The 1,153,433-nt window shown below is 39.4% G+C and overlaps 4 protein-coding genes and 1 pseudogene across 8 annotated transcripts; 3 read left to right on the top strand and 2 right to left on the bottom strand.

Annotated features, from left to right (window-relative positions):
* Window positions 1-54,086: 54,086 nt before the first annotated feature.
* On the bottom strand, window positions 54,087-558,938 carry LOC149167846 (exocyst complex component SEC6-like). 4 transcript variants are annotated; one of them, XM_089433194.1, is made up of 26 exons: window positions 558,753-558,937; window positions 558,404-558,613; window positions 558,154-558,192; window positions 557,639-557,727; window positions 533,545-533,635; window positions 519,189-519,278; window positions 518,945-519,024; window positions 492,428-492,520; window positions 447,280-447,306; window positions 424,108-424,215; window positions 414,973-415,111; window positions 414,782-414,826; window positions 390,045-390,100; window positions 337,020-337,128; window positions 336,562-336,702; window positions 336,256-336,435; window positions 270,506-270,589; window positions 270,298-270,384; window positions 203,973-204,017; window positions 178,130-178,208; window positions 134,542-134,611; window positions 118,086-118,173; window positions 117,893-117,982; window positions 55,149-55,265; window positions 54,750-54,812; window positions 54,087-54,608 (listed from the first exon to the last, which is right to left on the bottom strand). In XM_089433194.1, the coding sequence occupies exons 2-26, from the start codon at window positions 558,542-558,544 to the stop codon at window positions 54,486-54,488; spliced, it is 2,274 nt and encodes a 757-aa protein (XP_089289320.1). In that variant the 5' UTR covers window positions 558,545-558,613; window positions 558,753-558,937; the 3' UTR covers window positions 54,087-54,485. The 4 variants fall into 4 exon arrangements, with proteins under 4 accessions (XP_089289320.1, XP_089289323.1, XP_089289322.1 ...); XM_089433197.1 differs by lacking the exon at window positions 492,428-492,520 and having other exon boundaries at window positions 558,753-558,938; XM_089433196.1 differs by lacking the exon at window positions 447,280-447,306 and having other exon boundaries at window positions 558,753-558,938.
* On the top strand, window positions 201,076-201,965 carry LOC149167847 (uncharacterized). The gene is made up of 2 exons (XM_089431606.1): window positions 201,076-201,363; window positions 201,468-201,965. Exons 1-2 carry the CDS (start codon window positions 201,107-201,109, stop codon window positions 201,907-201,909), a joined length of 699 nt encoding a protein of 232 aa, XP_089287732.1. The 5' UTR covers window positions 201,076-201,106; the 3' UTR covers window positions 201,910-201,965.
* Window positions 558,939-604,320: 45,382 nt separating the features above from the next.
* LOC149167848 (peroxisomal (S)-2-hydroxyacid oxidase GLO3-like) lies at window positions 604,321-635,600 on the top strand (annotated as a pseudogene).
* Window positions 635,601-865,658: 230,058 nt separating this feature from the next.
* On the top strand, window positions 865,659-1,039,740 carry LOC149167849 (uncharacterized). Of its 2 annotated transcripts, none has more exons than XM_089431608.1 (4): window positions 865,659-865,888; window positions 883,149-883,210; window positions 920,992-921,056; window positions 923,064-923,267. In XM_089431608.1, exons 1-4 carry the CDS (start codon window positions 865,812-865,814, stop codon window positions 923,250-923,252), a joined length of 393 nt encoding a protein of 130 aa, XP_089287734.1. In that variant the 5' UTR covers window positions 865,659-865,811; the 3' UTR covers window positions 923,253-923,267. The 2 variants fall into 2 exon arrangements, with proteins under 2 accessions (XP_089287734.1, XP_089287735.1); XM_089431609.1 differs by lacking the exon at window positions 923,064-923,267 and adding an exon at window positions 1,039,381-1,039,740 and having other exon boundaries at window positions 865,676-865,888.
* On the bottom strand, window positions 968,203-969,473 carry LOC149167850 (uncharacterized). The gene is made up of 2 exons (XM_089431607.1): window positions 969,253-969,473; window positions 968,203-969,135 (listed from the first exon to the last, which is right to left on the bottom strand). The coding sequence occupies exons 1-2, from the start codon at window positions 969,368-969,370 to the stop codon at window positions 968,483-968,485; spliced, it is 771 nt and encodes a 256-aa protein (XP_089287733.1). The 5' UTR covers window positions 969,371-969,473; the 3' UTR covers window positions 968,203-968,482.
* Window positions 1,039,741-1,153,433: the final 113,693 nt, after the last annotated feature.

The following is a 1,153,433-nucleotide window of genomic DNA, read 5'->3' on the forward strand; positions in this document are numbered from 1 at the left end:
ATAAATAGGCCTTTGAGCCTCATTGTAACACAGTTCAGAGGCATTTACCCGCCACATCTTTTATCAGAGATAAGCTACCATCGCCCAAGCTAGTTTATTTCCATTTCTGTTTCTAAGCATATTTCAGTATTTTACATTAATAAAATGAAGTATTATTTCTGCTACATCTCCGTATTTATGGCTATCTCTATAATTTGTTGCGTTCCTATTTAAAACCAGATCAGTGGTAACAGAGCGGTCTGATCTGTCTCTATTTTTCTTTGCATGTCCCAACGAGGCTGGGATATAAGGAGTTAGGGCTTAAACTAGTCGAACCTTTGCAAGACCAGCCTCGCAAATCCCGATGGCCTCCCATGATGGAGGAAAAGAAAGATGAGGGGGTAGGAGGTCCTATCAAAATCTTGCTCAAAGAAGCCCTCGAGCGATAAAGGAATGCAATGATGGACAACTTTGCCCAGATCCTTCATCGGCTACCTAGGGGCGACACATCTACTTCCAACAACTACTCTAGAAACACCACTCCCTTTAAGGTACAAGTTAACTTTGACATTCCCATATTTGAGGGTAAGATAGATGCAGATGTTGTAGATAAATGGTTAAATATACTAGAAGGATATTTTTCCATTCATGATTTTTCCAGCCACGAAATGATCACTTTTGCACTTCTCAAAGTAGCCCCCATGTCAAGGACTGGTGGGAAACCTATTGTGAGAAGAAGGATGAAAGTACGAACTCATTGTTTTCAACTGCACCCACTTGGAACTCATTCCGGGATGCCATCAAGGAGCATTACTACCCTGTCGGAAGCTATGAGGAAAAATATATAAAATGGACCATGTTGCGACAGGGAAGGGACCAAGACGTGCCAAAGTTTACCAATATTTTTCATACCCTTCGCACAAAGTTGGGTATCAAGGATTTTGAGCAGAATTTGGTACTCAAATATCGCGGTTGCCTACAAAGGTACATCCAAGACGAGATGGAGTTCCTGGACATCTCCTCGCTTAGCACAGCGTACCGATACACTGTCAAGATCAAGCAAAATTTTAAACAGAAGAAGCAAGGCCTTGGAGCTGTGAATCCGAAGGAAGGGAAAGGCTTCCCCAAACCGCAGAACCAAGGACAAATCCATGATGATGTTACCCAAGACAACTCGTCGAAGCTGCAAGAAAAAGAATAACACCACAAAGTCAAAGAAGGACACAGGAAAGTAGTGTGAGTTCCACAAGAGCCCCACTCATAAAACAAGTGAGTGTCGGACCAAGCAGTTGTTGGTGGCCGAGTTGAAGGCTTCAGAATCAAATGCATATTCCGACCCTGAGTCAGAACTCGACAAGAGGAATGACAAAGGGAAGAAAATCATTGATGTGGAGCCTAGCACCACTATTGCCATTGCCAAAATTCAGAAGAATGAGCCCGAAGATCCAGAGGAGGGGAGCGTATTTTCCACTCACAAATGTGGGTTAAGGGTTCGCCATTACAATTCATTTTCGATAGTGGCAGCCAAAAGAACCTCATTTCAGCAGAGGTCATGAATCGGTTGGGCCTACCAACTACACAACACCCACATCCGTACAGTATCAGGTGGCTTCACCAAGGACGAGATCTTCGAGTCCGCCAGGAGTGCTACCTTCCCTACAACATCAAGCCCTTCACAAATGAGGTATTGTGTGATGTTGCACCTCTTGATGTTTGTGATCTATTATTAGGCCAACCATACTTGTGGAAGAGACATGTTGTGTATGAGTCAAGGCCTCGCACGGTTATTATTTCTTTAGGTAATTCATTATATAGGATACCGGAGGTAGCCCCACCTACCGCCACCTCTTTGATCTCTGCTAAGAAATGCAGTAAGATCATCTCCGAGACTAGGAAATTTATTTTTATTCTAGTTCGCTCTCAAAGTAAGGGGAAGATCGTAGCCACATCCATGACCCCTAGGAAGGGTTCCTCCATGCAGCAGAAGCAGTTGAATACGATCATGAAAGAAGACAGGAACATCTTCTCCTCGCCCATAGGGGTGTCGTTGCATTGTCAGGTCCAGCATTCGTTCGATCTGAATCCCATAGCACCTCTACCCAATGGGCCAATATATTGTTGCTCCATTGTTGAAAATGCCAAGTACAAGCAGTGACATGATCAACATCAGGTGCCACACAAGTTTCAAGTGGACGACAAAGTCTGGTTGCATCTATAGAAAGAATGCCTTACAAGAGCCCATTGGAAGCTCAGACCACTCCGATATGATCCTTACACCATTACCAAGGTTGTGGGAAACGATGCTTTGGAGCACAAAATTCCCCCATTCCTTGGCTTGCACTGAGTTTTCAATGTGGACCACCCTGGACCATGCTTCCCACCATCACTGGACACATCAGAGATTGCAGAACAACTCACAAGGGACCAAGTTCAGCAAAATTTTCCGCTTCTCATGGAGGCACTCAACGCAATGGGGACCATTGCTTCCTAAGGGGGGAGGAATGATCCAGGTGGATGTTGGTGGCCACCCACCTATCCCACTTGGACCCCCACAACTGTCTCTTTCAGTTTTCTAGTTTCCTTAATTGTAGCACAATTTACTACTTTTGGCAGTTTTTCGGGTCCTGAACTTTCAGAGCCGTTTTGAGGCCCTAAATGACGTTTTTTGGGAAAACTTGGACCAACATGGGTCATAAACTAATGTTGGTCACTCAAAAGTTGTAGTCCTCAGATAGATCTTTCTAACGAGGTATTGTGCGTATCAAACATAGATCGAATGCCAAAGTTACGACTCTGGGAAGTTGATGTACCAATTTACCCAAACGTGGCCCATAGTTTGGCGCTTCATCTCCTAGGGTTAGGTTTTTGGATGTTTAGGGTTTTCCATTGTTTCTCAACAATTAATAGGCCTTTGAGCCTCATTGTAACACAGTTCAAAGGCATGTAGCCGCCACATCTCTTCTCAAAGATAAGCTACCATCGCCCGAGCTAGTTTATTTTCATTTATGTTTGTAAGCATATTTCAGTATTTTACATTAATGAAATGAAGTATTATTTTTGCTACATCTCTGTATTTATGGCTATCTCTGTAATTTTTTGCGTTCCTGTTTAAATCTGGATGAAGTAATGTACCACTAAATCCATGAGGTGTGTACCTTCCTAGAGTGTTTTTCTATCCATATCTACATCCCTATCGACATAACTTGGTCTACTCCAAGTCAATTGGAGTAGCTTGTTTCTAACTCTATGACCACATAGGTTGACAAGTTTGAGAGTAGTAGGAGAGAGTGCATGGTAAGACACCTACACCTCTATAAATAGACAAAAATGTTGATTTATGTAGGTTTGGAAGGTCTTGTTCTAATTTTGTGTCTTAGCATGGAGGAGACTTTGATTTGCCTCTTTGGGTTCTTGCATGCGAGGAGTAAGTGATTTTTTATTTCTTTCCTAAGTTTAACTTACTAAAAGCTCATTAATTAATTATTGAGAACTATTAAGCCTAAGTCTAATGATAAATAAATAAATTTATTTAAGTGACTTAGATGATATAATCTCAACTATTGAACTCAAGTGATTTTAGGATATAATTATAGCCATTGATCACTTAGAAGATTAGAGTTATGGATTTGTCTTAATGAAATCATCTAATAAACCTAATTATGAGGTGAAAGAAACACTATTATTGTCGAGCACTTTAGAAAGATATTTTCTTAAGACAGAGGCTTGAATTGATTAAGGAGGAAGAGGAGAAATTTGTTGCAAGAATTTTGGGAGAAATTCAGAGGATCCGAATTGGAGAGAGGGAGGGCCGAGTATAGCAAGAGAAGGAAGGCGGGTTTGTGGAGAGGATGGTCAATACAATAGGTTGAATCCACACATGTCGTAGTAGCAGGGTGATCCAACACTTGTGGTAGTAACGGTGCCATACAATAACCATAAAATTGAGGCAAAAAAATCTTTTAGGACGATTTCTTCTAGCTACCAGTGCAGTTCTAAGGTCAATTTGGAGAGGAGGTCGAGTTACAAGTTTCCTTGTAGCAATATAATTCTATGGGTCTAACCCATATTTTACAAATATTAATAAAACTGATGAAGAATTGTTTGGGTGAAGTTTCTGATGTTTCATGTTTGATTTCCCTAAATTATTTTACGCTATTTTCTAAGTTAATATACCAACATATTTTATCAATAATTTCAAAATTTATTTGAGATAAATATTCTATGGGTTTTGTTTAAATTTTAGAAATAAAATATATTAGAGTAGATATAAAGAATTTAACATGGTATTAGAGCTCTAAAAATCTAAAGAAGGGAGATTAGTGATATTAACTACAATTTATTTTTGAGGGTTTTGCAGCTAAGTAGATTTGGTAATATGGCATCATAAAATATGAGGTATAAATATGGGTTGGAGAGGGTTAGAAATTTTAGTCCATGGAAGTAGAGGATCACCATTTTTCTTATGACGAATGGCTTGTGGAAAATTACAAGCAAAGAGATCTATGTTCTTCAAATGTTACCCAAGCAATAGAACATAAGATAAAATACATGAGCTCGAGGCATTATTTTGGACGATGTGATGGATCACATGATCCCTCACATAACAATGTGTACCTCCTTAACTAACTTATACTAGAGTAGGAACCATAACAGGAAGATGGTGGTAAGGGAGAAGCTCAACACCATTGGCATGAACATATATGATATTGTGACTTATTATCTCACTAGGATTCAACAAGTTTGTGATGAGCTATAAATTGTGGTGGAAGGTAAATTATTTAGAAATTGCAAAATTGACTTTAAAGGGTTGTGCCCAGCAATGTACCACCTTTTTATAGGGGATCCTTTCTTGGAAGGACTTTCTAGATTAGAACCAATTGTGGGATGATTTTACCCAGAAGGAGATCTAGGAAACTTCAATGACTGGTGGATAGTGCAAGAGTGGAGATGAGGAGAACCTTGCTCTTGCTGGGCAAGTGAAGAAGGGAAAGGGCAAAGCCATACAGAACTAGAGGAGGAGAATATTCACAAGGGAAAAAGGACATGAACAAAGTTAAATTCTTTACATGTCACAAGTTTAGTCATTATGTCGAATGGTGTCCCAACCAAAAACCAAAAAAAAACGACAAAGGGAAAACTCTTATAGTAACAAAAATGAAAATGGATGAGTTTTCTTATAAGTTTGAAAAGGAGTTTGCTTTGGTCTCTTCATTTTATGGCATTTTCACTCATGGTGTGTGGTTTCTGGATAGTGGAGCTTCTCAACATATAATGATATCTTAAGAGCTCTTTACTAGCTTTGAAAAATGAGCACCGAGATCTCCTTGTAGAGCTTGGAGATGATGCAAGATATGCAGTGGAGGGTCAACTTCATGGGAGATAAAGTTTTTGTGAGGCCTAGAGGAGTAGATCCCATCATGTGGCATATGATAGGGGTTAGGGAGAGAAACCTAAATCTATCGAGAGGGAAACCCATGAGGGCCCTGGTGCATGAAAATGACAACTAGAGTGAACTTTGGCATAGGAGGATTGGGTATCTACACTACAAGGCTTTACTACCATTCATTAGAGAAATTTTGAGGTAAAAAATGGGCCTCAAAAAAAATGTACAACCAAAATCAGTTTTATAAGAACCAATAGGATACAATATCATGATGTCAACCATGGGAGAAGATTCACGATTTTTGGATTGAAAAAATAAAAATATTACAAAATTACAAAATAAAAAACTATTTTTTCAACTCATATTTTCAATTTATCTCTCTACAATTTTACTAAAATTTAGAGTGAGAGCACTCATTGGATGCATAAATTTAATTCATCATCCAAGGAGTACCCATGTTACATATTTTTTATGGACCCTGCGACATGAAAAATGAGAAATACACGGAAAATGTGATTACAATCACACTTTTGCATGTAATTCTCATTTTTTGTGTAGTATGGTCCATCAAAAGCATGCAACATGGGTACTCCTTGGATGAGAAGTTAAATTTTGCATCCAACGAGTGCTTCCTCTAAAAAATTGAGTAAAACCATAGGGAGACCAATTGAAAATATGAGTTGAAAAAGTAGTTTTTTCTTTTTTCCCTCTAAAATTTGATGATGTAATCTTCTTATATTATTTTTTTCACTATTATTTTATAATATTCCTTAGGAGGCCCATTTTAGACCTCAAAAGTTCTCCAATGGCAGAATATGTTCAATGCTTTTCTAGAGACCAAGGTGGAGCAACAGCGAGAGTGTAATGGATGTGCGTTGAGAAAGCATGTCAAGGCAAACTTTCCTCACAATGAGACCATGTCCAAGGGAGCATTGGGCTTAGTGCATTCAAATGTATCTAGCCTATGTCAGTGGTGTTGACCACATGGTTTAGTTAATTTATGACCTTCATAAATGACTATTCTAGGAGGACATGGATCTACTTCCTAAAGACTAAGAATGAGGTCTTTATTCAGTTCCAATCTTTTAGAGCTATTGAGGAGAATCACATTGGAAATAAGATCAAGGTGCTAAGATTAGACTATGGTGGTGAGTATACCTCCAATGGTAGTACAAGAGTGGGAGTGAGAGGCTATGAAGGTTAAGGAGGGACCAACAAAACCAACAATAGGGACAAAACCTTGATTTCAGGAGGTGCAAGATGTTTCTTATAGCTCTACCAAGAGGTGGTCAAGATGAGAGATGTAGAGGAGCATGTGGAGACTCCTAGTAGGATGCTTAGGTAGAGTAAACCACCAAGTAGATTTTCTAGCTACATGGCTTTGATGAGCAACATCAATGATTCTAAACCTTCTACTTTTAAAGAGGCAACAACTCAAAAAGTATGGAGGGATGCCATGGTGGAGGAGTGTTGGAAAATGTAACTATGTTTGGTCTTCATTAATGTACTTGAGGAATCATGTAATGTACTTGTCAAAAGAATAAAGAAAATTATTATTATTATATTATTATTATTATTATGACTTATTACAACATTGGTTTCATGTTTGGGTCACCATGTTTTAGGTCAAAGTCCCCACTGAGGACTTCTAGGATTTATTTTGAGTCAATAGAGTCATTTTACTTTTAAATAAACCCTTCTTGGGATTTTGAATAATGTAAAAAGGTCAAGTATTGAGTCAAATATGATTTTTATATCCTACACACCATGTCAACCTAGACGAAGATCAAGTCGGACTAAAGACCCTATTCGAGCTCACATGGAGCCTATAAATATAAGCACATTGAATTTATTTGGAGAATCACTCATTCACAAGAATTTTGATATCTCTTGCAGATGGGAAAAGTGCAATGTCTGTTGTCGGGAAGCCGAAGTAAATGCGAGTTTGGGGAAGTCTAAGGAGAAAGGAAAAATCAAAATTTTGGTTCCTCTCTCTCTGTTTCGTGCCTTGGATTGGGAGATAGAATTCTTCCAAGTTTCTCTATTGCTGGAAGCTACCAGTTGCCAGAGGTTGCTGCCTAGTTGAAGTTGCTGGAAAGGGGTTGAAATTCTGGGAGGCTGACTTAGTGTGGAGGGAAGGTGTTACACAGTATTTTGTCACACCTCCTACACTTCCATGTGAAATACCTAGAAGTGCCTGAAACATGACCATTATGCAGTATACTCATTCATATATACAACTCAGATCCTCCCTAATACATTGATTAAAATGCCTTGAGCTTCTCCCGAAGGAAATAACTCTTAAACCCTAATTTGAGAATCATCGCTCTTATGACACTAAAAACTGCGATGGTTGCCTGTTGTGTTATACTCAACCTATGATGGCATCACTCTGTCTATTGGTATACCCGCGATGATCCCAAAAAGGAAATTTTCCCAAAGAGGATGAGAAGCTTCATGATCTAGAAGCTTCCAGAGCGACGAGCTGGAGGTTGTTCAACGTAGATGAGGTCAATTTCTCCCAACTTGGCCTCTTGGTATTATCCCTATGAGCTACCTCTTTGAGATGAGGACCTACTCCTATCTTTGGAGAGATCCTAACTCCCTTTCCCTGCCTATATATTCATCCTCCCCCATTCCCAAATGGTTGGTCTATGTCTATTTGCACCGTTATGTTAAGATTGTACCTATATGCCACTCGTTTGGCTTGGAGAAGGAGTGCTTGGAGAGCTTAGCTTGGACTTGGAAATTCATTCCAGGAGAGCCTATCAACATGAAGGCTTGGTTGTATGCTTCCCCTTCTTTTCTATTAATATACAACTACTGGTTCATTTTCGATTGATGTGTATGTTTATGTATCATCTATCTTAACATTCGTTGACCAGTTAAGTAGGTTGCTTTTGAATATGCTATTTTTATTTTCTTGCCTTGTTGTGTCTTGATCTCTTTTGTAGGTGCATAAACACTATGAGAAGTAGGAACGAGCCCGTGACGCAAGTGATTCAAGATATTAAACAAAGGAAAACTTAATAGCATCAGAATGAGGTAGGCCATGTTATTAGTCTCTCTTTTCAATTGTAACTTAGGAAAGTGTCTAGTAGATTGTCACTTAGGTTGCTAGTCCCACTCATTGGGCTAGAGGGATCATCTCTGTCCGCAGAGAGGATTTACCTAGACAACAAAATGGTGACTCCACTGGGGAAGCTATGATCCTTTCCATTCAATCCTTCATCCTATTTTTTGTTGAGTTTGACCAACCATTCATTTTCAGGCTTGTTTGTTTGTCTGTAACTTTTTTCACTTACTGGTGATTGCTTGAAGGTTCTTAGTTTTTGCTGATCTTGAAGATTTTTTGGTTTTATCTCATCTTTCTCAACCATCACGATTTTCTTCCTGAAAGTTGCGATGACATCGCATATGTGTTAATTACATCCGCGATTATCGTTGTTTTTCCTATGACATGTGCGATGATCCCAAAGGTTAAAGAAAATTAGGCTTTTTCTTCTTGATTTCAGTATTTTTCCTTCTAGTAGTGGTTTGTCAGTGTGATTATAGTGTCATTGTCTTGGTTGACATGTTTGTCTGACTGCAATTGCCTCTTGTTTTGGTTTAAGTGTGTTTGAAGCTTGATTTGCTTTCTAGGGTTCCTAGGGTTTCTAGGTCACCCTTCATTCACTTATTGATCTATTCTTTAGAGATCAGTTACCCTTGTTCAAAGAGTCTTTTTGTGTCTAGACATCTTCTGCAAGTCACTTTTGGTTCTTTGGTATAAATTTGTTTTCATTAGTGTCAAATCAAGTAGATGCTTTGAAAGTCACTTTAGTTCCATTAGCAAGAAATAGATTACAAAATTGTTTGTTTTTTATTGAATCGAAAGGAAGTGCTTGTTGTTATCATTGTGTTTCGGAAAGTGAAAGTGTATATCATTGAAGTATTTTCGAAACATTTCTTTCATTCAAATTGGAAAGTGAAAGATATTTTCATGATTAGTGAATTGTTTGCATTTTCTTTTGCTCTTTTGCACTATTTTGCATTGATTGCATTAAAGTGAAAGGAAGATCATTATTGCATATTTAGTGAAAAGAAAAAGATTTTCATTTCTATGGCATTGCATTTGTTAGTAGAATGAAATATTAGATTTAATTTTTGCTTATTGCATTAAAAAATTGTATTGATTCTTTTTGGATTGTTTGATGCATTGATTGGTTGTTTCTCTTCGTTTGTTAGAATAGCCTTCATCAAATGAAAAGTTTCATTTTCATCATTTAGTTTCATTATAGGAACATGTGACATCGATGAGCCCTCAAAACTGAAACTTAATTCAAATATAAACTTAAAATTTACCTCAATTAACCTAAGGAGCATTTGAAACATTAACGCTAATACTTTGTGGTCTAGGTTAGAGACGTGTTTCGACATCTATAAAACTTAGAAACTGTCATTCGCAACACTCTTGGATTAGATAGCACTAGCACAGACTTGTGTTCCTCGTATTATCGAGTATATAAATGTAGACCCTCATAGGTTGCAAACCTTTATCCATAGGAAGCTGAGTCTTCCGCCCTGTAAACATGATACACCGAAAACAACATTCAAGGAGATTGCCTTCACGGACGTCAAGTCCTTAGTAAATTTATTTCATAAGGTGTATATTGCAATTCACGATTACCTGGTAATCCCTTTTGCCTAGAGTATCCTGGTAGTCATTTCGATCTTTTTTGACTCCTTAAATTTGAAAACATCATTGAGCACTTTTCCTTTCAAGCTCGCTAAACCAATGAAAGCGACTAGAGTCACCTTTTCATCCTTTTCTCGACTCTTAAAACATGAAAACGCAAAGTTTTTGTTTCAAATTCTAAAAAAATAACTGCCTACAATAACATGTCGAGCCCATGCAGTTGCTTCTTGGCCCAATATTGAGTAAATCCTTGTAAATTTTATTTTTAATCAACCCTCAATGAATCTCCTCTCCTTTTTCTACTCTTGAGAGAAAGTCATTGTGGTTGAACCATTGATAACATGTTTGTTAATTTTAGGTATGTTCTATGCTTAGAGCAATTTATTTCAAATTTCACAGTTAGCTCAATATCTTTTCCAGATTAGCAATCACATCAACATTAAAGTAAAATGCAGATAGAAAATAAACATAAATCACAAAAGACAAACCAAGACAAGAGGACACAAGATGTGGTGCTAGCCAGGGGAAAACCCCAATGTGGGCAAACCCTTGATCAATTCTTCTTATATGTTCTTCAATAGTTCAGCAGAGAGAGAGAGAGAGAGATAGTACGTTTACAACAGAAGTCAAAACTTTTACTTATCTAGATAAGAGCATAGATTATCTCTAAGAAGATGATACATGAGATCAGTTGAAGACATGCTGCTTCAACTGATTCGCCAAGGTGACTCCTTCACCTATCGTTGTGCTGCATTTCATCATCATGCTGCACCATGTTGCACCCATCATCACTATGCTGCATCTCATCACGCTTCATTAATCATGACTGTACCCATCACTATACTGCATTATGTGCCATTACTGCACCATGTTTCCATACTGACCTATGTGTTGGTTGCATCTTGCTTGCTTGTTGTCCCTTGCTTGCTTTTTGTCCCTAGCATGCTTGTTGTCCTTAGCATGCTTGTTATTGCATGCTAGTTGTCCCTTGCATTGCATGCTTGGTGTATTTGCTGCTAAGTACCATACAACTGTCCCAATGTTAGTTAGTTGTCCCTTGCATGCTGCTCTCCTTCGAAGACAAATACTCCGGCTGTTTTGGCAGTTCCTGGTAGTTCTAACAGTTCCGGCTGTTCCCGAAAGTTCTCGATAATTTCAGCAGTTCCGGCTATTCCGGCAATTCCGACTATTCCCGGTAGTTCTGACAGTTCCGATAGTTCCTGGCAGTTTCGGCTTCTGCCCTCTGCATCAGCTTTCCTGGCAGTTCCATCAGTTCCATCTTCTACCCTCTGCGTCAGCTTTCCCGGCTGTTCCGGCAATTCCCGACAGTTCCGGCAGATCCCGACAATTCCGGTTGTTCTCAGCAATTCCGACTTCTGCCCTCTGCGTCAACTTTCCTGGAAGTTCTAGCAATTTTGATAGTTCCTATCAATTCCCGTTGTTCCCGGCAATTCCCGGCAGTTTCAGCTTCTGCCCTCTGTGTTAGCCTTCCTCACAATTCCCGGCAGTTTCGGCTTCTGCTCTCTGCGTCAGCTTTCCCGACAATTCCTGGTAGTTTCGGCTTTTTCCCTCTGGATTAGGGCAGCGTTATCCCTTAGGATATCTCCTCCTACTAAAACCCAAAGACAAGTAGAGAGGAAGCGATCCCAAGTGTGTTGAAATGACTTGAAGGCCACCTTTATTTATACTAAAACGTTGAGCACAAGCGGGGTTTATTTGGTTGTTGGCCGACCTTGACGAATTGTCCCATAACACAAATAAATTCATATCTCCATGAATACTTAATGGAATAAGATGATCTTTAGATCGATCCTACACCTCTCGATGAGAGGGATCCAAGAAAAATATCAGCTTCCATTAATAAGATGACCCACATGGAGTTTGGCCCTAGTTTTCGATTTTAACACTCCCTCTCAACTAGGGAGAACTCCATCCGTTGATCCATATGTCCGACTGTACTATCTCTGCCATCAGTGCCTTGCATTGCTCTGCTCTGCTCTGCTGAACCATGAAGAAGAAGAATTGATCAAGAATGTCTCATACCATTCTCTACTGACCCGAAGTTAGTTTCATCTGAAGAGAGTGTGTCACATCACTCTTACTGACCCGAAGTCAGTTTTATTGATCCCAGATCACTATCACAAGAGAGTGTCTCAAACCACTCATATTGATCCCAGATCAATGGAGGTCATATTAGCATAGGGATTATGGTAGATACAATGATGCATCCATCGATAGTACTACTATGGTCCCTAACCCCATTTCCCTGCCCATTGATCAGATGAGAGGTACTTCCCATCAGTCCCAGACTGCATGGGTAGGATGCCTCGACAGGAGAACTAATCATCCTATCCACAGGAGAACGAATCATCCTGCCCCATAGTCACCATGGGAGAACTAATCATCCCAACCCATTGGATAACTAATCATTTCGTTTCACAGTTGCCACGAGAGAACTAATCATCCTATTCCAGAGTTTCCACGGGAGAACTAATCATCCCAGCCCACAGGAGAACTAATCATCCTATTCCATAGTTTCCATAGGAGAACTAATCATCCCGGCACATAGGAGAACTAATCATCATGTTCCACAGTCACCACAGGGTATCACAGGGGAAGGTTGAACCTGTCATCTTGTATATAGCGCACCACCAAGGGAGGGTGAGTCACCCTGTGGTCGTATGTTGCTCTAGTAAGTACCCCAAGCCCCCCAGAGCTCCCAAAGCTCAATGCATGCAACATGCATGACCTTTATAAGAAGGTTTCTCAACAAATCCAAGTCGTGCGGGAAAGTCACAGATTTGACCTTTCCTCGGGGCTTTGACAAAATGTCTGCAATCTGTACATCAGTCTCAATGCGATGGATCCTCCTCACTCATCGACTTACCATATCCCAGATAAGGTAGTATATGATGTCTATTTGCTGGAGAAATCATCGAATATGGGATTCCTCAATAATCAAATCCCCCCTCTAGTTGTCATAGAGAATCACAATGGTATTCATCATGTGTACAAATAGCTCACTTAAGAGCTTCTGCAACCATGCATCTTCACATGAGATCATACTCATAGCTATGTATTCAGTCTCGGTGGTGCTTATAGCAGTCGACTTCTGCTTTCTGCTTATCCATGATATCGAAGCAGAATCCAAAAAGAACCAGCACTAAGAAGTGCTCTAGTGATCCTCTACACTGCCTGCCCAGTCAACATTCGAATAATCATGCAGTTTCATATTTCCGACAGTGTATCTCAATCCGTGAGAGATTGTGCCCCGCAGATATCTCAGAATATTCTTGGCACCAATCCAGTGAGGCTCAACCAAATATGAGCTCACCATGCTAACTGCAAAACATATGTCCAGACGGAAGTTTACCAAGAACATCAACGCGAATGAGTTTATGAAACTCAGAGGCATTTCCCAAATTTGGTCCATCATCGACACCATATAACTTTTGAAAGTTAAGATCCTCGAGGTAGTCACTAGCTTGCAGTTTACCATTCCACATCTGGAATCCAACTCCCTCTTACTTCTACAAGTGAGAGGGTCTGCACCTATTTGAAATAGGTCGTCCTCAGAAGGTGCTCGTATGAGAGGTCTATCATCCACAACCTTCAAACAATGGTTTGGATCGGCTTCACTCTTAGTGAATCTCAACTTCATCTGACATTTATCAATCCTCTCATACTACGCCCAGGGAGTTTTGCTTCAAGCCATAGAGGGCTTTCATCCACCTGCATACGTGAGATTCCTGATCATGAATCTCAAACCCTTCAGGTTGTTCCAAACCCGTGGACCTGCTACTTGAGGGGAATTGTCCCCTTGTAAGATTTTCCTTTGGTACATCTCAGACATGTACTTTCATGCTCTTTTTAAATTCAGGCATCCCTGTCACCATCTGACTCACAGACCTCGGGTGCTATGTGTCAATGGACATGGTTTCCAGTGGACTTCCTGCAACTTGATACAACCCTGAACTCAAAAACATCTTTGAAAATTCTATTTTCAAACACGTACCTTTCCATCGATGAGTGCCACCCTGTAACCTTTGACTTCCATTTTCGAAATGGACACCAGGTTCTTCTTGCAATCAAGTACATAAAAGAGATTTTGTAAATGAATCGAGTTACCCTCATTCAATTGAGGAGTAACATTCCCTACACCCTTTCCGGGATAGGTGGCATCAGCTCCAAGTATAATCTCACGATTGTTTCCATCTCTACCAAATTCGAGAGAGCACCCTTCTATCTAATGAGGTGCCTTGAAGCACTATAATCAATAAGAAAGATTCCCAAAGAATCTGAAGGAGAGGGCCAATACAAGATAATGCTTCTTTATCTTATCAGAAACAACATTTGATTCTTCATACCTAGGGTTCCTTGCTTTCCTTGAAGAGTAGGCCATTTCCTTGATGACCTGCATCACTTGTCATTCCTTTGATCATTGAAGATGTCCCTGGAATGATTGTTATCTTCATCAAGAGATGTGTCTCTACCATTCGGACACTCCTTCGCATAATGGCCGAACGTATTGCAACCAAGGCATCTGCCCTTCTTTCCACCCTTAGATCCGGACTTCCTAATGAAGTGATCTTTAGGTAGGCCATCAGAAACTTTTGCTGCCCAATTCTAATAATATTCTCTGCTTCGACTTCACCCTCGGTGAATTTTAAGAGGGGTGAGGAATCCACTGATCCTTTTGTCCTTTCCCAACTGTTCTTTGGTGATTGCTCTTTCACTCTTGCTTGGGCATTGTTGTTGGTCACTTTAATTTCTTATTAATTCAAACAAATAAGTGCTACATAAATTGTCAACCCAGGGAAGTCTATTTATTTCAAAGGCAACTACACACTGTATGTGCTCAATTTCAAAAGTAATAAGAGTTGTAGTAATAAGTAAACTAGCCACACCTTGCTCTAAGAAAACTGAAGCTCCACTCTGAGTTACATCAAAAACAATCTATTGCAGACAATTACCAAAGAATGCTCAAATTCATTAAAAGAGTAATCTAATGAAAAGAAATCAATCTGCAAAGGAAAGCACTATCTATGTTGTAACAGAGAACAAGACCCTATTCCCAAAGCAAGAATCTTCAGCACATGTTTATGATTACCATGTTTGCCAATTCACTCTGTAAATTCAATTGTCGATAAAACACTTGTGAACTAACTATAAATGAATTCGATAATGCAGCAATCAATTAGAAAAATAGAGTTCAGCAACAATGCATAAGCACATTCAGTAAACAGAACTTTTAACAAGGTATGGATAGGAAACACACTTAACACATTGCAGAAATATAATGGGTGAATCTTGTGATGAAGGTGGGCCCTGTCCTTCTCACAATATTCCCCAGGAAATGAGAACTAGAAGGAAATGTTCAGAACAGTATTTTATTCATCCATCAATATGTCATGTTACAAAAAGATTCCAGTTCTTTTCCTTCAGCTAGACCTTCCCGCAGTCTGTCCGTCCCCCTCTAATGTAGATGTCTCCTCTTTTTAAAGAGGAGACATCTATTACAATTGATTACATTGTAAGTCCTATCTTTAACCCAATATACCAAAATAGGGAAATCAGTTTTCCCATTAACAAAATGTTGTTACAATGGTTATGGTAATGTTGACTTTGGAATGTGATCGTTACAGCCAATGTAGCAGCTCCTTCGATGATCTTCTTCTGTTGCTATCGAATCTAGAATGCAAATCACGACTGCTTCAGCAACGGGATTTGCTCCTTGTTCTAACTGTTACAGCAACATAACCTGTAATGATAACCTTGTAGTCTTCTAGGCTATTTCAGCAATGTAGACTGCAATGATAACTGTTTCAGCAACTATCCGTTTCAATCAATAAATTATGAAGGTAATGTAATTATATGTAAAATAAATTAAATGTATAGTAATGAGAAGAAATATTGTATACCTTTTGGAAAAATGGATTAAAGCAGTAACATGGACTTTAAATATAGGTTAGAAAAGGATGACATAATAGCAAAATATATGGTCAAAAAGGGACAATGTGAGGTCCTAACATCCCCCCCAACTGAAAGGGTTGCATGTCCTCATGCAACTTTACTCTGAATCTGAGTCGGAGTACTGGGCCTTGCAGTGCAAATTACTTAGGCAGTAAGTATAGAAGGTGCTATCAGCTAGATCTCTAAAACCATGAACATTCTATAATCTCTGCCATGCTGCTAGCTCCTCTTTTTTGGACAACTTGAAGTAAGCCTTATATTCTTGTGCTGGAAACCATAGAATAGGGAAATGAAAATGATATCCTACAAATTATTCGGCACACTGTTGAATGCATTTGATATAGTTAGGTAGCCGTGAAATTGTTGTTTCAAGATTAAGAGGGTTAAAGGGATTATATTCCTTCTTCTCCTTAGGGGGCTGTTCCCAAAATAGATTATTTTCCTATAAGGCAAGAGCTCCCTTGGCTTTGACATAATGTTGGCAGTCTTTTAAGACTGCTACCTGTAACTGTCTGATATGCTCGGTCATCCCTTGTTTCCTTAAAAACTGATGATATTCAGCAACGAAAATGGCAACATTCTGTGGCTCAGATCGAATCCACAGAAGACGATTTTCTTCATTATGCCTTGCTGAAAGGAAGGCATTCTGCCACGTGAGCTGATTGGCAAGGAAAGAAACAAAGGCCCTGATCTGAATATCACCCACCAGAGGATTTAGATTGAGTTTCCTATCCTCAGGGATGGCTTCGTTATGAAGATACAATTCACAGAGTAAATTTTGTTCACTGGTTGATGCCTCTGTGAAAGTTTTGACAAACTGTTGAGGTGTAGATACCTCATGAGGTCGCCCATCTCTGATTGCCTTTACTTGGAAGAACACTAAGCGTTCTGCGAGAAACAGAGAGTAATTAGAGGATGGCTTCCTGGTGGCCAGTAATCTTTGAACCAAATCAAACATGAGAAACAATCTAGTTTTTAGTTGTTTATTTTCCTTGTTCTGGGCACGAGACTGTTCCAAAACTTCCCAATTTGCATATATATGATTTTGCCATGATGATTTGTGCTCCTGCAAGATCTTCTCTTGCGACATAACATATTCCTTCTTCCATTTATCCATTTGTGCTTGAGTGCTGCTGGTCTGAGTGAAGACAGTCTTTGTAGGCCGGGGTTCAGTCTGAGTAAACACAGTTTTTGTAGACCGAAGTGTAGGACTTTCAGTTTTAGCAATCACAGTAGGCCGAGGTATTTGTGGTTTAACCTCTTTTTCAAAAATCTTTGAAGGTCCTGCTGGTTCTTGTGTGACAGCAGGGCGTTCTTGTTTAATTTCAACAGAAGTAGATGCAGGGGTGGCTCCAGGCAGTGGAATTTCAACTATTTTATAACCAGCTTGCTGATAAATATTACCACATTGGCTGCACATGTATTCATTATATCGATCTTTCTCTGTACTCTTCATCTGTGGATGCTGCATGGGCTAAAGTATACAAATTAATTTCTCTATCATAGGCTTCCCTTGCCGTAATTAATTCCTGCTTATAAGCTTCGAGTTCTGATTTTAGAAACTCGTTTTCCTGTAGAAGGGAAGCCAAGGTGACTGGGCTTTATGTAGCATTTGCAGTCTTAGTAGCTGATTCCAGTGAATGAAAGGCCTGTTTTTTTGTAGCAACTTCATCATTTGGAGTCTCAGCAGGTGGTTCTTATGTGGCAACTGCTGAATCATTAGCTGGTTTTGTAACAGCTACATCATCCTGAGCATCCAAATTTTGCATATCAGCAGATCGTTCTTATGTGGCAGCTGCTGACTTGGTAGCTGGTTCTTGTGTAACAACTACGGTTTGTGCAATATCCTGGTTATCTATGTTTTGTTCATCAGTAGTTGGTTCTTGTGTAGCAACTATTGAATCAATAGTTGGTTCTTATGGGGCGGCTACACCTAGGTCGTCCGTTTTCTATTCATCAGCAGTTGTTTCTTATGTGGCAACTGCTGAATCAATAGCTGGTTCTTGTGGGGCAACTACACCTAGGTCGTCTATTTTCTGTTCATCAGTAGTTGGTTCTTGTGTGGCAACTGCTGAATCAATAACTGGTTCTTGTGGGACAGCTACACGCTGTACATCATCTTGGGTATCTAAATTTGGTGAATCAACAACTAGTTCTTGTGTGGCAGCTGCTGAATCAGTAGCTGGTTCTTGTGTGGCAACTACATTTTCTGAAAGAAATGATGTCACAAAATCCTGGGCATCTTGCATTTCAGTACCCGAGGGTGAAACAGGTAAAGATTCAGGGAGTTGGGACTGTGGTGGGGTATGGGGTTTTAGGCTAATAGGTGGGGAATTTGGGATGGTAGTAACAGTTGCTGCTTCAGTAGACGTCCTCATTTGTCTTCGAGGTAAAAAGGCAGGGAGAGCAGTGGTTTTTCTTTTATGAGTGGGAGGAGGGTCATCAGGGTGGTGGTTTCTTTAATTGAGGCCCTTGTTCGTCTTTTTGGTAGGGAAGCAACCTTATCTTGCCTTTTTCTTTTTAACTTAGTAATGGGAAGGTTATCATCAGAATCATCACTAGAAATGTGGACAGTGGGACTCGATGATTCTGCTAAATTATGGGATGGAGTTGGTGTGGTGGACGGGTCAATTGGATTGGGTGATGCGGGTGGTGGAATTTCTGGGGGATCAAGAATGCTCCCTGGTTGTTATTCAGAAGGGTTTTCAACTTGCTGAGGGATTCGAGGAGTTTTTTGAGGAATTTCAAGGGCTGGTTTAGGAACTTTGGGAGTTTCAGTGGCTTCTTGGGGAATTTCAGCTGCTGTTTGAGGAATTTCAGCAGCTTCTTGGGGTTCTAGGGGTGGGTTGTTAAGAGGGGGAGGATTCTGTTGAGCCAATCCTCTCTGAATTAATAGTTGGACAAGACGATGATGGGTGAGGGAAAGGAGTGGGTATTTTGCATGCATACAGTAATGTGACATATTCTTTAGACACCCAAGTAGATAATACGATATATTTAACAGTCGACCATGTCTCAAATGATTTAACAAGACAAAATCATGCTAATAGACTACCTGGTAATGACCTTCATAGGTGAGGTAGTGCTTGACAAATTCTACAATCGTCGGCCATGGACGTGGTAATGAATGAAGTGCGACACCCCTGCCTTTAGGCTCGACCCGCTCTCCTGGCAGAAGAAAGTCCTGTTGTGCGTTCAAAATGATGTGTTTACGACTAAACCATCGAATGCCATCAGCCGATAGGCCTGAAACCTGTGCTATATCATCCTCTAAGACTGGAATTCGAACTCCTTGAACAATAGAGTAGCCATCCCGTAGATTACGTGCAAATTCAAGGACTTGTTGTGGATCAAATCCCTGGAGCCTCTGAAAATAATCTACCCAACCGGCCTACTGAAAAATCTGATATACCTCTGGGTGTAATTCTAATAAGGCTATCGAGCCGGGCTCATGTCGAATAGCAGGTCCCCCCATAGTTACCAGCTTCAGTAAAATGCACAGTGACAAAGCGAGTTACCGCACCCGAGACAGAGTAAATTTTGCAAATGAGATCATGGAATAATAGGACAGAGACGGGGTGATGAGACGTAATCGTGGGTAAAAAAAAACAACAGTGATTGGTGTGTTGTGAAATGATGGCGTGATGATTTTGATATTCCCCCCAACTACGGCTGGAATAATGAGTTTTAAATGTACGGAGATCGTGGTAATAATGTCATAATCTTCTCATTTGACTATAGTTTAATGATATTTACACATACAAATACATACCTCATGTTTACCTTTGATTGATATTCGGAAAATATATAGTATACATTGCTAATAGATCATGAATGGTTATGGAAAAGGGGTTTTGAAATATGAGAGTAATTGTATGAAAGGCCTATATAATGATAGGAGAAGGCAGTGAAAGAACAAAGTTATAAGAATAATGCAATAGATGATTCTCACAACTGAAAGTAATGTATAATCATTCCTTGAGAAGAAATGGTGTTTCAGCAACAGGGAAAATGGTAAGAGTTGGTGTTTCAGCAAAGGGAAAATGGATGAAAATTGGTGTTTTAGCAAAGGGAAAATGGATGAAAATTGGTGTTTCAGCAACGGGGAAAGTAAAGAAAAATGTTGCTGTAAATGGGAAAAATAGGGAAGATGTTGCTGAAAAATACTTATGATAAGAATGGAAAAGATGTTGCTGAGAAATAATGGGGGACATAGGGAGGAGAAAAAGGGAAAAATGATCAAAATGGGGGGAATGAATTGTGAATTGGAGTGAGATGACAATGCTTCACAAAATGAAGCTTAAATCTGCTTGCAGTAAGATTGTTTTTTTCAACCAGCCTCCCTACATCTGAGATCTACAAAATAATCAATTGTAACATGGCAACCCTTGACAGGGATTATTAGTTAAAAAATCTAATCTAATACTAAAAATAATACAATGCAAAAATTAAATGCAATGAGGGGCAGCAGGCTCCCCCAAAAAGATATAATGTGAATCTGCCATGCAGATAGCTTTAAAAGCCTCTTTAGAATGGGCTACTGGTACAAACGAAGCCGATACCCATTTACTAATAATGGTGTTCTAGCATCATCAATTGTTAGGAGCCTTACTATTCCATTGGGAAAAAAAGTATCTATTTCGTAAGGTCCCAACCATCTTGTTCGTAATTTCCCTTGAAAATTTTCAAACCAAGAGTTATACAATAAAGATGAATTACCTTTTTGGAATTGCTTATGCTTAATAGTTTTATCATGCCACCTAGTTCTTTGCTATTGAATCATAGTTGTTTGGTGGATGGCATCTAACCTATTTTCATCCAATTCCTGAAGCTGCTGCAACCTGGCTGTCTGTGCATTAGTCAAATCAAGGTTAACAGCTAAAGCAGTTCTTAAGGTTTTAATCTCAAATTCCACATGAAAAATAGCAATTTTACTATAAATCAATTCATAGGGAGAAAATCCTGTAGTGTTCCTCCAGGTAGTTCTATAAGCCCATAATGCCTCAGGCAGCCTTTGACACCAGTCCTTCCTATTTTCCTTCACTGTTTTTGTTAAAATGGCTTCTATGACTTTGTTTGTACTTTCCACCTGACCATTGGCTTGGGGGTGGTAAGGTGTAGTCATTTTATGATGAATATGATATTTTTGAAGCGTGGCTTTAAACCCATGAGAATTGAAAGGAGGTCTCCCATCTGTAACTAGTTCTATAGGCACTCCAAATCTAACAAAGATTTCTTCAAATAGAAAGGTTAAAACAGATTCTTCATTAGCTCTAATAAGTGCCTTAGCTTCCACCCATTTAGTCATATAATCTATACAAACCAATATGTAAACTCTTTGACTGGATGGAGGATTGATGGGTCCTATAAATTCTAGAGCCCATCTTTCAAAGGGTTCAAGTATTACCTAGGCATTTAGTGGCATTTCATCTCGATGATTAGGTTGACCCATTCTCTGACAGCTATCGCAGGCCCGAACATATTTCTTCGCATCCTTGAAGAGTGAGGGCCAATAATAACCCATTCTGAGAATTTTATGTGTTGTTCTCTTATCAGCAAAATGCCCTCCACAAGGGCCATCATGACAAGCCTTCAGTATATCATAAACCTCATCTTCTCTAATGCATCTTTGGATTTCATTATCAAGTACTATATGGAAAATACACCCACTTATCCAGCTATACCGAGAACTTTGTTGAATGATTTTTCTTTTCTCCAAATGTGATAGGTGTGATGGTAGCTTCCCTGCAACCAGATAATTGGCAATGTCTACATACCAAGGTGAGTGAGCAGATACTGCACATAAATGCTCATCAGGAAAGGAATCATCTACTGGAGTATTATCATCAGTTTTTATCCGAGAAAGTAAGTCAGCAACTACATTTTCTTTACCTGGTCGATCTAGAATTGTAATATCAAATTCTTGTAATAATAATAACCACCTGGTAACTCGAGCATTTGTGATATATTTGTTCATTAAATACTTAATAGCCGAGTGGTTAGTATGAAAAAAAGTAGGGTAACCAGTAATGTAATGTCGAAATTTATTAATAGCATAAATGACTACTAAAAATTCTTTCTTAGTAACTATGTAATTAAGCTCAGTAGGGGTCATATTCTTACTAATGAAATAGATAGCATAAGGAAGATGGGTTTCCTCTTGTCCCAAGACAGCTCCAATTGCAGTATCTGAAGCATCAGAGGATATATGAAAGGGAAGCGCCCAATCAGGTCCTCTTAGAATAGGAGCTGTAGACAGTTGATGCTTATGTTCATAAAATGCTTTCTGGCAAAGATCAGTCCACTTAAATTCAACATTTTTCATAAGTAACACAAACAAAGGAGAAGCTATTTTAGAAATTTTTTTGATAAATCTTCTGTAGTATCCAACATGTCCTAAAAAACTTCTTACATCAGTTTGTGTTTTAGGGATAGGAAGGGTCTGAATTACCTGTACTTTGGATGGATCTACCTGAATCCCTAGGAATGAAATGAAGTGCCCAAGTACAATTCCTTCATTCATCATCATATGACATTTTTCAGTACTTAAGGAAAGGTGAGCTTGTATACAACGTTTAAGTACTTTTTCAAGGTTTTGTAATGCATCTTCAAAAGTCACACCATAAGGAGTAAAGTCATCCATAAATATCTCCATAGAGTCATTAAGCATATCAGAAAAGATTCCTATCACTGCTCTTTGAAACGTTGCTGGAGCATTACATAGTCCAAATGGGAGAACTCTATAAGCAAAAGTTCCCCAAGGACTAGTAAAAGTGGTCTTGTCTTGGTCTTGGGGTGCAATTTTGATTTGGTTATATCCGCTAAAACCATCTAAAAAGGAAAAGAATCTCTTCCCTGACAAACTGTCTAAAACCTGATCAATGAATGGCAAGGGGAAATGATATTTTTGAGTGGCTTTGTTTAAGGCTCTATAATCTACACACACTCTCCATTTCCCGTTTTTCTTAGGTACTATCACCAATGGAGAAACCCATTCACTATCAGATATGGGGTATATAAACCCTGCATTAAGCAATTTTTGAAGTTCTTCTTTAACAATTTCCCTCAAATTGGGATTCATTCGCCGCTGGGGTTGACAGACTGGTCGACACCCTTCCTTAATATAGATACGATGAGTACATAATTCAGGAGAGATCCCCTTCATATTTGTATATTCCAATGCGAATGCTTCCTTATTTTCACGAAGTAACTTCATCAGCTGTTGTGTTTCAGCATTTGATAAGTTGGGGTTTATGTTCAATGTTTTGCCAGGTTCAATTTCTACTGTTATGCTTTTAGAGGAGATAGCAGTTGATGTTTGAGGCAGATTTTCAGATTTAAGCCTTTCCTGGGTTTGAGGTTCCAAAATTGCAGTCAACTGGTTATATGTTTCAGAAGTGACCGAGGAGGGTTCGGAAATAAAATTACTAATTACTTCATCCTCCGTGGTATCTTTAAGAGTTAAAGCTTGTCCGATAGTCAAAATGGGTTGAGTAGCATTATCATCGTAATCCAACCATACAGGATCATCATGATTAATTATAGGTGTGGCATGAGGATAAAGAGTAAGCTACTTGGTTTCACATCCATTAGAAATTGTCATTGAACCTGATCTACAGCTAATAAAAGCATCGTAGCTAGCCAGGGTCTTCCCAAAATTAAAGGATGTCCCCCCAACTTTGTTTTAGTCTGCAGTACGACAAAATCAGCTGGATAATTCCAGGATTCAACTGAAATGATCAGGTCTTCAATAACTCCTTCTGGTTTGATTGTGGAACGGTCAGCTAACTCCAAGATGGTTGGTGTCTCTCTAATTACATTCTTCAGCTGTAACAGTTGTGAGGTTTCAAGGGTCATAATATTTATAGCAACACCTAGATCTACCAGAACTCATGAAATAATGGTTTTTCCAATCTGTACTGTAACTATAGGATGGCCGGGATCACCATATTTAACAGGAGGAGTTTTTTCGGACATTAAGGCAGCTAGATCACCCATAACATGAACTGTAAGGGGATCCTTAGCTTTCCTACCAGGTTTCTTAACACAAATGTCTCTCACAGTTCTGGCATAAATTGGTACATCTCTGAGTGCTTGTAAGAGTGGAATTTTAACATAAAGATTCTGCAATTCCCCTAGAAGATTAAAAGCAGGCAGCTCAGGTGTCTTAGTGAGGGCTAAACGCTCAGGGAATGGTGGTTCTGCTATTTCAGCATCTTTCTTAGAGGGCGGCTCTGCTATTTCAACACCCTTATTGGATAAATTATTTCTCTCTGTCTCTTCTTTGTCAGAGTCAGAAGAGGTAATATCATCAATAATAGGCTCAACTATTCTCCCAAATCGTAAATGAATATCATTACACTGCATAGGGTAAACAGGAGATATAGGCTGGTTTTGAATATCGATGACTTGCACAACTTTATTATTATTAGGGTTAGGGTTCAGTTGTACAGGAAATTGGGGTCTTATTGTCTGATTATTTGGTGGAGCACCTGATGGTAAAGGGAGTGGTTGCTGAAACTGAGGAAATTGTTTTGGAAACAAAATTTGTTGAGCTCTCCAGTTTGGTTCCATTCATTAAAATAAGATTGTTGTGGAGGCCAAGGAGTCCACATTGCAGGGTCTACAAAGGGAGGCTTTGTTTGTTGCATGGGTGGGAAATTCATTTGATTAAAGGGTGGGTATTACATTTGGTTGAAGGTTGGGTAATTTGCTTGATTAAAGAAGGGTAATTATTCCAACGATTAGAGGATGTAAATGGCATATTGGAGTTCATACCTTGTCCTCGTGGTTTCCATTGTCTTCTCTGTGTCAAAAAATAAACTGCTTCAGATTCCTCTTCGGTTGGTTGCAATGCTGCTTTTATTCTTGGTAAAAAAGGGCATTGTTGAGTTTCGTGATCTTTCTCACAAATAGTGCAAATTGGTATTTTGTCCAATGGGCATTCCCTTAGTGGATGTTTATCTCTGCATTTGGGACAGAAGATAGCCAAAGCAGCTTCTGCCTCTGCTTGTTTCTTCTTAACCTGCAAGGTATCAATCTGTGAAGCAAAAGAACTTAACATTTCAGTTTTGAATTCCTCAAGTAAATTACCTATTTCAGCTCTTGTTGCTCCTCCACTGGCTGATTTTTGGACTCTTGAATATGTACTATCCCTACTTTTTGATCTATTTGCAGCTCCTCTTGAACATCTCTTGCAGATGTTAACGATTTCATCATACGATTCTTTAGATATGTCCCCTTTACCAAGCATGTTCAACATGTCTAAACAATCATCCCTCACCCCTTTCAATAATATTGTTTTAAGAATGTCCTTACTTACATCGGGATGATTGGATCTCTGTAGATTGTATTGTAGTCTTTCCACAAAGTCCTCTAGATTTTCGTCCTCCTTCTAGACCATCTTAAATAGTTCCTCCCTTCTTTCTCTTGTCCAGCAGTAGCCTTGATATTTGGTCAAGGATTTCTCCTTCATCTGTTCCCATGTCATGATTACATGACCTCCCAGACTCATAAACCATCTTAATGCATTTCCTTTTAGTGTTGCTGGAAATAGCTTCAATTTCTGAGCATTAGTAACATAATCATAACTTCTACACAATATATCAAACTCAAAAAGAAACTCATCAGGATCCTCAGAAGATAAACCATGGAAGTTAGGTAAGGCTAAGAGTGGGATATTCTTCATGGGGGTTACCCCTCTAGGAAGATCCCCAATAGGAAATCCCAAGGTGGAGAGAGAATTTTCACCTCTTCCCTCTCCTCCTACCTGTCCTCCACCAAAGAGTCCTTCATTGTTCCCTTCCATTGGTTGTTATCTTGTTGCACTTGCCCAGTCTTCAATGTTTCCGTTGGCCTCTCAATGTCTTGAACTGGTTCCTCAATGTCTTCTACTGGTCCTTCAATATCTTCCAAGGGTTCTTCAATGTATTCTACTAGTTCCTCAGTGTTTTCTACTATCTCTTCAACCCTTTCAAGGCCCACAACTTCCTCAGTTTCGTAGTTTGTTTGGAGGGAATGCTGAGTCTTTGGCTTCCAAGAGCTTAGCCTCTGAGAAGTTTCACCTTTTGAGATAATCTCATCAATAAAAGTTTTTCTTCCTCCTCTTCCTTTGCCCTTGCCACCTATAGGACTAGTTTTCTTTCGTCCTCTCATGCATTCTGCACATCTAAAAGAAGAACATTAATGCTTTTAAAATCTATGATTGCCTTCCCGGAAACAACGCTAAAATGTTGGTCACTTTAATTGCTTATTAATTCAAACAACTAAGTGCTACATAAATTGTCAACCCAGGGAAGTCTATTTATTTCAAAGGCAACTACACACTGTATGTGCTCAATTTCAAAAGCAATAAGAGTTGTAGTAATAAGTAAACTAGTCACACCTTGCTCTAAGCAAACTGAAGCTCCACTCTGAGTTACAACAAAAACAATCTATTGCAGACAATTACCAAAGAATGCTCAAATTCATTAAAAGAGTAATCTAATGAAAAGGAATCAATCTGCAAAGGAAAGCACTAGCTATGTTGTAACAGAGAACAAGACCCTATTCCCAAAGCAGGAATCTTCAGCACCTATTTCTGATTACCATGCTTGCCAACTCACTCTGTAAACTCAATTGCCGATAAAACACTCGTGAACTAACTGTAAATGAATTCGATAATGCAGCAATCAATTAGAAAAACAGAGTTCAGCAACAATGCATAAGCACATTCAGTAAACAGAACTTTTAACAAGGTATGGATAGGAAACACACTTAACACACTGCAGAAATATAATGGGTGAATCTTGTGATGAAGGTGGGCCCTGTCCTTCTCACAAGATTCCCCAGGAAACGAGAACTAGAAGGAAATGTTCAGAACAATATTTTATTCATCCATCAATATGTCATGTTACAAAAAGATTCCAGTTCTTTTCCTTCAGCTAGACCTTCCCGCAGTCTGTCTGTCCCCCTCTAATGTAGATGTCTCCTCTTTTTAAAGAGGAGACATCTATTACAATTGATTACATTGTAAGTCCTATCTTTAACCCAATATACCAAAATAGGGAAATCAATTTTCCCATTAACAAAATGTTGTTACAATGGTTATGGTAATGTTGACTTTGGAATGTGATCGTTACAGCCAATGTAGCAGCTCCTTCGATGATCTTCTTCTGTTGCTATCGAATCTAGAATGCAAATCATGGCTGCTTCAGCAACAGGATTTGCTCCTTGTTCTAACTGTTACAACAACATAACCTGTAATGATAACCCTGCAGTCTTCCAGGCTGTTTCAGCAACATAGACTACAATGATAACTGTTTCAGCAACTATCCGTTTCAATCAATAAATTATGAAGGTAATGTAATTATATGTAAAATAAATTAAACGTATAGTAATGAGAAGAAATATTGTATACCTTTTGGAAAAATGGATTAAAGCAATAACATGGACTTTAAATATAGGTTAGAAAAGGATGACATAATAGCAAAATATATGGTCAAAAAGGGACAATGTGAGGTCCTAACAATTGTCTTCACCTCAGCTCTGATACCATGTTAATTTTAGGTATGCTCTATGCTTAGAGAAATTTATTTCAATTTTCACAGTTAGCTCAATACCTTTTCCAGATTAGCAATCACATTAGCATTAAAGTAAACTTCAGATAGAACATAAACATAAATCGCAGAAGATAAGCCAAGACAAGAGGACATAAGATGTGGTGCTAGCCAGGGACAAACCCCAATGTGGGGAAACCCTTGATCAATTCTTCTTATATGTTCTTCAATAGTTCAGCAGAGAGAGAGAGAGAGATAGTATGTTTACAACAGAAGTCAACACTTTGACTTATCTAGATAAGAGCATAGGTCATCTCTAAGAAGATGATACATGAGATCAGTTGAAGACATGCTACTTCAACTTATTCTCCAAGGCGACTCCTTCACCTATCGTTATGCTGAATTTCGTCATCATGATGCACCTCACCATACTGCACCATGCTGCATCCATCATCACTATGCTGCATCTCATCACGCTTCATTAATCATGATTGTACCCATCACTATACTGCATTATGTGCCATTGATACACCATGTTTCCGTACTAACCTATGTGTTGGCTGCATCCTGCTTGCTTGTTGTCCCTTGCTTGCTTGTTGTCCCTAGCATGCGTGTTGTCCTTAGCATGCTTGCTATTGCATGCTAGCTGTCCCTTGCATTGCATGCTTGGTGTATTTGCTGCTAAATACCATACAACTATCCCAATGTTAGTTAGTTGTCCCTTGCATGCTGCTCTCCTTCGGAGACAGATACTCCGACTGTTCTAGCAGTTCCCGGCAATTCCGACAGTTCTGGTTGTTCCTGGCAGTTTCGGCAGTTCTAGAAGTTCCAGTTGTTCCGGCTATTCCGGATTTTCTTGGCAGTTCTGGTTGTTCCCGACAGTTTCGGCAGTTCCGATAGTTGCTGGCAGTTCCAGCTTCTACCCTCTGCGTCAGCTTTCCCGACTGTTCCAACAGTTCCTGGCAGTTCCATCTTCTATCCTCTGCGTTAGCTTTCCTGGCTGTTCTAGCTGTTGTGGGAGTTCCCAGCAATTCCGATTGTTCCCAGCAGTTTCGGCTTCTGCCCTTTGCGTCAGGTTTCCTGGCAGTTCCAGCAGTTTAGACAATTTCTGGCAATTCCGATTGTTCCCAGTAGTTCCCGGCAGTTCTGGCTTCTACCCTCTGTGTTAGCCTTCCCAACAATTCGCAGCAATTCTGACCTCTACCCTTTGCGTCAGCTTTCCCGAAAATTCCGGTAGTTTCAGCTTCTGCCCTCTAGATTAGGGCATCGTTATCCCTTAGGATCTCTCCTCCTACTAAAACCCAAAGACAAGTATAGAGGAAGAGATCCCAAGTGTGTTGAAATGACTTGAAGGCCACCTTTATTTATACTAAAACGTTGAGCACAAGTGGGGTTTATTTGGTTGTTGGCTAACCTTGACGAATTGTCCCATAACATAAATAAATTCATATCTCCATGAATACTTATCGAAATCGGATGATCCAAGAAAAATATCAGCTTCCATTAATAAGATGACCCACATGGAGTTTGGCCCTAGTTTCCAATTTTAACAATGTTAAATCCATGCAGTTCCTTCTTGGCCGAATATTGAGTAAATCCTTGTAAGTTTTATTTTTAATCAACCCTCAATGAATCTACTCTCCTTTTTCTACTCCTGAGAGAGTCATCGTGGTTGAACCATTGAGTTTACCCCAAATTCCCCCTTCGTTGTCTGAAATTGAAGGGTCTTCACACAGAGTTTATGCGTAACTTCCTCAATCACTTGAAGCTCAAGGTTTTGAACTTGGGATTGTCTCGAGAATTCAACCCCTTTATTTTCATCCACCACCTTCAGATTCATTTTCACCTCAAGAATCTGATCCAGATACCCCTGAGAGTCCATAGAGGTTTGTATTATATCCTTCGAATCCATTATTTGATGTTGTTGTGATATCTCCTCAGCGCCCTTATAGTCCTTACGATCGGCATGGTGTTCCTTTGGAGTTATCTCCTCATACATCTCAGATTCCTCCTCGCCAATTGTTTCCACCCATGGATTCACAAGGTGAGATCCCAACCTCTTCTCTAGGTCATTTGGAAGTTTCGCTACTCATACTCATGTTGATGATGAACAAGGGTATGAATTTCCTCCAGAATGCTATGTTTCCACCTGGTTATACAACCCTAACCTAGTTAGCTTCATGAACTCCTAGTGCTTCATCTTTGTATCAAAATCCCATTTGGTCTTCAAATGCCATGCCTACTACTGGTCTGTTTATTTCAAATGCGACCTCTCAAATTTTTTGTACAAACTGTTATTACGTCAGTTCCCGTTCAACCTATGATCCCATCACAACCTGTATCGTCGTTTCAACTATCCATTCTGGTACAACCGACTATTTCAGGTCATGTTCAGTTAGTTCTTCCACCCCTCCGTCAAGTCGACAGAATGTGCCACTGCCCGGGGGGAAATATATGAACATTCCTCTTGTGTCAGGTGAAAGCCATGTGAGTGGATTACAATCTCACATGTTTGGGGTTAATCAACCTCATTCTGATAGTATTCCTAACTCTGCTGGTCCATCCGAGTCGGGTAATATCGAGTATCAATAGCCTTATACGACTCAGATTCCCCTCCAATAAGCTTATGTCCCATATGGTTCACAAGCCCTGGTCAATCCATCTTACATTCCACAAGCAGGTGCTTATGTCCAGCCTAGTAAATCCACTATTCCTGGTGGATATGGTCATATTCAATTTAGAATTTACCAATACCCACAGGGTATATCCCAAGGAACTGTCTAACAACCCTTGTAGCACCGAGGGCAACCATTATAGCATCAAGGGAGACCTTTGCAACAACAGGGGCAACCTTTGCAGTAGTATCAACAGCCTTTGCAGCAGCAAACTCAATTTGTTCAGTAGTCTACTCAACCTTTGTATCCGTAAGGCCAACCTTTATAGCAACAAGGTCAACCTTTACAACAACAAAGTCAACCTTTGCAGCAACAAGGTCAACCTTTGCAGCAAGCTCCATATGTATATCAACAAGGCCAGCCCTTGCAAACATAAGGTCAACCCCTGCAGCATCAAGGTCAATCTCTTTAGGTCCAGGGTCAACAGGTCCAACAACCTTACAACCCATATGCCTCATATAATGCTTATCAATGACCTATGGTAGGTTAATATCAAACCTACCCTGGACAAAATCCACCTTATGGTCAAGGTATCTTTCAGTGGGGGAAAAATCAAGTTCCCTTTGGTCAAAATCCTATGCTATGGAGGCATAATCCTTATCAGCAAGGTTGGAAACCGCAGTTTGGGCCTCCTGAAAGGCCCTACATGCCAATCAATATGCAATTGCCATTTTTGGCTACGTTGGAACTGCCTGATGTCTCGAGGATCACAAATGATCATATTCTTCATTCGCCTTACGAGCCTCCGGTTCCAACCAAAAGTCCAAGTGATTGACCTAAGTTTGAAGGAAAAACTAAAGAGGACCCACAAGCCCATGTGATGACTTATCACTTGTGGTGCTCTTCAAATTTTTATGTTGACGATTCTATCCGTATTTACCTCTTTTAGAGAACCTTAACCGGTGCTGCCGCAAAATGGTATGTCGAGTTACCTCGAGGTACCTATGCTGAATTTAAATATTTAGCTATGGCTTTCCTCACCCACTTATAGTTGCTAGTTCGTTAGGAAAATGGCACTCATTTGCTAACATCTCTTAAGCAAGATACCACGACACACATTTCCAATCATATCCATGAATGGAGACGTAGGCATCGCCTCATCAAATTTGAGATTCCTGATGAGTTGTTGATCGAATGGTTCACAAAATCATTCGTAAACAAGATTGCTAAGGATATAGCAATGGGTGGTTTTGTTACTGAGGACCAAGCTATTGCTCGTGCAAAACATCTATATTTAATCTATTCTCAATCTGACATATTTATGAGATGTTGCCGATGCTCCAAGACCATATTCGGATCCCAATATGGCAACTTCAAAGTCTCCTGATGTACCACTTGTTGATGGTATAATTGGATCAGTGTCCCAAACCTCCACTAAGACTTCTTCGAAGCAAAAGTCTGTTTCAGATACTAGTTCCAACCATCCTTCGAAAAATTTGTCAAATCCTAGTAAAACCTCTGAGGTTCATGCTGTTCAGTCTACCGCAGTAGATAAAGCCTCAAAAGGTAAGAAAAGGGGTAAAGGTAAAGCCAAAACTGATACCCCGAAATAGGATCCACCCAAATCATCTGTTGATGATGCTTCCAAATGAAAGCCGAAATATCCTTGCCTCATCTATGAGGAAGACCATTATACCAAGGATTTTCCCTGACGTGCTGAAGTTAACTGTTTATTGAAAGGGACTCCGGCTGTTTTGAAAGAACCATTTCCATCTCAACAGGTGCAGTTGGTAGACCAACCACAAACCTCTGCCTCCTCTAGTTCCCAAGTTTTCATGATGCAAGGTTCATCGCCTATTTTGATCGCTACTTGAACAAAGGACTATCAAACCCCACAAAAGAATACGGTGGAGAAAGAAGTCACTGATATACCTTCTACTTCTACTCCATCCAGTTCTGGTTTGCTCCATATTGAGCATCCTAACAATGATTCCATAATCTGATCACCTCCCAAAGGTGTGCTTTGGAAATCATCTTATAATTCAAATGCTAGAGCTGCAAAACATTATAATATTGTTGAATATTTAGCTCAAGCGCCTTTGGCGATGTTTGATTTGGAAGTTCTCCAAACATGTCCAACACAACGGAAATCATTGTTGTCTACTATAGGCTCCATTGATCCTACCGATTCAAGTTTAATTACCTTTGATCTTGAAAACCATGTTCCTCGTCTTCCTCATTAGATTGCTTTTCTAATTCAAGTTATCATTAAAGGAAAGACGATCTATTGGACTGTTATTGATGAAGGTGCTTCCACCTGCATCATGTCTATTTCATGTTGGAAGGCCATTGGCTCTCCTCCTCTCAATCAGTCCCTGAACAATTTGTGGAGGCCTTTGGTGGCAAAGGTTCCCGTCCATATGGTATTCTCATGAACTTGCTTGTCACGTTGGAAGGAAAGACTGTTGAGCTAGAAGTGGAAGTTGTAGATATGAATCTCAATTACAACCTTCTTCTCAAGCGAAGTTGGACCCATGCTATGTTTTATGTGGTTTCTTCTTTGTTTCGGGTGCTTCGTTTTCCTCATGAAGGAAAATTTGTCATCATTGACCAACTATCTTTTTTCTCTTCTGGTACATCGAATGGCAATGTCCCATATGTGGGAAATACCGAAATTCCTTATGAGAGTGTGGTGGAAGGTATTTTCAAAGACTCTGCTTTAATGGGTACTTTTTATCTCCCACCTCCGAATATCACTTTGATCAATATGATCTTTGTTTCTATAGATCCTTGGATTATTCCTACTCTAGATCAAATTGATTCATTTGGTGATTCTATGCCATTAATTCCATTAGAACAAGATTATCAAGAAATTGTCTTGGCTTCAACGGCTGCTTCAGAAAGTCATGCTATTTTCAATATGAACCTGGGTACTTATGTGCCATTTCCCTGGCTTGGTTCATGGGATTCTCTGGATCCTTTGAACGAGACATTTCCCACTGACGAAAGTATCATTGAGGTTATGTCTTTGGATGAAACTCCTTGGAACAATCTCTATCATCGCTTTTCATTTCTTCCTAACCACAGTGAAATGCCTTCGTGTCTTGAATCGTTTGTTTGTCATAACCCAACACATCCACTTCAAACACCTATTTTGGTGCATGAAGTCCTATATAAGGGTAATATGGGAAACATTACTGCAACCCTACCAATTGACATTTCAGTCCAACCTGAAATCATCAAAATATTTCAACTGGGGGCACCTTTTCCTCATCATAAGATCAAGTTTTCCCTGCCTCCTTTTACGAGATTGTTTCACGGAGTGTCTACCATTTGCCCATTATAAAAATGGGGTTTTCATCTTATGACTTGTAACCCTCACTCGCCTGGGGGGCATGGGGGCATAGGTTTTTATGGGTTTTACTCTGTTATTTGGCCGAGTCAATGCTTACATGTCATGTCAACGGTGAAACTCTAGTTTTATTCTCTATTGATCGATTACCCAAGTCCGAAAATGGAATCCATCTAAACTTTTTACGCGAGGTCATTCGTGTAATTACTTTTTGTACATTAGTGTGTGAATTCATTGGTGTGCGTTTTTTATTTTTGGTGTGTTTGTTTGCTTTGCAGACATGTGTTTTTCTACTTACCTTGTGTTCCACTTGGTTTGTAGATGTTGTCAAGTCATTATGTCGGTTTTGCTGATGGTGCTTGTCATAGCACACATAATTTGTCTTCCGCAGCTTGGGCACTCTTTGCCCCTGATGGTGAGTTGATTGACTTACAAGGTATATGCCTTGGTCGAACAACTAACAATATTGTTGAATACAGTGCAGTCATTGAACTATTTTCAGAAGCAATTTCTCTTGGCATTAGAGATTTAGTTTTCAAGTTAGATTCACAACTCATTGTGTTACAGTTAAACAATCATTATTCAGTAAGAAATCCACAGATATTGTGTATGTATCTACGTGTTCAATTACTGGAAAGAAATTTTGATTTTATCACATATCAACATATTCCACGCAATTTGAATACATTAACAAATACACTAGCAACCTATGTTCTTGAGAGACATTTTCGTAATTTATAAAACCAATCACATCATCATGATACATGGACACATAAGTAGAAGAAAGGCTATCAACCCACACGATTCTCATGGTAGCACGAGATTGCTCTGATCACTCATCCCAACAATCGAAGCAGTCTCGCTTACACTCCTACAGTTTGCCTCTGCCATCGCAATGGCACCTCATCTATAGTAGCATACTCAGGTATCCCCCCGGTAATCACGTCTAGGTTGCGCTCCATCTCTATCAAGGGGTCCACCCCTTCCTCATAATCAATGCCTACTATCTGATGGGATGTTCATTGTGCTATTAGAAACATGCCAAGTGATCTTTCCTGTCCAACATTTGCACATTTATCACAAGTTAAATCTCAGTTACACTTTTACAAAAAATTCATAAAACTTGAAAAAATTCAAAAAAGCGTTTTACCTGCGTTAGTCCACTGTTCTCCCAGTGGCAGACGTAGATCCAAATCCCATTTGAAATCTATGACGTCATAAGCATAATCATCCACAACAAGTAACTGGCGATGTAGCAAACCGGAAAACTATGGAGGGAAATGCATCGATTGGCCCCCTCCTCCTCGAGGTATGAGCTCACTCCACCGCACTAGCCTTGGATCCTGGGGGGTAGGATCTGGTACCTCTGCAAACTGGTTCCCAAACAAAGGCACCTACTCTAGGAAGAAAGTAACTAGTATTGAACCGAAACCAAACTATTTCAGGTTCCCTCATTTACCCTTGGTTAGCTGTCTCTTCATATTGTCTAGTAGTCGTCCACACTGGTTGAAGACTGTGGGAGTCAGACATTCTATTCAATATAGGAATTGTGACTTTGAGGCTTCGTAAAGAGCTTGTGTGCCAGACACGTGAGCTATGATGAATATGATAGTTCTCAAGGGAATATAAGTGACTTTTTATATCTTCACTTTCCTACTCATACTCTCACCTCCTTGACGAGATCCAAAAATTTGGACTCTCTCCCCTCCTAGACAATCTAGTGATGAAATAAATGTTTGTTTCTTCCAGCACTAGCTCCTAATCTTTGATTATGAAGAGTTCCCGATCAACATCCCACAAGCTGATCAAATAAAGAAGCAACTCCATTTGAGCTCTCAATCTTGTAGTTCTGAAGAATTTAAGTAATCCACAGTTCTTCAGAGCATTGATGCATTCAGGATATTGGGCTGCCTGATGGTCTTCTGCCTCATGGCCCCGTTCTTTCCATTCTAGCACCATGGTGGTAGAAATATCCTGCAAAACATCATTAAACACAAGTTAGAAACTTTTTCATGGATCAAAACTAATAATTTTTTCTTTAAAGAGGGTTTCTTCTTCAAAAGTTTATGCCATGGAACCATCGCACCTGTTTTTACTAACAGAGCGATGCCATCGCGGGGGCCTTTTGGCTTAGGGGCCATCATCGCGGGTCCGATGAGCAAACCCGCAATGATCACCCAAGCAGTTTAAAACCAAAAATCCTCCTATTGACAAGCAAAAACTGAATGAAAAAGTATAAAAATACAATGAATTGCAAGAGTACAGGCAGAGCTCTTACCTGCTGAAGACGGTTCGAGGAATGATGCACTAGATCTCCTACACTGGTCATTTGAAAATCGAGCAAAATAGGGCACAAATGCACTCTCAAAACTTACTTTGGTGAAATGGTAAAAATATTTTTACTTATGGCCTATTTATAACTTTTGAGTTCATTTTTGTCAATATTTTATTATTATTTCTCGATATTAGTGATGGGTGAATTTCCTTGTGCAGTTACAGGTACTTTCTAGTGAACATGTGATTATTATTGACTAATTCAAGACGAGTTTTTGTTTTATCTCTTTTTCGGACTCATTAAAAATAAACGAAAAAGGTACCCCCATGGAGATCTTTAAGCTCCTTTCTAACTCTCAAAAAAGAAAAGATCACCGAGTATTTATCATTTCAAACTCGTTAAATTAAATGAATTGACATCGTCTCAGTATACGTTTCCAATTTTTTTGGGCTGAGATTGACTATTTACGGAAAAGGTACACATTAGTTGACATGGTCAAGAGATTCTCTCGAATATTGTTTTCTACCTTTTCAGGTTCGAGGGACAAATTATGAAAAGGGACATGATGGAGTTTTCTTTTTTTGTCTCTTTTTCAAACTCTCTAAATGTGAAAAAGCTATCGAGTTATTCTTATGTTGGACTTGTTAAAATTTTACAACGAAAGACTCGTCAACATGATGAGACTGAGTTTCTGCTTCCTAGGGCTCGTAAAACTTACTAGGATGGATTCATTCAAAGAATGAACTTACATGACCAACATATGTTATCCCCTTCAAGCTTGTGATAAAAATAATTGGGGTACTCTCTAGAAATAGTGGGAAAAAATGAAAATGAAACATCCTTCGTATAGATAACATGTCATTCTTGAACATGACACTCTTTTGTTTTCATGTTGGGTTTGGGATATCCTCAGTCAATCACTTGTCCTCCCAGGTTTGGGTGATTCATTTTTGCCTCTCATCTGACCACTCCAATTTTCATCATGATCTTTAGTCCTATGTTAAGTCAAATGTTGCTATACTTCGGAGTCATCTCGCCAGTGTTCAAGAGAATTCCTATCTGTAGTTATTTACCTATACATTGTCTGACCCATTGTTACAGTCTTGGATCTTATTCTTTCCATTCCACTTTATTCCTTGTTTCGTGTCAATGAAGGGGGATTCATCATGGCCCTCCTTTGATGAGTCACTTCCTGTCGACTTTAACTCATTACCTGGGAAGATGACTTAGAAACTCCCTCTTAGTACCTTAGAGCTTGCATGCCTTAATGGAAAGTTCTTCGCATCTGACAATAGGTTTCCATCATTGGCCTTCAATCGAATGATTCCACGAGTGTTCTTCAGCTTCATTATCACATTCACGAATTGTACTATTGTACATTGAGAGCCATTGTCATCTTTGGTGGTTGCTCTCGTGCTTGTTAACCACCCACATCATTGGCCGATAATTAAGCGGTTTTCTAGCATGTTCGACTTCGACACATTCATTCGCATGTTAGAATTCGTACTTACAATGGGTTGGGATGGAGCGCAAGACCCTGAGTCTTATCTGATATGACTCAGGCTGTGTGGAGTTATGTGTTATCCATGATTGTACACATGTTTATTCTATATGGATGGTTGTGACCATACCGTGGGACTTTTCATTTATGATGATCCTTCTATATTGGGTGGTTGCGTCCAAACCTTGGATCTTAGATTTACAAATGATCCTTCTCATTTGGATGGCTATGCCCATACCATGAATCTTTTCATATAGTCCTTATCATCCGGATGGTTGCATCCATACTGTAGATTCATGCTTTGATATCAGATATGTATGTGTATATGCGTCCTTGATTTTCAGGTCTCCTGACAGTGTTTTTCCTCGTCCTTGCAAAAGCTCGTAAAGCATCTCAGCCATCATGCCCCATTCTTCCTTCATGCTTTAGGGGGCATCTGTTACACATTATTTTGTCACACCTCCTGGAATTCCCTGTGACTTACCCCGAAGTGCTCGAAATATGACCATTATGTAGTGTACTAATTCATATATACAACTCAGATCCTCCCTAAGACATTGATTGGAAAATGCGTTGAGATTCCCCTGAAGGAAATAGCTCGTAAACCCTAATTTGAGAATCATCGCTCTTATGAGACTAAAAACTGTGATCGCCGCCTGTTGTATTATACTCAACCTGTGATGGCATCACTTTGTTTACTTGTATACTCACGATGATCCCAAAAAGGAAATTTTCTCAAGGAGGATGAGAAGCTTCGTGATCTAGAAGCTTCCAAAGTGGCGAGTTGGAGGTTGTTCTGTGTAGATGAGGTCGAATTCTCCCAACTTGGCCTTTTGATCTTATCCCTAAGAGCTACCTCCTTGAGATGATGGCCTACTTTAATCTTTGGAGAGATCCTAACTCCCTTTCCCTGCCTATATATTCATCCTCCCCCATTCCCAAAATGGTTGGTCTATGTCTATTTTCACCCATATGCTAAGATTGTGCCTATATGCTACTCATTTGGCTTGGAGAAGGAGTGCTTGAAGAGCTTAGCATGGACTTGGAAATTCATTCAAGGAGAGCCTATCAACATCAAGGCTTGGTTGTATGCTTCCCCTTCTTTTCTATTAATATACAACTACTGGATCAATTTCTATTGATGTGCATGCTTATGTATCAACTATTTTCCAGTTAATTAGGTTGCTTTTGAATATGCTATTTGTATTTGCATGCCTTGTTGTGTCTTGATCTCTTATGAAGGTGCATAAACGCTGTGAGCAGTAGGAACGATCTCGTGACGCAAGTGATTCAAGATCTTCAAAAAAGGACGAATTGATAGCATTAGAACGAGGTAGGTCATCTTCTTCGTCTCTCTTTTCAATTGTAACTTAGGAAAGTGTCTAGTAGATTGTCACGTAGGTTGCTAGTCCCACTCATTGGGCTAGAGGGATCGTCTCTGTCCGCAGAGAGGATTTACCTAGACAACAGAAGGTCTTGTCTTGGTATAGGGTGAAGAATCTCAAAGAATACTATTGAAAGGAAGAATTTCTTGACCGAGTATTCCCCTCGAGGGGGATTTTTCCTTGGAATTGTGCGTACATATGGTATCTATTGTTTTATGTTCTGATGATTTGGTAATTTCTTGATGAACAAAAAGAAGATATAAAGAATCATAATAATAAGAAACATCACAAGTAATTATCAAGAATAAGAAAATCTTTTTGCCTTTCTTATTTTCTAACATGGTTTCATAGCTTTGGTGAAGAAGGAAGTAAAAGGCACTCTCAAGCACTTGATCAAGAAACCATTCAAATGGACTATCTTAGGGAAGGAGTCTACTATACTCAAGGAAGATGTCTAAAACAATCAAGGGAGATTTTTTTTTTCAATGTGGTTCACGGGCACTGAGTGGCCGCTACGTCCACGTAGAGAAGCGGGGCAGTTCCACCCGAAGGGATCTGCCGGTCGGCCATATCAGGCCTAACCCCGAGGGCGTCAAGGCGATTTGACCCCGTGACCTCCCAACTGGGCAAGTGCTTAGCAACGGGAACTCGACCATTTGAGCTATCCCTTGGGGCTAACAATCAAGGGAGATAACAAACTTGAAGGGACCTTTAACTACAAGTCCTGAAAGAAGAGGATTAACCTAATCCTTGAAAATAACAAGGTACTAGACTTGGTCAAAGGAAAAGTAAAGAAGCCTACAGAGTATTCCAGTGATGTTGACAAAGTGAAATACAGGGAATTAGAATTGGTGGCCATGACTTTGATGGTAGAAGGAATAAAGGACAACCTTGTCCCATTCATAGCTAACTCGATCATGCTCAGGGAATGTATGAAGCCTTTTCAAAGTTATTTACTATTAAGAACATTGGTCAAGTAGAAAGTTTGAAGAATGAGCTAAGGACCACAAAGATAACTAAAAAGGACACTATGGAATCCTTCTTTGTGAAGATAGCTAGAATCAAGGATGATCTCTTGACCATTGATGAAATTGTTCTAGACAAGTAACTCGTGATCACTACTCTATTAGGATTTCCATCCTCTTGGGGTGGATATGCTACAGGTCTTAATAGTTAGAAGGAAGCTCCTAGTTTTGAAGAACTATGGAATGCATGCAGTCAAGAAGAATTAAGGATTTCATTAGTCGCCAATCCTGAAGGAGTATCAAATGCCTACATTTCTCAACACAAAGGAAGGAAATTGGAAGGACCAAGGAAGAATGTTGACATGTCTAAGATATAATGTTATCAATTCCATAAGAAGGGTCACTACAAGAGTGATTGTCACGACAATCCAAAGAATAAGAAGAGAGATAGAGCTCATGCTAACTTTGCTGAGGAACAAGACTCAAAGAAATCCAAGCCCGAAGAATATGACATTAGGGACTTACAATATCAAGTCCTTTACTTGTAGCTTTAGATATCTTGTTTTATATGTTTTATAATTTATAGGTTTCTAACATATTTTGGAAACGACATTTTTATTATTTTTATAAGTTTGTAGGTATCCCTCAAGATTTGGAGGGAGCCCCCAACAACTTCCTAAGATAAATATCTCATTTCCTTTCAGTTTTTGGTTTCATGTAATTCATTTAGTTTTGATTATATTAAATACTACTCACCATTCTCCCTTTATTGTCTTGATTAGGAAAACATCTGCAAGTAGTATGAAGGAGGACCTCTCAAGACAAGGTTTGCCAAGAAACAAAGGTATGATTTAAATACATTGATTTCTTTATATTGAAAAGATTATTCGTTTGACAGTCTATTACTAACATTGTTATGTCTAGCTATATTGAATCATAATGATTCTTGTTTTTAGTGATTTATCTCTTGATAAATCTATCCACCACACTCATATTCTTAACTGATTTTGTAGAACCCTAGATAGGTTTTGGAAAAACCATAATCGAAGGGTATGCTAATGCGAATGTCTGAAAACCTAAATTGTTTAGGGATATTTTGAAATGCTATTTGAAGTTTGATGATGTCATGTTTGGGATTTTGGTATGATCAAGAAAACCTAACTTGTTAGGGTTTGATGATAAGGACTAAAATCTCAAACCTTTGAAGTTTTTGGTAATGTTGGGTTTGTTATGTTTCTACATTGAAACCCTAACTCATTAGGGTTTTGTGGAACATGTGAGATATACCCTTATAATGTATTAGAAATGGTTTCCCTGGTATGGGTGTGTTTGTTTGACCAAACCCTAGTCTAATGAAGTTTGTATATCTAACTCTTATTTTATATTTTTGTGAAGTTGGGTTTGGCTGACACATGATATGAAATGTATTTGCATGATCATGAAATCTAAGCATATACATATATGTCCTTTTGGTTGAAACCCTAGCTTGGTCTAGGTCAAATGTATTATTGTTGTCGAACATATGATATGCTTCTGGATGATTATGAATTCCTAGATATGTGCGTTGACCTAGTTATCGATGGTCATAAGTCTTTTGATTTAATGGAAGTCCTTGTCTTGGATTCTAGGATGATGATATTTGGAAATATAGGGTTTGTAGCTAAATCCTAGTAGTAGTTACATTGTCTAGTATGTGTGATATAACAATCTGAGATCTATGTATTTAATGATTGTTGAGATTGTGAAAATGAAATTCTAGGGTTTTGGAGTTGTACCTTAGTTGAAGTAAAAATATCTAATGAATGATGACAATATGATAATTTGAGATTTGTGTAAGCTTGTTGAAATCTGAGTTTTGATTAAATTCAATGGTTGATCAGAAATCTAGGGTTTGCAACTAACCCTAGTGGAAGTTGGTCATGTTAATGACTAAGCTTTGATTGAATTTGATTGATTCTTTTGTATGAAATCTATGATTTACATGAAACTCTAGTGAGAAGTCTAACATATGAATTTTAAAAAGGTTGTTAGATACTTTATATATGTTTGATTTGTTTCTAGGGTTTGCTATATGTTGAAGTCAGGTATGTCATACCTTGGGAAGAAAGATTGAAACCCTAGATAGAATGAAAGTTGTTGTAAAATAGTCTAGGGTTTATGACAAAGTCCCTAGCAAGATGTTGAAGAGTATACATCTCTTGTTTGTAATTAAGTCTGGGTATCTAATATGTATAAAGTTGAAATGCTTCTCTGATTCTGATATGGCTAACTTCATGCTTCTATAGACTTGGTTGTACTTGCTATCTAAGTTGTGCAGGTACACAATCTTCAATATGGTGAAGATTCTTGTTGATGTGATAAGCATGATGAGGATGATAATAAATATGATGACATGGTTGGAAGCCATGAAAGATTCTCTGATGACGAAAAAAGAAGTTGATCTCCTTGGGGAAGCATGAATAGAAGAGATCTCCCTAAGATTAAGAGGGAGTCTGGATGAAGAGATGCTAGAGGGAGGGCATAGTTTGGTTTTGATTAATGAATTTCAGAGGATATGGTGTTGCATGAGAAGTAGGAAAAGAAAATATTTAATTTAGGAATCTTCTGTCAAAGATTCGGTTGATAGTCCTACTAAGTTGAGGAACAACATCTAGAATGACCCCAGAGGTTTCTATGTGATTATGTACATGTGAAAGTATATTATTAATTGGGGTTGTGTTTGTATATGTAAATCTCTCGAAGTTTTTGATAACATGCTGGTTACCGATTAGTTTGAACAAGAGAGATTGGTCATCCTTGATCTGCTAGATCAACGGGTGTTGAGGCTTTGTGAGTGAAGCATTTCTTGGGAGGACATCTTGTCGGCACTTTGTGTTGATGTCTAGGTCCCGAAGTTGGAAAGGTGGTGTTGGTCATTGAGCTTTGACACACGTGGATTTCTGGGTTGATGGTTAGAAAGTAAGCCCGATGGTACCTAGAGGGGATGAAAGCTTGAGTCCATCTTATTCCCACATGGATAGATTTCCTTGGTCAGGAATCTATTCTGTGGTATTGTGGTGCCTAAATTGTTGAGAGACCACTTGGATAGATTTCCCTGGCCAGGAATCTAGTCTGTGGCATTGCGGTGCCTAAATTGTTGAAATACCACTTGGATAGATTTTCTTGGTTAGGAATCTAGTCCATGGCATTGCAGTGCCTAAATTTGTTCATGGTTCATATAGTTTGAGATATTCCATTGTATTTGTACATTATGAATACCTCCCTAGTTAAGAGGGAGTGTTGGAAAATGTAACTATGTTCAGTCTTAATTAATGTACTTGAGTCATCATGTAATGTACTTGTCAAAAGAATAAATTGTGACGAATTAAAGCATGGGTTTCATGCTTGGGTCACCATGTTTTAGGTCAAAGTCCCCATTGAGGACCTCTACGATTTATTCTGAGTCAATAGAGTCATTGTACTTTTAAAGAGACCCTTATTAGGCTTTAGAATCATGTAAAAAGGTTAAGTATTGAGTCAAATATGATTTATATATCCTCCACACCATGTGGGCCTAGAAGAAGATCAAGTCAACCTAAGGACCCTATTCGACCTCACATGGAACCTATAAATACAAGAAAAACGAATTCATTTGGAGCATTACTCACTCACAAGGAGTTCAATATCTCTTGTAGCTGGGAAAAGTGAGAAGTCTGTCGCCGGGAAGACGAAGTGAATGTGAGTTTGGGGAAGTCTAAGGAGAATGAAAAAATCAAAATTTTGGTGCCTCTCTCTCTGTTTCGTGTCCTAGTTTGGGAGATCAAAGTCTTCCAAATTTCTCTGTTGTCAGAAGCTACCAGTTGCCAAAAGCCGCTGGAAAGGGGTTGAAATTCTGGGAGGCTGACTTGGTCTGGAGGGAAGGTCTTGTCTTGGTCTAGATTGAAGAGTCTCAAAGAATACTATTGGAAGGAAGAATTTATTGACTGGGTTTGCCCCTCGAGGGGGGTTTTTTCCCTAGCATAGTGCCTGCATCTAGTGTCTATTGTTTTATGTGTTGATGCTTTGGTAATTGATTGATGAACTATATGAAATAAGATATAAAGATTTGTAATAATAAGAAACATCATAAGTAATTATCAAGAATAAGAAAATATTTCTGCCTTTTTGATTTTCTAACAAGGAGTACAATTCCATCACGAGGAACATAATGGGGGACATAGTGTCATCACCTGAGGAAGTTGATGATGACTTGTCGATAGGTTTATAAGATCAAGCATGTAGTAGATGGCAATGTTGAGAAGTACAAGGCAATGTTCAAGACAAGAGGGTTCTCATAGGAGGGAGTGGACTATGAGGAGGCCTTTACACCTCTCATCAAATATGCATCTATCAGGTCGGTCATATCTATTTATTTAGAGATGGGGTGGAGGATACATCATATGGATGTGAAGGTTGCCTTCCTCAATGGGGTGATTAGGAAGAGGTGTATATTGAGTAGCCTTAGGGATTTGAGGTGCATGGGAGGGAGTCACATGTATTTGTATTAAAGAAGTCCCTTTATGGCCTTAAGCGGACACCACACTTATGTTACTCCAAGATTGATGGGTACCTTCTTGGATTAGGCCTTAACTAGAGGGAGTTAGACTCAAACTTGTACTATGTAATTGTTGAGGGTCATTCACTTATCTCGGTCCTCTATGTTGACAATCTCTTCTTGGCAAGATCAAAGAATATCATTGGGATGTGCAAGGAGGACCTTGCTTCAGAGTTCGAGATAAAGGATATTGGGCTCATGCACTACTTTTTGGGATTGAAGGTGTGGCAACAACTAGGAGAGATTTTCCTTGGGTAGGGCAAGTATGCAATTAATATTTTGAGCAGATTCAAGATGAAGGATTGCAAACCCATGTTTACACCCATGATCACCAACTTAAGTAAGATTAATGCTTCCGAGAGTGAGTTGGTGGATCCCACTTTATACATGCAACTTATAAGATCCTCGATGTATTTGGTCAATACTAGGTCTTATCTATGCTTTGTAGTGAACACACACATCCAGATTATGGTGGAGTCAAGGCAAGTTCATTGGGTAGCATGTGTCAAGGTACCTTTGTGGTATAGTGGATTTTGGACTAAGATATGTCAAAGTTGGTGGAAAAACTATAGGGGTGTACAAATTCTAATTGGGCAGGGAGTGTAAGAGATAGGAAACCTACTTCTAGGTGTTGTTTCAGCTTGGGGTTAGTAGTGATCTTATGGTTCAATAGGAAGAAGCATTCAATGGAACTTAGCTCACTAGAGGCAAAGTACATGACAACGAATCTGGAGAGTTGTGAGGCCATTTGGCTTCATAAGATGCTCACAAATTTAATTGATCTAGAGATGGAACCTACCATGATACACTGCGATAAACAAAGATGCATCAAGCTTTTAGAGAATCCATTGTTTCATGACAAGTGCAAGCACATAGAGATCATGTATCACTTCATTAGAGACATAGTCCAGAGAGGTGAGATTGCAATACATATCTACAAGGGAGTAGATGGAAAATATTCTAACCTAGCCTCTAGCGAAGGCGAAGCTTGTGTTTTACAGGGACAAGCCAGGGGTGGTGAAAAACCCCTTCTTGGTTAAGAGGGAGTGTTGATTTCTGTAGTTGTGAAAGGTCTTCTTCTAGATTTGTATCTTAGTGTGGAGAAGATTTCAATTTGCCTCTTTGTTTGCTTGCATGTGAGGTGTAAGTGATTTTATTTATTTATTTTCTAACTTTAACTTAGGAAAAGTTCAATAATTATTGAGAATTATTAGACACGAGTCTAATGGTAACTTGTACGTAAGTTACTTTATTTAAGTGATTTAGACAATATAATCTCAATCGTTAATCTCAAATGATCTTAGGATTTATTTGTAGCCATTGATCACTTAAGAGATTATGGTTAAGGATTTGGCCTAATGAAATCATTAAAGAAGCCTAATGATGAGATGAAAAGAACATTATTATCATCGAGTGATTGAGCAAGAGATTTTCTGGAGAGGCTTGACTTGATTGAGGAGGAAGAGGAAAAATTTGTCAAGGAGATTTCGAGAGAAATTAAGAGGATTCATGTTGGAGAGAAAGAGGGCCAAGTGTAACAAGAGAAGGGAGGCAAGTTTCGAGAGAGGAGGCTGAGTACAATAGGTTGAGTCGACATGTGCAACAACAACACGCTGAGCCCACACGTGCGACAAGGGTGTCGTACAACAACCATACAACAAACCGAAAATTCTTGCAAGCTAATTTCTTCCAGCTGACAGTGAATTTCTAAGGTTGATTTTAGGAATCCGAGTTACATGTTTCCTTGCAACTGAAAAAAGTTCTATGTAAAATTTTCTCTGTGGATCTAACCCATAGTTTCCATATTTTGATTAAAATGACAAAGAATTGTTTGGGTGAAGTTTTTGTTGTTGCATGCTTGATTTCCCACAATAAATTTCCATTATAGATTATTTTCTAAGTTGATATAGCAACATATTTATCTTATCAGCTATTTCGAAATTTATTTGAGATAATATTTTCTGGGTTTTGTTTAAATTGTTGAAATAAAATAGATCAAAGTTAGTATAAATAATTTAACAAGCAATTCCCCACCTTGGTTGTGGTGATATTAGAGGGGACTAAACCCTTAGAGCCCCCTATTGATGGGTGGGTCCCATTATCACAATTGATTTTGATCCTTCGGTGATAGGTTGGGTCATGCCTAGTTATTATGACCAGTCACCTCCAATATTGGGCATGGATAACTATTAATTCTCTTGTTCAACCTTGTGCCCTTGTTTATGTTTATGACATTGGCTATCTAGAGTATTGGGCTTAACCCAACTTGCTTAATATTTTGAGTATGTTCGAGATTCCAATTGCATTGTGGGGTGTTTTTGCATTAGCTACCATTGAATTCTTCTTTTTACACTTGCTTATGGAGGCTACCTAGATGTCATGTTTTCTTTTGTGTTAGAACTTGTACATATTGCCTATAAATAGAGTTTAAATGAAGCTTTGTTCAAAAATATATTTGTTAGTATTTGTTTGAATACATTGTTCACGTTTGCAATTTGCTATTAGCAATTACTATTTATGATAAGGCTAACTACTCAATACATAATATTCCAACAAGAAAACACATTGGATTTGCCACAAAACATGTAGTTAGTATAGGCATAGGTAGATGACATTTAGTCAAGTAATTTTAAGCCCTAATCTAATGCAAATCTAGGTGGGGATTTAACACTGTTTGATCTAGTTAAGGCAATTTGGCCAAATTAGAATAAATAATGTTCTCATTTACAAAAGTGAAAGGATTGAACATTCCCCTCAGGTGGATCTTTCTCTTCTAATTGCCTTTGAATCACTAGAGGCATAAGTAAAGTTGGCACCATACGAGTGTTATGTGACCACTAGTTTGAAATGGTAAATGTCTTGTTAGCGCTCACATTGTACGCTAAAATGATTAAAGGTTCATCCCACATCGTACAATCCAAGAGGAACCCTGATAAGTCACCCACTATTACCTTAGCAATCTACCTTTGCCTCTTTAGGTTAGCCCTCCTCTAGCTTTGAGGCAAGCTCCCCTAAAAATCAGTTGGGCATAAACAATAAGGAGTAAAGTGATGTCACAAATAACCCTAGTGATGAAATTAGGTTTAAGAAAAAAATGTTGGTAATGGAGGGATGAGAAGTTCAATGCCACTATTAAAGGGAAATATAGTCAAAGGGGAATATTAATGATGAGAGGATATAAAGAATGACCCTTTTTAGGTTGGTTACCAAGAATAATGGATTGGTAAGGAGAGGATAATATCTAAGGATAGGAAATTTCACAACTAATTAGGTTAAAGTGCAAAGTAAAAAACGACGAGAGAGGATTCCTCAATAAGATTTCCCTCAGCCCAAGGATTGACTATGGCATAAAACAAACCAAGCATTTATTGAGGGTGTTCGAAAATGTAACTAGGTTCGACCTTCATTAATGTATTTAAGTTATCATGTAATGCACTTGTCAAAAGACTAAAGAAAATTATTATTATGATTACTATTATTCTGACTTATTAAAGCATGGGTTTCATGCTTGGGTCATCACGTTTTAGGTCAAAGTCCCCATTGAGGACTTCTAGGATTTATTCTGAGTTAATAGAGTCATTGCACTTTTAAAGAGACCCTTCTTGGACTTTTGAATAATGTAAAAAGATTTAATATTGAGTCAAAAATGAAATATCTTGCCTCCACACCAAGTTGGTCTTAAGATGATAAGCCGGCCTCAAGGAGGGCTATTCGACCTCACCTAAAGGCTATAAAAGAAGCAATTCAAATTCATTTGGAGGAGAACATCTCAAGCAAGTTCGATATCTCTTTGGAAGCCGAAAAAAGTGCGAAGTGAAGGAAGAGGGCTAAAGAAGTGCGAGTTTGGTCAAGGTGAAAGAAGAAAGGAAAATCAAAATTTTGGTGCATCTCTCTCTCTCCCTCGTGCCCTAGATTGGAAGATCGAAGTTCTCTTGTTGATGTTGCTGCCAGTTGCTACTGTTAGAACAAGTATAGGTCGAAGTTGTTGTTGGATGTTGTTGCCTCAAGAAGTAGTATTGGGCCAAGATCGAAGCCTTTCGGCCAAGATCGAAGTCTTCAAAGCAAGGTCAAAGTTACTGGGTCCAAGAAAGTGCTGCATAGTGCTGCTACTATTGTTGTTGCTACCAGTTCAAATAGGATCATCTGCAAAGGAGAAGGTTGACTTGGTGTGGAGGAAAGTTTGTGTCGAGGTCTAGATTCTTGGATTATCTCAAGAAAACTATTGAAGGAAGAATTACTAAGTGGGTTTTCCCTTGGCTGTGTGCCTATATTTGGTGTCCACTGATTTATGTGTTATTGCTTTGGTAATTGTTTGATGAACTAAAAGGAAAGAAGATATAAAATAAATCTAATAAGAAATCAAGAACATCACAAGTAATTATCAAGTGTAAGAAAATATCTCTGCCTCTCTGATTTTCTAACATGGCTTCAAAGCTTTGGTGAAGAAGAAGAAAAATGCAGTCTCAAGTACTTGATAAAAGAATCATTCAAAATGATTATTCAAGGGAAGAAGTCTACTATCTTCAAGGACAATGTCTAAATCAAGGGAGAGAACAAAATTGAAGGAGCCTCAAACTACAGTTCTTGGAAGAAGAGGATTGACCTCATTCTTGAAAAGAATAAGGTACTGGATTTGGTTAGAAGAAAAGTAAAGGAGCCTACATAAGACTCCAGCGATGTTGATAAAGTGAAGTTCAGAGAATTAGAATTAGTGGCCATGACTCTAACGGTAGAAGGAATAAAGGACAACCTTGTCCCATACATAGCCAACATTGACCATGCTCAAGAAATGTATGAGGCCTTATCAAAATTATTCAATATTAAGAACATTGGTCAAGTAGCAAGCTTGAAGAATGAACTAAGGTCAACAAAGATGACTAAAGAAGACATAATGGCCCCCTTCTTTGCAGGACTTAACAGCTGGAAGATAGCTCCCACTTTTGAAGAACTATGGACTACTTGCAGCCAAGAAGAATTAAGGATCTCATTAGTTGCCAACCCTGAAGAAGTTTCAAATGCCTACACTGCTCATCACAAAGGAAACTTCAAGAAATCGAAAGGACCGAAAAGGAAGGTAGACATGTCCAAGGTAGAATGCTACCAATGTCATAAGAAGGGTCACTACAAGAGTGACTGTCCTAACAATCCAAGGAATAAGAAGAGAGAAAGAGATCAAGCTAATATTGTTGAAGAAGAAGCCCTAAAGAAAGCCAAACCCGAAGAATCTGACATAAGGGACTTACACTACTAAGTCCTTTGCTTTTAGTCTTAGATATTCTATTTTGTATTTTTGATATTTAGTATTTATAGTTTTTAACATGTTTTTGGAAAAGACATTTTTATTGTCTTTATAAGTTAATATGTATCACTCAAGCTTTGGAGGGAGCCCTCAACATCTCCTAAAGATAAGCATCTCATTACTTTTCAATTTTTTGTTTCATGTATTTATTTAAGTTTTGGTTATATTAAATATTAATCACCATTCTACCTCTATTGTCTTGATTAGGAAAACATCTGCTAAATCCTCGAGTATAGAAGAGGGCCTCTTAAGACAAGGTTTGTCAAGGAACAAATGTATGCCTTAAACTACAAAACATTGATCTCTTCATAATAAAGGTTTATCCATTTGATAATCAATTACTAACATCGTTATCTCTAGCTGTATTGAATGGTAATGATTCTTGTTTTGAGTGATTCATCATTTGATAAATCTACCCCATATTATTGATTGAATATATAAAACCCTAGAAAGGTTCTCTGGAAAACCCTAACTTAAGGGTATGATAATGTGTGAAACCCTAGCCTGCTTAGGGTTTCTGGAAATGTTATTTGAAGTTTTTTTATGATGATGTCATGTTTGGGGTTTTGGTATGATCATGAAAACCTAACTTGTTAGGGTTGAATGATGTTGTCTAAGATCCCAAACCTTTGAAGTTTTGGTATAGTAGGGTTTTCTTTGCTATGTTATGAAACCCTAAATATTTAGGGTTTGGTTGGGCCTATAAGAAAAACCCTTGTTATGTCTTTAGAATAAGATCCTAGGAATGAAACCCTAGGTGTATATGTGTCCATTTGGTCGAAACCCTAATAATGTTATCTGACATATGATATGCTTATGCATGATAATGAATTCCTAGATATGTGTGTTGACCTAATTATTGATGGTCATAAGTCTTAGGGTTTAATATAAGCCCTTGTTTGAGTTTGATATTCTAGGATGATGTTGTTTGGGAAATCTAGGGTTTTGCAGCGAAACCCTAGTAGTAGTTAAATTCTCTAGTATGTGTGATATGATAATTTGGAATCTATGAATCTATATAATGATTGTTGAGATTGTGTAAATGAGAAATCTAGGGTGTACATCAAACCTTAGTAGAAGCTAGTTATGTTGTTTATTAAGCTGTGATCAGTTTTGATTGTTGAAGCTATTGTATGAAATCTAGGATATGTATGAAATCCTAGTGAGGAGTCTAACATATGAATTTCGATAGTTGTTAGACACATTACTTGTTTGAATTTTTTCTAGGGTTTGCTATATGAAAGAACTTGTCATATCATTGAAAGAATATTGAAACCCTAGATGAGTTTAATATTTTGATTTGTTGATGTGATTTAGGGTTTGTAACAAAATTTGGGCAAGAAGTTGAAGTATAGTCTCTTGCTAATTATGTTTGTAAAGTCTAATGCTTCCATTATTATAAGATTTTGATATGGTTAACTTCATGCTTCTATAGTTTTGGTTGTACTTGCTATTTAAGTTGTGCAGGTACATAATCTTCAAGATGGTGAAGATGATCACAAGTAAAGTTAATGTGATAAACCTGATATATGAATGAATGATAAAAAAGATGGAAGCCATGAAAGATTCTCCAATAAGAAGAAGTTGATCTCTTTGGGTTAAGAGGGATCTTGGATAGAAGAAATCTCCCTAAGATGAAGAGGGTGTCTGGATAGAAGAAATCTCCCCGAGATTAAGAGAGAGCCTGGATAGAGGAAATTTCCCTAGTTGAGAGGGAAGGCATAACAAAGTTTTGATTGGAGAATGCAATTTTGAAGGATATGTTGTTGCATGTTAAGTAGGAAAGGAAAGTGTATGATTGAGAAATCTTTTGTCAAAGATTTGGTTGATAGTCCTACTGTGTTGAGAAGCAACATTAGTTGTCTGAAAAACCTTGAAGGTTTGTGTTTCTTTATGAACATGTGAAAGTATATTATTGATTGGCGTTGTGTTTGTACAGGTAAATCCCTCGAATGTTTTGATATCATGTTGGTTACTGATCAGTTCAATCAGGAGAGATTTGTTGACCTTGATCTACTGGATCAAGGAGTGTTGAGGCTTTGAAGCATTCCCTGGGAGGACATCTGGCCGACACTTTGTGTTGATGTCTAGGTCCCAAAGTTGGGAAGGTGTTGTTGGTCATAGAGCTTTGACCTCAGATACACACCTAGATCCCTGGCTTGATGGTTAGTAAATAACCTTGATGGTACCTAGAGAGGCTGAAAGCTTGAGTCCATCTTAGTCCCACTTGGATAGATTGCACTAGTCAGGAATCTAGTCCATGACATTGCAGTATCTAAAAATTCTTCATGGTTCATATAGTTGAGATTTTCCTTGTACTCGTATATGATGAATACCTGCCTAGTTAAGAGGGAGTGTTAGACAATGTAGCTAGGTTCGGTCTTCATTAATGTATTTGAGTCATCATGTAATGTACTTGTCAACAAAATACAAATAATAATAATAATAATAATAATAATGACTTATTAAAGCATGGGTTTCATGCTTGGCTCATCATGTTTTAGGTCAAAGTCCCCACTGAAGAATTCTAGGATTTATTCTAAGTTAATATAGTCATTGTACTTTTAAAGAGACCTTTCTTGGGCTTTTGAATCATGTAAAAAGTTTTAATATTGAGTCAAAAATGAAATATGTTGCCTCCACAACAAGTCGGCCTTAAGATGATCAAGTAGTCCTCAAGGAGGGCTATTCAATCTCACCTAAAGGCTATAAAAGAAGCAGTTCAAATTCATTTGGAGGAGAACATCTCAAGAAAACTCTATATCTCTTTGGAAGCCAAAAAATGTGTGAAGTGAAGGAAGATGGCTAAAGTAGTGCGAGTTTGGTCAAGTTGAAAGAAGAAAGGAAAATCGAAATTTTAGTGCATCTCTCTCTCCCTCATGCCCTAGATTGGAATGTCGAAGTTCTCTTGTTGATGCCGCTACTAGTTGTTGCATGTTGTTGCTGCTAGAACAAGTATAGGTCAAAGTTGCTATTGTTGGGTGTTGTCTTAGGAAGTTGTATTGGGCCAAGATTGAAGTTCCTAAGTCAAGATCGAAGTCTCCAAAGTAAGGTCGAAGTTGCTGGGTCTAAGAAAGTGATGCATAGTGCTACTACTGTTGTCGCTGCGACCAAGTCAAATAGGATCATCTGCAAAGGAAGGAGAACACTGACTTGGAGTGGAGGAAAGTTTGTGTCAAGGTATAGAGTCTTGGAAAATCTTAGGAAAACTAATAAAGGAAGAATTACTGATTGGGTTTTCCACTAGAGAGGGGTTTTCCCTGGTTGTGTGCCTATATCTAGTGTCCATTGATTTATGTGCTTTTGCTTTGGTAATTGCTTGATGAACTAAAAGGAAAGAAGATATAAAGGAAATATACTAAGAAATCCAGAACATCATAAGTAATTATCAAGTATAAGAAATATTTTTTTTTCCTCACTGATTTTCTAACAGAGGGACTCTCCTCGAGGATCAACCTAGCAAAGAGACTTGATGATTATTTCATACCAACACAATATGAGATGAGGTTTAGCACCCTAATCTGTACTTCCACATGACTCATTTCCCCTTGGTGGATCAATACCACTAAGCCTTATGGTGATCTTCAATCATTTACAAATTTAAACTCTTTAAAATACTACAAACAGAATCGAGGAAGAAAATACTTCTAGATTGAAACATACATCACATAATAAACCTGAAACCCTAATAACTGCCAATAAATATGTGTTATGTCCTAGGGAGAGGAAACTCCCACTATCCAACCACAAATTACAAATGAGGAAATCCTTCCTTTATATAGAGGAGGCAAGGAACTTTCTTTACATTGAAATAATGTTATGTGGGAAATTTCCATCGATCTAGTAAGGAAATTCTAGATCTAGTCCACTTCTAGAAACCAAAAAGGAATACAAGAATGTGGTCAAAACCACATATACAATAATACAGATCAATCCATCCATCTAGGAAAAAAAGATCCATAAATTATTATTTCTCAAAAAGAATGACCAACATTCCCTTGATTCATGCTTGAGAAAGTTGCTAAACCTTAAAAGATGTGTCCACGACCCAAGAAATGGTCCAGTGTTCCCACCTTTGACTTGCCCTAAGTTGATCACTTGAAAATGTAACTCAACGTCCCATGAAAAAATCACTCTTGCAGGAAGCTTGAAGTATCACTCTTGTTTTTCCTTTTGCTGTTGTAACTCGACTCACTACAAATTATGTTATAATCCAACTAATCCAAGACCATGTTGTAAATAGAAATTTAAGTACACAATATTTTTATGCAACACACTCTCAAATCATGTAATCTAGAGGTTGTTTGCTGAATTTTCCTAAGTTGAATGTTATCAACTGAATTTAGTAACTACTTTGCTAGTTGATGAAACTTTCCCTTTGTCATGAGCATGCATCATATACAATTAAGTTTAGAAAAGACATTCTCAATGATATTGCCATGGATCTCCTCTTCACAAAAGTTTATAACATTTATATTTAAAAGTGCGCTTTCTTTCATTGCTCCTGTCCTATTGATCCACAAAATAAGATCCTATTTGCATCCAAAATAATACATAAAGAGGGCGACAACTTAAGATATAGATGCGTAAAATCATAAGAAAAGTGGTAGATCGAGTACTAGCACATATGGTTACAAGCCCTCCTGCTCTCTTGTATGATTCACATAAAAGTAGAGGCCGTCATGATATTTCCATTTGGGAAAATAAATGATTGAACAAAATTCAAAAATAAAACTAAAAGCACATATGTAAGAAAAAAGAAGTGTGCCTCTTGAATGCCTTTGACAACACTCCCATTCCCATTCAAATCATGAATCAGCAACGAATGCTATTTTCTTTGTCTTCCTTTTCTTCTGTAGCCATTAAATACAAAACAGCACATTGTGCCACAAAGTCATCTCCAAAATGAAATGATTGGGAGACAATTTTCACATCCTATAATCTGTATCTGCAATAATTATTGAATAAATTTAAAGCTTCTTTCGAAGAGTCGCCTTCGTCAGACAAGTTAATCTGGCAAAGAGAAATCCGGGCTTGGGTAAATCCCCATTTGCAAGGAAAGCACTATATATTTCCTTGCATTCTTGTAGTACCTGCGAAGTGAGAGAAACAAGCAGGTGCACAGTTTGTGCAAAAGAAAAGAAATGAACAGAATCTTATTGCACTAAAACAATTACACACAAAGGAAATTGCATGAGTAAGAAGTAGAGACTTGAAAATAACTTGGAGGATACCTCACGGGCATCTTTCTTTGGTATTCCTTCACGTAGGGCAACAATCTTCTCTACAACCTCAGGCTGCATTTGGACAAAACAAAAGAACGAAGGTGTATGCTGGGAGTAAATATTCTTTTCTTCCATAAATTTCCATAAGAGAATTGGAACAAAGTTTTCCTCCAATGCATAAACCTAATCATACAGATACTTAAACCATGATTTCTTTCGAGTGTATGGGGATCAAAATGAAACAGAGATGGCCCTCACCTCTCTTGTCTAAAAGTGAGATGCTCAGCTTATTTAATAATAATAATTCAGCTTAGCAACCCAACAAACTTTAAATAAAATAAAGTGGTGTCAGAAAGATTGCCTACTTTTTCTTCATCCTTTACAGAATATGCAATTGAATATACATACCGGGCAGTCAGGGTGGTTCTGGAGAATGTTAGAATAGACAAGAGTAAAAGATTCCACACTCTCAGAAGAAGCAAGTTCTCGCAAATCTGCCAAAGGTTGCAACCTTTTCTCTACTTTCTGCACACCAGAAATGATTAAATAGTTCATTATCTTTAACTACAACATCCTGTGTAAATGCATTCAGTATCATAGCATACAATATACAGTAGTTACAGTGACAGTGATCTAGTTTGCATTCACAAAGCATCATATTCAGTGCAACTTGCAAGCTATGAATGATTATTACAACAGATACATGGGTTTGATGCAAAAGTAAAATGTGTTGAACGAGAAGTATGCACTTTATTGAGATGGAAGAAGGTTCAGATAGCATTAACAGGTTACATCCTACAATAGAAATTTCGACCAAGTTGCAGAATTGAATAAGATGGAGCAAACTCAAAATTAAGAGAAGAATTGATAAAAGTTCCCCAAAGTGGAGACAGGGAAATGCAACCATCCCTCCTAGCCCATTCCGAACAAGATGGTCTCAGACACTCGAAAAAACAGGGGTTAAGTTTTAACCAAGAGCATGCAGACATAAATTGGAAAATAAAAGTTTCTTAAACAGAGCAAGCTTTCTCTCAAAACCTAAATAAGCCATAGCATCACAAATGATTGATACTTTAATGACTGATTAACATTTGGGTTTCAAGGTTTCATTCCATCCAAAGAATGGAATAATATGGCTATTCAACTCACCAACCGAACCAAAACAAATAAAGGCTTCCCTTGACGAATGACACAATGTGAGAAACAAAGAATATATCCTAGGAATTCTGACACAATATACTGAAACTGACGAGAAAATAAACTTGAATAAACAGAAGCAGATGTAGGTGAAATTTATCAAATCAACATTAAAAGTGGCTATACATTGGAAGAAGTTGAATTGGATTTCAGAAATCCTAGCCTTTGGAAGATGATAATGAAGTGATCAATATGCAAAATTTTTAAATAACTCGTCAAATGTGGTGATGAGTCCATGATGGCAGCCTCTATGAGAATTAATCCTTTGTTGCAAAATATGTCTCATATCACAGAGGAAAATTTACATAGTAGCTGAATATAGGAAAACCAAAAAGTCAAACGTAAGGGTATATACACATAAAATCATATCTTCCTCATGAGAGCAACTAAGGAAGCAATAAACTCAGAATTATGCACTGAACTCTTTGGCATCCTTAATTAAGCAATGTGGAAAAAGTCGAAGTCGGGATTAAATCGGCAAGGGTCTAGAATTGAAAAAGTCGTTAAAGTTGAGAGATTTTTGAAAATGTCCGCAAAATTTAAAAAATACAAAAATATTCATTTTTAAATTTTTTTTTAGCATGTAAACTTAAACTATCCACAACATCAAATAAATGCATTTCCACATAAACATGTAAAGAAAGCTAATATATAATATGTATATGAAGTCTAGTGCTACATCACATATCAAAATAGAAGAGTGTCTCATGACCTGTGCAAGCCAAAAACAATATAGAAGAGTGTCTCATGGTTGTGTTCAAATGAGGTAGAGGTCACTTGTATTTATAGCCTTCCAAGTTGGTCCACATTGCTTTAGGGTCGACCTTATGAGATATGCACATGTGAGATTTTCTTCATAAGTACACTTTCCCTTATCCTATTTGCGTGATCTTTAGGTCGATTTTGGTCCTCTCGAAAAGAGGAATTCAATGCAATCATTATCTCCATCAAGGGAGTTGTCCAAAGTGGAATTGACTGCAGTTGCATATTTTTAACAAAATTTCCATAAATGCAACAACTAGAGTTTAATCTTCTAACTTATTAGCAGTTTATTTGTTCACAACAAATAACGATTAAATCACTGATGCATTCCTCACAATAAAAATGCTGCGGAATTATAAAATAAGAACTAAGAAATAGATGCACACACACAATAAAAATAGACATCAATGTTTTGGACAATAGTCCTCGAAAAAACCCCAAAGGGAAAACCGATGCAATAGATGAGGGTCTATTTTATTATGCAACAATTTGAGAATTTTACAACTGGATGCCCAACTAGCTATCCTGATTCCTCTCACAAATATAGATCATAACTGGAAAAATATACTAGAAATATCAAATCTTCTTTGCAAATCAACTCTACCTCTATCCAGTCACCCGCACTCTCCACTGGCTACTCGCACCTCTACTCAGAATGCTCATTGGTGGCTCTGGATCCACTCGCACTGACTGGAAACTGGCTCTAACTGAGCCGTCCTATCTCCCTCAGTCACTGGAAACCACTTGCTATGCCTTCCGAAAATAGATCTGACCTTCAGTTATTGATTTATGGTTCTTCCGGCAACTCGCACTAGGGTTTTTGCCAATTGGAACTGCTTGTACGACCTCCTTTGCAGACGAATTTGGCCTTCTCCATTAGAGACAAGGGGACTAAGAAGCCCTATTCTTGGTGGGCAAATCATGGGGCAACAAGCCCTCCTCTACAGCAATTAGCCATGAGGCTCCTCTCTCAGGTGACTTCATCCTCTTGTTGCAAGAGGAATTGGAGCACATATGGGAATTTGTATAGTGTCAAAAAGAGCAGGCTTGAGTAGTCCAGGGCAATGACAAATGGTGTATGTGCATGAGTTGTTGAAGGGAAAGACAAAGATGTGGGATGTCTTTCTTGATGATATGGGTTTGGATAGTAGTGTTGAGTTGGCAATGGCATTGGCCAACTTGGATCTTAACGACCAAGTGCTAGAGCCCCTTTTGATGATGGTGATACTCTTGAGGGGTCATCCTCCACACCATCTGATGCAAAGATTACATTGGTGTGAAAATTCTATCACTGCAACATCTGATTTACTTTGCCTACTTATTTTCAATAAGTTATTTATGAAATTCCTTCAATAAACATTAAAATAAATTATGCTGCAGATATCACACCATAATATAGAAACAAACACATGCACAAGAATCAACACATCGACACAGATATTTTTGGACAACAGTCCCTTGAAAAACCCAATGTGGGAAAACCGGTGCAACAAGGGAGGATTTTATATTTCAGCAATTCATGAGTACAACAGGGTGCCAAACTGGCTTACCCAACAGAGAGAAAAAATCTCTAGCACTTTTCCCAGTCCTAGCGTCAGCCTGGCTGACCTCTGCATGGTTCCCAGACGCTCTGCGTCAGCCCTGGGCCTATCTGGTCACCCACGCAGGCCCTCTAGTGACTGCGCAGTCTCCTGCTGCCTCAATGTCTGCCTCTACTGCCTCTGTGCTAATATTCTGTTGCTGATACTAACTCTCTACTCCGTACTTGCTGCCTCTTGCTGCTCTCCAAACCACTAGTTCAAATATCTTAGCTAACCCCGCTCCAGAAATCGAACTGACAGGTCTCCCTCAGTGTGTCCTCCCACTGACCCCCAAGCCTCTTCTTATACTTTTCTCGTTGGTCCATCAATGGCCGAGATTAAGTCCCTAATCAATGGCTAAGATTAGATTTGGCTTGATCCATGTCTTTTGAACCATTCTAACTCAGTTTTATATTAATTCACATTAATATTTTATTTTTCCTAAGTTTAGACTTAGGGACTCCATTAAAAATATTAATTATTCTAATATCTTTCAAACTGGTTAGATTCTGCCCAAACCATTTCTGGGTCTTCGAGATCTCATGTGTTTTAGCCTCTCCACCAATTTTCATGGCTAGAGCACATCTGATGCTACCCAAAATCAACACTCCCTCTTAGCAAGGACTGTGCTCTAGTAATACTCCTCACTGAGTATCACCCTGATCATCCGGCATCGTTCATGTACTGATGCTAAGCCTCCCTGCCCAACATCCTCTGCATTGATGCATCTGTACTGCTGCCCATGGCTCTGCTACTGCCACAGCTGCATCCGTGTTGCTGTTGGTCCTTTTCTCCCAATATTGCATCCACACTGCATATCCCTTTGCATTCGTGCTGCTAACACCCCCATTTCTGCTACTGAAACGGGTTCTTTATTATCCCCATCTTTTCCCTAAAGTAATCAAAATTTGTCCTTCCAAGGGCCTTGGTGAGGATGTCTGCCACCTGTTCTCCTGTAGGAGTGTAGCTCAACTGTAAAACTCCTCATTGGACACAGTCTCTGACAAAGTGACACCAGATATCAATATGCTTTGACCAATCATGAAACACTGGATTCTTGGAGAGCTTGATGCAACTCTGATTATCGCACATGATACTGGTCGCCTCCACTTTCCTTCTGAATAGGTCCACAAGCAGTTTTCTAAGCCATATGGCCTCACATGAAGCTGTTCGCCGCCATATACTCTGCCTCAGATGAGCTCAGAGCCACGAACTTCTGTTTCCTACTGCACCAGGAAGTCATTCCTGATCCAATGTTGAAACAATACCCAGAGGTACTTTTTCGATCCACTGAACTTCCTGCCCAATCTACATCAGTGAATCCACTCAATTTGATATCCTTACCCCTGGTGTACAAGAGTCCATAATCGATTGTTCCCTGTAAATACTTGAGAACGTGTTTGGCTGCTGCCCAGTGCGCCCTCTTTAGTTCCACCATGAACTGACTGAGAGTGTTGATAGCGTACCAAATGTCTGGCCTGGTATTGACTAGATACATCAGAGACCCTATGAGCTGCCTGTATAGGGTGGGGCCAACATCCTTGTCTTTTGATGCATCAATCTTCTTCCAGTTGGTGATCATTGGAGTAGCCATGGGTCTATAGTCCTCCATCCTGAATTTTTTCAAGATTTCTGTAGCATACCTCTCTTGCCCAAGGAAGATCTCTCCCTTCTGCGGCCAAACTTCCAACCTTAGGAAGTAATGCATTAGTCCCAAATCCTTCATATAGAATTATGTGGCTAGATTCTTCTTGTAGTCCCCAATGAGCTTGGATGATCTTGTCAGAAAGGGATCATCCACATACAATACTAAGATTAGCGGCTCATTCTCTATAACCAAATAGTAGAGATTCGGATCCGCGTCACTCTTGACAAATCCCATCTTTTGCAAGTAGCCATCAATTCGACCATACCATGCTCTAGGTCCCTGTTTCAGCCCATATAGGGCTTTCTTTAATCTGCATACATGAGACTTCTTCTCATGTGTCTCAAAGTCCTCTGGTTGTTCAATGTATACCACTTCTTCTATTACCCCGTTCAGAAAAGCCATTTTGACATCCATCTGATGAATCTCCCACCCCATTTGAGCTGCAAGAGATATCACGGTCCTAATAAATGTATACCTGGCTACTGCGGCGAAGGTCTCCTTGTAGTCAATTCCTTCCTTTGGAGCATACCCCTTAGCCACAAACCTGGCCTTGTATTTCTCAACACTGCCATCTGCAGCGTATTTGATCTTGAGATCCATCTCAAACTTACTACTTATCTGTCTTGAGGCCTTGGCACTACCTCCTAGACATCATTCACCATTATGGAGTTGTACTCCTCTACCATCGCATCTAGCCAAACCTGATGTTGAGCTGCCTCCTGGATACTGATAGGCTCCCCATCCTGAGCTACTAATGCCTGATATCTATCTGGCTGTTTTCGCTCCCTCTTATTGTTTCTTGGTGCACTGATGAAGTCCTCTGCATCTCACAGAATCTGACAAAGTTCCCTGCTAGTTCTTCCTCTGCCAGCAGGTGCCTCTGTTAGCTCCTCCTCATCTTGTGAATCTTTTTGACCTGAGGAAGAATTCTTTACTTTTGTTGGTTGAAGAGGTTTAATCAATGGTTCTTCTTTTGACTGCTCCTCAAAAGGCATCTCACGAGATTTTCTGAAATCTCTGTCCTCCATGAACTTCGCATCTCATCGAACCACTACCTTCCTGCTCCCTGGAAGATAGATTTTGTATGCCTTAGCGTTCTCACTATATCCCATTAGATATCCCTTTTCCGCAGTTTGATCCAACTTCTTCCTCTTTTCCTCGGGTATGTGGCAATATGCTAAACTCCCAAATATCTTGAAATGACTGACTTCAGGCGTCTTCCATGTGAAAACTTTCTCTAGAGTAATCTTGCCCAACGCCCGATGAGGAGTCCTGTTCTGAACATAGACTGTTGTGTTGCATGCTTCTGCCCACAGGAATTTTGGCATATCCTGATCATACATCATGGCCCTAGCTGCCACTACAATAGTCTTGTTCTTTTTTTTTTGCTACTCCATTCTGCTTCGAATTGTACGGAGTTGTCCACTCTCTTACGATGCCCTTCTTAGCGCAAAAATAAATGAAGTCCTTATCGACATATTCTCCTCCATTATCTGAGCGCAAAACTTTTATTTTCTTCCCAGTCAGATTCTCCACCAGAGCCTTGAAATCTTTGAATCGATCGAAAGCCTCGTCCTTGGTTTTCAGAAAATAAATCCAAGTTCTCCTTGAGTGGCCATCAATGAAGGTAAGGAAATACTCGGCACCACTAAGAACTTTTGTGGACATAGGTTCGCAGATATTTGAGTGTATTAATCCTAGTACACTCTTGGCCCTGTGTTTACTCCTAGGAAATGTTGCCATGGCATACTTTCCTAGAGCACATCCTCTGCATGCATCATCTCGTTCCGTACTAAGATCCAGAACTCTTGTTACAGTGCTCCTGAGAATTCTCAGAGCCCCATGGTGCCAATGTCCCATTCTTCTGTGCCATAGTTCGTTCAAGTCCTTGTCTCCATGACTACCTATTAGTGCCATTGGTGATTCTAGTTGTAATCTGTACAACCTGTTACTTTTGATCCCGATCTGCACTTTCTTTTTCCAGCTCAGGTGTTTGACGTATACCTTCTCCTTGATGAAGTAGACGTCATAGACCTTCCCTTAAAGTTGCGACACGGAAAGTAAGTTCATTCCCAACCCTGGTACATGCAACACATTGGTAGCGCGGAACCGTTCTCCCAATTCTGTTTGAAAAACTATGGTATCCTTCCCTACTGGAGTACACTTTGCCTTGTTCCCCATGGTGATCTGAAAGTTCATCTTCTCTTCTCGATACTCTGAGAAAGATTCCCTGATTCCCGTCATATGCCAAGAGGCTCCACTGTCTATATACCATACTTCTAATGATGCAGAATTAGTCATACAAACCACTTCTTCTTCCATCCTGGAAGCCAACATGGAGAAATCAAAATCTCTTGTGCAATTTTCTGAAAATCTGTGCAATTCCCCTAACGTGGATGCCTCTGCATCATGGTCTCGACCCATAACTGGTTTTCCCTTCTTGTCTTTGATTACTGGCTCCGATACCATGTGAAAATTCTATCCCTGCAACATCTGATTTACTTTGCCTACTTATTTTCAATATGTTATTTATGAAATTCTTTCAATAAATATTAAAATAAATTCTACTGCAGATATCACACCATAATACAGAAACAAACACACGCACAAGAATCAACACATCGACATAGATATTTTTGGACAACTGTCCCTGGAAAAACCCATTGTGGGAAAACTGGTGCAGCAAGGGAGAATTTTATTATTCAGCAATTCATCAATACAACCAGGTGCCAAAACGGCTTACCCAACAGAGAGAAAAATTTTCCAGCACTTCTCCCAGTCCCAGCGTCAGCCTGGCTGACTTCTGCATGGCTCCCAGACACTCTGCATCAACCCCTGCTTGTCTGCGTCAGCCCTGGGGCAATCTGCGTCACCCACGCAGGCCCTCTAGTGACTGCGTAGTCTCTTACTGCCTTAGCGTCTACCTGAAAGGCCCTGCGTCTACCTCTACTTCCTCTACACTGGTCTTTTGTTGCTGATCCTGACTCTCTGCTCCGTACTTGCTGCTTCCTGCTGCTCTCCAAACCACTAGTTCGAATTTCTCAGCTAACCCCGCTCTAGAAATTGAACTCACTGGTCTCCCTCAGTATGTCCTCCAACTGACCCTCAAGCCTCTTCTTATACTTTTCTCATTAGTCCATCAACGGCTGAGATTAAGTCCCTAATCAACGGCTAAGATTAGATCTAGCTTGATGCATGTCTTTTGGACCATTCTAACTCAGTTTTATATTAATTCACATTACTGTTTTATTTTCCCTAAGTTTAGACTTAGGGACTCCATTAAAAATATTAATTATTTTAATATCTTCCAAACTGGTTAGATTCTGCCCAAACCATTTCCGGGTCTTGGAGATCTCATGTGCTTTAGCCTATCCACCAATCTTCGTGGCTAGAGCACATCTGATGCTACCCCAAATCAACAATTGGATACAGAGGAGGAGGATGCAACAGAGGAGAGCAGTGGTGACCATAATAGTGATGTTGATTTTGATGATGATGATGATTGATGACTCATGAGCTACTTACTACCTTGTAGTTGTTATGTATTTGTTGTTTCTATTTTCCATTGGCATTGCTACTATGGTCTACCTATGAAACACATTTTGATTCTGATGACTTAATAAGAAAACTGCAATTTATTGTTTTTCTCTTATTAGATCATTGATAAATCTGTCACAATTGTATTTGTATGCATAATGTTACATTGTATAGCTTACAAATTTTGAATTTACAATGTAGAATCTAGATCTATGTCTGAATTTGTATCATGAATGAGAATTTGTGTAAGAACTATCTATTTAGTATTAATTTTTAATATATATAACGTGTCCTCCGTGCCCTGTTTCGAGGGATCTATGTGCTTTTGTTGGACACTCAAATTTTCGTGCCTTGCGTGTCCCGTGTCCCTATGTCAGATGACTTAGACTTTAATTTACCACTTTTCCTAAGTTAGATTTAGGAAATAATTTAATTATGGGAAAATAATTGAATTAAGGTGTTTCCCCAGCTTATCTTGCGAAACCTTTTCTGGGTTTTGGAGATCTAATGTTCCTTAGCCTCTTAGCATCATCTGAGACTAGAACACCTCTCTAATGCTACCAAAAACTAACAATTGGGGGGCATAGTGACCAAGAGTATGACAATTGAAGCACCTGATCTTTTGCATATCCTTCTTCTGATCCTAAACTAGAGTTGGTCTTCTACCTGTATCTTTCTTATCGAACTTTCCAAAATTTCTTCTTCCTTTTCCTTTCGTTGCATGAGTTGCAAGGGCTTGAGTTTCTTCATCCTGAGGTATTTGCAAGTTGTTCTTGGATAACAATCAGGCCTCCTATTGGACACAATCAGTACACAACTTATCAAAATTGGGCATCTTATCTCAAGCACAAATTCCCTGAACAAATGAATCCCATGAGGAAGAAAATTAATTGAGAGTGATTGTAACAAGCTCTGCATCATCAATGGTATCTCTAATGGCTCTAAGTTCATCTCTCAACTGAGAAACTCTCATAAGATAAGAGACAACAAAATCTAACCTAATCATCATGACATTACAAAGTTGATTCCTCAAGGTAATGTTGATTTGGGGTAGCATCGGATGTGCTTTAGCCACGAAAATAGGTGGAGAGGCTAAGGCACATGAGATTTCCAATACCCAGAAAGGGTTTGGGCGGATTCTAAACAGTTTGGGAGATATTAAAATAATTAATATTTTTAATGGAGTCCCTAAGTCTAAACTTAGGAAAATAAAATATTAATGTGAATTAATATAAAACTGTGTTAGAATGGTCCAAAAGTCATGGATCAAGCCAGATTTAATCTTAGTCGTTGATTAGGGACTTAATCTCGGCCGTTGATTTGTGAATGAGAAAAGTATAAGAGGAGGCTTGAGGGTCACTTGGAGAACACACCAAGAGATCAAGATTTCGACTTTCTCGGGCTGGGTTTGCTGAGAAAATTGAGAGAGTGATCAAAGTTGCAGCTGAGGGGCAGTGAATACAAAAGCAGAGAGGCAGAGATAGCACCGGGAGGATTAGCGCAGTAGCCGGAGAGGGATGCGAAAGAAGCCAAGGGTTCACGCAGAGGCAGCTAGGAGCTGCGCAGTGCCTCAGAGGGCCAGTGTGGGTGACGCAGAGGGCCAGAGGGTTGACGCAGTGCCTCCAAACGCTGATGCAGGCCAAGCCAGAGTGGCGCTGGGCTAACACTGGGCCAGAGAGAGGCTGACGCTGGAGTTTCATGGGGCAAATTGGAGCTGTGGAGTTGCGGGAGTGTTTATTCGGGGTTTCAACCGGAATATCTGCTTCCGAGTAGAGAGGTACTACTGCCAATATTTTTCTTTGTTGGGTGAGCTGGATTTGGCACCCAGATTGTATTCTGAAACTGCTTAATAAATCAAACCCTCAGATAGCTTTCCCGCATTAGGTTTTTCCGGGGACATTAGTCCAAAAACAAGGGTGTCACTTGTGTGCTTGTTTCTATTTCCTTCAATTGATGATCTGTAATGTGTTGAGAATGTACTTGTATTTATTTCTAGTATTTACATGGTAAATAACTTGTTAATTAACAGAACAAGTAGGTAGGAATAAATCAGTAAAGTACATGAAGGGTTTCTAACGTGTCAGACTTAGAAATTCCAACAGGTAAGTGTTATGAATATAATTCATAACAAATAAAATAAATATAATTAATGTAAATATAAATAATCAAATATTGGTTATGTTAAATAGTCATTAAGTTAAGTGAAAAGGCATGTCTAAAAGACATGCCCAGTCACGAAAGGATACCTGCTTAGGTATATATATATATATATATATATATGTGGATCTTCATTGTAAAATTCATCACTTGTACACTTTTTTTATATATAATAAATTCTTATTACAAATACCTCTTGTGTATTTTTACATTCAAGCCTACAAGCTATCAGTTTTGATGCTTCAGTGGTATCATAGCCATGGCACACAATATAATCATGTGAGTCTTTGAACATAGTTCGTCGCACAATATGCCATCACATTTATGTCCTGAATGCATTGAGCAGTTTAATAAAATTCAAGAAGCATTTCAGCATTTAGAAAAATCATATGCAAAACTTAAAGCATGTCGAAAGGAAATTGATAATAAGACAATAGCGACAGTGAAAAAACGAAACAAGTTGAAACAAAAAGAAGAAGATTTTGATCAGAATAATGATAATGAACATGAAGATATAATAGATAATGATGAATATGAAGCTTATATAGATCAAGATGACGATTCAGATGAAGTTGATCTTGATATGGACGAGAATGATTTAGATCAAGATAATGATTCCAATGAAGCTGATATAGATCAAGATGAGGATTCTCTTGAGAAACAAGGAGATGTACAATATCATAACAATGAAGAAGATGTTGTCAATGAAAAGCTACCATTGGTGGCTCTTGAGAAAAAGTAGGTTGTTGCAGATGCAAAAACCACACTTGAGGAGGCTCTAAAGGCTCTCTACCATCATCTGGACCAGCAAATTCACAGGGACGCTAACCGATGGTTGCAAGAATTCCAGAGAAACGTGGACGCGTGGCAGGTGTCAGACAACCTATTGCATGAATCCAATACCAACTTAGAGACTCTTATGTTTTGCTCTTAGACTCTTAAAATGAAGGTCTAGTGTGATTTTGAGGAGTTTCCATCTTCAACTTTTATATCATTATGGGAAGCACTAAAGAAATTGTTGAAAAGGTTTAGCAAAGGTCTGACCAAGGTTAGAAAATAGATTAGTATAGCAATGGCAGCACTAACAGTGCATGTTCCTACAAAAGATTGGGGCATCTCTGGACATTTAAATTGGTTAAGAGATGAGTTATGTACTACGCCAAAATTCCTTCCTAGCTTTTTAGAACTACTAGAAGTGATGCCAGAGGAGGCATATAGCTACAAAATTAGGGCTCATCCAGAAAGACGACGCCATTTTCAGAAAGAACTGACAAAATCAAAGGAGATTGCGTTTAATATATTGAGTTCTTGCTTGGCCATCGAAGATTTGCTTGAACAAGTTTTGGATGCTTTTTCATCCTGGCTACGACTAAGTTTTGGAATCCCATCCAGCATTCTTGCTTCTCATGCTCTAGTCCAAGCATCTCTTGGTGCTTTGAACTCATACAAGATTTCTGATGCAACAGTTAATGCTGTCTGTGAATTGATACGTTACACAATTTCAGGAAGCCTTGGTGGTATTGCAGAACAAATGCCTTTGATTCATGTGCTTGTGCCTCATGTCATGAAACTCAGGCCACGTTCCAGGGCTGCATTAGAGAGTGCCAAAGGCCATCAAGGATCTGAAATGGGTTCTCCACTTTACAAAGAGAAAATTCCAAACGTTCCTCAGAATTCTACTCACAGTGTGCCCAAGGAGTTCTTTTGTCCCATTAGCAATGAGTTCATGACTGATCCTGTCATCACTCTTTCAACAAACCGGACATATAATCAGAGGTCACTCGTCTCACTTAGAACCACAGAGTTGCAGGAGGAGGTAGTTAGAGATATGGTCTCCACCTTCTGGCGTCACATGAGGTTGCTATTATCAGTCGGCCTCCTCTTTTTGCAGGTTATCGGTTCCACTATCTTTGCCACAAGATGTCATTTCTTCTGACCAAACTCAGTCAAAATGTCCTATGCCAATCGACATGCCTGGTCAAGGATCAACAACAGTTGCATATTAAATCGGGATTCGGTGACAGATACATTTCTTCTTTGATGGAAACTCGAGATGTGGGAAAGGCTTCAGATGTGGATATTTCAAACAAAATGGATATGAATAGTTCCATTGAAAGGCAGGTTACTGACCATGAGTTGTCTATAACAGACTTGTTATCCTCCATTCAAAAACGCGTTGCTAATCTTTCAAAAGTTGTCAATCTTGTGCTTCTTCACAACAATCAGGGCAAAGTTGTGCAAACCCCTCAGAAACCGGATTCATTGATTTTTTGCCAAGTGTCAGAATCCTGCGAATCGGATTCGATTCGCCCTAAATCATGTCCAAATGGGACACGATCGAATCCGGATCATGTCCTATTCAGACACATCGTGTCACGAAATCCGGACACAAGTCTGGCAAAAAGGAACCCGCAAGCCAATAAAAGGGCGCACTTTCTGATTTTCTTTATCATTTTGTGTCATTCCTTTTGCAAGAAGTAAGCTGTGGGTTTGCTGCTAGAAGTTTGGAGCAAGGAGCCAAGCCTTTGGAGCGTTTTCAAGGAGATTCAAGCAACAAGTAAGTGCATTTCTTCTCTATTTTTTTGCATTTGTATTACAGCAGTTTGTATATCCATTTATTTTAAAAATTTGTGCATGTTTTGTTTTTTTTTTACTAACAATGTAAACTTTGAAACAGGAACTATAAACTCAAAACGAGAACTCTGCCAAAAAAACCCCAAAAAAACATGAAAAACAGTGCTAAAAACGAAAAGTGTGTATACTAGAACGATGGGGTTTTTTTTAGGGTCAATTTTGAACATGTTTTGAAAATGGCAATGAGAACGAATTTTTTGTGCAAAAACAAAAACCAGCCTAAAAATGAAAAGTGCTAATAATGGGACGATGGATTTTTTTTTAAGGTTAATTTCAACATTTAAAAAAAAATGCTAGTAAAACCAATTTTTTATGTGCAAAAAACACCCTCAAAACGAAAAGTGTTGATGCTCGAATAACACTCTATTTTTTGGGTAAATTTTCAACATTTTGAAATAATGGTGTAAAAAATTTTGTTATGACTCCGAAAAACATTAAAATTTCAAAAAAATAATAAAAACATAAAATTAAAAATAAAAACAAAAATAAAAACAATGAAAAAAACACAAAAAAAGTTAAAAAAAAATACCAAAACGTAAATAAAAATATATATTAAAAACAAAACATAAAATTAAAAAAAAAAAATCAATCATAAAAATGTAAAAAAAAAAAAAAAAAAAAACAAAATTAACCTATAAAATATAAGAATTAAAAAATTAAAAAAATTTAAAGAAATAAATAATAAGAAAAACATATTTTCAAAAAAATAACATTTTTTTTTAATGTGGTAAATCATAAAAAAATTTGGAAAAATATAAAATAAAATAAAAAAACTTATAAAATTAAGTAAAAATAGGAAATTCTAAAAAAACATTAAGAAAAACTAAAAAAAAAAAAAATTAAAAACAAACTAGATTAAAAAAATAGAAAAATAACAAAAAACAACGAAAAAAATTAAAAAACTACAAAAATTAAGATTAAAAACATTTTCAAAAAACCCTAAAAAACAAAAATATGCTGAAATTAAAAAAAAAATAAAAACTTGAAAAACAATTAAAATTAAAAAAAAATAAAAAAAACATACATATTTTCAAATTAAAATTAAAAAAAGCATCATTTTCAAAAAAACATTAAAATTAAAAAAAGCTAAATATATTTTTGATATTTTAAAATAACATTTAAAATATTTAAAATGTATATAAAATTAAAAAAAAAAACATTTAAAATTTATATATATATATATATATATTAAATACAATAAACATATTTAACAAAATTTATTTTTTATTTAAAAAAACAATTTTATTGGCCGCCGCCCCCACGAGTGGCCAGGCGATGGCTATTCAATTTCGAGAATCGAATAGCCACTTCTTGACCACCCCCATGGGCGGTTGGGCGGTGGCTATCCAATTCTCAGAATCGGATAGCCACCACTCAGCCGTCAGTGGGGGTGGTTGGATAGTGGTTATCTGATTCTCAGAATCGAATATCCACCTCAAGGGCAGTCAGGGAGTGGTTATCTGATTCCGAGAATCGGATAGCCACCCCTTGACCGTCGGTGGGGGTGGTTATCTGATTCTCAGAATCGAATAGCCATCGCTCGACCTCCCGTCGGGCTGGCTATCCGATTCTCGGAATCGAATAGCCATCGCCCGGATGCTCGTGGGGGTGACTATCCAATTCTCAGAATCGAATAGCCATCGCTCGGTTGCCCATGGGCCACCCGTGGGGGTGGCCGGGCGGTGGCTATCTGATTCTCAGAACCAGATGGTCACCGCTCGGCCGCACGTGGGGGTGGCCGGGCGGTGGCTATCCGATTCCAAGAATTGGATAGCCACCCCCATGGGCAGTCAGGTGGTGGTTATTCGATTATGATTACAGGAACTGATACTGTTATGCGTTCAATATTTGTAATATGTGATTTTCGTATTAATTTTTAAGTTAATCATTATTAAAAAAAAAGTGATTATTATTATTTTTTTGACATGAAATTCATAAAAAAAACTATTATTTAACCATTTTTAGTTAAAATTTTCGTATAAAAATTGTGATTTTGACATGTCAATTCTAGCAAAAAATTATCAAAACGTGTAGTTTTTTAGTTATATTTATGTTAAAAATGGTTATTTTTATGTCCATTGTTAAAAAATATTGTTTTTTAGAAACAATTATTTCATGTGGATTGAAAAATTAATTAAGGATCTATAAATATGTAGAATATCGAAAATTCAAAATATCGACTTTCTAATTTAAAAATGCAAAATAATAAAAACCTTACTACAAAAAAATTAAAATTAAAATAAAAATAAGAAAATATGAAGAAAACGACTACTTAAAAAATTGTTAAATTTACAAAATAATTATTTACATTTTATACATTAGAAAATTTAAAGTAAAAAAATAGGTCTTTTAAAAAAAGGGTCTGATGCAGAATTACCACTTTTTAAAATCAGCATGAAAATCACTACCATTCTAAAACGCAATGTACATAAAAAAAATTAAAGTGCCAAAAACTATGCTCTAAAAAAACGTGTGTTCTACATCACCCCTTTCAAAATCAGGTCACTTTTTTGCTATCTCTACAAAACGGGTAACAGTATCAGTTCCCGTTTCAAAGTTTACATTGTTTACAGTATTCATGGCTCAATCGAGGGCAGCAGGTAGGGGGCAAAGGAAGGGGAAGAATGTCCCCACTGGAGATGCCCCTCCTCCCCCAATATTATCAGAGTCTGCTGCAAATAATGTTGAGGGAAGACGTCCTCCTAAAGGTAACATTGAGAAATATCCCTTGTGGAAATATGTCACAAGAGAGGATGGGCCAAGCAACAAGGGGAAGGGAGGAGGAAATGTGAATTGGAAATGCAACTTTTGCTACAATACTTTCACAAGCACATCTTTTCGTGTGAAAGGCCATTTGTTGGCTTTACCAAGTTGTGGAGTTGGAGCTTGTACACAAGTTCCTTTACAAAAGAGGAAAGAAATGGAAAAAGAGTTCACTGTTGGTATGGCAAATGTGGTTGCAAAATAATAAAAAAAACCAAAAATGATGACCCCCTTCCATTTTTGAGGAAAGGCACCACCAAATTTCCATTTGAGAGTTCTATTGGGAGACAAGCAGCAAAAAGAAAGACAATTTCACTCGGTCCAATGGACAAGATTTTTCAAAAAGAGAAACGGGAAGAGCTTGATCTCACCATTGCCTTTTTTACTATCAAAATGTCATATCCTTTATTGTTGCACGCTCACCTCTATTTATTGAGATGTGCCGAGCTCTAACTCACGGGTCTCCATCATGGTATGTGCCTCCTGGTTTAGAGAAGCTTAGAACCACATTGTTGACGAAGGCAAAAAAAGAGGTGTAAAAAATGCTTGAGCATATTAAAGCATCATGGCCAACATCTGGGGTTAGCATTGTTTCTGATGGATGGATAGATCCAGCATGAAATCCACTCATCAACTTCATGGTGTCTTCCTTGAATGGTCTAGTTTTCTTGATAGTGGATACATTTGGAGAATACAGGGATGCACAATTTATGGTTGAGTTGTTTATTAAAGTTATTGAAGATGTAGGTGTTGATTCTTGTGTGAAAATCATTACAGATAATGCATATGTTTGCAAGGCTATTGGCATGATTGTGGAAGCTAAATATCCACAAGTGTTTTGGACACCTTGCTTTGTCCATTAATTGAATTTAGCATTGAAATACATTGCTTCTGATGTGCTTTGGATTGGTAACATTATTGAGGATGCACGACATATCTGTAACTTTGTGCAAAATCATACAAATGGCCTCATTATCTACAAGGAGTACAACAATATATCATTGTTGAAGATCGCTGATACACGGTTTGCCTCTTCATTCATCATGTCGAAGAGGTTGAGGGAGGTCAAGACCGTTGTTGGGGCCATGGTTATTTCTGAGTTTTGGTCTTTTTGGAGAAAGACGGATCAACTAGCCTCTAAAAGAGTGAAGGACACAGTGTTAGATGACGCTTGGTGGGAGAGGGTAGATCTAATTATTCAGATCATGGACCCTATCATTTCTTTGCTTTGATTTGCAAATACAAACAAACCCATCCTAAGAGAGGTTTATGAGGGATGGGATTCGATGATTGAGTTTGTGAGGAGCATTATTCTACGGAGTGAGTGCTCTGAGTATGAGACATCACCAGAGGCCTTCTGTGGTACTATACAGAATATTCTTGTCAGCAGATGGGACAAGAATTGCACACCTTTACATTGTTTGGCTCACTCATTGAACCCAAAATACTACAGCCATGAGTGGCTGAATGGTGGACCTTCCTGCAGATTCCCTCCTCACATGGATGGAGAAATCTCAAAGGGGAGGAAAGATGCATTCAGGCAGGTTTCTCAGGATAGAGCATTTCTTGATGAGGTGGAGGATGCCTTTGCAGAGTTTTCCACTGGCACTGGTCGATTTGCAGGATATTATGTGATTAGAGATAAGGGGGCTAAGAAGCCCTATTCTTGGTGGGCAAATCATGGGGCAACAAGCCCTCCTCTTCAGCAGTTAGCCATGAGGTTCCTCTCTCAGGTGACTTCATCCTCTTGTTGTGAGAGGAATTGGAGCACAGATGGGAATTTGTATAGTGTTAAGAAGAGCAAGCTTGAGCAGTTCAGGGCAGAGATAATGGTGTATGTGCACACCAACCTTCGTCTTATTTACAGGTAGAGGGAAGAGTGGTTGAAGGGAAAGACAAAGATGTGGGATGTCTTTCTTGATAATATGGGTCTAGACAACAGTGTTGAGTTGGCATTGGCCAACATGGATCTCAATGATCCAGTGCTAGAGCCTGTTAGATTTGATGATGGTGATACTGTAGAGGGGTCATCCTCCACACCAGTAGATGCAGAGGTGACTATGGATACAAGGGAGGAGGAGGATGCAGGCGAGAGCAGTGGTGACCATGATGATGAGGACAATGATGTTGATTCTGATGATGACTATGAGGATTGATGACTCATGAGTCATGGGCTACCTACTGCCTTGAGGCTTGTATACCTGTCATTGTTTTGTATTTTGTATTTCTATTTCTATTTATATTTGCCACTGGCATTGCACTACCTATGTAACATATCTTGATTTTGATGACTTAATGAGAAAACTACAGCTGTCAGTGTTTTTATCTTACTATCTTGTCTTTCTCCTATTGGATCATTGATGAATTGAATATGTATTATGATTTATCATTTATGAGTTTAGAATTTATGATTCATTGATTTATCATTTATGTAACATGTATTTGAATTTTGTATGTATTATGCATGTTATAATGTTACTTACTTTGTAAACAATAAAACTTACATCTAGATGAAGATCTATGTTTGAAATCAATGAATTTGTATCATTCATGAGAATTTGTGTAAGAAATATCTAATTTTTAATATATATATATATATATATATATATATATATATCCTAACGTGTCTTGTTCTAAGGGGTCAATGTGTCCAAATCAGACACTCGAATCCCTGTATCCTACGAACCCCGAATCCCCGTGTCAAGTTACTTAAGCAGACCCTAGATAAAGCTCTGATATCAGGAGATGTGATAAGTGCTTATCATTGTGTTTTTGAAGAGTCTTTCACTGGGGAAAATATTCCAGATGGTTGGTTGTCTGAAATTTGTCCTTGCATAAGATCAAGCTTGAGATTTATGGGGGCACTAGAAGCTTCAAAAGCTTATGCTGTATTTTTCCCTTGTGAGTGGGCAACATGTGATTTCAGAAGTTGCCGAGTCTCTCTGCCTGTAGGTGGAAAAATTACTGGCAAAAGGGACTTCTCCTGTGTTTATATGGCAGTTTCAGTCATGAAAATAAAGTTGGAAGCAATTCGAAAGAAGTTACTTTCTGACAAAGGAGATGTGTCTAGCAGTGGTGTTGTATCTGATGGTCCAAATACATGTTTAGATGACAAATTTACAAGCAGGGATGCAATGCCAAAGGTTGAGATGTTAAGAAATATATCAAAAAATTCTTAGAACGAGTTCCTTACTGGATGTCCATATCCCTCTGTTGCTTTTCAGGGTCAGAGCCCTCTACATGATGTTGTTGTTGCTTGGCTTGATCAACATGAATTGCAAAAGGGTGAAGGATTCAAGCATCTTCAAGTGCTTCTCTTGGAACTCATTCGTTCTTGTGTCTTTCAGCCCCATTCTTATGCCAGGCAACTGATAATCAATGGAATAATGGACAAAAGAGAAAGCAGTGTTGATATTGATATAGCTAATCGGCATAGGAGCATCCTAGAGCAGTTGCCGGCCTCATTTGTATTCCATGTTTTGGAAGATGTTAAAACTGAATCAGATCCTATGTTTTTTGAATTGATCATAATTTACTCTAATGAACGTTGTTTTGCACTCCATGAGTTTTTAGATAGGAACATCAAGGATCTAGAAAATGAAGGAGAAAACCAGAAGACAGGAAAAAATCAAATAATGAGTGGTATCGCCGATAATTCAGGCTGGTGAAACCTTGCCCCATGCTGTCTCAACCTTCTCGCTGCGTCTAAACTCCCACACCATCTGCTCTCGACCAACTGACTGGGTCTCTCTGCGTCCTCGTGCTCCCTGCTGCCATCACCCGTTCTGTCTGTCGTCGATTCTGTTCTGTCCCCTTCTGCCATCGCTTTCCCACGGACCGGTTCTGTGTTTGTCACCCACTCTCCACCTCCCGTCCTAGCCACCAAACAGGCCCGTCGATTTATCTGTGAACAGTCAAACATCCCTTTTTCTCCAATCCAAGTCGAATAGTTAATAGTCAAACATCACGTCTTTTCTGCCAGATCGATCCGTATCAATAAAATTTGGCTCGGTCAAACCCAAATCATATTTTGGCAAACAATAATTTTAATGAACAGTCAACATGAATTAATTAATAATTACAATTGATATAATTAATAATTATAATTATTATTATATATATATTTAAAAAAAATTATTTAATTAGAAAAAAAGTTATTTAAAAAAATATTAAACAAAAAAATATATTACAAAAAGAAATAAAAATCCAAAGGATTATTATTGATGAGCTACATGAAAAGATGATGGCCAGATTATATACATTGAGACGATAGACACTAAGTGAAGAAAATCCACAGCATTAAAGCCTTGAGGACAAAGCTTCCGAAGGAAGGGGCTATGTTATGAATATAATTCATAACAAATAAAATAAATATAATTAATGTAAATATTAAATAATCAAATATTGGTTATGTTAAATAGTCATTAAGTCAAGTGAAAAGGCATGTTTAGGAGACATGCCCAGTCAAGAAAGGGCACTTGCTTAGGTATATATATGCGGGTCTTCATTGTAAAATTCATCACTTGCACATTTTTTATATATAATAAATTCTTATTACAAATACCTCTTGTGTATTTTTACATTCAAGCCTACAAGCTATCAGTTTTGATGTCTGTTATTCACAAACAATCCCACCAAAGCATTATTCACTTGTTTGTAGGTCTTCAACTCAACAACATGTGAAATCAAGTGGTCCTTTATGGAATCTATCAAGATTCTCTTAGCCTTGGCATCATTCTTCTTCTATTTGGATTTCTTCTTATCTCCCTTTAGCTCTAGAATGACTTCCTTTACATGATCCTGAAACTCAATTTCTTCCAAGACAAGGAGTATCCTCGTCTTCCAAGATCTGAAATTGGTGGCACCATCCAACTTGTCTTCTACTTTGAGACTTGGCACCATTTTGACAAGAGATCTAAAATCCAACCAAGATGTTGAATATTGTCTCTTATGCTGACTTCATTGGATGATCTTTCAACAAAGGTCTAATACCATGTTGAAATTCTATGGCAAATGTAGTAGAAGATAATTTTTTGCCAGATAATGATTTTCAAACAATATTTTATGCCATTTTTATCATTGAATAATTATACTCGTAAAATCTCAATAGTAAATACAAAAAAAACAGTAAAGATCATAGAAAACAAACATGCATAATAGAGACAATAATTTTACCCTAAGAAACCCAACATTGGAAGAAAACCCAACAATTTTTTCTTCAGGAGAAATTGTCTTTCAACAAGGTTTACAAATCAAAATTTGTCTAGAAATATGTGCCAATAATCCAAGTCAAATACCAAACAAACCTAGTCAAACAACAATAAGTCAATGTTGGTCAAACCAACCAAAATACTCAAAAGTCATCGTTGCTCAAACTATCAGTCTGCGATCAAACTTTGGCCCTGGAATTTGTAGTCAACACTTCACACATGCGGCTGTAGTCAACCCTATGGTTAATTCGCAAGTGCAGTAAACTCTTGGCCCTGGTCAAATCTCAGTGAAACAGATGTAGTCAACCCTCAGTCAAACTCAGTTGAGGCTGCAATCAACTCAACTTATCAAACTCGTCAAAAACTCGATCAAAGCTTCTTCACATGTCCGGCCAAGAGAGAGATAGAAATGAAGAAAAGATGATTTCAAAACATATTTCTCCTTTTCTGACTTTCTCCTACACTAGAAAAGATCAATGAGCTTGCTATGTTGATTGATTAGCCTCTCACATGTCTGTCTATTTATATAGAGCTCTAATTTGAGTGGATACTCATACAGGTCGCTCTTCACTCCTCACTTATGGAACCTACATGACAACTGAACATTAGACTAGAATTGTTAACCCCACTAATGGGTAAAATCTCCATTAGATAAACAATTCAAACCCGCTCTATATGGAGCTAGCAATGTGAGTACTGTGGGCCATTTACCCCTAGCCAAATCAACATGGCCCTATGGGTAAATGTATCAATCTCCCCTAGTCAAATCAGCAATGATTGTATGGGAAAAAGTCTACTCTTGGGCCATTCACCCCTAGCCAAATCAACATGGCCCCATGGGTGAATGTATCATTCCTCACTAATCAAATTAGCATGACCCTATGGGAGAATGACTGCCTGATGTTGCAAAAACATCAACAGGTAGCACCTAGAATTATCTAGCACACACTCAGGGAATCAAGTGAGATCAACATTATGGGTATGAGAACCATAAGAGCATCAACTTGGACCATATTTAATATTAAAGCCATCAAAATACTTCACAAGAGTGTCATCTTCAAATGTCTCACTATCTTATGATTGTATACAAGTTACCAAACTTAGGCCTGTGAAGGTTATTACATGACCCTATTAAGTGGTTCCAACCCTAAGGGGAGGGACAGTTCCTAGGTCAACACTTTCGAATGATAGGTGTGAATGATAGGCATTATGGCTTGTGGTTTACTTCCAAAGAGCCATAGTCTTACATTAGGTTATGTAAAACCATCATCCATGAGCAACTTTGTAGAGGGAGTGCTTAGTTGCTTGAGTTGCCTTCCCTTGCCTTTGCTTTTCCAAGTCCCCTTATTTGTCATTTTCTTTCTTTGATTTTCCTTGTTTAACAAGCTTCATTGATTTATCATGTAATAATGATGATTTAATCCCCCTTCAATGATGGGAAATTTATTGCTTCAATAGGGTCAGGAAGTTCTTTAAGAGTCCCTTTTACATTGGTAAGTGTGATATGCATGGATACTCTCGAGGTAAGTGCCTATATTAGAGGAGGTAGAGCTCAAGCTATAATTGGATTTTGATTGGTTTACATCCCTTCCCATTCTTTTACATTTTGACATCTGGCATATGCTTTTTCTTTTCTTACAGCTGCATCAGCGTCTGGTATTTCCAGTGCCTTCTTCTCATAGGACAAGACTTATAGGGTACTAGTATAAGCGACTGAAGACAACCAATCAAAAGATGGGACAACAAAATAAGGGCAATGATGACAAGTATTATGTTAATTTTTTATAACAATGGTATGTTCTATGCTTAGAGCAATTTTACTTCAATTTCTTTATTAGCCCAATATAAATATCCAATTTAGCAATCACATCATCATGATCGTAAAATGCAGATAGAACATAAACAATAACAGTACAAGAGGACACAAGATATGGCACCAGCCAGGGACAAACCCCAATGTGGGGAAACCCTTGATCAATTCTTCTTATAATTCTTCAAAAGTTCAGCAAAGAGAGAGTACAATACACAATATTCACATGCCCAATCACAATGAAATTTGATCAGTCAAACAACAGAAACAGAAAGCACTAACCAAAAAGTCAACATTGGTCAACAGGCAGATTTTGACCTCCAAAAACAGCTCAGTCAAACTTGGTCAACTCGACCTCCACCAACAAGTCAAATCAGCCCAAAAACAATTCGAAAATATCCAGTGAAACTTGGTCAACGAAGCAACAAACCCTAGCACAATCAATGCTGGTCAAACAGAGGTCAAACAACCTCGTATTTCGTGCCCAGAACTGCGGCTTGCCCAAACAGAAATACCCCTCACAAAATCGTAGTCAAATATGGTCAACGCTGGTCAAAACAACCTTCTGCAATTTCTGGTCAACTCTGGTCAACGAAGGGACAGCAAAAGAGCAGTCCCTTCTTCGCACATGTGGAGAGAGAGAAGCCTCAGAAATCCGTACCTAATCAAGAAGAGAGTGATGTGTGAGTGAAGTGTCCAAATGAGGAGGAGGCATCTTGTATTTATATGCAAACGTTGAGGATGAATAGACGTGACTGTTGGGCTTTTGAGCCTACATGAGTTTATTAGCTAACCTTGACAATTTGTCCATAATCAAAATAAATTCATAATTCCATTTGTACATGTCAGAATGGGATGATCTTTAGATCAATCCTACACCTCTCGGAGAGAGGAATCCAATAGAAATATCACTTGTCTCATATGAGTTGTCCAAGGTGAAGTTTGGCCCTAGTTGCCAAAATTAACACTCCCTCTCAACTAGGGAGAACTTCACCTACCAAACTGTTTGACAATCTGTACCATCACTGTCTCTGCTCTGCTGAACCATGAAGAAAGAAGAAATGATCGAGAATGTATCATACCATTCTCCACTGACCCGAAGTTAGTCTCCAATAATAGAGAGTGTGTCATACCACTCTTAATCGACTCGAAGTCAGTTTCCATTGATCCCAGATCAATATCAACATCCTAGCATAGGGAGTACGATAGTACACGATGCGTCCATTAGTAGTACTATGGTCCCTATCCTCATTTCCCTACTCATTGGCCAGATGAGAGGTACTTCCCATGAGTCCCAGACTGCATGGGTAGGATGTGCCAGCAGGAGAAGGTGAACCACTCATCCTACTCATATGCCATAGGAGAAGGTGAACCACTCAACCTATGCATATGTCACCATGGGGTATCACAGGGGAAGGTGAACCACTCACCCTGTACATCGTGCACCATTAGGGGAAGGTGAACCACTCACCCTATGGTTGCTCATTGCTCCAAGAAGTACCCCAAGGCCCCCGGAGCTCCTAGAGCTCAACATCCATCTCATACGAGACCCTCATAAGAGGGTCTCTCCACGACTCCAAGTTGTTCATGGAAGGTTAAGAATTTGACCTTCCCCAGGGGCTTCGTAAGAATATCGGTGACCTGATCATCAGTCCCAATGTGTTGGAGCCTTATTGCTCCCCGTTGTACCATATCTCGGATAAAGTGGTACCTGATATCAATATGCTTGGAGCAGTCATGAAACACGGGATTCTCAGAAAGACGAATCCCACTCTGGTTGTCGCAGAAGATCACGGTGGTATCCAGCACATGTCCAAACAACTCACTAAAGAGCTTCCTCAACCAAACAACTTCATAGGAGGCCAAACTAGCAACAATGTATTCAGCCTCAGCAGTGCTCAAGGAACCCGACTTTTGCTTCCTGGTCATCCATGATATCGAAGCAAAACCTAGAGAGAAGCAACATCCAGATGTGCTTTTACGATCCACTACACTGCCAACCTTTTCTGCATCAGAGTAACCATGGGGCCTCGCATTCCCGACAGTGTATCTTAGTCCATAAGTGATTATGCTCCGAAGATATCTCAAGAGATTCTTGGCAGCAATCCAATGTATGTGATGAGGCTCAACCATAAACTAACTCAATGTATTCACTGCAAAACATATGTTCGGATGGGAGTTCACTAAGAACATCAGGGCCCCCACGAGTTGATGATACTCGGAAGCAGGGTTGGAATTTGGATTCTTTTGTACCTGTCACACAATTTTTTTTTGACGTTTTGGGTCTTTATACTTCCTGTCAAAAAACGTTATGTTTAAAATTTTACCCTTCGAGAATGATGTTTTGATAATAAATTAACCCTTCACCAATAAAGTTTGATTAAAAAATTACCCTTCAATAACACAATGATGTTATTTTTTTTACATATTTATCATAATAACAAAATGACCCTAACATAGAAATGACTTATTGAATCCTGAGAAAACTCACAATAAAATCTCCATAACCCATAAATCAAATTGTTTGTATGTGTTTGTTAGTACAACAACAATATTAGTATTACTCTCATCCATGTGTTTATATTTTCATGCACATTTTTTTTCAATGGTTGTTTACCTAGAATTTGACCCAAAAAAAATCAATAGACCTCCCAACCATATTTTATTTACAAACCAACTCTAGCCATCACTATTGGGAAATATCAATCCATCAAAGGAATATCCTCATCATCTCCATGGAATGTAACGTATTTGTGGAAAATAAAGAGAGAGAGGTTCATGTCAAGTAGTGGCCCCTACAGAGGACAGTCAAGACCTGAGGAAAGGAGATTTAAAACTTGGTTAAGAGCGGGGGAGGTGACCTAAGATTTGGTTAAGAATGATATAACTATCCAATGGAAAGGCCCTTCAAGGAGAAGATCAAATAAAGTAAAGTTGTTGGATTTCATTTTCTTCAATTAGGTTTCCATAATAAATATTCTACCTTTTAATACAACATAATATAACTTATTTCACCACTTGAACTTGAGGACTCTACATTAAGCTGAGTGTGAATCATAGGAAAGTAATTTTAATGACTCAATAGGTTTTTTCCTTAACACAATCCAACATCTTTAGAGGAGCTGCTACACAATTTTTCTACACCTACATATGCATAAAATATTATTAAACAAATGAACTAAAATAAACACAAACATAATTATTTATTAAAATAAAACCCAAAAGTAACAATGCATACATCTTTTACCTACTGCACATAATGTGGAATGTACAAAAACCACCACTATAGGGTTTAATTAGTGAAATTATCACCTCCCCTCTCATACGATACCAAATGTAAACAATAAAAAAACTTAAAAAAACACCAATATCAAAGTAAAACAAAAAACCCAAATTCCACAAAAACATACAAGCAAGAACAAGAACAGAGAAATAACCATTGACATAGCAAAAGCATCAACAAAAGAAAGAAGCATAATAAGAAAAGGAAAGACAAATCAATAATGTACAATGGAATTGAACTCAACTCAACAACCGACGACCCTCTATGCCTTGCTCTATAATAATGTTCCTTTCTACTCTGCTATGTTTAAATGGAGAAGGGATTAGCAGTATACAAAATGGAAGAAGATAAGAAAATGTGAATTTTCAAGAATAGATTTAAACATTACATATAATGAACAAAGGTAATCAGTATATATACCTATGATGAACAAAGGGTATTTACATAAATTAAATCTAGTAGCCTCTTCTCAACAACTCCCATCCTGTGACCCCCATCACTTGAGGGACTAAGCCACTACATCCTCCTGCTCCCGCTACCACCACACTTATTCTCTAATGTTTATTGAGAAATGCATGTCGCTGCCTATTGTAGATAAGAAGGTCAGTGATGGTTCCTTTGGCTTCTCTCCAAATGATTGGTCCTCTCTCTACGCTTGTCCCTTGAACATATTCAGAGTTTGTCGAGCCCATTTCACATTTGGTGGTACCCATGAGGGTTAGAAGATTAAAGGGTCAAATTACCCAAAACCTTTTTGATGTGAAGGGTTCAAATTTCCCTTGCACTATGCACGCACCTTCTATTAGTTGAGGTGTCAAGGAATCCTGTACAATGTCTATTCACCTGGTCTTGTAGAGTATTGATGGCCTATTGCACTTCATGGTTGGGACCACCAGGTTCGGCTCTACAACGACAACTGGAGAACTACCATCTCGCCCTCGATCTCCTAGAGGAAATGAACCAGCATCACCATGCTCCCACCCCCACATAGTAAGTGTGGTGTTCCACAACATAAGGTTTACGAAAATTTCCATGGGCTTATAGTTCACCTCTTGGAAAACATCTTCATCGACATTTTGTACCTTCGCATTTGGAAACTCCAGGATCTTCACTTTTGGTAGCTATGGTGTGCATGGGTTTGCATTCTCCTTCTGGTTTAAGCCCCATCGCTTAGTCTGTTGTGCACCAATGAGCCTTTCTCTAGCTCATCTTGGTTTTGGTGGGTCGCAGGGGGACAAATTAGGTAGCAAATTCAAAACAAATGAAGAAATTTCAACTTTCATCTATTAATATCCATGTCGTATTGCTAATTTTCTCCTAACTTCTATTTCAGTAATCTGCATTTAGTTTTGGTGTGATGTTAGTGACTTTGAATTAATGGTGTGATAGATAGATCCATTTTAATTCAAGATCTACCAAGAACCTAGAGGAATCAAATCTCTTTGAAGTGCAAATCTTTCCTCAAGTTTTACACTTGCATTTTGAGAGATTTGAACCACCTCAGTGCTTGGTGATCAGGAGTTAAAATGGGTCTATGCTAGTTATAAGCCAATTTTGAACTATGAGTAAATCATAAATCTAGAATTGATTATTGGCAAAATTGAATAACAATGAAAAATTAGATAACAAAATTGGTTGTTTAAACTATAAACAAATTTTCAATTTTTTAACTATAAAATAAATTTAAAAAAAATAGATATCACTTGTTAATTATTAACAAAATTGGATAAAACACAAACTTTGACTTTTTAAACTATAAGTAAATTTCTAAAAAAATCATATATTTCAAATTAATTATTAATAAAATTGAATAAAGCTTATAAGTAAATATCATATATTTCAAATTAATTATTAGTAAAATTGAATAAAGCTTATAAGTAAATTTCTAATACAATCATATGTTTCACTTAATTATTACTAAAATTGAAAAAAGCTTAAGCATAAACCGTATATCTAATTATTCAACAGCTTAAGATAAAGTCATAAGAACGTTTTGGGTAAAAAAAAACCGTCAAAACAACGTTTTATAAACTTTAACGCACGTCACAAAAGACGGTCACTTCAATTTTTCAAACGTTAAATACGGGTAAAATAGCTCGTGACAGGCAAATTGCCCATCAAATTCCATCATTGCTCAGAGGGATTTCCCAAATCGGGCCGAGCAGCACTTCTGCATAACTTCTTGAGTTAAGTTCCATCGGAGTAGTCACGGACTTGCAGTCCACCATCCCAAATCTTTCAAGTATCTTCACAATATATTTTCCTTGAGAAAGGAAAATCTCACCTGGCTTTTGCCAGACCTCCAACCCTAGGAATTAATGCATCAATCCTAGTTCTTTCATCTCGAATTTAGAAGCCAACTCCCTCTTACATTGATGAATAAGAGGGTCTGCACCTGTTAGAAAGAGATCGTCCACATAAAATACCAAGATGAGAGGTCTATCATTCTCAACCTTAAAATAAAGGTTCAGATCAATTTCACTTCTCGTAAATCCCAACTTCATTAGATAGCTATCGATCCTCTCATACCAAGCCCAGGGTGCTTGCTTCAACCCATAGAAGGCTTTCTTCAACCTGCATACATGTGTCTGGCGATCTTGAACATTGAACCCCTCCCAAGTTGTTCTATATAGACTTCCTCCTTAAGTGAACAATGCAAGAAGGCAATCTTGACATCCATCTGGTGAAGATTCCATCCTAGCGAGGCAGGAAGGGCTATAATCGAACGGATGGTGGTGTAGCGGGCAACCAGTGTGAATATCGCATCATAATCTACACCTTCCTTTCGAGAGAGGCCTCGAGCAATGAATTTGGCCTTGAACTTTTCAGCACTTCCATCAGCTCCATGCTTGAATTTTTAAAGCCATTCCGAGGTGACAACGGATTTGTCCTTGGGTCTAGGGACCACGTCCCAGACATCATTCTTCATAATCGACTCATACTATTTGTTCACTGCATCCTTCCAAACTTGGTGCCTAGCATCTTTTTCGAATGTGCAAGGCTCAGATTGAACAATGGTGCTCATTGCAGTTAAGTACACTTGGTACCTATTCGGCTTTTTGCTTTCACAAAATGTCCCCCTAGGTGCAACATGTCTCTCGGCATCTTCGAGAGTCTCCCTAAGCCATGAGGCTCTCCTTTTTTAGGAGGAGGGCTCATGAGGGGGTGGATCAATGGGATCCATTGGTCCTTCAACATCAAGCATTAGCTCATCCTGCAGTTCTCCCTGCTTTCCTGAATCTGCTTCTTTGTCCTTCCTTGGAAGAGGAAGGTTACTAATTTTCCCAAGGGAAACATCCTCATCGAAGGTGATATCATGATTTATCTCCACTTTTCTTTGACTAGACACATAGATTCTATATGCCTTAGAAGTTTCACTGTAGCCTACAAATGTTCATTTCTTCCCAGAAGCATCCAATTTGCTTCCCTTTTCTTTCGGCACATGAAAGTATACGGGACTAACAAAAATTCTAAAGTGAGAAACATCAGGTTTTTAACCGGTTGAAACTTTTTCGGGAGTTTTGGAGTCCAACACTTAATGAGGCCATTTATTTTGAACATGCACGATGGTGATTGCAGCTTCGGCCCATAAGAACTTCGGAAGGCTTTGATCATGAAGCATGGCATGAGTGGCTTCTACGATAGAACGGTTCTTCTTTTCAGCAACACCATTTTTCTCAGTGTTGATTTTTTTGTAGCATCGGATGTGCTCTAGCCTTGAAATTTGGAGGAGAGGCCAAGGCACATGAGGTTTCCAAGACCCAAAAATCGTTTTGAGAAATTCCATCCAGCTGAGGAGTTATTAAAATAATTAATATTTTTAATGGGTTCCTAAGTCTAAACTTAGGAAAATAAAAATATTAATGGATATTAATAAAGATAAGGATGAGATGCTTCTAATAGATGAGGATCAAGTCTATTTTAATCTTAGCCGTTGATTAGGGATTTAATCTCGGTTGTTGATTCATTAATAGGAAAAGTATAAGAGAAGACTTGAGGGTCATTTGGAAACACACCAGCAGATACTCAGTATCTCAAGGAAATTCGATTCTCAAGGAAGAGGAGATTGATTTCAAAGGGAGTTGCAGGGTGGAGGAAGAGGAGGGCTTCAACAACATGCAGTGATCGAGGAGGAGGTGACACAGGGGCAATGGAAGACAACACAGAAAGAGAGACACAGTCCAGAGGAGAGATGCAGTGCCTATGCAGGCTGACGCAGAGCCACTCAGAGCCAAGCTCGGTCAATCAGAGTGACGCAAGGGTGACGCAGAAGTGGAAGCAGGGTCTCCAAAGTGTCAAACAGTCTCAGAGGGAAAGTCTCAGGTGTTTTCTTTCAGTTTCTCTGTAAAATCATTCATGTAAAAGCATTTGCTGCTGAAGATTAATAAAGCCCTCATCTGCTGCACAAGTTTTCCCGCATTGAGTTTTTCGGGGACAATTGTCCAAAACTAATTGTTTCGATGTGATTGATTCTTGTGCATGTAGTTTTTTTCTCTGGGTAATTGTGTGATAAATGCAGTAGAATTTATTTTAATATTTGCTGAAGGAATTTCATAAATAACTTATTGAGAATAATAAGTAGGTGAAATAAATCAGTTGTTGCAGTGATAGAATTTCAGTTTAGAAATTTTCACATGGTATCAAAGCAGAGATCCAACAACATGAAAGGAAAATCAATTATGGGTCAAGAGCATGTTGCAGAGGCATCCACTCAAGGGGACTCGCATAGATTTCCAGAAGAATGCACAAGGGATGAATATTCGATGTTAGCTTCCAAATTGGAAGAAGAAGCTGCTTGCCTTGCAAGCTCTGCCTCCTCGGAGGTTTGGTATATAGACAGTGGAGCTTCCTGACATATGACAATAATCTGAGAATGTTTTTCAGATTGTCAGGAAGAAAAAATGAATTTTCAGATCACCATGGGGAATAAGGCAAAGTGTACTCCAGTAGGAAGAGGTACTATAGTTTTTCAAACCAAAGCAGGAGAACGACTTCGGGCAACTAATGTGCTACATGTGCCGGGATTGGGCATGAACTTACTTTCCGTATCTCAACTTCAAAACAAGGGCTATGACGTTTTCTCCATTAAGTATATGTCAAACAGCCAAGTTGGAAAAAAAAGGCTCAGATTTGAATAAAAAATAACAGGTTGTACAAGTTACAGCTAGAATCACCAATGGCACTGATAGGCAGTAATGGAGACAAAGACTTGAATGAGCTATGACACAGGAGGATGGGACACTTACACCATGGGGCTCTGAGAATTCTCAGGAAAACAATATCATTCCAAAACTAAGTGCTAAACGGGATGATGTATGCAGAGGGTGTGCTCTGGGCAAGTATGCCAAAGCTACGTTTTCCAGAAGTAACAATAGAGCGAAGAGTGTGCTGGGATTGATACACTCAGATATCTGCGGACCGATGTCCACAAAAGCTCTTAGTGGTGCCGAATATTTCGTCACCTTCATTAATGACCATTCCAAGAAGACTTGGATCTACTTTTTGAAAACCAAGGATGAGGTTTTCGGTCGATTAAAAGAGTTCAAGGCTCTAGTGGAGAATCTGACAGGAAAGAAGATAAAAGTGTTGCGCTCAGACAATGGTGGAGAGTATGTTAACAAGGGCTTCACCAACTTTTGCGCTAAGGAAGGCATCAGAAGAGAGTGGACAGCTCCCTACAATCCGAAGCAGAATGGAGTCGCAGAAAGGAAAAACAGGACTACTGTGGAAGTAGCTAGGGCAATGTTGTATGATCAAGATATGCCCTGTGGGCAGAAGCATGCAGCACGACAGTTTATGTCCAGAACAGGACTCCTCAAAGGGCATTGGGCAAAATTACTCCGGAGAAGGTCTTCACTGGGAAGACAACTGAAGTCAGTCATTTCAAGATATTTGGGAGTTTAGCATATTGTTGTATAACCGAAGAGAAGAGAAAGAAATTAGATCAAACTACTGAGAAAGGATATCTTGTGGGATATAGCGAGAATTCTAAGGCATATAGAGTCTATCTTCCAAGGAGTAGGAAGGTAGTAGTTCGGCAGGATGTAAAGTTCATGGAGGATAGAGCTTTCAAAAAATCCCGAGAAATGCCTTCCGAGGAGAAGTCAAAAGACGAGCCGTTGGTCAGACCACGTCAACTAGCGAAAACTGGTACCAGAAATCCTCCTGAAGACAAAACTTCAGAACAGGAGGAATCTTAGTTAGAAGAGGATTTGATAGATCAAGATGTACCTACTACTAGTGGAAGAACGAATCGGGAACTTTGATAGATTCTACGGGATGCAGAAGACTTCATTGGTGCACCCAAGAATAGTAAAAGGCAGCGAAGACAGCCAGACAGATACCAAGCCTTAGTAGCTCAAGTTGGGGAACCTTCTAGTTTTCAGGAGGCCATTCAGCATCAAGTATGGGTAGATGCTATGGTGTAGGAATACAGCTCTATAATGGTCAATGATGTCTGGGAAGTGGTACCTAGGCCTTAGGATAGATTAGTGGTAGGTTCGAGATGGATCTACAAGGTCAAATATGCTACAGATGGCAGTGTGGAGAAATACAAAGCCAGGTTTGTGGCTAAGGGGTATGCTCAGAAGGAAGGGATAGACTACGAAGAAACCTTTGCCCCAGTAACCAAGTATACTTCTATTGGGACAGTGATATCTTTTGTAGCACAGATGGGGTGGGAGATTCATCAGATGGATGTCAAGACAACATTTTTGAACAGGGTAAAAGAAGAAGAAGTATACATTGAATAGCCAGAAGGTTTTGAGACACATGAGAAGAAATCTCATGTATGCAGATTAAAGAAAGCCATGTATGGGCTGAAACAGGCACCTAGGGCATGGTACAGTCGAATTGATGGCTACTTGCAAAAGATGGGGTTCGTCAAGAGTGACACAGACCTTAATCTCTACTATCTGGTTGTAGAGAATGAGCCTCTAATCCTAGTGTTATATGTGGATGATCTCTTCCTAACAGGATCATCTAGGCTCATCAAAGATTGCAAGAAGAACTTAGCCACATAATTCGACATGAAGGATTTGGGACAGATGCACTATTTTCTAGGGTTGGAAGTTTGGTAGCAGAAGGGTGAGATCTTCGTAGGACAAGGGAGATATGCTACAAAAATATTGAAGAGATTCAGGATGCAGGACTGTAGACCCATGGCTACTCCAATGATCACCAACTGGAAGAAGATTGATGCATCAAAAGATAAAGATGTTGATGCCACCTTGTACAGGCAACTCATAGGATCCCTAATGTATCTAGTCAATACTAGTCCAAACATTTGTTACGTTGTCAACACTCTCAGTCAGTTCATGGTAGAACCTAAGGGGGCGCACTGGGCAGCAACCAAACATGTTCTCAAGTATATACAAGGAACAATCAAGCATGGACTATTGTACACCAAAGGCAATGACATCATCCTGAGTGGGTTCACTGACGTAGATTGGGCTGGAAGTTCAGTAGATCGGAAAAGTACAACTAGGTACTGTTTCAACATTGGATCAGGAATGACCTCCTGGTGCAGTAGGAAACAAAAATCCGTGGCTCTGAGCTTAGCTGAAGCAGAATATATGGAAGCTAGCACAACTTCGTGCAAAGCCATATGGCTTAGGAAATTGCTTGTGAATCTATTAAGGAGAAGGATGGAAGCGACTAAGATCATGTGTGATAATTAGAGTTGCATCAAGCTCTCTGAGAATTCAGTATTTCATGATTAGTCGAAGCACATTGATATCAGGTGTCACTTTGTCAAAGGTTGTGCCCAACGAGGAGCAGTACAGTTGAGGTACACTCCTACAGGAGAATAGGTGGCAGACATCCTCACCAAGGCTCTAGGAAGAACAAAGTTTGTTCATTTCATGGAGAAGATGGGGATGGTAAAAAAATCCATTTCAATAATGGATAAGTATCAAAAGTTGCAGTGCAGCAGTTAGCAGTGGTAGTGTCATGGGCAGTGTGATGCAGCAAGTTGAGAGGGAGCTGTAGTACAGGAGCAGCGGTCGCAGTGTCATGGGTAGCAGTACAAGAATCAACAATGCAAGGGATGCGAGGCAGCAAGCCAAGCATCAACACAGGTACCGATGCAGAAGATCAGTGTGATGTTTCTATAGTGAAACATTGCAAGAGCACATTCCTCATTAAGAGGGAGTGTTGATTTTTTGGTAACATCGGATGTGCTCTAGCCTTGAAATTTGGAGGAGAGGCTAAGGCACATGAGATCTCCAAGACCTACAAATCGTTTTGAGAAATTTCATCTGGATGAGGAGTTATTAAAATAATTAATATTTTTAATGGGTTCCTAAGCCTAAACTTAGGAAAATAAAAATATTAATGGGTATTAATAAAGATAAGGATGAGAAGCTTCTAAGAGACAAGGATCAAGTATGTTTTAATCTTAGCCTTTGATTAGGGACTTAATCTCGGCCGTTGATTCATCAACAGGAAAAGTATAAGAGAAGACTTGAGGGTCATTTGGAAACACACCGACAGATACTCAGTATCTCACGGAAATTCGATTCTCAAGGAAGAGGAGATTGATTTCAGAGAGAGTTACAGGGTGGAGGAAGAGGAGGGCTTCAGCAACATGCAGTGATTGAGGAGGTGACGCAGGGGCAGTGGAAGATAGCGCAGAAAGAGAGACGCAGTCCAGCGGAGAGACGCGGGGCCTACGCAGAGGGATGCAAAGCCACTCAGAGCCATGCTCGGTCAATTAGAGTGACACAGGGGCGACGCAGAAGTGGAAGCAGGGTCTCCAAAGTGTCAAATGGTCTCAGAGGGAAAGTCTCAGGTGTTTTCTTTCAGTTTCTCTATAAAATCATTCCTTGTAAAAGCAATTGTTGCTGAAGATTAATAAAGCCTTCATCTGTTGTACCGGTTTTCCCACATTGGGTTTTTCTAGGGACAACTGTCCAAAATAATTGTGTCGATGTGATTGATTCTTGTGCATGTATTTTTTTCTTTGGGTAATTGTGGGATAACTGCAGTAGAATTTATTTTAATATTTGCTAAAGGAATTTCGTAAATAACTTATTGAGAATAGTAAGTAGGTGAAATAAATCAGTTGCTGCAGTGATATAATTTCAGTTTAAAATTTTTCACACTCAAGAGTATATGCTGTAGTAGTCTCCCTCTAAATGCCAGCTTCTCTACAATAATATTTGAACTCATTTGATTCATATTCGGTTCCATTATCAGTCCTCAATATTTTGATCTTCTTCCCGGTTTGATTTTCGACCAAAGCTTTGAAAGAACAAAACCATGAGAATACTTCGTCCTTCTTCTTCAAGAAAGATATCCAAGTCTTGCAAGAGAAATCATCCATAAAGATAGCATAATATAAATATTCTCCTAATGAGTTCACAGACCTTGCACTAGATAGATCAGAATGAATCAATTGCAATATGTCAGTAGTCTTGCTATCACTTGAGGGGAATTGTCCCCTTGTATTCTTTCCTTTGGCACACCCTTGACAAACACCTTCATGTTCTACTTTAAATTCGGGCATACCTGTCACCATCTTCCTCACATCGGTAGAGCCTTATAATGTAGATGAGCAAACCTCTGGTGCCATAATTCGGATTGAAGTGATGTGTCGCAAGACATAGCTCCCAATGGGCTTCCTCCAACTTGATATAGGCTATCAACCCTGAAGCCAAGTGTAAATGCATCTTTGAAATTTTTATTCCACACACGTACCTTTCCATCGATGAATGCCACCTTGAATCCTTTGTCCTCCATCGCCGAGATAGATACTAGGTTCTTCTTTAGATCGGGTACATATAGTACTTCTTGTAGATGAATGGTGTTACCTTGATTCAATTGAAGAGTAACATTCCCAACTCCCTTCACGGGATAGGTGGCATTGTCTCCAAGGATAATTTCCAAATTTGTATCCTTTACAATTAGATTTGAAAGAACTTCCTTATAACCAATGAAGTGCCTTGAGGCACCACTATCAATCAACCAATTTCGTCCGGAGGAGATGCAGTGGAGAGGGAAGATATAAGATAAAATTATTTTTGCTTGTTATCAACAACATTAGATTCATCATACCTAGTGTTTCTTGATCTCTTGGGAGGGCAACCATTTCCTTGATGAGGAGCGGGAGCATTCCTTTTTCCTCGGTTGTTGAATCTGCCATTCCTTTGATTGTTGTTGCCCCTGAAATTGTTGTTGTTGTGGTTGTCATCATCATGAGGTGTATCCCTTCTATTAGGACACTCCCTAGCATAGTGGCCAAATTTGTTGCAAATGAAGCATCTTCCCTTCGTTTCATTTTTGAAACCCGACCTTCTTTGACATTGCTTCTTTGAACCTGCATTGTTCCTCTTTTTAGCATGAGTAGAGAATGCAGTAGGATCATTCCTATTTGAAGGCATATCCAAGTCCATCATCCTTGTTTCTTCTTGAGAACATCTAGTCAGCAATTCTTCAAAACTTGAAATCCTGTTGTTGTTAAGAATAGTAGTGTTGAACATGTGCCATCCATGAGGGAGTCCTATAAGGACAATGACTGTAAGCTCCCTATCAGCAATAACTTCTCCAATCGAAAGAAGAACATTTTTGATCTCAGTAATCCTCATGAAGTAGGATTGAAAATCTTCATTTCTTCTCTTCTTTATATCCTTCAACTTGTTCTTGAGGAAAAGAATTTGGTTTGCATTGCTAGATTTGAACATGCCAACCAACCTGTCATATATCTCCTTTGATGTGTTCAAATCGGAGATGTAAGAAACTAAATGCTTATGAATAGAATCCTTGATGATCTTCTTGGCTTTGACTTCACCCTTCTTGTACTTTGTTTTAGCAGCAACAGGTCCATTTGAAGGAGGTTCTGAAATTTTTCCTTGCACATAATCCATAACATCTTCCTCTTCTAAAGTCAAATCAAGAGACATCTTTGTCATGTCCCTTCTCAAATGTATTAGTCACAGGGTGCAACTACACAAATTTGGCATCATTTTTGGCTTAGAAGGAGAACCCCACACGCAGAACTTAGGAACTATAGGGAATTCGACTTTATTTCTGGTAACTAGTGGAATGTGGGGGCCACCCACATGAATAATTTGAACTTGGCCTTTGCATGAGCTTGGAGGGAATCGAATTAGTGGAAGGAGAGGCCCACATGAGGCTAAGGGGGCCCAAGGTGATAAAAGAGGAAGGAGCTCTCATTTTGCAGCATCTTGATCATTTTACAAACAAACTCATCTTTGTATGCTCTGCTGCTTAGCGAGTCTACCGGTTGTTTAGCCACGAATCTTCCAAGCGGGAGATTCAACCTCCACTTCGGGGGACCATCCGTGCCCGCCCTAGGGAGGCTATTCCACAGAGATTTCAGAGGTTCCAGCATAGTCATTCACTTCATCCAGCCACGCAGAGGAGGAGACTGCGTATTTTCTGGGCAGTCAGAAACACGCAGGAGGAGATTGAGCCAGCCAGGAGGTCCATAGCTTGCTGGGAGTTCCGGGAGCTGGAAAGGTTGTTGGTGGAGGACATTTTCGCTGAGTTTTGCAGCCAGCTCAACAGGTGTTACAGCAGTATGATTTTCTAGGTAGAGGGACTGCGCAGAGGCCTTTGGCAACAAACTCGTGGTGCTTGGGAGAGCAGCCATCCGGACCAAGAATCATCCGAGGAGCAAGGAGCCAGTCAACATAGGTGAACCCAACATTCTAGGGGTGTTTTCAGAGGGATTTGCAAGTTGTTTCCTGCAAGTCAAAATTGGTAGTAGCAGCTGGGAAGAGGCTCCAAGGAGGCCAAAAATCTAAACTCAAAACCAGATAAATTCCCTTCTGGGTTATTCTGGGTTTTGTCAAAGGAGTTTGAGGCCGAAAGGATATAATCTTCTGGGCGGTTTTTGGGCACATTCCAACAAGTCGAAGTTCAACAGGGCAATGGTTTTACTGGGACAACGTAGTGTAGAGTGATGCAGTAACTGAGCAGCCTTCAGCTCAGCTATTCCATCACCTGGGTTATGTCAAGCTTGTCCTTGAGACAAGCCCAAGTGCATCTCATTTATATTGTACCTATGCTCTCAGATTTTATAATATATGGCTCAGCAGTTCCAGATTTACAGTTTTTTTATGGATGTGTAATGCATGTTTTTAATTTTATGCTGCTTCATTGTTTATTTGTTTAAACATCACTCATATTCCTACATAGGAACATTACAATGGTATCAAAGCCTAGTTCTTGGCTCAGCTGTGGGATTTGTTTCCTATGAGAGGAGAAGACCAGCAAAACACTTACCAGAGGTAGAGGTACACGAGCAGAGAAAGGGAGTTAGAAATTACTCCAGATACGGAGGAAAGAGGGAAAGCAATGGACAGAGATGAGGAAATGGAAGAGCCCAAGAGTAGGGAGGAGATGGCTTTCGATAGCCTCCTGAGGGCCTTGAGTGACTTGGCCAAGGGGTAAAAAGACATACTGGAGGAGATCAATTCACAGAACAGAGACAAGACCACACCTAGAGGGTTTTTATGTGGAGAAACTTCCGGGGCCTCTCAGCCTATCAATCACCACTCACCAACAGCACAACGCCCTTTAGTTGGTGTGCCAACTAGGGCTACACTACGCTCTTTCGTGCCAATGGCACAAATCGAACCAACAAGGGAGGAAGGCACTCCCCAGATGGGGGATTACTTCAGAGAGTGGCAGGTGATGGACGAAGACTTCAAAGAAGCCCTCTCCTTCAGAGATTACTGCAAGCTCAAGCAGAGTGAGAGGAACAAGGGGTACAGAGGACAAGGGACCCGAAACTATGAGCTGCAAAGAACCATAGGGAGGATTTATTTACCTACATTTGATGGCACTACCAAGTACACAACCAGGGCTTGGGTTGAAAAGATGGACACATACTTTCAACTCAACCAGATGACGGAGCAAGAAGCCATTAAGATGGTAGCACTGCACTTGGAGGGGGAAGCCCATGACTGGTGGTTTCACGACCTGACCACTTTGGGGCATGCCCAGATAATTTCTTATGAGGACTTCATCCGAAGGGTGGTGGAGCGATTTGATCAGAGGGATCCAGAGGCATCTTTCAGGGAACTGACACAACTGCGCTAAATAGGCAACCCAGAGCAGTACTTCTCTAACTTTCTCTAACTTTCTGCATGTGTCAGTGATGGTCCTGGATTTGTCCAAGGCAAGGAGAGTATACACCTTCATTAAGGGCTTGCTTGAGCCCCGTGTGGACTGGTGAAGTCACGCAGACCATCCACGTTGCAGTAAGCGGTGGTGTGTGCTAGAGATTTACAGGGGGCCATCCCCAAGACGAAAGCACCATTTCCTGCACGGACCCCTTTTCCACAAAAGAGGCATGAGACTAGACCCCCACCACTGAGGACCACATAGGGGAGGGGGCAGTTAGATGAGGACACACGGAAGGACCTCCAGAGGAGGAAGTTGTGCTTCACATGCAGAGAGCTTTGGGCACTTGGTCATAGGTGCATTGCAGGTAGAGCACATTACATTGAGGTTTTTTCAGACAGTGACCAGGAGGACAAGGTGGAGCATGATTGTGGTGGGACAGATGGAGAGAGTCCGGCAGACAGAGGGCCACCACCACCGCCTCCACAGGGAGAGGCGTCTCTTGCCTCATTGAGAGGAGTCCTTCCTTCTTTATGTGGGATTCCTAAGTTTTTGACACTCAGAATCAGAGGTACGGTACAGGGACAGAGGGTATCAGTGCTGGTGGACAGTGGGGCTACCCGCAATTTGATAGACGCACAGCTGGTCTAGAGGAGGGGCCTCACCACAGTAGAGTTCGAGTGGTTCTCAGTCCTAGTACCAAGTGACCATACCATCCAGTGTACCAGATTTGTGCCCTACTTGACAGTAGTTATGGGAAACTACTCGATGACAGACCACTTCTTTGTGGTCGATGTGCCAGACACCAACATGGTGATGGGTGTCCAGTGGTGGTATTCCCTTGGGCAAGTCATGACAAATTGGAGGAAACCTGAGATGGAGTTCATGGGGCCAGATGGCAAACTAGTGGTCTTGAGAGGTATGCAGTCTTATCCGCCTCAGTCAGTTTCGGCCCAGAGGATGGAGTCAGATCTTTGGCATGGGGACATTGCATGGGTAGTCGAGTTCAGGATCTCAGAGGTTGGGAGACAGGCACAACAACCACCAGCATACATACACGCTTTACTAGACAGGTATGCGGTAGTGTTCGGGGACATTCCACCAGGGCAGCCACCAGATAGAGGGTTTGAGTACACTATTGAGCTGGAGTCAGGTATACAGGCAATCATCACTACTCCTTATAGGCACCCCAAAGCCTATAAGGACGAGATAGAGAAGGCCATGCAGAAGTTGCTGGCGTTGGGCCATATCAGGCCGAGTTCCACCCCTTCCACTTCTTCCATAGTGTTGGTGAAGAAGAACGATGGAACCCTCCAGATGTGTATCGACTACCGAGCCCTTAACCTGAAGACTCTTAAGAACCAGTACCCCATTTCCCGCATTGATGAGCTTAAAGGAGACAAGTACTTCTCTAAGATTGATTTGCATTCAGGGTACCACCAGGTCAGGGTTCAGGATTAGGACATCCTGAAGACAACATTCCGGTGCCACTATGTGCACTTTGAGTTTCTGGTCATGCCATTTGGACTGACCCACGCTCCAACAACATTCCAGTGTTGCATGAACCATACCTTTCGGAGACAGCTGAGGAGGTTCGTGCTAGTGTTCTTCGATGACATCCTGATCTATAGCCGGACGTGGGAGGAGCACCTCCAGCACTTGGAGGAGGTATTGCGCATTCTAGAGGAGCAACAATTTTATGCCAAGCTCTCCAAGTGCGAGTTTGGATTGACGGAGATGCTTTATCTCGGGCATATCGTTGGAGCGGATTGGGTGAAGGTTCACGAGGAGAAGATTCAGGCCATCCGAGATTGGCCAGTACCCTAAGATCTGACTACACTAAGAGGCTTCTTGGGTATTTTCACTTACTACAAGAAGTTTGTCAAATGCTTCTCACAACTGGTAGCACCCTTGACTGACTTGACAAGAAATGGGCCTTTGCATGGACTGATGGAGCACAGGCCGCCTTCGATCGCCTCAAGGAGGTGATGAGCAGTTCCTTGTTTTGGCACTCCTAGACTTTTCCCAAATATTCACGGTGGAGTGTAATGCATCAGGGGTAGGAGTTGGAGCCGTATTGTCACAAGAGGGGCATCCCATAGCTTTCGAGAGTCGGAAGCTCCTACCGCATGAGTTATCATATTCCATATATGACAAGGAGATGCTAGCCATTATGCATGCATTGGCCAAGTTCCGCCAGTACTTGGTGGGCAACCGATTTCGAGTGAAGACTGATCACAATAGTCTTCGACATTTCATGGGGCAGCAGGGCCTCAATGACAAGCAGCAGAGATGGGTCAGCAAGGTGCAGGCCTACGATTTTGACATTGAGTATGTGCGGGGAAAGCACAATGTGGTGACCAATGCTCTATCCAGGAGACCAAATCGGTTATCTCTCATGAGAATCTGTCAGGATTGGAAGGCTCAGCTGTTGGTGGAGTACTCCAAGGATAGGAGGGCTTGCAAGGTGCTGGAGGGGACACATGCAGATGAACATTACCGTGTGATGGATGAGGTCATCTATTACAAGGGGCGTATTTACTTGGTGCCGAACTCGCAGTTGAGGGAGAGAGTACTCCAGGCAGTTCACGATTCACCACTGTCTGAACACAAGGGGTTCCGAAAGACTTACATGGTTGTTCGGGAGAGGTTCACGTGGAAGGGCCTCAAGGAGGACGTGCTACATCATGTACGGGAGTGTGAGGCCTACCAGCGGAACAAGGGGGAGCTGACTCATCCTGCAAGGCAACTACATCCACTTCCCAATCCAGAGGGGAAATAGGAAAGTATTTCGATGGATTTCATCACTGGGCTCCCCACGGTACAGCGGAAGGATTGCATATATGTAGTGGTCGACAGGTTGACCAAATTTGCCCACTTCTTCGCCATCCCCACTAGATACATGGCTACACATGTTGTTGAGTTGTTCTTCTGCGAGGTTTTCAAGTTACATGGGCTCCCCAAGAACATTGTGAGCGACAGAGACAACAAATTCATGGGTGGCTTTTGGCAAGAGCTGTTCAGGTTGGTTGAGACGGAGCTCACTCCTAGCACAAGTTATCACACTCAGATGGACGGTCAGACGGAGAGGGTCAACCAGTGGTTGGATGGGTACCTGAGGAACTATGTGATAGGTCAGCAAAGGATGTGGATTCAGAGATTTCACTTGGGCGAGTTTTGCTACATCACCAAGCACCACATGTCTATTGGTATGACTCCTTTTCGTGCCCTCTATGGATATGATGTGCTAACTTTTGTTGATATTGTTTTCGGAGACAACCTGGCCCCAAAGGCCAAAGACTGGGTCCAAGAGAGCCAAGATATCCTCAAGGCTCTCTAGGATAATTTGGTGACAACACAAAATTAGCAAAAACTGTATGCAGATCGACACAGGATAAAGAGGCACTTTGAGGAGGGGGACTTAGCATACCTCTGATTGCAACCTTACAGACAGTTTACGTTGAAACAAAAGGGGGTCGAGAAGCTACACCCACGCTTTTATGGGTCCTACTGGGTGACTAGGGGGTTGGGTTGGTGGCTTATGAGCTAGAGCTGCCTCCGGGGAGTAGAATCAATAACGTATTTCATGTTTCATGCCTGAAGAAGGTTCTGGCACAACAGGTGACAGCAGCAGCTGATCTACCCCCGTTGAATGATGAGGGCCATTTGGTGTTGGAACCAAAAGCCATTTTGGAGAGCAGGGAGAGGAAACTGAGGAGCAGGACCATCAGGGAGTTCTTGGTATGCTGGAAGAACTTGCCAGATGAGAATGCCCCCTAGGAAGCTGAGCACATATTGGAGCACACATCTTTGAGGTTGCATGAGGGCAAGCAACATTTGGGAGGGGAGGGCTGTCATGTCCCTTCTCAAATGTATTAGTCACGGGGTGCAGCTACACAATTTTGGCGTCATTTTTGGCTTAGGAAGAGGACCCCACACGCAGAACTTGGGAACAATAGGGAATTCGACTTTATTTCTGGCAACTAGTTGAATGTTGGGGCTACCCACATGAATAATTCGAACTTGGCCTTTGCATGAGCTTGGAGGGAATCGAGTTAGAGGAAGGAGGGGCCCACATGAGGCTAAGGGGGCCCAAGGTGATAAAAGAGGAAAGAGCTCTCATTTTACAGCATCTTGATCATTTTACAAACAAACTCATCTTTTTATGCTTTGCTGCTTAGCGAGTCTACCGGCTGTTTAGCCACGAATCTTCCAAGTGGGAGATTCAACCTCCACTTCAGGGGACCATCTGTGCCCACCCTAGGGAGGTTGTTCCACAGAGATTTTAGAGGTTCCAACATAGTCATTCACTTCATCCAGCCACATAGAGGAGGAGACTGCATATTTTCTGGGCAGTCAGAAACACGCACGAGGAGATTGAGCCAACCAGGAGGTCCATAGCTTTCTGGGATTTTCGGGAGCTGGAAACGCTGCTGGTGGAGGACATTTTCATTGAGTTTTGAAGCCAACTCAAAAGGTGTTACAACAGTACAATTTTCTGGGAAGAAGTACTGCGCAGAGGCCTCGTGGTGCTTGGGAGAGCAACCATCCGGGCCAAGAATCATCTAGGGGCAATGAGTTAGTTAGCACAAATGAATCCTACATTATAGGTGTGTTTTTAGAGGGATTTGCAAGTTGTTTCCTGCAAGTTGAAATGGCAGCAGCAGTAGGGGAGAGGCTACAAGGAAGCCGAAAAACCGAAGTCAAAACCAGAGAAATTCCATTCTGGGTTTTGTCCAAGGAGTCCGAGGCTGAAAGGATATAATTTTCTGGGTGGTTTTTGGGCACATTTTAGCAGGTCGAAGTTCAGCAGGGCAGAAGTTTTATTGGGACAGCATAGTACAGAGTGGTGCAACAACTGGGCAACCTTCAACTTAGCTATTCCATCACCTCGGTTTTGCCAAGCTCGTCCTTGAGACAAGCCTAGGTGCACCATCTCATTTATATTGTACCTATGCTCTCAAATTTTATAATATATGCTTCAACAATTCTAGATTTACAGTGCTTTTATGGATGTGCAATGCATGTTTTTAACTTTATGTTGCTTCACTCTTTATTTGTTTAAATATCACTCATATTCCTACATAGGAACATTACAGTGGTATCAGAGCCTAGTTCTTGGCTCAGCTGTGGGGTTTGTTTCCTATGAGAGGAGATGACCAGCAAAACATCACTTACTGGAGGCAGAGGTACAGGAGCAGAGAAAGGGAGTTAGAAATTAGTCCAGATATGGAGGGAAGAGAAAAAGTAGTGGATGGAGAGGAGGAAATGGCAGAGCCCAAGAGCAAGGAGGAGATGGCTTTCGATAGCCTCTTGAGGGCCTTGAGTGACTTGGCCAAGGGGCAGAAAGACATGCTGGAGGAGATCAAGTCACAGAACAGAGACAGGGCCACACCTAGAGGGTTTTTATGTGGAGAAACTTCCGGGGCCTCTTAGCCTTTCGATCACCCCTCACCAATAGTGCAACGCCCTTCAGTTACAGTACCAACTAGGCTACACTACCCTCTTTCATGCCAGTGGCACAAATCAAACCAGCAAGGGAGGAAGACACTCCCCAGATGGGGGATTACTTCAGAGAGTGGCAGGTGATGGATGGAGACTTCAAAGAAGCCCTCTCCTTCAAAGCTTACTGCAAGCTCAAGCAGAGTGAGAGGAACAAGGGGTACGAAGGACAAGGGACCCGAAACTATGAGCTGCAGAGAACCATAGGAAGGATGTATTTCCCTACATTTGATGGCACTGCCAAGTGCACAGCCATGGCTTGGATTGAAAAGCTAGACACATACTTTCAACTCATCTGGATGACGGAGCAGGAAGCCATTAAGATGGCAGCGCTGCACTTGGAGGGGGAAGCCCATGACTGGTGGTTTGACGGCCTGACCACTTTGGGGAGTGCCCAGATAGTTTCTTATGAGGACTTCACCAGGAGGGTGGTGGAGTGATTTGATCAGAGGGATCCGGAGGCATCTTTTAGGGAACTGACACAACAACGCCAAACAGGCAACCCAGAGCAGTACTTCTCTCACATTCTGCGTGTGTCAGTGATGGTCCCGGACATGTCCGAGGCAAGGAGGGTATACACATTCATTGAGGGCTTGCTTGAGCCCTGCGTGGACTGGTGAAGTCACGCAGACCCTCCATGTTGTAGGAAGCGGTGGTGTGTGCTAGAGATTTACAGGGGGCCATCCCCAAGACCAGAGCGCCATTTCCTACACGGACCCCTTTTCCACAGAAGGGGCATGAGACTAGACCCCCACCACCGAGGACCACACAGTGGAGGGAGCAGTTAGATGAGGAGACACAGAAGGATCTCCGGAGGAGGAAGCTGTGCATCACATGCAGAGGGCCTTGGGCACCTGGCCATAAGTGCACTACAAGTAGAGCACATTACATTGAGGCTTTTTCTTACAATGACCAGGAGGACAAGGTGGAGCAGGATTGTGGTGGGACAGATGGAGAGAGTCCGGTGGACAGAGGGCCACCACCACCACCTCCACAGGGAGCGGCATCTCTTGCCTCATCGGGAGGAGTCATTGCTTCTTTATGCGAGATTCCTATCTTTTTGACACTCAGAACCACAGGTATGGTACAAGGATAGAGGGTGTCAGTGCTGGTGGATAGTGGGGCTACCCACAATTTCATAGATGCACCGCTGGTCCAGACGAGGGGCCTCACCATAGCAAAGTTCAAGGGGTTCTCAATCCCAATACAAGGTGACCGTACAATCCAGTGTACTAGATATGTGCCCTCCTTCACAATAGTTATGGGAAACTACTCGATGACAAACCACTTCTTTGTGGTCGATGTGCCAGACACTAACGTGGTGATGGGTGTCAACTGGCTGTATTCCCTTGGGCAAGTCATGACAGATTCGAGGAAACCTGAGATGGAGTTCATGGGGCCAGATGGCAAACTGGTGGTCTTGAGAGGCATGCAGTCTTATCCGTCTCAGATGGTTTCGGCCCACAAGGTGGAGGTGGATCTCCGCCATGGGGACATTGCATGGGCAGTCGAGTTGAGGATCTAAGAGGTTGGGGGACAGGCACAACCACTGCCAGCAGACATACAGGCTTTACTAGATAGGTATGCAGTACTGCTTGGGGACATTCCACCAAGGCAACCACTAGATAGAGGGTTTGAGAACACCACTGAGTTGGAGCCGGGTATACAGGCAGTCATCACTACTCCTTACAGGTACCCCAAAGCCTATAAGGACGAGATAGAGAAGGCCATCCAAGAGTTGTTGGTGTTGGGCCATTTCAGGCCAAGTTCCAGTCCTTTCGCTTCTTCCGTAGTGCTGGTGAAGAAGAACGATGGAACCCTCCGGATGTGTATTGACTAACGAACCCTTAACCGGGAGACTCTTAAGAACGGGTACCCCATTCCCTGCATTGATGAGTTGATGGATGAGCTTAGAGGAGCTAAGTACTTCTCTAAGATTGATCTGCGTTCAGGGTACCACCAGGTTAGGGTTCGAGATCAGGACATCCCAACGACAACATTCTGGTGCCACTATGGGCACTTTGAGTTTTTGGTCATGCCATTTGGATTGACCAATGCTCTAGCCACATTCCAGTCTTGCATGATCCATATCTTTCGGGGACCACTGAGGGGTTCATGCTAGTGTTCTTCAATGACATCCTGATCTATAGTTGGACGTGGGAGGAGCACCTCCAACACTTGGAGGAGGTACTGCGCATTCGGATGAGCAACAGTTTTATGCCAAGCTCTCCAAGTGCAAGTTTGGATTGATGGAGATGATTTATCTCGGGCATATCATTGGAGCAGACGGGGTGAAGGTTCACAAGGAGAAGATCGGGCCATCTAGGATTGGCTAGTACCTCGAGAAGTGACTACGCTGACAGGCTTCTTGGGTATTTTCACTTACTACAGGAAGTTTGTCAAAGGGTTCTCGCATCGGGTAACACCCTTGATCGACTTGACCAAGAAAGGGGCCTTCGCATGGACTGACGGAGCACAGGCCACCTTCGATTGCCTCAAGGAGGTGATGAGCAGTTGCCCTGTTCTGCCACTCCCGGACTTTTCCCAGCCATTCACGGTGGAGTGTGATGCATCAGGAATAGGAGTTGGAGCCGTATTGTCATAGGAGGGGCATCCCATAGCTTTCGAGAGTCGAAAGCTCCTACCACATGAGCTGTCATATTCCATATATGACAAGGAGATGCTGGCCATTATGCATGCATTGGCCAAGTTCCAACAATACTTGGTGGGCAACCGATTCCGAGTGAAGATTGATCACAACAGTCTTCGACATTTCATGGGGCAACAGGGCCTCAATGACACGCAGCATAGATGGGTTAGCAAGGTGCAGGCTTATGATTTTTACATTGAGTATGTGCGGGGCAAGCACAATCTGGTGGCCAATGCTCTCTCCAGGAGACTAGCTGGGTTATGTCTCATGAGCATCTGCCAGGTTTGGAAGGCTCAACTGTTGGTGTACTCCAAGGACAGGAGGGCCTGCGAGGCGCTGGAGGGGACACATGCAGATGAACGTTACCGTGTGATGGATGAGGTCATCTATTATAAAGGGCGTATTTACTTGGTGCCCAACTCGCAGTTGAGGGAGAGGGTACTCCAGGCAGCTCATGATTCACCACTGTCTGGACACCAGGGGTTTCGAAAGACTTACATGGCTGTTCGGGAGAGGTTCACGTGGAAGGGCCTCAAGGAGGACGTGCTGCAGCACGTACGGAGTGTGAGGTCTGCCAGAGGAACAAGGGGGAGCTGACTCACCCTACAGGGCTACAACAACCACTTCCCATTCTGAAGGGGAAATGGGAATGTATTTTGATGGATTTCATCATTGGGCTCCCCACGGTACAGGGGAAGGATTGCATATATGTAGTGGTCGACAAGTTGACCAAATTTTCCCACTTCTTCGCCATCCCCACTAGATACACGGTTGCACAGGTTGCCGAGTTGTTCTTTTGGGAGGTTTTCAAGCTACATGGGCTCCCCAAGAACATTGTGAGCAACAGAGGCAACTAATTCATGGGAGGCATTTTTCAGGAGCTCTTCAGGTTGGATGAGATAGAGCTCACTCCTAGCACCAGTTATCACACTCAGACGAATGGTCAGACAGAGAGGGTGAACCAATGGTTGGAGGGGTACCTGAGGAACTATGCGACAGGTCAACAGAGGATGTGAATTCAATGGTTGCACTTGGGCGAGTTCCGCTACAACACCATGCACCACATGTCTATCGGTATGACTCCTTTTCGTGCCCTCTATGGATATGATGCGCTAACTTTTGCTGATATTGTTTTGGGAGACAGTCGGGCCCCAAAGGCCAAAGACTGGGTCCAAGAGAGCGAAGATATAATCAAGGCTCTCAAGGATAATTTAGTGACAACACAAAATCAGTTAAAAATGTATGCATATCGGCACAGGATAGAGAGGCACTTTGAGGAGGGTGACTTAGTATACCTCTGATTGCAGCCTTATAGATAGTCTATGCTGAAATAGAAGGGGGCCGAGAAGCTACAACCACACTTCTATGGGCCCTACCGAGTGACTAGGCAGGTGGGGGAGGTGGCTTATGAGCTAGAGCTGCCTTTGGGGAGTAGAATCCATAACATATTTTATGTCTCATGCCTGAAGAAGGTGCTGAGACAACTGGTGATAGCAGCCGCTGATCTACCCCCGTTGGATGATGAGGGTCATTTGGTGTTGGAACCAGAGGCCATTTTGATGAGCAGGGACAGGAAACTGAGGAGCGGGACCATCAGGGAGTTCCTGCTACGCATGAAGAACTTGTTGGATGAGGATGCCACCTAGGAAGGTGAGCACATACTGAAGCACCCAGTTTTGAGATTGCTTGAGGGCAAGCAACATTTGGGAGGGGAGGACTGTCATGTCCCTTCTCAAATGTATTAGTCACGGGGTGCAACTACACAATTTTGGCATCATTTTTGGCTTAGGAGGAGGACCCCACATGCAGAACTTAGGAACTATAGGTAGTTCGACTTTATTTATGGCAGCTAGTGGAATGTGGGGGCCACCCACATGTATAATTCAAACTTGGCCTTTGCATGAGCTTGGAGGGAATCGAATTAGTGGAAGGAGGGGCCCACATGAGGCTAAGGGGGCCCAAGGTGATAAGAGAGGAAGGAGTTCTCATTTTGCAGCATCTCGATCATTTTACAAAGAAACTCATCTTTGTATACTCTATTGCTTAACGAGTCTACTGGTTGTTTAGCCACGAATCTTCCAAGTGGTAGATTCAACCTCCACTTCGAGGGACCATTCATGCCTGCCCTAGGGAGGCTGTTCCACAGAGATTTCAAAGGTTCCAGCATAGTCATTCACTTCATCCAGCCACGTAGAGGAGTCGTCTGCGTATTTTCTGGGTAGTGGGAAACACGCACGAGGAGATTGAGCCAGCCAGGAGTTCCGGGAGTTGGAAAGATTGTTGGTGGAGGACATTTTCGCTGAGTTTTGCAACCAACACAACAGGTGTTACAACAGTACGATTTTCTATGTAGATGGACTACGTAGAGGCCTCTGGCAGCAAACTCGTGGTGCTTAAGAGAGCAGCCATCCGGGCCAAGAATCATTTAGGGAGCAATGAGTCAGTTAGCATAGGTGAACCTAACATTCTAGGGGTGTTTTCGAAGGGATTTGCAAGTTGTTTCTTGCAAGTCGAAATTGGCAACAACAGTTGGGTAGAGGCTCCAAGGAAGGACGAAAAACCAAAGTCAAAACCAGAGAAATTCCCTTTTGGGTTTTTTTGGGTTTTGTCCTAAGATTCCGAGGCTGAAAGGATATAATTTTCTGGGCAGTTTTTGGGCACATTCCAGCAGGCCGAAGCTCAGAAGGACTGTAGTTTCACTGGGACAGCGTAGTGCAGAGTGGTGCGGCAACTAGGCAGCGTTCAACTCAGCTATTCCATCACATGGGTTTTGTCAAGCTTTTCCTTGAGACAAGCCCAGGTGCACCATCATATTTATATTGTACCTATGCTCTCAGATTTTATAATATATGGCTCAGCAATTCTAGATTTGCAGTGTTTTTATGGATGTGTAATGTATGTTTTGTATTTTATGTTGCTTCACTGTTTATTTGTTTAAATATCACTCATATTCCTACATAGGAACATTACAGTGGTATCAAACCCTAATTCTTGGCTCAACTGTGGATTTTGGTTTCCTATGAGAGGAAAAAACCTGCAGAACATCACTTACCGGAGGTAGAGGTACAGGAGCAGAGAAAGGGAGTTAGAAATTACTCCAGATAAGCAGGAAAGAGGGAAAGCAGTGGACAGAGAGGAGGAAATGGAAGAGCCCAAGAGCAGGGAGGAGATGGCATTCGATAGCCGCTTGAGGGCCTTGGGTGACTTGGCCAAAGGGCAAAAAGACATGTTGGAGGAGATCAAGTCACAGAACATTGACAGGGCCACAGCTAGAGGGTTTTTATGCGGAGAAACTTCCGGGGCCTCTAAGCCTTTCGATCACCCCTCACAAACAGCAGAACACCCTTCAATTAGTATGCCAAATAGGGCTACACTACCCTCTTTCGTGCTAGTGGCACCAATTGAACCAACAAGGGAGGAAGACACTCCCCAGATGAGGGATTAATTCAAAGAGTGGCAGGCGATGGATGAAGACTTCAAAGAAACACTCTCCTTCAGAGATTACTGCAAGCTCAAGTAGAGTGAAAGGAACAAGGGGTACCGAGGACAAGGGACCCGAAACTATGAGCTACAGAGAACCATAGGGAGGATCTATTTCCATACATTTGATGGCAATGCCAAGTGCATAGCCAGGGCTTGAGTTGAAAAGATGGACACATAATTTCAACTCAACCGGATGATGGAGCAGGGAGCCATTAAGATGGCAGCGTTGCACTTGGATGGGGAACACAATGACTAGTGGTTTCATGGCCTGACCACTTTGGGGCATGCCCAGATAGTTTCTTATGAGGACTTCACCCGGAGGGTGGTGGAGCGATTTGATCAGAGGGATCCGGAGGCATCTTTCAGGGAATTGACACAACTGCGCCAAACAGGCAACCCAGAGCAGTACTTCTCTGACTTTCTGCGTGTGTCAGTGATGGTCCCGGATCTGTCCGAGGCAAGGAGGGTATACACCTTCATTGAGGACTTGCTTGAGCCCCCACCTGGAATGGTGAAGTCATGCAGACCCTCCACGCTACAGGAAGTGGTGGTGTGTGCTAGAGATTTACAATGGGCCATCAACAAGACCAGAGCACCATTTCCAGGACGGACCCTTTTTCCACAGAAGGGGCATGAGACTAGACCCCCACCACCACACCACCGAGGACCACACACGGGAGGGGGCAGTTACATGAGGAGACATGAAAGGACCTCTGGAGGAGGAAGTTGTGCTTCACATGCAGAGAGCCCTCGGCACTTGGCCATAGGTGCACTACAAGTCAAGCACATTACATTGAGGTTTTTTCTGACAAGGAGGACGAGGTGGAGCATGATTGTGGTGGGACAAATGGAGAGAGTCCGACGGACAGAGGGCCCCCACCACCACCTACACAGGAAGGGGCATCTCTTGCCTCTTCGGGAGGAGTCCTTGCTTCTTTGTGTGGGATTCCTAAGTTTTTGACACTCAGAATCAGAGGTACGGTACAAGGACAGAGGGTGTCGGTGCTGGTGGACAGTGGGGCTACCCACAATTTGATAGATGCATAGCTGGTCCAAAGGAGGGCCCTCACCACAGCAAAGTTCGAGGAGTTTTCAGTCCTAGTACCAGGTGACCGTACCATCTAGTGTACTAGATACGTGCCTTCCCTGACATTAGTTATGGAAAACTACTCGATGATAGACCACTTATTTGTGGTCGATGTACCAGACACCAATGTGGTGATGGGTGTCAAGTGGTTGTATTCCCTTGGGCAAGTCACTATAGATTGGAGGAAACCTAAGATGGAGTTCATGGGGCTAGATGGCAAACTGGTGGTCTTGAGAGGCATGCAGTCTTATCCGTCTCAAACAGTTTCGGCCCACAAGATGGAGGCAGATCTCCGACATGGGGACATTGCATGGGCAGTCGAGTTGAGGATCTCAGAGGTTGGGGCACAGTCGCAGCCACCACTAGTAGACATACAGGCTTTACTAGACAGGTATGTAGTATTGTTTGGGGACATTCCACCAGGGCAACCACCAGATAGAGGGTTTGAGAACACCATTGAGTTGGAGCCGGGTATACAGGCAGTCATCACTACTCCTTACAGGTACCCCAATGCCTATAAGGGTGAGATAGAGAAGGACATCCAGGAGTTGTTGGCGTTGGGCCATTTCAGGCCAAGTTCTAGTCCTTTCGCTTCTTTCTTATTGCTAGTGAAGAAGAACGATGGAACCCTCCATATGTGTATCGACTAACGAGCCTTTAACCGGAAGACTCTTAAGAACCGGTACCCCATTCCCCACATTGATGAGCTGATGGATGAGCTTAGAGGAGCCAAGTACTTCTCTAAGATTGATCTGTGTTCAGGGTACCACCAGATTAGGGTTCGGGATTAGGACATCCCGAGGACAACATTCTGGTGCCACTATGGGCACTTTGAGTTTTTGGTCATGCCATTTGGACTAACCAACGCTCCAACCAGATTCCAGTCTTGCATGATCCATATCTTTCGGGGACAATTGAGGAGGTTCGTGCTAGTGTTCTTCGATGAGATCCTAATCTATAGTCGGACGTGGGAGGAGCACCTCCAACACTTGGAGGAGGTACTGCGCATTCTGGAGGAGCAACAGTTTTATGCCAAGCTCTCCAAGTGCGAGTTTGGATTGACGAAGATGCTTTATCTCGAGCATATCATTGGAGCAGACGGGGTGAAGGTTCACGAGGAGAAGATCAGGCCATTCGGGATTGGCCAGTACCTCGAGATGTGACTACGCTCACAGGCTTCTTGGGTATTTGTACTTACTACAAGAAGTTTGTCAAAGGGTTCTCGCATCGGGCAACACCCTTGATCGAATGCGGTAATGTTCGGGGAAATTCCACCAGGGAAGCCACCAGATAGAGGGATTGAGCACACCATTAAGTTGGAGCCAGGTATACAGGCAATCATCACTACTCCTTATAGGCACCTCAAAGCCTATAAGGATGAGATAGATAAGGCCATCTAGAAGTTGCTGGCGTTGGGCCATATCAGGCCAAGTTCCAGTCCTTTTGCTTCTTCCATAACGCTGGTGAAGAAGAAGGATGGAATGATCCGGATGTGCATCGACTACCAAGCCCTTAACCGGAAGACTCTTAAGAATTGATACCCCTTTCCCCCTGATGAGCTGATGGATGAGCTTAGAGGAGCCAAGTACTTCTCTAAGATTGATTTGCGTTCAGGGTACCACCAGATCAAGGGTCGGGATCAGGACATCCCGAAGACAACATTCTGGTGCCACTATGGGCACTTTGAGCTTCTGGTCATGCCATTTGGACTGACCAACCGCTCCAGTCACATTCCGGTCTTGCATGAACCATATCTTTTGGGTACAGCTAAGGAGGTTTGTGCTAGTGCTCTTTGATGACATCCTGATCTATAATCGGACATGGGAGGAGCACCTCCAACACTTGGACGAGGTACTGCGCATTCTGGAGGAGCAACAGTTTTATGCCAAGCTCTCCAAGTGCGAGTTTGGATTGATGGATATGCTTTATCCCAGGCATATCATTGGAGAAAATGGGGTGAAGGTTCACGAGGAGAAGATTTGGGCCATTTGGGATTGGCCAATACCCAAGATGTGACTACACTGAGAGGGTTCTTGGGTATTTGCACTTACTACAGGAAGTTTGTGAAAGGGTTCTCACAGCTGGCAACACCCTTGACCGACTTGACCAAGAAAGGGGCCTTCGCATGGATTGATGGAGCATAGGCCACCTTCGATCGCCTCAAGGAGGTGATGAGCAGTTGCCCTATTCTGGCACTCCTGGACTTTTCCCAGCCATTCACAGTGGAGTGTGATGCATCAGGGGTAGGAGTTGGAGCCGTATTGTCATAGGAGGGGCATCCCATAGCTTTCAAGAGTCAGAAACTCTTATCGCATGAGCTGTCATATTCCATATATGACAAGGAGATGTTGGCCATTATGCATGCATTGGTGACAAGGAGATGTTGGCCAATATGCATGCATTGGTGACAAGGAGATGTTGGCCATTATGCATGCATTGGCCAAGTTCCACCAGTACTTGGTGGGCAAATCGATTCCGAGTAAAGACTGATCACAACATTCTTCGACATTTCATGGGGCAGCAGGGCCTCAATGACAGGCAACAAAGATGGGTCAGCAAGGTGCAGGCCTATGATTTTGACATTGAGTATGTGTGGGGCAGCACAATGTGGTGGCCGATGCTCTATCCAGGAGACTTATCTCTCATGAGCATCTACTAAGATTGGAAGGCTCAGCTGTTGGTGTAGTACTCCAAGGACAGGAGGTCCTGCGAGGTGCTGGAGGGACACATGCAGATGAGCGTTACCGTGTGATGGATGAGGTCAGCTATTACAAGGGGCGTATTTACTTGGTGCCCAACTCGCAATTGAAGGAGAGGGTATTCCAGGAAGCTCATGATTCACCACTGTCCGGACACCAGGGGTTCCGGAAGACTTACATAGTTGTTGGGGAGAGGTTCACGTGGAAGGGCCTCAAGGAGGACGTGTTGTAGCACGTACGGGAGTGTGAGGCCTGCCAGCAGAACAAGGGGTAGCTAACTCACCCTGCAAGTCTACTATAGCCACTTCACATTTCGAAGGGGAAATGGGAAATTATTTCGATGGATTTCATCACTGGGATCCCCACGGTACAGGGGAAGGATTGCATATATGTAGTGGTCGATAGTTTGACCAAATTTTCCCACTTCTTCGCCATCCCCACTAGATACACGGATGCACAGGTTGACGAGTTATTCTTTTGGGAGGTTTCAATCTCCATGGGCTCCCCAAGAACATTGTGAGCAACAAAGGCAAAAGATTCATGGGTGGCTTTTGGCAAGAGCTCTTCAGATTGGTTGTGATGGAGCTCACTTCTAGCACCAGTGAGCACCCTTAGATGGACGATTGGACGGACAGGATCAACCAGTGGTTGGAGGGGTACCTGACGAACTATGTGACAGGTTAGCAAAGGACGTGGATTCGGTGGTTGCACTTGGGAAATTTCTGCTACAACACCACGCACCACATGACTACTTTTCGTGCCCTCTATGGATATGATGCGCTAACTTTTGCTGATATCGTTTTCGGAGACAGCCGGGCCCCAAAGGCCAAAGACTGGATCGAAGAGAGCCAACATATCCTCAAGGCTCTCAAGGATAATTTAGTGACAGTCAAAAATCAGCAAAAACTATATACAGATTGGCACAGGATAGGGAGGCACTTTGAGGAGGGGGACTTAGTATACCTTTGATTGGAGCCTTACAGACAGTCTACGTTGAAACAAAAGGGGGTCGAGAAGCTATAGCCACGCTTCTATGGGCCCTACCAGGTGACTAGCCGGATTGGGGAGGTGAATTATGAGCTAGAGCTGCCTCCGGGGAGTAGAATCCATAACGTATTTCATGTATCTTGCCTTAAGAAGGTGTTGGGACAACAGGTGACAGTAGCGGTTGATCTACCCCCATTGGATGATGAGGGCCATTTGGTGTTGGAACCAGAGGCCATTTTGGAGAGCAAGGAGAGGAAACTGAGGAGTAGGACCATCAGAGAGTTCTTGGTACGCTCAATGTTTTAAAACTCCGACTCCGACTCCTACTCGGCCGAGGATCGACTCCGACTCCGACTCCGAAACGGTAATGACTCGTCCAGCTCGATTTCAATGACTCGGTCGTTGTAAAAAATACATTAAATATTTATTTTTTTTATTAAAAAACATAATTTTAAAGATTTTCATTCATGTTTCCAGAATCCAAACACACAGCATTATAATATAGATGGAAGACAACATATGATCAAAGTAGGCTCATGAACCAATCCATTATATCAAAATGGTACCCAATGGCAATACATAGTCAACTGTCATACATGATCAAAGACTCAAAACAAAATACAAATAACCAAGGAGGCTAGAAATGGCCTCTACAACAAAAGTAAACTGTGATGGTGACCAGACTCCAATACTAGTACTACTGCAGCACTGCTAACAGCTACACTACTACTGGCTAGTAGCTACTGCCAGAGGAGCCAAGATCATCTCGACCAATCTCTGGATCATCATCATCAGAGTCAGACAAGGGGCCCCATCGCTCCTCCTCATCATCATCGTCTCCAACTGCAACTGTAGAAGAGGTACCAGTACCAATGTTGCACGAAGCGGGAGCGAAAGCGGAAGCGTCATTTTCCAAAAATCTAGGAAGTGAAGCATCCGCGGAAGCGTCTGCTATATATATATATATATTTTTATATTTTTTTGCATTTATACTCAAAACAAACATCCCAAATACCAAATTAATTGTAGAAGACATGAAAACATGCATATTTTTGCATAAATCAAGATAGATATGGCATCCATGATTCCATTGTAGTTACTAGTATGTACAACAATCATCTATATTCTAGCTATTACAAACATACATCAAATTTTTAAGCATATTATAAAACATAAAACATTTAAGCATATTATAAAACATAAAACATAGAGCATATTATGATTTATCTAGCAAGTGAGCAACTGTCAACATTTGTCATGTCCAAAATTCAAATAATAATGTTTACAAAATATGTCACTTGGTCACCACCAAGCTCCTCCTTCTTCACTCCTCCAAGCTCTCCTCTCTTCTCCTCTCCTTTCCTCTCTTCTCTTCTCCTCTCCTCTCTTCTCTTCTCCAACTCTCATAAACTCAAAGTGAGAAAATGAGGGATGAATGGGGGCTTTATTCTTTTCATTCCTCACCCTAACCCACCCCCTTAAGGTTGAGTTAACTTAACATTAAAAAAAATTAAAAAAAAAATTGTTTTTCTCCCTTGGGCGCGCCCCTTTCCGCCGAAGCGTACGGAAGCGTGTGTGAAGCGCATGCTTCCTGCTCCGAAGCGCCACGCTTCGGCGGCCCGAAGCGCCGTACGAAGCGCGCTTCGGAGCCGGCGCTTCGGAAATTCCAGGAAGCGCAAATTTTTTTACGAATCGCGCTTCGGAAGGCGCTTCGTACTGCGCTTCCGTACGGGGCGCGCTTCGGAGCTTCGGAGCGGGGGGGGCGCTTCGTGCAACACTGACCAGTACCACTAGCAGGCTGTGCAGCAGATGCAAGCTGAGATAGAGTAGATATGCGGCTGCGCAGGCACTTTTGTCGTGGCTGAGCAGAGGAAGCACCTACAACTAGAGTCCTTGCTGGTTGTGAGACTGAGGCTGGTGGATTAGGATCTGCATTCAACTGAACAGGCTGAAGTTGAACAACATGTTCAAGTTCAACTGATGTCTCCATATCTATATCTACATCAAGATCCTCATAAGGATCAAACTTTGGTGGACGACTCTCCACTACCCAATCTGATGTTGGATCAATGTCTTCCAACACAATGGGATCTGAATCAGGTCTTTTGTTCAGCAAATGGTTTCGTCTGAGCTGAAGGTTGTATTGGACATAAACTAGATCATTCAACCGTTTTTGATCCAAACAGTTTCTCTTCTTTGTGTGAATCCTCTCAAAGACAGACCAATTGCGCTCACACCCAGATGCACTGCAAGTTTGACTCAAAATACGAATTGCAAACCTTTGCAATTCAGGGCAATGGCCACCAAAGGCCTCCCACCATTGTGCTGCAAAAAACATAGGAGTGTAATGAATTATGAGTTAGTTGAAGCTCAACAAAATTACAAATTATATCTAACTTTCAAATTATAAATGATTTAACAAACTTTAATTAAAAAAGTAAAACCATTAAGAAATTGAAAATTGAAATTTTTGTTTACCTGGCTCATCTGCTTCTCTTGAAATCTTTGCTAGGTTCTTCCCAAAGGTACCTGATGCATTGCTGAAGGTTGTGACCTGTCGGTGTATCTCCAGCTGATCAGACTCCAATGGGATCATGCGATCAATGCAATCAATCAGTCCATCTCTGACCTCCCCCCTCAAACCTCCTGACTCCTTAGCTTTATAATGATACCGTGGGTTCAAAAAATACCCAGCTGCATGTATAGGGCGATGGAGTTGATTGTTCCATCTTTCATCAATGATTGCCCAAATGGGCCCATACTTTGCCACTCTATCCTTGTATGCTGTCTTTATTTGCTCCTTTGCTTGATCCATAGCCTCATAAATGAAGCCCATAGCCAACCTTTCCCCATCCACCAACCGCAACACCTTAAATAGTGGCTCAGCAAGCTTCACAATCTCTGCTGCCTTTCTCCAAAAAGTTTCTTCATGGACTTTCCTTTTCAATTCTTTGCCTTCTGGTTTGTTAGACCAATTGCTTTGATTCCATTCATCACTGGAAAACATCTTTTGCAAGTTTCTATGTTGGGAAAGCATAGATTGCAACGTCAAAAAATGTGTAGCAAATCTAGTGATGGCAGGCCTAATAATATCCTTGCCTCCAGTGTGTTTCCTCATGAGACTCAAAACCAGTGTATGATTGTAGATAAATTTTGTTATGCTTTTGGCATGATCTACAGTGTTTTTGACCCAATCTAATTTTCCAATATCCTCAAGCATGAGGTCTATGCAATGTGCAGAGCATGGGGTCCAAAAGATGGTCTTGTGTTTTTCCTCTAACAATTTACCAGCAAGAACATAGTTAGAGGCATTATCTGTGATGATTTGAACAACATTAGCCACCCCCACCTCCTCAACAACCTGATCCAATAGCTGAAACAACAAGTGGCCATCTTTTACCTTATCAGATGCATCAACTAATTTTTAAAACATGGTTCCCTGTGGGCAAAAGACAAGAAAGTTTATGATGGTACGGTTTCTTTGATCAGTCCATCCATCTGACATGATGGTACACCCTGTTCTTGCCCATGAGTCCCTGAACTCTTGCAAATACTCATTAATGGATTGAATTTCTTTCTGCAAACGAAACCCCCTTAGCTCATGCATAGTAGGGCCTTTGAAGCCTTTTCCAGCAGCATGTATGGCATCAAACATAGGCTCATAATATGGTGAACGAGCAGCATTAAAGGGGATATCAGCATCATACCACCATCTAGCTATGTACTCACAAGCAGTCTCCCTCAATTCTTTCTTCCAATGGTCATCGAAAGTGGGCTGAATTTGACCTTTACTAACTTCAGGACCATGTGCATTTGATGGAGAGGAGGGAGTGAAATAACTTTTGATAGTCACATCACCCTTTTTCAAATTCATTCTACCCTTTCCCTTATCTTGAATAGAACCAATAGAGGGAGGAACATATCGGAAAGGGTTGGATGCCTCAGTTTGAGGGATAGAGGAAGAACCCTCAAAATCATAGTGGGGGTTGGTAGCCATCGTTTTTTGTATCTCCCTCTTCCTCCCAATTTAAGCCTATATGTCTTTCTGCCTAGCCTTCGCTTTTTTAAATTTCTCAAAGCTGGCCAACAAATTCTTTCTAATCTCCCCAATTTCTGGTGAGGTACATGGGGTAATTTGGCCTCTAATCCCTGCCAAGTGTTGTTTCAGCCTATGAATGCCCCCAAGACCTTCCTTAATTTTCCTATGGCAAAATTTGCAATGCATTTGACTATCAACCATTTCAACATATGCCCAAGCAGGATCTCTTGCCCTAGGTGCCATTTTTTGACTAGGAAAACAATTTGAAAATGAAAAAAAAAAAAAAAACATTGATTCAATGTTCATTTACTTGACAAAAAACACTCTCTAAGCTTTCTAGATATGCACCTAAAATTTACTAAGCAAAAACAGATTTATAGAGGTGGAAAAAAATACCTCCAGGCACAAACTGCCTCCTCAAGCTTGCTCCAAGAATCAGCTCCTCAATGCTGCTCCAAATGGCTGCCCAAGAAGCTCCTCACTCCAGCTACAATGCTCCTCCAAGACTCCTCACTGCTGCTCCAAAACAAGCTCAAGAACTGCTCACTAACTCTCAAAGAAGACTCTCACTCAAATGCATAAGACTGCTGTGAGTGAATGAGAGCACTTGGGTGTGTTAAATAGGGTTTGGGAGGGGGAAATGGACCCAAAAAATTATTTAGCATATTGGTATAACAGTTTGAGATCCAAAACAAACATTAAACAATTTAAAAATCCCAAAAAAATCAATTTTTTAATGTTGTTTACGTGTGGAGGGCCGTCCCATTGTGACTCGGCCGAGTCATATCGGAAACCGCCGGGTTGGCCGAGTCATGGGTGACTCGGCCAACCGGACCGTTTCCAAGGCCGGGTCACTCCCAACTGCTTCAACTCGGATCAACTCGGCCCTTTCGGTTTCGAAACGACCGGTTTTTAAAACAATGGGTACGCTGGAAGAACTTACCGGATGAGGATGCCACCTGGGAAGGTGAGCACATACTAGAGCACCCAGCTTTGAGGTTGCTTGAGGGAAAACAACATTTGGGAGGGGAGGACTATCATCTTCCTTCTCAAATGTATTAGTCATGGGGTGCATCTACACAATTTTGGCATCATTTTTGGCTTAGGAGGAGGACCCCACACGCAGAACTTAGGAACTATAGGGAATTCGACTTTATTTTTGGCAGCTAGTGGAATGTGGGGGCCACCCACATGAATAATTTGAACTTGGCCTTTGCATGAGCTTGGAGGGAATCAAATTAGTGGAAGGAGGGGCCCACATGAGACTAAGGGGTCCCAAGGTGATAAAAGAGGAAGGAGCTATCGTTTTGCAGCATCTTGATCATTTTACAAACAAACTCATCTTTGTATGCTCTGTTGCTTAGCGAGTCTATTGGTTATTTAGCCACGAATCTTCCAAGCGGGAGATTGAACGTCCACTTTGGGGGCCCATCTATGCCCGCCCTAGGGAGGTTGTTCCACAGACATTTCAGAGGTCTCAGCATAGTCATTCACTTCATCCAGCCACGCAGTGGAGGAGACTGCGTATTTTCTGGGTAGTTAGAAACACGCTCAACGCTGGTCAAACAGCCTCAGATTTCATGCCCAGAACTGCGGCCTGCCCAAACAGAAATACCCCTAACAAAAACGCAATGAAATATGGTCAACGCTGGTCAAAACAACCTTCTGTAATTTTTGGTCAACGCACGGACAACAAAAGAACAACCCCTTCTTCATGCGTGTGGAGCGAGAGAAGTCTCAGAAATCCGCACCCAATCAAGAAGAGAGAGATGTGTGAGTGAAGTGTCCAAATGAGGAGGAGGCACCTTGTATTTATATGCAAACATTGAGGATGAACAGACGTGCCTGTTGAGCTTCTGAGCCTACATGAGTTTGCTGGTAGAGGTAGACCTTGACAATTTGTCCATAATCAAAATAAATTCATAATTCCATTCGTACATGTCAGGATGGGATGACCTTTAGATCAATCCTACACCTCTCGGAGAGAGGAATCCAATAAAAATATAAATTGTCTCATATGAGCTGTCCAAGGTGAAGTTTGGCCCCAGTTGCCAAAATTAACATATTAAGTATGAATAACATAGAAAGCTACCATAATTAGAGCCCCCTATTTGTGTCATTCTTATATAGTGAAAGAAAGACCATAAGGATGGCCACACATGACTAGAAACAAATGATAACCACCAAGCTGAAGTAAGGGAACAAGTATAAAGCCCAAGCATCATGATGTATAATTCAATTTCAACCCATGATTCATACTAGAATGCCAAAAAAATTAGAGGATATGTATATGCAAAAATGGTTATGTACCTCACAATAGATGACCCCACTTTAAATGGATGAATATGCTAGATAAATTAATGTACCAAGAGTCATCTGAGGCTGGATATCAGTGGATCATGGTAGGGTTTGCTGGATGGCAAGCTGCCTCCTAGGAGAAATTTTTTCTCTTAGGGTTAGCCATGTATGTGGATGGCCAACAAGAACCATTATGTTGAAAAAAGGAGTCACTCTCTAAGTTGAGCGTAGGAACTAGTCTGTTTTTAAGAACATCGATTCTTGTTAGGCATGTTGTTTACAATAGTGGTTTCTTACCCTTTTGTTAATCAAGATACCCTGGATGTTATAATTTGATATTTCACATGACTTCATGCTTCTTGATCTCATGTTGATTGGCTTTCTTTGACAACAAAATCCTCAAATAGATCTTATGTCTCTTCTTTTCCTTTTCTTATTTTCCCAAATAAATACGCATCTTATATCTTTACTATCTGACAATTCAATCACGCCGACCTCTCCCTTAGTAGAAATTCTGTACTGTAGTATGAAAAATTAACATTGCTCCCTGCCACCACCCAGTACACATATCTTATGGAAAATGTACACATTTCATCTTTGAGTAAAGAAAAAGCATGAAAGTTTTATATTATTAATTAAAATTCTATTCAAACTTCGTTAGCTGCTTATCCTTTCTCTAATTTTCTGATGGATATGGACGGCTACAATTTCTATTTCAAGAGGCATGTACTTACAGATAAATTAATATGCTCCCTGAAAAAATCTAAGAAAACTTCCTCATCAACCCGCATTCTTTCAAGTGTTTCCTCCCTGATGTAATTTTTCTGAATAAGAAAAGCATAGAGGAACCTGATTAAAGAGAGTCAATTATATTAGTACTGACTACTAATAAATGATGTAAATGATGTAAGGATCAATAACACTTACCTGGGTAAGCAGATGATCGATGAAAACTACAACTGCCTCTTCTAAGCAAGCTTCAACAAATCTCCTAAAGGACCTCTCTTCTATATATCTGAAAAGTAAGACACAACGTTTGAGATAAAAAACTGTAATGAAACATTTTATGAAATTGTTGCCAACTTAGCATAACAATTTTATAAGACAATAAACTCCTATCCTGATTTGTTGTTATAATATAGAAGTGAGATTTACAGCAGTCAAAATTCTTTAAGTAATCAACCTCTACAAGTCACATGTCCAGGCATCCACAGAAGTTAGGATTACAAAATTTTGTACTTATTGGTCACATTCAAATAGAATGAGGCCATTGCAGATTTGTAAGGATAAAGGAAAGTTCACAGGAAAATAAGAAAAATAAAACTGATTTTGGTCAATATAGAATCTAGATAAGATAAGATAATTCTGTTAATGTCTAATTAATCACCACAAATTACACCAATGGGACTGCTAAGTACGTAAGAGTCAATACAAGTGTCACTCCTACAAAGCAAGAAAAATCAGGTTTAATCTCTAAGAACTAAGTAGTAAGATCTAAGAGCTAGGAAATGAACTTGAAAAAATGTCCACCCAAAAAGGAAGTGCCAAAAACAGATACAAATGTGTGCATCTAGCTGCGGACCAAACCTCAGGAGAAGTGCCATGTACAAGGCTGCAAGGGAGAGAAGATCATGAACTGGTAGGTAGGATAACTTTATTAATGTCCAATAAATGACTAATAAAGTAGGTCAAATGGACTGCTGGGTACAATGATGTCAATACAAAGTGGAAGCGCTAAAACAACTCCTATAAAAAGACAAGATGCAGAATGTAGAGTGTGGATCTAATCTAAACCACAAGGAATCAAGCTCCAAGCTCCAGAAGTTAGAAGCAATCGTGAGAGAAAGATCTACAATATGGGAAGATCCAAGACTTGGAATACAAGTAATAAAACAAGGATGTCATTGTCCACTGGATCTATCTCTTGTAAAATTCGAAGCTCAATGGATGAAAATCGAGATAGAGGGCTATCTGGAGGGGTATTTGAAGAAGAGAATGGACTATGTACTATGTTTCTACTTGGAAGTGGCCAATTGCTAGAGTTTGGATGAATACCTTTGACTGCTAGTATGGGATCTAGACTAGCAATGCCATTCAGGTCTCAGTGAAATATGGGTGGTCCTCTTTGTTCGCATAGAACTGGAGTCAAGAGCTAGGCTGCTATTGGTCTATCACTTGGTGCCCCTAATAGATGGGAGCACTGTGAAAAAGTCAATGATCCTCTAAGTGGAAGTGGAAGAGGATCGATCTTATGAAAACATAGTTTGAGGGCTTCCTGCATGTATAAGGATAGACATCTCTGGTTAGGGTATTTGATGAAACTGGATAGAGTCTAGGGTTCTTTGAATAGACAATGGAACCATCCTCTAATCTCATAGTACATGGGATAGCGGAAGATCAAGTGCTCCTCAAGATTTCCCTAATGAAAATGGCACAACTAGCTGATCTCATTCGATTGATCAATTTAGTGGTCAACGCCTACACAAAGTCTATGTGAACCCATTCTAAATTGGCTAAGGGGAATGTGAAGAGAGTGCATCCAATACAAAATGAAAATATACATTGAGGTCAAAAAATGAGTCTGTCCCTAGACTCTAAGAAGTTCTTAGCATAGAAAATCATAATTGTATGTAACCCCTTGTTGATGGTGCTAGATGCCGCCAACATACAGGGGGTCTCCCCGATGTGAAGTTCCAATTAGACCTCACATTTGTTTGTGTAGGAGCCCCATCCAAATATAAGGTCTAGCCATCGTTGCAAGTGATTTTAAAGTAATGCCTTGGCTACAAAACACAAACAAGAGATCATGCACATAACTTTGGGGTAGCAAGTATGTAAGCTTTGTGTGGCACCAAGTGTAAGGTGTAAAAGGAGCTTCCACGCAAGAGAGATAAGAGACGGGCCTCTAATAGAAAAGTATTAGTACTATCCTAAGAGAGACACGCGAGAGCAATGAGAAGACTCATTGATTAACCTGCAAATTAGTTCACAAGATAACAATGATCATATAAACACATAACAACACCCATTCAACAAGATTCATAGCTAAAGCAACGAAATAGTTCATTATCTTTAGTATGTGTAACACAACATATACCACAAACATCTAAAGAATAGTCTTACAATATTTACGATACATGCATGAAAGAGTGTTGGCTCCAAGAGCTTCTGATAATTAATGAAAGATCCAAGTACATTGTTACATTGATGAAACACTAGCTCCAATAGTGGAACATGAAGCTACAACTTGCTTCTCCAAAAGAATGATCTTCTCCCTTATGCACAACTAGAGAAGCCAAGGCCAAATCTCTAAAAGTCCAAGCCCTTTGCTTGAGTTATGAGGGCTTATTTATAACAAATGCTAATGACCCTTGAGCTTCCTCATGACTCTTTGACTTCCACAACCTATGGACTTCTATGTGACTCTTCACATTCCACATGTGTCTCTTAGACTTCTTTTACATTTGGACTTATTATTCATAAAAGACAAATTACATCAAAATGGTGGCTATATAAGACAAATATTAAGAAAAAAATCCTCATGGGGAAGAGGACAAATTAGTACCTTGAACATGGAGTTCATTTGTGATGTAGGAGTGCCATGCTTTGAACTATGTTGTGATAACTTTAACTCTGATTGGCAGCTCTGCAACATATCACATCTTCACCTCCAAAGCATTTGATAATATGGATTTGGAGCTTCATTGTATGCTATTCCACAACCAGGATAACTTCATGTGAACTTTAGTTGACTCAATTGCATACTGTAGAATAGCGTTCTTGGTGATCTCCAAGCCTTCTTGATTTGTTGCTTGCTTGATTTGTTCAATAAACTCCTTTATCTCCCACATGATAACATCCTTGCCTCTTATTTCTCCAAGCGAACCTAAAGAAGGTAGTTTATGTTTCTGTGCCAAGGACTTTATACTTCCATGCAGTCGAACATAAGAAACTATAGTGTTGGTCCCTTGCTCACTAAGGTGGGTGTAATTCTGAGTATGAAGTCTTAACTGTGCTCTATCCACCTCAGCTGCTATTCTATCTTTCTTGGCCAACTTCTTAGGTACATTAGGATACTTGACACTGTGAAAATTCCTAACGAAACTCCTACTGCTGCAACTGATGATCTTTCTCCTATTTGTTAAATTCCTTCAAACAAATTACTTGTAGTTTCCTACGACAAATATCGAAATACATACATTGCAGCCTTCACTTAATTAAATATTATGCAGAAACAAGAGATTGAGCAAGAAAGAAAATACAACACAATAACACCATTATTTTTGGACAAATGTCCTTGGAAAAACCCAATGCGAGAAAGTCGGTGCAACAGATATGAGGGTTTATTATTATTAAGAAGTAGCAAATTCTAAATAAATCTCTAAATACCTCAAGGGTTATTAAGTTACAGAGAGAGAAATACTGGCAGAAAGATTTGTGAGATTACCTCACACAATCACTAAGAAAAATCCCGGCTGATCCGGTCACTGGATGAAGTGTCTTTGGCAGGCCCTACGCTGCCTCTGCACAGTCCTCATGCAGTCCCTGTGTCAGCCCCTCTAAAGACATTTGTTGAAGACATCTTACGGCAGTGTTGAATTCATGTTATGGACCTATTTTTAAAGGCATCTTGTTAAGAAATCATTGTAGAATTTTTTGTCTTGAAGACTGTGTTGGAGCAGATTTGTTGAAAACTTATTGAGCTGATATAGAGCAGGCATCTTTGTCTACATTTGGAACACTATTGGAGACAGTCTTGAAAGCATTATTGGAGTTAATTTGGAAGCAACTTGGAGCATTAGTAAAGGGTGTTTTGGAAGCACTATCGAAGATATCCTTGGAGTCAATCTCTTGGACTTTTGAGCATTCTTAAATACTTGGAGACACCCTTGGAGACCATGATGCACTAGCCATCATGAAGTGACCTTGGAGAAATTGTTTGGGTACGATGAAGAGCAATGGTGACACCTTCTAAGAGAACAAGGTTGTCATTGATGACGAGACATGGAGACTAAAGTGAAGGCATTGCTGAAGATTGATAGGGCTCGGTGAAGACGACATTGGGAGCTGTGAAGTACAACTAAACACATCTTGATGAAGTAAAGCAAGGGTTGGAGCCCAAGAGGTTGGAGCCTCGAAAATACAAGGTTGGTGCCTTGGAAGGTAGGGTTGGAGCCCTAGAGGATCATAGTCCTCAAGAAACCAGGTTGGAGCCTAAACTAGATATAGGGTTGGAGCCCTTGAGGTTGGTGCCTTGGAAAGTGTAACAACCCATCTATAAATAATTAACTAATATAAAGTTCTAAACTTTATATTAAAACAGATATGATAAACTTCATATTAAATTAAATATAAATTAAACTTTATAATAAATATAAATTAAACTTTATAATAAAAATAGAATTAAACTTTATAATAAAAATAAAAGTAAGACCTTATATAAAAGGGGACGCATAAACCAAACCTGGCTATATAACAAAATACATGTATAAACAAAAAGGATCAGATTGATAATATCTGCGGGTCTGAAATGCATGCGAAGGCGTGGCGGGAGGAGGAAGAGCGGTGGCTGCAGGCAGGAGGGCGGCCACCGCCAAGCCCGCAATTATAAAACTGCAGATCTGAGCCGGGCACAGGGGGGGAGAACGGAGGAAAAAGGAGGAGGAGAAAATCAGGAGAGAACCAGGAGGGCAAACCAGAGGAAGAAAATTGACCATTGGAAGAGCTTTAGGCATTCTGAGGTTCTGGGCACGGGGGACAGTGAGCTCCTGTGAGAGGCTTACTGGATTGAGCAGCCAGGCTCTGCTCAGTATGGCTGGGTAGAATTAGTCTCCCGATAATTGGAGCAAAGCAGTGGCAGCATCATCAACTACACTAGATCAGGTAGGCAAAAGAGTTATGCTGATGCTCACAGCACTGATAGGAGGTATGAAGTAGGGTATCATGTTTTCATCCACATCAAACCGAATAAAAGTACCATTCGATTTGGAAAAGGGACAAAGTTGTTACCCCGATTTATTGGACCATTTAAAGTCGTGGAAAGAGTTGGATCTGTTGCCTATCGTCTTGCCCTGCCACCTCACCTGCATAGAATTCATAATGTATTTCATGTTTCTGTATTAAGGCATTATATAACTGATCTATCTCATAACCTTCTGTTAGTGTCAATCTTTCCAACCTTCCTCCAGTGATCAAACGTGCTCTTACAAAGTGATTTTGAAGTGTCAAGGTCAAATTTTGTCATTTCAGTAAGTCTTCAAGCAAAATTTGGTCACTAGGCATTAGGTCTAGGGTTTGCTTTCACACTTTTCAAAGTTGTCCAAATGTCAGTCCATGTCATCATTCAGCTGAGCCTATCATCATTCAGAGGGTTGCTATCATCATATTAGGTTCCATTGGGTCATGTTACACCTTATTCATGTTTCAGTTGTGCCTAGGCAAGGTCATTTCCCTCTCCTAGGGTTTTGAAGGCAATTTCTCTTGGATGGTCAAATCACCGGCAAAACTTGTTTCCTGATGTTCATACACCTTCCCCTATCCTTAAAGTACCTTATCAAACACTTCCCATCTCTTAGATCCGCCAAATTCGTCATTTTTGCACAAACCCTAGTTTCTAGCTACAACCTGGCAATTTTCTAGGTTGGGCCTGTGTTTTGCCCTTTTCGACCCCTTCCCCTCACTCAATCTCTGAGATTCCACTTTCCCCTGCTTCCTAACATCCCTCCCTACTTCCAAAAATTTCCCCAAGAATTTAGAAGCCCCCTATCCCCTTCATTTCGCTCCATTTCGACAAAATTCCTTGTTTCACACATCGGGACAAGTCGCACTCAAATGATGTTCCAGAGCAATAAAAGATGAATTTTGGAAAACTGAGAGAGGTTTTTGTCCAAAACATGCCAAAGAAGAAAAACCTCCTTCACTTTTTGCACAGGTGTCATGGTTTTAGAGAAATGTCAAAATTACAATCACCGGATCCAAGGCGGTTGGCCAAGGCACAAAAAAGGAGAAAGAGGCCCGATCCCCTCCATATCTTGGCTGAGGCCTCACTGAAGGATCAAGGCACTCAATAGCCTAGCCACAGCTCAAATCCCAAAATTTTTTGAGAATTTTGGGTAATTTTGGCAATTTTTGGAAATTTACAGGTTTTGGCTCCTCAACGGGTCTCACCCCCGGTGAGACCCTTTGTCATGGCAGCTCCTTTTTGCAAAAACTCAACATTTCTAGATTTGTTATGCAAAGTTACATATGCCTATGGATGGACTTGAGTTTTTATGGAGTTTTGGGCCTCCAGAAGGTCAAAATACATGAAAAATTTGACTTTCTGCCACTTTTTTGAACTGCAGAAAGTTGTCTTGAGAGAATTGATTTTTGACAAGGAAAATGAACTCCAAATTGAAAAATTCCAATTGGGTTGGAAAGTAGACTCAAAGACCTTTCCAACGAGCTATCCTGCACCTGATTCTGACACCGAGAAGTGCCTCAAACAGAGCTCCCAATGTGCGCGACCCGTTGAGCAGGGGTGCGCGACCCGTTGAACAGACTTTGCCAGATTTCACTGTACAGCTCGAAAAAGCACAGTTTGACTTGGTTTGACTTTTTGGGGTTGAAAATGATTATCTTTGATGTAATTTTTGTAACTCTAAGACACTTTTACTCTTGTTTAACACTTCTAGAAGATTCATTCATGTCAAGGGTAAATATTTAATGAATGGATTTAGTGCTGAGTTTAGAATTAGGTGAAACAGCTCCTAGAAGGATGAGCTCGACCCCTAGAGGCAAGGGAAGAGGTTGGCTTGCCTATATTATGTATTTTCTTAATCATTTTCAGGGGTTGGAAGGTTGGACTCTTGAGGGAGAAGCTATCACTGTATTATTTCACTTGTATCTCTGCAATTTTTGGCTAAGGAAGACCAGGGTTTTGCAGTCATCTTTGGGATTCTTGTGGACTCATGTGTTGATGGTGTGTTTCTTCATGTTCTTGTAAGCTTTGTTATGTGATTCATTTCCTTTCTTTACTGCTGCACATTAAACAAATGAAGTGTTAAAGTATGAATTCATGCTAGCCATGCTCTGCTTTTAATTTTGTTTAATTTCAATGTTTTCTTCTGTCTAAAGAGAATTCAAAGTGATTGTTTGCTCTCTTTAGCTCCTCATCTTTCATTCCTCACCATTCATTTCAGTTAAAGGCATCAATACAGGCTCCTACCTTGCCCCAAAGACCCCCCTGCAGAAACTGTGTCAAATCCCCGCACCCTAAATTGCAGCTCCTCAATTTGCCACCAAAAAACCCCAAAAACCCCCAAATCAACCTTCAAATCAGTTTACTAGCCTAATATCAGTGTTACCGTGTTGGTCATCTCATCCCATTGAAAATCTACCGAGATTGACCGGAGAGAGCCTTCTCCTGCCCCGTAGGGCTAGCTACGAGGCTGAATGGTTTGATGTAGCTTTGAGGTTTGCCTTTCTCAGCCTGAGGTGAAATTTCAAGCGCTAACACCTTCAATGGAAGGAATTGCAGGTATCGGATGAGAGAGTTGTAACGGTCGAACCGTTACGTATACTGGAACGTAGGGTTCGACAGCCGAGGAACCGCCTGGTGGACCAAGTTAAGGTCCAATGGGACAAGTATAGTCCTGGATCAGCAACTTGGGAAAATACAGAGGACATATGTCAAAGATACCCTAATCTATGTCAATTTTGAAGAACTTTAAACTATGTTTAGTATATATTTACTTCACTGCAATCAGAGACTCAGAACAGTTTGAATGATTATAGATAAACATGAAATTTTGTGACATAATATATGTTTAACTTCTGCTAGTACGTGGATACCAAAATGATATATGTGGTTCATTTTACTAAATTTAAGTTGTCAAAGTAAAGTTAAGACAATTGAATGATTTTACTTCTGATAGAAATTAAGATATTGTAAATCTGATTTATTTATACATGTCAATATGATCAATGGGATAGAAATCAGTAAGTGAATACATTCTAGATAAAAGTCAAAAGACATGCATGGAATATCGCAAAATATGTTGTACTATAGTCTCCTAGGTGAATAATACATGAGTTATTTTTGAATATACTGATGCACATTTTACGAATGGATAAGTGTATGATTGCAGGTAATAAACAATTATCAGGATGACCATGTGATGACAGAACCTCAGAACAATTAAAGCTCAAAGTGATCCTATGATAGGGTATTAGCCCTAATTCTACTGGGAGGGGTGGAGGTGTTACCCACCGTTTATCCTCCGAACCCTGGAGTCATGGGAGGACTGTGTGAATCACGCTCCCCTAGACGTGTGATGATGACTGTCGGATCCCTAATGGGAATCAGGTCGGTATAACCGACGCTGTCACCTTAGAGTTTATGAATGGTTAGGTCAGTAACACTGACACCATGGCGTACTCCAGTAGAGGATGGATAGGATGGGAGCGGAAGAGATTAGGAAGGATAGGATGATTTTAGAATAGCTTGGGAACCTGGGTAGGGTAAGACTTATCCATTAAAATCATAAACCTAAAACTCTAAATTTTATAGTCTCTTGATATTAAAATAAAAATTTTAAAATCTAAGAAGGGGGTACTAATTACTATCATAAGTAATCAGATAAGATAAAAACTCTAACTTCGGGACGAAGTTTTCTAAAGGGGGAATGTATGTAACAACCCATCTATAAATAATTAACTAATATAAAGTTCTAAACTTTATATTAAAACAGATATGATAAACTTCATATTAAATTAAATATAAATTAAACTTTATAATAAATATAAATTAAACTTTATAATAAAAATAGAATTAAACTTTATAATAAAAATAAAAGTAAGACCTTATATAAAAGGGGACGCATAAACCAAACCTGGCTATCTAACAAAATATATGTATAAACAAAAAGGATCAGATTGATAATATCTGCGGGTCTGAAATGCATGCGAAGGCGTGGCAGGAGGAGGAAGAGTGGTGGCTGCAGGCAGGAGGGCGGCCACCGCCAAGCCCGCAATTATAAAACTGCAGATCTGAGCTGGGCACAGGGGGGGGAGAACGGAAGAAAACGGAGGAGGAGAAAATCAGGAGAGAACAAGGAGGGCAAACCAGAGGAAGAAAATTGACCATTGGAAGAGCTTTAGGCATTCTGAGGTTCTGGGCACGGGGGGCAGTGAGCTCCTGTGAGAGGCTTACTGGATTGAGCAGCCAGGCTCTGCTTAGTCTAGCTGGGTGGAATTGGTCTCCCGGTAATTGGAGCAGAGTAGTGGTAGCATCATCAACTACACCATATTAGATAGCAGTCCAGGTAGGTACCTGCTTTTAATTTTTATTGTTTCCGCATTTCAGTTTTATTATGGTTATTACAGAAAGTCCAAGTCAGTGCTTGGCACATTATAGGTTGGACCCTGGGGAATTGAAGATCGGTGTCTTCATCTAGGGTTGGAGCCCTACATATATTGTACTTGATTTATTGTAAAGAAGAAATTAATAAAAGAATTTATTCTTATTGTTCATTTTGTGTTTTAAATATAAGTGATCTAACTGGTAAAAGTAACAATTGAAAAGAAATATCGATTCAACCCCCTCTCAGTGTTTCCAACAATTGGGATCAGAGCCAGTGCCTTCACTCAAAGCCTAACAGCTTGAAGGTTGATCATTAGAACACAAATGGCAAAGCCAAGGAAGAAAGCCTCCAATCCTCCTAAAGATGTGTCTACCTCAACCACTGAAATTGATGTCAATCTATTTGTGAAGCCTCCATTGTTCAATGGAAACTTTGATTCCAAGAAATTAATAAAAGCATTTATTCTTATTGTTCATTTTGTGTTCTAAATATAAGTGATCTAACTGGTAAAAGTAACAATTGAAAAGAAACACCAATTCACCCCTCCTCTCAATATTTCCAACAATTGGTATCAGAGCCAATACCTTCACTCAAAGCATAACAGCTTGATTTGCCCAGCAGCAGAGCCGCTCAAGCCAAAGAGGGTTGAATTTTCGGGGTCAAGCTTTGGCCAAACCCTTCGCGGGTTACTCTGGGTCTCTTGAGTAAAGGTCGCGATTAATTTCCCGAAACTTTCTGAGCAGTGGAGAGGGCCCTAGCAACAGATCCTTTCAGGCAGCAGCACATTTCAGGGCATCTACAGTGCAGCACTTGGGCAGCTTAGTAGCAGATTGGAGGAGGGTGTTTCACTTATCATTTTGGGGCTTTGCTAGCTTCCCTAGAGCAAGCCTAGGTGCACTCCAGCACCTTATTGTACACCTCTTTCCATTAATGAAATGAGTACACAACACAGTTTTGCATGCAAATTTGTGGTCTGATTGCTTGCTTTTGTTTCATGGTGTTTTTGTTTATTTTGCTTTGCATATTTTCTGTTAATTTTCCCTTAGGGATATTACATCAAATCTAACATTGACGTTGCCATCTTCCCAAATCTAAACAAGCTTCCCTACAAATGTGCTTAGTCCTTTAAGCACTCAATAAAAATAACTATTGGTTCTTGCATATGATAGATCTATTGTTGTAAATGAAATATATTGTTGTCAATACCTAGAAACTTCAATGAAAGACACAGGTCTAGTACCATGTTAAAATTTTCTCCAAACCCTAGCTGAAACACTTCCGTATGATCTCAAGACAAAACTTGTTGAATTGTAATTTAAAACAGAAATAAAAATTCTAAGCATAGCATTCTCACACAAAAACTAGAAATTAAATTAGTAAAAACAAAGTACATGAACAAATTTTTGCTACCCTTCAAATCAATTTTTGATAAATTTGCTCAAAACTCACAAGGGCTCCTTGACTAAGGAAATCGTACCCATTAAAAAAGAAAATCTATAGTAAATTCCTGACAGTGGTACAGCGCTATACAATGCTAAGATAAACATGAACAAATTTTTGCTACCCTTCAAATCAATTTTTGATAAATTTGCTCAAAACTCACAAGGGCTCCTCGACTAAGGAAATCATACCCATTAAAAAGGAAAATCTATAGTAAATTCTTGACAGTGGTACAACACTATACAATGCTAAGATAAACTCGACCTGCACTATGAAAATCAGCTGAGACCATATGGCCCTCTACTGGATCAAACTTCTCCTTCTATCCCCAGATCATATGAACTCCTTCCTTGAAATCATACAGCCTCCACAAATCTAGCTGAATTCGAATATCCTTTGATACTCTATTTTCCTTCTTCATGGTTTGCGCACTTAGTGAACTCCTCTGTCTCTCTGTGTAACAGAGTTCCTATGTCTCTTCTCATTTTATTTTTCCCTACCTTTTTAATTTTAAGTTGATGACTAAATCTCCACAGCCCTAATCTCTCATTGATATCAACGATTGAGATTATACCCCAATCTCACTAGAGATCAATGGCAGACATTTATTTAAATCACTAGTGTAATTAAATTATAATTTATTAGGCTTTTCATAACTTTATATTTAATGGATAATCACTTTAATAAAGTGAATTACAAAATAGAAAGGACTCAAATGACTTCCCACACATTTGACAGAAAACGTGTCTACAAGTTCCTGCTCAAGTTACAAACGTCAACACCCCTTAGGCTAGGGTAGCCCATTTTCTTGGCTTCGAGTGTGGGCAAAGGCCAATGAGGTGACGATAAGAGACTTTCCTGTAGTGCCTCAAAGCTCTCATAATTTGTGGTTAGGAATTTCTTCACCTAACAAAGGTTTGAGTAGTAACAGGAAGGAAAAGAGGGTCCTTTTGCGAATTTCAAACAAGAAGCCCACAAGTCAAAACTTTCAAATGGGGTCTTTTCAAGTGACAACACTTAAAAAAGTAATTTCCTTGATACTCTACAAGGCTACACATCTCTAGTTAGGATCACAAAAGAAGGTAGAAAGGGACCTACCAAAGTTTATATATATGTAGTGAAGTCTCTCAAATTCGTAATATATAGCATAGTTTTAAAAAACGGTCGTTTCGAAACCGAAACGGCTGGGTTGATCCGAGTTGGAGGCGGCTGTTATGATTCGGCCTATGAAACGGCTCGGTTGGCTGAGTCAGCCATGACTCGGCCGAGTCATTGAATGACTCGGCCGAGTCATGGCTGACTCGGCCAACTCGGCCGTTTCCGTATTGACTCGGCCGAGTCATAACAGCGACCCGTAACCACATAAAAAACAACGATTTCTAATTTTTTTAATGATTTTTTTGGGTGAATGCTGATTGGTTTGGACTCCAAGCTGTTGTGTGAATAAGTTAAATGTAATTTGGGGTCCATTTCCCCCTCCCAAACCCTATTTAACACACTCAAGTGCTCTCATTCTCTCACAGCAATCTTGTGCATTTGAGTGAGAGTCTTCTTTGAGAGTTGGTGAGCAGTTCTTGAACTTGTTTTTGGAGCAGCAGTGAGGAGTCTTGGAGGAGCATTGTAGCTGGAGTGAGGAGCTTCTTGGGCAACCATTTGGAGCAGCATTGAAGAGCTGATTCTTGGAGCAAGATTGAGGAGGCAGTTTGTGCCTAGAGGTATTTTTTTCACCTCTATAAATCTGTTTTTGCTTAGTAAATTTTAGGTGCATATTTAGAAAGCTTAGAGAGTGTTTTTTGTCCAAGAAATGAACATTGAATCAATGTTTTTTTTTTTTTCATTTTCAGATTGTTTGCTTTCATTTCCTAGTCAAAAAATGGCACCTAGAGCAAGAGACCCTGCTTGGGCATATGTTGAAATGGTTGATAGTCAAATGCACTGCAAATTTTGCCATAGGAAAATTAAGGAAGGTCCTGGGGGCATTAATAGACTGAAACAACACTTGGCAGGGATTAAAGGCCAAATTACCCCATGTACCTCACCAAAAATTGGGGAGATTAGGAAGAATTTGTTGGCTAGCTTTGAGAAATTTAAAGAAGATAAGGCTAGGCAAAAATACATATAGGCTGAAATTGGGAGGAAGAGGGAGATACAAAAAATGATGGCTACCAACCTTCATTATGATTTTGAGGGTTCTTCCTCTATCCCTCAAACTGATACATCCATCCCTTTCCGATATGTTCCTCCCTCTTTTGGTTATGTTCAAGATAAGGGAAAGGGTAGAATGACAAAGGGTGATGTGACTATCAAAAGTTATTTCACTCCCTCCTCTCCATCAGATGCACATGGTCCTGAAGTTAGTAAAAGTCAAATGCAGCGCACTTTAGATGACCATTGGAAGAAAGAATTGAGGGAGACAGCTTGTGAGTACATAGCTAGATGGTGGTATGATGCTGATATCCCCTCTAATGCTGCTCGTTCACCATATTATGAGCCTATGTTTGATGCCATACATGCTGTTGGAAAAGGCTTCAAAGGCCCTACTATGCATGAGCTAAGGGGGTATCGTTTGCAGAGAGAAACTGAATCCATTAATGAGTATTTGAAAGAGTTCAAGGACTCATGGGCAAGAACAGGATGTACCATCATGTCAGATGGATGGAATGATCAAAGAAACCGCGCCATCATAAACTTTCTTGTCTTCTGCCCACGGGGAACCATGTTTTTAAAACCAGTTGATGCATCTAATAAGGTAAAAGATGGGCAATTGTTGTTTCAGCTATTGGATTAGGTTGTTGAGGAGGTGGGGGTGGCTAATGTTGTTCAAGTCATCGCAGATAATGCCTCTAACTATGTTCTTGCTGGTAAAATGTTAGAGGAAAAACACAAGACCATCTTTTGGACCCCATGTGCTGCACATTGCATAGACCTCATGCTTGAGGATATTGGAAAAATAGACTGGGTCAAAAACACTATAGATCATGCCAAAAGCATCACAAAATTTATCTACAATCATACATTGATTTTGAGCCTCATGAGGAAAAACAGTGGGGGCAAGGATATTATTAGGCTTGCCATCACTAGATTTGCTACACATTTTTTGACATTGCAATCTATGCTTTCCCAACATAGAAACTTGCAAAAGATGTTTTCTAGTGATGAATGGAATCAAAGCAATTGGTCTAAGAAACAGGAAGGCAAAGAACTGAAAAGGAAAGTCTATGAAGAAACATTTTGGAGTAAGGCAGCAGAGATTGTGAAGCTTGCTGAGCCACTAGTTAAGGTGTTGCGGTTGGTGGATGGGGAAAGGTTGGCTATGGGCTTCATTTATGAGGCTATGGATCAAGCAAAGGAGCAAATAAAGACAGTGTACAAGGATAGAGTGGCAAAGTATCGGCCCATTTGGGCAATCATTGATGAAAGATGGAACAATCAACTCCATCGCCCTATACATGCAGCTGGGTATTTTTTGAACCCACGATATCATTATAAAGCTAAGGAGTCAGGAGCTTTGAGGGGGGAGGTCAGAGATGGACTCATTGATTGCATTGATCGCATGATCCCATTGGAGTATGATCAGCTGGAGATACACCGACAGGCCAATACCTTCAGCAATGCATTAGGTACCTTTGGGAAGAACCTAGCAAAGATTGCAAGAGAATCAGATGACCCAGGTAAACAAAAATTTCAATTTTCAAATTCTTAATAGTTTTACTTTTTTTTTAAAGTTTGTTAAATCTTTTATAATTTGAAAGTTAGATATAATTTGTGATTTTGTTGAGCTAACTCATTACACTCCTATGTTTTTTGCAGCACAATGGTGGGAGGCCTTTGGTGTCCATTGTCCTGAATTGCAAAGGTTTGCAATTCGTATTTTGAGTCAAACTTGCAGTGCATCTGGGTGTGAGCGCAATTGGTCTGTCTTTGAGAGGATTCACACAAAGAAGAGAAACCATTTGGAACAAAAACAGTTAAATGATCTTGTTTATGTCCAATACAACCTCCGGCTCATACGAAACCATTTGTTGAACAAAAGACCTGATTCAGATCCCATTGTGTTGGAAGACATTGATCCAACATCAGATTGGGTAGTGGAGAGTTGTCCAGCAGAGTTTGATCCTGATGAGGATCTTGATTTAGATTTAGATATTGAGACATCAATTGAACTTGAACAAGTTGTTCTGGTTCAGTTGAATGCAGATCCCAATCCACCAGCCTCAGTCTCACAGCCAGCAAGGACTCCAGTTGTAGGTGCTTCCTCTGCTCAGCCACGACAGAAGCGCAGCCGCATATCTACTCTATCTCAGCTTGCATCTGCTGCAGTTGCACAGCCTGCTAGTGGTACTGGTACCACTTCTACAGTTGCAATTGGAGATGATGATGATGAGGAGGAGCCATGGGGCCCCCTGTTTGACTCTAATGATGATGATCCAGAGATTGATCGACATGATCTTGGCTCCTCTGGCAATAGCTACTAGCCAGTAGTACTAGTATTGGAGTCTGGTCACCATCACGGTTTACTTTTGTTGTAGAGGCCATTTCTAGCCTCCTTGGTTATGTGTATTTTGTTTTGAGTCTTTGATCATGTATGACAGTTGACTATGTATTGCCATTGGGTACCATTTTGATATGATGGATTGGTTCATGAGCCTACTTTGATCATATGTTGTCTTTCATCTATATTATAATGTTGTGTGTTTGGAAACATGAATGAAAATCTTTAAAATTATGTTTAAAATCTTTAAAATTATGTTTTTTATAAAAAAAATAAATATTTAATGTATTTTTTACAATGACCGAGTCATTGAAATCGAGCCGGTCGAGTCATTACCATTTCGGAGTCGGAGTCGGAGTTGGTCCTCGGCCGAGTCGGAGTCTAAGTCGGAGTTTTAAAACTATGATATATAGGGCACCTGAAAATGAACTTCTCTTTTATCCCCACTTCTTGAAGGGAGTGAAACCAACAAATCCTACCCTTCCACAAAATTGGGTGATTGGTCTTGACCTATAAATATTGTGGTCATATTGTCAACTGATTGAGTGGAATCCTAAGGTGATGTAACCACTGACATCATAGGAAGCCTAGATGCACAAGAGACCATTAATGATGTTCACAAATTGCTCAATATCACAAACAAAGTTAGGCTTTAAATGTTGTGGGCGGAAGCCCAAGTGATTCGAATGATATTGATTGACTTAATGATATCCCCCTTAAAAGGGAGTAGATTCAGGGGGATGGGGAGCAGGGAGGAGCAAATAGAGAGGGAGACAATCAATAACTATACTAACATAGCGAAGAAACAAGGTTAACAACATTGTCTTCATCCAAAAGGGCACAAGCCACTTCGCCTGCATTTCATATGGAACTTTGGAGTCAATTTATGATTCAGAAGGTTATTGAGAAAAATTTCCGTGTAAAGATAGATTCAGCAAACCCGCAATCTTCTACTTCAAATTCTGGATAAGTTCTCTTCAATACCAAATCAAAATATAAATTTAAATATTGTGTACTTGAAAACAAAAACAATGTCAAGAAATAAAAATATAAGACTAAAAACATACAATTTCCCAATATAATAAATTGAAAGATAAAAGTAACTTACAACTTCACATCAGTAAAGTAGTCTCCAAATGTTGCAACCAAGTATTCAGTTACAAAGCCTTCATACCACTCTGTTAAGCCAAAAATAATAGCAGCATGAGAAGTAAGCATTTGAAAGAATAAAAAACGAAGAAGAACCTTCAGGAAAGAGAGTAATATACTCATTGTGAACAAATTTCCTATCCACTATATTTGATGTGTCAGTGTTCTCTACTTGGAACTGAACCACATAGTAACTAAAGATGAAGACTTTAATAGCACACATGCAGCACTACATAATTTTTATTTTCTTTGAAAAAGCCTTCAAGTTCACATCATAGTTAAATAATTTCTGTATTTTAGTTTTCCTATTTCAATGACGACAGGTATATTAAGGTTGCACATTCAATGTCAGAAAATATACAGCAAGAGGAGACAGATATTCATCATATTTTTCAGCGTGAAAATCAATACATATTCACATAATCGTAAGCCTTACACAACCATCACAACCTAATCACAGATGACATGTGACTTAAATATTAACTTTTAGATCAGTATACTATGTCATAACTTTAATGGCATAGCACAACATTCAGTTCACATTTATATATAAAATTCCTAAGAAAATTCCAACCTATCATGTCTCTAAATATTACAAACTTGTCTACATCAAGAATCTTGGTGAATATGTCTATACCTAAGTTACATGACACAATGACAAGAGACAGAGGATGAAATATGAGTGTCCTACACGGGACACGGCGACCCTGGAAACAGCACACATACAACATATATATATATATATATATATATGAACTTTAACAAATTATTGAATTACACATACAAAAATGAAATACAGACAAAGATACAAATTTTTTAAAATTTTAGAAACTAAAACATTTACAACTTTACATGACAAATATACAAATTCAATATACAACTATTACTACATCAATTATAATAAAATGGTGAAATGGCAAACACAGAAGAACTTAGAACCATAAACTCAATTTTTTGTTACTATCAGTGCAAGGTGGGAATACCAACCGAAAATAAAAACAAGGGTATATATTAGAACCATAGATCGAAGAATCTCATAGCTCGTAACTGTTAGTAGTCCTCTGTAATATCCCAAATTGAAATTTACAGCAAATAACAGAGACATGAAAAAAGAAACAGCAACAATAAACAAATTCCAAGCAAGCACATCAAAATACACAAGAAACTAAGCCAAACTGAGTCATTTTATTAATATAGAAATCTGAGTACATAAATGGCAAGGAATGATAGAACCTGGGCCTGCTATGCAAGTTAGGCAAACCCCAGGTGAAATCTCACCGATACCACTGCTGAAATGGCTCCAAACTCATAATGCACACTACCCAAAATATTTGCCACAAGCTACCAAGTGGAAATGGACATTTGCTCAAAATAATGCCTGTAATGCTCTGAAATTGCAGCCACAAGATCCACTCCTCATACCCAGAAATACACATAAAGGGTTTGGCCCAATTCCAAGCCAAAATTGAACCCACAAAGTGATGTGAAGTTGTGAACTTCCCAGCTAACCAACAATACACCCGCTATAAGAATGTGGGTTTTGTTTAAGAAAGTAACTAATGTTGGTCTTCATAATTCTATTTGGGTCGAGATGTATTGTATTTGTCAAAAGAAAGAAAAAAAAATTGTTATAGACGAAAAGTCATTTATTAAGTATGGGTTTCATGCTTTATTAATTTATTTTTAGGTCAAACTTCAAAGCCTCCATTGTAGGCTTCTAAAGTCCTAGCCCTTATTATCATGTAATAGACCCTTCTTGGGCTTTATCAATCCAGAAAGAAAATTAATTTAATGTAAAGTGAGTCATTTAGACCTCCTCCACCAAGTCAGCCTCAAGTTCTACAAGTCGGCCTCAAATAGGAGCCAGAAACAACTATAAATAGGTAGTTACTTGACCTCATTTGGACATTCATCCAAGCAAGTTCGATCTGCAGTTGCAGGAGGAGAAAAAGGAGAGAGAAATACATAAAAGGAGAAAAATCCAGCAAAGAAGAAGGAGACCTTTGGCAAGCAAAAAGGAAGCCGAAATTCTCTCTCTACTCCCACACGTGTGAAGTTTCTGGGTTGTAGGAAGGCTGAAAATTTCAGAGTTGTAGGAGGGCCAAAAATTTGGGAGCTGGAAGACCGAAATTTTGTGTAGTTTCTAGGTTGAAGCTGTTTGACTTGAAGAAGACTACTGAAGTTTGATAATCATCTTGGAAGGTTGACTTGGTGGAGTAAGGAAGGTCTTTTGGTCTAGTCTAAGGTCATGGTTTTGTCTCAATTTGATTTGAATCTACTAGTGGAAGAGTTTAACTTGGTTTTCCCCTTCATAGGGGTTTTAGCCCTGGCTGAGTTCCTACTTCTGGTGTCATTGATCTTCATACTTTTGATTTGATGATTGCTTGATGAGAAAAGGATAAAGAACATAAAGAAATCTAATAAGAATATAAGAATATCACAAGCAATTGTCAACATAAGAAAATATTTATGCCTTTTCAATTTTCTAACATGGTATTAGAACTAAGGTAAAAGAAGAGAAAAGGGCCACTTGAAGATCTATTGAAAGAAGAAAGGATCAAAAGAAATGATTCAAGACAAGATCATAAGAAGAAGGCTTATTGAAGGGAAGAATCTACATCTAGAAAATCTATGGCAACTTCAATGAAGACAGAGAATAAGCTAGAAGGAGCCACCAACTATAGAGCATGGAAGAAGAGGATGGATCTCATCCTTGCAAAACACAAAGTATTGGAATGTGTTCAAGGAAAGTTGAAGGAACCCATAGATGATGTAGGAAAAGAAAAATATAAGGAGACTAACATCTTAGCTATGAATCTAATTGAGGATGGAGTAAAAGACAACTTAATCCCCTATATATCCAATATAGATAATGTAAAAAGAATGTATGAAGCTCTCTCCAAACAATTCACTATCAAGAACATTGGACAGATTGTTAGTATCAAGAAAGAACTAAGAACAATAAAGATGCCAAAAGATGATATTGTATCTTCATATTTTGTGAGGATCTCTCAAATAAGAGATGAGCTCCAAGCCATTGATGAGATCATTCCAGACAAAGAACTTGTGATTGTTGCTCTACTAGGTCTACCAAAATCATGGAGCTCCTTTGCATCAAGTATTAGCAGTTGGAAAGAAACACCATCCTTTGAAGAAATGTGGAATGCATGCAGTCAAGAAGAAGCTCGCATCTCATTAGCAAATAATAAGGAAGAATATGAGGACAACACTTCAAATGCTTATTCTTCTCACTACAAGAAGAAGGGAGGAAACAAGAAGTTTAAGGGACCAAGGAAGAAAATTGACCTATCTAAAGTAGAATGTTATCATTGTCATAAGATGGGACATTATAAGAATCAATGTCCAGAAAATTCTAGGAACCTGAAGAAGAAAAGAGAAAGGGAACATGCAACAATTGTTGATGAAGCTCTACCCAAGAAGAACACAACCGAAGAATCCGAAGTCAAGGACTTATACTATTAAGTCTTTCCTTGCATATCCTTCTAGATTACTGTTTTAAGTTTTGTGTAATATCCCCAATTTTGTTTTTTTCATTTCAGGAGATTAATGAATTTTATTGGGGAGGTGCTAGGCATAGCACAATTTTGTAGTTCAAGTTTCAGATATGATTTCAGCTTGAGGTTCTTGGGTGAAAAGGCAAGAGTGCAGCTCATTGGCAAGTGGGGGCCACAACAGAGACAGAAAGGGAATGCACACTTGTGGAGCAAGAGAGAGAAAAAGAAAGGGGGTGAACTAGTGTAAAGTGGGGGCCACCAAGGGAGAGAGAGGCCAACAATTATAAATAGAGAAAAAAGGCTTTCATTTGGGGAATCTTTAGTCATTTTACAATTTCAACATTAGTTCTCTTGAGTTGTTGTTGACGGGCTGGAATCTTTCGCCAACAGCAAGGGGGACCTCCCCAGTGTAGGTTCCCAACTAGAGCCTGCACCATTTGTGATAGGGGTCCCTTCCGGTATGTAGGCCCGGTTGCCGTTCAATTTTTTTGAGCCTGCTTCGGACGAAGGTGAAATATGAACTCAATTGAAAGCATGTACCTCAATAAATACAAGGAAATAATTGACAAAAATCTTATGCCACATAAACCATGAATAGCCAGACTATAAACAACATAAATCTTACGTAAAGTTACTGATAGCAGGCTTCAAATAAGACTCATGTTCGCCAAGATAAAATGCTTAATAATTGTAAATTAGTTCACAACGATCAAACATTTATAAGCATAAACAAAGGTGCAGTCAAAACAGATTATACCAATACCAAAGAAATAGTTCACTGGCATGAGCATAGAGTTAGCGAATCAAATACCATTCATACGAAGCAACACAAAGTTTGGAGTATGAGACAACATATGAGGAAACCGCACATCAAAGAGCTTTCAAGAACATCTGATCCATCAAGTGAAGAAAATACTCATGGCATTAGAACATAAAAGATCTGAAGAATCCAATAGTGGAAACGTACAATCACTCCTTGCATAAATTAGAAGAACATAAATTCTCTTAAGAAATGTATATATCTCCAAAAGAGTCCTCAGCAAAAAGTCCTTACAAATGAGGCATGAGGGTATATTTATAGGGCGAGAGTGACTCTTGGCCTACCCTTGACTCTTGAACTTCCTCATGACCTTTCATCTACCTGATGACTTTTGGTATTCCACATGACCTTTCATATTCACAAAAATGACTTTTGGTATTCTACATGACCTTTCATATTCACAAAGTGTTCTATGCTACTGTAGAAAATACGTCACGAAAAATAGCTATCAATCTAATTCACTAATTTAATAATGGCAAGTTCTGGAATATCAAGCCCGAGTTGTTCCGTCAAATATGTGTGCCATAGGTTGTATTCCGCTGCAATGGGAGCAATTTGCGGCTGGTCTTCGTCATGTCGGTGCAGGCACTCGAGTGCATCTGGGATGAGGGTGGGCCGTTTGGCATGCACCTGATTGTTCAAGGCAGTGTTGCGGGGGAGCGCCCCCCCCCCCCTTCGAACCCGCTCCTGAAGCGCGCTCCGGGCGGGAGCGGCTCGGGAGCAGGTCGGGAGCGCGCTCCCGTAAAAAAATTTGCGCTCCTTGGTCTGTGAGGGAGTGCTTCAGGGAGCGATCGCTCCCGCGCTCCGGGAGCGAATTTTAAAAAACCGGGAGCGGTTCGGCGGAAAAAAATTCCGCCGGACCCGAAAAAACAAAAAAATTTAACTAATTTTTTTTGGTTTATAAGCCCAATGGGCCAAAAAAAAATCATTTCAATGAGATTGAGCTTGAGCTTGAGAGCTGAGGAAGAGCAAACGAGCAAGGAGCAAGAGCTGAGGAGCAAGGAGCCAGAGCTGAGGAGCGAGGAGCAAGTGCCAAGGAGCGAGGAGCAAGCTTGCAGAGGTAAGTAACTTAATCATTTAGTTAGTTTAGTTGGTTAGGTAGTTAGTTTGGTTAGTTTAATTTACCTGTTTGAGTTTAAAGATCATTAATTTAAATTAAATTAATAAATTAAATGAATTAATCCCAATAAACTAAATTAATTTGCAGATTCAAGACTCAAACCCTACAAACATCAAACACGATGGACCTGGGGATTTTTATTGGCATTTTCCTCTCCCTGGTCCCTTTTCTGGTTATTATGGTGGTGGAGAGTAGGAAACGGAGGGGGCCTGAAACTGAAGAGGTGGATGAAGAAGCCGGAGGAAGTCAAATAGGTGAAAACCCTAGTGAGGAGGATGTGGAGGAGGGTGAACATGAGGGTCAAAAAACTAAACAAGACCAAACTCCATTGTGGAAATATGTTCAGAGGGCTGAAACAGGGAGAGGGGTGGAACCACTAAATTTCATTGCCCCCATTGCAACACTGATTACACAGGCTCATACACCCGTGCTAGAAGACACCTTTGCGGGAAAAGGGCATGGGATGGAGAGAAACAAATAGGAATCAAAACTTGCAACGCGGTGTCAACAGCAGATAGAGCCAAATACATAAAGGAAGAGGAGGACGCCCAATACAGAGCAAAAAGATCAAGGGGTTTCTTTGAAAGCTCACAAAGAACTCCTTCAGCATCCTCCCAAGGCAGTGGATATGGACATGGAGGCTCAGGGTCATCATCTTTACGCCGTAGAACCATATCAGATTTCCTTGATGAGGGGTGTAGGAATGATGTGGATTCAAAAATTTACAGGTTCCTCTATGCAAATGGGATACCATTCAATGTTCTACGCTCACCTTATTGGCACGAAATGGTTTCTGCCATAAATGATGCCCCTAAAGGATACAAGAGCCCTGCGTATGACAAGGCAAGAACTGTTGGCCTTGATCATGAAAAAGCAAAAATATCACATTCTTTGAATAAAATGACAAGTTCTTGGACTGACAATGGGGTGTCCATTGTATCTGATGGATGGACAAATGTAAAAGGCAAGCCATTGATAAGTGTTCTTGCTGTGTCCCGAAGTGGTCCCATTTTTCTAGCTGCACATGATTACTCAGACAAGTTCAAGACCGCTATCAACATTGCAGAAGCATTGCTTGAAACAATTGAGCGTATTGGCCCATACAATGTCATCCAAGTCATCACTGATAATGCTCCTAATTGTAAGGCAGCGGGAGCAATTATTGAGGATAGATACCCGAACATATTTTGGTCTGGATGTTTGGTTCACACATTGAACCTTCTGTTGCATGATATTATCAAAAACAAAAATGAACAATACCAATGGATTGGTGATTTGTACAAGAAAGGAAAAAAAATGATAAAATTTATTACAAATCATAGCAATACCCATGGCCTTTTCCGCAGTCACTCAAGATTGGAGTTGCTGAAGATTGCGAGGACTAGATTTGGTAGCTATTACCTCACCTTCAGGCGCCTTTTGAAGGTAAGAGAGGGTTTAGCTAGCATGGTATCAAGTCCAAATTGGCAGGTGTTAAAGGAAAGGGCTACAAATGTAGCTGACATTGCAGTGGAGGAGGCCGCTCTTGATGGGCAGTTTTGGACAACTGTGAGACAGGTATTGGATTTCACCAAGCCAATTTATAACATGATTCGGTTTGCAGATACAGACAAACCAGTGATTGGCGAGGTGTATGAGCAAATGGATACCATGTTGGGGGAAATAAAAGACATTGTTAATAACAGAGATCCCGACTTGTACAATCTGATTCACGATTGTGTGTGTGAACGGTGGAAAAGGCTTAACCTTCCACTACATTGCTTGGCGTATATCCTTACGCCAAAATACTACTCAGATTCTTGGTTGGGCAAACCTGCAGCAGGGGTGGTGTTAGGACCAAACCCCATTTAGATCGAGAGGTAACTAAAGGATATCTGGATGCATTAGAAAAGTTGGTGCCTGACAGGGAGGAATGTGCAGCTGTGCGCCTTGAAATAGGCAGATACTTCACTCGCAGTGGTTTGTATGGTAACTTCCATGCAATGGACGACAAAGATAAATTTGATTCTCTCACATGGTGGGAAACATATGGCGGCGACGGACTTTTGCGAAAATTGGCATTGAAAGTTCTTGCACAGGTTGTAAATTCTTCTTCTGCAGAGAGGTGTTGGAGCACCTACAGTTATATACATAATGTGAAAAGAAACAGGCTCAACGAAAACCGAGCAGAAAGCTTGGTTTATGTGCACTACAATTTGAGGTTGTTGAGCCATTACTGTGATCGGGCTAATGAAGATCCCACATATAAAATTTGGGACAATCACCCTGAGGACGACAATTTGGAGGATGGCATTGTACATATGGAAGAACTAGAAGATGAGCTTGTACGGGATGAAGCTGAAGCAGCTGCAGCAGCCATGCCACCTCCACCTCCACCATCCAGTAGCAGTTCTCGGGGCCCGAGTCTTGTTCCATTGCTGTCGCCACCTCCATCGACACCCTCGCGTGGAGGCTCTAGTTCTAGTCGTCGGTCTGGGCGGGAGACTCCTAGAAGACCACCACGACCTACTTATACTCCTGGAGACTCTCGTGGCAAGGGCCACTTGTAGATTTACAATTTACTTGTCTTTTTTAGTTTCTATTAGACTTGTCACTTTAGTTTTCATAACTGTTCAGTGTTGAGTTTTGAGTCCTTGACTCTTGACTCTTGACTCTTTCATATCATTATGACATTATGATATTTTTTGTAAACATTATATCACTCTGACAATGAAAATTTGAAGTTTGAAGTTGGGCCTTGGCAATTATAACTCATTGGTAATGATTGTGAATTATGAATATGATGCTTTGTGAAAGACTAAATTTGTTTCATTTCATCTCATTATTCATGTTTCATTTTATAAATTTTTAACATTTCATATCATGTTAACAGTTAGAAGTTAGGACTTAGAAATATCTTCGATATTACTTCTTGTAATGGTTAAACTTGGCTTACAAGTACAACTTGTTACTTTGGTGATCAATGATGATAAATGTTATTGAATTGAATGTTATTTTAATTTATTATTTTACTAAGGTTGATGACGATTATAATTTCTAGATGATTGATGTGATATGGTTCAATGATCAATTTATGTTTTTTTATGTTTTTTATGTCTATTTCATCATTCTACATGTTTTTGTTGACATATATGTATCAAAAATTAAAAAATATAAAAAATATATATATTTTTAAAAAATCGCTCTGGGATTCGCTCCCAAACCGGGAGCTTCTGAAAATGGTCGCTCCCGCTCCCGCTTCCGCTCCCGCTCCCAAGTAACACTGGTTAAAGGTTAAGAGTTTGGTGTAGAGCCTCGCTGGTTCTACCACATTACGTGTGATATTTTCTCTGGTGATCGACATGTCTTACGTATGGGCTGCTTGTTTATGTCTCTACGAATGCCAGTAATTCCTTGGAGATCTCATCCTACTTCCTTACCTGTTCAACTTCCCCTATCGAGGGAACCCCATGTAGTTGGATCACTGATTCCAAGCCGCTGAATAGATGCCTATAGGATGCTAGTACCCTCTCCACATCTTTGGTCAATTTTTCTTTGGACTAAATTTTGGTAGGGAGTTGGACCTTAGTATTTTGTTTGGTGATCCAATCCTTCTTAGGGACCGTTGTCGGTGCTCTTGGGTACTTGACGGACCATTTGTGTATCTTATCCAAAGCAGTCATAGCCTCCTTAAGTATCGCGACTCTTTCTTTTGTGTGGGCTTGGATGGCCACGATTGGAGCTACTGTGTGGTGCAGTTTAGAAATCTCTTCATAGACTACTGCCATGGCCTCCCCCAGAGTCTCTGTTTTTGCTTCAATTGCTACCTAGAATTCTGTTGCGCTTGTGTGTACTAAACGGAGTGCTGCATTCTCTTCCTCCATCTTCTTTTTCTCCTGTTCTGCCATGGTGGCCCTCTGTTCAGATGCATAAAGCTTGTTCTACAGATCAACAATTTGTTTGCTCATCCGGACCGCATTGTGTTCTATGGTGGCAACGAAGGTTGTCCCGACCGAGGCAATCATCTGAGGGTTTGCTATAATGTTAGGCACAATATCCTTAGCCGTGGTTACTGATAAAGGCTCAGCTAGATTCCTACTGCAGTATTTTTTCCTTTCCTGTACAATCTTGAGGTTTATTTCATCAAAAGTGAGTCTAGTAAGATCTAGGACTTCCTCGTCCTGTTCCTCTGAGATACCTAGTTCTTGAAGGGGAAGGTGTCCGCAAGTGAGAGGAGTGGTAGGAGGCACGTCTAATGGGGGAAGATCACTTTGTCCTATGCCCAGTTCAGCTGTCTTGCTAATCTCTCCTTGTTCACTTTCCCCAGCTTACTTCTCCTTGTTCCTCCTAAGCTTTTCTTCCTGTTGTCTTTTTCCTTCCTCTGCAAGTGCTCATTGCCTCTCTAGCTCATCTTCCATATTTTTCAGCTCTTGCTCTAACCTCTTGTTCTCCTCCTGCTTTCTTTTCTCAGCTTCTTCCTTATGTTTTTTCTTCTCTTCCTCTTCATGCGCTCTTCTTTCTTCTTCCTGCTTTCTCTTCTCTGCCTTTGCTTGCACAGTCCTTTCTTCTTCTGTTGCTTTTCCAGCAATTGTTTCTCCTTTTCTTGCTCTTCCTGCTCTTTTTCTCGCTCTGGCCCTGGTTGTTGGAATCTTGAGGTTGTTTGCTCTCTAGCTCCCTTTGGCGTTCCTTTGTTCCAGCGTAGCATCTTCCTCCTCATGGTTGCTCACGGTGTCTTCTACCTCTTTTCCTTTTCGTTTCTCAAATTCCCCGGTGCCTTTTGGTGCCTCATGCTGCTTTTTCTTTATGATGGAAGCTCTTTCTTTGAGGCTCATGTCTTCCTGGGAATCGTCCTGGGGCTCATCTTCTATGGCCTGTTGCTTGCTTGGGCTGAGTTCCCTTGTAGCATATTACCAGTTTTTAAACCCGTCTTCGAGATCCTTTTTGGTATGAGAATAAGACCAACTGAATTTTTCCTTTTTGCAATGGGTGGCCACGACTTTTTCAGGATCATATGTTCGGTAGTTGAGGGTCACAAAGTGGCTTCCCTTCAATCCCTCGGCCTTGGTCTCTACCTGTTTGAAGTTTTCTACCACATGCTCTGATGGTGAGAGGGAAGGCAGGCCAGGGTTTCTTTTTTTCTTTGTTCAATATATTTGAAAAACCTAGCATCATTTGGTAGCAGGCCTGTCGCAGGAGCGTCTTGTCCGTGACAAACTTGGGTAGGGCATGCAAAGGCTTATGGGTATTGAACACTCTAATGAATGTTCCTTCTTCAATGGGAAACCAGTGCACTACCCTAACAACTATCTCCATAGCCCTCTTGGACATGCATGGTGGTTCGTCCCCAAATAGTAGCTAGTACAATGGGCTAATGAAAGTTTTAGAGATTATATCTAGCATGCCTTTGTAACCCGTGTCCCAAAAAACTTTGTAATGGTTGTGCATGGTGCTAGCTGCTGATGGGTCCTAGTTGCAGCTCCAATTCTCGAAGTAGCATCTCGAGCAGACAACATCGAGGAGGTATCAAGACATATAGAATTCCAGAGGTTGTTTTAGTTGTGGGAGCTTCGCAGTAGCTATGTTTGTTTTCAAGGATGAGGAGACGACGCTTGCCCAATTAAAAATTGTTCCTCGGGTGGAAACAACATACATAAGGGGGACCCAGGTGCCGTAAAATTAAAAAAACATCGCAGTCTGGCTTGCCATACAACCGACACATCACTTCCGCAATTAACTGATATACTTTGTGCAATCCCTTTGTCTTGTAAGCCTGATCTGTTTTGACCCAGACCTTTGACGAGTCTTTGCCACCATTCCCTTAGAATGTCCTTCACTAGTGTCACGAACTTAGTGAGCCACCTAGTATTAAAAACCTCCTATTTCTCAAGGAGTCTGTAGTAGGTGCTGATATCTGCCGGGGAGATAGTGGCTATGGGTGCCCCATCATGGTCCCTGATCATCCAGGATTCTGTGTCTATACATTGCAAGATCCATTCAATAGTCTCTGAGCATGGGAAGACCGGGGGGTGCACCGCTACCTTGTGTAACCTTGACCTTTTGACGTTTAGGTATACTTGAAAATCCTCTTGGGATTCCAGAATGTCTAATTTCGCAAACTCCTCGTAGATGTTGTACCAAGAGAGCCTTGTGGTTTTACTGATGTTGCAAGCAGTGTCCCCGAAGATGGGTGGCTCCTCGTCTTGGTCGGCCTCCCATGACCCGCTTCCTGAGCCCCTGTGAGCAGCCTTAGTGGTAGGGGGAGCAAACACCCTAGATCTACGCCTTTGAAGGAAGATATGGATATGCACTCTAGATCTACGTCACCTGGCATGTCAAAGATATAGTTCCATGATGAGAGAGACGGCATGAAAATCAATTGAAACTGTAAAACAAAAAGGTTTCAATAGGTGGTAGGACAGTCGCAGGGAAGGCAAGTTGCAAGGCCGTAGGTATAAAAATGCGACTAAGCGACTTGATGTATAGGCTGCAAATTGATAATAGTCGCAAAGTCGTAGGTCAGGTAGATGGGCTGCATGGTCACAAGTCGCAAGTTGCAAGACGATGGGGGTCGCAAGGTCGCAAGGTCACGGGAAAAGGGATATCGCAGCCTCAAGACATGCGACTTAGGTTTTGAGAGGATCAAGGAAGACACTGAGTGGCCTTAGGAGGCCAGGGTTTCATCCAGACAAGTAAATTTAGGCTTACTGGTGAAAATTGGGAAGGACAAGGTCGAGAAAAGGCCAATGTGTGGGTCCAGGAAGAGTGAAAGCAGCCAGGGCAACCATTTTAGGAAAATGATGTGGAAAGCTAAGTAAAATAAGCTAAGACCCCAGGGTGAGGGGATGCCAAAGGTCGGGGAATGCAGATAGAGACACCTGGGAGAAAATCATGATTGCTAGGAAGGTGAACGGTTACTTACCTGGAGAAAGACGCGCGCGCACCCAAGTCGCAGACTTTCCTAGCTCTCTGTGCGACCAAAGGAGCAGTTACAAATGAGGTTGGGTGACCTTCCTTATATAACTTTGGTCGCACGTGCGAGGTCGCATGGGTCCGACATGCGACTTTACGACCTATGCGACCGTGTGACCACGTATGTCGCAAAGTCACAAGGGCCGCATAGTCGCACCCATGTATGTGTGAGAACGGTGTGACCTTGCGACCCGGCAGTCGTAAAGTCGCAAGGGTCGCATAGTCGCTTCCATGTGTGCATGAGGACGGTGCGACCTCGCGACCTATGCAACTTCTACAACTCAGATGGTCGCAAGGAGGTACAGGAAGGAAGATGCAACCCCGCGACCTGTGCGACTTATGAGTCGCAATGGTCACTAGGTTTAGCTTTAGTCGCGTTCTGACACAACGACCGACCGACTTAGGCAGGAACTAGCGACTTAGCTTTACTTAGCAGAAAACTTAGACTTTTCCAAGGTTCTTTGAGATTGTTGAACTCTTTGAGCAGATCCTAGCGGTGTTGGTGGCTCCACTCGATACAGGGGCTCTGAAAATTTTAGGGTTCCCAGATTTTTGGAGGGGTTGTTGCAGCAGCTACAGCAGCTACTTAGCCAAGACAACCGTGTTGTTCGGCACAAGGAATTTCCAAGCGGCAATTCCACCTCTACCTTCGGTGAACTTCGAGTGCCACCCTAGGGGAGTAAAAAGGAGTCCATCTCAGGGCTTCTCTTGGAGCTACATTGCAGACCATTTCCAGCTGGAGGATGCTTCTTTTAGGGCGTAGAAGGAAATTCGAAAAGGCTGAGAGAAGCTGGCAAACAATGGAGTTTTGGCTAGAGAATTTGCATAGATTTATTGATAGGGAGAGCGAGTTTTTCCTTGGTGATTTGCTAGGCTGAGATTGCTAGCATTTTGGAGCAACAATTCATCATTTTTGGCTACAGGTGAAGCATTCTGGTATTTGAGGAGGGCCAAGCTATTTGGGGTCAAATTTGGAGGGTCAAAACCAGAGAAAACCCTTTTTGGGTTTTTCTGGGTTTTTGACAAGGATCACATCCCCAAATTTACAAAAAAAATTGGGCAGTTTTGAGGGGCCAAATCAGGGTTCCAAGTCAGCCAGCAGTGAAGAAACATTAGGCCAATGAAGATTTCTTGAGGGACAAACAATTGTAGCAGTTGGGCATTGGGAGATTGATCACTTGGGGCTTATAGCTTGCCTTGAGCAAACCCAGGGACACTCCTTCCAGTTTTATTGTACTCCAACAGTTTATTTATAATAAAAATTGGTCGTTTTGGGTGTTCCGAAGCATTTTTCTGTTCATGGGTGTTTGCTAAATTTATTGTGTTGTTATTTTTGTGCATGTCTTTGATTATCTCTGTAAAAATTCTATTTGGAATATTACATTTTGTAAAGTTTTTTTTTTATGTTTTGATCTAGTATGTCTTATTAGAAGTTCTTCAATTGTTTTGATAAGTTGTAGGTATCCCTCAGAAAGATTGGATTAAGAGGGAGCCTTAACCATTTTACCAAAACATAAGTATATTGTTCTTTGTTTCCACTTTCATGTTTGACTTCCTCCACACAACTAGATCTATTTGTATTACACACTCATAATCCTTTCTTTGTATTTGCCTTAGAAGGAAAGCTTGCAGGAACACATAAGGATTATGGAGGAAACTTCAAAGAAAGACTTGTATCATAAAAGCAAGCATGTTGCTAAAGAAACTGTAAGGTTTGTTAAAGAACAACTCAAGGTATGTCTTACATTTGTTGCAAGATTTTCTTCACACAAAAAGGTGTGATCATTCTTCATTTAAAATTTGTGTTGTATTACTAACTCTCTTATGTCTAGAGTTTTGAATCATAAAGATTCTTGTTAGGGTGATTAATCTTTAGATTGAATCTACCCTTGTCATACTATCTCTTGTTGACTTAGTGAAACTTTTAGGGTTCACTGTAAAACCCTAGCCTTTCGATGCTTAGGGTATGCTAATAATGAAACCTTAATCTTCTTATGGTTTATTGATAAAGTTTAAGATCGCTCATCGAAATCCTACTCTCTTGATGTTTAGGGTTTTGGTAATGTTATGGTAAAACCCTATCCTTTTAGGGTTTGTTGTTAATGTTTAGAGACCCTAGTTTTCTTTGGGTTTAGTAAATTAGGATTCATGAGTAAACCCCTGTAATAGTCAATATAAAACTCTAAAAATGGATTTCTGAAACCCTAGCTTGGTCAAAATTTGTTGTATATCTAATTTTGGAGTTTGATGTTTGGTTTACTATAAAACCCTAGTATGAGACTGATATAATTTTCTAGGAAATAATAATGGAACCCTAGAGATGAAATGCTAGTATGCTAACTTAATTGTCAATATTCATGATTTAGTTTTTGAAACCTAGGATTTGTGACAAAACCCTAGTAGAGATTGATATTTTAACGCATGATAATGAAACCCTAAAAGTATAATGTTTTCGATTATTGATATGATCCAGTTTTTATGATAAAATCTAGCGTTTGTGACAAAACACTAGTAAATGTTGTTGCAAGAAGTCCAATAGATGAAACTCTTGATTAATTATAAAACCTAACTAGGTTTAGGTCTTGAATCTGATTCATTATGCTCTTATTATAATGATATTCTAACCCTATATCGATAAAGTTGACTTCATGCTCTTGTACATATATATTAGTGTTTCATTGTACTTGTCATTGAAAGTTTACAGGTAGATAGTCATCAAGATGATGAAAATGCTTACCTCATATTTGATAATTTGATGATGATGTTGAGCATGATGGAAAGAGGGAGCTATGAGAACCTTGATGATATTAAAGTTTGATAAACGATCGTGTTTCCATGATGAAGTTTTGAAAGGTCTAAATTCTCTTATTAATTGTTTAAGCAAAAGGAAGAGCCTGTGTAACTAAAAGAATAAGATAGTTGATGGAATTGTCCCCTAGTTACTTGGATAAAGGAAAGTGTATATCTCCATAGTTGAGAGGGAGCTTGAAGAGAAGTGAACAACTTGATGAAAAGGCCATGAGAATCTTTGAAATCGAAGAATGGTTGAAACAATACTAATGGTTATTCATGAATGATAAAGTTGTTTTTGGAAGAATTGTTGAGGCTGAGTTTCATGTTGCTGGAAAAGTTGAAGAAGTAAAGCTTCAGACTAGATGTGTTTGATATGATGATAAACTAAGCAGCATCAGTATATTTGAGGATCCCAGAGGTTTGTGTTAACTTGTATATATATTTGAAAGTTTATTGCTAATTGGGATTGTGATTGTGCAGGTTAATCTCTCCATAAAAGGGTTGAACATTTTTGAAGCATGTGGGAACTAATGGACACCTCATTTAGTTTATAGCGAGAGATGAAGCTTCTTGGGGTGACAAGATGCTTGGGAGGACATCTGACTAGCCTGTGATGATGTCTAGATCCCAAAGTAGGGAGGGTGGCATTGGTCTTGAAGCTACGACCTTGGATACGCACCTAGATCCCTGGTTTGGTGTTAGAGTTGAAGCCTGATGGTACCTATAGAGGCTGAAGCTTGGAACACACCTTAGACCCACCCGATTAGATACTTTGGTCAAGTATCTAATATGTAGCACTACATGTGTTGTGACTCTTCATAAAGCACATCATTTTGATATCTTTCATGTACTTATGTATATATGTACATGAAATAATAATGGAACCCTAGAGATGAAATGCTAGTATGCTAACTTAATTGTCGATATTCATGATTTAATTTTTGAAACCTAGGATTTGTAACAAAACCCTAGTAGAGATTGATATTTTAGCGCATGATAATGAAACCCTAAAAGTATAATGTTTTCGATTATTGATATGATCCAGTTTTGATGATAAAATCTAGTGTTTGTGACAAAACCCTAGTAAATGTTGTTGCAAGAAGTCCAATAGATGAAACTCTTGATTGATTATAAAACCTAACTAGGTTTAGGTCTTGAATCTGATTTATTAAGCTCTTATTATGATGATATTCTAACCCTATATCGATAAAGTTGACTTCATGCTCTTGTACATATATATTTGTGTTTCGTTGTACTTGTTGTTGAAAGTTTACAGGTAGATAGCCATCAAGATGATGAAAATGCTTACCCCATATTTGATAAATTGATGATGATGCTGAGCATGATGGAAAGAGGGAGCTATGAGAACCTCGATGATATTAAAGTTTGATAAATGGTTGTGTTTCCATGATGAAGTTTTGAAAGGTCTAAATTCTCTTATTATTTGTTTAAGAAAAAAGGAAGAGCTTGTGTAACTAAAAGAATAAGATAGTTGATGGAGTTGTCCCCTAGTTACATGGATAAAGGAAAGTTTATATCTCCATAGTTGAGAGGGAGCTTGAAGAGAAGTGACCAACTTGATGAAAAGGCCGTGAGAATCTTTGAAATCGGAGAATGGTTGAAACAATACTAATGGTTATTCATGAATGATAAAGTTGTTTTTGGAAGAATTGTTGAGGCGAGTTTCATGTTGCTGGAAAAGTTGAAGAAGTAAAGCTTCTGACTAGATGTGTTTGATATGATGATAAACTAAGCAGCATCAGTATATTTGAGGATCCCAGAGGTTTGTGTTAGCTTGTATATATATTTGAAAGTTTATTGCTAATTGGGATTGTGATTGTACAGGTTAGTCTCTCCATAAAAGGGTTGAACATTTTTGAAGCGTGTTGGAACTAATGGACACCTGATTTAGTTTATAGGGAGAGATGAAGCTTCTTGGGGCAACAAGATGCTTGCGAGGACATCTGACTAGCCTGTGATGATGTCTAGATCCCGAAATAGGGAGGGTGGCATTGGTCTTGAAGCTCCAACCTTGGATACGCACGTACATCTCTTGTTTGGTGTTAGAGTTGAAGCCTGATGGTACCTATAGAAGTTGAAGCTTGGAACACACCTTAGACCCACCCGATTTGATACTTTGGTCAAGTATCTAATATGTAGCACTACATGTGTTGTGACTCTTCATAAAGCACATCATTTTGATATCTTTCATGTACTTATGTATATATGTAATTATGAACACCTCCCTAGTTACGAGGGAGTGTTGAAGAACGTAACTAGTGTCGATCTTCATTATTGTATTTGAGTTAAGATGTATTGTATTTGCGAAAAGAAAGAAAAAGAAATTCTATTATAAAAGAAAAATTATTTATTAAGCAAGGGTTTCATGCTTTATTATTTTATTTTTAGGTCAAAGCCTCTATTGTAGGTTTCTAGGGTTTATGTCCTGAGTCCTAGTCTTCATCATCATGTAATATACCCTTCTTGGGCTTTATCTATCAAGAAAGAAAATTATTTTAATATAAAATGAGTCATTTAGGCCTCCTCCACCATGTCGGCCTCAAGTTCTACAAGTCAACCTCAAACAGGAGCCAAAAACAACTATACATAGGCAACTACTCGACCTAATTTGGACATTCATTCAAGCAAGTTCAATCTGTAGTAGCGGGAGGAGAAAAAAGAGAGCGAAATACAAAAAAGGAGAAAAATCCAGCGAAGGAGGAGACCTTTGTCAAGAAACAAGGAAGTCGAAATTCTCTCTCTACTAGTCTTATGGTTTATTGATAAAGTTTAAGATTTCTTGTCGAAATTCTACTCTCTTGATGTTTAGGGTTTTGGTAATGTTATGGTAAAACCCTATGCTTTTAGGGTTTGTTGTTAGTGTTTAGAGACCCTAGTTTTCTTAGGGTTTCGTAAATTAGGATTCATGACTAAACCCCTGTAATAGTCAATATAAAACTCTAAAAATGGATCTATGAAACCCTAGCTTGGTCAAAATTTGTTGTATATCTAATTTTGGAGTTTGATGTTTGGTTTACGATAAAACCCTAGTATGACACTGATATAAGTTTCTGGGAAATAATAATGGAACCCTAGAGATGAAATGCTAATATGTTAACTTAATTGTCGATATTCATGATTTAGTTTTTGAAACCTAGGATTCGTAACAAAACCCTAGTAGAGATTGATATTTTAGCGCATGATAATGAAACCCTAAAAGTATAATGTTTTGGATTATTGATATGGTCCAATTTTGATGATAAAAACTAGTGTTTGTGACAAAACCCTAGTAAATGTTGTTGCAAGAAGTCCAATAGATGAAACTCTTGATTGATTATAAAACCTAACTAGGTTTAGGTCTTGAATCCAATTTATTATGCTCTTATTATAATGATATTCTAACCCTATATCGATAAAGTTGACTTCATGCTCTTGTACATATATATTTGTGTTTCGTTGTACTTGTTGTTGAAAGTTTACAGGTAGATAGTCATCAAGATGATGAAAATTCTTACCTCATATTTGATAATTTGAAGATGATGTTGAGCATAATGGAAAGAGGGAGCTATGAGAACCTCGATGATATTAAAGTTTGATAAACGATCAAGTTTCCATGATGAAGTTTTGAAAGGTCTAAATTCTCTTATTAATTGTTTAAGCAAAAAGGAAGAGCCTGTGTAACTAAAAGAATAATATAGTTGATGGAGCTATCCCCTAGTTACTTGGATAAAGGAAAGTGTATATCTCCATAGTTGAGAGGGAGCTTGAAGAGAAGTGAACAACTTGATGAAAAGGTCGTGAGAATCTTTGAAATCGAAGAATGGTTGAAACAATACTAATGGTTATTCATGAATGATAAAGTTGTTTTTGGAAGAATTGTTGACGTTGAGTTTCATGTTGCTGGAAAAGTTGAAGTAAAGCTTTCGACTAGATGTGTTTGATATGAAGATAAACTAAGAAACATCAGTATATTTGAGGATCCCAGAGGTTTGTGTTAACTTGCATATATATTTGAAAGTTTATTGCTAATTGGGATTGTGATTGTACAGGTTAATCTCTCCATAAAAGGGTTGAACATTTTTTAAGCATGTTGGAACTAATGGACACCTGATTTAGTTTATAGGGAGAGATGAAGCTTCTTGGGGCGACAAGATGCTTGGGAGGACATCTGACTAGCCTGTGATGATGTCTAGATCCCGAAGTAGGGAGGGTGGCATTGGTCTTGAAGCTCCGACCTTGGATACACACCTAGATCCCTGGTTTGGTGTTAGAGTTGAAGCCTGATGGTACCTATAGAAGCTGAAGCTTGGAACACACCTTAGACCCACCCGATTTGATACTTTGGTCAAGTATCTAATATGTAGCACTACATGTGTTGTGACTCTTCATAAAGCACATCATTTTGATATCTTTCATGTACTTATGTATATATGTAATTATGAACACCTCCCTAGTTAAGGGGGAGTGTTGAAGACCGTAACTAGTGTCGATCTCCATTATTGTATTTGAGTTAAGATGTACTGTATTTGCCAAAAGAAAGAAAAAGAAATTTTATTATAAAAGAAAAATTATTTATTAAGCATGGGTTTCATGCTTTATTATTTTATTTTTAGGTCAAAGCTTCCATTGTAGGCTTCTAGGGTTTATGTCTTGAGTCCTAGTTGTCATCATGTAATATACCCTTCTTGGGCTTTATCTATCAAGAAAGTAAATTATTTTAATATAAAATGAGTCATTTAGGCCTCCTCCACCAAATCGGCCTCAAGTTCTACAAGTCGACCTCAAACAGGAGCCAGAAACAACTATACATAGGTAGCTACTCGACCTCATTTGGACATTCATTCAAGCAAGTTCAATCCGCAATAGCGGGAGGAGAAAAAAGAGAGCAAAATACAAAAAAGGAGAAAAATCCAGCGAAGGAGGAGACCCTTGTCAAGCAACAAGGAAGTCGAAATTCTCTCTCTACTACTCTTATGGTTTATTGATAAAGTTTAAGATCTCTTGTCGAAATCCTACTCTCTTGATGTTTAGGGTTTTGGTAATGTTATGGTAAAACCCTATCCTTTTAGGGTTTGTTGTTAATGTTTAGAGACCCTAGTTTTCTTAGGGTTTAGTAAATTAGGATTCTAATTTTGGAGTTTGATGTTTAATTTACGATAAAACCCTAGTATGACACCGATATAAGTTTCTAGGAAATAATAATGGAACCCTAGAGATGAAATGCTAGTATGCTAACTTAATTGTCGATATTCATGATTTAGTTTTTGAAACCTAGCATTTGTAACAAAACCCTAGTAGAGATTGATATTTTAGCGCATGATAATGAAACCCTAAAAGTATAATGTTTTTGATTATTGATATGGTCCAATTTTGATGATAAAATCTAGCGTTTGTAACAAAACCCTAGTAAATGTTGTTGCAAGAAGTCCAATAGATGAAACTCTTGATTGCTTATAAAACCTAACTAGGTTTAGGTCTTGAATCTGATTTATTATGCTGTTATTATAATGATATTCTAACCCTATATCGATAAAGTTGACTTCATGCTCTTGTACATATATATTTGTGATTCGTTGTACTTGTTGTTGAGAGTTTACAGGTAGATAGTCATCAAGATGATGAAAATGCTTACCTCATATTCGATAATTTGATGATGATGTTGAGCATGATGGAAAGAGGGAGCTATGAGAACCTCAATGATATTAAAGTTTGATAAATGATCGTGTTTCCATGATGAAGTTTTGAAAGGTCTAAATTCTCTTATTAATTGTTTAAGCAAAAAGGAAGAGCCTGTGCAACTAAAAGAATAAGATAGTTGATGGAGTTGTCCCCTAGTTACATGGATAAAGGAAAGTGTATATCTCCATAGTTGAGAGGGAGCTTTAAGAGAAGTGAACAACTTGATGAAAAGGCCGTGAGAATCTTTGAAATCGAAGAATGGTTGAAACAATACTAATGGTTATTCATGAATGATAAAGTTGTTTTTGGAAGAATTGTTTAGGCTGAGTTTCATGTTGCTAGAAAAGTTGAAGAAGTAAAGCTTCCGACTAGATGTGTTTGATATGATGATAAACTAAGCAGCATCAATATATGTGAGGATCCCAGAGTTTTGCGTTAACTTGTATATAGATTTGAAAGTTTGTTGCTAATTAGGATTGTGATTGTACAGGTTAATCTCTCCATAAAAGGGTTGAACATTTTTGAAGCATGTTGGAACTAATGGACACCTGATTTAGTTTATAGGGAGAGATGAAGCTTCTTGGGGCGACAAGATACTTGCGAGGACATGTGACTAGCCTGTGATGATGTCTAGATCTCGGAGCAGGGAGGGTGGCATTGGTCTTGAAGCTCCGACCTTGGATACGCACCTAGATCCCTAGTTTGGTATTAGAGTTGAAGCCTGATGGTACCTATAGAGGATGAAGCTTGGAACACACCTTAGACCCACCCGATTTGATACTTTGGTCAAGTATCTAATATGTAGCACTACATGTGTTGTGATTCTTCATAAAGCACATCATTTTGATATCTTTCATGTACTTATCTATATATGTAATTATGAACACCTCCCTAGTTAAGTGGGAGTGTTGAAGAATGTAACTAGTGTCGATCTTCATTATTGTATTTGAGTTAAGATGCACTGTATTTGCCAAAAGAAAGAATAAGAAATTCTATTATAAAAGAAAAATTATTTATTAAGCATCGGTTTCATGCTTTATTATTTTATTTTTAGGTCAAAGCCTCCATTGTAGGCTTCTAGGGTTTATGTCTTGAGTCCTAGTCTTTCTCATCATGTAATATACCCTTCTTGGGCTTTATCTATCAAGAAAGAAAATTATTTTAATATAAAATGAGTCATTTAGGCCTCCTCCACCAAGTCGGCCTCAAGTTCTACAAGTCGACCTCAAACAGGATCCAAAAACAACTATACATAGGCAGCTACTCGACTTCATTTGGAAAATCATTCAAGCAAGTTCAATCTGCAGTAGCAAGAGGAGAAAAAAGAGAGCGAAATAGAAAAATGTAGAAAAATGCAGCGAAGGAGGAGACCTTTGTCAAGCAACAAGGAAGTCAAAATTCTCTCTCTACTACCACACATGCGAAGTTTTTGGGTTGCAGGAAGGCCAAAAATTTCAGAGTTGCAGGAGGGTCAAAAATCTGGGAATTGGAGGACCGAAATTTGTGTAGTTGTTGGGTTGAAGCTGTTTGACTTGAAGAAGACTATTGAAGTCTGATAATCATCTTGGAAGGCTAACTTGGTGGAGTGAGGAAGGATTTTTGGTCTGTTCTAAGGTTTTGGTTTGTCTCAATTTGCTTTGAATCTACTAGGGAAGAGTTTGACTAGGACCTGGTTTTTACCCTTCATACGGGTTGTAGCCCTAGCTGAGTGCCTACTTCTGGTGTAATTGATCTTCATGGATATGATTTGATGATTGCTTGATGAGAAGAAGATAAAGAAGAACATAGAGAAAGCTAATAAGTATATAAGAATATCACAAGTAATTGTCAACATAAGAAAAAATTTCTACCTTTTCGATTTTCTAATAGGTTTGTTGCCCAAATATTGCCCGGAAAATTATGTAAAATTAACCCTGGACTCCTCTCAATAAACCCATAAACCGAAGCCTCTAACGCACGCTTGATCCCACAATGTGCTCCACAAAAATACCTTTGCACCCAAGAAATGTTCACCGCTGAGTAAACTCCTACAATGATGTCCAATGGAAACTCTGAATTGAGCTCCCCAAATTGCCTCACTAGGGAGACACTCGAAGTTTCTCTGAAATGAGGGTGCAATTCTCACTCGGAAACTCCTTGTGATGAACTACACGAGTTGCCTTGGCTAAGCAGCTCAAGAGAACTAGTGTTAAATTGTAAAATGACCAAAGATATCCAAATGAGAGTCTACACTCTCTATTTATACTTGTTGGCCCTCTCCTCCTTGGTGGCCCCCACTCTCCACTAGTTCCTAACCTTTCTCTTTCTCCTCCAGGAAGGCGCCACACACTGCTGAGTCTGAATATCTGGTAACCCTGACACAAGTCCCTCCCGAGATAGCTGAGAGAGATACTGAATGTTTAGATGCCCATATCTCTGATGCCACAGAGTGTTGATGGGAGAAACACGAGCTGCTAGAGCCACTTCTGGAGAATCACCAATGTCAAGAAGCCTGTATAGTCCATGATCTTCTAGGCCAACAGCAACCATAAGACGAGTTTCCCTATCAATAATGGAGCACTTGTGTGCACTGAACACCACATCGAGCTAAGGAGAGTTCCTCATAATCTGGCTGACATACAACAGATAATTTCCATACCAGAAACATAGTACACATTCAGGAAGATGAGTGTGCACCCACTAGACTGGATCTGAACTGTACCTCTGCCAATCACTGTGTACTCCTCACCTCCATCGAATACCAAGGAATCACTGAAAGATGAGAAGTTAGTAAACTAGTCACGCCTGTGAGAGAAATGACGTGATGCACCAAATTCAATGTACCAGGTAGAAGACGGGGCATGATCTGAGGACCTCTTAGCCATAAAGGCGTAAAAGGCAGATTCTTTCTGCTCGGAATGGTCTGCAACATTCGCTGTCTGATGAGACCCTCCCTGTTTTTTCTGTTCAGAAGCAATCCTCTGTTGGCAATCTTTCTTCATGTGGCCGAACTTGTGACAGTAATTACACTGCACATTTTTCTTCTTAGCGGGATTAGACAGCTGAGAAAAACCTTTCTGCTGAAAGGACTGAGAGGACTGATATTTGGCAGCAAAAGCATTTTCTGAGGAGGCTGATGAAGCACCACTACCAAACTATTGTTTCCAACGATCCTACTGTAGGAGTTTGGTGCATAACTCCGGAAACTTCAGATCAACATTAGTGGTGGTAATGTTGAGTGTTTCTATGAAGTGTTCACAAGGTTTCGGTAGACTTTTCAGAGTGATGACTACCATATCTTCTTCCTCCATGGTCCAACCAATGGCTTCGAGCTGATCTCGAATGTCTTTAATCTTGTTAAGATGTTCCTGTAAAGACATATGTCTGTCCATCATGATGGAGAACAACTGATTCTTTAGAAAGAAAGCTCTGCTCTTGTCGGATGTCTCATGCAGTTCCTTCAAATGTTCCCTGATTTTGCCAGCTGTCTTGCAGGAAGGAATCTGTGGTAATTGATCATCAGTCACAGAGAGTTTGAGAAGCATAACAACCTCTCGATTTCGATCATCAAACTTATCTTGATCGGCACCAGTTGTACCAAGACTGAGCTCTTTGCCCAAAAAGAGTTGGTCAAGATGCCTATATTCAAAAATGGTCAACATTCTCTATTTCCAGATGTTATAATTGGTGCCATTAAAGCGTTGATTGCCTTCCAACATCAGATTGGTTAGCGAAGCCATCTGCAAGACACGAAAAACAACAAAGGAGTCTGGCATAGATTTCAATGCAGATGCCGGCTGATCCGGACAAAATTTGACAGGAGCTGGAAACAAAATTCAAATCCCCTGACTAGAAAATCGATGCACGGAAAACGATGCACCCAGAAAATTATGACGACTACCCAATTGAGATATCACAAAGCCCACATCAAATCTGTAATCGGAAAAAAATATTTGCAACCAATAACTAAAGATGTATTCATAGGTCAACAAATATCAGCATGAATTAATTGGAGTACCTTAGATGCGTGCCAAGATTCTCCATCCTTGAATGAAGACCAATGTTGCTTGCCAGCTTGACAGGCGCCACACACTCCCTTGTTCTGTGATAATCAGGGAGTGCTCAAACTTACCAAGAATCCAGTCTTCCATGAACGAACAAAGCCTGTGGAAACCCATTGTCACTACATTCGACAGCTTGTTGAAGACGGATCCATTCAGTTGCTATATGTTCCCACAACGGAGCAGCCTGCAGACATGTTCACCAAGCCCCTTGGTCCTGATAAATTTGTAAAATTCAGAGGGTCTATAGGTGTTGTAAATAGATTGAGCATTAAGGGAGGGTATTAGAATAATGCTATTTTAATGTTTGATGCTCATTCGGATAAGATCGTTTGTGATCTTATTAGCAGTTTCTTAGAGGAAACTTGTTGTTTATATTTCCTAGTAGAAACTTGTTGTTTCTATTTTCTGTAAATACATTTGTATTATTTATTGAGCTTCATTGCTCATTGTAAATCAATTTAATTCATTCATTGATTAAGGCACAATTAGTGAAGGGTCTCCTTGTGATGATGGGTTGCCTAATGGGGTCTACTCAACATTAGAGCCCTATATAAATAGATGTGCATGCGAGGAGACACTCATCAACATAGAAAGCTCATTCATCTTTTCTAGTAAAGAAGAAATCTTTCATTTTCAACTATCTTCATCATCATCATTTCTACTTTTGAAAAGACCGCACATGTGAGAATTGACCGAGTTTGACCATCATTTTGACAGTAGTACGTGTGAGGGTTGACTGAAGGTTTGACTGCACCTTGACCAAGTTTGACAGTAGCTTGACTGAAGGTTTGACCACAGTTGAATCAAGTTTGACTATAGGGATTTGACTGATTTTGACCACAGGGTTGATCGCAGTCAGCCCATGCGGGTTTGACAGTAGAGAGTTCGACTGCAATTTGCACATGCAATTGTGACTGCAAACCAGTTTGACTACAGAACATTGACTAGCGTTGACCGTACATTTTTGAGTTGAAATTTTGACTAGGTTGACCAGCGTTTACCAACAATAGTTTTGACCAAGTTTGAGTAGAAAATTGACTTGTAAGTGTCATTGATTTCAAGACAAAATTTTTATTTCTAAACCTTACTAAAAAGACAATTTCTCCTCAAGAAAAGATTGTTCGGTTTTCTCCCGATTTGGGTTTCCCAAGTGAAAAGATATTGTATATTGTGCATGGTTATCTTTCTATGATCTTTATTGTTCCCATTGCATCAACAATTGAGATTTTCTATGTGTAATTATTCAATGATATCGGTGACATGAAAAATAATATTTGAAAATCTTTAGGAAGTAAATCTCAAATCAGAAAATTGTTTTCTACTGCACTTCCTATAAAATTTCAACATAGTATCAGAGCTTTGTTAAAGATTAGCCATTGATTTCAACCTTACTTTTCAATATTCAGTAGCTTGTACGGATCCCAGATATCTTGTCAAGATGTTGCCCAGTCTCATAGTAGAAGACAAGTTCGATAGTGCTGCAAATTTCAGATCTTGGATGACCAGGATACTTGTAATGTCCCAAATGAAATAAATTTGGAACAAACTCAAATTTTTAACTCAGAAAAAGTCTAGATAAAAATTCCATTCCTAAACAGAGGATTGCCATGTAAAACCCAAACACTGGAAATTTGAGATAAACAATAAACCCATAAATTGCAAGAAACTCTCATTAAGATATCACAACACGAGGAACAATGAGAAATGTAGCAACAAAATCCAACTTTACTATATAGAGATATATGCCAATACAATCGCTGGGAACGACCCTCTGGCCTCCAAACTGAAACAGGAATCCACAACGTGAATTTTGAATGAATCCACAAAGGGGAGATCGGTGCTCACCCAATCTCTCTAAATCACCTGAGGGTTTTCGTCTTCGAGCTACCAATGGAGTAGAGAATCGGGTTATCAACCTCTCATACAAGAAACAATATCAAATCCCATATGTCTCCAAATGTCCTCCTCCTCTTCTATAGATCTGATGGATAGATCTCCAAGCTTTCAAAAGCATCTTATTTTATTATTTTATTATTATTCTAGAAGCTCCTCCATTGACTTTATCTTAAGTGACCTTTTAATTTTATTTTATTTCACTTAAGTCACTTTTGGCCCATTTTCTCCAATTAATTATTTTTCCTTAATTAAATGACTAATTAAAGTCATTTTTAACTAAGGAAAATGGTAAATCGCCCACCATACTCTCTTCGGCCACTGGTAGTCACTTCTCAACATACCATTCTGTAGATCTTCTCGTTGTAGTTCCAACAAGCTATTACATTGAGGTGTTCCATCGATTAATCTCCTCAGAATGCCACCTCGAGCATAATTAATTAAGTTATGCCCAATAATAACCCCATTTTACAGGAATTATCAGAAAGTCACAGAACTAAAAACAAGATGTGCGAAACTGCTCATGATGATGAATATGCCAAGCAAATGCCATCGGACCCCATGAAAACTCCTCAAAACTCCATCGGGACCCCTGATGACATAACCCTGCTCCACTGACCGCCATCCTCTGCCTTGGAAATCCACTCTTGCTGTACTATGGAGAAAAATAAAAAATGGGGACATTACAATACTCCTTGTCTTGGATGAAAATGATATTTAGAATTATGTGAAGTAAAATGTCTCATAAATAGAAGGTGTTGAGAAAGCTAGGCATAAGAAGCATAAGAAGAATGAAGCAAAGGCTAAGAGGTTCTTGATTGATTCCATAAAGATCCATGTATGATGCTAAAGAAATGTATTATCTTTGTTGGGATTGTTCGAGAGCAAGAACACTAGCAGGAAATTAGCCTTAAGCCATTAGCTTCGTATTATCATGATGCCCAAATCAGATTTAGTTGCCACTTATTTCATGAGAGTCTCCTAGTTGAGAGATCAAATTAGAGCCATTGGAGATACCATTAATGATGCAAATCTCTTTACAATTGTTGGAATTATGGCTAATGTGTTGTCCTTGATGGCAACCTGTTTGATAAAGATGTACTCTATGTCAACAGTGTGATAATATGATGATTGTGGAACTCATACAGATTGGTACAGATGCTACAGAGGATATGGACAGAGAAATGACAGTTCAGTTACAGATAAAAGACAAAAGTGAGGTTTGCGAAAGTATATGCAGTTCCTATGAAGAAGGGTCGCATACATATGCAGGTCTTGTGAGTAGAAGTTGTGTATAGAATCCGAACCATGGAAATTTGGATACCAGGGGTCATTACCATGGTATTGGCCCATAGTAATTGGGGCGGCAACGTTTATTTGATCCCATCAACAAATACTAACGACATTACCAAAGTATTTACTTGAGGTATTGGTTAAGGCAATTGTTATATAAGAAGATGGAGATCAAGATGTTAGGTGTGCAAGTAAATGGCTTATTAATGTGTGATTTAATCTAGAACAAGTATGTACTAGGAAGCACGGAGATTGCTCAAATCTAATAAATCTAAAATGAATACAAATTGCTTGATCTTTTTTTGTTAACAATGATAGATCTATGATGATAGGATGATCTGCATATAATGATGTGTGACTGTAACAGTATGTGTGCAGAGATTTGGGTTTGACAGATGTTGTGATTTGTAACGAAGGTATGATTCGGTAATTCAAGATCTATACGTTGACTTGCTTCTGGTCAGCCACATACATATGCAAATGTGGTTCAATATTGTCGCGTATAAATTCTGTGATAATTTGTTCAATGTGTTGAATTATATACGCAGGTGTTGTGCATGGTAATCGAATACATACACTAATCTGTATTTTGGAAGTCACGCATATTTACTAGGGTTTGAATTGTTGCTTCATGTTGACAGTTGATCAGGTTTGTTCTATTTGTTGTTGTTTATTGACGATGTCTTGATCATGATGATCTTTGTCTTGTAGTGTTGATTGAGTTGACTTCGTTGTATTGATCAATTTTAATGATGTAGAAGTGTGATTGGGTATGGTAAAATGATCTATGAATGGTTCAGTAATTGATTTAATGGTTTAGTGATTCAGTTAGCTAAATGATTCAGTGTTCAATAATTTGAGATCTGTACGCAGGTTGTGTTACCCACCACCTTGTGGGTTATATCCCCAAGAGATGAGCCTCAACCGGTAGTCAGCAGCCCCTTCATGCCTCCTACTAGCTCGTTGTACCATTTCTCTACCACCTAAGCCAACGATGTGGTCCCTCACCCACCTGTATTGATCGTATGTTTGAAGGTGGGCCTCCCGAATCTAAAGGTATGTCTTGTCATTTGGTAATTAACTATTGGGTTTACTTATCATGGATACTTCTGGGTATGGATTGATGGGGGTATTTGGTGGAAAGAGTAGGGTTAGTTTGTGCTCCTGTCCTCTTGATCTCTTTTGTGTTGTTACCCTTGCATCTTAGTCCCGTGGGATCTCGTTTATTGACCATTTGGTTCTAGGGTGGTACTACTTGGGAAACCCTGATTTGGGCGTGTTGTCCCGCTCCTTTACCTGCACATATCACTCCCTTTCCGCTCACTATACCCCCATTCATCTTTTTTCCCACTTGGGTCCACATTCCCATTCTGGGTCCACATAGGCCTAGCCTCCCTACTCCATTGCCCACACCTTGGGTCAGGCCTAGAATGATGCCCCGAAAGTTGAAGCAATTAAAAGGAAAAGTGAAAAGCATAAATGGCCACACTTAATAGGAAATTGTACCACAAAATGTAAAAGATGGCTGGGACAAAAATAATTAGCACGTGGGCAAAAGCCGACACATGAGCTCTACCCCATCCATGGCCATCACCTTGGTTCCATAGCCCCTATAGGAGCCTCCTCTATCATTCAGGAACCCATGATTGTCCCAACCCTTGGAGGGAAATGAACTGCCCTACCTCAAAGGGGGTAATCACTGCTATATTATACACATCATCCTCTTGTCCTTTGAGCCCCGAGCAGTTAATTAAAGAAAACTCATAAAAGGAAAAAGGCATATAAAGAAGGGTGGAAAAATCAAGGTCGGGCACATCATGTACCACAACTACTCCCTCCTATACATTATATACCTAGGTGTGGGCTTCCCCTTATATAGCTACCCCTATGACCCATTATGTGGCCCAGGGCTACCCCTCTCATTCCCTATTCCATCTCACCTATTTGTCACTTGCCACCCCCATTAGAAGGGCGTACCTTGGACATACTATCCCCTCTAAGGGTTGAAACCACCTAATAAGGTACTTGGCTAACCCCCTTTGGAGTTTGGAGACACTAGCACATGCCAAAGCTCACTACAGAAGGGCATGCCATTATGAAGTACCCACTTTGTTATCCATAGTTTGTAAGCTCCTTTACCCAATTATTCTAATGACTGATTATACTGGAAGCCTAGGGGGCGCGTTGGATCTTATGCAATATTGCAAGTGGTTTCCATTTGGGTTTGGCTTCCCTATATGGGATCCTGACCCCCAGAGGTCCATATTGGCACATGTAGGGTGTGCATAGAGAGCCATGGGCCTCCACAACAACAGATAGCACTCCACAAATCTTCATGGATGTTCAAAGACTACTAGCGATCCACTTTCGGGATGATCGTGACATGATTGGTACACTGTGCCCAACAGTACCCCACAGGAGCCCTACACTCTTGGCAGGTGTCCTAACACTTGTACAATGTTATGGAAACATTCATTCCACCACCTGGACCATTGCAAAGGATCTACAGACCTCTCCAATTCATATGGAAACCCATGGGGACATTGATGTACCCTCAGACCCATTGAGAGCACCACAGCTCTACTACTTGGAGAACAAGGGGCCAACCCCTTGTCCATCATATTCCGAGGAATTTATTCCTCAATATGGCACTTCAAGATGTTATTGAGCCTTTGGAGGACCCTGCGACATGCATACATCATTATTTGGCCCCTTGTGAGGCTTTTTTTACATTATGAGCGAGTATGGTGGGCTTGTCACCATTAGGAGTTATTATTTGCACATTATTTTATCTTTAAGGGCCCATAGATTAATTTGAACTCCTTAGGAGGCTATCTATTGATGTTAGATACATTCATTTGTTTCATCACTTGACTTTGGATCTCTCTAGTCTTAGAGAAATTTCGCACTCTTTCCTTGGAGGATATTTTTGGAGATGGATGAATTTTGATGTATGGGTTTGGGTTATTTCTCTTATCTTGGAGCTTTGTTATACAAACAAATTGTTGGTTGGATATACTCTATAACGTTGTAAGTGATTTTTCTTATCGTTGTTATTCTTGTTGCAACATATTGTTAAAATTAGGGCTAGTAGATGCATTATTGTAATGTGGAATTGGGAAATGTTTTAGTTATTAAATGTATGGGCCCATGTTATATGAATGAAATGTCCTAGAGATTATTTATCTCTAGAAGCTTGCACCATTTGCTTTAAAGTATAAATGCTTGAAAGTCGCTTTCCTTTTCTTACTATCTACATTGGATGAAGGTCACTTTCTAGGCCTCCTTGATCAAGAATCCAAGTTCTTACTCATTACCATCCTTGACTCCATATCCCCAAGTGAATTAGGCACTGGTTCCATAAAAGGGTGATCATACTAACCTTCCTTTTACCATTTCTCCACTTTTTCCCAAGTCTAGCTCCATTGGGTCACTTAAGGCATCAATTTCCCGACAATTGGCGCAAGGAAAAAATTCGATCTCCTTTAGGCTACTACGCTGGTGGGTCCCCTCCCTCTCCTCCAAATTTGAGGCCATTCTGACGGTGGAATCTCTGGGAATCCCAAGCCCTGTCTCTAGCACCGAATCTTGCCTAGGCATCCCTAAGGCTACACATTAATACGATCAATTCAACCCTTTAAAGTGAATATTCTTGTTTGGTCCTTTCCCCTCACCTTGTCCAGTATAGGAACATCATTGGTTGTTACATTCCATCCCCGAACCTGGGTTGGGTCCACTTGGCCCTGTGTTGTCCCACTTTTCAATAAAGTCTATTTTTCAAAGACCATTTGGGATTCCAAGTTTCCAAGGTTTATAGGGATTGAAAAACTCCTTTGTAAGCCTATTCTTTCTCTCTCAACCCTCTAATCCTCACCCCTTACCCTTGGTGGACCAAGTCCCTTGTTTAAAGAGCAAGCAAGTTCCATTTTTTCATTCCATCCTGGGGAAAGGGTTTCAGGGTCACTTCTCACCTATCCATTGACATCTACTTTACAAAGTGATCCCTACACTATCAAGACTCCTCCCATCGATGAAAGTCCATAAATACTAGGGAGACTTAGTTGTGGTGACAATGGGCTAAGCCTCCACTGTTGCCCTTGAAAGCAGTTGCCCTCTTAAAAACCCCTTTTCGGTCCCCTGCTGGTTTGAGTGGTAAGAGGTTGTATGTAGACGAAGAACGTATATATCCAGGTTCTTTTCAGAACAGTAGCGTATACATTCTGATGTAAATTTGATCATGGTTTGCAGTGATAGGACTTGGTTTCTATGAAGACTAACAATGTATGGCTTGGTATATTGATGAGTGGTTGTGCATTGGTATGATTTGGTTATGGTGATTCAGTATTGATTCAGTATTCTATGATTCAGTATGGTATCTTGGTTTATTCAGTGATTGGATGATTTGATTCAGTAATTGGTTTAAGAGTTGTTACTTGGTATTGAACATAATGTTGGGTGTGGGTCCAATGTGAAAATATGATGAAAGGTGTCCTACAGGTTTGATGTTTTGAGTAAAGTGGATCGAGTCTGAAATATTATGAAACGTGGTCCATGAATGGTTTCTAAGGGTTGGAGCGTTCACTAAGGGAGTCGAAACTTCTTCCAGTGGTAGCTCGTAAATCTGTTAAGGGGTAGGTGCTCCCTTCCGGTAGGAGTTGGTAAACGAGATCAGGGGGTTGTAGCTCCCTTCCAATGGGTGTTGGAGAACGACTGGAGGTTGTAGCCTCCTACAGGTGGGTACCTGTGTGTTGGTAAGAGTCTGCGCCAATACAAGATGTAATGAAGTGTTTTCTTTATAATAAAATAAGAAGAAAGAGACGACAACAGTGGTGGTTTTCTCCCACATAGGATTTCCACCTAAAATCTCGATGTTCTATGTGTTTTACTTATGTGTTGTGATTTATTTCTTCTTTACTGCATACTAGATGGTTAATGAATTGATCATGCAATGGTTAAGTTAACTCACTAATAGAATTTATCTCAAATTAAGTAAACTGGATATACATGGTTTTACGTCACTGAAGTCGTGTACACACGCAGTTTGCATAAAGAACAATAGCATACAAAATTCAGAATATGAACTTGAAAGTTAAAGTGCATTAAAAACACTGATTCACCGCTCCCCCAGTATTTTTCCTAACAATTGGTTTCAGAGCAGGTTCCTTGAGCAGAAGCTTAACCGCTTGAGAGTGGATCAGTGGCAATGGGAAAGAAGCAAAAGAAGAAGGCAACTCAATGGAAGAAATCAGCTCAGGAAAATTGTGGCAGTGAAAGTGATATATCAGATACAGTGACATTTATAGATGTCAGCGAATATTCAGTTGCTAGAACACCTCGCTTTCTATTGATTAAGAATGAAGAAGATGGTAACAAAGAATTATCAGGTACTGGTTCTTGCTCTAATTGTGGTCCATTTCCCTGTCTATGTAATAATAATAGTGAAGATGACATTTAATCAATTGATATTTCTCTCTTAGGTAAAAGTGAAGATAATCATTATGTAGAAAAATCAAAATAAAAAATAATGGCCCTAGAAGCAGAGATTAAAAGGCTCACAGATGAGAATACAAATCATCAAAAGCTACTACAACTATTAGATGAAAGGGACTGTACCTACAAAGAAGAGATTATTAGCTTAAAGAATTAGCTGGAAGAAGGAAGAAATATTGAAGAAATGTGGAAGCAATATAAGGAAAAGGAAGATCAATGTCAAAGATTGAAGGATGAAGTAGTGTCATTAAGAAATAAACTTGGAAAGAAAGCAAATGAAGAGGATATAGCAACCAAGGGGCTTAAAGAAAGAACCACTTACTTCGAAGGACTTGAAGTAGAAATCTGATCTTGAAAATTCAAACAAGCGATATGACGAGATTCTTCAAGTATTTGAAGAACAAGAAAACGGGCTTAAGAAGGAGATCATTGAGTTGAGAACTCAATTGGAAAAGACTAGAGGTGAAAAAGAGGTTGAGGTAAGTATTCTAGAAGGTAAGCTAGCAGAAAAGGATAAGCAATTGAGATTTCAAGATAGTACTAAGATTTTGGATAACATTCTTAGTAGTCAAAGGTCTCCCTCCATTAAATCTGGTCTTGGCTTTCATGAAACTATTAAAGGAGAATCTAGTTCACAAGCTTGTGCAAGGAACTTGAAGGATAACAATGCAAAATCTGAAATTCTTGATAAAGAGATAAGAAGTCAACCAGACCAACAACCAAGGAAAGTGAATTTTCAAAGGAAATCATTTGCTCCTAACTATAGAAGTATCAATTGATTCTCTCCTCTGGACAATGATGTTGAATGTTTTATTTGTCATAACTTTGGACACTTTGCAGCCAATTACAGAAGCAGATTCACAGGAAGATCATCATCTCCCAGGTACTCAAGTTTCTTTAAGGGATATTGTTTTTCTTGCAACATATTTGGTCACAAAGCTATTGATTGCAATAGGAGGAATATGAAATAGAAATATTATAATTCCTCTACTCCCTTTTCTAGTCATGTAAGATTTTATACTTGTAACGAGTTTGGGCATGTAGCAAAAGAATGCAGGAATAATTCAATGGATTCACACAGACAACACGCTGACTTCCTCCAAGGCAAGCAACGAGACAAGAATATTGTTACCAAAACAATTGAGAAAGATGAATCCACCAACACTACTCAGCAAAAGGAAGAAGAACAAGTTAAATGTGGCCTTGCTGTGTGTTCATTTGAAGATGAAGATGAATGGTACATAGACATCAGATGCTCTCATCACATGTCTAGAGATAAGAACAAGTTTGAGTCTCTCAAGAAAAACAAAGATGGTAAAGTAACTCTTGGAAATTGTGCTCCAACAAAAGTTCTAGGAAAAAGTAGAGCCAAACATGATAAGTATACAAAAGCAGCGGATGCACTATTAGTTCAAGGACTAAAGCAGAATATTCTAAGTGTAGGTCAAATAGCTGATAAAGGACATATAATTGTGTTTATATCAACTAAATTCAAAGTTTTAGAAGAAGAGATCGAAAATGTTATAGCAAGAGGATTCAGAAATGCAGACAAATTATATGTGCTAGTAAAGAAGAATTCAGGCAGAAATAAGATGTTTAGTTCCTCTTCTTCTTCAGATTCAGAATAAAAGAAGACGGTCCCCGCTCCAGTCTATTTTTTCTTAATGTGCTCTTCTAATAGTGAATATGAGGTCCATAACCTCATGGAGAACAGGTGATGATTATCAGGTCCACAGGATCGGTGGTATATGATCTCAGAGGGAGCTATGCATATCTATCTTGATGATTCCCTATGTTGTTTTGATATTCTTGTGGTGTTGTTTATATTACTGACAGTTTATCTGATGAAGTAACAGTGAACAGGAAAAGACATGCCATGTTCGACATTTTACATTTTGTGCGTGTTTCACATGAAAGACAGTGGTGTGTATACGTGGTTTTTGATCTAAACAGTTGTGTATGCTTCTCAGTAAGGAAAAAGAAGTGGCACAGATTTAGGGGGAGCTTCTCATATGCTTCCATCAATTATTATTGCCATTACTGGTTCTAGCATTGATATGTTACGGTTTGTTGATGATACCCATATGCTACTTAGGAGTGATGTTGGTTCATGATCAGCTTATGAGTTGTTGAAAAGTCTTGTATTGTTGTTGATCAAATGGTTCTTTGGTGCATTTGATGATTGATGAGATGGATATGATCAGATTTGATGATGAATAGATGGTACAAGTTTAGGGGGAGCATCTGTTATGCTTCTAAATTCTAATAGTTCATTGTTGGCATTATGGTTTCCTGAGCACTCTGTATTGCATTACGTTGAGTACATATCATTGTTGGTGATCTAGATATATGGTTATTGCTGTTGGTACTCTTGGTTTTCACATATTGAAAAAAATATGTGTTTCTTATGGTACAAGAGATTGATATATCTACTTGAGGATTGTGGCTCTTCCTATATGAGGAGCGAGTGTGCTAACCTTGATAACATGAGGTCAAGGGGAAGAGTTGAAGACAAACCTTTATTGCACTATCTTATGGTTGTGTTATATTTGTTTGATGATACTTGGAAGCACTACACATTTGGTCACATGTTGATGATATTGGAAAGATTGATGCTACATCGTCTTATCTTACATATTAAGGATGTTCATGTTGTTGTCTATGTTACTACTATCAAATGATTATGTTACAGATGCACATTTGGTGCATGGTGGTTGTTGATGACTATCATGGTCTTGCTATCTCAATATTGATAGTTCTTGTTTTTGGTTATAAGTGTCATATATATCTCTTGATGTAAAGGTCATGAAAAGACCCATGCTGTAAATCATTGTAAAATTCAGTCATGTATGGGCTATTGGGGTCAAGTCATGCCATGTATGTAATCCATTATTTTGGGACAATGATATAAACAATGAGTCCAATATGTAAACCCAATATGTTGGGTGTATGATGTGATCATGAGTCGTCCATGATAGGAAAGGTCATTTTTGGTTGAGTCATAAAGTATTGTACTCTATTGAATATATTCAAAAGATTCAGCATACGCTCAGGGGAGCATGGTCAATATGCAAACTTTATAATTCATATCAGCATATTAGTCTTACAGCAATGAGAACTACAAGGGCAGTACTTCATTCAGCCTGATTTATCCCTTTTCCCTTGATGTCAAAAGGGGAGAGAAACTTGGTGTTTGGAGAGAGTACTTGGAGAGAAGTCTCGGTGTTTGCAAGTGTGTTTGCAGGTGGTGTCCAAATACCAAAGTGGTTGCCATCAAGTCGAAAGGGGGAGATTGTTGGCATTATGGCTAATTTGTTGTTCTTGATGGCAACCTGCTTGATAAAGATGTACTTGATGTCAACAGTGTGATAATATGATGATTGTGGAACTCATATAGATTGGTCTAAATGCTACAGAGGATATCGACAGGGAAATGACAGTTCAATTACAAATGAAAGACAAAAGTAAAGTTTGAGAAAGTATACGTGGTTCCCATGAAGAAGGGTCTCATACATACGCAGGTCTTGTGAGTAAAAGTCGTGTATAGAATCCGAACAATGGAAATCTGGATATCAGGGGTTATTACCATGGCATTGGCCCATAGTAATTGCGGTGGCAACGTTTATTTGATCCTGTCAACAAATACTAATGACATTACCAAAGGATTTACCTGAGGTATTGGTTAAGGCAAAGGCTATATAAGAACATGGAGATCAAGGTGTTAGGTGTGCAGGTAAATGGTTTATAATGTGTGATTTAATCTACAACAGGTGTCCACCAGGGAGCATGGAGATGGCTCAGATATGATAAATCTAAAATGAATACACATTGCTTGATCTGTTTATGTTAACAATGATAGATCTATGATGATGGTATGATCTGCATATAATGATGTGTGACTGTAACAATGTGTATGCAAAGATTTGGGTTTGACAAATGTTGTGATTTGCAACGAAGGTATGATTTGGTAATTCAAGATTTGTACATTGATTTGTTTCTGGGCAGTGGCGTACATACGCAGATGTGGTTCAATATTGTCGTGTATAAATTCTGTGATAATTTATTCAATGTGTTTAAGTATATATGCAGGTGGTGTGCATGGTAATTGCATACATAAGTTGATCTGTATTATAGAAGTCGCGTATATTTACTAGGGTTTGAATTGTTGCTTGATATTGATAGTTGATGATGTTTGTTCTATTTGTTGTTGTTTGTCGATGATGTCTTGATCATGATGATCTCTGTCTGGGAGTGTTGATTGAATTGACTTAGTTGTGAACTAAAACAGTGATCAATTATAATGATGCAGAAGTGTGACTGGGTATGGTTCAATGATTTGTGAATGGCTCAGTAATTGATTCAGTGGTTAATTGATTCATTTAACTAAATGATTTAGCGTTCAGTAATCTGAGATTTGTACTCAGGTTGTCTACAGAGGAAGTGTGTATATATGTAGGTTCTCTTCATAGCATTAGTGTCTACATTTTGAAGTAAATTTGATCAGGGTTTGTAGTGACAGCACTTGGTTTCTGTGATGACTAATAGTGTATGGCTTGGTATATTGATGAGTGGTTGTGCATTGGTATGATCTAGTTATGGTGATTCAGTATTGATTCAATATTATATGATTTAGTATGGTATCTTGGTTTCTTCAGGATGATTTGATTCAGTAATTGGTTTCAAAGTCATTACTTGGTATTGAGCATAATGTTGGGTGTGGGTCCAGTGTGAAAATATGATGAAAGGTGGCCCACAAGTTTTGATGTTTTGAGATAGGTGGATCCAGTCTGAAATATTATGAAATGTGGTCCACGAAAGGTTGTTGAGGGTTGCAGCCTTTAGTAAGGGAGTCATATCTTCCTTCCAATGGTAGCTAGTAAATCTGTTCAAGGGATAGGTGTTCCCCTTCAATAGGGGCTGATAAATGAGATCAGGGGGTTGTAGCTCCCTTTCAATGGGTGTTGGAGAATGAGTAGAGGTCGTAGCCTCCTGCAAGTAGGTGCTTACTTGCTGGTAAGAGTTTGCGCCAGTACACTGTGTAATGGACTGTTTTCTTTATAATAAAAGAAGATGATAGAGACGACGGCAGCGGCGGTTTTCTCCCACATTGGGTATCCACCTAATCTCGATGTTCGATGTGTATTGCTTATGTGTTGTGATTTATTCGTTATTTACTGCATCCCAGATGGTTAACGAATTAATAATGCAATGGTTAAGTTAACTCACTAATGGAACTTATGTCAAATTAAGTAAACTCAATATACGCGGTTTTACTTCACTAAACTCATGTACACACGCGGATTGCGTAAAGAACAGTAGCGTACAAAATTTAGAATATGAAATTGAAAGTTAAAGTGAATTAAAAATACTGATTCACCCCCACCCCCTTCTCAATATTTTTCTTAACAACAATGACTCTTAATGGATTTCCTTCTTCATGGGATCCATTTGTACAAGGTATTTGTGCACAGGCTGACAGATTGTGTCCAAGAGGAAGCCAGATTGTTCTCCAAGAACAACTTGCAAATACCTCAAGATGAAGAAACCCAAGCCCTTGCAACTCATGAAAGGAAAGGAAAAGGAAGAAGAAACATTGATAAGAAAAATACAGGTGGAAGATCAGCTCTAGTTCTAGATTGGAAGAAGAAGGATCCTTCAAAGATCAGATGCTTCAAGTGTCATAAATTTGGTAACTATTCTTCCCAGTGTCCTTAGAATAAAAGGAAGGGAAAGCAGCTTGCATCAGTAGTCGATGCTGATGATGATGATAAGAATCTACCAAAGAAGAAGACAAAGGAATATAAACTTAATGAGATTGCAAATGGACTTCAGAATTAATATTCCTTTGTCTCCACTCTTTAAGGCACTAATACAGACGTTAGTGATATTTCGATGCTGGACAAATGTGCTTCTAGATACATGACAGGTTCACGAGATTCTCTCACATATTTAACAAAAATGGATTGAGCATTACATGTGGAACTTGGAGATAATACCAAGTATGCAATGAAAGGAGTTGGGACAACATCGTTTCAGCTTCAGTCCAGAGATTCTCTACACATAGAGATGTATTGTTTGTACCAGGATTGAAGAAGAACCCGCCCTCTATTTCAACGTTGGAAGATAGAGGTTACAGAGTTGTATCTATAGATGGTCAGGCTCTTGTATGTCCTAAGGGCTCAGGCATAGACTCAAGAGGAGTGATTGGTGTTAGAGAGGAATGATTGTATAGATTATTAGGACATCCAACCCAGGCATTAGTACATGACAATATCAGTTTATGTGAGTTATGGCATCGGATATTTGCTCACCTGCATTACAGGGCTTTGCCAACATTGAGGAGGATGGTTACAGGTCTTCCAGAGCTCCAAGCAAAGCATGAGGGTGTTTGTAGGGGTTGTGCACTTGGCAAGAATGCCAAGGGATCTTTTCTGAGCAATGATAGTAGGCCCTAGGGGATCTTGGATCTAATGCATTCAGATGTATGTGGATCGATGACAATATCATCTTTGGGTGGTTTCTTGCACTATGTGACATTCATTGATCATTTCTCCCAGAAGACATGGATGTACTTCATGAAGACCAAGGATGAGGTCTTCAACGGGTTCCAAGAGTTCAAGGCTTAGATAGAGAACTTGATAGGGAAAAAGATCAAGGCAATGTTACTTGGGAGCGGGAGCGGGAGCGAAAGTGGGGAGCAAGAGCGAAAACAGGAGCGGAAGCGACATTTTCAGAAGCTCCTGGTTTGGGAGCGAATCCCGGAGCGATTTTTTAAAAATATATATATATTTTATATTTTTTAATTTTTTATACATATATGTCAACAAAAACATGTAGAATGATGAATTATATATATATATATATAAAAAAAAAAAAAAAACATAGATTGATCATTGAACCATATCACATCAATCATCTAGAAGTTATAATCTTCATTAACCATGTCCACAAGCTAGTAACATACATATTACAACTGCAACATATTGAGTCTCGTGAATCATGATTCATCAAATTCAATCTTAGAGTTTCAACTTCAAGCTTTCAAAATTGAAAATTCAATATATAACATTTATCATCATTGATCACCAAAGTTGTACTTGTAAGGTTTAAGCTAAGTTTAACCATTCCAAGAAATAATATCTTAGATATTTCTAAGTTCTAACTTCTAATTGTTAACATGAAATGAAATGTTATAAAATGAAACATGAATAATGAAATGAAATGAAACAACTTTAGTCTTTCACGAAGCATCATATTCATAATTCACAATCATTACCAATGAGTTAAAATTGCCAACTTCAAACTTCAAATTTTCATTGTCACAATTACAAAAAATATCATTATGATATGAAAGAGTCAAGAGCCAAGAGTCAAGGACTCAAGACTCAACAGTTATGAAAACTAATAGAAACTAGAAAAGACAAGTAAACTGTAAATCTACAAGTGGCCCTTGCCACGAGAGTCTCCAGGAGTGTAAGCAGGTCTTGGTGGTCTTCTAGGAGTCTCCCGCACAGACCGACGACCAGAACTAGAAGGCACATGCCCTCCACGTGAGGATGTAGATGGAGGTGGCAACAGCAAAGGAACAAGACTCGGAACTCAAGCACTGTTACTGGATGGTGGAGGTGGCATGGCTGCTGCAGCTACTTCATCTTCATCCCTTATAAGTTCCTCTTCACTCCGAGCTTTAATTTTCGCTCCGAGAGCGACGAGAGCGACGCTCCCGAATTTGGCAGGGAACAAATTTTTTTTATCAGGAGCGTGCTCCTGAAATCGCTCCCGTTCGGGAGTGATTTTGGGAGCGCACTCCCGACCCGCTCCTGCCAGAAGTGCGGATTGGGAGCGGGTTCGAAGGAGGGGGGAGCGCCCCCCCGCAACTCTGGATCAAGGTTTTGAGGTCAAATAAAGGAGGAAATTATACTTCCAGTGACATAAGTGATTTCTGCAAGGAGGAAGGGATCGAGAGGGAGTGGGTAATTCCTTACAACCCTCAGCATAATGGGGTTGCAAAAAGGAAGAACAAATCCATTATGAAGGTTTTCAAGGCGATGATTCACGATCAGGTTTTACCCATGTTCTTATGGGTAGAGGCATCCAGCATGACAGTTTACGTTCCAAATAGGAGTGCTCACTCGATATTAGGGGACAAGACTCCTAAGGAGGCATTCACAGGGGTGAAGCCAAAGGTCAGTGATTTGAGGATCTTTGGTTGTCCAGTATACATCCACATGCCCAAGGAGAAGAGGAAGAAGTTAGAACCTTCTGGGAAGAAGGGTACTTTTTTGGGATACAGTGAGACTTCGAAGGCCTACAGGATCTACATTCCAAGACAACGTCAGATTGAGGTTAGTCAGGATGTTACTTTTGATGAGGAGGTAGCCTTCAAGAGGTCTAGAGAGTCTCATATGGAGATTGATAGTGAGGAGCAGGAGGCTTTGAAGGATGTGGGTAAAAATCCCTCTAGTCTTGTTGTTCATCCTTCAAACTATCAGGAGGAATCAGTAGAGTTAGTAGACCCAAGAAGAGGCCAACATGGCTTCGTGACACATTGCAGGATGCAAAAAGGCATGCAGCTCCCAATGGTACTTTCAAGGAGAGCAAATATTTTGAACCTTCCAATTATGAGGAGGCAGAAAGCCAACAGGTTTGGAAGGATGCTATGATGGAGGAGTATCACTCCATCATGAGGAATGATGTGTGGGTGCTAGTTCGAAGACCAGAAGGGAAGTCAGTAGTGACTTCCAAGTGGATCTATAAGATCAAGCACGCAGCAGATTGCAGCATTGTGAGGATGGAAACGAGGTTTGTCACGAGAGGGTTCTCCCAGAAAGAGCAAGAGGACTATGAGAAGACTTTTTCTCCATTCACCAGGTACACTTCCATCAGAGCTATTATTTCTCTTGCTTTAGTTATGGGTTGGAGGTTACATTAGATGGATGGAAAGACCGCATTCTTCAATGGTGTGATTGAGAAGAAAGTGTACATAGAGCAACCTCAGGACTTATGATACATGCGAAGGAGTCTCATGTTTGCAGATTGAAGAAGGCTTTGTACTGTTAAAAACCACAGCACTTCCTTTAGCTTAGAAAAAACAGCCCTCCTTTTCATCAAATTCGCCCAATACTGACACTCTGCCTCATCATTTCAGATATTTTACAGTTATGGGCCATCAAGGTTGCCAGGGTTCACACTCAGTCCCAATTACAATAATTAACTCTTCTCCTTTTGTTTGAATGAAGGGAGCACAACCATCAGGGTTTGAACATAGATCATCATCACAATGACTGCTCCAACAAATTGCCAAGGCCCAAGACCACAGCCTGAGAAAAAACAAGAGGATCATTTAGCTTCACTCACTATTTTACTTTTATTCTCATGTATAGTTTGAAAAAGAGGATAGGCAAGCAAAGAGTTTCATTAATAATTGTCAATTGTGTATTGCCAACAGGTGTAGAAAGGTGTTTAATTGATAGGAATGATACCTCAACTAGATCTAAATGGAGAATTAACTGGCTTGTCATAACATTCATATCTTTGCATTCCTTGAAGTGTATTCTACCATTTGAAGGAGTTCACCCTCTGTTAGTTACACTCCATTATTAGACATTCCAAATCACTTTCACTGTAGACCAATTTTCCTCTGAACCAGTTGAATCACTTGTGTCTCCAATGTCAAGAAAATGTACATCCAATTTCCTATGCTATCATGGAATTTATGATTTCTTCCTCCTAAAATTTGATTACTTCTGTTTATTGAACAAACAGTGTGCACAAAATACATGCGTTTGCTAAATGCAATGTACATACAGGCTAAATGGTTCTAGAGAAAACAGTTGGCATGATTGTCAAAGATGGCCTACATGATGCATCATGAACTAGAATTGTATTTTACACCAAGAATCGAAATAAAAATATATTAGAAGGCTATATCGTTTGAGATATAGAAGTCAAACCTTTTTGGTAGAGTTTTGCAAGCAAATCCTTGACACCAGGATCCTCAAATATTACATTAACAGTCTGGTGCACCGCTTCCTGTAAAATGGAACAAAAATGGTTTCAATCCCCACTTTAAAATTATAGCAAAATAACCACAGTTGGAAATAGTCAAACCATTACAAGCATTGATTTGCAACTAAAAGTAAAGGACTCTTCCTGCTTCTTAACAGTCCAAAAATTAACTGTATAATTCGTCACATACTCCTTCAAATAAAACACTATCATGTTCAAAAATCTCCACAATTCTAATTACAGCATGGCCTTACAAGTTTAATATAAGCAGCATTTGCAAAACAATTAGCGTCTTTGAAGTTCAATGTGTTACCCCTCATGTTGACATGACTGATAAAGATATATTTGCAGGCACTTACACACCTTATTTTTCTTTGCCAGAGGATAGTTGAACAAAATGGTCCTCTTTGAAGAATCATATGGTTGATGCTCTTCCTGGCTGCTTTCTTGCTAATTTCATGCTACTTGTTATGATGTTGTTGGATGGTATCCTTTTCCATTTATGTGCTGAATGCTTTCAAGGTGTTGCTAATTGCTTCATGATGATACTCCTTAGCATGACGTGTTGGTTATGATGTTCTGACCATCTTCTAGGAGTGTCTCAATTATTTACATGTCTATTTACTTTGTTGAACACATTTGCCGAGATAGACAGTGAACTTCATGGAGCACCTACTTCATTGACTCATTTGTAGGCACCCTAAGGGGGGTGAGCTAGGCTTTTGTAATGACATGCTATCTAATTTTTCAAGAGGCACATACACCGCCTTTGGGCAACCCTCTAAACAACTTAGGGATCCTTTTGAGGATCATGAAGACTAATTGAAAGAATGACCTTCCCCTATAGGGAAGGTCATTCTTTCTTTGATGGGAGAGAAAGAATGACGATTTGGAGAAGCAAAATTATTTTCCCCCTTTAGTCGGAACTTTGGGTGGTTCTCGGAAGAAAATAGCGAAAAAGATTATCCCTAGGGTTGATACCAACAGGAATGTATAAACCAATGCTTCCATAGATTTGATTTGATCGTAATTTACTTCATAAATTTGATGAGCGAGCTTGAATTGGGTGGGCACTTCAGTGGTATTGACTTTTGAAGCGCTTACTTACTAGCTAAGTCACAGGACACGTCCTCCAAGGTCCCGTGTCCCGTATTTTACGTGTCGGACACGAAAATGGCCCTAAAACGTGTCGAAAACGTTTTTCATCGTGTCCTATAAAATGTAAAACGTATTTGCCGGTTTTCGTCGTGTCCTACATCTGGAAAACGTGTATTCCGTTGATAGAAAACGTTGCCTGCATAAGTTGCAATTTTTTTGAAAGAAACAAATAATTTTTTAGTGGGGCAGCTTAATGATCAAGTCTAGGCCCTAGTATTGATATGCTATTCATGGTAATGTTAAATTCTTAAAGTAAAAGTGACAACATTCTCCTTAATCTTCATTTTCATCCTTTTACTTAAATTTTTAACATTACCATGAAATGACTCAGGATGTTTGAGAGTGGTTCCGGCCTCATTGGATTTCATATGGAGAAAGTAGAATTTTAGATTTCATTCAAAATGCAACAGACTTATCAGTTTTTCAGGATTTCAGGATTGGAAGATTGTAATGTTTCCAGGTGACACCCCCTGCCCGGGCTACCCCTGCCACCAGTAGAGGACATGGTCTAGCTCCTGTAGCTCCTACTTCTAGTTCTTCAGCTTCTAGAGCATAGCAAACTCCACTGCCAACTCCACCAGCACCAGCATCTACATCTAGAGGGAAAGGGAAAGCTGTGGCATTTTCTCGCAAGAGGGGCAAAGGAAATCAATAGGATTAGACTTTAGTTATTTTCTTATGTGCTTGTAAGTTGTACATGAACAATGAACATTGAATATTCAAGAATCAAGACCAAGCATATCACATTCTGATTTCTAAATAGTAAATTTTGATTCTATTTATTTTTTTAAGGTGAACTATAAACTTTGAGAAGTAATTATATTTTAATTTGATTAGATAAGCTGCAACCTGTAATTTAATATGGATAAAAAACTATATTTCGGTATATATATATAGAGATATATATTAAATATATATAAAACATGTCCCCCGTGTCCTATTTCCAGGTCGCTGCGTTTCGTATTGAATACTCGTATTTACGTGTCCTCCGTGTCTCGTGTCCTCGTGTCATGTGACTTAGCTTACTAGCATTGGATGGAAGTTGATCGCACAAGAACAACCGTGGGTGGGTAGATGGGATCCTCAGAACTTCTTCAATTTGTGTCTATGTTATTTACATGACAATATTCAACAAGATAGACAACAATTTTGATGGAGTGCATACCTTGTGATGTACTTCGAACTCGAAGGACCCCAAGGGGATTTGATGATGATACCTTGTGAACCCTTTTAATGGAGCATTCAAACTCTTGGAATGTCTATTGTACTTCCACAAGCATATTTAACACAATATATACTTAATTCTCCTTGAATAATCCCCTCCTCTGCATGCTTCCAAAATCATAGAGTTTCAAGGAATGGTCGATGGATCTCTTGGTTTTCTTGAATCTATCTAGTTTCCATGGTCATGTTAGAACAAACAGACACAACCTTGGCTAAATGCCCTACCTCTTGATGGACTTCCAATATTTCGCTTCAATATAGGGGGTTTTCAGCTCGGTCACGAATCGGCACTCCTTGGTTGAGGGTGTTCTAGTTTTATTGTGTCCATCATACTCCTATGACCACATTTGATAGAACAGATAGTGTTTGGAGTGAACACTCTACCTCTATCATGGATTTCCACCACTTATCGACATGTTCAATTAATTTTTAGTTTGTTGGAAGAGGAGTGATTACGTGGAAACTCTCCATTAGTGTGTTCTTGGTTTCACATGTTGTAATGTCCCTTTCCAAGAGGATCAATTTAATTGTTTGTTTTCACTTGGAGAGAAAAAACAACATTAAAAGGTGAAATGAATAATTAAATTAAAAGGGGTCATAAAGAGAAAATCCATGGTATTTTGATGACCCATGGTATTGACCATGGTATTTCAGTGACCCATGGTATTTTACCTATGGCATTTAAAAAGGAAAAGTTATAAAAAGGGAAAATGGGAATTCATTTGGGTTATGATTGAGTATTGATATTATCATAGTAGTTCCAAGAGCTCAAGTAGCTTACGGTGCGAGGGAGAAACCCTCGATATTTCCTAGTTTTAGTTTTGAAATATACACCTTAGCTGGTGGTGGTTGGTTTTGAGGATAGTCTCCTAAGCATCTCATTCCCCCCTTACCCAGCAAGGGGCCTTGTGTGTTGGTTGTCTCATTTTCATGGTGTGCTTTTATTTGGCTTAAAATTAACCTTACACCGAAAACACATTAAAATAGAATTAATTCATTTAAGTAGAATAAATTTTTTATGTTTTAGATTAGATTTCAATTTTGCAAAAGTAACAAATCTTTCCCCTTCAGGTCCTGTTATGCTCTCAACCATTGCAAGTGAAGCTTGATCCTTGCGCATGATCAGAGAGGACTTGTGTGGCTAGATTAGTTTAACTAGGGAAAACCTCTTTTAACTATTTATCGTAAGTTTGGGGCAAAAGAAACTATTGTATTGTGAAATCAAGGGAGTGAGCTAAGCCTCCTCCTATTGGATCTCCAAGCCACTGTTGATTGTTAAATTTGGCAGTTTCAGGATGAATTTCCCCATGGAGAAGCCCAACCACCCCAAGGAGGAACCTCTCTTCATCAGAGAAATTTTCAAAATGCTCAAAGGAAAATTACTTCTTTGAGTTTGATAAGTTAACCCAGTAAAGATGACAAGTCAACCCCACATGTTTGTAATTAGCCCTAACCTTATATAAATAGGCCATCGTTGATCTCACTTGGAGACCATCCCATCACATCACATATTACATCGAAATTGGCCCGTACATCTATGAAATTGCAGGTTGACTTCACACATGTGAAGGAGGAGAAGGGGATCTGTTTGACCTGCATTGATTTTCTATTTTGGGACTGATTTGACCAGCATTGACTTTGTTTTGTTTGGGCTATCTCCTGTTGCTTTGATCGAGCTCTTGGAGGGAACTTTCACCGCATGTATTGAAGGGTTGACCTAAATATTTTGGGCACTTTGATTGGGTTTGACCACAAGTTTGAAGCAAAGGTTTGACACGGGTTGACCTTGAAGTTTGATAGAACTATTGGTAGAATTTGTGGACTGTTTTGACTGGGCTTGACTGAGGAAGGAAGGCCGCATTCATTGTTGGGTTGACCAAATTATTCTGAGTTGTTTTGATCATTGACTTCGACTAGATAGGGTTGGCCATTGACTACAGTTGATTGTACTTTCATAGGGTCGAAAATTGCAGACTGGTACTTTGACCAGATTTGACTTTATCTCTCATCATTGATTGGTTTTTTTGGATTGGTGATTTCGAAGTCAAGGCTTTTACCTTTGACTAATTGTTGGATGTACTATTTGGACTATGTATCTCTTGATGAACATCAATTGACTAATAGAAGAAGAAGAATTGATCAAAGGGTTTTCCCCCTTGTGGGGTTTTTCCTTGGTCTTTGACCAAATCTCTGTGTCTCATTGTGCTTGGCTATCTTCTATTATGCATTTATTGTTTACTATTCTATCTATAATTGCTTTATTGTTGTTTGGGTGAATGCAATTGAAGAAATTGTTTTAAAGTGATTATGTCAGCATAGAACATAGTGAAAATTAACATGGTATCAGACCTGAGGTGAAGATTAGCCTAAGATGACCAGAGAGCACCCCTTGGAGACACTCCTTTTTTTGATTGGCAACCTAATTTTTGGGCAAGATGTATACCTCCTATTTCAATATTGAGGAGAAACTGAATGATGCCTCTAACATTGCAACCTAGAGGACTAGATTGGCTATTACACAGGATGAAAATGATGTGATGGAATATGTGCAAGGCCAAATAGTTGAACCTCGGGATAATTCCAACGCTAGTGTCAAGTCCAAGTACAAGAAAGGTGAGATCAAGGCCAAGAAAATTATTATTGACTCTCTTAGAGATCATATCATTACTTACATGTCCAAGATGAAAAAATCAAAAGGAAATGCATGACAAATTGATGGCAATGTATGAGGTCAACAATCATACCCAAATCATCTCTTTGAAGAGCCAACTCCATGATATCAAGTTGACTAAGTAGGAATCTCTTACAGCCTACTCATGAGGATCCCCAGGATAAGGGGTCAACTTGTTTCTATCGGAGAAAATGAATCTGATAAGGAGCTTGTGCAGATGACCCTTGGTGGGCTCCCTATGTCTTGGGAGACATTCATAATTAGCATTAATTGCAAGAAGGATATCCCTTCATTTGATGAACTCAAGGGTTGTGTACTCAAGAAGAATCCAAGCTCATTTCGAGAAGGAGAATCCAAAGACAAGATGAAGGAGAGCCTACAGCGTTTGTAGCCAATGTCAAGAAAGGAAAAGGGAAAGGAAAAGGAAGATCTTTCAAAGGGAAGCCAAAGAAATCAGCCCAACCATTCAACAACAATAGAAGGGACTCTTCAAGAATTCAATGCTACAGGTGTAACCAATTTGGACACGTTGCTTGAGATTGTCGTAATACAAGAAATGCTCAAATGCCTAGAAACAACAACTATAATGGCTACATCAACAACTTCAACAATAGAAGGAGAGGAAGAGACCCTACTGCCCATGCAAGCGCTGAAGAGCCCTAGTTCCCTCAAAAGAGGACTAGAAATACAAGGTATGATAATAATGTTGTTGATTATGAATCTGAATATGTTCTTGTTGCTGCTCTTTCTAGATCTTCTTCCGATAGCATTGATAGTTGGTTGGTGGATAGTGGGGCATCTAGACATTTTACTAGGTATCGTGAAGTCCTCTGAAATCTAGTTGAGAGGGAGACCAATTTGAAAATTTTACTTGGGGATCACTCTTCTCATGATGTCAAAGGGTCTGGTCTTGAAAAGTGTAACTAGGTTCGTATGAAAATTTCGAAGACCCAAATTTCTCCTGCAGCAACTGATTAAGTTTCTTCTATTTGTCAAATAACTGAATAAATTATTTACTGTGTTCTACAGTAAATATCGAAACCAATACAAGAAATGGCAAGAACAATGGCAAGAAATGGCAAGAACAATGTTAATAGCAGCTGACTTGCAACCAAAATTCTGGAGAGAAACAGTCGGGACAGCCGTCTATACCTTGAATCGAACTCAACTAAGACCAAATAATAAGAAGATTCCTTATGAATTATGGAAAGGAAGACCTGCTTTAGTAAAATACTTCAAGACTTTTGGAAGCAAGTGCTTTGTAAAAATCAATGATAACTCACCAGGAAAATTTGATTCTCGGGTTGATGAAGGAATATTCCTTGGATATTCTACAAGGAGCAAAGCCTACAAGTGCTACAATAATCAACTACGGAAAATAGTGGAAAGCATTGATGTGAAGATTGATGAAGACCTTCCAAAAAAAGAAATTGAAGATCATGAAGTTGACCCTCTCATTAAAGAAAACGAAGAAGAACCTGGAAAAAGAGGAAAAAGATCAAGAAAAACATAAGGAAAAAGAACCATCTCAAACCCCTTCAAAGGTGAAATTTCTCCAAAAACATCACCCAGAAGAGCAGATTATTGGCAATATAGATGAAGGGATGCAAACCTGAAGAAGGATGACAAGTACACCAAAGAAAAATGATGTTGCTCTCCTATCTATGATAGAACCAGAAACATTTACTCAAGCAAGGATCCGCATTGGGTAAAAGCCATGGAAGAAGAAATGTCTCAAATCGAGAAGAATGAGACATGGGAGCTGGTACCTCGTCCAACGGATAAAAATATAATTGGAACCAAGTGGGTGTTCAAAAACAAAATGAATGAAGATGGACAAATCATCAGAAATAAGGCAAGGCTTGTTTGTAAAGGTTATTCACAAATTGAAGGAATCGACTTTGAAGAAACATTTGCACCAATAGCTCATGTGGAAGCTATAAGGATGTTCTTGTTATTTTCTTGCTCAAAAGGATTCAAAATCTATCAAATGGACGTAAAATCAGCATTTTTGAATGGGGAACTCAGGGAAGAAGTCTACATGGAGCAACCAGAGGGTTTAATCTAGCAGAAGGAAAAGACTTTGTTTGTACATTGAAAAAGGCATTATATGGGTTGAAACAAGCTCCTAGAGCTTGGTACACAAGATTGGATCACTATCTATAACAACAAGGCTTCAAGAAGGGGGTGGGAGGAAGTAATCTCTACATAAAGATGCATGAGGATAAGTTACTAGTCACTCTTGTCTATGTTGATGATCTGATTTTTGCTAGTAATAATGATGAGATGAGCCATGAGTTTGCTCAAAATATGTCAAAAGAGTTCGACAAGTCGATGATAGGAGAGTTATCTTACTTCGTTGGACTACAAGTATCTCAAACCACAGCAAGCATGTTCATATCTCAAGCAAAATATCTTAAAGACATGCTTAAAAGATATGGAATGGAAGACTGTGCACCCATGAGCACACCTATGACCACAGATTGCAAATTAAGCAAAGATGATGACTCTCCTCCAATAGATACAACTCATTATAGGTCAATAATTGGAGCCCTCCCACACTTAACTGCTACGAGACCTGACATTATGCAAGCAGTAGGAATGGTGGGAAGATTTCAATCAACTCCTAAACAATCCCATTTGTTGGTTGTAAAAAGAATTCTCAGATACTTGAAAGGAACTCCTGATTTTGGTCTTTGGTACCCTAAGAGCTCAACTCTTACTGTGACTGCATACACCGATGCTGATTGGGTTGGAAGTGTCGATGATCGAAAAAGTACTAGTGGAAATGCATTCTTCCTGGGAGATTGTCTAGTATCTTGGCTCAGCAAAAAACAAACATCCATATCACTATCTACAGCTGAAGCCGAGTATATAGCTGCTGCAGATTGTTGTACTCAAATATTATGGATGAAGGAAGCTCTGAAAGATGTCAACATAGGTACCAATCAACCAATCACCATCTATTGTGATAACACAAGTGCTATCAGTCTCAGCAAAACCCTAGTGATGCACTCAAAGGCCAAACATATACCAATCAAGTATCATTTCCTTTGTGAACAAGTAGCTGAACAAAACATCAACTTGGAATATATCAATGCTAAGGACTCAGGAGCATATAGCTAATATTTTCACAAAACCTCTTTCTCGAGAAGCATTTGAACATCTTCGCCAAAAGATGGAGGTTATTTCTCTGGCATCACATTAAGTTGATTCATAAAGATGTTGCATGACAGGGGGAGCACTTCGACAGGAGGAGTTCTTGTGCACCTTTTTGCCATTGATGTCAAAGGGGGAGAGAAGAAGAATATTGCCATCAATGACAAAGGGGGAGATTGTTAATCAAGGTTGTCATTGATGTCAATATGGCAGTGTTTGTGATGGAAAATTCTTGTGATCATAATGTTGCCCATGAAGGACCCAAGGACTGAATACAACATATGGAATGAATATATATATATATATAACAAAAGCAATAAACCCAAGGAGGAAAGCCACCAAGGAAGCCATTGGAAGAGAAGAACAAGAGCCATCAAAGAGTAGCCATCGGAAATCACAGAGAAGCCACAGGAAAGCCAAGTCAAGAGTAAGAGCCATATCAGAGATATCGCATGAAATATCAGAGGAGCTAACATAACAGAGGAGTTAACAGCAATATCAGAGTAAAGAAGAAAACATCATAGGAGCCATATCGGAAGTATCGCATGTAATATATGCCCAAGAAGAACCGATAGGAAGAAAACAACGGAGGAGCATAAACAGAGTTATCGGAGGTCACAGGAAGATAAGCCACAGGAGCAACAACTATCGGAAGAGCGAAAGAGTGAAGAGAAGTCACAGGAGATCAAACCCAAGTGCTTGCGGAAGAAGAATGGCAGAGGAATAGATCTGGATCATCAGATCGACAGATCAGTTAGATCGACGGTGATTAGCAATTGCAGGGGTAGGAAAGTACGGATTTCCTTGATTGTGGTTGAAGTCTCGCACTCAATCCTAGCCGCCGATCTCATATTCAACTCTTAGATCATAGTCAACTGCGGGGGTTAAGGCCGTTTTAATCCGTGTGCCAGTCGAAGTCCCGCAAACCATAGATTGCGATATAATACGCAGACCCGATGCTCCAATAGAACACGCCCTAATGTAATATCGCATCCGCCTCATCGGAAGTCAATGTCACACTAAAACTGCGATTGCGATAATACATGCGGACCCAAACAGGTTATAGTAACAACCCTAATATAACATCGCATCCGCCATATCGCAAGTCTTATAGGGTTGTCATGGTAAAACCTCTAATTGCGATATAATATTACGGACCCACTGCACCATTATAACATGACTTTATACAATATCGCATCTGCAGTATCACTAGTTTCTAAGGGATGTCAAACCGTCAATTGCGATAAGGCTGTGGACCCGATGGATTTATTAACAACTGTTTAATATCATATCGCATCCGCTCCGTCGGCAGTAGGGGAATCGGCTATGTTATGTGCAAACCTCTGAAAGTTGCGATTGCGGGATTAAAGGAATAACTCTGATTTTCATGAAGGTTGTGATTGCGGGATTAAAGGAATAACTCCGATTTTCATGAAGGTTGGTGATGACGTGGTCGTTCCCTTCACCCTTGAACGAGTCGTTTCAATTCATAGGCAAAACTCATATGTATATGTGTGTGTGTGTGTGTGTGTGTGTGAAACGCTTCACTTCTGTGAGGCATATCAGGCATCTATCACAGAGAACAAGGAAAGTTCACAACTCATGAATTGGAAGAAACAGAGGAAGTCGAAGGTATGGCAGACGCAAAAGGTGCAGTAGAAGTCGAAGGACGAGTGAAGAAGGAAGTTGAAGACAGAGCGGGAGGACAATCTTTTGACCTGATTCATCTTGAAAGATAGGGTCGGAGCCCTTGGGGTTGGTGCCTCAGAATTGGAAGGATTGGTGTCCTTGGAGTTGGTGCTCCGAAATCCAAGGTTGGTGCCTTGACAAGATAGGATCGAAGCCTCATCAAAACCAAGTTGGATCTTGGAACACATTTATATTGTATTTATTATTTTACTCAATAAAATTATACTTAGACATTTCTCTATTTAAATTGTGAAGAATTAAACTGGTAATAATAACAATTGAAAGAAAATACTGATTCAACCCCCCTCTCAGTATTTCCAACAAATCCGTGTATAAATAAGAGGAACATGCTTCAAAGGAAAAAAAACAGTGATCAGTTATTCATTAGCATCAAATTTATGATTGTTCATTCAACATGAATAATAACATTTTCTCCAAAATTATGAGTTATCATTGTTGTTTGATTCTTAAGGTGTGATAGTTGTTCATGTGTGCTCATTGAGGAATGGAAGGATCCCCATACCAAGCTAAGTACACTTTGTTGTAGAGTAATGTTCATAGTTGTGAATATATTAGTTTTAATTCTAGATGTTCATCTTATTTCTTTGTTGTAAATACTTGTAGATAATTTTAGTATGAATTCATGTTATGGCCATGTTTTGTTGTGTGAAGATTGATCTCCTTTCAGTAATTAGTTTGGATGTGGAAGGACAACAAGGACTCTTAGAAAAGGGCCTTTTCTCTGTGAACTAGGACTGGACGGAATCAAGATTCACTTTCTTATATGTTTTCCTAGATTAAATTTATATGCTTTCATAGTTACAGCTCTTCATGCTTTCTTAGATGTTTGGAAATGTTATTATAGAAGGAATGTGGAAGGACAACCAGGACTCTTGAACAAGAGCCTCTTCTCCATCTTCTAAAATAGACTAATCTCATTGACCAATCATTTATATGCTTTCATAAAATAGATCTGAATCTTTTCTTTTCAAAATAGTTTAGAATTGTAATATGCATTTCCATTCTAAACAAACTTCCTACAACAGTTTCATCTGAGGCCCCATATATTTTTGTTTGCTTCTAAGTTTACGAAACCCCCAGGTTGACAAATTAAATGACAAGGATTTAGCATACAATTAAATTGCCCTACAACATCCACCCATACTTGGTGATGTATGGCTTCCTGAAAATTGGAAGGTTCTTCGACCTGTGCTACCAAGGCTTAGTATTTGTCAGGCTATCTATGCTGCCTTTGGTCGATTCTGGAAGCTCCAACAAACTCCTTTGCATCCCTCAGTGTCTGTCGTACTTCCCTACTGGTTCTACCATTGGTGGTAGGAGGCTCAATCAATTCTTCCTCATGTTGTTTCATCTGTTGAGCACTGCCAGGATCCCCTACTCCTGAGGAAATATTGGTACTGGTCACTGTGCTCAATCCGGGTATCTGTCCTCGCGCTTGTCCTCTTTGTTGCCCCTACTGTTGTTGGACTAATGGAACATTTGCTGACTAATCTTCTGCTGGTTATGAAAATTCCTAGATCTAACAATCTCAGGAATCCTACAGCAACCAATTGAATCTACTTCACCTAGATCATAAATTACATTACAAACTTATTTCAAATTTCTTCTTGGAACATTGAAGTAAATTATCGAAGCAGCCTACAACAAATAATATGATTCTGAAACATAGAAACTGAGAAAGGAAAGTAAACACATAGGACATCGTTATTTTTGGACAAATGTCCTCGGAAAAACCCAATGCAAGAAAACCAGTGCAGCAACTCTGAGGGTTTTATTATTATGTAGGAAAAAATCTGAGTACAATTCTAGGATGCTCAACTAGCAATCCTATACATAGAGAATATTGAACAAAAGACAAGTGAAATGATCTCACCCTGTTACTGGGAGAATCAGTGACTGATCCTGCTGAATTGGAGGATCTGCGTCACCCTCTACACAGAATTGTGTCACTCCCGGCAGTTTCTACATCACCCCTCCTAGGTATTATGTTGCCCCTCTTCTGGATCCTCTGCTAGCTGAGAAAATTGATCTTTTTCCTCCTAGACTCACACCCCGGCTCCCAACAACTGAAATTTGACTTCCCTTAGCAGGAAACTCGACTTCCCCTCAAGGACTGCATTGCCTCTGCGTCAACACTATGTGGGCCAACGTCAACCTTCCTCTGGATGTCTTTTTGTCCTCTCTCTGCCTCGTACTCTCCGGAAATTCCTTCTTCCAGATTCTCACTGCCCCTCTGCTACAAGAAATCTTCTCAATTGATTTTTCCTCTTGAGAACTTCTCACTTTAGAAAATCGATTTCTTGATCTCTCTTGGTGTATTTTCCAAATGCCCCTCAAGCCCCTTCTTATATCTTCCTGTTAGACAACCAACGGCCTAGATTATCTCCTAATCAAAGGCTCGGATCGTTTTGATTTGATCTCCGTCTTTATTTAGAAGATTCACCCACAATTAGATTAATACCCATTAATATTTTGATTTTCCTAAGTTTAGACATAGGAACCCCATTAAAAATATTAATTATTTTAATATAATTGTCTCTGGGTGGAATTTCCCAAAATGGTATATGGGTTCTTTAGAATGCAAATGCCCAAGCCCCAAGCCTCCCTGCAAAATTTGAGGCCTAGAGCACATTCGATGCTACCCCAAATCCACACTCCCTCTTAGCAAAGGAATGTGCTCTAGCAATCTACTGTTGCTGCGTACTACTCTGACTCTGAAGCATCGTCCTCTGCGCTGTTGATATCTAACATGTTGTCCACCAACTACCACATTGTTGTTGCTATTGTACTATTTCCTTTGACACTGCCATTGCCAATGCTACATTTGTACTACAGCTCACTCTCAAATATTGCATCTACTATGTTGCTAGCACTGCTACTACTAACACTACATTTGTAATGCAACTTAGTCGCTGAGACAAACAACTGAAACACAAAACTAGAAACATATCTCGTAGATACACGGTACTGAAAGTTTGACTACTACTAGTCGCATGATGTCTTCTGAAGCCACTGCGCTGTCGAAGCTTTGCACTATGCCTCCACGCATTTCTGCCTCTCTGCTCTGCACTCCTCACATTCTGGCGCTACTAACTACTGCATCTGTCAAATCAACACTCCATGGCACCAACTGAGAACTCCTCCATCCTGCTACTACTAATCATGGGCTCCCGTAGCAAGGTGATGATCCAAGAGGTGGGCTCCTCAAGGATCTTGCCTATCTGTAGCTCTATCGAACTACAATTCTATATCAACCCACCTCCCTCCTGGAGGTATCTTGGTTGTCATGGCAAACTACTCCTCTTGTTCAATCTTTGCAATTGCAACCTTAGGATCGTGCTTCTCATCCTTGTCCTTTTTCTTCAAAGGACATTGGGATGCATAGTAGCCCATCTCGCCATATCTAAAACACTTCACCTTGGAGACGTCCTTTTGTCTTTGTTGCCCCTATTGTCCCTTTGATGCAAGGGTTGCATTATCCTCCTCCTTAGGCTTCGACCCACTACTGCTATTACTTCCGTCAAGTTTGACTTTGACCAAGTCTCTCCTCAGTTCCTCTTGTTTTAGACTTGCCCAAATATCATCCCAATTAGGCAATGCTGCTCTGCCCAGGATGCTTTGGACAAAGACTTGCCACTCATCTGAGACAGAATTGAGGGCTAGTCTAACCAACTCTGAATCCTAAGGTGTATGCCCCGCAACACACAACTCATCACAGGTTTCCTTCAACTTCGTGAGGAATGGATCCACATGCTCCCCTTTCTGCATCTGAGCAGATCTCAGCTTCTGCTCTAAGTATATCTTTCGTTGCTCGGAAGATCCCTGATGTAACGTGGCCAAGGCATCCCACATCTTCTTAGCAGTCGCTCTGCTAGCAACGTGGCACACCATGTGATCCTTGACTCCATCCAGGATCATCCTCTTGGCCTTTGCCATCTCAGCCTTGTACTTTTTCAGCAGATCTACATCCGCATGTTCAGCCACCGGGTTGTCAACATATGTCTTGAGGGCATGCTCATCTAGAAGGAAAGATATTCTAGCCTTCGAGATGACGTAGTTGGAAGCCCCACCCAAGCTGTCCTAATCCCTCAAGCGACTGGTTTCCATATCCTCTAAAAAATGTCGAACAACTCCCTCTTTCTCCCTACTACGTAGCTTCTAGGTTGGCTTACATACTCCCTAATGGAGCTAGTAAGTCTGTTGCTCCTCTGCTGCCCAACAAATGAGAAATATTGATTTCCTCGATAAGAAATCACTGAAGAAGTATTCCCTCACTATGTGATTTGCTTCCTTCTTCTGACGGCTTTTCTACCCAACACTTAGCTTGTAGAAAACTGTGTCCCTCTAGCTCTGCACTGAGCTCTATGTGGCTCCCTTTGCCTCGACAAATTCTTGATCCGACAGCCTTACCTCTCTGTCGGCTCACTCAGAGAGAGACACCCATAAAAATATAGCCCCCTAGGTAGAACTACACAATCCCTCAGGGGATTTGAACCGTTGCTTACTGCACCAAGTTGGCCCTTGCTCCAGTTCTTTGATTCCATGTGAAAATTCCTAGATCTAACAATCTCAGGAATCCTACTGTAACCAACTGAATCTACTTCACCTAGATCGTAAATTACATTACAAACTTATTTCAAATTCCTTCTTGAAACATTGAAGAAAATCAATGAAGCAACCTACACCAAATTAAATATGATTCTGAAACATAGAAACTGGGCAAGGAAATGCAAGCACATAGGCCACCGTTATTTTTGGACAAATGTCCACGGAAAAACCCAATGCAAGAAAATCGGTACAGCAACTCTGAGAGTTTTATTATTATGCAGGAGAAAATCTGAGTACAATTCTAGGATGCTCAACTAGCAATCCGATACAGAGAGAATACTGAACAAAAGACTGGTGAAATGATCTCACCCTGTCACTGGCAGAATCAGTGATTGATCATGCTGAACTGGAGGATCTGCGTCACCCTCTGCGTGGCCTTTGTGCAAAACTACATCACTCCTAGTAGTTTTTGCGTCACCCCACTGGGAATTATGCTTCCCCTCTTCCGGATCCTCTGTTGGCTGAGGAAATCGATCTTCTACCTCCCGGACTCACACCCCGGCTCCCGGCAACTAAAATTCAACTTCCCTTAGCAGGAAACTTAACTTCCCCTCAAGGACTGCATTGCCTCTGCATTAGCACTGCATGGGCCAGCGTTAGCCTTCCTCTGGACGTCTTTTTGTCCTCTCTCTGCCTCGTACTCTCTAGAAATTCCTTTTTCCGGATTCTCACTGGCCCTCTGCTGCAAGAAATCTTCTCAATCGATTTTTTCTCCTGAGAACTTCTCACTTCAAAAAATCAATTTCTTGATCTCTCTTGGTGCATTTTCCAAATGACCCTCAAGCCCCTTCTTATATCTTCTTGTTGGACAACCAACGGCCAACGGCCTAGATTATCTCCTAATCAAAGGCCCAGATCGTTTTGACTTGATCTCCGTCTTTATCTAGAAGATTCACCCATAATTAGATTAATACCCATTAATATTTTAATTTTCCTAAGTTTAAACTTAGGAACCCCATTAAAAATATTAATTATTTAAATATAATCGTCTCTGGGTGGAATTTCCCAAAACGGTTTCTGGGTTCTTTGGAATGCATGTCCAAGCCTCCCTGCAAAATTTGAGGCCTAGAGCACATCCGATGCTACCCCAAACCAACACTGGCATCTCTCGAGATTTCCTGAAAGCTCTATCCTCCATGAACTTTGCATCTCGTCTTACTACAATTTTCTTGTTGCTAGGAATGTAGATTATGTATTCCTTCGAGGTCTTGCTATATCCTATGAGGTACCCCTTTTCTGCAGTCTGATCGAGTTTACTACACTTCTCGTCTGAATGTGACAATATGCCACACTTCCGAATATCCGGAGATGACTCTCTTCCGGCTTTCTCCCTAAGAAAACCCCTGAGGAGGTTGTCTTCCCTAATACTCTATGAGGAGTTCTATTCTGAATATACACTGCTATGTTGCATGCCTATGCCCATAAGAATCTAGGCAAGTCCTGGTCATACAACATAGCCTTTGTCGCCCTAACAATAGTTCTATTCTTTCACTCTACTACTCCATTATGCTCTGGATTATATGGAGTTGTCCATTTTCTTTTGATGCCCTCCTTTGCGCAGAAATTTGTGAAGTCTTTATTTGTATACTCTCCACCATTATCTGAACGCAATACCTTTATCTTTTTTCCTGTCATGTTCTCTATGAGAGCCTTGAACTCTCTGAACTGATCAAAAACCTCATCCTTGGTATTTAAGAAATTGATCCAGGTTTTTCTAGAGTGATCATCAATAAAGGTGACAAAGTATTCGCCACCACTAATAGCTCTCGTGGACTTTGGGCCACAAATATATGAGTGTATCAATCCCAATACGCCTTTCGCTCTGTTGTTACTTCTGGAAAAAGTTGCCTTAGCGTACTTCCCTAGTATGCATCCTCTGCATACATCATCATGCTCAGTACTAAGGACTGGAACTCCTGTAACAGTCTCTCTGAGCATCCTCAGTGCTCCATGGTGTAAGTGTCCCATTTTCTTGTGCCACAGTTCATTCAGTTCCTTTTCACCATTATGATTGCTGCCTATCAGTGCCATTGGAGACTCAAGCTACAATCTATATAGTCTGTTGCTTCGAGCTCCAATTTGTCTCATCTTCTTCTAGCTTGGATGTTTGATGTATACTTTCCTTCCAATGAAGTATACATCGTATCCCTTGTCTTGTAACTGGGACACTTAAATCAGATTCATTCCTAACCGAAGCACATGGAGAATATTGGTGGCTCAGATGTTGGTTCCTGCTTCCGTCTGAAATGTTATGGTGCCTCTCCCTACTGGAGTAGGCTTCGTTTTGTTTCTCATAGTGATCTGGAAGTCCATCTGCTCTTCTTGATAGCTCGAAAAGTATTGTCGTACTCCAATCATGTGAGCTAAAGGCTTGCTATCAATATACCAAACATTTGCTGACGCTGAACTTGACAAGCTTGCGAATTCTTCTTCCAATCTGGAAGATAAATCAGGGACATCTTGATTTTCCATCCTTATTTGTGTTATTTTTCCTATCGATCTCTGACGCTTTTCTGCCCAGCAAAATTGCGTCCCACCTAAAGACTGCTCTGCGCTGAGACTGTTGCGATGCTCCCTCTATCACTAGAAAAGTTCGATCTGGAAATCTTTCTCTTTGTCGACTCACTCAATAGAGATTTTCCCATGAAAATGTTTCCCTCCTCGACTGCACAATCCCTTTGGGGATTCGATCTGCTGCCTATGCAGCTCCCACTTCTGTTCAATGTTGGCGCTTCTAGCTCCATTCTCTTTCTTCTCCTTACCTCTGATACCATGTGAGAATAGAAATCCAACTGCAGTGACTAATATTATTTCTTCTACTTATTAATTCAGAAATAAGTTATTCACAGTGTTTCTACAGCAAATATCGAAATAAATTCTATTGTAGCCCACACAATTAAAACACGGCGGAAAGTAAATGCAAGGAAAAATATTAGCACAAGTACAATCACAGTGACAGTGATTTTTGGACAACTGTCCCCAGAAGAACCCAATGTAGGAAAACTGGTGCAGCAAATGAGGGTTTCTTTATTGATCTTCAGCAAAATCTCATCTACAAGATACAACTAGCAGAATAGAAGAGGAATTTCTATGAGAAATTTTACAAACAATTTTCTCATTCTTCACAGTGAAATTTTGACTCTGGAGAGGAATTGCTCCCTCACTGTGTCACCTGTGCAGTGACTGCGCAGTCCCAACGTCACTACCTCTACGATGTCCCTCCTCTGCTCTGCTTCTTCTCTCTGCTTCCTACACTCCTGACTATTGTTGATGCCCTCTCTCTCTAACCTGCAACTCTCCCTCTAATTCGATTTTCTCTTGCCGAACTTCAGTCAATGACAAAATCAATCTGCTTGGACAACTGAGTATCTCCCTGGTTTGTTTTCCAAATACCCATCGAAGTCCCTCTTATAATCTTCCAGTTGAGTAATCAACAGCCTAGATTAGATTCCAATGAATGTCTTAGATCATATTGACTCGATCTTTGTCTTCTTCTAGAAGATTCACACCTAGTTTCATTAATACCCTTTAGTTATTTTAATTTCCTAAGTTTAGACTTAGGCACCCATTAAAAATAATTAATTATTTTAATAAAACTATCTTTGGGTAAAATTTCCCAAAACGATAGAATACATGTGTCCTAGTCTCCCTACAGTTTTTGAGGCTTAGAGCACATCCGATGCTACCAGAAATCAACTGACTATTGGAGGGGACTTGGAGGAGGGTTTGGCTTGGTATCTTTTTGGATGTTTGGTCTTGGTCTTGGATATCTCTCATTTTGATCTGATTCTCTAAGAGAAGGATTGTTGGGATTTTCCCTTGTGGATTTTTCCTTGGCCTTTGGCCTAATTTCTGTTGTCCATTGTCTCATTGTGATTTTTGGGTTCCAAACATTTGTAAATTGCTTGATGAAGAAGACACAAGAAGTAATAAGCAGACACATAATATTCACAAGTAATTATCAAGAAGAGGAATCAAGCATTACTCTACACTACACTTGGTTTCTCAACAATTGTAACCAAGGTGTGGGGGACAACTCTCAACCCAGCCATAGGTTCAGCTACACCATCGATTTCTACAACTAACCCACCACCAAGCCCTCAGTCAACAAACTCCATCAATGTTTAATCTATTGATGTTTGTAGCTCGAGAAGATACTTTTGCATAGGCCTAACTATCTAGGCATGTGGAAATCACTTAATACACCCTTAATTAACCTTAGCAATTACTTTAGTGATTAAAGAAAAAAAAATTATAATACAAAAGTAAGTTGATCTAATGTAATGCAAAGCTTTTTGCATTAGTGAATTCGATGAATCTCAAACATTGATTTCAAGTGAGGTGAGATCTAATCTCAACTGTCAATCGTTTTGGAGATTAGGGTTGTGGATTTGATCATAACTCAATTTTATAAAAAAAAGGCTAGGTTAAGGAATAAGAAACACAATACATTGAGTGAGCACAAGACAATGAGAGAAGGACATCTCAGTGATTGGGAGGAGAAGGACTTCCATCTAAGCATCCCGGGTCCGAGGAGGGTGCAAGGAGCATTGAGAGAGATTGAGATTAGCTAGGACAGATCTAGGGCTGATCAGCTGGATCAGATCTGCAAAGACTCTAAATAAATTTTAAACAGTGATTTACTCTGAATAGCATATGAAATTTTCATGAACCTGCTTTAAAATTTAACAAAATTTCATATTTCAAATTGATTGATTTGATGAGAAGTACCTACCTGGTTTCCTGCGGATGAAGAGGCTTCAGAATTGCTTCAGCGCGCTCCCGTTACCAAAAGACCATAACCTAAGTACAACCTAGGTACTCAGTCCAAAATGCTTCAGAATTGCTCCAGCCAAACTAAGTACAACCTAGATACTCAGTCCAAAATGCTTCTCAATTGCTGCACTCTGTTCCCCCATGCCCAAAAACTTCAGAACAAACAAGGCTCTGTGTTACAAGTTTTCCTCCTCCTTCTTTTCCCCCTTCCTCCAACCGCCCCTTCCTTCTCATAAATCCCCGTTCACTAACTTCCTCCATCTCCATGTCTTAATTTTTATAAGTGTTGATTTTATAAAACAAAATCTGATTTGATTTGGAGATTTTATTCAAATATCTAAATTTTATTTAATTTCATAAATTTTAATTTACACTTTTATAAATTTTAAACATTAAAACTAACATTTCTGTTCATTTAAGGGTTTATTATATATATAGTGTGTTACATACGGGTCCATGCATATATAGCTATCGTACAGAGGCCTCGTATGTATGCTAATCAATGAAACAGGAATCGCCGATTCCGGCGATTAATCGCGACTGCAAGTCGGATCGGCGGCTAGAAGTTCCGTTTCGAATCTGGGCGAGTCAACTCGCGTTGACCGAGTTTAACTCGTGGTCAACGCGAGTTTGACTCGCGATTTATGCGATTTCTGCCGATTTTAACGAGTCCCGCCAAATTCAATAGGGTTTTCGCCGGTTCCGGTTTGCCGCGTTTGCGTTTATAACATTCCCGTGAATTGTTTAACTGTTTAACGGTGATAACATTGCCGCGTTTGCGTTTATAGCATTCCCGCATTCGAACGACGAAGCCTTCGAAGCACATTCCCTGTCGAACGACGAAGCCTGTCGAAGCGCATTCGAACGACGAAGCCGCATTCGAAGCACAGTCCCTGTCGAGTCTTGTGAAACTCAGGTCACAGTTTGGCGATTAAGTGTGAGGTATGCATTAATAATAAGAAGCATTGCATCTATTCGACTGTCCGAGGCTTGGGTACCGGTAGCTTGCATCGCATTTTGATTTGATATACGTTATAATAGGACGGTTTACAGGATTTCTCTGCAGACAAAGTTTCACAAAATTCTTGCCTTCCTCTGAAAGATAGTCTGGGATTGCCGGTAGCTCCTTACTGTTCCCAATTTTAAACATTGCACTTCAAACTTCATTGTGCAATTCCTTTGCTTCTTTTGTGTGCCTGTTCGTTACATCATTCCAAATCTTGTCAACATGTTGTCTGTAGACATCCTCAAATGTATTCATGTTTCGCAATCTGCCATCTCCTGTTCAATAAGTCAATCAGTCTTGGTTGGCAAGGAGTTAATATCCCGGTCCAATAAGCCAATCAGTCTTGGTTGGCAAGGAGCTAATATCTCTGTCCAATATGTCAATCAGTCTTGGTTGGCAAGGAGCTAATATCTTGCCAAAAAGATTAAAATTAAATTTGAGTCTCCATAAATGTCAACCTTGTAAAGGCCATGGTCTAGACTCTAATGTCCTTCTCAATCCATGCAAAACTGTAAAGAGTCCCACAGCCGTCACGGTTGATATGACAATGACTAATTGAAATGAGCTTTTGAAGTTACTAGGCTTGAAATTGACAAAAAAATGGCGAGGCAAAAAAGCCAATAGTTTGAATTGGATCAAGAAGATATTGGGAAAGACTTTGCAAGTACAAAAAATAAATATATACACTCATTTTGGCATGCCAAGAAGAGGTTGAAATTGCAGCAACCTGTAATTTGGAAAAGATTAATTTAGAACATATTATACAAAATTTTATATGACTGTGACAGTTGGCTTTGGTATGGACTCCAAGCTTAAAACTGTGCCTCAAGGACTGAGCCCTCCAACAAATCTGAGCCACAATTCTGTTCCTAGGTGACTGTTCCAAGTAGCACCAAGTCTGAGCTTGAAGCAGCTACAGGTGAATGTAATTTAATTAAGTCTGCAACAATGATCACAGGTAATTCCGAGCTATGAGCTATCTCGTATCTCCAGAGTCCAAAGTTTGATGATTGTCCACTCTGGAATCTGCAATAGGATGCTTTCACAAAACAGGTCCGAGGTATGTAAGTTGAGAGGAATGCTCTGTCATTGAAATACACTCCCTAACACCAGATCCATGATTCCATACACTGCTGATTCAAGTTTCAACAGAGACCATATTTCTATCAGCAAAACCTGAATACTGTACAAGCCTACAAGGCTTCTTTCATGACTATCTTGGTTCACACCAGAGGAGTGAAATGTATGAGAATTTGATCCATATACAGATGACCAATGCTCTACCCATACTACCCAGTCAGAGTTACAGATATGAGTGTTTTGTCCATCTGTCTTCATTTACTTTTTTAAATTTCTAGCATATTTTAAATTTTTGGATGATTTTTAAATTTGATTTTTTCTTGTCTTTCACAGGAGCCACAAATTAAATAGAAGCCGGACTCCAAATCTTAACAGAAGCCACAAATTAAACACAAGTTCAAAGCAACAACAATGCCGAGAGAGAAGGACTTTGCTTGGGCTTATTGTGACAGGATTCCCGGAGACCCCAGGCTCCTTTGTAAATTTTGCAAAACAAAATGTAGTGGAGGCATTTATAGATTCAAGTTCCACCTTGCACAAATAACTGGCCATGATATAGGTATTTGCGACAAGGTTGACGACAATGTCAAACACCAAGCAGCCTTGGCCCTTGAAATGTTAGAGCAGCATAATGCCAAGAGAGCAAAGCAAACTGCTGAAATAGGAAATGTTGGAGTTGATACTTTTTGTGCCACTAGCCCCATGTCACCTCAATCTGCTGAATCCTCAATGCCGTTCCCAAGTTTTCCACACATGCCTCCAAGGCCAAGTCAAACTCAAAGCCATGCCAGTCCTTCAACTCCTTCCTTGAACACTGGAGGTGGAAACATAAACGCCTTTTTTGCTCCCCGCACAAAACCCGGTTCCCAACCTACCTTGGATGGCACTGGTTGGAAAAAAAATATCCATAGTCAGGCAAGGAAGGCCATTGCTAACTTTTGGTACTATTTTGACATACCTTTCCACTGTGCCAGAAGTCCTTATTGGCAAGCTATGATTGATGCAATTGCTGTTGCAGGTCCAGGGTTCAAAGCCCCTACATCAGAGAGCGTTAGGACAGATATGTTGTTAGAGAGTGTTGAAGATGTCATGCTTGTGCTAGCTGAGTTTCGTTCATCATGGGTAGAAACAGGGTGCACCATCATGAGTGATGGATGGACAGATCAGAGGAATAGAACTTTAATAAATTTCCTTGTATCTTGTCCCGCAGGCACAATGTTTCTCAAGTCAGTGGATGCTTCAGATAAGGTTAAGACTGCCCAACTTATCTGTGAAATGATGGAGGAAGTCGTTCAAGAAGTGGGAGAAGAAAATGTTGTACAAATTGTCACCGATAATGCAGCGAATTATATGGCTGCTGGTAGACTTTTTGAGATGAGGCACCCCACTATTTTTTGGACCTCTTGTGCTGCCCATTGCATAGATTTAATGCTTGAGGACATTGGTAAGCTTCATTGGATACATGAGGTTGTGTAGAAGGCAAAATCCATAACCAAATACCTATACAACCACACTATTGTCCTAAACACTATGAGAATATACACTGAAGGTAAAGAAATTGTTCGACCTGCAGTGACTAGATTTGCAACAAATTTCATATCTTTGCAATCTGTGGTTGAGCAAAAGATAAATCTGAAGAGGATGTTCTTGGGACCTGAGTGGATGGGATCTAAACATTCCAAGACCCCTGAAGGCATCGAAATTGCTGCACTTGTGTTTAATGATGGCTTCTGGAAAGATGCTGAAGAGATTATTGCTGTGACGGAGTCCCTTGTTAGAGTTCTCAGGTACTTTTAGTCTTTTAACTTTTTCATTTTTTAAATTTCATTTCAAGCTTCTTTTTATTTACAATGTTTCATATTTCTTTAAATTTGAATGCTTGAACTTTCAGGATGGTTGATGGTGACAAACCCGCTATGGGTTACATTTATGAGGCGATGGATCTCGCAAAGGAGGCCATCAAAAGAAGATATGGGGATGATGAGACAAAGTATATGCCTCTTTGGGACATTATAGATGCACGTTGGGATAGGCAATTGCATTCCCCCTTACATGCTGCTGGGTACTTCTTAAACCCACAATATTTTAATGATAAGAGCAAATTTAATGAGGATAGGGAGGTTGGCAGAGGACTTATGACATGCTTGGAAAGGTGCTTCCCTGATCCAGAACAACAAAGTCGTGTCTTTTCCCAACTACAAGATTATAGGGCACCATCTAAATTGTTTGCCTATACCAGTGCTATAAGACAAAGGTCAAAGATGTTGCCAGGTACCCAGCTTGAAGGCTTCATCAATTCATTAAATTTGTTTAAACTTTATTTTGTATGTTAAATGTTTTATTAAATTTTCTTTTCTTTTTAAGTTTTTACTATTTACTAATTTGGTACTTCTAGTCTTCTACTCACAAACCCTTACCACTTGCTAGGTCTTTGGTGGCAAAACTTTGGTAATGATACGCCAGATTTGAAGAGATTTGCCATTCGAATCTTAAACCAAGCATGCAATGCTTCAGGTTGTGAACGCAACTGGAGCATGTTTGAGAAAATACATTCTAAGAAGCGCAACCGATTGACACAAAAGCGCTTGAATGACCTTGTATTTGTCCATTACAATCTACGACTTCGCAACAAACAAATACAAGGTGAGATTCGAGAGCTTGAATTTGAAGGTTTCATAATCTAGTTCGTACTTTAAAAGTTTAAAGTTCAAACTTCAAAGTGAAATTTTAATTCACATTTCAATGTCTCATGATAATGACAGGTATTGATCATTCACCAATCGACCTTGAAGAGTTAGATTTGCAAGCTACAAATGCGGCAGAATGGGTTCAATTAGATGAGCCTCCTCTTTTCAGCCTTCATGACTTGGAGAACTTTGAGAGTCAAGCAAGCGAAGGAGTGGGAGGAATCGCTTCTAGTTCTCACTCTTAAGAGTCTTAGACTCTTAGTTGCTGATTTTTTTCTGATTAGTATGCAGTTTTTAACTTTTTTGTAAACTTTTAGAAGCATATGCTTCTAAGGACTCAAGACTCAGTGCTTTGGATCATGTGTGGACTCATAACATATATGAGATACTTATTTATTCATGATATTTTGGACATCTATTGATATTATGCATTGTTTGGACATACCTTTACCCAATATTAATGAAAAATGGTTTTTTTAATTCAATATATGTGTATATTTTTATTTAATGAATTTGCCGATTTTTTCCCGATTTTTTCCCGATCCGATTAAAACTTTCGCTCTTTTGCCTCGCCGATTTATTGCCGATTCCGTGTCTGGTAACATTGATGCTAATACTTGTATTTTATTTATAGCTATAGGTGGGTCATTACAAGATCTAGGGTATTTTTGTATATGTAATTTCCTCAAAGGGCCATTTTCCCAGTAGGGGGGGCCTGAGTAGGTTCTAAGTTATTAATGAAAAACTCTTCGATTGAGCAGAAAATTTGTGTCTGCATATGCAATTGAGATTGGTTGTTTAATTAACATTTTAACTTCCACTGTTTAAGTTTTGTTCAGCTCCCACTTGTGCTTTATTCAGCAAATATGTAATCTTCCAGGCAGTAAATTGCCAGATTGTTGGCTTCAAGGAAATTTTAACGTAATCCTTGCTTACCAATAATTATCTAGGAAAAAAATCCCTGCATCCTTCTCCTCAACCATTAAATAGAGCTCTTTCGTCCAAAAATGGACCAAAAAACTCCAAGCACAGCATTCACTTGTCCTCATGGAATTTATATTTTTATCTTAACATTTTCTAAATCTAGCTTTTCTATAGTTTTAACTTTACTTATTTTCACCTTCTTTTTTTATTAGCAAAATCATTGCTACTATTTAGTTATTATGATCCTTCACTTTATTTATTATTTATATTCATTTCTTTATTATTATTTGTTTAAAATGGGCCATTACATAATGGGATAGGAGCTCATCTCCAACATCAAGACTAGTATAGTTTTGAAGTATCTCGTTGTTCCCAAGGCCTTCGCTCTTTTGCCTCACTTTGTCATGCAAATTCAAACTCTATCTTTTCTTCCTTTTTGGTTCTCAGCGTTAATTTGCCCCCCTACCGTTTTTCTATGCTTTTTTTGTATCTATTTGCATTACAGTTGCATTCAGCGGCCTCCTGGCTTTTATTGAATTCATCTTTTCTAGAATCGTATTGACCTATTTTTCTCATTTGTGCATGTTAATATCGATTTCATTCATTTTTAATGTATTAACACACTAGAAATTATATCTTCTTTTGTTTGATAACACCCTATCCTACACTTTCACAGGGAGAATATTTACACTTGTCTAGCAGCTTTCATGTAATTTTTTTTCCCATATAAATAACCTCCATGAAAAATTAATGCAACGTGACTAAAAAATTTGCTAATGGCTCACCTTTGCTACTTCAAGGAAGCCTTTGCAAGTATCTTCAAAATTAACCTGCACCGCGATATTTAACAAATAAGGTCCTCATCAAAATGAATAATAATATTCTCGTGTTTGAATCTATAGAAATTTCAAATTGATGTCACACCAAGCCAAAAAACATACTAATTGACAGGTTGAAATTACCAAAACAAATATTGGTCATATTAGCTTGACTATTTTTGCTATCAAAAGCATTGAGAACCAGGGAATTGAGAATATTCATATTGTATCTGGCAACGGTAATTTGAAAGTCATTAAAAGACAAAACTAAACATGATTTCATTGGGTGCAATAACAACCACCAGAGTTGTAGACATCCACTATCTCTAATGATTAGATGATCCCATTAAATGAAATTATTAAAAAAATAAATAAAAAGGTGTGAACAATCCTTATTAATAGACTACATCTATATAAAGTAACTCTACCTTGAACTTAGTCATGCTTCCTAGATAACAGTAATAAACATAATATACAATAAATATAAATAATAGATAGATAATAATAATTAAGCTAAAGGCATCCTAAGAAAGGGCCATAACCCTTAATCGTAACCTTTCACTTCGTGAGCCATCAATGTATATAATATAGATAGACCGTCATATAGGTCATTGTAAATCATCTCCCTGTCATATTAAATATTCAATAATTTCTTTAAATCCGTATGGATTCGTTTATGTTATCCTATTTATTTTGGATATTCAATTTATGAGTGAGGTTGTTCATTTCATATTTAGAAAATGAACTTTGTTCACTTCATTGGTAACAATGCTGCATTCTGATCTATCCCTCTGCCATACATTTTCACCAAGACCATTGGTCAAAGTTGATTGGCCTCGGCAACAAAACAACAGGCTTATGGCCATACATATTTTTTTCGACTTCTCTGATCTTGGTCCTTGATCACACCCAAGCCTTTGGTCATTCCAACAATTGATTTTGTTCTCAAGAAAAATAGGCAAAAAAAAAAAGGTGGCTAAGTAAAAGTTCATAAATTATGTTGCAGAAAGAATTAACTCCACTTCCAAGTAAAATTGAAGGAATATCAAACCAAAAAAATCAAAATAAATAACTTATCAATATCATAAGAAATCAGATGCCATGTGTATTAAGAGTGGAATAGTGAAGGCATGGTAGACTCACAAACCAGAAGTCTTAGGATCGAATCTTGTCTCTAGAATTAAGAAAAATTCAATTCTCGTATTAATGTCCATGGGGTCTTGGATACATGGTGATCGGGTGCGCTGTCAAGGCACTCTAAGATGTTAAGTCACTGGTTCAATTCCCCATCATATTCAGGTGATATTCTTGGACATGACCATGATGTAGCCTCACAAGCCGAACTTACAAAAAAAAGCCTCCTAGGAAATCAGGAGTGCTAATATTTATAAGCATAGAAAGAAGAAGATATAGGAAAGAGATGATTATAGTTGTCGATAAATCCAGCATCAAGGCTATCATTCATAACAATGTTTGTTGGACCATGATAACCCCCAGTGGTAATTGTGCAACTGCAGGGTTAAGATCCAATCATCAATGAGATTCCATCATATCAATCCCATTACAAATGTACCTATTACCCACCACCCGCGGGTAGTGTCCATAGGAGAAAAAATTTATCTGATATGGTCGTCAGCCAGAAACCAACAGCACCTTTCAGCCGCCAGATAGCTCAATGTGCCACTATCTCCACCACCTGAGCTAGCCATATGCTCCCTCGCCCATCTATTATGATCGTATGTTTGAAGGTGGGCATTCCAACCCCGAAGGTATGGCTTTTCATTGTGTAGTTGGGTATTTTTGTTTACTTATAATGGACATTTTTGGGCATGGATTAGTGGGGGGATTTGGAGAAAAGTGTGGGACTGGTTTGTACTCTTGTTACCTCTGTCCAATTTGATGGTTAACCTTGTTTCCTAGCCTATGGGATCTCCTTTATTGGCTACTAGCTTTAAAGGTGGCACTACATCGGAAACCCTGATTTTGGTTGCATGGTCCCGCTTCCCAACATCATATACATCACTCCCCTTTGCTCATTATAACCCCATTCACCACATTTCCCATAAAGGTCCACATTTGTCCATTAGGTCCACAAGGAGTTAGCCTCCCCATCCACTTGTCCACATCTTGGGTCGGGCCTGGAATGATGCCCCAGAGGTTGATACAACTAAAAGAAAAGAAAAAGCATAATTTGGCCACTCTCAACAGGAAATGTACCATAAAATGCAAAAAAAGGCCGGGACATACAAATTTAGCATGTGGGAAAAAGCTAAACATGATCTTTACCCCTATCATCATGGCCATCACCCTGGTTCCTAAGGCCCCTCATATTAGCCCCTTACATCATTAAGAAACCCATGATTGTCCCAACCCCTGTTGGGCGATGAACTGGCCTGCCCTAAGTGGGTATTCATTGCTATATCGTACATATCATGCTCTCATCCCTTGGAGCCCCGAGCAGTTACAAACAGAAAAATCTATAAAAGGAAAAATCCATATGAAGAATGGTGGAAAAACAATGGTCGGTGTAGCTCATGTACCGCGATTGCTCCCTCCTACATTCATATACCCAAGTATGGGTTTCCCTTATTTTAGCTACCCTTGTATTGTGGCATGTGGCTTGGAGCCTTCCCCTAATACCCCACTCCATTCCATCATTATTTCACATACCACCAACCACTTGTTGGATGTACCATGGACATGTCACCACCTTAGAAGCTAAAACCACCTAATAGGGTCCTTTGTTAACCTTTTTTTTGCACCTGGAGACACTTGTATGTTTTAAAGCCCATTATGGAAGGGCATGCCACTATGAAGTGTCTACTTGGTTCCATGATTTGTAAGCTCATTTACTCAATCGCACTAATGTTTGGTTGTACTGGAAGGTGAAGGGGTGCATTGGATCTTATACAGGATTGCAGGCAGGTCTTCATCTGGGGTTTAGTCTCCCTATACAGGGTCCAAACCCTCCAAAGGGTCATATTGGCATTTGTAGGGTGCGTGTTGAGAGCCACGGGTCTCCACCATAGCAGAGAGAAGATTGCCACTCCACGAGATCCTTCAGTTTCACTCATAGCTTGCTCGTGTTCCACCTATTGGAAAATGATGATGCACTTGGAATACCTTGCCTAGCCAGCTCCACTCCTGCACATCACACCTGGCAGCTGATCCATGGCCCAAAAGAGGATATGTCTCGTCATGGGAAACAATGGGAGGGCTTGCATCGTGCTTTCAGCCCTTACAGATGGGATACATGCTTGTTCAATCCCTTTGGAGACCCACGAGGATGTTTTGTGCCCCCATAGCCACTTGGGGACACCACGGGCTATTTGCTTGGATATCAAGGGGCCAACCCCTTTATCACTATGTTTCGAGCTCATTCATCCATCTTGGCACACATTAGACTCCACTAGGCCTCCTCAATGGCCTTTTGACCTATTGTATCTATTATTTTGCCCTCTTACGAGGCTTATTTTTGTATTATGGAGCTATCTTGGTGGGCTTGTCACCAAGGAATGTCATTTTTGCACATTATTCTATTAGTAGGGGCATTATTAGGCCTTATTAGCCAAATCGAACCCCTTATGGAGGATATATATTTATGTGATGATCATTTCATGTGATCATCACTTAGTTTTGGACTTGTATCTCTTCCTGAAAATTTCGCTAGCCTTATTGATTGACGAATTGGAAGTTTAATGCATTTCGATGTTTGGAAAGACTTGTCTCTTATCTTGGAGCTTTGATTTTTGTCTCTATTGGTGATTGGAAAATTTTGCTATACTTGTAAGTGTCTTTTACATGGTTTCTTTCTCATGTCTTGCACTTGTATAATGTATGGAAAATTTTTGCTCATGAAGCTGGTGTAGCTTCCTTAATGAAAGGCGAATTTATTTGATCTTGTCTTTGTGAGGGCTTTTTCATATGTTTATGCAAAGTATAGTAAATGAATGTCCTAGAGGTATATCATTGTTCATAATTGCCTTGATAAGTCATTAATTGTAGCATCAAAGAAGTATAAATTTTCCTAGTAGCCTAGTTGTTGCCTTTAGGGCCATGCGAAGTTTCTAGGAAACTCCTTGATTGGGTATAAGCATCTCTAAACATTGAATCCTATTGACTCCATTCTCCCAATAGGCGAGGCACTATTCTAGTCCTAGGTGATCACCAAAATGAACATCATTCTCACCTCTTTTTCTCTTTCTAAGCCCTAACTCTAGTAGGATTCCTAGGGCATCATACAAAATCCATTATATCCATCCAAAGTTAATGAAACTTGGTCAAGAACTGTGTTGTTGTGTCCTTGAGAGGTCCTTCAATTTTCAAGCCATTCTAACCGTGGAATCTAAAGTCATTCCAAGCCCTAGCTCAAGAACTTTTTCTCCCTATGCTTCCTTCGGTTAGTGGCTTCATTAAGGGTCACTGCATTGAAAATCCATGTGAAATCCTATCTCTTTCATCCTTTTCTCCTCCCTCACTAGGTCAAGTCCATTTGTTTGAAGTTTCATCCCAAACCTTTGACGTCATTTGGATTTGTTACCCCCCATTTTGTGGGGGATATCCCTAGGAGAATTTTTTTCTCCAAGATGGTCCTCAATCAGCAGCCACCAACTAGCTCGTTGTGCCACTTCTCCATCGGCTGAACCAGCCATGTGGACCCTCACCCATTTGTCATGATCGTATGTTTGAAAGTGGGCCTCCCGAACCTAAAGGTATGCCTTGTCATTTGGTAATTGAGTGTTGTAGTTTGTTGATCATGGACACTTCTGGGCATGTATTAATGGGCGGATTCGAAAGAAAGAATGGGCTAGGTCCGTGCTCTTGTCCCCTAGACCCCCTTTGGACATTAACCTTGGATTTTAGTCCAGTGGGATCTCTTTTACTAACCATTTGGATTTAGGGATGGTATTTCATGTCAAACCCTGATTTTGGTTGTGTGGTCTCGCTCCCTCATCCGCATATATTACCCCCTTTCCACACATTATCACCCCAATCATCATTTCTCCCACCTGGGTCCACATTCCTCCACTGGATCCACATAGGGATAGTTCTCCCCTTCCCTTTGCCCACACCTTGCGTCAAGCCTGGAATGATGCCCCGGAGATTGATGCAGCTAAAAAAGAAAAGTAAAAGCACAATTGGCCACATTCAAGAGGAAAACGTACCACAAAATGCAAAAGATAGTCGGGACACATATTTAGCACGTGGGCAAAAGCCAATACATAAGCTCTACCCAATCATCATGGCCATCACCATGGTTCTAATAGGTTCTATGAACCTCCATCATATAGGAATCCATGAATGTCCCAACCCCTGGTGGCCAATGAACCACCTTACCTTAAAATGTGGTATCCACTGCTATATCTCACGCTTCATGCTCTTACCCCTCAAGCCCCTAGCAGTTAATTAAAGAAAAATCATAACAAGGCAAAAGGCATATAAAAAAGGGTGGAAAAATCAAAGTCGGGGCACCTCATGTACCACGATTGCTCCCTCCTATACATTATAGACCCAAGCGTGGGCTTCTTTTCTACCAGCTACCCTTGTAACCCAGCATGTGGCCCAGGGCTGCCCCTTCTCATCCCCTACTCCATTCACCTCCTTATCACATACCACCACCTCTTAAAGGATGTACCTTGGACATATTATCCCCTTTAGAAGTAGAAACCACCTAATAGGATATTTGGTTAACCCCATTTGGAGTTTGGAGACATCGAAGCCCATTGTGGAAGGGCAAGACCATTATGAAGTCCCCACCTGTGGTCCATGGTTTGTCAGCTCTTTTACTCGATTCCCTTGATGATTTGTACTAGAAGGCTAGGGGACTCATTAGATCTTATGCACAATTGCAGATGGTCTCCATCTTGGATTTGGTCTCCCTATATGGGATCCTAACCCTCCAAAGGGCTACATTCGCACATGTAGTGTGTGTGTTGAGAGCCATGGACCTCCACAGCAATAGAAACACTCCATGGATCCCCAGATATGTTCAGAGATTGGCTCGAGATCCACCTATTGGACGAGGAAGATGCACCTAGTTCACCTTTGCCCAGCCAGCCCCACAGATGTACCATGCACTTGGCAGTTGACCCAGGACTTGTAGGATGATGTGGCATCACCTACACCATCATCTAAGCCCTTACAGATGGTCTACAGGCATCTTCGACTCATTTGGAGACCCATGAGGTCATTATTGTGACCTCACACACACTATGAGCACCATAGGTTTACTGTTTGGAGAACAAGGGGCAACACCCTTGTCCATCGCTTTTGAGGGTCCTATTCTTCATTATGGCACCTATGGACCTCATCAGGCCTCTTGGAGGGCCCTACGACATGTATTGTTTATCATTTGACCTCTTGAGAGGCTTATTATTTCATTTATGAGCTAGTTTGGTGGGCTTGTCACCAAAAGTTAGGTTATTAACACATTATTTTATTTTTGGGGCTTATGTAGGCCTAAGAGACTAATTCGAACTCCTAATTAGTGTATAAATACAAGTGAGATGATTTCATTTTCTCATCATCACTTTGGATTGGATCTCTCTTCTCTTTAGAGAATTCAGCACTTTTTCTTTAAGGGTGAATTGGAGCTTTATGGATGAATTTTGGTGTCTGGATTTGGTTTATCTTATCTTAGAACTTCTCTATTCTCAAATTGTGGATGGTTGGATATGTTCTATTACATGTAAGCACATGCTTTTAATGTTATTCTTGTTTAATTTTTCATATACATTGGATTGGGAATTTTGTTATTTTTAGGGCTGATTGTTGCAAGCATTTACTGATTAAATTGTGGAATTTTGTCTCTATATAGCATCTCTCAATGTATGGGCCATGTAATTTTGAATGAAATTTCCTAGGGATAATTCTATCAACGAATTCATCTTGATAAGCCATCACCTTTTGCAAGTCGAAGTATAAAGTTGTAAGGTTGCTTCCCTTTTCCCTAAAAGGCAAGCGAGGTAGTCTTAAGGCCTCCTTGACTAAGAAACAAGGTCCTCATTCATATTTATCCTAGACTCCATTCTCCCAAGACTAAGGCACTGATCTACCAAGAGGTGGTCACTCAAAAAATCAACTCTTTTTCACCTTCTTCTAGGTCTAGCCAAGTTGGGTCACCTAGGCCACCATTTTTCCGACAAAGTAGCCCTCTGAAAAGTTCGATCTCCTAGCCTCTCCTGTGTTGGTGTGTCCTCGAGGCCTCCAATTTTGAAGCCATTCTGACAGTGGAGTTGTGAGATAACCTAAGCCCTAGCTCTGAGATCAAACTTTGCCCTGGTATCCCCAAGGCTAGTGCCTCATGGGATCAATTTGACAACTTTGAGTAAAAATTCTTTCTTTGATTCTTTCCCTTCCTTGTCTAGGTTATGAACATCAATGGTTGCTAAATTCTTGTCTCTTAACCTAGGCTGTGTCCACTTGGTCCCATGTGGTTCCACTCCTTTGAAAAGACAATTCTTCAAGAACCATCTGGGATACCAATTTCAATAAGGATTTTAGGGATTGAGAAACTCTTTCACAAGTCATATTCCATAAACCTAACCCTCAAATCCTCACATCCTTCTCCTACAAGACATTGTACCTTGCTTAGAAAGCAAGCAAGCTCTATTCTTGACCCTCTTCTGGAAAGGGATTGTTTGGGTCACTTTATATCCATTTGTTGATCCATCCTTCATTTGGGACTCCATATATACAAGTCTCCTCCCATCAGTGAAAGTCCGTAAATAGTAGGGAGCCTTAGCAGAGGTGAAATGGGCTAAGTCTATGTTTGTTTCCCTTGGTCTAGCATTTGACCTTTTAGGAATCCCCTTTAGGTCTCCTGCCAGTTTGAGTGGTAACATTTTGGCATCGTTGCTAGAGACACGAAACGTGTGCTTTGTTCCCCATACGACATTATTGATATATCATTTGGCGACTCCATTGGAGGATCGAAGTCCTAGTTCCTCATTGAACTACCAAGTCAATGCTTGTAGGGTGACGCAGAGATTTGTAAAGGCATTTTAATTCACCCTGGCAACTCCATTTTGGCATTATATGCAAGATCATGAAAAACGGTTAAAGAAAGTATCCACAACATTAGCCCTGAATTAAAACAAGACCTATAGGAAAGATTGGATTCGTGGTTTGAGCTTTGTGATCATCTAATAGAGCACGAGAACGAGGACTTCATATTATCATGATTATGGGAGTCATAATCATATTTCTTTCCCCATAATCATAATCATATTAAAATTGCATTTAGAGTAAATTTTATTTCTTGTTGATTTTATGGCCTGATATTAAGCCTGGTGATCATAACATACTACAAAAACATGCTACCCCATGTGCTTGGTCTTTGATATGTGCAGGTAACAGGTCTGTGCTCCCAAGATATTGTTGGTGTTCTCATGACCTCCCCTTTCAAGTACGTTCATGCACTCTTCTGAGAGATCATCTCCTAGTTGGAGCCAGATGTTACTCACCACCCGTGAGTAGTATCCATAAGAGAAAAAATATATCCTATATGTTCCTCAGTGCGCAGCCAGCAGCCCCTTGCAGCCACCAAATAGCTCGATGTGCCACTATCTCCGCCACCTGAACTAGCCATATACTCCCTCGCCCATTTGTTATGATCGTATGTTTGAAGTTGGGCCTTCCAACCCCGAAGGTATGGTTTTTCATTATGTAGTTGGGTATTTTTGTTTACTTATCATCAATGTTGAAAATATTGGTATCGACAAAATATCGGTGAGGGTCCTAAAAACATTTTATCAGCAATATCGGCAAACATAAAAAATGCATAATATTTTCATTTTTTTCAAATTTTTAAACAGACAAAGCAATAACAACGTGAAATAAACACATTGACACATAAATATGAAGAAAGCACTGATATATATGATGTAGTGGATGTAAAATAAAAATGATACATCAAAGGTGATACCAAATCCTGCTGATCCCTGATCATTGTCCAATCAAGGACTCAAATGTGGAGAACCAATACAAAATAACATCACATTTATAAAAGTATCTCATCATCATGAGTTATATGTAGCAAAACAAATAAAACTAGCAGCTAGCTATCTGAGATCAGTGTCTTCTCCCCCTTTTACGGGAAAACACAAGTGGTTGTTTGTTAGGCTTTCCCCTAGCATTAGAAGGCCCTGACCGTGCACCTAATGTCAAATAATGATTGTTGGCTATGGAGTTGTGCTCTCCTGTAATGTCCCTTCCTAAATTATTTTGTCACAGGTTTAATCTCCCACAATTTTGGATAAATTTTGGTGATTTTGGATAAATAAACACTTAGGAGAGAAAGAGGCCAAATAATTATGTTAGCGGAATGTGGGGGCTACCCACATGGGAAAAACGCATTTGGCTAAGTGTGGGATTGGAATGGCCTTGGAAGGGAAAATCGAAAAGCAAGGAAGAGGGGCCCACATGGGGAGTGTTGTCGCACAAAGTGTCTAGGCACAACGACAACGCTCAGAGTAAGGGCTATCACTCTTAAATCCTTACTCACTCCGTTTAGACTCTCTCCTAGACAAGTCAACGAGGGTAGTCCCTAGATAGATGGATGAGGATAGCCTGTGAAAAATAGACTCTAGGAAATTTTAATGATGGACACCTTGACCAAAGAAAATGAATCTCGACTAATTCAGACGAATAGATTAAACGCTAATGTAACCAAGACATGACCACAAGATAGGAACAATTATAGACCAGTGCCTTTAATTTGAATTAACCATAGATTAAGTAAGAAAACAAGTCATCCAGAATAATTTTCCAATATGTGACAAACAGTGACAATTAGGTATGATCAATATAAACGCCCAAAACTTTAACATGCAAAAGATTCCAGATTTAAAATGATTTCCATTAATTTCCCAGATCTGAATTCACCTTTCTCTGACAATCTATATGATTTAAAACATTTATCGCACTTAACAATAGAGAAATATCAAAGACGCATTTAATCACCAAATAACACTAAGGAACCACACTAGTTGGTTCGAAACGCGTCGACAAATGATTTATCTTGTGATTTACGCCGAAGAATTTCTCTTAAACACTAAGGAACTTCAAATTTAAATTTTCATTATCTATTCGGCAATAATCTAAAGAGGTAAAACAAACCAACAGATTAATAAATCAAATTTGTAATGGGTCGTAGGCCACATTAAAAAAATTTAATGTTTAAGCGCAAATCCTTTCATTTATTTTAAATCCTTAATCACAAATTTAAAAAAAAAAATAATGTTTAGGATTTTTAAGTTTTTCAAAAAAAATGTTATGTATTTTTAAAACTTTTAGAATTTTTTAATTTTTTATGATTTTTAATAAAAAATTTAAATTAGATATTAAAAAAAGGAAAAAGAAATAAATAAAATAAAATGTCAAAAGGTTAGTTTTTTAAAAGTTTTTTAAATTTTTTAGATTTTTGAAACTTTATATCTTTTAAATATTAAACAAAAAAAAATCAAATCAAATCAAAAAAAAAAACACCAAAAATATAAACTAAACCAAAACTAAACAAAGCTTAAATGAAATTTGATTATTCTAAATTAAACTAAATAAAAGTGATATCTAACCTAAGTCAAAGATTAATGAAACTAAAAAAATGGTACATATGCTAACCTAAGTTAAAAATTAATATAACTAAAATTAACTAATGAATATAAACAAAATGAAATCGAATGTATAAAGAGAACCCTCACATATTAAAACCAAAGAAATAAAAAATCGAAATGAATGTTTTTGTTGTTTGCTGCAGGTAGGACGGCGGAAAGGGTCCGAAGGTTGCATGGAGGGAAGGAGAACGATGGAGGAGACTACTGGAATGATAGCAGCGATGAAGGGGAGCGCGAACAGGGATAGCCGAGAGAAGAGATGGAGCAGTATCGAGTTGCAGCGGATAAGGACAGAAGAGCAGCTGTGGCTAGGTGAGGGAAGCTCACGCGAACAGGGAGAATGGGGATGCTGAGGGCTGATGGAGTACAATGAGGGGCTACGCAGGCCAGCGTGAAAGGAAGGGAAATGAGGAGCGGATGAGGGAGAGCTGCGGGAGGGACGTGAGGGTTTATGCAGGTCTAGGGCAGTGTATTTATTTTTTATTTTTATTTTGTTTGCAGGTTTAGGGTGAGAGCAGAACGCGCAGAGGATAGAGGGCTAGCATGCAGGTTTAGAGACTACATGGAGGAGGAGCGGGGTTATGAGGGCCGAGGGTTTGCAATGGACAACGACGTAGGGCAAGGAATGGATGCCGCAAATGAAAAAATAGGCTGGAAAATAGGGGATGAGGCGGGTTGACGGCAGAGAGGTGGGATGGAAGAAAAGCGATGGTGAATGAGAAAACCCAGGCAGCAAACAGGCTTGCGGATCGTAGAGCAGAGGAGCCGGAAGAGGTAGCAGTGAAAGGTTTTTTCGAAAGGCTGCAGACAAGGTTGGCACAGCGGATCGCAGAAAGGAGCCACAGAGCGATGATAGAGGCAGCGTACAGGGGATGAAGAGCTAAACTAACGGCGGATTTTGCAACAGACTTAGACAGCAAGGACTGTAAAAAAAATCAAAAAAAATTGTAGAGTAAACCCTAAAACTAGGCAGCCAATCAATCTATAAAATGGTGGCACAAAACTTCTTTGAATCAACCAGAACCTCTAAAAAAATTTCAGTAATCTTAATTTAAAATTTTAAATCCTTCTGCTTCAGGTTTCTTAATGAAACCCTCAGGAAATTTCTAGATCTGAAAATAATTAAATTTAAACCCTTCGACTGTAAAATCTGGGTATGATCCCTACAAAAATGATGTTGATGAACCCTAGAGATCCATATCTTACCCTTCAGGACCTAGATCTAGATTCTGCACAGATTTCTCCTTTAGATCTGTAGCTGCAAGACAACAAAAAACACCCAAACGATATATACAATGACCCAAAAAACTAAAACCCAGAAAACCCAAGTCAAAAAACTAAAAATAATCACAAATCTATGTACATGAATGGCAGATCTATTAGATCTAGGGAGTGTGAGTCCAACTCCGCTCGCAGATCTGATAATCTAAGGCTCTCAACAGCCAGATCTATCGATTTAACACAGGAAAAATTAAATTTTTTGAATTTTAGAGGTACTAAGCTCAAAACCCTTCATGCATCACCCATAAAATATATATCTTATAATAAGCCCGAAATCAAATTAAAGTTGGGCTCTTCAGAAAACACGGATCGAGAGTTGGCTGGTTCAGCCGAGAACTTCCCCGAACGCCCGATGATCTAATAATGAAGGATTTCCTGCAAAACTCAATTTAACCATCAACATAGAGCGAGAAAACAATAATAAAATTTAGATAAATAGAGATACATGCTATTATATTCAAAACTTAAATTATCATTCAAACCCCAGCGACTGAGCAAGATACCTATACTCAAATCACTCTTCAGAAAGCTACATCAATGGCTAAAAAGAAATATGTACATGAAAAAGACACATATTACAGTGTTTCCACAAAAAGTAACACCAGCAGAAATTAACCCCAATGTCTTTCTTTATTGCTCATACAAAGATTACAAGAGAGCTTTTTGCTTGGTACACAATCAAAAGATTGGATGATCTTGACTGACAAATGACCTCCTATTTAAAGATAAATCCTCCAACAGCTAGTTCAAGTGATCCTCGTCAAAGCAATCTCGGCCGTTGATGAGGATTAAAATTTCTTTTAATCTCATCCATCGAAATTTTAAATTATTGAAGAAATTCAAAATTTTCAATTAAATGCATTTTAATTAATTCAAAAATTAAATTTTTTGAATTAATTTCCTCAAAATTTTGACTTTGACTTAACTGCAGTGACCAAAGGCTTAAAATTTAGCAAAATAATTAATTTACCTTAGTCCATGGACCTCTTAAACTTTAATTTTTTAAAGACCAACAAATTTTGCCTTTGGAGAATTTAAATTTATCTAGGACCTAGAATTAATCAAATTTCTGGCTTCGGATTTTAATTAATTTTGGCCAGAAAATTTAATTAATTAACCTATGAGGGGATAAATTATTTTTGTAACCCTCAAGACACTTTACATCATGATTTTTACATTTTTTACATCTCAAGGGCTAAACCCATTTGCAAAAGACCTTCACAGACTACCCAATTCTGCAACACAAAATATAATCTAACAAATCAAGCAATTTGTAATAAAATAACCTAACCAAATAGTTAGGATTATTCCCGAATCACTTTTACATAGACTCGATCTAGAACACTAGGACTCCCCTAAAATCCCAGTGACAAAATCCATTCCGACTTTGGCATAAGGCTGAAGGAAAACTCTGCCAACCATACGAGAATGGATCGGTGAGACAAAAAACCTCCCGGAATGTAGATTATCACCAAAAAAGTAGGTTTCCCTAGGTAATTGTATACACGACACAGATCTGCTGAGATTATTTACATTATACACATGCAGACTGGGTTTACATTATAAGATGATGATCAAGTTGATGATGATAGTTGGACGGCACGGAAACGTCAATCAGGCACTATCCCTTTTGCGAAAAAAGAGGGGGTGCACTACTATGGGTTGTTGACACGTAGCGGTCAGCAGCGAGAAAGGCCCACGAAATTATTACTACGAGGAGCTCATCTACTCAAGGGGTCTTTTGTCTATCAAACTCATTTTATTGTTTGAGCTGCTTAGTCAGGTTACTAGTTGTTTAGCACCAAGTATTCCCAACGGGAAACTCAACCTTTCTTCGAGGGACTTCGAGTGCCAACCTAGGAAGGCAAATCGTACCACCTTGGAGGAGAGCTAGAGGAATTTCAGAGCACATATTTCAGTCTTTGGCTCAGCTAGTGCGTGTTTCTGGAGGATGCAGGAAGGGAGCACGCAGGGATTACGTAGGGATTGTTTCAGAGATCTTCTGGGCAGCATTTGCCGAGAGAATTTTGGTATTGCAGCTTCGGTGGGGGATCAACATTTTGGGGGAGTTTCAGAGCAGGAAATTGCTACTAGTGGGCAGTTCGATTTGCAGCTTCTTGGGCCTGCGCAGAGAGCTTTCACTGGGCACACGTGGGAGCTTGAGGGATGAGTTAGAGAGTTGGAGATTGTCGGGAGAAATAAGGGAAACCTTGGAGGGGAGCATCTCAGCCTTTGGGAGTGATTTTAAAGGCTTTTCCAGTGAACTCCAGGCAGGCCATATTTCCCAGCACTTGGAGGAGGACATGATGCTTGGAGGTCGAATTTCGAGGCTCAAAACTAGGCCAAACCCTTTCTGGGATTTGGTAGGTTTTGGTTAAGGAGCTTGAAGTTAATTTTGCAGAATTTTCTGAGCATCGGAGGTGGGGTTTCTAGTAGTTCCTTTCCAACAGGCAATGCAGATTTCTGGGTAGCGCAGAGCATCTTTTTAGCAATAGTTGTGTAGCATTTGGATTGTTGTTTGATCACATGGGTTTTGTCATGCTTGCCATTTAGGCAAGCCCAGATGCACTTTTTCCACATTATTGTACTTGCTCCAAGTGAATTAATAAAATGGCTCAACTAGTTCTTACTTACAAAGTTTATATGGGTGTTTGTTGATTGTTTCAATTTTTTGGTGTTAAATTTGTTTTTGCTTCACATATCACTGTTTTTCCTAGTTAGAAACATTACATCTCCTATATCTATAGCAGATGGTGCTGACACTGATGCTCCCACAATCTCCTCATCCTCCTCTTCCTCTGACTCCTCCTCCCCCAAGTCCTCCTCCTCTTGTTGCCCCTATTCTAATGGTTCCTCTAACCATGCAGGTGACTCCTGCAAGATGGGCACCTCAAACTCCACCCTCCACTGAGACAATACATCAATATTGTCTAAGGAAATGGCATTTGGATTCATTGGTGTTTCTATTTGCTTCACTCGATGTCGGAGATTGTAACGCACATACACTAAATCATTGAGGCGTGAGAACTCCAACCTGTAAGAGTGTCAAAAAAGTTAATGAGTCTTGACTCTTGACACTTGAGGGTCATAAATTAAAATTACAACAAATCTAATTGTTCAACTGACGGTTGAAGCTCAAAGTTATACCAATTACGTTTTTTTGAGTGTATTTTCTCAAATACACTCCAATTGCGCTCACACTGCGAAGAGCTACATGTTTGACTCATGTTTCTTATGGCCAATTTCTGCAAATTTGGTGCCCTTCCACCATAGCTTCGCCACCAAATATCTACAACAAAATAAAGAAATAAAAAAAGAATTAAAACATAATTAAACTTTCAAATAAAATATAATTGAATTTTAAAAATCTAGAATTATAAATAAGTAAATTCTAATAAGTCGTGACTTGTCACTTACATGGCATGAAGAGGGTCATTTCCCTAATAACATCATCAAAGCCAAATTGGCCAACACAATCCTGATAAAACTATATCTCGCGGTTGATTTTGCTACGGAGCTCGGGATCAGGTACCATCCTATGAATACAGGAATTAAGCCCTTCCATCACCTCACAATCAAAATCAAAGCCACATTTGTATGAAAATGTGGGGTTGAGGAAGAGTGTTGTTGCATGAATGGGTCGATGAAGCATCCCTGTCCATCGACTATCAATCACACCCCATAACATCATTGGTCTATTAAGCCTAATAGAACACTTGTCTGAATAATAAACATGAATGGCCTCCTTGGCCCTATCCATGGCCTCATACAAATAATCCATTGCAGGCTTCTCCCCATCTTCTAATCTCAGAACCTTTACTATAGGTTCACTAACATAGCACACTTCTTCTACTCCCTGCCAAAATGTGCTAGTGTACACCATTTTGCAATGGCTCTCCCATCCTATCTCCTATTGCATCTACAATCACGCCACTCATCAGAAACAAACATTTGCTTCAACTCAAACTAGCATCGAAGCAAAAACTGAAGAGTAATAAAGTTGGTGGCAAAATGTGAGATCGCAGGACGCTGCAACTCCTTGTTTCTAGTGTATCTCCTCATGAACCTACGAACAAAAACATGGTTATATATAAACTTGGGGATGCCCCTAGCCATATCAATCACCTCCTTGATGGAGTCCATAACAATGTGTGGTGCCTCTCCATAAGCATCCTTCCGACAGACACATAATTAGCTACATTATCTGTTATGACTTCCACCACATTCTGCACACCAATCTCCGGAATGAACCCATCTAACAACTCACATATTAATGTTGCATCTTTTATATGTGTTGATGCATCCACTAAGTTAATAAACTTGATACCTTTAAGACAATATACCAAGAAATTAGGAAGGGTCCTAACCTTCCTATATGTCCAACCATCAGACATCATTATGCATCTAGACACCTCCCATGTTTGTTTCAACTCCGCCAATCTAGAGTTGATGTCCTGCTTTTCTTCTTGAAGGATTGGCCCCAGATGAGGATGTATCTCGTCATGGCAGACAATGAGAGAGCTTCCATCATTCTTCTGGGCCTTATAGATGGGATGCAGGCTTGTTCGATCCCTTTGGAAACCCATGAGGACGTTTTGTGCCCCTATAACTACTTGGGGACACCACAGGTTGTTTGCTTGGATATCAAGGGGCCAACTCCTTTATCACTATGTTTGGAGCTTATTCATTCATCTTGGCACACATTGGACTCCACTAAGCCTCCTCAATGGCCTTTCGACCTATTGTATCTATTATTTTGCCGCCTTGGGAGGCTTATTTTGTATTGTGGAGCTATCTTGATGGGCTTGTCATCAAGGAATGTCATTTTTGCACATTATTTTATTAGTAGGGGCATTATTAGGCCTTATCAGGCAAATCGAACCCCTTAGGGAGGATATATATATATATATATATATATATATATATATGATTTGATGATCATTTCATTTGATCTTCACTTGGTTTTGGACTTGTATCTCTTCTTGAGAATTTTGCTAGCCATATTGATGGACGAATTGGAAGTTCAATGCATTTTGATGTTTGGAAAGACTTCTCTTATCTTGGAGCTTCGATTTTTGCCTCTATCGGTGATTGCAAAATTTCACTATGCTTGTAAGTGTCTTTTACATGGCTTCTTTATCATGTCTTGCACTTCTATAATGCATGGGAAATTTTCGCTCATGAAGCTGGTGTAGTTGCCTTAATGAAATGCGAATTTATTTGATCTTTGTCTTTGTGAGGGCCTTTTCATATGTTTATGCCAAGTATAGTGAATGAATGTATATGATTATTCATAATTTCCTTGATAAGTCATTAATTGCGGCATCAAATAAGTATAAATTTTCCAAATAGCCTAGTTGTTGCCTCTATGGCCACGGAAAGTTGCTGGGAAACTCTTTGATTGGGTATAAGCATCTCCAAATATTGAATCATATTGACTCCATTCTCCCAAATAGGCTAGGCACTGGTCTACTCCTAGGTGGTCATCAAAACGAACATCTTTCTCACCTCTTTTTCTCTTTCTAAGCCCTGACCCTGGTAGGCCTCCTAGGGCATCACACAAAATCCATTATAGCCACCCAAAATTTATGAAACATTGCCAAGAACTGCATTGTTGTGTCGTTCATGGGTCCTCCAATTTTCAACCAATTCTGATGGTGGAATCTCAAGTTATCCCAAGCCCTAATTTTACAAATGTTTCTCCCTAGGGTTCCTTCAGTTAGTGGCTTCATTAAGGGTCGTTGCATTAGAAATCCTAATCAAATCCTATCTCTTTGATCCTTTTCTCCTCCCTTACTTGGTTAGGTCCATTTGTTTGAAGTTCCATCCCAAACCCTTGATCTCGTTTGGGTCGACTATGTAATTTTCCAAACTTAAATAAATAGTGATATGCAAAGCAAAAACGATTTACAGCACAAAAATTTTAAACACTCAGCAAATGCTCATAAAAACTCTGGAATTAAGAACCAGCTGAGCCATTTTATTAATCAATGGAGCAAGTACAATAGTATGGAGGAATGCACCTGCGCTCGCCTCAATGGCAAGCGTGACAGAACTCAGGTGATAATACAATGATATCAAATGTTGGAAATGACTTCCCCTCTAATGCTCTCCGCTGCCTAGAAAACTTCACTGCTGCCTGGAAAGGGACTGCAAGAAACTCCTCCTTTGGTGCTCAGAAAATTATGAAACCTCAACCACAAACTCCTTAGCCAAAACCCACAAAAATGCAGAAATGGTTTGGCCCAATTTGGGCATCCCAAAATCGACCCCCAAAGGCACTATTCAATCCCCAGCAATTCTATAATGTCTGCTGCAAAGATACGGCTGAAAACTCCACCTCCGATGCTCAGAAAATTATGAAACTTTATATTTGGGATCCTTGTCAAAAACCCAAAAAAACCCAGAAATGGTTTGGCTAAATTTTGACCTCCCAAATTTGACCTCTTCTATGGCCCACACCCTCCAAACAACTCCAGAAATACGACCTGCAAGGAATGACCACAAAGTCCTCCTCCAAGCTCTGAAATGGAAGCAAACACCACTCCAAATATCTCCTCTAACCTCCATGGCAAAGCTCAGCCTCAAGGACTGATACTCTACCCACCAAATGAGCTCCCACACACTGCCTCTACGCTAGCCCAGGTAGTGCGAAAGTCACACTGCCAAGCCAGAAGCTCAATTAGCTCCCAAACTCTCCTAGATGCTAACAATCCTCCCTAGCCTCCTCTCCAGAAATATCACGTCAAATCTCCACTACTAAGCACCACCAATGAACTCGGCCTCCTCTCCACTACGTCCCACAGCAATACGCACACCCTGGAAGGGAATGCTACTACTAGGAATCACAATGTGATCCTCCTCCTGAAGAAATGAAGAAAACCTTCCTAGGGTGGCACTTGAAGTCCCCCGAAGAAAGGGTGAGATCTTCGCCTAAAGAACTCGTGCTAAACAACCAGTGACTCGACTAAGCAGCTTGAGCAACCAAAGTGAAATCGATATACTCCAATAAGATGAATGAAATGAGGATGGCTACCTTCCTTATATAGATTTCGTGGAGCAGTTTTCTCGCCAATTTTACCTCCATCGTGGGCCCTCACTTAACCACCCACATGCAAAAGTTAACCACCTCCATCCAAACCAAACTAGGCAGTGTGTATTTCCCTAGTGTGGGTGGCCTCTATGTGTAATTTAACCACAACAAAATAACTTCTCCTAAGTCTAATCTCCTAATAAAGGTCGAATAGGCCTCACTATCTCCAAAATTGGCCCCAAAGTGCAATAATTAGTCTTGTTCCATATTAATTTAGGAAGGGACATGACAGTCCTCCCCTCCCAAATGTTGCTTGTCCCCAAACAACTTCAGTGTTGGATGCTCAAGCATGTGCTTGCCCTCCCAAGTAGCATCCTCATCCGGGAAGCTCCTCCAATGCACCAAAAATCGCTTGTCCTCAAGCAATGCTTGAACGAGCATCCTCTCTAACTACCGCTCCCCGTTGTCACTACAACATGTGCCAGGGTCGCAGATGTGCCACTAAATCGTCCAGGACCTCAACACTGTCTTGATATGAAAGAATCCTTCAATACCAGGATCCCAAGCCATCTTGTCCAACATGAAGCTCCCCTTGCTCCACTCCCTATCATGCCTTGTGCAAGTACCAGAAGTCCCCTGCTCCATCAGTTACTCGCTAAAGCCCAATGGAAGATCGGTATGATCTCCCGCTGCAGTAGTCGACGCATCCCAAAAGGTTATTGAGTTGTGAAGAGATGTGATGCCCTCGTTCCCTGCTAGTCCCAGAGTGGTGCCACCATGTTGACGTTGCACTACTTTGACTATGTCATACTCCCCATCGTGTGCAGACAGTATCCTCCTCTCTTGGAACTCGATGGTTTAATACTGAAAGAGGCAAGACACATCCTGCCTGGGAATCGCCATGGCGCCAAGGCCTACCCCTCCAAATCTAACTCCGAACTTGTGCAGCAACAGAGAATGTTTGCCTCCCCATACGATAAAACCCTTTGTGAACCCCCATGTGTCATCTCAAGAGCGAACTATATCACTCTCTACCACGACTCCGCTCATCACAAGTCCTGTTGCAACATAGCCCTGCCAACCAATGGAATCCCTCTGGCCCTCATCTCTAGTCCTTGCATGCCACCCATATATACGCTCCATACATCATGAACTAATTTGAGGCATGCTAAATTGTCATGTTCCTACCACTGTGTAGTACTGACAACCACTATAAACCACGTGTCCCAAATAGATACCACCTGAATGCAACCAATAGATGGGCATATGATACGCGCAATCGACTCAGTGAATGCAGATCCATCCTGCTCCTGCCAACCATCGCCACTAGTTCAGCTACCTGCCCCCTGGAGAATGTGTCGATACAATGTCAGGAATCCAAATACATACTGGACAATTGTCTTAGTTGTACACAGTATCCTCTGCTCATGCATGGTCCAGACATGCCCTGTGGAAAGAGTGACACATGTCTCCCCTATGACCAGCTCCCCAGGCATAGGATCAGTGATGAATGATATGCCATCCCTATCAGTGATCACCTCATCCCTCGACCTGTGGCTGTCAACTCGTGCACCGACTCGATGCCCCCGTTGAGAAGTCTCCCCTCTATCGCACCAAGTGTCATCCAAATATCTTGGGTGAGCTCCCCATCCCCTGCTGTTCGTGCCCAAAGTGTCAAAGGACAACAACCAAATCGCCCATTCTTGTAAGTGATGTAGAAGAGGGTCAGGCATGTGAGTCCCCACGGATACCATCAAGTATCGCTCATCTGTGTCCCCCTCAATCCTGGGTGAACTACACCCAAAGGTATGCCTGGTATCTCCGTCCATGGGTGTCCCTGGAGGCAACACTCCAAGACCTCGTTGTGCAGCACCATACGCCTTTGCATACCACCAATCATCCCAGTACTCCTGGACATGCCACTGTACACCATGACCTACCCCTGTACACTGCTGGATACCCTCGACTACAGCTATGCCATCCTGTACCATCTTGCTTCCTGCCTGTGTCACTGCACCTGTCACTCCCCGCATGTACTCAATGCGATGTGAGGCACTGCCACTCCACAACGTAGTCCAACACACTACAGCACACCACCATGCATCTCCATGCCCACCTATAGACCACTGCTCAACTCTAGATGCTCCCACACATCCCTGGATGTGATGGCCTAGAGCAATGTCTCTACGTGTCAGGCCACACCCGATCAGTATTATCACCTCCACCATTGCATCACTATCCCTGATGATGAATGGATCTTCCCTCCAAATCCTCCCTGAGGAATCTGAAAAGTGACTCTGCCTTGTGTCAGTAGGGATGCCACCACTGCTCCGTTCTTCTACGTCTTTTATGCCCCACACAAAAGTGAAGAATCCCCAACTCCATACAAGGCACTGTTTGGTGGCCTGCCAATTCCACCTCCTCTTACAAACTCCTGCCAGAGTATACTAATCACCCAGTGATCCCATGTACAAATGTCGTACCAAGAAAACCAAAAGAGTTTGTCCATAAATTGGTCGGCCACTGGTGCTGACTGAGACTCCCCTAGCGAATGTGCACGCTCAACTGCTAGGTTAGCTGTACCATCCAAGTTGTAGTCAACTGGCATACCTGGGAAATGATAGGTAGTCCCACTGGGAACCCAATGCCTATTTGCGTTGTCGGTATCCCCAGTGCCTGAAAGCTCCTGTTGAGCTACACCCAAGTCCACCACCATCTCCATAGCCCACTCCACAGGGTACCAACTCAAAATCTCTCGCCATCCAACCCCAAGAGAGGGATCGAATACACAAACTCCTGCACATAGAACAACCCTAACATGCGGGTGTTGCACCTTATGCAACCCAAGTCCTCTCATCTCACTATCCTGGTCAACACATGAAATATGACCAGATAGCTCTATCTCTCTCTCCAATGGGCCAAGGTAAAACCTAACAATGTTGCCAACCATGTCTGCGTATGCCTGAAGAAGGCTGCTCTCACGCCCTGACATGCACTCTAGTTGCACTAGTGGGGAATCCAACCGCTCCCCAACGTGAGTCAATTTGGTCGTGGACTCGACACAAATCGCTCTCATGCCCTCCATCTCCTCGTTCTGCTGCAGAATAGCCTCACGCACTAATGCAAGATTCCTTTTTCATGCTATAAGGTCGGCCTGAAACTGGTGGAACTGTCATGGGCATCGATCACCTATAAACTCGATCACAGATCCAGGTACCTCAGCAACTGTTGGCCTCTCATCCATTGATCCGAATTGGATCCACGAAGAATAATCAAAGCACCATGACTATATCAAATCAGGATGAAACTTCGAGTTCAAGAGCATAGAGCGATTAGGAAAACCTCTGAATAGTGGCAGTTGGCAGCCAGTGAGGAATGACGAGGACCTCGGTCAAAGCGCGTTGACCGAGGCCCATGGAGAGCGCGCAAGAGGCGAAACTAGCACTTGGGAAGCCCGGATCGGGAAAAGGAGGCAGTTTTTGATAGCGCTAATCACGCATCGCTAGGCAAAACCCCTCGAGAAGGAGAGGCCCTAAGCGCTCGGTCACATGAGAGCCGGAAAAACCATGGGGAAAGCGCTAAAGGCTAAAGGCGGGACCCGCACTCCAAAACCGGCGATATTTATCGCGGGCACCCTTGGGCGGTAAGCAGATTTGGAGAAAAATGAGCAATTCCACTCAGCGCTCGACGCATGGCAGGTGGAGGAGAGAGTGAACCGCCGCTCATCGCGCGCTAACGGTCGAGCAAGTCAACCACGCGAAATGAGCGAATGGCGTCAGATCTGGGGGCTCCAGATCTAACCGCTGAGATCGTGCCCGATGGGGGAACCGGATTTAACAGGGGATTAAGCCGCGATGTATAAGGATTTCAGATCCGATTTGACCACTGAGGTGGTGGATGACTCATTCCACAGTGTAACTGGAATACCGAACCGACGAGGAAGAGTTGGCATAGTTCACGAGAGGACAAGTGGCCACTCCCTGTGAGTCGTTGATGAAGACGCAGAGACAGGAACTCCAAGCGAGCAGCAGCAGGCGACCCGACGGGGGACGAAAGGGGAAAGGAGCAGTCATGAGCCAGAGTGGCTTTAAGCCATGAACACACAGAGAACAGGACAACGGAGACAGAGAGAGAGAGACAGAAGAAGAAGACAGAGAACGAAGAGATATTGAAGCAAAGAGCAGAAAGACAGAGAGCCGAGCTGACCTGCAGCATAAGGCAACGTCGAGCCATCCCTGAGAGGATCTATCGGGAAACTGAGCACCACACTAGGCTCCTCCCATTGAAGACTAGAGAGGTCAAGAGCTGGTAAAGAAAGGAGTCTGTGCACTCTAGTGGCTTGGGGAATCCAAGAACCACCCTGCCAAGCAATTCTGTTTCAGGAGACTCAGATTAAGCTCCTCATTGTAATTCTCTGCTTTAAAGACACAATAAAAGAAGGCCACCACTGAAAGCTGGACTGGAGACGTAGCCCTGGAGGATAGGGTGAACTCCTTATTAATTGTTGTGTTCTTATTTTTGCTTACTATGTTTCTCTGTTGTTTTCCATATTTTCTAGTGTCTGTGTATTTTGCAATCTGATCAATCCATTGCCTAAAATGGTATAGACACACACCAGCACATGAGTCTGTAATACCTTCATTCGACAATTAATTAACTAAGGTCACTCAAGGGTGATTTTCAGATCAAGTGGTATCAGAGCTTTAGGCTGTAAAGGTTAGACAAGCTTGTGTTGGTTTAGCTGTTGAATGCTAACTATATCAAAGCTCAAATTAGGAGAAGGAGATTTGGTTGAAACTAATCCCGAAATTTGGAGAGTCTATCCTCAGAAGACCCTCAATTCATAGATAGTTTCCTAGCCATAAAGCCCATGGTAGAAGAAATGTATAGGGACTTTAGAAAACATAAGGAGGAAGATTCGTCAGGCTTCAAGCAAGACAAAGGAGAAGATGAGTCTCACTTCCATGACCACTCAAAAGGAAAAGGGAAAGAGGAAAGCTTTCTCACACCTCCTAATAGCCCTTTGCATAACAAGAAAGCATCTTTGATCAAACTAGATGTTAAATTTGATTTGCCTATATATGATGGAGAGTTAAATGCAAAAAAGTTGGACAATTGGATTAGATAAATTGATGTTTATTGCAGAGTACAAAACATCGACTCAGACAAGAGCAAGATTCAGCTGGCAAGCCTACGCCTAGGAGGCACTGCCTTGGTTTGGTGGGAAGGCAAGACCCAAGCTGACCTAAAGAGACATGGTAAGACTATCTCTGTCTGGAGTGAATTTGTTTCTGCAATCAAAAAGCAGTTCTATCCATTGGCCTACATGCAACAAGCCATGATGAGTTGCCAAACTCTTCAGCAGTTGAAAGGGCAAAGTGTGCAAGGGTACACTCAAGAATTCAGAAAGAGAGAATTGATTCTAGGAATCTCATTAGACTCACCAGAAACTCTTTTGAAGTATATTAGTGGTCTACACAGCTACATGAGGCATACCATCCTCATGTTTAATCCCACTAGTATAAATGAGGTATCAGTACAAGCTAACTCATCTAGAAGCTAGAGGAAAAAATGGAAATCCAGAAGTTGGGGAACCATCCCAACCCACTGCAAGCAAGAGCAAGGAGAAAAGAACGCAGAAGTGGAAAGCAAGGAAGGCTAACAGTGCACAGAAGAGCAAAGCTTCATGCACTCACTGTAAAAGGATGGGCCTGATGATGAGCATTGTTGGATTCTGCATCCAGAGCTGAGACCTAAGAAGTTCGACGGCAAGAAGAGGAAGATTGCTGCAACTATTCAGAAGTATTTGGAGTCAGACTCAAGAGACGAAACATACTATTGCAGCCATAGCTATCAAAGGTAAGAATTCTGAAGCACCTACTAGTAATTCTGCACAATCTATTATTGATGAAGAAAATGAGAGAAAAAGACATGAGCTTTTCCATATTCGAGTTATTTCCAAACATCAAAAGATTGATACTTTGTTTGATAGTGGCTCACAAGTAAATCTAATTTCTAAAGCAATTGTAAAGAAATTGGGATTAGCAACTACACCTCACAAGAAACCATACCCATCAGGATGGTTGAATGATAAAGCACAACTACAAGTGACTAGACAGTGCAAACTCGAGTTTTCATTTGGGTCAGCGTTTGTAGATGAGGTTGAGTTAGACATAATTCCTTTGGATATATGTGGAAATGTTTTAGGAAGTCCTTACTTGTATGATAGAAAAGCTATTTTCTATAGAGCTGAGAACAAGTATCTACTTGTCAAAGATGGAATCGAATACTTTGTAAGAGCTCATAAGCTCAAGAATAATTATACTCTCATAAACTCAGGGCAGATGAAAAGAATGATAAATTCATGCAAACAATTATTACTGATGGTTGTAAAGGAAAAGGAACCTGAAAAAAACCAATGTGTTTGAGGGTTGTAATGCTAAACAGCAAGCTGATTTAGAAAAGGTTGTTTCAGAGTATGATATCTTGTTTCAAGAACCTAAAGGTCTTCCACCCAAAAAGGAAATAGTACATGATATTATTTTGCAACAAGATGCTCCATTGCCTAACATTGGAATGTACAGGTTGTCTGCTTTAGAGAATGCTGAAATCAAGAAGCAGGTGCAGGAGTTGCTCGAGAAAGGGTTCATCAGGCCTAGCACATCACCATGTGGGTCACCAATCGTTTTGGTGAGAAAAAAAGATGGCTCGTGGAGAATGTGCATTGACTATCGAGCACTGAATAAGATAACAATCAAAAATCGTTATCCCCTTCCTCGCATAGATGATCTTTTAGATCAATTGAAAGAAGTTGTTTATTTCACCAAGTTACACTTGCACAGTGGATACCATCAGGGCAAGGTTGCAGAACAAGATGCTTGGAAGACTGCTTTCAAAACAAAGCAGGGATTGTATGAGTGGCTGGTTATGTCTTTTGGCTTAACTAATTCCTTTGGATATATGTGGAATTGTTTTAGGAAGTCCTTACTTGTATGATAGAAAAGCTATTTTCTATAGAGCTAAGAACAAATATCTACTTGTCAAAGATGGAATCGAATACTTTGTAAGAGCTCATAAGCTCAAAAATAATTGTACTCTCATAAACTCAGGGCAGATGAAAAGAATGATAAATTCATGCAAACAATTCTTACTGATGGTTGTAAAGGAAAAAAAAACCCTGAAAAAAACCAATGTGTTTGAGCGCTGTAATGCTAAACAGCACGCTGATTTAGAAAAGATTGTTTCAGAGTATGATATCTTGTTTCAAGAACCTAAAGGTCTGCCACCCAAAAAGGAAATAGTACATGATACTATTTTCCAGCAAGATGCTCCATTTCCTAAAATTGGAATGTACAGGTTGTTTGCTTTAGAGAATGCTGAAATCAAGATGCAAATGCAAGAGTTGCTCGAGAAAGGATTCATCAGGCCTAGCACATCACCATGTGAGTCACCAATCATTTTGGTGAGAAAAAAAGATGGCTCGTGGAGAATGTGCATTGACTACCGAGCACTGAATAAGATAACAATCAAAAATCATTATCCCCTTCCTCGCATAGATGATCTCTTAGATCAATTGAAAGAAGCTGTTTATTTCACCAAGTTAGACTTGCACAGTGGATACCATCAGGTCAGGGTTGCAGAACAAGATGCATGGAAAACTGCTTTCAAAACAAAGCAGGGATTGTATGAGTGGCTAGTTATGCCTTTTGGCTTAACTAATTCCTTTGGATATATGTGGAATTGTTTTAGGAAGTCCTTACTTGTATGATAGAAAAGCTATTTTCTATAGAGCTGAGAACAAGTATCTACTTGTCAAAGATAGAATCGAATACTTTGTAAGAACTCATAAGCTCAATAATAATTATACTCTCATAAACTCGGGGCAGATGAAAAGAATGATAAATTCATACAAACAATTCTCACTAATGGTTGTAAAGGAAAAGAAACCTGAAAAAAACCAATGTGTTTGAGGGTTGTAATGCTAAATAGCAAGCTGATTTAGAAAAGGTTCTTTCAGAGTATGATATCTTGTTTCAAGAACCTAAAGGTCTGCACCCAAAAAGGAAATAGTACATGATATTATTTTCCAGCAAAATACTCCATTGCCTAACATTGGAATGTACAGGTTGTCTGCTTTAGAGAATGCTGAAATCAAGAAGCAGATGTAAGAGTTGCTCAAGAAAGGGTTCATCAGGCCTAGCACATCACCATGTGGGTCACCAATCATTTTGGTGAGAAAGAAAGATGGCTCGTGGAGAATGTGCATTGACTACCGAGCAATGAATAAGATAACAATCAAAAATCGTTATCCCCTTCCTCACATAGAAGATCTTTTAGATCAATAAAAAGAAGCTGTTTATTTCACCAAGTTAGACTTGCACAGTGGATACCATCAGGTCAGGGTTGCAGAACAAGATGCATGGAAGACTGCTTTCAAAACAAAGCAGGGATTGTATGAGTGGTTGGTTATGCCTTTTGGCTTAACTAATGCTCCTGCTACTTTCATGAGACTAATGAATGATGTACTCAGACCTTTTCTTGATGATTTTGTTATTGTGTATCTGGATGACATTCTGATTTTTAGCAAAACGTGGGAAGAACACTTCAAGCATGTTAAGTAGACATTAGATGTTTTGAAAGGAGAAAAACTTCATGTTAAACTCTCAAAATGTGAATTTGGCAAAACATCTCTAAATTATTTGGGTCATATAGTAGGGGGTGGTGAATTGAAAATGGATCCCTCTAAAGTGGCAGTCATTGTAAACTGGCCTAAACCCAAGTCTGCTACAGAAGTGAGAAGCTTCTTAGGGGCAGCACAGTATTGGAGGAAGTTCATTTCTAACTTTTCCTCAATTGCAGCTCCCTTACATGCTTTAACAGGATTGAACAAGGTGTTTCAGTGGGGAGGCAAACATCGGAAAGCCTTCAACACCTTGAAAGAAAAGATTAGTACAGCACCTGTACTAGCACTGCCTGATCCGCAAAGACCATTTGAGATCCAAACATATGCCAATGACTATGCCATTGGAGCAGTGTTCACACAGCACGGTAAACCCATATGTTATCATTCTGAGACTTTTAATCCTGCAGTAGTTAACTATCTTACATATGATAAAGAATTGTATGCATTAGTTCAAAGTGTGAAAAGGTGGAAACATTACTTAATGGGCAAAGAGACAGTAATACATACTGATCATCAACCACTTCAATATCTACACTCTCAAATTAAGTTGCAGCAATCAAGGCACTACAGATAAATGGGTTTTCTACAACAGTTTCATTTAGTCATCAGATATAAAAAGGGCATACATAATAAAGTTGCAGACATGTTATCTAGACCCATTATAAATGCATCTACTATACTTAAGCATAATTCTGTGTTACATGAGAGTTACATTGAACAATATGCTCAAGATATAGACTTTAAAGATGTATATGCAACTCTGAGTCAAGGCAAATGAGTAGAAGAATTGGATTATCTTATAAAGGAACGACTCTTATACCATTGTGGGAAACTCTGCATTCCACAAACTAAGAGAGTAAAGATAATTAGAGAAGCACACACTTCTCTGATATCATGTCACTTTGGGGTAAGTAAAACGGTTGCATAGCTACAAAGATTTTGTTATTGGCCAAAAATGAATGAGACAGTTTCTAGATATGTAAGAGGATGTACTATGTGTGCTAAAAGCAAGCCCAACAATAGAAAACTAGGCTTGTACACTCCATTACCAGTTCCTTCTCACCCTTGGGAAAGTGTTTCCATGGATTTTGTTGGAGAACTGCATAAATCTAGGAAAGGTCATGATTATCTATATGTTGTTGTGGATAGGTTCAGCAAAATGTGTATTTTGATACCTTGAAATAAACAAATTACAGTTGAACAAACTACAAAATTGTTCTTTGAACATGTATGGATTCATTTTGGACTACCCACTTCCATTGTATCTGATCGAAACACCCAATTTGTGGGAAATTTTTGGTCGAGTTTGTGGGAACTGATAGACACCAAATTGAAGAAAAGCACAGCTTTTCATTCACAAACTGATGGTCAAACAGAAGTAGTTAACAGGACAGTCATCCAGTTACTCAGAGGATATTGCAGTAAACATCCTAAGCTTCGGGATGAACATTTGTGTTATGTGCAGCATGTTTACAACAGAGCAAAACATTCTTCTACACAGAGATCTCCTTTTGAGACCTGTTTTGGTTTCACACCAAGGTCTCCTTTGGATTTTGTCTTTGGTAAAGATACCACAGTTGATGGACATAGTGATGTGGACAGGGCAACTAGATTCATTGAACAAATCCAAGAGATCCACCAGGCAATACAGGAACAACTGGAAAAGAGCCAAGCCAAATACAAGGCCAGGCATGACAAGCATCGGGTGGAGCATGGTTTCCAAGTTGGTGACCAATTCTGGTTGTATATCAGCAAAGACAGAATGCAAGGTGAAGGTAAGAAGCTAAAGCCTATCAGGTATGGACCTTTTAGAATACTTGATAAGATTGGTGAGAATGCTTTTTGCCTTGATCTACTAGCTTACATGCACATCTACTTAGTCGTAAATGCAAATTGCTTGAGATTGTTTAAACCCTCTCTAATTGAGGATCCTGGAGAGCAGAGTCAATTGCCTTCTATTGATGACCTGCTACCTGAATATCTTAATGAATTGCAAGAAGACAAAGTTTTAGACAGGAAGGTGAGGACGATGCACATGGGAGATGTTAAGTACCTCAGATTTGGACTGAAAGGTTCAAAGCCGAGCAGTGCAAAGTGGATAGAGATTGGACAAGTGAGACAATTGTACCCTCACTTAGTCGATGCTTGAAAAGCAACTTTTGGTGGTCCAAAAGCTTTTTCAGTGGGAAGGTAGTGATCTGAATTGGATCCATGAAGAATAATCAAAGCACCATGACTGTATCAAATTAGGACGAAACTTCGAGTTCAAGAGCATAGAGCGATCAGGAAAACCTCTTAACAGTGGCAGTTGGCAGCCAGCGAAGAATGACGAGGACCTCAGTCAAAGCGCGCTGACCGAGGCCCATGGACACTGCGCAGGAGGCAAAACTAGCACCTGGGAAGCCCAGATCGGGAAAAGGAGGTAGTTCTTGATAATGCTAATCACGCATCCCTGGGCAAAACCCCTAGAGAAGGAGAGGCCCCGAGCGCTCGATCGCATGAGAGCCGAGAAAACCGTGGGGAAAGCGCTAAAGGCTAAAGGCGAGACCCGCACTCCAAAATCGGCGGTATTTATCGGGGGCACACTTGGGCGGTAAGCGGATTTGGAGAAAAGCAAGCGATTCCACTCAGGGCCCAACATGTGGCAGGCGGACGAGAGAGAAAACCGTCGCTCATCGCGTGCTAACGGTCGAGCAAGTCAACTACGCGAAATGAGTGAATGGCGTCGGATCTGGGGACACCAGATCTAACAACTGGGATCGCGCCCAATGGCGGAACCAAATTTAACAGGGGATTAAGCCGCAATGTATAAAGATTTGAGGTCCAATTTGACCGCTGAGGTGGTGGATGACTCGTTCCACAGTGTAACCGGAATACCGAACCGACGAGGAAGAGCTGGCGCAGCTCGTGAGAGGACAAGTGGCCACTCCCTGTGAGTCGTTGATGAAGACGCAGAGACAGGGAACTCCAAGCGAGCAGCAACAGGCGACCCGACAGGGGACGGAAGGGGAAACGAGCAGTCATGAGCCAGAGTGGCTTTAAGCCATGAACACATAGAGAACATGACAACGAAGATGGAGAGAGGGAGACAGAAGACAAAGACAGAGAATGAAGAGACAATGAAGCAAAGAGCAGAAAGACACAGAGCCGAGCTGACCTGCAACATAAGGCAGCATCAAGTCATCCCTGAGAGGATCTGTCGGGGAACTGAGCACCACACTGGGCTCCTCCCGTTAAAGACCAGAGAGGTCAAGAGCTAGTAAGGAGAGGAGTCTGTGCACTCTAGTGGCTTGGGGAATCCAAGAACCACCCTGCCAAGCAATTATGTTTCAGGAGACTCAAATTGAGCTCCTCATTGTAATTCTCTGCTTTAAAGACACAATAAAAGAAGGCCACCGCTAAAAGTTGGACCGGAGACATAGCCCTGGAGGATAGGGTGAACTCCTTATTAATTGTTGTGTTCTTATTTTTGCTTACTGTGTTTCTCTGTTGTTTTCCATATTTTCTAGTGTCTGTGTATTTTTCAATCTGATCGATCCATTGCCTAAAATGACATAGAGACGCACCAGCACATGAGTCTGTAATACCTTCATTCATTAATTAATTAACTGAGGTCACTCAAGGGTGATTTTTAGATCATCCATGGGTGGCTCCACCTCAACAGATGGCTCTATGTGTGTAGGGTCTATCTTCTCCACCAAGGTGTCAACTGGGGCTATCAAAGAGGTCTCTAATAAAGTTGACTTCTGTGCCACACCGGGTATATCGATGCTCTCCTCACCATCCTGTGGGCTCTCAGCATCATGCTCAACCTCCTCCTCGGGTTCCTAATATCTAAAGCCAGGTTATACACCAGCAAAAGCGCCCTCTGATATCACCCTCTAACTGTCTTTGTCCTGCCTGCTCCTTTTCAAAAGATCTAATGCCCTAATCTGGTCGACTTTTCCCACATGATGTAGATGGCTGCACCCCCACGGCCTGCTCACCTCTAACGTCTCTGTTGTAAGGGTGAGGATGGGTTTGGTCTGTCACCCTCCTCAACTGGGCCAACCGCTCATCGTCCCAATGAATTCTACCCGATAATTCCTGCATACAGGATTTCCCTTGAGCCATGGGTTTGTCTCTTGTTTCACCCGTCACTATGCACTCATACCAAAAGCTTCCATGATCTTCTAGCTAGTTTCCCACAACTGGGCCAAGATCGTGCTCTAATACCATTGTAATGTTCCAAACTTAAATAAATAGTGATATGCAAAGCAAAAACTATTTACAACACAAAAATTTTAAACAATCAGCAAATGCTCATAAAAACTCTAGAATTAAGAACTAGCTGAGCCATTTTATCAATCAATGGAGCAAGTACAATAGTATGGAGGAATGCACCTCGTCTTGCCTCAATGATAAGAGTGACAGAACCTAGGTGATAATACAATGATCTCAAATGCTAGAAATGATTTCTCCTCTAATGCTTTGCATTGCCTAAAAAACTTCATTGCTGCCTAGAAAGGGACTGCAAGAAACTCCTCCTCCAGTGCTCAGAAAATGATGAAACTTCAGCCACAAACTCCTTGGCCAAAACCTACATAAACCCAGAAATGGTTTGGCCCAATTTGGACTTCCCAAAATCGACCCCCAAAGGCACTATTCAATCCCTAGCAATTCTACATTGTCTGTTGCAAAGATACGGTTGAAAGCCCCACCTCTGGTGCTCAGAAAATTATGAAGCTTTATATTTGGGATCCTTGTCAAAAACCCAGAAATACCCAGAAATGGTTTGGGCAGATTTTGACCTCCCAAACTCAACCTCTTCTATGGCCCATGCCCTCCAAACAGCTCCAGAAATACGACCTGAAAAGAATGACCACAAAGTCCTAACCCAAGCTCTGAAATGGAAGCAAACACCACTCCAAATATCTCCTCTAACCTCCATGGCAAAGCTCAGTTCCAAGGACTGATACTCTACCCACCAAATGAGCTCCCACACACGGCCTCTACACTAGCCCAGGTAGTGCGAAAGTCACACTACCAAACCAGAAGCTCAATCAACTCCCAAACTCTCCTAGATGCTAACAATCCTCCCTAGCCTCCTCTTCGGCAATCTCATGTCAAATCTCCACTGCTAAGCATCACCAATGAACTCGGCCTCCTCTCCACTGTGTCCCCCAGTAATACGCACAACCTAGAAGGGAATGCTACTGCTGGGAATCACAATGTGATCCTCCTCCCGAAGCAAAGAAGAAAACCTTCCTAGGGTGGCACTTGAAGTCCCCCGAAGAAAAGGTGATCTCTTCGCCTAAAGAACTCGTGCTAAACAGCGAATGACTCAGCTAAGCAACTTGAGCAACCAAAGAGAAATCGATATACTCCAATAAGATGAATGAAATGACGAGAGCTACCTCCCTTATATAGATTTCATGGAGCACTTTTCCCTCCAATTTTACCTTCATCGTGGGCCCTCACTTAACCACCTACATGCAAAACTTAACCACATTCATGCAAACCGAAGAAGGGAGTGTGTATTTCCCTAGTGTGGGTGGTGCCCATTTGTAGTTTAACCACAACAAAATAACTTCTCCTAATAAAAATCGAATAGGCCCCACTATTTCCAAAATTTGCCCCAAAATGCAATAATTAGTCTTGTTCCAAATTAATTTAGGAAGGGATATGACATACTAGGGCTTCCTTGTGGTCCCGCATCTTTGTTACTCCAATTTCACAAGGATTGCATAGAAACCATATTCTTCTAGATGCACTTATGGAAAATGGGGTCCACATGTCCAATACTGACTACAAACACCTAGTGACACATGATCATATTGTTATCAGCCTAACTTGACCCAACACTATTTCCTTTTAGTTTCATTTCCTTAAATTTAACACAACTTTCTATTTTTGGTAGTTTTTCCGGTTCTAAACTTCCGATGTTGTTTTGAAGGCCTAAACGACATTTTTAGGGAAAACAAAGATATTGGAAAAGTGCCAAAATATGTTACACGCATTTTATTTCGGCCTCCTCGTGGAGATCTTTAAAACGAGGTATTATGATTGTCAAAAAGAGATCATATGGCAAAGTTACGACCCTGGGAAGTTGTAGGAACAAATTTCGCATTTATACAAGAACTTCATGTACATAGTACCTGTAGGTCATAAATACATATTTGTTCATTGATTCAATAAGCTCACCAAAGAATCATGAAGAAGGGTCAACGCCCTCTCAAGCTAGTTGCAACAACACTTGTTAGCCCATGAATACAACAACCATTCAATAACTTAAAACATGTCAAGAGCCATAGATATAATACATCATATAACTAGCAAATAACCACCATATAAATAGAATGGAAACCAAGGCAAATCAGTGATAATGTCAACATGATAACTAGTACAAGTTCTCGTAGAGATCACAAAAGTAAAATAACAGTTATTAACCTATGCAAAAACCAACCAATTTAGGAACTTCCACGTACCACCCTACCATAGATTGGGCTAAACCAAATCTCCTCTCTTTCAGCCAATCACCCCCGCGCCATATTCCAAGCATGAATGTGGGATTTCATGAGATAAACCAAGACGAAACCAACCAGGGCTTCCAGAGGCCAAACCACCTCAACCCTCAGCAACAGTGATCTCACCTATACGGTCCAGAAATCACTAACATCGACCAGATTGGTCTCTACCCAAGTTGTCCAGGGCTCCAGGAACTAGTAACTCAACCCACAGCTAAATCAGAGCTCCAGAGAATTTGCCCCAACCCACTGCTCTAGAGACTAGTAACTCAACCCACAAGGCTCCAAAGCATTTGTCCCAACCTGCAGGCTCCAGGATCTAATAACTCAACCCGAGTTGTTTCAGGGCTTTAGAGCATTTGTTCCAACCCATAGTCATAGAGAACCAGAGAACCAATCAGAAAAAACAAGTGGGAAACACACAACATCATGGCTATACAAGAAATGGCAAGGCAAAGCTCAAACCACTATCAATCTAGGAAAATCTCCATTGTAATGTTAGCACATAACCAAGGAACCACATGCATATATTTGTTAATTTCTATAGCGTCGGATGTGCTCCAGCATCGAGATTTTGCAGAGAGGCTAAGACACATGCATTCTCCAAGACCCAGAAATTGTTTGAAAAAATTCCACCTAGAGATAGTTTAATTAAAATAATTAATCATTTTTAATGTATTCCTAAGTCTAAACTTAGGAAATGTGATTAATTAAAGGGTATTAATTAAATCTGGTGTGAATCTTCTAGAAGAAGACGAGGATCAACTCCCAATTAATCTTAGCTTTTGATTATGTTTCAATCAATGTTGCACGAAGCGGGGACGAAGCGGGGACGTTTTTTGGAAGCGGGGACGCAGAAGCGTCATTTTCCAAAAATCTAGGAAGCGAAGCATCTACGGAAGCGTCTGCTATATATATATATATATATATATTTGCATTTATACTCAAAACAAACATCCCAAATACCAAATTAGTTGTAGAAGACATGAAAACATGCATATTTTTGCATAAATCAAGATAGACATCCATTGTACATTAATGATTAATTATTCGAGCATCAACCATTTAGCATCAACCATCTAGAATCTAGATTCTTCTCCTCTTGTCTAGCCTTTGCCTCTCCCTCGATTGTCTAGGGATATTAGTCAACATTGCCCAATTTTGATCAAACTACCTAATTCAAGAATTAAAATATGGTAGAAAAAGCTTAACATGCTTGATCGATGATTTTGACTTGATTGAAAGGTAATTTTTTGCTAAGGGCGTGCCGCGTGACAAAGGAGTTCAACAATTAACACCACCAACACTAGGTACATATAGGGCTTGGTGCTCTTGATTAAATGCTAATCGCATACCTTCATAATTGATATAATCTAATGAAATGCCACAATCCCATTGATCTTGAATTCCTGAAAATTGTTAACTCTGCTGAATTTTGAATCGGATATGAAATTCTATTTTCTCCATATGAAGTCCAATGAGGCTGCAACCACTCTCAAACATCCTGAGTCATTTCATGGTAATGTTAAAAATTTTAGTAGAAGGATGAAAATGAAAAATAAAGGAGAATGTCACTTTTACTTTAAGAATTTAATATTACCATGAGGGAGCATCTGCTATATTTATATTTTTTTATATTTTTTTTGCCTTCATTCCTCACCCTAACCCAAGGTGGACCCACCCCCAACAAGCTAACTCACCTAAAATTAAAAAAGAAAAATTGAAAAAAAAATGATTTCCTAAACGTTTTTCCGGAATCGTACGGAAGCGTACGCTTCACCCTCCGATGCGCCACGCTTCGTACTGCCGAAGCGTCGTACGAAGTGCGCTTCATAGATTCGAAAGCGCACTTCGGAGGAAAGCTTTCGAAATTTCCAGGAAGCGTCCAAAACAGGGAGAAGCGTGCTTCTGTCGAAGCTTCCTAGACACTTCCGCACGGGATGCGCTTTCGGGCTTGGAACCGGGGGGGGCGCTTCGTGCAACATTGGTTTCAATCTTGGTCGTTGTTGCTCCAATGAGAGATTATAAGAAGAAGCTTGATGGGCACTTGGAGAGCACACTGAGATAATGAGATCTAGAGATCGAATTTCTCAAGAGTAGCAGCGCTGAGTTGTCGGAGAGAGATCGAGTGATCTTCTTGCAGTAAGGGACGGGGATAGTAGACCAGAGGGAATTTTTCCAGTTCCGGAGAGTGCAAGGCAGAGAAGGTAACAAGAGGTCTAGAGAGGCAGCGCAGTGCCACGCAGAGGCAGCGCCAAGCTTCAAAGGGAGTCCGTTTTTTTGCTAGGAGCAGTCGAGATCTAGAGTCGGAAGCCGAGGTGTGAGACCGGAGGGCCAGAGGGTCGAAGTTCTAGTCAGCAAAAGATCTGAGGAAGAGGTGACGCAGTTCCTAGAGGTTGTGACGCAGATTTGCATAGGATGATGCAGAGACTACGTAGAGGCACCGTAGGGCTAGCCATCCAAACCCTGGATCAAATTTGGATCGCCAGTGACAATGTGATATTTTTCTCACTGCCTCTTTGCCAGTTTATTTTCTGTATCAGATTGCCAGTTTGGGCATCTAATGATTTGTACTCAGATTACTACCGCATAATAATAAAACCCTCAATTACTACACTGATTTTCCCACATTGGGTTTTTCCGGAGACGTTTGTCCAAAATCAACAGTGTAATTGTGTGTGTTTATTTCTCTCCAGTGCAGCATTTAGTTTCCGCAACATTTTATTTTGTGTAGGCTGCGGTGTATGTATTTCGATATTTGTGATGCAGATCTGTGTAGGCTAACGCAAAGACTATGCAGAGGCACCATAGGGCTAGCCATCCAAAACCTAGATCAGATTTGGATCGCCAATGACAGTGTGATATTTTTCTCACTACCTCTTTGCCAGTTTGGGCATCTAATGATTTGTATTCATAGTACTACTGCATAATAATAAAACCCTCAATTACTGCACCAGTTTTCCCACATTGGGTTTCTCCGGGGTCGTTTGTCCAAAAACAACAGAGTAGTTGTGTGTGTTTATTTCTCTCCAGTGCAGTATTTAGTTTCCGCAGTATTTTATTATCTGTAGGCTGCAGTGTATGTATTTCGATATTTGTCGTAGAAAGCTGCAAGTAATTTTTTTAGAGTAATTTAACAAATAGGAGAAATATCATCAGTGTGTTGCAGTAGGAATCGGGTCACCGATCTTTCACATGGTATCAGAGCACAGATCGTAAGCCGGAAAGCTCAACACAGAAGGAAGGAGGCAGTTTGAATTTTTGCGTAGGTAGCAATTCGAAACCCTCAGGGGCAGCATATTTCCTTGGCCTGGAGGGTCACTTTTCGTGGAAATTTTACTTATCTAAGTGAGTCGACAAAGAATAAAATTTTACAGATCAAAGAGTACTAGAGGCAGAGGGAGCATCACTAGTTTCCTTGCAGAGCAAATCTTCAGCTGGGACGCAGATTTTGCAACTGTTTGCTAGTGCAAATAGTGTAAGGAGGAAGAAAGAGCACACACTAAGGGAATTCTTTCTTGAGGGGACTTCTAACCAAGAAGTTCGAATTTTCCCAGCAGAGCAGCAATAGCTGTGTGCAGGATTTCTCACTCCAGAAGGGAGTGCTAATAGCTGGGCAGCAGCTGCACAGAGGAGAAGAGGAGGAATTCGACTTTTTCAGAGAGATGGCATCAGCAGGGTTGAGAGATCAAGATCGGTTGGACGGAGCCCTCCAACTATGTGATCTGGAAGGCTAGAATTTCTTGCCTTCTAGATGAACATGATCTCAAGACTTACATCGATAGTGTGGTCGTTGTACCCGCAGATGCAGATCTGCTTAAGAAGTACAAGAAGGAGATGGAAAAAGCAAAGAGATTGATTCTCAATAGAGTTCGAGATCACATAGTTTCTCATATAACTGGCAAAGATATTGCCTGACAGATGTGTGAAGCCCTTCCGACGTTGTACGAAGGATCTTCCGAGCAGCGGAAGATGTATCTAGAATGTATCTAGATGAGAAGCTGAGATGAACGAGGATGCAAAAGGGGGACCGTATAGACCCCTTCCTTACTAGGCTTCAGGATGTCTGGGATCAGCTCGTTTCAGTAGGGACAATGCCCCAACCTACAGAGTTTGTACGATTAGCTCTGAATAGTGTTTCCGAAGAATGGAAAGTTTTCGTTTAGAGTATCCTAGGCAGAGAAAAACTGTCAGATAGGGAACGCGTCTGGGTTGATCTACAGCAGGAGGCGATGAGGCGAGATCTGGTGAAGAGCATCATCAGTGGTGCTAGCAACAGTGGTGGGATGAAGCAAGAAAGGGAGGAAGACGTGGCCCTCGCATCGAAGGGGCAGCACAAGCAACGTAGAAGAAAGAAGGACATTTCAAAGACCAAGTGCTTTAGGTGTGGTGAGCTTGGAGCACTCAATGTCCTCTCAGAAAGAAGGACAAAAAGGAGAAGCAAGATTAGCAGGCTGCATCCGCTGAGATCGACACACTATCCTCCAAACTGGAGGAGGAGTTTTCCATGATCACCGAGTTACCTCCAAGGGTGAGGTGGGGTGATTTGGATTTCTAGCCCCAGAGAGCTACAAGATGGGCAAGATTCTTGAGTAGGTCCACCACATGAATCAATATCTTGCTATGGGAGCCCAAGACATGCAGTAGCAGGATCGATTAGTGGCAGTTGGTGCAGTCAGGTGCCAGAGTGACAAATGCAGTAGCTAGTAGCGATCAAAGGCTAAGCAACACATAGCAAAGTTGGCAGCAGTGCAGTTGGCACAGGGCAGAGTTAGCAGCAGCGCAGAGGCTTCAGTGACAGTGCAGAATCTAGCAACAGTCAAAACTCTGGTGACAGATGCATCATACTGACCACAATTGGTTCAGTATTTTGAATGCTTTTCCATTAGAGTTGTTGCAATTGCAATAGCAGCAACTGGAGAGGGTTGTAGTGCAGATGCAGTGTTTGCAACAGTTCAACAGGGCCAGCAGCAGCATGGATGCAGCAATCTGATTTGCGCAGTAATTGATGGGCAGCAGAGCCAAACATCAGCATTGCAACAGCAGATGGTGCAGAGATAGAGTGATACTTTAGTGGGTTGCAACACTAGAGCACATTCCTCACTAAGAGAAAGTGTTGATTTTTGTAGCATCGGATGTGCTCTAGCCTCAAGATTTTGCAGAGAGGCAAAGACACATGCATTCTCCAAGACTCAGAAATCGTTTGGGAAAATTCCACCTAGAGATAGTTTAATTAGAATAATTAATCATTTTTAATGTATTCTTAAGTCTAAACTTAGGAAATGTTATTAATTAAAGGGTATTAATTAAATCTGATGTGAATCTTCTACAAGAAGATGAGGATAAACTCCCAGTTAATCTTAGCCTTTGATTATGTTTTAATCTTGATCATTGGTGCTCCAACGAAAGATTATAAGGAGCTTGATGGGCACTTGGAGAACACACTGAGATAGTGAGATCTAGAGATCGAATTTCTTAAGAGTAGCAGTGTTGAGTTGTCAGAGAAAGATCGAGTGATCTTCTTGCAGTGAGGGGCAAGGATAGTAGACCGGAGGGAAGTTTTCCAGTTTCGGAGAGTGCAAGGCAGAGAAGGCAACGAGAGGTTCAGAGAGGCGGCGCAATGCCACGCAAAGGCAGCACAGAACGTCAGAGGGAGTCTGTATTTTTGCTAGGAGCAATCGAGATCTAGAGCCGAAAGCCAGGGTGTGAGACTGAGGGCCAGAGGGTCGAAGTTCCAGTCAACAGAATATCAGAGGAGGAGGTGATGCAGTTCATAGAGGTTGTGACACAGATTTGTGTAGGTTGACACAAAGACTACGCAGAGGCAGCCTAGGGCTAGCCATCCAGAGCCTGTATTAAATTCGGATTGCCAGTGACAATGAGATTTTTCTCACTACCTCTTTGCCAGTTTATTCCCTATATCAGATTCCTAGTTTGGGCATGTAATCATTTCTACTCAAGCTACTACAGTCTACAGCATCATAATAAAACCCTCAACTGCTCCACTAGTTTTCCCACATTGAGTTTTTCCCAAGACGTTTGTACAACAACAACGGTGTAATTGTGTGTGTTTATTTCTCTCCAGTGCAGTATTTAGTTCCGCAGTATTTTATTTTGTGTAGGCTGTAGTGTATGTATTTTGATATTTGCCGTAGAAAGCTGGAAATATTTTGTTTGAAGTAATTTAACAAATAGGAGAAATATCATCAGTTTGTTGCAGTGGGAATCAGGTCACTGATTTTTCACAATATCATGCATCCAAAAATCAGCAAGGAAATCACACATGCAACCTATTACCAGCAAAGCAACCCAACTATAGTTGTTGATCCAACTATCTACTCGCACTTTCTTGCTCTCCTTCACTTTCTTTCTCTAATCTAAGTGAATACTAGAGTGCTCCAAGAATGCTTTAGGTGTGCAAGACTATGAGAGAATGAGAGAATGAATGAGCGAGCCAAAAACTGAACTGAATAAAAGTTGTGACATGCTTCTCTGATGCCTTTTTATTATTGATGTCTCATTTTTCTACATTTTTCTTCATTTTCCTCTAATTTCCATTGCATGCAAATATGTGTCCCTTAACCTTCCTTTTCGCTTATTTTCCTTTATTTTCATAATTAAAATGCCAATTATTGTCTCTTAGTCTTTGCAAATGCCTTTGCCAACTTCCATAGCCATTATATTAATCCCAAGTGATGCCACTATAATGTTTGCCCACCATTTAACTTGTAATATGTGTCTCATGACCTTGGTCTTATTTTATTTACACGGAAAATTAATCAGGGAGTGTTACAAACCCCTCCCCCTTGGGGAAACATCATCCTCAATGTTCAATGACGCTTATAACTAGTAAAACATGTTGCACATGGAGCTTTATAACACAACTCAATGCAGCATTTGTACCAAATTGTTGAAACCATAAATACCATTCTACTTATTGGAGCTTTATAACGCATGTTGATGCAGTATTTACAACACGCTGCTTATCGGAGCTTTATAACACAACTCATTGCAATATCTACAATACACATATGCATAAACATAAACCAAAACACATAAATCAAACTCATCTGCTCAACCAGCAAATAAAGAAGCATGCAAAGCCCGCATCTAATTAGCCATCTACCATGTAGCTTCATTGGGCCCAAAGCACTTCAACTACACTTTAACTTGCTCTATTGCTCGGTTCTGAAACATAAGTTGTTTCCACTGAAAAATGCACTGAGGTTCTGACTAGAATTCTCCCTCTGGTTCCACCTGCAATACAGATCAATCAATCACATGATCAGCATCCTGGACATATCTCTTAAGCAATGAAATATGGAAAACCTCATGGGCTTTCATTGTTGGCAGCAATGCAAGTTTGTAGGCCACTAGTGCAATCCTCTCAAGGATCTTAAAAGGCCCGCAATACCGAGGTGCCAACTAGGCACATGATCCAATCCTCAAGGAGCTCCTCTTGGGCTTGATGAGCTCTTGGGCTCTATGTTGATTTGCATAACTCTTCTGTTTGTCCAATGTTGCCTTTAAATTCCTTGTAATAACCTACATTTCATGTTCCATCTCAGCGAACATGTTCAGTCCAATCAGCACCCTGTTCAGTGGATCACTCCAACTGATGGGAGTATTACAACACCACCCATAAAGAGCCTCAAATGGACTCATCCTCAAGGAGTCTTTATACCCATTATTACATGCAAATTTTACCAATGGAAAATACTCCTCCCAGTTCCTCTGCTGATGCATGACATACATCCTCAAGATCCTCAAGAATCCTATTGACCCTCTCTGTTTGTCTATCTGTCTAGGGATGATAAGTTGTACTAAAAGCTAACTCTGTCCCAAGCCTGCAAACAACTTCCTAAACCTGGAAGTGAACTTGGCATCTCTGTTTGATATGGTCTTCTTGGGAACACCATGCAATCTCACTATCTCCCTAATGAAGATCTGAGCTACCTCACTTGCTGAATTCATAGGCTTAACTGCAATGAAGTGAGCTACCTTGCTCAACCTGTCAACCACAACCATGATGGAATCATGTTGCTTCAATGTCCTAGGAAAACCGGTAACGAAGTCCATGGAAATGACCTCCCATTTCCATTCTGGAATCGAAATAGGCTGCAATAGACCAGTTGGGTGCTTACACTCAGCTTTCACCTGCTGAGTCGCTGACAGTCCAAACATCTCGCAACAAACTCAGCCACCTCCTTCTTATAGTTCGTCCAATGATAGAACTTCTTAACTGCTATCAAAGTCTCCTGATATCTCAGGTGACTTGAATATGGCTTGACATGAAATTCCCTCAATATAAGCTTCTTGAGCTCACTATTATCTAGCACATAAATCCTGTTCTTGAATCTGACCAAGCCATTTGCCGTGAGGCGATACTCCTCATCCCTATCACTTTCACTCTATTGTTGCAATCTCTGCTTCAATTGTTGGTAGCTCTCATCATGCTGTAGTCGGGATATTGAGTTGTAGTTGGGAGGACTACATGTGGGCAGGATCCTTGAGGAGTCCACCTCCTAGATTGATTCCATGCTACGGGATGCCAAGATTCAGCAGTAGCGAGATGGACTTAGTGTCAGATGATGCAGTGGAATGTTTGGACAATAGATGCAGTAGCTGGGGACCAGAGACTAATCATCGCAGAGCAAGGTTGGCACAGTGCAGGAGTTAGCAGCGATGCAGTTCGCACAGTGCAGGAGTTAGCAGCGATGCAGTTGGCACAGTGCAGGGGTCAGCAGCATCGCAGAAGATTCAAAGGGTTAGAATCAGCAGCAGTTAGATTCCAACATTCATTGTATTATGTTTAACACAATCAAGTTTGACTAATTTTGGATGTTTTTCAATTGCTTCTCTCAGCAACTGAGTTGCAGTACGGATGCAGTGTTAGCAGTAGCAGTGCTAGCAGCATAGCAGATGCAGCGTTTGAGAGGGAGTTGTAGTACAAATGCAGCAGTGGCAATGGCAGTGCTAGCAGCATAGCAGATGCAGTGTTTGAGAGGGAGCTTTAGTACAAATGCAGCAGTGGCAGTGGCAGTGCTAGCAGCATAGCAGATGCAGCGTTTGAGAGGGAGCTGTAGTACAAATGCAGCAGTGGCAGTGGCAATGCCATGGGCAACAGTACAGTAGTAGCAATAGCACAGTGTTAGCGGCAGTAGCAGTGCAGAAAGGAGGGGCTTCAAAAACAGAGCAGCATGCAGGTGGACATTGTTGCTAGAGCATTTTCCTCACTAAGAGGGAGTGTTAGATTTTGGTAGCATCGGAAGTGCTCTAGCCTTGAAAATTGGTGGAGAGGCTAAGGCACATGAGTTCTAAAGAACCCAGAAACCGTTTGGTGAAATTCCACCCGGATTGTATTTTATTAAAATAATTAATATTTTTAATGGGGTTCCTAAGTCTAAACTTAGGGAAATTAAAATATTAATGGATATTAATCAAAATATGTGTGAGAATGATCTAGAAGGCGGATCAAGCCATATTTTAATCTTAGTCGTTGATTAGAGACTTAATCTTGGTCGTTGAGGACTCAACAGGAAAAGTATAAAATGGAGGCTTGGGGTTCATTTGGAAATACACACTGAGGGAGAGAATTGATCTAGAGTTCGATTTATGGGGCTAGGAAGCTGAGAAATTTGAACTAAGTGATCATTCAACAGCAGAGGAGCAGTGAGAATCCGGGAGAAGGACTTTTCGAACAATACTGACAAAGAGGCAGAGAGATCTTGCAGAGAGGCAGGGTAGTAGCTGGGAGAGCTGACGTTGGGCCAATCTGGGCCTACACAGCCTTGAAACAGAACCAGAAGAGCCAGTGCAGAGTAGAAAAGTTGCCTGTCACGCAGAAGCCGAAACTGTCGGAACAATCGGAACTACCGAAACAGCCGGGATAGCTAACGCAGAGGGCAGAAGAGGTGACGCAAGGCTAACGCAAAGCCTGTAAGGCTGACGCAGGGCCTACGCAGGGCCAGCGCAGAAATAGTCAACGTTAGCCAGTCTTGTGCCGGATCAGTTAGAATTCTGTTGGGTGAAGTGAGGTAAAATTCACTCAGATTTTTCGCCAGTATTTTTTCTCTGTAAAGGATTGCTAGATGAGCATCCTAGCTTTGTATACAGATATGTCTCTTGCATAATAGTAAACCCTCAAAACTGTTGCACCATTTTTCCCGCATTGTGTTTTTTCGGGGACTACTGTGTCAAAAAATAAGTGTGTCCTATGTATCTTGTTCTTTGCTCTATTTTTTGTTTCATGAGATCAAATATTTAATTAGTGTAGGTCGCATAAGTAATTTGCTTTAGTATTCAGAAGAATAACTTGATGAATGTAATTTAAAAATCAAGTAGGTGAAGTAGATTAAGATATATTGCATTAAGGGTTCCTTCAGTGTAGGAATTTTCATAGAATACGCCCCCCTTGAAGAGTATGCACTTGAGAGAGAGAGACAATGGACAGAAATTCAGGGTAGTGGAGTTTGGGCCCCACCAATGGGAAAATTGAGGCAACAAGCTTAAATAGAAGGTGAGGACAATTGTTTGGGCTTTTTGTCAATTTTATATCTGAACTTAACTATTTGTGTGAGTTGTTCAACTAGGTGAGCAAGTGTTGCTTAGCACAAAGAGATTTCTGGGCGGGAATCTCAACTCTCACTTCGGTGGACTTAGAGTGCCACCCTAGGTGAGTCCCTTCTCAATTTGGGAGTCATTCTGAAGCAAGGGATCGAAGGTTGCTCTCACTTCCGCCCAAAACACGGACATTGGAGGAGAAATTTGTGCCACTTGTGGGATCCTTCTGAGAGCAGCGCCCTTGCTGGGAATTCTAGGGCTGACTTGGTGCATCAATTACATGCTATTTTGGGTGGTTTGGAGGCCAAACACTGAGGGAGTTCTTTGGGAAAATTTATGGCATTCTAGGGCTTGCGTAGTGTTTTGGCAGAGGCACTCATGGGAAATAGGAGCATCACGATTTTGTGGGCTTAGTGGCTAGAGAAATTTAGGGGAAAATTTGTGGGGAAATTGCAAGCAATTTTGGGAGCTTTTCCTGGAGGACTAGAGTAGTTGAAGCAGCGTATTTCCAGGTAGTGCGTTTAGCTAGTGAAGCTAGAAATTTGCACTTTTTGTGGGTTTTTTAGTGGTGGGGTTTGGGACCAATTCCTTTTTGGTCCTGTAGGGAAAATTAAGAGGCTACAGTAGCATTTTCAGAGCATTATGGGCATTTGGGTGGCAAAAACTCCAATTCTATCCTGCAACAGTGACGGACAATTTTCAGGGCTAGCGTAGAATTTGTGGGCATCTTCCTTGGAGTTGGAACAAGCATTTTACCACCTTGGGTTTTGCTCTAGCTTGTTGAGGCAAGCCTAGGTTAATTTCTCCTTATCTACATTGTACTCTTCTACCCAAATTCTTAATAAAAAGTGAAATTTTGGTGTTGCTAATTGTGTGACTAGTTGTACATGTGTGGAATTGCCATTTTATATACTGTTTCAAGTTGCATGCTTCAGTTATTTACTGTTAATTTCAATTAGGAATATTACAAGGAGAGTTTACAAGAATCTCAAGGGAGCAAATACTCTTCCCCAAGAGAACTAAATGGAATAAGAAAAGGGTACAATGATTACTATAGTATTACAATGAGGAGTCCCTCAATGAGGTAACTCGCTTTTCCTCAAGGAAATATGATCTCAATGGCTCAACTTCTCGGTCTTCAATAGGAACTCTTGTGTATGAGAAAAGGAGAGAAGGATAGTTTAAGATCACGAACTTAGGTATGGTGAAGGGCTCCAAGTAAATGGTTCCTTAGTTCCTCAATCCTCCACCTACAAGCTCCTTCAAAGGATGCCTTCCAACCACCCTCCAAGCCTTCAAGAGGACTATGCAAGCACAAGAGAAAAGAAACTTAGATTATGTGCAATATAAATAGTCACAAAATGGTAATATACACTATAACACAAGCGCAAGTCACAAGAGAAGAAGTAGATTTCCTCTCTTGCGCAAGCAAGGAAAGGCTAAGCCCTTCAACCAAGCTCTCAAAACTAGATCATATCAATAAAAGAACATCAGATTTGACAAGTAAAATTGAAATTGATAGTATTAGAGAGCTATGGTAGGAAAACTCCCTTCTCAAACTCGTTGGATCAGCCCCTGAGAGAAACTTGATTTGATGTGGGTCCTTCCATCTTTGCCTTTGAGAATGAGTTTGTCCAACCAAAGACTTACCCCGCACTCAAGCTTGTTCAAACATATTAGTTTTTCTACACACTTTAAGAGAGCATTAGCATTCACAAGGGACTAGACTACGCAATGAAGGAGGAGGCTAGAGGTTTAGCCAAAGACCTTCTAGTCGCCTTAATCTAGAATGGTCCTCTAATCCAAAAATCAATGCAAGATAACTTACACTAATTAATCCAATAAAGGCAAATGAAGCTAACGAATTTATGATCAACAATTGTAGAACATTAAGCAAAAGAAATCGAATGTAATATTCCTAATTAGCCATGGCTAATTAGAATATTCGATTTTGCTCAATTTTGCCTTATATAGTTATTTGTAAATAAAAAGGTGAGGAAAAGGGGACATAACTCACTTTTAAAATAAAAATCACTTCCTAGTAGCACAACATTGCGACTTAAAGGGGAGCCAAGGGGGCCAAAGGACCACGCAGAGATGGGGCACACGCAGACACTTGGAGGGACTGCGCAAATGGAAAAGGGAACACGTGGCAAGAGGGGATTATGTTGGAGGAGGTGAGCCTTGGGATTGGGAGAGGCCAATGCTATAGAGGAGAGAGGAGCCCCCTCATTTTGTCATTCGATTATGAACATTTGAGCTAATCACTTCGACTTGGAGAACGCTGGCTATTTAGCCTGTCTACAGCACTGTTTAGTGCACTGAGTGTCTCCGTTCAGAGATCTCACCCTTAGCCTTGGGGGACTTCAAGTGCCTACTCGGGCAAGGTATTTTCAACAGTCTTTTGCAGTAGTTTTCATCTTTGGCATTGAGGTGGAGCTAAGCATTGGAAGATTGCGCAGTCTTGAGAGAGAGGGACGCAGTTCTTCTAGGAGCAATTCCAGATTGAGGATTTGTGGAGGAGTTGAGCTGGGATATTGAGCAAGGGATCAGCTCTTGCTTATTGGAGTGGTTTGGCAGAGTTTCAAGCAATATTTTGGAGAATTCTACTCTGTGGCAGCGCAGGGCTTTGAGGGATTGCGTGATTCCCCAAGGGGGAGATTTTCGGGGGTTGGCCATTTCAGAAAAGCTTTCTGGGTTTTTCTAGGTTTTCTGAGTAGGGGCGGATTCCAGAGTTTCAGCATTTTCTGAGGAGGGGAACAGCCCCAAATCCTCATTTGATTTCCAATAGTAGCAGCAGCACGGCAATTTTCCAGCAGCATCCACGCAGAGGCCATTCCTTGTTATTCTGAGTGTATTTCTTCACTTGCCTGGTGCAAGTCGAGGTGCCATCCTTCTAATCACCTCCTGTACTCATTCCATTACTCATTATAATAAAATGGCTTAGCATTTCTCTCTGCATTTCTCGAGTATCTACTTATATTTAATGCTTATATTATTATATGTTACACCATTGTTATTTTTATCACTTTGAGTTTCCCGGTTATTATATTATTTGTGCGTATTTGGTTGGAGTTTATTGGGTTTTGGGGAAAATCTCTAAAACGAGATATTGCAGTGGTATCAGAGCATAGATCTGGCTCAACCTGTGGAGCTAGCAATCTATGACACCGGGGGAAAAGCCCTACATCTGTTACAGAGGTAGGAGATACAGAGACGTTGGGCGTAGGTTGGAGAATACCTACAGAGAGGGAGACTGTGTCCCGGTGGTGGACGCAGAACAGGAGGAGCTTGTGGTGGACGCAGAACAGAAGGAGCCTGTAGTGGACGCAGAGCAGGAGGATCCGATGGCAAATGAGGACGAGAGGAGATTTGCAGACATGCTCCTCAAATCAGTGCAGGATCTGTCGAGGCAGATTGAGGTGATGGGGCAGAGATTCACAGCAGTGGAGGCTAGACATCGTGAGAACCCACGGGTTTTCCACGTTGGTGAGGGATTGGGTACATCTCACCATTTTCCAGAGCAGGGTGCCACTCAGCATGATATTACTCCGCAGATGGCCTCACATGCCCCTACATGCTCTACCATGCCCACTTTCCTAGTAGCGGACACAGGGGCCAAAGCCCAGCAAGAGGCAAAACCCGGTCATATGGGCGATTATTTTGCAGAGTACCAGGCCTATGGGCAGGAGTTCAGGGATGCTCTTTCATTCAGAGATTTTGTTTAGCTCCAGCGGGATAGTAGACCCCGCGACCATCACAGAGGACACCGGCATTATCACGATGGAGACACCCACCGCACAGCTAGTAGATTCCACTTGCCTACGTTTGATGGTTCATCAAACAGCTCGGCAAGGTCTTGGGTGGAGAAGCTGGACATCTATTTCCAGCTTAACCAGATGTCGAAGGCAGAGACCATCGAGGTGGCGACATTACATTTCGATGGTGAGGCCCAGGATTGGTGGTTCCATGGGATGGTTACACTCGGGCATTCCATAGTGACGACGTATGCCGAGTTCACCAGGAGATTGATGGAGAGGTTTGACCGGAGGGATCCGGAATAGCACTTTGTTGAGCTGACGAGGCTCAAACAGACAGGGAGCCCAGACACCTACATTGCGGACTTTTTGAGGGTTTCAGTGATGGGGCCAGATCTATCCACAGCACGGAAGATCTACATGTATGTTGAGGGGTTAGCAGAGCCACTTCAGGGTCTAGTCAGATCCGCTAGACCAACCACCCTTCAGGATGCTATTAGCAGGACCCGGGACTTATAGGATGTCTTACCCAGGACCCGGACACCTTACCCCTAGCGACAGGCTTTTCAGCCTAAGGGGAAGGATGTGAGGATTCCGCCTCCGAAGGGGAATCCAGGACGAGTACAGATTGATGATGATGCCAGGAGGGAGTTGAAGAAGAAGCGGTTGTGCTTCACCTGTCAGGAGCCGTGGGCACCAAGACATAGATGTGCTGCTGGCAAAGCACATTTTATTGAGGTCTTCTCCGAGAGCAGCGGGGAAGAGGATGAGGAGGATGATGTGGAGGTAGGAGATAGTCATGCCATGCAGGGCCCCTTGCCGCCTCCACCACCAGCAGCAAGTGGTGCAGCTTTTGCACCTACCGGAGGAGCCCTTGCAGCAATGCAAGGAGTTCCCAAGTATTTGACGCTACGCGTATGGGGGACAGTACGTGGCCAACGAGTATCAGTTTTGGTTGACAGTGGGGCCACCCACAACTTCATCGATGCACAGATGGTTGAGCGGAGAGGTATACTGACAAAGAGCTTCGATGGATTTTCAGTTTTGGTCCCAGGAAATCAAACCATGGTGTGTGCTCGTTATGTTCCAAAGTTATCAGTGACGATGGGCACCTACACACTGACTAACCACTTCTTCGTGGTCAATATTCCAGACACCAATATAGTACTAGGTGTTCAATGGCTCATCACTCTAGGGAAGGTCACTACAGATTGGAAGGCCCTAGAGATGGAGTGGGATGATGAGAAGACAGGGAGGCATGAGAAGATACGGGGATAGCACACATACCCGCCTCAGACCGTTTCAGCACATCGGACGGAGGCAGTCTTCCGAAACGAAGACGTAGAGTGGGCAGTGGAGCTACGTGCATCAGAGGCAGGGACTACAGGGCAGATGGTGCAACCAGAGATACAGGCCATCCTTGACCAGTATGCCACAGTGTTTGGGGAGATTCCACCGAGACAACCACCGGACCGGGGGTTTGAGCACACCATTGAGCTTGAGCAGGGCATACAGGCAGTGATTACTACCCCATATAGGCATCCCAAGGCCTATCGGGATGAGATTGAGCGGGCCATTCAGGAGTTGTTGGCTCTTGGGCACATTCGGCCAAGCACGAGTCCTTTTGCTTCTTCCGTGGTGTTGGTGAAGAAGAAGGACGGCACATTGAGGATGTGCATTGACTACAGGGCCCTGAACAAGAAGACCCTGAAGAACAAATACCCCATACCCAGGATCGATGAGTTGATGGATGAGTTGAGAGGGGCACGGTTCTTCTCAAAGATTGATTTGAGATCTGGGTACCATCAAATTCACATGAGGGAGCAGGACATTCCCAAGACCGCCTTCAGGTGTCACTATGGGCACTTTGAGTTTTTGGTGATGCCCTTCAGGCTAACCAACGCCCCAGCTACATTTCAGTCTTGCATGAATCACATCTTCCACAGTCACTTAAGGAAGTTTGTGTTGGTATTCTTTGATGATATCCTCATTTACAGTAGGATTTGGGAGGAGCATCTCCAGCACATTGAGAAAATATTGCGCATCTTGGAGGAGCAGCAGTTCTATGCCAAGCTCTCCAAATGTGAGTTTGGGTTGACGGAGATGTTATACTTGGGACACATCATACGGGTGGATGGAGTGAGGGTCAACGAGGAGAAGATCAGGGCCATCAGAGATTGGCCGGAGCCGAGAAACATAACGGAACTTCAAGGATTCATTGGCATATGTACTTACTACCGGAAGTTCGTCAAGGGTTTCTCACAGCTTGCTGCACCCCTAACAGATTTGACGAGGAAGGGGGCATTCAGTTGGTCGGATACAGCGCAGCGAGCCTTTGACAGGCTCAAGGAGGTTATGAGCAGTTGCCCAGTGTTTGCGTTGCCAGATTTTACACAGCCATTTGTTTTGGAGTGTGATGTGTCAGAAGAGGGAATCGGCACAGTGTTGATGCAAGGAGGTCACCCTATAGCCTTTGAGAGCCGGAAGCTCCTTCCGCACGAGAGGTTGTATTCTATATACGACAAGGAGATGCTGGCCATCATGCATGCATTGGCCAAGTACCGACAGTATTTGGTGGGTAACGGTTTTAGGGTGAGGACTGATCACAACAGCCTCAAGTTCTTTTTGGAGCAGAAGCAGCTACAGGAGAGGCAGCAGAAGTGGATCAGCAAGATCTAAGCATATGACTTTGACATTGAGTATGTCAAGGGTAAGAACAACGTGGTAGCAGATGCCCTTTCACGTAGACCAGCCACGTTGTCTCTTATGAGCTTGGACGCAGACTGGAGGGCTCGACTCTTAGTGGAATACTCCAAGGACAGATTTGCATGTGAGGTTCTGGATGGGCAAGTGGCGGATGATAGGTACAGGGTGATCGATGAGATCATCTACTACAGGGACTAGATCTTCTTGACTGAGGGGTCTCAGCTCAAGAAGAAGATACTTCAGGCATCACATGATTCACCATTGGCAGGTCATCAGGGGTTTACGAAAACCTACAGGGCCATTAGAGAGAGGTTCTCATGGAAGGGCCTCAAGGAGGACGTACTCTAGCATGTCCGGGAGTGCGATGTTTGCTAGAGGAACAAGGGGGAGATGAACCATCCAGCAGGACTATTGCAACCTCTTCCCATTCCGGAGGGGAAATGGGAGTGTATTTCGATGGACTTCATCACAGGGTTGCCCATGGTACAGGGCAAGGATTGCATCTTTGTCGTTGTTGATCGGCTGACAAAGTACTCACACTTTTTCGCCATATCTGCACACTACACAGCAGCGCAGGTCGCCAAGCTGTTCTTCAGAGAGATTTTCAGGTTACATGGTCTTCCCAAGACCATCACCAGTGACAGGGACAGCTATTTCATGGGTGGATTTTGGCAGGAGCTTTTCCAGTTGGTGGGGATGGAGTTGACACCGAGCACCAGTTATCACCCACAGACGGACGGGCAAACAGAGATAGTTAACAAGTGGCTGGAGGGCTACTTGCGTAACTATGTCAGTGGGCAGCAACGAGCATGGCTGAAGTGGCTGCATCTGGGGGAGTACTGCTAGAACACTACACATCACATGTCCATCGGTATGTCACCATTCTATGCTTTGTATGGATATCATCCTTTATCTTTCGCTGACGTGATGTTTGGTGCTAGCAAGGCTCCGATAGCCAAGATTTGGATCCAAGAGAGTCAAGATATTCTCCGAGCTCTCAAGGATAACATGGCTACAGCGCAGAACCAGCAGAAGCTGTACGCTGACAAGGGTCGGGTGGAGAGATAGTTTGAGGTAGGAGACTTGGTCTACCTACGATTACAGCCATACCGACAGTCGTCACTGAAGCAGAAGGGGGCTGAAAAGCTCAAGCCCCGCTTTTATGGGCCATATAGGGTGATACGCAGGGTTGGACAGGTAGCATATGAGTTGGAGTTGCCCCAAGGCAGCAAGATTCATAACGTTTTCCATGTATCATGCCTGAAGAAGGCGTTGGGACAGCATGTGACAGTGATAGATGAGCTACCACCCACGGATGATGAGGGGTATTTGGTGTTGCAGCCAGAGGCTATTATTGATACCAAGGAGAGGCAGCTACGGAGCAGGACAATCCGGGAATTCTTGGTGAGGTGGAAGAATTTATCAGATGACGATGCCACTTGGGAGAGTGACAAAAATTTTGCAACATCCATCACTTCAGTTGCTTGAGGACAAGAAACAATTTGTCGAGGGAGACTGTAATATTCGATTTTGCTCAATTTTGCCTTCTATAGTTATTTGTAAATAAAAAGGTGAGGAAAATGGGACATAACTCACTTTTAAAATAAAAGTCAGTTCCTAGTAGCACAACGTTGTGACTTAAAGGGGAGCCAAGGGGGCCAAAGGACCACGCAGAGATGGGGCCCACGCAGACACTTGGAGGGACTACGCAGATGGAAAAGGGAACACGTCACAAGAGGGGATTACGTTGGAGGATCTGAGCCTTGGGATTGGGAGAGGCCAATGCTATAAAGGAGAGAGGAGCACCCTCATTTTGTCATTCGATTATGAGCATTTGAGCTAGTCACTTCGACTTGGAGCATGTTGGCTGTTTAGCCTGTCTACAGCACTGTTTAGTGCACTGAGTGTCTCCGTTCGGAGATCTCACCCTTAGCCCCGGGGGACTTCGAGTGCCTACTCGGGCAAGGTATTTTCAGCAGTCTTTTTGTAGTAGTTTTGATCTTTGGCATTGAGGTGGAGCTGAGCATTGGAAGACTGCGTAGTCTTGAGAGAGAGGGGCGTAGTTCTTCTGGGAGCGGTTCTAGATTTGAGGATTTGTGGAGGAGTTGAGCTGGGATATTGAGCAAGGGATCAGCTCTTGCATATTGGAGTGGTTTGGCAGAGTTTCAGGCAATATTTTGGAGGATTCTACTCAGTGGCAGCGTCGGGCCTCGAGGGATTGCGTGATTACCCAAGGGGGAGATTTTCGGGGGTCGGCTATTTCAAAAAAGCTTTCTGGGTTTTTCTGGGTCTTCTAAGTGGGGGCAGATTCTAGAGTTTCAGCACTTTCTGAGAAGGGGAACAACCGCAAATCCTCATTTGATTTCCAGTAGTAGCAGCGAGTCAGCGACACGGCAGTTTTCCAGCAGCATCCACGCAGAGGCCATTCCTTGTTATTTTGAGTGTATTTCTTCACTTGCCTGGTGCAAGTCGAGGTGCCATCCTTCTGATCACCTCCTGTACTCACTCCATTACTCAGTATAATAAAATGGCTTAGCATTTCTCTCTGCATTTCTCAAGTATCTGCTTATATTATTATATGTTACACCACTGTTATTTTTATCATTTTGAGTTTCCCGGTTATTATATTATTTGTGCGTATTTGGTTGGAGTTTTCTGGGGTTTTGGGGAAAATCTCTGAAACAGGATATTACATCGAAACAATATTACCTCACACAAATGGAAGAATAACACCACATCAATTGTGACCGCCAAAGTCTTTACTTTATTGCTCAATACAAAATTCGGCAAAGCTTCGCTAGCACAATAGCTCGTCTAAAAGTTGATACAATGAGGAGCCCATGACTCATTTAAATAGAGAAATGGGAGACAATCCTAATGTGAAACCCCAATGACAAGTGGACAAATGATAATCTCAAGGGAACCAAATCAATTTCCAAGTGTGGAGAGTTCCTTCCATGTGTGGATCAAACCACCTCGTGCTAGACAACATATCCCTTTTTCTCCATGTGCACAAATTCGAATTTCCTTGTGTAGATGCCAAGTGTAGTGGAGGTGGGTGAAATGGGAATCATTTCCCACAAATTTCTCAACTAGACTGTTGCTCTTTGACACCACTGCTACTGATGTGCACAAGATGCCTCCCTACTGTGCATAGATTGTTGGACTGAAGTGTGTATCAGTTGAAGTGAAGGGATGCGTACAAGTGTAAGGTTTGGTGGAGTGTAATGGAGACATATCTCCATAGTTCTCTCAACCAAATAGTCCAATTAATCTTCAACTATGCATTAATTTCTCCATGATTTATTCGAGCTGCCAAGATGATGTGTGTACCCTTAATTCTGGCACACCAAATCGATTTTCCCATGTGCCATATTTCTTTGGTGACGTGGGTGACCAAACACCCTTTGACTTGCCTCTTGACTTGACTTTATTTTCCAAGTCATTTTGACCTCACTTGTCAAGTGGAATTATTAATTCTTTTCTCCACTTTATATTTTCTCAGCTATTTTATTGCCACATTTACCCCTAAACTTGGGAAAAGTGAGTTTTGAGGGGTAGAAACACATTTTATGACCCCCAAAGTGTGCCTTGGTAGAGAGTTGAGGTGTAGAGGTCTAATTTTGATTACTCAAACCTCCTACAAATTCTCTAGACACCACTTATTACAATTTACATCAAAATTTTACTAAAAAATTCGTCTTGTGGGAAATTTTAATAAATAAAAAACGACCCCTAGACCTAATCAAATTCCGCAAAATTTTACAAATGATTTACCATGGTAATATACATTGACTCTAGGCACTAGGACTCACCTAATGCTCTACCATCAAGCCGCACTCCAGCTTTGGGGGTATATCTGAGAGAAAAATGTGATATTCCCACTTCGCAACATTGCTAAGGGAAATATCAATTTTTGGCCAATTTTGAATTAATTCGCATTAGCACTTAGGAAGTGTGGGTTTAGAGGCCCCACATGTATTTTTGATCAAATGTGAGCCCAAACATTAGAGGATGGAGGAGAAAAATCGTGCCACTAGTGGTACGTGGGGGCCACTCATAGAGAAATGTGGCCCACAAGAGAAACACGCTCTCATTGGAGCGAAATTGGTGGGGGAAAGTCGAGCTGGGCCCACATGGGCATTTTGGAGGCTCTTTGACAAAAGGAGCAAGAGGCACTCATTTTGGTCATTCATGAATATTTGAGAATTATCTTTGACATAGCATGCTTGAGTTGAAGCCAAGTCTGCAAGTGTTGTTTAGCACACGAGTGTTTCCGAGCGGAAATCTCAACCCTTGCTTCGGTGGACTTTGAATGCCAGCGCAAGGAGGGAGTCTCATCTATTCCAGTTCGTACTAGCAGTAGGAAGTGTGAGTTTGTGGAGAAGTTCAGCAGCAACAACACAGGGATTGCGCAGTTCTTGGAGGAGGCACACTTGGAGGTTGAGGAGTGAAGTGAGTTTGGGGTTGAGTTTTGAGGAGTCTGGGGAAGCATTTTTGTTGGAGATTGCAGCTATTTTGGATGACTTTTGCAGCAAGATTGATAGGTGGGTCAAATTACCCAGTGGCAGAGCCAATGAGGGAAAATAGGGCCAAATTTCCAAGGTCAACCATCAGTCAATTCTTTGGTGGGTTATTCAGGTTATTTAGTGGAGAACCCGGGGTTAATTTCCTGGAATTTTCTGAGCATAGGAGGAGGCCCTTACAGCCATTCTACACAGCCAGAAGCTCAGTTTCGAGGCATGCCAGCGCAGAGCCAAGGAGAGCCAGCAAGCACACTTGGAGGAGATCTCATACTCATCACTTGGGCTTCGATAGCTTGCCTTGGGCAAGCCCGTGTGAATACTTTCCAAGCACCTATTGTACTTCATGATTTATCAATAAAATGGCTCAGCAGCACAATTTTTGGCTCTAAATTAGTGTTCTGATGTTTGAGTCATTTTCTGTGTCTTTATGACTATGCATGCTTTGATTATTTACTATAAAATTTCCTTAGGGCTATTACAGTGGTATCAGAAATCGTAGTCTTGGCATACCAGAGCTCGTAGTCTTGGCTCAGCCTATGGGCAACAACATCAATCTATGACACCAGAGGACCAACAAAAAATAACCTATAGGAGAAAGAGGTATAGAAGCAAAGAGAGGCAACTACAAATCACCCCAGATCTAGAGGTCACTGAACCAGAGGTCGAAAGGCCAAACATGGGGGATAACGTGGGAGACAGGGGGAGTAAAGAGGATGAGTTTGCCCAGTCTCTTCTAAAGGTCGTACAAGATTTGTCAAGAGGAATTGAGGAGCTGAGACAACAAAATTGCAGCAACAACAAGGGCAAAGGGATTCAAGGGGAGTTCCAAATTGGTGAGGGCTTCAGTACTTCACATCACCAAGGGGGTTAAGGCCCCAACGCACCCCTCATTCCCAACACACCACCCAGGTCCACAATTCCTACATTTATAGCATTTGGCACTGGAAGGTCGCAAGGGCAAGAGGAGATGACCATGGGGGACTATTTTATAGAGTATCAGTCATATGGGCCTGACTTTAGAGGGGCCATTACCTTCAGGGACTTTTGTTAACTGAAAGGTAATAACAATGGAAAGGGACAAGGCGGAGGAAGCTACACTCATGGCACAGATCTACAGTGCGCCATGGGGAGATTGTTCCTCCCAACTTTCGATGGGGCTTCCAAGAGTTCAACAAGAGCGTGGGTGGAGAAGCTAGATGTCTATTTCCATCTCAATCAGATTAAGGAAGGGAAGGCAATTAAAATTGCCACTTTGCATTTGGAGGGAGAAGCCCATGACTGCTGGTTCCATGGGCTAACCATGATGGGGCATGTCGGAGTGGCAACCTATGAGGAGTTCACTAGGAGGATGCAGGAGCATTTCGAGAGGAAAGACCCGGAGGAGCATTTTCGGGATTTGGCAAAGCTCAAACAAATGGGAAGCGCTGAGGCCTACGTTTCGGAGTTTCCGAGCTTTCCAGTGATGGTGCCTGATCTGTCAGAGACCAGGAGGGTCCTCATTTTTACAAAGAGGCTAGTAGAGCCACTGAAGGGACTGGTGAGGTCCAACAGGCCCACTACTTTGCAGGATGCAGTCGGGAGGGCCCGTAATTTGCAAGATGCCCTACCCAAGGCTAGAGTTTCGTTTCCACCTAGATAGGGATTCCAGCAGAGGTGAAGAGACACGAGGGCTCCACCACCAAGAGCCAACCAGGGGCAAGGGCAAGTGGATGAGGAGACCACGAGGGACCTCCGGAGGAGGAAATTGTGTTTCACCTGTCAGGGACCATGGGCACCAGGCCACAGATGTACAGCAGGCAAGGCCCATTACATTGAGGTCTTTTCCGATAGTGACATGTAGGACGAGCTAGAGCTGGAGCCTGGAAGTGGGTGGAGATGACAGCGCGGCACATGTGGAGAGGGGACCACCACCACCATTACCACCAAGGGGAGCTCCTTTCGCACCATCAAAAGGGGTCCATGCATCTTTGCGAAAGGTACCCATGTTTTTGACCTTGAGGATCAGGGGTGCAATGCAAGGGCAGTGTGTTTCAGTTTTGGTGGACAGTGGGGCTACCCACAACTTGTTATGAATATAATTCATAACAATTGGATAAATAAAATAAATATAAATAGTAAATAATTAAATATTATTTAGGTTAAATAATCATTAAATTAAGTGCAAAGGCCCATTCACGAAAGGTCACCTGCTGAGGTATAAAAGCAGGGCCTCATTGTAACATTTATATCATCTTATATCACATATACATTTTTATATATTAATAAATTATTATTAAAATACCTCTTGTGTAATTTTACGATATTAAGTCTACAAGCTATCAGTTTTCTTGCTTTAGCATAGTTTTTATGCTACAGTGGTATCAGAGCCATGGCACACGATATAATCATGCAGGCCTTTGAACGCAGTTCGACGCAGAATGTGCCATTACGTTCATATCTTAATTACGTTGAACAATTTAGTATTCAAGAAGTATTTCAGCATTTAGAAAACTTATGTGCAGAAATTAAAGCATGCTGAAAGGAAATTTCAGTTGAAGAGGAGGGGGTTAGTGAAGGTGAGGATAACCAAAGTGAGGTCAGTGAGTGTCTATCTAGTGAAGATGAAGAAGAAGAAGAAGAAATTGAAGACTGTTCCTTAAAAAGATCAAAACCGAATTCAGGTGTGCCAGAGAAGGTGAAGAGTAGCACTACAAATTTGATGAGCTGCGATGAGCAGACTACAAAGATTAAAGCAGCCGCAGAACGTCTGAGGAAAGGATACCAAGAAGCTGAACAAAAGAGGAAACTTGGAGATCCAGCACAACAGTTTAAGCATAAGCAGACAAAGAACAGGAAAACCCTCTGCACCAGACGAGAAGAATCGGCTTCATACATACGCTATCTGATTAGTACAGCTCTGTATGTAATGCAAGCGCATCGGGAACCTCTGTTGCCTCCTATGGATCCTCTGGATGAAGGCAAGTATACTCTTGTTCTGGACATGGACGAAACGTTGTTAATGGAATTAACTGAGGACCAGTTTCGTGGGAATAAGGATGTCAAATTTTGTGAGACAGATTTTGTGGTTGAACAGCAACTCACAGGGAGAGTTGCATTTATTGCAATGAGACCCTATTTGGGACAGTTCCTCAAATCAATGGCGGAGTTGTTTGAGATCGTGATATTCATAGAGAGTCCCCAAAAAAGGGCCGACGCTATATTGGATAAGCTGCCAAACAGTAGCCTCATTCGGAAGAGGCTGTACAGAGATTCGTGCACTGAAATAGAAGGTAAACTTGTGAAGGACCTCTCACTCCTGGGAAGAGACCTGAGCAGGGTATTTATTGTGGACGACTGCCCTTTCTCCTACTCCCTTCAACCCTCTAATTCCTTTCCCATCAAGCGATTTCTAGGTTGGGCATCAGATTCCGAATTGGCGGACGAGGTGCCCTCCGCACTGGTCAATATTGCCATGATGAAGTCCAATGTTACACTTGTTCTGAAATCCATAACTCTATTGGACACCTCATTATACTGGATGCCGCCACGGAAGCCACTTAGGGCTCCTCTGCTGCCACCCAAGAAGGAGCGCAACAAGAAGACGAATACGCTGGTTCTTGACATGGACGGAACTCTTCTGGACTACAACTTGGATGTACCCATCGACAAAAACAACAACTATAATGACAGTTTCAAGAGGCCCGGAGTGGACAATTTCTTGGCCAAGATGGCGGAGTTGTTCAAACTCGTGCTATTTACTGCGAGCACTCGCAGGAGAGCAAGCATGCTCATGGAGGGTCTCTTCCGTCCCCATCGCCAGTTCCGGTTCTCGCATATTTTGAGCAGAGAGGTTTGCCTGCACTGCTGTAAGGGGATTTATATAAAAGACCTCTCACTCCTCGGGAGAGACCTCAGTAAAGTCATTTTCATCGATGACCACCCCTCGTCTTACGAGCTCCAACCCTTCAACGCCATCCCTATTAAACGCTTTCATATAGGGGATACATCCGATCGCTCCCTTGCTGAACTGATTCCATTCCTCCGACAACTCGCGCAGGAGGAGGCTGACGTTCGCCCGCTCATCCGAGACCCTTTAGTTTCAAATTATGCTATGATGTTTTTCAGATTGGTGACATCGAGGGAAATTCGTCGAAGGACAAAGTTTTTTGGACCGTTCATAATTGGTGTAAGCAATGGGACAGGTCAGCGTCGAACCATCACGACATTATCATTGCATAAAAATCAATTTAAACGGTGTCAATTTAGTTCAATTAAAACTATATAATATATAGTTTATAGCCATATATATATATAACAACTATATTATATAATGGTAATTTAATTAATTAATTAAATTTACAAAATATATATATATATATATATATATATATATATATTAAAAAAATATAAAAAAAAAAATAATAATAATAATTAAAAATAATAATAATAATAATAATAATAAATAAATAAATAATAAATATATATATATATATATATATATACAAGGGAATAGTACTGATAAGCTACAAGACGAATCAATGACGAGACACTAAGTGAAGAAAACCCCCCTCAATATAGCTTTGAGGACAAAGCTTCCGAAGGGAGAGGCTATGTTATGAATATAATTCATAACAGTTAGGTAAATAAAATAAATATAAATATTAAATAATTAAATATTATTTAGGTTAAATACTCATTAAATTAAGTGAAAAGGCATGTCTAAAAGACATGCCCATTCACGAAAGGTCACCTGCTGAGATATAAAAGCAGGGCCTCATTGTAACATTTATATCATCTTGTACAATTTTATATAATAATAAATTATTATTATTATTGAATACTTGTGTGTATTTTTACGTTCAAGTCTACAAGCTATCAGTTTTCTTGCTTCAGCATAGCTTTTATGCTACACAACTTCATCGATGCATAGATGGTTCAAAGGAGGGGCATCACAACCGAGGAGTTTGAGTGATTTTCAGTTCTTGTGTCAAGAGATAGGAGGATGAAATGCACTCGCTATGTTCCCTCCTTGACAATCACCGTGGGGAACTATTCAGTGACAGACCACTTTTTTGTGGTAGATGTACCGGACACCAACATGGTGATGGGTGTCCAATGGCTTTATTCACTTCGCCAGGTCACTACAAATTGGAGGAAGCTGGAGATGGAGTTCACAGGGCCGGATGGAAAATTGGTTTTGCTGAGGGGAATGCATTCTTACCCTCCGCAGACTGTTTCAGCCCACAGGATAGAGGTTGATCTAAGGCATGGCGATATTGAGTGGGTCGTGGAATTAAGGATTTCTGAGGCTAGGGGTCAGCCCAAGCCACCACACCCAGACATACAGGCTATTCTAGATAGGTACCCAGTGGTGTTTGGAGACATACCGCCTGGGCAACCTCCTGATCGGGGTTTTGAGCATACCATTGAGTTGGAGTCGAGGGTACAAGTCGTGATCACTACACCATACAGACATCCCAAGGCATACAGGGATGAGATTGAGAGGGCCATCCATGATTTGTTGGCACTTGGGCACATTAGGCCTAGCTTCAGCGCTTTTGCTTCATTTGTTGTCCTAGTGAAGAAGAAGGATGGGTCCTTACGCATGTGCATAGATTACCGAGCCCTTAACAAGAAGACCATGAAGAACCGCTACCCCATCCCACGCATAGATGAGTTGATGGATGAGCTAAGGGTGGCTAAGTTCTTCTCGAAGATTGACTTGCACTCGGGGTACCACCAGATCAAGGTGAGGGACCAGGATGTCCCTAAGACAGCTTTCAGGTGCCACTATGGGCACTTCGAGTTCTTGGTTATGCCCTTCGAGCTGACCAACGCACCAACCACCTTCCAGTCTTGCATGAACCACGTATTTCATGGGCAGTTGTGGAAGTTCGTGTTGGTGTTCTTTGATGAAATACTGATCTACAGCCGGACTTAGGAGGAGCACTTGCAGCGTGTTGAGACAGTGTTGTGTATTCTGGAGGGGCAACAGTTCTACGCTAATTTGTCCAAATGTGAGTTCGATTCGACAAAGATGCTCTATCTAGGGCACATTATTGGGGAGGATGAAGTGAGAGTTTATGAGGAGAAGATCAGGGCCATCCGCGATTGGCCAGAGCCCCGGAATGTGACAGAGTTGAGGGGTTTTGTGGGCATTTGCACCTATTATCGGAAGTTCATGAAGGGCTTCTCACAGCTAGCAGCTCCTCTCATCGATCTGATGAAGAAGGGGGTGTTTCAGTGGACTGATGGGGAGCAGGAGGCTTTTGAGCGCCTCAAATAGGTCATGAGCAGCTGCCCGGTGTTGGAACTCCCTGATTTCACACAACCCTTTGTGCTTGAGTATGATGCATCAGGGGCGGGTGTAGGAGCAGTTTTGATGCAAGAGGGATGCCCAATAGCTTTCGAGAGCCAGAAGCTACTGCCCCATGAGAGACTGTACTCCATCTACGATAAGGAGATGTTAGCCATCATGCATGCGCTAGCTAAGTTCAGGCAGTATTTGGTGGGAAACAGGTTCAGGGTCAAGACAGACCACAACAATCTCAGATTCTTCTTGGAGCAGAAGCAATTGCAAGAGAGACAGCAGAAGTGGGTGAGCAAGCTCCAAGCATACGACTTTGACATTGAGTATGTCAAAGGGAAGCACAATGTGGTAGCTGATGCGTTGTCCAGGAGGCCAGCTACCCTTTCATTGATGAGCATTGCACCTGATTGGTGGGCACAGTTGCTGGTAGAGTATTCCAAGGACCATTTTGCATGTGAGGTCCTTAACGGTGCAGTGGTGGATGACCGGCACCAGGTGATGAATGAGGTGATCTACTTCCGAAACTGGATTTATTTGGTACCCAGCTCGCAGTTGAGGGAGAAGATTTTGCAACCAGCCCATGACTCACCATTATCAGGGCATCAGGGATTTACCAAGACCTACAGGAGCATCAAAGAGTGCTTTGCATGGAAGGGCCTCAAGGATGATGTTCTAAGGCATGTTCAAGAGTGTGACACATGCCAGAGGAACGAGGGTGAGAAGACACACCCTGTTGGGCTACTTCAGCCTCCTCCTATTCCTGAGGGGAAGTAGGAGAGTGTGTCTATGGACTTTATCACTGGGTTTCCCACAACGTAGGGCAAGGACTGCATATACGTGGTGGTGGACCGATTGACAAGGTTTGCACACTTTTTCACCATCTCAGCTCGATCCTCAGCCTCACAAGTGGCTGAATTATTTTTCAGGGAGGTATTTCGACTTCATGGTCTTCCGAAGACCATAGTCAGTGATCGGGACAACAGGTTCATGGGAGGATTTTGGCAGGAGTTGTTTCGACTAGTGGGCACAGAGCTCACTCCGAGCACTAGTTATCACCCCCAAACAGATGGGTAGACAGAGATTGTCAACAAATGGTTGGAGGGTTACTTGCATAACTACGTGACAAGACAACAACGTGCATGGATACAGTGGTTGCACTTGAGAGAGTACTGCTATAACACCATGTATCACATGTCCATAAGTATGACCCCATTCAGAGCCTTGTATGGTTACAATGCATTATCTTTTGTTGACGTGATGTTTGGAGATAGCAAGGCCCCTAGGGCCAAGGATTGGACACAGGAGAGCCAAGATATCTTGAGGGCTCTCAAGGATAACTTGCAAACTACGCAGAACCAACAGAAGCTCTACGCAGACAAGGGCCAAGTAGAGAGGCAGTGTGAGGTTGGGGACTTAGTTTTCTTGAGGCTCTAACCATACAAGCAATCATCACTCAAGCAGAAGGGCCCGAGAAGCTCAAGCCTCGCTTCTATTAACATTTTTTATGTGTCTTGCCTGAAAAAGGCACGGGGACAGCAAGTGACAACGGCTACAGAGCTACCACCTATGGATGATGAGGGGCACCTAGTTCTGGAGCCAAAGGCTATTTTGGACACTCGTGAGAAGCACTTGTGGAACAGGGTCATCAAAGAATTTTTGGTCAAATGGAGGAACGTTCCGGATGAGGATGCCACTTGGGAAGGGGAGCAGATACTTCAACATCCTTCATTACAGTTGCTTGAGGATAAGCAACGATTTGGCGGGGAATACTGTGATATTCCCACTTAGCAACATTGCTAAGGGAAATATCAATTTTTGGCTAGTTTTGAATTAATTTGCATTAGCACTTAGGAAGTGTGCGTTTAGACTCTAGAGGCCCCCACATGTATTTTTGATCAAATGTGAGCCCAAACATTAGAGGATGGGGGAGGAAAATCGTGCCACTAGTGGTACAACCATACATGGGGGCCACTCATAGAGAAATGCGGCCCACAAGAGAAACACGCTCCCATTAGAGCGAAATTGGTGGGGGAAAGTCGAGTTGGGGCCACATGGGAATATTGGGGGATCATTGACAAAAGGAGCAAGAGGCACTCATTTTGGTCATTCATGAATATTTGAGAATTGTCTTTGACATAACACACTTGAGCTGAAGCCAAGTCTGCAAGGGTTGTTTAGCACACAAGTGTTTCCGAGTGGAAATCTCAATCCTTGCTTCGGTGGACTTTGAGTGTCAGCCCAAGGAGGGAGTCCCATCTATTCCAGTTCGTACCAATAGCAGGGAGTGCGAGTTTGTGGAGAGGTTCAGCAGCAACAGTGCAAGGATTACGCAGTTCATGGAGGAGGCACACTTGGAGGTTGATGAGTGAAGTGAGTTTGGGGCTGAGATTTGAGGAGTCGTCCAGGGAAGTATTTTGTTGGATATTGCAGCTATTTTGGGGGGCCTTTGCAGCAATATTGACAGGCAGGTCGAATTACCCAGCAGCAGAGCCATTAAGGGAAAATAGGGCCGAAATTCCAAGGTCAACCATCAGCCAATTCCTTCATGGGTTATTCTAGGTATTTGGTGGAGAGCCCGGGGTTAATTACTTGGAATTTTCTGAGCACCAGAGGAGGCCCTAGCAGCGATTCTACACAACCAACAGTGCACTTTCTGGGCATTCCAGCGCAGAGCCAAGGAGAACCAGCTAGCAAGCTTGGAGGATATCTCATACTCATTACTTGGGCTTAGCTAGATTTCCTTGGGCAAGCCCAGGTGCATACTTTCCAAGCACCTATTGTACTTCATGATTTATCAATAAAATGGCTCAGCAGTGCAGTTTTTTACTCTAAATTAGTGTTCTGATGTTTGAGTAATTTTCTGTGTTTATGTCTATGCATGCTTTGATTATTTACTGTAAAATTTCCTTAAGGATATTACAAAAAACTCAACTAATTATTCAGTGTTGAAAAACACGAATAATTAGTTAAGTGAAAAAAACTCCCTAGAGTGGACTCACTTGATAGTAAAGTCCCAAGGTACGTAGGTACGTTACATGGCTTTGTTCATCATGCTAGTATCATGTTTACAATATCCCCTCAGGGCTGCCAAATTTGAGTACAAAATGAAGAGAAAGAAGAAAGAAGGGGCTAAAAAGCCCTGATGAAATCCAGAACTCTGAATGATCTGAAAGTGTTGGAATGCTCTGAAATGTACTTTGGTCATGTAGTCTTCAAAAAATCTTCAAATGCAACTTTAGTGGTCAATAGGACCGAAGTGTAAGGATGTGATTTTTGGAATGCATTTGAGAGGGGTTCTAACAAGTAGACTTCCACTAACATCATTTCTAGCTGCCAATCAGTTACATGACTCAGACAGCAGATCTTTGTTATGACATGCTTGGTTTAAATAAGCTTGTATTTTGAAAGAAGTGGTGGTTTTTCCTACATCCATTAAAGGAACCTAACAGAATTAATGTTTAGTAATGGTCATATCATGTATTATTACATAGCTTGGGACTTTTAAGTTAAGAATAGTTAATAAAATGGCTTAATAAAGTGGCTTAACTACCTAATTAAGTGACATGTCAGTATATTACATGTATTGAATTTTGCACGCTGAATAATACTCTCTCTCATATGTATGTGTGTGTGCAGCCTTAATAAATCCAACTTAGTCACCCGATAAACAGTAAAACTCATCTTACTCTATCCATTTCTCGCAATCTCCCTTGTGAATCATCCTTTTAAATGATATATAAATGCAGGCTCCATTTGGACAGGAATTTGATGAGAAATCCTGTAAAGAACAAGTTATGTTATTGACAATTTTACACAAAGAATCAGATCATTCCTGGGTGCAATGGTCGATTCATTGAGGCCATCATACAGAAAGCAACTTGAGACTGTAGTTGCTTAACAGAATATTATTTATGTCCATATATGAATGGCCATTTTGAGCTATTAATCACTTTCTTTAGACTATAACCTGGCATCATCCTTACAGAGATCATTAGAAATCGTTTTGGTAAGTGCTGCCTTATCTTTATAATCAATCATTTCCTTAAGTAAGCAAGTAGCGGAGAAGAAAAAATTGTTTCTCAAATACTGGGAAGCCGTAAAACAATTGGAGTGTATGAAAGACAGTGAATATTTGTACAAAAGCTGCATTCAAAAAAATATTAAATTTTAATGTGTAGTAGAAAATGAAGAATTACAATCACCTCTTGATATAACTTTAAATTGGTTGGACACATATTTCTTAAAGAAAAAACTAAAATTGAACTTAATGATATCCAAATTTGGCCATACTCAAAAAAAAGAGAATAAGGAAATTTAGATATCAAATTTAAAACCTGTTCGGCATAATAAGGAGTCAAGGCTTCCATCGTACTACTACTGAGGTCCATAGCCAGATCATAACAACGCATATTGTTGTTAACCTGACTTGCAGAAACAAAGCCACACCATAATGAAAACCAAAAATGTTTGACCCATATTACAGCTGCAATATTGATTTTAACCCTCGCAAAGAAGAATTCCTCCATCTTGAAGAAACCCTACCATTGCACATAATGGTTCCAACCCAATTTCTGCAACTGGCTCCTCTAGCCTTTGCCTCTCAGCTGCCTGAAAATCTACCATTACCTGAAGGGAGTAAATAATTGAGTTAAGTACTTTCCAGTGGAACCAACCTAGTGCAGATATGTGAAAAATACAAAACCTACATACGAATCTTCATAATGGGCAAGTTATAATCCCTTATTAAAACTTTACAAACTCATAAAGCTATGGCTATAAACATAATAGCTAAAGGATAGCATATTTTCCAAATGAAGCTATATTGGATGCAGAATCTGCACTCCAACTCAATCACTATCACTCTCAAGGATGAAAAATATTCTGATAGGTATAGCTATAAACAGAGACATTTAAAACAAACAATAAATATAGCATGTTGGTTATTTATCACTCCTTTTCACAAAAGAATAGTTTCCAAACGAAGGAAAGAAACATGTTGAAATATAATCAAAACTCAGAAAGAAGCTTTCTAATCCAAGTCCTTACTTCAGTTCAACGGGTTGTTGCTAAATTTTCCCCATGTATATAAGGCACAGTAAGTTCTCTATCAAATATGTAAGTTGTGATCCAACTCTGATAGAGTTGCAAGCTGCAATCCCAGTTTGGACAAAAACATTATGCCCCAAAAGAATGCAAACAAGGTATACAATACACAGTCCAAATATACGAGTTGCAACGTAATCCCTGTTCAACAAAAGCAGGCTGCCACTCTAGATCAAAAATAAATGTAGGTCACTGCCCAGATATGTAGATGATTAAGCAAAGTTTGCAAACCTCCCTAAATAATTGACAAAATACACTTATAAATAAATTTTTCTGCAAAAATGGAATGTGATGGCTTCACATAGTCGCAGTACAAGAGCAATATGGTTTGATGGGCACTGAGAGAATGTGATCTTCAAAGATAGCAGTGGTTTCACTGCTTGTCTTCTTGGAGTGAATGGCCCTGCCTGTCCTGTCAGACCACGGCTATAAGGTCATTAGGTTGTTAAGGGCCTCATGGCTGCCTTTAAGCTTGGGAAAGCTATCCTGCCTGTTGGCCCATTAGGGGGAACAGTCAAAGAGCCACCCAATCAGCCAATGTGGTGTGTTCCAACTCGCGTGAGATCCCTTGCTCATGCCAATCAAATTGAAATGCTCTCCTTGTTCTCCCTCCATTACAAAGCTTTCGTTACTATCAAATGCTTCAGCCATGGTATACCAACTCTCTCTAACCTCATTCTTCAATTGGCAAATGCACTATGCTTTCTTTTCTCATAGCTATGTCCTCATTGTATGGAATTGATACTTAGATGTCGTATTATAATTTTTGTACTTGTCATGAATATGGTAACACCAAAGTGTGATCTAATAGCACTTCATAAATGTTACTTTGTGCTTCGTAGTACCATGGCAAACATTAGTATCCTAATAAATGTCATCAAAACCTTGATCTTCATTGTACTACTAGTGATATAGTTAAGTTAGCATGCCTCATATCCTAGTCATACTTAACAATTTCATTTTTCCTTTCTTACTTTCGCCCTATTCATATGAAAGACATTTCCCTGTTCATGTTTGACTTATTAAAGGTCATATAGCAAGGTCTAATCAAGAAAGAACAAGTAATGATGTAAACCTAAGTCAAAGAAAATCCAAACAAGAGTACAGGTGAAGAGAAAGAAAAATGAAAATCAAAAAATTACAAAGCTAGAACTATCCACCTCATTAAAAAAAGGCCTGTTACCCACCACCCATGGGTGACACCCATAGGAGAACTTTTTCTCCTAGATGGTCCTCAACCGGCAGCCAGCAGCCCCTTGGAGCCACCAAATAGCTCGATGTGCCACCATCTCCACCACTTGAGCCGGCCATTATGATTCCTCACCCATCTATTATGATCGCATGTTTGAAGGTGGCCCTTCCAACCCCGAAGGTATGGCATTTCATTATGTTGTTGGGTATCTTTGCTTACTTATCATGGACACTCCTAGACATGGATTAGGGGGGGATTTGGCAGAAAGAATTGGCTTGGTTTGTATTCTTGTCCCCCTGTCCAACTTGATGGTTAACCGTGTACCAAGTCCCATGGGATCTCCTTTATGGAGCTATCCTGGTGGGCTTGTCACCAAGTAATGTTATTTTTTCACATTATTTTATTAGTTGGGGCATCATTAGGCCTAATTAGGCAAATTGAACCCATTAGAGGAGGATATATATTGATGTGATGATCATTTCATTTGATCATCACTTGGATTTGGATTAGTATCTCTAAAGATTTTCGCACTTGCTCTTTTTGGACGAAATTGGAGTATCTTGATGCACTATGATGTTTGGATTTTCGTTATTGTCTTTGGAGCTTCTATTTTTGCGAGCATGATGAATGGATATACTCTTTTTCTCCTATAAGTACACTTTAATGCTATCTTTGTCTTGTTTCTTCTCTAACGCATGGAATATTTATAATTGTTCTTGCACATGCCCTAAATGATATGAAATTTTTATGAGCCCTAAATAATCGATATATTGCATGTGTTACTCATTGGGAGGGAGAGTGAATGTTCCTAGAGGCGGCCTAAGAGCTTGACAAGCCTTGAAACTTCATCCATCTTGCAAAACAAAGTGTAAATCCCTATGACCTGGTTGTTGCACTTGGAAAGGCTAGTGAAGGTCATCTAAGGCTCCTTAGCATATCAAAATTCGAGATTTTGGTGTATCTTGACTCCATTAAGCCCAAAAGACAAGGCATTGGTCCTCAAATCCCTCTGGTGGTCACCCTAATCTTGTCCTTTAATCTTTTCTTTAAAAAAACCCTAACCCTAGTAGGCTCCCTAGGGCATCATACAAATTTGATTGTAGCCATCCAAAATTGATGAAATTTGGTCTAGAGTTGTGTTGGTGTGTCCTTGAGAGGTCCTTCAATTTTGAAGCCATTACAACTGTGGAATCTCAAGTTTTGCTAAGCCCTAGATCAAAAACCATTCTCCCTAGGTTTCCTTCAGTTAGTGGCTTTGTCAAGGATCATTGCATTGAAGTTTCAAGTCAAATCTAATTTCTTTGATCCTTTTCTTTTTCCCTCACTTGGTCAAGACCGCATGTTTCAAGCTTCACCCTAAGCCCTTGACCTTGTTTGGGCTTCCCTAAGGTTTCTTTGTAGTCCCACAACATTGTCATTTCAATTACAGAAGGATTACCTAGAAGAACCTATTCTCCTAGGATTCTTAGGTCTAGGGCGTTTCATATCAAGAAATACTCCTCAATCCTTTGTCTAGGCTTCCCTTTAGCCCTTTCTGGAGAGCCAATCTCCTTGCTTCTTAAGCAAGAAAACCCCATCAGTAAAGTCTCTCCTTTTAATAGGCTATTGAAATCAGAAGTCCTACACCATTGGTACATTATCCTTAGTGATTTCTCCAATACCGGGACTCCTCCCATCGGTGAAAGTCCGTAAAGAGCAAGGAACTTTAGTTGAGGCGACAGTGGGCTATTGCTCCATTGTTGCCACTTGACCTAGTAGTTGCTCTCTACGAACCTCTCCTAGGACCCTTGCTAGATTGAGTGGTAACATTTCTGGTGTCGTTGTCGAGGAGGAAGTAGGTCTACCTCCCTTGTGAATCATTGATGAATTGATTCATTCACAACATTTCAAATATTCCTCTACCGACTCCATTCATTGTCCAACCCCCTAGGTGACAACATTCCTCCTTTAACTAGGGTTGCTGCAAGAAGGGGAGAACAAACCCCATCACCTATTAGAACTAATCTTCTCCCTGAATTTGAAAAGGTTGGTAATTCAACTCTCGATATGGCAACCACCTCCAATGCCAACCAAAATCAAAACCAAACCAAAGTCCCTAGAAGCAAGAGGCACTTGGCTAGTGTTTTTGGACCTTTGAAATTGAGTGACAATCCCGAACCTTTGCTCGAAAAATATAATGATTGGTTACCCAAATTCAAAGGAGATGCCACCAAAAGTGCTCATGATCATGTCGAGGACTTCTATTGGATGATTTCCCCTAGATTCATTGATGATGAAGATAGGATCATGATGCTATTTGCCTTATCCTTTGAAGGACAAGCTAGGGAATGGTATCTTAGTCTCCCTCCGGGTAGCATAGGAGACTTTGACCAATTTGAGGATGACTTCATGAAGAGATGGTCATCTGATGCCCAAGGGACCTTCAACATAGAAAAAACTTACCAAATAAGTAAAATTCAACCAAAAAATTGACAAAGTGGTTAGAGACACCCTTGATAATCTTACACCTCCCGATGCAAATATCCTTGACAAATTCATTAAGCCTGTGGTTGGTCCTCTAACATACGAATTAAGGGATAACAAACCTAAGACCCTTGCTGAGGCCAAAGAGATGGTTATGGAAGTTGAGTAAAACTTCAAAATTTCCAAAATGGATGTAGATGAGCATCCTAAAGCCAAGGTTGAAGCTAAGAAGAGGGCCCAAAGACCAAAATGAGGAAACCTTTGTGGTAGTCCTTAAGCAGCTTGATAAGCTATCTGAGGAAATGAACTCAAGGAACAAGCTCTACATGAATAAGTTCACCGCCTTGGAAAAGGCTCAAAAGTCAAGTTTTATTCCCAAAAACAAGCCTTTTCCTAGAGAAACTAATGATGAGGGAAATCCAAGCTCTTCCTAAGTTCCTAATACATTAGCCCCAACTAATGTTGTGGAACAAGAATCATCCTCTGAAAGTGAGCAAAGTGATGACGAACAAAGTGAAGATGAGAGTAGCGAGCAAACGAATCTTGCAGATTCCCATGAATTCAACATTATGCTAGGCGGACCATATATTCATCCTTCGATTAGTGAAGTAACTGTTAAAGAAGAAAGGGTTGAGCCAATCCTCAATGTTGATAATAGTGGGAGATTTCAAGGGATTCAATATCTACGAAAGGACAATAAAGACTCCTCCACAACTTCAAAAGAACCCAACAAGAAAGAGCCTCCTTGTAAGTAGTCCCTCCTAAAGAACCTTCTCCTAAGGAACCTCCTAAGAAGGATCCCCCTAAAAAAGATAATCCTAAAAGGAATCCTCCAAAGGGAGAGCCTAAAAACAAGTCCAAGGGCAAGGAGATTGAGCTTGATGTTGATGTAGGAACTGCTATAGGAAAGATGACCGTGCAAGTTCCCTTAAAGGAGATTGTGAAATTCCCACAACAACAATGGCAAGCCAAGAAAGCTCTTGGGTTTGAGGAAGAGGACACACCCATAACATTACAAAATATCCACCTCTCTAACTCAAACCCAGGACATGAACCATTCTTACTCACCTTAGCTATCAATGATCTCTTGTTACACAATTATATTTTGGATTTTGGGGCTTCCACAAATATTATGCCATTAAAAGTCATGAAGCAACTAAATCTTAGCACCACCCGAAGGTACAAGGATGTTTGTCGGTTCAACTCCCAATTTGTCGAAGTTGAAGGCCTCATAAAAGATCTAAAGGTTTCCTTAGTTATGAATCCTGACATATCATTACTCATGGATGTCATAGTCATAGATATTCCCGATGTATGGGGGATGCTATTGTCTAGGAAATGGGGTGCTACAGTGGGTGGTCAACTTCAAATGGATTTATCTTATGTCGTCATTCCACAGTTTGATGGAACTCCCTTCACCCTTTATAGAGAACCCATGTATCCTACTCATGTGGTAAAGTCAGGCCCAATTCCTTATTACAAGATCCCTGAGGCTGAAAAACCATCCCCTATACTTCCTTCTCAAGAAGTTTGTATCCTTAAAAGGCCTAATCACAAGCAAAGCAAGAGATGGAAGCCAAAAAGGAGTATAGATTTGGGGACGTGGTGTTGGTTGATAAAACCCTATTCCTGTCAAGATTCATGGGAAGGTCAGTGAGGACTATTATAACATTGCTAAACTTGACAACGAACTTTGTCCGCAACCGATCAAATTAAGTTGAATCACCCCTTTCCTTGACACATGACATTGTGTTATATGCATATTAGAGTAGGATGCATTGCATATTGATTTTTCGCATTAGAACTAATGTCATATGATATTATCATGCTCAGTGAAGCACCACCCATATAACACCCACGAATACCCGCGTGTCTTCGTGGGTTCTATAGCGAGTCGGGCACTCGCATAGAACCCGTGCTTAAGACCCAAACTCGATGAGTATTTTATTAAACCCAGCTACTCGTATAAGACCCGCGGGTTTGCCATAAGACCTGCATCGGGCCCTTATAAGACCTGTCGACCCTCAAAAGGCAAATTGTTTGTTATTATTTTTTTTCTTTTCTTTCTTGGAAATGAGGTGGAGGGAAAGGGAAATTGGAGGGACGAAAATGCTTTATAAGCACCTCTCTTGTTGAAAAAGGTGTAACTAGGTTCAGAATCTACAAATGTAATTTTGATCTTTCTACTTGTCAATAAAAAGAAATATTATTTTTTGTGAATTATAAGAATGAGTTTCTTGCAATGTTACTTGGGAGCGGGAGCGGGAGCGAAAGCGGGAGCGGGAGCGACCATTTTCAGAAGCTCCCAGTTTGGGAGCGAATCCGAGAGCGATTTTTTAAAAATATATATATTTTTTATATTTTTTAATTTTTGATACATATATGTCAACAAAAACATGTAGAATGATGAAATAGACATAAAAAACATAAAAAAACATAAATTGATCATTGAACCATATCACATCAATCATCTAGAAATTATAATCGTCATCAACCATGTCCACAAGTTAGTAAAATACATATTACAACTGCAACATATTGAGTCTTATAAATCATGATTCATCGAATTCAATATTAAAGTTTCAACTTCAAGCTTTCAGAATTGAAAATTCAATAACATTTATCATCATTGATCACCAAAGTTGTACTTGTAAGCCAAGTTTAACCATTACAAGAAGTAATATCGAAGATATTTCTAAGTCCTAACTTCTAACTGTTAACATGATATGAAATGTTAAAAATTTATAAAATGAAACATGAATAATGAGATGAAAAGAAACAACTTTAGTCTTTCACAAAGCATCATATTCATAATTCACAATCATTACCAATGAGTTATAATTGCCAAGGCCCAACTTCAAACTACAAATTTTCATTGTCATAGTGATATAATGTTTACAAAAAATATCATAATGATATGAAAGAGTCAAGAGTCAAGAGTCAAGGACTCAAAACTCAACAGTTATGAAAACTAAAGTCTAATAGAAACTAAAAAAGACAAGTAAACTGTAAATCTACATGTGGCCCTTGCCACGAGAGTCTCTAGGAGTATAAGAAGGTCGTGGTGGTCTTCTAGGAGTCTCCCACACAGACCAACGACCAGAACTAGAACCTCCACGCGAGGGTGTCGATGGAGGTGGCGACAACAATGGAACAAGACTCGGGCCTCGAGCACTGCTACTGGATGGTGGAGGTGGAGGTGGCATGGCTGCTGCAGCTGCTTCATTTTCATCCCTTACAAGTTCCTCTTCTAGTTCTTCAATATGTACAATGCCATCCTCCAAATTGTCGTCCTCTGGGTGATTGTCCCAAATTTTATATGTGGGATCCTCATTAGCCCGATCACAGTAATGACTCAACAACCTCAAGTTGTAGTGCACATAAACCAAGCTTTCTGCTCGGTTTTCGTTGAGTCTGTTTCTTTTCACATTATGTATATAACTGTAGGTGCTCCAACACCTCTCTGCAGAAGAAGAATTTACAAATTGTGAAAGAACTTTTTTTGCCAATTTTGGCAAAAGTCCGTGGCCGCCATATGTTTCCCACCATGTGAGAGAATCAAATTTATCTTTGTTGTCCATTGCATGGAAGTTACCATACAAACCAGTGCCACTGAAGTATCTGCCTATTTCAAGGCGCACAGCTGCACATTCCTCCCTGTCAGGCACCAACTTTTCTAATGCTTCCAGGTATCCTTTAGTTACCTCTTGATCTAAATGGGGTTTGGTCCTAACCCCACCCCTTGCTGCAGGTTGGCCCAACCAAGATGTAGAGTAGTATTTTGGCGTAAGGATATACGCCAAGCAATGTAGTGGAAGGTTAAGCCTATTCCACCGTTCACACACAATCATGAATTAGTTTGTACAAGTTGGGATCTCTATTATGAACAATGTCTTTTATTTCCCCCAACATGGTATCCATTTGCTCATACACCTCGCCAATCACTGGTTTGTCTGTATCTGCAAACCGAATCATGTGATAAATTGGCTTGGTGAAATCCAATACCTGCCTCACAGTTGTCCAAAACTGCCCATCAAGAGCGGCCTCCTCCACCGTTTCAAAACCTGCCATGTCAGCTACATTTGTAGCCCTTTCCTTTAACACCTGCCAATGTGGACTTGATACCATGCTAGCTAATGCCTCTCTTCCCTTCAAAAGGCGCCTGAAGGTGAGGTAATAGCTACCAAATCTAGTCCTCGCAATCTTCAGCAACTCCAATCTCGAGTGACTGCGGAAAAGGCCATGGGTATTGCTATGATTTGTAATAAATTTTATCATTTGTTTTCCTTTCTTGTACAAATCACCAATCCATTGGTATTGTTCATTTTTGTTTTTGACAATATCATGCAACAGAAGGTTCAATGTGTGAACCAAACATCCAGACCAAAATATGTTCGGGTATTTATCCTCAATAATTGCTCCCGCTGCCTTACAATTAGGAACATTATCAGTGATGACTTGGATGACATTGTATGGGCCAATACGCTCAATTGTTTCAAGTAATGCTTCTGCAATGTTGATAGCGGTCTTGAACTTGTCTGAGTAATCATGTGCAGCTAGAAAGATGGGACCACTAACAGACACAGCAAGAACACTTATCAATGGCTTGCCTTTTACATTTGTCCATCCATCAGATACAATGGACACCCCATTGTCAGTCCAAGAACTTGTCATTTTATTCAAAGAATGTGATATTTTTGCTTTTTCATGATCAAGGCCAACAGTTCTTGCCTTGTCATACCCAGGGCTCTTGTATCCTTTAGGGGCATCATTTATGGCAGAAACCATTTCGTGCCAATAGGGTGAGCGTAGAACATTGAATGGTATCCCACATGCATAGAGGAACCTGTAAACTTTTGAATCCACATCATTCCTACACCCCTCATCAAGGAAATCTGATATGGTTCTACGCCTTAAAGATGATGACCCTGTGCCTCCATGTCCATATCCACTGCCTTGGGAGGATGCTGAAGGAGTTCTTTGTGATTGTGAGCTTGGTTCAAAGAAACCCCTTGATCTTTTTGTTCTGTATTGGGCGTCCTCCTCTTCCTTTATGTATTTGGCTCTATCTGCTGTTGACACCGCTGCACAAGTTTTGATTCCTATTTGTTTCTCTCCATCCCATGGCCTTTTCCCGCAGAGGTGTCTTCTAGCACAGGTGTATGAACCTGTGTAATCAGTGTTGCAATGGGGGAAATGAAATTTAGTGGTTCCACCCCCTCTCCCTGTTTCAGCCCTGTGAACATATTTCCACAATGGAGTTTGGTCTTGTTTAGTTTTTTGAGGGTCATGTTCACCCTCCTCCACCTCCTCCTCACTGGGGTTTTCACCCATTTGACTTTCTCCGGCTTCTTCATCCCCCTCTTCAGTTTGGGGCCCCCTCCGTTTCCTACTCTCCACCACCATAATAACCATAAAAGGGACCAGGAAGAGGAAAATGCCAATAAATATCGCCAGGTCCATGGTGTTTGATGTTTGTAGGGTTTTGAGTCTTGAATCTGCAAATTAATTTAATTTATTGGGATTAATTAATTTAATTTATTAATTTAATTTAAATACATGATTTTTAAACAGTTAAACTCAAACAACTAAATTAACTACCTAACCAGTTAAACTAACTAGATTACTAAGTTACTTACCTCTGCAGGCTTGCTCCTCGCTCCTTGGCAGTTGCTCCTCGCTCCTCAGCACTTGCTCTTCGCTCCAATGCTCTTGCTCCAGCTCCAAACTTGCTCAATGAAGTTATAATGAATGTTTTTTGGCCCAATGGCCTTATAAAACAAAAAAAAAAATCTAAATTTTTTATTTTTTTCGGGTCCGGCGGATTTTTTTTCCGCCGAACCGCTCCCGGAGCGTTTTTTAATGCCCGGGAGCGATCAGGGAGCGATCGCTCCCCGATCGCTCCCGGGCATTAAAAATCGCTCCGAGAGCGCGGGAGCGATCGCTCCCTGAGTCGCTCCCTAACAGACCAGGGAGCGTAAATTTTTTTACGGGAGCGCGCTCCCGACCCGCTCCCGCCCGGAGCGCGCTTTGGGAGCGGGTTCGAAGGGGGGGGGGGGGGGGGGGGGGCGCTCCCCCGCAACACTGGTGTCTTGCTCATTTCTTAGGAAAGTCAAAGAGTCAATGTCATGCTCTTCTTGAGCCTTATGTAATGTAAATGAGTCAACCTAGTGTCTAGATCAAAGCCCTCCAAGACAAGCACCATCCCCTTGAAGAAGGCAGCAAGCAAAATGAATTAATAAGAACAGTCATGTCGGCCTGCAAATGAATTAACTAGCACAGTTATGTCAGCTCAATAAAAGACACAACCGTTCACACTGTCATGTCGGCTCAAATGCATAGGCCGACCACTATATATAAGCGGCTCGGGTCTACGCAAAAGGACAGGAATAGAGCTCACATTCCTCTGAAGTTTTGAATGGCAGCTACAGGAAGGGTTTCGTATGCCACAGGAAGGTAATGTCGAAGTCTGTCCATAATGCAGGTTGGGTATATTTCAGGTGAATACCACTGCCTCGGCACTCTAGTTGCAGTCACTGTCTCAGCATACTTACACTCTTAGAATATTATCTCGGTACTGTTACAGTCTCGGCTTAATTGAGATGAAGAGGACTTCGATGATCCTACAGTAGCACTCTCTATCTCACAGTGACATGTTTTGAGTATAATCCCACAGTGTCATGCATTAACTTGACATGTAATCTGGACGCAGTCATGAATTCAGTCCCTGTCATGGATATGTTGAAGACATAGTTACAAAGTCTTGACCATGTAAAAGCTCTCGATGCAGCTCTCATGAATACACACATATGGACCTCGTTGTTATGATGGTGATCGTGATGAAGGTGCAGAGATGATCTCAATAAAGGCACAGTGGTGATCTCAATGAGCAGTCAAGGTGCAGCAATAATGATCTTGGTAAAGCAGTAATGATGATGATCACCTCAGCAGTAAGAAGAGGATTGGTGGCTTGGTCTTGCAGTGGCTTGATAGGCCAAGGGTCATGGTCTTGGTGTTCGTCAATGAGAACTTCTATAAGAAGAATTATGTGTGGGTTTTCCTCTCCAAGAGGGAGAGGTTTTGGCCCTGGCAGAATGCCACTTCTTGTGTTCTTGTCTCTTTGTTTTGGTAGCAGTTTGATGAAGTAAACACACACACTCATAATAAGAAGAAGATCAAAATAAGATAAATAGTAAAAGCATTTCACAAATTGTTATCAAGTATAGAAGATTCTACCTAATGCTAATTGCTCTAGATTCTTCAACATGGAATCAGAGTTATGGTTGCAGTCTAAGGAAGGGCATAAAAGAGACAATTAAGGATCAGCTTCAAGAAGGACATTAGAACAAGTTGAAGGAATTGAATGATCAGTCTTCAACAAGCAGTATACAACATCAAGACAATTCAAGATCAATCTCAGTTAAAGTAAAGTCTCAATGAGCGAAGTATGATATCTCAGCATTCTTGTGATTACAATACAATCATTGTCTCGACCTCCTCATAATCGCAGTCCTCAACATGCTCATGATGAAGAGATACTAACAATTCTTGGTATCTTTGTCTCGGTAATCTCTTGGCATAAGAATGATGGCTTCAAAGACCTTCTAGCACCACTCAGTTTCGATGGAAAGAATCATGGTAATCCCACAGTAGGGAACAGTCTCATACATATCTCAATAAAATCACAGTGATGAATTCAGTGACAAGTTCGGGCTCACAACACAATGCACAAATTGAATGAACAGCACTCAACACATCACTGTCTCGGTGCAGTGTTACAGCGATATACTTGTCACAACTCCGAATCTTGTAGCATGATGCTCAGATCAGAACATGAACTTGTTGATGCTAAAGTACAATAAGGTCCACTTGTGTGATGGCAGTATTCCGAGCATGTCAACAATGTGTTTAGTATAGGAGTCAAAAGTCATGATGCCATAAGGTCTCCAAAGAAGTTTTGGTAAAAGGATACTAGAGGTTCATGATGGGTAGCTCAAGCAAAAGAAGCATCAAGGTGAAGATCACCTCTTCACATGCCAAGTAAGTATCTTTCAGTTTTTTTGGTTTAATAAATTTGTTGTGCAAGGAAATGGAAATACTCATGAAAATGGTCCTTGCATAAAATAAGGAGGATTGTAATAATCCTCATAGAAAAGAGAAATCATTGATGTCTATGGAAAGGTCTATGAAGGTTAAGCATTGTTTGAATCCATCAAGAGATTCATAGGATTCATATGATATCACTCAAAAGTCCTCTCATACTTAAATAGCAGAAGACGAAACATAAAGAGAGATATATGAAATGCTAGATATACTCTCGGAAATTAAAGTAAAGAAGGTCACTTAGACCTACACAATAGTAAAGGTATCAAAGAATGAAGGAACAACTTCATGAGGATCTAGGAAAGATGATGAGAAGGTAGTCATCATTGATGAGCAAGGTAACAAATATCAATAAACAAAGAAGGTTACCTCACCCGGCAATTTGTGGTCTCTATGCTAGATAGAGAAAGACAAGTTGCAGTCTATGGTATTAAAAGATAAACCGTGTGTAGAAAGGAAAAGTAAGGTTGGTCCTCAAGCAAAGGCAAAAATAAGTATAGTGAAGATTCAATGCTATAGAAAGATTTTGGAAGCTCATATCACTGAAAGATGGAGGAAGCTAAAGAAAAGGGCCAAGGAAAGAGGGAGTATCAAATCTCTCCTATGAGTAAGATAGTATCCCTCACAAAAGGGTCCTATCATAAGCTCCTAAATCTTGTGTTATAAGATATGACAATGATAATAAGATGCATCATGGCATCATGGAAGCATTAGAAACAAGAGATCGTGACATCACCATGGGAATCATGAAGGACAAAATCCATGGCAGACAAACATGTAGGGTATATAGCTCTTGGGAACCTCAGTGGACATTGAAGAAAAGAAAGGAGTCATCTAAGGCTCATCATACATCAAGTCAAAAAGGAAACATCTGCCAGTTGGGGATATACAAGATCCTCAAAAATTCTCTGATGGAATCCTCATCGTAGGGTTCACTAATCTAGAGAGGAAGCAAGTGTTTCAACAAGAACTCCAACTTATGGAATCCATGAGATAATGGTGTGATGACATGAAGCAAATCAAGGGATTGAAGATCTCTTCAATCAAGGAAGCTGTTGGAAGAAGCCTAGATGACCTAAAGGTAAAATGAGGTATGTATGCATGTATTTAATTTTATAATGTCATGTCGTATGGTTGCAGGTAATATAGATCATCACTTCTATCTTAAGAAGCATGATCAAGAGAAAAGGATCTCCTCCTCTGAAAAGATGCAAAAAGGAATAAGTCATACCAGATGAAATCAGCATAATATGTCCTCATATGAAGTATGAGGTGGTTGACTACAATTAAGAAACTTGGATCCCAGGAATGGAATGTGTGAGGAAAAAAGAGATCGATATGCAACCTTGATGAAGGCAATCAACATCCAAAAATACCAAGACGACTTGACTAGGAAATCTCTCGAAGAGATATGAAGACTCTGATAATGAAGACCCTTGACGATGGATATCTTTGAGAGGTGTGTCAACATGTATGCAAGATGCGGATACCTACACGAAGATGTCATGATGAAGAGACATCTCGTAAGGTATGATTTGATTTAATATGATGTTTTGATTTCTTGAGTAATATCTGGATGAGTTCATGTAGGGCTACTAGAACAAGACTTGTAAGAACAAGTACAACCAACATTCATGCGATGGATGGAAACTCCTAAAAGAAACATGGAGAGAAAAGAAGTAGCCATATGAAGAAAGTTCCAGATGTATGCCAAGAAGGCCACTTTCCATGAAGAAATGAATGACATGACGGAATAAGAAAGAAAGTGATCGATGGTTGTTGCCCTACAAGGAAGAAGCTCAACTAAATTTCATGACATCAAAGAGAGAAGTTAATCAAGCAGCTGAAGAACCCATGAAGAAGAATTTGTTGATGTATAAAAGAGTCCCTAGCTAAGAGGGAGATCTGACAGGTCCCTGATCAAGAGGAAGTTTGAATTAGATCACCCCTGATTACAAAGGAGTGACAATTGTGTTTTTTCATGTCATGTGTCATGCACTAGACCAAGACTAATAGCCATAAGTCTAGATGAAGGCCATGAATGGAAATGTAGACACATGATAGACACATCATTCTTGTCTTCACCTGGGAAGAAAGAATGGAGGGTTGGGTAATCATCTGGCATCTGATACTCTTTGAGGATGTGTAGGGCATCCAAGATAAGAGTAGGCAAGAGGACCGATATTCTTTGAGGGTTGGGAACCCAAGATAAGAATATTCCTAGAAGGTCATACTTAGTGAACACTCGAGTGGGTATGTACCTTGAGAGACAATGATGGTGTCTATAACTCATTGGCCTCGCCAGCATTGTAGCTCATGGTCTCGTAGAGAGATGGAGTTGCTAGTCAAGGCCTTGCACTATGACAATGTTGATTGATATGATGTTATACAGATGGGATTACCAATCCGATTCTTCTTATGAGAAATTCTTCAGATTGAGAATAACCAAGTACCATTGTAAATACCTCCCTAGTAAAGAGGGAGTGTTGAAGAAAGTGTAACTAGGTTTGGAATTTACAAATGTAATTTTGTACTTGTCAAGAAAAAGAAATATTATTTTTTTGTGAATTATAAGAATGACTTTCTTGCTCATTTCTTAGGAAATTCAAAGAGTCAATGTCATGCTCTTCTTGAGCCTATATGTCATGTAAATGAGTCAACCTAGTGTCTAGATTAAAGCCCTCCAAGACAAGCACCATCCCCTTGAAGAAGGCAGCAAGCAAAATGAATTAATAAGAATAGTCATGCCGGCCTGCAAATGAATTAACTAGCACAGTCATGTCGGCTCAATAAAAGACATAACCATTCACATTGTCATGTTGGCTCAAATGCATACGCTGACCACTATATATAAGCGGCTAGGGTCTACGCAAAAGGACAAGAATAGAAATCGCATTCCTCTGAAGTTTCGATGGCAGCTATAGGAAGGGTTTCGTATGCCACAGGAAAGTAATGTCGAAGTCTGTCCATAATGCGGGTTGGGTATATTTCAAGGGAATACCACCTTAGTCACCGGGTTCGGCGACCTCGAACGAATAAATTCAAAATTCGCTGAACTTCAACAAAATTCGAATTTATTCATTCAAGTTCACCAAATAAAATGGTGAACTTGAACACAATGGCGAACACGAACAAAATGCCGAACTTTAAAACCAACACCATTAAATTCGTTGGAATTCGTTTAGGTTCGTTTTTTCTCCGTTTAAAAAAAAAAATAAGAATGATTCGTTTGTATTCGCTGTTTAAAAATTAAAAAGAAATTAGGTTTCATTGTTTGCGGGCCTCGTGCGTTTGGTTTCATTGTTTGCGGGCCCCGTGGGTTTGGTTTCATTGTTTGTGGGCCCGTGGGTTAGGTTTCATTGTTTGCGGCCCGCGGGTTCTGTGTTTAGTTTTATAAACATCACCATGACCACTTTAAACAGAAATGGTTGGCGACCATTCCATAGCATAGTGAGCATACACAGGTGACAGCTCCTCTCCGTGGATTTTCAAAGGCATTTTCGATGGGTTTTGGAGTCTCAACACCAGCATACACAGCCTACAGCCTCAGGTGGCCAATGCAACACGCCGGCATACACAACTCGGCCAGCCGCCACAGAGCTCGGCCTCCTGCACAGTGGCACACTGCATGCATACACAGTTCTGTTGAAACTTGAGGCCCGAGAGTTGTAGTTCTAAGTTAGAACTTCTAACTTCTAACAGAGCAGTGAGCCACCTTCAAGCAGCCTTAGCAAGCCTTCAAGCAGCCTCTAGCAAGCCACATTGTCCAGACTCCAGCTTCCAGGTAAGTCAAAAATTAAAATACACATTTCTTTTTATCAGTTCAATACAATTTACTAGTTTTTATCAGTTAAATACAATTTATCAATATTTAAAGAGGCTCGGGCTGAATTTTGAACTGATAAAAAAAAATTATAAATTATAGTTTTAAACTTTCATAATTTCATTCTGCAAAAAAAATATAAAACTAATTAAAATGTAAACTAAAAAAAATTGCAGACATTTCAGGCTTCAAGGCTTCACTTCAGTTTTCAACAATTAGAAGTTCAGAACCTTCAAATTTCAATGGCACCCCCAAAATCAACTATTGTAGCATGGAATTTTGTCAAAAAAGAGGGGAAAAATCTTTTGCGTCAGCTGTGTGGACATCAATTCACTGGCTCTTTAACTAGCACAGTGGATCACCTTCTCAGTATTAGCAATGGAAGTGGAGGTGGTGTTGAAGGCTGCACTAGGATCTCTGATGAAAAAAACTACAGTGGAGAAAGACTATTTCACTTCAAAGATGGAAAAGGAGAAAAGGGAAAATAAGAGGCAGCTAATTGAGAAGGAGATTGCCATGTCTTCCTCCAACACCATTAATTCCATCTCAACCATTGGTGGATCAAGTTCTACTCAAGTAAAAATAGGTGGAAACAAAACATTAAATCAATTCTGGAAACCTGTAGAGAAACAAGAAGTTGATGATGTTATTGCAAAACTCTTTTATGCACGTGCAGTTCCCCTCAATGTGGCGAGGAGTCCATATTTTAAAAATGTAATTAGAAAGGCCATTGATTTTGGGAAGGGCTATGTTACTCCCGGATCTGAAGCTTTAAGGACAACTTTGCTAAAGAAAACAAAAGACAGAGTGCCAGGAAATTTGGTTCAAATTAAAGAGTCTTGGAAGCTTACAAGATGCACAATTTTGAGTGATGGTTGGTCAGATTTGTGTCATCGCCTATTGATCAATGTATTGGTTTATAGTCCTAAAGGGGTACTTTTATTGAAGGCAGTTAGTGCAATGGATTGAGTGAAGACATCAGATATTACTTTTGGAATTTTGGATGAAGCGATTCAAGAGGTTGGGGAGGAAAATGTTGTCCATGTTATTACAGATAATACATCAAATTGTGTTGGTGCAAGAAAGCTCGTTATGGAAAAGTATAATCACATTTATTGGACCCCTTGTGCAGCTCACTGCTTGGATTTAATGTTTCATGACTTAGCCAAATTTCCTTGGGTCAATGAGACAATCCGAAGAGCCAAAACAATTGCAAACTTCATCATCAACCATCGTCTCACTTTGAGCATATATAGGAAGAATGCATCAAAAAAGTTGTTGACGCCTTGTGATACAAGGTTTGCCACTTTTTATATTACTCTGAAAAGAGTTGTTGAGGAAAAAGCGAGCCTAAGAGCTGTTTTTTGCAACACTGAGTGGAAGAGATCCACCCTTTCAAAGGAAACTAAGGGGAAAAATGTTGAACAAATAGTGCTCAATAATGGCTTCTAGGAAAATGCAAACAAGGTTTTAAAAATATGTGGCCCAATTGTTAATATGCTCCGCATGGTTGATGGTGACAAACCTTGTATGGGTTTTGTTTATGAAAGCATTGATCGTTGCAAAGAGACCATTGCAACTGCTTTTAATAATGTGGAATCTAATTACCAGGAGATATGGGATTTAATTGATCAAAGATGGAAGACGATGCATAGTCCATTACATGCAGCAACATGTTATTTGGAACCTAGAGTGTTTGGGCTACCAAGACATAGGGATGAAGAAGTCATGATCGGACTTATCCAAGCTATTGAGAAGCTAAATCCAGATCCAGAAATTGCAGGTTTGGTCAGAAGTCAGTTGAGGGCATACAGGTTAGAAGAAGGGTTATTTGGAACACAATCAGCAAAGTATGATAGGAGCAGAAGTGATCCAGCAGTATGGTGGGAATTTTATGGTTCAAGGGCACCAGAATTGCAAAATTTTGCAATTTGTATCTTAAGCAAGGGATCAAGTACATCAGCATGTGAAAGGAATTGGAGTTCCTTTGACCACATTCATTCCAAGAAAAGAAATAGATTGTTATCTGGAAGATTAGAAGATCTTGTTTATGTTCGTAGTAACTTGCAATTGGCTTTGAAAAATGTGGCTAAAGAGTCATCCAATTCCTCTACTCTGTGGATCAATCCTATTCCAAATGCATCAATGGATGAAGCTGATTTGTACATTGATAGTGACATTGACAGGGAATTGAATGATGAATCTGACGCTGAAGCATCTAGTGGATTCACAGCTCCTATTGCTCTTGATGATATAGAACTCTTTGATATAACAAGTGGGCCACGGGAACATCAAGAATAAAACTTGTGTTCCTGTTTTAGATTTCTAGTTTACTTTTTGCATGAACAATTTTCTAAAACTACCAAGCTTCTTTAAACTTTCGAGTTTATATATTTTGAATACTTTTTATCATATTGTTTTTTAATATATGAAATTTGATATGGCCCATGGTTTTGTTGAATTTGATATGGGTGTGAATGTCTATGATGAATTTCTCACCTTGTTTACTATGTTACATGTATGGAAGTTGTTTCTTTATTGGCACTCGCTTTCATGGTTTATAAAATTATGTGGAAATGATTTAAATGTTTGAGCAATAATCTTATGTGTTTGCAATGTGCATTATGGATTTTGAATTTGACTTTAAATTGATTATTTATATATATATATATATAGATTTTTTTTTTTCAAATTTCTATATGTCGAATTTTATGTCGAACTTTATCAAAAAAATTTTAGGTGTCGAACTTTATTCGAATTTCAAAGTCACCAAACTCGAACACAAACACGAACATGGTGACTTAGAATACCACTACCTCGACACCCTAGTTGCAGTCACCACCTCAGCATACTTACACTCTCAAAATACTATCTCAGAACTGTTACAGTCTCGACTTAATTGAGATGAAGAGGACTTCGATGATCCTACAGTAGCACTCTCTATCTCGCAGTGACATGTTTTGAGAATAATCCCACAGTGTCATGCATTAACTTGGCATGTAATCTAGACGCAGTCATGAATCAGTCTTTGTCATGGATATGTTGAAGACATAGTTACAAAGTCTTGATCATGTAAAAGTTCTCGGTGCAGCTCTCATAAATACACACATATGGACCTCGTTGTTATGATGGTGATCGTGATGAAGGTGCAGAGATGATCTCAGTAAAGGCACAGTGGTGATCTCAATGACCAGTCAAGGTGCATCAATAATGATCTTGGTAAAGCAGTGATGATGATGATGATCTCAGCAGTAAGAAAAGGATTGGTGTCTTGGTCTTGAAGTGGCTTGATAAGTCAAGGGTCATGGTCTTGGTGTTTGTCAATGAGAATCTCTATAAGAAGAATTATGTGAGGGTTTTCCTCTCCAAGAGGGAGAGGTTTTGGCCCTGGCAGAATGCCACTTCCTGTGTTCTTGTCTCTTTGTTTTGGTCGCAGTTTGATGAAGTAAACACACACACTCATAATAAGAAGAAGATCAAGATAAGATAAATAGTAAAAGCATTTCACAAATTGTTATCAAGTATAGAAGAATCTACCTAATTCTAATTGCCCTAGATTCTTCAACATCTCTCCCTTCCATTTGTCATTCACTTATCATTTGAGTGTTTGGCTAATTTCTATGAGTGTTGAGTGACTCCATTGCACAATGAAGGAGCTCTTAGAGGGGGCTAAAGGAGGCTTCATCAGATCAGGCCCAACTTAAGGTAGGCTTCATAAACCTTGTTTGAATTTTTTCCATGTAAAAATTTTTTAATTTTTTGTATTCAATTTAGTTTTTTTTTTCAAATTTTTTTTAAGTTTGCAAATTTTTTTGGCCCTATGGTTGAGTTTCTCAGCCACACAACGGCCCTGTGTGGCTGAGAAACTCAACCACAAGGCATGCGGGCTGAGGAGGACTGCCTCCTCAACCCGCAAGCCCTGTGGCTAAGTTTCTTAGCGAGACAAGGACGTTGTGTGGCTGAGTTTTTGCAAACTAAAAAAAATCAAAACCAAAAAAATATCAATTAAATTTTAAAATTTATTTTTTTTCCAGATTTTGTCACCATGCCACCAAAGGGTTCTAGAAAGTCTCGTGATCTGGCATGGGCACATGGTCAACGAATCATTGCTGGTAATGACCACCATGTCAAGTGCAATTATTGCAATGCCACAATGCATGCAAGCATAAACAGGCTAAAATACCACCTAGCTAGAATTCCTGGCAATGGTGTGGGATGTTCTCAAAATTACCCTGACGAAGTCACTACTGAAATGGAAGCTGCTTTGGAAGCCATTAAAGAAGAAAATTCTAAGAGAGCAAAAAGGAAGGACGAGATTGTTGGGATAGGTAGATCTTCATCTCAGAGTGAAACTCAGATTCAAAGTCCAAGTATTGGTAACTCCTCTTCAATTGTTGTGGCAAACAGGTGTATAACCTCTTCTTTCTTCAGTCTTCATACAACTCCAGAATCTCAACCAACCTTGGATAGTTTTAATGAAAAGAAGAGGAAGGAAGCAGATATGGCAGTGGGGATGTTTTGGTACCATAACAGTGTTTCATTCAACTATGCAAAGTCTTATTTTTATCAACCCATGGTGGATGCCATTGCAAGTGCTAGCCCTGGATACAAAGCCCCATCTCCTGATTTGAGTTGGCTTGATGAAGAGACTAAGGATCTCTCTAGTTTGCCATCTCAAATGGAGACTCCAAATACACCTGCCTCACAGTTGCTTCAGCCTTTCGATTTTAGCACTAGCTCCACAAGGGCTTAGTAGTTGTCCATGAGTGATGAGACTCAAGATTGTTATGAGACAATCATTTATTATTTATGACATGTATTTGAATTTTGAACTTGCTAACATTTTTTATTTTAATTATGGAATCATGAGTCCTTTTCTTATTCAGCATCTAAATGTTTTGCTTACAAAAATCGAATATGTTATGTTGTACTTTTATAGATATGAGATGATGTTATGAATTATTGCATATATTGTGGTTTTTATAACTTATAAGGATTGAAATTTTCATTGGTTTCTTTTTTGAACTTAAAATTTACCATATTTTAACGTTTTTTTATATTTTGACGAGTCTTATACGAGCCTTATACGGGTTGTTCCCGAGTCTTATACGAGTCGACGAGTCAATAGCGTGACGAATCTTATACGAGTACAAGTCGTGCAACATTGATCATGCTAGATTAATTGCATTTAGATTAAAATTGCATCTAGAGTAAATATTATCTCTTGTCAATTTTTATGGCCTAATGTTAAGCATGGGTGATCATAAGACACCGCAAAAACATGTTGCCCTGTGTGCATGGTCTTTGAATGTGCAGGTAGCTAGTCTAGGGTCCCAAGAGATTGTTGGTGTTCTCATGACCTCTGTCGAAGAATCTAGGGCAAGCATAATTAAGTTGATTCTTCGTTACATGATAACAATTTGTGAAGTGTTTATACAATTTTATCTTAGCTTGATGTTTACTTCATTATTAGCATGTGTATGTTAGCTTCATCAAACTGCTATCAAAACAAAAAGAGACAAGAACACAAATGTTTGGCTTTCTGCCAGGGCCAAAACCTCTCCCTCTTGGAGAGGAAAACCCACGCATAAATTCTTCTTATAGAGATTCCATTGACGAATACCAAGACCATGACCCTTGACACAATCTGCCTCTCCAAGACCAAGACATCAACCCTCTTCCTTGCCATTGCTGAGATCATCATCATCACTGCTGCTTACACTGATGTCATCATAGTTGCACTACTATTGTACCTTATCTGATATCATCCTCGTTGCTTTTTCACCGAGACCATAGTTGCTATATTCACCTTGAGGTCATCATTGTTGTAACATGGAGACCTTCACAACAGTATCATAAAGATCATTTGCTAATGCATCTCTTGCTGCACTGAGATCATTGTTGCACCTTGACACCATGAGATCACTAAAATACAAGATCAGAATTCATATCTATTATGATTACAGTTCTGCTGGGATCAAGGTTGTGATACTTGTCACTGTTCCTTGTAGCTCATCAAAACTGCATTATGCTAGATCTGAATACTGTGGTAGCTAATGAGACTATATGTCTCCCATCATAGGTATGTTGAGGATCTATTTATTATCACTGAAACCTTATTTCATCATCAGATTGTGCAAGGCTATATAATATATATATATATGAGATTGAGACAACGTTTGACATAATCTTCATTGAGTCGAGTGAGAGATCTATCACTATTGTCCAATATGTTTAGACTGCTACAGGAGAATCACCGAGATCTAATACCAAGACTACTCCTTTCCATGCGAGATTAGTTTATCACTGTAATGCCGAGATTGTCATCCATAGATATGTCGAGGATGTCTAGACCTCCAATCATTGCAGCGTCCATTTGCACAAGATCATTTTTCTCCATTTAGCCGAGGTCATGACTGCACCTAAACCCCAAATGAGGTGCAGTCAAACCCTAACTAAGGCTCTGCTCCTCCATACGAAATTTCAGAGGCAGCTATACACAACTTTGAGGACTTGTATACATTTACGCTCAAGAAGAGCTTTCATTACATGACATGACTCTTTGACAAATAAATCAAATCCTAAAGACATCAAGAAGAAGTCTTTTACCTAATGACACTTCTTGCTCATGAAACCCATGTAGCAAGATTACAAAAATAATTTATTACATCAATTACAAAGATCATGTCATTATGAACACCGAACCTAGTTACATTTTCTTCAACAACCTACCCGTTTGAGTACGTTTGTGCACTCTTTTGAGAGATCGTGTCCCAATTGGAGCTAGATGTTACCCGCCACCCATGGGTGAACACCCATAGGAGAAATTGTTTTCCTAGATGGTCCTCAGCTGGCAGCCACCAGCCCCTTGGAGCCACCAGATAGCTCGATGTGCCACCATCTCCACCACCTGAGCCAGCCATTATGATTCCTCGCTCGTCTGTTATGATCATATGTTTAAACGTGACCCTTCCAAACCCGAAGGTATGGCATTTCATTTTGTAGTTGGGTATCTTTGCTTATTTATCATGCACACTCTTGTACATGGATTAGTGCGGGGATTCCACGGAAATAATGGGCTTGGTTTGTATTCTTGTCCCCTTGTCCAACTCGATGGTTAACCTTGTAACTTTGTATCCTATCTTGGTGGGCTTGTCACCAAGTAATGTTATTTTTGCCCATCATTTTATTAGTTCGGGCATAACTAGGACAAATTAGGCAAATCGAACCCCTTGGCGAAGGATATATATTGATGTGATCATCATTTCATTTGATCATCACTTGGATTTGGATTAGTATCTCTAAAGATTTTCGCACTTTCTCTTTTTGAACGAAATTGGAGTATCTTGATGCACTGTGATATTTGGATTTTCATTATTGTCTTTGGAGCTTCTATTTTTGTGAGGCATGATGAATGGATATACCACCCTCTTGTAAGTACACTTTAATGCTATCTTTATCTTGTTGCTTGTCTAACGCATGGAATATTTATCATTGTTCTTGTATATGCCCTAAATGATGGGAAATTTTTATGAGTCTTGAATAATCAATATATTGCGTGTGTTACTCATTGGAAGGGAGAGCGATTGTTCCTAGAGGCAGCCTAAGAGCTTAACAAGACTTGAAACTTCATCCATCTTACAAAACGAAGTGTAAATCCCTATGACCTAGTTGTTGCACTTGGAAAGGCTAGCGAAAGGTCATCTAGGGTTCCTTAGCATATCAAAATTCGAGATTTTGGTGTATCTTGACTCCATTAAGCCCAAAATACAAGCCATTGGTCCTCAAATCCTTTTGGTGGTCACCCTAATCTTGTCCTTTCATCCTTTCTTCAAAATAAACCCCTAATCGCAGTAGGCTCCCTAGGGAATCATACGAATTTGATTGTAGCCATCCAAATTGATGAAATTTGGTCTAGAGCTACATTGGGGTGTCCTTGAGAGGTCCTTCAATTTTGAAGCCATTCTGATGGTGGAATCTCAAGTTTTGCTAACCCCTAGATCAAAAACCATTCTCCCTAGGTTTCCTTTGGTTAGTGCCTTTGTCAAGGATCACTGCATTGAAGTTTCAAGTCAAAACTAATTTCTTTGATCCTTTTCTTTTTCCCTCACTTGGTCAAGACTCTTTGTTTGAAGCTTCACCCTAAGCCCTTGACTTTGTTTGGGCCTCCCTAGGGTTTCTTTGTGATCCCACAGCATTGTCATTTCAATTTCATGAGGATTACTTAGAAGACCCTATTTTCCTAGGATTCTTAGATCTAGGGCATTTCATATGAAGAAATACTCTTCAATCCTAGGTCTAGATCTCCCTCTAGCCCTTCTTGGAGAGTCATTCTCCTTGCTTCTTAAGCAAGAAAACACCATCAATAGAGTCTCTCCTCTGAATAGGCTATTGAAATCAGTGGTCCTACACCATTGGTACATTATCCTTAGTGATTTCTCCAATAACGTGACTCCTCCCATCGGAGAAAGTCAGTAAAGAGAGGGGAGCTTTAGCTGAGGTGACAGTGAGTTATTGCTCCATTGTTGCCACTTGACCTAGTAGTTTCTCTATAGGAACCCCTCCTACGACCCTTGCTAGATCGAGCGATAACAAGGCCTACACCCCAATGTCCTATGTTTGTCTATGAATATCTAAAGAAAGGGACTTGATAAATGAAATCAAAGATAATTTTTTTAAAAATGGGGAAAATAAATGATGATTCAAAGTGGTAACTCTAAGTAAAGCTACTTATTAAAGGCTTACATATACAAATAATGAAGATTCTTGGCTATTGAAAGTTAGTTGGTGTGATGTTCCTTTTCTTGGCGTTCCTTATGGCATGGTTAGGATGGACTTTCAGGTTTGGAGTCAAATAGGTCACAGGTGCAGGTTTACGTCATCAGCAGGCCCAAGGGCTTTTGGAGATGTTTTATGGGGTCTGGAGGAGTTCACTTGCCATCTTCCATCATCAGGATTGATTTTGCACAGCTCAGTTCTCATTCCATTGCATTGTGATAATTCTCGTAAAACGAGGTTATTATTATACCTAACTCACTTAATTACGCTTAAGGTGGCATTCCAAGAGGAATACCTAATAGAACACCTTAGTGTAATAGCTCGTTGCAACCAGAACGAGAAGATCTACAGGATGAGATGGCTAGTGCAGAATTTTAGTAGCCTGACGAGGCATTGTGGCCAATTTACCATTCTCCCACATTAAGAAGATATTTTAGTTGAAGGAAATATGTTCAATGATTAAAATAATAAAAAAAAATATAGGAGCTTATAGAGGGGTCCATCAGATCTATAAAACGAGGAGGAGGGGGTCATAAGAGGATATCTTGGATTTGATTTTTCTTCATGTATGAGAGGTTTGAGAACCTGGATTTCTACTTCATTTGTGACTCTAGGGTGGAAACCCTCGGGTGATTTAGTGAGATTGGGCGAGTGCCCATCTCCCCTTGGTGAATTCATCCAAAATTCACAAGAGAGCTTAGAAGTGGCATTTCAATTCAGTTTTGGTGGACCCGCATATCATCGGAGCATATTCTTGAGGCCAGTTCTATCTCAGTTATATTAGTTGTTTCAGCATGTAAAACCCCAATATATATATATCATAAATAAAACTGAGATTATTTTTTGCTCATTATACGGTTATTTGCAATTCTATGTTGCTAAATTTTACATGGCAATGTTCTGTTAATTAAATGAAATTTTATCTGAAGCATTTGTCAGTTCAAATTCCAAGACTCTGCGAAATTTCCAGTTTGGGATATTACAGTGGTATCAAAGCTAAGTGTTCATGCCAGCTTGGTGGAGGGTTTCAATTTCAATTGCAAAATGTTCAAAGGTTTTGGAGGTGCCAAAGGAATATAATTTCCTGGATCGAATTCTTCCATTTAGGGAGAAAATTGTCATGGGCGTTAATTATTCTACAAAATTTCTATTGCAAAATTTTAGACAATTTTTCCTTGGAATCATCATCTACTTAATAATCATTCAACGATTTTTACAAGCCAAATTAATTAAAAGCGGTCAATATTAATTTTAACTTTGGACCTATGGCGTCAATGTATTTGGAGTCGTATCTTCAATTCATGGTGGTGTCAATAGAATTAAGGGATGCATGGATGCCTAGAGGTCGATATCACCGATTTGAGGACCGAATTTTCTCACAGGACAAATTTTGTGGCCATTCTCTCAACTCGAGAAATATTATTCAAGGTTTTTGCAAAATTGAGGTCGTTATTATTCTCTGAATTAGAAATTCTCCAGGGTCGTATTCTCTTTCTTCTGGCACGAGTTTCCCACCATCAAGGAGTCGAGTTACCATCTTTTTCACAAATTGGTCGAGGTATATCAAGTTGGTTTGTACCTGAGCTTGAAAGAGGGTCGTAGAGCCATCTTCTTTATCAAAGTCTAACAAGGGCCGCATTGAGAAATTAAACAGTCGATTTGGGTTGCTTGGCCAACGTTCTATACTAGCTGAGACCACATGGAATCCAGCTAGCCGACTTCACAAGTCTTATTGTTGACCGATTGCCAGATGTTCGCAGTTGAAACTGGATTTTGAGGAGCTTAAGAGTAACCTAGGGGCTGAGTTTTCTTGTATTTATTGCAAGAAGTGTCGAGCAATGTTGCGAACATCGACATCGGGATAAAATCGGCAAGGGTTCGGAAAACCAAAAAATTGTAAAAATCGGGAAAATATCAGTAAAAATCGGTAAACAGCGACAAAATCAAGATACCATCAAAATATCGGTAAAAATCGACAAACATTGGCTAGGCCAAAAAATTGTGATTTCGAGATAGAATCAGGATATTATCGAGATCTTTGCAACACTGGTGCCGAGTACTAACGAGATCAAGCCTCACCCCAAATTGTGACCAAAGTCAGCGATGGGATGACTCATTCCTCAGTGGCATACATTGAGGAGATCTACGACATTCGAGGGGGTTTGTGGTGCGGGCCACAGGGGAGACAACGTTGATGGGCCTGTCGACCAATAAGGAGTCAATAAATCTATGCAATGTTGAACAAAAACATTGTTTTCATAGAAAGTTCGAGTCGAAGAAAAGAGTGGTGCATGGTATTTTATCCTAGTGCTGCGACTACGTTAGAAGCTTAAGCTCTCCAATTTAGAATTGCAGTTGCACGTGGGGATTCTGGAAAATTACCATGGCAATCGTGATCGTGATGACTCTTGCAAGGATGCAAGGTTGTTAGATTAACAACAAACCGATAGTAGAGGCGTAGTGGGTCACGTAAATGGAGGAACTGGCATGTGTGCCAGAGCAATTTAGGAAATTTACTGTGTGCTCAGCATCTGGTCGTGGGCACCTATGCAGGGAATGCATCATTGTGTTGGTAGATTTAGTCGGAGTTGCAACTCAAATGATTTGAATAAGAATGCCAGTGCAATTGGGAGTCGAATCAAAAGATCGAGCCGCCATTTTAAAAGATCGTGAATTGCTTCCAGTATTGGTTTATGTAGTCACTGGCACCACTGGCATCTATGAGAACGTAGCACATGAAAGTGTCGCCATTTTGCATGGGGAGGAAACCAAGAAGTGAAGTCTGTAACCTGAAGAGCTAACGACTGATCAATGTATTGAAGTTGAGGATCGAACTGTGGGTCGAGCCGTCGACTTCCAATTGTAAGGGACGGATTTGGAATTCAAAGGCAGTTGAGCTTGAAGGTGTAATGATAAAGATTAAGGTTGTGAAGGGGTGTGAGGTTGTGAAGGGGTGAGGTTGTGAAAGGAGGAACCTTGTGAAGGGGTCAGACTTTCAGTTGCATCTTGTCTCGGTAACATCATGAGACTAACCGCACCTATACCTCCTTACAACGATGATGTTATGAGGAGAGTTTTTAGACTAATAGTAGAGACTTTTCAGGACTTGGACAACAATGCGGGTTCTACCTTTGGGAAGAAGCTTGAGATTCTAGAAATCATGGCCATGGTCAGAACATATGAAATCATGTTTGATCTAGAGTGTGATGGCTTGATTCATCAGATGTTTCAATGCTTCTTTAGCATTAGGAAACATCATCACGATGCAGTCATAACACATATGTAGTCCATTTTGTCTTCATGTATGGGAGGTCGTGATGCCATTTGCAAGGAGTTGCAGACTAAATTGTTGACCATTTGGAGGAGAGAACAACTGGTCTCACCTGCTACTTATGAACTAGCCGAAAGGTTGGTTGACCAAAACATTGAGCTATTTAGAAGACAGTTGACATGGAGGAGTTGCTCAAGATTGGTGGATCATGCAGCAAGAATGAGCTGAGGAGAAAGAGTTTTTGCTTCATCTGCGAGGGACCTTGGGGACCTAACCACTCATGCATGGGTGACACCGAGGAGACGATAAGGGGAGATCAGGAGGAAAGTCCTTTTGGCTTTCAGGATGAGGATTCTTCTTTTATAGTTGACTCCTTGGACACCTCTAAGGAGCATGAGCAATCAGGGGCTGTTGTTGACAGCAGCTCAGAGATGCAACCATGTTTGGTAGAGGAAATTGATGAGCAGCAACTTGTACTCATTCAACATGAACAGCACATAGTGGAGCACAGTGCGCATGATGGGCCATCTTTGGAGAGTCCGTTGGTGGCTCATGTTGAGCCCATGATGGAGGAGGATGAGTAGACATCCTTGGGGCTACCCATTGATGGGGAGTAGGCAGAGGTACAGGGAACCACCAGGGAGGTAGTACTTGTAGACATGGGTCATCAGGAGGTGTTGGGACCTAACAGAACAATTTTGCAGGTGATGAGTGGACCAATGGAGCATGGAGTTTTCGGTCAAATGAGGGAGGCTCTTTTGGTGATAGTGGTGCATCCCTCTTTGGGTCTACCCACTGACGAGGTGCAAGTAGATGCAGTGGTAACTAGCGAAGTTGTAGTATTTCCAAGTCGCATACCTCGTACATTGATAGGGTGTGTAGCATGGGTTGCCCACTTATGGGGAGAGAGGCAATGATTCTTAGACATATCCAATTGACTAGTTGGGAAGAACCGCATGAGTTGAGCATGGTGCAGCTCAGTGGACTCGTACCATATATAGGTGCACATGCATCAGATCCTTCCCACAGGATGGATTGGCGAGAGATCATGAGCTGGTATCCTATTGGTAGCACGATATTTTCAGTTTGGAGCATAATGCAGAAGGAGCCATGGAGCATTGATCCATATTCTTGGTGGCATTGGGATCCAACAGGATTTGTTGATGATAGTCAGAGATTGGTCTGGAATCTGAGCATTGACGGGTTCGTTCATGGTGGGTTGACATAGAGGCATAGCATCACCCAGTGGTTTGTATGGGATTCGAGCATTGGGCCGCAGTTGCATTGGGCCACCAGAATAGTCCACAAGTTTGGATTGCTTGAGGACAAGCAATCTTGGGGCGAGACGATTTGGGATGTTCCTTTTTCTGGTGCTCCTTATGGCATGGTTAGGATGGACTTTTAGGGTTGGAGTCAAATAGGTCACAGGTGCAGGTTTACGTCATTAGTGGGCCTAAGGGCATTTGGAGATGTTTTATGTGGTCTAGAGGAGTTCACTTGCCATCTTCCATCATCAAGATTAATTCCGCACAGCTCGCTTCCCGTTCCATTGCATTCTAAAAGTTCTCATAAAACGATGTTCTTATTGTGCCTAACTCACTTAATTACACTTAAGGTGGCGTTTCGAGAGGAATACTTGACAGAACACCTTAGTGTAATAGCTCGTTGGAACCAAAACGAGAAGATCTACAGGATGAGATGGTTAGTGGGGACTTTCAATGGCATGAGGAGGAATGCTGGCCAATTTACCATTTTCCCACATTAAAAAGATATTTTAATTCAAGGAAATGTGCTCAATGATTAAAATAATAATAAAAAAAAGGAGCTTCTAGAGGGGTTCATCATATCTATAAAAATAGGAGGAGGAGACCATTAGAGGACATCTTGGATTTGATCTTTGATCTTTCTTCTTGTATGAGAGGTTTGAGAACCTAGTTCTCTACATTTGTGGCCCCAAGACGGAAACCCTCGAGTGATTTAGTGAGAATGGGCGAGTACCCATCGCCCCTTAGTGAATTCATCCAGAATTCATATGAGAGCTTAGCAGTGGCATTTCAGTTCAATTTTGGAGGGCCAGCATAGCATCGAAGCAAATTCTTGAGGCTAGTTCTATATCAGCCATATCTGTTGTTTCAACATGTAAAACCCCAGAATATATATTATAAATAAATTTGAGATTATTTTATGCTCATTATATGGTTATTTGCAGTTCTATGTTGCTAAATTTTACATGGCAATGTTCTATTAATTAAATGAAATTTTATCTTAAGCATTTTTGAGTTGAAACTCTGAGAATCTACAAAATTTTCCAGTTTGGGATATTACAGTGGGACTAGTGAGAAAATACCATTATCTTCAAGTATGACTTTGAGGGTCGTTACATGACATTTTCCCTTCCCTTCCCACAAATTATTCATTACTTTTCACCTATCTCTAACTTAGTGATCTAGGAAATACATTGTGTCCTAAGTATTGTCACATGTAAAAGAGTTAAATGTGTCCTCCCATGGTAAGACTTAAGCAAATTGTAAAATTAACTTGTATTTTCATCTTGTTAAAGGAAAACGCATGGCTTGCTTCACATAATGATTTGTAAAGGGGCTAGATCCACCACCATACGTGGGCATCCTGCATTGCGAAATGTGTGCCATGCTTTGGGATCCATGATACCGCATTAGGATCTATGAATGTTGCATTAAGATCTCTGTGCCTCATTCAATCATTTATATGAACATTAGGAATTGTGCCACTCACCCTTGGATCCATGTACTACATTGGGATACACGTCACACGTAATGTCCCCATTTTTATTTTTCTCCCTAGTGCAGCCAGGGTGGATTTCCAGGGCAGAGGATGGCCAGGTCAATGGAGCAGGTTTATGTCATTAAGGGTCCCGATGGAGTTTTGAGGAGTTTTTATGGGGTCTGATGGCATTCGCTTGGCATATTCATCATCATGAGCAGTTCCGCACATTTTGTTTTTGGTTCCATAACTTTCTGATAATTCCCGTAAAACAGGGTTATTATTGGGCATAACTTAATTAATTACGCTCAGGTGGCATTCCGACAAGATTAATAGATGGAACACCTCAGTGTAATAGCTCATTGGAACCGGAACGAGAATATCTACAGGATGGGATGTTGGGATGTGACTTTTAGTGGCCAAAGAGAGTATACTCGGCGATTTACCATTTTCCTTAGTTAAAAATGACTTTAATTAGTCATTTAATTAAGGAAAAATAATTAATTAGAGAAAATGGGTCAAAAGTGACTTAAGTGAAATAAAATTAAATTGAAAGGTCACTTAAGATAAAGTCAATGGAGGAGCTTCTAGAATAATAATAAAATAAGATGCTTCTAGAGGCTTGGAGATCTATCCATCAGATATATAAAAGAGGAGGAGGAGGTCATTTGGAGACATCTTGGATTTAAGATTTCTTCTTGTGGAGAGGTTTGAGAACGTGGTTCTCTACTTCAGCAGTAGCCCCACGACGAAAACCCTCAGGTGATTCAATAAGAGACGGAAAGCACCCATCTCTTCCTTTGGTGGATCCATTCAGGGTTCACAAGTTGCAGTGTATTGTTTTTCAATTTGTTTTGGAGGCCGATTTGCGGCATTATTGTAGATGTATTTGAGGCCAGTTTTTCATCTCAGCGATATGGGTTGTATGTGCATGTAAAACCCAAGCTTATCTAATATAATAAAGCTGAGAATTTTCTTGTTCAGTGTGTTATGGATTGCAGTGCTCTGCTTGTCTTTAATTTTACATGGCAATCTTCTATTAAATGCATGATAAATTTTATGTGAAGAGCTTGTTCCAAATTTATTTCATTTGGGACATTACAGTGGTATAAGAGTTGGTGCTCCTGCCAGCCTAGAGGGTTTTAATTTTGATAGCAAATCAATTGAAGGGTTTCAGGATTTCTTCTATTTTGTCAATCATTATTTTGATGCAGAAGAAATTTCTTTTATAAAGATGGGGCAAAGATGGAATTTCATATGAGGCCAAATATTTTATTTCATTGGCAAATTTTTAATGCTTCCAAAGGGGGCACGAATTACATTTTCTTTTAAATCCAAAAATCTGCGGCTAATTAAATTGAAAGTGGGTGTCGTAAAGTATTAGGCCAACTATCAAAATTTAAGAAGGCCATAAATTTCATAGAGGCCTTGGCATTTTAAGGTTGGGCCGAATCTCAAGAAAACCGAGCCCATTATTTTAAAACGAGGTATTGTGGAAAGCTGAATGTCCTGAGGTTTCTATTCAAAGCAGGCACACAGGCTTTCTAAGGCGAGTCTCTATTGCTGGAAGGAAATCGAAATTATGCATGGTGGAATTCTCTATTGTGTAAGCTAAATATCACTGCCAGCATGTGGGTTATGTTCACAAGCTCACCCACATCAATTCGTGTTGTTGAGAATATTTCAAAGGGCCAAATTTCATTGCAGATCGAGAGCAATTTTCTAAGGGCAAATTTTTTATTTTTGGCTAGAGTCATTGCCTTAGGCCAAAATTTCGAGAACCACCAGCTTTAATATGCCAGCATATTTGGGGACTGGGGCTCATTATTTTTTTAAAACGGAGAGTTGGGTATGGGCTTGAAGGAGGACACAATCATTGCTTGGTTGTTCCATTGCACTCAAAATTTGGTGGCAGAGATTAAGTGTAGGAGGGACAAAATCAATTTTAAGCTGAGGTACTAAAAGGAGTCGAGCTCTACTGGTGAAACATCAAAGCGTTTTTGAGGTCGATTTGATGAGTGGAAAAAGTTTTAGGTCTTAGTGCCCCGTTGTTGAAGCAAATCATGTTTCGGGTTAGAGGATAGCGTATACACCAGGAGAAATAGGTTGATTTTCACTGTGTGGAGCACTTCCTTTGGCTATTTCTTTAGAACACATTACTTAGAGACCGAGATATATAGAAGTCAAGCTACTTGAAGGAGGGAAAAAATCATTATTAATTTGGCTCCTGGAATCAGTATTAATTTGGCTCCTGGAAGTTTATATCAAAGTTGGACGTATTCTAAGTGGGGAGGAGCCGACTTTCCTTTCACTACAAGGGCTATGGATTCCCATGTTGGCTGCACGTGTATTTGGTGTCCATTGGGAGGCTACATCTGTTGGTTATTACCAGTGTTGTTAAAAGCGCGATTTAATCGCGCTTTTTTCAAAAAAGCGCGCGTTTTTGACTATGCCGAATAAAACCCACATTTTATACCAAAAAAGCGTCGGTTTTTTTATAGCGCTTTTTTCCAAAAAAAAAGCGCGCTTTTTTCGAAAAAAGCGCGCTTTAAATCGAAAAAAGCGCCGAGGGCGCAGGCAGCGGGCTTTTAATAATGAAAAACGAATTTTTATGTCATTTCTGACTGTCGCCGCGCGGAGGAGGAGGAGAAGAGCTGAAGGGTTTGGGTTGACTTTGGGAGCGAATCCAAGTGTTTTTAGGAGAAATCCAAGACAAGATCACCAATTTGTCCATAAAAACGGTATGTAGATTATTTTTTTTTTGTTTTCCTTCTTTAAAAACTTTGTTTTTCATTGTTTTTGGTTGGGAAACTTCATATGGGCACCATTTTCCTTTTGTTTTCATTGTTTTTAAAGAATTTTTGTAATTTTTCATTGATTTGGGTTGGGTAACTTGTTATGACTATGGGAACCAATTTTTTTTTTTTTTTCATTTTTTTTAAACATTGTTTATGTTTTTTGAATTTTCATTGTTTTTTGGCATTTGCCATTTGGTTGGGTAACTTGGGTTTGGAAATTGGGATTTTGTAAATTTGTAACTTGTAATTTTGTAAATGCTAAATTGTAATTTGTAATCCTAAATTCCTATTTCCTAATCCTTATTTTTCCATAGGTTTGCAAATTCAAAATTCAAACACAAACATGCCAAGGAAATTCGATCCTTTCTGGGAATATGGTGAACCTTTTGCTCCAAATGATAGACAAAACTTGCATTGCAAGTTGTGTGGAAAGGAGATACGCGGGGGGCTGTACAGGTTGAAGTATCACCTTGCACAAATCCCTGGACGTGATGTGGGGCCCTGTATAAATACAAATCCTGAACTTATCCAAAGAGCCATGAGAGCATTGGGAGAATTAGAGCACACTAGAGAGGCCAAAGAAGAACTCAAAAGGCAACTAAAAAGGTCAACTGAAGGAAGTGGGCCAAGTGGCACTGGTTCTACTGCAGCGTCAGTCAATCCGGTAGCTGCATCATCATTTTTTGTTCCTCGAACCACACCTGGTTCACAACCAACTATCGGTTCAATGCTAAAAAGAACTGAAAAAGAACAAGCTGATAGGTTGATGGCAAAATTTCTCCTCTGGAGTGATATTCCTTTCAGCATTGTAAGGAATAATCCATTTTTCCAACCTGCTGTTGATGCTATTGCCAGTGTTGGCCCGGGGTACAAAATCCCTTCTTATCATGATTTCAGAGGCCGGATTCTTCAAGATGAAAAGCGTGACTGCACCCAAAGATTGGAGGATTTTAGGGCATCATGGGCACAAACAGGATGCACTGTTATGTCAGATGGTTGGACTGACCAAAAGGGGAGAACCCTTATAAACTTCTTGGTTAGTTGTCCCAAGGGGACTATGTTTATCAAATCTATTGATGCAACTCATCAAATCAAAGATGCAAGAACTTTATGTGATTTGCTGGATGTGTTTATTTTGGAGGTGGGTGCAAAAAATGTTGTCCAAGTCATAACGGACAATGCTGCAAATTATGTTGCTGCTGATAGAATGCTTATGGACAGGCATCCTACTTTATTTTGGACACCTTGTGCTGCCCATTGTATTGATTTGATGTTAGAGGACATAGGGAAAATTCCATTTGTCAAAGATATTGTTGACTCATTAAAAAGCATCACAAAATTTATTTACAATCATACATCTGTGCTTAGCTTGATGAGAAAATGCACCAACAACAAAGAGTTGGTGCGCCCCGCCATTACACGGTTTGCGACGAGTTTCATATCTCTTCAATCCCTCTTGAATTCTATGTGGGATTTGAAGAGAATGTTTCTTTCAGAGGAGTGGCGTGCTTCGTCAATGAGCTGCAAACCAGAAGGAGAGGCCGTGTGCAGACTAGTTTCATACCAGGAAGACTTCTGGGCGGGAGTGCAGGAGGTGTGCGCTGTTACTGAACCTTTGGTAAAGGTTCTTCGGTTGGTTGATGGTGAGAAGCCCGCAATGGGCTATTTGTATGAAGCCATGGACAGGGCCAAAGAAGCCATTCGGTCCTACTATGATGATAAGGGAGATGATGGGTTTCAGAAACAACTCCTTCTATGGGAAGTGATTGATGAGCGATGGAACAACACACTCCATCGTCCCATTCATGCTGCTGGGCTTTTCCTGAACCCTGCATTTTCTTATGCATGTGGTTTTGATTTTGATGCTGAGATCATGGATGGATTATTATCCTGTGTCCAGAAGATGGTGAGATCTCCAGAACAACGTATAGAGATCTCTAAACAAATTGAGACATATAAGATGTCAGGTGGCACATTTGGCTTTGAGATGGCTGTCACTGATAGGACGATTAAAATGCCAGGTATTTTTTAGTTTGTACTTTGTAACTTTGTTTCAAATTTCATTGTCTCTTCAAATTCCATTTTTTTCTTATGTTTATTTAAAATTTTATTTGTAATTTTGTTGTAGACGCATGGTGGAAGATGTATGGTGGCAGAGTACCCCTTTTGCAAAAGCTTGCCGTACGCATCCTCAGCCAAACATGCAGCTCCTCAGGATGTGAGCACAATTGGAGTGTATTTGAAAAAATACACAACAAGAAGCGCAATAGGCTAACAACTTAACACTTAAACATTTAAAATATTGCAAATTTCCAAATAAATTTTTGAATTCATTAAACAATATTTTTTTTATAATATTAATTATTAATTATTATTTCATGAACTTTGTACAGGTTGGAGTCCCATAGACTTAATGACATGGTCTATGTCTACTACAATCTTCGATTGTGGGTGAGGCAACTAGAGAAGACACCTGATATGGATGCCATCTCATTGGATGGGATTGACACCACTGCTGAATGGAGGGTTGAGACCGAGAGGCCTCTCATGGATCCCACTGATGATTGGTTAGTGCAGGATGAGGGGGAGGAGGAGGGGGAGGAGGAGGAGGAGCAGGAGCAGGAGCAGGAGCAGGAGCAGGAGCAGGAGGAGGAGGAGGAGGAGCAGGAGGAGGAGGTGACACCGCCTACACGGGCTACCACTACCACCAGTAGAGGACGTGGTCTCCGTCTACCTACTGTAGCTGCTACTACTTCTTCAGCTTCTAGATCACGTCAGACTCCATTGCCATTTCCACCAGCACAGGCATCAGCATCTTCATCTAGAGGGAAAGGGAAAGCAGTGACATTTTCTCGCAAGAGGGGCAGAGGAAATCAATAGGATTAGAGTCTTAGACTTTCATTTTATTGTATATGACATTATGACATGATGAGATACATTATCATATTTTTTGTTGATATTTTGAGGCTGAGTTGGGACTCAGGACTTACTATTCAGGACACGATTCAATGTTATGTGTGATTTTAGCGCTAGAAATGATATTAAACATCTTATATATTAGTTTTTTTATCATACTTATGTGTCAATGTATTTATTTTATGTTGTAGATGGTTTAGATATTAAAAAAATTGAAAAAAAATGAAAAAAATGAATATTTTTGTGCCAAATGCTTTTTTCCCGCTTTTTTTCCGCTTTTTTCCCGCTTTTGCAGATTTTTCCGCTTTTTTCCCTGCGCCGATTTAATCCCGCTCGCGCTTTTAACAACATTGGTTATTACATAGTGAAGTGGGGTCAGTCACCTGGGAAATACATTGTTAACAGTCACACTGGAAGGAGCCACAAATACTGAAGAGAGTCCTGTTGCTTGTATACCAAGTTCCTCTAATTATTGCCACTGCTATTTTCAATCTTTAATGAATGCAATGTTACCTGAGCTTGTATTTCCTCTATAATAAAGTGGTAGCAGCATTATCCATGTTTCTGGGCAGAAAAAGGGTTGTGCTGTTTTTCTTGGGTGATGGATGTGTTGGCCAAAGCATCTTTACCTTTGAGGCCAAGTTGAAGTTCTTGCTAGCCGTGGCATTTTCAAGTTGAAGTTGGAGCATAGATCAATCCTTGACAGCGTTGTTGAAGGGGATTCTGAGTCAAACCTTAGGTTGGGGACCTTCCACAACTTAAATAACCAAAGCCTGGGTCAAGTTTTTTGTTGATGGTGTAACTGGATAAAGCATATCATATATCATTGTTGGTATTATGGTTCGGTAATTCTTCTACAGTGACCGCAGTCACCTTATCCGCTGGCCTGTTTGCTGGAATACTTACCAGGTTCAATCACTCTTATCAACTCATTTACATGTGTATTTTTGGACTGATTATGTCAGTGCTATTGTCATCATATATCAGCAATGTGTAATTTACGGGTTTGATCATGGATCTGTTCATTTTTATAAACCAACATTATACTCATTTCTGGGCACCTTATAATTCAGCCCAAATCACCTAAATGCTTCATTCTGGCAAAAAATGGTCACTGTGTGTTATGAATATATTATGTAAAATTAATAAATATAGATAATAAATAATAAACATAATAATATGTAAATAAATAATAATTAGTTAAACAAAGAGGCATGTCTAAGGAGACATGACCATTCATAAAGAGACGCTTGCTTGGTATATAAGCAAGCCCCTCACTCTCAATTGTATCATCATCTTATTCATACATTTTAATATATATTCTTGTATCTCAATGGAGATCTTTATATTCCACGTCTTTTGGAGTATTTAACTTGACGAATGAACTTTGTAAAATTCATTTGGTATTAGAGTTGTTCGATCCTCTGGCAACTCAACCGCTGCACAGAATCAATTAGATCCCGGCCTTTGGCATCAACTCTTCATCAACCTTGTTGTTGTGCAATTGGAGCGTTTCGCTACACATTTGTTGGAGGTTCTCGAATTTAAACATTAGGCCTTTGGCCATTTAAAAAATAAAAATAAAAAGGGAGAAAAAAATATATAGATATTAAACAAAAAAATAAAGAAAAAAAAAGTACATATAAAGATTTAAAAAAAAAAATTAAAGAAAAAAAATCATATAAAAATATACTATCAAAAAAAAAGATATATATAGTCCGTTGTAAATTTTGAAGGAGAACATTCATATATATAAACAAGTTCTACATTATTGATAAAAAGTGCATGATAAAGTTAAGAGGGAATTTTTCCAAATACTTTTAAAACTATACGTAAGAGAATGAAGAGTAGATAATATTATCTTGATTCTTCATTAAGTGGTTTACAAGCTTGTGGTTTTAGTAATCCATGGTAATTGCCCATGGTATTTTCAAGGTAAAAGAAAAACAAAAAGAATACAAAATCTCTTTATGTGAATGGTAAGTATTTACGTGGAGAAAATCAACCGAGTAAAAAGCACATAAGTGGACTTATATTTTATATTAAGTGGACATATATTTTATATTATACCCAATGTTTTAAAAATCGGAACCGGTGACCAAACCGGTCCACCTAATGAACTGGGTTTCGAACCGGGACTAGCTAGGTCTAAACAAACCAGTTTAAGAAAAATAAATTAAATAATTATTTTTTAATGAAACAAAACTATTTTTAAGATTTAAAACCATGATTCCAAGCCAATAGAGACAAAATATGCAAAGTTTTCTCATTTATATACCATGTAAAGGTGAATATATCAAAATGGCATCGAGTGCAATACATATCATCGACAAAATAGTAAAATACATAAGCAATGAGGCTCTAAATGGCCTATAAAGTCCAAAAACAATGCTACAAGCTATGAGGTCATTGGCCTACTACAAGTCTACAGTGTACACATGATCAATCATCAAGTTGATCACCACTACTAGATACAGGATCATCATCAGGAGCTACATCGACATCATCTGGTTCAGAGTCTGAGGATGCCTGAGCCTAGTTTGCAACCTTAGTAGCAATGCCACCAATAACAAAAGTATTGGACCTAGTGGAAGCACGAGTTTGTCGACCTGCACAACTAGTGCCTTCCATTGGTTCTTTGCCTTTGCTTGATGCCGCTACTGATCTTGGTTTTGATGCCGCCACCAAATCTGCTTCATCCCTTGCTAATGCCATGTCGATATCAAAATCAGCATCAAACATAGGTCTTCAGTCTCCTCCACCCATTCTGATGTTGGATCAATATCGTCCAACACAATGGGATCTAGATCAGGTGTTTTGTTTATCATTTGGTTCCTCCTTAGTCGAAGCTTGTATTGCATGAAGACAAGATCATTTAACCATTTTTGTTCCAAACGGTTTCTCTTCTTCGTGTGTATGCGCTCAAAAACAAACCAATTGCGCTCACAACCTGAAGCACTGCAAGTTTGGGTGAGGACTCTAATTGCAAACCTTTGCAATTGAGGACACTAGCCACCAAATGACTCCCACCAATGTGCTGCAGAGAAAAAGACTTTAATTAGTAACTTAGTTTATAATTTGAATTGTAAATTTGTAAACAATTTTAACTTGAAAAGAAAAACAAATTGGAAATTGGAATTGCTTACCTAGTTGATCCACATCTCTTGCCATCTTTGCCAAGTTTTTGCCAAAGGTACCACTTGCCATACTAAAAACGGTAAGTTGTCTATGTATTTCCAACTGGTCTACATGGCTAGGGACCATGCGCTCCAAGTAATCAATCAATCCATCTCTGACCTCCCCATCTTGCAGATCTCCTAGTTGAGCTTTATAATGATACTTTGGGTTCAAAAAATACCCAGCTGCATGTATAGGGCAATGGAGTTGATTGTTCCATCTGTTATCAATGATCTCCCATATACGGCCATATTTAGCTAACCTGTCCTCGTACGTTGTCTGTATCTGCTCCTTTGCCTAATCCATAGTCTCATAAATGTAGCCCATGGCCAATTATTCCCCATCCACCATCCTTAGCACCTTAACAAAGGGCTCGGTAATTTTCACAAGCTCTACAGACCTTTTCCAAAAATAATTGTCAAACACTTTCTTTTTGGTGTCTTTTCCATCTTGTCTACAAACCCACCGAGATTCAGTTCATTCATCAGAAGAAAACATTTTCTATAGGTTTTTATGTTGACCATTGAGACATTGCAACGTGAGGAAGTGAGTTGCAAATCTCGTAATTGCAGGCCTAACAAACTCTTTGCCCCCAGTGTTTTTCCTCATTAGGTTCAATACCTATGAGTGGTTGTAAATGTATTTTGTAATGCACTTGGCATGCTCTACAGTGTTTTTTACCCACTCCACTTTGCCTATGTCCTCAAGCATGAGGTCTATGTAATGTGTAGCACATGGAGTCCAAAATATGGTCCTATATTTGAACTCAAGCATCTTTTCAGCAAGAACATAGTTTGAGGCATTATTGGTGATGACCTGCACAACATTCTGCTCCCCAACTTCCTGAATAATATCATCCAAAAGCTCAAATAGAAGGGTTGCATCCTTCACCTTATCAGACACATCAACTGATCTCAAAAACATGATTCATTTAGGGCAAGAAATAAGGAAACTAATGATAGTGTGGTTCTTTCCATCGGTCCATCCCTCTGACATGATAGAGCAACCTGTTTTGAGCCATGATGTAATATCCCATATCAGGAATATACCCCAAACACAAGCAAACTCCAACCAGAGATGGACTGGGAGGGCTTTTACCAGATATGTCGCCTCAAAAAAAGAGAACGAGATCCAGACGCTACCTGGCCCTTTCCAGACTCTGTCTAAGAGTATAATAGAGACACACAAGTGGTATAATAGCCGAGAATGCTCACAGAGATACAAGTAACAATGATACTATATATATCAAATAAACCATAAACAGATACACAAGAAATGCAGAGAGAATGCTAAGCCATTCTATTATACTGAGTAATAAAATGAGTACAGGAGGTGATCAGGAAGATGGCACCTCTACTTGCACAAGGCAAGTGAAGAAATACACTCAGAATAGCAAAGGAATGGCCCCTCTCTGATTTGCGTCCAAGCTGCTGCAAAAACTGCTGCACTATTGCTGCTACTAAAAATCAAACGAGGATTTGGGACTGCTCCCCTCCTCAGAAAAAGCTGAAACTCTGGAATCGAACTCTACTCAAGAAACCCAGAAAAACCCAGGAAGCTTTCCTGAAATGGTCGACCCCCGAAAACCACCCCCTTGGTGTTCTGCGCAGTTCCTCACTACTCTGCGCTGCCACTGAATAGAACCCTCCGAAACTCAGCCCAGAACTCTACCAAACTCCTCCAATATGCAAGAGCTGATCTCTTGCTCAATCCCTCGGCTCAAATCCTCCACAAACCCTCAATCCAGACTGCTCCCAAAAAGAACTGCGTCCCTCTCCCAGTGCTGCGCAGTCCTCCAAAACACTAATAAAACCACTGCTGAAATGCTGAAGATACTGCTGCTGAAATGCCAACGAAAATACCTTGCCTGAGCAGGCACTCGAAGTCCCCCTGGGCTAAGGGTGAGATCTCCGAACAGAGATACTCAATGCACTAAACAGTGTTGCAGACTAGCTAAACAGCTAGCGTGCTCTAAGCAAAACGACTATCACAAATGCACATAACCGAATGATCAAAATGAGGGGGCTCCTCTCTCTTTTATAGCTTCTGCCTCTCTCAATCCTAATGCTCACCTTCTCCTGCGTGATTCCCCTTTTGCCATGTGTTCCTCTCCTCTTGCGCAATCTCTCCATGTGTCTGCGTGGGCTCCATTTCTGCGTCCCCCTTTTGGCCCCCTTGGCTCTCCCTTTAAGTCACAAAGTTGTGCTACTAGGAAGTGACTTTTATTCTAAAAGTGAGTTATGTCCCCCTTTCTCACTTTTATTTTATTTACAAAATAACTATAGAAGGCAAAATTTGGCAAAATCGAATATTCCAATTAGCTGGGGCTAATTAGGAATATTACACTCTCCCCCGGCAAAATGTTGCTTGTCCTCAAGCAACTGAAGTGATGGATGTTGTAAAATCTTCTCATTCTCCCAAGTGGCATCCTCATCCGGCAAATTCTTCCACCTCACCAAGAATTCCCGGACCGTCCTGCTCCGCAGCTGCCTCTCCTTAGTATCAATGATAGCCTCCGGCTGCAATACCAAATGCCCCTCATCATCCATAGGTGGTAGCTCATCTGTCACTGTTACCTGCTGCCCCAATGCCTTTTTCAGGCATGATACATGAAAAATGTTATGAATCATGCTACCTTGGGGCAACTCCAACTCATATGCAACCTGTCCAATCCTGTGTATCACCCTGTATGGCCCATAAAAGCGGGGCTTGAGCTTTTCAACCCCCTTCTGCTTCAATGACAACTGCCGGTATGGCTGTAATCCTAGGTAGACCATGTCCCCCACCTCGAACAGCCTCTCTACCCAACCGCTGTCAGCGTACAACTTCTGCTGGTTCTGCACTGTAGCCATGTTATCCTTGAGAGCTCGAAGGATATCCCGACTCTCTTGGATCCAAATCTTGGCTCTAGTAGCCCTGCTGTCACCAAACATCACATCAACAAAAGATAAAGGATGATACCCATATAAGGCATAGAATGGTGACATACCAATGGATATGTGATGTGAAGTATTGTAGCAATACTCCCCCAAATGCAGCCACTTTAGCCATGCTCGCTGCTGCCCACTGACATAGTTACGCAAGTAGACCTCCAGCCACTTGTTAACTATCTCTGTCTACCCATTCGTCTGTGGGTGATAACTGGTACTCGGAGTCAACTCCGTCCCCACCAACCGGAAAAGCTCCTGCCAAAACCCGCCCATGAAACGGCTGTCCCTGTCACTGACAATGGTCTTAGGAAGACCATGTACCCTGAAGATCTCCCTTAAGAACAGCTCGGCCACCTGTGCTGCTGTGTGGTGTGCAGATATGGCAAAGAAATGTGCGTACTTTGTCAGTCGGTCAACGATGACAAAGATACAATCCTTGCCCTGTACCGTGAGCAATCCTGTGATGAAGTCCATCGAAATGCTCTCCCATTTCCCCTCCGGAATGAGTAGCGGCTGCAATAAACCTGCAAGATGGCTCATCTCTCCCTTGTTCCGCTGGCAAACATCGCACTCCCTGATATGCCGGAGTACATCCTCCTTGAGGCCCTTCCAGGAGAACCTCTCTCTAATGGCCCTGTAGGTTTTGGTAAACCCCTAATGGCCTGCCAATGGTGAATCATGTGATGCCTGGAGTATCTTCTTCTTGAGCTAAGACCCCTCAGTCAAGAAGATCCGATCCCTGTAATAGATGATCTCATCGATCACCCTGAACCTGTCATCTGCCACCTGCCCGTCCAGAATCTCACATGCAAACCTGTCCTTGGAGTACTCTACTAAGAGTCGAGCCCTCCAATCTGTATCCAAGCTCATAAGAGACAACGTGGCTGGTCTACGTGAAAGGGCATTTTCTACCACGTTGTTCTTACCCTTGACATACACAATGTCAAAGTCGTATGCTTGGATCTTACTGATCCACTTCTATTGCCTCGCCTGCAACTGCTTCTGCTCCAAAAAGAACTTGACTCTTGAGGTTGTTGTGATCAGTCCTCACCCTGAACCTGTTCCCCACCAAATACTGCCGGTACTTAGCCAATGCATGCGTGATGGCCAGCATCTCCTTGTCATATATAGAATACAACCTCTCGTGCGGAAGGAGCTTCTGGCTCTCAAAGGCTATAGGGTGACCTCCCTGCATCAATACTGCGCTAATCCCCTCTCCCGACGCATCACACTCCAAAACAAATGGCTGCGTAAAATCTGGCAATGCAAGCACTGGGCAGCTGCTCATAACCTCCTTGAGCCTGTCAAAGGCTCGTTGCACTGTATCCGACCAACTGAATGCCCCCTTCCTCGTCAAATCTATCAGGGGTGCAGCAAGCTGTGAGAAACCTTTGACGAACTTCCGGTAGTAAGTACAAATGCCAATGAATCCTCAAAGTTCCGTCACGTTTCTCGGCTCCGGCCAATCTCTGATGGCCCTAATCTTCTCCTCGTGGACCCTCACTCTCTCCACTCCAATGATGTGTCCCAAGTATAACATCTTTGTCACCCGAACTCACATTTGGAGAGCTTGGCATAGAACTACTGCTCCTCCAAGATGCGTAATACTATCTCAATATGTTGGAGATGCTCCTCCCACGTCCTGCTGTAAATGAGTATATCATCAAAGAACACCAACACAAACTTCCTCAAGTGACTACGGAAGATGTGATTCATGCAAGACTAGAATGTAGTTGGTGCGTTGGTTAGCCCGAAGGGCATCACCAAAAACTCAAAGTGCCCATAGTGACATCTGAAGGCGGTCTTGGTCCTGCTCCCTCACACGAATCTGATGGTACCCTGATCTCAAATTAATCTTTGAGAAGAACCGTGCTCCTCTCAATTCATCCATCAACTCATCGATCCTGGGTATGGGGTACCTGTTCTTCAGTGTCCTCTTGTTCAAAGCCCTGTAGTCAATGCACATCCTCAACGTACCGTCCTTCTTCTTCACCAGCACCACAGAAGAAGCAAAAGGACTCGTGCTCGGTCGAATGTGCCCAAGAGCCAGCAACTCCTGAATGGCCCGCTCTATCTCGTCCCGATAGGCCTTGGGATGCCTATAGGGTGTAGTAATCACTACCTGTATGCCCTGCTCAAGCTCAATAGTGTGCTCAAACCCCCAGTCCGGTGGTTGACCTGGCTGAATCTCCCCAAATACTATGGCATACCGATCAAGGATGGACTGTAGCTCCGGGTGCACTGTCTGCCCTGTAGTCCCTGCCTCCGATGCACGCAGCTCTACTTCCCACTCTATGTCTCCCTTCCAGAAGACTGCCTCCATCCAATGAGCCGAAACAGTCTGAGGCGGATACGTATGTTGTCCCTATATCTTCTCATGCCTCCCTGTCTTCTCATCATCCCACTCCATCTCTAGGGTCTTCCAATCCGTCGTGACCTTCCCTAGAGTGATGAGCCATTGAACACCCAGTATCATGTTGGTGTCCAGAATATCGACCACGAAAAAGTGGTCAGTCAATGTGTAGGTGCCCATCGTCACTGAAAGCTCTGGAACATATCGAGCACACGTCATGGTCTGATCTCCTGGGACCAAGACTGAAAACCCATCAAAGCTCTCTGTCTGTATGCCTCTCCGCTCAACCATCTGTGCATCAATGAAGTTGTGGGTCGCCCCACTGTCAACCAAAACTGACACTCGTTGGCCACGTACCGTCCCTCGTACGCGTAGCGTTAGATACTTGGGAACTCCTCGCAATGCTGCAAGGGCCCCTCCGGTGGGAGCAGAAGATGCACCACCTGCTACTGGCGGTGGAGGTGGCAAAGGTCCCTGTCCATCATGGCTATCTCCTACCTCCACACCATCCTCGTCATCCTCTTCTCCACTGCTCTCAGAGAAAACCTCAATGAAATGTGCCTTGCCAACAGCACATCTCTGTCCTGGTGCCCATGGCTCCTGACATGTGAAGCACAACCGCTTCTTCTTCAGCTCCCTCTTGACATCATCGTCAATCTGCACTCATCCTGGATTCCCCTTTGGAGGTGGAATCCTCACATCCTTCCCCTTATATTGGAAAGTCTGTCTCTGGGGGTAAGGTTTCCGGGTCCTGGGTAAAACATCCTGTAGGTCTCGGGTCCTGCTGATAGCATCCTGAAGGCTGGTCGGTCTAGCGGATCTGACTTGACCCCGAAGTGGCTCTGCTAACCCCTCAACATACATATAGATCCTCTGTGTCGTGGATAGATCTGGCACCATCATTGAGACCCTCAAGAAATGTGCAATGTAGGTCTCTGGGCTCCTTGTCTGTTTGAGCCTTGTCAGCTCAACAAAATGTTGCTCTGGATCCCTTCGATCAAATCACTCCATCAATCTCCTGGTGAACTCAGCATATGCCGTCACCATGGAGTGTCCTACTGTAACCATCCCATGAAACCACCAATCCTGGGCCTCACCATCCAAATGCAATGTCACCACCTTGATGGCCTTTGTGTCCGACATTTGGTTAAGCTGGAAATAAATGTCCAGCTTCTCCACCCAAGACCTTGTCGAACTGTTTGATGAGCCATCAAACGTAGGCAAGTGGAATCTACTCACTGCACGGTGGGTGTCACCATCATGATAATGTCGGTACCCTCTGTGATGGTCGCAGGGTCTACTATCCCGCTGGAGCTGAACAAAATCACGGAATGAGAGGGCTTCCCTGAACTCCTGCCCATAGGCCTGGTACTCTGCAAAATAATCACCCATGTATCCAGGCTCTGCCTCCTACTGGGCTACGGCCCCCGTGTCTGCTCCTAAGAAAATGAGCATGGTAGAGCGTGTAGGGGCATGTGAGGCCACCTGCTGCGCAGTATCACGCTGCTCTGGCAAATGGTGGGATGCACCCAATCCCTCACCAACCTGGAAAACCCGTGGGCTCTCATGCTATCGGGCCTCTACTGCCGTGAATCTCTACCCCATCACCCCAATCTGCCTCGACAGATCCTGCACTGACTTGAGGAGCATATCCACAAATCTCTTCCCGTCATCATCTGCCATTGGAGCCTCCTGCTCTGCATCCACCACCGGCTCCCTCTATTCTGCGTCCACCAGAGGCTCCGCCTGTTCTGCATCCACCACCGGAACACAGTCTCCCTCTCCGTAGGTATTCTCCAACCTACGCCCAGCGTCTCTATATCTCCGACCTCTATAACAAATATAAGGTTTCTCCCCCGGTGTCATAGATTGCTAGCTCCACAAGCTGAGCCAGATCTATGCTCTGATACCACTGTAATATCCCATATTAGGAATATAGCCCAAACACAAGCAAACTCCAACCAGAGATGGACTGGGAGGACATTTACCAGATATGTCGCCTCAAAAAAATAGGACGAGATCCGGAGGCTACCTGGCCCTTTCCAGACTCTATCTAAGAGTATAATAGAGACACACAAGTGCTATAATAGCCGAGAATGCTCACAGAGATACAAGTAACAATGATACTATATATATCAAATAAACCATAAACAGATACACAAGAAATGTAGAGAGAATGCTAAGCCATTTTATTATACTGAGTAATAAAATGAGTATAGGAGGTGATCAGGAAGATGGCACCTCTACTTGCACAAGGCAAGTGAAGAAATACACTCAGAAAAGCAAAGGAATGGCCCCTCTCTAATCTACGTCCAAGCTGCTGCAAAAACTGCTGCGTTGCTGCTGCAAAAATTGTTGCGCTGCTGCTGCTGCTGCTAGAAATCAAACGAGGATTTGGGACTGCTCCCCTCCTCTAGAAAACGCTGAAACACTGGAATCGGACTCTACTCAAGAAACCCAGAAAAACCCAGGAAGCTTTCCTGGAATGGCCGACCCCCGAAAACCATCCCCTTGGGGTTCTGCGCAGTTCCTCACTACTTTACGCTGCCACTAAATAGAACCCTCCGAAACTCAGCCCAGAACTCTACCAAACTCCTCCAATATGCAAGAGTTGATCTCTTGCTCAATCCCTTGGCTCAAATCCTCCACAAACCCTCAATCCAAACTGCTCCCAAAAAGAACTGCGTCCCTCTCCCAGTGCTGCGCAGTCCTCCAGAACACTGATAAAACCACTGCTGAAATGCTGAAGATACTGCTGCTGAAATGCCAACGAAAATACCTTGCCCGAGCAGGCACTCGAAGTCCCCCAGGGCTAAGGGTGAGATCTCTGAACGGAGACACCCAAAGCACTAAACAGTGTTGCAGACTAGCTAAACAACCAGCGTGCTCTAAGCCAAAACAACTATCACAAATGCACATAACCGAATGATCAAAATGAGAGGGCACCTCTCTCTGTTATAGCTTATGCCTCTCTTAATCCCAATGCTCACCTTCTCCTGCGCGATTCCCCTTTTGCCACGTGTTCCTCCCCTCCTGCGCAGTCCCTCCATGTGTCTGCGTGGGCTCCATTTCTGCGTCCCCCTTTTGGCCCCCCTTGGATCTCCCTTTAAGTCACAACGTTGTGCTACTAGGAAGTGACTTTTATTCTAAAAGTGAGTTGTGTCCCCCTTTCTCACTTTTTTTTATTTAGAAAATAACTATAGAAGGCAAAATTTGGCAAAATCGAATATTCCAATTAGCTGGGGCTAATCAGGAATATTACACATGATCTTTATACTCAGTCAAATACTCATCAATGGAAGATATCTCTTTTTGCAAAAGAGCTCCCCTCAAGTCATGCATACTAGGGCTTTTGAAGCCCTTTCCTGCAACTATAACAGTCTGACATAGCTTGGTAATAAGGTGAGCGAGCAGCATTAAATGAGATATATGAATCATACCAGCATCTAGCAATGTATAGATGAGAAGTTTCTTTGCATTGTTTTTTCCAATGTTGATCCAAAGTGGGTTGACGACTTGGTTGGGAGGAAGTGGGATTAGAAGAGGCAATGTTGGCAGAAGATGAAAAATAACTTTGGATGTTTGTTCTCTTTGTTCCTTTTGACAGTTGGCCAAAAAAAGATGAACATAGTGAAAGGGGTCATTGGTGGAAGGAATAGAAGATGAGTCTTGAATCTCATAATCATCATACCCACTCTCGTTCATGGCTCCTAACAATTCCCTCTTCCTTGCAATGTCATCTTAGATGGCCTTCTCCCTAGCCTTATCCTCATGAAACTTTTCAAGCTTGGAAAGGTATTCTACCCTAATAGGGCCTAACACTGCATTTGGTGCATCACATGGCTTTACTTGGCCTCTTACCCCAGCCAAGTGTCGTTTCAATCTAAGAATACCCCCACCTCTAATAGATTGATGGCATAATTTGCATATCATTTTTCCATCAATCACATCACAATGAGCCCATGCACTGTCCTTTCCTTTTGGAGCCATGTTTGCTTGAAATAATTACAATTTGCAAAGAAATCTGCCATTTAAAAAAAAAAATTGCAGCTAAGAAACATGGAAAGCCAAAGCTAAATTTAGGAAAACAAATGCACATGTAGCCTACAAAATTTGATAGCATAGAACTAGAGATTTGATAACATAGATGATAGAAGTTAAAAGTTTATAGCACATAAAAAAATTTAATACATGGACAGCAATCAAATGAGGAATTTTCAAGTGAAAATCCTTACCTGGAAATGTAAACCAGCTTCCTTAGCCTCCTCTTGAAGATGCCAACTCCATTGACAGCTCCAAACTATCTCCAAAATAGCTCCAACTCCAACTCCAAGCCTCCAAGATGACTACTCCAGCGAAAACTCAACACTCTCCAAGCTCCCAAGCAAACTCACAAATACTCAAAATGAGATGTGTGAGACAAATGAGAGGGAGAAGGGCCTCTTAAAGGCTTGGAGATGGTGTTTTTGGAGGGAAAGGACCCTTACTTTCCCTCCAAAACACCCTAAGCACCTTGGAGAAATCGTTGCATGGGTCCTTCGCAGTCGTCACAGCTAACCGGTCGATTTAGGACGGAACATGTCAATTTGACCACAAACCGGCCGGTTCCGTCTTAAACTGGCTGATTAGGACCGGTTAGGGCAAAAAAAATGGCGAACTAGGGAGGTTAACCAGGTTTTTAAGCCGGTTTGACCGATTACCGGTTTGGACTGGCCAGTTTTTAAAACATTGATTATACCCCAAAGAGACTTGAAAGATCCATATGTTAAAGTTTATAAAGGGTTAAATCTAGAACTATAAAGAGACATAAGGATAACAAGTTATAACAAAGGAAGAGTACTTTTTAAAAGCATTATAATAAATATAAGGAATAGTTTATTTAAATAGTGGAGCTATATCAACTTTTTTTGAAGTAGTAAAAAATATATAATTGAGGAAAATAAAAGTTAAAGGGGTTACTTTTAAAAACCTTGGGCTCATCCGAAGAATAAAAGATGGAGTCTACTTCAGAGACAAAGGAATGAATATTTTCCTATAAAGGTATTCCAATTGTAGATTTTAGATTATTTATATTAAAGGGGTATATCCAAGGGAAAGAAATTATTATCGCTATTAATACAAACGTCGAGAACAATCACATCAATATTAATTTGGCAAATCAACTATTAATTCTAGAGCCAAATATAGTCCAACGGGAAGGTCTTTTTGGAAGAAAAGAAAATGAAATAAATGATTTACAAATGACAATTGATCATTATGAGTACATATCTCAATTTCGTGTCATAACTATGCTTGACAAAAAGGTTGACATAATTCTCAGCCGACCTTGGTTCAAGGAATTAGGTATGTTCATTCTAAACACAAAAAAAATTCTTGATGTTCCCTTACAAGAAGAAGATGGTCACGTTCCAAGACATGACAACGAAATCAAAATTGATAATGCCTTCAGCAAAAGATCTTAAGGATATTTCGAGATTAATGTTTCAAGAGAATCTAGAAACAATATCAAAGAAGCAAAAAGAGCTTGAAGAAGTCACATCCAACAAAAATATGGAAAAATCATGTTTGAAGGAGCATAATCAGAAGCTACTTACACAAGTAAGAAAATGTAAAGCTAAGAAACATTAGTTGGAACAAGAAAAGGAAATTTCTAAAAAGAAACTCAATGAAAGTCTATTAGGAAAAGAAAAGGAAAGTTTATGCTTAAAAAACTTTAACCAAAGGTTATTAGAACAAATCAAGTGTTTAAAAGTTGAGAAGCTTGAATACCAAAATAAAGTTGACTTAGAAAATGAGGAACTTTTACATCTCAGAAACCATAATCGAAGTCTACTCACTCAAATTAAGAAACTTAAGGATGATAAGAAATCATTGGAAAACAAGTTAGAAGAACTTATCACGAAAGAAGTGTCGATGTTATCAGTGCAAGTTGAAGAACTTATCACGAAAGAAGTGTTGAAGTTGTCAGTCCAAGTTGAAGAACTAGGAATAAATATCGATCCATTTAATATCACGACTCAAGAGGATGAGAAACCAAAAGAAGTTAAAACATATTCAGAAGTTGCAGTTCAAATGATGAACATTCCAAATGATGATGCCAACTCAACAACAACACCTAAAGGAAATCAGGGAACTGGCACTAACATGATAAGGGAAATTCCAACCAAAAGAACTCCTTATCGTCATCTGAATCACAAGAACAAACATCTCAATCAATCTACAAATCTGTATCACTTAGAACATAAACAACAAATTTATGTTCCGAAGAATACTAAAGTGCGCACAACTCAATCCAGTGATAACAGTTCATCACAAGTTTCCAGTAATCAAAAGACTAATTTAGGATGGTCAGATCCTTCCTCTGTGCGACAATTTTAGATATCACTCCAAGGATCATATCAACTTGTATCGATAAAGATGATTGTCCCAAGATGAGAAGACGTTCGTAGCCCTATATTGGCATTGGTATGTTGTGCTTGTTGTTTTCTGCTCAGGTTTGAGTAGCTTGTTGTATGTTGGGGTGTGACAAGTATATTGTTGAGTTGAATGTGAGATGTTTTTTTTTTGAGTTAGTTGGTCACTATTGTGTACTTATGTTGTGCTCAACTTGATATTCTTGCCATCATTCGACTAAAACATGGATCAAACCTTCATAAACGCCCTTGATAACCCAGCAGCAGCAAACAGCAAACCCTTCTCAAAGGCGGTCTATGCCATTCTTAAGAGAGAATAGCCAAAGGATGTGTAGAAGGGGGAGGAAATAGGGCACAAAATATTTTCTCTTGGGACAGAAATGAAGCACATGAGGGTCACATGGAAAATTATTTTCAAACTTGATGAACTAGATGCAATCCTTTCCAAGGTGAGCCAGTTAAAAGGGAAGAAACTAATTTGGCTCTAAAACCAGCTACGCTTGCTCTCATACAACACAAGTTCTTGGAGAAACCTTGTGAAGGGGTTAGACTTCTAGTTGTATCTTGTCTTAGTCACATCATGAGACTGGCCGCCCCTATAGCACCTTACACTGATGGTGTTATGAGGAGACTTTTCAGACTAATAGTAGAGACTTTCCAGGACTTGGACAATAGTGCAGGCTCTACCTTTGGGAAAAAGCTTGATATTTCAAGAGGCATGGCCATGACTAGGACTTATGAAATCATGTTTGATCTAGGGTGTGAGGGTTTGATCCTGCAGATGTTCCAATGTTTTCAGCATTAGGAAACATCATCCTGATATAGTCATAGCACACATGCAGTCCATCTTGTCATCATGTATGAAAGGTCGTGATGCCATTTGTCGGGAGTTGCAGTCTCGATTATTATCTATTTGGAGGAGAGAGCAGTTGGTCTCACCTGCTACTTATGAGCTACGAAACCGGATTCGCTCAAAACAGGCTACGAATCCCGAATCGGTCGAATCGGACACGATTCTATGCCGATTCGTGTCAGGATTGGAGGGCATGTCGTGTCCTATTGTGGCACGTCGTGTCCAGTAACGTGCCCCAATTTACAAATCGTGTCTCGATCCTGGAAAGCGAGTCCTGGTTTTTCGATTCGTTTTGAGGGTTTTGTGATTCGTTTTGAGGGTTCTGCAATGTTAAAAAGGGGCGTCGAGCTGCGTGAATGATCATTCTTTGTTGCTGCGAGGAGCGAACCACCGAACGACCACAGTCCAGTTCCACCCAACGTCACTGCGTCACTGGTCAGGCATCGCCGCATCGTTAAACTACAGGTAAGCACTGAGCAATGCTATGTTGTAAACCCGTGATTTTTTAAACCCGTTACAGTTTAGAACTCGCAATGCGCATTGATAATTTACAACAAAAGTTACACCTAAACTGTAACTTTTCTAAACTCGCATTGATAATTTTAAAGTTTTAAACCTACAGTTTAGAACAGGTTTACAATTTAAATTTAACGGGTTTACAATTTCAGTTTTATGACAATAACATATTAATCATTAGAAACTGTAGGTTTACACCTAAACTGTAATGGGTTTAAAAAATTTACAGTTTAGAAAAGTTACAGTTTAGAACTCGCATTGATAATTTATAAATTATGACCTTAATTTTTCCCTTGTTGACTAGACAATGCCAATATGAAGCACTGACTTAGGCTCATGTGGATGAGTATAGCAGTAAAGAACAGCAAAATGTAAACTTATGACTCATAAGGTGCTGCCGCACTGTTTGAAAAACCATGAACTGAACATATTGAAGTTGTTTACATTAATCATTTAATGGCATGTCTTACAGCTTCAAAAAATTGTAGGTAGTGATGAGTATTATGTCTGCACATTAGGAAAAGATTCAAAGAACGTATTAGTCCATATATAGATAAGTAAATAACCTGTGGGCTGTGGCTGTAGGCTGTCATCAATGATTCATGAACTAAGCTAAGCATGCCCATAACTCAGTCAAATCCCAGTCCTGAGTCCACTCAAATATAACAAGTTGAAGTTATATATATGTATATAAATTTAGGTAAATAGTTTCGTAATACAGCAGTTTGTTCATTTTTACAGCAGTTTGTTCAATTTTTTTACAGGTTGAGGTAACATGGCTCAATCAAAGGCAGGGGCAGCAAGGAAGGGCAAGAATGTCATGGGTAGAGATGCTCTTCCTCCCCCAATATCATCAGAGTCTGCTGCAAGTAATGTTGAGGGAAGAGGACTTAAAGACAATGAAAAATATCCATTGTGGAAATATGTCACAAGAGAGGATGGGCCAAACAACAAGGGAAAGGGAGGAGGCAATGTGCAATGGAAATGTAACTTTTGTAACATTTCTTTCAAAAGCACATATTACCGTGTGAAATCACATTTGTTGGCTATACCTAGTTGTGGGATTGGATCTTGTAAAGTTATTACTTCACAACAGAGAAAAGAATTGGAAAAGGAGGCCAATGTTGGTATGGAACATGTGGCACTGGCTTCAAAATCAAAAGCACCCGAGGGCAAGAATGAAGACCCCCTTCCATTTTTGAGGAAAGCCACCACCAAATTTCCATTTGAGAGTTCTACTTCTACTGGGGGACAAGCATTAAAAAGAAGATCACTTGGTCCAATGGACAGGATTTTCCAAAAAGAGAGACGGGAAGAGCTTGATCTCACCATTGCCTTCTTCTTCTATCAAAACTTCATATCATTTAATGTTGCACGTTCACCTTTATTTGTTGAGATGTGCCGAGCTCTAACTCAAGGGGCTCCAGCAGGGTATGTGCATCCTGGGTCAGAGAAGCTGAGAACCACATTGTTGACGAAGGCAAAAAAAGAGGTGCAAAAAATGCTCGAGCCTATTAAGGCATCATGGCCAACATCTGGGGTTAGCATTGTTTCTGATGGATGGACAGATCCAGCACGACACCCAATCATCAACTTCATGGTGTCTTCCTTGAATGGTCCAGTTTTCCTGAAAGCAGTGGATACACTTGGCGAATACAAGGATGCACAATTTATGGGTGAGTTATTTATTAGAGTTGTTGAAGAGGTAGGTGTTGATTCTTGTGTGCAAATCATTACAGATAATGCACCTGTTTGCAAGGCGGCTGGCATGATTGTGGAAGCTAAATATCCACAAGTGTGTTGGACACCTTGCATTGTTCATTCATTGAACTTAGCACTGAAATCCATTGCTTCTAATGTGCTTTGGATTGGAAGCATTATTGAGGATGCAAGACATATACGTAACTTTGTGCAAAATCATACAAATGCCCTCACTATCTACAAGGAGTACAGCAATCTATCATTGTTGAAGATTGTTGATACACGGTTTGCATCTTCATTCATGATGTTGAAGAGGTTGAGGGAGGTCAAGACTGCTCTTGGGTCCATGGTTATTTCTGAGTTTTGGTCTTTTTGGAGAAAGACAGATCAGGCAGCCTCTAAAAGAGTGAAGGACACGGTACTAGATGATGCTTGGTGGGAGAGGGTAGATCTAATTATTCGGATCATGGACCCTATCATCTCTTTGCTTCGAGTTGCAGATACAGACAAACCCATCCTAGGAGAGGTTTATGAGGGATGGGATTCCATGATTGAGTCTGTGAGGAGCATTATTCTACAGAGTGAGTGCCCCCCGTATGAGACATCACCAGAGGCCTTCTGCGATACCATACATGATATTCTTGTCCGCAGATGGGACAAGAATTGTACACCTTTACATTGTTTGGCTCACTCATTGAACCCCAAATACTACAGCCATGAGTGGCTGAATGGTGGACCTTCCTGCAGATTCCCTCCTCACATGGATGGTGAAATCTCACAGGGGAGGAAAGAGGCATTGAAGCGGATTTATCAGGATAGTGCATTGCTTGCTGAGGTGGAGGATGCCTTTGCAGAGTTTTCCACTGGCACTGGTCGATTTGGAGGTTATGATTTGATTAGAGACAGGGGGCTTAAGAAGCCCTACTCTTGGTGGGCAAATCATGGGGCAACAAGCCCTCCTCTTCAGCAGTTAGCCATGAGGCTCCTCTCTCAGGTGACTTCATCCTCTTGTTGCGAGAGGAATTGGAGCACATATGGGAATTTGCATACTGTGAAGAAGAACAGGCTTGAGCAGTCCAAGGCAAAGACAATGGTGTATGTGCACACCAACCTTCGTCTTATTTACAGGCAGAGGGAAGAGTGGTTGAGGGGAAAGACAAAGATGTGGGATGTCTTTCCTGAACATATGGGTCTGGACGCCACTGTTGAGTTGGCATTGGCCAACATGGATCTCGGTGATCCAGTGCTAGACCCTATTAGTTTTGATGACTTAGAGGGGTCAACCTCCATACCAGCAGATGCAGAGGCGACTATGGATACAGGGGAGGAGGAGGATGCAGAGGAGAGCAGTGGGGACCATGATGATGGGGACAGTGATGCTGATTCTGATGTTGATTGATGCCTTGAGGCTTGTATACCTATAGTTGTTTTATATTTTCTATTTCTATTTGCCATTGCCATTGCACCAACACTACCTATGTAACAGATTTTGATTTGATGACTTAATGAGAAAACTACAGTTGTCAGTGTGTTTATCTTACTATCTTGTAGTTGTAAGTTGTCTTTCAGTTATGAATTATGAATCATGATTTAAATTTTTAATAGATTTATCATTTATGTGACCAGTACCACTGACATTTATTTAAATTTTGTATGTACTATGCATGCTAATAGCTATAGATGAAGATCTATGTTTGAAATCAATAAATTTGTATCATTAATTAAAATTTGTGTAAGAAATATGCTAAAAACTAATTTTTAATATATATATATATATATATATTTAAAAAAAAAAAAAATATATATATATATATATATATATTTAAAAAAAAAAAAAAAATATATATATATATATATATATATATATTTAAAAAAAAAAAATATATATATATATATATATATATATATATTTAATAAAATAATATATAACGTGTCCTAACGTGTCCTGTTCCGGGGGTCAGCGTGTCCCGAATCCGACACCACGAATCCCGAATCCTACGTGTCCTGAATCCCCGTGTCAGGTGACTTAGCTTATGAGCTAGCCGAAAGGTTGGTTGAGCAGAACATTGGACTGTTCAGGAGACAGTTGACCAGGGAGAAGCTACTCGGGTTTGGGGGATCATGCAGCAAGAATGAGATGAGAAGGAAGGGACTTTGCTTTGTCTGCAAGGGACCTTGGGGACTTGGCCACTCATGCTTGAGTGATGCTGAGGAGATGACAAAGGTAGAGCAGGAGGAGATTCCTTTTGACTTTGAGGGTGAGGATTCTTCTCTAAACGAGTCCATGGGTTCACATAATGATACCTCTGAGGAGCACGAGCAGTCATGTGGAGTTGGTGACAGTAGCACAGACATGCATCCATGTGTGGTAGGGGAGGATGATGAGCAGTCGATTGTCCCCATGAGGGAAGGAGATCCGAGAGCAGATGAGCGATTGATGATTCAGTATAGAGAGCACGTGGAGGAGAATGAGACAGATGATACACATAGTGTGTAGGATGGGCCATTTTTGGAGAATCAGCTAGTGGCTCATGTTCAGCCCATGATGGAGGATGAGCCGACACCCTTGGGGCCAGGGGCCAGTCGTTGGAGTGGAGCAGACAGATGTGCAGGCAACCTCCAGGGAGGCAGTATTCATAGACACTTGTCCTCAAGACGCTGACAGGATAGTCTTGCGAGAGGCTAGTAGACGATAGAAGCGCTGAGTTCCCGATCAGAGGAGGGAGTTGTTTGAGATGGCAGTGCATCCATCGTTAGGCCTACCCATTGATGTGGTGCCGATAGGTGCAGTGGCAGGCGATAGAGCTGTAGTATTTCTAGGGCACAACCCTCTCCAGGAGTACATAGATAGGGCTTGTAGCACATCTTGCCCACCTTTGCCTATTATAGTGAGAGGGACAGGTTTCCTTAGACAGATCTGGTTGATTGACCGAATAGACCACCATCTGTTGAGCAGGGACCCATATCAACCCAGTAGACTTGTGGAGAGGTTTGAGAACGTGGTTCTCTACTTCAGCAGTAGCCCCACGACGAAAACCCTTAGGTGATTCAATAAGAGACAGAAAGCACCCATCTCTTCCTTTGGTGGATCCATTCAGGGTTCACAAGTTGCAGTGTATTGTTTTCAGTTTGTTTTGCAGGCCGATTTGCAGAATTATTGTAGATCTATTTGAGGCCAGCTTTTCATCTCAGCTATATGGGTTGTGTGTGCATGTAAAACCTCAACTTATATAATATAATAAAGCTGAGAATTTTCTTGTTCGGTGTGTTATGGATTGTAGTGCTCTGTTTGTCTTTAACTTTACATGGCAATCTTCTGTTAAATGCATGATAAATTTTATGTGAAGAGTTTGTTCCAAATTTATTTCGTTTGGGACATTACATCACATTCTTGGGGTTATGATTTTGTGATCAAAAACTAGATAATTCAAAGAAACTCTGAAAAAATGGGTTTTCCCAAAATTTGGGGTAAAAAAATCTAGGCCTTGACTAAAGTGTGGCCAAAGGCTAGATTAGAAACAAAACTTTAATAAGAGAGTGGTCAAAGGCCAGCATCGGAAACAAGGCTCTGATACCAAATGAGTTGAACAAAGTTTGCTCACACACAAAATATTTAAAATATCTTGAATATGAAAATATCCACAAGGATGAATAAATTATCCATAAGGATAAATAAAGCGTAGTCTAGCTACAATTTATGTCACTTGTTCATGGGTTCGAGGGTCTGTATCAAGTGAATAAAAGGATTTGGCAAGTTTCTTATGAGCTTGAGCTACCACCTCATGTGTGTCACAAGCATCTAGTGTTCCACATCAGTCAGTTGAAGAGAGGTCGGTTAGACATGGATGAACCTAAGAGAGCAAAACCACTATGGGGACAAGCTATGATTCGTGATCATCTAGATTTGGAGCTTGAGGAATTTGTTACCTACAAGACCACCAGAGTTGGAAGAAACAGAGAGCGAGAGTATCTAGTACATTGGAAGAATGCACAGTAGACAAAGACGGATGGGAAACGACAATCACTATGGAGATGGGAGAAGGAGATTGAGTAGTTTGAGGTTAGCCTTGGAGAAGCAAGATTGTCGAGGACAGCAATGATAAGCCTTGCTTGAGATGCTAAGTGATGTTGTCTCCACTTGGTTCTCCCTCGGTTTACTTATACGTGTCATTGGGCATGCGAAGGGGCACATCACTCCAAGCGACACATCAGTTCAGTTGAGTTAACCGCTCAATTAACTGACCTTTGCATGAAACCCCAACTCTAAATTGTTCAATTTGAGCCGACTTATCATGCGCCCGAGTCGCTTGCCTTCATTGGCCTGTCTTGGTCACCCATTCTTGGTTGGTCGCCATGTCTCAGCCCCTCTCGTGCACCCTACCCGCAGCCACGTCTCGGCTCGTCTCATGCACAACTTCATCTTTGTAATATCATGAAAAATAATTTGACAAATTTTTCCACAACTTTGCTTCAAAAAATTACACCAAAATTTCTCTTTATTTAAAACCCAATTAAATTGAAAAATTATCGGCGCAAGTAAATAGTTGGCAATATGAAACCCAAACATGATTCAAATCAAAATAAACATGAGACATATGCAGTAAATATCAACCTTATTATATCAAATATGGATCTGAAAATACATGCCAAATGTGGTTCTAAGAACCTATTAAAAACACCAACAAGATATGTGTATGGTTGACAATGGCTCCTCCAACATTATGCACCAGTGAAAGATTTCGTTGACCTCTCCTCGTGATCTCCTCATTAAGCCCAGTGAGCCAATCTGATTTGATCCCTCCTCTTCGAGTGGCTAGGGTATATGCCTCAAGACCGAAACACCTCCATATTGGATCAGCCAGGGTGCATCACTTACCACCAAAACTAACCCTCTACATAATATGGGCTGACCCGGAAAAGCTCCAAGAGCTCAACTCAACAACAACAAACAATAATCCAAATGAATGCTTAAGGAGTGAGCACTCATCTCCTTTAATAGGCATGGACTAACAGAATAACATGGGTAAATACCATGGGTCATCCGAATACCATAGGTCTTTTCTTCTTTTATTAAGTGACTTATAATATTTCTTTTTCTTTAGTCACTTTTAATTTAATTAATTCTTCCATAGCCCATAATCAATTTTAATTTGTAACCGAGGATAATAAGATGCTCTCCTTTCCCAATGTCCAAAAAAAGGGACATTACAATCTCGCCTCAACTCAGTTGGTTGTCCTGTCACATATTGTGATTGTCTCAGTGAATCCCCAAATCATCACTTTTATTGTTGCAAATGTTGTGACGTTGGTTCACCTCTTGACTTAGCTTGCGTCATCGATGGTGACTCAAGTGCACATCCCTTGAGGGCCTTACATCCTCCCCCACTCTAAAGATGTTGTTGTCCTCGACAAAGAAATTCTCCAGTAATCCATCCATCATCGAAGACTGCAAGAAGATTTCCTCTGCATCCGAACAACCTCCTCGTCACATTGTTTTATCAAGAAGAATCTTGCCTCTCAACATAAATCACATGCAACTCCATGAATATCCACATAAGAATGTCATGTGCTAGATCCCCTCATGTCATCGACTAAGTGGACCCTCCTTCCCCCCATGATGTGTCATAGCGGCCCACCTAGCTCCTGGAGTCAACTAGATATGAACTTCACTATGAACTGTTTCCTAGATTAGATTATTATGACCTTCTAAAGAAACGCATAGATCTCAACCTATGTTGCACGGGTACCCGCACCCGGGGGTGGGGTTCTCGAACCCGTCCCGGGTTCCCGCACCCAAGTACCGGATTTGGGTACGGGTTCTTCCCAGACGAACCCAGAAGAACCGGGTTCTTCCATGAAGAACCGGGTTCTTCAAAAAAAAAAAATTGGGTTCTTTTCCTTTAACGGGTTCTTGGGTTCTTGGGTTCTTCGGGTGCTTGGGTTCTTGGGTTCTTCGGGTTCTTCGGGTTCTTCGTGTGCTTGGGTTCTTTGGGTTCTTCGGGTTCTTTGGGTTCTTCATAAAAAAACTATATTAAAAATTTAATTTTCAAATAATTTTTTTTATTGAAATTTAAAAAATGATATGCCATAAACGAATGATATGCCATAGAATATAGAATATATGCCATAAACGAATGATATCATTTTTGGAGTCATTGATGGTCATTGGTATGGATTGTCCTTCAGAGATGGTTGTAAGGTCTTCTGAATGTTTCTCAAGGAAATTTTCTGCCATCATTTCCAAAGATTACAGTTTCCAAACACTGTCTTTGTTCACATGCCTTAGCATTGCTCTGTGGGCAAGACGTGTTGCTCAAGGGTAATGAATCATTGTAAAAATTTATCAACAGTGATAAGTTTTTCAAAACTTATGAGCGACACAGTATTTTGAAATCATATATGATTATGATATCTCAATATTATAAAAGGAACATTATGGGTGTACAATCCCACAAGCAGAATATCATATCATATTGGTTGTAGCTTTGTGGAAATATTTAATAAAGTGATGACCATAGTTGGAAAAAAAGGGTAGCTGTTTGCACATTCATGAGTCCCTTCCTACCGCAGGAGACTCTTATGATCAGTCTCTCCATTAGTCTTATGCCATAAATTTATAAAAACAATTTCAAAACTTATGCCCAAGGTTTGTTAGAGTCTCAATGTAAATTATGAATCTCCCGTATTTGTGGATCTTCAATGCCTTTAATATTATATGGCATCGGAACCAGAATTGGAAAAGAGACCTCTTACTCTGTAATTTGAGCCTGCAGATTCTTGTAAATCAATTTGGAATGAATTTATGAAACATTCATTCCCGAGCCAAATAAGTTAATAACCATCAAATTCTAAACTGTAAATGCGCACATACAGGTTCATACATTTTCGGTCAAATAGAAAGTAGGATTGAGACCAACCATAAGCTGTAATCAGCTGATGCTGTTAAATGGCGAAGGGATATTTTGGAAAATGGCTAAATTAGGTATCAAAATCTGCCAATTTCTCACAGCATTCTGATAACATCATGTTAAGATTAAAACTAGGAAAATATGCCTAAATGAATAAGCGTGTTTTGTGGAAGGGTAAGGCTGCCACTGTTTTAACTTTTTGGGATTGCTTTACCACAGAGCACACCATGCATGGGGCAGGTGGATGATTAGACATCAAGAAAAGTCTAGACCACTATCAGGTTGAGAAGAATGATTTCCTATGAAAAAATTGTGTTTTTATATGGGAGAGACTAAACATGTTTAAATGATTATCATTAAAGTTTTCTTGTTTAAAGTTGAAAAAATATACAAATTCAAATTTCATATATATTATTAATTATAAATTTATAATTTATAAAATTTAATTATTAAAATTTAATATTATTATATTACCCGACGAACCCACGCACCCTGTTTCCCAAAATGCCGTCCCCGTCCCCATCCCTGTCCCCTTCCCCGCACCCACGTTTCCTGGCAACATAGATCTCAACAAACGCTTCCCTATTTTGAATAAAGAGTTTGTTGAGGATGTTAAAGATGACTATTTTATCATTATTCATAGGAGAACTATTGGATTTAAGAAAACAATTCATATTTTATTGTATGAGAAGTTAAGAGCCAAAATCTATATAAGGCTTTGCTCACTAAATTTGTAAGATGGATTGGATTAGATGGAGAATAAGAGAAAACATTGTGACTCTCACATACTTGTATTATTTGTCTATCTTGGTAATTTATTTGAGGGTTTCATTGTAAAGAGCTGCCAAAATTGCTTATATGTAACTTGATATAGTGGATGAAGGAACTAGCAACTAGCCACGTGAGGAGCATATTGTTACAACTAGAATATCTTATGGGATAAAGTTACTTTCTTGTAGTCTTTAGTCATTTATTTCTAGATCTAGGGTATTGAGTCTAGCAAAACCTTATTTGATTTCAAACTCTTACCTTTGGATAAAATAGGGGCTACTTCTTGTTACTTGGATGTAATGTTCCAAACTTAAATAAATAGTGATATGCAAAGCAAAAACGATTTACAGCACAAAAATTTTAAACCATCACCAAATGCTCAAAAAAACTCTAAAATTAAGAACCAGCTAACCCATTTTATTAATCAATGGAGCAAGTACAATAGTATGGAGGGATGCACCTGGGTTTGCCTCAATGGCAAGCATGATAGATCATAGAACCCAGGTGATAATACAATGATCTCAAATGCTGGAAATTACTGCTCCTCTAATGCTCTGCGTTGCCCAGAAAACTTCATTGTTGTCAGGAAAGGGACTGCAAGAAACTCCTCCTTCGTTGCTCAGAAAATGATGAAACTTCAGCCACAAACTCCTTGGCCAAAACCCAAAAAAACCCAGAAATGGTTTGGCCCGATTTGGACTTCCCAAAATCGACCCCCAAAGGCACTATTCAATCCCCAGTAATTCTACACTGTCTGTTGCAAAGATACGGCTTAAAAACCCACCTCCGATGCTCATAAAATTATGAAAATTTATATGTGGGATCCTTGTCCAAAACCAAGAAAACCCAAAAAGGATTTTGGCTGGTTTAGACTTCTAAAATTTAACCCCCTTGGAGCCCAACCTCAACTACAACTACAAAACTCGGTTTGCTGGAAAGTGCCTGTAAATCCTCCCGGAAATGCCCCCAAAGTGTTGGGTTGATCCTTCCTATCCAATCCCTAACTTCCCGGGTGAGCTCTTGGCCTAAGACACCTACTCCTAAGCTCCACGAAAAATTGTTGAGTGGCATCTGCGCTGTCCCCTAGCCCAGCAATTCAAACTGCTGGAATGTTGGCTCTGTTGGCTATAAAACTCAGCAAGAATGTCGGTCTATTGCTGCTATTTCATCGCTCTAACTCTCCGGCAAAAAATCTGATCTCTGTTGACCTCTATCTTCCTTTGCGTATTCTCTAGCTAGCTAGAAATACACACTCCCTACTCTACGTTGGTTGGTGGTGCTATTGTCACTGACTTGGAACTCCTGAAATCCCTGTAGAACTGCCTCTCTAGGGCAGGCACAGATGGTCCCCCGAAGTAGAGGTTGAATCTCCCGCTTAAGAGATTCATGGCTAAACAACCGATTGACTCAGCTAAACAACAAAGTGAACAGTCAAGAGATTTTGTTTGCAAGATGTATGAATAAAATCCAAAAATAAGAGTTTCCCCCTCCTTATAAATCCTTGGGCCTCCTTGGCCTCATGTGGGCCCCTCCATCCACCTATTCGACTTTCCCTCCAACCTATTTGAATGGGCCAATTTGAATTCCCATGTGGGTGGCCCCCACATTCCACTAGCAACCAAATTAAGTCGAATTGCCTCCTAAGTCCCTAAGTCGAAAATGATGGGTTCTCTTCCTTAGTCAAAATTGTGCAAGATGGTGTAGCAGCACCCTGTTACAAATGTGTTTGAGAAGGGACATGACATTGGAAGTGCTAGCATACACTCTTCTCACCATTAATATCTTGAAACATCCAAGTGTTTTCTTCGTGGAATTTACTGCATGCACCTATGGTTTCCTAGAATCCCAAGGCCTAATACAAGGATTAAGCCTCAAGATAGGCTAAGTGTCAACCCATAGCCAAAGCAAGGTAGGCACCAAACTCCTTTTCAATCAACACCCAAGCCCATTACAGTTTTCATTCCATTCGTCAATCTTGTTTCTAGGTTCCCTCTTCTCCCACACTTACCACAGCATTGTTAACCCATTGGGAAACCCCTTCACTACAATACTTTTCCTAAGTCTAAAGTGCAAGGGAGAACATGTGAGGCGATAGCAGTCAACCTCTTGAGTTTCACAAGGCTAGCATCCATCTTTGGCACTTTGAGCTAAAGTGTCGGTTTGTGTGCTAACACAGTAGAAATGCTACAATCTTGTTGACCCTGAATTCCTGAAAAATGTTAAATCTACCGAATTTTGAATGGTATATGAAGTTCTACTTTCTCCAGATTAAGTCCATGAGATTGGAACCACTCTCAAACATCCTAAAACAATTAATGGTAATATTAAAAGTTTAAGTACAAACATAAAAAAATGCTAGACAAAGGGGAATGTCAACTTCTACTTTAAGATATTAATATTACCATTAATTACCAAGGTGACAAACTCCTCAAAGCTCAATCCCCTATCTCTATTTTGTTTTTAGGGGTCAGGGACACAAACAAGGTGACATTTTCCTATGGGTCAAAGTCCCCTCTCAAGCACTTCGGCAGGCCCAAAATCTTTCAAAAAGGCGCTTGAAACATCACTAGGAATGCCTGAAATGGCTTGGAAATGCCATTGTCCATTTTGTATGATGTTTCCATATTCGGAAACACCATACAGTAAAACTGACAATGTTTCCAAGACGTTTTGTACCTGTTTCAGCATTTCCAGGTATTTCAAGTATTAGGATGTGGCCAAATTAGGTGTTTCCTGCAACATTGCCGTAAAGTTATCCAGGCGCCTTTGGTTCCTTTCTAGGAAAGGTATTTCTAGGTGATAACAACTTGTATACACAATTGATGAACCAACTTTACAATCCATATCTTGGAAAATCTGTAACTGTGGTTTTGGATGACATTTCAATTTACAGTGAAAATCATAATTTAAGAAATTACAACATCCGCAAAATTGAAAAGAAACACCCTAATGTTCACACCACAGACGAGAAACCTAAGCAGTAGATGAAAAACTAAAGCAGGCTAGGAAAGTTTAAATATTCAACTTAAAACACTCAAGCTGACTGAAATAGAAAATTTTATGAAATCGATGAGCTGCTTCCATCCATTGAGCAAGAGCAAAAACACTCTAAATTTTACTCTGTAATTCCATATTGTACTCTTTTTCCCCAAGGAAATTATTGTGGTGAAACCCAAGGAATCCTACCCACACGCATCGATAGCATCCCTGGTAAACCTCTAGTGTGGACTAATGCAGCTCACCCAGGGGTGTTTTGAACTGGGCACTTGCTTGTATGGATCTGGCCAAATACCCAAAAACAATGGCAACAACCAAATAGCCCAATCTATTGGGCTTATTCTATATTGTACTATTATATCATTCACTTCCAAATTCCAACACACCAAGATATAAGTGGCAGGCTAATCACTGTTCCAATGTTGAACTGTTTAGCAAATGCTTACCAACATAACGCAACAATTCGATAGAGTTATTGTTCTACCTGAATAACAGAAAGCGCTATCCGATATAACATTACATCGGTGCTATTTTCCTGCACAATCTGCACTTGCTCACCAAGAATTCTAAATAAATCAATTGCTGCTGGAGTATATAGCTTCCCATCATCTGTTTTCTTTGGTGGGTGGACCTTATCCGCTTCCAATATATTTGTGTACCATTTCTACAGCACAAGAGCAACTATAAGCATTGATACACACTTAATGACATTCAATATTGAAGTGTATGCTGTCTAAGAATACTAATTAGTTGCCTTTCTGGACTAATGAGGAGGCATCTTCATTTTAACCTGCATTGTAGCTTGCATACGTTCAACATAGGCATTCATAAGAGGATCCATTGCACCACTTTCAGCACATACTTGAGCTAAAGACTGATCCACACCAAGGCCTATAAGGTGATCTTGGTACTCAACAACCCATCCTGTTACCTGAATAGAAATTTTAGCATTAAAAAGGCATGGTTTAAACCTTATGATAGAGATAACAAAGACAACAAAAATATAATAAAATATGAATCCATCTTTTTGACAAAGTGCTTAATGCAGAAATTCTTGACCAATTTGAACTGCATAATCTGCACTAGCTTATATCAATTAATCAGAAGCAAATTTCAATGAAATTGTTCAGAAGAAATGTAAGACTGCCATGCAAAGCAATCTTGCAAAACATCAATCAAATCTACAATTTTTTACTATTGCATTGTGGTTAATAGAACTCACAAAGTTAATAATATTGCATAACAAACCTTTAGAATCTCAATATTTGACAACTCATTTGCTCTGTCACTCAGCAACCTAAGCATTTGAATAAATCTCTCGGTATAAAGCTGCACTGTCAATTGAAATATTTCATATCTGTAACCCACAGGAAAACACTTTACTTTCCATTCAACAAATAATATAGGACTCCATGCATACATCCCCATGCAAAAGTACTAATCATTTTATAGAATAAGCAGACATTGACTATTATGAACAGCATAGCATAGAAGACTGCCACATAAACATGATTCTGAAATCCAATATAGCACGAGAAATCAAGTCATAAAGAAGGAAAAAAAATAACAGATTTTTATGATATAGTACTCACATAATAAACTGTTAATTTTCAGTGCACACACAACACTAGATGGAAATAAATGGACGCAGTAATAATGGTCTTAATATCACTCAGAATTGTCCTTTGAGGAATCCAAAAACAAACAAACCAGGTAAGGTGCCTCCATCACTGCCACAATCCCTTTCACTTCTGAGTTAGTGCTTTTCTAACTCAAAAGGGTATCCCTGAGAGTAAGAAACTTATAACTTGATTTTTCTATGTGACCAATGCCTTAGTCCACTTAGGAGATAGAGAGAAGTAATTACAAGTGAGAAGAATATCTATAGGGCAATTGCAAGAATGACTATAGATACAAGAATACCAAATCAGAATCTGCAAATAATAAGAGAGCAATCACACAAAAGAATTCTCGTTCATTAGACATATAGCATAAACCAAAGAGATAGGACCATCTCTGTCTTCATTAAATTAGAGCAGCTTAGCCAAAAGCGCTGTGTGATCTCATTCAGATTAATGTTGTGAGACTTGACCAACACTCACGAGTCTTTCCGAGTTTGATTGAGATGTTCCTAAAGCAAGTACTCACCCAAAACTAGCCTAGAACTTTACAACTATCTTTGTAGTACAATTTTCAATTTCTTCTACATTATCCATCTCATCCATATCCTGTCTTCAGCTGCACCTGCAAAACTCATTTCACCAATATTCTTACCCTCTAATCATATCATGCACAGACAAGCATGTATGATGTCCATCATTTGCAGAGGTTTCTAGTCACGATAGTATTATGAATTCCATAGGGAACTATTAACTGCACAGAAAGAATCAAATAGACCATTGCATCCAAATTCTACAGAGTAAGAGAACAAGGAAAATGAATTCAAAATACCAATCAGCTATGCTAAATTATAACAAGAGTTGTGAGCAAGAACGTTCATGTGGCTACATGAAATGACAAGCAAGACCTCAAGCAATGTAAAAAATCAGTATCCCATGCAATGCAAAACAATTTTTTAACAAAGCTCTTTAAAAATTAGAATACAGAACTTCAAATCTGCTTATTTCGATTCAAGCACATGCTTTAATATTTTTGTCATCAAAGGAATTTTAAAGTTCTTCATTAGCTGGGTTGTCATGTAACTGTTTCCCTTAACTATATACTTCAGCATATTTCTATAATCAAAGTAACAAGTTGGTGCCACAATCGTGGGTTCTGCATTGAACGGAACACTAATATAAACCTAGTCATTGCTCTAGTCATTTAAATCTTCCCTGGTTTCAGATTTTGATACAAATGTCACATATCAAATTTTATATTATCATATTTGATGAGATCAATTAATTGATATACTAATATTTTAGAAATTATATTGATTGGAAACATCATTGTTAGTTTTTATGCACAAAATTCCATGTAATTTGAGTTTTCTTATTTTTGTCAAGTTCTATTAAGTCCTTAACCAAGTTTGCCGATTCCCACACTGGCTAAGATTTTGTGAAATCTGAGTCTTAAAACCTTGATTCAGATTAACCAAACTACCAAGGGAGATACAAACAAAATCTAAGATCCTTATCTTGCACAACTCACAGAGATAAGAATGAAATCTGCAGTAGCAGTGTGTCTAGGATTTTATCTATGTGAACAATATGACCACTGCTCAAACATCCAAATATGATAGGAGGGAAGGGAGAACGGATGGTGGAAAGAATACAAAAGAAACCAATCTTGATTTACTTACCTGGCATTTCCTTTACACAGAAAAAGTCTCCTCATCTAAAGGCTAAATTTCTATTCTTCCTCAAATAACAAAAGCATGGTCTCTCCACCCCATTTGCCAAAATAAAAATGAAAATCCTTACCATGTGGAGCAAACTACAGATGACTAAAAATAGAAGAACATGACCACAAAATTAATCCTTGCATGGCTGAGCTCTACTTAGATAAGAATAAAAGCCATCAAATAGCCCAAAAGGACAGCACCCATCTCAGCCATACCCACAAAAACCCAGAAATGGTTTGGCCCAATTTGGACTTCCCAAAATCGACCCCCAAAGGCACAATTCAATCCCCAACAATTCTACATTGTCTGCTGCAAAAATACGGCTTAAACCCCCACCTCTGATGCTCAGAAAATTATGAAACTTTATATGTGGGATCCTTGTCCAAAACCCAGAAAACTAGAAAGGATTTTGGCTGGTTTAGACTTTTGAAATTTGACCCCCTTGGAGCCTAACCTCAACTACAACTGCAAAACTCGGCCTGCTGGAAACTGCCTGTAAATCCTCCCAGAAATGCCCCCAAAGTGTTGGGTTGACCCTTGCTATCCAATCCCTAACTTCCCAGGCGAGCTCTTAGCCTAAGACACCTACTCCTAAGCTTCAAGAAAAATTGTTGAGTGACCTCTGCGTTGTCCCCTAGCCCAGTGATTCGAACTGCTGGAATGTTGGCTCTGCTGGCTGTAAAACTCAGCAAAAATGCTGGTCTATTGCTGCTATTTCATCGCTCTAACTCTCCGGCAAACAATCTGATCTCTATTGGCCTCTATCTTCCTTTGCGTATTCTCTGGCTGGCCAGAAATACGCACTCCCTGCTCTGTGTTGGTTGGTGGTGCTATTGTAACTGGCCCGGAACACCTGAAATCCCTATAGAACTGCCTCTCTAGGGTGGGCACAGATGGGTCCCCAAAGTAGAGGTTGAATCTCCTGCTTTGAGAGATTCGTGGCTAAACAGCCGGTTGACTCAGCTAAACAGCGGAGTGAACAGTCAAGTGATTTTGTTTGCAAGATGTATGAATGAAATCCAAAAATGAGAGTTGCTCCCTCCTTATAACTCCTTGGGCCTCCCTAGCCTCATGTGGGCCCCTCCATCCACCTATTCGACTTTCCCTCCAAGTTATTCGAATGGGCCAATTCGAATTCCCATGTGGGTGGCCCACACATTCCACTAGCAACCAAATTAAGTCGAATTGCCTCCTAAGTCCCTAAGTCGAAAATGATGGGTTCTCTTCCTTAGTCAAAATTGTGCAAAATTGTGTAGCAACACCCTGTTACAAATGTGTTTGATAAGGGACATGACATTGGAAGTGCTAGCATACACTCTTCTCACCATTAATATCTTGAAACATCCAAGTGTTTTCTTCGTGGAATTTACTGCATGCACCTATGGTTTCCTAGAATCCCAAGGCCTAATACAAGGATTAAGCCTCAAGATAGGCTAAGTGTCAACCCATAGCCAAAGCAAGGTAGGCACCAAACTCCTTTTCAATCAACACCCAAGCCCATTACAGTTTTCATTCCATTCGTCAATCTTGTTGCTAGGTTCTCTCTTCTCCCACACTTACCACACGAAGTGAGCATTGTTAACCCATTGGGAAACCCCTTCACTACAATACTTTTCCTAAGTCTAATGTGCAAGGGAGAACCGATGAGGCGATAGCAGTCAACCTCCTGAGTTTTACAAAGCTAGCATCCATCTTTGGCACTTTGAGCTAAATTGTTGGTTTGTGTGCTAACACAGTGGAAATGCTACAATCTTGTTGACCCTGAATTCCTGAAAAATGTTAAATCTACCAAATTTTGAATGGTATATGAAGTTCTACTTTCTCCAGATTAAGTCCAATGAGCATCGGAGGTGGGTTTTTAAGCCGTATTACCATTAATTACCAAGGTGACAAACTCCTCAAAGCTCAATCCCCTATCTCTATTTTGTTTTTAGGGGTCAGGGACACAAACAAGGTGACATTTCAAGCACTTCGGCAGGCCCAAAATCTTTCAAAAAGGCACTTGAAACATCAACAGGAATGGCTGAAATGGCTTGGAAATGCCATTGTCCATTTTGTATGATGTTTCCATATTTGGAAACACCATACAGTAAAACTGACAATGTTTCCAAGACGTTTTGTACCTGCTTCAGCATTTCCAGGTATTTCAAGTATTAGAATGTGGCCAAATTAGGTGTTTCCTGCAGCATTGCCGTAAAGTTATCCAGGCGCCTTTGGTTCCTTTCTAGGAAACGTATTTCTAGGTGTAACAACTTGTATACACAATTGATGAACCAACTTTACAATCCATATCTTGGAAAATCTGTAACTGAGGTTTTGGATGATATTTCAATTTACAGTGAAAATCATAATTTAAGAAATTACAACATCCGCAAAATTGAAAAGAAACACCCTAATGTTCATAAACGTCATGGATGCCACAGACGAGAAACCTAAGCTGTAGATGAAAAACTAAAGTAGGCTAGGAAAGTTTAAATATTCAACTTAAAACACTCAAGCTGACTAAAAGAGAAAATTTTATGAAATCGATGAGCTGCTTCCATCCATTGAGCAAGAGCAAAAACACTCTAAATTTTACTCTGTAATTCCATATTGTACTCTTTTTCCCCAAGGAAAATATTGTGGTGAAACCCAAGGAATCCTACCCACACGCATTGATAGCATCCCTGGTAAACCTCTAGTGTGCACTAATGCAGCTCACCCAGGGGTGTTTTGAACTGGGCACTTGCTTGTATGGATCTGGCCAAATACCCAAAAACAATGGCAACAACCAAATAGCCCAATCTATTGGGCTTATTCTATATTGTACTATTATATCATTCACTTCCAAATTCCAACACACCAAGATATAAGTGGCAGGCTAATCACTGTTCAAATGTTGAACTGTCTTTAGCAAATGCTTACCAACATAACACAACAATTCGATAGAGTTATTGTTCTACCTGAATAACAGAAAGTGCTATCCGATATAACATTACATCGGTGCTATTTTCCTGCACAATCTGCACTTGCTCACCAAGAATTCTAAATAAATCAACTGCTGCTGGAGTATATAGCTTCCCATCATCTGTTTTCTTTGGTGGGTGGACCTTATCCGCTTCCAATATATTTGTGTACCATTTCTACAGCATAAGAGCACCTATAAGCATTGATATACACTTAATGACATTCAATATTGAAGTGTATGCTGTCTAAGAATACTAATTAGCTGCCTTTCTGGACTAATGAGGAGGCATCTTCATTTTAACCTGCATTGTAGCTTGCATACGTTCAACATGCCACAAAATAAGTGTTAAACATATCCTCCAAGTGAGCATATACCAAATCCAGCCCCTAAAAGAAGCTCTATATGCTCCAAAATTAGTGCCCTCATATATTAGGAGTAGACCATAAGAAAAACACCCACACAATCACAAAAGCATGCTAATCTCATGCTATGATTAGTACCCATAGCTGTGTCCTACATGCTCAATTAAAATTGAAGATGATAACACCATCACGTCATGCATGACTAGTTCAAAAGCATCATGCAACATGCTGCCATATCTCAAAAGGAGTGCCCCGTCTGCTAGAAATAAACAACATGCATAGCACCAAAAACAGTGACAATAGCATCTCAAACTCAGAACTCATCCACATGCTAATCTGTCCTAAAAGCAGTGCTAAATTGCTAGTAAGAAACACATAACAGCAGGTCTAAATCAAGCAAAAGATCAGCACCCCTCTTCACATGTAGATCAACACAAGGAAATGCTCTATCGGCTGGTAAATACTCCCTGAAATCAAAAACCACCATGATGAGATAGCACAAGTAAGTGCACCCTCGTCAAGGGATGATTTATCCATTTTGAAATGTTTATTAGGTGCTAAGAACAAGAATGGACTTATCCTAAAATCAAGATTACAAAGAGTCTCCAAGCATGTATTTAGCCTTGCTTGATGAACAAGCGACCTCTGCAAAGTAATCCTCCATAACGAATTTTCCTCCAGAACTTTGTAGAGGGATAAGCTACTTCATCACACATAAATGTTGGCACTGGTACAACTTGAAATAAGTCTGATATGCATGATATCAGTGCTACAATACACTCTGAACTCTCTCAAAGATAGTGAACAGAAAGCAATGGTTCTCTTTGGAAGATAAGCCCAAGATCCCTCTTGAGAGCATTTTCACTTGGCAAGTACAAGGATGGAATCTTTTTGAAACTGGCTGATCTAATATTTCAGGTACAGGAGTTAATGTTTTTCATATTAATGCTGTCGCAATACATCATGAAGCTAACCCAACATAGGCTGCCCATGATCTCATATACATTCGACTCTAACAAGCTCATTATCTCTCGTTATGTTATCTATAGCAGCCTCGTATAGTTATGGTGCTTTGACTACCTAGCCCTTGCAATAAGATTCATTATCACATTTTGGGCACATGTCATTCCATTAATGTTACTAAGAGTTGACATTAAATGATTGAAACACACATTATACATTTGTATGTTGACATTACTCCAAAACCCCACCCCACCCCTGTTCAACAGAAATATTCTAACACACTATTCACCCTCGCTGCCAGCTTAAGTCACTCGATTCAAGTTTGAGTTTGACGACCTTTAAGTTCGACAATGAAAAATTTGGCAATAAAATTTGGCATTAAATTTGATAGACTATGTTGGAATTTCTAAGTTTGACACGTTAGAAACCCTTCATGCACTTTACTGATTTATTCCTACCTACTTGTTCTATTAATTAACAAGTTATTTACCATGTAAATACTGGAAATAAATACAAGTACATGCTCAACACATTACAAATCATCAACTGAAGGAAATAGAAACAAGTATACAAGTGACACCGTTGTTTTTGGACTAATGTCCACGAAAAAACCCATTGCGGGAAAACTGGTGCAGCTATCTGAGGGTTTGATTTATTAAGCAATTTCAGAATACAATCTAGGTGTCAAATCCGGCTCACCCAACAAAGAAAAATCTCGGCAGTAGTACCTCTCTACTCAGAAGCAGATATTTCGATTAAAGCCCCGGATAAACACTCCGGCAGCTTCACAACTCCAATCTTCCCCACGAAACCCCAGCATCAGCCTCTAGGGACTGTGTCAGCCTCTCTCTGGCCCAGCGTTAGCCCAACGTCACTCTGACTTGGGCTGCGTCAACCTGTGGAGGCACTGCATCAGCCCTCTGGCCCTCTGTGTCAACCTCTAGAGGCACTATGTCAGCCCTCTGGCCCTTTGCGTCACCCACGCTGGCCCTCTGAGGCACTGTGTGAGCCCTGGCTGGCTCTACGTGAACCCTTGGCTGCTTCTGCATCCCTCTCTTCAGTTACTGCACTGATCCTCCAGGTGCTATCTCTGCCTCTCTGCTTCTATATTCACTGCCCCTCAACTGCAACTCTGATCACTCTCTAAACTTTCTCAGCAAACCCAACCCCAGAAAGTCGAAATCTTGATCTCTTGGTATGTTCTACAAGTGACCCTCAAGCCTCCTCTTATACTTTTCTCGTTGACAAATCAACAGCCGATATTAAGTCCCTAATCAACGGCTAAGATTAGATCTGGCTTGATCCATGACTTTTGGACCATTCTAACACAGTTTTATATTAATTCACATTAATATTTTATTTTCCCAAAGTTTAGACTTAGAGACTCCATTAATAATATTAATTATTTTAATATCTCCCAAACTGTTTAGAATCTGCCCAAACCCTTTCTGGGTATTGGAGATCTCATGTGCCTCAGCCTCTCCACCAATTTTCGTGCCTAGAGCACATCCGATGCTACCCCAAATCAACAGACCATAAAACTTAAAAAACTAAAATGTCATAAATTTAATAATACACACATTAAAAACATATGACAAAAATAAAAATAGCAAGCCAATCACATAAAATATATATACATTAAATTCAAGAAGATATATATAATTTCAAATAATTTATTTTTAGAATAGACAATTTTAAGAATATTAAAATTCATTTTTATATATATAACATAATTTACTAATTTATATTAATTTATTCCTAAGCCTATATGTTAAAATGTGGGCACATGTGTCAATGGGGAATCGGGATTCAAGGCGGTGGTCCTGGAGTGACATTCCAATTCCAACTGCGACTGCAACTGCATTCTGATTTCACTTCGGGTAAGGTGTATGATTCTTTTTGGGCTAGCAAGACTGCAGGAATCTTATGGTCCTGAATGCAGTGGCATTCAGATTTCCATTGCAGCTGCATTTTGATTTCTCTTCAAATAAAGTGTACAATTCTTTTTGGGCAAGCAAGGCTCCAGGAATCCTGTGGAGTTCATCAAGTCACTGGATATGCCAAGGTAGAGCCATGCTTTTGTCAATGAAATTAAGGTCAAACCCAAATCTCCAAGAACAAAACTGAGCAAGGTATTGTTTATAATCAATGTTGCTTGATGAGTATAACAGGGCTAGAAAAAATGAGCATGCCCATGGCAAAAAATATTGAGCCTTGACCCATAAACTATAAATTTGAACAATAAAATCTTATAGTTATATAAGAAATAAATGAATTCCTCTTTAAAAGGAATGAAACCACTGACAAATTTAATTGAAATTTGAAAATTATGAAAATGAGATTCGGCCGAATATAAAGGACAAATGTGAAGGAATTAATTCCTCATTTCTTCAAATTTGGCGAATCTCGAATTTCATGAATAAAAGTATCCGAACTAAGTGACTTACATGTTTGAACAAACACTTGACTTCTTTCCTCCTGGAATCTCCATAACCCACCATTGGTGTTCAATCCCAGTTTGCTATCACTCTCGTATTTGACAACAGAATCAGTAGATTGATTTTGAACTCCTTAAATGTTCCTTCTGCCCAGAGGCTGACTGAAGAGGCTATTTTTTAAGTTTCTAGTCATCCAAACCAAGAAGTCCCTTGAGTATTCATCTGAAACTCAATCTGAAGACCACATAGGTGTTACTCCCATCCACCAAGTCTTCTAGGTAGCTAATTGCAATGTTCATTGATTATCTAGAAAAGTGAACTATAAAAATGTCATCTTTGACATCTTTTACACCTTTAAGGTTGATAACTTTACAAATGGCTGTTAGTTTTTGTATCATTGGACAGGTGTTCTAGTCTCGACTTTGGTCAGAGAGGCTAAGAAACACAAGATCTGCAATAACCAGAAAAGGTTTAGAGAGAAAACACCCAGAGACAGTTCAATTAAATTAATTGATCGATATTTTAAAAAATGTCTAAGTCTAACTTAGGGAAATCGATTAATTAAAGGGAATTAATTGAGAAATGTGAAAATGCTCTAGAAACTCACATGGATTGTATTTGAGATGATTTTAGCCATTGATGGAGATCTATTCATGGTCATTGGTTCACCAACGAGAGATTATAAGAGCAGGACAATGGGTTGGAGATAGACACATCGAGCTAGTGGATGATCTAGGCAAATCAAATTTCCCAAAGAACAGAGATTTAGTCATAAAGAGAATTCGAGCTAGGAGATGAGTAGCAGAGGCAGATGAGCAGCAATAGTGTGATCTGGTGGAGGATTCCAGTGCCGAAAGAGTCAGCGAGAGCAGGTCGAAATTATTCCACAGGAGGTTGCGCAGGGGCCTACGCAAAGCCTCATTGAGGTAGTGTGATTTTGTTGGGGAAGAGGTCAGTTTAGGTGTCAAAGGGCGAGATAATTTTCCAGAGGGTCGAAGAATCACTTCCAAAGGCTCTTGATCAAAGGCAGTTCTGGGCAGTGTGAGTTACAGGTTGCGCAAAGGCAATGCAGAAGCCTGCCCAAGGGTGTTCCAGGTGCTAGTTCAAGTGGCCAGATTGTTGTCGGATTGCTTGTGGAGAAGGGGAAAACTCCCTCAATAATTTTTGCCAATGATTCCTCTGGAGAGGATTGCCAGTTTGGCATCCAGATTGTACTCATAATTTTTGTTGCTAAAGAATATTAATAAAATCCTCATCTGCTGCATTGGTTTTCCCCTTCCGAAGACTTTTGTGTGCGCTATATTTTCTCATTTTCTGTTTTATTTTCTGTAGTATTATTATGGTGAAGAAATTGCAATGTGATATATTCATTATTTTGTCATAACAAAAATAAATTGTATAATTAATCAATTAGAAGAATAAATTCCATTTGTTGTATTTCAAGGAAATTTCACATGGTATTAGAGCAGTGTTTTGTATCAAATCAAGAGCTCAATAGCAAAGAGGAGAAATTTCACAGTTCAGAGGGACTCTGAGCAAATTTCTTCTAGGTTTGCATATAGGGCCAGCCAAGAAGTTCAAATTGTTGGGAAGACGAGTTTGATTACCAGTTGCGGGTGCAAGAAAAGTTCGAATAGCCCAATAGTTGTTCCAGCAAGTAGTGGATTTGTCGGGAAGAAATTTCGATGAGTAGATCAGTGACTTCATTGTGCAGATCTAGGTACAGTGATTTTGCAGTTGTTTTGCAGTAACAGAATCAGCGTTGGGCAAGGAAGAGAAAAAGCACACACAAATGAATTTCTTCGAGGATTTCCAAATCCCACTGGTAGGAGGAAATCCATGATTTCCATTAGCAAAAGGAAGCAACAGAACAAATTTGTGCATTTCGGGAGGGAATGCGAGAAGTAGAGCAAGTAGCCAAGCAGGAAAGGGAGGAGATTCCTATTTATTTTCCTAGTTTTGAGTTTTGTAGAAATGGCCTCAATAGGACTTCGAGATCAGGATAGGCTAGATGGAGCCTCAAATTATTGTATCTGGAAAGTTAGAATGTCTTTCCTACTAGATGAGCATGGTCTGAAGACGTATACAGAGAGAGTTGTAGTCGTGCATATAGACCCGCGACAACTAGAGAATTACAATAAGCAGATGGCCAAGGCGAAGCAGTTGATCCTCGATGGAGTTTGGGATCATATTGTCTCACACTTAGCGACCAAGAATACGACCAAAGAAATGTGGGATGCAGTTCACCACGCCTTACCAGAATCCTTCTGAGAACCGAAAGATATTCTTGAAAGAGAAGTTGAGAACTACTAGGTTGCATAAGGGTGAAGGAGTCACTCCTTATCTCACCAGAATTTAGAATGTCCGAGATGCGCTTACAGTAGTTGGAGAAGCACCTCAAGAGAGTGAGCTAGTGCGTACAACTCTCAATGGCTTCACCCTAGAGTGGACTACCGTCGTCCAAGGTATCACTAGATGAGATAATCTACCTGGTTGGGATCGATTGTGGGTTGCTTTCACACAGGAAGATATGAGGCTTGCTCTGGTTGAGAGCAATATCAGCGGCAGCGATAGCAAAGGACCGAAGAGTGTGAAGAATGAGGAGAATGTTGTCCTTGCATCAAAGGGAAGGAAAAGAAAGGTCCAAGTCAAGGGCAAGGCTCATAGGGAGGAGAAAAGAAAAAGAAGGATTCGTTGAATATCAAGTGCTTCAAATGTGGTGAGTTTGGTCACTACAGTACTTAGTGTCCCAAGAGGAAGAAGGACAAGAAGGAGAAGCAGGAGCAAGCAGCAGCTTCGGCAGAGATTGGCAATTTGTCCAACAGGTTGGAGGATGATTTCGCATTGTATGCACCTATACCTCCAGGAGAGAAGTGGGGAGATCTTGAGCTCTAGTTCCCAAAGTTGTAGATATTTGGGCAAGATCCATGGAGGATAGCATCAAATAGATGTTTGCTCACAGATCAAGACCTTTGCTACAAGGACCCACAGTTATTACTAGCAAATGGATCAGTGTCATCATGGTGCAGTCAGATCTTGAGGGACAGTTGCAGAACTAGTTGCAGTCAGATGTTGAGGACCACAAAGCAGTTGCAGTGCAGACAGTTACTCAGTGGATAGTGCAAAGGCTTGTTGTAGTCATAGACTCAGAAGACAGTTGCAGAGCCAGTGTGTAATGTCCCCAATTTTGATTTTTCATCTAAGGGAGTGAATGGAGCTTATTGGGGAGGTGCTAAGCATAGCACAATTTTGTAAATTGAGCATTGGAGACATTTTTGGTGTATGGGACTTAGGAGAAATAGAAAATTAATTTTCTAGTGGAATGTGGGTGCCACACCTACAAGAAATACGCACTTGGAGAGAAAATCAAATTACTAAGGGAAGGAGGTCGAAATATTGGATGGAGGGACCCACATGAGGAAGCAAGAAAAAGTTATAAATAGAAGGAGCATAGAAGTTATTGGGGCCTTTTGTTTACTCATCTATTTCCTTTGTTGCTCAAGCTATTTAGCTAAGTCACAAGTGTTGCTTAACACAGAGTTCTCCAAGGGGAGAACTCACCCTTCTTTTAATAGACTTCGAGTGTCACCCTAGGGAGGCAAGCTATTGCTAATTTGGTGAGAAGGTTTGTGTTGGAATTTCTAAGTCTAGCACGTTAGAAACCCTTCATGTACTTTACTGCTTTATTCCTGCCTACTTGTTCTGTTAATTAACAAGTTATTTACCATATAAATACTGGAAATAAATACAAGTACATGCTCAACACATTACAAATCATCAACTGAAGGAAACAAAACAAGCACACAAGTGACACTGTTGTTTTTGGACCAATGTCCCCGAAAAAACCCAATGCAGGAAAAACGGTGCAGCTATCTAAGGGTTTTATTATTATGCAGTTTCTGAATACAATTTGGGTTCCAAAACCAGCTCACCCAACAGAGAATAATCTCGGCAGTAGTACCTCTCTACTCGGAAGCAGATGTTCCGGCTGAAACCCCGGATAAACACTCCGACAGCTCCCAGCTCCATTCTGCCCCACAAAAACCCCAGCGTCTGCCTATAGGGACTGTGTTAGCCCTTTCTGTCCCAGCGTCTGCCCAGCTTCTCCCTAGCTCACCCTACGTCAGCCTCTGGAGGCACTGCGTCAGCCCTTAGAGCCCCTACGTCACCCACGCTGGCTCTCTGAGGCACTACGTAGCTCCTGGCTGCCTCTGTGTGATCCCTGGCTAGCTCTGCATGAACCTCTGGCTGGCTCTGCGTCCCTCTCTCTCGGCTTCTGCGTTGATCCTCCCGGTACTATCTCTGCCTCTCTGCTTCTGTATTCATTGGCCCTCAGCTGCAACTCTGATCACTCCTTCGATTTCCTCAGCAAGCCCAGCCCCAGAAAATCGAATTCTTGATCAACTCGTTGTGTTCTCCAAGTGACCCTCAAGCCTCCTTTTATACTTTTCTCGTTGACAAATCAATGGTCAAGATTAAGTCCCTAATCAACGGCTAAAATTAACTCTGGCTTGATCCATGACTTTTGGACCCTTCTAACACAATTTTATATTAATTCACATTAATATTTTATTTTCCCCAAGTTTAGACTTAGGTACTCCATTAAAAATATTAATTATTTTAATATCTCCCAAATTGTTTAGAATCCGCCCAAACCATTTCTGGGTATTCGAGATCTCATGTGTTTTAGCCTCTCCACCAATTTTCGTGGCTAGACCACATCCGATGCTACCCCAAATCAACAGTTTGTGGAGTACTGTAGCACATTTCAACAAATTCCTTTAGCCATTCGCATTCTAGGGAGGACGCAGTAGAGAAATCGTACCACTCATTTCAACTAACTTCCTAGGATGTTTTTCCAGGAGAAAATTAGTGGAGTTACTTGAGAGGGAGTCTAGCCTTTATGGAAAGTTTTGGAGCTAGAGGTTACTACTATTGAGGGGAACAAATTTATCTTCCTAGGGCCTATGCAGGGGGTCACTGGACAACGTTTTTGTGGAGTTGGGTTCAACTATCTTGTGTTGGGACTTGATGTGAAACCTCTCCCCTACATCTAGGAAAATTTCCTTTATCATTCTTATTGTAGATTGAGGAGAAATAAGGAGGATTTCAGCACATTACATCATTGGAGGATGCAGTCTTGGTTCAGGAGGGCGTAGTGCCAAAAGAGGGCAATTTTGGAAGTTCAAAATTAGCCAAAACCCTTTATGGGTTTTTGTGGGTTTGTTGAGAGGAGTCCAAGGTTAAATTTGCAGAATTTTCTGGGCAGTGTTCAGGCCAGAAATCTCCTTTTTGTTCAACAGTACATTTTATTATTCAGTCGGTAATTGCACCATTTTGTGGGTTTTCTGGGTGGTTGGTTTGGGGCAGATTCCTTTCTAGGTTTGGTTGAGTATTTTTGGGAGAAGCTACAGCTACATTTTCAGGCGATTTCGGGCACCAGAGAGGGTCATTCTCAGCATTTCCAGTGCAACAACAGTTGCCAATTTTTGGGTCTACGCAGAAGGATATTGGGCCAAAGTTTCCTAACTCTTGGGGGTCATCTCTTCCACCTGGGTTGCTCCAACTTGCTTATGCAAGCCCAGGTTCACTTGTACCTTGCTATATGTACTACTTACGGCTCATAATTTAATAAAATGGCTCAACTTATTTGCCCATTTTCTTGATGTTTTTTATGGTGCATGCATATTTGTGATTCTAGTTGTTGTAGCCTAGTTCATGTGTCTGTTATTAGCCATAAAATTCAAATTGGAACATTACACAGTGGCAGCGCAGAGTAGAGTTGGTAATAGTACAAGTGATACAGTGCAATGTCAGCAGCAGCACCAATGCAGTATGGTTCAGCGACTAAGTGGTACATGAATTAGAGTATGAATAGTAGTTGGTGGATAGTGGCAGTTTGTCACAGATGTCAGACATCAAGAGCATGAGGTCATCCAGGCTATAGAATATTCATCAAGTGTTGTGTGGACATGATAGAACACCTTCCCTGCTAAGAAGAAGCATTAGTTTTTGTAGCATCGGACAGGTGTCCTGGTCTAGACTTTGGTCAGAGAGGCTAAGAAACACAAGATCTCCAATACCCAAAAAAGGTTTCGAGATAAACACCTAGAGACAACTCAATTAAATTAATTGATCGATACCTAAAAAATGTTTAAGTCTAACTTACGCAAATCAATTAGTTAAATGGAATTAATTGAGAAAAGTGAGAATACTCAAGAAACTCACGCGGATTGAATTTGAGATGATCTTAGTCGTTGGTGGAGATCTAATCATGGTCGTTGGTTCACCAACAAGAGATTATAAGAGCGGGACGACGGGTTGGAGATAGAAAAATCAAGCTAGTGCGTGATCTAGACAAATCGAATTTCCCAAAGAGCAAAGATTCAGCCAAGAAGAGAACTCGAGCCAAAAGATCGGTAACAAAGGTAGAGGAGCACCAGCAGGGTGATCCAGTGGAGGATTCCAGTATCGGAAGAGTCAACCAGAGGAGGTCAAAATCATTCCACATGAGGTTGCGCAGGGGCTTGCGAGGAGCCTCATTAAGGCAGTTCGATTTTGCTGGGGAAGATGTTGATTCAGGCGCTGGAGACTAGGATAATTGTCTAGATGGACGTAGAACCGCTTCTGGAGGCAGCAACAAGTAGGACATCTTGGTCAAAGGTAGTTCTGGGCAATGCGAGTTATAGGTTTCACAGACGCAACACAGAAGCCTGCGCAGGGTTGTTCTGGGTGCTAGTTTGAGTGGCCAGATTGTTGTTGAATCGCTTGTGGAGAAGAGAAAATTTCCCTCAATAATTTTTGCTAGTGATTCCTTTGGCGAGCATTCCCAGTTTGGCATCAACATTGTACTTAGAATTTTTGTTGTTGAATAATAATAATAAAACCCTCTTTTGCTGCATCATTTTTCCCACATTGGATTTTTCTAGGGGCTTTTGTCCAAAATCAACAGTGTCATTTTTATTGTGTGTATGCTTTATTTTCTCAGTTCCTGTTTTATTTTCCTCAATATTTTTATGGTAAAGAAATTGCACTGTGATTTATTTGTTATTTTGCCATAAAAAAAATAGACTATATAATTAAAAAGTTAGAAGAATAAATTCCAATTGTTGCATTTCAAGGCATTTCACAATGGCATCTTTCTCTTGGAAAACAGCTACTCATTTTTCCAGATTATTTACTACCTTTTATGCATGTTATCGCTCAAACTAGAAGGGGACCTAAGGGGGATCCCTAAATGGTAAATGTTAGGCCAAGGGCAACAAATGGAAACTTAGCCCACTGTCACCTCAGCTAAGGCTCCCTACTATTTATAGACTTTCACCTATGGAAGGAGACTCGGTATATTGTTGAGTCACTAATGAAGAATACGTCAATGAAAGGATGTGGAGTGACACAAATAATCCCTTTCCCAGGAGAGTTAGAAAGATGGAGCTTGCTTTCTTTCTAAGCAAGGTACAACGTCTTCTAGGGAAGGAAAGGAGGATTTGAGGGTTAGGTTTATGGGATATGACTTGTGAAGGAATTTCCCAATCCCTAACATCCTTATTGAAATTGGTATCCTGGATGGTTCTTGAAGAATTGTCTTTTCAAAGGTACGAGACCAAGTGGACCCAGTTTAGGGTAGGGGAGAAGACTATGCCAACCAATGATTGTCCCCAACTTGGACAAGGTATGGAAATGGATCCAAGAAAGAATATCCACCAAAAGGTTTGAATTGATCCAATAAAGTACTAGCCTTTGGGGATGTTAGGGCAAAGTTCGATCCTGAAGCTAGGGCTTGGCTTTTCTCACAACTCCACCATCGGAATGGCCTCAAATTTGGAGAAGGTCTTGAGGAAACAGCAATGCAGGAGACCCTAAGAGATCAAACTTTTTGGATGGGTAGTTTGCCAGAAAAATGATGCCCTAAGTTACCCAACTTGGCTAGAACTGGGAAAAGGTGAAAAGATATGATTTTAGGTGACCACCTCTTGTTAGATCAGTGCCTTAGTCTTGGGAGAATGGAATCTATGATGAATATGAGTGAGGATCTTTAATTCCCAATCAAGGAGGCCTCAAAACCACTTCGCTAGCCTTTTAGGTCAAAGAGAAGCAGTCTTGCAGCTTTTATACTTCGATGTGAAAAGGAGATGGTTTATCAAGGTCAATTAATTGATAGAATAACCCCTAGGAGATTTCGTTCACATTACATGGCCCATACACTGAGAGATGTTATAATAGAGACAAAATTCCACAATTTGTAGCAGTAAGTGCATGCAGCAATTAGCCCTAAAAATAGCGGAAATCCATGTCTAATGTATATGACAAAGTAAAACAAGAATAACATTAAAAGCATGTACTTACATGTAACAGAATATATCCAAACATCCACAATTGACAAAAGAGAAGCTCCAAGATAAGATAGACCAATATCCACACGTCAAAATTCATCCATAAAGCTTCAATTCATCCTCTAGAAAAAGTGCGAAATTCTCAAGAGAGAGAAAAGATCCAACCCAAAGTGATGATAAGATCATGAACTTATCTCACCTGTATTTATACACTAATGAGGAGTTTGAATTAGCCTCCTTGGCCTACATAAGTCCCAAAAATAAAATAATATTCTAATAATCCAACTTTTGATGACAAGCCCATCAAACTAGCTCATAAATGAAAGAATAAACCTCTTAACAGGTTAAATAATAACTTATGCATGTCGTAGGGCCCTCTAAGAGGCCTAATGAGGTCCACGGGTGCCATAATGAAGATTGGGACCCTTAAAAGTAGTGGACAAGGGGTTGGCCCCCTGTAATAACCTATGGTGCTCCAAATGACATGTGGGGGCACACAAGTATCCTCATCGGTCTCCAAACAAATCAAAGATGCATATAGGTTGCCTGCAAGGGCCAATATGAAGGTGTAGGTGATGCCACATCATCGTGCAAGTCACGGATCATCTTCCAAGTGAATGGTGCAAATCTGGGGACAGTTGGGCATGATGGATCAGGTGCATCTTCCTCGTCCAAAAAGTGAGCCATGAGCAATTTCTAAATAGCTGTGGAGATCCATGGAGTGTTATCTACTGTTGTGGAGGCCCATGGCTCTCAACGCACACCCTACATGTGCCAATGTAGCCCTCTGGAGGATTAGGACCCCGTATAGGGAGACCAAACCCAAGATGGAGACCATCTGCAATCCTGCATAAGATCCAATGTGTCCCTTAGCCTTCCAGTACAACAAGTCATTAGAGAAATCGAGTAAATGAGCTTACCAATCATGGACCACAGGTGGGGACTTCATAATGGTCTGCCCTTCCATAATGGGCTTTGGGATGTGCCAATGTCTCTTAAACTCCAAATGGGGTTAACCAAAAGCCTTATTAGGTGGTTTCCATTTCTAAAGGGGACAATATATTCAAGATACATCCTTCAAAAGGTGGTGGCACGTGACAGATAGGTGAATGAAGTAGGGGATGAGAAGGGGCAACCCTGGGTCACATGCTGGGGTACAAGGGTAGCTAACAAGAAGGAAGCCAACACTTGGGTTTATAATGTATAGGAGGGAACAATCATGGTACATGAGGTGCTCTAGCCTTGCTTTTTCCACCCTTCTTTATATTCTTTTTGCCTTTTTATGATTTTATTTGATTAACTACTCGAGGCTCAAGAGGTAAAAGCATGATGTATAAGATATAGCAGTGAATACCCCCTTTAAAGGCAGGGCGGCTCATTGCCCACTAGGGGTTGGGGCAATCATGGGTTCCTATATGATGAAAGAGGTTCATAGAACCTGTAGGAACTAGGGTGGTGACTATGAGGATATGGTAGAGCTCATGTATTGGCTTTTGCCCACGTGCTAAATATGTATGTCCCGACCATATTTTGCGTTTTGTGGTACATTTTCCTGTTGAATGTGACCAAATATGCTTTTTTCTTTTTAGCTGCATCAACCTTCGGGCTTCATTCCAGGCCATCACCCAAGGTGTGGGCAAGGGGAATGGGCAAGCTAACCCTATGTGGACCTAGTGGAGGAATGTGAACCCAGGTGGGAGAAATGATGAATGGGGTAATAATGAGTGGAAAGAGGATAATATAAACGAATAAGGGAGTGGAACCACGCTACCAAAATCGGTGTTTCCCATGAAATACCATCCCTAAAGCCAAATGGTCAGTCAAAGAGATCCCATGGGACTAGGATGCAAGGTTAAAATCCAAAAGGGGGCTAGGTGACAAGGGCATAGACCTAACCCATTCTTTCTGCCAAATGCCCCCATTAATCCATGCCCGTAAGTGTCCATGATAAGCAAACTACAATACTCAATTACCAAATGACAAGGCATACATTTAGATCCGGGAGGCCCACCTTCAAACATATGATCATGGCAGATGGGTGAGGGACCACATGGTTGGCTCAAGTGGCAAAGAAAAAGCATAATGAGCTAGCTGGTGGCTGCTAGTCGCCGGTTGAGGACCATCAAGGAGAAAAAATTTCTCCTAGGGATATCACCCACAAAATGGTGGGTACTATTGACCACTGGAGTGGCACCTGATGATTATATGAAGACTCCATGCCCAAGGATGATCCAGAGGACACTTGTATCATCAAATATCATCAGTCAACAAAGTTTTTTAACTCTACTTCTATTTCCTCATCATCTTTCTTGTACCAAGATTCCACCCCCGCGGGGAAATTGTAACAAGTGATACTAGTAATGATGAGTTTTGAGTCTGTAACAGGCCTAGGATGTTGGGACTCAATCAATAAACGAGTACACCTTGGAGTGTTTTTTTATCTAGTTAATTATCCCTTCTTTTTCAAAGGCAGATAATTTGCTAGGTTTTTTCACCCACTTTTTACCCCAAAGCCAAAGTGATGGTTTGAAGGTTGAGCCCCTAACACATCTTAGTGTCTAGAGTCGATGTATATTACCATACTAGATCACACAAAAAAAATCGTAGAATTTGGTTAGGTCTAGGTAGTCATCTTTTAATTTTTTAGATTTTCTACGCTGTAGAAATTGCTAATAAAATTGTATTTGTAATGTAATAAGTGATGTCTAAAGAAGTTGTATGGGGTATGAGTAATAAAATATGCACCTCACCCTCAACTTTCTACTATGACACACTTTGAGGTGTTGAAATGTCTTTTGAACCCTCAAAACCTACTTTTCCTAAGTTTAGTGGGAAATTTGGCAATTAATTAAACCAAAAATTAAATAAATAGATAAAAATAAATATCCACACATGCCAAATGTTGTCAAAATGAAGTGGAAAATTATGGAGGAGTTAAAGTGAAGTCCCAAGGTGATGTGGACTCCTAAAATCAAGGAATGACATGTGCTCAAGTAAAATCGAATTTCTGGCATTAAATGAGAAAGTTGCTTACTTGGAAATTCGAATTTGTGAAGTTAATGCACATTTGGGAAGATTTGGGAGAATTTTGGTGGAGATTTTTGTGGGAAATTGTCCCCACATGGATTACCACACATCTACACTTGTCATTCCATCATAAAATTCGAATTTGGCACACAAGGGAAGAAGAAAATGATGTCCACTTGCCAGAATTCTATTTTTACACTTGCATTGAAGTTTCATTCAACAAATTCGAATTTCTCTTTGGGATTGTCACCTCATGCCACTTATTTAATCACTCTAACTTGGAATTTGCTCCAATACCATTTGTCATTGTCATTCTTTATTGGGATTTGCTCCCAACTCTCTAAATAATAGAGCCATGAGCTTGTAATTTTCTGATTTTAAAAGGACTTCATTGCCTTTTGAGGTTGCTATAGTTTGGAAAGATTTTCTAGCTATTTCTAGCTCTCATCTTGTACAAATCTCCTTCATCTTTTGGGCAGCCCTTTAAAAGGCTTTTACACCATTGTAATATCTTAAAAAAGATATCTTTTTTTTCTTGTGGGAGCTTGAGTTTACCCAAGGCATCCTTTCTCCTTATTTATAAGGAGGATTTTGTGTGGGTGCATTAATTTTGGCATCTCATCTTTTCTAACTTCCTTTTTTAGCTCATTTTACATGCTCTAAAATTAACACAACCTCACCATCACATTTCAATTTCTAAGTTAAATTTTGCTACAAGTTTCATTTGATGCTTTGTCTTTCATTCCTTTTGCTTTGAAGTATGAGTTGATATTTTTCTTTAGAGCAACTCATTTCTTAGATGCAAGTATCTCAATTTGTGTAGCAAGCTTAATTTAGTTGTCTAAAATTTGCTCTCTTTACAATTTGCCTCACTATAGACTCATTTGTGGTTTTGCTCGCTTACTTTCAAAGCATACTTTACAAGCAAGCATTCACTTTTTAGCTTCATCTCATTTTCAATTGCTATAAGTTTATGGTTTACGACATTTACTTGGAGCAATTTACAATTCCATTTATTTATGACTCTTATGTTTACATGTTTTATACAACTCTGAGAGAAATTTTTCAAGATACAGCATTGTGAACATTTCCATCTACTTGAGGCAATTTCTTTTTTTGCAAAGCAAACTTACTTGCATCACTTTAATTCACTTACAAGCTAATTTCCTTTTCCCAACTAAAGTTACATTTGCAAGTTACTTTGAGCATTATCCCATTTCCATTATTTTGAAGCGTTGCAAATCTCCTTGGGAAAACTTACTTGCATATCATTTACAAATTCTAGCATAGTTTGCATTTTAACTCAATTAACCTCCAAGCATAAGCTTGGTTGATAGAAAGTATAGGGAAAAATACTTTCTTGGAAAGTTCTTCCATCTGCTATGAAGTAAAGTAAAAGTTTTGTGACCCTGCAATTATGAAGGTGGCTTGTACACTTGTAGGAACGAAGGCACACGCTGACTCATAAGACTCAGGGGACGGATATCGTTAATGGCACCTTCATGCCCTCGCCCCCTCTTTCTTACAGTCACCCCAATTTTTACCCTTTGGTAAGAGCTCAAGAGGAGGACTTCTCATTTAGATTAGGCATTTTAGATTAAAAATAACCAAGACTAATTGCATTCAAATCTAGTATAGGTGCATCTCATGCTAATACATCTTATGATTTCACTTACAATTGTCCATTTTACTTGTCATTATTGAATATTTTATGTTGGCAAGCATTGTTTCATTTTTCTTTTGCAAGTAGAACACTAATTGCTTTTCCTTTTGCAAGATATCTCTATATGCTTTGATTTAGGCATTGATTATATTTTAAAAGCATTTTATATCTTGTATCGATTATCGTGCTAACATCTTTGTCTCCATTTCAGGATTGTTTTGCTTTCATTGTTGGAAACATTCTACTTTTGTTTTGAGCAAATGTATCTTTCATTCATGTTGAGCAATTTATCTTAAGGCACTGGTTTTGTGCTTTTATTATGTTAATGATTTTTATTGCTCATATCATATTTTGCTCATGATTCTTAAAAGTGATCCACTTTCACTTTAACATCTCCCCTAGAACCTCACATTTCTTTTATCATAGTTTTCCATATTAGGGACCACCCCCCATAGCTAACCTAGGAAATAACTTAAACGGAGAGAGAAGGGATTTAGTGTGACAACCCCTTCTCTTAGTTCCCTACCACCAACCACACTTTGTCGGGTTGAAGGCTTTTCACTGACTTGTAGGTGGGTGTAAGCGGCAGGGTCAACAGGTAACATTTGGCTCCAACTGGGACGTGATCTCTCAAAGAAGTGGGAGAAGCTACTCGAACGGGAGGTCACAAAAACTCCAGCAATATCTTGATTACTATAGACCTGTCACCTGTTAGAGAATCTAGGGCAAAGTAGTGTTGTGATGATTCTCTGAGACTTGATAACAATTTGTGAAGTCTTTTTAGTTTTCTTGTTAGCTTATTCTTCTTCTTTTTATTATTAGTGCATATGTGTGTGCTTCATCAAATAGCAAGGAAGTGACCTAAACGCAGGTCTAATATCGTTGTTTTAGAGTGCCCTAAACGCAGCAATGGGAAGATATAATCACAGTCAAATGCTAGGCACTAAGATAGAAGGATCATGTTATGCCCTAGCCGCAGAGAATAGAGGGACTGATGTAGCCCCATAGATGCTGATTGTATGACTGCATAATGGAGGTCTAATCAGCTATGGAAGACTCTTTATATGCAGCAAAAGGAGACCTGTCTACACAGCTAGGAGAATGAGGTATACGTTGGGAAGAGGAGGCCTATTTCAGCAGACAAAAGAACCTAAACCGCAGCAAGAAGGAGACTAATCAGCATATCCATTTAAGGGTTGTTTTAGGGGTCCAATTAGAGGGCTGAACTGCTAGTTGGTAGGCCGAGGATAAGAGCCCTGAGTGAGCATTTGCTGGAGGGATATCAGTCACTCTAATAGGTTGTCATAAGCATGTTCTAAGGACTGTTGTATGCCACTTGGATGCCACTGGAAGAGCGAATAGACATTGTTCAGTCATTGTTAAGGGCTTGAAGAATACTCTGAATAGTAAAGGCAACAGCCTTTCCTTGGAGATCAATTGTAGTCAAATTTGCGCAGATTTTGTAACTGTTAGGAGACTACACTTTGGACCTTATTCAGGCTCAGTCTCGCTGGGTTAGGCCGCAGGCCATACCAGCATATGATGTTAGAAGGACTGCATTGAACCAACATGATGATGGATGCAGCATGAAAGTGCAGCATGGTGCAGCATAATGATGATGAAGTGCAGCATGCACGGTGCAGCATAATGATGATGAAGTGCAGCATGAATGGTGCAGCATAGTGATGATGAAGTGCAGCATGATGGGTGCAGCACAGTGATGATTGGATACAATATAATGAGTGCAACATAGTGTAATGGGTGCAGCACAGTGATGGGTGCAACATTGTGATGGGTGCAGCATGGTGATGGAATCACTTTGAAGAATCAGTTGAAGCAGTATGCCTTCACCTAAGTTCAGATCAGCCACCTCATGTATTATCTTCTTATTGAAGATCTCTGCTCTTATTTTGTCAAGTCAAAATGTTGACTTCTGCTGTATATGTATTATCTCTCTCTCTGCTGAACTATTGAAGAACATAAGAAGAATTGATCAAGGGTTTCCCCACATTGGGGTTTGTACCTGGTTGGTGCCACATCTTGTGTCCTCTTGGCTTGGCATGTCTTCTGCGATTTATATTTATGTTCTATCTGCATTTTACTATCATGCTAAATGTGATTGCTAATCTAGAATTGATATTGAGCTAATATGGAAAAATTGAAGTAAATTGCGCTAAGCATAGAACATACCTAAAATTAACATGGTATCAGAGTTGAGGTAAAGACAAAGCCCAAGCAAGAGTGAAAGAGCAATCACCGAAGATAGTTGGACAAGGTCAAAAGACTCAATAGGTTCCTCATCCCACTTCAAATTCACCAAGGGTGAAGTCGAAGCAAAGAAGATTATCAAAGTGGCACAGCGGAAGCATCTGGTGGCCTACGTACAGGTCACTTCAATGGAAAGTCCGAATCTAAAAATGGAAGGTGTTGTCACACAAAGTGTCTAGGCACCGCGACAACACTCAGAGTAAGGGCTATCACTCTTGATCCTTACTCACTCCGTTTAGACTCTCTCCTAGGCAAGTCAAGGGGGGTAGTCCCTAGGTAAATGGATGAAGATAGCCTGTGAAAAACAAACTCTCTGAGATTTTAATGATGGACAACTTTCACGAAAGTAAACAAATCTCGATTAACTTAGATGAATATATTACACGCTAATGTAACCAAGACACGATCACGAGATAGAAACAATTATAGACCAGTGCCTTTATTTTCAATTAACCGTAGATTAAGTAAAACAAGTTATCCAAAACAATTTTCCAATATGTGACGAATAATGACAATCCTGAATGATCAATATAAACGCCCAAAACTGTAACACGCAAGATATTCTAGATTTAAAATGATTTTCATTAACTGCCCAAATCTAGGATTAATTAACCTTTTCCAACAATCAATATGATTTATCGCACCTTGACCATAGAAGAATCTTAAAATTTAAGATTTAGCATTTAACATCAGAAACACCAAAGGACTTTAATTTAGGCAAAACATTAATGAAGTAAAACAAATCAACGGGTTAAAAAATCAAAATTTTTAATAGGCCATAGGCCACATTAAAAATTTTAACGTTTATGCGAAAACCCCTTAATTTATTTCATTTTTAATTCTCAAGTCACCGAAAATTTAAGATTTTTTAATTTTTTTTAATGTTTTAATGTTTTTTAACAATTTTTTAGATTTTTATATTTTTAAATATTTTCGATTTTCAATTATTTAGGATTTTTTTAGGTTTTTTAGAATTTTTAATGTTTTAGATTTTTTAAGTCAAAAAATAAAAATCACAAATTACAAAAAAAATAATAATAATAAAAAGAAATCCCAAAAAAAAAAAAAATCGAACTTAAGCTAAAACTTAATGAGACCTAAAAATATAATATATACGTTAACCCCAACTAAAAACAAACCTAAAACTAAACAAAATGAAATCAAAATAAATCGAAATGGAAAAAAATCATAACCTATCGAAGTTCAAATGAAAACAAAAACTAGCATATACAGCTAACCTTAGTCGTGATATACAAATGAAATAAAATGAAAAGAATTAATGCATATATCACAATGCTAATAAAAGTCGAATGTATGTTGTTGTGGTTTTGCAGCTGCAGGTTCACAGGAGAAGTGTCCGGCAAGGAAGACGAGGGTTTGATGGAGCTGAGGCCGAGGGAATGTGCAGGGAAGTTATGGCGATGGACTGCGACAGCGATGATAAATGAAATGCAACGGTTGAGCGATGACAGCAGGGGATGGAGGAATGGGTTTAGGTATGCGTGGAAGGGAGCTATGAGTTAACGACTGAGTAGCTTGGTTTTGCAGGTTGAAAGGAGGATGCTGGTTGCGGAGGAATTTAAGGTCGCGGAAATGACAGGCAAACCGGGATGACGGGTCACGCTTATGCTTGTTTGCTATGTATGCAGGTATGCTGGAGTAGAAGCTTGGACGTGGGCAGAATGAAGCTGAACGGAGCTTGATGCACTCACGGAGGAGGGGAGAAGGATCCGTAGGTCAAGGGGCCAGCTGAAGTTTATTGCAGGTTAAGAATAGCGTACAGGAGCTGAGGCAGCGTAGAAGAGAATGGATTTAATTGTTGGAGGAGGAGAAATTGCGGATCTAAGGGGCAGATAAGCTATGGCAGCGGCAGAGAGTTTTGAAGGTCACTGCTGGGAGGATAGACATAAGAAAAATGCAGGAAAAAACCCAAGATTTTCCAGATCTCATAAAAATTTTCAGATTTAAAACTCTTAAATAAAAATAATTTCGAAATTTTCCAGAAAACAACAGTGAAAACAAATTCGAAATTCTCTACTTAGGAAACCCTAGGCAGCAAAGGAACTGCAGCCAGAAACTTAAGATAAATCCAGGAAGACGAATTTCACACCAATGTGTTTTAATGCTTCAGATTTATCAGGGGAACCCCGGTGAAATTATTTCCAGATTTAAAAAAAAAAACAAAAAAACAAAAAAAAACAAACAAACAAACAAAAACAAAAACAAAACAAAAATTTGAAACCCTGGTCTGCAAAATCTGGATATGATCCCTGCATAAATGACGCTGATGAACCCCAGAGATCCAGATCTTACCCTCCCGGGCCTAGATTTGGACTCTGCACAGTTTTCTCCTTCAGATCTGTAGCTGCAAGACACAAAAAAAAACACCCAAACGATATATACAATGACCCAAAAAACCCAGAAAACCCAAGTCAGAAAACTGAAAATAATGACAGATCTATGTACATGAATGGCAGATCTATCAGATCTAGGGAGTGTGAGTCCAACTCCGCTCCCAGATCTGATAATTTGAGGCTCTCAATAGCCAGATCTATCGATTTGGCACATAGAAAATTAAATTTTTCAAATTTTAAAGGAGGTAGTAAGGTCAAAACCCTTCATGCATCACCCATAAAAAGATCTTATGATAAGCCCGGGATCAAATCAAACTGGGCTCTTCAGAAAACACGGATCAGGAGTTGGTTGGTTTAGCCGAAAACTTCCCCATACACTCGATGATCTAATAATCAAGGATTTCCTGCAAAACTCAATTTAACCATCGACATAGAGCGAGAAAACAATAATAAAATTCAGATAAATAGGGATACCTACTATTATATTCAAAACTTAAATTATCATTCAAACCCTAGCGACTGAGCAAAATACTTGTACTCGAATCACTCTTCAGAAAACTATCATCAAGGGCTAAAAGGAAATCTATGCATGAAAATGACACATCTTACAGTATTTCCACGAAGACGAAGAGTAACACCAACAAAAATTAACCCCAAAGTCTTTCTTTATTGCTCATAAAAAGATTACAAGAGAGCTTTTCGCTTAGTACACGATCCAGAGATCGGATGAACTCACTGACAAATGACCTCCTATTTAAAGATAAATGCTCCAACGGCTAGTTCAAGTGATCCTCGTCAAAGCAATCTCAACCGTTGATGAGGATCAAAATTTCTTTTAATCTCATCCATCGAAATTTTAAATTATTGAGGAAATTCGAATTTTTCAATTTAATGAATTTTAATTAATTCAAAAATTAAATTTTTAAATTAATTTCCTCAAAATTTTGACTTTGACTTAACCCTAGGGACCATAGGCTTAAAATTTAGCAAAATAATCAATTCACCTTAGTCCCGGGACCTCTTAAAATTTAATTTTTTAAGGATCAACGAATTTTGCCTTTGGAGAATTTAAATTTACCTAGGACCTAGAATCAATCAAATTTCTGGCTTAGGATTTTAATTAATTTTGGCCAGAAAATTTAATTAATTAACCTATGAGGGGATAAATTATTTTTCTAACCATCAAGACACTTTACATCATGATTTTTTACATCTCAAAGAGGAAAACCCATTTGCAAAAGACCCTCACAGACTACCCAGTTCTGCGACACAAAATATAATCTAACAAATCAAGCAATTTGTAATAAAATAACCTAACCAAATAGTTAGGATTATTCCCAAATCAATTTTACATAGACTTGATCTAGAACACTAGAACTCCCCTAAGATCCCAGTTACAAAATCCATTCCGGCTTTGGGGTAAGGCTAAAGGAAAACTTTGCCGACCATCCGAGAATGGATCGGTGAGACTAAAAAACCTCCCGAAATGTAGATCATCACCAGAAAAATAGGTTTACCTAGGTAATTACATACACGACACGGATCTGCTGAGATTATTTACATTATACACATGCAGACTGGGTTTACATTATAAGATGATGATCAAGCTGATGATGATAGCTGGATGGCAGGAACACATCGATCAGGCACTATCCCTTTTGCAAAAAAAGGGGGTGTACTACTATGGGTCGTTGATACATAGTGGTCAAAAGAAGGAAAGGTAGATGCCTTGCTTGCAATAAGTTTGGCCATTATGCGAGGAAGTGTCCAAATAGAAGGGACACATCACTTCATGATGATAACAATCATTCTAGGGGCATTTTCAATGATCGGAGGAATGACAGGTACAATGGCAAAGGAAAAGGGAATGCAGGTCATCAAGGAAATGGTTGTCTCTTCAAGAAAGCAAGGATCTCCAAGTATGAAGAATCTAATGTTGTCAGCGATCTTCACCACCTCTCCTCCGGACACTTTGAAAAAGTGGTATATTGATAGTGGTGCTTCAAGGCACTTCATCGGATACAAGGAAGCTCTCTCTAATTTGATAGAGAAGGAGACAAGCGTGGAGATTATTCTTGGAGACGATGCCACCTATCTCGGAAAGGGTGTAGGAAATGCTACCCTTCAATTGAATGAGAGTAGCACGATTCATTTACAAGCACTTCTTTATGTACCTAATCTCAAAAGGAACCTGGTGTCCATTTCGGAAATAGAAGTCAAAAGTTTCAAGGTGGCATTCATCGATGAAAAGGTGCGTGTTTGAAAAAGGAATTTTTCAAGATGCTTTTACTCTTGAATTCAGGGTTGGCAATTTGTATCTAGTTGCATGAAGTCCAATGGGGACCATGTTAGTTGACACATCTCTTCTATAGCACCAGAGGTCTGCTCATTATGGGGCCCTACTCGATGTGAGTCAGATGGTGACAGGGATGCCTGAATTCAAAGAAGATCATGGAGGTACATGTCTGAGATGTTCCGAAGGAAAACTTACAATGGACCATTCCCCTCATGTAGCAAGTCCACTGATTCAGAACAACCCGGGGGGTTTGAGATTCATGATCAGGAATCTCGTGTATGCAGGTGAAGGAAAGCTCTCTATGATTTAAAGCAAGCACCCCGAGCTTGGTATGAGAGGATTAACAGCTGATGAAGTTGAGATTCACTAGGAGTGAAGCCGATCCAAACCATTGCTTTAAGGTTGTGGATGTTAGACCTCTCATACTGGGACCTTATGTGGACGATCTCTTTCTGGCAGGTACAGACCCTCTCGTTTACAAAAGTAAGAGTTAGATTCTGAATTTGGAATGGTGAATTGCAAGCCCGTGACTACCTCGATGAAGCCTAACTTTAAGAAGTTATGTGGTAGTGATGTCGGACTTGATTTCGGAAATGCCTCTAAGTCTCATAAGTTCATACTAGCATTGATGTTCTTAGTGAACTCTCATTCGGATATATGTTTTGCAGTTAGCATGTTGAGCTCATATATGATTGAGCCTCACTGGATTGGTGCTAAGAATCATTTGAAATATCTTTAGGGCACAATCTCTCGTGGATTGAGATACACTGCCGAAAATAGGACGCTGCATGATTATTCTGATGCTGATTAGGCGGGCAGTGTGGAGGATCGCAAGAGCACTTCTGGGTGTTGGTTCTCTTTAGGTTCTCCTTTGATATGTTGGATGAGCGGGAAGCAGAAGTCTGTTGCTTTGAGCACCGTTAAGGCCAAATACATAGTTACGAGTATGACCTCGTGTGAAGTTGTCTGGTTGAGAAAGCTCTTCAATGAGATGTTTGGACACATGTTGGATACCATCGTGATCTTCTGTGACAACCAGAGGGGTATTCAATTGTTGAGGAATCTCATGTTCTACGATCACTCCAAGCATATAGACATCAGGTACCACTTTATCTTGGATATGGTACATCGAGGAGCAAGAAGGCTCCATCGCATTGGGACTGAAGTGCAGGTCGCCGATATTCTGTCGAAGCCCCTGGGAAAGGTCATATTCTTGACTTTCTAAGAAAGACTAGGAGTCGTGGAGAGTCTCTCTCCTGAGGGTCCTGTATGATATGGACATTGAGCTCTGGGAGCTCCGAGGGGCTTTGGGGTACATCTTGGAGCGATGAGCAATCATAGGGTGAGTTGTTCAACCTTCCTCTAGTGGTCTGCTATGTAGACAGGATGAGTGGTTCATCCTTCTCCTGTTGAGACACAGTCATAGGGTGAGTGGTTCAGCCTTCCCCTAGTGATTTGTTGTGTACAGGGTGAGTGGTTCAGCCTTCCCCTGGGATAACCCTAGCAACATGTAGGCAGGATGAATGGTTCATCCTTCTCCTGCTTAGACTACCCATGCAGTCTAGGACTCATGGGAAGTACCTCTCATCTGGCCAATGAGTAGGGAAATGAGGATAGGGACCATAGTAGTACCAATGGATGCATTGTGTTACTACCATACTCCCTATGCTAGGATGATATTGATCTGGGATCAATTGAAACTGACTTCGAGTCAATAAGAGTGATATAACTCACTCTCTTTTGGAACCGATTTCGGATCAATAAGAGTGGTATGATACACTCTCTTTATTTGGAACTGATTTCGGATCAGTAAGAGTGGTATGAGACACTCTCCTTTATATGGGACTGACTTCGTGTCAATAGAGGATGGTATGATACATTCTCAATCACTTCTTCTTCTTCATAGTTCAGCAGAGCAAATCAGAGCAGAGAAGTGCAGGGCATTGATGGCAGAGATAGTACAGTCCGGGAAATGGATTAGCAAATGGAGTTCTCCCTAGTTGAGAGGGAGTGTTAAAATTGGCAACTAGGGCCAAACTCCATGTGGGTCTTCTTATTTATGGCAGCTGATATTTTTCTTGGATTCCTCTCGTCGAGAGGTGTAGGATTGATCTAAAGATCATTTGATTCCAACATGTATTCATGGAGATATGAATTTATTTGTGTTATGTGAAAATTCGTCAAAGTCGGCCAGCAACCAAATTGCCCCCATCTATCCTCAAAGTTTTAGTATAAATAGAGGTGGCCTTCAAGTCATTTGGTCAATCATCTCTTGTGATCTCTCTCCACTTGCCTTTGGGTTTTGGCGTTAGGAGAGATCTAAAAGGGATATGCTGCCCTAGAGGGTTTTCCCTAGCCCTAGACGTTGTTTGAAGAGATCTATACGATGCCCCAAATTACAATCATGGAGCAGGAGTATCACGTTGAAGATAGAGGCACCTACACTGCCCTAAATGAGGCTCTCCTACGCAGTCCAAGAAGAGGCCTTAACACTGGTATGGAGAAGCCCTAACCGTTGGCCTAATGACGCCCTAACTAATATGCAGTCATGAAGGCAAGAAGCCCTAACACAGTCAGGGAAGAAGGTCTCCATATCACAGCAAGGAAGTGACCTAAAGGCATGTCTAATACCACTGTTCTAGAGTGCCCTAAACGCAGTAATGGGAAGATAGAATTGTTGATTTGGGGTAGCATCGGATGTGCTCTAGCTACGAAAATTAGTGGAGAGGCTAAAGCACATGAGATCTCAAAGACCCAGAAATGGTTTGGGCAGAATCTAACCAGTTTGGGAGATATTAAAATAATTAATATTTTTAATGGAGTTGTAAAGTTTTGTAGATGTTCTATGCTAAGAGCAATTTCACTTTTCTCACAGCAATCATACAAGTAGATAAGCAAAATGCAGATAGAACATATAAGCAGATCTTACAGAAGACAAATCAGAAACAAGAAAAATGTATGTGTTTGTTTCGGCGGTCAACAGGATGCTTCAACCAGCAAAGTCTCCTTTGGTCAGCCAGCCCAGCATGTGTCACAACAACCCTCCAACCAGTAGATGAGTCAACCCAAGTCAGTTCTACAAAAGTCAACGCTGTCCTGAAAAGTCAACGCAGGGGCAGCAAGCTAAAAGTCAACGCAGCAGCAAAACGGTCAACCCTTTGACCTCTATTTTTGTGCCAGGTAGTATGGTCTTCAAAAATCGAACCTCCCACAAGTTTTCAGCTTGTTTGGACCAAGCGTTGACCAAAGTCAACGCTGGTCAAACTTCTGCGAAACCCTAGCAGCAGAAAAATCCTCTTCGTCCTTCCCACGTGTGACTGAAATTCGTCCTCCAGGTAGCTCGTACTTTTTAGGATGAGAGAGGAAGATGTGAGTTGTTTTTGTGATCAAATTCTCTCCAACTTTTCCTGTATATATATATCCATCAATGAGGGTGTGTGACACATCTGTTGGGCATGTGAGCCTACATTACAAAACTGGCTGACCTTTGCACATATAATTTATTAAGAATAATAAATTCAAAATATAAGTTCTGCTCATCGGATTAAGACTATTTTTATATGGATTTTACACCTCTCAGAAAGAGGAATCCAACAAAAATATTAGCCTCTTAATCTGAGCATCAGAACATGGAGTTTGGACCTAGTTGTCCAAATTTAACACTCCCTCTCAACTAGGGAGAACTCCATCTATTAGTGCAATTAACATCGTGAGTCATCCCGCCGAAACTTGCTTTGCTGGCTTCTTTATTTCAGAACAGAAGTGGGTCAGTCACAAAGACATCATTCCCCGACTGACATAATCAGTCCAGAGGTCCCAGACCTCACAAATCTTGATCCCAGATCAAGTGGTTGGACCATGCCATCCTAGATAGAGAGTACGGCAATCTCTGATGCGTCCATCAGTCTTTGCTAATAGTCTCTAGCTTTTCCACACCTCATTGGCCAAATGAGAGGTACTTCCCATGAGCCCTGAACTCAATGGGTAGGATGCATACGGGGCACAGATTAAATGAGTGGCGAACCAGCTCAATAATCACAAGGGTGGGGCAGAAGCATTATGAGTGCTTATAGCTCCGAGAAGCTATCCCCAAAGCCCCCCAGAGCTCCCAGAGCTCATTGTCCAACAGGACCCACATCATAGGGTCTTTCCACGACACCAAGACTCTCACGGAAGGTTAGGAACTTGACCTTCCCCAGGGGCTTAGTGAGAATATCCGCGACCTGCTCATCAGTTCCTATATGATCGAGCCTTACGGCGCCTCGCTGTACCATATCCCGGATAAAGTGGTACCTGATATCAATATGCTTGGATCGGTCGTGGAACACAGGATTCTCAGTCATACGAATCCCACTCTGATTATCACAGAGTATTACAGTGGTATCTAGCACATGTTGGAACAGCTCACTAAAGAGCTTCCTCAACCAAACTGCTTCACAACAGGCCATACTAGCAGCAATGTATTCGGCCTCCGCGGTGCTCAAAGCCACCGACTTCTGCTTCCTGCTCATCCATGAGATCGAAGCAGAACCAAGATTGAAACAGCATCCAGATGTGCTCTTACGATCCACCACACTGCCAGCCCAATCGGCATCAGTATATCCCCGGAGTATCACACTCCCGGCAGTGTATCTCAGCCCATGGTTTATCGTGCCCCGAAGATATCTCAAAAGATTCTTGGCACCAACCCAGTGAAAATGATGAGGCTCAACCATCTGTTGACTCAAAGTATTCACTGCAAAACATATGTCCGGACGGGTGTTCACAAAGAACATCAAAGCTCCTATGAGTTGACGATACTCAGTAGGATTGGCCAAGATAGGCCCTGCAGCGCTGCCACTCAACTTCTTAAAGTTGAGTTCCATTGGTGTCGACACGGACTTACAGTCCACCATCCCAAATCTTTCCAGAAGCTTCACAATATACTTTCCTTGAGAAAGGAAAATCTCTCCAAGTCTCTGCCAGACCTCCAGGCCTAGGAAATAGTGCATCAGTCCTAGGTCTTTCATCTCGAACTCAGCAGCAAGCTCCCTCTTACATTGATGAATGAGAGGGTCATCACCTGTCAGGAAGAGGTCGTCCACATACAGCACTAGAATGAGAGGCTTTCCTTCCTCAACCTTAAAGTAAAGGTTTGGATCAGCATTGCTTCGAGTGAAGCCCAGCTTCATCAAGTAACTATCCATCCTCTCATACCAAGCTCTGGGTGCTTGCTTTAACCCATAGAGGGCTTTCTTCAACCTGCAGACATAAGTGTCTCGATTTTGAACTTCAAATCCCAGAGGTTGTTCTACATACACCTCTTCCTTTATTGCACCACGCAGAAAAGCAGTCTTGACATCCATCTGATGAAGACTCCATCCTTGCGTAGCAGCAAGGGCTATGATGGATCGGATGGTGGTATATCGAGCCACAGGTGCAAATATATCGTCATAGTCAATTCCTTCCTTTTGAGAGAAGCCACGGGCAACAAATCTTGCCTTAAACTTTTCAGCACTCCCATCAGATCCATGTTTAATCTTGTAGAGCCATTTAGCGGTGACAACAGATTTGTCCTTCGGTCTCGGGACCACATCCCAGACATCATTCTTCATAATAGCCTCATATTCTTCATGCATAGCATCCTTCCAGACTTGATGCTTGATGGCTTCGTCAAAAGATCCAGGTTCAAATTGTATAATAGTACTCATGGCAGCTAGATACCCTTGGTATCTACACGGCTTCTTGCTTTCTCGGAATGTTCCCCTTGGGGCAGCATGACCCTCAGCATCTTCGAGGGTGTCCCTGAGCCATGATGGCCTCTTTCCTAGAGAAGGGGAAGGATCAATAGGGTCCATTGGCTCTTCAACATCAGGCATAGTCTCATCCTGGGGTTCTTCCAGATTTCCAGGTCTTTCTTCATGGTTTTCTTCAGATCTAGGAAGATCTACTACTTTCTTCAGGGAAGCATCTTCGTCAAAAGTGACATCATGGCTTATCTCTACTTCCCTTTGACCAGGTACATAGACTCTATATGCCTTAGAAGTCTCACTGTAGCCCACAAACATTCATTTCTTCCCAGTAGCGTCCAGCTTACTTCTCTTTTCTTTCGACACATGAAAATAGACAGGACATCCAAAAATTCTAAAATGTGAGACATCAGGTTTCTTACCAGAGAAAACCTCTTCGGGAGTTTTGGAGTCCAAAGCGGAATGAGGGCATCGGTTTTGAATGTACACAACAGTATTTGCAGCTTCTCCCAAAGAAACTTTGGAAGACCCTGGTCACATAGCATGGCACGGGCAGCTTCCACAATAGTCCTATTCTTGCGTTCAGCAACACCATTCTGCTCAGGAGTATATGCAGTGGTAGTCTCCCTCTTAATGCCAGCTTCTCTGCAAAAGTCTTTGAACTCATTTGACTCATATTCAGTGCCATTGTCAGTCCTCAAAATCTTGATCTTCTTTCTGGTCATATTTTCCACCAAGGCTTTGAAGGTACGGAACCACATGAAAGCCTCATCCTTCTTCTTCAAGAAGTATATCCAGGTTTTGCGAGAGAAGTCATCAGTAAATGTCATATAGTAAGAACATCCCCCCAGGGATGTTACAGGCAACATACCGGAAAGATCAGAATGGACCAGTTGCAATATCTCAGATGTCTTTGTGACACTTGAGGGGAAAGGTCCCCTTGTATGTTTTCCTTCAGCACAGCCCTTACATACACCTTTATGATTATTTCCAAAATCAGGCATCCCTGTCACCACCTTCCTTGCTTCGGGAAGAGCCTTGTAATGAAGGTGTCCAAATCTTCGGTGCCATAGTTCGGTTTGACGGATAGTATCACAAGTCATAGCTCCCAACGGACTCCCTCCAACCTGGTAGAGTGTACCAACTCTAAAACCAATTGAGATAGCTTCCTTGAAGCTCTTCTTCCACATGAGTACCTTTCCATCAGAGAAAGTTACATTGAATCCTTTGTCTTCCATGGCAGATACAGACACAAGGTTCTTCTTCAATTTGGGTACATAGAGTACATCTTGTAGATGGAGGACTTGTCCTTGAGACAAGTGGAGGGTCACAGTCCCGGTCCCTTTCACAGGATAAGTGGCATTATCCCCAAGGGTAATTTCTAGATTAGTATCCCTTTCAACCATGTCAGAAAGTGCTTCCTTGAATCCGGTGATGTGTCTTGAGGCACCACTATCAATTAGCCAGACATCCATAGTGTCGGGCGGAGATGCAGCTGAGAGAGCAGATATTAGAATATACTCATTTCTTTTATCAACAACATTAGACTCCTCATACCTGGTATTTCTGGTCCTTTTAGAAGGTGGATGGTTTCCTTCAAAGTGAGCCTTCCTCTTTCCTTTGGATTTGTCATTTCTTTGATTCCCATTCCTTCGGTTGTTGTTGTTGTCGTCACTATCGGGAGAATTCTTCTGGAAGGGGCATTCTCTAGCATAGTGTCCAGTCCTATGGCAGGTGAAACATTTACCCTTCTTCGGCAGCATTTCTTTCATTATCAAATTCCTTCATCCTTGTTTCTTCTTGCATACATCTAGACAGAAGCTCATCAAAGTTAGGGATGGTATTATTGTTGAGAATGGTAGTTGTGAATACTTGCCATTCATATGGAAGTCCTCCAAGTGCGGTGAGAACCATCTCACGATCAGCTATTGTCTCCCCAATAGCTAGCAGATTGTTCCTGGTTTCGGTCAACTTCATAAAGAAAGTTTGAATAGACTCGTCTCGGCCCTTCTTCATACTCTTCAACTTGTTCTTGAGGAATAGCACTTGGTTCACATTGTTTACTCGGAACATAAGTATCAGTTTGTCATACATCTCCTTGGATGTGCCTAGTTCAGATATGTAGGCAACCAGACTCTTATTTATGGATTCCCTGATCAGCAGTTTTGCTCTGATTTCTCCCTTCTTATACTTGTGTTTAACAGCAGCAGAGGCATTTGATGGAGGTTCTTGAATCTTCCCTGTCACATGATCTAGGAGATCATGATCTTCTAATTTGAGATCTAATAACATCTTCCAGGCATGGAAGTCATCACTTCCAGTCAGCTTGTCATTCTCCCTGAATTCAAGCTTAGAAGAATCCATTTCCTTCGATGATGATTGCTATAGATAGAGTTTGTCTTCACCTCAGCTCCGATCCCATGTAAAGTTTTGTAGATGTTCTATGCTAAGAGCAATTTCACTTTTCTCACAGCAATCATACAAGTAGATAAGCAAAATGCAGATAGAACATATAAGCAGATCTTACAGAAGACAAATCAGAAACAAGAAAAATGTATGTGTTTGTTTCGGCGGTCAACAGGATGCTTCAACCAGCAAAGTCTCCTTTGGTCAGCCAGCCCAGCATGTGTCACAACAACCCTCCAACCAGTAGATGAGTCAACCCAAGTCAGTTCTACAAAAGTCAACGTTGTCCTGAAAAGTCAACGCAGGGGCAGCAAGCTAAAAGCCAACGCAGCAGCAAAACGGTCAACCCTTTGACCTCGATTTTTGTGCCAGGTAGTATGGTCTTCAAAAATCGAACCTCCCACAAGTTTTCAGCTTGTTTGGACCAAGCGTTGACCAAAGTCAACGCTGGTCAAACTTCTGCGAAACCCTAGCAGCAGAAACCCTAGCAGCAGAAAAATCCTCTTTGTCCTTCCCACGTGTGACTGAAATTCGTCCTCCAGGTAGCTCGTACTTTTTAGGATGAGAGAGGAAGATGTGAGTTGTTTTTGTGATCAAATTCTCTCCAACTTTTCCTGTATATATATATCCATCAATGAGGGTGTGTGACACATCTGTTGGGCATGTGAGCCTACATTACAAAACTGGCTGACCTTTGCACATATAATTTATTAAGAATAATAAATTCAAAATATAAGTTCTGCTCATCGGATTAAGACTATTTTTATATGGATTTTACACCTCTCAGAAAGAGGAATCCAACAAAAATATTAGCCTCTTAATCTGAGCATCAGAACATGGAGTTTGGACCTAGTTGTCCAAATTTAACAGGAGTCCATAAGTCTAAACTTAGGGAAAATAAAATATTAATGTGAATAATTATAAAACTGAGTTAGAATGGTCCAAAAGTCATGGATCAAGCCAGATCTAATCTTAGCCGTTGATTAGGGACTTAACCTCGGCCATTGAATTGTCAACGAAAAAAGTATAAGAGGAGGCTTGAGGGTCACATGGAGAACACACAGAGTTGATCAAGAATTCGATTTTCTGGGGCAGCGCTTGCTGAGGAAATCGAAGGAGTGATCTGAGTTGCAGCTGAGGGGCACTGAATACAGAAGCAGAGAGGCAGAGAGGGTACCGTGAGCATCAGCATAGGAGACGGGAGAGGGTTGACATGGAGCCAGCTAGAGGCCACGCAGAGGCAGCTAGTGTTGGGTGTGGAGCCTGATTATCTTCTGTAATCAAAGGTTTCAGCGGGATGTACACCCCAGGAAGATTGTACACCCCTCCACGCGGGGGGGCTGCGGGGGGGATTTGTCCCCGCCCCCCCCCGTCGAGGGTCCGGGGGGGGCTAATCCCCCCGGCTGGGGGGTCCAGGGGCCAGCAATCCCCCGGCGAGGGTTCAGAAAAATAGATGTAAAATTGCCTTGTAAAAGTCTAGTAATTTATAGTCAATCTGGGCCGTTCATTAGGCGGATGATCTGACGGTAGAAGTTGTGTTTAATTTAGGGTTTTTTTCCTTAGAAAGCAACCCCTCACTATATATGAGAGAATTGTATTGCGTCTATGTATATTTGTATTCTAAGTGAGGAAAAGGGAGGAGATTGAGAGCGAAGAGGGTGTTACAACAGATCTGTTGTAGGTTGTATCTCTTCAGTTTGCTGGATAATATAATAAAAGGACTGGTTGTTTCTCTGTAGACGTAGCCCAAACTGGGTGAACCACGTATATCTGTGTCTCTCTTGTTTTATGTGTTTTCTGTGTTTATATTTCTGCAATATTTTATGTGTTCCATTGCTCCGTAATATATAATTTTCTAACAACTAGTATCAGAGCCGAAGGTCTATCTGGCTGATAAACTCGCAAGAGAGAAGGGTTCCTCGTTCGAGTGGGAGCAATGGCAAAAGATGGTAGGTTTAGGGTCCAAAAATTCAATGGCCAAAACTTCTCGCTGTGGAAGATGCAAATGGAAGATTATCTGTACCAAAGAGATCTGTACCTACCATTGGGTGGAAAAACAAAGATGCCGACAGGTATGACAAATATAGAATGGAATCTTCTCGATAGAAAGGCATTCGGAATAATACGGTTGTGCCTAGCGGCGTCGGTAGCATTTAATATTTCAAAGGAAACGACAACAGAGGGTTTAATGTCGGCATTGGCCAAACTATATAAAAAACCCTCGGCCTCAAATAAGGTATTTCTTAAGAAGCATTTATTTAATATGAAGATGTCAGAAGGTGGATCTGTTGCAGACCATTTAAATGATTTTAATATAGTTACAAGTCAGTTAAGTTCTGTAGGGGTAAATTTTGATGATGAAGTTAGGGCTCTGTTATTTTTGTGCTCATTTCCAGAAAGTTGGAATGGTTTAGTTATGGCCATTAGTAACTCTGTCTCTGGATATAGTAATCTAAAGTTTGATGATGTTGTCGGTGCAATCCTTAGCGAGGAAATGCGACGAAAAAGCTCTAGTGAGACATCAGGTAATGCTTTGACTGCAGAGACTAGGGGAAGAAAAATGGAAAGAGGAAAGAGCCCATGATATCGCAGTAAGTCAAGAAAAGGCAGATCCAAGTCCAGATCGGGGATAGTGTGTTGGAAATGCGAGAAGAAAGGACACCTGAAGAAAGACTGCAAGTCTCAGAAGGGAAAAGAAGGAGACGCGCAGCAAGAAAACAATCATGAAGCGAATGTAACAGGTGATGTGTTGCAAGATGCTTTGATTCTTTCATTAGAAAATATTATTGATGCCTGGGTGGTAGATTCAGGGGCCTCATTCCATGCCACACCTGATAGGAAACATTTTTTATGATTATGTTCAAGGAGATTTTGGACAAGTTCGATTGAGTGATGATAAACCTTGTAAAGTCGTTGGAACGGGTACAGTTTTCATAAAACAGCAAAATGGAAATAAGTGGCTATTGAAGGAGATAAGGCATGTTCCAGATCTGAAGAAAAATCTAATTTCAGCTGGGCAGTTGGGAGGTGAAGGTTGCGTAACTACTTTCACAGATAAAACCTGGAAGGTCACTAAAGGATCCCTGGTAATAGCGACAGGAGGAAAGGTTGGTACATTATATTTATGCAATGGTATTTCTAATTTTGTTAATGCTTTAACCTCTATAGGAGAAGATACGGCATTGTGGCATCATAGGCTCGAGCACATGAGTGAGAAGGGAATGCAAATTCCTCACTCAAGAAATTTGTTGCTAGGTTTGAAGCATGTTGATTTAAAATTTTGTGAAAATTGTGTTTATGGAAAACAAAAGAGAGTCAGATTCCTTAGAGTTGGGAAAGAAAAGAAGAGCGAAAAATTAGAGCTTGTGCATACAGATGTATGGTGACCTGCTCAGGTATCATCTCTTGGTGGCTCTCGTTATTATGTTACTTTTATTGATGATGCAACCAGAAAAACCTGGATTTATTGTATTCGAAATAAATCTGACGTATTTGATACTTTCAAGAAATGGAAAGCTTTGGTTGAAAATGAGACAGGAAAAGGTTCAAGTGTCTCAGATCAGACAATGGAGGTGAATATTGCAGCAAAGAGTTTGATAGGTATTGTTATGAGAATGGAATTCGCAGAGAGAAGACAGTTCCAGGAACACCACAAGAAAATGGTGTGTCAGAAAGGATGAACAAGACAATCATGGATCGTGCAAGGTGCATGAGATTGCATGCAGGATTGCCTTTACAATTTTGGGCAGATGTTGTAGACACTGTTGTTTACCTAATAAACAAAGGGCCTTTAAGTACCTTGGATGGTGGTATCCCAGAGGAGGCATGGACAGGTAAAAAGGTAAACTACTCATTTTTAAAGACTTTTGGTTGCGAACCCTTTGTTCACATTAATAAAGAAAATAGAACAAAGCTTGAGGCAAAATCAAAGAAATGTACCTTTATTGGATATGGTGGTAATGATTTTGGTTATCGCTTATATGATTATGAAAATCACAAAATCATTAGGAGCAGAGATGTAATATTCAATGAAAAGGTCTTGTATAAGAATCAGTTACAGGAAAAGAAACAGGAAAAATAAAACAGAGAATACACAGTGCTTGACGATATCATAGGAAAAGTAATGGTGCCTAAAATCATAATGATCAACAGCTAGAACAACAACCACAACAGCAACAAGCACCTCAAACACCTGAAAGTGGTGTTAGAAGATCTACCAAGATAAGTAGACCCCCTGAACAATACTCTCCTTCGTTATATTATGTATTGTTGACTGATTCTGGTGAACCAGAATGTTATGAAGAAGCAGTGCAGGTAGAAACCAAGAAAAAGTGGAAGCAAGCCATGAAAGAAGATATGGACTCCTTAACACATAATCAGACTTGGGACTTGGGAAAAACAACATTGCAGAATAAATGGGTTTACAAGTTGAAGGAAGAAGATGGAGGTAGAAAAAGGTATAAAGCTAGACTTGTGGTGAAAGGGTTTGCACAGAAAAAAGGTATAGACTTTGATAAGATATTTTCTCCTGTTGTGAAAATGACTTCAATTAGAACTATTCTAAGCCTAGTAGCTGCTGAAGATTTACATCTTGAGCAGTTAGATGTAAAGACAACCTTTCTCCATGGGGATTTGGAGGAAGAGATATATATGCATCAGCCACAAGGATATGAGGTAAAAGGGAAGGAGAAACTAGTGTGCAAGTTGAAGAAGAGCTTGTATGGCTTAAAATAGGCTCCAAGGCAGTGGTATCTAAAATTTGACGGTTTATGTCTAAACAAAGTTATACTAGATGTCACTCTGACCATTGTGTTTATTTCAACAGGCAAAATGATGGCAGCTATATTATATTGTTATTGTATGTAAATGACATGCTTGTTGCAGGTTCTAACATGCAGGAAATAAATGTGCTCAAAAGGAAATTGGCAAACTCATTTGCAATGAAGGATTTGGGTGTTGCAAAACAAATCCTTGGTATGAGAATAACTAGAGACAGGAAGAATCGCAAATTAACATTGTCTCAGAGTGAGTACATAGAAAAGGTGTTGAAAAGGTTTAATATGCAGAATGCAAAACCAGTTAGTATACCTTTGGCTAGCCATTTCAAATTAAGTAAGGAGGTGTGTCCCAAGACTCAAGAAAAAATGGCTCATATGTCTAAAATTCCATATGCATCAGCAGTTGGGAGCTTAATGTATGCAATGGTCTGCACAAGGCCTGATATTGCACATGCAGTGGGAGTTGTAAGCAGGTACATGAACAATCCAGAAAAGAACATTGGATGTCGGTGAAGTGGATTCTCATGTATTTGAGAGGTACCACAAATCAAGCATTATGCTTTGGTGGTTCAAACATTGCTCTACAGAGATATGTTGATGCAGATATGGCAGGTGACAGAGATAACAGGAGGAGCACTACAAAATATGTATTTACTGTAGGTGGAATAGTTGTCAGTTGGGTTTCAAAAATCCAAAGTGTTGTTGCACTTTCAACAACAGAAGCAGAGTATGTTGCTGCTACAGAGGCTAGTAAAGAAATGATTTGGTTACAAAGGTTTCTGGATGAATTGGGTAAGAAGCAGGAGTTGGGCAGGTTATACAGTGACAGCCAGAGTGCCATACATCTTGCAAAGAACTCTGCATTTCATTCCAAGACTAAACATATACAGCTCAAGTACCATTTCATACGGTCAGCATTGGAAGATGGACAGTTGAAGCTGGAAAAGATACACACTAGCCAGAATCCTACAGATATGCTAACAAAAGTTGTAACCAAGGAGAAACTGAGAATCTGCTCAGTTTCAATTGGTCTTCAAGTATGATGAAGAAGATGAGAAATAGCCAAGTCCAAAGTGGAGTCATTGTCTAGCAAATGAAGCAGCGATGGAGTTGCTATAATCAGTCTCCAAGTGGGAGATTGTTGGGTGTGGAGCCTGATTATATTCTGTATTCAAAAGTTTCAGGGGTCCGGGGGAGGCTAATCCCCCCCTGTTGGGGGTTCTAGGGGCCAGCAGTCCCCCGGCAGGGGTTCGAGGGCAGCGCCCCTGAAACTAAAAATAGATGTAAAATTGCCTTGTAAAAGTCTAGTAATTTCTAGTCAATCTGGGCCGTTCATTAGGCAGATGATCTGACGGTAGTAGTTATGTTTAATTTAGGGTTTTTTGCCCTAGAAGGCAACCCCTCACTATATATGAGAGAATTGTATTGCGTCTATGTATATCTGTATTCTGAGTGAGGAAGAAAGAGGAGATTGAGAGCGAAGAGGGTGTTACAGCGGATTTGTTGTAGGTTGTATCTCTTCAGTTTGCTGGATAATATAATAATAGGATTGCTTTTTTCTCCGTGGACGTAGCCCAAATTGGGTGAACCACGTATATCTATGTCCCTCTTGTTTTATGCGTTTTCTGTGTTTATATTTCTGCAATTTTTTATGTGTTCCATTGCTCTGTAATATATAATTTTCTAACAGCCAGGAGTTGCGCAGTGCCAGAAAGAGCCAGCATGGGAGACGCAGAGCCTCCAAAGGCTGACGCTGGGCTAGTTGGGCTGACGATGGGCCAGAGAGGCTGACGCAGACCCTAGAGGCTGACGCTGGGAGATTTTGTGGGGCAGATTGGAGATGATATCTGTCTCCGACTGAGAGGTACTACTGCCGAGGGCATTATCTGTTGGGTGAGCCATTTCTAGCACCCAGATTGTATTCTAAAACTGCTTAACAATAAAACCCTCAGATAGCTGCACCGGTTTTCTTGCATTGGGTTTTTCCGAGGACGTTAGTCCAAAAATAACGATGTCCGTGTCACTTGTGTGCTTGTTTTTTTCCTTCAGTTGATGATCTGTATGTGTTGAGACTGTAGTTGTATTTATTTTCAGTATTTACATGGTAAATAACTTGTTCATTAACAGAACAAGTAAGGAGAAATAAATCAGAAAGTACAGGAAAGATTTCTAACAATTAGACTTAGAAATTCCAACAAGAATCACAGTCAAATGTTGTCCTAAGTGAAGACTTCTAGGCGCTGAGATAGAAGGATCATGTTATGCCCTAGCCGCAAAGAATAGAGGGACTGATGTAGCCCCATAAATGTTGATTGTATGACCGCATAAAGGAGGTCTAATCAGTTATGGAAGACTCTTTATATGTAGCAAAAGGAGACTCGTCTACGCAACTAGGAGAATGAGGTATACGCTGAGAAGAGGAGGCCTATTTCAGTAGACAAAAGAACCTAAACTGCAGCAAGAAGGAGACTGATCAGCATGTCCATTTAAGAGTTGTTTTAGGGGTCCAATTAGAGGGTTGAACTGCTAGTTGGTAGGCCGAGGATAGGAGGCCTGAGTGAGCACTTGCTAGAGGGATATCAGTCACTCTAATAGGTTGTCATAAGCATGTTCTAAGGACTATTGTATTCCACTTGGATGCCACTGGAAGAGGGCATAGACATTGTTCAGTCATTGTTAAGGGCTTGAAGGATACTCTGAATAGTAAAGGCAACAGCCTTTCCTTGGAGATCAATTGCAGTCAAATCTGGGCAGATTTTGGAACTGTTAGGAGACTACACTTTGGACCTTATTCAGGCTCAGTCTTGCTGAGCTAGGCAGCAGGCCATAGCCAGCGCATGATGTTAGAAGGACTGCATTGAACCAGCATGATGATGGATGCAACATGAAAGTGCAGCATGGTGCAGCGTAATGATGATGAAGTGCAGCATAATGATGATGAAGTGCAGCGTGAATGGTGCAGCATAGTGATGATGAAGTGCAGCATGATGGGTGCAACGCAGTGATGATTGGATGCAGTATGATGAGTGCAGCATAGTGTAATGGGTGCAGCACAGTGATGGGTGCAACACTATGATGGGTGCAGCATGGTGATGGAATCACCTTGAAGAATCAGTTGAAGCAGTATGCCTTCACTTGAGTTCAAATCAGCTACCTCATGCGTTATCTTCTTAGTGAAGATCTCTGCTCTTATTTTGTCAAGTCAAAATGTTGACTTTTGATGTATATGTACTATCTCTCTCTCTGCTGAACTATTGAAGAACATAAGAAGAATTGATCAAGGGTTTCCCCACATTGGGGTTTGTCCCTGGTTGGTGCCACATCTTATGTCCTCTTGGCTTGGCTTGTCTTCTGTGATTTATGTTTATGTTCTATCTGCATTTTACTATCATGCTAAATGTGATTGCTAATCTGGAATTGATATTGAGCTAATATGGAAAAATTGATGTAAATTGCACTAACCATAGAACATACCTAAAATTAACACTTGTCTTCCCTGGATTCTGATGTTCTTCAAGTTATTCAAGTGGACTTGCTTGATGATGAGATTTGCTTGATGACTTGTAGCTTGATGTAGGTCCTGCTCCAATCTTCTCTTCTTTGTAGGTGCCTTTATGTAAGGCTCTTCTTCTAGCTTTGTAGATCTTCTTGATGAATGATGGATTGTAGACCCTTCTTGTCCTTAGAGTGATTGAGACTTCTAGGCTTGATGCTTCAACTTTATAGATGCTTTCCCTTGATGAGTGTTCTTGAGATGCCCTATCCTTGATGTGTCACCTTAACTCTGATACCATGTTAGAGAATCTAGGGCAATGTAGTGTTGTGATGATTCTCCGAGACTTCATAACAATTTGTGAAGTCTTTTTACTTTTCTTGTTAGCTTATTCTTCTTCTTATTATTATTAATGCATATGTGTGTGCTTCATCAAACTGCTATCAAAACAAAATAAGAATTTGGCTCTCTGCCAGGGACAAACCCTCTCCACTCTTGAGAGGAAAACCCTTTGTAAGATTTCTCTTATTGAAGCTTCTTATTTGAACAACTGCCAAACCCTAGACCCTTGACTAGGATATCCTCCAAGCATCAGTCAAATCCTTCCTCTTTCTGCACTGTCACTTCCAGCACATCTTCCGACACTTCTTCCAGCACTTTGTCTTCTAGGTTAGGAAACCCTAGAATATTAGGGCTTCTTTACTTCGTTATAGATAGAGGCTCCTTTGCTTTCCTTTGGATACCTTGTAGGCCTAGGTATACATCTGAATGAGGCTATTCATGTTGCTGCCTTAAACTGTTGTAAAATCTGTAAGTGTTGTCTTGTTGCACGTGTGAACAAGAGCCCTAAAACAATCCTTTTATTCTCGCTGACCCTTTCTTCCTTCCTCGCTGATGAGAGAGGCCTTGTAGGCCTAATTTGCACCCAAAAATATTGCGATATGATGACCTGCACTTTTCTGCTCCTATAGCCGCAGACATACCCTTTCCCTTCGCACGTGTGGTTGTAGGTTCACCCTATAGACAGTCTTTGTTTCTCCTTTCCTTCGCTGCCCTTACAAGGCTTCTTTTCCTCCTTCGTTGACCTTCTTTTCTTCCTTGTACCCTCACAGATTTCAGAGTGAGATGATGTCCTTTTGAGGAGTGGACAGCCTCTATAAATAGAGGTTTGTCCCTCCTATTCAAGTCGACATGACTGTCCTTAAAGCCGACTTGATAGTTTTCTCTTAAATTTATTTTTATTCATTATTTTGTTGCTTGTAGACTTCATTGCTGCTAGGAGAGGATTTGACCATGCTTGGAGGTGTTCCCATGACCTTGTGTGATGACTTACATGATGTAACATGCCCTCAAAGGGTCTTATCATAATTACATTTTAACATTGACTCTCTAGAAGCACTTCAAAATGTGTTTGACCTATTTTCCATGAGCAAGAAACTCATTGACAAATAGTAAAAAATAATTTCTCTTTTCTTGAATAAGTACAAATATCAAAATTACATTTATGAAGACCTAGCCTAGACGAGAAAGCATGCTTTCGCAGCATCTCATGATCGCACATTCTATATGTCAAGCCATAAAATCAACAGAAAATAAAATATGCAAATATGCATCTATCTGTCATGAGAAATATCATATGACGTTAGTTCTAATGCAAAATTAACATGTGATGCACCCTACTCTACCATGCATATGATACAATGTCAAGTGCTAGGTATAATCATAGACCCAATGCAACCAACATGTCAATTGATCAATACAAGAATGCATGCTTCCATGATTATTTTTGCAATGGACTCGACAATATAAATGGGAATAATGATGCGAGGAGTTACGGGGGCAGGAGGTGGGAAAACAGGAACCCATATTATATAGAAAGGAGTCCTAGAAGAACGAAAAGACATCAGCCGAGAAGATTGAATTGGGTCTTCTAACCAGGAGATAGAAATGTCAATGATCAAGTACATGAATTTGATGAAGACCTATCTTAGGTCTATCACCTACTAGGTAAGAACGATTGAATGTGTCGAATGTATTTAGGATAATATTATTTTGGTCATTGGGAAAACGGGAAATGGACTTATCGTTGTATTTGGGGAAAAAACATGATTCTTGTTTCGTCATAGGGGAAAGCAGTTCTTCATCAAGACTAGGGGAACGAACATCATCACAAACCTCTATTTCCAAGGCAAGGGAGGAACGCTCAAACATGAAGAAAAACCCTTTATCGGGGGCATGGCCTAAGGAAGCATCTTCCTCAATTTCTGCTATATTAGAGTCATCAGAATCTCCCACAATCTTCGAAGGCTCTTCTTTGATTGAATCATCTTGGAACATAAAGAAGAGACCTTTCCAATCACTAAGAAGGGATTCATAAGGACCAACATTGTTATTCAGAAGGGGCAGAGCATTTTCATCCTCCCTGAGCTCATTCTTATGGACTTGAGAAACCATGGGGTCTTCATTTCTATAATCATACTCATTTCTCCAATCAACAACCCAAAATTCACTCGTAGATTCTTCGTTTATTCAATTATCATGATCTTTCTCAGAATCCTCCCATTATTCACTATATATTTGGTGTTGGTTAGGATTCCATTCATTCTCTTCTTTAGATAGGAAGGATTTTTCCTCCTTCATCCGTTCCTGAAGAATGATCTCCAAGGTATTTACTACATGATTTTGATCAAATGTCTCAAGAAGAAGGTCATCAATAGGACTCTTTTTATATTCACTCTTCGTCTTACGGAGTCTTTCCGATTGCTCACAATCGTGGGAGAAAATCTCTTGGGAATTATATGTGGCCATCAGTTTCCTGCAAGACTTTTCATATTCCATCATCCATTCTTGCATTGTCTGAGGGCTCTCGAGGTGGAGATCTTCCTCATTATCCTTAGAGGACATGCTTTCCAATTCATGAGTCCCTCCCTTGGCATCATCATTAAACCAATAAGAGGCTCTTCGTCAAGCATAAAACCATATTCAATAACTTCCTCCTCTCGAAGGGCCATATCTAACATTTGGGATATGTCTTCATGAGATTCGAAACTCAGCCCTTCATGCAACAAGAAGTGCATAGTCAACATTGGAAGAGAAGGAATGCGTTTAGGTTAACATGACTCAAGCCAACAAGTACTTGGGGCAATGGATAGGACAAACAATTCCATTTGGTCACAAGGTTGAGTTATACTTTGCTTTGAAAGTTACCTTATGAACCTTACCACGTGGTTGGTTGCGGAATGTGGATCCCCGTCAAACATTGGCATATTCTTCATGGATTTCGATGAAGGATATCTTGGGGTCCCTGTCATATCTATGGCAGGAATATATGTGGTTAACATGTTGTTGGGTCATTAATGACATGGGATTCACCAGGGTGAATGAAATTGCCTTAACAAATGCTTGCTTCAACCTACAAGCATTGACTTTGAAGTTTGATGAAGAACTAGAGCTTCGTTCTTCCAATGGAGTCGCCAATAATGTTATTTCAATGTCATATGGGGAACCAAACACACATTTCGTGTCCTCGACAATGGCGTTAAAATGTTACCGCTCAAACTAGAAGGGGACCTAAGGGGACTCCCTAAAGGGTAAATGCTAGGCCAAGGGCAACAAATGGAGACTTAGCCCATTGTCACCTCAGCTAAGGCTCCCTTGTATTTATAGACTTTCACCGATGGGAGGAGACCCGGTATATTGTGGAGTCACGGATGAAGGATAAGTCAATGAAAGGATGTGGAGTGACCCAAATAATCCCTTTCCCAGAAGAGTTAGAAAGATAGAGCTTGCTTGCTTTCTAAGCAAGGTACAATGTCTTCTAGGGAAAGGAAGGGAGGATTTGAGGGTTAGGTTTATGGGATATGACTTGTGAAGGAATTTCCCAATCCCTAAAATCCTTATTGAAATTGGTATCCCGGATGGTTCTTGAAGAACTATGTTTTCAAAGGAACGAGACCAAGTGGACCCAGTCTAGGGTAGGGGACAAGAGTATGGCAACCAATAATTGTCCCCAACCTGGACAAGGTATGGAAATGGATCAAAGAAAGAATATCAACTTAAAGGTTTGAATTGGTCCAATAAGGTACTAGCCTTTGGGGATGCTAGGGCAAAGTTTGATCCCAAAGCTAGGGCTTGGATTTTCTCACAACTCCACCATCCGAATGGCCTCAAATTTGGAGGAGGTCTTGAGGAAACACTAGTGCAAGAGACCCTGAGAGATCAAACTTTTTGGATGGGTAGTTTGCCGGGAAAATTACGCCCTAGGTGACCCAACTTGGCTAGACCTGGGGAAAGGTGAAAAGATATGATTTTAGGTGACCACCTCTTATTAGATCAGTGTCTTAGTCTTGGAAGAATGGAATCTATGATGAATATGAGTGAGGGTCTTTGATTCCCAGTCAAGGAGGCTGCAAGACCACTTCACTAGCCTTCTAGCTCGATGAGAAGCAGTCTTGCAGCTTTTATATTTCGATGTGCAAAGGAGAAGGATTATCAAGGTCAATTCGTTGATAGAATTACCCCTAGGAGATTCCGTTCACATTACATGGCCCACACATTTAAAAATGTTATAATAGAGACAAAATTCCACAATTTAGAGCAGTAAATGCATGCAGCAATTAGCCCTAAAAATAGCGAAAATCCCAATCCAATGTATATGACAAAGTAAAACAAGTATAACATTAAAAGCATGTACTTACATGTAACAGAATATATCCAACCATCCACAATTGACAAAGAGATGCTCCAAGATAAGATAGACCAATATCCACACATCAAAATTCATCCATAAAGCTCCAATTCATCCTCTAGAAAAAGTGCAAAATTCTCAAAAGAGAGAAAAGATCCAATCCAAAGTGATGATGAGATAATGAACTCATCTCACTTGTATTGATAAACTAATGAGGAGTTCGAATTAGCCTCTTTGGCCTACATAAGCACCAAAAATAAAATAATTTTCTAATAATCCATCTTTTGGTGACAAGCCTACCAAACTAGCTCATAAATGAAAGAATAAGCCTCTCAAGAGGTCAAAAAATAACCTATGCATGTCGTAGGGCCCTCTAAGAGGCCTAATGAGGTCCATGGGTGCGATAATGAAGAGTAGGACCCTCAAAAGCAGTGGACAAGGGGTTGGCCCCTTGTAATAGCCTATGGTGCTCCAAATGACGTGTGGGAGCACACAAGTATCCTCATGGGTCTCCAAACAAATCAAAGATGCATGTAGATCGCCTGCAAGGGCTAGGATGATGGTGTAGGTGATGCCACATCATCATGCAAGTCCTGGACCATCTGCAAAGTGTATGGTGCAAATTTGGGGCCAGCTGGGCATGATGGATCAAATGCATCTTCCTCATCCAAAAAGTGAGCCACAAGCAATCTCTAAATGGTTGTGAGGATCCATGGAGTGCTATTTGCTGCTGTGGAGGCCCATGGTTCTCAACGCACACCCTACACGTGCCAATGTAGCCCTGTGGAGGATTAGGACCCCGTATACGGAGACCAAACCCAAGATGGAGGCCATCTGCAATCCTGCATAAAATCCAATGCGTCCCCTAGGCTTCCAGTACAAGAAGTCATTAGAGAAATCGAGTACATGAGCTTACCAATCATGGACCACAGGTGGGGACTTCATAATGGCCTACCCTTCCATAATGGGCTTCGGGATGTGTCAATGTCTCCTAAACTCCAAATGGGGTTAACCAAGAATCCTATTAGGTGGTTTCCACTTCTAAAGGGGGCAATATATTCAAAGTTACATCCTTCAAAAGGTGGTGGCATGTTACAGATAAGTGAATAAAGTAGGGGATGAGAAGGGGCAACCCTAGATCACATGTTGGGGTACAAGAGTAGCTAACAAGAGAAAAGCCCGCACTTGGGTTTATAATGTATGGAGGGAGCAATCATGGTACATGAGGTTCCCCAACCTTGATTTTTCCACCCTTCTTTATATTCCTTTCGTCTTTTTATGATTTTCTTTGATTAACTGCTCAGGGCTCAAGGGGTAAGACCATGATGTATAAGATATAACAGTGAATACCCCCTTTAAACGTAGGGCAGTTCATTGCCCACCAAGGGTTGGGGCAAACATGGGTTCCTATATGATGAAGGAGGTTCATAGGACCTGTAGGAACCAAGGTGATTACCATGAGGATGGGGTAGAGCTCATGTATTGGCTTTTGCCCACGTGCTAAATATGTTTGTCTCGACCATCTTTTGCATTTTGTGGTACATTTTCCTGTTGAATGTGGCCAAATATGCTTATATATTTCTTTTTAGTTGCATCAACCCCTAGGCTTCATTCCATTCCATGACCCAAGGTGTGGGCAAGGGGAAGGGGCAAGCTAACCCTATGTAGACCCAGTAGAGGAATGTGGATCTAGGTGGGAGAAATGATGAATGGGGTAGTAATGAGTGGAAAGAGGGTAATATAAACGAATAAGGGAGCGGGACCACACAACCAAAATCAGTGTTTCCCATGAAATACCATCCCTAAAGCCAAATAGTCAGTAAAAAAGATCCCACAGGACTAGGATGCAAGGTTATAATCCAAAAGGAGCGTTAGGGGGCAAGGGCACAGACCTAACCCATTCTTTCCGCCGAATCCCCCCATTAATCCATGCCCATAAGTGTCCATGATGAGCAAACTACAATACTCAATTACCAAATGACAAGGCATACCTTCAGGTTCAAGAGGCCCACCTTCAAACATACGATCATGGCAGATAGGCGAGGGACCACATGACTAGCTCAAGTGGCGGAGAAAATGCATAATGAGCTAGTTGGTGGCTACAAGGGGCTACTCGCTGCCAGTTGAGGACCATCTTGGAGAAAAAATTTCTCCTAGGGATATCACCCACAAAATGGTGGGTAATAGGGCATATACAGACATTTTGTCTAGTCTATCCTTTTACGAATATGATTTTTCCTGCCAATTCTAGCCAAGCCAACCTTTCTCATACTTTTGGACATGTCGTGTTCACTTGGGCATTTTCATTTATCCAATCCCTTGGGAGCATAGTTCTTCGGCGCTTCCAATCTAACATTTAAACCCTTTCATTCTATCTCTAGAATAATTGGTTGGACTTTAACACAATTTTCCACCCTAAACCTGTCTAGCAAGCTTTTAGCATAATTTGTTCCAAACAAAAATAAAGCTAAACATAAATATGATTTTACCTTGCAACTGCTCCTGCCTCACTACCCATCATGATGATATCATCAAGATAATAACATATATCACTAGAATCCCCATATCCTAATTCTTGCCCTTGACATAGAGAATGGGGTCAAAAAGATGAATTTTGAATCTATGCTCTCACAACTACTTGTCAATTTTGATATATCATGAACTGGGAGCATTTTTTAGCCCATAAAGAGCCTTCTTCAATCTGTATACCAAATGCTCCTTCCCTGGAACCGGGTGTCCCGGCAGTCAGTATATGTATAGTTCTTCCTCTAGATGACCATTTAGGAAGGCACTCTTCACATCCATCTGAAACATAATTGAACAAAAATACCATTTTTTTTAAAGATAGCGTTTTCAAAAATTATAATGCATGTAAAGTAACCAAACAAAGGATTATTAATATCCTTCACAGCAGATGCAAATAACTTAAGCTACTCAAGAAATCGATTAAAAACAAGAAAAAAAAAATCAGAAACCTGCTTTGGTAGTAAATGATTCAAATGGCAGTTTAATTAATCTAACAGAGATTAATGGAATTTTTTCCATGAATGGAATGAGATAAAGTTCCTCCAGTACCTTTTTAATCCATTAGTTTGAAAAAAAGAGAAATGAACCACAACAAAAAAGAGAGAGAGAGTAAAGAAAAGTGATTTTAGGAGAGGAATATGCAACGAGATCCTTACATACCTTGGCGGAAAACAAGGTGCCACGAAGTCATAGATATCAGCAAGCTCCTCTGCAATCTGAGAGATGTTAATTTGGTCACATTAATGGTCTTTATACATTGAAGATTAAATTTTTGGGAAAGTAAATAATAAAAGTAAAATTCATACAAAAGTCTCAAACCCCAAATAAACTCAAAAATATAATTGGAAATTGGCATTAATATTGAGATCTACTTGTATTTAGACAAAAAGGGATCCTCACAATTATCCAAAGACATTCCAACATCTCATTGCTAATGGTAACTTTATCCCAACTTCAATCACAATTATCCAAATGTATGTCACCACTTAACAATGAGACCTAGAGTTCAAGACCAAGAAAGTAGGATCAACTGTTTAACTTCTCTATATAGAGAAACAAGAAAAGCTGGTCTCTGTAATAGCTTGCTCTGTCATGACTGGACAAATAACTTAAATCAAGAGGAAAAAGCTACGATACATAGCTTGTGATCTAGAAAAAAAGTGTGTTTGCATTGGTACTTACCAGAATAGTTGGGTTTCCATCCCTACTAATGCATGGCACAAACAACAAGGAGGAGACACAAACCCCATACTTAATTGAAGTTTAATTTGGATTTAAATTTTATAGATAATAAACCTACAATGAACCTTGGAAAATATGGCCTCTTAAGTGATGCAGCAAAATGGGACCTATGTGTGTGCAGCACATGAAGCCATAGTTCCACCAAGCTTTTGGGATGTGGGGACGAGGGAGTGGGGAAACGCAAAAGCGGCCTATGCAAAATCTCCCCACCAATTTTTAGGAAACGTGAGGGGACATCAAGGTCTTGAAGACAAGGAACCCCGACAAAAATAGTAAAATACTAAAAAATTATAATATATATCATGGATATTTTATAATTTAACTGTCTTTATCATTATATAACACTTACATCATGAAGGATAAATCGATGAATCATATAACTGAAACAAATTTAAAAAGAAAGGCATGATACAATCATACATGTAACTTTAACATTGTACAATGAAAATAAAAGTCTAAACCATATTGAAGTTCCAACTGTGAATATTGAATATTGAAATAAAATTCAAGTCTGATACATCAAGATTCAAATTTTTATAGAGTCAGACGGGGGAGTGGGAAAATGCAAGAGCGGCCTATGCAAAAGCTCCCCACCAATTTTTAGGAAACGTGAGGGAACGTCGGGGTCTTGAACACAAGAGACCCCGACAAAAATAGTAAAATACTAAAAAATTATAAATATATCATTGAAATTTTATAATTTAACTATCTTTATCATTATATAACACTTACATCATGAAGGATAAATCGATGAATCATATAACTGAAACAAATTTAAAACAAAAAACATGATACAATCATGCATGTAACTTTAACATTGTACAATGAAAATAAAAGTTTAAACCATATTGAAGTTCCAATTGTGAATACTGAATATTGAAATAAAAGTCAAGTCTGATACATCAAGATTCAATTTTTTATAGAGTCAAGTCTAATATATCATATATCAAGATTCAAAACAAACTAAAGTCTACAACTGAAGTCCGAAACAAAAAAGCAGATAACATAAGAACATATCAAATGACAAATGAGCATAATTGCTCAAGGTAATGCCCCACTAGTCTTTGCATCCAACTACTCCATGAATAAATCAGGATCAACCATGTCACCATCTGAATCAAAATCACTTGCATTCACAAACATGCTAAGAGGCACACCAACCAACCCCATATGTGTCACATCAAGTCCCTCCTCCATATCTACCTATGCATCATCCCTTGGATCAACATCCCATTGTGTTGTTGGTCCCTTCAAATATGAAATAACCAAAAAAAACCCTCCCCCCCATGGATTCATAGTATATTTATAATATTTTATAAAAAAACTAGGGATTTGACTTTTTTTATTGGACCTCAATTTTTTTTGGAAACGCAAGAAACGTTTACTCTTTTCAGAGGAAACGTCCCCACTTCGAGTTTCCTCGCGTTTCCATTTTTTGGGGACGTAGGGAAATGTCCCCCAAACGTCCCCGGAGTGCAAGTAAGCACGGGGAGTCGGGAACACATCTCCGTGGAACACTGCATGAAGCGCATTTTTTGCATTTCCATGTCCCTGATGATGGGTAGATAACATAGTGACATTATTGTTTGGAACGGCACATTCTCAGGGATGTGGGGAATATCCCTGGACATTTTCCCCTAAAAACAGCAATGTCTAGAAAACACCCCATGTCTAGACCAATGTTATCACAACCAGACTGATCATCAAACCGGTTGACCCCCAAAACTGAAACCGGACAAAAACCAGAAACAAAATCAGACCACAAAATCAATGAACCAAAAAATACTTAAAATATACAAATTTTTAATCGAAACCATTATACATGAATATTCATATGCATCCATGTGAATCCAAACCATTATACACAAATATGCAAAGTTTCTCATATAGATCAGCCCTTCAATCAGCTCTCCAAATCAGACCAACAAGTTCTTCAAATCAGCCTTTCAATCAGCTCTCTAAATCAGCCCAAGAAACTCAGCTCAAAATGTCAAATTGCTCAAATGAATTGTGTTGGTGAAAGGGAGGCTAGGGACCCCTATAAATAGCATTTTTTTGGGGTGAGGGAGGGGGAAGGGGGGTGTGCTTAGGGTTAGGTTTGTTGTTTTATTTTATTGATTTCTTTATTTTATTTTAAATTTAAGTTCAAGTGGCCCCCATCATCAGTTGTACGGTCCTATATAGAACCCAAAAGTTTTCACATTTATGACAGGTTCTGGCACAGCACCTACCGATTTGGTGTAGAACTGACCTTTTCTGATTCTGAACCCTCAAATTGAACCTCTACAACCCTGGAATAGATTAAACCAGACTTAAAACACACAAAAATTTTCCCACAAATTTCAAATCTCTTCTCTGAAGACTCTAGACAAACAGTTAGCGTACACACATTCTGACAAACAATTTGCAAATCAAATAAAATTGTTCAGAACAATAGTGATAGCATAGGCAAATAGAATTTTTATTAACTTGAAGAGGATCAATACTGTGTACCATGAACCTGGAACAACTTCCAAAATTACCAGACCAACTCGACCTCAAGGGTATTATGTTTATGAGATGATCCTGGACTGATACAACGATGTTCTTGTCCCTGGATTCAGCTTCAAACTCAAACTGCCAATGGTCTGAGGAATTCATCTACCAGGAGATTGGATACAGCTCACCGATCTTGGCCTTCCAAAATTCTGAAGGAAACTCGGCCCAAAGTGCTTGTTGAGTCTCAGCCAAAATATGGATCCTGCCTTAAGGAATGAGCTCTCAGCCTCTACAGGAAACAAGGGATCGATCTCCAGGGAAATAATGAATGTGGCCTCCCAACTTGCCACTGATCTACAATAAATTCGGTCTACTACAGATTACGAAATAGGCACACTGTTACACCAATGATGTGGCCACCATAAGGAAGGTCTCCATCTCCAATGTTGAAGTTTTCTACAGGAAATTGGCCTCCTAACAATGTTGAGATAACAAGAAATATGATGATCAGTTCACTCTCCTGGAACAATGGAATTCAGCCTTTCCTCTCAAGATAATAATTCCAACTTCAAATGTTGATTCAGTATTGTAGATGCAGCCCTCTTGATAGAAATAATTTGGCCCCTTGATCAGCAGAATCTGGCCTCTGGTATAAAGAAACTCAGCATCTGAACCAATAGAATAATCCTACTTCTAGTGGATCAATTCGGCCCTCTGTTAAAGGATGATATTGATATCACAATTCTAAGTATGATCACTGATGAATACACTGAACCTTGGCCCTTGAAACCTAGCAACTCATCCTCCCAGGTTATGGAAAATTCGGCCTTCAAAGAATAGCTCGAGCCCCTGATAAATGATCAACAATTTGGCTTCTCTTGGCAGAAGAAATTCCGCCTAAATTTGAAGATAGTACTCAGCCTTCCTTTTAGAACAACTCAGCCACCTTAGTTGATATAAATTTGTCCTCCTACAAACAAAATATGCTCCTTGGCACTGAAGATTGCCTCCAATCAAACTTGATTAGATCGACAAAATAATCTCTTGAGATAATTCAACTAGGTTGGCAAGAATGTCAACCAAAATTGAAAGGCCACTAGCTAGGGTGGCAATGAGATCCACGGAAACTAGTGTGAGGATCTCACTTGAAACCCTCAATGCTGAAACTGTGATATTCCTACTATACCCTACACATCATGCTCTTATCCCTTGAGCCCCGAGAAGTTAATCAAAGAAAAATCATAAAAGGCAAAAAGCATATAGAGAAGGGTGGAAAAATTAAGGTCGGGGCACCTTATGTACCATGATTGCTCCCTCCTATACATTATATACCCAAGTGTGGGCTTCCCTTTTGCTAGCTACCCTAGTACCCCAGCATGTGGCCTAGGGCTACCCCATTCATTCCCTACTCCATTCATCTCTTTATCACATGCCACCACCCTTTGAAGGATGTACCTTGGACATACTATCCCATTTAAAGCTAGAAACCAGCTAATAAGGTACTTGGTTAACCCCATTTGGAGCTTGGAGACATTAGCACATGCCAAAGCCCACTATGGAAGAGCATGTCATTATGAAGTGCCCACCTGTTGTCCATAGTTTGTAAGCTCCTTAATTTGATTTCCTTAAATGACTTGTTGTACTGGAAGGCTAGGGGACGCATTGGATCTTATGCAGGATTGCAGACGGTCTCCATTTTCGGTTTGGTCTCCCTATACAAGGTCCTAATCCTCCAGAGGGCTACATTGGCACATGTAGGGTGTGTGTAAAGAGCCATGGGCCTCCACAGCAATAGACAACACTCCATGAATCCTCAGAAATGTTCAGAGATTGCTCGAGTATCACCTATTGGACGAGGAAGATGCACCTGGTTCACCATGCCAAGTCGACCCCAAAGTTATACCATGCACTTGGAAGATGACCCAGGACTTGTATGCTGATGTGGCATCACTTACATCATCTAAGCCCTTACAGATGGTCTACAGGCATCTTCGATCTACTTGGAAATACATGAGGTTACTTGAGTGCCCTCACACCCATTGAGAGCACCACGGGTTTATTATTTGGAGAACAAGGGGCCAACCCCTTGTCCACTATTTTTGGGGCCCCATAGTATAAATATCCCATTATCCTATGCCACAATTAACCCAGGTCTCTACCATTGCTACTGGTAGCTGCTAACTAGTACCTTTGGAGAATCGAGTTGCAACTTATATAATCTATTGCTTTGAACCCAATTTGCTTCACCTTCTTCCCTACGAAGTAGTCATCATACCCCTTATCCTGTAGTTTAGAAACTGAAATCAGGTTCATGCCCAAATGTGGCACATGCAACACATCTGTAACACTTGGCGCTTGCTCCTGATTCCCTCTAAATATCGATGGTACCTCTCCCAATTGGAGTACACTTTGTGTTGTTTCCCATCTGCATCTAGAAGTCCATCTCCTCCTCCATGTAGCTGGAGAAGTAGTCTCTATCCCTTGTCATGTGTGTTGATTCTCCATTGTCTATATACCAAACACCCTGTGAAGTCGAGCTAGAGAGGCAAGCTATCTCAGGGAATTCATCTTCCAATCTAGAAGACAAATCCAAGTCATCTTGATCTCTGAATCTTTCTGCAGCCATCATTGGAAAATCTATGGATCTCAAATACACCGGAGAAATAAATAAACTGGGTACAAACCATTGTGTTCTTTCTCTTCCAGGCCCTGCGCTGATCTACTACTGCAAAACCCTTATGCTACAAACCCTTTTGCGTTAGGTCTTCTATTCGAAATCTAATCTCCCTCCGAAAACCTTTTCTGGCAACCTCACTACCTACTGCTACTCATTGAGACAACTTGCACTTCCTTCAAGTCACCTCCCTGGACTAGAAATCAAATTGCTAGCTCTAAAATTCCCGTTGCCTACCTGGCCTGCATAGATATGCTTTTCAGTGCTTTATATCTCCCTATAATCTACATTAACTTCGCTCTAGAACTTCTATGATATGATATCCTTTGATACCATGAAATTTCCACGAACTATAGCAACTAGAAATTTACCTCCTAACTTATGCAATTTATTTGTCTTTTGTTAATTATTAGCAGCAAATATCAATAAACTCACACTGCAATTCTTCACAAATAAAATACGCTGCAAAAGACAAAATACTGGAAAAGAGAAAATAATGCACACACACACAATAATATGACACCGTTAGTTTTGGACAATCATCTTTGGAAAAACCCTGAAGGGAAAACCAATTCAACAAATGAGAGTTTTATTATTATTTATCTTCAACAAATTAGAGGGTACAATTATCTGCTTGCCTAACACTGGCAACACTCCAGAAAAAATTGATCTTCACTGGAAAAGTATACTAGAGACTCAAAGTCTCCCTCTGCAACTCGAACTGGCCTCTCCTAGGTTACTCACGCTCCTCCTGCTACTCGCACTACCTGACTAGAAATGCACATTGTTGCTCCAGAAAATTCGTACAACCACTAGGAACCCTTCCCTGCAAGTTGGTCTACCTCTAGCACTGCTCTAGGCCTGCTCGCTTTGCCTTTGAGACGAAAAACTTATGAACGCAGAAATAGATATGCAGATATTTTATTAATAATTAGATAAATTACAGATGATGATGTTTACAGTGGGTTGCCTGGCTTATATATCGCCATGGACACCCTTTAGGAAAGGGCATGATCTTATGATCGTGCCCTTTCGCCTAACTAAACCTAAATTAAATAATAAACCTAAAATTAACTATTTTTTACATAACATTGCCTTCCTCTCGAAAGAATGCTTTGTCCTCAAAGCATACGTAACGACGGATGTTGTTGACAAAATGCTTCATTCTCCCAAGAAGCTTCTTCTTCGGGCAAGTCCTTCCACTTGATCAGATATTCCTTGATAGTACGATAACGAAGCTTTCTTTCTCTAGTGGACAAAATACCTTCTGGTTCTAAAATGACTCTTCCCTCATGAAGTAAAAAAAAAACTTCTGATACGCAGAAAATATGTATAAATGTTTTATTAAAAGATAAAATTAGAGATGATCAAGGTCGCACATTTTAAAAGGTCTTGGATCAATCTCTCAATTTCCATTTTTTGGTGATGTGAATATCGGTATGGCTTGATGTTGACGGGGTCTGATCTTACCTTGACTTCTATTGTATGCTCAATTTCCCTATTAGGTGGCATCTTCATAGGTAGGTCTTGAAATACTTTTTCATGCTTCCGAATCAGATCTTGTATCTCTGGTGACTCTTCTCTGGTCATATTTGCAGATAACATTTCTAACTGATGACATTGTACTACATAAGCAGGTGCTCCTTTTCGAGTTAGTTTCATCATCTGAGATGATGATACAACTTGATTTTCTGGTGCTTGGAATCCATGTAGCTTGTACTTCTGACCTCCCCATTTGAATTTTATAAATTGTACTTGATGGTTGGCGGCATAAGTACCTAAAGTTCGTAACCATTGGATACCTAAGACTACATCTACTCCTCCTAACGGTACCGTGAAGAATGGAGACTCTAGATTAAAGTCTTGAATCTGCAAATTGACCTTATGGCATTTCCCTACCTTTTCAATCTTCTTACCATTAGCTACCATCACTTTCATGTTTGGTAAGGGAAACGAAAAGATATTGAGTCTCTTTGCCACGGTTGCATTTAGAAAATTGTGTGTGCTTCCAGAGTCGACGAGAACCACTACGTTGTTCTTCTTTATGTGTCCTTTTAACTTTAAAGTCTGAGGTTGTGATATACCTGTCATAGCTGATAATGATACTTGTGGAATACTTCCATCATCTAGTTCTGGTGAGAATTCTGGGGCGTCTTCTGTGTCTTCTACGTCATAATCTTCACTGTTTGAATCATTGGTTGCTTCACAATTATATAGGTTCTTTGGTTCTTTTCCTTTAGCACATCTATGTTTGGGGTCCCACTTCTCACCACAGCGTTTACATTTACCCTCTTTTATCCTTTGCATTTCCACATTAGATTTTTCATCTTCACGACAATGTGGTGGAACATATCTTATATTATTTGAGTCCACATACTGGGGTATCCTTCGTCTTGCATAAGCTTTTTCCGCTATTGACCAAAATATTGGTTCGGATTTCTTTTCGGCTGTTTTTGCTTTTCGTCTTGCTACTTCTATAGATGTAATGTCATGCATCTCAAGTTCTGCTTGTAAATGGGTTTTGAGTCCCGAGATGTATGACTGAATTAGACGAGATTCTGATAACCCAGGTACTCGTGTTACTAAGGTCTCCCATTCTTGAGTGTATTCATCCACACTTCCTTTTTGTCGTAATTTGATGAGTTTTGAAAAGAATTCTTCTTCCTTTACACCTTGGAATCTTTTGAAGAATGCATCTTTAAATTTTCTCCAGCTAATGACATGTGTTGTCTTTTTCCACCACATATACCAGTTATATGCTTCTCCTTCCATTTTCATGGATGCATGCCTGAGCTTTTCGTCATCCTCATTGATGTCATATATCTCAAAGTATTCTTCTGCTTTATTTATCCATGCAACATTGTTTTTTTCGTTTCCATCGAATTTAGGCATCTCGACTTTTGCTCGTCGCTGGTATGTTGCTACTGGTTGAGCGAAAAAAGGGTGTTGATTGGTAAAGTTATCCCAGAGTTGCTTGTTTGTAAAGGCTGTGTTACTCGCTTCTTGGTGGGGTGTCGCTGTTTTTTTTGGGATTCAACTTTGTCATGAGAGTCTGTGGACTTAGTTGAATCTGATGAAATGTGTTCTTGATTCTCTTCACCTTCTTTTAGTAGTTGTTTGGGTGTACAATTCGACCTTTTACACAGACTTTTCAGCATTGTTAAGACCTCTCTGATCCCTGCTTCTGTCTGGACATGGTAATCTTCCATCTTTATTTCTATTTGATTCGTCGTATCTTGAAGATTTTTGATTTTGTCTGCTTGCTCCCCAAGCTTGCTCTCGACTTCATTTAATCTTTTACTGACCTCGTCGTGGTTGTTATTTATCTTATGCTCTGCATCAACCAATTTTTTCTGGAAATCCGCCATTGTCATTGTCGACATTGAGCGGGTTTGCGGGGGCGTGTATTTATTGGCCAGCGAAAATATTTTCCCTCTTTTTTTTTTAGCTAAAATAAATTTTATACATATAAATTTTAATTAATTAAAATAAATTTAATTAATTAAATTAACTTTTGTATATATATATATATATATATATATATATATAACTTTTTAATTAATTAAAATAATTTTAATTAATTAAATTAATTTTTATATATATATATAATTTTTTAATTAATTAAAATAAATTTAATTAATTAAATTATATATATTATATATAATATATAATATAATTAAATAAAGTTACGTAATATATATATATATATAACATATATATGAATTAATGGTATAGCTATATATTATATATATTGTATATTACTCCCAAACCGTCACGTTGGCTGACAGAACCCGTTGATTCTTGGCGTTCGTTACCCGAACAGTCGTGATTCTTGGTGTTCGTTACCCGGATGGCTGGTGAATGTGGACAGGATTAATAACCGCACACCGCACAGGAATAATGAAACGTGAGCTTACAGCTGGTATGACGCAGCCTTCCCGCAGAGCCCACGCAGTCAGCCAGTATGACGCAGCCTTCCCGTTGACTACAGTGGGGAAAAAATGTAGCGTTTGATGAAGGAGAAGACCGAAAGTTGGACAGAACTAGACGGAACAACGTTGTATGATACGGTTGTTGGACGAATGACAATAGCGTTGGACGGATACAGGTGTATGAGATGCGAATGGCGTCCTAAAAGGTCTGTGCAGCGGGAGAGTGCACGAGGATCAACCGCTCTGATACCAGATGAGACGAAAAACTTATGAACGCAGAAATAGATATGCAGATATTTTATTAATAATTAGATAAATTACAGATGATGATGTTTACAGTGGGTTACCTGGCTTATATATCGCCATGGACACCCTTTAGGAAAGGGCATGATCTTATGATCGTGCCCTTTCGCCTAACTAAACCTAAATTAAATAATAAACCTAAAATTAACTATTTTTTACATAACAGCCTTCGGGTGATAGATCTGACTCTGGCTTATTGAAATGAGCCCCTTTGCCACTCGCACTGTCAAACTGGCTACTCGCACTAGTTGATTTGGCCTCCTCTTCCTGTCACTAAGACACTAGAAAATGTGAGGAAATCTCCTCTGGAATTTTCCTCCCAAATCTCTGTTGAAACCCCATTGCTCAGTGTTTCCCTAGTTTCAACTGCACCCTTGTTGAATCACTACAACTGGGTATGTCAAACTGCTTTGTGATTAACTATTTTCTATTGTCTTCTCCAAACCCCATCGACTTGCTCTTATAACCTTCTATTGGACAACCAATGGCCATGATCACATCTCAATCAATAGCTATGATCATCTTGACTCCATCAATTCACTTTTCGAAAAGTCTCCAGAGAAAAATCAATTTCCCTCAATTATTCTGATTTAATTAACCAATTTTTGTAAGTTAGACTTAGGGAAATATTTAATTATGGTCAATTAATCTAATTGAGGTGTTTCTAAAGTTTTTCTCGTGAAACCTTTTATGGGTTTTGGAGATCGTGTTCCTTAGCCTATTAGACACCATAGAGAGTAGAACACATGCCCACTACTACCAAAAACTAACAATCAATTAATGCTAGGAGAAAGACAACAAACATGTATCCCAAAATGATCAAGTTTTATTCCACTTTACACTTCAATAATTACAAGTAAAAACAGACTTCAAATCTCAATAATAGAGATGAAATTTGTTTGAATCCAACGTTTCCACAATGAAAAACCCCCATTAAATAACCCTCAATGTCCTTGAAAATTGTGCCCTACATCTTGTCCCAAAAAAGCCCAAGTGTACTTAGGAGCCTTGTAGGCATACAGGAAACTCTGAAAATAGACCACATTAAACCAATGTTGATAATATTGGTATCGGGAAAATATCGACGAGGGTCCAGAAAATATCTTATCGGCAATATCGGCGAAAATATCGGCAAATATCGGCAAGCATAAAAAATGCATAATATATTCATTTTTTTCAGATTTTTAAACATGTAAAGCAATAACAACATGAAATAAACACATTGGCACATAAATATAAAGAGAACACTGATATATATGATGTCAAATAGAAATGATACATCAAAGGCGATACCAAACCCTGTTGATCCCTGATAGTTGTCCATTCAAGGACTCAAATGTGGAGAACCAATACAAAATAACATCACATATATAAAAGTATCTCATCATCATGAGTTATATGTAGCATAACAAATAAAACTAGCAGCTATCTATCTGAAATCACTGCCCTCTCCCCCTTTTACGGGAAAACATGATGGGTTGTTTGCCAGGCCTGCCCCTAGTAGTAGAAGGTCCTGACCCTGCCTCTGCACCTAATGTCAAATAATGAATGCTAGGTATGGGGCTATGCTCTCCTATATCTATGGCAGATGGTGTTGATGCTGATGCTCCCGCAGTGTCCTCCTCCTCCTCCTCTTGCTCCTCCTCTGAGTGTTGTTGCTCCTCCGACTCTGAGTCCTCCTCTTGCTGCCCCTGCTCTAATAGATCATCTGCCACTGCCTCTAACCATGAAAGTGATTCCTCCAAGATGGGCTCCTCAGACTCCACCCTCCACGGAGACAATACATCAATATTGTCTAAGGAAATGGCATCTTGTTCCATTGGTGATTCTATTTGCCTCACTCGAAGTCGGATGTTGTAATGCACATACACCAAATCGTTGAGGGGTGCGAACTCCAACCTGTAAGAGTGTCAAAAAAAGTAATGAGTCTTGACTCTTGACTCCTGACACTTGAAGGTCATAAATTAAAAATTAAAAATTAGATTAAGTGTAATTGCTCAACTGAAGGCTTGAGCTCAAAGTTATACCTGTTGCGCTTTTTGGCATGTATTTTCTCAAATACACTCCAATTGCGCTCACACCCTGAAGAGCTACATGTTTGACTCAAGATTCGTATGGCCAATTTCTGCAAATTTGGTGCCCTTGCACCATAACTTCACCACCAAATATCTACAACAAAATAATGAAATAAAAAATTCAAAAACTTAAAACATAATTAAACTTTCAAATAAAAGTTACGTAATTGAATTTTAAAAAAATAGAATTATAAATTTATAAGTAAGGAAATTCTAAATTGAAAATTCTAATTTCTAATGAGTGATGACTTGTCACTTACGTGACATGAAGAGGGTCCTTTCCCTAATAGCATCATCAAAGCCAAATAGGCCAACACAATCCCGATAAGACTATATCTCGCGATTGATTTTGCTACAAAGCTCAGGATCAGGTACCATCCTCTGAATACAAGAATGGAGCCCTTCCATCACCTCGCCATCAAAATCAAAGTTGCATTTGTATGAAAATGCGGGGTTGAGGAAGAGTGTTGTTGCATGAATGGGTCGATGAAGCATCCCTGTCCATCGACTATCGATCACATCCCATAACATCATCTGCCTATCAAGGCCAACAAAACCCTTGTCTGCATAATAGGAACGAATGGCCTCCTTGGCCCTATCCATGCCCTCATACAAATAAACCATTGCAGGCTTCTCTCCATCCACCAATCTAAGAACCTTTACTATAGGTTCACTAACTGCACATGCTTCTTCTACTCCATGCCCAAAAGTCTCAGAGTACACCATTTTTACAATGGCTTTCCCGTCATGTCTCCTGTTGTATCTACAATTACGCCAATCATCAGACACAAACATTTGCTTCAACTCGAACTGACATCGAAGCAAAGACTGAAGAGTAATAAAGGTTGTGGCAAAACGTGTGATGGCAAGACACCGCAACTCCTTGTTTGTAGTGAACCTCCTCATGAGGCTAAGAACAAAAGCATGGTTATAAATAAACTTGGGGATGCTCCTAGCTATATCAACCGCCTCCTTGATGAAGGAGAGTTTCCCCATATCCTCAAGCAACAAATCGAAACAATGTGCTGCACACGGAGTCCAGAACAATGTGGGATGCCTCTCCATAAGCATTTTGCCAACAAACACATAATTAGATGCATTGTCTGTTATGACTTGCACCACATTCTGCACACCAATCTCCCGAATGAACCCATCTAACAACTCACATATTGTTGTTGCATCTTTGATATGCTCTGATGCATCCAACGATTTAATAAACATGGTACCTTTAGGACAATGTACCAAGAAATTTAGAAGGGTCCTACCCTTCCTATCTGTCCAACCATCAGACATCATTGTGCATCCAGTAACTTCCCATGTCTTTTTCAACTCCGCCAATCTAGAGTTGATGTCCTGCTTTTCTGCTTGAAGAATTGGCCCCCGCAACTCCTCATATGTGGCACTTTTGTACCCTGGGCCCACAACAGCAATAGCATCACACATTGGCTGCCAAAATGGATTGGTTTTGGTGATGCTGAGAGGTAAGTCGCTCCAGAAAATACACCTCCCCATGACTCTATCTACTTCTTGCTTCTCCTTCTTTTTAACAAGTGATTTTATGCCAGGTTGTGCTCCAGGTCCTGTTTGTGGAACAAAAAATGATGACCTCGTAGTCGCACTAGCAGTAGCATGTGATGGTGTGCTAGCTGTGGAGCCCCTCCCACTAGGGCCACTACCCTCAACATCAAAATCAGGAGAAGATATCCCAAAAGATCTACCTGCACGTTCAGCTTTGTTTCTTTCTGCCTCTTCCTTCTTTTCGTCCTTTTCATCAATTGCCTCAAGAGCTTTTTGTATAAGCTCCGGACTAGAAACTGTACAAAACCCAACATCATGTCCACCGAGTCTAGCAAGATGGTATTTCAGTTGTGTAACCCCACCTGTCATCCTGGTCCCACACAATTTGCAAGTAAGATATGCACGATTTGTCCCGCCATCAGGGTTCCCATACTCCCAAAATGGGTCCAAGGCTTTTGGCATATTTGTATTTTGTAGTGGGCTAATTCAAACCTAGGGCACCAAAAAAAAATTGGAATTAGTAACTTAATGAGTAATACTAATAACCACATCATTTTACAAAACAGTTTTTTTGCTACATTATTTGCAAATTTGCAATTTTGCAATGGGCATGAAAAAGAGAGCAGACTTAAGAGGGCAGTAAGCTTGTATCATGCAATAATTGCCACTTTAACCAAAGATGCCAAGCAATGAAAGAGCCTAACAATGCAAATGATATGCCAAGGAAATGAGGTGACTGTATATTACTTATTATATCACTGTTACGTAATTATACCACTGCTGTAGGTGCATTATCAGACCTCGGTATTCAACAAACAGTCTTCCCAAAATTCACTTGTATGACACCAGTCTTTCAGACAAGGTTCCTTATGAATTAGATTTATTTCTTCATTAATTTATAGAGACTTTAGAAGCCAAATTTTACCATTGTTAACTTATTACCAGAGATCCAAATCATTCATATTAAACGCTGAAACTAGCATGTCAATCCTAAAAATTTATGAAAAAAATGCTAAACAGTGACTAACAAATGAATGCAAATGATTTCTCTGTTGACACCTAATCCGAAACGGATGAGGTGAAGCTGGACAGTCATCTAGAAGATGAACTGATCCGTTGTGTATATGTATAAATAAATAATTGTCTAATGAATAAGTCAGTCATTTCTGTCTTGCGCTCATTAATTGCTGGAGTTACCCTGGCCTGACATGGTATCAGAGCTCAGGTCCCAGTCCCTTAAATTAGCTGTAACTCCTGCCTCTGCCTCTGCGCTCTCTGGCCTGAATACGCTGCCTCTGTCATGCGTTTCATTCAGGCAATTCGCTGCCCCTCTCTGCGCTGCCTCTGACATACCTGCTCTGACATATCTGCCCCTCTCTGCGCTGCCTCTGACAACGCATCTGTGCATCCCATTCATTCTGAAACAGACCAAGCATTCCAGGAATACTGGCAGCTTGTAATGGCCTCGGCTTTACTGCCTTTGGTGTATTGACAGGGACCAAGTCATCTGTTGAAAGTGATTCTCCAGTGACAGGACATGTACCATATTCCGTAATGTGTTTTTCCACCAGCCTTTTCTCGAACAGCAACCCCGAACGCTTGGAAACCACGGGTTCTTCCGGCGTCGCTCCGGAAATTGCACAAAACATGGCTGGTGCGATCTGTGTCTAGAGCTTGTCCGAAGTCCCTGAGAGTCAATTCTTTAGACTCCTGAACCTGTGTCAGGCATCCCTCTCGGCCACTCAGCCCCTTGCTTCAGTTATTTTCTAGAAGATGAACTCTGCGTTCCATATACATTTCTTTTTACATTGTCAACTCTACATATTTCTGAATATTTAATGGCTTCAACGCAATACAGTGGCATGTAAATTGACTTCCATACACAAAATAGGAAAAGTTTCTTGAGGGGTGTACAAATCTCGGAGGTGCCTGGAAAGAGGCTTGAAGCAAGTGGCAAAGTTATGGAATTGAGCGTCTTCATAGAATGTGGGTTGTGTTATTGCAGAAGTGAGGAAAGTTAAAAACTGAGTGTATTTTACAGTATTTTTGAATGCGCTGTTTTTTATTACGCTCCTATTCAAGCCATCTGAGTTTTTGAATGCGCTGTTTTTTATTACGCTCCTATTCAAGCCATTTTCTTGTGTCACCGTGGAACTGCTTTTGTAATATAAAGAGAACCCGGTAACGCTCATGTCGAGAATCTGTGGAGGTTGAAGGAACGGCAGAAGCTTAAGCTTGTAATGGTGACTGCGTTTTTTTTTTATATTGAAGACTGAAGACTGCATCTTATTGTAAAAAATTGCTACTGCGTTTTTTATTGTATTGAAGACTGCTTTCTATTAATGACTGCGTTTTTTTTGGAACTGCTCCTATACAAGCCATTTTCCATTAAAGACTGACATCAAAGACTGTGTATGGTGGTTCGATGAGCGTGGATTATTTCTGCATTAAAAAAAAAAAAAAAAAAAAATGAGATCATGTTAGTTATGCTATATTAATTGTGTTTTCAAGGGGTTATATAAGCAGTTTTCGAAAGCATTCAGAGCAGAACATTTGCACAGAACATTTGCACAGTTTGTTTTATGCTGTATTGAAGCACAAAGTGTTATAATATTTCAATAAAATTCTGATGCCTTCTGTCACACATTAGAGGGATTTGTAGCAGAAGTCTTGTTGTGGCATAAGATTTTTCCAGCAGAAGTCTTTTATCAACAGAAGTTTTTTTAGCAGAGATATTTTTACAGAATGCATTCAATCATTTCTATGGTCGGAATAGTTCTCACTGGCAAGGAGAACTATTCTGAATGGTCCCGGATGGTAAAACACACCCTTATCTACAATGAGCTGTGGAAAGGAGTGTGTGTCGGAGAAGAAGACAAAGACCCTGTGCAGCCCACATCAGACAAAGAACTCGCCATTTGGGAAAACAAGAACAGCAAAGCCTTTGCATTGATCGCAGCATCTGTAAATGAGGAAGTAAGTCGTCATATTTCATCCTATTCCACTGCCTTTGAAGCTTTATAAAAGCTGAAAGAACTCTATGATACACATTCTGCACTTGAAGTTGTTCAGCTCATGATTAAACTCTTCACTCTTGAACTGAAAAATAATGATCCTCTTACTCTTGCATCTGAAATAAAGTCTATAGTGCATGATATTAAATCCACTAAGGTTGAGCTGGATATCTCTCTTATTGCCTTTCTCAAAGCACTCTATCCTACCTACTCTAACTATCTTGAGTCTTTACAAGCAAATGGAAATCTTAAAGATATAACCTTTGACACTCTTGTGAAAAAGTTTGCTGAAAGAGAGAAAGCCTTTGGAAAGAAAACAGTCCCTGAATCTTCTGAAGAGACTGTTTGCCTTGCTCGTAAAGAAAAGCATCCTGCTCAAGATTCTACAAGAGGAAGAGGTGGACGAAGAGGAAGAGGAAGATACTTCAGAGGCAGGGGGGGCAGACATCCTCAAGCAGAAAAGGCAGATCTGCATTGCATTCGCTGCAAACAAAATGGATCACATGATGCTTCTACATGCAAGCTACCATGGGACAAGGTTGAGCAGAGAAGAAATCAGCAGAAAGGTAAAACTGATGACACAGACAAAGGTAAAGCACCTGAATCCGCTCACTATATTGAGGCACAATGTAACATTGGAGTAAATGAAGATCTGTTTAATGCTTCACTTGCTTCTTCAAAAAATGACTGGTTGCTTGATTCAGGAGCAACCTGTCATATGACTCATAGGAAAGATTTCTTTGAAGATTTCACTGACAATGTTGATGGAGCAGTATACTTTGCAGATCAGTCAAAAATCAAGCCATCAGGGCTTGGCACAATCAGGCTTAAACTGCCTGGTCTTCCAGACTTTCTTCTGGACCATGTTCTATATCTCCCACAGCTGAAGAGAAACTTGCTGTCCCTGGTGCACATCCGCCAGCAAGGTCACTCCATTCACATGTTTGATGGCAAGCTTGAGGTAAGAAAGGCATCTAACCACTCACTTGTCATGAGGGGTATAGAAGAAGAAAGACTTCTTAAACTGCAAGGAACCTCTGCTCATGCACAACATTTCTCATATATTTCTCATCATGAAGAAGGTGCACTTCCATCAAGTTTATTATGGCATGCTAGATTTGGACATTTAAACTATGATAGTCTCCGCTTATTGAAGAAAAATGGTGTTGCTGGTTTGCCTACAATTCCTAGAAAACATAAACAATGTGATGCTTGCATTCTAGGAAAGCATAGCAAACAGTCTTTTCATGATTCACATTCAAGAGCACATAGGAAGCTTGAACTTATTCATTCAGATTTATGTGGTCCAATGCCTGTTCCTTCTGCAAATGGAAATAAATATATCATGACATTTATTGATGATTACACCAGAATGTGTTGGGTTTACTTATTGAAGAACAAATCTGATGCTTTTCAAACATTCAAGAATTTTCATAAGTGGATTGAAAATGATGCACAATCTCATATTGGGTCTATTCGCACTGATAATGGAAAAGAATATATATCAAATGAATTTGAACACTATCTTCGCCAACATGGGATTAAACATCAAACAACTGTGACTTATAATCCTCAACAGAATGGTGTAGCTGAAAGAATGAACAGAACAATTTTGAATATGGTACGATCCATGCTTTTCTTCAAAAATGTAAAGACAATGTTTTGGGCTGATGCTGTTCTATGTGCTGCATATATAAAGAATAGATGTCCATCTAGTGCTATAAGAAACAAGACTCCTTATGAATTGTGGTATGGACATGTTCCTTCGGTAAAACATCTCAGGGTATTTGGTTCCACCTGTTATGCTTTAATACCAAAGGTACATAGAAACAAACTTGGTGCTAGAAGTCGTAAGTGTATCTTCCTGGGGTATTCAAACACATCTAAAGCATACCGCCTTTATGATGAAGTAAATAAAAAGTTTGTTTTATCTAGAGATGTCATTTTTCTTGAATCATCCAAATCTGACAGTATTGTTGAGCGGCAACTTGATCGCTTGGATAGATTCACAAAACCGAAATCATTTCAAGAGTTTGATAATCAGATTCCACATCTTGAAGGGGGGATTCCTATACTAGATCAACATGTGGAATCTCCTTCTGAAGAACAATCTCCCCTGCATGACACTCCAACAACGGATGATGCTTTAAGTGATGTAATTGATAGAATTGGGAGACTTAATCTTGATTCAGTCCCAACTCAATCAACAAAACAGCCTGGACCATCTCAGAAAGGTCCTCCAAAGTGGCTGACAAAGACACTTGAAAGTGTTCATCCTGATGAAATTGGAAAAACAGGAACCAGAAATACAAACCGACAAGATGGAGGTGATGTAGATAACTCTAATTCACCTGTTGATATGGATATTACTTATGATTGTGAATTGAACTTGTCTACAGATTTTGAACCAACTTCCTTCAAAGAAGCTGCTTCTCATGATGAATGGAAAGAAGCGATGCAGAAGGAGTATGATGCCCTCATAAAGAATGGCACTTGGAAGCTGGTTGATCCTCCATTTGGAACCAAACCAATTGGCTGCAAGTGGGTCTACAAGAACAAGTGCAAAGCTGATGGCTCACTTGACAAGCACAAAGCTAGGCTTGTGGCAAAAGGTTTTGCACAGAAGGAAGGGGTCGATTATGAGGAAACTTTTGCTCCCACAGCAAAATGGGCCACCATCCGGACACTCTTTGCACTAGCTGCTCAGAACGGTTGGAAAGTCCATCAAATGGATGTAAAAACTGCATTCTTGAATGGAGATCTAAAAGAGAATGTTTTTATGTCCCAGCCTGAAGGATTTGCTGTGAAAGGACATGAACACAAAGTATGCAAACTTGTGAAGTCCTTGTATGGCCTCAAACAAGCACCACGAGCCTGGTATGAAAAACTAACTGAGCATCTTCTGAAACGCAACTTCAATCATTTTGATCTTGATGATGCAACTTTATTTGTCAAGAAAGTTGGCAAAACAGTTGTATATCTTGTGGTATATGTAGATGATCTTTTAATGACAGGGAACAATGAAAGTTATATTGCATCCATAAAGAAAGAATTAGGAAAATTTTTTGAAATGATTGATTTGGGCTATGTTCATTACTATCTTGGCATTGAAGTAACCCAACATCCAAAGTCCATATTTCTTTCTCAAAAGAAATACATTGGAGATTTGTTATACAGATTTGGCATGACAGAGTGCAATCCCCTTTCTACTCCAATGGAACAAAACTTGAAGCTCACATCTACTGAAGGAAAAGAATTTGAGGATGCAACAAAGTATAGACAGCTTGTAGGAAGTCTCATCTACCTCACTACTACCAGACCAGACATTTCATTTGCTGTTGGAATCCTCTCCAGGTTTATGCAAAAGCCTTGTGAGGGACATTGGTCTGCTGCAAAAAGAGTTCTAAGGTACTTGAAGGGAACTCAAGACCTTGGAATCAAGTATACACAGGTGGACGACTTCAACTTGATTGGGTACTCTGATTCAGACTTTGATGGAGACAAAGAAACTGGGGTATCTACTTCAGGATATGCTATGAGTCTTGGATCGGGAGCTGTCTCCTGGAGATCACGCAAACAATCAGTACCAGCAGATTCCACAACAGAAGCAGAATATGTGGCAGCAGCTGAAGCAACGAAAGAAATTGTGTGGCTCAGGAAAATTCTTGAAGATTTGCAGGTAAAACAAATACAATCAACTCCACTCATGATTGATAACACCTCTGCAATAAAATTGGCCAAGAACCCAAAGTTCCATGATCGTACTAAGCACATCAACACTAAATATCATCTGATCCGACATCATGTTGAGGCCAAAACAATCCATCTCCGTCATTGTTCCACAAACGAGCAAATTGCAGACATCTTCACCAAAGCGCTTGGAAGAGAAAAGCTTGAAAGATTCAGAACGATGCTTGGACTCACCAACATCCCTTCAGATTAAGGGGGGGAATGTTGACACCTAATCCGAAACGGATGAGGTGAAGCTGGACAGTCATCTAGAAGATGAACTAATCCGTTGTGTATATGTATAAATAAATAATTGTCTAATGAATAAGTCAGTCATTTCTGTCTTGCGCTCATTAATTGCTGGAGTTACCCTGGCCTGACATATATTATGGTGACTGTTAATTAGTTTTCTGCCCAGTGTTTAGATGTATTATACCACTGTAAACAATGTTTCTCGAAGCCGCAAGTGAAACAGTGAGGAAGAGAGAGGGATAAGGAGGCAAACCGCTAGGCCCTTGCATTTGCTCATGGGCATGAAAATCTTTTCAAATGGAAAAAAAAATCAAGCAAAATGATTGTAGGCAAATAGGCAAGCAAGAACAATCCTAAAACTAACAAAAAATTCATTAAAATAGGGGTTTATTTGAACATACCTGTTAATGGAAGAAATGAAATTGTCTCACTATTCTTGAAGCTTAGATCAATGAAATCTTCGTTGTTGGTGGCGATAATAGCTATGGAATGCTCAAACCCTCTTTGGCAGCAACCACATAGCTCTCCCCTTCCTTCTCCAGCAATCAGAAATGAAAATGATTGAAAAAAAACCAAAATCGGACTTTTATAAGCCGCGCGGAAATTTTTGACTGTCACTAGGCAATATTTTCGATTGTCGCGCGATATTTTCTGAAATATCGGCAATATTTCTGAAATATCGCGATATTTTTGGTTCCCGAAAATATCGCGATATTTTCTCAGCGATATTTCGGCTCGCCGAAAATATCGCGATATTTCCGAATATCGCCAATATTTCATCGATATTATCAACACTGCATTAAACAAAGAAACTAAAAATTCATGGACATAAAGTGTTACCCAAGTGATGTGCTTTGATACTGTCTATAGATGTACATGAAGATGGAGAAGTAACTTGATTCAACCCTCCAATAACGTGCCATGTCTTTCCTTGAATAGCAGTCTATCTGAAGTGAAATGAAGTATGCATGGATACAACCAGACTTAACTGAGAAGTATGAAAATACTAGCTCACCTTCAATGGAGTATCTAACTGAAAATAGACAAGTCCATCTCCAACTAATATGCCCTACTCCTATACCATCAGCTTCATTGTATGCATTAGTCATGTGCTTACTATCAACCAAAAAAAGGGTAAGAATTGCCTTTTGGAACTTGCTAAATAGACCTCAACGTGTGAAGTAAAGGCAATCTGACTGCAATTTAAAATTAGTATAAAATCAGTCTCCAAATAATGCTGAAAATTGGAACTACCGGCCAGCCACATGCTATGCTTAACTAAAAGATGCATCAGTTTATTCTACGTTTTGTCATCCTCATGTTCTACTAGAAATAGGCATCTGACTATGCATAACTGGGTGCATTAACAGGTTTAAGGATAAAGTGTGCCCTCATATGTGTTGGTAAATCAATGCCTAAAGGGGAGATCACCCATCAAGATGATGTGCCTTCATTAATGTCATTTCATAATGAATACATATTGGAAACAGTTTCCGAGAGAGGTCACCTTTCCCTAACTCTTGATAACTCACAAGCATGCACCCCTTTAAAAATAAGTCAAGAGTTATCCACACATGCACCTTAAGTCTCCTGGTGGTCATTAATCTCCCCACACTAAGAAAAGACAAGGTGTCTTCTAAACTAAGCACCTCAACCCAATCTATCCATGTACTAAATAGTAAATATAACCAAGCAACTCCTATATCACCTATTTGCAAGATAGATGATTCAAGGTAGGCATGATCATATATTTGGGACTCCTTGTGTGTTTGTACTAAATAATTCATTGAACGACATCAGAAAAATCCATTGGATCACACAAATTATGATGGGTCAAAGGACAGAGGTACATTTGCAATGACCATACTTCTTTAGCTATTTATAGGATACATACATATACAGGGTCCTTGAAACCAACAAACACAAGATTTCTACCATTTTCATTCTTCTTGTTTGTATGCTTTTAGGTTCAGCAAACCTTATAATCCACTAACATTAATGATGAGCAGTCTAGATGGGGAGAATTCAACATAGATCAGGGAAAGAAAGTAAAACATGTGATTTTGAATGATCATTGGTGGTGGAATGTAAATATCCCATCTCATTCACAGCTCTAATTGCAAAGATACCTGGGGCATGCAGATTCAAATTTCCCTAGTCTTGGGGAGATATAGGAGGCAATTAACAGCATGACTGGGAAGATAAAGACCACCGTCACTCAGATATATCCCTATTTGACATTTTTCAAACAACTCCAAAAGTTGATAAGGTGGTGTTACCACATAATGCATCACCCAAAAATGTAAATTCCAAGCACTTAGGTGAAGACTTGTGTAACTAAGATGTTGGCCACTATTGCCTCACCAACACTCTTCTGCACTTTAGAAAAAGGATGGACCCAAGTCAAGGGGGGCTTCTCTATGGGTCACTAGGCTCATTTGTGTAGTATGGAATGGGAGTAAAGGAAGCTTAGCAACATGAATCAAACAAAAAGTTGAAAGATTAAAATGTTTGGGGAGGTTGGATGAAAGAGGATCGAATGCCTTATTACTTGGGCTATGGAGGTCACATATGCAATCTAAGAGGACATTCTACTAAAGGATAAAAGGCTATAGATAGACAAAATGACTTTCTCTACAACATGCTTAACTTAATAGAGTTTAGGCTTCTGTGATCCATATCAAGTTAGAGAAAGATTCTTTGGCGAAAATCACATGGAATCTCAAGAGACAAAAAGATGTCGAAGGGACAGGACTCACAACAGGAGCTCCACAACTAAATCAACTCTAGGAGATCTTAAGCATTAACTCACCAAGGATGTCTAGGACTTAAAACACCTTCTCTCTTACACAAGGCATAACCATTCACTCACAGTAGGAGGTCTAGGGCTTTAACTCCTCTTCTTTGAGACAAGGTACTCCTAGATATAACTTTGACAATATACCCTGCAATTGAAAGTCTACTAGTGGCAACCCTAAAACATTTGCCACACACAAATAGATTGTATAAATATAAAAACCATAGCTTAGACAATAATTTATCTTAGTCCAATGCTTAGAACTTGCTTGCTCATAAATTCTTCCAATGATCAACTCCCAAGTTGCAACTAGATAGACCAAACCCTTGTATAGGTTTAACCTCCATATAATGAAATATAATTTTTTTTCCTAGATCCAATAATCTCTCCTTGGAATAATTATAAAATAGTCTTCTCTAAAAAACCTTTTACTAGATGTAGAAAAAAATTCTTGAGATCCACAATCTCCTCTCGGAAGTTACAATAAAATAATCCAAGAAACAATGCTCAACGAAGCTCATATTTTGTTTCATGTGGAATTATTGATATTCATCAATGATCATCCATGTTTATAAAATTACAAGTGTATGGAATTTTAATTATTTTTAAATATATTTTGTTTTTCCACCCCTATTCCAGAAACTCGAGGAAACATACATGTACATGTAGTTGGAGTAACCCTTAAATAAAATTTAGAGAAGCAGCATTTATTTTTAAATATATTTTGTTTTTCCACCCCTATTCCAGAAACTCGAGGAAACATACATGTACATGTAGTTGGAGTAACCCTTAAATAAAATTTAGAGAAGCAGCATTTATATAATGGTCACTTTATATATCAGTAACATGTGATGAGTTAGGAATGTTATGAATTAGAATGAGACATAATGTGAGTGTGCAAGAGAGAGGTTGCATCACTACCTAGGCAAGTGTAAACAAGAAGCAGAACTATAGCATTACGTGCTCGTGTTCATTTGGTAGCATAGTATTCTTCCACTAAAACTTCCTAACTTATCCTTTTTCAAAGAATTTGTGACACGCTTGCAAGGCTAGTTGAGACATCCAAAGTTCCAAACAATTAAGAGTTATGTGCTAACTCAGATGCCACTGAAGCCTCCAGAGTGTAATTCATATGGTAAACTGATCGCATTTGGACACAATTAGATTACCTCAACCCTTCCATTCATCCCTGTATCTTGTAATTTTAATATATATAAATGTTTGAGTAATCTTTGTTTTTGAGAGCAAGCTCCCCTATATGCAATCATTACAATTTATAGTTCTTTCTATCATTCAAAGAAACAATTGGAAGGTAATTAGCAATCTTCTACTAATGTCTTTCTAATGTAATTGCAGAAGAAAAGCTTCAAATAAAATGCATACCGAGCGTCCCTCTTCAAGTGCAACCTTCAAATCCTCAAAAACAAGCTGCATCATCATGACATCATTGCTTTTAGGGTAACTTATTTCCTAGGACAACATAGATGATAGCATCACACAATGTTTTTCTTTCTTGCTTTCAGTTCCAGCATATGAAATTTACTATTTTAAAACTAGAAAGATGATGGAAACACCTTTGAGAGCAATTTGTCAAAGCGAGCCTCAACAGATTTTCGGATGTATTCATAACATTTATCTTTATAGCACTTTCCCTGGCCTTGCATCTTCTCTTTTACTAAAAATCCTGGAGACGGTGGTGGATTCAATGGCTTTCTACATAAACAAATCCATGGAAAAGATTAGAAATCAAAAAATAGCCATAATTGTACATAACAGGAGTATTTCTATAACTTTGAGCTAAATGCCAATACATGACAACACTTCAAAGCTATCAACCAATAAATGATATTAACACTTTAGAGATAGATACTAATACATGACATCAATATTTTAGAGCTAAATTCCGATACATGATATTAACACCAAGTATTATAGTATATTGGCACAAACATGACAGCTAGCAATTTTCTAATGACTACAGATAACAAGTAACAGTAACCATGAAGTGTTTTAAAAGATAGCAATTTCATACACACTGATGGCTATTAAGGGATCTAAAAATATAATGATTCCTTACCAAAGAAATAAACATTGCAAGTCATGAATAACTTTCGTGCTGTCGAAATTATTTTGATACCCACCTAATCATGGATGCCAAGAATGCAATAATGTAAACGACTGTGTCTTTAAAGATGTTTGGTGAGCATATGCAAACCAATCACATATTAGTGCAAAATGATGCTCACACCAAATATAAGATAAAAAAAATGGACATTCTTGGGGCCTTGCATTTGTAGATAGTTGATTGAAAGTTAAAACTTAATATCTTGAAAAAATATATTTGGTGAAGACTAAGATGATTCACCCTTTGGTCTCCAAGAATCTACCTTTAAATGACCATCAAAATTAAGTTGTCACCCTAAATACACAAACGGAAAAAATAATCTATGTCAATGTCATCCCTATTGAAGAAAAGGGTGTTTACTATGACAACTTACTAAGAAGACCATGACTACATTTTACTCGTCATTCAACAACAGTATGGGATTATACATTATTAGAAGAAATTAGGATCATCAATAAATCATATCCAATGGAACTACACGTCTCTCAAACACTGACTATCATCCTCTACAATCAATGTTTTAAAACTCCAACTCCGGTTCAAAAACGGCCGAGGGTTGGCTCCGACTCACACTCCAACTCCAACTCCAACTTAGTATCGACTCAGCCGGTTTGATTTCAATGACTCAGTCATTGTAAAAAATACATTAAATATTTACTTTTTTATAAAAAAAAACATGATTTTAAATATTTTCATTCATGTTTCCAAACACGAAGCTTTAGAATATAGAGAGAAGACAACATATAATCAAAGTAGGCTCATGAATATATCCATTATATCAAAATGGCACCCAGTGCATTGTCCAAAACATACATGATGATGATATAGAGATCAAAACAAACACACATAACCAAGGAGGCTCTAAATGGCCTCTACAACAAAAGTAAACTATGAAACATCAATAGTCACCACTAACCAGTACTACTGGCTACTGCTAGAGGAGTCAACATCATTTGGCTCAACCTCTAAATCAAAGTCTGGGAAACCCATGGCTCCTCCTCAGCATCATCTCCAACTGCAACTTGTTATGTCCCCATTTTTATCCTTCTTCATAGTGCAGCCGGGGTTGATTTCCAGGGTAGGAGATGGCCAGGTCAGTGGAACAGGTTTATGTCATCAGGGGTTCTGATGGAGTTTTGCGGAGTTTTTATGGGATTTGATGGCATTCACTTGGCATATTCCACCATCCGCACAGTTTTCCTTTCGTTCCGTCGCATTTCGACAACTTTCAAGAATCAACATTATTATTGGGCATAACTTAATTAATTATGCTCGAGGTGGCATTCCGAGGAGATTAATTGGTGGAACACCTCAGTGTAATAGCTCGTTGGAACCGGAACGGGAAGATCTACAGGATGGGATGGTTCAATATGAGTTTCAGTGGCCTAAGGAGACATGGTGGCCAATTTACACTTTTCCCGCATTAAAATAATATTTTAATTGAATTAAAAGAGGGAAAGGTGCTCCATGATTAAAATAATAATAAAATAGAAGGTTCTAGAGGAGTCCATGAACAAAGAGACCATTGGAGGACATCTTGGTTTTTGATATTGTTTCTTGTATGAGAGGTTGAGGACCCAGTTCTCTACTCCATTAGTAGCCCCAAGACGAAAACCCTCGGGTGATATAGAGAGATTGGGCAAGCACCCATCTCCCCTTGGTGGATTCATTCAAAATCCACAAGTGTAGTGATTGTTTTTCTATTTCAATTTGGAGACCGGAGGGTCATTCCCAGCTATTGTATTGGCATCTATCTATATATACTAAAGCTGGATTTTGGTTGCTGCATTTCTCATTGTTGCTCGTGTTGTGATCTTTTAATGAGTTTTCGTGCAATTTATAGATTTATGATTCTGGTTTTACATGGCAATCTTCTGAAAAATGCATGTCAGTTTTATATGAAGCGCTTGTCCCAAAAATTTTGATTTGGGACATTACGCAACTGTAGTAGTGGTAGCACTAGCAAGCTGTGCAGCAGCTACATGCTGAGATAGACGAGATATGCGCTTTCGTCGTCGCTGAGCAGAGGAAGCCCCTGCAACTGGAGGACTTGGGGCTGGGCCTGAGGCTAGTACAAGTGGATCTGCATTCAACTGAACATTATGTTCAACTGATGCCTCCACCTGTAAATCCAAATCAAGATCCTCATCAGAATCAAACTCTGCTGGATGACTCTCCACTACCCAATCTAATGTTGGATCAATATCTTCCAACACAATTGGATCTGAATCACGTCTTTTGTTCAACAATTGATTGCGTCTAAGCCGGAGGTTGTATTGGACATACACTAGATCATTTAACTGTTTTTGATCTAAACGGTTTCTCTTCTTCGTGTGAATCCTCTCAAAGACAGACCAATTGCGCTCACACGCAGTATCGTTGCAAGTTTGACTCAAAATACGAATTGCAAACTTCTGCAATTGAGGACAATGGCTACCAAAAGCCTCCCACCATTGTGTTGCAAAAAACATAGTAGTGTAATGAGTTAGCTCAAGTTTTAACAAATTATATCAATATCAAACTTTCAAATCATAAACAATTTAACAAAATAAGTATTAAGAATTTGAAAATTGAAACTTTTGTTTACCTGGCTCATCTACTTCCCTTGCAATCTTTGCTAGGTTCTTCCCAAAGGTACCTATGGCTTTGTTGAAGATTGTGACCTGTCGGTGTGATCACACTCAAATGGGATCATGCGATCAATGCAGTCAATCAATCCATCTCTAACCTCCCCACTCAAAGCTCTTGCCGCCAGAGCTTTATAATGATACCGTGGGTTCAAAAAATACCCAACTGCATGTATAGTGCGATGGAGTTGATTGTGCCATCTTTCATCAATGATTGCCCAAATGGGCTCATACTTAGCCACTCTATCCTTGTATGCCCTCTTTATTTGCTCCTTTGCTTGATCCATAGTCTCATAAATGAAGCCCATAGCCAATCTTTCCCCATCCACCAACCGCAACACCTTAACCAATGGCTCAACAACCTTCATAATCTCTGTTGGCTTTCTCCAAAATATTTCTTCATTAACTTTCTTTTTCAATTCTTTGCCTTCCTGTTTGAGAGACCATTGGCTTTGATTCCAATCATCACTGGAAAACATCTTTTGCAAGTTTCTATGTTGTGAAAGCATAGATTGCAATGTCAAAAAATGAGTTGCAAATCTAGTGATGGCAGGCCTAATAATATCTCTGCCCCCTGTGTGTCTCCTCATCATGCTCAAAATCCATGAATGATTGTAGATAAAAAAATTTATGCTTTTGGCATGATCTACAGTGTTCTTGTCCCAATCTAATTTGCCAATATCCTCAAGCATGGGGTCTATGCAATGTGCAGCACATGGGGTTCAAAAGATGGTTTTGTGTTTTTCCTCTAACAATTTACCAGCAAGAACATAGTTAGAGGCATTATCTATGATGACATGAACAACATTAGCCACCCCCATCTCCTCAACAACCTCATCCAATAGCTGAAACAACAATTGTCCATCTTTCACCCTATCAGATGCATCAACTGATTTTAGAAACATGGTTCCCTGTGGGCAAAAGATAAGAAAGTTTATGATGGTATGGTTCCTTTGATCAGTCCATCCATCTGACATGATGGTACATCCTGTTTTTGCCCATGAGTTTTTGAAATCTTTCAAATACTCATTAATGGAGGAAATTTCTTTCTGCAAATAATACCCCCTTAACTCATGCATAGTAGGGCCTTTGAAGCCCTTTCCAACAGCAAATATGGCATCAAACATAGGCTCATAATATGGTGAATGGGAAGCATTGAAGGGGATATCAGCATCATACCACCATCTAGATATGTAATCACAAGCAATCTCCCTCAATTCTTTCTTCCAATGGTCATCTAAAGTGGGTTGCAAAGTTCTACTAGCTTCAGGACCATGTGCATCTGATGGAGAGGAGGGTGCGATAGTGAAATAACTTTTGATATTCATATCATCCTTCTTTTTCATTTTACCCTTACTCTTTTCTTGAATAGACTCCAAAGAAGGAGGAACATAGCGGAAGGGGTTGGATGCATCAGTACAAGCGATAAAAGAAGAACCCTCAAAATCAAAATGGGGGTTGGTAGCCATCATTTTTTGTATACTCCTCTTCCTCCCAATTTCAACCTCTATTTCTTTTTGCCTAACTTTTTCTTCCTGAAACTTCTCAAAGCTATTTAACAACTCCTTCCTAATCTCCCCAATTTGTGGTGATTCACATGGAGTAATTTGGCCTCTAATCCCTACCAAGTGTTGTTTCAACCTATTAATGCCCCCAGGACCCTCCTTAATTTTTCTATGGCAAAATTTGCAATGCATTTGATTATCAACCATTTCAGCATATGCCCAAGCAACATCTTTCACTCTAGGAGCCATTTTTTGACTTGGAAATGAAAGGAAAATTTCTGAAAATGAAAACAAACAAAAATAGCATTGCTTCAATGTTCATTTCTTTTACAAAAAACACTCTTTTCAATTTCTAGATTTGCACAAAAAAATAAATAAGCAAAAACAAATTTTAGAAGTGAAAAAAAAAAATACCTCTAGGCACAAACTGCCTCCTCAAAGTTGCTCCAACAAACCAACTCCTCAATGTTGCTCCAATGGTTGCCCAAGAAACTCCTCACTCTTACTCCAATGCTTGCCCAAGACTCCTCACTGCTGCTCCAAAAACAAACTCCACAACTCTTCACAAACTCCTCACAAATTCTCACTCAAATGCAATGAGATAGCTATGAGGAAATGAGAGGGGTTGGGTAGCTTTTATAGGGTTTGGGAGAGGGAAATGGACCCCAAAGAACCCAAAGGCAGAAAATAATGGGCTTTGGGGTCCTCAAATCCACACAAAAAATAGTGCTTTTCAGTCGCGCCCACCGAGCCGGCCGAGTTAGCTCGAGCTCAGCCAAGCCGGTCGAGTTGTTACCGAGCCGGCCGAGTTGTTACTAAGTCAGTCGGGTTGTTACCGAGCCGGCCAGGTTGTTACCGAGCCGACCCGGTCAGGCCTTGGCTTGGCCGTTTCGGGTTCAACCAAGCTGTTTTTTAAAACAATATCTACAATAACCAACATGCCTTCCTTAGATATCGATAATTATTACATTTAATAGTTATTATCAACTATCCATGCCAATTCATTTCAATACAAGATCAGAAAATAAGAATTAGTGCTAGAATTTGAACCCAAGTGAGGACACAATTCACATGTAATGAACCAACTGTAGAAATTTTAGGTTTTGTTGTAGCCCTCCCTGGTTTCAGTTTGTTTTGCATAAAAGTTTAATGCCCAACCCCATAGTTCATTACATATATAACTTAAATGCAAATTGAAATAGAAACATTATACGACAAGCTCTACTTTTCTTTCACTTTTCAGCTGATATGAAACATTTAACAAGCACACACATGTTAATTTTCTAGGCCTATATTGTTCTTTGTTTTGATAATTGCATTTATATACTTTTCAAGTTAATTTACATATTCATTCACCCCATAACATCATTAGCAACATATGCAATTATGTAAAAGGAATAACATCATCAACAATTGAACGGAAATAAAAAGGAACATCAGAAGAAAAGCAAACACACATAGAGACACCAGGATTGGTCGAAGACGAGGGTAAAACCCCAGAAGGGGGGAAACCTGGAATTCAATTTGTCTTCTTCTATTAGATTTCATCAACTGTTCAACTAAGATCCAAAGATCAATTACACAGAGACATATTCACCATCATCAAGTACATTTGGCCACCTAAGGCCAAACATATATCCAGAATATCATGTTGACAAGAAGACAAGCTATCCATATTATTGAATCAAAGTCAGAGTCAAATTGAAGGTATCACAATCATACCAAGCCACTGCCATAGATAAAGGTCTAAGAGATATACCATGTCGCTGACATACATGCATTAAGGGGGTCTACAACCTCTGCTTATGAATCATAGTTCTATACATATCATAACGTTGTTTACCATGCATCATATATGCCATGAGAGTGTCTGCCATGTCTGATATGAATCACTATTATATGTTAATTTTGGCAACTCGTGGATGAATTTCTCCTAGAATAAATCATCTCTTTCAGTTATGTTTGAACCACCTATAATAAAATTTCATTTCTGACAATTCTAATTCGACTTTCCAAAAATAATAAGCCACATCTCAATTTGGAAGTGACTTTCCAAAAATAGAAAGTCATGTCTAAATGGTAAAAGATAATCTCGACATATGGAATCCACTTTAAAATCAAATCAATCATGATTATACAAGTCAATAATTAATATTTTTATCCTTAACAATATTATTATTATTATGATACTATTATTTATAAAATAGTCTAATGTCATTCACCTTTAATGGATTAATAAAACCAAATTCTCTCATTGAATAAGTAAATTAAATTGAGAATCTCTTACTTGAAAATCAAACCTCTCTCTTGGAATAAAATAGTAACTCTACACTTAAAAGAATGTAATTCTCTTTCACTAATTCAATGTACAGAGAATATCTATTGACGCATCCCCTGATGATAGACTCACTTGGTAGTCTGAATTTCGAAATTTGGGTTCACAAAACTCTATAACAAGTCATTCCTCCTCTATCTAAAACTATCCTCAATTGTATGGATTCATTATTTAAAAGTGTAACTCCTCATTAAATACACTTGTAACTCCCTCATTCAATTTGATTTCTATCTCTCACCAAATATTCTCTCAATTCTAAGTGTTGTGAAAATTTCTGACACCAAATTCTACTGCAGTAACTGATTTATTTCTCCTACTTATTTCTCACAATAAGTTGTTTACAAAACCCTTCAACAAACATTAAAATAAATTCTACTGCAGTTATCACATAATAGCATAGATAAAAACAATAGTGATATACAAGCACAAGAATCAATCACATCAACACAGTTATTTTTGGACAATTATCCCGAGAAAAAACGCAATGCAAGAAAACCGGTGCAGCAAATGAGGGTTTATTTATTATTCTTCAGTAACAATCTCTTTACAAGGAATAATTCTGCAGTACATAGAAAAACCTTCAAGAAAACACCTGAGATAATTGTCCTCCTTAGCTAGAAGAAATTCTGACACCACAGAGACCCTTTATCCTTCACTGCATCACCCCTACATCATTTGCGTAAGGATTGCGTCCTCTGTGAGAGGGTTGTGTGAGATCTCGTCCCTGCCTAGGTTGTATCTCAGAGCTCTCCCTCTACGCTATTTCTCTGAGGCACTACGTCACCCCCTCCTTGATCTGTGACTGATACTAAAACCCTCCTCTTCCTTCACCCTGCAACTCTCCCTCTGAAATCGAACTCCTTCTCCTTGAGAATCAATTTCCCTCGGGTTACTGACTATTTGCCTGGTGTGTCTCCAAATGACTCTCAAGTCTTCTCTTATACTTTTGTTGTTGATGAATCAACGACTGTGATTAAGTCTCTAATCAACGTCTAAGATTAAAACAGCCTTGATCATCGTCTCTTAAAAGCTTCTCACCCATATATTTATTAATACCCATTAATATTTTTATGATGAACAAAAGATATTGTATTTGTGTGATCCAAATTGGTGGTTGTGGAATATATATAGACATCTCATGAGCCCAAATTGGTGTGGCATGTAGGCTGGCCGACTTGAACTTGTAGGGACAAAAAAATTCAATTTCCCTCTTTTGAAGCCGACTTGAAATTTATATTTATAATTATCATTTCTTTTTAGTTTGAGGGCTAAAACAATTTATGAATACCAACCACAGATACCAAAATTCAACACAATTTGGGCTGCAAACAAAGATAGTTAAGCTTTAATCTGTGTCCGTTCTCTGAATTACGGAAAACTCAAGGTTCTTCTTCCAGATCTGCAACCATCTACATCACAACAACTTCAAGCACTTCTGCAGCACCAACAACATGATCATGCAAATTAGATTGCAAGATGTATACTAATCAGAGAGTTCATGGCTTGGATATAAGCTATGATAGTGCACTTCTTGTAAATGTTAACTCATCATATAGCATACTGTAAATTGATGATAATATTCATGTTCAATGGAAATATACAATTCTCCAGATCTCACATGTCATGTATTTACTATTTACTTTTAAACCACTGTAACAGATCTTGACTCTTCAAACCACTGTAACAAGTTTTGATTCTTCATTGGATCAGCCTTACAAACCACTGTAATCAGCCTTACAAACCACTGTAGTCAGTCTTACAAATGAAGTGCATCCATTTATATCTTCTTGTGTTCATTTATATCGAAGCCAAAGTCATGGTAAGGATCATCAATTACATGTTTTATGCTGCCCTTCATAACCATTTGACAACAAACTTTCATAACCATTTGACATCAATGCCAACACTACTAACAAAATATAGCAGCATGACAAATAAATTTTGGAAACAAAATAAAAATTTACATGAAAACTAGTTCCTAATCTACAAATTCAACATATAATGCATTTACAAATATATCAATGGATGCTTGAGAAAAAGAAAGAACACTATCTCAACTTTCATAATTTAGTATATTATGACCCAAAAACAGCATCAGGTAGAATTGAGAGACTCACTTTGTGGCTCTTCGAGGGTTTGTTATTGATGCCATTGCCCCTGCACCCTCAGCTTCAGCTGCTTCCTCTGCTAGTTGTTGATCGAGAATCTCCTGCATCTCAACCACCCTAAAACAAACACTTGATGTTTCAAACAGTGTAAAAAATAAAGATTCATCATGCATGTATGAAAAAAAGCTTCCATTTCAAACAAGATCATTAAATGAGAGAATCGTTCTCTATTTTAACCTTCATTGTACATATATAACATCCTCATCAGGTCTAAATTGTTAAATTTCATATAGGTGCACAGACATTATTAGCGAATAATAAATGTCACTTGAGTTATATTAATGGTGGTGATGCAGCAAGTACACAGCACTTAACCCAAGATGGACTACCCAGAATTACACAAATAGCACTTACCCATCTCAGCCTCTCTTACTATATTGATATATAGCAGCCATAGGTTGATTACGGTGGTTAAGGCACTAATCCTAACCTAACTTGATAATTTAATATAGATCATATTCGTCATATGTCACCGACTTACATAACACTAATATTTTCAGGTTATATTAACATAAACTTTGCAAAGCCTCGAATCCTTTAAATTATTTTATTTATACATATAGTTTGCAGCTTCTATAGTATAGCATAGTTTAGATCTGCTTTTACCTTGTTGCTTTTATTTGTATTTCATAGAACCATCCTCTTTGCTCCGACTTTGTATTCTACACTATTGTACTTAGCAGTCTCTTTGACATATTGGTGGTCATCTTGTTTGACATCACTAAAATTATCTTATCTATATCATATTAGATATAAATCTTGCACAATGTAGAATACTTTATTTTTTCCCCTCTATTTATTGTCTATTTAGTCATGAAAGTGATAGACAATAAAATGGAATCCAATAACACTTTAACATTTGTGATCTTATTAATTGCCCCATTGTACCATGGGCGACATAATTACCCTTTAGAAGTGTCATCATGTCTCAAGTTAGGTTGTACTACTAGGGATCTAGTTGAGGTAGTGTGTTTCAAATTGTAACCATACTCAACACTTTCCATTTTCCATATTACACTTCTATTCAATTCTTAAAAAAGGCATTCCCATTCATGTTTGACTCCTCAATTGTTACTCAAAAGGATCTAATTGAGAAAGACTCTGATATTCCCACTTAGCATTATTGCTAAGTGAAATATCAATTTTGATCAATTTTGTCTTAATTCATGTTTGCACTTAGGAAATGTGAGTTTAGAGGCCCCACATTGATTTTTGATTAAAGCAAGCCCCCAAACATTAGAGATGGAAGGGAAATAACGAGCCACTAGTGGAGCGTGGGGGGGACCCATGGAGAATTGTGGCCCACATGGGAAGTACGAATGCATTGGAGGAAATTCGGCAGGAGGAAATCGAGTTGGGCCCACATGAGCACGTTGGAGGCATTTTGACAAAAGGAAGGAAAGGCACTCATTTTGGATTCATTCATCTTTGAGAAAACTTGTCTTTGATATAGCATGCTTCAGCTGAAGCCAAGTCTGCAAGTGTTGTTTAGCACACGAGTGTTTCTGAGCGGAAATCTAAACCCTTGCTTCGGTGGACTTCGAGTGCCGACACAAGGAGGGAATTCATCTATTCCCGTTCATTCCAGCAATGAGGAGTGCGAGTTTTTGGAGAGGTTCAGCAGCAGCAGCTAAGGACTATGCAGTTCTTGGAAGAGGTACGCTTGGGGGTTGAGGAGTCAAGGGAGTTTGGGGCTGAGATTTGAGGAGCCCAGGGGACTATTTGTTTGGAGATTGTAGCCAATTTGAGGGCTTTTTGCAGCAGAATTTACAGGTGGGTCGAATTACCCAACAGCAAAGCCATAGAGGGAAAAGAGGGCTGAAATTCCAAGGTCAACCATCAACCAATTCCTTCGTGGGTTATTCTGTGTATTTGGTGGAGATTCTGGGGTTAATTTCCCAGAATTTTTTGAGCATCGTAGATGGCCCTAGTAACAATTCTTCACAACCAACAGTGTATTTTCTGGGCAGTTTAGCTCAAATCCAGTAGAGAGCAACAACGCACTCGAGGGGTATTTCTCATTATTCACTTAGGCATTGCTAGCTTACCTTGAACAAGCCAAGGTGCACACTTTCCAGCACCACATTGTACCCTCTTGATTTTATAATAAAATGGCTCAACAGTGCAAACTCATGGACTGATTTATGCGTTTGATTTTCATGGTATTTATGTCTATGTATGCTTTGTTATTTACTGTAAAAATTCCCTAAGAATATTACAGTGGTATCAGACATCATAGACTTGGCTCAGCCTATGGGAGTAGCGTAGTCTATGACATCAGAGGATAGGCAAAACGTAACTTACCGGAGACTGAGTTACATGAGTAGAGAAAGGCAGTTGCAGATTACTCCAGATCCTATGATAACTGAACCAAAGGTTGTGGAGACAAACATGGCAAAGAATGAGGGAGATAAATAAAGTAAGGAGGAGGATTTTGCTCATCATTTGTTGAAGACAGTACAGGACCTGTCCAAGAGTATTGAGGAACTAAGGCAACAGAATTGTGGCAACAACAAGGATAATGGAATTCAAGGGGAATTCCAGCTGGGTGAAGGCTCTGGTACTTCACAGCACCACGCATCCCTTAACCCCAACAAGCCTCTTATTCCCAACACAACACCTAGATCCACCATTCCCACGTTCTTGACAACTGGAGCTGGTGGGCAGCAAGGGAAGGAGGAGTTGCCTATGGGGGACTACTTCTTAGAGTATCAGTCCTATGGACCCAAGTTCAGAGAAGCTATCATTTTCAAGGATTTTTGCCAACTGAAGGGCAATAATAGGCCCAAAGGACAAACTGGGGGAAACTACACACAGGGGATAGATTTGCAGCGTACTATGGGGAGGTTGTTTCTCCCAACTATTAATGGCTCTTCTAAGAGCTCAGCCAGAGCGTGGGTAGAGAAGTTGGATGTCTACTTCCAGCTAAACCAGATGACAGATGGGGAGGCAATAAAAATTGGCACACTACATTTGGAGGTAGAGGCCCATGATTAGTGGTTCCATGGGCTAACCATAATGGGACATTACGTGGTGACAGCCTACAATGATTTCACCAGGAGGGTGTTGGATCATTTTGAGAGGAAAGATCTAGAGGAGCACTTTGGGGAGTTGACAAGGCTCAAGCAGACCAGGGGCATTGAGGCCTACATTTCAGAGTTTCTGAGGCTGTCAGTGATGGTGCCGAATCTATCGGAGTCCAGGAGGGTTTTCATAGCAGAGCCACTGAAGGGACTGGTAAAGTCCAATAGACCCACTACCTTGCTGGACGCAGTGGGGAGGGCCCGAGATTTGCAAGATGCTCTACCGAGGGTTAGAGCACCACTACCACCTAGGCAAGGCTTCCAGCAGAGAGGAAGAGACACTAGAGCTCCACCACCAAGAACCAACTAGGGGCATGGACAGTTGGATGAGGAGACCCGAAGAGACCTTCGAAGTTGGAAGTTGTGTTTTACCTGGCAGGAACCATGGGCTCCAGGCCATAGATGTAAAGTCGGCAAGGCCCACTACATTGAGGTTTTCTCTGACAGTGATTTGGTGGATGATACAGAATTGGAGGTGGGTGGAGATGACATGTAATGTTCCTAATTAGGAAAATTAGTGATATAGAAAGAAAGCAGCAAATTACACCACAAAAAATTTCAAACTTTAACATGCACCCATAAAAAACCATAATGTAGAAGCAACTGAGCCATTTTATTATAAACTGGAGCAAGACTACAAATATATGGAAGGAATGCACATGGACTTGCCTCAAAGGCAAGAGGAGCAAACCCCAGGTGAATAGATATGAAGCCTGGATGTTGCTATCAATTGCCCAATTACTGCTCTGCGCTGCCCCAGCAATTATGCATTGTCTACTGCAAAGATATAGTTGGAAACCCCTCCTCAAGTGCTCAAAAAATTCTGCAAAATTACCTCCAAGCTCCTCAAGTAGAACCCGCCAAAACCCAAAAAGGGTTTAGCCTAATTCTGACCTCCGAAAATCAACCCCCAAAGGCCATACGCTCTCCATTGGTTGTTGAAATACGTTGCCTGACAATGCACTAGCAAACCACCCCAAAAACACTCCAAAAAGGCTGCAATCAACTCCACAATATTATCCTTATTTCTCCTGGCAAGTACCAGCCTCAATGAGCAAGCTCCTCACTCCCACGTGTGCCCAGAGACACCCTTCTGCGCAGGCCCAGGAGCAACAAACTCACTCCAGAAAATAGTTGTCTCCTCCAGCTCCCAAACTCCCAAAAAGCCTACAAATTAGTTGAACTCCCTTCCCCTGATTTCCTCGGGCAATTGCTCTCCAAAAGAGCACTGAAATGACTCCCTCAAGAGCCTCTTATGCGTGCTTCAGAAATACGCACTGCCTGGCAAATCTGAATGCAAATGCTGGAAAATACATTGTAAGTCTCCTTCGGATAGGTGTGAAAGAACCTTCCTAGGGTGGCACTTAAAGTCCCCCGAAGAAAGGGTGAGTTCTCCGCTTGGAAAACTCGTGTTGAACAGCAAGCGACCCGGCTGAGCAGCTCGAGCAACTCAATTAAGTTTTTGATATGCCAAAAGATGCAAATGAAGTTGAGCTCCCTCCTTTTATAATTTCATGGGCCTTCCTTCCCCCATGGGACCCTCCACCAAACAAATTGAACTCCCTCCTATGCATTTTGAACCATAAGCTAGGTGAAGTGCATTTTCATTATGTGGGTGGCCCCCACATCCCACTAGCAAAATAATACGACTCCCTTTTTAACTCCTAAGTCCTTTACCAAAAATGAGTGGGTCCCATAGCCTCCAAAATTGTTCTTAAAATTATGGAATTAATTTTGTTCCAAAATAATTTAGTATGGGACATTACAGTGCTCCCCTCCCAAAGGTTGCTTGTCCCCAATCAATTTCAGCATTGGATGCTCCAATATGTGCTCACCCTCCCAAGTGACATCCTCATCCGGTAAACTCTTACAACACACCAAATACTCCCTGATCATTATGATCCTTAACTTCCTCTCCCTAGTCTTCAGGATGGCTTCTAGGTCCAAAACCAGATGCCCCTCATCATCAAGTGGAGGCAACTCCACAGCTACCGTAACTTGCTGCCCCAACACCCTCTTGAGTCATGAAACATGGAAAATGTTGTGGATCTTACTCCCTGGTGGTAGCTCCAACTGGTATCCCACCTCCCCAACTCTTCTAATCACCCTGTATGGCCCATAAAAACATGGTTGCAGCTTCTCGACCCCCTTTTGTTTCAATGTCGACTACCTATATGGCTGCAATAGCAGGAACACCAAGTCTCCCTACTCAAAGCGTCTCTCAACCCGATGTCTATTAGCATACAAATTTTGTTGATTCTAAGCTATCAGCAAATTATCCTTGAGAGCCTTTAGGATATCTTGGCTCTCTAGGATCCAATCTTTGGCATTTGGGGCCCAATTGTCTCCAAAAACAATGTCAACAAAAGACATAGCATCATAACCATATAAAGCACAAAAAGGTGACATACCGATGGAAATATGATGGGTGGTGTTGTAGCAATACTCCCCTAAGTGTAGCCATTGAATCCATGCCCTTTGCTGCCTGGTCACATAGTTCTTGAGATAGCCCTCTAGCCACTTGTTCACCCTCTCCGTCTAGCCATCTATCTATGGGTGGTAACTAGTGCTCAAGGCAAGATCAATACCCACTAGCCTGAAGAGCTCCTGCCAGAATCCTCCCACAAATCGATTTTCCCTGTCGCTGACTATGGTCTGAGGGACTCCATGCAAGCAGAAGACCTCCCTAAAGAAAAACTTCGCCACCTGAGAGGTCGAGTACCGTGTCAGAATGGAAAAGAAATGGGCATACTTGGTCAGTCAGTTGACCAGCACATAGATACAATCCTTGCCCTCCACTATTAGAAGCCCTGTGATGAAATCCATAGAGATACTCTCCCATTTCCCCTCAAGAATAGGGAGAGGTTGCAACAACCCAGTTGGATGAGTCAACTCCCCCTTGTTCCTCTAACAGGCTTCACACTCTTGCACATACCACAAAACGTCCCCCTTAAGGCCCTTCCATGTGAAGCACTCTCTCGCTACCATGTATGTCTTCTTGAACCCCTGATGCCCTGACAATGGAGAATCATGGGCTACATGAAGTATCCGCTCCCTCAACAGCGAGCCTAGAACCAAGAATATGCGCCCCTTGTAGTAGATAATCTTAGCCATCACTCAGTAGCGCTCATCTGTGTGAATGCCCTCCAAGATCTCACATGCCCGCCGATCCTTGGAGTACTCTACTAACAATTGCACCTTCCAGTCATGGCAAATGTTCATGAGTGAAAGCCCTACTAGTCTCCGGGATAGTGCATCGGCTACCACATTGTGCTTCCCCCACACATACTCAATATCAAAATCATAGGCCTGCACCTTGCTGACCCACCTCTACTACCTGTCGTTGAGGCTTTTTTCCCCATGAAGTGGCGAAGACTGTTGTGATCTATCTTCACCCAAAACTGGTTACCCACCAGGTAATGCTGGAACTTGACCAACGAATGCATGATGGCCAGCGTCTCCTTGTCATATATAGAATACGACAGCTCATGGGGTAGAAGCTCCCGGCTCTCGAAAGCAATAGGGTGCCCACCTTGGGACAAAACTACCCCAATCCCCTCACCTAATGCAGCACACTCCAATGTAAATGGCTGCGTGAAATCTCGAAGTGCCAATACTGGGCAACTACTCATCAGCTCATTGAGGTGATCGAAAGTTGTCTAAGCTCTATTGGTCCATGCAAAAGCCCCCTTTTTAGTCAAATCTGTGAGGGGTGCCGCTAATTGTGAAAAGACTTTGATGAACTTTCGATAATACGTGCAAATGCCCAAAAACCCCCTCGGCACTGTCACATCTCTAGGCACCGGCCAGTCCCAAATGGCCATGATCTTCTCCTCATGCACCTTGACCCCATCTACGCCAATGATATGTCCCAAGTAAAGCATCTTCGTCAGTCCAAACTCACACTTGGACAATTTGTTGTAGAACTGTTGCTCCTCTAAAATACGCAACGCCGTCTCTAATTGTTGCAAGTGCTCCTCCCACGTCTTGTTGCAGATCAAGATGTCATCGAGGAAAACCAGCACAAATCTCCTCAACTGCCCCCTGAACACATGGTTCATACATGACTGGAAAGTGGCAAGGGCATTGGTCAACCCAAAAGGCATGACCAGGGACTCGGAATGCCCATAATGACACCTGAAAGTTGTCTTCGGGATGTCCTCATCCCTCACGCGAATATGATGTTACCCCGACCGCAAACCTATCTTATAGAAGAACTTAGCTCCTCTAAGCTCATCCATCAGCTCATCGGTGCTTCTTCTTCACCGGCACTACCGAAGAAGTGGAGGGACTGGAACTCGGCCTAATGTGGCCCAACACCAACAACTCACTGATGACTCGCTCAATCAAATCCTTATAGGCTTTGGGATGCCTATAGGGTGTGGTGATGACTGCCTGCACACCAGGCTCCAACTTTATGGTGTGCTCAAACCCCCTGTCAGGTGGCTTCCCTAATGGTACATCTCCAAAAACTACTAGATATCTGTCTAGTATAGCCTGTATGTCTGGATGTGGCGGCTTGGTCTATCCCCCAGCCTTTGAAATCTTAAAAGCTCCACTGCCCATTTTATGTCCCCATGCCTCAAATCGACCTCCATCTTGTGGGTCAAGACTGTCTGTGGAGGATATGAATGCATGCCCCGAAGAAATACTAGCTTACCATCCAGCCCGGTAAACTCCATCTCGAGTTTCCTCCGGTCGGCGGTAACTCAGCCAAGGGAATACAACCATTGGACACCCATCACCACATTGGCGTCCGGTACATCCACCACGAAGAAATGGTTTGTCATCGAATAGTTCCCCATGCTCACCATAAAAGTGGGAACATATCGAGTGCACTGCATAGTCCTATCCCCCAGTACCAAAACTGAAAACCCCTCAAACTTTACATTGGTGATGCCTCTCCTCTGGACCATCTGAGCATCTATAAAATCGTGGATGGCCCCACTATCTACTAAGACTAAGACACGCTACCCCTGCACTGTGCCTCTGATCTTTAGGGTCAGAAATTTGGGAACCCTGCACAAAGAGGCCAAGACTCCCCCAGCTAGCGCAAAAGATGCTCCACCATGTGGGGGTGGTGGTGGTGGTGGCCCCCTCCCCATCAGACCCTCACTATCTCCCCCACCATACTCCAACTCCACCTCATCCTCCTGATCGATGTTCGAGAAGACCTCGATATAATGGGCCTTGCCAGCGATGCACTAATGGCCCGGTGCCCATGGCTCCCGACATGTAAAGCACAACTTCCTCCTCCTGAGGTCTCTCCTGGTCTCATCGTCCAGGTGCCCATGCCCTTGGGCTGCTCTCTGTGCTGGTGGAGGTCTAGTGTCACTACCTTTTTGAAGGTAGGGAGTGCATGGTGGAATAGATGCCCGGGTCTTAGGGATGGCCCCCTGTAGGTCTCTCGCACAAGTCACGGCCTCCTGTAGAGTAGAAGGTTTGTGCAACTTCACCAATCCACACAGTGGCTCCATCAACCCCTCTACAAATGTGTACACTCGCCTGGCATCCGACAAATCTGGTACCATGACCGAGACCCTCAAGAACTTCGAAATATAGTGCTCTGGATGCCCAATCTGCCTGAGCTGGGTCAACTCCCTGAAGTGAGCCTCTAGATCTCTCCAATCAAACCGCTCCACTACTCTCCATGTGAAATCCTCATAAGAGGTCACGTTGGCATGCCCCAGAGTGGACAAGCCATGAAACCACCAGTCATGTGCCTCCCCCTCCAAATGCAAAGTGGCTCACTACAATGTCAAGGTTGTAGGTTGGTCTATCGTATGAGGAAAGGTTGGAAGGGTTGTTCAACTATAGTCCATGTTAGGAAAGGATCAAGTTGGTCTTGCAGGTCAACAGAATCTGGGAGTTCGCTGAGAAAACCATCAAGAAGCCAACTGGCCCTAAGGAGATGGAAGTATAGGTACGAAGGAGAGATTGATCATTCGAGATGGTGTGAAGGACTCGTCATACCACATTTTTCCGGGAAGAACTCCACTCATGAGATGTGGATGGCTCTTTAGAATTTGTTCCAGAATAAGAACGAGAACCAGGTGCTGGTATTGGAGGACAAGTTGAAGTCCACCAAGATGTTGCAAGTTGAAGGAGTGACTTCGTGTCTGACAAGGTTGTCTCAGGACAAAGATGAGCTTACAGTCATCAGTGTGACTATTTCAGATAAGATATGGTGAGGATTGTTTTGAAAGGGTTCACAGAGGAATGGAAGCCCTTCATCAAAGGGGACCGTTGCCAGAGAGAAGTTACCAGACTGGATTAGGTTGTGGGACGGCTTCATTCAGGAAGGGTTGCGAGACGAGGATCTTCATACAAAGAAGAAGGCTTCAAATGATGACGCAGCACTCGCAGCAAGAATGAAGGGCAAGCCGAAGAAGGACTTGAGTAAGATCAATTGTTTCCATTGTGGCGAGATGGGTGATTTTTCGACGAGATGTCCGATGAAGAAGAAGATAGGAGATAACAACAAGAATAAAGGGAAGCAGGTCGTCGGGATTGCCACTTTTGCTGAGATAGATGCTCTCGCCAGGAATATGAAGGAGGAGGGCTTTGCCTTGATCTCTCATTTCTCGTAAGGTACCATTGATGAGGCTGCATGGTATGTGGACAATGGTGCTTCGAAACATATGACAAGGTCACAGGAGGCATTTGAGACTCTAGCTGAGTTTAACTCGAAGTTGCACATGGTATTGGGTGACAAGAGTCAGAAGGAGATCCAAAGTTCGGGAGCTGTGCCATTCAGTATGGAGTTAGTTAAGGTGATGCGAGTCCAGGATGTATTGTTTGTACCAAGACTCGGATATAGCGTGATATCTATCTTAGCGATTGAGCAGAAGGGGTTTGAGGTATTGTTCCAGAGTGGGAAGGCAAGACTCAGGCCCAGAGGCTCTAGCTCTATAGGTGTAGTGATTGGAGTTAGAGAGCATGGTCTATACAGGCTGACGGGCATGCCTGTGGATCATGGGAAGAAGCAGCAGGAGGATCAGGTGTAGGTTCCAAAGAAGCAGGTGCAAGTGCAAGATTCAAAGGAGCAGGTGCAGGTGCAAGCTTCAAAGGAGTAGGTGTAGGTGCAAGCTTCAAAGGAGCAGGTACATGTTCCAGAGAAGAAGGTCCAGGTTTCAAAGGCTTAGAGGGAGTCGAGTTCTAGAAGGAGTTTGCATGTTCAAAGGGAGACTTTGCAGCCCAAGAAGAGCGCGTGGTCAGTGGGTAGCAAGGGTGCTCCTACAACTGCCAAAAAGGAATCATGGAGGGATTGGAAAATAATTCAGGAGAAGAAGAAGAAGAAGCAAGATGCTTCCTGCGACAGCAACACCTCTGAGAGAGGCGTAGTTCACACAACAAGGATTGTTGCAATTGTGAGCGCTAGGAGTTGGGCGAGTGTTGTGAGCAGTGACAATGATGATCGTGAGCTACTTCCTAGTCTTGGAAGTGCCTCCCTCGCTAAGAGGATGTGTTGACTCTTGGTAGCTTCGGAGGTACTCCAAGCCCTAGGGTTCAGGGTTTGGAGTGCCACAATAGGGCATTGTGGGCGTGGAAACCAAGGTTGGGGATTTGTACCCAAAGGATTTGGGCCAAAACCATGAGATCTACTTGGCATGTGATAGATGGAGATGATGGAGGATGGCGAGGAGAATGCAACGCGTCGAGAATCATCGAATCTTGAGTTGTCTAAGTGGAGATATGAAATTTTGAAGATATTGTGCGAGCTTTGTTAAGGTCGGCCTAGTAGTTGGCGACCTTAAGAAGCTAGACAAGCCCTCTTTGTGAAAATCGTTGAACCCCTTCTATGGTGTATAAATAGAAGGTGATTGGGAAACATTTCGGATACAGCCTTATGCAACACAAAGCAAGAAGGGAGCTCATAGAAAAGAGAAGGTTTTTCTTATTTGGCCGTAAACAAAGATAGTAGGACCAGCGAAGAGAAAGAGGGCTTGTTTGGGCACCTTCTTCTCTATTTAGTAGTCGAGTTTGTCTTGTAGAAGGGCCGTGTGAGAGGAGGATGTTTCTGGGTCAGCTTTGGTGTAAATTAAAGTGTGGGTTCTCTGTTTTATGCAAGTCGCAGTCCCTTGAGATTGTTGTGGGTAGGCCGCAATCCTAAATATCCTAGAACAGGGAGGTCGTAAGGGTTGTTTGGGGTTGGTTTATCCTTGGAACAACAGCGAATGGGCAGAGAAAGTTTGTAAGGGAAGGTCGCAGCTATAGAAGGGCATGTGGGGCAGCAAAGTAGGGCTGACGTAGAGCTACAAGAAGCCCTAACCATATCACAGTGCTACAGTAGTTCAACACCAAACCTGAGGTATGTTTGCAATTGAGTTTTCCTTGTATTGGGTCAAACATTGACCAAATTGGATGGTATAGTTTGCAGCCTGTAGTAGCCAAAGAGGAGGGCTAGAGTTGGTGGTTAGATGCACTAACCAGTGGGCAGTTTCTATAGTGATGGGTAAACATTTGTATTCAGCACCTTTGGACTGTTGGAGGGCAGTGTGTAGGTGGCCCAAGTGTAGCCCTTGATCATCTGCCACAAAGGGAACTTGGCATCTAAAGGTGGGTGACGTTTGGAGCCTAATGTCTAGCACTTTGATGGACAAAATTGACTGCTAGAGTGGAAGTTGGATAGCTCAAGTATTGGCCAGCCTAGAGGAGCAGTCTGGATGAGCCAAAGTTCATTGTGGCAGAAGTGATTTGCAGCAGTGATAGCAGGAAGCCCTCCTAGAGTCTTTATGTGTTGTTTCTTGATAGACTAAGGAGTAGCTAGTGAGCAAATTGGGAGCAGAGGACCAACAGGTTACAGGGTATGACAAAGCAGCTGTGAGGTGCACATCAATAGCTAGATCGTTAGATTATCATTATCTTGTATTCGTATTCTTGTACTTGTGGATAATTGAGGGCCATTATCCCTTGTACAGGAGCCCTAGACTGTTGTATTATTTAGTTGGTTTAATATAACAAAGATTGGGTTATTGTACACACTTGTATGAAATTGTAAAAAGTTGTCTACATTCTTGTACACTTGTAGATTTACTGTGTATATTGTTCCGTTGTTGCAAAGTAGTCTTGTTGTGATACTTGGTTTGGTAGCGTCATTGATTTAAGACTCTATCCTAGACACCAGTGTCATGGAGAAACATGGTATCAGAGCAGGTCTGAGCTACTTTGAGGGACAGTAAATCAGAGTGTGCACAACGAAGTACAGCTTAAGACGGAGTTGGTCACATTGTACGTGAAGGGCTCACTACAACGTCAAAGTTGCAGGTTGGTCTACGGTATGAGGACACGTTGGAAGGGTTGTCCAACTATAGTCCATGGAAGGGAAGGATCAAGTTGGTCTTGCAAGTCAACAGAATCTGGGAGTTCGCCGAGAAAGCCATCAAGAAGCAAACTGACCCTAAGGAGTTGGAAGTATACGAGGAATTGGATACGAAGGCGAGACTGATGATCTTAGATGGTGTGAAAGACTCCCTAATACCACATTTGTCCGAGAAGAACTCTGCTCATGATGTGGATGGCTCTTCAAAATTTGCTCTAGAATAAGAACGAGAATTAGACTCAATTAACAAGCCCTAATAGCTCACAATGGGAGCTTGACCTATAAAAATAAATTTCCTTGAGCATGAAACCCATGCCTCAAGATTAACAATAATAAATTTATTTTTCTCATTACATCAAATACATAAATCATGATTACATATGTCATTATGAAGACCGAACCTAGTTACATATTTCAACACTCCCTCTTAACTAGGGAGGTATTCATAATCCATACAAGGTACTTGGACATTCTCAATCTGAAGAATTCTCATAAGAAGAGTCGGATTGGTAACCCATCTGTATAGCATCATATCATCCAACATTGTCACATAGCAAGGCCTTGACTAACAGCTCTATCTCTCCACAAGATCAAAGCACAATGCTGGCGAGACCAATGATTTATAGACACCTTCATCATTGTCTCTCAAGGAGCATACCCCACCCGAGTGTTCACAAGGTATGTCCTTCCAGGACTATTCTTATCTTGGATTCCCAGTCCTCAAAGAATATCGGTCCTCTACGACTACTCTTATCTTGGATGCCCTACCAAATCCTCAAAGAGTATCTGATGCCAGATGCCTACCCAATCCTCCATTCTTTCTTCCCATGTGGAGACAAGAATGATGTGTCTATCTCTCCCTCTCAACTAGGAATGATATTCCCATTCCTGTGAAGGAATGTACTTATTCCCATAAAAGGAATGTACCCAAGTTCCCTCTTAACTAGAGACTTGTTTCCAAGTTTCTTAATTATAAACTTGCTTCTAGGCTCCCTCTTAACTAGAGACTTGTTTCCAAGTTTCTTAATTAGAAACTTGCTTCTAGGCTCCCTCTTAACTAGGGACTTGTTTTTCAGTAGCAGTCATTTCTTTTCTGTTGAAGATCATGGGACCTTCAATTGGTTGTAGAGCTCCTCCATTCGATGTCATGAATTATATTTTCAATATTATGGAGACTTCATCTTTTGGGACTTCTTCGTAGGGCATTGGCCATCCATCACTTTCCTTCTCGAATTATGTTAGTCATGTCATCCTTTCTTTTACCAGAAAGTGATCCATTAGACCATATCTAGCTTTTCCTAATACAACTACCTTTTCCACATCATATATCCTTCCAGATCTTCCATCCTTCCACATGAGTATCAGTTGTAGATGACATCCACACCTCTCTTTAGGTAGCCCTGTATTAGCCCATCCAGATATTGTTCAAAAATTAGAAATGAACATCAAATCAAAAATTACCTTTTGTGATGGCCCTTCATCATGACATTTGCTTGTTGCAACATCAACATCTTGCATTCATATTGACACATCTCCAAGATATTCAATTGTCAAGGGTTTTCTTTCTTTCCAGACTTTCCCAAAGTCTTCATATCTTTCCCATGGAGATATCATGGCCAACTCTCCTAGTCATCGAATGTTGATTGCCTTATTTATGTGACCATAGTTGCATTTTTCACAATCTCTTATTTTCTTTATTCACATATTGTTTCCCAAGAACTCTCAATCATAGTTCCTTCATCTTTGTTAACCACCTCATATTTTATATGAGGACACATTATGTCGATTTCATCTAGTTAATATGTGAACCATGCCTTCAATGCATCTTTCCAACAGAAGAGAACCCTTTCTTCTGATCATACTCATGAGGTAGAGTATCTATCCCAATTGTTTGTAACTACATGATGACATGACCTAACTTATCCAACATATGCATACATACCTCTTTCCTTCTTTTTGGTCATCTAGACTTCTTTTAGCAACTTCCTTTCCCTTGATTGAAAGTATTTTGACCATGTCGACATGCTACATTCCTTTGTCATCATACCATCATTCTTTCAAACAATGAATCCCACTCAAAGTGGAATTCTCAACGAGACATTTGCTTCTTCCAAGAAATGAATCTTCTAATGAAGATTCCAATAGAGGATCCTGGTTATCCTCATCTTGCAAATGATCCTTTCCAATGATGTATGATGAGCTCTATACTAGATGACTTCCTTCTACTCATAAGTGCTACTTTATGCTTCTAATAAGGTTACCAAGAGCTACTTTCTTCTAATGATGATTGTCATCGAATTCTACTTCAGCTTCTTATTATGATGCCTTGAGCTCTTGCTTCAGTCGTATGCTCCTATGATGCCATCTCCTAAAATGATGCATCCTGTCATGTTTCTAATGATTTCTACCATGATATCCATATTTTACAAGAATTGAAAAGAACTAGGTGGAGAATACTTATCTCAATCATAGTAGAGAACTTTTACTTCTTCCTTCTTGGATTTCTTCTTTTCAGCTTCTTCCACTTCTTTGGTGACATGGGCTTCTTCCACTTCTTCGGTGACATGGGCTTCTTGTCTTCCTTTTTTGTAGTTGTCCTTCTTGAGTTTAGGACAATCTCTCTTGTAGTGCCCATATTCTTGACAACCATAGCATTGAACCTTTGTCATATTCTTCTTCTTTTTCTGAGGACAAAACTTCCCAAACTTTCCTTTCCTCTTTACCATGGGCAGCATATGCTTGAGTTGTTCGTTTGATCCTACATCACATTTTTGCCTTGAACCTAGTTTCTTCAATTTTGCATAGTGACCATAGTTCATTGAATGGAGTAGCTTTTTTCTTCCCATAGATGCTCGATGTAAAGTTACCCCATTCCTTTGGTAGTGCATTGAGCACTATAGTAGTCATTTCCTTGTCAGACATTATCTCTCCCAACTCTTCTAGTTGGTCCCTTATTTCAAACACCCTCATAAAGTATGTGGTTATTCCTTCTTTTGATATTTTCATCTTGTAGAGTTCCTGTCTTAACGAGATCACATCTCCTGCAGTGCATACGGAGAACAATTCTATAAGTTTGTCATATATTTCTTTTGATGTTTCTAATTTTGATACATGGGGAATGAGGGGTCCTTGATAGATTCTATGAGAATCCTTTGAGTCCTTACTTCCCCTTTCATGAATTTTGCATGAGCTTGAGCCTTTTCCTTTGGAGGTTTAGTGATTGAGCCCTTAACATGCTCCATAACTTCATTTTCTATGAGGTTCAGGTCTGTCCTTTTCTTCCATGCAAGAAAGTTTGAAGCCCCAACCAACTTGTTGCTTTCCTTGCAAAAAGACAATTTGATAGATTCTGATCTGGACATTAAAGATACTTACTTGAGGAGATGCTCTTTGATGACAATATCTTCAATCTACTGCCTTCTTGATTTTGATGGGATGACAATGCCTTCTCCTGCTTCCCTTGTAAACTTCAAGATGCTTCAAAGTCCTTCCTTTTGTGGAGGTGTTTAAGGTCTTCCCTTTGATGATTGAGAGAGGTTCCCAAGAATGCTTTTAAAAATAGAATCCTTTTTGAACGAACTAGAGTTTGTAGGTCTTCTTCTATTGACTTCCTTCAACATCATGATGTAATCCTTGATCTTGAAATTCCTTGGAGATGAGAAGACCTTCTTGATGATTTGATGCCCTTGATAATCTTCTAGAACTTTGGTCCTTGAATGTCCTTTGTTGAGCTGCCCTTACTTGACTTGTCACTTTAATTCTAATACCATGTTGAGAATTCTAGGGGCAACAAGTGTAGGAGATTTCTCTTGCTTGATAATTGTTTGTGATGTGATTTTACTTCTTTAGATTAGCTTTTTCTTTTCACTTGAATATTATTAATGTTTTCTTCATCAAACAACTACCAAATCATAAAGAACAATGAGACAGAAGGACACAAGATGTAGATGACTAGCCAGGGCCAAAACCTCTCCAGTTTGAGAGGAAAACCCACAAAATTCTTCTTCTTATAGAATCTTCAATTGACAAATTCCAAGACCTAGACCCTTTGACAAGAACTTCTCCAAGACCAAGTCAACTTGCTTCAAGTCAAAATTAATCCTATATTAATTCAACTGCAATTTATTCTTCAACTTTAGCCTTCGTTGCTGCAACACTAATCTGAAATTCTCGGCCTCCTTGACTACAACTCTCGACCTCTTGCAATGGACTATATTTTTTGCAGGTGTGGCAGAGTCAAGGTAGTTTCAGTCTTTTTCCTCCTTCACTTGACTAGAGATGGTCTTCTTATGATCTCGGCTTGAAAGATAGCTCAATTCCTTGTCTTGATTCGGCTTCCTAAGGGTCTGCAATTCAACTTTAATGCAACAGATAGATGCCCTAATCCTTCCTCGCACGTGTGATAGATTCAAGCCCTAAAACAAATGCAAACCTTCGATTTCTTCTGTTGGAGATTATCTCTTCCTTCACTGCCATTTTAGTCACTTCTTCTCACTTTGATCGAACTTGAATGATGATCAATGAATGCCTCCTTAAGTGAGGCTGAGTCCTCCTATATATAGACTCTTCCTCCATGTTTTTAGGCCGACTTGAAGTTGTATCTAGACCGACTTGATGCTTGAGAAGGTCGACTTGTTCTTTTGCATTATGACCTTGTCTTTGGAGAGTTCTTTGACTTTACTTGACTTACATAAATCTTTTTAAAATATGTAACATGCCCAAAAGGCGTCTTTTATACATGACAATGACCTTAATGACTTGTAGACTCAATTAACAAGCACTAATAGCTCACAATGGGAGCTTGACCTATAAAAATAAATTCCCTTCAGCATGAAACCCATGCCTCAAGATTAACAATAATAAATTTATTTTTCTGATTACATCAAATACATAAAAGCATGATTACATATGCCATTATGAAGACCGAAGCTAGTTACATATTTCAATAGACTTGGCTAAACAGCTCAAGAAAACACGTGTTTAGAAGTAAAATTGTCAAAATATGCAAATGAAGACCTCTTCTCTTATTTATAATTGTTGGCATCCTTTTCTCCCTGGGAGGCCCCCACACATTCTCTCTCCTCATTCGCACCCACTCCTAATTCGTCTCTAATGCGGAAAATAAAAATTGGGGATATTACAACCCTCCCCGCCAAAAATTGCTTGTCCTCAAGAAAATCCTGAACAAGCGCCCCCTCTGACTATTGATCACCACTATCACCACCAGTAATACCAAGGTCCCAAATGTGCCACTGAGTCATCCCCAATCTTTGCACTATCTGGTCATGAAGGAATCCCTTGATACTCGGATCCCAAGCCATTTTGATCACTATGAAGCACCCCTTGTTTCGCTCATTGTCCAGCAAGGTATAAGTACCAGAAGCCCTCTACATACTATTAATAAGTGGAGCATCAGGATAATGTAGGACTCTGTCCAACTCCCCATGAAGTTGCCCTATTGAGTAGTCCATCTCCTACACTCAAAGCGTAAACTCCTAAAGATACAACCCAATCCCCATGGGGATGAAGTCTCTCCCACATGGGCTTCCCATGATATCCTCCTGTTGACCAACCTGCCATGCTGATGAAGTCCCGCATGCCATCAGCGAGTCACAAAAGTCCATTGGAAGATCCGAATGATCTTCCCCAATAGAAATCAACTCATCCCCAAGGGTAGTTGTACTGCCAAGTCCTGTGATGCCCGAATCCCATGCTAGTCTAAAAAGGGTGCCACCATGTTGTCGTTGTGCAACTCTGACCATGACAATTTGCCCATCATGCACAAGTTGTATCCTCCTCTCCTGGGACCTAATGGAAAAATATCGATAGAGTCCCAACGCATCTGGCCTAGGTATCTCCACGATATCACTGCCTACCCATCCAACACTCACCCTGATCCATAGAAGCAAGAAGGAAAACCAGCCTTGCCATTCAACAAAGGCCTCAACGCTCCCTCGCATATCAAACCAAGAGTGACCTGGGTCATCCTCTATCCTAATCCCACTCATCGCGAAATAGAGTGCCCAATCAACCAACCAAATCCCTAGATCCCACAACGAAAATGGTTGTGGCATAGTACTGACAGTTGTTGGCACCAACTTGTACCACGTCTCAGGTCCCTATGTGCACAATCAAGATATTGACTCCATACATCACGAACCAATCTGATGCGTGTGAAACTGCCCTGCGCCGGCCATACCACGCAGTGGGATCTGTCATCATGCCTACTGAAAGTGCTCCCCAATACTGCCTAGTGTCTAAACATCCGCCTGTATGTAAGGTCCACCAACCGCTATAAATGCTCCTGAGACACCTTAGAATGTCTTGCCGAAAGGGGGTCATGCATCTCCCTAAGTGTGGGCTCAAGGGTGGTGCAAGTGCTACCTCTCCAGATGATTGGACTACCCCCAAGCCTACATCTACCAACTCGCACCCTACCCATATGCCACAGCTGGAAGGCCTCTCTCCTGATGCACCATGTCTCGTCCAACTGTCTCAAATGAACCTCTTGGGTCCTGTTGCTCGTGATGAGAGCATCAAGAGATGATATCCAAGTCCCCTATGTCAGTGTGCAATGTTGGAGAGTGATAAATGGAAGCTCATGGTCAGCCCTATGATCAACTCGCTCTCCAAATCTAGGTGTGCCAAACCCAATGGTGTGCCTGATGCCCCTATCAAGAGATCTCTTTGGTGGCAACACTCCAACAACCTGTTGTGCATCATCATGCTCTGTTGCACACAAATACATACCCCTGCACTCCTCTGCATAGCACTGAACTCCATGGCACAACTCCATGCACCACTGGATACCAACGCTCAATGTCATGCCACCATGTACCATAGGGCATCCCATATGTGCCCATGCATCCACCACTCTGCTAGTAAACCCACCACGACGTGATCTACACCTCCTCATCTTCCTAAGTACACCTAAGTGGCCCAAATCCTCGCATGCAATCGGAAATAATGCTATCGTGTCAAACCTCAGTAGCTCCAATGCCCAATACATCAATGAGAGAGCATTGTCTCCATATGATGCCCTATTCGGTGGCCTGTTGATGCCACTTCCTCCAACAAACTCCTGCCAGAGTAGGCCAATCACCCTGTGACCCCACGTGCGATCAATATGCCAAGATAACTCATGAAATCTATCTGCTCCCCTGTCAAACCATCTTGTCACTAGTGTTGATGGAGATCTGAAAGTGTGTGGGCGCTCGGTCACTGAATCCATCGCACCACTAATACCACCACTAACCAAACCCATGCTGTGGTGGGGAACCCCACCTGGATCCCAACAACAATCTGGCCCTCGAGCTCCTTTGGTAACCCATGGCCCCTGCTGGACTATGCCCCTGGCCATGAATAGATCCAAACACCCAGACCGCTCCACTGGGTACCAACTCAATACCTCTCACCATCCTATCCCAAAAGAGGGATCGAAGGCACAATCTCCTATGGAAGGAACAAGCCCTCCAAGCCGATGTGGTGTCATACTCAGCTCATGTCAGTCATCCTTGTTGACTTGGTCACCAACTATGGTTTGTCTAGACAACTCTGCCTCTCTCCATCCAATGTGTTGGGGTGGGCTAATAACGTTGTAGGCCCTATCAGTGTGCCTCTAAAGCGAACTATATTGAAATCCCAACGTGTGCTCTCTATGCTACCCCTCATCAATGGATAGCCCAAAGGATGGTTGTGTATCCTCCTCCATCATGGGCTCAACATGAGCCTCCAACTGCTCCTCCATAGACATCCCAACATGCAAGGCATTCTCACCAATCAGTTGTAGGGGGTTGTTGTCCTGAGACTTTGTCATGGACCTAGATGCCTCATCAATGCATCCCTCAACAACAGATGGCACCTCATCAACAGTGGACACATCTATGCCTCCTGGCACCTCATCAATCCAGTGTGTGTTTCTATCACATAAAAACTCAAACACTGCCCCAAACACCTCATCAATGGATACCTCAACAACGGATGGCACCTCCTCAACAGTGGACATCTCGGTGTCTCCTGGCACCTCGTTAATGGATGGCCCTATGGGTGTATGCTCTACTCTTTCCCCTAAGGTGTCAACTGGATCTATCAAAGGAATCTCCAACAAGGGTAACTCCTGCATCACGTTGGGTATATCTATTTGCTCCTCACAACCTAGCGTGCCCTCAGCATCATGCTCAACCTCCTCCTCAGGCTCCTGATATCTAAAGCTAGGTCTCCACCAACAACAACGCCCCTAGTCTTACCCTCTAAGTGTCCCTATCCTTTCTGCTCCCTTTGAGGAGATCCAGTGCCCTGATTTTGTCGACTTTCCCCAAATGGTGCAGATGGTTGCACCCCCACGGCCTACGCACCTCTAGTGTCTCTGTTGTCAGGATGAGGATGGATTTGGTCAATCACCCTACTCAACTAGGCCAACCTCTCATAGTTCCAGCGTATTCCACCCTAGAATTCCTACCTACTGAATCTCCCTTGAGCCATCAGTTGTCTATGGTTTTAACCATCATTGTGCATACATGCCCGATCTTCCATGGTCTTGTTGGCTACCCCACAGCTGGCCAAGATCATGCTTTGATACCACTGTAATATTCCAAATTGAAATTTACAGCAAATAACAAATACATGAACTAAGCTATAGCAATTAAATCACAAATATGCACCAACCATCAAAACAACAAGGAAACTACGCAAAATAGTTGAGCCGTTTTATTAATTCACATGGATAAATCAAGTACAATAGGATGAGGACCATAAAACCTAGGCTTGCTACAACAAGCACACCAAACCCAGGTGGAAGGATGTAGTCTCAAATGCTGAAAATGGCCCCAACTAAGAGCTCACACGACCCAATAAATTGTTATTGCTGCTGGAATGGAACTGGTGTTTCGGGCCTAACAAGGAACCCAAAATAATTCAGAAAAATCTCACGAACCCAAGTGGTGGAAATGGTCCCGGAGTGAACTCCGCCCTCCAACATTTTTTGTTGTTGGCTGCTAGAGGAACTACGATATCTGCCCTCAAAAGTGCTAAGAAAATTCTGCAAAATTAATGCTAGCCTCCTCTCACCAAACCCACAAAAACCTAGAAAGGGTTTGGGTTGAATCCACCAACCCCTAGTGACCCCCAACAAGTGCAAATTGCCTAATCTAGCCAGAAAACGCCCCACAATTTTGATATTACTGAATTATGCCCCAAATCTACCACGGAAAATTTCTCCCAACTCCAGTTAATTCTCCAATGAGAAATCCTCCTAAGTCCAGTCCTTATCTCTCCACAAATTCTCTCCCTTCTTCCCTTGCACAGGCTAAGCCAGAAACCCTTGCGCAATGTTCAAAGTGAGAGAAATGGCTCCTCAAACAAATTCGCTACAAAATCTCTGGCAATTTGTGGGAAAAACTCCTACAAATCCTCTGAAACTCTAGCAATCTATAGTTGATCTCAATTAGGGTGCTTCGAACAACTTTTGCGCCCAAGGAAAATACACACCAGCTGGAAATGATCTGCAATGTAGCTCCTTTAGAAGTCTTGAGATAGACTTCTCTCTACTCTCCTAGGGTGACACTCGGAGTTCACCGAAGGTAGAGGTGGAATTCCTGCTTGGGAATCCCTTGTGCTAAACAGCACTAGTTGACTTGGCTAAACAACTCAAGAAAACTTGTGTTTAGAAGTTAAATTGTCAAAAGATGCAAATGAAGGCCTCTTCTCCTTATTTATAATTGTTGGCCTCCTTTTCTCCCTTGGTGGCCCCCACTCTTTCTCTCTCCTAATTCGCACCCCCTCCTCTTTTCTCTCTCCTCCAAGAGTGCGAGTTCCCTTCTTGGGCCAAATTTCTCTCTCTTGTGGGCCCCACATTCGACCAACGCTGCAATTTCCCTTTTTCCTCATAAGTCTCAACATCGGACTTGTCTCCTCTTCCAAAAATCATCTCTAATGTGGAAAATCAAAATTAGGGATATTACATTATGAAATTACAACATTACTCTTATACATAACATTTATTACTCCTTAGATAAAATAAACATTACAATGTCTAACAATTACATGATGATTAGAAAACTATTAATATCTACGAGGCAATATTAAATGATGATTACAAATAGTCCTTTATAGTATTCATGCTTTTTGTAAACTAAGCAAGGTTCCTGAAAGGAAAGACTACAAGCTAACAACCTAAACAAGAACATCAAAAAATGCTAGAAACTAAATGAGGCTGCATGCAGAATGCTAAAAGCTAAATGAGATTGCATGCAGCTTTAAAGCAAATAAAAGCAAAGCATCCATTAACAATACTTAACAAGCAAATATACATTGGTGCCAACTGTAGCTACAAGTAATAACTACATCCCCTTGCATGAAGCTCTTTCTACAACAAAATGAATTGCTCTACTAAATAACTAGCTTTCATAAAGGAGTGCTCGAGACATGATTCTCTTTGTGATATTAATGCTTGGAAAAGGTTCCACTCTTACCAACTATCCAATGTGGGATATGTCGCACATAAAAGCTCACATAGGTTTACTGAGAATGCCTTTCTCAAGTCAAAATAGAGAATTTGAAACTAAATTCAAAACATCATATTCCTTACACTTGAAGTTGTCAGTAAACCAAATTCATTGCCAATGAAAACATATCATGAACCAATTAATGGTGAAAAAATAGTAAATTTCAACCACCCAAGAAAATAACCACGACAGTTGATAAAAATAATTAGCATACCTTAATGCACGTACAAGAGTGTGAGGACTGTCAATCAAAAATAAAATTAAAATCCATTAGCAACAAGTTCAACTTATCACAAACCCATAAAAAATGACAAAGCAAAAGTACAAACTGAATTAGAAAAACATATGCATAAGTAGAGATTAGTTATGCTTCGAAATTGAAGTCAAACAAATCCAAAATGTAACTAAATACAATTGAGTAATAAACCAGCTTTGTAGTCGCTTAAACCTCTTATTTAAGAAGCTCATAACTTAGGCTAGATGTTTACAACTATTTAAGGGATGATTGATAAGTCTGCCATTGAAAGAGTGGCTACAATAGAGTATAAATATATGTATTTTTGATCTGCCAAACGATGGGTGGGGGCTTGTGCATAAAAACGATGAAGAGCATCCTCCCCCCATTGGTTGGGTGGCTCTATGTGCTTTGTGTATGTAGGATTTTAATGGTACTTGGTAAATTTCATTAGTGTTGTAGTGGTTATGTTATACTCTATTAATGGGAATCAAATTTTGTCTTAAAAGCTTTATGGTACTCGATCAAAGTTGTTGTCTTCTTAGTCCTAGGTATGTCTTGCAATTTGATGTGGCCTACATTAATGATATGGATATTTTGTAATTCCTTGGCAGTTTGGCCTCGGCCACATTTTTTCTAGTACGATGCTCTATACCATGATGTTTATATAAAAGGAAATATGATCATGTTAGGAAGGAAGAGATTATTAATCATAGCAACGAGAAACAAAACTAATTGGAATCAATCACCAACCAAACTAGAACCAATCAAAATCTAGGTTGAACAACTAACCAACTAAAGAACACAAAATATTCAAATTTTAATACACACATAACAAACATATAAATCCAATCAATTTCATACCAAATATGAAAAGTTTTTTTTAAGTATAAAGCATGTACAAGCGATTATAGCAAAACATCATTGAGATTTAAGATTTACAACACATACAATCGAAGTTTTAAATGAAAACACATCAACATTGAGGCTCTGAATGGCCTCAGGACTCTAGAGTCTAAAGTTCATCATACTATGATCAAATGAGTCAATAGCTCATATCAACTCTAGCTCATTAATCTTATTCAACCAAGTCCATGAATTTGAAGTTTGTTTTCTCTTGGTAAATGGCTTCAATACTTGTTGCCACTTGATGTTCTAAATCAATTGACACAAACACCATTAGGCAACATATAGGTTTTAGATACTTGTCAGCGTTGAGCAATTTATTTACCCTCATTTTGCATGAGGCTTCACTTGTGATTTTGTTAAATCTCCTAATACCAACCCAGATTTATTTTCTCATAGCAATTATTTATTCCCAACAATTTATTTAATTAACCAAAATACATTTTGAATTGACAAAAAATAAATCATTGGTATCTTAACTTCTAGAATTTATATGCAGCAGAAAATAAAAATTAGGATAGGTCAAATACACATTGCAATAGATAAATACCCACAACAATTCTACATCATTCATTAATTTTGAAAATCATCGTTTTTAACCCACAAAGAATTATAAGGAAAAAATACATTTACTGGAACCTATAACTCAACCCCCACTGGATGAATTCAGCCCAAGGAATTCAGCGTACAAGAAATCAACCTCTAAAGGAACTCAACCTGGAAAATTTCGGCCCAGCAACTCGCCAAAATATCAGCCTTGAGCCTTCTATTTTAGATGCCTTTGCGCCTCAAGAAATTCAGCCCTAGCAAATCAACCTGTCCAATCAAATCGACCTCCCTTTCACTTCAGCAACTCTACCGAGCAATCTCCAGAAAATCGGCCATCTAGATACGCCCTCAAATCCTCCTACACTCTTTCTCCTCTGTTGCTTTAGTGTACTAAACCACTCACACTCGAGAAAATCGCTTTCTCTTCTTGTGTCTCCTCTCTTGTGTCTTCACCTCTCCCTTAAGCTTTTTTTTACACTCTGCATTAAGCCCAAATCTCTAACCCTAATCTCCCTTCTTGAACATCTAGGAGATCAATGGTTGAGATCATTTCTAAGTCACTTAAATAGTTAAATTATGTATCCTTAGAAAATGACTTAATAGTCCACAAAATTAATTGTCTTTAATTATTGTAATTTTTTCTAAGTTAGACATAGGAAAGAAGATATAAATCACTTATTAAACCAAACAAGCACCTAAAGAGGCAATAAATCATCTTCCACATGCTATGGCACCAAGCCTATGCAGAATAACTTCCAAAGCTACTATAAGCTTCAACACTCCCTCCTAGCAAGGAAGGAATTCTCCCCCACCCCTAGCATATCTCAGTGCTTCACAAACTTCCCTTTCACTAGAGGCTTAGTGAGAATATCTGCCACCTGCTCCTCTGTGGAAATGTATTGCAATCTCACAGCACCTCTTTGGACCCTGTCTCTAAAGAAGTGATATTTGATCTCGATATGCTTGGAATTGTCATGAAACACGGGATTTTCAAAGATCTTAATGCAACTCTGATTATCACACTGAACAACTATTGGCCCCATCTCCAAATCAAATAATCCCACGAGCATCTTGTGAAGCCACACTATGTCACAACTCGCCATACTTGCAGCCATGTACTCTAGCTCTGCTAAACTAAGTGCCACTAACTACTACTTCCTACTATACCATGAGATCATGGCAAATCCGAAGCTGAAACAACATCCAGACGTCGATTTTTTGTCCACAACACTCCCAGCCCAATCAAAATTTGTGTACCCCTACAACTCTACTCCACCAATTCTGACATATCTCAGTCCAAAGTCCATCGTGCCTCGCAGGTACCTCAACACGAGCTTTGTTGTCGCCTAATAAACCTGTCTCGGCTCCACCATGAACTGGCTGAGTGTGTTCAAACTTCACAGCAAAACAAATATCTGACCTAGTGCTGACAATATACATTAAGGAACCTATCATATTCCTATATAGTGTGGGATCCACCAACTCGCCTTTTGAAGCACTCAGCTTCTTCAGATTAGTGATCATCAATGTAGACATAGGCTTGTAATCCTCCATCCTGAATCTCCTCAAGGTCTCAACTGGATACTTTCCCTACCCAAGCGAAATCTCTCCTAACTGTTGCCACAAATCCATCCCAAAAAGGAGTGCATCAAGTTGATGTCCTTCATTTCGAACTCCAAAGCAAGATCCTCCTTACACATCCCTATGATCTTCTTTGATCTTGTCAAGAAAAGATCATACACATAAAGTACCCGATGAGCAGCTCACCCTCAACAAGTACATAGTACAAGTTAAAGTCTACCTCACTCTTGCAAAAGCCCAAAAAAAGAAGATATCCATCAATCCTAGCATACCATGCACACGGAGCCTGCTTTAGCCCATAAAGAGCCTTCTTCAACCTACATACATGAGTCTCTTTCCCATGCACTTCAAATCCCTAACGCTGCTCAATATACACTTCCTCCTCAATCACCATGTTGAGGAAAGCAGTCTCGACATCCATCTCATGTATCCTCCACCCCATCTCTGGAGCAATGGACATAACTGCTCTAATGGATGCATATCTAGCGGCCACTGCAAATGTTTCCTCTCAATTCACTCCCTTTGCTAGGAGAACCCTCTTACCACGAACCTTGCTTTGTACTTTTCGACACTGCCATCAACTACATGTTTGAACTTGTAGATCCCTACAGAAGTGACCACAGATTTTCTCTCTGATCTTAGCACTATGTCCCACACATCATTCCTCATGATGGAGAAATCGACATAACTACTCTAATGGATGCAGGTGCAAATGCTTCCTCGTAATCAACTCCCTCCTACTAGGAGAACCCTCTTGCAATGAACCTCGCTTTGTACTTCTCAACATTGCCATCAGCTGCATGTTTGATCTTGTAGATCCATCGACAAGTGACCACATCTTTCAGCACTATGTCCCACACATCATTCCTCACAATGGAGCCATACTCCACCATGACATCCCTCCATACCTACTAATCTGCAGCCTCCTCAAAAGTGGAAGGCTCGAACTCAATGATGTCGCTCAACAATGCCAAATAACTGGAAAATATCGTTGGTGATCTACTCTTCCTGAAAGTGTTGCTACGAGCCTCCACAGGCTCCTCAGTATCCCTCAAGATCTACTCAACCCATCTCGGCCTCCTGTTGGTAGAGCTCAAAGGAACATCTCGCTCCTCCTCCAGATCTAAAGGTTGTGTTGTACCTTAAGAAACCAATTTCCTGGTTGTGGAGAAATTGTGCTTAAGACATTAATGATTATTGTTTGTTGTCACTTATTTGTCACTTTATTGTTTGTTGTATTCTTAAATGAAGGACTTGGAAAACTTGGTCTTTAACCCTTAATACATATGTGACCAGAAAATCTCAGAATGCCATTTGTTGCTAGATAAAAATGATGAATGAAGAAAGCTTGAAGGAGAAGTTTAAGATAATATGCTGCTTAACACAGAACCTATTATCTGCCACTTAGAAGAATTATGAAAATGAGAACTGAATCATAGACAATATGTTGCTTGACATAGAAACTATTATCTGCGACCCTTGGAGAAGTTAAAGATAATATGCTTCCTTACACAAAAACTATTATCTATAACTTATAAAGGAAGATGAAAACTTCAAGTATAGGAGTGCTCTTTTAAGGGATTTTAACTTTATCTACATAAGCAAATAAAGACTTGTAGCTTCATTACTATACTTGAAAAAAGAAAACATAAGATGACCATGACAGAGAAGTTACAAAATTATACCCAACAATTCATGGAAACTTCTGATTCTTTCATTAATCAACAGCTATATCAGGAATACAGTGGCTTAGTCTCCAGGTTCTCCAAAATTCGAACCCCTTCTTTGTAAATTTTCATCTTTTTATACATTGTGGAACAGTTGTTGATTTCTGAAACTGTCAAATTATTTAACTGCTTCTCTAACTATTTGAAGTAAAACTATTACAGAATTTTACAAAGGGTAAAAGACACCTCAAAGAACATGAAATAACAGGAAAATAACTGAATTTAGAAGAGGACGATAATTGTTGGCTTGCTCTGTTAATCCGCTGCCGAGTTCCTCTGTATATGCCTTAATGATGTTTAATTCATTTTAGCCGTAATGAAATGTGTTTGACTTGTGTAAACCTGGGCTTACATATGTATTGGGCATTTTGATTGGCCAAAATACAAAGAAAACATACCCGATTATCTTCCTCTTCAAATTCGGCTCTAACATTGATTTTCCTCTTTACACAGTGAAATCAACGCGAACCTTTGATTAATACGAAACTCAAAAAGAATTAATCTTGCTCCATAAATCCGTCAGATCCGCCCGTTCAACGCTCCATTGACTTCACATCGCAAATTGCAATCAGCCCTTTCAAATGTTATATCAATGTAAACCTTTACAATACACGATAAGGCAGACGCGTCGAGAGTTTAAAACATAATGCATATATTTTCGGGTCCGGCCATTCTCCACTATAGATTTCAACCCCAGGATCCGACGACTGATATCAATTTCGGGTGGGCTATTTGCACGAGAGTTACCCGCCCGAAATGAGCGGTTTTTCTCTCTCCTTTAGTGCTACGTGTCAACCATTGAATGGAATCGGGTGCTTTCCTCTAAATACCATTTACCACTTTGCATCCGCCCGAAATCCCACTTATAGTTTTAAATCCGCCCTTCGTCTTGGTTAACACCCGGACTTGTTCGCGCCCGATGACCGTAGATCTTTGACCATCGACGGCGGCGACGCACCTTCAGATTTCTCTTCCACCAGTGCTTCTGGTTAATCTCCGCCGTTCATTCCTTGATTCCAATCTACATGATTTAATCTAGATCATTCATTTCCTTCGACCTTATCTGTTGATCTCCAAGATCCAACGGTTCCTATGCGTTCATTCTTCATCTGTCCACTCACTTTGACTTTGTGCCATTTCTTCAGTATCTTGTGGTTCCGGGGCTTTAAAACATAATATATGTGTTTCGGGTCCGACTATCGCGAATCGCAATCGACCAAAGCTGAGGTGCTATGTTATAACTGCCCACTATGATTTGCGATTGCAATTTTATCACATCGCTAACACACACACACACACACACACATATATATATATATTGGTTATGGCTACATATAACCATTTATATTATGATTTGATTTGATCCTTGGCTATACTAGGCCCAATTCTTTTATTCTTACTTGTTCCTTTAGCGATTTCTGATATACCATTATCACTTCTTCCTCTTGCTTTTATCTATTTTTTGAAATATTTTCAAGTTCTTGAATGAAAAATGAATACTACAAGCAACAAAAATGCATGTTACAACATCTGGCTCCACCTGGGGATAGTGCTTTTGCCACAGAAGCACTAAGAACCGTAGATTAGTGCCTTCACTTCGAGCATGGAGTCATATATTGCTTCGCATAAATTTAAATTCTATGGCATTTGTACACTAATTTCACTTCGGCATTTACAATGAAATGATGCTTATTCCTCAGAACTGGAAGTAATGCTTTAAGTATTGCCCATTGACAGGCAGTTGTAGAGTTTCACCATCAAGATTCTCAAGAATGAAGGTATTATTGGATCTTACTTCAGCAATTCTAAAAGGGCCATACCAGAGAGGATCAAACTTCCCATGTTTACCCTTATCTTCTCTTCTGGTATCCCATCTCAATACTAAATCTGCAACTTTAAAATCAATTTCCTTGGCTTTTCTATCAAAAATATTTTTCATCTTGGATTGATACATAATCAAGTTGTCTCTTACCTTGTCCCTGTTCTCGCTTAGCTCCACCACTTTATTCATTCTTCTTATCAAAGCATTTGGTTCTTCTTTCGCCTCCTAAATCATTGCAATCACCGGTTTCACAAGTTGACTTGGAAACAGAGCCTAAGTTCCATATACTAATTCAAAAGGTGATTTCCTTGTAGATCTTCTTGTAGTTACTCTAGCAGCCCACAGAGCAAACTTTAACTTAGAATCCCAATCTCTTTGATTTTCTGCAATGGTTTTCTTAAGGATCTTCATCAAAGTTTTGTTAGTAGATTCAGCTAATCCATTTCCCTGCGGATGGTAAGCCGTTGAATGGGACAAAGTAACATTATAATTGTGACAAAACGTAATAAACTTACTTGAATTTAAGACTTGAGCATTGTATGTTATAATTTTGATGGGGCATCCAAACCAGCTAAAATAATCTCCTCCAAGAACTTCATTACTATCTAATCATTTGCTTTCTTAGTAGGTATAGCCTCTACCCATTTGGAGAAATAATCAATTGCTGTGAGAACCCACTTGTGTTGTCTACTTGAAGGTGGATTGATTTCTCCAACAAAGTCCAATCCCCATTGTCTAAATGGCTCCTCTATGAAAACTGGAATCAAAGGTAAAGGGGCTAATCTCTTTTTCTCGGCAAAAAGCTGACACTTCTGACAACTTCTAACAAACTTATATGTATCACCAAATAAAGTAGGCCAATAAAATCCTGCCTAAAGGATCTTATGTGCAGTTACTTTCCAACTGTAATGTCCTCCACATAACCCCTCATGATAATCTTTGATTGTTTCTATAAATTCATCCTCTATTAAACATAGCAATAAAATTCCAGCAGGATCCTTCCAGTACAATCTGCCTTCCACAATCACATATGGTTGTGCCTTGATCTTTAGTGCCCTATACTTTGTTCTATCTAAGGATTGGGGATAGGAAAGAAAGCACAAATAATGAATTATATGCTTATACCATTCTGAACACAAAAATTTATACCTGATCTTCATACCTAGATCTTGCTTTCCTTCACTTTCTTCAGCTGCTTTTTCATCCACAGGTGCCAGCAAGTTGATTCCCAATGCCTGAAAGTTTGATTCTGTCAACATTTTTGCCAATCCTTGTCCTTTCACCAACTTTGTGGGTTTTATGTCCAAATCATATTCTTGGATCTTGGCTATCCATTTTCCTCTTCTGCCTTCTACATCTCCCTGTAGTAATACATCTTTCACTGCAGCATTTGGCACATAAGCAATGATTTGTGACTGCAGCACATAAGTTCTAAAAGCTTTCAGGGCTTTTACCAAAGCATACACCTGTTTCTCAAGAATATTATATTTCAGCTCAGAATCCCTAAGAATCTTACTGAAGAATGCAACTGGCTGCTCTTTCTCTTCATCATTCTTCTACAGTAAGACAGCAGCTATTGAACTTGATGATGCGAATGAAAAAACTTGGAAAGGCTTTTGGTAATCAGGGTTGATTAAGACTGGAGCTGCCTGTAATGCCTCTTTAATCCTGGAAAATGATTCTCTAGCTTCTTTGGTCCAATTCACTTCATTCTCCTTCTTTAGCATATTAGTAATTTCTTTTACAATTTCTACATAGTTGGATACAAATCTTCTCAGGAAGTTTATCTTTCCCAGAAACTTTTGAATATCCTTTTTACTCCTAGGCAATGGTATTTTTTGCACAGCTTGTACTCTGGCCGGATCTATCTTCACTCCATCTCTGGAAACAATGTGCCCCAATAGTTTTCCTTCTTCCAGAGCAAAAATGGATTTCTTGGGATTTAAGGAAAGTCCAAATCTTCTACATTTATCAAAAGTCTTTTTCAAATGGTCCAAATGTTCTTCATCAGACTTTGAGAAAACAGTAATATCATCCAAATATATTACTACAAACTTATCTCCAACAAAAGCAATGTCCATAGCCCTTTGAAATGTAGCACCTGCATTCATCAATCCGAAAGGCATTCTGGCATACATAAAGGTTCCCCAGGGAGTTGTGAACATCATTTTCTTCTGATCCTCCTTATCCACAGCCACCTAGTTATAACCAGAAAATCCATCTAGCATTGACATTCTAAAAGATCCCATTACCTTTTGCAGCACATGATCCATTTTAGGCAATGGATAGTTATCTTTCAAAGAAGCCCTGTTGAGATTTTTGCTATCCACACAACCTTATTTCTCCATTTCTCTTTCTCACAGGCACTAAATTAGCCACCCAAACAGAATACCTGAGTGGAACTATTATTTTGGCATCAAGCAACTTCTTGACCTCCTTTTCAATTGGTGGTAGAAGCAACGGATTTATTTGTCTAAGCTTCTATTTGAAGGGTTTAATTCCCTCCTTCAAAGGAATCTTGTGCTGAATAATATTTACATCATAGGTTTTGAGATCTTCATAGGACCATGCAAAGACATCAACATAATTCTTGAAAAGTTTAATATATCTCTCTTGAAAATTAGGTGAAACTCCACCATATAATTTTACTAACCTGGGATTCTCCTGAGTTCCAATGTTGTGATCCTGAATATGTTCATCTTGTGAAATTTTCCCTGAGTCAACAGCCACATCATTGGAATTAAAAATCCTTTCAAGAGGAACAAGTCCTTTTGGCAGAATATTATCTTTCAATTGAAAGATCTTCTGATTTGCTATTGAATCTTTTAAACCACTGACTTCTGCAATTTCTGTTGTCTCTTCCTCATCCTGATCAATTTCTGTGCCCTGGAACTCTTCAACCATAGTCAAAAACTCCTTAATCTGCTAATCATCCTCAAAAACTTGCCAATTCTTAACATTATCAGGAACAAAGGGTCTGTGTCTCATCTCTATCTCGTATCTTAGTCTTGGATTAATAGGAGGCTTGAAAGTACTAGCAGCCACAGCCAATGAATCTGCTAATCTATTCTCATCTCTTGGAATGAATTGAATGTTAAAAGCTTCAAAAAAATTCTCAATCAAATCCCATACCTCATTTCTGTATGCTCTAAGCCTAGGGTGCTTTGTTTGGCAATGATCTTTTATTTGCTTAATAATCAGCTTCGAATCTCCAAAAGCAAAAATTGACTTAACTCCCATCTATTTAGTTGTTTGTAAAGCAATAATCAAGGACTCATATTCTGCCACATTGTTTGTTGCCTCGAACTCTAATTTAAAGGAAAAAGGGAACATATTACCTCCAGGTGCAATTAGAAGAAAACCAGCACCTGTTCCTTCCTTGGAATAAGCTCCATCAAAGAAGCATTTCCACACTCCTTCAGTTTGCAGCTCTGTAATTACATTGGCTGAAGTAAGTTGCTTCTGATTATCTTCAACCAGCTCTACATTATCATGCAGTGTGAAACAAGCAAAGTCATCCTTCTCCTGGCTATATACAGGTGAATTACTTGCTCCATTTTTTGTAATTGTTTTTACAAATCTAGTTTCTCTATACAATCTCCTCTCTTCCCCACCAAAAATCGGTATAATAGCATATGTAAAATCTAGTTTCAAAACACCACCCAATTTAGCCCCCCAGGACCTAGATAGAAGCATTCCAAATCTAGCAGGGATATCTGCTACTACTACATCCATGACCAAGCTTCTAGCTGGAATTTGGGCTAGTGACACTGCCAGATCCTTAATAACCCCCAGACACTTGACTTTGTTCGAATCAAAAGAATACAAGTCCCTATAAGGTTTGGTAACTTGTAGATTTAGTTGCTTCATTACTGACAAAGGCATAAGATTGTGTGAAGCTCCCGAATCAAACATACAATTATGTAGGAGGAAATCATGAACCAATAAGGAAATATAAAAAGGAGGTATTGAAGAGTCTACTTCCTCTACATGTGGACCAAAAACCACTACTAGTTTATCTTCCTGCAGATTTACAGTGTCATTTATACTCTCATTTTCTTTTAAATTAATAAACTCAGCAATCTCCTTTTGATAAATAGGTGTTTTTGCCAATTCTGTAAGGGGAACTTGTATTCTTACCTTTTCCAACTCCTTAGTAAGACTAAACAAGTGACCTTGTTTAGCAATCCTTTCGTTCTCATCTTCACCTTTCTTCATGATTGGAATTACTTGAGGAATTGAAACAAGTTTCTCCAAAGGAATTTTTTCAGTTTGATCTTGAGAAGACTCACCTTGAAGTATCTGTGCCTTGCCATTTGCGTTCTGTTGCTGCTTTCCTTTATTCACTTGTTTTGCAGGCTGAGATTCTTGTGGAGTCGCCTTTGGTGAGGAAGTTGAAACTTGCTGCTCACTTTCATTTTCTTGACTTCTTGATCTTTTCCTCGATCTCAAGTCATACTTCTTATGTAGTTCAGCCTGCATAAAATCAAAAAATTGTTTCCAATATTCATCAATTTCATTTTCATCATGAATGGCATATGTTTCATCATATACATACTCTTCTCCTTCGATACCAAGTTCATCTTCATCTATTGCATATAATGTAGAAATTTGATCTTCAGGTTGCTCATGTTCTTCACCAGGATCTGCTTCTATATATAATGGTGCTTGAATCTGATTTTGATCTTTTCTTTCCCTTTGCAAGATTTGCAAAGGTTGTCTTCTGTATTGGGGATTAAAGTTCTTATTATACTATGTTTGTCTCTGAGAATTCTTATTTTCAAACTCTAATTTATTTAACTTATCTGACAAAGTTTTAATTACATTACACATATCCTCCAATGCTTGACTTTGAGAGGATTCCATCTTTGCCTTTCCCTTGTCTTGGATAGTCTCTGGTGCTTTTCCCGCAGCCACCAGATTTGCTTCTATCTCTAATGCATCTATTTGGATTTGATCAAGGGTTAGAGCTCTTCTTTCCCTTAATGTGAATCCAAAATTTGATTCAAAAGCCCCTGCAAAAGTTATTTTTGCACCAGCAGGAGGAGGCTTAATCTCCATTGGAAAACTATTGTACAATTTGTTAAACCTTCTGACAAATTCGACCACTGTTTCATCAGACTTCTTCTTTATGGCATTAAACTCTGTTAATGAATACCCATGGTCTTTTTTCCCCCCATTTCTGAATAAATAAATGTTCCATCTCTTCCCAAGAAGGAATAGTATTATTGGGAAGTCCTTTGAACCATTTCCTTGCTTCTCCATCCAAGGACTGAACAAAAAGTCTTAGAACAACATCTAAATGTTCAACATTTAGGCTTTCTGCAAAATTACAAAATACTACTACATGATTCTCTGTTGTCTGTTCATCTTCCCCTAAAAAACGAGGAAGAGTTTTGAGGTAATCCTGTGGCATTTGATTGAACGGTTGTGGTAGTTGAAGAGGTGCATACCTATTCATCAAGAATGCAGGTGCTGCCATGTTTATTGAACTTTGATTACCAACACAAGTGGAACCTGACTGAGAGGTAAATGGAATGTGCAGAGGTGGTAATGTGGATATTGGTTCAAGTTGAATAATTATAGCAAGTAAATGAAAAGTAACGGACTCTAAAGATTGCTCTTGACAGTTAGGTTCCTGAAATGAAGATGATGAAAAAGATGACTCTTTATCAGATGAATGTTCGGATAAGTTGTTGTCTGATGCAGACAATGTAGGAATTGGTGTAATTGGGATCTTAAACTTTCCAACCCTCCTAGAAACTAGCCTTTCAGGATCTGAAAGAGCTTGAACCTTCTGTTGTGAAGTGTCTAATCTTGTATGGGGTCTTCTTGAAGCCAGAGTTATTGCTTTGATTCAAAACAACCAAACATTTCCTCCTCACTGAACAACTAGAGGAAAATATTGAAAAACCCAAGGAAAAGTGTTATTGTCTTCTCTTACCGGCAGCAGCGGCAATTAATGGTGTACCTTAAGAAACCAATTTCTTGGTTGTGGAGAAATTGTGCTTAAGACATTAATGATTATTGTTTGTTGTCACTTATTTGTCACTTTATTGTTTGTTGTATTCTTAAATGAAGGACCTGGAAAACTTGGTCTTTAACCCTTAATACATATGTGACCGGAAAATCTCAGAATTCCATTTGTTGCTAGATATAAATGATGAATGAAGAAAGCTTGAAGGAGAAGTTTAAGATAATACGCTGCTTAACACAGAACCTACTATATGTCACTTAGAAGAATTACGAAAATGAGAACTGAATCATAGACAATATGCTGATTGACACAAAAACTATTATCTGCGACCCTTAGAGAAGTTAAAGATAATATGCTGCCTTACACAAAAACTATTATCTATAACTTAGAAAGGAAGATGAAAACTTCAAGTATAGGAGCGCTCTTTTAAGGGATTTTAACTTTATCTACATAAGCAAATAAAGACCTGTAGCTTCATTACTATACTTGAAAGAAGAAAACATAAGATGACACATGACAGAGAAGTTACAAAATTATACCCAACAATTCATGGAAACTTCTGATTCTTTCATTAATGCACAGCTATATCAGGAATACAGTGGTTTAGTCTCCAGGTTCTCCAAAATTCGAACCCATTCTTTGTAAATTTTCATCTTTTTATACATTGTGGAACAGTTGTTGATTTCTGAAACTATCAAATTATTTAACTGCTTCTCTAACTATCTAAAGTAAAACTATTACAAAATTTTACAGAGGGTAAAAGACACCTCAAAGAACATGAAATAACAAGAAAATAACTGAATTTAGAAGAGGACGATAACTGTTGGCTTGCTCTGTTAATCCGCTGCCGAGTTCCTCTGTATATGCCTTAATGATGTTTAATTTGTTTTAGCCATAATGAAATGTGTTTGACTTGTGTAAACCTGGGCTTACATATGTATCGGGCGTTTTGATTGGCCAAAATACAAAGAAAACATACCTGATTGTCTTCCTCTTCAGATTCGGCTCTAACACTGATTTTCCTCTTTACACAGCGAAATCAACACGAACCTTTGATTAATACGGAACTCAAAAAGAATTAATCTTGCTCCATAAATCCATCAGATCCGCCCGTTCAGTGCTCCATTGACTTTGCATCGCAAATCACAATCGGCCCTTTCAAATGTTATATCAATGTAAACCTTTACAATACGCGATAAGGCAGACGCGCCGAGAGTTTAAAACATAATGCATATATTTTTGGGTCCGGCCATTCTCCACCGTAGATTTCAACCCCAGGATTCGACAGCTGATATCAATTTCAGGTGGGCTATTTGCACGAGAGTTACCCGCCCGAAATGAGCGGTTTTTCTCTCTCCTTTAGTGCTACGTGTCAACCATTGAATGGAATCAGGCGCTTTCCTCTAAATATCGTTTACCACTTTGCATCCGCCCGAAATCCCGCTTATAGTTTTAAATCTGCCCTTCGTCTTGGTTAACGCCCGGACTTGTTCGCGCCCGATGACCATAGATCTTCGACCATCGATGGCGGCGATGCACCTTCGGATTTCTCTTCCACCAGCGCTTCTGGTTAATCTCCGTCGTTCATTCCTTGATTCCAATCTACATGATTTAATCTGGATCGTTCATTTCCTTCGACCTTATCCATTGATCTCCAAGATCCAACGGTTCCTATGCGTTCATTCTTCATCTGTCCACTCACTTTGACAAGATCTAACGGTTCCTATGCGTTCATTCTTCATCTGTCCACTCACTTTGACTTTGCGCCATTTCTTCAGTATCTTGTGGTTCTGGGGCTTTAAAACATAATATATATGTGTTTCGGGTCCGACTATCACAAATCGCAATTGGCCAAAGCTGAGGTGCTATGTTATAACTGCCCACTGTGATTTGCGATTGCAATTTAATCACATCGCTAACACACACACACACACACATATATATAGATATATTGGTTATGGCTACATATAACCATTTATATTATGATTTGATTTGATCCTTGGCTATACCAGGGCCGATTCTTTTATTCTTACTTGTTCCTTTAGCGATTTCCGATATACCATTATCACTTCTTCCTCTTGCTTTTATCTATTTTTTGAAATATTTTCAAGTTCTTGAATGAAAAATGAATACTACAAGCAACAAAAATGCATGTTACAACAAGTTGTATTCATGTTGTTGGTGTTGTTGGTCCCTACTCAGCGTTAGGAGCCTCACGCTCTCGATCCTCTACCCCTGTTGGCTCTCTTTCATGTGACTTCCAAAAGGTCCTTCCCTCATCAAATCTGACATCCCGACTAACTATCACTCTCCATTGTCCTAGACTGTAGACTTGGTAGCCTTTTGAGTAATCAATGAATGAATTGAAGTGATTTACATGAGCAAAATGTAGCTCAATAAGTAATACAGAGATATTTACAGTAATAGAAACATCAAGTTTCTATTAGGAAATAGAAACAACCAGTGTCATCTAAGAAACTACTAAAATTGATAAAAATAGCAACAGCTAATAAGAATGAGCATTAAACACTTAATAGTATTATTCTAATACCCTCCCTTAATGCTCAATCTATTTACAACACCAATAGACCCTCTGAATTTTACAAACTTATCAGGACCAAGAGGCTTGGTGAAGATGTCTGCGGGCTGCTCCGTTGTGGGAACATATCGCAACTGAACGGATCCGTCTTCAACAAGCTGGCGAATGTAGTGGCAATGGGTTTCCACATGCTTTGTTCGTTCATGAAAGACTAGATTCTTGGCAAGTTTGAGCACTCCCTGATTATCACAAAACAAGGGAGTAGGACCTGTCTGGGAAACATGCATATCCGCAAGCATACGTCGAAGCCAAACTGCCTCACAAGATGCCTTAACTGCTCCCCGATACTCTGCTTCTGTTGAGGAGAGAGCCACTGCCTGCTGCTTCTTACTAGTCCAGGTGACAGCACCAGATCCTAGACTAAACACATACCCAATTGTAGATTTTCAGTCATCAACCGAACCGGCCCAGTCAGAATCTGTGTAACCACTGAGTATAGGATCAGAACTTCGAGTGTATAGGAGTCCATAATCAGGAGTGCCACGCACATATCATAGCACACGCTTTGCTGCTATCCAATGATCAGCCTTAGGAGCTGACATGAAGTGGGAAATGTAGCTCACTGCAAAACTGATGTCAGGTCTAGTGGCAGTAAGGTAGATGAGGCTGCCCACTAATTGCCTGAATAAAGTTTCATCCACAAGGGGGGAGGATGACTGAGCTGAAAGTTTGAGCCCTGGTTCCATAGGAGTCGTGGCCGGTTTGCAATCCTGCATTCTGAACCTATCCACAAGATTTTTGGCATACTTGGACTGAGAGAGAAAGATGTTGTTCTCAGTTTGCCAGACTTCAACCCCTAGACAGTAATGAAGAAGTCCCAAGTCTGTCATATCAAAGGTGTTGCATAAGTCTTGTTTGATCCCATGGATCAAATGTGCAACGCTGCCAGTAATGATAAGGTCGTCCACATAGACAACCACAAACAAAATATCATCACCAGTATGCTTGATATACAGGTTTGCATCAGATGGGCTCCGCTGAAAGCCATGATCTGTCAGATACTGATCAATTTTCATGTACCAAGCCCGAGGAGCTTGTTTCAATCCATAGAGTGCTTTAACTAATCTACACACTTTCTGTTCTTGACCGGCAACCTTGAATCCTGGAGGTTGCGTCATGTAGACTTCTTCCTGTAAGTCACCATTTAGGAAAGCACTCTTTACATCCATCTGATGAACTTTCCAATTGAACTGAGCTGCTAGGGCAAGGACAAGCCGGATGGTACTCATCTTGGCTGTAGGAGCAAAGGTCTCTTCATAGTCGATGCCTTCCTTCTGTGAGAACCCTCGAGCAACAAGACGAGCTTTATACTTGTCTAGGGTTCCGTCAGCTTTGTATTTCACTTTATACACCCATTTGCAGCTGATGGGCTTTTTTCCTGTAGGAAGATCAGAAAGGGTCCACGTTTGGTTCTTCTGAAGACTCTGGAATTCAGCTTCCATAGCCTGTTCCCACTCAGATGTACCCTTAGCCTCTGAATAGGTTTGAGGCTCAAAAATATTGTGTAGGTTAGCCATAAGAGCAAAATTTACTGTAGACTGTTGTTTGCTCTTATGTCTAGAAGTTCTACCTTCAAGGAGCTCATTATCCTGAAGATCACCAATGATTTTAGCCCACCATTTAGGCCGAAGAGTAGAGGAACCAATATCAAGAGGAGGTGGAGAAGGCTCAAGAACAATAGGAGCAGCAAGAGGAAGGTTATTTTCCGAAGGAAACTCAGGTAGTGTATTATCAAATACTGATGTTGCATCATCCCTCCCATCAGGTGGACCTACCGGAAGAAGAACACTGTGAGGCTGATCCTCAGAACACTGCTCAGAAGGAGAAGACTGAAAGAATCCTCTGTCTTCATCAAATACTACATCCCGACTGAAGCTAAGACGACCAGTGGCTATATCTATCAACCTATAGGCCTTGTGATGATCATTGTACCCTGTCATCATGAGTTTCTGGCTTTTGGAATCCAACTTAGAGCGCTTAGCAGCTGGAATCCAAACATATGCAACTGAGCCAAATACTTTGAGGTGACTGATCTTAGGCTTACGGCCAGACCAAACCTCTTCGGGAGTCTTCCCCTTAACAGCCTGAGTAGGTGATCGGTTAAGAAGATAGACAGCAGTGAATACTGCTTCAGCCCAGAATTTGTTCGGAACACTCCTGTGTTGTAACATGGAACGAGCCATTTCAACAACCGTACGGTTGCGGCGTTCGACAACACTGTTCTGCTGAGGAGTGTAGGGTGTAGTTAACTGGCGTTTGATGCCATGAGTATCACAGAAGTTGGAAAAAGCAGAAGAACAAAATTCCCCCCCGTTATCTGTCCTAAGAGTCATGATATTACAGCCAGACTCTTTTTCAACTAAGGTTTTAAACTTCTGAAAGGTACTAAATGCATCAGATTTATATTTTAGAAAATACACCCACATCTTTCTACTGAAATCATCTACAATAAGCAAAAAATATTTGCAACCAGTAATAGAAGATGTATTCATAGGACCACAAATATCAACATGAATTAACTGGAGTACCTTAGATGCGTGCCAAGATTCTCCATCCTTGAATGAAGACCGATGTTGCTTGCCAGCTTGACAGACGCCGCATACTCTCAACTGCTCACTCTGAATATCAGGTAACCCTGACACAAGTCCCTCCCGAGAGAGCTGAGAGAGATACTGCATGTTTAGATGCCCATATCACTGATGCCATAGAGTGTTGATGGGAGAAACATGAGCTGCTAGAGCCACTTCTGGAGAATCACCAGTGTCAAGAAGCCTGTATAGACCATGATCCTCTAGGCCAACAACAACCGTAAGACTAGTCTCCCTGTCGATAATAGAGCACTTGTGCGCACTGAACACTACATCAAGCTCAGGAGAGTTCCTCATAATCTGGCTGACAGACAGCAGATTAATTTCCATACCAGGAACATGGTACACATTCAGGAAGATGAGTGTGCGCCCACCAGACTGGATCTGAACTGTACCTTTGCCAACCACTGTGTACTTTTCACCTCCGCCAAATACCACGGAATCACTGAAAGGTGAGAAGTCAATAAACCAGTGACGCCCGTGAGAGAAATGGCGTGATGCACCAGAGTCAATGTACCAAGCAGAAGACGGGACATGATCTGAAGACCTTTTAGCCATAAAGGCGTAAAAGGCAGATTCTGTCTACTCGGAATGTTCTGCAACATTTGTTGTCTGATGGGGCCCTCCCTGTTTCTTCTGTTCAGAAGCAATCCTCTGTCGGCAATCTTTCTTCATGTGGCCGAACTTGTGACAGTAATTACACTGCACATTTTTCTTCCTAGTAGGATCAAAAGGCTGAGAAGAACCTTTTTGCTGAAAGGACTGAGAGGACTGATATTTGGCAGCAAAAGCATTTTCTGAGGAGGCTGATGAAGCACCACTACCAAACTGCTGTTTCCAACGATCCTGCTGCAAGAGTTTGGTGCATAACTCTGGAAACTTCAGATCAACATTTGTGGTGGTAATGTTGAGTGTTTCTATGAAGTGTTCATAAGATTTCGGTAGACTTTTCAGAGTGATGACTACCATATCTTCTTCCTCCATGGTCCGACCAATGGCTTCGAGCTGATCTCGAATGTCTTTAATCCTGTTAAGATGTTCCTGTAAAGACATATGTTCGTCCATCATGATGGAGAACAACTGATTCTTGAGAAAGAAAGCTCTGCTCTTGTCGGATGTCTCATGCAATTCCTTCAAATGTTGCCAGATTTCGGCAGCTGTCTTGCCGGAAGGAATCTGCGGTAACTGATCATCAGTCACAGAGAGTTTGAGAAGCATAACAGCCTCTCGATTTCGATCATCAAACTTATCTTGATCGGTACCAGCTGTACCAGGACGGAGCTCTTTGTTCAAAACGAGTTGGTCAAGACGCCTATATTCAAAAATGGTCAACATTCTTTGTTTCCAGATGTTATAATTGGTGCCATTAAAGCGCTGACTGCCTTCCAACATCAGATTGGTTAGCGAGGCCATCTACACGTTTCCCAAGATACTAAAAACAACAAAGGACTCTGACTCGGCTTTCAATGCAGATGCCAGCTGACTTGAAAAATCGAGGCACAGAAAACGATGCACCCAGAAAATTCTGATGACTGCCCAGTTGAGGTATCACAAAACCCACATCAAATCTGTATTTGGAAAGAAATTTCGACAAATGAAAAAAATACTTGGGCCAAAAAAAATCTCCATATTGAGATAACGTTGGTCTGTTCCACATGCCCACTACGCCTATCTCAACGTGTACAACAGGAATTGATCTTTCTGCACTGCAAAACTAAGTTCAATGGAGAGAATACGCACGCAGCCACGATCCAAACCCTCAGCTCGATCGTTGTTACCAAAAAGTCACGTCCGGTCAGCACCAGTCAAAACAAAAGCCGCAGCAGCGCAATACTAATCGCGATTGTTTAGGTGTAAATGATGCGGGGAAATCCAGACTGCTGTAAAATTTGATGATTCCCGACTGGAACCTAGACGGATGGAACCACGAAAAAAAAAAAAATCACGCGAAAGATACATGCGGATTTTTCAATGCAGCAAATGGAAAATCAGGAAAGGGCTGATAAGATTAAAGTCGTAGTTCTATGCTCTGAGCAATCAGATATGGATATCATTCGTGCTCTTCACCACGGGATCCCCATCAATGACCAAAGAAATTGTGACGCCACGCGGAGGGAAACTGTGTCGGCAACAATGACACACACTACATTTCGAATTGCAAAAGGGCAAAACTCCGACCTTCGCAAGAAACTATAGCGCAAAGAAATATGTCTCACGGACTTACTCTCGACACTTTGATAATTCCGTGTGTAATGTCTGTCACAGGAGGTAACGAACTGGGTAATGATAAAACCCCAAGCAGAGCCCGTCCTCAAATCAACAGGTGTCATCGTCCTGAGGCCAATGTTGCGGATATGAGGTAGCGTATTCACCGCGAATTTTTCAAAACTCGCCTGAGATTCTCCGAGTTCAAAGTCGCAGAATTTTCAAAAAACCACCAATTCGAATTTGGAACCGTGACTGTTCCAAACAACAGTTCTACAGGCCCAAAAAAATTTTGAACATCGAACCTCTAGGACGACACCAGAAACCCTCACGAGACCACAGGAGGGCAACTCAAATTGCGAGAAAGCAAATTTCGAAAAGAAGCATGGAATTTTTCAAACAAATGAAAAATTATTTCGAAAAAATAAACCTGGCTCCGATACCATAATCAATGAATGAATTGAATTGATTTACATGAGCAGAATGTAGCTCAATAAGTAATACAGAGATATTTACAGTAATAGAAACATCAAGTTTCTATTAGGAAATAGAAACAACCAGTTTCATCTAAGAAACTACTAAAAATGATAAATATAGCAACAGCTAATAAGAATGAGCATTAAACACTAAATAGTATTAAAATACCTTTGATACCACTTGTTGGGATCACGATTGCCGTTGCACCAAAACCCGCAGGTGTTAGTAAACGGACGCATCGCCAGAGTTAACGGATCTTCGAGAGGCGGTTAGTCCATGTCACGAAACACACGGGGAGCGCTGGATTATCCAATGCCCAACATTGAGACCTCACAGTAGCCCACAAATATGCCACTTTTTGACAAGAGCTCCAACTTATTCCTCTTCTCTATGGGAATGTGGACATAGATTGGACTACTGAAGCTGCACAAATGGCTCACATCTGGGTTAACTCCTGTAAACATCTCCTCAGGAGTCATGTCTTCCAATATCTTGTGCCGACTCCTCTTATGCACATAAACAGTTGTATTACAGGGCTCTGCCCACAACAACATAGGCAATTCCTGGTCATAACTCATTACCATCGTTGCCTCCACTATGGTCTTGTTCTTCCTCTCGGCAACCCCATTCTACTGAGGTGTAATATCCCATTTATTAAATTTGACAAATTTCTCAAGATATTGCTTTAGATAATTAAATCGTAAATTTCTTACATAGAATTTACACAATTTGCATGAAGAAATTAAAGGCAAATCAAATAAAATTCAATATGAAAACAACAAATCAAATTGGCCAATAGATACATGCAGGAAATCTCAGCTTTATTATATCTCTGAATCACATTACATGCCAATATAGAATAACTTGAACATAGCTAAGAAGACAACCTCCCAATATAACTACTACAATACTAGTCTGGGCCTCCAAACTGAACTAAATATGAAGCTCCAATTGAATATTTGAATGACGTCCACTCTCGATCCACAGATCTGCGGCAAATCTACTCACAATTGTTGTTGATGATGCTCTGTGAAATTTCTGACCGAAATCTCCTCAACAGTGGGTTAGCGTTTCATCCAACTCACAAGGAAATCTAAGGGTTTTCGTCCTGGGGCTCACGGAAACTGAGAACTACATTCCCAAAACCTCTCCACAAGAAAAATACTCAAATCCAAGATGTCTCAAATGATATCATCCTCCTCCTTCTAAAGACTCAATAAATAGATCTCCAATCTTCTATAAGTATTTTATTTTGATTATTTTAATATTATTCTAAAAGCTCCTCGTTGACTTCATCTAAGTGACTTTTATTTTATTTTACTTAGTCACATTTGGCCTTTTCCCTTCAATTAATCATTTTCCCCTTCTTTTTATTTAATTAAGTGACTAATTAAAATCACTTTTAATCTAGGAAAATGGTAAATCTCCCACCATATTTTCTATGGCCGCTGGAAGTCACTTCTCATTATCCCATGTTGTACATCTTCTCGTTCTAGTTCTAGTTCCAATGAGCTATTAAACTAAGGTGTTCCATCAAATATTCCTCCTGAAATGACACCTTCAGCATAATTAATTACGTTAGGCTCGCTAATAATCCCGTTTTACGGGGATTATCAGAATGCAATGGAACCAAAAGCAAGTTGTGCGGAATTGTCCCTGGCAATGGAATACTCCAAGTGAATGTCGTCGGATACCATAAAACTCCTCAAAACCCTCTGGGACCTCCGATGATGTAATCATGTTGTTCTGGCCTCGCCATCACATACCTTGGAAATCCATCTTGGTTGTACTATAGAGGAAACTGAAAATGGGGACATTACAAGTCCTCTCACCCCAAGATTGCTTGCCCTCAAGCAATCCATATCTGTCCACAGCAGAGGCATTTGCACATTGATACCAAGATCCCATATGAACCACTAGGCTAAACCATGCCTTTATGCCACCAAAGTATAAACATATCCCTCAATACCTGGATCCCAAACAAACCTCTGACCAATCCTGCCATCAATAGATCTGCCTGGATCCCAATGCCACCTAAACCCTGGGACCTATGGGTTATGATACCACCTTGGACCTCCATCATTGTCCATGCCTAAGGGCTCATGTTGTGTTATGCCCCTGGCTAAGAATATTAGAGTACCAACTCATAATCCGACCAATCCATCTTGTGGGAAGCATAATCGAAAGCATGATAACCTACACAAGTTACCTGTCCACTATGCCCAAGTTGCCCCATGCTCAACGCATACCACTCCACCTGATCAACCAACAAAATCAATCTGAAAAATCTTGCCCATTTCTCTCGAATGGACAAAGGTGGGCAAACAATGTTGTAAGCCCTATCAATTTACTCCTAGAAAGGGCTGCTATGAAGCTACAAAGTATACTCTTCCTATCGCCTTGCTAGGAACCTCAGCCATCCCTTAATGCCAAACACTTATCCACTGACTCGACACACTTCATTTTATGCTCCTCAACTTTACTATTACGCTGCAAGATGGTGCCTTAGATGGTCTTGATCTTCTGCTTTAACGCCATAAGATCTGCCCTGAAATGATCAATTTTCTCCTAGAGGTTACTGTCTGAAAGTGCTACAGCCGTATTGGCTGCTTCTACATCTATTTGCACCTCATTGATGTGTGGACCCAAAGATGGATGCTCAACCACCTCCACCACTTCTCCAAATTGAGCCTTCAACTAACTCTCTAAAGATGGCTCATCATGCATAATATGCCTATCATCCTCCTCATCTGACTCATGTTCCTTTACGTGCTTTCCCTGTAGGATCCTCACTGGTAGCTCATCACCCTTAATGTATCCTCCTCGGTCTTCTCCACTCATGGGGACAATCTATTGCTCATCTGTTGATTTTTGGTAGCATCGAATGTGCTCTAGCCATGAAAATTGGTGGACAGGCTAAGGCACATGAGATCTCCAAGACCCAGAAATCGTTTGGGGAAATTCCACCCGGATGGAGAGATATTAAAATAATTAATATTTTTAATGGGGTTCCTAAGTCTAAACTTAGGAAAATTAAAATATTATTGTGTATGAATATAAAATGGGTGAGAAAGTTCTAAATGACGAGGATCAAGCCCAATCTAATCTTAGCCATTGATTAGGGACTTAATCTCGTTCGTTGAAGACTCAACAGGAAAAGTATAAGAGGAGGCTTGAAGGTCAGTTGGAGACACACCAATTTAATCAAGAATTCGATTTTTTGGGGCAGGGTTTGCTGAGAGAATCGAGGAAGTGATCTGTTGCAGAGGGGTCAGTTTGGCAGAAGGCCAAGAATACATTTCAGAGAGGCAGAGAAAGTGCCAGAGAGAGAGTGCAGAGCCTTGGAAGGCTGACGCAGAGGCAGCCAGGACTGACGCAGAGGCTGAGGAGGCCAGCACAAGTGACGCAAAGGGCCAAGACGCTGACGCAGAGGGCCAAGCGGCTGACGCAGAAGCAGCAGAGGCTAGCAGAGCTGACGCTGGGCTGAAGAGGCAGCACTGAGGAACTTTCGTGGGGCAGACTGTGAGCTGAGAGGCAGACACATACCAGAATAGGGTGACGCATTCCCTGGAGGGTGACGCAATTCCAGAGAGAAGCTTGGAGCAGCTTTCGTTGTCCATCTAAGGAACTGTCGAAGTTGTTGTGGGATCAATCATCCGATTGCTAATCAAACGGACTATTTGTCTCCGAGGAGAGGTACTTCTGCCAAGGAAATTCTCTAAAGGGTGAGCCATTTCTAGCACTGTAGTTGTATTCAAAAAACTGCATAATAATAAAACCCTCATATCTGTTGCACTGGTTTTCCCGCATTGGGTTTTTCCAGGGACAATTGTCCAAAAATAACGGTGTCCCTTGTGTGATTGTCTCAGTTATTTCAGTTGTTGATTTGTATATGTGTTGAGGCTGCATTTGTGTTTATTTCGGTATTTATATTTATAAATAACTTGTTAATGGAAAGAACAAGTAGGAGATAATAAACCAAATAATGCAGTAGGGATTTCTGATGTGTCAGACTTAGAAATTGCAACATCATCCCCTTCAGCCATTAAACATGGATGCACAAGTGGGGTGCTATCATCATCTCCAAATGATTACTCATGCCTTCCAAGGGTGTCTTCATGAAAACCGATGGACTCATCCATCACTATTACCTAAGCCTTCAATGGGCTCTCCAAAAGAGTAGACTCATGATGTGATTCAAGCATTTCTGAGTCATGCCTCTCCTCGTGATCATGCAAGTTAGAGTGTTATACATGCGACTCTTGTCCAACCATGGACCCTTCAACCCTTTCCACAATCAGCTACCTTGAGTTCCTTCCCATTTCTTGTTCTTCTTCAACTTTTGCAGTCTCATCTGCTTCTCTGCTTCTCTGTCCTCTTTAACTTTACATCTGTGATCTGGTGTCCATGCTTCCTGACATGTGAAACAGATATGTTCTCTTCTCATTTGATTTCTGCTCTTCCTTGGGAGTTCTGGAGACTGCTTTCGCTTTGGCTCATCATCCTTCCCTGATCTAAGCCCTTCAAAAACTCTCCTCATTAAATTTCTACTGATAAGAGGTTCAGCACAATGGGCTACGAACCATCTCAATGACTCATCCATGGGCTAATAAATTTGCAAACTACAAATTCCTCTATTATTCTGGCAATAAACTCGCTAACTCACATCAACACCTTACAGCGACAACAATACAGGAGATGTCTGTCAAATACAAGGCTAGCTAACATAAAGAAGTGTCATACAACTCAACAAATGTACTCTCGGATAGCAATTTAATGACAGGATATGCTATGCTCCAGCAACTTCCCTCTGTAATCAATCTCAGCTCACACAAGCAAATCAACTCGACAATATTCTGACCCAAAAACACATGCACCCTCTCTACAACTCAACTCTACCACAAACCTTAGCAACAGATACTCTAACCATAAATATTACACCTTACTCAACCTTCTCCAACAAATAGATTCACTATACAAAACAAGAAGACACACCACAACTTTACAATATCAACACTGTGATACATGCCCAACAAGATGTATCATGTGATAGTCACAACAATTCCAAAGTCATAGTGTCATTGTAATCATGGCAGCAGTAATAGTGGTACCACTCAATCTGATCCTGTAACAAAATCTTTCCTTCCACCTAATCACTTGGCACTATAAAATAGCTCGAACTCTGGACTATCTTTTTGGCCTTCAAATATAATTTATGTAAGTTGAAGATTAACTCAGCGACACAATTACTCTTCAAGATAGCTCATTATGCTAGAAATACTACGAGGGGGGATGAATCAGTATTCCTTTTCATTTGTTACTTTTACCAGTTAAATCAATTATATTTAGAACACAAAATGAACAATAGGAATAAATGCTTTTATTAATATAATCTTTACAATAAATCAGGTACAATATATATAGGGCTCCAACCCTTGATGAAGACACCGAACTTCAATTCCCCAGGCTCCAACCTGTTGCCAAGCACCAACTTGGCCTTTTGTGAGGTTCCAACCTCTAGGGCACCGACCCTATCTTCTCAAGGGACCAACCTTGCGTTTAGAGGCTCCAACCCTTCTCTGGTACAGGCTCCGACCTGGTTTCTTGAGGACACCGATCCTCTAGGACTACAACCCTATCCTTTCAAGGCATCTACCTTGTTTGTTCGAGGCTCCAACCTTCAGGGCACCAACCATCTGGGCTCCAACCCACTGCTATACTTTGTCTAGATATGTTTTATAATAATTCTCGGCTCCCAAAATCTTCTTCATTGAGTTCTATCAATCTACAGCTTTACAGTAGTCTCCACGCTACTTCATAAATGCCAACTTGTCTTCATATGAAGGAGTCTTTACTGTTCTTCATATTTACCCAACTAATTTCTCCAAGGTCACTTCATGATGACTGATGCATCATGGTTTCCAAGATTAACTCCAAGGACAGCTAGGGCTTCTCAACAATGTGTCTTCAATAAGCTACCTTAAGCCTCAAAGTCTGCACAAAACAATTCTTTGTTTCCAACCCTCTGTTCTTACTGTTGCGGTAACTGCTTCAGGACTAACTGTTGCTTCAGGTTGTGCGTACAAAAACAATCCTAGCTATGCAATTTTTAATAGGTTGCGGGTTGTGCTTCTACGGATTTATTACAGGTCCGAGCCTTTCAATGAATAACCCAGTCAACAAAATGCTCAACCTTCGGCTTCCTTCTTCGTTGGCTCGACCTTCGGCTTCCTCTTTCGTTCGCTCGACCTTTGGCTTCCTTTCTTCTACTACTTCACGTTCACGAATTGTGAACTGTCCTCCTTCTCTATGATGGATGATCAAGATCTCTGCTTGAGGTGAAGCGTTTAACTTGTATGTATACAAGTCTCACCTAACCAAAGGACACGTTTATTGGGAGGAGAGGCCGACTTATGAGGTTGCACATTAAAATTATATCGGAGAGGCCTTTATCCAATTAAACTTGTTTATTTACGAAAATCATAAAGGAGAGGCTATACCCACATTATAATAGATGTCTGGCGATCCCCAAATGCCACGTCACTACTTCAATCCCGCAATCGCAACTTCATGAAAATCTCGCAATCACAACTTCATGAAAATCCTGCAATCGCAACATTCAATATCACCGATATAACATTGTTGATGCCCCTATTTCCAACAGAGCGGATGCGATATTATATTAAATTGTTTTTGATCACTCCGTCAGGTGCACAACTCTATCGCAATCGGCAGTCTGTCGAGTCCACAACTCTATCGTAATTGGCAGTTTGACATCCATTTGAAACTTGCGATTACTGCGGATGCGATATTACATTAAGTTATGTTATAATGGTGCAGCAGGTCCGCAATACCATCGCAATCGACAGATTTGATATGACATTCTTTTTAAGACTTGTGGTACATGACTTCCGATGAGGCGGACGCGATATTACATTAAGGTGTATTATAATGGAGTGATCGGGTCCGCATATTATATCACAATCGGCGGATTTGAACATGACAAAGCTTTAAAGTTCGCGATGCAGCGGATGCGATATTTCAGAAAAGTTGTTGACATAAATTGTTTCGGGTCCATATTACATATCGCAATCGGGGGTTTTGAGCGGTGGAATATAATAAAACAATATTGCCAATATGTTAACTCTGATTTGTTTTTATTACATGCGTTGTGAACTTTAAAAGGTTTCCATGACTTATTACTCAAATTGGGTTCTTAGTTCCTCCGATGTGGCTCTTACTCTTGGGCATATGCGATAGGTCAATAAAAGTGAATTGTAACCGCAATGCTCCTCCGTTGTTTTCTTCAATTCTTATTCTTGGCTTGGCTTTCCTGTGTCTTCTAATAACTCTTCTTTGATGGCTTCCGATGAAATGCTTCTCTCGCTCCTGTTCTGACTTCAATGGTTTCCAATGTCTTTTCGATGGCTTCTAATGGCTTTCCTCGACTTCCGATAGTTTTCCTCCTTGGGACGCTCCTTGGGTCCACTGCTTCTACTCTGTCTGTATATATATTCAATCCATATGATGTATTCAATTCTTGGGTCATCCATCTCATTTAGTATCCCAAAATATTGTCATATTGACATCAATGACAATCTACATCAAAAATCTCCCCCTTTGCCATTAATGGCAATATTCTTCTTCTCTCCCCCCTTGACATCAATGGCAAAGGAGTGCACAAGGACTACCCCTGTCAAACTGCTCCCCCTGTCAAGCTACTTCTCTTCTTCATGAATATTATGTTACTCTCCCTGTCATGGTGCTCTTCTTTTTACTCAAGATAGAAAGATTGTTGCCTCATCATCAGCTAGCACATTATCCCTTCTTCATGTCTCAAAAACTACTTTATCGTGGCTTCAACAATATTGCTCCAAGAATGTCCCAAACAAACCTTTAAAGTTTGCCTTTAACCATGCTCAAGTGTGGTCAACGATGCCTTAAAGATGCTCCACTTTAGTGCTTCCAAACAGACATCAAATGGCCACATACCAAATGTCCAAGTCCAAGTTTTTATGCTTCAACCATCTGTATTCTATTGTCTCCACAGTCAGAATTAAGAGGTCTTCATAGTCTGAATCAGGAGAAAATGCTACTGAAATTGTCTTTTCTCGCTATCCCTCTTCATATCCGAGTTCCTTTGTATCTTTGTGCTTCTCCTTAAGTCACTAAGCTATATTCGACTGCACAACATTCTCCTTTCTACAGTCCTTTTGATGAGCCCTTTTTTTGTGTTCTTTCCAATTATCTCCACTAGCATATTTTGATATCCAATCTGTGACTGTCTTTTAAATTCTTTCTATTGATTGACAACTGCTCTTGCTTCAAGCTCCATTCCCAGATGTATCTGTTTGTTTGAAGGTTGCCTCTATTTGTGTCCATAATTTACCTATTCTTACATCATATCCCTGAGTCGAGACATTCAACTTCTGTAATAATAGCAACATAGTTCTTTGCCCCATTTCTTTAGCATTAGATGGCCTTCTCTACTGCTCCAATTTCTACTTAGTAATCAAGTAGAAAAAACATCTTCAACAACAATCCATTGGATAGTTAAGAGATCATGTTCTTTCAAAGGAGTGTTCCTGAAAAATGATCCATCAAAGAATGATTCTCAATATAGCTCATCAAGGATTACATAAGGCCCATTCACAGATGGATTCTGTAAGAATGTTTAATCATCATAAGCTCCCCCTAACTGTATGCATGATCTTCCTTTTAGCAGAGTCTCTCCATCAAATGCTTAGATTGTCGAAGATCAGGTCAACAACATGTGTTGTTGGTTCGAGAGTTCAGGAGACTTTCAGATCCAATTTGCTTCTTTCTCCATACTTGTGTAACTTTCTTCTCTGGCATGGTTCTAGTTTTTGTAGGAGCCCAAGTCAAGTTACAATAATGTGCCATATGACCAATGTTATGACAATTGAAGCATTCTATGTTGTTCATGAATAAGAATTCATGATTTCTTGCAAAATTGCTTCTCGGAGATTGTCGGGGACCATAACATTTATCTTTTTGATACACCCTAAGCATTATCATTCTTGCTTGAGGATTCACCTTCATAGCCAAGACCTGATTTATCAAATGGAGATCTTTGATGGCTGAGCATGTCATCCAAGGCTTGAGAGCTCTTCAAGATTTTGTCCATTCTTTCAACCTTTTTCCTGTGGGAGACAATCTCTTCTTCCAATCTTTCACAATCATTATTCTTCTTAGCAAGTTGTTTCTCAATTTCTTCCTTGATACAAGTTGCTTCATTTTCTTTTGTTTTAAGGGAGATGATATCTGATTTCATTCTGAAAATTTCTTCATTTTCCTTAGCTAGACTGCTCTCCATTTCTTCCATGATCCTTGTAGCTTTACATGTTTCGGCCTTGAGAAGGTTGATGTCAAATTTTAGTTTGAAGATTTCTTCATCCTTTGCTTTTAGTTGACATATCATGGTGTTTCTTTCCTTTTCTGCTTCATCAACCTGTCCTTCTATGATTGCCAATGCTTCCATTGTCTTCTCAGCTCCTTGTACTAGATTTCTTGCTTCTTCTAGTTGAGATTTAAGAGAGGAGACCTCTTCCTTGTATTGACCAATCTCTGCTTCAAGTTTGTTCAAGCTTTTGTGCCTTTGTTCAAGGTGGCTTGACAAGGTATCTTCCCATTTCTTTGCCTTATCCAATTGATTTGTCATGGATATGACTTCTTCATGATGCTTTCTTTTGTTTTGATGAAATTCCTCCTTAAGCTTGGCAAGCTCTTCATCCCTTTCTTGTACTTGAAGCTTGACAAGGTCAACTTCCTTCCTTGTTTGGTCTTGGTCACCAACTAGTGCTTTCTTCTTAAGTTCCTTGTTTTCCTTTTTCAAACTGATAATCTCTTCCATGGCAGCCATAAGTTTAGTGAGGAGATCTTCTTCAAAATCTTTTTCATTCTCTTCATCTTCTATGTCTTCTTTAGCCTTGATGTTATCACTCTTATCTTCACCTTCCTTGATGGGCTCTGGATTTCTTTCTTGTTTCCATCCATTTCTTGACTAGAGATCATTGTCAATGCTCCTTTTGAGTGAAGATCGGGAAGTTTATCTAATATGCCTTTTGTTAACGAACAATTTTCAAAATTGGCCTTCATAGAATCAGGTAGCCCATGCAAGATTGCTTACATTGCTCTTGTATTATGTTCCTTGGATTCTCCATCCATCATGCTATCAACAATCACTGATTTCCCGACTTCAATGCCTTGAGTCTTTAAGAAATTCCTCATTCTTGCTTCCCATATATCAAAGTTTCAATTTGATGGTAAAACTCACTCAGATTTTCCGCCGGTATTTTTCTTTGTAAAGGATTGTTGGATGAGCATCCTAGATTTGTATTCAGACATTTCTCTTGCGTAATAATCAACCCTCAGAACTGTTGCACCGGTTTCCTATGTACCTTGTTCTTTGCTCTGTTTTCTGCTTCATGGGATCAAATATTTAATTAGTGTAGGCTGCAGAAGTAATTTGCTTCAGTATTTAGAAGAATAACTTGATGAATGTATATTTAAAAATCAAGTGGGTGAAATAGATTCAGATTTGCTGCAGTAGGGATTCCTTCGAGTGTAGGAATTTTCACAAGAATATCAAGGGACCATTCCCTTCTAGTAGCAGCAAATTTGATGAATTTCTTCAACTTATTCATCCAAACCTTTGTGAGCCCATGTCGATGACATCTCTTGGAGGATATTTATACTATGTGATTTTTGTTTTAGACTTCTCCCGCAAGACTTGGATCTTCCTCTTGAAGGCCAAGGATCAGGTTTTCAGCATGTTTGTGTAATATCCCTTATCAGGAATATACCTCAAACACTAGCAAACTCCAACCAGAGATGGACTGGGAGGGCATTTACCAGATATGTCGCCTCTAAAAAGAAGACGAGATCCAGAGGCTACTTGGCCCTTTCTAGACTCTATCTAAGAGTATAATAGAAACACACAAGTGGTATAATAGTTGAGAATGTTCAAAGAGATACAATAACAATGATAAGATATATATCAAATAAACCATAAGTAGATACACAAGAAATGCAGAGAGAATGCTAAGCCATTTTATTATACTGAGTAATAAAATGAGTACAGGAGGTGATCAGGAAGATGGCACCTCTACTTGCACTAGGCAAGTGAAGAAATATACTCAGAATAGCGAAGGAATGGCCCCTCTCTGATCTGCGTCCAAGCTGCTGGGAAACTGTTATGCTGTTGCTGCTGCTAGAAATCAAATGAGGATTTGGGGCTGCTCCCCTCCTCAGAAAAGGCTGAAACTCTGGAATTGGACTCTACTCAAGAAACCCAGAAAAACCCAAAAAGCTCTCCTGGAATGGCCGACCCCCAAAAATCACCCCCTTGGGGTTCTGCGCAGTCTCTCAGTGCTCTGCGCTGCCACTGAATGCAACCCTCCAAAAATATGCCTGAAACCCCTGCCAAAACTCTCCAGCTGCAAGGGCTAATCCCCTGCTCTACCTCCCAGCACAAAACCAGAACTGCGTCCCTCTCTCAGTGCTGCGCAGTCCTCCAGAACTGCGTCCCTCTCTCAAGTGCTGCGCAGTCCTCCAGAACTGCGTCCCTCTCTCAGTGCTGCGCAGTCCTCCAGAACTGCGTCCCTCTCTCAGTGTTGCGCAGTCCTCCAAAATGTTGATAAACTGCTGCTGAAATGTTGATGTATCTACTGCTGAAATGCCAATGGAAATACCTTGCCCGAGCAGGCACTCGAAGTTCCCCGGGGCTAATGGTGAGATCTCCGAATGGAGACACTCAATGCACTAAACAGTGTTGCAAACTAGCTAAACAGCCAGCGTGCTCTAAGTCGAAATGACTATCACAAATGCTCATAACAGAATGATCAAAATGAGGGGGCTCATCTCTCTTTTATAGCCTTTGCCTCTCTCAATCCCAAGGCTCACCTCCTCCTGTGTGATTCCCCTCTTGCCACGTGTCTCTTCCCTCCTGGCAGTTCCTCCATGTGTCTGTGTGGGCTCCATTTCTGCATCCCCCTTTGGCCCCCTTGGCTCCCCTTTAAGTCACAACGTTGTGCTACTAGGAAGTGACTTTTTATTCTAAAAGTGAGTTATGTCCTCCTTCCTCACTTTTTTATTTACAAATAACTATAGAAGGAAAAATTTGAACAAAATCGAATATTCCAAGTAGCCATGGCTAATTAGGAATATTACAATCACCCCCGGCAAAATGTTGCTTGTCCTCAAGCAACTGAAGTGATGGATGTTGTAAGATCTCTTCACTCTCCCAAGTGGCATCCTCATCCGACAAATTCTTCCACCTCACCAAGAATTCCCGGACCGTCCTACTCCGCCGCTGCCTCTCCCTGGTATCAATGATAGCCTCTAGCTGCAATACCAAATGCCCCTCATCATCCATGGATGGTAGCTCATCTATCACTGTCACCTGCTGCCCCAATGCCTTCTTCAAGCATGATACATGAAAAATGTTATGAATCTTGCTGCCTTGGGGCAGCTCCAACTCATATGCAACCTGTCCAATCCTACGTATCACCCTGTATGGCCCATAAAAGCGGGGCTTGAGCTTCTCAGCCCCCTTCTGCTTCAGTGACGACTGTCGGTATGGTTGTAATCGTAGGTAGACCATGTCCCCTACCTCGAACTATCTCTCCACCCGACCCCTGTCGGCATACAGCTTCTACTGGTTCTGCGTTGTAGCCATGTTATCCTTGAGAGCTCGGAGGATATCCTAACTCTCTTGGATCCAAATCTTGGCTCTAGGAGCCCTGCTATACCCAGACATCACGTCAACAAAAGATAAAGGATGATACCCATATAAGACATAGAATGGTGGCATACCAATGGACATGTGATGTGAAGTATTGTAGCAGTACTCCCCCAGATGCAGCCACTTCAGCCATGCTCGCTGCTGCCCACTGACATAGTTACGCAAGTAGCCCTCCAGCCACTTGTTAACTATCTCTGTCTGCCCATCCGTCTGTGGGTGATAACTGGTACTCGGCGTCAACTCCGTCCCCACCAACCGGAAAAGCTCCTGCCAAAACCCGCCCATTAAACGGCTGTCCCTATCACTGACAATGGTCTTAGGAAGACCATGTAGCCTAAAGATCTCCCTGAAGAACAGCTCGGCCACCTGTGCTGCTGTATAGTGTGCGGATATGGCAAAAAAATGTGCGTACTTCGTCAGTCGATCAACGACGAAAAAGATACAATCCTTGCCCTGTACCATGGGCAACCCTGTGATGAAGTCCATCGAAATACTCTCCCATTTCCCCTCCGGAATGGGAAGAGGCTGCAATAAACCTGCGGGATGGCTCATCTCTCCCTTGTTCCTCTGGCAAACATCGCACTCCCGGATGTGCTGGAGTACGTCCTCCTTGAGGCCCTTCCATGAGAACCTCTCTCTAATGGCCCTGTAGGTTTTGGTAAACCCCTGATGTCCTGCCAAAGGTGAATCATGTGATGCCTAGAGTATCTTCTTCTTGAGCTGAGACCCCTCAGTCAAGAAGATCCGGTCCCTGTAATAGATGATCTCATCGACCACCCTGTACCTGTCATCTACCACCTGCCCATCCAGAACCTCACATGCAAACCTGTCCTTGGAGTACTCTACTAAGAGTCGAGCCCTCCAATCTATATCCAAGCTCATAAGAGACAACGTGGCTGGTCTACGTGAAAGGGCATCTGCTACCACGTTGTTCTTACCCTTGACATACTCAATGTCAAAGTCATATGCTTGGATCTTACTGATCCACTTCTGCTGCCTCTCCTGTAGCTGCTTCTGCTCCAAAAAGAACTTGAGGCTGTTGTGATCAGTCCTCACCCTGAACCTGTTACCCACCAAATACTGTCGGTACTTAGCCAATGCATGCATGATGGCTAACATCTCCTTGTCGTATATAGAATACAACCTCTCATGCGGAAGGAGCTTCCAGCTCTCAAAGGCTATAGGGTGACCTCCCTGCATCAATACTGCGCCGATCCCCTCTCCTGACGCATCACACTCCAAAACAAATGGCTGCGTAAAATCTGGCAATGCAAGCACTGGGCAGCTGCTCATAACCTCCTTGAGCCTGTCAAAGGCTCGCTGTGTTGTGTCCGACCAACTGAATGCCCCCTTCCTCGTCAAATCTGTCAAGGGTGCAGCAAGCTGTGAGAAACATTTGACGAACTTCCGGTACTAAGTACAAATGCCAATGAATCCTCGAAGTTCTGTCACGTTTCTCGGCTCCGACCATTCTCTAATGGCCCTAATCTTCTCCTCATGGACCCTCACTCCATCCACCCCTATGATGTGTCCCAGATACAACATCTTTGTCAACCCAAACTCACACTTGGAGAGTTTGGCATAGAACTGTTGCTCCTGTAAGATATGCAATACTGTCTCAATGTGCTAGAGATGCTCCTCCCAAGTCCTGTTGTAGATGAGAATATCATCGAAGAATACGAAAACAAACTTCCTCAAGTGACTACGGAAGATGTGATTCTTGCAGGACTGAAATGTAGCTAGGGCGTTGGTTGGCCCAAAAGGCATCACCAAGAACTCAAAGTGCCCATAGTGACACCTAAAGGCGGTCTTGGGAATGTCTTGTTCCCTCACGCGAATCTGATGGTACCCAGATCTCAAATCAATCTTTGAGAAGAAACGTGCCCCTCTTAATTCGTCCATCAACTCATCGATCCTGGGTATGGGGTACCTGTTCTTCAGGGTCTTCTTATTCAGGGCCCCGTAGTCAATGCACATCCTCAATGTACCGTCCTCCTTCTTCACCAACACCACAGAAGAAGCAAAAGGACTTGTGCTCGGTCGGATGTGCCCAAGAGCCAGCAACCCCTGGATAGCCCGCTCAATCTCATCCCGATAGGCCTTGGGGTGCCTATAGGGGGTGGTAATCACGGCCTATATACCCTGTTCAAGCTCGATGGTGTGCTCAAACCCCCGATCTGGTGGCTGTCCTGGTGGAATCTCCCCAAACACTATGGCATACCGATCAAGGATAGACTGTATCTCTGGATGTACCGTCTACCCTGTAGTCCCTGCCTCTGATGCACGCAGCTCCACTGCCCACTCTGTCTCCCTTCCGGAAGACTGCCTCCATCCGATGAGCCGAAATAGTATGAGGCGGATATGTGTGCTGTCCCCATATCTTCTCATGCCTCCCTGTCTTCTCATCATCCCACTCCATCTCTAGGGTCTTCTAATCTGTCGTGACCTTCCCTAGAGTGATAAGCCACTGAACACCCAGTATCATGTTGGTGTCCGGAATATCGACCACGAAAAAGTGGTCAATCAATGTGTAGGTGCCCATCGTCACTGAAAGCTCTGGAACATAACGAGCACACGTCATGGTCTGATCTCCTGGGACCAAGACTAAAAACCCATCGAAGCTCTCTGTCTATATACCTCTCCGCTCAAACATTTGTGTATCGATGAAGTTGTGGGTCGCCCCACTTTCAACCAGAACTGATACCCGCTGGCCACATATTGTCCCTCGTACGCATAGCGTCAGATACTTGGGAACTCCTCGCAATGCTGCAAGGGCCCCTCCGATGGGTGCAAAAGATGCACCTCCTGTTGCTAGTGGTGGAGGTGGTAAAGGTCCCTATATGGCATGGCTATCTCCTGCCTCCCCATCATCCTCGTCATCCTCTTCTCCATTGCTCTCAAAGAAGACCTCAATAAAATGTGTTTTACCAGCAGCACATCTATGTCCAGGTGCCCACGGCTCCTGACATGTGAAGCACAACCGCTTCTTCTTCAGCGCCTTCCTGGCATCATCATCAAGTTGTACTCGTCCTGGATTCCCCTTTGGAGGTGGAATCCTCACGTCCTTCCCCTTAGACTGGAAAGTCTGTCTCTGGGGGTAAGGTGTCCGGGTCCTAGGTAAGACATCCTGTAAGTCCAGGGTCCTGCTGATAGCGTCCTAAAGTGTGGCTGGTCTAGTGGATCGGACTAGACCTCGAAGTGGCTCTGCTAACCCCTCAACATACATATAGACCCTCCGCGTCGTGGATAGGTCTGGCACCATCACGGAGACCCTCAAGAAATCTGCAATGTAGGTCTCTGGGCTCCCTGTCTGTTTGAGCCTCGTCAGCGCAACAAAATGCTGCTCTGGATCCCTTCGATCAAATCGCTCCATCAATCTCTTGGTAAATTCAGCATATGTCGTCACTGTAGAGTGCCCGAGTGTAACCATCCCATGAAACCACCAATCCTGGGCCTCACCATCCAAATGCAGTGTTGCCACCTTGATGGCCTCTGTCTCCGACATTTGGTTAAGCTCTCTGTCTCCGACATTTGGTTAAGCTGGAAATAAATGTCCAGCTTCTCCACCCAAGACTTTGCCGAACTGTTTGATGAACCATCAAACATGGGCATGTGGAATCTACTCGTTGCATGGTGGGTGTCACCATCATGGTAATGCTGGTACCCTCTGTGATGGTCGCGGGGTTTGCTATCTCGCTGGAGCTGAACAAAATCTCTAAATGAGAGGGCATCCCTGAACTCCTACCCATATGCCTGGTACTCTACAAAATAATCGCCCATATGTTCGGGCTCTGCCTCCTGCTAGGCTACAACCCTCGTGTCTGCTCCTAAGAAAGTGGTCATGGTAGAGCGTGTAGGGGCATGTGAGGCCACCTGCTGCATAGTATCACGCTGCTCTGGCAAATGGTGGGATGCGCCCGATCCCTCACCAACCTGGAAAACCCGTGGGCTCTCACACTGTCTGGCCTCTACTGCCGTGAATCTCTGCCCCATCACCTCAATTTTCCTCAACAGATCCTGCACTGATTTGAGGAGCATATCCGCAAATCTCTTCCCGTCATCATCTGCCATCGGAGCCTCCTGCTCTGCATCCACCACAGGCTCCCTCTACTCTGCGTCCACTACAGGCTCCTCCTGTTCTGCGTCTACTACCGGAACACAGTCTCCCTCTCTGTAAGTGTTCTCCAACCTACGTCCAAAGTCTCTGTATCTCCGACCTCTATAACAGATATAGGGTTTTTCCCCCGGTGTCATAGATTGCTAGCTCCACAGGCTGAGCCAGATCTATGCTCTGATACCACTGTAATATCCCTTATCAGGAATATACCTCAAACACAAGCAAACTCCAACCAGAGATGGACTAGGAGGGCATTTACCAGATATGTCACCTCTAAAAAGAGGACGAGATACGGAGGCTACCTGGCCCTTTCCAAACTCTGTCTAAGAGTATAATAGAAACACACAAGTGGTATAATAGCTGAGAATGTTCAAAGAGATACAACAATGATACGATATATATCAAATAAACCATAAGCAAATACACAAGAAATGCAGAGAGAATGCTAAGCCATTTTATTATACTGAGTAATAAAATTAGTACAGGAGGTGATCAAGAAGATGGCACCTCTACTTGCACTAGGCAAGTGAAGAAATATACTCAGAATAGTGAAAGAATGGCCCCTCTCTGATCTGGGTCCAAGCTGCTGGGAAACTACTATGTTGTTGCTACTGCTAGAAATCAAATGAGGATTTGGGGTTGCTCCCCTCCTCAAAAAAGGCTAAAACTCTGGAATCGGACTCTACTCAAGAAACCCATGAAAACCCAAAAAGCTCTCCCGGAATGGCCGACCCCCGAAAATCACCCCCTTGGGGTTCTGCACAATCTCTCAGTGCTCTGCGCTGCCATTAAATGCAACCCTCCATAAATATGCCCGAAACCCCAGCCAAAACTCTCCAGCTGCAAGGGCTGATCCCCTGCTCTACCTCCCAGCACAAAACCAGAACTGTGTCCCTCTCTCAGTGTTGCACAGTCCTCCAGAACTGCGTCCCTCTCTCAGTGCTGCGCAGTCCTCCAAAATGCTGATAAACTGCTGCTGAAATGCTGATGTATCTACTGTTGAAATGCCAATGGAAATACCTTGCCCGAGCAGGCACTCGAAGTCCACCGGGCTAAGGGTGAGATCTCTGAATGGAGACACTCAATGCACTAAACAGTGCTGCAGACTAGCTAAACAGCCAGCGTGCTCTAAGTCGAAATGACTATCACAAATGCTCATAACAAAATGATCAAAATGAGGGGGATCCTCTCTCTTTTATAGCCTTTGCCTCTCTCAATCCCAAGGCTCACCTCCTCCTGCGTAATTCCCCTCTTACCAAGTCTCTCTTCCCTCTTGCGCAATTCCTCCATGTGTCTGTGTGGGCTCCATTTCTGCGTCCCCCTTTGGCCCCCTTGGCTCCCCTTTAAGTCACAACGTTGTGCTACTAGGAAGTGACTTTTTATTCTAAAAGTGAGTTATGTCCCCCTTCCTCACTTTTTTATTTACAAATAACTATAGAAGGAAAAATTTGAACAAAATTGAATATTCCAATTAGCCATGGCTAATTAGGAATATTACGGTTTGGGGATTTTAAGGCTCTAGTGGAAAATCAAACTGGATAGAAGATCAAGATCCTAAGGATAGATAATGGAGGTGAATACATCTCAAATGGTTTCAGAGACATCAACAAAGATGTCGAGATTAAGAGGGAGTAGATTATTCCATACAACCCTCAACAAAATGGAGTTGTTGAGAGGAAGAACGAGACCATCTTGGAAGCAACCAAAGCCATGATTCATGATCATAAACTTCTTATGTTTCTGTGGGGAGAAGCAATAAATACTGCAATATATGTCCAAAATAGAAGCCCTCATCGAGTCTTGGGGAACAAGACTCCTGAAGAAGTATTTACTGGTGTGAAACTGGAAGTTGGACATTTGAGAATATTTGGTTGTCGCATCTACATTCATGTATGTAAGGAGAAAATATCAAAGCTAGAAGCTTCTAGTAAGAAAGGTACATTTGTTGGATACTGTGAAAATTCTAAAGCTTACAGGATATATGTGCCAAGATAGAGGAACATTGAGTTCAGTCGGGATGTGACCTTTGATGAAGATGTTGCTCTTGGAAAATCCAGTGACTCTCCTATCCCTTCCAACACTGAAAGGAGAGAGGATACTATTGAGAAAGTTGCAAAGCCATCCATGCCAGAATCTGACCTTCCATAAGAACCTATGGCACCTTTGGATCCTTTAGATCCTCCTCCTTGTGATCTTCCCTCTTCTAGGAAGAGACCTTTGTAGCTTCAAGATACATTCCAGGATGCAGAGAAACATTTAGCCCCTAGAGGCACCTTTAAAGAAAACAAGCAACCTCGCAGATATCAGGGATATGTTGCATTAATGAGCAATACCAAACAATCTAAACCTACTAGCTATGAAGAGGCCGTAAAAGAACAAGTTTGGAAAAATGTAATGACAGAGGAATATCAGTCCATTATGAAAAATGATGTATGGGAGGTTGTTCCAAGACCTGAGGGGAAGTCTGTAGTGACTTCCAAGTGGATATACAAAATCAAACATGCAGTTGATGGTAGCATTGAAAAGTTCAAAGCGAGATTCATGGCTCGAGGATTCTAGCAAAAAGAGGGAGAAGATTATGATGAGATATTTGCACCTGTTGCCAAATACACTAGCGTCTAGTCTATCATTGCTCTAGCTATTAATCAGGCTTGGAGTCTTCATCAGATGGATGTGAAGACAACTTTTCTTCATAGTATACTTAAGGAAGAAGTGTGCCTCGAACAACCTCAAGGCTTTGAGGTACATGAAAGGGAAACCCATGTTTGCAGATTGAAGAAAGCCCTTTATGGACTTAAGCAAACCACCAAGGGTTGGTATGCTCGGATCGACCGATATCTGATAAAGCTTGGATTCAACAGAAGCAATGCCAATCCCAACCTTTATTTCAAGGTTGTTCAAGGTATGCCTTTGATTTTGGTTTTATATGTCGATGATTTGTTCATGACAAGAGCAGAGCCTCTGATCATCTAGTGTAAGAAGGAGTTTGCCTCCGAACTTGAGATGAAATATCTTGGGTTGATGCACTATTTCTTGGTCTTAGAAGTGTGGCAGAAACCAGGAGAGATTGTCCTCGGCGAAGGAAAATATCTTGTCAAAGTCTTGGAGAGATTTGGAATGATAGATTGCTAATCCATCGCCACACCAATGGAGGCAAATTTCAAGTTAAGTGGTGAAGTTGTGGGCCCATATCTAGTGGATCCTTCTATGTACCGACAGTTAATTGAGGCTTTGATGTTTTTGGTCAACACTAGACCGGATATATGTTTTGCTATTAACACCTTGATCCAGTTCATGGTGGAACCTTTGCATGCTAACTAGGTGGCCGCAAAACATGTCTTGCGATATCTGCATGGGACAATCAATCATGAACTAAGGTATGGCTTTGGTGATGATTTGAGACTACATGGGTATACAGATGCAGATTTTACAAGCAGAAAGAGCACATCAGGATGTTGTTGTAACCTGGGATCTACCATGATTTCTTGGATGAGCGGGTAGCAGAGATTGGTCGCTCTAAGTATAGCCGAGGCAAAATATATTGTAGCTAGTATGGCTAGTTGTGAGGCAGTATGACTACAGAAGCTCCTTGCAGAGTTGTTTGATCATGTGCCCAATACGACCGTGATATACTGTGACAATCAAAGTGAGATCAAACTTTCATAGAATCCAGTATTCCATGATAGGTCGAAGAACATTGAGATCAAGTACCACTACATCAGAGAAATGGTACAAAGAGGAGCAGTGCAGCTCCAACAAATTTCAACAAATAAGCAAGTTGCAGACATTCTCACCAAGCCAATGCCCAAAGCAAAGTTCTTATTCTTCAGAGACCAGCTTGGAGTGTAGGAGAATGTGTCCCTCCTTGAGGGGGAACATTGCTAATTGAGAGCACTGAGCATATGCTCTTCCCTCGGTCTTTCATCCAGCCATGGACTTGGTGGGGGGATGAGCAAAGTAGCTCCTGGTTGTAAGGGTACTCCTTGGATCCATGGACTTGGATGAGTACATGCCCTAGTATGCTTCCTACCCGCAAGTCATCTTCATGTCATTATTGACCAAGGAGAATGTTGAGATGGTTAAGCTTGTCAGAATTGCCACCCATCTAGCCAGTGGGTGAGGAGACTTAGGTGTGTGTTATCTTTACCAAGGTCGAACGTCACTGCCATAGACTTGGTTGTGGTAAAATGATCTCCCTTAAGTGTTGGATTTCAGGTGTTCTTCCACTTGATCACTAAGGATCAAGTTGGATGAGAATCAGTCAGTGGACATAGGGTGTGTGATCTTTATCAAGGTCATATGTGACTACCATGGACTTGGTTGTGGTAAATCGATCTCCCTATCGTCGATTGTGGATCATTCTTCTTCTATGGATTGAGACATCATTGTTCAACTGAGATGAGATCTATGGTGTAGCTGGAAATTCCTCCGTAGCTAAGAGGGAGTGTTGAAGTTGGCAACTTCAGTTAGAATTTTTCATTAGCAAAATAATCGAGACAACTTGTATTTTTGACCTTGACCAAGTCGGCCTCAAGGAGGACAAGTCGGCCCCACATGTGGAAAAGCCACCTCTAAGTCACATATAAATATGACTTCGCTGAGCCTCACTTGGATCATCACATCACACATCAATTCACCTGAAATTTGCAAAAATCAATCCACACAAGAGAAGGAGCAAGGAGACATTTCAAACCAGCGTTGACCAGCCTCTTTCTTATGTTTGACTCAACATTGCACAAAGCAGAGACGAAGCGGGGCCATTTTTTGGAAGCCGGGACGTGGAAGCGTCATTTCCCAAAAATCTAGGAAGTGAAGCATCTACTATTTATATATATATATATATTATTATTATTATTTTGCATTTATATTAAAAAAACAACCAAAATACCAAATTAGTTGTAGAGGACATGAAAACATGCATATTTTTACATAAATCAAGATAGATATGGCATCCATTGTACAGCAATGATTAATTATTCCATCATCAACCTTCTAGAATCTAGAATCTAGACTCCTCTTCTCTTGTCTAGCCTTTGCCTCTACTTCAATCCGCTAGGGATATTAGTCAACATTGCCCAAATTTGATCAAACAACCTAATCCAAACCTTATAATATGCTAGAGAAAACTTAACATGCCTGATCAATGATTTTGACATGAGTGAAGGGTACATTTTTGCTAAGGCCATGACAAAGGAGTTCAACAATCAACAACACCAACACTGGGGTACATATAGGGTTTGGTGCTCTTGATTAAATGCCAATCACATGCCCTCATACATGATATAATCCAATGAAACGCCACAATCCCATTGATCCTGAAAACTGTTAAGTCTGTTGAATTTTGAATGGGATATGAAATTCTATTTTCTCCATATGAACTCTGATGAGGTTGGAACCACTCTCAAACATCTTGAGTCATTTCATGGTAATGTTAAAAATTTAAGTAAGAGGATGGAAATGAAAGATAAAGGAGATTAGGGAGCATCTAGGAAGCATCTATGGAGCATCAAAGGGCACCTTGGGAGTATTCGGAAAGTGTATTTCCTCACATAACAATTTGAAATTTCAAAAACAAAAAACAAAAAAAACCCCACGGAACCATGTGAATCGTCCACCTTCTCTTGGACCCGCTCGCGATCCGCGGTGGATACACAAGATTTGGTCAAAGACTAAGGAAAAACCCCACAAGGGGGAAAACCCTTTCAAATTCTTCTTATTAGATTGTCATAAAATGTTCAGCAAAGAGATACAATGATTCAACTCATGAACAAAAGAGTCAAAGTCAATTCTTTTACTATCCAAGATATTTACCAACCAATATCCAATAGATGAGCCTCAGAGTCAAATCTGGTCAACAAGTCAAAGTCTGCAATTTTGCCACAGTCAAAAGCAGTCAAAGATGCCCTAACCAATCCACAAGTCAACAGTCAAACTGCCTCAAAGGAGCTCAGTCAGCAGTCAAAATACTCGGCCTTCCTTGCTGGTCAAACCTCAATCAAAACAGTCCCAAACAACTCGGTCAAACTCAGTCAAAGGAGAGAGAAGATCCCTGCAGTCAACTTCAGATTTTAGAGGTCAAAGTCAGTGGTCAGCAGCAGTCAAAGTAGCCCAGAAAATCTCAGTTCCTCCACAGAAAAACTTGGCCTCAAAAGATCAAACTTTTGCATGTCAAAGGAAGTCAAACTTGGTCAATGGTCACCCAAACAGAAAGTCAACACAGAATTTCAGAATCAACCCTTGAACCTTTGCACGTGTGAACTCAGCTGCCTTGTTTCAGACCTGTACAAACCAATCACAAGAGGAGAGAGGAGAATATGTGTGTGATCATGATGTCCAAATGAGGTTGACTTGACATGTATTTATATGCTTCTTTGGAGACCCAAATTGTCTTTAAAGCCGACCTGAATTTTTGTGCACGTGGGTTTTCAAATAAAAATACATTTTTCTTTGACCAAATTAAATTCTTCCAAGGGCTAAGAGGGTCTTCTCTGGATGAGGAAGGCTGTCCAAAGGAGGAAGTTTGTCCCTCAGCTGCCAAATTAACACAATTTTGCTGTAGATATTAAAAGCTTTGTTTAAACTAGCATTTTATAATAGAAAATGCAGCTTAAGAAAAACTTTTGAGCATTGAATGTTAGCCACTTGTTTGAATTATTGGTGTCAAATGTACATGTCAGCACGACCCATTAATATGTATTATTATGTACTTATAATCATGAGCAAGGCCATATTCTTTATTATTTTATTGTATTACTAGCTATGGTTAAGGCTGACCTAATCTAACTTGATATGTAGACTCAAAACCTTCTTGGAGTGTGTGCCCTTTGTTTTGCGGGCCCATAAGTGCCTCTTGAAGAGATGCCTCACTTGAGTTGTGTGTAAATACACAACTCAAGCTCTCATTTGTATCATGTCATCTAGTGATCTTCTTGATCTCTCTTATAAAGAACCACCCATATCTTTGGCATTCAATTGTGCTTGGCATCTTGTGCATTTCTTGTATAGCACACTTAGGCATCTCTCTCTCTCTCTAGTGTGAAGAGTTTGGGTTTGTTTGGTTCCATTCAATTCCTTGCTTTCATTTGTGAATCTCAACAGTGCTAACGTTTCTGGATGACAGATAAAACCCAACTTTTAAAATCAGTGTGTACCACTATCAAAGTCCAAATTTTTTGTCAAATTGAGAATATCCTGATCATCTGGTATATCAGGTTGTACTGGTGGTCCATGAATGTCCGAATCTTTTGTCAAATTGAGAATATCCAAATCTTTTGTAGAATTGAGATAACTATATGATAAGAGATCGTATCTGTAACATTTGTTTATTTTCCAAATTAGTCCCAAAGAAGGTTCCACCGCAACTGCAAATATAGAATCTTCTTGTTGTTCATAGGGAATGAATCGTTCTTCATAGAATGTACATTGCTTACTGGCTCTATTTCTCCATTTCTGTGGAAAGTCATCAACCTACCACATGGCATTGTTCAGTAGAAGGGAAGTTTCAGAAGTCAAATGGATCATCAGTGTGATTAGCTACATATTCAACATTCTCAGAACATGGCATTACTGAGTAACAAAAATTTATGCTAGCAGGCAGGTCAGTAGAGGGATCAACTACAATCTTCAACAAATTGTCATGTTTTTAATAATCCTGGAAAAATCAGACGTTGATATTTTGACGTTTCAAAGTATCAAAAGCAAACAATTCTAATTATAGAGTTTTGTATAATCAAATTGTTGCCTTCACATAAAAACAGTCGCAGAGGGAAAGGGCACAACAATATTTGAACTGACTAACAAACACATTCATTACCTTTCCTTAGCAAGCTTAAAGAAATTGGAAATGTGTCCCCATAATGTCTTCTCAAATTTCTCCCACGTGCGATCTACATCCTCAAAGTACTCTCTGCAAAAACGAAACTCAAAATGAAAAACTGCAATTGTTGAGTATATGTTTCCAGAGTACTACCTAGTCTTGTCTCTACACTAACACTGAATAGGACTAAAGAAACTAAGGGTGCATAAGTGCACCATCCAGTATGCAATAAGAAAATTTCCACAATTAAACATAACTCAATATAAACAATGCACCAGAATACAAATGTTGAAAATACACGTCTAAGAGGAAGAGCATCGCTTCACATGTGCAGAGTTCAAGGCAGAATCAAGATATTTGTGCAAGAGCCTGAGCCCAATGTTTGTGATTTTTCTTTCTATTAAGGTATGGATTACAAATTTCCCAAGTTGTGAATTTAGGATATTGAACCAGATAGTGTATGTGTGCGATCACAATTAGTAACCATTTAGAGAGCACAAAGAAACAGACTGCAGATCAGACAAAACAAACATTGTTTATTGATAGAAGCATGATAGTACATTGAGAGCCTAAGTTTGATCAACATAGTGACAAATATAATGCCCAAAAACATGATAATACCCAAATATTTAAACGTGGTCTTTTATGGCCATTATAGCATACCTGCTCAAATGATTAATCATTAGAGGCAAAAACTGATCAACTCCTCATGTTCTCAGAGTAATGATACTTAGGAGATCCCAATAAATGTGCTTTGACTGTAATTATTATGTCATTAAGACAACCTCATAAGAAAAGACACACTAGATGACACAATCGTATTTAAGAAAGACAGGAACATCAAACAGAATCTAGGAGTAACATCTATTCCCTGCTTTTTCTTGAGCATCATACTCAGGTTATGAATTATCCAGCTCAGGTGTTGGTCCCTTGCTGATATTATAAGGTCTCCTCTATATTGTAGTTGCTTTCCATCGTGATAACACCTCCTATTAATTTGGCAGCTCAGGGACAAATTTCCTCCATTGGAGAGTCTTCCTCTTCCACAGAAGCCCCTCCTAGACCTTGGAAGAATTTAATTTGGTCAAGGAAAAATACTGTTTTTAAGGTGAAACCCACGTGCACAAAAGTACAAGTTGGCATGGGCAAGCTAATTCGACCCATTGAGATGCATATAAATAGAGCACATGTCACATCACTTTGGAGCAGCATCATCACATTCATATCTTTTCTTCTATGATTCGTATAGCTCTGAAATTGCAGGTCCGAGGCCACACATGAAAAGGAGAGAGAGGAAGGATCTCTTGACCGAGTTTGACTTCTGTTTGGAACCTTTGACCAGAGTTGACTTGGCATTATTCGAATGCTTTCGGCTAGGAAGGAAAATGCCAAAAAAAATTGGTAAAAAATTCTATGGTGAATTGCAGACGTTTCAAGCCTTGAACAATTCAATTTTAATATTAGAAACCCTCAGATAAAATCGATTTCAGATCAGAAGGCCTCCTCAAGCTCACGGCAAGGAAGAAAGAGGCTTCCTAGGCCTGCAGCTTCTACTCAAAAATTGATATGTCAAGACAGGCCTTCAAAAGGCAAGACCCTAGCCTCAAAATTAGTGAAATAATTTTTCAAATGACGGAGTGATACCCCTGCACAACAAAGAGTTAGTCCACAAATCAAATGAGCAAGGAACAGACCCTAAGGGCTTTTCAGCTAGGGTAAGAGAAACCTTTAAGGCTTGCAGCTAGCCTTCAAAACTAGTTTCCAATGATCAGTCCCCAAGGGCTAATTACAAGCTTCAATACAAGTGATCAACCCTTCCAAATGATGATTATAGGCCTGCAAACACCAACGATTAGTCACAAAAATCAACTGACAGTAAGAAGAAGCCCTAGGAGGATGTGGCTAAGGCTGACAAGCCTTGATAGGCCTGCGGCCTTTCCAAAACAATTTTGTTGGGCTAGAAAAGAGTGAAAATTCAAATCAGAACCCTCAAAAAAATTTGCAAAATTTATGTGAGATAAACCCTTGAAGAAATCGAATTTTTGCAATGGCTTTAGGCCTCTAAACCCTTGAGAAACCCTGCAAACAAATTGGTTAGCTTTCTGCAACAATTCAGAGTTAGATCAAGAGCAAACTAGGCCTACTAAGCTTGCGGCCAGGCTACAGATGGACATGGAGGGGAGTGGCCAACCAAAAGAATGTATGGGAACAGAACTTGAGCCACGAAATTGTGTCTAGTCTCTGCAAAATCAAAATTCAAATTAGAAAAATCACAAAAATTATTTACAAATTTCCAAAGTTTAAAACCCTTGCGAAAAATTTAATTTCAATGGTGAGAGAAGGCTTCAAACCCTTGCGGCCTTCTTTAGAAAAAAATTATTTATGAAATGGAGCCACAAAAGGTGGATTGAACCCTCTTGGAGGCATAGAAGAGGCCTAAATCCTTGCAGCCCTGAAGAAATAAGACAAAATGCTTGGACAGCCCTCAAAAAGATGAAATGTTGAGTTAGAAACCCTAGCCGTCTTGGTAGGGTGAGGACTAGAGCCCTCCAAGATCGACTTCTTCCTTGATCTCTTGTCAAATCCACCTGCAAAACAAATTTATGAAGAAACGAACATCCCTTCCTTCAGACCTGCAAAGGACACAAATAATACCCACACATACATATATGCATAACAAATATAGATACAAAGGATTAGATGAAGTATATATACAAAATATTATTTACAAATTTACAATAATGAAAGCTCTTATAGCATATCTATTCATTTTTTGCACAAATACGTAGAAATAGATAGATTTAAATAGTCATTTCCCTTTAGAGTGAATGGTAGGAAACCACCTTCAAAATATTCTTATGATGAGTCTTTGAGAAAACCCCACTATGGGTTCTTAGCCTTTATGCTTCAAGTAGTTGGTTGGTTCAGCTAAAACTTCCCCAAGTACCTGAAATTTGATTAAATAAAATTTTCTACACACACTTGAAAGATTTGTTAGATCTATTGGAGTTGATTGGCACAGGGAAAGGGAGCCTAGGGATTCAGCTAAAATCTGCTAGATCTGCCTAATCATCAGTGTTTCCTCAACCCAAAATAAAGTGCAAAATAATTATACACTAATAAATCCAAAAGGCAGATAGAACTAACAATATAAAATATCAGTAGAACATTAAGCACAACAGAACAAAATTACCATGGGATTGAAGAAATACACCATAGCGCTAACCCCAAAGAATTTTGCTTTTATTAATCAGAAAAAAGTATTATAGAGCTTCTAGAGGCAATTACACCATCCAGAGATGTTTAAAATGAGGAGCCTTAAGCTTCCTTATATAGAAAAATGAGAAATCTAAATCCCCCTCCAAGCGGAAAAAGGCTAGGTCCAAGGAAGTGCACAAATTTGACTTGATCCATGCCAAAATTTAACCTTGTCCCTTGATCTGGAAGAAGAAATTCGAATTTGTTGAAGAAAGCTTTGATCTCGGTCCAAAAAAATTTATTTTTTTTTCTCCTTGAAAAATCCCCCTTTAATTAACCACCATGGTCCAAAAGTTTGGTTTTTCGTAAAAAAATCATTTTTTCCTTTCATACAGGACCTCAAAAATATTTTCCAATTTCTTTCCTCAAAATTCCCTCATCAATTTAACCACATTGACCAAAAAAATTAGTTTTCCTTGAGAAATTAAATTTTTTGGTCCGATGAAGCTTTTGTGGGATTTTTTTTACCATGGAAATGAGTCCTTCAAATTTAATCTTCCTCGGGAAGGTCTTCTTTTTCCTAAAATCGTTTTTCCACTTGGAGAGAATTTTATTTCCTCACATTTTTAATTTTTTGACGATTTTCCAACTAATTTTTGCCCAGAAAATCAAAAAAAAAATTGAGGGGATAGACATGATTTCAACCCTCAAAGTGTGTAAATAGAAAGTTGAGGTGTAGAGGTTCTATAATGTCCCAAATGGAAATTAACAGTGATAAACAAAGCAAATTAAGCACATCTAACACAAGAAATGACACATGCAATCAGGTAACCAGAAATGCTCCAGAAACATGCCAAAATGGGCCAATTTTTATTATCAAATGATAGGAGTACAATGTATGATGGAAGGAGTGCACTTGGGCTTGCTCAAGGCAAGCTACAAGCCTCAGGTGTCCAACAAAGTCTGCCCAACTGTTGTAGATCAACTCCTTTTCAAAAATCTGTGCTGGCCCTAGTGAGACTGCATTGTTGGTTGGAAAAACTGAAGATTTGCCCCACCTCCAGTGCTCAGAAAATTCTGCAAAATTAGCCTTGGTCTCCTCTCAACAAACCCACCAAAACCCAGGAAGGGTTTGGTCTAGTTCTGACCCCCGAAATTGACCCCCAAATACCACAACCTCCACAACTGGCTAGAAAATTCGACCCTCCTGAAAAACCTCTATTGCAGCCCTCCAAATGGTGCCAAAATGCTGGGCTTTTCTTCCCCGGATGACTCCCTCAATTCCTCAACACAACCCAGCTCCACAAGTCCTCTCCTCAACTCCCACGTGTGCCCAGAGTTTGTCTCCTGCATGTGAAAATTTTATCTATTGCAACTACTGAAAGTTATTCTTCTAACTCAAAAATTAACTATGCAGTTTATTTGTTGCGGCAAATAATGAATAAAATCACAGCTGCAATCTTCACCATCAAAATAATGCGAAAAATAAAATACTGGAAATTGAGAAAAGGTAGCACATACACAATAATTTCGACATTGTTATTTTTGGACAATTGTCCCCGGAAAAAATCCAACTTGGGAAAACCGGTGCAGCATATGAGGGCTTTTTTATTAATATTCAGCAGCAATTCTGAGTACAATAATTTAGATGCCCAACTGGCAATCTAATATGAGGAAAATACTGGCAAAAATATCGTGAGAATTTTCTCTCACCCCTTAGCTTTTTTTGCCTCCGAAATCGCTTCCCTGGCTACTGCACTTAGTTCACTGTGTCACCCTCTGCGCAGTGCTTGCGCTAGCCCTCTAGAGATTTTAGTCTTCCTTCCTTTGCCTCTTCCGGGGACTGGAAATCTTCCTCCCAGAATGTTACTGCCCTCCTCTTCCACCTGCTACTCACCCTCTGGCTCTATCTTCTCTACTGAGTTGCTGCTTCTGAGAAAATCGAACTGCCTAGGCAACTGAGTATCTGCACTGGATGATTTCTCCATCACCACATCGACTTCCTTTTATAATCCATTGTTGGAGCACCAACGGCCAAGATTAAAACTTAATCAATGACTAGGATCATCTCTATATCAATCCGTCTGAGTTTCTAGATGATTCTGACCTTATCTCAATTAATACCGATTAATTAACCATATTCCCTAAGTTTAGACTTAAGAAATATTTAAAAATTGGCTAATAATCTAATTGAGACACTTTTAAGCAGAATTTACATAAACAATTTATGGGTTTTGGAGATTTAATGTATTCTAGCCTCGCCACAAAATGTCAAGGCTAGAACACATCTGATGCTACAAAAACTAACACTGCACAGGCTCTGGGAAGGAGAAATTCGCCCTGCCCCAAAGCAGCAATCTTCGGCCCCCAAATTCTTCACAAGGCATAGTCTTCCCCTTGAGCAACTATACTAAATTTCTCCTAACAAAACACCCTCGGAAGCCAGCTGAAATGAGTGATACGATTTCCCAACTGCATCCTCCCTGCAGTATGAATTGGCTGAAGGAAACCTAGTAAATTGAGATCCAACTCCACAAATCACCTCACCCATGTAGCAATGGATTACCTCCCTAGGGTGGCACTCAAAGTCCACCGAAAGAAGGGTAAACTCTCCCCTTGGAAAGCTTTGTGCTAAGCAACACTTGTGAGCCAGCTAAACAGCTTGAGCAACAAAGAAAATAGATAAGTTGAAAAAAAATCCCAATAGTTGATATACACCTTCTATTTATAATTTTGACTTGCCTCCCCATGTGGGTCTCTCCATCCACTATTTCGACCTCTTTCCTTGGCAAATTTGACCTTTCTCTCCAAGGGGTGTGTATTACATGTGGGTGTGGCGCCCACATTCCACTAACAAAATTATTTTTACTAAATTCCTCTCATCGAATGGTGTAGGATTGATCTAAAGATCATCCGATTCCGATAAGTATTTATGGAGATATGAATTTATTTTGATTATGGACTAATTGTCAAAGTCGGCCAGCAACTTACGTAGGCTCAGAAGCCCAGCAGTCGCATCTATTCAACCCCAACGTTTTGCATATAAATACAAGGAGTATTCTCCTCATTTGCACACTTCACTCTCATCACATCTCTCTCTCTCCTGCACAGAAAAGAGTCTCTTCTCTCTCCTGCGCAGAAAAGACTCTTCTCTCACACATGTGGAAGGAAGGACGTAGATTTTAGGGCTGCAACTGCAGATCGGAACTTTGACCAGCGTTGACCATCATTCTCTCTCTCTGGACTGTGCAGTAGGTGAAACTGACTCTCCTTGGAAGGCCGCATTTTTTGGTGAAGGAATCAAGGTGATCCGACCACCGGTTTGACAGATATCGACTACCCTAGTTTAGGGCTGATCTAGGGTTTGCTGCTGCTGATGTAAATCAGATTTTTGTACTAGTTCTCTCTGCGGAATTATTGAAGATAAAAGAATATTTGATCAAAGGGTTTCCCCATATTGGGGTTTGTCCCTGGCTAGCCGCCACATCTTGTGTCTCTTGTCTTGGCTTGTTTTCTGTCGATCGTTTAAGGTTCTATCTGCACTTTACTTAATGTACATGTGATTGCTCTGTGGATAATAATAAGAAAAAAACAAGTAAACTGCTCTAAGCATAGAACATACCATAACTTAACAAGCCCCCATCTCCTAAGTCTCATCCCCAAAATTTCATGGGCCCACATAATAGTCAAAAATGCAAAATTGTGAAATTGATTTTAGGGAAATTATTCTAGGAAGGAACATTATAGGTTCTATTTATGAGAAATCATACCCCCATCAACTTTTATAGACATTACATTTTACATCCAAATAATTGTTAAAATCCCGACCAAGTGGGAAATTTTAATAATTAAAACTATGTACTTAGACTTAACCAAATTCAGAAAGACTTTAGACATGTTCTAGTGTGATAATTTACATTGACTCTATACATTGGGACTCACCTAAGACATCACCATCGAGCCCCACTCTAGCTTTGGGGTATATTTGGGAGAAAAAACTCTGCAAATTATAAGGGTTTATAAAACACGAATAATTAATGGATGGTAAAAAACTCCGTAGAGTGAAACTCTTTGCTGGAAATTTTAAGCTTACCTAGGTGTTTTACATGGCTTTATAAACACACTAGAATCATTTTACATATGGCCCACAAGGCTACAGAATTTGGGTTTACAATTTTGACCAATTGTTGAATGACAATGATGATCTTTGGTTGTCTGTCTGCTCAAACATGATCGAATGCTTTTGAAAAAAATGTGCACTGCTATAGGTTAGTTGACATAGAGTGGTCAACAGTGTCAAATAAGAAGAGTTCTTCACGACACTCACCAGGCTACAACAAAAAGGAGATGTGGACGAATATACTAGAGAATGGGAAACTTTAGCTACACAAGTACCTGGGATATTTGAAAAACACCTTATTCAATCATACATCACTAGACTTAAACCGCATCTCCAGAATGAGCTTAGGCTTCATGACATCACATCCCTAGAAGAAGCAAGACATAAAGCAAAAGTTGTAGGAAAAAAGTTTGAAAGAATACAGCTACCAAAAGTTGAAAGAGTATATTCGAGACAAAGATTTCCCCAAACTTCGGGCTTGGAGAATATAAAGTACCTTCCACCACAGCTATGTGGAGGAAGAACTAATTTGGAAGTGCAAGGAATAAAAGAGGGTAAGTGCAAACGCTGTGGCGAAAAATGGGATTCTAGACATTAATGTGTTAAAGGAAAAGAGACCAAGAACCTGTATACATGTGAAGCAACCAATGATTCAGATAGTGAAGAGTCAGACATAGAAGAAGTTGAAGACTCTCCACAATTTTCCCCAAAATCAGACAATGAAAATATTTCGCAAGTATCATTATCAGCCATGACAGGAATATCCCAACCCCAGACCCTAAAGTTAAAAGGACATATCAAAAAGAGCAATGTAATGGTTCTAATCTAAGAAACCGGATTCATTGAAAACCCTCCGCGTGTCCTGAATCCAGTGAATTGGACGCGATTTAGTGGGACAGGTGTCCTATGAACATGTCTGAGCGTATCCAACGCATGTCCGGGCATGTTCGGGTAACGTGTCTAGAATGTCCCAATTCTAGGACATATGTCCCCTTGAATTGTGTGTCGTGCGGCCCATAAAGGCCGGTTTTGGGTCATTTCTCCCTCATTATTCTCTGTCTCTCTTGCTGTGAATATGTGGGAGCAACTAGCAAAGGGTTTAGGAGCATTTTGGAGGCGATTCAAGAAACAGGTAAGTGCATTTTGCTTCTTTTTTTTTTTGCATTTTTATTACAACAGTTTGCATGTGCATTTTTTCTTTATTTTTTTACAGCATTCATGGCTCAATCAAGGGCAGTAGGGAAGGGGCAAAGGAAGGGAAAGAATGTCCCCATTAGAGATGCCCCTCCTATTCCAATTTCATCAGGGTCTGCAAGTGTTCCCTCTATTGGAAGTGGGGCTGCAACAACAGCTTCAAATGTTGAGGGAACAATTAATTTAGAAAGACAGCAGGCTCAAGAAAACAAATATCCCTTGTGGAAGTATGTCACAAGAGAGCAAGGGCCAAGCAACAAGTTGAAGGGAGGAGGCAATGTTGCTTGGAAATGCAACTATTGCAACAATCATTTCATGAGCACTTATTACTGTGTGAAAGCTCATTTGTTGGCTTTACCAGGTTGTGGAATTGGAGCATGTACACAAGTGTCTTTAGCTAAGAGGAAAGAAATGGAAAAAGAGGCCAATGTTGGTGTGGAAAAGGTGGTTGCAACATCTAAAAAAAACAAGAATGATGATCCCCTTCCATTCTTGAGGAAAAGCAGCAACAAATTTCCATTTGAGAGTTTTGGTGGGGGACAAGCAGCAAAAAGAAAGGCAGTGGCACTTGGTCCAATGGACAAGATTTTTCAGAAAGAGAAATGGGAAGAGCTTGATCTCACCATTGCATTCTTTTTCTATCAGAACTTCATATCCTTTAATGTTGCACGCTCACCTTTATTTATTGAGATGTGTCGAGCTCTAACTCAAGGGGCTCCATCAGGGTATGTGCCTCCTGGGTCAGAGAAGCTTAGAACCACATTGTTGACTAAGGCAAAGAAAGAGGTGGACAAAATGCTTGAGCCTATTAAATCAGCATGGCCAACATCTGGGGTTAGTATTGTTTATGATGGGTGGACACATCCAGCACGCCACTAGGATCTTAAGTGAGTCCTAGTGTTCTAAATTGAGCCTATGTAAAAGTAATTTGACGATAATCCTAACTATTTGGTTCGATTATTTTATTACAAATTGCTTGGTCTGTTGGATTATACTTGAGTCGCAGAAATGGGTAGTCTATGAGGGTCTGTAACAAATGGGTTTTCCCCCCTGCGATGTATCATGGTTAGAAAACCATGGCTAAACATTTGAGGGTTGGAAAAATAATTTATCCCTTATAGGTTAATTAATTAAACTTTTTGGCCCAAAATTAAGTAAAATCTTCAGCCAAAAATTTAATTAATTCAAAGTCCTAGGTAAGTTTAAATTCTCCAAAGGCAAAATTCGTCGGCCTTAAAAAATTAAATTTTAAGAGGTCCCTGGACTAAGGTAAATTGATTATTTTGATAAATTTTAAACCTTTGACCCCCGGAGATTAAGTCAAAGTCAAATTTTTGGGAAAATTTACTCAAAAAAATTATTTTTAAGTTAATTAAAATGCATTTAAATGAAAAATTCGAATTTCCCCAAAAATAAAATATTTCGACGGATGAAATTAAAAGATATTTTGATCTTTATCAACGGTCAAGATTGCTTTGACGAGGATCACTCGAACTAGCCGTTGGACGATTTATCTTTAAATAGGAAGTCATTTGTCAGTGAATCTATCCGACCTTTGAGTCATGTGCTTAGCAAGAAGCTCTGGTGTAATCTTTTTCTGGATAATAAAGAAAGACTTTGGGGTTAAATTCTGTTGGTGTCACTCTTCATGGGAATGCTATAAGATATTTCATTTCATGCATAATTTTTTCTAAAGCCATTGATGAGAGCTTCTAAAAAGTGATTTGAGCACAGGTACTTGTTCAGTTTGTTGGGGTTTGAATAATAATTTTAATTTTGAACGTAATAGCAGGTATCTCTATTTGTCTAAATTTAATTATTATTTTCTCGCTCTATTTTTAATGGTTGGATCGAGTTTTGCAGGGAAATCTTGAGATAGATTATCGGGCGTTAGGGGATAGTTTTCAGTTGGACCATATTTCCTAAAAAGCCCAACTAAATAAGCTCCAGGCTCAAATTAAGATTTTCGTTTTGTAATGCATGGGGTTTCGAGTTAGCACCTCCTTTTAAAATTTAAATATTTTTTATTTCAGTGTGGCATAATGATAGATCTGGCTACTTAGAGCCTTTAGTTTGTAAATATTGTATTTATCTAATGTGGGTTTTGGGGGTTTTCAATTTTATCATTGTATATATCGTTTGGGTGTTCTCTTTCTTGTTGTGTAGCAGCAGATCTAAGGAGGAAATTTGTGTAGAGTCCAAATCTACGCCCTAGAAGGTAAGATCTGGATCTCTGGGGTTTATCAACATAATTTTCCAAAGGTTTTTCTTCGGCACATTTAAATTATTCATAAAAAAAAAAAAAAAATTCGTCGAAGAGTTTCAAAATTCTGTGATAGGGGTTTCTCCATCAAAATTCAAAAAGAGGATCAAAATTAAATTTTTTAAAGGGCCCCGGGCCCCGACAGCATTGCCCAAGCTCTGCCAGCCTTGCCCAGCATCCACTCCCTTTCTCCTGCAGCCTTGCCCACGTCCAGACAGCCTCCACTACCTAAGTCGACAGCCCTCCTGCCTACGTTTTCCCCTCCGCGTTACCTCTACACTCGCGACTCTTCTGCCCACTATACCGGCTGCCAAAGCAGCTCTTCCATTGCTGCCTGCGTTTTTCTACACAGCTGCTCCTTCAACTTGCACTCAGATCTCTTCGCCATTGCTCGCAGCTCCTCCCTCGAGAACCTGCAAACTCGTTGCCACCGCCAGCGCTCTTCCCTTCGCTGCCTTTTCTTTACCCATGCGAGCCCTCTCCCTCTGTCGTCGCCATCATATCCTCCCTCGGCCATGCAGAACTGCGTATCTCTATCCTTTCTGCCCTCGTTGTTGTCGTTGTTTTCATCTCCGTTGAACCCGCACCCTTCCTGCAAACCTACAACTCCATCGCTGCCAACTCCTTCTCGACGCCATCATCTGACGTCGTCGAGCCTGCAACCAAACAAACATTCGACTTCACATTTTTTTATTTGTTTTATCTAATGTATTCATTAAGGTTAGGATTCTATTTTATTAACAAAATCAATTTTTTATTATTTTTAGTTGTTTTTCACTTTTCGTTTTTTGTTTTAATTTTTTATTTTAATTTTCTCATGTGACTTTCGTTTTATTTGTGTTTTGATTTCTTTTTGACCTTTTTTTATACAAAAAAACTAAAAATTAAGAAATTTTCATTTTTATGCGACTTTGAAATTCCTACAGATTTAAATCAAAAGAGGACTTTGCGCTTTCACATTAAAAAAATTTAAATTTTTATGTGGCCTTTGGCCCATTAAAAATTTAATTCATTAAGTCTTTTTTATTTTTTACATTTGTCACATTAAAAAATTTAATTGATCATTTACCACATTAAATTTGCTTCATAAGCTTAACACATTAAAAATTGCCTAAGGAATAATTAAATTGTTAATCTAAAGTTCCTTCTTGGTGTCTTTTTGTGTTAAAGGTTTAAAAGGAAAATTGTGTGCTATTGATATTTTCATTTCTCTACAGTCAAACACGCTTAATAATCTTTTAAATCGCCTCTAAAGACTGACTATAGGAGAACGATAATTTTTCCTAGATCTGGGTCATTAAAAAAAAATCATTTAAATTCTAAGATTGTGAATTGCTTAGCATTTGAACTTCATGGTTCTTCATGGTATTTAGATCTTTCGGAATTTAATTGCTATATTATTTTGCATGTTAAGATAGTTGTTTCTTCTGAATAACTTGATTGTGTGTGTTCAAGTAGGTTCGTGGTTAATTGAACATCTAAGGCATTGGTCTAAAAAACATTTCTATCTTGTAGTTGTGTCTAATTCATAACAGTACCTAACAAGACAAGACCAAGGTAAAGGGAGTTGCTGCCAAGGCAGATTTCTAGCCATGGAATCCGGATCAATGTTGCAGTTGCACAAACGATTGGAGGGGCAACTTGACGTTGGCAAAAGAATTTCCAGGGGGGAAATCGGGACTCGGAGGGAGTCCAAAAGAGAACTTCCAGACGGGAAGTAGAAAGACTCAAAGGAGTCGAACCGAGAACTTCCAGACGAGAAGTAGAGAGACTCAGCAGGAGTCGAACCAAGAACTTCCAGGAGGGAAGTAGAGAGACTCAAAGGAGTCGACAAAAGAGCAGCGAGATGGCCGTGAATGGACTGAGAGATCAGGATAGGCTGGACGGAGCATCCAACTTTGTGGTCTGGAAGGCCAAGACCTTGTCCATTCTAAACAGACATCGTATCAAGGGCTTCGCTTTGAGAGTGATGGCTATCCCAGTCAACCCGGTAGCTAATGAAAGGTACGAGGAGGCAATGGCTAAGGCAAAGCGTATCATCCTTGATGGGGTCAGGGATCATGTGGTCCCACATATTGCGAAAAGGAAACAGCAAAGGAGATGTGGGACACTTTGAAGACATTGTACCAGCATACTTTTGTGTAGAGGAAGATGCTCCTGGAGAATCAGCTAAGGTCATACCAGATGCAGAAGGGAGAGCAGATAGATGTCTTCCTCAGTCGGCTGAAGGAGATCCGTGACCAACTAACTTCCATAGGGGCCACGCCAAATTAGGAGTTGATGGTAAGGACTGCACTTAACACAGTCTTCAAGGATTGGGAGACATTTGTCTAGAGCATACTGGGCAGGACGAGTCTTCCGGATTGGGAATAATTGTGGGCAGCTCTTCGTCAAGAAGAGATCAAACGGCTGACCAAGGCGGGGAGTAGCAGAAAAGAGGTCAGGATCAAGAAGGAAGAAGAAGAGGATGCGGCTCTAGCATCTACCAGAAATCAGGAGAAGAGGAAGAAGGACCTCTCCAAGGTCAAGTGCTTCCATTGTGGGGAACTAAGTCATTTTGTGAACCAATGTCCTAGGAAGAAGAGTAAGGGAAAGGCTTCAGACTCGAAGGCAGCGCCTGCAAAGGCGGAGAAAGAAGTCGAGGAGGAGGACGATTGTGCCATGAGTGCTCATGTACCACTTGAGAAGAAGTGGGGAGACATCGAGCTGTAGTCAGGAGGACTGCAGGCGATGAGGGGCAAGATCCTTGAGGTACCCAAACTCTTGGATTATACCATGCTACGTGAGCCCCGAAGAGGAGTAGCAAGACTAGCGGATGTCGGTAGAGATGGATGCGGATGAAGCGACAGAGTGTGCTACAGTGCGGGAGTCCTGGGACAGCGCGAGGCTAACAGGTTGCAAAAGTGCGAGAGGCACGGGAGTTTTGCACCAGTGCAGGATGGCACAAAGAGGTGTGCAACGATGTCAGATGCAGGGAGTTGTTGCAGCAATGCAGAGGTTAGTAGAGGGAACACTTGTTAGCGGCAGAGGGAGCTTCAACATCGAGAGTGTTTCTAGCATGACAGGGATGTCAGAGTTGGGTGGATCAGTTACTTACTTCTCAGTAACTGAGTTGCAGTGCAGTAGCAATATGCAGTAGCATGATGCAGCATGATAAGAGGGGATGCAGTGCAGATGCAACGCTGGGAGGATAGACCAGCAGCAGCACGGATGCAGAGGGAGCTGCCGTACAGATGCAGTAGTGGCAGGGCCATGGGCAGCAGTACAGGATGCAGCAGTGCAGAGGATGTTGGGCAGGGAGGCCTAGCATCAGCACAGGGACCGGTGTCAGATGATCGAGGTAATGCTCAGTGTGGAGTATTACTAGAGCACACTCCTCGCTAAGAGGGAGTGCTAATTTGGGGTAGCATCGGATGTGCTCTAGCCATGAAAATTGGTGCAGAGGCTAAAGCACATGAGATCTCCAAGACCCAGAAATGGTTTGGGCAGATTCTAGCCGATTTGGGAGATATTAAAATAATTAATATTTTTAATGGAGTTCCTAAGTCTAAACTTAGGAAAAATAAAATATTAATGGGTATTAATATAAAACTGGGTTAGAAGGTTCCAAAAGTCATGGATCAAGCCAAATCTAATCTTAGCTAGTGATTAGAGATTTAATCTCGGTCGTTGAAGGACCAACAAGAAAAGTATAAAAGAAGGCTTGAGGGTTAGTTGGAGAACACACCAGAGTGATCAATCATTCATTTTGCTAGAGCGGCAGTGAGGGGCAGTGAGCACGAGGCAGAGAGGCAGGGACAATACTGGGAGACCAGCACAAAAGCAGAGAGAGCGAAAGCACCAGTCAGTCCAAGCTACGTTGAGCCCAGCACAGGCAGCGCAAGGCCCAGAGAGATTGCGTCAGCCACGCAGAGGGTAAAGGGAGTGACGCAGAGGCTCCCAGAGGCTGCGCAGTGCCTTAGAAGGCTGACGCAGAGGGTCCTGGGGCTGACGCAAGTCAGCAGGAGGCTGATGCAGAGGGTCCTGGGGCTGACGCAAGTCAGCAGGAGGCTGACGCAGAGGCCAGAAGGGCCAGCACTGAGCTTCATTTGTGTCGGAGAGGGTTTCGTGGGACAGGTTTTCTAAATACCTGTTTCCGGATATAGAGGTATTGTTGCCGTGTATTTTTCTCTGTCGGGTGAGCCAGATTAGGCACCCTGTTGTACTTAGATAGACTGCATAATAATATAACCCTCAGAATAGCTGCACCAGTTTCCCGCATTAGGTTTTTCCGGGGACATTTGTCCAAAAATAACGGTGTCACTTTGTGTTCTTGTTTTCTTTCAGTTGATGATCTATAGATGTTGAGACTGTACTTGTGTTTATTTTCAGTATTTATATGGTTAAATAACTTGTTAAGTAATTAAACAAGTAGGTGAAATAAACCAGATAGTGCAGGATGAATTTCTAATGAGTTAGAATTAGAAATTCCAACCAATGTTTTAAAACTCCGACTCGGCCGAGGGTCGACTCCGACTTTGACTCCGACTCGGTATCGACTCAGCCGGCTCGATTTCAATGACTCGGTCGTTGTAAAAAATACATTAAATATTTATTTTTTATAAAAACACATAATTTTAAAGATTTTCATTCATGTTTCCAAACACACAACATTAGAATATAGATAGAAGACAACATATGATCAAAGTAGGCTCATGAATATATCCATTATATCAAAATGGCACCCAGTGCACTGTCCAATACATACACGATGATGATATAGAGATCAAAACAAAAACACATAACCAAGGAGGCTAGAAATGGCCTCTACAACAAAAGTCTGTGACCAGTACTACTGGCTACTGCTAGAGTTGCCAGCATCATTTGGCTCAGTGTTACTTGGGAGCAGGAGCGAAAGCGGGGAGCGGAGCGAAAACGGGAGCGGGAGCGACATTTTTAGAAGCTCCCAGTTTGGGAGCTAATCCCGGAGGAGTTTGACAACCAATGTCACTAACATCAAGGTACATAGAAGGATTGGTGCTCTTGATTAAATACGAGTTCCATACCTAATACATGACAAAATTCAATGGAAACATTGCAATCCCCCAATCCTGAAATCCTGAAAAACTGATAAGTCTGCTGGATTTTGAATGAAATCTAAAATTCTACTTTCTCCATGTGAAATCCAATGAGGTCGAAACCACTCTCAAACATCCTGAGTCATTTCATGGTAATGTTAAAAATTTAAGTAAAAGGATGAAAATGAAGATTAAGGAGAATGTCACTTTTACTTTAAGAATTTAACATTACCATGAATAGCATATCAATACTAGGGATCAGAGTCAAACAGGGAAACCCATGAGTCAGACAGGGAAGCCCAGGGAGTCCCCCACACTCAAAATAATTAAAAAAAATAAAAAAAAGTGGTTTTTTGGAGTTCACTGGTCGTTGTCTGTAACCCGGCTGGGTTGATACGGACTCGGCCGAGCCGGCCAGGTTAATACCGAGCCGGCCAAGTTGTGTAACAACTAGGCCGGCTCGGTATTAACCCGGTCGGCCAAACCGGTCAATGGCTGGGTCAAATTTTTTTTGACCGACTCGAACCAACTCGGCCGAGTCGGTTCTGAGCCGGTCGGGTTAAAAAACGTTGATTCCAACAGATAGGACAGTTTGGCAGGAGATTGGTGGACTAGAGGAGCGTTGAGTTTCCTACCAAGGGAAGGGAATGGCAGTACATCCATCCTTGGGACTACCCATTGATGAGGTGCACACAAATGGAGTGATAGCCTGGCGAGCTATAGCATTTTCAGGCAACAGCCCTCTCCAGGAGTACATAGATGGGGCTTGCAGCACGGTTTGCCCACTTTTTCCCATTAGAGGGAGAGAGGCAAGATTTCTTGGACATGCTTGGATTGTCCAGGTAGAGCATCAGCAGCTGAGCATGGACCAGTTTTAGCATAGCAGACATATCCCTTGCACAGGTGTCCATGCGTTGGATTGGCGAGAGATCATGAGCTAGTATCCTTTTGATGGAGTGTCATTTTTAGTCAGGAGCATTGTATTGCAGGAGCCCTCCAAGGTGAGGGATATCGCATGCTTCAGTTGGCAGTAGGATGTAGGCTGACCACTCATCAGTATTTCAGCACGACTTCAACATGATGAGATTGACCTTGGTCTATGCCAAGGGTTGGATTGGAGAGAGGTGATGAGTTGGTACGCGGCAGGTGGAGCAGCATTCACAGCCGAAGTTATAGCACAACAGGAGCCGTGGAGCCTTGATGCTCCTTCTTGGCGGCATTGGGATCCAGGAGGATTTGCTGATGACAAGTTCAGTCGGAGATTGATCTAGGATCCGGGCATCGAGGAGTCTGTTCATGGTGGGTTGACACAGGAGTAGAGCGTCACCCAGTGGTTCGTATGGGATCCTGGCATTGGGTCTCAGTTGCGTCGGACCACCAGATTGGTCCACATATTTGGATTGCTTGAGGGCAAGCAATCTTGGGGTGGGAGGACTGTCATGTCCCCATTTTTATCCTTCTTCATAGTGCAGCCAGGGTGGATTTCCAGGGCAGGAGGTGGCCAGGTCAGTGGAGCAGGTTTATGTCATCAGGGGTTTCGATGGAGTTTTGCGGAGTTTTTATGGGATTTGATGGCATTCGCTTGGCATATTCCACCATCTGCACAGTTTGCCTTTTGTTCCGTCGCATTCCGACAACTTTTAGAAATCAACATTATTATTGGGCATAACTTAATTAATTATGCTTGAGGTGGCATTCTGAGGAGATTAATTGGTGGAACACCTCAGTGTAATAGCTCATTGGAACCAGAACGGGAAGATCTATAGGATGGGATGGTTAGATATGAGTTTCAGTGGCTTGAGGAGACATGGTGGCCAATTTACCCTTTTCCCCGCATTAAAAGAATATTTTAATTGAAATAAACGAGGGAAAAGTGCCCCATAATTAAAATAATAATAAAATAGAAGGTTCTAGAGGAGTCCATCAAATCTATAAAAGAGGAGGAGGAGACCATTGGAGGCATCTTGGTTTTTGATATTGCTTCTTGTATGAGAGGTTGAGGACCCAGTTCTCTACTCCATTGGTAGCCCCAAGACGAAAACCCTCGGGTGATATAGAGAGATTGGGCAAGCACCCATCTCCCCTTGGTGGATTCATTCAGAATCCACAAGTGTAGTGATTGTTTTTCTATTTCAATTTGGAGACCGGAGGGTCATTCCCAGCTATTGTATTGCATTCTATTTATATATAATAATGCTGGATTTTGGTTGTTGCATTTCTCATTGTTCCTCATATTGTGATCTTTTAATGAGTTTTCGTGCAATTTATAGATTTATGGTTCTAGTTTTACATGGCAATCTTCTGGAAAATGCATGTTAGTCTTATATGAAGCGTTGTTCCAAAAATTTCTGATTTGGGACATTACAGATGCCTCCTGAAAGAGAAATTAAGCATATAATCGAAGTCAATTCCAAGATCAAACCCTATCAACATCAAGCCATATAGATATCCAGATCATCAAAAGACTGAAATCGAAAGATTAGTCCAGGATCTTTTAAAATGTGGTATCATCACAAAAAGTAGATTTCCTTACATTTCTCTGGTAGTTTTAGTCCGAAGGAGGGATGGATCATTTAGACTATGCATAGATTATCGAGGGTTGAACAAGATAACAATTAAGAACAAGTTTTTGATTCCCTTTATAGACGAAATGCTAGATGAACTTCATGGAACCAAATATTTTCCAAAATTGGACTTGAGATCTAGGTACTACCGAATCAGAATAAGGTTTAGAGGGCATAGCTAAAATTGCCTTTCAAACACATGAAGGTCATTACGAGTTTAAGGTAATGCCTTTTGGGTTAACTAATGCTCCAGCAACCTTCCAGGCTACCATAAATAAGGTATTTTGTCCATATCTAAGGAAGTTTGTGTTAGTGTTCTTTGATGATATTCTAGATATAGTAAAACATGGAAGGAGCATCTGCAACATCTAGAGCAAGTTCTCACTATATTAAAAGAACATCAGTTTTATGCAAAAATATCCAAATGCACTTTTGGGAAGGAAGAAGTAGAGTACCTCAGACACATAATATCCAAGGAAGGAGTAAGAGTAGATCTTAATAAGATCAAGGCTATAAAGGAATGGCCCAAACCAACTATCATCACTAAATTAAGAGGATTCTTAGGGTTGACTACATACTATCGAAGGTTTATTCGAAACAATGTTCATGTAACTGCACCTTTAATGAACCCTCTGAAGAAAACTAATTTCAATGGAATGATAAGGCAGAAAAATGTCTTGAAGACTTAAAAGAAATTATGTCCAATGCACCTATATTGCAACTCCAGATTTTTCAAAGCCATTTGTAATTGAACGTGGTGCTTCAGGTTTTGGAATATGAGCAATGTTGATGTAGGATGACAATCCAATAGCATTTGAAAGCAGGAAGCTCAATAAAAGAGAATGTCTAAAGTCTACATACAAGGAAATGCTCGCCATTATGCATGCGGTATCCAAGTGGAGACAATATCTTTTGGGAAGTAAGTTTTCAAAGCGAACAAACCATAATAGTCTTCAACACCTCCTCCAGCAGAAAACAATTTCTACAGAACAGCAAAAATGGATCAAAAAATTTATTGCCTTTAACATGGAAATCTTACCTAATAACAAGAAAGACAACATACTAGCAGATGCTTTGTCCAGAAAGGATGAAGAGTCATCATTACTTGCAATCTTTGTTGTAGTTCCAGAATGGCTTAATGAAATTTGAAGTGAGTATGCAAAAGATCCAAAAACATGTGCTATAATCAATAATCTTGCTTAGAATTCAAAATTCGAATGGAAAAATTATATTCTTTGGTATAAAGGAAGAATTTACCTAATCCCAAATTCCAAATTTAAGTCCAAAGTTCTCAAGGAGTCCCATGATTCACTATCAGCAGGACATGTAGGTTTCTTTAAAACCTACTATAATGCACGTCAATCATTTTTCTAGAAGGGAATGAATAATGATATTCAAAAATATGTAGCAGAGTGTGATCAATGCCAGAGAAATAAAAATGAGAACATTATGACCCCCGGATTGCTCCATCCCTTAAATATTCCAAACCAAAAGTGGGAAGAAATATCAATGGACTTTATCGAAGGGCTACCCATGTCGGATGGAAAAGACAAAATCCTCGTAGTAGTCAATAGACTCACCAAGTATGCACACTTCATAGGAATGAAGAAATCAGACTCGGCAAAACAAATCCCTGAGCTATTTTGCAAGAATGTTTATAAACTACATGGGTTTCCCAAGGTCATTGTTAGCGATAGAGATGCCAAATTTAAAGGGAATTTCTGAAAGGAATTTTTCTAACATATCGAAACTTACCTAAACATGAGTTCAGCAAACCCTCCTTAAACAGATGGTCAAACAGAAGTTGTCAATAAATATTTAGAATCTCAATGGTTACACCTCGTTGAATAGTGGTACAATTCCACTTATCACACTTCAGCGAAAAATGACCCCATTTCAAGCTCTGTACGGTTATGAGCCTCCTAAATGGAAGGACCTTGCCATTATTGAGGCAATTCCCAGCAGTTAAAGATCAATTAGAAGAAACCCAAGAAGTCTTTCGAGCACTAAAGGAAAATCTAAATATTGCAAGAAATCGTATGAAGCAGCAGGCTGACTAAAATAGAATAGAGAGAGAATTTGAGGTTGGAGAATGGGTATTTGTTAAACTCCAAACCTACAAGCTATTGCCCTTAAAACAAAAGGGAAAAAACAACTTGGCACCAAAGTTCTATGGACCATACCAGATTAACAAAAAGATCAGCCAAGCAATATACAACTTAAGCCTTTCTGATAAAAGTCGTGTTCACAATGTCTTCCATGTATCTTGCCTTTAAAAAGCACTTGGCAAACACCAAGTGGCACGGACAACACTTCCAATACTAGATTACGAAGGGAAGATCATTTTAGAACTAGAAGGAAACATCACCACCAAGGAAAAAAAGTTGTGATCACGTGTAATTAATGAATATCTCATTAAGTGGAAGAACCTACCAAAGGAAGAAGCCTCTTGGGAGATATAAGTGTTTCATCAACAACACCCGTCGTTACGTATGCTTCGAGGACAAAGCATCCTTTTGAGAGGAAGGCAATGTTATGTAATAAATTAAATAAATGTAATTATGGTTAATTTAGAAACAGGGGCACGATCAAAAGATCATGCCCCTTCTCGAAAAGGCACCCAAGGCCATATTTAAGCTAGGGACCCTCTCTATAAGACTCATCATTCAATTTTTCAATAATATCTATATATATATAGTTTGTTTATTTCACATCTTTTTCATTAATATTATAAATGAAAGCAAAATTAACATGATGCTTAAATTCATCTTTCGTCTCTGGTTTAACCATTCTTCTCTCATTAAGGAAGTTCGTCCATCATATGTCCTCTAGAGTGTTATAGTACCACTTGGGCCTTTTCCTCATTGCTCTACCCTCCAAATCAACATTGCTTTCCACCCAATTTGGAACATTTTCAGCCTTGATCAGCATTTTGCTCCTCTCACACCAATTCCATTTGACTTCCCTTCTTCCTACATCTTCCTGTCATGGGACTTGACTAGAATTTTCATCCTCATAACAACAATGATTATCAACTTTCAGATCTGATTTCTGATCTGAAAAACACCTGAACTCTCATCCACAATGACATCTCAACAAAATGTCACATTATTAATAGCAAGATGTACCAACCTATAAGCCTTCATCAGCATTGTGCTTTTCTCGCAAACTAATTCGTTCTAACTTCCCTTCTTCCTACACCTTGTCATGGGACTTGACTGGAATTTTCATCCTCACAACAACAATCATTATCTATCATTATCAACTTTCAGATCTGATTGCTGATCTGAAACATGCTGAAAAACACCTAGACTCTCATCCACAATGACATCTCTACTAAATGTCACGTTGTTAGTAGCAATATTGTTATGAATGAAATATATATAAAAAATACAAAAAAATGTAAATAACAATAAATGACTAATGATTAATTAACGAATAATTAAGAGTGAAGAGGCATGTCTCTAAAGACATAGCCGTTGGCGAAAAGGTATCTTCCTAGGTATATAAGCAGGTCCCCGCCCTCATTTGTAATTATCTCATATTTTTGTACATTTCTTATATAAATATATTACTATCTAAACTTCATTGTCATCGCAGTTCAAAGTGCTTTGCTACAAGTAATTGGAGGTTCTCCATTCCACAATCAAGCCTTTCGCTATAAAATTATTTAAAAAAAAAAGAGAATTAAAAAAAAGGAGATTATAGAAAAGAAAATTATTATAAAAATTAAATTAAAAATAAACATATATATAAAAATTAAAATTTAAAAACAAAATGAATCAAAATCAAAATCAAGAAACAACCAACATGGCACAGTCGTTGCCGCCTGACGACCCAACAACAGCCGGAGCCACCAACAATGACGCACCCTGTTTGCAATCGTCGACAGTGGGCCAACTAATCGCGTTACCACCGTTTCACCCTCAACGATTGGTTATCTCCAAACGCTAACCCCATGTTCATTTGCCATTTGACAACATCCAGTTGTCACCCGTGACCATCTATATAGTCGACCACAACTGCAAACAACCCCACCACTACTCGTCCTTCCTGAGTCGTCGCTTGAACTAACACTTGTCATCAAACCTTACTACAAGTCAAAGTTTCCAAGGCTCGCGAGTTGATATAGACTCCCCGATATATAGGCATCGGAAAATCAACCAAGATCGAGGTTTTCATTACTCGAGGGTTTAGTTTTCATAACCACAATCGTTGAGGATTAAAACGTGAGGCGAGGTTAAGCTAGCAAGGGGTGCATCTGTTCGAAAGAGCAGTACAAACATTGACTTGCATAACCTGTAATTTGTCATGCTTGAGCCGCTGATCCGCCAACCAACACCACATCCAATCTTCGTTGCTTTACTGAAACCTGAGTGTGTACAAATTCAAAATACCATCTACCAGTCAAAATTGCCACCAGCAAAGCCACACTACCGCTTGCAACTGCCACATTTTTGTACATATTCCATATGCTACCATACAATCGTGCCATAAAACACAACCAATCCTGAACAACCACCATAAAACGTCGCTATCTCTATACAAACAAATCTATATGTTGGTATTCGTCCCCACTTGTGACCTTTCATGTTATATTTAATTAAATTAAATTAAAATTTAACACTAAAAAAAAATATTATAAAAGTGATTCGATAAAGGAATTTAAGAAAAGAACAAAATATGAGTTCCACTCAACAATCATTATTTTGGACTAAATGTTAATTTTGTAAAACACATATTGAATATCCATGGATTCATAAAAATTGCGACTTATGTTGTCCAACATGTGGAAAATTATTTAATGCAGAAGAATGTCAAGATGATGAACTAATGCAAATTATAGAACGAGAGGAAAAACTTGCAAAACTGGAACAAAAATTAACAAAAAAGGACGAGGAAATTTTGCATCTAAGGGACCATAACCAAAAATTACTTGCGAAGGTCAATAAGTCCAAGGAAAGAAAAAAAAATTAGAAGAAGAAAAGGAATGTGTCGAGAAAAAATTCAACGAGAATTTATCAGAGAAGGAAGAAGAAAATTTGTGCTTAAAAGACCTAAACCAAATTTTATTAAAACAAATCAAGTGTTTAAAAGACGAAGCTCGAATGCCAAAATAAAGTTGACTCGGAAAATGAAGAACTCTTACGTCTCAAAAATCATAATCAGAGTCTACTCACTCAAATTAAGAAACTCAAAAATGATAAGAAATCATTGAACAACAAATTAAAAGAATTTATTACGAAAGAAGTGTCAAAGTCTTCAGTCCACGTTGAAGAAAAAGATACGAACACCAATCCAATCAATATCACAACTCAAGAAAATGACAAACCAGTTGAAGGAAAAACATATTCAGATGTTGCAATTCAGACGATAGAAATTCCAAGTGTAGATTTCATAACCAATTTAGCAAACCAGGAAATTGCCACACACATGATAAGGGAAAGTCGAAACAGAGGAACTATTTATTGACATCCGAATCACAAGAGCAAACTTTTCAATCAATCTACTTCTCAGTGTCACTCAATACATAAACAACTAACTTCTGCTCCAAGGAATATTGAAGTTTGTACAATCCACTCAAGTGATAATAATTCATCACAAGTTTCCAGTAACCGCAAGATTCCATAGAAGATTAACTTAAGATGGTCAGATCCCTTCTCAATTCGGAAATTTTATATATCACTCCAAGGATCCTATCATCATGTATCAACAAGGGAAACAATTCAAAGAACTACAGAAGATACAAATAGATTTCAAGACAAAGAAACAAATGCACGCCTTATAAGCAATAAGCTTTGAGGGCAAAGCTTTTTAAAGAGGAAGGCAATGTTATGAATAAAATATATATTAAATAATACAAAAAATGTAAATAACAATAATAATGATTAATTAACTAATAATTATCTCATATTTTTGTACATTCCTTATATAAATATATTACTATCTTATGATGGATATCTACATATACCAAATCTTCTAAGTATTTCTGTTGCGCATACGAACTTTGTTCGTTACAATGGCATCAGATCATTGCTCTGAGTATACGAACTTTGTTCGTTACAAATATCTACCAACCTATAAGCCTTATGTTTCTCATTCTAATTGGTAATTATCATATTCATATATTATGAATTCAACTTAGTTATCTTTTCATGAATTAATACTTGCAAAATAACTAAATAATTTAAGATGACTAGTCACTAACATAGGGCTTCATGCCTAACTAAGCCTCCTCTAGAGTGATCTATCACATCACTTTAGTAGAATATCGATTCAGTGGGTACAAGTTAGTGTGTATTGCTTCTACCCAATACTGTTAAGTTTTGCCCTACTCTACAAAATACATCCAGCCATTTTAATGTAAGGTTGTATTGCGTGAATACAAAATCATTCAATCATTGTTGTTCCAAATGGTTTCTCTTCTTTGTGTGCGTAGACTCAAAGACAACATAGTTGCACTCGCACCCAAATGCACTACAAGTTTGACTCAAGATCTGAACTGCAAGCTTTGCAATTAAAGGCATTGGCTGCCAAACAACTTCCACCAATCAGCTACAATAAGATTCAATGACAGTAGGAAATTCAAGAAATAAGTTTGAAAATAACTAGGATTTTCGTCTAGAACAATGCATAATATAGCTTAATATGAGCCTAAATAGGATGATGAACACAACTAGAGCCCTCACCTGTGGCTAGGGTTTCCACCCTAGTGTTTTCAGTGAGGTCGAGTACCTTGAGTTTTTCATCAAAGCAGAGCTTGGAGGTTCCAATGCCCAAGATTTTGAGAAGGTAGTTAAGAACTTTTGACTCCTCGTCGTGGAAGCCCCAAAACATTGAAACCCAGCTCACGAATGCTTTATGAGGAAGATTACAAAAGTCTCTGAAGTCAAGATCTCAACCCTTGTCTACTAGGAGGAAGTTCCTCTAATTTGCTGAGAAATCCCTAGTTGTGGAGTTCATGGGGAAATCCAAGTCATAAGGTACAATTGACTCTAATTGAGGAATCTTGACCCTGTAATGAAGGACATGTAAACTTTTGTCTTTGTGGTAGAGGATGTATTGTGTTTCTATTTCCATTGAAGGAAGACCGCAATCTGATTTTTCATAAGTGGGCCTTACTTCTTGGGGCCCCAAAATTATACTTGAAACCTTGGTCACTACCCTTCAACCAAGAAGAAGATATTCCAACGACACTCCGAGTATGGGTTCTACACCCTCACCTGCCACTCATATTCTAGGATGATTTGACCCTTCAAGTGATTAGCAATAGCATGGCAAGTTTAGATACAATGGCTCCAAAGGTGTGTTAGTATGCATGCCTAGGAATATGCACATACATGGACTTCGAAAAAGGCCTACAAGAGGCAACACAGCTGAGTATGGATGGACGGTAATATATTAAAGAGCTGGATTACAAGCAGTCCTCATTTAAGTGGTCAGTTCAGAAAAGAAGCGATCCCCATTTTGGTTTTTTTTCTGAAACCTGACCAGTTTTTGCCCTACCTAATCTAAATCAAATGGTTCCAATAACACTAGTTTATTGATATATTGTTGAATAGATGGTTCCTCCGCCCCATTTAAAAACCAAACCAATTCACTCCTAAAGCTTTGAAGATTATCATACTTGACAATAGTAATAAGGTTTTTTAAAGGTGGATAGCATGCTCTTTAGAGAATCTATGGCAACGTTTATGAGAAGTAAAGAACAGTTCCTTTTGACCCCACAGAATGTACCTGTTTATGAATGTCCTTCAAATATTAATCATGATAGGCTATGTACTTTAGAATTGGGTATTCATTAAATGGAACAGTATTGATGATGACATGATACCAACTGAAATACAGAGTAATTCATTAATTTTCAAAAATACAGAAACTTAATATCTCCAACTTTTTATTGTTTACAAATCTCCAAAAGCCGCATGCAATCCACATTATGTATCACAGTTATTGATTCAAAAAAGGGAAAGGTCACTATATTTTAGCTTATTGGAATGACATTGTTTCCATAACAAATTCAAAATGCACTCAAACTTAACCAATGTAATTTACAGTTTAATCAGTTCACTACATTGTCATGGAAGATTTTATGGAATACTGAGCCTTCCAACTAACCTCAATTTGCCAGCCTCTTCCTTGTGAGAAGAGGCTGCAGCTAATGCGAACCTCCTTTTCCCATCAAGTGCAGTCAATCTCTGTCATTCACAAGAGAAAACTAATCAACAAAGTCAGCAAAGGCACCCTTCCTGCAAAAATTAAACAAGGCAAAGTCTAACTCAAAAATCATTCTGAACCATTGCTTAGAGGTCGCCAGCCTGACATGATGAGAAACTAATAACTCTTTTGCAAACTGACAAACCTCAAAAGTGTGAACCAGTTCTTTATCATCACCAAGTGAGTCCCTTGCTTCTGCTGCTTCCACAGAAATAGACATCATCCCCTCTATATCCTACATGAAATTTGAATCTGTTCAGTGCAGGCAATATGAAAAACGTATATACAGACATGTATATTTCTAAAATCATATATTTTATGTCAAATTGATAGGTTCAACAATGTGTGTCCAGATGAGACAAGAATTTGAATAAAAAAATTCAAAAGGGTCTCTAGATCATCGGTGGAGTATTGAACAAGTGGCAGTGACTCGTGTACCTAAGATGGTAAGGTGGCATTCAGCTTAAAAGATTCATTGGCATTCTTACATGCTGTGCCATTTCTGCTCCATTGGATAAAAGGAAAACAGCATAATCTAATTAAGAGGATAACTAACCACTCTCAATACTATCGTCTGTCACACCAAGGGATCAGAAATTAGACTCCCAATCTTGATTTCCATTAATCTGAACATCATATACATCAGAGTTGTGACATTTGGGATTCCAATTCCAAGGTCTGTTCAAAATTCAAATTACTCTACTTTCTTTATTTACATATTTCGCCCAATCCTTGAGGATTAGGTGTCTAACATTCCCCCCCTAAATGTGAAGGGGTGTTTGTGAGTCCAAGCATCATTCTGAATCTTTCAAACTTTTCTCTTCCAAGTGCATTGGTGAAGATGTCTGCAATTCGCTCATTTGTCGAACAATGTTGTAGATGGATAGTCTTGGCCTCTATATGATGTCGAATCAAATAATACTGTGTTGACAAAATTGGTTCGATCATCAAATTTGGGATTCTTGGCCAATTTAATTGCAGAATTATTGTCAGCAGTAGAGTTCACTTGTTTCTACTGCAAATCTTCAAGAATTTTCCTAAGCCACACAATCTCCTTGGTTGCTTCTGCAACTACCACATATTCTGCCTCTGTTGTGGAATCTACTGGAATTGAATGTTTGCATGACCTCCAGGAGACAGCTCTTGATCCAAGACTCATAACATAGCCTGAAGTAGACACTCCATTTTCCTTGTCTCCATCAAAGTCTGAATCAGAATATCCAATCAAGCTGAAGTCATCCACCTGTGAATATTTGAGTCCAAAGACTTTAGTTCTTTTCAAGTACTTTACAACTCTTTTTGCAGCAAACAAATGTCTCTCACAAGGCTTTTGCATAAACATGAAAAGGATTCCAACTGCAAATGAAAAATCTGGCCTGGTAGTGGTGAGGTAGATAAGACTTCCCACAAGTTGTCTATTTAGTTGCATCCTCAAATTCATTTCCTTGTTTAGATGTGAGCTTCAGATTTTGTTCCATTGGAGTGGAAAAAGGATTGCATTCATCCATGCCAAACTTGTTCAACAATTCTCCAATGTACTTCTTTTGAAAGAGGAATATATATCTTACATGTTGGGTCACTTCAATGCCCAAAGAGTAATGAAGGTGTCCCAAATATGCCATCTCAAATCCTTCTTTCATTTCTTTCTTTATGGATGCAATATAATTTTCAGTCTTCCCATTATCAACAGATCATCTACATATACCACAAGATAGACAACAGTTTTGCCAACTTACTTGATAAACAAAGTTGCATAATCAAGATTAAAGTGTTTGAAATTTAATTTCTTAAGATGCTCAGTCAATTTTTGTACTAGGCTCGCGGTGCTTGTTTTAAACCATACAAGGATTTGATGAGTTTACATACTCTTTGTTCATGTCCCTTCACTACAAAACCTTATGGTTGAGACAAAAACATTTTCTTTCAAATCTCCATTCAAGAAAAGTTAAAACAGTCTTTACATCCATTTGATGGACTTTCCATCCATTTTGAGTTGTTAAGGCAAAGATAGTCCAGATAGTGGCCCATTTTTCTATGGGGGGAAGGTCTCTTCATAATTGACACCTCCTTTCTATGCAAATCCTTTTGCCACAAGCCTTGCTTTGTGCTTGTCAAGTGAGCCATCTGATTTATACTTGTTCTTGAAAAACCACTTGCAGCATATTGGTTTGGCTCCAAAGACTCCTTCAGCATTGCATCTTGCCAAATACTCCTTTGTGCTTGTCAAATGAGCCATCATACTCCTTCTGCAATGCTTCTTTCCATTCACCATGAGAAGAAACTTCTTTAAAGGAAGTTGGTTCAAAATTAGTAGACAAATTTAATTTACAATCATAAGAAACATCCATATGATCAACTAAATCAAAATAATCTACATCACCTTCAGTTTGTCTAGTGGAACTTCTAGTTCTTGTATTTCCAACCTCATCAGGATGAACACTCTCAAGTGTTTTAATGTGCCATTTCGGAGGACCTTCCTAAGATGGTCTAGGTTGCTTTGTTGATTGAGATGAGGTTGCACCAAGTGTCATGTCTCTTCCTAAATTATTTTGGAACAAGATTACTTTTTGTATTATGGGGCCAATTTTGGAACTAGTGGACCCCATTCGATTTTATTAAGAGATTAGACTTAGGAAAAGTTATTTGTGTTGTAGTTAAGATACAAATGGGGGCCACCCTCACTAGGGAAATACGCACTCCCTAGTTCAAGTTGCATGGAGTTCGTTAAGTGAGGGCCCACGATGGAGGAAGAATTGGAGGAAAAAGTGCTCCACAAAATCTATATAAGGAAGGCAGCTCTCCTCATCTCATTCATCTTTTTGGTATATCGATTTCTCTTTGGTTGCTCGAGCTACTTAACTAAGTCACTCGTTGTTTAGCACGAGTTCTTCAAGCGAAGAGCTCACCCTTTCTTCAGGGGACTTCAAGTGCCACCCTAGGAAGGTTTTCTTCATTTCTTCAGGAGGAGGATCTCATTGTGATTTCCAGTAGTGGCATTCACTTCCAGGTGGTGCGTATTACTGGAGGACGCAGTGAAGAGGAGGCTGAGTTTGCTTGTGGTGTCTTGCAGTGGAGTTTGGGTGAGAGATTTTCCAGAGAGGAGGCAAAGGAGGATTGTTGACATTTGGGAGAGTTTGGGAGTTGGTGGAGCGTATTGCTTTGCAGGGTGACTTTCGCACTTCCTGGGCCAACGCAAAGGCAGCACTTGGTGCTCACATGGTGGGTAGAGTATCAGTCTTTGAGGCTGAGCTTTACCGTGGAGGTTTGAGGAAATACTTGGAGTGGTGTTTGCTTCATTTTCAAAGCTTGGAGGAGGATTTTGTGGGTGTTCTTGCAGGTCGTATTCCTGGAGCAGTTTGGAGGGCGTAGGCCATAGAGGAGGCCGAATTTGGGAGGTTGGATTCAGGCCAAACCCTTTCTGGGTTTTTGTGGGTTTTGGCCAAGGAGCTTGGGCTGAAGTTTCATCATTTTCTGAGCACTAGAGACAGGGTTTCTTGCAGTTCCTTTCCAGCCAGCAGTGCAGTTACTAGGAGACAACACAGAGCATTAGAGGAGCAGTCATTTTCCAGCATTGAGATTATTGTTTATCACCTGGGTTCTGTCAAGCTTGCCCTTGAGGCAAGCCCAGGTGCATTTTCCATACTATTGTACTTGCTCCATTTCATTAATAAAATGGATCAGTTGGTTCTCATTTCTGAAGTGTATTGAACATTTGTTGATCGCTTATATTTTATGTGTATGAATCGTATTTGCTTTTGCATATCACTATTTGTTTAAGTTTGGAACATTACAGTGGTATCAAAGCTTAGATTCTGGCTCAGTTGTGGGAAAACTTTTCTATGAGTGAGGAGGACCAACAAAATATTAATTACAGGAGGCAGAGGTACCGAAGCAGAGAAAGGGAGTTGGAGATTACTCTAGACACGGAGGATATGTGGGAAGAATGTGGCAACAGAAGATATGGGTGAGCCCGGGAATAGGGAGGAGATGGCCTTTGATAGTCTCTTGAAGGCTTTGAGTGATTTGGCAAAAGGGAAGAAGGAAAGGTTGGACGAGTTCAAAGTGCAGAACCGGGAAGGGAGCACTTACCGAGAGTTTGTAGTTGGAGAGACTTCAGGGGCCTCTCAACAATTCGATCACCTTTCACCTACTGCGCAGCAGCCATCCTCGAGTGAGCCAACTTGAGCTACTTTACCCTCTTTTATACCTTCGGCGCAAGGTGAGACTGGTGGAGGAGAGGATCCATCGTTGATGGTGGAGCATTTCCGAGAGTGGCAGTCCATGGGGGCAGACTTTCAGAGATTTTTGCAAGCTCAAACAAAATGAGAAGGGGAAGGGCTATGGCACACAGAACTATGAGTTGCACCGTTCTATTGGGAAAATGTATGTTCCATCTGCATATGACGGCACCACCTAGTGCATAGCACGTGCTTGGGTAGAGAAGTTGGTCACATACTTCTAGTTAAACCAGATGACAGAGGTAGAGGCCATCAAGATGGCCACATTGCACCTAGAGGGGGAGACACACAATTGGTGGTTTCATGGTTTGTCCACTCTGGGGCATGACAACGTGACTTCCTATGAGGACTTCAAGCGGAGAGTAGTGGAGCGCTTTGATCGGAAGGATCCAGAAGCTCACTTCAGGGAGTTGACCCAACTCAGACGGGCAGGACATCCGGACATTATATCTCGGAGTTTTTGAGGGTCTTAATCATGGTACCTGATTTGTCAGATGCAAGCAGAGTATACACATTTGTAGAGGGATTAACAGAGCCATTGCAGGGACTGGTGAAGTCACGCAAACCATCTACTCTTCTGGAGGTAGTTTCTTGCACTCGAGATTTGCAGGGAGCTATTCCCAAGACCTGAGCTCCATTTCCTTCATGCACTCCCTACCCTCAGAAGGGAAGTGACACTAGAGCACCCACAGCGCAGAGAGCAACCCAAGGGCAGGGTCAGTTGGATGATGAGACCAAGAGAGACCTCAGGAGGAGGAAGTTATGTTTTACATGCCGAGAGCATTGGGAACCTGGTCATCGATGCACAGCAGGCAAGGCCTATTACATTGAGGTCTTCTCAAACAGTGATCAGGAGGATGATGAGGAGACGCGAGGATCTAGCTGGGAGGGGGGCACCACCACCACCACCACAAGGAGGTGCATCTTTCGCACCAGCCGGGGGAGTTCTAGCTTCTTTGTGCGGGATTCCCAAATTCTTGACCATGAGGATCAGAGGAACGGTGCAACGGCAACGTGCTTCAGTTTTAGTAGACAGTGGGGCCACCCACAATTTTATTAATGCTCAGATGGTCTAGAGGAGGGGCATCACCACTGTAGAGTTTGAGGGGTTTTCAGTCCTAATACTAGGAGACAGGACTATGCAGTGTACTCGATATGTTCCTGCCCTGACAGTGACTATGGGGAACTGTACGATGACAGACCGTTTTTTTTGGTAGATGTTTCGGAGACCAATGTGGTGTTGGGTGTCCAATGGTTGTATTCTCTTGGTTGGGTTACCACCGATTAGAAGCATCTTGTGATGGAGTTTGCTAAACCAGATGGCAAGCCAGTGGTTCTTCGGGGCATGCATTCGTACCCTCCTCAGACGGTTTTGACCCACAAGATGGAGGCCGATTTGAGGCATGGAGACATAGCATGTGCAGTAGAGTTGAGGATTTCAGAGGCTAGGGGAAAGACCGTGCCACCACATCCAGATATACAAGTAGTGTTGGATAGATATTTGGTAGTCTATGGAGATATATCGTCAGGACAACCACCTGAAATGGGATTCAAGCATACTATAGAGTTGGAGCCTGATGTGCAAGCAGTCATCACTACACCCTATAGGCATCCCAAGGCCTATAAGGACAAGATCGAGAGGGCCATCAAGGAGTTATTGGCATTGGGACACATCAAACCAAGTTCTAGTTCGTTTGCTTCTTCAGTGATGTTGCTAAAGAAGAAGGATGAGACTCGCCGCATGTATATTGACTACAGGGCCCTTAACAAGAAGACGTTGAACAAATACCCCATTCCACGCATTGATGAGTTGATGGATGAGCTTAGAGGAGCCAAGTACTTCTCTAAGATAGATTTGCGGTTCAGGTATCATCAAATCCGAGTGAGAGAGCAGGACATCCCGAAGACAGCTTTCAGGTGTCATTATGGGCATTTCGAGTTCCTGGCTATGCCTTTTGGGATGACTAATGCACCAGCTACTTTTCAGTCGTGCATGAACCATGTGTTCCAAGGCCAGTTGAGGAGGTTTGTACTAGTATTCTTTGATGACATCTTGGTATACAACAGGACATGGGAGGAGCACCTGCAGCACTTAGAGACAGTCTTGCGTATATTGGAGGAGCAGCAGTTCTACGCTAAGATGTCAAAGTGCAAGTTTGGGTTGACGGAGATGTTGTACTTGGGACACATCATAGGTGTAGATGGGGTCAAGGTGCACAAGGAGAAAATTTGGGCCATTCAGGATTTGCCAAAACCCCAAGATGTGACAGCGTTGAGAGGATTTTTGGGCATCTATACCTATTATTGGAAGTTCGTGAAGGGCTTCTCACATTTGGCAGCACCCCTCATTGATCTGACTAAGAAGGGGGCTTTTGTGTGGACAGAGGAAGCTCAAGCAGCATTTGATCGCCTCAAGGAGGTGATAAGTTGTTGCCCGGTATTGGCACTCCCAGATTTTACTCGGCTTTTCACATTGGGGTGTGATGCATCAGGTGTAGGGATCAGGGCAGTCTTGTCCCATGGAGGGCACCCCATTGCTTTCGAGAGCCAGAAGCTTCTATCTCATGAGATGTCTTATTCCATTTACGACAACGAGATGTTGGCCATAATGCATGCATTAGCCAAATTTAGACAGTACTTGGTGGGGAATCGATTCCGAGTGAAGACGGATCACAACAGTGTTCGCCATTTCATGGGACAGCAGGGCCTCAATGACAGACAGCAGAGATAGGTCAGCAAAGTGCAGGCCTACAATTTTGATATTGAGTATGTGCGAGGAAAGCACAACGTAGTGGCGGATGCACTGTCCAAGAGACCGGTCGAGCTTTCACTCATGAGCATTTGTCATGACTGGAAGGCTCAGTTATTGGTAGAGTACTCTAAGGATCGTCAGTTGTGCGAGATCTTGGAGAGCAGCTATGCAGATGAGCACTACAGGGTGATGGATAAGGTTATTTATTATAAGGGATGCTTATTTTTGGTTTCGGGATCACAGTTGAGAGAGCGCGTCCTTCGAGCAGCTCATGGTTCTCCTTTGTCTTGGCACCAAGGGTTTAGGAAGACTTATATGGCAATGAGAGAGCGCTCCACTTGGAAGGGCCCTAAGGGATGCATATTTTTGGTTTCGGGATCACAGTTGAGAGAGCGCGTCCTTCGAGCAGCTCATGATTCTCCTTTGTCTTGGCACCAAGGGTTTAGGAAGACTTATATGGCAATGAGAGAGCGCTCCACTTGGAAGGGCCCTAAGGAGTGCGAAGCTTGCCAGAGGAACAAAGGAGAGTTGACCCATCCAGCAGGATTGTTGCAGCCTCTTCCCATCCCTGAGGGGAAATGGGAGAGCATCTCTATGGATTTCATCACTGGACTTCCCTCGGTGCAAGGGAAGGATTGTATTTTTGTGGTGGTCAACCAGCTGACCAAGTTTGCACACTTCTTTGCCATACCGACACGATATTCAACCTCACAGGTGGTAGAGTTGTTCTTTAGGGAGGTCTTTCGTCTGCACAGACTCCCTAAGACTATAGTCAGTGACAGGGATAGCCGATTCATGGGAGGATTTTGGCAGGAGCTCTTCAGACTAGTCGGCACTGAGCTCACCCCAAGCACCAGCTATCATCCGCAGACCGATGGCCAGACAGAGAGGGTGAACCAGTGGTTAGAGGGCTATCTCAGGAATTATGTGACAGGGCAGCAGAGGGCTTGGATTCGATGGTTGCATCTGGGAGAGTATTGTTACAACACCACCCATCACATGTCCATTGGTATGACTCCTTTCCGTGCTTTATATGGTTATGATGCTTTGTCTTTTGCTGATATTGTTTCTGGACACAGCAGGGGCCCAAAGGCCAGGGATTGGATCCTAGAGAGCCAAGATATCCTCAAGGTTCTTAAGGATAACCTACAGACGGCCCAAAACCAGCAGAAGATGTATGTTGACCGGCATTGAGTAAAGAGGCATTTTGAGGAGGGGGACTTGGTCTACCTTCGATTGCAGTCGTACTGACAGTCCACACTGAAGCAGAAGGGGGTTGAAAAGCTGCAGCCAAGATTCTTTGGGCCATACAAAGTGATCAGGAGGGTTGGAGAGGTGGCTTACGAGTTGGAGCTACCACCAAGGAGTAGGATTCATAACATCTTTCATGTGTCATGCCTCAAGAGGGTGTTGGGGCAGCAGGTTACAGCAATTGTGGAGTTGCCTCCACTTGATGATGAGGGGCATTTGATTCTAGAGCCAGAGGCCATCTTAGAGACCAGGGAGAGGAAGCTCAGAAGCAGGATCATCAGAGAGTATTTGGTGCGTTGGAAGAGTTTACCGGATGAGGATGCCACTTGGGAAGGAGAGCACATTCTTGAGCATCCGACATTGAAGTTGCTTGGGGACAAGCAACATTTGGGAGGGGAGGACTGTCATGTCCCTTCCTAAATTATTTTGGAACAAGATTAATTTTTGTATTATGGGGCCAATTTTGGAGCTAGTGGACCCCATTCGATTTTATTAGGAGATTAGACTTAGGAAAAGTTATTTGTGTTGTAGTTAAGTTACACATGGGGGCCACCCTCACTAGGGAAATACGCACTCCCTAGTTCGATTTGCATGGAGGTGGTTAAGTTTTGCATGGAGGTGGTTAAGTGAGGGCCCATGATGGAGGAAGAATTGGAGGGAAAAGTACTCCACAAAATCTATATAAGGAAGGTAGCTCTCCTCATCTCATTCATCTTTTTGGTATATCGATTTCTCTTTGGTTGCTCGACCTGCTTAGCCAAGTCACTCGATGTTTAGCATGAGTTCTTCAAATGAAGAGCCCACCCTTTCTTCGGGGGACTTCGAGTGCCACCCTAAGAAGGTTTTCTTCATTTCTTTAGGAGGAGGGTCTCATTGTGATTTCCAGCAGTGTCATTCACCTCCAGGTGGTGCTTATTATCAGAGGACGCAGTGAAGAGGAGGCCAAGTTTTCTTGTGGTGTCTTGCAGTAATGTTTGGGTGAGAGATTTTCCGAAGAGGAGGCAAAGGAGGATTGTTGACATTTGGGAGAGTTTGGGAGTTGATGGAGCATATTTCTTTGCAGGGTGACTTTCACACTTCTTGGGCCAGCGAAGAGGCAGCACTTCATGCTCACATGGTGGATAGATATCATTCTTTGAGGCTAAGCTTTACCGTGGAGGTTTGAGGAAATACTTGGAGTTGTGTTTGCTTCATTTTCAAAGCTTGGAGGAGGATTTTGTGGGTGTTCATGCAGGTCGTATTCCTGGAGTAGTTTGGAGGGCGTAGGCCATAGAGGAGGCTGAATTTGGGAGGTTGGATTCAGGCCAAACCCTTTCTAGGTTTTTGTGGGTTTTGGCCAAGGAGCTTGGGGCTGAAGTTTCATCATTTTTTGAGCATCGAAGACGGGGTTTCTTGCAGTTCCTTTCCAACTAGCAATGCAGTTACTAGGAGACAGCGCAGAGCATTAGAGGAGCAGCCATTTTCCAGCATTGTGATTATTGTTTATCACCTGGGTTCTGTCAAGCTTGCCCTTGAGGCAAGCCTAGGTGCATTTTCCATACTATTGTACTTGCTCCATTTCATTAATAAAATGGCTCAATTGGTTCTCATTTTTGAAGTGTATTGAGCATTTGCTGATCGTTTTTATTTTTCTATGTATGAATCGTATTTGCTTTTGCATATCACTGTTTGTTTAAGTTTGGAACATTACACCAAGATTTAGCCTTCCAATCCTCTCAATCACATCACTCAAAGGGTCTTCCTAATCTGAATAAGTGGCTAGAACTTCATGAGGGGGAGAGAGTGCTTTAGAAGGAGATTCCATAGATTGATCCAGGATAGGGATCCCCCTTTCAAGATGTGGAATCTCATTATCAAATTCATGAAAAGTTTTTGCATGACTAAATCTATCCAAACGATCAAGTTGTCACTCAACAGTATTGTCAATCTTGGAAGAATAAAAAAAAATCACATCTCTAGACACTATAAACTTCTTATTTATCTCATCATAGAGACGATATGCTTTAATGGTATCTCAGTACCCAAGGAAGATACACTTTCGACTCCTTGCACCAAGTTTGCTTCTTTGTTCCTTAGGAATCAAGTCATAGCAAGGAACCAAAGATCCTAAGATGCCTTCCTGAAGGGATGTGGCCATACCACATTTTATAAGGAGTCTTGTTTTTTAGAGCAAGAATATGAAGACTTTTATGCACGAGCAGATATTCCTTGCAACTTCAGCAGTCTTTCCTCTTTTATTCCATTCATGACAACTAGGTTGTCTGATGCTTTTATTATCTCAACTTTGCCATCAAACATGTGAATGGAGTGTCTTTGCTAGCGACTATAGATGTAACAGTTGCAACAAGTACTCTTTAGCTTCTATTCATCCTTTTGTTGGTGGTTGTTGTTCTCTATCTGAATCATTGTTTGTTGAATTTTCCTAGTACTTCAAATCAGGTCTATGTCTAATCACGATCATAAACACACTAAAATACACAACTTCAAGCACTTTGCACAACAGAAATCTAATAGCAGTGAATCAACAAAGGACCAGCTGCTCACAAAGTATATGTTCCTTCAAATGCATTGTATATATCAACTCCAAGATCGGCTCTCCTTCTCACAGTGATCAACCCTTCAAATCACTGTACAATCAGCTCCAAAATCTCAACAACACATAGTGGTCTTTGTCCATCAAAACCATTGTATAATCTACTCTCTAACCAGTTGTCCAACACTCCTTTGTTGGACAGACTTCAGGGGTTCAACTCAACAACCCTTCTCATCTTAGCAGAGCAACGCTACCCCTCTTCACTGGCCTCACATAGGCTCAAAGGTTCCTCAGCCATCCCATGAATGTTTTGAGGCCTCTCTGCCTAGTTCCACTTCCTGTGCCTCCTCAGACTGCCCGCAGCTCTCCACACATTGCCTGTGGACCTTCTCTACAGCCTTCCACAGAATGTCTGTGCCCTTCTCTGCAACCTTCCACAGAATGCCTGCAGCCCTTCTCGGTCCTCACAGTAGTCTCCTACAACACACAAAATTTAACCATAAACTTATAGTTCCTCCAGTTGTGGCCACCTCAAATTCGTTATGCTTCTCAAGAATGACTTGCTATGATGGTTTCCAATGTCCTCAGTGTCTCCTAATGTATAGTTTCTTGGTGGAGTAAATTAAGCCCCAAGGGTCATGTCCTTGGCCCTAGCCGACCTAAGCCTACATGCTCAAACACAATTTATATTAGAAATAAAAATTATTTTCTTGGTTTTAGACCCACCGCTTTGGGTTCTAAACCCCATGCTTGGGTACTATGCCCAACCAAGTCCATTTGGTGGGTTTACTCCACACAACCTAGTACCCAAGGGTTGTGAGAGTACCTCCCAAGAAAAACTTTTCAACATTGTTTTTCCTTTTTCAAACTAGGAAAATCAAAATTCCTCTTCTTTTGACACATTTCTCACTAATCAATTCACTAGTTGAATAGTTTCTTTAAAATCCTTTTGACCTAGATTGATAGGTGAGTAATTTGTAGTGTTGTTATTGGACTCTTTGTTGTTATGAACTGTTATGTGTCTTGTCCACAGTGTTCATGTATCAAATTACCTCCATGTGTTGAAAATCGTATAGCTTGGGAGGTACTCCCACAAGTCACAGGTACTTGATTCGTAAGGATTTGACCCACTTTGTGGGCTAAGTGCCCAAGCCTGTGGGTTTTGAACCCAAAGTTGTGGGCTTAGAAACCAAGTTTATCATTTGTTTATTCTATTTGTTGTAGAGGACACCATTGATGGACAAAAGGGGCTCCTAAGACAACATTAGACAACTATATATTTATGAGACCATGAGAAGTCAAATACAACATGGCAATCCATTCTTGTGAAGAACATTAGCCTAAGGAAGGAGCCGCAATACCTCAGGAGTAGCCGAGCTAGAAGAGGACAAGAGGAAGTCTTTTTTGTGCATGTGAAGAGGTTGAGTTTTTGTTTGTGTTCTGAGCCCTATTCTAGAACAAAGTAAGGAGAAGCGGACATTGGAAATTCAATGAAGAGGTTGTGTTCTATTCTATGTAAGGGAAGACGGCTAAAGTCCTAGAAAGAGGCCTAACAACATCAGTTTTGCCTACTGTAGAAGGTCAAAAGGCCTCATGATCCTCGTTCAAAAGTTTTGTGGAGGGTCGAAGCCCTAGAAGAGGCCGAAACTAACCTCAACCTAGAGCAATAGCACTGAAGTACATAAGACAGAGAAATAAGGTCGTGAGACTACGTGGAGAAAAATTTGTTGGTGTAGATGGATTGCTAAGCCTACATGTTGAAGTTTGTTCATTAAAGAAGGATTGAACAGCAAGGTTAAAGGCTGATGTATACAGTGAATTGAAGGACAAATTGATTGTCAGCAACTGGTAGTACAAGGCTATGAGAAAGACTTAATCCCTGTGAGTTTTTGGAGGCAAGGGACAGCCAAGTACATCAAGGGCAAGAGGATAGAAAGAGTTGGAAGCAAAGGATAGCTATAGCAAGTAAGTCAAGTATTTATTCTTTGTTGTTTTGGGTAGAATGAAGGTCAAAGGGAGTTGGCCTCAAGCCCTAGTTGTATATTGTTGTATACTAGTCTTGTTTCAAGTTTCATTAAGGACCATGATCCCTGGTATGGGAGTCGTATGATTATTTTATTGAAGGACAAATAATAACAATTTTTGGGCCTATAATACTTGTGTACTTTATCATTTCACTATTGTTACATTTCCGATGTGCAAAGTTGTTTTCGTTGAACACTCCTAGTGTGTTTGTGTGCTAGTCTAGCCATAGACCAAACCTAGGGTGTAAGGAAAATTCAACACCATGGTTTCCATTTCTAATATCTGATCTTCTCTAAATCTTCCTGACAAAATGATAGAGCAAGCAATGAATCCTTTTGGTTTTGAAATTGTTTTCTAAATAATACCAAGATTGCAAGTCCACCAGTTGTATGTATTAAATGCACTATAACAATGACAACTTTAACAACCACAGCCAATATTATTTCTTCCAACGTTGTAAAAGCATTCTCTAGCATCATGAGTTTCACTTCCCTAAATAGCACATCGTTAGAGAGGTTCTAGATGTTCATAGTTTGCACACTCGTTTTGTAGCTACAAGATCATGGTGGAGAACATACATCATCTATCATCATTTTGCAATATTTGCTTGATATATTACCCTTCAGTTTCACATTAGGATGACTACATTTCTTTGCCAAATTTTCCTAGCATTTGAGCTAATGTTATTCATATTTTGAGACAATGTCTGAGCCTAGTGTCTCATAAGCAGTTGTGCCTTCACGAGAATTGTGATTATGTATCATGATGAGCCCAAATTTGTGACCATGTACCTATGTATTTTAACTATACCATGATTAGTCATCTATGTAAAGTGTTCTTCTTACTTAGGGGCTTTCTTTAGAAACTTGTGGTTTGTCATGGCTCATCTCCTTAGTCACCATTTCAAGGCTAGTCCCATGCTCATGGCTCATTCTAAACCATCTCTTAGAGGTCAATTATGGCTAAAGTGGGTGCCCAGAATCTTGGGGTGGATCTATTACGACGCATGACTTACAGCTCCTCTAGGATTTTTCACTTTACCACTATATAAAAGTTGTGCTATTGTATTGTAAAGGTTGTCATACCTAGAAGAACGGTATCCCTTTAGCTTATGTATGGATATATGTATGTATGTTAGCTAATTGTTTCCCTAGCACTTTTGGGTTGTATTACCTCCCAAACTATACTTAATGATAAAATCCCTAATCCACAAGTTACAACTCGAGGGACAACTATTAGAGTGGTCACCGCTACCACCTAAGCAACCTATCCTCTTCTCCTCTAGCACAAGGGGGGTATACCTAGTAGGATAACTAAAGCTAAGCAATGACTTAAAATAATGTGAAGCAAGAATAGGTCCAGTAACATAGTGTTTTGGGGTCTTTTTAAATTTTAAAGGAGGTGACAGAAGGAAATAGAACTCAGTGCCAAATCCAACAAGGGAAATGGAGTCAAGATGAATCAAAGAGGCTTATAGAGCCAAGAAGAAAACCCTTTTAACTTCTATGTTATGAATATAATTTATATAAAAATAATATAAATATAAATATATAAAGAATAATAAATAATATTTAATTAATCATTAATTATTATTATTATTGTTTACATTAATTCATAACATTCTATTGCAACCATAAACCTTTCTGTATTACTAACAACAATGCACAGTAGAACTACCAGGTAACTGTTTAGCTAAACTCACCTTTAGGGTTGTGTTCAAATTGTTGCGTGCATTACTAAGAAGCTTGATCTGGTCATGGTTTTCAATCAGTGTTTGGCATTCTTGACACAACCTGTCCCAAATATAGAATGTTCAGATTGCACATGTTATCAAATCACATTCATAGCAGCAACTTGTTACTATTCCTCTACATTTAGAAATATGTGCGAATCAAAGTAATAAAAAACTATTCAGTATTGCAGCTCAAATTAATCACATACTTAAAAAGGGATGACAATATGGTTTTTAAATATTGAAAGCAAAAGCCTGTATTTTTAGAAATTCGAAGTAAAAAGAAAAAGCCTTTGCATAGTCCATGCTATAGTTATATTTAGAGAAGAAGGAATCTGCAATATTTATAATTAGTTTTCACATGTGAAATAGCATAAATGATTACAACTTACGCAGCCATAGTTTTTTTTTCTACTGCCTTATGCAATGGAGAATAACTTGTTTTCCATCCTTACCATGACTGATATGCGAGTGAAAATGCTTCTGATACTTTAAAATCATTAACTATGTGATTTATGGTCTAATAGTAATGTGGATAGTAAAAAAATGTGTTGTATTAACACTCATTAAGTGTAATGTGTAATAAAGGCCACATATATGTCGAGTGACCAACTAGGTTAATAAAATGTCTAATATTAGAGTCAAGTTATGGTTCAAAATCAATAATTGTGAGATTTATGGTCTTATAGTAATGTGCATAATAAAAAAATATGTTGAGTAGTATAGCTCGATAAAGTGTCAAATCAAATGTAATAGAGGTCACATACATGTTAAGTGACCAACTAGGTTAATGAAATGTCACTAGAGTCAAATTATGGTAGTTAGGGTAATAAGGTAGCCAACTACCTAATTTCTGAATAAAAGAATTCTATCACATCATGTCAATGACTCCTTTATTTACCAAAACTTATATTTTCATTGTCTCTCTCTCACGTTATGGTCACATATCTTCATAATACCAACAGTTTGTATCAAAGCAGGCAGCATTTGGTGCGTGAGAAAGTCTGTGCATGTAACATACAAAAGTACATTACATATAATAATAATGATATACTGTTAAAATTGGCAACTAGGGCCAAACTCCATGTGGGTCATCTTATTTATGGCAGCTGATATTTTTCTTGGATCCCTCTCATCGAGAGGTGTAAGATTGATCTAAAGATCATCCGATTCCGATAAGTATTCATGGAGTTATGAAATTATTTGTGTTATAAAACAAATTGTCAAGTTGGCCAGCAACTTATGTAGGCTCAGAAGCCCAATAGTCATGTCTATTCATCATCTACGTTTTAGTATAAATAGAAGAGGACTTGAAATCATTTGAGAGACATATTCTTCACGTGATCTCCTCCTCTCCACGTCTTTGGGTTTTTGGTGAAGGAGAGAGACTAAGAATATATGCTGGGCTAAGTAGATGATGCCCTAGCCGCAGTAAGGATTACGCTGTCTCAAGAGGCTCAATCCGCAGATGAAAGGAGGGCTAATATAGGCCCCAAACGAAGGCCTGAATCCGCTGTCTATTGACACTATATGCAGCAAGAAAGAGACTCTTTATCCACAGTCAGGAAGAGGATCTATACACAGTTCTAGAGGAGATGATTTGCTGTCCAAAGGAGCTTCATACGCAGCCCTAATCCGCAGTCAAAGAAGATACTCTAAACGTTGTTCATAAGAGCCCTAAATGAGATCCCTAACTCGCTGTTCTAAGCCGCAGTCATCAAGGGGTTCATCTACAGCTATAGGAGGCATTACACAGCCCTAAGTAGAGCCACAGTTGCACTATAACTGCTGGGCTTATGCTGCACTAGAAGCTGTCCTTCATCCGTTAAAGAAGGCTTAAAGCAGCTCCTAATTTCCGCTGTCATAATGAAGATTCTATTTGAGGTAATGAGAACTATATGCTGAACTTATACACAGTCATACGCTGTCCTAAATGAGATTATACATCGCTGCAAGGAGAGGCTTAATACGCTGCCTTAGGAAGCCTCTATACGCTATCAAGAGGAAGATATAATCTCACATCTATCCACAGTTTGATGAAGCTTCTATCTGCCCTGATCACAGTCCAAGAAGGAGGTTCCAGCCACTGCAAACAAGGTCTCAAGCTACTTTTATAGCTGTAGGTGACAGCATGACCTTTTCCGTATTGTTAGGGTATGATATGATGGGCAAAGCATTCAATGAGGAGGAGCTATGGGGCTGCTGCATAATTGGGTTACTGTATGAAGAGACAAGGTTGCAATCAACAGCTGGGCTAGGCCACAGGCCATAGCCAGCAGTTGTAGGCCTCTTCAAGTGCAGAGTTCAGACCCTATAAGGCCATGCATCGTTGAAGCAAATATGTACAGGCAAGCTGCAGTCTATAGGTGGACTGTGGGGTTTGTTTAGAGTGTTGTAGCTCACAGCATTTGTACTCTATCTGGTGTCCAGCTCTGCTATGAAATGCATCAGTCCTTACTGCATATGAAAGGTGCTCAGTGAAGCAGCAAAGGAGGAAGAGTGTTATAGGAGGAAAGCTTCAGTATTCTAGCTATTTGATTGAGCTGCTCTAGGCCTATCATCTGCCATTTTGTGTTATCTTCATGGTGAAGATCTTTGATGACTGATCTCTTATCTTGTCAAGTCAAAGTGTTGACTTCTGATGTATATGTACTATCTCTCTCTCTGCTGAACTATGTACTATCAAGGGTTTCCCCACATTGGGATTTGTCCCCGGCTAGCACCATATCTTGTGTCCTCTTGTCTTGGTTTGTCTTTTGCGATTTATATTTATGTTCTATCTGCAGTTTACTTTAATGCTGATGTGATTGCTAATCTGGAAAAGATATTGAGCTAACTGTGAAAATTGAAATAGAATGCTCTAGCATAGAACATACCTAAAATTAACATATACTAATATATATAAACATATAACACATCCATAAATCAAAATAATAATAAGCCATGTGCCAGCTGCCTCAAAAAGCCATATTTATAACATCACAAGCAATTGTAAATCATCATCACTTTCATATCTATGAAATAGATTTATTATTTCAGAACTTATATCTATTTTTGAATATGTCCAAGATATTGTTCTTCGTTTTTTAGAAATAGTTCTTACAAAATCAGGTGGTACGATATATCAAAGCCTTTGATTCGGGATAAAAATATCAAAACTTTAGGCGGGTGCAGCACCACCACACTTTTTCTTTTCACCAATACTCAAATGTGCGGACTACGCCTTAACCAAACACTTAGTCAATTTCCAATTCTTCAAGTATTATAATGCAGCGGAAATAAACTTCATTTACTCTTCATCAATTATACATATGTGCAGCAGATAAAAACATTCAACACAATATTCAACACAAGTTTTGTAATTCAATTGTATATAAAATTACAAAGTGTCGTGCTGCCAACAAACACGGCCAGCACGAAAGGCGGAGAATACCAAAAGAGTGGTGTGGACGGGAGAGAACTAGGGTTTGATACAGAAGACTCAGGAACAAGCTGGTAACCATGGGGGGGCAAGGAAGAGGGAGCTCCACTCCCTCCTACAGTCACGCGGTTGCGAACAGAAGCAGAGGAGCGAATTGAAACAAACCTCAAAATTCTTCAGAGAATGAGACAAAAATTACTGACACCCAAAAGGCAGAAGGCAGCAAACCCAATGAAAAGGAAGGGATCCACGAGGAGGTTCGACAAGAGCAGAAAGCTGAAAACAGTGATCAGAGAACTGTGAATAGTAAAAAAATGGGGCCCTGCAAACCCAAGTCTAACATTAAACCACGGATAGTCCTAAATGCGCTGCAGGAGCACAGGGATCACATGACAACCTATGCGATCATATGCAAGTTTATGGGTATCTAGCCCACAGAGAAGGCACTATACACTTGGATAAAAAACACCTGGAAACCAAAAGGAGAACTAAATATCCATCTTGGATCTAAGGGTTTTTTACTGTGGTATTCACGAACCTGGAGGATAAGGACAGAATTTTTCAAGGACGACCATACTTCTTTGCGGCTGTTGGTCTCTACATGCGACCTTGGACGATGAAATTCGTTCTGGAGCGCGAGACGTTCACATCGGTCCCGGTATGGATAAGACTATACTCTTTACCTTTAGATTATTGGATGTCAGAATCTTTAAAAGCTATAGGCAATAAATTAGGGCATTTCATAAAGATATCAAAGGCAACTCTGCGAGGAAAATACACCTCCTTTGCTCGCATATGTGTAAAGATGGACTTATCAGGGGCCTATGTTGCGGGGGAGCGCCCCCCCTCGCTCCCACTCCCAATCCGCGCTCCGGGCTGGAGCGACTCGGGAGCGGGTCGGGAGCGCACTCCCTAAAAAAAATTTTGCTCCTTGCCTTTTCGGGAGCGTTTTGCCTTTTTTGCATTTTTTGCATTTTTTGTAGTAATGTTCAAAATGCAATTTTTTTTGAAAGAAACAAATAGTTTGTGAGTGGGGCAACTTAATGGTCAAGTCTAGGCCCTAGTATTGATATGCTATTCATGGTAATATTAAATTCTTAAAGTAAAAGTGGCATTCTCCTTAATCTTCATTTTCATCCTTTTACTTAAATTTTTAACATTACCATGAAATGACTCAGGATGTTTGAGAGTGGTTTCGTCCTCATTGGATTTCATATGGAGAAAGTCGAATTTTAGATTTCATTCAAAATCCAACAGACTTATCAGTTTTTCAGGATTTCAATTGAGTTTTGTCATGTATTAGGGTATGGAACTCGTATTTAATCAAGAGCACCAATCCCTCTATGTACCTTGATGTTAGTGACATTGGTTGTCAAACTCCTCTATCATGACCCTCCTAAAAATGTATGCATCACTCAAACAAAATCTTGACTTGACATGCTATGCTTTTTCTATCTTATGTTAATGCTTAGAGGGTGATATTAATGACAAAGATCCCTATATAGATACTAAGGTAATGACAAAGATACCTCTGGATATTAATGCTTGGACGGTGATATTAATGACAAAGATCCTGATTTTGCAACAAGACTAAAAAATTAGACATTTCTCGTGGTGGCAAGAGGCCCAAGCATAAGAAATAGATAATAGATTTACTTCTCTTTTCTAGTTTCTAGTAGCTTTTATAACTATTGACTCTTTCATATTTATTATGATATTTATTTAAACAATATATGACAATTTAAGTTTGAAGTTGGCAATTATAACTCATTAGTAGTGAATTATGAATATGATGCTTCATGAAAGTTGAAAGTTGTTTCATTTCATTTCATTTTATAACATTTCATTTCATGTTAGATATTATTTGTTGTAATGGTTACACTTAGCTTACAAGTACAACTTTGGTGATCAATGATGATAAATGTTATATATTGAATTTTGAAAGCTTGAAACTTTAAGATTGATGAATCATGAGACTCAACATGTTGTATGTTACTATGTTACTAACTTGCGGACGTGGTTGATGAAGATTATAACTTCTAGATGATTGTTGTTATATGGTTCAATCTATGTTTTTTTATGTTTTTTATATCTAATTCATCATTCTACATGTTTTTGTTGACATATATGTATCAAAAATTAAATATATATATATATATATATATATTTAAAAATCGCTCTAGAATTCGCTCCCAAACCGAGAGCTTTTGAAAATGGTCGCTCCCGCTCCCGCTCCCAAGTAATATAGTCAGGGGCACTTCCGGATGAGGTCATCCTAAAAGTTTATGATGAGGAATGGGTTCAGACAGTTGACTATGAACACATACCATTTAAATGCCGCAAGTGTCATGAACATGGACACCTCTTCAGGGACTGCCCACTTAATAAAAGGGAGGAAAACCAGAAAACCAACAAAGGAAAAGACCCTGAAGGTTTTACCAAAGTGGGAGGAAGGGGGAAAGGAGGAGGAAAGAGGACCCAAAAGAAACCCAGTGAAAGCAAATTACCGAGTCACAATGGTTTTGAAATTTTAGAAGAAGAAGAAGAGGAAGAAGAAGGAACACAAAGAATACCAGAAAACCACCAAAGAGAGAAAGGAAAAGAGGCTAACATGGAAATCATACAGGAACAAGATGAACACAGAATGGATCCTCAAAAATCCATGGAATTAGACAGGGACCATGAGATGACCCCAAGTGAAAGCGGCACGGAGGACCAAGATCTACAAGAGATCCTTGAGCGGGAGAACCTTGAACTAGAAAAGTTTCTAGAGCAAGGAAGCAACAAAGGAATCAACTCTCTACCACAGGAGGAACTTGATAGAGTACAACAGCTATTCCTAAACAGGTCTAATCAAAAGGCTATAGGAGTAAAAAGAGGCCATGACAAGCAGTTGAACAAAGGAGTTAAATCAATGGGATTAGTATCAGGAAAATCTACCAAAAACCCAGGAAAAAAAAGAGGAAGGAAAAGACAAAAAGAATTGTTGTTAGAATGCGGAAAACTCATGATTAACTTAGGCAAGATGAAAGATCTCTCTAGTTACTCCTTTAAAAACCCCACATTATGAAACTCACAACATGGAACATTAGAGGACTGGGGAGCAAAAGAAAACAGAGAAATTTAAGTAACAGAATCAAGGAAGAAAAACTTGATATGGTGTTCATACAGGAAACAAAATGCTTAGTAGAGAAAATTAGAGAAAAGCATAACAAATGGTTAAGTATGAGTATCTCGAAGTCAAAGCAACTAATGCAGCAGGGGGAATTCTCACTCTATGGAATCCACAGAAATTTGGTATTCTTGATGCAAAGGCATCCAGGCACCACCTCTCTCTGATTATTCAACCTGTGGGGGACAAGGAGTGCTACATGATTACCAATGTCTATGGTCCTCAACTTTTGGAAGAAAAACTCAGGCTCCTCACCTCTCTGGAGGAAATGAAAGAAAGGCACCCAAAATTACCCTGGATCCTGGGAGGAGATTTTAATATGATTAAATCTCTCACGGAAAAAAAAGGGGGAACCAGAATACTGGGTAGAGACTCAGTAGCATTCCAGAACTTCCTCACTAATATGAGACTGGTAGACATGGATACTGGAAATGGCACATTCACGTGGAATAACAAGAGAGGGGGTATAGCTCAAGTAGCCTCAAGACTTGACAGATTCATAGTCTCAGAGGAATTATTGCTCACAGGGAACAACTTGACAACTTGCATCCTCCCTTTTGGGGGATCAGACCACTGGCCCATACAACTGGAAGCTTCCATGATAGGAACCGCGAGAAACAGGCCCTTCCGGTTTGAGAATGTCTGGCTCACACACTCTGATTTCATCACAAACATTGAGAAGTGGTGGGCTGAAGAGTTACACACCCAAGGAACGAAAATGTTCATCCTTCATCTTAGACTCAAACACATCAAGAGAAAGCTCAAAGAATGGAACAAAAACGAGTTTGGCAACATCTTCAAAGCTAAAGAAGAAGTGGAAAAGAAATTACAGGAGATTAATCAAATTCTCATCTCAGAAGGATTCACAGAGGAAAGAAAAGAGCTAGTGGACTCACTTCAACAAGAATGCGATAACATATGTTATCAAGAGGAAATCTTCTGGAGACAAAAATCCAGAGTGCAATGGATTAAGGAAGGGGAGAGGAACACTAAGTTCTTTCACAAGTCTACCATTGCACACAGGGCTAACAATAGGATAACGAAACTTATAGATCCCCAAGGAACAGAGAAAAATACTCATGAAAAAATGGAAGATGTTCTGGTCCAACACTTTCAAAGTATTGCCAAGGAGAATATGGCAGACAGATCCCAATTCACTAAAAGATTTACCCAGCACATTCCAAAGCTGGTAACCAGGGAAGACAATCATAATCTCAACAGGCTAGTGTCGGAGGAGGAGGTCAATGAGGTCATCAAAGAAATGCATAATGGGAAAGCTCCAGGACCAGACGGTTTCAATGTAGACTTCTTCAAATCATGTTGGAAGATAGTCAAACATGACATTCTGGAAGTAGTGGAGGAATCGAGAAACTCTAAATCAGGTTTGAGAGCGATTAATGAATCCTTCATTGCCTTAATCCCCAAACAAGAAAAAGCCACCACTCCTGACAGATTCCGACCCATAGCTTTATGCAATGTGGTGTACAAAATCATTTCCAAAGTCATTGCCAATAGACTCAAACCTCTTCTACCAACACTTGTGTCAGAAGAACAAACTGGATATGTGGAAGGGAGGCAAATTCTCAATAATATAATTCAAGCTCATGAAGTGGTGCACTCCCTCAAAACCAATAAGCAAGCAGGCATGATTATACAGCTGGATATAGCAAAAGCTTATGATAAACTAAGTTGGTCTTACATCAGGGATGTTCTCAAAGCATATGGCTTTGACCACAATTGGATAAGGTGGGTCATGGCTCTTGTCACTACTGTCAGTTGCTCAATTCTCCTTAATGGCTCTCCATCCAGAACTTTCAAGCCTTCAAGAGGCCTCAGACAAGGTGATCCTCTCTCACCATTCCTCTTCATTCTCATGATGGAAGGATTGGGCAGAGCGATCACTGCTGCCAGGGAGGAAGGAAGAATACAAGGACTGAGACTTACTCAGAATGGAGACACTTTGACCCATCAACAATTTGTGGACGACACTATGCTGCAAGGCATACCCACAGTCAAGGAAGCCAAAGCATTCAAACAAATTCTATATGAGTTTGCTTTGGCTGCTGGTACTGAAGTAAGCCTTGCAAAATCTAAGATCTTCTTTTTCAACACTGATATCTCTATTCAAAGGAATCTCTCCAGAATTCTAGGCTTTCAAAGAGATTCACTGCCCTCCAAATATCTGGGAGTACCCCTCACAGACAAACCGCTGAGAAAGGACATCTGGGAGGCTGTAACAAATAAACTGAAGGACAAGGTCAGCAAGTGGACTAGCAGATCCTTGAATTTAGCGGGGAGGTTAGTCCTCACCAAGGCGGTACTGCAAACCATCCCAATCTTCATGTTTTCAGCCCTTCCGACACCATCAGGTATCCTTCAGCAAATCAGAAATATCCAAAGAGACTTTCTTTGGGGAAAAGGAGAAGAGAAAAAGAAATGGGCTCTGGTAGCTTGGGACAAGATTTGCAAACCCAAATCCCATGGTGGTTTAGGTCTACATGACCCAGTGATTCTAAACAGAGTCTTGGGAGCAAAACTATGGTGGAGATGGCTAAAGGAAATACAAAACCCCTGGGTGAAACTCTGGAAACAAAAATATGCAATGGATTGGCAAGAAAAGGACCACATAAGAATGTCAGGAAACATAAAAGGTTCCCATATTTGGAACAAGGCCTGGGAGAACAGAGCTTTAGTACAAAAACACAGTTTCTGGGAGATCAGAAATGGAAACCTTGCCTAGTTCTGGGAGGACAACTGGCAGCAGGAAGGTAACCTTAGCAGAGAGGAACTAGATAGTATTCAGACTGATACAATAAACAAAGGACTGAAAAAAGTGAGTGACTATTGGGAACAGGCAAGGGAGAATTGTAAATGGAGAATTTGGAAGCTACTAGAATACAATGAGGCAACCCCACTGAAAACTCAAGCTAAAGCTCTGGAGATCATCCTGGAAAAGAGAAAAATTTTGACCTCAACTTCGGATGACCTACTAAGATGGGGTAGAAATAATGAGGGTGTCTTCAACCTCAAGGAAGCCAAAAGAATAGTTATGGGACTTAACTTACCAAGCACTGACAAGACATGGAAAGATATATGGAACAACCCACACTGGAAGAAGATCAAACTATTCAGGTGGTTGATCCAACATGGAAAGATTCTAACTTGGGAGAATCTCAGAAAGAGAGGGTTTGTTGGACCTTCAAGATGCCATTTATGTGGCCAACAGGAAGAAACCATGAATCATCTTCTCAACCTCTGCTCCTACACCTCAACCTTATGGAATTGGGTAGCCGATGTCTTCAGGGAAACAGACAGGAACGAAAATGACATTACTATTACGTTGAAAAACTGGAGAAGAGACTTCTCAGACAATGAGACACTAAATAATGCCTGGGCCCTGATTCCAAGTTTCTTGGTCTGGAATGTCTAGAAAGAATGCAACAACAGAATCTTCAAAGATAAGACTGGCCTAGCTCAAAATATCATAACAGTAATACTAAAGCAGCTTAAGGAAACGGTCAACAGCCTTGGGGGGCATTCTCCAGAAAAGCCCTCGGGCATCAGAGAAGCCCGCATTCTGAAACTGTTGGGACTTCAGTCACATAACCCTCAGAGTCCTAATGGAACTGTGAAGCATACCTCAGAAGGAAAAGCTTTCTGGCAACCTCCTCCACATGGTTTTTTAAAATTCAACATAGATGGAGCCTCAAAAGGTAACCCTGGGGACGCTGGTTATGGTGGAGTTATAAGAGATGAGGAGGGCAACTTAAAAGTCATCTTCCACAACCACCTGGGAAGGGCCACCAATAATATGGCGGAACTCATGGCTATGGAGCTATGCTTGGAGATTCTAATAGAGTACAACATTCACAATGCCATCATCGAGGCTGACTCTGAATTAATCATCAATTCGGTCAAACGGCTAGGCTCAGGCACTTCACCAGATAAAGTCTCGAGCCACTGGAGACTTCTACAGGTCTATCACAAAATACAATCTCACCTCAGAATTCTAAGAACTCTAAGTTTCGTTCATGTAAGAAGAGAAGCCAACAGTGTAGCAGACTGGCTAGCCAATGAAGGGGTAAGATGCACACGAGACAACAGGTGCTACAGGTGGGAGGAGGTACCAGACAGCCAATTGCGTGAAGGCTGTTCATTTAGGGCCCTCACAGACATGGAGCAGTACCAGAACAGACAGGGCAACTGACTGTCTCCTCTCGTCAATGAAGGATAGGGGTATGTCAGGAAGATACACAGAGTTTGGGAACTTGTGGGTCTCGAAGGAAATTAGGCAGTGGCAGAGCAAAGGCTACAGGCCAACGAGCAGGTTGGTGGGTTCGGGAGTTAGTTAGCGGGAGTCAAACAATTTCCGTTTACCACCCTCATCGGGCGCCCTCAAAACCAAAAGTGGTTTCTATGAATCACATGTGATGCCACTCAACTGTCAACACGTGGCTTTGGGAGGAGAGTGAATACTGCCCTCATTGGGCAGGTATTCCTCGAGCTTCTGCTCCGCCTGATATGGCCATTGGCCGTTTGATCATGGGGGAGCAGATCGACGGCTATCAGCTATCGTGCAGGTTAGTGGGTCCGGGAGAAAGTCAGATGGAGTCAAAACAGCTTCCGGTTTACCACCCATATCGGGCGCCCTCAAAACCAAAAGTGGTTTCTACAAAATGCATGCGATGCCACTCAACAGTCTACACGTGGCTTTGGGAGGTGAGTGAATACCGCCCTCATCGGGCGGGTATTCCTCGCGCTTATGTTCCACGCGATATGGCCATTGACCATTAGATCTTGAGGGAGCAGATCGACGACTATAGGCTGTCGAGCAGGTTGGTGGGTCCGGGAGAAAGGCAGCGGACCCGAAATCTCTTGGTTGCATTCTCTATTCCCATTTTTATGTCCGCCAAATGTTTTGTCAGGGCTTCCTTTTTTGTACGGGTACTAAGTGCTGCTAAAAATCTTCCCTTTGTTGGAGGAATTGCTTCCTCTTAACGCCAGTTGTAACTTTTGTAACATATTTTTAGACACAAGTTAATAGAAGGTCCGACTCTTGCTTTAGTTAAAAAAAAAAACAAACACGGCTAGCACACTTCCAATTTATAAGTCGTGCCTATAGAAATAACCAAGTCGCGCCACTGTGCACGGTTCACCCAAACTCCGGTCCTCCCTAACACTGTCATGCCCACTGCCCGTTGTATTGGCCTACCCGCGCCTGTTGCACCTACTCCGCACTGTTGCACGCTCACTTCACCACTTCCGACACACACCCGTGCCTTGTCGCACCGTCAGCACCCGTCGCACAACTCTGCAACTCTGGTCAAGCCGCCCTCGGGTCAGGTCACGCGCCCAACTCTGCACCCGCGCCTGTGTATCGGGTCGCCCGCAAGTCGAGTCGCCCACTGGGTCGGGTCTACAACTATGCCCACGCCCTGCGACGCCCTCGGGTCGGGTCGCCCACTGAGTCGAACCTGCAACACTGCGCCTGCCGCCCTACAACTCATCCACCGGTTTGCCTGCACCTCTTGCCCAAAAACCCCGACTTTCCCTTCGGCAAACTTCAGCCCTGCAAATGCCCATCCACTTGTTCCCTTGTCTTGTTCGCTTCCTTGTTCTCTCTATCCATTTGTTGAGTTGTTCGGTGATTATCCAAAACGCCATCCTCCAACGCTTATATATACTCATGCTACACGGTCGTAACACCTCCAAGGGTCGCGACCCTTCACTCCATCGCGGGTCGGTCTGTCCATAATACACATGTCGGTTCACTCCACCAACACATCGACCTGCCCATACGCTCAAGTCGGCCCCATATAAACTCAGCCTCCTCCATCGCACACTCGGCCAACATTTTACCACGTCGCACTTCTTTGTAGCAGGTCGATCGCCCGCTCACCCAACGCGCCCAACCATCGTCGCACGACTCCTCCGCACGTCTCACCCGACGCCCGATCATCTCGCTCGCCCATCGCCTTTAATCGACACGCTCGTCCAAGACGTTCTCCTCATCACACATCCACCCGAGTTGGGTAGTACGGTCACCTGTCGCAACTCGGTTGCCTTTAACCGAATGTCGTCCCGTCATCGCACTTTGCCTGAGTTGGTCGATACGAGCGCTCATCGCACATGAGCACGCCCAACTAAACTCGTAGCCCTGACATCCTCCACCACTCTAAAAATGTTGTCACCCTCAATAACACCATCCCAGCAATCTCCATTGCTAAGACATATCCATAAGTGTGGCCACCCAAATAGCTCCACCCATGACCTGCTCTATGCTACCAATCTGCCAAACCGAGATGTGTTGTGTTCGATGGAGTATCATGGCAGGAAATTTCACATGACAGCGACACATGATGAGTCGACACGATTTATGTTGCAGTGGTGACATGTATCTTGAGTTGAGGAGGACCAGCCTCTTCATGGTGGAGCAACATGGGGTTTGCGACAGATGTGATTGACGTTCATGGATTTTGGAGACTTTCCCGTTTTTGAGAGATGGACCTTGATGGGGGTTTATGCGATGATGATAGAGCAGAGTTGGGTAGCATGGATAGTGGATGTTGGAGCTAGCGACAGTTTGCGATGATGTGATGGTGTTGTCGAGGACAACAACATTTTTAGAGTGGTGGAGGATGTCAAGCCCAAGAGTGGCATATTTGAGGTATTTGGCAATCATTGAATATTGGCATTTGTCTCTCTTTTGTCTTGTCAAGGATAGCCTTACTAACTCTCTCTCTCTCTCTTTTACTAGTCATTGTGCATTATATAGTTGCATTGCTAGTCTCTAATTGCATTTCATTACACAAGTTTCTCTCTTTTGCAAAATTGCATTGCATGGTTGAATTCTTTTTCTTTTTTTGCATGTCATTTACTTGTCTCACTGTTGGCAATCTCATCTTATTGCTTGTAGTTGTGCTCTTGCAATCTTGTAGACTTCTCTTGTTCTAATTTGCAAATCTAACAATTGAAAGAGAATTTCTCATAAGCATACATAAGTGATAAGGAGATATCGTTATCATTAAATAACATTAAGGTGCTTCTCTAATTGGTTCTTGTGATCTTGATTGATAAGTGATATTGAACATTGGTTATAAGTGATCTTATTTTATTGTCATTTGAGCACTTTTCTCATTGTTATAAATCTCATTGAAGCATCTCTAATTGGCTCATCTCTTGTATCCTCATTCTAGAGTAGAATTGCATAACTAAAATTTACCTCCAAGCATAAGCTTGGTTGATAGAAATTTAGGGCCACCTTCTTCATCCAATTTGAGAAGTTAAAACCCCATTCACAGTTAACACAGGTGACCTTGCAGTTCTCTTGTGGGCAATCCCTTGTAGGAACGGAGGCACTTGGGTGGTTAGAGGTCCTAGGGAGGTATCATTAATGAGACCATAGCCTCCTTCCCCAACACTTCTCTCTACAACCTTGTTTGTGACTAGCTTCAAAACAATTGAGGAGAAGGCTCTCACCTAGAATAGGCATTTAACTAAAAGTAACCAAGATCCTGCATCCTAGTTTTAGATTAGATCCTGCATTTCATCTACGATAGATCTTGCATTATTTCTTTGCAGCACTTGTTTATCCGATAACTTGACATATTGATTTTTGTTATGCAAGTATTTCTTAATTTTAAGGGACTAGTCTCTCATTGATATATCTTAAGAATCTAATTTGTAGTGCTCAGTAATCTCGCTTGCCACATAAATTTAAATCAAGTTGCTTGGATATTCATTTGTATCTCCTAAAATTGTTGATCCTCAACAAGTTCCTCATCCATTTCACCTTTAGGGACTACCGCCCTTAGCTTGCTTAAGGAGATAGCTTAAACAGAGTGAGTAGGGATCAGAGTGACAACCTCTACTTTGAGCATTGCACCTTCGGTGTACACTTCAGGCGACAACAGGGCAGAAAACACATCTACATTTGTTGATGTAGCTATATGATCCTTATTGGACTCCTCCTTCCGATTAGGACGCTTAGTGGCATAGTGTTCGAACACATGGCAATGGAAGCACTTCATCTTGCTGAAATCCGTCTTTTGGCCCTTCTGACTAGAATCGGCCTCTCCTTGGCCCTTCTTGCCCTTGGCCTTGCTACCTTTGTCTGCCAAGGCAAAGTTCACCTCATCCTTTATCAGAGTTGATCTACCATCTCTCATCCCTCTCTGGATCTCTTCCTGAACGCAGTCAGTCTATAACCTTTCCCAACTGGGAAAGTTTTCTCTACCACTCACTACATCCTAGAAACCATACCAAGACCTATGAAGTCCTAGTAATGCGAAACTCACCACGTTACTCTCTGGTACAGTCACACCCACACCAGGTAACTCACCTCGAACCTAAAGAGAACTTTGAAAGATATGTGACGATGGGCTCATCTTTGCTCATCCGAATACTTCTTAGCTTCTCTTTGAGAGCAAGCTTCCTAGCATCACTAGTACCCTGAAACAGATCCAAGATGGCTTTGAACATCTCATATGTTGTCTTCTTCTCATAGAGATGAGGAATAATATGGTCTCTGACCCCCTCTAGAATGATCCTCTTCGCCTTGGTATCATTCTTAGTATGTTGGACCAATTGTTGGGGATCTTGTGGTGGCAGTATGGTGTTCTTGACAAACACTCCCACCCCGTTATCTTCCAACACTATTGTGATTCGCATCTTCCATGCACAAAAATTCGAGGCTCCCTCTAGATTGGGATCTAACCTTAGTCCTAAGAATGCCATACTACTATCCACGGAACTATTTTGCTTTGCTCTTCAAAATTTGCCCTCATTGATCAACTCTGCTCCACCAAAGTCAATGAACTTAGGGCTTGACAAGGCTGCCACGAATCAGTGATATTGCTCCATCAATATCACAAAACTTGGGCACAAAACATTGTTGCTCAATAGTCTTATTGGCAGCCCTTCCACTAGCAACAAGGCTCCACAGAGATTATCCTACTCACATCCCAAACACAGACCTTACACACCTCGACCCACTGTCAAGATCACTGACAGACTTTGGTCACCTTCAACAGGCCTCCTCTCCATGTATTAGTCCCTCATTGTTCTCTTGTCATAACCCTCCTTTTCTACCCAAACACTTCGCTCTTCTGCTCAGCTATCTAAGGCTAGGTCTACGGTCATACCTTAGGTCTGTAATTACAAAACTCAACCTAAAAAGCCTCTCCCTTACTGCGCTGCTACCTGAGGTAAATTTCGCCTCCAATCCGCAATAAAACAGGCCCTTATTTAACCTTCTTATCAGCGAATTAAGGCCTCAACCCCCCTCCCACAACAAAGAACTTCGGCCCTTTAGATAGGCAGTCGACCAAGGCCGTTATCCCTTCGTCAACACACAGAACCCTAGCAAATTAATCACAGACCTGGGCAGAATACTAGAGGCAGCGTGACCCTGAACAGAGCCCTAACTAGGGCATGTAGAAGCCACATAACGGTGACCACCTTTGTGTTATTTTTTGGAGTTTGGTAGCAGCGGACGGGTGTTATAATCTCAAATGATGTCTAAGAGGCTAAGGAACACGAGATCTCCAAAACCCAGAAGAAAATGTTTCGCAAGATAAGACTTGGAGATGCCTTAATTAAATTAATTAGCCACAATTTAATTATTTCCTAAATCTAACTTAGGAAAAGTAATTAATTAAAGTTAATTAATTAAGGAAGTTCGATTTTTCTCTAGAGGTTTCTATTGATGAAGTCAAATTGATCTTAGCCGTCAGTTGAGATATAATCATGGTCGTTGAGACTCCAACAAGACATTATAAGAGCAAGTCAAAGGGCTTGGGGATGGCATCAATTGTGAATTGAGCAATTCAACTAACCAATTGCAGATATTCAGCAAGGGTGTAGTTGAAGCTAGGGAAAGCATGGGAGCGAGCAATGTCACATGGTTCGGGTTCGCATTCGAATTCGATTACAATTAAGTTCGATTCGAGTTCGAATTTTTCGATGAGGTTTGTATGAGGTTCGCCATTAGGTTCTTTCATGTATATAATTATATATATATATATATATATATATATATATATATATATAAATTACATAAATCTTTTATATTCATTTATAATTAATATATATTTATAATTTTTATCAGATACTATATCAATAAATTTATAATTTTCCATAAATATAAGTTATATTAATTTATAATATTTAAAATAACAATACCCTAATTTCGTTAATGTAATATAATTTAAAATATATTAAAAATAATTCTTGTAAAAATATATAATTTTTAAATTATGTTAACTTATCTTTGCACATAGTAATTTTATAATTACGATATGGTAATATTTGAACTGTTCATAGCATTATTACTTATAAATTATAAATTTAACCCTGCGTATAATTTTATACCTGTAACCTCATTTTAACATTTCAACTAAGTCTACCAAATCGGGACTTTGAAGAAAAGGTAGTAACTAATTTTTGGGGCATTTTAATTGTGAAGAATTGTGATTTCAAAAATTTAAATTCTTTACAAATTAGATAAAATATTAACCAGAAAACTTTTCAAAACCTCTCAAGCACTTAGATTATGAACGGTTGTGATTTCAACAGCCTAAATTCTCTACAACTTAAATAAAAAATAAACCAAAAGACTTTCTAAAAATCACACTTAAAAACTATTAGATTTTCCTATCGATTTTGACGAAGTGCAGTGTCTTTGTATAAATGGCGGGCGGCGAGGGAAAGTTCTACGGAAAAAAAGACTGCAGGTTGCCCTCATGCATGACGTAACGCCCGCTTTACTTTCCGTTTATCTTTTTATAATTTTAGTGGGATTTTCGGTGTGTGGGGGCCTGATCGAACTCCGCGAAGCAGTTAGCTTATGGTGTTTGGTCAGGAATCTTGGCAGCGCGCGGCATATTTATATACAGGGGCCAGGGAGTAGCGTAGTATATGATGATCATATACAACCTTCTCGAAACTAAACGAATTTTAAGATTTTTTTTTAAATTCACCGAATTTCTGACCTCAACGTTTAGGTTCGACGAACCCTATGACACTGGGAGCGAGGGATTAGCAGAGATTTCGGAGGAAGATTTCCTCAGTATTTCGAGTGTCTGGGAGATAGGAAAGACAGAGGCTGGATTATCTGCAAAGGAGGCCAAATATAATAGTGCGAGTTAGCCAGTTTACCCGTGCGAGCTACCAGAAGAGCCACATTTCAGTTGCAGGATCAAGGTCCCGAAGGAAAAGCGAGTTGTTTCCGGAGGCATAAGGAGACTAGATGTCTCGCCTGGAGGCATTTTCAAGGCTGTAAGAAATTATTCAGCCAGGCAATGCGCATTTATGGGCTATAGTACGAGTAGCCAGGGAGACTGCGAGTAGGCTAGGAAAAGTCAAATCAGTTACAGAGGGAGACAAGGGTGTCTTCTAGTACATTTTGCCAGTAGAAGATTGCCAGAGCTTTGCCAAATTGCCAAGCAAATCAATGTACTCTAGAATTTGTTGAAGAAATAATAAAACCCTCATTTGTTGCACAGGTTTTCCCTTCGGAGTTTTTCTAGGGACAATTGTCCAAAAACAACGGTGTTATTTTTGTGTCTGTGCATCTATTTCTCAATTTTGTATTTTATATTTCCGCAGTGTTTTTATTGTGAAGAATGCAATTGTGAATTATCGTTATTTGTCGAATATAAATTCAGAAGACAAATAAACTACTAACAGTTAGAAGATAAATCTCCAATTAATTGCATTCAAGGAATTTTCACATGGTATCAAAGTAGAAGATCATATCAGAGAGGCTCTAGGCGAAAGGAAGCGAGATTTGTGCAAATTCAAAGAGAGATTTGTGCAGGTCAGCCAAGCAATGCGAATTGCAGGGAGGCAGGAATTCGATTTCCAGTCCAGGGTGGAGGAAAAGTTTGATTTTCCTCGGGAGCAGTAGCAACAGGGAGTAGGATTGTCGGAGGGGGTTTCTAGTGAGCAGATCTAGCGCAATGATTTTGCAACAAGGGTTTTGCAACAGTAGATTAGCATAGGGCAACAAAGACAAAAGCATACAAAGGGAATTTCCAGAAATTCTCAAAGGGTTTCCAGTAGCAAGACAAGAGGTTGTGATTTCCAGCAAGACAAAGTCGTAGCAGGTAAAGCGATTTGCAAGTGCGAGCTTCCCATTCCATTCAGTGCATGCTTCAAGGTTAGTAGTACGTGTATTAGTACCGGAGAAGGACATCTGGAGGTAGAGTAAGTTCCCCAAGAGTGAAGTACGAGTTCCGAGTAGGAGTCTGGAGGCAGGTGCGAAGTTCCCAAGAGTTGGTCTGCGCATTCTAGAAGGAGCACGAGTAGCAGGGAGAAGGTCGAGTTAATTGCAGGAAGGAGAAGGATATTTCCCAGTTTATTTCTCCAGTTTTTGAGTTTCGCAGAGATGGTCACAGCAAGACTCAAAGATCAAGACAGGCTGGACAGAGCCTCCAACTTTGGCATATGGAAGGCCAGGATGCAATTCTTATTGGAAGAGCACAGTCTGAAGGAGTTTGTGACAGCAATTGTTGCTAAGTCAACAAATCCTATCTAGTACCGTGAGTACAAGCAGGATATGGCCAAAGCTAAGAGGATGGTCCTCGACGAAGTTCGGGATCATATTGTCCCACATATTGTAGATAAGAATATAACAAAAGACATGTGGGATGCCGTCAAGAAGTTGTACCAAGATCCATCTGAGAATCGGAAAATGATTCTCAAGGAGAAGTTGAGGACAGTCAAGATACAGAAGGGCGAGAACATCACATCCTATCTCACTAGGATTCAAGTTGTCAAAGATTAAATTGTAGTTGTTGGAGAAAAACCATCATATAGTGAGCTGGTGCACACAACACTCAATGGGTTCACCAAGGAGTGGCATACATTTGTCCAAGTAATTTCTGGACGAGACACACTTCCTAGTTGGGAGCGCCTATGGAGTGACTTCACTCAAGAGGAGTTGAGGCTCAATCTCGTAGATGGCACCACTAGCAACAATGGCAAGGGACTAAAGGTAGAGAAGGAGGAGAACGTCACTCTTGCAGGGAAGGGAAAAGCGAAGAAGGGTCCCATCCAAGGACGAGACTCTAAAGGAGAAAAGAAGAAAGATTTGTCGAAGGTCAAGTGCTTTGATTGTGGTGAGTTTGGTCACTACGTCACCCAGTGTCCAAAGAGGAGGAAGGACAAGAAGGGAAAGCATACAGCAACTTCAACAAAGATTGATGACTTGTCCGCCGGGTTGGAGGATGAGTTTGATATGTTTGCAGCATTATCCTCAGATGGAGGAGTATGATACTCCAGTATGCCAGATCGGGCAGGGTCCATGGGAAGAGCAATAGGGGGTCTAGATCTAGCCATGCAAGGCTTGATAAGTAGATCAGATCCAGTTGTCACGCATTCTTCACATGGACTAGTACCTTTGCTAAGAGAGCCCATGTATTTTCAATAGCAGGAGGATCAAAGTGTTAGCAAGGCGCAATCAGATACTTTGAGAGATAGTGTAGGGCCAGGGTAGCGTAGTCAGAGAAAAGGGACAGGTGTAGAGCTAGTTGCAAGGCACAGTAGATCAGTGACAGTTTGAGACTCAGAGGGAGTCTAGCTTCAGAGGGAGCGACCTTATGGAAGCTTGATCTTCAAGTTCTGAGAGATCAGTACACAAGTGCAATGATGGCAGCAGTGTAGAGGTAGCGCAGAGACATCAACAGTGTGAGATCAGAGTATACGCAGTAGCATGTTGGATAGTGTTTGCCAAAGTGTTTTTTTCTTCACAGTGCTTTCCAATGACAGGGAGTCAGATCAGCTTGAAGATGTGAAGGGAGAAGGGTTTACAAATGTCAGACATCAACAACGTGGAGCAGTTTGACTACAATATGTTCCCACAGACCAGCAAGTAGCTAATATACTCACAAAGGCTCTAGGGAGAGCCAAGTTCATCTACTTCAGAGAACATATGAGTATAGAGGAGAACACCTTCCTTGCTAAGAGGGAGTGTAGGTTTTTGGAGTTTGGTAGTAGCAGACAAGTGTTCTAGTCTCAAATGATGCCTAAGAGGCTAAGGAACACAAGATCTCAAAAACCCAGAAAAGGCTTCGCGAGATAAAACTTGGAGATGCCTTAATTAAATTAATTAGACACAATTCAATTATTTCCCAAGTCTTAGGAAAAGTGGTTGATTAAAGTTAATTGATTAAGGAAGTTTCATTTTGCTCTATAGGCTTCTATTGATGAAGTCAAATTAATCTTAGTCGTTGGTTGAGATATAAGCGTGGTCATTGAGACTCCAATGAGAGATTATAAGAGCAAGACAAAGGGCTTGGAGATGGCATCATTTGTGAGTTGAGCGATTCGACTACCTAGTTGCAGGTATTCAGCAAGGGCGCAGTTGAAGCTAGGGAAAGCATTGGAGCGAGGGATCAGCTCCAGAGGAAGATTTCCTCAATATTTCCAGTGTCTGGGAGACAAGAAAGAGGGAGGTTGAATTATCTATAGAGGAGGTCGAATACAGCAATGTGAGTTAGCCAATTTACCCGTGCAAGTTGCCGGAAGAGCGACATTTCAGTTGCTAGTTGCAGGATCAAGGTCCCGAAGGTCCCTCGACATTTCAGTTGCTAGTTGCAGGATCAAGGTCCCTCGCCACTCACATTGCAGCCCAGAAACTCGCATTGCCTGGCACAGCGAGTTGGTTCTAGAGGCAAAGGGAGGCTAGACGTCTCTCCTAAAAACATTTTCGAGGTTGTATGATTTTATTCAGCCAGGCAATGCGCATTTCTAGGCTGCAATGTGAGTGGCGAGGGAGAGTGCAAGCAAGCTAGGAATGGATAAATCAGTTGCAGAGGGAGACAATGATGTCTTCCAGTACATTTTTCTAGTAGAAGATTGCCCGAGCTTCGCCAGATTGGCAAGTAGATCATTGTACTCTTGGATTTGCTGAAGAAATAATAAAACCTCATCTGCTGCACTGGTTTTCCCTTTGGGGTTTTTCCAGGGACAATTGTCCAAAAATAACGGTGTTATTTTTGTGTGTGCATCTATTTCTCAGATCTGTATTTTATATTTCTGCAACGTTTTATTGTGAAGAATGCAATTGTGAATTTATTGTTATTTGTCAAATATTAATTCAAAAGACAAATAAACTGCTAACAGTTAGAAGATAAATCTCCAGTTAATTGCATTCAAGGAATTTTCATACTTTGACTGACCCGAAGTCTCTATGGACAAGCCTCCTTTGACCCTTCTGTGTGTTGGTCTTTATGCAAATCTCTGCTCTAATATCATGTTGAATTTTCTTGAAAATTTGCAATTGCTAGATGAACAATCTAAAAACTAATACCTTTTTCACCAAGACATAGAATTTCTCAACAATAAAGCAGCAAAATTAAACACAAAGATAAAGAACACAATCGCACAAGAGCATAATTTTTTTCTAGTGAACCCAACTGGGAAAACCCTCTTCTTGCTGTAAAATTTTATTGAAAGAGTTTAAGCATATGAATCTCTTACAAGACAATATTTTTTTACACGAGAACACACTTGTTCTCACAACTTGGACTAAGCTTGAAGCTCCCTACAATCCTCTCAACCTAGCTCCTACTTCCTTGCACAATCCAGCTCCTATTTCCTAGCACAATAGTAGCTCCTATTATTTAGGAATTCCTCCTATCCTAGCACTAGTTTGCAAGGAAGTCTCCCTCTTAATTTTGCATATAGGCTCCTCCTTTATACGTTCTCCCAACAAGATGTTCTCACACACACACACAAACCTGTGCATACAAGAATGATACAGGTTGTTCATTCATCCTCCTTTTAAGCAATTTGACCATGCTATATATGGCAAGTGCTAATTTAGAACAGTAGTAGTGATTGCTAAGTTCACTGAGTTTGAACTAAACTCTCTCCACTCAATAACTTGGAGTTATAACTAGTGACGATAGATGATTTCATTTTGCACAAACAAGGAGGCTATACTCAACCCGTCGATCAAGAGTATAGAGTTGCATGGTATTTGGGCAAAAGTATTCCCTTTTATGTTTTGATGTTTAGTGTTGGGTTTGGAGGTGTGGAGGCGATCGAGGTATTGGATCCATATGAGAAAAGTTGCCAAGCACTTGTTTTAAAAATATTTGACATGGCTAAGAATTTCAAGATGAAGGAGACTTCAATGAGAACATTAATTTGCAATTCATTGCAAATACTTTGCCGAGTGGGAGTGTTGAAAATATTCATTTGTTTGAGATATCTTCTAAATGTATTTCCTTTATTGGAAAATGGTTCAAAAGGTTGGATCATTATGATAGTGTCTCTTTGGTGTTTCTTTGTATCCTCTTTGTATGAGGATTGAAATGAAGGGTCTCACATTATATAATGTAATCTTTTCTATGGTTTTAAAATACACCCGTATGGAATGTCATTTTGAAAGTGATACTCTTCCATGTTGGTGGGGTTTCACCACCCTAATCCCAGCATCATCTTCCTTTGTTAATGTTGGTTGCTATGAATTCTTTTTGTTTAATTTTAATGGCATTTACTTCTGTCATGTTATTGTTTGTTTGCATTTTTCAAATAGAATGATGAAAATATCCAAAGAAGATTGTCATAATTGTAAATGTTGTACACTCTATATTGTAATAAATATATATGGGATTACAAAATTGGTCAAAAGTGATCATATTTGACCAAGTCTCCTAGATGTACATATATGGAGATAATAGTTTTCTTTTAGAGACACGATACAAAGGATAAAGTACAAATGTAACACATAATACAACTCCACTGGACTCTCATTCGTTGTCCATGCCACATGGATACGTTTGGTGTTCGATAAAAAAATGTACTTCCAAACAAGTCGAACACCTTAAGCAACCACTCACATAAATAGATCAAAAATCAGTACATGCTTAAAACCCTCAATGATGAAATAGTCCATGGCCCCAACCAATGCGGCCGTCTGAAGCAATATATTAATGCAAAAGGAAAGCATTTTACATATGAATTTCTCAAGACCGATCATTAGCATATGACCCTCTATGCTCTTTACATAGAGATCATGTACTAGTTAGGCGATAAGCCATATATCAATATAGCCATTAGTCTCGAGCAGAAAATGAACCATCAGATTACTTTATGTCTAGAATATGTTATGACCATTGGATTACATAACTACAAATACATATTGATGCATACTAAGGAAACACACTTTACCTAGAGACACATTAGGTTGATTTTAACTAACTCTTAAGTGTCTAAATATCTTCACACTTTGTGACATATAATTCAATATTGAAGATGGCATTGTCAACCCCGACAATGAAGCTATAGTGGTGACTATTTTTTAATGAAGCTATAGTGGTGACTATTTTTTTAAAATTTTGTCGTTATGTATTGAATTAGAAATGGTAACAGGAGAACAGTAGATGGGAATGCATCAAAGCAAATCAAGTTTTCTTAAAGGAAACAACATTTAAGTGTCCTAAATTTTGGGAAGCGAGTACTTGTCAATAAGAAGAAAATTTTGTTGAAGCATTTGAATTGTCTTTTGAGATGCAGAGAGTGCTTCAATTCCAGCTTGGGCTTGTTCAACCTGCAATATGAGAAATTAACACGATGAATTCAGAAGAAACATATATGTTATGGGCTATAGCTAGGAAAGATACATAATTTCATGGTTTTTTTTTTTCAGAAAGAAAAAACCGACATAATTTCATGGTTAAATGCCCTCTTTTTCATCCTTCTGATCTTCAAGACAAAAAACCAATCAATCTGTCTCTTCCATGACTTGATTTAGCTTGTCGTATAAAAAACCATAAGATATCTAGATGAGAAGTGTGCATTGTCGTTGTGTATGAATTTTCGTCGGCAATAAGAAGAAATCTGAAACTCGCGTGATGAGAGAAGAAAGCTATCGGAATGGCGATCTATCGCACGGTCATGTCGCGGTCTACGCATCAATAGTTACAGATTATAAATCAATAGTGAGTATGCTGTGAAAATAGAAGAAAAAAGGTACCTGCGTCGTAACAGTGACGCTGAGCTGTGCATCATTTGCCTGCATAACATAATAGGGATATTAAAAGACAGAAATTTTGTTAACTTATCAGATTCGATTCGTATAATTCAGTGAGTTGCCCTTGCCCCTCCATCCAACCTCAATCAATCAATGAAAAAAACCATGGTATGGGATAGGACCTACGATTGGGGAGCCCTGTTGGGATGGGATAGGACCAATGATTGAGCAGCAGAGTAGTAGTGTCGGTTACCTGCTGGCGGAGAGCGTAGTCAGCTTTAATGGAAGCAATGGATGCCAGGGACTCGGGAACGGGCAACAGCTTTGCCACTTCCCGAACAGCCGCCTCTTTTGCCTCTACGCCCAAGTCCTCCTGTGGTCTCATCGTCATCATTATTATTATTATGCTGATTCTGATCCCTGGTATATGAGATGCCCCACCGACAGACAAGCAACAGCTTCTCTGCTCAAATGAGGATTTTGATGAGTTTTTTTGCATTGAAATCGATCTGATTTCATCGATCGCGCGTCGGAATAAAGAGAGTCAACAAACCTAAAGTAATGGCTTACCATATATTAATTACTCCTTATTTTCGTCTTACCTATTCAGTTTCAATTTCAATCTCCACCATTGCAGTTAGTCAGTCCAGTCCCAGCAGCCCTGCTTTGCTGACTCGTACTCTGTCCCTCTCCTTTGAAATCATTACATCACAGGTTTCATTTCGGCCCACCATCCGGAACCAAAAGTATGAGGAAAGAAAGGAAAATGCTAAATAGCATAAGCTCACTTTCACTTCTCGTGACGTGTATTTATACCTATTGTTTATGGGAGATAATAATGTTGAATGTTATATTAATTAAAATTATAAAAATTGATTCCGTACCATTTTACAATACAATATTATTAAAAATTGAGCTTGTACCTTAATAAAATATCAAAATGTTTGAAATTTTTTCGATTCTATGATGAAATTTATTTACTAATTGTACTATAGTAAAGAGGAGTAGAATACTTATTTGTTTGGTTTTATAAAAAAAAAGTATGGATTTTGTGTATGTGTGTTCGGTAGAGTATTTATTATCTATTTTTTATTTATTATCTATTTTTTATACATAATTTAATTAATGTTATACATATGTGTTAATGATATAGTAATAATAATTTTGAATTTAACATATGTGTTGATAATAATAATTTTGAATTTCTCTTTATTGTGATTGATATAAATTTAGATTTGTTTTTAATCATTTTGTTTATAATTGGAATGTATGATATTGTTTATAATTCGAATGTATGATATTGATCTTTTGTCTAAATGTTTAGTATTAAAGTTTACTTATTTTTATCTCTTTTTACTTTCCATCACATGTTCGTCGTTGTTGGGCTTTTTAGGTGCTCAACTTGGGACATCTTCCAATTAACTAAACTAATCTCAAGCTTCTACCTTTGATTTGGTTGTTGGCTAATTGGAAATGTCTCATTTTGGGTTCTCAATGTCCCTACATGTGTTTGGCAAGTTTTTCAAGGAACCACATGGTCAAACTCCGCTTAACCCTGCTTAATTTTTCCAGGTGGTGTAATATGTTAATTTTTCATACCCTAGGGTATTTTCCTAAAATACCCCATGGAACTAGCAGTTCCATAGTGAAATGTTACCGATTGCTTCAAACGTAAAAGACACGTTGTCTAACAACAAGGACAACATTCACATATGCTCCTGAGACATTTCCAAATCTATTTAAGTGATATCCTAAAGGTCTTATTGTTTATTCTCTTACACTTTGAAACTCTACCAAATTGATGTTCAACTTGTGATCTAGCTCTCTTGCTCTCACTACTCACATGCTTGGACTACTTTAATATATGATATCCTTTAAATCTCCCCTAGTTGACAATTTCCTCACTAGGTTCTCTACTTAATTGGCTTGACCTTTTCCCTAGTGGATTAGTTGGTTTCTCCAGGGAAACTTTAGCCTCATCCCATCCCCACAGTTTGGTCAACCAACATCACCAACCCAATGGAGATTCCAACATAGTTTGTTGACAAATGTATATTTTAACTTAGACCACTTAGGTCACTAAACCTACATTTAGGGTTTAATATTTTGTGAGAGCATTTAAGTTAACATGGTTACATTTAGGGTTAATATTTTGTGAGGGAACTTGGGTCACCATATTTGCACTTAGAGATAAATATTTTGTGTGGTTGATTGCTTGACTCATTCATTTCAATATTTATATTTGGAGATGATATATCTAAGTCTATTTTGCAAGTGGAATTTGACTCAACTATATGTGTTAAGTAGTAGCTAAGTAAGTCTTATCTCCCTTCCTCGTTGCTTATTTCGTATCTTTTTTTTGTGGTACAAGTAGTTTTCCATTTGCTTTGCTAGTTTGCTTCCAAAACCTAGTTAAGAGCTTTGGCTCATTTAGGCTAATCAATAAACTCTAAGGTCCTCCTCCCATTTTCTTGTTCACCGCAAGTAAAGGGGTAGGTAGTGTGTTCATTTTTTGTTGTTTTTGCATGCATTAAATGGAATGAATCTTCTAGCCTCTCTCTCGCACCTTCCTTGCTTTTCATTCTACCCCAGTTTTCTTTATTTCTCCTAAAAAACCGGTAGTAACTCCACTCTCTTTAGTAGTGTTCAAGCTTAGACATGTCTCCTTGTGGTAGCATGGTGCCTCACTCTAAACATCATACTACATTTTAATAACTCCATTAAGGAGTTCTCGTAAAAACAACTTGTTAGGATCAATGCCTCTCTCGTGAAGAATTATTCAAGTCTCCAAGCTCTAGAGGACCCAAAGGCCCAATCTCAGTAAAAGGATCATAACAATGCAAAGAAGAACAAGTTGACTTGGGCAAAATCCCGCCCGACAACGTCGGCAGGTGGGGACAGATGTGCGGGCACCGACACAAAGCAACAACAATGATGGATTAGCGAGCGCACAAGGAGTGTTGCATTGCGCGCTGGGAGAGTTGTATTGCGTGCAAATCCAACAATGAGTGCATCGGTTGATCCAATAGCCCACAACTCCCCACACCACCAACCTGCCTAGATGTTAACCTGGTCGAGGGGTGCGAAGAGGGCCACATGGCGCCCTCTCGTGCCCCCAATATCGTTTAGAAACTTTCACATGCAAGTTTGGGGACTATGCGAAGCGCGCCACACAACCTTCCATACGGGAATCCCATGCATGCCAAACAACCACCCAAGCCACCAGGTCATCCTATCTGCCACGCAAACCATTCCACGTTGCCCTCCTACCACATCAGCACCCGACACATGAGCTAGCCCTCATCATGTTGACATCATCACAGTGCGAGCATGATGTAAGCCCAAATTTTGTGCCCAATGAGGTGTTGACACATCTCAGACAAATTATTTTATAAAAAGGGAACGGGGGCCCATTTTTTGCCATTCATTCCTATTCAACTTCCAACTCATCCGGCAAACTCGTAAACCAAATTTGCTCATTCCCACACCTTTAAGCCTAAATTTCACAATGCAAGCCAATAATTCACCTCATATTCATGGATTTCACCTATTAAAAGCCCCGCTCAAGTCGAATTTGGACAAATTTAAGTTTTACAACAAACCTTAACCCTTCCGAGTGAAGAAAAGTGCTCAACTTGTGAAAAATTCTTATCTTGGCAAATAAACTCCTCATTTTACCCAACTAGTCTTCTAAGTTCTTTCACATGCTAAATTCACCTCGAAATTTGCCAAATTCGAGCTCAAGTTGCTCAAAAACCTTTAATTTGACATTTGTGTGTGCCAACCAGTCTCACAACTTAGAAATTTTACATAAGTTCCCCCCACCTCACTAGCCAATCCCCTCAAGCCACGTGGTAGTTGTATATTGGCTAGCTAGTCACAGTTGCAAATCTCACTATTTTCCTTACTTCACTTCAGTCCACTGACCCCTTTCAACAAGTCCTACATTTCAATGGCCACCTCATCTACTCCAAGCTCTATTGATGTCCCAATGGTTAATAAAATCAAAGACCCTGACTTCTATGATGGTGATGCAAATGTACGAGACCCGCTTATAACTACCTATGACATAACGAGGCTATTAACTTGGTGCAAAGTACTTGCGATATAATAGGGGACCACAACAATTTATCTGCATCAAACTTGGTCCTGGTGGTGGTCCAACAAGTATATCACTTTCTAGAAATTGTATCCTGATGCGTCAGCCAATACTTTCTAGATCAAAGAGTTATTGTCTTGTCTCAAGGAGACAAGGTAGTAATCCAAATAACGCCATCCTCCCTAACCCATCATTGCCTTTGATGCTATGTCGAATATTTGTTTTTCTATGGTTTCCCGAGTCCCCAGTCTCAGTACCATTGTTTATGAAACTGAAATGATTTTAGATTTCTTAGTCACCTTATGTAATTCGGGCACCAAGGCCTGTACAAAATTTGATTTTCCACAATTTTTGTCCAATGAGATACATTCCCAGCTGATAGAATTTGAAGAAGGGAGGTCTTTCCGATATGAATCCTACTTGGTCCATTTATTTATTCCCCAATAGTATTCTTGCCTTGAAAATCTAAAGCCCAAGATGGTGGATGAACATAATTCTCTATTACATGTTTATGAGTGATTACTCATGGTCAACCACTAAGGCTTCTTCAAATATGTGTTGTCTTGCATGTCAATTGTTTATGCATTGTTGCATGGTAAACCATTACATAGATCTCCCCAGTTCCTTCAAGAGAAGTTGCAGTTCACTCATGATACTCTAAAAGGTGACTGATACCTTTTCCAAGAATATATAGTCATCAGGGTTTATGGATTGGAAGGAAAACCTTACTAGTTACCAACATTCTTGACTCCTCGCATCTTTGTAATGGAGTGCATTTGGCAAAGGTTCAACAATGATAATGTGCATTTCACTTCCAAGAAAGTAGTTGTAACTTTCCACCTCCCTCATTAGGTGGGCCAATTTTTTGTCAATTCAAGGAATGTCTTAGATCTCGTAGAGAAGATCTTGCAAAGTTTTTATTTCCCACAAGTCGGAGCATGGAACTATGACCCTCATAACATCATTTATGAGATGAGAAGGGATAAGGACAGAGAAAATCATAAGCATGACACAAATCCCATAGTATAAGTTTATGCCAATAAATCTACTTGGGAAGAGGTTAAAGAAATCTTACATATAGTTGAGTCAAGCACTTCCCACCTCTCAGGGATGAAAAGGGGCACTTCAAAGCCTATGGACGTTGATCAAGGGGGGCAGCCTAGCTCCGAGAAAGCTGGGGTAGAATAAGTGGAAGAAGATGAGGAGGAGGAGGAGGAGGAGGATGAGACAGAGTCACAGGCACTAGTGTTGTATAACATCCAGTTGGCAGCCCAGTCAAAGCAGGATTTTACTATTGAACATCTTCCCTCTGCTATGTCAGCATCCAAGGCTACAGAATTATGTGAGGTCTCCAAGCCTGGACAAGTGTCAATAGTAGAGAAATTTCAAGAGATGGCTAAGAAGGTAACCAAATAAAGGAAGAGAAACATAAGGATAGCATAAAACTAGCCACTTCCCCAAATATAAGTTAAGAGTGCATTGAATCATGAGGGGAATCTTCAAATTGGTGGTGTTACAGTCCAAGGTAGAGATAGTCAAATCCATGGAAGATTACGAAGTTCATTAAATGTCACTACTAGCAGATCATATTCCATACACAAATATCATGGATTTGAATATGTAGGTGACTCATGTGGTGCGTAGATAAATTCACAAAACTAATGTTATAGACAAGAAGTTGTAGGAGTTGTACAACAAGGCGAGCAACTAGTTGAAGTATAAAAGGATGGTATGTAAGTCCACGAAAATCAAGATAAAAAACCTAGAGGATAAATTCACTCACCTCGCTGCATATCCTCATGATTCTAAGCAATATAAAACCATGTTGGAGGACAAGGATAGGGAGATAGCCTCCATGAAAAAGAAACTCAAGGTCTGAGATGCACATCCCATTCAAACAAATGAGTTGGCAAAGGTATAGAAGGAGAACCGGGAGCTAAAGCAGAAGCTCCATGATGTACTGATAAAAAATAAAGAATTCAAAGACCAAGTTGTGCTATTGGAGGCACAAGTCCAAGGGATGAAGGAAAAGACAGGTGAGACTTCTCAGTCCCACCAAACCCCTGATGTTCTAGTCGGGCAAGTGGATTCAATGATAGTATGAGAGGATGCCAAGAAGTTGCAAGTTCTACTTTCATATCGGGAACAAGAACTGAAGAAAAAGGAAGAAGAATTAGAAAATACCAAGATGGAACTATACTGGAAGCAAGAGTATGGTCAAAAAATTGGAGCAAAGTTGGAGGATTTGAGGAGGAAACACCCCAGTAAATCCTCTTTTAAGGAATCCAGAAGAATCATATGGGAGAGGATAACGAAGGCAGTGGACAAGCATTGGGATCATATGGAGTTGATCCAAGAAAAGATAGACACTAATAGAATGGCCCACGGAGAGATGAATGCAATTAAGAACACTATTGGTGACTCCCCTATTGAATTTGTAACTATGGTGGTCTTCATAATTTACATTTGGTCACTTGATGTAATTGTATTTATCATTGTAAAGCATATTTATAAATGCTTGAGTCAAAAGAAACGTTTATTTTGATTCAAAGCCCCATTGTGACTTTTAAAAGATGAAAATTTGAATTTTTGAAATGTAAATTTGTGGCTACAAAAGTAACAAATCAGCTTCCCTCAAAGTCAAGTTGGTCCGTACTAAAAGACATGGCCATTCATCCAAGATAGACTACTATATAAAGGCAACTCAACCTCCTCCATTGGCACATTTTCATTCTCTCACACAAGACGATTTATGGGCAAGTGAGCGAAGGACAAGGAGGATGAAGAAGGATGAAAAAGAAGGTTGAGTTTTCTCTCTTCTCTCTCTCTCCAACAACTCGCATGTGTGGAGTAATCTCTCTTTCTTTGGTTCACATTTTTATAGGGAAACTTTTGCTGGGGGGACACCGTTGTAGGGGCCGAAATTTCTAGGTTTTTAAGTCAACTATTGCAGGGCCGAAATTCTATGGGAACTGGCTATTGCAGGAGGGTCGAGATTATAATGGTGCAGGATCAAATTGGGTGACTTTGCTAGGGGGAGAAGACCATGTTTTACCATAGGTCTAGGTGTGTCTCTCATTGAACAAGAAGAATTTCTCTATTGAAAAGATTGTTGGGTTTTTTCCCTGTGGTGGGTTTTCCTAGGGTAAATCTTGTGTTTTATGATCTTTATTACTTTATTGTTCTTTATGGTTGAATTTTTGAAGTATAATTGTTGAATGATATATTGGAATATGCTAAAAGAAGTTCTACATAAAAAGTCATTATCATGATTTCATAGATATTTTGCTAACCCTAATTGCACTAAGAAACTCAACATCCCCCACCAAGGCAGGAGTGATAATAAATTTCCTCAACCATATGCCTAAATAGGATGTCATGAAGGCAATTTTGATAGATCGAAGTGGGTAGCAGGGGCCAATTAGATGAAAAGAAAACCAAAACTAGTAATAATGGCAGAGAAGAAAGTAGAGCCACTCGCAAAGGAGGTACAAGGCTTCAACGATAAATGTGAGATGTTGTACAAGAGGAAATTTCCAACATTATATGATGGTAATGGGGACCTATATTCCATGGAGTGCCTCATGAAGAGCCTGATTGAAATTAAAGAGGATTATAAAGGCTTTGGGGAGGAGGATTGTGCCCTACAAGGAAAATGCATTGTAAATTTGTATGGAGATCATTTTGAAATCTTGTTCATGCGTAAGAAAATTTTCAAAGATCAAGGCAAGGTGGATTATGATGCGATCACAAATATGGAAGGGTCCATTTTGGATGCACAATCATGTGATATTCCATTTGGCAAAGAGTTGAAAAGTTTGATGGACCTATATAAGTTAGCCACTCAAAGGGGGCTTGTACAATCATATGTTGGAGCAACAATGCCATAGGTGTCTCTGGCAGAAGCAGGCTCCAGTTCTAGATCACCACGGCAATTGTAGGTACAACCATAGCCATGAGTGCCAACACTATAGAGTTGGCCCCCACCAATGACCCAACTAAGGAAATGTGCAGCCTTGCAGCCAATACCTAAGCAAGAGAGAGAAAACACCCAACGCATGAGTAAGAAAGAGGGAGCAAGTCCACTACAACCAAATCTGATGAGACCCACCCTATAGCTGTAACATCTTTGGAAACTTCTAGAAGAAGTTAGTTACACAACAATTGTCACTTTCATAAAAGAATCCTAGTGGTTACTAAATACCACTAGTGGTTTAGGGTTATGGTGTTGAGTCTTGGGAACCATATATAGGCCTCATTTTGATGTTGTGAAAGAGAGAGAAATTATGGTCTAGGGGAAACTCGGTCAATTTTTTCTAGTATTGTTGGGGATTTTTGAAGCTATTGTAAAGAGGAATTATGAAGTATGTCTTGGGAAGTCACTGCTTCTTGTCATGTAATTATGAAAACCCACCTTGTAATTTGAATTTTGCTCAATATAATACAATTACAAAGATTTTTAATGGCAAATCATGTTGTAAAACTCATTTTTGTATGGAATATGAATGTGATTGTGAATTAAAGAAGATTTTGAATCTATAAATTTGTTTTCTTTAATTTTGTGAAATTTACCAAGATTGTGAAGAATACCTTTGTTATTTTGGTAAACTTTTACATGGGTTAAATTGAAAATGCATAAATTCCAATTACTATGTTTCTCATAGTTGAATTCTTAGTGGCTCAATTGTTCATTGGATATCAATAGGATAACAATGAAGATACCATAGGAAAATACTTTACAGTACATAGGAAAATACCAGCATAATTAAGAGTAAAATGTATACCTTCATGAAGATTTTCAAGCATAAACAAATGGATAAAAGTAAAAACAAACCTGATTTAATTTGTTGAAATTTGTACTCTATATTTTATTTTGTATTGTTGAAACCCTACACCAACGCCATGGTGCATGAACGCTTAAACTTGAAGATATGTAGAAGCACTCAGTGAAATTGAAATCAACCTTGGTTCTTCACACACACATTTTTCATCATAAAATAAAATCAAAACAACAAATTTAAATAAGATCTAGATGTTCCCATGCTCTACATTATAGCAAAACATAGTGTGACTCTAGGGCCCCAACACAACCCTTCCATTTTACAAATGAAGGACCTTCTTTGGCTCTGCGTCCTTCCTCATAGAAAAGGTTTTTGATCCTTTAGTTTCATCTCAAAGTGTAATGATTCCTCTTCCAATGCTTAAACCTTACCTAAAGCCACCCCCTAGAGTAGTACCTTCTCTTGGATTCTATCTCTAAAAGATGGATGCCTTTCAAGCTAGCATTATTAACATGTCAAGTTACATAGTTACTCATGATTCCCTCAATGTTTTTCAATCAACAAATATCTTCAAGATGTCAATCTTAAATTCTCCCAAAACCTTAACTTTTCTCAGGGCCCTTACATCCCTTACCCTATTCAAAACAAAGATTTGAACTTGGGAGATCATATCTTTACTAAATTTCCTCTCCACATTTGGATGGTAGAACCTCCTCTTAAACCAATGGCCATTTCCCAAACTTCTCTCTTCAACCCTTTTCTCTTTTCACCTCCTCTAACCTCACAAGTAGTCAACTCTCCCTCCCATCCTAGCCCACGTGTTTCTTCCTCAATGGAGACTTTGCAACATTTTCCTACTAGACAAAGCTTGATAAAATCTTGGGTCCAACCTTTAATTATTCCTTTGTCCCCAACCCTTGATTCTCTAAGTCTTATAACTTTTGTGATGACACTTCAACTATCCAAACAAGTCAAGTGCAAATCCAACCTCAATAGCAAATGCCTCAAATCCAACACATGTGAAAACAAGTGGGGCCCCAAATCCTTCCAAACATGATGCGATGAAATGTCAACTTCATGCCAGATTTACAAACTTACAACAAGTCTGTAACATCCCTGGTGAAAATTACATGTAATAAATGTTAGAAACAATAACCACAGATGACTAGGACACTTATTCCAAGTTGAATGTTGGGTAAGACATCCTAGGGGGTGTTCATTTGGTTGTTTACGACTAAGGAAATTGACAAAGACATTAAAAGGAATTTTGGCACATTTATTTATGAAAGTAACAGAAATTAGGAGAAAAAGGAGGTGAAAGGTCACAGGTTGCATATGAGGAGGAAAATGAAGGAAAATAATGAAAAATGAAGAAAATAAAGGCCTCATTCATAAAAAGGCTTTCGAGGATCAGTTGGTAACCTTTTCTCAGTTCAGTGTTAGAGCTCTCTCTCATTATTTTCTCTCTCATACTCTTGGACACTTAGATTTTCCTTGGAGAACTCTTGGAGGGTGTAGCATACTTGGATTCTTGGAGTAAGAAGGCAAAGGAAAGAGTAGGAAAGTGCAAGAAGGCATCGACATTAGCAGTTGCATCAGATTTTCTTGCAGGTATCGAGTTGCATGTATGGTTTCTTCACTAGTTTTGGCATGCTTGCAATATGCATGTAGTTTATTGGTTGTGATCTGTCATTGGCATGGAGGATGATCGGGATTGACAGTGGATTGCCTAGCCTTGCCATTTCCTGGATAGTGATGGTGATTGTGGGTTTATTTCCTTGTTGTGTTTTTTATTGGCTCTCATGTTTCATTAGCTTGGGTTGAGTTACTAGTCCCATAACCTTGGTTGGAAAAAAGCTCTGGAGCCCTAGAACAACTTGGGTTGAGTTACTAGTCTCTTAGCTTGGGTTCGTAGCCTGGGTTGGATAAATGCTCTGGAGCCCTTGGTGGGTTGAGATACTAGTCATGTAGCCTTGGTTGGACAAACGCTTTGTAGCCCGGTAAAGGTTGTGGGTTGAGTTACTAGTCTCGTAGTCGGGTTAGTCAAACGCTCTAGAGCCCTGGATGGCTGGGATAGAGACCGATCTAATGATGGTTTTGGTGATGTCCGACCATGAGGTGGAATCACTGTTTGATGGGTTGAGTTGGATGGCCTCTGGAAGCCCTAGATAAGTTTTGATTGATGTGTTCTATGAGATCCCACATTCATGCTTGGAATATGGCACGAGGGTGAATGGCTTAAGAGAGATTTGTCTCAGCCATTCTACGGTCGGGTGGAACATGGTAGTCCCATCTCTGGTTGGTTCATTGCATTCATTAATGAGATATCCATTCCCTCAATTTTCATGTGTAAAGGTACTAATGTGTTTATGGATTTTATGGATGATATGTTTATTGTAATTGTGTTCCTATTATGTTGGTTATATGCACTTTTTATGACAACAACTATGTATGGCTTTCAACATTTTTTTACTTGTATGTGGATGGATAATGTGTCTATGACCTAATAGATGATAATGCAACAAATGGCATGAGGAAACAATGGTATTCTCAGATAAGTATGAGATCCCTATGCTTAACTCTATTATTTACACCTGTAGATTACATGTCGACGATATGTTTGACAAAATGCCTGTCATGGCTAGTAGGTATCCAGTCAACGTCTTGAATAAGTATTTGCTTTAGTACTTTCATTTCCATGTTACTTCACTGATTTGAAGAGATGGGTCAGTTCTGGGTAGTGTCCTGGGCTCTGAGCCTGAAAAAGTGGCTTAAATCCGGGGGTCATTGGCACATCATTGAGAATTTTGGTCCACAATCACTGGTAGGCAAGCCTGTGAGAGCGACTTTAGGTTGTTGGTCGCTCCCTTGCCCATAACATGAGAGCGACTATGGCCCAAGAGACCTAAAACAATAGTGGGACCCAGGGATAGGCTGTTTGAGTGGTTGACTTGTCCTTTGAGGGCTCTGTTGAGGATGTTGGATGTATGTATGGTGTGTTTCCGTCGATTCCACTTCCTTAAGGTGACTTAGGAGGTCAAATAATATCATAGTGGCCTCTCGTCGCATGCTTACCCCAGCTTGCCTGTTGCTTGGGTAGACGTGGGAGGAGGGTGTTACAGAGTAGTATCAAAGCATGGTTCACCCCTCAGACTAGATGGACTATGTGTTGGTCATGCATGCATGTCAATTGCATGTGTGTCTCTTACACTTATATACTTGTTGCAATTGATTGATGTCAAATTAGGGTTGTAGTATGGTTATCATGGAGAATTTGTTATTGATTTCATGAAATGTATTTGAAATGATTGTGTGACTGATTATGTGAGGATTATATGTCACTTACAAGTTGATTTCAAGGTGCCTACTTACATCCTTGTATGTTAGGTTACAAATTTGGAATATTTTGATTACATGCATCGGTCTTGTAGGTTGATTACAAGAACTAATCGATTATGTTTGACTACATGTGGTTATGTGTATTTGTAGTTGGTTTGGCATTACTTATGCATATTGTTGGTTGCATGTGGAAATGTGTACAATGGAGTAATGGTTGTTGTCATGCATGAGGTCATAGCATGCATTGTTGATATGGCCTTGCATTGATAATTGAATCCTAGTTAGAGTAATGTTTATGAGTTGATGCATTTATTCATGTATGTCTATATGTTGTTATGATTATGTTATACATGTGTCACGCTGATTTGGTGATCTTGCAGACAGGTATCCTCCCCAAGTTATTCTAAGGTACGTGATTTATTGTGATTTGGTTTATCTGACATATTATGCTTGCAGGAAGAAATATCAAATGGCTAGCAAGATGGTTGACTATAAAGACTCTCCTTACGAATCCGAACAACAGTATGGCGTTGGGAACTCTTTCGACTTGGCAATGACACTAAGAAGTTTAAAGGAGGAGATAAGGAGTTGTAAGGCAGATAATGACAGAATCATATAGTCATAGGAAAATTTAACATAGGTGAATGCAGTAATACTTTAGAGCTTCTCAGATTTGCAGCGACAAGGACCACTACGGATTAGTCATGAGCAGAAAGATAAAACTAATGGGGCATATGGTAGCATATCGCATGGTGGCCGTCGATCAGATGGAGATGATATAGTTAGAGATGGCAGATTGTTTGACACTCTGGAGAGGAGAAGGGATAGACACATGTATGATTCTAGTTCCGATTTAGGTAGGCACTATGATCGTCATTTATATCATCCTTATAGGAGTAATGATAGGGGATACTTACCAGGTGAATTTAAGAAGGCAAAGGCACCTACTTTTGATGGAGAGATAAAGAGATCACAGGATGCAGAGGCATGGTTGCTTGGTATGAAGAAATTCTTCAGGTTGCATGACTACTTGGAGAACATGAAAGCTAGTGTGGCTACTTTCAATCTTAAAGGTAAAGCAAACATCTCGTGGGAAGATGTGAAGAATGCTAGGGACATAAATGAGGAAGATATGACTTGGAGTAAATTTGAGCAGCTATTCAAGAAGAAGTATTTGTCACAGAGATACTTCGATGACAGGGAAAAAGAATTCTATGAACTAAAGATGAGATCCATGAAAGATGATGAGTACACTAGTAAGTTCATGGAATTGTTGAGGTATGTGCCTTACCGCAATGAGGAGAAGGCTAAAATTCAGAGATTTGTTAGTGGGTTATCGATTGCATTGAAAGATAGGATTGAGTTCGATGAGCCTAGATCATTGGAGGAGGCTATCTGAAAATTGAAGCATTGCTAAGAACAATCATCGCGTCAAACTAAGACAAAGCCAAATTGGAGAGGTAAAGTAAGGAACAAAGGCAAATGGGACAAGAAGCGAGTAAGACCATAAGATTTGGGTAACAAGGAGAATGTTGCACCACTTAAGAGGTTCAATGCATTAGATAGAGGACAGGGACACAAATCTGAGGAGTAGAATAAGGAGGTCGTGCAATGTTGGACTTGTGGAGGAGATCATCGCAGGAGGGATTGTCCACAGTACAAGAGTGGTAGGCCTAAGATATACAATGCGCACGAAGGCATAGACTATTGGAGACGTTGGTTAGAGTATTCCACGTATCTATGCATCCTTGGATAACAAACAAGCAGAGCATCATGCATCTATCATCAAGATGGACAGTAAGCTTTGTGATCAAGTTATTTCTATTTTGATTAACCCTGGATCTAATTATAGCTATGCTAGTCCTTACTTGGTAGATAAGTGTGGTTTGAGTGAGGAGTTGCATGCAGAGTCTTGTTTAGTTCAGTTGGCTACAGGTACAAAGAAGTGAGTTCATCATTGGGTAAGAGCTTGCACATTTGACTTAAATGGTATGCCTACTGCAGAAAATTTGAATGTTTTACTGTTGGGTTCATACAGTATGTTATTGGGCATGGATTGTTTGTATCTACATAGAACCATGGTAGACTGCTATGACAAGGCCATTGAATGTGTTGATGACAATGGAGAACCAAGAGTCTTGCAGGGTAAGAAGAAAGCCACATCAGTTAGGATGGTGATAGTTATGCAAGTAGCTGCAGGAAAGGGTGCAAGCTATTTGCAATACATATTTCTAGTGATAAAAGTAAGGGGGTTGAGGATGCAGATGCATTGAATAAGTACTTGGTTTTACAACATTTTAGGGATGTATTTCCTGAGGACATTACAGAGTTTCTACCTCATAGGGAGGTAGAATTTTCTAATGAGTTAGTGCGAGGGGTAGGTCCAGCATCGAAATCACCTTACATGATGAGCACACCTGATTTGGTTGAGTTAAAGTTGCAGTTAAAGGAAATGTTGGAGAAGGGGTACATTAGGCCAAGTGTATCACCTTGGGGTGCACCGATCTTGTTTGTGAGGAAGAAGGATGGTACCCTCAGATTATGCATTGATTACAGGCAATTGAACAAAGTGACTATCAAGAACAGATACCCTTTGTCGAGGATTGATGACTTGTTCGATCAGTTGAAGGGAGCAGCAGTGTTCTCGAAGATTGACTTGAGATCTGGATACCATCAGGTATGCATCAAAGAGGAGGACATATACAAGATTATGTTCAGGACCAGGTATGGGCATTATGAGTTTGTTGTTGTTCCATTTGGCTTAATGAATGCTCCAACTACATTCATGTGTTTGATGAATAGTGTGTTGCATCCATATTTGGATAAGTTTGTCATTTTGTTCATTGATGATATACTGGTATATTCTAAAAATGAGGAAGAGCATGTTGAGCACTTAGCAGCAGTGTTAAGGTTGTTGAGAGAGCATCAGTTGTATGCTAAGCTTAGAAAATGCAGCTTCTTTCAGACTGAGGTACACTACTTGGGACATGTTGTCTCCAAGGAAGGTATTGCAGTAGACCCAGAGAAGATAAGGGCCATCATGGAGTGTGTTAGCGCTTGAAATTTCACCTCAGGCTGAGAAAGGTAAACCTCAAGGCAACATCAAACCATTTAGCCTTGTAGCTAGCCCTACGGGGCAGGAGAAGGCTCTCTCCGGTCTATCTCGGTAAAATCTTCAATAGATGAGATGACCAATAAGGTAACACTGATATTAGGCTAGTAAACTGATCAAAGAGTTTGATTTGGGGTTTTTTGGGTTTTTGGTGGCAAATTGAGGAGAGGGCAATTTTGGGTTCGGGGATTGGACACAGTTTCTGCAGGGGGTTCTTTGGGGCGAGGTAGGAGACAGTATTGATGCCTTTGATTGAGGTGGATGGTCAGGAATGAAAGGTGAAGAGCTAAAGAGAGAAAACAATAACTTTGAATTCTCTTTAGACAGTAGAAAACATTGAAATTAAACAAATTTAAAAGCAGAGCATGGCAGGCATGAATTCTTACTTTAACACTTCATTTGTTTAATGTGCAGAAGTAAAAGAAAGGAAATGAGTCACATAACACACTTACAAGTACACTGAGAAACACACCATCAACACATGAGTCCACAAGAATCCCAAAGAGGACTGCAAAACCCTGGTCTTCCTTAGCCAAAAATTGCAGAGATACAGTGAATAATACAATGATAGCTTCTCCCTCAAGAGTCCAACCATGAAAATGAGCAAGAAAGTACATAATATAGATGATCTAACCTCTTTCCCTGCCTCCATGGGTCGAGCTCACTATCCTAGGAGCTGTTTCAACTACTTCTAAACTAAGCACTACAAACTAGGCAGTCAAAACAACTTGCCTCTATCAGCTAGGAAACCAATTCATTCATTTAATATTTACCCTTTTCATGAACGAATCTTCTAGAAGTGTTACATAAGAGTAAAAGTGTCTGAAAAGTACAATAATTACATCAAAGAGAATTATAATTCACCCCAAAAAGTCAAACTGGGTCAAACTGCGTTTTTCTGAGCTGTACAGTGCATTTTGGAAAAATCTGCCTGACGGGTCGCGCGCCCCTGCCTGACGGGTCGCGCGCCTTTGGAGCCACTTTTGGGGCACTTGCAGGTGTCCAAATTGGGCAAGAGTAGGCTTGTTGGAAAGGTCTGTGAGTCTACTTTCCAACCCAACTGGAATTTTTGAATTTGGAGTTCATTTGCCCTGTCAAAAATCAAATCTCCCAAGACTACTTTCTGCAATTCAAAAAAGTGGCAGAAAGTCATTTTTTGCTAGTTTTTTGACTTTCTGGAGGCCCAAAACTTCACCAAATCTCAAGTCCATCCATGAGCATGTGTAACTTTGCATGAAAAATCTGGAAATGCTGAGTTTTTGCCAAATGGAGTTGCCATGATGAAGGGTCGCGCGGGGGGTGAGACCCGTTAATGGGAAAAACCTGCAAATTGCCTGAAAATGCCAAAATTCACCCAAAATTCTCAAAATTTCTTGGGATTTGTGCTGTGGCTAGGCTATTTAGTGCCTTGATCCTTGAGTGAAGCCTCAGCCAAGATACGGAGGGGATTGGGCCTCTTTCTCCGTTTTAGTGCCTCGGTCAACCGCCTTTGAAACATTTTCATCTTTGCCTTGCACACATGCATTCTTGCCCAGTAATGGTTCTTCATGTTCCTCAGCAATTTCTTCTCTTGGTTGGCCTTAGCCAACAGCCTCTCCAAGTGTGCATTTACCCGGATGAGCATGGACTCTCGGTCAGCGGGCAATGGATCACCGGGTCTTCTCCGGTTCAAAATGCGGTCACTACGAATCCTCCACAGCTCATCAAGTGCTTGCTCATCTTCCAACTGTTTGTTGCGCTGCTCGAGGTATGTGATGGTCCATTGTGCCCCCTCTAATCTCCTCTGTAAGGCATCATTTTCAGCTCTGAGATGCTGAATGATCTCCTTTGCCTCTCGGCTAGGAGAACTGGCCTCAAGATCAACAAGCTCAATATCTGGAACTCCTGATGGCCCCTCATCAATCATGGGCTGTTTGCCCCTCCCTGGTACCTGTGCTGGTGAAGAAAGCGAGGCCCCTTCCACCTGATGTGGAGATAACACTCGCTGAGCCGATGAAGAAGGTGAGACCCCTTCCACATGCTGTGGAGAAAGTACTCGCCGAGCTGCTGCAAATAAGGCCCTCTGGCCTCTCTGATAAGTAACCAATGGTGAGGAGCTGACATGTCTAGTGACGGGGATGTCATGCCACTGTGATGGTCCTCCCTCCTCATGAATAACCTCAGGATGTGGCGGTGATGGTGCTGTGAAAAGCTCACGAGAGATGAACTCCTCCCATGAGATGCCCTGCTGAGCCAACTGATGCAATACTACAAGCTGAATCAAACCATAATGATAAAGGCTCCTGTACTGCTGTGCCGGGGTCTTCCTCTGCATCATGGACACCATTTTCTCAATGTTCTGATAGAAGAAAACAGGGATGTTCATCATCCTCACTCGGGTGAAGTGCATCAAGAGGCGAATATGGTATGAATATACCTGTGAAAATCTGCCCGCACAGGTAAAATAGTGCATGATGAGCCTCATCATGGGAGCATACTCGCTCCTGAGAAACCTGAATGGAAACACACCTGCCAAATGTCTCATGAATGGTGGCCTGACAAAAGGCTCAAAGTGAACATTATCTAGCACCTTGCGCTTATTCCATATCTCCCCAACATTTGGTATCCCTGTAGCCTGTGCAATCACCTCGAGTGTCAAAGTGAAGTCCACCCCGGCAAGGTTGACATGTCCATCATGCAAGTGTAAAACAAAAAGGCGAGCCAACTCTCGGTGGTGCTGAATCCGAGAGATCCTCTCACAAAATTCATAGCAAGACATGTACTGGAAACATGAGACTGCCATAGGACAAGCTTGTAACTCTGTCAAAGAGGTGGGCTCCTCTCGCCTATGATGACCACCCTTTCCACCCTTATGAGGCCTCCTCTGTACCTCAATCTCTGAAGCTGATGACTGGTCATCACTTTGCTCATAGGTTTCGGTTTCTGACATTGTTTAAGGAGCAAAGTGGACAAACTGTGTTGCTGTTTCTGCTTGTAAAAAGCTGATTTATATGTTGTTTCAAGGGAACAAGGAACATGAGGGAAATGTTAGGGGAGGGACATTTTTTACAAGGAAAATGGGAATACATGTATACAATAGGGAACTTAGGGAAAAACACTGCAAACATCACTGCACATGCATCATCAAATTCATGTGTTTACATGGGCATATGGAGAGGTAGGGTTAGGGTTTGAGTTTTAGTGTTTAGGGAGAGGGGTAGGGTTTGTATTTATTTTACAATTTAGCAAGGGGAAATTACATGGAAATACAAGGGAAGTGAAAAGGGGAAAGAGGAAAATAATTACAAGGGAAAGAACATGAACAACAATAAACCCTGGCACATTTTAATAATCAAACATTGCAGCCGTATGGAGCCTCTTCCTCTTGCACAATTTGATCTTTAAACACATTCATGATGTCTTTTAAACATAACCAACAACCATTTTCAAGTTTGGAGAACCTACCTCAAGCAATTTGATGATTTGGAGGGTGCTTGAACGAATTTGCAATGAGTTTGGAAGGGAGGTCGCTGACGGGTCGCGCGTGCCTGACGGGTCACGCCCGTTATGAAATTACACTGCGGGTTGAGCTCTGACGGGTCGCGCGCCTGGCCTGACGGGTCGCGCGCCTGTCCTGCTCCCAATTTCGACAAGTTTTCACTCAAAATCGCTTGGATGCTCGCCCAATCTCTCTTGCAATTGTCTTGAATGCACAATGAGAGTAAAAGGAGGGATATTGGGTCTTTATAAGCTTTATTTGAATAAATTTCATGCTCAAACCCACTTTCTAATGTTTCTCTTTGACACTTTATAAAACTGACTTTTTGGTTTCCTTTGTCCTGAAATTGACTCATTTAGTGCTTTGGCTTGATTCTTTTTGCAGGGAGATCATCTGAGGGATCTTGGCAAGGGGACCAGGGTTACATGCTGTCCGCTGAAGTCTTTTGAAATTTCATCACTTTTTACAAAAATTTGAAAAATGACCTTGGCTTTAAAAACAAAGTTTTTAAATCCATGGTGAAAATTAACTGTACAAGATAAAAAATTTCGAAGAAACATCTTTAAATCATCCCTCTGGCTTGCTGAGCACTTATTGACCTTCAGAAACATGACCTTGTAAACATACTTGACCAAAACCCTTGACCTAGGAATTTGACCTCAAGACAAGACAAGACAAGCTTGAAAGAGCTTAATGACTGAAATGACCTGATCCAGCAATGCCAAGAGGGGTATAAATACACCAGCTCCTCCATCAGGGTTATGGCATGCCTAATGGGATGCAAAAATTGACACTGATGAGACACCTACCTATGCAAATGCAAATAGTTTTGATCGCTGATGGAGGGCTCAAGACCGACTCTAACAGAGTGGGTAGCTCCTAAGAGTGTGGATGAGGTGAGATCCTTCATGGGTTTGGCAGGATATTATAGGAGGTTTGTCAGGAACTTCTCACATATCACTTATCCTATCACATCATTGCAAAGGAAAGGTAAGAAGTTCAAATGGACAGAAGAGTGTGAGGCTAACTTTGAGCAGCTTAAGTAGTTGTTGACACATGCACGAGTGCTACATATTTCAAATCCGAACAAAGAGTTCGTAGTATGTACATATGCTTGCAAAAGAGGACTTGGTGGAGTCCTTATGTAGGATGGACAAGTGGTATGTTATGAGTCCCGAAAACTAAATGAGCACGAGCAGAAATATCCCATGCATGATCTCAAGTTGGCAACAATTATACATGCAGTGAAGATGTGGAAGCATTATCTTCTTAGTAGGCGGTTTGTGCTTATGAGTGATCACATTGGGTTGATATATTTGCTTGACCAACCAAATATGAATGCAAGACAAGCTAGATGGTTGGCCAGGATCAACGAGTTTGATTTCGAGATAAGGTACATCAAAGGTAAGGAGAACAGGGTGGCAGATGCTCTCACTAGATGGATACAGGTGAATCACTTAGCGGCTATGAGTTCTTATGGGACAGATTTACAAGACAGGATCTTGCGGGCAAGATAAAAGGATGTTAGATATATGGAGATTGTGCATCGGTTGCAGCAGAGTATGTACAGGCACATGTGGTGGTATAGGTACAGGTACAGGTAGTGGTACAGGTATAGGTGCAAGTGTAGAGGACTTGGACTATTGTCTTACAACAAATGGATTGGTTAGGTTCCGAGACAGGATATATGTGTCAAACAACAATGAGCTTAATAAGGTGACTTTGAGGGAGTTTCATGCGAAACCATATTTAGGTTACCCAGGTTATCAGAAGACACTCACAACGGTGAAGATATATTACTAGTGGCCGAATCTGAAAAGGGATGTAGCAGAGTTTGTGGCGAGATGTTTCGATTGCTAGCGAGTGAAGGCAGAGTGCAAACATCCAGGTGGACTGCTACAGCCGATCGCAATTCCAGAGTGGAAATGGGAGGTCATTTCCATGGACTTCATCACAGGGTTGCCAAGGATAGTGAAACAACATGATTCCATCATGGTCATTGGGGACAGGTTAACAAAGGTTGCACACTTTGTTCCGGTGAAGTCTACGTTCTTAGCTAGTGATGTGGCACAGGTATTCATCCGAGACATGTTTAGACTACATGATGTTCCAAAGAAGATTGTATCAAACATGGATGCGAAGTTCACTTGCAAGTTTTGGAAGGAGTTATTTGCAGGTTTGGGCACAGATTTGGCCTTCAGCACAACATATCATCCATAGATAGATGGAAAGATAGAGAGGGTCAATAGGATATTACAGGACATGTTGAGGATGTATGCGATGCATCAGCAACGCAAGTGCGAAGAGTATCTCCCTTTGGTAGAGTTCACATACAACAACGGTTATCAGGAGTCACTGAAGATGAGTCCTTTTGAGGCATTATATGGGTGAAGTTGCAACACTCGCATTAGTTGGAGTGATCCAATTAGTAGAGTATTGATTGGACCATATATGTTGGAAGACATGGAACATGAGATGCAGGTGATTAAGAAGAATCTCAAGGCAACAAAGGGTAGGCATAAGAGTTATGTAGACAGGAACAGGTTGTTTAAGGAGTTCTAGGTTGGGGAACATGTGTACTTGCGCATCAAACCGAAGAAGAGCTCCTTGCGGATTGGCTCGTGTGCCAAGTTGGCACCACGGTTTTGTGGACCCTTCAATATTATTGAGCTGAATGGGCCAGTAGCCTATTGACTTGCACTGCCTCCGATAGTGAAAGTCCATGATGTTTTCCATTTCTCATTGCTTAAGAAGTATGTTAAAGATGTTGATCATGTGATTGACTGGTATGTATTGCAGGTGGAACCAGATGGAAAATTCCAGCTAGAGCCTCAGTGTATATTGCAAAAAAAGGTGCTCATGCTCCGGAACCGAGCAATAGAGCAAGTTAAAGTGCAATGGAAGCACTTTGGGCTCGATGAATTTACATGGGAGATGACAGATCAAATGCGGGCCATGTATCCTTCCTTGTTTGTCAGTTGAGGCAAAGGAACTTGATATGGTGGTTTGGTGATTGCTTATGGTGGTTTGGTGGTTGCTTTATGGTGGTTTAGTATTTGCTTATGATGGCTTGGTATATGCTTCATGGTGGTTTAGTATTTGTTCTATGTTGGTTTAGTATATGCTTTATGGTGATCGATATATGCTTTATGATGGTTGATATATGCTATATGATGTTCTGATATATGCCTATTTATGATGTTGGTATATGTTTTATATATGTTTTGGTATATGATTTGGCATGTGTGTTTGATGTATATAATTATGATGATGTTGCTATATGTACACCCATGTATGGATGTAAATATTGTAACGAGTTGTGTTATAAAGCTCCACTATGCAGTATGGGTGGTATGTTATTATGCTATCATGTGGTTATGTTATCATGATGTTATTATGTCATATGAGTTTGTCTTGAGCAGGACTTTCATTGTAAATACTGTAACGAGTTGTGTTATAAAGCTCCACTATTCGATATGTTGTCCTGGTGTCATGATGTTCTTCTCTTGAGCAAATCTTTCATTGTAAATACTGCATCGAGCTGTGTTATAAAGCTTCATAAGCAGCATGTCTTCTTTCAGTAGGTTGCTGAGGTATATGTGTGATTGAACACCAAGGATGATGGCCCCCAAGAGGGAGGGTTCTGTAACAGCCGTGGTGAAAATTCCATGTAATAGATGTTAATAACAATAACCACGAATGATTGGGACACTTATTCCAAGCTGAATGTTGGGCAAGACATCCTAGGGGGTGTTCATTTGGTTGTTTATGGCTAAAGAAATTGGCAAAGGCAACAGACAAGGAATTAAAAGGCATTTTGGCACATTTATTTATGAAAGTAATGGAAATTAGGAGAAAAAGGAGGTGAAAGGTCACATGTTGCATGTGAGGAGGAAAATGAAGGAAAATAATGGAAAATGAAGAAAATAGAGGCCTCATTCATAAAAGGGCTTATGAGGATCAGTTGGTAACCTTTTGTCAGTTCAGTGTTGGAGCTCTCTCTCATTATTCTCTCTCTCATACTCTTGGACACTTAGATTTTTCTTGGAGCACACTTGGAGGGTGTGGCATACTTGGATTCTTGGATCAAGAAGGTAAAGGAAAGAGCAGGAAAGTGCAATAAGGCATCAACATCAACAACTACATCAGATTTTCTTGTAGGTACCGAGTTGCATGTATGGTTTCTTCACTAGTTTTGGCATGCATGGCATATGCATGTGGTTTATTGGTTGTGATCTATCATTGGCATGGAGGATGGATGGGATTGACAGTGGATTGCCTAGCCTTTCCATTTCCTGGATAGCCATGGTGATTGTGGGTTTATTTCCTTGTTGTGTTTTTTATTGGCTCTCATGTTTCCTTAGCTTGGGTTGAGTTACTAGCCTTGTACCCTTAGTTGGGCAAACGCTTTGGATCCCTGGAACAACTTGGGTTGAGTTACTAGTCTTGTAGCCTTGGTTGGACAAATGCTCTAGAGCCCGTAAAAGTTGTGGGTTGAGTTACTAGTCCCGTAGTTGGGTTGGACAAACGCTCTAGATCCTTGGATGGCTGGGATGAAGACCAATTTGATGATGGTTTTGGTGATGTCTGACCATGAGGTGGAATCATTGTTTGATGGGTTGAGGTGGATGGCCTATGGAAGCCCTGTATGAGTTTTTATTGATGTGTTCTATGAGATCCCGCATTCATGCTTGGAATATGACACGAGGGTGAATGACTGAAGAGAGATTTGGCTCAGCCATTCTACGGTCGGGTGGAACGTGGTAGTCCCATCTCCGGTTGGTTCATTGCATTCATTAATGAGAAATCCATTCCCTTGATTTTCATGTGTAAAGGTACTGATGCATTTATGGATTTTATGGTTGATGTGTTTATTGTATTTATGTTCCTATTATGCTGGTTATGTGCACATTTTATGACAACAACTATGTATGGCTCTCAAAATGTTTTTACTTGTATGTGAATGTATAATGTGTCTATGACATAAGAAATGATAATGCAGCAAATGGCATGAGGAAACAATGGTTTATATCGGTTCTCAGGTAAGTATGAGATCCCTACGCTTAACTTATTATTTACACCTGTAGATTACATGTCGACAATATGTTTGATGAAATTCCTGTCATGGCTAGTAGGGATTCAATCAAGGTCTTGAATAAGTATTTGCTTTAGTACTTTCATTTCCATGTTACTTTACTTATTTGAAGAGATGGATCAGTTTTGGGCAGTTTACTGGGCTCTGAGCCTGAAAAAGTGGCTTAAATACCAAGGTCGCTGGCACAACACTGACAAATTTGGTACACACTCGCTAGCAGGCAAGCTTGTGAGAGCAACTTTAGGTTTCTGGTCTCTCCCTTTCCCATAGCATGAGAGTGACTATGGCCCAAGAGACCTAAAACAATAGTGGGAACCAGGGACAGGCTGTCTGAGTAGCTGACTTGTCCTCTGAGGGCACTGTTGATGATGTTGGATGTCTATATGATGTGTTTCCGACGATTCCACTTCCTTAAGGTGACTTAGGAGGTTGAATCATATCATAGTGGCCTCTTTTCGCATGTTTACCTCGGCTGGCCGATTGCTTGGGTAGATGTGGGAGGAGGGTGTTACAAAGTCACCTTAGAGTTTAATGTCCCATATAGGATTTCCACCTTATCCAAGTACAAGTCCAACAATGTCACCTAACCCTTTAGCCAAAGTTTCAAGTCAACAAAAACAACACTTTTATAAAGTTTCATGATAATGAACACACAACCTCCCAATCACTGTCAAATTTAAATTATGACATAACCCTCAAACTCAAACTTTCAAGGAAAAATTGTGATATAAATAAGTTATGGGAAGGGAGAGAAGAAAGATCTTATTTATTTAATATGAAAGTACAAGAAGCAATAATATACCTTAGAATGTGAATCAACACTTTCTTCATTAATATCACATATATTTGACTCCTACCATGTATTATATGACTCCTAATTTCCGACAGGCAACAATTGTTATGTAGTGGAGAAAAATCCAACAAGAGACTTGGGTCTCCTAAAAGAAATAATTACATTATTCGAAAAGGATTTCCAACGAGATAAAAATGTAAGGTTGAGCATACAGGCAATTTTTCTCTCTCAATATTTATGTCTATGTGTTCATCTCTTGCATGTGCCTGTCTCTCATTTATGACATTGTGACCTAAGATCAAAACTCAAACAGTCAATTACATTAAACCAAAGAAACATCTTGATATTGTGGCCTCTAATCCAACATGTGATGCAAGTATCACAATATCATGCTCATAACAATGAATACTATTGAAAATTTAAACAATCAAACACAAACAAATCAAGTCCCATTACAAAAACCATCAATTGAAAATCCAATGTTGAGCTTGAAATATATAAGGGTGATATGTCTGACCATGAAACTCCAAGATGAAAAATTCATACAAGAAAAATAAGGAGATTGACCTTGAGATATAATCTAATTCTTTTGATGAGGAAGGAGAAGAGAAATGAAACCTCCCCACCCCCACCCAAAGCCTTCTAAAAAGAAGGATTTCATCAACCCTTCTCTCATTCAACCTCCTCCCAAGGCTACATAATAAAACATGTCACAAGGAGTTATATTGTGTTATCTTATTAATTTGGTTTTGTGACTGTGTTCCTCTCTAAACAAGATGGCCTCATGCCTAACTTGATCAAATATAGCATAATCATTCTTCTTCGTTGGGTTTACTCCACCATAGTTCACCATGCCCATGATTCTCATAGATATATCAATGTTGATAACCCCTTACTGTACCATTGGATTAGATCTATCCCCAAGACACATAGTGGAGGTCCGTTGGAACCTATTGGCCTTTCTCCTTCTCATATCACTTGTGTGGGATCCTTATCTCCCCTCCTTATTATCTTACCTAAATCTTCTCATAACTTTGATATGTCCTTGGTGGTTATCCTTTGAGCCTACACCAACCAAAGAGCCCTAACAATCAAGACCAATTCCAAGTATGATTCCAAGATTTCCCCTTTCCCTCTCCTTTGACCTTGCACATATACCTTCAAATAAATAACAAAAGGTTAGTGTACTCAAAATTTTCTCCATCCAAATCCATCTCAAGAATTACATGATTAAACATCATTATTGACCTAGAGTTTGTGATTAACATTAAAACATGTCATGTCTTTCATGCTATCATTGCTAACCATTTCTCTCTTGCCAGTTCAAGATTTTAGAGATTTAAAAAATACAAGACTTAACAACTTGGCACTATTATTATGCCTTTATCCCTTGTCTCTAAGATATTGACACCTATTCTTCCATACTTAAACTAGAGGACTCATAGTACAACATCCTTTTTAATTTCACTTAGTTGGATGTAATGATGAATTCCACCTACACCTTCACAAGCAAGCTCTTTTTATTCCCTAAATGTAAGACTTTCTCGATTGGGAACAACTTTGTTCCTTTTCCATTTATCTTAAATCCAACCCAAGGTTAGACCCTTAGTTTTTTCGATGAAGGCCCCACCCCTAGCCCTCAAGATGTCCATCTTGAATTTCTAGAATCCTCTTCTGATTTCTCCCTTACCTGGGTCTTCATTAACTGTATTTTAAGAGTGGTAAGTGTACATCAGTGCACCCTCTAAGGTTACTTCCTCGCCTAATTTCTATTGTCTTCCTATCTCACCCCCTCTTAGGCACCCATAATTCCCTCACCCTTCCCATGTTAAGGTTTTCCTCCTGATGATTTTGTAGGTTAGCACCTCCTCATGTGTCTTGCTAAAAAAATGAGGCACCTCCCTAGGTCTATCTTGCCTACTTTTGTTTCACCTTCTCCTTAGTCTTATTTTCTCATCTTTTATCTATTGGTCTCAGTTATGAATTCTCCCTTCTCATATTTTTTCTTATGGTTGCCTTTTATTGTATTCTCTTCCCATGATTGTTATCTTCCCATGGTGACTTGGTCTCTATTGGACTATTTACTAAATTCAAGGCTTGACTTTAGGTAACTAGTCCTAATAGGGATTGATCATCTACTCTTCTTCATATCTCATGTGGGCTGACAATATTTGTTCATACATTCATCAAACCATGAATGATATGATGTTCCTCCAACCTTATTATCATTACATCCTCTCCATGCCTATCAACTCTCCCCTTGCCTTTGCTTCACTAAATTTCATTGTTATTGCCTCCCACCTTTTCTACTTGTGTTAACATGTTTAACATAGTTGCTTCTCACCTCTTTTCCCCCCACCATTCTACCTATTGTTATATGCTTCTCTTATGTTATCTTCCTTTCCTTACCTTCAGGATAAGGTGCTCTTTATCCTCTATCTCTTTGTTGTAAATAATGCATTGACTTTTAGTAGGAGACCCTTAATGGAAGGGGATTGCATTAGCTTCTTGGGATTTATACAAAGATAGTAGTTAACCATGTCAATATGGCTTTATCAATCTTGCAACTTTGACTTTTTGTCATCTTATGTGCACATGGAAGATGATATGTTGATTAGGTGATAAACCTGTTTTTTGGAGATTGACCTTGGGTGCTACCTTGCTCAACCTTCCCCAGTCCCACCAGAAACACAATTGGAACAATTCTCTAGGCCTCACAACAATGCTTTAAGGGCCTTGCAACAATACTTTAAGGTCTTGGGGAGTGAATATGTATTGGTTTCTAATGTTCGTCTCTATGTCTCTTAAGCACCCAATAATGTCGTCTACACTTCTATTGATTTCCCTTATGGTGAAAGGAAGATTAACCACTTCACGCAATAATAAAATACCACATAGCAAATGTGCCACCCTAATCTCTACACTAACACATTGATAATTCGATTCAATAATTGTATTCAAATCATTTCGAGGAAGACCACTCAATTTTATTAAGAAAGCAAACTTCAACATTAATAATTATATATTTATGAATTAACACGCAACATTATTCTCATTAACAAGAGTAATACATAACATAGGCACTAATTTGTAATTTCTCAGCAAATTCAACTATAATCAATGAGAAGATAACATCATTCTTCCTCATTACATTGAGTGGTTCTTTGCAACTAAACATAGGAGATATGTTGTCACATATGTATGTACATATTTGAAAAAATGATAATAATAATAACTAAACTACCCTAGATCTATATTAACTTTGAATCAACCAAGTTTCAAGATGGATCAAAGCCTTATGTTAAAAATTTATAAGAGAAATTAATTAGGAAATTAGCAACAAAACAACACACACAAACATAATGTTTATCATGGAAAAACCATCTAACAAAATATTCTATCGGTCCCTTGGCTAAAACCCAACAAAGTTAGCCATGTGAGCCTTTTCACTACTCACATCCTCGGTATATTACAATGAAGTCTTCCGAAGACTTTTATACGTTTCATTACATGCAATCCATGATAACAAAACCATGTTCTCAAAAGCACCATCATTGACCAAGTGACTTTAACTCTTTCACTGAGTCAAGTTTACCTAACAACCTCCCTTAAAACTTGACTTAGGTTTCCCTTGACAAAATCTAGCCAAACCAACCAAGTGAGCCAACATTGCTAAACTCTAGGCTCTACCCCCTTCAAAGTTTATACCCAAGATATTCGGTAATTTGGCATTCTCCCCTATCACCCAACTCTAACTCTAGACATTACTGGTAATTTCTAAGGGGTATGCATGCCTGACCAGGTCTTACAATAGTATGCCAATTTACATGTAATTATTTTAACTCCATCATAATATTTCTTTTTCCATTTTATTGTTGTTGTTGTTTACAATACACAACCAACATCTCTCTCTCTGTTATGTCACCCATTTCACCACTGAAAATCTACAATATGAAACAAACAAACCATGATAAATCATCTCATTGAACCATTTCATCAAACACTTCGCATGCATCCCCAACAATAAGATACCACCATCATATTCTTCAGACTTTCTCATATGCTATATTGAGTACTATGTGCCATAATCTGCTTATTCTTCCTCAACGTGCAAAAGCAAAAAATAGTTAGTGATTTAATAATTAGATAAACATCAAGGCCACTCTATTTAGAGAGTTCAAGCCAAACCCATGCTCCGATACCATGTTCAAAAATTACAGAGAGAAATTAACTAAGAATACAACAAGAAAATAACACACATAAACACAATGTTTATCATGGAAAAAACCCAATTTGGGAAAAAAACTAGCTAACATAATATTCTATTAGTCTCTTGGCCAAAACTCGACCAAGCTGGCCAAGTAAGCCTTCATTGCTCACATCCCTAGCACATTACAATGAAGTCTTCCCAATCCTTTTAAAAGCTTCATTACATGCAATCCACATGAAACCATGGGAAACCAAAACCATGTGCTCAAAACCACCACTATTAACCAAGTAGCTTTAACTCTTTCATCAATTCAAGTTTACCTTACACCCTTAAGGTGAAAACATTTTTAAGAATGCAAAATTGAAAGAAAAACTTACATCTTGAAGGATTTAACCATTCCTGATGCATGATAAATTCTTAATTAAAATAACTTTACAATAGTTTATAATAATAACATCTAATGACATTCATACATTCTTATTTTCTTTTCTTAAATAACATAGTGACAAAACCATGAATACAACCCTTTGCTATGATTATTCAATCTTGTGCATGGAGTTATGTGTGTACCATCCTCACATGATCCTTATATCTCTATTTTAAGGCACAAATCCACCCCGACTCCTTGATTTGACCTATCCTTTATTGGTGGTAGGTTGGTATTTATATTCGTTTCGAATTTACTTCTAAAGCCCAAACATGTTATTAAGCAAAAAATATACCTACAAACTAAAAATGGCACATTATTTACTTCTTTGTTGCTAAGTTGGTGTTCTAAACAAGCAAATACAAACTCACTATAATTTATATTAAAAACCCATGTGTTTAGAACATGCTCTCACCATTATTTCCAAGGCAATACTAGCAATGCATAAGTAACTATAACACATAAGATTCATCCCAATCATTACTTATGGTATACCAATGCACTCCACATTTGACATACACTTGTCACTTAAATAAAATCATCATGTTGCTTTTTGCACTCACCATGCATCTATTAATCCTCTAGTCTCTTTCAACTTTAGCATAGATGAAATAAATAAGGAAATGGCATATATTTTCCTATTGTCTTTATGTTAAAGAGAAAGACAAGTTGGGTAGTTGCATAACAACATAGTCCCTGCCTCTTTGGTAGTTATCAGTCCACAATTATTGGTTTATAGAAATGAATGCCTTGAATCATAAGTTATATATATATATATATATATATATATATATATATATCTGTATGTATATATGTATATACATACATATATACATACATATATGTATGTATATATGTATATATGTATGTATATATGTATATGTATATATATATGTATATGTATATGTCTATGTCTATGTCTATGTCTATGTATATGTATATGTATATGTATATATATATATATATATATATATATATATATATATATATATATATATATATATATATATAACGCTCAATTTCAATTTCAAAACATGTCACTGTTGACATCCAACTGTTGGCATTATGGCTAATGTGTTGTCCTTGATGGCAACCTATTTGATAAATATGCCTTGATGTCAACTTGGTTATAATATAATGATTGTGGAACTAATGCAGACAACAAGCATTACAAAAGGTATGGAAAAGAAACAACAATTTAGTTACAAATGGATAACAAATGTGAAGTTTGGGAATGTATATGCGACCCCTGTGAAAAAAAATCACGTACATAAGTGGGTTCTGTGAACAAAAGTCGCGTACATAATCCTAACCATGGAAAACAAGATACCAAGGGTCATTACCATGATAATTGCCCATAATATTATGTTGGCAACGTCTATTTGATCCCATCAACGAATATTAACAACATTACCAAGGGATTTACCTAAGGTATTAGCAAAGACAAAGCCTATATAAGGGGAAGGAGATCAAGGATCTATATGTGCAATGTGATGGGTTATTTTATATGTGATATGATCTAAAACAGGTGTGCACCAGGGAGCAAGGACAAGACTCAGATCTGAGAGATCTAAAAGTGCAGTAACAATTATATTTAACCAATTTGAATATCTAACAATGCAGGATCTGTTTGAATGCGCTTGAAGTAATCTATGATTTGACAGTAAGGTATGTGGAATATGTGTGGTGTTTGCAACAAAGGTTTGATTATGTGAATTAAGATTTGTACGTGTGTTTTTTTAAGTAAGGTTGCATACATACGCAGATCTTGTTCAGTACTATTGTGTATAAACTATGCGATAAGTTGTTTAGTATGTTGAAATATATATGTAGATGTTATCCATGGTAGTCGCGTATCTACACATATATGTTTTATGGAAGTTGCATATATGTACTAGGGTTTTGAATTGCTGTGTGATGATGACATTTGATGATATATGTTCTATTTATTGTTATCTAGCAGTGATGTCTTAATCATCATAATATTTGTCTGACAATGTTGATTGGGTTGATTTAATTGTGGATTGGAATATTGGTTAATGATGATGCTACAGGATGTTAATTTGTGATTAAGTTGCTATTGAGACTCAGTATGTCAGTAACTCAGCGAATGATGCCGTAATTCAGTTTTTGCATTCAGTGATTTAAGATCTGTACGCAGGTTGTATTTAGAGGAAACACATATATATGTGGTTATGCTTCAAAGCAATCACTTAAATTTATGAAGTAAAGTTGATAATGGTTTGTAATGACTACAAATTACTTCTGTGTTGATGACAGTGTGGCTATGATATTGATTTATGACTGATTATTCTGTGGATTGATTTATGGACTAATATAATGATGGTTCGTTTTGTAACGGTATGATCTAGTTATGAAGATTCAATATTCAGTGTTATAGTTGCTTCAGCGATTCATTTGGTATTCAACGGTGATTCAGTGATTGTATTCAGATTCTGTGATTCAACATTCAAATTGGTATATTGATTTGGGATTATTGTTGATATGGGTCTAGTGTGAAAATTTGATGAAAGGTGGCATGCATGTTTTGATGGTTTATTGATAGGTGGACCCAATGTGAAACATTTTGAAATGTGGTCTACAAGGCGCTGAGGGTTACAACCTTTAGTGAGGGGGTAGGAGGTCCCTTCCGATAGGAGCAAGTACACGAGATCAGGGGGTTGTAACTCCCTTCCAGTGGGTGCTGGAGAACAAGTGGAGGTTGTAGCCTCCTGCAGGTGGGTGCTTGCATGCTGGTAAGAGTCTGCACCAGTACAAAATGTAATGAAGATTTTCTTTGTATAATAAGAAAGAAGACAAAGACGAAGACAATGGTGGTTTTCTCCCACATTGGGTTTCCACCTAAGATCCTGTTATTGATATGTGTTGTGATTTATTTATTCTCTATTACATGATGAATGGCTAATGATCTAATAATGTAATGATTAAGTTAATCATATGATGGAAGTTCTGGAAAATTAAGTAATATGAACATATGCAGTTTGTATTCACTACACTCATGTACACATGTGGGTTGCATAAATAACAATAGTGTACAAATTTTTGAATTTGAAATTAGAAATTAAAGTGACTTAAAATCACTAATTCACCCTCCCCCCCACTTGTGCCTCAATACTTTTTCTAACAATTGGTATCAGAGCAGGTCCCTCAAAAGAAGCTTGATCGCTTAAACGAAGATATATCAATATGAGCAGTGAAGAGGGAGTATCTTCTATCAAGCCACACTTGTTTAATGGAACTAATTTTATATTTTGGAAAATCATAATGAAAGCATATTTGTAGGCACTAGGAGCTAATGTATGGGAAATTGTTGAAGATGGATATCAATACCCAGCCTCCATTCCCACATATGATGTAGGGAAGAAACAATATGAGATCAATGCAAAGGTTGTAAATGTTATCTTTGGAAGTTTGGCCAAATCTGAGTTTTTGAAAATCTCGCATCTAAACACTGCAAAGGCAATATGGGATAAGCTTGTCCAAATCTATGAAGGTAAAAGTGTTAAACTTCAAACATATAGAATTCAGTATGAGACTCTTAGAATGCATGATGATGGAAGTATTGCAAGATTTTTCCTTAGAGTAGACAATATTGTTAACTCAATGAAAAATCTTGTTGACAAAAGAAAAGATACTACTGTTGTTGAAAGGATTTTGAAATCACTAACCCTAAAGTTTTTTGAGTATCTATTCCCTAGTAGTAACTCAAATTTGGTTAAATTTTCACTTAAATAGCATATGATAGGTATTAGAATAATATTTGTTTTAGCATAGTAATATTATATAATTAAACAACTTGAATAGTCAAATATAGCCATTCTTGGTCAATCTTAGCTGTTTATCTAGTCTAATCTAATATAACCGTTTTTCAGTCAAACCTAGCCGTTGGATGATCTGCTCTCCCTATTTAATATGCAGCCATGATCTGATTCTTCAACTTGTCATGACGATGAACCACACTTGTTGGTTCAAAATGCGTCGACAAATGTATTATCATGTGATTTACGCTGAAAAACTTTTCATAAACTTGTTATGGATCATAGAATCCTCAATTCAACAAAAGATAATTTTGTTTTATTTTAATGAAATTAAAAAAGAAAAGAATGTGACTTTTGGGAATAACTCATCAGCTACTATTAAAGGAAAAGGATTTTTGGTATTAAAATAAAAGGTCAAGGTTGAAAATGTATTATTTTTTGATGGGCTAAGACATAACTTGTTAAGTTTTAGTCAAATGTGCGATCAAGGGCATGAAATTATTTTCAAATCAAAGAATTGTGTGGTAAGAAATTTGGATACAGGTAAGACCATAATCAAGGGAACTAGAACTCCAGGAAATGTCTATATCCTAGAAGGCGACAAAGAGCACTATTTTTTGAGAAAATATGAAGAAAGTTGGCTTTGGCACAAAAGATTGGGACACCTCAACTTTTCTCAACTATACAAATCAAGCAAGATGGGAGCAGTTCGTGACTTGCCAGACATTTCTCCACCTAAAAATAGTATTTGAAAATCATGTCAATTTGGTAAGCAATCTAGAGTTCAGTTTAAAGCTAAAGAATGCACTTCAAGTAAACCCCTTGAACTTGTTCACACTGATTTATGTGGACCTATGAGAAATAAGTCTCCTCATGGTGAATAATACTTCATGTTATTGATTGATGACTTTACAAGAATGTGTTGGGTTGGTTTACTAAAGTATAAAGATGAGGCATTTGAAAAGTTTAAAATATTCAAGGCTATGGTGGAAAATGAATTGGAACTAAAAATCAAATGTTTTAGATCTGATAGAGGAGGAGAGTTTATATCAGATGATTTTTTCAATTTTTGTGAGCAACATGGCATCAAAAGACAATTTTCCATAGCTAAAACTCCTCAACAAAATGGAGTGGTAGAAAGAATGAACATAATAGTTCAACAAATGGTGTGTGCCATGCTTGATGAGTCAGGAACACCTCACACCTTATGGGGAGAAGCAGTACATACAACTGTGGATATACTTAACAAAGCCCATGTTCGAGTCACTTGTGATAAAACTCCATATAAACTCAGGTATGGTAAGCCTGCAACTGTCAAACACTTTAGAATCTTTGGAAGCAAATGTTTCACAAAGAAAAATGATGATAAACTTGGAAAGTTTTAATATAGAGCTAATGAAGGACTATTTATCAGATACTCTTCCATAAGTAAAGGATACAAATGTTATAATAAAAGGCTCCAAAAGATTGTTGAAAATATAGATGTTGTGATTGATGAAGCATCCACAGGTACCAAAAAGGAAGCACAATTTGATGACGAACCACTCCCTACTAAAATCCAAGAAGTTGTGGGAGAAAAAGAAAGAGAAGCATCAGAAGAAGGAAATGAAAATACATGTATGTCATAAAATACTCCATCAAGCTATGTTTAGAAAATTCATCCTAAATCTCAAATTCTAGTTGATAAGGAAACACAAATTCAAACTAGAAGAACTTATGTTGGATCATCTAGTCACTTAGCCTTACTATCCATAATTGAACCTCAAAATCCGAACAAGCAAGCAAAGATGAATGTTGGGTTGAGATAATGCATGAAGAACTTGATCAAATAGAAAAAAACCATGCAAGGGAACTTGTACCAAGGCCACATGATAAAATTGTAATTGGGACAAAGTTGGTTTTAAGAACAAATTGGATGAAAATGGTGAAGTAATTTGAAACAAAGCAAGACTTGTATGCAAAGGCTATGCTCAACAGGAAGGGATAGACTTTGAAGAAACATTTGCACCTATAGCTAGACTTGAAGCCATAAGAATGTTTCTTGCATTTTCCAACTTTCATAACTTTAAGGTATATCAAATGGATGTTAAATCTACATTTTTAAATGGGGACCTAGAAGAAGAAGTTTGTATTGAACAACCTGTTGGATTCATACTTGGCAATGAAAAAATCTTGTTTGCAAACTTAAGAAGGCATTATATGGGTTAAAATAGGCTCCTTGTGCATGGTATTATCATCTTGATAGGTATCTTTAGCAATAAGGATTCAAGAAAGGATCTATAGATAACAATTTATATATCAAATATGACAAAGTCAAAGCAAGTTGAATCTATGAGTCAAGGATTTGCTTCAGCTGTGAAGCATGGATTTGAAATGACTTTACTTGGTGAGCTAACATACTTTCTTGGTCTTCAAGTTCTCAAACTAAAGATGACATATTTCTTTCTCAAACCAAATATCTCAAGCAAATTATGAAGAAATATGGAATGGAAGACTGTAAACTTGTGTGCACATTAATGGTAAAATGATGCAATCTTAGCCAAAATGATGACTCTCCTATATTTAATCAAATTGAATACATATGTAGGATTAGGAGCTTGATTTATCTTATCGGTACAAGACAAGACATTATGCATGCATTTGCCATAGTTGGACGATTCCAAGCTAATCCCAAAGAAACTCATGTCAAAGAAGTCATGAGGATATTCAAATATATGCAAGGCTCTCAATATTTTGGTCTATGGTATCCCCAAAACATAGATTTTTCACTTCATGCTTACACGGATGCAAACTAGGCAGGTAATTTTGATGACCGCAAAAGTACTAGTGGAGGAGAATTCTTTTGGGACCTCGCTTAGTTTCTTGGTTTAGCAAGAAACAAAGTTCTATTGCTTTATCAACTGCTGAAGCAGAAAATGTTGTTGCTGCCTCTTGTTGTACTCAACTTCTATGGATGATTCAAACATTTCAGAACATTCAAGTCACTTGTCTTCAACCTGTTCCTATTCTCTGTGACAACGCTAGTGTCGTAAGTATCTCTAAAAATCCTATCATGCGCTCAAAATCTAAGCACATCCCAATCAAATACCATTTTCTTAGAGAGAAAGTTCTTGAACAAAAATTCAAGTTGGAATATGTTCCTTCAAAGGAACAAGTTTCAGACTTATTCACCAAGCCTCTTCCACGTGATTCCTTTGAATATATCAGACATAAGGAATGATTCCTGCCTCTTCACTCTACTAATTATTCTAACATAACAGGAACATGCATGTAATGTTCAGGGGGAGTTGTGGCTATAAAAAATCAGCAGTTTATATTATGTACACGGATCGTATGAAAGACATTCGCATGTATACACAGTTTTTTACTTAAACAATCATGTATGGTTTCCTGTGGGGATAAATGAATGACACAAATTCAGGGGGATCTTCTCATATGTTTTCAACAGTCTTTTTGGTTCTAACATTAATTTGTTGTAGTCTATTGATGATGATCTTATGTTTCTTAGGGTATTGTCTCATGATGAATATTGATATGTTCCAAGATCTTTGATATGTCTCCTTGATTGGTGAAAAATATATGATGTGATCATATGATGAAGAGTTGACACAGGTTCAGGGGGATCATCTTCCATGCTTCTCATGTTCCATTGTTGGGATTATGATTTATTGAGCTTTCCTTGTTGCATTATGATGACTATTATTGTTGGTGATCTTGTTATTGTTGTTGTCATTACTAAACACATACATGTTGTTGTCACTATACCAATGATGCTTGGGTTACTCATGATGAAGCTATTAATAGTACCTTATTATTGATTGATGCTACATCTTAATGCACTTGATAAGGAGGATATGTATTCTATTGATGCTACATTGTCTTATTTGCCTATTACTTCTTGACACCGAGGATATTCATTTTCCAATTACAATGTTGTTGTTAGATGATTATGTTGCAAATTCCTATATGGTGCATGATGGTTGTTGATAACTATCATGGTCTTGCTACAAAGGATCCTTCATTATTGAAATTCATGTTTATGGTTATCAATGTCATGTATGTCTCTTGATGTAAAGGTCATGCAAAGACCTATGTTGTAATCGTTATGAAATTCAGTCATGTATGGGCTCTGGATTTAAGACATTTGTGGTATATATCTTTAGACATAGTTACCGGAGAATCCAGAGTAAAACTTATTTTTCGTCAATGTTTCAAATCCAAATTGGGATCCATCATCAGGACTTTCTTGAATGCTGATAGAAGAATAGCTTAATTGAGGGATTTAAATAGTTGTGAGGAGAGTGGATTTTAGGATGAGATGAATGGGCTATTGGGATCAAGTCATGTCATGTAACCCCATTATTTTGGGCAATTGACGTCAAATTGGGTCCAATATGTAACCCCATTATGTTGGGTGATTGATGTAACGATGGGAGTAGAGTCATTAGTGATAGGAAAGGTCATATTTGTTTGATTCATAAAGCCTTGTACTTTTATTTTATATTTTTAGAAGGTCCATCATATGCTTAGGGGTAGCATGGTTAGTATGCATATTTCAGAGTTCACATCAACAGATTTGACCTTCAACGATGAGCTCTTCAAGGGCAATACTTCAGACTATTTCAGCCCTTTGTCCTTGATGTCAAAGGGGGAGAGAAGACTTGGTGTTTGCAAGTGTTTACAGGTGGTTTCCAAACACCAAAGTGGTTGCCATCAAGTCCAAAGGAGGAGATTGTTGGCATTATGGCTAATGTGTTGTCCTTGATGGCAACCTATTTGACAAAGATGTGAGGATGTCAACTTGATTATAATATGATGATTGTGGAAGTAATCCATATAACAGGTAGTATGGTACAAGCATTACAAAAGACATGGAAAATAAATGAAAGTTCAGTTACAGATGGATGAAAAATGTGAAGTTTGAGAAAGTATACGCAACCCCTGTGAAGAAGAGTCGCGTACATGCGTAAGTTTTCTAAACAAAAGTCACGTACATAATCCAAACCATGGAAAACTGGATACCAGGGGTCATTACCATGGTAATCGCCCATAGTATTGCATCAAAAATGTATATATGATCCTGTCAAAGAATACTAACAACATTACCACGGAATTTACCTAACGTATTGGCAAGGCAAAACCTATATAAGGGAAGGAGATCAAGGGGTTGTGTCTAAATGTAATGGGTTATTTTATATGAGATGTGATCTGAAACAGGTGTGCACCGGGGAGCAAGGAGAAGGCTCAGATCTGAGAGATCTGAAAGTGCATTAATAATTATATTTAACCAATTTGAATATCTAACGATGCAGGATCTGTTTGAATGCGCTTGAAGTAATCTGTGATTTTATAGTAAGGTATGTGGAATATGTGTGGTGTTTGCAGCAAAGGTTTGATTATGTTATTTAAGATATGTACACATGTTATCTTAAGTAATATCACATACATACACAAACCTTGTTCAGTATTGTCGCGTATAAATTCTACGATAAGTTATTAAATATGTTGAAATATATACGCAGATGATATGCATGGTAGTCGCGTATATATGAAAATATGTTTTATGGAAGACACGTATATGTACTAGGGTTTTCAATGGTTGCCTGATGATGATAGTTAATGATATATGTTCTATTTGATGTTGTATGTCAATGATGTCTTGATCATGATAATCTTTGTCTGACAGTGTTGATTGGGTTGATTTAGTTGTGGATTGGAATATTGGTTATATGTGATTAAGTTCCTACTTAGACTTAGTATGTCAGTAACTCAGTGAATGATGTAGTAATTCAATTTTAACAATCAATGATTTGAGATCTGTACACAAGTTTTATTTAGAGGAAACACATATATACACGGTTATGCTTTAGAACAATCGCGTATAATTTATGAAGTAAATTTTATGAGGGCTTGTACCAACTATAGATTACTTCTATGTTGATGACAGTGTGGCTATGATATTGATTTTTGACTGATTATTTTGTGCATTTATTTATGGCTTGATATAATGATGGTCCATTATGCATTGGTATGATCTGGTTATGAAGATCCAGTATTCAGTATTTCAGTTGCTTCAGTGATTCAATTGGTATTCAACAGTGATTCAGTGGTTGTATTCAGATTCCGTGATTCAACATTGAGATTGGTATATTGATTTGGGCTTATTGTTGATATGGGTCGAGTGTGAAAATTTGATGAAAGTTGGCCTGCATGTTTTGATGGTTGATTGGCAGGTGGATCTAGCGTGAAACATTCTGAAGCATAGTCCACAAGGTGTTGAGGGTTGCAGCCTTCAGTGAGGGGGTAGGAGCTCCCTTCCAGTAGGAGCTGGTAAACAAGATTAAGGGGTTGTAGCTCCCTTCCTGTGGGTGTTGGAGAACAAGCGAAGGTTGTAGTCTCCTGCAGGTGGGTTCCTGCATGCTGGTAAGAGTCTACACCAATACAAAATGTAATGAAGATTTTCTTTATATAATAAGAAAGAAGACAAAGATGACGACAACGATGGTTTTCTTCCACATTGGGTTTCCACCTTAAATCTTGGTGTTCATATGTGTTGATGTGTTTCTTATGTATTGTGATTTGTCTATTCTTTATTGCATACTGAATGGCTAATGTAATAATGCAATGATTAAGATAATCATTTGATGGAAGTTCTGAAAAATTAAGTAATCTGAACATATGACGTCTGTATTCACTACAACCACGTACACACGTGGGGTGCATAAATAATAGTAGCGCACAAATTTCTGAATTTGAAATTGGAAATTAAAGTGACTTAAAAATATTGATTCAACCCCCCCACTCTCAGTATTTTTCCTAACACCAACCAAAGCTAAATGGATTGGAAGAGAAATCTTGTGTAATTATTCTCCATGTCTTACTTGAATATTGCAAATTTATTCGAATAATGCTTGACTCGAAATTTGAAGACAAGAAGCATGATTGGAGCTGAGATTCCTATTCAAATAAATAGGTTCCAACAATTGGAACATTAGTCGGCTACTATTTGGGGTGGAAACTACTTTTCACTGGCTCGAAGATTGAATTTCAACCCTCCATTAGAATGGAATCGAGGTTATCATTGAAATATCTAAAAAGTCTGGCCACCCAATTTTGTTTGGAGAAGAGATTATATTGAGGCAAATAAACGGAGGTGACAATACAATCCAGGGCAAAGATTTTTCCTATTACAAAAGATGGCTATGTAAGGAAATTCCCAATAGTATCATGGGAAGAAGTCCTCGAGGAGCACCTGAGGCTACTTTGATAAGGGAAGGGTTAGCTTCACTTAATGTCTGTTTCAATGCCATACTTCTTAGGTAGGAGATACATGATAAGAATTTAATCCTCTTAATGCTTTCTTTAAGATTAGTATCTTTGATGTGTTAATTCTAGATGCTTGTGAAGAAAAATCTCCTCTTAAAGCAGATGGTATGCATTCCGAGTGATTGTGTGATGGAAACTAGTTTCCATTCTTAAGGTTTTATAATGTGGAGAGTGTAAAACTTAAATTTGATTTCCAAATATGGTACAATTTTAAATGTGTTCAAAGTTGTCTTGAGGATACCTACATAATTAGCCATGCAAATCTATTTAGTGAAATCATTAACATAACATATCATTGCTATATTAAAATTGCCCCTCACATGTCACAATTCTGTAAGATTTGTGTTTATAGAGATTTATTTTTCTATTATGGCGGAAAGAAATAAAATTACAACTGATAGGAAAATGGATTGAAATTATTATATACATTACTAGCTCCTTAATTATGACACCTAGGAAAGCATATTACAATGAATATCCACACCACTAGATTGTTAGTTATGATGCTTAGATTTCAATAAATAAATATACAAAGTTCAAAGTAATCACTTAGCCATCGATTTTCCACCAATATCAGTTCTATATTCTAGACCTAACCCTATTCCTGGCATAAGATATGCATACATGCCACATTGGATGGTCCCCAACTCGATATTGTTGATAAAGGAATCCTCTTTCAGAGGTTCTAATCATGAAATTACGCATCATTGTGCCTAAAGTAGTTAATATTTTTTCATCATAAAATGCATCATCTAAACGTATTGCTACATTATTCATAACCAACACATATGCTATCTCAACAAAGTAAGCAAAGCTCGACGAGTTTTGCAATCCATCGTAATTTCGAGTGATAAATGTTGGAGGTTGTTTGTGTTAAGTGCTATGAAGTGACCGTGGAGAGGATAGAGTGGCATAGGAGAGAAGCAGTTTGTGCACAACAATGAGAGTTGGCGCAGAAGGAAGAGATGTGGCGCAGGAAGGCACCATGAAAGAAGGAGATGACAATGTCTGGAGAGCATGGGTGTGTGCGGATAAATTAGGTATTTAGGATTTTGTAGTTGGTGGTGAAGATATAGAGGCTGGTGTGGTAGGAGACGTTGAAGATATTTGAACTAGGAAGAAAGTTGGCAAAGTGGGATGAGTGAGCAAGAACTATTTATAACAGATGGTTAAGAGGCATGGGGCAGCTAGAGAAAGGATTTCATAAAATATCCTAATGGTTAGCCAACAGAGATGATAGCTAAAAGAGTGGAGAAGTTGGTCGAAGGAGATCAAGAAGCTACCAGGAACCAATATAGGGTTGTGTTTGATACAAATAGAGGGTTGGACAATCATATCGTGATCGCCGAAGACGAAAGGATTGTTGTAAAGGTGTCTTTTTGTTATAGTAGTTCCAAGTGATAGTGTTTGCATTTTTATCTGCCTTGCAACATAAAGTGTAAAGGAAATTGTCTATGTTAGAGTCTGTATGGTTTTGTACTGTATTTGTGGTCCTATTATACTTTGAGAAAGTAATGAAGGTGAGTGACCTGAGTTATACATGGTCCATATTGTAGTGAGTCACATCTTTGTTTATTTTATGATGAAGTAATAGAAAGAAAGATGGGTTGCCTTTGTTATACTAATGGATGTATATGTATGTTTATGTTGTTATGGTCTGTCTATTTATCATTGGTTTAATGATCCTTTATCGAACTAAATATGCTTGAATTTCTTAAATGACCAAGAAAATCGATGTCTTGGTAATAGCTTAATATGTTAAAGCATTCCAGTGGTGAACGATGTCTCATTCTATTGATGTCGACAAGTGTGATGAGAGGAATAAGGTATGTCAACCATAGTCTTAGTGTCGATCATGAACTGCATGCTAACCAGTGAGTGCAAGAGCTAGTGAAGCCTTGCGTGGTGTGTAGTCTTGGGATGATTGCTAGGTGTATGTTTGATAAATGCTCGAGTCTTGTGTTGTAACTCGAGGTTCTAGTATTTTAGGGTTCCAACAATCCCAATTGATTGTGAAAGCCTGGTTCCAGTAGTCCCCAATTAGCATCTCGGGTGAGGCTTCATCTATTATGTGGATGATTATTAAAGGGTCGATGCTAAGTGGGTTTGTTGGCCAACTGCATAGCAAATCCCAGGTCTGATAAAATCCCACGCACCAACAAATGGTTTCATTGCCAAGACCAGGGATCATTGTATAATGGGATTTTTTGTGGTAGACATGTGGAAGCCTTAGAACCCCACCAAAGCATATATTACTCATTGGTTTAAGTGGATGGAGCACAAGTTTGCAACAAAAGAGATGAGGGATAAAAGACATAACATAAATAAATGGTTGCAGAAATACGTATTTACTAAACTTTATGAAACCTTCTTTGGAGAATTTCCAAATATTATGATGGAGTGGGTTTAGTAGCTAAAGGATAATAATTTGACCTACCATCACGATGGACCAAGGTAGTGAAATCCGAAGGAGATATGACAATTGCAAGCATTAAGTAACAAAGTTTTGTGTGTCACATATTTTTGGTTTGAAAGTGTGTTGGAAGGTTACGTTGGCGAATTTGCAATGAGAGAAACAATATCTTAATGTGTAGCGCAGAGGAAGTTTTTGAAGGGAGCACGAGGAAAATTTATATGGTCACTATTATTATCCATTAAGAGGCTACTATGTGGCCATGGAGTTCTTCTCTTGGACTTAAATAGCATGAGCGGCTAAATCGCTCGCACGCTAGGGGAAATGGGGGAGAACCAAGAGGTAGTCTAAGGGGAGATTGAGGAGAAAAGGCAAGAAGATTGCAGTGGAGGCTGAAAATGAGTACAAGACTGCCCAGGTGAAGGTGAGGAGATAGTATGGAGATAGAGAGCTTTGAGGGTGGCACCTTGAGGAGTGGAAGGAGGTTTCGATGAGGTGATGTGGGAGGAGGTCGGTCAACATCGATGCTTGCCTAAAGGAGAAGCCTAGGGAGAGGGGTGAGGAGAGGCCACTAGAGGGTAAGGAGAAACACAAGTGATTAGAGATATGAAGGAACATAGTGTGGTACTCTGAGCACTGTAGCCATGGGAGAGGAGCAGCTGAGTCCATGTAGCACAAAGTCCTTGGATACTATAAAACAGAATTAGGCCATGCTTGGTGTCAAACCCACGACCCCATGCACTTCTAAGAATCTAGAGGTAAGTACTCAACATATTTTTATGAATAGTGTAGACGGTAATTACAGTCAAGGAGGTAGAGGTACTAGTAGTAGTGGCAGGAGCGTCACAAGGTACTCAAGTTTAGTTCAGTGCACAAACAAGTGCATAGTCTTTTAGTAGTTCAGTGGGAGTGTCAAGGAGTACTTCATTAGGAAGTACTACACAAAGTTCCAAGGTGGGTGTAGAGTTAAGAATGCCCATGTTCCATGGTGCTGGGAATGAGGACCACAAGCAACATTTGTTTTCTTGTGAAGCCATATGGACAACAAAACAGGTCCAAGTCGAGGTGACAAACACTGCACAATTGGAAGCACCCTTCATAGACGACACGTTAACATGGTACATGGAATTTAAGAGCGTGACCCCCATTGGGCAGAATATAAAATTGAAGAAGGTTAAGCAAACATTGATAAGGAAGTTCCATAAACCAAAGTATGAATCTTAATGCATTACAGAGCTAAACGAAATCAAGCAAGCCTCAACTGAATCTGCGTGGGATTTTGACTAGTGATTTAAGATTTTGAAGGATAGGTTGATGTTCGAAATTTCGAATGTGTTGTGCAAGGAGTGGTTCATCGTTAGGCCATCACCCCACATTAGGATACCATTGATGCAACAACAAATCGGTTCACAGTTAGAGACATTGGAGCTCGCTTTGAAGCTAGAAGCTTGGACAACAGGAAGTGGTGAGAGCAATGGCATGGATCAAGTATAGTCACAATTGGTTGCATTGACTCTGTAGCTCCAATATTTGACCAAAGGCAAAGAGAAGCATGAGGAAGTGTGGTGCATCATCTACCGAAGAAAGGGTCACCACATAAATGAGTAAGTTATTGGCATATTACATGGAAACTGACGTAGCGAGTCTGGTTGTGCAGGGTAGAGGAATGTGGTGTGAAGTCTGCTGAGTGTTATGGCACACTCCACAAAAATGTACGGTGATGCAAAAATATGAAGGCACAATCCACACTCTATTTTTTGATTTCTGTAAATCAACTGGGAATTATATCCACCATTGTTGTGCATTAGATTTAATGCATGAGTGCACCTTTGATTCATTTTTGGTGCAACTATACTAACTGGTTTTAATCAACTAGGATACAACCAACCTGGACAATACAATTAGCTGGGTCAAGGACAAGGACTGGTAGCTAGAGGTTTAGGAGGACTGGCTCGAGGAAGAGGAGGATTTGGACTAGGTTGAGGAACGATAGTTTGCTATAATTGTGGATAGGAGGGACACCTCACATGGGATTTCCCTAATCCTTATTGTAAATGCACATATTGTAGAGCATTGGACAATTCGACCAAGAGTTTCCTACAACTAATTGCTAAATGGAAAGAGAAGAAAGGGCCAAATGTAGGTGGGAGTAGTTGATCCTTGTAGAGCCCAACAACGAGATAGCACAATAACTTGAGGAGGTGTCAGAACTAGATCGGATGCTGCAAAGTATTGAACTCTTCAACTATAATGGGTGAGGAGGTTGCCTGAACCTACTCCAAAGTTCAATCTTATCCATAAAAAAGAAACCTACAAGGAGGTGAGGAGGGGAATAGGCGTTTCAGAATGGGACAAAATGGAGGTAGTCCATGAAGTGGCTATGCCATCTATCTACGATGATACTGCATGTAGGGAACCTTTGATAGAGGTAGATCTAATTTAGAACCTGTTCTAAAGCTATCTTGAGTTAGTGAAGGATGCACAGGCGCTGGAGAAATTTAGGAAGTTAGTAGAACAATGTTCCAAGGAATTTGAAGTAGTTATTGCGTAAACCTCTCTGCCCCTTGTAAATTGGGTAACTTGTAGGAAGAGGACAAGTAAGAAATTTAGATTTGGTGCACAGGTTGGAGAATATGAAATGGACAATATCATATTGGACTTGGGTCTAATGTAAATATTTTTCCAAAGAGTACCTGGGAGATGATGGGAAAACCAAAGTTAACTTGGTATCCCATTCAGTTGAGGTTAGCGAATCAACACGATATCTTCCCCATTGGTAGACTTACACGAGCACCAATAAATATTGATGGAGTTGTGAATACTGTTGACTTTGAAGTCATAAAGATTATTGCTGACATTGATCCATACCCAATTTTCTTGGTGATTGATTGGGCATTCAATAATTTGGTGATTATTAATTTGAAGAAGAGGTGGATATTTTTTGAAGGTGGGAACATTCAGGTGATAACGCTCTTGGATCCATGGGAAGGAGATCAGTATATTGAACCGGTTAAAGCTGAGCTGAGTAGGGAAGAGCTAGAGAATATCTACAATGTGGCATGCTAGAGAGAGGATTATGTGAACCCTACCATGGATGGAATGTTGAGTTGGCGTAGCATTAGGTCACGTGTCTGTGCTTCAAAAGAAGTGTTGGAAAACTGACAAAATAGATTGCATGAGGTCAACACTCGGAGGTGCACATACATTACCAAAGTAGTGCACTGGATAGGGATCGAGGTACATAATCTACCTCACTTTTATGGACTGTCTGAGGTGACTATTTTTTTGCATGAGTTTGAGGATCAAATACCTAAGAACATGAGGATGCCCATGCTAGATATTGCGTTGTGTGCAACCCCAGCCCGATGGTGGATTGTGCACAAGGACCAAATCATGGGATGGAAAGAGTGCAAAGAATTAATGTGCATCAAATTCCAGACTAGTTTTGGGGTACCGTGGCATGAAGTGCCAAAGGATGCACTTAAAATGGTGTCCCACAGCGTGGATGATAGAGTTTGTGCTGCAATAGGAGTGGGTACATCAGTTCCACATATGCTATACAACATTCCTGCAAATTGGTATGTTGAGCTAGAGGTGAATGGAGGAATGAGGGACTGGAATGAGATGTCACAGAGCTTTAACCCTACCTTTAGTTTTGAGGTGGAAGAAACAACACTCGGTGAGGCATTAAAAGTGTTGTGACAAAAAAATTTCACCATGGGAGAACTGACAATGCTAGAAAGCATACCGTTGTGTCCTACACACAAGCATTCACAACATATATGAGAGTTTCTAGAGTGTTATAATACAACAGAACAAGGTGAAGACAAGGATTATCCCATGAATATACAAATTCCATGGGTTGAAGTGGAGAGTGTAGTAGGTGGACCAAAGTTACAATCCACAGAGTATGCACAACCTATCAAAACCCGAAAAGTAAACATTGGGACAAAGGAGAGTCCCAAGATGATTTTAATAGGGAATTATTGGGATGATGAAATGATAAAGAAGGTTGTAGAATTGTTGCATGAGTACTAGGAATTGTTCCCTAACACCTTCGAGGAAATGAAAAGGATTGTCGGGGAATTGGGCAAGATGCAGATTCCGTTGAAGCCCTACGCCAAGCCTGTGAAGCAATGACCTTGTCAGATGAATATAATCTACAAGGACAAGGTCAAGCATGAGTTGGATAAGATGCTTCAAGTGAGATTTATCGAACCTATGGAGAGTTCGAGCAGATAAGTTCGATGGTGGTCTAGTATGAGATGACACGGGAAAGCAGAAATTGCTTAAACTTTTGGGAAGTAAGTGGTGCAGGCATAAAGTGATGAAGTGATATATATTCATGTGTACATAAATAAAGTGTGGTTCTTATATATTAATTTAAGTCTTTGTTGGATGCTAGAGGTAAAAATTAACAATAGTGGTTGAATATGTTGGTTAGATGATATAGAATAAAATTCCACCGCGTGTTGAAGTGGACTAGCGTGTGTCAGAGGGAGTTCTGTGTAAGGATGGTGCAAGATTAGACAACATGTAGTGTTGGGGGCAGTCCAATCAGAGGAAAATTGTGAAAATATTGAATGGTCTAGCGAGACTTAATGTTTTAACCTTGGATGCCTTATCGATGGCGTACGGTAGACTAATTCAGTTGAAGTAACAATTAGAGTAGTAGTCAGAAATGTGATAGGAGCCGCATGAGAAGATACTAAAATAACCATCCTTGGTATGGAAATGACGACTAAAAATAAAAGAAAGTAGCTGAGACTATCACCGAATTAGATTTTTACAACAGGAAAAAGCATACAAACGATCAATTCAATCCATTAGGTATTGGGACAACACGATCATAAGATGATAACACTGAGGTGGACAGAATAAAGGGGGGTAGGAACTAGTATGAATGTGGGAGATGGCACAGGTATGCCATCCTTTTAAATTGAACTAGAGAGAATTCCTCTTACATCCCATATAGAGGTGTAGTGATCGAAATCTACAAGTAATGATGGAGAAGCTAGTGCAATGATCATTGAAGAGGAGGAGTGAAGGATATGAGTAATATAAAACATTACCCAAGGAATCAATGTTAGTAGAAGAATCAATATAAGAGGTCACACAACTTAGGAGAGTACATAGGAGTAGAGTAGTCCATGCGTGAAGAAGAAGAGCAACACACGAATATGTGAGGAACGGTTGTTGCTATGATGACAACAAAGAGAGAAGTTGAAGGAATGAGAATAACAGAGGACATGCAAAGAGGAGGTGTTCATGGTGCTTGTCGTGGTAAGATGAAGCATCGTGGAGGAGTAGACTACATAGAAAGAGCCAAATATGGCTAAAAGATGATAAGGAGATTCGTTTAGGGGTTGAAGCCTGGTTGTGCCAAGTGGGTTGGGCAAGAGAGGGCCCGTTACGCTCATAAGGATGGTTTACATGGTAGGTTATAACTACACTAGTTAGTTCAATCTGACACAGGTTTTGGGAGGGCCCTGTGAGTATATTTGGCAGGTCTGCGCCTGGGCAGCCCCTGCCAGAGTGGCTGTGACAATGGAACAAGGTTTCATCCTCATGTATATAGGGATGGCATGAGGAGTCTTGGAGAAGAATCCCTACCTTGGCGGGTATACAGGGCCAAGACTGTTACGAGGGTGTGTAAGTGGCCATCTAAGTGAGGATGCACTGCTCTTTACACTAACCCTTGGGGTTCCATAAAGAAGGCAAGAAAGTTGAAGTCTTGCCAATACCCATGAAGGAAAGGTGATGGTACAACAGAACGAAGAAGGCAAAGGTCAGGAATAGACATAGAACTTGGTCTTGGAGCAACAATGGTACCTTGAGCTCTTTGTCTGTGAGAGCCACTGCGGAGATGGAGCGAGACACTCGCCTCTTATTTGGTATCAGAGTTCCAAGATAACCAAACCACCTAACTGCCTTTGCAAACTGCTATACCAAGAGCAGAAAAACAACCTTAGTGAAAAGAAAGGACCCCGAACCCATGGTGATAAGAGAAGGATTGAGTGGCTCAAGATGAGCCTCAATTTTGTTTTGGGGCCCTGTTGGAGGTTGGATTTTTTTTTTGAAATTTTGTGTTAAGTGCTATTAAGGTGACAACATAGAGGATAGATTGGCATGTGATAGAAGCAGTCGATGCAAAATAATGAGAGTTTGTGCAAAAGGAAGATATGCGACGTAGGTGCACGAAGTAGACGACGTTGTCCATAGAGCAGGGACACGTGCAGATAGATCAGTTGGTGGTGAAGGAAGAGAGGGCAACCATGACAAGAGATATTAAAGATATTTGCAGGAGGAAGAAAGTCAGAAAAGTGGGATGAGCGAGCATGAGATATTTCCAACAGATGGTTATGAGGCATGTGACAACTAGAGAAAGGATGTCATAGAATATCCTAACGATTAGGTAGCAGGGAGGACAGCTGGAAGAGTGGAGAAGTTGGCCGAAGGAGATCAAGAAGCTACTAGGAACCAAAATAGGGACGTGTTCAAGATAGACTGAGGGTTGGACAATCAGACTGTGATCGTCGAAGACTAAAGGATTGTTGAAAATGTGTCTTGTTATTATTTGTAGATGCCCTACAACATAAAGTATAAAGGAAATTATCTATAGGGTCTGTATGGTTTTGTATTGTATTTTTGGTCGAGCGAGTAATGAAGGCTGGTGAGCCGAGTTATACAAGGTCCATATTGTAGTGCCTCGTGCCTTTGTTATTTTATGATGAAGTAATAGAAATAAATATGGGATGCCTCTTTCATACTAATGGATGTATGTGTATCTTTCTGTTGTTATGTTTAGCTTTCATATCATTTGTTTATTGATCCTTTACTGAACTAAATATCTTTGAATGTCTCAAATGGCCGAGAAAATCGATGGCTTAATATGTTAAAGCATTCCAGTGGTGAATGATGTCTCGTTCTTCTGAAGTTGACAAGAGTGATGATAGGAATAAGGTATGTCTGTCGTAGTCTTAGTGCTGATTGTGACTTGCGCACTAACTAGTGAGCGCAAGAGCCAGTGAAGGCTTTCACAGTGTGTAGTCTCAGGATTACTGTTATTTGTCTGTTTGATAAGCGCCTAAGTATTGTGTTGTAAGTCTAGGTTCTAGTGTTTCAGGGTTCCAACAATCCCATCTGATTGCCGAAACTTGGTTCCAATAGTCCCCCATTAGCATCTCGAGTGAGAGTTCATCCACTCTATGGGTGATGCCGAAAGGGCCGATGCTCAGCGGGTTCGTTGGCCAACTGCGTAGTAAATCTCGGATCTAATAGAATCTTGCACTAATATTAATAGCGGACTTTCACATTTTTTTTTAAGTTAATAATGAAGGGTACCAAGTAAAACTAATATAGAAGGCACATTTGATAGAGTTGTAAACCCATATTAATCTATAAATAGAAAGTTATTTAATGACGGTGGCATGTGGTGATGTTTTCTGTCGCATTAGGGCCATGTTATATGGTCATTATGGAAATAACATATGTCACCATTTTTCTGAATTAACTAAAGTCATGATTTTTTCTTTGAAAAGAAAGAAACGATATGTTACTTTTCTCTTTGAGGGCAACCCCTTGGAGGTTATAGATGCATACAAGTATCTAGGAATTGATTTCCATTATAGGCTCAACTGGGATACATGTAGATCAACGAGAATCCAAGGGGAGTGGAAATCTTCATACCTTCTTCAGAACAAGTGTAGACAAGCATAACTATGGGATTGGAAGACTAAGAAAACCCTCTTTGGATTATTAGTGGTGCCAGTTATCCTTTATGGTTGTGAAATATGGGGGAGAAACATGTCAAGCCACAAATAGCAACAAATAGAAAGAATTCAAAAGCATCTAATCACAAGTACCTTTAGAGTAAAATCAACAGTCCCATATGATATTCTTTTAGTTGAGGCTTATATGTTTCCAATTGAGGCATCAATGACCATTGATTTGTTAAGTTACCTAAAGAAGGTTGAAAATATGGATAAGCATCGATGGCTCAAATTGGTTGTTGAAGAAGAGCTAAATCGTCATAAAAAGACATGGATGAAGCAAAATAGAAAGTGGTTGGGAAAATGGGACATAAATTTGCATGACTATCCTCATGGTAAGAGGAGATAAAAAAGCGCATGTTAGAAAAATTTAGGACTACCATGTGGACAAAACAAGTAGGAAAAAAAACCATATTATGTCAAAGAATTTAAGCCCGCATGGAAGCATGATGATAAAGAGTATTTGAGTTACTCAATCAAGGGAAAAGCTAAAATTTTAATTGCACAATTGAGGACTCGCTGACATCATCTAAGATGTGAAATTGGTAGATGGGTGATCTCTAAAAAAGATTGGGAAGAACAAACTTTCATTTTTTGCAGCAGAGGGGTGGTAGAAAGATAATGGTATTTTATCAAAGAATGTGCAATGTGTGAAGTTATTCATCATCAGTTTGATAACAATCTAAAGGTGAACAATCTCAGTGAGCTTTTAGAGGAGGAAATACTTCACAAAATAGTGAATTTCTTACTCCAAATCCATAATAGCATAATCAACATGGAAAAGAATCTGAATATGGTTTAAGTTGTTAGTTGTTTAGACCACGAGGTTTCATGGATGTCATTTAATACCATTCATTCATTCATTCTGAATTGACTCAAAACTATCCCTGCCTAGCACGAGAAGTTTCCCCACGTGGCACAACATGTTGGCCCTTAAAACGAGTGCTTCTCCAATGTATTGGCCACCATGACAATGGAAGTTTCAGCTGGCATAAAAGCTACTCTTTGCAATGAGTGTTGTTACAGTGTATTGGCTATTACGCTGATGGATGTTTATAATGTATTGGCTGCTACAACAATTGAGATTTACAACAAGTGCTTATAGATTGTATCGGTTCATATGATAATATAGGCTTACAACTCCATCATTATATTATTTATTCTTGAAACCCTCGATCTCGCAGCAGGAAGGCCTGACCCTCTTTCATGCTCTAGAGTGTTTAGAAAATAGAAGGAGAAACATGAGTGATTACAAGGAGATCACTGACTATGACTACAACGTTGGGATGAAATGAATTCTCTATATTCTTGTCGAATAAAGGCATGGGTGTAAATAGGTGTATAAATATTTTTGCTTCCTAAGATCCAAAGAGTGCATTGTTTATTAAGATAATTATACATCATGCTCTCACAAGCTTGTGTATGATGGTTCGAACAACGAAGAACCAATGGACTTACTTTTACAGGAATGAAGGATGCTAAGCAATGGACAGGTCACAGGTTGGGAGGTAAGCTTAACACCAAGGTTAGGTTATGATTTGAGTGAAGCATGTTTTCTCACACATACACGAGAGCTCTACACTAAACATAATTTAAACTTGGAACTATTTGCATAGTCACAACCAGTCTCAATCATGATTTAATTTTGTGATATTGCATACACTTCCAATCCTAATTAGATAAATCAAAGAGCTTGTTTGAGCCTCTTTACATTTACAATTGTTAAGTATACCAAACCTAGATATACAAGCATTTTCTTCCCAACTAATTTATGTGTGTGAATTCTTTGGCAAATTCTCAATAAGTTCCTTTATAGTCTTACACAAATTAACTCTAATAGAATGATAGTGCCTTTAACTACATTCTCAATCCTTTATTTGCAAATAATCCTCCAAAGTAATTTCTCTTTCAGAATTTATTGAATGTGTTCATGTTGAATATTTTGAAATTGCTGCAAAATTTGAAGAAAGAATATTCACCATGAATATTTTGAGGGATTTAAAGTTCCAAAGTCAAAAATACCATAATTGTGAAAAATTATGTATAGAGGTTGTGAATCTGAATTTTTTGAAAAGAAATTGTCAAAAAGTATTGATTTAGGAAGGGAAAATATGATAAAAATACATTAATTACAACCAAAAGTGAAGAAGAAATTGGTTTATAGAAGATGACTACTATTGTTGAAGGAATGCAGAGCACGAGCCAAAGCTTCTACAATGAATACTAGTCTTTTCTCTTATTTAGAGCTAGGTAAATTTGTTTTCTTTTCACATATGAATTTTATTACAATTTGTGATGATACTTACCAAAGAAAGAAATTTTCTTATTTGTTCATAAATGATATTCTTTTGACAGTGCACAAAGAAGTTTGCAAAAAGAAAAGAAATATTCCAAGTAATAAAATTGATTTGACTCACCTACAAAGGATATCAAATTGATATGTTAAAATTTGCCATGTGGGCACTATTTTATATATGATAAAAAAAAATGGAGCTACAATGGGAAAGTGCATGCAAGCTCTTTTCTGAAGCTAGCTAAACTATACTTCTTGCAACCTGCACAATTTTTTTTTGACAAAACCACATGTACGAACTCCAAGTATGCCATTCAAGCAACCACAACATTTTCATTATTTTTTATATGGTAAGGTCTATCATGTATAAACATAAGCTAAAACTAGTTTAAATGGTAAGACAAGAATGTTTGTGCCATCTTTATAGCCTCACAAATATCTTTTGCGTTTAATGTTTCTCTCAAGGTAGTTGTATATGATGCCAGAGCATTTGAAACAATCATATTGAAACAAGTTTATGAAGGATAAATTATTTCACATTCAATAGAAGTAGCCTCTTCCAAACAATTACCAGGAGAGGAAGAAATAAAAACTGCAAAACAAACATGCAATGTGTTTGTTACATTTTGAACACTAAAGGTAGCTACTCGAAAGCTACCAAAATGAACAAGCACTTCTAAGAAAATTTCAAGTTGGTAATTTATCAATTTAGAATAGTGAAGAGGGTAAGGAATTTGAAGGAAGCTCAGTAGGAGATACCTCTGCATTCGACACTTCCCTATCAATAGTTGCAGGCACATCGCAAGAAGCAGAGGGAATTTGTTAGCACGTAGTAGGAATACTATGAGACTCATCATATATTGGGCATACACACGAGAACAAATGGATATCTGAACAGGTGAAGGATTACATATGTAATTGTTCTTTACCTGCAAATTACATCCTTAGTGCTCAAAGCAGTATTGATGGTAGTGGCATTGTTATAGGGTCAATCCATGGATTATTTGGCAACAAACTACATCACTATATCTATTATTTTCATGTCAATCATCTCGTCGATCAAAGAATCAATATATAGGGGTAGTTGGAGTAGTTGAAGCACTCATTGAAGAATTAGATCCAGTAATTTCACCTTTATATGCAAAAGAAGCAAACTTGCACTCTAGAGAATCAAATCCAATAGTTTCATCTTTATATGCATATGGAGTAGACTTGCATCATAAAGCACTAGCGAAGAGAGCACATATGAGCATATCCTTTGTAATAAGGCAATTGGGAGGTTACAAGGCAATGAGAAGGTGGCGAGTGGCAAATTTCTTGTGTTATTATTTCTGGATTTGTAGGTGGGCATGAAAATAGCCACACCATATCATCGAATATAGTGACAAGCCATCATCTGCCGTGTTAATTTTCCATTGCAAATCAATCATGATAATGATGATAGGCAGTGTGAGGGTCTGTATAACAACCAATAATGTAATTTATTTTTTATATTTTAAAATCATTTTCTAATGTCTAACAAATACTGGAATTAAATCCCTCTCCACTAGGGGCATTATGTCACATCAGTATTCAGTGAGCCAATGGAAAATTAAAATTAAGAATTAAAAAAATAGAAATATAGTTTTTAATTATATGGAAAAATGAAATTAATAAACATTTTGTGAGAATCGTGGTTAAATTTATGAAAATTTCATAAACTAATACATAACTAAGTGTGTTTGACCTTGATGTGAAAGCTATAGTCCTTGCTGAGGCAGGGCCTAATAAAATAAAATTGAAGGATTAATCTTTAATTCCATAAACACCTTTCTAATAGGCTCTTCCAATGCAAGAAAATGAACCCCTAACAAAATCCAAGTAATGGCATCTTGAATTAGCCAATTTTAGCAATTACATGATTCCATACCATCGTCACCAACACATGAGCATTTCTTTAATCTTGAGATTGTTGATATGTTGTACTACATTTGCCAACATCCTTATGATAGTTAAACAAAACAATAATGTGTAAGATCATGCATTAGTCTACCCTCCTTTAGCCTCCAATAATGTTTTGCTTTAAATTTGTCTCCACTTCAAAACTCAAATAGTAAGGTTGTAATGCACTCTTAACCAAATCAACTATACCTTATAAAATTATTGTATTATATGCATTATCTCCTAGACTCCTTCACTTTTCCTAGTATGTTTCTCAAGTGGTTCACCATTTCTTAAAGATATTTTGGTGAATTATGAAATGCTTACTTGGCAAACCATATCATTACGTTGTGTTCGTTATTCTCCTCCTCCCTTATATGGAATAATATAACATTTATTCCATCTTTATTAAATTGACATGTATTATTTCAAAACCATTAGAATAAATATCCATGGTATTACTAAAAGGCCATGCAAGCTTTTATTAGTAGAACATCACATAAAAGGTGATGAGAATTGGGTTGGTTATAGATCATAATTATATTCTTGGTTTAAAGTCTTGTTTTTAGTCGCGTTTAGAACCCATTTCCTAATTGGTGGTGTAGGGGTTCCCCTCCTACTATTGTTGCTTGGGGTCCATGGGGGTGGCAAAAAGTGTTTGGAGCCCCCAATAGGGGATAAAGGCTAACAACCACAAAGCAAAATTTTTGGAAAAATTGCATTATAAAATTTTGTAATCCCATAGTCAATCTTGACTATTCATCATCAGGTCAATGATCTGGTGGTAGAGGTTATGTTAGGGATTTTTTTCCCTAAAAGGCAACCCCATTTTTATGAAGGAATTGTATTGTGGTAGTTATTGAGAGAGCATTGTAATTAAGATTGAGGCGACTATGAGAGAGAGAAGGGGAGATTGTAGTGGATGTGCTATAGGTTGTGTCCCTTCATTTTGCTGGATGGAATAAAAAGAAGGACTGACTATTCTTTGTGGATGGCTATTTCTATGTGGATGTAACATAAATTAGGTGAACCACATATATTGGTCTCTCCTTTCTATTATTTCATTCTATGTTTTATTTCTTCATTCATTTTGATTTCAATTCTCTAATATTTTATTCCTACACATTGTTCTAAAAAAATGAGTTGACATGTCTTTTGAAATTAATCTACCTTATAGGTATGAAGAAGATGGGCACATTTCAAATTTAATATATGCACAAATTAGATAGAAAATTAAGTTTTTGAGTCCAAAGGGTTAGTTCAACTAGTCATTGTGAATGTTCCTAGGAATTTGGCTAACAACACCCCCCCCACCCCCCCCACGACATGGGTTTAGCGGTACCGCCACCGAAGAGAAATGCTTGGAAAAATTGCCTTATAAAATATTATAATTTCATAGTCAATATGGACCATTCATCATTAGGTCATAGATCTTACGGTAGAAGTTATGTTAGGGTTTTTTGTCATAGAAGGAAACCGTCATTTTATGAGGGAATTGTATTGTGGCTATATTATTTTATTGAGGGAGCATTATAACTAAGAGTGGCAATACTGTGAGATAGAGAAGAGGAGTTTGTAGCGGATGTGCTATAAGTTGTATTTCTTCATTTTGTTGGATGAAATAAAAGGGAGGACTAATTGTTTCTCCGTGAACATAACTCAAATCGGGAGAACCATGTATATTATGTCTTCTTTGATTTATTGTTTCATTCTATGTTTTATTTCCACAATTATGCTACCTTATATGTATGAAGAAGAGGGGTATATTTCAAATTCAATGCATGCACACCTTCATATAAATTAAGTTTTTGAGTTCAAAGGCTTAGTTCAACTGGTCGTTGTCAATGTTGTTGGGAATTTGGCGCAGTTCAAATCTCCTTAGTTAGGCACACTAGTCTAGGTCAACAACTGTAGTAGGGATATCATCCATGAATGTGGGGATTCAGGCTATTTCATAGTTTATCTATTTCTATAACCCATTATTAACTGTTAGTTTCATTTACAAACTAAACAATGGTTGATTGTATACTTCATTTCTATTGATTTATCATTTTAATCAAGAAAACACAATCCACTAAATTCCATCTTGATTATCCATGAATGCTTCTATAATGATATTCAAATTTTAAAATATTTGTTATTTACAAGAAAATGCTAAAGTTTTTTTGGTTGATCAATTAAATACATAACGAGCTACATATCATTGTCGTCTAAGTCATTCCTTTAAGTATACAAATACACAAAGAATCTCTCCCATGATGGTATATTAAATAACATCATTATATTACTCCAACTAAGCATCATGCACCATCAATCCTTCAATGTTTTTCAAATTTTACATAAATGAAACAAAGAATGAAATATTATATTCAATAAATATATCCTTTATCTATCTATCTATCTATCTATCTCTCTCTCTCTCTATATATATATATAATTTTTTTTTTCAACTGTGGTTCACAATCACTAAGTGGTCGCTACATCCACGGATAATAATCCGGGCAGATCCACTTGAAGGGATCTACTTGTTGGCTTATCTGGTTGGGCTTAACCCTAAGGGCATTAGGGAGATTTGACCTCATGACCTCCCAATTAGCAAGGTACTTAGCAACGAGAACTCAACCAATTGAGCTATCCCTTGGGGCTATATATATATACAGTGTTTGTTTATGTTTTCATTTTTATTAAACTAAAATAATAAGTTTCTAAGGAAAAAAAATCGGCAATAATCACATCACGAAACATTTATCGATACATTTTGAACCAACCAGTGCGGTCCTTCATCATGACAATATGAATAATCAGATCACGACAATGAGTTAAATAAAAAGACAAAACAATCCAATAGCTATAAAGAAATGACTACTTTTGCCTGGGTCAAAAAATAGGTGAAGGATTAATTTAAATAATTAAGACAAATATATAACATCAATATTAATATTAGTTTTCACATAGATATGAAATAACCTAGATTAAGACGATTAATATTCTATTATAATTTAAACAAATATATATATATATATATATTTCATAAATTTGGAAATACTCTTGACTTGACTAAAAATTAGGAGAAAATTAGTTTTCTTATATATATATATATGATATATTATTATGCACTCTATAAAATGAGGTCTAGGATGCATTATTAAACTAATGGGAAATATTATTTTTATTAAAATAAATTATAAAATACCAAAGTCAAAGGATAAATATAAAAATAAATTAATATCTATAACAAAAAGTATAATATGTATATATATAATATAAAAAGGAAAGTCAACTAAAGGAATAAAATACATTGACAAAAGAATAAAGAGGAACTAATCAACTCAAGGGGGAGAAATCATAATATATCAAAATCAAGGAAATAAAAAAGGGGAAAATCAAAGAAAAAGGGAAAATCAATGAAAACGACCCAACCATTAGATCAAGAAGAAAAAAGCTAAGAGGAAATGGCAAGGATCCAACAACTACTAATTTTCCATATGTCATCCTTGTTTAGATTGTTTGGCCTCCTTTCATGTTCAATGGCTTCCCTTAAATTACGGTGATGAAAATGAGAAATCTTCACAATAACCTTAGCCTCCTCAATGCATATATGATGCTTTGTCTTCTCAACATGTTCAACCAAAGCTGAAGAGCGGGTCCTCCCATGCTTGATGTCGTCAGTGTGCTCCTTAATCCTCTAATTTATAGATTGTCCAGCTTCACCAATGTATGAGGTTCCACAAGAACAAGGGATAACATAAACACTTTTCATATCCTTGGGGTCCACTGGTTCTTTAACATATTTTAAGGAAGTTCGAATGGTGCTGAGGGGTCTAAAGGTTGAGGGAACATTATGCTTCCTCAGGATTCTCACAATCTTCTCCATGGTCCCTTGATTGATAGAGAGATGCACCCTATAAATACGATCATTGGGGTCTTTCTTTACCTTAGGGCCTTTGCTAGCTTTGAGGAAAGTTTTATGACCTTGTTGCTTACTATAACCATTATTAACGAAAATATTAAGGAGATGGGTCTTCTCTTTACTTGTTAGGATGCCTTTGTATGGTGAGTTATAACCACCATGTCAACACTTAATCGTCATGGTTGTACTTACTAACAACCTTGCATTGATAATGACACAAACTAATGGTGCCCATGACATTGCCATGCCATACACCTTCCCCTCTACCATGCAATGCCATCCTTCGCCACCTCTATTGGGTTGTTTTAATCTCATCCACCATTGCCACCACTACAACTTGACCTCTACCATCCCCAACTCTAGGACTGGTATGCATACGAGGGATATTTGTATATATACTTATATAAATACCACCCTCGTGGTATATATACCCAAGATAAATAAATATATGTGTGTGTGTGTGTGTGTGCGTGCGCGTGCGCCATGAGGGTGGTATTAATATACAATGAAAATATTTATCTTTGGTATATATACCACGAGGGCAATATTTGTATAAATATATATAAAAATATCTCTAATATGCATACCAATCCTAGATAAATATTGTTATCGTATACATATATATACTATAAATATCACCGTTATATATATATATATATATATATATATATATATATATATATATATATATATAGATATATATATATGTATGCGCCATGAGGGTGATATTTATAGTTAAAATATATACAATGACAATATTTATCTTTGGTATATATACCACATGGGTGGTATTTATATAAATATATATACAAATATCCTTACTATGCATACCAATTCTAGAGCTGGGGATGGTAGAGGTCAAGCTATAGTGGTGACAATGGTATATGAGATTAAAACAAACCAATAAAGCTGGGTATATATATATATATATATCTTTGTTTATGTTGTCCTTTTTATTAAATTAAAATAATAAGAAAAACAATATTGTTATTTACTTGTTAGGATGCCTTTGTATGGTGAATTATAAGCACCATGCCAACACTTAATCATTATGGTTGTACTTTTAACAACCTTGTATTGAAAATGACACAAACTAATGGTGCCCATGCCATTGCCATGCCATACACCCTGCCCTCTACTATGCCATGCCATTCTTTCCCATCCCTATCGGGTTGTTTTAACCTCATCCATCGTTTCCACCACTACAACTTGACCTATACTATCCCCAACTCTAGGATTGGTATGCATATTAGGGATATATGTAAATATATTTATATAAATACCACCCTTGTGGTATATATAACAAAGATAAATATCTTCATTGTGTATATACCAACTATAAATATAAGCCTCGAGGGTTTGCTCAATTAGTCAAGGTCCTATTGCTAAAGCACCTCACTATTGGGAGGTCACAAGGTCAAATCTCCTTGATTCCCTCAGGGTTAGGCTCTAATTTGTTTGGTCGATGGGATGTGATCCCTTTGGGTGGATCTTCCCAGATTTTCCTCGAAACAAAAAACGCCCTCGTGGCAAATGTACTAGCATCCATAAAGAGAATATATATATATATATATATATATATATATATATATATATGCCAATTTGGGAGTATTGGATGGTAGAGTGCAAAGTTGTCAAGCTTCCCTTGCTCATGAACCTCTAGCATCCCTATACATTGGTATATCTAACAGTGTGGGTAGAACTCAAATCCCTCAAACATGACCTAATCATAGACATCTGACATCCCCTACTCTTAGACTTTTATATATACAAGGGATGTTGATATATATAGTAATATAAATATAAGCATAACATTTATATTGGAATATATACCAATGTCCCTAGAATACATACTAGCCTAGGAGTAGGGGAGGGAAATGACAATGTGGATTGCAAGAAGTGGTGGAGGGTGCATATGCATATGGCATGGTGGTGGTGGTGGCAATGGATTGGCTTAGCGATGAAAGTGGCCTAACCTAGTCGGGATGGCATGACAGAGGGTAGAATGTATGGAATGGGATGCACACCATTGATTTGTCAATTTAGGGTTATCAATAAGGTACAACGATGATGATTGAGTGTTGGCATGGTGGTTATCATTTCCCACCCTTACATCACTTTCTTTCTCACATTTTTTCATTCTCTTCTCTCCATACTTCTTTTAGGATTGTATTATGTTTCCCATATACTTTTCCCAACAATTTTCACCTTCCTCCACTCTCTTATCAAGTTGAGTTTTTGTCTTGTAGGCACATTGGATTGGTTGTGATAGGTACAATTGTGATGTTTTCATATGGTTAAGTCAATTTGCAACATTTATGATCTAGTTCAAGTCTCCTAGGGCTAGCTCTCACCTCTACATGTTTATATGACCATTTTATCTTTGCTCCAGTGGATAAAACACTAGTTGAGTGTCATGAAATACAAAAAGTCAATTATATGTCTATTTTATAACAAGTGACCAATATTATCACATCACTAATCATATTCAATAAGTGATGAATTTAATAATTAAGTTTAATGAAATATTAAATATGATTATATATTAATTTAATGGGTACCCGCCAACTATCACTAATGAGACACATTATTTATCACTTATCAAAAATTGTTTTCTTTTATTAATGACTTCTCACGATTATTTTGTTCATTTGTTTAAAGTTTAATGTCTTAAGTTTTTTTTTTTTTTTAATTGATAATATATTAATTAATTACTTGTTTTAATTTGATATTTTATTATAAGATTGGTTGTTTCATTTCATCTACAAGGAAATATAATTTAAGTTGACAATAATAGGAATGAAAATTATCATAAGATATTATATGAATGTGTTGTCGCTGCTACAAAACCCTCCAAAATTTTGGCCTAAACCCAAATTTTAGAGCCTACTTTGATCTTTTATACTGTCGTCGCAAACATTAAGACATATCGCATGTATTTTCTCTAAGTATTTTGGTCCCATTTGCAAGAAAATCAAAGTGTTGTCTTTTCGTATGTTAAGTGTCACACGATGTACAAAATCTTGTTTTGGTGGTTTCAAGGGGTAATATTTGTGTAAATGAGTTGGTCTTACCATGTAATCATGTGTCACACTCATTTCCAAACTTTTAAGCATTTTCACACAAGTGTCATTGCGGTCGTCGCAAAGTGTATGTTTGGTGTTGCACTTGTCATCGCAAAGTTGTCGCACTAAGGGAAGTTTGTTGTTCATGTGTTCTAGATGATTTATGTTGTGTCATCAAGTTTTCTAAGTGTGTGGTCACAATCAAGTCATGTCTTTGTTCACATCATATTCATGGATCCCACACTTAGTTAAATTCATAAAACTTACTGATCAAGCAACTTAGCCTCATCCAACCCTCTCAAATTGTGCATTGAGCAGTCTCAACCCTCAAGCAACAAACTTGCCTCTTGGCATTGCACAATGCACAGTTCATGCCTCCCAGGACTGCGCATTGCACAGTCTCAGTTCTTAGGTCTGGGCGCTAAGCTCAAAAAATGTGCAATCTTTCCCTCCATCCGGTCCTGAATTGCACATTGCACAGTCTCAGTCCTCAAGCCCAATCCTTGAGCTCTTGAACTGCACAATTGCGTTGTCACTTGGCCTCCTTGTCCTTCTAGCATTGTGTAGTGGGAAAATTAAGTCATCAAGCGCTCAACCTGGCTCCTTGAGCTCCCTAACTACGCAATCATCATGCTCAGTCCAGCCTTAACTGCGCATTGCACAATCTCAAGGCTCAAACCTAACCATTGAACGCATGAGTTGTTAAATTTCGCAATCACTGAGCCTCTCCCTCAGCTTGCCAGCCCGTTCCGGCTCAATTAGTGGATCATCATGCAACATCTTAGACTAGGGGTTTATCGGATTGGTGTTGTCTTGTCATGAGTTAATTGTAGATGCAGGAACTCTATCACACTATGACAAGATGATGAAAAAGGATATGGAGAAGGAGAACATGCTAGAAGACACCTCTGTAGCTGGAGATGCAAGTTAATCAATCAGGAAAATGAAAAGGGACATCAGTTTATGACCACAACTCAAGACTGGATAACACTAAAGACTCCTCATCCCTAAGCCATTTGGAGGTGGATAAAAGATCATTCTAAAAAGGCACATAGCAAGAAACAACAAGAATGACTTGACATTGCCATTTCATCATGCATTTCAAGTCATCAGTGTCATATCATGTCATGAGTCATCATATGCCACATCATTTTGTGGATTATGTAAATTCTTATTCGAAAATGTATTGTAAAGTGGAAGTCCAAAGGACATGTACAAAATATGAAGAGTCATGTAAAAGTCGAAAATTCATAGGGAAGTCAAACAGTCATGAGGGTAGTCAAAGAGTCACAAGGGAGGTGAAGGATCACCCCATTGGTTATATATACACCCTCATTGTACACCAAATGACTTTTCACCTTGGCTCCTCCCGCAAGGCATCCGAGAGACAAGCTAGTTCTTTTAGGGAGAAAATAGTGGCTCTAAGGCTCCACTATTGGAGCTAGTGGTGTTTGTTTTTTTTTTCCCATGGAAAAAGTCGTAATTTTATTCATAATGACAAAATTACATTTTGTAGATGCTTTAAAGCATATGCATATGGCCTGAACCTATTTTCACAGGATACTGGGCAGACAAAAAGTAAAGTAAAGTAAAGAGAATAACAGTGTGGAAAAAGATTGACTACGGTTCTTTTCTCGCCTTCTTCTTTTCCACCTTATGCCATCCTCCAGTATTTAGGCTGGCCGATATGATGGAAAGTTGGTTTTCAAAGGAAGTGTCTTTGTCAGATTCGGATCCTTCTGATCCATGGTTTCGCTTGATGCCCATTATTTCCTTTCCCGTTTGCTGGACTGATTTATGTTGTGTTTGTTTGCTAGGGTCTTCCTCCTCCTTTGGTGGGCTCTTCTGATTCTTTTGATCCTTTGTTTCTGCTTGGTATGCTGCTATTTCTGCATTTTATACTTCTTCCTCCAGGGGGGTTGTACATTGCCATCCTTTTGGTTGTTTCTGTTGCTTCTTGTTCCGATTGGGGGTTTGATTTGCTTTAGGACAGGCACTATGGAGGTTTCCTATTTGTAGACATCCACAACATCGGAAAGCTGTGTTTTCATAATCTAGTGGTTGTATCCACTGTGTGTTATTGAAATTCAAGTTGATGCTATCCGGTAGGCCCTCACTGAGGTCTACCTCGACACATATCCTGGAGAATGTTAAGATCCCTTTGGAGATTCTGTCCTCATCAGTCTTGAAGTATTTACCCAAAGCGTTCCCTATGGAAATTAATAATTTATGATGCCAAAAATGTAATGGGAGATTGTGTATCCTGACCCACACTAGCATCTTTGATACCACCACTGTATTGGCATCAAATTCCCGGAACCATGGGGTCATAAAAAGTCCTGCATTACCCCAAAACCATGGCCCTTTGTTGAGGATGTATTCTCTTTCTTGTTCTGTTCTGAATCAGACTATAAAAAACCCTTTTGGGCATAAGTAGATCTCGCAGTCTGGTGACAAGGCCTCATATATCCATTGGTGTAAAACATCAGCTTTTGGCCAGAATCCATTAAATCTACATATGACTGATTGGAATAAAGATCTGTAAATAGATTGTTTACCTCAGGCATGGCAATGGTAAATGTAGGATTCACAGATTTTGGTTCCACTATGTAGGGCCCCGGGAGCTCCACTGGTGCTGTAGATTTGACATGCACTTGACCCTTACCTTTGACTGCTTCCTTGAAGGAGCCTGTGCTTTTGGAGCTGGTTCCGGCACTTCCTCCCCTCAAACGCAGGTTAATTATTATGGTTGTGTCTGCGCTGATGGCATAGTCCTTTAGTGTGAGGTTGTCCTGTAGGCTATGACCTAAACAGATCAGGTTTTGCTAATGTGTTGGAATGCCTAGTTGATTCTGGATCTTGTTTTTAGCTCCTGGATCTTCCTTCCTTCCTGGATCCTCCAGCAAACCGTCTTGCCTTCCAGTGTTTTGATGAAGATTTGAATTGGGTCCTCTTTTTTTGGATATGTGTCCATATGCAGTGTTGCGATATCTGTTACCCAACTGTCTGAATTTATCAAATCTATTTGTCCCGTTGCTTTCTCACAGTGCTTCATCCTATTCTAGTCTGCTTGGTCGTCTCCGATCTGCTTGCCTGCCTGGCCTTTTGGCCATTTGAGTTCCATTTTTGGCAGATCTGGTGGGTGATATGAGAGGGTCGGCATAGGTGTTTGAGGTTTCCAATCTCCCAGTAGCTCTACCCATGTTTTACCTTCCCCTACATTTTGGGGCTGTGATCCGAGGCAGAAGGGTGACTTGTCGTGTGCAGGCCTCCAGATCTGGGCTTGGTGTGGCCCTTTTGGACTTCTGAATGCCGGATATGTCAGATTGAAAGCGGATATGTAGGTAATACTCCCATCCATAGAAATTAGGATCAACCCTGATCCATGCAATAGCCATGCAGGGGCAACATTTCCAGGCTCAGGTTTATGGCTAAGGTGCGCAGGGGGTGATCCGTCCTAGATCTCAGAGCCAGTAGCATAAATAGATCTAGCACTGTGAACTTGGTCATGGGGCTAAACGGTCACTTTGAAGCTGCCTTCAAAAACCCCTTCTTCCGCCTTCAAGATCGTTACTTCTCTGTTTTCCGCATGCCTCTTGCCTGCGCAATCGATTGTTATCTCTGCGGTTTTTGGTTTTGAAACAGTCGTTGACGCCTCGAGGGAGGGGTTGGACATCACAGGCGTGGTAGATCTGGGTTTGTGACTTTCTAGATAGCTTAGTTTGCCATCTTTGTGGTCTCCGTCACCTCTCACCATCCCTCGGTGCTCTATTTCGTGTTCTTCCTTCCCCTTGCAACTCGTATCACTCAAGGAGACAAAGACAACGACAACTCGTTGGAGAGCTTGAGCACTGGATCTCTCGGTAGTGAGTGAGGGAACTGCTCCGCCTTTAGAACTGCTGCTGCTCAGAGACTCCCATCCCCTGTAGCCAAGGTGCAGTATGAGAGAGGAGGATGCCCGAGAGTTCATGGCTGCAGACCCATTTTCTCCGAAGATGATTCTATTGTTCCCCTTCGAACGATATGTTTTGACCGCTAGTGGTGTTTTTTGTATACATGTGTCTTGAGAATTTTACTTAATATATGAAGCTTGATGGCCAGCACGTTCTTCATGCATGGATTATGAATATTTGTAAGACTATTATGTGAATGCTTGTAATTCATGTTTGTTTTCACCTATACTAAAGTAGGTGAAGTATTTCGGTTATTCTAGTGCTTATCATATTGAGAATGTGTTGTAATGGGTTTAATGATTGTTACATATTTATGGATTATTTCGCTGGATGTTAGAGGAATCTCTCATGTTTGTGTGTGTCTCCACTAGAGTGGTACTATTACCTCTCTCTCATAGGCTCACTTTCTTTTCCTCTCCGCAGTAGAAGAACCTCGACAAACCTATAACTAAATTCTCACCAAGCATACTTACTTGCTTTTCGAAGGCACATATGCATTCCTCTCTCTTGTTGATAGTTAGAGCCAAGTCAAACCTTTAAGAAAACGGTAACCAAGCCATATTCCGGATGGGTCTCCTATCCCAAATGAGTGAGGTCTAATTGGGACCACATATCGGAGAGACCCCTTTGAATGTTGGCAGGTCCAAGACTGTCAACAAAATTCCAATAATTACTTTGTGCATTCCATTAAGCAAATGGGGATGGTAGGAAAATTTCTACGAGATTGTTATAAAATTGTTTAAAAGATCATACCAATTAGCTTGTTATGTTATATATGGTTTATTATAAAATAAATATTTAATTTAAGTTGTGTAAACTTGTGAGTTTAAGTAATTATATAAACAAAATTAAGGGGTGATGGTAGTGCAAGGGTTTGAGGCCGAAGGGCCATAAATCATACAAATATATGGTTGTTTGATCCTTGCACCCTCCAACATAGTCTGACATGCACTACATTCTCCTGTGCCAAGTCCTCTTCAACTACATTGATGTATGTCAATCTGGTGGACTACTTTATTGACTCATTGGAGGGATTGCAGGTATGGTCAACCCCACACTCCATATCACCTTCACAGTGATCTTCACCCATCGTAGCAGCACAAACCCTACTATCACATTATGCTCCTCCTAACTCTTCAATGACAAGACCATCATCCTCAAGTGCAGTTTTGATGGGGGAATCCATCAAGCATGATAACCTTATGATGAAGGGTGATCTCCACTATATTTCTATTAATCCCATTCTCAATGTTATTAAAATTTCCCCTTTATATTTGTTTCCTCCTATCACTAAATATCTACTCGCGCTCCAATCCTTGCAAGAGGATGCCTCTTTTGATCATTCCACTTTTCACACCTCCTTTCCATGACCAATTTCTCTCCCCTGTCACTCTCCCTTCATACCACAAGCTACTTTCCTTAGAAATTTTATAATGTCAAATGTGTTTAGCATTTGTGGTAACCCTACTCGACCTACCTCCCTCATGGTTCCACCTGTTGATGCCCCCAAAACATAATATGAAATGCATAAAGAGAAAAGTGGATGAACCAAGTTTGGTTATGGGGAAGGACATGTAGATGCATGCCATGCATAAAGTCGAGGAATATTCCATCATTGGTAGATATGCTAGCGATAGGGTGTCGATAGCCATTCTCAAGAAATGGATATAAATGAACTTGTCATCGCTTCTTGGTAATATGCCCCGTCTCATGGTCCTGACAAAAGGATGGAGGGGTTGCATAATATATTTAGTGGAGGATTCTCAAAAGATCCCGCAAGGATGTTAGCATTGGGGTTCATAGGTCCTCTACATTAAAAAAATGATCAATAGACTTCGATGCTCACTGAGGAAAATTGGTTGTTATTCTAATCTGGGTACAACGACCTAGTTTTCAAATAATATTTTTGTCTAAGGATGTTTTTGAAAAAATTGTGAATAAACTTGGTTTCTTCTATGAATCCATCCTCTCTTTTCAATATAATGGAAATATGGGCATCGCCTGTATTTTGGTATGCTTAAAAATCTCCTATGGACTTCCTGATTCTATTTCAATTAACTCAAGGTACCCGATACAAAATTAAACTTTTCACTATAAGGGCATACCCTTCAAATGTGGATAATGCCATGCTAATGGTCACTTGGGTAAGGACTACCCTCTTGGAAGATCAAAGATGACAATTGGATTATGAAGTATTCTCTTTGTTTAGTCACTCCTCCCCATATCTCTTTGACTGCCTAGACTCTAATGTCTCTCTCAGAAGGCTCACCTACTACATCAACAACTAACATGGAGGTTATGCACAACATTCCTTCATGAAATTCCATATAGGAATCTCTCAAGGAGGATGTACCTATTGTGCCTACTATTTCTTTGGAGTGTTTTCCATCTCCATGTATGCATATTTCCCCTACCCCTCCATTGTCATTTCCTTTTATTTGGCTTGCTACTCCACCTCCTCTTTCGACTCGCTCTCCTCCTATCCTCTAGGGACCTTTTGTCCTCTCTCTCAAAGCTCTCCATTCATACCTCTTCTCCCCTTCTCTCCTTCAACTCTTCCATACCCTCTTTTCCCTCTACCTTTCCTCTTTCCCACATTTCCATTCTCCCATTTTGCAGTATGGAAGCTTCAACTGCTCCCCATCCCTCTTCCCCTCATTATAACCTTCACTCATTTTTTAAACCCCTACTTCACTTAGATTTAAATTCCTTAGATGAATTATGTCCATAGCTTGGAAATGGTCTAGGCTTTCTGGATGAAGGGGATCCGAAGCCATCTAGAAGAAGGAAAATATTTCTCCCTCTGTCACAATAACAAGTGAATTTTGAAATACACACAGGGTCCAACCCCTCATATGATTCTTAAATGAAATTTTTATCCCTTAATTGTTGGAGGCTAGACAACCCCTTAAAAAACTAGCAACCAAAAGACTGATTGAAGTGCATACTCAATAAATTGTCTTTCTGCAAGAAACCATTATGGAAGGAGAGAAGGAAAAATATATTCTAAGGAAAATCCTCATCCACTAGGACTTTGATGCTCTATATGCAAACTGGAGATCGAGAGAGATCATTACAAGATGGAATGTTATTAGTATGTAGTTAAATTTGGCATGGTTCATCCAATTAGGGTTACCTTTAAATCTTCATTCATTAAAATATCTTGATATATCTTTCATTTTCTATAATATCCATCGACCATACTCGGATAGGAAAGAATATTGGGAAAATTTCTTCAAATTTCCTCTTGTTGACTCTAACAAATCAATTATGGGTAGGGACCTAAATTTTTCTCTTGGGAATCCATAACTTGGGCCCCCTTGGTCCTCCTAAATCTCCTCTTCGATTTATTCATTAAACATTTATATTAAGTTAGTCTCATCAACATCATCCCCCAAAAAATTTAACCCACCTAGGCGAAACAATAGATTTAGCATGAAAAAAATTGAAATATATTTGAACCCTTTCCTCATATTTAAGGCTCTTCTCAATCTCAATATTCATATGTGCTAGTGGGTCTTTATGTGTTGTGATTCTATTCACAATCCCATTCTCCTTTAATTTGATTCATTACTCCCAAACACCCTTCCCATTTTAAACTGAGTTCTCACTTGTTTAGAGATCCTTCCCTACATGATGTCATTAAATAGGATTGGTATCCATTATCAACTGATTCATTGGAATCCTCTTCAATCCAGTTCCATATGAACCTAAAAATTACCAAAGTCGCCATATCAAAGTAGGAGAAGCAAGAATGGGGTGTGATACATAAACGCTAGCAAACATATAAGCAAAACTAAAGGATTCCTTTGAACAAGGCATTTGTAAGGATGGATTGGTATACCAAAGGGAATAGACCACAAATCTTGAAGCAAAGAGAAGGAAAATACTTTTGGATAGAGAAAAAGGTTGGAGAATGAAGAGCAAAGCTCTCTAGTTAAAAATTTGTGATCAAAACACCAAGTACTTCCACATAATTGCAAACCACTTGAAGACCATAAATAATTTGGGAGATAAAAAATCATGATGGATCCATTGCCTCCATCTTATAAGAAATTCCCTTGGAATGATATAGATATTTTAAAGAGATCTTTTATCCAGGTAATATAGAAATGATTGATTAGATTTTAAAAGTGACATGAATCTTTCCTAATTTTGTAAATGAAGAAGGAAACAACATTGTTATTAATCCCACCCCCGTGGATTAATCTCTACTAAATGGGAGGTATTATTTTTAATTAACCCAACCTCCCACGTCTTATTATGACGACGAGGTTACAAAATTATTCCTTTTCCAAAGTTAATAGAACTAATTTTGGGCAACACCATTGTGTTCAGCTGATCAAGAGCTCTTTAGCGATATAAACTTTTCCTCAATCCAACCTATGGGTTGCAAGTTATGCCCATTTGAAGTCTAGGCCTCTTAACCCCTTGCCACATTAGCAAGGATTGACCATGTGGAACCGATGTAGGCATTGCCACCTCACATGAGGTTCAACGTCATGCCCACCACGTCATAACACCACAACACCATCGTGCCACACCCCTGACATTATGTTTCAATCATCCATGGTGTGGCATAATTTATTTTTAGTTAGGTAATGGAGATAATCTCCATCCTGTGACTTCTGTTGCTTCCATAACTTTTGTCTATTCCATGCCCTGTAGCAGAAGGGCACAAAAAAAGTCACTGGGGTTTGTGGTTTGCTATGACATGTCACCTAGCCACGTCATTGATGACTTCAATACCATGTGGAATTTCCCAAGCCAACTGGCACCATGAAAACATTGCCACGTGTACTCTAAGTACCACATCATCTTAATTGTTATGTTACTTACCCTTATTGCATCTTGCTGACATTAGGGTGACATCATCTTGCCACATGGCATCCTCTAGTGGCACCACATGTCATCAAGAAAGCAACCACTTAGCCATCCATAAGGCCATATCTATCTACCACATGTGATGTTGACAACGTGCCACATTGGAAACCTAGCCATGTCACAAGTACACGTCATCCATGTCCCATGTGGCATCCACTACCTCAACTTTAGTCATGGGTCCCATTGGGTCCTTGACCTCCATGCAAATCATATTTTCCCATTTAAAGATGGGAAGGGCTTTCTATCTCGCCCTTCATCAATAGTTTCAACACACCCACATGGGGTGAAACCATTATCTTTCCTTCGTGACGCGATGGAAAGTGTTGGTGACAGGTGGCAGGTATTTCCCTGACCTGTGCCTTCTATTGTTTCCCCCAAAGCCTCTTGGAAGGCTTGGCGTAGCACGATCTGAATATTCCACAACAGGTGATGGGGAATTTCCTGTCTCATGCCCCCGTTAACTTCACGTTTCCTGTCATTTCACAGGTTTTGTCAATAGACAACAAGTTTCCCATCCTGCGAAGGCACATATTTGTTCCCCAAGACATAAATGTATTCATCTCCCGATGGGCATTTCTAATCCTACATGGGTTATAACTCTATTTCATGTCTAGTAGGGTTCATTAATTCCAAGCACAAGCCTATCGTTTAATGAATACTAGGCTTAGAAGTCTCGAAGACTTCAATGACTTGTGAAGCTATTCTAGGTGACGAGTAATGCTCAACACCCTTATTACAATAGGTATGAATCCTTCATTCCCATGCCAACATTCTAAGCATTAAACATGGTCATAGTAGGGAAATAAATTTGTCAACATGCCTTCCCACAGACATCGAACTCGACATGAACTCGGTTAAGTTATAACTACGGCTTAACTATGACTCTAGATACACATTGTTCCATTAATCACATAAAGGAACTAACATGCACTATCATATCCACTAATATATTTTGCTACACATAACATAAACAAAAAAATTCCATCAGTCCATAAATAACAGATATCCATGATATTCATAACATATCAAGTAATAGAAATCACACACAATGACAATCAACTGAACTCAACAAATAACAATACATACTAGGTAAGTAACCCTGTATAGAGGGAAGTATTAGTAGTCACAAGTAACTGAAAATCCCTCTTAAACCATGAGAAGAATCACATATGCATCTCATTAAAGGAAATGAAGAATAACACCATTCCTTCATAAGAAAATACATTCATTATTATAACCCATAACAACATCATTCAACATTCATAATGCAACAAAAGCACAAATAGATACACTTATCTGTATATCTCAATGAATGAAAATTGAGGGAGGGACTTTGACTCTCCACCGAATCGTAGGCTAGCTACACTACAATATTTATTGTAGTTGATCACCCCCAATCTAGATTGAGAGGCTGATGAGGTACATGGTCAAGAGTATTCTCACCAATAACCAGTTAACAAATAGTAAGGAGAAGAGTCCACCCTCTAGGTGATTTATCAGTTGCCTTCAAGATTGACACCACAATGATCCTTGTCTAGTAGAATTCAACCACGTAGAAGACTCAATGAGTTTTAGCCTAATGTTAGGAGAATGAGTAAACTATGTTGGTGGTTTATCAATTGACTTCTTTTCACTAACACTATAGGGGCCAAGAGTACAATTATCTAGGTGATTTATCAGCTAATTGAGATCACACATAAGTGTTTTATCAACCTCAAGGCTAGCACTTAGTGGTTTATCATTCTTCTCATATAGTACCTAAGTGTCTTAGCTTGTCAAATGGTTTAGACATAACTAACCACCCAGTGGTTTATCAGAGCTAAGGCTAACACTGAGTGTTTCAACTCCACTTAACTCTCACTGGCCAACCGAATCACAGGCACGCACACATGCCTTAGCAAAACACTAGGAATATTATCCCAAAACCAAAACACATGTTATACTAGGTTATATCCACTTGGAAGATCCACATCCTATGCCAATTTCAAGCTTTGTGTTCTCTCGCCTTGCACCTTCACTATTCTTTTCTTTCTTTTTCTTAACAAGCTCTCTCTTGCTTGACACCACTACACAATGTCTATTCATATATGTGTGTCTTGCATCTATGATTTCACCCCTTGTATCCCATCGCACCTTTATTCTCATTCTTTTCCATGCGTGTTGACCATGTTGATGCTTCCACAAGAACCGAGATTGCAAAGGCTCGTCCTTCACTCAAAAAACCCATTACCGAATTCAATGCTTGCACCAGTATTGTCATCAATCCATCAAGGAGATAGGTGGTGAAATAAATACAAAGGATTTGGTTTACAAGCAACTTATCCTCCTTCGACCTTTGAATCCATGTCCACTTCCCTCAGCTAGTCAATGTTTTACATTTCCACCATAATTCCATGAATTACAATTCAAATGAATGTTTACAAGAGGAATAACAAAAAAGGATGTCACAGACACCCTAATGGTTGAGGTTAAAAAACATTAAATAAATTTTGTCCTCCATAATTTTCAAAATTGGAAGATCCCTAGACTAAATGGTTTCCTCATAGAATCTTATCATGAATGCCATGAATGCGATGGTGACGATATTTTGAAGGTTGTTGAATTTTCTAGAACTTTTGGACAAATCCTAGCCCCCTTCAACACCACTTATATTGTTGTGATACTAAAATCCAATAATCTTGACTCCTTTTATCTCTTTAGATCCATTTCCTTGTGTAACACCATCTACAAGATTATTTCCAAAGTAGGTTCTAATTGTCTGAAAGACATCCTCTCAAAACATATCTCCCTAGAACAATTTGGTTTTTTGGAAGGAAGCCAAATTCATGAAGCTATACACCTCACCCAGGAAGGTTTGCAATCAATCCATTCTAACCATAAAAAAGTAGTTCTATAAAAGGTAGACCTATTAAATTCCTTTGATGCGGTAAATTGGATATATATCATCTTCTCTTAATTCATCTGGGCTTCTACCATTCATTTGTCTCCTGGATACTAAATTGTGTCAACTCTACACATTTTTCACTTATAAAAACTAGAGCAACCTCCCATAAGGCTTCCCATTATCCCACCTCCTCTTTCTCCTTGTAGTAGAAGGGCTTAGTAGACTCATTTTAAATGCAAAGCACAAGGCTTACTTAAGAGGAATATACATAACCCCGCAATGTACCTTGACAAACTACTATTTGTGGATGATATACTCATTTTTTTTGAAGGTAACCTGGATCGTTTACAATATTTGAAGGATCTACTATACACCTTCACTTGGAGTGCATGTATTGTTGTAGCACAAAATGACCCAATCAAAAACTTTGACTTCTTCATATTTACTTAAAAAAATTGTTGGCTTCTTTCTCTTTTCAAACTTTTATTCAAATGTTCTCATCTCTTTGGTATGGTTTTGGAAGGGCTCCATTTTTCCATCTCTTTCCAGTAGTCATCTCAATCTAAATGAGAAGGCATTCATCCCAGACCTTTTGAGAACTAATGATTCATATCAAGAGTAGTCACATTGGCTTGAGGTGTCTCATCTCAATCTAAATGAAAAGGAATTCATCCCAGATCTTTGGAAAAATAATGATTCATATCAAGAGTAGTCACATTAGCTTGAGGTCTCTTATTATCATGTGAGGGTCAAAATGGTCTCAAACTCCACATTAGGCTTATACATTTGAAATGGGGTGAAGTCTCATCATAATGTCTCATACTCGATATAATAACAGATCATTTGGCTTGTTGGCAGCTTAAACATTGTAGTGGTATCAAGATTAGAGCTTAAAGCACAAAGCTCACCCCTTCCCACATGTGAATTTCACTCTTAGCTATGTATTGAATGTCTTTGTTTGACTATGTTCTAGCATTGTGGGATTAAGCAATTTACATCTCTTTCACATTTTTGTGCTGAAGTTATTGTGCTGGTATAATTGTTCTTTAATGAGTGGTTTGGTCTGGCAGGTTTTAGGACTCATTATGCACCTATAGATAACATGGATGTGATGGAAGAAAGACGATTCTATGGGGCATATGAAAGGTGGCAAAGGATTTGTCTGTCATAGCTCCAAAAACTCTACACAAATAATCATTGTTGAATTTGATACATTCAAAAATGCAAATCCAGAGGAGTACCATACGACAAATCCTCATGATTTGGATGATATTCGATGTCCTTCTTGATAACAGTTCTGCCATCAGCATGGGTTACAATGAAAGGAGTAAGCGATGAAAAGATTGATGATTAGTTTTACATTGCAAATATGATTTAAATTGATCTTGGACCCCCCTTACATGCGAGGGCTTGAACGGTGGGGGGGGGGGGTGGGGGTGTTTCCTATTTTTGTTGGTTAGTGCTAAAACACTTTTGAAATGTGGCAAGCAATGAACCATATCACCCCCAAGTGGTTTCCAATACCACTATGGGCCCCCTCTTCTCGATTTCACTTATTGGCTTCAAAAATATCGCTACTATGCACATCAACACATGGCCCAGACATGCCAACATTCACGATGAGTAGTGGTTTTCCAATTTTGGAGTCTAGCGATGTGATTGCGAAGCCTATCACTATTCGAGTAGTTTCCAAAGGCCTCTTATTTTGAATTTTCTCATAAATAATCTTAATGTACAAATACGACTATTGGGAGCGTGCCTTCAAGTCAGGCCCTAAATGGAGTAAAGAAGCATTGGTTGGTGAGTTTGAACTCGTGGTGGAACCACTAAAAAATTGGTACTTGTTCTCTCTGTCATGGTTCCTTTCCTCACAATAGATTCATTTTATTGGTCATGTAGTGATGAAAATTATACCATGCATAGTCTTGTATATAGAGGATTGATCCCACCCTTGGCAAAAGAATCGGTAAAAGAATCTGATTATGAATCTATCGAGGGCCAACAATACACCGGTAGCTAAGAATGGAGTCCCATTATTTAGGTTTCCCAAGCTTTACATTGATTGATCTTATGGATGATTTATCAAGCCCATTCTTGGAGATTGATGAAAGAATTTGACTCTCCAAGGTTGCACCCAGAGTATTAGTAGATGTAAACTATGTTACTAGAAATGAGAAACAAGAAACATAGTTTCGAGGTTTTGCATTCAAGAAACCATGAGAGAGAAAAAAATAAGGAAAATATGAAAAACATAAAAAAAAAACATTCATTATTTAGATAAATGAAATTGTAATAATCACATAGTTGATCAAATAACATGTCTCATTAGTTAACATTGTAAAATTTTAATAGTATTTTGTACAAACCTAGCTAGAAAGATATTTAGTTCAGCCTTTGAAGCCAAGAATATATATGCCACAGGTGCCTGTTCCAGTTAAATATGTGTTACTATTCATTTCAAAAGTTTATTTGATGAATAATGTAGTTATATGTTACCTGTTTGCAACTGTTACAATGCTTAGGGAAGTCAACCGAGTAAATAGATTAAATTCAACTCTTAAAATTAAACCCAAAGAAAAAATAGATCCAATACAAAATCCATGGAATTTATCTATCAAATGCTAGTGGTAGGATAATTCTCAAAGGGTTTTCTTTATCCCTTCTATCTCATAAATTTGACGAGTAGATAGGAAAATTTCCTATCGTCAAGCATCTTGCATTAGTGAACTTATTAAGTCGTACAATCCCCTTGAATTAGTGAACAATGTTGGCACTAAAATCAGTCCAATATTTCCTTGCAACTTGCATCATCGAAGTTCTCAAGGATGTCAGTTCTCAAGGAAGTCAATCAAGGATGCCACTCGACTTTCCGTGTTAAATTAAATAAACAAGAAATTCTAGGGGCTTCATCAGATGCGTTGAATCTAAATCCAAGTAAAAATTTATAAACCCTTTGTTGGCAATCTGCAATCAAACAGGCTGTAAAGTGTGCATGGTTTAAGATAGGTGGCCCAAGTCACCTTCCAAAAAGGAAATGGAACATAAATTTTTGAGCTATGAAAATCAAAACAAAAACGGATGTAGAAAACGACATTTTCCGTCTCGTTGCATTTCTAGAGCATTTTTTTTTAGCAATGGTGGATACCGTCTCATTTCTGGTAATAGACATGTAATGTCGACTAAGGATGTGGTCCAATCTCAGTTAGGACTATGTACACAGGAGAGCTGCTCCAAATGCGATTTGTTTAGGTGAAAAAAAGTAATGTGGATTAGTCAACTACAATATTGAGATTCAAGATCTCTACACCAATCATGATTGCTCCAACGACTATGCATATGATATCCCATTCCAAAGGACAACTAGCTACAACAAGGGTAGCATCATACTTTCAATCAATATGGATACAGAAAAGGGTTCATGACTTGCATCATATGCATCTAAAACTTTGGATAGTTATTTTAGTTGGAAAGATATCAAATGGTTGCAATCGCTTACAAGTTTGCCAATTTTGATCAAGGGAATACTAACAGCTGAACATGTTGAATTGGCCGTATAAGTTGGCTTTGTTGGAATCATTGTTTCGAATCGTGGTGCTAGTCAACTTGATTTTGTGTCATCATCAATTGTTTCTCTTGAAGAGGTTACTAAAGTTGTATAAGGAACAATACTTGTATTATTTGATGGTTGGATCCATTGTGATACAGATGTATTTAAAGCATTGGATATTGGGGAACAGATAGTTCAAGGCCAATAATTTATGGTCTAGCATTGAAAAGGGAATATGGTGTTAAAAAAGTGATGGGGAGGCTCTAGGACAAGCTTCAACTAGCTATGTCACTTAGTGGGTTGTCGAGTAGAGGATATCATTAGATCTCATATTCAAACTGAGTCCAACAAGAAGTCCCGAAGACAATAATTACAAAGGGTGAGTACCGACCCGAGCATACTTCTAATGGGTTACCTGAGAACAAGGATATTTCAAATGGTTCAAAGGAGTCATGAACGAAATATTAGAAAGTGATCACAATAGAGTGATCAAAATGCTTAATGCATGTGTATGGAGAAGAAAAAAACACTCAACTTTCATAACCATAGTTAAATCCCTACATCATGCCAAAAAATGGATTCAACATTGTTTTAGGAAGCCAAATTCGAGCACACTTTGCAATGACAAATTAGAACAAAGTCTTCACCCAATTATCAACTACCCACAAAGGTGCTCGAACATGGGTATTTTATTATGGGCTGCCTACTCTTACAAAGAAATTATGTTCACTTTTGCAAAAATTTAACCATAACTCAACCACTCATTTTGAATTCCACAAGGACAATTTCTAGCATACTGGAATTTTCCATATCGTAATTCGTGCACACATCATTAGTGTGTCTCTAGGTGGCAGAGTTTTCCTTATTTATAGGGTATATGAGATAGCACATAGATATAGGTGTCAAACATTTTTCCATCTTTAGAAATTTGTTTCATTATTCAAGGAAGAAGCCTACCTTTGTAAGAGAATAAACAGGTTAGTTGAAGAGGAGAAAGGGGATGGATTTTGAAGAAGACTTGTAATCTGTATTTTTGAGCACTTTGCTTTCTGAAGATTTAATCAAAGGATTCTTGTTTCAACTAATGACAATCTATTTCTTGTGTGAGTGTTATTTATTGTAATTTTCATAATCTATTCATCTGAACATATTTTAAATTATATGAAAAGACTAAGAGGCCAAGCTAAGGATCAACTGCCCATAATTATCCTAGCAATGTTATGTTTAAAACCGAGATTATAATATAAACATGTTTCATATATTATCCCTATGCACTCACTAATTGTTTTCCTTATTTCATATAACCAAGATATGTTATTTTGTTGAGCCTTTATAATGTTATTTTTTGTGCTTTCTTACTATATTATATAGCTGATATATTTAGGTTGATTGTAAACGTTATTTTCTATATCTTTGTAGTCTTCCTCCATCATCTTTAACTTATTTATTTCTATCGGGGTTGAAAGCTAGCCCTTTGGTTAAACTTATGGGGAATTTTTATTCATATTTAAAGAAACAAGTTTAAACCTTAGAAACTATTTTTCAAAAACCCCTCATCTTTATGCCTTGACACAATTTCCCATCCATAAATTGTCTACAAGGGACAACATGTATGGTGATAAGTCTCTCTAAATCCTCTTTATATTGGCGGTGATTGTTCACTGAGGACAAATATTGGTTAGAGAAATTATTTACTACTTAATCTTTAGAGATAAATTAGGGACTCAAATATTTGGGTTTCATCCTAGAGCCCAACCATTACACAAAATCTTTCTAGCACTCGTTACTTGAAAAAGTAGAAAAGAGAATATGTGTGGTGCAATAAATGACTCTATTGGGCTAGTAGAATGTTTATTTGCAAAGAAATTATTGAAGTTATCCCTGTATATTGAGCCTATTTAGCGTGGATTTGCATTGCGGTCATTCATAAAATCTGTCAGTTTATCTATCCAGTTTATGTGGGATGAGAAAGAGGGGAATTTTTTTTCACTTATTACCTAGAACATAATTGCCACCCCAAAATATCAAGGAGGTTGAAGACTAAAAGATTTACTCTGCTTCTCAAAATACCTTGCTACAAAACGGGTTTGGAAACTCATATAGGGGATTGGTCTATGGGCTCAGTTCACTTATAAAAAATATACGAGTCCTCTCTCTATGTTTCTTTGGATTAAAAATCCTAAAAAATTGGTAAAATATGACAAAATTATCTAGAAGACTATCATAATTTTTTTTCCTCTCATTGGTCAAAAACTCAAATGGAAGTTGGGAAATGGAACACAGATGCAAATAGGATTGACCAATAGGGTGTTGGTTAGGGTGTCAACAAAGTCACCTCCTCCCTTGCCCACTAGTACAAAAATTATATGATGACTATTTCTTAACTCTAAACTGAATATCATATTTCAATTATGTGAGGGGTCAATAAGATTGGCCGTCTTTTGACAATCTAAACCGAGAGGTTGAATTTGCAATAGCTTGGAAACACTACATTTGATCTCTAAATATTCAAATGTATCCCTCTTTGACTATCCATTGATTTGGGCTACTAGTCCACATGGTGAATACCTCGAAAATTCAAGTAGATTTTCATGGAAATGGAAGCTGGAAACAATAAGCCCCCATCGCGTGGAAAAAAATTGGAAACTAAAATGTCCTCCAAAAGCAAAACTCTTTATGTGGCTTCTCCTTTGAAACAAAGTTCCAACATGGAATAGACTACAAAAACAAACCTTCCACAACATTAGTGTCTTCTTCCTATGCTTAGTGGACTTTGAATTAGTGGAACACTTGTTCATAAGATGCCCCTTCACATAGTATGTATGGAAGGAAATTCCACAACTTGAAGGCCAAACATATGTCTAGGATGGTCCCTCCATAGAGGAAAGTTTTACATAGTGGCTTTCAACAAATCATAAATTACAACATAAAGCACTTCCTGTAATTGTGGCATGGGGCACATGGTTAGAGAGAAACCTAGCCATTTTTGAAGACAAAGGTCCATCTTCAATAAAGATATCCTTCCACAACTTGGAAATTTCAAACAATATGATCATAAAAGAATCCTCGACCCCCTCATCCCCTCCCCCTAAAACAACATTACAGATGGGCTCTTCATGGGATTTTCTTAACAAGGATGCTTAAGGTTCCCCCTTAATGGGTGGGGTAGGTGTAATCCTTCATTTATCCAATATTGTTTTTCTCTCCTTTTCTGCAAACATTGGGACAATGTTGGCATGCAGAGGGAATACTTGAGTTTAGAGTGAAACAACCAATAAAGCCTTTCTGACACCAACGATTTTGGCATCAGTCGCGAACATGTGAAGTCTCACCCGAGGCATCCATGGGGGACTATAGGAACTTGGATAGTTCTGGAGTGATGAAGGAGATGTAGATTCTGCATTTGTTGTTAATATTCGTTTAATATCTTAGTTATTATAAATAGAAAATTTAGGTATACCCCTATTTTGCACAATAACTCCATCACATTCAATACACATTATACACAGACATAAAAAATACCCAAAAAATAATCTTTATTAATATTATGAAGTCTTTTTTATATTCCCATCATCACAACTCACTAGCCTAATTAATCATTATAGTGCAAATCTTATACATAACACCAACTACAACCAAAATACTCAAGATCCAATGTCTAGAACATGTGCACCTTCTCCTCTATTACATCACGAGTTTATGTATTCATAGATTTATTTTACGGGACAAAGTCGACACAACCTAATTTTACTATGGGTAAATGCACATAACCTAAGACTATTGTATTTCCTTGTTTTCTACGTTTTGTGCATTGATCCTTAACCGACTTTCCTTTCGTCATTATGGTTTTCTTTTACCATACAATGAAAAGGTCATCCAAAGTTTATAAGGTAACTATGTTGTGGATTTAATGGATTTTCTATTGTTTTTGGTAAATAAGGTGGATTAAAAGGTGTTTTATTACTAATGCTAGTTTAATCAGTCCCTGTAACTCATACTAGGATATGATAATCCACCTTGTCATTTAACATATCTACACACTTCTAAAAGGAAACCCAAGACATGCGTTTTTCTCCTAGATGCCTGGAGATGCTTCAATGTTCATCAAAATGGTTCCAGAGTAAACAAGGTGGGCACCATCTTGCAGTCAAATTCATGGTCAAGCTATGTTAAGAATAATGCATCTAGTAAACAAATTGGTTGTGGGAAATGATCAAGGATATTTTTGCATCACTTAATTTAATTGTGATCTATTCTTGCCAAGGATTTATCAAATTGTCTTTCTTTTTCCCTTCTTGATATGTATTCAATGCTCTCAAGGTGGAATAGGGGATCTAATTAGGGTTCACTTATGCTTATTTTGTAATGTAAATGCTTATATAAACCAACGAGGAAGCAATGAAATGTAATTGTTAATGTAATCAATCAATCAATGGATAAAGATATAGACGTATAGATCAATAGGGAGATTATAAGATAAAGGAATAGATATATCAAGTTATTATTTATTGTTGAACCTTTCTTCCATTAATACAAAGCCTCAGTTGATGTTTTGAGATATTTTGTGTGAGTGTAATTGGTTCATAACATCGTAGCATTATAAATAGTGTGAAGCTAGTTTGGAGGGCTCCAATAATTCGATCAATGTCGCTCTTCTTCTATTCTACAACATTAAAACTAATAAGTATAATTAGTTTGTTGTTTATCTTTTGAATTTCATAAGTATCATATGCTTGGTTAATAACTTAGTTGTTCTATTTGTTGCTTATATTTTTATTGTGTGTTATGTAAAATCCTTTGAAAATATGATAAATCCCCATTGAAGGTTGAGAGATACAATGTACTCTTTATTTTAGTGGATGAACACTTGAATTTGATACCACTGAAAGATTGCAACTCGTGCCATTAAGGAACCCTGTGTTTTTCAACCTAATGATGAAAGATATTTTTATCATACATTAGTTTATGTAATGGATTGATTCTCTTTTTAATTATTGCTTGTATGTTTTCATTTGAAATTAAACATAATAACCTACAAAAGAATAAGCCTCATTGAATATTTGAAACAAGATTTGCTTTGTAGTCAAGTATAGGAACATTTAAGTATGTTGTTTGAACGAAATACTATATTTTATGCCTGGCAAAGCATTCTCTAATTTTCCATCTAGTGAACAAGATATTTGTAGTATTCTTAGTCTCTATTTCAAGTTATTTTAAAGGTGTAATATTGTTTTGCAACATTAGACCATAATTTAAGAGTTTTCCTCATAGGTTAGAAAGTCTAATTATGTCATGAATCCTACACATATAATGTTAGTATCACACAAGCTTATGCCCCTAGATTGATAATCTAAACTCCATAATTTAATTTAATTTAATTAATCAACATTTTTGGCATCATTGTGGGGAGGATGATAAAATGGATTAGCACATTTTTGGTTTATCTTTGTTGCATATTTCAAATTCCAGAGTTTGTTGTGTGTGAATTATTTCTTTCTTTATTCCAAATACTAGCATTCTAGATCAAGTGAGATAGTGATGGTAGGACACAAAGATGATGTCACTCTAGAGTTTTTCTTAAGTGTAATATCCCAAAACATTCACTTTAATGAGTTTTCTATCTCTTTGGCTCTAAAGCTATGCTAATACTGCATGAATAGGGCTAGAGAAGATAGAGGTAGATTTAAAGATACAGATAAAACAGTTCTTTCAAATAGAAAAGTTAGAGTAGTTACTTTAGATAGAGGTAATATAGGTAGAGTTAAAGGAGAAGGTAGAGTAGTTATTTAAGATTAAACTATCCTTCAAATACTAACTTGCTGACAACAAAACAAATAAGAAGAGGATGAGTCGATAGGGCCCCATTGACAAATCTATGGCTTGTGGTAGACAACTCTAGGAAACAAAGACCCACAACAAGTGAAATCACAGAGCTTAAATTCTTTCCAACTAACCCCATAGTGGAAGCAATATTGATATGCAAATATGGGTCATCACATAGATTAAAAGTGGATTACAATCCAATTAAGAGCCCAAAATCTCCACCTCTAGAGACTGAGTACATCCTCTTCAGAAGTAGAAATATGGTAGAAGATGAAGGTGAAGAATACACAAATGGGGAACATGAGACACATACAAATGAAGAATAGGTCAATTTTGGTTTCCCAATTGTGGATCCTACCATAACAATACAAGTGAAGAATATTCCTCCATCATTCTTACCTTCATGGTATGATTAGTAAAGATCCTGATGCTTTTCTTGTTGAGTTTGGCATATTATTTCATGGTGACGACTATTCAAATGGTGCACAAAACCTCTAATTATTTCCCACCACCCTCAAGGAACTAGCCCTAGACTGGTTTATGGGATTGGGAGGAAACATAATTCCAACGTGGGATGGGATGCATATAACCTTTCTTGAGAAATATCAATAATATTTTAATGCTAGGGACTTGAGAGAATAAATGTTTAAGATGAGACAAAAAGAAGAAGAGAGTTTAGAAGACTATCTTGAAAGGTTTTTGTATAATCTCTAGCTATCAAAGCAACACAAACTTGATCAAGATTCTATTAGGAATATATTTCTAATAGGTATCTTAGATGAAATAATTAATTTACTTAATTTAATGGGAGTTGGAGATATTTCACAACTAACCTTTGCAAAATTTAGTGAACTCTACAGGAAGTATTTTTGAAGTCAAGCTAGATCTAGTAAGGGGATTAGAGACACTTTTCCTAGAGCTGTGCAATCTAAAACAAGTGGTGTGAATATGAATGAATTAGAACAATTGATAGAAAAAATTAAGACTAGCCTTCTTGGCACACTCAACTTGCAATTGGATAGATTGCAATTTTAAAAGAAGCAGGAAGTTGAAAAGTTAGCTCTTTCTATTTTTTGTCCTCTATGCAGAAAGAAATGTCAACAAAGAGAATGTCCTCTGGATAGTATTGAAATTCGTGCAAGAGAGAATTCAATGGAGCATTATCCATCCTTACTTATTCTTAAGGTGGTTTATCAAGGGGAGAATCAAGCAATAGAGTAGCTATGTGCACTTGGACCTAAAAGACCATATAAACCTAGAGCATTAGGTATGCATTTAGACCCTGCAGCTCAATTAACCCATATTATTTTGGTCAACAATATTCACCACAATTTCTTAATTCTACTTTTCCTTGGGAAGCATGTCATCCACAACAGGTCCAAAATCATCCTTGGAAACAAGGATGGTGAGGACCCAACTATGGGAACATGCCTACCTATCCTTACCCTATGACATCACAACAATCATACCCCAGGCCTTCACCACAACAATATTGTCCCCCACATTTTCAACAACCATATCCTACATAAACTTGGCATGATCTGTATTAGATCATTATATTGTTTGTCATCAATATTCATTCTCTTAGAGTGGAAAAAGTGGAGGAATCAACTCATAGGAGCATTTTTATTAGTGGGACCATTTTGGTAAATTGGGGTTTGAAACCTTTTGGGAGTAGATTGAGGAACTAAATGTTATTTTTCGAGGGTAAAACTTTGTTGCTTTAACATTGCACCTTTCTTTCATATTCTACGCACATATACCTTTCCAACGGTGCAATATCGCCTCAATCAAATTAAGTATGAAAAAATTATGCTAGTTAGAAGTTGAACTTCCTATTTTGACCACCATAATTTGAGAGGATGCCACCTCAAACCCAATTACACATGGAAAAGGGGCTAGCCACATGATAATGATGAATAAGACTATAGAAGATTCAATATTATACTTCTAATTAAGAGTTGAATTAGTCAAACCTAACCACTAGTAGGCTGTCAGATTGTGTTATAACTGGGCCATTGGGAGGGATATGGGTTCCATTCTTTTTGAGTGCATTTTGTTCCATATACGAGTAGAGTAGCTAAGAGGGATAGGGAGAGAGAAAACATAGAGGATTTGTGCATTGTAGTATCCCACAGGCCACATGCCTTACTTCTTTGTACTTGCATCCATTTTCTATTCAGAGAAAGAAAGCTGAGCAACCCCATCTTCCATCTTAGTTTTCTCTCAAAAGGGTTTCCCAGGATGTATCTTATGTCAATTGTCTTTTATGAGTTTTTATTTTGTCATTCTCTATTTTTTGCATAATTATATTTTTCATACATACACAATAAATATTAAATTACATATCCAAAATTCTAAAGAGAAATAAAACCTCACCGTGTAGATTTCAAAATTTTAAGTATAATTTTATCAAATCCTTTGTGATGAATTGTTCAGTGTCATATCCACAACAATTTACAAATCAGGATAGTACTAGAGCAATTTTTTTTTTTTTTTGTTGTTGTGTATATCGCAGATATTTGCAAGGGATCTAAATCAACTACGCCAAAATCCATAACCTGAGTCATGGCTGAGAAATTTGTGAATAACCCTCTTGATCCTATGGAGGAGAGGTTTTTGCGTCTAGAACATAAGTTGCATATATAAAATATAACATGTAACTCCTCATGGTGGCCTTGAATACTAAGCTTGGTATATTCAGAGAAGATGTGGTTTTTAATGCAGAGGTTTTAGAAGAGAGGGGATCATGAGATAAGGAAGAAATTGAGAAGGAGTTGAAGAAAGAACCCAAAGAGGAACAACCCAGTTCGAAATGGAAGCAAAAGTTGACATCAAGTTGTATCAAGGTGAGATCGATGCTCTAAAGCTAAATCACTAGTTGCATTAATTGGAAGTTTTAGTGTTTATTGCATAGATGAAGAACAAAAAATCTTTTATGGCCAGTTGAAATTAGAGGGCCATGCCCTGAATTGGTGGGAAAGCCACACAAAGACCTTGAGGTTGGAGGGAGATCCTCTAGTGGCTAAGTGGAAGGAATTTAAAACCTTGTTAAATTCAATTTCACCCTATTAGATATGTAGAGGACCAGTGGATTTGGTGACACTACTTTAGCTAGAAGCAGGGGTAGAGTGTACAAGAGTAAACCAAAATTTTTAGAAAGATGGCCATAATGTTAGGTATCTCCCCAAAGAACCCTTATGTACTCCTCAAGTATCCAGGGGGTCTACATAGCCATTTGTGGAAGCAAGTGATGTTCTTCAAGAATATACCGATGAACGAGGCTTGTGTATAGGAATAGTACTTGGAGAACACAAGCCAAAAGAAATGGGAATCAATTGGATCAAAGCAGAAGGAGCACCATGATGCTGTTAAGGATGGGAAAAAGAAGTGGAAAGGGGGAAAAGAGAAAAAGTATGGCAACCACATCACACTAGTGTGAATATCCCATCAACCACTACAACCAATGTAACATTGACAATCATACAAAGGAGAAGTGTTAGAAGTTGCATCAAAGCTTAACCTGAAGAACAAAAAGAAAGATCATAAGAAGAATAATCTCATGGCCATTGATTGAAGCAACTAGGTTCAAAGTAGCTTAGACATGGATTAGAAGGTCATATGTACATCATTGCAAAAGGAAGTGAATCTAAGTAGCATTTAGCAACATGAAGAGAAGGAAAATACTAGACTCTTCCATATAAAGATATAAGTTAAAAAGACCAATATTGATACTTTATTCGACTTAGTATCACATGAAAATATCATTGCAACATATCTAGTCAAAAAATTGGGATTGGAAGTTTAATATCATACAAGCCCATATCCACTAGGATGGGTAAATAAAGATGCAAAAATAAAGGTAACAAAACAATGCAAAATAAAATTTTCTATTAGTGTTGATTTTATTGATGAAGTAGAACTAGATGTAGTTCCCCTTGATGTATGTGGAGTGGTGTTTAGAAGTCCCTATATATCAATTCAAGAGGCAATCTTCACGCGAAGAGAAAATCAATACCACCTCGTCAGTTCACCATCAATGGGAACAAAGGCCAATTGAAAAATTCGATAGTAAGTGCCAACTAAGTTAAGAAACTGATCGATTTTAGAAAGAAGTATGTTTTATTATTTTTAAGAGAAAATCAATCTTTAGAAGAGTCAGTGAAGGGAAAGGCATCCCTCGAGGGGTGTACTAACAAATAGAAACAACAACTGGAAGAGTTTCTACAAGCATACAATGATGTGTTCTCGGAGCCTAAAGGGGTACCACCTAAGAGGGAAGAGGAGCATGAGATCCAACTATTGTCAAACTCCCCATTGCCAAACATTGGGTTATACAAGTAGTCTATTACAAAAGAAAGTGAGGTGAAGAAACAATTGCATTAGCTACTGGAACAAGGTATCATTCAACTAAGTACATCGCCATTTGGGTCACATATAATAATTGCACCTAATAAGGATGTGACATGAAAAATGTGTATAGATTACAAGGTGTTGAACACAAATATGCTCAAGAATAGGTACCCCCTACCCAAAATTGATAATTTCAACAACTGAAATACTTTAGTGAGCTAGAATTAAAGTTTGGATATCACCAAGTTCAAGTCAGAGAATAAGATACCTAGAAGACCGCCTTCAAAACTAGACAAGGTTTGTATGAGTGGTTAGTTATTCAACTTGGCTTATGCAATGCACCATCTACATTTATGAGGTTAATGAATGATATAATGTTCCCTTTTATATATTCCTTTTTTAATCTCTATTTGAATGATACACTAGTAAGCAATGCTACCCGGGAGGAGCACTTTCCACATTTGATGCAGGTAATAGAGACATTAAAGAAGACCCAATTTCAAAGTGGCTATTGTTAGTGTCTTATGTATAGGGATCTTGGTCTTGTTAGTCTTTCTATGCAAGTAAGGTCAAAATTGTAAATATTAGTCATAATCACCTGACTATTATTGTTCCAAGAGTTCTAGGTCTAGATTGGGTATCATGTAAGGCTTTTCATTTTGATTAAGAGGCCAATGTCTAAAGTTATGTTTTTCCTTACAAAGGGAAATCATGGAAAGTCTTTGGTCACTTGAAAAGGGTACAAAAATCATGTTACAAGTCCTTAGTTAGTGTGAGTTGGTTAGTCCCATTTTAAGTCATAGTTAGTAGGCCACCTAAGTTTAGAAATAATGTCTTCATCAAAGAAATCATGTAATGATCTTGACACATATTTGGAGGCTTTTTTATATCAGTTTGGATGTCATTTCAAAAGGCCATCTTATGAGATCAACAGGGGATAACGATAAGGGGACATTCATTTCTTTCCCAATGCGTTGCGTTTAAGAAAAAACGTTGCGCATTCATGATTTTCTCTCCAAATCATGATCAACACGTTCACTCTCACTCTAGGCCATTCAAGGTGATCAATTGAACCTGATTTTTTATCCCTTAGTGCTTAACTCTTCATTATCCATATCAGAAAGCTCGGGTGATTTGTTTCTTTTGCTGTGAAAGGGAGGCTGAGGCGTTGCGAATCCACACGACACTGCAATTCTCACATACCAGTGGTTAATTATCCTTCACAGGTGCAATTCCAAGTTTATCCTTGTCCCTTAATGTTGAATGAATCCTCAATTGCATGTATGGACCAACAAAAAATCATGGAAATTTTGCAAGAGAAAAAAAACTCATCTTCACTACGTTTTTGGGTGTGGAAATGAATGTTTGGTATTTTTGATGAAGAAAGGTTTGAAAGGGGTCTCTAGCATGATTAGCATTAAGTCATCATAATGAAAGGGATGTGCATCTTGTTCAAAGACATCAGTTTTGATAAAAACCTATAGAGGACAGGTGGCGCTGTGCTTTCTCAGTGGCGCTGCGCTTTCTCGGTGGCATTGCATTTTTATGAAAGTGAAATTTAGAGTGTTGGGGGCTTTGTGAGATAAAATAAAGTTTCTAAGGAGGAAGCTGATGTTGTTTAGGCCTTTTCACACTTGCTGAATTCATCAAGCAACTTAGGAGTGATTGAAGGTATCTCAACCATGGAGCGTTGCGCTTTTGCACTACGTTTTCACACAGTCACCATATTTTCACCATATCTCTTCGACCCTGTACCCATTTGACCTAAAATTTATACAGTAGATGTATGGGAGCGAGATGAATAAATTTAGTTAATTTAAGCCCAAAATGATTCATGGTTTTCGAGAAACAAGCTACTGTCACCTACAACCAGTTTCAGAATTTATCAAAATACGTGATTCGGATTTGGCTCAAGTTTAGTGTGGAGAAGAATTACGATGATATTAAATTTTTGTTCAAATTTCAGGTCAATCTGATTCACCATTTAGGATATGTTAAAGAAATATCAGTCGTGTTGCGAAAGCAAACAATCTTGCTGCGAAAGTGGGGAACAGGTCAAAAGGAGGTCTGCAGGCATTTTGAATCTTACTTAAGAGGTTCAACACCATCACAGAGGTATTTGAAGCATACCCATTTGCTTCATTTTGATAGAAGGGGGCTACAACCATACATAACATGGAGGCTACTTCATTTTGCTACGAAGCTGGCTAATGCGTTGCAAGTTTGGATAATCAACATTTCAAATTTCGAATTTTTGACTTCTAGAAGTGGTTTAGATCATGTATATAGGTGGATTATTGTCTTAGGAGGTGTAGTTAACGTTTATTTGGAAAGATTCCAAGTTGATGATGTATTAGGAAAGTTATAATAACCAGGTCAAATGTAGTTTCCTAGTACCTAGGAAAGTGGTTTTGTTTGCTATTTTCATGTAATTAGTTTTATCTATTAGGGGAATAGGTGGATTTCGACCCCCTTAGACTTAGGAAGATCATATTGTATATAATTCATGAATTTGAATGTAAAAAGGGTTGGATGCTGGTTGAAATTAGAGAAAAATACCTTTATACACTATATTTTCGAAAAAAATTGCCAGTGAATGAATGAAATAGAAGGTGATTTGCAGGGATTCATGAGTCATAATTTTGGTGGTTTTGTGCTCCTTTGATCTTGTAAGTTATATGTGTGTTTACATCTCTTTAATGTCCATCTTCTTGCTTAGAAAACCAAATGTTTAATTCAAAATTCATCTTTAATGATGCTCTGTATTAGTTTTGCCAAGTTATCAATGTTTTCAGCTTAAAGCAACATCCTAGAATTCATCCATGATTTGGTGCTCTAATGTGTTGTATTTCAGCTCTTCTACATTCACCCCCTACAACAATTTGACTCAAATCCCACCAACAAATCCGCCTACCTTTCCCCTGTGGAGAAAGCCTCTATTTTTCCATCATCTCACTAGACAAAAATCAGATTTGACATTACTCCATGCCCAATGGATTTGCCCATTTTCTCATCAAAAGACCTCTAAAAATCAATTTTTTTTGAGCTTATCAGCTAGCCTAAAATCATATTTTTTGTGTAACCTATGTGAGAGATCCCTCTCCAGACTAGAAGGGCTAGATTCTAGCCTAAATTGGTTTGTGGTTACCTTTGGGATTCCTTTTTCAGCCTAGGGAAATCATAGAGTGCTAACAGGTATGATGCGAGCGGGTATTCTATGGGAGCAGTCTTGATGAAGGGAGGAAGGCCTATATGCTACCATTATGAAGTATTTCATGGGGAAGTTCTTAACTATCTTACCTACGACAAGGAGATTTATGCCTTAGTGCAAGCTTTGAAGAAGTGGAAACACTATCTAATGGGAAAGGAGATAGTAATACACACAAATCACTAGCCACTACATACCTGCAGGCCTAGCATAAGCTACACCGAATCAAGCATTACAGGTGGATGGGGTTTCTACAATAGTTTCATTTATTGATCAAGTATAAGAAGGGCAACACAAACAAGCTGGTCGACATACTTTCAAGGCCATCCACATTAAAGATCATAGCTTTGGGAACTGTGATGCACATGGGTCCATTCACCCATGATGTATACAAATAGGCATATTCAGAGGATGGGGACTTCAAAGAGGCATTTCAATAGTTGTTGATGAAGACTCATGTACACGATGGTGACAACACCATTGACTATGATCTCCAGGACGGGTTACTCCACAAGCTCGATAAGTTATGTGTTCATAAATGTGAGTGATTGTAGCTGATTAGAGAGGCTCACACCTCCAATGTTGCAAGGAACTTTGGTGTTGGGAAGATAATGGTCAACTTGTAGAGGTATGTGTATCGGCCCAAGATGCAAGGACATGTAGCTAGGTTCATCATAGGATGCATGTTTTGTTATATCAACAAGCCTAGAAATAGGAAATAGGCTTTATATAATCTCTTACCTACACCGACTCATCCCTAGGAAGAATTTCAATGGAATTTGTGGGAGGTTTACAAACAACTAGGATGGGACATGATTACTTGTTTTTCGTAGTTGACAGATTCAAAAATATGTGTATTCTGATGCCTTGTAAAAAGTCCATCAACAAGAAAGAAGAAATGAACTTGTTCTTTAGACATGTTTGGGTGCACTTTGGGATATTGAGTAACATGGTTTTAAACAAGGACATAAGATTTATCAGAACATTTTGGACTACATTGCGGGATAAGTGGACATGAATTTAAATAGGTCCACAACATTCCATCAATAGAAGATAAAAGTAGTCAACAAGACTTTGGTCTAACATTTTAGGGGTTACAATAAGAAACATCCAAATACCTAGGATGAAAATCTAGTGTTTATAAATCACTCTTATAACAAAGAAATCCACACTTCTATTGGTAAGTCCCCATTTGAAACTTGTTTTGGACATTTTCCACCTTCACCTTTGGATATTACATATGTGTAGCAAGGAGGAGTGAGGGAGGATCTTAGAAGGGATGCCTTAAGGGCAGAAAAGTTTGTTGAGAAGATTTGGAAAAACCATCATGGGTACAGGAGACACTGCAGAAGTGATGGGAAAAATATAAGGCAAGTCATGATCTACACAGAGCAGAGAAGTCCTTCAAGGTGGGAGGCAAAGTATGGTCACATTTGAACAAGGAGAGGCTATATGGTTCTAGTAAGAAAATAAAGGCTCTATGACATGGTCCCTTTTAAATATTGGGAAAGGGGGGAAATAACATCTATAGACTCATTCTACCCATATACATCCACATTTGCTCAATGGTGAATGTAGAGAATATGAAAATCTATGAGCCTTCCATGCTAGATTAGTATGAGGAACATATCGTACCTTCTATAGAGGATTTGGTACTAAAAGCTCAAGCAGAGTTGATAAAAGATACAATTTTACAGAAGAGGTCCAGAAATATGAGACATGGCCAACATGACCTTTGGTAGAGGTTCAATAGATAACTTCTAGGCAAGGCTAAATGGTACACTCGAGAGAAGGTGGAGGAAAAATTTCATCACCTCATTCAGTAGAAGCTTTTAGGGACCAAAATCCTCCCATAATGGGGTGATCTAAATTAGATCATTATATTTCTTGTCATCCATCTGAATGATTTTAGAGTGTAAAAAGTGGAGTAATAAGCTCATGGGACCTTTTTTATCGGTAGAACCTAATTTGGCAAATTAGGGTCTTAAACCTTTTGAGAGTAGTTTGAGGCATTAAATGGCATTTTTTGGGGGGTAATTTTTTTTTGCTTTAGTGCGACACCTTTTTTTCTTATTCTATACACATATACCTTTCCAATAGCGCAATAATCACCCTAATCAAATTTTAATTGCAAAAACTATGCCACTCGAAAATTGACCTGCCTACTTTGACCACCATATTTCAAGAGGATGCCATATTAGCCCCAATTACATGCGGAAAATGGGATAGTCACTGGATCATGATGAAGAAGACTCTAGAAGAGCCAATATTGTAATTCTAGTTAAGAGTTGAAGGCGTAAAACCTAACCACTAGTAGGCTATCAGGCTGTGTTATAATTGGGCCACTAGGAGGAAAAGGGGTTCCATTCTTTTTGAGTGCATTTTGGTCCATAGATGAGAAGAACAACCAGGAGGGATAGGGAGAGAGAACACATAGAAGATTTGTACACTATAGTAGTCCATGGGCCACAACTCTCACTTCTTTGTAATCGACATCATCTTCCAGTTAGATTTTCTCCTAGAATTATTTCCTAGGATATATCTTGAGTCAATTGTGGTTTGCCAATTTTTAGTTCACTGTTATTTATTTTTTTGGATAATTAAATTTGCATGCATACACAATAAACAATAATTTACAGATCCAAAAATCTAAATATAAATAAACACTCATAATGTAGGTTTTAACCTTGTACAAAAATTACTTGCAAATGAATTCTTAAAAATAGAAAATATACAATGGAAAGAAACACAAAAAAAATAAACAGAGATTTTCTTCTAGATCCCAAAACCGGGACTACCAAATTGATTTTTCATTATGTTCCTTTCAATGTTACAATACATATATATACATGCTGAAGCATTCACAAACCCCAATCCATTAACCCTGGATTAGATCATAACTGTAGTTCCCTTGACCGGATCTACAAAATACCATGGGCAGAAAACCATTATGCCTAAAGCCATGTGCGAAAACCATGCACAAAACCATAGATAGGTCCACCCACCTAATATAGGGTCCATTTTTTTTTCCTATGGCGTTGCCCCGGACCATGTGCAGGGAGGCTACCACCCCCTGCTTCGCACATGGGGCTAGTCTTGGAAAGAATACAACACACACATAATGTAGATTTCAGATTTTAAGTATAATTTTATTGGATTTGTTGTGAGGAATTGTCCAATGGAATATCCATTGTAGTTTACGTATGACAAAAAGATTGCCTAACCTGAACAACTACAATTTCCATAGCCTCAACAACAATTTCAATATCCATATCCTACAACACAACTCATCAAGTTCACAACCTCAACAACTACAACTTCGATAACCTCAACAACTAGAAATTCGACCCACTCAACACCAAAGAGAAACACAATTGCATGCTTAGCCAATTCCTAACCCAAATAATATGGTATCTCATCCCATTTTCAACACTGAGTTACAACCTTTTCCCACATATTTGACCACTCTAGTAGAACTACAAGATGTCCAATTATGATCATGAAAGGTGCGTAATAAAAGTAAAAACTCTTCGCTAATCATTGAAAAAGAATTATAGGAGGAAACTCCCAATCAAATAAACAATGATGTTATAGTAAAACAAACTTCTCTAAATTTAGAGCTTCCCTAGTCATCCAACTTACCTTCCTATCCATAAAGATTAAGCTTGGAAAAATCAAATTTTCACTCTAAATTTGACCTAATTGCATAATTAAAGAAAGCCAACATCAAATTCCCCTATTACAAGCCATCAAATATATCCTAATCTATTCCAATACTATTAAGGAACTTTGCTTAAAGAAACTTGGAAGGAAGAAAATAGAGCAAAAAACTATTCAATTCATTGGGAAATCAATATATCTCATGACAAGACTATTTTTCATAGAAATATGTGGATGTTGTCAACCCAATAGATTCATTTCACATTAATGATATTATTATTTCAAAATTTTAAATTGATTTAGGGAAAACAATGAATACAATGACTAAACAAAGCATGGAACAATTATAATTATTGAGACTCTATCCTACATCTATAATTGTAGAACTAGCAAAATCATTGAATTTTAAACCTTAAAGTGTGTTAGATGATATAATTGTTTCCCTAGACTCCCGGGAATACCCTGTTGACTTCATGATATTACTACCCAAAACATATTTATGAGGGCACCCCTTGATTCTAGGAGAACCATGGCTAGCCACTGCAAATTCATTTATTGGTTATCAATATGGAAATGTGCCTCTTTTAGATGGCGATTCAATGAAAAAAGTAAATTTGTATCCTCCCATTAAATCCTTTCATTATATTGAAAAAAAATTATGGCTTGATAACACTAACAATGAAGAAGAAAATGTTCAACCCATTTTTGCAATCGATCAATTTTTTAGTTCATACTTGCATGAGAATTGTGATCTAAACGCTTCATCATCATTTCAATTGTTTGCATAAGCCATAAACATAATTGAATCTGGTACTATCCGCATTGAATGAGTCCATGTAACATTTTACATATAAACTTTGAACTTGACCAACCTCAATAGGAACAATTAGTCAAGATATTGGAAAAGCATACCAATGCTTTTTGCTGGAATTATTATGATATGAAAGGCATCCATCCTTACACTTGTATACATCAATTTTTACATTTAGGGGATCCCCGTCCCATTTGAAAACCTCATAGATGCATGACCCTAGCTATGAAAGAGATTGTTAAAGAGGAGCTGCAAAAATTACTTGATACCAGTTTCATTTATCCAATTTCAGATAGTCAGTGGGTTTTACCCCTTGTGATAGTGCCTAAGAAGAATGGTAAGTGATGATTTTTTGTTAATTATAGAGAACTTAATAAATCCACTTCAAAGGATTACTTCCCTCTTCCATTTATCGATAAGATTTTGGATACATTAGCTAGTCAAATGTACTTCTCTTTTTCTTGATGGTTTTAATGGGTACAATTGGATACAAATTGCACCCAAAGATCAAGACAAGATAACTTTTACATGCAGATGCGGAACATTCACCTATACTGTATTTCCCTTTGGGCCATGTAATGCTTTCGCTACCTTTTATAGAGTGTTATTGACCATTTTTCTAATTGGATCCATGATTGTGGGGAAGTTTATATGGTGATTATTTTAAGGAAGCATTAAAGAATTTGGAGAAGGTTTTGATAATATGCAAAGACTAACCTTGCATTAAGTGATGTTAAATGTCATGTGTTGAAAATTGCATGGATTGTTCTTCTTCATCTCATATATTGTGTAGGAATTCAAGTTAATCCAACAAATATTGAAGTCATATTAAAGCTTCCAGTTCCAAGATCCCAAAAAGATGTAAGAAGCTTGTTAGGCCATGTTGGTTTTCATAGCTAATTCATAAACAAATTTAAGATAATAGCTACTCCTTTATTCAAATTTCTTATGGAGGATACCAATTTTTCTTGGGATGATTGTTGTTAATTTTTTTCAAAACACTAAAAGAAAAGCTTACTAAGGCACCTATTTTGAGAGGACCGAGTTGGTCTCTTCCATTTCACATCTCAATAGATGGCTCAGATATAACCTTTAAAGCAATATTGGGATAATAAGAATCAATGATCCTACACTATTTACTTTATTAATAAGAACTTAACACATGCCGAGTTAAACCATATAGTAACATAAAAGGAATTCTTGGAAGTTATGCATGTAATTAATAAATTCAAACATTACATCATTAGGTATGAGGTTTTTATCTATACCGATCATTCTACCATAAGATACTTAATGGGCAAATCTATAACTAATGGTAGAATAACTCGGCAGCTTTTGCTGTTGTACGGTTTTAATATTACTATTGTTGACAAACATGGAAGGGAAAATCTAGTAGCAAGTTTTATTCCTAGGATTCATAATAAAGGTTAAGAAACTCCTATAGATGATGATTTTCTTGATGAGTATTTGTTTTCTATATCTGCTAATTCTCCTTGGTTTTTAGAGGTGGTAAACTATTTGGTTGTACGAAAATTGTTACATCATATTTCCCCTAGGGAAAAACAAAAGATCATCAAACTCAGTGATCCAGGAGGATTTTGTCAGATTAGTTGCACAGGTTTAGTTTCGTCGTCAGCATTCAGTGTCCGGTATCTTTAGCTTCGATAGTGATGTTTATGGTTCAGGTTGTCCGGTGGATGTCAATGGTTGATATGATTTTCATGGTGTTTGAAGGATATGTTCCTGGTTGTCGACATATGGTTGTCGTCAGTCCGCCAAGTTTGGTTGTTAGGATGGAACATGTTGTCTTGTGGGGTTTTCTATGTCACACTGTGACAAATGTTGTAAAAGGAGTTTCTTTTGGTTATGCGACAAAATCTAAAAGCCTAACTCTAAAAATCATCATATTAAAACCCTAATGTATAACCTAAGTCCTAGACCTAACACCTAAAAACCTAACCTAGAACCTAATCCATGTATTAAAACACATTAAAATACATTAATCCTAAGTTTCCTAACCCTCGGACCTTGCAAACACATTGCATAACATAAAAACATTACAAAACAATATAAAACACAGTCCCTAAATCGCGGGGGTATGGAGACCGCGGCGGAGACATGAGCATGTGAACAGGAAGATTAGTTGAAAGCCGTGACAGCAAAGCGTTATCACATAAATCATAACCTCCATCTACTAGCCACACATGGAACCAACTCCAGCATGTGAACACGTAAACCGTGCCTGCATCGGAACAAGTTGACAACTCACCACAACCGTCGGAGGTAGCTGTCACATGCAGATCGGTAAGCAGTTCCGAAACCGTTGGACAAACCTGTATCGTGTCCATTTGTGGTTTGATCGCGATCTGTTCACATGGACGGTTAACTCCTGCGCGCTGTTTGTGGACCGCCAGGATAAAACTTTGTTATTTTTGGTTTTTTGACAGACAAATTAATTCGATGACCATGCACGTTATCCCTAGGTGTCTCTATGTCATAACTACAAACCCTAATTTCAACATTCATGCCAATCTTGGCTTGTGAGGCTTCAAATGTGCCTGCAACCTTATAAATTCACTTTTTGTTCGTGAAGAAAGAGATTAGGTGGTTTTGAGTTTTGTGTGCAGATTCTGGAGGATATATGTTGTTTTTGTTTTTAGTGTAACAGGAGCATCGAGAGTCGGAATTGGGAACCGTGATAGGCGTTGGAAAGCTATTTCAGAGGATTTCTTGTGATAGTGACTAGAAGTGCCTGCATACACGATCAGTTTGGTTAATTTTCTGTGCAATCGACCTCCTCAGATTCAATCCTAATAAAGCGGTCGCCCATCTTGAAAGTGGACCCGGAGACGTAGTCCATCAGGAACAAACTTCGTAATCAATCTTGCTATCTAGTATCGCTATGTTTTTACTGTTTTTCACTTCTGTTTTACATCTTGCTTAATTTTTCATTTGTCGTAAAGTCTTTCTTCTCAAGCAGTTTTCACGGTTTAAGCACTTTAAGTTAACATTCAGTTCATTGTTGGAATTAATCAATTCTACTTCAGTTTAACATATGATCATTTTAGATCATATAATTTGGTATCAGAGCAAGTTGCATTTGTATAACTTGTCAATGAATCTTAACCAGGTCAAAGTCGCAATGTGGAGAAGGAATCCTCGAGGAGATTGATCCAGAGATTGGAAAGCGAAGAGTCACTCATAAGTCGACCATGACATGATATGATGCAGGTGAAACACCAAAAACTAAGATGAGCGAGGAACAATTTCAGCAAGCATTCTTGAGTATGCAGCAGATGTTGGGAGTACTTTACGAAGATTAGAAGGCGAGAGATGCAACTTCTTCTTTGAAGACATCAAAGAAGGAAAAAGGTAAAGGCGAGGCTGATAAACCACCTTCACCTCCGTCATCTCCATCATCATCTTCTTCTTCTTCTTCGTCCAGTTTGGAATCTGAAACAGAAAAGAAACCTAAGAAAACATCGCTTTTGAAACTTGATGTAAAATTTGAGTTACCTATTTATGATGGCGAAATGAATACTGAAAAGTTAGATAACTGGATTAAGCAGTTAGAAGTGTATTGTCGTATTCAGAACATTTTTGACAATAAAACGAAAATTCATTTAGATACACTTAGAATGGGGGGAACAACTTTAATCTGGGGGGAAAGTAAAACTCAAATAGATGTAAAGTGAAAAGGTAAAGTAATCTCTTCATGGTCTAAGTTCTTAAAAGCTCTTAGGAAACAATTCCATCCTTTAAGATACATGCAGCAAGGTGTTATTGATTGGCAGCATTTGAGGCAAGGTAAAGGGTAGAGTGTTCAGGAGTTTACTCAGGAGTTAAGAAAGAAAGCATTGGCACTTGGTGTTTCATTGGATACACGTGAAACTTTATTAAAATACATCGACAGTTTACATTCATATTTGCAGCATACATTATTGATGTTTAATCCTGATGATTTTAATGAAGTGTGTGTTCAAGCGATACATATTGAATCAGGTGGCAAACCATTCAAATTTTTACCGCAATCATCTAAAGAGTTGGAAATCAAGGATTCCAATGACAGTAAGGGGAAGAACAATTCGAAGAGAAAGAAATCAACGACAGCTTAGAACGAAATACCTACTTTTTCTCATTGCCAGAGAATTGGTCATGATGAATCTAAGTGTTGGAAACTTCATCCAGAACTTAAGCCCAAAAAGTTCCTTAAATAGAAGGATGAAAAGAAAGCAATTGTAGCAGTCCAACAAGATCTAGGTTCCGATTTAGGTGATGAAAGGAGGATAACTGCCATAATTTCGACAGGTAAAACTTCTGACACTGGTTCAAGTTCGAATACTATTGCATATTCATCAAACATAAATCCTTCAAGTGAGGATAAAAGAGTTGAATTATTTAACATAAGGATAACTTATAAGCACACAAAGATAGATACAATGTTTGACAGTGGATCACATGCCAATTTAATATCTGAATATGTAGTTAAGAATTTGGGTTTGGAGACATGGAATCATCCAAGACCTTACCCTTTAGGATGCCTAAATAAATCAACTAAGATAAAAGTCACAAAACAGTGTCGATTAAGGTTTGCCATTACAACTAATTACATTGATGAAGTGGAATTAGATGTGGTTCCAGTAGACATATGTGGAGTTGTCTTAGGAAGTCCTTATCTTTATGATCGTGATGCAATATTTTATAGGAGAGAGCATAAATATCACCTTAAGAAAGACGAGGTTCAATTTATTGTCAGGGCACATCAAAGTAAAAATCACTTGAATTTAGTTGTTGCTAATCAGATGAAGCGATCAATAATTTCAAATAAGAGATTTGTAATCATGTGTGTAAAGGAACAACATAAGAATCAACATGATGTTTGTTCAAGTTATGAGTCTCAACTTAAAGATAGTTTGATCAAGAAGGTAGAAACTTTTTCAATTCTATTTAAAGAACCCAAACATCTTACTCATAGGCAGGGAATACAACATGATTTACAGTTGATGCCTAAAGCTCCTCTTCCTAATGTCAGAATGAATTATTTTAGTCCAAGTTTGGAAGTTAACAATTATAGGGATGCAGGTCAGTATTGGGGAAATTTAGTGTTAAATTTCTCTTGTATTGTGTCACCATTTCATGTTTCAAACAGTTTGGAAGCCTCTTTTCAAGTGGAGAGGAAGCCCATTTGTTTTCATATCAAAGCCTTTTCTAAAGCAGTGTCAAAGTATCCAAAACATCTAAGGGAAACTTATGCATCAGGGGAAAAAGCTAATGAATGGAAACATCATTTAATGAATGAAGAAACAGTGGTTCAAATAAATCATTTGACATTTCGATACTTTCAAAATAAAACTAAGTTGCAACAGTTTTCATATTACAGTTTGATGGGTTTATTGCAGCAAGTTCACTTAGTAATCAGGAATCAGGAAAGTATATCAAGTCAAGTAGCTAGTTTGATGTCAAAAATGTCTTTGATTGTCTCTGTCATTCTGCAATATAGATTGTTAATACATGTCAATAGTATTGAACAATATCCTGTAGAGACTGTTTTCAAAGATGTTTATGAATCACTAATTCATGGTACTTCATGGAAAGAAATCAATTGCCATGTTCATAACAGGTTGTTTGACCATCTTTGCAAGTTGTGCATACTGCAGATGGATGGAACAATTCACAGATTCAAAATGTGCCATGATCAGCATCATCAGGGTCATCACTTTCAGGTGGTTGATCGAATGTATTGGTACATCTTCCAAACAAGGTGGAGAGTGAGGGAGCTCTACCCTCATCGACTATCTGTTTAAGTCAAACTTTTGTGGTCCAAAAGCTTTCAAGTGGAGAGGATTGATCCAGGAGGATCTTGTCAGATCAGTTGCACAGGTTCAGTTTCATCATCAACATTCAGTGTCCAGTATCTTCAGCTTTGATAGTGATGTTTATGGTTTATGTTTTCCAGTGGATGTCAATGGTTGATATGGTTTTCATGGTGTTCGAAGGATATGTTCCTGGTTGTCGACATATGGTTGTCGTCAGTCCACTGGGTTTGGTTGTCAAGATGGAACATGTCGTCTTGTGGGGCTTTCTATGTCACATTGTGACAAATGTTGTAAAAGGAGTTTCTTTTGGTTATGTGACAAAATCTAAAAGCCTAAATCTAAAAATCATCATATTAAAACCCTAATGTATAACCTAAGTCCTAGACCTAACACCTAAAAACCTAACCTAGAACCTAATCCATGTATTAAAACAAATTAAAATACATTAATCCTAAGGTTCCTAACCCTCGAACCTTGCAAACACATTGCATAACATAAAAACATTGCTAAACAATATAAAACATAGTCCCTAAACCGCGCGGGTATGGAGACTGCGGCAGAGACAGGAGCATGTGAACATGCAGACTAGTTGAAAGTGTTAGGCCCCTATACTACTAGTGTAACCCCTTATTGTTATTAGTACAACCCCCTTATTATATTGATGTACCCATGTAGTGCCCATATTGTTACTATTGTGCCCCATAGAAGCCCACTATTGTTATTATTGTGCCCTTACATTATTATTGTTATGTCGGCTCTGATTATATTATGACCCCTTAAACTCCTATATATAGAATGGAGGTCTTTTCATTTGGATCATCAAAGAATCATTCATTTGTGTAATGTAAAGGAGGTTGCCCCCTCGAAGAGGCTGAATTATAAGGTGTTGATCTGTCTTTTCTATCTTTTTGTGAGCTGGTTTCATAACATTTGGTATCAGAGCTTTGGATTCTAGGGTTTCACTGCTCCAAATAGGTCATCATGGCATTTTCGCTATAACTTGTTTTCTGTGACGTTTCAGAAGCGAACAAAAAAACCCTTTTGAGACGAAATCGCGCCGAAACTCGGATCCGAATTTTAGAGCTTTTCACGCTATATTTGCGGAGATATGATCTGAGGAAGTTGGTGTTTTTGCAGACTCCTGAATTACATTCCAAACAGGTAACCTGGGGAAAATCGTCATAACTTTTGTTTTGAGCATTAGATTGAAATTTCATAGGAAGTTACAGAAAGAGAACATATTGTAGTTTCCTGTGTATATTTTTCAGATCCTAACGTTAACATAGTGACACGTGGCACTTCATACAAGTTCGATCTTCTGAAAAGGTATATAATCAAGTCATCTTGGGAGATTGTTCATAACTCTTTCTTGGAGAATCTAAATTTGATCAGATGGGTGGCATTGGAAAGAGGACACAGAGGGCTACTACAGATCGCAATTTTAAAACTGGAAGAACCGAAAATACAGGGTTATAGTCGTTTCAAGATCGACCTCCTAAAATCAAGAAAAGGCGATATGAGGAAGTTTGATGGCAAGGATCCGGTAAATTGGATACTTTAGAAGGAGCAATATTTTGATCTACATGGTGTACCACTGTTACAAAAGGTATGTATTGCATCTTCATATTTAGAACCAGATCAATTTTTATGGTATAAAGGGTTTTGTTCTCGTAAACAACTTGTTACGTGGTCAATTTTAGCGGAGGAAAGCATAGCACATTATGAGGATACAAAGAGCAACACCTTCTTTAGAGCAACACCACAACAATTGGAAAGAGTAAAAGGGCTTTGTTACATAATGGAAAGTAAAATTATGGCAACAAGGAAGTCTACCCCTCACAACTATAAAGATGGAAGTGTTGTTTCTCCTAGCCTTCCACAACCTACAAGGGTTACACCACAACAATTGGAAGAAAAAAGAGAAAAAGGGCTTTGTTACAATTGGGATAACAAATGCACTAAAGGTCATAAGTGTTTTGAGAAGAAATTATTTTACATAGAGTATGAAGAGGAGGAAGAAAAGGATCAGGAAACATCAAAAGAATAGGATATACGCCAGGACCCAACCCCAGATAAAGAAGAAATGAGTCCTACCATATCTTCTAAAGCATTGGCAAGAATTACCACTCCTAAAACTCTCAAGATAGAAGGACATATCAAGAAGAAAAAGGTTCAAGAAGTGAAAGATCACATCAAGAAAGAAGAAATGAATCCAACCATATCTTGTAATGCATTGGCCAGAATTACCACTCCTCAAACTATCCAGATAGAAGGACATATCAAGAAAAAAAATGTTCAAGAAGTGAAAGATCACATCGAGCATCAAGAATTGAATCCGGCCATATCCTGTAAAGCATTGGAAGAAATTACCACTCCTCAAACTCTCAAGATAGAAGGACATATCAAAAAGAAAAGGTTCAAGCAATGAAAGATCACATCGAGCATCAACAACAAGTTCTCCAACTTTTAAAGGATAATGCCACTTTGGTGCAAAATCAAATGAAACAACAGGTAGATCAACATCGTAGTGAAAAATGTTTTGATGTAGGTGATTGGGTATTTTTACTGCTACATCTCAAGCAAGCTATTTATGAGAAGGAAATACAGTGAATACTACATGCTCTTAAGAAAGGGTGACCTTACTGAATGGGAAGACAGTTCAAGGTAAAAATGGATCATGATAGTCTTAAATACTTTTTAGAACAACTATTATCTTTAGAAGAACAGAAAAAATGGGTGACAAATATGTTGGGTTATGACTTTGACATCATCTATAGAAAAGGGAAGCAAAATTTTGTTGCAGATGCACTCTCAAGAAAGGATGAGGATGTGGAAGCATTGTTTTGTGCTATTTCTATTAGGCAACCATATTGGATAAACAAAGCAAGGGATGAATGGAAGAAGGATGAAGAAGTATGGCCACTTATTTAAAAGTTGCAAAAGATCCCAATTCAAACAATATTTCCAGAAATTGAAAAGGAAGGGAAAATCATATTGGAACCTGGAGCAGTCACATAAACAAGAACCCGACAGCTATGAAAGTGATCAATTTTAGAGTATCTCATCAAGTGGAAGAACTTACCCGCTGAAGATTCCACATGGGAGGACAAGAATTTTATACAGAAGCATCAAGAACTACTCAAGCGGTGAGGACAACACTTTTTGAAGGAGAGGGGCATGTTAGTACCCTATACTACTAGTGTAACCCCTTATTGTTATTAATACAACCCCCTTACTATATTGATGTACCCGTGTAGTGCCCATATTGTTACTATTGTTCCCCATAGAAGCCCACTATTGTTATTATTGTGACCTTACATTGTTATTGTTATGTCGACTCCGATTATATTATGACCCCTGAAACTCATATATATAGAAAGGAGGTCTTTTCATTTGGATCATCAAAGAATCATTCATTTGTGTAATGTAAAGGAGGTTTCCCCCTCGAAGAGGCTGAATTCTAAGGCGTTGGTCTATCTTTTCTATCTTTTTGTGAGCTGGTTTCATAACAGAAAGCTGTGACAACAAAGCGTTATCACATAAACCATAACCGACATCCACTAGTTGCATTGGGAACCGCCTCCAGCATGTGAACACGTAAACTGTGCCTTCATCGGAACAGGTTGACAGCGCACCATAACTGCCGGAGGTGGCTGTCACATGCAGATCGATAAGCGGTTCCGAAATTGCTGGAAAAACCCGTATCGTGTCCATTTGTGGTTTGATCGTGATTTGTTCACATGGACGGTTAACTCCTACGCGCTGTTTGTGGACTGCCAGGATAAAACTTTGTTATTTTGGGTTTTTTTGTGGTTCTTTGACAGACAAATTAATTCGATGACCATGCAAGTTATCCCTAGGTGTCTCTATGTCATAACTACAAACCCTAATTTTAGAATTCATGCCAATCTTGCCTTGTGAGGCTTCGAATGTACCTACAACCTTATAAATTCACCTTTTGTTCATGAAGAAAGAGATTAGGTGGTTTTGAGTTTTGTGTGCAGATTCTGGAGGATATAGGCTGTTTTTGTTTTCAGCGTAACAGGAGCATCGAGAGTCGGAATCGGGAATCGTGATAGGCGTTGGAAAGATATTTCAGAGAGATTTCTTGTGATAGTGACCAGAAGTGCCTACACGCACAATTACTTTGGTTAATTTGTTGTGTAATCGACCTCCTCAGATTCAATCGTAATAAAGCAGTCACCCATCTTGAAAGCGGACCCGGAGACGTAATCCATCAAGTACGAACTCCGTAATCAATCTTGTTGTCTGGTATCGCTGTGTTTTTTCTGTTTTTCACTTTTGTTTTACATCTTGCTTATGTTTTTCATCTATCGTAAAGTCTTTCTTCTCAAGTAGTTCTCATGGATTAAGCACTTTAAGTTAACATTCAGTTCACTGTCGGCATTAATCAATTCTACTTCAGTTTAACATATGATCATTTCAAATCACTCAGTGCCTCCTATTCTTGAATTGGAGGCAACCTCATAAGGAAAAAACCCGATTTTATCATTAGAAGGTGTGTACATGAAGAAAAAAAGTTTGATACATTGAAATACTGCCATGATGAGCCATGTAGAGGGAATTTCATTGAAAAGAGACTAACCTACAAAGTCCTTCATTCATAGTATTATTGCCCCACTATTTCCAGAGATGCCAAATCGTACATTTGAAGCTAAGACTACTATCAACATATGGGTTGTCTAATGATGAAATTCCTTAAGCCACATGTACTCATTGAACCTTTTGAAGATTGGGCTCTACATTTTGTAGAGTCTATTGTCCCGACATCAAAGAAGAGAATATATATTTTCGTTTGCACTAATTATGTTACTAAATGGGTAGATGCTAAAGCTATTTTTCATTCCCCTAAACAAGTAGTTATAAATTTTCTATTTGAGGATATATCTACTTGTTTTGGTGTGTCAAGAGAAATTGTAATAGATTAAAGAGTGCAATTCACATTAAAGCTAGTAAAAGTCATCACTCAATAGTACCAAATTAAGCATAAAAAATCCTCTCCTTACCATTGGCATACCAATGAGAAAGTGGAGTCCACTAACAAAATCCTTGAATTAATTTCGACCAAAACAATACAAGTACATCATAAAGATTGGGCAGATTGGATTTCTAAGGCACTTCGGGCCTACACAACTACATAGAGGAATATGAGTAGGTTCACACAATATGAACTTATATATTAGCAAATAGGTTCTTCTTCCAATAGAATTTTAGGTGAAGAATTTTAGAGCTACAGTGCAGTTGGGTATGAATCTCCCAGATGCACAACATTAAAGGATAGCTAAACTAAATGAATTGGATGACATGCGTCAAGATGCCATTCAACAAACTACCTTTGTCCAACAAAAAAAAATGGAATGAAAAGTTTATTTGGAAAAAGAAATTCAAACCAAGTGACTGGATTGTCCTTTTTTACTCTAAATTCAAGATTTTAAAACCAAACTTTACGACACGCTGCTTAGGCCTATATGAAATTGAGAATGTCTTTTATAATAGTTTCATGAGAATCAATATTATTGACGAGGAAGAAATTTATTTCTTGGCTAATGGGCATAGGTTAAGATTATATCAATATCCAGTCACGTGAGAGGAATTCATTCAACATATTTTGCAATAATTTGAGATTGAAGTAGTGAGTAGGGAGGATTCCCAACTTACTGAAACTTCATCTTGATTTATTTTTTTATATATATAAGGAAAAAGAAAAAAGAAAAAGATAACAAGTAAAGATAAAAATAATGTTCAACTATGAAAACCAATCCTCTGGTATAGTTGAACATGAATTTTGTTTGAAAACTAGGTAACTAGTTGGAAAATATTCTCCAAGTTATTTTCAAATAAAAAGGAGAGTGTTAGCTGTAATATAAACAAGTTGGTCTGTTTCAAAATGAGGAAGATTTTCTATAATTAATTTTCCTTAGTATCAATATCAACACAATGTGAATCACATTTGTGAATTTTTTTTTCGTTATAGAGCTTAGGACAACCATTCTTTATTATTCTTGCTACCACAATTAGTATCCATCTCCGTTGCATTTAATTTTCTTGTATCAATATTTTCAATAGTAATTTTTTCAGCATCTTCGTGGAATTAGAGAATAAATTATATTATTATTATCTCCAATAGTTATTTTAGTGATTAGCATTTGTACTTGGGTTAATTATGCTAAAAAAATAGGAAAAGAGTTATAGAGATTCATTTCCAACTTTCAACGTGTGGACTTCTACCTGATTATCTCAAAATTCAATGTTTCTGTTCCCTCTACTCTTGACAATACTTCAACGTTCCAAAAATGATTATTTTGTATAATTTCATAAGCTATAAGAATTCCTATAACGATCATGCAATTCAGTAACCATTGTCTTCAATAGTTACAAGATCTTTATATTAGCTACATGATGATGTGTAATAAGCTTGTTTGAATCTATATTGTAATTTAAGTTCATATGATGATAATTCGCTTCAAGATTAAAATCTAGAGCTGCCCAAGAAGCTCTATTCTCTTCCCTCTATCCCTCCATAGGTATTCATCGACATCATCAATGATTTTTGTTTTAGATTTGGTTCAACAATCAAGTCTCAACATCAACAATTGGTCACTCTCACTATCAGCACTCAATTTTGATTTAGATCAATGCATAATGGTTTTAGGTTTAGTTCCTCCTTATAATCATGTTCATCAACTTCAACATGCATCATTTTGTGAAGGTTTGATTAAGGTAAAGTTAAGGTGAGAAACCAACATTAAAATTATTTTAGTTTATTGAAAACATGGAAAGTTATCAAACACAAGTTGAGCTTATTTTAATATGTATATATAACCTTTACTATACACTCCATAAAATTACTATTAAATAGCATGTAATATCATTATCACCCTTGCAATTTGTATCCATGCATTTATTTTTGACCACCCATCATCGTAATTCCACTCATTTCGAATTACCTATTGTATTCAAAATGAGTTTTTGAACTTGCATATTGTTTAGTCTCTAGTTGGTTAGTCATTTGTAGGAATTCATTGTACTAGCACCCTTCTCTCTCTAGGTCAATTCTCAATTCCAAAAGTGAAAAGTTCCTAGATATGCTAGCAGAGATCCAAAGTCCTAGTGTAGTTATAATATCAACTCCTTGTGAAACTACTATCATGTATGAGATGTCAAATTTTTTCAGCTACCTTCAAATAAGATTTCCATTAGTGTTCCACCTCTCTTCATCTTGACATTTTCCTCTTAGGCAAAGGGGGTTGTATTTTCTCATATACTCCTCCTCTAGATATTTTTCTCCTCCTTCCCCCCTCTAAACTTACCAAGAAGCATTAGGTTTCATTCCAATGGATGCCATGTTAGCTACCAAAAAGGAGGTCTTAGCAAACCATCTAAAGTCCATATCAAAATTGACCTTTGGAAATTTCTAGCAATTTATAAAACTATCCAATAATTCATTCATACTTAACCAACATATCATCCTACATCCCAACATGATGAATGGTTGTATCATGAGAGACCTTTTGTGATAAAGACCACATCACTCTCCCCTTGTATCAACTACCAACTCAAATATGGGTGTCACCTAAAGATGAGACCCCCACTTAATTCATGATTATAACTTCAATACATGGGCTGTGTTCTTTTATGCAAGTTTCATCATCCAAAATTTCCTATAATGACACCCCATTTAAGAAGCATCATGGACATCATTGATAATACATGATGATGATAAAATTGCAATTATCTTCACATAGAATGTTTTTTTTGTCTAATATGTTGTGTGATTCAATGTAATCAAGAAATAATTTATAATGTTGTTACAGAATGGTTAATTGGACGCAATAACCATGTTCAACATGAACATGTGTTAAAATCCATGTTTGGCAATTGATCGGATTGTTGTGTGTGAATGTTTGATTTCCATTACAAGTATAATTATTATTCTTTATGAAATTGGCTTGCATGAGAGATACGTTATAAGGTTGTGGGAAGTTGAATTAGACTCACAATCGAGAATATTGGTTGGGATGAACAAGAATTTTGAAAGGAATTCCCCAACATCTAAGGGAAGAGGGTTTGGGTACACCAAAATTAGTATTAAAGCTCTATTTACACGACTAGTTTATCATAATTAGAGTATATGCATTTTATGAGTGAATTCATAACAACAAGATAATTGTTATAGATTTAATCTTTGAATTTGATCCTAGATTTGCAAACTAAATATCAAATTTGTGCACTCTATATCCTATCTTGGAAAAGTTTTCAAATTTTAAGGAGGCATAATTGGGTAGCTTCATTCAGAGGTGGTTTTACCTCTAATATTCATCCCAAAAAGAATGGATAAGTTTTTGAGGAGGAAGAGTTAGGAAATTTCATTAGGAGTGGGGTGTTACCTTAACCCTTATCCCACTGCAAATTTAAAAGTATCAGAGGAGGTGAAGTTGGGCAACTTCATTAAGAAGGAGGCAATACCTCCTCCCTTTATCCTAGAGAAATTTGGCCAGGGTAATGAAAGAATGATGTAGATCTAACAAAAAACATAATAATGCTAATTATAACATGACTTGTGGCATGAAAAAAATTTATGCAAGACAAGGTTCATTACGATTTGACATGGTATGCATTCCATGGGAAAGGAGGTCAAAATAATGATGACATTAGTATAATATCATATGATGCCACATGGTATCTAGTTAAAATTAGGTTAGGAATTGGCTGGTAGTTGAGGTGGTTACCCTGGTTATCCAGGTGGGAGGGTGAGCCATATGCTAGCTATATGAAATAATATCATAGGATATTAATACATGGTGACCTTTGATTGGTGTGAGATTTAAAGGTTGTCATTGGAGAGGAAGGTACTTTTGACCCCATGGGATTTTGATTAGTTAGATATTTGATAAATTGACATTATAGAATAAGTCTAGAGTGGAGGGAGTCCCAAAGTGATTCCTTAGTATCTAATCATTTATGAAATCGAATGTGGAGGGGGCTACTTTAGGTTTAAAAGCATTCACTAGCGGTTGTGCTCCTCATGGACTTAGGGATATATTCATCATTAGAGCTATAAATACCATTAACCCTTGTACAAAATGAAACCTAGAGTTAACACACACACACACACACCCCTTAGGTCATGACATGATAAGAAGATAAGGTTTTGTAAAGAGGTAAACTAAGGAAGACTTGAGGACATAAACCTATTTTCATTTTATGTAATTCCTCAACCATGAAAGCAAGAAACATTTTGCAGATACCATATTATATTAGAGATAACAATCAATGATTAAATATAATTTCTTACAAGAAGCCAACATGGAAGATAAACAAGATCAATTTGAGCATGGGGAATTTATAAATTGAGTCCATGATATACCTAATGAGAGATGAGCACCTCTCTAGTGTATATGGAGACTTCATGCAAGTAGAGTAGTTGTTGCATTACTTAATCTTGGGGGAATTTTTCCTTTTGTAGAAGGGAGATAGATAGATGAGCTGGACAAGGGACCAAATGATGTGGACCTATGTATGGTCTTTGCCACACGAGCGAAAAGTATTGAAGGGCATGAGGAGTTCATATATTTAATCCATGATATACCTCATGAGATATGAGCACCTCTCTAATGTCTAGAGAGACTTCACACAAGTAGTTATTGCAATATTAAATCTTGGGGGAATTTGGCCTTTTAAAAAAGGGAGATAGGTTGATGAGCTCGACAAGGGACCATATGATGTGGACCTATGTATGGTATTTGGTCACATGAGAGAAAAGTATGAAGGGAACGGGGAGTTTATAGATTTAGTCCATGATATACCCATGAGAGATGAGCACCTCTCTAGTTTCCAAATATACTTCATGCAAGTAGAGTAGTTGTTGCATAACTAAATCTTGGGGGAATTTGGCCATTTGAGGAAGGGATACAAGTAGATGAACTTGAAAAGGGAGCAAATGATGTGGTACTATTTGTGCTCTTTGCCACATGAAAAAAAAGTATTGAAGGTATATCCATCCAATGAGAGGATAACACATGAAAATTTTGGTAAATAAGAAATCAAGGAAAATGGACCCAAATCCTTGAAGGATTCAAGTCAAACCAAAAATGTCAAAAAAAGGTGAGGAATGCATGGATATTGCATGAAATTGGTTTAAAGTTTGCTAAAAAAAAAAGGGATTTTTAGACAAGATCACAATGGGTCTGTTATGAACGCTTTAGTGGTTCTCAAAAAATTAGAAGCTCCTTCAAATTACCCTTAGTTAATGATGGAAAATGGGGAGAAAGAATTTTCTTTTAATATAATCTCATACCCATAATAGAGAGTTACGATGAATATAGGCCACCTTCGCTGCGACCCGCTGGAGCTGCGCGTGCGCTTGATCGTGCCCTAGGAGATCGACCCCAACCAACAGCGCAGCGGCCTGGGCCTTGGCCCCTGCCATGGCCCTCCCGGATCTGCCTCAGGAAGATCACGATCCTCAAAAAGCCTTCTCAGATCTGGTAAAAATCACTTCCTCCCCAACGCCCCATAACTGCAATTTCGAAATTTGTTAAGAAGCTAGATGTTCTTCAGGAAGTTCAGCTGCCTCCAACCCTTCCTCGCATGGCAGCGCTATCCCTTGCTGAGAAAGGACTCATAGGGCAATTTACAGGTCTTTGGCCATCGCCAAGAACAGTTCAAAGATGGGTCGAATGAAACTGGTCAGACAAGATCCCAGGAAAAATATCAATAAGATTCTGGGGAAAAGGGTATTACACATTCCACTTCGAATCCAAAGCAGACAAGGATTTGATCTTCAGAAACGGGTCGTACTTCATGGATTCCAGGGGTCTCTACCTCAATAAATGGACCCCAGATTTTGATCCGGAACTGGATATCCCCAGTGCTGTTCCAGTTTGGGTCCGTCTCCCTCACCTACCTCTCCATTGCTGGGGAGATGAGTTGTTTCGAGCCATAGGGAACGTTGTTGGCAAATACATTGACCGAAGCGAGCCCAAGGACAACATGCAAGCCTGTGCAAGGATCTATGTCGAAGTGGATCTAGGTCAAGGACTGCTGGAAGCAATAAAGCTAAAAGTGGACGACTGGAGCCATATACAACAACTGGACTATGAGCAGATACCATTCAAATGTAAGGTATGTCACGAATATGGGCATTTTGCTAACATATGCACTAAAATTGTTAATACGGAGAATGATGAGCAAGATGGACACTGGGAACCTGTTAAAAAGAAGAAATCAGCCCCCCCCCCCAGGCCTTCCATGGATTCTGACAACCCTGGACCCTCTATCCAGCACCCTTCCTCTTCCTCTCCCATTCCATTTGGCCCCCTCCTTCCCAATCCACCTCTCCCTTCCTCCTCCAACCCCTTTCTTATCCTTTCCACTGACGATTCTGTCCCTGAGAATCCCTCCATAGACCCCCAGACTCCCATCAACCTCAGATCATCTCTTCTCAACCCCCTCTCGAGCCCCTCTCATCAAGGATTACCAGAAGCTCTTCAAAAGAACATGGAGCATCCAACGATACATACAAAAAACCGGGACCTGGCAGAAAATCCGCTAAGCAACATAGGGACGAGAACGCCCAGAAGGACATAGCAATGGGCACACAAACTCCAATAGAGTCCTTCATCCTTGGACACCAAGAGAAAGAGACAAGTGGTAAAGACCAAGAGAGGCGAGCACCTCTCCGCACGCCCAATGCATCATGATGAAGATCCTTTCATGGAACAGCAGGGGTTTAGGGCACCCCTCTAAAACAGCTGCACTCAGAGATCTAAGTCACAATGAGAAGCCAGAAATTATTCTGATACAGGAGACAAAACAAGATCAGTAAGAAATGAAAAAAATTATAGATCAGCAGAAGCAATACTTGGGAAGTATTAGCGAATCTAGAGGAGCCTCGGGAGGTATTGTCACAATTTGGGACAACAACAAATGGATCTGCACTGCAACAAACCCCCACCAGAACTGGATCAGAACTACTCTTGACAGCAGAACAGGCAATCAAACTGTAATCATATATAATGTTTATGTACCCAACCATTACAGAGAAAAGGAAATTTGCTTGGATGATTTGAAGACAAGCATTGATGGGGAACGAAATACAAATATTATAGTCGCAGGTGACTTCAACCTGATCTTGCATGCCAATGAAAAAAGGGGAGGCACCTTCGCTTCAGATCCCTTTAGAGGCCGCCTGGAGACCATCATTCAGGACCATGAATTAGTTGATATTATTCCTAAAAACCGCAGATACACCTGGAGCAATCGTAGGATTGGTAGTGGCAATATAATGGAAAGACTAGACAGATTTCTAGTCAACATCTCGTTCCTCTCATCCTTTTCTGTAGGATACACCAACATCCTCAATACCTCTGCCTCTGATCACTATCCCATCACCCTAACTTTGGAAACCCACTGTCCTCTTGGCCCTATTCCATTTAAATACAATCCTCTTTGGAATCGGATTCCTGCGGCCAGAGAAATTGTTAAGGAAACTTGGAGCCAACATGTGGAAGGCTCGCCATGTTTTATTTGGGAAACCAAATTAAAAAGAACCAAGAAGGCACTAAAAGATTGGGCCAAAGAAAGTTATCAGGAGCCAGAGGAGACCAAAAAGAAAGTCAAAAATGAATTAGAAGATGTGCAGGCAAGGATTGAAGAGCATGGACTAACGCAACAAACCAAAGAGCAAGAGAACGCATTATACGCACAGCTGAGCTACATTAATAGGGAGGAAGAAACCAAATGGCGCATAAAATCCAGACAATTATGGCTCCAAGGGGGAGACAAAAATATATCCTACTTCCACAAACAGGCCACTGCTCGAAAGCTCAGAAACAATGTAAATACAATCTTGGATAGTGAAGGGAATCGACATGGCACTCAAGAGGCCATAAGGAATGCTGCTTCTAAGCACTACAGGGACCTCCTAACTGAAGTCAAAGGGGCAGAAGACTACTCTGACTTGCTCCAGCATCTGCCCAAAGGAGTTACTAAGGAGATGAATGACAATCTAAGCAAAGAAATTGAAGAAGAAGAAATTAAAAGAGCAATCTGGAGCCTGCATCCTGATAAGGCACCAGGGCCTGACGGATTCCCCATCTGCTACTACAGGGAGTTCTGGACTTTGATAAAAAAAGACCTGATAAAGATGATTCGGTGGGTGCAAAGGAAAGGGAAACTTGGAGGATTCACCAACTCCACCTTTTTAGCCCTCATACCCAAGGAAAACAGGCCTTCCTCCTTCTCCAGATTCCGTCCCATTTCCCTTTGCAACTCTTCATACAAAATTCTAACCAAAATATTAGCCACCAGACTCAAACCCCTCCTGCCCTCCTTGATATTTGAAAATCAAGGAGGTTTTCTGCCCAACAGACATATCACTGACTCCATTCTTCTTGTCCAAGAAGCCATCCATTCAAGTCTATCCAGGAAAGAGAAAGGATTTGTCTTAAAGCTTGATCTGGCGAATGCCTTTGACAAAGTAAGGCACTCCTTCCTAATTGTTGTACTAAATAAGATGGGCTTCGAAACTCCCTTCATTAATTTTATTGTTGCCTGTATATCCGGGCCCTGGATCTCCCCCCTGATCAACGGTGGACCAGGTGAAGCTTTCCAATCATCCCAGGGTCTCAGACCGGGCTGCCCCCTTTCCCCCTATCTCTTCATACTCATGGTAGAATCCTTCAGTCAAGCTTTGGACCACAATAGAAGAGTGGGTCTTATAACTGGCATCAAATTTGGGAATGGAGTAAAAAATATTAATCACTCACAGTTTGCTGATGATACCTTATTAATTGGGGGAGCCTCCACTACAATTGCAAGACGATTCAAGAAACTGCTAGATCAATTTATGGGGTACTCTGGAGGCTTCGTAAATCAGCTCAAAAGTTGTATATACGGATGGAACACTTCAAACCATGTTACCCACAACATTGCAAACATATTTGGTGTCACATGCAATCTGGAATGGACCCACTTTTCCTACTTGGGCATGCCAGTGATTTTGGGCCCTCTGAAGGCTGAAACTTGGAACGGGATCATAGACAAAGTAAAGAGGAAAGTGCAGCAATGGGGAACACTGTGGCTCAACCCTGCAGGCAGACTCATCCTCCTTAAATCAGGTATCACTTCCCTTCCCCTTTATCGCTTCTCTCTTTATCAGGCTCTTGCCATTTTTCATCATAAATTGGAAGTTTCTCTTCGCCATTTCCTTTGGCAAGGGGGAAAGAATGACAAAAGCAAGTTTAATTTAGTCAGCTGGAAGCAGGTTATCCAAACCCAAGATAGAGGAGGCCTTGGTATCAGATCACCAAAACTCTTAAATCTGGCCTTTGGTGCGAAAATTGTATGGAGGTTAATAACATGACCCTCAACGTGGTGGAAAAAGGTGTTGGAGATCAAATATCTAAATTTCCCAGACAACATCTTCTTGACTCCAATATCCCCAACAGAGACTCCACTAAAATTTGGAGGTTATGCAAGAAAGCACTTCCTATTATGATCCAAAATATTTCGAAAGTCCCAGGGGGGAGCCAGCATCAACTTCGGAACTGACAAAATCCTGGGACAACAACCCTTGATTATGCATAAAGAGGCCACTCCAGTCATCAAATACCTCAACAATAGAGGTATCCATAAGCTAGCTCAAATTTCCAGCTGGGATCCTCATTCCCATGTTTGGACTGGTTGGTCCTTCCCAGAAATTCCCAACGCTTTAGAACCTAGTCTCAGCTGCCTGAAGACGCTTCTCCACAGTAAGGCTCCTATCAAAGAAGATGAAACAGATGGCTTTCGTTGGGATTCAACAGGAACAGATTATACAGTCAGAGCAGGCCACCAACACCTATGCAACAACACCTTTCAGATGAGTTTGTGGACTCATTGGAAAATTGCTTGGCGAACATAATCTCTCCCAAAAATTAAATTTTTTATATGGCTTTTGTTGAAAGGCAAAATCCTAACAACAGAGAACCTTAAAAGAAGAGGCATCAATGGCCCATCCAGATGCCCCAATTGTTGTAAGGCTGAAGAGACAATGTATCATTTATTCATCGAATGCCCATTTGCTGTAGAATGCTGGAAAAAGATGTCTTCCATTGGCAATCTAAACTGGGAACCTCAGCACACCATAGCTAAGACAATATACAAATGGAGAAGAGAGTATGGAACACTCTCCCCCACACCTTGCTGTGGCGAATCTGGCTAGCTAGAAACAATTTTTTTTTTCAAGATAAGAGCTCAAATACACGAACAGCCTACAGCAAAGCCAAAATCCTTGCTTTGGAAATTATTTCAATCAACACCACTGGAAAAATCGATGCAACACAATATAGTGTCGAGGAACGAGACTTAATAAGTTACATTTTGGACAGACAACATAAAGTACAGGAAGGTAACAGGAGTGAAGCACAGAACAAAGCAGAACCTAGATCATGGAAAGTCAGACTAAAAGAACAGGAATTTGCCAATTGGATACAAAAGAGCAACTGCTTTTCTTTGTTCTTCGACGGGGCATCCAAATCAAATCCTGGTATAGCTGGAGTAGGGGGACTGATTATTAATGCCAATGGGGAGTGTATCCTTCAATATGAGTGGAGTCTAGGGAAGGTTTCGAATAACAGAGCTGAAGCTCTAGCTTTGTTTCAGGGCCTAACTCAGTTAGGTAAACTGGGAATAAAGAAAGCAATGGTATTTGGGGACTCCTCTGTTGTAATTCGCTTAATGGTCCATCAACAGAACTCTCCCAACACTCTGCTTCAACAAATTAATAGACGTAATCAAATCCTCCACTAGGCAATGGAAGACATCCAATATTACCATATTCTTCGAAACCTTAATAAGAAGGCTGATGACAGCGCCAACAGTGCATGTGGAAGACCAGTTGGCACCTTAAGATGCAACTCCAGGGAATCATTTCAACCTTTGCCATGACTCCAAATGAAATCATGAGCGCCAAGCCCAAAAACATTGACAGGATCGAAATGAATCATATTCCTTGGGCTGTCAATGGGATTGATTTCTGCAACAAGATATTCCAAGGACACAAAATCCACAATACATACATCAAGTGTGACAATCTCATCATGCTCGCCGGCAGATCTCCCAACAGATCTGATTCACGGACCCATCAGGATTTTCTTCAGGTTTGCCAGCAGGACACCCTCATTCATCTCGTGACTGGACGACCCCTCTCCCGCCCCATCTCCCTTCAGCTCCCTCCTATATTACCCCCCCTTCCTTCATTCTCCAGCGCTATCTCCCTCCGACGCTTGGCTCCCAAGCGCTCTTGTTCTCAAGTGGTTCCCTGCGGATAGTATCGCCTCTGTTCCATAAATAATCTATGCCCTCTAAGCATAGTTTCGAACCTCTGGCCAGGTTTCCTTTTATCTTCCCATCTGAATGCCTTTAGCGCCTACAGGCGGTTTCAGAACCTCATAAATTCTGCTGAATGTTTGCTACCTCCATCCTCTCTGTCCCCTGCGCTGTGAGCTTTATCCCTTATTTCGTTTGCATCTGCTTCTCATCCCAATCACCCTCAACAGCAACTATGGCACGCAACGAAGACTGTCTGCATTGTGCGGACTTGCAAGCCGAATTAGAGGAAGTCAGGGCCCAGCAGCACATCCTGGAGAATCAGCAAAGGATCTTGGAGATGAGGCTTGAAGATGAGAACCGCATCCTGAACGAGAAATACTGGGCTGAAATAGATCTTTTCCTGCATAGGGTTGCCTCTCTTCATGATCAGTTTAGTCACTTATCAAATCGATGCAGCCATGCGGAAGAATCGATTTCAATCCTACAGTATATGATGGACAAGTGAAATAAAGCAACCCCCAGTTCCTCAAGTTCCAAACAGGATGAAGTGGATCCAAATCCGGAGGAATCCACCGCAAGGCAAATTAGTCATATTGAAATAGATTAAAATTTCTGCAAATGTCAATTTTGGTTGTCTTAGTATGTAAGAATTTACAGTAGCTCAGGTAATTCTAGAATTAGAACAAGCAGAAAAAGGATCAAGGAGAGATCTCTATTTTGTAACTCTCCTGATCCAAGCTGCCATCGATATCTAATGTATTTCAGGAGCTCTGACTCCTCTCCTTTTTTCAGCCACTAATACAGCAACCGACTTTGTTAAAAAAATAAAAATAGAGAGTTACAATGAAGGTATTTTTTATTACTATTGACCAATAAAAATGTGACTATGAAGAATTGATGTAGCTTAACTTGAGTGTTAAAATATCTACATTGTAGTTGTAGATAATTGAAGCAATCACTTTTGAAGTTTGTAACTTCTAGCACTAGACTACAAATTGAGAAAGAGTACAACCATTGGAAAGGTATTCTAGATGAGATAGATATGAGGAATAATTTCTTGATAAATTGATCCTTATTATTTCGTAGATCAAGTAGATTAGAGCCTTTAGTCTTAATTTCTAAAAAGAATCTACAAATATGGATGACCACTAATGTGCCTTAAGCTTAGAAGATAGTGGCTCATGATGAACATATGATTATGCAAGACACAAAATGCATATATGATGATTGCATAGATTTCCATATATGTTCATGTAGTATGATGTGGAAGTAGAATTGGTTGGCTATGAGCATATAAGTCTACAATTTTTATTAAGCTTCAACTCATAATTAAAATTTCTTGCAAATTTCACTTGATGGGTAAGAACATAAGAAAAGGAAAGGAACTAATGTTTTTAGTGCCCTCAGTAAAATAATGTTTATAGGGAACATCATTGTATTTAGTATGTCAAAATGTAATTTGCAAAGAGATAATTGTGGTTTCCCTTGGTTTTAGGAACAATACATTTTTGGAAAATATTGTAGCAAGAAATGTTAGAAGAGGTGTGAAAGATGCTAGTTTAGAGATAGTGATAGCCTCATCTATAGAAATAGAGTGTGTGTTCTTAACTCCTTGAGTTAGGGAAGGGAATAAGTCGTCATATGATTAATATTCAATTTGTCATAACATGATTATAGTAGTAAGTAATAATCACATATATTATGAGATGAAAACAAAGAGTGTTGAGTGAATTTATAGATATATCGAATTATTGGCAAGTTAGAGCATATCACAAGAGTATCGGATGGGTCATACAACCTTGGTACTTTAGGAGTGGAAGCACAAAGAGTGTATATGGTTGGAAAAGGTACAAATCATGATGAGAATCATGATTTCTGTGTATGAGGCATTGGAATACTTGTGTGGAAGAGGACACAACTCTATAGCGATTTGGAAGGGACGAAGGAAAAAAATATACTTACATTGGGATAGTTAAAAAAAGGGAAAACAATATTTTCTAGTATTAGATTGAATCTAAATGAAGCCAAGTCAAGAGTAAACCTATGAATGATGAAGAATTATACAAAACATTAACGATTACGGATGGCTAACAATGCACTTGCGATGATTAAAGAGTTTTCTCATCTTGTTTTCTATATCTATTTAATAAAATCTAAAAGTGATATAATGTAGAAAATACTTATTTGTATAATTTTGAAGTGATATTGGCATAATAGATGATTAAAAATATGTTTGATAAAATTTCTATGAATCATATCAACTATAAACATATGGAAATCCTTGCCATGCATAGGGAAGTGGAAAGGGGTTTCTGTAACTTCTCTCATTCTTAATTTCAAATATTATGTGTATTCTCTTGTTTGAGAAATGTGGAAATGCATGTGGATGACTGAGGCATATAAATGGTGATGAATGTTGGATATTATAGTTGTCAGAATGTTAAATAAAATTATGCATGCGTTGAAGAGTGGATTTATATAACTATATACATCCATGGTTAAAAGTATGTATGATGTCATGAATTGGCTGAATGTGCCCTAGTGCTAGTTGCATAACCAAAGATGTTTGAGGGCAAGAAATCACTTGTTAAGTGTTTTATCAGGGAACATTACATATTCCCATGAGACATTAACGTAGGTAATACTAGGGATGTTGTTAGCATCCATAAAGGTAGGGTGAACCAAATAAAACTTTGCATATGCATTAATTGAATAGTGAGAATAATTCCATCAAATTTTACTAAACTATGATGTTGATAGGCATGAATGTGATTAACATTATGTAGATGCGTGATTCTTGAGCCATAGACAAATAAAGTAAACTTGCTTAGCATGTATATTCTTGATGGAGGCTTGCTAGAAGCACGGTTCCATGAATTTAAAGGGACTTGGATTTGAAACAATGTGGTTATCATAGTACCACCAAACCTATATTGAGACCATATATAGTTTGATTTGGAAGTTACCATTGTAGTATTCCTTGAAGCAATTGATAGTTGTTTTTCCTTGCACTAAAGCCATTATTAACATATTGAAATCCACGATGGACTGTTTAGTAGAGAAACAGGTGTCTTTGTGGTGTTGTTATGAAATAAATATATAAAAATGAATTTTTGAGAGTAGTTTTTGGTCATATTTATTAAGAGAGAACATCAATAATGTCTCCCTTGGGAATGTTCACTATACAATAGGATGCGCATGACCAGAATAGAAAAAGGTGTGGGAAACAAAATGAGAAACTCATATTTGTACTTTGTTATGTCTAAATAAATGCACGAACCTTTAGAGATGAATATACTTAAAATAACGTGAAATAAAATATAGAATACTATATTGGAACCCAATTACTACCAACCAAAGTGGTTGCATTATGATATGTTTTGCATCAACATTAACTAGATTTTTGTTATGATAAAAAAAATGCATGATATCTAACATAATAGCCCCATGTTCATTAAAAATGAAACACAACTTCATATAAGAGGATGCATTGTTATGTTATTCCCTTAAGTATGACAATAAAAATGAGTGTAAGAGGGTTGGAATGTCACATGGAAAAGAGAAGTATTGTAACTATGCTTTTAAATTTGTTGTATTGGATGATTTGGATGGTGATGGATATATTTTAGTTGAGAATAAGAGTTAATTAAAATATCAACATGTTTATATAATATGATGCAGATGAGAAGATTATTTTGTGTAGTAAATATAAAATAGGTTGTTGGAAGCAAAGGGAAGGATGTTATTGTGCCAAGGAACAAAACTTTGCGCTAAACCATGATTATACTGTGCCAACTGTGGTTGATTATTAAGGTGCATGCCATAGGTAATAAATCCTAATGTCATAAACTCTTCTTGCATGTCATAAAGTTGGAAAATGATGGATTATTACAAGGATCACTTAATAGACTAGGGGATGCCTAATCCTATAAGGGTTGGTGGATGTAAGGGAGATGTAATTGGATAGATATGTATCATTCAAATTTATGGAATATGATTGTTATATGCATGCAATGCTACATCAGATGCACATCGAAAAAAACCTACCATGCCAAACCTCTTTGTTGGTGATGTTTGTGATAGGGTTGTTCCCCATCCCAATTCATGTGTTACATATTAGTGATTCCACTTGGGAGTTATCATTAACCCTTTCATCTATTGAGTGGGTACCACCAGGATTCTGCCAACTATCACTAGTTATTAATGGTTTTTAGCTTATAGACATGATTCAAAACTTAGAGGGTGTTAAAGGTTTGGGTGTTCTTTATAGTGGCATTTATACTATTCCTAGGGGGGTATTTTCATTGCAATGTGCTACTTCCCTTCAACCTCCTCACATTTCACCAATCCATAGTGATTCACATGGGGATCCTTGCCAAGGCCCATATGCCAACATAATTCAATGTTTTGTTTTAGGTGATTTCATTGCTCACACTAGAGCCTGATATGACACATCCTAGGACATGTTGTGTATCTAGAATGTAGTTATAGAACTAATAGAGATTCATAGTATATACAATGATGCTTTTAGACCTATTATAGTTTATGGAAAACACCTTCTATAACTTGGAAAATTCCATGAGTTGCAGATCCTAAACAACCTTCTCTATTGCTTAAACACTATTCACTTATCTGCATCTCTCATAAAAAGTATGATGACATAGTATATTATGCATTTTCCAATTGGAATCTACTCCCAATTAGACACCAATTTTTTATTTTCCTAATCCATCTAGATAACCATTCCATTTTATCCTTTTCCATCCATTTTGACCCACTCATCTCCCTATTCCACCCCCTTTGATCCCATTTTGGACCATTGCCCTTTTCAAGAGTTGGGAGCCTTTTCATCTCACCCTTTTTAGCTACTCCCTTCTCTTTCCTAGTTCCCATCCCTTGAATTACCTCATTTAAATATGCTTGCCACTCTTGGATTTTTTTAGAAGGCAACCAATAGATCTTAACCCCATTTCTCTTATTGATGCTTACCCTCCCCAAAAACTAGATCATATTTTACAATCAATTGGAATGACAAGGGTTATAAGGTCCACCACATTAAGCTTCATCATAATTTTATCCATGATCCTCTCGTCATACCCCCATCTCTAGAAATATCAACATTTCATTCTTGTTGTTGTAAGTAATGCCTCTTCATCTCATGGAGGGGACATGAATTGTGTGCATCCATTCACCATTCCCCCAAATCCTTCCAAAGCATCCTCCCCCCCCCCAAATTCTCTCTCCTTCTTAACCTTACCTATAATATATGTCATCGTTTATGACCACCCCTTTATGATGTCCATAAAAAACCTTCCATTAGGATCTCTTCTCCTCCCCTAGTTCCATATGTTCTATTATATTAATATATACAATATAGGGCTTTTTTGAAGAAGTCTCTGCTACTCGTTTTCTTATATCAATCATCTCATTGGACATGGCCTTTAACACCTTTTGTAATCCTTCCATATCGAAAGGATCTTTCGTTTGCTTCTTCTTGGTGTCTTCTTTGAAAGAGATCTTCTTAGATTTGCGTTCTTCTATTGCAGATCTCTTTTCTAGGGAAACTACGCGTTTTTCTACTGTTAACGCCTCAGTTAAGTTTTCAACTAAGGTCGTCTTGTTTGCCCTATCTACGAAGATAGCCAAGTTAGATGGTAAGGCCATGATGTACCATTCACATCTTACTTCCTCGCTCGGTTGAGAAGCAGCGAGAATCTTGTTGAGGATCTTGTTGAACCGTAAATTGAAATCTTTAATGGGTTCTCTAGCCTCAGCTTTAAGATTAGATAGGTCATTGATCAATGTCGCTGTTGATCTGTCATCGCCAAACTTGGTGAGGAATTGACTTTGAAAAATGTCCCAACTTGTGATGGACCCGGAAGGTAACGAGAAGTACCATGACCCGGCTGTTCCTTGCATTGTGTAAGGAAAAAGTCGGACGACAACATCTTTGTTGGTAACTCCGTTGAGATTAACAGAAAGCATGAAATTATTGATATGCTCTTCAGCTAGCATGCCTGTTTCTGGATTGCATTTAGGTAGCCACTTCTCAGGATGGGCCGGTATTGGGCTCAGGGGTGGAGGCATTAAAACCACCCCAGGATTGTTCCATGGAGACTGGGCCATCGTTGAGTCGCTAGTTAATGAGAGTGCAGAAGACGGTCCCTGATGCTGAGAAGATGAAGGTATTATGATCTTTGATGATTGAAGAGGAATTGTTGTGGAAGATGGATGAGTGATTTGGGATGAGGATGTGGGTGGTTGACTTCGCAGTGAGGGTGTTAAAATGGACGAAGTGGATGAAAGAGTCTCACGGTCAGACTCTGGTGGTGCTTTCCTTGCTCTTTTCCTAGTAGGGAGAGGGAGTTCACTTGGTTGAATACCAAATTTTTCACTCTTCAATCTGGTCAGAGGATGAGCAGGATTGTACTGCGAAGTCACGCTGCTGTTAGATTTATCAGACCTATGAGAAAAAATAGAGAATCCATGGAGTTTACGAATCAAAGTTTGAATTTCAGGGGGTTCAATAATGAGTTAGTCTGATATATTGGAGTAGGTAGCAGCGGTGGATACTCGAGCGAATTCTAACTCCGGGTTTAACCGTAGTGGAGAATTCGGGGGAGTTGATGAGGGTGATTTACTCTCAGAATGGCATTTAGATTTTGACTTAGTTGCCATTCATAGTTCGGGCCCTCCTTCTAGCGCCAAATATGTTGAGGGCCCCGAAATCGGGTCAACAACAAGGGGGATACCCACCCGGTCGGGAACCTGGTTGGCGGCTCCTTGCCCGTTTGGTGTAGCGGGTCCGACTGGGGATGATGGGACCAGCTTCCCAATCTAAAAGATGTGTGTGTGTGTGTAGATTTTGAAGATACTAATCTAAAGGTAATTTTAAACTAATTTAATTCTAGACTCTAAACTGACTCTATGCTACTGTAATCTAACAAAAACAGCACATCTAATCTATACTAACCCGGGGTAAAATTCTTTCATTATGCGATCTAAAAAGATTTCATACAATGACTGGTAATAAAGATCATTCAGCTATCATAAGAATATAAATCAATTAAGATGAACCATTCTGCATAAGAAGTTAGGCAAAACAGTTGTGAACAACATATCGCATAATCGGTTATTCATATGTCAAGCACAAACAAATGATTCCACCGTACAAAAGTGCCAAATGGTAATCCAGACATTCATACATTAACATATAAACAAATCAGCTGTATATCACTCTAAGAATATGAGCAGAAATTAATCAAGAGATAAAAGTACCATTTATGACTGATTTCACTCACAAACTTCAAGCAATAACGATTTAACTCTACTTACTTCTAACATCTACTAAGAGTACAGAAGTGCAACATCAGTAGCAGACATTAAAATGTAAACATAAATAAATCTCGATCCATCCATTCATCAAAAACCCCCTCCGAGGGTGCAAAAGTGCATGTTCTGAGGACAAGTTTTTTGACAAATTTCCGGACCCTTCTCCAAATGCCATGAGAAGGGTTAAATACTACTAACTAACTAATTTTAATTACACAAATTTAGGGAACGGCTTCAAATGACCGCCCTTTTACTAAAGCAAATTTATTTCTAAAAATTGAATCTAATTTCTAACCGTTTTTGTATCTGCTCCTTAGTGCTGTAAGCAATGTGAGGTTCGCCTGGAAAGAGTCGGCTGGTTGTATTTTCCTTTTGCTCGGGCGATAAAAGTAGAAATAACAAAAGCTGGCACCTTTTTCTGACAAACTAGAAGATATTTTTGAAAATCTTCCTCTGGCTGGGTGTTTTTTGCTGTGTGTATACTTAGTATAACCCAGATTTCTTTCAAACTGATTGTGCTGTTGCTATTTCGGTTTTCGGCCGTGTGAATGACTCAATGAGTTAGGGATTTTGTTGCCTGAACAATCTTACGTATTGAAAATTGCTTCCATTCTTTGTTCCAGGCTTTTCTGAAGCATCATCCCTTTTCAACGTTTTTCTTTTTGCTTTATCCAATCTGAGCTTCAGGATCTTTTGTAAACATGCTGCTTGTGTGCGCCTTTGACTCTGAGTCTTGGATAGTCTATTTTCATCAGTGTCTGTGGAGTGATACTCTGGAATCCGCGGCTCTGCTGCATGCGACATTCATTTGCGAAGGCATCTCCTCTCTGTTCTTCAATTATTGGCGCCTTCCCTTTTTCCTTGGATGTTTCCTGCATATAGATTTATATTAGTTGCTGCCTTACAGTTTACGCAAAGGAAAAGAGACATGACGAAAAGATTGACATGAAAGCTTTAAACTCTAATGAATGCATAATCATGACACTCATAATGACTTGACTCTTCGAAAAACGCAACACGATCATCTTTGGATACTCAGGCGTGTAATCATTAATTTCCCTTAAGGTGCGCGCTCGATTTTGGGTTTACAGATCATGCCGAAGAAACTTTGCGATGAGTGGTTTCTGCGATTCGTATCGCAGCAATTAATAGTCTCATTCGTCGCAGATCACAAAATCGCCGTTTGTAGGATCACAGATCGCAAATCGCAATATCGCAATTTTCATTTGCTCGTTGTGTGCTGCTTTTGCGACGTTTGCGATATGCGACGTCGCATATCGGCCGTCGGCGATTCCTTTTTATTTTCTTTTAAGGGCGTTTTCAAAATATGCGATGCGATGAATTTCGCATCGCTTCTTTGCAGCTTGTTTACGCGCATAGGAAAACTCTTCACTCTCTCTTTGCGATGCGATATAGCTTTTAGGGAGTTAAATACAAAAATTTTGATAAAAATATTTTTGAGATTTTTTGTTAAGGGTCCCCCTTTGCTTGATATTATTGCTAATACTAATCAAAGAGGGGGGTTGTTGGTGACCACAACAATGACGATTCACTGTGAAGAACCAGTTATCTCTGCTTTTCTATGGACATTTCCACTTCCGAAACAGAAAAATTTTCATATGTCTAAATTTTGTTATGGACAGATAGAGTAGATTACCCCTCATCCTGTCAATGATACTTTGTCTCAACCCTTCTTTTATTCCAATTGTATGCTTCCCTAGGCTTAGTTCTTGCATTCATACCAGACATTACTCGGTCCTTTTTAAAAGATAAAATAAGGTCTTCTCTGCGTACTGGCTTTAAAATATGCTCATTTGTCGTAGGTAGAGCCTCTGCTGCCCGCAAGCGTCCATAGCCTCGACAGGGTTACCATGTTATCCAACAATGATCCTTTTTCCTACTTGAGGTTATTTACAACATTTCAGAGAAAAATCCTTTTTGGCACTTTTTCCTTTTTTACTCTCTAAAGAACAATGTCTTGGTTTGGTGGCCAAATTATGACACAGTCATTCACTTGATTTACACTTTTGCTGAACAAGCTGGCTCGTGATGAGACCCCTTGTCTTTTGATTGCAACAATCTTGAGTCGTTGCCCTGTTTTGATAGACAGTATTGGAAAAGTCAACAAGTTATAATATATGTGATCATGATAAGCCGGCTCGTGATGAGACCTCTTATTCTTTGAGATATAGTGTTTTCTCGGATTGTTTCTCTGAATGCTGCGGTTTCCTTTAGCAGGGAGGAAGTCATTGTTTTTCCTTAAGAAAGCTCTGGACGACAATAATAGAGTTTTGAAAATAACAGCTTTGCAGAGAATATTTATTTTATTATTGATGATACCTTTCATTGTGCTGGGATAAAACAATTTTTAACCAAAGGTTGATTTCATCAAAGTCTTTTGAAAGGTTGAAACTAATATCATTATTCAGGCTAAAGTTAACTCTATTTGTCAATAATAAAAATCAGATTTTTCGAAAAGTTTTGCTATTTGTACAAGTGAAATCAAAATCTGATAGAGAGTTAGTGTGCTCTTTCATGAATCTTATTCAATGATCATTTACAACCGGTTTTATTTATAAGAAAGAAAAAAAAACAAAATAAAAGAAACAAAAACTATCCTACAAAAAAAAATAAAAAAAAATAGAAGAGTGATCTTCTATGGAAAATACATTTTAAGAATCTGTCCATTCACAGGCAAAGAATCTCTTCTACCTGCCAAATCTTGCAACACAAACGTCGATGGGCCTATGACTTCTACAATCTGAAAAGGACCAAGCCACAGCTTCTGAAATTTCGTATGTTTGCCCTTTTCTTCATGAGCCTTATCCCATTTCAAAACTAAATCTCCCATCTGAAAGTTCTTTCTAGTTATGATGGCTGAGTCAAAAGAGGATTTTATTAGCGCTTGGTGGTGAGCATGGGTTTTCTTAGCTTGTTCTCGGCGTTCTTCTAGTTTGATTATTTCCATTTGTCTTAATTACAAAGAGGAAGTAGATACTTCATCGATGTGTTGTACTAAAGACAAAGAGGGAATGACTAAGTGAGTTGGAAGAACCACTTCTTTCCCATAAACTAAATTAAAGGGAGAAGTGCAGATTGAAGCTTTCTTCGTGATTCTATCTGCCCATAAAGCATTTACCAACGCTTTGTGCCAATTCTTTTGGTTTTGGTCGACTGTTCTTTTGATAATCCTAATTAGGTTTTTGTTTGTTGATTCAGCCAACCCATTACCTTGTGGATAGTAATTAGCAGAATATTTCAATTTGAACCCTCTTTTTAATGCGAACTCAGTCATTGCATTTCCAGAAAAGTATGATGCATTATCAAACATTAAGGCCGTTGGCAATCCAAACCTAGTGATGATAAATTGATCTATGAATTCAATAATGTTTTCAGAATTAACTGTCTTGAGAGGAACTGCTTCTACCCATTTAGTAAAATAATCTGTTGCCGTGAGGATATACCTATGCTGCTTAGAAGAGTGAGGAACGATCTCACCTATTATGTCCAAGCCCCATTGGCTGAATGGTTGCTCAATGTTGACCGGCTGTAGTGGCATGGACGATTTCCTTTGTTTTTCTGCAGCAGTCTGGCAGATTTGGCATTTCCTTACGTAATTGTATGAGTCTTTGAACAGCGTGGGCCAATAATATCCTGCACGTAAGATCTTATGCGCAGTAGTCTCTCCAGCATAGTGTCCACCTGCTGGTCCATCGTGGAGTTCCTGCAAAACCTTTTCGGCTTCAGTTTTCTCAAGACACCTAAGAAGTACAGAATCGTAATTCCTTTTAAACAGAACATCATTTATGAGCTGGTATTGTTTAGCTTTCAATCTTAGAGCTCTTTTCTTGGTGTGATCCAAGTGCGATGGAGCATACCCGTTCTTAAGATAATAAATGGTGTCTGCATATAATGATTCTGCGTCGTTTAGGCTTACCTCATACGTGTGTACCTCTTCAGATGAGTTCTCAGGAATTTGCGATGCTCCAGCTAACATCTTGCAGAAGCCTTGACCCCTTACGATGTTTGCTGGTTTGATCTCAAGATCATATTCTTGTAGAGCGGTAATCCAATTTGCTCTCTTTTCGCCCACATCCTTCTGTACCAACAAGTTTCTTACCGCTGGAAACAGTACTACGACTTTGGTATGGGCTTTAAGTAAGAAAGGTCTGAAATATTTGATCGCTTTGAAAACAGCATAAGCCTGTTTCTCCACGTCTGAGTAATTGAGTTCAGCACCTTGTAAGTTCGAGCTAAAGAATGCGATTGGAGCTTCCGCCTTCTCTTGATTTACTTGAGTCAAAATCGCGGCATAAGATTTCTCTGAGGCAAAAGTGTATAAGATGAAAGATTCTGAAAAATTTGGGGTAGCTAAAGATGGAGTGTTGATGATAGCTTGTTTGATCAAGTTGAATGCTTCGTGCTCATCTATGCCCCATTTAAAATTTGAATTCTTTTTTATCATATTTTGTAAAGGAGAAATAATACGTGAAAAATCGGGGACAAACCTTTTTACAAAATTGATTTGTCCAAGGAAAGATTGCATGGCCTTTTTGTTATGGGGTATGGATATTTCGGAAATTTCTTTGATTCTGTCAGGTTCAATGTGAATACCAGATTTCGACATTATGAATCCGAGCAATTTCTCTTCACTTAATGCGAAAAAAGATTTCTTTGGGTTAAGTGAAATTCCATACCTTAAGCATCTTTGAAAAATCTGTTTCAAATCTTTGAGATGGTCGCTTCGCTTCTTGGAGTACACTGTTATATCATCCAGGTAAATCACTACCGATTTATTGACTAAACCTTTAAATGTGATGTCCATGGCTCTCTGAAAGGTAGCGCCGACATTGATCAGACCAAATGGCATCTTCCGATATGCGTATGTGCCCCACTTGGTTCGGAATGTGGTTTTCAACTGATCATCGAGATGTACCAGCACTTGATTGTATCCTGAAAATCCATCCAGGAAAGACATTAATTCTGAGCCTGCTACTGCCTGTAGTATTTGCTCCATAGGTGGGAGGGGAAAATTATCTTTCTGACAGGCTTTGTTGAGATTCCGGAAATCAATACAGATTCTAATATCTCCGTTTTTCTTCCTAACAGGCACCATATTGGATACCCATTTGGAGTGTCTGACTGGGAAAATTATTCTGGCTCTCAACAATTTATTTAGCTCAGTCTTTATCTGATTTTCTAAGTTGGGGTGGATTTTTCTGAGCTTCTGCTGGACAGGTTTTTCATTGTCAATCATAGGGATAGTGTGTTGAATGATAGAAGTGTTGTATGTTTTCAGCTCATCGTAATTCCATGCAAAAACGTTTTTGTATTGTCTCAGAAGACGGATATACGCTGATTTTTCTTCAGGGGCTATGCCGTGGCCCAGATTAACGTTTTGCGGCTTCTGATCGGTTCCTAGGTTCACTAATTCATAATTCAGAGTTGAACTGTAGAGTTTAGAATTGGCAGACCTTTTAAAATGACTTTTCAAATCATATAAATCTTCTAACTTAACCACCGATTTAGGTATAGCGTTATCAGTGCTATTTTGCTGAATTTGGTGATCATGATGGTCTTCGTCAATTATTTGATTTGAGTAGGATCCTTCAGAAGTGAGGAAATTTACAATGTCTGGATCGTCATTGAATACTCTCCAGTTGGTGATGTTGTCAGGGATGGATGGTTTAAAGATTAATTCTATTGAAAACCTATCGGGACTAAAATCTTCGGAGGGAATCAGTCTAGAGGCTACGTTAGCTAACAGGTCTGCGCTCGCATTTTGGAGTCTTGGGATTGACGAAATATTGAATGCTATGAAATGCGAAGTCAGATCTTGTACTAAAGATTGATAGTGCTTTAAATGACTTGACAGGCAATGTATGGTGTTACGTACCTGTTTGACGACAATTTCGGAATCTCCAAAGACTTGAAGATACTTAACATTCAAGCCGATTGCTTTGTATAGGCCTTGCACCAAAGCTTCGTATTCCGCTGTATTTTTTGTGCAATCGAACTCAAGTCTGCACGTAAGCATGGTCTTGTTCCCATCTGGGTTAACCAGAACGCATCCTGCTCCTGCTCCCTCGTTAGATTTAGAGCCATCAAAATATAATTTCCAAAATAAAGATGTATTTACAGAATTATCTAAAAAATTAAAACACTTTGAATCATCAGTTTGGGAAAAATTTTCAACTTGGGACACAACTGAATTTTCTAAGTAAGGTGAAGTGTGAGCATTGAAATTGCCGAGGAAAGAATCTACCGAGTAATTGCCTATGATACTGCTGTTGTATGCTATTGCTTCGTTCTCTCCTTCCAATTCTGTCACTATGTACTTTTGGTGCAATTCTCGTTCAACCTTTATTTGATTGGGTTTGCCGTTGTAGGGTAACCACATGTGCGACCAGTCGGTTGAGAAATATCCGTGGAGTTTCTCGGACTAATCCCTGCTAAGAATTAAACCATAGAATTCAGGGATATCAGCTACTAGAATGTCGATAACCTGACATACTTTCGGGTTAGACGGCAATCTTATGGTCACCTGGTTAAGTTCACCAATCACTTCGACTTGAGATCGATCAAGTTGAACTATGCGCACTACAGATTTCTGAGGCTGAACATTCAATTTGGCACATATTGATCTTGGTAGAATATTCGTTGAAGCACCAGAATCAATCAGGCAATTGTGCACGTTTTTATTGAAAATTTCATAAGTGAGGAGAAAAGGAGGAGTATGGGATCTTGACCTTCCTCCAATCAAGGCAATGTCATTCGGATCAATCTTATTGATCATGTTGGTTGGAGGTCTTCCCATGTTGTGGGAAGCTACAGCTGTAGGTAAAGATGTAGTAGGCGCGACATGTAATTCTTTCATCATTATTTTCTGTTGATGTTTCAATTTGCTCAATTCGTACAGAGTGATATTAGCCCTAGTCTTTTTCATGTCATCGATAATGTTATACTCCATTTCATCCGACACTATCAGTGTTCTTGATGGAGATACTTGATCTGATTGGACTGGGCTAAATTGGGTCGCTCTAGCGGTTGTTTTCTTTGTTGCGACCTTATCTTTTGTTGCAGGGCTTGCGCCCTTTTGTTTAGGGGTAGTTTGGGGAGGATCAAGTTGATTTTTACTTCGTGTGCTAACCGGAAATGCTTATTGATCCTCTTCTTGTGGGAGGATGAAATCCCACATTCCTTGTAGTTCCACAACTTCTTCATCATCGGTCTGCCCTTCAGTGGTATTCTCTTCTTCTTCTTCTTCTTCTTCTTCAGATTCGACATTTGAGACAGCATTGGGTGGTTTCACCTCCATGGGAAGGTTTCTTTTAAAAGATCTGTAGGGCTTTTTTCAAGAAGTTTCTGCTACTTGTTTTCTTATATCAATCATCTTGTTGGACATGGCCTTTAACACCTTTTGTAATCCTTCCATATCGAAAGGATCTTTCATTTGCTTCTTCTTGGTGTCTTCTTTGAAAGAGATCTTCTTAGATTTGCGTTCTTCTATTGCAGATCTCTTTTCTAGGGCAACTACGCATTTTTCTACTGCTAACGCCTCAGTTAAGTTTTCAACTAAGGTCGTCTTGTTTGCCCTATCTATGAAGATAGCCAAGTTAGATGGTAAGGCCGTGATGTACCATTCACATCTTACTTCCTTGCTAGGTTGAGAAGCAGCGGGAATCTTGTTGAACCGTAAATTGAAATCTTTAATGGGTTCTCTAGCCTCAGCTTTAAGATTAGATAGGTCATTGATCAATGTCGCTGTTGATCTGTCATCGCCAAACTTGGTGAGGAATTGACTTTGAAAAATGTCCCAACTTGTGATGGACCCGGAAGGTAACGAGAAGTACCATGACACGACTGTTCCTTGCATTGTGTAAGGAAAAAGTCGGACGACAACATCTTTGTTGGTAACTCCGTTGAGATTAACAGAAAGCATGAAATTATTGATATGCTCTTCAGCTAGCATGCCTGTTTCTGGATTGAATTTAGGTAGCCACTTCTCAGGATGGGCCGGTATTGGGCTCAGGGGTGGAGGCATTAAAACCACCCCAGGATTGTTCCATGGAGACTGGGCCATCGTTGAGCCGCTAGTTAATGAGAGTGCAGAAGACGGTCCCTGATGCTGAGAAGATGAAGGTATTATGATCTTTGATGATTGAAGAGGAAGTGTTGTGGAAGATGGATGAGTGATTTGGGATGAGGATGTGGGTGGTTGACTTCGCGGTGAGGGTGTTGAAATGGACGAAGTGGATGAAAGAGTCTCACGGTCAGACTCTCGTGGTGCTTTCCTTGCTCTTTTCCTAGTAGGGAGAGGGAGTTCACTTGGTTGAATACCAAATTTTTCACTCTTCAATCTGGTCAGAGGATGAGCAGGATTGTACTGCGAAGTCACGCTGCTGTTAGATTTATCAGACCTATGAGAAAAAATAGAGAATCCCTAGAGTTTACAAATCAAAGTTTGAATTTCAGGGGGTTCAATAATGAGTTGGTCTGATATATTGGAGTAGGTAGCAGCGGTGGATACTCGAGCGACTTCTAACTCCGGGTTTAACCGTAGTGGAGAAGTCGGGGGAGTTGATGAGGGTGATTTACTCTCAGAATGGCATTTAGATTTTGACTTAGTTGCCATTCATAGTTCGGGCCCTCCTTCTAGCGCCAAATATGTTGAGGGCCCCGAAATCGGGTCAACAACAAGGGGGATACCCACCCGGTCGGGAACCTGGTTGGCGGCTCCTTGCCCGTTTGGTGTAGCGGGTCCGACTGGGGATGATGGGACCAGCTTCCCAATCTAAAAGATGTGTGTGTGTGTGTGTAGATTTTGAAGATACTAATCTAAAGGTAATTTTAAACTAATTTAATTCTAGACTCTAAACTGACTCTATGCTACTGTAATCTAACAAAAACAGCACATCTAATCTATACTAACCTGAGGTAAAATTCTTTCATTATGCGATCTAAAAAGACTTCATACAACAACTGGTAATAAAGAATATAAATCAATTAAGATGAACCATTCTGCATAAGAAGTTAGGCAAAACAGTTGTGAACAACATATCGCATAATTGGTTATTCATATGTCAAGCACAAACAAATGATTCCACCGTACAAAAGTGTTAAATGGTAATCCAGACATTCATACATTAACATATAAACAAATCAGCTGTATATCACTCTAAGAATATGAGCAGAAATTAATCAAGAGATAAAAGTACCATTTATGACTGATTTCACTCACAAACTTCAAGCAATAACGATTTATCTCTACTTACTTCTAACATCTACTAAGAGTACAGAAGTGCAACATCAGTAGCAGACATTAAAATGTAAACATAAATAAATCTCGATCCATCCATTCATCAAAAACCCCCTCCGAGGGTGCAAAAGTGCATGTTCTGAGGACAAGTTTTTTGACAAATTTCCGGACCCTTCTCCAAATGCCATGAGAAGGGTTAAATACTACTAACTAACTAATCTTAATTACACAAATTTAGGGAACGACTTCAAATGACCGCCCTTTTACTAAAGCAAATTTATTTCTAAAAATTGAATCTAATTTCTAACCGTTTCTGTATCTGCTCCTTAGTGCTGTAAGCAATGTGAGGTTCGCCTGGAAAGAGTCGGCTGGTTGTATTTTCCTTTTGCTCAGGCGATAAAAGTAGAAATAACAAAAGCTGGCACCTTTTTCTGACAAACTAGAAGATATTTTTGAAAATCTTCCTCTGGCTGGGTGTTTTTTGCTGTGTGTATACTTAGTATAACCCAGATTTCTTTCAAACTGATTGTGCTGTTGCTATTTCGGTTTCCGGCCGTTTGAATGACTCAATGAGTTAGGGATGAGGTTACGTTCCACCTCTACAATCGGGTCAGCTCCCTCCTCATAAGGAGCATCCTCTATCTATCATGCCACTCACCTGGCTATGGGAGAAACTCTTGGAGGTCTCTCTGGTCCAACATTTGCAAAAATCACTAGCGTCAAATCTTAGTACACATAAAAACAAAAAACAAAAAAAAAAAAAAAAAAAAAAAAAAATAACAAAAAACAAAAAAACAAAACAAAATAAAACAAAAACTTCAAAAACTTCAAAAATATTTTTTACCTACATCGGCCCATTGTATACCAGATGGAAGTGGAAGGTTGGGATCTCCCCAGAAATCTGTGCCGGACTATGCCCAATCATCTACCATGATTAGCTATTGTCACAGCCATCCAAAAAATGCTGGAGGAAACGACATTCGCTGACCACCTTCCTATTGAGGCATCACACCCCACCTCAGCAACCATGGATCTCAAGGTGCTGGTGCATCCACTTCTATCCACTGATATATGAACAATGGTACACGTTCCAAGAAGAACGTCACCAATATAGATCCATAACCGAAATGTTTCATCTTTCTTGATTTGCATTTCGTGACTTGCCTCTTCATATTGACCAACAATCCTTCACACTAGTTAAAAACTGTGGGGCTTAGACAATCAATGGCGCACTAGAAATGGGACTTTGCTGCTTCATGCAAATCCTAAGCCCCAACTATTCATGCCATAGTATGGCGAATTGTTCTTAGCTGAAGAATGGTAATTGTCTTTATGTCTATCTTCCCACTCTGAGTTTTCCAAGTGCCTGGGCAATGTCTTGCAATCAGCATAATTGTACTTTCCCCTCCAGTACAAGAACCGGAGAACTGAATATGTTGTCCCCTTCTAGAAAAACCCATAATCAAATAGATGTTTTGACATATATCACAAGTTTTTGGTCCCCAATCATAAACAGTTGGCGGTCCACATGCCACCAACCAATCAAATGTTGTAGTAACTCAACCTGGCTCCTAATCCCAAGAATCCGAAAGAATATCAGTAACCCATTCTTGAAGGGAAGTTATACAATTCGGGTCTTGGGTTGCCTGATGATCTTCTGCCTCATGCCCTCTCTCTTTCCATTCAATCACCATTTTTCATTGATTCACCTGTGGAACATCCATTAAACAAGTTTTCATGAGAATTTATGTCAACAAATTTGGAAATAAATAATTAAATATGGACGATTTTTAAAAAAAAATATAACTCTATTCCAGCACGTCTCTCCATATATTTTTCCACGCTTCCAGCACGCTAACACACTTGACCACCGAGTGAGTAGCGCAAGTCCGATGGGTAAAACTCGCGTTGATCGCCCTCGACATAAATTTTTGCCAAGCCCTCCTTATTGCCTATCCTATGGATGAAAACACATAAAATCAAAATCAAAATGAAGAGTAGGGACAAATCTCTTACATGCAACAAATGGATCGAAGAACAGTGTCCTGGATTGGTCACACTCCTCACCTTAATATCGGGGGAAAATAGGTTAAAAGTGCTCTCTGATTTACAAAATGGTAAAATGGTAAAAATGTTTTATTTTTTTGGGTTTTTATAAGTTTTTAAAAGATATTTTACCAAATTAGGGCATATTTCACTTATATTTTAATATTTTTCTTCAAAATGGGTAATGTGTGTTTCACTTGTGCAACGACAGGTCATGGTACATGGTGACGGTGATTAAGTTTGACTGATTCAACAAGTTTTATTTTATCACTTTTTCATAATCGTCAAAAATAAACAAAAAAGGAACCCCCTAGAGTCATATTTAAGCTCTTTTCTAACTCTCGAAACATGAAAAGATTTACGAGTACTTGTCGTTTCAAACTCATTAAAGTAAATGAAATGACGTCTACTCAGTATAAGTTTAACCCTTTTCTGGACTAAGATATAATATTGTATGAAAAAGGAATACCTTAGTCGAACATGGCTAAGAGGTTCTCTTGGATATTATTTTCTACCTTTTCGGATTCAAGAGACTATTTACGAAAAGGGACATTTGGAGTTTTATTTTTTGCCTCTTTTTCAAACTCTCTAAACATGAAAAAGATGTCGAGTTACCCCTCTGTCGAACTCGTAAAACTTAAATGACGCAGGACTTGTCATCATGACGAGACCGAGTTACTCCTTCCTAGGGCTCGTTAAACTTACTAGGATGGATTCATCTAAAAGATGAACTTATACGACAAGCATATGTTATCCCCTTCAAACTTGTGATTAAAAATAATGGGGTGCTCACTAGAAATAGTGGAGGGAAATGAGAGCGAACATCTCTTGTATTTTGTGTAAAGGCAGCATGTCGCTCTTGAACATGACACTTATATGTTGATCGTGTCGGGTTTGGGTTATCCTCACTTCGTCACTTTGTTATGAAACCAACTCACAAAAAGATAGAAAATATAGATAAACACCTTAGAAATAAGCCTCTTCGAGGAGGCAACCTCCTTTACATTACACAAATGAACAATTCTTGGATGATAAAAATGAAAAGACCTCCTTTCTATGTATAGAAGTCTAAGGGGTCATAATATAACCAAAGCCGACATAACAATAATAATTTAATGGCACAATAATAACAATAGTGGGCTTCTATGGGGCACAATAATAACAATATGGGGACTACATGGGCACAACAATATAATAAGGGGGTTGTACTAATAACAATAAGGGGTTACACTAGTAATATAGGGACCTAACATGCCCCTCTCCTTCAAAAAGTGTTGTCCTCAATGCTTGAGTATTTTTTGATGCTTCTGTATAAAATTCTCATCCTTCCATGTGGAATATTCAGTGGGTAAGTCCTTCCACTTGATGAGATACTCTGAAATTGATTGATTTCGTAGCTATCGACTTCTCGATTCTGTGAATGCTTCAGGTTCCAATATCATTTTTCCTTCCTTGTCAAGTTCTGGCAATATTGTTGGAATTGGGATCTTCAACAGCTTTTGAATGAGTTCCCACCTTGCTTCGCCATTCTTCCATTCATCCCTTGCTTTGTTTATCAAATTTGGTTCGATAATTATACCAACCTCTACCATTTCTGCAACCATATGTTCAATTTCACTTTCATTGTTGACACATCACATACATCCTCAACATTTCCTCCAATATCCTGTAAACCCTCTCTGTCTGTCCATATGTCTCCAGATGATAAGTTGTACTAAAGGCCAACTCTATGCCCAAACCTACAAATATCTCCTTCCAAAACTTGGAAGTGAACTTCACATCCTTGTCTGGCACAATCTTATTCGGAACTCCATGCAAGCTGACCACATATCTAATGAATACATGTGCTACATTGCTATCTGAGAATGTAGACTTCACTGGAATGAAGTGCGCAACCTTTTTCAACTTGTCCACAACAACTATGATGGAATCATATTGTCTCATTGTCCTCTGAAAACTAGTGATAAAGACCTTGGAAATGACCTCCCATTTCCATTTTGGAATCGCAATCGGCTGTAGCAGTCCACCTGGATGCTTACACTCTGCCTTCACCTGCCGACAATCCAAGAACCTAACCAAAAACTCTGCTACATCCTTCTTCAGATTCGGCCAATAATAGAACTTCTTAACTGCAGTCAATTTATTTTGATATCCTAGGTGACCTGAATATGGTTTCACATGAAACTCCCTCAAGATCACCTTCTTGAGCTCACTGTTGTTTGGAATATACATCCTGTCTCTAAACCTGATCAATCCATATGTTGTAAGACAATAGTCTACAGCTTGTGCACCTATAATTGTACCTATACCACTAACTGTACATGTACATGTATCTGTACCTGTACTCTATTGTAACCTGTGCATAAACTCTTTATACATGTCATCCTGTTGACCTACCTGCAAGATCCTATCCTGTAAATCTATCCCATAGGAACTCATAGTTGCTAAATGATTCACCTATATCCACCTACTAAGAGCATCTGCAACCTTGTTCTCTTTTCCTCTGATTTACCTGATCTCGAAATCAAACTCACTAAACGTGGCCAACCATCTAGCTTGCCTGAAGTTTAGATTTTGTTAGTCAAACAAGTATCTCAACCCACCGTGATCACTCATCAGTACAAACCTCCTACCAAGAATATAGTGTCTCCGCATCTTCAATGCATGAATGATCATTGCCAACTCAAGATCATGTGCCAGATAGTTTTTCTCATGTTCATTTAGTTTCTGTGATTCATAGCATACCCCCTATCCATCCTGCATAAGGACTCCACCAAGTCCTCTCTTGCAAGCATTTGTACATACTACAAATTCTTTGTCTAAATCTGTGATCTTTAACACTGGAGCATATGTCAACAACTACTTAAGTTGCTCAAAACTAGCCTCACACTCCTCTGTCTATTCAAACTTATTACCTTTCCTCTGCAATGATCTAATAGGATAAGCAATCTGTGAGAAGTTCTTGATGAACCTCCTATAATAACATGCTAACCCCAAGAAAGATATCAGATCATCCACATTCTTAGGAGTCGCCCACTCCATGATGGCCCTTATCTTTTATGGATCTACTTCTATACCCTCCTTGGAAACAACATGTCCCAATTAGTGCACCTTTGTCTGAAAGAAGTTGCACTTTCTAAGCTTGGAATACAACTGATGCTCTCTTAGCAATCTCAACACTACTGCTAAATGCTCGGCATGCTCTTATTCATTCCTGGAGTATATCAAGATATCATCAATGAATACAATAACAAACTTGTCCAAATAAGGATGCAACACACTATTTATCAAACACATAAATGTAGTTGGGGCATTAGTCAAACCGAATGGAACTACAACAAACTCATAATGCCCATACCTGGTCGGGAAAGTTGTCTTGTAAATGTACTCCTCTTGGATGTGTACCGGATAGTATCCTAATATCAAGTTGATCTTCAAGAAAACTATTCCTCCCATCAGTTGATCAAACAAGTAATTAATCCTTGGTAATGGATACCTGATCTTGATGGTCACTTTGTTTAACTACCTATAGTCAATGCATAATCTGAGAGTACCATCCTTCTTCTTCACAACTAATATCGGTGCGCCCCATGGAGATACACTTGGCCTAATGTATCCTTTGTCAAGCATCTCTTTCAGATATAACTTTAACTCTACTAACTCAGGTGTGCTCATCCTGTAAGGTACTTTTGATGTTGGAGCTGCTCCTAGTACCAACTCAATAGAAAAGTCTGCTTCCTTGTGAGGTGGAAACTCTGAAATATTTGTGGGAAACACCTCTTGAAACTGTTGTAGAACTGGGTACCTGCTCAAAACATAAGCATCCTCAACTTCCTTACCTTTGTCGCTATGAATATGCATTCCAAATAACGCACACCCTTTCATGCGACTACACTTTGCCTGCATAGTTTCCACCATTCTAACTGATGTGGCTTTCTTCTTTCCATGTAAGACTCTTGGTTCCCCATTGTCATCCACACACTCAATGGCTTTGTCATAACAATCCACCTTGGTCTTGTGAAGTTATAGCCAGTCCATACCCAATAGCATAATATATGATCCCAGCAACAATAGATTCAAGTGCGCTGATGTGGACATGTCATTTAACTCAAATGCACAAGCTTTTACCCAATGATGAACTCTTTTATTTGTATTTGTAGCCAACTGCACTAACCAATATTCTGCATGCACTTCTTTATTCAAACCACACTCATCCACGATGTTAGGACTAACATAACTATAATTAGATCCAAGGTCAATCAAAATAGAAAAAACTTGATCACAAAGCTTACCATCCATCTCAATCATAGATGCCTGATGATTGCCTGCCTATTACCTAATGTTGCATAGATAATAGGACACTCTGTCCAACATCCCCAACATTCTGCTCCTTCTGTGCACTATATATATGAGGCCTACCACCCTGATTCTATGGACAATCTCTCTTAAGGTGTTCCTTGTCGCATGTCCAACACTCCAACCTTCCAGTACCATCATCTCTATGTTGTTGTTGTGATCCATGTCCCTATGTAGCTGCATTGAAATTCTTTTGTGATGCCATATTTTCTTTCTCTTCCACATTCTGAGGCCTTGTTCTTTTTGGCTGCCATTTACCTTTACCTTTATCTTTGCCTTTCCATACTTGCTGAGATTCATTCTTATGCTTCGACTGCTCATAGCAATGCTTTAATTTCCCAATAACTTCCTCTAGTGATCAAGGCTCTTCATACTCAATCTGATCTCTAGATACTAATGGAAAACCACTAACAAATTGTTGAACTTTAGCCTTCTCATCTTTAATATACAGTACATACCTCGATAGCACCAGGAACTTAGTCGTGTACTCTTCATCTATCATTGATCCCATCTTTAGCTCATATAATTATTTCGGCTTACTTTCATAGTACCTTTCTGACAAGTATTTCTTCCTTAAAATCCTCTTGAACTCGTGCCAACTCAAGTCCTTTGTCCTGATGTCTCTAACCCACTTCACATCTTCCCACCAGATATCTGTTTTAACTCTCAGGCTGAAGATAACTACTCTGGCCTTCATATTATCTGTGTAATTATGAAACTCAAAGAACTTCTTCATCCCAAGTATCCAAGCCTCTGCATCCCCTGGCTTCTTCACATGTCCATTTAAAGTAGGTGGCTTTTCTTTCTTAAATTCATCTAGAAAGTATCCCCTATCACTTATTTTGTAAGGATGATAACGAAGATGATCATAATGTTTGTCAGAACCAGAACTAGAGTAGTACATGTGCCCATCACCTCTCCTATCCAAAGTATCCAACGACCTGCCATCTCTAACCATGTCATCTCTACCCGACCTATGACCACCATGAGACCTATTTCCATGTGCCCCATTAGTTTTGTCCTCCTGCCCATGGCTGTTCCGAAGTGGCCCCTGTCCCTACAATTCTGACAAACTTTGAAGGAGTATTGCATTAACCTTTGTTTGTTTCTCTTGTGCCTGCATGATTTTTTCATTGTCCACCTTACAAATCCTTATTTCTTCCTTCAAGCTTCTCAATGTGTATGCTAAGTCAAAAGAGTGCCAAACACCACGTTTCTCATCTGATTCATAGGGAGAATCTTTGTATTCTACCATCTTGCTAGTCATTTTTTATCTCTTTCCTTCGAGGCATACTATGTCAGCTAAACCAAATCACAATAAACCAACATACCTTAGCAAAATTAGGGGAGGATATCTCTTCTGCAAGATCAAACAATCAACGTAGTTCATGTATAACATAATCATGACAACATATATACATATAATACATAGCATATAACCATATAACCATTATTCTAGCTAAAATCTAGTCATCAACACATGACCATATCAAATACCCGTACCATGACCTCATGCACGAAGAAAAAAACCATGAAAATGTACGCTAACAATACACAAGCATAAATAATATGTAACCAATCATACACTCACAACGACACACTTCACAACAACAACATCCTCTTTCACATGGCGACATCACTACAACCATGACTGACACCATGCATATGCAGCAAGCATATAGAACACAAGGATGATTACCACACATGCAACCAACATGAATGCATGACCAACGCACACCGCCCATCCAGTCCAAGGGGTGAACCATGCTCCGATACCACTCTATAACACCCTCATCCCACATCTACCCAAGTAACCGTCCAACCAGGGTAAATATGTGACGAGAGGTCACTATGATGGGATTCAAACTCCTAAGTCAACTTAAGGAACTAGAATCGATGGAAACACACCATACAAACCTTCCACATCAGCAACAGGACTCCCAAGAGCCATCCCAACCACGCAGGTAACGAGCCCCTAAGACCAACTAAAGTTTTAGACCATTAAACCCCCATACACTCCCTTGATATGGACATGCAAGCGTCAAAGAGGATCCAAATACTCCTATAACATGGGTATGCACGCGTCTAGGGACTTTTCTCCTCAAACATGTGCCTGTGACTCTGAGATTTGTGGCACTTTTTCAGGCCCATAGCTCAGGTCACTACCCATAACTCAATGACACTTTCAAAACTAAAAGATAACAACAGAATAATGATACAAATTCAATTGCTTGAACAAGGACTCGACTTGACCCCTTCTAGCTATGACAAGAATTCGTCAAACATGTCACAAATATGTAATCTACATGTTTAAACAACATATCTGAGCATAGGGGTCTCATACTTATCTGAGAATCGCTAAGAAGCATTGTTCCCTTATATCATTAGATGCATTATCATCTATTAGGTCATAGATACATTGTTCATTCATTTACAAATAAAAACATGAGGAGAGCCATACATCATCACTTGTCATAATACATGCTTATAGCCAGCATAATAACAACATTAATATCAAGGATACATCATCCATAGAATCCACAAATAACCAATACATTTACACATAAGATGTCAAGGAGAAAACCTCTTATTAATGAATGCCAACACCAACCCGGGATGGGACTACCACATTCCACCCGACCGTAGATTGGTTGAGCCAAATATCTCTTCAACCAATCACCCTTGTGCCATATTCCTAGCATGAATGTGGGACTCAAACCAAAAGAACCAACCAGGGCATCCCGAGGCTATACCACCTCAACCTCATCAATAGAAACACCGCAATCCACACCAGATCACTAGGCCAACATAATAAACATGTAATAACAAGATTTACCATGATCTCCACCAGATCACTAGGCCAAAACAAGCATGGATGCCACTGGATTTATCCACATAAATTTTCTTGTCTCCTAGTCTCTTAGGCTTTACCGCAATCCACACCGGATCACTAGGCTCTAAACCGAGACTCCACTCTCCAGGATTTACCGTATATCCCATCCCAGGATTACTAGGCTTGATGGAGAGAACCAACCTCTAGGATTTACCATATATCCCACCATTCACCAATCAAGGATTCTTAGGCCCACCGAGGCAACACGAAATATGGCTTTACCGCAACCCACAGTCCGGCTTAGGGATTACTAGGTCATGTGCTATATTGTTTAGATATCCACCTCACTCAGCTTCGAATCCATCCCATAATCTAGGTCAACCAAAACATGAGAACCCCATCACACCATGGCTATCCGAAAATGGAAAAGCTAGGCTGAAAACACTGTCACACCTAGAAAAACACATGTCATAATAGTAAAAAACCACATGCAATACCATGCATGCCAAATCTTAATGATGAAAACACACATGCAAATCGATACCTACAAAGCATCCTCCTATACTTGCTTTATCTTGCTCTTCCTTGCTTGCTCCTTCCTTCCTCTTGCCTTCTTTTCCTTTCTTGGTCCAATGCAAAGTGCTCCAAGAAAACTCTAAGTGTCTACGAGTGAGAGAGAGAGAGAGAGAGAATAATAAGAGAGCTCCAAAATTGAATTAACAAAAGGTGCCAACTGATTGTGAGAATCTTTATTATCAACTAGGCCTTTATTCTCTTCATTTCCAATTATTTTCCTTCATTTCCCTCCTCACATGCAACCTATGACCTTTCACCTTCCTTTTCTCTTAATTCCCATTATTTTCATAAATAAACTTGCCAAAAATTCCATTTTGCCTTTCCAAATCCTTAGCCATTACCTTTGCCAATTTCCTTAGCCATAATAAACCAATGAACACCCACACTAGGATGTTTTTCCCAACATTTAGCTTAGAGTAAGTGTCCCATCAACTGTGGTTATTATTTTTCCTTTATTAACTTTTATTACATGGAATTTTCACCAGGGTTGTTACATTATCCACACATTATTTCTTTTTCATGCAAGGAACAATCCAAACTTAGTGTAATTAGAGAGCATTGTAAAGGATCACCAAATATCCACATCTTATCACACTTTGTATATTCACTCTACCACTTGCACACACATTACACATCACACACTAAGCTTCTATAAGCTTTGTACAATAGGGCATCCAGTTTCCAGATATTTCTATACTTAGTTTATTTTGGCTTACAATATCACACCATAAGTGAAGCAAGACTCCTAAAAGAAACCATAACTTGAACTAATAAATTTCCCCACAGGGGCCACAAAATAATTTATAGTTCAGGTTAGAACCATCGAAGGTAGGCATCCCATAAGCTACCATGGTCATGATACATCTTTGAAACATAGAAGTTGACTTGTAGGGTACTTAAAATCCTTCATCATCCCATGCAAAAGATTACCCGAGCACGTCAGAGACCCGATTTAGAGGGGGTTTGGCTTAGGTCCAGTGCGTGTGGTACTATTTGGGGCTACCCGACCCGTTTAGTGCTCAGTATTGGTAACTAACTACTAAGAATCTAAAGACTCAAGTGCTCCCATGGGAGGAAGGTTTCTTAGTGGCCAAAATTAGGGCATCCTTTCCTATAGGTGGAGGTGTGGGAAGAACTAAAGCCTCATCCATTACCTTGGTTGATTCTTCGGCTGCTAGAAAGAGTCACTTGTTCTCTTGGGATGTTGCCCCAATACCCATCAGAAGATATCTCTGTAAGGATCAATTACTTTGAGAGTGGCAAGGACGAATAGGTCTTCATAAGATAGTTTATCATACGCAAAAACAAATGAAAACCATTTTTTGTTTGATTGATCACATAGCATAAGTTAACAGGAGAGTAATCATTTTATTTTTCGTTTGTTTTATGTATGTGATTTACTTACCTTGATACTTATCTTCTTCCCTCATCACACAAAGTGCCACACACTCTACTCGACACTCTAGGGGGACCCCATGGATCCTCATCGCTCTAAATGCTTCCAATACCTCCCCTCATTACTGGGAGGTGTGCCAGGTCTCTCGTCATTTAGGTGTAGAAGACAACACAAAACAATTTTTTATATGATCATCCTTTCTCACTACAACTTTGATTGGGACCCCTCCTCGTCAAAGCACTACTTTCACTACCCCTCAAGTGACTCCATATGCTACCCCTCAAGGGACCCCTCACATTACCCCTTAGGGGAGACCACACAACTCCCCTATTGGGACTCCACTCGGTTCTCACTGGGGTAACCATCCTCATCAGGGAACCCCTTTACATATAGTTGTTCAAAAATATTTTTTGATGGCGAACAACTTTCAAGTCCCATTTTTCTTCCTTAATTCTCCTTAATTTAATCCAATTAACCAATGACCCAATTGCACATGGCCAGAATTGGCCACCCATGCCAACCAAGCTACCTTTGGGTGTTCCAAAATTTGAAGGGAAACAAGGAGAAGATCCAGGAAATCAAGTTATGACCTTTCACCTTTCGTGTTCATCCAGAGTATCACGGAAGATATTATTTGTCTGCAACTGTTTCAATGCACCCTCACAGGGCCCGCAGCAAAATGGTACATAGGACAACCCTCTGGGTCACATGGGAACTTCAGATCCCTAGCCACAACATTCCTTACATTCTTCCAACTCCCTATCCGCCTAGACTCATGACTAGAACTCCTAATCCATTTCAAACAAACATCTGCTACGCACATATCGGGCCACATCCATGAGTGGCAAAAATTTCGTAGTTTGTGCAAAGCTCATACGGAGTCCAAAATCCTCCTCAACCTATTTTTAAGATCTCTCACATCAGAAATCTCAAAATATGTGGAAAATTCCTCCCCACAAAATAAGGAAGAGGCTATCACCAAAGCTCAACAATTAGAGCTCATATACATGCAATCTGGATACCTCTACCATGTCCTTCCAGATGCACCCTTCCTGCAAAATTTTAAACCCGAGTTACCAAGTGCATCTAGTTTTGCAGATGGGTTGATTGGGACCATAGCCCAAAATCAACCAGGAAACACCTTCTAGTACTCTGGAAATACATACAATGGCCAACCATTTGGTACCATGCTTGCAACACCTCCACCACAAAACATAGGATATTATCCCAGTTAACCTACCCCTCTACAAAACCTTGTTATCTAGGGTAGCCAATATCTCTCCACACAGGGTAGCCAATATCCTCTCGCACAAAGAAATACATACCCCCCCAGGACCGCAGAAACAATTTCCACTTCCCAAAGCACTTATGCTAACCAAGGACAGGGGAACCAATATTTCCCTTTTCCAACACCTCAACAGAATAACCCACCAGCATAAAATAATGCAGGGGTTAATTTTGTGCAACCTTCTCTCCCTCAATAGTAGCAATCATTTGAACAACTAAACATGGCTAATCCACCCAACACTGCTAAGAAAAAAGGAAAGAATAAGCCAAAGGTAGAGCTTAGACAGGGGGGTGAACAATCAACAACAACCCATGGGGGCACCAGCTGGGGGAAACCCCAACCGGAACCCAAACCAGGGACAGAACAATGATAACCCATAAAGGCAAACCAAGAACCCTAGTCTACGAACCAATCATGCTTGTTCCATTTGTGGGGAATACGGTTATTACACCCATCATTGTCCTCAACTCCCTGAGTTGAAGATAATGAAATGCACTGGGGGGAAAGAGGGAAAAAAACAAAAAACTGAAGTAATGCATAATCCTTTTCCCCATCAAGGAGTGGTAAATACTAAGTAGGAACCCTCCCAATAACACTTTCATAATCCTCTTGGAGGAAGTTCCCAGAATACCTCAATTCATGACATTTATATGGCAGGTGAAGACGTTCTCTTTCAGATGGGAAATCGAGATTACGAAACTCCGCCATAAACCAACCCTTCCACATTGACCACTACAGCTCCTAAAACACCTTTGACAATCCCTTGATACCCCATAGAACCCATCCCAAAGATGGTCAAAGGACCTTTATGGAAAACTAGACATAACTCAAAGGCTTTTCACAACTACAACTTAGTCAATGACTTAGCTCAATATCATTTAGCTATGTCAACATTGGAAGTCTTGCAAACATGCCCAACCTAACGAAAAGCCTTACTTTCTGCATTAAGAGTAATCAACCCTGTCGATTCTCATTTAATGGCTTTTGACTTGGATAAAGCTACCACATGTCTTCCATCAGTTGTCGCCTACAAAATTCCAGTCTTAGTTCGGAATATCACCATCCACCGCTGCATAGACAATGAGGGAGCGTTCACATGTATTAACCAAAATAGTTTGGAAAAAACTTGGATCTCTCGAACTCAAACCATCCAACATCACTCTCAGAGCATACGACAGGCACCCTTCTGCTCCCGTAGGCCTCTACCAAGATGTTCCAGTACAACTTGCCGGTAAACCAGTGCTTATTCACATAGAAGTCCTAGACGGACAGTTGGATTACAATATACTTTTTGACTGAAGTTACATGTATGCATTGACTGTAGTGGCATCTTTCGTATTCAGGAAAATGATGTTCCCTCGTGATGGGAAAATTGTTATAATTGACCAACTCACATACTATGAGAATAAGACATTAACTACCCCTAATGGTGTGCTACCATTCGCTAGATATTCCCTTGATTTGATCACAACCTACAATGAACTAGTACCTGGCCAATTTAAACCATCAATGCTCATCGATACATACCTTGTAGACCCACCTTTGTTGGAGGGAATTCCTACAGCCACAGGAGCCCTGGTGTGCATGATGAGTTCATCAAACACCCCTCAAGATCAGGAACCAATTCCAGATACTAATAGCACTGCGGTTTCCAATTCTACGTTCCTCCCATATGCTATCACCCAAACACCCTTCTTATACCCTCCACTTGGTCTTTGTCTCACACCAAGTCATTGCAACACTTACGCTACCAAATATGGCTCTAGTGACACCGGTCTAGTCTAGTATATGGACCCTCAATCCATGTCAATAAACTCAAGTATCACTTCAACATGCATCATTCTTGTATCCCCTCCTTTGGATACCACCCCACAATGAGCAATGCCTGCATCGACACCAGTCGATGCCAGCAAAAGGGATAAGAAAAAAGGCAATAAGGTGGAAGCTTCAAACTCTTCCTCCTACAGGGTACCTCCACACTCTACTTTGTGTGAAGTAGTTGGGTACCCTACAAATATGTGCCCCAAGCTAGATGATTTAAAATATCTTATGCATGCCCAAAAAATGCCAGTGAACCCACCTCTAGCTACTGGAGAAAAGACCACACCAGCACGTAATAAGGCATTGTGCACCAACCATGCATGCACTACATGCGTCAAGTACGGGCATTACACTCATCATTGCCCTGAGGTCCCTCAATATCGAGATGCTTTAAGTGCACTCGCCCAAGCCAATACCGTGGCCCCATCATTTCTCGCCACGCCAATGATGGATGATGGATCCAAAACCATATTTTTTGTTTTTGAGGGATAAGCTTCATGCTCATATTCCCCTAACACCTGTTGTACCTCTGAGATAGTAGTAAGTCAAGCTACCAATGCAAAAGCATATAAAATAATTATTTTGGGGGTTTTTGGTTTTAATTTTGGAAGACGAATGAATGAAGACAGATGTAGGATTGAAGTAATTAATCCTTTGGGTTATATTAATACTTTAGCAAAAGGCTGCTATAAAGCCTTATACAGTGATATAGATCAAAATAGTGGTGAGTAGAAGACAGCAAAAAATATAATTATCACAGTTTCTAGACTATAAAACAGAACAATCATAAGTTGGAAAACCTTCTGAACTACGTTCAAAAGATTCAAGGCAGTATACTTAAGCTTACACAAGATGCTAGTGATTTATGATTAGAAGGGATTAGCTACAAAAACAGTTGCATTAATCCAATCTCTTAATAGATGATCACTTCAGGAGCTTATAGGAATCAATTGAAACTCTAATTGTTCCTCCTTAGATATCTTTGTAAGTCATAAGCATATGAACAAATAACACAATGATTGAAAACTGGAAAAACTTACAGGATAACACAAAACTGTGTAAAACCAGATTCAGAATCCTCTGGTTTGTATTAAGGTTCCAGAAAGATCGATTACATCAAGTGTCTGCAAAATCTTCGTTCAAAGGTGGCTTCCAAGTTCCAAGTATTATAAACAGTCAAAGACTTTTACAAGCAGTGAGCTATGAATCTTGAACTCCGAACCCATAACGTCTCAAGAAGAGAGTTATTTATACAATAATAAAACTACAAATATCTTAAAATTGTTTAAGATTTATTCAAGAAAAGGAAAATATCTTCATGGCAAGAAGATAGGGGAAGCTGTTGAACTGCTTCTTGCTGTCCCCTTTATTCAGGTTGTGCTGGCTTTTGTATGATTGATATTTGCCCCTTTATGTTGCTTGGTTGTTTACATTCTTCACGCTGGTCGATTGCTTCATTTAACTTTTTATCTGATATGTTTAAAAACTTTGTGAATCTCTTTTAACCCTACTAAGTAGATTTGACTGTGGATTTCAGGTTTTATTGTGCATTCCAATTTTTACTGTGTTTTTACAGTAAATTTCCATATTTATCTTCAAACTATCACGCAGGATTTTTGTTTATAAACCTGGAACAACAGTCTTCTTACCTGCAAAACACATAAACTATTAAGAAAAACTCAGGTGGCAGAGAAGGTCTTCATTGGCTTCAAAAGGCTTATCGGAAGGAGTCCAGGGAATATCGGAGGGTGAAACCATGATTTAATGGCCACAAAGGCATTATGGATGCTGCAATGTATAAAACAGGCAAACAGAGCAAAATGGCGTTAAAATCCGTTTAATGGAAAAAACAGTCTTCTTTTACATTTATCGGGCAAAGGTGAACAGTGTGAAAGAAAGAGTACGGAGGGATTAAATATGGCGGGAATGGCTTAATCGTGGTCAAAATGTGATTAGCGGCTTAAATGAAGGCTTTGGGTCATTTCTTCATTTAAATCGAAAAAAAAAAAAAAAAAAAAAAAAAATTTAACACAGAAAATCATCGTAAAACACATAATGGCGGATTTGAAAATGTATTAACCTGGTGGATAATGATATCGGTTCCGACGTTAATCACATATCTCTATCGGAGTGGGAAGGGGGTAGGCCCATCGCAAAGGGATGCGACAGGGACCGGATGCGAAATGGCGATAGACTGTAATATATGTATGGTCGGGTGTGTATCCCATCACAATCGGAGATCGCAATGGGCAACGGGTTATGGTATAGCGGGACTTTGCGATGGAGGGGTGGACGCAATATGGGAATAGACTGAAATATATATGTGGTCGAGTCCGGGCTTTGTTATCACAGTCGGGGATCGGAGTTTGCAATGCGGGGAGGGTTATTTATATGAAGGACTTTCAACCCGCCGATATTGCCATGCGATTATTTATATGAAATACATAGTTTTTTAATAAAACTATAGTACATGGATGTCTAAAGGGTTGCGAATCCTGCCGATGCGATATTTGTGAAATACATAGTTTTATTAATAAAACTATTGTATATGCATGTTTTAAAGGCCCGCGGTTCCACCGATGCGATATTTGTGTATAATATATAGTTTTTAAACAAAACTAAGGGTTTTTTGGATATTTTATTAGAGGAGTTATATTATATGGGAAAGGGAAAATATTAAGGGTTTAATACACTAGTTAGTGTTAAAATGGGATATGAGCGGGAAAAGGGAAAATATATGAAATATAAGCGAAAAAGAGGAATAACACTAAGTATTATGTTTTATGTGGGTTTTTGCTTTCATATATGCATAATACTTAGGGTAAAACATCCTTTGTGGGTTTTTGAGGAAAAGAGGGATTTTAATGGTAAAAAGGGGATTTTACATGGTAAAAGGGATTTTTCATGGTGTTTTTACTTTTCCTAGGTAAAAAGGGCTTTTTCCATAGGAAAAGGGGTTCTTAGGGGAAAAGGAATGAATATGAATGTATGAAGGTAGGAAGGGGAAATTAACGAATATAGGGATGAATGAAGATGAATGGGAAAGTTAATTACGTGATCAAGTAGTCCTTCATTTGCCTTGTATAATTGCCTCCTGGACATAGAAACATGATAAATGTACATTTTGTCCAATCAACCATTAAACTTCTGCAACCTTTCTCTACTTACCCTTTGCTTATCCTATCAATTTTTCTTCATTTAATGGGTGCATTTAAGCTAGCAAACCCTTATCCTTTCTTCTTGTTTAACAAAAACAAACTATCTAAATCTATCCTTATAACCTCCAAGGGCTCAAATTAAACTAATGAGCACCTTATTATTCTCTACCTAAATACTGATCTGCCAAGGTTAAACAATTTGGCCAGATCCTTATCTCTAACTATAACATCAAATTTAAAGCCTGAAACAGTCAAGACTAAACAGTTTGATTATCATGGGTTGTGCAATTTAGACAAGCTGCACACAACCATTATTTTGTAGGAACATAGTAGTGCCATTTAGACTCGCTCACTTTCAGAGTTTATTTGTTTTCTTTCTACCTAACATTTTCTTTTTGCCTTGATTTTTTAGAGCATCTAACCTAACATTTTCTTTGATATGGACCTCATCATCAAAATATTTTTTAAACTAACATTTTATTCACTATTGTTATGTCCATATCCTAACTTAACATTTTTTGAAATATTCTATCTAACCAAAACCGAAAAATGCTACAACATTGGCTCCATCTGGGGACTGCTTTCTCCTGTAGAATGCAGAGAACATGCAGATCCATGTGCCTTCTCCTCGGGCTATGGAGTCCTTACTGTAAGAAAATCACACTGACATCTTGGAAAGGGAAAGAAAACCGGAGTATTTACAATGAAAACTATTTCAACTTCTTAGTATTGAATGTAATGTTTGAGAAACCTTCCATTTACAAGATAAGTGGAATATTGCCCCTCAAGATTCTACAGCACAAAAGTGTTGTTACCCTTCACTTTAGCAATTGCTAAAGGTCCAAACCATAGATTGTTGAATTTTCCATGATTTCCTTTCTCTTCTCTCCTGGCATCCCATCTTAGAACTAGATCACCTTCCTTAAAGTCCCTTTCCCTGGCTCTTCTATCAAACAATACCTTCATATTATTCAGATGTTTCTGCAATTTGTATTGAACTTCAACTCTATTTTCATTAAGCTCAATAATCTGATTTATTCTTCTAGAAAAATCATCAAGTTCATCTGTTGCATCCTGCAGAAATTTTAAAACAGGGAAAGCCAAATTGGTAGGGAAAATTGCATCTTTCCCATAGACTAGCTGAAATGGAGATTTGCCAGTTGACCTCTTTGGAGTAATTCTGTTTGCCCATACTGCATAAATCAAATGTGAATCCTAGCTCTTCTTATGATCAGCTAGTGTCTTTTTTATTACCTTTACCAAGCTCTTGTTTGATGATTCTGCAAGGCCATTACCCTGAGGGTAATATGGAGTTGAATGATGTAACAAAATCTGATATTTCTGGAAAAAGTCAATCATTTTAACACTAGAAAAAGATGTTGCATTATCAGTGACAATTTGAGTTGGGCAACCAAATCTAGCTAAGATATTCTCCTCAATAAACTTAATTACCACTGCATCAGTAGCATTTCTGACTGGAATTGCTTCCACCCATTTAGTAAAGTAATCTGTTGCAGTGAGGATCCATCTATGCTAATTACTTGAAGTGGGATGAATCTCTCCAATAAAATCTAATCCCCATTGAGAAAAAGGTGTTGAAACTATGGATGGAACAAGTGGAAGAGCAACTAATTTCTGTTTTCCAGCAAACATTTGGCAAGGAACACAACCTCTCACCTTTGCCCCTACTTGTAAAAACAATGTGGGCCAATAAAATCCTCCCCTCAGAATCTTGTATGTTGTAGCTCTCCAAGCATAGTGTCCCCCACAAAATCCTGCATGAAACCGATCAATGATGCCTTCAGTTTCTGATTCTGTTAAACATAATAACAAAATGTTAAGTGGATCTTTCTAGTATAAATTTTCATTCATAATGCAGCACTTGACTGATTTTAACTTGAGAAGTTTACACTGGGCTTTGGAGAATGATGTTGGACACTCAAAATGGATCAAGAAATTTACAATATCTTGATACCAATTTGACAACAAATATTTTTCATCAATGTGAATAGGACTGATCTACTATGAAGGTGGGGGTTCTTGTGGATTCTCCCATGTAGGATGAAGAGAAGGTTCTTGTGGATTCTCCCCTTCTGCAAGGACAGAAGGTTCTTGTGTATACTTCCCTTGTATTTCTAGAACATAATTGATTCCAAGTATTTTGCAGTTTGATTCAGCTAGAAGCTTAGCTAATCCTTGACCTTTTACTAGCTTGGTGGTCTTGATAGTTAGATCAAATTCCAGAATTTGAGTGATCCATCTATCTCTCTTCCCATCAGTGTCTGGTTGGGTTAAGACAATTTTTATAGCACTATTTGCGACATAAGCAGTAATAGGTCAGTGTAATACATACATCCTGAATGATTTCACGGCTTGAATAAGGGCATAGGCTTGCTTCTCAATGATGTCATACTTCAGCTCAACATCTCTCATAACCTAGCTGAAAAGGGCTATGGGTTGGTCATGGGAATCTTCTTTTTTCTGTAATAAAACAGCAGCAAGGGTTGTTTCAGAGGCAAAAGAGAAAATACTAAATGGCTTTGTATAATCGGGGCTGGCTCAGGTGGGAACTTTAGAGATCGCCCTTTTTATTTGTTCAAATGCATGCCTAGAAGAGGGAGTCCATTTGACTTCATGGTCCTTTCGGAGCATGTCTGTTACATCTTTCACTATCTCTGCATAATTGGGAATAAATCACCTCAGAAAATTAATCTTGCCCGGAAAAGCTTGAATCTCCTTTCTGTTTCTAGGTAAGGTCAATGATTCTATGGTAGATACTTGTTTGTGATCAATTACTATGCCCTCCTTTGAAATAATATGGCCCAACAGTTTTCCTTCTTTAACAGCAAACAAGGACTTCTTTGGGTTTAGTGATTTTCCAAATTTTCTACACCTGTAAAAAACCTTCATCAAGTGCTTTAAATGTTTCTGATCAGATTTCGCAAAAATAATTATGTCATCAAGATAAACAACTACAAATTTATTTACCTGTCCCATGAAATCGATGTCCATAGCTCTCTGAAACGTTGCCCCAGCATTGGTCAAGCCAAATGGCATCCTAGCGTACATGAATGTACCCCAGGGTGTAGTAAAAGTTTTTTTCTCTTTATCTGTTGTATCAACGTTCACCTGGTTATAACCTGAAAAACCATCAAGCATAGACAGTGTTTGTGCACCTGAAACCATTTGCATTAACTGGTCCACTTTGGGCAAAAGATAATTATCTTTTAATGATGCCTTATTCAAATTTCTAAAATCCACGCAGAGTCTTAATCTCCATTTTTCTTTCTAACAGGAACCAGATTTGCAACCCAATTAGAATGTCCAAGAGGGAGGATGATCTGTGCATCTAACATTTTCTTAATCTCCCTTTCTATAGTTGGTAAAAGGGCTGGATTTATCCTTCTAAGCTTTTGCTGATACGGTTTTGCTTCTGGCTTCAGAGGAATTTTGTGTTGTATTAATGATGTGTCATATGTCTTTAAATTAGCGTAAGTCCAGGCAAACACGTCTTTATACTTTTGCAATAACTTAAAATACTAAGCTTTGATTTCTAGGTCTAGAGATGCGCACAATTTTATGTTTTTGACATCTTCAATAGTTCTAACATTAATTTTCTCTACGTCATCTTCTGAAGAAATGGACTGTGGGTTTTGCAAAACATCGTTTTGATCGAATAATTTTTCTAAAGGAATGAGTCCCTTTGGAATAAAATTATTGGATAATTGGATAACATCATGATTAGAAATCTGGGCTTTAAAATCTATAGTATCATTTCCTTCTGCGGTTTTATTTCCTTCTACGTTTTCAGTTCTATCATCTTCAATTTGCAGAAACTAAAAATCATCTATTACCTGAAGAAACATTTTCAATTGTTCATCATCTTCAAATATTTGCCAATGTTTCAGGTTATCTGCAATAGATGGCCTGTATTTGACTTGAATTTGATAAAGCACATTTGTATGATCAGGAATTTTAAAAGCGCTGGCAGAGACGGCTAAGGCATCAGCGTGAATGTCCTGATCTCTCAGAATATGAGTCAAATTAAAAGCATCAAACAGATTTTCAACTGTATTCCATACTTCATAACGATAGGACCTAATTCTAGGGTTCTTGGTCTAGAAAACAATCTTTACTCACTTAACGATAAGCTCAAAATCAGTAAAAACACTCAAGATCTGAACTTTTAAGCTTTTGGCTAAATTCAATCCTAAAAGAAAAGCTTCGTATTCAGCTACATTATTAGTGACTTCGAAGTCTAATTTACATGATTGTGTTATATTTTCCTTTTCAGGGGAAATTAAAACTACACCAGCTCCTGCCCCATCTTTTGTGCAAGAGCCATCAAAGAACAGTTTCCAAATATCAGTTTGGTTTGGTTCAAAACTTTCAACCACCTCTTCAATTTTGACTTGAGTTTTATGTTGGTTTGAAGTGAGCTGAAAACAACCAAAGTCTTGATCTATTGCATAAATTGGATGGTTCCTTGGCTGGTCAGTTTTACAAACAGTATGTGCAAATCTTACCTCTCTATATAATCTTAACTGCTCTCCTCCATAAACAGGAATAGTAGCGTATGACATGTCCATCTGTAGAGTTCCTCCTAGTTTGGCACAGCAAGACCTAGAAAGGAGCATTCCAAACTTGGGAGGGATATCTGTTACAACAATATCAAGCACTATGCTTTTCACTGGAATTTGGGCTAGGGTAACCACTAGATCCTTAATCAATCCCAAACAAGGCACCCATTTAGAATCAAAGGTGTACAGGTCATGGTAGGATTTAGTGATATCTAATTTTAAAAGGTTCATGATTGATTTTGGCATAAGGTTGTGTGATGCTCATGAATCAAGCATACAATTTCATAACATGGAGTTATTTGTTTTAAAAGTTACATAGAAAGGATGCACTACCTCATCTATCATATCTGAACTAGGTCCAAAAACTACAGTTGTTTTTTCATCTTGCAAACTTATTACATCACCTTCAGCATCAACTGAAGTATTTTGAATCCATTTTGTAACTTGGCTTTTGTAACCAGGGTTTTTTGAAAGTTCTGACAATGGAATTGGGATCTTAACCCTCTCTAATTCTTTTTCAACATTAAACGCAGTCAAAATATTTTTACCAGTTTGGTTAGTATCATTTGATTGATCTAATGGTTGAATAAGAGTTGTTTGAGCTTCAGTAGTTTTGGTACGTGGTTCAATCACTGTAGTTTCCTTTGGAGGTCTCCCAGGACCAGGTCTAGGTCTAAGGTCATACCTTTTGTTTAATTCTGCAATTAAAAATTCAGAAAAAGCATGATATTTAGATACCTGTGAAGCTTCCTAATCTTCTTGAGCATGATTCTGATTAAACTGATGAACACCTTATTATTCTCTACCTAACTACAGATCTGCCAAGGTTAAACAGTTTGGCGAGATCTTTATTCTCTAACTATAACATCAAATTGAAAGCATGAAACAGTCAAGACTAAATAGTTTGACTGTCATGGGTTGTGGAATTTAGACAAGCTGCACACAACCATTATTTTGCAGGAACATAATAGTGCCATTTAGACTCGCTCATTTTCAGAGTTTATTTGTTTTCTTTCTACCTAACATTTTCTTTTTGCCTTGATTTTTTAGAGCATCTAACCTAACATTTTCTTTGATATGGACATCATCATCAAAATATTTTTTAAACTAACATTTTATTCACTATTGTTATGTCCATATCCTAACTTAACATTTTTTGAAATATTCTATCTAACCAAAACCAAAAAATGCTACAACATTGGCTCCATCTGGGGACTGCTTTCTCATGTAGAATGCAGAGAACCTGCAGATCCATGTGCCTTCTCCTCGGGCTATGGAGTCCTTACTGTAAGAAAATCACACTGACATCTGGGAAAGGGAAAGAAAACCGGAGTATTTACAATGAAAACTATTTCAACTTCTTAATATTGAATGTAATGTTTGAGAAACCTTCCATTTACAAGATAAGTGGAATATTGCCCCTCAAGATTCTGCAGCACAAAAGTGTTTTTACCCTTCACTTTAGCAATTTCTAAAGGTCCAAACCATAGATTGTCGAATTTGCCATGATTTCCTTTATCTTCTCTCCTGGCATCCCATCTTAGAACTAGATCACCTTCCTTAAGTCCCTTTCCCTGGCTCTTCTATCAAACAAGACCTTCATATTATTCAGATGTTTCTACAATTTGTATTGAACTTCAACTCTGTTTTCATTAAGCTCAATAATCTGATTTATTCTTCTAGAAAAATCATCAGGTTCATCTGTTGCATCCTGCAGAAATTTTAAAACAGGGAAAGCCAAATTGGTAGGGAAAATTGCATCTTTCCCATAGACTAGCTGAAATGGAGATTTGCCAGTTGACCTCTTTGGAGTAATATGGAGTTTAATGATGTAACAAAATATGATATTTCTAGCAAAAGTCAATCATTTTAACACTATAAAAAGATGTTGCATTATCAGTGACAATTTGAGTTGGGCAACCAAATCTAGCTAAGATATTCACCTCAATAAACTTAATTACCACTGCATCAGTAGCATTTCTGACTAGAATTGCTTCCACCCATTTAGTAAAATAATATGTTGCAGTGAGGATCCATCTATGCTGATTACTTGAAGTAGGATGAATCTCTCTAATAAAATCTAATCCCCATTGAGAAAAATGTGCTGAAACTATGGATGGAACAAGTGGAAGAGCAGCTAATTTCGATTTTCTAGCAAACATTTGGCAAGGAACACAACCTCTCACCTTTGCCCCTACTTGTAAAAACAATGTGGGCCAATAAAATCATCCCCACAAAATCTTGTATGTTGTAGCTCTCCAAGCATAGTGTCCCCCACAAAATCCTGCATGAAATTGATCAATGATGCCTTCAGTTTTTGATTCTGTTAAACATAATAACAAAATGTTAAGTGGATCTTTCCAATATAAATTTTCATTAATAATGCAGTACTTGACTTATTTTAACTTGAGAGTTTTACACTGGGTTTTGGAGAATGATGTTGGACACTCAAAATGGATCAAGAAATTTACAATATCTTGATACCAATTTGACAACAAATATTTTTCATCAATGTGTATAGGACTGATCTTCTCTGAAGTTGGGGGTTCTTGTGGATTCTCCCCTATAGGATGAAGAGAAGGTTCTTGTGGATTCTCCCCTTCTGCAAGTACAGAAGGTTCTTGTGTATACTTCCCTTGTATTTCTAGAACAGAATTGATTCCAAGTACTTTGCAGTTGGATTCAGCTAGAAGCTTAGCTAATCCTTGACCTTTTACTAGCTTGGTGGTCTTGATAGTTAGATCAAATTCCAGAATTTGAGTGATCCATCTACCTCTTTTCCCATCAGTGTCTGGTTGGGTTAAGACAATTTTTACAGCACTATTTGGGACATAAGCAGTAATAGGTGAGTGTAAGACATACATCCTGAATGATTTCAGGGCTTGAATAAGGGCATAGGCTTGCTTCCCAATGATGTCATACTTCAGCTCAACATCTCTCAAAACCTTGCTGAAAAAGGCTATGGGTTGGTCATGGGAATCTTCGTTGGTCATAGATGTTGACAATACAACCTATGCTTGAATCCTCTCAAGTGTGTCTTCTGCGTCAACGCGGGAAGACTACTGGGATTCATTGTTTCCCAACAAGGTATTCGAGTCAACCCTCTCAAGGTCCAGGCCATCCACGAAGTTCCCCCTCCAAAAACATTAAAGCAATTACAAAGTTTGCAAGGTAAGGCAAACTTCTTATGCCACTTTATACATGACTATGCCACTTCTTTACATGGTTTCTTACGCCTCCTTCGTCGGGACATTCCCTTCCACTAGGATGAGTAGGCACAAAAATCGTTTGAAGCCCTAAAAGATGCATTATCTCAAGTTCCATTTATTATCCCCCTAACCACAATAAGGACTACACTCTTTACCTATCAGTATCTCACGTCGCAGTTACTGGGGTATTAGTTCAAGAAGGACCTGATAATATTACACAAGCAAGAACCTATCTAGGCCTGCCTTGAAGTATGAGTTAACCAAAAAGACTGACTTAGCCTTAGTACACTCCATACAGAATCTTTGGCATTACATTATCTTACATACCACCACTTTAATCACAAATATCAATCCCATGAGATATTTTCTCACTCGTCATATGATGAACCATAAATACGCTTGATGGGTAGTTACCCTACAAGAATTTGACTTACAATTTCTTTCCCCCAAGAGAAAAAAGGGGATTATCCTTGTCGAGTTCATCACATATCTCCCTACAAAGACCCAAGGGTCCCCTATTAATGATGTTTTCCCTGATGAACACTTGTTCTTTGTATCAATATATTACCCCAAATATGGTGACATCCTCCTCTTTCTACAGACTCAAAAGTTCAGACCTCAACCCACTTGCGACGATCAGAGGCGCATTCGCCACCAAGCCCCTCGTTACCTCCTTATGGGTCCTTTATCATTGAGGCATCAATACCATCCTTCGTTGATGCCTTACTCTTGAACAAGCTGAGCAGGTCTTAAATCATTGCCACAGTGGAGCTTGTGGCGGCCACCTATCAGGGATGGCAACTACTCAGAAAATCCTTTGTTTCGTTTATGCCTAGCCCACCATGTTCTGTGACCACATTTAAACAGTCAAAATATGTTCATAAGGCACGAGCTCCACCAGCTCCCTCTCACCCGGTCATTATCGCAGGTCCCTTTTCTAAATGGGGCATATACTTCATGACTTGCAACCCTCCATCTTCAGGCGGCCATAAGTACATTATGGTCAATGTTGACTACTTCGCCAAACGGGCAGAGGCCATGCCCGTTACCTCCCCCTACCAAGCCCATTACCAAGCCCCTAACAAGCAGAGGCCATGTCCGTTACCAAGCCCCTCGTTACCTCCTTATGGGGGGCGTCTTTTATCGTCGAGGCATCAACACCATCCTTCATCGATGCCTTACTCTTGAACAAGTTGAGTAGGTCTTAAATGATTGCCACAGTGGAGCTTGTGGCGGCCACCTATCAAGGATGGTGACTACTAGAAAATCCTTCATTTCGGTTATGCCTGGCCCACCCTATTATGTGACTGCATTTAAGCAGTCAAGAGATGTGAGTGGTGCCAAAAATATGTTCATTAGGCGTGAGCTCCACTAGCTCCCCTTCACTCAGTCATTATCGTAGGCCCCTTTTCTAAATGGGGCATAGACTTCATGACTTGCAACCCTCCATCTTCAGGAGGCCATAAGTACATTATGGTCACTGTTGACTACTTCACCAAAGGGGTAGAGGCCATGCCCACATATAACATTGTTGCACGATTTTTCTTTAACCATGTCATAACACAATTCGGTGTTCCCAAGGAGTTGGTCTTAGATCATGGCAAACACTTCGAGAATGAGATATATAAGGAGGTATCCCAAAACCTTGGTTTCTCTCTTAGGTTTTCTTCTCCATGCTACCCTCAATCCAACAACCAGGTAGAAGTTGTCAACAAAGTCCTCAAAACAATGTTGCAGCGTATGGTGAACAACCATAAAACCAACTGGCACCACATGGTGTTTTCAGCCTTATGGGCATACCACACCACGGTCAAAGAATCCACAGGATTCACACGCTTCCAATTAGTCTATGGGGTTGAATTTTCTCTCCCCATCAAGTGTGAGGTCCCTATCTTACACTCGGCCATCAAACTTCTCTTTGACACCACACCTTTAGAGAAAAGGTTGGTGCGGCTAAAACAAGTCAACAAAATTCGGTGAGAGTCCCTCCAACATAATGAAGCACACAAAAAACAAACCAAATCCTCTTTCGATCGCACTGCCACCCCTTGATCATTCACTGAAGGGGAGTTAGTCCTTCGCTATGATGTTTCTAAAGAAACTTTAGGATCGGGGAAGTTCAAGACATTGTGGAAGGGCCCATACATTATTAAAAATTGTCTCCTCAAGGGGGCATACATCTTAGCAGAGCTAGATGGGACTTGCCTCAAAGATCCCATCAATGGGCTCTACCTCAAAAAATTATATCCCTAAACATGTATGCACCATGACTTATTTTTTATGATGACCACCTCATCATGGATGTACACTAAAATCACTCTCTCATCATGTGTCACAAATGGATCACTCGCCAGCCTATCATCATGGGTTCGTCGATGGTGCTTCTCGATGGTCGCAAAACCTTGCCGTAATAGCCTAGGCCATATACTCTCCCAACCTAACACCCTTTCACCACAATGGGCTATGTATCGAGACAACCACCAATAATCAAGCCAAATACGATGTTGTCATAGGCCTTTTGTCCAATGCCTCTCGTCTAGGTATCAGTCACCTACATGTGTTCCTTGATTCCCAGCTTATTGTCTCGCAGTTGAACAAAGCCTTCAAAGTACGTGATCCATGCCTTTTTCGGAAATACCTGCATGCACAAAGGTTAGCTCATGGTTTTGATCATATTACATTTTCACATATACCAAGAGATCAAAATCATATAGTTGACCACATAGCTAATCAAATCCTAGACTGGCATGTATCACATATATACCATCATCGAGACACATAAATCATAGACATCATATCCATCAAATAAATGCAGAAATACATCACATGTATAGAGGCATACACATCATAACGCATCATGAGAGCCGCAAAAAATACACATGTTGTATATATATATCAAAATATATGTGTACAAAAAATATATACAGCTGTTAGCACAAGCCAAAAAAATAAGTCATCAACGGAGGAGCATCCTTATAATGAGTGCTTACACTGGTACTTACATCAAACATTAAAATTACATCTAGGTCTCAGGCCCAACATCCACACCTAAGGCCCCCTACCCTCATCTGGAGCCAAGATGGGACGAGCAGTCACCACTACCATCGCAAGACGACGAAGGATAGGGGATTCATGCTCTATCGCGAGCCATAACCTCTCCACTATGTCCTACCCCATACCCACCCAACCCTCCTCGAACATCCTCCTCGACAGAGCGGTTACTTGATCCTAAGCATCCTAAGTGTCGCCGGCAATTGAAATACAGAGAGGCTCCCAATTGCGCTTTCTCCATGTCATCCCCATCCTGCCAAAAAAACTAATATTAGCCTCACAGGCTCAAAAACAACTATTTTTACAAGCTCGTGTGCCTGTTTCCATAACAGGTGCATAGACACACGTTTGTTTCTCTGACAGACGCATGGTATACCATGCAATGGCATTGTTATCACTCAGAAGTCTTCCCTAGAAGTTATCAAAAGAAGGAATAATCTGAGGTAACCACAAACCTAATCTTTTAGACTCAGGTTCTAGCCAACCTAAGTCCAAAGAGGGCTCTCTCTTTATAATTTAACTTTGTTTTGGGTGGGATTTTAGGTTAGTTCTTAGTGCTCATAAGGTTTTGAATTTGTTGGGTGGTGGAATTCTAGGAACAGATGGATGGAGCAAGGCCTTCAAGCCATTGGGCTATGGAGTCAATCAAAGGATGGCTTAACTGGACCAGATCACTAAAGGGAGTGTTCATAGGGTAGGCTAGCAAAGCAAAAGGAAAATCTTCAGGTTCAATGGATGAGATAGTCCTAACCAGGGTGAAAGGGCAATGAAGAATCCTTAGACTGGGATTAAGATGAAGAGCAGGAGGTGATCATGAGCAAAGGGAAACTAAGAATCCTTTACTATAGACTGAGGGGAAAACTACGGAAGTAAGGGAGCATTTAAGAATTCCCTAACTAAGATAGTTTAGCAGAAAACATTAAGAAGGTAAACAATCAAGACAAAGTGCATTAAAGCAAGTTCTGAAATATCATTCCTAGTTTACCATTCAAATTTTATAGAAACACATATGATTATTAATAAACATAAGGAAAAACAATAATACACATGAGAGAAAGAATACTTATTTGATTTCCGCTTTACACAAGAATCTTGTGAAATGTCTTTACTTTATTCCTTGACCCAACAGGCCAATACAGTCTTGATAAAATAGCACTTTAACTTGATAGGAAAATGTCTACAGAAATGTCTTTGAATCCACCCTAAATACTTCGAAATGTGAAGTATTTATACAAAAAAATATTTACAAAATATCTCATAACAGTTTGAGAATTAATCTAGGAAATCAAAATATCTTCAAGCATGAAGATAGAGACAGATGGAAAACTGCATCATGATGTCCCTCTTATTGTGGTAGTGTTGGTTGTTGTAGTTGAACTTGAGCCCTTTTAAGTTGGCTGATATGTGTACGCTGGAATCATCTTTGTCTTTAACCTTTGACTGATACTCTTTAACCTATTACTCTTTGACCCTGTTTACCTGTTTCATCTGCCTTCAAATTTACTGTGGTAACTTATAGTAAATCTGTCATTTTTTTCCACCATTCATCTTCAGGTAACTTTACCTTGAGCATCCTTCTATATATCTCGTCTGCCTCAATGTATTTGGTGAATTTTGGTTTTATAACAAATAGATGTTTCACCTCATGCTCTAGGAAGAATAGATTCTCTAAAGTATCATATAATACTTTCCCTGTTGGTAATGCTTTGACTCCTGAAGTGCTTGCCTGTTCCTTGGACAATTTCTTTATTCCATCAACATAGTCCAAATGGATCATAAGTTTGTCATCGATTACCATGGGACTGGGAAGGCCTTTCTCCCTCAAAATTTGTAATTTTTTCATGAATCTATCAGTGCCAACCTGCATGTCATGGCATTTTTCTCTAGGTTCAGCATAAGGTTTCTTTTAGAAAGAACCTTTTTTATTTTAATGATAGCTTCAGTTCTGTCTTCCACACCAAGCTCATTTAGTTCATGCTTTCTCTTGTTGTTTAAGAATTGGATGAGTTGATCAGCATCCTTATGCTGGTCTCCTAGGTATTCCTTTACATTTTGTATTACTTCGATGGCCACATTCACCAATTCTGTTTGCTCAAATATTACCTGAATTGATGGCCATATATCATTGACAGAGTCAATGATATTGGCCCAGAGCATCTCCTTAGTCTATCCTAGTGGCTTTTGCAAAGTTAAATCTTTTTCAAGGACCTTTATCTTCTCACCCATCCTTAGGGATTTCTATGCTTCTTATTTCTGTTGTATTTGGGCAAGCTTGTAGTCAGTTTCTAGGCTTGCCACTTTCTCCCTATGTCTCTTAAGCTTTGTTGCCTGGATGGAAATTTCCTCCATGGATTTCACTAACTCTGATGTCTTTCTATTGAGGTACCTGCAGTTTTGGATTCAGTTGTGATTGGCAGTGCTATAGCAGGTGGAGTTGTTTGTGCTAAAGAGGTTGCCAATGTTGAAGGGACTGCAATGGTTACTGTGGGAATGGCAGTTGTGGCAGTAGTGGCCATTTCACTTTGTTTGGACTGAATCAATGTGCCCAATTCTTTCTCTGTTTCTTTCAATTGGTCATTTAGCTTTAGGACCAAGTCCATAAGCTCTTCTTGTCCCTTTTGTGTTTCCAGGACTTCTGTTGTTTGTGGATGATGCAATGGTGGAATTTTGAGTTGCTTCTTCAAAGCAACTATGTCATCATTCTTCTTTTTTATTAACCTTTCTGCAGCCTTAACATCTTTGGGATCATGTCCCAACTCTATGATTAAGTCCTCCAAGGACTTGATTCTTGTATCCTTGGCCTGTGAGGAGGCCTTCTCTAATTGAAACTGTGCTGATATATTATTCAACGAATTCTGTAACTGATGGGCTGCAATGGCTTTGCTTGTCAAAGTGGAATATACCATTTCTCCTTTTTGTTTGTGCAGCTCAATCTGATCAATAGGATGGATATCCTTTGCCAGTACTTCAGAATCTACTTTTTGATAATCTACTGTTGTTCTGGGCTGCTTATTGGTGGGCTTCATGAAAGTCATCTGCATTTTGCCCTCTTTCACATCAAATGCTGACATAAGCCTTGTTTGATTGGTGGGAGCCATCTTTAAGTATTGTGCATAGCTTTGGGCTTTTAGATTTTCATTCCTGGCCTTTATTTCCTTGTACTTTTCTCTAATATCCTGATCTTTGTCAACTAGCATCTTGAGTGAGGACACTTCCACACTTTGTTGTCTTTCCAACATCTGAGTGTGTGATGTGGAAGGTTCTTGTGTGCCTCCAGAGGGAGTAACATGTCTGCTCCCTTCTCCTTCTATGCTTCTGGCTCCAACTGTTTCTTCAGTGAATTCCTACTCAGAGAAAGGATTTAACCTTTGCCTTTTAACCTATGTTTGTGTGGTTTCTCTGCCTGATGTAGTGGCCTCCTCCCTATTCCTTTTGAGGGTTTTCTCCTCATTTAGAGGAGTCTGCATAGTTGGGGGAGTACTCATAATGGGTTCTGGTATGTTTTTTTGAGTCAGTTCCTCTGATATGTCTAGTTGCTCTGACTCTTCTGGTACCTGGAATTTCTCTTCTACCTGTGATCCACTTTTTCCCTATGACTCTCCTTGTGCTGGTGGCTCACTTTGTGCCTGTGATTCTCCTTGTGCTAGAGATTCTCCTGGCATTTGCAGAAAAGAACCTTCATCAAGCCTTTTATCTAGATCAATTAGTGTATTTTCAACAACAACTTCAGTGCTATCTCTGTCCACTAGAGTATTCTCCACCCATTCCAACTAATTTGCATATTGCGCTATCTCAGGGATTCGGTGGTGAATGTAGGGAGACAACTTGTTTTTTTGTCTTTTGTTGCAAATGAAATCACAAGGATCATATTTCCACATGAAGCTTTGTTTTAGTTTGAGTCTCTAAAGGATTTCTTCTGCTCTTCCAGCTTCTCTGCTATTGCATACAAAGGGGCCTAGTTGATCTTTAACTCTGAGCTGGGCCTTCTTTTTTGCTTTAACAAAACGTACCTCATCTGAGTTGATTATCTGCCTGTAGTACTCCAGAGAAAATAACCTCATTGGGAGGTATCTGGGCAGTTTATATGGGGCCAACTCATATCCATAAATCCTGATTTTTGTGTGATTTTGGTACAAGTACCAATCTCCCACTTTGTGTTGTTGTGACAGCCGCAGGATCCTCCTGATGTCTAAACTGATTCTTGGAGGAGGACTTCCTAGCAGCATGGTCACTATTGGATATACAAAAATATCAATGAAATCTGTATATGGATATGGGGAATCATGCTTATGTATCAAAGGAGTCCAAAAAATTACTGACCTAGGATGACCTTTAGTGTCAAGATTTTAGATAATGAATGGGAACTTGTCAGCTTGATAGTATAAGAAAAGGTGGTACAAAACTAAAGAATACTTAAACACTCTTTCATTATCCATTCTCAAAAATTGTTCATGAATCCAGCAGATATGTACTTGGCATAATCATACATGACAGCAGGGGGTTGTCCTAGAGTAAAAATGGACATGAAGGCTAAAACGATTTCATCTATATATTCACTGGTGGTATAGCCTAAAACACAAGAGATCAATGCTACTATATCCTGACCAAATGGGGAAAATATGGTAGCCACATATGGAAGAGTTTCTGATGGGACATGCTTTCCCTCTCTGATGAAGGTCTGAAGCATTTCAGCGATCTTGGCAGTGGTAAGCTTGGGAAATTGGTCTAGCAGGTCTCCAATGGAAATAGGGGTCAGATTTTGTCCTGGTTGCAATTGAAGCATTTCATTGATGGATTCAACAGTGATGGTAAAGAGTACATCCTGGTTTGGAGACATCACTGCTCTTTGACTGGAGTTGTAATTGGTGTGGCAATAATGGACAATTTCAGGGAAGACATGCACCTCTAGGAACTGGTACTTGGGAAAATTGGATTCCCAAAGCCCAATTTGGTCAGCTTGGTTTAGGTATTGGTCCCTGTATCGGCGATACAGTTTAATAGGGGATTCACGGACAACAGTGTCCTTAATTTGGAAATCTTTATCTGCCATAGGGAGATGGTCTAAGTCCAGATGGGGAGTTGTAATTGGCCTGATATCCATGGCAATAGGGGCAGACATTCTTAGTTCTTGTGGATTTAAGAAGGGGGGACAGAACTTTCAGTTTCTTGAGGGTAACGGGGTTTTTTCAGTCAATTAGGGCAACTGGGTTCCAATACAGAGTAGTTTGGGGTTGCAGTTCAGTCCTTTTACTTAATTTCTTAATTATTTCTAAGCAATAAAGTAACAGGTTCAGGAATGAGACAGGGTTTCTGGTGGATTTGGGTAAATACTTTGAATTCCTGAGAATTTTGGCTCTAAATGAGCCGATGAGCGACTGTATGTGATTGCAGAAGGTCTACGTGAACTGGAGGGTGGACTGGGAGTTCAGTGGCTTCTGCAGGTTGGCGATTAGATGTCGTCAATCACGTGCATGGAGGTCTGGGACGTTTGTTTCCAAAATAAAACAAAATAATGAGGTTTTTTGGTTTTATTAACAAATTCAATGATTTGGCAGGCGTATGGGAATAGTAGTACTTTTGGCTTTTAGCAGGATGACGCGATGCTTTGTCATTTAACGGGAGGCAGCAAGCAGGTTTGTTCGCACCGCTTTTGTGGGCTGGGTGGTTTTGGGGGATAGCCGCCCGATCCCACTCATCGGGCACCGCGTTGCATCGGGGCCCAAAGGAAAACATCACATATCGGGCAAGTAAAGTTTGGGTGTTGAGGCCACCCAATATGTTTAATAACCATCGGATTAAGGGGAGGCGATCGCACGATGATCGGGGTGGAAAGTTTGTACAAAGGGTAATGGATGGGCCCGGCGGATGTTTGAGAGTGGCAGGGTTTAAATAAATGATGGTTTAAGGCAGGTTTAGGGTGTCGGGGGTGATTTTATTGGCGGAGGGTTTTGATTATTAATTAATCGTTGGCCGATTAATTAACTCATCAGTCAGGTTGTGGTATTAATAAAGTTTATGTTTCAAACTTTGGGGGGCAGGGTATTAAAAAAGGATTTATTTATAAATATACGGAAGGGGTTATTTTTCTTTGGGAATTAATATATATATAAGTGTTAAAAAATTAATATGAAAATGGTGGAAAACAGGTTTAGCGTTAAGTGTAATGAATATAATTAATTTGTTTATCATAAACACATTATAACTTAGGCTAAAAAGTATTTTTTGGGTTTTTTGAGAAAAGGGATCTCTTTCATGGCGTGATCACTTTTCCTAGCATAACAAGATTTTATCCTTAGAAAAAGGGGTTTATTAGGAGAAAATGACTTTTCTTTAGGAAAATGGCGTTTTTCTTAGGAAAAGGGATTTGTTTGGGAATATGAGAGAATTGAAGGGGGTGAATGTTTATGAGGGGGTTTTTAGTACTTAGGACCTGTAAGTCATTGGGCCAAGGGTTCGGTCCCTCCAAAAGTTAGAGAAATGCTTTGAGCCTCTTTGACTTAAGATTTTGGGTACTTAAGACTTTTTATTGGAAATTAGTTAAGTGAAAGTGCAGTGAATGAGGGAAGTTAATTAATTGTCTTTGTAGACTTGATACATGTCCAATTTTCATCCATATTTAGAACTTTGATGATGAAGGTGATCAATATGCTTTTATTTAACAATCATCACAATTCTACAACCTTTATTCTACTTACCCACCTACTCATCCTACCATTTTTACTTCTCTTTATTAGGGTGCACTTAAGCTGGCAAACCCTTATCAAAACATTTTCTTTTCTTTGACAATAGTAATGTAACTAAGTCTAACCTTATTACATCCAAGGGCTCAGATTAAACAATTGAGCTCCTTTTATTCACTCTACCTATCTACTTATCTACCAAGATGAAACAACTTGGTCAGATTTTATTCTCTATCTATAAGCATAAAATTGAAAGCATGAAATAACCAAGTTTAAACATTTTGACTATCATGGGTTGTGGCAAAGATAACAAGTTGCACACAATCATTTATTCTTCATCAAAAGTAACTAGGAGTGGCATTTTGACTTCCTCACTTTCATGGTCTTTTCTTTTCTTGGGGTTCATTTTTTTTAATCTTTTTTGACCTTCTTATTCTTTTTGTCCTTTGATTTTTCTTTTAGGACATACCCTCTTTAAATTTTTTAATTTTTTGAATATGGAAAACAATTTCAGAAAAGCATAGGTAGGTACATATTATAGGTTTAATCTCAGCAATTCAAAAATTATGACTCCTATTGGTATAGGAACCTAACAGGCACCACCCAGATGTGTAGTAAGCATGTTTGATCAGCTTGTAAGTTGTGGGGACGTTAGTCCCACAACAACGCGTTTGTTCTACGCACAGGCACGCAGAACACGCGGTTGTTCCATTAACAATCATGCAAGTTGCACGTTTGTAACCCAAACGCCCCGGGGTCATCAACAAAATACCCCACAACTATTTTTCCTGAAGTCGCACATTCTATGCAGCTATCTTCCCCAAACCCTCAGGAATCCCACGACTACCCCTTAGTCACCCGTGTGATCTTCCTTTCTACCCTAAAAATAGGTCATACAAGTCACCCTGTACGACCTAACTACCAAAATCACAAAGTTCGGGGTATGATCTATTACCTGTCTCCTCGCGCGCTTCCTGGGTGCATAGACTCACTACAACATACGGAAGCAGCTCCTAGAACCACTCTACACTCCAAGAAAACAAGTACAAATGAGGTGGCATATGGCCCACTTTGCCCTATATATCACTCTCTTTGTCATCTTCCAGAGCCCATTACATGAGCTCAGGACCTCTATTCTCAAAATTGTCAGAGACGTAAGGTTCAACACCACGTCATCTTCAGCATGGTACTCTCTGTTCCATTTCAACCCTAGAATCATTTTTTGGGCCCGCCTTATGCTTAGAGTACCCCTTCAGGCACGCCTTCTCATGTGCTTTGATTCATAGTGTTCAATAGATTTCAACTTATATATGTTTTCATCAAGATGTTTTTCACTTGGGGTATTGGTTGTCGAAGTTGCAGGTACATCAACAGTTTCCCGCCAGAATCATTCTCCACCCAATATGATAGGCTTCCTACAAAGATTTGCATATTGTGACATCATTTCTCTGAAATGCACCATAGGGTCCATCATCTCGACCACGTTTACCACCACCTCCCCTTGCACATGGTAAACGTCCATGTCAGTCGATAGAACCTTCCCATTCATGGATCACCCCATGTTGTAGACCCCAGACACCATTGGGATCAATGACCATCCACTTAGGCCTGGGAGCCATTTCATTTGCATATCTTGAAGATCAACCTCATTCTTCTCGTCTTTACTTATTGCTTACCAACCCTACTTCTAGACCACCTCATTTATTTGTGATGGATCAAGTCGAATGCACTCCCGCATTCTACATTTGGCCTCCCATCCCTCCATATGACATAACTCATTTGTGTCACTTCATCTGCCTCATCAACCCCACACCAAGACCAACCAATGGGGCCCCTGACCTCCGCACAAAACACCTTACCTCCATCATCATACAGGCCACCGTTTTCATGGGGCACCCATCTCTGTGTATATATGTCCCAAACCATCTTTATATTCTTTTGGTAAGTGTACAAATATTTTTTTAAGAAAAGGGTTCCCACCCATATTTGCATGTCTCGTACCTGGAGAAAATCCCTAGTCACCCTTGGTTGGAGTTCATTGATCACCACATCATTCATTCATCACTCATTATTCTAGTCCGAACATACTTACACCTACCCTGGATGTCCTATCGACTCTAGGGACATTCCCCCAAGAAGATGATCCAGGTGGATCTTCAGATACAATGGCATGGGAAAACTCAGAAATCAAAGTGAGAAGAATGAAGTCAACCCAGGACTAGAGCGGAGATCTCGTCTTCCTGATTCCAATGGCGCAAACAGTACTTCAATCCGAGTCTGGATGATGAAGTTATCGCACAAAGAATGATTCTTAGATCCTTAAGAAAATGAGGATTTTCCTTTGAAAATGGGTCTTAAGCCTTTAAGGCCAAATCGCAATCGGAGGTCACATAGAAGCAGACTTAAGTGAGGAACAGTGGAAACCCCATCACCGATCTTTGATCAGATCGGATCGCCAGATTGGAGGCAACTGGATTGGAGCATTTATATGTATATATCGGCAAGTGGGTAGTGCGATCGGCGAACATTATCAAGGCAATATATGAGGGAATGCCGATGCGATCAGCCGACGCCGATATCGGCGATTGGCAGTCGGTCATTCCCAATAACCAGGACTAGACACCCCCGATAGGCCGATTTGTGACCTCAGGTCGGACCCGATATGGAAAATATACCCAATTTTATGATTTTTGAAGTCCGAGTATATGGGTTTTGGGTAGATTTTCAGTTTTTTTTGGGATTTTTGAAGTCTTATCGCTTTAGTGGTGGAAGGCCATTTAAAGAAGCGGTTGCGCCCGCCGATCATTCCACGCTACCAACCTCCATAATGAAACAGACAAACTCCGTTTTGAATGGGATTATGTCCAAAGAACCCATTATAAAACACAGTCGATGGAAAGAGCATGGGAGGAGGCATTTTATGGTTGCAGCACATTGTTTCACAGGAGGTCGAGAGCATTTTCATTTGTTTTAGACAGTTTACATGACTCCAACCCCTTTCATTGTTGTGGGATGTTTTGGTGCTGCTTACCTCTCCATCTTAGGCATCCATTTCACAGGCCATCTTGCAGAGTGGAGGTATAAGCCTCTTTGTGGACAGTTTGATGAATGTAATCCTGTTCTTTCATGCCATTTAATAAGAAAGGCCTCCCCATTGTTGAGTTGGGCCCGGAGACGTAGTCCAAATTGGAAGAACTCCGTTATCAAGCCTTGGTGTCCTCTTTTGTGCCTTTTTATGTGTTTACTTCTTCCTTTCTTATGTGCACATTTTTGTGTTAAGCTGTAATTTTACATGTAATTCTTTTCTATACATCTATAAGCAAAAACATCCTGGATCAAGTGGTATCAAAGCGGGGCTTTTTAGATGTGAATTGCATGTTTGTATGCTAACAAGAGGCAGGTTTCAAAGAGGCAAAGGGAATCTAGAACCTTTTGATCCAAAGGCAGGACGTGCACCTCGGAGAAGAAACATGGCTGAAGAGGAAGCTTGTATCAAAGAGGAGCGCAATTTCAGAAAGACTTTCTATTCAATGGCAGAGAATATCAGTCAGCTGTTTATAATACTAGAAAAAGCAGAAGAGAGGAATCCAGAAGGACAAGGTTCAGCACATGGGAATGGTGGAGAAGAACCCCCTCCTTCTCCTTCTGGTAGTGAAGGCTCTTCTTCCCCTCACCACCATAATCATAGAAATCCAAAGGATGCATCTAAGAAACATTTTTTTTAATTAGATGTTAAATTTGACTTTCCTGTGTTTAATGGTGAGAGTAACGTAGAAAAGCTTAACAATCAGATCAGGCAGATTGAGGTTTACTGCAAGATTCAGCAAATCGTAGAGGACGAGGCAAAGATCCAGCTGGCCTCTCTACAACTAGGCAGCATAGCTCTCGTTTGGTAGGAAAGCAAATTGCAGAGCAGTAAAAATGTGGGTAAGCTCTTTTCCTCATGGTCTCATTTTACTTCTGCATTAAAGGAACAGTTTTATCCCTTAGGATACAAACATAAAGCTTTGATGAATTGGCAATATTTAAGGTAAGGCAAAGGGCAGGATGTTTAGAGTTTTACAGAAGAATTTAGGAAGCAAGCACTAAATTTGGGTATTGCACTTGATACACCTGAAGTTGTAACTAAGTATATTGGCTCACTACATAGTTATATTCGACATTCATTGTTATTGTTTGAACCAACCACTATTAACGCAGCTAGTGTGAAAGCAATTCATATTGAGAATAGGGGCAAGAATGAAATATAGGATCAGTCCAGAAAGCCATCGTTCAATCCTCCCAATGGCAAATCCAAATCGAAATGGAAAGGGAAGAAGAAGAAAACAGCAGCAACCAAAGAGGGAGAGCGGCCTTATTACAATCACTGCAAGAAAGAAGGCCACAATGACGATCATTGTTGCAAGCAGCACCCAAAAAGGTGTCCAAAGAAGTATGGAGGAAAAGGGAAGCAGAAAACAGTGGCAGCGGCACAGCAAGACCTTGGATCAGATTCGGGAGATGAAGCGTTAGTCACAGCAGCGGGAACAAAAGGTACCCTTACACCTCTTGTTGATTCTAAATCACATGAAAGCACCAGTTCTGTAGATGAGTCCCTTTCAAATGATAGAAAAAGAATTGAATTATTTCATATCATAGTTGTAGTAAATCACACCAAGGTTGAAACTCTATTTGATACTGGGTCCCAAGCAAATTTAATTGCAGAATCCCTAGTAAAGAAGCTTGGCTTAGAGACAAAACCGCACCCAAAGCCTTACCCGTTGGGATGGATACATGATAAAGCTAAATTGAATGTAACCCAGCAGTGCAAGGTAAAATTTGTGATTGCGTCTAAGCTGGTAGATGAAGTAGAGATGGATGTTATACCGCTGGATATCTGTGGCATGGTATTGGGGAGCCCATACCTGTATCACAGAAAAGCAGTCTTTTTCCGCCATGAGAATAAATACCACAGCACCAAGGATGGGGTAGAATACGTAGTGCGAGCTCATCAAAATAAGACTAATGCCAACCTCGTAAGCGCTGGGCAAGTGAAACGTCTGGTGAATTCCAGTAAAACACACATGCTTATGGTCGTAAAGGAGAAAGAGGCCGAATTTGTGGATGCGTTACAGGGCTGCGATGGGAAGCATAAGCGGGAATTAATTGAATTAATTTCTAACTATATTGAACCGTTTCAGGAGCCACGGGGACTACCTCCGAATAGGGAAATCCAACACGAAATCCAACTATTGCATGATGCCCCTCTGCCAAATATCGGCATGTGCAAGATGTTGGCAATTGAAATGGAGGAGATCAAGCAGCAAGTGCAGGAATTGTTGGACCAAGGCGTAATCAGGTCGAGCTCCTCTCCATGCGGTTCGCCGATCGTTCTAGTGCCAAAGAAAGACGGCAGCTGGAGGATGTGCGTGGACTACCACGCGCTCAACAAAATATCGGTGAAAAATCGCTATCCCCTCCCACGCATAGATGATTTATTGGATCAATTAAAAAGTGTTGTATATTTCACAAAGTTGGATTTGTGCAGTGGCTATCACCAGGTCCAAATTGTGGAGCAGGACGTGTGGAAAATCGCTTTCAAAACCAAGCAGGGGTTGTTCGAATGGATGGTGATGCCATTCGGGCTTTGCAACGCTCCAGCCACCTTTATGCGGGTTATGAATAATATATTTTAGCCTTTCATTGATGAGTTTGTTCTTGTATATTTAGATGATATACTAGTTTTAGCAAGAGTTGGTTTGAACATGTGAGTCATGTAAAGGAAGTGCTTGATGTGCTGAAAAAGGAAAAACTCTTTGTAAAATTGTCGAAGTGTGAGTTCGGGAAAACCTCTTTGGGTTACCTAGGTCATATTGTTGGTCATGGTCAGTTAAAAATTGATCCCTCTAAAGTTGAAGCAATTGTAAATTGGCCTAAGCCTACTAGTGTAACCGAGGGCCGTAGCTTTCTTGGTGCGGTCCAGTATTGGAGGAGATTTATTGCTAATTTCTCTATTATTGCAACACCTTTGCATTGTTTGACAAGTGTGAAACAAGTCTTCCAATGGGGAGGAAGACAACAGAAGTCCTTCGAGACATTGAAGGAAAAAATTAGCACCGCGCCAGTCTTAGCCTTACCCGATCTCCAACAGCGATTTGAAATCGAAACTGATGCCAGCGGTTATGCCATGGGAGCTATACTGATGCAGCAAAAGAAGCCAATTTGTTACCATTATGAGAAGTTTTCTCAAGCTGTGATAAACTATCCCACCTATGAAAAGGAGCTTTATGCCTTGGTGCAGAGTGTGAAAAAGTGGAAACACTACCTGATCGGCAAGGAGACCATCATCCATACAGATCATCAGCCCTTGTAGTACCTTCGGTCACAAACCAAGTTGTAGCAAACTCGTCATTTCAAGTGGATGGTCTTTCTTCAACAGTTTCATTTGGTAATAAAGTATAAGCAGGGAACTAGCAATAAAGTGGCCGATATGTATTTCTGCTTCTGTTATTTTGCATAATGCTTCGTTATCTTTTGAAAGTTGTGTTGAACAATATGCTAATGATGATGACTTTAAGGAGGTTTATGCAAAACTAACCCATGGTTCATAGGTGGACAACTATCACTTGCAGGGGAAATTGTTGTATCACCTTGGTAAATTGTGTATTCCCACAGGAGAAAGAGTGCATATAATTTGAGAGGCCCACACCTCTCTTGTGTCTAGACACTTTTGTGTCGAGAAGACTTTATGTCATGTACAAAGATCTTGTTTTTGGCCTCATATGATCAACATTGTGACTCGCTATGTAAAGGGTTGTGTGATGTGTTCTATTTCAAATCCCTCTAATAGAAAACTTGGGCTCTACACACCACTCCCTATTCTGAGTCATCCATGGGAAAGTGTGTCAATAGACTTTGTAGGAGGTTTACCTTTGTCTAGGAAGAGTCATGACTATTTGTATGTCGTCGTTGACCGTTTCAGCAAAATGTGTATTCTTATGCCTTGTAAAAAGCAGATTACTGCAGAGTAGACTGCTTCTCTTTTCTTTCAGCATGTTTGGGTCCACTTTGGATTACCCACATCAATTGTGTCAGACCGAGACTCTCGCTTTCTTGGGGAGTTCTGGACTAGCTTGTGGAGGATGATGGACACCAAACTAAAAATAAGCACGGCATTTCACCCACAGACCGACGAACAGACAGAGGTTGTTAACCATACCATGGTACACTTATTACAAGGCTATTGTGGGAAACATCCCATCCCAAGTTATGGGATGAACATCTCCCCTATGTACAACATTCCTACAACCGAGTAGTGCATTCATCGACGCAGCATTCACCATTCGAGACATGCTTTGGTTACCTGCCAAAGGACCCTTTTGATATGGTCTTTGGAAGGGAGGATGGCTCCAGTGGACATAATGATAGAAACAAAGCTCAGCAGTTCATTCAGCGAATCCAATTGATTCACCAAGCAGTGCAAGAGCAGTTGGAAAAGAGTCAAGCCCGTTATAAGGCTCGACATGATAAACATCGAGTCAACCATCAATTCCAAGTGGGCGACAAGGTGTGGTTCCACATCAGCAAAGACAGGATGAAGGGAGAAGGAAAGAAGTTGCGGCCAATCCAGTATGGACCATTCACCATATTGGAGAAGATTGGGAACAATGCTTTTCGTCTTGACTTGCCGGTATATATGCAGATGTACTCAGTAGTGAATGTGGAGAACCTGAAGCTGTATGAACCACCTTTGATCATGGACACTGATGAGGTGGGCATAGTTCCTACCATCGATGATTTTGCACCAGAATATCTCGATGAGTTTCCCGAAGACATCATCCTCGACAGAAGAACCAGGACTTCACGGTGAGGAGATGTAGAGTACCTTCGAGTTGGTTTCAAGGGAATGCATCCCAGCAAGGCCAGATGGTTGGAGAAAGAGAAAGTGAGGACACACTACCCTCACTTTCCAATCAACTAATGAAAAGCTTTTGGCGGTCCAAAAGCTCCTCAATGGGGAGGATTGATCCAGGTGGATCTTCATATACAATGGCATGGAAAAACTCAGAAATCAAAGTGCAGAATGAAGTCAACCCAGGACTAGGGCAGAGATCTCGTCTTCCTGATTCCAACGGCACAAACGGTACTTCAATCCGAGTCCGGATGATGAAGTTATCGCACAAAGAAGGATTCTTAGATCCTTAAGAAAATGAGGATTTTCCTTTGAAAATGGGTCTTAAGCCTTTAAGGCCAAATCACAATCGAAGGTCGCATAGAGGCGGACTTAAGCGAGGAGCAGTGGAACCCCCGATCGCCAATCTCTAATCAATCGGATCGGATCGGAGGCAACCGGATCGGAGGACTTATATGTATATATCGGCGAGCGCACAGTGCGATCGGCGATAATGTGATCGGCCGACGCCAATATCGGCAATCGACGGTCGGTCATTCCCGATAACTAGGACTGGACACCCCCGATAGGCCGATTTGCGACCCCAGGTCGGACCCGATATGGAAAATACGCTCGATTTTATGATTTTTGAAGTCCGGGTATATGGGTTTTGGGTGGATTTTCAGTGTTTTTTGGGATTTTTGAAGTCTTATCGCTTCAACAGTGGAAGGCCATTTAAAGAAGCGGTTGTGCCCGCCGATCATTCCACGCTACCAACCTCCATAATGAAACAGACAAACTCCGATTTGAATGGGATTTTGTCCAAAGAACCCATTATAAAACACAGTTGATGGAAAGAGCACGGGAGGAGGCATTTTATGGTTGTAGCACGTTATTTCGGAGGAGGTCGAGAGCATTTTCGTCTATTTTAGACAATTTACACGACTCCAACCCCTTTCATTGCTGTGGGACATTTTGGTGCTGCTTACCTCTCCATCTCAGGCATCCATTTCACAGGCCATCTTGCAGAGTGGAGGTATAAGCCTCTTTGTGGACAGTTTGATGAATGAAATTCTATTCTTTCATGCCATTTAATAAGAAAGGCCTCCCCATTGTTGAGCTGGGCCCGGAGACGTAATCCGAATTGGACGAACTCCGTTATCAAGCCTTGGTGTCCTCTTTTGTGCCTTTTTATGTGTTTACTTCTTCCTTTCTTATGTGCACATTTATGTGTTAAGCTGCAATTTTACATGTAATTCTTTTCTCTACATCTATAAGCGAAAACATCCTGGATCAGAAGAATTGTTTTGATTGTCGCCACTCGCATTACAGATCCAATCTCGGGTAGTTGGTTGTATCCATTCATATAGTCAACTTTCATTATCATACCTAGTTGACCCACCACATTACAGTCATCTTTATCCATCATGATTCCCTAAATCAACATTTCGGGCGGTTGACACTCCTTTCTTGTCGACTTCAACACCCATCTTCCAGGATCGAAACAGTACCTTGGGTGCTTTCCCCCCCCAAGGGAAATCCTCGAGTAGCATAGTGGGAATCACTATCGCCCACTAATGTCATTGATCTCCCTAACATTTGACACTAGCATAAGTTTTTTCATGTCAGGGTAGTATCGTACACAGTGACCATTGCAGTTCTTTCATCTAGTTGAAGACCCATGCATCCATGATCACCTCATTCAACAGTGCTTCACTTTTGATGCATGGGGGAACCTAATTTAGTCTATTTGTTAGATGTGCCCTTGAGGGCGTAAGCAGTTATCATAATTAGCCATCAACATGTCAACCACTACAACGCTGACTTGACATGAATATTTCCTGTATGATTGTAATACTTAGTCACTAAGTCATCATAATGAGCATGAGACATGCCTACCTCATATAAACGCTTTTTTTTCAGAGCATGGTTATCTTTATCCTTAGTCAAGGCTTTTCCCTACTCATCTACGCAGCAAGTTATTTTTTCTCTCAAGAAGTTGATCAGATTCTCAATGAATACAGAAAAACATGATGTACTTCAGCTATATGTTTGCTCATAACCTCATACATCAGGGGGCAACTATTAACACAGAAAAATCATACACACATTTGTACAATCCAGATGGCACGAAAATTCGTCTAGTAGAGTGTACAGGCGAATACTTTCCAGTTGAAGACATCATAAAAAGTAAAAATCAAAGTTTCCCAAAGGTCTCAAGTATAAAATTGAATCGTGTGGTCTATCCAAAGGACAAAATTGAAGACTGCGCGGTTTTTCCTTCGATAGCCGCACGGTCAAAGAAAAGCTTGACTCAACAATTCGGGACCATTTTACACATTTGGAAGATGAGATTCCTTGACATGTTCCAGTCAAGGACAGCCAGATTCGATTCACCGTAGAGATATGCATCCCCCAAGGGATCCCCTTATCCTACTCATGAGTCATTTTCTCATTAATGGACTAAGGGAGGGAAGAGGGATTCAAAATTCTATATAAATAGGATATTGGAAGACCAAAGACAAGGCAATACTATGCTGGCAAAATTTCTCCCAAGCAATCCTTCATTCTATTGTTGAAGAAGAAGTAGAGCATTGTTATGTTGGCCAAATTGTTTCTCAACAATCCAGTATTCTAGTGTGGAGAGGATTTCACCATTGAGATAACCTTGATACTTCTTTGAGAGAGAGGAGAAACTTACAAAGAAAGTGAGGAAAGGAACCTCCTTTTTGAGGATTTTGAGCACCATTGCTCAAAGAATTCTCTCCAAGTATTTAATATTCATCTATTGTATTCATCTTCTACTTTCAACAGTCAATAAAGGGAGCCCTTTTCCATTACTTTTTTGACTTGTTTGCTTCATCAAGCATTACTTATGTGTTTGTTTCTTAGTTTTTAGTTTTTGTTGTGTATGCATTGTCTTAACCATTTATAGTGCTTTGTTTACTCATGTTTGTCCACTAACAACAACCAATTCTATTTGTGATTTATTTGCAGAGAACAAACAACTGCTAAGAAGGTGTCTTTTGGTACCCCATAGCAACAAATACATTACCACAAAGACCATAATTACAATAAAGCAAAAAAGCATAATAGCAGAGGAAAAAGTCCCAATCTGGATCCGATTGAGAATGGTCCCATTGGACTCGCTTTTTCACCGGGATGAAGGGGAAGTAGTCAAATCCTGATGAAAAGAAAAACTGCCCAAATAGCAGTTTCCCGAAAACTAATGAAACTGAATATAAAAGGTCCTCTGATGGATGGTTATGCCATGAAGTGTCCAGAAATTGACCAGTGTGACCGAGTCTCAGTGGACCTTAACCCTTCACTAGCAAGAAATACTACTGTGGTTAACAGACACAAAAGTACATCGGGCGACAATGTATGTGTGGGAGTGCTGAAGGCATCTCCTGTAAAGGAAAAAGAACAAAATAACAAAACAAAAGGTTTAACCCAAATCCCTAAAGGGAAAAAGAGAAAAATAACAAAACAAAAGGGTCAATCCAAATAGGTAAATCCTAGATATGAAGTATAGAACAATCATGTTTGGAATGAAAGTAAGAACAAGCACTCATGTTGCAGGGAGGGTTGGATGGGCCACAAGAACTGGTCAAGAAAGAAATTAAATTATAATCTGCATCAGCATCAGAGGAGGATCCTATATCCCTGTTAACCACCATGGAAGCACCAATGCTGAGCTTTGTCTTGCGTACAATAAGACTGGCAAAATTACAGGAAGTGACAAATTTAAGATGAGGGGGGAAATGAAGAGAGAAACCAAAAATATCAGAAAAGATTATTTTGTCATTTTTATTTGGTATATTCTAATCATTCTTATTCATCCATTTTTAGGTCATTTGTTTTGTTTCTGTTTTGAACGTAGCTACTTTTGATCTTCTCAGTGACAACTAGTTTAACTTTATGGAAGCTACAAAAGAATAGTGAGGTTGAGTTCTTTTATATTCTAGTCCCAGATTCTATATAAGAAGTCAAAAAAGAAGATGAGTATTGTTTTGCATCTGTAAATAATCCATGAATTGGCTTCAATGCATTTACTATTTATTAATGGTTGGAAAGATGATTGATTTTCCAGGTTTTTAAGTTGGGTGATACTATTATACTAAAAATACTGTTACAGATTTTAAAATGCTAAGGGTCAAAGGGGGCTTCCATATATTCGACATCTAGGCATTGGTATTGCGGGAGAAACTCCAAACTCTACAGAAATTCTTACAGAATCTCTTAATGTTCAGAAGACTGATTTCGGAAGGATGGAAATACTATCTGGCCTAGGGGATGAGCAATGGTCGAATAGAATAATTTCTGAACTGCAAAACCTGGCTGATAAATTGAGAGAAGAATTTGCAAATGAACTTCAGGAAAGAGACACAGTCATTCTTCTTTACAAGAATCTCTAGAGGGAATCTGAGGCAGCATTGACTTCCATGAAGTGTGAAATGAAGCACATTAAAGCAGAGCTTGAAGCATTGAAGCAAAGACAGTTCGACAAAGGTAGCTTGCAATAATTTGAGGTTTGATTATATAAAGCTGAATATTGTTCCGGTATTTGTCTGTACAAATTTTTTTTTCTCCCTTTTGCACTTAGACACACATAAACATGTCATTTGCCACTAGATAAGGTGAGAAGCAAAGGATTTTTGCTGTAATTTTTTGCCATTTTATTCTGTTGATATTATATTTTGAATTTCTTTCCACAATGGTCTTTGCGTGCTAAAGAAATTCACCCAGAGATCTGGTCAACATCAGCTTCGTAATCTTCTTTCCTTTCTATATTTGCATCAGAAAAGTTCTGTTATTAATATTTTATTAACAGTTTCTTATGATTTATCCTATTTGTAATGGTTGAACAGATGCGCATGATTCAAGTGTTCGAGAATGTGAGACATCTGAGCACAGGGGTAGAGTAAACAGTTCTCTGGAGTTAAGTTCGAGCCCAAAAGAAAGTATTATGGACCAGGCTGCAATATCACTTTCTCGTGGGAAAGAGGCTGAGGGTCCTGACACAAGGCCAAACTTGAACCCTTTAATGAATGTTACACCTCAAGCACATGCTAAAGAAACCTTTTAGAACGGTCCGGTATTTTGTTTTCTCGTTATAGAAGTCTTGGAGAAGGTGATACTTACGATAATTGGATACGGCAAAAATACCCTTGACACTATTATGAATCTAAAATAATATATGATGGATAAGAGTGCATTGCTATTATCTCAAGGAAGGAATTCTGAGTAGCTTGATTCAAAGACAAACTTGAATTCTCCAGTTAATGTTGCACCTCAAGTACCGGCTAAAGGAACCATTTTGGAAAGGGCGGCTATTTCGTTTTCTCTAGATAAAAGTCTCGGAGAAGGTGAAACTTCTGATAATAGGGGCTAAAAAAGTTCTCTGGAGTTTAATTTGAATCCAAAAGAAAATTTGAAGGTTGCGATGCTGTTATCCTTGGGAAAATATTACAAGGACCTTGATACAAAGACAAACTTTAATCCTCTAGTGAGTGTTACACCTTAAGCGCACGCTAAAGAAACCTTTTGGGGACAGGCAGCTACTGGTTCTCAGGATAAAAATCTTGTAGATGGTAATATTTCCGAGAATTGGGGCGGAGCAAACTGTAAAACTTCTTTGGAGATTAACTTGAACTCAAAACAAAATGTTGTGGGTGGAGGAGATATGCTATTACCTTAGGGAAAAGGTCACAATGACCTTGATACAAAGACAAGAGTTCCCCAATGAATAGTACACCTCAAACACATGCTGAAACCGTTTTGGAAAGGGCGGCTATTTTGTTTTCTTGAGATAGAAGTCTCAGAGAAGGTGAAACTTCTCAGAATAGAGGTATAGCAAACTGTAAAAATCCTCAGGGGCTTAATCTTAATCCTCTGGAAGAGACTCGGGATATCTCAAAATATATCTGTGATAGTGAAGAAATTTCTAGTAAATGTTTAAGAGTGAAATCTTCTAGCGCGTTTCACATGGAGCAGTTTCTAGACCCGCTTCCTGAATCAGATAGTTCCTCTGAAGAGGATGAATTATTCAGAACTCTGGGTTCGAAGGGTCAATCAGATTCATCCAGTTCAATGCTATTGAGTGATGATTTAGTCTGTAGCCAATCACTACGCTTTTATCATGGAGTCCAGCTAGAAGAGTCAAAGTTTGACAGTGATTTGACAAAGCTGATTCATGCCTCTACTTCTGAAAATACAATGGATAAAAGTGCAATGCAGTTGTCCCTGGGAAAAGTTCACGAGGATCTTGATACAAAGGCAAACTTGAATTCTCCAGTGAGTGTTACACCTGAAGCTCATGCTAAAGAAACCTTTTGGGAATAGGCAGCTACAGTTTCTCAGGATAAAAGTATTGTAGATGGTGAAATTTCTGAGAATTGGGTAGAGCAAACTGTAAAACTTCTTTGGAGATTAAATTGAATTCGAAAGAAAACATCGTGGGAGAGGGAACGATGATGCTATCTCAGGGGAACAATTACAAGGACCTCGATAAAAAGACATGCTTGAGTTCTCCTAGGAATGTTACACCTCCTCCAAATGTTGGAGGATCCTTTTTGGAAAGGGCAGCTATTTTGTTTTTACGGGATAGAAGTATTGGAGAAGGCATAACTTCTGAATATAGAAGCATGGCAAACTGTAAAGATCCTCGGGTTTAATTTGATTCCAAAAGAAAATATGGCAGATGAGGGTGCAATGCTACTATCTTAGGAAAAAGATCACGATGGCCTTTATACAAAGGAAAACTTGAATTCTCAGGTGAATGTTGCATCTCAAGCATATACTAGAGAAATCTCTTTGGAATGGACAGCTATTCTGTTTTCACGGTATAAGAATATTGCAGAAGGTGAAAATTCTGGGAATTGGGGGAGAGCAAATTGTGAAACTTCTTTGGAGATTAACCTGAACCCAAAACAAAATATCATAGGAGAGGGAGCGATGCTACTATCCCAGGGAAAGGATCACAGGGACCTCAATACGAAGACAAAATTGCGTTCCCCAGTGAATGTTACCCCTCAAACAAATGCTGAGGGATCTGTTTTGGAAAGGGCAACTATTTTATTCTCTTGGAATAGGAGTCTTGGAGAAGGTGATACTTCTGAGAATAACAGCGGACCCAAACTGTAAAATTCCTTTAGGGGTTAATTTGAATCCTATGGAAGAGAGTCGATATATCATAGAATCTGCTTATGTTACTGAAGAATTTTCCAATTCATATTTAAGACCGAAAATTCCTAGCGCATTTCGCATGGAAAAATTTCTAGACCTTCCTGAAACAGACTATTCCTCTGAAAAAGATGAATTATTCGAAACTCTGGGTTTGAAGGGCCAATAGAGTCATCGATTTCAGTGCCCAGGGATGACGTAGTCTGCAGCCTATCACAGTGATTTTATCGCGGAGTCCAGCCAGAAGAGTCAAATTTTGACAGTGATTTGACAAAGCGAATTGATGCCTCTACTTCTGAAACTTCTGGTGAAAAAATAAAATGTGACAATGGTATTATCATGGAGGATTCACGCCAACTCTTGCTTTCCAATTCCCCTACCATCAAGAAGCTAGGCCCAGAAGCGGCAATGTTGCCATTTGGATAAATAGCCAAAGCTGCCATGATCCCCCCGAATGTGGTGCAGATGTCGAATTGAGAAGGACCTTGGTTTCATCAAACATTGCCAACAAGAATTTCACTATATCATTGTTGCCACTGAAAGGGAAAGTTCAACATGAATTTCACTATATCATTGTTGCCACTGAAAGGGAAAGTTCAAGAGCAAAATCCGATTGGTGTAGTAACCTGCAGCATCCAGCGAATTTTGACAGCCAAGTCAAACATATACAAAAGGTTTTATGATTAAGAGAAGAACAAACGTCCACGCAACTGTAACTGAAATGGAAGAACATGTGGTGCATTGCTCTCAAAATTGATCTCTTTTTCATTTTATTTTCGGCCTACACTATTTGTTCTACGAAATGGAAAACGCGGCATCCGTTTTCAGTTTTAAACACTTCCAGGTTTGGTTTGGCTAATAAATGGAATGAAATGAAATTTTTGCTGGCCAAGCAGTTAATTAACCAAGAAATATATAGATGAAACTGAATGCAAATGCACAAGTAAAAACACAATGTTTTACGTAATAAGCACGTGCGAGTCTGCTTGAGAGCTGCGCAGACCTAGCCACCTCCCTGTTTTTGCAGGCCTCTCTTGGCAGCCTCCTGCTGCTGTTGAGCCCTCTCTAATCATGCACCCCTCAGAGGAGGGTGACCCCCTCTCATCCAGGCACCAAGGATCTGAAGAAAACAAAGAAGCATTCGCAACCTTGATTGTTGTGAATGGAGCTCCAAAGAACAGGCCATCAATCAACAAATTTGTAAAAATTTGAGGACATACAAGAGATCTCTCTCCCACCTGCTCTCCCTCGAAGAGCATCTCTTTCATTGGCAGAACAAGGACTAGTTGGGCAGTTCACGGGGTTATAGCCCTTTAGAAATAGTCCATACTTCATGGATTCCATATGTTTATATCTAAACAGGTGGACGCGAGATTTCGATCCAGAAATGGATGTGCCAAGCGCAGTCCTAGTTTGGGTCAGACTACCACACTTTCCGCTACATCGCTGGGGAGATGATTCGATCAAAGCTATAGAAAATGCAGTGGGCAAGTATATAGACAGATACGAACCAAAGGATAGCAAACATGCATGTGCTCGAATCGGTGGACGCATATACAGCAGTTGGACTACGAGCAAAGACCATTCAAATGCAAGGTATGTCATGAATATGGTCATTTTGCTAATAGATGTCTTAAAAAAAGAGAGAATGAAAATGTAGAAGAACAAGAGAACACATGGGAACAAGTAAAAAGGAAAAAACCCATCAATAAGTAGCCAATATCAACTGCCTCCCAGCTTCAAGAATCAAATGAGACCACTTCTCAGCCCTCATTGAAGATTATCTCCCCACTCCACACATCTATGAATCCCTTTGGGCCCTTGGAAGACTCTATTGAACCACCCTCTCCCAGATCCCCAACATCCAACCCCAACTCCCTTGCCCACATACCCTCTTCCTCTATTCCTATTTCCCCTCTACCTCCTCCCTCAGTGGACCGCATATTAACTAGAAATCAAGCTAAAGAAAACCCCCAAATTTTGGATCAGCAAAAAAAAGTGGGAAGAAAATCCAACAAGGAAATAAGAGACGAGGTAGCGGCTAAAGAAATGGCATTAGGAACTCAACAACCAATGGAATCCTTCCTTGGGAAAAATACAGGAAACAATGAAAAAAGTCAGCAAAGAGGAAAGGGAGGTTCCCACCAGCACAATAGTAAATAATGATAGTGGTCTCTTGGAATTGTCGCGGCCTTGGCACCACTTTCAAAGCCAATGCAACTAGAGATATTCTAATCAAAGAAAAGCCAGACATCTACATGATCCAGGAGACCAAAACAAGCAATCAAGAAAATAAAAAACTGATTCAAAAATTAAGAAATTATGATGGAACAGTGTTAGAGGCAACAAGAGCATCAGGAGGAATATGCACCATATGGGAAAAAATAAAATGGGAACTTATAAACCAAAAAATCAGCAAACATTGGATTAGAACAGATTTGAGAGATCTCAACACAAAGGAACTGTATAGCTTCATGAATGTTTATTCACCAAATCACTACAGAGAAAAAGAACACTGCTGGAATTCGATAAAAGAAGAACTAGCAGAAAGACAAAACGAGAAATTAATTCTTGGAGGAGATCTAAACCTGATAAGGAACACCAAAGAAAAATTTGGAGGGAACTATCATATAGACCCGTCAAGAAAAGCCCTTGAAGAAATAATGGAACAACGTAAACTAATCGGCTTTCTTCCAAGTAATGGGAAGTACACATAGAGTAACAAAAGAATAGGCAAGAATAATATTAAAGAAAGGTTGAATAGAATCTTAGTACAAGAAAACATAGCAGTTGAATTCACTTCTGTGAAAAGCAAGATCGTCCACACAACAGCTTCAAATCACAAGCCGGTGGTATTGAGCATGGGTAAGTTGGAAAATCAAGGCCCGCTCCCTTTCAGATACAATTCAAGTTGGGACAGCAATGAAGAATTTGGAAACCAAATCAAAGAGAGCTGGACAAAAAGTATCACTGGGTCTCCCCATTATGTTTGGGAAACAAAGCTAAAGAATTTAAGGCTGCACTTAAAAATTTGGGCAAGAGAAAATGACATTTGAGACAAAGCTAGGAAAACAAATTTACAAAAAAAATGGACAGCATTCATAAAGAAAAAGAAAACAAAGAAGAAAGCAAACAAGATTACCTACAAGAAAAGGAAATCTTCTGGGAAATTTACAAGCAAAATAGAAAAGAAGAAGAAGAAAGTCAAATGAAGTCTAGATGTCTCTGGCTGAAATCAGGAGATAAAAACACAGCCTTTTTTCATAATTCAATGAAAATAAGACGGGCAAGAAATCAGATTGAACAGATTCAAGTAGATGGGCAAGAGATAAAGGGAGCTGAAGAATTAAAAATTGCAGCTCACAATTACTTTAAAGATCTACTTACAGCAAACGATCAGCAAGCAGTTAATGAAGACTTTTTGCAGCACATAAATAAAAAAATAAGTGATCAGCAAAACGCAGAAATAAATAAAGAGATCATTGAGGATGAAGTCAGGGAAGCGGTTTGGAGTCTTCACCCTGACAAGGCTCCGGGACCAGATGGGTTTACAATGGCTTTTTACAGACAACACTGGGATATTATTAAAAAATATTTTATGAGAATGATCAAAAATGCTTTTCAAAAAAAAAATTGGAGGAAACACAAAATCTTCCTATTTGGCACTCATACCCAAAGAGTCCAATCCAATAACTTTCAATAGATACAGACCAATTTCTCTTTGCAATTCTTCTTATAAAATAATCACCAAAATTCTTGCAAATAGAATCAAGAAAATTCTTCTGGAAATCATATCGGAAAATCAGGGCGGCTTTGTTCCCAAGCGGCAAATCACAGACAATGTGATCATTGTTCAGGAAGCTATTCACAGCAGCATTCAAAGGAAAGAGAAAGGAATGATAGTAAAGCTAGATATGGCAAATGCCTTTGATAGAGTTAATCATAATTATCTAGCAGCAGTACTCAAAAAATTTGGCTTCTCAACAGATATAATAGAGACTATTCAGGCTTGTATATCAACCCCTTGGATAGCCCCTCTAATAAATGGAAGGCCCAGCAAATTTTTTCAGAGCACAAGAGGGCTAAGACAAGGTTGTCCTCTATCTCCATTCCTCTATATCATCATGGCAGAAACTTTAAGTGCAGCGCTGGAAAATCAGAGAAGGGAAAAAAATAACAGGTATACAGATAGCAAGAGGGGTTAAAAATATAAATCATTCACTATTTGCAGATGATACCCTTCTTATGGGGGGGCATCAAGCATAATAGCTAGAAGATTTAAAAAAGTGTTGGATGATTTTCTTCAAGCCTCTGGAGGAATGCTAAATAATACTAAATGCAGAATATATAGCTGGAACACTTCTCCAAGAGATATGCAGCACATATCACAAATTCTGGAAATTCCAATACAAACAAGATGGACTCACTTTACATATCTTGGGCTGCCCCTAGCTAAGGAAAATGTAAAAGCGGAATTATGGAGCAAACAAGTGGAAAAAATGAAGGATAAAATTCAGAATTGGGGAGTGATGTGGCTTAATTTGGCAGGAAGAGTGACCATGATCAAGGCACTCCTTTCAGCCCTTCCCATCTATCAATATGCGATCATTCTGGCCCCAGCAAGTGCGCACAAGCAAATGGAAATAATAATAAGAAGTTTCCTATGGCAGGGAGGAAAACAAGAGAATAAAAAATTCAGCCTAGTACGATGGGAGCAAGTCACCCTTCCTTATGAAAAAGGAGGTCTAGCAATCTGCTTACCAGGCCAAATGAACATTGCTTTAGGGATAAAAATAATTTGGAGAATGATAAGTGTAAAGGAATATTGGTGGGAAAAGTGCTAGCCATGAAATATCTAAATCATCATAGAACAAAATTGATAATTGAATCCATTCCAGTCAAGCCTTGCACACAAGTCTGGAAACTTGTAAAGAAGATAATTCCCCTTATTAGAGACCAAATTTCTAAAAATCCAAGGAATGGAAAAACAGTTGCAATTTGGGAGGATCAAATAATGGGAAGAGATCCTCTAAATCTCCAGCGGGATTTAAGAGGACTCCAGGGTTGGATGGAAGAGAGAAGGATAAATACTTTATATTCAATCTCTGAGTGGGATCATGATAACTGGCTTGAATGGAAAATACCAACAATTCCAAAAAGATTAAAAGGTCAATGGGAGAAACTAAAATCTCACCTATCAGGGGCAGCTCCCATAAACAGAGAGGATCAAGATGACTTTGTGTGGGATCCAAATGGAGGGGAATATACGGTGAAATCAGGGTATAACGTCCTCCAAGAACAACAAAACCAACAAGACTGGAGTCTATGGAAGGCAACCTGGAAAACAAAATGCCTTCCTAAAATCAAAGCTTTCATTTGGACTCTTCTTAAAGGGAAAATTCTAACCTATGAAAATTAAAAAATTAAAAAAAAAAAATACAAGGGCCTTCTAGGTGTGTCATGTGTCAAATGGAGGAAGAAACAATTCAACACCTCTTCATGGACTGTAGGGTGGCCAGAGAATGCTGGACCCAGATAACAAGCCCGCTGGAAATAAATATAAATTTTTCAAATCAGCTGTCAGCACATTATAAAACTTGGGAGAAGAGCTATCCGTATTCAAAAAGAAACAAGGCCACAATAAGCAGGATCTGGAATTGCCTCCCCTCAATTCTGTGCTGGCAAATTTGGCTAGCCAGAAACAAATGTATATTCAAAGAACAAAAACCAAGAATAGGCAAGATTCTTTCAAAAACATGGAGCCTAGTATCAGAAATAATAAGCTCCAATGGAATGTCAAATGTGGATCAGAACAGCCTACAGCAAGAAGAGAAAGATTGGTACAGCAAAGCAATATTAGAAAAAAAGATAGAAGCTACAACAAAAAAGAAAAAATCTCCCACAGCCAAGAATTGGAAGTTAAGGCTGGACGATAAAGAATTGGAAGAATGGAGGAAAAAACAAAAAAGATTCAATCTTTTTTTCGATGGGGCATCAAAGAATAACCCAAGAAAAGCAGGTGCAGGTGGAGTAATTACAGACCCAAATGGGAAAACAATTATTACTTATGAATGGAGTCTCAGAGAAATGACAAACAACAAGGCGGAAGCATACAACCTTCTCTTAGGCACAAGACTGTTAAAAAAACTTGCGATCAAGGATCCTATAATTATAGGAGACTCGACAATAGCAGCAATGGTAAATGAAAAGGACTTCAATAGTATCGCTATTAATAAAATTTGTCAGAGGATCAGATCAAATATAAAAATTCTGGGAAAAACAACTTTCAAACATGTGTTGAGAAATCAAAACAAGGATGCAGATAATTATGCCAATAAAGCAATTGAAAGATCAATTGAGACTATCAAGGAAAACGACAAAGTCTATATCGAAAACATACCATGAATACCACAATTATGATGGGGACTGGAGAAAGTGGAAAGAAGCATAACAAAAATAAAGATAAAGATGATCAATTTTTCATTCCAAGATTCAGATTGTCTGCAGAATACAAAGAAGATTTGTTATCAGTGGATCTCAAGTGTAATTTACAAGACTCAAAGCACAAAATCAACTCAATCCCAAAAATCTTCATAGCACGCTTGACAAGGATCATAGGCGTCCTTTACCTCTGAGCAAAGATGATAATAGTCATATCAGTCACAAGCTTCAGGATCGAAAATGTCACACAAGTGCAAGGTGTTCTATAACGGGCAGTTGTACAAGCGCAAAGGTGATCTACATCATGACAATCACCTACAATAGCAGGTTAATCATCTGCTCTAAGGTCAATAAATTGGTCGAAGAGCACAGTCATTTTTGCAATCTAGAAAGTCCAGCTTATTCACATTCAGGCTATCTCTCAAGTGATCAGATTTCTTTGTATCCCCTCGCCCGAAGTCCTCCTGATGATCTCATTACCATCCTGAAGCTTTCAACAGCTCGCCATCTTCTTCCTCCCGACCCATCAATTCGTATACTTAGGCTCAATCTACCTCAGCGTGGTATAACTTTGTTGACATTAGTCGCTCTCCAGTGCTTTCCCCCAGCTGATTGCACCTTTGGTATATCTCTCGCTCATAACCCAAACACTCAGAATCCCATAGTAGTCTCTATTCACTTACGCGCTGCCCTCCTTTGTATAAATCAAAGGTTTTGTTCTTAAGAATTACCCTCATTTTGAGAGCAGTATCATCTCCCCAGCGTCCTCAGTCTTTTGGTTTCCAGGAGCCAAATTCTCTAATCATCCTTCACCTCCCGCATAATCAGTATTCTCCAGCCATCTACTCCTTTCAAGACAACTCCTTGGATTGTTATTGGAACACAAAGCAGGATCAGTGCTCATTTGGTTCTCTCAGAGCTTTGGGGATTTTTCATCAAGTGGACTCCATCAGCCAGAACTTTGCCATCAAGAACAGAGGAACAAGCAGAGCACATCAAAGTAAGAGGGCCATCACAGGGATCAAAAAAGACACAGCCTCTACAGCAACTCAAAGCAATACAATGGCTTGCAATCCTTTAGATAGAGCAGAAAAGAACGATAGTTGCCCAACTTGCAGGGCCAATAGGTTCATGATTGGAAGGTTTAACCAAGCCTTAAAGGACCTCAGGGCAGAAATGAAAACAACCAATGTGTACATGCAAAGAGATATAGATAAACAGAGAGCTGAAATAGAAGATCTAAAAGACAAATGCAAGCATCTTGAAGAAATAGTTGAGTACATCAAGACCCTCAATCAAAGCCAGCAAGGGGAAACATCCACCAGGAACAGCAAGAAGCGCCGCCCTCAGCAAGAGGAATCAGTAAATCAGTTCTGGTGATCTTGTCTTTCGTATAATGCAGTGCAAATATAGTTTTTTCCTAGGACAGTTTGTAAGGCAATATGCCATACTAGTTTTTGAATTTTATAGAACTAAGGCTGCAAGTGCGGATGCTGGGACTGCGCTCCCATTTTGTGCACTACACTTGAACCAGCCTCCTTCCGAATGTACAAGGAGCTCGCTCCTTTTCTTTTTTGCAATATAAAAAAATATATATATATCCGACTATGTTCAAAAAAAAATATTACGTAGTAAAATCTTGACAGGGTGTCAAGGAAACATCCACGGGGCAAAGGATTGAATTTTCTATTAAATCAACAATGATTCTCCTTCATTACAATACTTCGGGCATTCATCATTTTATAAGAGCCTTCTTAGTTACATAAATGTTGTTTCAGTGTAAAACCAACTTGGCAGTAAATACAATTTTTACACATATTTACACAATTAGTTGTCAAATTCCAACAAACTCCACCTTGACAACAATTTTCCTAATCCCTTGCCCATGCCCATTCATCATCTCTTCTGCAAGCCAAGAGAAGCTAAACACCATCGCAGCTTCTCTACTGTAACTGGCTTCGTGAATATGTCTGCACAATTCTCCCGTGTATGGACCTTCTTGAGAGCTACTTTTCCGCCATCAATCACATGTCTCAAAAAATGATACCTTACATCAATGTGCTTGGTCTTGTTGTGATAAGCTGGATTTGTAGCCAAGTGAATAGCACTTTGATTGTCACAGAGTACATTCACTTTCTCTTGCGTCCTTCCAATCTCATCAAGTAGACCCTTTAACCAGATTGCTTCTTTACTGGCATCTGAAGCAGCTATATATTCTGCTTCGGTAGTGGACAACGCAATTGTTTCTTGAAGCTTTGACATCCAACTAATTGCTCCACCTGCAAGAGTAAAGACATAACCTGTAATAGATCTCCTTTTGTCTAAATCACCTGCATAATCAGCGTCTACATATCCGCAGACTGATCCTTCACTACCATTAAAGATGATGCAATAGTCACTTGTGCCTCTTAAATATCGAAGCACCCATTTCACTGCTCGCCAATGTTCTTCACCTGGATTTTCCATGAACCTGCTGACAACTCCAACTGCATGTGAAATGTCAGGTCTTGTAGATACCATCGCATACATTAAGTTGCCTACAACATTTGCATATGGTACATGAGACATATACTGCTTTTCTTCATCAGTTCTAGGACTCAAAACTGAAGAAAGCTTAAAATGGGAAGCTAATGGAACATTAACAGGTTTCACATTATTCATACATAACTTTTCAAGTACTCTTTCCACATACTTCTGCTGTGATAACCAAAGCTTACCATTTTTCCAGTCTTTGTGTATCTCCATGCCCAAGATATGTTTTGTTGCTCCAAGATATTTCATATCAAACGTCCTAAAGCGTTGAGCCTTTAACCTGTTGATCTCTTCCATGCTTTTGCTTACAATAAGCATATCGTCAACATATAAAACTAAGATAATGAATATGCCACTGAAACTCTTGAAGTATACACAATGATCATACTCACTTCTAATAAAGTTTTGGCTCACCATGAAGGAGTCAAACTTCTTGTACCATTGCCTAGGAGACTGCCTCAAGCCATACAATGATTTCCTAAGCTTGCAAACTAATCCTCTGTTGTGACCTTGTACAAAACCGTCTGGTTGTTCCATATATATCTCTTCATTCAAATCACCATGTAGAAAAGTTGTTTTAACATCTAACTGTACTAACTCAAGGTTAAGTAATGCAGTTAGTGCCAACACAGTACGAATAGAAACAAGTTTTACAACTGGTGAAAAAATCTCATGAAAGCCAATACCTTCAACCTGAGAATGCCCTTTTCCTACCAGTGTCGTCATATACCTTTCGATACTTCCATCAACTTTCTGTTTCAATTTGAAGACCCATTTGCATCCAACAACACTTCTCCCTTCGGGAAGTTCTACAAGATCCCAATCAGTGTTCTTGGCTAAGGAATCAATTTCTTCTTCCATAGTCGTTTTCCATTTTTCGCTATCTGTATCATCTACTGCTTCCTGATAACAAGAAGGTTCCCCATCTTCAATAATAAAAGCAAAAAATGAAGCAAAATATTCATACATTTTGGGAGTTTTTCTTTCCCTTGTAGACCTTCTTAAAGTCACCGGTTGTTGAACTGGTTCAGAAACTTCAACAGCTTCCTTTGTATCTACAACACCTTTTCCTCCAGAAGTCTCTCCTTCCTTTCGACTTTCAAGAAAAGGTCTAGCCTCCAACTGAATTTGTTGATTTGGTGATACTTGTTCCTGTTCAATTCTTTCAACATTTGATTTTAAAAGAGAAGATCCATCAAATGTTACATCTTTACTAATAACTATCTTCCGCAATGTAGGATCCCACAACCTGTATCCTTTCACCGCATAGTCATACCCAACAAAGACATAACATTTCGATTTTGGATCTAATTTTAAACGCTAAATTTTAGGAATAAAAGCATAGGCATCACAACCAAATATCCTTAAATGTGAATAATCACCAGACTGACCTAACCAAAAGTCTTCAGGAATTTTACAATTAATTACTATTGAAGGTGATCTGTTAACTAAATAACGAGCAATGGATATTGCTTCTGCCCCCAACTCCTTTTGTAGGTTAGCATTGTTGATCATGCTTCTAGCTCTTTCCATAAGAGTCTGATTCATATGTTCAGCAACACCATTTTGCTGAGGAGTATAAACAACAGTTTTGTGTCTAACAATTCCTTCATCCTTACAGTACTGTTCAAATTCTAGAGAAGTAAATTCACCACCATTGTCAGTTCTTAAACATTTAATTGATTTGTCTGTTCTTTTTTCTACCATTGCTTTAAATTGTTTAAATACATTGAATACATCAGCTTCCTCTTTCAACATAAAGACCCAAACTTTACGAGATAAATCATCAATAAACGTTAAAAAATATAAAGCACCTCCATATGATACAACAGGAGATGGTCCCCACAGATTAGAATGAATATAGTCCAAAATTTCTTTACTATTATGACTTCCAGTTTTAAACCTCTGTTTACACTATTTTCCATACACACAATGTTTACAGAAATCCAACTTCAAGGATTTCAAAATAGGAAGTAATTTACATTTCATCAGTGCTTGAAGACCTTTCTCGCTCATGTGACCCAATCGATGATGTCATAGGCGAGTACCTTCTTATTCTTTCTCTGACACAATCGTTGCTTCACCGACCTGAGTACTTCCTTTGAATCTGTAAAGATTTCTGACATTTTCTGCTTTCATAACAACTAGGGCACCTTTAGAGACTTTCAGCACTCCATTCTGATCTGTAAACTTATAACCATCCGAATCCAACACTCCCAAAGAAATCAAATTTTTCTTCAATTTAGGTACATGTCTAACACTAGTTAATTTTATAACTATGTTATCATACATTTTAATCCTGATATTTCTCATCCCAACAGTCTGACATGATACATTATTACCCATAAAAACAGAACTACCATTTACATCTTCATATGAAGTAAACCAATTTCTGTGTGGACACATGTGATGAGAAGCACTAGAGTCTTACAGTCAACTTTCAAAATCCTGAGAGACATTACATATAGGTAAAGTTTCATCTATCATACATAATTCTTCAGCAAATAAAACTTCGTCTATCATACCTGAATCAATTGATTTGCTTCCTTCTTCAGGTTATTAGACACTTTTTGTTTCCAACAGTCTTTCTTAAGGTGTCCAATTTTATTACAGTGCAAACATTTTGCCTTACACTTCTTTCCCTTTGATTTTGATCTCGAAGACCCCCTTGTTTTTTCTCCTCTTTCCTTTGACCGTCCTCTGGCTATCATGGCTTCTGGTGCAGCTGTTTCAATACTAGATTTCCTTTGTACTTCTTTAGACAAGAGAGCTCCCACAACTGATTCAAATTTCAAAGAATCAGCAGTGCTCAAACTGATTGAAGTTACGAAGTGGTCCCACGACTCAGTAAGAGAACACAACAAGGTTATAGCTTTGTCTTCCAATTAATTTTAACTTCCATATCTGATAATTGGCACATAAGTGTATTAAAAATATTTAAATGTTTTGCAACTTTTGTACCCTCCTTCATCCACAAACTATACAATTGTTTTTTCAAATAAATTTTATTAGTTAACGATTTTGTCATATATAGTTTTTCCAGTTTCTCCCATAAACCTGCCACTGTACTCTCTTCAACAATGTTGAAGAGAACTTCATCCGCTAGGCATAACCTGATGGTACTGAGAGCTCGGGCATCCAAGTCCTCCTAGTCCGAATTTGTCATGCTAGTGGGTTTCTTATTTGCCCCGTCTAATGCTTTATGCGACCCTTGTTGCACCAGCAAATCCCTAACTTTCAGTTTCCATAGAGGAAAGTTGTTATTGCCGGTGAATTTTTCCACCTCGAATTTTGCATTCGTCATCTTGGCCATTTATTTCCTCCTAGGGTTTTAGTCTTTCAACTAGGTTTCTCTGAATTTATCTTCCTTTGATTTCTTAAAAAAAAGTGATTATGTTCCCCTTTAATAAATTTCCAAAACTTCCACAAAAAACTTCAAACCCTATTCAAATTTTTCTATATCCTTTTTAGTTCAGAATTTCAGAGAAAAAAAAATTCCTTCTTCCTTTTTTTTTAATAAACCCTACTCATCCTCGGTTCAGAAATTTCCCTATTCCAATTAGAAAACAAGCAAAAAATATTTTTGTTTCTGTTATAAAAAAATTACCTAGAGTTCTTTTTAAACAGCAGCTCTGCTTCAAACAGGGGGCTTTCTGCTTCTCTCTGTTGTTTTCTACTTTGACAGGGGCTCTCTGAATTCTGATGCTACCCAGACATTTCCTTTAAAAAATTAAAGACTTCAAACAATGGCTCTCTGCTAGCAATATGCACGACGGACTTGGTCGCTGCCTCTGCAGCTCTCAAATTTTATTTTATTTTCTTCGGCAGAGTTCACACATACACTGCAGAGTTCTTTCTTCACAACAGGCAGACAAACGGGCTCTTCCCTCTGACGTCAGACTTCAGCAATCGACCGACGACCCTTCAGGAAAAAAAATGACTTCCTCACTGGCAGCAGCGGCTATTTTGCGGCAACTCAATTCTTTCCCTACGGCAATGGGCTCCAACACATAGTGCCTTTCTCTCCAGCAGCGAGCAATCGGCAGCCCTCTTCCTCAACAACGACAACACAACTTTTTCTCTATTGGTGGGCTTCAACACACACAAGCTCGATGTGGGCTCCAATAATTTTTATAATCTGCTCTATCAAGCGGTGGGCATGGGCTCACTATTCCAAGCCCTGACGGTTATGGCATTTCTAAGACTGCGAAAATGGCTTCCAGCATTTTCAGTTCGAGGGCTCCCAATTTTTCAACTAAATTCAACTCAACTCATGCTCTGATACCAATTGTTGTCCAAGCAATTAATTAATCAAGAAATATATCAATGAAACTGAATGACACTGAATGCAAAGGCACAAGTAAAAAACACAATGTTTTACGTGGTAAAACTTTGTCAGGGTGTCAAGGAAACATCCACGGGGCAAGGATTGGATTTTCTATTAAATCAACAATGGTTCTCCTTGATTACAATAGTTCAGGCATTCATCATTTTATAAGAGCTTCCTCCGTTACATAATTGTTGTTTCGGTATAAAACCAACTTGGCAGTAAATACAGTTTTTACACATATTTACACAATTAATTGTCAAATTCCAACAATTTTAACATCCACGAAACTATATATAGTCTATGGGATCACTAGTTTCTTTGTTTTTTGTTTTTCCTAATTCAATCCTCTTATTGTTCAAATTAACGATGAACTGACCCAGTGTTCTAACAATCTCCTCACTGAAAAGACAATGCCAAGGAACCGATGTTAATGTACTTTTGTAATTGTCTTTGATGTCTCTAAAAGCATCACATTCCAAAATGAAATGTTTTTCCGATTCCAATAACATCGTACTTTTGTAATTGTCTTTGATGTCTCTAAAAGCATCACATTCCAAAATGAAATGTTTTTCCGATTCCAATAATAATAATAATTTGGCTAATAAATTTAATGGGAAGACGTCTTGTAATTTTAATAGTAGTAATAGCTTTTCCACTAGCAACAATTAAGCTAATAACTTTAATTTAATTTCAATCACAAATTTAATTTTGATAACATTTATGCTAAAAGCTATAATTTTAATTCTAATAACGTTTATGCTAATGGCTATAATCATAATTATAATAAAAAATCTAAATTTAATTTTAATTTCATTAATATTTATTTTAATATATTTAATGATGGCATTAATTCTAATTTTAATAAAAAAAAAAAAATTTGAATGTTCTTAATTTTAAAATCAATTATAATACTAGTTTCTCATCTAACCCTAATCCTAGTTCTAATTCTTCATCTACCCCTAGCCCTAATACCTTGTCTAACTCTAAAACTAAAACTAATTCTATCTCTAATTCACTTCCTAATATCCTTCTTAATTCCTCCTTTTCCAATTCTAATTCTGACCCCCTTCCCCCAGTGCCTATTCTCCTCTAAATTCTATTCCCAAAGCCATCCTCTCCATCAATATTAATCATAATGTTTCCTCCTCTTCAACCTATTCTTACCCTTCTCTTCCTCCTTCCACCTTTAATGCTAAAGTCATTAGCTTGTCCTTAGTTGAACTTATGCTTCCACCTTAAACCTTTTAGAACAAGGCTTCAACTTTGCTCCTAGAAAGGATTAGAGATTTCATAGACCCCTTGAAATCAACTTCAATGGATTGGAACCATTACTTGTCTCGGGAGGGGCATTGAATAAATTTTTAAGGCCTCAAACAAGCTCTAGAAGGTTTTAGACCACAAATCTCTAAAGTGGGAGTTGTCCCTAAATTGGGACTTGCAAGACAATAACTCCAACTTTACCACCCAAAAAGCACCAAAATAGATGAAAAATTATAATATAATGATCATTTTTTTATCACCCACCAAATTTATCATAAAAGGATTCATACTAATAGATATCTCCATGTCCAATCTCACCACCACCTACTTGAAAAATCAATGGTTCTTAAAACTAATGTCTCTATAGTCATTTAAATCTCTAATCTCCAACATCTAAGCAAAGAAGTATCCCATGTCACTAATGTTGTCCTAGACAATGGAGATTGTTTGTCCAAAATCAATTGAGCCTTCCACTTTTCCCTCTATCCAAAATCCAAGCAACCCCTCCCTAATTCTAGCCTAAGCCCTAATTTAACTCCCTCACATTCAGGTAATTACTAAAGGTATTAGTTAGAAATAATAAAATTGTTTATAGTCCTCTCAAAACCCTTAGTAAATTATGTAGAAACGTCAAAGTTAAATCTAACTCTATTTTTTCTCATGGTGTTTACCAAATTTCATATTTCTATGCTAAATTATAAATTAGCCAAACTAGTGGGTCTATCCAAACCCATTTTAAAGAACATATGACTAGAACCTTAAGTAATCACCTTAACAAATACAACACTAAGTATTCTCACAATACCAATCACCTTATCTGCTTTAATAAAGCTAAAATTTTAGCCTCCCCCTCCATAACTCAATGTGCATCTTTAATGAACCCTTATAAATTTAAAAACATCCTAACAACTTTATTAAAAAATACAATTATATGCTTAACCAATTATGAAATCCTATCATCCATGTCTTTGTCCATAAACCAATTCATTGCTCCTTTTAATTTCTCCTTTCTTTCAAAATTTCTTTTTATGCTTATTAATTTCTATTTTATCTTAATTATTAATTTTAACTATTTAAAATAATATATGGCAATAAAATTGTCAGTATCACTCATTAAATATAAACTCATTCAATTTATAAATGATTTTATTTATTTTATCAAAAATATTTTATATTTATTCTTATATTAATTACTCTTTCTTGTGTCAATTTTCAACCATAATTCACATTTTCTTTTCATCCCATTAAATTATTATTACCATTTTAGTAGTTGATATTCATGTAGCATATCTAATCTAATAAAGTTCATTTTAATTTTAATTTCATTTATTTGTTTAAATTTATATTATTTTACTTAGATTTATTTATTTTCAATAACATTATTTAATGAGATTATTGGCCATTTTAAAATTGTACTTTCTTCGACTCACATAGAAAGGTGTTTGAAATTTATTATTCAAATTGTTTTTATATTACCATTTTAGTAGTTGATATTCATGTAGCATATCTAATCTAATAAAGTTCATTTTAATATAAACATTTTAATTTTAATTTCATTTATTTGTTTAAATTTATATAATTTTACTTAGGTTTATTTGTTTTCAATAACATTATTTAATGAGATTATTGGCCATTTTAAAATTGTACTTCCTTCAACTCGTATAGAAAGGTGTTTGAAATTTATTATTTGAATTGTTTTTATATTCCTTAATATTTGATGGATGAAGAATGGTTGAAATGTCAATTCTAATTAGCTTAAAATTTTAAAATTTACAATTACATAATTTTATATTAAATTAAAACTTAAATTAAACTAAGAAGAAATACCCTTAAAAAAATTAGAAAATATGATGACTCTATATAGCATGCTTATGAAAAGAGGAGAGAGATATATGGTAGAACAATTTTATTTTCCTTTATTATATAATTGTTAGGTGTTCTTAAGTTCAGTTCTTAAAATTTCCATTGTTGAGCAGTGTGGTAATCTAAAATGTAACTCTCCATGTATAAGAATTCCAAAATTGTATCTTGTAGAACAATTTTATTTTTCTTTATTATATAATTGTTAGGTGTTCTTTTTTGAGAGAGATTCTATTTTATCATTGGATAACCACCTAATGTGGTTTAAGTGATCAAACTTTGAGACTTCACTTGCAATTTGCAATTCCCTTTCAACTATTTAATTCCCTTTTAATTAAGTTTTATGTTTTTCTATTTGTGTTGACTGAGAAGGACTATGAAAATTATTACAAATAAAAAGATATTCACCAACCCTGTATTATTTAGGGTTTTCCTTTTAGGCCCCATCAAAGAACCCTCTAACACAGTATTAGTCAATTATAATTCCTTTATGTCGATTTGGTTTGTTTTGATCAGCTGAAAAGTGAGCTTATTATTTCGAGTTTTGAATGTATGCATGTGTTGTGCAATATTAGTAGTTGCATTAGGACTGTTTGTTTTGGAAAAGGTGTTATTACTATCTCTTTGTAGAAACTCTTTCTCATTGAATTCAATTGAAAAGCATTTTTTCTAGATGGTTTGAGTTAGGTCTCACAAACGTCATACATCAACACCCTTTCGAAGACACTAATAAAGTTCCTTTAAAAGCAACCACGTAATAAAAGTAATTAGTAACTCTTTGTTTTAGGAAAACACACATTAGCTTAGCCTTAGGGTCTTGGGTTAGGTTGTGTAAGTCAACTACCCAAGGTTGTAAAACTAAACTAGTGTCATTGAGAGAAAATATTGTTGCACTCGCATCATGATCTAGGTGGATGTTGGTGGCCACCAACCTATTCCACTTGGGCCCCCACCACTGTCTCTTTCAGTTTTCTAGTTTCCTTAGTTGTATCACAATTTACTATTTTTAGTAGTTTTTTCAGGTCTTGAACTTTTGGAGCCATTTTGAGGCCCTAAACGACGTTTTTTTTTGGAAAACCAGGGCCAACATGTGTTTTGGACTAATGTTGCCCTCTCATAAGTTGTATTCCTCAGATAGATCTTTCTAACAAGGTATTGTGCGCGTCAAATGGAGATCGTATGCCAAAGTTACAACCCCGGGAAATTGATGTACCAATTTAACCAAACAAGGCCCATGGTTTTGGTGCTTCATCTCCTAGGGTTAGGTTTTTGGATGTTTAGGATTTTCCATTGTTTCTCAATAATAAATAGGCCTCTGAGCCTCATTGTAACATATTTCATAGGCATGTAGCCGCCACATCTCTTCTCAAAGATAAGTTACCATTGCCTGAACTAGTCTTGTTTCCATTTTGTTTGTAAGCATATTTCAGTATTTGATACTAATGAAATGAAGTGTTATTTCTTATGCATCTCTATATTTATGGATATATCTGCAATTTGTTGTGTTCATGTTTAAGTTCGTATCACATCATCCAGGACCGCTCCTCTAACAAGGGAGTTAAACGTGAGACAACATCGAAGTGTGAAAGAAGGTAGCCCGCCTTCGATTGCATTTCGGTGGGTATTCTATGTACTGGGGATCCCTTCGGGGATATCGAGGCTAAGTCAGGGACTCATGTATCCTTCCTACATAACATATTGCCTACGACCATGTCCCCCTCGATGGTGTATTTGATTTGAGGTGAACGAGACTTACAGAAGGTGATTAGGGTGGGCTACCCTGGTACTTAGAAAAATGAACCTACCAGGTCTTTGGTTTTTTGGGAGGGTGCTCATCTTCATGAGAGTACTTAACCCCTTCTTATCGAGGTTTGGGCGAAGCTTAAGAATAATCGCAATTGTCTCGTTTAGGCCAAATTTCTCTTATAGTCCTTCAATACCAGGTTTCATCTCTAGCTAGTTGTGACTATCATACAAAGTTTGATTTCTTATTGATCTCATAGAGTTTTTGTTTTTTTAGGAGTGCGTTGTTTTGGTTACTGAGACAATATAAGAACATCACTTAATAATTTTTTTGTAAAATCTATATCATTCACTATGGCTTCCACTGGACCTCGTCGTTAGTCTCGATGAATGGAGGGTCTTCCCCCACTTTCTATGGTGGAATCTCCAAGTGAATGAAATTCTCTTATTACTCAGGGGAATTAGTCTCCAATTTCTAATTATGAATCAATGTGTATTAACCTAGAGTCTACTTTGCTTGAGGACCCTTTCATTTAAGGTCTAATACCTCCTTATAATACTCCGCTTACAAATCCTCTTGGGCCTATTTTGATTCAGATAACACCCATGACTATAGTGCCTTTCCCAGTTTCCACTCCGAACATCCCAATGACTACTTGTGAGTCATGGTCTTTTGTGGAAACTTTTGTTCCACCGTCATATACCCCACCTATTTTAGTTTCTACACTATTTGTCGTTTATCCCATTGTTCAAACTATGTCTAATCTAGGAACCTTAGTTATGCCAATTGTGGGTGGTGGGTCACGAATTATTCCTCCTACCAACCCTTTTCCTTTTGTGGTAGCTCCTAGACCTTTGACTCACACCTCATTTGGTGTGGAGAATTCACTAACATTCAATAATCCTTTCAGTTGGAATCTGCTTCTAAGTTCAGCCCCCCCTCCACCGCAAGGTGAGGGTAATGTTTCTAGAACTTATCCGAACGCTACGGGCATTCTTGCACCCATGCAACCTATGGTACAACATGGTATTTCTTTAATTGATTCTATTCTTGTTGGTTGCTATCCTTTTAATGCTAGTCCCATTATCATAAAAGGTGGCAGTCCTACGCCTAACCCACCTTATGTGGTCAGCAGTGTCTCGTATCCTCGACATGTTGCATTTCCTCGGGGCCTTCTAACTCAACTATCAATACCCGTTGGGGGTAACCTCTATTTTGGGGGTAACCAGTTTACTAGTAACATCCCTCGAGATTGGGGTATGCCATATGGCCTGGCACTTTATATGAATCCACCTCCACCACAAGGGAATTGCTATCCAACTGCACTCGTGTACCCTTCCAGAAACCAGTTGATGTCTGGACCTATTGATCCTTTAGGTCACCCTAGTTTGTCTTGGTTAGATTCAACAATGCCTACTCTAGTTCCATTTTTGGCTACTCTCGACATCTTGCATCTGTACAAGTTAACTAACGACCCCATCAACCATAACTTATTATGGCTTCTGACCTTGTGCAAAATACCTGCCGACATTCTGAAGTTTGAAGGCAAGCAGGGAGATGAATCATCGACACATGTCACTACATACCATCTTTGTTGTGTTTCCAATTCCATGATTGATGATAGTATCTAGCTCAGGCTCTTCCCTTGTACCTTCATTGTGTTGAAAAGTGTGCAACAAGAAATGCTTGTTGAGAATGCAACAAGATGATGGAGCTTAGTGAAAAGAGTCGCCTTCACTAAGTGGGCCCACAGGTAAATTATGGCGCAAGTTCTATTTTTGGATTCCAGCAGGGATGATCACAGCAGGAGTAACCACAACAAGGATGATCACAGCAGGAGTGACCACAGCAGGAGTGATCACAGCAGGAGTGATCACAGCAGGAGTGATCAAAGTCTATTTTTAGAATGGCTGTCAAAAATAGAAAAGGTAAATATTATTGTCTCATAATAATATTTGGACTATAAACTTGATCTTATTCTCTTGGAGCACTTCAGTTTGAGCTACAGATGTGGCACATGCAGCTGTCAGAAGGAAGTGCGCTTTCTTTGTGGGTCAGTTGAGTTGTTGCATGCATGACTTCAGTTAGAACTCAATCAGTTGAGTTTGGTGGAGTTGATTGTAGAGTTGATGGAGTTGTGTTCAGTTTGACTTGGTTAAACTAGTTGTAATTAGTCTAACTGCAAATAGACTAATGATGAGTTGTTAAACTAATTATTAACTCATAATGCAACTATAGAATACATCAGTTAACTCAGTTGCATGTCAGTGCATGTTCAGTTCAGGAGGGACAGGTGTTAGAGGATCAGATTGCTATCAGTTGTGACTATAGTTGTGCATGATGATTTGCACAATCAAAGGAATTGAGTATGCCAATGAATTGGCCAATACCAAGTAATATAGCCTCTGCTCACATCTTTCCCAGTGTGAGTGATTCCTTGGAGGTTAAATACAAGTTTGGTAAACCATTCTCATTCATTCTTGAGCAGGTATTGAGCTGTGGAGGCAGGCAAGCAGCGGGGGAGATTTGGAGATCAAATCTAAGCTGTATTGTGTGTAGCATGTGGAGATAGTACTGAGTACTTGTGAGGATTATTGTACTATGTATTGTTACATGATTCAATCACTATAATATACAGATAGTTGGAGATTTTAGCGAGATGCTTTCCCCAGGAAAATACTGTGTTGATATGTGCGATTGATGCTTCTATGTACACCTGTGAATGTTTCTGCTTCTGTAAATTGATGATAAACGTAGAGGAGGTTATGTATTATGCATGTTCCGCTTATAAGTGTATAATCAGGATAATCTTTGTGAATATGTGTCATATTATTCAAAATTTCTGGGAGTGTTGAAAAGTGTGCAACAAGAAATGCTTGTTGAGAATGCAACAAGATGATGGAGCTTAGTGAAAAGAGTCGCCTTCACTAAGTGGGCCCGCAGGCAAATTATGGCGCAAGTTCTATTTTTGGATCCCAACAGGGATGATCACAGCAAGAGTGACCACAGCAGGGGTGATCACAGCAGGAGTGATCACAGCAGGAGTGATCAAAGTCTATTTTTAGACTGGCTGTATAAAATAGAAAAGTCAAATATTACTGTCTCATAATAATATTTGGACTATAAACTTGATCTTATTCTCTTGGAGCACTTCAGTTTGAGCTACAGATGTGGCACATGCAGCTGTCAGAAGGAAATACGTTTTCTTATGTGTTAGTTGAGCTATTGCATGCAGGACATCAGTTAGAACTCATGTGGTTGAGTTTTGTGGAGTTGGATGAGCAGTTAATGGAGTTGTGTTCAGTTTGACTTAGTTGAACTAGTTGTATTTAGTCTAACTGATCAATAGACTAAGTGATGAGTTGTGTGAATTAGTTATTAATTAACTCACTAATTATTAACTCATAATGCAACTGAAGAATACATCAGTTAACTCAGTGCATGTACAGTTCAGTGGAGACAGGTGTTAGAGGTTGAGATTTCTATCAGTTGTGCATGAGATTATGCACATGCATGGGATTGAGTTATGCCAATGATCTCTGCGCAATGTGGGCCAATACCAAGTGAAATATAGCTTGTGCTCACGTGATTTACAGTGTGGGTGATTTTCACAAGGTAAATAGGAGTTTGGATCAGCCATTCTCATTCATTCTCTTGCAGGATTGTGCAGTGGAGGCAGGCAAGAAGCGGGGGAGATTTGGAGATCATATTTGAGATGTATTGTGTGTAACAGGTGGAGCTGCTACTGGATTGCTTGTGATAAGCATTGTACTTTGTAATGTTACATGATTTAATCAATATAATATACAGATAGTTGGGATTTTAGCGAGATGCTTTCCCCGGGATACATATTGTGTTAATGAGTTTGATTGATGCTTCTATGTGCGCTTGTGAATGTTTCTGCTTCTGTAAATTGATGATCAATGTAGAGGAGATTATGTATTGTGTATGTATTCCGCAATAGTACATGATCAGGATAATCTCCATTGAATATGTGTCATATTATTCAAAATTTCTACAAATTGGTAACGCTGCTAAGTGGTACATTGAATTACCACGCGCCTCAGTTAACAACTTTAACACCCTCACCATGGAATTCCTTAAACATTTTCAATTACCAATCAGTTATGAGACAAAAAAAATTTAACGACTACTTTGCGCCAAAATACTTCCACCCATATATCTGATCATATCCACGAACGAAGAAGATGACAGAGGTTGGTAAAGGCACCCATTATGGACTATCTACTTGTCGATTGGTTCTGCAAATCGCTTTTACCTACCATCGCGAAAGATGTTGCCATGTCTAGAGCAGTCAATAAAGATGAGGTAATTAGATGTGCTCAACATCTCGATCTTATCTATTCACAATCAAGCACTCTTTATGACTTGATCCCTAATGCTCCCCTAACTTCAAATGCTCTTACCGCTCAGCAATGTGGTCTAGATGTTAACGATCTCGTTATCGCTACAACCACGACTATTGTAAACTAGTTGAGTGGGAAAGCTGTTCAGTTATCCATTATCATTGCCCCCATTTCAACTACATCGGCTCACCCAACTACCTCTCCATCCGTTGTGATAATGAACACCATTGCATTATTTATCATTAATCATTAATCAATAAGTAAAAAATTATAATTTTAAATATAATTATAATTTTTTAATTAATAGTGTTTCTCAATAAATTAATAGGTAAGCATGGATGTTCAATCAATTAAACCTATAATTAAAATTTATTTACATTTTCATTTACACTATATTAATTAATTATTTATGATTATAATTAACATCACAGTATTTTCAAATCCCATTAGCACTATTTGTTTCTAGGGGCTTCTTTCTATATGACAACCCATACTTTAAACTGGGTGGTAGTCGATAGGAGACACCTAAAATCCAACCATTTTTAGAGTTGGTGTCGCCTAGTCTAGTTGAAATCCCTAGGTTATTTTGACGTCTTAGATGATCCAATTCCGGGTGTGAAGAAGGACCTTACCAAGACCTTTTACTTTCGTGATGTGTTAAAATTGCATTTTAAAATAACATTAAGGAATACAAGTGCATGCGGAAAAGAAGAGGAACATAATAATCATCAGCACATGAAAGCATAGCCGTTGTTAACGGCGTTCGTCCAGGAGGAACTACGTCTCCGGGCCCCAATCAAGGTGGTGTAGGCCGCTGCATTAGGTGCTGTCAATAAAAGTGATGTACACAAGAGTTTGTTGTCTCGATCATACAAGGAAGAAGGCCCTCACGCAGGAGTGGCTCTAAGAGATATTCCAAAACTAGAACTCTCAATCAAAAGACTCCTATAATTATGATACCAAAATACGCATGGTGCGCATCCCGCCAACAAGGCACAAAAGGGATGTCGAAGAAAAACACATGCACAACGACAACAGAGTATCCCAGCAACATACAGTAAGGGATCTCAAAGCATAAAGTACATCATATGAAGATTATGCATAACACGAAGCAAGGAATCATGACAATATGGAAATAAAGAAGATCCTGCATCAATATCAATCTAGGATCTATAGCATAATGTAAAAGAAGAAATATATGAAATAATCATATACCTCACACCAACCACGAGCCATCTGAAAATATGAATGAAGAAGCAGATACAACAATCCACAGTGAACATTTGTTCACTTCATCATTGTGCGGGCACAGTCCGCTCCCATTATATCACAGCTTCACTATGAATGGCCATATGAAGAAGCGTTGCTCTGAAGCAACTGTCAAGTGTTGAAGCTTGTTGAAACACTGATCTCACAACATCAATATGCAAGAAGAATAAGCGATCGAAGAAGAATCGATCAAAGAAGCATTAATCAACAAATGAAATGCTAAGAAGAAGAATCGATCATGAAGAGAATAATCGATCAATAGGAATAGAACCGATCATAAAGAGAAGAATCACTTGGGTCTTCTCGTTTTGTAGCTCTATGGCTATCTGGCCCTATAGCACTCGGGTTTGTCTGCAGCTCTGTGAATCTGCCAGAATTTCAAGCACTCTCTGGCTATCATGCTTCGTTGTAGCTCTCTGTGGTGCTCTAGCTATCTCTGTGCAATGCCTGGCCCTCTCGTTCTGCGGCTCTCCATCGGCGCAGCCTCCTCATTGAGGTCTCTGGCACTCAGGCTCTCTATCATTCCCCAACACAGGCTCTCGAGCTCTCTGGCACAGACTCTTCCTCTGGCACGCTACCCTCGCATCTCTATTACCCATCGTGTTTTATAACAAGTTTTTGGGACAGGGCAGTGCATAAAAATCGGAGGTCTGTTGCTTGTAATAGAAGTCATTTGTATGGAACAATCGGTAGGCGCAACAACTGTTAAAAATAGGCCTTTTATCGTTTTACAATGATATGACAAAAACTTGGAAAAACACTGAAAATCATTGAAAAATCCGACAGTTCGGATTTCAAAATTTATAAAATCGGACTTATAAATTTATCGGGTCCAGGATATATCGCAAGTCAGGATCGCAAGGTGCTGATCACCGATCGCCGACGTCGTCGATTAGATCTGGACCGTTGAACGGTTTCCGGATCTGACGGCTGAGATTAAATCGCATATCGCTATCGCATCGCCCAGGGTCCTTCGCCGATACATGGTATATGCCGACGCCGATCACTGATATCGGCAATCGCTAATCGCATTTGCTGATATCCAAGGGTTTTGGGTTCCCTGATCGCCGACGCCGACATTCCATCACCAATTTGCAAGCGCTAGTATCGTCGATCGCTGCCTGTATAGAGCCAATATTGGCCATCACCCTGCCTCCGATTGCGATTTGCCTTATAAGGCCAAAAAACCCATTTTATGAGAAGATGCCTCATTTTCTTAAGGAATAGAGCCACCTTCTTTTCGCAATAACTTCATCATTCAGACTCAGATTGACGAACTGTTCGTACCTCCACGATCATGAGGAGGAGCTCTTCGATCTGGTCCTGGTTCGACATCATTATGATCACTTTGATTTTTGAGCATTCATGCCATGGTGTCTGAAGATCCACTTGGATCAATCCTCCCCACTGAGGAGCTTTTGGTCCTCCAAAAGCATAAAAAGTAATTTACATCTCTATTTGTACCCTAGCTGCATCACAAATGTCCTGAAAAGGTCTCGCTTCCATCTCCTTCACCTTTGTTCTTCGGAGCCTTAAGCGACAAACCGACACCTCCTTCCCCTGTAACCTATAGTACATTGTTTGCAAATCACATGCTTTAAATGACATGACCAAACTAAAGACCCAAACGTCCCATACTTGCCACGAGTTTATAACTCATACTCTGTGGTCAAGTTTACAACAAGATGGACGTAATACTCTAGATATGAAAACAAGACCAACCCATCATGGTTGCTTCAAAGAGTCGCCTTCACTAAGTGGGCCCGTAGGAAAATTATGGCGCAAGTTCTATTTTTGGATCCCAGCAGGGATGATCACAACAGGAGTGACCACAGCAGGGATGATCACAGCAGGAGTGACCACAGCAGGAGTGATCACAGCAGGAGTGATCATAGCAGGAGTGGTCAAAGTCTATTTTTAGACTGGCTGTCAAAAATAGAAATCCAAATATTATTGTCTCATAATAATATTTGGACTATAAAATTGATCTTATTCTCTTGGAGCACTTCAATTTGAGCTACAGATGTGGCACATGCAGCTGTCAGAAGGAAGTATGCTTTCTTTGTGGGTCAGTTGAGTTGTTTCATGCATGACTTCAGTTAGAACTCAATCAGTTGAGTTTGGTGGAATTGATTGTAGAGTTGATGGAGTTGTGTTCAGTTTGACTTGGTTAGACTAGTTGTAATTAGTCTAACTGCAAATAGACTAATGATGAGTTGTTAAACTAATTATTAACTCATAATGCAACTATAGAATACATTAGTTAACTCAATTGCATGTCAGTGCACGTTCAGTTCAGGAGGGACAGGTGTTAGAGGATCAGATTGCTATCAGTTGTGACTATAGTTGTGCATGATGATTTGCACAATCAAAGGGATTGAGTATGCCAATGAATTGGCCAATACCAAGTATTATAGCCTCTGCTCACGTCTTTCCCAGTGTGAGTGATTCTTTGGAGGTTAAATACGAGTTTGGTAAACCATTCTCATTCATTCTTGAGCAGGTATTGAGCTGTGGAGGTAGGCAAGCAGCGGGGGAGATTTGCAGATCAGATCTGAGCTGTATTGTGTGTAGCATGTGGAGATAGTACTGAGTACTTGTGAGGAGTATTGTACTATGTATTGTTACATGATTCAATCACTATAATATACAGATAGTTGGAGTTCTTAGCGAGATGGTTTCCCCGGGAAAATACTGTGTTGATATGTGTGATTGATGCTTCTATGTACGCCTGTGAATGTTTTTGCTTCTGTAAATTGATGATCAGCGTAGAGGAGGTTATGTATTATGCATGTTCCTCTTATAAGTGTATAATCAGGATAATCTCTGTGAATATGTGTCATATTATTCAAAATTTCTGGGAGTGTTGAAAAGTGTGCAACAAGAAATGCTTGTTGAGAATGCAACAAGACGATGGAGCTTAGTGAAAAGAGTCACCTTCACTAAGTGGGCCTGGAGGCAAATTACGGCACAAGTTCTATTTTTGGATCCCAGCAGGGATGATCACAGCAAGAGTGACCACAGCAGGGGTGATTACAGCAGGAGTGATCACAGCAGGAGTGATCACAGCAGGAGTGATCAAAGTCTATTTTTAGACTGGCTGTCCAAAATAGAAAAGTCAAATATTATTGTCTCATAATAATATTTGGACTATAAACTTGATCTTATTCTCTTGGAGCACTTCAGTTTGAGCTACATATGTGGCACATGCACCTATCAAAAGGAAATACGTTTTCTTATGTGCTAGTTGAGCTATTGCATGCAGGACATCAGTTAGAACTCATGTGGTTGAGTTCTGTGGAGTTGGATGAGCAGTTAATGGAGTTGTGTTCAGTTTGACTTAGTTGAACTAGTTGTATTTAGTCTAACTGATCAATAGACTAAGTGACGAGTTGTGTGAATTAGTTATTAATTAATTCACTAATTATTAACTCATAGTGCAACTGAAGAATACATCAGTTAACTCAGTGCATGTATAGTTCAGTGGAGGCAGGTGTTAGAGGTTGAGATTGCTATCAGTTGTGCATGAGATTGTGCTCATGCATGGGATTGAGTTATGCCAATGATCTCTACGCAGTGTGGGCCAATACCAAGTGAAATATAGCTTGTGCTCACGTGATTTACAGTGTGGGTGATTTTCACAAGGTAAATAGGAGTTTGGATCAGCCATTCTCATTCATTCTCTTGCAGGATTGTGCAGTGGAGGCAGGCAAGCAGCGGGGGAGATTTGGAGATCAGATCTGAGCTGTATTGTGTGTAACAGGTGGAGTTGGTACTGGATTGCTTGTGATAAGCATTATACTTTGTAATGTTACATGATTCAATCAATATAATATACAGATAGTTGGGGTTTTTAGCGAGATGCTTTCCCTGGGATACATACTGTGTTAATGAGTTTGATTGATGCTTCTATGTGCGCCTGTGAATGTTTCTGCTTCTATAAATTGATGATCAAAGTAGAGGAGATTATGTATTGTGTATGTATTTCACAATAGTACATGATTAGGATAATCTCCATTGAATATGTGTCATATTATTCAAAATTTCTACAGATTGGTAACGCTACTAAGTGGTACATTGAATTACCACACACCTCAGTTAACAACTTTAACACCCTCACCATGGAATTGCTTAAACATTTTCAATTACCAATCAATTATGAGAATAAAAAAAGTTAACGACTACTTTGCGCCAAAATATTTCCACCCATATCTCCGATCATATCCACGAACGAAGAAGATGACAGAGGTTGGCAAAGGCACCCATTATGGACTATCTACTTGTCGATTGGTTCTGCAAATCGCTTTTACCTACCATCGCGAAAGATGTTGCCATGTCTAGAGCAGTCAATAAAGATGAGGTAATTAGATGTGCTCAACATCTCGATCTTATCTATTCGCAATCAAGCACTCTTTATGACTTGATCCCTAATGCTCCCCTAACTTCAAATGCTCCTACCGCTCAGCAACGTGGTCTAGATGTTAACGATCTCGTTATCGCTACAACCACAACTATTGTAAACTAGTTGAGTGAGAAAGCTGTTCAGTTATCCATTATCGTTGCCCCCATTTCAACTACATCGGCTCACCCAACTACCTCTCCATCCATTGTGATAATGAACACCATTGCATTATTTATCATTAATCATTAATCAATAAGTAAAAAATTATAATTTTAAATATACTTATAATTTTTTAATTAATAGTGTTTCTCAATAAATTAATAGGTAAGCATGGATGTTCAATCAATTAAACCTATAATTAAAATTTATTTACCTTTTCATTTACGCTATATTAATTAATTATTTATGATTATAATTAACATCACAATATTTTCAAATCCCATTAGCACTATTTGTTTCTAGGGGCTTCTTTCTATATGACAACCCATATTTGAAACTGTGTGGTAGTCGATAGGAGACACCTAAAATCCAACCATTTTTAGAGTTGGTGTCGCCTAGTCTAGTTGAAATCCCTAGGTTATTTTGACGTCTTAGATGATCCAAGTCCGGGTGTGAAGAAGGACCTTACCAAGACCTTTTACTTTCGTGATGTGTTAAAATTACATTTTAAAAGAACATTAAGGAATACAAGTGCATCCGGAAAAGAAGAGGAACATAATAATCATCAGCACATGAAAACATAGCCATTGTTAATGGAGTTCGTCCAGGAGGGACTACGTCTTCGGGCCCCAATCAAGGTGGTGTAGGCCGCTGCATTATGTGTTGTCAATAAAAGTGATGTACACAAGAGTTTGTTGTCTCGATCATACAAGGAAGAAGGCCCCCACGCAGGAGTGGCTCTAAGAGATATTCCAAAACTAGAACTCTCAATCAAAAGACTCCTATAATTATGATACAAAAACACGCATGGTGCGCATCCCGCCAACAAGGCACAAAAGGGATGTCAAAGAAAAACACATGCACAACAACAACAGAGTATCCCAGCAACATACAGTAAGGGATCTCAAAGCATAAAGTACATCATATGAAGATTTCGCATAACACGAAGCAAGGAATCATGACAATATGAAAATAAAGAAGATCCTGCATCAATATCAATCTAGGATCTACAGCATAATGTGAAAGAAGAAATATATGAAATAATCATATACCTCACACCAACCACGAGCCATCTGAAAATATGAATGAAGAAGCAGATACAACGATCCACAGTGAACATTTGTTCACTTCATCATTGTGCGGGCACAGTCCGCTCCCATTCTGTCACAGCTTCACTATGAATGGCCATATGAAGAAGCATTGCTCTGAAGCAACCGTCAAGTGTTGAAGCTTGTTGAAACACTCATTTCACAGCATCAATATGCAAGAAGAATAAGCAATCGAAGAAGAATTGATCAAAGAAGCATTAATCAACAAATGAAATGCTAAGAAGAAGAATCAACCATGAAGAGAATAATCGATCAATAGGAATAGAACCGATCATAAAGAGAAGAAACACTTGGGTATTCTCGTTTTGTAGCTCTATGGCTATCTGGCCCTATAGCACTCGGGTTTGTCTGCAACTCTGTGAATCTGCCAGAATTTCAAGCACTCTCTGGCTATCATGCTTCGTTATAGCTCCTTGTAGTGCTCTAGCTATCTCTCTGCAATGCCTGGTCCGCTCGTTCTGCAGCTCTCCATCAGCGCAGCCTCCTCATTGAGGTCTCTGGCACTCAGGCTCTCTAGCATTCCCCAACACAGGCTCTCGGGCTCTCTGGCACAGACTCTTCCTCTGGCACGCCGCCCTCGCATCTCTATTACCCATCGTAATTTATAACACGTTTTTTGGGACAGAGCAGTGCATGAAAATCGGAGGTCTGTTGCTTGTAATAGAAGTCGTTTGTATGGAACAATCGGCAGGCGCAACAACCGTTAAAAATAGGCCTTTTATCGTTTTACAACGATATGACAAAAACTTGGAAAAACACTGAAAATCATTGAAAAATCCGACAATTCGGATTTCAAAATCTATAAAATGAGACTTAAAAATTTATCGGGTCCAGGATATATCGCATGTCAGGATCGCAAGGCGCTGATCACCGATCGCCGACGTCGTCGATTAGATCTGGACCGTTGAACGGTTTCCGGATCTGACGGCTGAGATTAAATCGCATATCGTTATCGCATCGGCCCAGGTTCCTTCGCCAATACATGGTATATGCCAACGCCGATCGCTGATATCGGCAATTGCTAATCGCATTTGCTGATATCCACGGGTTTTGGGTTCCCTGATCGCCGACGCCGACATTCCATCACCAATTTGCAAGCGCTAATATCGTCGATCGCTGCCTGTATAGCGCCAATATTGGCCATCACCCTGCCTCCGATTGCGATTTGCCTTATAAGGCCAAAAAACCCATTTTATGAGAAAATGCTTGATTTTCTTAAGGAATAGAGCCACCTTCTTTTCGCAATAACGTCATCATCCGGTCTCAGATTGACGAACTGTTCGTACCTCCACGATCATGAAGAGGAGCTCTTCGATCTGGTCCTGGTTCGACATCATTATGATCGCTTTGAGTTTTGAGCGTTCATGCCATGGTATCTGAAGATCCACTTGGATCAATCCTCCCCACTGAGGAGCTTTTTGTCCTCCAAAAGCATAAAAAGTAATTTGCATCTCTATCTGTACCCTAGCTACATCACAAATGTCCTGAAAAGGTCTCGCTTCCATCTCCTTCACCTTTGTTCTTCGGAGCCTTAAGCGACAAACCGACACCTGCTTCGCCTATAACCTGTAGTACATTGTTTGCAAATCACATGCTTTAAATGACATGACCAAACTAAAGACCCAAACGTCCCATACTTGCCACGAATTTATAACTCATACTCTGTGGTCAAGTTTACAACAAGATGGACGTAATACTCTAGATATGACAACAAGACCAACCCATCATGGTTGCTTCAAAAAGTGATGGAAAACACATCATCACTGCAACGCATGATTTACATACATAAGGCCAAACATGATTGTTTTGACAATTGAGGGAAACATAACATTTCTTTTAGAGTATTAATATGCGACTCAAAACATGACCAGACATCATTGTTGTTGACTACGTGATGGAAACACATCATCACGTTTACATTTTAAAATGCAACAAATGATTTACAAAAGACTAACCATGAAACGAAAACATGTCTAGAAACCATTTCTCACCTATCTTTGTGAATGGGTCACCTCCTTGAGGTGGTTTTGCTTGTCGCACAACTGGTTCACCTAATTCATGCACCGACGCTTATCCTTAAGTCGTTGTTCTGGATGGAGCTCCCAACAAGTGGCTCTCTGATGGCCATGTCTGTTGCAATGACTACAGCATGTTTTCTTCCTCCATATCTGCTTAAGCTATTATTGCGAGGGTTTTTCACACCTCGTCTTTTGCAGTGCTACCTTCCTTTTCCAACACTTGGAAAAGGTATGGTTAGGTAAACCACAAAAAGTGCATGTTTTACGATGCCTTTGTCTTTGTTCATTATTAGCAACATGAACAAAATGAACATTCGAAGATCGAAAGTGATTATACCTTCCTTTGTTGTTTCTAATGTCAGCATGGTGATAAGAGCTTGCTCAACTCTCTCCCTACAATGGAAACTGCCATGGGATGATGGGGATGTTTTCCCATCATTCTCTTTCCTCGACGATGTCTCTGACACATCTGACACCTTTGAGCACTCTCCTTTCCTCACATACCCAAGTCCTGCCTGATGGGGTAATTCCTCTACTTGGATGGGATTGACAATGCCTTGGCCATTAATGCCCAAGCCCTTCCCTTCATATCCCATTCTCTTCGGCAATTTGGAGCCAATTCCTATGGTATGATTTTCAAACACAAAGAAATCATCATCAGGAAACATATATGAAGATGGAGAACTACTTTTTACCTCACATGGGTCTCGCTGTAGCTTTTCCAAGGCCTCGTCCTTTATTTGCAGCTGTAGTAGCAAACTTCGTTTTTCCTCCTTCTCTTCATTTAGGCGCATCTTCAATTCATCATTCTCTGTTTGAAGAGTATGTCTGCCTTGCTTCAGTTCTCTCATGGCCTCTTCTGTGGCTTTCAACTGAAGCTATAAGAGCTCCTTTTCCTATGTTTCTTTCTGTAGGGTTTCATACACAATTTCCACTTTCTTGGAGATGTTGAGCATGGTCTCGCACATCGCTCTTTATCCTCTGTCATTGCACGTTCCATTGTTCACACTGCAATTCACATCAACATTAAGACCTGCTCCAATACCACTTGATCTAGGTCTGGGTGTGAAGAAGGACCTTACCAAGACCTTTTACTTTCGTGATGTGTTAAAATTGCATTTTAAAAGAACATTAAGGAATAAAAGTGCATGCGGAAAAGAAGAGGAACATAATAATCATCAGCACATGAAAACATAGTCGTTGTTAATGGAGTTCGTCTAGGAGGGACTACGTCTTCGGGCCCCAATCAAGGTGGTGTAGGCCGCTGCATTAGGTGTTGTCAATAAAAGTGATGTACGCAAGAGTTTGTTGTCTCGATCATACAAGGAAGAAGGCCCTCATGCAGGAGTGGCTCTAAGAGATATTCCAAAACTAGAACTATCAATCAAAAGACTTCTATGATTATGATACAAAAACACGCAAGGTGCGTATCCCGCCAACAAGGCACAAAAGGGATGTCAAAGCAAAACACATGCACAACGACAACAGAGTATCCCTGCAACATACAATAAGGGATCTCAAAGCATAAAGTACATCATATGAAGATTCCGCATAACATGAAGCAAGGAATCATGACAACATGAAAATAAAGAAGATCCTGCATCAATATCAATCTAGGATCTGCAGCATAATGTAAAAGAAGAAATATATGAAATAATCATATACCTCACACCAACCATGGTCTATCTGAAAATATGAATGAAGAAGCAGATACAATGATCCACAGTGAACATCTGTTCACATCATCATTGTGCAGGCACAGTCCACTCGCATTCTGTCACGGCCTCACTATGAATGGCCATATGAAGAAGCGTTGCTCTGAAGCAAGTGTCAAGTGTTGAAGCTTGGTGAAACACTGATCTCACAGTGTTAATATGCAAGAAGAATAAGTGATCAAAGAAGCATTAATCAACAAATGAAATGCTAAGAAGAATAATCGATCAACAGGAACATGACTGATCATAAAGAGAAGAAACACTCGGGTCTTCTCGTTCTGTAGCTCTATGGCTATCTAGCCCTATAGCACTCGGGTTTGTCTACAGCTCTACGAATTTGCCAGAATTTCAAGCACTCTCTGGCTATCATGCTTCGTTGTAGTTCTCTGCAGCACTCTAGCTATATCTGTGAAATGCATGGCTCGCTCGTTCTGCGGCTCTCCATCAGCGCAGCCTCCTCATTGAGGTCTCTGGCACTCAGGCTCTCTAGCATTCCCCAACACAGGCTCTCGGGCTCTCTCGTACAGACTCTCTTCCTCTGGCACGCCACCCTCGCATTTCTGTTACCTATCATGTTTTATAACACGTTTTTTGGGACAGGGCAGTGCATGAAAATCGAAGGTTTGTTGCTTGTAATAGAAGTTGTTTGTATGGAACATTTGGCGGGAGAAACAACCGTTAAAAATAGGCCTTTTATCGTTTTACAAAGATATGACAAAAACCTAGAAAAACACTAAAAATCATTGAAAAATTCGACAGTTCGGATTTCAAAATTTATAAAATCGAACTTATAAATTTATCGGGTCCAGGATATATCACAAGTAGGGATCGCAAGGTGCTGATCACCAATCACCGACATCGGCGATTAGATCTGGACCGTTGATCGGTTGTCGGATCCAACGGCTGAGATTAAATCGCATATTGCTATCGCATCGACTAGGGTCCTTCACTGATACATAGTATATGCCGATGCATATCGTCGATCGGCTGATCGTTCCAATCGCCGATATCAGCGATCGCTAATCGCATTCGCTGATATCCAGGGTTTTTAGGTTCCCCGATCACCGACGTCGACATTCCATCGCTGATTTTCAAGCACCGATATCGCCAATCGCTGCCTGTATAGCGCCGATATTGATCATCACCCTGCCTCCGATTGCGATTTTCCTTATTAGGCTAAAAAACCCATTTAATGAGAAAATGCCTCATTTTCTTAAGGAACAGAGCCACCTTCTTTTCACGATAACTTCATCATCCTGAATCGGATTGACGAACTTTTCACACCTCCACGATCAGGAAGATGAGCTCTTCGATCTGGTCCTAGTTTGACATCATTCTGATCACTTTGATTTTTGAGCATTCATGCCATGGTGTCTAAAGATACACCTGTATCAATCCTCCCCACTAAGGAGCTTTTGGTCCTCCAAAAGCATAAAAAGTAATTTGCATCTCTATCTGTACCCTGGCCGCATCACAAATGTCCTGAAAAGGTCTCACTTCCATATCCTTCACCTTTGTTCTTCGAAGCCTTAAGCGACAAACTGACACCTGCTTCCCCTGCAACCTTTAGTACATTGTTTGCAAATCACATGCTTTAAATGACATGACCAAACTAAAGACCCAAACGTCCCATACTTGCCACGAGTTTATAACTCATACTCGGTGGTCAAGTTTACAACAAGATGGACGTAAACTCCAAATATGACAACAAGACCAACCCATCATGGCTGCTTCAAAAAGTGATGGAAAACACATCATCACTACAACGCGTGATTTACATACATAAGGCAAAACATGATTGTTTTGAAAAGTGAGGGAAACATAACATTTCTTTTAGAGTATTAATATGTGACTCAAAACATGACCAGACATCATTGTTGCTGACTACGTGATGGAAACACATCATCACGTTTACATTGTAAAATGCAAAAAATGATTTACAAAAGATTGACCATGAAATGGCAACATGTCTAGAAACCATTTCTCACTTATCTTTGTGAATGGGTCACCTCCTTGAGGTGGTTTTGCTTTTTGCACAAATGCTTCACCTAATTCATGCACCGACGCTCTATCCTTAAGGCGTTGTTCTGGATGGAGCTTCCAGCAAGTGGCTCTCTGATGGCCATGTATGTCGCAATGACTGCAGTATGTTTTCTTCCTCCATATCTGCTTAACCTGATGTTGCGAGGGTTTTTCACACCTCATATTTTGGAGTTCTGCCATCCTTTTCCAACACTTGGAAAAGGTATGGTTAGGTAAACCACAAAAAGTGCATGTTTTGCGATGCCTTTTTCTTCGTTCATTATTAGCAACATGATCAAAATGAACGTTTGAAGATCGAAAGTGATTATACCTTCCTTCGTTGTTTTTGATGGCAGCATGGCGATGAGAGCTTGCCTCAGCTCTCTCCCTACAATGGAAACTGCCATGGGATGATGGGGATGTTTTCCCATCATTCTCTTTCCTTAATGATGTCTCGGACACATCTGACACCTTTGAGCACTCTCCTTTCCTGACATACCCAAGTCCTACCTGACGGGGTAATTCCTCTACTTGGATGGGATTGACAATGCCTTGGCCATTAACGCCCAAGCCTTCCCTTCATATCCCATTCTCTTCAGCAATTTGGAGCCAATTCCTATTATATGATTCTCAAACACAGCAAAATCATCATCAAGAAACATATATGAAGATGGAGAACTACTTTTTACCTCACATGGGTCTCGCTGCAACTTTTCCAAGGCCTCGTCCTTTGCTTGCAGCTGTAGTAGCATACTTTGTTTTTCCTCCTTCTCTTCATTTAGGCGCATCTTCAGTTCATCATTCTCAATTTGAATATTATGTTTGTCTTGCTTCAGTTCTCTCATGGCCTCTTCTATGGCTTTCAACTGAAGCTGTAAGAGCTCCTTTTCCTCTATTTCTTTCTGTAGAGTTTCATACACAATTTCCACTTTCTTGGAGATGTCGAGCATGGTCTCGCACATCGCTCTTTCATCCTCTATCATTGCACGTTCCATTGTTCACACTGCAATTCACATCAATGTTAAGACCTACTCTGATACCACTTGATCCAGGTCCGGGTGTGAAGAAGGACCTTACCAAGACCTTTTACTTTCGTGATGTGTTAAAATTGCATTTTAAAAGAACATTAAGGAATACAAGTGCATGTGGAAAAGAAGAGGAGCATAATAATCATCAGCACATGAAAACATAGTCGTTGTTAACGGAGTTCGTCCAGGAGGGACTACGTCTTTGGGCCCAATCAAGGTGGTGTAGGCCGCTGCATTAGGTGTTGTCAATAAAAGTGATGTACACAAGAGTTTGTTGTCTCGATCATACAAGGAAGAAGGCCCTCACGCAGGAGTGGCTCTAAGAGATATTCCAAAACTAGAACTCTCAATCAAAAGACTCCTATGGTTATGATACAAAAACACGCATGGTGCGCATCCTGACAACAAGGCACAAAAGGGATGTCAAAGAAAAACACATGCACAACAACAATAGAGTATCCCTGCAACATACAATAAGGGATCTCAAAGCATAAAGTACATCATATGAAGATTCCACATAGCACAAAGCAAGGAATCATGACAATATGAAAATAAAGAAGATCATGCATCAATATTAATCTAGGATCTACAACATAATGTAAAAGAAGAAATATATGAAATATTCATATACCTCACACCAACCACGGTCCATCTGAAAATATGAATGAAGAAGTAGATACAACGATCCACAGTGAACATATGTTCACATCATCGTTGTGCAGGCACAGTCCGCTCCCATTCTATGACGGACTCACTATGAATGGTCATATGAAGAAGCGCTGCTCTGAAGCAATTGTCAAGTGCTGAAGCTTGTTGAAACACTCATCTCACAACATCAATATGCAAGAAGAATAAGTGATCGAAGAAGAATCGATCAAAGAAGCATTAATCAACAGATGAAATGCTAAGAAGAAGAATCGATCATGAAGAGAATAATCGATCAACAAGAAAAAAACCGATCATAAAGAGAAGAAACACTCGGGTCTTCTCGTTCTATAGCTCTATAGCTATCTGGCCCTATAGCACTCGGGTTTGTCTGCAGGTCTTCGAATCTGCCAGAATTTCAGGCACTCTTTGGCTATCATGCTTCGTTGTAGCTCTTTGTGGCGCTCTAGCTATCTGTGTGCAATGCCTGACCCGCTCGTTCTACGCCTCTCCATCAGCACAGCCTCCTCTTTGAGGTCTCTGGCACTCAGGCTCTCTAGCATTCCACAACACAAGCTCTCGGGCTCTCTGGTACAGACTCTCTTCCTCTGGCACACCACCCTCACATATCTCTTACCATCGTGTTTTATTACACGTTTTTTGGGATAGGGCAATGCATGAAAATCGGAGGTCTATTTCTTGTAATAGAAGTCGTTTGTATGGAACAATCAGCAGGCGCAATAACCGTTAAAAATAGGCCTTTTATCGTTTTACAATGATATGAAAAAACCCTGGAAAAGCACTGAAAATCATTGAAAATCCAACAGTTTAGATTTCAAATTTTATAAAATCGGACTTATAAATTATCGGGTCTGGGATATATCGCAAGTCGAGATCGCAAGGCACTGATTGCCGACGTTGCCAATTAAATCTAGACCGTTGATCGGTTTCGGGATCCAATGGATGAGATTAAATCGCATATCGTTATCGCATCAGCCCGTGGTCCTTCGCCGATACATGGTGTTAGCGCTTGAAATTTCACCTCAGGCTGAGAAAGGTAAACTTCAAGGCAATATCAAACCACTTAGCCTCGTAGCTAGCCCTACGGGGCAGGAGAGGGCTCTCTCCTGTCTATCTCAGTAAAGATCTTCAATGGGCGAGATGACCAATAGGAAAACACTGATTTTAGGCTAGTAAACTGATCAAGAAGTTTAAATTTGGGATTTTTAAAGTTTTGGTGGAAAATTGGGGAATGGCAATTTCGGGTGCGGGGATTGGACACAGTTTTCGCAGGGAGTTCTTTGGGGCGAGGTAGGAAACAGTATTGATGCCTTTGATAGAGATGGATGGATGAGAATGACTGGTGAGGAGTTAAGGAGAGCAAGCAATAACCTTGAATTCCCCTTAAACAGTTGAAAACATTGATATTAAGCAAACTTAAAAGGAGAGCATGACAGTCATGAATTCTACTTTAACACTTCATTTGCCTAATTTGCAGAAGGAAAAGTAAGGAAATGATTCACATAACACACTTACAAGTACAAAGAGAAACACACCATCAATACATGTGACCACAAGAATCCCAAAAAGGACTGCAAAACCCTGGTCTTCCTTTGCCAAAAATTGCAGAGATACAGTGAATAATACAATAAGAGCTTCTCCCTCAAAAGTCAAACCATGAAAATGAGCAAGAGAGTACATAATATAGATCATATAACATCTTTCCCTGCCTCTAGGGGTCGAGCTCACTATCCTAGGAGTTGTTTCAACCAATTCTAAACTAAGCACTGAAAACTAGGCAGTCAAAACAACTTGCCTCTATAAGCTAGGAAACCAATTCATTCATTTAATTTTCACCTATCTCATGAATGAATCTTCTAGAAGAGATACATAAGTGTAAAAGTGTCATAAAATTACATCATTTACAACAAGGAGGATAAAAATCAACTCCAAAAAGTCAAACATAGTCAAAACTGCGTTTTGCTGAGCTGTAGGCTGAAATCCTGAGCAATTTGCCTGATGGGTCGCGCGCCATTCCTGAACGGGTCACGCGCCTTTGAGAGCACTTTTGGGGTACTTCCAGGTGTCCAAATGGGGCAAGAGTAGGCTTGTTGGAAAGGTCTAGATGTCTAATTTCCAACCCAAGTGGAATTTCTGAATTTGGTGGTCATTTACCCCTCCAAAATTTCAATCTCCCAAGACTGCTTTCTGTGTGTCAAAATGTGGCAGAAAGTCATTTTTTGCTTGTTTTTTTTACTTTCTGGAGGCCCAAAACTTCATAAAATCTCTTGGCAATGGGTGAGCATGTGTAACTTTTCATGAAAAATCCAGAAATGCTGAGTTTTCCCGGAACGGAGTAGCCAAATGAAAGGGTCGCGCGGGGGGTGAGACCCGTTGAGGGGACAAAACCTGTTTTTTGCCTGAAAAAACCAAAAATGACCCAAAATGCTCAAAATTTCTTGGAATTTGTGATGGGGCTGAGCTATTTAGTGCCATGCTCCTTCAAGGAAGCCTCGACCAAGATGTGGAGGGGGTCGGACCTTTTTCTTCGTTTTTGTGCTTTGGCCAACCGCCTTTGGAGCACTTTCATCTTCGCCTTGCACACGTGCATCCGTGCCCAATAATGATTCTTCATGTTTCTAAGCAATTTCTTATCTTGGTTGGCCTTGGCCAACAGCCTCTCCAAATGAGCATTGAGCCGGATAAGCATAGACTCTCGCTCAACGGGTACTAAATCACCGGGTCTTCTTCGATTCAAGTTGCGGTCACTACGAATCCTCCACAACTCATCAAGAGTTTGCTCATCCTCCAACTGCTTGTTGCGCTGCTCTAAATAGGTGATCCTCCACTGTGCCATCTCTAACTTCTGCTGCAACAAGCGGTTCTCGGCCTCCTTTTGCTGAATGACCTCATGAAGCTCCGTGGTAGGAGAGCGGGTATCAAGATCAATGATATCAATGTCGGGATCACCGGTCATTCCCTCCTCGATCATGGGCTGCTTGCCCCTCTGTGCTGCCTGTGCTGCTGAAGAAGGCGAGGCCCCTTCCACCTGATGTGGAGATAGCACTCGCTGAGCTGATGAAGAAGGCGAGACCCCTTCCACCTGCTGTGGAGAAAATACTCGTCGAGCTGCTGCAAATAAAGCCCTTTGGCCTCTCTGATAAGTGACCAATGGAGAAGAGCTGACATATCTAGTCACGGGGGTGTCATGCTGCTGTGATGGTCCTCCCTCCTCGTGAACAACCTCAGGATGTGGTGGTGGTGGTGTTGTGAAAAGCTCACGAGAGATAAACTCCTCCCATGGGATGCCCTGCTGAGCCAACTGATGTATGACCACAAGCTGAATCAAACCATAATGATAGAGGCTCCTATACTGTTGTGCTGGGCTCTTCCTCTGCATCAAGGGCACCATCCTCTCAATGTTCCGGCACAAGAAAACAGGGATGTTCATCATCTGTACCCGTGTGAAATGGATCAACAGGCGAATATGGTACGAATATACCTGTGAAAATCTGCCCTCACAGGTGAAATAGAGCATGATAAGCCTCATCATGGGGGCATACTCACTCCTCAGAAATGTGAAGGGAAATACACCCGTCAAGTGTCTCATGAATGCAGGTCTAATGAAAGGCTCATACTGAACACTGTCCAACATCTTGCGCTTATTCCACACCTCTCCGACATTAGGTATCCCTGTGGCTTGAGCAATCATCTCGGGTGTCAATGTAAAATCCACCCCGGCAAGGTTCACATGTCCGTCATGCAAATGCAAAACAAATAAGCGAGCCAACTCCCTGTGATGCTGAATCCGAGAGATCCTCTCGCAAAACTCATAGCAAGACATATAACGGAAGCATGATACTGCCATTGGACAAGCCTGCAAATCTGTCAAAGGGGTGGGCTCCTCTCTCCTATGATGACCGCCCTTTCCACCCTTGTGAGGCCTCCTCTGTACCTCAAACTCTGAAGCTGACGCATGGTCATCACTTTGCGCATAATTGGATTCGGTTTCTGACATTGTTTTAGGAGCAAAGTGGCTGAAATATACTGCTATTTCTGCTTTGTAAACTGCTGATTAGAATGTCGTTTCAAGGGGACAAGGAGCACGAGGGAAATGTTAGGGGAGGGATACTTTAAAGGGAAAACGGGAATAATAATAAAACAGGGAGTTTAGGGGAAGAATTATTGCATATACATCATTATACAATTTGATTTACAAGGATATTATGAGAGGTAGGGTTAGGGTGTAATTTTTTGATTTCTTGGGAAGAGGGGTAGGGTTTAGGGCTCTTCACATATTTGGAAGGGAAATTTACATAGAATGATAAGGAATATGAAATGGGAGATGAAAAAAAAAATGAGAACAATGGGATACCTCAAAACAGCATATAAAACCCTAGCAATTTGACAACTTCAAACCAAAAGCACAATGGAGACTTTCACTTGCTAATGGAGACTTTTGCAAATACAATCATGACCTTCTTGAACTGTAGCAAGCAATAATTTTTTATGATGGAGGGCCTACCTTGCAAAATTTGGCAATTTGTGGTTCCTTGGCAAGTTTGTTGGCGGTTTTGGCAGAGAGAGTGCTGATGGGTCGCGCGCCTCACCCAACGGGTCGCGCGCCTTCAACGGGTCGCGCGCGTTATAACTTAACACTGGCACAGGGCGCCTGACGGGTCGCGCGCCTGGTTCAACGGGTCGCGCGCCTTCCCAACTCACACAATTCGCTCAAACTCTCTTGGAAACAATTGCTCTATCACTTGAATGCACAATGAGGCTTGATGGAGGGAGATTAGGGCTTTTATAGCCTTGTTTGAATTAATTTCATGTCACAACCCACTTTATAATGTTTTTCCATGACACTTTATAAACTTGACTTTTTTGGTTTCCTTTTGTTTTGAAATTGATTGATTTGATGCTTTTCTTGGATAATTTCTGCAGGGATAGCATCTGAGGGATCTTGACAAGGGAGCCAGGGTTACATGCTGTCCTTTGAATCATTTTGAATTTTTACAAAATTTTGAGAAATGACCTTTGCAAATTTTGAGAAATGACCTTGGCTTTAAAAACAGGGTTTTTAAATCCAAGGTGAAAATTAACTGTACAAGATAGAATCTTTCGAAGAAATACTTTGAAAATCATCCCTCTGGCTTGCTGGGCACTTATTGACCTTCAGAGACGTGACCTTGAAAACAAACTGGACCTAAACCCTAGACCTAAGACTTTGACCTCAAGACAAGACAAACAACTTTGAAAAAGTTTAATGACTAAAACAACCTGATCCAGCAGTGCCAAGAGGGGAATAAAATACCAGCTCCTCCATCAGGGTTATGGCATGCCTAATGGAATGCAAGACACTGATGAGACACCTACTTATGCAAATGCAAAGAGCTTTGATCGCTGATGGAGGGCTACTAGACCGACTCTAACATTGGCTCCAATGGGGATGGTAGCTCCTTGGAGATACCAAGAACCTTAGACCTCTGGGAGAGCAGACCAGTGCTTTATAATCATTGGGCAATGGAGTCATTATTTACACATGTGACCCAAATTTGGACAACCTTATTGACTTTGACAATTGACTGAAAATCGAACTAACTTTGACACAAACTAACTCAACTTTGTGCAGAAAATGGACTGATTAAAACAATCCTGAAAAACTCACACCAACTAATCTCTATCTTCAGAATTATAGCCTTCACCGCGGGCCCCAAACTAAAGATGAAAGATCAGTTCACACTTGCTGCAGAATGAAGTAAAATGGTAATTACAATGATAGTGAATAGAACAGAAAATGCTCAAACATGATACCTTTTGAGCAGCCGGCCATTTATCGACCCACCGAGACAATCATCACCGTTCATTTCTTTGAGAAGAAAGGCATTTGGACCACGGTATGCTGCAATTTTGTAGGGACCTTTCCACAAGTTGTCGAATTTTCCATGTTTCCCTTTGTCTTCATTTCGGGCATCCCATCTCAAAACAACATCATCTATATGAAAATCATCCGGTTTATCTTTTCTGTCATAGATTTTCTTTATGCGCTCTTGCAACTTAAGGGAATTTTGAAGAACTTCCTCTCGTGTCTGCTGTAAATGAATCATTTGACTAATCCGCCGTTGCATAGGATCCTCCTCACCATCAGATTCTTGAAGAAACTTTGCTACCGGAATACTAACAGAAGTAGGAAACACTGCATCTGTCCCGTAAACCAGTTCAAAAGGTGACATACCAATTGACTTCTTTTGACTTACCCGATCAGCCCATAATGCATCTACTAACTTTTTGTGCCAGCTCTTCTTATTGATTTCCAGCAATTTCTTTATGATGTTTACTAGAGATTTATTCGAAGATTCGGCCAGCCCATTTCCTTGCGGATGGTAGGCAGTCGAATGCCCCAAGCTGATGTTATATTTGTAACAAAAATCAACCATCTTCTTTGATTTAAACGCTGCTGCATTATCTGTAATCAACTTATGTGGACAGCCGAAACGTGACAATAAGTTATTCTCAAGGAAAGAAATAATTACCGAATCCGTGGCCTGCCGAGTGGGAATGGCTTCAATCCACTTCGTGAAGTAATCAGTGGTGGTCAATATCCATCGATGTTGCCCGGAAGATGTTGGGTGGATTTCACCAATAAAATCCAAGCCCCATTGCTGAAATGGTGCACTGATTTCAATGGGCTTGAGTGGTAACGGCTGTAATTTCTGCTGTCCTTGAAAAATTTGACATTCATGACAACTCTTAACTGCTTTATAGACATCAAAAAACAATGAAGGCCAATAGAAACCTGCTCTTAGGATTTTATTAGCCGTGGTCTTCCAAAACAAGTGGCCCCCACAGTCACCTTTGTGAAAATCCTCAACAGCTCTCTTAGCTTCTTCCTCGACTAAACAATTCAGAAATATACCACCAGGGTCTTTCCAATAAAGTGCAGATTTGATGATGCAAAATTTGGCAGCTTTTAATTTCAATGTCCTAGCTTTGTTTCGAGGCATCCCAGGGGGTGAAGATAAAGTTTGAAGCACATATACAATATCAGCATACCAAGGAGAGGAAACAAAGATATCGGATACCTGTAGAGCTGAATTTTCTTCATCTTCATCGGATAAGGCAGCAATCAAATTGATGTCAAGGACATGGAGATTTGTTTCAGCCATCAACTTAGCAAGACCTTGACCCTTGATCAACTTAGTAGGCTTAATTTCCACATCATACTCTAATAGTGCAGCGATCCACTTACCCCTCTTTCCTTCCGGTTCCGCTTGTACCAAAACATCTTTAACAGCCGCATTAGGAACATAAGCTAAAATATGAGAATTTAATATGTACACACGGAAGTCTTTCAAAGCTTTTACCAACGCCAATGCTTGTTTTTCAATGATATTGTACTTCAGCACTCCATCCCTTATAATACGGCTGAAAAAAGCTATGGGCTTCTCAACTCCATCTCTCTTTTGCATCAACACGGCTGCCAATGTATGCTCCGAAGCAAATGAAAATAAAATAAAATCTTGTGTATAATCCGGGCTGATTAGAGTTGGGGCTGAAGATAAAATTAACTTTACCAAATTGAAAGACTTTACCGCCTCTTCGGTCCATTTTAGTTGGCTGTCCTTTTTGAGCATGTTGGTTATTTCTGTAAGATGTTCGGCAAGATTGGGAATAAAGCGACGCAGAAAATTCAATTTTCCATTGAAAGACTGAATCTCCTTCTTGCTTCGGGGCTGCTCTAATTGCTGAATTGCTTCCACCCGTGCAGGATCTATACGAATGCCATCTTTAGAAATAATATGGCCCAGCAGCTTGCCTTCGCTCATAGCGAAAAGGCTCTTCTTCGGATTCAACGAGATACCATACTTTCTGCACTTTTGAAACACCTTAGTCAAATGAAACAAATGCTCTTCATCAGATTTAGAAAACACAGTTAAATCATCAAGATAAACGACCAAAAAGACATCTTTCTCATTAGCAAAGGCCATGTCCATTGCCCGCTGAAATGTGGCGCCTGCGTTCTTCAATCCAAACGGCATCTTGGCATAATGAAATGTCCCCCATGGAGTAGTGAACGCTGTCTTGTCACGGCCATCTTCATGTACCAAAATCTGATTATACCCGGAATAACCATCAAGTAACGACATCCTCGATGCCCCAACTACCCGCTGCAATATATGATCCATCTTGGGCAGCGGATAATTGTCCTTTAGCGACACCTTGTTCAGATTTCTAAAGTCTATACACAAGCGGATCTCGCCGGTCTTCTTTCTCACGGGCACCAAGCTGGAAATCCAGTCGGAAAATCCGATTGGCACTATGATTCCAGACTTATAATCCCTGTTGACTTCCTTCTCAATCAATGGCAGCGACTTAGGATTAATTCTTCTCAACTTTTGTCGGAAAGGCTTTTGATTTGGCTTTATGGGAATGGTGTGCTGAATGATACTTGTATCATAAGTTTTCAAATCTGAATAGTCCCATGCAAAAACATTAGAAAACGAAGACAACAATCTGATATATTCTTTCTTTACCTTAGGTGACAATGCTCTCGATAGCTTCACCATCTTTGGATTCTCAGCTGTCCCGAGATTCACCTCTTCAACACCTCCTTCCGTGGGCCTTAAGGTGGGTTTGTGGGCCACGTCATCTTGATCAAACAACTCTTCCAAAGGAATCAAGCCCTTAGGAATGAAATTGTCCTTAAGCTGCAACACATCCATCTGATTTACTCCTTCAGCTTCTGTGTCTATGGAGATGTCTTTGAAATCACCTTCAACTTGTAGAAAATCCTTGATTTCTTTGTCATCTTGGAAAACTTGCCAACACATTTGATTATCTGGAACTGTAGGCCGATGCTTCACATAAATCTCAAACTTATTGCTGGAATTCATGGGGATTTTTAGATTGCTTGCTGCTTTAGCCAATGCATCCGCAACACCATTTTGAATCCGGGGCACACATGTCAAAGTATGTTCAGAAAACAGTTTCAAGATATCTAGGACAGCATTTCGATATGCTCGCATACGAGGGTGTTTGGCCTGAAATTCACCTTTCACTTGCTTTATAACCAACTCGGAGTCGCCATATACCGCTATCTTCTTTGCCTTCAACTTCCGGAGGATCTTCAGACCAGCAATGAGAGCCTCATATTCCGCCTCATTATTTGAACAATCAAATGCCAATTTGTATGAACATACCCGTACCTTGCTTGGGACTTTGTTTCGGACAGAAAATGGACTTCGAATCCACACACCTATACCAGCACCATCGCTGCCCACAACACCATCAAAATCCATGGTCCAAAGACCATCCTCATCATCTTCTAAATGCTGAAAATGTGATGTCTCTGCATTTTCTGTTTGCTGCCCATTGATCTCAGTTGTTGGCTTCATGACAGCGGACCTTTCTTCACTTTCCTTTCTCAAAATTTCTCTGAAATTTTCTGAAATGTCTGGTATATCTTCTGCTTGAACTAACTGGCTATCTATCTCATTAAAATCCTCCGCAAACAAAACAAATGACTCTAAATCTGTATGTACATAATTTACAGGATGATTAACTGGCTTTCTTTAATAGTGATCATGTATTTCATCTTTTGTTCCCGATATAACTTCCTCATCTGACCAAAGACCGGAATTGTAGCATAGGAAAAATCGAGCTGAAGTGTACCTTTGAGCTTGGCTCCCCAAGATCTCGAAAGCAACATGCCGAACCGCGGAGGAATATCCGCCACCACCACATCCATCAAAACATTCTTCACTGGAATTTGATCTAGACTCACCACCAAGTCTTTGATCAAACCAATACATTTCACCCGGCTGGAATCGAATGAATACAAATCATGATATTTCCTTGTGATGTCTAGTCCCAGCTTTTCCATAATTGCTTTCGGCATCAAATTATGTGAAGCTCCCGAGTCAAACATGGCATTGTGCAACACATACTCATGCAATCACAAACTGATATAGAATGGACGAACATCACTTTCGGGAGACTCACCATTTAAAGCAGGCCCAAAAATCAACTCCGGCTGATCATCTTCTACATTCACTGTGTCTAGCATTGGATCAAAATTCAGCATCTTGGAAATTTGGCCTCGGTAAGCGCTGTTCTTCATGATTTCCGTCAAAGGAATGGACACTTTCAACTTTGAAATTTCATTCTCCAAACTGAAAACTGAAACCTTTTCACCTTCTTTGGCCGGATTGTCTCTTTTTTCAACTTTATCTCTTGGTGTGCTTGATGGCTGATCTATCTTGCTTGCTGATGATGATTGACTTGTTGAAAGATCAATTATATCTTTTCCTTTTGTGTGTAGGGAAACTGAATCATTCTTTGCTGAAGTATCTTTCCTTTTCTGAATGGGATTTATGGGAACAGCTCGGTTTCTTAATTGTCTCTGCTGAGCGGATAAAGCATTTAGGTACCCTCTTTGATACTCTTCTGTTTCTTCTTCAAGTGCTGCATCATTTGACAAGATATAATGTTCATCCTGAGGGATGATGGAGTGACTTATCAACTCTTCTTCTTCTGTAACATAGGTGGGCAGATCATCAGGAGTGAAGAAGTGATTTTCCTCTCCCACCGTATCACCTTCATCCTCTGATTCTTGGCTAACAAAATTCTGCTGAAAAGGAGGTTTAATTTGCTGCTGAACTGCTGCCTCTTGTGCCTTTGCTTCACGTTGCTTGATTCTATATTGTGGCTGTTGTGCACCTCGAAAATTAGGATTATGAATCTGAGGCTCCGGCTTATCAATACGAACATTTTCAAGTGCCCTTTTAATCTTTTCAACTTCACGAAGAAGCTGATCTGATGTGGATGCTTCCTCTTTGATTGTGACTCGCTTTTCGGCCTTCATCCTTGCTCTTTTATCATTCAAATTCGCTTCAACATTAACAACAATTTTCTGCATATCCTCCAAGGTAGGTGGATCTCTATCTCGCAATGAATAAGCCATCTCCGGATCAAAACCATCCGGAAACTTGAGAAGTGTTGATTTTCTAGATGGCCTCAAATCATCTGGAATAGCATTGTAAACTGTATTAAATCTGATAATATAATCTTGGACCGACTCACCATGATTACGCTTGAGGTTGTTGTATTCGGCATTAATCTGAAGCAGATCCTTTCTGATTTCCCATCGATCTAGAAACTGGTTCTGAAGTGCTTCCAAGGTGGGAATGCTTCTAGCTGTCAATCCTCTGAACCACTTTCTAACTTCTCCTCCAAATGTTTGCACGAACAATCGCATGGTAACATCTTCTTCATCTATCTCATATAGATCGAAGAAAGTTGTCATTTTGTCAATATGTTGCTGAGCAGAGATACTTTGTGGAGTGCCATCAAACATAGGGATTTTACTTTGATAGTCAGCTGGCATATCATGCAAATTTTGGGGAAGAGCAAGTGGGGCAAACCGGGCAGCCATTGCTTTAGGTAGATTGGGTCTAGGAGTAGCGGGTGGAGTGAGTGTAGCTGTAGTATGAGGAGTATGAGGAGTATGAGGAGGAGAAGTGGTATGGGATGTAGAGGGCGAACCAACTGTAGATTCCGGATAAGTGACTATAGGAGAAATCGAAATAAAAGGAGGACTGGACTGCTCATGCGCCGTGATAGTAGATCCAATATGACCAGATATAGTTTCAACGAACTCAGCAAGATTTGTAGCGTGAATATCTGACTGAAGAGATCTTAAGATGAAATTGTCAACCAATTTATTGTGTCTTTCAATTTCAAGAGCAGCTGCGAAATCAGGGTTAGGAACTAGAGAATCAAGTGCACTTTCAGATTTAGTTTTGAACAAGGACAACTCGAAACTCTCGTCAAAATCAATGTCTTCAAGATACTCAAAAACAGCTGGACATGAATGAGATTTGAATATACGACCAGAACTGGAAGCCAGTTTGGAAATCAAGGAACAAATAACCAATCAGCCTGTGAAAACTCTTAACTAATCATCCAAGTTCAGAGTTTACAAATATACTGGGGTAAAATGCAATTGAAGTGCTGTATTCACAAGCTCACGGAGATTGACTGAAGCAGCGTTTATCTACTTCTGCTTATGCAAAGTAAAAGCGTTTCGAAGGCTACCTGGCGTAACTTCAGGCTCTGTCTAAGACTTATGAAGCAAACACATCAATCAACAGACAAGTTGTTTTTCCCCAGTATGGTCGCCAATATGTTAGCGCTTGAAATTTCACCTCAGGCTGAGAAAGGTAAACTTCAAGGCAACATCAAACCACTTAGCCTCGTAGCTAGCCCTACGGGGTAGGAGAGGGCTCTCTCCGGTCTATCTCAGTAAAGATCTTCAATGGGTGAGATGACCAATAGGAAAACATTGATTTTAGGCTAGTAAACTGATCAAGAAGTTTAAATTTCGGATTTTTAAAGTTTTGGTGGAAAATTGGGGAATGGCAATTTCGGGTGCGGGGATTGGACACAGTTTTCGCAGGGAGTTCTTTGGGGCGAGGTAGGAAACAGTATTGATGCCTTTGATAGAGATGGATGGATGAGAATGACAGGTGAGGAGTTAAGGAGAGCAAGCAATAACCTTGAATTCCCCTTAAACAGTTGAAAACATTGATATTATGCAAACTTAAAAGCAGAGCATGACAGTCATGAATTCTACTTTAACACTTCATTTGCCTAGTTTGCAGAAGGAAAAGTAAGGAAATGATTCACATAACACACTTACAAGTACAAAGAGAAACACACCATCAATACATGTGACCACAAGAATCCAAAAAAGGACTGCAAAACCCTGGTCTTCCTTTGCCAAAAATTGCAGAGATACAGTGAATAATACAATAAGAGCTTCTCCCTCAAAAGTCCAACCATGAAAATGAGCAAGAGAGTACATAATATAGATCATCTAACATCTTTCCCTACCTCTAGGGGTCGAGCTCACTATCCTAGGAGCTGTTTCAACCAATTCTAAACTAAGCACTGAAAACTAGGCAGTCAAAACAACTTGCCTCTATAAGCCAGGAAACCAATTCATTCATTTAATTTTCACCTATCTCATGAATGAATCTTCTAGAAGAGATACATAAGTGTAAAAGTGTCATAAAATTACATAATTTACAACAAGGAGGATAAAAATCAACTCCAAAAAGTCAAACATAGTCAAAACTGCGTTTTGCTGAGCTGTAGGCTGAAATCCTGAGCAATTTGCCTGATGGGTCGCGCGCCATTCCTGAACGGGTCGCGCGCCTTTGAGAGCACTTTTGGGGTACTTCCAGGTGTCCAAATGGGGCAAGAGTAGGCTTGTTGGAAAGGTATGGATGTCTACTTTCTAACCCAAGTGGAATTTATGAATTTGGTGGTCATTTACCCCTCCAAAATTGCAATCTCCCAAGACTGCTTTCTGTGTGTCAAAAATGTGGCAGAAAGTCATTTTTTGCTTGTTTTTTGACTTTCTGGAGGCCCAAAACTTCATAAAATCTCTTGGAAATGGGTGATCATGTGTAACTTTTCATGACAAATCCAGAAATGCTAAGTTTTCCTGGAAAGGAGTAGCCAAATGAAAGGGTCGCGCGGGGGGTGAGACCCGTTAAGGGGACAAAACCTGTTTTTTGCCTGAAAAAACCAAAAATGACCCAAAATGCTCAAAATTTCTTGGAATTTGTGCTGGGGCTGAGCTATTTAGTGCCATGCTCCTTCAAGGAAGCCTCGGCCAAGATGTGGAGGGGGTCGGACCTTTTTCTTCGTTTTTGTGCTTTGGCCAACCGCCTTTGGAGCACTTTCATCTTCGCCTTGCACACATGCATCCGTGCCCAATAATGATTCGTCATGTTTCTAAGCAATTTGTTATCTTGGTTGGCCTTGGCCAACAACCTCTCCAAATGAGCATTGAGCCGGATAAGCATAGACTCTCGCTCAACGGGTACTAAATCACCGGGTCTTCTTCGATTCAAGTTGTGGTCACTACGAATCCTCCACAACTCATCAAGAGTTTGCTCATCCTCCAACTGCTTGTTGCGCTGCTCTAAATAGGTGATCCTCCACTGTGCCATCTCTAACTTCTGTTGCAACAAGCGGTTCTCGGCCTCCTTTTGTCGAATGACCTCATGAAGCTCCGTGGTAGGAGAGCGGGTATCAAGATCAATGATATCAATGTCGGGATCACCGGTCATTCCCTCCTTGATCATGGGTTGCTTGCTCCTCTGTGCTGCCTGTGCTGCTGAAGAAGGCGAGGCCCCTTCCACCTGATGTGGAGATAGCACTCGCTGAGCTGATGAAGAAGGCGAGACCCCTTCCACCTACTGTGGAGAAAATACTCGCCGAGCTGCTGCAAATAAAGCCCTTTGGCCTCTCTGATAAGTGACCAATGGAGAAGAGCTGACATATCTAGTCACGGGGGTGTCATGCTGCTGTGATGGTCCTCCCTCCTCGTGAACAACCTCAGGATGTGGTGGTGGTGGTGTTGTGAAAAGCTCACGAGAGATAAACTCCTCCCATGGGATGCCCTGCTGAGCCAACTGATGTATGACCACAAGCTGAATCAAACCATAATGATAGAGGCTCCTATACTGCTGTGCTGGGCCCTTCCTCTGCATCAAGGGCACCATCCTCTCAATGTTCCGGCACAAGAAAACAGGGATGTTCATCATCCATACCCGTGTGAAATGCATCAACAGGCGAATATGGTACGAATATACCTGTGAAAATCTGCCCTCACAGGTGAAATAGAGCATGATAAGCCTCATCATGGGGGCATACTCACTCCTCAAAAATCTGAAGGGAAATACACCCGTCAAGTGTCTCATGAATGCAGGTCTAATGAAAGGCTCATACTGAACACTGTCCAACATCTTGCGCTTATTCCACACCTCTCCGACATTAGGTATCCCTGTGGCTTGAGCAATCATCTCAGGTGTCAATGTAAAATCCACCCCGGCAAGGTTCACATGTCCATCATGCAAATGCAAAACAAATAAGCGAGCCAACTCCCTGTGATGCTGAATCCGAGAGATCCTCTCGCAAAACTCATAGCAAGACATATAACGGAAGCATGATACTGTCATTGGACAAGCCTGCAAATCTGTCAAAGAGGTGGGCTCCTCTCTCCTATGATGACCGCCCTTTCCACCCTTGTGAGGCCTCCTCTGTACCTCAAACTCTGAAGCTGACGCATGGTCATCACTTTGCGCATAATTGGTTTCGGTTTCTGACATTGTTTTAGGAGCAAAGTGGCTGAAATATACTGTTGTTTCTGCTTTGTAAACTGCTGATTAGAATGATGTTTCAAGGGGACAAGGAGCACGAGGGAAATGTTAGGGGAGGGATACTTTAAAGGGAAAACGGGAATAATAATAAAACAGGGAGTTTAGGGGAAGAATTATTGCATATACATCATTATACAATTTGATTTACAAGGATATTATGAGAGGTAGGGTTAGGGTGTAATTTTTTGATTTCTTGGGAAGAGGGGTAGGGTTTAGGGCTCTTCACATATTTGGAAGGGAAATTTACATAGAATGATAAGGAATATGAAATGGGAGATGAAAAAAAAATGAGAACAATGGGATACCTCAAAACAGCATATAAAACCCTAGCAATTTGACAACTTCAAACCAAAAGCACAATGGAGACTTTCACTTGCTAATGGAGACTTTTGCAAATACAATCATGACCTTCTTGAACTGTAGCAAGCAATAATTTTTTATGATGGAGGGCCTACCTTGCAAAATTTGGCAATTTTTGGTTCCTTGGCAAGTTTTCTGGCGGTTTTGGCAGAGAGAGTGCTGATGGGTCGGGCGCCTCACCCAACGGGTCGCGCGCCTTCAATGGGTCGCGTGCGTTATAACTTAACACTGGCACAGGGCGCCTGACGGTTCGCGCGCCTCCAACGGGTCGCGCGCCTTCCCAATTCACACAATTCGCTCAAACTCTCTTGGAAACAATTGCTCTATCACTTGAATGCACAATGAGGCTTGATGGAGGGAGATTAGGGCTTTTATAGCCTTGTTTTAATTAATTTCATGACATAGCCCACTTTATAATGTTTTTCCATGACACTTTATAAACTTGACTTTTTTGGTTTCCTTTTGTCCTGAAATTGATTGATTTGATGCTTTTCTTTGATAATTTCTGCAGGGATAGCATATGAGGGATCTTGACAAGGGAGCCAGGGTTACATGCTGTCCTTTGAATCATTTTGAATTTTTACAATTTTTACAAAATTTTGAGAAATGACCTTGGAAAATTTTGAGAAATGACCTTGGCTTTAAAAACAGGGTTTTTAAATCCAAGGTGAAAATTAACTGTACAAGATAGAATCTTTCGAAGAAATACTTTGAAAATCATCCCTCTGGCTTGCTGGGCACTTATTGACCTTCAGAGATGTGACCTTGAAAACAAACTGGACCTAAACCCTAGACCTAAGACTTTGACCTCAAGACAAGACAAACAACTTTGAAAAAGTTTAATGACTAAAAGAACCTGATCCAGCAGTGCCAAGAGGGGAATAAAATACCAGCTCCTCCATCAGGGTTATGGCATGCCTAATGGAATGCAAGACACTGATGAGACACCTACTTATGCAAATGCAAAGAGCTTTGATCGCTGATGGAGGGCTACTAGACCGACTCTAACACATGGTATATGATGACATCGATCACCGATATCGGTGATCGCCAATCGCATTCGCTGATATCCAGGGGTTTTGGGTTTCCCGATCGCTGACGCTGACATTCCATCGCCGATTTGCAAGCACCGATATTGCCGATTGTTGCTTGTATAGCGTCGATATCGGCCATCACCCTGCCTCCGATTGCGATTTGCCTTATAAGGGCAAAAAAACCATTTTATGAGAAAATGCCTCATTTTCTTAAGGAACAGAGCCACCTTCTTTTCGCGATAACTTCATCATCCGGACTCAGATTGACGAACCGTTCACACCTCCACAATCAGGAAGATGAGCTCCTCGACATGGTCCTAGTTCGACATCATTTTGATCACTTTTATTTTTGAGCGTTCATACCATGGTGTCTGAAGATCCACCTGGATCATTAGATGCCATTGGATTCTAGTTTCTTAGAACATGGCCTAGTTCCACAAGTCACAATCACACTGACAATATGCGAACAAAGTATAAACAGACCATAGGGTCTACTTCAAAAACTTTGAAGTAGACAAACTAGGAAAATCATTACTTCATGAAACATATTTTTCCCTCTAATATCAAGAGCTAGGAGAGAAAATATATAATGGAATGAATTCCTATCACTTAATTTTTAAAGAGGCATTGTTACTAGACTTGAAGAGGCTTATGAAATACCCAACCTAGCATTTGCAACATATATAAGGGAGATATTGATCTACAAATAAGTGAAATAAGCTTCATATCTATCCATCCCATCTAAGACACCATAAGAAATGCCATTAATCACACTCGTTTGCACCTCCAACTGACCACCCCGGGAATCCCTAAATGGATGTGATAAGAAAATAATCTAAAATTATGTGTGTGAATGCTAACAAATGAGCTCAAGGATTCCCATGATAAATGTTATTGAATCTTGGATAATCAAACTTAAACTATCAAATAAGGGAATCCTAGACTTGAGAAGTAATATGCAAAATTTATGTAATCTTCAAGAGTAGATAAGTGCTATGAAATGAAATTTGCATTATGTTCTTTTTAAAGAATAAAAATTGTATGATTTATGTGTTGTTTCCTACAGTAGGGAACTATAACTCCATAGAAAAGTAGTCAAGCCCTAAGATTCCTTATGGTTTATTGGTTAGTCCTATAAAACCCTATAACTCCCTCAAAATTAAACCATGTTGCTAAAAGTAAAGTGAATCTAAAAGATTTAATGTTATGGAAAAGGAACTACATATTGGAACCAAGGTTCCATCAAATATCCCATATTCTAATACGTTTCCACATTTTTTTGTAGACATTGAGACAAAATGGAAAGGAAATGGAAGACTATCATGGGCCTCAAGGTGCAAGACCCTGAAGACAAAATCATTTTTTCCAGTAAATATTTGCTATGGTTTGAAGTATACAAGAACACCAATAATATTGATTGGGTTGCAAAAATTCCTTTTGTTAGAGTTTCTGACTTTGTTAAAGGAGAGGAAATGAATCTAGAAACTCCATGTACCTTCATTCATCGACCAAAAAAACCTCCAAGCTCAAGGGCTAGTGTTTCCTTGGGATATGAACTATAAGGATTCATGGGCCTTGAGGTGCAAGACCCTAAAGACAAAATCATTTTTTCTAGTAAATATTTGTTATGGTTTGAAGTATACAAGAACAACAAGAATATTGATTGGGTTGAAAAAATTCATTTCCATAGAGTTTCTGACTTTGTTAAAGGAGAGGAAATGAATCCAGAAACTCCATGTACCTTCATCCATTGACAAAACAAACCTCCAAGCTCAAGGCCTAGTGTTGCCCTGCGATATGAACTATAAGGATTTTAAAAGTGCATTTGGTTAGATGTTAGTGGTAATAATTCTTTAGCACTTGTCATGTGTATTGACATTTCAAAATTTATTACGCAGTTATGCTTGCTCATATGGCCCAGAGGACAAGAGAGGAGAATGTACAACCAAACGAAAGCACTCATTTGTGAAAAAGAGGGGTTGTCAGTGCAATTTTATCGTATAAGGTTATGGTTCAAAGCCCTCACATAACAATATTAACATACAACATGTATGATCATGAAGATTGGGAAGGATGGCCCTATCATGAGAAAAATGACACTTCAGGTGATATTAGGCCTTTGCATAGGTGTTTTTTTTTTTTTGGAATTCCGGTCAACTTAGTGTGTAAATCGCATATTATAGCACAACTCGATTGACACTTCAGGGGATACTAGGCCTTTGCATAGGTTTTTTTTTTTTTTTTTTTGGAATTCCAATCAACTTAGTGTGTAAATCGCATATTATAGCACAACTCGATTGGCACTTTAGAGGATATTAGGCCTTTGCTCTTTTTTTTCTTTTTTTTTCGGAATTCCAATCAACTTAGTGTGTAAATCGCATATTATAGCACAACTCGATAGGGAGTTTTTCTTATGTAGAACATATGTTTTAAACATCTATAATCAGTTAATGAAAGGAAACTACCAATTGCATATTAGAAAGATGAAATGAGTGTGAATCTTTCGGAATTACAATCAACTTAGTGTGTAAATCACATATTAAGAAACATGTTGACATGGATAGCACAACTTGATAGGGAGTTTTTCTTATGTAGAATTTTTTTCTTTTCGGAATTCCAATCAACTTAATGTGTAAATCGCATATTAAGAAAGACATGGATAGCACAACTCGATAGGGAGTTTTTCTTATGTAGAAAATATGTTGTAAGCATCTATAATCAGTGATATTAGGCCTTTGCATAGTTTTTTTTTTTTTTTTTTTTCTTTTCTTTTTTTCTGAAATTCCAATCAACTTAGTGTGTAAATCGCATATTATAGCACAACTCGATAGGGAGTTTTTCTTATGTAGAAAATATGTTGTAAACATCTATAATCAGTTAATGAAAGGAAAATACCAATTGCATATTAGAAAGATGGAATGAGTGTGAATCTTTCGGAATTACAATCAACTTAGTGTGTAGATCGCATATTAAGAAACATGTTGACATGGATAGCACAACTTGATAGGGATTTTTTCTTATGTAGAAAATATGTTGTAAACATCTATAATCAATGATATTAGGCCTTTGCATAGGTTTTTTGTTTTGTTTTTTTTTGTTTTTCAGAATTCCAATCAACTTAGTGTGTAAATCGCACATTATAGCACAACTCGATAGGGAGTTTTTCTTATGTAGAAAATATGTTGTAAACATCTATAATCAGTTAATGAAATAAAACTACCAATTGCATATTAGAAAGATGAAATAAGTGTGAATTTTTCGGAATTACAATCAACTTAGTGTGTAAATCGCATATTAAGAAACATGTTGACATGGATAGCACAACTCGATAGGGAGTTTTTCTTATGTAGAAAATATTTTTTTCGGAATTCCAATCAACTTAGTGTGTAAATCGCATATTAAGAAACATGTTGACATGGATAACACAACTCGATAGGGAGTTTTTCTTATGTAGAAAATATGTTGTAAACATCTATAATCAATTAATAAAAGGAAACTACCAATTGCATATTAGAAAGATGAAATGAATGTGAATCTTTGGTATGAAAAACAACGAGAAATTTTTTCCTTTTACCAAAAGCCCAATGGTGGAGAGATCCCTTTTATAGTTGGAATACAAACAAAATGGATGTTGGAAAATATGATTAAGTTATACCATAGTAGCTTTTTTTTTCCAGTGGAAAAATCGGTAACCTTTTATTTAAAAAATGAAAAGTTACACTAGCAGATGCATTGAAGCATTTCCATGAGAGGCCCATCGGGCTCGAGTGCTTTCGCACCCCACGCAACGTTACAAAACTAACGTGCAATTTGAAGAAAAAGAAAGGGAAAGAGAGAAGAAAGGAGGAGGCAAGAAAAACTGAGTTTCAGAAATGAGTAAAAACTCACACTTCAAGTTTTTCTTCCCTTTTTATTTTCGACCTTGCGCCACTCTCCTTGGGTGGGCTCGATCGAAGCTATGACTAATTGTGTTTCTGCTTTCTGCGAGCCTATTTCCTTGTCTGAATCTGAAGTATCTGAGTGGTGATGCCGTTTAATCCCTCCCATGCTCTGATCCTCGTTTGTCTTCTCTGCCTGATTTGGGTGAAGCTGTGAAGCCTTGTTGTCTGATATGGTTTCCTTCTGGGTCCCCATTCCTTGGGATACCTCAGCATTCTTTGCGGGGGTATCTTCCTCTTCTGCTTCTGATTCTTCGTCCTCTGAGTTAGGAGGGGGGAATTGCCATCCTTTCCTCTGCTTCCCTTTCTGCTTTCTTTTACTGTTTGCTTTCTTGGCTTTTGGACATGTGCTTTGCAAGTGTCTTGTTTGTCTGCAGAGCATGCATCTGAAAGCAGTGTTTTCATAGTCTAGTGCTTGCAGCCAATTTTGTTGTTTGTAGATCAGCCTTATGTTGTCTAGCAGCCCTTTACTTAGATCTACTTCCACGCAAATGCGTGCAAAAGTGTAGACCCTTTCATCAATCCTTTCCAGATCTGTTTTGATGTATTTCCCTATGTTGTTCCCAATTCCTTCCAAGACTCGTTCATTCCAAAAGTGAAGGGGAAGGTTATATAGACGAACCCAGACCGGCACTTTGGATACAGTCATTTTGTTTGGATCGAAATCTAGAAACCATGGAGTCATGAACAGCCCCGACATTCCCCAGAACCAAGGCCCGGCACTGATGATTGTATCTCTGACTGCCCTGGATGCAAATCTAACTATGAAAAACCCTTTGGAGCATAAATGTATGTCACATTCCATGGTCCAAGTGGTGAAAATCCAATGAAATAGATCCATTGGTTTTGGCCAAAAACTGTTGAACCGACATATTAGGGCCTGCGTTTCATAGGACTTAACAAAATCATCAAGCCCCGTAGAATCAAAGTTAAGGGCTGGAGTTTGCCCTAATTGATCTACTATGTATGGCCTGGGTGTATATCCACCTTGATCTGGAGAGGACCCTGAATCTCTGTTACCTTGAAGAATGTTTTTGTAGGAGGAACCTCCCTTGGGTTGATGCTGAGGTGCTGCCTTTTTCCCCTTGTCTCCTCCTGATATGCTTGGTTGTCCCTGAGGTAGGGCTCCTCCTCTCAACCTGAGGTTTAAAACAATGATTTCTCCTGGACTAATCTCATAGCTTCCCAAGGTTCTGTTGTCCTGGAGAGACCACCTGCCACTGACTAAATGTTGGATCTGACCAAGATATCCGGTCAATGCCCAAATTTGCTGTTTTAGCTGCAAAATAGTGCTTTCTGTATGTACCCATACTAAACAGGATTTCCCCTCAGGGGTTTTAATAAAAATCTGAAACCGAGTTGTTGTTACCTGATGTCTGCGTTTTGACTGGGTTCCTGATCTGCCTAAACCAGTGTCGCTGTTGATTGCCATGTGTTCTGGCTGTAAGCAATCTTCCAGATCTGACCTCTTAGTGGGTCGTTCTTCCATTTGCATGTCACGGTCTGCGTACCCTCTGCTCAATCGATGCATATTTCCACCGATCTGCTGCCTGGGTTCTGGGTATTCTTGAATCTTGATCAGATCGGATAGATCTGGCCCGGATCTGCAGAGTTTGGGCCAATCTATTGTGTGATGGAGCGGATCTGCAACATGCAGTCCCCCATCTTTGAATGCAGGAGGCGGGGGTAGCGAGGCAGTGTTGGCGTGAGCGTAAGCCTGGTGAACAGCAGACTGGTGGTGGAGACGGCCATAGAGAGAACCGGCGTGCGTGGTGGGAGCGTAAGCACAGGTCTTGACTCCTGTGCTGGCCAAATGGTCCGCGGACCACGACCTCCTCATCGTAATCCCAGGGGCCGGTATGACAGATAAAAACTTGCGGAGAGCCACAGGCGGGGACGACGATGCGTTTTCATGGCAGACAACAGCGCCCTGGTGCTTGGCCTCATCCGCTGCGAGATCTGTAGAGCTCATTCTTCCCTTGCAGAGCCGATCTTTCGTTATACCATAGTAGCTTAATAGCCATGTATTCAACATTCAATACAAATAAATATGGGCTGAGTATATTGCCAATGATTGATTTAGTAAAATCATTTCAATTGTACAATTAAATATGATTAATGACCTAAACTTAACTTCATATTTTTTTGAATATGATAGTATCCATTGGACACACTCGTGGTTTTTTATGAGCACCAAAGTGGGGTTCCAATGGCATGGTTTGTGGCATCACGTAACAAATCACAAGATATAGTGCTATGGTTGGAACACCTCATGCATAGGTGTTATCAACTCCATCCTAATTGGAAGGTCAATGCCTTTATGGTTGATGATGCATTGGCTGAAATCGTTGCTTTGAGGTAACTCAATATTCTTATTTCGCATTACAAATTGTATTAATTCTAAATATTTCTCACTTTAAATGAACAAAATATGGCAGGAGAATCACTAAGTGCGAAGGGATCTTGTGTGTTTGGCATGTACGGAGGGCATGGTTAAAAAATGTGAACTGGTTGGCCAGTAGTCCAGAAATAGCAAATGAGATGTTTAGTGAGCTAGGTTCTATAATGAAAAATTGTTCCAGTGATGAAGTGGTCAATGGATTTTTCACCAAATTTGCAAATGAGGAGAAGTTCTCAGACTATTTCCATAAGAATTGGGTTTATGGTGATAAGATATGTAAGTTCATATACTCTTTCTTATGTTTATATTTTTTTCATAAAAATAACATATCTTTACTAATTGAGTTTTTATATTTAGGGATGTGGGTAAAAGGTTGCCGAGATTTTCCTCATGCAAATCAAGAGACAAATAATACCATCGAGTCATACCACAGTTACCTAAAGACACAATTTCTATCTGATCAAAGAAAGAAATGTGCTCGTAGGATGGATTGGTTATTCTATTTTATCCTTACAAATGTCGAACCATGTTACCAATTCAAGAAAATTTTGAAAAAAGAAGGATATTTGAACAATTACAAAAAATAGAAACAACTTGAATCATCAATGGAAAAAGCTATAATAATTCTAGATAGCGATTGCATCCCTCATGAGAGCATATCTCATGCTTATTAGGTGAGGAGTCAAACTAAACCTGATAAAATATATTATCACCTAGCATCGTACAGATTTTATAACTTGTGATTACCCATTGTCTATTCATGGCAACATTTACAAGAATGCCATAAAAGTAGATTGGTTGAACTCCTCCTCAGTGAATGAAAACCCATTATTGGATCAAGATGCCACACTTGATTCATTCAATGCCCCTCCTGAGACAAGTACAAAAGGCACCAAACCTTGACAGACATGCTAACACAACTATTATGACTAGTCAAAATGTTGATTTAAATGTTGAATAACATCATTCAGCTAAAGAGGAGTGTTTTGGCTACTTGGACTTGTTTCAAAATAACCCTCTTGCTAATTTGAGCAAGACAAGGCAGTTTATTGGTTTGTTTAAAAAACGATAGATGATGTCAATGATCTTCACATTATGGATTATGAATTCACTCTTGAGTTGGGTGCTTTTGAGTCATTTTTGAAGAGGAAGAAGAGTTTCCTTAGCCCTAAAAAGAAAAGAAAAAAAACAAAGGATGTGGGGACTTGGAAATTGGTTTGAACATCCCTGCATATGAATATGAACCATTTCAATTCCATCACCTCAACAAGCGAAGTCATACTCGCTCCAACAATGCATCTTCTATTGTCCTGCTGAAAAGTGTAACTAGGTCGGTCTTCATAATGACATGTAAATATGATTTTATGTAGTGAGATGTAAATAAGAAAAATGAAATTATTTTATTGACTTGCTTCATGGGTTTCATGAGAAAGGATTTTGTTTTTGAGTCAAGGCTCACATTGAGAGTCTTTAGGATTTATTTGTCATCTAGTCATAAAATGTTAGAGTCGTTGTCATGTAATGAAGTCATGTTACACTTTGTAAAAGGTCATTTTGTCTATGTAAAAGTATCCTCCAAGAACTTGTCACCTAGCCTCTTCAATTTGGCCTACAACGATGAAGGAATATGCTAGAACAAGTTTGCCTAATCTCCAGCTGTCAAGTCAGCCTAAATACCCAGTGAAGACATGTATAAATACCCTAACTCAGCCTCATTTGTAGACACACAATTTGGACAAGCAACTCGACTTGAAGAAGTGCGAAGAAAGGGTGAAAGGTAGTAAAATGAAGAAGGAAGATAATAGAAGTGTGAAGAAGGGAGAGAAAGGATTTTGTTGGGTAATGCGAAGTTAGGGTTTCTTATGGGCCAGTGAAAGTGACTTTCTTCTGGGGTAGCGAAGTATCCTCTAGGCAGTGCGAAGTTAGGGTAGCAAAGTTTCTTCTAGGATAGCGAAGGAAGGAATCTTCTAGGGTAGCAAAGGAAAGACTCTTCTCGATAATCAAAGTAGAGACCAAGTTTCTTTATAGAAGACATAGAGATCGAGATTCTCTAGGGAAGCTACGAAGGTGTAGTGGAAAAGGACAGAGATCGATTTTCTTTAGAAGCAGTCGAAAGCGAACAGTTCTAGATCAAGAAGAATCTTGGCAAAGGAAGGAAGAGGCAAAGCATCAAGGTTGCTGACAAGGTTCTTGAGAGGATACTAGAGGCAAGGGTCTGTGTCAAGGTCTTGGTACTTATCAATTGAAGATCTAGAACAAGAATTTTGATTGGGTTTTCCTCTCAAAAGGTGAGAGGTTTTGGCCTTGGCTGAAGAAGCCTACATACTGTGACACTTGTCTTTATTTATTTTGGTAATTGTCTTGATGAAAAGAACACAATAATAAGCTAACAAAGAAAATATCATAAGCTAAGAAGTAAAGAAATATCACAAGCAATTATCAAGCGGAGAAATTGTTAACTTTGAATGCCCTAGATTTCTCAACATGGTATCAAAGCTTAGGTGCTAAAGGCAAGAAGGGGCAGTAAAAAAAATACAAGATGACACACAAGAATCAATCTTCAAATAAAGCATCAAAGTAAGTTGAAGGTTATCAACGAGATCAAGATCTACATCAAAGAAACCCTAGATCAAAGAAGGCAGAAAGAAAGATTGAAACCCTAGAAGCACTTCAGATATCATCCCTTCATCAAAGGATTAAAAGCTCTTCAATTCAAGAAGGATTGTGAATCAAGATCTCTCTCATCAATCACTCAAGAACAAGCCCTTTTATAAACATCAAGATTAAGGAGGAAGAAAGCAATAATATTTCAATTAAGTCTATGACTATATCTGATAATATCAAAAAACAAATTGCAAGGAAAGCAATAAATTGGTTGGGGTTGTGAATTTCCTTGCATGGAAGAAATAATTGATCTAAATCTTACTGAGAATGAGGTCATGGATCACATTAAGGGATCATTAACCCAACCTACAAAATAATATACTCAATACCATGCCAGATACATGAAGGGAGAAGTGAGAACCCAAAGGATTCTTATAGAATCTATAAAAGTCTCTCTAATTCCATATGTATCAATATTGGAGACTAAAAAATCTATATATGAAAAACTGGTAGAGTTGTTTTCCGTAAGTACAGCAGGAGAAGTAATATCCTTAAGGAAAGAACTCTATAAACTAAAGATATCCAAGGAATATGGAATAGCCTCATACCTCATGAGGATATCTGAAATTCGAGATCAACTATATGAACTAGGAGAATTTATGTCTGATAGAGAGATGACCACAGTGGTACTAATTGCACTACCTGAAGAATGGGGTAACTTCAGTTCAAGTTTATATGGGAAGAAAGAGACGACTCCATTTAAATATCTATGGTCACTCTGTAAGATTGAAGAAACTAGACAGAAGGAAAAGATTGATGTCGTACCACGTGAGCAGAATCAAGCATATGCTATAATGATAAGAAGAAAAGGAAAATTTGGAAAGTTCGGTCCTCAAAAGAAAAGGAAGAACATGGATAAGTTAAGATGCTATGGATTTCATGAACTTGGGCATTATAAAACAGATTGTCCTAATCATAGTAAGGGCAAGAGGAATAGGAAACAAGCACACATTAGGAGGAAATGTAAATAATATAGGATGAATCATATTAGAAATAAGCATCGTAATAGAAGCATTAGAAGTAAGAGTTCATGACATGGGAACCATAAAGCGTGTCTGGTATAGATCCTACTAATTACAAAGAATGGGAAGCTCTTAGGAAACCTCATTAATACATATAGAAGCAGAGGTCACCATCGATTGGGATCATCATAGAAGAAAACATCTGACAGGTGAGGATATGAAAGATCATCAAGTTCTGATGGAATCCTTGTGAAAGGATTCACCAATCTAGAAAGGAAGCAAAATGTTTTCTTCAGGAATTCCAACTCGTGGGATTCAAGGGATGATGGTATAATGACATAATAGGAAAGTAGGATAAAATCCTTTCGAATGAAGCTACTACGAGAAGTCTGGATGACCGAAATAAAGATGAGGTATGTATGCTTGCATAGATTATTATGACATTCATGTCATATGGTTGTAGATAATTTGAATCACTATTTCCATCTTGGGAACTATGATCAAGAAAATAAAGGATCTCCTCCTCCGAAACATTGCAGCAAAAGCACAAGTCACACTAGATGAAATCAACATAATATATATTCTCATATGAATCATGAGGAATCTGACTACAATCAAGGAACTATGATTGGAAGCTCCTGGGGGGAAAATGTGTGATAAAAAGAAAGGAAGAGATTGGAATAATATGCAACGAAGGAAGAAGGCATTCAACATCTGAAGTCCAAGAAGATTTAACTAAAAAATCTCCCAGAAAGATGTGAAGACTCTGATAGAAGTTAGAAGAAGATAGAGACCCTTGACAATGGATATCTATGGGAAATGTGTCAATCTTCATGCAGGATGTTGATACTTGTAGCAATATGTCATGGTGAAAGATCATCACAAAGGTAATTTTGAGTTGAAGTGTTCATTGATTATTTTTTAACTAACATCTGGTTGGGCTTATATAGGATTGTCAAAGAGAAGATCTGTAAATGACTTCCAAGCAGATAATATAGAAGGATGTAATGTCCTTCTGAAATATGGCATGAAAGTAGAATGACATGAAGAAAATCCAGATGGAAAATTTGATGGATCACTTTCTGATGAGTTGAGGACATGACTGACTCATGGATAAAAAGTGATGAATGATTTGTGCCCTATATATAAGTTCCCAAAGATGAAGACTCCTTGACAAAGAAGAAATTCATGACATCGAAGGAAGGGGCTCTTCAAGCAGCTGGTAGTTATGAAACCTCCACATGAAGGAGCTGTGATAGGTCCCTGGTTAAGAGGGAGCCTGAGAAAAAGTTTCTTACTTGGAAGAAACTTGGAAATTCCTAAGCAGGGAGCTTAGGTACATTCCTCTGTGATAGGAATGAGTACATTCCTTTAATGGAATAAAACCTCCTGGTTTAAAGGAGTGATAAACATGTTGTTCTAATCTTCACCTGGGAATACAGAATGGAGGATTGTGCAATCATTTGGCATCTGATACTCTTTGGGGATGAGATAGGGCATCCCATGGAAGAGCAGTTGTGGAGAACCGATATTCTTTGAGGAATGGGGAGCCCAAGATAAGAATAGTTCTCATGGAGCATATCCTGAGTGAACCCAGGTGGGCTATGTCCTACAGAGACAATGACGAGTGTGTCTATAAATAATTGGTCTGGCTAGCATTGGGCTCAATATCTTGTGGAGAGATGGAGTTGTTAGTCAAGGCCTTGCTATATAACAATGTTGGTTGATATGATGCTATACAAATGAGTTACAAGTCTGAATTCTTCTTATGAGAGATTCTTCATATTGAGAAAGTCCAAGTACCATTATGAATACCTCCCTAGTTAAGAGGGAGTGTTGAAAAGTGTAACTAGGTTCGGTCTTCATAATGACATGTAAATATGATTTTATGTAATGAGATGTAAATAAGAAAAATGAAATTATTTTATTGACTTGCTTCATGGGTTTCATGAGCAAGGATTTTGTTTTTGAGTCAAGACTCCCATTGAGAGTCTTTAGGATTTATTTTTCATCTAGTCATAAAATGTAAGAGTCATTGTCATGTAATGAAGTCATGTTACACTTTGTAAAAGGTCATCTTGTCTATGTAAAAGTATCCTCCAAGAATTTGTGACCTAACCTCCTTCAAGTCGGCCCACAACGATGAAGGAATATGCTAGAAGAAGTCGACCTAATCTCCCGCTGTCAAGTCAGCCTAAAGACCCAATGAATACATGTATAAATAGCCTAACTCAGACTCATTTGTAGAGACACAAATCAAACAAGCAACTCGACTGGAAGAAGTGCAAAAAAAGGGTGAAAGGCAGTAGAATGAAGAAGGAAAAGAATAGAAATGCAAAGAAGGGAGAGAAAGGATTCTTCTAAATAATGCAAAGTTAGGGTTTCTTCTGGGCTAGTGAAAGTGACTTTCTTTTGGGGCAAAGAAGTATCTTCTGGAAAGTGCGAAGTTAGGGCAGCAAAGTTTCTTTTGGGATAGCGAAGGAAGGAATCTTCTGGGGCATCAAAGGAAAGACTCTTCTGGGTAATCAAAGTAGAGACCAAGTTTCTATATATAAGACCTAGAGACCGATATTCTTTAGGGAAGTTGTGAAGGTGCAGTGGAAAAGGATAGAGACCGAGTTGCTCTAAAAGGAGCTGAAAGGGAGCAGTTTTAGATCAAGAAGAAAGGCAAAGGAAGGAAGAGGAAGAGCATCAAGGTTGGTGACAAGGTTCTTGAGAGGATACTAGAATCAAGGGTATGTGTCAAGGTCTTGGTACTTATCAATTGAAGATCTAGAAGAAGAATTTTGATCAAGTTTTCCTCTCAAAAGGTGATAGGTTTTGGCCTTGGCTAGAGAAGCCTACATACTGTGTCACTTGTCTTTATTTATTTTGGTAATTGTCTTGATGAAAAGAACACACTAATAAGCAAACAAAGAAAATATCATAAGCTAAGAAGTAAAAGCATATCACAAACAATTATCAAGCAGAGAAATTGTTAACTTTGAATCCCTAGATTTCTCAACATGTCCCACGCAAATTCCATAAAGAAATTAGATCAATATGTTTATATTAATGCATATAGACATCATGATTTTAACAGAGTATTGTGCAAATGTTTACAGAGGTGCGACATCTCACTAGTGTGCCTTTAATTCAAGGAAATAAACAGGTGGAACGTCATTTTAGTTTTCCTATCAGTACAGGTAGATTTGATGTGACTCTCGATTGATGTACTCCATATTATTTTACGTGAAATTATAAGTTTTCATGAGAATTGCATAATTATATTATAGAAATTGGATCTTCTTCTGTCGGTCATCCTCCCTTGGACACATGCTTGGCCAGTTGACAACTCTATAATTGGTGGTTAGTTTGCCTTGTTGTTACACATTTTCTCTAAATTTGTTTTTGTTAGTGTACTGGATGTTGTTGATGTAGTGTGTCAATGTTTGTAGAGGTGCAACATCCCACTAGTGTTCCTTCAATTCAAGGATATAGAAAGATTCAACATAATTCTAGTTTTCCTACCATTCCAGGTACATTTGATGAGACTTCTAGTAGATGTGGTCCGTATTTTGATGTGTGTATTAGTTTACATGTAATTATTGGTTATGATGAGAATTGCACTGTTATCTTATAGATATAGGAGCTTCGTCTGTGGATCTTCCTCCCTTGGAACATGCTTGGCTAATTGACAATTCATGGAGTAGCAATGGGCTCTCCTCTATCTCCTATAATTGCTAACATATACATGGAACATTTTGAACAGAAAGCCCTCAAACCTTTTCCTTACACCCCATAACAATGGAAAAGATTTGTCGATGATGTTTTCGCAAAATGGAGTGATTGTAAAATTAAACTGGAAGAATTTTTAACTCACATTAATAGTCTCTCAAGTCACATTAAATTCACCATTGAAGTAGAAAAGGATAACCAATTACCCTTTCTTGACATCCTTTTATCCAAAAAACACGGAAAACTTATCTCCCAAGTTTACAGAAATAAAACTCACACTCGAAGATACCTACATGCAAGCTCTCATCACCATCCCAAACAAAAATATGGAATTATTAAAACCGTGACTACAAGAGCTACTAGAATTTCTGACTCAAATCACCTAAAGCACAAACTAAACCACTTCCGCCAAGTCTTTGAACATAATGGATATAATAGAAACATCATCAACAAAACCGTCCGTCAAACGCTAAATATAAATAATGTAAAGAAAACCCTAGACATTCCAAAAATCTCTTTGCCATACATAAAAGGAACAACAGATAGAATATCTAGAAGCCAAGCCTAAACAAACACAACATTAATATTGCTTTAACCCCTCTAATACAATTAGAAAAATCATAGACTCTGCAAAGGACCCTATAAACCCTAACCTACAAAAAGGGGTTTAAATAGTTCATTGTTCTTGTGGAAAAGAATACATAGGCGAAATAGGTAGATCACTTAACATTAGACTTAAAGAGCATGTTGCAGATATATCTAGGAATAGAACCACAAAATTTGCTCTTGCAGAGCATCCATTCTCATCCTCACACTACATCCGAATGGAAGAAGCTAAACTTGTCATCAAAGAAGAACACTACCTAAAACGAAAAATTAAAGAGGCAATAGAAATTGAAAAAAGAAAGAATAATATGAACCGTGATGAAGGCCTTAACATCAGTAATACTTGGAAACCCTTAATAAATCAGACTTCTCATGACAACAAATCAAAAATCTCTAAAGAAAAATAAAATTGTCTAAAAAAACTAATTTTATTTCTTTTAATACTAAACATAAATAATTCTAATCATATTTACTGATAATAATAAGAACTTTTAAATTAATTACTTCACCTCATAACATAATTAATCTACATAAATATTTAAAATTACATAAAAGTTATTAACAAAAAATCTATTATAAATTGATAAATAATTATTGAAAAGAGTTATTTAAAAAGTTATCAATAAATTTATTATAGAATAATAATAACTCTTAATAATTTTTCACCTTACAAAATAATTATTCACATAATTTTCCACAAATAATAATAAATATTTAATAATTTTCCACAAATAATAATAAATATTTAATAAACTAATTTTTTCTAGCCGATTCCAAGATATTCTCCACTCTAAATATATAACCCTAATTTTTCCTAGCCCTAACCCACACCAATCTTCTCAAGAATAATTGGAGGTCCCTGAAGATGGACTCACATAGAAGTCCGAAACTTTGGGTTTAACAAAACTCTAAACAAGTTATTCCACATTTTCTTAAACTCTTCAATTTAATAATTTGTCAAGTTTGTTTCTATATCTTTTCTCTTAATTTGTTTTTGATAGTGTATTGGATTAAGTTGATGTTGCTAATGTATTATTATTTGTTTTATGCCAAGAAATCATAGTATGAGGAGAGAAGCATCCTCTTCTACCATACAAACACACCCAAACAAGTGTCATGACTCCAATTTTGTGCAATTTTTTGATGGCATACCTCATTATCTTCCAGTTGCAAGTATAAGATCTTCTCTCCACATAGAAGGATCATCTCCTTCCATTATGAACAAAGAGGATGTTGCTAATCAATCACGGGGATGAATTTTGGTTTATAAGGGAAATCAATTCCTTTAACTTTAATAAATATAATTTATAAAAAAAAATGGCAGTGTTTTTAAGATGCATGGTAAATGTACCATATTATCTATTATTGCATCCTGGTCGTTTGTACTATATATTATATTTATATAAAAACTTCATTTTTGGGGGATTATTGGGTAGATTTAATGTTCTAATGTAGGGTCAAATTGTTTTTTTTTTCTTTAATTTTTTCTCTAATACATTAGTTGTACATAATATGACATATTTGATTATAAAAGTGACATTTAAAAAGACTATTTTCATAATCTAATAGTGTATAACCTAATTCCTTCTACACTCATGAGTGCATGAAATCTTTTGATTGATATCTATTTACAACAATAAGCCATAAAATCAACAAATAAAGAGGAAGGCCTAACTTCATTGTGATTTTGGTATTAAACTTTGTCCAACATTTATTACTGTCTCATTTTCCTCACAAAACTTTGATTAGTGTTTATGCCATATTAAGTTGTTTTGCAAAACAAGTCATAAAAATTTCATTGTGTTGCCTACATAGTAAAAGAATGAAACGAATAAGTATCACTTGCTCTTGTTGAATTATACTCATATATAATACCTTTAACATTACAATGAAATTATATCGTGTTTAAAATTTGAAAAAATATAAATTAAAATTAGTTTTGAAAAAATAAATTAATAATAATAATAGACTAAATGCATGGTATTATAGGTATAAGTCCTAAGGGATAATTTAGTTGGTCAGATTCCTGTTGCTAAGTACCTTGGCTATCGAGAGGTCATGGGGTCAAATCTCCTCAACACCCTTGATGCATAATATTGTAGATATCAAATAAATTAATTGAAATATAAAAATAATAATTAATAAATATTTAATGATACAATAATTAATATCAAAAATAAATAAAAAAAATTATACCATTTTATATTCAATTAAATAACAAAAAAATGTAAATAAGCGCTTCTTATAACAATGTAAATATAATATAACTCCTAAGGATGAATCATAGTAGATAGTGTAAATATAATATATACTCTTGAGAATGAACCATAAAATTTGATGATGTGATTAATCCAATATAATATATACTTTTAAGGATAATATAATATATACTCTTGAGAGTGAACCACAATAGATGATTCGAACTGTTGACTCAAAATCTCATGAGGTGATTAATTCAATATAATATATATTTTTGGAGATTAACCATAAAATATAATAATATTATTAATCCAATATAATATATATTCTTAAAAATGAACCTAGTTTAAAACGTTAACTCAAAACATTCAAAATATTAACCTAAAATTTGATAATATAATTAATTCAAAATACATTCGGAATATACTCACTCTCTTGATATTTAAGTCAAAAACTTTTACTTACCAACATCGCCCTTCATGCAGGACCAAAAATATTTAAAGACTTGGTTTCCCAATAGTCTACTTGAAATATGAATCACCACTCATTTATATATACATTTTTCTCACCTTTTTCATGGTGTATATATATTGGATAATTTTGTTATTTTTTTTTTTTTTATTATTGAATTTGAATTGTATTTGTGGAAAGTTTGTGATCGTTAATGTGAAAGTAAACATTTAAGCATTCACGTAATGCATAAAAATGGCATTAACTCGTTTTTTAACCGAAAATATTGTAATTTTTTATAATAAATACTGGAAAATATTTATTATTAATATTTTTATTATGTTTATATTGGAATTTAATATAAAATAATAAATATATATTTTTTAATTAAAAAGTATAAAAAAATATAAAATAAAATAATTTAGTATTTTTATTATGTTTATATTGGAATTTAATATAAAACAATAAATATGTATATTTTTAATTAAAAACTATAAAGATTAAGAAAAATATAAAATAAAATAATTTAAAATTTAGAATTATGGTATTGATAATGATTATATTTTATATTTTTTTTAATTTAAATTCAAAATTAATTTATTTTCATAAAATAAGTTGTTTGTTACACTATTTTCATTATATTGCACAAATTTTAGTATTTATAATATCATTAAATTTTTAGCAAAGTTTTGTGTAACATTATTTTTAATATAGTATATTAATTCCAATATTTATTTATAATAAATAAATTTGAGTATTTTATTTTTTGGTTAGTGTTATATTTTGATTTTAAAATTCAAACCGGGAAGTAAGAAGTGTCCACATTATTTAAAACTAAGTCTTCTATAAACAATCACAAATTTTCATTCAACTACTAATAATTAAGTTATTCTTATTTTTCAAGTTAATTAATGATAAAATTAACATAATTCAAAAACAAATATCATTTTTACAAATATTTTAATATTTAACTATAAATTAACAAAATGAAATCATCTTAATATTTAACTATAAATTAACAAAGTAAAAACATCTTAATATTTAATTATAAATTAACAATCACAATTTACTATTCAATTATTTAATGAGCAAAAGTTTAATCTTTCTTTCTTTTCTTTTTTTTTTTTTTTTTTTTCAGAACGAAAAAGCTTCATTGTATTATATTGAGAATATATAAAGGTTCCAGATAGTACAAAAAATAGTTATCTGAAGCTGAAAGGTCTTGATTTTGAAGACAAAACCTGATAGCAAAAACCGAGGGATGATTCCCCCATGAGGAAAAAAAAACCGTCAGAGCTATTCCAAAAACTATCAGACATAAACAAATACCATTTATATATGCGTCACATACCAGACCATATCAGATATGAAGACTAGATCAAAAGAGATTGTTGGGCATCCATATACCACGACATGTACAAAGATTAAGAAAAAAAAGATGATAGAGAAAACTCCTGAAAATAACCATAGGAAAGTCAGCATCCAGGGATAGAGAAATCCTGGATGATACAGGAATTCTCACCATATATAATCTTCAAGGACCAGGTACCTGTACCAAGAAGCAGACCCTCCTTTGACAGGCAGTCAGCTTGTTGATTCTGAGCACGGCAGATGTGTTGAATGGAGCTGTCTTTCATGAGTCCCCAATAGAACAAGATTATGTCCAACCAACCTGCTAGGTGGGGCCTCCTGATGTGGCTCGTTAAAAATAGAAATAGCCTGAATATCAAAAACGATGCAAAAAGCGAGAAGACCTGCTAGAGCCCTCGCCTCAGCTAGACCATTAGTGCCCTTCCCTCCATTCCAAGAAATAAAGTATTGAAGATCCCTGTCCATTATGATGTGAACCCCACATCCACAAATTTTTTGTTGCTCAGCACCATCAAAAAACGCCCTTGGGGCTTCTGAGTGAAAGCACACCTTCTCTTTACTGTTGCCTTTTTTCATTTTGGGCAGCTTTTTTGGCATAAAATCATAGAAAGAAATGATATGTCGCAATATTGACTTGAGGGGGATGTTTGATTCATTGAAAATTTTTCTATTTCTCCATTTCCAAGCGCACCTTAGGACAATAATAATCATGGGCCTCCATGAGTCTCTTTGCCCACTCCACCAATCAAAAGCTGCCTGAGTTGAGGCAAAAACAATGAGAGGGAAACCATATAGATTTGCTAGATCCTGCCAAATTTGCATCATAGATTGGCATTGGAAGTACATGTGATAATTTGATTCCTTATGGGAATTGCACATGGTGCATCTGCTCGGCCCATGCCAATTCCTTTTCCTCAAATTCATGTCAAATTTTATTGTGGAACACAAGCCAAGAAAAAAAATATTGATTTCGGAGGGCATCCTGTCTTCCATAAGAGCGGTGGATAGATCGAGCTAGAGTGAGGAACCTTTGATCCAATCAAATCTGTGTAAATGTATTTTACTTGAATCGACATGTTTGCATTTGGAACCGACCAGATCAGATAGTCGACAGTCCTTGAGCGATGAAAGCCACAGCTTTTCAGAGATTCCTTGACGGAGTTCCAAAGCCCAACCATAGAATCCGGCATGCCAATATCAATGGCCTCTTTCCAAAGGGGAATTGGACCTTGCCATGCTGATATGAGCTTGTCCCAAGTAAAAAAACCAATTCTGTGGAAATAAATAAGAAGCTTCTCGGGAATGGATATGCTCTCCCGACCACCCAAGATGGGATCTATGCCAATAAAAATACTGCTGCCAGATTGTAATCTCCACTTCAAATTCTTTAAAAAGTATTGCTCGATTTTGCGAAAACTGAGCCAAATAGCTGATCCATATATGGCTCCAATCCTACCCTTCCTGAACCAGTATTCCATGTCCCTTCCTTTCATATATTTCTTTTTGATAGTGATGCTCCACGACCCTTCCCCAAAGATCCCTCTCCACAGAGACTTGCAAAGGAGTGCTTTACCAAATACCCTCAAATCCAATAATCCCCATCCTCCTAAGCTCTTGGGCACAGCGATATTTTCCATCTTAGAAAGGTGATATTTTTTCTGATGTGATTTACCACCCCATATAAAATTTGCAGAAATCTTGTTCATTTTATGGATGATACTTGCAGGGAGGAAGAAAATATGTGCCCAGTATACAGCCAGTTGCGACAATACAGCTTGAGTTAAAATAATTCTTCCTGCCAAGGATAAACACTTGTATTCCCAGGCCGAGATCTTTTTGTAGAATCTGTCTATCAGCCACTGCCAGTCCGCTTTAGAGTAACTGTTGGCTTTTAACTGAAAACCCAGATACTTTAAACCATCCTTGATCGGCCTCGACTCTATTCCAAACAACTCAGAGATCCAATTCACCATTTCCATATTGATGTCGTTGTGGAAGAGGACAGATTTAGCCTTGTTTATATATAACCCGGTAGCACTTTGGAATCTATTAAGGATGTCATAGAGGCAAAACCACGATACCCTGCAGAGCATTGCGAAAATGAGCACATCATCAACAAAAAGGTTGTGCGAGATGAAGTTATCCCTACAGATCTTGACGGGCCTGCACCTATTTTCTGAGACCGCCTTGTTTATGTGAAGGCTTAGAGAGTTCATAGCCAGGATGAACAGAAGAGGAGAAAGGGGGCACCCCTGGCGAAGCCCCCTTTCAGCTGGAAAAAAGGGAGAAGGCATACCATTAATGATGATAGCATAATTCACATTCTCCACACATGCCATGATCCAGCTAATGGAGTTTGATTTCAGGCCGATCTTTGCTAATAAGCATCTTATGAACCCCCAGTCCAAACAGTCATAAGCTTTTTGTAAATCAATTTTCAGAATGGCAGCATCTGATTTTTTTGAGAGCATAGTAAACAGGCTTTCCTGAGTATTAGCGACGACATCCAAAATATTCCTTCCCTTTAAAAAAGCATGTTGGTCCTTTGAAAGAGAGGAGGCCAAAGTCGATTTTATCCTTTCAGCAATAATTTTTGTAATGATTTTGAAAGATATATTGCATAAGGAAATCGGCCGGAAATCTTGAAAGGATTCTGCCTCCACTTTTTTTGGGATAAGAGCTATTTGAGTGGAGGATGTGAGCTGATGAATACTACCTGAAATTCTAGATGCCTCAACCATCCTCAGTAAGTCCTGTTTGATGATATCAAAGAAATGTATAAAAAATTCTATTGTCCAGCCATCCGGCCCAGGACATTTGTCCTTTTTAAAGGCCTTCATAACACCCATAAGTTCATCCTCTGTTATAGGCTGGAAGAGACTCTCATTTTTTTCATCATCAAACATTTGAGGAACCAAGTCAATACCCCATAGAATGTCCTGGATCCCGCATCCTTCCCTTCTTCTATATTGGTTTTTAAAATGTCTTACAGCTTCCTTAGAGATATCTTGTTGTGAGACATAATAGCCTCCCTGACCGTCACTTATCTTCCATATGGAATTTTTCTCACGCCTGGAGTTTGCATATTTATGAAAGAACTTCGTATTCCTGTCACCTTCCTTAAGCCAAGTTGCCCTGCTTTTAAGCCTCCAAAAGGCTTCCTCCTGCTTCAGAATGTTCTATTTTTTCCTTTCTAGTTCTTTTATCCGGCATCTCATGCTGAAAGAAAAGGAATTAGCATCCATAGCCATGAAGATACTATCCAGCTCCCTCTACGTTTCTTGAAGAGTAGCTCTATCCCTCTGTCTTTTTTTAAATTGCCAATCTTTGACCACTTTTCTCATGGCAGACATCTTGTCTCTGAATGTCATAAACAGGGGAACCATATCTTTTGTAGATAATTCCTTCCAAGTTTTAGTTATGACTTCATTGAATTCTGGGTCTTGCAACCATGTTCTGTTGAATTTAAAAGGGTACCCCTTTCTGAAACCACTTTCCTTCCAGCTGAGATAAATTGGTCTATGGTCGGATATAAAAGCATTCCCAATGGACGAATGTGGCATTCCCATTTTATCAATAATGCTGCCATGAACAATGAACCGATCGATCCTTTTAGCAATATATGCCTTCTCTGTTCTTCCATTATCCCACGTCGGCATCATTTTAGATGGAGCTATATCTACGAAATTTCTGTGCAAAAGTTCATACTTTATGCGATCAGCAAGCGGATCTCTATTCCTGCAGTTTCCCCATCGTTCTTCTGAGCTTAGAGTTACGTTCAGATCGCCTGCAATCATCAATGATTCAATATCAATAATTTCTGAAGTAAATAATTTTTCCCAGAAAGGGATCCTGTTCTTATAAGGGGCATAGGTGTTCAAGATATTAATTGGGCAGTCTTTTCCTCTGATAGATGCTGAAATGAGGATGCCGGCAAAACACTTGAACGCCTTTGCCCTGATCCAGTCAGGGTCCCACAAGACCGCCAGCCCTCCCGATAGACCCTTAGCCTCTGAAGCTACCAGGAACCATGAGGGAAACATTTTCCTAAAATAGGCTATGGACACATGGCTGCTATGCATGGTTTCTTGTATTAAAATTATTTTTGGCTTAGCTGAATAGAAAAGATCCTTTAGCGCCAAAAATTTAAGGTCTGCTCCCAGACCCCTAATGTTCATGGATATCATAAAGGTCATTTGGAAGTATTACCAGCCGCGCTTGCTCTAAGAGGCTGTGTTTCTGACATGTCATAGATAGGAACATCAGTCAGGGATAGGTTCCTTATACCACTGTCTGCAACAATTGTCCTCCCCCTAAAATGTCTGCTGCCTCCATTATGCTTCTTTCTCACTGTTATGTTCTTTGCTGAGTTCGGGCTTATGAATGGCATGCCAGGATTACATGGTTTGTGGATAGTCAACGGTTCCAGCTCCAGAGATTTTCTGCTTAAGAGAAAGTCTAAATCATTGTCATACGGATTTGTGGGAGAGGAGGCTGGGGAATTTAGTGGGGTAATAGCCGCCATTGGCTCCTTGCCTTTCGAGGATGGGAGCAGGGACTTTTTGGGCGACGGCGAGGATGAAGAAATAAGAATGGGGTGGGATCCCACTATAAAGTCTTTAAACTGGATGGGTGGAGGGGACGGGACTGCTTTGTCATCGCTCGGTTCCGGAATGGACGGACACTGGATAGGTGGAGTCTTGTTTTTAGAAGAGCATACAAACTTTCTCGAACTTTCGGGTCTGGATTCAATGTCATAAGAGAATTCCTGAGACAAATACTGTGGAGATTGGATGACTTTGTTATCCAGATTTTTAAAAACTTGCCCGTCCACAAGTTCCGTCAGGGATAAGCTAGCTGATGGAGATGGGTTCTCCATTTCAGTGAGCACGGGAGAATCACTCCGGATCTTTCGATGCATCAACCTACTTTTTGGAGTCGGATGCCGGTGGCAATTTTTAATAAGGTGACCTGTTCTGTGACATGCAGAGCATCTGAAAGGGATGCCCCAAAAATCCAGTCTTTGTTTGATTTTCAAGTCTCTCCATGCAATCTCAATATGGTCAGGAAACCCCCCCTATAGGCCTTCTCAATGAGTATCCACGCTATTCTCTTGTCCTTAGCTCCAAGACATCTTGGGTCAACGTAAACAAATCTCCCAATAGAATTACCTATCTCAGCTAGCGTCTCCTTGGACCACATCTCCAGGGGAAGGTTTGGGAGCTTGACCCAAATTAGGTTATTCGAGGGAGTATTTTTTAAAGGGTTATATCTGATGTACCACCTGTAGAGAGCGAGGAAGCTCCTTTTATAAACCCAGGGACACTTCAGAATGGAATCTACATCACTGGCCTTCAGAAAATGAAAGCAATACCACTCTTTCATGAGATTAGAAATGATGGGGGTATATCCAATCACTGGTTTCCACTGAACCTCAAGCCACTTTCTCATCGCGGCATCATCCATTTCTGGAAAATGCCATTTACCCACCAAGGCAAGGTCCTGCAAACTTTCGATTCTTTCGGTCAAGTGAATGTTGTCCAGCTTTATTGCAGTAGGCGGGGGAATGGTTTTGACAGGGTTCCGGGACTTATTATAACTTCTAGCGTGTTCACGCAACACCTTTTTCTGATGGGTAACACCTGTCCTATCAACCTCCCGGGATGGCTACTCTTTATGGATACCTTTCCTCTCCCTGTCAGCATCATACATTGCCGGTTTGACAACCACGTCATCGAGGGTAGATTGCCATCCACCAAACAACGTGGCATCCTCCCATGCCTTCTCGGCCTGGATTGCAGCCCTAACCATGGCCTCCGTGGCCGACGCATCTGACCCACCATCCATGCGCCTCCAAAAACCCCTACCACAGGATTAGCAGCAGTACCTTTGTCCTAATTAGATTTCCAGATCGGGTTGGTACCAGAAATTAATCACACTCTGACCACTCTCTGGACATAAAGCCTGGATTAAGTAAATGCCAGATGAGGGACTTTAAGTGAAATAAAACCAGCTCTAACACTAAAGCTGATGCCAAGAAGACTCAAGAAGTGTGGTTCCAGGATCCGAGGCAAGCACGGATATAGAGACCAACTTTTAGCCAGAGATAATAACTGTTGGGTGATGGCACAGCTGAAAGTAATTGACTAAGAAGGGATGATCCTAAATTGTTTATTCCCTCAAGTACAAGACACGTCGTCTAAAGGACACAATTCAAATCCCTATGAGATTTGAAATTCAATCCCAGATTAGGCTGAAGAATTCCGGGCCCGTGGAAAATTTTCGGTCCAGAAAACATAGAGACTCCGGTTGGCAGAAGAGACTACTGGCTGCAATCCATGGAATTCCCAGGTTCTATAGAGGATGAGAGATTTAGCTTCAGGATGAAACTCAAGAAGTATACCATCTCCCTGTATTTTGTTAGCTAGTTGAAGAGTCTTGACAAACTAAGCAGCAACAATAAATTTCAACGACACACCACCACCCTCCTATTTTAAAACGAATGTCTGAACAAGGTTTATGAATTACTATAAACTTCTTCAGGTTGCGTATGATTGCCCAGACCATTGTGAAATAAGCCAGACCAGAGCATAGAAACTTAAAAGAACATGCTGGTAAAAACAGACCCAGTATTTATACATACTTTCCTCCCATCTCTAGATTTTAAAGCGACGTAGCAGCCAGTTTTTAGAAGCATCACCAATACACTAAAGACTATGCAATCTTTTTAATAAAAACTAAGAACTGATTCCAAAAGCAAAAAGATACAGAAACAGAATAACACAATCTGTAAGGGACGAAAACAGACTGACCTCTTGCCAGGCGCATGCCGAGGGGAGAGCAACCATTGACCTCCAGCATAACCGAAAAACCAGATAATTGGAAACAGAGCATTAAGCCACCGATAAGGGGAACATAAATGTATTCAAAAAGAGATACTCCGCTGCAACTGGGTTCGAAAGGATCAGAGTCTAGCCAAAACCTACGCCCCTACCATAGGATTGTTAAAGTAGAGGGGTCAATGGACGATAGCCCAGTGAAGAGAGGGGGAAGAGCGTGTCTGTCTGTTAGCTCGCGTGGGTGGCTATAGGCTAAAATCGTCAGGTGTCAGCGCGACGAGAGATGGGCATGCATGGGATTTCAGACAAGACAGCAGCTTGAAACATGGAGAGAACGAGTGCAGAGCATGTATTGGTTCTTGGTTACGTAATTCAAAGCCAAATGTCCTAGTGACAAGAAACCATAAAATGTATTCATAACAAGAATTGAATTTTTTTGTAAACACTAGTAATTTATCATTGCATAGATTTTAGAAGTGTGTAGTTTAGTAAGGATAATTTGTTTGGAAGGTATGTGAAATGGATACTATGTAATATTAATAATAAGTTTTTTTTTTCAAATAACTATTATGTTAGTCAAAGACACCAGTCTCTTCTTGTTATTTTCATTGACATAAGTAGAATAGTATATTGAAGTTTATACATTTTGTGGTTTACATCCCTCAACCAATGTGATATTAACTTTCATTATATATAAGTGTTTATGTCATGAAAACAATTCCAAGATACACATGCTTTAAGTGTATCCAACTTATTAATAAGCATTTTTTAGTAAAACATGTGATAGGAGAAATTTGGAGTGTGAAGTACACCACGAAGAGATCCAATTGGTATTTTTGCATAGAGGGAGATGAAAATGCTAAGCAACAATCATGCTCACACCATAAGCAATCAATCATTATGTTAGTAGCAGATATTGACTAAAGAAAATTTTAATTATAGAACAATCATTTCTCACTTTCCCTCCTTCCAACAAAATCAATGGAACTTGGTCATGATCTTTTCATCCACAATACCTAAACCAAACCACCTCTTAATTCTTTCTTCCAAAAAGACAATTACAATTTCTTATTGGCCTCTTGGAATTTTGCATTCTATAAATTTTATGAAAATTGACAACTAGCTTTGATTGGTCAAAAGGGCTATATGTCAACACTTACGTGGCCACTTCACCTTCCAATTATGCAACAACATTTTATTTTTAGGTATGCGTGCTTTTTATCATGTGGGGGTTTATTTTTCTTACTTTATGCTTCTATGTGATCTACAATATTGTGCAATAATTTTTTTAATATACCTTCATATTAATAACACCTACCTAGGGGATCAGATAACACCAAGAGGGATCAAATCTCTCGAGGTGCAAAACCTCTTTTTTGAGTGCAAAACTTGAGAAAATATTAGATCTAGAATTAAAATGGATCTAGGTTGGCTTAATTTCTATAATTAAAATGTAAAGTTAAAATGATATAATTTTCATATTTAAATATATGACATGGAAAAAATTATAATAGTGATTTTTAAAACATTACCCATCAAAACACAAAACAATAGTTACAAATTTTGATTCTTCAATAGCATCAAAGACCACATTTACCTGGAGTCTTCCCCCTTTAAATAGGCTATATTCCACATGAATACCATGGGTCAATATCATGAGTTCTCATAAACCAAGAGCTCAAAAACCGATAACTTGACCAAGTTAAGTTGCGTTTTTTTTGTTAAGTTATATGACTCCTAAGATGACTAGAATGCCTAACTTGTGCCTTAGGTAGCCATGACCCAAGGGCATCTAAGCTATCAAAATCACCCAAGGATGGCACCTAACCTAAGCCACACCAGCGCTTAGCATGATTGGATTTTTGTCCACGGGGCTTCGAATAGGTGACCTTAACACCATGGAGTGCCTTAATAGAATAACCTGCCAATGCTCTATGCCTCATTAGCTTGAACAGGTCAAGTTTACTTAAACTATCCAACAAAATTAATAAAAAATGATAATTCAAAAGTGACATAAGAGTACATTACATAATGTAGAATTATTACTTTTAAGGATTTTTCTAATTTTATCTTTTATTTTTTTATTATTTTAATTATCGAGCCCATATCAATAATTATGTCTAGATGCAGTCTCCAACAAATATGGAAGATATGTTGTAATATTATGTTGTGTAGTTATAATGATTAATTTTATTTTTACAATTTTAATTATCTATAGAAATGTACATAACATTACATTTCACAAAATAACATTACAATGTCTGTCTCTTTTATACTGGGTTGGAGTAGATTTTTTTATTAATGATAGTGGTATGTAAATCAAATTTTCACAATATAAACCATTTCCAAAATCCTTGATCTAAAATATAATAATAGAGATTGACTTAGAATTCGAATACGTGGCATAAATGAATATATTTGTCGTGATTTGGAAGGATGCATATGGAACATGTTAAATGTTAAATTAGACAATTTTCCAAATTTCACATCAATTATAAAATATCATTAAAAATATTCCACATGCACCAATTCATAGATGATAACACTTATAATTGTATTCATTTATGGTGCATATAAAAACTCATATTTAAACAAATCCCATGCCCACATATTTGTATTCTAATCCAAAAAACTCATTATTAGAGTTCACAAGGGATGAAGCTTAACGTCCTAGTTTTTAAATGATGCTTCTCTATTTATAAGATGCAAAAATATGTTTTTTTCCCAACCAGTGCATAGATGGTGTAAGGCAAACATCTATGTATGATATTTCGGTTTGGTAAGAAGATATTGAAAATATGTTTTTGAAGGATTGATCTAACACTTAATCCTTTATGAGTAGCAATTTTCTCCCTTTACAAGCCAGTAAGCAAAATCTCCATATTCAAAGAATTCTAGAGTAAACTTTTATGGGATCCTAATCCTGGAAAATACACACCTAGAGAGTGATCACATATCTCTTTCCTCTTTTCATAAGCATGTGATATAGAGTCATACTATTATCTATTTTTTTAAAGGGCGTTCCTTCCTAATTTAATTTAAGTTTTTATCCAAATTTTTAATTTAATTTTTAATCCAAATAGCTTATGCCTTACTTAATTTTGCATTAAACGAATCAGGCGTAGGACCATTAAGGATGGTAGATCAATGCAGTTACTCAAGCCAGCGAAGCAGATCACGTCAGCTATATTGCTTGTAATGACGATGGATAGGACAAACCCTGAAGCCAGGAGTCAACATGGGTGTGTTGAGTTTGAGAGATGTTAGAACAGGAAGCGGAAGTGTCAGAACAAGAAAAGGGATGTTGTGTTTTCCATTTTTTAGAACAAATAGCCTATGCCTTTCTTTTCTACTCCCAAGGATTTATTTTTTAAAGGTGGGGGTGGGGGGGGTGGGGGTGGGGGTGAGGGGGTTGGGTAGGTGGGTGAGTCCCACTTTGGAAGCTTGATTAACCGGAGTTTCACAATTTGTACAACATATACATATTTTACGAAAGTGTGAATCTTTACATATGCTAACGGAGCAACGAACGTCATCGAAAACATATGCTGCGGAGCAGTGAATACATGCAGGGGGTCGAACCCGGGTGGGGAGGCAATAAGCCACCGTCCCTAACCACGCGGGATAAAGGATTGCAAGATTGATAAGTTTGAATTCTTTGTGATTTTAAGCTTATGTGATCCATCTTGATTCTTTGTGATTTTAAGCTTATGTGATCCATCTTGAATCTTTGTGATTTTAAGCTTATGTGATCCATCTTGTTTCTAAGATTGTCTTCTGAATTAATCCAGAAGATAATCTCAGAAAGTTTGAATTCTTTGGAGAAGTTTTGCATGTAAAAAAAAGACAATTATCATTTGCTTGTCAATTTCTTGTTTTGTTTCTTCAACCAATGATGACCTAGCGGTTCCCCTTTTATTTGATTCCTTTTAAACATAGAAGGAAAAACATTCTTATTGGGAGCTAGTATGTTTATTAGGTGTTTGTTACGTTATGTTTTTTCTTTCTTATGTTCGTTTATTTCTAGTTTGTGTATTTACCATTCATCTACCATTGTCAAAAAGCCTATTTGTGGAAAATTGTTATATCATTATTTTTGCTATAGTTTGCTATATCATTATTGTTGAAACTTAGTTCACATTGAAGCAAAAAATTAAATACGAACTAGTTTTTTTTTCAAAACTGCATGACTTTTATCTGAATTTTACTTGCATTTTCATACATATTTCAGAGTAAGATTATAATCAAGTTGAATTTCCAAGCTTGCTTATATATATGTAAAAGAGGTCATTTTATTACAGGCAAAAGAAAATATACATTGTGTTTTGGTTTGATTCGTCACTAGGGAAACCAGAAAAATGGCAGAACCAAAGCTTTTTTAGTATCTAGAAAGTTTGTTTCTCGTAAACAAAAATATTATAAAGAATTCATATGGGCCAATGCCAGTGAATACTAGCATATCCAAATAACTGAAGAAAAAAAAGAAGTAACTAGTAGTGGAGTAGACAGAATTCATCAACCCATTTTAAGAGACTTTGATTCTTCAACAACAATGGGCTCTTTGTTGCTCCCTACTGAGCAACCTAGATTCGAGGTGATGCCTAAGTGGCCTTAAATCCTTTGAAGATGCCAATCCAAACCTTATCCCTTTATCTGTAGCTCATCTAGCATCATCAGGATTTCTGGATGAGCTTCATTTATGCCAAGGAGATATCACTTAGATCATCAAGGCTATCTCCCACCCCTTTAGTGGGACCTTCCTTTATTGGAAAAATTAGGATGTAGATTCGAAACTGCTAATGAAATTTACTAAATCACAAGACTCAAAGCTACTCTACTGCTCTACGAACATTAATTCACAATCTAGAACACAAATTACAGACATGCAAAAGGAAACACCACACATGAACAAAGATTTATCTAGGGGAAAACCACTGCTCAAAACCCCTTCCTATATGTATTGCATTAATCAAAGAATAGAGATGACTACATATGCTTGCTCAAGCCTGAGCACAACCTGCAAGTGTATAGTTTATCTCTCTGCCTGGCTGACTAACTCTGGCCAACACTTAGCCAATTTTGAAGCCCTCCAAACTCCTATTTCCTTGCGTTGTTCCTTAAGGAAATTAGCCCCTATTATTTAGGAAATCCCCTCAATTCGATTGTACAATTCCTCTAGGATATTCCTCTCACTGCATGCACCAGCTTTACACATTGGAATAGTCTACAACTGATAGTAATTGCCTTGGAATCTCCATCTCAATTGGGTAACTTGAATTCTCTGCATGCATCAATTATTTTGGGCTAATTGATTAGTTAACTGGTTGATCATTGAGTGTGGTTGAAGGTACACTTCCACAACTTGACCTTCCACTAGTTCCTCCAACAGTTAGAACTATTTTAACTGACCATAACTCAATTTAATTGAAATAGATTACTACAAATTAACAAATAATCATACTAAACTGAACTCAAGGTTCCCTAAATCAAATTAGCTGAGTTAACTAGGTGACAAGTTCCATGTCACCTCAGTTATCTACCTCCAAGATTTCTGATAAAATGGAAATTCAAATTTTCTCTAGTTTGACCAAGGCAAGGTCAAACTGAGATTTTCTTGCTGCATTTTCAACATTCCCTCTCAACAAGAAAGGGATTATCAACCACCCCTATCTTGCAATTGTGGATCTTGAAATTCCTTCTTGACAAGGCATTTGTCAAAATATCAACATATTGTTCCTCTGTCGGAATGTACTGCAACAAAAGTATCTGCCTCTACACACAATATCGTAAATGGTGATACCGTGTATCTATATGCTTGGATCGATCGTGAAAAATAGGATTTTTAGAGAGCTTGATGCAACTTTGATATCACAGTTTCATCTATCATTTGACCAAACAATACCACAATATTTGTTCTCATCCAGGTCGCCTCACATGTTGCTTGACTAGCAGCCATGTATTATGCTTCTGTTGAGCTGAGTGCCACAAATATTTTCTTCCTACTATACCAAGAAACAGTTGTAGACACAACACTAAAAATTCCTCATGATGTACTATTTCGGTATGATGGACTCCCTGCCTAATTAGCGTCTATGAAGCCACATAGCTTCACTCCCTCTGTTCTTATATACCAAAGTCCAAAATGAGTCATGCCTCTAAGGTATTATAGAACATGCTTAGATGCCCTCCAAAATAATATGGTTGGCCTAACCATTGCTTGTCTTAACTGGTTGACTGCATAGCACATATTTGGTCATGTGTTCACAAGATACATTAGTGAACCCACAAACTATCGGTAAATAGTAGCATCCACTTCCTCAACTAAAGTGGCATCCTCTTTCCTCTAGTTGGTCACTAGAGGTGTCTCCATGGGTATGCAACTATCCACATGGAACCTTTGGAGTATCTCGTTGGCATTCTTGCCTTGAGAGACAATAGTTCCCCATCGCCTTGCCGTGCTTCCAATCTAAGAAAGCAGTGCATGAGACCCATGTCCTTCATTTCAAACTCTCTTGCAAGGTCCTCCTTGCAAGATCTGACCAGTTGTTCATCACCAGTTAAAATCAACTCATCAACATATAAGACAATAATCAACAATTTACCTTCTACCAAAATATGATAGAGGTTTGCATCTGCTTCACATTTAATGAAGCCCAAACCAGTGAGATAGCTATCGATCCTTGTGTACCAAGCACAAGGTGCTTGCTTGAGATTGTATAATGCTCACTTGAGTCTGCACACTTGAGACTCCCAATCAAAAGTCTCGAAGGCTTATAGTTGCTCGATAAAAACCTCCTCCTTAATAAATCTAATGAGGAATGTTGTTTTCACATCCATTTGGTGGATCTTCCACCCCATCTGTGCAACCAAAGCAAGGATTGATGTGATGGATGAGTACCTTGTTACAGGGGAAAAGGTCTCCTTGTAGTCAATCCCTTCAACTTGAGAATACCCCTTGGCCACAAATTTGGCCTTGTACTTTTCTATGCTTCCATCTGCTACATGCTTTACCTTGAAGATCCATCTCTAACCCACAACTGATTTGTTTATTGGTCTTGGGACCACTTCCCAAACATTGTTGTTTACAATGGATTCGTACTCCTCTACCATTGCATCAAATAATCCAAGTTCCTCTATTACTTACTCCAAAGAGGATGGCTCAGTCTCTACAAGCTCAGTCATTAGAGCCATGTAGCTAGTGTACCGATCTAGTGACCTTCTTTGCCTGTGCTAATTTGAAGGAGCACCCACATTCTCCCTCGCATCCTCCACAAGTCTCTCAGCTTCCCTTGTCCTTTTCCTGCCTTATTTGGATGATTATGTTTGAGTGGTTGTCTCCACTCTTTACTCCTCAACTTGTGGCTACTCAACAACTTCTTGAGGTTCCTCCTTTGGACCTAAAAGTTACTCCTCTAGTGGGATCTAAAGCTCCCTCTCCAGATAGCACCGCAAGACTTTGTCTTCATCAAATTTCACATCCCTTTGCACAAACATCATTTTGAGGGATGGCATGTACACACTGTAGTTATGGGGAGTTTCTGTGTAACCCACAAATACCCCCAATTCTACTATCGACTCTAGCTTCTTCCTTGATTCTTTGGAGACATGGTAGTAAATAGAGGCTCCAAAAATCCTGAAGTGTGACACATCTGACTTCCTCCCTGAGAAAGCCTCCTTTGGTGTAATCATGCCAAGAATCTGATGAGGACTCCAATTTTGTACATAGACTGTTGTGTTGCATGGATCACCCCACAAATGTATAGGTACACCTTGATCATGCAACATCACCCTCGCTACTCCCACAACGCTACAATTCTTCCTCTTAGTCACCCCATTTTGTTGTGGGTTGTGGGGTGTTGTAAAATCTCGTCGAATGCCTTCTTTTGCACATAAAATTTTAAATTTATTCAACACGTACTCACCTCCATTATCGCTCTTGAGAACCTTCACATTCTTGCACATTTCTTTCTCAACCAGTGCTTTGAATTCTATAAACTTGGAAAATATATCATCCTTCTTCTGCACGAAGAAGATCTAGCACTTTTGTGAGAAATCACCAATAAAAATGACAAAATATTTGAGCTTGGCAGTGGAAGCTATTGAGAAAGGTCCACAAACATCAAAGTGGATCCTTTCAAGGATTGCATGTTTTTTGTTGTCCCGATCATGGAAAGTGGATTTTGTGTACTTCCCCAAGGTACACCCTTTGCATGTATCATGCTGCTTTAGTGCTCCTTTAGGGAGGCTTGTGGTTATCTGCTGCATAATATTCAAAGCTCCATGATGGGAATGGCCAAGTCTTCTATGCAAAAGTTCACCGACATCTCGGCTTTGCACCTTCTCCACCTTCGTGCTTAGTGCAGCATAATCTTCCACATCTAACTTGTATAGGTTCTTCACACGAACCTCGATCTTCTTCACTTGTCCCATGGCTATGTATCTCATGAATGCTTTTCCTTTGTTGAAGATCACATCGTAACTATGGTCTTCCAAAACTACAACAAAGATGAGATTTTTCTTTAGGCCCAGAACAAAAATGACATCCTTGAGCTTGAGGGTGGAGCTCAACTCCCTGTAAATGTGACTGTACCAATCTCGGTTGCGCTATACCTTTCGTCGTCCCCCATCTCAATGTGCATCTACAAGTATTTTTCCTTTAGGTCACTGAAAAATTCTCTATTCCTTGTTATATGAAACAAGGCACCTGAGGCCAAGTACCACACACTCCCCATCAATGTGTTTCCCATGCATGCAATGAGGGTAGAGTCAAGCTCGAATTGTGAAGCCAAAGCTTCCCCTGATGCTCCTCCTGAGGTCTTCTTGCTTGTCTTCTTGTGTGGACATTTTGTGGCATAGTGCTCAAATTCATGACAATGAAAGCACTTGATTCTAGACAAGTCTTTCTTCTTGCCCCCTTGACTAGATTCTGGTTTAGATTGGGATTTCCTCCCTTTTCCCGTCTTTGCCTTTCCTTCCAAGGCACATTTTCTTCATCCTCGCCCTTGGATGAAGTCCCATCTCTGGTAATCCACCTTATTTCCTCCTGCACCAAGTCAGACCATAATCACTCCCAACTCGGTAGTTTCTCCTTCCCATTCACCGAATCTTGATAGTTATGCCAACTCTTGGGAAGGCCCTAAAGGGCTAGAACTACCAAGTCTTCTTTAGGGACATTAACACCGACCCCGCCAAGTTCATCACAAAACTATGTAAACTTTCTCAGATACTACGGAATTGTGTCATTCTTTTGCATCTTGATACTTCAAAGTTTATCCTTGAGCACCAGCTTCCTATGGTTGTTACTATTCTCGAACAACTTTGTCAATGTTTTCCACATTGTGAACGAAGTTTCTTTTCCATGGACATTTGAGACAAAATGATCTTGTACTCCCTCCAAGATGATTCTCCTAGCATTGGCCACGTCTTTCTTCCCCTAAGCAAGGTTCTAAGCATTAGATGCTTTCGGTTTTGCAACACTTATCTTGATGTATTATAGCAACCCATTGTCATCCGCTCCATGTGGTCCTTCCATGCAACAAAGTTAGAGGTGCCTTACAAGGCATACTCTAGCCTTAGTTCATTGAAGGTCGTCTTCTCAACTCTGAAGAAATCCAGCTACACTAATATTAAAATTCGAACCTCTGAGACCCAACTTTGAATTTCATGCTCTATTATGAATCCAACTCTGGTACCATGCATAAATTAGGATCTAGATTTGAAACTGCTCATGAGATTTACTAAATCACAAGAAAGGAAGCTACTTTACTGCTTTGCGGGCATTAGTTCACAATCTAGAGCACAACTCATAGAAATGCAAAAGGAAACATCACACATGCATAGAGATTATCTAGGGGAAAGCAACTGCTCAAAACACCTTCCTATTTGTATTGCATTAATCAAATAATATAGATGAATACATATGCTTGCCCAAGTCTGAGCACAACCTGTAAGAGTATAGGTTGTCTCTCTGCCTAACTCACCGACTCTGGCCAACACTTACCCAATTTTCAAGCCCTCCAAGCTCCTATTTCCTTGCGCAGTGTAGAAAATGCAACACGATGATGGAGCTTAGTAGAAAGGAGTCGCCTTCACTAAGTGGGCCCGCAGGCTATCTTTGGCGCAAAGTCTATTTTTAGACATATGGATCATGGTCTATGAGTTGCAGGATGTTATTTGTGGATGATTGGTCTTGTTGGTAAAAATAGATGGACTTCTATTTTTAGACATATGGGCAGAGTCTATTTTTAGACTGCCAGGCTAAAAATAGAACAGTCGAATATTATTTTAGACATATGGGCAGAGTCTATTTTTAGACTGCCAGGCTAAAAATAGAACAGTCGAATATTATTAGCTCATAATAATATTTGGACTATAAACATTATCTTATCCTCTTGGAGCACTTCAGTTCGAGCTACGAATGTGGCACATGCAGCTGCCAGAAGGAAATACACTTTTCTTATGGTTAGTTGAGCTATTGCATGTTGGACTTCTGTGAGAACTCAAGTGATTGAGTTTGGTGGAGTTGATTGAGGAGTTGGAGTTGTGTTCAGTTTGACTTGGTTGAACTAGTTGTATTTAGTCTAACTGCAGAATACACTAGTGATGAGTGATGTGAATTAATTGTTAACTCATAAAGCAACTAAAGAATACATCAGTTAACTCAGTGCATGGACAGTTCAGTGGAGACAGGTGTTAGAGGTGGAGACTGCTATCAGTTGTGACTATAGTTGTGCATGAGATTTGCACATGCATTGATGGAGATTGCCAATGAGGATTGTGCAGTACAAGCCAAGGAAAAAGAGCTTGGATCATTCCTATTCTTGCTTTGGATTGCACAGTAGAGGCAGGGAGACAGCGAAGGAGATTTGAACCTATGACTTGATTTAGATCTGAGCTAGTTTGTGTGTAACAGGTGGAGATAGTACTGAGTACTTATGAGGAGTATTGTGCTATGTATTGTTACATGTTCTCTATCATTATAATATATAGATAGTTGGGGGTTTTCAGCTGTATGCTTTCCCCAGTTACATACTGTGTTAATGTGCGCATGCGATTGATGTTTCATTGTTTTTAATTCTGCAAAATTGATGATCAACGTAGAGGAGGTTATGTATTATGCATGCATTCCGCAATAGTGTATAATTAGGATAATCTCTATGAATAAGTGTCATATTATTCAAAATTTCTACATGGTATCAGAGCATAGTTGATCATCAGATCTATTATTCAGAAAATGGTTACATTTTATTTCTTCAGGCAGAGTCTGTAATCGGGCAAGGTAGCGTCTGGATTCATCCTTCCTTTGGAAGATGAGATATCCGGTAAAAGCCCATACAGTCAATCTTTGTACAAGAAATACTTTGTTCTCACGAATTTTAGATCAGAAGCGGTTGAGTTTTGAGCTGGTGGAATTCAAATTTGCAGCAGTGTTTTCTTGGTGTCAAAGTTGAAATGTCTTTCAAAGGATTGCAATTGGAGTATGATCTTGAAGGCAACTCGAATTATATTGCATGGAAAGACAGGATGGAGGACGTGTTAGATGTCATTGGGTTGAAGGAGTTCATAGAGGCTGAGGTCCCAAAGCCTACTGATGCTGCTCACATTGAGGTTTGGCAAAAGAAGACAGCAAAGTGTCGAAGGGTTCTGTTGGAGGGTGTGAAGGATCGCATTGTATCCAGCCTGCATGGAAAGGCTTCTCCATACTTGATGTGGAAAGCTTTGACAGATTTATTCCAAAGCAAGAGCGACCAGAGGAAGTTGGCGCTCAAGGATAAACTCAGAAACATCAAGTGTGAGAAAGGAGACAGTATGCCCAAGTATCTCAAGAAGTTCACTCAATGCTAGGATGAGCTCGGAAGTGTGGGGGTGATTGTCGATGATGAGGACTTGGTGAGCTTGGCTCTCCTTGGTCTTCCAAAGAGTTGGCATTCCTATCAGGACTCTATCAATGGTCGGGAGAAATTGCCAGGATGGGAGAGACTTTGGTCAGATCTTGTGCAGGAGGAGATCAGGCGGAATACCAGGGACGGATCTTCATCAAAGGCATCTGATGAAGAAAATTGCACTTTGGCTGCTAAAGCAAAGAAGGGGAAGAACAAGAAAGTTTCTCATTCCGGTGCGAAAGGCAAGAAGCAGGACAAGTCCAAGGTGAAGTGCTTTCACTGTCACCAGCACGGACATTATGCCACAAATTGTCAACAGAAGAAGAAAAATAAGCAAGCTGCTGGATTTCCAGCGAGAGAGGCCTTAGCCTCGCAGTTTGAGTTGGATTTTTCGTTGATCGCATGCTTGGTATCAAGTGTGATGGGATCGGTATGGTTCTTGGACAATGGTGCGTCTTTTCACATGACAGGAGATCGAGATTTGTTTTCTGATCTGGATGAGAAAGATCTTGGAGTGCACATCGAGATGGGCGATGATGGTAGATACAGTGCAACCGGTATCGGTACCATTTCCTTTGAGAGGGAGTCTGGTAAACCCTTCGTATTGAAGGAATTGATGCATGTTCCAGGATTGAAGAAGAATATTATCTCTGTGGCGATGTTAGAAGACAAGGGATATGATGTTGTTTTCAGCGAGGGAAAGGCTTTCCTGCGCAGTAAGACAACTGGAGAAACCCGGAAGATAGGGGTTCGAATAAGGAACCTTTATCAGTTGCATGTAGATGGCTGCGTAGCAATGGCATGCAAGGCAGAAGGATTGGTGAGCTGGGATGATGGCGAGCTGTGGCACAGGAGATTGGGCCACCTTCACCATGGAGCCTTGGAGACACTGCAGCAGATTACTACTGGGCTTCCTAAAGGCACTCTTGCGCAGTCAAATCAGTGCAAGGGGTGTACTTTGGGAAAATTTGTGAAAGCCACCTTTCACGAGAAGGATAGTCGCGCCACGACGATCCTTGAGAGAATTCACACAGACGTGTGTGGACCTTTCTCAGTAGCTTCGACAACAAAGCACAAGTACTATGTGATCTTTGTTGATGATTTCTCTCGAAAGTGCTAGATCTTCTTCATGCAGAAGAAGATCAAGACATACTCAAAGTTCTGTGAGTTCAAAGCACTGGTCGAGAAAGAATCGGGGAAGAAGGTGAAGGCTCTTAGGAGCGACAATGGTGGTGAATTCATCTCTGGCGAGTTCAAGGACTGCAGTGCAGAAGGGATTCGAAGAGAGCTCATGGCTCCCCATAACCCACAGCAGAACGGGGTTGTTGAGCGAAAGAACAGAACGATCGTGGGTGCTGCACGGGCAATGTTGCATGATCAGGGCCAACCCCTTCACTTGTGGGTAGAGGCATGCAATAATGCAGTATATGTGCAGAACCGTTGTCCTCACAGGATACTTGGCATGAGTACACCCGCGGAGGCTTATTCTGGTAAGAGGCCTGATATTTCTCATTTGAGGATTTTTGGTTCTAACGTTTACATGCATGTGACGAAGGATGCCAGGTAGAAGCTGGAGTCAACCGCAGAGGTTGGGATATTTGTGGGGTACACTGATACGCCCCACAGCTATCGTGTGTATTTTCCAGACAGCCGCAAGACTATTGTGCGACGGGATATCAAATTTCAAGAGGAGAAAGCCATGAAGTGTTCGCTTGAGAGGGAGCCACACTTGCATGCATATGAGGAGCTATTAGTTCCTAAGAATGAGCTTCAGGACGTGGATCAACCACAAGATGAAGTTCATGGAGTGGAAGAGACCACTCATGCAGAGCCAACCATCAGAGGGCGAAAGCACACTACAGAAGCTGAGCGACTAGCTCAAGATGCAGAGAAGGTTGTAGGACCACCTACAGGACAACGCAGACAGAGACAATCACCTGATCGGTACACTAGATACAAGGCTCTTGTGAGCAAATGTGTTGTGACTGAGCCATCCTCTTTCGAGGAAGTTGTGGAGGATCCTGCATGGGTAGATGCCATGGTGGAAGAGTATGATTCGATTGTCAGAAACAGTGCATGGGAGATTGTCCGAAGACCGGAGGGGAAATCATTCGTGGGTTTGAGATGGATCTACAAAGTGAAGCAGGCAACTGACGGGAGTGTGGAGAAGTACAAGGCAAGATTTGTTGCCCGAGGCTTCTCACAGATAGAGGGGATCGATTATGAGGAGACCTTTGCACCTGTTGCAAGGTATTCTTCCATACAGACGATTCTTGCTCTCTCAGCGCAGATGGGGTGGCACATTCATTAGATGGATGTGAAGACCGCGTTCCTCAACAGAGTCATTGAGGAGGAGGTGTACATAGAGCAGCCCGAAGGTTTTGAGATCTTTAACAGCGAGTCGCATGTGTGTAGGCTCAAGAGAGCGTTGTATGGGTTGAAACAAGCACCACGTGCTTGGTACACACGGATAGACAATTATTTCATCGGACTTGGATTCTCCAAGAGTGAGGCGGATCCTAACCTATACCAGATTGTGGTGGAGGGTAAGTTGCTTATCATTGTACTTTATGTAGATGATTTGATTTTGACAGGTGATGAGCTGTTGATACTTTCATGCAAGGATGATCTTGCTAGGGAGTTTGAGATGAAGGACTTGGGCCTCCTTCATTATTTCCTGGGTTTGGAAATTTGGCAGCGCAGTGATGGACTATTTGTTTCTCAGGGTAAGTATGCTCAGGAGATACTGGAGAAGTTCAACATGCATGGGTCCAAGCCTGTTGATACTCCTCTTCTTGGAGGTTGGAGGAAGGAGGATGCTACTTCAGTGGAGGTAGTGGATGCCACTGTTTATCGACAGTTGGTGGGGTCGCTTATGTATCTGGTCAATACACGACCCGATATATGATATGCTGTTAACCAGCTTTCACAAGCTATGGTTAAGCCAACCAAGCTCTTCTGGAAGGCAGGCAAGCATGTATTGCGTTATCTCAGAGGCACATCGGGATATGGATTGTGGTACATACAGGAGAATGAGGTGAAGCTATGTGGCTTCACGGATGCAGATTGGGCATGGAGCCCAACGGACAGAAAGAGCACATCTGGAGGGATTCTCAGTATCGGGTCGACAGCAGTTTCTTGGTACAACAGGAAGCAGAGATCCATGGCACTCAGTTCAGCAGAGGCCGAGTATATGGCAGCAAGTTTGGCTGTTGCGAGGCTATATGGATGAGGAAGATCCTGGTCGGGTTGTTCGGGCCACACTTGGAGCCTACAGTGATTTATTGTGATAACCAAAGTTGCATTAAACTCTCTGCTAATCCAGTATTTCATGATAGATCCAAGCACATCGACATCATGTACCATCATATCAGAGATTGTGTGCAGCGGAGAATTATGTTACTTTCATACATTCCAAAGGAGGATCAAGATGCTGATATCTTGACGAAGGCGCTCACCAGGTGCAAATTCGAATACCACTGAGGCAGGATAGGGGTTGCTGATAATCCATATCTTGTTGAGAGGGAGTGTTGAAAATGCAACAAGATGATGGAGCTTAGTGGAAAGGAGTCGCCTTGACTAAGTGGGCCCGTAGGCTATTTTTGGCGCAAAGTCTATTTTTAGACATATGGATCATGGTCTATGAGTTGCAAGATTTTATTTGTGGATGATTGGTCTTGTTGGTAAAAATAGTTGGACTTCTATTTTTAGACATATGGGCGGAGTCTATTTTTAGACTGCTATACTAAAAATAGAACAGTTGAATATTATTAGCTCATAATAATATTTGGACTATAAACATTATCTTATCCTATTGGAGCACTTCAGTTCGAGCTACGAATGTGGCACATGCAGCTGCCAGAAGGACATGCAGACAGCGGAGGAGATTTGAACCTGTGACTTGATTCAGATCTGAGCTAGTTTGTGTGTAACAGGTGGAGATAGTACTGAGTACTTGTGAGGAGTATTGTGCTATGTATTGTTACATGTTCTCTATCATTATAATATATAGATAGTTGGGGGTTTTCAGCTGTATGCTTTCCCCGGTTACAAACTGTGTTAATGTGCGCATGCGATTGATGTTTCATTGTTTTTAATTCTGCAAAATTGATGATCAACGTAGACGAGGTTATGTATTATGCATGCATTCTGCAATAGTGTATAATCAAGATAATCTCTATGAATAAGTGTCATATTATTCAAAATTTCTACATGGTATCAGAGCAGAGCTGATCATCAGATCTATTATTCAGAAAGTGGTTACATTTTATTTCTTCAGGCAGAGTCTGTAATCAGGCCAAGTAGCCTCTGGATTCATCCTTCCTTTGGAAGATGAGATATCCGGTAAAAGCCCATACAGTCAATCTCTGTACGAGAAATACTTTGTTCTCACGAATTTTAGATCATAAGCGGTTGAGTTTTGATCTGGTGGAATTCAAATTTGCAGCAGTGTTTTCTTGGTGTCAAAGTTGAAATGTCTTTCAACGGATTGCGATTGTAGTATGCTCTTGAAGGAAGCTCGAATTATATTGCATGGAAAGACAGGATGGAGGCGGTGTTAGATGACATTGGGCTGAAGGAGTTCATAGAGGCTGAGGTCCCAAAGCCTACTGATGCTGCTCACGTTGAGGTTTGGCAAAAGAAGACAGCAAAGTGTCGAAGGATTCTGTTGGAGGGCGTGAGGGATCACATTGTATCCAGCCTGCATGGAAAGGCTTCTCCATACTTGATGTGGAAAGCATTGACAGATTTATTCCAAAGCAAGAGCGACGAGAGGAAGTTGGCGCTGAAGGATAAACTCAGAAACATCAAGTGTGAGAAAGGAGACAGTATGCCCAAGTATCTCACGCACTCAATGCCGGGATGAGCTGGAAGTGTGGGGGTGACTGTCGATGATGAGGACTTGGTGAGCTTGGCTCTCCTTGGTCTTCCGAAGAGTTGGCATTCCTATCAAGACTTTGTCAATGGTCGGGAGAAATTGCCAGGATGGGAGAGACTTTGGTCAGATCTTGTGCAGGAGGAGATCAAGCGGAATACAAGGGACGGATCTTCATCAAAGGCATCTGATGAAGAAAATTGCGCTTTGGTAGCCAAAGCAAAGAAGGGGAAGAACAAGAATGCTTCTCATTCCGATGCGAAAGGCAAGAAGCAGGACATGTCCAAGGTGAAGTGCTTTCACTGTCACCAGCAGGGACATTATGCCACAAATTGTCCGCAGAAGAAGAAAAATAAGCAAGCTGCTGGATCTGCAGCGGGAGAGGCCTTAGCCTTGCAGTTTGAGCTGGATTTTTCATTGATCGCATGCTTGGTATCAAGTGTCATGGGATCGGTATGGTTCTTGGGGAGTGGTGCATCTTTTCACATGACAGGAGATCGAAATTTGTTTACTCATCTGGATGAGAAAGATCTTGGAGTGCACATCGAGATGGACGATGATGGTAGATACAATGCGATCGGTATCGATACCATTTCCTTTGAGAGGGAGTCTGGTAAACCCTTCGTATTGAAGGAATTTATGCATGTTCCAGGATTGAAGAAGAAACTTATCTCTGTGGCGATGTTAGAAGACAAGGGATATGATGTTGTTTTCAGCGAGGGAAAGGCTTTCCTGCGCAGTAAGACAACTGGAGAAACCCAAAAGATAGGGGTTCGAGTCAGGAACCTTTATCAGTTGCATGTAGATGGCTGCGCAGCAATGGCATGCAAGGCAGAAGGATTGGTGAGCCGGGATGATGGCGAGCTGTGGCACAGGAGATTGGGCCACCTTCACCATGGAACCTTGAAGATACTACAGCAGATTACTACTGGGCTTCCTAAAGGCACTCTTGCATAGTCAGATCAGTGCAAGGGGTGTACTTTGGGAAAATTTGTGAAAGCCACCTTTCACGGGAAGGATAGTCGCGCCACGACGATCCTTGATAGAATTCACACAGACGTGTGTGGACCTTTCTCAGTAGCTTCGACAGCAAAGCACAGGTACTATGTGATCTTTGTTGATGATTTCTTTCGAAAGTGCTGGATCTACTTCATGCAAAAGAAGATCGAGACATACTCAAAGTTTTGTGAGTTTAAAGCACTGGTCGAGAAGGAATCGGGGAAGAAGGTGAAGGCTCTTAGGAGCGACAATGGTGGTGAATTCATCTCTGGCGAGTTCAAGGACTGCAACGCAGAAGGGATTCGAAGAGAGCTCATAGCACCCCATAACCCACAGCAGAACGTGGTTGTTGAGCGGAAGAACAAAACAATCGTGCGTGCTGCATGGGCAATGTTGCATGGTCAGGGCCTACCCCTTCACTTGTGGGAAGAGGCATGCAATACTGCAATATTTGTGCAGAACCGTTGTCCTCACAGGATACTTGGCATGAGTACACCCAAGGAGGCTTAGTCTGGTAAGAGGCCTGATATTTCTCATTTGAGGATTTTTGGTTCTAACGTTTGCATGCATGTGACGAAGGATGCCAGGTAGAAGCTAGAGCCGACCGCAGAGGTTGGGATATTTGTGGGGTACACTGATATGCCCCACAACTATCGTGTGTATTTGCCAGACAGTCGCAAGGCTGTTGTGGGACTGGATATCAAATTTCAGGAGGAGAAAGCCATGAAGTGTTCGCTTGAGAGGGAGCCACACTTGCATGCAGATAAGGAGCTATTAGTTCCTAAGGATGAGCTTCAGGACGTGGATCAGCCACAAGATGAAGTTCATGGAGTGGAAGAGACCACTCATGCAGCGCCAACCATCAGAGGGCGAAAGCGCACTACAGAAGCTGAGCGACTAGCTCAAGATGCAGAGAAGGTTGTAGGACCACCTACAAGACAACGCAAACAGAGACAGTCACCTGATCAGTACACTGGATACATGGCTCTTGTGAGAAAATGTGTTGTGACTGAGCCATCCTCTTTCGAGGAAGCTATGGAGGATCCCGCATGGGTAGATGCCATGGTGGAAGAGTATGATTCAATTGTCAAAAACAGTGCATGGGAGATTGTCTGAAGACCGGAGGGGAAATCATTGGTGGGTTCGAGATGGATCTACAAAGTCAAGCAGGCAGCTTACGGGAGTGTGGAGAAGTACAAGGCTAGATTTGTTTCCCGATGCTTCTCACAGATAGAGGGGATCGATTATGAGGAGACTTTTGCACCTGTCACAAGGTACTCTTCCATACGAACGATTCTTGCTATCTCAGCGCAGATGGGGTGGCACATTCATCAGATGGATCTGAAGACTGCGTTCCTCAATGGAGTCATTGAGGAGGAGGTGTACATAGAGCAACCCGAAGGTTTCGAGATCTTCAGCAGCGAGTTGCATGTGTGCAGGCTCAAGAGAGCGGTGTATGGGTTGAAACAAGCACCACGTGCTTGGTACACACGGATAGACAGTTATTTCATCGGACTTGGATTCTCCAAGAGTGAGGCGGATCCTAACCTATACCAGATTGTGGTGGAGGGTAAGTTGCCTATCATTAAACTTTATGTAGATGATTTGATTTTGACAGGTGATGAGCTGTTGATACTTTCATGCAAGGATGATCTTGCCAGGGAGTTTGAGATTAAGGACTTGGGCCTCCTTCATTATTTCCTAGGTTTGGAAATTTGGCAGCACAGTGATGGACTATTTGTTTCTCAGGGTAAGTATGCTCGGGAGACACTGGATAAGTTCAACATGCATGGTTGCAAGCCTGTTGATACTCCTCTTCTTGGAGGTTGGAGGAAGGAGGATGCTACTTTAGCGGAGGTAGTGGATGCCACTGTTTATCGACAATTGGTGGGGTCGCTTATGTATCTGGTCAATACACGGCCCGATATATGCTATGTTGTTAACCAGCTTTCACAAGCTATGGTTAAGCCAACCAAGCTCTTCTGGAAGGCAGGCAAGCATGTATTGCGTTATCTCAGAGGCACATCGGGATATGGATTGTGGTACATACAGGAGGATGAGGTGAAGCTATGTGGCTTCACGGATGCAGATTGGGCACGGATCCCAACGGACAGAAAGAGCACATCTGGAGGGATTCTCAGTATCGGGTCGACAATAGTTTCTTGGTACAGTAGGAAGCAGAGATCCGTGGCACTCAGTTCAGCAGAGGCCGAGTATATGGCAGTAAGTTTGGCTGCATGCGAAGCTATATGGATGAGGAAGATCCTGGTCGGGTTGTTCGGGTCACACTCGGAGCCTACAGTGATTTATTGTGATAACTAGAGTTGCATTAAACTCTCGGCTAATCGAGTATTTCACGATAGATCCAAGCACATCGACATCATTTACCATCATATCAGAGATTGTGTGCAGCGGAGAATCATGTTACTTTCATACATTCCAACAGAGGGTCAGGATGCTGATATCTTGACGAAGGCGCTCACCAGGAGCAAATTCGAATACCACCGAGGCATGATAGGGGTTGCTGATAATCCATATCTTGTTGAGAGGGAGTGTTGAAAATGCAACAAGATGATGGAGCTTAGTGGAAAGGAGTCGCCTTCACTAAGTGGGCCCGCAAGCTATTTTTGGCGCAAAGTCTATTTTTAGACATATGGATCATGGTCTATGAGTTGCATGATGCTATTTGTGGATGATTGTTCATGTTGGTAAAAATAGTTGGACTTCTATTTTTAGACATATGGGCGGAGTCTATTTTTAGACTGCCAGGTTAAAAATATAACAGTCGAATATTATTAGCTCATAATAATATTTGGACTATAAACATTATCTTATCCTCTTGGAGCACTTCAGTTCGAGCTACGGATGTGACACATGTAGCTGCCAGAAGGAAATACGCTTTTCTTATGGGTCAATTGAGCTATTGCATGTTGGACTTCAGTTAGAACTCAAGTGATTGAGTTTGGTGGATTTGATTGAGGAGTTGATGGAGTTGTGTTCAGTTTGACTTGGTTGAACTAGTTGTATTTAGTCTAATTGTAGAATACACTAGTGATGAGTGATGTGAATTAATTGTTAAATAATTCACTAATTATTAACTCATAAAGCAACTAAAGAATACATCAGTTAGCTTAGTGCATGGACAATTCAGTGGAGACAGGTGTTAGAGGTGGAGACTGCGATCAGTTGTGACTATAGTTGTGCCTGAGATTTGCACATGCATTGATGGAGATTGCCAATGAGGATTGTGCAGTACAAGCCAAGGAAAATGAGCTTGGATCATTCCTATTCTTGCTTTGGGTTGCGCAGTAGAGGCAAGCAGACGGCGGAGGAGATTTGAAACTGTGACTTGATTCAGATCTGAGCTAGTTTGTGTGTAACAGGTGGAGATAGTACTGAGTACTTGTGAGGAGTATTGTGCTATGTATTGTTACATGTTCTCTATCATTATAATATACAGATAGTTGGGGGCTTTCAGCTGTATGCTTTCCTTGGTTACATACTGTGTTAATGTGCGCATGCAATTGATGTTTAATTGTTTTTAATTCTGCAAAATTTATGATGAACGTAGAGGAGGTTATGTATTATGCATGCATTCCGCAATAGTGTATAATCAGGATAATCTCTATGAATAAGTGTCATATTATTCAAAATTTATACATGGTATCATAACAGAGTTGATCATCAGATCTATTATTCAGAAAGTGCTTACATTTTATTTCTTCAGGCATAGTCTGTAATCGGGCCAGGTAACCTCTGGATTCATCCTTCCTTTGGAAGATGAGATATCCGGTAAAAGCCCATACAGTCAATCTCTGTACGAGAAATACTTTGTTCTCACGAATTTTAGATCAGAAGCGGTTGAGTTTTGAGCTGGTGGAATTCAAATTTGCAGCAGTGTTTTCTTGGGGTCAAAGTTGAAATGTCTTTCAACGGATTGCGATTGGAGTATGCTCTTGAAGGCAGCTCGAATTATATTGCATGGAAAGACAGGATGGAGGCGATGTTAGATGACATTGGGCTGAAGGATTTCATAGAGGCTGAGGTCCCAAAGCCTACTGATGTTGCTCACGTTGAGGTTTGGCAAAAGAAGACAGCAAAGTGTCGAAGGATTCTGTTGGAGGGCGTGAGGGATCACATTGTATCCAGCCTGCATGGAAAGGCTTCTCCATACTTGATGTGGAAAGCGTTGACAGATTTATTCCAAAGCAAGAGCGACGAGAGGAAGTTGGCGCTGAAGGATAAACTCAGAAACATCAAGTGTGAGAAAGGAGACAGTATGCCCAAGTATCTCACGCACTCAATGCCGGGATGAGCTGGAAGTGTGGGGGTGACTGTCGATGATGAGGACTTGGTGAGCTTGGCTCTCCTTGGTCTTCCGAAGAGTTGGCATTCCTATCAAGACTTTGTCAATGGTCGGGAGAAATTGCCAGGATGGGAGAGACTTTGGTCAGATCTTGTGCAGGAGGAGATCAAGCGGAATACAAGGGACGGATCTTCATCAAAGGCATCTGATGAAGAAAATTGCGCTTTGGCAGCCAAAGCAAAGAAGGGGAAGAACAAGAATGCTTCTCATTCCGATGCGAAAGGCAAGAAGCAGGACATGTCCAAGGTGAAGTGCTTTCACTGTCACCAGCAGGGACATTATGCCACAAATTGTCCGCAGAAGAAGAAAAATAAGCAAGCTGCTGGATCTGCAGCGGGAGAGGCCTTAGCCTTGCAGTTTGAGCTGGATTTTTCATTGATCGCATGCTTGGTATCAAGTGTCATGGGATCGGTATGGTTCTTGGGGAGTGGTGCATCTTTTCACATGACAGGAGATCGAAATTTGTTTACTCATCTGGATGAGAAAGATCTTGGAGTGCACATCGAGATGGACGATGATGGTAGATACAATGCGATCGGTATCGATACCATTTCCTTTGAGAGGGAGTCTGGTAAACCCTTCGTATTGAAGGAATTTATGCATGTTCCAGGATTGAAGAAGAATCTTATCTCTGTGGCGATGTTAGAAGACAAGGGATATGATGTTGTTTTCAGCGAGGGAAAGGCTTTCCTGCGCAGTAAGACAACTGGAGAAACCCAAAAGATAGGGGTTCGAGTCAGGAACCTTTATCAGTTGCATGTAGATGGCTGCGCAGCAATGGCATGCAAGGCAGAAGGATTGGTGAGCTGGGATGATGGCGAGCTGTGGCACAGGAGATTGGGCCACCTTCACCATGGAGCCTTGAAGATACTACAACAGATTACTATTGGGCTTCCTAAAGGCGCTCTTGCATAGTCAGATCAGTGCAAGGGGTGTACTTTGGGAAAATTTGTGAAAGCCACCTTTCACGAGAAGGATAGTCACGCCACGACGATCCTTGAGAGAATTCACACAGACGTGTGTGGACCTTTCTCAGTAGCTTCGACAACAAAGCACAGGTACTATGTGATCTTTGTTGATGATTTCTCTCGAAAGTGCTGGATCTACTTCATGCAAAAAAGATCGAGACATACTCAAAGTTTTGTGAGTTTAAAGCACTGGTCGAGAAGGAATCGGGGAAGAAGGTGAAGGCTCTTAGGAGCGACAATGGTCGTGAATTCATCTCTGGCGAGTTCAAGGACTGCAGCGCAGAAGGGATTCGAAGAGAGCTCATAGCACCCCATAACCCACAGCAGAACGTGGTTGTTGAGCGGAAGAACAAAACGATCGTGGGTGCTGCACGGGCAATGTTGCATGGTCAGGGCCTACCCCTTCACTTGTGGGCAGAGGCATGCAATACTGCAATATATGTGCAGAACCGTTGTCCTCACAGGATACTTGGCATGAGTACACCCAAGGAGGCTTAGTCTGGTAAGAGGCCTGATATTTCTCATTTGAGAATTTTTGGTTCTAACGTTTGCATGCATGTGACGAAGGATGCCAGGTAGAAGCTAGAGTCAACCGCAGAGGTTGGGATATTTGTGGGGTACACTGATACGCCCCACAACTATCGTGTGTATTTGCCAGACAGTCGCAAGGCTGTTGTGGGACTGGATATCAAATTTCAGGAGGAGAAAGCCATGAAGTGTTCGCTTGAGAGGGAGCCACACTTGCATGCAGATAAGGAGCTATTAGTTACTAAGGATGAGCTTCAGGACGTGGATCAGCCACAAGATGAAGTTCATGGAGTGGAAGAGACCACTCATGCAGCGCCAACCATCAGAGGGCGAAAGCGCACTACAGAAGCTGAGCGACTAGCTCAAGATGCAGAGAAGGTTGTAGGACCACCTACAAGACAACGCAAACAGAGACAGTCACCTGATCAGTACACTGGATACATGGCTCTTGTGAGAAAATGTGTTGTGACTGAGCCATCCTGTTTCGAGGAAGCTATGGAGGATCCCGCATGGGTAGATGCCATGGTGGAAGAGTATGATTCGATTGTCAAAAACAGTGCATGGGAGATTGTCTGAAGACCGGAGGGGAAATCATTGGTGGGTTCGAGATGGATCTACAAAGTCAAGCAGGCAGCTTACGGGAGTGTGGAGAAGTACAAGGCTAGATTTGTTTCCCGAGGCTTCTCATAGATAGAGGGGATCGATTATGAGGAGACTTTTGCACCTGTCACAAGGTATTCTTCCATACAGACGATTCTTGCTATCTCAGCGCAGATGGGGTGGCACATTCATCAGATGGATCTGAAGACTGCGTTCCTCAACGGAGTCATTGAGGAGGAGGTGTACATAGAGCAGCCCGAAGGTTTCGAGATCTTCAGCAGCGAGTTGCATGTGTGCAGGCTCAAGAGAGCGGTGTATGGGTTGAAATAAGCACCACGTGCTTGGTACACACGGATAGACAGTTATTTCATCGGACTTGGATTCTCCAAGAGTGAGGTGGATCCTAACCTATACCAGATTGTGGTGGAGGGTAAGTTGCCTATCATTAAACTTTACGTAGATGATTTGATTTTGACAGGTGATGAGCTGTTGATACTTTCATGCAAGGACGATCTTGCCAGGGAGTTTGAGATGAAGGACTTGGGCCTCCTTCATTATTTCCTGGGTTTGGAAATTTGGCAGCACAGTGATGGACTTTTTGTTTCTCAGGGTAAGTATGCTCGGGAGATACTGGATAAGTTCAACATGCATGGCTGCAAGCCTGTTGATACTCCTCTTCTTGGAGGTTGGAGGAAGGAGGATGCTACTTCAACGGAGGTAGTGGATGCCACTGTTTATCGACATTTGGTGGGGTCGCTTATGTATCTGGTCAATACACGGCCCAATATATGCTATGTTGTTAACCAGCTTTCACAAGCTATGGTTAAGCCAACCAAGCTCTTCTGGAAGGCAGGCAAGCATTAATTGCGTTATCTCAGAGGCACATCAGGATATGGATTGTGGTACATATAGGAGGATGAGGTGAAGCTATGTGGCTTCACGGATGCAGATTGGGCACGGATCCCAACGGACAGAAAGAGCACATCTGGAGGGATTCTCAGTATCGGGTCGACAGTAGTTTCTTGGTACAGTAGGAAGCAGAGATCCGTGGCACTCAGTTCAGCAGAGGCCGAGTATATGGCAGCAAGTTTGGCTGCATGCGAAGCTATATGGATGAGGAAGATCCTGGTCGGGTTGTTCGGGTCACACTCGAAGCCTACAATGATTTATTGTGATAACTAGAGTTGCATTAAACTCTCGGCTAATCGAGTATTTCACGATAGATCCAAGCACATCGACATCATTTACCATCATATCAGAGATTGTGTGCAGCGGAGAATCATGTTACTTTCATACATTCCAACAGAGGGTCAGGATGCTGATATCTTGACGAAGGCGCTCACCAGGAGCAAATTCGAATACCACCGAGGCATGATAGGGGTTGCTGATAATCCATATCTTGTTGAGAGGGAGTGTTGAAAATGCAACAAGATGATGGAGCTTAGTGGAAAGGAGTCGCCTTCACTAAGTGGGCCCGCAAGTTATTTTTGGCGCAAAGTCTATTTTTAGACATATGGATCATGGTCTATGAGTTGCAGGATGCTATTTGTGGATGATTGTTCATGTTGGTAAAAATAGTTGGACTTCTATTTTTAGACATATGGGCGGAGTCTATTTTTAGACTGCCAGGCTAAAAATAGAACAGTGGAATATTATTAGCTCATAATAATATTTGGACTATAAACATTATCTTATCCTCTTGGAGCACTTCAGTTCGAGCTACGGATGTGACACATGTAGCTGCCAGAAGGAAATACGCTTTTCTTATGGGTCAATTGAGCTATTGCATGTTGGACTTCAGTTAGAACTCAAGTGATTGAGTTTGGTGGATTTGATTGAGGAGTTGATGGAGTTGTGTTCAGTTTGACTTGGTTGAACTAGTTGTATTTAGTCTAATTGCATAATACACTAGTGATGAGTGATGTGAATTAATTGTTAAATAATTCATTGATTATTAACTCATAAAGCAACTAAAGAATACATCAGTTAGCTTAGTGCATGGACAATTCAGTGGAGACAGGTGTTAGAGGTGGAGACTGCGATTAGTTGTGACTATAGTTGTGCCTGAGATTTGCACATGCATTGATGGAGATTGCCAATGAGGATTGTGCAGTACAAGCCAAGGAAAATGAGCTTGGATCATTCCTATTCTTGCTTTGGGTTGCACAGTAGAGGCAAGCAGACAGCGGAGGAGATTTGAAACTGTGACTTGATTCAGATCTGAGCTAGTTTGTGTGTAACAGGTGGAGATAGTACTGAGTACTTGTGAGGAGTATTGTGCTATGTATTGTTACATGTTCTCTATCATTATAATATACAGATAGTTGGGGGCTTTCAGCTGTATGCTTTCCTTGGTTACATACTGTGTTAATGTGCGCATGCAATTGATGTTTAATTGTTTTTAATTCTGCAAAATTTATGATGAACGTAGAGGAGGTTATGTATTATGCATGCATTCCACAATAGTGTATAATCAGGATAATCTCTATGAATAAGTGTGATATTATTCAAAATTTATACATGGTATCAGAACAGAGTTGATCATCAGATCTATTATTCAGAAAGTGGTTACATTTTATTTCTTCAGGCATAGTCTGTAATCGGGCCAGGTAACCTCTGGATTCATCCTTCCTTTGGAAGATGAGATATCCGGTAAAAGCCCATACAGTCAATCTCTGTACGAGAAATACTTTGTTCTCACGAATTTTAGATCAGAAGCGGTTGAGTTTTGAGCTGGTGGAATTCAAATTTGCAGCAGTGTTTTCTTGGGGTCAAAGTTGAAATGTCTTTCAACGGATTGCGATTGGAGTATGATCTTGAAGGCAGCTCGAATTATATTGCATGGAAAGACAGGATGGAGGCGATGTTAGATGACATTGGGCTGAAGGATTTCATAGAGGCTGAGGTCCCAAAGCCTACTGATGCTGCTCACGTTGAGGTTTGGCAAAAGAAGACAGCAAAGTGTCGAAGGATTCTGTTGGAGGGCGTGAGGGATCACATTGTATCCAGCCTGCATGTAAAGGCTTCTCCATACTTGATGTGGAAAGCGTTGACAGATTTATTCCAAAGCAAGAGCGACGAGAGGAAGTTGGCGCTGAAGGATAAACTCAGAAACATCAAGTGTGAGAAAGGAGACAATATGCCCAAGTATCTCACGAATTTCACTCAATGCCGGGATGAACTGGGAAGTGTGGGGCTAACTGTCGATGATGAGGACTTGATGAGCTTGGCTCTCCTTGGTCTTCTGAAGAGTTGGCATTCCTATCAGGACTCTGTCAATGGTCGGGAGAAATTGTGAGGATGGGAGAGACTTTGGTCAGATCTTGTGCAGGAGGAGATCAGGCGGAATACCAGGGACGGATCTTCATCAAAGTCAGCTGATGAAGAAAATTGCGCTTTGGCTGCCAAAGCAAAGAAGGGGAAGAATAAGAAAGCTTCTCATTTTGGTGCGAAAGGCAAGAAGCAGAACATGTCCAAGGTGAAGTGCTTTCACTGTCACCAACACGGACATTATGCCACAAATTGTCTGCAGAAGAAGAAAAATAAGCAAGCTGCTGGCTCTGCAGCGGGAGAGGCCTTAGCCTCGCAGTTTGAGCTGGATTTTTCATTGATCGCATGATTGGTATCAAGTGTGATGGGATCGGTATGGTTCTTGGAGAGTGGTGCGTCTTTTCACATGACAGGAGATCGAGATTTGTTTTCTGATCTGGATGAGAAAGATCTTGGAGTGCACATTGAGATGGGCGATGATGGTAGATACAGTGCGACCGATATTGATACCATTTCCTTTGAGAGGGAGTCTGGTAAACCCTTCGTATTGAATGAATTGATGCATGTTCCAGGATTGAAGAAGAATCTTATCTCTGTGGCGATGATAGAAGACAAGGGATATGATGTTGTTTTCAGCGAGGGAAAGGCTTTCCTGCGCAGTAAGACAACTGGAGAAACCCAGAAGATAGGGGTTCGAGTCAGGAACTTTTATCAGTTGCATGTAGATGGCTGCGCAGCAATGGCATGCAAGGCAGAAGGATTGGTGAGCCGGGATGATGGCGAGCTGTGGCACAGGAGATTGGGCCACCTTCACCATGGAGCCTTGAAGATACTGCAACAGATTACTACTGGGCTTCCTAAAGATCACAGGTACTATGTGATCTTTGTTGATGATTTCTCTCGAAAGTGTTGGATCTTCTTCATGCAGAAGAAGATCGAGACATACTCAAAGTTCTGTGAGTTCCAAGCATTGGTTGAGAAGGAATCGTGGAAGAAGGTGAAGGCTCTTAGGAGCGACAATGGTGGTGAATTCATCTCTGGTGAGTTCAAGGACTGCAACGCAGAAGGGATTCGAAGAGAGCTCATAGCTCCCCATAACCCACATCAGAACGACATTGTTGAGCGGAAGAACAGAACGATCGTGGGTGATGCACGGGCAATGTTGCATGATCAGGGCCTACCCCTTCACTTGTGGGCGGAGGCATGCAATACTGCAGTATATGTGCAGAACCGTTGTCCTCACAGGATACTTGGCATGAGTACACCCGAGGAGGCTTATTCTGGTAAGAGGCCTGATATTTCTCATTTGAGGATTTTTGGTTCTAATGTTTACATGAATGTGACGAAGGATGCCAGGAAGAAGCTGGAGCCCACCGCAAAGGTTGGGATATTTGTGGGGTACACTGATACGCCCCACAACTATCGTGTGTATTTGCCAGACAGTCGCAAGACTGTTGTGCGATGGGATATCAAATTTCAGGAGGAGAAAGCCATGAAGTGTTCGCTTGAGAGGGAGCCACATTTGCATGCATATGAGGAGCTATTAGTTCCTAAGGATGAGCTTCAGGACGTGGAACAGCCACAAGATGAAGTTCATGGAGTGGAAGAGACCACTCATGCAGCGCCAACCATCAGAGGGCGAAAGCGCACTACAAAAGCTGAGCGACTAGCTCAAGATGCAGAGAAGGTTGTAGGACCACCTACAGGACAACACAGACAGAGAAAGTCACCTGATCGGTACACTGGATACATGGCTCTTGTGACCAAATGTGTTGTGACTGAGCCATCCTCTTTCGAGGAAGCTGTGGAGGATCCCGCATGGGTAGATGTCATGGTGGAAGAGTATGATTCGATTGTCAGAAACAGTTCATGGGAGATTGCCTGAAGACCAGAGGGGAAATCATTGGTGGGTTCGAGATGGATCTACAAAGTGAAGCAGGCAGCTGACGGGAGTGTGGAGAAGTACAAGGCAAGATTTGTTGCCCGAGGCTTCTCACAGATAGAGGGGATCGATTATGAGGAGACCTTTGCACCTGTCGCAAGGTATTCTTCCATACGGACGTTTCTTGCTCTCTCGGCGCAGATGGGGTGGCACATTCATCAGATGGATGTGAAGACTGTGTTCCTCAACGGAGTCATTGAGGAGGAGGTGTACACAGAGTAGCCCGAAGGTTTTGAGATCTTCAGTAGCGAGTCGCATGTGTGCAAGCTCAAGAGAGCGGTGTATGGGTTGAAACAAGCACCACATGCTTGGTACACACAGATAGACAATTATTTCATCGGACTTGGATTCTCCAAGAGTGAGGTGGATCCTAACCTATACCAGATTGTGGTGGAGGGTAAGTTGCTTATCATTGTACTTTATGTAGATGATTTGATTTTGACAGGTGATGAGTTGTTGATACTTTCATGCAAGGATGATCTTGCTAGGGAGTTTGAGATGAAGGACTTGGGCCTCCTTCATTATTTCCTGGGTTTGGAAATTTGGCAGCGCAGTGATGGACTATTTGTTTCTCAAGGTAAGTATGCTCGGGAGATACTAGAGAAGTTCAACATGCATGGCTGCAAGCCTGTTGATACTCCTCTTCTTGGAGGTTGGAGGAAGGAGGATGCTACTTCAGCGGAGGTAATGGATGCCACTGTTTATTGACAGTTGGTGGGGTCACTTATGTATCTGGTCAATACACGACCCGATATATGCTATGCTGTTAACCAACTTTCACAAGCTATCGTTAAGCCAACCAAGCTCTTCTGGAAGGCAGGCAAGCATGTATTGTGTTATCTCATATGCACATCGGGATATGGATTGTGGTACAGACAAGAGGATGAGGTGAAGCTATGTGGCTTCACGGATGCAGATTGTGCAGGGAGCCCAATGGACATAAAGAGCACATCTGGAGGGATTTTCAGTATTGGGTTGACAACAATTTTCTTGGTACAGCAAGAAGTAGAGATCCGTGGCACTCAGTTCAGCAGAGGCCGAGTATATGGTAGCAGGTTTGGCTGCATGCGAGGCTATATGGATGAGGAAGATCCTGGTCGGGTTGTTCGGGTCACACTTGGAGCCTACAGTGATTTATTGTGATAACCAGAGTTGCATTAAACTCTTGGCTAATCCAGTATTTCGCGATAGATCCAAGCACATCGACATCATGTACCATGATATCAGAGATTGTGCGCAACGAAGAATCATGTTACTTTCATACATTACAACGGAGGATCAAGATGCTGATATCTTGACGAAGGCACTCACCAGGAGCAAATTCGAACACTACCGAGGCAGGATAGGGGTTGCTGATAATCCATATCTTGTTGAGAGGGAGTGTTGAAAATGCAACAAGATGATGGAGCTTAGTGGAAAGGAGTCGCCTTCACTAAGTGGGCCCGCAGGGTATTTTTGGCGCAAAGTCTATTTTTAGACATATGGATCATGGTCTATGAGTTGCAGGATGCTATTTGTGGATGATTGGTCATGTTGGTAAAAATAGTTGGACTTCTATTTTTAGAAATATGGGCGGAGTCTATTTTTAGACTGCCAGGCTAAAAATAGAACAGTCGAATATTATTAGCTCATAATAATATTTGGACTATAAACATTATCTTATCCTCTTGGATCACTTCAGTTCGAGCTACGAATTTGGCACATGCAGCTGCCAGAAGGAAATACGCTTTTCTTATGGGTTAGTTGAGCTATTGCATGTTGGACTTCAGTTAGAACTCAAGTGATTGAGTTTGGTGGAGTTGATTGAGGAGTTGATGGAGTTGTGTTCAGTTTGACTTGGTTGAACTAGTTGTATTTAGTCTAACTGCAGAATACACTAGTGATGAGTGATGTGAATTAATTGTTAATTAATTCTCTAATTATTAACTCATAAAGCAACTAAAGAGTACATCAGTTAACTCAGTGAATGGACAATTCAGTGGAGACAGGTGTTAGAGGTGGAGACTGCTATCAGTTGTGACTATAGTTGTGCATGAGATTTGCACATGCATTGATGGAGATTGCCAATGAGGATTGCGTAGTACAAGCAAAGGAAAATGAGCTTGGGTCATTCCTATTCTTGCTTTGGATTGCACAGTAGAGGCAGGCAAATAGCGGAGGAGATTTGAACCTGTGACTTGATTCAAATCTGAGCTAGTTTGTGTGTAACAGGTGGAGATAGTATTGAGTACTTGTGAGGAGTATTGTACTATGTATTGTTACATGTTCTCTATCATTATAATATATGGATAGTTGGGGGTTTTCAACTGTATGCTTTTCCCGGTTACATACTGTGTTAATGTGCGCATGCGATTGATGTTTCATTGTTTTTAATTCTGCAAAATTGATGATCAACGTAGAGGAGGTTATGTATTATGCATGCATTCCGCATTACTGTATAATCAGGATAATCTCTGTGAATAAGTGTCATATTATTCAAAATTTCTACACGCAGTTCCTTGAGGAAATTAGCCCCTATTATTTAGGAAATTCCCTCAATTGGATTGCGTAATTCCTCTAGGCTCTTCCTCTGACTGCATGCACCACCTGTACACATTGGAATAGTCTACAACTGATAGTACACTGCCTTGGAATCTCCATCTCAACTGGGTAACTCGAATTCTCTGCATGCATCAATTATTTTGGGTTGATTGATTAGTTAATTGGTTGATCACTGAGTGTGGTTGAAGTTACACTTCCACAACTTGACCTTCCACTAGTTCCTCCAATAGTTAGAACTATTTTAACTGGCCATAACTCAATTTAACTGAAATAAATTGCTACAAATTAGCAATCAATCATATTGAACCGAACTCAAGCTTCCCAACTCAAATTAACTAAGTTAACTGAGTGACAAGTGCCATGTCACCTCAGTTAACTACCTCCAAGATTTCTGTTGAAATGGAAATTCGAATTTTCTCTAGTTTGACCAAGGGAAAGTCAAATTGAGATTTTCTTGCTACATTTTCAAAATTTAGGCTTTATCATGGGTAATGAAAGGAGGGTTATCTTAAAAAATTAAAGTGCGACTAGAGACCTCACCTTTGAAAACATATTCTTCCTCGATATTTTCACCAAGATCCCTTTGAGGATTACTCGTCCCATTGCCTAGCTCATGCACAAAGGGGTCTCTTTGACTTGTTAGCATGGGAGCTTCACACTCGTCATGAGGGATGGCACCCCACCTTTCTAAGAATATATCTTCAAAACTGCCATAATCAGTGGCAAGTAAATTGAGGGAGGCTATCATACCAATCTTTAAGTGATAAAGCCAAACTTCATAATCGTGTTATCATTGTTAATCCTCACTGAGGCTAAGGCCCAAAAGAAGTTGTCAATATGGATATTGGGATCTTAATAAGGACTCCCTTTGAACTTAGGCATCCAAATTCTCAACTATGCCTTGATTTCCGAATGCTCTAGAACTTCTTAAGGATCATGGTTATTATAGGGAGAGGGAGGGAAACCATGTTGCTTGAGATAGTCCATTTTGTTCATGATTTTACACATTACGATAAAAACAAAGTCGCGAGGGTGAATGTAGATGCTTTAACAGATGCTTGCTTCACCCTACAAGCATTAACTTTGAAGTTCAAAGAAGAACTAGGGCTTTGTTCTTCCAATGGAGTCGTCAATAATTATATGTAAATATGTCATATGGGGAACAATACACACTTTTCGTTTCCCCAACAACGACGCCAAAAATGTTACCGCTCAAACCAACAGGGTTCCCAGGAGGAGATCCTATAGAGAAACTACTAGGTCGAGGGAAACAATAGAGCGATAGCCCACGTTCACCTCAGCTAAGGCTCCCTACTCTTTACAGACTTTCACTGATGGGAGGAGTCTTGGTATGCAAGGAATCACTAGAATAGATATAGTCAATGATAAGATAAGGAAGTGATTCCTAAACCTATTCACAAGAGAGACTGAATTAAATGGGTTGCTTGCTTTGGAAGCAAGGTGATGGGCTTTCTAGGAAGGGCTAAGAGGGATTTTCAGGACAGGGTTTGGGAGTATGATTTGTTAAGGAAGCCCCTAGTCTCAAAAGGCCTTATGAATGCTTGGCTTATAAGTGATCTTTGTGGAATTGTAGGCAACAAGTTATGAGACCACCAAGGGCCAAGCGGACCCGAAATAAGGTCAAGGATATGGAGTTCATCAATCACGGATGCACTTGACCTAATTGGGAAAAGGGGGAGGATCAAAGAAAGAATCTTGATTTTATTATTTAGTTCTATGATACCAATGAGGCTACTAGCCAATGGGAAACCAAGGGAAAGAATTGATCTTCGAGCTAGGGCTTGAAATATCTCAAGATCTCACCGTCGGAATCTCGTGAACTTTGGAGTTCTTCTTGAGGACACAGCAATGTATTTGTGGGCAAGAGATCAAATTCTTTAGATGGATAAATTGTGAGAAAAGTGATGCCCTAAGTTACCTATGGAGGCTAAACCTAGAAAAAGAGGGGAAGGTGAGAGGAATTCTCTTTGAAGATGATCGCCTATGGAAGGATCAATGCCTAATCCTTGGGGAAGATGGGGTCAAGATGAAATTTGTGATTTAGAGGAACTACACTCAATCAAGGAGCCTCCTAGACAACTTTGCATGGAAATTAGGGCATGAGAGCAACTACTAGAAGAATTTATACTTCAATTTACGATAATTGATGACTTATCAAGATATGTTCAATATAATCAATCTTTGGGAACATTCACCCTTTCACACATGATACATGAAATGATGCAACACTACAAAAGATTAAATTTCCACAATTTCGCATAAGAAAAGCAATAAATTTTAGATCTAGTATAGCCAAAATCCTAGCAACATTCATGTATTAAAGAAAATAAAAAAGAATGGACATGAAAAATATTACTTACACGTGTAAAGAGTATATGCAATCACCAAATTTGGCCAATAATGAAGCTCCAAGAAAAGAGAGAGATATCCAAACATTAAAATTCATCAATTACATCCAAAATACTCCTCCAAAAGGAATAACAAAAATCTTACAAGAAATAAGAACCCAATCCAAGTGATGATGTTGAAAATGAATCATCTCACTTCTATTTATACACTTCTTTAATGAATTCGATTTAGCTAAATTGGCCTAATTGAGCCCCTGAAAATAAAATAATGTGCACAATAACAATACTTTTGGTGATGTCGCTCCAGCACCAAGAGCTGCTAGACATCATCCCTCAAGCAATCTCTCCTCGTATGAACAGGATTCTAGAGGCCAAAATCACTAAAGAGGAAGTTAAAAAATCCCTCTTTGACATGGATCCGAACAAGGCCCTGGGGCCAGATGGCTTCTCCACCAGGTTTCTTCAAGTCTGCTGGCTGATTGTTGAAAAGGACCTTCTCAAAATGGTGCAAAAGTCTCAAAATTCTCAGAAAATAGGAGGCAACACAAACTCTACTTTCTTAGCTCTCATACCAAAGGAAAAATGCGCCAACAATTTCAGCAGATTTCGCCCGATCTCATTATGCAACATTGGGTACAAATTAATTACCAAGGTCATTGCAAACAGGCTTAAGCCCATCCTGTCAAGAATTATTCCGGAAAACCAAGGAGGCTTCATCCAGGGAAGGCAAATCATGGACAATTTCACTCTCATTCAAGAGGCAATACATTCGAGTCTTCTACGAAAGGAACAAGGTATGGCGATCAAACTCGATTTAGCAAATGCCTTTGATCGAGTCAATCATAGATTTATTTTAAAAGTCATGTGTAAATTTGGGTTTGGAGCAAATTTTATAAAGTGGGTCCGGGTTTGTATCTCAGAGCCTTAGATTGCCCCCTTGTAAACGGAAGAGCCACTGAATTTTTCAAAGCCTCGAGAGGCCTCAAGCAGGGATGCCCCCTTTCCCCCCTGCTCTTTGTCATCCAAGCCTCTGTCTTCAGCTTTTTGTTAGATAAAAAGATGCAAGATCAAGAAATCAATGGTCTGAGTATAGTTAGAGGGGTCAAAAGCATAAACCATGCCTTATTTGTGGATGACACCCTACTGTTAAGCAGTGCCACCCTCTCCTCTGCCTCTAAGTTTAAAGCTGCCCTGAATGTCTCCATTAAGGCCTCAGGCAGCGCTCTGAACAAGAATAAATGCCACATATACAGCTGGAATACCTCGCCCAGGATTCTCTCTGCCATCTCTAGATGTCTGGATTTTGCTACCACATCCTCCTGGACCTCATTCAAATATTTGGGCCTCCCTGTCTTTCATAAAAGGCTCTCAGTCAAAGACTGACATCCTCAGCTTGAAAAATTCAAGTCTAGGATCCAATCCTGGGGCTACCGCTGGCTCAACGCTGCTGGCAAGTCAGTCCTTATAAAATTTGTGCTCTCCAGCCTCCCAATATTCCAATTTGCAGGACTTCTTGCTCCAGTAACCATTCTTAACAAGATGGATGAGTTTATGCGCAGATTTTTTTGGAAGGGCGGAAAACAAAATGAAAGGAAAATCCCTCTCATCAGCTGGGAAACTATTGCCAAGCCGTTGTGGGAAGGCAGATTGAATTTCAAAAACATATGTCAACAGAACGTGGCTATGGCAGCAAAGACCATCTGGAGGATCATTGCGCCCAAACCTGGATGGGCTCAGCTCGCTCTATGGAAAAAGTACTTCAGGGGAGCTCGGTTAAGATGTCTAGAGAATGAGATTCAAGTGCAGAACTCGCCATTCCTCAAGCTATATGCAAAAGCAGACCCTCTAATCAGAACGCACTCATTCTGGATCCCTGGGAATGGCAGGAAGATCAATATCTGGTCTGATAGAATAATGAATATGGATCCTATTGAAAGCAGAACCTCCATCAGAGAACTGCGCTCTTGGATGGACAGCAACGGGCTGCGCACTCTCTGGGACATATCACTATGGCACGATGCGTCTTGGGCGGGCTGGAGAAGCGTTGAAGTGCCGGACCACCTGCGCAATGAATGGATCACGCTGCAAGAGCATCTCCACGGCCTGGCCCCCACGCAGATGAGAAAAAAGGATCAGAAGGGATGGGGATCGACTGACAGAGGTTACACGGTTTCCATGGGGTACAGTAAGCTAAATGAGAGACCCCACGTTCCTCCCGATCCAACACCTTGGCAAGGAGTCTGGCGCACCCCCTCTTGGCCCAAGATTGATTTTTTTGCTTGGCAACTCTGTCATGAAAGAATTCTTACGTATGATATTCTGCAAAGGAAAGGATTTCATGGGCCATCTATATGCTTGTTGTGCAAAGAAAACTCTGAAACAACTGCTCATTTAATTCTTGAATGTAAGTTGTCCAAACGAATCTGGCTCTCTTTCGTTCAGAATCTGAACCCCAACTTCTTGATGCCTTACTCCATTGTGGAGCTATTCTCCAATTGGGCAGTCAGATACCCAGGTCCGCCTCCAAAAAACCAGGTAATTAAAACAGCATGGGCCATTCTTCCAAAGACTATCTGCTGGCAGATTTGGCTTGAACGCAATAGAAGAATCTTCAGATGCACAAAACAAAACAGCAAGGTTTTAGAGAGCAAAGTTAAATGCCAAATCAAGGAATGCTTAGCTGACATTAAAGATGATACAAACCTCAGCCAACAAGACATTTCCTGGGGTTCTCTCTTTGGCTTGCAATTCCAACCAGCAGACAGAATTGCTCTCCCTAACAAAAAATGGCAAATAAGAAAATCTGAAGATGACTTTCAAGAATGGCTCAAATCGCTTTCAAGGCATTCCCTCTTCTTTGATGGGGCAGCAAAGGGAAACCCAGGCAAAGTAGGTGCAGGAGGGGTCATTGTGAATCCATATGGGGAAATAATTCATTCCTTCGCGTGGGGGCTTGGATATACAACCAGCATTCAAGTTGAGGCTCTAGCCCTATATCAAGGCCTCAAGTTCCTCCAAGACATAAATATTGAAGTAGCTAATGTAATCGGTGACTCACAAATTATTATAAATGCAATGATATCTAACTCCCCAGTGACGGATCTCAAGCTTGTAAGACTGATATCTAGAATCAAGGGCCTTGGAAAAGGCTTCCAGAATTTAAACTACTTTCATGTGCTAAGAGCCCTTAATAAAGAGGCAGACAAAGAGGCCAATAAAGCTACTCTCCTCTCAACAGGGATCAAGCAGAAAGACAAAGAAGAATAATGGGATCCCATCCCTTAATCTGAATGTTGCCATGTTTTACTGCTTGCTCTTAAAGCAATTTGTCTGTATCTCCAAGTGGGGGAAAATTTCAGGAATCAAAAACATAGACGCTATATCAAGGAAGAACTTTGCAAGAATTAGAGGCATGCTCACTCACAAAAGTGATTCGCACCAGGACACAGAAGTCCTCTATGTAATCAGTTTTCCGGCATTTAGCCCAAGAGGAATATAAACATCCCATACCCGTTTTCGTAAAAAAAAACAATACTTTTGGTGACAAGCCCACCAAATAGCTCAATAATGTAAAAATAAGCCTCTCAAGAGGGCAATGTGATCAACATAGTGAATTGTTGGGCCTTCGAGGAGGCCTAATGAAGACAAAGGGTGCCATGATGAAGAATTGGACTCCAAACATAATAAACAAGGGGTTGGCCCCTTGTTTTCCAAGCAAGAACCTGTGGTGTTGCCAAGTGGGTATGGGGGCACAAATACATCCTCATGGGTCTCTAAGTGGATCGAAAATGCTAGTAGACCATCTATAAGAACTACGATGATGACATAAGCCCTCTCTTTACAGCGAGAGACATCCTCTGGATCCTAGAACATCTGCCAAGAATATGGTACATATGTGGAGCCGACTGGGCATGGTGAACCAGGTGCATCATCTTCATCCAATAGGTGGAACACAAGCAATCAATGAGTGGTGCTTGGGATCCATGACATACACTCTGTTATGGTAGAGTCTCATGGCTCTCCACTCTCACCCTATAAGTGCTAATGTGGCCCTCTAGAGGGCTAGGACCCCCTATAGGGAGACCAAGCCCCAAATGGAGACCCACTGCAATCCTGCATGAGATCCAATGCATCCCCTTGCCTTCTAAGACAACAAATCATTAGAATAATCAAGTAAAAGAACTTATCAGTCATGGAATCAATGGGGATCTTCATGGTGGCATGCCCTTCCATAGTGGGCTTTAGCATGTACAAGTGTCTCCAAGCTCAATAAGGGGTTAATCAAGGACCCTATTAGGTGGTTTCAACCTTTAAAGGGGGCAACATGTCCAAGGTACATCCCTCAAGTGGCATGTGGAAAAGCATATAGTAATGGAACGAAGTGGGGATCAGGGGAAACATATAAACGACATGTCATGGCACAAGGGTAGCTATAATAGGGGAAGCCCACACGTGGGTATATGAGTGTAGGAGGGAGAAAATCGTGGTACATGAGTAACCACAACCCTTGTTTTTCCACCCTTCTTGATATGCATTTTGTCATTGATTGATTTATCTGCATAACTGCTCCGGGCTCTAAGGGACGAGAGCATGATGTGTAATATATAACAGTGGATACTCCTTAAGGTGGGGCAGTTCATCACCCACCAGGGGTTGGGACAATCATGGGTTCCTTAATGATGGAGGGGGCTCATCTAGGGCCCCTAAGAATGAGGGTGATGGCCATGGATAAGGGGTAGAGCTCATGTTTGCCTTTTGCCCACGTGCTAAATTTGTATGTCCTGGCCATCTTTTGCATTTTGTCGTACATTTCTCGTTAAGAGTGGCCAAATTATGCTTTTTCTTTTCTTTTTAGCTACATCAACCTTCGGGACATCGTTCCAGGACTGAACCAAGGTGTGGGTGAGGGGAAGAGGAGGCTAACCCTCTGTGGACCGAGTGGACACATGTAGACCTAGATGGGAAAAATGATGAAAGGGGTTAAAATGAGTGGAAGGGGATGATGTATGTGGTTTCGGGGAGTGGGACCACACAACCAAAGTCAGGATTTCCCATGTAGTTCCAAACCTAAGACTGATGGCCAGTAAAGGAGATCCCACAGGACTAGGATATAAGTGTAACCACAAAATCAGGTAGTGGAGACAAGAATATAGATCTAGCACCCTCTTTCTGCCAAATTCCCCCACTAATCCATCCCCAAAAGTTCCCATGACAAATAAGGAAAATTACTCAACTATACCAACGAAAAGCCATACCTTTGGGGTCAGGAGGCCCACCTTCAAACATATAATCATGACAAGTGGTCGAGGGACCATGTGGCTAGCTCAGGTGACAGAGACAATGGCACATTGAGATATTTGGTGGTTGCAAAGGGATGTTGGTTGCAGGATGAGGACCATCTAGGAGAATTTTTTTCTCCCATGAATACTACCCACAGGTGGTGGGTAACAGGCTGAACTTGAAGAAAAAAGTGGCTGAGTTTGCTGTGAGATGTTTGGACTGTCAGCAGGTAAAAGCAGAGTGTAAGCATCCAACTGGCCTACTACAACCGATTTCGATTCCAGAGTGGAACTGGGAGGTCATTTCCATGGACTTCATTACAGGTTTTCCAAGGGCATTAAAGCATCATGATTCCATCATGGTTGTGGTTGACAATTTAAGTAAGGTAGCTCACTTTATTGCAGTTAAGTCTACAAATTTTGCTAGCGAGGTAGCTCAAATTTTTAGGGAAATAGTGAGATTGCATGGTGTTCCCAAGAAGATCATATCAGACAAAGATGCTAAGTTCAGTTCCAGGTTTTGGAAGGAGTTGTTTGTAGGTTTGGGGACAAAGTTAGCTTTCCGTGCAACTTATCATCCGCAGACAAATGGACATACAAAGAGGGTTAACAGGATTCTTGAGGACATGTCGAGGATGTACGTCATGCATCAACAGAGGAAGTGGGAAGAGTATCTTCCATTGGTAGAGTTTGCTTATAATAATGGGTATCGAGAGGCCTTGAAGATGAGTCCATTTGAGGTTCTTTATGTGTGAAGTTGTAATACTCTCATCAGTTGGAGTGATCTAGTGAACAGGGTGTTGATTGGACCGAATATGTTAGCAATATGGAACATGAAATGCAAGTTATGAAGAGGAATTTGAAGGTAGCAAAAGACATACATAAGAGTTGATTGTATCAACATAGAGCATTTAAGGAGTTTCAGGTTGGGGAGCATGTGTACTTGCACATCAATCCCAAGAGGAGCTCCTTGAGGATTGGATCATGTGCCAAGCTGGCACCTTGGTATTGTGTGCCTTTTGAGATCTTTGAGAGGATTGGACCAGTGGCCTATAGACTTGCACTGCCTCCGACAGTGAAAGTCCATGATGTTTTCCGTGTTTCGTTGCTTAAGAGATGTGTGTAGGATGTTGATCATGTGATTGATTGTTTTGTATTGTAGGTGGAACCAGAGGGATAATTCTAGCCATAAACACAATGCATATTGCAGCGGAAACAACTCATGCTTCGGAGTAGAGGAATCGAGCAAGTTAAAGTGCAGTGGAAGCACTTTGGCTTACAAAGACACGATGGTGCGACATCATTAGAATTAAATAAAAGCAAACATAGTTGGACCCTAAACACTAGTAGGAGTACAAGGACATCCCATTGACCTCCCAATTCACCATGCACTAAGAATTAAATGCTTCCTCATGCATTCTATGTAAAAAGAAGAATAACTCCCTTGGTCTCTGGATGCATTTACCCCTTAAAATACTCTTTGTTGTCTGTAAGAAAAGTATTAAAATCGTTGCCATACTATGAATGCTTGGCACCATTGTTAGTTGAAGGTTGTGATGGTCTTTAAGTTTCCTCATCCCATCGCTTCATTACAAGTGTTGCTAATCACTCTAAGGAAACGAGCTTACTATTGCCTTAGTTTACACTCACACCTATGATGGATATTGCAAAATCCTTCAGTAGAGAAACCAACCTATGGTCAACCATAGTGGGGTTAACACCTTTAATACATAAAGGCACAACACTAACATCAAATTGGCAACATTGTTTGCATCTCAACTTAAATGTTCTATCACCCTTTCATCCATGGCGACCACATTCATCTTTGAAGTAGAAGGGGGTTGCTTCTCTTTTGGTTTCTACAAACTTGAAACCATATAGCTCATGAACTTTGTATTTAGAGATCTAACCACTCCTTGCACAAAACCCTCATTGTTAGAAGCATCGAGGGTGATATATTTCAAACGTCAATGTTCTCAAGAGTGGCCACACATTTGATATACATTATCTTTTTCTTCAGAAGCAACCTAAGATCACTAGCTAAGAAAGGCATGTTCTCCCACTTTAAGCAATTCTTTGATATCTACACTTCTCTCTACCCTTGCAAACACCTATACTACTACTAAAATTGCACCTAAGCTTAAACATATATCGTTAACAATGTTTAATGGAGAATCCGCAAGCGGTACATATGCTTGAATTTGTATTTATGGTCACACTGTCCATGCCACTGCCATGTTTAGTCTCCCATAAGTCAGTATGATGTCCAAACCCTTTATCCATCCATTCACAACTTGGGTTGTACTAGTGCCATTGCCTACACCCTCATCTCCAACTCACATGTCCATACCATTCCTAACGCCTGCATGTGCATTTGTACCTCCAATTACCATACTTCCACTCTCCTTATACATCTCTTCTCCAATATTAGTGTTCAATCTAGGAAAACCCTCAGTTTTTTTTTAGGTTTGAATCCCAAGACTAGACTAAAGAACAAAGTGAATGTTAATCTCATATAGATAACTAATTTGTTTAAAATTGAATTCCAATTGAAACATATGATTTCAAAAATATGCACAACTTGAGTGGCCTAATGGCTAAGAACCTATGCTTCCTTGTAAGAAGTCATAGGTTCAAATCGAGAGGAAGGTAGTGTACATACACCTCTATGAGCTTTCAACAATCAAATCGCTGTGCAGAGGTCAGTCCCATAAACAAGAGAGTCTCATAGTACATAGGTCAGAGCCTTCCCCACAAACAAAAAAACCTTATATACCAATTTAGTATCTAACTTAACTATAACCTTAAAATAATAATATTTTAATTAAAATAAAATTTGAATTCAATTTTCTTAAAGAAGGGATATGGAATTTAGCGGTTGGTTTTGTAATATGGGAGGTGTGGAAAGAACGAAATCGCAGACTCTTTCGAGACAGAAGCTGCCACGAATCAAGAATTTGGGATGAAGTCTGTCGATCGATTAAAGAAACGGTCTTATCTGAAGTCTGGAGTGAAGACGATTGGAAATTAAACTCGGAAGAACAACGAATACTCTCCAAATTGAATATTGACTTTACAATGTTATATCCCAATACTGACAGGAGTAATAGGTATCGCATGCAGAGCCCAAATCATTTTAGATTTCCAGGAGATAGTCGAATCAAATTGACCTTCGATGGGGCATCGAAGGGTAACCCTGGGCAAGCAGGATGGGGAGGTATTTTTAGAGATAGTAGAGGGATTTCGCGGTGGGCATATGCTGAATGGGGAGGGGAAATGTCGAACAATGAAGCAGAGTTATGGGGGGTTTATAATGGACTTCGAATTGCAGCACGAAATGGATATAGAAACCTTGAAATTGAAGGCGATTCCCAACTCACGATAGATATGCTAAGGAAATTGAGGGGTGGCAAAAGCTGGGACCATGTGGCGAAGAGCTGGCGGACAGCAGGGATCATACAGGACATAGAAGGTTTGATGCGGACGATTGACTATATTACGATCAATCATGTTTTGAGGCGAGGTAATAGAGCAACCGATTTCTTAGCCAATTGGGCATGTGGAGAGCCGAATAGGGAAATGGACGGCAGTTGGTTATCATTTCAGGAGGATCCACGGTGGAATGATTTAAAATCCATATTAAGGCAAGATAATGATGAAGCGATTGAGCATGAAAGGATTGATTAGCTGCCTCCTCATAATGGATAGGAGGGGAAAAGACAAGATCATTAATGATTGCACAGGGTATATGAAGGAGACAATAACTCAAATTAAAATCAGGAATGGTGCGTATACTCGAACATTGGGAGGAATGATCATCCCAAGAAGGAATGGGGGTAAGGTACCGAGGTGGAGTGGTGGAAGCGTCAGACGGACAGGGACCGTATCACATCATGATCCAAGACCTGAGACGTGTATTAATGAGAAGGATTGGCAGCAACGAAGTATCAAGGAGGAAAGGTGGCCGAGCAGGGTTATATTACTGCATGCGTGTAGCCGATCGGCGACAAGGATAAATTTGGGAGTGCATAGCAGCCAAGTGAGGGGGAGAGTTTCGGATTTCCTGCTTGCATACAGTCCGACGGACTTGGGAGCGAATAACAGCAGTGTTACGAATTTGCTGATAACCATTATGGCAGTGAACCCAGACAGGGGAGAAGGTAGGCGGACGCGAAGCCAGGGGGTGAGTATGGATACGAAAGGGAAGAGTGCGGTTGAGGAATCATCGCAGAGGATTTACCTTGACATACCGGAGGAGTCGGAAGAGGAGGAATTCGATATACGAGATTATATCGCAGAGGAGGAGCAGCGGCCGACCTCGGGTGGAAAGGTTGGTAAATGGAAGCAGTGCAGCGCTCCATTGGGAGACAGGGGAGATACGGAGGAGGGTTCGGAAGAAGATGAAGAGGACGAGGGTGGCAGGCGTGGAAGGAGTCGAGGTCTGAGAGGACGAGGTAACCTGAGGGGCAGAGGGAGGCCTGCAGCAAGTGGAGGTCGAGGGAACCGAGCTCGAAGATCTGCATATGAGGAAGGATCAGCCAGTGGGGTCAGAGGCAGGAAGAGAGGGAAAAAGGATATGAGGAAGAAATTGCAGGAGGCAGAGGAAGCTTATATTCATGAAACCAACCCCAACATCCGGAGAATTATAGACCACTTAGAGGAAGATGCTATGCAGGAACTCTCTGAGCCTGAAATGGAAGATTGGGAGAGTTTTCTCCCTGACCCGGGGCACACAAGAGGGAGAATGTCTTTATACAAGCAGTCATTACATGTCTATTGGGGCATGAAGAGATTACTAGCCAAGGCCATGGAACAAGTGGCCATGGAAATGGTGGAGCTGGCTCAAGGAATGCCCACCCTTAAAAGGGAGCTGAAGAATATCCAAGTAACTCTTCTCATGCAGGATAGAAAGATGGACAAGCTGGTGCAGATGTTTAAAGCAAGTGGAATAGAGGTCAAGGTAGAAAGTGAGGCCAAGCCAGATGCAATGAAACAGTAGAATATGCAGATGCTGATAGGAGGTTTTTCTATACTTCTTTTTTGTCTTTTTGAAATATTAGATGGTCCTGCTTCCAGTTAAGAAAAGTCTGTTTGTAGTAAGAATAGAGGGGTTTTTAGCATGGTTAGATAGACTGGACATATACTTTTTTTGGATGGCTGTTAAAAACTTCCGATGGTCACCCGGTTTCCCTTCTGGGCGGGTGGAGACCTGCCTGTGTATGTAATATTTCTTTTTAGTAATAGAATCTTGCCTCAGTTTACAAATTTTTTTTTTTTTTCTTAAAGAAAATGCTGAATTTTTTTCCTTCCATATATCTCTTCTTATATATTCAAAAGATAATTAAAATAATAACATTTTTGTTAGCCATTTCCCTTTCCGAATTGAAATTACTATTTAATTGACATTTAAGATTATCATTTTAACCGCAGCTAACTTACTTTTAAGATTATTTAAATGCTAACAACCCATGGATTTGGGATAAAACTTAAAAATGAGATGGATGTGGCGACTCTTTCTCTCCCATATAAAAGGCGATCATCATGCGTATTACAGTGGTGTAAAGTTCTAAGTTTGTGTGTCCCACGCAAAGCGCTACACAGAACTTTGTTGGTCTGTTTTAGGTTGGTTGAGGGGACAAAATGGCGGGCGGAAATTTCATGCACAGGGTTCTCACCTACATAGTGAACGAACTCGTTGTGGATCGCCTGGCCAACAGGTATATTTCATAGTTGTTCTACGTAATGAATCCAGGTTATGTTTTCACATTCCTATAAAATATTTCAAACATCTCCCAACCCTCAAGTTTGGGAACTTGTAACGCCTGCACTGCAGTTATTTATTTACAGACAAATCAGGAAGCCCTAGAAACCTTTTTATTTAATTCAATTCCTTGTAACCTTGTTAGAAACTCCTCCCTACACCAAAAATAGTTGAAGAATAATTGCAGTTTCGTTGATGACGAAATTATACACGTCTCTCTCTCCATACAAATATGAATATAACAAACACATGGTGGGATAGAGAAATCTTAGAGATATGCGTAAGTCAAATTGATTTCAAATACAATGTTTTAATTACTCACAAATTTATTTGAAAAAACATAAAAATTCGTGATTACTCTTCGAGAAATCTCTGTTAATATCAAACCCTCAGCCATTTTCTGAGTACAGGATACATGGATTAATGGATACCGATACCGTTGAGGTGAATTAATAGAACGAAATTTAGGGAACTAATAACAACTAGATGGCCGAGAAAACAAATGATTAAAAAAATGATCAGATGCGTCATGCACAAAGAGATTGCAAAGCAGTGATCATATCATCAGTACGGGTAAACGTATTTCGCACTTGGTATGTCATAAACTCGTTAATCGCACAACGTCATTTACAAATGGGTCCTAGAATTATGCATATAGTATTATAGAGAGGATACGTCTGAATAATGGTTTAGAGAGTTTAGTAGCTTTTCTCAGGAAATGAATAAGATCTTCGATTTCTTTTCAAAATCACCATGTAAATATCATTGTCTTGATAAAAATCGAATTTTTTATCATTAAAAGTTGGAATAGAAAACCAATCTGGTTGAATTGAGCGATTAAACCATGCTTTCATATACATCAAATATTTGCCATAGTAGATGATTCTCTTAGTAAAGAATAAGCCTTTAAAAATTCATAACTTTCTGGTGCTTCCTTTATATTTTTTTTTCAAAGAAAATTTCTGTACCTTTCTATTCAATTAGAGAACAAAGTTTACATACAAATTCTGTACAATAGAAGCCGAGCTTCAACAAAGGGACTGCACAGGAAGTATATAAATCCTGTCCAAAACATCAAACTGACTACCAGTAAAGCTACAATTTATTTTTTGAAACAGGCTTATAGCACTGTACAATACCAAAAAAAACTCAGGAGTGTTTAAGATTAATAAACTGCATACTAAATCCAGCGAAAACAAAATAACTTTTTTTTTTTGTTTCAGAATGCCGATGGCATGCTAAGAAATCACAGTCCAATATAATAATTACAAAAACTTCTTAAACATGACTTTTTGTGTGAAAGCAAAGCTGTAGACTCAGTACTATCAATGGATTACTAAAAACCTGAGATAAGAGGAAGACTTCCGCTTCCTGTCAAAGTGGTGCCCTGCCATTCTTCTTAAAAAATAAAGTTTTTTTTGAGGAAAGTGCCATTTTCGATGAGGAATCTGCTTGAGAGTTCCCTTTTTTGTGTATATGCTGAAAAGAGAGAAATTGAAAATTTTTGTTCATATCTATAATCATGTCCTTCCAGAAAAACAAATTTAATACCTGAAAATTTAAAGAGCCCGACAACGAATTAATTATGCATTTTGAATCACTGAAACTTGTAAATAAGAAAACTTTTTGAAAGTTGCAAAAAACAGAAGCGCCTATCCAACAATGATTTCTGCCTTAGTGTTTGTTCCCGGTTCAATATTCAGCCAAATGCCGAATGAATGAATTCTTGAGAGTTTGATAAAGGCACCCCCACCACATAATCCTGCTTGAGATGCACCATAAAAGAACCCAACAAAGCAAAACTGAGATATCATAGGATAATTTATATTTTTGATAGACAGTTTTTGGTAATCTCAAAAATTCCTTAAAGAAGCCTACAATCTGGTGAAATAGCTATTCAGGTTTGTAGCATAGATCTTCAAAAATGGTTTTGTTTCTCGCTTTCCAAATATTGGCAGGGCTGTAAAGATTTGCAGGGTTTTATATCTGCCCATCTTTAAATACCACCAACCAAGTCAGGGTTCAAAAAAATAGGAAGATCCAGTGTCGTGAAGTCTTAGAACATTTAAGGCATCTTTCCAGACATCCTTAGCAAAGGTGCAATGTATAAAGAGATGGTCCATAGATTTTGGCTGAACATTACAAAGACAGGTGATATTTGGGCCAATGAATCCCCTTCTTTGTGGATTAGCCCACGTGAATACGATTACCCAGAGTGAGCCAACAAAAGCATCTAAGTTTTTGCCGCAGGAAACACTTAAATAATTTCCTATGCCACCAAATATCTCTATGATCCAGTGAGAAAAGGGAAATTGATTCATAAACCAGTCTTATGATAACCTGGCCTGAAGAGGTATTCCAACTCTAGACTATGGAGTCCTCTTCATTTAGTAGGATCTTGTTATAATACATGCCCCGGGCCCTTACAAAGAGGTCCCATTCGGCTTCCAAGTTCCCTTGTATACCCAAATCATTTGAGTTTTTCCAGCATCTAGAGGGGGTTGTACATGAGTCAGATCTCTTAACATGGCTGAGCTTACACAAACCCTGTGCGTTTAAGAGGGAAATTAGCACTGGAGATAGTTTATAAAATTCACCACCTCCTATGAAGGGATCCTTTCCAAGGATAACCAGAATATCCTTACCCACCTTCCAGGCAAGCCAAGTGAAGAGCCAAGGGAAGGATTCCATAAGGCCCCTCTAGGTGATTGAGCCAGAATTATATACCTACTTGACATATAATCTCAGCTAGTCAATGACAGACCTGTTTTTAATATATATTTTCCTTGATAATGAGATTCCGGAAACCAGAACTTGTCAATGCTCTCCAAAGACTCTTCATAGAGAGGACTAAACCAAATTAGTACAGATTTTTAAAGCCCCAACCCCCAAGGCACTTTGGTTGCGATAAAAATTCCCATCTCGCCAAATGAATAGCTTCCTTTTCCTTTTTTCTTGTCCAGAGAAAATTAAACATTGTTTGTCAAATTTTACTTATAATAGATTTGGGGATCTTTGAGAGCATTAGGAAATACACTGGAATATTCTCCAACATGGACTTGACCAGAGTCATTCTACCTCCCAATGATAACCACTTGTAACATTAGTTACCTGCTCTGCGTTCTCTCTTTTTAATTAACCAGAACTAATCTTCCAAGTGGTAGCAATTTGGTTTTAACTTTTAAGTAATAGCCCAGATATATGATTTATTTCTCTAATTTTTCCACTTTATAGCGTAGAATAGATTTAATAGAGGCTAGGGTCTCTTCTCGAGTCATATTCTGTAGGAAGGTAGACTTTTGGCTGTCTCCATGCCAGATGCTTGATAGAAAATAGAAAATATTCTGGAAAAGGTCTCCATTCAGCAACACTACCTTCTCCAAAAAGCAAAATGTCATTCAGAAAAAGAAGATGTGTAATATACAAAGTCTTAGACACCCTAAAACCTTTTAAATAACCACCCCTTTTCGCGTTAATGATCATTCTACTGAAGTCTTCAATGACAAGAAGGAATAACAGAGGAAAAATTGGACATCCTTGTCTCAAGCCTCTAGTACTGCTGAAGAATCTAGACGGAGAGCCATTCACTAACATAAATTTTTTTGCTTATTGTAGACATCCCATTATCCAATTTGTGACCTTCAAGTCAAGACCAATTTGGAGGAGTACCAGCCTAAGAAAGTCCTAACTTACTCTGTTTATACCAAGTCCAAGTCCTAACTTATTCTGTTTATACCAAGTCCATTTTTAAGACCATGGCTTCAAGCTTTTTAATCTTAATAGAATGAAGAGACTCTTGGGCCACACCAATGGCATCATGAATCTGACGACCAGTGAGAAAACCAAACTGTTCCAATGAGATCATTTTATTTGAGCTTACCTTTTAATCTGTTTGAGATGATCTTAGATTCTTAGTAATAACTTTGTAAATCAGATTGCACAAAGAAATCAGATTGACGTCATTAAAGGTCTCTGGTTTGGAACATTTGGGAATGAAAGCAATAAAGGTGGCATTTATGGCCCCGGAGACCAAAGTTGTTCTGACCTCCTCCACTACTTGCAGTATGTCTTCCTCCATCAAGTTAAAAAAAGCAAGGTAAAACTCAACAATCCACCCATCAGGGCCTGGGCTTTTATCCTTTGCAAAATATTTTCAGGTAGATTTGACTTCATCCAAAGTTACAGGTCCACCGACTATGGCTGAGTCCTCGTCCAAGAAAAAACGAAAGAAAGTTTTGAATAACTTGTAACTGAGCTGCAATCAAATTATTACCAGGGTCTTCGAAAAGGCTAGAAAAGTGATCCTTTGCAGCCTTCCCCAAATCCTCTTGTGAGCTATAAGTAACTCCATCTGTTGCCTTAATATCCCAAATAGAATTCGAAACTCTCCTAAAATTTGCAAATTTATGGAAATTTTCGTGTTTCTATCTCCTTCCTTTTCGCAGATTGCTATACTTTTCAATTGCCATTCCCCATGTTCAGCTTTAAGTAATTGGGCCTCTCTCTTCCAGGTTACAGAGTTACATTTTCACTTCATCGGGAAGTTATGAGGAGATATAGGATTGAAAAGTATTGTTATACTCTTGTTTAATAAAACCCAAAACCCTCACTCTCTTCTTTTTTATTCTTTGTCTCGATCTTGACCTGTTTTTAGATTCATTCATTTTGAACACCTAAGCTTCCATGCAGAAATAGAAGGTCTAGCTGGCAACTCCTTCCAACAGGATTTAACCAAGAAGATGCAAGAATTGTCTTTTAGCCAACAGTGATTTAATTTGAAAGGATAATCGGTGGAAGAAGCTTCAAAGTCCAATTGAAGGAAGATAGGGAAATGATCAGAGATACCTTCAGTACAGACCCAGGACCGAAATTTACCCAGCCTATCAGCCAAGGATTCAGCTAATAGAAAACGATCAAGCCTTTTAGCTATCCATTGTTCTCCCGATTGCCCATTCCTCCAAGTAGGGGCCAGGGGAATTGGACAGACATCAATAAGATTTGAGTCTTGAGTTAGCTGAGAGAAGATTGGAGCTAAGGGTTCAAACCAAACATTAACCCCCCAGATTTCATTAGCAGAGGTAGTGAAATTCAAGTCCCCAGCTAATATGAGAGAATGTTCCAGCAACAATCTGTTAATTTGGCAGCTTAGGGACAAATTCTCTCCATTTGACTATCTTCCTCATCAGAGTAGCCCCTAATTGCCCTTGGAAGAATTTAATTTGGTTAAGGAAAAAATTAATTTTTGGAGTGAAAACCCACAATGGCACAAAAGTCGAGGTAGGCCTAGAAGAGAAATTAGCCTTCCTCCAACGCCTATAAATACAAGTAAAGTCACTCTCATTTGGACACACATCACATCACATTCTTCTTCTTCTTGAGGTTCGATACATCTGAAAATTGCAGGTCTTCATCCACACATGCGAAGAGGAGAGAGAGTAAATTGTAGTAGGTCGAAATTTGTATTGGACCAACACTTTGACCAACGTTGACTTTTGGAGTTTGGGCCTTGTTTGACTTGACTTTTTGGGACTGTTTTGGAGGCCGAATTTTTGGGCTCAAAGACCGAGGTTTTCTGGGCATGTTGACTGAAATTCACTGCAGACCACCTCTCTCCATTGACCAAAAATGACGTGGAAATCTAAAATTATCCGTAACAATTCTTCAACTGTGTTAATATTCAATTTCCCATGGTAAGGCGGAAAATTAAACTAACAACTTAACACTTAGGAGTGTCTTAACAATACAAGTCATGTCTACAAATGCATTCCACTTAAACAAATGAGTATTTATATTTTTATCAATTTTTTATCAAGATTTCTTAATTTTTAATGTTTATTTCTTTACATAAAGCCATTTTTCATTACATGAGACAAGAAACGTGAGATTTATTTCTTCATTATTGAAATACATTTCAGTTTCTTTGTCTTTACATATAAACCACTCTTCATTATTTTCACTTTGAACGAGCATACAAAGTGGATCCATTTAACAAATTTGTGTGGACAACTTTCTTTCTTCTTGGTAGAGTATTTGGATTTTGCTCTATGTATGTGCATAATTCTTTCCAAAGGCAATTTATTTGTGTAATTGGCTTGCTTCTCCCTCCCTAACTATTCAATCTGGTTGGGTAGAGAAACATTGTCAAATGGTAGGGGATAGTCATGGTGGTTATTGTCTTGGTCACTAGAAAGCTTTGTAGATGCTTGGCCATCTATAGAGGTTTCTTAATTTTGGGTAATTAACTTACTCTAAAATGAAATAAGACATTCAATGTGTTCAGTGTAATATAGATATAAACAAAACATCTAAAGAAAAGTAATTGCACAATAATCCAGTCCAAGAAAACGAGGTTTTCCACAAACCAATTAAGCCTTTCAACCTTTTTGGCTTATTTGCTTATATCAAACATTTGTGCAGGGTTTCAACCAATTAACATTTCATTGAGTATATATCTACAAATCAGTGATTTTGGGATCAAATCCCACAAAGCAATTCTATACCTGCTCTTCAAATTCCTTCAAGCTTTTGAAAGCAAAACCAATGAATTATCAATATAATTTTACCATAATAAAGACAATTAGAAGGCGTTTAGCCAACTCAAATTGCTCATCCGTTAGGCTTGAACCAACATCTCTTCTAGAGAAATTCAACAATTCTAATTTAATAATCCTATCGGCCTCTCTTTGTACCTTTTGGGACAATTGCTAGTAATTATATGTATTGGCATTTTTCTAAATCTGGGTTGTTTTCCACGTAGCAATAAGAGTTTATTGTTGTAGAGACCATAGATTCACACCCCTCTTCGAAGTTAATTTCCTGGTGTTATGGTTTTAATTTTTTAGTTTATGTTATTTTTAGCTTTCAAGTTAATCCCCTCTTGTTATGGTTTTAAATTTTTAGTTTATGTTATTTTTTTAGGGCAAAATAATATAATGCATATATATTTTGAATTTTAATTTTGTATACAATATTTTGTCTGCTATTTTTCTGAAAAAAAAATAAAATACTTTTAGATATAATGTAGGTTTCCCAATTACTCATATTTTTTTTTAAAATTCTTATTTATAGAGTAATATATTGTTTTCAAAATATTACAACTATTTATTCCAAAAAAATAAATATATATAACTTAAATTATTATTTAAAATTTAATATGATGATGATGATGATAGTGGTTAATGTCCATTGAGACCAAATAGGTCTATCGGACCTATAATTTTCTTAGTTTTTAATTGTCTGGCTCCTCGTCTTTCTTGGCGAGATTGATGTTGTAGCTTTTTTTTTTTCTCTACGGTCTTCCAACTTCCTGTATCTTGCATCTCCTTCATCTCTTCTGGTTTTTGGGACATTGGTGTCTTAGCTTCGCGATCTATTGTGTTCATCCTCTTGAAGATAGACAGAGAAGAAGTTTGGTCTAGGAGATCTGCTTTGCTGTTAAATGAAGATTTATTTTGTGGAGTATCCGAATCCTCATAACTATTGATACTTGAGGGGTTGTCGAGTTCACTTTTTTGTTGCTTGGCGGGGCTTTCTCCCTACTTGTCTTGAGAGTTGTTTCTTTCTTGTGATTCAGAGTTTCCTCTAGAGTATTCTTTATTTAAATAATTATATGAAATAAATTTATTGACCGTTGATTGAGCTCTTGGAGGGCAGTTTGACTGTTGACTGTTGGATTGCTTAGGGCACATTTGATTGCTGTTGACTTTGACAGATTTGCAGACTTTGACTTTGACCATATTTGACTTGGTACAGATTTGATTATTGGCTCATCATTTGATATTGGTTGGTTGTCTTGTTGGATAGTCAAAGATTTGACTTTGACTCTTGGTTGGTGAATTTTGAACATTGTACTCTCTACTAAACATTTTATGACAATCTAATAAGAAGAAGAATTTGAAAGCGTTTTCCTGTTGAAGAATATAACTAGTATCGGTCTTCATAATTGTATTTTAGTCTTGATGTAATGTATTTGTCAAAAGAAGAAAAATAAATTTAATTATCAAAGAAATTGACTTATTAAAGCATGGGTTTCACGCTTGGGTCAATTGTTTTAGGTCAAAGCCTCCATTGAAGGCTTCTAGGGTTTATTTTCAGTGTCCTTGTCCATGTCATAATGTAATTGATATCCATATCTGCCTTGGAAGACAAAGGAATGAGAGTAGCTTTCATAAGAGGAAAAGTTCTCACGTGGCCAATGGAATCTCATATGAGAGATGCTTTCACCTTGGGATCTAGAGTTCAAGGACCATATAGAGTCAATGGGAGACCTCGACTGGCAATGGTCCACGACACCAATCATCAAACTGAGCTATGGCACCGCACGTTGGCATATCTACATTATGAAGCCCTACTGAAATTGAAGAAGTTAGCCTGTGGGATGCTTGATGTACAAACTCGACATGATGGAATATGTTCGGGATGTGCTAGTAGAAAGAAGACAAGGGGACCATTCCCCTCCAACAAGAATAAGACTGATGGAATTCTTCAACTCATTCATTCTGATCTTTGTGGACCCATGCCAGTGCACTCTCTTGGTGGCCATCTCTATTATATCATATTCATTGATGACTTCTCTAGGTTACTATTTGAAGCATAAGGATGAGGCTTTTGATATGTTCAAGGACTTCAAGGCGCTAATAGAGAAGCAAATAGGGAAGAAAATTAAGGTCTTCAGGTCTGACAGTGGTGGAGAGTACATTTCAAATGAGTTCATTCAGTTGGATTCATTTCTTCTTTCTCAATGTGATCTTTCACTTCTTGCACCTTTTTCTTCTTGATATGTCCTTCTATCCTGAGAGTTTGAGGAGTGGTAATTCTTGCCAATGCTTTACAAGATATGGTTTGATTCATTTCTTCTTTCTCTAGGGTGGGGTCCTGGCGTATATCTTCTTCTTTTGATGTTTCTTGATCCTTTTCTTCCTCCTCTTCATATTCTATGTAAAATAATTTCTTCTCAGCACACTTATGATCTTTAGTGCATTTGCTATCACAATTGTAACAAAGCCATTTTTCTCTTTTTTCTTCCAATTGTTGTGGTGTAACCCTTGTAGGTTGTGGAAGGCTAGGAGAAACAACACTTCCATATTTATAATTGTAAGGGGTATGCTTCCTGGTTTCCATAATTTTGCTTTCCACTATGTCACAAAGCCCTTTTACTCTTTCCAATTGTTGTGGTGTTGCTCTTTGTATCCTCATAATGTGCTATCATTTCCTCCGTGAAAATTGACCACGTAACAAGTTGTTTACGAGAACAAAGCCCTTCATACCATAAAAATTGATCCGGTTCTAAATATGAAGATGCAATACATACCTTTTGTAACAGTGGTACACCATGTAGATTAAAATATTGCTCCATCTGAAGTATCCAATTTACTGGATCCTTGCCATCAAACTTCCTCATCTTGCTTTTTCTTGATTTTAGGAGCTCGATCTTGAAACGACTGTAACTCTGTACTTCCAAATGTTAAGAAACCAGCTCACAAAAAGATAGAAAAGAGAGATCAACGCCTTAGAATTTAGCCTCTTCGAGGGGGCAACCTCCTTTACATTACACAAATGAACAATTCTTCGATGATACAAATGAAAAGACCTCCTTTCTATATATAGGAGTCTAAGGGGTCATAACATAATCAGAGCCGACATAACAATAATAATGTAAGGGTACAATAATAACAATAGTGGGCTTCTATGGGGCACAATAGTAACAATATGGGCACTAATTGGGCTTCTTGATGCTTTTGTATAAAATTCTTGTCCTCCCATGTGGAATCTTCAGCGGGTAAGTTCTTCCACTTGATGAGATACTTTGAAATTGATCGATTTCGTAGTTGTCGGGTTCTTGTTTTTGTGACTGCTCCAGGTTCCAATATGATTTTTCCTTCCTCTTCAATTTCTGGCAATATTGTTTGAATTGGGATCTTTTGCAACTTTTGAATAAGTGGCCATACTTCTTCGTCCTTCTTCCATTCATCCCTTGCTTCGTTTATCCAATATGGTTGGATAATAGAAATAGCACAAAACAATGCTTCCACATCCTCATCTTTGAAGAGTCTTCCCATTCGGTAAGGTCGCCATTTTTTAAGTGCATGTAGTATTGCCAACATTTCCTTCTCATAAATAGCTTGCTTGAGATGTAGCAGTAAAAATACCCAATCGCCTACATCAAAACATTTTTCACTACGATGTTGATCTACCTGTTGTTTCTTTTGATTTTGCACTGAAGTGGCGTTATCCTTTAAAAGTTGGAGAACTTGTTGTTGATGCTCGATGTGATCTTTCACTGCTTGAACCTTTTTCTTCTTGATATGTCCTTCTATCTCTAGAGTTTGAGGAGTGGTAATTTCTTCCAATCCTTTACAAGATATGGTCAGATTCATTTCTTGATGCTCGATGTGATCTTTCACTTCTTGAACATTTTTCTTCTTGATATGTCCTTCTATCTTGATAGTTTGAGGAGTGGTAATTTCGACCAATGAATTACAAGATATGGTTGGATTCATTTCTTCTTTCTCAATGTGATCTTTCACTTCTTGCACCTTTTTCTTCTTGATATGTCCTTCTATCTTGAGAGTTTGAGGAGTGGTAATTCTTGCCAATGCTTTACAAGATATGGTTTGATTCATTTCTTCTTTCTCTAGGGTGGGGTCCTAGCGTTTATCTTCTTCTTTTGATGTTTCTTGATCTTTTTCTTCCTCCTCTTCATATTCTATGTAAAATAATTTCTTCACAGCACACTTATGACCTTTACTGCATTTGCTATCACAATTGTAACAAAGCCCTTTTTCTCTTTTTTCTTCCAATTGTTGTGGTGTAACCCTTGTAGGTTGTGGAACGCTAGGAGAAACAACACTTCCATATTTATAATTGTAAGGGGTATGCTTCCTGGTTTCCTTAATTTTGCTTTCCACTATGTCACAAAGCCCTTTTACTCTTTCCAATTGTTGTGGTGTTGCTCTAAAGAAGGTGTTGCTCTTTGTATCCTCATAATGTGCTATCACTTCCTCCGTGAAAATTGACCACGTAACAAGTTGTTTACGAGAACAAAGCCCTTCATACCATAAAAATTGATCCGGTTCTAAATATGAAGATGCAATACATACCTTTTGTAACAGTGGTACACCATGTAGATCAAAATATTGCTCCATCTGAAGTATCCAATTTACTGGATCCTTGCCATCAAAATTCCTCATCTTGCTTTTTCTTGATTTTAGGAGCTGGATCTTGAAACGACTGTAACTCTGTACTTAAGGTATTTTAATATAAAGGTTCTCCTTAAAAGGATTTAATTTATAAAATTAGAATGAAAAAAAAGAGTTTACGTAGAGTCAAAGAACTCATTGTTAAAGGAAACGCTGTATTTAAGGTTATATATAAAGGAAAAAGATATATATATATATATATATATATATATATATATATATCTAAGAAGGTCCAAGTTATAAAATTATTGAAAGGAATACTTCTGGTACTCTAATTTATATAATAAGGAGAGAGGTAAAAAATATTATTATAAGGCGTAAAGGCGTTATCATTAAACCCTAAGCTCATTGACAAACTCAAAAGAAAATACACTTCAAATAAGTTAAGAAGGAACCGAAGACGAGTTCCACATATAAGTCAATTACTGAAGACAAAAAACCGATATTAATCTGGAAATGAAGGAAGAATTTCCTACAAGGTCTGTCAATTATAGATCATAGATTAATTACATTAAAATGAAGCATCCAAGGGAAAGAAATTAATATCGTTATCAACACAAGCAATGAGAAAAATTACATCAATATTAATTTGGCAAATCAACTATTAATTCAAGAGCCAAGCATTGGTGAAAGAAAAGATATTTTTGGCCAGAAGGAATATGAAATTAATGATTTACAAGTGGCAATTGATCATTATGAATGCATTTCTCAATTCAGTGTTGTAACTATGGTTAAGAAAGAGATTGACATAATTCTCAGTCTACCTTGGTTTAAAGAATTGGGTATGTTCATGTTAAACATAGAGGGAAAAATTTTGATGTTTCCTTATAAAAAGAAGTTGATCACACTCTAAGACATGACAATAAAGTGAGGGGTGATAATGCCCTAATCAGAAAATTTTAAAGATATTTCGAAACTAATCTTTCAAGATAATAATAAAAAATATCAAAGAAGCAGAAAGAGCTTGAAGAAGTCATCTCTAGTAAAGACAAAAATTTCGCGCCTCAGAGATCACAATAAAAAACTACTCGAACAAGTCAAGAAAGCTAAGGCCACAAAGAAAGAACTCAAGGAGCACCTATTAGAAAAAGAAGAGGAAAATTCACGTCTAAAGAACCTCAATCAAACATTGTTAGAACTTGGAACAAATCAAAAGTTTAAGAGATGAGGAGAAGGACATTAAGAATAAAACCAACAATCCAAAAAGTGATGAACTTTCACGCATCAAGAATCACAATCAAAAGCTACTTACGCAAATCAAGAAACTTAAAAATGATAAGAAATCATTGGAGAACAAACTAGAAGAAATTATATCAAAATTGAAGTCCCCAGATGAAACAACTCAAGTTGAAGAAAAAGGGACAAATACTAATCCAGTGAACATCACAATTATAGAAGATGACAAACCAGTAGAAGTGAAAACATACTCAAATGTTACAATTCAAACAATAGAAATTTCAAGTAAATATCCAACAGTTAACCAAGTGACTTCTGTATCTAAAGGAAATTAGATGCCTCAAGTAAGTCTAGAAATTGTCACAAACATGTTTAAGGGAAATCAAATCACAAGAATTCCATGTCAACATCCGAATCACAAGAGCATACATCTCTATTAGTCTACGAATATGTGTTGCTTAGAATAGAAACAACAAACATATCTTTCGAAGACTACTAATGTCAACACAATTCAATCTTGTGATAAAAATTCATCTAAAATATCCAGTAACTACAACATTCCATAGAAGATTAATCTAGGATGGTTAGATCCATTCTCAGTTTGACAATTTTGTTTATCACTCAGAGGATCATATTGTCTTGTATCAACGAAGATGACAATTTCGAGACGAGAAGACGTTCGAAACAAAAAAAGAGATCAAGCTTTTTCATCAGTAAGCTTTGAGGACAACTTTTCTAAAAGGGAAGACAATGTTATGAATAAAATATATATAAATAATATAAATATATAAATAAATAATAAATGTAATAATAACTAATTAAACAATAACTAATTATTGAAGAAGCATGTCTCTAAGGATGTGACCAGTCATGAAGGGGCACTTGCCTAGGCATATAAGCGGGCTCGCTCATTTGTAACACCATCGTCTCATATATCTCTTTTGTATTCACATGCACACACACACACATATATTTGTTATCCTATGATGGATACTTCTATATTCAAGATATTCTGAATCTCTCCGCTGCGTATACGAACTTTGTTCGTTACATTGTCACCACTAAATAGATGAGGGGTTAGTTACTAAGGTGATAGTGGCAACACCCCTGTCATTTTTTGCAACTGACTTTTTTGGTGAAGGCTTTGCACCAAGGTGCAAGATTTTGTAGCAATAGACATGCATATCCATATCAACGTTATTGAGGAAGGAGATGGAATACTCATCAATTCATGGAATGGGGCATTAAAAAACCATTATTTATTAGGACATTATCAAAGATCGCCAACTACTACAAATTGGAGAAGTTACAATAAACATAATCAAATGAAAGAAAATTGTGCAATAATTAACCACTAAGGGTTAAAAGAGAAAATAATTGAGTTTAGATGGATGGATCATCATTAATGGAATAACGAAAGTTGGAACATAAGAAAATCATATTACTTGGTTTCATATTTTGTAAAGGTTTTAACTACAGAGATTTGAGGACAAAGTAATCATATAAGGTCAATATTCTACATTTAGTATATTGTAATTAATGATAGTCATACCTTTTTGGAAAGGACATGACTTGTCAGACCTTACATGTAATTATACATATTTTTTGTATCTCAAAAACGTGTCAATTAATAATGAATAATTATTAGTTATCCCTTGAAGAATATATGGATCCATCCTTGTTATAATGGATGCTCAAGTGAAGTGACCAAGAGGTTCACTCCGTAGACCTTGACATTAGAATGATAAAAAATGGTTTCTACAACATGTGAACAACACAATTAAAGAACATAACAAGAATATACAACAAAATAGAGCAATACCTAACTTCTTCATTAAGTTAATGATTTTGATATACAATGGAGCCCAACATCAATCATCAACTTCAGGCTCCTATTTTCCTATCACTTATCAAATCTCTCAACTTTCCAAATCACCCATCTCCTATGAATGGAGAGAAGGTTCCTTCATATGAGGGTAGCTTCATCTCTCTTATAATAAAATACAATATTTTCCTAACCCACCCCATGACAAATCAAAGAGTAATTAAAAATTGTAGTTAGGCAAAAACCTCCAAAAATAACACAACAGTGGGCACATCCTTTAAATGAGTGTTTGACCATAAGTGCTTCATCAAATGATATAATAATGCCTCAATGGTGTGCCCTCTAATAGAGTAGAGCACGTAAGATGCATGTATGAAGAAAATAATAAAATACTCTCCCTAGGAGTGTGCTCCTCAACTACCTCCTCAAACTAGCAAGCGTGGTCCATAAGTTGCATGCACTAGTTTGCAAGCCCTCCACATAGGTGAACCGAACTCGAGGTGGGTCACTCCAACTAATGCATGGGTAAGTGCGCATGAGTTCCATCATGTGGAGCACCTTAACTCTTTTCCCTTTGGGATCTTTCATCAATGTGTAAACTCCCCATCTTCAAGGTGTTATGTCAAGTCTTTAAAATATTAGGTCGTCATCCTTGAAGTGGATGAATTAATGTCTTGGCTAAGTAAAACCTCATCGAATAATAAAATAATCTTCTAAGTGGCTATCCCTTCATAAATGTGCAACCACTACTTTAAAATAGCATGTGTGGACCCAAGTAACCTCCATCATGCGAAATGCCTAAGGTTTTGATCATGTGTCAAAGATAGCAATGAGTGCAACAACACTCTTGTAAATAACTTCGTAGCACATCTTCTAATGCGTAGAGACCCTCCAACAATGCAAGGAAGGAGTCAACAATAATACAATAATCATCCTCAACTAACTCCACATAGGTGTGTCCTAGAGAAGTGTGCCAACCTCCAACAAATCATATAATAATCTCCACCTTGCCATAGATCCACATTCAACCCAACAAACTCCAAGACCAAGGTGATGGCCCCTCCACTCAAGCAAAATAATATAAAATATGATGATCTACATCAACATGTGTGCCAATGAATGGGTAAACTCTGTCCAAGTGTTCTACCATGTAATAAAAGTTGTTCTTTCTAGCAAAACGCCACCATAGTAAAAATATAAGCCCCAGTCAAAAAATTATAAGGCTCATCCTAGGTTTGAACCTAGGATGCACCACCTCCCTCTGTTGTAGGGTTCAGTTCACTAAATTCAAATCTTGAGGTTCGAAATTTAGCGAACTGAAAAGTTTTATTTAAATTCATTTAGGTTCGTCGAGCCTCAAGGCCGAACCTTCATAAATTTACCATGTTTGAATTTGTGACGTAAATTGACTTAAAGATGATTTTCGAGAAAATTTTTAAGAGTTCGTTGGTTTAGGGTTTTATTGTTTATAAGTTTAATTAAAAAAATAGTGTGTATTGGCATTTGGTTCCGTTTGCCGCACCACTAGGAACTAGGGAATTTTTCTCTAGCTCAAACCCTACCCAAGCCTCCACCTTTAGAAATTTGTAGATCAAAATTGAATGTCGTTTTGTTGTGAATATTCTATCGAAATCGAATTCACCATTTTGATGTCAATATACTGTCGAAATGGAATTTGTTGTCAATATTGTAGTTTTCTTCTTATATATATATATATATATATATAAAGAGGGAGAGAGAGAGAGAGAAATGTATATAGTCAAATTTAATGGTGAACCTCATCTGAATCTTATCAAAAAATTCGAATTCAAATTAAACTTCATCATTGTTGAACTCGGACTATGTGACATAGCTACCTTCAAGGGGCTAATACATCAATATTACATCTTCAAACCTTAGGAAAAGGCTAGATCACTATGAAATCCCATGTGGTACCCCACTCTAACTCAAACTTTGGAAATAATATACATCAACAAGGGTACTTACATCATCACATACATATTCTCCCTAGGTGATGTCTAGCAATGTTACAATGTTATAAAGATATATCACCTAGGGAAACCCCACCAAGGAAATATGTACCACCACAACCCATCAACACCATAGGAAAAGGAAACATACAAAACCTGTTAAATCCATCAAGCATCAAGCATCAAGGATGTCCTTGCCACACATTCAACAAAAGGGGACCATGTAGAACACCCTCTCCTAGTGAAGAACCAATAACACATGTTGAATATTCACCAGGATGCTCCAAGAAAAATATGACACATGAAGTAGGTAGCATCCATATGTCAAGAGAGTGATCCATCAAGCAAAGGCATTAAAGTTGTACCAAACCATGAGATGACAACCAACCATAACTATCCACCATAGAGAAATAAATCTCCTTTACCCAAGATCTCCATCAAATAATTCACTGTCAAGAAGAGAAGAGGCTCCGTGAATATGTCTATCCCCAAATCCATCTAAATGCTCCATGGGTACCAGCTGCAAACCCCATCAAATGTGATGAAAATCACAATGTGAAACCTCATACAATATGAGGTGTATCAATCCTATAAATACATACTACAATTATTAGGGAATTCAATTTTATTGCTTCATTTATTTCTACCAGCCTGTTGTATTATTGGTATTTATAGTGTGATATGAATTGCTTATGAAATTTATGTTATTGGAGGTATTCTGCATGTATTGTGTATGGGAACAGTTGATTTCTAATCAACACTTAAACTAAGATAATGTAGTTTTAATGTTCTAGTTGTAACTTGTTTGCATTATTTGGATTAGTTCTTTATGCCGAAGGGGTACAAATAAGGCTTTCAATTGAGTTGAAACATCACCTGTTTTTGTAGCACGATGTCTTTTTATGTTGTGGTGTTTTTTTTTAACAATTTTTTTTAATTTTTTATATTGATTTAAAGAGAAATTTATGTTTATCTAATTTCTTACTTATTTTTCTTTATATTTCTGGACATAAAATTAATAAGGCTAATGTACGATTGTTTTTGTAGTCATTCATTTCAGAGATTTGCTGTGAAATCATCGAAGGCTTTGGAAGAAATTTCTCAGAGAGGTATCTTCTTTTGGTTCATATAAATTTTATAAATACTATTTTTGAAAGAGAACCTTTATGGTGGCTTTTTTTCTGAAGAAAATGTTATAAAGTAATTTAATATGATCTATGTGTTGTGCATTTAGTTTACAAGGAACCAATGCTCTGTAGTTATATAGAAGTTCGTTGTAATTTCCTTGGATTTTCACTGACTCTGAAAATCAACTAAATGTGATTAGAAGGCTATACCCAGAGGAATAATATATTGTTCTTATCTCTATACCATCCCTGAATTGATGACTAGAGCTCAGGTGCAGTAATTTCCTATTTGCCATTCTCTTGTTTTGAAGGCTTATATGCCTTTGGAATTGTGGAGGGTTGACTTTTTATAACTCTGGTGGCACTACCTGATGATCCAACCTGCTATATGCTGAGGATTTCCGCCACTCTACTATGATCGTTGAAATTGATCGAAGGCGCCAAAGATTCTGCAGAAGGATGTGAAATCATGTTGCATGGGGCTGCTCCCCAGTAATGTAGAAGTAGGAGGATATGGGCTACATTGAGCTTAACTTTTGGACTTGAATAAAAATCTTCGAAGAATTTTTAATGCCAATCCATGACTTTAACTTATTTGTTGGGGTTTGATTAAATACGATATCATTTCTTTTTGCTTCCAAATAAGAAACACTGTTTTAATCTTGAAAGGCTACCATGTAGAATGGAACTCTATAGACCATCTTACCCCTCTTTCAGCAAGGGTAACTATATTCTATTACAAAATTTTTTCACACCATTGTAAGCCCAAGGTCACAAGTCAAAAGCCATGTAACAACTATGTGAGGCCCTATATAAGGTATCCTAGATCTTGTGTCTTGTTATTTTGGTCAGACCATGTCCTATCCCTTTGAGTTCATCTTTGGTACCTTTCGTCTTAGATAGGATTGGAGGACCTTGGATGGGCTTACTTGAAAACTCATGGTTTTATGGGAGCTTGCTTTTGTAGGGGTGAACACTGGTGTATGGGCTAGTCTAACTCGCGTCAAGGTGCACCTATGTCTCGACTCTTACCACATGGTTATGAGTCTGTATAGTCTATAGGTGGCCTTGGCTTTGGTGTAGTATCCCTCGGATGTTTCTCATATCACAGTTTCATAGTTAGCAACATTTCACGCTTGCCAAGGTAGTTCACATTTCCCATTGCAAAGTGGTATTGGAAGTCAAAAAGTCAACATGGCTTCAGATTGTTCAATTCAATGAGAGAATGACACGCCATGTGGAATTTGTTTCGATTATAGAAGGGATGCTCAAGTTATGGCTAGTCAAAGCTAGTCAACAGTTGTTATAGGTTTTTTAGGAGTAGAATAGGGGGAGTGTTTGACAGATTTTCACATGCATTAAGGCAGAAGTCTAGTCAATGAGAGGAATAGAACCGATGTTTCTGTTTCTCCAAACTATCATGGGTATTAGAGATAATCCACTTAGGTGTGATGATGTGGTAATAGATTTTTAGGTGTCATAACAGGTATATTTTGTGAAATTTGACATGTAATATGTCAAAATTGGTTTACAAAACGAGAGGAACAAAACCCATGTCTTGGTTTTCTCAAACTCCCAAGGGCGTTAGAGATCTAGTAGAGGGAATGATTATGTGGCAACAAAGGGTATAAGTTGGTCAAATGAAGCAAGACCGAGATGAAATCAGGTCGAGTTATAACAAACCCAGTTGGTAGAATTGGCAAATTCAGCTAGGTTTTGGAGATCTAGAAAGAGGTGGTCAAATTCAATTTTTTATGCATTGAAAAGTCAAGTCAAAGGGTGAAATAGCTGTTGGAAAAGTCAAGGAGAAAATTGGAGCACTAAAGGCTACTATTCTTCATCTTGTTGACTTCTGGATCCTTTTCAACTGGAGAATTGGACTTCCATGGGTTTTGTGAGAGTGAATCCAATCTCTTAGTTGTCAAATTCATAAATTTAATGTAATATTTTATTAAGAAATTACTAAGTCTCCAACATGTGGATGATTAGTGATTTTTTTTTTTAGAGGAAGTCAAACTAGCCATTATCTCGCAGTTAGAAAATGTTTTATAAAAGGCTAGCTTCCCTTGTAGTAAAGTTATTGACTGTGAGATCATTTGCTGCCATAATACAAAGAAACCAATTTGAAAAAAATATTCTCGTGTATTGTGTATTGAGTTGATTCTTCTATTCCCTTCTTTCTTTATTTTCTCGCGTTTTTCACTATGTTTTATGAAATTTGTTTTGCAGGCACACTTCTTCCATTACAAATAAAGGTTGAGATTCATTGGGGGATAGATGGTTATGTGGGAGGGAAGATTTCCATCTTACCCTTTTGTAGTCACTAAGACTACACTTTTCCAAGTGTTGGACAAACTCTTGAGGGGGAATCTCCATTCAGAATTGTGGGCCATTAGTGCTAGTATTTCTACATTGGTTAGGGCATCTTGAATGAGTAGGTTCTCTTAGTGAGTTAGAATTTACCATTGACAAGTTCAAAGTGAAGAGAGTGGGATAGTTTCACTCCCAACTCCACACTCTTTTGTCTCGAAAGGAAAAGGTCGACAAAAGGTGGGTTGTGATCGCAACTCTATGAACTAGTAAACGTAAAAGGCTGTCATGTCCCTTCTCAAATGAATTAGTCATGGGGTGCAACAACACAATTTTGACTTCATTTTTGGCTTAGGAGGAGGACCCCACACGCGGAACTTAGGAACTATAGGCAATTCGATTTATTTCTGGCAGCTAGTGGAATGTGGGGGCCACCACATGCATAATTCGAATTTGGCCAAGGAATGCGTTGGAGGGAATTCGAACTAGTGGAAGGAGGGACTCACAAGAGGCTAAGGGGGTCCAAAGTGATAAAAGGGGATGGAGCTCTCATTTTGGAGCATTCTGATCATTTGATAAACAAACTTACCATTGTACGCTCTGCTGCTTAGCGAGTTTACCGTCTGTTTAGCCACGAATCTCTCACGGAGGAGATTCAACCTCTTCTTCGGGGGACCATTTTTGCCTGCTCTAGGTAGGCTGTTACACAGGAGTTTTCAGGGAGTCCGGTGCAGTCACACACTTCAGCCATTAGCGCAGGGAGGAAACTGCGTATTCTTGGGCAACCAGAGAACACACAGGAGGAGTTGGGAATCAACAAGGGGGGATTCATAGCTTGCTGAGAGAGCAGAGAATAGGTCAACAGAGGGATTCAAAGCTTGCTGGGAGAGCTGGGAGTTGAAGAGGTAGCATAGAAAAAGCAATTTTGCTGGAGTAGCAGCCAGCTAGACCAGCGCATGTAGTCAGCAGAAGTCCTGGACAGAGGTGCTGCACATAGGCCTCTATAGCAGCGAACTCGTGGTGCTGGGAGAGTAGTCATCCGGGCCAAGGGTCATCCAGGGAGCAAGGAGTTAGTCAATACAGGTGAACCCAACATTCTAGGGGTATTTTCAGAGGGATTTGCAGGTTGTTTCCTGCAAGTCGAATTTGGCAGTAGTAGCTGGGGAGAGGCTCCAAGGAGGCCGAAAATCCAAAGTCAAAACCAGAGAAATTCCCTTCTGGGTTTTTCTGGGTTTTGTCCAAGGAGTCTAAGGCTGAAAGGACATAATTTTCTGGGCAGTTTTTGGGCACATTCCAACAGGTTGAAGTTCAGTAGGACGACAATTTTACTAGGATAACGCAGTGCAGAGTGGTGTAGCAATTAGGCAGCGTTTAGCTCAGCTATTCCATCTCTTGGGTTTGGTCCAGCTTGTTCTTGAGACAAGCCCAGGTGCACTACTCCATTTTATATTGTACCTATGCTCTCAAATTTTATAATATATGGCTCAGCGGTTCTAGTTTTACAATGTTTTATGGGTGTGTGATACATGTTTTTAATTTTATGTTGCTGCATTGTTTTTTTATTTGAAATATCACTTAAATTCCTGTTTAGGAACATTACACACATCTTCTTTTGCCTTAAGTTTGATTTCCTCTATTCTGCATAGAGACCACATTTCATTGAGAGTGGTTGCTTCCTTCTTGGCATATATGCTTGATGTGAAGTTTCCCCACTCCTCAGGTAGAGCATTGAGTACTACAGTTGTCATTTCTTTGTCAGACATGACGTCCCCAAGCTCTTGAAGTTGATCTCTCATTTAAGAGATTTTCATGAAGTAGGGAGCTATTCCTTCCTTTGTTATCTTCATCTTGTACCATTCATTCATCTGAGATATCACTTCTCCGGTTGTGGATACCGAGAATAACTCTACTAACTTATCATAAATTTCTTTTGATGTCTCAAACTTGGAGACATAAGGAATGAGAGAGTCTTTGATTGATTCTATTAGAATCCTTTGAGCTCTTTTCCCATTCTTATTGTACTTGGCTAAGGCTTGAGTTTGTTCCTTAGCAGGGATAGTGATATTCCCTTTGACATGTTCTAGGAGTTCATTCTCCTTGAGAAGTAGATCAATCCTCTTCTTCCATGCAAGAAAGTTATTGGTACCTACCAATTTATTGCTTTCCTTGCAAAAAGACATTGATGTATATTCAGAAGGGGACATGTACTTACTTGATAGATTTTGAGATGTAGTGGATTTGATTCCTCTTTGAAGGCTTGATGGAATGCCTTCCTAGGATCTTGATGTTCTTCAAGTTGCCTTCTTCAAGTGGACTTGCTTGATGACTTGTAGCTTGATGTATGTCCTGCTTCAATCTGCTCTTCTTTGTAGGTGCCTTTCTGCAAGGCTCTTCTTCTAGCTCTGTAGATCTCCTTGATGAATGATCGATTGTAGACCCTTCTTGTCCTTGAAGTGATTGAGACTTCTAGGCTTGATGCTTCGACTTTGTAGATGCTTCTCCTTGATGACTGTTCTTGAGTTTCCCTTTCCTTGATGTGTCACCTTAGCTTCGATACCATGTTGAAGAATCTAGGGCAAAGTAGTGTAGTGTGATTCTTTGTTACTTGATAACAATTTGTGGAGTATTTTTACTTTTCCTTATTAGCTTAATCTTCTTCTTCTTCTTATTAATGCATGTGTGTGTACTTCATCAAATTGCTACCAAAACATAAGAACAAGAACACAAGATGTTGGCTCTCTGCCAGGGCCAAAACCTCTCTTCTCTTGAGAGGAAAACCTTTTAGTGAATTTCTCTTATTGAAGCTTCTATTGATTAATGCCAAACCCTAGACCCCTGACAAGAGTATCCTCCAAGCACAAGTCAAGTCCTTCCTTCTTTCTCCACTTTATTTCCTGGCACTTCTTCCGACACTTTGTTCTCCAGCACTTCGTCCTCTTCTTCTGGCACTTCGTTCTCTTACTATGATTCTTGTCTAGAGATAGACCTTCCTTGAGTGAGTCTTCTAGATGAGGTGTTCCTCTTCTATCCCTTGCTCAAGTATACTTCAACTTTGACCAACCGAGATCCTTCTTGAGTGTATGACTGTTTTGCTGCCCTAGTTTCTCGCACGTGTGGGAGGATTACTAGGTGTTATATGCTCTTCTCTCCTTCGCTTGAGTGTCTTTCTTCTACGCTGGAGTAGGAGGCCTTGTAGGCCAAGTTTTAGCCCCAAACGAAGATAGATGAGTGTCTATGGATTGCTGCTGTCCTAGCCGCAGGGACAACCCTTTGTTTTCCTCACACGTGTGACTGCAGCAGCCCTAGAACAAACCCCTTGACTTCGGTGGTATACCCTTCCTCTTCGCTGCCCTTGGAGACCCTCTTCCTTCGCTCTTTCTTCCTTTTACCCTTCACAGATTTCAGAGCTCATTGAGTGCATTATGGAGGAGTGGACAACCTCTATATATAGAGGTCTGTCCCTCCATTTAGGCCGACTTGTCAACTGTTTGTAGGCCGACTTGAGGATTGCTAGGAGGCTGATTTGTTGAGCAGACTTCAGATAGTTTCCATGGTGGTGTAGCATGCTTGAAGGAGCTTCTTGATGGTGCCATTGCATAGGAGTAGACTTGACTTTGCTTGGAGGTTTTCCCTTTGACTTTAATATATATTTATACATGGTGTAACATGCCCTTAAGGCCTTCAACATTTCCTTTTGACTATTTGACTCACCTATAGCACTTTGACATGTGCTAGACCTACTTCAATGAGCAAGAAACTCATTGACATATATTATAAAAATAATATTTCTTTTCTTGAATAAGTACAAATATCAAAAGTACATTTATGAGGACCGAGCCTAGTTACATTTCCTTCAACAAGGCGGACTACTAAGGTGACAGTGGCATCCACCGCATTGTTGTGTCTTGATATGGCTTTTTCCTTGTGAGGCATCTCACAATACCTGCTAGATTTTGAGGCAACAAGACCCTTACAAAGTTGCGGAGATTCTTGGGATCATGCAGTTATTACAGGTGCTTTGTTAAGGGATTTTTGCAGTTGGGTGCACCCTTAATGGATCTCATGAATAAAGGGGCGTTTAGGTGGATAGAGGAAGCTCAACAATGATTTGACAATCTCAAGGAGGTTATGAGTACTTGTCTAGTATTGACACTTCTCGATTTCACTCAATCCTTTGTGTTTGAGTGTATGCTTTGGGAGAGGGTATAGGAGTTGTGTTGATGCAAAATAGACTTTCAATAGCATTTGAAAGTCGGAAGCTTAGGGAACCAAAGAGGTTCCACTCCATCTATGACATGGAGATGCTTGCCATCATGCATGCTTTGGTGAAGTTTAGATAGTATTTGGTAGGTGGAAGATTTGTGGTTAGGGCTGACCACAATAGTTAGTGGTACTTCCTAGAGTAGACAGATCTAAATGAGAGGTAGCAAAATTGGATAATCAAGATACAAGCTTATGGTTTCGACAGTGAGTATATGAAGGGCAAGAAAAACATTGTTGATGATGTCCTTTCCAGGAAATCAACAACATTCTCCCTTATGGAGATTTCAACTCTTTGGAAATCACACCTACTAGTGGAGTATTCAAAGATTAAGTTTGTTTGTGAGTTGATGGATGGTATGTACAAAGTGGTGGATGATGTTATTATCTATAAAGATAGAACATGTTTAGTCCCTGAGTCCACTCTCAAAAATAAGATTATGAGAAATGCTCATGATTCACCATTAGTAGGGTGACCTAGGTATTTCAAAACTCTTAGCAAATTAAACAAAGTTTCTCATGGAAGGGCCTCAGGGACAATGTGTAGCGACATGTGACATAGTGTATGACTTGTGAATAGAACATGTCAGAGTATACTCATCCTATAGGTTTATTGCAGCCTTTGCCCATTCCAGAACATAAGTGGGAGAGTGTGTTGATGGATTTCATCATAGGTCTACCGAAGGTGGAGTGCCGAGATTGCGTTTATGTAGTTTTTGACCAGGCTCGCCCATTTCTTCATGATTTCATCAGAGTGCAAGGCAACACAGTGTTGAGAAATCCTTAGGGCAACAAGGTTAGGGTTATATCAATTTGATTTCTCTATCCTTTACACTTTCTTGTGATGTTTCTTATCAACTCTTCTTTTGTAGTTATTATATTCTGATCATCAAGAAAAATGCCAAACAATGAATATCACAATAACGACAAGAGAACACAAGGTGTAGGCACACAACCATGGCAAAACCCCTCTTTGAGAGGAAAACCCAGTAAAACTCTTCTTCAATAGTAGAACCAAATAAAGTTGAGACATCCAAGACCCTTTGACCTAGACCAAGACCTCCCTTCATCCATCAAGTCAACCTTCCAAAAGATGTTTAAGACAACTATCTTTATGCCATAGTTTTCAGGGTCTCAGTCTTCCTTTTGTGTGCGTCATACAAGTATACTTCAGTCCTACAATCATACTAGCAAACTTCAGGCCTGTTACTAACAAACTTTGATCCTGCAATATTTTAGCAAACTTCAGTCTTGCAATATCTTAGCAAACTTTGGTCCTGCAATATACTTTTGTTCTGCAATATACATCGGTCCTCCTCTTTCATTTTTCTTTCAATAGATAACTCTTCCTTTATGCTTTTTCGTACTTCTTCATCAATAGAAATTGCAAATTGAATTCATGTTGGTTGGTTAATCTTCACAATAGGACGAATGCTCCTTTATATATAGTCTTTACAAGGTGGACATGTCCCTTCATGAGGCCGACTAGACTGGTTAAGTGGCCAACTTGATAGGAGGCAAGGCCATAGTTTTCAGGGTCTCGGTCTTCCTTTTGTGTGCGTCATACAAGTATACTTTGGTCCTGCAATCATACTAGCAAACTTCAGGCCTGTAATCGTACTAACAAACTTCGATCCTGCAATATTTTAGCAAACTTCGGTCTTGTAATATGTTAGCAAACTTCGATCCTGCAATATACTTTTGTTCTGCAATATACATCTATCCTCCTCTTTCATTTTTCTTTCAATAGATAACTCTTCCTTTATGCTTTTTCGTACTTCCTTCATCAATAGAAATTGCAAATTGAATTCATGTTGGTTGGTTAATCTTCACAATAGGACGAATGCTCCTTTATATATAGTCTTTGCAAGGTGGACATGTCCCTTCATGAGGTTGATTAGACTGGTTAAGAGGCCAACTTGATAGGAGGCAAGGCCGTCTTGATGCAGGAGGGACAAGGCATAATTTTGAGATAAAACATTTTTCTTTCTATGACACAATGAACCCAAGAAGGGTCTTTTACATAATGACTTTGATTTTGACTTAAGATACAAACACTAGAGCACTCAATGGGTGCTTTTGACCTAAAGTAAACCAGGCATGAAACCCATGCTTAATAATATTTTTTCTTTTCTTTCTTTATGACAACTACATTACATCATGACTCAAATACAATTATGAAGACCGATACTAGTTACATTTCTCAATACTCCCTCTTAACTAGGGAGGTATTCATAATTGTACACATAGGTACAAGGATGAACTCATATTGACATGTTCTATGAAGAGTCTCAGCACACGCAGTGCTATGGACTAGATACTTGACCAAGGTATATGTCCGGTTGGGACTAAGGTGTTATCCAAGCTTCTGCCACTATAGGTACCATCAGGTTTCAACTCTAACACCAACCCATAGGGATCTAGGTATCATATCCAAGGTCGGAGCTCCACAAGACCAATGATACCCTCCCTACTTCGGGATCTAGACATCATCACAGGTCTACCAGATGTCCTCCCAAGCATCATACAGGCACGTAGCCCAAGATGCTTCATCTCTTCCTATAAACTAAATCAGATATATCCACCAATCTAAGCATGCTTTCAAAATGTTCAACCTTCTTATGAAGAGATCTACCTATACAATCACAACCCCAAAAAAGAAAAAAACTTTCAATACATATATATGTTAGCGCAAACCTCCGGGGTCCTCAATCATTATGATGCTGCTTAGGTCATCACAATATCCAAACTCACTTCTATGGAAACTTTCTTAAACTTTTGCAGCAACACCAAACTTAACCTCAACCCTTCTTCTAAAACATCCAAGTCTTGTTCACAACTTTATCAATCACGAATAACAATCTGTAGTGCTTTAGCTATTCTCCGATCTCAATCATCCGCATCGTCTTTACATCAATTTTTCAACTGGAGGAGATTCACTTTTCAATCAAGCTCCCTCTCAACTAGGGATATATACTTTTTCCTTTATCCAAGTTTCTTTTCAACTTAGGGGATAAGACCATCAACAATTTTATTCTTCCAGCCACACGGGCTCTTTCTTTCGCATCATCATTTCATCGGAGAACTTTAACCATCATGCTCATCATCATTAATTACGAGGTAGGTGAACATCTTCAACATCTTGAAGATTATGTACTTGCAAATTTTCAACAACAAGTACAACCAAGTACAAATATACATCAACGCGAAGTTAACTTTATCAAAATAGGGTTAGCATGTCATTAGAATGGGAGCATCAAAACAACCATTACCAAACTTCAGATATCCACAACCTGAACCTAGTTAGATCCACAATCAACAAGGGTTACATCTTTGATATCACAAACCCTAGATTCCATCTTTTCAAGATTAAAGCCTTGAATGTCAGCAACTATATCGAGTTAGCATTTCAATCATAATGAAAGCATTTCTATATCTAGGGTTTTATTATCATGCTCTACTAGGGTTTTGTCGTAAACCCTAGATACAAATAACAAAATTATAATGTTAGATATACAACAACTCGATCAAGCTTGGGTTTCAATCAAACCGAAGCATAGACACCTACGGTTTTATTCCTAGGATCTTTCATTACAAGGGTTTTGTTATAAACCTAGTTTATCCTAAAAATCTAGGGTTTCATCATATAACCTAGATATCAACAACAAACCCTAAAATGCTAGGGTTTCATAACATCAACAAATCCTAAACATCAAGAGAGTAGGATTTCATCATATGGTCTAAACTTTTATCAAGAAACCCTAAGTGGATTAGAGTTTCATTATTAATATCAACGTACCCTAAGCATTAAAGAGTTAGGGTCTGACAATGAACCCTAATGATTAGGGTTTTACCAAAAATGGACAGATAACAAAAGATAGTATGATAAGGTAGATTCAATCTAGGGATTAATCACCATAACAATATAGAATCTTAATGATTCTATAGCAAATCCTAGACATTAAAAAGTTAGTAATATAGAGTATTTAAAGATAAAATGTTTGAACCTACTTAGATGAAGACCTGTTATGAGTCTTTATACATACCCTGAGGTATTTCTATCACAAACCTTGTAGGGCTTCCTTATATGTCTCCTTTTGAAGATTCCCTCTGAATCTGCTCCTTATTTGTGAAGTATGTCATATCAATATGATCGTCACTTCTTTATGTACCTGCAACATTTATTGACAAGCACAACCAAAATATACAAGTACAATAGCGTGATGATTATTTAGGGTTTTCATTATCTTTTAGAGAATGAATTCCTAGGGATTTTGACCTTAACTAGCTCTAGGGGCATTATGTCATCATTCAAATCCAGTTTTCCATATACATTGGACTATTTAGAAACCCTAGACATTATAAGATAGAGTTCTAAGAGGGAATTGATTACAATCCCTAGATATTAACAATCTTTAATACAATGAGAATTTTCAAACCCTAGAACTAAATCCTCAAATAAACATGCTATACTTACCTCAAGATTACATACCTTTGTCTTCTATGGTTTTATCTTCCATTGAGTTTATTGCAAAACAAAGGCATTGTGTTAGATGCTTTGAGACATAAAACAAGATTAACACCTACTTGAACACTCAGTTCTATTGATTTGCTTCAAGCTGCTTCCTCCTAGGATTTCTTTCAATGAGCCACACAAAAGTGAAAGATAATGCTGCTGCTCCTCAACTTCTAGAAGTGACTGCTACAGTTATCCAAGTTGATCCTTTTGGACACAGAGATAGTAGCCTTACTCAGAGACCTTCTATTACTACTTCTACCTGTAGCTTTCTTTGTAGACTAGACCCCAGGTCTAGGATCTCTGAAAAATATCAATCTGCCCTTTAAAAGATATCTTATAGAGAGTGACTGCAAAATGGTTCTGAGATAATATCCCTCTGATTAGGGCTTCCCCAAAACACTGGTATCTGTATACTGGATCAATACTCAGAGATTCTTTATGTCTAGAAGTGAGCTCAGAATGATTTCAAAAGAACTGCTTAGGTTCGGACTTCATATATAAGCATGTCCTTGCTTCAAAACGACAAAAATTCGTAGGAGAAGAAGCTGCTATAGGTCTTAACAACAACTGTTGTTTACTTTTGTTTATCAAACACTGAGAGGATCTCCAAAGTCAACTTCCTATTCCACTGTTCAAGTTCGGATTACATGTATATATATTCCACAGGGCTGCTTTTTTCTACCACAAAATCTCGACTTCTATACCACAGTACAGGTCTGCATTTTTTCTCTTCAAGTATGGTGACTGTAGTTTCATGTGGTGGCTGTAGCTTCAGGTTAGGTCTTCCAAGAATAGGCCAACAAGTCTTCTAAACAGTTCGTTCTTGCTTGCCTCCTTAACTGATTACAAGGACTACTTGTAGTCCACTAATGATACACCTCTGACTTGGTTCGATCACCCACCAACATGCACAAAGTTCTGAACCATGAGATTTCTGAGATAGCACCAGAATTCAGATCCTTGATGGAGATTCCAGACCATATGACTTAGGTACAGGACTTTGTTCTTCTTTTCAGGCATCTCAGTCTTGTCAATGCTGCTTACCTAGCCTCTTGGATCTCTGGAACAGAGCTTCTAGGCTCCTCAAAACCTCTCGTTTTCCTAGTCCCGGCCCGTGTTCTAGTCACTATGGTATGGCCTTACAAATGTGCCCAGAATTTTGTTCTTCTTTCCTCTAGGAGCTTGGTCGTAGGTAACTAACTTTTATCCTTTGTCTTGAAGCCTTCTACCACTCTAGTGACCTTATAACTGCCCTTATGCCAATGAACCAAGCTCTGAAACCATGTTAAGAAATCCTTAAGGCAACAAGGTTAAAATTTTATTAATTTGATTTCTCTATCATTGACACTTTCGTGTGATGTTTCTTATCAATTCTTCTTTTGTAGTTATATATCCTTATGATCAAGACAAATGCCAAACAATGAAAATCATAAACACAACAAGAGAACACAAGATGTAGGCACTTAACCAGGGCAAAACCCCTCTTTGAGGGGAAAACCCAGTCAAACTCTTCTTCAATAGTAGAACCAAATCAAGTTGAGACATCCAAGACCTTTTGACCTAGACCAAGACATCCCTCCATCCATCAAGTCAGCCTTCCAAAAGATCTTTATACCATAGATTTCAGGGTCTTGGTCTTCCTTTTGTCTGCATCATACAAGTATACTTCGGTCCTGCAATATCTTAGCAAACTTCGGTCCTGCAATATACTTTGGTCATCCTTTTTCATTTTTCATTCAATAGATAGCTCTTCCTTTATGCTTTTTCGTACTTCCTTCATCAACAGAAATTTCAGATTGAATTCATGTTGGTTGGTTAATCTTCACAATAGGACGAATGCTCCTTTGTATATAGTCTTTACAAGGTGGACGTGTCCCTTCATGAGGCCGACTAAACTGTTGAAGAGGCCGACTTGATAGGAGGCAAGGCCGACTTGATGGAGGAGGGACAAGGCATAATTTTGACATAAAATATTTTTGTTGGAGATTTCCGGAAGAGAATTGTGTAATGGATTTATGATCCATCCAATGTTTCAAATGGTTACTCTCCATCATCAGGGACCAAAGAATTTTGTGAATAAATGTGTGCTAAAGAGCCTTTTTATAGGAGAAAGATAACCAAGTATCTGTTGGGTTAAAGTTTAGAGAATAGACACGATCAAAGTCAAAATGGTAAAAAAATTTTATTAAAATTAATTTGTAAGAAAGTTGATCTTTGACTTCGTTGAGATTTAAGTAGTTAGAGTAAATAAATTAGAAATGATAATTTAAATTTATATTTGACCAAATTCGCAATTGATAAATGAAAATTAAATAATTTGAAATTAAGAAATAAGAATTAATTAAATAAATCAAGGAATAATCGAAAAATAAAACTAAATAATTAACTAATTTAAAATTAAAATGAGAATTAATAATTAATATTTATTAATTGTAAATAAGAAAGTAAAAGTTTCATTAAAAAAGTTTTGAAAAAGGAATTCATATAAGAATATTTTAAAAAAAGAATTCAAATATGAAAATTTTTATTAAAAATTTAAAAGGGAATTCAAACAAAAATATTTTAAAAAGAATTCAAATATGAAAATTTAAGAATTCAAATATGAAAATTTTATTAAAAACTAGCTGAAAAATTAAATTTATAATTAAATAAAATAAGAAATAGTCAAATTGACCAAATGCTTAATTGAAATTAAAAGATTTAAAATAAAATAAATTAAAATAAAACTCAATTAAATATTAGAAATTAAGTAATTTTAAATTAATATCAATATAGAGATAAGATCTAATTGAAACTTGAGTAAATTTGAAAATTGATATTTGAGTATAGTTAGACTTTTGAATTTAAAAATTGGAGTAAATTTCAAAAATTGATATTAGAAGTCATTTAAATTTAAGGAGACAAGCAAGAACAAAGAGAATACAAGCCACTAGGAAACAAAGATAATGTAGGCCGAGATCAAACTGAAGAAGCATAGAAATTATTGGAAGAAAGAAAGGAGGGATGAAAACAAACTATTCTAGGGAATGAAGGGGAAGGACCCAACGAATACTTTAACCCAACATATACTTGGTTATCTTTTTCCTATAAAAGGCTCTTCAACACTCGTTTATTCACAAAGTTCTTTGGTCCCTGATAATGGATGGAGTAACCATCCGAAACGTTGGACGAATCATAAATCCATTACACAGTTCTCTTCCGAAAATCTCCAACAATACGAATAATTGTGGAAGCCTTAGATCACTTGTAAAATATTTTTTTCTATGACACAATGAGCCCAAGAAGGGTCTTTTACATACTGATTTTGATTTTGACTTAAGATACAAACCCTAGAGCACTCAATGGGTGCTTTTGACCTAAAATAAACCAAGCATGAAACCCGTGCGTAATAATAATTTTGCTTTTTACAATAATTTTTCTTTTCTTTCTTTTTGACAAATACATTACATCATGACTCAAATACAAATATGAAGATCGATACTAGTTACATTTCTCAACACACAGGTGCAAAGTTGTTTTTAGGGAGGTGTTTAGACTCTATAGGTTGCCTATGTTGGTAAAAGTTGTCATTGATGTCAATATGGCATTATTGAAGATGGCTAAAACTCTAATAATGTCCTAATGATAGAAACCCTAAAACTATAAGTTGATGGCCTAAACCTAGCATTGGTAGGTGAGAACCCTAAGGTGAAACCCTAACCTTAAGTATCCTTGCATTGCGAATCTAACCCTAGGTCATGAAGTATATGAAGATACTAAAGCAAACCCTAGATAATTCCTTAGAAGATGAAACCCTAAGTAATGAAACCCTTCTCTTGATGTAAACTATCCTTGGTACTATCTAAACCCTAAACCTATGGATGCATATTTCCTTATAAACAAAGATCCCATAAATAGAAATGAAGTAAATAAGCACCCAAAGAAGAGTTAAAAGAAAGGCCAAAAGGTGAGCCAAAGAAAAGTTAAAAAGGAACCCGCAAATACCAAATATAAGCCAAAGAGGAGATTAATTATTTAAAAAACACGACTCCTATTAAACGACATGTTTGTCATAAAAGACAAACTTTACATGATGGGTGCTACATAATTCCAAATGTTAGACGCTAAGCATAATTAAACATATAGGTTCATATTAATGTTGGATGCTAAGTGTATGCAAGTCGACTCATATCGCGTCTTTCTAACTTTTAGTTAATTAATAAAGAAAATCAAATTTAAATCATCACTGCGTACGTTGGCCCCAACACTACACGTCGACCCTCCACATTGGTGACGTTTCCACTCATTGATTCTGTATAAAAGCAAGGAGATTCAAATCAGATTTCCATAGGAGATCTCGGTAAAGATTTGGAGTAATAGAAAAGTTCACATCTCGTGAACTTAAGGAACGTATGAGCATTTGGGCTAACTCGAAGTGGCACATCTTTGAACTTGTGGAAAATGATTACACCCAGAATTGTGCGGATCTATGGTAACATATTTATCAATGTCGTGAACATCTCGATAACATCCTGATTTTATCTTGAAATCATGATTTTTTGGCCTAGCCGATGTTTGCTGATTTTTACCGATAATTTAATGGTACCTTGATTTTGCTGCTGTTTTCCAATTTTTATCGATATTTTCTCGATTTTTATGATTTTTTGGTTTCCGGACCCTTGCTGATTTTATCCCGATGTCGATGTTTGCAACATTGATATTTATTGAACCTGTGGTGCAGCGTTTACACTCTATAATTGTGGACAAAATTCGCACTTGTTGCAGACCTGTGATTCTCGGTCTTGTGAAAAACTCTGTGACCTGTGGCAGAGACCTTTATCTTCTGAAGTTCAAACCTATGACCAATACTCAACCCTCTTTTGGGTTCTATTGCTGGCATATACACAGCTAATTCCAGAGCTGTAGAATTCTTCAGCGGACCTGTGGAGTTTCTTTTTTGCGCGAAACTCTGAAGATAATTCATTCTAGACTTGATATTTTCTCGGCCCTATTGAAGCATTAAAATACGGTTTAATTGAAGCAATACTCTCGGCCTAAGTCCTCTGCAATTTCATGCATCCTGTAGAAGACTCATCAATGTACCCTTTGTGACTATGTAGAAGGAGAATTTGAAGTATATTCATTGATTGTGGAACTATTGGGACACTTTGAAACATGAGCACTAAACTTCTTGGAAGCTTGAAGAATTGTGAAGATATCCATTGCAGATTTACAATGATATTTGCTTGAAGAATTGTGGTGACATTTAGATTTACTATATCACTCTAACTTGGGTGATCTTGGACAAAACATTGAAGCAGAATTGAAGGACCCTCAAAAGTCGTATTGAAGTAACAATGCTAGGGGTTTGGGTTTGAATCTATTGGATAATCTATTGAAGAGAGTTTGAAAACTTGGCAAAGTGAAAGCTAAAAGCAACCTTGGGCAAACCTTGTGAAGATTGGAATCAGGCTTTGAAGAAAGCTTTGGAAACTTTTTTGGAAAAACCTTAGACATTGTTGAAGTCCTAATGGAATAGCCTTGAAGAAGGTCGATGGGTATCATGAAGAATTTTTGAGACACCTCTGCAAGTGGAAAAAGTTGTCATTGATGAATGTGTAGATTGTTGAAGACTTGTTGAAGATACCTTGGAAAATAAATTGTCAAGGCTTGTTACAAAAGTGTTTGGGAAGCCTTAAAGAACTTGTACTCATTATTGAAGAATTGAAGCAGTGGGTTGAAGCCCTATAGGTTGGAGCCTCAAAAAGACTAGGTTGGAGCCTGGACTAGTGGATAGGGTTGGAGCCCTAGAGATTGGTGCCTCATTGAAGTTCGAGTTGGAGCTTGGCACGGTGCAAGTCAGAGTTTGGTTGATTGAAGATTGGAGTCTTCATCTAGGGTTGGAGCCCTAAGCTATTGTTGTACTTGATTTATTGTAAAAGAGGATTGGAGTCCTCATCATTGATTAATAAAATTATTTATCTTGTTATTGTTCATTTTGTGTTCTGTTTATAAGTGATCTAAACTGGTAAAGTAACAATTGTAAAAGAAATACTGATTCACCCCCCCCTTTCTCAGTATTTCTAACAGCCTAAGTACATTGTTAGTGAGCGAGACAACATGTTTCTCAGTGCGTTTTGGCAGGAGCTGTTCAAATTGGCTAGCATCGAGTTAACTCCTAGTACTAATTATTGTTGAAATTTCTAAGTCTGACACTTCAGAAATCCCTACTGCATTATTTGGTTTATTATCTCCTACTTGTTCTTTCCATTAACAAGTTATATATAAATATAATACCGAAATAAACACAAATGCAGCCTTAACATATATACAAATCAACAACTGAAATAATTGAGACAATCACACAAGGGACATCGTTATTTTTGGACAATCGTCCCCAGAAAAACCCAATGCGGGAAAACCGATGCAGTAGATATGAGGGTTTTATTATTATGCAATTTCTGAATACATCTAGGGTGCTAGAAATGGCTCACCCAACAGAGAATGTCCTCGAAAGTAGTACCTCTCCTCAGAGACAAATATTCCGACTGATCAATCACCAAATGAACGATCCCACAACAACAATTACAGGTCCTTAGCTGGACAACGGAAGCTGCTCCAAGCTTCTCTGCTGCTCTTCGTCACTCTGCAGGGATTGCGTCACCCTTTCCGGCTCACCAGCACCCAGTGTGCCCCACGAAAATTCTCCCAGCACTGCCTCGTGGCCCTGCGTCAACTCTGCTAGCCTTTGCGTAACTACTGAAGCCTTTGTGTCAGCCCTTAGACCCTCTGCGTCACCCACGCTGGCCTCTACAGCTTTTGCGTGGCTCCCAGCTGCCTCCGCGTAGCACCCAACTGCCTTTGCGTAGCACCCAGCTGCCTTTGCGTCAGCGTTTCCAAGCTCTTCGTTGTCTCTCTGACACCATCTTTGCCTCTCTGCTATGTATTCTTGGTCTTGTGCCAAACTTCTCCTCGCTGCAACAGATCACTGGTTCGATTTTCTCAGCAAACTCCGCTCCAGAAAATCGAACTAACTGATCAATTTCGTGTATCTCTAACTGACCCTCAAGCCTCCTTTTATACTTTTCCTGTTGAGTCTTCAACGACCTAGATTAAGTCCCTAATCAACGGCTAAGATTAAATTTGGCTTGATCCATGTCATTTAGAACATTCTCACCCAGTTTTATATTAATACCCATTAATATTTTAATTTTCTTAAGTTTAGACTTGGGAACTCCATTAAAAATATTAATTATTTTAATATCTCTCCAACCAGGTGGAATTTCCCCAAACCATTTCTGGGTCTTGGAGATCTTATGTGTCTTAGCCTCTCCACCAATTTTCATGGCTAGAGCACATCCGATGCTACCACACATAAACAATTATCACCCTCAGACGGATTGTCAGACGTAGATTGTGAACAAGTGGTTTGAGGGATATCTGTGTAACTGTGTTAGGACATTAAAAGGCTTAGATCAAGTGGTTTCATCTAGGAGAACATTACTACAACACCACTTACCACATGTTTATTGGTATGACCATATTCCAAGCATTGAATGCTGTGATGCTCCTTCATTTGTGGATTTGGCGTTTAGGGACAACAGGGCTCCTAAAGCCAAAGACTGGATAAAGGAGAGGCAAGATATCCTCAAGGTTCTTAAGGAAAACTTGTAGGTTACCCGGAACCAACAAAAGATGTATGTAGACAAATACAAGGTCGAATGTAGTTTTGAGCATTGTTTTAAGATCCGGCCGGCTCGGAACCGACTCGGCCGAGTTGGTCCGAGCCGGAAAAAAATTTCAACCCGGCAGAAAATTCGGTTCGGTCGGCCGAGTTATGACTGACCCGGCCGAGTCATAGCATGACTCGGCCGAGTCAGTCATAACTCGGCCGACTCGGCCGGATCCGTAACTACTCGGCCGGGTAGCTGACAGTGGCCAGTGAACCATAAAAACATGCCTTTTTTGATTTTTTTTTAAATTTTTCTAAGTGTGGGGGACTCCAAAGGGGTTTATGAATTAGTTTGCTGGTCTTTGGGGTCCATTCCCCTCTCCTAAACCCTAGTATTTGATCATATTGCCCTACTAAGGCTATGCTATTCATGGTAATGTTAAATTCTTAAAGTAAAAGTGACATTCTCCTTAATCTTCATTTTCATCCTTTTACTTAAATTTTTAACATTACCATGAAATGACTCAGGATGTTTGAGAGTGGTTCTGACCTCATTGGATTTCATATGGAGAAAGTAGAATTTTAGATTTCATTCAAAATCCAACAGACTTATCGGTTTTTCAGGATTTCAGGATTGGGGGATTGCAATGTTTCCATTGAATTTTGTCATGTATTAGGGTATGGAACTCGTATTTAATGAAGAGCACCAATCCCTCTATGTACCTTGATGTTAGTGACATTGGTTGTCGAACTCCTCTGGGATTTGCTCCCAAACCGGGAGCTTCTGAAAATGTCGCTCTCGCTCCCGTTTTCGCTCCCGCTCCCCGCTTTCGCTCCCGCTCCCAAGTAACACTGAGCCAGATGATGTTGGCAACTCTAGCAGTAGCTAGTAGTACTGGTCACAAACTTTTGTTGTAAAGGCCATTTCTAGCCTCCTTAGTTATGTGTTTTTGTTTTGATCTCTATATCATCATCAAGTATGTGTTGGACAGTGCACTGGGTGCCATTTTAATATAATGGATATATTCATGAGCCTACTTTGATCATATGTTGTCTTCTATCTATATTCTAATGCTGTGTGTTTGGAAACATGAATGAAAATTTTTAAAATTATGAATTTTTATAAAAAATAAATATTTAATGTATTTTTTACAACGACTGAGTCATTGAAGTTGAGCCGGCTGAGTCGCTACCGAGTCGGAGTCGGAGTCGGAGTCGACCCTCGGCCGAGTCGGAGTCGGAGTCGACCCTCGGCCGAGTCGGAGTCCGAGTTAGAGTTTTAAAACATTGGTTTTGAGGTAGAGGACTTGGTTTCCTTGAGGTTGCAACCATACAAACAATCTTCTTTGAAGAAAAATGGTGTAGAAAAGGTGAAACCATGCTTTCATGGTCCCTACAATGTAGTCTAGAGAGTTAGGGAAGTCGCTTACAAGCTTGAGTTGCCAAAAGGGAGCAAGATTCATAATGCTTTTCATGTATCATGCCTCAAGAAGGCATTGGGGCAATAGGTTATTACATCATAAGAGTTACCCCCATTGGACAAGGAGTGGTAACTAGTATTGATCCTTGAGGAGGTTTTGGAAGTTAGGGAAAGGAAATTGAGGAGCAAAGTGATCAGATAATATCTTATCAGGTGGAAATACGTGCTAGAAGAGGACATTATGTGGGGAGGAGAGAAGATTTATAGCATCCTAGTTTGCAGTTGTTTCAGGGAAAACAATCTCGGGGAGAGAGGATTGTAATGGCCCTCTTCAAATGATCACTTCAAGAGAACGATTTAGTAGGCTATTTGATTTCCATTAGCTATAGTCAGTAGAAAGGGGAATCAATTGATTTAATTGTTTAATCATTAATGTCAATTGGGAGAAAAAACAAAATTATAAAGGTGAATAATTAAATTAAAAAGGTGTTATTTTATTTAATTGAGCAAATGACCCATGGTATGACCCATGATATAGACCAATGGTATTCTAATGATAAAAGAGGGGTTGGAGCTCATTGTTGGGGATGTTTTTTGATTATTTTCTCAAATCAATTTGAAGAGCTCTTGTAGCATCTGTGTACAGAGGGTGAAACCCTTGAATGAGATTAGTTTTGGTGGTAAAATACATCCACCCTAGCTGATCAGATCTTCCATTGGCTTTCAACATTTATCAAGAGTCATACATTCAAAGATTGTGGGAGCTGGAGAAGGAGGTCGTAGCATTCTTATATTCAAAGATTGTGGGAGCCAGAGAAGAAGGCCGTACCATTCTTTTGCAGACATTTTGCAGACTGTGGCACTTCTGGGAGGGCGTTTAAGTCCATATCAACAATTTGGGAGTTTTGTGGTTCAATTTGGCCTTCAGCAGCTTATGAGAGCCAACGAAGGCTGAGCTTATCCGTGTAATAGCCATTAGAGGGTTTGAGTGGGTTGAATTAGCAATCAACGTTTAGTGGGAAATCAAGAGATGCTAAATCTCTCATTTTATCAACAAGCTTTGGAGATTTTGGTGGGCGATACCAGCTTGATCTTATTGCTGATTTCAACACTATTTCTTTCAACTAACAATTGCTGGGTCGTGGCATCCAATAAAAGGGGGTCGACTCAGCTCCTCAAGCTTCACTAGAGGACTCATACGCAGTGAACCCAAACTCCCGGTCAAAACGAACTGCAAAGTCCTCAACCTCTGCTGAAGCTGCCACGCTCTGGTTCTTCCCCTTCTTCTTCTTCTTCTCCGGACACACAACTGCATAGTGTCCCATCTTTTGACAATTCCAACACTTCACCTTGGAATAGTCCTTCTGTGTGTTACCCTGTTTACCTTTACCTTTGCCTTTGCCCCCACCATTGCTTGTGGAAGCCTGCTTCTTCCCTTTGCCTTTCTTGCCTCCTGCCGACAGTGCTACATCCTCATCCTGCTCAACTGGCTTGGCTGCCCCAAGCTGACCTTTCCTGATCTCTGTCTGAATGCAATCATCCCAAAACCTCTCCCATGTGGGAAGGGTCTCACGTGCACAAACCCCATCAGCAAAGTTCATCCATGAACGGGGGAGGCCATTCACTGCAATCCACACCAACTCAGTGGGTGGAATGTCCTCTCCAACTGCTGCCAACTCATCTCTCACATTAGTAATCTTTGTGAGATATCCAGCTGCACTATCATTACCCATATTAATGGTCTTCAGCTTCTCCTTCAGGACCATTTTCCGGTTCTCATTGATACTCTGGTAGAGATTGGACAATGCTGTCCACATCTCATGGGCATTTCTCTTTCCTCTCACATGAGGAATGCAATGGTCTTTGACTCTGTCTAGAATCAGTCTCTTACCTTTGTTGTTTTTTTTATTATACTCAGCCAATTGAGTAGCATCAGTAGGCACAACAACATGGTTCTGTGTGGTATGCACCATGATATCCTAGACTTCTGCCTCCTCAAAGATGCCCTGCATTCTCTCCTTCCAAACGCTGTAATTTGTATGCCCATCCAACCTATCCTCCACCTTCAATCCCAATGACATCCTGATGTCCTAAAACTGAAAAATAGCACTGCTGTAGTAAAGATAAAACTATTGTTTGTGAAAAATCAGCTTGCTGGAATTTTCTGAGTGAAAAATCAGCAGGCTGTAATTTTCCTTCTTGCTGTCCCAAACTGCACTTCAGCACTCAAGCTCTGATACCATGTAAGAATTTCTCATTTCCCACCCCAGTTTTCAGTTTCACCTTATTTCTCCCATATAGTTAAATGCCCTTTCCCATATCCATACATTCAACAACTGAAAAAAATAAATTTTTGCTGAAAACACAAATTTTGGAAATTTTACAGAACGCTGGAAAATGCAGAAATAAAAATCAGCAAGTACAAACAGCCATTTAACACATTTAAACACGGTGATTTTTGGTCAAGATGACCCTCGAAAAACCCCCTACAACTCTTGGGGAAAACCAGTTCGAGAGCTCTTTCTTATTTCTGAAAATGCTTTTACAGTGAGAAAAATATTTAGCAAAAATTCAGCAAGCAAACTTTTACAACTTATCTCGTTTTCCGTGCCTCACAGCCAACTGGAAAATTGTTGTAATACTGCTGTACGGACTGTTGTACGGACCTCGATTTCTGTGCAGAAAATCAGCTGTACGACCCTCGATTTCTGTGCAGAAAATCTACTGTACGACCCTCGATTTCTGTGCAGAAAATCTGCTGTACGGCCCTCGATTTTTGTGCCCAACTGCTGTACGGTTTTCCTAGAAAATCGTGCCCAACTGCTGTACGACCTCCACAAATAAACTGCTGTACGGATTTGCTAAACTGCTGCCTTGGAATGTGTGCCAAGCTGCTGCCTCCTTCTCCTCCCTGTCCAGAAATCTCCCTTGCTCTCTTGCTCTCTCTCTCTCAATCTGCTCATGAAAGAATGAATGACCTTTTCCTCCTTTAATCTAACCCTAAGTGACTTTTGGATGATCCCTAAATCCAATGGCTGAAATAGATTGAGATCTAGGGCTGAGATTAAATGCTCATTTAAATCTCACTTTCTATTTTTTAGTTCACCCCACTTTAATAAAGACCCACTTAGTCATTTATTTCCAAAGTCACTTTTCCTTTCTAATTTTACATTGACTTTATTAAAGTCACTTTAAAATTAGACTTTAGTAACTTTATCACTTAAAGTCACTTTTAAATTAGATTTGACTTTATAAAAATTACAAAGTCACTTTAGGAGAAAAATTAAATTCTTTTGGACACTTTTCTCTAGGCCAAAGATCAAAGCCTTAGGGAACCACCTGTCCTCCGGTACCAAATTTCAACACTAATGGCCGGTTAGCAAGGCCACTGGTTGGATCCGGCTGAAAAGCCCGGTCAGGAAGGCAATGTGGCGAAGTTTTGGCCCTAACCGGTCCTAATCGGCCGGTTTAGGACGGAAATGGCCGGTTTGTAGTCAAACTGGCCGGTTCAGTCCTAAACTGGCTGGTTACCTGCCATGCCAGCCTCCACCATTTGTATTACTGGTTTGTTTGTGTGGATCCTATCTCTGACATGATTGGAAGCTTGGAAATGAATTGTATGAGGATGACCAACATTCTCTCTCATCACTTGAACCATATATGCATGAGATTTCAGATCCAAGGAAGAAAAGTGTGATGAAGGCCTTGTTGTAGCACCCCATGTTTCTATTAAATAGTATGCATGTCATCATGTCTCAAATGAAGCACATTGTGATGATGAGATACACTTGCATGAAGGCAAGGGTTTGGTAAGTCATATTCCCTTCGAAGTTTCTGAATTTAGTAATGATTCTTTTGATGATTTGGAGAGGGTATATTTTGTAGAAGAACCTTGAAGATGAAAACCTTTTAGGTGTTATCGTTCCCTCATGTAATGAAGAGCATGACGACCAAGAGGATGATGATTTTGACACTTTTTTGATTGTAAGACATAGATGGCATTTGTATTATTGGTTTGTTTGTGGAGATCCTATCTCTGACATGGATATTGAGAGTTTAATAGAGAAATGTCTAATTGGCATACTCAATTACTCCAATTCGAATTAGCATCAAAGACCATCTCATGAAGCACAAAGAAATCATTGTAGGGTCTATCTTTGATGATCTTAGAGAGCTAAACATGGTGGAGGCAGGTGAACCATTTTTCATTATTAATGAACAACCATATCTTTTCATCGTGGTGATTCAATGCAAGATAAAGGGTTTTTCTATGGCAATAAAATTGCAAACCAAACAAATTGTTTATTTGAGTCAATGCTTATGTATTTTACTATTTTGTTGATGATATGTATTCTGGGTGCCATTTTGATATATTCACCTTTACATGGTATATAAATGAGCAAACTTTGCATATTTTGTCTCTATTGGCTTGGAATCATGGTTTTAAATCTTAAAAATAGTTTTGTTTCATTAAAAATTAATTATTTAATGTATTTTTCTAAAACCGGTTCGTTTAGACCTAATCAGTCCTGGTTCCACTGGTTTCAGTCGGTAAACCGGTTCATTAGGTGGACCGGTCCGATCACTGGTTCCGGTTTTAAAAACATTGGTTCCCAGTGAATTGATTTTTCTGTCCAACGTGTAATTTCATGATCAGATTTAATAAACAGTTGGTTGAGTTTGTTACTAAGAATTTTGTTTGTATTGGCTGACCTATTATTGTGCTATAAGAATTTTTCTTACTAGTAACATGTGGTAATGTTACTGGTTTATTTTCAGTATTGCATTGATATTTAATTACCTGCAAAGTGTTTCAGAAATGTCTGCCTGTAAAGTGTTTGACAAAATGTCTCAATGGTAGAAAATCAAGAAATTACTAGTTAATTTTACAGTAGGGGACCTTTCACACATTCACTGAAGGAGAGAATGTAACGAACAAAGTTACTTTGGTATCAGAGCATTCCTCTGAGTATACGAACTTTGTTCGTTACATTGGTATTAGAGCATTCCTCTGAGTATACGCACTTTGTTCGTTACATTGGTTTCAGAGCTGTTCGATCCTCTGACTGCTCAATCGCTGCACAAGAGCCTCGTTCTCCAATCTAGGTCCTTGGTTGTCGAAAGTTGTCAACTTTGTTGCCATTGGAGCGTTTTGCTACAAGCTTTTGGAGGTTCTCCATTCTTCGCTATCAGATCCTTGGCCATAAATATTAAAAAAAAGAAAAGAAAGGAAAAAGAAAATAATATATTCACAAAAAAATAAAAAAAAGGAAAAGAAAAAAGAGAAGTGAAGAAATTATATTAGAAAAAAAAATAACAGAAAAAAATATTATATAAAAAAAGGAATAGAGAAAAAAAATCAATAAAAATAAATAAATAAATAAAATTGTCATAGTACTTTTATTGTTAGTGATCAACATTTAGTGGGAAATCAAGGGAGGCTAAATCTCTCATTTTATCAGCAAGCTTTGGAGATTTTGGTGGGCGATACCAGCTTGATCTTATTGCTGATTTCAACACTATTTCCTTCAACCAAATGAACTAACAATTGCTGGGTCGTGGCATCCAAAAAAGGGGGCTGACTCAGCTCCTCAAGCTTCTCTAGGAAGGTCATCTACAAGATGTTTTAGCTCTACCATCTACACAACAAAAATCATGCCATTAGCTAAGTTCCTAGTAAATTGATTTTGCTGTCCAGCGTGTAATTTCATGATCAGATTTAATAAACAGTTGGTTGAGTATGTTACTGAGAATTTTGTTTGTATTGGCTGACCTATTATTGTGCTAGAAGAAATTTTCTTCTTAGTAACATGTGGTATGTTATTGGTTTATTTTCAGTATTGCATTGATATTTAATTACCTGCAAAGTGTTTCAAGAAATCTCTGCCTGCAAAGTGTTTGACAAAATGTCTGAATGGTAGAAAATCAAGAAATTACTAGTTAATTTTACAGTAGGGGACCTTTCACACATTGGTATCAGAGCATTCCTTTGAGTATACGAACTTTGTTCGTTACATTGGTATTAGAGCATTCCTCTGAGTATACGAACTTTGTTCGTTACATTGGTATTAGAGCTGTTCGATCCTCTCACTGCTCAATCGCTGCACAAGAGCCTTGTTTTCCGATCTAGGTCCTTGGCCGTCGAAAGTCGTCAACTTTGTTGCCGTTGGAGCGTTTCGCTACAAGATTTTGGAGGTTCCATTTTTTGCTATCAGTCCCTTGGCCATAAATATTAAAAAAGAAAGAAAAGAAAATAAAAAGAAAAGAATATATTCACAAAAAAAATTAAAAAAAAAGGAAAAGAAAAAAGAGAAGTGAAGAAGTTATATTAGAAAAAAAACACAGAAAAAAATATTATATAAAAAAAGGAATAGAGAAAATCAATAAAAAAAATAAAAAAATAAAAAAATAAAACTGTCATAGTACCTTTATTCGTCGTATGAATCCCGACACACTGTTGACAACTGCCACTGCCGCCGTCACCACCATTGCCGTCCGCAGTCGCTTGGGCAAACCACACACCTTCATACCCTGCGACCATCTGTCCCTGCGACCAGTGCTTGAGGTGTCTTTTGCGTTGCAAGCTGCCTTTCTCCGGACAAACCATAGCCACTGTTCCTTGCTACACCCAGATCACCATAGCCGCCCACTTTGCCTCCACAGTTTGCTACAGAAGCTAGAAGCCAGGTTCCAACTGCCATTGAATTTTAATCTGTGTGTTGCCAACGTATTCGATTTTTTTCAATTGGAACCACTTCGCAAAGGCATCATCTGAATATTCTGCTGCGTAATCAACTGATGTTCGTGGAAAGTATTTCTCCTGAAACCGCCATCAACCGTTGCACCTTCAACAGACCACCGACCACAACGTTCGTTGAAATCATCAACTTTGCCCATTATCAATTGCCGTCATACTAGATTAACTGAGCGCACAATGCATTGCATTGTACAAATCGTACGAACGCGTCTGTACGGTGTTGTCCGTACAACGAGGATAATTAAAAGTCAAATAAAATTATTATATAAGGGTAGCGTATATACGTAATAAGGTGAACTTTAAAAAGAATATTTCCTTCCTACATTCAAAAGAATCATAAGAGTCGTTGCTGACACGAAGTTATTATTGAGTGGAATCATAGAAAATTATTAATTATTGATATTTTGGAGTTAGAGATATCAAGGAATGAGAGAAGTTATTAAAATAAGCATAGCAAGTATCATTTGACAAATTGTCGATAGATTCAACTACTGACAAAATATAATGGAGTCTAATTTGGAATTAAAGGAAGGACAATTTTTCTATAAGGGTATTTTAATCACACATCACGAGTTAGTTACATTAAAAGGGAACATCCAAGGGAAAAAAGTTAATATCGCTATTAGTACAAGCAACGATGAAAATTATATAAATTTTAATCTAGCAAATCAACTATTAATTTCAGAGGCCAATATAGGCGAAACAACAAATATTTTTGGAAAATCTATGAAATTAATGATTTACAAATAACAATAGATCATTATGAGTGCATATCTCAATTTCGTGTTGTAAAAATGTATGACAGAGAGGTTCACATAAATTTTGGTCAACCTTGGTTTAAAGAATTAGGTGCGTTCATGTTAAATATAGAGAAAAAGATTTTGATGTTTTCTTATAAGGGAAAAATGATCACATTTCGAGACATGACAATGAAGTCATAATCGATAATGTCCTCATCAGAAGACTTTAAAGATGTTACGAAATTGATACCTCAAAAGAATCAAAACACGATCGAGGAAGCAAAAAAAGCTTGAGTAGGTCATATCCAATAAAAATGAAGAAAATTCTCATTTAAAAGATCATATCCAGAAACTACTTGCACAAGTCAAAAAGTGTAAAACTAAGAAGCACAAGTTAGAACAAGAAAAGGAAAGTTCTAACAAAAGTCTATCACAGAAAAAAGAGGAAAATTTACACTTAAAGAACCTTAATAAAAAAGTATTAGAACAAACTAAGTGTTTAAAAAATGAGAAGTTTGAATACCAAAGTAAAGTCAACTCAGAAAATGAGGAACTCTCATGTCTAAAAAATCATAATCGGAGTCTAATCAGTCAAATTAAGAAACTTAAAAATGATAAGAAATCATTGAACAAAAAATAAGAAGAATTTATCACAAAAGACGTGTCGAAGTCTTCAGTCCACGTTAAAGAAAAAGATACGAACACCACTCCAGTGAATATCACAACTCAAGAAAATGACAAACTAGTTGAAAGAAAAACATATTCATATGTTGCAGTTCAGATAATGGAAATTCCAAGTGAAAATTTTGTAACCAATTCAGTAACATCAGTACTTGAAATAAATCAGGAAATTGCCATATACATGATAAGGGAAAGTCAAAACAGAAGAACTCCTTATCGACATCCGATTGACAAGAGCAAAATTTTCAATCAATCTACGTACCTTTATCAACCAAAACTGAAACAACAAACTCATGTTTTGAAGAATAATGATGTCAACACAATCCAGACCGACGATAACAAATTATTCTAGCTATCAAGTAATTGCCAAGTTTCACAGAAGATTAATTTAGGATGGTCTGATCTCTTCTCCGTGCAACAATTTTGTTTATCACTTAGAGGATCCTATCATCTTGAATCAATGAAGATGACAACTCTGTCATGTCCCTTCTCAAATGCATTAGTCATGCGGTGCAACTACACAATTTTGGCATCATTTTTGGCTTAGGTGGAGGACCCCACACGCATAACTTAGGAATTATAAGCAATTCGACTTTATTTCTGGCAGCTAGTGGAATGTGGAGGCCACCCACATGAATAATTCGAAATTGGCCAAGGCATGCGTTGGAGGGAATCAAATTAGTGGAAGGAGGGGCCCACAAGAGACTAAGGGGACCCAAGGTGATAAAAGAGGAAGGAGCTCTCATTTGCAGCATCTTGATCATTTGACAAACAAACTTACCTTTGTACGCTCTGCTGCTTAGCGAGTCTACCGGCTGATTAGCCACGAGTTTTTTGCGGGGGAGATTCAACCTCTACTTCGGGGGACTATACGTGCCCGCCCTAGGGAGGCTGTTCCACAGATATTTCAGGGGTTCCAACATTGACATACATTCCATCCAGCCACGCAGAGGAGGAGACTGTGTATTTTCTGGGTAGCCAGGAACACGTAGAAGAGGATTGAGCTAGTCGGGAGGTCCCTAGCTTGTTGGGAGTTCTAGGAGCTGGAAACGCTGTTGGTTGAGGGAATTTTCAGTGAGTTTTGCAGCCAACTAGTCAGGGGTTACAGTAGTATGAAATTTTGGGCAGAGGGATTGCGCTGAGGCATCTAGCAGCAAATTCGTGGTCCTGCTTAGGAGAGCAGTGATCCGGCCAAGGATCATCCGGGGAGCAAGGAGTCAGTCATCACAGGTGAACCCAACATTCTTGGGGTGTTTTCAGAGGGATTTGCAAGCTATTTCCTACTAGTCGAATTTGGGAGCAACAGTTGGGGAGAGGCTCCAAGGAGGCTGGAAATCCAATGTCAAAACTAGAGAAATTCCCTTCTGGGTTTTTCTGGGTTTTGTCCAAGGAGTCTAATGCTGAAAGGATATAATTTTCTGGGTAGTGTTTGGGCACATTCCAGCAGGTCGAAGTTCACCAGGACAATAGTTTCACTGGGACAACATAGTGCAGAGTGGTGCAGCAACTGGGTAGCCTTTAGCTCAGCTATTCCATCATCTGGGTTTGGTCCAGCTTGTCCTTGAGACAAGCCCAGGTGCACCATCTCATTTATATTGTACCTATGCTTTCAGATTTTATAATATATGGCTCAACAGTTCCAGATTTACAGTGTTTTATGCGCATATAATGCATGTTTTTAATTTTATGATGCTGAACTGTTTATTTGTTTAGAATATCACTCATATTACCATTTAGGAACATTACAGTGGTATCAGAGCCTAGTTCTTGGCTCACCTGTGGGGTTGGTTTCCTATGAGAGGAGAAGACTGGGAGAACATCACTTATCAGAGGCAGAGGTACAAGAGCAGAGAAAGGGAGCTAGAAATTACACTAGATACGGAGGAAAGAGGGAAAGCAGTGGCCGAAGAGAGGAAATGGCAGAAGCCAGAGCAGGGAGGAGATGGCTTTCAATAGCCTCTTGAGGGCTTTGAGTGACTTGGCCAAAGGGCAGAAAGGCATGTTTGAGGAGATCAAATCACAGAGCAGAGACAGGGCCACACCTAGAGTGTTATTGTGTGGAGAAACTTTTGGGGCTTCTTAGCCTTTCAATCACCCCTCACCAGCAGCGCAACACCCTTCAGTTAGTGTGCCAACTAGGGCTACACTACTCTCTTTCGTGCTGACGGTACATATCGAACCAGCAAGGGAGGAAGACACTCCCCAGATGGGGGATTACTTTAGAGAGTGGTAGGCGATGGACGAAGATTTCAAAGAAGCCCTCACCTTCAGAGATTACTGCAAGCTCAAGCAGAGTGAGCGGAACAAGGGGTACGGAGGACAAGGGACCGAAAACTATGAGTTGCAGAGAACTATAGGGAGGATGTATTTCCCTACATTTAATGGCACTGCCAATTGCACAACCAGGGCTTGGGTTGAAAAGAAGGGCACATACTTTCAACTCAACCGAATGACGGAGCAAGAAGCCATTAAGATTGCGTCGCTGCACTTGGAGGGGGAAGCCCATGACTGGTGGTTTCACGGCTTGACCACTTTGGGGCATGCCTAGATAGTTTCTTATGAGGACTTCACCAGGAGGGTGGTGGAGCGGTTTGATCAGAGGGATTCAGAGGCATCTTTCAGGGAGCTGACACAATTGCTAGAAACAGGGAACCCAGAGCAGTACTTCTCAGATTTTCTGCGTGTGTTAGTGATGGTCCTGGATTTGTCCGAGGCAAGGAGGGTATACAACTTCATTGAGGGCTTGCTTGAGCCTCTGCGTGGACTGGTGAAGTCACGTAGACCCTCTACGCTGTAGGAAGCGGTGGTGTGCGCCAGAGATTGACAGGGGGCCATCCCCAAGACTAGAGTGCCATTTCTTGCACGGACCCCTTTTCCACAAAAGGGGCATGATACTAGACCCCCACCATCGAGGACCACACAAGGGAGGGGTAGCTAGATGGGGAGACACGGAAGGCTCTCCGGAGGAGGAAGCTGTGCTTCACATGCAGAGAGCCCTAGGCACCTGACCATAGGTGCACAGCGGGTAGAGCACATTACATTGAGGTCTTTTCTAACAGTGACCAGGAGGATGAGGTGGAGCAGGATTGTGGTGGGACAGATGGAGAGAGTCTGGGGGACAGAGGGCCACCACCACCACCTCCACAGGGAGGGGCATCTCTTGCCTCATCAAGAGGAGTCCTTGCTTCTTTATGCGAGATTCCTAAGTTTTTGACACTCAGGATCAGAGGTACGGTATAGGGACAGAGGGTGTCGGTACTGGTGGATAGTGGGGCTACCCACAACTTCATAGATGCACAACTGGTCCAGAGGAGGGGCCTCACCACAATAGAGTTTGAGGGGTTCTCCGTCCTAGTACCAGGTGACCGTACCATCCAGTGTACCAGATACGTGCCCTCCTTGATAGTAGTTATGGGAAACTACTCGATGATAGACCACTTCTTTGTGGTCGATGTGACAGACACCAACATGGTGATGGGTGTCGAGTCGCTGTAATCCCTTGGGCAAGTCACGACAAATTTGAGGAAACCTGAGATGGAGTTCATGGGGCCAGATGGAAAACTGGTGGTCTTGAGAGGCATGCAGTCTTATTTGCTTCAGACAATTTTGGCCCACAGGATGGAGGCAAATCTTCGACATGGGGACATTGCATGGGCAGTCGAGTTGAGGATCTCAGAGGTTGGGGGATAGGCACAGTCACCACCAGCAGACATACAGGCTCTATTGGACAGGTACGCAGTAGTGTTCGGAGACATTCCGCTATGGCAACCACCAGATAGAGGGTTTGAGCACACCATTGAGCTGGAGTCGGGTATATAGGCAGTCATCACTACTCCTTACAGGTACCCTAAAGCCTATAAGGACGAGATAGAGAAGGCCATTCAGGAGCTGCTTGCGTTGGGCCATATCAGGCCTAGTTCCAGTCATTTTGCTTCTTCTGTAGTGCTGGTGAAGAATAAGGATGGGACCCTCAGGATGTGTATAAACTACCGAGCCCTTAACCGAAAGACCCTCAAGAACCCGTACCCCATTCCCCGCATTGATGAGCTGATGGATGAGCTTAGAGGAGCCAAGTACTTCTCTAAGATTGACTTGCGTTCGGGGTACCACCAGATCAGAGTTCGGGATCAAGCATCCCAAAGACAGCATTCCGGTGCCACTATGGGCACTTTGAGTTGCTGGTGCCATTTGGACTGACCAACGATCCCGCCACATTTCTGTCTTGCATGAACCATCTCTTTCGGGGACCGCTGAGGAGGTTCGTGCTAGTATTTTTTGATGACATCCTGATCTATAGTCGGACGTGGGAGGAGCACCTCCAACATTTGGAGGAGGTACTGTGCATTCTGGAGGAGCAATAGTTTTATGCCAAGCTCTCCAAGTGCGAATTTGGATTGACGGATATACTTTGGGCATATCATTGGAGCAGACAGGGTGAAGGTTCACGAGGAGAAGATTCGGGCCATCCGAGATTGGCCAGTACCCCGAGATGTGATTACGCTGAGAGGCTTCTTGGGCATTTGCACTTACTACATGAAGTTTGTCAAAGGGTTCTCGTAGCTGGTAGCACCCTTGATTGACTTGTCCAAGAAAGGGGCCTTCGCATGGACTGAGGGAGCATAGGCCGCATTTGATCGCCTCAAGGAGGTGATGAGCAGTTGCCTTGTTCTGGCACTCCCGAATTTTTCCCAGCCATTCATGGTGGAGTGTGATGCATTAGGGGTAGGAGTTGGAGCCGTATTGTCATAGGAGGGGCAGCCCATAGCTTTCGAGAGTCAGAAGCTCCTACCGCATGAGCTATCATATTCCATATATGACAAGGAGATGCTGGCCATTATGCATGCATTGGCCAAGTTCCACCAGTACTTGGTGGGCAACCGATTCCGAGTGAAGACTGATCACAACAGTCTTCGACATTTCATGGGGAAGCAGGGCCTCAATCACAGGCAACAGAGATGGGTCAGCAAGGTGCAGACCTACGATTTTGACATTGAGTATGTGCGGGGCAAGCACAATGTGGTGGTCGATGCTCGATCCAGGAGACCAACTGGGCTATCTCTCATGAGCATCTGCGGATTGGAAGGCTCAGCTGTTGGTAGAGTACTCCAAGGACAGGAAGGCTTGCGAGGTGCTGGAGGGGACACATGCAGATGAGTGTTATCGTGTGATGGATGAGGTCATCTATTACAAGGGGCGCATTTACTTGGTGCCTAACTCGCAGTTGAGGGAGATGGTACTCCAGGTAGCTAACGATTCACCACTGTCCGGACACTAGGGGTTCTGGAAGACTTACATGGCTGTTTGGGAGAGTTTCACATGGAAAGGCCTTAAGGAGGACGTGCTGTAGCACGTAAGGGAGTGTGAGGCCTGCCAACAAAACAAGGGGGCGTTGACTCACCCTGTAGGGCTACTACAACCACTTCCCATTCCGGAGCGGAAATGGGAAAGTATTTTGATGGATTTCATCATTGGGCTCCCCACGGTACAGGGGAAGGATTGCATATATGTTGTGGTCGACAGGTTGACCAAATTTGCCCACTTCTTTGCCATCCCCACTAGATACACAGCTGCACATGTTGCCGAGTTATTCTTCCGGGAGGTTTTCAGGTTACATGGGCTCCCCAAGAACATTGTAAGTGACAGAGACAATGGATTTATGGGTGGCTTTTGGCAGGAGCTCTTCAGGTTGGTTGGGACAGAGCTCACTCCTAGCACCAATTATCACCCTCAGACGGATGACTAGACGGAGAGGGTCAACTAGTGGTTGGAGGGGTATCTGAGGAATTATGTGACAGGTCAGCAGAGGACGTGGATTCAGTGGTTGCAGTTGGGCGAGTTCTGCTACAACACCACGCACCACATGTCTATCAGTATGACTCCTTTCCGTTCCCTCTATGGTTATGATGCACTAACATTTGCTGATGTTATGTTTGGAGATAGCCGAGGCCCAAAGGCCAAATTCTAGGTCCAAGAGAGCCAAGATATCCTCAAATCTCTCAAGAATAATCTAGCAACAACCCGAAATCAACAAAAACTGTATGTAGGTTGGCATAGGATAAAGAGGCACTTTGAGGAGGGGGACGTTGTATACCTCCGATTGTAGCCTTACAGACAGTCTACGCTAAAACAAAAGGGGGCCGAGAAGCTACAACCACGCTTCTATGGGCTCTACCAGGTGACTAGGCGGGTTGGGGAGGTGGCTAATGAGCTAGAGCTGCCTCGGGAGTAGAATCCATAATGTATTTCATGTCTCATGCTTGAAGATGGTGTTGGGACAACAGGTGACACAGCAGCTGATCTACCCCTGTTGGATGATGAGGGCCATTTGGTGTTGGAACCAGAGGCCATTCTAGAGAGCAGGGAGAGGAGACTAAGGAGTAGAACCATTAGGGAGTTCTTGGTACGCTGGAAGAACTTGTCGGATGAGGATGCCACCTGGGAGGGTGAGCACATACTGGAGCACCCGACTTTGAGGTTGCTTGAGGGCAAGCAACATTTGGGAGGGGAGGACTGTCATGTCCCTTCTCAAATTTATTAGTCACGGGGTGCAGCTACATAATTTTGGCATCATTTTTGGCTTAGGTGGAGGACCCCACATGCAAAACTTAGGAACTATAGGCAATTTGACTTTATTTCTGGCAGCTAGTGGAATGTGGGGGCCACCCACATGAATAATTTGTAATTGGCCAAGGCATGCGTTGGAGGGAATCGAATTAGTGGAAGGAGGGGCCCACAAGAGGCTAAGGGGACCCAAGGTGATAAAAGACGAAGGAGCTCTCATTTTGCAGCATCTTGATCATTTGACAAACAAACTTACCTTTGTACGCTCTGCTACTTAGCGAGTCTATCGGTTGTTTAGCCATGAGTCTTTCGCAGGGGAGATTCAACCTCTACTTCGGGGGACTATCCGTGCTCGCCCTAGGGAGGCTGTTCCACAGATATTTCAGGGGTTCCAACATTGACATACATTCCATCTAGCCATGCAAAGGAGGAGACTATGAATTTTTTGGGCAGCCAAGAACACGCAGAAGAGGATTGAGCCAGCCGGGAGGTCCCTAGCTTGCTGGGAGTTCCGGGAGCTGGAAAGACTATTGGTTGAGGCCATTTTCAGTGAGCTTTGCAGCCAACTAGTCAGAGGTTATAATAGTACGAAATTCTGGGCAGAGGGATTGTGCTGAGGCCTCTGGCAGGAAATTCGTGGTGCTTAGGAGAGCAGTCATCCGGGCCAAGGATCATCTGGGGAGCAAGGAGCTAGTCATCACAGGTGAACCCAACATTCTTGGGGCGTTTTCAGAGGGATTTGCAGGGTTTTTGCTGCAAGTTGAATTTGGCAACAGTAGGTAGGGAGAGGCTCCAAGGAGGCCGAAAATCCAAAGTCAAAACTAGAGAAATTCCCTTCTGGGTTTTGTCCAAGGAGTCTAAGGCTGAAAGGATACAATTTTCTGGGTAGTTTTTGGGCACATTCCAGCAGGTTGAAGTTCAGAAAGACAACAATTTTACTGGGATAGTGCAGTGCAGAGTGGTGCAACAACTGGGCAGCCTTCAACTTAGATATTCCATCACCTGGGTTTGGTCCAGCTTGTCCTTGAGACAAGCCAGGTGCACCATCTCATTTATATTGTACCTATGCTCTCAGATTTTATAATATATGGCTCAACAGTTCTAGATTTACAATGTTTTATGGGTGTATAATGCATGTTTTTAATTTTATGTTGCTGCACTGTTTATTTGTTTAGAATATCACTCATATTACCACTTAGGAACATTACAAACTCCAAGAATTCGAAGAGTTCCGAAAGATGCGAAAAGATTAAAAGAAAAAGAAATAGATGATACGACTTGTCAACGATAAGCTTTGTGGACAACTTTTTTGAAGAGGAAGGAAATGTTATGAATAATATATATATATATAAATTAACACAAATAATGTAAACAATATTATTAATAATAATGATTAATTAAGTAGGAATTAGTTAGTGAAGAGGTATGTCCCTACGGACATGACCTTTTATGAAGAGGTACGTGCCTAGGTATATAAGCAGGCCCTCACCCTCAATTGTAATCATCATCTCATTTGTATTCAGATATTCTTATATATATATAAATTACTAGTTCTACAATGGATGTCTTTGTCTTCAAAGTATTTTGAAGATTATTGCGGTATACGAACTTTGTTTGTTACATTGGTATTAGAGCACTCCTCTGATTATACAAACTTTGTTCGTTACATTAGTATCAGAGCATTTCTTTGAGTATATGAACTTTGTTCGTTATAGAGAAACACAACAAGAAAATTGCAGTAAAAATGACTTTGTTGGAGGGTTTTTGGGCTTTAATAGTTAACTCGGTGAGTTGAACTCAGATTGACTAAGTTTGACTTGCCAATGTTTTGAATCTTCTTATTCAACCTGAGTTTGACTCCTCAAAGTTTTGAATGTGTATTTTGGACTTGAGCTGTGGCATACTGGGGGTCTTTCGAGGCATTACTTGCGAGCCTGGTAATACCGCATTGAAGACTAGAATAAAAGTTTAGGGCATGCTTATTTTTTCTATATTTCCTTTGCCCCACTAATATTTTGGGTTTTTTTCTGTTCTAATTTTTTATTTTTTTGAAAATATTTGGTCAGGTTGTAGTCAACAGCTTTTGGCCCTTGGTCCTTTCGGTTTTGCGCTTTTTTAGAGAAATTCAAGTGGAATATCTAGTTGAGGGACCAAATTTAGTAACCCTAATTTTTGCACAATTAAAGCTCTAAGCACAAGAAATTTGCAATTTTTCGCAGCAACAATGCCACAATTTCATATTTTTTCTTTCCATTTGCTTCGCTATACAATGCTGCATGCCTCACTAGGAAGATTATGCTTTATTATATTTGTTATTATGTTAATATCTAAAATAGCTAATCAATCCCTAACCTAAGGAAGGAACCAAATTTGGGTCCCTGGATTTATAATTCAATTGGATAAATATTCTTAATGGATAGTCCCTTTTTTTCAAGAGACATGATTATTTTAAATCATTTCAAACTTTATATTTCTCTGTTAATTGGTTGTTTAAGAGCTTGAAATTTGTTTTTATCATGCCCGTGTCTTTTTGATTTGTAAATTATAGATTGTTCGAACTTGTATCTTTATAAAATTATGGGTACATCATACAGTGCATTCTTCTTTTTGTTTGTTGATTGTTTTGGTTTAATGTTAAATGTCTGAGTCCATGTTTTAGTTTTAAGTTTTGGCATTCCAAAAATCTCATGTTCTTGAAAGTTCCATTTTAAATGTACCTGCTATTTTGGTATGGGGGATGGACCATAGTCGTTTCTGAAGGCAGATCTTTCTGGGAACAATTATCTAATTTTTGTGCTAATTGCTGCTAAAAGTCAAGATATATTCATGGTTGTTGTATTCTGGAAACTGGCACTGTTTTTCAGCTCTTCAGCAAAGAGAGAAATTATTTGAACAACTTGAACAAGCTTCAAAAACTTTGAAGGCAGAGGTTTGATTCTAGCTTAATTTGTGTTTTCAGTTTTTTTCATGTATATCTGTTGAAGCAATTTTATTTTGATTAGTCATTTGTGGTTCTTGCTAATGCAGTGGAGCTATTGTTTAAAAAATATTACACTAGAAACTGTTTCTAGATAATATGATTGTTTTATTTTTTTCTTGAAAAATGCATCTTTATTCTCTTTAATAAATAAGAGAGAATACATCTGTGATGTACCTAACCACATCATCCTTACTATGTATTAGAGTTTATGGAGATGAACTATTTTGCATGTGAACTCATGATTTTGTAAGAATATACTGGACGCAGATTGTTATTGTTAAATATTTCAATGTTTTTGAAAGGCTACTTCTATGCAGTAAGGGCCTAGTGACATGTATCAGTAACTCAGGCTTTGAGTTGAATTTTCTCTATCTTTATGCATAAATAGTGGCTTCCCCCCCTCTCATTTGTATCTCTTCTCACTTATCGATACTATTTGGATCTGTAGATGCAGTCCACATGGGTGTGCAGAAGTGCCCCTGACATTTTTTTGTTAATGGTTTTTATTTTGTTACTTTGAACATTATTGCTTTCTTATCCCTTGCTATTAGTGTGAATTACATTTTATAGTTGCAGTAGTAGGATTTTATTTTTTTAATAGAAGCACTTCATGCCCTAAGGGGATGCACCCTATGACATAAACTTTCAGGGTTAACCATTTCACCAAATTGTCCTAGGACTTGCATCTGACCTCATGTTTGTTTAATATGCCTTTTGGGTGGGGCCAATTTTAGTTAAAGTGGAACCTTGGTGGATGGCTTAACAATCTGGCCTTGTGGCATTTATTAGTAACTTAGGCTTTGAGTTAGGGTTTTTCTTTCTTTAAATAGCAACTTCCACTCCTCACACTTGCATCTCTTATCACTTTATCACTGTATGAATACTATTTGAATCTGTGGTTGCAGTCCGCTTGGGTGTGCAGAGGTGCCCCCGACCTTTTTAAGTTTACTGTTTTTTTGTTATTTTGAACTTTATTGCCTTTGTATTTCTGGCTGTTATTTTGAATTACATTTTGTAGTTGTAGTTGTAGTGCCTTATTTTTTGTTAGAATGCTTCATGCCTGAGGGGATGTACTACATAATGTATACTTGCAGGCTTATTTATTTCACTAAATTGCCCTAGGACTTGGACCCAGCCTCATGCCTTCTTATATGCTTTTCGCGTGGTGCTAATTTTAGTTAGAATGAAACCTCGGTGCATGGCTTAACACTCCATCATCCTCACTAGCAAACCAAGGTCTGCCTTTTTGGATATGGGTTTACTACAAGTTGGTATCATTGTTTTAAAAATTTGTTAACTTGGACTCAGTTGAGTTGACTGAGTTGACCTTCAAATGTACCTACTTGATCTGCTGCTCGGTTCGAGGATCAGTTTGGTATCTAACCAGTCATCACGGTTTTAATACATATATGTAGGTTTCTTTCTTTGTTTTATTTTTGGCATTTTCTAGGAGTTGCACTGGCATTTCCACATTGTATTCATGCTGGTTGTCCTTTTGAGTCCCATTGACCTATGTTTGTCTTCATTTGTTTGACATTAATAAAATTATCTTATCTTATCTCACATTAAAGCTAGTGCTCGCTAGCTTAAGTTGGGCATCGCTAATGGATCTAAGGTATTAACTAAAAATTAAAACGCGAATAGCTGTACTTTTAAGTTTTAACCAATATAATATTGCTGCCTTGTTCATAATCTGTGATTAAAGTGTAACAAACTGCAAGCTAAAAACTCTCTAAAACTGTATTAAATGCATGAAAAACAACACAGAAAATTAATACTGTTGGGCATATATTCCAATGTCAACCAAATGTAAAGATGCCAAATTAAATGCAGAACAACAAGAAGCTTAAAATTTTCTGAAACGGTTTGAAATGCATGAAAAACAATGTAGAAAATGAATTTTGTTGGGCATGCATCCCAATGTGAATCTAAAGTAAGATTCCAAATCAAATGCAGAAATATGCACTAAAGTTGGAGATGAAGCAATGCAAGAAGAGAACCAGAGAGGTAGAAAAAAGATATGAGGCAATGCATTGGAAGAAACATAATAGTCTCTTTAGTAAAACACATGCACCCATGGATCAAGATTGTCATTTGAATATATTTTGTGAAAAGGATCCAATGATCATAATATGCCTGTTTTGAAGTTTCTATTGAGTTAATTGCTTGTTATCACCTAGAAATTCCAACTTACTCAAAACATATTGTAGTCTCGATAACATTAGAAATCAAACCACTGTCACCACGATTGAGTTCTCTTACTTTGAAGCTAGTGCTTGGTATCTTTAGAGGGGTATCTCTAACTGATGTAAAGTATTAACTGCAAGTCAAAAAATGATTAGAAGTAGTTTGAAACCAATAAAAGATTGTTGTTCTATTCATAATGTGATTAAAGTATAAAAACAAGCTGAAAACTCTTGATTGTTCTAAATGCATGAAAAGCAATGCAGAAAATTAATACCATTGGGCACACAACTTGATGTGAATATAATGTAAAGATGCTGAATTAAATGCAGAAAAACAGCGGGTATAGTGGCTTGTTTAGATTGTTGTTATCCCTGTAAATGAAATCTAAATGCTGTTGTAATATATATGTTTTGGGTGCTTTTATGCTTCCAAATGCACAAACATTGAGAAATCGGTGTAGTTTCTTTCTCATTCTGTATGAAATGGAGAAAAACAGTAAGTTATTCTTTCTGTAATTTGACAGAAAATTGAATGAAAATGAGGTAAATATGCCTAATTTACTATGTTGCATGGGGATCCTTCTCTCCAAATGAAACCCCTTACCCTTCTTTCAATGTTTTGGGGACTTGGGGATCCTCCAAGTGACACGATTCAGTTTCAGCAAAGATTAAGTTCGATTCCGGTTCAAATTTTCTGATAAGGTTCAAATGAGGTTTGACTTTAGGTTCACCTATATACATTTTTCAAAAGTGTATGTATATATATATAAATAGAATGAAATATAACATAAAATGTAATGTTCCTTTTTTATTTATTTAACCAAAATTCCCAGAAAATCTCTTTAGAAATCACAGCATAAATTTTTGCCAAAAATATTAATAAAAATGCAACTCGTAACCACAGAAATTGCAGATAAGATATAGAGGAAGAAACCCCAATAATTATATTAATAGCTTCTGAGGAAATTACATCAATAATTTGAGGAAACTGTTGGGTAATTTAATTGCGAGTTAAATTACTTTCATTAAATTGTCAATCCTTCTTATACTTGTGAAGTACACTACACTATATGTGCTATAAATTAGCTTTCAATTTTAATTGTAAAATAACTCTATTCTACTAAAACCAAGTAACTAATGTAATAACCAAAGAAACTAAAAAATGCAATGAAATGACAATCTAGAAATGAGAGCACAGGAATCCTAGTTATGAGATGAAAACTAGGCAAAGCACACACACTTGGCAATGAAAGTAAAGACAACAATACTAATCAAAGTAATGAAAGCAAAGACAAATTATTTTAAGGAAACAATAAACCATTAATCTAGAAAGTGATAAATTTAAATCTAGGAAGACAGTAAATCTATTCTAATGAAAATGAAACAATTATTTTAAATTCTGATCTGTGGAAAATAAAGTCAGTTTATACTAAGAAAAGCTTTTTAAGTTCTGATCTATAGAAATTGAATGCAATCTATTCTATAAAAGCAATCAGATCCTAGTCTATGATAAGTAAAGACAGGCTATGAATTCTATGAAAGCAGAGTACCAGAACAACTAACTATGAAAGCAAATAAAATCAATCTTTTGGAATCTTGAGGACTTGTGCAATCTTTGAAAGGTGTGTGTGTCGGGTCTAAAATGCGGATGCAAATTAGAGTTTCATTTACTGTCAACCCAGGTAAGTAAACTTCGAGGATCATCCAATATATATGGACTTAGAGACAAACTAAACTAAGCTAGGTGAAGAAATGCCAAAGCTCCCTTACAGGAGTTCTTTCATTGGAATCTCCAACACCTATTTAGTCGTTTAACTAAATGAAATCTAAAGACATTGTGACAAGTGTAAGAGATATTAAAGCTCCCTTACAGGAGATCGTTCATTAATATTTCTAATCATCTTAATCAACAAACTATTTAAATTAATGAAATCAAACATTAAATAACAAATCAGATTCACTGAAAGAAACATTAATACTTTCTTACGAAAGGTCATTCGTTAATATTTCAAACATATGAACCTAATGAAAAACACAAACAAACATAAAATGAAAGCTTACCAAAACAAAAGTGTACTTGCTAGACAATGGGGGCCCTTCCAAGGATTCACAAGCACATCAAAAGAGAAGTCAAATGTAGAAGATCAAAGAAACTCCATTTTATTTATCATCAATTGCAAATTGCAATTACAAGTTCTACTTCCAAGAGGTTCTAAAATCTCCATTACAATGATTCTAAATTCTAACTTCTCATTACAAACTTATAAGATCCTAAGGTTCTAAATTCTAAATTCTTAATTCTAAATTCTAAATTCCAAATTACAAATGAAGGAGATTACACTCCTATTTATACAAAAGTTATGATAACAAAATCATAAATGTGGATCCACTATTCCCTCTTCAAATCCACATATCTCTCAACCAATGGTGACACATAACCCTATCCTCCATGATCTTCTCCATGAGGTCCATGATCTCATCCATGAGGTCCATGATTTTTTCAAATTCGAATTTGAACATAGAGTGCCACATAAGGGTGCCTTAGAAGCTTCCTTTGTACCTACGCATGTCAACAAACTCATTCTAATTGTTAGGTATAAGTATATGGACATTATTTTCTAAATTTTAACCACAAATTCACTTAAAAATACTAAGAATTAATAATGTTTTGGAAAACACAATGGTAACCCATTTAATGATGAAAGTGAAGCTGATGTGGTGACATGGTGGTGGAATAGAAGTGAGAAAATGTGTGAATGGAGCGAAAGTGGATGTATTTTAAGGATAATTCTTAGGCCCAACAGTGTGTATGTGAGACTTAGCATTTATCCATGTATAAAACCATAAGAAAATCGATTCTGTGCAATGGATTATTAAATTATTAATATGCCTTCAATGGTATGCAAGGAGGCCAATTTATGAAACAGACTTAAGCATGCCTACAAATGGATGTTTGAAGAATGTGAATAAATGTGAATACGAATTATAGAGGCTAGTACAATATTTTTGTGTTTTTTTGGTTTTTAATTCAAGCGCTTGAGACCTATATGAAAACAATCAAATAGTGAGCAAAGAACTTGTAAATCTAGACTATAAGAAACAAAACATTCACTATAAAATGTAACAGAGCATAACAGAGTAAAAAAGAAACTATGTTACCGCGCCTCGTACACAACAGGGGCCCCTACTGCTGGTGCACAAGACTTAAAAATGCTCAGAAAACTTAACTTAGAACAGGAGCATCTTTCTCATCAAAGCACAATGGCAACAAGAGAGTATTTGGTATTAAATCAAAATAGTACGTTCATTAACATAGAGTTCTCCATTGATCAATGACAAGAAATAATTCTGGCTTCCTAGCGAGTTCTATTTATGTTGTTTTTACAATAACAAACTGAGAAAATTACTGCTATGAATCAGAGAGGATGAGTGAATTTAATTTCCATTTACAACTTGAATTCTGACTCTTTTGGTTTCCTTGATACGCTACATCTACTGCAATCTTTGATCATATCCTTTGCTGACTGGGTGTTGAATGATTAAGTCATTTGTCCACGGAATTTGGAAAAATAGGGTTCAAAGAACAAAGAAAATGTCTCAGATGCTTTGGATTTGGAGGAAACCGTCCGCAAAGAGCCTAGATGGGCCCGTTCTGCAAAAAACCCATGTTTTAGTTTTTCAAAATTTGTTTTCATTTGCTCAGAAAACACATCCAAAGTTGACTGGTCAAAACTGCTGCTTCTTGCCTTTGATCACACGCTGGAGGTTCACAGATGCGAGCTGGGTGAGCTTTGACCAACACAATTCCATATTGGGGATTTTAGAAACAAAACTCGTGTGCCCAATTTCCTTCTAGAATGGTGCTAATAGCTCGATCACAAAGATGGCTACTGAAACTTAGACTGAGCTACAAAAACTTTAACTGTCAAACTATCATTAGTAAAAGTAAGCAAAATCCTAATTAATTCATTAAAGACAGAAAATGTATGGTAATTAACTACTTGATGCTTATGAACTTATCAAGGCTTATTATGAAGGATTATGGTGAAAATGACAATGAATAACTGAAAGGATGATCACAAAGGAATGACTTTGACAGTGAAAATAATGTCAAATTGGCGACCCAACATCCCCTCCACACCGAGATCTTTGCATGTCCTCATGCAAACAAAGCAGGAATTGGGAGCAATAATGAAATTTTATGCCTTGAACTGCTTCAACGAGTATCTTGATGTTGGCATTTTAGTTTTCAATTTTACAAATTTTTCTTGCTTGTGGAAAATAGGAAACTGTTCAACTGCTAAATAACCTGCTTTGATCCATTTGGTCAATTAATTTGGCATCCATGAGAATTGGGTAGTTTTTCTGTTGTCTGTTCCACCACTTGTGAAGTACTCTTTTCAATATTCAGTAGGTTGTGATGGAATTTAGAGAGCATTTGAGTGATAGGAACATCTCCTACCATCATATACCATTGCCCAATGATATATCATAGCAGCATTTAGAAGAGGCTGTTCGAAAATATTCTAAACCAGCAGTAGTCATGGCACAAACTTTGAAGAACAGTGAGAAAGTCTCACACCAACAGATCTGTAGGTAATAATTCTGAAGGTTTTATGGCAGATGGCAGCAGCACTTAAAAATGTTCTAAACCCTGCTCTATAAGGTATATACTTCAGCAAGTGTAGTGGTGTTCTACAGCAATAAAACCTTCCTTTTCCTGGCAGTTTTTGAGCATGAAATAAGACCATACAACAACAGTCCTTTGACAGGGTTTTGGTGTAGACTTTCAGCAGTATAGTGTATCATAACAGCAGTATAAAAACTCTGAGCAATAAAACCAATATTTGAACCATCCTTGTATCAGTGGTTATTAAGGAAGGATGTCCTATACTAGACTTAAGCAGCATTTATTTGTATATTACAAGGGTTTTGTTCAGCAGTTTAGGAAACAAAGGCAAAGAGTGGTAAAAACCTCCTTTCCGTTGGACAGATTTGAAAATATGATGGCAGCCTTATATCCAACCTCTTGGGTAATATTTTGGGGTGGATAGAAATTTTTTTTTGGTTCAAGTATGAGGCATCATTGTAGTAGCTGACATGGCAGTCCTGTAGCATGACATCATACCAGCATTTTTCAGATCTCTAAGACATTAAAACTCAGATAGATGAAGTGCATTTTAGTGTTTATTGAGGCTGTCCTGAAGGTAAAATTCCGAAACAAATTCAATCCAGCAGCCTACCCATCAGTTGGAACAGAAGTTTGAAAACAGTCCTTCGAGAATCATACCTGCAAAATGTGGATTATTGGCAGCAATTTTCATCAGCGGTAGTTTATGGCATCCTGTGAGCAAATGTGACAGCATTACTTAATCCTGTAACAGGATTCTCCTTATCGTTATGACTGAAATTACTTCAGATTTCTAAAGCCTCAGCATTGTGAAATCCTTCAAAGCTGCAAATTTTTTTCTTATAGCAATGCCCTCCATATGATCAACTAAAACAGATACCAAAGCAATTTCAACAAGCTGTCTTTCCCAACAGTTAGCTATAAATTTCTCCTTTTGAGTGAAACAGCTTTATCAGACTTACTTTAATAATGTATGCACTTCCAGGTGGAAACTCAACACCTTGGGGGAAAGAAGTACCAAAACAGAGGGTGAATAAAAATGTATGAAAGGCACGAAAAATGGCAAATATGATAATAGAGTGAAAGCAAAACTAAGTGAGTAATCATTTGTCAAAGAAGTACCAAAACAGAGGGTGAATAAAAATGTATGAAAGGCACAAAAAATGGCAAATATGATAGAGTGAAAGCAAAACTAAGTGAGTAATCATTTGTCATATTTTTCTAAACCTTTAACAATTAAAAAAGTTTTATAGATGGTTTTACCTTGAGTTTACTTTTTGAAGGGCTTGGAATGGTATTTTGCTGAAGTAGGGCTGTAGGCATCTTTTGATCTTGAACTGCTGTCAACTTTCATGATATTCAGTGTTGCACAAAAACATATGCCATGAACTCATTTTAAGGCCAAACTGAATACTTCAAAAGGGAAACAATGTATTTTTACCTTTTTTACCATAGCACTCCTTCAGAATCCCATTTTGACAATGTATTGTATGTTGTGCAAAAAGACCTAATTCTGGCCTCATTTGTGCACAGCAATAAAAAAAGTTGGCCTTAAAAACCCGCTCCATTATCTTTCAAATTTGCATTTCTTCAAGATTCTTAGAAGAACCCATGTCTTAGAATTTTTTTATTTCAGCTCCATCTACTTGCAATATATTTTCAAAACTGCCCTTAAACAAGCTGCTACAATCACAAAACGGACTACTATAGCAATAGCCATAGAAAAAGTCAATTTCCTTAGCTACAAAAATTGTCAATTTTTGTAGCTGTTTCTGCCTCTGTGGAAAAAGTCCCAAGAAAATCGCGACGACATCGGGAACTTGTGATTTTTTCAACTTGCCGATTTTATCGACCGAGTTTTTCACAATTTTTTCAAAAATGAAAAACTTTGGATTTAATCGTAAAACTTGGGTTAAAATCAAGAGTTTATCCAACAACTCGTGAGTGAGGTACCGGGCCACGTATAAGTTAGGAAAAGGCCAATCATTTTGCACTCTAACCTTTGCGATTTATGACTGTGGAGAGAGGTGTTTGTCAAGTGGCCCAAGAGGAGGAGATTTACCCGATTGTGGGTGAGACAATTTTAGAAAACCCCTGACGTGGAAGCCATCTCATTGGACCATATTGACACCACTGCTGCATGGAGGGTTGAGACTGAGAGGCATATCATGGACTTGGTCCTTGATTGGTTAGAGGTGGATCTGGAGGCACTGGAGCCGGAGGAGGTAACAATTGTAGTGGAGGGAGAGGTAGAGGAGGAGGAGGAGGAGGTGACAACATCTAGGAGGGGTAGCAGTAGAGGACAAAGCTGACTTCCTATTTTTGCTTCTAAAGGACGAAATAGTCCATTTGTAGCCCCAGGGGTAGGGCCTTCTTCCTCTAGAGGAAAAGGCAAAGCCATTCCCTATTCCTATAAAAGGGGCAGAGGAACTCAGTGACTGATTAGTTTATGACATGACTCATGATGATGAATCATGATATATGTTTATTATATTTTTTGTTGATATTTTGACTCTTGAGACTAAGTCAGGGTTCAGGATTCAGGACTTGATTCACTATTGATATGTGATCTAGCACTAGACTTCTTATACATCTTATATATTAGCTTTCTTTTCATTTTTATGTGACAATGCATTTGTCTGATGTCGTCGACACTTTAGATGCTATTTAAAAAAAATGAATATTTTTGTATTTTGCAGAGTTTTTGCCGATTTTTTCAAAAACTTCATGACTTTAACGACTTTTTCAATTTCCAGACCCTTGTCGATTTATTCTAGAGGTTGAATTTTTCCACTTTGGTTTCCGCTTTTCTTCTAAAAGTTATCTTCTCTGAGTTTGAACTGCTGATCCATGAAGTTTTGGACTGTGTGTTGAGTGTTGAAGTAGAAAGTTGAAGCCATAAAACTGAAGATTGATCTAATGTGAAGAGATGTAGTAACTTCCACCATGTTGCTATTAATTGACAATCTTTATTAGAACAAAAGACGAATATGTTGCTACAAAAAACTTTTAGAACAAGAAAATGAATTGATGCACGTTGTTGTTGATTTCGTTAAACCATATGGTCTTCATCAAAACCAAAATCCATGGTACAATTCTTGCTATGCGAAGGAATGTGCCAAAGTCGAAACAAATCATTGGATTACCGAACACTGATGACAATCATTAACCAATATGAGACAACTCACTGATAATGTAAATGAGTGTCAAGGTACCTTAGTGCATCTTGATAGGTATGAATGAATGTGTTGAAGTTGAGTCACCTGCAATATCTGACAATCAAGAGACGTTGTATTCCCGTTGTTGTTAGCGAGGAGGCTTGCCGTTGATGTATGTGAGCTCCAAGGCACTCAAAAGAATCTTTAATCTTGGTGCCAGATAAGGTGTTGAAGTTGATGGGACAAGATCTGTTGGAAGGTGGGCCTTGAAGAACCCCACATCAGCCAACTTGAGCATAGAACCAAAAAATGATTTGAAGATCCGTAATAAAAGATTGAGACCAACATGAAGTTACAGAACTTAGTGTGAACTTTGCTTGCTAGTTGCTTGGTTTTCAAGCAAAGCTTGTGTCCAATTGCGCTAGTAAACTAGTTTTCACAATAGAACTTTTTCTCTTTTTTTTTTTTAAATTCTATCCTACTCTACTTGAAAATAGAAATCTCTTTCAAGTATAGGAATACTTCCAATTGAGCCATGTATGTAACAAGATGAAAAATAAAGTCATATGTAGGTTTGAAATATATGCTTTGATATATATCATAATATAAGAGACCAACTGCTTTGATTGAGATGATATAAAAAATTGTTGAAGAGAATGGTGCTCCAGCTTAATGGTTGTCTGGAACCAAAGTTCAATATAGATGTGATGGCCTTGGTTCACTTGGTCATTTGGATTATTTTATATGTCTTCTTCTGCCATGCTATTCAGATCTTCTGCGATTTGTTGATTAGTCTCTTGAATGCATAAAGGATTTGATGATAGGCATAATAGAAATTCCTCGATCTCAGGTTCTAATGGAAGCTCTCCACTAGATTTGGTCCATGATTCTTTAGTCTCTTATGGATCTTATTCTTCTAGATGTTGTTCTTCAATGACAACAAGAGAATTTCTTTTCACAATACTCTTCTTGATTTAAGATTGTCAAACTTTGAAAGTTTTATGCAAAAATTTAAAAGTTCTTTGCAGAAACTTGAAAGTTCTATGCAGAAAATTGAATGTACTTTGAATAAAACCTAATGTACTTTGTAGAAAACTGAATGTTCTATGCTGTTACAATTACTTAGAATGCAAATTTCTTCTTCAAAACTTTTCATATAAGCAATTGTAGATAGAACATAAACTTAAGGATCAGATGAAGATAACCAAACACAAATATGAGACATTGAGATTTTGGTCCAATGACCAGGGCAAAACCCCTCAAGGGGGAAAACCCAAATGATTATTCTTCTATTAGATTTCTTGAATTGTTTAGCAGAGAGAGAGAGAGAGAGAGAGAGAGAGAGAGAATGAATAAAGTCACCCATGTCTGATCAACTTGCAACTGACGTGCACTTGCTCTTTGCTTGAAGATCTCCTTCTTGATCAGATCATGTCCTTCACACTTGCTCCAACTCTTCCCTTGCTCTTGCTCTTCACTAGCTTTCACACTTCTCTTGCACACACACTCAACACTTTCTCTCCTTCTTCATCATGCACATGTTACATTCAACTTGCTCTTGCTTAAATAGATCATAAAAGAGAGGAGTTACAAAATGAATTCATGCCTTGAGTCAATAATAAGAGAATCAAATTCCATGAGGGAGGAGTTACTTGAGGAGAAGTGTAGCTCATCCTAAGAATAGAGAGAAAGGTACACTTGTCTTGAGGAGTTACAATTCAAATTAGGGAGAGAGAGAGAGAGAGCTACACTTAGACATAAGAGAATATTTGGCCAGAGTTACAAATCAAATTGAATGGGGGAGTTACAAGTGCATTTAATGAGGAGTCACAAGTGCATTTACTGAGGAGTTACACTTTTGCTATACATTAGTGAAAGAGAGTTACATTATCTTAAGTGTGGAGTTACCATTTTATTCCAAGAGATGTTTGATTTGCCAAGTAAGAGATTCTCAATTTAATTTACTTATTCCGTGAGATAATTCATTTTTATTAATCCATTAAAGGTGAATGACTTTAGACTATTTTATAAATAATAGTATCATAATAATAATAATACTAGTAAGGATAAAAATATTAATTCTTGACTTGTATAATCATGATTGATTTGATTTTAAAGTGGATTCCATATGTCGAGATCATCCTTGATCATTTAGACATGACTTTCTATTTTTGGAAAGTCACTTCCAAATTGAGATGCGACTTACTAGTTTTGGAAAGTCATATTAGAATACGGAGTCACTCACTATTCATATGGTGAGGAATTTATTGCTCACCTTCCCTAAAAAGGTGAGGCCCGAAGGGACTCGAATGAGGTTACGAAGTCGAGGGACTCGACCGAGGTTACGAGGGAGAGGAACTTTAGTTGCTCGACCATAAGGTTCGGAGGCGCTCGACCATATGAAATTTTATTATAGGTGGTTTAAACATAACTGCAAGATATGATTTTTTCTAGGAGAAACTCATCCCTGAGCTACCAAATTTTAACACTCCCTCTTAGCTAGGGAGGAATTTTTTTCTGCATCAAAGATCTCTGCTTCCTCCGAGCTCTTTCATTCATCTTAGTTCATCTTTTCTCTATAACATATGTGACAATGAAGTCACAATCTAAAGAAGAATCATCCACTTGACACAAATTGCGAAAGGGAAAGGATCATCACATGGACAAGACTCAAGTTACACAGACGAGAATCAAACACAACCAAGTTTCATTAAACGTCAAGTGGTGGAACACCTGCGTCCTAGGCAAGTCACACAAACAAGTCTCACTACACCTATTGGCCAGATAGGTGGCTCTTCCCATGTCCTAGACTGTGGGTTGGATGCATACTGGTGCGTACTCTCGTGGCACACACTACACAAGAGGTCCCTCATCCTCAGGAGCTTTCTGACATCATTCCCTAATCCTGTGAGCTTGACAGTGGGGAAAGGTAGCTTAGCGTTCTTGATCAGTTGTGACTGCTTCTTGGAAGGGTCATGTCCAAAAGTCCAAGCTACTCTCTAAAAACCAAGAACTTTCCTTTTGGCAAAGGCTTGGTAAGTATGTCAACTATCTAATCATCAGTGGAGATGTGATGGAGCCTCCCTGTTCCTCTCTGTTAAAATTGGCAACTAGGGCCAAACTGCATGTGGGTTACCTCATTTATGGCAGCTGATATTTTTCTTGGATTCCTCTCATTGAGAGGTGTAGGATTGATCTAATGATCATCCGATTTCGACATGTATTCATGGAGATATGAGTTTATTTGTATTTCTTAACAAATTGTCAAGGTCGGCCAACAAGCAAAACAATGTTTCACTGATTTGATAATCACCCTATGAGTGACCTCAGTTGAAGATTTATTAAACAAAAGGTGTTACAGACTCATGTGCTGGTGTGTGTTCTGTGTTATTTAAGCAACGGATTGATCAGATTGCCAATACACAGATATTAAATGGAAAGACAATAGAGAAATACAGTAAGCAAACACAAAGACACAAGAATTTTAATAAGGAGTTCACCCTATCCTCCAGGGCTACATCTCTGGTCCAACTTTCAGTGGTGGCCTTGTTTTATTGTGCCTTTAGCAGAGAATTACAATGCAGGGACTCAATGTGAGTTCTCCTGAAGCAGGTTTTGCTTGGCAGGGTGGTTCTTGGATTTCCCAAGCCACTGGAGTGCACAGACTCTTCTTCTTCCTACCAGCTCTGTGACCTTCAGGTCTACAATGGACAGAGCCAAATATGATACTCAGTCTGGACAGATTCCCCTATGGGATGGCTTGAATCCTCAAGCTCTGGTGCTCGATGCTGTCACTGGTCAGCTCGGCCCTCTGTCTCTTTCTGCTCTTCTCTTGCTTCACTGCCTTTTCTCTGTATTCCGTCCTCCTCTTGGGATTCTGGTCCTTTCTCCCTCGTCTCCCAGACTTCCTCCGACTTGACTGTGTATTTTGTCTCCATTCATCGCTTTTTATCATTTGAACCCATGCTCGCTCAGTTCCTCTTCCGCCTCTGTCGATTCACCTTTTCCAGCTGCGCTTCTTCTACTCCTTGTCCCTTCGACTGGTTATTTGGCTTTGTGGCTCTCTTTGCGTTACAAATGCATCATTGTCTATGAAACGCCCGCTTGTAGCGTGGCACAATGATCAGGTGCAGTTAAAAAGGACTCAGGGCCTTCGTTTAGGCAAAACCCGAAAATGGAACAAAATTCCAATACACAGAGTTTTACCGGAAATACTCTATTGGGCGCGAAATCCGGATTTCAAATTTTATGCAATCGGGCTTATGATTCTCATCGGGTTCGCCCTTATCGGCTTATCGCAAGTCGCGTGCCCAACGACCCTTTGTATCGAGGATCACCGATCGTCGGTATCGGCATATCGCAATCGCAATGGCCCGGGGGTTCTTTCCATATACCGTGGAACATTGCGATGCGATCTCATCTCACCGACCGGCGATTTGCTGATCGCTCTAATCGCCAATCATCGCAATCGCTAAGTCTGGGGTCCCGATATCGCATACCTGCTTGCCTCCAATGCGATGAGTCGGAGATCGTTGATCGGGGTTCTTCCACCTTGGCCTTAAGTCCGCTCTTTGAACCTTTTGTGATGCGATGTCTACTTTTCCCGATTTGGGGCTCCCAGGGGCTACTTTGACCTCCTGCGCAGTCTCCATGGGCCTCGGTCAGCGCGCTTTGACCGAGGTCCTCGTCGCTCCACGCTGGCTGCCATTGCCACTGGTTCAAGGTGTCTTTGATTGCTGTTTTGGATTCTTTAGAGATTTGTTTCGTCCCGATATAGTCAAGGTTCTTTGACAATCGTTTATGGATCCGATTCGGATCATGACCTTCCCACTGAAAAAGCTTTTGGACCACCAAAAGTTGGTTTTCTTCAAGCATCGACTAAGTGAGGAAACTGCTGTCTCACTTGTCCAATCTCAATCCACTTCGCACTGCTCGGCTTCGAACCTTTAAGCCCAATCCTAAGGTATTCCACTTGTCCACTGCGCGTCGTCCTTACCTTCCTGTCCAACACTGTGTCTTCCCGTAATTCACTAAGATATTCAGGTAGCAGGTCATCAACAGACGGTAATTGACTCTGCTCTTCAGGGTCCTCAATCATTGAAGGTTCAAACAACCTCAAGCAATCTGCGTTCATGACTGAGTAGATGTGCATGTAAGCTGGTAGATCAAGGCGAAAAGCATTTTGACCAATCTTCTCAAGTATCCTAAAGGGTCCATATCTGATAGGTTTTAGCTTTTTACCTTCACCTTGCATCTTGTCCTTGCTGATATATAGCCAGACTTGGTCTCCAACTTGAAAACTATGCTCCATCCGATGCTTATCATGCCTAGCCTTGTACTTGGCCTGGTTCTTTTCCAGCTGTTCCTATACTGCCTGCTAGATCTCCTGAATCTGTTCAATGAACCTAGTTGCCTTGTCCACATCATTGTGTTTATCAACCATGGTATCTTTACCAAAGACGGGGACCTTGGTATGAAACCAAAACAGGTCTCAAAAGAAGATCTCTGTGTAAAAGAGTGTTTGGCTCTATTGTAAGCATGCTGCACATAGCACAAGTGCTCATCCCAAAGCTTAGGATGTTTGCTGCAATATCCTCTCAGTAACTGGATCACTGTCTTGTTAACTACTTCTGTCTGGCCATTTGTTTGTGGATGAAAAGTTGTGCTTTTCTTTAATTTGGTGTCCATTAGTTCCCACAGACTTGACCAAAACTTCCCCACAAATCGGGTGTCTCGATCAGATACAATAGAAGTGGGTAATCTAAAATGAATCCATACATGTTTAAAGAATAATTTTGCAGTTTGTTCAGCTGTAATCTGTTTACTACAGGGTATCAAAATACACATTTTGCTGAACCTATCCACAACAACATATAGATAATCATGACCTTTCCTAGATTTAGGCAGTCCTCCAACAAAATCCATGGAAATGCTTTCCCAAGGGTGAGAAGGAACTGGCAATGGAGTGTACAAACCTAATTTTCTATTGCTGGGCTTGCTTTTAGCACACATAGCACATCCCTTTACGTATCTAGAAACTGTCTCACTCATTCTCGGCCAATAGCAGAACCTTTGCAGCTGTGCAACTGTTTTACTTACCCCAAAGTGACCCGATATCAGAGAAGTGTGTGCTTCCCTAATTATTTTTGTTCTCTCGGTTTGTGGAATGCAGAGTTTCCCACAATGATATAAGAGTCGGTCCTTCAGATGATAGTCCAATTCTTCTATTCTTTTGCCTTGACTCAAAGTTGCATATACATCTTTAAAGTCCATGTCCTGAGCATACTGTTGTATGTACCTTTCATGCAGCACAAAATTATGTTTAAGTATGGTAGATGCATTTATAATGGGTCTAGATAACATGTCTGCAACCTTGTTATGTATGCCCTTTTTATATCTGATGACTAAATGAAACTGTTGTAGAAAACCCATCCATCTGTAATGTCTTGATTGCTGCAACTTAGTTTGGGAGTGTAGGTATTGAAGTGGCTGATGATCAGTATGTATTACTGTTTCTTTGCCCATTAAATAATGTTTCCACTTTTTCACACTCTGAACTAATGCATACAATTCTTTATCATATGTAGGATAGTTAACTACTGCGGGATTAAAAGTCTCAGAATGGTAACATATGGGTTTACCATGCTGTGTCAACACTGCTCCCATGGCATAGTCACTGGCATTAGTTTGGATCTCAAATGGTCTTTGTAGATCTGGCAGTGCTAGTACAGGAGCTGTATTAATCTTTTCTTTCAAGGTGTCGAAGGCTTTCTGCTATTTGCCTCCCCACTGAAACACCTTGTTCAATCCTGTCAAAGCATGTAAGGGAGCTGCAATTGAGGAAAATTTTGAAATGAACTTCCTCCAATACTGTGCTGCTCCTAAGAAGCTTCTCACTTCTGTAGCAGACTTGGGTTTAGGCCAGTTTGCAATGACTGCTACTTTAGAGGGATCTATTTTCAATTCACCTCCCCCTACTATATGACCCAAATAATTTAGAGAAGTTTTTCCAAATTCACATTTGGAGAGTTTAACATAAAGTTCTTCTCTTTTCAGAACATCTAATGTCTACTTAACATGCTTTAAATGTTATTCCCATGTTCTACTAAAATTCAGAATGTCATCCAGATACATAATAACAAAATCATCGAGAAAAGGTCTGAGTACATCATTCATTAATCTCATGAAAGTAGCAGGAGCATTAGTTAGGCCAAAAGGCATAACCAGCCATTCATACAATCCCTGCTTTGTTTTGAAAGCAGTCTTCCATGCATCTTGCTCTGCGACTCTGACTTGATGGTATCCATTGTGCAAATCCAGCTTGGTGAAATAAACAACTTCCTTTAATTGATCTAAAAGATCATCTATGCGAGGAAGGGGATAATGATTTTTTATTGTTATCTTATTCAGTGCTCGGTAATCAATGCACATTCTCCACGAGCCATCTTTCTTTCTCACCAAAACGATTGGTGACCCACATGGTGATGTGCTAGGTCTGATGAACCCTTTCTCAAGCAACTCCTGCACCTGCTTCTTGATTTCAGCATTCTCTAAAGCAGACAACCTGTACATCCCAATGTTAGGGAAAGGAACATTTTGCTGCAAAATAATATCATGTACTATTCCCTTTTTGGGTGGCAGACCTTTAGGTTCCTGAAATAAGACATCATACTTTGAAACAATCTTTTCTATATCAGCTTGCTAATCAGCATTACAACCTTCAAATACATTGGTTTTATCAGGTGTCTTTTCCTTTACAACCATTAGTAAGAACTGTTTGCATGAATTTATCATTCTTTTCATCTGTCCTGAGTTTATGAGAGTATAATTATTCTTGAGCTTATGAGCTCTTACAAAGTATTCGATTCCATCTTTAACAAGTAGATACTTGTTCTCAGCTCTATAGAAAATAGCCTTTCTATCATACAAGTAAGGGCTTCCTAAAACAATTCCACATATATCCAAAGGAATTACATCTAATTCAACCTCATCTACAAATGCTGACCCAAAAGAAAACTTGAGTTTGCACTGTCTAGTCACTTGTAGTTGTGCTTTATCATTCAACCATCCTATTGGGTATGGCTTCTTATGAGGTGTAGTTGCTAATCCCAATTTCTTTACAATTGCTTCAGAAATTAAATTTACTTGTGAGCCACTATCAAACAAAGTATCAATCTTTTGATTTTTGGAAACAACTCGAATATGGAAAAGCTCATGTCTTTTTCTCTCATGTTCTTCATCAATAACAGATTGAGCAGAATTACTAGTAGATGCTTCAGAATTCTTACCTTTTACACCTGTGGCTGCAATGATTGTTTCATCTCCTAAGTCTGACCCCAAATCTTTCTGAATAGCTGCAGCAGTGTTCTTCTTGCCCTTGGACTTCTTAGGTCTCTGCTCTGGATGCAGAATCTAACAGTGCTCGTCATCATGCCCCTCCTTTTTACAGTGAGTGCATGAAGCTTTGTCTTTCTGTGTAGTGTTAGCCTTCCTTTCTTTCCACTTCTGCTTTCTTTTCTCCTTTCTCTTGTTTACAGTGGGTTGGGATGGTCCCCCAACTTCTGGATTTCCATTCTTTCCTCTGGCTTCGAGATGAGTAGCTTGTGCAGATACCTCATCTATACTAGTGGGATTAAACATGATGATGGTATGCCTCATGTAGCTGTGTAGACCACCAATGTACTTCAAAAGAGTTTCTGGTGAGTCTAATGAAATACCCAACATCAATGCTCTCTTTCTGAATTCTTGAGTATACCCTTGCACACTTTGCCCTTTCAACTGCTGAAGAGTTTGCCAACTCATCATGGCTTGTTGCATGTAGGCCAATGGATAGAACTGTTTTTTGATTGTAGCAACAAATTCACTCCAGATAGAGATGGTCTTGCCATGCTTCTTCATATTAGCTTGGGTTCTGCCTTCCCACCAAACCAAGGCAGTGCCTCCTAAGCGTAGGCTTGCCAGCTGAATCTTATTCTTGTCTAAGTCTATGTTCTGTACTTTGCAATACACATTAATTTGTCTAATCCAATTGTCCAACTTTTCAACATTTAGCTCTCCATCATATATAGGCAAATCAAATTTAACATCCAGTTTAATCAAAGATGCTTTCTTATTATGCACATGGCTATTAGGAGGTGTGAGAAAGCTTTCTTCTTTCCGCTTTCCTTTTGAGCGGTCATGGGAATGAGATTCATCTTCTTCTTTATCTTGTTTAGAGCCTGATGAATCTTCATCCTTATGCTTTCTAAAGTCCCTATACATTTCTTCTACCATAGAATTTATAGCTAGGAAACTTTCTATGAATTGAGGGTCTGGCCCTATAGAACCTTCCTCTGACATTGTCTTCCGAGAATAGACTCTCCCAATTTCAGGATTAGTTTCCACCAACTCTCCTTCTCCTAATTTGAGCTTTGATCTAGTGAGCATTCACAGCTAAACCAACACAAGCTTATCTGACCTTACAACCTACTGCTCTGATACCACTTGATCTGATAATCACCCTATGAGTGACCTCAGTTGAAGATTTATTAAACAAAAGGTATTACAGACTCATGTGCTGGTGTGTGTTCTGTGTTATTTAAGCAATGGATCGATCAGATTGCCAATACACAGATATTAAATGGAAAGACAGCAGAGAAATACAGTAAGCAAACACAAAGACACAAGAATTTTAATAAGGAGTTCACCCTATCCTCCAGGGCTACATCTCCAGTCCAACTTTCAGTGGTGGCCTTGTTTTATTGTGCCTTTAGCAGAGAATTACAATGCAGGGATTCAATGTGAGTTCTCCTGAAGCAGGTTTTGCTTGGCAGGGTGGTTCTTGGATTTCCCAAGCCACTGGAGAGCACAAATTCTTCTTTTTCCTACCAGCTCTGTGACCTTCGAGTCTACAATGGACAGAGCCAAATATGATACTCAGTCCGGACAGATTCCCCTATGGGATGGCTTGAATCCTCAAGCTCCGGTGCTCGATGCTGTCACTGGTCAGCTCGGCCCTCTGTCTCTTTCTGCTCTTCTCTTGCTTCATTGCCTTTTCTCTATATTCCGTCCTCCTCTCGGGATTCTGGTCCTTTCTCCCTCATCTCCTGGACTTCCTCCGACTTGACTGTGTATTTTGTCTCCATTCATCGCTTTTTATCATTCGAACCCATGCCCGCTCAGTTCCTCTTCCGCCTCTGTCGATTCACCTTCTGCAGCTGCGCTTCTTCTGCTCCTTGTCTCTTCGACTGGCCATCTGGCTCTGTGGCTCTCTTTGCGTTACAAATGCATCATTGTCTATGAAACGCCTGCTTGTAGCGTGGCACAATGATCAGGGGCAGTTAAAAAGGAATCGGGGCCTTCCTTCAGGCAAAACTCGAAAATGGAACAAAATTCCAATACACAGAGTTTTACCGGAAATACTCTATTGGGTGCGAAATCCGGATTTCAAATTTTATGCAATCGGGCTTATAATTCCCATCGGGTCCGCCCTTATTGGCTTATCGCAAGTCGCGTGCCCAACGACCCTTTGTATCGGGGATCACCGATCGCCTGATCGCCGATCGTCGGTATCGGCGTATCGCTATCGGCATATTGCAATCGTAACAGCCCAAGGGTTCTTTCCATATACCATGGAACATTGCGATGCAATCTCATCTCGTCGACCGTCGCTCTAATGACTGATCATCGCAATCGCTAAGTCTGGGGTCCCGATATCGCATACCTGCTTGCCTACGATGCGATGAGTTGGAGATCGTTGATCGGGGTTCTTCCACCCTGGCTTTAAGTCCGCTCTTTGAACGTTTTGCGATGCGATGTCTCCTTTTCTCGATCCGGGGCTCCCAGGGGCTACTTTGACCTCCTGTGCAGTCTCCATGGGCCTAGGTCAGCGCGCTTTGACCGAGGTCCTTGTTGCTCCACGCTGGTTGCCATTGCCACTGGTTCAGGGTGTCTTCAATTGCTGTTTTGGATTCTTTAGAGATTTGTTTTGTCCCGATATCGTCAAGGTTCTTTGACAGTCGTTTATGGATCCGATTCGGATCATTCACACCCTCAGTTTATCCTCAATGTGGCATATAAAAGGAGACCTTGTGGCATTATACCACTCATCTCATCTTCTCATCTCTTCTCTCTCCTAGCTTGTTTGGGTATGCGTAGGAGGAGCAACTCTCTCTCACGTGGGAAGGAGGACACAGTTCTGTTTTGGCAACGTTGACTTGGGTTGACCGAGGTGCAGGAGGATTGTTTCAGCAGCGTTGACCAGTGTGAGAGTGCCTTTGACTGCGAAATAGTGTGGGGAGCCTCTTCTAAGCAAACTGCAGTTTAGAACAACAAACGTTGACCTCTGTTTGACCACGGATTTGACCAGCGTTCACTGGTTAGGGCTGACCGCAAAATTGCAGATATGTTAACTGCTATTTGACCATGTTTCGTTGACTGTTTTGGGCTGCTTATCATTGCTGTTGGAGGCTGAGTTCTCCAAGGTTGACTTGAGGTCATTTGGGAGCTGTTTGACTAGCTTTGACTTTACTGGTTAGGGTTTAGTTGCTGCTGTCATAATATTACAGAATTGTGTTATTGCACTATCTCTCTCTCTTTGGTGAATTATTGAAAAATATAGAAGAATTGATCAAAAGGTTTCCTCGCATTGGGGTTTGTCCCTAGCTAGTGCCACATCTTGCTTCTCTTGTCTTGGCTTGTCTTCTGTTGTTTACATTTATGTTCTATCTGCATTTTACTATCATGTTGATGTGATTGCAATACTGGAAATAATATGGGCTAATAAGAAGATTTGAAGTAAATTTCTCTTAAGCATAGAACATACCATAATTTAACATGGTTTCAGAGCTGAGGTGAAGACAAAGCCGAAACAAGAGCAAGAGCAATCACCGAAGACAATTGGAAAAATAAAAAAGGCTTCATGGGTTCCTCGTCAATCTTCTCGGCCGAAGACAAGCTCCGTGAGAAGTCTGACTATCACGGATGTAAGATGTCTCTTGATCTGACATTGGAAGGGCAAGAAGTGTTGGACTATGTGAGGGGCAGAAGTTCGGAGCCTCTGTCAAATGCGTCGACTGCTACAAAGAAGAAGTACACTAATGGTGAAGTCAAAGCGAAGAAGATCATCCGAGACTCAATTGACAAGCATCTGGTGGCCTACATTTCCGAGGTGAACACCTGCAAGGAGATCTATGATAGACTGGTAAGCTTGTTTAAAGTTAGTGATGCAAATCAAGTTTTGTTCCTCAAAAATAAGTTGAAGGATATTAAGAAGGGAAAGGACGAAGATATTCAATCCTAGTTCTTAAGGATCACTGAGATCAAGAATGATCTGCTATCAATTTCAGAAGTCATTCCTGACAGGGAACTAACTATCACTACCCTTGGAGGGCACCCATCCAAATCGTATATATTTAGAACCACTCTTCTCAACAATGATCGAATTCCGGGATTTGAAGAATTGATGTGGAGATGCATTCAAGAAGTGACAAGGATGGTGGAGCAAGAAATGCCTTCAATCAAAGGCAACCTCATTGCTTTTTCCTATCATGTCAAAAGGAGAAATAATTCTAGGTCTAAAGGTCACTTCAAAGGAAAGACCGGATCGAAGGGTGGAAGGAAGGGAAGATGCTTCGTTTGCAATAAATTTGGCCAGTATGCGAGCGAGTGTCCAAATAGAAATGACACATCACATGATGATGATCAAATTCACTCCGGGGGCAACTCCAACCACAATCAAAGGAATGGTAGGTTCAATGGCAAAGGAAAGAGGAATGCGAGAAATCAAGGAAGTGGTCAACCCTCCAAGAAAGCAAGGAACTCCAGGTATGAATCAAATGTTGTTAACAATAAGCAAGATGAGTATTATCTGATATCGGCCCTCTCCACTACCTCTCCTCTGGACTCGTTGGGCAATTGGCTTATTGATAGTGGTGCCTCAAGGCACTTCACTGGCTACAAGGAAGCTCTCTCTAATCTGATAGAGAAAGAGACAAACTTGGAGATTATTCTTGGAGACAATTCCACCTATCCCGTAAAGGGTGTAGGGAATGTTACTCTTCAATTAAATCAGGGTAACACAATTCATTTGCAAGAAGTCCTATATGTACCTGATCTCAAGAAGAACCTAGTGTCCATTTCGGCAATGGAAGACAAAGGCTACAAGGTGGCCTTCATTGATGGCAAGGTACGTGTGTGGAAAAAGAATTTTAAAGATGCTTTCACTCTTGGGTTCCGGGTTGATTCTTTATATCAAGTTGAAGGAAGTCTGTTGGGAATCATGTCTTGTGATACATCTCTACAGTCTGAACGATGGCACCAGAGGTTTACCCACCTTCATTATAAGGCTCTACCCAATGTGAGACAGATGGTGACAGGGATGCCCGAGTTCAAAGTAGAGCACGAAGGTGTATGTTCGAGATGTGCCGAAGGAAAGCTCAAAAGGGGACCATTCCCCTCAAGCCATAGCAAGACCTCCGATATTTTGCAGTTGGTTCTCTGACATATCTGGTATGATGCCCGTGAACTCGTTGGGAGGATATCTATATTATCTCACTTTTACAGATGATTATTCTCGCAAGACTTGGATATACTTCTTGAAAAAGAAGGATGAAGTATTCACTTGGTTCCGTCACTTCAAAGCTTTGATCGAGAATCAAACTGAGAAGAGGATCAAGATTTTAAGGACTGATAATGGGACCGAGTATGAATCCAATGAGTTCCATCACTTTTGCAAAGAAGTTGGTATTAAGAAGGAGACCACAACACCATACACTCTTGAGTAGAATGGTGTGGCTGAAAGGAAGAATCGTACGATTGTGGAAGCCGTTCGTGCCATGCTCCATGATCAAAGGCTTCCGAAGTTTCTATGGGCTGAAGCTGCGAATACCGCTGTATATGTTCAAAACCGATGCCCTCATCAAGCATTGGATTCCAAGACTCTCGAAGAGATGTTCACTGGTAAGAAACCTGATGTCTCTCATTTTAGAATTTTTGAAAGTCCCGTATATTTTCATGTGCCGAAAGAGAAAATAAGCAAATTGGGTGCACCTGGAAAGAAGGGAATCTTTGTGGGCTATAGCGAAAATTCTAAGGGCTATGGAATCTATGTGGCTGGTCAAAGGGAAGTCGAGATTAGTCATGATGTCACCTTTGACGAAGATATGGCTCTTAGCAAGGTTGACAATCTTCCTATTCTAAGGGAAGATAAAGAAGTTGACACCAGGAAGCCGAATGAGAAGGAAGATGAGACGATACCCGATGTGGAAGAACCTATGGATCCTATTGATCCCCATCTGCAAGAGCCTTCGTCTTCTAGGAAAAGGCCCTCATGGCTTAGGGGGACTCTTGAAGATGCCGAGAGCCATATTGCACCTAGAGGGACTTTTTCGTGAAAGTAAGAAGCTGACCAGGTATCAGGGATACTTGACCATTATGAGCACCATCATTTAAAATGAGCCTTCATCATTTGAAGAAGCCGTGAAGCATTAAGTATGGAAGGATGCTATGAATGAAAAATACGAGTCCATCATGAAGAATGATGTCTGGGATGTGGTACCCAGACCCAGGACAAAACAATTGTCACCTCGAAGTGGCTTTACAAAATCAAACATGGAGCTGATGGGAGTGCTGAAAAGTATAAGGCTTGCTTTGTTGCTCGAGGCTTCTCTGAAAAGGAAGGTATAGATTATGATGAGATATTTGCACTTGTTGCCTGATGCACCGCCATCTGCTCGATCATAGGCCTGGCTGCTTCATAAGGATGGAACCTACATCAGATGGATGTACGTTCTTGCATGGTTCGATTAAAGAGGAAGTCTATGTGGAACAACCCGAGGGGTTTGAGATTCATAATCGAGAATCTCATGTATGCAGGTTGAAGAAAGCTCTCTATGGGCTGAAGCAAGCACGCCAAGCTTGGTATTAGAGGATCGATAGCTACTTGATGAAGCTGGGATTCACTAGGAGTGAAGTCGATCCGAACCTTTATTTTAAGGTTGAAGATGATAAGCCTATCATACTGGTGTTGTATGTTGAAAACCTCTTTCTGACAGTTGTAGACCCTCTCATTCACAAATGTAAGAGGGAGTTGGCTTCCGAATTTGAGATGAAGGACCTAGGACTGATGCACTATTTCCTAGTGTTGGAGGTCTGGCAAAATCCAGGAGAAATTTTCCTATCTCAAGGAAAATACATGGTGAAGATATTGGAGAGATTTGGTATGGTATATATACTACAAGCCCGTGACTACCTTGATGGAGCTTAACTTCAAGAAGTTATGCGGTAGTGCTGCCGGACCTGTTCTGGGAAATGCTTCTGAGTATCATCAACTCATAGGAGCATTGATGTTCTTGGTGAACTCCTGTCCGGATATAAGTTTTGCAGTCAACACGTTGAGCCAATATATGGTTGAGCCTCATCACTCACATTGGATTGGTGCTAAGAATCCACTGAGATATCTTTGGGGCACAATCACTCATGGACTGAGATACACTGCCGAAGATGTGAGGTTGCATGGTTATTCCTATGCTCATTGGGCAGGCAATGTGGTGGACCGAAAGAACACTTCCGGGTGTTGTTTCTCTTTTGATTCTGCTTCGATTTCCTGGATGAGCAGGAAGCAGAAGTCGGTGGCTTTGAGCACCACTGAGGCCGAGTACATTGCTGCGAGTATGGCCTCCTATGAAGCTGGCTGGTTGCGGAAGCTCTTTAGTGAGCTGTTTGGTCATAAGCTGGATACACTGTGATCCTCTGCAACAACCAGAGTGGGATTTGTTTATCAGAGAATCCATTTTTTCATGATTGCTCCAAGCACATCGATATCGGGTACCACTTTATCTGGGATATGGTACAACGAGGAGCAATAATGCTCCATCATATTGGGACTGATGAGCAGGTTGGCGACATTTTGACGAAGCCCCTGGGAAAGGTCAAATTCTTGACTTTCTGAGAACAACTGGGAGTCGTGGAGAGACCCTCTTATGAGGGTCCTGTATGATGCATACATTGAGCTTTGGGAGCTTTGGGAGCTTTGGGGGGCTTGGGGTACTTCTTGGAGCGACGAGCAACCATAGGGTGACTCACCCTCCCTTAGTGGTGCGCTATGTATAGGGTGAATGATTTAGCCTTCCCCTGTGATACCTCGTGGCGACATGTTGGCAAGATAAGTGGTTCATCTTTCTCCTACCGAGACATCCTACCAGTTTGGGACTCATGGGAAGTACCTCTCATCTGGCCAATGAGTAGGGAAATGAGGATAGGGACCATAGTAGTACCAATGGACGCATCATGTATCTACCGTACTTCCATGCTAGGATGACATTGATTTGGGATCAATTGGAACTAACTTCAGGTCAGTAAGAGTGATATAACTCACTCTCTTTTGGGACTGACTTCGGGTTAGTAAGAGTGGTATGAGACACTCTCTTTATTTGGAATTGATTTCGGATCAGTAAGAATGGTATGACACACTCTCTTCATTGGGACTGACTTCGGGTCAGTAAGAGTGCTATTAGACACACTCTTTATCTGGGACTGACTTCGGGACAATAGAGGATAGTATGATACATTCTCGATCATTTCTTCTTCTTCATAGTTCAACACAGCAGAGCAAAGTAGAGCAGTGCAGGGCAGTGCATTTGATGGCAGAGATACTACTGACAGACAAATGGATTAGCATATGGAGTTCTCCCTAGTTGAGAGGGAGTGTTAAATTTGGCAACTAGGGCCAAACTCCATGTGGGCCACCTTATTTATGGCAACTGCTATTTTTCTTGGATTCCTCTCATTGAGAGGTGTAGGATTGATCTAGCGATCATCTGATTCCGACATGTATTCATGGAGATATGAATTTATTTGTATCTTAACAATTTGTCAAAGTCGGCCAACAAGCAAAACAATGTTTCACACCCCCAGTTTATCCTCAATGTGGCATATAAAAGGAGGAGACCTTGTGGCATTATACCACTCATCTCATCTTCTCATCTCTTCTCTCTCCTAGCTTGTTTGGGTATGCGTAGGAGGAGCAACTCTCTCACGTGGGAAGGAGGACGCAGTTCTGTTTTGGCAGCGTTGACTTGGGTTGACCAAGGTGCAGGAGGACTATTTCAGTAGCGTTGACTAGCGTGAGGGTGCCTTTGACTGCAGATTAGTGTGGGGAGCCTCTTCCAAGCAAGCTGTAGTTCAGAACAACGAACATTGACCTCTGTTTGACCATAGATTTGACCAACATTGACTGGTTAGGGCTGACCGCAAAACTTCAGATATGTTGACTGCTATTTGACCACCTTTCGTTGACTGTTTTGGGCTTCTTATCATTGTTGTTGGAGGCCGAGTTCTCCAAGGTTGACTTGAGGTCATTTGGGAGCTGTTTGACCAGCTTTGACTTTACTGGTTAGGGTTTAGTTGCTGTTGTCATAATATTATAGAATTGTGTAATTGTGCTATCTCTCTCTACTAAATTACTGAAGAATATAGAAGAATTGATCAAATGGTTTCCCCGCATTGGGGTTTGTCCCTGGTTGGTGCCACATCTTGTGTCTCTTCTCTTGGCTTGTCTTCTGTTGTTTACATTTATGTTCTATCTGCATTTTCCTATCATGTTGATGTGATTGCAATACTGGAAATTAATATTGGGCTAATAAGAAGATTTGAAGTAAATTTCTCATAAGCATAGAACATACCATAATTTAACACTCTTTGCACCATATTTTGAATATAGTGATACTTGATCTCAATATGCTTGGACTTATTATGAAACACATGATTTTTTGCAAGACAAATCCCACTATTATTGTCACAATAGATGATTGTTGTGTTTGGGACTTGCTCAAATAGTTCCCCAAAAATATTTCTCAGCCAAACTACCTCACAGCTGGCCGTGCTAGCAGTAATGTACTCAACTTCGGCTCTACTCCGTGCAACAAAGTTCTCGTTTTTGCTCATCCAAGAGATCATGGCAGATCCCAAGCTAAAGCAAAACCCAAAAGTGCTCTTTCTATCAACAAAGTTACAACCCAATCAACATCAGTGTATCCATGAAGGCTTACATTTTTAGCAGTGTATTTCAATCCTAGATTGATAGTTTCATGCAAGTATCTGAGTGCATGTTTTGCAACAATCTAGTGGGTAGGAAAGAGATCAATCGTATGTTGGCTTAAAGTGTTTATAACAAAGCATATGCCACGCCTAGTGTTTACCAAAAAAATCAAAGCATCAATGAGCTATCTATACTCTGTGGGATTTGCCAGACTAGGTCCTGCAACTTTGCCACATAATTTCTTAATGTTCATTTACATAGGAGTATGCATGGACTTAAATTCTACCATAGAAAATCTTTTAAAAAGCTTAACAACATATTTTCCTTGAGAAAGATAAATATCACTAGGTCTTTGCCAGACCACTAGACCCAAAAAGTAATGCATCAAACCAAGGTCTTTCATTTCAAATTCAGAAGCTAACTCCCTCTTACACTGGAGGATAAGAGGTTCTCTTCCTGTCATGAATTAATCATCAACATACAATACCAAAATCAAAGGTATACCTTGGACTTTCTTAAAGTAAAGGTTTGGGTCTGCACTACTTCTTATGAAACCAAGCTTTATCAGGTAGCTATCAATGCGAGCATACCAAGCTCTTGGAGCTTGCTTCAACCCATATAAGGCTTTCTGCAGTTTGCATACATGAGTTTCCTTGTCATGCTCTTCAAAGCCTTGTGGTTGTTCCACAAATACCTCTTCTTGAGGAAGCCATGCAAGAAAACAATTTTCATGTCCATTTGGTGAAGAGTCCATCCTTGGCTAGCAACTAAGGCAACAACAGATCAAATAGTAGTATATCGAGCTACAGGGGAAAAAATCTCATCATAATTTATTCCCTCTTTCTCAGAGAAACCTCTAGCTACAAATCTAGCCTTATATCTTTCATTACTACCATTTGCACCATGGTTAATCTTAAACAACCATTTGGAAGTGGCAACAAATTTACCTTGAGGTCTAGCAACCACTTCTCAGACGTCATTCTAGATGATAAACTTGTATTTTTCAGTCATGGCATCTTTTCAGACTTGTTCTTTTGCAGCTTCTTCAAAGGTGCATGGTTCTGCTTGAATGACGTTGCTCATGGCAAAAACATACCCTTGAAATTGACTTGGCTTCTTAGTTTCTCTGAACATTCCTCTTAGGGCAGGATGTTGTTCAACTTCTTGCAAGGTATCGCACAACCATAGTGGTCTCTTTCTGGTGGGAGGATCATGTGTTGAAGGATCTAGAGGATCCATGGAACCCATTGGATTACCAACAAACTCATTCTCAAGTTCTGGTTCAGACTAAGATGCAGACTCTTTTTGATTAACAACTTGTCTTTCAACAATGGCAGAAGGAGGAGAGTCTCTTGCTTTTCTAAGAGCCGCATCTTCATCAAATGTTACGTCTTTGCTAAACTCTATAGTTCTTTGACTAGGTACATAAATTCTAATGGTGGCCATCTCTACTACATCACCTTCATTTGATGATTTCTCATGAAAGACATGGATATATTATTTGAACCACAAGGATGAAGCCTTTAAAATTTCCAAGGAGCTCAAAGCTTTGGTCGAAAATCAAACAGGGAAGAAAATTAAGATCTTTAGGTCTGACAATGGTGAGTACATTTTGAATGAGTTCATCGATTTTTGCAAGAAGGAAGGTATCAAGAAAGTGACGATTGTGCCCTATAATCTCGAACAAAATGGAGTAGTTGAAAGAAATAACAAGTCCATTGTAGATGCTGCTCGTGCCATGCTTCATGATCAAAAGTTGTCGAATTTCCTTTGGGGAGAAGCAACGGATGCTGCTGCGTATGTTCAAAACATGGTGCCTCATCAAGCATTGGACAACAAGAGCCCGAAGAAGTGTTACAGGTGTCAAGGCCGATGTTGGCCATCTCCGTATCTTTGGTGGCCTCATATATTTCCACTTGTTGAAGGTCAAAAGAAATAAGCTAGAAGCCATGGGAAGAAAAGGTACGTTTGTTGATTATTGTGAAAATGCTAAAGCATTTAGCATATATATTCCTGGTCAAAGGAAGGTTGAAATTAATAGGGATGTAACATTCGATGAAGATGCTGCCCTTGGGAATGCAAGGGACCTTCCTCCATCTCCTCCTGAGAAGAAGAATGATGATATAGATATTTTAGATGGTCTTTTTGTGCCTGAATCTGAGAGAGACATTATTGATGATCCCATGGAGTCCATGGACCCCTTAGATCCTCCTCCATGTGATCCTCCTGCTAGGAAGAGGCCACTTTGGCTTCGTGACACATTACAAGATGATGAGAGATGCGTTTTCGTTAGAAGATCATTTAGAGAAAGCAAGAAGCCATGCAGGTACCAGGGATATGTTGCAACTATGAGCACTATGATTCAAGCTGAACCTCCCACCTTTGAAGAAGCTGTGAAAGAACAAGTTTGGAAGGATGCTATGGCCGAAGAATACGAATCAATTATGAAGAATGACATATGGGATGTTGTGCCAAGACCAAAGGGGAAATCTGTGGTGACTTCAAAATGGCTATTCAAGATCAAACATGGAGTCGATGGAAGCATTGAGAAATATAAGGCAAGGTTCGTGGCTTGAGGATTCTCCCAGAAAGAGGGAGAAGATTATGACGATATATTTGCACTTGTGGCTCGATATACAACCATTTGTTCGATAGTTTCTCTTGCCGCAAGTCAAGGATGGACCCTTCATTAGATGGACGTGAAGACAACATTCCTCCATGGCATGTTACAAGAAGAAGTGTATGTTGAGCAACCACATGGATTTGAAGTAGAGGATCAAAGACACATGTTTGCAGGTTGAAGAAGGCATTGTATGGTTTGAAGCAAGCCCCCAGAGCATGGTACACTTGCATAGATAGTTATTTGGTGAAGTTGGGATTTACAAGAAGCAACGCTGATCCCAACCTCTACTTCAAGGTAGTCCAAGGTATGTCATTGATTTTGGTTTTATATGTTGACGATCTATTCTTGACAGGTAATGAGCCCTTGATGATCGAGTGTAAGAGGGAATAGCCACTGAATTCGAGATGAAGGACTTTGGGCTCATGCACTACTTTCTAGGCCTTGAGGTGTGGCAAAGACCTAGTGAGATTTTCCTTTCACAAGGAAAATATGTTTGTGAAGCTATTGGAGAGATTTGAAATGACAAAATAATAGTCCCTGCCCACTCCGATGGAAATGAATTTCAAGAAGTTATGTGTAGAAGCTGTAGGACCCGTTTTGGTGAATCCATCCAAGTATAGACAGTTGATTAGGGCTCTAACGTTCTTAGTGAACACTTGTCTAGACATATGCTATGCGGTGAACACTTTGAGTTAATTCATGACCGAGCCTCTGCATGCACATTGGATTGTTGCCAAACACATTTAGAGATATTTGAATGGGACGATTATCCTTGGTTTGAGATATTCTGCCGGAGATGTTCGACTTCATGGATATATCGATGCTGATTGGGCAGGAAACGTTGTTGACAGGAAGAGTACATCTGGATGTTGTTTAGCTTTGGATCTGCCATGATATCTTGGATGAGCAGGAAGCAGAAGTCCGTAGCACTGAGTACCGTCGAGGCAGAGTACATTGCCACTAACATGGCTAGCTGCAAACTAGTTTGGTTCAGAAAGATCTTTGGAGAGCTATTTAAGCAGGTCCTAGACACTACAATGATATATTGCAACAACGAGAGTGGGATTTGTCTAGCAGAGAATCCTGTATTTCATGGCAAGTCCAAGCATATAGAGATTTGATATCATTTCATTCAAGACATGGTGCAAAGAGGAGCAGTTAGACTCCATCACATATCTATAGAAAAACAAATTGCAGATATTCTCACTGAGGCTTTGTTGAAAGGTAAGTTCTTGGTCTTCAGAGAGAAGCTTGGATTGATGGATGTGACCCCTCATGATAAGGGGCATCACTGATCGAGAACACTGAGCCGACTCTTCCCCCTTGTTTGAGCTCTTAGGGTGAGGAATTGAGATGAAGGGCTCTTGGGGTTGAGGGATGTCTAGAGAATAGGGTATCATCCCTATCTGTTACACATAGGGTCGAAGATGTTGCTCGTCTATCTCAGTCTGTGCAGAGTATACCCCAGTTGGCATCATACCCACAAGCTGGGCTTGTTGGGATTACCGCTCCTCGTTTGGCAAACGGGTTGGGAGAGTGCTTGGAAGTGTGTTACCCAGCCGATTATGATGCAGGTGTTCTATCACATGAATTGTTAGGGTCATTGTTGGGAAGATCAGGGAGCAATAAGATGGATGAGATATTGTGCTGATTAATATAGGGTGGAAGATGTTAGCTCCTCTATGCTATGACTCCTATTGCTCAACATTTAGTAGAAGATGTTTGCTTCCCCTATGTGATGAGTCGATGTCATGAGGTGATAGTGCCCCATAGGACCTTCCTCATTGTGTGAGAGCATGATAGCTTTAGCTACCTGATGATTCTTCTTCTTTGGATTCGAGAATATTTCACCAGATAGGGTTGAGTAAAGATGGAACATGATATGATGACAGGATACTTATGGTGATTACATGATGCAGTTGGAATCTCTCCCAAGCTGAGAGGGAGTGTTAATTTGGTAGCTCAGTGACAAATTCCAATCATTGGACTAGATTACTCTTTTCGTGAGGACCAATTTTGACTATTGAAGCACTCGATTTGGTTAAGGGAAAGTGTAATTTTTTGAAGCCCACAATGTCACATTTGATCGGGTCGACTCTAACAGGAAAATGGACACCCTTGGAAGCCTATAAATACAAGTGACCTCAAGCTCATTTAGACATCACCAAGCATCTTCGTCTTCTCTTCTTCATTGATTGGTTTGCTCAATTTTGAGGTTGGGTCTAGGATATTGGTTCGAGATTGCAGGGTTCGAAGCTCGCACGTGTTAGGGTTTTAGCTTCCGACCACAAGCTGGACACAGGCAATTTTCAGCTATAACCACAGGCACGCAGGCTCATCTATGTGGCTAGAATCTCTCAACCGCACTCATACCTCTTCCTTCGTGTGATTGGGATCTAGGGTTGCAAATTGACATTTGACCGCAGTTACCGGAGACGGGGAAAGTTGTCTTTGATTTTGATTGATGTTGGGAACATATTTTTGAATGTTGTTGGGTTAGTTTTGCTAGATGTTTTTGTATTGGCTCATTGTACTCTTTGCTGAATATTATATGACAATCTAATAGAAGAAAAATTACAAGGGGTTTTCCCTGGTCATTGACAAAAAATCTGGTGTCTCTAGTTGATTTGTTGATTGTATCCTTTGTCATTGCATTTACTGTTCTATCTTCAATTACTGTTAATGATTGAAAATATTAATTTTTGATGAAAGATTGCTAATTGAAGAGTTGAATTCGGCTAATGTAATTGAAACAACATAGACTAGTATGAAATTTAACACGTTGAGAGCCATGGGTCTCCGCTGTAGCAGAGAGCAGATTGCGACTTCATGGGATCCTTAAGTTCCACTTATTGCTTGCTCATGTTCCACCTATTGGATGATGATGATGAAGGACCACCTTGTCCAGTTGGCTCCACTCCTGCACCACACTTGGCAGCTGATCTAGGGCCTAGATGAGGATGTGTCTCGTCATGGGAGACAATGGGAGGGCTTGCATCGTTCTTCCAACCCTTATAGATGGGATACATGCTTGTTCAATCCATTTGGAGATCGATGAGTGTTAGAAAATTATATATTGCGGAGCAATGGAACACATAAAATATTGCAGAAATATAAACACAGAGAACGCACAAAACAAGAGAGACACAGATATACGTGGTTCACCCAGTTTGGGTTACGTCCACCCCGAATAGCCAGTCCTTCCTTTCTATTATCCAGCAAAATGAAGAGACACAACCTACAGCAAATCCGCTGTAATATCCTCTATTTTCTTTCACAGTCTCACCTCTCTGTTTCTCGCTCACAGAATACACATCTATTTCACAGCCTCAAATACAATACCCTCATACAAAGAGAGGGGTTGCCTTCTAGGGCAAAAAACCCTAAACTAAACATAAGTTCTACCGTCAGATCATCCGCCTAATGAACGGCCCAGATTGACTGGAAATTACTATACTTTTACAAGGCAATTTTACATTTGTTTTTAGCTTCGGGGGTGCTGCCCCCGAGCCCCCGCCGGGGGACCGCTGGCCCCCGGACTCCCCAGCCGGGGGGGATTGGGCCCCCGGACCCCCGCGGGGGGGACAAGTCCCCTCCGCACCCCCCGCGTGGAGGGGTGTACAAACTTCCTGGGGTATACATCCGGCTGAAACAGAGACCTCTGAACAATCATGCTCCACACACAACGAGGATGTTTTGTGCCCCCATAGCCACTTGGGACACCACAAGTCATTTGCTTGGATATCAAGGGGCCACCCTCTTTATCACTATGTTTGGAGCTCATTCATTCATCTTGGCACACATTGGACTCCACTAGGCCTGCTCAATGGCCCTTCGACCTATTGTATCTATTATTTTGCCCTCTTGGGAGGCTTATTTTTGTATTATGGGGCTATCTTGGTGGGCTTGTCATAAAGGAGTGTTATTTTTGCACATTATTTTATTAGTTGGGGCATGATTAGGCCTTATTAGGCAAATCGAATTCCTTAGGGAGGATATATATTGATGTGATGATCATTTGGATTCAGATTGGTATCTCTTGATAATTTCGCTAGCCATTTGATGGACGAATTGGAATCTTGACGCATTTCGATATTTGGAAAGGCTTGTCTCTTATCTTGGAGCTTTGATTTTTGTCTCTATTGGTGATTGGAAAATTTCACTATACTTGTGTCTTTTACATGTCTTGCGCTTGTGTAATGCACAATATTTTTTCGCTCATGGAGCTGGTGTAGCTGCCTAAATGAAATGCGAATTTGTTGATAATATCTTTGTGAGGGTTTTTTCATATGTTGTGCATAGTATAGTGAATGAATGACCTAGGGGTATATGATTATTCATAATTGCCTTGATAAGTCATCAATTGCAGCATCAAAGAAGTATAAATTTCCCTGGTAACCTAGTTGTTGCTTCAAGGGCCATGCGAAGTTGTTGGGGAACTCCCTGATTGAGCATAAACATCTCTAAACATTGAATCATATTTAATCCATTCTCCCAATAGGATAGGCACTGGTCTAGTCCTAGGGGATCACTAAAATGAAGAATTTTCTCTTTTCCTCTTTCTAGACCCTAATCCTAGTAGGCTTCCTAGGGCATCACACAAAATCCATTGTAGCGATCCAAAATTGATGAAACTTGGTCAAGAACTGCGTTGGTGTGTGGTTGAGAGGTCCTGCAATTTTCAAGCCATTCCGTCGGTGGAATCTCAAGTTATCCCAAGCCCTAGCTCAAGAACCGTTTCTCCCTAGACCTCCTTTGGTTAGTGGTTTCATTAAGGGTCAATTGCGTTGAAAATCCAAGGCAAATCCTATCTCTTTGATCTTGTTCTCTTCCCTCACTTGGTCAAGTCCATTTGTTTGAAGTTCCACCCCAAACCCTAGACCTCGTTTGGGTCCACTAGGGCTTCTTTGTGGTCCCGCAACCTTGTCACTCCAATTTCACAAGGATTGCTTAGAAACCCTATTCTTATAGGATTCTTTGGTATAGGGCACTTCACATCAAGAAATACCCCTCCCCTAGGTCAAGGTCTCCTTCTAGCGCTTCTTGGAGAGCCATCCACCTTGCTTCTAAAGTAAGCAATCCCCACCATTAGAGTCCCTCCTTTGAATAGGCTCTTGAAAACACTGTCCTCACACCATTGATATATTTTTCCTAGTGATTTCCCTAATATCGGGACTCCTCCCATCGGTGAAAGTCCGTAAAGAGCAGGGAGCTTTAGCTGAGCTGACAGTGGGCTATTGCTTCATTGTTGCCACTTGACTTAATAGTTGCTCTATTGGAACCCCTGCTCGTTTGAGTGGTAATAGGTCCCAATTTAGCAAATTGGGGTTTAAAACCTTTTGGAGCCACTTGTAGTAGCCCTTTGAAGTGGAGATAGATACAAGTGGGTATGCTATGGGAGTAGTGTTGATGCCGTGAGAAGGCCTGTATGCTACCATTCTAAAGTATTTCATGGGGCAGTTCTTAACTACCCTACCTATGACAAGGAGCGCTATGCCTGGTACAAGTTGTGCGTTGGAAATACTGAGAGGGGGATGAATCAATGTTTCTCTTTTTTTACAATTTAATATCAAAAGCATTAACTAATCACATCAAAAGAACACAAGATATATATAAACATAATTATTTATATTACAAGGGAAGTTACAACTTCTGGATTCACCGGCTACAACTGGAAGGGCTATAACCCTAGGTTTAACAACTTCCACTGGAAGGAGAGGACAAGCTCTTGAAGGAAGCTACAACTTCCTTGCCTAGCACCACCCTACCAACCTTTAGAATAAAAGATAAAACAAAGAAAAACTGTTGGGCTCCATACTAGGGATAATGGCCCAATTACAACACTCCTTAAACACTGGTATCTTTGCTAAGACATTTACAACTTCAGATATGCCCTTCAAATTTGATCAACAAAGACAAGAATAATCATAACATATACCTTAGAGAGAAAAGTGATCATGTTAGAGGAGAATGAACTTTGACAATCAATTGCTGAGATTTTGACTTCAATTTTAACCCTTACTTTGTAGGTCAACAGTGACTTCTATAGTCAAAAACTTAGTCCTTTTCTTATGATTTATATAAACATTAAAGCAACTTCCTCCTACAACCTTGGTATTGTCTTTGTTCTGCGGTCTAGTAGACTTATTTTAGCCTCCTTACATCTTCAAGAAACTCCTTACTACTTCCTCAACCAACCATTTTCCTGCACTTAAGTTAGGCCTAAATAGGGCTATCTTCAGTAGTTTATATACAAATCGGATCAGACTTAGATTAGCGCTGCCACAGACTTAAGATTGCCTCAATATAACTTCAGATTAGCTTTTAGAATGAGTTGGTTCTGCTTTAGATGAAGGCTTTGGACTTCTTCAAAAGGGAGGCTTGAAATAGACCTTAATTAAACTCGGATAGGCCCATAACTGTCTCAGAAGGCTGATTCAACGAGATGCCTTAGAGGGCCACAGGTTTTGTCAAGATGTGCCTTTTGAAAAAGGTACCAAGGAGGTGTTTCCTAGTGCTTTTTGCCTAAGCCTAGGAAAACAAGTGAACCCACCTTTTTAGTGTGACTTTATGAGATCATTAAAGTCGTGATTTTTTAGTTACTCTATGAGGTCTACAAGTACATTGTACTTTTATAATATTAAAGTGACTTTATGATGCAAAAAGTACATGGTACAACAAGTTATTAAAGTGACTAGAGGGGGCCAATGTGAGATGACATGTCCACCTGCGATCAAGAGAAGTCGACATCTAATCTCAACCCTTGATCTTATGGATAGGTCTTCTCATCCTTATGGAGACTAAAAATGGGGAAAGAGGCAAATGGAGGCTCATTCTTCATGTGTACTTTTGGAGAAGAGGAGACGCTGAAAGGAGGTTAAGATAGCAAGTATTTTTAGCAAGAAGAGACCATATAACAACACTAATCCCAAGGCTAGAAGGGTGGCACAAATTGAGAAAGTATAGGAGGTACACCAGTTCTGACAGTGCATTTTTTGAGGCAATTATAGGCCCGAAAATCAAGGAGAAGACAAATATATGACAACGTGAATTTCGAGGAGAAATTCCTAGTCTGATAGCATGAATTTCGAGAGAGAAATTTGCTAGCTTGAGGCATGAAAACGGAGGGCAAAAAAGTCAGACTATGGCACAAAAATCAAGAGCTAGAAGTGCTAAACAATGGCACAATTTTCTAGGGAAAAACTCCAAACAATGACATGATTTTTTAGGGTGGAGATTGCTGGATTGTGGCACGAATTTCTAGACAACAGTTCGATTTTCTAGGAGCTGGCCCGAATCTCAAGGAGGGAGATAAGTACCCCTGTCTGTAATTAACGCTATAAATTTCTTTGGAAAAAGCAAATAAAAATTGCCCTCATACTGGTTTTCCCTTTGGGGCTTTTCCAGGGTGTGATTGACCAAAAATCAATGTCTAAATTTTTGTGCATGCTTGTGAAATTTATCAGTTGAATGTGAATGACTAGTGGTAGCTTCTAGTGTTTTAACTGAATTTATATTCAAGTTTAAAACTCAACAATGAACAATGGGGTTTGGGCATTAAACTTGATGTGCAAAACAAATTGAAATTGGGTGGGGCTACATGACACAATTTTCTACAAGGCCTTAAGATAGGGCTGAAACAAGCCTCTGAAATTTTCCTTTTAAACCTGCCTCAGGGAGGGCCAAATGAAGACATTTGCCTCAAAGGGCTGAATAGAGCCTCAGGTGGGGGACGAAGATGCCTTAGATGCAGTGCGAAATTTGTCATAGAATCAGTGTGAAGTCTTCCTCAAACAGGGCCTCAGAAAGCCAAAAAAGGACTAGAATAGATGCAAATTTCTCCTTAAATTTTTGACCTCCTTCACAAATCTTCAACGAAGCTCAAGCCAAAGATATCTCCTTTGATTTACCTCAGATTGCTCTAGAGATATCTAAGATAGATCACCGAATTTGCTTTCATAGAATGCCCATGGTTGGGTATATTTATATTTGATTGAGGAGGCCAATTATGGGCTTGACTTTACCTTTTGAAAATACACAATCTTTAGCTGGAGTGGACTTGAGAGATTTGCTATTAGGCCGACCTGAACAACAAGGTTTAGGCACATTAAAAAAAAATAAAATCAATCTTCCTTTCGTAGACACTCCTTTCAATGCTGATTACGACACATGATTTTAGGCTAATTTAAATTATGATTTTGCCCTCCTTTAAGGGGTAGCTATAAATATTAGGGTCATAACTTTTGGGGCAAGATGTTGGTGCCAAATCCATTCGTTTGGGGCATCAAACTTCAAACATCAATATCTCTGCAAGCAAGAGGACCCACAAGATGTGCCACCTATCACTACCAATCTAGAGGGTTCTTGCATCCAAATTCACTAATTTGTGCACATAAATCACCAAACAAATGGTGGCCCATTCACCCTTTGATGTCAATGACAATTTCTTCCAACAATCTCCCTCTTTGTCGTTGATGTCAACACTCATGCTCCAACAACCATCATGCATTCCCTGTCTCATGCTCCCCCTGCCACCATGCTTCACTTCCTTTTCTCCCCCGCTTTGACATCAATGGAAAAGGATGATTTACTTCTTTTGGGATGCTCCCCCTGAACGTATGGAACTCAATAGGACTTCTGTCTTCTTATCATTCCCATTTTTGTTGTCCTTACAACTCTTTTTCTTAGATGCAATTTTCTTCCACTCTACTTGATCTAGAATGTATATGTTGTTTGGACTTCTTGTGGCTGTTGCAACCAATCTTCCTTAGTCTTCTTGTGTGATTTCACACTTCCGAGAGTCAAACAAGAGATTATACCCTTGATCACACATTTTGCTGACACTAAGAAGATTGTGCTTCAAATCCTTAACCAACAAAACATTTTGTGCTTTCATATGTTCACTTCCAAGACTTACTACACGTTTTCCAAGTATCTTGATAGAGGAGTTATCTCCAAACACAACATTGCCACTCTTTCCTTTTAGGCTGACAAATTTCTTTTGATCTTCTGTTATATGTGTCGAGCATCCACTGTTTATCTACCATTCATCTTCTTTATCTTTTGCGATCAATGCTAGATTGCAATCTTCCTTCTTTTTCCTTTCGTATTTCATAGTTGGCTTCTCTGCCTTTATGGTTGGAGGATTTTCAAGCCTACAGTCCTGTGCGTTGCGACCAATATTATTGCACTTGTAGCATGCAGTGTTTTGATTCATCAGTGGTTCAAATGGATTGTAGTTTCTATTGGTAGATTCATGAATGTCAAACCAGGCAGTAACTCCTCAACCAAAATTGATATGTGTGTTTATTCTTTCAGGTTGGCCTTATTATATACATGAGGGAGAGACTGTTCACTTCATCTCTCGATGACTGTTCACATTACTTATTTATTTATTTACATTATGTTCACCCAGTCCTGATGATTAGGTGTCAACAATGAACATTTCCATATGTATGGTCATTTCTTGCTAATCTGTAATCATTCTTGCTTCTTGCATAATTATACCTTGTATTGATTTTACAATGGATTGCTTCATGTGCAAATTTTCGGCAAGAGTGACAATGACCAAGAAAAATGTTTTCATACCTAGGAGAGTAGGATGATCTTTTGAAGTTGTTTTGTCTTAGAGGATGTTCGATCCATTGCTGATCAGCGTAACTTCTCGAAGTAGCAACATTTCTAGATTTCCTTTGAGTTTCTTCCTTTAGAGGCTTGGAGCTTGTGCCTTCTTTGCTTGAGGATGTGCCTTCATAGCCAAGACCTGCTTTATTGTGTGGAGATCTTTGATGACTAAGAATGTTATCCAACACTAGTGAGTTGTTCAAGTTCTTATTGAGCTTATCAACTTCAGCTCTCAATGACACAATTTTTTCTTCAATCTTCTTACAATCTTCTTCTTTCTTCTTCATTTGGATCTTCATTACTTCCTCAATTCTTTTTGCTTCTTCAAGTTGGACCTTTAAGGAGATATTTTCTTTATCATGCTTTTCAAGTAGGCTTTTAATTCTCTATTTTTGTTTTTGAGCCTGACATTTTCCTTTTCATTATTCTTCAATTTTTCTTTAAGATCTTCATCTTCCTATTTGGTCTCTAAATCATTTCCGAGTCCCTAGATGGATCTATTCTCATATTTTGTTCTTCTAATATGCTTTTACCTTTCTTTTCACTGCATTAACCTCCAAGGCAAAGTCGTCGACTTTGACTTAAGGATGAGGATATGAGGACGCTGATCCCATTGAAAAAATGACAAAAAACCTCAAGGATGGACATGAAATAATGGGATTAGTGAAGAGTAGTAAGTTGTAGTGGCTATGAACTTGCTACTTGAATCCAAGTTTCCCAAGTAGTGTCCCTCCAATAACCTTAAGGCATTAGAGGAGCTCCCATTGGATTAGGGTCATAAGCTAACCTCCCAGGTAAGGTGAGAGAACAAGTTTATATTCAAGATTGGTCAGTCATTTAGATCACCCCTTTTTTGATGTTAGCATGCCCAAAACATTAAGTAAAAGCACATGATTACAAAATGGTTAAAGTACTTGCTGAATGGTGACCCACCTCCCTTCAAGAATAATGCTGGATGGTGAGCAAATATTGAGCAAATAGAGAGTTGTTGGTTGGCTGAATATCCAAGGCACAAGAAATATTCTCCTGTGGGGCTACCCACATTTGGTGGGTTACAAGTACCAACTCGTAGCTTGTATTCACATCTATCTTTGAACCTCCACCTGTAATGACGCTTTTATTTCATCTTTGTGTTTTTGAATATAACTGTGTAATGTCAGTGTGAGAGCCTCGACTGGTTGGTGAAAAATCTGGTGAACACTTGAAAATTAAATGTTAATTTAATGTTGGCCTGGAGGGAGGGACGCCATGGATCCAAAGCCCGAGGGGAAGGCGTATTGATTGCCTTGAAGAAGTGACAAGAACTGAGAGTTAGCGTGCATTAAATTTCTGAGGTCGGTTGCAAGCCAATCAACCAAAAAACTTTGACAAGAATTCATGAGATAGTATTGGGTGGTGTGGGTGTAGGACCATGCCCACCCCCATTCCCCTCGCAAATTGAGGATGGGTTGTGGCCCCAGAGGAATGGAAAAGCGAGATAGTCAATGGGAAAAGGGGAGCAACAAGGGAAGAGAGAGGGCAGCGGGGGGAAATTATTGCTAAGGGAAAAAATCCGACAAAGAAGAAGAGATTGCACAGTGAGAGGGCTCATTGACTCTCTTTGTTATTTTCTTGTTGTATTGATTGACTTTCCATAGAACTTGAAAAGCTCACTTTTCTCTGGCAGCAGAGTGCATGGAACTATTGGAGCTATGAGAAAGAAGACCAAGCAATTTTGGAATTGGTTGTTGAGCTCTACACTCTGTGATTTTGGGTGTTATTCCCTGTGATTTTGTGTTTGAGATTTGTTGCTGCACAAACTAGCAGGCTCAGTATATAGGTTAGAGCTAGAGGGCACAACAACAATTTGGGACAAAGACTCACTGTCACTACAGCCTAAGCCCCCTACTCTTCTCATTTTTCATTGAAAGGAGGAGTCCCAGTGTGGAGGAAATCACTTCGGATGGTAGGATCAATGATTAGGTTTATAGTGATTTCCTAGGCCCATTCAAAGGAGAGGCTTAATATGAGGCTCACTTGCTTCAAAGAAGCTTAATTGCTCTCCAAGAAGGACCTAAAGGGAGGAAATCGAGACCTAGGGATTTATAATGATGTGAAAGTTTAGATGCACCTAGAATCAAGATCTCTAATATGAAATAGGACCTCTCAACAAGCTCTTTGAAATAAGCAATTGCTTCTATGATAAGTGTTGCTTGACTTGAGAGACCTAGGTTCTTAGGATTGATCATGAAAGGGAAACCCCTTAGGAGGAAACTGTAGGACTACGAAAGGGTTATAAATTGTCAAGCTTTAATGAAAGATAACCCTCAAGGAAGGCTCTCACTATGACATCAAAGATAGATCTGTAGAAATTTAATGATCTGCACCTTTAACCCAATTTACAAGTTTGCATGTGTTTGTTTAGGCCCAACCCACATGTTTTGTCATGTTGATATAAATTTCAGAATGCATTTATTGCAAACATTAAAGAGTGTTTCTACGAATTTTTCACTTTCCTATCAGCTGATAATCAATGCAAAAATTATGCAAAAATTCAACTCATTTCAGACACTAGTTTTTGGTCAAGCTGAACCAGGAAAAACCCCACAGCCTCTTGGGGAAAACCGGTTTTCAAAGGAGGATTTTATTGCTTGAGAAAATTTAAATAAGTACATAAAACATAATACTTATCTCCCTTTTTGTTGTAGCATTAATTACACTCATTCTGAAAATTTGTTCCCATTGAAATTTCAGACTTCCACAAAATTTACATGCCCAAAAATTTAGCAAAATATCTTTGCCCAACTCCTTGGAATTAGTGCCTAGAATCTGCTTTGAAATTTGTGTTGGAAGCTGCCTTGATTTTTGTGTTAAAGGGTCACTGTTCAGCCTCGATTTTTGTGCCTGACGGCCACTGAAATCCTGCTCGATTTTTGGGCTGACTATCTTGAAATTCGTGCCTCAAATTTTAGGGTTGAACTGAGCTACTTCCTCGAAAATCGTGCTCAAAACCTCCTCGAAAATCATGCCCAACTCCTCAAATTTCGTGTTGCTATTTCTCGAAATTCACACTGCCTCATTCTCCTAGAAAATCGTGCTACTGTTTGGACAGTCGCCTTGGAATTCGAACCCTCCTTTCTCTACTGCAATTTCTCCTTCTCGAAGTCTTGTCCTCATGCTCTCTTAAATGTGTAGTGAAAAATGATTTCCCTTTTCCTCTTTTGTCTCTTTGGAAAAGATTGAATCCTTAAACTTAGGATTCAATGGTTGAGATTTCATCTTCAAATTTCAAGATGTGTGGTTGAGATCAATTCTCCCAAATAACCCCCTCAGACATTGGCTCCGTCACTTAAAAGTCTTCTAGTACCTTTTCTAATTTTTCTCATAAAGTGATTTTTCACCTCACTTAAATATTCGAAAAGTACACTTAATACTTTATACACAAAGTCATTTTATAAAATTTAAATGACTTTAATATTATAAAAAATACATGGTACAACACTTCTAAGCACCTTTTCCACCCATGATATCGATATAACTCATAAATGTCATTGAGACAAAAGTAATTAATGTGCTCACTAGGCTAAAAGGGATAAAAGCCTAGTAACACCTCTCCTTGGTACTATTTTCAACAAGATCTTCAAAGTCTGAGCTAGGGTTTAGTTTTTCTCATAAATGAACAGTTGAAATGTTGTGAACCTTGAGGATCTCTAGAAGGGACACCAACGCAGAGATTGGTCCAAACAAAATTGAAAGATCATCCTTCTAAGAGATTTTACATGATGCCCTAGCAAGGTTGTGCAAGTGAGAGACCAAAAATTAAAGGAGGAAGGAAAAATGGTTAAAAGGAAGGTGACCACCCAATTTTCTTAAACTAGTGTGTTCCCCTTGGGCTATGGAGTCTTTATGATTTAAACTTTGGACTAATTCGTTTCTCAAGGAGGTTGAAAAATGATGCCCTAACACCAATTTTTCAACAATTACCCATCCAAGATCAATGGACTTTCATGGAAGAAAAGAGACTCCAATCCGCTAGGAACATTCTTCTACTTGTTATCAATGAGTAACTTGCACAAATTTACAGTTTAACAATCTTCAACAATGATATTCAATAATTAGGGCATAAAACCAATAATTAATATTGTAATTTCCACACATTAGACATTATTCATAAGCAAAAATTGTTCAACAAAATTCACTTACAGGATAACAAGAGATATATCCAATCCAAGATCAAGACAATGGATCTAAGAAGAAAATCGAACTAGCCTCCAAAGATATCGAAATGCATGAAAGAGTCTCCACTAGTCATACAAGAAGAAATGCGAATTTCTCAAGAAGAGCTAATCGAAGAATGTGATGATGATCCAATACAAAATGAAGCTCTGTATTAGTTATGCGAGCCTTTACAAGTTTGATTTAGCCTAATTGGACTAATTGAGCCCCTAATAATATTCTAATGTGCAAAATAACAATAACTTTGGTGACAAGCCCACCAAATAGCTCAAATGTGTAAAATGAGCGTTCCTAATGAGGCCAAAAGGATAAAATAATAGTGCAAAGGGCCGTTGGAAGGCCAAAATGAGTCCTCAATGTGTCATGATGAAGAGTAGGGCTCCAAAAATGATAATTATGGGGGTGGTCCCTTGATTTCTAAGAAAAACATCTTGTGGTGCTTCCAAGTGGCTGTGCAGCACAACCAATGGTCCCATGGGTCTCCAGTGGCTCAATAACAAGTCGATGCTCCATAAGTGAGGGCTAGAAGATGATGCTTTCCCTCTCGTGACTCTCCGGATAAGACAAAAGCCCATTTGGGCCCTGGCTCAACTACCAAGTGTGTGGAGAGCTGGGCAATGTGGTCGAAGTACATCATTGTCTCTGTATGGCTGAGGCACAAACAAGCAATATGTGGTGCTGAAGGAGCCCACAGTGTGGCAATCAATGGTCTGCTGTGGGTGAGCCCATGGTTCTCAATGCTCACTCTACAAGTGCCATTATGACCCTTTGGAGGGCTTGGATCTCATAGACGAAGGCCAAGTCCAAGATGAAGACCCATCTGCAACCCTATATAAGATCCAATTGTCTCTTCACCTTCCAGTACAACAATCTGTTAGTGCCATAAAGTAAATAAGCTTGTTAATCAAGGGAAAAAGTGGACACTTCATAGTGGCATGCCCTTCCAAATGGGCTTAAGAAGGTACATGTGTTACCTTGCTCGACAATAGAGGTTAATAAAGGACCCTATTAGGTGGTTTCAACCTTTAAGGGAGTGACAGGTCCATGGTACACCTATCAAATGACAGGTGTCATGTAAAATGATGATAAAACAGAGTAGGGGCAAGAGGGAAGACTCCAAGCCACATGCCATGGTACAAGGGTAGCTATGATGAGGGAAGCCCAGACATTGGGTTTATAGGTGTAGGAGGGAGCAATCATGGTGCATGAGTTATGTTGATCATTGTTTTTCCACCCTTCTTTCTTTTACTGTTTGGGGCTCCAAGGGATGAGAGCATGATGCAAATGATGTAGCAATGATTACCTCCTTAAGGTTGGACAGTTCATCGTCCACCAGGGGTTGGGAAAATCATGGTTTCCTTAATGATGTAGGGGGCACTCATAGGGGCTCTAGGAACCAGGGTGATGACCATAATAAGGAGCTAGAGCTCATGTTTGGCTTTTTCCCACGTGCTAAATTTTTATGTCCTGTCCATCTTTTGCATTTTGTGGTACATTTCTTGTTGTAAGTGGCCAAACTATGCTTTTAACTTACAAGGGGAGGGGGAGGTTAACGACCTTCGGAGCATCAAATTTAGGCCCGGTCCAGAGTGTTTACAAGGGGAGGGGGAGGTTAACGACCTTCAGAGCATCAAATTTAGGCCCGGTCCAGAGTGTTTACAAGGGGAGGGGGAGGTTAACGACCTTCGGGGCATCAAATTTAGGCCCGGTCCAGAGTGTTTACAAGGGGAGGGGGAGGGGGAGGTTAACAACCTTCCGGGCATCAAATTTAGGTCGGATCCAAAGTGTTTACAAGTGTTGGGGGAGGTTAACACCTTGTGGATCCAATGGACAAATGTAAACCCAAATGGGAAAATTGTGAAAAGGGGTTGTAATGAGTGGAGGGGAGTGAGATATATGGTGTTGGGAAGTGGGACTAAACAACCAAAATCAAGGTTTCTCATGTAGTGCCACTCCTAAAGCTAGTAGCCCATAAAGGAGATCCCATGAGACTAGGATACAAAACTAACCACCGAGTTGGGACAAGGGAACAAGAGTACAGTTCAAGCCCATTCTTTCTGCCGAATCCCCTGACTAATCCATGTCCAAATGTGCCCAATAAAAGAAAGCTTAAACACCCAATTACATAATGAAAAACCATACCTTTGGGGTTGGAAGGCCCACCTTCAAACATATAATCTTAACAAATGGGCGGGGGCACATAATGGCTGGCTCAGGTGGTGGAGAATAGTGACACATCGAGCTGTTTGGTGGCTGCAAGGGGCTGCTGGCGGCCTACTGAAGACAAATCTAGGATAAAATTTCTCCTATAGGGGTCACCCATAGGTGGTGGGTAACAAGGCCACTGGATTAGTAGTCTAAGCTTGTGTGGTCAGTGGGAGACTCAGTGGATTACCGAATCACTGTGGTGCTTGTTGTATAGTTGATAAACCACCTGGATAGGGAAATTTGAGTCACTGTGGTACTTCTTGAAGTGTTGATAGACCGAAGAGTTGATAGGCCACTTGGGCAGTGGATTGTATAACGCAATGTTTTACAAAACGGACTCGGATTCGGACTCGGCCGAGGATCGACTCGGAAACGGAAACGGAAACGGCAATGACTCGGCCGGCTCGATTTCAATGACTCGGTCGTTGTAAAAAATACATTAAATATTTATTTTTTTTATAAAAAAACATAATTTTAAATATTTTAAACATAATTTTAAAGATTTTCATTCAAGTTTCCAAACACACAACATTATAATATACATGGAAGACAACATATGATCAAAGTAGGCTCATGAACCAATCCATTATATCAAAATGGTACGGTGTACCCAATGGCAATAGTAAATACATAGTCAACTGTAGTCTGTCTGTGTCATACATGATCAAAGACTCAAGAGTCAAAACAAAATACAAATAACCAAGGAGGCTAGTAGCTACTGGCTACTGCCAGAGGAGCCAAGATCATCTCGACCAATCTCTGGATCATCATCATCAGAGCCAGACAAGGAGCCCCATGGCTCCTCCTCATCATCATCGTCTCCAACTGCAACTGTAGAAGTGGTGCCAGTACCAGTACCACTAGGCTGTGAAGCAGATGCAAGCTGAGATAGAGTACAAATGCGGCTGCGCTTCTGTCGTGGCTGAGCAGAGGAAGGCGAAGCACCTACAACTGGAGTCCTACTAGCTGGCTGTGAGACTGAGGCTGGTGGATTGGGATCTGCATTCAACTGAACACGCTGCAGTGGATCTCCAACATCAATTTCATCAAGATCCTCATCAGGATCAAACTTTGGTAGACGACTCTCCACTACCCAATCTGATGTTGGATCAATGTCTTCCAACACAATGGGATCTGAATCAGGTCTTTTGTTCAGCAATTGGTTCCGTCTGAGCCGAAGGTTGTATTGGACAAAAACTAGATCATTCAACCGTTTTTGCTCCAAACGGTTTCTCTTCTTTGTGTGAATCCTCTCAAAGACAGACCAATTGCGCTCACACCCAGATGCACTGCAAGTTTGACTCAAAATACGAATTGCAAACCTTTGCAATTCAGGGCACTGGCCACCAAAGGCCTCCCACCATTGTGCTGCAAAAAACATAGGAGTGTAATGAATTATGAGTTAGATGAAGGCTGAAGCTCAACAAAATTACAAATTATATCTAACTTGAAATTGAGAAATTGAAAATTGAAATTTTTGTTTACCTGGCTCATCTGCTTCTCTTGCAATCTTTGCTAGGTTCTTCCCAAAGGTACCTGTTGCATTGCTGAAGGATGTGACCTGCTGATGTATCAGTAGCTGATCAGACTCCGATGGGACCATGCGCTCAATGCAATCAACCAGTCCATCTCTGACCTCCCCCTCAAAGCTCCTGACTCCTTAGCTTTATAATGATACCGTGGGTTCAAAAAATACCCAGCTGCATGTATAGGGCGATGGAGTTGATTGTTCCATCTTTCATCAATGATTGCCCAAATGGGCCCATACTTTGCCACTCTATCCTTGTATGCTGCCTTTATTTGCTCCTTTGCTTGATCCATAGCCTCATAAATAAAGCCCATAGCCAACCTTTCCCCATCCACCAACCGCAACACCTTAACTAGTGGCTCAGCAACCTTCACAATCTCTGTTGCCTTTCTCCAAAAAGTTTCATCATGGACTTTCCTTCTCAATTCTCTGCCTTCTGGTTTGTTAGACCAACTGCTATTATTCCAATCATCACTGGAAAACATCTTTTGCAAGTTTCTATGTTGGGAAAGCATAGATTGCAATGTCAAAAAATGTGTAGCAAATCTAGTGATGGCAGGCCTAATAATATCCTTGCCTCCAGTGTGTTTCCTCATGATACTCAAAACCAGTGTATGATTGTAGATAAATTTTGTTATGCTTTTGGCATTATCTACAGTGTTTCTGACCCAATCTAATTTCCCAATATCCTCAAGCATGAGGTCTATGCAATGTGCAGCGCATGGGGTCCAAAAGATGGTCTTGTGTTTTTCCTCTAACAGTCTACCAGCAAGAACATAGTTAGAGGCATTGTCTGTGATGATTTGAACAACATTAGCCACCCCCACACCCTGAATAACCTCATCCAATAGCTGAAACAACAAGTGGCCATCTTTTACCTTATCAGATGCATCAACTGATTTTAAAAACATGGTTCCCTGTGGGCAGAAGACAAGAAAGTTTATGATGGTACGGTTTCTTTGATCAGTCCATCCATCTGACATGATGGTACACCCTGTTCTTGCCCATGATTCCTTGAAATCTTGCAAATACTCATTAATTGATGTAATTTCTTTCTGCAAACGAAACCCCCTTAGCTCTTGCATAGTAGGGCCTTTGAAGCCTTTTCCAGCAGCATGTATGGCCTCAAACATAGGCTCATAATATGGTGAACGAGCAGCATTAAAGGGGATATCAGCATCATACCACCATCTAGCTATGTAGTCACAAGCAGTCTCCCTCAATTCTTTCTTCCAATGGTCATCTAAAGTGGGCTGAGAAAGACCTTTACTAACTTCAGGACCATGTGCATCTGATGGAGAGGAGCCTGAGTGAGTGAAAAAACTTTTGATAGTCCCATCACCCTTCATTCTACCCTTTCCCTTATCTTGAACAGAAGCAAAAGAGGGAGGAACATAACGGAAAGGGTTTGATGCATCAGTGTGAGGGATAGAGGAAGAACCCTCAAACTCATAGTGGGGGTTGGCAGCCATCATTTTTTGTATCTCCCTCTTCCTCCCAATTTCAGCCTGTATCTCTTTTTGCCTAGTCTTTTCTTCTTGAAATTTTTCAAAGCTTTCCAACAAAGTCTTTCTAATCTCCCCAATTTCGGGGGATTTACATGCAGTAATATTGCCTTTAATCCCTGCCAAGTGTTGTTTCAGCCTATGAATCCCCCCAGGACCTGACTTAATTTTCCTATGGCAAAACTTGCAACACATCTCATCATCAACCATTTCAACATATGCCCAAGCAGCATCTTTTGCTCTAGGTGCCATTTTTTGACTAGGAAAACAATCTGAAAATGAAAAAAAAAAATAAAAATTGATTCAATGTTCATTTATTTGACTAAAAACACTCTCTAAGCTATCTTTATATGCACCTAAAATTTAATAAGTAAAAACAGATTTATAGAGGTGGAAAAAAATACCTCCAGGCACAAACTGCCTCCTCAAACTTGCTCCAAAAATCAGCTCCTCAATGCTGCTCCAAATGGCTGCCCAAGAAGCTCCTCACTCCAGCTACAATGCTCCTCCAAGACTCCTCACTGCTGCTCCAAAACAAGCTCAAGAACTGCTCACTAACTCTCAAAGAAGACTCTCACTCAAATGCATAAGACTGCTGTGAGTGAAATGAGAGCATTTGGCTGTCTTAAATAGAGTTTGGGAGGGGGAAATGGACCCCAAATGCATTTAACTAATCACATAAACCTTTTCATGTCCACAAACCCTAACTAAATCAGCTCCAAATCAGCAAAAAAGTAATTTTTTTTAAGTGAAATCGCTGCCCAGCCGGTTCCAATCGGTACGGCCGTTTTTTGACGTGACCCGGCCGGGTTGACCGGGTCAGCTATGACCCGGCCGAGTCATTGGCTGACTCGGCCGGGTCATAGCTGACCCGGTCACCGAGCCGGGTCAATGGGCCGTTTTGAAATTTTTTTGTTCAACCCGGATCGAAACGGCCGTTTCGGAGTCAACCCGGCCGTTTCGTAAAACAATGGTATAACGTTGTGGTGCTTGCTATAAAAAGACAACTAATAAACCACATTGATAGTGGATTCAACCACTTGGACTAAGCAATACCCCAGATGGACGTTGGGTGAATGCCTAGAAATGGACTGAGAGGAATGAGTGGATGACTGTGGTGCTCAAGGTTGCTTGGAAGTGGGAGCAGGGAGCGATAATTTTTAGAAGTTTCTGGGTTGGTAGTGATTTTGGGAGCGTTTTTTATATAATAAATATTTTGATGCATATATGTCAACAAAAGCATGTATAATGATGAATTAGTTATAAAAAAACATAAAACATGGATTAAACTATCTAACATCAATCATCTAGTAGTTATAATTTTCATCAACCACAGGTCCACAATTTACATCTCCATTCTCGTCATGTTGGGTGTGGAGCTTGACTATCTTCCTGATTTAGAGGTCTTGTTTCGACCATCTTTGGATCATTGGGGGGTGTGGATGGAGGGAGGGGGGTCCAAGTGGGGGCAGCAACAACCTTTGAGCCCTCCCCTGGTGAGGGTTTAGGGGCAACGCCCCTAAAAGGAAATTTTTGAGAAAATTGCCTTGTAAAATATTGTAATTTTGTAGTCAATCTGGACCGTTCATTGGGTGAAAGATCTGATGTTAGATGTTATGTTAATATAGGGTTTTTTCCCTAGAAGGAAGCACTCAGTTTATACGAGGGAATTGTATTGTTACTAGATATTATTTTGTATCTATTCCTGTCTTTTGCTAGCACTTGATCACAAGTTTTGACTCATATAATCTTATAATATAATCTTGTAGAGATGTTTTCTTACAAAAGTATAAGAACTAGTGTAGGTTGTTTTACAATAAGAGCACGTAAAATTTATTGCTCCAACCTTTTTCCTTCTCATTACCTTTGATGCATACTTTTACAAGGGTGTTGAACAGTAGAGTGATTTTTCTTTCGCTAAGAAAAGAAAAGAAATTTGCTTCAGAATTTTCTATGTAAGGCTCCATCCTCGAAATTATGCTCTTCTAGGTTGTTGTCCTAGACTCCCAAGTGATATATGCTCTATCAAATCGAGCCCGCTCATAATAATGCGTCAACAACCTCAAGTTGTAGTGTACATAAACCAGGTTCTTGCTTGGTTTTCATCGAGGTAGTTTTTTTTGACATTGTGGATGAAGCTATAGGTGCTCCAACACCTCTCTCCATAAGAAGTATTAACCACTTGTGAAAGCACTAGGGAGGGGGCGAATTTTCTTTGGCGGGAGTGACAAAGGAACAATTTCTTTTGGCAGGAGGACGCTCTCGAAAATCGATCCCAAACGGGAACGATTCGGGAGCGCGCTCCTTAGGTCGCTCCCTAAGTGTTTATGTTCGGAGTGCGCTTTGGGAATGGGTAGGAGGGGGGGTGCTCCCTCGCTCCCTTGGTGGTGCTTATTGCTAGAGGGAAGTTAATAAACCACTTGGACAATGGACTCCATCTTCTCAATGTATGACCAAGCCAATGGTGTGAATTTCCCTCATGCAAGCATCCTGTTAGACATTGGATCAGGATTGGGTGGTGGTCAACTACAAGAAAGTTGCAGTGTAGCTTGGCTATGGTTGGGTGGAGAGTGGAAGTCCCTCCTTTAGTTGCTAGCCATCTTAACATATTCAAATAAGTATATTGTAGTTGTATATTTGAGTTATGAAATGTGATGTTTCATGAATTTGATATTGCTAGTATAAGCTCTTGCATATCCGTGAATGTTATCGGATCCATGAATGGTGATGTTCGCTATTATGCACATGATTTGTATGAACTCTCTTATGTCTACGGAAACGATGAATGATTGGATTGTGTTGTCCAATATTGTGGTTATGGTTGATGTATTAACCGTGTATTTATGTTCATTCACTTGACTGCTATGGCTGTGAAATGTATTAGTCCAGTTGCTAAGAGGACTTATGTTGTTTATTGGAAGGGCTGCATCTCCTCCTATAATGGTTTTAGGTCTCGTATGTTAGCACTCTATTGATTTAATGATCACATGCTTCTAAACATGTTTGACCAACCTGCAAGAGGTTGTAGAGTTGGTTTGATTGGTAATAATTTCGTAGTCTTGTTATGTTGTGAAATTGTGAAGTTGGTATCGTGGCTCTGCCCCCATCTTCTCTCTAAAATCGCATCATGAGTGTCATGGGCACCAATTCTTTGGATTAGACATCAAGCATAATTTTAGGTTCAGGTCTTCGACTTGTGTGCCTTAGGAACCAGGAAATTTGCATCCCAGTTGTTGCCCCTTTTTCTTGGGAAATTTCCGTTTTCCCTTTTTTTCTTTCTTTCGCGAATTGTTGAAATTCAGAATCTGGGGTTGGCAAGGGCCAACACTTTTGTGAAGGCCCATATTTGATCTGTAAATTGCCGTGGATATTCCGTTGGAAAGTTTGTCACAACAGATCCGATAATATTATATTAAAAATCCGAAATTCTACACTATTACAATTTTATTTAATTTCTAGATTTGTAGATTTTACTATAATTAGTGCATGCATGCGAATGAAAATTATGCAAAAAAAGGTAGAGAACGACAAAATAAGCTCACACACACACATAAAACACAAGATATGCTTTCAGAAACCCTTTCGGGAGAAAACCCAACTAGAAGGTGAGGCTGCTTTGCTCTTTTTCTCTGTCTGGAAAATAAGGCTGCAGGTACAAAGCAATAATACCTGTGGCCCGTGCGCTGCTACAGTGCACAAATCCTCTCTATCTGCTCCTCCTCCTATCTCTCTTGGGTATCTTTGCTAAAAAATGGAACAAAATGCTCTCGAAAGAATGGAATGCCTCTTCCTCCTAGTGGCCCGGTTATAACACAACCTGATAACCTACTAGTGGTTAAGTTTGACTACATCAACTGTTAATTAAAGTTACAATATAGACTCTTCTAGAGTCTTTTACATCAAAAACACATGGTTAGCTCTTTTTCCATGAATAATGGGGTTTGACACGACATCCTCTTTAACTATAGGTGTGAAAATAGGAAGGTCAACTTCTGAATGGCATAACTTTTGCATACGGATTCTAATTGACACACTTCTTGCGCTGTTGGAAAGGTCTATGTGTGTAAAATAGCATGAATAGGTGTGGTGCTAAAGCGATAGTTTTACCCCCGAAAAACGTCATTTGATGCCTCAAAACGCTCCCGAAAGGTTTCAGACCCCATTTTGCCAAACTAGGTCCCGCCGGTAAAAACAGTCTCGTGAGCTGATTCCTCCACTTTTTCCACTCTGAATGCATTACGATGGATGACAAACAATATAATGATCCAATCTGGATCACATCTCCTGATTTTGGGAAGCTTTTGGCCTCCAAAAGCTTTTAGTGAATGAGGAGAGGAAAATTTTCCTCCACCTTCTCTCCGGTGTACCATTTAGCTTTGCTTGGAAGTTGTCCCTTCAACCCAATCTGCCAAAGGTCATGCTGCCCCTGTCTTGTAGTTTTGGACCTTTTCTGCAAAATTGTGTCTTCTGTCAACTCTGCTTGAGCATTTGGTGCCAAATCTTCCACAAAAGGTAGGAACTGTTACTCTTCCTGATCTAGAATGGAAGGCTCATAGAGTTCCAAATTCTCTACATTCACAACTGAGTAAATGCATATATACGGTGGTAAACTGAGTCGATAGACATTATCACCCATCATTTCCAATATCTCAAAGGGACCATACCTTAGAGCCTTAATTTTCTTACCAGGGCCCTAGAACCTCTCCTTGTTCAATTGTAGCCATACTCTCTCTCCCACCTTGAACGATTTCTCTATTTTGCGCTGTTCATTCCTGGCCTTATACTTCTCTTGCGACTTCTGTATTGTGTCTTGTACCTGTAGATGGATCTCCCTGATCTTCTCTATAAATTTTTCAGCCCTCAAGGCATCTCTTGTAAGATCTTCCCTCACTCCTTGCTGCGTATATGCAATATCCAAAGGTCAAGGTCCAAAACAAGTCTCAAATGGGGACTTTCCTGTAGAAGTGTGCACTGCTCTATTGTAAGAATGTTGTATACATACCAGATTTTCATCCTTGGTCTTCGGATGCTTCTGGTTGTATCCCCTCAAAAGCTGCACCAAAGTCTTGTTGACTACTTCTATTTGCCCATTTGTCTGTGGATGGAACGCTGTAGATCTCAACTTTGTGTCCATCTTCTCCCACAATGTAGTCCACAACGCATTGAGAAATATTGTATCCTTGTCTGAAATGATGCTCCTTGTTATCCCAAAGTGCACCAAGACCTGTCCAAGGAACAAGTTTGTTTCTTGTTCGCTAATGGTCTTTTTACAAGGCATCAAAACACACATCTTGCTGAACCTATCAACTACCACAAACAGGTAGTCATGTCCTTTCCTGATTGTCGGTAAACCTCCCACAAAGTCCATGGAATGCTTTCCCAAGGACGAGTAGGTACAGGTAAGGGATGATATAGACCTTGTTTCCTGTTGCTAGGTTTGCTGGTACAACAAAGCATGCATCCTCTTATGAACCTAGCTACTTGCTCTTGCATCTTGGGCCAATACACATACCTCTGCAAGTTAGCCATGATCTTCCCTACACCAAAGTGCCCTGCAACCTTGGAGGTGTGAGCCTCTCTAATCAGCTGCAGTCACTCACCTTTAGGAACACATAACTTATCCAACCTGTAGAGTAACCCATCTTGGAGATGGTAGTCAACAATGTTGTCACCATCGTGCACATGACTCTGACTCTGCAACTGCTAATACACCTCCTTGAAGTTCTCATCCTCTGAATATGCCTCTCTGTATGCATCATGGATGAATGGCTCCATGTGCATAAGTCCCCAACGCTGTGATCTTTGATGTCGGTGGCCTTGAAAGCATGTTGGCCAACTTGTTTGTGCTGCCCTTCTTATACTTGATCACCAAATGAAACTGCTGTAAAAACTCTGTCCACTTGTAATGCTTGGTTTGTTGTAGCTTACTTTGTGCCTGCAAATACTATAACGATTGTTGATTTGTGTGGATTACTGTCTCCTTTCCCATCAGATAGTGCTTCCACTTCACAACTTGCAACATGATATAAAGCTCCTTGTCGTAGGTAGGGTAGTGAAGAACTGCCCCATGAAATACTTTAGAATGGTAGCATACAGGGCTTCTTCCATGCATCAAGACAACTCCCATAACTTACCCACTCGCATATGTCTCTAGTTCAAAGAGTCGCTGCAAGTTTTGTAATGCCAGAATTGGTGCCTACCTGATCTTCTTCTTTAACTCCTCAAGAGGCCTCTGCTGACCTTTTCCCCATTGGAAACTCTTGCCACTCGCTATTATCGCATGGAGCGGTGTTGCTATTGCTGAAAATGAGGCTATGAACTTCCTCAGGTACTGTGCTACCCCAATGAAAGTTATGAAATTCCTAACCTCAGAAACATTAGTAGGCACTGACCATTTCATGATGGTTTCCATCTTGGAAGGATCTATCTTCAATTTTCCTCCACTGATCACATTCCCCAAATACACCAAGGACTGCGTCGCAAACTCACACTTCTTGAGATTTGCTAGCATCTTTTAAGGATCTATCTTCAGTTCTCCTCCACTGATCACATTCCCCAAATACACCAAGGATTGTTGTGCAAACTCACACTTCTTGAGATTTGCTAGCAGTTGGTTTTTCTTCAATGTTTCCAGCACCTGCGTCAAATGTGAAATATGCTCCTCCCAGGTAGCACTATATACTAGTATATCATCCAAATAAACAATAACAAATGAATCTGTAAATAGGTGCAGTACATCATTCATTAATCTCATAAATGTAGCTAGTGCATTACATAGGCCAGATGGCATAACTAACCACCCATACAAACCTTGCCTAATTTTGAAGGTGGTCTTCCATGAATCTTCTTCTTTGACTCGAACCTGGTGATATCCAGACTTAAGTCCAATTTAGTGAGGTACTTCGCTTGTCACAATTGATCTAGTAGATCATCTATCCTCGTCAGGGGGTATCTATTCTTGAGCATGATTTTATTCAACACCCTGTAATCTATACACATCCGCCAGGTCCCATCCTCCTTTGGCACAATGATGATGGGTGACCCACATGGAGATGTACTTGGATGAATGACACCAACTACTGCAACTGTTTCTTCAACTCACTTGCTTCTATAACAGACTACCTGTACATCCCAATATTTGGCAATGGGGAGTCTGGCAATAGATGGATCTCATGTTCTACTTCTCTCTTAGGTGGTAACCCTTTGGGCTCTTGGAACAAATCCTTGTATGCCTGTAATAATTCCTCCAATTGTTGTTTTTGTTTCTTAGTACACCCTTCCAGGGATGCCTTGCCTCTTATTGACTCCTCTTTAGATTGACTTTCTCTTAAAAACAATAAAACATACTTCTTGTTGGAACTGATCAATTTCTTGGCTTGGCTGGCACTTACCAGTGAATTTTTCGACTTGCCTTTGTGCGCGTTGATGTCCTTGACGAGACGGTATTGATTGGCTCTCTTCATGAATAATGCATCTCGCATGTACATGTATGGACTCCCAAACACAGCTCCACATACATCAAGGGGAACCACATCTAGATCTGCTTCATCAATAAAATCAACACTGATAGCAAATCTAATTTTACATTGTTTTGTTACCTTCAACTTTGCATCTTTATTTATCGATCCCAGTGGATATGGGTTTACATGATCACGAACTTCCAGCCCCAACTTCTTCATCAACTCTACTACAATGAGATTCGCTTGCGGTCCGGAGTCAAACAGAGCATCAATCTTCATCTTCTTGACCTATATCTTTATATGGAAGAGTTTCGTCATTTCTTTCTCTTCTTGTTGTTGAAGGCTACTCAGATTCACCTCTTGCACTCACGTACATATGATCTTCTCATCCATGTTCGAGCTACTTTCAACTTGGTTGCTCGAATCCACGACCATGAGATTCTTCTTGTTATATTTCTTGTTCTTCAGGTTTAGCTCTGGATGCAACTTCCAACACTTCTCCTCTATATGGCCATCAATGTTGCAGTGGGTGCAGTGGTTGCTAGGATATTTGCACTTGTATGTTGTGGCTGTTGTCTTTTTATCATTCCCCCTTTTTGCTTCTTCTTCCCCTTCTTGGAATCTTCATGTTGCTCCTTCTGCTTCGATCCACTTGATTGCACTCTTTTCAAGCCTATGTTCTTCAAGTTTTGTGCCTGTACACAAGTTTCGTCCACTGATTTGGGCTTGAACAACATCACTTGCTCACGCAGATGGCAGTGCAGAGACCCCAAATACTTGAGGAGTACATCTGGGTTCTTTGGAGAGATACCCAACATTATAGCCATCTTCTTGAATTCCATGGTGTACTCCTGCACGCTTTGGCCCGACTTTTGCCTGTAGTAATGTCACCGGATCCATTGATCCTCGACGTACCTAATGGGGTAAAATTGTGACTTAATGAGGGTTTTGAAATCCTCCCACATAGTCACTGGAGGTTCTCCCTCCAACCTCAGGGTTTCTGTGTGGCTCTCCCACCAAGTCAGTGCATGGCCCTCTAATTTTAGCTGCGCAAATGAGATCTTCTATCCTTCCTCAATCTGATGGACGCTGAAATAAACTTCCAGTTGTTGCAACCAGTGATTCAACTTTAAAGCGTTGATCTCGTCATGGTATGGCTTGATATCAACTTTTGCTTCCATTTTAAACAGGGATTGATTCACGACACAACTATATATATTATGATTTCTTACTTTTGGTTTATATAATATTTTGATATATTATAATCTTTTTGTACATTATATAATGTACTTCCCTTGCTATTTTGTATGATACATTGTCTTTACCCTTTTATTTTGTATAGTTATATATATTACGATGGTAGTACATATTTTAAGTTGTTGACATAGATTGTCATTGATGTCAATATGGCAATATTCGAGGAGCCAGAGGAAGCAAACAGAGCCATCGGAGGAAGCAAACAGAGCTATCGGAGCAATGGATGCCAAAGAATACACTATCGAGAGCTATCAGAGCAAAGTATGGCAAAGAATGCCAAAAAATACACTATCGGGAGCAATCGGGAGCAATATAGTGTATATGCATGCAAATACACTATCGGAGCAAAGTATGGCAAAGAATGCCAAAGAATACACTATCGGGAGCAATATAGTGTATATGTATGTAAATACACTATCGGAGGCAGAAGACTCATATATATATGCATTTACACTATCAGAGGCAGAAATCATAGTTATATCCGAATACACTATCGGAGCAGAGAAATATGTATATATCGGAATATAAAGGCGGAATATGTATATATTGATGATATTGTTATCGGCGGGTTCTACTATATGCCATCACCACAAAACCCCTGACAGCGATATATATGTGCGGACCCGACGAAACATATATGTTCAGGTGTATATTATATCACATCCGCCCTATCGGTACTCGCATATCGCAATACCCAAAGGGATATCCTCCTGCAAGCACCGATTGCGATGAATGTTGCGGACCCGATGCAACATTACAATTTGGCTTAATATCATATCACATTCGTAGGTGAATCGGCCATCGGCCATCGGGAAGCTGCGACTGTCGATTGCGATATATGTAGCAGACCTGATAAAGTTATAAATGCGGGCGTAATAAATTTGAAGTCCGCCCTTTAATGTTTTGGTCGTTTTTTCATATATCCCTGTGTATTACATTCGCGACCATAAAAAGGCGGGTCCGCATTCTCGGTGCATCCGACCCTCCACCGTTGATCATCCCTTCGTGGATCCAATGATCTACATATATTTCGGGTGGACATGTAGCTCGAGGAATACCCACCCGAAAAGCGGTATCCTCTTCCTTCCCGCTGCTACGTGTCGCTTGCCGAGTGGAATCGGAAGCCATCCTCTGAATACCAGTTCTCGCTTATGCCCCTTCCGAAATACCACTTGTGGTATAAGAATATCTATATTGCGCGAGGTTTTTGAAGGCCAAAATGCATAAGAAACGCTCCTGATAGTTCAGAAGGCCTGAATGATGCCGATTACGATGGTGGTGGTGACATGACAACTTTCTTTGTGTATTTCGGTCCTCGTCGTTAAATCAACGTGTCCCAGGAGTGTTGGTGAGCACGAAGAGACAGAGGAAGCTGCAGCGACCGAAAAGCCAGGAAGCTGAATGGTAAGCCAACGTAGAGGAAACCGAAAAGCCAAAGCAATGAAGAAGAGGGAAGCCAAAGGACAAGGCAGCGTAGAGGAAGCTGAAGCGAGCGTTGAAGAAGTGGAAGAGCCAGTGGAAGTGGAAACGAACAGTCAGAGGCATTAGGGATACAAAAACATGAAAAAACAAGGAAGTGGGAGTGAATAATCAGAGCGAGAGGAAGCCGAAGTTCAGGCAGAGGCAGGAGAGGCAGGAGAAGCAGGAGAACAGGAGTGAAGTAGAAGCTCAGCAGGCTTGGGAGCAGAGAACTACAACAAAACAGTTTATACCAGGTTAGGGTTGGAGCCCACAGGGTTGGAGCCTCAGAACTAAAAGGATTGGAATCCTTGGGAGTTGGTGCTCCTAAGTGCAGAACTATTGCCTTGGCAAAACAAAGTTGGTGCTCTGGAGGTTGGAGCCTCACAAAAGTCCAAGTTGGTGCTTGGCAACTGATTGCAACTATTTATATATTGTATCTATTTCATTGCACTGTTTGTGTTAATAAAAGCATTTATTCCAACTATCTATTTCTGTGTTCCATATATACATGTTTTGGTGATAAAAAGAAAATTAATAAGAAACATTGATTCACCCCCCCTCAGTATTTCCAACAATTGGTATCAGAGCAGGCTTCTTCATATTAGCCTAACAGCTTGAAGAAGGATTCGTAGTCATGATGAGAAATCACGAAGCGTCAGGAAAACCTCCTCTATTCGACGACACCAACTTTGGTTTCTGGAAAAAGAGAATGACCTACTACTTAATGTCCCTTGGACCTGAAGTTTGGCATTTCATTCTAAATGAGTACCAAATTCCTACCACTCTTCCAATAGATCAAGACGAGAGGAAAGCCTACATTGCAAATGCAAAAGCCTTGAACTCCATCACTAGTGGAATCACTGATTCCGAGTTTACAAAAGTCATGAATTGTAACTCTGCCAAAGAAATGTGGGATAAGCTAATTGGTTTATAGGATGGAAACTTAAAAGTCAAGAAGGCAAAGCTTCAAACTCATAGAAGGCAATTTGAAAGTCTGAAGATGGAATATGAAGAAGATATTTCATCATACTTTCTTCGAGTAGTTGAAGTGGTCAACTCTCTTAAAGGATTGGACGAAAAGATTGAAGAAAGTACCATTGTTCAAAAGGTCTTAAGATCTCTTCCAGACAGATTTGACTCCAAAATAAGCGCCATAGAAGAAGCAAAGGATCTAGATGCTCTCAAGATGGATGAACTCCATGGAATCCTCACTGCCTATGAGATGAGAAAAGGTGGCCCAAGCTCCAAAGATGCAGCATTCAAGGCCTCAAAATCAAAGAAGGGGAAAGAAAGGAATGACTGTAGTGATGAATCTGATGTGGAATCCGAATTGGCTCAATTTGTATGAACGCTGAAGAAAGGATCTAAGCTAAAAGGTAAGTACCCTCTTATCTGTTTCAAATGTGGAAAAATAGGTCATTATGCTGCAAAATGTCCTCATAAACATGATAGTGATGATGAAGGAAATTCTAAAAGAAGGGTATACAAAAAGAAAGGGATCAATAAGAAGAACTTCTTCTCTAAGCAAGATGAGTCTGATGAGGATGAATTTGTAGTCATCAAAAAGAAATTAGATGAGGAAAGTGACCATGATGAAAGCCAAGAAACATTATTCATGGCATTCACAAATGATGATGACTCAGGGCTAGAAGGAAATGTAGATGAACTGTTAATAAGTGCCATTGAAGAAAGTGAGAAATTATGGAATAAATCATTTCACTCAAGGTAGAAAACGAGGAAACAAGAAGAAGAGAAGATCTCTTGGAAACAAAGCTAAAAGAAAAAGAAGAGACTTGCGAAGAACGTGAAGCCGAAATAGTATCTCTGAGGAAGGAATTGGAGCAAGTTAAAAAGGGTTGGAAAAGCTCTCAAATACTTGAGACTATCCTGAAAAGTCAAAAACCTCAACATGACAAGTTTGGAATAGGTTTTAAAGGAGAATCATCAAGCACTAAGAATAGTGCGAAAAGCTATGCCGATGCACTTTCCAACAACCCAAAAGAAGAAAAAGTATGTCATCAAAGGCGCATCCCAGATCCAAAGAATGAAGAGAGAATAACTCCAAAGAAGAATGTGGATTCGAATCATGGATACTACAAAAAATACAAACCAATATTGCATCAAAGGCCAATCTCAAATCCAAAGAATGAAGCGGGAGTAATTCCAAGGAAGGAAATTGACTCAAACTGTGGCTACTACAATAGGTACAAAACTATCTTTCTTGGACATTGTTTTCATTGTAAAAACTTTGGTCATCAAGCCAGACATTGCATAGCTCACAAGAGTGAAACACCAAAGCTAAAGGATCAAATAATCAAAGCATATGGCCCCAAAAGGCAAGGACAAATCAAAACCTTCAATTCGTTTGATCCCTTGACCAAATTTGCTCTAATTTGCTCATTATGCTACAATAATGGACACTATGAACAAAACTGCCCACTCAAAAGAGGAAACGAAAGTAGTGAGAATCCCAACATGATAAATGTGGCTTGGCTCTATATGCTCAAAATAATGAAAATCATTGGTTTGTGGATAGTGGGTGCTCCAGACCTATGACAGGGGACAAAAGGAAGTTTGTCTCATTGAGCAAAAAGGAAGGAAATGTGTCCTTTGGAAGTGGATCTGCCAGAATTGTGGGAAAAGGAACTGTTACTCTTATCAATGGAAAAAGAAAATCTCAAGATGCTCTGCTAGTAGGCGGGCTCAAACACAACCTCCCGAGTGTCAGCCAAATCTGTGATCAAGGACATAATGTTGTCTTTAGCACCAAAGACTGTGAAATAAGGAACTCTTCCTCAGGGGAACTTGTGGCGAAAGGGGTTAGAACACCAGACAACATTTACATTCTGAACAAGATTTAAGAAAATAAATGCTACCCGAGTCAAACAGATGAAAGTTGGTTGTGGCACAAGCGACTTGGACATACAAGCTTCGAAAATCTGATCAATATCAGCAAGATTAAAGCTGTACGAGACATCCCAAGGCTATTCAAACCAAATCAAGGAGTATGTGGTCCATGTCAACATGGAAAGCAAACCAGAACCAGCCACAAGACCAAGGAGCTTTCTACATCAAAACCCTTGGAGATCATCCATGCTGATTTATGTGGACCTACTAGAAATCAGGCACTCCAAGGAGAAAGGTACTTTGTTTTATTTGTTGATGACTATATTAGAATGATGTGGATATATTTTATAAAATATAAATCTGAAACATTTGAGTGTTTTAAGAATCTAAAATCACTTGTAGAAAATGAAAAGGACTCAAAAATTAAGTGCCTCAGAACAGATAGGGGGGGAGAATTCACATCAAAAGAATTTAATGAGTTCTGTAATATACATGGAATTAAAAGAGAATTCTCTGCTACTAGAACACCGCAGCAGAATGAGGTAGTTGAAAGAAGAAACCGAACAGTTCAAGAAATGGCAAGAAAAATGTTATTAGTAGCAGACTTGCAGCAAAACACTGGAGAGAAGCAGTCGGGACAACTGTCTATACCTTGAATCGAACTCAATTAAGACCAAATTGTGAAAAAACTCCTTATGAATTATGGAAAGGAAGACTTGCTTCAGTAAAGTACTTCAAGATCTTTGGAAGCAAGTGCTTCATAAAAATCAATGATGGCTCACCATGAAAGTTTGATTCTCGGGTTGATGAAGGGATATTCCTTGGATACTCTACACGGAGCAAAGCCTACAAGTGCTACAATTTTCGACTAAGGAAAATAGTGGAAAGCATTGATGTAAAGATTGATGAATACCTTCCAGAAAAAGAAATTGAAGAATAGGAAGATGATCCTCTCATTGAAGAAGAAGAACCTGAAGAAGAAGAGATAGATCAGGAAGAAGAAGAGGAAAAAGAACCACCTCATACCCCTTCAAAGATGAAGTTTCTCCAGAAATATCATCCAGAAGAGCAGATTATTGGCAATAAAGATGAAGGGATGCAAACCCGAAGAAGGATGATAATTACACCAAAGAGAAATGTTATTGCTCTCCTATCCATGATAGAACGAGAAACATTTGCACAAGCAAGGATCCTCATTGGGTTAAAGCCATGGAAGAAGGAATGTCCCAAATTGAGAAGAACGAGACATGGTAGTTGGTACCTCGTCCAAAGGACAAGAACATAATAGGAACCAAGTGGGTATTAAAAAATAAAATGAATGAGGATGGACAAGTTATCAGAAACAAGGCAAGGCTTGTTTGCAAAGGCTATTCACAAATTGAAGGAATTGATTTTGAAGAAACATTTGCACCAGTAGCTCGTATGGAAGCTGTCAGGATGTTCTTCGCATTCGCTTGCTCAAAAGGTTTCAAAATCTATCAAATGGATGTAAAATCAGCATTTCTGAATGGAGAACTCAAGGAAGAAGTCTACATGGAGCAACCAGAAGGGTTTGATCTAACGGAAGGAAAAGACTTAGTCTGTAAGTTGAAAAAGGCATTATATGGGTTGAAACAAGCTCCCAGAGCTTGGTATGCAAGATTGGATCACTATCTACAACAACAAGGCTTCAAGAAGGGAGTGGCAGGAAGTAATCTCTACATAAAGACAGATGAAGGTAAGTTACTAGTCACACTTGTTTATGTTGATGATCTGATTTTTGCTAGCAATAATGATGAAATGAGCCATGAATTTTCTCAAAACATGTCAAGAGAATTCGAGATGTCAATGATAGGAGAGTTATCTCACTTCCTTGGACTACAAGTATCTCAAACCAGAGCAAGATTGTTTATATCTCAAGCCAAATATCTTAAAGACATGCTTAAAAGATATGGAATGGAAGACTGTGCACCCATGAGCACACCTATGACCACAAATTGCAAATTGAGCAAAAATGATGACTCCCCTCCAGCAGATGCAACTCATTACAGGTCAATAATTGGAGCCCTTCTGTACTTAACTACTACAAGACCCGACATAATGCAGGCAATAGGAATGGTGGGAAGATTTCAATCTGCTCCTAAACAATCCCGTTTGTTCGTTGCAAAAAGAATTCTCAGATATCTGAAAGGAACTCCTGATTTCGGTCTTTGGTACCATAAGAGCTCAACACTGACTGTAACTGCATACACCAATGCTGATTGGGCCGGAAGTGTAGATGATCGGAAAAGTACTAGTGGAAATGCATTCTTCCTGGGAGACTATTTAGTATCTTGGCTCAGCAAAAAAATAGACATCCATATCATTATCCATAGCCGAAGCCGAGTATATAGCTGCAGCAGACTGTTGTACTCAAATACTATGGATGAAGGAAGCTCTAAAAGATGTCAACATAGGTACAGATCAACCAATTACCATCTTTTTTGATAACACAAGTGCTATAAGTCTCAGCAAAAATCCAGTGATGCACTCAAAGACCAAACATATACCAATCAAGTATCATTTCCTTCGTGAACAAGTCGCTGAACAAAACATCATCTTGGAATATATCAATACTAAGGAGCAGATAGCTGATATTTTCACAAAACCTCTTCCTCGAGAAGCATTTGAACATCTTCGTCAAAAGATGGGGGTTATCTCTTTAGCATCACTCAAGTTCATTCATAAAGATGGTGCAGGACAGGGGGAGCAGTTCTACAGGGGGAGCAATTCGACAGGGGGAGTCCGTATGCATTCCTTTGCCATTGATGTCAAAGGGGGAGAGTAGAAGAATATTGCCATCAATAACAAAGGGGGAGATTGTTGACATAGATTGTCATTGATGTCAATATGGCAATATTCGAGGAGCCAGAGGAAGCAAACAGAGCCATCAGAGGAAGAAAACAGAGCTATCGGAGCAATGGATGCCAAAGAATACACTATCGGGAGCTATCAGAGCAAAGTATGGCAAAGAATGCCAAAGAATACACTATCGGGAGCTATCAGGAGCAATATAGTGTATATGCATGCAAATACACTATCGAAGCAAAGTATGGCAAAGAATGCCAAAGAATACACTATCGGGAGCAATATAGTGTATATGTATGTAAATACACTATCGGAGGCAGAAGACTCATATATATATGCATTTACACTATCGGAGGTGGAAATCATAGTTATATCCGAATACACTATCGGAGTGGAGAAATATGTATATATCGGAATATAAAGGTGGAATATGTATATATCGGCGATATTGTTATCGGCGGGTTCTACTATATGCCATCACCCCAAAACCCCCGACAACGATATATATGTGCAGACCCGACGAAACATATATGTTCGGGTGTATATTATATCACATCCGCCCTATCGGTACTCGCATATCGCAATACCCAAAGGGTTATCCTCCTGCAAGCGCCGATTGCGATGAATGTTGCGGACCCGATGCAACATTACAATTTGGCTTAATATCATATCGCATCCGTAGGTGAATCGGCCATCGGCCATCGGGAAGCTGCGACTGTCGATTGTGATATATATAGCGGACCCGATAAAGTTATAAATGCGGGCGTAATAAATTTGAAGTCCACCCTTTAACGTTTCAGTCATTTTTCATATATTCCTGTGTATTACATTCACGACCATAAAAAGGTGGGTCCGCATTCCTGGTGCATCCGACCCTCCACCGTTGATCATCCCTTCGTGGATCCAACGGTCTACATATATTTCAGGTGGACATGTAGCTCGAGGAATACCCGCCTGAAAAGTAGTATCCTCTTCCTTCCCAGTGTTACGTGTCGCTTACCGAGTGGAATCATAAGCCATACTTTGAATACCAGTTCTCGCTTATGCCCCTTTCGAAATACCACTCGTGGTATAAGAATATCTATATTGCACGAGGTTTTTGAAGGCCAAAATGCATAAGAAACACTCCCGATAGTTCAGAAGGCCTGAATGATGCCGATTGCGATGGCGGTGGTGACATGGCAGCTTTCTCTGTGTATTTCGGTCCTCGCCGTTAAATCAACGTGTCCCAGGAGTGTTGGTGAGCACGAAGAGACACAGGAAGTTGCAGCGACCGAAAAGCTAGGAAGCCGAATGGTAAGCCAGCGCAGAGGAAATTGAAAAGACAAAGCAATGAAGAAGAGAGAAGCCAAAGGACAAGCTAGTGCAGAGGAAGCTGAAGCGAGCGTTGAAGAAGCCGAAGAGCCAGTGGAAAGCGGAAATGAACAGTCAGAGGCATCAAGAATACAAAAGCAAGAAAAAACAAGGACGTGGGACTGAATAATCAGAGTGAGAGGAAGCGGAAGTTCAGGCAGAGGCAGGAGAGGTAGGAGAAGCAGGAGAACAGGAGTGAAGCAAAAGCTCAGCAGGCTTGGGAGCAGAGAACTACAACAAAACAGTTTATACCAGGTTAGGGTTGGAGCCTCAGAACTAAAAGGATTGGAATCCTTGGGAGTTGGTGCTCTTAAGTGCAGAACTATTGCCTTGGCAAAACAGAGTTGGTGCTTTGGAGGTTGGAGCCTCTCAAAAGTTCAAGTTGGTGCTTGGCAACTGATTGCAACTATTTATATGTTGTATCTATTTCATTGCACTATTTGTGTTAATAAAAGCATTTATTCCAGCTATCTATTTCTGTGTTCCATATATACATGTTTTGGTGATAAAAATAAAAATTAATAAGAAATACTGATTCACCCCTCCCCCCTCTCAGTATTTCCAACATAAGTTTCCCACAATATATTCAATATATATATATATATATATATATATATATATATATATATATTTTGAGAGTTAAGAATCCACTTAGAACTTTCAATAATTAATTCATTTATCCTTTACATGGAAATTTTCATAATAAGTTAGTATATATACTAGCGCAGTGCATGCGATGCATGCATATGTAGCTATCATATGCATGCTAATAGTCATATTCTATCCATAATCTAAGATGGGGCATTACACTGCCCGAAAACCTCAGAGTCATGAACACATCTACACACTTTCAATCAATGCATATAAACTAGTCACACATATGCACCTTTAATAGGCTTCCTGAAAACGATGCCAAAATGTAGGGTAGATAAATTTCCCTTTTAATTTATAACAATTGATCCAACTCTCACATTAATTGTCAATCCAGGTAGACTTTCTGTTTCAAGGCTATCACACAATATATGCAATAACAAATGGCAACTAGTACTAATAAAACCTCAAAACCAATCGCTGTAATGGCACTCTCAACAATCAAAACACAGTTGCTACTACAGTCCAACTTTCGCTCATGCTTTTAGAAAGGAAAGACAAAAGTTGCAGAATAAAACTCACTCTGTCACAGAATCACTCTGATTCAAAGAACCATTACTCCTGGGAACCATCAACACTCAAACAATCGCTGAAACATGCATTCAATAAAATAAACAAACAAAAGAGATATAACATAAATCAAATAACCACCACACTAATGAATGGACAGGTCTAGGACCTATGTTGTTACACAATAACAACGATTAGAATTCTGCAACTACTCGATGTATGAATTAGATTGTAACAGTAATAATAAATCACACATGAATCATAACTGAGGGGAAATAAACACACTGCTACAATACCTCTCTAACTAGTGACTCTTGCTAAGAAGGAGGGCCCTTCGTTCTTAGCAGGGGCTGGTAAATTACACAACACACAAGCTACTCAGAAGAAAGGCATGAAGCTACGAATGGTAGAGATTTGCATTGATGAAAGTTAAAGTACAAGATTACAGTGTTGATACTCCCTCCTCTATTCTCTTTCTATATGCTTCCTTGTAGGCAGAGAGTACATTATTTTATAATCCAAAATACATTCCTATTTTCGAAAGACAATATCATCAAAAGAATCTCTCGATTCTCATGTGATCTAAATCAAGAATATACAATCACTATCTTTTAACAACTAACCCTAGTTGAAACCAAGCTATAACAACTTGTCTAATATTACAATGATTTGTTAATTGAAAATCCTAACTGTGTTAACTAGGCCAGCTCCGCTGTTCACAAATGTCTCCCTCAATGCTTGAGCTAGTTCTGATCGACTGTTTGTTCAAATCAATCTTCATTACTAAATATAGGAGAACAATACATCCAAAATGAGTTTAGTGAGTATCAACAATGTCAACAAAGTCTTCGTTCCATTCATTGGGGAGGCAAAACTGGGAGATATAATCCTGTAACAACACGTCAACAAGCAACACACCCTTTAACAAACCTTTCTCAATTTATTAATAAATTTGTCTAAAGCAATTAGCTTCTATTCAAATGACAAACAAACCTAGAGAATAAGGATGACATACAAAAAGGAAAAATGCTTTAGTAATGATCACTGGCCGAGTGATGAGGCATGATTTTGAGAGCCAAAATGATAAGAAAAGGTAGGGTAAATAAGTGTAAAAAGGTGCCAATTTTGCGTCCCAATAATGATTTGATGTTATTGTCTTTCTTTTACTATTTATGGTTTCACATTAGTTCTTGGTTGCAAACTCAAGCTGGTGATGATTAAGCTTCTATTAGGGCTCCCACTTATTCTCACATAACCTTAAAATCTATTTGCACATCCTATTTCACATCATTGTTTGGCTTATTTTGTTCTTCTCCATATTCTTAAAATATATTTGTTAGTATATCCTTGAGTCCATTGCCCTTTGGATTGGCATTGATCGTGGTCCATCATCGCATATGCCTCTAAAGTTCATCTTATAGTTTTCTTTTGGATATCCCCCTTGTGCAAGAGGAGAGGTGGCCTGAATTAAGAGGAAGAGTTGTTGTGGTGACAATGGGTAGCTATCCTTAGTTTTCCTTTTGTTGCACTTGTTATTAGGTCTTACAAGTTAAGTGTAGATCCTAAGAATTATAGGATAATCATGGTTGGTCATACATTTTGAAATCTCTATGCCATTTTCCTCCATTTGAATCTTTTCAACAGCTTGAGGGGATAAACCTTTGAGGTAGGGGGCGGGTTGCTTTTCTAAACACTTATCAAACCACTGATTAAAACCTTACACTATGAGACCCAATCCTAAAGTATATTGCTACTTTGTATATTTCAAAAAGCATTGGACTCGGTTCCATCAGAGTCCGTATTATAAAGGCTTAAAGAGATTGGCATTTCAAAGACTCTCTTGGTAGACTTCACGAGCTTCTATGTCTCTGCCTTGTGCTATCTTTGCATAGCACATTGCATGTCATATTTTATATTTCATTAGTAGCATAATTGGGGTCATACAAGGGTGTCGACTATTTCCCACCTTATTTGGGATCTACATTGCTTTCCTCCATGCGCATGTACAAAGTTGGTGATGGGTGCCTTATGTTGAGAAACCAAGTATAGTATAGATTAGGCTTGATTTCTTTTCTTGATAATTACTTGTGAATGTTAGATTTGTTCTTTTCTTATTATGTCTCCTTCATCAAGCAATTATACAGATGTTCAATTCTTCAAGAATATATAAAGAGATAAGAGACACCAAAATTACGCTACTAGCCAGGGAATAACCCCACAAGGGTGAAAACCCAATGGTCCTTCTCTTATAGAATCAAATCAAAATGAGATATCCAAGACCAAGACTAAGACCAAGTCTGTTGCAAAGATTCCAAGTTAGACCCTCCTCCATGTCCTCCTCTAATAGTCAAAGTCAACGCTATTCAACCTTCTCCAAATCTGGTCAAAATCAAAGATTTTTGGCCTTGCTATAGAGGCCGAATTTCGGCCTTGTAATCACATTAGAAATTTGGCCCTTCCCACAAAAAATTGTCACACGTGCGAGCTATAGTAGGGTAGAAACTTTGGTTTCTCTCTCTCCTTTGACTTCGATCCTTATTCTCTTTGTCTAGGTGTAAAAGTAGATAGAAGATGTGATAATTGATAGCTGTCACAAATAGGTCGAAGTTGACTCTTATATATAGCTGTTCAAGAGGATCGAATGGGTGCCACTGGGCTGACTTGTCCAAGGAGGACCTACTTGAAGATCTTACGGGCTTATGACACAAAAATAAAATTTGATTTATTTTTCTTTCAAATGTCCAAATGGGACATGACTCAAATAAATATTCTTTCGACTCAATTTTTTCTTTGACTCTTTTGACTCTTTGTCCAAGGAGGGCCTACTTGAAGATCTTATGGGCGTATGACACAAAAATAAAATTTGATTTCTTTTTCTTTCAAATGTCCAAATGGGACATGACTCAAATAAATATTCTTTTGATTGAAAATAATTTTTTTTTTACTCTTTTGATTCTAGGCATGAAGAACATGCTTTAACAAAATATAAATAAGTATAATAAATATATCAATGATAAATTTAAATTATGAAGACCGGCACTAGTTACAACTTCAACACTCCCTCTTAACTAGGGAGGTATTCATAATGACTCAATAGGATAATCTCAAGTTGGAATATTCATATAAGAAAGAATTCAGATTGATAAGCATTAATGATGATAACATCATCATCACCAACATTGTCAAACTACCAATGCCTTGACAAGTGCGCTTTATCTCTCTGCTAGATTAGAGCACAATGCTAGGAGACATTCAATTGGACACCATTGCCTCACAAGGCACATACCCCACCTAAGTGTTCACCAAGGTATGTCCTCGTAGGACCATTTTCTAATCCAAGGAAAAGTTTGTCCTCCGGAGCATTTTTTACCAAGTCCATGTACTTGACTCTTACGACTATTAGTCCTGGTAACTGTACATGACTCAAGAATATTCGTCCAAGATGCTTATCCAATCCACCATTCTCCCTATCCGTGTTCATGCACTAGACTTACGATGGTTAGTCCTGGCCATAGTACATGACACATGGAGAACAAGGTGTCCATCCTCACTCCCTCAGCCATGGAGGAGATAACTACAAGCCCAAGCTTGTGTCGGAAGTTGTCATACTTTCCTTACATCAATGACCTGTTCATTTGTGGAGATTTTGTTTGTAGCTTCTCAGCTCCTATTTGCACCATACTCTTGAAACATAAAGCACTTTGACCTTTCGTGAAAAACAAAGCATCGTCATTGAATTTAGCATGTCGTCAAAATAGTCCATTAAACATTTTATGGAGCCAAACTACTTCACAATTGATTGTACGAACTATCACATCTTTTGCCTCCACAATGCAACAAATTTCTACTTTATCCTCTTCCAGGAAACCATGCCAGATTCCAACCATCAATACTATCTCTACTCATTATTAGCACTGCCAACCTAAACAATGTAGTGTGAGATCTTTCATAGCAACTTCTGCTTCCAATTCCCTTTGAAGTCAATATTTTCTCATGAGTCCGTTATGAACATAATTTATGTAAAAATAATAAAAATAGATAATAAATAATAATTATAATAACATGTAATTAAATAATAATTAGTTAAACAAAGAGGCATGTCTCTACAAACATGCCTGTTCGTGAAAGGGTACTTACCTGGCTATATATATAGGACCCTCATTCTCATTGTATCATCATTCTTCATACAATTTATATATAATAATATTTGTATCCTCAATGGATATTTTCATATTCCAAGTCTTCTGGAGTATTTAACGGGAAGTACGAACTTTGTTTGTTTCATTGGTATCAGAGCTGTTCGATCCTCTGGACGCTCACCGCTAAAGAGAACCAGTCTGATTCGACCTTTGGCCATTAATTTTTCTTCAACCTTGTTTTCGTCACAATTTAAGCGTTTCGCTACACAAAGTTGGAGTTTCTTTGTTTTTCTAGTTTCGTCATTCAGGGCTTTGGCCATTAAAAATAAAAAAGATAGTCAAAAAAAAAAAAAGAAAAAAAAGAAAAGAAAAGTACATATAAAGATATAAAAAAGTATATAAAAAGAATTAAAGAAAAAAATCATATAAAAATTATACTATTAAAGAAAACATATATATAGTCCGATGAAAAATGTTCTACATTATTGATAAAAAGTGCATGATAAAGTCAAAAGGGAATATATAGAAATATCTTTAAAACTATACGTAAGAGAAGGAAGAGTAGATAATATTATCTTGATTCTTCATTAAGTGGTTTACAAGCTCGTGGTTTTAGCAACCCATGGTAATTGCTCATTGCATTTTCAAGGTAAAAGAAAAACAAAATCTCTTTATGTGAATGGTAAGTTTAACTTTTTACGTGGAGAAAATTAACCGAATTACAAACACATAAGTGGACATATATTTTATATTATACCCCAAAAAGGTGAATAGCCACATTTCACTAGGGTTGTAACTTTTCAAAAAGAAAAAAAAAGATTATACATAAAAGACATATAAAGAGAAGTATATTATTATAAAGGGGTATTTTAAAGAAAAGTTCAAGTCATAAAATTATTGAAAATATATATAAGTAAAAAGCGGGTATTATTATAAAAGTTTGTTTGAAATATCCATATATTAAAGTTTATAAATGGTTAAATCTAGAACTATAAAGAGGCATAAGGATAGCAAGTTATAACAAAGGAAGAGTACTTTTTAAAAGCATTATAATAAATATAAGGTGTAGTTTATTTAAATAGTGGAGCTGTACTAACTCTTTTTAAAGTGGGAAAAAATATATAATTGAGGAAAATAAAAGTTAAAAGAATTTATAAAGGTGTTCAAGTTTATCAGTTAAAGGGGCACTTATTTTAAAGAAGTCCATTTTTGAAGAAAAAAGCAAATGGAGCTTAATTCGAAAATGATGAAGGATGATTTTCCTATAAGGGTGTTCTAATCACACATCACAAGTTAATTACATTAAAAGGGACTATCCAAGGGAAAAAAGTTAATATCATTATTAGTACTAGTCGTGAGGAAAATTACGTCAATGTTAATTTGACAAATCAACTATTAATTCCAGAGTCAAACATAGGAGAAAGAACATATATTTTTGGCAAAAAAGAATATGAAATTAATGATTTACAAGTGACAATTGATCATTATGAGTACATATCTCAATTTAGTGTGGTAACTATGCTTGAAGAAGAGGTTGACATAATTCTCGGTTGACCTTGGTTCAAAGAATTAGGTATGTTCATTTTAAACACAAAAAAAAATTCTTGATGTTCCCTTACAAGAGGAAGGTGGTCACGTTCCAAGACATAACAACAAAATCAGAACTGATAATGCCTTCATCAAAAGATCTTAAGGATATTTCGAACCTAATGTTTCAAAAGAATCAAGAAATAGTGTCAAGGAAGCAGAAAGAACTTGAAGAAGTCATATCCAGCAAAAATAAAGAAAATTCGTGTTTGAAGGAGCATAATAAAAAACTACTTAAGCTAGTGAGAAAATGTAAAGCTAAGAAACACCAGTTAGAACAAGAAAAATGAAATTTTGAAAAGAAACTCAATGAAAGTTTATCAGGAAAAGAAGAGGAAAGTTTATGCTTAAATTACCTTAACCAGAGGTTATTAGAACAAATCAATTGTTTAAAGGATGAGAAGCTTGAATACCAAAATAAAGTTGACTCAGAAAATGATGAACTTTTACATCTCAGAAGCCATAAACAAAGTCTACTCACTGAAATTAAGAAACTTAAGGATGATTAAAAATCATTGAAAAGCAAATTAGAAGAACTTATCACGAAAGAAGTGTCGAAGTCTTCAGTCCAAGTGGAAGAAAGAGGAACGAATACCGATTCAGTCAATATCACAACTCAAGAAGATGAGAAACCAATAGAAGTTAAAACATATTCAGATGTTGCAGTTCAAATGAAGGAAATTCCAAGTGAAGATTTTGTAACCAACTCGACGACATCGAAACCTGAAGTAAATCAGAATCTTGCTACACACATGATAAGGGAAACCAAAAGAACTCTTTATCTACATCTGAATCACAAGAACAAACATTTCAATCAATCTACGAATCTGTATCACTTAGAACATAAACAACAAACTTATGTTCCGAAGAATACTGAAGTGCGCACAACTCAGTCCAATGATAACAATTCATCACAAGTTTCCAGTAATCAAAAGATTTCACAAAAGATTAATTTAGGATGGTCAGATCCTTCCTCCGTGCGACAATTTTATATATCACTCCAAGGATCATATCAACTTGTATCGACAAACAAGACTGTCCTAAGATAAGAAGACATTCGTAGCAGAAAAAGAGATCAAGCCCTTTCATCAACAAGCTTTGAGGACAAAGCTTTTTGAAGGGGAAGACAATGTTATGAACATAATTTATGTAAAAATAATAAAAATAGATAATAAATAATAATCATAATAATATGTAATTAAATAATAATTAGTTAAACAAAGAGGCATGTCTCTATAGACATGCTTGTTCATGAAAGGGTACTTACCTGGCTATATATAGGACCCTCATTCTCATTGTATCATCATTCTTCATACAATTTATATATAATAATATTCGTATCCTCAATGGATATTTTCATATTCCAAGTCTTCTGAAGTATTTAACGGAAAGTACGAACTTTGTTCGATTCAGAGTCCTTCCTTTTCAATGTTTGAAGTCTTCTTTAATTATGAAGCTTCTTCAAAGTTTGGAGTAATTCTTCTAACTGAGGCAATCATCTTAACTTGATCCTCTCCCTCTTACTGGGAGAACCTTCAAACTACTCTCGCTTTCCGTAATCACATTCTTTCATCTTCATGCTTTGTCACATTCTTTCTGTTTTTTCATCTGCTATCAAGTCTTGAGTAGTTATTATTAAGCTGCAAACTTTATTTGAAGGCTATAAAATAACAAATGTAAATAAGCAAGGTACAAAGAAAATAACAATAGTAGTAATTAAGGAGAGTACTTATCTTTTGAGGAAGTTCAAGTCCCTCATAATCTAGGACCTTTTCATCAAACTTGTCCTCACATTAGCATGATGTCATTTTTGTCATTCTCAAGAGCTAGGGATTCTTATGCGGAAACGATTTAGTCCTAGGGTTTTCTTAGTTTAGACCTTTTGCTAGGGTTTTACAAATCCTAGATGCTTCAATATTCAAGGTTTTCAAGACCTGCCATACTTCAAACTTTTATATTCTACAAATATGCAAATATGTTAGCAGCAAGCCCTAGAAACATTGTTGACAAATCTTTTATATGTGAGATGGAGTTCATTTCATTCGTTGATCACAAAAACATAGTCTTCATATGTAAGAAAAGACTTTGAATGCTAACATATCAACGATCTATAACATATCCATACAAGCTCTTTTATTATACGTCACTATCTTTCAAGAAAGCATAAGATTGTTAGCTTATTCTTCATGATAATTTCTAAATGTGACTTCACCTTGACCTAGAAGGTTTAACATTATATGCAATATAGTTGACATGGATCATTGGTTGCAAATGAATAAAGATTATACATACCTCTTTCAATCTTACCTATCCATTCTTGTAGTGATTCGGTCCTTTTTTCTCAGTCGACATGTTTTATCTTCCTTCAACAGAGGTACCTCAGACCTTCAATCCTCAAACTAGAATGCTAACCATAGATATTTCTAATTTCTTTGGGTTGCTTACAATGTTCTTTACACATACATTGTCTATAGAGGATGGCTTCAGTTTCTCTTTAGTCCCTTCAAATATGTTATCATAGTTCTTCCACAGAGTTCATAAAATTACAGAGATGATCACATAGTTTTGGTCCCTACTACTATACCACAGAGTTTTGGTCCAACAAGATGATCTTACAAAGAGCCAAAATGTCATAGTTCTGTCTTCCACTGTAATGAGGTCAACTTCAGATCACAATGCACGTGTCACAGGGATGATGAGCCTTAGATCTTCATAACAAACTTGCATATAGACTTTGTCCCTTGCATATATCACTGAGTAACATCCCTCAGATCTTCGCATAGGCTGCCACGAAACTCTGATTCTTCCTCAAAAATTTCATCATTTGTATTTCTAGACTTAACAACTTGGAAATTTTTGGATGCCATTGTATATTTTGGATCTTGGACAAGTGTTATTTTTATTTGGTGTCATCATAGATGCCTTGAATCCGTCATAGAGATACCTTCCATGCTCAGTCTAGTTACTTTTCCACAATTTTAGATGTCACATAGATAAGGTTCAGTACAACTTGTGTACAAATTTCGGATTTCTATGATCATAGTCCCTTTTATAAGGAGATAAAACCCTGTCTCTATGCTTCAGAATTACTTCACACTTTTTGTTATGTCTCAGAGATTCCATAGAGAATAGCTTCAAATTTCGCCTTTAGACTTCATACCTTTATATCTCGGACCTTTACTTCTGATTTTCCTCCCAAATTTTCTTGAGTGAGTAGCCACAGATGTATGTGTGTTGATAAGCTTCAAATATAGTATTCTCAAAAGCGAATAAATGCTTCTTACAAGGTTCTAAAGGGATAGAAGTTCAGATTGTGAAGAGTAGCTTGTATGAACCTCAGAGAAGTGTCATAAGTAGCTCGGATGCCACAGAAAAGTATTGTCACAGTAAGTTCGGATTGTCCTTTTGTCTTATTTTCTTGGTTGAGTGATTCTACATAGATTTTCTTCTTATCGTTTTCACATTAACCTTCTATTTTTTCTTTGAGTACCTTTGTAGATTGCAGAGATGATGACTTGTGTGCTTCTGAGACTTGCATCACCATAGGAGAAAGTTCCTCTACAATTCACATCATTATGTACCTCTGAAACTTGCATTAGCACAGTGAATTATGCCACAAGAACTCATATTAGATATGTGATAGGAACTTCACATCACAAAGAGAAATATGCCACAAAGACCCGCATTACACAAAGAGAGATATGTCACAAAGCTTGTATCATCATATAACCTTTGTTCCTTGTGTACTTTAGATAATAGGAGCCTCAGAAACATCGTTGATGTGTGCTCAGATGCATGTTGAGAGATGATTCTTCTTAGAAATTCATCCTGCTAGCCCAAAGAGAGATTTGACGTCTTTAAAAGACAAACTTCAGTTGCTTGTTTGATCTTCCTTTGCCTTGATACCATGTTGAGAAACCAAGTATGGTGTCGATTACGCTAATTTCTCTTCTTGATAATTACTTGTGAATGTTAGATTTGTTCTTTTCTTATTGTGTCTTCTTCATCAAGCAATTATACATATGTTCATTTCTTTAGGAAAATATAAAGAGACAAGAGACATCAAAATTAGGCTATTAGCCGGGGCAAAACCCCACAAGGGGGAAAACCCAACGATCCTTCTCTTATAAAATCAGATCAAAATGAGATATCCAAGACCAAGACTAAGTCTACCACAAAGATTCCAAGTCAAACCCTCCTCCAAGACCTCTTATAGTCAAAATCAACGCTGGTCAACCTTCTCCAAATCTGGTCAATCAGAGATTTTCAGCCCTACAATAGAGGCCGAATTTTAGCCCTGTAATCATATCATAAATTCGACCCTTTCCAAAGAATTTGTCACATGTACAAGTTGCAATAGGGTAGAAACTTCAGTTTCTCTCTCTCCTTTGACTTCGGTCCTTGTTCTCCTTCTCTAGGTGCAGAAATAGATAGAAAATGTGATAATTGATAGATGCCCCCAAGAGGTCAAAGTTGACTCTTATATATAGATGTCCAGGAGGATTAAATGTGTGCCATTGGGCCGACTTGTCCAAGAAGGGATGGCTTGAAGATCTTGTGGGCTTATGACACAAAAATAAAATTTGATTTTTTTTACTTTCAAATATCCCAATGGTGCATGACTCAAAATATATTTTTGACTCAAAATAAATTCTTTTTTGATTATTTTGATTTTAAGCATGAAGAACATGCTTTAACAAAATATAAATAAGTATAATAAATATAATAAATATATCATTGATAAATTTACATTACGAAGACTAACACTAGTTACAACTTCAACACGTTATCCATCGAGTCTTGATTTCTATTCTCATTCTTGTTGATTTTGTCTTTTTAGTCTCTTCCCTTGGGGCCTTGTAGTGACAATTGGGCATTTTGGCCCTTTTCTTCTTGAAAGGGGAGGAGATTGAAATTGCTAGCTCATACACATATCTGGGTGTTTAGTTCCGAGGGCTTTGTCTCAGTTTGAGGCATGCTCTTTAGTTTGATTTAAACAAGGGCCATGATTCCATAGTGTTGCTTAGGAGATGGTGTTTCCAACATGATTTCCAAGACATCTCATCCAAGATGTCTGTCATGGATTCCATTATGTAGCCTACCTTACTTTATAGTTCGTAGGTTTAGTTTCTTTGTTTATTTGAGTTTGATTGGGCCACGATTGGGAGGGTTTAAAGTCTTCTCCTTAAGCACTTCATCAGATGCAAATAAATAGTCTCCATGCACATCATCCTTGCGAAGTTTAGCACTAATACTCTCTGCCTTGAGACTGTTTTTAACTTGGTCTCACCCCTTCATCATGTTTAGGGCTACGTTGACTCAACATCAGATCAAGATTGGTACCCATACTTAGCCTACTATTGTTCAAGGTCCATTTCTTTGGCTAGCCCTCCTAGGCAAGCTCAAGGTTGGTTTGTTGGGGTTGTTGATCTTTTGTAGTTTTTGGTTATTTTGATAGACTGGTTCCCTTCATTTAGATACTTACATGATGCACTTGACCGCCTCCTATCTACTAGGTAGGAGTTGAATAAGATCATTCGAGATGAAATCTATATGCAATAAATTTAAATCACTTGGAAAAATTTATTGAGTGATTTGTCCTCAAATAAGACAATTTTGTTAATTTCCTTCAAATGACTGTTAAGTCGGTTAATGGGATTGTAGAGTACTTCATGGTGTTGAGGGACGAACTCATTGTCCAACCTCCATGCACACATCATCAATACATGCATGCATTTTTCATCCCCCTAGGTTAGTTTAAAGTGGGTTGAGGAAGGACATCAACTTGACTAGCTTGATAGAATTCGACCAGTTTGTAATCTTCGGGAGGTTGAAGCTAAAGAGCATTTTATTTTTTACTATCTCATTTATTATGACTTCTAAGGGGTAGTTCCATTGGTTGTTTAGGAAGTCACAGACCCTTTCTAGTTCTACCCGATCCCACAGACCAATCTCCACTTGGTCGATCACATCCTTTTCTTTGGTTCTTCCTTCTACCATGATACCAAGACATAGATTGTTAGTGGTGTGTTTCCTAGTTCTAGATCAATGTTGGCTTAGGGGTTATCCCTACTTCCTAGCAATATTAGAAGAACTGAATTGGTCGTCAAACCGATCGACCCCTTGAACAAATAACCAAAAAAACCAAACCAAAAAAAACTTGTCAGCCAAAAAGTACATGAAATACTTAAGATATAAAGAAAAAAACATACATATTTGTGTGCATCTGTATGAATCTAAACATAATCGGAAAAGACCAGATTAAAAAATTGCTCATCTGAAAAATACATAAATTATTCAAATTTTAAAGAAAAACATGTATATTCATGTGCATCCATATGAATCGAAACCATTTATACACAAATGTGCAGTTCTCATTTATATAACAAGTAAGAGTGCATATAACCAAAATAACACTTAGTGTAATACATCTCTAAACCAAGAATACATCAATAAAGAGGCTTTAGATGGCCTCTAGTGTAAAAAAAATTCATGCTACAACAAATACCTACATATCATTAAAATCATTGCCTATATTGGGATTCTCATCATCAATATCACCCTCTAAGCATTAGAATAAGATAGAGAGCTTAACATGTCAAATCGAGATTTTGTTTGAGTGATGGGTACATTTTTACTAGGGTCATGATAGGAGTTCAACAATCAATGGCACTAACATCAAGGTACATATAGGGATTGGTGCTCTTGATTAAATGCTAGTTCCACGTCCTCATACATGACAAAATCCAAATGAACCATTGCAATTCTCCCAATCTTGAAATCGTAAAAACTGTTAAGTCTACTGGATTTTGAATGGGATCTAAAATTCTACTTTCTATATATGAAATCCAATGAGGTCGGAGACTCGGAACCACTCTCAAACATTCTGAAAGGAGAATGTCACTTTTACTTTATTTACATAGCATCAGTTATTTAGTAGAACCCCGGGGTTGAATATTAGGCGACCCTACTCAATTTTTTATTTTTTGTTTGGTAATAAATTTGCATTTGGAGGGTCCTTGGTTGCATTGTACAAAACCAATCGGTTCTGTAAACAATTGGTTCGTTCGATACCGAATTGGCCAGTTTGATATCAAACTGGCCAGTTCCATATAAGAACTAGCCGGTTCAGTACCGAACCAACCTTTTCCAATTATGAGCATTTGTCGAACCAGTTTAGGCACCAAAACAATTGGACCGGTTGGTTCCACCGATTTCGATAACATTGCTTCCTAGAGACCCTAATATAGTTTTGATTCCATATCTCATACCAATAGTAAGACCAGACCACCTAGGCCTCAATAATGGGTGACATTGTCTAGGCAGAAACAGAGAGCACAGTCCAGAATATCTTCTAGTTCCTCTTCTAGATAATGTTCTATACGGAGGTTCCTCCATTCAGAGTCAGATGTTAGGGGAGCAAGTGCTAGAGGATCCTTACATGCTTGTATTATTTGTATTCTAGGTGTTGGGTCCATTTGTCCCATATTTGTTTTCCGCTGTGTGTGCTAATTTTGCCTTAGTGAAGAGCTTGTGTTCAGATCTTTTTAACTCAGAGCAATGCTTTACTTTATCTTACTTTCCACGTCTTGTTTTATTTTAGGAGCCATTTTAGTGGTACCACTATATATCAACATTATTATACTCAAACTTGCATGATGCACTTATCATACTCAAACTTACCTTAGTGGACGTGAATAAAATTAACTTAGCTGCAAGTCCAATATGATAGTGTCTTACATGCCAAAATTAAATATGCCCCAAACTTATATTTTTATAGAAATTATATACGAGGATCAGACACATTGAAGATAATATAGACAGTGTAATGAAATTAAAAGTAATATGAGAGGACTACTACTTTTGTGGTCATTTGTTGGACATGAAAATAATTCTCTTATCTTATCTGCCAGTCCAATATAATAGTGCCTTAGATGCCAAAATTAAATATGCCCCAAACTTATATTTTTGTAGAACTTTTATACGAGGATCACACACTTTGAAGATAATATTGACACTATAATGAAATTAACAGTATTATGAGAGGACTACTTCCAGCGGGTGCTCTGGTTAGTGTTGATATGGCCTTCCCTAGGAAGTTCAGTTGCAACTTACTTAGGATACACATCATTGTGCTTTGTACTGCAGTCTAATTTTGTTGATAGTTCCATTTTTGGATGTCCCTCTTTGTTGATAGTTCCATTTTTGGATGTCCATGTGAGTGGCTTCTTGCACATATGGAAATTTATTACATCTATGTGTGTCCAACTGCTCGAGTCTGCCCACTTGGACAGATGAGACAACCTATGGGGGCTGAGCATATCACTGGGGGAATAAAACCCTGGTGGGGGCAATAACAGTGCCCCAATTTTATCAAATAGCCAGGAACCATTAACATTGCCCCATGTTTTGATTGTTGAATGTATTGGTCTTTTCTGATAGTAGCTATTTAAACTTTTTCCTCTTGCATGGTTACATTCCTGGATCATTTTTCATTTGCAAAGATCACTATTTGTCACAATATGCAATGCAAGGAAGTCTGCATTTTTTATTTTATTTTGAGTATAAATGATAGTTTACTCTGGTTTTGACAGTGAAACTTTCACTGCAGTTCCATGATTATTTGTAGAAATTTAGTGTAGGCCTACCCCGGTTTCAAGTTTAGTGATTCCTCATCAAGTTTAGTGCCCAATCCACATTTAATATGCTGCTGCGTGAACATGGATATTTTCACAAACTGAAACATATAAATTCTACTACTTTTTCACTTTTGCTGAGATAAAACACAAACATGCATGTAAAAAACTAACACAGTTGTTTTTGATCAAATGACCATGGAAAACCCCCCAAGGGAATACCAGTGAGAGAGAGGAGTTTTATTATTCTTCAGATAAATTTACAGCAATAAATGCAGACTTATGTCTTGGAAATTGTGCCCCGATTTCTTAGAAATTCATGCCAGACTCCCTCGAATTCTGTGCCTTTTCTGCCTCAATTTTTGTGCACTCCTTGCTCAGAAATGCATGCCACTTGCTGTATGAACAGATAGGAATATATGCTGTACAATCCTCTCGAATTTTGTGCCCAACCTACCTCAAATTTCATTCCACTGACTGCCTCAAAATTTTCATGGAGCCTAGTGTATGAACAATGCAATTAATGCTTATACTTGCCCTCAAAATTTGTGCTGTATCTTGCTGCTAAACTATTGGAAAAATTCCTTGAAATTCATGCCCTCTCAGTCTTGAATTTCGTGCCATTTTTTCTTGGATTTCGCACTTTCATTCAACTGTACTTTTCTCCTTTGGAATTCGTGCCCTTGCTGCTCTCTTTCTCTTCATCTCAGCTCCTCTTGTATGTGCTCTCTCATTTTCTCCAAAACTCATAAAGAAAAATTGGTGTCTCTTCCCCTTGACCTTTTGTCTTCTTATAGGGAAACCCTTAAGATCCAATGGCTGAGATTTAATCATGGTCATTGAGATCAAGGGTGGAGATATAATCTCTCATTAACCCACTTAAGTCACTTAAAAGTTAGCCATTAATACTCATAAAGTAACTTTATCCCCTCATCACCTTTTTCATGAATTAGACCAAAAAGTCAGTTTATGACTTTAATGTTGATAAAGTCATTTTAATTTTATTTCTCATAAAGTTAAATCAAGAGGTCATGGTTACTCTTTTTCCTAGGCAAGACACCATGTCTTAGGAAACACTTGTCTTTGGTACACTTTTTCTAACACTCCTAACCGAGGAAAGTGCTTCTCACCACTCGTATCTTGTATCCAAAGTACACATGCTTGTCCCTTGGCAAGGACTTGGTGAGAATGTCGGCCACCTTCTCACCAGTAGATATATACTCAAGCTGCATTGCTCCTCTTTGAACATAGTCATGGATAAAGTGGTATCTAATCTTTATGTGTTTTGACCTATCATGAAATACTAGATTCTCTGTGAGTTTGATAACTTTGATTATTGTGTTAAATCACAGTAGGCCTCAACTTATGACCAAGTAAGTCCACCAACAACTTGCAAAGCCAAATGGCCTCACAACTGGCCTGACTAGGTGCCATATACTCTGCCTTAGCAGAACTCAGTGCCCCTAATTTTTCTTCTGGTTGAACCATGACACACCTATCAAACCCAAATTGAAGCAAGATCCGAAAGTGCTCTTCCGATCACTAACACACCTTGCCCAATTTGAGTCTGTGTAGTCAGTCAATTTGTCTCCATCCCCCTGAACATAGTCTAGGCTATAATTCACTGCCCCTTGTAGACACTGAAGCACATGTTTTGCAACCACCCAATGCACTCTTCTAGGCTCCACCATGAGCCTTGTGGTCCACTACTCTGTGGTGAATTCCCTTGCTGTGGACTCTATTGCTCTACCTGATCCAAGTCTTGTGACCTCCTCAAGGTTCTATCTTCCTCGGATCTCACATACCGCCTCACGAAAACCTTCCTCCATGCAATAATATATATGCGGTAGGCCCCTATACCCTACAAATATACCCTTCTCAGCCATGGGTTCTAGCTTTTGTGCTATTCACCTCAGGGAGATGTGAATAAGTTTGGTACCCAAAAATTTTGAAGTGCCCAATCTCAAGCTTCTTCCCAGAAAAAGTCTCCTCAGGAATCTTGCTCTTAACACTCTATGTGGACTCCTATTCCGTAGATACACTGCAATGTTACATGCTTTTGCTTAAATAAATAAGGGTAGCCCCTGATCATGCAACATAACTCTAGCTGCCCTAACAGTGGCCCCGCTCTTCCTCTCTGCAACCCCATTCTTTTGTGGGTTGTAAGGAATTGTCCACTCCCTCTTGATGCATGCTATCGCACAAAATCTCTTCATCTCGTTGGAGGTATACTCGTTGCCATTGTCAAACCTCAACACCTTAATCTTCTTACTTGTCTAGTTCTCCACAAGAGCCTTAAACTCTTGGAACCTCTTAAAGACCTCACCCTTGATTTTCATGAGGAAAATCTAGGTCTTCCTGGAGAAGTCATCAATAAAAGTGACATAGTACTCATATTTGCTCAATGATACCGAAGACATAGGACCACACACATCAGAGTGAATCAAATCAAGTATATTTGCTGCCCTGCTATCACTGCTTGGGAAAGAAGTGTTTGTGTACTTTCCCAAAGCACGCCCCTTGCACACATCATGGTGCTCAGTACTGAACTTTGGTACTCATGTAACAATATTCCTCAGTATCCTCAGAACTTCATGGTGCAAGTGGGCTATCCTCCTATGCCACAACTAACACAAGTCACTGGTGGTGGTGGTAGATACCAATGCTCTACTAGGCTGAAACATGAACCTGTATAGCTTCCCAAGGTGGACTTCAATCACTCTGGCTGAAGTGATATTGGATCCCTTGGGATACATGAGAACTTGTCCATCACGGAACACCACATCATATCCCTTGTCCTCAATAGTAGAGTCTGATATTAGGTTCTTCTTCTTCAACCCCAACACATATAAAACCTTCGTCACTTTCCACCTCCAGATCTACCTCCCTCTCAACAAGACTGGTGAAGTGATCCCTGACACTTGTCATATGGTGTGAGGCTTCACTTTGAGTGTACCATATGCTAGAAGGTGTGTCATTAGTGGCAAGACTCACCAACAAGGAGAACTCTCCCTCAAACTTTGTGGAGAAATCATACATGTCTGTTGAAGCTACAACTATCTTCTTCTTATTAGGATACATCACCACATAGTGCCCCATCTTTTGACAAGCAAAGCATATCACTTTGCTCATGTCCTTCTTCTCCTTTTGTTTACCTTTTTGCTTGGTCCTACTTGTGGAGCCCTTCTTGGACTTCTTCTTTCCCTTTGCTACAAGAACAACATTCTCCTCATCTCCTCTACCATGCTGCCCACCACTCTTGGCATTTCGCATTATCTCCTCATGATGGAAATCGTCCCACATTCTTCCCGAATCTCGAAGATGCTCACAGGCCACTATCTCATCATCAAAATCATGCCAACTCTTTGTAAAATCACTCATGGCTGATCTAACTAGCTGCTCATCAGAGATGGTTTCTCCCACAACTTCCAACTCATCTCTCACTTGAGTGATCTTAGTGAGGTATGGGGAAGCTTTGTCCGTTTTGGTCATCTTGGTTTGCCTTAGATTTTCCTGCAACCATTTTTCTTTCCTCATTAGTGCTTTTGAAAATTTTGCTTAAGGCGTGTTGAGAAATCTATAGGGCAATGATTAGAGTGATTTCTCTTTTCTTGATCACTGCTTGTGGTGTCTTTTTAATTTTTTTACTTATTAGCTTCTTTACTTGTTATTATGTTTATATATCATCGAACAACTACCAAAAACAAGAACAAGAACACAAATTGTAGGCTGCAAACCAGGGCCAAAACCTCTCCACTGTAGAGGAAAACCCACAAATCTATTCTCTTCCTTACATATTCTTCAATTGACGAATTCGAAGACCTTTAGACCAAGACCAGTACCCTCCAAGACCAAGTCCAACCTTTTCGGATGATGTGCTTTCCTTGCCCAAGTCAAACTCAGTCAAATCTCTTCCAGCAGCAACAACTTCGATTCCTAGCTGTAGAATTTCAGCCTTCACTGTAGCCCTGAAATTTTCGGCCCTCCTATAGTTGCTGCTGCCGCACGTGTGACCTTCTTTTAGCCTCCCAAGGCTTCCTTAGACCTTTGCTTGTGTCATGTCCCTTCTCAAACACATTTGTAACAGGGTGCTGCTACACAATTTGGCACGATTTTCGCTAAGGAAGAGAACCCATCATTTTCGACTTAGGGACTTAGGAGGCAATTCGACTTTATTTGGTTTCTAGTGGAATGTGGGGGCCACCCGTATGGGAGTTCGAATTGGCCCATTCGAATAACTTGGAGGGAAAGTCAAATATGTTGATTGCGGGGCCCACATGAGGCTAGGGAGGCCCAAGGAGTTATAAGGAGGGAGCAACTCTCATTTTGGATTCATTCTTACACCTTGCAATCAAAATTACTTGACTATTTGCCCCACTATTTAGCTGAATCAACCGACTCTTTAGCCACGAATCTCTCAATTGGGAGACTCAACCTCTACTTCGAGGGACCATTCGTGCCTGCCCTAGAGAGGTAGTTCCATAAGTATTTCAGGAGTTCTGGGAGTGTGTTACAACAGTATCATTCAGCCACAACAAGGAGTGCATATTTCTGGCTAGTTGGAGAATATGCAGGAGGATTTTGGAGCTATCAGTGATCAAGCATTTGCCGGGAGAGTTAGAGGATTGGGAGAGAAGCAAAGGGCCAACATTTCTTGCGAGTTTAGAGCTAGCAGAGCCAACATCCCAGCAGTCCGATTTACAGTTACCTGGGCCTGCGCAAAGAGCCTAGGCTCACATGGGAGTTGGACGAAGGAATTGTAGAGCTGGAGCTGGCCGGGAGAAGTAGGAGATCACTTGGAGGGCCATTTGAGGAGGATTGCTAGAGTTGGGAGAGCAGAGATTGACAGGATCAGTCACAACAACAAAATTCGAAATTGGAGGAGGTACACACTGTGAAGGGTCAATTTTTGAAGGTTGGAACCAAGGGAAATCCTTTTTGGGTTTTGGGCAAGGATCACACTCCTAATTTTATAGAATTTTCTGGGCAGATCTAAGGGGTCAAACAGGGGTCCCAACTCAGCCAACAACTAGAGGAGCTAAGGGGAATTTGGGCCAAAATTCCGAGGTCAACATTTGGCCAATTCCTTCGTGGGTTTTTCTGGGTTTAGGCCAAGGAGAAAGGAGCTGAAATCTCATAATTTTCTGAGCATGAGAAGCAGTGATTCCAACCCTTCAAAGTCAGCAGACAAAGTAGTTTTCTGGGGCAACGCAGTTCAGTTTGGTGCAACAGTTGTAGCAGCCTTCAGTTCAACACTTTCTCACCTGGGTTTTGTCATGCTTGTCCATTGAGACAAGCCTAGGTGCACCATTCTATTTTACTATTGTATTTGCCCTTGAAGAAGTAATAAAATGGTTCAACAGTTCTCTGTTATCAGTGTTTTCTTGGGTGCTTAATGTATATTTCGTTTTTCGGATTGTTTGCATGCTTTGTATATCACTTACATTCCTATTTAGGATTATTACAATTTGGCTTTCTCTTCCTTCTTGAGCTTGAGGATGGCTTCTTGTGTCCTTCGCTTGACCTTCTTTCCTTTCCTTCTTCAAGATCGATCCTGTAGAAGAAAAACCCTAGATTAGTTGCAAAAACCCTAGCCTACCTTCGCACGTGTGAGAGAGAAATAACCCAAAGACAAGTCTCCTTCGTTCTCTTCCTTCTTTGTTGCCTTCTTCTTCTTCCTCCTTCGCTTGAATGAGTGAGTGATGAATGTCATCCAAGGAGGTCGAGTTTCCTCCTTTATATATGCTTCTTAAGGTGGACATTGCTCCTCAAATTAGGCTGACTTGCCAATTGCCAGGCCGACTGGGTCTTGATGGGTATTTTGACACTTTTAAGGACAAAAATAATTTTCTTTACAAGTTACAATGTGCTTGATGGGGTTTTCAACTTATGACAATGACTCTTTTGACTTCTTGACCTAGGACCAACCCTAGAAGCACTCAATGGGTGCTTGACCTATAAAATAAAAGACCTTGAGCATGAAACCCATGCTCCAAAAATAATAATAATAATTTTCTTTCATTTTACAATTTACAAGAATCAAAAGTACATTTCATATTTATGAAGACTGAACCTAGTTACACATTTTTCAACACTCCCTCTTAACTAGGGAGGTATTCATAAATGGTACATGGACATTCTCAATCTGAAGAGATCTGATAAGAAGAGTTGGATTGGTAACCCATCTATTTAGCACCAAGTTACACGAAACAGGGAAACAGGTACGAGTTTCCCCAAATTTTGGAAATGGGGAAACGTGATATATATATATATATATATATATATATATATATATATTAGAATTTAGGACATTTAAGAAATGTCATGTGCAATTATAAAGCATACATGTTACATTATAATTTATTACATTTAAAGTTTAAACATTATGATTAAATTTACATCACATTTACTCATGAATGATCACATAATGAAAATAGCAATATCGGAATATCCAAAATCAACCTTTATTATATATCCAAATCTCAAAATCAACGTTTATTATATATATGGGGCTGCAAGTACAATAAAGACTATGAGGCTGCAAGAACTATAAAGACAAAAGACTAATCCTCATCATCATAATCCTCATAAAAAATAGAAGCAGAAGCATGCTGAAGAGTGGATGGTGGTGCTGAAGAAGATGATGGGCCAATTCCACTTCCAGGGTGGACCTCAATATTTAGGGCAACAAGAGAGAGATCCAAATCAGGGCTTTCTGGATCCACAACCCATTATTTAGAAGGACCATTGTTGTATTTTAGACCCCTACGAGATGCAAGGTGAAGGTTGGAGTGCACATAAACAAGATCCTTTGCCTTCTGTGAGCCCAACCTATTACGCTTCACAGAATGATTAAAACCATAGGTGCTCCAATTCCTTTTTGCTAATGAAGAGCTTGCCACTTGTGAAAGAACACGAATGGCAAGTTTTTGCAAATGTACACCATTTGCTCCATGACAAATCCACCACCTAACTGGATTTATGGTGCTTCTCTCCTCCAAAGCTGATATATTTGAATAATCATCTAATTCTGCAACAAAACTAACAAATTCTTCCTTTACCTCCCTGTGTAGATGAGATGGAAATATTCTCATAAGGGCTTTTTTTCACCCCATTAGCCACCTCTCTATCCTTATGGGGTGCCTTGCTGCTGAAATCTCTTTCTCTTGCTGCTGAAATATCCTTTGCTCACTATTTAAAACACCCTAGCTGAAACCACTGCTCTCTTCCTCTCTTTTGCTAAAATCGTCCATCTGCAAGAGAAATGACTTGCTCAATTGTGTGATGAGGGAATGAGGCGAGGGTGTTTTTATAACTTGAGAGAGGCATCTAGAAGCATCTACAAGATATTTTATTGGCCCAATAAAAAATTAGAAGCAAAAAAAAAGAAAAAGAAAATTCGCAATAGCAAGTGGAAACACCGTCGTACTGCCTCGAAACTCATTTCCAGTCGTATTGGCGATGTTTCCCCAACGTGAAACATGTCAGTACGACCGGAAGGGTTTCCACGTTTCCGTTTCGTTTCCTAGGTGAAACGGAACTCTGGGCAACGTTTCTTGCAACCTAGGTTTAACATTATAACAACTAGCATTGTCATATAGCAAGGAGTTGACTAACAACTCTATCTCTCCACAAGATCTGAGCACAATGCCGGCGAGACCGATGATTTATAGACACCATCATCATTGTCTCTCAAGGTACATACCCTACCCGAGTGTTCACAAAGTATGACCTTCTTTGGACTATTCTTATCTTGGATAGCTAGTCCTCAAAGAATATCAGTCCACGACTACTCTTATCTTGGATTCCCTACCACATCCTCAAAGAGTATCAGATGCCAGATGTTTACCCAATCCTCCATTCTATCTTACCAAGTGTAGACAAGAATGATGTGCCTATCTCTCCCTCTTAATCAGGGAGGATATAAAAACCAAACCAAGCTTGTCTCTCAGATATACAAGCTTCTTATTAGGAAGATATTTTTTCAATATGTCAGCTACCTGCTCATCGGTGGAGATATACTGTAGCTACAACACACCATCTTGTACTAGCTTCCAAATGTAGTGATACTCGTTGTTGATATGCTTTGTCTTAACATGAAATACTGGGTCTTTAGACAATCATATACAACTAGTGTTATCGCAATGTATCACTGTAGGGTCCATTGGTCCTTCAAATAGGTCCAACAAAAACTTCCATAACTAGACAACTTCTCTGCTTACTTCACACGCTGAAATGTACTCAACCTCAACACTACTCAAAGCAATTGTATCTTGCTTTCTGTTCATCCATGAGATCATGGAGTATCCCAAACTAAAATATCCTCCTGTAGTGCTCCTTCCATCCTGCTCATTGCCTCCCTAGTCGGAATCTGTATATCCAATCAAGTGGACATCATTCCTTCTATCATATTTAGGCAGTAGTGGATTGTTCCTTGCAGATATCTTAGTATGTGTTTTGTTGCTATCCAATGATCATGCTTAGGCTCCAGTTGGAATTGACTGAGAATATTTACTGTAAAACATATGTCTGGTCGAGTATTCACCAAGTACATTAGTGAGCTAATCAATTGCCTATACTTGGAAGGATCCACAAGGCTTGATTCAGAACTCCTCAGTCTTCTCAAGTTTGTGATCATCGGGGTTGTCATTGGTTTGCAATTGATCATGTCAAAGCTCTTCAACATCTTGATCACATATTTTCCTTGACCTAGATAGATCTCATCATGTTCTTGCCAGAGTTCCAGTCCCAAATAGCAGTGCATCAACCCTAGATCCTTCATGTCAAATTCCGCTGCTAGTTGCTTCTGACATTCTTCAATTTGACCTTCCACACATGACAAGAGAAGATCATCTACATATAGAAGAATGATTACTGACTCTCCCTTCACAACCTTAATATTAAGATTTGGATCAACAAATCTCTTTGAGAAGCCTAATCTTTGTAGGTATGCATCCATCCTAGCATACCATGCCCTTGGTGCTTGCTTGAGGCCGTATAATGCCTTCTTCAATCTGCAAACATATGCCTTTCTGTCTTTAACTTCAAATCCCAAGGGTTTCTCTTGTTGGAAAATGTAACTATGTTAGGTCTTCATTAATTTACGTGAGTCATCATGTAATGTACTTGTCAAAAGAATAAAGAAAATAAATTTTATTATTATTATTGTGACTTATTAAAGCATGGGTTTCATGCTTGGGTCACCATGTTTTAGGTCAAAGTCCCCATTGAGGACTTCTACGATTTACTCTGAGTCAATAGAGTCACTTTTAAAGAGACCCTTCTTGGGCTTTTGAATCATGTAAAAAGGTTTAGTATTGAGTCAAATATGATTTATGTATCCTCCACATCACGTTGGCCTAAGGGAGATCAAGTCAGCCTAAGGACCCTAATTCGACCCACAAGAAGCCTATAAATACAAGCTAGTCGAAGTCATTTGGAGCATCATCTCTCAAGCTAGTTCTATATCTCAAGAGTGGCTAGAGAAGTGCGACGTCTATTGTCGGGAAGTCGAAGGAAATGCGAGTTTGGGGAAGTCTAAGGAGAAGAATAAAAACAATTTTTTGGTGCTTCTCTCTCTTTGTTTCGTGCTCTGGATTGAGAGATCGAAGTCTTACAAGTGTCACTGTTGCCGAAAGTTCTTGTTGTTAGAAGTTGCTACCTAGTTGAAGTTGTTGGAAGGGGTTGAAGATCTAGGAGGATGACTTGGTGTGGAGGGAAGGTTTGGTCTTGGTCTAGGGTGAAGACTCTCAAAGAATACTATTGAAAGGAAGAATTATCTTGATTGGGTTTTCCCCTCGAGGGGGGTTTTGCCCTGGCATAATGCCTATATCTTGTGTCTCTTGTTTTGTGATCTTCATACACACATAATTGTGAAAGTTTCCGAATTTAACAAGCCAAAATTGCTACTGCAGAAAACTGATTTACATCACCTACTTGTATTCTTCATTTAACAAGTTATTTTCTTAAATGTTCAGAAAATATTAATGTAAATACACTGCAACCTACACCACTATACAAATCAAGAACTGAAAAATAAATGAGACAATCATGCAAAGGACATACGTATTTTTGGACTAAACGTCCCCAGAAAAACCCAATGTGGGAAAACTGGTGCAACAACTCTAAGGGTTTTCTATTATTAAGCAGAAGTTCTGAATACAAATGTTGGTTGCCCTCCAGACAAACCAGTGACAGACAAATACAATAGTGGAGAACTTGAGTGAGTTTTACCTCACTTCATCCGGCAGATTCCGACTGATCCGACAACAAGATTCGCTGGCCCTGGCTACAACTGCGCTGCGCTTTGCAGTAACTGCATGGGCCTGCGTGGGGCTCTCTGAGGCTATGCGTCAGCACTGTGTCAACACTGCTGCCCACTGTGTCAGCTTTCCTGATTGTTCCGACAATTTTCGGCAACTCCCCGTCTTTTTGTGTGGTAGGCAGCTCTACATCTACATTGGCCCTCTTGGCTCTGCGTCAAGGCTGTGTGGGCCCACACTGGCCTAGCGTCAGCTCTCCCGGCTACTGCGTTGCCTCCACAAGCTTCTCTCCGCCTCTCTCTCTATATTCCCGAACTATCACTGCCCCTCAACTGCAAGATCTCCCCAATCGATTTCCCTCCTGAGAACTTCTCACCTCAGAAAATTGATTTCCTCAATATCTCTGTGTATCTTCTCCAATTGACACCAAGCCTCCATTTAAACTTTTCTTGTTGATAAATCAATGACCGAGATTAAGTCTCTAATCAACATCTAAGATTAAATTAGACTTGATCCTCGTCTCTTAGAAGCTTCTCACCCATATTTTGATTAATACCCATTAATGTTTTAATTTTCCTAAGTTTAGACTTAGGAACCCCATTAAAAATATTAATTATTTTAATAAAATACAATTCAGGTGGAATTTCACCAAACGATTTCTGTGTCTTGGAGATCTCATGTGTTCTAGCCCCTCCACAAAATTTTGGAGCTAGATCACATTTGATGCTACCCAAAAATCAACACTCCCTCTTAGCGAGGAATGTGCTCTAGCCATACTTTCCAGTAGAAGTATCACACTGATCCATGGCATCAGTCCTTTGCGTTGCGGATGCTCAACTTACTGCCCTTCATCCGTTGCGCTGCTGCAACCTGAACTGCAACTCCATGCCACAGTCACTGCTGCATCTGTACTGCAACTCCCTCTCAAAATGCTGAATCATGCTATCCATAACACTGCCACTGCTAAATGCTGCATGACAACTCAGTGGCTGAGAAGTAAGCAACTGAAAAGCCACCCAAAAGCTCACACGTTGGTCAGTTTGGATACCTCATGATGCTGAAGCTACCTCTGTTGCTAATCTGTGTTGACCCTCTGATGCTATTGCGCTACTATTGTATCTGCTCTGTGCCTTCCACACTGTTGCAACACTCCACTGCGCTGCTTCAGACTTTGGCACTCTAGCTCTGCCATTGCTACTCTATCATCCCTCGCAGCAACTGACCCCCGTCATTCTGCTACTGTCATTAAGGGCTCCTGTAGCCGTATGTGATCCAAGAGTTTGAGCACCTCAAGGATCCTACCTTTACTGTAGTCCTCCCCACTACAACTCAATATTGCTCCACCTTTTCTCTAGAGGTGCATGAGCGCTCATGGCACACTCGTCATCATTGCCCTCTTTGTCAGCGTGCGTTGGAGCAGCCTTTGAGTCAGATTTCTCTTCTTTGCCCTTCTTCCGAGGGCACTTAGTGGCGAAATGACCCAGTGCTCCACATCTAAAGCATCTGACTTTGGATATATCTTTCTTTTTCCTCTTCTGTTGCCCTTGCTATTTTGCTGATGCGAGAGTTGCATCCTCCTCTTCCTCCTTCTTGGCTCTGATCCCTTTGCTACTGCTTCTTGCCTTGCTCAACCATCCGATCTCTTCCTGTCGAAGAGCTGCCCACATCTCCTCCCAACTGGGGAGAGAAGCCCTGCCCAAGATGCTCTGGACAAAGGTTTCCTAGTCTTCAGTGACTACATTCAAGGCAGTCCTGACCATGAATTCAGGATCTGGTGTAGACCCTACGGAAGTTAGCTGGTCTCAGATCCCTTGCAACCTGAGAAGGAAGGAATCAATTTCTTCTCCCTTCTGCATCTGGTACTATCTCAGTTGACTCTCAAGCAACATCTTTCATTGAACGGAAGTTCCCTCGTACAAAGTGGTCAAGGCCTCCCACATTTCCCTTGTTGTGTTCTTCTCAGCAATATGTGGGATCACATGATCCTTGACCCCGTCCAAGATCATGCACTTCGCTTTTTCCTGAGCCTCCTTGTACTTCTTGAGAGGATCAACATCAACCGGAACAACAACTGTCTTCAAGGCATAATCCTTGATGCGATTTTTGTCCAAAATTGCCAGGATCCTGGCCTTCCAGATGACAAAGTTGGATGCTCCATCCAACCTGTCCTGATCCCTTAGTCCATTAACTGCCATCTCTGCTCAAATGAGTGTCGAACAGGTTCTCTTCTCCCTCTTTCGCTGTTGCCCCAACAAAACTCGGATCTGGATTTCTTTGGCGCTAGAAATCCTCTAAGGAACAAGCTCCCTCTGAAATTCGATTTCCTTCATGGAAATCTTTCTGCCAACAACTGTCGAACCACCCCTCTGATCTCTCTTTGTTGCTGCATAGCACTGGATTTAGATTTCTTGGCAAGAAATCTTCTGAGGAACTAATTCCCTCTACTTTGCTTCTGCCCCACTAGGTACTGTTCTGCACCAACAGAATCAGCACCCCACCAGCAACTCTAGATGAAATCTGCGCTACACCTCTAGCCTCGGCAACTGGAAAAATGAGACTCAACATTCTCTATGCTGGCCCAGCAATCACTGTGCTGACCTCTGCAGCAACATCGTCTCACAAATAGGCTGACGCAAGATCTGCGTGAGCCTCCCTTAGTGATTGCGTCACCCCTCATTTTCTCTCTTGGCTAGAAACTGCGTTGTCACTCGAGACAACTACCTTCGCACACAGGTTTTGTTCTGTTCTTTCACCGACGGCTTCAGTCCTCCTTGATCTGTAATCTCTCTGATACCATGTGAAAATTTCTGCATCTAACAAGTCAGAAATCCTACTGTAGAAAACTGATTTACATCACCTACTTGTATTCTTCATTTAACAAGCTATTTTCAGAAATGTTCAGAAAATGTTAATGTAAATACACTGCAACCTACACCACTATACAGATCAAGAACTGAAAAATAAATGAGACAATCATGCAAAGGACACACTTATTTTTGGACTAAACATCCTTGGAAAAACTCAATGCAGGAAAACCGGTGCAATAGCTCTGAGGGTTTTTATTATTAAGCAGAATTTCTGAATACAAATGCGGTTACCCTCCCAGTAAACTGGTGATAGATAAATACAATGGCAGAGAACCTGAGTGAGTTTTAGCTCACTTCCCCTGACAGATTCCTGTTGATCTGATAGCAATACTGGATGGCCCCGACTACAACTGTGTTGCCCCTTCGCAGTAACTGTGTGGAGCTCTCTAAGGCTTTGCATCAGCACTTCTGCCCACTGCGTTAGCTTTCGTGGTTATTCGACAGTTTTCGAAAGCTCCCCGACTTTCTGCGTGGTAGGCAGCTCTATCTCTGCACTGGTCCTCATGACTCTGCGTCAATGTTGGGTGGGCCCAGACTGGCCCAGCGTCAGCTCTCCCGGTAACTGCGCTGCCTCCACAAACTTCTCTGTGCTCCTCCGTCTATATTCCCGAACTATCACTGCCCCTCAGCTGCAAGATCTCCCCTATCGATTTCCCTCCTGAGAACTTCTCACCTCAGAATATCGATTTCCTCAATCTCTCTGTGTATCTTCTCCCACTGACCCCAAGCCTCCATTTATACTTTTCTTGTTGATAAATCAACAACCAAGATTAAGTCTCTAATCAACGATTAAGATTAAATTAGATTTGATCCTCGTCTCTTAGAAGCTTCTCACCCATATTTTCATTAATACCTATTAATATTTTAATTTTTCAAAGTTTAGACATAGGAACCCCATTAAAAATATTAATTATTTTAATAAAATACAATCCGGGTGGAATTTTACCAAACAATTTCTGGGTCGTGGAGATCTTATGTGTTCTAGCCCCTCCACAAAATTTCGGAGCTAGAGCACATCCGATGCTACCCAAAAATCAACCATAATATGGTAATTGCGTGATGAAAGATAAATATAATAAAGAAGTAAAAGAAGCCAACACACTCGCAAGTAATTATCAAGAAAGGAGAATCAAACCCCAATATATCTACTTTGATTTTCCAACATGGTATCATAGCTAAGGTTAGGAAGAGTCGAAGATCACTTTGTTGGCATAGATTCTCCCTCTATGATGAACTACATAAGAATGGGTGTCAACACTGCTGGAAGCTGAATCAAGAAGGTCATCTACTTCTTGTTCAACAAGGTCAAAAGTCAAGGATTCTTGGCTGCTCTTACAGGTTCTCTTGCTGATGACAATGCATGGATCATTGATAGCGGAGCATCGAGACACATAACAGGTTAAAGTAAACAACTTCACACACTATCAAACGAGCCATCTTCTCATGCAGTGGAATTGGGTGACAATAAAAGCTATGCTGTTAGAGGCCTGGGATCAACATCGTTGAAGTTGGTTAATGGATCGAAGTTGCATCTCAACAACATTCTATATGTTCTAGGTTTGAAAGCGGATTTGCTTTCTATTTCTTGTTTAGAAGATAAAGGGGACATAATTGCTTTTGTTGATGGAAAAGTATTGGTTTGGGGAAAAGACTCTAGCATTGATAAAGCTAGGGTTATTGGAGTTCGTGAAGGAAGCCTTTATAGGGTCATTAGTATACCTCCTCAAGCTCTGGTTCATATGGAAATAAGTCCCATTGAGCTATGGCATAGGAGGTATGGTCATCTACATTATAAGGTCATCCCTACTCTTAGTCAACTAGTTCATGGTATTCCTAATATGAAGTTAGATCATGAAGGTGTGTGCAAGGGATGCTCTTTGGGAAAACATACAAGAAAGCCATTTCATAATAGTGAAACTAGGTCTAAAGAGATATTAGACCTCATCCATTCCGTTGTATGTGGACCCATGTTTGACAAATCACTTGGAGGTCATCTCTACTATACGACATTCATTGATGACTGTTCTAGAAAGACATTTCTCTACCTCCTCAAAGCAAAAGATGAAGTATTTGATAAGTTCAAGGAGTTTAGGGCCGAAATGGAAACCCTAACCAAAAGAAAGATAAAATCTCCAAGGTATGACAATGGTGGGGAATTTACTTCTAAGGAATTGATTGTATATTGATTAGGAAGACATCTACTATATCTTCAAGGAGTATGGAAGAAAGCCACCCAAGGAAAGGTTTGTCAAGAAACAAAGGTATGCCTTAAACTACAATACATTGATTTCTTTAGATTGTTCATTCATTTGACAATCTATTACTAACATTGTTATGTCTAGCTATATTGAATCATAATGATTCTTGTTTTGGGTGATTCATCACTTGATAAATCTACCCACCCCACTCATATTCTTAACTGATTTTGTAGAACCCTAGACAGGTTCTGGAAAACCCTAACCTAAGGGTATGCTAATGTGAATGACTGAAACCCTAAACTGCTTAGGGTTATTGAGAAATGCTATTTGAAGTTTTTGTTGATAATGTCATGTTTGGGATTTTGGTATGATTAGGAAGACCTAACTTGTTAGGATTGAATGATAAAGTCTAAAATCCCGAACCTTTGAAATATTGGTAATGTTGGGTTTGTTATGTTTCTACATTGAAACCCTAACTCATTAGGGTTTGGTGGAATGTGCAAGCAAGACCCTTATAATGTCTTAGAAATGATTTCCTTGGTATGTGTGTGTTTGTCTAATCAAACCCTAGTCTAATCAAGTTTGTTGTGTATTGATATTTGTGAAGTTGGGTTTGACTAACACATGATATGAAATACCTATGCATGATGATGAAGTCCTAGATGTATGAGTTGACTTGTTTGTCAGTGGTCATGAATCCTAGGGTTTGGAAACAAGCCCTAGTCAAAGTTTGTCTTTCTAGGATGATAGTATTTGTGAAATTCTAGGGTTTTGGAGTTAAACCTTAGTAGAAGTGAAAAATCTTTGATGAATGATGACAATATGATAAATTGAGATTTGTGTAAGACTGTTGAAATCTGAGTTTTTAGTTAGAATTGATATTTGATTGAAAATCTAGGGTTTGCAACTAACCCTAGTGGAAGCTGGTCATGTTAATGACTAAGCTGTAATTGGTTTTGATTGATTCTTTTGTATGAAATCTAGGATTTAGTCCTAGAGAGAAGTCTAACATATGAATTTTGAAAAATTGTTAGATGCTTTGTAGATCTATATTTGTTTAATTGTTTCTAGGGTTTGCTATATGTTGTAGTAAGGTATGTCATACCTTTGGAAGAAACATTGAAACCCTAAATGTAATGGAAGTTGTAGTCTAGGGTTTATGACAAAGTCCCTAGCAAAATGTTGAAGAGTATATGTCTCTTGTCTGTAATTAAGTCTGGGTATCTGATATGTATAAGGATGAAATACTTCTGTTATTCTGACATGGCTAACCTCATGCTTCTATAGATTTGGTTGTACTTTCTATCTAAGTTGCGCAGGTACACAATCTTCAATTGGTGAAGATGCTCGTTGATGTGATAAGAATAATGAGGATGATAGTAACACTGATGAAATGGTTGGAAGCCACAAAATATTCTCCGATGGTGATTTGGATGAAATCTCCCTAGGTTAAGAGGCAGCTTGAATGGAAGGAATCTCCCTAGGATAAGAGGATGGTTGAGAATATTCCTTGTATAGGAATGATTAGATACTCTTTGTTTAAGAGGGAGTGACAGATATGATTCTGTGCTTCATGTGTCATGCACTAGACCAAGACTAACAACCATAAGTTTTAGTGAAGGCCATGAATAGGAGAAGGAAATTGGAGAATGCATTTTGAGGTGCTGCTGAAAGAAGGAAAGTAGGATCCGATTGAAGATTATGTTGCTGCATATGAAGTAGGAAGGAAAAGTATATGATTGAGGAATCTTCGGTCAAAGATTCGGTTGATAGTCGTACTATGGAAAGTTGAAAAACAACATCTATTGTCTGGAAGACCTCAGAGGTTTGTATTTGTTTATGTACATGTGAAAGTATTATTGATTGGGGTTGTGTTTGTACAGGTAAATCTCTCGAACATTTGGAAAGCATGCTGGTTACCAATTAGTTTGATTGGGAGAGATTGGTTATCCTTAATCTGCTGGATCAAGGAGTGTTGAGGCTTTGTGAGTGAAGCATTGCTTGGGAGGACATTTGACCGACACTTTGTGATGATGTTTAGGTCTTGAAGTTGGAAAGTTGGTGTTGGTTATAGAGCTCTAATTTTGGATACACACCTGGATATTTGGGTTGGTGGTTAGCAAGTAAGCCTGATGGTACCTAGAGGGGCTGAAAGCTTGAGTCCACCTTATTCCCACTTGGATAGATTGCCCTGGTCAGGAATCTAGTCCATGGCATTGCGGTGCCTAAATTGTTGAGAGACCAATGGATAGATTGCCCTGGTCAGGAATCTAGTCTGTGGCATTGTGGTGCCTAAATTGTTGAGAGACCAATGGATAGATTGCCTTGGTTAGGAATCTAGTCCATGGCATTGCGGTGCCTAAAGTTCTTCATGGTTCATATAGTTTGAGATCTTCCATTGTATTTGTACATTATGAATACCTCCCTAGTTAAGAGGGAGTGTTGGAAAATGTAACTATGTTCGGTCTTCATTAATGTACTTGAGTCATCATGTAATGTACTTGTCAAAAGAATAAAGAAAATAATTTGTGCTATTATTATTGTAACTTATTAAAGCATGGGTTTCATGCTTGGGTCACCATGTTTTAGGTCAGAGTCCTCATTAAGGACTTCTAGGATTTATTCTGAGCCAATTGTGTCATTGTACTTTTAAAGAGACCCTTCTTGAGCTTTTGAATCATGTAAAAAGGTTTAGTATTTAGCAAAAATGATTTATGTATCCTCCACATCTAGTCGGCCTAAGGGAGATCAAGTCGGCCTAAGGACCCTAATTCGATCCACAAGAAGCCTATAAATACAAGCTAGTCGAAGTCATTTGGAGCATCATATCTCAAGCTAGTTCGATATCTCAAGAGTAGCTGGAGAAGTGCAAAGTCTGTTGCCGGGAAGCTGAAGGAAGTGCGAGTTTGGAGAAGTCTAAGGAGAAGAAGAAAATCGAACTTTTGGTGCATCTCTCTCTCTTTGTTTCATGCTCTGGATTGGGAGATCGACGTCTTCCAAGTTTCGCTGTTGCCAGAAGTTGTTTCCTAGTCGAAGTTGCTGGAAGGGGTCAAAGATCTGGGAGGCTGACTTGGTGTGGAGGGAAGGTTTGGTCTTGGTCTAGGTTGAAGAGTCTCAAAGAATACTATTGAAAGGAAGAATTATCTTGACTAGGCTTTCCCCTCGAGGGGGGTTTTGCCTTGGCATAGTGCCTATATCTTGTGTCTCTTGTTTTGTGATCTTCATACGCACACACTATGGTAATTGCTTGATGAAAGATAAAGATAATAAAGAAGTAAAAGAAGCCAACACACTCACAAGTATCAAGAAAGGAGAATCAAACCCTATCTACTTTGATTTTCCAACAACTCTATATAGACTTCCTCATGAATTGTGCCATTTAGGAATGCAGCCTTGACATCCATTTGGTGGATGTTCCATCCCATCGATGCTGCCAAAGAGACCAACGAGCAAATAGTTGTATACCTTGCTGTTGGAGCAAATGTCTCTTCATAATCGATGCCTTCTTGTTGAGAGAAGCCCCTAGCCACAAATCTTGTCTTATATTTATCAATACTTTCTTTTGCTTCTTTCTGCTGCATGTTTGATCTAGTAGAGCCACTTGGAAGTTACCGCAAATTTGTCTTCAGGCCCAAGTAGGATCTCCCAAACTCCATTCTTCATTATAGATTGATATTATTCATTCATGGCATCCTTCCATTCTTGGTGATTGACAACTTCTTCAAAAGTGGATGGCTCTGCTTCAATTAATTTTGTCATGTAGGCTGCATACCCAGAATATTGTTTGGGCTTCTTTCTTTCCTTGAATGTACCTTGAGCTGCTCCATGACCTTTTGCATCTAGAAGTGTAGAGTTCAACCAATTAGGTGTTAAAATTTGGGTACCAGAGGACAAGTGGTTCCCTAAGGCTTTGATCTTTGGCCTAGGGAAAAGTGTCCAAATTTATTTTTTACTTTTCTCCTAAAGTGACTTTATAAGTGGTAAAGTCAATTTAATTTAAAAGTGACTTTATAAGTGGTAAAGTTACATTCTGATTTAAAAGTGATTTTATAAGTGGTAAAGTTACATTCTAATTTAAAAGTGATTTTATAAGTGGTAAAATTACATTCTAATTTAAAGGTGACTTTATTAAAGTCAATGAAGAATTAGAAATTGAAAAAGTGTCTGGAAATAAAAGGCTAAGTGGGTCTTTATTTAAGTGGGTGAGTTAAAAAATAGAAAGTGAGAATTAAATGCACATTTATTCTCATCCCTAGATCTAAATGAATCTCAGCCATTAGATCTTAGGGTAACCCAAAAGGTCATTTAAAGAATAAAATGAGAAGAGAAGAGGAAAAGATCAATTCATTCTTTCATGATCATTTGAGAGAAAGAGAAGAGAGAGCAAGGAGAAAGGTTTTGAGCAGTGAGGAACGAAAGGAGAGCAGCAAGAAGACATTTCAACAAATCTGGGCAACAACATTTATTGGCACACATCCCAAGGCAAAACCGTACAGTAGGAGAAAGAAACAGAAATCGAGGAAGAGGGACACCACAAATCAAGGAAGAGGGAAAATAGCAGGGCACAGATTTAGAGGAAACTATATTGTTGAAATCCATACGGTCCGTACAACAAGTTCTAGACACGTTTTTCGAGGCTGGCCATACATCATTTAGTGCTGTTTTATTGCTGGGAAATTTCTGTTTTGGATGTTTGCTGATTGGCACGATTTTCAAGGCAGAGTGCAAGCACGAAAATCAAGATAAGTTGTAATTTGTGGTTGCTAGAATTTTTATTGTGTATTTCAGTTTTTCTGTAAAATCATTTTTAGAAATAAAGAAGAGCTCTCAAACTGGTTTTCCCCAAGAGTTGTAGGGGGTTTTTCTAGGGTCACATTGACAAAAAATCACTGTGTTATTTTCTATGTTGGCTGTCATAATTTCGCTGTGTTTTATTTTTGAAATCTCTAAATTTGTGTTTTCAGAAAAATAGTCATTTCTAGATTTTAGATTTTTTATCATGCTTGGATTTAAGACCAAATGCATGGAGTGATAAGGAAAACTGATAACGGAGTGGGGGTTGAAATTTCTTCATTAGGTATTTTTCTAGTTTCGGGAATTACCACAGGTTGTATTGGTTCACAGGGACCTTCATCTTCATGGTTTGGTTCTTCTTCTTCCCTAGTAACTTTTTTGAATACCATAAGTTCATCATTAGAGTCCATAGGGAGATCCTTTGATTTCTTGAATGCAATACTTTTGTCAAATATCACATCTCGACTGACTTCTATTCGGTGTCCTTCCTTTATGTAGATCCTATAGGCTTTAGAAGAGTTACTATACCCCACAAATTTTCCCTTCATGCCAGATGGATCCAACTTCTTACTTTTGTCCTTAGGTATATGTTTATAGACAGGACAACCAAAAATTCGGAGATGATATATGGTTGGTGTCTTCCCAGTGAACACCTCTTTGGGAGTCTTGTTTTCTAGAGACCTGTGGGGATTTTGATTTTGTATATATACAACTGTTTTTGTAGCTTCAGCCGATAAAAATTTCGGTAAATCTTGATCATGTGACATTTCTTTTATACTTTCTTCAATGGATCGATTCTTTCATTCTACAACTCCATTTTGTTCAGGATTATATGGGATTATCAACTCCATCTTCATCCCAGTCTCTTTACAGAAAGGTATGATTTCCTTGGATGTATATTCTCCTCCATTATCGGATCTTAATATCTTGATTCTTCTTTCTATAAGGTTCTCTACTTCAGCTTTGAATTCTTGAAATTTAGTAAAGACTTCATCGTTGGATTTCATTAAGTAAACCCAAGTCTTCCTTGAATGATCATCTATAAATGTGACATAATATAGATGACCTCCAAATGATAAGGACCACAACCATCAGAATGAATAAGATCCAAGATTTCTTTTGACTGTGAAGCACTGCTTCGAAATGGTCTCTTGGTGTTCTTACCCAATGCGCATCTCTTGCATACTCCTTCGTGATCTTCTTTCAGTTCGGGGATTCCAGCTACTATAGAACCTAGAGTGGAATAATTTTGAAATGGAGATGACCAAATCTTTTATGCCAAAGTTCACATGGCCTGATTTCAATGTGAACTAAAGTTTGAGCAAGAGGGGATAACAACCTGTAAAGTCTTCCTTCACGAATCCCAATTACTCTAGCATTTTCTATGCTTGAGTTTTTACCCCATACTATAACTTCTCCATCGATGAAAGCCACTCTATCATCTTTATCTTCTAGACTTGAAATGGAGAGTAAGTTCTTATGCAAACTTGGAACAAATAGGATGTTGTTGAGATGAATATTTCCGCCATTCTCCAAGTCTATTGAGGTTGATCCAATTCCTCTCACATGATAGCTCTTTTTATCTCCAAGCTCTACAAAGTAAGAAGACTTTCCTTTTGACAATGTTTTTAGTTGCTTGTGATGCCCGGTCATGTGCCTTGATGCTCGACTATCGATTACCCTAATGCTCTCATCTTGAAATGTGCTAGTGAGTGCTGAGAAGAGTCCTTTGTCCTTTGTCTTGGTTACTTTCTTCTTTGGAGTAAATAGGAGATTCCATGCTTCTTTGAAACCCTTCTTGAGATGACGTGCTACCTTTGAACACTTATTTAGAAACTTCTTAAATGTAGTGGAGATCTTAATAATGCCCTCTGCCAACCTTAGATCTGATACCATGTTGAGAAATCTATAAGGCAATTATTAGAGTGATTTCTATTTTCTTGATAATTGCTTATGATGTCTTTTTAATTTTTCTTACTTATTAGCTTCTTTACATGTTATTATGTTTGTATATCATCAAACAATTACCAAAAACAAGAAGAACAAGAACACAAAATGTGGGCTGCAAGCCAGGGCCAAAACCTCTCCACTTGAGAGGGAAACCTGCAAATATCCTCTTCCTTGTAGATTCTTCTATTGATGAATTCCAAGACCTTTAGACCAAGACCAATACCCTCCAAGACCAAGTCCAACCCTTTTGGATGATGTGCTTTCCTTGTCCAAATCAAGCCCAGTCAAATCTCTTCCAGTAGCACAACTTCGACTACCAACTGCAGAATTTCGACCTTCACTGCAGACCTGAAATTTTCAGCCCTCCTGCAGTTGCTGCTGCCACACATGTGAGCTTCTTTTAGCCTCCCAAGGCTTCCTCAGACCTTCACTTGGCTTTCTCTTCCTTCTGGAGCTTGAGGATGGCTTCTTGTGACCTTCGCTTGACCTTCTTTCCTTTCCTTCTTCAAGATCAAACCTGTAGAAGAAAAACCCTAGATCAGCTGCAAAAACCTAGCCTTCCTTTGCACGTGTGAGAGAGAAATAGCCCAAAGACAAGTCTCCTTCGTCCTCTTCCTTCTTTGTTGCCTTCTTCTTCTTCCTCCTTCACTTGAATGAGTGAGTGATGAATGTGATCCAAGGAGGTCGAGTTTCCTCCTTTATATAGGCTTCTTAAGGTGGACGTTGCTCCTCAAATTAGGCTGACTTGCCAACTGCCAGGCCGACTTGGCCTTGAAGGGTATTTTGACACTTTTAAGCACAAAAATATTTTTCTTTACAAGTTACAATGTGCCCAATGGGGTCTTCAACTTATGACAATGACTCATTTGACTTCTTGACCTAGGATCAACCCTAGAAGCACTCAAAGGGTGCTTGACCTATAAAATAAAAGACGTTGAGCATGAAACCCATGCTTCAAAAATAATAATAATAAATTTCTTTCTTTTTACAATTGACAAGAATCAAAAGTACATTTCATATTTATGAAGACCGAACCTAGTTACACATTTTTCAACTAGGTGACCCACATCTCAAAGGCATAAGTCTTCCTTGAAACATGGGGAATAAGTTGGTCTTTGATAGCATCTAGAAGGAGCCTCTTGGATTTAACATTCCTCTTGTTAAAATCAACGAACTGCACTGGATCAGTGGGTGGAACTACTGCATTCTCAATAATATCCCATAGTTCAAACCCCTGAAGCACCAATACGGACCTCTTCTTCCATGGGCTAAAGTTATTAGCCCCATTGAGCCTGTCTTCCACACTCAAAAGCTGTAGCCATTGACCATAACAACCCAACACAAAAACTCATATCTGTCCAAAGGTAAACTCAGCTCCCTCTCAACACTTATCTCTGTGTATATTGCTGGTTTTATTTGCTGTTTTGTTCACTGTCATAGCACTTTCGTTCACTTGGTTCTGATACCATGTAGAAATTTCGTTTAGACCCACTATGGTTTCAAGTTTAGTGATTCCTCATCAAATTTAATGTCAAACCCACATTTAGTACATGGCTATCATAAACATGAATATTTTCACAAACTGAAACATGTAGAATCTACTTCTACTTTTTCACTTTTGTTGAGATAAAACACAAGCATGCACACAAAAAATTGACACAGTTGTTTCTGGTCAAATGACTCATCTGATTGGAGCATTATATTGTTTGTCATCCATCTTGATGCTTTTAGAGTAGAAAAAGTGGAGGAATCAGCGTACATGACCCTTTTTACTAGCAGGACCCAATTTGACAAATTGGGGTCTGAAACCTTGTAATATCCTGTTTTAGAGTTTTTCCCCTTTACCCCAGTAAACTCCAACCAAATACGCACAAATAATATAATAACCAGGAAACTCGAAATGATAAAAATAACAGTGGTGTAACATATAATAATATAAGCATGAAATATAAGTAGATACTTGAGAAATGCAGAGAGAAACGCTAAGCCATTTTATTATACTGAGTAATGGAATGAGTACAAGAGGTGATCAGAAGGATGGCACCTCGACTTGCACCAGGTAAGTGAAGAAATACACTCAGAATAACAAAGGAATGGCCTCTGTGTGGATGCTGCTGGGAAACTGCCGTGCTGCTGTTACTGTTGGAAATCAAATGAGGATTTGGGGTTGTTCCCCTCTTCAAAAAATGCTGAAACTCTGAAATCCGCCCCTACTCAGAAAACCCAGAAAAACCCAGAAAGCTTTTCTGAAATGGCTGACCCCCGAAAATCGCCCTTTGGGGAATCACGCAATCCCTCAAGGTCCTGCCCTGCCACTGAATAGAATCCTCCAAAATACTGCTTGAAACTCTACCAAACCCCTCCAATATGCAAGAGATGATCCCTTGCTCAATATCCCAGCTCAACTCCTCCACAAATCCTCAACCCGGAACTGCTCCTAGAAGAACTGCGTCCCTCTCTCTCAAGACTGCGCAGTCTCCCAATGCTCAGCTCCACCTCAATGCCAAAGATCGAAACTACTGCAAAAAGACTGTTGAAAATACCTTGCTCGAGTAGGCACTCGAAGTCCCCGGGGCTAAGGGTGAGATCTTTGAACGGAGACACTCAGTGCACTAAACAGTGCTGCAGATAGGCTAAACAGCCAGCGTGCTCCAAGTCGAAGTGACTAGCTCAAATGCTCATACTGGAATGACAAAATGAGGGGGCTCCTCTCTCCTTTATAGCATTGGCCTCTCCTAATCCCAAGGCTCACCTCCTCCAATGTAATCCCCTCTTGCCACGTGTTCCCTTTCCATCTGCGCAGTCCCTCCAAGTGTCTGCGTGGGCCCCATCTCTGCGTGGTCCTTTGGCCCCCTTGGCTCCCCTTTAAGTCACAACGTTGTGCTATTAGGAAGTGACTTTTTATTCTAAAAGTGAGTTATGTCCCCTTTTCCTCACCTTTTTATTTACAAATAACTACAGAAGGCAAAATTGAGCAAAATCGAATATTCTAATTAGCCATGGCTAATTAGGAATATTACAGTCTCCCTCGGCAAAATGTTGCTTGTCCTCAAGCAACTGAAGTGACGGATGCTGCAAAATTTTCTCACTCTCCCAAGTGGCATCCTCATCCGGTAAATTCATCCACCTCACCAAGAATTCCTGGACCGTCCTGCTCCGTAGCTGCCCACTGACATAGTTACGCAAGTAGCCCTCCAGCTACTTGTTAACTATCTCTGTCTGCCCATTCGTCTGTGGGTGATAACTGGTACTCGGTGTCAACTCTGTCCCCACCAACCGGAAAAGCTCCTGCCAAAATCCGCCCATGAAACGGTTGTCCCTGTCACTGGTGATGGTCTTGGGAAGACCATGTAACCTGAAAATCTCTCTGAAGAACAGCTCGGCCACCTGCGCTGCTGTGTAGTGTGCGGATATGGTGAAAAAGTGTGAGTACTTTGTCAGCCGATCAACGACGACAAAGATGCAATCCTTGCCCTGTACCATGGGCAACCCTGTGATGAAGTCCATCGAAATACACTCCCATTTCCCCTCTGGAATGGGAAGAGGCTGCAATAGTCCTGCTGGATGGTTCATCTCCCCCTTGTTCCGCTGGAAAACGTCACACTCTCGGACATGCTGGAGTACGTCCTCCTTGAGGCCCTTCCATGAGAACCTCTCTCTAATGGCCCTGTAGATTTTGGTAAACCCCTGATGACCTGCCAATGGTGAATCATCTGTAGTAGATGATCTCATCGACCACCCTGTACCTGTCATCCACTACATGCCCATCCAAAACCTCACATGCAAATCTGTCCTTGGAGTACTCCACTAAGAGTCGAGCCTTCCAGTCTGCGTCCAAGCTCATAAGAGACAACGTGGCTGGCCTTCGTCAAAGGGCATCTGCTACCATGTTGTTCTTACCCTTGACATACTCAATGTCAAAGACATATGCTTGGATTTTGTTGATCCACTTCTGCTGCCTTTCCTGTAGCTGCTTCTGCTTCAAAAAAAAACTTGAGGCTGTTGTGATCAGTCCTCACCCTGAACCTGTTACCCACCAAATACTGCCGGTACTTAGCCAATGCATGCATGATGGCCAGCATCTCCTTGTCTTATATAGAATACAACCTCTTGTGCGGAAAGAGCTTCCGGCTCTCAAAGGCTATAGGGTGACCTCCCTGCATCAACACTGCGCCAATCCCCTCTCCCGACGCATCACACTCCAAAACAAATGGCTGCGTAAAATCTGGAAATGCAAGCACTGGGCAGCTGCTCATAACCTCCTTGAGCCTATCAAAGGCTCGCTGTGCTGTATCCGACCAACTGAATGCATCCTTCCTCGTCAAATCTGTCAGGGGTGCACCAAGCTGTGAGAAACCCTTGACGAACTTCCGGTAGTAAGTACAAATGCCAATGAATCCTCGAAGTTCCGTCACGTTTCTCAGCTCCGGCCAATCTCAGATGGCCCTGATCTTCTCGTCATGGACCCTCACTCCATCCACTCCTATGATGTGTCTCAAGTATAACATCTCCGTCAACCCGAACTCACATTTGGAGAGCTTGACATAGAACTGTTGCTCCTCCAAGATGCGCAATACTGTCTCAATGTGCTGGAGATGCTCCTCCCAAATCCTGCTATAAATGAGGATATCATCAAAGAACACCAACACAAACTTCCTTAAGTGACTGTGGAAGATGTGATTCATGCAAGATTGAAATGTAGCTGGGGCGTTGGTTAGCCTGAAGGGCATCACCAAAAGCTCAAAGTGCCCATAGTGACACCTGAAGGCGGTCTTGGGAATGTCCTGTTCCCTCACGTGAATCTGATGGTACCTAGATCTCAAATCAATCTTTGAGAAGAACCGTGCTCGTCTCAACTCATCCATCAACTCATCGATCCTGGGTATGGGGTATCTATTCTTCAGGGTTTTCTTGTTCAGGGCCCTATAGTCAATGCACATCCTCAATGTGCCGTCCTTCTTCTTCACCAACACCACAGAAGAAGCAAAAGGACTCGTGCTCGGCCGAATGTGCCCAAGAGCCAGCAACTCCTGAATGGCCCGCTCAATCTCATCTCGATAGGCCTTGAGATGCCTATAGGGGGTAGTAATCACTGCCTGTGTGCCCTGCTCAAGCTCAATGGTGTGCTCAAACCCCCAGTCCGGTGGCTGTCCCAGTGGAATATCCCCAAAGACTGTGGCATACTGGTCAAGGGTGGCTTGTATCTCTGGGTGCACCGCCTGCCCTGTTGTCCCTGCCTCTGATTCACGCAGTTCCACTGCCCACCCTATGTCTCCCTTCCAGAATACTGTCTCCATTTGATGAGCTGAAACAGTCTGAGGCGGGTATGTGTGTTGTCCCCGTATCTTCTCATGCCTCCCTGTCTTCTCATCATCCCACTCCATCTCTAGGGCCTTCCACTCTGTAGTGACCTTCCCTAGAGTGTTGAGCCACTGAACACCCAGTACTATGTTGGTGTCCAGAATATTGACCACGAAGAAGTGGTCAGTCAGTGTGTAGGTGCCCATTGTCACTGATAACTCTGGAACATAACGAGCACACACCATGGTCTGATCTCCTAGGACCAAAACTGAAAATCCATCGAAGCTCTCTGTCGGTACACATCTCCGCTCAACCATCTGTGCATCGATGAAGTTGTGGGTGGTCCCACTGTCAACCAAAACTGATACTCGCTGGCCACGTATTGTCCCCCATACGCGCAGCGTCAAATACTTGGGAACTCCTCGCAATGCTGCAAGGGCTCCTCCGGTAGGTGCAAAAGCTACACCACCTGCTGCTGGTGGTGGAGGCGGCAAGGGACCCTGCATAGCATGACTATCTCCTACCTCCACATCTTCCTCCTCATCCTCTTCCCCGCTGCTCTTGGAAAAGATCTCAATAAAATGTGCTTTGCCAGTAGCACATCTATGTCCTGGTGCCCACGGCTCCTAACAGGTGAAGCACAACCGCTTCTTCTTCAACTCCCTCCTGGCATCATCATCAATCTGTACCCGTCCTGGATTCCCCTTCGGAGGCAGAATCCTCACATCCTTCCCCTTAGGCTGAAAAGCCTGTCGCTGGGGGTAAGGTGTCCGGGTCCTGGGTAAGACATCCTGTAAGTCTTGGGTCCTGCTAATAGCATCCTGAAGGGTGGTTGGTATAGCGGATCTGACTAGACCCCGAAGTGGCTCTGCTAACCCCTCAACATACATGTAGATCCTCTGTGCCGTGGATAGATTTGGCACCATCACTGAAACCCTCAAAAAGTCCGCAATGTAGGTCTTTGGGCTCCCTGTCTGTTTGAGCCTCGTCAGCTCAACAAAGTGCTGTTCTAGATCCCTCCGGTCAAACCACTCCATCAATCTCCTGGTGAACTCGGCATACGTCGTCACTGTGGAATGCCCGAGTGTAACCATCCCATGGAAGCACCAATCTTGGGCCTCACCATCCAAATGTAATGTCGCCACCTTGATGGCCTCTATCTCCAACATCTGGTTAAGCTGGAAATAGATGTCCAGCTTCTCCACCCAAGACCTTGCCGAACTGTTTGATGAGCCATCAAACGTAGGAAAGTGAAATCTACTAGCAGTGTGGTGGGTGTCTCCATCGTGATAATGAAGTATCCTCTGTGATGGTCGCGAGGTCTACTATCTCGCTGGAGCTGAACAAAGTCTCTGAATGAGAGAGCAACCCTGAACTCCTGCCCATAGGCCTGGTACTTCGCAAAATAATCGCCCATATGACCGGGCGTTGCCTCTCGCTGTGCTCCAGCCCCCATATCTGCTCCTTGGAAAGTGGGCATGGTAGAGCATATAGGGGCATGTGAGGCCACTTGCTGAGTAGTATCACGCTGAGTGGCACCGTGCTCTAGAAAATGGCGAGATTCACCCGATCCCTCTCCAACCTGGAAAACTCGTGGGCTCTCACGCTGTCTAGCCTCCACTATCGTGAATCTCTGCCCCATCACCTTGATTTGCCTCGACAGATCTTGCACTGATTTGAGGAGCATGTCCGCAAATTTCTTCCCCTCATCATCTGCCATCGGATTCTCTTGCTCTGCGTCCGCCACAGGCTCCTCTTGTCCTGCGTCCACCACAGGCTCCTCCTGTTCTGCATCCACCACCAGGGCATAGTCTCCCTCTCTGTAGGTGTTCTCCAACCTACACCCAGCGTCTCTGTATCTCCTACCTCTGTAACAGATGTAGGGCTTTTCCCCCAGTGTCATAGATTGCTAGCTCCACAGGCTAAGCCAGATCTATGCTCGGATACCACTGTAATATCCCGTTTCAGAGATTTTCCCCTTTACCCCAGTAAACTCCAACCAAATACGCACAAATAATATAATAACCGGGAAACTCAAAATGATAAAAATAACAGTGGTGTAACATATAATAATATAAGCATGATATATAAGCAGATACTTCAGAATCGCAGAGAGAAATGTTAAGCCATTTTATTATACTGAGTAGTGGAATGAGTACAGGAGGTGATCAGAAGGATGGCACCTCGACTTGCACCAGGCAAGTGAAGAAATACACTCAGAATAACAAAGGAATGGCCTCTGTGTGGATGCTGCTGGGAAACTGCCGTGCTGATGCTACTGCTGGAAATCAAATGAGGATTTGGGGTTGTTCCCCTCCTTAGAAAATGCTGAAACTCTATCCGCCCCTACTCAGAAAACCCAGAAAGCTTTTTTGAAATGGCCAACCCCTGAAAATCGCCCCCTTGGGGAATCACGCAATCCCTCAAGGCCCTGCGCTGACATTGAGTAGAATCCTCCAAAATACTGCCTAAAACTCTGCCAAACCCCTCCAATATGCAAGAGCTGATCCCTTGCTCAATATCCCAGCTCAACTCCTCCATAAATCCTCAACCCGGAACTGCTCCCAGAAGAATTGCATCCCTCTCTCTCAAGACTGCGCAGCCTCCCAATGCTCAGCTCCACCTCAATGCCAAAGATCGAAACTACTGCAAAAAGACTGTTGAAAATACCTTGCCCGAGTAGGCACTTGAAGTCCCCCGGGGCTAAGGGTGAGATCTCCGAATGGAGACACTCAGTGCACTAAACAATGCTGCAAACAGGCTAAACAGCCAGCGTGCTCCAAGTCGAAGTGACTAGCTCAAATGCTCATACTCGAATGACAAAATGAGGGGGCTCCTCTCTCCTTTATAGCGTTGGCCTCTCCTAATCCCAAGGCTCACCTCCTCCAACGTAATCCCCTCTTGCCACGTGTTCCCTTTCCATCTGCGCAGTCCCTCCAAGTGTCTACGTGGGCCCCATTTCTACGTGGTCCTTTGGCCCCCTTGGCTCCCCTTTAAGTCACAACGTTGTGCTACTAGGAAGTGACTTTTTATTCTAAAAGTGAGTTATGTCCCCTTTTTCTCACCTTTTTATTTGCAAATAACTATAGAAGGCAAAGAGCAAAATCGAATATTCTAATTAGCCATGGCTAATTAGGAATATTACAAACCTTCCAAGAGCATTTTGAGACATGAAATGACGTTTTTTCGGGGTAAACTACGCTGCTTTAGCGCAACACCTTTTTTTCCTATTTTACACGTAGAGACCTTTTCAACGAAAGGAGAATTGCATCAATCAGAGTTCGTATGCGAAAGTTATGCAGTCAGAAGTTGATCTTCCTGTTTTGACCACCATAATTCGAGAGGATGCCATGTCAGCTCCCATTATTCATGAAAAAGGGGCTAGCCACGTGATTATGATGAAGAAGATTCTAGAAGAGTCTATATTGTAACTCTTGTCAAGAGTTGAAGTAGTCAAACCTAACCATTAGTAGGCTATCGAGCTGTGTTATAACCAGGCCACTAGGAGGAAAAGAGGTTCCATTCTTTTGAATGTATTGGTTCCATATTTGAGCAAAAATAGCCAAGAGGGATAGGAGATAGAGCACACAAAGAGGATTTGTGCACTGTAGTAGCCCACATGCCACAGGCCATACTTCTTTGTACTCAGACATTTTCTATTCAAAGAAAGAGAGCAGAGTGACCTCACCTTCCAGCGGGGTTCTTCTCCTGAAAGGTTTTCCTAGGTCATATCTTGTGTCAAATGTGTGTGTGAGTTTTTATTTCACTGTTTTGTATTTTTTGCATAAGTTCAATTCACATGCATATGCTATTAACATTAATCTGCAGATCTATAAATCAAAAGAGAAATAACATTGTAATAGTGTAGATTTTGGATTTTTTAAGTATAATTTTATCAGATTTCTTCTTATGAACTATCTAGTGGAATATCCATGGCAGTTTACGGATCAATGACCCTGGGAAAACCTCTAAGGGAAAACCAGTGAGAGAGGGGAGTTTTATTATTCTTCAGAGAAATTTACAGCAATAAATGCAGACTTATCTCTTGGAAATTGTGCCCAGATTTTTTAGAAATTTGTGCCAAACTTCCTCTTCAAATTTTTTGCCTTTGCTGCCTTGTTTATGGTGCCCTCCTTGCCCAGAAATGTGTGCCACTTGTACGAACAAACAACAATGAATGCTGTACAATCCCCTCGAATTTGATGCCCAACCAACCTCGAATTTTGTGCCACTATCTGCCTCAATTTACGCTGAGCATGCTGTATGAACGGTGCAATTAATGCTTGTACTTGCCCTCGAAATTCATGCTATATCTTGCTGCTAAACTGCTAGAAAAGCTCCTTGAAATTCATGGCCTCTCAGCGTTGAATTTTGTGTGCCTTCTTGTTGGAATTCACAGTCCTTCAATTGTACCTTTTTCCCTTGGAATTTGTGCCTTTGCTGCTCTCTTTCTCTTCAACGCAGATCCTCTTGTGTGTACTGTTATGTAAATTCATTGACATAAATAATCAAATATTAGTTATGTTAAATAATCATTAAGTTAAGTGAAAAGGCATGTCTAAAAGACATGCCCAGTCACGAAAGGACACCTGCTTACGTATATATAGGCGGGTCCTCATTGTAAACAATCATCACATATACATTTTATCTATATAATAAATTATTATTATTAAGTACTTCGTGTATTTTTACATTCAAATCTCCAAGCGATCAGTTTTTTTGCTTCAGTACCAGTTTTTATGCTTCAGTGGTATCAGAGCCATGGCGCACAATATAATGATGCTAGTCTTTGAACATTGTTCACAGCATAATGTGCCATTACGTTCATGTCCTGAATGCTTTGAGCAATTTAGTAAAGTTCAAGAAGCATTTCAGCGTTTAGAAAAATCATTTCTAGAAGTTAAATCATGTAGAAGGGAAATCAATAATAAGGGAGATGACAGCAACAGTGAAGAAATGAAACTAGGTGAAGCAGGAGAAGAAGATTTTGACCAGAATGATGATAATGAAAATGAAGACGTTGTAGAAAATGATCAAGATAATGATTCTGATGAAGCCGATGTAGATCAAGATGAGGACTTAAAAGGTGATGATGCAGAGTGTAAGATCCACAGAATCCCTACCGTGAGAACACAGCCAAAGATTTGTGAAGAATGTATAGAGGAAAGAGAGAGCTCTGGATTGATGTGTAAACTGGAATATAATAATGAGGAAATTCGCGTTTATCTTATCCGAGGAAACGAGCCTCCTAGGTCTATTATGGTTGCATTTGGCACAGTGTCTGATGCTGAAGAAGAAATTGATGATGTCTTCTTAAAGACAGTCGAGAGTAATGCACTCACACAAATGGCTCTTTGCGGAATTCCAAATATAAATAAAGCCTTCATAAAATTAGTAAACATTACAAGGTTTGACATAATTAAAGGAGTATATATGGACGAAGAATGGGCGCTGGATACAGAAGGTGTCAATCTGTTGCCTGTGTTGGGACACGAGGATGTGGATTTTACCAAGATGACGGGTAATCACCTGTGCGAGGTCATTGAGGTGCTGGGCATCGAGGCTGTGAGGAAAGATTTGCTGGATGAGCTCTGTTTTGTCATATATTTCGATGGTTCTTATGTGAATTACAGGCACCTGGCCATTCTATGTGACACCATGGCCTACCGGGCCCATCTGATGTCCATCACTCACCAGGGCATCAATCACACAGAGAAAGGACCCTTGATGAGATGTCCGTTTGAGGAAACTGTGGATATTCTCATGGTCGCTACAACGTATGCCGAGAGCGATGCTCTCAAGGGTGTTTCCAAGAACATCTTGGTCGAGCGCTTGCACCTGTTGGGATAGGCAACTGTTCCTTGCCCGTGAATTCCAACTTGTTGGAAAATGCCGTCGAAATTCTAGCACCCAACTACATGGATTCAAATGACTTCACAATTACTGGAGCATCTGCGTCTCCTATATCGTCTTCTTATCTTGGTCTTATCACGTCCCCTGATGCCCAAAGTTCCCCTTACATAGTTGCACAATTCTTTCCTTACGTGGGCAGCCTGGGATTGTCTTCTGGCTACAACCCAACGACCCTGGATTTTAGTCCTTCATTCACCCTCCTACAGTCCTACTTCTCTTGGTTATAGCCCAAGTTCTCCCAAATACAGCCTCCGTCGCCATTGTGCCCCCCGACCACACATTTTTGCAGATTGTTGTCCCCACAAAACCACACACACACACAAAAAAAATTGCCGCCAAGCGTCTTAGCCGGTGAGAGGGTCAACAGACGTGATATGGGTTTGGGTGTCGATTCATACGGCGTTACGGACCCACGTTATAGCAACATTAGTATATAAAGGTGTATATTTATGTTTCATTTATTCCCATATATCCTCCCGTCAGTCCCTGACGCCCTTGGCCTACACTGTCGTGTCTGCGTCCTACCTCGTGTCGGTTCACCGCCAGACTCCCGTCAAAATCCGTCTTCTTCCACTGCAATTCCGATTCATAAATTAACACCTAACCCACCAATCACGCTCCCCCGACAGTTGGTTGAACCTGTTCGTAACAATATAGTTACATTGTAATAACCATTCGAATAATGGTTACATTTAAACCTGTTCTTAATTATAACTGGTACTAAAACCCATTCCAATAATTATATATAACATATAGTTATAATATAAATAATTATTTAATTAATTAAAAAAAGTATTAATTAAAAAAAAATTATTAAAAAAAACTTAAAAAAATAAAATTATATATTTAAAAAAAATATTATTATTATTATTATTTTTTTGTTTTGTTTATCCAAGGGAATTTTATTGATGAGCTACATGACGAAATGATGCCGAGAGTATATACATCGAGACGACAGACACTAAGTGAAGAAAATCAACAGTATTAAAGCTTTGAGGACAAAGCTTCCGAAGGAAGGGCTATGTGATGAATATAATTCATAACAAGTGACATAAATAAAATTAATGTAAATATTAAATAATCAAATATTAGTTTTGTTAAATAATCATTAAGTTAAGTGAAAAGACATGTCTAAAAGACATGACATGCCCAGTCACGAAAGGACACTTGCTTAGGTATATATAGGCGGGTTCTCATTGTAAACAATCATCACGTATACATTTTATATTATAATAAATTATTATTGTCAAATACCTTGTGTATTTTTACATTCAAATCTCCAAGTTATAAGTTTTCTTGCTTTACTACCAGTTTTCATGCTTCATGTACTCTCTCATTTTCTCCAAAACTTGTGAAGAAAAATTGGTGTCTCTTCCCCTTCCTTGACCTTTTGTCTTCTCAAAGTGAAACCCTAAGATCCAATCACTGAGATTTGATCTTGGCCATTGAGATCAAGAGTGGATATATAACTTCTCATTGACACACTAAAGTCACTTAGACTTTAATACTCATAAAGTCACTTTATCCCCTCATCACCTTTTTCATTAATTAGACCAAAATGTCAATTTACGACTTTAATGCTCATAAAGTCATTTTAATTATTTCTCATAAAGTTAAATCAAGGGGACACTTTTTCTAACTTTATTTGTGCCAGTGAATTCGGCTGATTCGAATTTAGGTTATTCATGTTTTGTTTATGTTAACAATACACATTATCTGGTTCCTTGTTAGAGGTTGAGGATGGCATATCTTTTTTTTAGTTTGTAACTAGGCTGAGCCTAGGCCATGGCCGGGCCATCTATTGGATGGAAGTGCTGCTAGATCTAACCACTAGGGGATATTGTCACCAGCATTGTGCAAAATTCCATCAAACTTGGACACCCCTTGGATAGCTTAATTCCCCCAAAAGTGGCTTTCAACCTATCCCCATGAGTTTTGAACTTGAGACCTCATTATGTGCATCCATTATTACTATATGCATATTCCAAGCGGACTTGATGTGTATAAGATGGATGAGCTAGGAATGCTGCCAGAATCGTAGCCATAGTTCAGGGTTATCTTGTCAGCCTGTTTCCTTTGTTCCCTGGACTGTAGCAGCATAGTAATTGCAAGTATCCAAATGGCAATATCAAACATTGATTTCAGAGTACGACCAACTGTATTGAACTGATTTTCTAATGAAGGTTTCTTTGGAATTTGGGTTTCCCAAAGACCAACCAGTCTGTTAGAAAGGATAAAATAAATTTACTGTATATAATGGACAGAAATGGACAAACTTCCTTGTGACTTATTTATTTATGTCAAGCAAACTTAGGAGTTTTGAATCACAATTGCAGGACTTGTATCCGTGATTTTCTTTTCATTAACAGAATTTACAGCCTCTGTTAAATATTACTTTTTGTTTGATGAACATGATTCATATTCAAATATCTTCTGTAAATTTTATTTCTTTTAAAACCTATTTCAAAATATCAGGGGACTGGTAAGTGCCAATATAGCATTTTAGCAAAATTTTAATGATGATGGTGACGTAGTATTTACTAATTGATTCTGCATTTCCATGAACAGGCTGAGAAAGGCTTCAGGGACCAGAACAGGAGATGAATTTTTCTGCATGAGCACTGATGTTCAATTCCTAGCTTTGTTTGAGCTTTTTGTCATGACAATCTAGTTTTAACATGTTTTGTCATTTCAAATCCTTTTTCTGAAGCTATTGTCTACTTGTCTGTGGATTTGTATGGTTTATTCTCTGATGCCTATGGTTATTTTCTAATAGGAAGAGTTCTTATGTTTCATTTCTACTGGGTTCATGAGAAAAATAACAATACAAAGTATGTAAAATGGGTAGTACATTGTTTACATTTGAACCTTATTAGGATGTATTCATTAGCTACTCATCTCAATGTATTTCCCAAATCAGTTGGTCAATCTCCTTGTATCGTTATTAAATTAGTAGCTTGACTTTACATGTTTACGTATCAAGATTGGAGACAATATTGAATGATTTTTATTTTGTAACATTTGAGCTGTACATAATAAATATTCAATTGTTGTCATTGTTCTGCTTTTAGTTGCTTAATAAATATTTCAATTACAATTTTTTTTGTGGTGTTGGTAGAAGCCTTTTCATCCTAGATATTCTTCAGGAATACAACATTTCTGTCTCTTCAATCTCGATCTTTTCACTCTCCTGTCAATAATTTTATATGTGCACCATCCTCTTGTTTTTAACAGTTAGAAGCCCCTTAAGGAAGGAGAAACCAGCTAGCGAACCCAGTAGTTATTGGGATAACTCCAGAAGCAAAGCCCCTTTAAAAGCAGAGGAGTAACCCAGCTAGCAAAACTGTGCTACATAATTGAGATATTCTTCTATTCAGGAATACTTTGTTGCCTTTAATAATTGTTCCTAATTTGTTAATCTGAAAATAATAAGTATATACAGATGACATGGACTAAAGGAACTTTGTTTGAGAGCAGATTAAGTCGTTTGGACCAATTAAATTGTATATTCTGCCATTAAATATATCCTTTTTCCCTGAATTTACTTTCTTTTGAAGAACATGCAAGTCCAGTCCTATCGTAAACATGCATATATCATATTGTTTGTCTACCTCTTCAAAACTTGGTTTTGCTTGTAAAGGGTCAGCCTTAACTTCAACCCAGAGAGGTCTACCTTGTGGTTGTTTTTGTTCTGCCTTGGCCTGTGTTTCCTCTTGGCTTTCTATAAGAAGCTTAAATGAGTTATCCTGATTTTGATGAACTTTCTTTATTTTAATAACATTTACCCTAATGTTTTTCTATCCACATCTTTTTGCATTTCTTATCATGCCTCTCTAGAGGGCTTCTAAGTTCTTTATAATTTTGATGCTAGATCACAGAGATGCTTATTGAAAGCATATCTTACATCTAAAAGAATATTTTTATAAATACTTTCTTCTAAACTTGATTCAATAGTTCAAAAGTCATTGACGTTGGAAGTCCTTCCTCTTTCTTGATAAGATCAGATAAGACAATATTTTTAATGTCCAATGAAGGACAACTAAAGTAGATCATAGGAATTGTTAGATATAATGATGTCCATACAAATTAGGAGCCCTAAACTGTCTCCTATAAAAGGAAAGATGCAAAAAATAAAGTGTGAATCAAATCTAAACCTCAAAGAGTCTAACTCTGAGCTACAAAGTGGGAGGCCAATCTGGGATAAGAATATCCACTATGGGGGCAGATCCAGGATCTAGAATATAAGCAATATTACGTGGAAGCCAGAGTCTATTATATCTCTCTCTCCTACCATTTGAGGCCAAAAGGAGAAAGATCAAAATAGAGTGTTGTGTAGTAAAGCTAGAGAAGGACTTGGACTTTGTAACATTAGGGAAATTTTGAGGTCTAAAATGGACCTCCTAAGGAAATTATAAAATAATAGTTGAAATAATCAAATAAGATTAGATTACATCATCAAATTTTAGAGAGAAAAAAAGAAAAACTATTTTTTCAACTCGTATTTTCAACTTATCTCCCTATGGGTTTAGTCAAATTTCGAGTAGAAACACTTGTTGGATGCAGAATTTGATTCCTCATACAAGGAGTACCCATGCTGCATACTTTCGATGGACCTTGCTACCCAAAAAATGAGAAATACATGAAAAACATGATTGCAATCACGTTTTTTTCATGTATTTCTCATTTTTCGTGTAGCAGGGTCCATCGAAAGTATGCAACATGGGTACTCCTAGGATGAGGAATTAAAGTTTACATCCCAACGAGTACTCCCACTCGAAATTTGAGTAAAACATTAGGGAGATAAATTGAAAATACGAGTTGAAAAAGTAGTTTTATTATTTTATTATTTTTTAATGTTTTTACTTTTTTACTCCAAAAATGGTGAATTGTCCCCCATGGTTGACATCATCATCTTGAATCTAATTGGTTCTTATAAATTTTATTTTGGTTGTACATTTTTCTTAGGAGGCCCATTTTAGACCTCAAAATTCCCCTAATGTGTGCTACACTTCGAGGAGGTGGTCCACAACTAGGGCTTGGACGATATCCTTTCACTGTTGGGATGATTCATGGACTGACAATGCCACTGAAGTCTCTGTGAAGTGTGGGTGGTCCTCTGGGTCCACATTGACTTGGAGTGATGATTTTGGATGCGCAAGAGGAGGACTGGAACTATGTTGTTGCTTAAAGGAGGTGGTCTAGCATTGAAGATTGGATGGTCTCAAACTGTTGGGATGGGATTTGGGTTGGCATTGTTGCTAAGACTTCTGTGAAGTATGCATGGTCCTTTGAGTCCTCACTAAGGTGAATCTTGTTGCCACCTATGGAGACCCCTATTTAAAATTTTGGGCAAGATACACTAAAACAACTAAAATCCTTGAAAATACGTCATTTAAGGGTAAGTCATGTGCTCTCCCCACTTTTTAAATATGCCTCTTGATTCTTTGAATCTCATCTAGGGTGGACCCCTAGAAGTCCTTCAATACTTTTGTAATCTCTTGCCCCCCTAGCTTAACGAGATTAATCTTTTTCTTTGATTTCACTAAGTTTCGTGGATGATGGAGAATGGCCTGGCTAAGAAAAAATCAATTTTCTAAATTCAATTGTGAGAGGGTTCCTAAGTGGAAGGAGAAAATGTTGAAAGAACTGTGAACAATCATGATCCATCTTGCAAGTTGAGATAATTGATATTTTGTTATGGGTATGAAGCTCATTTGGGGAGTCGAAGCTTTAGTGATCATGACTGACAAATCTTTGCCATGGTGATTAAGATCGACGACTAATATTCCATCATGGGGGAGAGCCTTTTTGGGAAACGAAAGTATGAAATGTTACAAATGGCCCTAATTAAATCCATTGAGACTAGATCAACAATGGATATGACGTGGAAGATAGAGTTCGCTGGGGTGATTAAGTGTTAGAATGTTGTGAATGGTACAGACTGGATCACCCATATAAGATTGATGACTAGTGTTGCATCATGGGATAAGGGCTTTTCTAGAGTCAACAAAGTAGCAAATGCCATGAACAACAAGTTTGGAACCTTATTGTTTTAGATTTAAGTTGGAGGGTGCATCACAAAAGTGTTGAAAAGTGTTATTAGGTTCGGTCTTCATAGTGACATGTGTAATTATGATTTTATGTAAATTGATGTAAAGAAGAAATAAAATTATTTTTTGTAATGCTTGATTCATGGGTTTCATGATCAAGGAATTTTATTTTATAGTTAAGACTCCCATTATGAGTCCTTAGGTTTGGTCATCAAGTAATAAAGTCTAGTGAAGTCAATGTCATACTTGAAGGTCAAATCAAGGAGGAAGTCACGGTGAATCTCAAGCTGAGTTTGAAAGGAAGAAGACTCCACATAGAGTGCAAAAAAAATTCAAGGTTGAAAGTTAGTCAACCACATGTGTTAGGGTTTTTGAAGCAGGCTGAAAGTTGCATATTTGTTCCAAGAGACCGAAATTTTGAAAGAGAGCCGAGAAGGGGGAAGAAGAAAGGATGTTGAATTTCCACGATCTTGGGTCTAGGATAGAGTCTTAGAATCTTTGACACTACCAAACCAATAATCTCAACAGAACTACTTTGCACAACGGAACAATATAAAGCAGTAAATCACACATGCACAAGTATAAGTAGTAAGGGCTACGACTGCCTCTCCCAAGGTTCGTCCACCCACAAACGCCCTCAAAACAGACCCAAAACTCAGCTCCTCTTCCTTGGCCCTCCTACACAACAAATTCAGTCACCAACAGTCTTGAAAGATGCCCTAACATGCCCTCTTCTCCTTCGTTGATCTCCCTTCTTTTCCTGCGGCCAAACAAAGCTATTCTTCTCTTCAACGAGTTCCTTTAATGCTTTGTGTTGTGCCTTGGATATTCTAAAATGAAACACATTCCCCTTCTATTTATACACTTTAGAAGGGCTCAACGAATTATTGAAGAGACATAACTTTTGGCTAATTCACTTCAAGCCTACATGACTTGAACACCCAAAAATTCATTGTCAACTTCAAAAATTCATATCTCATCAAGGACATCTCAGATTTTGATGATTCTCGAAGCGTTGGATTTTCCTCGCCGTCCTCTATCATCTCCATCCATCACATGTCCAAAATGCTCCATGGTTTTGGCCCAAATATCGATGGGTGCAAAACCCCAACCTTGGGTTCCAAGCCCATAAGTGACTCTTGTGGCACTTCACCCTCCAAACCCTGAACCCTAGGGCTTGGAGTACCTCCCAAGCTACTAAAAAGTCAACACTCCCTCTTAGCGAGGGAGGTACTTCCAAGACTAGGAAGTAACCCATCGTCATCATCACTGCTCGAAACACTAGCCCAAATCTTGGCGCTCAACACTGCAGCAATCCTTGTAGTATGAACTACGCCTCTCTTGGAAGTGTCACTATCACTGGAAGCATCCTGCTTCTTCTTCTTCTCCTAGAATGTCTTCCACTCTCTCCATGATTCCTTCTTGGCAATTGTAGGAGCACCCTTGCTCCCCACTGACCACATGCTCTTCTTGGGTTGCAAAGTCTCCCTCTGAACTTGCAAGCTCCCGCTAGAACTCGACTTCCTCTGAGCCTCTAGAACCTGGACCTTCTTCTCTAGAACCTGTACCTTCTTCTCTAGAACCTGTACTTGTACCTCTGAAGCTTGCACTTGCAACTGCTTCCCTGGAACTTGCACCTGGTCTGTTTGTTTCTTCTTCCCATGATCTATAGGCTTTCTTGTCAACCTGTATAGACCATGCACTTTAACTCCAACCACAGTACCCGTGGAGTTTGAGCCTCTAGGCCTGAGTCTTGTCTTCCCATCCTGGAATAAGACCTCAAACCCCTTCTTCTCGATCATTGAGACAAATATCATGCTATATCTGAGTCTTGGTATGAACAATACATCTTGAACCTGCATTACTAGTCTTGTCTCCATCCTGAACGGCACAACTCTCGATCCTCGAATCTCCTTCTGACTCTTGTCGCTCAACACCATGTGTAACTTTGAGTCCCATTTAGCTAGAGTCTCGAAAACATCCCATGACACTGTCATATGTTTCGACGCACGACTGTCCACGTACCATCCATCCTCATCGATAGTACTCTGCGAGAAATGAGAAATCATGGCAAAGTCCTCCTCCAACCTCCTAGTGAGAGCATCTATCTCAGTAGAGGTGGCAACATTGACAACTTGCTTCCCTTTCTTCTTCTTGTCATCTCCCTTATTCATCAGACATCTCGACAAAAAATGACCCATCTCGCCACAATTGAAACACTTGACTTTACTCAAGTCCTTCTTCTGCTTACCCTTCGTTCGTGCTGCAAGTGCCATGTCATCATATGAAGCCCTCTTCTTTGGATGAAGATCCTCATCTTGCAACTCTTCTTGAATGAAGTCGTCCCACAACCTATTATAGTATGGCAACTTCTCTCTAGCAATGATCCCCTTGATAAAGGGCTTCCATTCCTCAATGAACCCTTTCAAAGCAATCCTCACCATATTAGAATTTGAAATAGTCACATCACGACAGCAAGGTCATCTTTGACTTGAGACAATCTCGTCAGATACAAAGTCACTCCTTCACCTTGTATCATCTTGATGGACTTCAAATTATCCTCCAATACTAATACTCAGTTCTCGTTCTTAGTCTGGAACAAATTCTTAAGAGCCATCCACATCTCATGTGCAGTGTTCTCCCCAGACAAATGAGGTATTTGGGGATCCTTCACACCATCTAGGATGATCAATCTGACCCTCGTATCTAAATCCTTGTACACTTCCGGCTCCATTGGGTCATTTGGCTTCTTGATGGATTTCTTGGCGAACTCTCAGATCCTGTTGACCTGCAAGACCAACTTGATGCTTTCCTTCCATGGGCTATAGTTGGACAACCCCTCTAACCTGTCCTCATACCGAAGACCAGCCTGCAACTTCGACATTGTAGTGAGCCCTTCACCTACAATGTAATCAACTCCTTCTTAAGTTGTAGCTCGCTGTGGACTCTGATGATTCAATGTCTTCCAAAGTAGCCCAGTCACCCTCTAATACCATGTTGAATTTCCACGATCTTGGGTCTAGGATATAATCTTAGAATCTCTGACGCTACCAAACCAAGAATCTCAACATAACTACTTTGCACAACGGAACAATATAAAGCAGTAAATCATACATGCACAAGTATAGACAACATTTTACAAAATATTGTACAAATATGTACAATAACCCAATCTTTGTTATATTAAACCAACTGAGTAATACAACAGTATAGGGCTTCACATACAAGGGATAATGGCCCTCAATTATCCACAAGTAGAAGAATACAAGATACAATGACAATCTCACTGCTCTAGTGCACAATCACAACCACTATGTCGTATCTCGTCCTGTCGATCCTTCACTTCCTTTCTGCTCTCTAGCTGCCCCGTAGTCCATCAAAGGACAACACATAGAGTCTCCAAGAGGTTGTGACCTATCACTGTTGCAAGTCACTTCTGCTTCAATGAGCACAGGTTGATCCAATCTTCTCTCCTAGGTTGGCCACGCTTGAGCTATCCAATCTGCCAGTCTAGCAGTCCACTAGTCCATCAATGTACTGCACATTAGGCTCATCAACTTCACCCAACCTTCAACTATCACACTTCCTTTAGGACAACTTGCCAAGGGCTACTTTGGGTCGCCAATGTGCTTCCCTTCGCCAATCTAATGACACCTGATCCTTCACTGTAAGATTTGCTCCTAGTTGAGGTTTCCAACCATCCAAGTTAACCTCAACACATGGCTCTCATAGACTGCTCATAAAACTGATCCAAACTAGTCAATTCTTGACCAACACAAGGTTGCAACATACCTTTGGTCTAGTGCTATACTTCTGTCATCTTTGTGATCTAGTTAGGGATGGATGTAGCTCCACATCAACCCCTCTCTTCCACCTCACAGTGCCTTTTCCAGATGCGGTCTTCCCTTTGTGATTCGAAATGGATCCAAGAACTCTCTAAGTCTTCAAAAATCATTCAAAAGATCAAAAGAATCGCATGGGAAGAACCCTTAGAAACATCGGAAAACACTATCGGGAGGCGAAAAAAACAAGAAAACGATGAAAACATGCTTATCAGTGGTCAAAGGAATGATGCACAGTAATCGTTAGATCTGGCCGATCAACGGTCCAGATCTGGTCGGCAAATCCCAATCGGCAGAGGCTATCGGAGGATATCGGCGCATATCATATATGTATTGCGATAGCGATCAGTGGGGTCAACGAGGACCGTCGATCAAGCGCGCAGATCGATGGCCCACATTGCATCACAACATTGCATCAGCAAACAACAATAGAGCGCTCACCAAAAACGGCCCGAGGATATCGCGATATGCGATTGCGATCAATCACATTGCGATATCGCAATCGGAGTTACATAGAGGAGCGGGCACACACACACACACACACACACATATATATATATATATATATATATATATATATATATATATATATATATATATATGCGCGATGCGACTAGCCGGACCCGATGGGAATATAAACGCTATCGCATAAGATTTGAGATCCGTCACAAGCTGTTTTGCGGTATTTTCACAGTTTTAATGTATTTCTTTAATACAAAGGAAACAAGTGGTATTTCGGGAGGCCAAAGGCGGAAAGTGGTTTGGGCCTGGCTTCGCTCGATCCCATACGATGTCTGCCACGTGTCTCGGTTGAGGAGAGAGAAAACCATCCTCATCGAGTGGTTAACTCCTGTACGAAAGAGCCGCTCGAAATGGATCTCAACTGTTGGATCAAGACCTCTCAGATCAACGGTGGAGATGTGATATCGCTACAAAGGCGGACTCGATAGGAGTATAAGGCAGATTTATGAATGATTGAAGTCCGATAAACTGTGTTTGGCGGTTTTTTTCCCGTGTTTGAACGCATTTCTCTGTGTATACAGAGAACGACCGTTTCAAGGATTTCAAAGGCCCGATGCACTCATCCATTGTGGAACAGGTGGCCACCTCCCCTTAATGTGTTATGCAATGATTATTTAATGCTAGAAGAGGGATTCGAGCGGACAAAGGTCGGGAGACAGAAAACTGAGAAGCGGAAATGAACAGGCAGAGCAGATTGGCTTTAAAGCCACAGACAGAGAACAAAATAACTTAGGCAGTATTGAAGGCAGTGCCGAGACAGAGCAAAGACAGAGACAAAGAGTGATTGAGAGAGTTTGTGTACTCAGAGAGGCTTGAGAGGTTCAAACAAACTCTTGATGTTGTATCTGTTGTGTGTTGAGTCTCAAATTGAGCTCATACTGTTGTAAAAATCTGTTTGAAGACATAATAGAGAGGTCACCACTGAAGGTTGGACTAGGAGATGTAGCCTAGGAGTATTGGGTGAACTCCTTATTAAATTTGCTGTGTTTATGTGTATTTTCTATTATGCTTCTTTACTGCTTCATTGTCTGTGTATTTCGCAATCTTATCGATCCATTGCATAAAATAACATAGGCAAATCCATGCATATGAGTCTGTAATACCTTAATAATTGTCTTAGATCTCATTATCAGATCACTTTGAAGGCTCCTCCGCACCTTTGCTGCTGTTCTGGGTACAAACTAGCTTCCAAACAACCTTGCGTACCCTTGTCCTAGGATGATAAGGCCTGCGGCCTCCCCACAATAGACTTCTAAGGGCTACGACTACGTCTCCCAAGGTCTGTCCACCAACAAACACCCTGAAAACATACCCAGAACTTAGCTCCTCTTCCTCGGCTCTCCTGCGCAGCAAATTTGGTCACCAACAATCTTGAAAGATGCCCTAATTGGCCCTCTTCTCCTTCGTTGATCTCCCTTATTTGTCTATGGCCAAACAAAGTTATTCTTCTCTTCAACGAGTTCCTTTAATGCTTTGTGTTGCACCTTGGATATTCTAAAATGAAACACATTCACCTTCTATTTATACACTTTAGAATGGCTCAACGAATTAGTGAAGAGACATGAATTTTGGCTAATTTCACTTCAAGCCTACATGACTTGAACACCCAAAAATTCATTGTCAACTTCAAAAATTCATATCTCATCAAGGACATCTCTGATTTTGATGATTCTCGAAGTGTTGAGTTCTCCTCTTCGTCCTTTATCATCTCCATCCATAACATGCCCAAAATGCTCCATGGTTTTGGCCCAAACATCAATGGGTGCAAAACCCCAACCTTGGGTTCCAAGCCCACAAGTGACTCTTGTGGCGCTTCACCCTCCAAACCCTGAACCCTGGGCTTCGAGTACCTCCCAAGCTACTAAAAAATCAACAGTTTGACTATCATTGACTCAAGGAAGAAGAAACTCATCAAGGAAACCTTGTGACTTGGTGTTGGAGAGGTGAAATATGTCAAGGGTCTTGGTCTTGGCATTCATCAATTGAAGTCTCTATAAGAAGAAGAATTCGTTTGGATTTTCCTCTCAAGTTGGAGAGGTTTTGGCCCTGGCTAATTGCCTACATTTTGTGTCTCTCGTCTCTTTATTGTTTATGCATTGGTAGCTGTTTTTTGAAGAACATAATAATAATATAAGTAAAGAGAAGATCCTAATCTAAAGATGTAAAAGGATTTCACAAGCAGTTATCATAAGAGAAATCTCATAATACCATTGCCCTAGATTTCTCAACAAGGAGGAAGCCATTGGAAAGAAAAGGGACTAAACCACCTTGAATGACCACGATTTTCCTTGCATGTTCAAAATTAAGGGCCCATGAATTGTTTTGGTGGAGAACCTTTTTAGGATTATGCCAGGTCCTCATTGCAATGGAAGACCCCAATTCAACTAGAATATTAGATAAATGTTCCATGAGCCATGATGGGAAACCCTTTCATTAGTGATAAATGCTATGGTGTTGGAAAACACGAATGTAATATCCCAATTTAATAATTTCTTTAAATTATCGAGAAATTTCCTTCAAAAAATCACATCGTACATTTTATCTAAAATATCATGAAAATTCGTTAATTTTACACCAAAGAAATTGCCAACAATTAACATATAAACCCAGAAAATGCTACTACTATGAAAATTTCATATAACACGACAACACGAGAAACAACCAAAAACACTGTAATAATAATAAACTCAGCTTCATTATATTATAAGAGCAGTGTTACATGCCAATAACTAAGATGATCAATGGGTAGGATGACCTCCAAATATTACTACAGTGATGACACTGGTCTCCCACGCTGCAACTGGAAATATAACTCAAATCGAGAATCTGGATGATCCTCTCTCCAATACATAGATTTGCTCCAGATCCGTTCTCCATTGATGCCGTTGAAGCTCTGTGATATTTATGAATGAAATCTCCTCAAATAGTGCCGAGGTTTTGTCCAACACACAATGGAAACCCAAGGGTTTTCGTCCCGGGGCTTGTTGAAGCTGGGAACTTTGTTCTCCAAACCTCACTATATAACAAATGAACAACCAAATTAAGATGTCCCAAATGATCTCCTCCTCCTTTTGAAGACTCATCTCCAATCTTCTAGAAGTATTTTATTTTAATATTATTCTAGAAGCTCCCTCTTGACTCCATCTAAGTGACTTTTAATTTTATTTTATTTCACTGTAGTCAATTTGGCCCTTTTCCTTAAATTAATCATTTCCCCCTTCTTTTATTTAATTAAGTGACTAATTAAAGTCATTTATAATCCTGGAAAATGGTAAATCACTGACCATACTTTCTTTGGCCACTTGAAGTCACTCCTCTTCATCCCATCTTGTAGATTTTCTCGTTCCGATTCCAACGAGCTATTACACTAAGGTGTTCCTTCCAGAATGCCACCTTAAGCACAATTAATTAAATTAGGTTCAATAATAACCCCAATTTACGGGAATTATCAGAATGTAGTGGAACCCAAAACAATCTGTGTGGATGATAGAAGATGCCAAGCAAACACCATCAGATCCCATAAAACTCCTCAAAACCCCTTCGGGACCTTTGATGATGAACTCCTGCTCTAGTAACCTAACCATTGCGTACCCTGGAAATCCATCCTAGTAGTATGATAAAGGAAACTGAAAATGGGGACATTACAGGGAAGAACATTTCAAAGGAGAATATGGGAGTTCCACATCAAAGATTCCATTGGGACCCAAGTGATAAATTTCTTCCACGAAATCACAAGTTTCCATGAGCTATTTTATACAGACCACAAACATCAATGAAAATACGATATTCCCATTTATTTAGCATTAGTTTGGCATTAAGGATTCTTTGTATTGGTGTTCTACCAATTAAAATCCGAAAAGATGCTCTTCCCCTCTATTTATCATATGCAAACACGAGGAGAGAGCTTTGGTGACATTAGCAAACTCGAGATTAACTGCAACCATCGACAATTGAAGTTGAGTACACCTTCAAGATTACCTTCTGTAGAACCAACTTGAGTCATTGGCACATATTGGGGAAGTTTAGTTTGAGCTTATACCCTATTCAATTCTTTGGAATTTTATAGCCTAGTTGGCTGGTTTTATATGTAAGATTCTGTATTCCCATTTATGAACCTCTTGTAATCCTATATGATCCACCATGCCTTGAGCTTCCTAAACTACATCTAGGGAATCCTCATCTTGTTTCATAAACCGTAGGTTGTATACGAGTGTCTATCTTCCTCGACATCCCTTGCATTAATGAATGATTTTAGAAAGCTAGCCAATGTTGTGCTCAACTCCTTGAATACTAAATAGCTAATTGGGGCTCACTATTGCCATTATGTGCAAAAGGTCAAGGGTCCTCCTTATTGAGCTTTTGAATTGGCACAAAGCATGGTCCTTCAATCCTACCCATTCCTTGAATTTGTTTACCTCAGTGCTAGACATTGCAATTCTTCTACTTCAATGATCATGGTTGCTAACGGTGAAATGGATATCTTTGTGTTTAATGCATAAACTATTTTTCTGCTATGTTAGGGATATGCATGGGTAATGTTTTTTTTTCCTCTATAGTACAAAGGCACTGATACTTGTGCACGCCTGATATAAAGATGCCATTTTTTTAGATGTTGTCATATAATCAGGGTAGGGTTGGAATTCCCCCCTCCCCATTCAAGACCAATAATTTTCTTAAGTGTGCCCATGAATCTATCTCCATGTTTATCTTAACTCTCGGTACGAATGATGACACTGTAGTGGATGAGATCATGATGGCCATGTTGATGCAAGAGCATAGGCTCTTCATTTTTACCACAATAGTTGACTGGGATGTCAAAACATTTACTAAGGGAGTTGGTTCCCTAAAGAGTGATTAATTATTTAATTTTATGTATTTTCCTATGTTTTTATGAGGATTGCATAATAGTAAGAATATTGTAATGAAATCTTCTCTTTAAGAGAGATTTCGAAAATAGTGTGTGAGTTAGAGAGAATATTGTGTGAGTTGGAAAGAATAGAGGACAATTAGATTAATGATAGATTTGAGGAGCTAAAAAGTCCTTAATTAGAGGGTCTAGGTGAGGTTTTTGTGGATCTAAGAGAGATTCTTACATCTGAATTCAATTTGGTTTCAATTCTCCGTGTACAAAAATGTTTGATGTAAATTATGAAAAGAGATAGATAGTAGAAGAAGGTGAGGCGAAGGGAGTAAAGAAGGCCTAAAGGGCTGAGGGGTTGAACTAATGTAATCTGGCTGCGAGAGGGCCTTTTGTAATCTTGTACATAACCTCTGAAGTTATGAAGGGAATAGTGTTTTCTTGTAATCTCTGTTTGAGTATTATCTCATTTTATGTATGTATGAGTGGACTTGTGTGAATTAAATACCGACGGTGCGAATTTATCTAATGAAGGAGACAACTCGATTTGAGAATAGTTTTATGCATTCGATGATTCTCTGTATATGGAATTGAGTGTTCTTGTGTGAAGGAACGTTGTAGAATAAGTCTGTAAATTCGTTAGTGAAAGGATGAGGGCTTCTGTGTAAACAACCTTGTAAAATAAAGGATGGGCGCATTACTAATTAGGTCCTGCCTGAGAACTCTGTAAAATCACAAGAAAGTTTCTCCCTATGTTGCAAGAAATGTAGGGCAAGGGGGCGTTTCCGTACGAAAACGGGTACGAAACACTGAAACACGTATGGTACGGCCCTGAAACGCGCTTCAGGCTGAACTGCCACATTTTACGAAACTGAAACGTGGCCAGTACGACCCGAAACGCGTTTCAGGGCTGTACGATTCACGTTTCAGCTTTTTACTTGTGTTTTTATTTTTTTTTTTTTTTTTTATTTTTTAATTTTATTTATTTATTTATTTTTTAAATTTGTTTTCTAATTTATTTTTAGGTTATCTTAGTGACTTCTAGTTGCTTCTAGATGCCTGTCTAAAGTTATAAAAGTGAACTTTTGCCCTAGTGTTGATATGCAGTTCATGGTAATGTTAAATTCTTAAAGTAAATTTTTAACATTACCATGAAATGACTCAGGATGTTTGAGAGTGGTTTCACCCTCATTGGATTTCATATGGAGAAAGTAGAATTTTAGATCTCACTCAAAATCCAACAGACTTATCTGTTTTTCAGGATTTCAGGATTGGGGGGATTGCAATGTTTCCATTGGATTTTATCATGTACTACGGTATGGAACTTGTATTTAATCATGAGAACCAAGCCCTCTATGCAGGGGAGACTCCCAATAAAGAAGAGCATGTAGGGTACTAGGGTATGAAACTTGTATTTAATCAAGAGCACTAAGGTCATTTGACTATGTAGGAGGAGACTCCCAATCAAGCACGAGACAAGAAATTAGAAATTTCTCGTGGCTGATTTTGGATATTTCTATTTTCATTATGTGATCATTCATGAGTAAATGTGATGTAAATTTAGAGACTTATAGTTTATGCATTGACAATTGACAATTTTATCATAATGTAATAAATTAGAATGTATCATATATGCTCTATGATTGCACATATTTCTTAAATGTCCTAATATATATATATATATATATATATATATATATATATATATATATCGTGTTTACCCGTTTCCAAAATTTGGGGAGGTCATGTTTCGTATCGATTCTCGTTTCGGAAACTCATACCCGTTTCCCCATTTCGTGCAACCTAGGGTTCTCCTATTAAATAATAAGGACGAGGATCCATGATATCCGGAACTGGTAGAATCAGTTGTATAATTGTAGTGGAGTGGTGATCCAACTATTGAACCTATGTGTTAAGTCTGAGCAGCATTAGAACCCAAATCTCGTTACTTGGTCATGATCCATCCAAGAACTAAGTTGTTACATTTTGGTGTTAATTTGGAAATGTCTAGAGTCAGAGCCCCTCAACGAGATCAAGGCAAACTTGGCGAGGAATGAATGGCTAATTCACTGGTGCGAAGAGAAATGTGGTGAGTATGTGATTGTTGCAACATTCTTTGGAGAATGGCAATATGGATGCGCTAGTGCCAATACCACATTCCTCGGATGGTGAATGATTGCTAATGAGGAAGTTCCTTGACTGTCATGGAGGAACTAAACTAGATCGGGTTGCAATTAGGTGAGCGAGCACAATAATTGATGGAAGGGGAGTGCCAAGCTTGAAAGGAATAGAACCTGGGAACTACAAGCAGACCAAACACTGGTGTTGTAACCAGGATTGTGTTTTCTCTAGCTCAAAGGTAATAATTGAATGTACAATAGAGGCTAAATTTCGTGTTGGCACATAGGAGTAAGGGTAATGTTTGCACAGCATAAAGGTTCTATGAGATTGGAACGTACCATTGAAGGTTCAAAGTTTTGTTGCAGGGCTTTGATGGTTTAGATCTTAAGAAGGAAATATGGTTGGACTGAAGGGAGCTATGGCACATAAGGGTGATATTGGTCATCTATTGGCCAATATTGCATCAAAATGGTATCAGAGTGGTTATGCTATTTGGGATTGAGTCTGTTGTGGATTTATGTGTGGATAAGTTTGCAAACGTAGGATCCATTGCCAAGATAATTCTATGGTTGTTGTGTTGAAGCAATGGAAACATTGTCAAACTTTTGCATTTGATCCATGGAGTTGTATTGGTTGGTGTTGGAGCTATAAGAGCCATTTGAACAATGAATCGTTGGAGCATTGAATGAATAAGTGATGAGATTGTTATGGAGCAACGTTGGACTGTGGAGCAATCTGCCAGCCTAGAGAGATCTACTTGCTTTGTGTAGTGCGTGGAGATACCAGACCCGTGCAACGATCATGTGTAGTAGAGCGTTATATGACTGTGTTTCCACACTAGAAGTTGCTGTGGGGCTTGTATGGACTTGGTTGTCAAATAAGATTAGCCATCTCTGTATCAAATTGAGCAGTTAGAGTCTCAAAGGTCGTGTTGAGATTATGGTAGTTGTGTGGATCTGTGTTGGAAGGGTCATTTTGTGAGAACAAAGGTGACAGTTCGTGAAGGAAAAAGCTCGTGTGTGAGATCGTTGTGTTTGAGAAATGAAGGCTGCAGAACATGAACGAGGGATTGCTTAAGTTGAATCCACCATTGCTACCATTGTTTTTGTGTTGTCAAGTCCGTTGCTGTGAGAGCTGGAGACATCATCATGGAGGAGAAGATATCATTCAATCAAAGATAGCCTGTGTGGAAGAGCTGTGACGTGGTGCTGAATTATTGCTTCCTCCAAAAAGCGTTTACTGCTACTGAAGAGAAGAGCTGCCTATATATTGAAGGAATGACTTGCTTGTCATGTGCGTTGGAGTAGTGCATTGTAGAGTGCATTGAGCTGTATCGAAGACTATTCCAAGGCTGCGCCGAAGTATTTTTCTGAAAGACGTGAGGTGTTCACCTGGAGATCATTTCGTGGAAGATTCAATTACGCTACGTATAAGAATTTGCAAGAAAACTGGCCGAGAAACCAGGTCCCGACAAGAGGATCGTTGCCGAAGAAGAACTATTCGTGATTGAAGAAGTACAAAACGCCAGGGGAAGATGCATTGCTGCGAAGATTAAAAGCTTATTGTTGCAGATTTAGACAGAGAAACACCAGTCAAAAGAGATGCACCTAACACAACGAGGAAAATTGATTTCTGGATCCAGAATGTCTGGAGGAGGAGCTGGAGAGGTGTGAAGCCTGTACACATGAAGTAGAATGTTGTGGTTATTGTATAAGCCATATTAAACCACTGTTGAAAAGAAAGAACATTGTGCAGTCCACTAAAGGAAATTGTGGAACAATTGCCATTACCATTCAAGAGAAGGAAGCGGTAGCAGTGAAAAAAAAGAAAATGCCACAGGTTGAAGAAAAGTGCTCGGGGATCAAAACTACTACAGCAGAGGGACATCTCCAGCAGAAGGCGAGACAGAGAACCAGAGAACATAAGGTTTGAAGCAGAGAAGTTGCTAAAAGGATTGTGTTATGTAAAAAATTAGTTAATTTTAGGTTTAGTTAGACGAAAGGGCACGATCATAAGATCATGCCCTTTCCCAAAGGGTGTCCATGGCGGTATATAAGCCAGGAACCCCATTGTAATCAATCATCATCTGTAATTCATCCTTTTAATAAAATATTTCTATATATATTTCTGTCTCTCCAAAAGTTTTTCACTTCACTGGTATCAGAGCGGGTTGATCGCTGCCTTCTCGCTTCCGTCCCAGGCCAAACTGCCTCAGTCGTCGTTTGCGGCGTCCAGTTCAATCGCAGCAGCCACACACTCAGTCGATTAACCACTTCACCGTCGCGTACCAGCCGTTGTCACCATTCTGCTGCTCCTTGTCTGTGTCAACGCTTTCCCCTCCGTTGTCCCCGCAACCACGACCACGCATTCTCTACGTCCGCACCAGTCCCAACCACCCGTTGCTATCTCCGTCGCATCTCCTACCACTGCTGTTCACCAATTGCTAGCCCCGACTGCCTATTCTCTGTTCACTTATTTCCAACCCTCGTTCCCGACCACCCGTGACCCACGCCAACCGCCGTCCATTCCTCTCCCGTGCTTCCGACTGCCAGTTCACCACTCGTTGTTATCTGTGCCCATCTGTTGTGCCTTATTTCGTTCACCCCACCCGTTTCATTGACTTCAATAAGTCACGTCCCTTCATAAATCGATTCCTGGAAGCATTGGTCGTGACCTTTTGGGTGGACGTAACTGTCCGTAGGATATATATAATATATAATATAATTATATGTATAAGTTATATATAATATATATTCTATAATTTAATTATAAGTTATATAATATATAACTTTAACTTAGTTATAAGTTATATTTATATAAAAAGTTAATTTAATTAATTAAAAAGTTATATATATATATATATATATATATATGTAATTTAATTAATTAAAAGTTATATATATAAATATATGTTAATTTAATTAATTAAATTTATTTTAATTAATTAAAATTTATATGTATAAAATTTATTTTAGCTAATAAAAAAAAAGAGGAAAAATATTTTCGCTGGCAAATAAATACACGCCCCCACAAACCCGCTCAATGTCGACAATGACAATGGCAGATTTCCAAAAAAAATTGTTGGATGCAGAGCATAAGATAAATAGCAACCATGATGAGGTCAATAAAAGATTAAATGAATTCCAGATCAAGCTTGGGGAGCAAGCTGATGAAATCAAAAATCTTCACGATACGACAAATCGAATAGAAATAAAGATGGAAAATTACCATGTCCAAACAGAAGCAGGGATCAGAGAGGTCTTAACAATGCTGAAAATTCTGTGTAAAAGGTCGAATTGTACACCCAAACAACTACTAAAAGAAGGTGAAGAGAATCAAGAACACATCTCATCAGATTCAATTAAGTCCACAGACTCTCATTTGAATCCTCAAAAAATTAGCGACACCCCACCAAGAAGCAAGTAACACAGCCTTTACAAACAAGCAACTCTGGGATAACTTTACCAATCAACACCCTTTTTTCGCTCAACCAGTAGCAACATACCAGCGAAGGGCAAAGGTCGAGATGCCTAAATTCGATGGAAACGAAAAAAACAATGTTGCATGGATAAATAAAGCAGAAGAATACTTTGAGATATATGACATCAATGACGATGACGAAAAGCTCAGGCATGCATCCATGAAAATGGAAGGAGAAGCATATAACTGGTATATGTGGTGGAAAAAGACAACACACGTCATTAGCTAGAGAAAATTTAAAGATGCATTCTTCAAAAGATTCCAAGGTGTAAAGGAAGAAGAATTCTTTTCAAAACTCATCAAATTACGACAAAAAGGAAGTGTGGATGAATACACTCAAGAATGGGAAACCTTAGTAACACGAGTACCTGGGTTATCAGAATCTCGTCTAATTCAGTCATACATCTCGGGACTCAAAACCCATTTACAAGAAGAACTTGAGATGCATGACATTACATCTATAGAAGTAGCAAGACGAAAAGCAAAAACAACCGAAAAGAAATCCGAACCAATATTTGGTCAAGAGCGGAAAAAGCTTATGCAAGACGAAGGATCCCCCAGTATGTGGACTCAAATAATACAAGATATGTTCCACCACATCGTCGTGAAAATGAAAAATCTAATGTGGAAATGCAGAGGATAAAAGAGGGTAAATGTAAATGTTTTGGTGAGAAGTGGGACCCCAAACATAGATGTGCTAAAGGAAAAGAACCAAAGAACCTATATAATTGTGAAGCAACCAATGATTCAAACAGTGAAGATTATGACATAGAAGACACAAAAGACACCCCAGAATTCTCACCAGAATTAGATGACGGAAGTATTTCGCAAGTGTCATTATCAGCTATGGCAGGTATATCACAACCTTAGACTTTCAAGTTCAAAGGACACATAAAGAAGAACAACGTAGTGGTTCTCATCGACTCAGGTAGCACACAATTTTTTAGATGCAACCGTAGCAAGGAGAGTCAATATTTTTTCATTTCCCTTACCAAACATGAGAGTGATGGTAGCTAATGGTAAGAAGATTGAAAAGGTAGGGAAATGCCATAAGGTCAATTTGCAGATTCAAGACTTTAATCTAGAGTCTCCATTCTTCACAGTACCGTTAGGAGGAGTAGATGTAGTCTTAGGTATCCAATGGCTACGAACCTTAGGTACTTATGCCGCCAACCATCAAGTACAATTTATAAAATTCAAATGGGGAGGTCAGAAGTACAAACTACATGGATTCCAAGCACCAGAAAATCATGTTGTATCATCATCTTAGATGATGAAGCTGAGTCGAAGAAGAGCCCCTGCTTATGCAATACAATGTCACCAATTAGAAATGTTATCTGCAAATATGACCAGAGAAGAGTCACCAGAGATACAAGATCTGATTCGGAAGCATGAAAAAGTATTTCAAGACCTACCTATGAAGATGCCGCCTAATAGGGAAATTGAGCATACAATAGAAGTCAAGGCAAGATCAGACCCCGTCAACATCAAGCCATACCGATATTCACATCACCAAAAAACGGAAATTGAGAGATTAATCCAAGACCTTTTAAAGTGTGGGACCTTGATCATCTTGGAATATATAATCAAGTGGAAGGACTTACCGAAGAAGACGCTTCTTGGGAGAATGAAGCATTTTGTCAACAACATCCGTCGTTGCGTATGCTTTGAGGACAAAGCATTCTTTCGAGAGGAAGGCAATGTTATGTAAAAAATTAGTTAATTTTAGGTTTAGTTAGACGAAAGGGCACGATCATAAGATCATGCCCTTTCCCAAAGGGTGTCCATGGCGGTATATAAGCCAGGAACCCCATTATAATCAATCATCATCTGTAATTCATCCTTTTAATAAAATATTTCTATATATATTTCTGTCTCTCCAGATGTTTTTCACTTCAGATTGAGGAACAGGAGAGAAGCAGTTTGAAGATTAAAACTGCTAGAGAACCAGAGGAACTGGTTAAGGATCAGACTGCTGAAGAACAAAGAGCAAGTAGAAATGAAAATGATGGTAGAAGAGAGAGCAACCATTAGACAGTAACCAGGAAAGGAACAACAATTAGAAATTTTTGTTTGTAGGATGAGATAGACACCTACAAGAAGAGGTGATATCAGTGAAGGAACAGACAAGTTCTCTGAAGTTAGAAGATCTGTGACAAAGAACCCAACAACAGAATTCAGTGCTGCAAAGAAAAAGAGGACAGTTTGAGAAAAGTTCTCAAAGGAGAAGTGAGCAAGGAGAGGATTGCAACAACCAAACAACTTTTGAAACTGAGGAGCAGGTGTGCTCCAGAGAAAGTGAAGGTTCTACTGAAATGAACCAAAGAAAAGGAGAACAACTTCCAACAAGAAATAGTTGGGTAGAAGTTGTCAGAGAGCCAGTTCTGCAGCGAGAGTGGGGAGAATTGCCAAGAGAAATTCTAGAGAAGGGACTGAAGAACATCAAGAGGCTAAGAGAGAAGCTTGGTGAGGTATAGAGGAAAGGCTAGGTTGCATCTCACAAGTGAAAAAGGGGGTTCACAAAAGAAAGAAGTTAAAAGATGACTACAAGCAGTCACGTGATGGGTTCAACAGAAGGTCACAGTCAAAGAGGGAGGAGTGCCAAAGCAGTTGGCATGAACAAGTAGGGAATGAGTCATGAAGAGACGAAGGAGGAAGTGGCTCAAATGAAAGAGGAGCTCAGTGAAATGAGAGAGCAATTATGAAGGTAAACAAAGAAACTACAGGAAGTCTTGAATGTAAGCCAGAGCAAAAATCAGAGATAAAGAGAATTTGTGCACCAGAACAAGGGTCCATCCTTGGAGAGGATGGTAGTGATGAAGAGGAAGTTATGTCAGATGAAGAAGAGAAGTCATTGAGGACTGTTATGCAAACTGAAAATAGGCCAGAACAACCTGAGGTTGTGATGAATATAAGGATGTGGAAACCAATAAGCAAATTGAAGAAGCTGAGGAGGAGTTAGCGAGCAGCTTGAAGGGTTGTATGTTGCATGAGGAAAGAATGTTGGCAGACACAAAAGAGACCTCAAGGTCTCATGTTTTTGAAACTAACAAATGTTTTATGTTTGCATGTATTGAAGACTTGCAGGAAATAGAGGGCTTGCTGGAAAACAAAGAAGCACAAAAACCTTTGGAGGAACCCATGCAAGGTTGTAAAGGCATGGGCATGGAACTTGTTGCTGTAGAATTAGAGCTTTTAGAGGATTGGTTGGACGATCCAAAGACCAATTATGAAACAAATGAGTTGATGGTGGAATGCAACTATTTAAGAGAGGATAAGAACGAGTTTCCAATGGAGAAAATGCAACAACAAGACGACAGTAATGAGGATGACTTCCAGCAAAAGATGCAGAAAATGATGACAACCACTCCAAATAATTGGACTCCAGATAATTTAGTGGAGGACAACAACACATTCAAACAAGGAATGAATGAGTTTTGGCAGCCAGAAGACAAGTTAGACCGAGAAATTGAGGAGATCAGAAGGTTGATGTATCTCAAATGAAGCATGTTGCATGGAAAAGAGGAGACAACAAAGACTTGCTGATGATCATAAGTTTGATGGTGAAAATGTGTCAATAGAAGCATGTTGCACAGAAGAGAGGAGACAACAAAGACTTGCTGATGACAGAGCAAGTATACATCAGTAAAGAGAAGGGAGAGTTGCAGTATAAGGTCTAGAAACCAGGAATAATAAAGAAGATAATGGAACAACAACATGATGAAAAAGGTCAACTACAAAACAAGATTTGGAACCCATACATATTTTTTCATCAGCTCATGCTCAGGAGACCATGAAACATTTCAACTTGAGGAGTTTGATACAAGAGCATAGGTTCTTCATTTTTACCATAGTAGTTGACCAGGATGTCAAAACATTTACTAAGGGAGTTGGTTCCCTAAAGAGTGATTAATTATTTAATTTTATGTATTTTCCTATGCTTTTATGAAGATTGCATAATAGTAAGAATAATGTAATGAAATCTTCTCGTTAAGAGAGATTTCAAAAATAGTGTGCGAGTTAGAGAGAATATTGTGTGAGTTGGAAAGAATAGAGGACAATTAGATTAGTGATAGATTTGAGGAGCTAAAAAGTCCTAAATTATAGGGTCTAGGTGAGTTTTTTGTGGATCTAAGAGAGATTCTTGGATCTGAAACCAATTTGGTTTCAATCCTTCATGTACAAAAATGTTTTATGTAAATTATGAAAAGAGACGAACAGTAGAAGAGGGTGAGGAGAAGAGAGTAAAGAGGGCCTAAAGGGTTGAGGGGTTGAACTGAGGTAATCTGGCTGTGAGAGGGCCTTTTGTAATCTTGTACATAACCTCTAAAGTTAAGAAGGAAATCATGTTTTCTTGTAATCTCTATTTGAGTATCATCTCATTTTATGTATGTATGAGTGGACCTGTGTGAATTAAATACAGACGATGCGAATTTATCTAATGAAGGACACAACTCAATTTGAGAATAGTTTTATGCATTCGATGATTCTCTGTATATGGAATTGAGCATTCTTGTGTGAAGGAACTTTGTAGAACAAGTATGTAAATTTTCTAGTGAAAGGATGAGGGCGTTTGTGTAAACAACCTTGTAAAATCAGAGATGGGCTCATTACTAACTAGCTCCTGTTTGAGAACGCTGTAAAATCTAAAGAAGTGTTCTCATAGTAAATACTAAGGATGAGGATCCATGATAACCAGAACTGGCAGAATCAATTGTATAATTGTAGTGGAGTGGCAATCCAACTATCGAACCTATGTGTTAAGTCTGAGCAATATTATAACCCAAATCTCGTTACTTGGTCATGATCCATCCAAGAACTAAGTTGTTATATATTGATATTAATTGGAAATGTCTGGAGTAGGAGTTCCTCAATGAGATCAAGGGAAACTTGGCGAGGAATCAATGGCTAATTGACTCGCGCGAAGAGAAACGTGGTTGAGTATGTTATGCAAAATGGCAATATGGATGCGCTAGTGCCAATACCACATTCCTCAGATGGTAAATGTTTATTAATGAGAAAGCTCCTTGACTGTCGTGGAGGAACTAAATTAGATCGAGTTACAATTAGGCGAGCGAGCACAATAATTGATGGAAGGAGAGTGCTAAGCTTGAAAGGAAGAGAACCTAGGAACTACAAGTAGACCTAGGAAGTACAAGCAGGCCAAACACCGGTGTTGTAACCAGGATTGTGTTTTCTCTAGCTCAAAGGGACTAATTGAATGTACAGTAGAGGCTAAATTTCATGTTGGCGCATAGGAGTAAGGGTAACCTTTGCGTGGCATAAAGGTTCTATGAGATTGGAATGTACCATTGATGGTTCGAAGTTTTGTTGCAGGGCTCTGATGGTTTAGATCTTAAGAAGGAAATATGATTGGGCTAAAGGGAGTTGTGGCATGTAAGGGTGATCTTGGTCATCTATTGACCAAGATTGCATCACATGCTTATCCTATTTCACAATGGGTCGACCCTACATTCAGATATTGAGAGACCTTGGCCATAAACATGAACTAATAGTTGGCCAACTCCCAAAACAATGGGATATCAAGTAACCCATCATACCTTATATACATGTTCATATTCTAATGGGGCCACACTCTGCTCCACCTAGAACCACAACAATCCCAAGATTGAAATCCCATGTAGTGTTTTGATTGATAACATGGGTTAGAAGGGAAAGACAAAGTCTTTCTTGTTCAAGTTCATACCGCTAAAATTTCTACAAGGTTACCAGTAGAAAATATTTTTTTGATCGGATAATTACTACCTAGTGATGTTCAATCAATTTTATCTCATGCCACTAATATCATTGAGCAATTAGACACTGAAAATATCAACAAATGCAACAGAAATAATAAAGATCATAAAAATACAACCATGCACAATAGAGATAATATTTTTACCTTGGGAGAAAACCTAACAACTTTTCTTTAGGAGAAATTATTCATCCACAAGATTTAGAAATCCAATTTGTCTAGAAATCTGTGCCAAATACAAATCCAAATAGCATTCAAAACTTGGTCAAAGTAGCAACACGTCAACACTAGTCAAAATAACTAAAATGCTCAAAAGTCAACATTAGTCAAACAATCAACATGTAATCAAACTTTAGCCATGTTGCTCCTATGGTCAACTGTGGTAAACTACGGTCAAATTCTTGTGTGTTTGTAGCCCTCTTGCAGCTTAGTCAATTCTAGTCAAACTCAACCCAAAACAATTGAATCAAACTTGTGTCAAACTCAGTCAAACAATCAACTCTTCCTCCTTTTCTCAACACATGCATATGTCCAAGATACCTCAAAAAGATGAAGAAGAAACTCACTTGGTGGAGAAAATGAGATGTCACATCGTCTATATATACTAATCGAATGGAGGTAAATTAACCCAAGGGACATACCCTTTCATGAGCTAGGTTGACTTGTATTCCTAGGTTGACATGGTGCTATAGAAATAATTCTTTATTTTTAATTTTGTTAGACCAACTTGGAAACATCTTTGGCATGTCGAAATACCTTCCAATGCTACACAAAAATCAACACTTCCTCTTAGCGAGGGAGGTATTCTCCTTCTCTACAACACATACACCCTTAGCTGAAATTTCTCCTCCATAAGAAAAGTTCATGAGCTTGTTATGTTGATGCATGTCTATAGATCACTCTATCTTGGAGTAGGCGATGTGACTCCTCACATGCACATCTATAGACCACTTCATCCTGGAGTAGGCAATGTGAGTATCCTAGTCTATTTACCTATGGCCAAATCAACGTAGCTCGACCAAAGTCCTTTATGGTTCCTCAGGGAAATGTATTAATCTCATCTGGTCAAATTAGCATGACCTAGCAAAAGTCCTTCATGGCTTCTTAGGAGAGGATCCTCCCCTAGACCATTCACCCTTGGCCTAATCAACATGGCCCAACCAAAGTCCTTTATGGCTTCTCAGGTGAATTTCATCTATCTCCTCTGGTCAAATCAACATGACACAACCATGTCCTTTTGGCTTCTTAGGAGGATCTGTCTAATCTTGCAATTTCCTTGGACCATTCAGCCCTAGTCAAATCAGCATGAGCCAACCAAAGTCCTTCATGGTTACTTAGGTGAATGTATCCATTTCCCTTGGTTAAATCAATATGACCTAGCCAAGTTCATCTATCTTCTCAAGGATAGTTCCCTGATCTCGCAAAGATATCAACACTCCCTCTCAATGAGAGAGACATTTTACATCACGCCAAGCTTCTTTCTGAAGTACACAAACTTCGCTCTAGACAAAGGTTTGGTGAGAATGTCTGCAATCTGCTTGATTGTTGATATGTATTGGAACTTCACTGCTTCCCTCTACACCATGTCTCATATGAAGTGACTTGATATGAGAGTCTTGCAAGAAGTTTCTGAAGCCACATCGCCTCATGACTTGCAACACTGGCTGTGATATACTCCACCTCTGCTATACTGAGTGTGACAAAAATATGCTTCCTACTTAAACCAGGTTATCATAGTCGATCCCGAGTTGAAGCAACACCCCAAGGTGTTCTTTCTGTCCTCTGCACTCTTGGCCCAATCTAAATTAGTATATCCTTGCAACCTCACTTCACCATGTGAGACATATCTCAAGTCATATCCAACTGTACCACGTAGGTACCTCAACACATGCTTTTCGTTGCATGCCTTGGATCAACCATAAACTAATTGGATTTATTCACTGGATCCATCACCACAACTACTTTCTGGTCACCCTGACTGGGTGCTCCTTCTGACACTAAAGAAAATCCTCCTGTAGCAATCCTGGTTGCCCCCTATGCCACTACTACTCCCTCTATCATTGAAGCGTATCCTAATGTTTGGCATGATTCCCTTATAGAAGGCATATTGTTCCTAAAGACCTCCGGTCTCTAAGCATCTAGTCTCGCAATCTCAACCCATGCCATCCTCTTGGAAGGCTTCTCCTTCCATTCTTCTTGACTATTTTCTTCCTCGGAACCAGAAGCTCTTCCATTCCTCTGGCACGATCTTGGATGTCCTAACAATTTGTACAATCCTCCCTCTCAAACATCAACCACTCCTATTGAGTCTATGCTCAAGCTCTTAGGCCATACAAGAACTTGACCATCTGGTGGCTGGAGCAAAAATATCCTCATAGTCCACTTCCTCTTTCTGGGAGAACCCTTTTGCTGCAAATTTTTCTTTGTATTTCTAAGTGCCGCCATCTACGACATGAATCATTGCATCAACGGTGTCCACAATTCTTCCGGTATGCAAAATTCCACTTAGGAGACCATGGAGAAAAAAATTATAACCAAGAAAAATACAAGGACAAGAGGTTGATCAAATAATAATAATAATAATAATGAAGAAAAATATGTGGTACTTATGTCTTGATTAAGGAAGAAATTGTTGAGGATTTTAACTCCCTCTTTGACAAATCTGTGAGAGAAACTCGGAAACCCGCCATGTGCCTAGAGGCACAACTGTCCACAAACATTACTAGTAGTAGATCCTAAAGGAATAATTCCTTTGACTTCTTCTTGTTGAAGAAGCAAAGGAAATTATGTGTAGTGTGATTCTTCTTTACTTGATAACAATTTGTGGTGTCCTTTTACTTTTTCTTGTTAGCTTAATCTTCTTCTTCTTCTTCTTATTAATGCATGTGTTTGTATTTCATCAATTTGCTACCAAAATATAAGAACAAGAACACAAGATGTGGGCTCTCTGCCAGGACCAAAACCTCTCTTCTCTTCAAAGGAAAACCCTTTAGTAAGTTTCTCCTATTGAAACTTCTTATTGATCAATACCAAACCCTAGACCCCTGACTAGAATGTCCTCCAAGCACAAGTCAAGTCCTTTCTCCTTTCTACACTTTGTTCCCTGACACTTCCTTCTTCTTGCACTTCATTCCTCGACACTTAGTTCTCCTCCTACCGACACTTTGTTGTTCTTTCAACTGTTGGTAAACCTTGTAGCACTTGCTCTAAATGAGATGCTTCTCTTCTATACTTAGAGATATCCTTCACTTATGTAGACACCTTCCTTCAAATGAGATCCTTCTTGAAATGTATATGTAGACTGAAGTGACTGTACAACAGCCCTAGATTCTCACACGTGTGGGAGGTTTACTTGCTGTTGTATACCCTTCTCTCCTTCGCTTGAGTACCCTTCTTCTACGCTTGAGTAGGAGGCCTTGTAGGCCTAGATTTAACCCCAAACAATGAGAGATAGTATACTGTTTGTTGCTACTGTCATAATCGCAGAGACAACCTTCCTTTCCTCGCATGTGTGGCTATAACTAGCCCTAGAACAATCCTCTTAGGCTCGGTTATGTATCCCTTTTCTTCGCTGCACTAGGAGACCTCTTCTTCGTCCTTTGTTACCCTTTACTTGCCTCTTTTCTTCGCAGATTTCAGAGATATGAGTGTGTTATCTTTGGAGGAGTGGACAACCTCTATATATAGAGGACTGTCCCTCCTTTAGGCCGACTTGAAGGCCGACTTACTATTTTGTAGGCCGACTTGCCTTTTATAATTCAGATTGCTTCTTTTGTAGGTGTCGTTGCATGGAGGAGACTTGTTGACTTTGCTTGGAGGTATTCTCTTGACTCTAATACATAAACATACATGGTGTAACATGCCCTTAAGGTCTTCAATCATTTTCTTTTGACTCCTTGACTCACCTACAACACTTGGCATGTGCTAGACCTATTTCAATGAACAAAAAACGCATTGACATATATTATAAAAATAATATTTCTTTTCTTGAATAAGTACAAATATCAAAACTACATTTTTGAAGACCGAACCTAGTTACATTTCCTTCAACACTTCTATGGTGAATGCTCATCATCATCATCATCAACATTGTCTATTGATGCATGCTGCTTTTCCTTCCTTTTCTTCTTAGGAAATTGGGGGGCTTAGTGTCCAAAATAATGAAAAATGAAGCACTTGACCTTGGACATATCCTTCTTCTTTTGATCCTGAGTTGGTATTCTACCTATATTCTTGTTATCAAACTTTCCAAAGTTTCATCTTCCCTTTTTCTTTCCTTGTATGAGTTGCAAACGCTTGACTTTCTTCATCCCACAGATTCTGCAAGTTGTTCCTAGACAACAATCTTGCTTCCTCTTGGACACAATCAATCCATAGTTTATCAAATTTGGGTATATTTTGTCATGCACAAATTCCCTGAATAAATGGCTCCCATGAGGAAGGAAATCCATTGAGATTCACTATAACTAGCTCTATATCATCAAGGGTATCTCCAATGGCTATAAGTTGATCTCCTATTTGGGAGATTGTCGTAAGATATGAGACAACAAAATTTGATCTAGTCATCATGACACAAATTCCCTGAATAAATGGCTCCCATGAGGAAGGAAATCCATTGAGAGTCACTATAACTAGCTCTATATCATCAAGGGTATCTCCAATGGCTATAAGTTGATCTCTTATTTGGGAGATTGTCGTAAGATATGAGACAACAAAATTTGATCTAGTCATCATGACACTACAAATAAGATTTCTGAAGGTTAACTTTCTGCTAGTGTTGTTGCTCTCATACAACCCTACTAGAGCATGATATGTTCCTTAGTAATCTTCAATGCAACAACATGAGGAGTCAAGTGGCTCTTATGGAATCTATCAAGATGCTCTTGGCCTTGGCTTCATCCTTTTGATACTTGGCTTTCTACTCAGCTCCTTTTGGATATGGAATAATTTTCTCCCCATGGTCTTGAAGCTCATTCTTTTCCAAGATAATGAGAATTCCGGTCTTCCGAGATTTAAAGTTGATAGCACTATCTAACTTGTCTTCAATTTTGAGACTTGGTGCCATTTTGACAAGAGATCCAAAAACCAATTAGGCATCTAGACACTTGTTTCTTAGGCTGACTTCAATGTCTGTTCTTTCAAAAAAGCTTGATACCATGTTGAATTTTCTACAAGGTGAGTAGTAGAAAACATCTTCTGATATGATATTACTACCTAATGATATTCAATCAATTTTATCTCATGCCACTGATATCATTAAACAAGTATACATCGAACATATCAACAATCAATGTAGTGGAAACAATAAAGATCATAGAAAGAAACCATGAACAATAGAGAGAATATTGTTACCATGGGAAACCCAACACTGGGAGAAAATCCAACAACTTTTCTTTAGGAGAAACTATTCTTCAACAAGGTTTACAAATCCAATTTGTCTAGAAATTTGTGCTAAGTGAAAATCCAAATACTGGTCAAAACATGGTCAAAGTAGCAGCAAGTCAACACTAGTCAAAACAACCAAAATGCTCAAAAGTCAACATTGGTCAAATAGTTAGCCTACGGTCAAACTTCAGACTTGCGACTCCTATGGAAAAATTCGATCGTATATGTGACTCTCCTACAACTTGGTCAACTCTCATCAAACTCGACCCAAAACAATTCAATCAACTTTGGTCAAACTCTATCAAACAAAGAGTGACACAACTTGGTCAAAAAATCAACTCATCGTCCTTTTCTTCACACATGCGGTTGTCTAAGAGACCTCAAAGAGATGAATAAACTCACTTGCTTGGTGGAGAAAATGAAATGTCACATCATCTATATATACTAGTCAAATGGGGGTGCATTAACCAAAGGGACGCACCCTTTCATGAGCTAGGACGACTTGTTTTCCTGGGCTGACTTGGTGCCCCGAAAATAACATTTTTCTTTAATTTTCTTAGGCCAACTTGGAGACCTCTTTGGCATGTGGGAATACCTCACAATGCTACACAAAACTCAACACATAAATGAGTTCATTTTCACAATTTTCTCCCTCATCATAGGTAGAAATATTTACAAAATGTTTGATAATATTAGGTTGTACTCACTGTTAGGTGGTGGTCATAAAAAAACTAATTGTTTCTTGGGGAGGATTTTATAGGAATAACAATGTATGGGATCAAATTAGATCCTGATAGGGTACTAAGGCTCCTCACTCGAGTTTTTATGTTAGAATATATCAAATAATTAACAAAATGGATGAGACCCATTTCCTTAAGTCCAAGAAGAAGAGCTAAGTTCAATAGTTTATCATCATCAGAGGATATATTGTATTAGATATGAAAGGGGTAAAAGAGGGTACCCATGTTTTGGAAGCATTAGGCTTCCCTTGAGATAATTTGCAGAGATATGATCCATACTTCTCAATAGTAGCATAAACTAAAAGGTAGAACACATGAGCCAAGGACCATGAAAAGATGGATTCTTGGTTGGAAGGAAAAGCCCTTCTAGAGGCATATATAGAACTTGCCAAAGCCATTACTGAAGTCTTCCCTAAACCACAAGTTGATACAACAAAAATACCAATATACGACACCTTCTACAAGTCCAAGGGTGCTATGATTTCTAAATCTCAGTTGAAGTTTAGTGCCACTACCAAAATAAGGAGGAAATAAGTACATGAAGACAACTTCAATAGGAAAAGAGGGGAGTATGGTGGAGGATGACATTATACCTCAACACTAAAAATATTCTCTATGGCCAAATCTTCAAGGATGAAGAATTCTCCAAGCTATAAGATGAGACATCAGAGGCTAAGGACGATGAAGATGAAGTTGATGATGATGATTATGGAGAAGGAAAAACAATGAGAGAAATTGTGCCCTCTACTTAGTGTCTAGAGAGCACAAAATCAAGTAGAGGCATTTCCCCTAAGAAACCACTACAAGTGCTCTAGTTGAGACCCCAAAATATGAAAAGGTCTTGCCCATCTTGTAATCCATGGGATTTAGGGGTACTTGAGGAATGAGAAAAGATGAGTAGGGTATAATGAAGCCCATTACTTTGGAATAAAGACGTAAAGATTTGGGACGTTTGTGACTAGGAGCTAACCTAGTTGTTCCTTATACTGAGAAACAAGATCCACGATCCAGATTTAGCTCATCAATGAATACAACAATTGAATATGGGAAGAAGATATAAGTCATGGCACGAGGGATTCCTCCCTGTTGGTTTTCAACCTTGTACAATTAATTGTTGCAAATAGATTCTTCAATAAAACATAGAAGATGCAATAACAAACACATTAACACAAATATTTTATCTTGGAAACCCAAAACTAAGAAAACCAACATCTTTTAATATCTCTCAATGAATACATAGTTGCTACATGATTCCCTCTTAGAAGAGAGTTTCCTTTTAGGGAAAAAAAAACACTATCATAACTTCTACCATTTGATCTACGACTTAATGATGAAAAATCTCGATTGACTATGGAATTACAATATTTTACAAGCAAAATTTCCAAAAGTTTTGCTTTACGGGCATTGCCCTTGAAAGCCCTCGTTGAGGGGGGCTCCATAAACTATTATGCTCCCTTAGACCTCCCACAACGATAATTATACCGAGTGGGCGACACAAGTCCCTCATTAGGAACTGGGGTCCAAGCATGTCTAATCATGCAAAGAATATAACAAATACCCAATACTCCCAAGTGCTCTTGTCCATTTATTTCTATCGACAACAAAATAAATTGGAAAGGACAATAAGATTTGGCACAAGTAGAAAAGGAAAAAGGAGAAGATGGAGCTAAGAGGAGAAATAATCTACCCAAATAGTAAAAGAAGAGAAGAGAGTTGGAACAAAATTTTCTCAGAAAGGAGAAGAAGAGAAGAAAGAAATTGTAGAGAAAAGGGTCTTAGAAGCTCACTAAAATGTAGAGGAAAAGAGGAAGGTAGCAAGGAAGAAAGCGACTAGTCAATATAATCCGAAAGCAAAAAAATAGAAAAGAGTTGCAAAATAATCCTACTAGAAAGTAGAGTAAGTGAAGATGAAAGTAGAGTAGAAGGTTGTGTTGAGACCTCAACGCACCCAATGTCTTTTTCAAGATGTTGGAACCACTTTATACTTTTTGAGATTTTTTTCTCATCTTATTTTAAAATTCATTTGATTTTCCTGATAATTGATATAATTTCATGAATAACTAGTTTTCTTTTTGCCTAACTTTTCCAAGAAAAACACGTTTTTTTTTCAAAAAAAAACTCATTTGCTAAATTTTTGAAGTTTCATTGTAGAAATAAGTTTACTTTGCCTCTGATGAAAATTTGAAGTTTTCTTTGATTCACTTTACACATTGGTGGTCACATCAAACTTTCATTTCTCAAAGTTTAAAGCTAGCTTGATCATGTGGAAGTGGAAAGTTAATGCCAACTCTGATATGTTTTGTTTGAAAAATGCAAACTACCTTTTGTCATTAGAGTGCATTTTGACTTTATACCATGAAAGAAGTCTGACTGGATTACTTAGAAGGTTGCTTTTTGGAAAGTGTTGAGAAAGTGATTGCAATGTAAATTTTTTTCATCTCGATATTAATAGAAATTTACTGAACAATTTACAAAAAATAAAAAAAGAAGAAGTTAAATTTAGACCTAATTGCACTTTTTAAAAGTTTCAAAATACGTTGTTGTACAATTTGAAATTACCTCTAGTAAGCATGCTCATTAGAGAGAAATCAAACTTTGCCCCAACTCAATGTTAAAATCGTTTTCAATGAAAAATAATGTCTTTGATAACTATTTTATTACAATTTTGAACTTTCTTGTATTTTTGATATTTAACTGGAATTAGGGAATTTGCATTAAAATACATGTTGCAAAAAAGGCCATAATAAAGATACATCAAAATTGTTCTTGCTAGATGTATACACGCCAACCAAACATCCTCTGACATTGAGGTTGCGAATAGAGGGTATGGTTCAATACATAATTATTTTAAATTATCTAGTAGTATATACTTGACAGAAGATACCTAAAATCCTATAACCTTTGGAAAACATATTTGATTAGGATAAAGAAAGTGCGTCAATCAACAAATTGTTGATGAGAGTAGCTTGGGTAGGTACTTTTGCACAAGGCTAAGTGCCTAGGTATGTGGAGGTCGCCTAATTGACCCTTGACCTTAGCAATTACTTTAATAATTAAAGTAATTGACACTTAAAAGATGAAGTGAGTAAATCTAATGAAATGTAAAGGTTATTTGCATTAGTGAGTTAGATGAATCTCAATCGTTGATCTAAAGTGATGTTTAGATTTAATCTCAACCATCAATCACTTTAGAGATTAGGGTTGTGGATTTGATCAATAACTCAAACTTATAAAAGGAAGGTTAGGTTAAGGAAGAAGTCACACATCTTGAGAACAAGACATAGTGAGAGAGATATCAATGATTGGGTAGAGAAGGACTTTCATTCAAGTGTACAAGGCTTGAGGAAGAGTGCAAGGTCTCCAAGGCAGACAAATCTAGATCAACTAGCAAGATCGAAGGTCTTATTATAGAGGGGCTTGATCAATTGGGATAACTCTAGATTTCTTGTTATATTTGTATTTTCCTCAATGGGCCATTATCCTAAGAAGGAAGCCCTGGTAAGTTCTAAAGTTATTTAAATGAAAATTTGATTTGAAGGGTATAAATCTTATGTGTCCATGTGTATGAGTCTAGTGTATGATTTTTCTTTTGCTAATTATTTTGTTTACGTAATAGATTTGCATAACAATTAAGTTGTTATTGCAATGAATCTTCTAGCCTAGTAATAGACTAGGTTGTTGGGGTTAAGAAAAGTTTAACATAGTTGCATCCTTGTCTTTTTCTTGTCGCTTGTGGAATGACTTGTCCTTTCACTTTGTTTGATTGACATTGGGCTTCATTGTCCTCCTTTTGAGTGGATATGTTCACTTTACGATCCACTATTGTACTATTTTATGCAAAATGCGGAAGGAATTCACATTTGCAGATGATTTTGTGTTTGATTGTCTCAAACATTGTTGCCAATTAGGCCAGTCAAAGATCAAATACTTTATAATTATTTTGGAATCCCTTGCCACTCTAAGGCTTGAAATACTAAGGTTTTGGCTAAATTTAATGCTTGCAAGAGCACATAGGCTTTATCTAAGTTTTTAGAAGATATTCCTTGGCTCCACACATTGGAATAAACAATTGTCCCTTTGGGGTTATAAATAACCCTTCATGCATCTGCTAGCCCACTTGTATTAGGGAAAAAATAAATTTTTATTTTGCTCCAATCATCAAAGTGACCATTTTACGAGCTAATTGCATATATATCGAAAATGTTGCATCATTATGTATTTCAACCTCTACAAAACATGATTGCTAATATTAATCTCTAATCCATGGAATTTGTAAGTGAATACATAGCTTGTTGACTTTGTTAGAAAATCAGAAAGGCATAAATATTTTATTATTTTTGATAATTACTTGTGATGTTTCTTGTTATTACGATTATTTATATCTTCTTTCTTTTAGTTCATTAAGCAATTACCAAAGCAACAACACATAAAACAATAGACACCAAATGTAGGTACTATGGTAGGGAATAATCCCTCTCGAGGGGAAAACCCATTCAAGAAATTCTTCCTTTCAATAGTATTCTTTTGAGACTCTTAACCCTAGAAAAAGACCAAACCTTCCCTCCACACCAAGTCAGCCTCCCAGATCTTCGACCTGTTTCCAACAACTTCGACTAGGCAGCAACTTCAGACAACAGTGAAACTTGGAAGACTTCGACATCCCAATCTAGGGCATGAAACAAAGAGAGAGAGGCACCAAAATTTCGACTTTTTCCTTCTTAGACTCCACACAACTCGCACTTCTTTTGGCTTCCCGACTTTAGACTTTGCACTCTTCCCAACGACAAGAGATATCAAACTTCTTGTGAGAGAGTGTGTTCCAAGTGAATTCAATGTGTTTGCATTTATGGGCTCCATGTGATGTCGAATTAGTGTCTTTAGGCCGACTTGATCTCTTCTAGACTGACTTGATGTGGAGGATACATAAATTATATTTGACTCAATACTTAACCTTTTTACATGAGTCAAAAGCCCAAGAAGGGTCTCTTTAAAAGTACAATGACTCTATTGCCTCATAATAAATCCTAGAGGTCCTCAATGGGGACTTTGACCTAAAACATGGTGACCCAAGCATGAAACCCATGCTTTAATAAGTCATAATAATAATAATAATAATAATTGATTTCTTTATTCTTTTGACAAGTACATTACAAGATGACTCAAATACATTAAATGAAAACCGAACCTAGTTACATTTTCCAACAATCCTTTTTAACTAGGGAGGTGTTCATCATATACAAGTACAACGGAAGATCTCAAACTATATGACCAGAAGAACTTTAGGCACCACAATGCCATGGACTAGATTCCTGACCAAGGCAATCTATCCATTGGTCTCTCAACAATTTAGGCACCACAATGGCATGGACTAGATTCCTGACCATGGCAATCTATCCATTGGTCTCTCAACAATTTAGGCACCACAATGGCATGGACTAGATTCCTGACCATGGCAATCTATCCATTGGTCTCTCAACAATTTAGGCACTTCAATGCCACATACTAGATTCCTGACCATGGTAATCTATCCAAGTGGGAATAAGGTGGACTCAACCTTTCAACCCCTCTAGGTACCATTAGGCTTATTTGCTAACCACCAACCCAAAGATCCAGGGGTGTATCCAAAACAAAGCTCTATAATGAACACCACCTTTCCAACTTTGGGACCTAGACATCAACACAAAGTGCCAACCAGATGTCCTCCCAAGCAATGCTTCATTCAAAACGCCTCAACACCCTTGATCCAAAAGATCAAGGATGACCAATCTCTCCTAATCAAACTAGCATGCTATCAAATCTTTCGAGAGATTCACCTGTACAAACACAACCCCAATCAATAATATACTTTGATATGTACATAATCAAATACAGACCTCTGGGGTCTTTCAAACAACTTGATGTTGCTTCTCATCTTTTCATAGTAGGACTATCAACCGAATCTTTGAGATAAGATTCCTCAATCATACACTTTTCCTTTCCTACTTCCTATGTAGCAACATATCCTCCAAAATTCATTCTTTAGTTCAAACCAAGTTATGCCCTCCTTCTCAACCAGGGATCATCTTTATCCAGACTCCCTCTTGATCTAATGGAGATCTCTTCTATTCAGGCTTCCTTAGGGATATCAACTTCTTATTTTCTACATCGGAGAATCTTTTGTGGCTTCCAACCATTTCATTAGAGTTATCATCATCCTCATCATGCTTATCACATCAACGAGCATCTTCACCATATTGAAGATTGTGTACCTGCATAACTTAGATAGAAAGTACAAACAAATGTATAGGATCATGAAGTTAGCCATATCAGAATCATGAAAGCATTTCAAAATTATACATATTAGATACCCAAACTTAATTACAAACAAGAGACATATACTCTTCAACATCTTGCTAGGGACTTTATCATAAACCCTAGAATACTTCATAACGACTTTCATTCCATCTAGGGTTTTAATGTTTCTTTCAAAGAGTAACATACCCTACTACAACATATAACAAACCCTAGAAACAATTTAAATAAATATAGATCTACAAGGTATCTAACAACTTCTTAAAATTCATATGTTAGACTTTCCAATAGGGTTTCATACAAATCCTAGATTTCATACAAGAGTATTAAACAATTAAATCCAATCACAGCTTAGTCATCAAGATAACTAGCTTCCATTAGGGTTAGTCACAAACCTTAGATTTTTCAATCAACCATAAATCATAACTAAAACTCAGATTTCAACAATCTTACTCAAATCTCCAATCATATAGTCATCAGAGATTTTACTTCTACTAAGGTTCAATTCCAAAACCTTAGAATTTCATTTTCACAATCTCAACAATTATATAAATAGATCTCAGATTGTTATATCACACATGAGAATTTAAGTACTACTAGGGTTTCACTGCAAAACCCTAGATTTCCACAGATCATTATCTTAGAATCTCACACAAGGACTTATATTAAATCCTAAGACTTATGACCATCAGTAACTAGGTAAACACACATATCTAGGAATTCATTATCATGCATAAGCATATCATATGTCAGACAACATTAATACATTAGAGTCTTAGACATATACTAGCATAGGCCAAGCTAGGGGTTCAACCAAAAGGACATATCTATATATACCTAAGGTTCCATCATCATGCAAAGGAATTTCATATCATGTGTTAGTCAAACCCAACTTCACAAATATCAATAAAAGTTAGACATATAATAAATTTGATTAGACTATGGTTTGATCAGACAAACCCATACATACTAAGGAAATCAATTCTAAGACATTATAAGGGTCTTGCTTACACATTCCACCAAACCCTAATGAGTCAGGGTTTCAATATAAGAACATAACAAACCCAAGAAAATTACCAAAACTTCAAAGGTTCAGGATTTTAGACCTTATCATTCAACGCTAAGTTAGGTTATCCCGATCATACCAAAATCCCAAACATGACATCATCAATAAAACTTCAAATAATGTTTCACAATATCCCTAAGCAATTTAGGGTTTCATACATTCACATTAGCATACCCTTAGGTTAGGGTTTTCCAGAGAACCTGTCTAGGGTTCTATAAAATCATTTAAGAATAGGAGTGGGGTAGATTTATCAAGTGATGAATCACCCAAAATAAGAATCAATATGATTCAATATAGCTAGAGACAACAATGTTAGTAACAAATTGTCAAATGAATAAACATATACTAAAGAAGTCAATTTTTTTGTAGTTTAAGGCATACCTTTAATTCTTGACAAACCTTATCTGGGGTGGCTTCCTTCCATGCTTCTTGATGATATAGTAGATGTCTTCCTAATCAAGACAATAGAGGGTGAATGGTGATTAATATTTAATATAATCAAAACTGAATGAGTACATGAAACCAAAAACTGAAAGGAAATGAGATACTTATCTTTGGGGGTTACTGGGGCCTCTCTTCAAAGCTTGAGGGATACCTACAAACTTATAAAAACAATAAAAATGCCTTTTCCAAAAATATGTTAAAAACCTATAAATTCTAAAACATCAAAAATATAAAACAAGATATCTAAAGCTACACGCAAAGGACTTAGTAGTGTAAGTCCCTAATGTCAGATTCTCCGGGCTTGACTTTATTTGGGTCTCCTTCAGTAATGTTGGCTTGATCTCTTTCTATCTTCTTGTTTTTTAGATTGTCGGGACAATCACTCCTATAGTGACCCTTCTTATGACATTGATAGCATTCTACCTTTGACATGTCAAATTTCTTTCTTGGTTCTTATGATTTCTTTCTTTTATGTTGAGCAATGTAGGCATTTGACACTCCTTCAGGATTGGCAGCTAATGAGATCCTTAATTCTTCCTGATTGTAGGCAGTGCATAGTTCTTCAAAAGTGGGAGCTACTTTCCAACTATTGAGTCTTGTAGCAAATGCACCCCAAGTAGGTGGAAATCCTAATAAAGCAATGCTCACGAATTCTTTGTCTAGAACAATTTCATCAATGGCCAAAAGATCATTCTTGATTCTTGCTATCTTCACAAAGAAGGATCCCCCTGTGTCTTATTTAGTCATCTTTGTGGTCCTTAGCTCTTTCTTCAAACTTGCTACTTGACCAATGTTCTTAATAGTGAATAATTTTGACAAGGCTTCATACATTTCCTGAGCATGATCAATGTTGGCTATGAATGGGATAAGATTATCCTTTATCGCTTCTACCATTAGAGTCATGGCCACCATTTCTAGTTCCCTGAATTTTACTTTGTCAGCATCACTAGTATCCTCTGTAGGCTTCTTTACTTTTCCTTTGACCAAGTCTAGTACCTTGTCCTTTTTAAGGATGAGGTCAATTATCTTCTTCTAGGACCTGTAGTTTGAGGCTCCTTCAGTTTGTTCTCTCCCTTGATTGTGTTAGAAATCTTCCTTGAATATAGTAGACTCCTTCCCTAAGACAATCCCATTGAATGGTTCCCTGATAAAGTGCTTGAGACTGCCTTTTACTTCCTCCTTCATCAAAGCTTTGAAACCATGTTAGAAAATTAGAAAGGTAGAAATATTTTCTTATTCTTGATAATTACTTGTGATGTTTATTATTATTACAATTCTTTATATCTTCTTTCTTTTAGTTCATCAAGCAATTACCAAAGTAGCGACACATAAAACAATAGACACTAGATGTAGGCACTATGCTAGGGAAAAACCCCCCTCGAGAGGAAAATCCAGTCAAAAAATTCTTCCTTTCAATAACATTCTTTTGATACTCTTCACCCTAAACAAAGACCAAACCTTCCCTCCACGCCAAGTCAGACTCCCAGATCGTTGACCCCTTTCTAGCAACTTCGACTAGGCAACAACTTCCGACAACAATGAAACTTGGAAGACTTCGATCTCCTAATCTAGGGCACGAAACGGAGAGAGAGAGGCACCAATTTTTTTTTCTTTCCTTCTCCTTAGACTCCACCCAACTCGCACTTCTTTTGGCTTCCCGGCTTCAGACTTTGCACTTTTCCCAGCTATAAGAGATATCGAACTTCTTGTGAGAAAGTGTGTTCCAAATGAATTCGTTGTGCTTGTATTTATAGGCTCCACGCGAGGTCGAATTAGTGTCTTTATACCAACTTGATCTCTTCTAGGTCGACTTTATGTGGAGGATACATAGATTGTATTTGACTCAATACTTAACCTTTTTACATGATTTAAAAGCCCAAGAAGGGTCTCTTTAACAGCGCAATGACTCTATTGACTCTGAATAAATCCTATAAATCCTATTAAATAACTGTAATAATTATTAGGTTTTATTATTAATTATTAATTAACCTTACCTAAGACATGTCGGCTACCATCATTCATGTTCCAACACTATCTCATACCTCTATTCATTCATTCCGTAGAGATTTGGCTTATACACTTATTGATCTATCCTGATGATGAGCCACAGTGGATGGCTCGAAACGCCAATTCAAACAATTATGGATGCGATAATCTCGACAGAAAATTCTACATAGAACACAAATTGCAGAAGCCTCAAAACAACGATACTATATGTATCAACATTATAACGTATTTTCTTCTCTCTGTTGTAGTGAATACCTTAATAATGCCTTGTTCATAGGCAATGGTGTGGATCATTTCACATGCTAATGTTAGGCATAGAACAATTTTGAATAACAAAGGAATATGCATCGATTTTTATCGTGCTTTAGAATCCGGGAAGTATTTTTTTTAACAAAATGATTACTTTCTATTATAAAACCTGGATTACACGACCAAAATTGTTTACATTAAAATTGACAAAACTTGCTTCACTAGAATCAACTGCTTTTGTATTCCAATACAACCAGAGTAAAACTTTCTTTCCTCGACGAGCCCTATGAGCTAATATTTTATATTGATATTTCCCAAATGGCTTGCAAGAATCAAAGAAGTATTATACATCGTAATAACATGAAAACACATGATTACAAAATTTGTAGAAAAGTTCTATCGAGAATTTGATATTAACAAGATACTCACCCACTTGTGGGTAGAAGACAAAATATTCTTTAGGAAGATAGATGTAGTCTATTTGATAACCAATTTGAGATGTCCTTACATATACACAATGGCTTCCATAGCTAAATTATATGAACAAAATTTCACCTATTTCAAGGATGTTTGGGTTCCATTATAATACATTGTAATCACCATTGCAGGTGTATTCAATTAGGTTGTTATACTATCCCATTCCCTTAATAAAGCTATAAAAGAAGCATAGAAAGCCAAAGCCAAAGCCAAATTTAGCATTGTTACCACAATTTACATAGCTTCATATTTAATGGATGCAATATGTGTTACTATTTTTTTCCCCAAAGTTAATTGAACTTGGCACGTGTTGGAATCTCCTATGCCTGTGTATTATTGGAGGATATGATAAAATAAATACAAGAAATACTATGCTAGATTTGTGATTTCCTCCTTACATCTCTATATGGATTAATTTTTTGCAAAAAATATCCCAGATTGAGTAAAGAAGCTACACTATTGATCAAAAGTAATTTATGGAGAGTTGATTGGTTGTGTGGTTTAACAAGCTTTTGACATTGGTTGAATGTCAAGCTTAAAACAATTAATCAAATCCATGGGGTGTTTTTCAAGAAATTCTTCTCCATGTTTTTCCTAAACCAATGGATTTTCTTTGCATAAGTTTTAAACATTTAAAGAAATGTGCTCTATTTTTAAAGCATCATTTTCTTATGTTTAAATATTTATAGGTTTGAAATTGTTAAATTTTGTGGAAGATTGGAAAAATTAATTATAATGTCAATTTCACTAATTTTCACCCTTAGAGAAGGTCCTCTTCTAAAACACCTAAAAACTCTCCTAAAAGAAAGAAATCCATTACTAAATCTATGGAGCATGGAGATATTGAAATGGAATCAAACCTTATGTTCTCATTATCCAAATATACAAACCATAGATTGAGCTTGTGAGGCTAGCTTATATAGACATAATGAAAAATTAGCCCCCAAATTAATTTTCCAAGTTGGGATGAGTTTTATTAGAGAATTAGGGAGGAGGACTACATTGACATGATCCCTCCTAGGGAATTATTATGGTGCAACAAATCAAAAAGCACATGATTACAAAATTTCTAGAACAATGCCATGGAGGACATGATATTAGAAAGATAATCAACAATTGATGGATATACCACAAAACATTCTTTGGGAATATAAATGGAGTCTATGTGATGACCAATTTGTGAGATCATGACATTTAACATGACTTTGATAGCTAAATTATATAGAGAACAAACTTGCATCCATTTCAAGGATGTTTGAGTGCCATTATTATATATTGTAGTCACTGTTAGAGGTGTATTAATTCTGGTTGTTATACTACCCCATTCACCTAATATAGTTTTAGAAAAAAACATAGAAATTCCATTCCAAATTTGGGGTTTTGACATTTTACATAGCCTCATATTTAATGAATGTAACGTTCTACTAGTTTTTTACCTAAACTTAACTAGAGTTAGCACATGTTAGTATATTTTGTGCATGTGTATTGTTAGATGATATGAGAAAATAAATACAAGAAAAATTATGTACATGTAATTTCCTACTTGCACCTCTATATAAATTGGTCCTTTCTAAAGAGTTCCCCAGACTGAGTAAAGAAGAGATAAGATTGATTATAAGTAATGGAACTTGGTAAACTTGGTATCTTCAGGAAGACTATATCCATATAAGAATTTATGGGGTAATTATTTATTCCCAACTTCTACCTAAATATATCCCAAATAAGCAAATATTGGGTTTAATGCATCACTAGCTAAAGATGCAAGAAAAAAAACCTTTGCACACACACACACACATTTAGTTGAACTCTAAGCAAGCAAGACAAGAAGGTAATTCTATGCTTGAGTATAGATTCCCATAGGGTTAGTTTAGAATGCTTGACCCTTTTGGTTTGGTAACAACGCACAATGCGATGGTCTCCATTATTTGGCCATTCACATGAGTAATAGGATAATGAAATTCCATATGAAAATGCTATGCACTGGGATGAAGTGCAACCCAAACTAAAATATTTGTATTTTTTTTTCTACAATATATCATTTGATGATCAAAATGGAAATAATCAAGCAATTGCTAGCAAAAGCTAAAATAATGATCAAACAAGAGGATGAAGGGAAGAGGAAAGCTAAGGAAGATATGGTGAGGGAAGAAGCATACTTCATAGAAAAGCTAAACAAGAAGAATTAATAAGGAGAAAAGAAGAACCTAGAAGGAAGGTTGAAGAAGATGAAAAGAGGAAGAGAGAGCAGAAGGATTGTTAGGTGAAGCGATAAAAAAAATCTAAGAGAATAAGAACAAAAGCAAGAAGATGAAGCAAAAAATGATGAAAAGAGAGGAATAACAAAAGAAAAGGGAAAAAAACTGAAAAATGAGAAACATAAACTTGAAGTAGTTGAAGAAACAATGTTGGAGGAAGTAGTAAAGAAGAAAACGGAACATGATAAACTCCAACGAGAGGTAGCAAGTCTAAACGAAGACTAGAAATATTGTGCTAATGATGAAGAAGATACACATGAACAATACACATTTAGTCTAATTGATCAACAACAAGCTCAACACACTTAACAGTGGATTGCACCTCTTTTTAGTAGCTTCATATTTTGAAAATGGAAGATGTAATAATTCCAAAGTTAGGTGTAAATAAAGGTAGAGAACATAACATCCAAATGAAGAGAATAACATCCAAAAGTGAAACAAATTTGAGATATATCAAATGGTTTAGGACAAACCACTCGGGTAGAATAGCCTATCATAGTTTTAGAAGCAAATGGAGGAGCAATAGTTAGTTTGCATTAGAAAATGAGAATTTGTTGAAAATAACAATTCATAATGCAAACTACCAACTTTTGGTCCTCCAAAAGGATTTCTATCGATAGATCAATTTTTAAATAAGTTTGGGGAAGAATGCAAGAGCATGAATGAGAAATAAAAATTATCAGCTTTAGAGAGAAGACATCTTCAAAATTACATTAGAAATCAACTCAATTAAATTGCACTTTTCCAAAAATTAAGAATTATATCAAAAGGATAAAAAAAAATTCCTATTTTAAGAGTGCCCAAAAGACATGTTTTTCCTCATATTGTTTTATGTGATAATTATTTTGTTAATGGGGAGAAATATGATCAAGTGGTAGTTAAAGACTTAATATCAAGTTCTTCTTGGACATACGTTACAAAATTGGTGTGCATAGTTGATTTTATAATGTATAAATATTATAATTTGTTTGCTTTAAAGGTATGATGAATGATGATTGCATTTAAATTATTTCTATTACCATCATCATCCATTCAAAAACCATTTTTTAACTTGTAATTCAACTTCTGGATTATTTTGCTATTTTTGATTATTCACGATGTCTAGGATAATTTTTTATTCTTTTCTCAAGTTATATTGACTGAATACTAAAAATATTTTATATTGATTTTTTTAGCAATTCTTTGATGTATTTCCTTATTTAGGTTTAACCTTTCTTCACTGTAATTTTTTCTGTTTTGAAAAGCATGTTATTTCTTTTGTAATTTTGTGTAGAATTAAGATTTTAAGAATTAGATGATGATATTTAATTGTTCCTTAAGTAGATCCATTCTTTTTACATGAGTGATATTTTCTTTTCTTGAAAGCTCTAGCTATTAAAAACAATCTTTCTTGTAGAATTAATTATTGGATAAAATGAGTTATAGTCCACTTTTAGTTTGCTTTTTTCAAAGTTAACTTCTAGAAATAGTTTGTTATTTCTCTTTTCATTAATATTAGTTTTTATTTTTCCTTACTTATAATTCACAACTAAATCTAAAAAAATATCAAACCTACACTAAAGCTCATTGAAAGGTTTCTAGGCCATAAATTTAGATGACTATTCCATTTTAAATAGGGAAGAGTACAATTGAGCCTGTTCCTTGGATTTAATCCCCATTGTTGAGTATTAGGAATTAATTCTCCTCAACAGGTTGCAGATGAGGTTTCCAAGTACAATAAAATGAGGAGGTAGAATGAACAAGACAAGTGAGAGGCTAAAAAGAAAAAAGAAAAAGAGAAAAAAATCAAGAGGAGACTTTAAGGTGGATATTAAAAAGGTCACATCTGAATCTAGCATACCTAGTGGGCTGAGAGATATTACCCTTTTGTTTGTTTCCCCTTCTCCCTCCAAGTTTTCCCAAATTATTTCCCTCGTCATACCAAGTGGGGTGCCCAATATGCTTAGTGGTGGTACTTCTGACACCACAAGCCAACAATTCTCATGTTTGGACAAATCCATAACTAGTGTGATCACTTGGATATAATGATGGAAGAAAAGAGGAGGAAAGAAAACAAGGATACACTCACTACATTGGTTTCTTTGGAGGCTACTACTTAACCTAGGTTCCTCCTATGTTTGATGAAAAATCAAGCCAATATACCATGACTACCTTAGAGCTCAAAGCTTTGTTAGAAGAGTGAGATGAATTTGAGTAAATTGACCTCTCAGTGGGTTTGTTGGGATTTATTTCCCTGGTCATGTTCTTTTTCTTGGATTTGATTTTTTAGATTTAGATTTTTTTCTCTTAATTTCCATATAGATAATCTTGTGTATAAATTGTTATAAAAAAGGAACACATTAACAAAATTAGAATAAAGATAGATGTTCTAGAATGAGTAAATTATTCAAATGTATTATGGTATCTATTCTCAATGTAGAAATCAACATCAGGATAACAAAATATAGCCTAGGCATGCAAAAAATGTAATCAAATTTGAATAGAGGCACATCCTAATTTCAATCATGTCCTTTGCTAAAGGTTTAATAGATTCCATGCTCTAAATGATTAAATGTGGACTTTCAAACTTGGAAACCTTGTATAAGTTAGGATTCAAACTAAGAAAATAATAGAAGGACAAGTCTAAAGGATTAACATTGATTGACAAGAAGATTGTCGGAATTGCCACCAAATCAATTTTGTAAGCTCATATGATTTGAATTGACACGAATGGGTTTAGTGAAGAGGGTTATCAATTTGAAGACCAATAATTGAGGGAAGAAAATAGTATTTTCATATGAGGAATAACTTTCAAGCTTAGCCTTCACTTAACTTCTCTCTAACAAGACATATTATAGTGAATTTTAAAAATGGGTTAAAGATATACAAAGATAATGCATATAGTAGTATTGCTTGGAATGCCCGCTTAGTAGACATGGTGAAAAATTTAGCCAAATGTGTAGAGGATGTATGATATATAAGAATGTTAAAGAAACTCTAACAATAGATATTAGTTAGCAAGCTTGATCTATTACATTGGCTTTTGTTTTTTTATTCATTCCAAAACAATTTGAAAGGTATTGTGTATCCATTCAAATGTTATATGATTTAAAGACTATGGGTGTTGAGGTTACACTGAATTTAAAAGTGGGAATATAAATATATTATAGAAGGATAGTAAAATATTTTTCATATTTAAATGGGCATGGGTGCATTAATTATGGATTGATTCAAATATCATGCATAGATTTCAACATGAAATACCAATGTTTGAATTAGAAGGGGAATCCAACATGCCATTAGGAAGGTTTGAAAGATTCTATATTTGGATTTCTAAGACCCCTCGATGAATCAAGGGGGGTCTTTGAAGGATTCCCACAACAAACTTTTGAATTGTCTTGATTTTCCATCGGGTCATTTCAAGGATGTTACGTTTGAAATGTTATAGAAAAGTGCATTTTCATTATTTAATGGGTGATTAATATAAAAAAAATTGGGGTTTACGCTTTAAAATTTCATAAGAAATATTAAAAAAGTTACTAAAAATGTCCTTTCATCAGAGGTAGCATTGAACTTACCAAGTTTGTCATCATTATTCTTGATGTAGCACTTGTTGCCAAACACTTTGAATTGATTTCTTGTGGTCGGTTTTCCATATCAAAGTTCATAAGGGGACTTCTCATAGTTGGTTTGTTGTATCTATTTCTTGAAGACAATTTTTGGCTAGGAATATGTGCCAAGAATTCAACTAAACCTGCTTTAGGTTCAATCTAGCCCTTGAACCAGAGGGGATCCCTCAAATGATACGAGGCTAATTGATTGTTCATGGAAATGAATAGTAGCCTTTGTTGCTAGTGGGTTGAACTCATTGCTTTAGGGAAATGACCTCTCTCTCCAAAGGTTTAACCAAAGTGCTAACATTCAATACGACATAATAGAACAACTTGAAAGATGAGAATGGATGACTTAAGAAGATATTAGATAATACATATACCCATAATGAATATTGATATTATCTAATAAGAATAGAAAGCGTGGAGAAAATCATTCAACAACTTAACAACAATATAGATAGGAATTGCACAGAAGGCAACAATCTATAAGTGCACAAGGACTAATACAAACAAACAATTAATTTAGTCTAACTCAGTAATGAATATAACTTTGTCAGGGGATTTAAAGGAGGATGATATTCAGCCTAGCCTCTCCTTATGATCCACACAACTTCAAATGTACGAAGAAATGATTACGAAACCACATGAAATTACTCACATAGTAGACAAGTTTGATCTAAATCTAAAACTAGAACCCTCTGATTTACTTTGAAATATTTATAAAATATAAGTTTTTAGATCAAAAGCCAACCCCTACTATATTGAAATTGAAGAATATATAGAAAAATATATTATTGATGTTGTTACAAACTTTGAGGAATAAACATCTAATAATTAAACTAAAAATAAAATCAATCCTAAAATAATGTCAAGAAATCTGGAGTTGCTCCTTTGATTTTTGATCCTTTGCCTGGAAATCTGAATTTGATGAAGTTGTTTCCTGAAAATATGTCAACTTCCCTTTAAATGATTGAAGCTCTGTCACCTATGCTAACCTACTTTTTACTATGCCTATTGATCCTTTGCCTTGAAAATATTTTTTTTACCACCTGTCAAAATGTGATTTATCATAAAAATGAATAAAAATGTATTTTCTCTTTTCTGATCTTTTTCTCATCCTAGAATATGTCATGAAAATAAAATCAGGCTTTCTTGTGTATATGTTTCACAAAAAAATTGAATTCATTAGAATGTCTTCCTCATCAATGTAAGGATATACCTTAAGCATGTGAAGGCAAGCAAATGTTGCTCATTAGGATCAATCCTTGGTTTTACATTGAGTTGAGTTTTTATGCTGCCTGCAGTCGGTCCATTGCAACATTTTTTGACAGGAGTGTTGTGCCAAGCGAGGAGCAACAATCTCTAGTTCTAGTTCTATTCTATTCACTACATGAACAAGAACATGAACAACTACATGAACAGGAACCTGGTGGCTTCAGAGCTTTCATTATGAAACAATTTTTTTGCTTTTGTTTTTGTTTGTTACTGTCATTTTCTATTGCAGACATTGAAGTGGTCGGTCTGTGGCAGTATTAACGCTGCGAAAGCTTTTTTTCTAAGGTAACCATTAGGTGGATGTGGCCGTAGCATTTTGAACCCCCGAACTGTGCTTGGAGACGACTCTAGATTGAGCGGGGATGAAGGCAAGGGCGTTAGGCTAACATAGTTAAGGGAATAACAGTCGAAAAGAAGTCAAAAACTAAAATAACAAGGTGCGCCAAATGCTTGTGGATGGTTGTGCGCTGAATGCTTCCAGAGACGAAATCTTTCTGCATGTGATTTACGAGAAAAAGTGATTCACAGGGTTATGCAGGCTTCCAAAAAATGCCACCACCAAAGGGGTTTTCGAGGATCTTGCTACAGTAGAAACTACCCATCATTTCGATAATACCAGGGATTCAGGACTTCAAAATGGAAAACAATGGCAAGGAAATCTCAGATTTTGTGGAAACAAATCACTTAGGCCAAGTCAAAATTACTTCAGCAAACAAAACAGGGAAGTGGATTTGGGTAAATGCAAAACAATATCGGGGCATTTTAAAGTGCATATTTGCTCTCTTTAAATGGGAACACAAAAGAAGAAGAAAACAATCCCATAAAAAGAAAACAAATAAGAGCAACAAAAATAAGAGTAGCAAAAATAAAGAAGAGGCACCCATTTATAGTTCCACATGTACACCTCTTACTTGGTCGTCAGATCTCTATGTCCAGGAACTAATGAAGGCCAGGGCAACGCTGGAAATTTTGGAAGCCAAAGAGCAAGAAAGGGACCACAAAATTTTAGATATTACACTTGCAAATCAATCTTTAATGGAAGGTAATAGGAACTTAAAAGAACAAGTAACAATGCTACAAGAGGCTTTAGAGTCAGGAAAACAAGAACGGGAAAACATGAAGAAAACATGGCAAACCATGAAAGAATCAATGGAAACAAACAAGGAAGTGATAATTTATAAAGCAAATCAGGTGGGTACACAAATATCTCAGCAGGTATTCATTTCCAGAAAAAAGGAAAAAGAGATCAGGACACTAATGATTACATAAGGATGGAAGAAAAAGAAGATGAAGTGCTTGTAGAGCACATGAAAGAGAACAAAAAGACAAAAAATATAGGGAAACAAACTTTATTTTAAGAGGAATAAGTGACTATGGAAAAAATGAAAGCACTCTCAATTTGACAAGAGACTTTTTAAAAGAGAAATTACATTGGAGAGGGAAAATTTGTCAAGCAAGAAGGGTGGGAAAAATATGTGAAGAGAGGCCTCGACCCATAAAAGTCATCATGGCAAGTGTGCAAGACAAACACTATCTTTTAAGCAAAAAGAAACTCTTGAAAGGCTCACACTTCTTCTTAGATGAAGATCTAACTAGCAAACAACAAGAGGAGAGAAGAAAAGAAGTGGAGAAAATTAGAGCAACAAGAAATGAAGGGAAAAGAGCATGGTTGTACAATGGTAAAGCAGTTATTGCAATGTTTGGGCCTCATGACAAAGCAGGGCAACAATTTGGCAGTAAAGAAAAAACAATTAATTCTATAATAGGGAGGAAAAAAACAAGATCGACGTGGATGAAAAGAGGTGAAGACTCAAATTTGAGTCTTATGTGCCAAGCCACGTAGCAATCAAATCCTACCCAGGTCTACCTAAGTTTAGTTTGTTGGAACTGTAAAGGTTACCCTTGGAGGAGGGGACTTGGGATAGGGCCTATTGCAGAAGGTAGAGACATAATTTGTCTCACAGAAACCCATGAACATGATGGTTGTAAAGCTCGTATGTTTGATGGTTATTTGAAATTAGCAGTTTGGAACGAGGCAACATAAATGGAAAAGGGTATGGGGGAATACTGGTTTTAGTGAAAGAAAAAGAAGTTCGTCACATTCAGTTTATGAAAGAAGATACAAATAAATAATATTTATGGTTCAAAATACTAGAGAATAAGAACCACATAAGAATTGTAGCATGCTATTTTGCACCTCAAGTCTCAAAAACTTACAAAAATAAGGGGTTCGATAGAAAAGACCCTTATGCAACTTTAAAGAAAGATATTGTTGTATATTCTCAGCAGTGAGAACTTATTTTAGTGGGAGATTTCAATGCTAGAACAACAAATCAACATGCTAGTATTTTTTGTTGCAAAGAGGATCACAATCCTATTTGGCTCATTGAAGAGGAGAATCCCCAATGGTTGAGATGCTCAAAAAATGACAAAGTTAACAATCATTTTGGAGAGGAGTTGTTCACGTTGTGTGGTTATTGCAACTTAATTATCTGAAATGGTCTAGATAAATGGAAAAAGTCTAGGAAGTTCACTTGCAACACATACAATGGGGCAAGTGTTGTTGACTACGTTATTTGTTCACAAGGCTTGATAGAAAGGATAGATGAAGTTAAGATTTGCAAGCATATGTGGGACTTAAAATAAGATCATAACCTAATTTATATAAAGCTGTCTTGGTTAGAAGAAATTCAGCATAGGAGGAAAACCCAATGTTCTCGACAATCGATATCAAAGGGGAAAAATTCTTCTAACAAAAGAAAATTGCACTATCTTCAAAACAATGTTGGAGAGATCAATTTAGAAAGGGAAGAGTGGTTCCCAAAGCCTCAATAGTCATGAGTTAAGAAATATAATTTAGAGTGCACTTGAGAAGTGCAAAAGAGCAAAAAATAGGAAATCTGAATCAAATTGTTTTCCTATAAATGCTTGGTCCGATGAGGAATGCAAAATGGAAAGGAAAACCTTGAAAAAGGCAGGCGAGGAGAATATGAATTTAAAGTTATATAAACATATTTAAAAAAAGAAAAAATACGAATTCATGCAAACAAGGCGAGAAGAGTTAATATATCTAGGAAAGAATCACCTAAAGTGGTTTTGGCAGGAACTTCAACAAAGGAAGAAGAAAATTGAAAATAATATTACAACTAATCAATGGTTTGACTATGCAAGACAACTCTATGAGAAATAATCAGAGGAGAAGCCTCCTCCCAGGATCAACACAACCACAACACTTTTCACATTACATGAAGTAGAGACAAGAATTAAGAAGTTGAAAATAGGAAAGGCAAAGGACTTGGTTGAACTTCAACCAGAATATCTAAAGTGGGGAATGAACATTCTTGCATTGTACATCATAGAAATATTCAACAACGTCATTCAACGAGGATTCCCAAGAGATTGGAAAACTAGTCTTACAATAACTCTTCTTAAAAGTGGAGACATTAATAATCCTCCCAACTATAGAACCATTATGATCAATCCTTTGTTTGCAAAACTCTTCAATAGCATGGTGGAAAATAAAATCAGTAAGTGGCAGAAGTCAAAGAAAATAGGACAAAGGGCGAGTAGTTTTTATGACGAAACATTCTAAAGTAGATCATGATATCACGCTGAGACGCATTATAGAAAAGGTTGGGGAGGGCAAAAAAGAAGTATTTTGCTGCTTTGTTAACTTCAAAAAGGAATTTGACACGACCCCTAGAGATAAGTTGTGGAGTAGAATGGAAGAACTTGAAATTCCTTTGCATTATAGAGTTGTTGTCCATAGGCTTTATGAAGAGGTGAAAGTCAAAATTAGAACTTCAATAGGGATTTAAGAAAGCTTTAGAAGTGACAATGGAGTCAAGCAAGGTTTCCCTTTATCCCCCACTCTTTTTGGTCTATATATTGATAAATTGGAAGAGTGGCTAAATCTGCAAGGTGGGGATGGTGTTCGATTGGGGGAGTTTGTGATAAAGCTTCTTTTATATGCTGATGACCTTGTATTGATTGCTAAATCGGCCCAGGGATTGCAAATGCACCTATATGCCCTTGAGCATTTTTATAAAGCAGTGGGGATGCAAGTCAATACCAACAAGACCAAAATAATGATTTTCTCAAATAAAAACAAGCAGAGTCAGCATACGTTCTTCTTTGAAAGCAACATTCTTGAAGAAGTAAAGGAATACACGTACCTCAGGATTGATTTCAACAACAAGCTTAATTGGGAGCTCTGCAGAAATAAGAGAATTTTAGGAGGGTGGAAAGCATTATATACTCTTCAAAACAGATGTAGGGAGGCGAAGTTATGGGATTGGAAAACAATTAAAGTTATTTTTGGGCTCCTAGTTTGTCCAGTGATATTATATGGGTGTGAATTGTGGGCTAGCAACATCCCGGTCTCAAAATGGAAGCCAATTGAGAAAATCCAAAAACGCTTGATCATGAACAAGTTTAAAATTAAAAAAAAAATCGGTTTCTTATGAGATAATGCTGAGGGAAACAGGAGCAACTTCCATTGAAGCAATTGTTATGGTGCGTCTCATAAGGTATCTTCAGAGAATTGAGCAAATGGGAGAAGGTAGATGGCCTAAAGTTATCTTCAATGAAGGAATGAGTGAAAGAAATAAATCATGGATGAGACAAAACAACAAATGGATGCAAAAATGGAATATTTACATCAATGCATGCCCCACAAATAGCAAGGATTTGAAGACTTATGTTATGAAGAAGTTTCATAAGCATATATGGGGAAAAGAGTTGGGTAGAAAGAAGAAGTATTGTGTTCAAGAATTCAACCCCACGTGTGATCTCCAACAAAAAGAGTACAATGGAGTTAGCATTCCATGGAGAGCAAAGATTCTTATTGCTCAATTCAGAACTAACTTGCATCAATTACGGTGCAAAAAATGTCAGTGGAAAAGACCTAAAGAAGCTTGGGAAGAGCGGGTGTGTACTTTTTGCACTTCTGGGACAGTGGAATCAGAAAAACATTTCATTTGGAATGTGATGCTTTCGGAGACATCAGAGATAGTTACAACAACATGTTAACTTCGGTTCCTTGGCAATGTATTTTTAGCGAGGGTACTGTTAGAAGGTTGGATCAGCTCATCATTAATTTGAATAATAAGAGGATTGAATTGCAAAAGGCAAAAAGCATGGAAGCTAGTGGTCCCGTAGACTATAACTAGCCTCATGGATGTTAAAATTTCTTTCATTCATTCTCTTATTGTACCCATTTCTATTTAAAGAAGGAAAATCATTTTCACTAGCCACAAGAACGCAAGCATCCCAAATTGCATTCAAAAACTGCCAAACAAGACTCTCTGGATCTGCCGTTGCTTCAGGGAACCCTTCCTTTCTCTTTGCGAAGATCTATTTTCTCCTGGAAGAATCAAACCTACATATGTTGAATCAGCTGATTTGAATTGTCTCCAATCACTAAGGTGTATGCAATTTTGAACTATAGTGTCTTCTTCCTCTGTTATCTAAGCGACACAAGTGTTGTCATGTTGTTATATGAGGGTCCAAGAGAAGTAGGCACAGTTGTAGATGTAAGAGGTTGTGGCCGATGCCCTTTTTCAAACACTAATCTACTTGCAATTATTAGGATGTATCAGATTATAAGTAGTACTTTGTTATGGTCCATCCATTGCCTATTCTACTCTTCTAGGAACAAACCCCCCTGAGCAGATTCAATCACTGTTGCTATTTCCTTTAAATGCACTGTAATGGTTGTCACGAAACCTGAATAAATCTTCTCTACATATTTGTGAAGCACCATAATATATATATTCCTGTACAACTCTTAATATCAGACTTCGCATATCTATCACCTTTGTAAAATTGTTTCATTTTCAATTAACTTTGCTCCAGCACAAAGGAAACCCTATCCTAGAGGGAAATATGGCACAATTCCAATGCCTAGCTCCATGCAAATTGGAATAATCTCTTACTCTACATCCCAGTCCACAAAGACCACACGAGTTCTTCGAATTGTTGATGCTGAAGCCTTAGAAAGTCAAATGTATTTTATTTTCCCTCCAAAAATTAGTCTTTTCATTTCTCCATGTTGAGATTTTTGGTTTTAATAAAATAGGCAAAAATCTTAGTAGGTGACAACAATAAGATTGAGTTGCTATATTAGCTTTATTTTGTTGGGAGAGAGTTAACGCAACCTATATCTATTGTAAGAGGATTTATGAGGCAGTTAGATTCTCTTGGCTATAAAACAGGTGTCCATACGGATTGGTGTTAGTGTGAGCGTTTGAGAGGAAATTGATTTTCTTGTAATCTCCTGTTTTGATAATAAAGATTGCCGATGCCTATGTTTGGTGGACGTAGCCCAGAATGGTTGGGTGAACCACGTTAAAACTCCTGTGTCTTTTGTATGATTGTATAAGTTGCTGTTTGTATTGTTTTTTAGCTGCGCACTGATTGATCCAACAAGTGGTATCAGAGCGAGTTGGAGGAGGCTGGAGGAGCGTTGAAGTTAGCGTGGCTGTCTATGAACTGCGCAAATGATGTTCTATGAACTGCGCACCCAAAAATAAATCTGAGAACAGTCAACGCATCAACAACACATGGGTCAACACATGACCGAACCATTGCTGCGTGGATTAAACATACCTGCGGTGGATTAAACATACTTGCGCATGCCAAAGCAATTTTTTTTAAACTGGTGCGTATTACTGTGCATAGACCGTGTGCGTATGGCTTGAGGGTGAATATACAGCTGCTGGTGCGTATGAATGTGCATAGACCGTGTGCGTATGGCTTGAGGGTGAATATACATATGCTGGTGCGTATTAATTGCCAGAACACGCAGATGCCAGATGCGTATTGTATTCATTTGTGGCGGTAGCGTATCGCTGTTTTGAGTTTTTTTTTGGGATTGGCGCAGATTATGGTCAAACAGTAGCGCCAACAAACAGAAAGGCACCGATAAAGTTTTATTAAGTGCGCCAATTTTCAAATCAGCGCGGATCCGCAATTAAAAAGCGCACCATTTTTGTAACTCTTAAGCGTTTTTGCTACCTGTGCGGATTTGCTGGAGTGATGAGAGCACCAACGCGCCAACGATTACGTTGGTAAAAAATTGCAATTGTTTTTTGGGTTTTTTACTGTAATTTGCATAGCAAAAAGTTTTTTTTAAGCAAAGACAGTGTAATATAAGGCATAGGCGGCTTGTATATTTATTAACTTCTTTTATTTAAAAGTTGGATTTGGAGATTGTTTGTTTTTAAACGAGATGGCGAAAACTCAGAGTGCCCGGTTTGAAATTGAGAAGTTTAACGACAAAAACAATTTCGAGATCTGGAAGGTAAAGATGCATGATCTGCTTGTACAACAAGGCGTGGCGAAGGCGTTGTTGGGCAGATCCAAACTGCCTTACCCCGTGACAGATGATGAATGGAATGAATTGGATGGAAGAGCCTTGAGCGGTATTCGATTGTGTTTGGCTGATGATGTTTTATTTAACATCGTGTCAGAGAAGACTGCTGCTGGTTTGTGGACGAAGTTGGAGAAGTTGTATATGACAAAATCCTTGACAAATCGGGTTCTCCTGAAGCGACAACTATACAGTTTGCAAATGAAGGAAGGTACTTCCATTACTGATCATTTGAATGTTTTTAATACTCTAATGGTGCAATTAGAAATCATAGAAGTAAAATTTGAATCCGAGGATAAAGCGATAACTTTATTGTGCTCGTTGCCCGAGTCGTGGGATCATTTTGTTACTTCTATAAGTCTTAGTCCATATGAAACCATTGAATTTGATGATGTCGTCGGAGCTTTGTTGTCCGAGGAGACTAGGAAGCGGTCGAATGCTAACACCTCTACATCAGAGGCAATGATGGCTAGAGGTTGTTCTAGAGAAAGACGCTCTGGTAAGCGCAGCGATTCGCGTTCAAAGTCAAAAGGGAAGAAGAGTAAAGTAAAGTGCTGGTTCTACGGCAAATCGGGGCATTTGAAGAAGGATTGCTGGAAGTGACAACAAACTTCTAAAGAAGCTTCATCGACAGAGAAGAAGGAAGCAAATACGACCGATACAGGTTCGGCATCTAGTTCAGGTATGAGCGACGAAGCCTTATCAGTTAATTTGTCAAATCATGATCAACATTGGTTGTTAGATTCTGGTGCATCAAACCACATGTGTATTCATAGAGAATGGTTTAAGACATATAGATCAGTTAATGATGGAGTCGTGTACATGGGTGATGATGTCACATCTAATATTGTGGGAATAGGGAGTATACAGTTGCAAATGTTTGATGGGACAACCAAAATGTTAACTGATGTAAGACATGTACCAGATTTAAGGAAAAGTCTAATTTCACTGGGGGCACTTGACACAAATGGATATAAAACTGTAATTCAAGGTGGAGTAATGAAAATTTACAAAGGTATTTTACTAGTAATGAAGGCTAAGAAAGTAGGAAATCTGTTTCAGTTAGAAGGAAGAACATGGTCAGTTCATGTGTCTACGGTGTCTGAACATGACAGTAGTTCCATTCGCCTATGGCATCAAAGGTTGGGCCATATGAGCGAAAGAGGGTTAAAGATTTTGGCTGATCGCAAGTTACTTCCTAATCTAAGGTCTGGAAAGTTAGATTTCTGTAAACATTGTCTGTTTGGCAAACAAAGTAAACAAAAGTTTAAAACAGGCAAACATACTAGTAAAGGAATACTTGATTATATCCATTAAGATGTTTTGGGTCCAACACCTACAACCTCGTATGGTGGCTCGTCATATTTTGTATCGTTTATTGATGACTTTTCTAGGAAAGTTTGGGTCTACATGTTGAAAAGGAAGTCTGATGTTTTTACAATTTTCAAGCAGTTTAGAGCATTGGTAGAAAACATCACTGGTAGAACTATAAAATGTTTAAGAACTGAAAATGGTGGTGAGTTTACTTCCAAGGAGTTTGACAACTATTGCAAGGATGCAGGGATCGAGAGACATAAGAATATTGTTTATACTCCTCAGCAAAATGGAGTTGCTGAACGCATGAATATGACTCTTTTGGAGAGAGCAAGGAGTATGCTGAGTAAAGCTGGTTTGCAGAAGGAGTTGTGGACAGAAGCGGTGGCTACAGCTTGTTATGTGATAAATCGGTCACCATCGACAGCGATAAGTTGCAAGATTCCTCAAGAGGTATGGAAAGGTCACCCTTGTGATTATTCTAAACTCGGAGTGTTTGGTTGTGATGCATATGCTCTAGTACCTAAACATCAGCGAACTAAATTTGATCCGAAATCAAAGAGGTATATCTTTGTTGGGTATGGTGATGGAACAAAGGGATTTAGATTGTGGGATCCTACTACCCGAAAAATCATCATCAACAGAGATGTAAAGTTTGATGAATCCTCTCTTGTACAGTTAGATGTAGATAATAAATTGAAACAGGATGATGTATCTGATTTTCAGCACATTCAGTTTGACAACACTTCTAATGATAGTCATGATGACCATAGTTCAGATTCTAGTCATGAACAGGTTTCAGAATCAGATTATGAACATGGTTTAGATGTAGGTCATGAACAGGTCTCAGATGGTGATAATGAAGAAGTTCCTACAGATGGTAGTCAACCAATTGTGGAAGCACCAGAAACATCTTTAAGGAGGTCTACAAGAATCAAATTCCCTCCTATAAGGTATGATGATTATGTTACTTCAGTTGCTTTGACCGCTAACGATGATGAACCTTTGTGTTATCAGGAAGTTGTAGAAGGTTCAAAGAGTGGCAAATGGAAAGCATCCATGAAGGAAGAAATGATGGCCTTAGGTAAGAATGGCACATGGGATCTAGTTGAACTTCCCAAAGGCAGGAAAACTGTGGGATGTAAATGGGTTTTCAAGGTGAAACAGGGTGTGAATGATACAAAGGACAGATACAAAGCGAGGCTGGTTGCAAAAGGGTTTTCTCAGAAATCAGGCATAGACTTTCATGAGATATTTTCACCAGTTGTTAAAATAGTTTCAATTAGAATTGTGTTAGCGTTAGTTACTTTTCTTGATTTAGAATGACAACAACTAGATGTTAAGACTGCATTTTTACATGGAGATTTAGATGAGGAAATTTATATGGAACAACCGGAAGGGTTTGTTCAGCATCGCAATAAGAAATTTGTCTGCAGGCTCAAGAAGTCATTGTATGGTCTGAAGCAGTCACCTCGACAGTGGTACAAGAAATTTGATTCTTTCATGTTGAGTCAAAAATATATAAGAAGTGAATATGATCATTGTGTTTACTTTAAGCAGTTAAGTAATGGCATGTTCATTATCTTAGTGTTGTATGTTGACGATATGCTTTTAGCAAGCAAAAGCATTGAAGAAATCAACAGGTTAAAGACTCAGATGGCAAGGACATTTGATATGAAAGATCTAGGAGCAACAAGACAGATTTTGGGCATGGAGATTTTCAGAGACAGGAGCAATGGTAAGCTGTGGCTATCACAACAAAAGTATATTGAGAAAATACTTGTGAGGTTTGGTATGAACAATGTGAAGCCTGTGTCAGTCCCTTTAGCTTCCCATTTTAAGCTTTCTTCCAGTTTATGTCCTAATACAGATGAAGAAAAGGAATATATGTCTCGAATTCCATATGCCAATGTAGTAGGATGTTTGATGTATGCGATGGTTTGTACTCGACCAGATATTTCACATGCAGTTGGGGTTGTCAGCAGGTATATGGCAAATCCAGGTAAAGAACACTGGTCAGCAGTGAAATGGGTGCTTCGGTATTTGAGAGGCACAAGTAGTTATTGTATCACTTACAATAAGAGTAGTGAATTTGTTTGCGGGTATGTTGATTCTGATTTTGCAGGTGATTTGGATAAGAGAAGGTCAAATTCAGGGTATGTTTTTACTCTTGTAGGTGGAGCTATTAGCTGGATGTTGAAGCTACAGAACATTGTTGCTTTATCCACTACTGAAGCAGAATACATTGCTGCTTCGCATGCTTGCAAAGAAGCGGTTTGGCTGAAAGGTTTGCTTGGTGAATTTGGTAGGTTACAGGACAACATCAAGTTACTTTGTGATAGTCAAAGTGCAATACATTTGGCTAAGAATCCGGCCTATCACAGTAAATCAAAGCATATACCAATAAAGTACCATTTTGTAAGACAGGTTATCACTGAAAGGGGAGTCTCTCTTGAAAAGGTGCATACAAAGGAAAACTATGCAGACATGTTCACGAAACCAGTTTTTTTAGAGAAGCTGCGTTGGTGTTTGGCTTCTCTTGGCTTGTAGAAAAAAAAAAAGTAATAAAGAAACAGGGCATCAGGCTAATTGTTGTCAAGGTGGAGATTGTTGAGATTTTCGGTTTTAATAAAATAGGCAAAAATCTCAGTAGGTGACAACAATAATATTGAGTTGCTATATTAGCTCTATTTTGTTGGGAGAGAGTTAATGCAGCCTATATCTGTTGTAAGAGGATTTATGAGGCAGTTAGATTCTCTTGGCTATAAAAGAGGTGTCCATACGGATTGGTGTTAGTGTGAGCGTTTGAGAGGAAATTGATTCTCATGTAATCTCCTGTTTTGATAATAAAGATTGCCGATGCCTATGTTTGGTGGACGTAGCCCAGAATGGTTGGGTGAACCACGTTAAAACTCCTGTGTCTTTTGTATGATTGCATAAGCTGCTGTTTGTATTGTTTTTTAGCTGCGCACTGATTGATCCAACACTCCAACTGTGACTTTAGGGACTCTAGTGTCAATACCATGTTGATAATAAAGATCAATTTAGTGGACATCCAGTCTCTTCAAGCTTGCCTCGCAACGAGCACGAACATAATCTGGAACCCCTCTAACCTCTCGTTTTCATTCTGGATGTAGCCATTTGAACACCCATTAACTTTAGCATGCAAGATCCCATCTTTGAATAGGCAGAATATGGGCCACGCCCCACCAATGGATTATGTTTTTATCACTTTCTGGAGATGATTTCTTTCCTCTGTTGGCTAGGATATCCATGAGTTTGACAAAATGAGACTAAAAAAACCAGAACATACAACAGAGCTATTTTCTATCATGTCGAATAAGGGAAACTACTTCATATTGCACGTGTAGAAACACCTCCGCGTGCACCTCTAGTATATTCAACACTTCCGCTGACATTATAACTGTGGTATTCATAAAAACTGTAAGCAAAATGCGGAGGGGGCATGTAGTGGTTTTGGAAAGCCATAGTCTAACCGAACTTATTTTTCCCGGAAAATTTGATAAAATTTGAATGGATTTTTGTAAATTCAAGTTATAGCTATTAAATTTTAATATTTTGGGTGTTTTAGAGGTTTTTGATGGCATTGAATCTATTTCCACTATCAAAAACATAATTCAAACATTGCTACTGCAAAAATATTAAATTTTTTGGCCCAAATTCTGACCAATTTTAACGGTATGTCCAGACAATTCGGTAAGTCCAGATAATTCCTCCGTAGACAACGCTGGAAAGAACAAAGGTCCCCTGCTATTAACTTGTTTAGCCACTTATTAAAAAGTGGTTTGGACCAAACAAAAAATCCTGGAATGCCCTACCCCTCCATTAAACGTCGAGCATGTGGGGGCTGCGCGTTTGAACTACAACCTGATAGGCACAGAGTGTAACAACAACATTACTAATTTATAGACATTACTCAATCACAAAAATCAAACAATAGAAGAGATAAATTGAATAATGGGAGAACAGAAATCATTTCACATTACACACACAGAGGCTTCGGCACTTGGCTTGCCTTGTTCAGGCTGAGAAAATACAAATTTATAGAGGCTGAAAGAGGATCTAGAATCTTGCATGTGATTCAGATGAAGATCTAAAAATTAATGGCGGTGTGGTAGGTTTGGCGCAAGTGTGGCAGTGATGGCTGGGATGACAGAGTGTTGGGGAGTCCGTGTCGGCATTAGCACAGTGTGCATCGGTTTGGCTTCACACTTAACATGCTCCCACTTGAAGCCAAATAAGAGTCATGAATCAAGGCACAACCAGTGCTACCATGCCTCTACATAACTCATGTTTATTTCTTGGTAGAATCTTAGTGAGCATATCAGCAAGGTTCCTATCTGTATGGATATTTTCCAAGGATAACTTTTCTTCTTCCAACACATGCTGGATCCAATGGTACCTTAAGTCTTTGAGTGAAATGTTGGGTTTTCGCCAAGTGAATGACACTCTGACTATCACAATATAGCACATATTTGTCCTGCTTTCTTCATATCTCTCCTAAGAATCGCTGCATCCACAACATCTCTTTACAAGCTTCTTTTGCAGCTATGTACTCTGCTTCTGTTGTAGAGAGAACTACTATTCTTTGTAGCCTTGACACCCAAGATACTGTTGCACCTGCAAATGTATACAAATAACCTGTAGTGGACTTTCTAGTGTCCATATCTCCAGCCATATCTGCATCTGTGAATCCTTCAAGCACAGTCTCATTATGACCAAAACATAAACAATAATGACTAGTACCCTTGAGATACCTCAAAATCCATTTTACCGCTTGCCAATGTTGTTTTCTTAGATTGGCGAGGAACCTGCTAACTACTCCTACTGAATATGCAATGTCTGGTCATGTACATACCATGGCATACATCAAGCTGCCAACTGCTGAAACATAAGGAATCTTTCTCATCTCTTCCTTCTCCTTGTCATCACTAGGACATAATTCAGTACTCAGTTTGAAGTGGGTTGCAAGGGGTGTACCAACTCGCTTGGCATCCTTCATATTAAACCTGTCAAGCACCTTCTTGATATATTTTTCTTGTGACATCCACAACCTTTTGTTTTTCCTGTCACGCATAATCCTCATGTCCAATATCTATTGTGCTGGTCCCAAATCCTTCATTGCAAATTTTCTCCCCAATTCTTTCTTCAACCTATTGATCTTATTCTCATCATGCCCAACAATCAACATGTCATCCACATATAACAATAATATGATATACTTTCCTTGATCACACCTCTTGATATAGACACAATGGTCGACTTCCAACCTGTGAAATCCATGTTCCAACATGAATGAATCAAATTTCTTGTGCCATTGTTGAGGTGCTTGTTTCACCCATAGAGACTCTTCTTCAACATGCAAACAAGGTTTTTTTTTCCTTTTTCTATGAAGTCTTCTGGCTGCTCCATATAAATTTCTTCCTCCTATTCACCATGAAGGAAAGCAGTTTTTACATCTAACTGTTCACATTCTAAGTCTAAAGTAGTGACAAGACCAAGAATGATTCTAATGGATGACATTTTAACAACAGGTGAGAAAATTTCAGTGAAGTCAATACCTTCTTTTTGGGCAAATCCTTTCACCACCAGCCTTGCTTTATACCTATCCTTCTTTTCGTCACCTTCATGCTTAATCCTGTAAACCCATTTGTTTTGTAGAGCCCTTCTTCCTTTTGGGAGATTTACCAACTCCCAAGTTTTATTTTCCAGCATAGAATTCATTTTTTCTTCCATTCTTTACTGTGCTCAACTTTACAAGCTTCTTGAAAATGATTAGGCTCACCTTCATTAGTCAACAAAATATAGTTTGAAGGAGGATACCTTTGTGAAGGCTTATGAGGCCTAGAAGATCTGCGAACCAACTGTGGTGGTGCATTATCAAGTTGAATCTCCTGTAAAGGTTCCTGCAAGATTCCTTCTTCTTGGCGTTCTTCATTTTCCACTTGTTGTTCTTCTTGCTCCTGAATTTACTTTTCATTTTCTTGCATTGGTGGGATGTTTTCCTGCTACTCTTCAAACCCGTCACTAACTTTCTTGATCTCCATCTCACCTACAGTCCTCTTAAACATTTCTGAATCATTAAATATAACATCCCTCCTTCTAATAATTTTATGTTTGACTGGATACCATAGACGATAACCAAATTCTTCATCCGCATATCATGGATTTATCATCTAGCTTAATTCCATTTTCTTTAGGTATATGTATAAATGCTTCACATCCAAGATTTTTAAGTGAGAATAATTCAAACTTCTTACCAGTCCAAACTTCTTCAGGGATACCACCATCCAACGCTGTAGTTGGAGATCTATTTTTAAGGTAGCAAGTGGTCCTGACTGCTTTAGCCCAATTTTTTTTCTCCAAACCAAAATTGGACAACATACTCCGTACCTTTTCCATAATGGTATGATTCATCCTTTCTGCGACACCATTCTGTTGAAGAGTACCAGGCACAATCTTCTCATGCTTTATGCCAAACCTGTTACAATATTCCTTGAATGCATTTGAGCAATATTCTCCACCATCATCTGTTTTCAAACACTTGAGCAATTTGTTAGTCTCTCTTTCAATAGCAACATGGATTTTTTTAAATATTCCAAACACTTCACTTTTACTTTTCATAGGATATACCCAAACCTTCCTGGATGCACCATCTATAAATGTTAAAAAATATGATGCTCATCCTAATGACTTGATGTTAACAGGTCCAAACACATATGAGTGTATCAATTCTAACACATTTTTATTTCTGTCATGGACACTTCTAAGGAATGAAACCCTTCTTCGTCTACCATATATACAAAGCTCATAAAGATCAAGATTGTAGGATTTCAAACCTGGCAATAATTTTTTACCAACAAGGATTTTAAAACCCTTCTCACTCATATGACCCAGGCGCTTATGCCACAGATCTGTTGAATTTCCTTCTTTTGTGATAGTAGCCAAATCTGATTTTCCTATCAGTGCCTTCAATGTGTATAATATTTCCATCTTGGGTCCTTTGGCCATGACCAATGCTCCTTTGCTAATTTTCCAACCTCCTTTTCCAAAGCTTGTGGAATAGCCTTCATCATCTAGTCATTGCATAGAGATCAAACTCATGCACATTTTGGTACATGCCTGACCTATTTCTACAATATATCTTGTCCATCCTTCATCTTGATTTGGACATCTCCCACTCCAAAAATACTGCAAAAGTGATTATTCCCCAAATGCACTCTACCATAATCACCAAGATTATATGCAACAAAAATATATTTGCATGGGGTTACATGGTGAGATGCCCCAGAGTCAAGGATCTAATCAAAGATACTGCTATATGTATATAAACATGCATCCTCTACTAAAACAGTAAAAAACACATCACCATCTGTGGCTACAACAGTAGTCTCACCTTCATTTGTTGGATGACTTGTAATTTGTACTGGTCGGCCTCTGATGCTTTTGTCCTTTCTTCTAGGATCAACATTCTTTCTTCATGTGCCCGGGTTTGCCACAATGAAAGTAGATGGTCCTGCCTCTCCTTGATTTTGATCGACCTCTCGATCTTGATCACCCTTGCTGGCCTCAATCCATTCTCCTATCACGATCAGCTAGAGTTATAGCTTCTCCTCCCTGGTTTTCCGCAATTGACTTGTGTCATAGCTCTTCATTCATTAAACTATTGTTGACATCATCAAACTTCAAGGTCCACGTCTTGATTTTTCTTCAACAACAATGATTTTTCCCGCGATCTCATTTTTTCTTCAACAACCATCCCTTTTCCCGTGATCTCATTTTTCCTTCAACAACCATCCTTTTCCCTGCGAATTTGTGCACAATTCAGGGAGGCGCCCAACAACTAGAGCATGGTCGGAGCAGAGTTCACTCACTGAGTGGCATTTTCTTCCGTTCTTGTTCAGACAGACAGAGATTGATGATTCAGGGAATAGGAATGGCTCCAGAGGTAATGACCAACATTTTTATCAACGCTATCGGAGGTAAGGCGATGGTAGTAAGCGGCTTACACAATGGATACTTGAACTTGGCTCTGATAGTAGTTGATAGACACAGAGTGTAACAACAACATTAATAATTCATAGACATTACTCAATCACAAACAATAGACAACAAAAGAAATAAATTGAATACCTGGAGAACATAAATCATTTCACATTCCACACATAGAGGCCTCGGCCCTTGGCTTGCCTTGTTCAGGATGAGAAAATACAAATTTTTAGAGGTTGAAGGAGGATCTAGAATCCTGCATGTGATTCAGATGAAGATCTAGAAATTAATGGCGGTGTGGTAGGTTCAGCGCGAGTGTGGCGGTGATGGCTGGGACGACAAAGTGTCGGGGAGTCGGTTCCGGCATTAGCACAGTGTGCGGCAATTTGGCTTCACACTTAATACAACCCTCGATTTGTTGCATCCACACTATTTACACAAACGACACACTAATATTAGGTGAAGGCATTAGGAAGACTATAAACTGAAATGTGCTTTCAAAATGGTCAATATTCCTTATCTAAATCAAAGGAGATCACTTATGGATAGATAAGGTTCTTTTTATTTGTTTTTCCTCTCTTGTATTTCTTTTTGGCAAGCCTCGTAGAACTAAAAAATTATCGAAAATAGACATTTTTACTCCTTGCTCAAATTTCACCTATTGCAAATCTCTGCTATTTGACACTAGTTCATTGTCATTATTTTCTAGAGTAATGTGCCAAAATCTACTGTTAGAAACATCTTTGATAATATGTTATTTAACACAAAATTGGTCATTCCACGTGTCTTGCTTGCTGCTAATAGTTCATATTCTTTTGGAAGTCAACAGGGCCTATTATCTCAACAATTTCATAGAATTTACCACTTGCATTTACCAAGAAAAATAGAAAGGAAAATTTTAAGATTTAAAATAGGTTTTCTAAAGAATATTATAAAATAATAAAATAAATTAGATTACCTCATCAAGTTAAAAAAAATAAAACATAAAAATATTTTTTCAACTCGTATTTTCAACTTATATCCCTGCGACTTTTATTCAAATTTCGAGTGGGAGCACTTGCTAGATGCATAATTTAATTTGCATCAAAGGAATACACATGTTTCACTTTCGATGGACCCTACTACATGAAAAATGTGAAATACATGAAATAACCTGATCACAATCACATTTTTTCCGGTATTTGACATTTTAAGTGTAGTAGGGTCCATCGAAAGTATGCAACATGGGTACTCCTTGGATGCAAAATTGAATTTTACATCCAACGAGTGCTCCTGCTCGAACTTTGAGGAAAATTGTAGGGAGATAAGTTGAAAATACGAGCTGAAAAATGTATTTTTTATATAATTTTTTTTTTTTTTTTTTACTCCAAAAATGGTGAATCATTCTCCATAGTTCACATTATCATATTGAATCCTATTGGTTCTTATAAAGTTTATTTTCATTGTACATTTTTGTTTTGAGGCCCGTTTCTTATCTCAAAATTTCTCTAATGCAAGACATCACCAGATTTTTCCATGGTTTCTCAGTGGGCAACATCCAATTCTATTTCCATTTGGTGTACTGACCCAAACACCATATTTGATGTTTTTATGAGCATTGTCTTCACTATAGGACTTAAAGAATTTTTGCATCTTTATATTTAGTGACAAATTCAAGACTATTATATTGTTCTTTCCTCTTGCACACCATCGTAATACTATTGTAGGGATTCCTCTTTTGCTAGAAGACAATTGTAATTTGGAAAAAAATTTACATGAAGAGGTGTCAATGCCTTCATGATGGTGTTTACTGGAATAACCAAATGGAACACTTCATAACAAGATACTTCCATTAGCAGATGCCAAACATGCATAGCACATTTCTCTCTTCATTATTGTCATATGTATATAGCCTAGATGTTCCATCTCTCATGCCACTTGGAGAAATCATTTCCTTATTATCCTTGAGTTGAAGGTTTGAACCACCTTTGACTGTGATAACTCAAGCATCATAAATATGCCATAGAAAAATCAACCCATTTGTATAGGTAATAAGAACTTTGCTGTAAGAAAAAGAGGGCTGTGGAAAAAACTCAAACTAAAAAAGAGGGAACATAATCAAAATCGTTTGATGCTTCTTGTATAATATGCATGGGAATATGATAGGGCATCTCAGAAAGTTCAGCCTCCTCTAATAATTTTAATTCTTCTATCCAATGTTGTCATGGATAAAGTTCATTGAAGTGAATTGAAAGATAAGAGTGATGATGTTGATGGAATTCCATAATGCACTGTTATGTGTGGATTCAAATGAGATGGCCTCAAACTCCCTTGTAGTAAACCAGACTAATGGACCTCTTGTTCATTGTGGAACCATGCATTTCTTTGTCCATAATCCACAATTACCATTCAAAGGTGTCATTGGTCTACTCAATAGATCTATGAATAGATTGTTGATGTAGCACTATGTGTTTTTGGAAGCGTAGATACTAATTGTGGAATCTGAATGAGCTCCACCACAAAGGGTAAAGAAAACAAGAGACTTAGGATCATCAAGACCATATCTCGTTGCCCTTCCTACTATTTTCTTTATCTCTTAGGCATCCATGCATACTGTATAAAGCCAATCATAACAAATCACTATAGAGGCTCACATTCAAGATACATCTAACTTATGATTTGATTATGAAATGACGATCAATATTATCTCTAATTTTCTATCGTTCCAAATTCCCCATTCTCTTTAAATGCAATATGCTCTCTTGCATTTTTTAACAACTTTAGTGTTTGCATTAATTCCAAAATGTGACAGATGACTTTTCTTCGAGGCATCACAAGAATGACTAAAATAGCCATGATCAAGGCTATGAAAATGAAGAAAATTCCAAAAAACAAATAAAAATAAGAATATGCCATTATGTTGGATCCTTCCAATGCCCAAAATAATGTGCGAGGTGAAAAAATGTTATTGGGTCATTTGTGTTACAACATGGTCTAAAACCAAGCTTTATTTTCAATATGACTACTGTATGAACAATTTCAGCCCAAAATATATTTAGATATTTCATCTAACATTGCTATTCCCATTTGTTATATTGACCTATTTTGTCTTTCAACCACATTGTTATGTTGTGGGGTGTTTGTAGTGATGAATTGTTTTCTTATTCCATGTTCTTCACAGTAATCATCGAACTCATTTGATGTATTGTATGATCTTAGACACTTTAATTTGCAAAAATTTTGGTTTTCATCCATTGGTTTAAAGATATTGAAAATTTCAAATGCTTCATACTTCTCCCTTAAAAACGCTACCCACCTAAGCCCGCTATAATAGTCAATGATAACATAAATTATCATTCACCAATTGGAGTCTCAATTTTGGAGGGTCCACATAGGTATGTCTGAAGCAATTGTAAGGGTCTGGTAGTTGAGTTTTCTTTGGTCTTGAAGGGCACTTGAACTTGTTTTCCAACTTGACATGATTTAAAAATTGTATTGTTTGGCTTTGAAAGTTTTCACAAGTCCCTCACAACTTCCTTTTTGTTTAGCTTCACAATATGGTCAAAATTTAGGTGTCCCAACCTTCTGTTCCATAACCAACTCTCTTCAAGCTTCCCCAGGCAACATTTCTCACTTTCTTAATTTAGTATGTATACACTACTTTCTGTTCTTGTAGCTTTACCCACTACTTATCTTGTGTCTAATGTTTTTATTTCACACCCTTTGGAGCGAAAGATGGCATCATAACCCTAGTCACACATCTGACTTACACTCGACAAGTTGTGCTTGAGTGCATCCAAAAAAAGAACATTCTTATTTTTTTCTCTTCCATTCACTAAGTTGACTATGCCTTTGCCCATGATTTTTCCTAGAGCATCAATGCCAAAAGAAACACTTCTTGTATTATCTTCTCTTAATGACAAGAATTTTCTCGTATCACCAGTCATATGTTAAGAACATCCATTGTGCACATACTAATGGCTTCCTTGATTTTGGGCATACTAGATTATGCCACACTCTTTGTTATTTTCTTCCTTTTTCTTCTTCCATGTCTTGGGTTCCTCTCGAGTTTTCTTGATCTGAGGAGATGATTTGAATTTTATGGTTCTACAAACAACTTCCTTATGTCCATAGTTATGATGGTTATAACATTCAACCTCATCAAATAAAGGAGAAAAAGGATTGTCCAATCACGAAGATTATTCCTTTGTGAATTTACAAATATGTTATCTTTGTTTAACTAATAAGATTTATTTATTTCATTTCTTATCCAATTATTTATAAGACATTCTCTACAATTTATAACTTTATGTCCAAAAAATGTACATGAGAAACAATAACCATATAAAATATTTTGGTACTTGCGAGCAATTTTTCTTTAAGGATATGATTTGCTGATTCTTTGATAACTTTCTCTTTGAGGGGGATGAGGTCTCTACTGATTTATCACTTAATCTTGGTGGCTCTTCAAATTTCCATTATAACCTTTCTTTTGGTACTATTGATTCCTTTCATTTCCTTTGGCTGCAATGTTATTAGGTCCTTTGAATGCTTCAACATAGTTGATTAGTCCCTTGTCATCAACTTTCTAGACGCTTGATTCTCTTTCAAAGCATAGACTAGTTTTAATGATAGGAGATCTCTGAATACTTAGAATTTTCATCTAAATTATCAAAACCTATAATAAACTTTAATATCTAGTTCAACAATGTCTTGGTTTTCTCTAATTCATTTCTACGAGAGACTTTTTCTTCTTTGAACTTTTCACACTTCTTTCCATTCTCTTTTAGATTTTGTAACAAGGTGTCTTCAATTTTCTTTGATTATTCCAACTTAACTTTCAAAAGAAGAAGTGATGAATCTTCAGAGCCATCCTTTACTTTTTCAAATTTTACCAACATCTTTTTATGCTTCTTATTTTTTTTTCTTGAACCTTTGAATTTCTTCTCAGGCACTAATAAATTCACTTTCCAGATCTACTTCAACCTCGTCTTCATCAAACTCAACTTGTAATTCATATAGAGTGTCTAAGTCCATGATCATGAAACATTTTGTTCTCTCTTTCATTCTTTCTTCTTCAAACGATTGTTCATATTCATCTTCTAAGGAATTGTTATCTTCTTGGGAATATAAAATCTTCTTCTTGAACTTCTTTTCATTCTTTACTTTCCTATATTTATTCTTCTCATTATGATCATATTCATTCTTTTCTTCCTTATGTGGACATTTAGATGCATAATGACCTACTTCATAATAAGATACTTCCATCAACAGATGCCAAACATCCATAGCAAATTTATTTCTCTTCATTATAGTCATTTGTATCTAGCCTAGATGTTCCATCTCCCATGCCACGTGGATAAATCGTTGCCTTATTATCTTTGAGTTGAATATTTGAACCACCTTTGACTATAATAACTCAAGCTTCATAAATATGCCATATAAAAATCAACACATTTGTATAGGTAATAAGAACTTTGTTGTTAGAAGTAGGGGGTTGTGGAAAAACTCCAACTACAAAAGAGGGAAAATAATCCAAGTGGTTTGATGCTTCTAGTATAATGTGCATGGGAATATGGTAGGGCATGTCAAAAATTTCTTCCTCCTCTAATAATTTTAATTTTAATTGGTATTAGTAATTAGCTTTATTAGTGTTAATATATAATTAACACCAATAATAATTATTATTATTGCTAATAACAATAAGTAATTATAATTACAAATTATTAACTTTATATAATAATAAAGAATGCTAGCAATTAATCTATTATAATGTTATAAATTTATTGAAGTCACCTTAAAGTATAACAAATAAATAGGGATTAATTATAATAATTGTTGGCATTATCATTTCTAGCCTTATTTTAATATTTTTAGTATTAATTAATCTCTTTACTCCAATAATAATAATAGTAATAATAATATTTATTATTATATATAAAAAAATGCATTTTGATAAATATTAATTTTAATTTTCCTAATAAATTAATTGGCCCTCTATTAAAATTATTAAGGTCAACTTTGTCATTTTCTTTCCTTTCTATATTAATCCCTTACTCTTTGCGCTCTTCTTTGTAGGTATTATCCTGAAGATGAGTTTTGTTATAGACTCGAAACATCGATTCAAAAATGACCACTGTGGGATTTATTCAGAACACTATAACTCAATTTTAATTCTTCCATCCAATGTTGTCATGGCCAAAATTCGTTGAAGTGGATCGAAAGATAAGAATAATGATGTTGATGGAATTCCATAGTGCACTGTTATGCATGGATTCAAATGAGTTGGCCTCAAACTCCCTTGTAGTAAATCAGACTAATGGACCTCCTGTTCACCATGGAAACCATGCATTTCTCTACACATAATCCACAATTCCCATTCAAATACGTCGTTGGTATACTAAACAGATCTATGAATATATTGTTGATGCAACACTAAGTGTTTTTGGAAGCGTAGATACAAACTGTGGAATCTGAATGAGCTCCACCACAAAGGGTAAAGAAAACAAGAGACTTAGGATCATCAAGACCCTATCTCCCTACCCTTCCTGTTATTTTCTTTATCTCTTATGCATCCATGCATATTCTATAAATTCAATCCTAACATGTCATTATAGAGACTCACATTCAAGATACATCTAACTTTTGATTTGATTATGAAATGATAGATCAATATCATCTCTCATTTTCTATTGTTACATATTCCCCATTCTCTGGAAATGCAATATGCTCTCTTGCTCTTTTTTAACAACTTTAGTGTTTGCATTAATTCCAAACTGTGATAGTTTCCTTTTCTTTGAGGCATCACACACATGATGAAAATAGACATGATCAAGGCAATGGAAATGAATAAAATTCTAGAAAACAAATAAAAAGAAGAACATGCCATTTTGATGGATCCTTCTGATGCCCAAAATAATGTGAGGTGTGTTAGCGCTTGAAATTTCACCTCAGGCTGAGAAAGGTAAACCTCAAGGCTACATCAAACCATTTAGCCTCGTAGCTAGCCCTACGGGGCAGGAGAAGGCTCTCTCCGGTCAATCTCGGCAGATCTTCAATGGGATGAGATGACCAACAAGGTAACACTGATATTAGGCTAGTAAACTAATTAAAAAGGTTGATTTGGGGTTTTTTGGGATTTTGGTGGCAAATTGAGGAATTGCAATTTTGGGTGCGGGGATTTGACACAGTTTCTGCAGGGGGTTCTTTGGGGCGAGGTAGGAGACCATATTGATGCCTTTGATTGAGGTGAGTGAATGGAAAAGACCGGTGAGGAGCTAAGGAGAGCAAATAATACTTTGAATTCTCCTTAAACAGAAGAAAACATAGAAATTAAACAAATTTAAAAGCAGAGCATGGCAAGCATGAATTCTTACTTTAACACTTCATTTGTCTAATATGCAGAAGGAAAGAAAGGAGATGAATCACATAACACACTTACAAGAACATTAAGAAGCACTCCATCAATACATGAAACCACAAGAATCCCAAAAAGGACTGCAAAACCCTGGTCTTCCTTAGCCAAAAATTGCAGAGATACAAGTGAAATAATACAATGATAGCTTCTCCCTCAAGAGTCCAACCATGAAAATGAGCAAGAAAGTACATAATATAGATGATCTAACCTCTTTCCCTACCTCCATGGGTCGAGCTCACTATCTTAGGAGCTGTTTCAACCACTTCTAAACTAATCACTACAATCTAGGCAGTCAAAACAACTCGCCTCTATAAGCTAGGAAACCAATCCATTCATTAAATATTTACCCTTTACATGAATGAATCTTCTAGAAGTGTTAAACAAGAGTAAAAGTGTCTTAGAGTTACAATAATTACATCAAAGATAATCATCTTCCACCCCAAAAAGTCAAACTGGGTCAAAACTGCGTTTTCTGGGCTGTACAATGCAATCTGGCAAAAACTGCCTGACGGGTCGCGCGCCTTTGGAGCGATGTTTGAGGCACTTTCAGGTGTCCAAATTGAGCAAAAGTGGGCTTGTTGGAAAGGTCTGTGAGTCTACTTTCCAACCCAACTGGAATTTTTGAATTTGGAGGTCATTTTCCCTGTTAAAACTTAATTCTCCCAAGACTGGTTTCTGCAACTCAAAAAAGGGCCAGAAAGTCATTTTTTGGTAGTTTTTTGACTTTTTGGGGGACCAAAACTGCACAAAATCTCAAGTCCATCCATTGGAATATGTAACTTTGCATGAAAAATCTAGAAATGCTGAGTTTTCGCCAAAAGGAGTTGCCATGATGAAGGGTCGCGCGCAGGTGAGACCCGTTAATGGGCAAACCTGCAAATTGCCTGAAAATGTCAAAATTCACCCAAAATTCTCAATTTTTTTTGGGTTTTGTGCTGTGGCTGGGCTAATTAGTGCCTTGATCTTTGAGGGAAGCCTCAGCCAAGATACGGAGTGGATTGGTCCTCTTTTTCCGTTTAAGGGCCTCGGATAACCGCCTTTGAAATATTTTCATCTTGGCCTTGCACACATGCATTCTTGCCCAGTAATGGTTTTTCATGGTCCTCAGCAATTTCTTCTCTTGGTTGGCCTTAGCCAACAGCCTCTCCAAGTGTGCGTTCTCCTAGATGAGCATGGACTCTCGGTCAGCGAGCAATGGATCACCGGGTCTTCTTCGGTTCAAGACTCGGTCACTACGAATCCTCCATAACTCATCAAGTGCCTGCTCATCTTCCAACTGTTTGTTGCGTTGCTCAAGGTAGGTGATGGTCCATTGTGCCCCCTCTAATCTCCTCTGCAAGGCATCATTTTCAGCTCTGAGATGCTGAATGATCTCCTTTGCCTCTTGGCTAGGAGAACTGGCCTCAAGGTCAACAAACTCAATATCGGGAACTCCTGATGGACCCTCATCAATCATGGGTTGTTTTCCCCTCTCTAGTACCTGTGCTGGTGAAGAAAGCGAGGCCCCTTCCACCTGATGTGGAGATAACACTCGTTGAGCCGATGATGAAGGCGAGACCCCTTCCACCTACTATGGAGATAGTACTCGCCGAGCTGCTGCAAACAAGGCCCTCTGGCCTCTCTGATAAGTGAGCTGAGGTGAGGAACTAACATGTCAAGTGACCGGAATATCAGGCTGCTGAGATGGTCCTCCCTCCTCCTGAATGACCTCAGGATGTGGCTGGGGTGGTGCTGTGAAAAACTCATGGGAAATGAACTCCTCCCATGAGATGCCCTACTGAGCCAACTGATGCAAGACTACGAGCTGAATCAAACCATAATGACATAGGCTCATGTACTGCTGGGCCGGGCTCTTCCTCTGCATGACGGAGACCATCCTCTCAATGTTCTGATAAAAGAAGACCGGGATGTTCATCATCCGCACTCGAGTGAAGTGCATCAAGAGGCGAATGCGATATGAGTATACCTGGGAAAATCTGCCCTCACAGGTGAAATAAAGCATAATGAGTCTCAACATGGGGGCATACTGACTCCGGAGGAACCTGAAAGGAAACACACCGGCCAAATGTCTCATGAATGGTGGCCGGACAAAAGGCTCAAAGTGAACTGTATCCAATACCTTACGCTTATTCCAAATTTCCCCGACATTTGGAATCCCTGTAGCCTGTGCAATGATCTCGGGTGTCAAAATGAAATCCACCCCAGCAAGGTTAACATGTCCCTCATGCAAGTGCAAGACAAAGAGGCGGGCCAACTCTCGGTGATGTTGAATCCGAGAGATCCTCTCACAAAACTCATAACAGGACATGTACTGAAAGCAAGAAACTGCCAAAGGACAAGCTTGTAGACCTGCCAAAGAAGTAGGCTCCTCTCTCCTGTGATGGCCACCTTTTCCACCTCTATGTGGCCTCCTCTGTACCTCAACCTCTGACACTGATGCTTGGTCATCACTCTGCTCATATGTTTCGGTTTCTGACATGTTTGAGGAGCAGAGTGGACAAAATGTACTGCTGTTGTAAAAGTGCTGAATTCTATGCTGTTTCAAGGGGACAATGACATGAGGGAAATGTTAGGGGAGGGACCTCTTGCACAAGGAATTGGGAATATATGAATAACAGGGAATTTAGGGAATACATTGCAAACAAATATTTGCATATATACAGGCATACATGTACATAACAAGAATATAGGGAATCATTTACAAAATCACTGCATATAGGAATACATGTATAAACAGTGAACATATGGGAATATGAATACATGCATTAACAGGGGAAGATAGGGAAACATATTTACAAAACTCTTTACATATTCACCAACAAATTCTTGTGTTTACACATGCATATGGTGTAGCAAGATTAGGGTTTGAGTTTTTTGATGCTTTGGGAGAGGGGTAGGGTTTGCAATTTTAGTGATTAGGGAGAAGGGAGGGTTTGCATTTTAATTATAAAATAGTATGGGAAAATAGATATGAATGCAAATATGAGTAAAAAGGGAAGGAGGGAAACAATTTACCAAGGGAAATACCTTGAAACAATACAAACCCTAGCACATTTAAACATTAACAATGCAGCCATATAGTGTCTTTTCACTTGCATGATTTGAGGTTAAGACACAAGCATGAGGGCTTACATTCATAACCAACCACCAAAATGATGTGTAGAGAGCCTACCTTGAACAAATTCGATGACTTGGAGGAAGATTGAGCAAATTTGAAAGGATATTGCAGAGAACAGGTTGACGGGTCGCGCGCCCCTCCCAACGGGTCGCGCGCGCTTGACGGGTCACGCCCGTTCAAAAACTGAACTGCTGGATGGCCTCTGACGGGTCGCGCGCCTGATCTTGAGCTCGAACCTTGACCAATTTTCGCCCAATGCTCTTGATGTTTGCTCACTCTCTCTCAACCATGCTTTGGATGCACAATGAGACTAATAGGATGGAAATTGAACTTTTATAAACTCCATTTGAAAAAATTTAATGCTCAAACCCACTTTCTAAAGTTTATCTTTGACACTTTATAAAACTGACTTTTTGGCCTCCTTTTGCCCTGAAATCGACTCTTTTAGTGCTTTTTCTTGATTTTTTTTGCAGGTAGATCATCTGAGGGATCTCGGCAAGGGGACCAGGGTTTTCATGATGTCCGCTGTAGTCTTTTGAAATTTCATCACTTTTTACAAAAATGTAAAAAAAAATGACCTTGGCTTTAAAAACAGAGTTTTTAAATCCAAGGTGAAAATTCACTATACAAGATAAAAATATCGAAGAAACATGTTTACAATTCCTCCCTTTGGCTTGTTGAGCACTCATGGACTTTCAGAGACAGGACCTTGCAGAGATAAATGACCAAAACCCTAGACCTAGGACTTTGACCTCAAGACAAAACAAGACAAGCTTGAAAGAGCTTAATGACTGATATGACCTGATCCAGCAAAGCCAAGAGGGGTATAAATAGACCAGCTCCTCCATCAGGGTTATGGCATGCCTAACGGGATGCAAAACTTGACACTGATGAGACACCTACCTATGCAAATGCAAAGAGCTTTGATCGCTGATGGAGGGCTTCAAGACCGACACTAACAAGGTGAAAAAAATTTATTGGGTCATTTTGTGTTACATCATGGTCTAAAATGAGCCTTATTTTGAATATTATTGTTGTATTAATAACTTTAGCCCAAAATGCATTTGGATATTTCTCTCATCTAACATTGCTATTTCCATTTGATGTATAACCTATTTTATCTTTCAACCACATTGTTCTGTTATGGGGTGTTTGCATTGATGAATTATTTTCTTATTCCATGTTCTTTGTAGTAATCATCAAACTCATTTGATGTAAACTCTCTAACCCTATCTGACCATTGACACTTTAATTTGGATTAATTTTGGTTTTCAACCATTGTTTTAAAGATCTTGAACTTTTCAAATGCTCCAAAATTCTCCCTTAAAAATGATACCCACCTAAGCCTATTATAATCATCAATGATAACATAAGTATCATTCACCACTTGGAGTCTCAGTTCTGGAGGGTTCACATAGGTATGTATGAAGCAATTGTAAGGGTCTGGTAAATGATTTTTCTTTGGTCTTGAAAGGAACTTGAACTTTCTTTCCAACTTGGCATGATTTACAGATTGTATTATTTGGCTTTGAAAGTGTTGGCAAGTCCCTCACAACTTCCTTTTTGTTTAGCTTCACAATATGGTCAAATTTTAGGTGTCCCAATCTTTTGTTCCATAACTAACTCTCTTCAAGCTTGCCCAAGCAACATTTCTCACTTTCTTCATTTAGTATGTATACATTACTTTATGTTCTTGTAGCTTTAGCCACTACTTATCTTGTGTCTGATGTTTTTATTTCACAAACTTTGGAGCAAAAGATGGCATCATAACCCTAGTCACACATTTGACTTACACTCAACAAGTTGTGCTTCAGTCCATCCACAAAAGTAATGTTACTAGTTTTTCCTCTTCCATTTACTAAGTCGACTATGCCTTTACCCATTATTTTTCCTCAAGCATCAATTCCAAAAGTAACATTGGTTGCCTTATCTTCACTTAATGACAAGAATTTTCTCATATCACCAATCATATGTTTAGAACATCCATTTTGCACATACTAGTGGTTGCCTTGATTTTGATTATACAAGACTATACCACACTCTTCGTTATTTTCTTCCTTTTTCTTCTTCCATGTCTTGGGTTCCTCTCATAACTATAGACATAAGGAAGAAACACTATTACATGGGAGCAATTTTTCTTTGAGGATATGATCTGTTGATTCTTTGATAAATTTTTGTTTGACGAGGATGAGGTATCTGTTGATTTATCACTTGATCTTTGTGGCTATTCAAATTTCCATTATAAGCTTTCTTTTGTTATTGTCGATTCCCTTCATTTCCTTTGGTTGCAATTCTATTAGATCATTTGACTGCTTCAACATAGTTGATTGGTCCTTTTTCTTTAACTTTCTTGGTGCTTGATTCTCTTTCAAATCATAGACTAGTTTTAATGAGAGGAGATCTTTGAATACTCATAATTTCATCTAACTTATTAGAACCTTTAATAAAATTTTAGTTCTGGTTCAACAATGTCTGGTTTTTGTCTACTTACTTTCTAAGAGAGACTATTTCTTCTTTGAGATTTTCACACTTCTTTCCATTCTCTTTCAACTTTTGTAACAAGGTGTCTTCAATTTTCTTTGCATTTTCCAACTTAAATTTCAAAAGAAGAAGTGATGAATCTTCAGAGCTATCCTTTACTTTTTCAAATTTTATCAACATCTTTTTTGCTTCTTATGTTTTTTCTAAGCCTGTGAATTTCTTCTAAGGCAGTAATCAATTCAAATTCTAGATTTACTTCAACCTCTTCTTCATCAAACTCAACTCATACTTCATATAGAGTGTCTAAGTCCATGCACATGAAGTATTTTGTTCTTTCTTTCATTATTTGTTCATCAGAGGATTTTCCAACTTCATCTTCTGAGGAATTTTTGTCTTCTTGGGTATAAAAATGATTCTTATTGAACTTATTTTCATTCTTTACTTCCTTATATTTATTCTTCTCTTTATGATCATATTCATTCTTTTCTTCCTTGTTGAAGAGTTAAGGGCAATTAGGTGTAGTGTGATTCTTCTTGATTTGATAACAATTTGTGGAGTCTTTTTACTTTAGCTTAATCTTCTTCTTCTTCTTATTAATGCATATGTGTGTACTTCATCAAACCACTATAAAAAACATAAGAACAATAACAAAAGATGTTGGCTCTCTGCCAGGGCTAAAACCTCTCTTCTCTTGAGAGGAAAACCCTTCCGTAAATTTCTCTTATTGAAGCTTCTTATTGATCAATGCCAAACCCTAGACCCTTGAATAGAATGTCCTCCAAGCACAAGTCAAGTCCTTTCTCCTTTCCGCACTTAGTTCCCCGACGCTTAGTCTTCCTTCTTTCGACACTTTTTTCCCCAACACTTCGTCCTCCTTCTTCTTCGGACACTTTGCTCTTCTTTCAATTGTTGGTAGACCTTGTTGCACTTGCTTTAGAAGAGGTTTTTTATCCTTGATCCTTAGTACACATAAGGAGGCCTTTCTCTCTTGCCCAACCGAGCTCTTACTTGAGATATAGTTGCAAACCTATTATTACAGTAGTGAAGCCTTGTTTCTTCGTACGTGAGGGGATTTCCTGTGAGATTCATCTCTTCCTTATTCGCTTGAGTGGGCTCCTTCTTCGCTTGAGTGAGGGGTCTTATAGGCCTAATTATCTAGCCCAAACAATGAAGATTATGTGATTGTGATAGAGGGTTGTTATGATCGTAGGGAGATCCTCTCCATTTCGCACATGTGGCTGTATTCATCCCTAGAACAAACTTCCAAGGCTCGATATTCCGTCTTACTCCTTTGCTGCACTAGAGGCTCCTTTTCTTCACTCTTCCTTCATGTTACCTCATCTTATCTACTTGTTGATTTCAAAGGAATGGATGCTTTTTCGTTGGAGGAGTGGACAACCTCTATAGATAGAGGACTGTCCCTCATTTTAGGCTAACTAGAAGGCCGACTTGAAGACTGTTTGTAGGCCGACTTGCTGTCTTTGCTTCAGATGGCTTCTTTGGTGGTGTCTTTGCTTTGGAGGAGACTTGAATTTTCTTGGAGGGTTATTCTTTGACTCTTATACAAACATATACATGGAGTAACATGCCCTTAAGGTATTCAACATTTTGTTTTGACTATTTGACTCACCTATAGCACTTTAACGTGTGCTAGACCTATTTCAATGAGCAAGAAACTCATTGACATATAGTATAAAGATAATATTTATTTTCTTGAATAAATACAAATATCGAAAGTACATTTACGAAGACCGAACATAGTTACATTTCCTTCAACACTCCCTCTTAACTAGGGAGGTATTCATGCAACATTACAAGGTGTTTGGCTATGTTTCAATCTTGAAGAATTCACATAAGAGAAACCGGATTGGAAATCCATCTGTTATAGCATCATAGTAACCAACGTTGTTTCCACAACAAGGCCTTGACTGACAACTCTATCTTTCAATAGATCATAGCACAATGTTGGAAAGACCAATGAATTATAGACATCTTAGTCATTGTGTCTCAAGGTACATACCCACCTGGGTGTTCACTGAGTATGACCTTCTAGGACTATTCTTAGCTTGGGTTCCCAACCCTCAAAGAATATCGGTCCTCTTGCCTACTCTTGTCTTGTCTTCCCTACACATCCTCAAAGAGTATCAGATGCCAAATGATTACCCAATCCTCCCATTCTTTCTTCCCAAGTGAAGACAATAATGTTGTGTCTATCTCCTCCTATCAATTGAGTAAGACATGCCCAAGTATCCTCTGACAAGGTATTTGTCCAAGTTACTTTGTAATTGGGAACTTGTTGTAAATTCCTCTTAGGTAGGGATGTTGGCATTGTGATTCAGGTTTGGCTCTATGGCACAGGTGTTGTACTTGATGGCAACTCACTCAAGTGGCAAATCTCTAATTCAGGCTCTCAAAATGATGGAAAATAAGGGGTTCACAGGTACACCATTCAAAAGGTGCGGGCTAGCAGGCACGCCTTACACAAAGCGCGATCATGTCCGCAGGTTATCCGAACAAAAGGTGCGGACCCCAGTTCACCCACTCCAATGAAAAGAAGCACGCACACGTGGGAATTCTTATGTTTGGCCCATGGTATTTAGCTCGACATTCATGATCCTATGGTTTTGGTCCGTGGTATAGGATCTAAATTATTGAACCCTGGTTTGGATCCCTTGTATTGGTTTTCTATTGTTTTGTCCCATGGTTTGAATAAGGGCTTGCCTATAAAAAGGAAAGGAGATCACTTGGCTAGGAACTTGTGAAATTTGAATATCTTAAGATCTGAAATTTTGGGTGATCAGTTTGAAAAGCTAGATCTAAATCAAGGTGAAATTTAAGGCGAATCTATTGATAGGTCGTGATCTCTCAGGCGTATGATCAGATCTGTGGATCTGACTGTCTGTGGCACATTGGAGGACTGTTAATTTGGCTCTATTCAGAGGTCCGTAAGCAATCCACAACGTAGGTGCGGGGGTCCGCAGCGCAGCAGAAGGCGCAGGTGCGGGGCTCCGTAGCGAAGCAGAAGGCACTGATGCGAGGTATGCAGCGCAGCAGAAGGCACAGTGCGGAGGTACGCAGAGGAACAGAAGGACCAGGTGCAAAGGTACGTTGTCAGGCAGATAGTGCAGGTGCAGATCTGCGCAGAGGTACGCAATGCAGCAGAAGGAGTAGGTGCGGAGGTACGCAGAGTAGAAGAAGGACCAGGTGCAGATCTGCGCAGTTTAGACACAGAAGAGCTGCGGATATTCGCAGTTTTCTATTGGTGAAGTTGCGGACTTTTCTTGAAATATTTGTTGGCTGCCTTTTATCTATTGCTGAAGAGTTCTGGGTTTAGATTACTAGTATTGCTGTTCTGGTTACTTCATTCTGAGAAGTTATTGGTTGATTCATTGGTTGATTGAAAAAGGAGATTGGTTGATTCACATGTATTTGATGATTATTTGATGTTTATGGATCCAGTTTGAAAATTTATGAAAAGTGGTCCTTGGAAGAAAAGAAGTAGGTTAGCAACTACGTACTAGTATATTAGCTAGTACAAGAGCTAAGGGGGTTGTAGCTCCCTTCCAGGAGAGACTGGAAAACGAGAGAGGGTTGTAGCTCTCAGCAGGTTGCAGCCTGCATACTGGTAAAGGACTGCACCAATACAAAATCATTGTAAAAGAAGTTTCTAATTGAAAGAAGATAGACATATTGCAGCAGGTGGTTTTCACCCACATTGGGTTGGGTTTCCACCTTATATTTGGTGTTCTTTGGTGTGATTATCTATTTTTCCTATTCTTGCTCATTATTATATGGTACTGACATACAAACTAATGATTAATATCTGAAGAATAAATTAAAGTATAAATCTGGAAGATATATTGAAAAGAATTTGATAATACTGATTCACCCCCCCTCTCAGTATTATTTCCAACAATTGGAATCAGAGCAGGTCCTTCTGAAGAAGCTTGAACGCTTGAAGGAGGATCCATCATCATGAGCAACTACGAGAGAGAAGCATCTATCAGGCCACCAATTTTTGACGGGACAAACTTCGTATTGGAAGGTAAGAGTTACTGCCTATCTTCAATCTCTTGGTACAAAAGTTTGGGATATTATAGATACAGGGTACACTTTTCCATCAGAAACTCCTACAGATCGAGCTGAGAAGAAGAAATATGAAACAAATGCAAAGGCTGTCAATACTCTACTAGGATGTCTATCTCAATCAGAATTCGTGAAGGTTATGCAGTATAAATCCGCAAAAGAAATATGGGACAAGATTGTTCTGAGCTATGAAGGAGATGATCAGGTAAAACGAGAAAAACTTCAAACCCTCAAAATTCAGTATGAAAATCTCAGAATGCACAACGATGAAAGTGTGGCTAACTATTTCCTTCGTGTAGATGAGATTGTTAGTTGTATGAAAAATTTGGGTGAAGAAATAAAAGAGGTTGTTGTGGTTGAAAAGGTTCTAAGTTCTTTGTCCCCTAGGTTTGAATCTAAAGTTTCTGCAATAGAAGAAAAGGAGAATCTACGAAACCTTACCATGTCACAGCTGCACGGAATTCTGATTGCTTATGAAATGAGGAAAGGAGGACCATCAGACAGGAGAGAAGCTGCCTTCAAGGCTTCCAGCAAAGGAGATTACTATGAGTCAGGACACGTGTCAGAAGAAGAAGAAGAATCAAATTTTGTCAAAAACCTTCAACGGGGTGCTAGACGATTCCGAGGTAAGTTACCTTTCAAATGCTTTGCTTGTGGAAGAGTCGGTCGCTATGCTGCTAAATGTCCTCGTAAGGATAAGATTGACAAGGGGAAGGAACATGTTAGATGGAACAAGAAACAAAATGCAAATAAGAAAAGCTATTACACTCATGAAGATAGTGATGGACTTTCAAATAGTGACGAAGATGAACGAGGTAATAATTATAAAATTTTAATGGCTTTTGAAGATGATGATTATATGGATGTTGTAGATGAATAAGGTCTTTATGAGGAGATTTCTAATCTCAAAGTTTGTTTAGAAGAGAAAAATGTGATTATTGATTCTCTGCAATGTCAACTGGCTGAAAGGGAAAAACATCACGAAAAATTGGAATGTGAAATTGTTAGTCTTAGAAAAGAGATTGAGAAAACAAAAGCTCTTAATCTTAAATTTGTTAAAGGGTCTGAAACTCTGGATGAGATTATCAATGTGCAGCGTTCTCCACTAATCAAGACAGGTCTGGGATATAATGGAGAAGCATCTCAAGCATCCACCTCCAAAAGTTATCTTGATGCAGCAAGGAGGAGTGAGCAAAGGCCTAATAGAAATCATCAGGTAAATCAGGGACAATTTACCTCAAGAACGAACAAAGACTATCAAGAAAATCGGGGGCAAGCTACCTTAAGGACAAATAGAAGCTACAACCAGCCACAGGTAAAATCTTCCCAATTTGCCTTAAAAATGGATGTCAGTAGAAACTACAATCGGTTGGTTGATATATTTGATAATCGCAGGAGTTTCTTCAATGGCCAATGTTTCTCTTGCCATAACTTTGGTCACAAAGCAGCTCAATGTGTTGCCTATAAGACAATCATGACTAGAGAAGCTCAAAAACAAAGAAGTATGACTAGAATCACGAAAAGGACCTATAACAACTTTTTCGCCCTTGAAAGTGAAATTAAATGTTCTATTTGTAATAACTTCGGTCATGAAGAGTCTGAATGCAGGAGCAGGTTTCGAAAGACAACTCAGAAGGAAAAAACCTCAAATGCCAGAACATGGAGAATGAAGGAACCACAACCATAAAGATGTGGGATAGCTTTATATGCAGAAGGACAGGAAAATCAATGGTACATCGACAGTGGATGTTCAAAGCATATGACAGGTGATAAAGAAAAACTTCAATCATATAGTGCTTTAGAAAAGGAAAGAAAGTTTCTTTTGGAAATGATACCCCTGCAGTCATAAAAGGAAAAGGCATTGTTCAGTTGAAAGAGAAAGTCAAGGCTGGAAATGTTTTATATGTTGATGGCTTGAAGCATAATCTACTAAGTGTCAGTCAGATGTGCGATCAAGGAACTGAGGTAATATTTCGATCAAATGGATGTAGTGTTCGTGAGCTTGATACAAGAAAAACAGTGATCAAAGGAATAAGAACTCCAAATAATTTATACATATTTGAAGAAGGACAACAACAATGCTATTTGAGCAAGAATGATGAACACTGGTTATGGCATCGGAGGTTGGGGCATCTAATATTTTCACAGATAAGGAAAGCATGCAAATACCAGGCAGTTCATGGTCTTCCAGACATCAGAATTCCAGACAATACAATATGCAAATCATGTCAGTTTGGTAAGCAAACCAGAATTAACTTCCCTGAGAAGGAAGGATCAGCTAGCAGGCCTCTTGAACTAGTCCATACAGATGTATGTGTACCATCTAGGAAAAGGTCACCTCTAGGAGAAGAATACTTTATATTATTCATTGACGACTTCTCCAGGATGGTTTGGATAGGACTTATGAAGCACAAAGACGAAGCCTTCGAAAAATTAAAATCCTTCAAAGCCTTGGTTGAAAATGAATCAGATCACAAAATTAAGTGCCTCAGGTCTAATAGAGGTGGGGAGTTTACCTCAAATGAATTTTTCGATTTTTGTGAAGAACATGGAATAAGAAGGGAATTCTCTACAGCTAGGACTCCTTAGCAAAATGGAGTAGTGGAAAGGATGAACAGAACGATTCAACAAATGGCTCGTGCAATGCTTGATGAATCTGGAACTCCCGCAACCTTCTGGGGTGAAGCTGAATTTGCTGCGGTCGTTATTCTCAACAAAACAAATGTCCGGGTGAACAACACTCAAACTCCTCATGAGATCTGGTATGGTGAGACTCCTTTGGTAAAACATTTCAAAATATTTGGAAGCAAATGTTATATTAAGAATAATGATGACATCTTGGCAAGTTTGAAACTAGAGCAGATGAAGGGATTCTCCTTGGTTATTCTCCTCACAGCAAAGCATATAAGTGTTACAAAAAAAGACTTGGAAGAATAGTTGACAACATTGATGTAGTGGTTGATGAAGAAGGAAACATTCCTAGGCAAGTAAATTATGAAAATATCGAAGAGGATGAAGATCATCCTTCAAATCAGACTGATGATGAAGAAGAACCTCAAGAGGCACTAGAGGAATAGATCAGGATAGAAGAGAAGACTCCATCCAGGTATGTTCAAAAGAATCATCCAGAATCTCAAATCTTGGGGCAAAAGGAGGCAGGCGTACATACAAGAAGAACAATCGCAAAAGCTTCAAGCTATTTGGCATTACTCTCCTCCACTGAACCACAAAATGTAAGAGAGGCATGCAAAGATGAATGCTGGGTCAAGGCAATGGATGAAGAACTTAAGCAGATCGAAAAGAACAACACTTGGGAGTTGGTTCCTAGACCAAAAGATAAGAATGTCATAGGGACAAAATGGATCTTCAAAAATAAGTTGAATGAAAATGGGGAAGTAATTAGAAACAAGGCCAGACTTATTTGTAAAGGGTATGCTCAACAAGAAGGAATAAACTTTGAAGAAACTTTTGCTCCCGTTGCTAGACTTGAGGCCATCTGAATGTTCCTTGCTCTCTCAAGCTTTCAGAAGTTCAAAGTATTTCAAATGGATGTGAAATCAGTGTTTCTGAATGGAGACTTAGAAGAAGAGGTGTACATTGAGCAACCAGATGGTTTCATTCTTGGGAATGATCCTAATCTTGTATGCAAACTAAAAAAGGCTCTTTATGGTCTTAAACAGGCTCCAAGGGCTTGGTACTATCGTTTGGACAAATATCTTCATTAACAAGGCTTTTCAAAGGGATCAACAAACATCAATCTTTATATAAAAATTGAAAATGACAAATTGCTAATACTTGTTGTGTATGTAGATGATATTATCTTTGGTAGAAATGAAGAAACTATGAGTCAAAACTTTGCCTTGGTGATGCAGAAAGAATTCGAAATGTCATTACTTGGAGAGCTGACATATTTTCTTGGTCTACAAATCCAACAAAATGAAGGCGGTATCTTTTTGTCTCAAACCAAGTACCTCAAGTAGATTTTGAAGAAGTATGGCATGGAAGATTCAAAACCAGTATGTACCCCTATGGTTACAAGATGCAACCTCAGTGCAAATGATAAATCAACAGCAGTACATCAACCAGCCTATAGATTCATGATTGGAAGTCTACTTTATTTGACAGGTACCCGACCAGACATCATGCATGCAGTGGGAATAGTTGGAAGATTTCAAGAAAATCCCAAGGAAACTCATCTTCAGGCAGTTAAGAGAATCTTCAAGTACCTTCAAGGAACTCAAAACTATGGCTTATGTTATCCTAGAGATACAGATCTCACACTTCATGCTTATACAGATGCAGATTGGGCCGGAAGCATGGATGATAGGAAGAGCACAAGTGGTGGTGCATTCTTTATGGGTTCCAGATTAGTATCTTGGTTCAGCAAGAAATAGAGTTCGACTGCTTTATCTACAGCTGAAGCAGAATATGTGGCTGCTGCATCTTGCTGCACTCAACTCCTTTGGATGATGCAGACCTTGCAGGATTTTCAAATCACTTGTATACCACCTATCTCTATCTTATGTGATAATACAAGTGCTATCAACATTTCAAAGAACCCAAGCATGCATTCAAAGACCAAGCATATACCTATCAAATATCATTTTCTTCGGGAACAAGTGCTTGAATAAAAGGTCAAGTTAGAGTATGTTCCTTCTAAGGAACAAGTTGCTGATATACTCACCAAACCACTGCCCAGGGCGACCTTTGAATACCTCAGGCAAAAGCTGGGGGTAGTTGATGCATCATCTTGTTGTTGAATCTCATCTGTTTCAGAGATTTTTGGTTGTACGCGAGTTTCATATAGGGTATACGCGTACATTTGTTGGGTTATGGATTGGTCGAAGATCGAATGGCACATGTTCAGGGGGAGCATATATTCTTCTAATAATGCATTGTTGGCATTATGGTAGAAGATATTGGAGGAGAAAGTACAGAAGGAGAACATGGATGCTGATCTGAATATTGCTGCTAATATGTCTCTATCTCTTTTGTCAAGGTCATGTATGGTGTATGGTTCTTCTTGAAGAATTTTTCTTTTGCAGATCTAGTCTATAGTCAGGGGGAGCGTGATCAGCAGAGCAGAGACTTCAACATGTTCTCAGGGGGAGCATAACCCTTTGCCCTTGATGTCAAAGGGGGAGAATGACTTTGAGGATCTTGGGGTTGCCATCAAGTCCAAAGGGGGAGATTGTTGGCATTATGATTCAGGTTTGGCGCTATGGCATAGGTGTTGTACTTGATGGCAACTCACTCAAGTGGCAAATCTCTGATTCAGGCTCTCAAAATGATGGAAAATAAGGGGTTCGCAGGTACACCATTCAAAAGGTGCGGGCCCGCAGGCACGCCATTCACAAAGCGCGGTCATGTCCGCAGGTTATCCGAACAGAAAGTGCGGACCCCGGTTCACCCACTCCAATGCAGAGAAGCGCGCACACGTGGGAATTCTTATGTTTGGCCCATGGTATTTAGCCCGACGTTCATGATCCTATGGTTTTGGTTCGTGGTATAGGATCTAAATTATTGAACCCCGGTTTGGATCCCTTGTATTGGTTTTCGATGGTTTTGTCCCATGGTTTGAATAAGGGCTTGCCTATAAAAAGGAAAAGAGATCACTTGGCTAGGCACTTGTGAAATTTGAATATCTTAAGATCTGAAATTTTGGGTGATCGGTTTGAAAAGCTAGATCTAAATCAAGGTGAAATTTAAGGCAAATCTATTGATTGGTCGTGATCTCTCGGGCGCATGATTAGATTTGTGGATTTGACTGTCTGTGGCACATTGGAGGACTGTTAATTTGGCTCTATTCAGAGGTCCGCAGGTGATCCACAGCGCAGGTGCGGGGGTCCGCAGCGTAGCAAAAGGCGCAGGTGTGGGGGTCCGCAGCGAAGCAGAAGGAGCTGGGTGCGAGGCACGCAGCGCAACAGAAGGCACAGTGCGGAGGTACGCAGAGGAATAGGAGGACCAGGTGCGGAGGTACACTGTCAGACAAACAGTGCAGGTGCGGATCTGCGCAGAGTAGAAGAAGGACCAGGTGCGGATCTACGCAGTTTAGACACAGAAGAGCTGCGGATATTCGTAGTTTTCTATTGGTGAAGTTGCAGACTTTTCTTGAAATATTTGTTGGCTGCCTTTTATCTATTACTGAAGAGTTCTAGGTTTAGATTACTAGTATTGCTGTTCTGGTTACTGCATTCTGAGAAGTTATTGGTTGATTCATTGGTTGATTGAAAAATGAGATTGGTTGATTCACATGTACTTGATGATTATTTGATGTTTATGGATCCAATTTGAAAATTTATGAAAAGTGGTCCTTGGAAGAAAATAAGTAGGTTAGCACCTACATACTAGTAGATTAGCTAGTACAAGAGCTAAGGGGGTTGTAGCTCCCTTCCAGGAGAGACTGGAAAACGAGAGAGGGTTGTAGCTCTCAACAGGTTGCAGCCTGCGTACTGGTAAAGGACTGCACCAGTACAAAATCATTGTAAAAGAAGTTTCTAATTGAAAGAAGATAGAGACATATTGCAGCAGGTGGTTTTCACCCACATTGGGTTTCCACCTTATATCTGGTGTTCTTTGGTGTGATTATCTATTTTTCCTATTCTTGCTCATTATTATATGGTATTGACATACAAACTAATGATCAATATCTGAAGAATAAATTAAAGTATAAATCTGGAAGATATATTGAAAAGAATTTGATAATACTGATTCACCCCCCCTCTCAGTATTATTTCCAACAAGGGACTTGTCCATTCATCAACAACTTCTTCTTCATGGGTCCTCCAACTGCTTGATCTCCTTCCTTCCTTTGATGTCATGAAGTCTTTGTTTGAACTTCTTGGTAGGGCACTGTCCATCGATCACTTTCCTTCCTTCTTTGTCATGTCATTGCTTCCTTCGTGGAAAGTGGACTTATATTCATATATAAGGTTTTCTTGTCATGTGGTTATTCCTTGTCATCTTGTCTATGCTTCAGACTACTCTTCACATGGATCCTTCTTTGTACTTGTTTGTTCCCATGCTTTGATATAGTAGCCCTTCATGACGTCATCTTGATATTACTTCAACACTAAATGGTGCTTTTGCTGGATGGATTCTTCATCATGACATCTTCGTAGAGTAGAATCAATTATCTGCACCTTTCATATCTCCAAGGCCTTCATAGGTGTCAAGGGTCATTTGATCTTTTTCTTCCTTTGTCAGAGTTGTCATGCCTTCTTTCGAGATATGTCTTCAAAGTATCTTGTTAGATATTGATTCTTGGTGATCATGGTGTTCTTCACATGCTTGATCTCTTTCTTCATTTGCTTCTTCTTGGATAGATTGGTCAACCAATTTATGCTCCTTGTGAGAGCACTTCTTCATTTCTTTCCTCTAGGACTAGTCAACATTTCTTCTTCACTTGCTTCTTAGTCAACAATCTTGTACTCCTTATGTGAGTAGTTTCTTTTTTTTACCTTCATTGCATTGTAGTACATGCCTTCGAGCATGTCATTGGTGAAAGAGATTCTTTCCTACTTGACCATGTTATAGAACTATTCCCATGACTCAATAATATACATATGATAACATGACTAAACTTTGATGCATACATACCTCATCTTGATTCTCCTTTGCCTCATCTTAGTTTCATTTGGTTGTCTTTAGTGTGGCCCTTCTTGCTTCATCTTAGCTTGCCTGCATATCCTTTTCTTGAATCCCATGAATTGGATTACCAATGAGACATCTGCTTTCATTTATGAATCTTCTTTTGAAGATTCCATCATAGGATCTTGAAGACCCTTACCCTGAAAATGTTTCTTTCTTTTTGATGATGGAGGTCTCATAAGATTATTAATCATGATAATTTTTCATTGTGGATGAGGTACTATACTAGGTATGCTCCTTCTACATGAATATATTGAGCATATCTACCATGCTCCTATATTCTAGAAGATATTCTAACCATGCATTTTGTTCTATTATAAGTTCTCCTTCTACATGAGTATTTTGAACTCTATGTACATCATGCTTCTATATTCTAGAAGATGTTTCTAGCCATGTAATTTTATTCTACTTCTACATGCTCCTATACTACTCAAAATTTTGAAAGAAGACTTTAAGTAAAGAAGTAGACTTAGTCATAGTAGAGATCCAGAGGATCTTCCTTATTTTGCTTCTTTTATTCTTCTTTCACCTCTTGAGTCATGTGAGATTCTTCCATTTTTCTTTTGTTGTTGTCCTTATTTAGTTTAGGACAATTAATTTTGTAGTGTCCATATTCTTGGCATCCATAGCATTGGATTTTGGACATATCTTTGTTGTTTGTCCTTTGTGGACCAAATTTTCCAAATTTTCCCTTTTTCTTGGCCATGATAGCAAATGATTGCTCCTTTGATCCCAAATATTCCTTTGCTTTAAGTCTTGTTTCCTCTATCTTGCATAGAGACCACATTTCACTTAGTGGGATGGCTTCCTTCTTGGAATGTATGCTTGATGTGAAGTTTCTGCATTCCCCAGGTAGAGCATTGAGTACTACAATTGTCATTTCTCTGTCAGACATGACTTCCCCTAGCTCTTGAAGTTGATCCCTCATCTCAGAGATCTTCATGAAGTAGGGAGCTATTCCTTCCTTTGATATATTCATCTTGTAAAACTAATTTCAAAGATATATCACTTCTCCAACTATTCTTACCGAGAATAACTCTACTAGTTTATCATAGATTTCTTTCGATGTTTCAAGTTTGGAGACATAAGGAATGAGAGAGTCTTTGATGGATTTTATTAGAATCCTTTGAGATCTTGTCTCATCCTTATTGTACTTGGCTAAGGATTGAGATTGTTCCTTAGAAGGAATAGTAACATTCCTTTTGATGTGTTCTAGGAGTTCATTCTCCTTGAGAAGTAAATCAATCCTCTTCTTCCATGCAAGAAATTTATTGGTACCTACCAATTTATTGCTTTCCTTGCAAAAAGACATTGATGTATATTCAGAAGGAGACATATACTTGATAGATTTTGAGATGTAGTAGACTTTCTTTCTCCTTGAAGACTTGATGGATTGCCTTCCTTAGATCTTGATGTTTTTCAAGTTTATTTCTCCAAGTGAACTTGACTTGATGATGAGAGTTGCTTGATGACTTGTAGCTTGATGACTTGTAGGATGTAGGTCCTACTTTAATTTGCTCTTCTTGTAGGTGCCTTTGTGTAAGGCTCTTCTTCTTGCTTTTTGGTATTCCTTGATGAATGATAGATAATATCCCTTCTTGTCATTTGATGTGATTGAGAATTCTTAGCTTGATGCTTCAAATTTTGTAGATGTCCTTCCTTGATGAGTGTTCTTGAGATGCCATTTCCTTGATGTGTCACCTTAGCTCTGAAACCATGTTGAAGAGTCAAGGGAAATTAGGTGTAGTGTGATTCTTCTTGACTTTATATCAATTTTTGGAGTCTTTTTACTTTATATTAATATTATTCTTCTTATTATTAATGCATGTGTGTGTACTTCATGAAACTGCTATCAAAAACATAAGAACAAGAACACAAGATGTTGGCTCTCTACCAGGGCAAAAACCTCTCTTCTCTTGAAAGGAAAAACATTCGATAAATTCCTCTTATTGAAGCTTCTAATTGATAAATTCCAAACCCTAGACCCTTGACTAGAATTTCCTCTAAGAACAAGTCAAGTCCTTTCTCCTTTCTGCACTTAGTTCCCCGACACTTAGTCTTCCTTCTTTCGGCACTTCATTCCCCGACACTTCGTCCTCCTTCTTCTGGCACTTCACTCTTCTTTCAATTGTTGGTATACCTTGTTGCACTTTCTCTAGAAGAGGTGTTTTATCTTTGATCCTTAGTACACATAAGGAGGCCTTTCTCTCTTGCCCAACCAAGCTCTTACTCGAGATATAGTTGCAGACCTGTTATTACAGTAAAGCAACCTTGTTTCTTTGTACATGTGAGGGGATTTATTGAGAGATTCACCTCTTCATTCTTCGCTTGAGTAAGCTCCTTCTTAAGTTGAGTGAGGGGACTTATAGGCCTAATTATCTAGACCAAACAATGAAGTTTATGTGATTGTGATAGAGGATTGTTGTGACCGCAGGTAGAACCTCCCCTTTTCGCACGTGTGACTGTATTCATCCCTAGAACAAACTTCCAAGGCTCAATATTTTGTATTCCTCCTTCACTACACTAGAGGCTCATTTTCTTCGCTCTTCCTTCACCTTAACTCATCTTCTCTACTCGCTGATTTCAGAGGAGTGGATGCTTTTTCATTGGAGGAGTGGACAACCCCTATATATAGAGGATTGTCCCTCCTTTTAGGGTGACTAGAAGGCCGACTTGAAGACTGTTTGCAAGCCGACTTGATGTCTTTGATTTGGATGGCTTCTTTGGTGGTGTCTTTGCTTTGGAGGAGACTTGAATTTGCTTGGAGAGTTATTATTTGACTCTTATACAAACATATACATGGAGTAACATGCCCTTAAGATCTTCAATATTTTCTTTTGACTATTTGAATCACCTATAACACTTTAACATGTGCTAGACCTATTTCAATGAGCAAGAAACTCATTGACATATATTATAAAAATAATATTTCTTTTCTTTAATAAATACAAATATCAAAAGTACATTTATGAAGACCGAACCTAGTTACATTTCCTTCAACATTCCTTATGTGGACATTTATATGCATAATGAATTACTTTTCCACAACTAAATCATTTGAAGGGTAACTTACCTTTGTACTTTCTAGATCCTCTCTTCAATCTTCTAACAAACTATACCTCTTCTTCATTAAATCCATATGTGAAGTCTTCTTTATCTTCTTGTTAGTTTTGAAGGCCACCTCCTTTGAGGTATATCAGCCTTTTGAGGTTCTCATTTCATGGAATATAAATGTTCCATGCAATTGATCTAATGTTAATGTGTTGAGATATTAAATATCCTCAATGGTTGATACATTGGCATTGAATTTGGAAGGAACAGATCTCAACACCTTTTGAACTATTAACGAATCACCCACATGTTCATCAAGTCCTCTTCTGGAGTTAAATATTTCATCCACTCAAAGAAATAATTTGGTTATATCCTCATCATCATTCATATTTAATGATTCAAATTTCATTTTGTAAACTTTTAGTTTGGATATATTTACTTTACTATGACCTTCATAGGAATTCATCATCTTATCCCATATTTCTTTGGCTGTTATGCAGTGCATGATTTTAACTAACTCAGATTTAGGTAAATCTCCTAGGATTGCATTCATTGCTTTAACATTGTGAGTGAACTGAACGTTGTTATCTCTATTAACCATTACATCTAGCATTTTATGGCCATTCTACATCATGACCCAAAAATATGCACCAAGAGACAATATACAGGTTCTCATTCTTGCCTTTCAAAATGCATAATTTATGTCAATGAACATGGGGGCTTGGTTGGTGGAATTTCCATCTTGGTTAACCATTTTCTTGGATTTATCTTGTAGTTGTTAGATTTTTGTTGAAGTTATTCATACCAACAATCCAAATTCTAAATAAGGCTCACTTTAGACCACATAGTGACAAGACCCGCTATGAACTATGGTATGGAAAACTGACCACAATAAATCACTTCAAATTATTTGGAAACAAGTGCTAAATCAATAGAAATGAATACAATATTGTTAAGTTTGATTCTAGAGCTAATGAAGGGACATTTTAGGGTATTCAACTAAGAGAAAGGATACATATGCTACAATAAAATATTATGCAAGATTGTAGAAAACATTGATGTGAGAGTGGATGAGGAATTACCTCTCAAAACTAAACAACCAAGATGTATCAACCCACCTAACGAGGCTAGTAGTGAAGATGAAGTTGAATAACCTGAAGAATATAAGGAGCATAATAAGATGAGGCAAAGTGCACTCACTCAAAACACCCCCCCTCTTAGTGTTTTCCTGGTTTAAATCTTTATATTTTATAAAGGAGTTAAATAACACACAAATCTCCAATAGATGCACCAGACTTGTGGCTTATGTTGATTATGTTTCCCCCCACCTCCCCCCAACCACCACCCCCATAATATGTGAAGGGTTGGCGGAGGGGGCAATGAAGGAGGGTGTGAAATGAATAGCAAATTGGACGATGACATGGCAGGGTAATGTCAACATGAGGTATGCCTATATGACCCTCAAAAGGTCAAAAATATAATTTCCCACTCATTTGAAAAAAATAGAGACTAACACATAATCTAAGGGTTTTTCAAACAAGGTTAAAGGGAAAAAGTCAAGAAAACCCCTTATTCTTACTATTCTCGAAAGAGAAAGGATTTCTACGAAGGACAAAAACTATGGAATTCAACTCTTTTCATCCTCTAGGTCAACTTTACAAGTATGGGTATTCATAATTTTATTTTGGGTAACTCTTTTACTAATCTCTTTTTACTTTATTAAAGGAAAATTGAAGAAGAATAGCTTTGCAACTACCAAAACCTCCCACAATCCTATCCCTGAAGAAATGAGTCTTAAACAAAGACAAGGATGTCTATGACACTATTATTTCTAAGTTTGACCTATATGAACTCAATAACAAACATTTCACCATTTCAACAACCTCTATGATTTCATTCATGCATGGGAATCTTCTCTAGCAAAATTCATTGCACCTCAAACTTATCCTTTTCCAAAATTTATTTCTTGGTGTTCTTAGAACTCTGTACCTAACAAGCAAGCTATTATCTCTTGAAAATAGCATGATTCTCTTCTAGAAAGACTCAAATTCAATTGTAAAAATGTTTAAGTTATTTATATTACATAAGATTCAACCATTGAAGGAAGAAAACCTAATTTATTCATACAGGGAATTATCCATGGCAGAAAAAGTCACTCTTATCTAGTCTTTTCTTGTCCCTAGTGCTTTTACCCATGAAAAGCCACCTCCTTACAACACTACCATTTTCCTTGATATTTGAAGAAAAAATATTACTATGATTTGTTCCATATTAGGATATGAAAATGATCAAGAGGTGGATGAGTCAGTTTTATGTCTTATGTCAATACTTTGTCCTAATAATACTATGCTTGACTATAGCCAATATTTAGCTAAGTTGATAAAAATTTAGCTAGCCTAGTTTGCTACTACTAGATGTTTTATATTCCAATCTTGTTTGGTCTATTTGTTTCTCTTTTTCCATGTTGATAAATTTGTTGGTCTTAATTTGAATTTGCAAGATGAGGTAGAAAATCCCTCTTATATCATCAACTAGAACTATCTTGTTAGAAGACAACCAAAAAATATAGGTTTCTCTAAATCTGTCAATAATTTTCTGTATATTGTGTATACTCATCTATGAAGAGTCACCTGTAGGATATTTATAGAAATGAATAAGATTTTCTTGTTGAGTCTAGATACTAGGGTAAGTGACTAGTTTTTATTTCAAGATTACATAGAAATTAGAATTTATGGATTGAATCTCCTACCTATTAGTAATTATGTTTCTCACTACGAGTTTTTTTACCTTAGAATACCTAAGGAAATGACTAGAGTTTGATTAGTTTCATTTTGTTTGAAATAAGTAATAAACTATTTTTAAACTGAAAAAGGAAGTAGGATCTTTTATTGTGAATGCAATGATCGCTCTACAAGAAGCAGATAAAGTGATTAGGGATTTATGTTGTGAAAGTGTTGTCATTAATGTCAAAGGTTAATCATTGAGGTCCAAACTAAGGAGATTGTTGAGCACATTGACAATTGATGTCATTGATGACAAAGTCTCATTGATGTCAAATCATTGGTTGTGTCAAGTTTAGGGGGAGACTGGTAAGTGCATTGTCATTGACGTGTTTTTTCTTTGCTTGAGGTCAAAGATGAAGGTTATATATTTGTAGGAAATTAATCTTCAGTTCCTCAACTACAATGAATAAACCAATTTTTATATTGGATAGTCCTCTTAGATACCTTTCCAATGGTATATGGAACTTGATTGAAATCCAACGGAATTGTGAGAAAATTAAGGTTGTAGTTTGGAAGTTTAAGGAAAGGTTTCCAAAGGCTCATGGTTCCAACAACACGGTCACAATTCTGAATTGTAATAGCAATGTCATTAAGAAACTTAACAATGTGTGGAAAGCAAGGGAGTGAAATGTTGTCGGTCTTATCCCTTGACCATAGGGCACTAAGCTAAAGCAATTAGGTACTTGTTAGAACACTTGATCTTGTCAATTCACAAACAACAAGTAAAGGTGAAAAGCAGTGAGCGAGGGGTGATACGGTGACAAGCCATACGTCCCAATTCTTAGTCACAAGGTTCTGGGTTAAAGAACCCATGTGGTTTTCATCCCTTTAAGAAAAATGGGGTACAAATAATAGAAATGAGTGGAGCAGTAAGTAGTGAGTATTAGCACAATTTTTTAGGTACACATTAACAACAAGACACATGGAAGAAGGAAAAGTGGTAAAGCCCTGATTGAATCAATCAGTTGAGTGGGTGGCCAAGTAGATGGATCAAGTGATAAACAAAGAACTAACGGTCACGATTCATCACCACCAATACGATCAACGACCCTAATAGATTTTGGGCTCACAACATGTAAAAAGTTTAAAGTCTGCCTATGCATGCAATAATTCCAATGGTTGTGGGTATCTCAAACCAACGACCCAGATTGAATATTGGATTCCGACAATCATGGAGGTTAACATGCAATCAACACACGATATGATTTGATGGTTGTTAACGATTTAATCTGATGGTCCATATTAATGTTTGGATTTCTACATGCACAATTGTAAATTAATCAACTTCACATGATGTGGTATTTAGAGGATGACATGGTAGCATACATGGCACCAGGTGGTAGTTACATGGCATGAGATGAATAATCTAGATGACATTGCAATGGGCATGTGGCTGTACAAAAAAGTGACACGCATCACTCATTTTTGGTGATTTTGGGTGGCCAAGTGTGTTAATTTTAAGTGACATGTGGCACCATCTAGGGAATGCCATGTGGTATGATGATGTCAGCATGAAAAAAACATGATGTCAACAATACGTGGTAGAGGAAACATGATGTGGGACATGTGATGTTGCAATAAGGGTTCAAAAAATGTGTCAAATGGTAGTTAGAGATTGGTCCACCATGGAATAACTTAGCAGACACCAAGGTTTTAGAATTCATGCAAAAAGTAGTTAGATATTGGCTCCGAGTTCAAAGGCCATGGTTACAACCCTTGGTTGTGGATGTTAGAGGGACAAGTTCCCAAGAGTATCTTTGCCTTCGTTCAATTGATTGATTGGAGTAAAAATAGATAAAACAAGTCAATAGAGCGGTGAGTGGGATTTAGGTCAACTATCACGCTCTAAGACATAAGGGGACAATGTGCTAAGTGCTCAAGGGCTAAAATTCCTAGGAGGCCTATTGACCATTAGGGAACTGGACTACAACAACACAGTGAAAAGGTTGGGCAACGAATTTTGGGGTCCGCACATTGGATATATGCATTGTGACTCTTATGAGGAGTTATGAGAATGTGAAAATAGTGCTATGTTGTTGAATGAATACCTAATCCATAGTCTTGATTGAGATTTAAGTGTGAAATGTCTTACACAATAAAACAAATTTGGTTATTGATGCAGTTAAACAACTTGGGATGTTTGACATAGCCAAAAGGAATTTCCATGGGAAAATTCCATGGACTAATATCCATGGTGAATGAAGGACAAAACATATAAAAGATGAAGAGAACAATGCAAGAAGGTTAGATTTCTAGATGAGGAATTAATGTTTGAGTAATAAAAGGTTGTGGATGTAAGTGTTTGAGTAGTAGAGCTAAAGTCATTGTGTGAGGTGTAAACAATCTCTTAACCAATATATATGTGATATGTGTGAGTGTAAGAATGTGGGAATGTTCATATAAAAGAAGAATCCTATGAATGGCAATGAGAATGAAGAGAAGGTTTGTAAAGTGTATAAAAGAATTCATGGAAGGGATGAAAGGGCCTATAGAGTGTTGATAGTATAAGTATATTTAAATTGTAGGTGTTGTAGGTGTGAGAACGTAATTTGTAGAGATTAGACTTAATATTACATATTGCTAAAAAGGGACATTTTTTTATCAGAATTATTAATTGGAAAAATTCTTATGGTTCCAGTATGAAAATGGTTTAAAAGGTATATCCAAAGTGAAACTATTGGGGGTTGGTAACTCTAACATGTTGGTATAGATTTAATAGGTTGGTGCCTTAGGTAGGTTGGTGCCTGCATATGAGGGGGTTGGTTCTTTCTTCAGGTAAATACTTTTGAAGAAAGGGGTTGGTTCCTCTTGCAAGTGGGTGCTTGCAAATCAGGGAGTTGGTGTTTCCTTCAGGTTGGTGCCTATAAAATATCGGGGAGTTGGTTCTTCCTTCTAGTTCGAGCCAAACAAGCTAATGTAACAGTAGGTTTTAGCCTACAACAATATTTAGACAAAAATTTTGTGGTTTTGGTTTTCTTCCTTTATGGTTTCCATGTACATTTGATGTCTCTATGTGATTGTGTGTTTATTTACATGGTTTATTTCTAAATGAATTGAAATACTGGATATTAATAATCATTGTTAAAATTGCCCATAATACTAATTCATCTCCTCTCTCAATATTATCTTGGTTTCTAACAATTTATGCTTGGCACAAGGTGAATCTTGGGTTTATGAGCCTCATCAAATTATTTCAAATAAAAGAGTAAGTCAAGGATAAACATCCTATGTACATATTATCAAACTGACAATTGAAAAATTGGCCTCTAAAGATGTATGGGAATCAGAATTAGAAACTTCTTCACAACATCCATTACAGAATCAATTCTCTAATCCTCTTATTTTATAGACTCCTCAACAACAGGAAAAAACTATTAAAAGGACACATCAATAGAATTCCTAGACAATATCAACAATGGAAGGAGATGAAAAAGAAAAAGGATTATAATTTTAGAGTGATGAAGAAACTACATCAAATGAGCTTTTGGTCACCCTGAAACATGTGCCATTTGCACCCGTTCCTTGCTCTATAGATTTAGAGAGTCAAGTTACTATGCTATCAAATTTAGAGTCAACTAATCAAGAAAACATTTTCTCTCAATATTTGGATATCAAGAATAAGAATGTTAATAAAGCAATATTTGTCTTCTCAACTTTAGAAACAATGATCCTCTCAAAAAAAATTACCATTAGCCTTATATTATGAAAAAGGACAGGTTATCATGGCTATTTTAGAGCCTAAGTCACAATTTGTGATATAGCTAGTGACTATAATGGCATGAAGTTGTATATGAATTTAGATAAAATTCATCAAAATGGACATACATAGAAAAACATGGAAAATGCACTTTAGAGACTTAATCAAATAAGCATTAAGCACTTCTATAGTACAAAATCTACTTATAAAGATAGAAATTCAATTGAAACATGAGAAGCTACAAAATTAGGAATGAAGAATTCGAACAATTGGTAGTAACATTAGGAGAAACCCAAATGTTGCTAAGTCCATCACAACACTAGTAAAATGAAAGAATATTGATATCCTTGACTTAAAGAAGAGGATTAAGGTGCCTAATTCAGAACATGTACAAACTTGATTTTAGACTTTTGTGATCCATACTGATTGAGAATGTCTTTCATATTAATCACATCATCAGTTGTTGATCTATGTTTCAAACAATCTAATCTGGTTCATCCTCAGGACAAAGGTGAAAAAAAATCTATCATCATGTTTAAATAACAAAGGTACATCCAATTCTAGAAATAACCACTAAAGAAAATAAAATATTTTAATTAAAATTGAACATTAGGTTAGAGTATTGGTCAATATATTATCTTAAAAAAAACAGTTAGTTACGAAAACTAACTATTATAAAAAATAATATATATATATATATAGAAAAAAAAATTAAAATTAAAATAAAATAAAATAACATGGAAAATGGGATAGAAAAATATAGTAAAAGGGGGGCAATGTGATTAATATTATACTATTATTATAAAATAAGTTGAGAAAAAAGAGATCAAAGTATAAGTATGAATTTAAAATATTATTATATGGGTATGTATTATTATTGTATACCAATAATAATACAATCTCTTGAATTATTTTATATTGAAAAAAAGAAAAATAGGAATTGTTAACCCAAATGAGTACTTAAACTAAAAAATTGAAGAATTATGACAATTAGATTAAGATATTAAAGAAAAAAGGGTAGAAATTGTTTGCGAAGCCATTGTACCAAATTTAGCAACTTCATCAACTCCAACAATTTCAATAGTGCTGAGATCTTCAACAAATCCATCTAAAAGCTTGGAACAAACTCCATTAGATTTTGGTCTAAGGGAAGTAGAAGTAGAGAATATGAAAATAATTCTTATCTGCATCTTGAAAGAGCAGGTTTTAGAAAATAATGGTTTTATCACGACCTATCAAGATCACAAAGTAAAAGTACAACAAGACATATATGAACTGAAAAACTTATTAGTAGGAAAAAGTTATATGATCGAGCAAGACATTTTATGGGATCAAATTATGTTTGAAATCACAAAATTATGGAATTACTTTTCATTGATTCCAGAGAAATATTTTTTTCTAAAGGGAAAAAATCTGCAACCATTTATATATATAAACAACATTACATTTGTAGATTTTGTCAAAATTCCTTTGGCTTGTAGCCTTCATGAAGTCCAGTCCAAAGGGGACCATAGACTATCATAGGAAAAACATGTTTTCTACATCTTAAAAAAAATATCCGATGTGTCCTGCTTATTAGCCTATATTTATCGTTATTTTCATGTAACGACCATAAAAGTAAGTTTATGAATATAACAGTAGTAAATTTTTCTCCTAAGGGAGCACATTTGTACAAAAGGATAGTACAAAAAAATGAGAAGAAATTGAGATATAGTAGGAGTAAGTCAGCTAGATCCAAGGGTCCAGAATATGTTCCTACTTTTGTCCTTCCTGAGTTTGAATGACATAGCATGTGCCTTTGTCCAAATCTAGTGCAACTTTTGAGAGACCATTTTCGATTGATTTTATGTGCTTGTAGACATGAGTGAAAGTGATCTTCGAGAAAGATAACATCATTTGATGATTTTTTGATGAAGGGGAAGGATGGTGTAGGAGTTGAGATGGGTTGTTTCCATCATCCAAGCTATGGCGAATTTTGAATCACCATAAACATGAAGGTGAGAGATCCTTTTCTCAACAAATAACTAAAGAATAATTTTTAAAGAAAATAGATTTGCAAAGTTGTTTATGGAAGGTTCTATACTTGCTGAAATAGAGAAGAAAATATTTTGAGAAAGGTAATCTATGCCTCCTGCACCTTTGATAGAGGGATCTCCTTGGGTAGCCCTGTAAAAAAATTTCCGAGGAGAATTATTTTTTATTTTGGTCTCTAGGTAGACCAATGGTGATTTTTGAGGCTTTAAATATTTCAGAGAGAGTGATTGCAATACTCTGATGAGAAATATTTGAGGGGGAGGGAGTTTTCCCTTCAAATATCACTCCATTTCAATCAAGCCAGATTCCCCACATTATAATAAGAGGAAGATATTTGAAATGATATGCATGCATCCCTAAAAACAATTTTTTTAGACAATGATCAATAGAAGGATGATCCTAGGAGGAGGGCAAAGGAAAAAGAGAGAAAATTTCTAACCAAATAGAACATGTGAAGGGATAGTTGATGAATAGATGTTCCACCAATGTAGAGGTTACTTTACACAAGAGGCATATGCTCGGTCTGAAGAAAGATATTTTTTGAAAATTTCCCCATGCAGGGTTGTGTTTTTTAGTAACATCCACATAAAGAGATTTGATTGTGTTTTTTTTCACAAAGAAAAAAGAGATTTGATTGTGTTAAACTTACTAGAGAGAAAATTAAATTTATTTAAAGAAACATTAAAACAACAACAACAAATCACAAAACATAAAAATAGTGTTTTATCCTAGAAAACCCCAATCCGAGGAAAAACAAGTGAAAAAAATTCCATTAGTCCCTTGGCCAAAACCTGACCAAGCTGACCAAATGAACATTGACTACTCACCTCCATGAAATGTTACAAAAAGGTTTTCCCAAGCCTTGTAAAGGCTTTATTACATGCATTCCATGATAAAAAAATCATGGGAAACCAAACCATGTGCCCATAACCACCATTGTAGACCGAATAACTTTGATTTTTTCACTAAGTCAACTTTTACCTAACATAATTTAGGAGGGAAATTTAGATTCCAAGACATAGTCCCCCAAGGCAGAACATTTTCAACATATCTTATAGCTAAGGCTAGATAGCCTTATTTGGCAGAGTAAGCTCCATGTGGGCCTAGAGACTCAATTAACTAGTCCTCACTCTCTACAAGAATAATATTTTTGAATTTTAGACTGTGAATGTATTTGCCCCATACCATAATAGAGTATCCTCCACGAGATAAATCAATAGAAGATAATTGATTTGTAGATCTACTAGGGATAATGTGAACAATTTTTTTATTTCAATAATATAATCCTTCTCCATTTAGTTCTTATATCAAGGGGTTAGGAAGGAGATGCCATTGTTTGCTACCAATCCAATGATCCTTTCCCAATAGGAAACATTATCCCATCCCAAATTTCCAATATGATTCCCAACAAGGGGGAGTTCCTTTACCATGGCTTTATGGGAGATTGATCCATTTCACCATGAAAGAAAGGAGAGCTTGAAAATGTCCTAGGGCATGATCAACAAAGAGGATGTGGGACATGGACCATGTGTGATGGAGATACCCTTGAAATTTCCTTTACCTATTGCATCTGAGATGAGATGTATGAGACCCTATACTATAGGTAGGAAGAGAAGAGGGGATAGAGGACATCCCTATCTCAGTCCTCTTTCACCATGAAAGAAAGGAGAGGCCACCCAATTTATTAATATGACAAAGGAAGCCATTGATATATAACTTATAATCCAAGAAAAAAAGTCACGATAAAAGCCTAGATGTAATAAAAACAACATGAGATATAACCAACTAACCTTCTCAAATGCTTTTGATAAGTCCACCTTATACAAGACAACTTTTTGTCCCTTCATCTGGATGGAATAGAGGCCCTCTTAAGTGAGGTTAACCACTTCGTGAATTTGTTTGTAATTTAGGAAATTGAATTTTTTAGGGGAGATATTATTTGAAAGGATGTCCTTGAGCCTCGTCACAATAAGTTTTGAAATAACCTATATATGGAGTTTTCAAGGGAGATGGGGCATAAAAGATCAAAGGAATAAACATTGTCATATTTTGGAATCAAAGAAATGAAAGTGGAGTTAAAGGGGGAAAGGATTTGACCGATATTTCTAGAGTACTCCACATTTTAAAGGATATCCTCTCCTAGGAAATCAAAGCATTTTATAAATAATTCTATGTGCAGGTCTTCTACCCTCAAACATTTTCCTTTTGGAAACTATGTAGAACCTTTTCTAGCTCAGGTTTGGAGACCTTTTCCATAAGTGTAATATTTCTTTTTTCATCTATGAAGTTGGTGAAAAGCCTTGCAATATCCATAATTTTCTCAATGGAGGCTTGGTTGCATTGTTGGAATATTCCTTTGAAGTAGTATCACCCCTTATAAGAAACATCATTGAAATTAGTGGCAGAAGATCCACCCACCTTTTTCATCTCCCAGCTGTGTTGATTTATTCCCTATGGTTTGTTATATGGTGGTTTTTTTTTATTTTTTTTTTTTGTTTTTTGTTCACCATATTGGAACCATAGGGCTCTACTCTTTATCTTTCACTCCTTTACTTGGTTAAGGAGGACTTTCCTCCTTTTACCTTCCAACTCTTTTATGGTCTCCTTGAGATTGCAAGACCCTTCTCTAGAGAAACCTTGAACATAAGTTTAAGATAACTTGGTTTCAATTTTTCTGAGTAATTTTAAATCAACCTACCTTTTACTAATGTCCAACTAACATATAATATATTTTGAGCGTTTTTTTGTTTTTTCTAGAATTAAAGGGAAGGGGATTTAGGGATATGAGGAATGAGGAGGGACCAATATTGCTATAGTAAGTCGTGAAGGGAAGTATCTTCAAACTAGGAAGTATTTATTAGGGAAGGGAGGATTTGAGGGGAAGGGGAACAACTCCAATATAGTTGGAAGATGGTTAGAGTCATCTCCAATAGTTGTCCATTGATGTTATCAAAAGTTTTGGTCCACAAGACCTTTAGAGATGAGAAACCTTTCTAAATACTTTGTAATCTGAGTAGACCTAGAACATTTATTTGTCCAAATGGGTAGTATCTTTGTATTTAATATATCACATAGTCTAATGTCCTCCAAAAAGGTATAAAAGAAAGTGAGGGGATCTTGACTAGTCGATGGCTCGCAAAACTTTGAAGCCCCCAAAAATAAATTTAAACTCCTCCAATAATAGAGCATTGAATTTCCAGTGAGGGATGTTAAGAAAAAATGAGTTAGTACCCTTCCAAGTAAAATTATGGTTCATAAAAGTTGTAGTATTCAAAAGACATATTTATATCCAAAGATGAGAACTCCATGAAAATATCAAAGTTGAAAGATTAGGAATTAATAAGGTGGATATTTTTTCTGTTTGATTTAGTGGGAACCCATCCTGAACAACCTAAGGCATCAATTGCAATGATATCCCTAAGAGGGAGAAATTTGTTTCAATTATTTATGTATTTTTCCTCTTCAATAATGGCTTATTGTAAAACCATAATTTTTGGGGTGTGAATCTATATTAGTCATTTCAGATATAGTTTATGTGCAAGTATGGCTAGGCCTCGACAATTCAGAGAGAAAAATTTCATTTGGAAGCCAAAGAGAGGCTAGATGATCTAAGGACCTGAATGATAGTTTTTTTCTTGCTAAAAAGTATTTTAGAATTTTCTTAATTTTGTGCCAACTATAGGAATGACTTCCTATCTCTTCCCAGGGGATTTTGTGTCCCATCAAATTTAGTACCCAAACATCCACTAGAGACCTGCAAAGGAAAGGTAGAAAGGTTGAAGGATGGGAAGACATGCCAAAGAGGAGAAAATTTTAAGGTTTTATCCAGAGCGAGAGGGAATAGCATATGGGAGGCTAATGGAGGAGGTTTGGAGAAAATAAATCAATGCTAAGGGAAAGGGAAGGGGTTGAGTGGGGCGAGGGAATCCAAGAGAAAAAAAAAAAAATGGTGATGAAAGGGGAATGGGGATGCATGAGAGTGAAGAAAGGTAATATTTTGAGCCAAATGGAGGGGAAGAAATAAATGAGGAGGGTGGAAGTGTAGTATGAGAAATAAACGGAGAGAAAAAATTAAGGGAAGTGTGCATAATTGAGATGGGAGGGCCCTCCGCAGTGGATGGAGGAGTGTATCTAGAAGCCTTTGTTAAGTCTAGAATTTTTGCAGGAGGATATGAAATGGTATTCATGTCCTTTCCCATAACTAGGTGCAATTCCTACGACTCTAAACCCATAGGGGCCTAAAGGCCTTGTGAAGCAGTTTCATGTTGAGGCTCCGAAGGGGATCCCAAAAGCATAATAGAGAATAAGGTTTATTTGCAAGCCCATTTCTTTGTTATTTTACCAGATAATAATTCTCACTTAAGTGTCCATGATTGTGATAGAATCCACACGTAAAGAGCATTATATTATATTGTAATCAAAACTTCGGTGACGAACTAGAGGGCTTGATCTTATGGATGTGGAGGATGGTAAGCCTGATGCATAGTTTAGCCCTACTAGGATATGGGCCATGCCAATGTATGCCATTTTTTGGAAATATAATTCCACTGTAGGGTGTGGAGCCTGATTATCTTCTGTATTCAAAGGTATTGCCGCATTGGACCCCAGGTAAAATATTTGCTGTAAGGGGGTAGCTACGACCTTTGGGAGCCCCCCTGGCGGGGGGATCAGGGGCAGCGCCCCCGAAGCTAAAAATAGATTTAAAATTACCTTGTAAAATGTTGTAATTTCGTAGTCAATCTAGGCCATTCATCAGGCAGAGATCTGACGGTAGAAGTTATGTTGAATTTAGGGTTTTTTTCCCTAGAATGAAACCCCTCGCTATATATGAGGGAATTGTATTGCGTCTATGTAGATCTGTATTCTGAGTGAGTGAGGAAGAGAGAGGAGATTGAGATTTAAGAGGTAATTGCAGCGGATCTACTGTAGTTTGTATCTCTTCAGTTTGATGGATAATATAAAAGGAAGGACTAGTTGTTTCTCCATGGACATAGCCCAAACTGGGTGAACCACATATATCTGTGTCTCTCTTGTTTTATGTGTTTTCTGTGTTTATATTTCTGCAATATTTTATGTGTTCCATTGCTATGTAATATATAATTTACTAACATCCACTTCATAATATTATTGTCAATTTTTTTGAAGGCATCTTTCGACCAGAAGATCAATGGATGATGAACCCAGATACAGATGACTACAAGCTTCTCAGAATGAACATCAAAATCAATGGACCACTAATTTATAAAGAGCGCTTCCGAGCCCCATAACTACTTTCCTTTTAAAAAAATTTGTGCATCCTCCTCTGATGCAATGATCTATCCCATTCAACCTTTTGCAATGATAAATTTTTTCAGGACATATCCTAGAACCTACAAAAAAAATTGTTTAGTACATTTACTAAAAATTGCTATTGAAATGTGCTTGCTCACAAACCTACTGACTACTAATGATTTTCCATCTTATGGATATTGTTTAGTTGCACATATTTACCTAGAAAAAGGGATAGTTCCACAACTTTATGTTTTATGCATTTCTAATTTTTCGTGGGGTAATCATATGTAGTCAAAGGTAAGGTCAAACTTTAGTGTGGACGGGAACCACTATCACTTAACATTTCTAGGGTGAGAATAGCGACTTCAAAAACTAGGAAGGGGGTATTTGGGAGTGAAAAAGATAAAAATAGTGATGGCCCCTAGTATTGCAGCAAGAATGCTACAAATCCCAAGGGTCTCAACTTTGATTGTAAACTCGGAGTTCGTACAAACTTAATAGGGGTTGGAAATATGTGTTCAACATGTACTTATCTTTTTCCTTTGCCGCTTCTATCAAAAAATTGAGATGAGATCTAGTTATTGAGAGACCACACTAACTGTCCTATGTTACAAGAAAAAATTAGAATTGTAGGAAATGAAAGGAAATAAGAAAATCTATGCTATCTGCATGAAAAGGAAGAAAACAATATTAATTATGAGGAAATAAAATCATATCTATTTACTGTACAGAGAAAGAAAACTCACAACTAAAATAAAGCATGTAAACAACAAACCCTAATTTTGTGGGGAAAAGACAATTTCTACAACAAACGAGGCCAAAGAATCTACTTGGTCTTTTGGCTTCCAAATTTCATCTTTAGGGTTCTAGGGAAATTGTAACACATCAAATAAGATTAACCATGAGTTTGATGCAATTTTATATGAGCTCCATATGCAAATTGCAAACTGATACATGAGTCCATGTTTTGCTACAAGAGATATCTAGTGAGTAGGAAATGTATTTGCATGACCTCATGTCAATGATAAAAGGATTTAATTAACAAATGGGTGATTGTAGAGTCTCCTATAGCTCCATAAAACATGGGACTCTAAAGTTACAACATGCATTAATGATAAAGAAAAATTAAATATCAATAACCAAAGTGAACTGAATGCATGAAAAGAGATGCTAAGTAAGAAAGGCAACTGCTAATAAAGCTACCATATAGTGCTCAACTACTCTGCAAGAAGAAATTATTCAAAAAAATAATAAGTAACCCAACATAAAAACAATAATCAAAAATAAAATTTGCAGAATGAAGAAGTGCATAAAAGATAATATGACAGAAGGGGTCTTGAGCACCTAGTGTGGTCCCTAATCCAAGGAATCTCAGATACCTAAAGGAACAATAGTATAAGAACCAAAGATGTCTTTCATTAATAAAAAAATTCCATGCACATGAATATTTGTAGAAATAAAAAGCTCCTAAGCGCTTAAGTTCCTACTGATTCCTCTAACTCAAATATTGTTAGCTTCCTAATGGGCTACTTGAGCCCTATAATTATACAAGATGACTGAGGGGTAGGCTCCTTGAAAGGAGGATTTATTTCCGTCCAAAAATCATAAAATATGGGATCATTTTCCTTGAGTGACCTTGCACTACAAGGAAGAGTAATTAGTGCTTCAAGCCAGCTGAGTTTGATCTTCTTGCAGTAGGGGATAGGTCCCATAAATATCTTTGACTGGATATCCTTGTGATATGTGCCAAATTCTCAATATATTGCATCATAAGCACAATAAGCACACAAAGCATGATGAATCTCGCTAACCTTGTTAAGAACTTATTTGAGCTAAGAAAATGTTATTAGGTGCAAAAGGAAAGGTTTAATACAACCTTTATGTGCCTAGGAAAGGTTATATGGGCCTTATGTTTAACCTAATTGGGAGGCACATCATACCCCCTACTAAAAAAATTTCTCATCCTTTGAGCAACCTATTCTTTCTACTTTTCTTCATTTGTTTCCCTGGTGCCCTATTTAACATCCCATGATGTGTTGGTGGTGGTTGTCCTTGTTGGAAAAAATCGTACATTTGTCTCAATGTAATGAAACTCTCTTGACTCTTCCTCTTGACATTGATGTTACTGAAGACATAATAGAAAAGGAGGATTGAATTTGATCTCAGTCCATTAGATTTCAATTTTTTTAATGATCATTTTATATAAAGGGGTTCTTTTCTAGTGCAACCTACAACTTGTTAGGGGAATGGTATTCCCTTATCTTCATGTTGTAAGGTAGTTTCTATCATCTCCTTTGGAAAACCTATGAAATTTCTTCTCCCAATTTTCTAAAGGTATCCACAAAGTGGAGGTTGGTCTCTAACTACCTTTGTTTGTAAATATTTACCACTTTAGGATCCTTTGCTAGGATTGCATGGGTAGAAGTGAGGGTGGATAGATTAGGATGCTTTGGTCTATTCCAAAATGGTTCCTTCATCTCTGTGTTCAAGGATGTTTTTACTTATTCCACCCTGACCTCTTCATTCCTTTTCCAAGATGTTAGCACCATCAACTATGTATCTCCCAAATATGGATTTGGGTCCCATGATATTAGGAAGCACAAGGTTGTGAATGTAAAACTCAACAACCTTGGCCTTATATTTTGTGCTGCATTGAAGGAAAAAGTCAGTGAATTCTTTAACATCTTGTAGAGGGAGATATCCTCTTTATGCAAGCATTTTTATTTGAAATTGGAGCCACCGCTCCTTTAGGATCTAGGAGTAAGTTTTGGATGGTTTCTTGCAATTCAATACCTTCAATGAAAGGTGTGTCATAGTGCTCAAATTTGTTTGTAGGGTTGCAACTCAATTTTCCCTCTCCCACAACATTCCTTTTGTTTGTTTCCCTTTAATGGGTGGTCTCTCATGTCGCCTTCATCAAATTTGAGGAGTTCCATCTCCTCCCTCATCTTGTTCATTTCCTCTTCCATTTTTTTAATATCTCCAACTCCTTTAGATTGTGTAATTTATATCCATCTATGAGTCTTAGCCTTCTTTTTCTCAAACTCAAGGCATAACCATGGTTTCAAGTGCACAAGGAACATTTTTCCTGCTTCAATACAAGAATAAAAGGAAGTATATCCTCTTAACGTTGATAGATTTATTGTTTTATCAGCCTCCTATATATATGTTGTGTGTTCTTGTAGCCCTATAGGATTCTCCTGTAGCTCTGTTATTTGTTCCTATAGCCTTACAGGACGAGAACTTGGTCCTTATGGTTGTGTTTGTAACTTCATTTTCTCGAGAGGTGTGGTTACCATTGTTGTTTGTACCATTGATGTCATTAGCTTCGTATGTTCTATATTTTGAAGTTCTTCTTTCTTTGAAATAGGGGTTTCTTCAATATTTATGGGAGTGGCTGATGGAGGATTTGGTTTTCCAGTATACTACACATGTACTTTTTCTTCTTATAAAGTAAGTAGGTGGTTGAGTGGGGCTTCTTGCCTTGAGTTTTGTTAGAGTGCTTAGTGCTACCAATGTAGCAACAATTTATTTTTCTTACTCCTTCAAAATTTCTTCCCCTCCTTCCTGTGCTATATGACTTTTGTTGTATCTTTATTTCTCTTTTTATATGGCCTTCTTTGGGGTGGCCCAAATTTATTCCTAAGGTTTTGTTATCTTTGTCTACAATTCTGTTTGCGAGGTTGCCAATTTCACCCTATGATTCTATCTCTATCAATTTTAACTCAACCAGTTCTACCCCAGCTAGATATATTTTAACCAACTATGCCTATGGATTTGATAATTCTATCCCACCAACTCTTGCCTCTAGTTCCATTAATTCAACTTAGGCCTCTAAGAAGGCTTGTCTGTCCATGTCAGAATTTTTTTTTTCTAGGGAATATGGTTTTGAAGGTGTTCCAAGGCATCCATTATTATCAACTTGATGAGGCCAAGATGAGGTCAAGTAATTTGTTTCCCCTCCCTCACTTTTGTTCTCATCTCTTTTAGGCACTGGAGGAGAAAATACGAGATGCTTAGCCTTTCAGAAATGGGTAGTTCATCTTGGAAACTTAGTTGATAGAGGAGCCTAAATTGATAAGCATATACAATGGTTAATATTCCTTCACAAGAAATATATATAAGTATATGATATGAAAGTTCATCCCAAGGGTGTGGTAGGCTCACCCTCCTGAATCCCTTTTTTTCTTCAGTTGGTTGCTCATTAGGGAGGAAAAATCCTCCCTTTGCACTGATGGCTTCATGTCTCTCCTCTTTATTCCATTTAATCCCCTTTGGAAGCATAGTGAATCTAATGATCAATTCCTCATTAATTTATATGATCAACCCTTTAATTTCATTAAATATTTTATGGTCCTTAGGTTTTGTAAGTTTAGAGAAAAATCTAGGGTAATTTCATCATCATACCCTGTCAATTTTTCATAGGACCCTAGTCAATGACAATTTTATAAGATATCAATGACTTCAGGATTCTTAGGAATTCTAGTTTTATCTTTGGGTTCTCTTTTATTGAATCCTCCTCCCATTGTATGGCACAATTCTTCACAAATTTTGACAAGAAAATTTTGGAAGAGAGTATTGTTTATGTGTTGCTACAGTAATTAGGGTTTTCTTTTGGGCAAAAGTGACCATGTAGCTCATAAAAATGTACATTATTTAAACAAAAAATGAAAGAACTTATCAACTTATTACTCCATTCAATTCATCATTTATGGTCTAAATAATTTATCCAATTTTAACTTTTGAAAACTATCTAGCTACTTCTCTATTTAACTTAGACTACTTAACACATAAAACTTTGCTAATGGATAAAGTGGAGAAATTAAGCATTGAAACGTATGAGAAATGTGAGTAGGGGAATTAGAATTATGTTTTATTTGAAGAGGTCCTTGTTTCTTAACTCGTCCGAGACTTTTTTGCGTGTTCCAGAAAATAATTTGGTATCCTGTTGCAGTTTTCCTATATCTTGCAGCAATGCATGAAGTATCTTGTAGTAATTCCTGAAGCGAACAATTTTTTTTAAGCCTAGTATTTTTCTTTTACTCCTGTAGTGGTTGGAACCCTTTTTGAGAAATTTTTAAACATTTTTACATGAAAAACACAAATTGGTATCATGGAGTGCTCTCAAGTTAAGTGGGTTTGTTGTCATTGGTTAATGAGAGAATGCTTAGTGTGTATTGGGTGAGATGCCCCCCACCTACTTCTTGTCATCCTTCATACTCCATGTATTTTTCCATCAGTAAGTGAAAATGGATTACTTTTCAAATAATCCCCATTTTTTGTCTTACTTTCTTTCTCATGCGTGGATGACTTGGAGAAAAAGTGAAGTTTCCCGCCAGATTTGGCGAGACCCCTACTAGACTAATTTTGGCTATAAAACTCTACTTTTGCACTTTTTACATTTTCTAATTCTTTGGATAAGTTCAAAAAGTGAGTTTACAAGATTCATACATGGTGCCTTACCTTCTGATGCTTCCGGAGGTGGGTTTGATGCTTATGTGGGTGATATGGTGTTGTTGTTGTTGAATAGGTGATCTTGTAGAAATATACAGGAGATATTGCAATTGCTTAAGGTATTTATTTTGAGCTGGGATTCGTTTCTTGACTACCAAAGATGATTATTGAGAAGTGGTAATTTGTGGCATGCAGTGAGTCAGTGACATTCTTCAAGAGTGTTAGAGACTTGGGCCTATAGAGTTTCTAAAGAGTACTACAGGGTTGTGTAGTCTCTTGTAGCAGTCATAGAAACTCTTAATTCTCATAATTTTATTATTTTTAAACATTAAGGAGTTTTGATAATCAAGGAGGATCTATTGATGGTGATGAAAATTCTTTTGGGTGTGGTTGTGATAGAAAAAATAAGGATTTTGTGTTGATGTGAACAGAAAATGATGGACAATGGAGGAAATACTAAGCGGTGAGGAATGTCGATGGAATGGTTGAGTGTTAGGATTCGTTCTGTTTCTTTTCCTTAACTTATATGCATGGAAATTAGTTGTACTGTAACTTTTTAACAAAATTTGGGCTATCCTATAGCATTACAAGACTTTCTTATAACAACTCAGGGAAGTGGACAAAAATTCATGAAAATGGGTTGGAAATGTTGAGATGATAATGTGGATGATGGGTGATGATGGAAAATGGTGTATGGATGCTTTCTGGGCCCTTTGAGAGTGCATGAGATGATGTATTGGGCTGAATGTGTAGGGTGGTTTGTGGAGTCAATCTTGTTGTTTTTTATTTGTGATACTTGCACACAAATAAAGGTGAGATAAAACATTTTTTATCATGATTTTCTTCATTATTTTTTTCTCCTTTTTATTTTTCCTTGAGGACCAATAATGGTCTCATAGAGGTTTTCAACTAGTAGGTATGCCCTAGGTGCCTTGAGAATATTTTCAACTAGGGATCTTTAATATCCTTTCTTTTTCTCAGACTCATAGTCTATCTCATAGAGGTTTTCAACTAATGAGTCTACCTCAAGTGGCTCAGAGGAAGTTTTCACTTGAGGTTTTTTCTTTCTTTTTGTATTTCATTTTTTATTCTTCATGTTGGTAAGAAGTTGAATGTATTAGGAGCTCTGATTATCTTAATAAAGTTCATTGGATCAGTAAATTAAGCCCTCAAGAGTGGCTTCTTGTATAATTTAAATAGACAACCATTTAAAAAAAGTGGAATTTGTTGTTCATCTATTATTCTAATCCTGAACAAACCATTTTCATATCATTTTTGAACCAAATAAGGTCCCAGCCATCCGGTAATGAGATTCCCTTTAAAATATTTAAACTTACAGTCATATAAGAGGGCCCATTCAACCTCTTGGAATGTTATGGTATTTATATCCTTGTCACACCAGAATTTTCTTTGCAACTGAACCACTTCAGTATGAAATAGGGTCTACATCATGTATTCATCAAGTGCATTTAATTTTTGTAGTCTTTATTCTTGTGGTTTTGAGAGATCCATGTCAAATTGGGATTCCATCATTATAGTGTTGTACTCGAACTCAATATATAACAAGGATTGATTTCCATATACTAGCTCATAGGGGGTGAACCCAGTACGATCTTCTAGGTGGTGTTGTAGGCCTAAGTGGCCTCAACAAGTCTCTCTTCCAAATCCTTTTTGTTGTTGTTGATCACCTTGGTTAGTGTGTTTTCCAATGCTTTGTTAGTCACCTCTACTTGCCCATTTTCCCAAGGGTGGTATGGAGTAGACTTCCAATGTCAAATGTATTGTTGTTTCATGATCTCCTTGATCATATTGGAGGTGAATTGGGAGCCTTGGTCTATACTGATTCTCTTGGTAAACCAAATTTATAGAAGATTTTTTCCATCAAGAATTCAACCACCTTTTGCTCAACTGTTTCTTTTACCGTGAATTAATTTTTTTTCTTTAATATTCATATTTTTATTACCATACTAACTAAATTTATTTATTCTTGTTTTCATTGACATACAATTATGGACAATGAATATGTTTTAGAATTTACGTCAACTATCCATGCAATGGCATTACAAAAAAAGAAAAAATTAGGTACATACAAAGTAAGATTGATATACAAATGGATCACTTACCCACCTTTTTTATGAGCTCTTGCATCTTTTAGCTGAGAAGAAGTTAATAAACCAATATTCTAATCTACATGTTTGTGATAGAGAAGTAGGTAGAAAAATTACAAGAAAATGACTGCAAAGGAAAAGGGTCCATGCATGTAATGTTTATCTTACTAGTTGTTGTTAGTGTCATCAATCTGGTTGCATTTTAGAATAGATTGTGTAATGTTTTGATGGAAATGAGCATTACAAATTTTATTTTTGGAAACTGAATTATATGATTGTATCTCCTTCATATGGTTATGTTAAAATTTAAATATGAGTGTTATTCACATTACTATGGTTCTATTTTTATTAAATCCTACTCATAATTATCTTCTTGCAATTTATAT

This window comes from Pinus tabuliformis, chromosome 5_1 (assembly GCF_031772625.1).
Source record: "Pinus tabuliformis cultivar Carrire ecotype Pingquan chromosome 5_1, CPIR1, whole genome shotgun sequence".
Taxonomy (NCBI): Eukaryota; Viridiplantae; Streptophyta; class Pinopsida; order Pinales; family Pinaceae; genus Pinus; species Pinus tabuliformis.

Bases quoted from the DNA above. Each gene is read 5' to 3' on its own strand.
- LOC149167847 (XM_089431606.1), top strand. From the start codon at position 201,107: ATGAGAATATACACTGAAGGTAAAGAAATTGTTCGACCTGCAGTGACT. The intron at 201,364-201,467 runs GTACTTTTAGTC...TTGAACTTTCAG, and splicing joins TCCCTTGTTAGAGTTCTCAG to GATGGTTGATGGTGACAAAC.
- LOC149167846 (XM_089433194.1), bottom strand. From the start codon at position 558,544: ATGATGACGATGAGACCACAGGAGGACTTGGGCGTAGAGGCAAAAGAG. The intron at 204,018-270,297 runs GTTTTAAATTTG...ATCGCGGTGCAG, and splicing joins CTCCTTATTATGCCGAACAG to GTTAATTTTGAAGATACTTG. The intron at 118,174-134,541 runs GTAAGTTACTTT...CTTACTTTTCAG, and splicing joins TACTTTACTGATGTGAAGTT to ATATATAGAAGAGAGGTCCT.
- LOC149167849 (XM_089431608.1), top strand. From the start codon at position 865,812: ATGGCGGGCGGAAATTTCATGCACAGGGTTCTCACCTACATAGTGAAC. The intron at 865,889-883,148 runs GTATATTTCATA...TTGTTTTTGTAG, and splicing joins GTGGATCGCCTGGCCAACAG to TCATTCATTTCAGAGATTTG. The intron at 883,211-920,991 runs GTATCTTCTTTT...ACTGTTTTTCAG, and splicing joins GGAAGAAATTTCTCAGAGAG to CTCTTCAGCAAAGAGAGAAA.
- LOC149167850 (XM_089431607.1), bottom strand. From the start codon at position 969,370: ATGGTCCCATCGGAGTCTGATCAGCTACTGATACATCAGCAGGTCACA. The intron at 969,136-969,252 runs GTAAACAAAAAT...TGTTTTTTGCAG, and splicing joins AAGAGAAGCAGATGAGCCAG to CACAATGGTGGGAGGCCTTT.